We start from the raw sequence: 1,153,433 nt of genomic DNA on the forward strand, positions 1-1,153,433 counted from the left end.
ACATATTTTCAGTTGTTTCACACTTTTTTGTTAAGTATATTATTCCACATGTGTTAATTCATAGTTTTGATGCCTTCAGTGTGAATGTACAATTTCCATAGTCAAGAAAATACAGAAAAATCTTTAAATGAGAAGGTGTGTCCAAACTTTTGGTCTGTACTGTATATATTTTTTTTAACAGTCAGTGAAAAACAAACAGGACTAGAGATGAGCGGTGTTCGACTAGAACTGTTCGCCAATCTCAAATTCGAGCTGTTTTGGGCGGTGTTCGAGTTGTTCGACGAACCCGAACGATTTGCAAAAAATTCGGCTGTTCGAGGTTATGTTCGATAACTGTTCGTACACCAAAAGCTTGTCCTGCATGTCTGGTGCTATTTAGAGCACCAATCATGCAGGGATTGTCTGCCACTCACTGTAATGCCACAGCCATGGTGGTTGTGGCATTACAGTGATTGCCCAAATCGATGGGAACAGTGCCAACAGTGAAACATGAAAAGCCGGCAATTCAGCAGCGGCATACACCGGTACCTGACAATTTAGAACCGAAAGAATAGAGCTTCACACATAGATTAGATAGAAACATGTCAGTCACATATATATGAAGCACAGTGACAGTGTTGATTATTGTACTTGTCATTTAGTGTAAAGGATTTATCAAAAAAAATAGTAGTGTTTTCATGCACCGTCTCTTTAAAAAAGCCGGCCGGCAATTCAGCAGCGGTACCCGACAATTTGGAATAGAAAGAATAGAGAATCACACATAGATTAGATAGATAGAAACATGTCAGTCACATATATATGAAGTACAGTGACAGTGTTGCTTACTGTACTTGTCATTTAGTGTAAAGGATTTATTAAAAAAAATAATAGTGTTTTCATGCACTGTCTCTTTAAAAAAGCCGGCCGGCATTTCAGCATCTGTACCCGACAATTTAGAATAGAAGGAATAGAGCATCACACATAGATTAGATAGATAGAAACATGTCAGTCACATATATATGAAGTACAGTGACAGTGTTGATTACTGTACTTGTCATTTAGTGTTAAAATAAAGGATTTATTTAAAAAAAAATTGGCGTGGGGTTCCCTGTAATTTTAGGCTCTAGCGGAGGTTAAGCAGATGGCTGGGACAGATGTTTGAAGCCTGGGAAGGGGGTAATACCCACGGAGCTTCCCAAGCTACTAATATCAGCCCCCAGCTGAATACCTAGCCTTTACTAGCTATTAAAATGGGGGACCCCCCCAAAAAATGACGTGGGGTCCCCCCTATTTTAATAGCTAGCAAAGGCTAGGCAGACAGCTGGGGGCTGATATTAATAGCCCAGGAAGGGTGCCATGAATATTGGCCCCCTCCCAGGCTAGAAACACCAGCCGTCAGCCGCCCCAGAAATGGCGCATCCATAGGATGCGCCAATTCTGGCACTTAGCCTCGCTCTTCCCACTGCCCTGTAGCGGTGGCAGTGGGGTAATAGGGCTGCGGTTGATGTCAGCTTATAATGCCAGCTGACATCAAGCCCAGGTTAGTAATGGAGAGGCGTCTATAAGACACCCCCATTACTAACCCCATAGTCAAAGTTAAAAGAAAACACAAACACCCAGAATAAAGTCCTTTAATTGAAATAAAGACACAATCCTTTATTGTTCTAAATTAAACCATACTTACCATCACGCCCATTCCAGCTGAAGCCAACGATCTCCTGCAATAAAAGTAAAATAATAAAGCAACATCATCCTTACCTTTCCATGGTTCCCACGACAGCTTCAGCTCTGCTACATTGAGATGACAGGCTGGACCGCAGCAGAACGCATGTCCAATGAACTCAGCTCACCTCATGTACGTCACTGACAGCGTGGGAAAATTCTCACGCTGAAGCGCTGAGTGCAGGAGAATTTTCCCACGCTGTCAGTGACGTGCATGAGGTGAGCTCAGTTCATTGGACATGAACTCTTCTCATCTTTATGCCGTCACAGAGAGACACTGAGGAGCGCAAGCATGCCTGCGCTTCTCAGTGTCTGCGGGATGACAGGCTGGATGGCAGCGTTCTGCTGCGGTCCAGCCTGTCATCTCGATGTAGCAGAGCTGAAGCTGTCTGGGAACCATGGAAAGGTAAGGATGAGGTTGCTTTATTATTTTTCTTTTATTGCAGGAGATCATTGGCTTCAGCTGGAATGGGCGTGATGGGAAGTATGGTTTAATTTAGAACAATAAAGAATTGTGTCTTTATTTCAATTAAAGGACTTTATTCTGGGTGTTTGTGTTTTTTTTTTTAACTTTGACTATGGGGTTAGTAATGGGGGTGTCTTATAGACGCCTCTCCATTACTAACCTGGGCTTGATGTCAGCTGGCATTATAAGCTGACATCAACCCCAGCCCTATTACCCCACTGCCACCGCTACAGAGCAGTGGGAAGAGCGAGGCTAAGTGCCAGAATTGGCGCATCCTATGGATGCGCCATTTCTGGGGCGGCTGACGGCTGGTGTTTCTAGCCTGGGAGGGGGCCAATATTCATGGCACCCTTCCTGGGCTATTAATATCAGCCCCCAGCTGTCTGCCTAGCCTTTGCTAGCTATTAAAATAGGGGGGACCCCACGTCATTTTTTGGGGGGGGTCCCCCATTTTAATAGCTAGTAAAGGCTAGGTATTCAGCTGGGGGCTGATATTAGTAGCCTGGGAAGCTCCGTGGGTATTACCCCCTTCCCAGGCTTCAAACATCTGCCCCAGCCGTCTGCTTAACCTCCGCTAGAGCCTAAAATTACGGGGAACCCCACGCCAATTTTTTTTTAAATAAATCCTTTATTTTAACACTAAATGACAAGTACAGTAATCAACACTGTCACTGTACTTCATATATATGTGACTGACATGTTTCTATCTATCTAATCTATGTGTGATGCTCTATTCCTTCTATTCTAAATTGTCGGGTACAGATGCTGAAATGCCGGCCGGCTTTTTTAAAGAGACAGTGCATGAAAACACTAATATTTTTTTTAAGAAATCCTTTACACTAAATGACAAGTACAGTAAGCAACACTGTCACTGTACTTCATATATATGTGACTGACATGTTTCTATCTATCTAATCTATGTGTGATTCTCTATTCTTTCTATTCCAAATTGTCGGGTACCGCTGCTGAATTGCCGGCCGGCTTTTTTAAAGAGACGGTGCATGAAAATACTATTATTTTTTTTGATAAATCCTTTACACTAAATGACAAGTACAATAATCAACACTGTCACTGTGCTTCATATATATGTGACTGACATGTTTCTGCATAGGCAGAAAGCTGACAATCAGTGGTGGGGGCGGGGTTATACAGAACTCATAGATATAGAGGACTACCTGGCAGGAGGTTTACTAGTCCTGTAGTGATAACCTCCAACTGATAAAACAGTATTTTTATCAAAACTACAGCAAGCAGCCGAGCAAGTGACTGTCATGATTCCTCCTCTCAGTGTGGTGAGTGGCTGCTCAGCTGTCCAATCTGGGGCAGGGGTATGCTGAGCTGTCAGTATCGTGGTAGACAGCTCAGCCACCCAATCTGGGGCAGGGGCGTGCTGAGCTGTCAGTGTGGAGAGTGACAGTCCAGTCGCCCAATCAGGTCCGGAGCGTGCTGGGTTTCCTACTCCTGTTCAGAATGATTCCTAGGCTATTTAGCTGTCTGTCTGCCTCTGATCTCTGCCAGTTGTACCTCTGCTCAATTGGTCTGTGTTTACTCTGTGCTTTGAGCTCTAGTATTCTGATCTTTGTTGCCCAACCTTGGATTTGCCTTTGACCATCCTTTTGCCTAGCCCCTTTGTCTTATCCGTTACCTTCTTGGAATTCTGACTCCGGACTGTGGCCTGACTTTGCATCACCCCTCTGATTATGATGTACCCTTCAGGCTTTTGACCTCGAACTCCTTGACTTCCCCAACTCACAGCTAGCCCATGAGTAGTGACTAGTGTCACAGTGACACATCGCTGGAATCAGGGTCTGAGAGGATGATCTAGACTTAGTATTTTATGAGGAATGAAAATATTTACTAAAACTGCTGCTGGGACTTGTACTTTTACAAGAGCCACAGTTGGAGAACACCAATATAAGAGCGCAGTCAGACGGTCGTATAAATTGGACTGAGATCGGACCGTAGTGCTCAGACTGTCCTGAGGCTCTCCGGACCTGAGCGTGACAGCTGCATAGAAATATATGAAGCTGTCACGCTCCGATTGGGAGACCCGCTGGCCAGTCTGAGCATTCTGATCCAATCTTTGTACAATTTATACGGCCTCTGATTGCGCCCTAACCAATATCAATGTAGCACCTCAGCTTCATGTTCACAAGGCTCAGCTGCAGATGCAATCCATGAATGAGACTATCACTGTCTCTGGTAAAAAACCTTCAAAGGGATTATCATCTATTATATGCAAATGAGTCAACTCATTAAATGTCTTATACTTCCAAAGATGTCCTAATCCTGCATTTTACTTCTGGTCACATCCTGTGCTGTGACATTTCAATACAGAGCCGTGATTGAGGCAGCCTCCACTTCCGATTGTTGGTTCATCACCTATTACGTAGCTGCAAGGATTAGGAACCAAGTATGATTGGGAGCCCGGTCACTAGTGATGAGGCTCTGTCATGAATGGTTGGAGGGGTAAGTAGCTGGTAGTCGAACAGAGTAGTGTCAGCACATAGTGATCAAGTGTTGCAGTGTCGTATAGTTCTTCTCCGCCTTGTATAGCTGAACATTCCCAGCACCTCGCTGTCAGGTATTTCTGTCCCATTTGGTGGAAATGAGGAGAATGCTGTAATTTGTAGTCTTTCAAAGCAATTATAGTTGGGACTGTGCCCAATGATGTTTTTATGTATTTGTTATTTTTTCTTTTCCACTGCATTCAACCCCTTTAAATCACTTCCCCTAAATAGCGAAGATGTCTCAATTATTGGGTTGTCCTCTTCTGTAGACGTTGACTTATTGGAAATTTGCACATTATCATGATTTTGAGCGTTCATAACAACAATTGCTGCAAATGACCAAAAGGATCGTCAGTGACTGATAAATTGATTACAGCTGACATTGGCTTATCAAAGTTTGAAAGATCTCTGATGTCTGCCTGCTAATATCTCATTATGGATGTCTCCATGAACACTCTTTGTTACTGTGAACCTAATAATAATGGGACTTTAGTTATGTCTGTTTAAAACTAATATGGCTGTTGTTACTGTTCCTATTGCAGTAATCGCCACTCTGTTCCAGTCTTCTGTAAGGTAAATCTATATGGTTGTGCCATCACACCTCTGACCAGGCAGACCTTGCCATTTATGAATTCGTAAGGGCAGGTGACAAACTCTGCCCGAGTTATCATGGTGGACGTAATTCAGCTTATATAGAAATATATACTGAAAATTATTAAATGCAATATATTTTAAAATGCCAGACTGATTCTTTTGTGCATGGTGGTTCTGGTTTTGGATACTGGTATATCATCCCTTGTTGTAAAGTAATGCACAATGTACAGTATACTGCAAAAAAACTCGTCAACTGTAAACCATATGTATATTCTATAATGGATCCTTTGGAATTTATTTTTTCTTATTTGCCCATTGTCTTTACATGAATCCAAACTTCTACTGTGCAGACGTGTAGAAACCCTTTCCATGAATTTGGATACATTTGCCATTAACTTTTATTATTATTATTTATTTATATAGAACTAGGGGCATACATAGAAATCATGGGGCCCTATAGCAGAAGTTCTAATTGCCCCCCCCCCCAAATAAATAAAAATATTTGTCTGTGTCACAGAAGAGCAGATCTCACAACTTTCCATCCTTTACACAGTAGTTTTCCTCCTGCTGAAGTCCTAGATTCCTCTTTCATTGCCCCATAAAGTATGATGCCAATAAAAGTGCCCCCCAAACACAGTATGATACCCCCATGGTGCATTCCTTCACATTAGCCTCCACATGCACAGTATAATGACCCTACTGTGCGCTACTTCAATTCCCAAGGCAAAGTATGGTGAGCCTAACACAGTATGATCACCCAACTGTGACTCCCACAGAGCCCTCCATACACTATAATGTGCCTACATACAGTATAATGGCACGCACTAGCCCTCCATACAGTATAATGGCCCCACATAGCCCTCCAAACAATATGATGGACGCCACACAAACCTTCACACCATATAATTGCTTTCATACAGTATAATGGCCCCCCACATAGCCCTCAAAATATTATAATGGTTCCACATAGCCTTCCATATAGTATAATACGCCACCCATAATCCTCTATATAGTATAATGCGCCCCCCCAATCCTCCATATAGTATAATGCGCCCCCCATAATCCTCCATATAGTATAATGAACTTCCCATGGCCCTCCATAGAATATAATGCACTCCCCATAGTCATACAGTATTTTACAAACCCCATAGGGTAAAATGCAGCCCCCATATAGTATAATGTACCCCACTGTCCTGCAGTATTATGGGCATCACATACTCACTGATTTTAAATTACCGTATATTTTAAATAAGCCGACCTGAGTATAAGCCGAGGCCCCTAATTTTACCACAAAAAACTGGGAAAACTTATTGACTCGAGTATAAGCCTAGGGTGGGAAATGCAGCAGCTACTGGTAAATTTCCCCATCCTGGTATGTATGGCACCCCTCATCCCCCAATCCTGGTATGCGTGGCCCCCTCATCCCCCAATTCTGGTATGCGTGGCCTACTCAATCCCCCAATCCTGGTATGCGTGGCCTCCTCAATCCCTCAATCCTGGTATGTGTGGCCTCCTCAATCCCCCAATCCTGGTATGTGTGGCCTCCTCAATCCCCCAATCCTGGTATGTGTGGCCTCCTCAATCCCCCAATCCTGGTATGTGTTGCCTCCTCAATCCCCGAATCCTGGTATGTGTGGCCTCCTCATCTCTCAATCCTAGTATGTGTGGCCCCAATCACTGCACACATAAAATAATAAGCACTTATACTCACCTTCCTGCCTCACCTCTGCTCCAGCGCAGCTGCGTCCTGTCTGCTGCAGCTCATGTCGGCATCTGAGACGCTGAGGTGAGCAGCTGCTGCTGCCGGCACATTCACTCTTCTCCACGAGGGGACTATGGGCGTGGAGAAGCGTGAATATGCATTCTCTTTAGTAGTGGGCACTGACAGCAGGTGCCGTGACTCAGTGCTCATCCATGCCCGCTACTTAAGAGAATGAATATTCCCTCTTCTTCACGCCCATGGGAGTAGAGAAGAGGGAATATTCATGTCCCTTTAGCAGTGGGCACACGCGGTAGCTGCAGCAGCGGCTACTGTGTGTGCCCGCTCCTCCACCGCTGCAACCTCCCTCCCCCCAATACTCATCCTATCCTCCTGGTTCCCCCGCTGCTTGGGGCCCTCCCGACTCATGGACCTCCCCCTCCGGTCACGGGCCCCATAGCAGTGGCGTGGCCTGCCGCTTTTGGCGGTACGCCACTGCATAGAACCATTGATTCTATGGTGCTGTACATGAGAAGGGGTTACATACAAAATACAGATATTACTTACAGTAAATGAACTAACAATGATAGATTGGTACAGAGAGAAGAGGACCCTGTCCTTGCGGGCTTACATTCTACAGGATGAGGGGGGTTGCACCAGTTCCGGTATTGGTGAGGCTGCAGCTCCGGTGGTGGTGAGGAGGCAGCGGAGTCATTGCAGGCTGTAAGCTTTCTTGAAGTGATGGGTTATGGCAAAAAGTATTCAAATTCTGCATTTATATTCTGATATGACATAGAGCGGGTGAAATAAGTATTGAAAACGTCACCAATTTTCTAAGTAAATATATTTATAAAAGATGCTAGTGACATGAAATTCTTAGCAGATGTCGGTAACAACCCATCCAATTCACACAGGCAAAGACATCAAACCGTAGATGTCCATAAATTAAATTATGTGTAATAATGAGAAATGAAACAGGCAAAAAGTATTGAACACGCTTGCTGAAATTTATTTAATGCTTTGTACAAAAGCCTTTGTTGGTGATGACAGCTTCAAGATGCCTCCTGTATGGAGAAACTAGTCGCATGCATTGCTCAGGTGCGATTTTGGACAATTTTTCCACACAAACACTCTTCACATCCTGAAGCTGCCGTCGGTTCCTTCTATGAACTTTAGTTCCTTCTACAACTTTTATATTGGATTTAGGTCAGGTGATTGGCTGGGTCATTCTAGCAGCTTTATTTTCTTTCTCTGAAACCAATTGAGAGTTTCTTTGGTTGTGTGTTTGGGATCATTGACTTGCTGAAATGTCCACCCTCGTTTCATCTTCATCATCCTGGTAGATGGCAGCAGATTTTTTATCAAGAATGTCTCTTTACATTGGTCCATTCCTCCTTCCTTCAATTACATGAAGCTTGCCAGTGCTGTATGCTGACAAATAGCCCCACACCATGCTGTCCCACCTCCAAACTTCACTGTTGGTATGGTGTTTTGGGGTGATATGCAATGGTTTTTGATCTCCAAACATGTTGTATATTATGGAATCCAAAGAGTTCAATTTTGATCTCATGATGTTCTTTCCACTTCCGGATTACACCCCCAACAGTGCTCACTGGAACCTTAAATAGTTTAGAAATTCTTCTAGAACCAATGTCATCAGTATGTTTTGCAACAATAAGGTTGTGACGGTCTTGAGACAGCTGCCATGCAAGGTGAGGGAAGGAAAAAGTGTACAACGACGGGAAGATGGGGAAGGGAGCCCAACAACTAGGGAAAGGGGGAGTGGAGACCACTAGGCAGATCTAATATCACCCTGCCTACCCTATCGTCCCTATATAGGTTGTGCACCTATTGCCGAGCAGAAACCTAAACCCTGAATGTCCCTAGAGCTAGGCCCTAGATAGGGAGGGGACGGTGTGAGCACTAGTCAGTCCCCACTACAAACCAAAGACAACAAGGTAAACAAACAAAGGGGATACACTTAGCTTGAACAGACACCAGAAAGATAACACCAACTGTCCTCCAAGGGCACCAGGGAAGAAACTAGCTGACTGCTAGTGCTCCAAGCCTACACAGAGGTACATAGAATTATCACTGGCGACTCTCTGGAGAAACTGAGAGTTTTTAACTACCAAGCAAGGGTGTGTCAATCAGCAGCAGAAGGTGGAGGTCACTGCTGGGTCCTAAAGGGAGAAGGATATAACTATACTACAGAGATGAGAGGATCAAGAAGACGTCTGCAATGCCAAGCGCAGTGACCTTCTACAGCCGGATCCAGAGTGACTGTCTGTCACACCTGACACACCCATGACAACAGCTCACTAGTTTTACCCATCATGAGATGTTTCTTGTGTGGCACCTTGGTAATGAGACACCTTTTTATAGGCCATCAATTGAACCAGCTGATATTATTTTTCGCTAAGTGGCAGGATTGCTTTATTACTGATAGATTTCAGCTTGTATCAGGACTCTCGGGGGCTTTTTGCAACTTTCTTTCTTCATGTCTTCAATACAATTTTCCCTGTGTAATTTCTCATTATTATATATCGATTTCCATAAATTAAGTTATGATTTGATTTCATTGCCTGTGCAGATTGGTTGTTATTGACATTTGATAAGAATTTCATGTCAATAGCACCTTTAGAAATATATTTACTTAGAAAATTGGTGTCATGTTCAATACTTATTTCAACTGCTGTAGATGTCACGCAGGCACTGTACATTGGCACTTGGCAGCTCCAAAATGCCTACCACGAAAAGGCTTGGTGCAAGCTACTCCGTTTCCCAGAACCCAGGGGTTTCCCTGGCCTTCACCCTTTAACCCCTGTACAGGGATGTGGACTTAAACAGGGGTCCTTGGGTTAGGGCCACAGAGTCACCTGCTGTTTTAGGGAAAGTCAAGTAGCCGGGTCAGATCAGGAGGTACAAAATCATCAAGCAGGAGAAACGTCAATAAACTTTCTGAGGTCAGGGAAACGAATAAATCAAGATGAACCACCCGATGCACAGAACAAAAAACACAGGTAAAGCCAGGTAGTACAAACATTGACTGGAAACTGGTTCTCAGGGGTTTATATAGTGAACAGCCCCAGCCAGTGCTGACTACAAGAAGAAACCCAAAAAGGATTAACCCCACAGCTTCATGAATGGCAGAGCGACAAGTCTCTGAAATAAAACAGGATCTATGCTGTCAAACATCACCCGCAACAAAGACGCGTTGGCGCATAGTGGCCGAAGCAGAAACTGACACAGATGTTACAATAGATGGCTTTAATTACGAAAATGCTTCATTAATATTATTGTCAATTTTGAAATTTCAAGTGAGAAAGATCGAATAATAGAGAAGAACGGGATCAAGAAAAACAGATGCTGTTGTAGCATTCACCGAGTGGTGGCTGTCATAAGACTATGATAGGAAAGTCTATTGTTTTTGACAGAAAGGATGCAGCTATTTTCCCATCACCTGTACCAAATAGAAAATGAGTGAAGAGTGAATAAATCTACATAATATTCTGATCAAAACTGATTTATACAAAACTCAATCAAGTCCGGCATGCAGCAGCCGGAAAAAAAACAAAGCAGGTCGGGCTGCAAGAATCATTAATTCATAGCAATGTGTGCAAGTTAAGGACTTAGGCCACGGCCCCACTATCAGTATTTGGTCAGTATTTTTTCTCCGGAGTATTTCCTCCCGAGAAGAGAGCTCAAGACATACTGTAGGTCTTATTCATGCATCCATCAGACTGCCGACACTAGTGTTATGTCTTCTATTGCCACATTGTGTTATACACTCATCCTACAACAACAGAGAGCAGGGACCCAAATCCCATTATTGACGCTCTGTGGGATATGGTTATCGCAGAAGAACTGTACTCACAAGGTAAAAAACGTATAAACACTTATAGCGAAGGCATCTGCTACTCCGAGTTTCACCTTGTGGCTTCATCTTCCAAAGCAAAACTCAGATTTACTTTATTCTTACCCAAGTACAATTATGGTGATTCCAATTTTTTTAATTTTATTTTTGTTTTCCTACATTTGTGCAATAAAAAAAACATTTTTTCTTTGTTTTAAATCACTTGCCATATTATGAGAGTTAAAATAAATTTTTCTGTCAATGGAACTGCATGAGGTTTGTTTATGCAGGACGAATTTACATTTTCATTGGAGTTTTTCATTGTTTTTCCATTTTTTGGTAGACAGCTGAATAAAAAACAGTAATTCTGACTTTTTTTTTACATGACATTCACGATATAAGGTTGAACTTAAAGGTGTTATTCAGTACAAATCAATAAGTCTGCAGTCACGCTGTGTGGTTGCAGACTTATGAATCCCCCCTGTGCACGCATTGTGCGCTGCAGGAATTCACCGGTATGAGACCCTTGTATGCATTATACATACTCCCGGCCAGGGCCCATCTAGTGGGCTTGGCCTCTCTCAATACACTTGTATGGAAGCGACGCCGTGCCCACTGGCCATGAGTATGTATAACTCATACATTACCTGCGGTCCAGGGTCAGAAACCGGCGAAGCCCTGCAGCACACAGTGTTTGCACTCAGGGGATTAATAAGTTTGCAGTCACACAAAGTGACTGCAGACATCGATTTGGACCGGACAACCCCTTTAAATGAGCTTAATTGCTCATGTAATACTAGCTACTGAACCCGTTCTATGCCCGGGTGGTGAGCATTTTTATTGGTATATGGTCTCCCATGCTGCCCCCCTCCTGGTATTTGTGCTGCCCCCATCCTGTCCCCACCATCCTATCCTGGTATGCATGGCACCCCTCATCCCCATCCTGGTATGCATGGCACCCCTCACCCCCAATCCTGGTATGCATGGTACCCCTCACCCCCAATCCTGGTATGCATGGCACCCCTCAACCCCAATCCTGGTATGCATGGCACCCCTCACCCCCAATCCTGGAAGGCATGGCACCCATCATCCCCACTCTTGGTATGCGTAGCACCCCTCAACCCCAATCCTGGTATATGTGGTACTCCTCATCCCTATCCTGGTATGCTTGGTACCCCATCCCTCATCCCTATCCTGGTATGTATGGTATCCCTCATCCTGGTATGCATGGGCCCCTCACCCACATCCTGGTATGCATGGCACCCCTCACCCCCATCCTGGTATGCATGGCACTCCTCATCCCCAATCCCGGTATGCATGGCACCCCTCTTCCCCAATCCTGGTATGCATGGCACCCCTCAGCCCCCATCCTGGTATGCATGGTCCCCTCATCCCCCAATCCTGGTATGCATGGTCCCCTCACCCCCCAATCCTGGTATGCATGGGCCCCTCACCCACCAATAATGGTATGTGTGGTACCCCTCATCCTGGTATGCACGGTCCCCTCAACCCCCAATCCTGGTATGTGTGATACTCTCACCCACCAATCCTGGTATGCATGATCCCCTCACCACACAATCCTGGTATGCATGGTCCCCTCACCCCCCAATCCTGGTAAGCATGGTACCCCTCATCCTGGTATGCATGGTCCCCTCACCCCACAATCCTGGTATGCATGGTCCCCTCACCCCGCAATCCTGATATTCATGGTCCCCTCACCCCCCAATCCTGGTATGCATGGTCCCCTCACCCCCCAATCCTGGTATGTGTGGTACCCCTCATCCTGGTATGCATGATCCCCTCACCCCACAATCCTGGTATGCATGGTCCCCTCACCCCCCAATCCTGGTATACATGGTCCCCTCACCCCACAATCCTGGTATGTGTGGTATCCCTCATCTCCCAATCCTGGTATGTGTGGCACCCCTCATCCCCAATCCTGGTATGCATGGCCCCTCATCCGAATCCTGGTATGCATAGCACCCTTCATCCCCAATCCCGGTATGCATGGCACCCCTCATCCCCAATCCTGGTATGCATGGCACCCCTCATCCCCAATCCTGGTATGCATGGCACCCCTCATCCCCAATCCTGGTATGCATGGCACCCCTCATCCTCAATCCTGGTATGCATGGCTCCATCATCCCCAATCCTGGTATGCATGGCTCCCTCAACCCCCATCCTGGTATGCATTGTCCCCTCACCCCCCAATCCTGGTATGCATGGTCCCCTCACCCACCAATAATGGTATGTGTGGTACCCCTCATCCTGGTATGCACGGTCCCCTCACCCCGCAATCCTGGTATATGTGGTACCCTCACCCACCAATCCTGGTATGCATGATCCCCTCACCCCGCAATCCTGGTATGCATGGTCCCCTCACCCCCCAATCCTGGTATGCATGGTACCCCTCATCCTGGAATGCATGGTCCCCTCACCCCACAATCCTGGTATGTGTGGTACCCCTCATCCCCCCAATCCTGGTATGCATGGCCCCTCATCCGAATCCCGGTATGCATGGCACCCTTCATCCCCAATCTCGGTATGCATGGCACCCCTCATCCCCAATCCTGGTATGCATGGCACCCCTCATCCCAAATCCTGGTATGCATGGCTCCCTCATCTCCAATCCTGGTATGCATGGCACCTCTCATCCCCAATCCTGGTATGCATTGCTCCCTCACCCCCCAATCCTGGTATGCATGGTTCCCTCATCCCCCAATAATGGTATGTGTGGTAACCCTCATCCTTATATGCATGGTCCCCTCACCCCCAATCCTGGTATGTGTGGTATCCCTCACCCCCCAATCCTAGTGTGCATGGTCCTGTCACCCCACAATCCTGGTATGCATGGTCCCCTCACCCCCCAATCCTGGTATGTGTGGTACCCCTCATCCTGGTAAGCATGATCCCCCTCACCCCACAATCCTGGTATGCATTGTCCCCTCACCCCCCAATCCTGGTATGCATTGTCCCCTCACCCCACAATCCTGGTATGTGTGGTACCCCTCATCCCCCCAATCCTGGTATGTGTGGCCTCCTCACCCCCCAATCCTGGTAGGTGTGGCCCCCTCACCCCCCAATCCTGGTAGGTGTGGCCCCCTCAACCCCCAATCCTGGTATGTGTGGCCCCCTCACCCCCCAATCCTGGTATGTGTGGCCCCTTCATCCCTTTCACGCTGTACACACATACAAAAAAATAAACTTACACTCACCTTTCTTCCCCGTGCTCCAGCGCTGCTGTGTCCCGTTCTGCCGGAGGCTGGGGGAGGAGTGCAGCGCATGAGTACGCGCGTGCCCATACCGCGCAGTCCGGTGCCATTTTAATGAAGACACACTGCAAATGTGTCTTCAGTAAAACGGCGTCAGATAGCGCTATGCGCATGCGCTGATCCTACGCCTCACTCCTGCCCTGGTCTCCAGCAAAGAGAGGCGCCACGCTCCTCCCGGTCAGGTAAGTATGTAAGTATAGCGCTGGAGATCGCGGTATGCGTTCAGTGTCTATGCATACCATGATCTCCGGCGCCATACACTCCTCTTACCTGTAACGGCTGGATGCCTGCTTCTGTTTGGAGCCAGACTGCGCGTCACGCATGCGCAGTCTATAAAGGCTTCAGACAGAGACACGCATCTCCCGTTATATTATAGATACCGGAATACATCTGTATTGCAGTGTGTTATGTCTGTCAGCTCCCCAATTGCCATGACACTGCATCAGCACCCCTTTCATTTGGGTCATGGGTGGCCCATAAGCTACTAGAGGGAGCCAACTCCATCTGTCCAACCACTTGAATGCCCCTGTTACTATTGCCATTTCACTTATGCGCCTACAGCTGATCACACAGGTTCCCAGGCCATACCCCATATCTGCAAGGAGTTTGTATGTTCTCCTCATGTTTGCGTGGGTTTCTTCCGCTTTCTCCAGTTTCTTCCCATACTCCAAAGACATACTGATAGGGAATGTAGATTGTGAGACCCAATGGGGACAGTGATGATGATGTCTGTAAAGCGCTATGAAATTAATGGCACTATATAAGGGAGAAAAATAAATACATTTCTAATATAAACATTTTGTCCCATAAACAACATATATCACATATGCACAGTGAGAAATATATGATCATTAGTGGTCTGTATTTTGGAACCCCTGTTGATCATAAGAATGGGGGTCCAATGGTCCCATTCATTCATTCATGAGCACATACTCACCACTGCTGTATTCACAAAGGAAACTTTGGAACCCCCCACTCTGACGATCAGTGGGGGTCTCAGCAGGCGAACTTCCATTAATCCTACATTTGTCATCTGTCCCATGTATTAGTAGTAGTGGATTTTGCAATCCACAGTACCCCTGACGTGTGAGCCTAATATGTATAAAGTCACATTTTTAAGATTCCCATCCGTATGTGTAGCATCCATGCACCAGGTATGTGAAATAACTAAAGACAAGACATAATCAACAAAAATAATTTATTCAATGGCGAACCATCACAAATTCCATTTATACAAGAGGGTTTGTCTTGTTTCTGTAGAATTACATCTTGCATTACTGGGGAAACATGAATTGCCCTTTTTGTGTGTGCTTCTCTCAGTGTATAATCGTTTCTTGGAAGCAATCCAGTGGTTAAATGAGCGATCCGATGGAGTCTGCGATGCGTATCCCAGTGTTTGTGTAACTTCTGATCATTTTCTTTAATTGCAATTACCTCTCTTGGAAGCTCAGCCATGATGAGGGCGACACCTCGTCTGCACCCACGGGGTATTAGCTGAATGGGATGGGAGAGGTAATGGAACTCCGGCTGTCAGTCATCTAGGAGGCAGTTATGTCTTATCTCCTCGCTGCTATAATAATATACATATAGGACACACTTACTACAGGGATAAATCAGCCCATAAATATGGCAGGACAAACACTATCTGTGTAAATGTAACCCACACTCCTATATACAAAGCCTAAAACACCAAGATTATATACAACAGATTTATACATGTAGTAAGATTGTCTTCACTAGCCCGCTTCCCTATTGGTTACATACATCATTGCTTGCCCTGTGGCTACCATACTAAGGAAATTATCAATTGTTTTTTTTTCCTATTGTGAAAATGAAGCATGTATGAGCAGTACTGGTGAGTATTCTTATAAGAAGTATTAGGCAGCTATGGGTTACCATACTATATTCAGGTGAGGCTACTTCCATATACCCATAGTGTACACATGATGCAAAATGAGGCAAATGTGGAATTTCCATTGCAGAATTGTCACAATCAAATCTGCAACAGATTTGTTGAGGATTTTATGCTCTGTGTCGCAAAGGGTTAAATTGACAGTAAAAGTTTTCTGCTATTGTAATAAAACTTTTTTGCCCGCCAAAATCTGCAGTGTATCTGGCACTTGTAATCATGGGGCTTCTGCAGACGACCGTATTTTTAGTCAGAAAAAACATCGGATCGCACATGGTCCAATGTTAGTCTTTCAGGCCGTGCACATGTCCGATTTTTTTTTTCCCAGTCAGAGGGAAAAAAATCGCAGCATGCACGATTTCAATCTGATATTTGGACGCACTCGGCCATGCAAGTCAATGAATCTGTGGAAATTATAGGACTGCACTCGGATGATATCTGAGTGCAGTACGATTTTCACAGACTGACAAAATGGAGAACTTTATTGATACAGTCGTGATTGGATGACATGCATTATTTTTTTCACCTGCAGATTTTCTGCATCTCATGCAGCACTATGGGGAAAATCTGCACATAAAACTCAGCGTACTCGCAACAGATTTCCTTAGGGCTGATTCAGACATCAGTGATTTTTTTTCAAATGCAAAAGCAGGTCTGAGTTTCATCAGTATTACTTATCAGAGTTTGATCAGAGTTTCATCAGTTTTTCTAAGATGAAGAAAAAAAAAACTGATGGAAGTTTGTTCAGCAGAGAATCTGAACGCTGTCCGTTTCTTTTTTTCATGAACCCATAGACTTACATTGGTGAGTTTTATCCAAGACTCTGATCAAAATTGGACAAGTCTCTGTGGTTTTGTGCGAACCACTTGGTCTGCATAAATACATGGACAAGTGAACAACACCCTGGATTACAAGGCTACATCCCCACGATGCGCGTTTGATGTTGCAGATTTTCTGTATCTATTATTTAAATTAGGTCACTTGCGTTTTTTTATTGCGTTGTTTTTTTTAGCATGCGTTTTTATAGCGTTTCTGACTCTGCGTTTTCCGTCTCTTTTTGCTATCTCATGCTTTAAATAAAGCTGCTTTGTTTTCGATACGTCCTGGTATTTAACTTTGACAAAACACTTAGGTGCAGATTACATGGGTTTTTGATGGAAATGCACTTAAAACACATGTGCATTTTTTACCTGCGGAATTTCCAAGAAATTGACATGTTGTGGATTTGAAAAACGCACCGCAGGTCAGTTTATGCGGAGTAAGATAAAAGCACAGAGGGCAGGAGATTTCTATCAATCTCATCTACTTTTCTGGAACTGTAAGGCAAAGTCATCAATCTAAAAGTAGTGGACAACCTCTTTAAGGAGAGGAGATCCAATTCTGATTGCTTTTCATCTGATACGCTACCAGGTGGTGAGATTATATGTGGGGCTCCTCCTTTAAAGAGGAACAGTATTGTTAGCAAACAATATGGTTGGAAATTGATTTTAGGCCACGGCCCCACTATCAGTATTCGGTCAGTATTTTTTCTTAGGAGTGGGAGCCAAAACCAGGAGTGGGTGATAAATGCAGAATTGGTGACTTGATTCTATTATACCTTTTCTCTGATTGTTCCTCATCTGGTTTTGGCTCCTAATCCTAAAAAAAAATACTGACTGAATACTGACCAAATACTGATAGTGGGGCCGTGGCCTTAAAGACAAGCTTTTTCCATGTAGAAGCATTTATGTAGGTGCTAAGTTACACCTAAACTATCACTGCAGTAAATTGTTATATTGTTGCAATTGTAGAAAGATTGATATATTTGTTATGTAAAGATAATGTGTAGCGGTGAGCCTCTAATAAAGTTGTAAAGACAGTGTGTAATATTGGTTATTCTACAAGCTGCAAAGAAAAAATATAAAAAAAATATTGAGGGAAATTATTGCTTATATGACTGTGTTGCCATTATTTATGCCAAATTTATCAGAGTGTGAGACGATGGTTGATACATTTGACACATCTTAAGTTTTAGAAATGTTACTCCGCTTTTTACAGTGAAGTGAGTGGCATGACATGAATAAATGTTGGGGACCTGCCTCTTTTGAAGAGCTCTAAATAAAAATGACGGAGACGGACTTGGCACGAAATGGTTCAAAATGGTGCATAAGAAAGTTAAAATGACACAAAATATAAAAAAAAAAAAAATGGTACAAAACAAATTATCAATTCCACCCATTGTGTTGAGTTGAAGGCTCCCTTTATTACTGGACTAAAAAGTTTCAAGTAATTATTACAGTGAGTTCACACGGGATTGAATAAACTGGAGATTTTACCGGATTTGCGCAGGTAAGATCTGCAGTGGATTACAGAACAGGGCAAGTGGATGAGATTTTACAACAATCTATGCCAAATTTGACCTGCAGTCTGAATTTAAAGTTTGCGACTTGTCAATTCTCTTGCAGATTGTTTACAGATTTTCTTTAGTAACTTTCCATGAGATCAGAAACATCTGCAATCAGGTTAAAAAAGACTCTAATATTGTGGATTTTGCTGCGTATTTGAGGCAGACCAGCAGCAAATTCTACAGGAATTGACTTTACAACCAATTACTTTTTTTTTTCACTTCTTTTTCATCTCCTGCTGGAATTTCTGCACCAAATACATTCCAAAATTTGCATTTTTCTGTGCAGAATTGTCTTGAGGATTTTCTGCAAAACCAAAAGAAAATCTGAAGCTTGTAGACTTCCCATAAGCCTATACCATCTATATTGGAATCGTAAGTATATTTTTTGTACGAATAACTATTTTCTCTATGTAACATGCTGATACCCTGCTGCAATACAGAAGAACAGACTTCTGGATAATGATGTTAGTTTTGCAGATTCAGCTTAATAAGTGAAGGAATTAATATTCAGGTTTGCATTAAAGGATGTGGTTAAGGCAATCTACACACTAAATTATTTTTTTATCCTATGTACCTGTTTCATCCTTATCCTGTGATGAGCTTGATCCTTTAGGTTTAACAGTCACATTACATTCATTTTTACAGGACAAAAATTGAAGTCAGAACATATTTATTTTCATGAATCGTAAAACAAAAGAGAATCTCTGATTTGTATTAAGGGGGCACTAACCATAGAAATACACTTTGTTCCTATGCTATCCTATAAATAAAAAAATCTTATATTTTCTCAGTAGGAAGGTAAAGAAGTCCGATAGTAGTCAACATTTTGGAAATAGTACTTCCTTTAATTACTTACTGGGCGCTTTATTCTATATTTTCGATTCTGCATCCATAGTCATACTATGTGACCCCATCTGTGACTACCTGAAGCACACAGAGTCTTCTGATGCCAATCACTCTATAGATTCATATGAGAGATTGGATGTGAGTCTTGGAGCATGTACACATGGAAAATGATGGCGGTGTTTTTCTTGAATCGTCTTCTTTGTCATCTTTTTTGTCTTTCCTGCTTTTTCCATGGCTTCTTTTTTTTTTAATTTAAACATTTTATATATAAAATAGTGGCTGTCTGAAGAATGGCCAGGTCACTTATTTTAGTCGCTTCGCCACTTTCAAAGCCTGAAGGGGTTAAAAGAAGTTAATAAAAGACAAAACATATGTACAGTAAGTCTGCTTGACATTTCCAGTGCATATGTTCATTATTTCTACTATTTATTGAGCTCTTTTTCAGGCAGTTTCCAGGCAGAAATCACCTGAAAAAGACAACTGCACATCCCCTTAAATGGAATCTGTCAGCAGGTTTTTGCTACTTCATCTGAGAGCAGCATGATGTAGGCAAAGAGAAGCTGAATCCAACGATGTATCACTTAGATTGCTGGGTGCATCCTTTCTGACACAATCAGATCTTTTAGATTTAGCATGAAGCAGAGCTGAGGAAGCTAACCCCGCCCCCACCAGGCTCTCCTTGTACAAAGTTCATAGACAGTGAGGCGCTTAGTTGTCGGACTAGTCCGGCAATGTTAATCTCTTAGGGATAAATCCTTCATAGTTAGCACATAACAGCACGCACTTTGACAAGTGACACATCTGTTAGGTGATTTGGGTATTCAGTCTACAAGTCATATGTTATGGCTAAGGACTGGAACAGAGGCTCAGAAATTAGGAATAGAGCATCCAGAAAAAAAATAAAGGCACTACTATTTATTGGATATTAATTATTATTGGACTTGAATGTGAAAACATTCCCAGAATTGTTTCTTTACCACTTATATTCTCTACAAAAATTCTAGAAGGCCACTTCAGGGGCATCTAGAAAATGTTACAGATGGGTAAACGCTGGATGTCCTCTTAAATGGAATCTGCTACTAAGTTTTAGCCACCTAATCTGAAAGCAGCATATTGTAGGGGCAGAGACACTGATTCTAGTGATGTGTCACTTACTGAGCTACTTGCTGTACTTTTGATAGTTTTATCAGCAGGAGCTTACCACTAGAGGACTAGTAAACTTGCTGCCAAGTAGTCCTCCATATTCATGAGTTCTGTATAACCCCCTTCCCCACCACTGATTGGCAGCTTTCTGTGTACACTGTGTATTGACAGAAAGCTGCCAATCAGTGGTGTGGGCGGGGTTATACAGAGCTCAGCATTCAGAGAACTGCTAAATCTGCAGAGAGAAAAAGAGATTTTATAAAAAAAAAATACAACAAGCAGCCCAGTAAGTGATACATCGCTGGAATCAGGGTCTCTGCCCCTATATCCATGCTGCTCTCAGATGGAGTAGCAAAAACCTGTTGACAGATTGACAATATTGGAAACTGTTGTAGTGTGTGGTTCATATAAACGCCTGCTCCTCGGGTAAAACAATTAAAATAAAAAAGAATCACGAGAATTATTTGGTTACATAAAGTTTTTTTTGTTCTTTTTGATTTGCTATAGCCTGCAGTCAGTTCAGGCTTACCTGCCTGTTCTCACAAGGATTCCTATCTCTGTCCACTGGGAGACCACAAGCGAAGCACTACTGTATCATGATCTTTAGTGCAGAAAGTCAGAGGGGCACCAATAGCTTCACTGTACAAAAGCAGAAAACCTCGTCTCTGCTCTGACGATCACACCATCTGTATGATCAATGGAAGATTTAATGAGGTCACTGAGACTTGGTGACAATGAGTTATTTTTCTATGAAATCCCCCTCTGAACCTTGTATAAAGAAATATATAAATTCCTATTTACATATGTAACTAAACTTACTGTCCTGGGCCAGGGACTGAACTAGGTGACTTCCTAAACTTTCTACAATAATTGCTGGGAATTTTCTTCTACTGTATAGACAATCGCACAGTCTATTGGTAAAGTCCCCATTACCTCTTCTATCTGCCTAAATCTATATCTGTATGTTCCTGCCCTGTTATATGTGTTTGATTGCTCTGTGTATGACTAGTGTTCATGCAATTATATCTACGTAATCAATTTGCGTCTTCTCTACCATCACATATTCGGCGGTACCCTTTAATTTTTAGAACTGCAGTTAGGAGGATCACCAGATCACTGCACCCAGATAAATCTTCTCTTGACCTATGGAGGAAGGATCCAGGTGTGGATCTGATAGAGGATCATATAGGCAAGGGCAATAAGACAGAAGGACAGGATTTGGGAATGTCTCGTAAGTTGTGGCTTGCTGTGGAGGCTGATGTCGAACCATCCGGGTAAATTGCTCCCATTTTGGCGTAAAATACTCAGTCCTTTCACTGAAGAAGCAAAAAAGTCAGGAACGTTTTCAGATTTGACAGTGACAAGATGCTATTTTCTTCCAGGACTGATGTTTCTTGCATGTCTATATGGATACTTCGTATTCTCTTGTGTCCTGCAATGTGGATATTAATGAACTGTCACCATCATTGTAATGTAAAGAAAATACAATTAATTCAAACATACCAGCAAGTTAGCAAATGTCTCCTCGATCAGAGTAGTCTGCGAGACGCCTGCCTGTCTGCAGATATCTTGAGTTACTTCTTTTACGTCTACGCATCACCATTACCAGGCATGGGTGTCATAATGGGTCATGAAACCTACCATGTGTAGGCAGATGTTGGGCTGAATTTGTGAACTAGATATACATATAAGACTAAGTTCACATGAGTGTAAAATATAGTCAGAATATTATCCCCAAAAAAACCTATTATTTTTCATCCATATAGCCATCGTTTTTATACAACAGAAGGAATAAAATTTACAAGACCAAATACAGTTTCCTATGGTAATAATGGCAATGTATCCGTAAAAATGCGATGCTATATGGTTGGTCCGTATGGGATCTGATTTTTATTTTGCGCATCTATTCACTTGAACAAGAGAGTGTAGTGCAAAAAATGGAAGAAAATAGCGCATGTTGAGATTTTTTTCATAGGGACATTCGATTATCTGACCAACCTAATTGAATAAAATTGGTCCATGTGAGGTCAGCACTTGGACTGAAAATACAGTCTTGTGAACATATCCTAAGGTCGGACTTAAAGTGAACCTGACAGCTGACACAGACTTAGACTGTGGCTACAGTGGATTCCAGCCATATATGTGTAACTCTGAAATGCTTTGATGTTTTAGAGAACAACCTCGTTTAATAGCCGCTGGGGACTGAGCCGCTCTAGATTAGTCGGACTGGCGACCTTTCCCCACCTGCTACCCTGAAGTTGCATGTATCAGCTGTCAGATTCACTTTGAAGGGGTTGTCCACTACTAGGACAACCCCTTCTTGAACTAAAGGTTTGGCCCCGATAAAATAAACAACCCTATACTCATCTCCTGTGCTGACGCTGTTCCAGCGGTGTCGGCACTTCGCGGTCCTGGGGCTGTGATGTGGTGGAATGATACGTGGTGCCCGGCACCCAATCAGTGCTGGTGTCACTGTCTCCACCTTCATACTTTTTGAACATGAAGATGAAGTCCGGGCTGCAGCTGATCTCTGACTTTCTCTTCATGTTCAATTTCATATGAAGGTTGAGACAGAGAAGCCAGCGCTGATTGGGCGCCGGCACCACGTGCCATAACAACCGCACGAGAGCCCTGGGACCGCGAGTGCCGACACCGCTGGAACAGCGTCAGCACAGGAGATGAGTATAGGTTTTTTTATTTTATTGGGCAAAAATTTAGTTCAAGAATGGGTTGTCCTAGTAGTGGATAACCCCTTTAAGCTTTGGTTAAACAAAATTCTACAAAGAATCAAATATGATATATTTATGCCACATTAGTTATGTCTCATATAAGGGATGATTCATTTTTATAAGGCTGCATTCACACTGTGGGAAACATCCAAGTGCTATCCAATTTTTTTTTGGACAGCACTTGGATCCCAAGAGCAGAATGGATGTATTCACACATCATCAGGTAAATTCACGAATCCGAGAGTGAGACCCATGAGACTTAGAGCAGGTCCTATACTGATGGATTTTTTGGATCAGACGCAGCCAATAAAGTCTAAGGGGGTCCGTGAGACATGGGTAAAAATTGTAAGCCTTCCGACTAATTTTCCGTTTTGCTTCCATGCCTCGCGGATCTGATGCTTAGTGATAAATATGAATAAAATCATCTGACCCTGCAAGGTTTTTATGATTGGATTGTAAGCAAGCTCATCTTGAAACTGGAAGATCAGAATACGGAAGCAACGAAGATGACATTTGAGAAAATTTTTGTCTGTTTCTCTGAGATGGTAACAGAGTGAATGCAGCCTTGAAGTATAATGTACCTTGGTATAACTTTCCCAGCAATTAGACACGGAAGCAATTTAAAATGTAAGGAGAGCTGGAACACATTTGTGGCTATTATTAGACTAGGGATTTAGGATAACAGCTGATAGAGCAGACTATTTGCGCACTCTATTTTTGTCATATCACATAGCCATACTCGATGTTAAAGGATAGGGACACCTTCATGGACTTTTTTTTCTACCTCAAGTGCATGCATTTTGGCCTAAAAATACCTTTTGCAATTGTGTTTTATTAAAAATTTTGCAACGTTTGGCTTTTACAGGTTCTCTGTATCCCAGCACGTTGCTGGATGCAGAATGAATCTGTCAGTGAGCTGGTTCTAAAGTGAAACTTTGTAACGGTTTTACCTGCCTTTCTCTGAACTCCTTTTTTCTGATTTATAACCATATCAAAGTTTAGCTAAACTAGTTCAAGTTCAAAAGGCAGATAAAATCGTTATAAACTCCCATTTCAGAACCAGATCACTGATGGATTCGAAAGCCATCAATGTGCTGGAAAATCCCAGAAAGGGCAAAGGTGTAAATGATGAAAACACAGGTTAGGGCTCTTTCACATGTCCGTGTTTGCAGTACGTGTGGTGACAGTTTCCACATGTACCGGAGAAACTTACACATGTACACATTCAAATGAATGTCTCTGGGCACATGTCAGTGTGTTTCCACGGACGGTGTGTCCGTGGGCAAAACAAGCTGACATGTCCATTTTTTATCAGCAGCACGGACCGCAAAATGTCCAACACACGTGCACACTGATGACAAATGGATAACATCAGTGTGTCATGAGTGTGACATGTGCCAGCACCTGGGAATCAGCGGTACAGTTCGCGCTGTTCCCAGTCGCCGGATGCAGGAGGCATCTGTCATCATTGTCCCCTGCCAGTGCTGAGAACAGCACCAGCAGGGGACAATGATGAGTGATTCCTTCAGCACCCGGTGCTTTTGAACAGCGTTAACTGTACCGCTGATTCCCAGGCACCAGTACATGTGATACTGATGCGGCACACGGTTGCCACACGTATGCCACACATGGACACACGGACACGGATATCTCCGGCACTGGTGGTGCCTGCAGATTGGATGCTACCATTTCATGGTGACAGGTTTCCTTTAATCCCGTGGGTCTATGGGAGTGGTAATGTACGCAGTGATTGCACATTCACATTACTGCAATATTCACATAAGGAGCTTGTGAGCGCTGTTTTCATGACCAGTAGGGTCCTAGTGGTTGGATCTTCACTTATTATACCGTATATTTATCACCTACTCTGCAAACAACATATCTATATATAAATTATATAATTTTGAATTGCTTGCCTACAAATAATTTTTGCTTTTTGTCTTGAAATAATATTCCCAGTAGTACTTGTAGTGCTTTTCCCACATTTGCTGCTATCTGAATGTGCACCCTTGTCACCCTCCTTCTCTAGTGCACCCCTGGTCAATACAGACAAATGGGCTGATTCATCAGGACGGGTATTTCTTACACCAGTCTTATTAAAAAATCCGCTGATGTGAGCTACACCAAAGAGGTACATGCCTTTTAATGAGTTTACCACTTCTTTTCAGCTGCTTGTATGCCAGAATCCAAAATTTATTCCAGCTCATATCCTGTGTAGATTTCTGCTACAGTTTAGTTTTCACTATTTTCTGATGTTAATTATATAGTGAATGAATTGCTTAAGGGGCCTTTACACATTAGATGAAATTAATCTGAACCCCATAATTTCAGGGGAAAGGAAGTTTAAAGGGGTTATCCAGGGCTATTTCATTTTTTTTTGCTACGGGCCTAAGAACTGACAGGCAGGTAGATGCTAGCTACCTGCCTGTTGTGCCCGACGCTGATCTCTGCTGGCGCAGAAAGATCACAGACTGCTGGCGATTCAGCGGCTTCCGCTAACAGCACATCAACAGAGCAGCGGCTTCTCTTCTGCTCTGCTCTGTTAACGGGGCGTGACTGCCGAAGTCAGGATGATTGACAGCTGGCTATCTGCGAGGAGCTAGCTGTCAATCAGGGTGATGTCGGCAGTCACGCCCAGTCAACAGAGCAGCCCAAAAGAAGAAGAGCTGCTCTGCTGACGTGGAGCAGCTGAATCGTGGTTGGTAACCGCTCTGAGTCGGTGTTGGGTAGAACAGTCAGGAAGGTACCTCTGTTAGCAAGTACCTGTCTGTTAGTTTATAGGCCCATAGTAAAAAAAAATAAAATTGTTCCGGATAACTCATTTTAGGATGATATTCTATTTCACAAAAGATTGTTTCAATGTGCTTTAAGGAAAATATATTAAACTTACTAACAAACTTGAGCTTCCACAATGTTGAGATTTCAGCACTGGTCATAGAGTCCAGGAAGCTCCACTTCCACATTTGTTTTGAAACCCTAAGAATATAGAACAGGGGGTTTGTTTCTCTAATAAACAAAGCAAATCAGCCAGCCCCCTTTGAACATGTGATGGACACACTAAAAGGTAGATGAAACTTTCCTGTGTTAAAACCTATATGGAAGTGGAGCTGACAAGACCCATGATTGGCTCTTGAAATCTTTGCATGGGGGTATCTTTCTTCATTTTACAATAATAGTTTATTTATTCTATTAATATTTTCACTTGAAAAACTTTAAAACAACTTTTTATCTAGCTGGACAATTCTTTTAATGCTTATATAGCTCTCCTGACTCTCCCCTAATGGCCAATGTAACGGTAAAGAATGATTGAGCATGATTGACTTCAACATAGGTGGAGGTCTTATTTCCCTCTGCCTTTTTAGGAAACCTTTTTGCTTGCCAAGATGAAGTTGGGTCAACAGTTATAAGCTAAATTATTTTTTGCTTAACCCCTTCAGAACCGGCCAATTTTCCTTTTTTATTTTCATTTTTGTTTTCTCCTCCCCCTTTTCCAAGAACTATAACTTTTTTATTTTTTTCCGTGCACATAACCATAATAGGGCTTTTTTTTTTTTTTGCGGGACAAGTTGTACTTTTGAATGACACCATTCATTTTATCATGTGATGCACTAGAAAGTGGGAAAAATGATCAGCTCCAGCGAGCGAGCCCCTGCACTGTGCTGAGCTCAGGAGCAGTATCCTGTCACTCAGTGAGCTCTGCGCAGCTCCGGGGCCCGCTCGCTCGAGTGGCTCCTTCTCCCCGGCTCCTTGACGTCAGCGGTCAGAGAATTACAGCGGGGGACATCTCTGGACAGGTGAATATAAGGGTTTTATTATTTTATTCTTATTGTTACACATGGACACTGCGGGAGCAGACTACTACTCTCAACATTGTCACTTGCTTGTGCTGATCACAGCTCGAGCAAAGGACAATGATGACGGCAGCGTTCAGCACCCGGCGCTTGGGAACAGCACTAACTGTACACTGATTCCCAGGCGACGGTACGTGTCACACTGATGACACATGGATGTCATCTGTGTGTGTTCAGCGTGAGACATTTTGCGGACCGCGCAGTGTGTAACAAAAACGGACACACAGTCCGTGGAAACACACTGACATGTGCGCAGACCCATAGATTTGAATTGGTCTGTGTGTGTCAGGGTCTCCGGTACGTGTAGAAACTGTCACCACACGTACCGAAGACACTGAAGTGTGAAAGAGCCCTAACAGCCGCGGTCTCTCCACCTGTGGCTGTTAAAGGCGCATGATGGTTGATTAAATCAGCCATCATCTGCCGGGAAAGATGCGGGCTCAGCCCATATCAAAGGCAGGGACACGACCTTTGATGTACATCAAAGGTCATGAAGGGGATAAAAGCCATGTAAAATGTGTGTTCAGCATAAAGAAGACCTTTCACTGGCCACATGCTGGAAAAAGTGGCAGCAGAGCTGAGTAAAACGTAGTTTTTATTCTGTAATTTCTCCTCTCTGTTGTGGAGATATTAGCATGTAAAGTTTATGTTTTAATTTATGCTAAAGGGAACCTGTCATTAGGATATTAGAACCTTAACTAAAGTATAAGTGTAAATGCTCTTTATTGATGATTACTTACATTCCTTGCTTGTATTATTTTTTTCTGAAATAGTAGAGAAATCTGGCCTTTAAGTTTTAATCACAAGTGCGGGGGACGGACACTACACTTCCAGCATTCCTACTCTCTCCCTATTTCCCTGTCCGTTGCCTGCCTTTGGTCTATACAGTGACATTTAAATAGTTAAACAGCAGTGATTGGAGCCAGCTCTGGTTGCTGCATTTACTGAAAGTTACCTCCTTCTGTATCATAGCTTGTATCTATCTGGTATGATGAGCTGGGACCAGAAGTGTGACGTACTATTATGTCACACACCGGGAAGGGGTTAAAACATTCTTACTAAGCCATTTATATTAATATAATTTCTGATTGTATCCATATTACATTTCAATGCAGCCAGAGCTGCTAGAAAATAAAATTTTAATTACTGATTTATCCATACTGTCAGGACAAAATGACTGTTCAAACTAAGCACATGTGTACAGTGCACCCCTTGTTTTTTATCTATTTCTGCCTTCTTTTTGGTGCCTGTAAAATCAGAGCTGTCAACCATGTAAATTGAGGGCTGATATAGATGGAAAACAAGTAGGTGGGAAGGTGCAGGCCAAACCAAAGGAGCACAGACGCCTGTGATAGGTTTGAACAGTCATTTTCTGCTGAGAGACTCCTTTTAGGAGAAGGTTAATCATTCACTTCTCAGGTGCTGAATGTGAGCCATCTACTCACTGTTGTCTCAAATGTAGGATTGTCAAAAGCAGACTCCACGGTGACTTGATCATATGGAGGCGATGCAGAAAGCGGCAGGCGCAGAAGAGCTTTTCCTTGTAGCCTGTACACAGGGAATAGAAAGCAGAGGGTCTTAAGTAAATGTAACTTTCTTCTTGTTGCCCTGGAGAAGAGCCCTGTTTGTATTCTCTTACTTGGAGAAATATAAGTAGATGGCAGCGATGACAAGTGCCACCATGATTACAGGAACAAAGACAGCCAGCAGGATGTGCGTGCCTTCTACGGGGATGCCTGACGCTGCAGCCTTCTCCACGGCTGGATGGAAAAGAATAAAAACATTAGTTCACATAACCTGTATTTACCAGGTGCAGTCATTTCCCGTGAAAGATCTTAATAAATATCCCATATAATAAAACTCCACAAGCTGCAGAGCTCTGCTCTATGTCCTTCAGCTTCCTGTCTTCGTACTCAAATCATAGTCATCAGGGCTCTTTCTTTACGCATTTTTGATGTGTTATTTTTTTTCTTTCCATTTTTTGGCCCGAAAAAAAGCAGAGAATTACATTAGTAGCAAAAAGGATAAAGGATCTAAAATCTCATCCACATGGTGCATTTATTTCCTTGTACGCAGCATGCCGATTCTTTCTGTGTTTTTACTGTAGTGTTTCCCCATTTAGATCAAAGAGGCTAAGACTACGTTCCCCCTGAACGTATTCACTGCGGACCTCCGGAAGTGAAGGTCTCATAGCGATACCTACAACAGATATGATTGCGAAGAAATTGCAGGGGAGCCGCAGATTTCACCTCTTGTAGATCAATGGCTGAAACTCACGCATACATCCACTGCATAATATCGCAGACTCGCGACGCCTGTCGTTTTTACGCTTTGGATATATTTAGCAACATGGGCATGAGATTTCTTAAAATGCTGAAACAGCGGAAAATTTGCTTTATTTTCTTAGTGTGGAAACTTAGCTTTTGGCCTCATTGAAATGTGTTTCCAGCACATATTGTATCCGTTTTTTCCATAGATACAACATACAACCATTATAATCTATGTTGCTGCTCACAAGTCCGTGTTTTTACATAGACTGTGTGACCGTGCAAAACACACGGAGACATGAACCGTTTTTTTTCTGGCGGCGCGGATGACAAGGGCCAATACAAGTCAGTGAAAAATACATACAGCTCAGAATGGCGTCAGTATGCCATTCGTGTGTTGCACATGTTTAACACTGAAAAGTATAGGAGAAGCTTTGTAATTTAATTCTTTCTTTATCCATACCGGAAAAACACTGATAATGCACTGATGGTAAAAACGAACATGTGGATGGCACACTCATGGCAAAAATGGAAACGCGGATGACACACTGATGGAAAACACTGATGACACCAGTACCGTTTTTTCACGTACGTGGTATTCGTGTGCCATCCGTGTGCTGTCCATGCTTAAAGGAAACCTGTCAGCAGGAATATCGTGTTAAACTAAAGGTATGGGCAGTATGGCATGGCATACGGATTTAATACATACCTTAAGGCCACGGTCCCACTATCAGTATTTGGTCAGTATTCGGTCAGTATTTTTTCTCAGGAGTGGGAGCCAAAACCAGGAGTGGGTGATAAATGCAGAATTGGTGACTTGTTTCTATTATACATTTTCTCTGATTATTCCTCATCTGGTTTTGGCTCCCACTCTTGAGAAACATACTGACCAAATACTGATAGTGGGGCCGTGGCCTTAGTGTAAAAATCTGCAGCCTGGTTTTCGTTCAATCATAATAACAAATTTCGGTTTCTTCAGTGCTTTGTGCTTTGGGGAGGGACTTGTTGGTGGGACTGTGTGTAGGGTCTTCAGCTCAGAGGGCTCGGCCCCTCCGCTGCCTCTGTTGCGTTCATTTAAATTTTGGGTTGGCCCTGTCTTAGCTGTGGGCGGTGCTCTCACTGGTGGTGGCCTTCATGAAAATGGCACCGGCGCATTCGCAAATCGACCTCCAGCGGTCTTCAGTAAAATGGCATCAAAGATGGCGCATGTGCAGAATTCAATCTCGCTTCAATGACGAGCCGAGATCTCATTCTGCGCATGTGCCGCCTCTGGCGTCATTTTCCTGAAGACCTGCTAATGTGTTCCTGAAGACCTGCGAATGTGCTGTCGCCATTTTCATGAAGACCGCACAAGCAACAGTGCCACCCACAGCTAAGACGGCGCCAACCCAAAATTTAAATGAATGCAACAAAGGCAGCAGAGGGGCCGTGGCTGACAGGTTTCCTTTAACACTGCAAAGTATCCGTCTGTGAAATACTCTGATAACACCGATGGTAAAAACGGACACACGGATACACAACACTGATGATACCGGTAACATTTATTCATGGACGTAAGAATGCACCAAAAATGCATTGAAAGATCTTTTCCTGGCCGAAGTGTGCATTTTTTATGCAGAAGAAAACGAACCAAAAACGGTACGTGTGAACATATTATCACATATATCATGGTGAAGGACATTTAATAAATATACATAAACATTATAGAAACATTGCACTGGCTACCCCTACACCCAGTTAACGTTGCCACTTTTTCCACCTAAAAATGTCAGATTTAGGTTGGGGTCACATCATGTTTTTGCCACACGACAGTGGGTCCATTATGGCTTCAGAGTTTAGACCTGAAAATCAGGATTCATTTGGATCGGCCGACGGGGCCGTTGAATTTAATGACACCAACAGTCACTTTGTACGGTGTCTGACTTAATTTTCGGCAGTATGGTATCTACCTTTTCTAGGCTGTGTAAGGTAGCGCTATTCATCATGTTGAGGGGCACTCACTTCACCGGGTCAACTAAAGCACACATGCAACGTTTTCCGGTAATATGAAGTCCAGCAGTTTATTACACATCATAAACTGCTTATAACATAGTCCATCTCAGTGGCTCGCAGGAATGTTACACATGTAATATCCTAGAGCCTTTTCAGTGGCAGCTATGCCCACTTGGCTTCAGATACAGACTTCAGCAAGGTAACAACATCAATGTCCATATAACGCACCGCTTTTACCTTTGCCGGGTCTTAGCTGCTTCTATCAGCTCTGTTCTGCCAAAGCTGTGGTTTAAGGCTCACCAGACGTGGTCTCCAGGCCACGTGCCTTCCAGGCTAATGGTGTCCCAAACACAGGGATCAGGCCTCTTGCCCTCCCAGGGATAATAGTGTCCCAGACACAGGGATCAGGCCTCTTGCCCTCCCAGGGCTAATAGTGTCCCAGACACAGGGATCAGGCCTCTTGACCTCCCAGGGCTAATAGTGTCCCAGAGACAGGGATCAGGCATCTTGCCCTCCCAGGGCTAATAGTGTCCCAGACACAGGGATCAGGCCTCTTGCCTCCCCTGTTTCAAAACCACCAGGATTTATATGTGATCAGTCACCTGAAGGGGAGGTACGTGGTCAGCCAGAACACACGCCCTGGACATTTTAGTAATGCAGCAAGCCGCTGCATTACAGCTGGCACAAAATCACGTTTGACTGCATTTTTACGCTTGCCTGAAAAAGGCAAATACTGACGAAAATGAGGTCAGACAGCTGAAGATGGCTTCATTAAAGTCAATGGCCCTGTTGGCGGATATGCCTGAAACCCATTATTCTGGACTAAAGACTGTCCTAGTTTTCTGGATGATATTCTGAATGATTTTTTTATACCCTTGTGTGAACCTACCCTAACAGCGATGTGGATGACATTTCTCAAATCTCATTCACATGCTGTATAGAAAATCTGCAGCATAAAACTGTCTGGTACTGTGGATTAAATCAGCATTTTCCTTCCTTTTGGGAAATATACATTTATTTTATATCGTGAGGGGGTAAAAATGTGTCTTGGGGCTCATTCCATACCCTTGATTTACAACCCCTGGCAAAAATTATGGAATCACCGGGCTCAGAGGATGTTCATTCAGTTGGTTAATGTTGTTGAAAAAAAGCAGATCACAGACATGGCACAAAACTAAAGTCATTTCAAATGGCAACTTTAGGCTTTAAGAAACACTAAAAGAAATCAAGATAAAAAATGTGGTACTCAGTAAGGGTATTTTTTTCAGACTAAGCAGAGGGAAAAAATTATGGAATCACTCAATTCTGAGGAAAAAATAAAGGAATCACCCTGTAAATTTTCATTTCCAAAACTAACACGTGCATCAAATTAGATCTGCTCGTTAGTCTGCATCTAAAAAGGAATGATCACACCTTGGAGAGCTGTTGCACCAAGTGGACTGACATCAATCATGGCTCCAACATGAGAGATGTCAATTGAAACAAAGGAGAAGATTATCAAACTCTTAAAAGAAGGTAAATCATCACGCAATATTGCAAAAGATGTTGGTTGTTCACAGCCAGCTGTGTCTAAAATCTGGACCAAATACAAACAACATGGGAAGGTTGTCAAAGGCAAACATACTGGTAGACCAAGGAAGACATCAAAGCATCAAGACCGTAAACTTAAAGCAATATGTCTCCAAAACAGGAAATGCACAACAAAACAAATGAACTGTAAGAACCCGCCTAAAGGAAATGGGATTTACGTACAGAAAAGCTAAACAAAAGCCATCATTAACACCTAAACAGAAAAAAACAAGGTTACAATGGGCTAAGGAAAAGCAATCGTGGACTGTGCATGACTGGATGAAAGTCATATTTAGTGATGAATCGCAAATCTGCATTGGGCAAGGTGATGATGCTGCAACTTTTGTTTGGTGCCGTTCCAATGAGATTTATAAGATGACTGCATGAAGAGAATATGCAAATTTCCACAGTCATTGATGATATGGGGCTGCATGTAAGGTAAAGGCACTAGGGAGATGGCTGTCATTACATCTTCAATAAATGCCCAAGTTTACATTGATATTTGGACAGTTTCCTTATCCCATCAATTGAGAGTCTGTTTGGGGATGATGACATCATTTTTCAATATGATAATGCATCCTGCCATAGAGCAAAAACTGTGAAAACATTCCTTGAAAGAAGACACATAAGGTCAATGTTATGGTCTGCAAATAGTCCGGATCTCAATCCAATTGAAAATCTTAGGTGGAAGTTGAAGAAAATGGTCCATGACAAGGCCTCATCCTGCAAAGCTGATCTGGCAACAGCAATCAGAGAAAGTTGGAGCCAGATTGATGAAGAGTACTGTTTGTCACTCATTAAGTCCATGCCTCAGAGACTGCAAGCTGTTATTAAAGCCAGAGGTGGTGCAACAAAATACTAGTGATGTATTAGAGTGCTCTTTTGTGTGTTTGTTTTTCATGATTCCATAATTTTTTCCTCAGAATTGAGTGATTCCATAATTTTTTCCCTCTGCTTGGTCTGAAAAAAATTACCCTTACTGAGTACCACATTTTTAATCTTGATTTCTTCTTTTGAAATGACTTTAGTTTTGTGCCAAGTCCGTGATCTGCTTTTTTTCAACAACATTAAACAACTGAATGAACATCCTCCGAGCCCGGTGATTCCATAATTTTTGCCAGGGGCTGTATAATAGTAAGGTTATAAATATAACTTTCATTATCATAAAAATCTTCAGTTTTGATCAAATAGTTGTAAAAATGAGTACACCCCACATGAAAAACTACTATATCCAGTATTTTGTATGACCGCCATGATTTTTATGGACAGCACCAAGTCTTCTATGCATGGAATAAACAAGTTGGAGATATATTGCAAAATCTATCTAAGAACGATATCTTTTACAACCTGGATGATGGATGGAGAGTGATGCTCAACTTGACTCTTTAGAATTCCCCATAGGTGTTCGATTGGGTGCAGATCAGGAGACACTTGACCACTGATTGACTTTCACCCTCTTCGTTTTCAGAAATGCAATAGTGGCCTTAAATGTGTGTTTTGGATCATTGTCGTGTTGGAAGAGTGCACGTCTACTAGCACTCAATACTAGTGATGTATTAGAGTGCTCTTTTGTGTGTTTGTTTTTCATGATTCCATAATTTTTTCCTCAGAATTGAGTGATTCCATAATTTTTTCCCTCTGCTTGGTCTGAAAAAAATTACTCTTACTGAGCACCACAATTTTTATCTTGATTTCTTTTAGTGTTTCTTAAAGCCATAAAGTTGCCATTTGAAATGACTTTAGTTTTGTGCCATGTCTGTGATCTGCTTTTTTTCAACAACATTAAACAACTGAATGAACATCCTCCAAGCCCAGTGATTCCATAATTCCAGAGAAATCGGAAATCCCCTTTTAAGTCTTTCTGTGATTAGCAGTCAACATAGAGAAGGGAAAGCATTTATTGTTCCCTGCATGCTACCCAGCCTTTCTATAGAGAGCAATGATCAGTTTTTCTGCATCTTGTTCTCATTTATTTTTCTCTTATAATAAATCTCAATATTCCAATAGCTTTATCCAGCAGTTTTTGTCCTTGTCTGTGTATCTAGATAGCTCTTTAAGGGATTCTGTCAGCAGGATTTCACCCCCAAACTATTTATATGCACATACAGCTCTTTCAAAGACAAGTCCAGCGATACCTTTACATGGCCAGTCTGTTCCTCCGTTACTGAGAAATCAGCGTTTCAATTGATATGCAAACTAGGCTGAAGAGCTATGGTAGATCTGAAGCCTCTGTCACTCCAGCTCTATTCCCCATTCAGTTAAGCCTCCTCCTCGTTGACTGATGGCTCCTTTGACTGAAGTAACACAGCATAGAGGCTGTCAGTCAAGCAGGAGGAGGCGGCGCTGGGGGGGGAAAGAACCGGAGTGACGGAGGCTTCAGACCTACCATAGCTCTTCAGCCTAGTTTGCATATCAATAGAAAACTCAGTGATGGAAGAACGGACTGGCCATGTAAGGTATTTCTTGACTTGTCTTTGAAAAAGCTACATATACTGTATATAGTTTGGGGGGTGAAAGTCTGCTGACAGATTATCTTTAAGCTTTAAACTGTCATTTTAAGGTATAAAGCTCAAAGCCTATACATCAAATTTAGATTGCACTCACCTTCTACTCCTTGGTTACTGTAAAATTCTTTATATGAAGCTGTGGAAGAACATAGAGAATTAGTTCACTTACAATAAGAGTAGTAAACGGAATCTTAGAGGAGAACTTTGGTGACAACCTGAGATTACTATAATAATATATAGAGATTAACATTTCACTGAATCACCGAACAGTTCACAAATTGCTGAGTGCAGAATGTAGCAAGAGAAATGGTTACAAAAGTGTCAAAATTTAATATAAAACCTGGAAAATTGTTTCACCTCAAGAGTCTTAATGGCTAGTGTATTGTGAACCATTTGGCAAACTGACACCTGTATTTTTATTAGCTAATAATAGACTCCTCAGCATTGAAATTGCAACATCAAAAAGGAAAAGTCATGGAATTATGGAAATCCTAGGATGGGTAGACCTGTTAGTGATATAGAAATGATGAAAAAAATGGAAACAACATTTTCAAAACATCTCAATTTTTTCAATATCGAGCATGAGCGCCACGTACAGAAATCCCCCCCACTTACAGCCTTGGCTGCTATCCATGAGGTTATTAATGGTTGTCTGAGGAATGTTCTGCCACGCTTAATGCACCTGGGCACATAACTCATCAAGATCTGCTGCTGGCAGCTCCCTTTGCAATAGGTGATCAATGACATACCAGATGTGCTCGATGGGAGACAAGTCCGGAGATGCTGCCGCCCATGGGTGCACATTTAGACCAGGCAGCCTACTCACAGTAGCACAAGCAAGATGCAAGCTGACATTCTCTTGTTAAAAAACAGCTCCTGAGCCACTTTGGAAAAATGGCCATAGCACTGGTTCCACAACCAAATCAATGTAACATTGAACTGTTAGTGTACCTGGAATAAAGCCTAGAAGGGTCCGGCTACCATAAATTATGCCACCCCAGATCATAATCCCTGGAATAGCATATGTGTGACATTCCCTTTTGAAGACCTACAGTATTTATGACATTTTGAACGTGGTCTCCAGACCAATCTCTGGCTTTCATTGCATCAAGGCAAAAGTGGAACTCAGTGCTGAAGAGGACAGACCTCCATTCCAGCCTCCATTGCCTGTCTTGATCTGCTCCATGATAGACTTTGAGACCGGTGTGTGAGGTCAGTGGAACACCTGTAGCTGGACATCTGGATCGTAGCCCAATGTCAAGCAGATGCCTTGTGATGGTTTGTGTAGACACTTAAACTTTATGCTTTGTATGTGATGTCTAATTTTACTTCTAGTACAGAATAGATGAATTGTGCAACCAGTGCTATGGCCATTTCTCCAAAGTGTCATTAGAGCCGTTTTGTAACATGAAAATGCTAGCCAACATGTTGCTTGTGCCACTATGAGCAGCCTTTGTGGCCTAAATGTGCTATCATGGCCTTCAGCCAGTAGCGTAGCTACCGGGCGGGCAGAGGGGGTGGTGGCCCCGGGTCCCGCACTCTGAGGGGCCCACCTGGAGCTATGCAAGTGCAACTGTATGGGAGTGCACAGCAGTTACACTCTAGGGAAGAGCAGGGAGACTCGATGTCCCTGCACTGCCAAGCGGCCTCTATGGGGCCCTAGAGCAGGAGAGTGGGGCCCCCGGGTGCCAGCATCAGGCCTCCTGCCTGTCACACAAGTTCATTGCTTGACGCCCCCTCTCCCATCCCTCAGCGTCTGACATCACTGATGCACAGATACTTACAGCAAGCGCGATTATGCCATCACTTGGCGCCCGATGTCCTGAGATGAAGGGGCGCACAGAGCAGCAGGGGAGCGAGGAGTAGAGTTGAGTATTGAACTTATTTTTTATGGGGTACATTATACTATTTAGAGTCTGCCTATGGAGGTACATTATACTATAGAGGCCTATGGGGGTACATTATACTATAGAGGCCTATAGGGTACATTATGCTATAGTCTGCCTATGGGGGTACATTATACTATAGAGGCCTATCGGGGTGCATTATAGTATAGAGGCCTAGGGGGGTACATTATACTATAGAGGCCTATGGGGGTGCGTTATACTATAGAGGCCTATGGGGATGCGTCATACTATAGAGGCCTATGGGGGTACATTATACTATAGAGGCCTATGAGGGTGCATTATACTATAGAGGCCTATGGGGTACATTATACTATAGAGGCCTATGGGGGTACATTTTACTATAGAGGCCTAAGGGGGTACATTATACTATAGAGGCCTATGGGGGTGCATTATACTATAGAGGCCTATGGGGTACATTATACTATAGAGACCTATGGGGGTACATTATACTATAGAGGCCTATGGGGGTGCATTATACTATAGATTCCTATGGGAGTGCATTATACTATAGAGGCCTCTTGAAAAAGCTAAGGGTAATCACCAGCGAAACGCGCATCTAGGCTTTCCTGTGCCATTGTCTTGTCCCTGTGCAGTTCCTCTCAGTCTTGGGCTCTCCTATACCGGGTGAGTGAGATACAATATTGAGTTTATGTCAGAGTGGGCTCCATTACTTAGCACTAGTGATTCTAGGCTATCTGATTATATGTCCATTTTTCTGTCTCTGTATGAGCACTCCCTATGACGTCTGGGACTAGCCCTCTGTAGAGGTCTGCAAACAACAAGAAAACAAGGGACTATCTGTCCGCATGTCCTAGTCTGTATTAAGATTTCATACTGTTGATGTGATGCACAAATTTTTAAATGAATTATTTATATAATAAAGTTTCTTATGCCATTATACTCAATTGTCCTCCTATTTATATATCTGATTTTGAGTAGGCACTTTTCTGTGGTGATGGGGGCTTAATTTCCCCTTTAGACCCCTTACCCACATGATTTATTATGCGGGCCGAAGTTTGTTTATTATACTATAGAGGCCTATGGGGGTGCATTATACTATAGAGGCCTATGGGGATGCATTACACTATAGAGGCCTATGGGGGTGCATTATACTATAGAGGCCTATGGAGGTGCATTATACTATATAGAAACTGCCAATGGGGGTGCATTATACTATAGAGGCCTACGGGGTGCATTATACTATATAGAGTCTGCCTATGGGGGTGCATTATGCTATATAGAGTCTGCATATGGGGATGCATTATACTATAGAGGCCTATGGGGTGCATTATACTATTTACAGTCCACCTATGAGGTTGCATTATACTATAGAGGCCTATGGAGGTTCATTATACTATATACAGTATGCCTATGGGGAATGCATTATATTGTATGGGGGCCTATGGGGAGTGCATTATACTATATAGAGTCTGCCAATGGGGAGTGCATGATATTGTATGGAGGCCTATAGGGGTACATTATACTATAGAGGCCTATGAGGAATGTATTATACTATAGAGGCCTTTGGGGTGCATTATACTATAGAGGCATATGGGAGTGCATTATACTATAAAGGCTTATGGGGGTACATTATACTATAGAGGCCTATAGGGGTGCATTATACTATAGAATCCTGTGGGGCTGCATTATACTATAGAGGCCTATGCGGTGCATTATACTATAGAGGCCTATGGGGGTGTATTATACTATAGAGGCCTATGGAGGTGCATTATACTATAGAGGCCTATGGGGGTGAATTATACTATATAGAATCTGCCAATGGGGGTGCATTATACTATAGAGGCCTAGGGGGTGCATTATACTATATAGAGTCTGCCTATGGGGGTGCATTATGTTATATAGAGTCTGCCTATGGGGATGCATTATACTATAGAGGCCTATGGGGGTGCATTATACTATTTACAGTCCGCCTATGAGGTTGCATTATACTATAGAGGCCTATGGGGGTGCATTATACTATACAGAATAAGCCTATGGGGAATGCATTATATTGTATGGGGGCCTATGGGGAGTGCATTATACTATATAGAGTCTTCCAATGGGGAGTGCATTATATTGTATGGAGGCTTAAGGTACCGTCTCACATAACGACGCACCAGCGATCCCGACAACGATGTGACCTGGCCGGTATCGCTGGTGCGTCGCTAAGTGATCGCTGGTGAGCTGTCAAACAGGCAGGCTCACCAGCGATCAGGGGAGCAGTGACATCGTGGAAAGAATCTTTCCACGATGTCCTGCTCCTGGTTACCAGCCTGCTGCTGAAGCAGGAGCAGGCTGGCAGGCTGGTAACCATGATAAACAGTGGGTTACTAGGGGCACACGCGCACTTAGTAACCCGCTGTTTATCATGGTTACCACTCTGCTACGGTGAGCGGGAGGTTACCGCTCACCGTAGCAGAGTGGTAACCATGATAAACAGTGGGTTACTAAGTGCGCGTGTTCCCCTAATAACCCGCTGTTTATCATGGTTACCAGCCTGATCGCTGGTCCCGCTGGTCACACACAGCGATGTGTGCTGACCAGCGGGAGGGCAAGGACCAAAAAATGGTCCAGGACACTTTGCAGCAATCAGCGACCTCACAGCAGGGGCCTGATCGCTGCAAAGTGTCACACATAACGACATCGCTGGTGAGGTCGCTGTTGCGTCACCAAAACCGTGACTCAGCCGCGATCTCGCTAGCGATCTCGCTATGTGAGACGGGGGCTTTATAGGGGTGCATTATACTATAGAGGCCTATGAGAACTGTATTATACTATATAGAGTCTGCCTATGGGCAGTGCATTATACTATATGGAGGACTATGAGGAGTGCGTTATACTGTATGGTGGACTATAAGAAGTGCATTATATTATATTGAGGACTATGTGGAGCATTATACTATATGGAGGCTATTTAGGGGGCCATCATACAGTGTGGGGATTAAGGTGAGCTGTACATGGGGGAAGACTCAGGACATTATTAAATGTTAAGTGGGCACTTATTGTTATAGGGGAACTCAGGTTATTGTGATTGTCAAAGGGGCACACAGAGGGCATTATTACTTTCTAGGGGGCAAAATGTGGGCACTGTTTTCTAGGGCACTTGCACACTGCATTACTATATTCTGGAGGTTTGTTTTACCATCTAGAGGGCACACAGTAGGTGCAGGTATCAGCAGGATGAGGCGCTTGTGCAGGTTGGGAATAGATGGGGACGGTGCCTGAAATGTAAGGAGTCAAATGTGTTTTCTTTGTAATCTCTGCAGACGAGTCCTGGATGGACAAGTTGTCGTGTCGGTCTGGGCCAGATGGAAAAGACTGGAAAGGTGAGCGATTCCATCAGAAAGAACGTCAGCTGTAAGTTACTATATATATCTGTACTATAATCTCATATGTTCTGTAGGACTGATGTCACCATATGGCGGTAATATCAGTGTTTGTATAGAGATTATTTCAATAACAAGTGCGGTCATATGCTGTGGTTCTCCTACATCCACTATTGGGGTGCGCCACCATAGTTGTAATCAGGGTTAACTGGTTAGGTGCCTACTCAGAAGTTTCGCCCCCCTGAACCAAAACCCTAGCTACGCCTCTGGCTTCAGCATCTGCGGACATGTCTCTCATCAAGCACATCTGAGACATCATTGGTTGGCAATTGTAAAGGGAGCTGCCAACAGCGGATCTTGATGACTTGCGAGTCCAAGTATGTTCAGCGTGGCAGAACATTCTTCACACAACCATTAATAACTTCGTTGATAGAAGCCAAGTTGTAGAAGTGTTGGGATTTCTGCGCATTATGCTCATTCTTCATACTGAATAAATCGAGATGTATTGAACATTATGTTTCTAATTTTCCATCATTTGCATATCATTAACATGTCTATCTGTCCTATTATTTCCATAATTCCATGACTTTTCCTTCTTGCTGTTGCATATTCAGTGTTGAGGAGTATATTAGACCCTATGATAACTAAGATGAAGGATCTATTTTTGCAACTACAGTACAGACCAAAAGTTTGGACACACCTTCTCATTTAAACATTTTTCTGTATTTTCATGACTATGAAAATTGTACATTCACACTGAAGGCATCAAAACTATGAATTAACACATGTGGAATTATATACTTAACAAAAAGTGTGAAACAACTGAAAATATGTCTTATATTCTAGGTTCTTCAAAGTAGCCACCTTTTGCTTTGATGACTGCTTTGCACACTCTTGGTATTCTCTTGATGAGCTTCAAGAGGTAGTAACCGGAAATGGTTTTCACTTCACATGTGTGCCCTGTCAGGTTTAACAAGTGGGATTTCTTGCCTTATAAATGGGGTTGGGACCATCAGTTGTGTTGTGCAGAAGTCAGGTGGATACACAGCTGATAGTCCTATTGAATAGACTGTTAGAATTTGTATTATGGCAAGAAAAAAGCAGCTAAGTAAAGAAAAACGAGTGGCCATCATTACTTTAAGAAATGAAGGTCAGTCAGTCCAAAAAATTGGGCAAACTTTGAAAGTATCCCCAAGTGCAGTAGCAAAAACCATCAAGCATTGCAAAGAAACTGGCTCACATGAGGACCGCCCCAGGTAAGGAAGACCAAGAGTCACCTCTGCTTCTGAGGATAAGTTTATCCGAGTCACCAGCCTCAGAAATCGCAGGTTAACAGCAGCTCAGATTAGAGACCAGGTCAATGCCACACAGAGTTCTAGCAGCAGACACATCTCTACAACAACTGTTAAGAGGAGACTTTGTGCAGCAGGCCTTCATGGTAAAATAGCTGCTAGGAAACCACTGCTAAGGACAGGCAACAAGCAGAAGAGACAAGTTTGGGCTAAAAAACACAAGGAATGGACAGCAGACCAGTGGAAATCTGTGATTTGGTCTTGGTTCCAACCACCATGTCTTTGTGCGACGCAGAAAAGGTGAACGGATGGACTCTACATGCCTGGTTCCCACCGTGAAGCATGGAGGATGAGGTGTGATGGTGTGGGGGTGCTTTGATGGTGACACTGTTGGGGATTTTTTCAAAATTGAAGTCATACTGAACCAGCATGGCTACCACAGTATCTTGCAGCGGCATGCTATTCCATTCGGTTTGCGTTTAGTTGGACCATCATTTATTTTTCAACAGGACAATGACCCCAAACACACCTCCAGGCTGTGTAAGGGCTATTTGACCAAGAGGGAGAGTGATGGGGTGCTACGCCAGATGACCTGGCCTCCACAGTCACCAGACCTGAACCCAATCGAGGTGGTTTGGGGTGAGCTGGACCGCAGAGTGCAGGCAAAAGGGCCAACAAGTGCTCAGCATCTCTGGGAACTCCTTCAAGATTGTTGGAAGACCATTTCCGGTGACTACCTCTTGAAGCTCATCCAGAGAATGCCAAGAGTGTGCAAAGCAGTCATCAAAGCAAAAGGTGGCTACTTTGAAGAACCTAGAATATAAGACATATTTTCAGTTGTTTCACACCTTTTTGTTAAGTATATAATTCCACATGTGTTAATTCATAGTTTTGATGCCTTCAGTGTGAATGTACAATTTTCATAGTCATGAAAATACAGAAAAATCTTTAAATGAGAAGGTGTGTCCAAACTTTTGGTCTGTACTGTATGTTCAGGTTGTTTATAGCAATGCAAGCCATGGTCATGCTGTTTAATAGCCTGTGAACACAGGCAGACAACTCTTCAGATGTGTATTGAAGGATCTTGCTCAGTGCACATAGGTGGCCATTGTTCTCAGCAGCGTGACTCCTGTTTACAGAGGATGATGTGCTGTCGAAAACCAAAAGATCATTTCACCCGGCAAACAAGTGTTTTGCTAATTTGCCGGATGTTTGACAGCCTGTGTGGATGGCACAATTATCATGAAACGCACTTTTGTAGGAAACCCCTATTTCATGATAATTACACATTTTAAACATTCAGCTGTTTGTAGAGTAAAATTATCTTTTGTGCTGCACAAGAGATCATTGTACTCGGCAGCACATCATCCTGTGTAAACAGAACCTATACTGCTGAGAACAATGGCAGCCTATGAGCACTGACCTGTTACAGATAGTTTAGTGTACATCTGAAGTGGGGTGGACCTCTGTAAACAGACTAACAGACGACTGCCGACTGAAAAAAATATTGGCAGTCGTGCTGCGTATTGTACGGTATAAATGGACCTTACAACAGGTGGATCTCCACAGTCTGTTGGATAAGTGGACGTGCCATGCATAACCAATTAAGAAAAACATAGCTGCCACTCTCCAATGAAAAAGCTTTAATATCCTAAATATTTTTTCATGCACTTCTTTATCCAACTATTGACATATGCAACCAAAAAACACAGCAGTGTCTGTGTTACTAAAATCATCAGAAAATAGTAAGATGTTATAAATAGACATCTATTCAGAAATATGATGATTCTCCGGGTACTTTCTCAAGTGTTGAGGGGGATTCCAATACAATTGTGAAATGGTCACTTTAAGAGGACTTTTAACCAGGCTGATTAACTGATTAAATCATGCAATAGTGGCTGCACAGCTGAATAAAACAGAGTTTTTATTGCTTTGTTTTCTGCTCTCCATTGTAGAGATATTATCTTGTACATTTTTATTATAATTTATAACTTATGCCTGTAATCACACACAGCTCAGCAGTGAGATCAGTGAGAGCAGACTGTCTGTCAATACATGCCTCACACCGGAGTAGCCTGTTCTAAGCTATGATGGGTGCGTGTTCTTTTTTCCCTTGTGTGTTGCTGCTTGATTATGATTGGTCAGCATCACACAGGGGAAGAAGTACACGCCCCTAGTGACAAATCTCTGGTTACACGTTACTTGGTTACCTTATATGTTGCATTTACCTTCATTATTACCTTTGCAGATTGGTGGAGAATTGCTCCATTGTGATGGGTGTCCAGGAATGCATTTTATACTGTGTTCTCCCATCAACATGTGTCCAGAATTACAGGAAAATCTCAAGGCATCACCTGGTTGGTACGCCCTTCTCTCAGGTTCCTGGTGACCATGTTCTGGTTTTCCTGGGTTTACACATGGCTCATATTTTTCAGCTAAAGATAAAAATAATAAAAATAATCAGCTCATCAAGTGTAAAAACCTGTTATATGTCAGAAAGATGTTATTTAAAAATTTATGTTTTTATCCATTTATCAAATAAATCTAACAATATTTTATATATTTTATTGCAGAGGCGTGACATAAAGTTCATGGACCCCAAGGCAAAATGTGTAACGGGCTAAAGGCCCTCATAACATCAATTGAAAGTTATCTGAAATAGCAAATTTTGGACATAATGATAGCAATCATCGGCAGCCTTGGAGCCATCGACTGATGGACGACTGACGACTTTCAGACAATCATAAGCATTAACTGTATCATCAGCCAGAAAAATCCAACTCAGTCGATGCAGTCTGCGATGGTATTTTCTCGCCAACGAACAACGGATCGTCGGCCCATATATGTCTCAAGTGCATGAAGATCTTGACCCCGTTTACCATTTTGTTGTCATGTTCTGTGGCTTAAGAGGCTTTTGGTCTTCCTCTTGCTCGGGGTCATGAGTGCAATTGTTAACCCTATGCCGCTTGGCATATAAGATAAAAGAATTCATGGTATGCTCCAAAACACGTAGCTTAGTGTTCTGAAACAATACTAAAATATCTATAAAGGGAACGTGTCACTAGATTTGGGACCACAGAACCACCAGCATATCATCATATAATTGGGGCTCAGTGCTTTTACATATAATCATGTCAACACATGCTGTTTCATTATTAGGTAGAAAAAGGACTTCTCCATTAACCAGGTGATAAATCCTTTGACAGCATGAGCATGCGCATTGTTCAGAAGAAACCAAGGATTATGCACCTCGTTTCACTGTGCACGTCAATACCGGCCATTTCAGCATTAGGTAGTCAAAGTATTTATACATAATGGTTTATACATTACTGAGACAAGTTTAAGAAATGTGTCCGAGCTCATGTGCATTACGCAGACAAAGTCCAGGAAAGTATACCTAGCTTTACTGTGCATGTGCAATGAACTGAAGTGTGAGGTCCTTGGCTTTTAGTGCGCAGAGCACATCACAGGCTCCCACTGCCAATGGACTAATCTTGGTAATGTATAAATCTTTTTTGCTATCTAATTTAGAAATGGTTGTTTTTGAGAAAGGCATGTTTGAAATGCCGAGTCCCAGATACAGTTGTGCTCAAAAGTTTACATACCCCGGCAGAATTTTTCCTTTCTTGGCCTTGTTTCAGAGAATATGAATGATAACCAAAAAACTTTTCTCCACTAATGGTTATTAGTTGAGTGAAGCCATTTATTGTCAAACTACTGTATTTTCTCTTTTTAAATCTTAATGACAACCAAAAACATCCAAATGACCCTGATCAAAAGTTCACATACCCCAGTTCTTAATACCGTGTATTGCCACATAGAATCATAGAATCATAGAATCATAGAATGGTTGAGTTGGAAGGGACCTCCTGGGTCATCTGGTCCAACCCCCTGCTCAAAGCAGGATTCACTAGATCATCTCAGACAGATGTCTGTCCAGCCTCTGTTTGAAGACGTCCATTGAAGGTGAACTCACCACCTCTCGTGGCAGCCTGTTCCACTCATTAATCACCCTAACTGTCAAAAAGTTTTTTCTAATATCTAATCTGTGTCTCCTCCCATTTAGTTTCATCCCATTGCTTCTAGTCTTTCCTTGTGCAAATGAGAATAAAGATGATCCTTCTACAATGTGACAGCCCTTGACATATTTGTAGACAGCTATTAAGTCTCCTCTCAGTCTTCTTTTTTGCAAGCTAAACATTCCCAAATCCTGCAACCGTTCCTCATAGGACATGGTTTGCAGACCAGTCACCATTCTGGTCGCTCTTCTCTGAACTTGCTCCAGTTTGTCTATGTCTTTTTTAAAATGTGGTGCCCAAAACATCTTGAAGTCTTTTGTGGTAGTTGTGGATGAGGTTCTTTATTTTCTCAGATGGTAAAGCTGCCCATTCTTCTTGGCAAAAAGCCTCCAGTTCCTGTAAATTCCTGGGCTGTCAAGCATTAACTGCGCACTTGAGATCTCCCCAGAGTGGCTCAATGATATTCAGGTCAGGAGACTGAGATGGCCACTCCAGAACCTTCACTTTGTTCTGCTGTAGCCAATGACAGGTCGACTTGGCCTTGTGTATTAGATTGTTGTCATGTTGGAACGTCCAAGTACGTCCCATGCGCAGCAAATTTGCCGCCAGTATTTGCTGATAACGTGCTGCATTCATCTTTCCTTCAACTTTTACCAAGTTTCATGTGCCTTTGTAGCTCACACATCCCCAAAACATCAGCGATCCACCTCCGTGCTTTAGTGTAGGAATGGTGTTTCTTTCATCATAGGCCTTGTTGACCTCTCTCCAAATTTAACATTTATGGTTGTGGCCAAAAAGTTCAATTTTGGTCTCATCTCTCCAAATTACCTTGTTCCAGAAGTTATGAGGCTTTTCTCTGTGCTGTTTGTCATATTGTAGGTTACAGCAAGGGCATTAACTATATAAAATATAACTTTTAATAGATAAATTGAAAATATTTTTTATAAGACAATTATAGTGGAGATAATGTGCAAGTACTCCCAAGTCGGAGTAACAACTAAGTAGGAAAGTAGAACACGTCACCCGGATGGCGTACCAAACCCTGTTCATAGAGGATCATTCAGATTTACCTAGATGAAACGGTCTCTGTGCAACGTCCAAAAATTAAGTGAACAAAGTTAGACGTTTCTCAAATATTCAGTGTCAGAGTGAAAATCCTACTCATAACATCAACAAAAAAATGTCTTTAAATCTATAAATGATTGGAAAAACGTTTCTCATATGCGTTCAAGAATAGATAAGGTAGAAATATGACAATAACATCATTAATGGAAAACGTTTATCGACCATGTAGAAAAACATTTAGAAAATTGAATAAAAGTAATGGAACGTCCTCACCCAATATGTGGAGTAGTACACGTCACAGTCAGGAAATAAGGACGAAGTATTTCCTGAGGGGGAAACCGGTGGGTAGGCAATAGTCCAGGGGAGGCGTATTTTTCTGCCCCTATTATTTCCCTACAAGGACTGCACTATTCCTGTGCCCCTTTACTCCTGCCCTAACAAGGACAGTCCACATCTAGACTGCTCTAGTAGCCCTGTGCTTGCCCTGTAGTCCCGACACGTTTCTTCCTTTTGGAGTCATCAGGGGACCCTATTGTGTAGCACCATAGAGGCTAAGCTGTCTCAACATGATAAAGCATAACTGTCTTCACTGATCTCAGGTGAAGCAGTGCTATAGCACAGAGGAGGAGTTTATAAATGAAGCTAATATTCAAATGATCAGGTGGATATGAGTCCACTTCTAATTGCCAATAGTGTCAAACCCATCAGTTTACAGTATAGGTGTAGATAACACTCCGGACAGTGGCATGCGGTAGTGTGTGAAACGCACGCTCACCTAGTGGAACGCAGACCACTTCCGGTGATGTCATATCCGGTGGAGTGAGCACAACAGCGCGTGAGACGCAAGCTGAGGCTATAGAACGCAACGGACGTCACTTCCGGTGACGATATTTACGGGGGCGTTCCCCTGAGCGGCCTCATCGCCGGTCAAGCAATCATACCAGTTACAACCGTAACGTGACGTGTTCTACTTTCCTACTTAGTTGTTACTCCGACTTGGGGAGTACTTGCACATTGTCTCCACTATAATTGTCTTACAAAAATTATTTTAAATTTATCTATTAAAAGTTATATTTTATATAGTTAATGCCCTTGCTGTAACCTCTTGATGACTGGGTATGAGATATATATTTGAAAACAAACCTAAATATTGCTATTTACACTTGGCATATTGTAGGCAAGATACTTTGTGGCTTTTGCGCAGTAATGGCTTTCTTCTGGCGACTCGACCATACAGCCCATTTTTCTTTAAGTGTCTCCTTATTGTGCATCTTGAAACATCCACACCGCTAGTTTTCAGCTGATGTTATTTGTGGGTTTTTCTTTGCATCCTGAACAATTTTCCTGTCAGTTGTGGCTGAAATTTTTGTTTGTCTACCTGACCGTGGTTTGGTTTTTGAGAGCCCCTGATTTTCCATTTGTTAATCACAGTTTGAACGCTACTGACTGGCATTATCAATTCCTTGGATATCTTTTTGTATCATTTATACAGTTCAACTACCTATTCTTTGGCTTTCCCCATGCCTCACAATCCAGAAACGTCAGTGGCTGGATGAAAGATGCAAGAGTCTGTCTGGATCCCAGAAACTCACTCAGCTTTTATGCACACACACTGATTACAAGCAAACAGGTCACAGGTGAGGATGTTACCTTTAGTAGCCATACAAACCCATTTGTGTCAAATTCTGTGTATGTTATTATCAGGCCAAAATCACCAGGGTATGTGAACTTTTGATCAGGGTCATTTGGATGTTTTTGGTTGTCATTAAGATTTAAAAAGAGAAAACACAGTAGTTTGACAATAAATGGCTTCACACAACCAATAACCATGAGTGGTGAAAAAGTTTTTTGTTATCGTTCATATTCTCTGAAACAAGGCCAAGAAAGGAAAAATTCTGCCGGGGCATGTAAACATTTGAGCACAACTGTACATAACAACATGCTGGTGGTTTAGTGGATGCAAACCTAAGTTAGCCTTAAAGGGAATCTGTCACCCCCTGGCACTTATCTGACCTCTAATATGGGCATACAGGTGATAGAAATGTAAATCTATTCCTACCTGTATGCCTCATATTAGAGGTTTGAATAAAAAGACATTTCACAGCAACCAAACCTCTAATATGAGGCATACAGGTAGGAATAGATTTACATTTCTATCACCTGTATGCCCATATTAGAGGTCAGATAAATGTCAGGGGGTGACAGACTCCCTTTAAACTAGGATAGGTAATAACTGTGTAACCATTACTAGAGCGGGGTTCATGCTTGACCATCTCTCTAGTCAAACTTCTCCTTGTCATGATTGTGCATTGAGGAGGATCAAGGCACTCAGGACCTTCATTCTAGTGACTGATTGAGGTCCCAGCAGTGGAGCAACCAGGGATTATACATTTATCCCTTATCCTCAAGATAGGTGATAAATGTCATTTGTGGAAATTCCACTTTAAAGGGAACCTCTCAGCATGAAAATACCATAAAATCTGCTGCCACCGTGTTATAGAGCAGGAAGAGCTGAGCAGATTGATATTTGATTGTGAGAAAAGATTCAGTATAACCTATGTTTTAATAATATAAACATCTGGTCTTCTGGGCTTCCCTTTAAACAATCAGCTAGCATTTAGCTATGAAATCAGATCATTTAAGCAAATATTAGTGATCTGTTAGGAGGGTAAAGTTCTGTGACTTACGGACACATTTTGGCGCGCGGTCACTCCATTTGGGTATTCCGGCTTGGCGGTTGTAGCAGGTTACAGTAGTACTTCCGGTGAGAACGTAGCCTTTGTCACACACATACCGCACTGTGCTGCCCACAGGAAACTTGGCGTTTGAAAGAATCCTACGACTGTGAGTTACATCTCCCGGGTCTGAACATGAAGTCACTAGAGAGAATACAGACATGTAGAAATACTGTGAATTCAAAATCTCAATACTCCATGAATGGAAAATAAAAGCTTTAAAGCCTAGGGACGCCTTTGACATTAACAAAATGATTTTTACACGTTAGTGGTTAATTTTAGATAAAAATGCAGTAAGCTTCATGTTACTATCTTCATTCATTTTCAGACCCACTGATATAAAGTTTGGAGCTTGGTCCAAGGTTCAGACTTTACTCTTGTGAGAGTGACTCCCCCAGCAATGAAGGCTGGATTTGAGGTATCCAAGGTGCTGCTTTCTTCATTGGCTCATAAATCAGCACACCTTCTATCCTGCACTTATTTCCCCTTCATGTACTTTTCTTCTTTTCAACTGCCTGCATTGTTTGTCCTCCATGGGGCTGTGGACAATGTACTCTTACTTGACTCTTTTCTGTTTCTACTGATATGTCTAACACTAAAAAAATGAGGGGGAGAGCAGTGAGCTTTGATGCAATTTTTTTTTACATTATTGAAAATGTACTCCGCTAGTCAAAGAACTTACAGGCACAGCAGCAGTTAAATGGTAGAAATGATTTAATGAAGACTATTGAGAAAGTTGCTGAACTTTGCATTTAGGAAGTAGGTGAATGATAGAAGTTATTTTTCTATGTGAAGGTGTACATAGCCTTTAAAGAATATTTCGACATTGTGTAGAAAAGTTAACAGTAGAAAAAACAGCTAGAAAAGTTGCCATATAATCAACATAGTTTAGCTTCATGCATATGTAGAACCAAATGCTCAGAGCCTGCATTGTGGAGCTGCAGCTCCCCTTATACCATATTGCTGCCATATTGTGCTATATGTTCTTTTAGACTGCAACAATATGCCATGAAATGGGACCTGTCACTATTTTTATTCTCAGATTCCATTTGAACACGTGAGACAAAAAAAAATCCCTCCATATTTCTCTCCATGACATTGGAAATGTTAATTGGTTTCATTTTAGGCTGGGGCTAGATGGCAACTTTTACCGCAACCCAGTTGTGAAGCCACATATCACTTTGTGCCGTTGCTACATTGCAGCATGATGAAGGTGAATGGTGTCGCATTTTGACCCCTAGGGGTAATGCAAGTTACAAAAAGTCTGGATTCGTTGGATTTTTTTGACTCGGTCATGGTACCTTGCAGGTCGCAATGCAACACAATTCACCTGAATTATGCTGCGATGTAGCAGCGGCACCTAGAGATATTTGGCCATGTGACCTATGATGTGGCCAAAAGTCACCATCTAGTCCCAGCCTTAAAGATTCACACAACATGGGTCTTCTAAAGATCAGTAATTAGATCCCTTATATCCTGCTATTGCCCATACTATATCTCATACTATTGCCTATACTATATCTCATACTATTGCCCTTACTATATCTCACTAAGGCCACTGTATACATTTTGCAGTACCGTATATTCCGGCGTATAAGACGACTTTTGAAGACTGAAAAATCTTCTGTCTAGTCTGGGGTCGTCTTATACGCCGGTAATGCTTTTGAACTTTCAGAAATTGACATGCGGGGATACTCTGGGGGTGTTAATAAGCTGCCGTGGCCGTATCCCTGCCATGTCGGAGTTAATATAAGGTGGAGGGAGTTAAAATACGGCGGCGGTAGGTCCAGACAGTCAGCGCTTCTGTGCTGAAACTGACACATCGCTGCGTATTCCCAGCTCCGGACACAGCGCAGGGCTTCTGTGCCGACAGCTTTCACTTGTCACAGAAGCGCTGCGCTGTGTCCGGAGAAGGGAAGTTCGCATCGCTTCTGTGACAATATATGAAAAGCCGGCAATTCAGCAGCGGCATAAGCCGGCACCCGACAATTTAGAATAGAAAGAATAGAGCTTCACACATAGATTAGATAGATAGAAACATGTCAGCCACATATATACGAAGTACAGTGACAGTGTTGCTTACTGTACTTGTCATTTAGTGTAAAGGATTTATTAAAACAAATAATAGTGTTTTCATGCACCGTCTCTTTAAAAAAGCCGGCCGGCAATTCAGCAGCGGTACCCGACAATTTATAACAGACAGAATAGAGCTTCACACATAGATTAGATAGATAGAAACATGTCAGTCACATATATATGAAGTACAGTGATAGTGTTGGTTACTGTACTTGTCATTTAGCGTTAAAATAAAGGATTTATTTAAAAAAAAATTGGCGTGGGGTTCCCCTTAATTTTAGGCTCTAGCGGAGGTTAAGCAGACAGCTGGGGCAGATGTTTGAAGCCTGGGAAGGGGGTAATACCCACGGAGCTTCCCAGGCTACTAATATCAGCCCCCAGCTGAATACCTAGCCTTTACTAGCTATTAAAATGGGGGACCCCCCCAAAAAAATGACGTGGGGTCCCCCCTAATTTAATAGCTAGCAAAGGCTAGGCAGACAGCTGGGGGCTGATATTAATAGCCCAGGAAGGGAGCCATGAATATTGCCCCCCCCCCAGGCTAGAAACACCAGCCGTCAGCCGCCCCAGAAATGGCGCATTCATAGGATGCGCCAATTCTGGCACTTAGCCTCGCTCTTCCACGCTGCCCTGGTGCGGTGGCAGGGGGTAATAGGGTTGGGGTTGATGTCAGCTTATAATGCCAGCTGACATCAAGCCCAGGTTAGTAATGGAGAGGCGTCTATAAGACACCCCCATTACTAACCCCATAGTCAAAGTTAAAAAAAACACAAACACCCAGAATAAAGTCCTTTAATTGAAATAAAGACACAATCCTTTATTGTTCTAAATTAAACCATACTTACCATCACGCCCATTCCAGCTGAAGCCAACGATCTCCTGCAATAAAAGAAAAATAATAAACCAACCTCATCCTTACCTTTCCATGGCTCCCACAACAGCTTCAGCTCTGCTACATCGAGATGACAGGCTGGACCGCAGCAGAACGCTGCCATCCAGCCTGTCATCCCGCAGACACTGAGAAGAGCAGGCATGCTTGCGCTCCTCAGTGTCTCGCTGTGACGGCATCCAGATGAGCCGACAATGAACTCAGCTCACCTCCTGGACGTCCGTCACTGACAGCGTGGGAAACTTCTACTGCGCATGCGGGGAGCAGGAGAATTTTCCCACGCTGTCAGTGACGTGCATGAGGTGAGCCGAGTTCATTGGACATGATCTCGGCTCATCTGGATGCCGTCACAGTCAGACACTGAGGAGCACAAGCATGCCTGCGCTTCTCAGTGTCTGCCGCATGGCAAGCTGAACGGCAGCGTTCTGCTGCGGTGCAGCCTGTCATGTGAATGTAGCAGAGCTGGACCGGTCCTGGGAACCATGGAGAGGTAAGGATGAGGTTGCTTTATTATTTTACTTTTATTGCAGGAGATCGTTGGCTTCAGCTGGAATGGGCGTGATGGTAAGTATGGTTTAATTTAGAACATTAAAAAATTGTGTCTTTATTTCAATTAAAGGACTTTATTCTGGGTGTTGTGTTTTTTTTAATTACTTTACTAGAAATTCATGGCGGTCATGTCTAATATTGGCGTGACCCCATGAATTTCGGGCTTAGGGCCAGCTGATAATGCCAAGCTGGCCCTAACCCCTTTATTACCCAGTGAGCCACCGCACCAGGGCCCTGGATGAGTTGGGTACAGCGCCAGAAGATGGCGCTTCTATGAACGCGCCATTTTCCGGGGTGGCTGCGGACTGCAATTTGCAGCGGGGGGGGGGGGCCCAGAAAGCTTGGGTCTCCCTGCGCTGCAGATTCCAGCCCCCAGCTGCCTAGTTGTACCTGGCTGGACACAAAAATAGGGCGAAGCCCCACGTCTTTTTTTTTTAATTATTTCATGAAATAATTAAAAAAAAAAGGGCTTCCCTATATTGTTGTGTCCGGCCAGGTACAAATAGGCAGCTGGTGGTTGGGGGCAGCCCGTTCCTGCCTGCTGTACCTGGCTGGACACAAAAATATGGCGAAGCCCACGTCAACATTTTTGGGAAAAATTAATTAAAAAATTAATAATAATTTAGGGACTGCATCTTTATTAACCCCTCAATTGTCATTTAGTGTTAAAATAAAGGATTTTTTAAAAAGAAAATTGGCGTGGGATCCACCATCATTATAGTCTCTAGCGGAGGTTAAGCAGACGGCTGGGGCAGATGTTTGAAGTCTGGGAAGGGGGTAATACCCACGGAGCTTCCCAGGCTACTAATATCAGCCCCCAGCTGAATACCTAGCCTTTACTAGCTATTAGAATGGGGGACCCCCCCAAAAAATGACGTGGGGTCCCCCCTATTTTAATATGTTTATGAGTGACAGTTTTCCTGCTATATACCTGCATGTCATAAGAATTTAAATTAAAAAAGGACCATGTTAAATTCAAATCTGTTTTTTTTTAATTTTTACCGGTGTTTGGTATGCGTTGGAAAAGGGGTAGTCTTATACGGTGAATATATCCTAAACTCTATATTTTAACAGGAAAGTAGGGGGGTCGTCTTATACACCAGGTCGTCTTATACGCCGGAATATACGGTAATTTATATGAAATCCCTCATAAAGGGCTTGCTCACTAATTGGTCCTCCTGTTCTGCATAAAGTGGTTGTCCAGGACTTTACTTTAAAATTGATGGTCTATCCTTAGGATAGGTCATCAATGTCTGATTGGCAGGGGTGCGACATCCGGCACCCCCGCCGATTAGCTGTTCCCGGTGTCGGCAGTGGCTGAAACTGCTCAGTTACAGAGCTGCTCAGCACAGCTCCATCGTCGGAATAGTGGCTGCGGCCAAGTATTGCACATCTGCCCCTTTTAGATTTAAATAGGGGCCGGATGTGCAGTACCTGGCAGTGGCCACTATTCCATCGACGGAGCTGTGCTGAGCAGCTCGATAATTGAGCAGTTCCTGCCGCTGCCGACACCGGCAACAGATGATCGGTGGAGGGTGAGGGGGTCGCACCACCACCGATCAGACATTGATGACCAATCCTAAGGATAGACCATCAATGTTAATGTCCTGGAAAAGCCATAATTCCAAAAATGTTCTAGCTGGCGCTCCATCTGGACTTGTGGTCTGTGTTTTGCTAGAAGTATTGCAAAAGTTACAAAAGTTTTTTTAAACACTATAATTTTTTTAAATATTTTTTTTTAGAGAAAACAATGTGAAAAATCAATATGGAAAAATACATTCCAACATAAATAATCTCCACTATGAAAGTCTCTGTAAAATACTTATATAAAGCAGATCTGGTAGAGGCCTAAGCATATTATTAATACATCAACTGACTTGTAGAATATAAAAAACAATAACTATGGAATTGCCTGAGTCCATAGAGGCAGAACTCAATACCAGTATAGGGAGTGTTGTCCCTTGTCTGGAGCTATTCACAAAGTCTAATGTTAAAAAGAGAGAACGGCACTCAAAATCCTTATAAAAACAATATGATTTATTTTATGAATTAAAGATAAGAAAACACATGTAGACACAAATGTCCGGACATCTGACGCGTTTCGGAAATTGCATCTCCTGATTCATAGCTCTCTGGGAAACAAGTGCTGCTCCACTATTAAACCACATCTAACTTCCTAACCTGACATCACAGACAATTATTCAGTCGGTAGGTGAGTTATCACTAAAAATTGCATTCCCTCCTGGCATTGAGCCCCGGAGGATAACATTTTGTGGGTGCAGTGAGCTGTAACCGATTTTTTCACGTTATTAAAAAAAGTCTGATGTATGATGGAATAATGACTATTAGTTTGATTATTTTTCTTTTAAGTTATAACAGGTCTATTAATAAAACATGAAAGAGAAGAACGACACTCCTTTAAATATGTAGGTGCACGGATAGTGTCCCAACCCTTAAGGTACAAATAAAGTTGAATTCTGGCACTCTTTTGGTTGAAGTTTATTATCGTGTGTAGGAAATTTTTAACGTTTGGTTAACTGGCCTTCATCAGATATACACTAGATGAATATAATTAATACAAATTCATGAATCATTAGAATCCGGCTCTTTACATTTCATATAAAAACCATCTGCATGTGGAAATATGGGTCTGGTGTTTGGATTGAAGCAAATGGTATTGCAACGTCCATTGCTAAATTGACCAAAACAATTAAAATGTCCTATACACTAGTGTTAGAAGCCAATAAACTTCAACCAAAAGAGTGCCGGATTCAACTATTAATGCAACAATTATATACTGTATATATATATTTTTCTTTAACGGCCTTCAGCTCAATCTCGAGCCATGGTGACTTGATGAATGAACGCTCTCTAGGAAGATCGATCTTGTGCAACTCTATATAGGTCCACCAGGGTCTTCTCCGCCATTATGTTGATCGTATCAAGCCATTGGGTTTCTGATTCTCCTCTTCGCCTTGTTCCTTCAGTTCTTCCAATTATGATGTCCTTCTCCAGTGACTGCTCTTTGTATAATGTGTCCATAGTAGGCAAGTTGTAGCTTGGTGATCCTTGGTTCGAGTGACATGTCTGGCTTGATTGATTCCAAAATGGATTTGTTTGTTCTTCTTGCTGTCCATGATATTGATAACCACGACATTTTGGTTGATACTTCTTTTGTCTTATTTCTTTATCGTTCAGGTTATAATATACAGGTTTTATAGAAGCTTAGTTTATAATTTTGCTGTGTTTAAGTATTATTATATGATTAATATGATCATTTACTAACAGTTACCGTTAATAAAAACAATGTTTTAAGGAATTTTTTAGCTCGATGAAGTTGAGTAGCTTCTTCTGGACCCTGGAGATATCGTGCTTAACAAGTTTATAAAATTTAGATTAATTTTTAAATAATAATTTATTGATTGATCTATTGTTAAAATTGTTAATCTTTTGTTTGCCTGCAAGTTAAATGAGACACCAGTAGGGGGAGCTGTGGTCACAAGATGGAATAAGACAAATCCTTAAGTTTCACAATAAGAGGCCACCTTTTGATCGGGTTATTTTAAAGAGTATTTTAATATATCATTTTGTTCTACGTTTTCATCTAATTATTAATATGGGAATTAGAATGAAGCCATTACTTTTTTCTCTATCATGTTAAGAATACTGGCGTTCCCATTTTTAGAACTTTTATATGTTTTGATTTTAAAGCAGAAATGTATTTACCTGCATGATAATCGCTGTCTGAGCCATGATGGATCTCGGAACAACTGCCAGATGGTAATAGAGATATGAAATGTTCCCATGGTGCTCAAATGACAGGTAAGTCCAGAAATAAAAGATCTAGACGTCTGATCTATAATAAACATTTGTCTTCTTGTCTTAATATGGGGGGAAAAAATAGATCTCTCTTGATGATGTTTTCTTCATTCAGGTCAATAGGAACTGATATAACAGTATAGTAAAAAGTTGATTGAAACTGATCCCATGTTATACACGAAAAAGAAAATCCAATCTTTTAATCTTTTATTTAATTGAAAAGAAAATGTATCATGACGGATCTGGATTTCTGCAGGACTCAGACAGAACTGATATAGACTGATGCCTGCCAGCGATGTGTAAGCCAAGGAACGGAAAGGAATTGGGTGATTGATTTGTCATTTAATAAAATAAATATTGCATAAATGCAAGTCAAAAAAGCTCATCTTATCTTGGTTTACCAGATCCTGGACACAACTACTAATATTAACCATTTCATTAACCACTTGCGTTATTCCAGAACTTCCTACGTGACCTGCCTATGTCTTATAGTGCATTTAGATGGGCTGATTTCTGCCGGTTGTTGAGCGCCAGTGGGCTTTTTATAAAGCCTCCTATACACACTAGGGCTCATGCAGATGTCCAAGCACGGACATGGACGGACTGGCTGCGGGTCTCCTGACCTGAGTGTGACAGCCTCATTGAAATATATGAAATTATCACGCTCAGATCGGGAGAGTCGCGGCCAGTCCGTGTATTGTAGTCCGAGATCGGACCGAAATCCACGGAAGTCTGTATGAGTCCTTTGACAAATGTTGACCAAATCTGATAATGATGGGTTCAGATGACAATCTAATGTGTATGGAAGTCACAGACAGATGAATGTCAGGGGAGTTAAGGATCTAGCAGGTCTGATTTTGTGACTGCCTATCCTTTTGTTTTAACTGACGTAAGCAGATCTCTCATGGAGAACACGGGAGCACTCGGCCAAGAGAGTACCTCTGTGTATGAGAGAGCCGGGGGGGGGGGGGATAGCTGCCGGCCAAAAGATCAGCTGAACCATAGTTCAGCCGACAGCCATCGGGGTTTTAGTCTCTTGGCTTCTGATGGGGACAGATTGAACGATGGTTCTGGTCCCAAACAGTATTATGTTACCATCAGCACATGTTGGCGATAACAATTATTTTTTTTCCAATCATACACGATCTTGTCCCATAATAATTGAGCATTTTGCTTGTTTGTCAGATGATTGTCAGCATAGTTACAGGGGCTGATAAGATTCTGTTCTTGTCTGAATGTACCCTTAATCTTTATTAAACTAATCTGGATGTTCTTCACTCATTCACACTCTGCTCATACAGACACAAGGGTATTTAAAGAAAAATAGCACCATATCCCTTCTTATGTCCCATTATGTAGGCACTCTCTGCCTGTAGTATGGTTCAGTAGCGCGCCTCTGTACACAATAGTGCCTACAGATCCTGCCATACAGACCAGCATTGTGCAGGTCCTATGAAATGACCCTCAGGGTATGTTCACACTACAGGTTTTTCAAACGTAAATTGCTTCAGGAAACTCTCCTTTTTGAGGAGGTTTTGAAGGCGTTTTTCTTCCATTTTCTGAAGTTTTTCATCAACTGGTTTTGAAGAGTTTTCTTTTCAGCCTTTTGATTGGACACTGCTTAATTTGGAGCAGATTCTATCATTTCTTCAAAGAAGTGACATGCACTTTTATTTTCACCATCGGGTGTTTTTTCAAAAACTCTTCAAGAAAAAATAAAACAAACACTCCAAGAAACTCCTCACATGAACATCAAAGTGGATTCCCTGTAGAAATGAATAGAAATAGGTTTCCAAACATTTTTTAACCAGTTTTAAGAAGGTTTTTAGAATAAAACTGCTAAAACAAATGTATTTATTTATTTTTATTTCCTCACTTATATGGCACCATTAATTCCACAGCACTTTACAGACATTATGGGCACTGTCCCCATCGGGGCTCACAATCTACATTTCCTATCAGTATGTCTTTGGAGTGTGGGAGGAAACCGGAGAAAGCAGAGGAAACCCACGCAAACACGGGGAGAAGATACAAACTCCTTGCAGATGTTGTCCTAGGTGGCATTTGAAGCCAGCTCTGCAAAGGAACAGTGCTAACCACTGAGCCACCGTGCCGCCCGGTATTAAAATATCCATGGAGAAGTAGCCTACGTGTATGGGGAACCTTAAGATCGCTACTCTGTGCCTCTGGGCAGATCCCAACATTGGCATAATTATTTTCTTACAACTCTTAAAATATCTCTTTCAGCAAAAATAACTGGTCAAACCAAGCAAAGGCACTCAGTGCACCCTTGGCTTGACCAAGTAGTGCAGTGCACATTCCCACCTGCTTGTTTTCCATTATTCTCTGCCTTTCTTCGGTTCCTCTAAAGCTGGAGCTGTTAATCAAGGAAGAGAAGGTGGAGATAGATAGATAGAAAGCAAGTAGGTAGGAAGATTGCACTCAACTGTTTGGCCATGCCAAGAGTACACTGAGCGCCTGTGCTTGGTTTGAACAGTCATTCTGTTCCCTTTAAATGTGCTGTTACTCTGTTAATACCCCTATGAATGTCTAAAAAGGCCCTGTTGTCAGTCTGACCTGGTCCACCTATTGACTGCAATGGAACCAACACTTCCTTGACAAAGCAATGGTGACATTAAGTTATTTTATTAATACATTTCCAGGAAGAATAACAAAGGGACAGCACCTACAGTCATGGCCAAAAGTTTTGAGAATGACACCAAAATTATATTTTCACATGATCTGCTGGCCTCTGGTTTTTATTAGTGTTTGTCTGATGTTTATATCACATACAGAAATATAATTGCAATCATATTATGAGTACCAATAGGTTATATTGACAGTTAGAATGAGTTAATGCAGCAAGTCAATATTTGCAGTGTTGCCCCTTCTTCTTCAAGACCTCTGTAATTCTCCCTGGCATGCTCTCAATCAACTTTTGGACCAAATCCTGACTGATAGCAGTCCATTCTTGCATAATCAATGCTTGCATTTTGCCAGAATTTGTTGTTTTTTGTTTGTCCACCCGTCTCTTGATGATTGACCACAAGTTCTCAATGGGATTAAGATCTGGGGAGTTTCCAGACCATGGACCCAAAATCTCTATGTTTTGTTCCATGAGCCATTTAGTTATCACCTTTGCTTTATGGCAAGGTGCTCCATCATGCTGGAAAAGGCATTGTTGGGTGCCAAACTGCTCTTGGACGGTTGGGAGAAGTTGCTCTTGGAGGACATTCTGGTACCATTCTTTATTCATGGCTGTGTTTTTAGGCAACACTGTGAGTGAGCCGATTCCCTTGGTTGAGAAGCAACCCCACACATGAATGGTTTCAGGATGCTTTACAGTTGGCATGAGACAAGACTGGTGGTAGCGCTCACCTCTTCTTCTCCGAATAAGCTGTTTTCCAGATGTCCCAAACAATCGAAAAGGGGATTCATCAGAGAAAATGACTTTGCCCCAGTCCTCAGCAGTCCACTCCCTGTACCTTTTGCAGAATATCAGTCGGTCCCTGATGTTTTTTCTGTAGAGAAGTGGCTTCTTTGCTGTCCTCCTTGAAACCAGCACTTGCTCAAAGAGTCTCCACCTCACAGTGCGTGCAGAAGCACTCACACCAGCCTGCTGCCATTCCTGAGCAAGCTCGGCACTGCTGGTAGTCCGATCCCGCAGCTGAACCAGTTTTAAGATACAGTCCTGGCGCTTGCTGGTCTTTCTTGGGCACCCTGCAGCCTTTTTGACAACAATGGAAGCTCTCTCCTTGAAGTTCTTGATGATGCGATAGATTGTTGACTGAGGTGCAATCTTTGTAGCTGTGATACTCTTCCCTGTTAGGCCATTTTTGTGCAGTGCAATGATGGCTGCACGTGTTTCTTTAGAGATAACCATGGTTAACTGAAGAGAAACAATGATACCAAGAACCAGCCTCCTTTTAAAGTGTCCAGAGATGTCATTCTTACTTAATCATGACTGTTTGATCGCCAGCCCTGTCCTCATCAACACCCACACCTGTGTTAATGGATCAATCACCAAAACGATGTTAGCTGCTCCTTTTAAGGCAGGACTGCAATGATGTTGAAATGTGTTTTGGGGGTTAAAGTTCATTTTCTGGGCAAATATTGACTTTGCAAGTACAGTAATTGCTGTTAAGCTGATCACTCTGACATTCAGGAGTATATGCAAATTGCCATTACAAAAAATGAAGCAGTAAACTTTGGAAAAATTACTATTTGTCTCATTCTCAATACTTTTGGCCATGACTGTAGTGCTAAGAAAAGATGTTCCTGAATTACTGTTTCATGGAGAATCCAGTTATTAATGGACATAGACATGTCAGAAAAGCTAAGGTGACAATGGTTCTGGTGGAAAGGTAGAGGACTCAAGCAGATCTTGCATTGGGGCCAAAATGAACTACATTTATACATTTACATTGTGATACGCATTTAACCATAATTTAGCTCTTTTTTGCTTTTTACAATTTAAATGTTTTTAGGTACAAATAGCTAGAAATGTAAAATAGAAATAGCACAGAAATGGTCAAACCAATAAAATCACACGCGTAAAAATGACCGGAATAAACGTAGACGGTAACAATGAGAGCGAAATATGAAGCGATTCAGTACGAAGTATCACACTGTGTCTTCTCCACTGACTGCTTAAGAAGAAGCTTAAAAGATTGATACATCCAGGCTACGGGATCAATAATATTTTACTGTAATTGTCTCCCGTGTGCTCTGAACTCTGTTGTTTTATAAGGTTGAAAATTAGGTTTTATTTGGCACTGAGTCATCTCGCTGCAGAGGTGCAGGTGGCGAGGCGCTAAAGTATACAGATTTATCTTCCTCCATTGTGTGGCTGCAGACCGCTGGTAATCCTTGTTTAAAGGGCAGAATCTCTGTATGGCATGCATCATTCATGGTGGTCGGGTGAGTGGGGGGTGGAAGGAGAGGTCACTCGAAATAACTTTTACACTTTACCATGGCTGGAGATAACATGTAAGTGTGGGCTGGTAATATTAGGTTGTGATACAGAGCAGGGGAAGCTGCGGATGTAGGCGTTGTATCTAATTGTGTTTTGGAAAGAAGATAATTAAAATATTTTGTGCTAATGAATTTTAGAACAACACTCAGCTGATTGGCATGTTATGTTTAACACTATGTAAGGACTGGTATCTGATTTTTTTTATCATTGTTACATTCCAAATTTTAATTGGCGATTTCCTGCCAAAAAAAGAGTTTCTCCCATAAATAGAAATTTATAATTTTCTTTTATCAAATTGTGAAGTTGTTGTTATTTTTTTGTAGTTTTATAGTTATATCTAGGGCATCTGCTTACAAGACAAATAGGTGATAGCCAATGTGGCCTCCGTAACACCTCCCGTAACTAAACGAATTAAGCGTGCTATTTAAGAATCTGTAGATGACAACCACTGAGGGAACTGAAATAGAGGTGGTATTGAAATTGTGAAAATGCTGAAAATAACCTTAACCATGACATTTTTTTTTACATTTTATGATACTTAAAGGGGTTTTCCCACAAACTAGGTTCATTTTAATCAATAGATCTTGGAATAAAAAAGTAGATTTCACAATTTGATTTTTTTTTTAAATGTCCATGTGCTGAGATAATCTTATAAATGTGCCCCTGCTGTGTATTGTGTAATGGTCTGATCATACCACATCTCCTGGGCAGGGAAAGAAGCAAAAGAGTATACAGGCATTACAGCAGGGGATCACAGCTGATTGTTTCTGTGACATAGAACATTTTCCTGCCTGTTTAAAAAACTGTTTTATCTCATAAAAACAAAATTCTTACATCACAAAAAGAATCAGCTGCGATTTCATGCTGTTCTGTCTGTATACTCTTTTCCTTTCTCCCCTGCCCAGGAGATGTGGTATGATCAGACCATGTTCCTGCATGATCAGACACAGCCATTACACAGTACACAGCAGGGGCACATTTATAAGATTATCTCAGCACAGGAACATTTTTTAAACAGATTTAATTGTGGGACATATTTTTATTTCAAGATCTATTAATTAAAATGTATTTTGACAACCCATTTAAAGACTATGTACACCATTGCATGGATTTCCTAAATGCAAAGTTAAGTTAAGAAACTTTCAAAATAGTCTTCATTAAATTTTTTTTTACCGTTTTGTTGCTGCAGAGTGTCTGTAAGTCCTCTCTCTAGTTAAATGCTCTGCAAAGTTTTACAAATCTGTCACAGTTCCTGCTCTTGCTTTTGATGGCTATCTCTTCTATTCTCTCCCCTCCTTTATCTTAGTGTTAGAGATAGCAGTAGGAAAGGGGAGGGAATTGTAAATAGATCTCAAGTGTGCAAAGTAAAGTATGTACAGTTTCATGGACAGCAGTGAAAGTAGGCTGTAGATAAGAAGGAAAACACATATCCAGGAAATATGTGCAGAATAGAAGCTGTGCTGGTAGATGAGCTAATGAAGACAGCAAAACCCTGTATGCACACAAAGAGCACAATCCAGTCTATTACTGGGGGAGGGGTGGGGGGAAGCACTTCAACAAGAGAAAAATCTGAAATTTGGATTAGGGAAGGGATGACGATAGCAGACTGCAAGATTGCAATTTTATTAACTTAAAGGGGTTTTCCCATCTCCAAGATCCCATCCCAATACAGTATGTAGTTGTTATAATAATATTAGCAAATACCTTCAATTAGAAATGTAGTATAGTTCTTCTGATTCGCTATGTCGCTTACACCATGTGCAAGGTATTGCAGTAGCTTAGGTATCCATGGTTACGACCACTAACAACTAACTGTTACTATATGAGTGGTTATAACCGTGGATACCTAAGCTACTTCAATTGCCTGCACATGGGGTAAGTGACATAGCGAATCAGAAGAACTATACTACATTTCTAATTGGAGGTTTTGCTAATATTATTAAACCTACTAGATATTGGGATAGGATCTTGGAGATGGGATTATCCCTTTAAGGTAACAACTAATATATGTAAAAATCACTTTTTTTTCTATATCAAGTGTGTCCACAGTCTTTAAGGTTATATTGTCAATAACTCTTAAATTGAGAGCCAAATCTACAAGACAGGCTTTGAAGAAAAGGTGCATCTTCTGGATTGCCCATTCGCCAAGACTTGGAGTAAATTTTTGCTATACTTTACTACAATATTAATTTACACCAATAATATTCTAGCTAAAATTATAGTATTCTTATCAGGCTGTGGTCACCACACCTCTTCCACTAAACCCTGTCCACTTTTAAAATGGTACTGTATTATTATTATTACTTTATACAGCAGTCACATCAACATAAAGACAGTCAGGAACTATCCCATGTCATCCATTTATGGTACATCTAGTCTGACAGGCGCAAGTCTAGTTGTCTGAACCCATATTAATTTCGAGAATGGGGCCCTATCACTTAGTACCTGGAATAGACAAAATTTTCACCAGTTATCAAAACTCCCATACAAGAGAATAAAAGAGACGTGCATGTGCCTGAAGATTTATCAGGGGATTAATATGTCTTTCAATATTTTAGGCAATTTAACCCCTTTAGCTAAATTTTTATATGCTTGAATGATTTATACAATGTGTTTTGCTGCCTTTTTCCTCGCTATTAATATTAGATTTTTTTTTTAAGTTTAAAAATGCTACTGCCAAGGTTACATTAAAGTAAAATACAAAAAACCCACACTATACCGCATTGCAAATTGTTATGCAAATTGGATTTAAGTGTCATAAATATGTTTTTTTTTTTTCAAATAATCTAATGGATTATGGTATTGTATCTCAGGACTCTTTGGATCACCGAAATCAACCTCAAACAGTTGTGATAATTAGTTTACCAGGTGAACCCAGGAAAATTACTTAAGAAGAATGTTCTACATTATTAAGCCGGCCACAGGTTCCAAGCAATAGGGGAAAGAAAAAGGATCTCTCTGCTGACGAAAAGCATCAAATAGTGCTGACAAGGTATGAAAACATTAGATATTTGACAAAAACTTAAGTGTGAGCATCATACTGTGAAGAGATTTGTGGTTGTGCAGATAAAGGCATAATGAGGAAGGTTTCTGCCCAAAATGTTCAACAGATTATGACAGCAACTTCTAAAATAGCATTACAAAGCAGAAAACAGGTATTGGAAGCTGCTGTTGCCTCTGGAGTCCCGCAAACCTGAAGATGTAGGATCCTCCAGAAGCTTGTAGTTGTGCATCAAGCTACTATTCAGCCACTAAACAGTGCTCACAAGCAGAAATGGTTGCAGTGGGCCCAGACATACATGAAGACTAATTTTGCAACAGTCTTGTTTACGGATGGTGCCGTGCAACCCTGTATGGTCCGGATGGATGAAGAAGTGGGTGGTTGGTGGATGACTTATATAGCGCCATTAATTCCACAGTGCTTTACTTACATTATCATCGCTGTACCCATTGGGCTCACAATCTAGATTCCTCCATTATTATGTCTTTGGAGTGTGGGAGGAAACCAGAGAACCCGAAGGAAACACATGCAAAACATGGAGAGAAAATACAAACTCCTTGCAGATGTTGTCCTTGGTGGGATTTGAACCCAGGACTCCAGTACTGCAAGGCTGCAGTGCTAACCACTGAGCCACCATGCTGCTGACCATGACTTCCTAATGCCACAAATTCAACAAATGACCATTTTCAGTTCTTTAAAACATGCAAAATGTTTGGAAACTCTGTTGTAACTAATAATATGGAACAGTGCATCTTGAGTTATTTTAGTTTTGAAAAAAATACAGTTAAAATTGGAAGGTTTGTCCAATAAATAATCATTTGCATCGACCATTTAGGAAAATCAGAGAAAAATAGCATTTGCATTATGGCATTTTTGTAGTGGTTTTGGGATCAGTAGCTTATTTTTTATTTTTTTTCAAAATGTTGCATGCTCCGGTTACAATGTTATTTTCTGGCATATTTCCATACGGCTTTTCTAGTCTAAGGCTGTGTTCACACGATGCGTATTTCATGCGTTTCCGCGGCGTTTTTGCAGTTGCGTAAACGCCGCGGAAACGCATGAAAAACGCATGGTAGAAGGGCAGCAATGTTCCCCAATGGAAATCCGCATGTGCTGTGCCCATGATGCGGATTTTTCCGCAGCGTTAACGCTGCGGTCAAAAATCCGCAGCATGTCAATTAATTTTGCGGAAACGCGGCGATTTCGCCGCCATTGACTTGCATTAGAACGCGCCAATTCCGCAAGACAGCATCTGTACTTGCGTAATTGGTGCGTTCTAATGTGCGGATGGTACCCGGGTGTGGAGGAGAGGAGAGTCTCATCCACACCCAGGTACCATTAAAAAAGCTGTAAAAAGAAGAATAAAATAAAAAATAATGTATTCTTACCTTCTGTCGGCCCGCGCAGCGCTCCCGCTTGGTTCCCGGCACTTGCAGTGAGTTGTAGGACCTGCGGTGACGTCAGAGTCATGTGACGGGTCACGTGACGCTGACGTCGGCAGGTCTTTCAATTCAAAGTTGCCGGCAGCCGGGAGAACGGAGTGAGCAGGACAGCGCGGGCCATCGGAGGTAAGTATATACACTCTCTCGGTTCACACTGTATAAATCCATGCTGTTTGCATGGATTTATATAGTGTGACCTAGTTATCAAGCACTTTCCAGGTGATGCTAACATCGCCTGGAAAGCGCTTGTCAATCTGCATGCGGAAACGCATGTGAATCTGCATGTGGATCCGCATGTATTCTGCAGGAAAAACGCATGCACAATCTGCATGCGTTTTTTCTGCCAGGGAGATGCAGAAATGATGCAGAAATTTTCTGCTTCATTTCTGCATCGTGTGCACATACCCTAAAGAATTTTAAAAATAAATAAACAAAAGCATGCAAAAATTGTTAGAATATAAAAAACACCGGCTAAAAAGCTTGCAAAAATGTTATGAAATTCATAAATCTTTTGATCAAAAGCACAATGAATGATCTGGATAATATGTGAATTAACCCTTTATGTGGTGTTGGGTGTGTTAAAGCTTTATTTGGCATTTTTTGTAGTTTTTATTTATTCTTCCTGATTCTTTTTTTATTTGATGTTACTATTGTTTTTTTTAAGTGGTATGAAAATCAAGGTAAATGATGGGGAGTACGGGGGAGCCCTACTTTGCTCCTGAGCCTCTTTGATTCTAACCCTGGCCCTCCTCCGATCCTTTCTTATCTTCCTCTCAGGCTTATTTCTTTGCAGGGTATCTCATATAAAGAACATATTTAGACAAGACACCTACTGATTCCCAATTAGAGGGAACACATCCTGAAGGGACAGGGAGAGGGTCTGATATCACACAGACACTGCAGCGAGATGAAAGCAACACATGGAAGAAGTGATGAAAAGGTACAAGCAGGTGAAGAGAAAGGATGCGAGTCTACATTGAAGATAATTAAGCTCTCATTTAACATCAGCAGATAGCACTGATTTGGATCAATCAACGTCTCTAGATTTCTAAAAATAAGCCTGAGCAGGGGTGCGAGTCTCAGCATGCGCGGGAGCGGTTACACAATATGGTGCTGATTTCACCTCAACATAATGAGAAGGTGATAGTAACTAGAAGCTCTTACTGCTGAAGTGCTGCCTACAAAATGCTTAATTAGACTAAATGCAACACACAAAACTGGGAGCACATAGACAATACCGTCATATAGGGAGCCGTCGGTGGCCAGTAGTGTTGAGCGAGTATGTTCTGTTAACCCTTTCGCCGAGTATGCTCAGGCCGTGCTCCGAGTAGTTACAGCTGCTCGGTGATATGTTTGAATCACTCCCGTGTGCATGATTTGCGACTGTTTGACAGCTTTAATACATGTGAGGAATGTGTAAGAAATAGACATTCCTCACATGTATTAAAGCTGTCAAACAGTCGCAAATCATGCACACGGGAGCGATTCAAACATAACACCGAGCAGCTGTAAATACTCGGAGCTCAACCCGAGCATACTGGGCGAAAGGGTTAACAGAACATACTCGCTCAACACTAGTGGCCAGGTGTGACCTCCGCATGTGCATGAACCCCACAATTTTTCTTTCTTCAACAAGATATAATTTTAAAATGATACCTCTGACGACTAAGCGTCCTCATCACACCCATACATGGTGCCCCCTCTTTGGGGCAGGCTGGAGTATTGACTGAATATGGGCAGCACTTAACATATACAGTAAGATTTAATTCTTGTGAGACCACATAGGGTGAAAAAAATCTTGTGGCCATCGGCCGCCTCAGACGAGCATCATTTTATCTATATTCACCAAGATACCCTGATTGGTCCCACCCATATGCCTAATGAACCTGGTAAAGTTGTAGATGTGTGCCAACAATTGGTGCCACTGGATGGCGCAGTGTTCTCACATAGAAGGAATGTTTATAGGAGGAATATCTCAGTAATATGCCGGCTTTTCTGCCTATATTTATGTGCCAGATATGTCATTTATGCATGGTAGGTGTTTAACCCCTCCTCTAAGACCCTCATCTATCTGGACTGGGGAGGGGGGTCTAGTGAGCCCGTTCACCAATTACCAGCCTATAGCAATCACTATAAATCTGAATATAGAGTTGGCTATTGAAACTACATACAAATTTGGCTGAGCATCCATGTGTATCTTTAGGTAAGGGGAGACAGTTGACAAAAGATCTATTATCCGGCAGTCATCTTAGGTGTATGGAACCTTAGCTTCCATAGTCTCCACTAGAGGAGGGCTGTACCTCCCGCTCCATTTGGAGGACTTTGGCCACCTCTTCTTTAAAGGGCATGGAGGGTGCAGCACCTGGGAATTGAGTAGATGCCATAAATGCCCTTATAAATAGAAATACCCTTATAGGCTAAACATGTTGGGCAATATTTTGACTCATTACAAAGCAATATATGCTTGCAATTAATTATATAATTAATCCCTTTTTTTCTCCTTTGTAGTTGATTTACTTCTGTGGCTGCATTGTTTCCAGTGTTATCACATAGAGGCTTCTTGCAGATCTATCAGTCAATCTAGCTCTAACGTAGTGATAAGATTTCATTATACATTCATTTATTCATTGTTCACTCAGAAAAGCCAGGTCACATGGGGACTGGTAAATGTTAAAGAGAGCATGTCAGGTGGGATCACGCTATTAACCTGCCGTTATAAGGTAATCTGCAGGTAACTAGTGTTAGGAAGGTGCTGGGCCGCCTTACTGAAAGTGCAGCTATTGGGAGAAAATGATCTTTATTCCTCTTGGGAGCCGTCGGCTTTCAGTCATACAGGAGTGCCAGTGCAGCTAAAGTCACCAGTCACAGTACTGCCAGCAGCGTCATCTAAGCATGCCCTGGCACTTTGACTGCTGTTCTGCAAAACTGGCTGTCAGTCAAAGTGCCGGGGCGTGTGATTGTAGCTGCACCAGCAACCCGACTGAAAGCCGGCAGCTCTCTGGAAGAATAAAGTTAATTTTCTCCCAGGTGCCAAACTTTCAGTACAGCGGTCGGGCACCTTCCTAACGCTATTAACCTGCAGACAAACCCCATATCTGGAAGTAAATATCACCACCACAGAATTAACCCCTTAACACCCAATGACGGGGATAACCCGTCACGGTTGGATGCTCGTTCGCACACCATAACGAGTTATCCCCGTCATGCATTTAAACTGTCACTGTGTGTAAACTCGCAATGACAGTTTCGTGCCGACAGCTGTCACATACAGCTGAGTGGCAGAGGTGCAGGGACCCATGCCGGTGTTCCCCGCACCCAGATTGCTGTGATCAGTCAGTCAATCTGTCTGACAGATCACAGCATGATCGCGGAGGAGAAACTGAAATATCATCGTCTCCTGCACGAACAGTGTCGGAGGTCAGCGCCAGTGGCGTACCGCCAATGGCAGCAGAACACGTGACTGCTATGGGGCCCGTGACGCAAGGGGGCCCCATAGCAGTCCAGGGGAGGACATACCGCCGCCGGTGCAGCTTCTCCCTGCACGCGGCGGGCATGGAGCGATCCCTGCAGCTCTGCTGCTGACAGGAAGAAAATGGCAGCGGAGCTGGAGGGATCCATTTTCTGCTTCCTCCTTGACACAGACGCGTGCAACTTGATGACATCATCATGCAGAGCTCGCCTGGGTCAGGAAGAAAGTTGCCAGCAACTAGGAGGATGCTGCAGGAAAGCGTGTTGAGAGTTAAGTTTTTTTTTTACTTAAAACGCTGGGGAGAGTAACAGGAGAATGAGGGGAGGTGGGAAAGAGCAATGGTGGGGCTGGGGAGAGCAATGAGGGGGATGGGGAGAGAAATGATGGGGATGATGGGGCTGGGGAGAGCAATGATGGGGATGTGAGGCTGGGGAGAGCAATGTTGGGGCTGATGGAGCTGGGGAGAGCAATGATGGGGATGGTGGGGCTGGGGAGAGCAATGATGGGGATGGTGGCAATGGGGAGAGCAATGATGGGGATGGTGGGTCTGGGGAGAGCAATGATGGGGCTGATGGAGCTGGTGAGAGCAATGATGGGGATGGTGGTGCTGGGGAGAGCAATGATGGGGCTGATGGGGCTGGGGAGAGCAATGATGGGGCTAATGGAGCTGTGGAGAGCAATGATGGGGATGGTGGGACTGCGGAGAGCAATGATGGGGATGGTGGCGATGGGGAGAGCAATGATGGGGCTGAGGAGATCAATGATGTGGATGGTGTGGCTGGGGAGAGCAATGATGGGGCTGATGGGGTTGGGGAGAGCAATTATGTGGATGGTGGGGCTGGGGAGAGCAATGATGGGGATGGTGGGGCTGGGGAGTGCAATGATGGGACTGATGGAGCTGGTGAGAGCAATGATGGGGATGGTGGGGCTGGAGAGAGCAATGATGGGGATGGTGGGGCTGGGGAGAGCAATGATGGGGCTGATGGGGCTGGGGAAAGCAATGATGAGGATGGTGGGACTGGGGAGAGCAATGATGGGATGGTGGCAATGGGGAGAGCAATTGTGGGGATGGTGAGGCTGGGGAGAGCAATGATGGGGCTGATGGAGCTGGGGAGAGCAATGATGTGGATGATGGGGCTGGGGAAAGCAATGATGGGGCTGATGGGGCTGGGGAGAGCAATGATGGGGATGGTGGGGCTGGGGAGAGCAATGATGGGGCTGATGGGGCTGGGGAGAGCAATGATGGGGATTGTGGGACTGGGGAGAGCAATGATGGGGATGGTGGCAATGGGGAGAGCAATGATGGGGCTGAAGAGAGAAATGATGGGGGTGCTAGGAGAGAGCAATGATGGGGGTTTCACTTTGCTTGTACTGTAAAGCCTTGTATATTTTCCGTGTGCACATAGCCTTACAGTTAATTGGGGAGAGTCACAGAGACTGAATAATTTATATTATTGGGCGGCAGAGATTATAGTTAATGGGGGGCACAGTGCTGCTGATCACTTTGTATTTTGATTACTAAGTGGCTAATAGTATATTAATGGTGGGTTACATATCTGTATTCAGGGGCGCAGTGTGGGGGAGACACAAGTATATATACAATATATGTGACCTTATTATTTTTAGGGCTGTACTGATCATCATGACAAGATGAGTGGTGGCTGGGAGATGTCGACATGAAGGTCTGACCAGATGGAGAAGAAGCAGCAGAAACTGACTCTGATCAGATGAGACGTTAGCGGTAAGTTCCTGGATGTAAATATTATTCTGTATCTGCACTGTGTGACTTGGAGTGATAATGCTATCTGTAAAATCCCTTAGGCTGCATTCTCACATTTGTGTGAAATGTCCGTGTGCTGCCAGAATTTTTTATCGCATGGTCCAAGGACTCGTAGAGTTTTATAGATACATAACACATACATGAAAATCACGGATCTGAGAATGAGATCTGTGAGAGTCAGAGACTGTCCTGTTCTGATCCTATTTTGAGGATCAGAATAAGACATGCTCAATGCGTCTGTAAAAGTGGGCAGCACACCGACACTGCACACAGATGCAGGAATGTAGCCGTATTATATATAGCATACTCAGTATATAGTGTACTCAATTATTATGTATAGCGCCGTCCTTAGTTATATAGTTTCACCTTTTTTTATGTATAACACCCTCCCTTATTACGTATCATCCTCTCTAGCTCTAAGGGGTCACAGTTGGGGGATCATACTGTGTTGGGGTCACCATACTTTGCCCTGGGAGTTGAGGTGGGGTACAGTAGGGATATTATACTGCGCATGTGGAGGAATTCACCATGGGGGTATCATACTGTGTTTGGGGGACACTTTTGTTGGCATGACACTTTATGGGGCAATGAAAGAGGGATCTAGGACTACAGCAGGGGGAAAATTACTATGTAACGGATGGAAAGTTGTGAGATCTGCTCTTGTGTGACCATGACAATTATTTACATTTTTTTTGTGGGGGGGGGGTCCAATTACTGCTATGGGGCCCCATGATTCCTATGTACGCCCCTGGTCAGCGCTGCCAGTGGCTGAGCTCCGGCACTAAACAGCCAGGAGCGGTGTCAGCGCCGCCCCTGGCTGTGAACCCCCTGAATGCTGCGATCGAGCGCGTTAGCAGCGTTCAGGTGGCAGGCAGAGGGACGGGAGCTCTTTCTGCCTTCAGATCGGCGCCCCCATGATGTTATCGCGGGTGCCCGACCATTGCCATGACGACCTCCATTTCACCAAGCTACGGAAAGCTTCTGAGACCATGCTCACAGAATGGTCTCAGGAGCTTTCACTATAGGTATAATGTACTGCTATGCTAGTGCTTTGAAATACATAATACCTGTGGAAAGAGGGAAAAAAGTGAAAGTCCCATAGAGGGACTAAGTAAAAAAGTTTAAAAAAAGTAAAAAAAAAAATTGTAAAAATAAAAATAAAAAAGTTAAAAAATAATAAAATATATTACACTAATAAATACACATTTTTATGTAAAAAAATAAAAATAAACAAAATAAGTAAACATATTTAGTATCACTGCGTCCGGAACGACCCGATCTATAAATGTGTCACTATACTTAACCCCTTCAGTGAAAAGCATAAAAAAAACCAAAAACAAATAAACATGGGAAACTATGCTTTTTCATCCTACCACTAGAAAAAAGTGGAATAAAACGCGATCAAAAAGACGAATGTAAATTAAAATGGTACCCCTGAAAACGTCATCTTGTCCAGCAAAAACAAGCCACCATTCAGCTCAGTCAGTGGAAAAATAAAAAAGTTATAGCTCTCAGAATAAAGCGATGTAAAGATAATTATTTTCTCTATAAAAGTTTTTATGTAAAAGCGCAAAAACATTAAAAAAATTACATAAATGAGGCATTGTTATAATCGTACTGACCTGAAGAATAAAGCTGCTTTATCAATTTTACCACACACAGAACAGCATAAAAAAAAATCCTGAATTGTTGGTTTTTGTGTAATCTGCCTCCCAAAGATTGGATTATAAAGCGATCAAAAAGTGTCCAAAAACGGTACCAATAAAAACGTTAACTTGTCCTGCAAAAATCAAGCCCTTACATGACTCTGTCGGCTGAAATATGGAAAAATTATAGCTCTCAAAATATGGTGATGCAAAACTAGTTTTTGCAAAAAAAAAAGTTTTTTTAGTGTGTGACAGCTGTCAATCATAAAAACCCGCTATAAATCTGGCATCGCTGTAATCGTACCAACCTGAAGAATAAAGTCGCCTAATCACTTATACTGCACGAGGAACGACGTAAAAGATAAATAAAAGCAATTCTTCACCAGCTGTTTATTTGTTCATTCTGCCTCCCTAAGATCGCAGTAAGGCTCTGCTCACATTTACCTTGCACTCTGAGCTGAGCGCTTACATCGGGGTTTCCATGTAAATTTCTGAAATAAGTGATTCAGATGGAACCCCCGGCTGAAGATTCCCTATTGATGATTTAATGGAGTCACTGTGGAAGCCATCTGACCTATGATCCAGCAGTGTCCGTCTTGTTAGGCGTAGATAAAAGCGTGGTCAGCCACAGTTTTGTGAACCTCTGAAAAGCACATTGCTGAACAGAGGCCAGACGGAGTCCAGAGTAACTCTGCTGCCTCATCTTAGTATAGTGAATGGATCCCTTGGGAGTTTCACCTGAATCACGTTATTCAGAGATTTAGATGGAAACCCCAAAGTAAGTGCTCAGCGTAGAGTGCAGGATAAATATGATCCTAAATGTTATGTAAAATGTTCCCAATAAAAGCTTCACATAAAAAGCCCCCACTCAGGTCAGTCATGTATTAATGGAAATATAAGGGGCTTCCACGTTACTGGTAGTAAAAAGGCTCTGGAAAAGCTAAATTGCTCCTCGCCCCCCCAAAAGAAATTCAGCAAATTCTGCGCTCCCAAATTCAAACCCCCCCCCCTCTGAGCCCCACAGTGTGTATAAACCACATTTAGTGTCCACATGTTTGGCAGGGGTCTGATTCCCAAAATGGGGTCACTTGAGGGGGGAAGTTCTGCTCTTCTAGCACTTAGAGGCTCTGTATATGGAGACCGCAAACTATTCTAGGAAAATCTGCGCTCCAGCAGGCAAATAGAGCTCCGTCCCTCCTGAGTCTCACTGTGTGGCTAAGCAGTACTGTACAACCACATGTGAGGTATTGCCATGTTCAGCAGAAACTGTGTGACACATTTTGACCCATGTGAAAATGTAAAATCTGGGGCTAAAACAAAATATTTGTGGTAAAAATGTAATTATTTTTTCTTCACTGCCCAATGGTATAAATTTCTGTGACACGTCTGTGGTGTCAATATTATCACTGCACCCTTAGATGAATTCATTGAGAGGTGTAGCTTGTAAAATGGGGTCACTTATGGGGGATTCTGCTGTTTTGGCACCTCAGGGGCTCTGCCAATGTGACATGGCATACTCAAACCATTCCAGCTAAATTTGAACTCCAATATGGCGCTTCTTCCCTTCTGAGCTTTGCACTGTGCGTCAAAAGTAGTTTTCGACCACACATTCTGTATTGCACAACCATTTTCTCCTGTTACCCTTGTGCAAATAAAAAAATTGGGACTAAAAGATCATTTTTGTGGAAAATAAATGATTTTTTATTTTCACAGCTCTACGCTATAAACTTCTGTGAAGCACCTGTGGGTTCAAGGTGTTCACCACACATCTAAATATGTTCCTTGAGGGGTCTAGTTTCCAAAATGGGGCCACTTGTGGCATGTTTCCACTGTTTAGGCACATCAGGGGCACTACAAACGCAACATGGCGTCCGTTCTCGATTCCAACCAATTTTGCTTTCAAGAAGTCAAACAGTGCTCCTTCGCTTCCGAGCCCTGCCATGCGCCCAAACAATGGTATTCCTCCACATATGGACTATCGGCGTACTCAGGAGAAATTGCACAACAAATTTGTTGGTCCATTTTCTCCTGATACCCAAGTGAAAATAAAAAAAAATGGGTCTAAAGTAAAAGTTGTGTAAACAAGTTAAATGTTCATTTTTTTCTTCCACATTGCTTCAGTTCCTGTGAAGCACCTAGAGGATTAATAAACTTCTTGCATGTGGTTTTGAGCACCTTGAGGGGTGCAGTTTTTAGAATGGTGTCACTTTTTGGTATTTTCTGTCATATAGACCCCTCAAAGTCACTTCAAATGTGATGTAATCTCTAAAAAAATGGTTTTGAAAATTTTGTTGGACAAATGAGAAATTGCTGGGCAACTTTTAACCCTTTTAACTTCCTAACAAAAAAAGATATGTTTCAAAAATTGTTCTTATTTAAAGTAGACATGTGGGAAATGTTATTTATTAACTATTTTGTGTGACATAACTCTGGTTTAAGGGCATAAAAATTCAAATTTTGAAAATTTCCAATTTCTTTACAAATAAATAGTCTTATCGAAGAACTTTTACCACTATCATGAAGTACAATATGTAATGAAAAAACAATCAATCTCAGAATCAGTGGAATCCGTTGAAGCGTTCCAGAGTAATTACCTCTTAAATTTACAGTGGTCAAATTTAAAAAAATGAGGCCTGGTCATTAACCTACAATGTGGCTCGGTCATTAAGGGGTTAAAATTGATTTTTGGCATAAGCAGAAATTAATAAGGTAGTTAAAAGGGCTAAGTTAATGAGGGTATAAAGGTAGCAATAAACACATGGTGGCTGTTTGGGGGCCCGGGAGAAGCTGTTGTTATGATCTGCTACAAGAACTAAGGAAAGAAAGGAAAACTGTCCCTACAATAGGACTAAGCTGATTCCCTACGATGCAGCGGGCAACCTCTTCCTTGTGAACAGACCCTCCTTCGTCCTCAGCTAGTCTGAACGCAGACCTATAGATATAAGGAAGGGGTCCCTAAAGGTACTAAGGACTGGGACAAAATTGGACACCTTCTAGCAGAAGTAGTAGCGGAGCAAAAAGACAAACAGACAAAAAGTACTTAGAGGTCCAAGGATCAAGCAAACTAAAGAGATAGGTACAAAGCACCTGGCTAGATTAAGAGTCAAAGTAACACTGAAGTCCAGCAAAGCCAGGAGGGCAGAGCTGGAATAAATAGGCAGCAGGTCACGTGACCACAAAATAGAAAAAAACTAACAGGAGAGTTCTAACAGTACCCCCTCTTCTATGAGGATCCACCGGATCCTCCAGGCCCAGGCCTATCAGGAAACCTCCTGTGAAACGCTCTGATAAGTCTAGGAGCAGAGACATCGTCTGCCCTTACCCAGGAGTTATCCTCAGGACCGAAACCTTTCCAAGCGACGAGATACTGCAATCTCCCTCTATGCCTTCTGGAATTCAGGATACGAGAAATTTCATATTCACCGTCTTCCACCACTGGAGGAACTGAGACAGTGGCATCCCTATCCGATACATCAGCTCTTTTCAACAAGGAAACATGAAACACCGGATTAATCTTTCAGGAGGTGGGAACCTCCAACCTAACAGCAGACTGGTTCACCACCTGAAGCACCCTAAATGGTCCCACAAACTTCGGACCCAATTTCTTAGAAGGAATCCTCAACCACAGATTCTTTGAGGACAACCAAACCATGTCACCAACCGTAAACAAAACCTCTTGACGTTTCCTGTTAAAATACTTCTTGGTCTTTTTGTTAGCCTCTTGAAGGTTACAACGTACATCAGTCCAAACTCTCTCCAAATCACCGGAAAAATTCTCCTCCTCCGCCACAACCGACATCAATTTGGAGAACGAACCAAACGACGGATGTCTCCCAGTACAACAAAAAAAACGGAGAACACCCAGCAGAAGAGGATGTATGGTTGTTAAGAGCAAATTCAGCAAGTGGCAGAAACTCAGACCACCCCTCTTGATTGTCTGCCACAAAACAACGCAAAAACTGTTCAACATACTGGTTCTTTCTCTCTGTCTGTCCATTAGACTCAGGATGATACCCAGATGAAAATGACAAATGGACTCCCAACCTGTCACAAAAGGCACGCTAAAAACGAGCCACAAACTGGGGTCCCCTATCAGAAACAATGTCGGTGGGAACGCCATGGAGCCTGACAATTTCCTTAACAAAAGCCTTAGCGAGTGTCTTCGCGCAGGGTAGTTTAATGAAAGGAACCAAGTGGCACATCTTGCTAAAATGGTCCACGACCACCCAGATGACAGTGAAGCCCTCGGACACAGGAAGGTCAGTAATGAAATCCATTGCAAGATGCGTCCAAGGAGCACTAGGAACCTCCAGAGGGCAAAGCAACCCCGCAGCAGGAGCATGTGAAGCCTTTGATCTAGCACACACAGTACATTGACGCACCCACTTAATAACTTCCTTCTGCCACCCAGGCCACCAAAAACTGCGACCTACAAGTCTCTTAGTCTCAGAAATTCCTGGATGACCTGCCAACCGAGACTCATGATACTCAACAAACAAATCTCTCCTAAAGGTTCTAGGCACAAACAACCTCCCATGGGGAGTGTTAGATGGGGCATCCTCCTGGGCTTTCAGAATCCCATCTTCCAAAACGGAGTCCAATTCAGCTATCACAACTCCTTCCTGTAAAATGCTCTCCTCCTCCTCGGTACCAACTATGGGAGAAAAGCTGCGAGATAAAGCATCGGCTTTAACATTTTTAGTACCCGGGATGTAAGTAACAGAAAAATTAAACCGTGAAAAGAAAAGTGCCCACCTAGCCTGACGGGCATTCAAGCGCTTGGCAGCATCTAGATAGATCAGATTCTTATGATCAGTGAAAACCTGAATGGGAAATTTAGCACCTTCCAAGAAATGACGCCAATGTTCAAATGCGAGTTTTATAGCCAGCAATTCCCGATTGCCAACATCGCAATTAAAAGTTCGGTTTCAGAAAATGTTTTTGAAAAAAAGGCACAGGGATGAACTCCATCCTTGCTCTCCTGAGACAAAACCGCACCGACCCCCACCGAAGAAGCATCAACCTCGACCAAAAAAGGCTTGGTCTCATCAGGCTGCATAAGGATGGGGGCAGAACTGAACCTCTCCTTGAGATACACAAAAGCTTCAATGGCCTCAGTAGTCCACTGGACCGTATTCGCACCTTTCCTGGTGAGATCGGTCAGTGGCTTAACAATTATAGAAAAATTCTTAATGAATTTTCTGTAATAATTGGCGAAACCCAAAAATCTCTGTATCGATTTCAAACCAAGAGGCCTAGGCCATTCCTGCACAGCCTGAACCTTCACCAGGTCCACCTCAAAGCCCTCGCTGGAGATAATGTAGCCCAAAAAACTAATCCTCTGCACAGCGAACTCGCATTTCTCCAGCTTAGCAAAAAGTGAATTGTCACTTAATAACAACAATACCTCATGTACGCTCTGCCAATGAAACTCCAGATCTGGCGAATAAATCAAAATGTCATCCAAATACACAACCACATTCTTACCAATCAAAGGTCCCAGGATGTCATAAGGTTCTGAAAAAACGCTGGTGCATTGGTAAGACCAAAAGGCATAACCAGATTCTCAAAATGACCCACCGGAGCGTTAAAAGCAGTTTTCCATTCATCACCCTCCTTCATTCGCAACAAATTGTATGCCCCCCGGAGATCAATTTTAGAGAACCACTTGGCCCCCACTAACTGGTTAAACAAGTCAGGAATTAACGGCAGTGGGTAGGAATTGTGTACGGTAATTTTATTAATTTTGCGAAAGTCCAGACATGGACGTAAACCGCCGTCCATTTTTTTATAAAAAAAAAATCCAACAGCCACAGGTGACTTAGAAGGTCTAATGTGACCAGCAGCCAAGCTCGCCTGTATGTATTCCTCCAAGGCCTTTCTTTCAGGGATAGTCAGATTAAATAAACGACTCTTGGGAAGAGTAGCTCCCGGAATAAACTCAATGGTGCAATCATAATCCCTATGAGGAGGTAAAATTTGCGACTCCTCCTCTGAAAAAAACTTCCAAAAATCCTGAATGGGTACAGGCGATTCCCCTTTTTCCACAGCAGCAATGCGACCATTACAACATTTATCATAACACTTAGGACTCCAAGACTTAATCTCATTAGTAGACCAGTCTAGTAAAGGATTGTGCAGTTTTAACCAAGGCAAACCTAAAACTACTGGAGAAGGTAAATTATCCAATACCACCAAATCCAAATTCTCTTGGTGTATACCATTAATAGTGAAGGGAAATTCAGCAACCTTGTGAGTAATACATTTCAAAGGAGTGTTAGTAACAGCAACCACAGAAATAGGAGATGACAAAGGTTTGGATTCTAATTTAAGTTTTTCCAAAAATCCCTTATCAATCACATTCAGTGTTGAACCACAATCCACAAATACCTGAAATTCAATCAACTCCTCCTGCACTGAGGTACTCCCTGAAAGAAATACTCCCTTAGAGTTTAAACAAGCAATACGGGCGTAACTGACCTTTTTTTTTTCTTTGTTTAACCGAAGCTCACAGTTCTTAATAAAATGGTCAGATTTACCACAATAAAAACACAATCCTTTGGAAAACCTGCGGTCTTTCTCCTGAGAGCGGAGTGACATCGCCCCCATCTCCATCGGTTCTCCGTCGTCCGAGCAGACCCTCAGATGACTAGGAGCTGCTATAGCAGGAGTTTTCTCCTCATTAACCCTGGCACGCAGTCTCCTGTCCACACATATAGCTAATTGCATGGCTTCTTGCAAGGTTCCAGGTGCAGGGAAAGCAATCAGCAGATCCTTAACCCTTTCACTTAGACCAGCAAGAAACGAACATTTTAACGCCGAATCATTCCATTCCACTTCAGAAGACCACCTTCTGAAGTGTGTACAATAATTTTCAACGTCACCTGACCCCTGCTTCAAATGTCTCAGTTCTGTCTCAGCAGATGAGACTCGATCAGGATCGTCATACAACAACCCCATAGCAGAAAAAAAATCCTCCACTGATCTAAAACATGGATCATTAGGTTGGAGAGAAAAGGCCCATCCCTGTGGCTCCTTGCGCAAAAGTGACATGATAAACCCAATGCGCTGTGATTCATTCCCAGAGGACCTGGGTCTCAAACAAAAATATAATAAACAAGCATTTTTAAATGAAAAAAAATCTTGTTGTTTACCATAAAAAAAGTCAGGCAGTCCTACCTTCAGTTCCACACATGTTGCTGGAGATCGGCCACCTCAAGAGACAATCCCTGCAGGCGTTGAGCCAATTTCTGAACAGACACCATGCTGATCTCAGGATATCTTTCCTAAGAGTTTCTTTTGATTTGGGCTGGACTTACTGTTATGATCTGCTACAAGAACTAAGGAAAGAAAGGAAAACTGTCCCTACAATAGGACTAAGCTGATTCCCTACGATGCAGCGGGCAACCTGTTCCTTGTGAACAGACCCGCCTTCGTCCTCAGCTAGTCTGAACGCAGACCTATAGATATAAGGAAGGGGTCCCTAAAGGTACTAAGGACTGGGACAAAATTGGACACCTCCTAGCAGAAGTAGTAGCAGAGCAAAAAAGACAAACAGACAAAAAGTACTTAGAGGTCCAAGGACCAAGCAAACTAAAGAGATAGGTACAAAGCACCTGGCTAGATAGAGAGTCAAAGTAACACTGAAGTCCAGCAAAGCCAGGAGGGTGGAGCTGGAATAAATAGGCAGCAGGTCACGTGATCACAAAATAGAAAAAAACTAACAGGAGAATTCTAACAGCTGTCAGGTTCCCATTAAGTATTTGAGCTCACAATTCAAGACTCTGCACATAATCTATCTAATGCTTTTTTTCTCCAATGGAGGCACTGCATGGAAATCAAGTAGATCTCCACTTGGATTTTAACTAGTCCTTTGGATTTTCTGATCCTAGCCTATCTTCAGAGTAAACTGTTAACTGACAAAGGATTGGCGAAAAGGGAAAGACCCCTTTAATAAGGTACAAAAAGGAAATGATTAAGACCTATTGAGTCGAAACGCATCAATCTGACTGATAATACCCATTTTCTGGGATTATTAACTGGTGGTTGTACTCATTCATTTTGGAACATATTTTTGTACCTGTATTTAATAAAGGAAGACCCAAGGTTTTAATTCATCCTTCGCTGGAGATATTTCCTTTTTGTGCTTCTATTGAATCGACCCGAACCAAGGCGGCTCGTTGCGAGGATTTTCCCGGGAAGAAAGATTGATTCTACTACTGGTGAGCTGAGTCTCCCTTTCCACTTTCCCTCTTTGTACCTTTAATAAGGTGGTATAACATTCTCAGAAGTGGGTTAAAAAGATTAAAGGAGTGGCAAGACTCCCATTCTGGTCTGGTCTCCCTTTATATCTCCACCCTTCTCTACTTACTTTTGCAGCAGTGATTGGCTACATCGGTGAAACTTGAATAAAGGGAGATAACGGAGGTGAGTTTGGCTATCTTTACTTATTTTAACCCATTCTGAACATTTTGTAAAACATTGTAATCAGACGGCCTATTTAATATTTCCTTGCTTGGTTTTTATTATTATTATTATTATTATTATTATTATTAATAATAATAATTCAATAGTAAGGTCAGTGAAAATATAATACTAGAATTTTACAGAAAAAATACAGGCTTTCCCATTAGTGAGAAGGCCACCAATGCGAGAATGCCTCTAGCTCCTCCCCTCTCCATAGAAATTTAAAAGCACCAACTGCCATCTCCTATCTCAGTAATGAGAAAATCTGTCTTCACGGAATACAGATTTTTCCCATAAATTGAGAGTGAAAGGTCAATCCAGGAGGAGAGAGAAGCAGATTTCTCTGATAAGATGTATTACACAGTTGTTTATTTTCATGTGTATTATTCATTTATTAAATAAAAAGTAAAACGACGCTTATGCTTTAACTCTTTTACCAGCGTGTTTAGGTACTTGACATCTACTAGATGTTACACCAAGGACACCCCCAACTCGTTGCTATAGTTTCCAAATGCTTTGAAAGGTTGTCAGTGATGTCATTTCTGTGCAGGCACTAATTATCAATCTCTTTTCCTATCTTCTCTCCTTTGTTCTCTTTACAAACTAATTACGATGTTGTCATTAGTCAAAGAGTTGGAACTGACAATAATTATCTAATAAGATAATGATTTTCACAAAGTGCTGTTAAAAAGGAATGGGAATGTAACGTTTTTCTTTTTGGTTAATTATTTTTTGCCCACAGGCAGATGCAGAATATGTTATGATAAAATGCAGATTTTTTTTTTTAGATGATTGTTGTGTTCTGCATGCATTCTTACGTCGCTTTCAATAAATATTATCTGGATAGAACTTTTTGGGTTTTGGAACTATAATAATAATGATAATAATTATCGGATTCACAGCTCTTGCTCCTTTAATTGTAATTTGCATGTTTATTTCTAATAAGACATAATTTTTAGTATAAATTCTGGTTCTACCCCAACTGTGTGCCTAATTAAGCAGCTGATTTTTCCAGGTATTTAAATTGTAGCAGCTGCCGGAGAAGAAATAGTATTCAGGTCCCCATGCACATTCGACTAATGTCAGCCGATCCCGCCTATATCGACGGGTTTGGTTGACGGTCTAATGTGTATTGGAGTACTGGCTGACTGATGGTTGGGAGAGATGTCTATCGCGCATGTCCAATTTCAGGCTGCCAATCATATTGTTCTCCCTGAGATAAGCTGTCGGCCAATTTGTCAGCCGGTGACTTTCTCATAGAGAACATAAGCGCATTTGGATGAATGAGAGCAAGCATCTATCGGCCGACGGCCATCCAATATTTATGGCCACACTTTACATGGTGTCTATTCAGCTGAACAGATGTGTCCAAATTTTTGACTGATACTGTCATTCAAAAAATGTTTGCATTCTGGTTATATTAAAACTCTATTATCAGTGCTTTCTGCATGAGTTCACTGTCTCCCAGGTCACTGCTGTTCATTTGTGACTGCGGTGCGAGAAACAATGGCTACCCCACTTATGATTTGCACAAAAGAAGAGCAGCATGCAGTGATTAGTTTTTGAGGTATAAAGGTGTCTTGTGCCAATATTTATCAAAGACTTTGTACACAGTATAGAAAAATTGTCTCAAAGAAGGACGCATGGATGGATAGAGAAGTCCAAGGAAGGTCACTTGTGTCAGCCATCAAGAAGAAGCTGGACGCCCTTCCATGACTGATGACAACATTGAGCGTGCATGTAAACTGATTCTGTTGGATAAATGAATAACAGTAGATTGGGTCTTCTGAAAGAAGCTCTACAAAGGCAAAGATTCACATCTGATTAAGAAGTGAAGACAGTAGTGCATTCGTGAATTGCATCTCAGCCTAAAACATTTTTTTTCCTTATGGGACTGCATGAGCGCTCTTGGTGTCGGGGAGCTAAATTTCACTGATGGTATCATGAATTTACAGATGTACTGCTTTATATTGATAGAGAAGATGCTACATCACTCTGTGCCCTTGGTAGACGTGCACTCTTCCAACACGACAATGATCCAAAATACACATTTAAGGCCACTATTGCATTTCTGAAAACGAAGAGGGTGAAAATCAATCAGTGGTCAAGTGTCTCCTGATCTGCACCCAACCGAACACCTATGGGGAATTCTAAAGAGTCAAGTTGAGCATCACTCTCCATCCATCATCCAGGCGGTAAAAGATATCGCTCTTAGATAGATTTCGCAATATATCTCCAACTTGTTTATTCCATGCATAGAAGACTTGGTGCTGTCCATAAAAATCATGGTGGTCATACAAAATACTGGATGTAGTAGTTTTTCATGTGGGGTGTACTCATTTTGATCAAAACTGAAGATTTTTAAGATAATGAAAATTATATTTATAACCTTACTATTATACAACCCCTGGCAAAAATTAGGGATTCACCGGGCTCGGAGGATATTCATTCAGTTGGTTAATGTTGTTGAAAAAAAGCAGATCACAGACATGGCACAAAACTAAAGTCATTTCAAATGGCAACTTTAGGGCTTTAAGAAACACTAAAAGAAATCAAGATTAAAAATGTGGTACTCAGTAAGGGTAATTTTTTTCAGACCAAGCAGAGGGAAAAAATTATGGAATCACTCAATTCTGAGGAAAAAATTATGGAATCACCCTGTAAATTTTCATTTCCAAAACTAGCACCTGCATCAAATTAGATCTGCTCGTTAGTCTGCATCTAAAAAGGAGTGATCACACCTTGGAGAGCTGTTGCACCAAGTGGACTGACATGAATCATGGCTCCAACACGAGAGATGTCAATTGAAACAAAGGAGAGGATTATCAAACTCTTAAAAGAAGGTAAATCATCACGCTATGTTGCAAAAGATGTTGGTTGTTCACAGTCAGCTGTGTCTAAAATCTGGACCAAATACAAACAACATGGGAAGGTTGTTAAAGGCAAACATACTAGTAGACCAAGGAAGACATCAGAAAAGTCAAGACCGGAAACTTAAAGCAATATGTCTCCAAAACAGGAAATGCACAACAAAACAAATGAGGAACGAATGGGAGGAAACTGGAGTCAATGTTTGTGACCTAACTGTAAGAAACCACCTAAAGGAAATGGGATTTACATACAGAAAAGCTAAACATAAGCCATCATTAACACCTAAACACAAAAAAACAAGGTTACAATGGGCTAAGGAAAAGCAATCGTGGACTGTGGATGACTGAATGAAAGTCATATTCAGTGATGAATCGCAAATCTGCATTGGGCAAGGTGATGATGCTGGAACTTTTGTTTGGTGCCGTTCCAATGAGATTTATAAAGATGACTGCATGAAGAGAACATGCAAATTTCCACAGTCATTGATGATATGGGGCTGCATGTCAGGTAAAGGCACTAGGGAGATGGCTGTCATTACATCTTCAATAAATGCCCAAGTTTACATTAATATTTTGGACAGTTTTCTTATCTCATCAATTGAAAGGATGTTTGGGGATGATGACATCATTTTTCAAGATGATAATGCATCCTGCCATAGAGCAAAAACTGTGAAAACATTCCTTGAAAGAAGACACATAAGGTCAATGTCATAGCCTGCAAATAGTCCGGATCTCAATCCAATTGAAAATCTTTGGTGGAAGTTGAAGAAAATGGTCCATGACAAGGCTCCAACCTGCAAAGCTGATCTGGCAACAGCAATCAGAGAAAGTTGGAACCAGATTGATGAAGAGTACAGTTTGTCACTCATTAAGTTCATGCCCCAGAGACTGCAAGCTGTTATTAAAGTCAGAGGTTGTGCAACAAAATACTAGTGATGTATTTGTCACACTGTCACAGAATACTGGAGGTAGGGGGCCTAAGCTGACCCTAAGCTGGGGCCCTGACTAATCCCTCATCCTGGAGGTACTGTTAAAGGTACAGAGGTCCAGGCCGCCAGCGTAACCCCTACCTTCTGAGGATCCCTGCACCTAAGTAATCTAGTCCTGAGAAGGACCCCGATCACAACAATAGGGAACCAGAAATAATATGCCCACACACAGTATTTAGACGAACGAGACAGTACAAGGGAAAAACCAAAACCACCTTGCATACAACTTCTAAACAACTACAACAGAGGGAACACCAACGGGAAAGGAGATAAATGATAAAGCGAGGAAAGGGAAAACACACTTCCAAATACACTTATCTCAGCAACTCCAGACACCACGATCCGCTCTGTCAGTCTGAATGAAAAGCTTTCACCGACACCTCCCAAACAGACCTGCAGGAATATAAAGGAGTCTCACTAAAGAAGCATTGATTGCAGCTGGGCGAGGCTGGACCTCAGCTAGCCCAGAGAGAGAGAGAATTAACTCCTACACTGCCGAGAAAACACAAAGCACCAACAAGTCAGCTGCGAGAAGTCAGGCTGTGTACTCGTGACGATCTTCGTGGCAACACACCCGTGACAGTACCCCCCCTTCTACGAGGGGCCTCTGGACCCTCAGGGCCAGGTTTATCCGGGTGAGTCGTGTGGAAGGCCCGAACTAATCGGTCTGCGTTAATATCCGACGCAGGAACCCACATCCTCTCCTCAGGACCATACCCCTTCCAATGAACCAAGTACTGAAGGAACCGGCGATTAAAGCGTGAATCAATGACCCTCGATACCTGGAACTCCAAGTTACCATTGACAACCACAGGAGGGGGAGGTAAAGGTGACGGTACCACCGGCGCCACATACCTCTTAAGCAATGATCTGTGAAACACGTTGTGAATTTTAAACGTAGGGGGGAGGTCAAGACGGAATGCCACCGGATTAATAACAGAACTGATTCTGTACGGCCCGATGAACCTGGGACCCAGTTTCCAGGAGGGAACCTTAAGTTTAATATTCCTGGTAGACAACCATACCTGATCGTTCACACTTAGGTCCGGACCAGACACTCTCCTCCTATCAGCCATACGTTTGTATCGGTTCCCCATAGTATTCAGATTCTTCAGCACCCCTCTCCATACTGAAGCGAGAGATGAGGAAAATCGTTCCTCCTCCGGAACCCCCGAAGAGCCCCCCCTACTGAAAGTACAAAACTGGGGGTGAAAACCATATGCCCCAAAAAACGGGGACTTACCAGTGGACTCGCTCCGCCTATTATTGAGAGCAAACTCTGCCAGAGGTAGGAAAGAAGCCCAGTCCTCCTGGTTCTCTGACACAAAACACCGAAGATATGTCTCCAAGCTCTGGTTCATACGTTCCGTCTGACCATTGGTCTGAGGATGAAAAGCCGACGAGAATGACAAATGCATCCCCCGCCGTGCACAAAACGCCTTCCAGAACTTGGACACAAACTGAGACCCCCGATCAGACACCACCTCGGAGGGTACCCCGTGAAGCCTCACAATCTCCCCAATGAACACCTGCGCAAGAGTTTTAGCATTAGGGAGAGCCGGAAGAGCGATAAAATGTGCCATCTTGCTGAACCTGTCCACTACAACGAGTATGACCGTTTTACCCGAAGACGGAGGGAGGTCAGTAATAAAGTCCATAGACAGATGAGTCCAAGGACGCTCCGGGATCTTCAAAGGTAAGAGGGCCCCAGACGGACGGGTATGTGAGGTCTTAGAGCGCGCACAAACCCCACAGGACGCGACAAAAGTTACCACCTCTTTATGTAAGTTAGGCCACCAAAACCGACGCGAGAGGAGATCCACAGTTGCTTTACTCCCCGGGTGTCCTGCAAAAACTGAGTTATGGTGTGCCTCGATCACCTTTTGTCGCAACTGATCTGGAACGAACAGTCTCCCCGGAGGTCCAACAGGGGCGTCTCCCTGAGCCTCCAATATCTCCTCCTCCAGCTCAGAGCATACTGCCGAAACCACCACCCCCTCCTGAAGAATAGGAATCGGGTCGTCCGTATTCCCGGCCCCAGGGAAACTACGAGATAAGGCATCCGCCTTTACATTTTTAGACCCAGGACGATATGTAACGACGAAATTAAACCTGGTAAAAAACAATGACCACCTAGCTTGTCTGGGATTCAGACGTTTAGCGGACTCCAGATATAGCAGGTTCTTGTGATCGGTGATGACGGTGACCGGATGAACTGCCCCCTCCAAAAAATGGCGCCACTCCTCAAAAGCTAACTTAATGGCCAAGAGTTCCCTATTGCCGACATCGTAATTCCTCTCAGCGGACGACAATTTTTTAGAGAAAAAGGCGCACGGATGCCACTTACCAGGGGACGAACCCTGTGACAATACTGCTCCCACCCCTACCTCGGAAGCGTCTACCTCTACAAAGAATGGCTGAGACGCATCAGGTTGAATGAGTATGGGTGCCGAGGCAAAACATTTTTTCAAGGAGGAGAATGCTTGACAAGCCTTGTCAGACCACCTAGAAAAATCCGTCCCCTTTTTAGTCATGTCTGTGAGAGGCTTAACCATGGACGAGAAATTACGAATGAACTTCCGGTAATAGTTAGCAAACCCCAGGAAACGTTGTAGTGCCTTAAGATTCTCCGGCCGATCCCACTCAAGAACTGCCCGCACTTTCCCAGGGTCCATACGAAAACCGGACGCTGAAACCAGGAAGCCTAAAAACTGGAGTTCCTGTACGGCGAACACACACTTTTCCCACTTGGCATACAGTTTATTATCCCGCAAGATCTGTAACACCTGTCTAACGTGCTCCTGATGAGACACCAGATCCGGCGAGTAAATTAAGATATCATCCAGATATATGACAACAAACTGTCCCACCAGGTGGCGAAAAATATCATTAACAAAGTGTTGAAACACCGCCGGGGCATTAGTCAGACCGAATGGCATGACAAGGTTCTCATAATGCCCCTCCGGAGTGTTAAAAGCCGTCTTCCACTCATCCCCCTCCTTCATCCTAATCAGATTGTACGCCCCCCTGAGATCCAACTTAGAGAACCATTTGGCGCCCACGATCTGATTAAAGAGATCGGGAATAAGTGGGAGCGGATACGGATCTCGGACCGTAATCCGATTAAGTTCACGGAAATCCAGGCAAGGGCGTAGGCCTCCATCTTTCTTCTTAACAAAGAAGAACCCCGCGGCCACCGGAGAAGATGAAGGTCTAATATGCCCCTTAGCCAGACTTTCAGAAATATAATCCTTCATGGCCTGCCTCTCAGGACCAGAAAGGTTATACAACCTAGCTTTAGGTAACTTGGCCTCAGGGAGCAGTTTTACAGAACAGTCATACACACGATGAGGAGGTAGTTCCTGACACCCATTCTCCGAGAATACATCCTCAAAGTCCGCCAGAAATGGAGGTAAGACCCAAGGAGTAACCGCACCGATGACCGTGTTCATGCAGTTTTTATTACAGAATTTACTCCATTGGCTTATCTCTCTGGTTTGCCAATTAATAACCGGGTTATGCTTAGCTAACCAAGGAAGGCCCAACACTATAGGAGTGGGAAGACCCTCCAACACGTAACAAGACAACAGTTCTTTATGTATTGCCCCCACTTGAAGTTTTACGCCATGCACAGCTTGCAAAAAACTTCCCTGACCGAGAGGTCTGGCATCGATCGAGAATATGGGGATGGGTTTAGCCAACTCACTCAATCGCATACCTTGAACCCGGGCAAACCGAGCATCAACCAGATTAGCCCCGGCCCCACTATCCAGAAGAACAGATATCCTCTCAGTTCTCGTACCCACCACCACCTCCGCCGGTACGAGAAACTGAGACGAACCTAGGGACGAAATACCTACTCCCAGATTGCCGTCCACCACACAACCTGGGATCAACAGTTTTTTCGACGACTCTTTACTCTGCAAGGGACGGGATGGACACCCCCCAATAAAATGTCCCTTTTTCCCGCAGAGAAAACACCTTCCTGTCTTATGGCGCACCACCGGTCCCCTTCCCCGAAATGATGTCCCTCCTAATTGCATAGGCTCCTCCGGACTGACCAGGGGAACCACCATATGAGGGGACCTTGTAGGAGGTGGAGACATTACAGGGGGTAGAGTTATCCCGCACCTCTCCCGAAGCCGTCTGTCAACGCGAATAGCAAGGGCCATAGCGGCTTCCAGTGACGCGGGAGAGTCATACTGTGCCAACACATCCTGTAATTTGTCGGATAAACCATGACAAAACTGGCTCCTAAGAGCCGGGTCATTCCACTGGGTGTCCGTGGCCCACCTACGGAACTCCGAACAGAATTCCTCCGCCAGACGATCTCCCTGCTGAATCCTACGTAACTTAGACTCAGCAAGGGAGATCCGATCTGGGTCATCATATACGAGTCCCAGAGCAGCGAAAAACCTATCCACAGACTGGAGAACCGGGGAGCTTGGGGGAAGAGAGAACGCCCAAGATTGTGGGTCCCCTTGTAGGAGCGAGATGACAATTCCCACCCTTTGTTCTTCACTGCCCGATGACCGAGGCCGCAGCCGAAAGTACAATTTGCATGCCTCCCGGAAAACAAAAAACTTGTCCCGCCCCCCAGTGAACCTGTCAGGGAGAGCTACTTTAGGTTCTGGTCCGGCTTGCTCCAGAGGATGCAAAACCTTGGACCTAACGTCCGCCAGCCCCATGGACAAACTCTGCAACTGCCGAGCTAGACCGGCTACTGGATCCATGGTAGCTGGAGAAAAACTAAGATGGTCGGTGAAAATGTCACACTGTCACAGAATACTGGAGGTAGGGGGCCTAAGCTGACCCTAAGCTGGGGCCCTGACTAATCCCTCATCCTGGAGGTACTGTTAAAGGTACAGAGGTCCAGGCCGCCAGCGTAACCCCTACCTTCTGAGGATCCCTGCACCTAAGTAATCTAGTCCTGAGAAGGACCCCGATCACAACAATAGGGAACCAGAAATAATATGCCCACACACAGTATTTAGACGAACGAGACAGTACAAGGGAAAAACCAAAACCACCTTGCATACAACTTCTAAACAACTACAACAGAGGGAACACCAACGGGAAAGGAGATAAATGATAAAGCGAGGAAAGGGAAAACACACTTCCAAATACACTTATCTCAGCAACTCCAGACACCACGATCCGCTCTGTCAGTCTGAATGAAAAGCTTTCACCGACACCTCCCAAACAGACCTGCAGGAATATAAAGGAGTCTCACTAAAGAAGCATTGATTGCAGCTGGGCGAGGCTGGACCTCAGCTAGCCCAGAGAGAGAGAGAATTAACTCCTACACTGCCGAGAAAACACAAAGCACCAACAAGTCAGCTGCGAGAAGTCAGGCTGTGTACTCGTGACGATCTTCGTGGCAACACACCCGTGACAGTATTGGAGTGTTCTTTTGTGTGTTTGTTTTTCATGATTTCATAATTTTTTCCTCAGAATTGAGTGATTCCATAATTTTTTCCCTCTGCTTGTTATGAAAAAAATTACACATACTGAGTACCACATTTTTAATCTTGATTTCTTGTAGTGTTTCTTAAAGCCATAAAGTTGCCATTTGAAATGACTTTAGTTTTGTGCCATGTCTGTGATCTGCTTTTTTTCAACAACATTAAACAACTGAATGAACATCCTCCGAGCCCCGTGATTCCATAATTTTTGCCAGGGGTTGTATTATGGGTTATGGCTTAAAAAATGTTCCATGAAACTCAGTATTGTAAAAATTTTGGATATTGTTCTTGTCTTCAGTGCAGTAGTGATTAAAATCAAAATTTTTAAAGGGGGTGTACTAATTTTTGCTGAGCACTGTATATATATGTATATATCTATGTACATATATATACACAATGAGTATAATTTGATGTGCAAAACTTGTGCCACCGATGTTAATCTAAACCTCTTAAGTGCCTTTGAAATGAGAAACTCAGAGTAATTGTGGCTTCACTAGACCAGGGCAGCGCGGCTTTGATGCAATTTTCTGCTACAGGAAAGCAGAGTACTTTTAGCAGGGAGGAGTAGCAGGGATGTAGCCGTGGGTTAGGTGGGTGGAAAGCATATTTTCAGTTAGATGAGACCAATTAAAGCTCTCAGGCAGCCTAATTAGCCGGTAGATTTCTCTTTCATCCCAACTTCATTCAGGTCTTCTTTTTTTAATTCGCAGATGTGTTCATTTAAGATGATTTTAACTCTTTTCCTTCCCCTTTTCTTCAGATAAACTAGTAGTTTCTTTTCTATCAGAGTGTTACATAGTATTTTCTACTATTGTGCCGTGTGCCTGACACGGGTCATTGTGTTCATTCTCTGGGCGGATTCTTCTTAGTAATCATTTTAAACTGGATTTAAATCGAAATATGTTTTCAATCAGTATCAATTCATAGCTGTATAATTGCCTGTGTCAGGTGCTGTGACAGGAGGAAATGAATCATACTGGCTGAGATATCAATCCATCACTCCTTCTAATACATACATAGCATGCATAAACAGATCCGTGTAAAACTCAGAATAACAGATGGGACATGCATTAAAAATGAAAAGAAGGTACAGTTAAAGCCAACCAATTTCAATAGTTTCGTTTACTATTTGGCCTACAGCTAATCCTAACAATCTACTCATACGCATGAATGATGAGTTCAGCTACATATGCATGTGTCAGAATGGTGAGAATGAAGTAAGCCACTGCCAGACACCTGTGGGGGTGTCTTATCTCTCCTGAGAAAAAAAGGGTTGGCCATGTTGAAATGCAATAGGCCTAATCTATTTTATTCTCCTGACATAGGATGAGTGAACCTCAGCCAAAAATGTCAAATACATTAGATGATTGGTCCATCATGATGAAGTCAATTGTATATGGTTACCATTTTTTTAAATGGTTTTCTTTAAAAGCCACCTGATGCCTAGTCCTTCTCGTTTCTGGTTATAAAAACCTTGTCTTTGTGACGAGCCTAAGGGATCCCCAGGCAATGCCTTCTATCTGGGTCTTACCATACGCTAATTGTTACTTTTCTCTAAACGATTCCTGGCCTTCTCTGTGGTCTCCGAATAACCCCTCTCGAACAATGCCCTCTTGAAGAGCCAATAAATTCTACCATTTCCTGATCTCTTTCCCTCTTCATTCTACATTTACCAGTTTCCAGATATCACTAGAGGTATTTTGCATCAACAAAGGCCCCATGAGACTCTGTCCCAAGTGTAAGCTACTTTAGTGTCTCCTCCACGTTCTGCCATGTTAATGTTCCCAGCCCCCGGTCCGGAATTGAGTGCAAGGTGGAGCAAAATCTCCTCACCAACTTTGGAATAAGAACCCAGGAAGGGTTTAAATGTTGAATATTGTCGTTGTGCATCTGTGCTTCAATTGATCTCTGTTTGCACCTATCCATTGTGTTCAATACAGAACCATCTTCACATTGCAGTGTCAGAGGGTACAGTGAACTCTCTTTATTGAACTTGCACAGGGACACACTTTTCACCAGCATCTCCATCCTACGTTAATTACAGCTTATGTGCCCTCCTGTCCTACTCTCCTGTGGCAGTTCAGGCAGTCCTATAAACATTCCTATAAACATTCAATATGGCCGAGATTAAGTATGCACACCTCTACTCCACTCAGAGTAGAACATCCAGAGCTCTGTTCTTGATATCACTGGGGGTCCAAGTGGTTCGATCCCCAGTGATCCGTATATGATCCCTTATCCTAACTTTAAGTAAGCAGGCTACAAAATATTTTTTAGACCGTCTTGGGATCCTATCAAATTATTCACCGTGATGCCACCTAGGCCTCCACAGTGCTGATGCTTCCAAAACACTAATGACATCTTTTTTTACATATTATGGAAACGTCCTCAGTACAACATTTCTTAAGAGGAATCTGGAAGTTTACATCCACCTTCATAGTCTTCTTCATCCCATTTTGCCCAGATTTCACAGCAACATTTCTATACAGTCATAACGGAAGAGACATCTTTAATGCCGCTCAAGCATATATACGTAATCTTTGGAGATGACCTGAACCTTCTTCACATAAATTGTAGTTGTGCAAGGTAGAAAACATACAGTACAGACCAAAAGTTTGGACACACCTTCTCATTTAAAGATTTTTCTGTATTTTCATGACTATGAAAATTGTACATTCACACTGAAGGTATTAAAACTATGAATTAACACATGTGGAATTATATACTTAACAAAAAAGTGTGAAACAACTGAAAATATGTCTTATATTCTAGGTTCTTCAAAGTAGCCACCTTTTGCTTTGATGATTTCTTTGCACACACTTGGCATTCTCTTGATGAGCTTCAAGAGGTAGTCACCAGAAATGGTCTTCCAACAATCTTGAAGGAGTTCCCAGAGATGCTTAGCACTTGTTGGCCCTTTTGCCTTCACTCTGCGGTCCAGCTCACCCCAAACCATCTCGATTGGGTTCAGGTCTGGTGACTGTGGAGGCAGGTCATCTGGCGTAGCACCCCATCACTCTCCTTCTTCGTCAAATAGTCCTTACACAGCCTGGAGGTGTGTTTGAGGTCATTGTCCTGCTGAAAAATAAATGATGGTCCAACTAAATGCAAACCGGATGGAATAGCATGCCGCTGCAAGATGCTGTGGTAGCCATGCTGGTTCAGTATGCCTTCAATTTTGAATAAATCCCCAACAGTGTCACCAGCAAAGCACCCCAACACCATCAAACCTCCTCCTCCATGCTTCACGGTGGGAACCAGGCATGTAGAGTCCATCCGTTCACCTTTTCTGCGTCGAACAAAGACACGGTGGTTGGAACCAAAGATCTCAAATTTGGACTCATCAGACCAAAGCACAGATTTCCACTGGTCTAATGTCCATTCCTTGTGTTCTTTAGCCCAAACAAGTCTCTTCTGCTTGTTGCCTGTCCTTAGCAGTGGTTTCCTAGCAGCTATTTTACCATGAAGGCCTGCTGCACAAAGTCTCCTCTTAACAGTTGTTGCAGAGATGTGTCTGCTGCTAGAACTCTGTGTGGCATCGACCTGGTCTCTAATCTTAGCTGCTGTTAACCTGCGATTTCTGAGGCTGGTGACTCGGATAAAGTTATCCTCAGAAGCAGAGGTGACTCTTGGTCTTCCTTTCCTGGGGCGGTCCTCATGTGAGCCAGTTTATTTGTAGCGCTTGATGGTTTTTGCAACTGCACTTGGGGACACTTTCAAAGTTTTCCCAATTTTTCGCACTGACTGACCTTTATTTCTTAAAGTAATGATGGCCACTTGTTTTTCTTTACTTAGCTGCTTTTTTCTTGCCATAATACAAATTCTAACAGTCTATTCAGTAGGACTATCAGCTGTGTATCCACCAGACTTCTGCACAACACAACTGATGGTCCCAACCCCATTTATAAGGCAAGCAATCCCACTTATTAAACCTGACAGGGCACACCTGTGAAGTGAAAACCATTTCTGGTGACTACCTCTTGAAGCTCATCAAGAGAATGCCAAGAGTGTGCAAAGCAGTCATCAAAGCAAAATGTGGCTACTTTGAAGAACCTAGAATATAAGACATATTCTCAGCTGTTTCACACTTTTTTGTTAAGTATATAATTCCACATTTGTTAATTCATAGTTTTGATGCCTTCAGTTTGAATGTACAATTTTCATAGTCATGAAAATACAGAAAAATCTTTAAATGAGAAGGTGTGTCCAAACTTTTGGTCTGTACTGTACCTGGCATGGAAGATTTCACTTCTCAAATTAAGTGACTTCTCCACGACACAACATGTTAATCTTAACAGTCTGAGGGCAGTGTAAGGAAATACTGTAAAAAACCTATTCTCATCTGCCAGACTAGGCCCGCTGCTCCGCACTCCATACTATATGCTTCTCCTGACTCTGTACTGAGTCCCCTGACGGTCTCCTGCAATCAGTATTCGGTGTACTGGAATCTACATCCAACAACCGATCGGTGGCCGCTGATTGTCTGCAGTGGTCATATGATGTCCCCCACTGAATGTTGATACCAGGATATGCGGCACAGGACACAGTATGGAGTGTGGAGTAGAAGCTCCAGTTTTGGAGGTCGGTATAGGGTTTTTTCCCCACCATCCTGGGCCCGTTAAGATTAACTTATTTAGTAGAGGAGATCTTAACAGCAAGGAGATCTTTTTATGCTTTCTCAATAATACCCCCCTTGTCTATGCTTTTTCTTCAGGTTGGTATGTGGTGTGTTAGTTACCATTCCCCTTTTCATTTTCTCCTCTCCTTTCCATTTCTCCTATTTCTCTAACCTCCCAAATCCCCCTCTAGTTCCTATTTTTTCACTCAAGCTTGTTTGCTTACTTTTACTTCATTGTTCACTGTTGTTTTTCACCCTTGATGTTCCCATGTTTATTCACGATGATCGCTTCCCCTTCCTTTAAAATTAATTAAAAATAGAGATTTTTTTTTAAAAAAAAAAGGAAAAAAATTCTCAAGGGACTCATTCTGGGAAACATGAAACATTTATTTTATTTTGCTTTTGCCATTTTAATATTGAACAGTACTGTATTAAAGCAAACTGTATTTGAAGGATTTATTTTCAGCATTTTATTTCAGATTTATTTTCTGGGCGTATGCTTTTAAGAGCCATTGTATATTTTATTTGGGTGTTTGTAGTAGCTTAATTGGCTTTCTATGAAATTGGTTCTATCAAGAATGCATTTGTACTTGACTAGTGGTACAAAGTTCAATACAAAGTAACAATTTCTCCACTAAAAAATAGCCATAGAGATAAATAACCAAGGATATGTAGCTAATATCGAAAAAAAAAAGAATTGGCGCTTAAGCTTTGCACTACATGAATTGTAACCAGGAATTTATGAATTTCCAGTTTTAAATGTGTCTGTTTTTCTCAGTTGAGATTACATTATTTTTCAAGGAAAAATGTGTGTTACATTCATGTTTGAACATGCTTCTACAACCCCTGTCTCTGTCGCACTTAGGCCATGGCCCCACTATCTGTATTTGGTCAGTATTCGGTCAGTATTTTTTCTCAGGAGTGGGAGCCAAAACCAGGTGAGGAACAATCAGAGAAAAGGTATAATAGAAACAAGTCACCAATTCTGCATTTATCACCCACTCCTGGTTTTGTCTCCCACTCCTGAGAAAAAATACTGACCGAATACTGACCAAATACTGATAGTGGGGCCGTCTCCTTACACTGCATATGGCACTTGGTGATACAGACGTGATCCAGCCAAGTGTATTGATGTGGCTGAGACTTGTGAGGCTGCTCAGCCAGGGAGTCTGTGTGCTTTTGCAGATCAGCTATTCAGCAGATGTATTTTGCTCTCTGTGAGATTTGGACAGGACCACACCCTATTTAAACTCTGATCAGTTTGCTGGGAATTGCCAGTTTTAAATATATGCTAACCCTGGTCTACTTCTCTCTCATAGCCTGTTACCTAACCTAGCTTATTTGATACCAGTTGATGACCCCTGACCATTTTAACCCTTCGATTGCCTTACGATTCTCTCTTAGACAGCTTTCACATGGGCTATCTCCTGGTTTTGTTCTTGACTTCTTACTTTGTCCTTTATCTGCCGTCTCTGGTTTTGACCCAGCTTGTTAACTCTACTTTGCCAACTTGCTTCACCGGCCAGCTGGCCACTACGTGGATGTAACCCAGAAGATCCTGTTATAAGTACATTTCCCTGTAAAGGGGTTAAAGAGTGAAGGCCAGGGTGTCCCTAGGACCTGCTAAATGGATTGGCTTAAGGAAAATCAGTGGAAGCCCTATTAAGAGCTGCTTGGCTTTCACAAACAGTTCTTCCTTACAATATATTATTAATGACATGGTACAGGATTGGTTATCTCAAGAACAGTTAAATATGCAATGTAAGCACATTGTCAGTCACAGTGCAATATATTAGTGTTACCTCTTACCCCTTTCACATGATGGAAGGTCTCCACTCCATGTAAGGTCCCACTGACACATGAGAAGCTCAGCTCCTGCAATCTCATATCCTGGATAACACTGGTAGGTTACGACGGTGCCATGGACAAGCTCAGACTGAGAAGTAGTCTTCCAGCCATTGGGAATTTCGGGCAATTCCGGACATGTATCATTTCTTTGTACCTCTACAAATACAGCAAGATCATAAAACTGAACAGATCTAACTTTTTTTTATATATATTCTTTGTTGGCAATTAAATTTAGTTTTGTAACATAAGTGCTTCATGTTCTCAGTAGTGATATTGGATAGCGCAAAGCACACAACACATGATTTCTTATAAGTTGTCTTTGACCAACAACTTACCAAAAAAATTAATGATGAAACCTTGCTGATAGCCAAACACATTACTGCCGGGATCTGTCTGGAACTGGATGATGACATCTGCCATTGATGTATAGATTTTGAAGCGATTGTGTGTTCCTGTGTATCGACCTAGAACACGAGCTGTCAAGTCATCACCATCATAAAAAGTGAGGATGTCACTCTGGCCAACATTCAGCCTATGGGGGGGGGGAAGAAAGTCTAGACAATCAATAATTAATACACAAGAACAACATTTAATTAATATATCACTGCAAAATGGGAATTTTATTATTAACGTTACTGGGTAGAGTAAGTATTCGCCAATTGAAAGGCTTTCTCTACTACCATAAAGTTACTACTAGTGGCATTTTAAAGGGCCAAATAATTGTTATAAGCCATAAATTGTTATATACCATAAATGTTTTTGTTTTGTTTCAGGAAACCCATGTCCCCAAGTGCAGTTTTTAAAAAAAAAAACTAATTGTCCATTAACCACCCTCCCCAAGTCCAGTGCTGAGTCTCCACCTTCATTCTCAGTGTCTTTTATTGTCTGGGGCGCTAACGACACATTGACAACATTGCGGTCAATAAGTGAGTTCAGCAGTAACCGAGCTGACGGCCTGACTGCTGAGCTCAGTTACTGGCTGAAGTGCTGTGGATGTGACATCAGCATTGCACACAATAACAGACACCAGGAGCAATGGTGGAGACTCAGTGCGGGACCTGGTGAGGGTGAGTAAAGCAACATATATATATTTTTTTAAACAAACTACACCGGAAACCCTCTGAAGTTATACAGTCTGATTAGCCGAGTTAAACAAGTGTTCAAACCTAAACAAGCTATCACTTATCCAGTACAGGGAAAATATATATTTTTGTACTGTGTTAGCCAGTAGATAGAAAAATATTTAGATTTGAGAGTCCTCAGTGTTTGATCCCGTTTAATGGCTAACTGAAAAGATTGTAACAAGTTGCAAGCTTTCGAGACTACTCAGGTCTCTTCATCAGGCATGGTATAACACAAAATCTGAAGAGTCACATATTATACACAACAGGACACAGAAATAATACAATAGATGAGACAGGTGACGTAAAGCAGAGCTATTACTACTACTTATCCAGTAGATTTTAATCTGCTGGATAATAATAGTGATCTAGACCAGATATTTTTGCAACATGCTTTTAACCCTGTTTTAAGCTATGCAAACTCATCATCTTGTAGGGCAACTCTTTCAAAAGACAGTTTCTTCTACAATTGATAATGACCACCTCAAAGAAGTTTTAGAGTTTGGTATAAAGGTACATCTCTATCGGTTCTCTAGAACAGCTGTCTACAGAGCTGGTCGTCAGGGCAGAAAAGGAACAAATCCAAAAACAGTGAATAGGTAACTGGGTATATTTGTATAAAAGGCAATTAAAAAATATTCCTAAAAGTCAAAATTAATTGATAAAGTCTGCAAACTTTTTCACCAGGGCTTCCTTCATAGCAGTCTCATAGATTAGGTCACATTAGGACAAACAAATGAAAAGCATGTTAACAGTGATAAGGACTGGGTGCGTAAGTGAAATCAATCTAGGCTTATCTAAACTGTATACCAATTTGGTATATTTAGTGTTGGTGAAAAAAAAACAATTTAATCATTAAATTGAAAACTTTGTAAGTTCTCTACACGCAGTCAGGAATTCATGAATATGTCAAAGTCATCTGTACAGACTCCATGCTTAGGCCCCTATAGTTTCTTATTACAGAGTCATTAGCATTCAGAATGACACCATATGGTGTCTCCATGATGTACTTTATCCTCCTCTAGCGAAGAATATTTCCGTAATACAGCAAACGCTAGAATAAGACACATTTTTTCTCAATTTGTGAGAAAAATCTCTGTGTTCCTTGAGTAAGATTGGGGAGTAACAATATGAGCCCATTACAGGTTTGGGGTGCTGTTTTAAGTATCCATAATACTAGGGCCAATTCTAACTTTCCTGCTGCGTGAGGGAAAAATATAAATCGTGCCGCTTTCAGCAGCGCAATGAGTGAAAAAGTGAGTGAAAAAACGCAATTCCGGCATTGTTTTTTTGAGGTTTTCTGCTACTGTATTCATTGTCTGGTAAAGATAAAATGTAAACATAATTCTTCAGGTCAGTGTGATTAGAGTAATATAAAACTTTCATAGATTTGTTTTTGTAGAAAAAAAATATTGGGGCTTTAGTTGTTATTTTTTGAGAGCCATAACACTTTTATTTTTTAGTCCATAGAGGTGCGTAAGAGCTTGCATTTTGCATGTTGAGCTGACGTTTTTTATTGATACCAAATTGGGATGCATAAAATGTTTTGATCACTTTTTTCCATCGCACTTTTTTAGGGAAGAGAGACAGCACCAGAATCATCATCAGTACATGAATACAGTGAATACAGCACTAGAAATATCAGCAGTATATGAATAAAGCATCAGAACAGCAGGGGTGGATTAAGAGTAGCAAGGGCCATGGGCAGTTTAAAAAGCGTTGCCCCCCCCCTTCCACACCTGATGTACTACGTGACATGTCACATGATCCCCTGTGATAGATCATGTGATAGTTCACGTGAAATTAATTTGGCACAATATTAATATATTAATTATAATAATTTTTTTTACATTAATTGCATGACTTAATATTGAGCACAATTAAGAATGCTGACATCTCCTATATACAGTATGAGACCCTCCATAAAATATGAGCTGCCACAATCCTCCTATACACAGCAGGCCGCTGCACGTAGCCATCTATACACAGCGGGAGGCCGCACAGTGCCATCTATACACAGTGGGAGGCCGCACGTAGCCATCTATACACAGCCGGAGGCTGCACAAAGCCATCTATACACAGCAGGAGGCCGCATGTAGCCATCTATACACAGCGGGAGGCCGCACAGTGCCATCTATACACATTCGGAGGAAGCACGTAGCCATCTATACACAGCAGGAGACCGCACGTAGCCATCTATACACAGCAGGAGGCCGCACAGAGCCATCTATACACAGCGGAAGGCCGCACGGTGCCATCTATACACAGCGGGAGGCTGCATGTAGCATCTATACACAGCAGGAGGTCGCACATAGCCATCTATACACAGCAGGGGGCCGCACGTACCCATCTATACACAGCAGGAGGAGGCCGCACGGTGCCATCTATACACAGCAGGAGGCCGCACGTAGCCATCTATACACAGTAGGAGGCCGCACGGAGCCATCTATACACAGCAGGAGGCCGCACGGCCCCATCTATGCACAGCGGGAGGCTGCTCAGTGTCATCTATACACAGCAGGAGGCCGCACGTAGCCATCTATACACAGCGGGGGGGCGCTCGTAGCCATCTATACACAGCAGGAGGCCGCACGTAGCTATCTATACACAGCGGGAGGCCACACGGCACCATCTATACACAGCGGGGGGGCGCTCGTAGCCATCTATACACAGCAGGAGGCCGCACGTAGCCATCTATACACAGCGGGGGGGCGCTCGTAGCCATCTATACACAGCAGGAGGCCGCACGTAGCTATCTATACACAGCGGGAGGCCGCACGGTGCAATCTATATACAGCGGGAGGCCGCACGGCACCATCTATACACAGAAGGAGGCCGCATGTAGCCATCTATACACAGCGGGAGGCCGCATTTAGCCATCTATACACAGCAGGAGGCCGCACAGTGGCATCTATACACAGCAGGAGGCCGCACGCAGCCATCTATACACAGCGGGAAGCCGCATGGTGCAATCTATACACAGGGGGAGGCCGCACGGTGCCATCTATATACAGCGGGAGGCCGCACGTAGCCATCTATACACAGCAGGAGGCCGCACAGTGCCATCTATATACAGCAGGAGGCCACGCGTAGCCATCTATACACAGCAGGAGGCCGCACAGTGCCATCTATAAACAGCAGGAGGCCACGCGTAGCCATCTATACACAGCAGGAGGCCGCACAGTGCCATCTATACACAGAAGGAGGCCGCATGTAGCCACATGTATACACAGCGGGAGGCCGCATTTTGCCATCTATATACAGTGGAAGGCTGCACGTAGCCATCTATACACAGCGGGAGGCCGCACGTAGCCATCTATACACAGCATGAGGCCACACGTAGCCATCTATACACAGCGGGAGGCCGCATGGTGCCATCTATACACAGCGGGAGGCCACACGGTGCCATCTATGTACAGCGGGAGGCCGCACGGCACCATCTATACACAGAAGGAGGCTGCATGTAGCCATCTATGTACAGCGGGAGGCCGCATTTAGCCATCTATACACAGCGGGAGGCCGCACAGTGGCATCTATACACAGCAGGAGGCCGCACGTAGCCATCTATACACAGCAGGAGGCCGCATGGTGACATCTATACACAGCGGGAGGCCGCACGGTGCCATCTATATACAGCTGGAGGCCGCACGGCACCATCTATACACAGCTGGAGGCCGCACGTAGCCATCTATACACAGCAGGAGGCCGCATGTAGCCATCTATACACAGCAAGGGGCCGCACATAGCCATCTATACACAGCAGGAGGCCGCACGTAGCCATCTATACACAGCAGGAGGCCGCACGGCACCGTCTATACACAGCGGGAGACAGCACGTTGCATCTATACACAGAAGGAGGCCGCATGTAGCCACATCTATACACAGCGGGAGGCCGCATTTAGCCATCTATATACAGCGGGAGGCTGCACGTAGCCATCTATACACAGCGGAAGGCCACACGTAGCCATCTATACACAGCATGAGGCCGCACGTAGCCATCTATACACAGCGGGAGGCCGCATGGTGCCATCTATACACAGCGGGAGGCCGCACGGTGCCATCTATATACAGCGGGAGGCCGCACGGCACCATCTATACACAGAAGGAGGCTGCATGTAGCCATCTATACACAGCAGGGGCCGCACATAGCCATTGTTAGAACCTTGCTCTTAGGTTTTTTTTTCCTTTGCTGGTCACATGACCTTGTTGGCCTATTTAAGCCTGCTCCGCCCTTCTGGCTTTGCTGGACTTCATTGTATTACTACTTTCTAGCTAGCCTTTGCTCTGTATCTTACTCTGTTAGTTTGCTTGGTCTACGGACCTCTATGTTCTATATATTTTGTTTGTTCGTCTGTCTGCTACTATTTCTGTTAGGAGGTGTCCCATATTCCTCCCAGTCCTTAGTACTTGTAGGGATTCCTTCCCCACATCTATAGGTCTCCGTACAGACTAGCTTAGGACTTTAGCAGGTCTGATCGCAGGATCAGGTTCCCTGTTACATCGTAGGGATTCAGCTGAGTTCTATCGTAGGGACAGATCTCCTCTCTTTCCTTAGCTCTGGTAGCAGAACATAACAGTAAGTCCAGCCTGCAAATTCTCTATGGAAAGATTTTTCTGTTCCATCATGGTGTCGGTTCAGGATTTGGCTCATCGCCTGCAGGGACTCTCTCTGGAGGTGGCCGAGCTCCGTCAGCACGTGAGTAACTGTCCTGGAGCACATTTCTTGGAGCTTAAGGTATGTTTGCCGGATTTATTTTTTGGTGAACATCGAGAATTTTTTCATTTAAAAATGCTTGCTTATTGTATTTTCGTTTGAGACCCAAGTCCTCTGGGGATGAATCCCAGCGCATAGGGTTCATAATGTCACTTTTGCGCAAAGAGCCTCAGGAGTGGGCCTTTTCTTTGCAACCTAGTGATACATGCTTCAGATCAGTGGATAGTTTTTTTTCTGCTTTGGGACTATTATATGATGATCCTGACCGTGTTGCATCAGCTGAGACTGAGTTGAGACGTTTGAAACAGGGATCAGGTAATGTGGAAAAATATTGTACTCATTTCCGTCGTTGGTCTACTCAAATAGGGTGGAACGATTCTGCTCTGAAAAGTCTATTTCTTGCTGGGCTCAGTGAAAGGGTTAAAGACCTGCTAATTGCTTATCCTACACCTGAAGATTTGCAACAGGCTATGCAATTAGCTATACGGGTGGATAGGAGACTGCGTGCTAGGGTTAATGAGAGCAAATCCTCTGCTATGTCAGTTTCTGGTTATGAGAATGTGTGTACTAACAGTGGTGAACCGATGGAGATTGGATCGGTGGCACCTCGCTCTCAAGAAAAAGACCGTCGATTTTCTGAAGGCTTGTGTTTCTATTGCGGAAAATCTGGTCATTTGATTAAAGGCTGTGAGCTTCGTATGAAGAAAGAAAAAAAAAAGGTCAGTCATGCCCGTATTGCCTGTTTAAATTCCAAGGGTGTATTTTTAGCTGCTTCCACGATTGCTCAGGAAAAATTAATGGAATTTCGGGTGTTTGTCGATTGTGGGTCTACTCTGAATGTAATTGATGGGGGATTCTTGGAAAGACTCAATTTAAAACCCGAACCTTTATCATCCCCCATTGCTGTGGTTTCTGTGGATGGTTCCCCTTTGAAGAATATTACTCTCAAGGTCTGTGAATTTCCTCTCACTATTAATGGTGTTCACCATGAGAAATTGGATTTGGTAGTTTTGAATAACTTGCCTTCTCCAGTAATATTGGGATTGCCCTGGTTAAAATTTCACAATCCTGTACTGGATTGGTCTACCAATGAAATTAAATCCTGGAGCCATAAATGTTATGACAAGTGTTGTAACGGGCGTATTGCAGCTTTGGATAGGGGAGAATTGCCTGTTCCTATTCAGGATTTTTGGAGAGTTTTTTCTGAGAAGGAATCGCAGGTTTTGCCTCCCCATAGAGACTATGATTGTTCTATTGAATTTGTCCCTGGAGCGACTCTTCCTAAAAGTTTATTTAACCTTACTATTCCTGAGAGAAAGGCTTTGGAGGAATACATACAGACAAGTTTGGCCGCCGGTCACATTAGGCCCTCTAAGTCTCCTGTGGCGGTTGGATTTTTTTTTGTAAAAAAAAAGGACGGCGGTTTACGTCCTTGTCTGGATTTTCGTGAGATTAACAAAATTACTGTACGCAATCCTTACCCACTGCCATTGATTCCTGATCTGTTTAACCAGTTAATGGGGGCCAAGTGGTTCTCTAAAATTGACCTTAAGGGGGCATACAATCTGTTGCGCATGAAGGAGGGTGATGAATGGAAGACTGCTTTTAACACTCCTGTGGGTCATTTTGAGAATCTGGTTATGCCTTTTGGTCTTACTAATGCTCCTGCATTTTTTCAGAATCTTATTAATGACATCCTGAGACCTTTGATCGGCAAAAATGTGGTTGTGTATTTGGATGACATTTTGATTTATTCGCCGGATCTGGAGTCTCATTGGCGGAGCATACGTGAGGTATTACAGTTGTTAATGGACAATTCTATTTTTGCTAAGCTGGAGAAATGTGAGTTCGCTGTACAGAGAATTAGTTTTTTGGGTTACATTATCTCCAGCGAAGGTTTTGAGATGGACCCGGTTAAAGTTCAAGCTGTACAGGAATGGCCTAGGCCTATTGGTTTGAAATCGATACAGAGGTTTTTAGGTTTCGCCAATTATTACAGAAAATTCATAAAATTTTTTTCTAGTATTGTCAAACCTCTGACCGATCTCACCAGGAAAGGTGCTGATGCGGTTCAGTGGTCTTCTGAGGCCATTGAAGCTTTTGTGTATCTCAAGGAGAGGTTCACCTCTGCTCCCATCCTTATGCAGCCTGATGTGACTAAGCCGTTTTTGGTTGAGGTTGATGCTTCCTCTGTGGGGGTTGGCGCAGTATTGTCTCAGGATAACGGGGATGGATTACATCCCTGTGCCTTTTTTTCCAAAAAATTTTCGGAGACTGAACTGAATTACGATATTGGTAATCGGGAATTATTGGCTATTAAACTCGCATTTGAACACTGGCGTCACTTCTTGGAAGGTGCAGAATTTCCCGTTCAGGTTCTTACGGATCATAAAAATCTGATATATCTTGATGCTGCCAAGCGCCTGAATGCCCGTCAGGCTAGGTGGGCACTGTTTTTCTCGCGGTTTAATTTCTCCGTTACTTACATCCCTGGTACTAAGAATGTTAAGGCGGATGCCTTGTCTCGCAGTTTTTCTCCCATAGTCGGTGCTGAGAAAGAGGAGAACATTTTACAAGAAGGTGTTGTGATAGCTGCTTTGGACTCCGTTTTGGAAGATGAGATTCTTAAAGCACAGGAGAATGCCCCATCTAACACTCCCCATGGGAGGTTGTTTGTGCCTGGGACCTTTAGGAGAGATTTATTTGTTGAGTGTCATGAATCTCGGTTGGCAGGTCATCCCGGAATCTCTGAGACCAAGAGACTGGTGGGTCGCAGTTTTTGGTGGCCTGGATGGCAGAAGGAAGTCATTAAGTGGGTGCGTCAATGTACTATATGTGCTAGATCGAAGTCCTCTCATACTCCTGCTGCGGGGTTGCTTTGTCCTTTGGAGGTTCCCAGTGCTCCTTGGACACATTTGGCTGTGGACTTTATAACTGACCTTCCCCCCTCTGAGGGTTTTACTGTCATCTGGGTGGTCGTGGACCGTTTTAGCAAGATGTGTCACTTGGTTCCCTTTGTCAAACTGCCCTGCGCTAAAACTCTCGCTAAGGCCTTTGTCAAGGAAATTGTCAGACTTCATGGCGTTCCTACTGACATTGTTTCTGATAGGGGTCCTCAGTTCGTGGCTCGTTTTTGGCGTGCCTTTTGTGACAGGTTGGGAGTTCATTTATCGTTCTCGTCCGGATATCATCCTGAATCTAATGGCCAGACAGAAAGGAAAAACCAGGATGTTGAGCAGTTCTTGCGTTGTTTTGTGGCGGACAATCAAGAGGGGTGGTCTGAGTTTCTGCCACTTGCTGAATTTGCTCTGAACAATCATACATCATACAGAAGGAGGCCGCATGTAGCCACATCTATACACAGCGGAAGGCCGCATTTAGCCATCTATATACAGCGGGAGGCTGCACGTAGCCATCTATACACAGCGGAAGGCCACACGTAGCCATCTATACACAGCATGAGGCTGCACGTAGCCATCTATACACAGCGGGAGGCCGCATGGTGCCATCTATACACAGCGGGAGGCCGCACGGTGCCATCTATATACAGCGGGAGGCCGCACGGCACCATCTATACACAGAAGGAGGCTGCATGTAGCGATCTATGCACAGCGGGATGCCGCATTTAGCCATCTATACACAGCGGGAGGCCGCATAGTGGCATCTATACACAGCAGGAGGCCGCACGTAGCCATCTATACACAGCAGGAGGCCGCACATAGCCATCTATATACAGCTGGAGGCCGCACGGCACCATCTATACACAGCTGGAGGCCGCACGTAGCCATCTATACACAGCAGGAGGCCGCATGTAGCCATCTATACACAGCAGGGGGCCGCACATAGCCAACTATACACAGCAGGAGGCCGCACGTAGCCATCTATACACAGCAGGAGGCCGCACGTAGCCATCTATACACAGCAGGAGGCCGCACGGCACCGTCTATACACAGCGGGAGACAGCACGTTGCATCTATACACAGCAGGAGGCGGCACGCAGCCATCTATAAACAGCAGGGGGCCGCATGCACCCATCTATACACAGCGGGAGGCCGCACGGTGCCATCTATACACAGCGGGAGGCCGCACGTTGCCATCTATACACAGCAGGAGGCCACACGTAGCCATCTATACACAGCAGAGGGCCGCATGTAGCCATCTATACACAGCGGGAGGCCGCACGTAGCCATCTATACACAGCGGGAGGCCGCACGTAGCCATCTATACACAGCGGGAGGCAGCACGTAGGCATCTATACACAGCAAGGGGCCACACGTAGCCATCTATACACAGCAGGAGTAGGCCGCACATAGCAATCTATACACAGTGGGAGGCCGCACATAGCCATCTATACACAGCGGGAGGCCGCACATAGCCATCTATACACAGCGGGAGGCTGCTCAGTGTCATCTATACACAGCAGGAGGCCGCACATAGCTATCTATACACAGCGGGAGGCTGCAGGTAGGCATCTATACACAGCGGGGGGGCGTACGTAGGCATCTATACACAGCGGGAGGCCGCACGTAGCCATCTATACATAGCAGGAGGCCGCACGTAGCCATCTATACACAGCGGGAGGCCGCACGGCGCCATCTATACACAGCGGGAGGCCGCACGTAGCCATCAATACACAGCGGGATGCCGCACGTAGCCATCTATACACAGAGGGAGGCCGCACGTAGCCATCTATACACAGCGGGAAGCCACACGTAGCCATCTATACACAGTGGGAGGCTGCACGTAGCCATCTATACACAGCGGGAGGCCGCACAGCGCCATCTATACACAGCGGGAGGCCGCACGGCGCCATCTATACACAGCGGTAGGCCGCATGGCGCAATCTATACATAGCGGGAGGCCGCACAGCGCCATCTATACACAGCGGGAGGCCGCACAGCGCCATCTATATACAGCGGGAGGCTGCACGTACCCATCTATACACAGCAGGCCGCATGTAGCCATCTATACACAGCGGGAGGCCGCACATAGCCATCTATACACAGCAGGAGGCCGCCGTAGCCATGTTGCACAGCGGGAGGCCGCACGGCGCCATCTATACACAGCAGGAGGCCGCACGTAGCCCTCTATACACAGCTGGAGGCTGTACGGTGCCATCTATACACAGCGGGAGGCCGCATGGCACCCCCCCAGAGACAGCGGGAAGCCGCACGCAGTCACGCTCACACACAAACATATACAGACATATGCATACGCGCATAAACACATTTGAAACACAAAAGTACATATAAACAGACATCACACAATAATATCTGCCTGCACACACACACACACACTCACACACACACTCACACACACACACACTCACCATCCCCCAGCTTGGCTCCAGTCGTCCAGCTCCTCTCCGGTGGTAAGCAGCAGTGCAGGGCGCACACTGGGTGACGTCATGCTAGCAGACACGGCCGCGCACAGGGCCGTGTCTCCTAGCTGTGATGTGGCCGGGCCAGCACACAGGGAATTTAACAGGTGCAGTGCTGGCTCGGCCGAAGAAGAAGCAGCGGCCCCGCGCAGCTACTGGGGGAGCAGTCCGGGGGGCCCCCCGCCTCTGCCTGCCGGTATGTGCCGAATTGGCGCCGGCGCCACACATATTATAATGAGGGCAATCTGGCCATGGGCCCCCTGGAGCCCCGGGCGGTAGCCCAGATTGCCCTCATTATAATCCGCCTGTGGCTATCAGTACATAAATACATCATCAGAACCACCATAATTCCATGAATACAGCACTAGAAGCACCATCAGTAAATAAATATAACATCTAAACCATTATCAGTACTTGAATACATCACCATACCCATTATCAGTACATAAATGCATCATCAGAACCACTATCAGTACATGAAAACAGCACTAGAACCACCATCGGTACAAATACAGCCTCACCACTATCAATATATGAAGCAGAAAAGTACAATTAGTACATGAATACATAATCAGAACCACCATCAGTTAATGAAAACAGCACCAAAACTATTATTAGTACATGAATGCAGCACCAGAACCACTGTCAATACAATAATAGAACACCAGAGCCACCATTTGTGTATGAAAACAGCAGTAGAACCACCATCAGTACATGAATACAGCCACTGAACCACCATCAGTGAATGAATCACCAGTACCTCCATCAGTAAATGATTACAGCAACAAAACCATAATCAGAACATGAGTACAGCAACAGAACCATCATTAGTATGGGAATACAGCACCAAGCCATATAAATTTGAACCTATAACTCCCAGTATGTCCTTAACAATGGTAAGGAGATGCTGGGAGTGGTTATTACCAACAATCCTCAGACAGTGGACTATACAGGAAACACAGTACTGATTAGACACAGTAGGTATCACAAATAAACATTTACACCCAGGTACCCCGCAGGGGACGTCTACTCTGACTGGAGTCATTTTTAGCACTTTCATCTCATTTCATCTCGTCCAGAAGCCAAGATGACTTTTCACACCCACAGCTTGTCTGTGCAAACTTTTCTCTTCTTTGGTCTTCTTCAGCACATCTCAACATGCTGCCCTTAAACATATCAGTAGCATTATCATGCCCCCTGTACAAAAATATATGCCCATACTGTGCCCCTGAATAAATAGTTTCCATTCGCTGTGCTCACTGCATAAAATATGTCTCTCACACTTATCGTACATTTCCCTCCGCTATGTAATGTAGTACTGCTTACGCACTGTCCTCTCCCATATTCCTTCAACAATTTCCACCTTTATGAACTAAAAACATGCCGTCATGCCTTATGAATACAACTGCCACGCCGTCCTCCCTTATGAACTATAACCGCCATACAATTCGCCTTTATAAACCATGGACACCACTGTCTCCACTTCATGCTGTCTCCTCTCCACAGTTTTCTCCCATGCTGTTCTCATCTCTAAAATGCTGCCTCTTCTTCTCACTGTGCCCTCACATTTTATTCCTAGCACTGCCCCTCTCTAGACTATCTCCTTACACTGTACACCCCCCATGTTGCCCTCTCTCCATACTGTGCCCCTTTTCACACTGTCCCTTACGCTGTTCCCCCTCATGCTGTCGCTATCGCAACACTATCCCTCCATGCTGTTCCTCTCCATACTGTGTCCCTCTCATACTGTTTCCCCAGGTACTGTACTTTAGGTGTGCTGTCCAAATGTCGACGTGCCTTTAAAATTGAATGCAGTGCTAAATGCAGAAAACTGCATTTACCAGACTTCTACACAGCAAAAATATTATAATAATTTAACAATAACACAATTATTTCATTCTCTTTGCTTTATGATTTTTACAAGTCAAGGGAAGCGTAGAAAAAAAAGCTACATTACACCAGAATTACTATATAGAAAATAGGATGAAATGTAATTAAACCTATTTTGCCGTAACCTTCCTAGTTCTTACATTCTTGTATGATGTAAAAGCCGCTATCTAGTGAGTGAGAATTGGCACGCCACATCAAGCACGTCACAAGCTGGGATCTGAGCTTTCTGTAAAAGCTGCGATATGGTAGAGGGTACATTGGTTTCTGAGTGTGGAGCAGGAGATTAATTTTGCTGACAGCTACTGGTGGAAAAACAGAGCGGGATCGTTTATTACGATCATATGTTTAGAAATGACAACTCCAGGCAAGACAGAGAAAAAGAGAGATATGCAAATGAGAGAATATTAATTAACCAACTGAGCAAGAAAGTATATTAATAATCTCACAGAAACCATTTTCTTCCTCAACATCCATTCTCTAGAAGAAAATAGGCATAAAGGGCCAAGGAATATGGGCAAAGAACATTCAGATTAATCACCAGACAGTACTCATAAAATACCATCCTCTATGGTCACAAACTTATGTATTCCAGCAGTGATGATTAATTTCCCTGACTGAACATACTGAGCTACTGGCATTTAGCAATATGGCCACTTGTGTTTGAGCTCACCCTGAAATCCATAAAGTACTCCACTTATGCCCTACAGTTGTGGCCAAAAGTTTTGAGACTGATTTGGGTTTTCACAAAGTTTGATGCATTTCATAAGTTTTTAAACTTTTATTATAAAGACATGAAGTTCATGTAAAAACAATATTTACAATGTTGAACCTTATTTTAAAAGACTTTGCAATTCTCCCTGGCAGATGGATATCAGCTTCTGGGCCAAATCTTGACTGATGACAGCTGATTCTTGTCTAATCAGTGCTCGGAGTTTCTAACAATTTCTGTGTTTTTGTTTGTCCCCCCACTTTTTGAGGATTGACCACAGGTTCTAAATAGGAATGAAATCTCTGGAGTTTCCTAACCATAGACCCAAAATTTCAATATTTTGTTTACTGAGCCATTTAGTTATCACTTTTTCCTTGTGACACAGAGCTCAATCATGCTGCAAAAAGTACTGTTCATTATAGAATTGCTCCTATATCATTGGGAGAAGTTGATCTTTGAAGCCGTTAAGATACCGTTCTATAATCATGCCAGTGATCTTAGGAAAAATTGTGATTGAGACCAGTTTCTTGGATGAAAAGCGACCCCACACATGAATGATCTCAGGAAGTTTTACTGTTGGCATGACACATGACTCATAGTAGCGTTCACCTTTTCTGCTCTGGACAATCATTCTGCCACATATCACAAACAGTCTTAAGGGAACATCATCATAGAAAATAACTTTGCAAGAAGTTCAGGAATTGGACTGCAGAGGACTGAGGATAAGTTATTTTCTCTAATAGAGCCCCCTCCAGACTGTTAGGGCATCTGGAAGAATGATTGTTCGCAGAAGAAAAGGTGAGCACTACTGTGATATTCCAGTAGCCGGTCTACTGCTGCTGAGTGAAACAGTTGTCGTGGGGCAGTAGAATTGTACCAGTGTGCCAGAACTATTTTGGGCACTGTGAGTTAGGAGATATAAAATACTCCATGTGCATACACTGAGAATTCATAAATGTGCATTGTACTTTGCTTCCATCCACTGGTCAATATACGCCTACGAAAATTAGGTGATTAATTTCCTCACAACAAGCTACCATAGGAATGGCTGGAAGGAGCCTCCCAGTTCAGTTCTAACACACTTCCTGTGAGCTGTGTGGTAAAGCGACTTGTTTGGCTCTCAGAGGCAGACACAGGAAACACATCTTGGGTTAACTTCCTGCTGATTTATTATACGGCATGAACTCCAGCAGGGTTCCACAAAAATAAACAAGTCCCCTCCGGAATAACTAGAAACAAAAAGATAAAGTATAGCACAGTTCATAGGTGAGCGGGTTTCACTCGCTCTCGGCAACACAAACTGTTCAGCAAAGTCCTTCTGTGGAGCTCTCTGGCTTCCAATCACACTCTAGAGACTTCCTTCTCCAGAGCAGACCCGAGAAAAAAAACAGTGACTGAGTATTTAACTTCTCCCATTCACAACCTGTGAAACATATCTCCCCTCACATACTTCACCAGTGACTATGTCTCAGCTGGTACAAATCAGTTCAATCCAGTCAAGGAATAGCAATGAAGCTCCACTGCTCCCTGAATCCATCCCAGTCCACGCTGAGGGAGCATCATTCTCCACATAGTCACCTCCACAAAGAAGTGAAGCCTCAAACAGTCAGGAGAGGTAAGGCTGGACAAGTGCTCTCCTGCATACTGGTTTACCTATGCTCTTCCAGCTGGAACCAGTTCCACGTGTCTTCCATGTCACGAACTTTGTCCGACTTACCCCCTGCAATAGGAAACGGTATGGCCAAAACCGTGAGTTCTTCCACACTACTAGTGTGTCTCCAAGAAGAGCCAACCCGTGAAGGTCCCTCCATCAGTGCATCTGGACTGTGCATAATATTTCCTCCAATATCAAGTAAAAAGAATTGTGCTCCAGCCGCCTTGAGAGGCCCTAAACTTGCTTGTTTCATAAGGAGACAACACCTTCTTTCATACGCACAATAAGCAGTGTAACCTATACTGTGAACTACCACCACTTTACCTTTAAGAGAGAGACTGTACCCTGTTTTCTCCTTCAGTAAAGTGTTACATTTGCAAGTTCACCCGTATGTTTGGCAGCTTGAAAATGAACAAATATCACGGGCGCTCCAACATCTGCACTCAAACACCACCTCTGCAGGAGTGCCCCCAAGGGGTCCTATACCATCTCCGTAAGTGCCACCTCTTGGAATTGTTGTAGACATGAGGGAAATGTTTTGGGTCTAGAGACCCACTTCAGCTATTGTAACATGAAAATCCGCTGCCTCTGCAATATCTGGTGCCTCCCTTGAGGTTCACCGCATTGACTGTGTCATGCTAACAGTAAAGCATCCTAAGACCATTCATGTGTTATTTTGCTTTTCATCCATGGAGGGGCTCACTGACATTTTTGCCTAAGAACACTGCCAAGAATAAAGAATGGGATCTAATCATCCCCCAAGATTAATTTCTACTGATAATCCATGAGCAATTTGGTGATGAACAATGCTTTTTTTCCATCATGATGGAGACCGTGTCACAAGGCAAAAGTGATAGCTAAGTGTCTCGATGAACAAAACATTGAAATGTTGGGTTCATGGCCAAGAAACTCCGCAGATCTACATCCCATTTAGAACTTATGGTCAATTCTCAAAAAACGGGTGGACAAACAAATACACAGACATTGTGATAAACTCCAAGCATTTATTAGACAAAATGGACTCTATTATTAGCCTTTCTTTACAACAGTACATACTGGTGCATCTCATTAAATTAGAATATCATCAAAAAGTTAATTTATTTCAGTTCTTCAATACAAAAAGTGAAACTCATATATTATATAGAGTCATTACAAACAGAGTGATCTATTTCAAGTGTTTATTTCTGTTAATGTTGATGATTATGGCTTACAGCCAATGAATTTAGTGAGATGCACCTGTATGTTATCAAGAACTAGCTGTGTGCTTCGTTTTTCATTTTAGATAAATTAAAGTAATAAAGCCAAAAATTATTCTGGGTGTCCGCATTTTCCTAAAAGATCCATATAAATATAGTAGAACAATTCTGTTAGACTAAGTCTACCACGGGAAACAAAAGAAAGTCTTATTTGAAGGAGGCCACAACACAAAAGTAAAACTGTAAAGAAAAGTAATTTTGTCTTAGTTAGGAGAAAGAACATAGGACATAAATACGTACACTTGAATGTCCAACAGGATTCTCTTCTCTTCCTCGACGTGGATACCCCAGATACAATCCTGCCCTTTGCCATAAGCTTCCGGCCAGTTGGGTGACAAAACCACTCCAGCTGAGTCTGTGATCTCCCCACTGCAGACAGCTGATAAAACAAATTAAAGAATCAGATATCTACCTCCGTCCTCTGATATGATGGTCAGTACCCAATGTGGTGAGATACTATATACCGTTGATGACTGCAGTGTATTATTCTTTTTGTATGTCTTAAGACAACTAAAAACTATAACATTCAACCATGATTGATTCAAATAATTTTTACATTTAAGTGAAAGTATCATCTATATCTTAATGTAGTTGTCACCTCTGCAAGCTGGTTCTGTCTCATTCCACTGAGGATCTCCAGAATCTTGGCACTCAATTATAGTAGATCCTTGCTCCAGCGTATATCCAGGATCACAGGTGAACTCCACGACAGTTCCAACAGCAAAAGTAGGATCACTACTTGTGAAGTTCCCATATTTTACAAAAGGTTCATAACAGTGCCCTTGCTCGTAGGCTGCAGAGGTGATAAAGAAATTAATTTCAATGTTTTCTCTTTATATATTTCTATATGGAACAATTACAGTGTTTAAAATATACCTAAGTACATCAGGATACAACTCCAAGAACACTTTTTTTTTACAATGGGATTACAAGTTACTCCTAAACTTTCATTTAATATAACATCATCTTTATTTTGGGAGTTTTGTTAAAGGACCCAAGGCACAGTTGTAACTTGGTTTTCCTTCACCCTGTGCAAATACTTAGTTTGCTACCATAATACTATATCTGGCCAAGGCAGTGTGGCTTCTTAGAACCACCTACTACCCGGCATTTGTAACATAGTAACATAGTCTTCCTTCAACCTTAAAAACTAAGTCCATCTAGTTCAACCCATAGCCTAACATGTTGATCCAGAGGAAGGCAAAAAAAAACATGTGGCAAACACTAAGCTCCACATTGGGGAAAAAAATTCCTTCCTGACTCCATATGGCAATCAGACTAGTTCCCTGGATCAACGCCCTATCAAGGAATCTAGTATATATAACCTGTAATATTATACTTTTCAAGAAAGGCATCCAGGCCCTTCTTAAATTGTAGCAGTGAATCACTCATTACAACATCGTGCGGCAGAGAGTTCCATAGTCTCACTGCTCTTACAGTAAAGAATCCCCGTCTGTGATTATGATTAAACCTTCTTTCCTCCAGACGTAGAAGATGCCCCCTTGTCCCCGTCTCAGGCCTCAGAGTAAAAAGATCAGTAGAAAGGTCTTTGTACTGTCCCCTCATATATTTGTACATAGTAATAAGATCACCCCTAAGCCTTCTTTTTTCCACAGTAAATAACCCCAAGTGTAATAACATGTCTTGGTATTGCAGACCCCCCAGTCCTCTAATAACCTTGGTCGCTCTTCTCTGCACCCGACCAAGGGGAGGACGCACATTCAATTAAAATGTATTCCGGCACAGAGTCCAGCTCTCTATACCAAAATGCCAATACCAGCCACTGGCCAATCAGAGGCCAGCAGCTGATGTCAGCATCATGGCGCAACCGCACATGACATCATTGCTCTGTGCCCCGGCTGTGGAGGAGGAACAGGACACTTTTTGCAGAGGGAGCAAGGTCAAGTGAGAAGAATTTTTTTTATGTGTGTGCAAAGAGCGACAGAATGTGGGACACTGTTACAAGAAGGGGGACAAGGAAGGGAACATCTCTATAGGATGGGACCAAGATGGGAAGATTACTATACGACTGGACCAGGATGGGAGGATTACTATAAGATGGAATAAGAACGGGTACATTACTATAAGATGGGACGAGGACGGGGATATTACTATAAGATGGGACCATGACATGGACATTACTATAAGATGAGACCAGGATGGGGACATTACTATAAGATGGGACCAGGACACGGACATTATTATAAGATGGGACCAGGACGGGGATATTACTATAAGATGGGACCATGACATGGACATTGCTATAAGATGAGACCAGGATGGGGACATTACTATGAGAAGAGACCAGGATGGGGACATTATTACAGAACAGGGGACATTATTACAGGACAGGGGATATTATTACAAGTTTGCGGATATTACTACAGTACAGAGGACACTATTACAGGGCCATGGACATTATTACAGGAAGGGGTGCCAGAATTACTACAGTACAGACCAAAAGTTTGGACACACCTTCTCATTTAAAGATTTTTCTATATTTTCATGACTATGAAAATTGTACATTCACACTGAAGGCATCAAATCTATGAATTGACACATGTGGAATTATATACTTAACAAAAAAGTGTGAAACAACTGAAAATATGTCTTATATTCTAGGTTCTTCAAAGTAGCCACCTTTTGCTTTGATGACTGCTTTGCACACTCTTGGCATTCTCTTGATGAGCTTCAGGAGGTAGTCACCGGAAATGGTCTTCCAACAATCTTGAAGGAGTTTCCAGAGATGCTTTGCACTTGTTGGCCCTTTTGTCTTCACTCTGCGGTCCAGCTCACTCCAAACCATCTCGATTGGGTTCAGGTCTGGTGACTGTGGAGTTCAGGTCATCTGGCGTAGCACCCCATCACTCTACCTCTTGGTCAAATAGCCCTTACACAGCCTGGAGGTGTGTTTGGGCTCATTGTCCTGTTGAAAAATAAATGATGGTCCAACTAAACGCAAACCGGATGGAATAGCATGCCGCTGCAAGATGCTGTGGTAGCCATGCTGGTTCAGTATGCCTTCAATTTTGAAAAAATCCCCAACAGTGTCACCAGCAAAGCACCCCCACACCATCACACCTCCTCCTCCATGCTTCACGGTGGGAACCAGGCATGTAGAGTCCATCCGTTCACCTTTTCTGCGTCGCACAAAGACACGGTGGTTGGAGCCAAAGATCTCAAATTTGAACTCATCAGACCAAAGCACAGATTTCCACTGGTCTAATGTCCATTCCTTGTGTTCTTTAGCCCAAACAAGTCTCTTCTGCTTGTTGCCTGTCCTTAGCAGTGGTTTCCTAGCAGCTATTTTACCATGAAGGCCTGCTGCACAAAGTCTCCTCTTAACAGTTGTTGTAGAGATGTGTCTGCTGCTAGTACTCTGTGTGGCATTAACCTGGTCTCTAATCTGAGCTGCTGTTAACCTGCGATTTCTGAGGCTGGTGACTCGGATAAACTTATCCTCAGAAGCAGAGGTGACTCTTGGTCTTCCTTTCCTGGGGCGGTCCTCATGTGAGCCAGTTTCTTTGTAGCGCTTGATGGTTTTTGCAACTGCACTTGGGGACACATTCAAAGTTTGCCCAATTTTTCGGACTGACTAACCTTCATTTCTTAAAGTAATGATGGACACTCATTTTTCTTTACTTAGCTGCTTTTTTCTTGCCATAATACAAATTCTAACAGTCTATTCAGTAGTACTATCAGCTGTGTATCCACCTGACTTCTGCACAACATAACTGATGATCCCAACCCCATTTATAAGGCAAGAAATCCCACTTATTAAACCTGACAGGGCACACCTGTGAAGTGAAAACCATTTCCGGTGACTACCTCTTGAAGCTCATCAAGAGAATGCCAAGAGTGTGCAAAGCAGTCATCAAAGCAAAAGGTGGCTACTTTGAAGAACCTAGAATATAAGACATACAGTTATATGAAAACGTTTGGGCACCCCTATTAATCTTAAGCTTAATGTTTTATAAAAATTGGTGTTTTTGCAACAGCTATTTTAGTTTGATATATGTAATAACTGTTGGACACAGTAATGTTTCTGCCTTGAAATGAGGTTTATTGTACTAACAGAAAATGTGCAATCTGCATTCAAACAAAATTTGACAGGTGCATAAGTATGGGCACACTTATCATTTTCTTGTTTTAAATACTCCTACCTACTTTTTACTGACTTACTAAAGCACTTTTTTTTTGTTTTGTAACCTCATTGAGCTTTGAACTTCATAGCCATGTGTATGCAATCATGAGAAAAGCTACTTAAAGTGGCCACTTGCAAGTTGTTCTCCTGTTTGAATCTCCTCTGAAGAGTGGCATCATGGGCTCCTCAAAACAACTGTCAAATGATCTGAAAACAAAGATTTTTCAACATAGTTGTTCAGGGGAAGGATACAAAAAGCTGTCTCAGAGATTTAACCTGTCACTTTCCACTGTGAGGAACATAGTAAGGAAATGGAAGAACACAGGGACAGTTCTTGTTAAGGCCAGAAGTGGCAGGCCAAGAAAAACATAAGAAAGGCAGAGAAGAAGAATGGTGAGATCAGTCAAGGACAATCCTAAGACCACCTCCAGAGAGCTGCAGCTTCAACTTGCTGCAGATGGTGTCACTGTGCATCGGTCAACTATACAACGCACTTTGCACAAGGAGAAGCTGTATGGGAGAGTGGTGCGAAAGAAGCCGTTTCTGCAAGCACGCCACAAACAGAGTCGGCTGAGATATGCAAAAGCACATTTGGAGAAGCCAATTTCATTTTGGAAGAAGGTCCTGTGGACTGATGAAACCAAGGTTGAGTTGTTTGGTCATACAAAAAGGCGTTATGCATGGCGGCAAAAAAACACAGCATTCCAAGAAAAACACTTGCTACCCACAGTAAAATTTGGTGGAGGTTCCATCATGCTTTGGGGCTGTGTGGCCAATGCCGGCACCGGGAATCTTGTTAAAATTGAGGGACGCATGGATTCCACTCAGTATCAGCAGATTCTTGACAATAATGTTCAAGAATCAGTGACAAAGTTGAAGTTACACAGGGGATGGATCTTTCAGCAAGACAATGATCCAGAACACCGCTCCAAATCTACTCAGGCATTCATGCAGAGGAACAATTACAATGTTCTGGAATGGCCATCCCAGTCCCCAGACCTGAATATCATTGAACATCTGTGGGATCATTTGAAGAGGCTGTCCATGCTCGGCGACCATCAAACTTAACTGAACTGGAATTGTTTTGTAAAGAGGAATGGTAAAAAATACCTTCATCCAGGATCCAGGAAATCATTAAAAGCTACAGGAAGCGACTAGAGGCTGTTATTTTTGCAAAAGGAGGATCTACTAAATATTAATGTCACTTTTCTGGTGAGGTGCCCATACTTATGCACCTGTCAAATTTTGTTTGAATGCAGATTGCACATTTTCTGTTAGTACAATAAACCTCATTTCAAGGCAGAAACATTACTGTGTCCAACATTTATTACATATATCAAACTGAAATAGCTGTTGCAAAAACACCAATTTTTATAAAACATTAAGCTTAAGATTAATAGGGGTGCCCAAACTTTTTCATATAACTGTATTTTCAGTTGTTTCACACTTTTTTGTTAAGTATATAATTCCACATGTGTTAATTCATAGTTTTGATGCCTTCAGTGTGAATGTACAAATTTTCAAAGACATGAAAATACAGAAAAATCTTTAAATGAGAAGGTGTGTCCAAACTTTTGGTCTGTACTGTATATCGGGCTAATTGTAAAACTATATTACTCTGCTGGCCCGATTGTGAGTATTAAAAATAGCAAACATTTAAAAAAAAATCTATAATAAAGAATGAAAAAATAATGGAATAATATTTGGCCACTAAAAATGCTGTTTTATGTAAAAATTTAAGTAATAGAGAAGACCTGCAAAAAAAAATGATCAAAAAGTCATATAGAAAAATAATGGTATCACTGAAAATGTAATCTTCTCCTGGCCCTTCATATTCAAATTTTTTTATGTGCGGCCCATTTACCCGGCTGAGATTGAGACCCCTGGCTTAGAACTATTTAGCTAGTCTGTTTTTAGTCATGTGATGTCATAGACCTAATGGAAAAGAGAATAATTAACTGGGTAGGAGGGCAAAATGAGAAATTGTAAGTACACAGTGCCATAGGATGCATGGATAGAAATTTCTTTCAGTAAAAAGAAGGTGTCCATATCCTTTGATACTAATTATGTATATCCCTATCTGCAGATAGCTTTTGATGAGCTGTCTGGATCACATGTGAGTTTGTCACAGAAATAAAGTATTTGTTCAATATGCATAACACATTATCCGCTATGTTTAACTTCATTCTCTGGAAACTGAAATTACAAGTAGAACCAAAGTCTGAGGGAAGAAGTCTCAGGACACCAATAGTAAGTAGCATTACCTTGATAGCGAAGTGCCACACCAGTGGAGCTGCCACTGCTATCCGTTGTTAGCTCTATAAAAAAGTGCTGCGCTGTACTGAGCAAACCTTCAATTGGAAGATATTCCACCTCATAGGAGTCATACACAGGAGGGGAGTCAATGGTATTTCCATCGCGGATGATGAGCCTGCAGAGAAAACAAAAAGTATTGTCAGACTATCATTATGTATTGTCAAGTCAAACATGAGGAAACAACAAAGCACACTATACAAGAATGAAGCAAAGAATAAATATAATTTTAATTCTAACTTTTTGCCTATTAGAACATTATTTCATGTAGGATTACTGTGTTTAAACTATTGATCCAGCCTTCTTGTGGGCAGCAGTCTGGATTTCCTGAGATGTATGTTCAGACTACTGTGTTTTAAAAATATTGATTTTGAGCTCTGTCTCGTTTTCTTGAAATGTAATCTGAATTCGATCTTCTGTTGGGTACTGAGGTACAGACAAGAACTTACACAATGGGTATGTATTTCTTTACAATGAAAGAAATTGCATCCGATGAGCCTGTGTGTCATAGTTGCCACCAACTTTCCCATACAATTTTCAAATAGAAGTTCCTGACGATTTCCTGCTAATACTTCTAAGCTAAGATTGCAAGTAGTATATTCAGCAGGATCTTTACTCAATAATAGTTAATAATATGTTTGTGATGTTTTCAGAATTAAATTAGAACTATTTGTTTTCCCCAAAAGTAATATCTAGGAATTGTGGATGGATAAAAAAAAAATTGTTGGCAACTATAGGTTTACCTGTCATCATCCTCCGCTAGGGAGACTTTCTCGAAGTGCAGGTGAAGGCGTTGTGCTGAAGGAGCCTCTAGGACCCAATGGCATGTCAGGTTATTGCTGTAGTTTCCTGGGAAATTGGGTGACACCAGACGTCCAGTTGTGATATTTCTTATGAGACCTCCACAGGCAGCTAGACAGAAGATTTAAAGGATGAGAAATATAAAATGTACATGGTAGAGCCTTTATTATTCATGAAAATCAATTCACTTGTGTTCAGGGGTGGGATTCAAATTTTTAACAGGTTTGTGTGTAAGAAAACCACAGCCATTTTTTAAAGCCACACCCATTTACACACACCTCAAACATATACAAGTAGGGGCGCAGTCAAACAGTAAGCCGAGGTACCTAATTTTACCACAAAAAACTGGGAAAACGTATTGACTCGAGCATAAGCCTAGGGTGGGAAATGCAGCAGCTACTGGTAAATTTCCCCATCCTGGTATGTATGGCACCCCTCATCCCCCAATCCTGGTACGTATGGCACCCCTCATCCCCCAATCTTGGTACGTGTGGCACCCCTCATCCCCCAATACTGATATGTATGGCCTCCTCATCCCCCAATCCTGGTATGTATGGCCTCCTCATCCGCCAATCCTGGTACGTATGGCACCCCTCATCCCTTAATCCTGGTACGCATGGCACCCCTCATCCCCCAATCCTGGTCTGCATGGCCTTCTCATCCCCCAATCCTGGTAAGTATGGCACCCCTCATCCCCCAGTCCTGGTATGCATGGCCTCCTCATCCCCCAATCCTGGTATGTATGGCCTCCTCATCCCCTAATCCTGGTATGTATGGCCTCCTCATCCCCCAATCCTGGTGTGCATGGCACCCCTCATCCCCCAATCCTGGTGTGCATGGCCTCCTCATGCCCCAATCCTGGTATGTATGGCCTCCTCATCCCCCAATCCTGGTATGTGTGGCCTCCTCATCCCCCAATCCTGGTATGCATGGCCCCCTTCATCCCCCAATCCTGGTATGCGTGGCCCCCCTCATCCCCCAATCCTGGCATGCGTGGCCCCCTCATCCCCCAATCCTGGTATGGGTGGCCCCCCTCATCCCCCAATCCTGGTATGCATGGCCTCCCTCATCCCCCAATCCTGGTATGCGTGGTCCCCCTCATCCCCCAATCCTGGTATGCGTGGCCCTCCTCATCCCCAAATCCTGGTATGCATGGCCCCCCTCATCCCCCAATCCTGATATGGGTGGCCCTCCCCATCCCCCAATCTTGGTATGGATGGCCCCCCCTCATCCACCAATCCTGGTATGTGTGGTCCAATCACTTTACACATAAAACAAATAAACACTTATACTCACTTTCCTTCCTCATCTCTGCTCCAGCGCTGCTGTGTCCTGTCTGCCAGCAGCTCATGTCGGCATCTTAGCAGCGTGCGCTCTCAGATGCCGAGGTGAGCTGCTGCTGCTGCCAGCATATTCACATCTGTCCACGCCGGGACTATGGGCATGGAGAAGAATGAATACACTTTTTCTTTAGTAGCGGGCACTGACAGCAGGAGCCGTGGCTCAGCGCTCCTCCGTGCCTGCTACTAAAGAGAATGAATATTCCCTCTTCTCCTCGCCCATGGGAGTGGAGAAGAGGGAATATTCATGTTCCTTTAGCAGCGGACACACATGGTAACTGCAGCAGCGGCTACTGTGTGTGCACCGCTCCTCCGCTGCCGCAACCCCCCCCCCCCATCAATACTTACCTATCCTCCTCGTTCTCCCGCTGCCGTGGGGCCTGAACCGGATCGCGGCACTGGATCTCCCAAGTTCGGGGAACCAGCTGCTCTTCTAACAAGCGGTTCAATCGAATCGGGGAGAATCGGCCGAGTCACACCTCTGCTTGTGTTTACTTAGTTGCCACCATGTTATCATACATGGACGTAGCTAGAGTGGCTCTTGTCAAGAGTGGGAAATTTCAGTCAACAAACAGAGCTCCGACCACTAAGACATAACACATGGCTGTATGACATTTGAAGGGGAATTCTTATTATAGAAATACATGGCATATTCACAGGCTAGCAGGATGTTTCCATTTATTAAAAGAGGCATGGACTCGCGGGGCATGGGTGTAATTCTACCACTGTACAAAGCGACGGTGTGCCTTCATCTGGAGTATGCAGTTTAGTTCTGGGCATCAGTTCATAGAACTACCCTGGAGCTAGAAAAGGGCAAGTAAGAGCCAAAAAGCTGATAAGGGGCATGGAGGATCTTAAGATATGAAGAGAGATTAAAAGAATTAGGGAACCTTTCAGACAATTCATTTTGGCCAAGCAATGGACAGCATAAATCATAGCCTGGCTGCATGACTTCAGCCAGGTATATTATTCTCTGAAACGTTCTAGTGTTTCAAATAAAATATACTTTGAAGATCTTATTGGCGACCATAGCCATAGACCAGATTAGTCTGGTGTTGCTCCCGGCTCTTCCCAGTACCACTACAGGTGATTAACAGGTTTCTCCCTTGTGTGTACATAGGGAGAGACCTTACAATCATGTGTAGCAGGGCTGGGAAGAGACAGCTGCGGACCACAGCCATAGACGAGACTAGTCCAGCTATGGTACCCAGCCGACACTTCCATGTATATTTTCTCTGAAACCGCAGAAAACCCCATTTCAGGAAACAATTTACTTGACTGGAATTCGGTCCGTGGTTTTGGCAGCATGAATTAAAATTTGTCTTGAGAAATAACATATAAAGGTTACAATATTAACTTAAAAGTATGCTCAAAAGCTGTTTTATGAAAAAAAAAACCTTAGAAAACAAGAGGGCACCTCCTCTTCCGTTTGGCAAAAAGAAGGTTCAATCTCCAGATTAAGCAAGGCTTCTTTACCATGAGAACTATGAATCTGTGGAATAGTCTACCCTAGGGGCTGGTCATGGCGGGAATTGTCGATGGCTTCAGGAATACTTACATTTTTTTTTTTAAATAAATAACGTAAATACTTATAGACATGTATAAAATTCATGTTCTAAATGTTGATCTAGTCGGTCGATACTCAGGGTCAGGTGGAAAAAAAATCAGTTCTTTTATGGCATATTGCTTCATCCAGTATGGCTGTAACTATACCCCTCCCTTTATCCTCCACCATCACTCAATTGAGCTGGACATACCATATCTCTTTTTTTCAACCATATTAACTATATAACTATATAGATTTGGTCCCACCGCACTTACCTTAATAAAAATGGATCGCTGAAACTTTACCACCTGTAACCTAGTAAAAGCTCTGTACCTCTTAAAAGCATCTAAAACAATTCTGGAATAATATCCTGCTCAGAACCTCGTATTAGACAAGAGGCAGAAATGTATGCTTTATTTTTTTTCCATTTCATTATGGTGTGTTGTAAACTACTAATTAGCAACTAAATGGATTATACCAGAGCTACATGAGAACAGCTGCCTGATGTGTTCAAGGTAGGAAGGTGAAGATTAGTTGCGGTAGTAAACAATAAATATAATGGCGTAGGTCAAGTTGATTGGGTTTAGCCACGTGTTTCTGATGGTAGAGACTAGTTGTAGAGTTCTAAATGCATATATTCTAAAAAATATATAATGGAATGGATTACCAATGTTATTACCAAGCTATTTAGCAAACATCCTTAAATGTATCATGTCATGATGGATAAGAAATGATTGTGCAAAGTTGTGTTTGATGCTGCTAGAATTAATCGATTTTTCCATATAGTGGTTGTCCCAAGAAGAGCATTATTCAAAACTCCATAAATCATGTTACAAAATACAACTTTTAATAATAGTGTGCGCTTTTGTATATATACAATATATTGTGTGACAGAGGCACTGGTATGATATATGAGGAGAGGTATGTGTCATACAGGTTGCTCTCCTGTGTGAACGGAGACCAATAAACTTTCTGCCACCATGTTATATGCTGGAGGTTAACTCTCTTAAAGGGTGTGGTTTTATGGGAATGGCAGGGGGTGGGAGGCCATTCCCCTACCTCCCCTCAGGATGTGGCTGAGCAAGGTTTAAATGTTCAGTCAGTTTTTTTTCTCTGTGTAGTGTGTGGTCTGGAGACGGAAGTCTCCAGGCTGCGTTTGGCTGAAGCCAGAGAGCAACACCGGAGGATGGGTGTTGCTGAAGACTTCGCGGTGCTACTTGGAGCAGGCCCAGCCTTGCTTGCTAATAGACTCTGTTGTACTTTCTCTTTTGTTTTCCCATTAACTCCCGAGAGGGCCTGTTTATTTTTATGGGACGCTGCTGGAGTTTACGCTGCACAATAAACCCACAGGAAGTTTTACCTGAACCGTGTGTCCTGTGTCTGCCTCCGGAGAGCCGAGCAAGTCGCTTTACCACAATTGCCACTACAAAATTGCAGGGCTAATTAAACCCAAGATGCTCAAGAGTATATTAAATCAAAGTAAATCTTTATTAAATATTGTATTAAATTAAAAACAATCACAAAAATAAATCAAAGTGCAACTAAACAATTGCAGGGATATACAGCATTTAATAAACAAAAATCCAAATGTATATGAATAGTACCAAAACATATAATTTAACTGCAATTTAGATATTCATATGTTAGCCAGCCTAATAACACCTGCTTTGGATCATTGATACTGTAAAACAGCCATGCAATACGCAGGGGGTGTCCAATATCAATTGGTACACAACATATCAAGTACAAATTATGCAGGAGACCAATTAGACTGATTAATTAGACTATGTAAAAAACACCTACCTAATCTGCTCAGTTTACAAAATGTTTTGCTACCATGCTGTATGCAGATAGTGTCTGGTAATGTATTATTAGATAGTGTTTTATCACTGTAGTATAAACATTATCAAGCAGTAAATGTTCAGAAAAGGAAATAGAAAGTTGAACTTATAGCAAATAGGTACTTACAAATGAATGTTGATAAAAGTGCCTTCCCTGCTGCCCCAACGCATGTTTTGCCCTTTCTTCTTCAGAAAATATAATGTATATATTAAAAGCCCTTGTAACCTATAATTCACTTGCCTTTGATCAAACAGGCAATATACATAATCTGAAAATCGGCAATTAAATGACTAATCACTGGGACTCTGAGGGTTGCCAATGGGCATCTATATATGATCCAACAGGGACATCATACACACATATAGATAAGCATCCATGTATTATATGGTAATGTTGGAGCTGTAGAACAAGTTTCATCGGTTGGACTAGACATTGGTACCTTGAAATCATGCAACATCTTAAATCTAAAGGACGCTGCACACATTAGACTAAAAGATTAACGGGATTGGCCTACAGATTAATATGTATTGGAACCAACCAATGCTCCCAGGACAGACCAGGACAGATGATGTAGCGGAATTTAAGGTTTCAGCACATCGGATTTCCTACGGCCGATTCTGTGATTCTCAGGGATATATCAGCCAGAGAAATCTGTCAGCGGCTCTGTCATAGAGAACACAGGGGTACCCGACCAAGCTGAGTATTCCTGTGTGTGAGGGACTCGAGAGAGATAGGCGTCAGCCGAATAATCGCATTTGGCCCATTTGGCCAACAGCTAGCTATTGTGTATGGGGACTTTAGACTTATGCAAGGACAATATCTTAGAGACGTTACATTACTATGCTGTACAGACATAACAGAAATCATCCTGTCCATACATCTATCATCTGTGCCAATTACGAAATGCCAAATGGCTGGCAATGAGACACTTGTTTTCTTGCTCTAATAGAAAAAAAGCTGAAACTGAATATGGTTAAGCTGTAATTTTGGAATCATTTAAAAAAAGACACAAATTAGTAGCACAAATGTACTGCAAAACCCTATAATAAATAGGGTGCAATGCTCATCAGCTATACTCCTGTTACTAAACAGTTATCATACGAATCAAAAAATTTACCACCAATCATGTCTCTTGTGTAATTCAGGAAAATGTTTTCCATTTTTCACGTTTGCTTCCTAACATGATGCGCTCTTAATGGAGTTGTTTATGTGCTCTTACCACTGATCAATAGAAACTCCTCCGTAATGTCAGACAACAAAAATCCAAACTAATTACAAATGACAGACAGTAATTGATCACATAACCATTGTCTCCTTAATCTTAGTACAGTGCAGAGGAACACTGAACCACAGAGGAGAACTGTGTGGCTTCCTAATGTCTTGTCTTTCGTCTTTGGAATCTTCACAATGGCTGCAAAGTTTAGACGTACACAAAGCAAACACGAGATTTTTCTTGCATCAAATAAAACAAGTCATTCAGTGAATTATACCACTCTGTATTATACCTGGTACTATTTACAACCCCTTTAATAGTGTTCCAATGCTGTCCAGTTGCCTATGGTCTCATTCAGACGTCCACGCAAATCGGTCCGATCTTGGACCGCAATGCCCAGGCTGGCCGTGGGTCTCCCGATCCAAGCGTCACATTTTTATATATTTCTATGAAGCTATCATACTTGGGTTGGGAGACCCACCGCAATTCTGTGCATTAGTGGTCCATGCTTGGATCACTTTGCATGGACATCTGCATGAGCCCTTACTAAAAGCGCTGCTATAGGGGGGGGAATTAATTTTATTTCCCCCAGGAGCCGCCGGCTTTCAGTCATTGAAGTGTGCACAGAGCGACTTCAGTCACCGCTTACAGCATGGTGAGTGGTGGCGGTAAGCACTCCCACACTTTAATTGACAGCTCGCTCCGCACAGATGCACTGCAGAGGGAGCTGTCAATCAAAGTGTTGGGGCGTGCTTACAGCTGACACTCACTGTATACGGAGCAGTGACTGTAGCCGCTTTGGCACGCTTCTACGACTGAAAGCTCCCGGGAGGAACATCATTTTCTTTGGGTAGCTGTACTTTCAGTAAGACGGTCGGACATCTTTGGTACGCTATTAGCCTGCAGATTAATCCTATATCTGCAGATTAGTAACGTTTGGGGACTTGACAGACTCCCTTTAGACTATTTGATGAAGAAATATTGCGGTGAAAAGTTTTCCTCAGCTCGGTATTTCTTGATACAGAATTACCATGGTCGGTAATTGAGTCAATATTTTGTCTTGGAGTGGTGCAATGTACAGGTCTATAAAGAGTAGGTTTCAGCACATTGAAGTTTCTATCACTGTAGCAAAAGAAGAGTACGCCCAGAAATGGCAGAGCTTTAAGTCAACCAAGCAGATATGATAGCAGAGATCAATCCTAAAAAGTAACACACATTAGTGTCATATGTGTGAAGCGTTCCTAAAAGAAAGCAAAGCCCTTTGGGTAATTTGTACTCTTGAATTCAGACTTTTTGTGTTTTAATTCATCCTTCACAACATATTAAAAGAAATCCACATACTAACAGAAACTAACCAAAACATTAAACATCTCTCAGCAAATACATATTAGGTGTAATCTCTCTGTAAATAGGAATCCAATTTCAACAACTACTTTCTATAGGCCATATAATACTACATTTCCCCTGCAGTGGCTGCAGCAGATTCTTTAAAAAGGTGTTCTCAGGTGTATTAAAAATACACTAAAATGTGAATACTCACTAGATGATGCCATAAGAGCTCTGAAATTATTACACATTTTCAAAAGTTCAATGAAAACTGTCAATTGGCTCTTGTTTCTATAATATCGAAAAAATATCTTTTTTACTATTACATAAATTGTGTAGATAATGTATAGAATTTGAATCATTATTTCTGCAAACATAAAGATTCACATAGAGAAAACTTAATTAACTGTATGTAATTAAATATACTATAGTATATCTAAACACTATTGAAAATTATAATTGGAATACACCATGCAGAAATAGCAATTGCCAGTAGGATCAGTTGGCGCTCTCCAGACCGTTGAGACTGCAAAAGGTATAGATTGTCTGTTTCTCATTCAACCATTGCTTAAGGTGTGATGCACATGTGTGGGGCCCAACTCTTGTCACCCATAATTCTGCAGCCAAAATACAGGTTCTAGGTTTTCCTATTCATGGGAGTCAAGCTTCTCTTTTGTGATGCAAAAGTCAGTTTGCCACATATGTAGCAGAAATTATCTGCTTTTTAATGCAAGTCCAAGGCAGGCCTTTCTGTGGATGGGGTTACCATATAACGCATTAAAGTTCCCATAATTCCCCTTCCCTCTATATTGCCTCTACTTACAGTTGCCTGCATTCCCCCTAATATGGCAAAGTAGGGCTGTAATTACGCCATGTCTACTCTACTATTATATTGCACGCTAAAGCTGCAGTATCTCCTACCCAGTATGAGAAACACAATCCCTCCACAGACAGAAAGTAAGGGTAGAACCAGGGAGCAGTGAAGTGAATATAAAAGTCATATGATCTGTGACCTTGAGTACTACTGATGGGTGGATGGATGATAACCACATCACAAGCAAGAAATAAACACAAGGGGCATCATCATATGTGTAACATACTTGGCGGCGTCTTTGCATAGTGGTCCATCTCCCACTGTGCAAGAGCGCGCACTTGATCTCCAATCCAGAATGTCTCTCTAGCTTCCCTCCATGCTGTCTGTTTGATTCTGTTTCTTCTGCTTAAGGGCGGCGCCCGATCACTTCCTGCTTTTTGTACCTGCTGCAGGCACACCCCTTGTGCATCTTCAGCCTATTGCTGTCTGTCACCTGGTATTTAAACCAGCTGCTCCAATTAACCCATGCCTAAGCATTGTGTTTCATTCAGTGTGCTCTTTCACTCTGAATGTGCCAGGTCCCTTTCTGTGTTTGCTTGCCTGCCTTTCCTGGAGGCTGTATTTCCAGGCCTGTCTGAACACGCTCCTTGGCTGTTCGTTCCGCCTTCTAGGGGCCGCATACCTAGACCCGCTCCTGTATCTTGTCTGTCCTGTCTGAACACGCTCCTAGCCTGTTCCTCCCGCCTTCTAGGGGCTGCATACCTAGACCCGCACCTGTATTTTGCTACTGTGTCTGTTCTTGTCTGTATACTCTTCTAGCCTGTTTCCTGTGTTTCTCTATGTCCGTACCTTTCCTTTTTCTGCAGAGTCTGAACTCGTACCTAAATCCTGCTCGTTGTCACTGTACTTCCGTTTGTGAGTTTGTGGTCCACTCGCTACTTCACTGCAAGTACCCTGTGGGTATCTGGTTCTGCCTTTCCCTTCCTGCCTGTTCCATGTGTACAGAGCCCTGTCCCCCCTGCTCTGCCTTGTTCACCGCTCCGGCAGTTCTAGCCTGCTCTGCCTTGCTCACCGCTCCGGTGGTTCTAGCCTGCTCTGCCTTGCTCACCGCTCCGGCGGTTCTAGCCTGCTCTGCCTTGCTCACTGCTCCGACAGTCTTGCTCCGCTCTGACCCTTTGCTCACTGCTCCGGCAGTCTTGCTCCGCTCTGACCCTTTGCCCACTGCTCCGGCAGTCTCGCTCCGCTCTGACCCTTTGCCCACTGCTCCGGCAGTCTCGCTCCACTCTGACCCTTTGCCCACTGCTCCGGCAGTCTCGCTCCGCTCTGACCCTTTGCCCACTGCTCCGGCAGTCTCGCTCCGCTCTGACCCTTTGCTCACTGCTCCGGCAGTCTCGCTCCGCTCTGACCCTTTGCTCACTGCTCCGGCAGTCTCGCTCCGCTCTGACCCTTTGCTCACTGCTCCGGCAGTCTCGCTCCGCTCTGACCCTTTGCTCACTGCTCCGGCAGTCTCGCTCCGCTCTGACCCTTTGCTCACTGCTCCGGCAGTCTCGCTCCGCTCTGACTCCTTTGCTCACTGCCCCGGCAGTCTCGCTCTGCTCTGACTCCTTGCTCACTGCTCCGGCAGTCTCGCTCAGCTCTGACCCTTTGCTCACCGCTCCAGGCGGCCTTGTCCTGCTCTACTCTTGCTCACCGCTCCAGGCGGCCTTGTCCTGCTCTACTCTTGCTCACCGCTCCAGGCGGCCTTGTCCTGCTCTACTCTTGCTCACCGCTCCAGGCGGTCTTGTCCTGCTCTACTCTTGCTCACCGCTCCAGGCGGTCTTGTCCTGCTCTACTCTTGCTCACCGCTCCAGGCGGCCTTGTCCTGTTCTACTCTTGCTCACCGCTCCAGGCGGCCTTGTCCTGCTCTATTCTTGCTCACCGCTCCAGGCGGCCTCGTCCTGCTCTACTCTTGCTCACCGCTCCAGGCGGCCTCGTCCTGCTCTACTCTTGCTCACCGCTCCAGGCGGCCTCGTCCTGCTCTACTCTTGCTCACCGCTCCAGGCGGCCTCGTCCTGCTCTACTCTTGCTCACCGCTCCAGGCGGCCTCGTCCTGCTCTACTCTTGCTCACCGCTCCAGGCGGCCTCGTCCTGCTCTACTCTTGCTCACCGCTCCAGGCGGCCTCGTCCTGCTCTACTCTCTCTCACCGCTCTAGGCGGTCTCGTTTTGCTCGGCTCTCGCTCACCTCTCTGGGCGGCCTCACTCTGCTGTGTTTGTCCGCCACATCTGTGGTTCTGTTCCTGAGTCCCAGTGTGTACTGGGTCCTATCCCGCCTGTGTTCCAACCTGCTAGTGCCTCCCTGTCTGCACTCTAGCCGTGCTTGCCTGTACCCCCCTGCGTGCATACCTGCCTGCCTGCATACCCGCCTGCCTGCATACCAGTTGTGCCTGCCTATACCCACCAGTCTGTGTGCCAGCCTAACCTGTCTGTTCCTGTATTCCCCTGTGTGGGTCAACAGCCGTGTCCGGGGTCTGTCCTGGAGTAGCACCTGGTCCCTCTGCTCGGTTCCTCCTTGGTGCTCTGGCGTCGTATGCCGTCGTGCGACCCTGGTCGGATCGGGTGAATACCTAGTTACGCCCCTCCAGGCATTCACTCTCCGGCACGGTTCAGTGGAATCACACGCACACGCCGCTCAGCCCGGGCGTGTGCATTACAATATGAATCCTTGTGTGACTAACCACAGACCATACATTATTTTTAAGGCCTCTTTAATCTTTAATGTCACCCATGATCTGTACAAATCCATTGAGAAACAAACTGAAATCATTTTGAGGGGGGAAATAAAAATTAACAACTATAATAAGAACCCTCGTATAATTGGTTGTGTTTAGAATTAGTCAATCCTATTTAAACTCATGTTATATAGTAGTCAGTACACAGCTGCCACCATACAGTGATTCTAATTAACCCCATATAAAGTTTAGCTATTCTTGTAGGATTTTCCTGACATTTTCTTTGTTTCATTTTAACAGCAAAAAGGCATGGGTCGTAAACAGCTTACAACACAGCAAAGGGATCTCATGGTTGAAAGCCACCAGGAAAAGAATCCAAAAAGTTTTTCAAGGTATTATATATATCATGGAACACTGTGAAAACTGTTATGAAAAAGTGGCTTAACCCCTTTACAGCCCATGACGTATTAATACGCGTTAGTGCCCTGGGCTTTAAGAGCCTGACCCGTATTAGTACGTCATCGCGATCGCGCGCGCACACAGGCTGTGCGGGCGCGATCGCCGCCGGGTGTCAGCTGATTGTCACAGCTGACACCCGGCACTATGTGCAGGGAGCGGTCCCGCACCGCTCCCAGCACATTAACCCCCGCAATGCTGCGATCGAAGTCGATCGCAGCATTGCGGTGGCAAGGGGAGGTGATCGGTATACTCACCTCCTCTTCCGGCCTCCAGCGCTGTCCCGGGTGTTGCCATGACAACCCGATGTCGTCATGACAGCATCCGGGTCACCAGACAGCAGTAAGATTGTTTGGACATGCGCAGTGCATCTCCAAACTATCTTCTCCCTGTCCAGCGCTGACTGCCTGCATGGCACAGGGATGGTGCTGCATTCCTGTGCCATGAAGGCGATCAGAATAAAAAAAGTGAAGGTCCCATAGTGGGACAAAGTAAAAAAGTAAAAAAACTCCCAGAAAGTGAAAAAAAAAAAAATTGTAAAAATATTTTAAAAAAAAATCCACTAAAAATAAAAATATAATGTACCCATCAATAAATATTATTAAGAAAAAAAACCAAACAAACAATAAAAGTACACATATTTGGTATTGCCGCGTCCGTAATGACCTGGCCTATAAAACTGTTCCACTAGTTAACCCCTTCAGTGAACACGGTAAAAAACTAAAATAAAAAACAAAGCAAAAAACAATGCTTTATCATCATACCACCAAACAAAAATGGAATAACACGCGATCAAAAAGACGAATATAAATAAAAATGGTATTGCTGAAAACGTCATCTCGTCCCGCAAAAAACAAGCCACCATACAGCTCCATCATCCGAAAAATCAAAAAGTTACAGCTCTCAGAATAAAGCGATGCAAAAAAATATTTTTTTCTATAAAATAGCTTTTATTGTGTAAAAGCGCCAAAACATAAAAAACGATATAAATGTGGTACCGCTGTAAACGTACTGACCCGAAGAATAAAGCTACCTTATCAATTTTACCACACCCGGAGCAGAATAAAAATTTTTTAAAAAACACAATTCCTGAATTGTTGGTTTTTGTTTATTCTGCCTCCCAAAAGCTGGAATAGAAAGCGATCAAAAAATGTCACATGCCTGAAAATGGCACCAACAAAAACGTCAACTCATCCCGCAAAAAACAAGCCGTCAATGACTGTCGGCCAAAATATGGCGATGCAAAAACTAGATTTTACAAAATATGTGTCTTTTAGTGTGTGACAGCTGTCAGTCATAAAAACCCGATATGATTCTGGTATCGCTGTAATCGCACCGACCCGAAGAATAAAGTAATCTCATCACTTATACCGCACGAGGAACGGCGTAAAAAATAAACGCTAGGGCTGGGGTTGGGGTTGTGCTAATTTTAGGGTTGGGGTTGTTTTTTTTTTCAAAAGTAAAAAAAAAAAAAAAAAAAAAAAAGATGATGATATGGCAACTAGTGTTGAACGCAAGTGCTCGCTACTTGAGTTTGCATCGGGTGCTCGGGTATGCACTGAGTATCGCGGGTGCTCGAGTCTCCGTCCCATATGCTTCGCGGCCAAAAAAACCTTGCGGGGATTGCCTGCCATGCACGAGCGATCCCCGCATGTTTTTTTTGGGGTGTCTAATAACCATGAAACATGCGGGCGGGAACTCGAGCATTTCACTTGAGCACCCGTGATACATGGTGCATACCTGAGTACCCGATGCAAACTCAAGTAGCGAGCACTTGCGCTCAAGAGTAATGACAACTTATTCAATATGATGACCTAATGTTATCAAATTCTGTGTCGTACCTCTGGGTTCAAAATGTTCACTATACCCCTTATTAAAATCCTTGAGGGGTATAGTTTCCAAAATGGGGTTACTTGTGGGGGAGCTCCACTGTTTAGGCACATCAGGGGCTCTCCAAACGCGACATGGTGTCCGCTAACAAATTGAATGGAAAATCGGCTCAAATTGTTAGCGGACACCATGTTGCGTTTGGAGAGCCCCTGTGTGCCTAAACATTGGAGCTCCCCCACAAGTGACCCCATTTTGGAAACTAGACCACCCAAGGCACCTATCTAGATGCATAGTGAGCACTTGGAACCCCCAGGTGCTTCACAAATTGATTCGTAAAAATGAAAAAGTGGTTTTTTTTCCACTTTTTAATTTTTACGAATCAATTTGTGAAGCACCTGGGGGTTCCAAGTGCTCACTATGCATCTAGATAGGTGCCTTGGGGGGTCTAGTTTCCAAAATGGGGTCACTTGTGGGGGGTTTCCACTGTTTAGGCACATCAGGGGCTCTCCAAACGCAACATGGCGCCCGCTAATTATTCAAGCAAATTTTACAATCAAAAAGTAAAATGGCGCTCCTTCCCTTCCGAGCCCTGCCCTTGCGCCCAAACAGTAGTTTTTCCCCACATATTGGGTATCTGCGTGCCCAGGGGAAATTGCACAACAAATTTTGGGGTCCATTTTTATTGTTACCCCTGCGAAAATAAAAAAAAATTGGGTCTAAAGTAACATTTTTGCGAAAAAAGTTAAATGTTAATTTTTTTCTTCCACATTCCAAAAATTCCTGTGAAGCACCTGAAGGGTTAATAAAGTTCTTGAATGTGGTTTTGAGCACCTTGAGGGGTGCAGTTTTTAGAATGGTGTCACTTTGGGGTATTTTCTGTCATAAAGACCTCTCAAAGTGACTTCAAATGTGATGTGGTCCCTAAAAAAATGGTTTTGTAAATTTTGTTGGAAAAATGAGAAATCGCTGGTCAACTTTTAACCCTTATAGCTCCCTAACAAAAAAAATTTTGGTTCCAAAATTGTGGTGATGTAAAGTAGACATGTGGGAAATGTTATTTATTAACTCATTTGTGTGACATATCTCTCTGATTTAAAATTCAAATTTTGAAAATTGCTAAATTTTCAAAATTTTCGCCAAATTTCCGTTTTTTTCACAAATAAACGCAAGTGATATTGAAGAAATTTTACCACAATCATGAAGTACAATATGTCACGAAAAAACACTCTCAGAGTCAGGGGGATCCGTTGAAGCGTTTCAGAGTAATTACCTCATAAAGTGACAGTGGTCAGAATTGTAAAAATTGGCCTGGTCATTAACGTGCAAACCACCCTCGGGGGTAAAGGGGTTAAATTTGGCCCAACAGTAAACATTTCCTATTATGTTTACAACAGTGATATTACCTAGAACTGAACGTCCCTCAAAAATTGATGAAAAGACAAGAAAATTGGTCCGAGAAGCTTACAAAAGACCTATAGCAACCTTAAAGGAGCTGCAGGAATTCTGCCATGTACTGGTTGTGTACTGCATATGACAACAATCTCCCATATTCTTCATATGTCTGATGTGTGGGGTAGAGTGGAAAGACAGAAGTCTTTTTGTACAAAGAAAAAAGTCTACGCCTGGCTTTAGCAAAACCTACATCTAGTCTGCCAAAAGCATGTGGGAAAATGTGTTATGGTCTGATGTGACCAAAGATGAACTTTTTGATGATAATTCCAAAAAATATGTTTAGCGCAAATCCAACACTGTATATCATCAAAAGCCACAGAGAAGCATGGTGGAGGCAGTATTATGCTTTTTTAGCTGTTTTTCAGCAGATGAAACTGGGTCTTAGTATAGGTGGAGGCACTTATGAACAGTTCCAAATATCAGTCAATTTTGCATTAAAGCCTTCAGCCTTCGCTAAAAAGCTGATGGTTAAGAGACATTTCACCTTTCAGCCTGACAACAACCCTAAGCACACCTACGAATTAAAAAAAGAATGGCTTCGCCAGAAGACAAAGTTTTGAAATGACCCGGCCAGAGCCCAGACCTGAATCCAATTAAAAATCCGTGGGTGACCTGAAGAGGGCGCTGTACACAGGAGATGCCCTCACAATCTGACAGATTTAGAGCACTACTGCAAGAATGAATGGCCAAAGATTGCCAATTCTAGATGTGCCATGCTGATAGACTTCTAAGGCCACGTTCACACATTATGTATTTGGTCAGTATTTTACATCAGTATTTGTAATCCAAAACCAGGAGTGGAATAATCAGAGGAAAAGTATAATAGAAACACGTCACCACTTCTGTATTTATCACCCACTCCTGGTTTTGGCTTACAAATACTGATGTAAAAAACTGACCAAATACTGAATGTGTGAACGTGGCCTAACCCAAAAAAAACTGAATGCTCTCACAAATTCAAAAGGCACTTCCACAAAGCATTTAAGGATGTGCACATCTATGCAACCACATTATTTTTGTCCTTTATTTTAAGCTTTCCATCTGAAAAGATTTCAGTTTGTTTTTCAATTGAATTGTTCATAATATGTGTGACATTAAAGGTGGAAAAGGTTCTTTTGAAATTATTCTTCTTGGTATGATTTTTATCGACATGACAAAAACCATTATATCCGCTGTAATTATATGATAAATAACTAGGGGTACATGCTTTTTAGCACTACATACACTTTATCATTAACATTTCTTACCTATACATTGAGGAGCACGACTACTCCAGAATGGCCGTGTTGCATTAAGACAGGTTAAGACATGTGGACCATGTAATTGGTAGCCTGTGTTACAATAGAAATATGCTTCTCCTCCTGGGTGCAAACTGGTGACAGATATATCGCCATAGGCAGGTCTTCGAGGGAATCCACAGCTCAGGACATAGGCTGCAAAGAGACAGGCATAACTCAGTTAGAAGAGCCTCGAAAAGTGTAAGGGAATATTCACTGTTTGGAAATCAAAAGTTACAGGTGCTTCTCACAAAATTAGAATTTCATCAAAAAGCTAATTTATTTCAGTTCTTCAATACAAAAAGTGAAAATCATATTATATAGAGTCATTACAAACAGAGTGATCTATTTCAAGTGTTTTTAATTCTGTTAATGTTGATGATTATGGCTTACAGCCAATGAAAACACAAAAGTCATAATCTCAGTAAATTAACAAAAAACACCTGCAAAGGCTTCCAAAGCATTTGAAATGGTCCCTTAGTCTGTTTCACTAGGCTCCACAATCATGGGGAAGACTGCTGACTTGACAGATGTCCAGAAGGCAGTCATTGATACACTCCACAAGGAGGGTAAGCCACAAAAGGTCATTGCTAAAGAAGCTGGCTGTTCACAGAGTGCTGTATCCAAGCATATTAATGGAAAGTTGAGTGGAAGGAAAAAGTGTGGTAGAAAAAGGTGCACAAGCAACCGGGATAACCGCAGCCTTGAAAGGATTGTTAAAAAAAGGCCATTCAAACATTTGGGGAAAATTCACAAGGAGTGGACTGCTGCTGGAGTCATTGCTTCAAGGGCCACCACACACAGACGTATCCAGGACATGGGCTACAAGTGTCACATTCCTTGTGTCAAGCCACTCATAACCAATAGACAATGCCAGGAGCATCTTACCTGGGCCAAGGAGAAAAAGACCTGGACTGTTGCTCAGTGGTCCAAGGTGTTGTTTTCAGATGAAAGTAAATGTTGCATTTCATTTGGAAATCCAGGTCCCAGAGTCTGGAGGAAGAGTGGAGAGGCCACAATCTAAGCTGCTTGAGGTCTAGTGTGAAGTTTCCACAATCAGTGATGGTTTGGGGAGCCATGTCATCTGCTGGTGTAGGTCCACTGTGTTTTATCAACACCAAAGTCAGCGCAGCCGTCTACCAGGAAATTTTAGAGCGCTTCATGCTTCCCTCTGCCAACAAGCTTTTTGGAGATGGAAATGTCATTCTCCAGCAGGACTTGGCACCTGTCCACACTGCCAAAAGTACCAATACCTGGTTTACAAACAACAGTATCACTGTGCTTGATTGGCCAGCAAACTCGCCTGACCTGAACGCCATAGAGAATCTATGGGGTATTGTCAAGAGCAAGATGAGAGACACCAGACCCAACAATGCAGACGAGCTGAAGGCTGCTATCAAAGCCACCTGGGCTTCCATAACACCTCAGCAGTGCCACAGGCTGATCGCCTCCATGCCACGCCGCATTGATGCAGTAATTGATGCAAAGGAGCCGCGACCAAGTACTGAGTGCATTTACTGAACATACATTTCAGTAGGCCAACATTTCGGATCTTAAAAACATTTTTCAAGCTGTTATAAAGTATTCTAATTTACTGAGATAATTTTTTTTGTGTTTTCATTGGCTGTAAGCCGTAATCATCAACATTAACAGAAATAAACACTTGAAATAGATCACTCTGTTTGTAATGACTCTATATAATATATGAGTTTCACTTTTTGTATTGAAGAACTGAAATAAATTAACTTTTTGATGATATTCTAATTTTGTGAGAACCACCTGTATAACTGCCGCTGGATTACCCGTATTTCTCCTACTCAAACTTGTAAGGCTAAGTTCACATGAATACAGTGCTCTCCGCTGAGCAATACGTCAAGCATATACACAACCTGTATATGATGGCCCCTTTAAATTCTGAAATGACATCAAATTCTAGAATCTTAATACAAATAATCCAGAAGGAATATTAGCAGTAACATATAGCGCATCACATTACTCCTAACACAAAAGTTTCCGATTGTATTTCTTCATCAAAAATATCTCTACCTACAAAATGTTTGGTGATAAAAAATGTCAGAACGACTCCCTGCACTTTATTTGTCCATCTGGGATTATTTTGGACTAATCCATAGTCATCTATGTATCACAAACAGCGCTGAAGATTACAAGGATTGTGTAGCTCAAAGGTTCTCCTGCCCGAGTGATGTATTAGCTGAAATAAAGTTATAATGCCCCATCTCCATCTCACGATGGATTTCCTGGACTGGGTGCTTGGCACCACTCATTAACTCCCAGCTTGATAAATTAGCCGTGCTGCTTTCCTAATGGGACCCATAAAATATTTCCTCTGTGTCCGTGGCACTCCTGCACAAAGCACAACAGATACCAAGAGGGGAGAGATGTCACGCTGGGATTGGTGAGAGAAGCAGAGTAAATGTGGAGCGTTATTCACACACTAATTGCCTCCCAGTGATATATTTCTCTTTATTATATCTGCGGAGTATGCTAAACAAAGCAAGAATACAAATCTGAGACAACACATGTACCTATAATGAGAACGAGACTGATTAATTTTTTACTTACACTTCTAGAGAAAGAGGCAATAAATTTATTATATGAGGATATATCTCTGGGTCTTCCCTGCTCTTCAGAGGAAACTAAGTTACTAGGAATAGCTACTGCTAAGCTCATAAAAAGCCAAACACAGCAAGCATTCTGCCACATTATATTACTGCACTGCCATTGTATTCTTATCTATTTGTCATAACCCTCTAGGAAAAACTGATATACTGTGTTATATCCGGTGCTGGACCTGATGGGACAGTGCATGGCACAAGAGTTGGACCTGATGGTTCAGTGCATGACACAAGAGTTGGACCTGGTGGGACAGTGCATGGCACAAGAGTTGGACCTGATGACCTGATGAGACAGTGCACGACACAAGAGTTCAAGTACCCCCAAGACCTCCATCAATGGCCTTTTACCCATAAAGTCAGTACCTTACTCTCCATTGACAAGCGGTAAGAATCCCCAGCTTGGCTAAATATCTAAAGCCATGTGGCAAGGTTTGTTATCACCCCTGCCGAGATAGAATGTACTAGTGTGTCCTATGTCTGGTGCAAGTGTAATAGTGGGGAAGGATGTAGCATTCCCTTGGCACTGAGGTAGTTAAAAGAAGTGTTCCTGTAGTTAGACCTCTCTGAACTGTTGGTAAGCAAAGCTATGGTGTTAGCTTCAGTGGTCCAGTCAGTAGAGTAGAGGGGGAACTTAGTGCCCTGATCAAGCCTTGAGTGTTGTAGAGCTTGTTCCTGGCATAATTCCTTGTGGGCTGCAGTACCTGTAATCTGCCACAAGATGCCACTGTCCTGGGTGCAGATGTCAGGTTGAGTCTGCTAGCAGTGTTACAGACAGTGATGGGTTAATGCTGTGTGATGACAGCTCACAGAGGGTGGGCACATTAGGAAAATCTCTGCTTAGTTTTCCAGAAGCAGGAAGTGATGTCCATTTAGAGATAGGACAGTGAACCGTGCGGGCAGCCTGAATATATGGTGGCTGCTAGGGTAGACGGGAGCTCCATACCCTCAGACAGTGGGATCACTAGCGTGAAAGTCTCCCTACGCAAGAGCAAGAGTCCTGTTAGCCGGCCGGAGAAACTGAATAGAGGTGTTGAGGGCCCGGAGCACTTCTAGTCTGCAGGAAGCAGAGGAAGATAAATAGGACTCCAGGCTAAGACGTGGGGGAGATATCAGATCCGGAACACTGTTGATATTGCAGAAGAGTCTCTTGGGCTAGAGATTAGAGTCACAGAGATGTTTCATTTAAAGAGGGAACCAGGGCTGAAGATGGTGCCAGCACCTGTGAGAGAGATAATAACCTGTCGGGCCATATCCATTATATCTGCCTGTAAATACTGTACATATTCCTCTTCCCCAAGTAAAGTCCAAGTTATGGTTAAGAACCTCGTGTCCTCTGAATTTATTGCTGCCCTGGTCCCAGTAGAGAAATGCCTGGAGACAGCCGCGATCGGATGATTTGAAGTAAGTGGAGAGCCCCACATACACAGCCACACATCAGAGGGAGGACACAAATTGTCTTTAGGGTGCCAGAGCGAGAGGGGGCTACAGCTTTCCTACGACTACCTTGCTGGGGCACCTTGCACAAGCTCTGGACCTGAGCATGCTTCACACACAGCAGGTGCCGGCTGTGTTATATTGCCGGTATCGCTGTCTAACATTGGTGACCACTGCTAGCTCTGATCGCTGCTGATTGACAATTTAAATGCCACCATCAATTCTTTCCAGCGTTCAATGACAGTTCAAAAATAAAATAAAAATGAATTAAAAATGTTTTAAAAAATATGAAAAAAATATATGTTTAAATCACACCAACTTTTCCCAGTTCAAAAATAAAGAAATTTAAATAATAAAAAAAACTAAATCTAATTGGTATCCCTGCATCCCATTTTTGAAATATAAAATTAATCAACCTGTATGGTTAATAAATGTCCTTAAAGAAGAAAAAAGCACTAGAATTGACATTTTTCAATCTCAATTCTTCCTCCCCAAAAAATGCAATAAAAAGTGATTAAAACATCATAGTTACCCCAAAAAGGTATCAATAAAAGCATTAGCTCACCACACAAAGATTAAATTTCCATACAGGTCTATTGATGGAAAAGTAAAAAAGTTATGGAATTCTGACAATGGTGACACAAACCAAAATTTTTTTAACAAAGTTCAGAATTTTTTATAGTGATTAATATGTTAAAAACCCCTTGATATTGTTGTGATGGTACTAACCTGAAGAATCATACTGCTGTGTCATTTTTACATGGTGAAAAATATGAAGATTACTGGGACTCTATACTCTGTAGTGATGAGACCAAGATAAATGTTTTTGGAACTAATGGCTTCAAAACTGTATAGCATCGCAAAGGTGAGGAGTACAAAGGAAAATGCATGGTGCCTACAGTGAAACATGGTGGTGGCAGTGTCCTTACGTGGGGCTGCTTGTGTGGGGAGATACAGTTCATTGATGGCATCATGATTTCACAGATGTACTGCTCTATATTGACAGACAAGATGCTACCATCACTCTCTGTCCTTGGTAGACGTGCACTTTTCCAACATGACAATGATCCAAAACACACATCTGAGGCCACTGTTGCATTTCTGAAGAAGAACAGGGTGAAGGGGATTCTGTGGCCAAATGTCTCCTGATCTGAACCCAATCAAACACCTTTGGGGAATTCTTGAGGAAACAAGTTGAGCATCACTCTCCATCCTGCTTTCAGGCTCTAAAAGAGGTCGTTCTTGAAGAATTTAAAAAAGATAGATGTTGCAATATGTTTCTGTGGTTGATATCTTTTAATGGCTAACTGATAAGAAGGTAACAAATTGCAAGCTTTCGAAACTACTCAGGATTCTTCATCAGGCATAGTACCTATGCCTGATGAAGAGACCTCAGTAGTCTCGAAAGCTTGCTATTTCTTTCCATCTTTTCGGTTAGCCATTAAAAGGTATCAACCACTGAGGACTCTGAAATTTAAATATTTTTCTATCTAATGGCTAACACGGTACAAAGATATATATTTTTCCTGTAGCAGTATGTCTCCAACTTCTTCATTTAATGCCTAGCAGACTTGGTTCTATCCTTTAAAAACATGGAGGTCATAGAAAATACTTGACATAGTAGTTTTTGATGTGGGGTGTACTCATTTTTGCATCAACTAATTTGAGTAAAACTGAAGATTTTGTAATGAAAGTTATATTATTAACCTTACTTTCATGTTATGGGTTAAAAAAATGTTCTGTGGAACTCTTGTCAAAATTTTGGAAATTGTTCTGTGTTCAGATATTGAGATATTGGGTAAAACCGCACTTTCAAAGGAGGTGTACTCAGTTTAGCTGAGCACTATGTACGTATATAAATAAATATTTTGCTTGGATCAAACACAACGTGAATCTCATAGATTAAATATTGTTTCAGGCAATCACTGCACACAACCAGTAACTAGAAGTAATGCAATTTAGTTACCTAATTTTTTATGTAGATTATCTATAAATTATACATGTGCTCAATTGTGAACATCTGTTTCAATTATATACAAGGGGTGACCTGTGATCACATTTATGATCATTGCCAATAGCGTAATATGCGAAACTTGTGATTGCATGTAATTAAATTTTCTAGCAATCTCGAATTTGTGATTGCCTATGTAACATAGGTCACATAGGGGAGAATGGGGAGGATTGGCATAATAAATATTAATGATCATTACCATCTTTGAAGCATGGGTAAGAAAAAAAGTGATGCTTTTTAGGTAATATTGGGTAAAATTAGATTACTAAATATTATTTGGTGCACTACACTGCATTATCCTGGGATGTTAGAGCATTGTTGAAATTTGGTACCAGTCGAACCATATCATTAGCAGGTGACACTAAGGTAAAAAACATTAACAAAAACTTTTTTTTCCCTATTTTATAAAGTGTTGGCATTTTGCTAGGATCTCCCCTCTCCATGCCTCCTCATAATAATAATGTCCCCTCTGTGCCTCTATGTAATAAAAGTTCCCCCGCTATACCTCTACATAGTAGTAATATGCCACCTCTGTGCCTCCACATAGTAATAGTGCATCCTCTGTGTCTCCATACAGCAATAGTGCCCCCTCTATACTGCCATATAGTAATAGTGCCCCCTCTGTGCCTCCACATAGTAATAGTGCCCTCTCTTTTCCTCCACATAGTAATAGTGCTCCCTCTGTGTCTCCATATAGCAATAGTCTCCATATAGCAATAGTGCCACCATTTGGTAAAAGTACTGCTCTATACCTCCATATAATAATAGTGCCACTTTTGTGCCTCCATATAATAAGTCACCCCTCACTATGCCACCGTATAGTAATAGTGCCCTCCTCGGTGCCTCCATATAGTAACAGTGCCTCTTTCTGTGCCTTCATATAGTAACAGTGCCCCTTCTGTGCCTCCATATAGTATCAGTGCCCCCTTCTGTGCATCTATATAGTAATAATGCTCTGGCTATAAAAGTACAAATACACAGATACTCACCTCACCTTGCTCCCACAATGAGTAGCGGTATCATCTTCTTTGTCCTCTGCATTCTGCAGCCCAGCGTAGGTGGTGTGATGAAGTGATGTCATTTTGGCTCAGTGGTCAGCACTGCAGCCTTGCAGCGCTGGGGTCCTGGGTTCAAATCCCACCAAGGACAACATCTGCAAGGAGTTTGTATGTTCTCCCCGTGTTTGCGTGGGTTTCCCCCGGGTTCTCCGTTTTCCTCCCACACTCCAAAGACATACTGATAGGGGATGTAGATTGTGAGCCCCAATGGGGACAGTGCCGATAATGTCTGTAAATTGTCTGAATTGTAAAGCGCTGTGGAATATGTTGGCACTATATAAATAAAAAGATTATTATTATTATTGCACCTAATGACATTCCCTACTTGATCCCAACATCCTGCAAGCTTCAGACAGAAGCCTGTGACCTGCCAGAGTGAGTGGTGGTATCCTTGCTCTGAGGACACAGGTAAGGTGCACTCATGGAGCCCATTGTTGGACAGGCCCATCTGGAATTTGCCAAAATTGTCAGACAGGCAGTCCAGCCCTGCTCACAGATCCTGACAATGAAGATGACATAGTGCTAGTTTAGCTCTCGGCCTCCCCTCCATGGCTTTTCCCTTGCACAGCTGCTGCCTGACCACTTGCTGTGCGGGGAACTGCTGTGGAGCTTTATTAAACTGATCCAGACCGTTCTGCAGTTCCCTGCACATCTGTGTGGCCAAGGGAGTGTGCAGGGAAAAGAGGATTCAGAACCAAACACTTTATAATTGGGATCTTTACCAATCTTGAAAATAAAGTATTGGCTTATTCTACCAATATCCCATGACTTTATGAGACATTTTAATTGTCAATCCATTGATGTATCCTGAAATATTCTGCATTTTTGTTTTATATTCTATGGAATTTTTGATAATAAGTAGTAAATATTTAATAAATTATACTTCAGCATCTGTGATATTTGTATGTGACTCCCCATCCTAGAAAGATTGTGGAGTTCTTCCTTACATAACTGAAATTTAGTATTTATTAGGTACCTGTTGAACCTTATTTGGCCAATAGATGGCAGTAGAGGACAATGGTCCGCAGTTACTGTGCTTGTAGGAAGTTCTTGTGATCATTTGTCTTGCGGAACCACTTGACCTGAGGATCAGAATAACATTTCCTAGTCATAACTATTTAAATAATTTTTTTAATAAACTTATGTAATGCAAACAATAGTAACTGGAAGACCAGAGATCACGACATCTGTATTTTTGAGGAGTTAACCCACTGAGTCGCAGGGAATTGGTATATTAATTAGTCAGCAATGTACGTAATGTTTATGCAGTAAAGTCCTCACACCCATCGGAATAAGTTTAGTTTAATCACATTTTGATTTTCCAGGAATGCACAGAGTGGCATCACAGTTTCAAGTAAGGCCTTATTCATACGTCCATAATTTTTTGGGTGTTTTTCGCCTGTTTTCCTTTGTGCCTAACGCTTCTATTAATGTGCACCTTATTTAAAGTCTGTTTTATATGTGTTCACCTGTGGTTTTTTTCTGTTTGTCATTGTGGTCAGGATTTGGTGTTTCCAGATGTTTTTCGCCCGATTCATCATTTGTATCTTTTCAAAACATCACAAAACTTGTCAGAAATGTACACCAGTCCCCATTTTATATTTGCCAGTTATTTTGGCAAACTTTTTTTTTTCGTAATTTTGTGAAACCTGCAAGTTTTCAGGAAAGCTGACTGGTCCTTTTTAAGAATATGAAGAGGAAGGAGGGAGACACACAATCTATGGTAAATCTATGGTATGGTCTCATTGTAAACTAGTCCTCTTCCTTTCTTAAGAGACAATTTGCATATTTAATTTCCCAGGCGAGCATTGCACGGCCTATATGTCTCCTTACCCTAACATGTCAAGCATGTGACTGTCCACAAGGAGAAACATTACCCTTTAGATTTCCAGTCAGAAGCCTGTCATGCAGACAAATCAGATCGCTTGGTTTGCACTGAAGAGGGGCAACACCCTGAAACACGTGTCTGAAAATTAAGATTCCAGTTTGGTTTACAGTATATCCTAAGTCATGTGACAAGGCTCATTAAAGGGTCGATATTGACTTTTAGGATTACTAATACCAATAGGTGACACTAGAGTTCTAGTCCTCTTCCTCTCTCAAGAGATAATTTACATATTTAATTTCCCAGAGGAACATTGCATGGCCTATAAGTCTCTCTCCACGAGGAGAAACATTACCCCTTAGATCCCAGTCAGAGGCCTCTCATATAGCCAAATCAGATCTCTTGTTATGCACTGAGGAGGGGAAACACCCTGAAACATGTGTCTGTAAATTAAGATTCCAGTTTGGTTTATATCCTTAGTCACATGGTAAAGCTAGTTTAAGGGTCGATATTGACTTTTAGGATTGCTACTTCCAATAGAAGAGTTCAAGACTTCTTCCTCTCTGAAGAGACAATTTGCATACTAAACCTAGAAAAAAACTAAACCTAGAACAAAAAAGCTTCCTAGTATCCTGGTCCAGCTTCCATGTCTGTGGTCTGTAGCTGCAAAACCACTACAAACTTTCTACTACCTGCGACATTCCCAACACCTCTTCTCATTAGTAATAACTGTGACATGATTGCATTATGTTGCGACGTATGTGTGAAGTCACGGGGGCATATTAATTAGAAGGGGTGACGGGAAGCCAAAAGGTATAGTAGGGGGATTGCAATACTCTGGTCTGGCCACCCTTGGATCCTGCAAAAAAATTTGATCAACTCAATTGCTAGGCCATCTTCATTTTTCCAAAAACTGATCTATTTTGGGACTCAGCCCTCCCCTGTTCTGTTACCTGTGTAGGATTTAGCATTGTATGGTTCTGCTTCTCTGAGCAAGACAAAATCCCAATCTGTTTCCAGTCACAGTACAGTGTCAATTCTCCATGCTGCTGTGAATCTTCACACTGTGCCTAGAAGATTGTGTTACTAGTTTACTATGACAGCAAAGACATACCTGTAAGCCCCTGAACCCTAATGCAAAATATCTCCCTGGACCTTTAACTGTTATGTGCCATTTATAATACTGGGGTCTTATTATGTAGCAGAGAGAGGTCTTAGGCCTTTAGAACTCTTCAAACATCAAGGTCCAAGGTCCTGTATAAAGATTAAAAAATAATAAAACATATTGCATGCTTGCATAAATGATAGCGCCCACATGGATCTGATGCATCCTTGTGTGTGTAAGGGAGAGGCACAGATGTTTAGAATATGCAGACTTCTAAACTGCCCAATAAAGTGCTCTGTGGATTGGTGTCTTTAGGCAGTCCTTTTTTTGTAAAACATCTTTGTATTCTTCTCAGCCATTTCTAAATTCTCTCATTACCCCACATAAATGCTGGATTTCATACTATAACGATCACTCACCTTTCCACAGGACTAATGGTATATAAATCTGCATCATTATGCAGAAAACCAAGCAATGTGAACTGAGGTCTAAGATGGTAGACATGCAAGAAATAGGAGCATGTTCACACTAGCAAAAAGAAGCAAAACCTACAAAAGACAAAAATATATCTCATACCCTACCATCATTATATATAAATGTAAAGCAAAGTTGCATAATAAATATAGGGTACTTAGTGAACTATTTTTGATCAAAAAAAGTATACAAGCCGTCCCACCAGCGGCAAGGTGACCCTAAATTGGGACGGTACCTATACTGTCTATATTAAAAACCTTACTGTATATCAAAGTTGAAGTAATGCATATAAAAGGGTAGACAAATAGGACCAGGTCTCAACTCCAGACCACCTAGGCCCGTGGTAAGCTACATATATACTAATCAGCTCAACAAAGGGGTTGCCACACCCTTAAATTGCACAGAATGCAAAAACCGTCCCAATTTAGGGTCACCTTGCCACTGGTGGGACGGCTTGTATACTTTTTTTGATCAAAAATAGTTCACTAAGTACCCTATATTTATTATGCAACTTTGCTTTACATTTATATATAATGATGGTAGGGTATGAGATACATTTTTGTCTTTTGTAGGTTTTGCATCATTATGCAGAAAATTACAATCCTCTCCTGTCCTCCTATCCCTCTCTGGCACCGATCTGCCTCTGTAAATGGCTGTCTACATTGTAAACTAGGAAAATTGAGATGAACAGAATTAGTGGTCACATCCACCTAAGAGACTGACCAGGGATGGACATAGCAATGGGGCAATCTGTACAGCTGTCCAAGGGCCCAAGTGGTAAGGGGCACACATCTACATCAACGGCAGCAAACAGCTTCTGTCTCAGACACATAAAGGGGGTGGTATGCACTTCGCAGAGGGACCCAGCAAGACTGACACCAAACCAACAAAGACGCAGCCAAAGATGCACTTGGCACAAGCTGCCCAGCTAGGTGAGCCCTTGATGGCCGGAAATACTCTTCATCCAGCTCCCAGTAAATGGAAGGGGGACTTTGGCAGAGCCCTTCCCAGGTCCACTTTTGCCGGACAGCAGGCGTCTGGTGACGCGTCTGGTGCCAGTCAAGAAGCAGGTGAGTACCTCTGCAAAAACCCCAGGAAGTGTAACCAGAAGTGAAAAAGAGAAAACCCCTGAAAAGATAGCAACACTGATGTTAGCACCACTCACCACTAAGCACATAGGAACTGCTAGCTAACACAGCAGACTGGACAACATCTCACCACTGCCTAGTGTCAGACACAGCAGCATCCTGCGTTGCCTGGCAACCGGGGAAATCAGTGAGAAACACGGCGTCCCACGTCCTCACACATCATACAAACACCAGAACGCAATGCTCCATAAGGTTGGGACAGTTTCTCTGCACTCGTAGTAGCTCTGCCTCCAGGGTCAGGACAATGGTGGCACCTGTGACCGGAGTTGCGTAGCACCGGACCTGCTCCATTCCAAGGTGGGAGCACAGAACCACAATTCCAAACAGGGGGGCCTTATAATGAGCTATTGGACTACAATGGGCCCATATACTGTTCTTGCACGGGGGGCTCTGCTATCTTTGTCCGCCTCTGACACTGACGTAGTGATGCAATACAGCAAAGTGTAGAAAGTCAGATGAAATTATAATGAAAATAATTTAAATTGTAAAATTTAGATTTTTTATTGCTAAATATTTGACTGCAATCATTGGACGCTTTTCGAATGGACGATTAAATGGCATTATCCAATGCCTTTCACCTTTAGAGGTGAGAGGTGTTGCTGACATGGCATCCATTCTTAGGTCTCATGCACCTGGAAAGTATTTTTCACCTGTTCCATTAGTTAAAATCGGACCTGTGCATGACACCAGCCGTCGGTGCATAATACTTCGCAAGTGGCTGCCGTGTCACTTTAATAGCACGATTAAACTACCAAAGTAAGATGGCTGGATAGCCATTTATTACCTATTCGGTGCATGTAGTCTTTATTGCCACATATCACACTGTCAACATCAAAAGGGTTTGGCGGTGTGTTGTGTTCAACTCCTCATTATTTTCAAGATTTCTGTTTGCATTGTGTGAACTGGCACTTTGAAGTCTATAAAAAGCATTTAAAGGGAATCTTTCACCAGGTTTGTGCTCCCTCATTTGCGAACAGCATAGTGTAGGGGAAGAGACCCTGAATCCAGCAATGTATCACTTACTGGGCTGCTTGCTGTCAATTTGATAAAATCCCTGTTTTATCTGCTGCAGATCTTCCAGTAGTTCTCTGAATGCTGAGCTGTGTATTGCTCCACCAACACCACTGATTGGCAGCTTTATGCATACACTGTGCATAGGCAGAAAGCTGCCACTCAGTGGTGTGGACGGTGTTACACAGGGCTCATGAATATTGAGGACTACATGGCAGTAGGTTTATTAGTCATCCAGTGATAATCTACTGATGAGAAAACAGTGATTTTATAAAAACTACAGCAAGCAGCCTAGTAAGAGACACATCACTGGAATCAGGGTCTGTGTCACTACGCTATGCTGCTCTCAGATTAGGTGGCGAAAACCTAGTAACAGATTCCCTTTAAAATTGTATCCGTATGTGACCATATCTGTATGTTATCCGTATGTGATCCGTATGTGACCCTATATGATCCATATGTGATCTGTATGTGATCCGTATGTGATTTATGTAATCTGTATGTGATTTGTATATGATCTGTATGTGATCCATATGTGATCTGTATTGCATCAGTATGTCATTAAGATTCTATCCATAAGCCAGCAGTTAAATTTCTGCCTTGAAAATAGTATTGCTGATCATATGATGATATACTGTTACGATACTGACATAGCATTGCTGGAAACGAGTGGCCGAAGGAGCACAAGCATGAACAGCAAGCGGTAGTAGAAGTCCTTAGAATTAGCAAAGGAACTGTAAGAAACAATCTGTAGATAGGTGAGAACAGTCTGGGTAAGACAGTCCAGGAGCTGGAGACTGGAACTAGACTAAACAGCTAGACACAATACTCAAGCAATGAGTGAGAGATCCATGTGGCTTTAAGTAGGCCCACACAGTAAACAAGATGGATTCCACAGGTACAGAATTTGCCATCTTAGTAAAGGGCAATTGCAGAACACAACAGCAGCCTCCAGTGGTAAGGAGTTGGATTGCAACACAATTATTAAGGTCAACAATAGGATCCACTAGTGGTCAAACTGTAGAAGGACAACAGGAATCCTGACATACAGTACAGACCAAAAGTTTGGACACACCTTCTCATTTAAAGATGTTTCTGTATTTTCATGACTATGAAAATTGTACATTCACACTGAAGGCATCAAAACTATGAATTAACACACGTGGAATTATATACTTAACAAAACAGTGTGAAACAACTGAAAATATGTCTTATATTCTAGGTTCTTCAAAGTAGCCACCTTTTGCTTTCATGACTGCTTTGCACACTTTTGGCATTCTCTTGATGAGCTTCAAGAGGTAGTCACCGGAAATGGTTTTCACTTCACAGGTGTGCCCTGTCAGGTTTAATAAGTGGGATTTCTTGCCTTATAAATGGGGTTGGGACCATCAGTTGTGTTGTGCAGAAGTCTGGTGGATACACAGCTGATAGTCCTACTGAATAGACTGTTAGAATTTGTATTATGGCAAGAAAAAAGCAGCTAAGTAAAGAAAAATGAGTGGCCATCATTACTTTAAGAAATGAAGGTCAATCAGTGCGAAAAATTGGGAAAACTTTGAAAGTGTCCCCAAGTGAAGTTGGAAAAACCATCAAGCGCTACAAAGAAACTGGCTCACATGCGGACCGCCCCAGGAAAGGAAGACCAAGAGTCACCTCTGCTTCTGAGGATAAGTTTATCCGAGTCACCAGCCTCAGAAATTGCAGGTTAACAGCAGCTCAGATTAGAGACCAGGTCAATGACACACAGAGTTCTAGCAGCAGACACATCTCTACAACAACTGTTAAGAGGAGACTTTGTGCAGCAGACCTTCATGGTAAAATAGCTGCTAGGAAACCACTGCTAAGGACAGGCAACAAGCAGAAGAGACTTGTTTGGGCTAAAGAACACAAGGAATGGACATTAGACCAGTGGAAATCTGTGCTTTGGTCTGATGAGTCCAAATTTGAGATCTTTGGTTCCAACTAGTGTTGAGCCACCCCCGTAGTGTTCGAGTTCGGTTCGGTTCGTCGAACACCCGTGTGTTCGCCGAACTGTTCGTCGAACTGTTCGTCGAACACCTTCGAACACCGTTAAAAACAATGGCAGGCAAACAAAAACACATAGAAACACATAGAAAACACCTTCAAAGGTGTCCAAAAGCTGACAAACTGCTCAGAAGACATAACTAACACATGGAAAAGTGACAAGTACATATAGTCATGCGAAAATAAAAGAGGTGGAGGAGTAAAAGGAGGGGGAGAAACAGATATAGGCATGTCATGCCCTTCTAAAATCCAAAAAGTGAGAAGCCGACACGGCCAGTCCGCTCCTGCCCGTGCCACCTCCGTGTCGCCGGGTTTGTGCCAGAGCCGCGGTGAACCCTGACGGCCAGCCCCCCTCTCCCAATACTGGTGCCTGTCTGCTGGTGGGTCGAGCGAGCCCCCCTGTGGTGGAGGCAGCTCTAAGCTTTTTAATTTAAATTGTCTCTCTAATTTGAATGAATACACTTTAAATCCATTTACAAGGATCTATTGGAGGGCAAGTCTCATGCCAGCAGCCGCGGTAATTCCAGCTCCAGTAGCGTCCACTAAAGCTGCTGCAGTTAAAAAGCTTTTATAAGGATCGAGCTCGGCTGTCCACCGCAAGGCATCCTACTGCCAGTCCCAGCCCCTATGCCTTGGGGTGCCTCCTGATGCTCTTCACTAAGTATCCCATGGTCCCGAAGCATTTCCTTTGAAAAAATTAAGTGTCTAAACTACAGGTGGTGCAGCTTGCTTAACAGCCGGGATAATCCGCTGACTAGCAGACACTGCTACTAGGCACAAAGTATTTCCTGGGCTAGATGCAGTTAAAAATTTGTAATTAGATACTCTCGTTGGATGCTGAGAAAGCATTCCATAGAGTCTCCTGGCACGCCATATATGATTCTCTTAAAAAGCTTGGGGTAGGGGTCTAGGGGACCGTTTTATAGCCAAAATCACGGCCCTGTATCGCAATACGTCACCTAGGCTGAAGATAAATGGAACTGTAGCACCCTGAGGGCTCGGTTGCTACAGACGTATTGCACCTCACCCAGAGGTGTGATATCTCACTCTCAGGTAAGGATGGAGTGTGGATCAGGACCCGACACCTGCATGCATTACACCACATTGCCGTGGGGCAGGGCGACCAATATGCCCCTGAGATGGGCACGACAGTCCCTGTCCCTGGCTGGAGTGGGGGGAGGGAACACTGAGGAAGGGGAACCCTGTAGTGCAGGAGCAGGGAGGAAGCAGTTCCTGGGTGCATTGAGAAGGGAGTATAAAAGGTGGGCACCATCTTAGTTCAGTGCAGAGAAGTATGAGCAGATGTGGCAGGGAGCAGGGGCTCTGCATGAGCTCTGCTCCGGAGGCGGGCCTAGTAACAGAGGCCCAGGCCTGGAAGAGGGAGAAGGAAGGAAGAGGAGCGGAGAAGGCTCCAGGAACGAGGAATGAAGGGATCCCAGGGGTGCGGACTGGCGAGTCGCCACCGCACGCCCGAATCCACCTGCGTGGAGGGGTCAGGCCAAAGGGGGAGACTGGTCCCCGAACTAGTGGAGGCAGGAAACGACCCTCAGCTAGAAACCGGAGGCTCTGACATTTTATGTGGCGCAGCCCCTCGCTACACCCGCTAGGAAGGCACCACATAGGGTCAGGGAAACTGGCGCCAAGTTTACCAAGAGGAGGCCCGAGGCAGCCGGACAGAAGTGTTGGTAAGAAAGGCCAGACAAAGGACACACAAAGGGGGTCCTGTGAAGTGCTCCAAAGTTATCTGGGAGTTGTCTGAGCCCCTCACCTGGTGAGCACAGTACGACGTGGGCAGCCGTTACCTGCAGACGTGGTCTGGATAATAAGAACTGTGAGTAAAGGCCCTGGACTGCATCACTGACTCCGTGTCGTTACTGCTGCTGCCCTGCACCATCACCCCCATCCTCCGCATACACTGCCCTGAGGCTATACTCCTCCCGTGGGGAGTTATGCTACGCTCTGCTGCACCCACAACAACAGCCTCAGCGGTCTGCCCTGCAGCGGCGGTTCACTCTGACCGCAATCCACGGGTGGCGTAGTTGGACATTTAAACATCAAAACCACATAAATAGTTCCGCCACTGGTTTGACCTCCCTGAGCCACGGAACTGGGTCACCGCCACGAAGACTACAACCACCAGCATCCACCAAAAAGGGTCCGGCTCCGGGTGTCCCAAGGCTCAGGGGGTGCGTCAGAACATTTTCATCACCTTTCACAATCACCAATGGGACAAGGCAGGGATGTCCTCTGTCCCCTCTCTTATACATCCTAGTGACGGAGCACCTGCTCTCATCAATTCGCCATAACCCCAATATTAGGTGGATTGAGGTGGGAGGCACCGAGTACAAGTGCTCTCTATTTGCTGATGATGTCCTAGTATATATCACTCAATCACATATATCCATCCCTGCTGTTATGGCTGAAATAGATCACTTTGTTACATGGTAAAATTTTAAAATCAATGCAGCGAAGTCTGAGGCCCTCGATGTCTCCCTCCCCAAATCCATATAGGATTCCATCCAGTCCAACTTTCCCTTTGCCTGGCCCTCACAGGGTATCAAATACTTAGGAATTCCTATTCATAGAGACCTCTCCCATCTATGTTATCTTAATTTTGGGCCCTTTATTGAACAACTCCATACAGACCACGGTTGGCAAGTTAGAACTGTAAGATTCACTACGTGAACCGCTGGTGTTTTGTGGAAAAGCACATGTACACTGCGTTCCAAATTATTATGCAAAAAGTGTTTAGGAGTGATAAGGGAAGAATTTGTTTGTTTGTCAGTTAAACTCATTGATGGTGATGTGTGTCAGGGCTCTTTATATCATTGTAAGCAATTGCAGACACCTGTGCTAATTAGTTTGGCAGGTGTGTCCAATGAAAGGCAAGACTACTTAAGAAGGCTCTCTCACATTATTAAGCAGCCTACATTTTCTGCCAAAATGGGAAAGAAAAAGGATGTGTCGGCTGCTGAGAAGCAACAAATTGTGGAGTGTTTAGGTCAAGGCATGACTACAATCAACATTGTGCGATGATCAGGATGAAGTGTCTTGGCAATCAAGAAGTATGTAGCTGATTCACAGTACACACGTGTGCGTGCTGATAAGGGCAAATTGAGGACTCTTTCCTACAGGCAATTACGTCAGGTTGAAAGAGCAGCGGCCAAAAAGCCTTGTCATAGCAGCAGACAAGTTTTTGAAGCTGCTTGTGCCTCCAACGTCCCCCCAACAACAAGATGCAGGGTCCTTCAGAGGTTTGCAGCTGTGCATACGCCATCCTGTCGACCTCCTCTATCCACTTCACACAAGCAGAAACGGCTCCAGTGGGCCAAACATTACATGAAGACTGATTTCAAAACAGTTTTGTTCACGGATGAGTGCCGTGCAGCGCTCGATGGTCCAGATGGATGGAGTGGAGGATGGCTGGTTGATGGACACCCCACGCAAACACGGCTACAGCGCCAACAAGGAGGAGGTGGAGTAATGTTTTGGGCTGGAATCATGGGGAGAGAGATTGTCGGCCCCTTTAGGATCCCTGAAGGCGCTAAAGATGAACTCCATAATGTATGTGGATTTTCTCAAACAGCACTTCCTGCCATGGTTCAAGAAGAAGAACCGTGTATTTCACAGCAAGATCATTTTTCTGCATGATAATGCACCATCTCATGCTGCACATAAAACATCTGCATCTCTGGCTGATATGGGCATAAAAGGGGACAAACTTATGGTGTGACCCCCATGCTCCCCTGACCTCTACCCCATTCATAACCTTTGGAGCATCATTAAAAGGAGTGTCTATGATGGCGGGAGGCAGTTCACATCTAAGCAACAGCTCTGGGAGGGTATTCTGTCCTCATGCAAAACAATTGAAGCAGAAACCATCCAAAACCTGACAAATTCAATGGACGAGAGAGTTCAGAAGCTCCTTTCGAACAAGGGGTCCTATGTGAAAATGTAACATCACCTAGAATAAAGTTTTGAGTTGAAAACTGTTTGATTTCAGTTTCTAACAACCTGCTAATGCTTATAATTTCAAAAATGACCATTTTTTTGGTCTTTATTAAAATGAAAAGGTTGATCGAAAAGTTTGGGGGATCTAAGAGTGTGGCAACCCAGTAGTCATGATTACTTCGAATTCTGACAATATGAGGGTCATGCTGCAGGTAGTGCAGCAAGAAGGCACTTATGTGTCTTGCGCATCTCGGAGCCCCAAAATTATTTTCCGGGCTAGATGCAGCTAAAAATTATTTTTAATTTTAAATCTGGTGAAGCTTTAGTATAGATGGCCTAATAGGATCAGTGCTGCACACTGCTACAAAGCCCAAATTATTTTCCAGTCAAGATACAGATAAACATGATTAGTAATTTGAAAGCTTAAAACGGTTGGTTGGGTGATTTTAACCAATCATCAAGCTTTTACTCTCCCCAGGATGACACAGGGGTAGAAAAGTCGTTTCGGATCCATGATTTGTTCATCTTTATGAACGTGAGTCTGTCTACATTATCAGTGGAGAGCCGCGTGCGCTTATCTGTCAGCACACCACCAGCAGCGCTGAACACACGTTCAGACAGAACGCTGGCTGCGGGGCATGACAAGATCTCCAAGGCGTAAGTGGCTAGCTCCGGCCATTTATCCAGATTGGAAGCCCAAAAAGAGCAAGGGTCCAGTGACACAGTCGTGGCTTCAATGTTTACTTGGAGATACTCCTGTACCATCGTCTCTAGGCGTTGACTATGTGTCAGACTTCTTGTCTCCTGTGGCCTTGCAAAGGATGGGCTAAAAAAGTGGTGAAATGATTCCGCAAAATTGATGTTACCAGCAGATACTGTGGTTCTGTTACGGTTTGAGTGCTGAACACTTGACGGTCCCACGGTTGGCAAGTTGGAACTGTGAGATTCACTACGTGCACCACTGGTATTTTGTGAAAAAGCACATGTAAGATTCTGCAACAGTCTCTGCTGATACTCCTGCATGCGTGCATCCCTTTCTATGGCAGGAATAATTTCTGCAAATTTACTTTTGTACCGGGGATCTAACAGTGTGACAACCCAGTAGTCAGGATTATTTCTAATTCTCACAATTCGAGGGTCATGTTGCAGGTAGTGCAGCAAGAAGGCACTCATGTGTGTTGCGCATCCAGGAGCACCAAGTCCCTGTTGTGTTGGTGGCGAGGTAACAATCATGCTTCCTTCCTCTGTCCTCTCCCCCCAACCTCGCACAACAGAAATGTGATCAAGGTCTCCCTCATCTGATGAGTCTTCCATCAGTTCGTCCTCCACTTCTTCCTGGGCTCCTGCACCTTCCTCACTAGTTTGGCTGCTACCATGCGCCCTGGTAAAACCATCTCCCCCACCCTCACATGCCTGCCGCCTTGGTGCTGCCGACCGTCTGGACCTTGCAGATGTTAGCCCTTCCGCATACAACTCCTCCTCCTCTACTTCCTCCACCTCCTCTTGTGCCACCACCTGACTCCGAATTCTGTTTAACATGTGCTCCAGCATGTAAATCACCGGAATAGTCATGCTGATAATGGCATCGTCAGCACTAAACATCTTCGTCGCCATTTCAAAACTGTGCAGAAGGGTGCATAGGTCCCTGATCTGAGACCACTCCTCCAGCGTGATTTGCCCCACCTCTGAATCTCGTTGGCCCAGGCTATACGTCAGAACGTATTGCACCAGGGCTTGTCGGTGCTGCCACAGTCGCTGCAACATGTGCAGAGTTGAATTCCACCGGGTAGGCACATCGCATTTTAGCCGGTGAAGTGGCAGGCCCAACGACTTCTGTAGAGATGTAAGTCGCTGAGCTGCGGGATGCGAACGGCGGAAGTGAGCACACAGCGACCGTGCCCTCTGCAGAAGGCCATCTAGTCTGGGATAGTGGGCTAAAAATTGCTGGACAACCAGGTTCAACACGTGAGCCATACAAGGCACGTGTGTGACATTGCCCCGGCGAAGGGCCGCACCCAGGTTTGCAGCATTGTCGCGCACGGCCTTCCCTGGTTTCAGGTCCAGTGGAGACAACCATTCATGAAATTGGTTCTCCAGAGCTGACCACAACTCCTCAGCTGTGTGACTCACATTTCCCAGACATTTCAATGTAAAAACCGCCTGATGACGTTGAGCCCTACTGCCAGCATAGTAAGGAGGTGTGCAGGATCCCTTCTGCGCAGTTAGAAAGCTTGTGGCATGACCAGACAGGCTTTGGGTGCAGGTGGAAGACCGAGAGGAGGTTGAGGAGGCAGAAGCAGTGGAGGAACTTTGACATAAAGAGGATTGACGCACAACTCGTGGGGACGACAAGACTTGGACAGCAGCCCCTTGTCCTGCTGTCACCATAGTTACCCAGTGCCCAGTCAGCGACATGTAACGCCCCTGTCCATGCCTACTCGTCCAAGTGTCTGTGGTGAAATGCACCCTGTCACACACAGAGTTTCTCAAAGAAGCGGTGATGTTGTGTGCGACATGCTGGTGGAGCGCAGGCACACCTTTCTTTGAGAAGTAGTGCCGACTGGGCATCTGGTACTGGGGCACTGCGACGGACATAAGGTCTCGAAAATCCTCTGTGTCCACCAGGCGGAAAGGCAGCATTTCTGTAGCCAAGAGCTTGCAGATGGTGAAATTCAACCTCTTAGCTTTCTCATGGCTAGGAGGAAATGGTCTTTTACTTGTCCACATCTGAGGGACCGAGGGCTGGCTATTGTGCTTAGACGGGGTTGATAAGGGTGTCCCCGGCAAACTGCCGGTCTGTGAGGAAGATGCAGGCGGACATGTTAGGTTGCCTTGATCCAAAGGTGGTGCTATCGATGTCGGACAGCGCTCAACACCAGCTGGTGTTACCACCTCCAAAGAAAATGATGACCTGCCAATCACGCTGGCTGTTGCGGGTAAAGAGGTGGCAGGTCTGCACCCCAAAACAGGTGTGACTGCTGTCCCCCCAGTCACAGAGGATGAAGAGGCCGCGGATGCACAAGATATGGCAGACGGTGGTTGGCCCGGCCGGCTAGGCCGCATTGTAGCACACTGAGCTTCCCACTGCAACTTATGCTTCATGTCCATGTGCCGGTTCATGCATGAAGTACTCAAACTCTGTATTTTTTGGCCTCTACTTAGCTTTTGCTGACAAATGTTACAGATAACACGAGTTGGGTCATCTTTATCGATCTGAAAAAATGCCCAGGCTATGCAAGGCTTAGCACCCATGCGACCTGAAGAGCCACCACGACTTGTGGTGAGAGGCAGAGTTGTGTTTGAGGATGCAGTTGTTGACGTGCTTCCAGTACTACGTCTCTGTCCAGGAAGGCGCAACCTGACCTCGTCGTCACTAGCATCTTCCTCCACCTCCTCTGCTGACCTCATCTCTTGGCTGACTGTGGGTTGACAGTAAGTGGGATCTCCAACCTCATCATCATCACCCTGTGTGTTATCACACCCGTCGTCCTCAGAGCCAACCTGTTCCTGCCCTGACAAAAAACTAAAGTTGTCGCTCCAATCAGGTATTTGAGTCTTATCATCGTCTTCCTCATTGTCTCCACCAACAGGTGTTACAGTTTGGGAATGAGGGTCTACATTATGGTCAGAACCTTCTGCGTCTGGTCCTGGATCCGACTCATAAAGATTCTGGGCATCAGTGCAGATCATTTCCTCGTCTGGATTCACAGAAGCGCTGGAGTCGACCTCTGATTCCCAGGCTATAGTATGAGTAAACAGCTCTGCAGACTCAACCATCTGTTCTACCTCATACTCAGACGGGCAGCTGGAGATTTGGGAGCTGTGAGGAAGCAAGTGCGATTTGGGTGACACCTTTGAGGACTGGAGTATTTGTGATGTTGAAGTTGATGTGGAGGAGAGCACACTTAAAGGAGCACTTGATATCCGTTGAAGCACCTGCTGTTTTTGTGCCTCATCTGGAATTTGTAGCGATTGGCGTGGCCGTAAGAAAGGGATCTTATCACATTGTCCGCTAAAAGAAGTAGACATTTTAGTTTGGCTGGAAGATGGTCTTTCTTCTGCAGATGTTACTGTTGCTTTAACACCTACCCCACGGACACAACCTTTTTTCCCCTTCCCAACACGCCTATTCCCCTTTCCACCAGCAGCAGGCCTTTTTCCACTCATTTTGGTGGTTAACTAATTCACAACTCTGGAGTTGTTTGCACAAAAAAACAATGGATGGTAACCGAGCAGAGCTGAGTGGCCAAACTGTGGTATTAGGCCAAAACTATTGGCTGGGTTAGATGCAGAAAAAAATTATATTCAATTTGCAACCTGATGGAGGTCAGTATAGATGGATTAATAGAACAAGACCCACACACAGCTAGAAGCCCAATATTTTTTCAGAGCTAGATGCAGAAAAAAATTAGATTCAGTTTGCAACCTGATGGAGGTCAGTATAGATGGACTAATACAACAAGTCCCACACACAGCTAGAAGCCCAATATTTTTTCAGAGGTAGATGCAGAAAAAAATATATTCAGTTTGCAACCTGATGGAGGTCAGTATAGGTGGACTAATAGAACAAGTCCCACACACTGCTAGAAGGCCCAATATTTTTTCAGAGCTAGATGCAGAAAAAAATTAGATTCAGTTTGCAACCTGATGGAGGTCAGTATAGATGGACTAATACAACAAGTCCCACACACAGCTAGAAGCCCAATATTTTTTCAGAGCTAGATGCAGAAAAAAATTAGATTCAGTTTGCAACCTGATGGAGGTCAGTATAGATGGATTAATAGAACAAGACCCACACACAGCTAGAAGCCCAATATTTTTTCAGAGCTAGATGCAGAAAAAAATTATATTCAGTTTGCAACCTGATGGAGGTCAGTATAGATGGATTAATAGAACAAGACCCACACACAGCTAGAAGCCCAATATTTTTTCAGAGCTAGATGCAGAAAAAAATTAGATTCAGTTTGCAACCTGATGGAGGTCAGTATAGATGGACTAATACAACAAGTCCCACACACAGCTAGAAGCCCAATATTTTTTCAGAGGTAGATGCAGAAAAAAATATATTCAGTTTGCAACCTGATGGAGGTCAGTATAGGTGGACTAATAGAACAAGTCCACACACTGCTAGAAGGCCCAATATTTTTTCAGAGCTAGATGCAGAAAAAAATTATATTCAGTTTGCAACCTGATGGAGGTCAGTATAGATGGATTAATAGAACAAGACCCACACACAGCTAGAAGCCCAATATTTTTTCAGAGCTAGATGCAGAAAAAAATTATATTCAGTTTGCAACCTGATGGAGGTCAGTATAGATGGATTAATAGAACAAGACCCACACACAGCTAGAAGCCCAATATTTTTTCAGAGCTAGATGCAGAAAACAATTAGATTCAGTTTGCAACCTGATGGAGGTCAGTATAGATGGATTAATAGAACAAGACCCACACACAGCTAGAAGCCCAATATTTTTTCAGAGGTAGATGCAGAAAAAAATATATTCAGTTTGCAACCTGATGGAGGTCAGTATAGGTGGACTAATAGAACAAGTCCCACACACTGCTAGAAGGCCCAATATTTTTTCAGAGCTAGATGCAGAAAAAAATTATATTCAGTTTGCAACCTGATGGAGGTCAGTATAGATGGATTAATAGAACAAGACCCACACACAGCTAGAAGCCCAATATTTTTTCAGAGCTAGATGCAGAAAAAAATTAGATTCAGTTTGCAACCTGATGGAGGTCAGTATAGATGGATTAATAGAACAAGACCCACACACAGCTAGAAGCCCAATATTTTTTCAGAGCTAGATGCAGAAAAAAATTAGATTCAGTTTGCAACCTGATGGAGGTCAGTATAGATGGACTAATACAACAAGTCCCACACACTGCTAGAAGCCCAATATTTTTTCAGAGGTAGATGCAGAAAAAAATATATTCAGTTTGCAACCTGATGGAGGTCAGTATAGGTGGACTAATAGAACAAGTCCCACACACTGCTAGAAGGCCCAATATTTTTTCAGAGCTAGATGCAGAAAAAAATTATATTCAGTTTGCAACCTGATGGAGGTCAGTATAGATGGATTAATAGAACAAGACCCACACACAGCTAGAAGCCCAATATTTTTTCAGAGCTAGATGCAGAAAAAAATTATATTCAGTTTGCAACCTGATGGAGGTCAGTATAGATGGATTAATAGAACAAGACCCACACACAGCTAGAAGCCCAATATTTTTTCAGAGCTAGATGCAGAAAAAAATTAGATTCAGTTTGCAACCTGATGGAGGTCAGTATAGATGGACTAATAGAATGATGCTATGCCCAAAAGATTTTACTTCACTAGGTGCAGTAAAAAAATTGGTATTCTATACACAGGTGGTATATCTTGCAACACAGATAATTTACTCCACTGACTAACACACTCTGCAATAGGCCAAAAAGGATTAGCTTTGCTAGATTCAGCCAAATGCTGTGAAAAAAACTTGCACAGCACTGGCACAGACCTGCCTGGCAAAAACTGATAGGAACTGATGTAACCTAGTCCTGAAAAGGACTCCAATTACAATTAGTCTTTACTCCCACAACCTATCTATTTAAGAGCACAGACCTGCCTGATAAAAGTCGTAGGAAATGCTGTAACCTAGTCCTTAAAAGGACTGCAATCACAACTATTCCCTACTCCCAAGCTATCTGTATATTTGTGCAAAAATTGGCTTGAAATTAACAAGGTATAGCGCACACAGCAACAGCGGTGCCGTCTAACACGCAGCTGCAGCAGTGAGAAAATGGTGGCGACGGGGAAAATGGCTTGGTCTTATAGGGCAAGGACATGTGACATACACTGCCAATGACACATGCCCTTGCTTGTGTGAAAAAAAGCACTTCGCTCCGTGTGTGCGCTGCTGATAGGCTGACAGATTGCACCTCCCCACTGTAAATGCGGGAAAGAGAAAAAAAAATGGAGATCTTCATTGTTCCTGCAGAGATCCATCCCCTGCCCCTCCCCCCACCCCGCTGTACACTCAAACTGCGTATTAACATTAATTTTCATCATTACTGAGAAAAAATCCAGTTATGATTTTGGTGCACGAACAGTTATCGAACATAACCTCGAACTGCCGAATTTTTCTCAAATTGTTCGTGTTCGCCGAACGGCTCGAACACCGCCCAAAACAGCTCGAATTTGAGATTGGCGAACAGTTCGAGTAGAACAACGCTCATCTCTAGTTCCAACCACAATTTTTTTGTGCGACGCAGAAAAGGTGAACGGATGGACTCTACATGCCTGGTTCCCACCGTGAAGCATGGAGGAGGAGGTGTGATGGTGTGGGGGTGCTTTGCTGGTGACACTGTTGGGGATTTATTCAAAATTGAAGGCATACTGAACCAGAAAGGCTACCATAGCATCTTGCAGCGGCATGCTATTCCATCCGGTTTGCGTTTAGTTGGACCATCATTTATTTTTCAACAGGACAATGACCCCAAACACACCTCCAGGCTGTGTAAGGGCTATTTGACCAAGAGGGAGAGTGATGGGGTGCTACGCCAGATGACCTGGCCTCCACAGTCACCAGACCAGAACCCAATCGAGATGGTTTGGGGTGAGCTGGACCGCAGAGTGAAGGCAAAAGGGCTAACAAGTGCTAAGTATCTCTGGGAACTCCATCAAGATGGCTGGAAGACCATTTCCGGTGATTACCTCTTGAAGCTCATCAAGAGAATGCCAAGAGTGTGCAAAGCAATCATCAAAGCAAAAGGTGGCTACTTTGAAGAACCTAGAATATAAGACATATTTTCAGTTGTTTCACACTTTTTTGTTAAGTATATAATTCCACATGTGTTAACTCATAGTTTTGATGCCTTCAGTGTGAATGTACAATTTTCAAAGTCATGAAAATGCAGAAAAATCTTTAAATGAGAAGGTGTGTCCAAACTTTTGGTCTGTACTGTATACTAGTGACAAATGGAGACAATATTATATTAATTATGTCAGTATTGCAAATCCATATTATGGACTTTTACTAATACGCTCATGTGAAAAGGACCTTCGACCAGATATAGTTGTGACAACCTGTCCACTGAGAAGTGTCCTTTATCTTAAAGGATTTCATTCACTGATGACAAGCAGTGATCTTCACATGAGGTTAAATTAAAATGCACAGTAAAAAATTGTGGAATTGTTTTTATGCCATTCATAGTTATATAGTTGGATGGAAAAAAACATTACATCCATTAAAGTTCAACCAAAGCAAGGCAGAATTTACATAAATCTTTACCCAGAATATATAGATGTATTGGTAATCCACTAGTCGCTGAATATTGTTTTTACAAAAATATAAGACAGCACAATGTGAATTAATGTAAATGTCTGTGTGGATAAGGGCTTTTAGTAACCCATTCTCCTCCGCACACATTACAGGGACAACCCTGCCATGACGATGTGCAGCAGTCGACACGCGCTGTCTCCTCTCATAATACTGAAACGCTCATTATGTCACATTTTCTCACCAAGATGTTTCTCGGAGGATCCCCAGCGATTGAAACTGTCTGTTAATTTGTCCCTGCTTGAACCATGATCTTTTCTATTGTGCATCCTAATCTAGAGTCAGGGACGGGATAACTTTTATTTGCCATAAGAATTCCTCAGCCTGGTATGCAGTCATTTTTTTTAACCTTCGGCACACCAGGTCACACCATGCAGAGGCTAAAGCTCTCATACACAATAGATATCGGCTAAACAATAGTTTGACTGATGCTCAGACAAGTGTTCCTGTGTTCTCTATGAGAGAGCCGCTGTCAGAAATCTCTGCTGATGGCTTTGCTGCCAAAAAGATTGGCAGTCAAAAATTGCACATGACAGGTCCTTAACTTCCCCAACAATCATCTGTCCGGGTCCTCCACATATATTAGACTGTTGTCCACACCTGTTGATATTGGTGGGTTCGGCTGATGTTAGTCTACTAAAATGGAATTCGTCAACAGGTTTTTGCTACCTCATCTGAGAACAGCAAAATGTAGGCAAAGAGACACTGAATCCAATGATGTATCACTTAGTTTCCTGGGTGGAGCCGTTCTAACACAATCAGAGTTTTTAGATCTAGCAATGCATAAGAGCTGAGAAAGCTGCCCCCGCCCACACCAGGCTCTGTATTTACAATGTCTATTGACAGTGAGCTGCTTATCACAGGATGGGGTGGAGCCTGATGAGTGCCCATGCACCAACTAGTCACAGCAATGATAATGTCCTGGCGATAAAAACTACAGTCTAAGTAAACAACAGCACATAGCCTTTCATGTGACACATCGTTGAATTCTGTGTTTTAACCCCTTCCTCATGCTGTCCTCAGATTACATAGCAAAATCTTGCTGACAGATTCTCTTTAAGTAGTATCTTAAGCTGTGGTGCCACTGTATTATGTATGCCAATACTAAGGACACTGATAGCAGTAGTTATAGCTATTACTATTATATTTTACAACAGATTGATCATAAAAAATTAAAAAGTGTTCATATGTGTCTAAGATAATAAAGGTAAGGCATGTTCAAATTTAATATGCCCAACCTTTCTTTGGCCCACATCTGTGGCTGGGGGAGAGTCATGATGCTTCCATATATTAGATGCTTGGATGATCCTGGTGAAATTGGCAAGTTTGGTTGACATTCATCTAATTAATATAGTGAACTCAGTGATGTTATAGATATGAGACCCATCACTATCAGGTTTAGAAGATGATAAGGCTTTAGCATTTCAGGCTTGACACTGGGCATCTAGAATTTCCGTGTAATTTCTAAATCACTGAAAAACATAATATTGAATATTATTATTAAAAGTTTTAACTATATTGCTTCTATAACAGGGAGATATCTCCTACTGACCAGCCATTATACCCAGGCAAGTACCAATTAAACTGATCAGTGCATCTCTTCCACCTTATTTATAGGAAGACATAAGCTAAGAGGCCGGATATCGTCCGCTGTCATTGTGATATATTGATATTTATCCAGCCAGGTTAAACACTCAATTGGTAGCAGCCAGAAGCTCAATAAATTCCATTAGGAAAAGTAACCACAGGAATTTAGTCGATCCCTGGAGGGAAAATACAGGGACAGGATGCATATGGCAGGACTTCAGGTACAGTGAGCATTGAGTGACAGCAGAATCCAGAGAATAACCTATGAAATCTATGTACATCTGTCCATAAGTTCTTAGAGATTCTGGAGGATCATTCACTTCTCGCCTTTTTTTATCTCAGCGGAGACACGAGCAGTGACAATTATTACAACAAATGCTTTCCTTGCAGTGAATGAATTTTCACTGACTACTGAAATGTTTAATTATAGTCATCTTGGGATTTTATTTCATTTTATTAACAAAAACTTTAATGGCACCAAAGCTGCTGAACCCTGTGCTCCATATATTCCCTATCCTTTACAAACAGCCTTAGGAGAATTTTTTCATATCTTTCAACAAATGGAGATTCCTACATTTTCATAATATCTGTCAACAAATGAGAACATATGAAGTTAAAAAAAAAACAGATAAAGGGCGCTCCCAGTGTGATGGAAAGAAGAAAATCAATCAAATGCGTGAGGATAAAACAAAAGTTATATAAAAATGAAAAACTTTTTATTTAAAAAACACTACGTGTTTCAGCTGCGTCCAACCTTCCTCTGGTGTACAGGAAATGATCACATAGTAAGCCCTTATATAGCCCTCATATAGAATAGGCGGAGTTATAAATAGTTATAATGGGCAGAGTATAAAGAAGGGGTAATATACAGAGGGAGACAGACTGGGGGGCAGTGTGGAGAGGAAACACCATAAAGTGTAGTAATTATAGTTCATAAGGGAAGGGGGGGACGACAAAATGGAGGTTATAGGTCCCAAGGAGTAATGGTATGTTATCATAGTTCATGAGGGTGGATAGTGTCAAGGTTACAGTACATAAAAGAGGATGGTGTGGAGGCAATATTTTTATAGCAGAGGTCAGTGTGGAGGCTATGAACCATAACAGGGATACTGTGGGAGTCATAATTTATGGAGGAAGCACAGTGAGGGGTAATAATTTATTCAGAGGTACAGTGTAGGGCAGATATTTTTATTCAGGAGCATTATAATTATTATTAAAGGCATCATATTGGGATGTGCTGCAGAAGACCCGAGAAAAGAGAAGTCTGCAGAAGGAAGCTGTGGATGTGAAAAGTCATCATTGTGTCTGGACCAGATGAAGACAAATTGTATGAGGACTCCAATCAGAGAAGATGTAACCTATAAGGTACCTGGGTATAAATTATAAATAAATTATTATTTGTGATACTGACTGCATATAATTGGTAATGTGGTTTCTATATGGTCTGCAGTCAGATGAGGACTGGTAACAACAACCTTCTAAGCCCAAGGGAAGGGCAGTCCTTCAGCCATGGTTCCCTAGAGGTTTCCTCCACAGGGGTTTTTCCTCTCCTGAGTGCTGTAGGATGACTCATTGTGAGTCGGAGATTTGCCAAGTTTGCCCTTTGCAGGGGCATCTACTTGGTAAGTTTACCAAAGTGATTTATAAAATAAAAATAAAAAGACTTAAAGTGTTATATTTGGCTTGGAATTTATAACCCATCACAGCTTTGCAGTTTAGGGGTCAGGTGGAAGTTGCAGACAAGTTAAGGTGGACTCATTTTAACTAATAGAGGATGTAAAACCTCATGGTGGTGAAGAGGCTCGGCTTTGGTGGCCAGCCTCCAGGATATTGTAAATGTAACGTCAATCAGGGGTGGGCACGGTGGTTAAGCACAGGAGTGAGGACAATAGGGTCATTGGTGCCCTGGAAGTTTACGGCTCTGCTTGAATGGCAAGCCAGTGCGCGCTGACCCTTTATGGCTGTCTGTCCAGGTACTGTATGTCAGATAGCTGGGGATATCACAGTACTGGTGAATCCCAATGTACTAGCACTTCACCTGACTCCTAATGTGATCATTTTAATCCTGTGATTTAAATAAAAGCTGTGGCCATTTTGACAACCAACATAACGGGTTTTGTGTATTTATTCCAATGTCGAGGTTTACTGTAGTTATAGCTGTTTTAAGATGGAGTGGGGGTCCATCCCATATCCAAAAGTCAAGAATAGATGTCTGAATGAGGCACGTAAATCAAATGTAATCGAAACAGAAGTTGTGGAACTTTTTATGCATCAAATGTACATGTTTTATTTATTCTTTTTAACAAACTGCTGTTGCAAGTTACAAATAATAATTTCTGTGGGTGAGCCTAAAATATATTGCTCAGATATGAAAGGAATTCAAATGGTTAAGATTTTAAGTAATTATGACTCCTCTGCACAGATAAATTAGTAAGTGCAGCAATAAGGCATGTCGAAGGATAGCACGGCTGCGTTGGTCCATGTACTGCAGTAATCTGGGGTTTTGTGGCTGGAGTCCTATAGAATACAATATATACATTATCTATTTATACATCATGTGCTTTATATGGCCTTTCCCACCAAGACTGTGGAGAGCTCTCAGATCTAGGCCATGTTCACACAAGATTATTTTGTGGCACTTTTTCTCACATTTAAGCTTTGAGCAGCATATGGGAAATATTTTTCAACCATACTTTTAGAGTATTATTTGTCTTTTTCTTTATATATGTTAACTAGACATGAAGTTTTTTTGTCACTGAACCCCAAATATCATATAATAGAGATTAGTGGTAAAGATACATTGTTTTGTTTTTTACATGACATTTATGATTCCACCCTAAAAGCCTCGCACTATATAAGTATTTTTTAAATTTACATTTACATTTGTAAAATTTTACACCATAGAGGAAGGAACATTTTTTACACAAAAATGGTGGATTTAGAAAAAAAGAGTTTAAGAGAAAATCTGGGACAAGACGCCTTAGTGGCTGCCTGAGCACACGGCTGCTTTTTTAAGTAAGCAAAGCAATGTAAAATAATGTCCAATAATAAGCGGATATGGTTAAATTCTGCCGGGTATGACGATATGTCAGCTTGTCATCCTATTTGTGATGTGCGTCTACTTGTGGAACTCATACGTGTTTTACCTTGAAGGCCTGGTGTATAAGCAGCCCTCAGTGTGACAGCGCACACCTCCTACCTGCTGCTGACACTTTCCACGTTAGCACCTTCTTAAAGCCATAATAACACATCATTTTAATGGCACGTCATAGAAATGCTTCTTGTTGAGAATGTGTTACCTCTAACTCATTAACTAAACTCTTACAAATATTGCACAGCATAAGATAATAAATGTAAGATAGATACTTTACTATAATAAAAAATATAAAAACATACATAAAAAAAGGATAATTCAGAGGGTACACCCGCATAGAAACATGAGCTGCAAACTACATGGATAAGTAGAAATATACACAAAATAAATGGTCAAGCTACAGTGATACATGTATAGAAGGATATCCATAATTTAATTTGGTACATTGTAGTGAAAAAGCCACCCAAACCAAACGAAGGTCCCAAATATAGGGAAGGTGGTTGTTTATGCCACTCCATAGGATAAACAGTATATAAATGCAGAAACGAAAGAAACAGGAGTTTTGCGGCAGAAAAATTAACAAGACACTTTATTACACACATAGGACAATTGCATGATAAAAAAGGATGATCAGACAACCAATCTGGGCAGCAATGTTGTGGAGCGGTGGTTACTGCAGGTTGTAGGCTTGTCGGAAGAGGTGGGTCTTCAGGCTCCTTTTGAAGGTTTCCATGGTAGGCGAGAGTCTGATGTGTTGGGGTAGAGAGCTCCAGAGTAGGGGGGATGCACGGGAGAAATCTTGTATGCGATTGTGGGAGGAGGAGATAAGAGGGGAGTAGAGAAGGAGATCTTGCGAGGATTGGAGGTTGCGTGCAGGTATGTATCGGGAGACTAGATCACAGATGTATGGAGGAGACAGGTTGTGGATGGCTTTGTATGCCATGGGTAGGGTTTTGAACTGGAGTCTCTGGGCAATGGGGAGCCAGTGAAGGGATTGACAGAGAGGAGAGGCCGGTGAATAGTGGAGGTACAGGTGGATTAGTCGGGCAACAAAGTTTAGGATAGATTGGAGGGGGCAAGAGTGTTAGAAGGGAGGCCACAGAGCAGGAGGTTGCAGTAGTTGAGGCAGGAGATGATGAGGGCATGCACTAGTGTTTTTGCAGAGTCTATGCTGAGGAATGCGGGAATGCGGGAAATGTTTTTGAGTTGGAGTCGACAGGAATTGGAAAGGGCTTGGATATGTGGTTTGAAGGAGAGGTCAGAGTCCAGGGTTCCCCCGAGGCGGCGAGCTTGCAGAACTGGTGAGAGTGGGCAACCATTGACATTGATGGATAGGTCAGATGGGGGGGATGAATGAGGAGGTGGAAAGATGATGAATTCTGTTTTACCTTTGATTATTGTGGCCAAAGAGTTCTATTTTAACCTCAACGGTCCATAGGACTTGTTTCCAAAATGTATCAGGTTTGTTTAGATGTTCTTTTGCATACTTCTGACGCTGGATTTTATGGTGAGTATGAGGGAGAGGTTTTCTTCTGAAGACTTTTCCATGAAGGCCATATTTGTGCAGGTGTCTCTGAACAGTAGAACAATATACCACAACTCCAGAGTCTGCTAAATCTTTCTGAAGGTCTTTTGCAGTCAAGTGAGGGTTCTGATTTGCCTCTCTAGAAATCCTGTGACCAGTTCCCACTGAAATTTTGCTTGGTTTTCCATACCTTATCTTGACCTCCACTGTTCCTGTTAACTGACATTTCTTGATTACATTTCGAACTGAGGAAAGGGCAACTTGAAAACACTTTGCTATATTCTTATAGCCTATACCTACTTTGTGGGCCTCCACCATTTTCATTTGCAGATGTCTAGGCAGCTGCTTAGAAGATCCCATGGCTGCTGTTTTTTGGCACAAGGTTAGAGGAGGCTGGGTTTTTGTAAAGCCAGGAAATTTACATCACTTGACCTTTCCTAATGATGATAGTGAACAAGCCATAACCCTAACAGGCTAATTAAAATCTGAAACCTTTTTCAAAGTTTGTCAAAGTTTCCTGAGCACACAAATCTCCAGGGGTGCCCAAACATTTGCATCGGACAATTTTCCTTTTTTGTAATTTTTAAAATGTAAAAGATGACAATATAATATATATACATATATATATATATATATTTTTTATAAAATACAAAGGTAATGTGTCATCTTTAACTTTATGGATTTTAGAGATTATTTCATCTTCAACTTGCTTAACTGTTCATACAACAGTAATTTTGACCAGGGGTGCCCGAACTTTTAAATGCCACTGTATATACTGTATACATGCAGTATATACTATATATACGGAAACACACAATTCTGATGAAGCAGAAAAAAAGATTTTCTTTAGAAAGAAATCCATATGGTATTGCTCCTTTGTTCTGTACAATTTGCACCACAAGCAGCATCTTCACTACCGTGCTCATCCCCCTGAGTCCCAGTCCTAGAGATTAAAAACGTACAACTTCTACAGCAGCCATTTTGGTTGCCCATTAGGGTTGTCACTCTTCTTCACTTTGACAGGAGCAAATGTGGAAATGAAGCTCCGAGACAAGACTATGAAATATCATTTTTTTATCATTTCTCATGTTGTGTTGGTACATGAATTGTGGTATGTAGAAACGCTATGTATAATCTCTTGCTAGGAGCAAATTTATTGTGTCAAAATGAGATATAATGAATTCCTGACAGAATATACATATCATGCTTCTATCACATACCTCTGCTGTACTCCTGCTATGCACGCAATGTTTTTGAGTAACAGGTTACAAATATTCTGGAGTGCAATAGTTTATTGGGTGTACACATTACTTAGGGCAACATTAAGATTACAATGGTGGGCATCAGTGTATATGAGGGATCTGTGAGCATTTGATTCTTGCACTGGACTGATCATTCATTCTCAAAATTCTAATTTCACTGGAAAAATCTGTCTTCAATTCTTTATTACTGGGATTAGACATGACAGACTGTGTTCATAAAGTTCTATTTAGAACTAAAACTAATTTCAGGAGAACTTCAAGCAGAATGATTGAGCGGTGTGCACCTCTGTGTGTGCCTCACCACAAATCATACTCCATTGCCATGTAAAGTGACTTCATGTGGTAGCCATGACCGAGCTGCTGCTCCATAACGCCCTGGCACTTTACAGGAAAATTGTGTCTCAGTCCCAATGTGCTATCTTGTGTGGGGTGGATCTCACTCACTTGTAGGTCACAGGCCTTCACCATCTCCAGGCCTCCATTTTCAGGAGGCGCCGCACATAGCTCAAAGGAAACCCGGTTCATTTCAACACGTACAAGTTTACTGGAAAGTTCAAGTTCATCAGATTGAAACATCTACTATTGGGCACCACACTTCCCACTCCTTGTTTCTTTAATACAGCACTCCCTCAGCATTGCTATCTGTTCCTCCTGCACTATCCCCACAATCACTGGCTCTCTCAGCCCTTGGGATTTCCCATCCAATTCCGCAGTGCACCTGGGATCCGCTACCTTCCCTTTTCGCGGCTCCACGTCCATCGTCCCCTGTACGCCAGAGGATAAAGAACTCTCCATTGTACCTGTACTGAGCCTTGAGCTCCGGATGTTTCAGGAATGTCCACAAGGGATTCTAGTAACGCTTCCCACTGCCATGAACGATAGATACTTGCTGGCACTAGCAGACCACTGCTCTTGAAATTGACCTTTTTACTGTACTTCCCTATCTGACTAACTATCAGGAAGTAGTCTGCTTTTCACTAGCACTATACTCCGCCCACTGTGGGCTAGTCCCAAATATTAACTGTCTCTTATCCTATACCTTCAGCTATCTACAGTTACTATCCTATAACAGTATGTACTAAGCCTATTGTCCTTATCTTATGACCTAGATCCTAATCTATTTCTTACCCAATGCTGTTCACTACCATATCACAGTCTATTTACAATATACACTAAAATTGCAGTACCTAGTTCACATTTCACATAAGACATTATATATAGGACGTGATTGGTGGCTTCAGGGGTAGGGATGTGACAGTACAGTCTTACACCTGTCCCACCCCAGTACCACCCATCGTGACCAAGCTAGGAGAAATTGGTGTGAGAACTCCAAAATCTTAAAATTTTGGCGCAACTAGGAGTTGCGCCTAAATTTTGTGACTTTTCAAAGCTTTTACTCTAGAGTTCTGCCTTGAAAATGTTAATGCACAGAGCCCTATGACTCTGTCTCCAGTTTCGCGTTTTGCATTTATTGCTGATAGGTGTATGGGGTATCGGCGCTGGTCCTGGTACGATTAAGGTACTGGTAAAAGGACTATAAGAGGGTAAGGTTTAAAATTAAGAATTTTATTCAATGATTAAAAGGCTCAATTAATAGTTAGTCTAAAAACATTAAGAACACATAATAAATATATTCCTGAGTCGGTCAGGTTGGAGGGACTGGTGGATATGAAACTTGATGTTGGGTGGAGGTCACCAGGATACTGCCCAGTAGATAGATGGGAAATCAATCAAGTAGCAGGGTCACAGGAGAAAGGGACATCAGTGGATGGCGCTATATGAGGAAAAGCACAACCGTGCTGTGGGAATACGCATTCTTAATTTTAAACCTTACCCTCTTATAGTCCTTTTACCAGTACCTTAATCGTACCAGGACCAGCGCAGATACCCCATACACCTACTATTTAAACCCTGCAGTCTTTTTTGGTTTTCTGCCTGTATCCGCAGCAGGTCATGGTCAAAAGTCAATCAGCGCCCCCTTCATAATTTGTTTTTATTGCTGATAGGTGTTCCTCTTGTTCGGACATATGGCTTTGTCTGATTACTCTCCCAACACCACTGTTCTGTGCAGCTGCAATCTGGTAACTACTCTGAGGATGTCAGGATGGAGATCAGAATAATAAAATCCCCATTTCTTTACAGGGACCCCTGGTAATAAAAACTGGAGGAACTCTTAGACTCCACGCCTCAATTTTGGCCATGCAAGTGACGCGCCCCTGGGCCTGAGTCACGCAGCGTTGCGCACGCGGGAGCCTACCCGGAGCCGGATCAGATAGGGGTAGTAGTCTCGTGGCGATGACCCGGTCCGTGCCCAGGGAGTCAGACTAAGTGGCGGTATATTAGCAGTAGATGTAGGACGACTACGCCACCCGTTGAATGCAGCTATGGAGCTGCCGCTGCAGGGCAGACCGCTGAGGCCGGTGGAAGGATGGTGCAGCGTGGATGGTATAACCCCCAACGGGAGGGGTATGGCCTCAGGGCAGCCGACGTGGATGATGGGGGTAGTAGGAACCACTCAGAGACGATGCGGTGTAGTTCAGGGTCTTTACTGGTGACAAAGATAGACCCTCCCGGAGTACTGGCTAGCGGTCGGGGCCTGGTCAGTCCTTGAGCAGATGGGATCCCCCTTGGCCAGGCGGAGTTGTAGGCCTCCCCAACTAATTGTACTCTTCTGGCTTCCTTGCTAGAGGCGGGTAAAGGTAGCCCACGTCCCTGAGTGTACCGTGTGGTGCTCACCCGTATGGCCGGTGACTCGGGGCCTTCTAGTGGCTTCCGCTCCACGACGGCGGTGCTGGTCCCACGCGTGTGACCGTGCCTTCGGGTTTCTTGGCCAGAGGACCTGAAATCCCCTGCCGGGCGGTTTCTGCTGCTGGGTCTGGGTTAATCCCCACAGCCTCGGACTCCGGGTCCGGTGGTAACTCTTCAATCAGGGCGAACTCTTTAGCTGCCAGCCCCTGATTCCTTTTTGCACTGCTCCCACTGAGCTCCTGATCTTTCTTTCCTAAGCTGCTCCTCTTCTTCTCTCTACTCTACTCACTAACCCTGCCTCAGCCCCAGCTTTATATAGGGGAAGTTCTTCCCCTCCCAGGACTGGGCAGGAGGTGTGGCATGCATAGGATTCCTGACCAAGAGACCTCCCACCTGCTCTCAGACATAACATTGCTATTACTGTGGAGACCAGACCCCTGGGGTGCCACACAAGTCTGCATGCCACCCAAGATTACAGTTTTAAGGTGCTCCTGAGTAACGAGTATAGGTGATGCGTAACGTTCACCTCTCTCCTCCTCTACACCATGATCTGACATTAAGTTTTATCTCTATGTGTCAGCTTGAAAGCAAATTATTGATCTACTGTTTATAGTTCTGATCAGCAGCACAGTTAAGATGGTTGACCTCAAAATTGAAAAAGAAAAAAGAAAATCTACTATCAGAAGATAGAATCAAATAAGGAAAAAATATACATATTTTAGGATATATTTTAATTACTAAAATTAAGCTGATACATTGCCTTTCATAAAAGCTAATCAGACTGTATAAAATAAAGAGAAACAAAGTCTGAAAGTCTCTGGTATCATCTCCCAGGGGAATGAAAATTGGTTTTCTTCTATAATGGTTGTAAAAATCCCCCACCATAATCGCAGCATGGCAATAGCTACAGAACTGATGTAAATCACTATAGATTATCACTTTTACATGCTTGGATGGAGGTTCCTTAAATTGTACCTGTCACAGATAGACACATTCAGTTTACTTATCCTGTTTGTCAAGTTTTATATGCCTTATGAGCACTAGTTTTCTTTAACCCTGCTCATGCTATACAGACAGCATCTGGAATTCTTCTCTCCAAACACAATTTACTCTTTCCATCTTGATATAATCTGCAATGAATAAAAGAGTTCAGCAGAGTTGAGCAAAAAAATTTGCAAGACCCTGGTCCAGCGGCCACAAACTACTGATGAACTTTCTCCTACGTTCCACCATGCTTTTTGTTCAGCAATGGAGTCTTGCATGGTGAGCGTGCATACAGGCCATGGAGGTTGAGTCCATTACTTATTGTTTTCTTTGAAATAATTGTACCTGCTGATTCCAGGTCATTCTGTAGCTCTCCACAGGTGTACCTTGGCTCTTAGCCAACTCTTCTGATAATTCTTTTCACTCCTCTGTCTGAAATCTTGTGGGGAGCACCTGGTCAAGGCTTGTTTATGTAGAAATGATGTTTTTTCCATTTACGGATTATGGCCCCAATAGTGCTCACTGGAACCTTCAGTAGTTTAGAAATTCTTCTGTAACCAATGCCATTAGTGTGTTTTGCAACAATAAGGTTGCAAAGGTCTCAAGACAGCTCACTGGTTTTACCCATCATGAGAGGTTTCTTGTGTGGCATCTTCGGAATGAGACACCTTTTTATAGGCCATCGGTTGAACAAGCTGATATTATTTTTCAATCAGTGGCAGGTTTGCTTTATTACTGATAGATTTCAGCTGATGTCATGGCTTTCCATGACGTTTTGCATCCCTCTTTCTTCTTGTGTTCAATACTTTTTCCTTGTGTCATTTCTCATTATTACACATAACATAATATATCGACATTCATGGTTTAATTACCTTGCCTGTGTGGACTGGATTGGTTGTTACCGACATCTGGTGAGAATTTCATGTTAAAAGCACATTTAGAAATGTATTTACTTAGAAAGCTGGTGATGTGTTCAATACTTATTTCACGTGCCGTGTGTATGTCTTGTGGTAGATTGGCTCACTTAGCTGCTCCAAGAGGTATTCACAGGAACACATTTCATTTAAGTTTTCAACTGGTTTATTAAAAACTGCTGCATAAACCAGTGCAAAGTTAAGTAAATAAACACGGCCCTTCTGGCATATCGGGAAAAACAAAATAACATGCAGTACAGTCTGTGTGGCTGTGGGGATCCACCCGCCCAGGGAAAAAACACATGGTTCAGTTCTCTTTACACAGCTCTGGAGATCTCATATGAATGAGTCCAGAGGTTCCACATTTAGACTCTGGACCACACCCTGGGGTGGAGATATGGGGAACAACCTCCCACTCAATTCTTCACTGTCCACAAAAATTCAGCCCTTAATATGGTCGATTGACCCCTCTCAGCGCTTAGTATGCTGGAGCATTTTTCCAGGTTTATATCACTGAGGCTAACATCCTGAGTGACTTCTACCCTCCGGTATTTTACCAGTGACCTTCTCACAGTATATTATATATATATATATATATATAAAAATAAATATAAATAAATTCTATTTGCATTTGGTTTTAATAAAAAAAAATGTTGCATCCTCTGCAGCTTGCATGCGCTTACATGCACTGCAAGCTGCTTTAGTCTGTACTGTGTTTAAGCTATTGGACAGCAGTTGAAATCCCCAAAACTGGCCTAAGATCATTAAAAATCAGCAGGTACAATGAATGTATTAATTATAATGCAACTGTTATGATTTTTCAATGCTACATAACAGTTATATTATATTCTTTTTCTTCTTAATTGTGAACTACAGATTTGTTTCTCTCTTGAGATTTCCTTGACCGTTGGCCCTTGAGGTTTCTATATAATAAATAAGCATATTTTTTTTATCAGATTCTGCACCTGCATTCTTTCTTTAGAAGAGTCACCTGTGTAAAGGGCACATCTTGATTCCTTCTCTATTCTCTTTCCTTACCAAGCATGTTTCATTACAGCTGCTATGTATTTCTCTTCCAATAAATCTTTAAGAAGCCAGTATGTAGTTAATGTCAGTGCAGGGGAGGGGAAGGAGAAAAGAAGATGTCAATTACCCCGGTTGGAGATCTTGCCTTAGGCAAAGTGTGCTGTTTAGCAACCTCTCACTATTATTGGGCATGCTGGATCTGAACTTTATCACTCTACTTTAAGCAAGTATTTTATTTTCTTTGTTGCTGACATACCAGGTATGTATTTTAACCTTAACAGATACCAATGTACAGACAGAAATCTCAGCACTCGTCTTAGCACTACTCCTATGATAAAAAAAGATAAAATTAACCTAGAGATCGCTGCCACGTTCAGAAACCATTGCTGTCGCGTATCAAACTATTCTTTAATATTGGCATTCATTACGCCAGTCTTACAGACAAGTTAGCTGGAGTAAGATTCACAAAATTAATTTAAAGGTGCACGACTTTTAACAAATTTGACATGTCATTGGGCTGACCATGCACCAAGAGACTAAATCTGTGACTTGAAATAGATTTCTGCTATAATTTACACCAATTTGTGGTTGGACGTAAAATAAATCTAGTTGTAGTTGCTAAGCCCCATCTATTTTTTTTAAATGGTAGGGCTAGCGTAAAAATAAAAAGAAGTCACAAAATGTCTAAAAATAGGGGCGCTGGTAAGTGAGCTCAGTGGATCTGCTGCAAATGGTATGTGTCACCATAAACCACTATGGGGGTAAAACAGAATTTTTAAAAAACTATTGCGCTGAAACACTGAGGAGGATAAGTGAGGATTAATAGAAGGATAAAAATGAGTAAAATTTAGAATTTTTCAATTCATTTTATTTTTATTCTTTTACATTCGCTAAAATACTGTTTGAGATTTCATAAATACATGAATGGTATACGACAAAGGAGTCGAGCTGTATAAAAAGGAGACCACTTGATTGGTCTTCCAGGGATCAGGAGCTAGTTGGGACCTGTAATAGAATATATAGAAGGACTATGATTACTAGCCTGTAGAATTTGAATATTTTAAGGTATGACTGCTGTGCATGTGTTTTACCTTTATAAATGAGAGAGTCTCTCTAAATGATGGAGAGGAAGAGGAAGAGGATAGTCCTCTTGCCGGGTAGGATTTCAGAATAAATACTGCAATGAGATATCTAATTAAGGAAGGCAAGTATTGTACCGTTTTGGTTAATTAATTGTTAGAGGACTTACATGAGCAGTATTAGTCTTGATGATGGTTAATATACTGAGGTGTCCCCCAGGTGGAGGGGTATATAATCCTGTGGGGCTTTAAGAAGTGGGTGTCGATTGATATAGCTGGTTGAACCTGTAGCATAAACTGAAATTTTACACTTAAATTGTGTTTAAAGCTTAATTTATCTGATTGACTGAAAGGTTTACCTGTTTAGTTTAAGGTATTACTATGGGTGATACTTAGTTACTCTGTTGGTTTTTTCTTATATGCTGATATAGCATGAATCCGAATAACAGCTAAAATGAAATGATACCCCAGGATTAGTGTAGATAGTGAAGATGTGTAAAATGATTAGTGTGAAATGAGGCTCACCTTTAAAGTAGACTTTAGTGCTTATGAGATGGGTGTCTGTGCTGGCAGAAGGCAGTCTTCATAGGGAAGGAAGTAGCAGCTGGTTAGGTTATCAGCAGGTGGTTAGTGCAAATAAAATGGTGGAACACATTTAAATGAATACTGATACTGCATTAGTCATAAGTAATGACTGAATTAAATTTCTCTATATGAAGAACATATGTGGCCAGTATACGTACCAGAAGTACCAGTGCACTAATCGTTGGTGATACAGCAGTGTACCTGTATATGGGACCAAGACGTTTTAGTTGCAGCCCCGTGGTTTCAAGGAGCTGTTTGTTGTCCGCAGATAATGTTTTCCTGGTTCATACCGCAGACGTTCAATCGCTGGTATGTTTGTAGAGGTGCAGGCAGGAGTAGGTGTCAGAGTCCCGGCCGGAGGCTCTGACACCGTGATGCAGCGTGCGGCGTGTGCCGGGCGCTTTCCGGAAAAGTTGCTGGTAGATTACAAGGACCTGCGTATAGGACCTTGCGTGATGTCAGAGGTTGTGGTCACGTGATACCGGCAGCAGAGAGGACCAAAAAAGCTTGTTCCTACGCATTTCGGATACACGGTATCCTTCATCAGAGATAGCTTTTGGTCTCAGGATGTTCTTTAAATACCCTCTCAGTCAGTGAATAATCATTAAGAGGTGTGGTCAATTAAAAGCAAATAGTTCTATACCGCAATTCAGGCCTCTTGGTTTTAAAGAGTCCATTTCAAAAATCCATTTTGCTTCATTTCTTGACATTTGATTAATGAAGTTCCCTTCTCTCCAGTCTTTCTGTATAATTTGTATGTCGACCACTTCACTCCCATGAATTGAGCCACCGTGTTTGTCTTTAAAATGTTTTGAGAAAGAGTGGCCTTCAAATTTATTTTTGATGTTTCTTAAATGTTCACTCAGTCTTTTTTTAAGAGGGCGGAAGGTACGTCCAATATAGAGTTTTCTGCAGGGGCATTTGAGCCCATAGATGACTCCCTTGCTTGTACAGGTTATGTGGTCTTTTATTGGGTGTTGAATCGTTCCATGAGAGATAGTATTTTGTTGTTTTGTATGTAGAATTTTGCAAACTGAGCATTTTTTGCATGGGAAGAAACCGGGAGGCTTATGGGAGAGGGGAATTGGTGGATGAGTAGTTGTGGGAGCTACCTTATTTCCTATATTTCTAGCCTTCCTAAAAATAAATTTGGGATATGGGGATATTTTTTCCCCTAATACTTGGTCATCTTTCAGTATCCTCCAATGTTTTTTTATAATGTTATTAAGGATATACACATTGGAGTTATATGTGGTTATAATGGGGGGAATATCCCTTGTGGGTCCGGTCAAATCCTGTTTTTTATCTTGGTTTTTATCCATAAGTATAGTGGAACGGGGTATTTTGCTTTCTTCTTCTTTAGTTTTATTGAGGAATTCTTCACTGTATCCTGTGTTCAAAATTTTTTTTGTTAATATGTCTGCTTCGATTGTAAAATCCTGGCTTTGAGAGCAGTTTCTTTGAAGTCTCAAATATTGACTTCGGGGTACATTCAACAGCCATCTGGGTAGATGGCAGCTATCCATATGGATGTAGCTGTTGGTGTCTGTAGGCTTAAAATGTGTTCGAGTGCATAACTGTCCTTCACTGATAAAAATATTAAGATCCAAAAAACTTATTTCATTCTGACTAATAGAAGAGGTAAAATTTAAATAAAAATAATTTTTATTAATATCACTTAAAAAGGTGTCCAGAGTGGGGCGGTCTCCTGACCAAATGAATAGAATATCATCAATAAAACGACGCCAGAGGACCAGGTTCGCACGCAAGCTACCATTGGGGTATATGTTTGTGTGTTCCCACATTCCTACTTATAAATTTGCATAACTTGGTGCGAACCTGGTCCCCATAGCGGTGCCCCATCTCTGATTGTAAAAATTGTTATCATATTTAAAACAATTATGATTTTAAATAAAAAGCATGCATTCATTAAATTCATTGAAATCAATTTGAGCATTTGGCATCTCGCTAAGCTCTCTCAGAAAAAAAACATGTTGATTGGCACCCTTTTTGGTGTTGCATTACCGTATACAAAGAGGTAATATCTAATGTTCCTAGGATATAATGATCCTGTCATTGGATTTGGCTGAGTAGTTGTAGAGTGTGTTTGGTGTCCTTTAGATGAGCCGGTAATGGGGGTATTAGTTGCTGACTATGGTAGTCTACATATCTGGATAGATTTGAAGTCAGGCTTTGGATTCCAGAAATGATTGGCCTACCTGGTGGGTTTTCTAAGGTTTTATGAATCTTTGGTAGATGATAAAAAATGGCAGTTCTGGGGAATGGAGTATTTATATAATCATACTCTTGTTTGTTCAAAAAGCCCATGTTTAGGCCCTTATTGATCAAGGTTTTCATGTCATTAAGGTAGTGTTTTTTGGGGTCATTTTTCAATAGCTCATACGTATGTGTATCGTTTAATAGTCTAATGGATTCTGCGTGGTATTGTAGATATGTAGATTGCCATATTCAGCAACTAATACCCCCATTACCGGCTGATCTAAAGGACACCAAACACACTCTACAACTACTCAGCCAAATCCAATGACAGGATCATTATATCCTAGGAACATTAGATATTACCTCTTTGTATAGGGTAATACAACACCAAAAAGGGTGCCAATCAACATGTTTTTTTCTGAGAGAGCTTAGCGAGATGCCAAATGATCAAATTGATTTCATTAATGAATGCATGCTTTTTATTTTAAATCATAACTGTTTTAAATATGATAACAATTTTTACAATCAGAGATGGGGCACAGCTATGGGGATCAGGTTCGCACCAAGTTATGCAAATTTATACGTAGGAATGTGGGAACACACAAACATATACCCCAATGGTAGGTTGCGTGCGAACCTGGTCCTCTGGCGTCGTTTTATTGCTGATATTCTATTCATTTGGTCAGGAGACCGCCCCACTCTGGACAACTTTTTAAGTGATATTAATAAAAATGATTTTTATTTAAATTTTACCTCTTCTATTAGTCAGAATGAAATAAGTTTTTGGATCTTAATATTTTTATCAGTGAAGGACAGTTATGCACTCGAACACATTTTAAGCCTACAGACACCAACAGCTACATCCATATGGATAGCTGCCATCTACCCAGATGGCTGTTGAATGTACCCAGAAGTCAATATTTGAGACTTCAAAGAAACTGCTCTCAAAGCCAGGATTTTACAATCGAAGCAGACATATTAACAAAAAATTTTTTAAACAAAGGATACAGTGAAGAATTCCTTAATAAAACTAAAGAAGAAGAAAGCAAAATACCCCGTTCCACTATACTTATGGATAAAAACCAAGATAAAAAACAGGATTTCACCGGACCCACAATGGATATTCCCCCCATTATAACCACATATAACTCCAATGTGTATATCCTTAAAAACATTATAAAAAAACATTGGAGGATACTGAAAGATGACCAAGTATTAGGGGAAAAAATACCCCCATATCCCATATTTATTTTAGGAAGGCTAAAAATATAGGAAATAAGGTAGCTCCCACAACTACTCATCCACCAATTCCCCTCTCCCATAGGCCTCCCGGTTTCTTCCCATGCCAAAAATGCTCAGTTTGCAAAATCCTACATACAAAAAAACAAAATACTATCTCTCATGGAAAGATTGAACACCCAAAAAAAGACCACATAACCTGTACAAGCAAGGGAGTGATCTATGGGCTCAAATGCCCCTGCAGAAAACTCTATATTGGATGTACCTTCTGCCCTCTTAAAAAAAGACTGAGTGAACATTTAAGAAACATCAAAAATAAATTTGAGGGCCACCCTTTATCAAAACATTTTAAAGACAAACACGGTGGCTCAATTCATGGGAGCGAAGTGGTCGACATACAAATTATACAGAAAGACTGGAGAGAAGGGAACTTCATTAACCAAATGTCAAGAAATGAAACAAAATGGATTTTTGAAATGGACTCTTTAAAACCAAGAGGCCTGAATTGCGGTATAGAACTATTTGCTTTTAATTGACCACACCTCTTAATGATTATTCACTGACTGAGAGGGTATTTAAAGAACATCCTGAGACCAAAAGCTATCCCTGATGAAGGATACCGTGTATCCGAAATGCGTAGGAACAAGCTTTTTTGGTCCTCTCTGCTGCCGGTATCACGTGACCGCAACATCTGATGTCACGCAAGGTCCTACACGCAGGTCCTTGCAATCTACCAGCAATTTTTCCGGAAAGCGCCCGGCACACGCCGCACGCTGCATCACGGTGTCGGAGCCTCCGGCTGGGACTCTGACACCTACTCCTGCCTGCACCTCTACAAACATACCAGCGATTGAACGTCTGCGGTATGAACCAGGAAAACATTATCTGCGGACCGCAAACAGCTCCTTGAAACCACGGGGCTGCAACTAAAACGTCTTGGTCCCATATACAGGTACACTGCTGTATCACCAACGATTAGTGCACTGGTACTTCTGCTACGTTTACAGGCCACATATGGTCTTCATATAGAGAAATTTAATTCAGTCATTACTTATGACTAATGCAGTATCGGTATTCATTTAAATGTGTTCCACCATTTTATTTGCACTAACCACCTGCTGATAACCTAACCAGCTGCTACTTCCTTCCCTATGAAGACTGCCTTCTGCCAGCACAGACACCCATCTCATAAGCACTAAAGTCTACTTTAAAGGTGAGCCTCATTTCACACTAATCATTTTACACATCTTCACTATCTACCCTAATCCTGGGGTATCATTTCATTTTAGCTGTTATTCGGATTCATGCTATATCAGCATATAAGAAAAAACCAACAGAGTAACTAAGTATCACCCATAGTAACACCTTAAACTAAACAGGTAAACCTTTCAGTCAATCAGATAAATTAAGCTTTAAACACAATTTAAGTGTAAAATTTCGGTTTATGCTACAGGTTCAACCAGCTATATCAATCGACACTCACTTCTTAAACACCCACAGGATTATATACCCCTCCACCTGGGGGACACCTCAGTATATTAACCATCATCAAGACTAATACTGCTCATGTAAGTCCTCTAACAATTAATTAACCAAAACGGTACAATACTTGCCTTCCTTAATTAGATATCTCATTACAGTATTTATTCTGAAATTCTACCCGGCAAGAGGACTATCCTCCTCCTCTTCCTCTCCATCATTTAGAGAGACTCTCTCATTTATAAAGGTAAAACACATGCACAGCAGTCATACCTTAAAATATTCAAATTCTACAGGCTAGTAATCATAGTCCTTCTATATATTCTATTACAGGTCCCAACTAGCTCCTGATCCCTGGAAGACCAATCAAGTGGTCTCCTTTTTATACAGCTCGACTCCTTTGTCCTATACCATTCATGTATTTATGAAATCTCAAACAGTATTTTAGCGAATGTAAAAGAATAAAAATAAAATGAATTGAAAAATTCTAAATTTTACTCATTTTTATCCTTGTATTAATCCTCACTTATCCTCCTCAGTGTTTCAGCGCAATGTTTTTTTAAAAATTCTAAGTCACAAAATGTGTTTGAAACTACAAGTTGCACAAAAAATGCGTAACTTTTATATGCCAGAAAAGAGCACATGCTAAAGTTTCACTGTCTTTTCCCTTGTTTTGTGACTGCCATTTTTTTAGTGTTTACAGAAATGTAGTCATATTGCCTATCATCATCTCTAATTTAGGTTTTATAAAACTAATGCTGATCTTCATTAAATAGCAATGGTGACAACCGATTTTACCACTGAATAGATAATATACTAATTCCATTACTGTCTTCTCAGTCTGTGAAGAATATATTGAAATGGCAGTGAACCAGTGTTCCTCAACTCCAGTCCTCAAGGCCCACCAACAAATCATCTTTTCAGAATCACCTTAGTATTGCATAGTTCATAATTTTATCACCTCTGCAAAACTAATGAAATCCTGAAACTATGATCTGTTGGTGGACCTTGAGGACTGGAGTTGAGGGACACTGCAGTAAACCATTGATCATCCTCGGGTTCATTGTAATGATTAGATTTATATACGTTGAACACTTTGAAAAATGTTCCACTTTTACCTTTTTCCTCTGCAGCCAATTTTTATTTAAACACTGTAATTTTTTCTTTATTTTATTCTCTTTATAATGTTTACTAAATGAGTTAGTTCATTTTCCATTTTGATAGATCGGACTTATACGGACCTGACGCTAACAAATGTATTTGCCTTTAAATTTTTTTTATTTTTAAAAGTGGCAAAAAAAGGTGATCCATACTTTTCTATACATATATGTTATATATTTTTAAAAGCATTTTATTTTCTACTTTAATTGTAGTCCCCTTTGGGGACTTGAATCTGCAACCTTTTCATTGCTAATTCTGTATATGGCTATACTACAGTATTGCAATATATAGAAAAAATAGAGTTGTCCCACTGCATGGTTTCATAGAAGGACTAAAATGGCAGTGACTGGAGCCTTCATCAAGCTAGGAGAATCATACTGAATTGCATTGAAATAGATTTCTGGGGGAAGTGAAGGTGATGAAAGCCAGTACATGTGCACTCCATCAATCAGTCCATATAAATGCCACTGTTTGAGATTGACAGGGGCTTTAATATGGTTAAACAGCAGCAATCAGAACTGTTGTGACAGACAGATGATGACCGTGTAACACAGCCTGCATCTGCTGGGTATGGTGCAGGCTCAGTTCCTGAGCCTATTTCATATATGCAAACATATTACTACATCCTACGTGGTGATTGGGGTTACAAATAAGTATTTGTCTTCATTCTTATCATGTTTGTTTTATTACATTTTCATATTGCTCATGAAATAACAATTCTGGAGCATTTTATCTTAAATTCTCTATTGCGCTGTGTCTCAGTTATCCATCCTGGAAATATATTAAAGGGGTTGTCAGGTAATCGATAAGTCTGCAGTCTGCAGTTTCAGACCCGGGAATGGAGGGTGTGTTTGAGTTATACATATTCCGGGCCAGTGGGCTTGGCCTCGGTCCATACACTTGCATTGAGACGAGGCCACTCCCCGTTTTGTGATGCAGCCATCTAGTGAGCGTGGCCGACTAGAGGGCGCAGTCTCGCTTCATATAAGTGTATGAAGTGCGAGGCCGTGCCCACTGGCCAGGCGTATGTATAACTCATACATATCCTCCGATCCCAGGTCTGAAACCGGTGAATCCCCGCAGCGTACAAGTCTGCAGAGATATGAGTGACTGTGAACTTATTGGTTTGGAACCCTTTAATAAATTGACAACACTATGTTAGTTAGAAGGGACATTTACTCACAGAGTCTGACATTGTTCTATCAGTGCTGACAGTGTGACATTGTTTAAGGACGTACTGTATTGACAAGGGGAATGGTAATGCCATGTTAGAAATTTAGTATGACACTTCCAGGTTGAGTAATAGAGAAATGTCTTAATGCAGAGTTCTAGGAAAAAGATATTTCATGGGGAATCCAAGTATATTGAAACACTTATGTCAAGAGAGCAGACTTTTTCACTTACGAATATCTTAAAAAGTTTGAGGCACCCCAATAATGAGCATCAGAAAACTCGGTAACAATGTGCTTAGCTCTGCTACAAATAAATGAACTACTGGATGATTTCATCTCCACTGGCTCAATCTAGGTAAGACCTGAGGTTGAACTGCTTGCAATGCATAGTCTTGACTAGACATCTCTGCCTCATCACCGCCATCATGCAGACAGTGCGGACACTGACGTTACGAGGCAGCTGATTCAGCTCTCTCCTTATCAGCCAGATGGATGGCTGTGATGGGTTTGACTTGGCAGTATCACAAGATCCTGAGAGCTGCGGCAGCCAGCGCAATGACAGGAGAATGCAATCTGCAAAAGGAAATGACACAAGGACAAAGATCTATAGACTCCTAACACCTATGCAGTCAAAAAGATGCCAGCTATAAAAGACAAATACATGGCTACGGGCCAAATCCACATCCTGTATTAATATAGAGCATCGATCGCAAGGTAGAATAAAAAATATTGTTATATTTATGTTAAAATTGAAATTCCGTTCTCCTTTATTTTATCTCTTGGCTTGTTAAAAGTACTTTAAAAGTACAATTATACTTTTATGTTAAATAAAAGAAACTTTTTTGGAGACGCTGAGATTTGTAGACATGATTTGAATACACTCAGTGTGGAGACGAAAAACATTTACCTGTTATGTCTCCTTATTGGAAGTAGAATTATTGACACCAATAGAAGTATTTTCATGACTATTGTACCACTCTCCTCCATAACCGTAAGGACACAGCTAGTTTGAGCTGTGAGCCAAAAATGATTTTTCTGTTATTTTATCAATTTTAATCACTTTATTTTTTTTTTACATTTTCTGGCCTTTGATTAGAGATGACAAGCTATCAACATGACTGTGATCATTTGCCTTAATCATCATGAGATCTCCGTAACTACTGATTGTCAGTGGTAGTTTTGGGACCAAATGGCATGGAGGAGAACCGGTCGGTTTGAAGGGTGAGTTGTACTTTCTTTCACTATTTTATAACAGTGGCTTTTATTATTCAACAAGTGAACAGTCCCTTTTATTTTTTTCCCATAATACAGTACCGTATGTTTCGGATTATAAGACGCACCTTTTTCCCCCAAATTTGGGGGGAAAATGGTGGTGCATCTTATAATCCAAATTGTAGCTGCAGTGGAGCTTACTGGTTGCGGTGGAGTGGGGTCCAAGGGTCACTCCAAGAAAATGGCCGCTAGAGGCGGCGCATGTGCACATTGAGATCTCGTCACCGAGATCACGGCTACCGAGATCTCAATTGTGCAGGCACCCCCTTTGGCGGCCAAGTGGCATGCGCCACTTCTGGAGGCCATCGCATTGAAGAGTATGGAAGGTGCGGGGCTTATGGCTTTCACAAAAAGTCAACAGAGCCCTCGTACCACCAAACACCCATCCTACCAGCCTGAAGCCCGCAGCATCACCCCACTCCTGCCGCCACCGAACATCCCGTCCTACCAGCCTAGGGTCCACAGCATCTTCTGCCTCCATCACCTGGGACCTCGCTCCACCAACGCCACCCACCAGGTAAGCTACCATAAAAGCAGATTACAACACGCACCACCATTTTATTACATTTTTTTTCCTTTTTTCCTCCCCCAAATTTGGGGTGCGTCTTATAATCTGTAAAATATTTTTTTTTATGTTACTGAACATTGAATTTAGCTTTTTAATTTATATATTTTTAGTCCCATTTGAGGACCAGATAATACAAAAATCTGATATGGCATTTGTATGCTGTATATGAGCACATTGCTTATATCTTGTATAATATATTAAGCTTGTCAGTGTAAAACTATTTTAAACCTTGATTTTAGACCCTTGGCTTTCATGCAGTCGCATCTCACTCCGTCTAACGTCTTAGTTGTCACAGTCGCTAATAACCGCTGTATCTGAAAGGTGAAACTTTTCAGCTCTGTGTTCTTCAATACTAGCCATTGTAGCAGAGTTTCAGCTGTTATATGAAGCTGACACTGTGAATGATTTAGACCAGTTTCCCCGAACTCCAGCCCTCACAGCCCCCAACACATCATGTTTTCAGGATTTCATTAGTATTGCACAGGTGAAAAAACTAGTCATTTTCGGTGGCAATACTAAGGAAATTCTGAAAACTTGATGTGTTGGTGGCCGTGAGGGCTGGAGTTTGGGGGAAACTGGTTTAGACACACTTTCTAAATAGTCTTCTTGATAAATGTTATACCATTTTGCTGCTGTAGAGTGCCTGTAAGTCAATTATCTAGGTGCTTTTGCAAAAATGTAACATATCCATCAGACCTCCTGCTTCTGACAGCTCTCTGCTTCCTTTCTCCCAGTTTTAGGCTTCATTCAGATGCCCGTTTTTCTCACATACGAGAAAAACGGACCGATTATTTTGATGAGAGCTTGATCAGAGTGTGGTTCAAATGTCATCTGTTTTTCTCGTACGTGAAAAAATATATAAAAAAAAGTTTCTACAACTTTTCCTTTCCAACAGTCCATGAAAATCGGACTGCACTTGGATGACGTCCAATTTTTTTCATGGACCAATTGGCTTGCACTGCCGATTTTGATCTGATCCTGGGATCAAAATAAGACATGTCTCCGCGAATTTCTATGGACAGCGCCCACCACAAACTTTGTTTTCTTATTTTTTTGCCTCGCAATTGTTTTAATGAGCCGTTCTGTTGGCTTCAATGGGTGGAGCGGCATTCTATACAAGGAATACCACTTCACTACTACTCTCATCAGAGTTGTGCCCGACCTGCAGAATTCTACAAGGTGAGCAAATTCCATCTACTCTTCCCTGTTTCTTATCACCAGGACTTCACCATGGAGCATTCCTAATTTGTTTTCTAGTTACTGAAAATCTTAGCACTTTGGATACTTGCAGAGGTCACATCCAGCCCATGTTATACTTCCATAAAAAAAACCTGTAAAATGGTTCAGGTGGCAAAATGCAAATTAGGATGTCTGAAAATGAATGAAGGAATGAAGATTGCAGACTGAGTGCCATTTTATTTACTAAGGGTAACCATTAATTAAATAAAGATCCTTTTTCTTTGGTGTCAAAGATGTCCATGACAAAGCTTTAAAGCCCTTGCCGCTAACTACATAGCACCAGAACATATACAGAGGACGGCGCTAAGGAATAAAAAGTATGTCCATTACACTAACACCCCTCTTCATTTACAGTAATCTCTGGAGGCAGATTCTCAGGGAGATCATGGATGGGGTCATGTATCACGAGATTTTGGCCAACAACCTCCTTCCCTCAGTAAAAGCATGGAAGATGGGTCATGGCTGGGTCTTCCAGCATGACAATGACCCAAAACACACAGCCTGGGCAACTAAGGAGTGGCTCCGTAAGAAGCATTTCAAGGTCCTGGCGTGGCCTAGCCAGTCTCCAGACCTGAACCCAATAGAAAATCTTTGGAGGAATGATGCCCAGTGACAGCCCCGAAACCTGAAAGATCAGGAGAAGATCTGTATGGAGGAGTGGGCCAAAATCCCTGCTGCAGTGTGTGCAAACTTAGTCAACTACAGGAAATGTCTGACCGCTGTAATTGCAAAAATTACAGAGCTCTCCATTCTTTGTAGGTGGGAAAACTTGCAAAATTGGCAGTGTATCAAATACTTATTTTCCCCACTGTACATGTCCATATAGATAGCTTAGGAGGGCTGATCCTACTGACAGATTCCCACCAATATGCTTACATGTAAAGCTCCACCTAATCATGAAATTTTCATCTGATCTGAAGATTGACCCACTATCGTCTACGGAAATGCAATTTCATCACATTAGTTTACGGCGATCACGTGTTAGAATTTTGTGTTGTATTAGGAATCCTTCACTGATATTAATAGTGGTAAATTTCCTTCGTTCTTAATTACTTGTTAAACGGGATTTTGGGTCTCTTGGGCATCCGTGTACGCTGGCGCCAGGCTGTTGTTAGCTCTGTCTGTCCCTCTGTACTATAACTGCTGGTTATTGGTAAAGTGCTCAGCGTGATGCGACTGCACACTGATTCAGAAATGACACTGCTAGCCTGAGGAGGGAGACAGACGACTCCGCGCCGGCTACGTGTTCGCGCACTCAATTCGGATGTTATATAGAAATCATTCTCAGCATATTTTGATGTCAATTTTGTTTATCTTTTTTTAAAATTTGACAGCAAAATTGACAATCTTTAATTCTTTTTATGCAGCGGATGCTGAACGCACACATGTGGTAAAATATTCTAGAAATTTCTTTCTTCGGGAAAATATTACATCTGATTTATTTCTACAATCTTTTCTTTACTGCTATTTCTTCTGTAAATATTTAATTTATTGCCACGGGTGATTCATTAATAAATTAAATGTTTTTCTTAAACAGATTTTGTTACCAGTAAGATGTTTAACTATTTGTGCTCTTCCTTAGAAATGTTCTTGTGCTCTTACAGCTTTGTAAAAGAGTAGCTCATGAAATGATGTATCTTTTTGTGCATATAATGGGGTATATGTAACCTATTGGCACAACGCAATGCATCTGACTTTCCACCAGGAATGGTTGTCATACTGCCTTACTGTCGTACCCAATGACGCTGGTCCCTAGCCCATCAGCTGTCTCCTCCTCCCACTTTCCTCTTGCTCTGGCCACGTACCCACCAACATCCTCTGGCTGAGACCTCTGGTGCCATCTCCTGGTCTTTGTAAAGGTCAGGTAGCACCTTAATTTTATTTCCTCAATCATCTCTGAATGGACTTTGGCTCCTTTTCTGAGAAATATGGATCTTTTGTTCCTGACTGTGCAAAGGTGTTCTTTAGTGTTGTCTTCCGGTGTCCAATCTGACCTTGATTCCTGTCTGCTGCCAGCCCTGACCTCCTGCCAGGCTCCTGTACCCACGCCTTACAGGTCTCATCTTGGCCTTAGTTCTCAGATTCCACTGGTTGTTGATGTGGCTAATGGGGACCACCCTGTATTTGTAAAGCACAAGGATATAAAACACTCTGTACTGTAAGGTTCTCAGATAAGATACCACTCCATTCACAATGTAAAAGACAGCAGCCGGCACTCATATGATGCAAAAAAACACAGTTTATTTTACGAATCGTAATCCAATACAGTAACGTTTCGGTCTGTAATCCAGACCTTCATCAGATAGATTGGCAATCCGTTTGATGAAGGTCTGGGTTACCGACTGACACATTACTATATCGGATTGCGATTCCTAAATAAACGATGTGTTCTCCTTGCATAATTTGAGTGCCGGATCCTGTCTTTTACCCTGTATTTGTGTCTTAAGAAACTCTATGGTGAAGTCCCAATACCTTCACAGTGGTTAACGGTTGTATACTAGGGGTTTTAAGGCCTTACTTCACAATTTAGTTCCAGGAAATTCAGATGCATCGTAAGAGGTCAACTAATTTCAGATGGACCTTGTGTCAGTGGTCAGATTTTATTGGCCAGTTGAGTTGAAAATGTTAGAATACTGGTAGGCCAAACGTGTAAAGTGTTAAAGGGGCTTTCCAGTTTTATGCAAATAAAGCTCATCAGCTAATCACTGCAGATCTGTCTATTCTGTCTCCTTGTGATTGCTGCCCTTACTTTGAGAAGATCTTAGTGGCTATAACAGTGGTTTAAGAATGTTACCACCTCCCTCAATCTATGATGTGTAGCACAAGCAAAGGAGTCATCATTTATTTAATGTTTCCTTTACATATGCGCCCAACAATCATTATTATTTTATTTGAGGAACACCAATTGGTAACCCCCTCAAAATTAATCAAATGCTTTTTTAAGGTAGCCACCTACTCTACCTATCATTTCTACCCCTTGTTAGCAACTGCAGAGGATATGTAGTTTATAATGGCATCCAATGATTTGGTAACCATATTGTACATTGTTGTGTTGAGCAAATCACCTCTGCTTCCTACAGGAACTCTCCACCCCAGCTCATAGATAGCTCTTAGAGAACATCCCAACACAAATACCCTAGCATAGCTTAGAGAAAGAAAAACTCAGAATAACCCCTTAAATTATTGTATAATAAAAAGTAAACGACTTTGTGTTACACTTTGTAGTCAATTCATCACCATTTTCAGGAGCTATAGACTGAAGAATCCAAGCCTTTGAAATGTGTTGCTGGAGAAGGATGTTATCAATACCATGGATGGCAAGAAGAACAGACAAACCAATTCAAGCCAGACATGTTACTCAAAGCAAGGATCACCAAGCTACGACTTGCCTACTTTGGACACATCATATGAAGAGAGCAATCAATGGAGAAGGACATCATGGTCAGAAGAATAGAAGGAACAAGGTGAAGAGGAAGACCAGCAACCCATTGGCTTAATACAATCAAAGTAATGGTGGAGAAGAACCTGGAAGACCTGTCTAGACTTGCACAAGATCGATCTTCTTACAGATCATTTATCCATGAAGTCGACAAGGCTGGGGACCGAGCTGAAGGCCATTGAAAAAAAATGATTGGTGTTAGGAAATAAAACCATTTTTGTTTGCATCAAAAGGTTATAAACTTGACCTAGTTGTGCATACACATCTCCAGAACTCAACACGACGATCCCCTGAGCTGTTTTAGCTAGTTATGCCTTTGGAGGCAGGGTTAATTGACAGACTGATGAGTAGCACTTTAATCCCTGGTAGCTAGTGGTATATTTCTATGTTATTCATAGACGATCAGTAAGGGGCAAGGACTTTTTTGATCACTGTGATAGACAGCAGTCATGACTGATGTCATTAAATCATTGTCCCTATGGTTATTTATGAATCCATTAATTTTAATGTATTTCTGTAGCCCAATTATAATCATATTTTTATTTAGTTTTCTTGGGAAAAATTTATGATAATCCAATCAGAAAAAAGAATAAATCCCTTATGGTTTCTCTGCCAGCTGTTTTATGGACAGTCTGTACTCTGTACTTGTCGTTGATAAAAACTCTGGAGAATTGAATATTCTCCCGTTTGCCGTTTTATATATATTTTTTGTTACAATCTATTAGCTAATTACTGTTTATGCGATTGCCTAATATTATATGCAAACTACCTCTAAATCAGAGGGGCACTTACCTGACACATGAACTGATTCCAAATGAAAGCAGTAAAATATTTTGCGTGCCAGCAGGCTGCTATACGTGTCAGCACCTTACAGTTTGCAACAGAAATAAACTTGTTGGCACTCAGAAGAAAGCATTGCAGTTGATGTAGTTTCCATCCATTAAACTCAGTGTTCTGGACAAGTAACAGATGTGAATGGACTATTTTAGGGCAGAGGCCGGCAAGTAACTCAAAGATATATTGCCAACATGACAGATGCACAAAAAACGCTTTCTTCCCCTCTTACTATCCGCACATAGAATGTGCCTTGGTGCTAGGCTTCAATGAAGAAGTTCTCAACTTTGTAGGCAATTATGGTAAATTATCACCTAATTGCTCACACCAATTATATTTCCATTAGTGTCTGCGTGCAGCGGGTGCGCATTTAACCTGAGACGCCAGATATTAACGTTAGCAGGATTACATTGCTTTAAATTATTTAATTGCCCCTTAATCTTTGCAGGTTTGCAGCCTGAAATTGCAGCTGGGAGAAAGGATTTCTGACGTCCCCTGAGAAATGCAGATGTAGGCTACTGTTTACACCTGGCTGTGGGACGCCGTAATTGTCTCTGCACTGAAGGGGTTAAATCGCCAGGGTTTTGTATATTGTACTGAATTTCTCCAAGTGATTTCCCTCAGCACATCTTACATTTAAACGCCAGGTGAATGCTTGAAAGTGAATACAGATGGTTCAGATCAGACTAAATGGACACCCTGCTGGTATCTCCTTGTTCCAGGGTAAAACAAATTGGAATAAGGACTTAAAATCTGTTTAGCACTTACATCATAAGGTTCTGCCTGGGAGTAAGACTGCCTGGGAGTAAGATACTGGTGACTTATACGGGGTCCGACATTCAGCAACCCCAATGTTAATTTGATGCTGAGTGACGATCCTTGGAAGTTCACAGTGTATGGAACTGGACCACCACAGCTCCGTACACTATATTTTAGAGGTCAATATCTGGAAATTTATGCAGAAACGTGTCAACATGATAAAAGCGTTCAAGTATTTAAAGTCAAGCTCATTTTTTGGTTTTGCTGTTATCTCTTGTACTTTGTGCAAATAGGGTGTGGCTTCCACGGATGGGTGTCTCAGTCTGGCCCTGTGCAGCTCTGACCTTATTCACATTAAAGTACTTTGACACAAGGTAAGGTTTTAATACTAGAGACAGGTTAGGACCGTCCTGATGGGCACCTTGTCGTGGTGGGATGGAATTCATTTGTTTTTATCAAAATAACATTAAAGGGGTTGTGCCACCATAAAAAATACTTTTAACCAAGCAGAAAAAGTGGAAATAAATGGTTTTGGAATTTATATTTATTAACAATTATTCTTTACTCAATAAATACCAAGCTTTTATCTTCTGAAGTATGCTCCCTTGTGCCCCCTGGCAACATTCCATTTCGTCCTCGTAGTGGGCGAGCAGCTGGTCGAGTTTGCGCAGTTCCTGTCATCATAACAGGTCCAACTCCCCCCAACTCCCTACCTCCAGTGTGCACAACATATTCTTCCTCATACAAGTCTGACAGCGCAGCGAGCAGATTGCTATGGAAGAGTGTCAGTGAGTCTTCCCAACCCCCCTCTGGGTGAGATCATCTGCTCCACAGACCTGTGAGTGCATTAGCAGAGAGACTCTTCCCAGGCTTACAGCTCTGTGAAGCAGAACAAACCCACCCAGAGGGGGGTTGGGAGACTCACTGACACACGTCTGTGCTTTCAGGAAACTGCTCCCTGCGCTATCAGATGTGTGAGGAGAATACTTGTGCACACTGGGGGTGGGGAGCTGGGGGGGCCTCTTAAGATGACAAGAACTGCGCAAGCTCAACCTGCTGATTTCCCACTACGAGGATGGAATGGAATAACGCCAGGGGGCGCTATGGAGCATACTTCAGAAGATAAAAGCTTGGTATTTATTGAATGGAGGATAATTTTTAATAAATGTAAATTACAAAATTATTTATTTCCACCTTTTCTGCGTAGTTAAAAGGATTAGTTATGGTGGCACAACCCATTTAAATAAGTACCCTATGTTATTTACATGTACTATTACTATTTACTTGCTGTAGGGTATATACTCATTTTGGGTTTTTTTTTTTTTGCTTTTTTCTTGGGTTTTGTCTGTGAAATGGCCACAGAGTGAACATGCTCTTACACTTTTCACATATACCAGCTTATAGTCCAGTTCATTTCTTTGGTTTTGCTGACATCTTACATTTAAAGGCCAGGTGAATGCTTGTAAGTGAATACAGATGGTTCAGATCAGACTAAATGGACACCCTGCTGGTATCTCCTTGTTCCAGGGTAAAACTAGTTGGAGTAAGGACTTAAAATCTGTTTAGCACTTACATCATAAGATTCTGCCTGGGAGTAAGATTCTAATAACCTATCCCTAGGTCATCAATTTAAAATAGGGGTGGGTACGACATTTGGCAACCCCAACGTTAAGTTGATACTGAGCCACGATCGTTGGAAGTTCACAGTGGATGGAACTTGATCATCACAGCTCTGTACACTATATTTTAGAGGTCAATATCTGGAAATTTAAGCAGAATCTTGTCTAAATCATAAAAGCGTTCAGAAAATAACAGATTTGTGCAAGATAAGTAAAATCAACATTATAATAGAATAGACGGAAATGGATACAAAATATGTCTGGTATTATGTCACTAAATCTGAAACAGAGAAGGACCAGCACTGCAAAGATAATCGAGAGAGGTGGGCTCTTGTGCCATAAACCAAGAGTAATCCGCTAAGAGCAAAGAAGATTTATATCTAGCACCAATAAGCCCACAATAATAATATAAAGGCGTTTGTAGGAAGCAAATGGAATGTACAAAAAATTTCTTTATTATTTATAAAGTGCATAAGAAGTATTTAAAACATTTAAAAAGGCAGAAAAACGGGGGGGGGGGGGAGGAGGTTTATTTTTCTGTGGGGAGTCCATATAACAATAAACAATGGACACAGAAGCAATCTCCCAGACAGTCCAATAATATGGATCAAGTGCAAGGCAATATAATTTATAAATGAGATACTATAGAAATAGCAAACAAGTTATATAAATATATATAGATCTTTGCTGGAAATAGCAAAGTGTATGGTAGTACACTAGGTGACAAGGACCTGTCCTAAGAAATGAAACAAATCCAATGAGAAATAGAAAAATACATAAAATACAGATCACATCAAGGAACTCACATAGACATATTTCACCAGCGATATAAAAGAGTGAATGGGGAAGGTAGTACACCCCACGCGTTACGCCTGATGAAGCCATCACGTGTAACGTACAAGAAGAATGATATATTTCCAGGAGGAAGAAAAGAGGAGAAACACAAAGGAGTTTCCTAAGAAAAGTTGCCCTAGAACTGTTACCTCATAAGGAATACAGGTATATATGACAAGTAAACTGAGAGGCTTGGGCAACAAGGCGGTATTGGATGCGAGATGTTGTGTGGCCAAAGTTCTCTGTATGCCACCGCTACATCGCAGTATTGTGGAAGTGAATGGGATCACATTGCAACCTGCAAGGTCTCGCGACAATCCATTTGCAAAAATTATACAACTTGTTTGTTGTTGTCACGGTACCTGGAGATACTTACTTTATGCTGCGGCATACACCAGTCTTTGGCCGCACGACTTGTGTCAGGACTAAAGTCGACATATAATCCGAACCTTAAATCTTATGGGATTTTGTTGTATTGTTTAAGATTTAAGGTTGCCCGGACCAGTAGCCGTAGTGTGCCACGCGTCTATGGACTGTGTGGAAACACCAAACGCGGTTTTGCTGTCAGTCATCACTATTTTGCAATGCAGCTTTGGCCATGGCTTGTGCAGTCACAAATCATGGCGACCAAAAAACTACATTGCAAAAACATATCAGTTTGTGGTAACCCCATGCGCCATATTCCTGCTATGTGTATACAGGCAGCCTCAGGCCCATGAGAGCAATTACGCAAATTAAAAACCTCGCTTGCTCTGTACTCTATATCAGTGAACGGTCTGTCCAGATTCACTTAATGTGTCCTGGATGAGTGATATATAAGTCGTCGTCTGAGAAGGATACTAAATGGCTGGACATCATACGAGGGTTGTAATCTGCTGAACACTGAAGAAGTTGATTACACTACAGAACAATTAGTAACTGTCAATGGAGGTTACGTAATAGTGATTCCGAGTGATTGAATATTGCTTATGTAGTTTAGCCTATGGCCCTCGAGAGTCCATCACACAACAAAGGAGAATGAGAAGGAATGAAGCCATCCGTCAGAGATTTACAATGCAACTGTGTGCTGGAAATGACTGTAATAAACTGTCAGCTAATAGGTGGGCTGGGGAAAATAATAATTTACCTGGTAGCACACAGCACACATTGCTGGAGGATTGTACTGGAGCATCTTGTAGGTAAAACCTGAACATTTCTGTTATTAAATCAAGGTGAATTCACAATATCTCAGGCTATAAAGCGGGGTAGTTATAACAAAACAAACCGAGCGTTAGTCGCCCTCCCCAGGTCCACCGCTGCCACTATCTCTGTTGTCTGCAATGCTGTCAGTGCTGCAGAAAATGGGGCAGAAGGGGGGAGATGACATTGCTCCGGGAAGGGTATGTAATACTCAGTTGGTTTCCGTGTAACCACCGCAGCTAATAGGTCAAAGTTTTCTGCAAGGGGACAGCCCCTTTAAAGGGTAATGTTCACCTTAGTAAGATATCCATGTATTAAACCTTTAGGCTAAGTGCCCACGTTGCGGAACTGAAGCATATTTTTTACGCTTCTCCCTGGCGGGAAAATCGCATGCGGATTTTACATGCGGTTTTCCCGCAAGGTAGAAGCGTTTGTGAGGCGTCTTTGCAGCGTCTTTGCATTCATTTCCGCATGCGGGTTATCAAGCACTTCTCCAAGTGATTTAAGCATCACTTGGAAAAGTGCTTGACAACTTGTTCACACTATATAAATCCATGCAACCGACATGGATTTATACAGTGTGACCAAGTAATAGTTAAAAAAAAAGAATCAGAATGGTAAAAAATAAAGTTTATACTCACTTTCCAATGCATTCTCTGCCCCGTCCGGTGTCTTGAGCGGCTCACGCTGTTGTGTGCAGGACCTGCGGTGAAGTCATTGAGTCATGTGATGGGTCACATGACTCAATGACGTGGCAGGTCCTTCAGACAACAGCGCGATGAGGGGAAAACATCAGAAGATAAGTATAAACTTTATTTTTTCTTTTTTTTACAGGTTCTTTGGTACCCAGGTCTGGAGGAGAGTCTCCTCTCCTCCAGACTTGGGTACCATGCGCACATTGATTCCGCATGAGGAAACGCAAAATTAATGAACATGCTGTGGATTTTTGACCGCAGCATATACGCTGCGGAAAAGTCCGCAGCGTGGGCATTGACATTGCGGAATGCCATTGGGGACCATGGGGTGCAGATATACATGCGTTTTACAAGAGTTTACGCTGCAGAAATTCCGCAGCATATACGCTTGTAATATGCAACGTGGGCACGCAGCCTTAATCTTTTTAAAAGGTTTTAATAAAACCTCCTTCATTTACTAGAGCAGATGTTTTTATTGATACCATTTTGAGGTACATACAGTTTTTTGTTAACTAGCTGTTTAGGAGGCAGGAACTGCAATTTTGGCACTACATATATATATATATACTCATATATAGTAACAACACTACTCACTTGGGAGCGATCTGAGGTATCACAGGAACCATTTCTATTTAAAGTCCGGCTGGTTTATTTCAGTCCTCATAAACCACATCACAGCAAAACTTAAATACAGCCTTTTTCGGGTGGCACAAAGTGAAACATAAAGTAACAAGTCCATACAATAGCACTTGTTAGCCCAACTGGCTTAGGGTCCAGTTTCTTAGTCCTTTAGCAACGACATTCAATCCAGGAGATCTGCACACCTTCATACACACAGACATGTGTGAGACAAACAGGTCTCATTTTACAAAGTGAACCACACCCAGGGGTGGAGATATGGTGAGCATCTGTCTCTCCCAACTCTTCAGCTGCTTACAATCAACCTGTCATGGCCGATTAACCCCTTCTAGTCCTATATGTAATAAAGAATTACTCTGGGTTTATCTCTCATCCACTAGGTGTCGTACAGCCTCCTTCCAATATATATATATATATATATATATATATATATATATATATATATATATATATATATACATATATATATATATATATATATATATACATACACACAGTACAGACCAAAAGTGGACACACCTTCTCATTTAAAGATTTTTCTGTATTTTCATGACTATGAAAATTGTACATTCACACTGAATGCATCAAAACTATGAATTAACACATGTGGAATTATATACTTAACAAAAAAGTGTGAAACAACTGAAAATATGTCTTATATTCTAGGTTCTTCAAAGTAGCCACCTTTTGCTTTGATGACTGCTTTGCACACTCTTGGCATTCTCTTGATGAGCTTCAAGAGGTAGTCACCAGAAATGGTTTTCACTTCACAGGTGTGCCCTGTCAGGTTTAAAAAGTGGGATTTCTTGCCTTATAAATGGGGTTAGGACCATCAGTTGTGTTGTGCAGAAGTCTGGTGGATACACATCTGATAGTCCTACTGAATAGACTGTTAGAATTTGTATTATGGCAAGAAAAAAGCAGCTAAGTAAAGAAAAACAAGTGGCCATCATTACTTTAAGAAATGAAGGTCAGTCAGTGCGAAAAATTGGGAAAACATTGAAAGTGTCCCCAAGTGCAGCTGCAAAAACCATCAAGCGCTACAAAGAAACTGGCTCACATGAGGACCGCCCCAGGAAAGGAAGACCAAGAGTCACCTCTGCTTCTGAGGATAAGTTTATCCGAGTCACCAGCCTCAGAAATCGCAGGTTAACAGCAGCTCAGATTAGAGACCAGGTCAATGCCACACAGAGTTCTAGCAGCAGACACATCTCTACAACAACTGTTAAGAGGAGACTTTGTGCAGCAGGCCTTCATGATAAAATAGCTGCTAGGAAACCACTGCTAAGGACAGGCAACAAGCGGAAGAGACTTGTTTGGGCTAAAGAACACAAGGAATGGACATTAGACCACTGGAAATCTGTGCTTTGGTCTGATGAGTCCAAATTTGAGATCTTTGGTTCCAACCACCGTGTCTTTGTGCGACACAGAAAAGGTGAACGGATGGACTCTACATGCCTGGTTCCCACCGTGAAGCATGGAGGAGGAGGTGTGATGGTGTGGGGGTGCTTTGCTGGTGACACTGTTGGGGATTTATTCAAAATTGAAGGCATACTGAACCAGCATGGCTACCACAGCATCTTGCAGCGGCATGCTATTCCATCCAGTTTGCTTTTAGTTGGACCATCATTTATTTTTCAACAGGACAATGACCCCAAACACACCTCCAGGCTGTGTAAGGGCTATTTGACCAATAAGGAGAGGGATGGGGTGATACGCCAGATGACCTGGGCTCCACAGTCACCAGACCTGAACCCAATCGAGATGGATTGGGGTGAGCTGGACCGCAGAGTGAAGGCAAAAGGGCCAACAAGTGCTAAGCATCTCTGGGAACTCCTTCAAGATTGTTGGAAGACCATTTCCGGTGACTACCTCTTGAAGCTCATCAAGAGAAAGCCAAGAGTGTGCAAAGCAGTCATCAAAGCAAAAGGTGGCTACTTTCAAGAACCTAGAATGTAAGACATATTTTCAGTTGTTTCACACTTTTTTGTTAAGTATATAACTCCACATGAAAAATCTTTAAATGAGAAGGTGTGTCCAAACTTTTGGTCTGTACTGATATATATATACATATACACACACACACACACATATACAATTTTATATTCTGGTTTGCTACTGTTGTGGTGATACCAATTATATGTTTTTTTCTGTATTTGTTTTACATAATAAAGTATTTTTATTTGGAAAAAAAGTTGTTTTTTTGTTTATATATGTATATTTATACAATTCACTGCAAATAGGTGTACAAAGATGCCAGACTTAGGGACCTTTCTCATGTTCTAGACTGAGATGAGAACATCAGCATGCAATGATCCCTTAACAAAATGCATATCCAAATGTGGTTGCTATGACCTTCTACAATATACAGCTGATGCCTCCTGTGGATCAGTTCCTGAGCCACTCTATCATATTGAACAAGGAAAGGGCTGGAAATGCCTGTCAATCTAACCACTGGCCACAGCAGTGACCCAGCTCACCCAGTAATTGACCAAGTGGACATTTCTGGTCATTTCTGGCATTGAGGACTGGACCTGGAAACGCAGACCAGCAACAACCAATATAGTGATGGAATGGGAGCTGTAGAGGATCAATGAGGGTATCTCTTGTTTTATTTTTAAGCAGTATGAAGCATTAAGGAAATAATTTATATTCCCTGGAAAACCCTATTTAAATAGTTTTTTACATTGTATTATGTGATCGGCCGTTCATTGGACAGTACTACAGTAAGTCCTCTGACAAAATCAACTGTTTGCTTAGGGTCTTGGGAGATTGAGCTGCCAAAAAACAGCACCTTTAATATGTGTAAATGTCCGTACATATATAATTTAATATTTTCCCTCAAATAATTTCCAATAATATATATATAATTTGCAATATATTAATGGGTTATCACAACCTATTATATTATGTCTCCTATGTACCTTAGCACATTCAATGTCCCAAAGTAATTTAATGATATGAGAGAAAATGTAAACTCCCGCACAACGAGACATAAAAAGCTCATCAAATTCATTAGCCTTCCCAGTAACATACATAATGTGAGGGCACCATAGCAAAAATCAAGATGGGTCCTCTCTATGGTGCCAGGTTTTGCCACCAAGAACAGAAGAGCCAGGAGTCTCTTTCTCGCAACCACAAGAAAGCGAATTGTGCCAAACATGGCTGGTCTTCCTGCTACAACCATTCTGTGTACCCATAACCTGTCTTTTTTTAATTAAAACTACGTCATTACCTTGGTAGCTCAAAGTTAGAACATTCCACTTCCATTTTTCCATCAAACATGATGAACTCTCCTTTTTAAAAAAAATATGTAAAAATTATAAATTTCATTTGCAGAGCTCTGCAACTTTTCTTCATATGTTTTTGGAGAAGAATCCAAAATTCCTTGTGACAGGAAGATTGACAAGACACTTAGGACATAGGCAAGTGACAACTTTGTGTTGTGTCAGACAAGATGACTCATGACTTCGTTTAGAACAGTTAAGCACCATTTGTCCTGGCACTCGAGAACATTGCTAGAGGCGACCCATGAGATTCTGCAAGGAACATGGCTTAAGCTATGAAGCATCTTTATGTGGGTCCATTAAAAACTATTACCATCAGCAACAAATCTCTAGACACCAACTACTATAATTGAAGTGACTTAAGCTTTGAAGGTCTGGAAGTCTCCATTAAATATAGTATAGTAATAATTATTACTATGTAGGATCCGTAATGAACCAGACATCATTTTTAATGCTACGATGAAAGATTACACTTTGAAAAATGCAGCTATTTATGTTATTTGATATAAAATAATTATTGTGCTGATACTAGACTTATTTTGCAAATGTAAAAAGAATGAAAGTTTTCACTGCCATCAAAGCAGTCGCAAAAGATTGACAACTTGTGATTTCTGCTCTTGCCTGCTTTGCTGTGTAGACTGAGACAGAGTAAGCAGAGGCTGGGTAATAATTACAGATCTTTTGTACTGCTCAAGACAGGTTGAACCGCATGACTTCCAATGTTAAAGGGAACCTGTCAGTCGATTCATGCTGCTGAAATCATGGGCAGCATGAATCACAGCCTGGCTGCATGGTTGCAGGCAGGTATGTCTTACTCTGAAATCCTCTGGTGTTTCCGAGAAAACTAAAGCCCCGATGGGGCGTGCTGGAGTCAGATACTCGTTATTCATGAACAGCTGCACGCCTCTTCATGAATCTAAAACATCTGACCAGTGGCGTGTTCCTCCATGGGCTACGCAAGAAATATTACTCCAGTCAGGGACTGGAGCAGGGTCGCCACTCGTCCAGAAATTCATGGTCAGTCCATAAAATAGAACACTTTTTACTCTGTTCATAAATTTTTTTTTATGTGTCCATTAATTTTTTTTTTCAAGCTGGAGAAACTTGTACAGAATATTATGACTGTAATTATCATCTTTTTACAATTCACAGTGAATACTGATGTGTTCATATCAGGATTAAGGGCTGTACACATATATAACTTAAAATTATAATGATTTATTATTGTGTTCATAAAAAATGTTGGATGTCTAAGATTTGTGGATAAGTTGTCCAGAAAAAATAAAAAATTAAGTTGGCAACCTTGGACAGGAGTGAGAATTCTGCCATACTGAACACCACAGCTCATCATGAATTGTCCACTACATCTCGTCATGCCCCCACCACGCCTTATCCCAGCTTTGCTCATTTTGGCGTTGGTAAAAACTGGCATGAAAACGCAAAAAGCCGCAAAATTTGAGCGCAACTCCTAGTTGTGTCAAAATTTTGTGACTTTTCAAAGATTGTACACCTTTTTTTGGTGTAATAACGTTGATAAATTGGGGCCATAGTTTGAAGATCCAGCTGGAGACTACAGGGAGGGATGTGACTAGTCTGTCATGACCCCTGTTAGGCTTTTTCTTCCCACTCTGCTGCAGGTGATTGACAGGTCTCTCCCATGTGTGTACGTCAGGAGAGACCAATTAGAACCATCCAGAAAGAAATCGGCTGAAAAGAAGCCGCCCAGAAACGGCACCGGACTAATCACGTCCTTACCTAAAGTCCCCAGCTGCCTCTTCGTACTATGATTTCTCTGAAACGCTGGCGCATTTCAGAGTAAAACATGCCAGTCTGCAATTGTGCAGCAGGCTCTGATACATGCAGCTCATGTTTTGGGTATCATGAATCAACTGATAAATTCTCTATAAAGCTTCTTATCAGTGTTGAGAATATTTAAATTGAACTCTATTCTGAAAAGAAGACTTTTTATTAATATTATAATAATTATCAGAATTATTCCCTATATGACAATGAATTCTCCTAACAGAACAGAATAGTGGTTCAAAGTCCAAGAAGTCCAGAGGCTTTTCTAAAATCTGCTATTTGATATAAATTTTATTCCACTGTTGGATTTGCAGGTTAGCGATGGGAAGCCATCCTGCTCTGTTTTAGGATCACTCCATCTCTTAAAAGTAAGAGGGAACTCTGCAAGTGAAGGTCCTTCATATCAAAGAGTCAGGTTCATGTAATGGGTCTATGAGTTCGTATCCATAGACAGATAGCTACTGTAGATAATCTAAGGTATCCTAAATCTACGACTTGCCTACTTTGGACGCATCAAACGAAGAGAGCAATCACTGGAGAAGGACATCATAGTCAGAAGAATATAAGGAACCAGGCGAAGAGGAAGACCAGCAACCCGATGGCTTGATACTATAAAGATAACAGTGGAGAAGACCCTGGTGGACCTATCTAGACTTGCACAAGATGGATTTTCCTACAGATCGTTCATCCATCAATACAAACTAGCGAAGGCCAAAAACTTGTTATGAAAATCTCAAGTTGATGTAGCAAACAAGTACATATAAAATATAACTTTCATTAATTAAATATTTAAAAACATGTGTTGCTGCTAGATGCCCATATGGTGTATAAACACACCGTGAATAAAAAGGTGCTACAACCAAAAACCTGAAAAAATGTCAGATAATAAATATCTATAATGAACAGGGCTAGACAAAATGTCAAGCCCTATCAGGTCAAGCATAGGTAAGGATCAAAAAGGTACTAAATTGTGAAGTCCAAAAAGAACCTTACATAGAAGCAATATTGAACTAAAGTACACATCACCAATAAAACATATAGCAATAAATTCGGTGATCGTACCTATATACACATATACCCATAAACATGACAAGCCATTATCAAATGGTAGGTATGTGTATATAAACAAATCTATGAGGAGCCTTCTATTACCATCCAGGCATTATATCCTCATAAAAAATGGAAACATCTCACCCGGGGTCTTTTCATGTATGTCCCCCCTATATTACAGGTGATTAGTTAATCCACGGAACATCCCGACGCGTTTCAATCCTTCTTCAGGGGTATATAGTTCCTATTCCGCATTAGTTCCTCAGTTCCATCCTAATGCCACGGACAGGTATATATGCTGCTGTGCTTTATATATGTGCATCAAACCGCGCTCATTCATAATCGCCGCGCTTGCCGTGACGTACTTCCGGTCCCAGAATGCCCGGCTCCCGGAAGCCAACGTCACGCGTTCCTATGGGTACCGAACACGTGACACAGCATCACGCCATGCTGGAGCGCATAAACTCCTCCCTTAGGCGGTCCAGCAGCCATAATGAATGGGGTAGGAGGTATTCAATAGAGGGGGGAGCTCCTGGGCTGGTGGGAAGAAACCATGGTCGTCAATGAGTGTGATTCAGCCAATGGGGTTGTCATGTGGCTGCGATTTATCGACGATATTTTTGTGATTTGGAACGGGACACCGGAGAGTTTCCATGAATTCGTCGCGGGATTCAATGACAATCCCATTGGTCTGTTTTTTACGTCTGAAGTTAATAGAACTGAATTGGCTTTTCTGGACGCATTTATTCGCAGAGAAGCTAATGGAGAACTGAAGACTGAAACCTATAGAAAACCAACAGCAACCAATTCCCTTTTAAGGTGGGAAAGTAATCACCCAGTCCCACTCAAGAGACCCCAAAGGGTCAATTCTTAAGGCTCAGGAGAAATTGTTCAGATGTCAATGACTATAGAAGGCAAGCTTGGGATTTGAGAAATAGATTCCTTGTTAGAGGATACCCTAAAAAGGTTCTGAATCACGCCTACAGAGAATCTTTGGCGAGAGAGAGATGTGACCTGTTGGTTCCAAAATCTAAACATAAAGAAGAATCCTCAATTAGGTTCATAACACGATTTTGTAATAGATCTCAACAGGTCAAACAGATTTTCCAGAAACACTGGGGCATCCTTCGTATGGATGAGGACGTTGGAGATAAATTGGCCCCACAACCACAAATTACTTATCGCAAAGGTAGGTCCCTTAGGGACCGTCTTGTCCATAGTCATTTTCTATCTGAGCGGGCTCCCACATGGTTGCATCGAGGGGTATCTGGCTGTTATCGTTGTAACAACTGTAAGGCATGCTCTGCCATTACCCAAGGGAACACATTTAGAAGTTTTGTTAAGGGGAGGGATTTTAACATCAGGCAACTCATCAACTGTCGGTCGAAGGGAGAGATATACAAGGCCACATTTATATGCAAACTCGAATATGTTGGGAAGACACAAAGGGAGTTAAAGAAGAGGATATTAGAACACTTGCGTGATATTAAAAACAAGAAAGATACCCCAATAGCCAATCATGTAAATACTATGCACCTAGGTGATGCCAATGTTATTAAATTTATGGGCATAGAGAAGGTGGCACCACCAATAAGAGGAGGCAATTGGGATTTACGCATATTACAAAAAGAAACTCGATGGATCTTTACCCTGGGCACCACTACCCTACTTGGTATGAATGAGATTCTATCCTTTGCCCCATTCCTTCCAGAATAGGGACAGAATAGGGAGATTTAGACAGGGATAGCCACCTTAGAGTGGGGGCGCCATTTGCGCAGGATTTATAGGGTGCCAACCCCCACGTAGGTAGGGTCAGCAGATGAGTTGCTATCTAGTTATTTTACTAGGGCCCCACCCCCTTTTTCTTATTCTGTTTGGGAGGTCCGCTGTGGTTAGGCAATTGAACAGTACAATATTTCTTGGCCAATTATTCCTGTTCTGGTAACCCCCGTTCAATATACCAAAGCATTGCACTTTTTATAAGGGTCCTTACTATCTTGATGAGAACCCTCCTAAATCCTTGATCTAGTTTTTGAACATATATGTGGAGAGGACTGTATATGTCTGTTTAGGCAATTAGGCATTTTGGTTATTACCGAATATAGCCTTTATATATTATTAATACGGGGCATTCTCTATATTGAGCTTTTGTTTGTAGTAATGGAGGTGTGGCAAACTCCTAGTTCCTCCCCCCTCTATTGAATACCTCCTACCCCGTTCATTATGGCTGCTGGACCGCCTAAGGGAGGAGTTTATGCGCTCCAGCATGGCGTGATGCTGTATCACGTGTTCGGGAAGTGACGCGTGCTTCTCAGCATCACGCTTGCGTTCCGTGCCCATAGGAACGCGTGACGTTGGCTTCCGGGAGCCGGGCATTCTGGGACCGGAAGTACGTCACAGCAAGCGCGGCGATTATGAATGAGCGCGGTTTGATGCACATATATAAAGCACAGCAGCATATATACCTGTCCGTGGCATTAGGATGGAACTGAGGAACTAATGCGGAATAGGAACTATATACCCCTGAAGAAGGATTGAAACGCGTCGGGATGTTCCGTGGATTAACTAATCACCTGTAATATAGGGGGGACATACATGAAAAGACCCCGGGTGAGATGTTTCCATTTTTTATGAGGATATAATGCCTGGATTGTAATAGAAGGCTCCTCATAGATTTGTTTATATACACATACCTACCATTTGATAATGGCTTGTCATGTTTATGGGTATATGTATATATAGGTACGATCACCGAATTTATTGCTATATGTTTTATTGGTGATGTGTACTTTAGTTCAATATTGCTTCTATGTAAGGTTCCCATTTGGACTTCACAATTTAGTACCTTCTTGATCCTTACCTATGCTTGACCTGATAGGGCTTGACATTTTGTCTAGCCCTGTTCATTATAGATATTTATTATCTGACATTTTTTCAGGTTTTTGGTTGTAGCACCTTTTTATTCACGGTGTGTTTATACACCATATGGGCATCTAGCAGCAACACATGTTTTTAAATATTTAATTAATAAAAGTTATATTTTATATGTACTTGTTTGCTACATCAACGTTCATCCATCAAGTCGCCATGGCTTGAGATCAAGCTGAAGGCCGTTAAAATAAAAAAGAAATCCTAAATCTCCCCATAGACATTAGATAATAGTTCATAAACCCTGAAAATTTTAATATGTTCTCTCTATATATATAAAACGATTAGTTATGCCAGACCCCACCTGACAACTGATCTTGCAAAAATTATGGATTTAACAAATTGAGCTTTTTTTCTGTCCAAATATATTGCTTTTTTCTGAGATGTATTTGGAAGTCCTATACCTCATACAGGGGTCCATTGACTCACCATGCATTTATTTATTTTTGAGACCATACTCCAGTTTCATTGTCAGCTGTATAATTTTTGTGCAACAATTAACTGTGAAGGGATTCTCCATTTTATAACATTTTTTTTTAAGAATTAAAGTCTTGATAAACTTTTCTGAGATTCCCCTCCATACCCAAATGATAGTTGGCCATTTTCATCGTATTCAGTGGTTTTGGCCAACTTTGCCCTAAAGTGTACTGTTGCCGTTAGTTTTAAGGTACCGTCACACTAAGCAAAGCTACAGCGATCCCGATAATGATACGACCTGGCAGGGATCGTTTCTGCGTCGCTATGTGGTCGCTGGTGAGATGTCAAACAGTCAGATCTTCCCAATGACGCAGCAATGATACGGCGACCCGTAGCGACCTGTATAACGATGCAACGGAAAAAGCACGCCAATGTGTGGCGCCCCTGAGGGTTCAGTCGCCACAGAGGTACTGCACCTCAACCAGAGGTGTGGTGTCTCCTTTTCTCAGGTAAGAAGGGAGTGCTGCTCGGAACCCCAAACACCTGCATCCAACACTACACTGCTCCAGGCCGGCTGGAAGGGCAAGACGCAATGTATGTTTCCTGCTGAGCCCTGACCCTGGCTGGAGTGGGGGGAACCCAAAGGTAGGGGGAACCAGTAGTGGGTGTGGGTGGAGGAAGTAGTTAGGGGGAGCACTTTGGTAGGGATATATATATAGGGAAGCCTTCTTAGGGTGGCAGGTCGATAGAGGAGAGCAGTTCAGAAGAACAGCTCAGGGCAGTTCATAAGAACAGTCCGGGAGCAGAATCTCGCTAGGAGCTCTGCCCCACAACCAGGGGCCTAGTGACAGAGGCCCAGGAGGGGAGCAGGGAGTAGGCTCCATTCTAAGAAGGGATCCTAGGGGGTACACCGAGGTCTGTGAACTCCGACATACAGGAGGGACTTCAGAGCACCCGAGCAGGATTGAGAGTGGGCAGCGCAGGGCAGGAGGGAGAAAGACCCAGTGTGGAGACAGTCTGGCTAGGAACACGGAAAAGTGGGGTTCTGTCAGATACTCCTAATCTGCCTGAAGAAGAGCTGAACCCCTGCCTGGTGAACGCAGCACGACGCGGGAGGCTGTAAGCTGACAGTGCACCCTGAGGAACTAAAGAACTGTGAGTAAAGACTCGGATGACTGCACCGCACCGCCTCTGTCCATTATTTCGTCTGCGCCACCTTTCCCTCACTTCACTACAACGCCCAGCGCAAATACCATTTCCCTACACTGCCCTGGAGCTTGCTCTACCTGTGGAGAGCCACACCATCCCTGCTGCCGTAACACCAGCTCCAGAGGACTGCTCCGCAGCGGCGGCACCCCCTTTGCCGCATCCCACAGGTGGCGTCACGAACTTTCCAAATCCACTATATATAATTCCCCTTTTGTTGACCGCCCTGGGCCACGGACCGGGCCAGCCACCGTGATTCCCCCCCCACCGGCGTCCAGAGGCCTGGCTGATGAGTACCCCACGGCCCTGGGGGTGCGTCATATGTGTCTCAGTTCTGAGTCGCCAACGAGGTCGTTGGTAAGGTGTCAAACACACCGATGCATGCTACCCAGCGGGACCTCAACGATCAAAAAATGGTCCAGGCCATTTCGACACGACCAGCGATCTCACAGCAGGGACCTGGTCGCTGCTAAGTGTAAAAACGTAGCGAGATCACTGCTGAGGTCGCTGTTGCGTCACAAAACTTGTGACTCAGCAGCGATCTCGCTTAGTGTAACGGGGGCTTTAAGTACTAAATGGAGATGAGTACTGCTCATTATTTACCAAACATCAATATTCTGTTTAGCTATAAAGACTTTTTTAACCACTATGTGTCCTAAATTCAACAGAAATTTCAAGTTGACAAATAACAAGAGATTTTTCTTTACAAGATATTTCGGATGCAAAAAAATAAAATCTAACCCTTTCTGAATGTTGGCTTTCTTAAGGCTCAATGGGACTAATCTACCAAGGCTGAAGATATTTCTGTCACTTGTCCTGAATTTTAAAAGATTAAATCCTACAATAGTAGAATGTTTGTGATGTGCCGCCTGACACATAATTATACACAAAAACACAAATATACTTTCTTTATCATCTTTCCAAGCAGATGGCTTCAAGAAAAACTATGTTTATCTTTGTTTGCAAATATTTTCCCTGGGTGTTAATTTTTTGTCATGTTTCTCAGGTCCACATGTTCTGTATACTTGTGAAAAGGACTGAAATTTACACCAGACGGGCTCACAGTCTTGCCTCCCTCAGAAATTCACATACACACAGACACCAATGGAAACAAACAGTTGGTCAGCATTCTACGCAAGACAATCAACAACAAAAGTGCAATATTGCGAGCTAAGAAAACAAATGGAAGTTATGCCACTGAATCCCTGTGATATCCTTATCCTGTAATTGTAATGGTCTATAAGGCAATTGCGATGTATTTTTGCCTCGATTTTATGAAAAATGATAAAAAATAAAATTTTACTTCATTTTTAGAAAGTTGTGGCAAAAAAATGCATCGGGAATGCACAACCTAAAATCTGGATAGGTTGAGGACTATGCGCAGGTGAATCTATACTAGTTGATCATCATCAGATATTCAAATGTATCCGTAACATTCTACTCATTAACATATTTTTGTCTTGGATGGAGATACTAATTCAATGAAGGAGGAAAAGACTGCGCAACACATCCGATGCTGCTTACATGTAAGTAAAAAATAAAATAATTGTCAGAAAATTCAACATGGTTCAAACCTTTCCCCCAATTGGGATCTTACAGGTCCGCAAAAACAAGTAAGGTTCTGTTCAGCTCTCACATGTTTTTGCACAGTTGGCATATGTGCCATCATGCACCTAGTGTATGCCAAAGGAGTGTCCTTTTGGCAAATACTGGGCCTGTATAAGTCAGCCAGGGTTGTAGCTAAGCTTTCCTTCAAAATTTTCATGTTATTGCCCTAGAAGTGACTCTAAATAGCCTTGCCAGGCAAAGCAGTTTCTTGGCATCCCCAGGCAGCACAGTAAAAAAATAAAAATAAAATTAAATACTTTTTATTTTATTTATTTTTTTTAAATATGAGCCTGTTGGGCAACATTTGCCACTATATTTTCATTTAAAATGATCTCTGGAGGTGAATTCTCAGTGAGATCTATGTCCGACCCATAGATCTTAACAGCTCATTTACATATAAGAAAAACATGCATTTCCCTGAAATAAGACATCGGATCACAAATATCAAGGTATCATTTTATTCAACTTTTTATGACCTATATGTCTAAGACAGGTTAGGAGGATTGAGCCTACTGACAGATTCCCCTTTAAAATCTCACCAAAGGCAACATCTGCAAGGAGTTTGTATGTTCCCCCTGTGTTTGCATGGGTTTCCTCCCACACCAAAGGCATACTGATTAGGAATTTACATTGTGAGTCCCAATGGGGACAGTGATGATGATGTATATAAAGGGCTATGAAAATGATTGACACTACACAAGCAAGTAATATAAATCAATTCCTATGATTTAATATACAATGCTCAAAAAAATAAAGGGAACACTCAAATAACACATCCTAGATCTGAATGAATGAAATATTCTCATTGAATACTTTGTTCTGTACAAAGTTGAATGTGCTGACAACAAAATCACACAAAAATCATCAATGGAAATCAAATTTATTAACCAATGGAGGCCTGGATTTGGAGTCACCCCCAAAATTAAAGTGGAAAAACACACTACAGGCTGATCCAACTTTGATGTAATGTCCTTAAAACAAGTCAAAATGGGGATCAGTATTGTGTGTGGCCTCCACGTTCCTGTATGACCTCCCTACAACGCCTGGGCATGCTCCTCATGAGGTTGCGGATGGTCTCCAGTGGGATCGCCTCTCAGACCTGGACTAAAGCATCCGCCAACTCCTGGACAGTCTGTGGTGCAAAGTGACGTTGGTGGATGGAACGAGACATGATGTCCCAGATGTGCTCAATCGTGTTCAGGTCTGGGGAACAGGTGGGCCAGTCCATAGATTCAATGCCTTCATCTTGCAGGAACTGCTGACACACTCCAGCCACATGAGGTCTGGCATTGTCCTGCATTAGGAGGAACCCAGGGCCAACCGCACCAGCATATGGTCTCACAAGGGGTCTGAGGATCTCATCTCAGTACCTAATGGCAGTCAGGCTACCTCTGGCGAGCACATGGAGGGCTGTGCGACCCTCCAAAGAAATGCCACCCCACACCATTACTGACCCACTGCCAAACCGGTCATGCTGAAGGATGTTCAGGCAGCAGATCGCTCTCCACGGCATCTCCAGACTCTGTCACATCTGTCACATGTGCTCAGTGTGAACCTGCTTTCATTTGTGAAGAGCACAGGGCACCAGTGGCGACTTTTCCAATCCTGGTGTTCTGTGGCAATTGTCAAGCATCCTGCACGGTGTTGGGCTGTGAGCACAACCCCCATCTGTGGACGTCGGGCCCTCATACCACCCTCATGGAGTCGGTTTCTAACTGTTTGTGCAGACACATGCACATTTGTGGCCTGCTGGAGGTCATTTTGCAGGGCTCTGGCAGTGCTCCTCCTGTTCCTCCTTGCACAAAGGAGGAGGTAACGGTCCTGCTGCTGGGTTGTTGCCCTCCTACGGCTCCCTCCACATCTCCTGGTTTCTGCTCCAGCCTCTGGACACTACGCTGACAGACACAGCTACCCTTCTTGCCACAGCTCGCATTGATGTGCCATCCTGGATGAACTGCACTACCTGAGCAACTTCTGTGGGTTGTACTGTAGACACCGCCTCATGCTACTGTACCTCTGGGGGTAAGAGCAATGGCAAAATGAAAAAGTGACCAAAACAACAGCCAAAATGGATGAGAACAGAGAAATGGTCTGTGGTCACCACCTGCAGAACCACTCCTTCATAGGGGGTATCTTGCTAATTGCCTATCATTACTACCAGTTGTCTGTTCCATTTGCACAACAGCAGGAGAAATTCATTCACAATCAGTGTTGCTTCATAACAGGACAGGTAGATTTCACAGAAGTGTTATTGACTTGGAGTTACATTGTGTTGTTTAAGTGTTCCCTTTATTTTTTTGAGCAGTGTATATGGGGCTTTCATTTAATTTATTTTCATTTAAGTTAAATATGTGGGAAAGCTCCTGATACAAAAAATGAATGCTGAGACGAAAACAGAGCTTTACATTGTCAGCAGACCAATTGCATATATACAGGGGAGCCCTATGTAGGAGATGAAACTAAGTTTCCATGATGGTACTCAGATTTGCCAACAGACTGAAGCTTGGCTGTTTCTCATTATAGTGGGCTAACAGGCAGCTGGCGTGGTGGTCTCTATAGTATGTATGACCTTGCAGCAGATATTGTTAAAGGAAGACTGTCAGCACAGAATGACTGTTAAAACCAAGCAAAGACAATCACTGCACCCTTGGTGTGGCCAAACATTTAAGTGCACCTCCCACTTGCTTGTTTTCCATCCATCTCCAGTCCTGCCTCTTCTTTGATTGACAGCTCTGGCTTCATAGAGCCACTCACTCGGCCTTCCCGGCGCCTGCGCACAAGTTTCCTGCTCCACAAGGCTACACAGATGGCAGGGATTACTGCTCCCTCCGTAGAAGGTAAATTGCCCAGGCGCAGGATCCGGCCGGGAACTGCATGTGACAGGGCACTGTGACGTGCAGGGGAGGAGTGGGGGAAAAAGGAAATTAAGTTAATAGGTGGAGATTTCTTTGCGTCCCCCGGACGGGAATCTTGTCAAAACTAATTTAATAAAAAGTTATTTCAAAGCAAGAAATCATCTAATATGGACCATACAGGTATGTATAGATTCACATTTCTATCACCTGTATGCCCATATTACAGGTCTGATATCTCCCAGGGGGTAACAGATTCCCTTTAAATGTTTTGCTACACCAAGGGTGCACTAACTGCCTGTACTTGATTTGGACAGTCATTATATGCCAACAGAGTCCCTTTAAATGTTTTGCTACACCAAGTGTGCACTGAGCGCCGGTATTTGGCTTGAACAGTCATTCTGTGTGGACACAGTACATTTAATAATTTAAAGATCCATAAATATCGATATAGTGTCTATAGGTGATTTAAACTAACTGGATTGGTCCAATAAAATTGTTCTTCACAGTTGCTGATAAATCATTTTTTGGCTTGATGAGATGCTACAGTATTATAAAAGTGATTAGCAACAACGGTAGCCGCCGGTGAATTCTGCACAATTTTGGGAAAATTTAAAGTTGTCACTTTTTCTTTTTTTTATTGAAACAGCAGCCAATGTACTTTGCTAAGAGCCAGAAAAGGAGCAAGATGGCCACTGAACTTTAGCCCTGGAGCAGGTATATCTAGTTATTAATTATTTTGAGGAATGTGTGGCACAACTATTCGTTATAGACACTGTTCACAGACAAGTTATTATTAGCCATAATACACAACAGCAAATACCATACCTTGATAATAGAAGCGGAAGGTACCCAAGCTTGATGGCTGTAAACTTTGAAAATGCACCATGACTTGGTTGGTTGGACTTCGGATCACTTGACCCCTCATTAGAAAAGATTCATTGGCCAGGATGACCGGCTCCACACCTTCTAAGCTCTCCACTGTTACCGACTCACCTTCCAGCAGACTGATGTTTTGCACCTGGAAGAATAATTCACATTATAATCATTTGTGTATTAAAAACTGTTTTCAGGTGTCATGTACAGAAATGGCCTTTTGATACAAAAAAAAATCCCAATGGAATAAATATCATCGCACCATTCTCAAGGTAAGAAAGAGCAACGAAAATATCATTGACATTGGATGAAAAACATCAATCCATTCTCTTTGGGTAGAGAAGTGTATCACATCTGGCACAATGTGCTGTACAATAAGACTTAAGACGGCTGGTAAATGGATTCAGTCTCCAACTTGTCCTTGAGCGTATACTAAAAGAAATGTATTACTAAGCGCACTATGCTTGTTGAGAAGAACATAGTTTAGGATTATCACTCCAGAATATTTCCTATTAAATTACTCCACTCTATAAAAATAAATAAAAAACAAAAGTAAATATTAGCCATTTTTTCATATGGGATGCTCTAGGTTGTTATCTGTATTAGGCTGGCCCGGCACCGGACCAAAGTTTCTGCAAAAGACACATTTAATGGGAACTTTTCATGTAAAATAGCGCTATTAACCTGCAGATATGGGGTTAATCTACAGGTTAATAGCGTTCTGACAATGTGCGGTGCCTGCACTGAGAGCCCCGCGGCCGGGAGGAAATTAACTCTGCGTTCGGCTTCCTGTCATAGGGGTGGTGCCGGCACAGATTCAGTCACCGCTCAGGGCCGGCTGTCAGTCAGTGCCGTGGGTGCGGTTACAGTCGCTCTCTATACTCGGAGCGGTGACTGAACCCGTGCCGGCACCACCCTTATGACTGGAACCTGAACGCTGCCGGGAGGAATAAAGTGAATTTCCTCCTGGCAGTGGGGCTCTCAGTGCCAGCACCGCACGGTGTCAGAACACTATTAACCTGCAAAATAACCCCATATCTGCAGGTTAATAACGTTATTTTACATGACAGGTTCGCTTTAAAGATAAACCAGTGTTGAAAATCCATCTGCAAACACTTTGATTTAAGGCAAAATGCACTAAGACAGAGATATTTTTATGGGAATATATTCAATAAAACTAGTAGTTTATTAATTAAAATTTTTGCTTATTGTTAGCTTGGGAGTCCAGTAGGTGGTCCTACCCTGTGATTAGTAAGGCCGTCAATCAGTGAGCATGACCACCCATTTGTATATCATACTCATTATCTTCACTTACGCTTTGACCTACTGTTCGCAAATCGGGCTACATTTGTAATGTGACACTGAGGTTGAAGTCATCTACTTGCCACAAGAGTCTATTTCTTAGGGCTTAATTCAGAAATAACCCAATAATCCATTAGTTGTTAATAAGTCCAGTGTGTAAAATAACAGTTTTACAGTAACATTAAGTATGTTAATGCTCAGTATAGATGGGGATTGACACTCGCAACTATTTCTTCTAGCGGGCTTAAAGGGAATCGGTCACCAGGTTTTTGCTACCCCATCTGAGAGCAGCATAATGTAGGAGCAGAGACTCTGATTCCATTGATGTGTAATTTACTGAGCTGCTTGCTGTAGTTTAGATAAAATAATTATTGTTTTATCAGCAGATTATCACTAGAGGACTAGTAAACTTGCTGCCATGTAATTCTCCATATTCATGAGTTCTGTATAACCGCGCCTCCACCACTGATTGTCAGCTTTCTGCCTATGCAGTATGTACACAGAAATCAGCCAATCAGTGGTGTGGGCGGGGTATACAGAGCTCAGCATTCAGAGAACTGGTAGATGTAGATTTGCAGCAACACTGCAGCAAGTAGCCCAGTAAGTGATACATCACTGGAATCGGGGTCTCTGCCCCTACATCATAATGATCTCAACTAAGGTAGAAAGAACCTAGTGACAGATCCCCTTTAAGATAGCCCAGCCTGGCACTGGTTGCCAAATAGAACCATAGTTGCCTTATTAGGCTGTAAGAATGAATTTATGGGCTGTACTGTATGACCTCATGGATGTTATCGAGGATTTCATCAGAGTGCTGTCCGATGTGTCCCGTGGACTCATTGACTTGCATGGCCGAACGCGATCCGAATATTGAACAAACTGGGGCATGCTGTGATTTTTTTCTCGGACCGACTCAGTCTGAGAAAAAAATCTGGCGTGTGCACGACCCCATAGAATAACATTGGTCCGATTTGAGATTTTGTCAGATCGCACTTGGATCGACCATAAGGCCATATGCACGAGCCCTATAACAGGAGTAAATGGATTTATTATTACAGGTATTTTTTTAACAAAGAAATAAGTTTACACTTGCAGTGAATATAAACCGTTATCCTGCTCCAAATTCCTGCTCAGCGGATACCGATATTATGTGGGCTGATCCAACACTCATAAGAATGCAGAACACAATTTCCTCGCAATTAGGGACAATAACGGTGCGCCAAGCATGAGACTCTGATATCATCAAACTGCAGCTCTGTAATATTAATTGTATCCCTAACCCATAACATAAATCAAATGTAATAATCGTCTGCTTATATTTGTAGAAGCAGAAGAAATTTAATCACCGCACTCGCTAGCGTTCTTAATTTTCAGATCAGGATTTTGCAGTTACAGGTACGATTACGAAGCTACTAAATTTCCAGAATGCCAAATGGAAATATGTTTTGGCTGAAGATAAATCTTCTGATTTTTTTTTTTGGCTTGAAACATTATGTGCAATTGTTAGAATTTAGGATGAGCTAAACCACCGGGAATTGATTCTGTAAGAAAATGAAGTGAACTGGTAACCTTAGTGAGCTGTGCAAACTGCTGCCGTTCATGCTGAATATTCAGGCTGTTGCTGTGATTTAATCCTCTAATTCATCATATCTTGATCCGTGCTAGAAACATGGATACAACATTCAAGTGGATTCAGTCAACAAAAATCACAATAGGGGAGATTTACTAAGCAAACATCTTTAAAAATTCTGGTGCAAATTTCTCCAAAAAAAAGGTGACGCACATGTCTTGCCCTAAATGTGCAAATTGACTCTTCAGAGAGGAAGAGGACTAGAACTCTAGCGCCACCTACTGAAAGTAGCAATACTAAAAGTCAATATCGACCCTTTAACAAGCCTTGCCACATGACTTAGGATAAAAGCCAAACCAGGATTCTCAATCTGCAGACACTGTGTTTCGGACCGCTGCCCCTCATCAGTGCAAAGTGTGAGATCTGGTTCGGCTGGGTGAGAGGCGTCTGACTGGGATCGAAGGGGTAACAGTTCACCTTGTGGAGAGAGACATGTCAAGCCTGACATGCCGAGGTGAGGAGACTTTTAAGCGTTGCAATGCTCCTCTGTAAAATTAAATATGCAAAAGCCAAACCAGCATTCTCAATTTGTTTTGCAGAGGAGCATTGCGGCTTAAATGTCGTCCTCACCTTGACAGGCTTGACATGTCATGTTACCCTTTGGATCCTAGTCAGATGCCTCTCATCCAGTCAAACCAGATCTCACACTTTGCACTGACAAAGGGCAGTACCACAGAAACACAGTGTCTGCAAATTGAGAATCCTGGTTTGGCTTTTATGCTAAGACATATGACAAGTCTTGTTAAAAGGTTGATATTGACTTATAGGATTGCTACTTCCTATAGGTGGCGCTAGAGTTCTAGTCCTCTTCCTCTCTGAAGAGACAATTTGCATATTTAGTTTCCCAGAGGAGCATTGCAGCTTAAAAGTCTCCTCACCTTGGAATGTCAGGCTTGACATGTCACTCTCCGCAAGGAGAAACGTTACCCCTTGCACTAAATGTATTATATGTTTTTATTACTTTTTACACCCTCTTATGGTATTATGGAAGAAAGTACTAACTAAAGTGGCAAAATGTGCTTAATGTAGTGCACTACTTTTTTGCATAAAGTATCAGTGTTAATTAATTATCCAAGTCCAAAATGTCGGATGAGGAAAAGAAAGGTGTATTAAATTCCAAATGAGCTGCACCAAATACATCCTGCTGTGTTCGTCAATGTGATAAATTTGCTTCAGTTTCTTCCTTCTTTCTTGTTTTATTCTGTTTAACTTTAAAACACTTTTAATAAATCTGCCCCACTATTTTCAGGGAAACATTTTCCATTTTCCTTCATAATTTTAATCAAACATTATAATGACATATAATAATTATTATGATGACTTCAGGGAAATATTTTCCTTTGTTTTCCCATCATTTTAAACAAACATTATAATGACTTAAAAATTTATGTTTTTACTGGATTGGGTTTGTGGTTCTGTTTAAGGGCTTATTCACATTTCACATAACCATTGCGAGAATTGGACCACTGACATTCGGAGGAAGTGGTTATGATAATGGCTGTAGTTTGTGTGGCGTTCCGCTCATGTTTTCTGTGTCATTTGGGACAATTCAATCCATCCAACTTTCGTCTGTGTGATGGAGTGTGATGGTGCATGTTGCTATTTTTCCTGCATGCAGTGTCACGCACAGTGTGGGAAAGACTAAGTGCAACATGAAGGGATGAGGGGAGGGTAGCCCAAATGCTAGGGAAAGGGGGAGCGGAGACCCCTAGGCAGATCTAATATCGTCCTACCTCTCTTACCATCCCTATATATGTTCCGCACCTATCGTGGAAAAGGAAACCTAATCCCTGTATATCCCTAGAGCTAGGCCCTAGATAGGGGGGGTGAGCACTGGTCAGTCCCCACTATAAATTAAAGACAACAAGGGAGACAAACAACGGGGGGAAAACTTAGCTTGAGCAGGCACCAGAGAGATAACACCAAACGTCCTCCAAGGGCACCAGATAGGAAGCTAGCCGACTGCTATTGCTCCAAGCCTTCACAAGGGAAAATGAGAATATCATCGGCGACTCCCTGAAGCAGACTGAGAGTTTATAAACACCCAGACCAGCGTGTGTCAATCAGAGCAGGAGGGAGGTTCCCGCTGGGTCCAAAAGTCAGAAGGATTAAGGAGGCGCCTGCAATGGCAAACACAGTGACCTTCTACAGCCAGATCTAGAGCGACTGTCTGTTACATCTGACACACCCGTGACATGCAATCCGTGTGTAAAATCACTGGTGTGGAGTGTGGTATTGATTGTTTTAGGATCCATTTGCTATCAGTGAGCAGTCCTTGTGCAAATAAATAGCTCACAGAATGTAAATGAGCCCCATGCATAGCACTGTGAGCTAAACACAGCCTGCCAACACACAATCCTGTCTGACTACACCTAGTCTCACCTACACTAGTAAGCCATAAACCCAGGAGCTGAGCACGTAGGAAATGATCAGGCGAAGGTTTGCATTCCCAGAATACATGCCTTTGTTTATTGACAGCAAACAGAAATATTGAAAAGAGTAATGAACTTTAAGCAAAGTTATATACGAAAATTGCATTCCCTGGTGACAAAAGCTGGTTAAGGTAGGAAGAGGGGGGGTGGTGGTCAAAGAAGCCAGTATATGGGCTCGTGCACATGACCATAATTTCGGTCTGAGTGTTACCCGAGAAAACATTGGATCTTGCTAGGACCAATGTTACGCTATGGGGTCATGCAAATGTCCAATTTTTTTTTCAGACCGAGCCAGTCCGAGGAAAGAAGCTGCTGCATGCCTGAGTTTGATCTTATATTTGGATCGCACTCGGCCAAGTTAATGAGTACGTGGAATACATCAGGCTGCACTCGGATGACATCTGAGTGCAGTCCGATTTTCATGGATTGACACAATGGAGAAGATGGAGAATTTTTTTTTCTCCATCTCCTCCTCATCCGAGAGAATCAGATCACATTGATGAAAGTTTTATCAGAGTGTGATTAGCATAATTAGCCCGATTCTCTTGGATGAGATAATATACGGTCGGTGACCCTAGCCTATCAGTGATCAATTGTATTTAGCCAGTTGTGCCAACTTCTCATTATATAAGAGTACCATAAACCCTTTCCTAAACTATAAAAAATACTGATGTGACAACCGCTAACAATATGGTTGTCACACTATGACACTTTTTGCTGTTAGTGTGGCTTCTCTCATACATTAGTAATGTGCAGCACGCTCCACAAAAAACAGGCGCACTATATTATCACTATGGTGCGCTGGAACTGCCAAGTGGGCGGCTTCTACATCCGTGCAAGTATGTGGGTCACAATATTATCGTATTATATGGAAAGAAGGCATTATAACCTATATGTGATCATTACAACCAGGAAATGTGTAAATTGAGGCAGATGTGAATATAAAAGTTGTAATTGGAGATCAATACTATAGTATAATGCCCTCATAAAAGAAAAGATAACATGAATGAAAGTTCTTTAAGGTATCTTGCAAAACACCAATATAATTGACCAGCATCACACTGTGATCAATGGGCAGGAATTGTATAAACCACATACTTTTCGGCCCAGGACACTGTCGATTTGCCAGAGCTGTTTCCAAAAAATTGAGATAGTCTCAGTGCCCCTTTAAATTCGGGACTGTTGACATGTATGTTTATATTGGCCTACTTTTCTAAAGGGTTTCTCCCACCACTAGGACCCAGAACTATAAGCCCCCTATTTCTCCTCATTGCATGACGACAGTAAGGAATACTTCAAGTGGAACGGCAGTCAAGCACGCTCGGGGGCCTCCATACAAAGTCAACGGGATTGACGGAGACAGTCATGTACATTGCTTGGCTATTCCGTAGCCCCATTGGCTGTAATTGGAGTGGCGCTGCACATGCTTGATCTACGATTTATTTAAGTTCCTCGACAAAGTAAGAGGGAAATTGGGGTGCAGTCAGAGGGAATGGGGGTGCAGCAATGAAGGGAGCTTAGGACCCCCATTGTTGTAATAAGTAGGGTTACACAGTTAGGCCCCTAGAGATCAGACATGTAGAATCACTCCTGAGAATAAGTGATAAATGTCTTTTTTGAGAAAAACCTTCACCCTTCTCCCATACAAGCTCTCCAATGATATGATCTGACCATCAATAGATGTAAATATATTCATGTAGTGCCTTGCAAGAAATCCCGAAGCCCCTATATCACCGCGAAAAGACATCTCTGAGAATTCTTATTGACAGGACTACAGCCAGTTATTTTAAGTAATTACTTAATAGAAATGGCTCCCAGAGGACTGAGAATGCCAGTTAATGTGAGATTAATATGCTGAAGGCGCCCTTTGTAGCCATAACGTCTTGGTGGTCTTGCATGCATAATTACTCATGTCATAAACCTTACACTGATATGATGCATTGCAGCTTCTCTTCTCACTTGCTTTTCTCAATGTAGATCACCCAAATTCGGCAAAAAATGTACAATGCACAAGGAGGAGGTATCTGAAAGCAAAGTCGGCCCCACGGCTAGATCTCCACCAACCTTCCTACTTAAGAATGATAGCAATGACTTTTTATGCTTTGACAGTTGTATGTTGTACAGTCTGTCTGATGAATGCTTGGCTGACTGCAATCAATAAGGGCCTCCAGCTTTCTAGACCCTTCTGGTGGATCAATAGCGCACAACCTTTAAAGGGCACATTCCCACCTGGGTTCTGTAAAACATCCCGTGTCTCCTGCAGACCTCCAACAAGCCAAAGCTGAAGCATCTCCTGAGCGGTGGGGAGAAATAAAGGTTGCCAGCTGTATTTCCCTGGAAAGGATAATCTACATTCAATAATGACAGACTGAAGGGATAGAAGGAAACGGAGAACGCACAGATAAACAGATTCTTTGTTTTAGAACATTTTGACTTAGTTTCAGTAAAAAGTCACTTCTGGTCAGTTACTTAAAGTGACATTATACTCTTCTTATAGGCATTAAGCGTTGATATATGACTTATGGCCAATGTCATTTGTAATGTCATGGGCAGATTACATCATAGGAAGAAAATTAAAGCAAGTAGCACCAGTAATGAGCAGAACTTTACATCCGCAATGCTTACATTTTTATTTCATAAACCAATAGTACGCATGAAAATAAGAAACTTTGTAATATATCTTATCAGAAAAATCTGCTTCTTTCTCTACCAGGACTGATCACTCTCAAAATTCCCAATTCACAGGTAAAATCTGAATTTAGTGAATGTAGACTTTCCCATTACTGAGATAGGAGATGTCAGTTGGTGCTCATAAAGTTCCATGGAAAGCTGTTATTTCAGGAGAACTTGCAGCGGAATGTCTGGTTCTGCTTCTAGCTCCTCCCTCCATAGAATTTTAAAAGCACCAACTGTCATCTCCTATCTCAGTAATAGAAAAATCTGTATTCACTGAAGACACATTTTACAGATTTTATCCATAAATTGAAAGTGAAAGATCAGTCCAGGAGGAGAGAGAAGCAGATTTCTCTGATGAAATTTATTACAAAGTTTCTAATTTTCAGATGTGCTGTTGATTTATGAAATAAAGAGCAACCGCAGTTTTACTTTTTAACTACCTTGCTGCTATACCCAGTACTGGCCGTAGGAGTGTGTCAGCCCAGTAGTTACATAGGGAACATCACCTGTCACTACTGGCAGGATTGAAAGGGGTTGGTTCATCAGATATTATGTAGGGGTTCAGTGCCTACACAAGAGGAGATACAGGATGGTATGGCCTCCTAACTATAATAGAATGTAGTAGCCCACTTGGGAGTGGCGGAGGATTGCACTTGGTGTGACAATTAGCTGACACTTGCAACTTCTGACACTTTCCTTAAAAGCACCACTGGCATTCTGCAACATTCTTTGTGTCATTTTCTCAACAGTGCCGCACACATGTTGTCTGTGGTGGTCTCAACGAGTGGAATAAAATGGAAGGGGCCACAGAGAAGGTTGTTCTGGGTGCAAAATTTTCAGGGGTACAAAAATGTTGCCACTCCATTCTGTCAAATGATCCAGTGAACCCCAGTTTATACATGACTCCCATACGGTTAGGTCGCTCTGCCCTATCACACTCTGTCTTGTAGGTTGTTATAAGTCGTCAGTGTCCCGTCGCAGGTGATGCAGTAACTAGAGATGAGCGGTGTTCGACTAGAACTGTTCGCCAATCTCAAATTCGAGCTGTTTTGGGCGGTGTTCGAGTTGTTCGACGAACCCGAACGATTTGCAAAAAATTCGGCTGTTCGAGGTTATGTTCGATAACTGTTCGTGCACCAAAAGCGTGTCCTGCATGTCTGGCGCTATTTAGAGCACCAATCATGCAGGGATTGTCTGCCACTCACTGTAATGCCACAGCCATGGTGGTTGTGGCATTAGAGTGATTGCCCAAATCTATGGGAACTGTGATCACAGTGAAACATGAAAAGCCGGCAATTCATCAGCGCATACACCGGTACCCGACAATTTAGAACCGAAAGAATAGAGCTTCACACATAGATTAGATAGATAGAAACATGTCAGTCACATATATATGAAGTACAGTGACAGTGTTGCTTACTGTACTTGTCATTTAGTGTAAAGGATTTATTTAAAAAAATAATAGTGTTTTCATGCACTGTCTCTTTAAAAAAGCCGGCCGGCAATTCAGCAGCGGTACCCGACAATTTAGAATGGAAGGAATAGAGCATCACACATAGATTAGATAGATAGAAACATGTCAGTCACATATATAATAAGTACAGTGATAGTGTTGATTACTGTACTTGTCATTTAGTGTTAAAATAAAGGATTTATTTAAAAAAAAATTGGCGTGGGGTTCCCCTTAATTTTAGGCTCTAGCGGAGGTTAAGCAGACGGCTGGGGCAGATGTTTGAAGCCTGGGAAGGGGGTAATACCCACGGAGCTTCCCAGGCTACTAATATCAGCCCCCAGCTGAATACCTAGCCTTTACTAGCTATTAAAATGGGGGACCCCCCAAAAAAATGACGTGGGGTCCCCCCTATTTTATTAGCTAGCAAAGGCTAGGCAGACAGCTGGGGGCTGATATTAATAGCCCAGGAAGGGTGCCATGAATATTGGCCCCCTCCCAGGCTAGAAACACCAGCCGTCAGCCGCCCCAGAAATGGCGCATCCATAGGATGCGCCAATTCTGGCACTTAGCCTCGCTCTTCCCACTGCCCTGTAGCGGTGACAGTGGGGTAATAGGGCTGGGGTTGATGTCAGCTTATAATGCCAGCTGACATCAAGCCCAGGTTAGTAATGGAGAGGCGTCTATAAGACACCCCCATTACTAACCCCGTAGTCAAAGTTAAAAAAAACACAAACACCCAGAATAAAGTCCTTTAATTGAAATAAAGACACAATTCTTTATTGTTCTAAATTAAACCATACTTACAATCACGCCCATTCCAGCTGAAGCCAACGATCCCCTGCAATAAAAGAAAAATAATAAAGCAACATAATCCTTACCTTTCCATGGTTCATGTCCAATGATCTCAGCTCACCTCATGCACGTCACTTACAGCGTGGGAGAATTCTCACGCTGAAGCGCTGAGTGCAGGAGAATTTTCCCACGCTGTCAGTGATGTGCATGAGGTGAGCTGAGTTCATTGGACATGAGCTCACCTCATGCACGTCACTGACAGCGTGGGAGAATTCTCCTGCACTCAGCGCTTCAGCGTGAGAATTTTCCCACGCTGTCAGTGACGTGCATGAGGTGAGCCGAGTTCATTGGACATGACCTCGGCTCATCTGGATGCCGTCACAGCGAGACACTGAGGAGCGAAGCAAGCCTGCTCTTCTCAGTGTCTGCGGGTTGACAGGCTGGATGGCAGCGTTCTGCTGCGGTCCAGCCTGTCATCTCGATGTAGCAGAGCTGGAGCTGTCCTGGGAACCATCGAAAGGTAAGGATGAGGTTGCTTTATTATTTTTCTTTTATTGCAGGAGATCGTTGGCTTCAGCTGGAATGGGCGTGATGGTAAGTATGGTTTAATTTAGAACAATAAAGAATTGTGTGTTTATTTCAATTAAAGGACTTTATTCTGGGTGTTGTGTTTTCTTTTAACTTTCACTATGGGGTTAGTAATGGGGGTGTCTTATAGACGCCTCTCCATTACTAACCTGGGCTTGATGTCAGCTGGCATTATAAGCTGACATCAACCCCAACCCTATTACCCCACTGCCACCGCTACAGGGCAGTGGGAAGAGCGAGGCTAAGTGCCAGAATTGGCGCATCCTATGGATGCGCCATTTCTGGGGCGGCTGACGGCTGGTGTTTCTAGCCTGGGAGGGGGCCAATATTCATGGCACCCTTCCTGGGCTATTAATATCAGCCCCCAGCTGTCTGCCTAGCCTTTGCTAGCTATTAAATTAGGGGGGACCCCACGTCATTTTTTTGGGGGGTCCCCCATTTTAATAGCTAGTAAAGGCTAGGTATTCAGCTGGGGGCTGATATTAGTAGCCTGGGAAGCTCCGTGGGTATTACCCCCTTCCCAGGCTTCAAACATCTGCCCCAGCCGTCTGCTTAACCTCCGCTAGAGACTAAAATTACGGGGAACCCCACGCCAATTTTTTTTTTAATAAATCCTTTATTTTAACACTAAATGACAAGTACAGTAACCAACACTATCACTGTACTTATTATATATCTGACTGACATGTTTCTATCTATCTAATCTATGTGTGAAGCTCTATTCTTTCTGTTCTAAATTGTCGGGTACCGCTGCTGAATTGCCGGCCGGCTTTTTTAAAAAGACGGTGCATGAAAACACTAATATTTTTTTTAATAAATCCTTTACACTAAATGACAAGTGCAGTAACCAACACTGTCACTGTGCTTCTTATATGTGTGACTGACATGTTTCTATCTAACTAATCTATGTGTGATGCTCTATTCCTTCTTGTCTAAATTGTCGGGTACCGGTGTATGCCGCTGCTGAATTGCCGGCCGGCTTTTTTAAAGAGAGTGTCTTCTGAGCAGTTTGTCAGCTTTTGGACACCTTTGAAGGTGTTTTCTATGTGTTTTTGTTTACCTGCCATTGGTTTTAACGGTGTTCGACGGTGTTCTAAGGTGTTCGACGAACAGTTCGACGAACAGTTCCTCGAACATCCCGGTGTTCGACGAACCGAACCGAACCCGAACACTATGGGGGTGGCTCAACACTAGCAGTAACGTCACTGCCATCATGCACCGCACAAAAGGTAGCTGCAGTCATCGGGGAGTTAGATTAGACAAGCATAAGCTTTCTTTTTTGTGGTGGGGTGCGGCACCAAGGTGGCATTATTATATTTTAGGGGGAACTTATTTGAAGGGGACTCTGAGTGGACATCATTAATTAATCAGAGAAAAGGTATAATAGAAACAAATGCACCAATTCTGCATTTATCACCCACTCTTGGTTTTTGGCTCCCACTCCTGAGAAAAAATACTGACCGAATACTGACCAAATATTGATAGTGGGACTGTGGCCTAAGGATGATCCCTCTACACTGCGACAGCCCTTCAGATATTTGTAGACAGCTATTAAGTCTCCTCTCAGTCTTCTTTTTTGCAAGCTAAACATTCCCAGACCCTTTAACTGTTCCTCATAGGACATACTTTGGATCTGCTACTGTAAAATGTCCTAGCCCCTTTTTATATAGAAACCAATTTTCAATATTTTATATCAAATAATGTCAATTTGAAAATCCCAAGATCGCCACTCAACAAGAAACTATGCCAAAGCAATCTGGTTGTTATCATATACATTTGAGAGAATTCCTTGTGCTAATAGTGAAGATAACAGTGTGCATCACAGAACATGCAACCATAACGGATCCCGTTAGATGTAATGCTTAATCTGCAGCTGACATGTGAGATTGAAGAGATACTGGACTCATTTTAAGCCTATTTGAAGATGTCACTTGTAATAATGGGCGCCTGTAAGACATCACATCGATGGTTTTCTCCAGATGGGTTTTCAAACATATCACACATCCTTTAGACTTCAAGGCACATTAAAGTAAGTGTTATTAATGAAGACAAGCAGAAAACCAATTAAAGAAGACAAATCAGAGATATCATAAATCATTTCTGAAAGGTTTGTACACAAATGCTATTTACTGCCTTCACTAGTTCTAATGGCAGTAATTACAGAGTTATCATAAATGCACCATACCAGCTTCTTCTAACTAAGGTTATTGAGATACACAGAGGAGAAGCTCAAATTATTATCTCTTTCGTATTACACTGTGGCTCCCCGAATCCACGATTCTTAGCGCCACCCTCCATCTATATAGAACATTTGCTCTCCACTTTTATTTCTACAATTTTTTTGTCAATTTTTTGGTTTTATTTAACTCACTTATATGGTACCATTAATTCCACAGCACTTTATAGACATTATCGGCACTGTCCCCATTGGGGCTCATAATCTACATTCCCTATCAGTATGTCTTTGGAGTGTGAGAGGAAACCAGAGAACCCGGGGGAAACCCACGCAAACATGGGGAGAAGATACAGACTCCTTACAGATGTTCTCCTTGGTGGGATTTGAACCCAGGACCCGGGAGCCACCATGTTGCCAGTTTGTTGCTATCGTTATACAAGAACATTGAATTAAAAAGGTCTAATGTGATTTTTTGAGCATCAACTTAGAAATACAAGCTAGTGGCAAGTGATTGTCTCCAAAGTCAGGAGCTCAGCCCACACAATACACAACGGATGCAGAATGCAACAGGTGCTGTTAATCTATGATGGTGGCATTTAAGTGGTGTAATTCTGTTGGAGTGTCAGTTCAAGTGTCCATTATTCTGTCTCGGGTGTGTGAGGGTTGACAGATAGTCATACGGTGTCTGGCTGTAGAAGGTCGCTGCGTTTGGCCTTACAAACATCTCCCTGATCCTTTTATGATTTCTCTCCCTTTAGGACCCAACAGTGATCCTCACCTTGCTTGGGGATTATACCTTTCCATTTAGGACCCTGAGGTTGTTATGTTCTGCTACCAGAGCTAAGGAAAGAGAGGAGATCTGTCCCTACGATAGAACTCAGCTTAATCCCTACGATGTAACAGGGGACCTGATCCTGCGATCAGACCTGCTAAAGTCCTAAGCTAGTCTGTACGGAGACCTATAGATGTGGGGAAGGAATCCCTACAAGTACTAAGGACTGGGAAGAAAATGGGACACCTCCTAACAGAAATAGTAGCAGACAGACGAACAAACAAAATATATAGAACATAGAGGTCCGTAGACCAAGCAAACTAACAGAGTTAGATACAGGGCACAGGCTAGCTAGAAAGTAGTTAAACAATGAAGTCCAGCAAAGCCAGAAGGGCGGAGCAGGATTAAATAGGCCAACAAGGTCATGTGACCAGCAAAGGAAAAAAACTAAGAACAAGGTTCTAACAGTACCCCCCCTTCTAAGAGGATCCTCCGGATCCCCTAGGACCAGGCTTATCAGGAAATCTCCTGTGAAATGCTCTGATAAGTCTGGACGCGGAAACATCATCCGACCTCACCCAAGAGTTATCCTCGGGTCCGAAACCTTTCCAGGCCACAAGATACTGCAAACTACCTCTATACCGTCTAGAGTTAAGGATGCGAGAAATTTCATATTCCCCGTCCTCCACCACCGGAGGAACAGAGGCAGAGGCGTCACAATCCGATACAACAGCTTTTTTCAACAGAGAGACATGAAATACCGGATTAATTCTCCAGGAGGTCAGATTGGTTGACAACCTGAAGCACCTTAAAGGGCCCTACAAACTTGGGACCCAATTTCTTAGAAGGAATCCTCAACCGCAGATTCCTAGAGGACAACCAAACCATGTCACCAACAGCGAACAAAACCTCCTGTCGTTTCCTATCAAAGTAGTCTTTAGATTTTCTGTTGGCCTCCTGAAGATTACCACGCACATCCGTCCAAACTCTCTCCAAATCACCGGAAAAATTCTCCTCCTCAGGCACGGCAGATCTCAACTTGGAGAACGACCCAAACGACGGATGTCTCCCAGAACAACAAAAAAAAGGCGAACAACCAGCAGAAGAAGATGTATGATTGTTCAGAGCAAATTCAGCAAGTGGCAGAAACTCAGACCACCCCTCTTGATTGTCTGCCACAAAACAACGCAAGAACTGCTCAACATCCTGGTTTTTCCTTTCTGTCTGGCCATTAGATTCAGGATGATATCCGGACGAGAACGACAAATGAACTCCCAACCTGTTACAAAAGGCACGCCAAAAACGAGCCACGAACTGAGGACCTCTATCAGAAACAATGTCAGTAGGAACGCCATGAAGTCTGACAATTTCCTTGACAAAGGCCTTAGCGAGAGTTTTAGCGCAGGGCAGTTTGACGAAGGGAACCAAGTGACACATCTTGCTAAAACGGTCCACGACCACCCAGATGACAGTAAAACCCTCAGAGGGGGGAAGGTCAGTTATAAAGTCCATAGCCAAATGTGTCCAAGGAGCACTGGGAACCTCCAAAGGACAAAGCAACCCCGCAGCAGGAGTATGTGAGGACTTAGATCTAGCACATATAGTACATTGACGCACCCACTTAATGACTTCCTTCTGCCATCCAGGCCACCAAAAACTGCGACCCACCAGTCTCTTGGTCTCAGAGATTCCGGGATGACCTGCCAACCGAGACTCATGACACTCGACAAACAAATCTCTCCTAAAGGTCCCAGGCACAAACAACCTCCCATGAGGAGTGTTAGATGGGGCATTCTCCTGTGCTTTAAGAATCTCATCTTCCAAAACGGAGTCCAAAGCAGCTATCACAACACCTTCTTGTAAAATGTTCTCCTCTTTCTCAGCACCGACTATGGGAGAAAAACTGCGAGACAAGGCATCCGCCTTAACATTCTTAGTACCAGGGATGTAAGTAACGGAGAAATTAAACCGCGAGAAAAACAGTGCCCACCTAGCCTGACGGGCATTCAGGCGCTTGGCAGCATCAAGATATATCAGATTTTTATGATCCGTAAGAACCTGAACGGGAAATTCCGCACCTTCCAAGAAGTGGCGCCAGTGTTCAAATGCGAGTTTAATAGCCAATAATTCCCGATTACCAATATCGTAATTCAGTTCAGTCTCCGAAAATTTTTTTGAAAAAAAGGCACAGGGATGTAATCCATCCCCGTTATCCTGAGACAATACTGCGCCAACCCCTACAGAGGAAGCATCAACCTCAACCAAAAACGGCTTAGTCACATCAGGCTGCATAAGGATGGGAGCAGAGGTGAACCTCTCCTTGAGATACACAAAAGCTTCAATGGCCTCAGAAGACCACTGAACCGCATCAGCACCTTTCCTGGTGAGATCGGTCAGAGGTTTGACAATACTAGAAAATTTTTTTATGAATTTTCTGTAATAATTGGCGAAACCCAAAAACCTCTGTATCGATTTCAAACCAATAGGCCTAGGCCATTACTGTACAGCTTGAACTTTAACCGGGTCCATCTCAAAACCTTCGCTGGAGATAATGTAGCCCAAAAAACGAATTCTCTGTACAGCGAACTCACATTTCTCCAGCTTAGCAAAAAGCGAATTGTCCATTAACAACTGTAATACCTCACGTACGCTCCGCCAATGAGACTCCAGATCCGGCGAATAAATCAAAATGTCATCCAAATACACAACCACATTTTTGCCGATCAAAGGTCTAAGGATGTCATTAATAAGATTCTGAAAAAATGCAGGAGCATTAGTAAGACCAAAAGGCATAAGCAGATTCTCAAAATGACCCACAGGAGTGTTAAAAGCAGTCTTCCATTCGTCACCCTCCTTCATGCGCAACAGATTGTATGCCCCCTTAAGGTCAATTTTAGAGAACCACTTGGCCCCCATTAACTGGTTAAACAGATCAGGAATCAATGGCAGTGGGTAAGGATTGCGTACAGTAATTTTGTTAATCTCACGAAAATCCAGACAAGGACGTAAACCGCCGTCCTTTTTTTTTTACAAAAAAAAATCCAACCGCCACAGGAGACTTAGAGGGCCTAATGTGACCGGCGGCCAAACTTGTCTGTATGTATTCCTCCAAAGCCTTTCTCTCAGGAATAGTAAGGTTAAATAAACGACTTTTAGGAAGAGTCGCTCCAGGGACAAATTCAATAGAACAATCATAGTCTCTATGGGGAGGCAAAACCTGCGATTCCTTCTCAGAAAAAACTCTCCAAAAATCCTGAATAGGAACAGGCAATTCTCCCCTATCCAAAGCTGCAATACGCCCGTTACAACACTTGTCATAACATTTATGGCTCCAGGATTTAATTTCACTGGTAGACCAATCCAGTACAGGATTGTGAAATTTTAACCAGGGCAATCCCAATATTACTGGAGAAGGCAAGTTATTCAACACTACCAAATCCAATTTCTCATGGTGAACACCATTAATAGTGAGAGGAAATTCACAGACCTTGAGAGTAATATTCTTCAAAGGGGAACCATCCACAGAGACCACAGCAATGGGGGATGATAAAGGTTCGGGTTTTAAATTGAGTCTTTCCAAGAATCCCCCATCAATTACATTCAGAGTAGACCCACAATCAACAAACACCCGAAATTCCATTAATTTTTCCTGAGCAATCGTGGAAGCAGCTAAAAATACACCCTTGGAATTTAAACAGGCAATACGGGCATGACTGACCATTTTTTTTTCTTTCTTGATACGAAGCTCACAGTCTTTAATCAAATGACCAGATTTTCCGCAATAGAAACACAAGCCTTCAGAAAATCTGCGATCTTTTTCTTGAGAGCGAGGTGCCATCGCTCCAATCTCTATCGATTCACCACTGTTAGTACACACATTCTCATAACCAGAAACTGACATAGCAGAGGATTTGCTCTCATTAACCCTTGCACGCAGTCTCCTATCCACCCGTATAGCTAATTGCATAGCCTGTTGCAAATCTTCAGGTGTAGGATAAGCAATTAGCAGGCATTTAAACCTTTCACTGAGCCCAGCAAGAAATAGACTTTTCAGAGCAGAATCGTTCCACCCTGTTTGAGTAGACCATCGACGGAAATGAGTACAATATTTTTCCACATTACCTGATCCCTGTCTCAAACGTCTTAACTCAGTCTCAGCTGATGCGACACGGTCAGGATCATCATTTAATAGTCCCAAAGCAGAAAAAAAACTATCCACTGATCTGAAGCATGTATCACTAGGTTGCAAAGAAAAGGCCCACTCCTGAGGCTCTTTGCGCAAAAGTGACATTATAAACCCTATGCGCTGGGAATCATCCCCAGAGGACTTGGGTCTCAAACGAAAATACAATAAGCAAGCATTTTTAAATGAAAAAAATTCTCGGTGTTCACCAAAAAATAAATCCGGCAAACGTACCTTAGGCTCCAAGAAATGTGCTCCAGGACAGTTACTCACGTGCTGACGGAGCTCAGTCACCTCCAAAGAGAGTCCCTGCAGGTGTTTAGCCAAATCCAGAACTGACACCATGATGGAACAGAAAAAAAAATCTTTCCTTAGAGCATTTGCTGGGCTGGACTTACTGTTATGTTCTGCTACCAGAGCTAAGGAAAGAGAGGAGATCTGTCCCTACGATAGAACTCAGCTTAATCCCTACGATGTAACAGGGGACCTGATCCTGTGATCAGACCTGCTAAAGTCCTAAGCTAGTCTGTACGGAGACCTATAGATGTGGGGAAGGAATCCCTACAAGTACTAAGGACTGGGAGGAAAATGGGACACCTCCTAACAGAAATAGTAGCAGACAGACGAACAAACAAAATATATAGAACATAGAGGTCCGTAGACCAAGCAAACTAACAGAGTTAGATACAGGGCACAGGCTAGCTAGAAAGTAGTTATACAATGAAGTCCAGCAAAGCCAGAAGGGCGGATCAGGATTAAATAGGCCAACAAGGTCATGTGACCAGCAAAGGAAAAAAACTAAGAACAAGGTTCTAACAGAGGTATCCTCACTTTTCTGTTGTTAATCAGCACTCCCTTGCTGTGTCCTTAAATATCCTCAGATCCTCAGAGAGTTGCTGGTGATAACGTGTTATACCTATTCAGGCCTGGGATTCTAGTAGTCTACTAGAATTACCTTGGAGTTCCTTCGTGGATTATTGCCATGCTTTCTCCCTTCGTGGATTGTTGCCGTGCTTTCTCCGGTGTCATCTTGGAGCTAAGTGTATTCCCCTGTTTGTTTCTCCTGTGTGTACTTTAGTTTGTAGTGGGGCTGCCTTAGTGCTTACCCCTCCTGCTCCCTACCTAGGGCCTAGCCTTAGGGTCAGCTAGGGCCAGGTTTCCTGCTCGACGATAGGTGCAGAACCTATTTAGGGTCTATAGGGGAGTCAGGGTTTGTTGTTAGCTCAGTTTAGGGGTCTCCCTTTCCCTAGTTGTAGGGCTCCCTCCCCTTTCTCCCGTCACTATTCGCTGGGTTCTCCCCATACCTAGCGTGACATATTCCCCCCCGTGTCGCAATCGTGGAGTGGCTATGGGTTGTCATTGTAGTCAAAAGGCCTACTGAAGGCCTTTGTCGCTACCATCTCTACACTCCTATAAAGCCCAACCTGTGGCTTTAAAAGTTATTACAGTATAAAGTACAAGTGATGAAACGATCACAGTTTCAAGTCCCCTGTGGAGGCAGGGCTAAAAAGTAAAAATATATTTGATATATTTACGTCCGAAAAAAATCTTATCTATCAAAATATAAAATCATTTCACCCATAGATTCAATGGCAAAAAATAAATATCGAAAGATGAGAATTGCTGTTTTTCAGTTGCCAGCAACTCTGCCCAAATAATGCAATAAAATGTGATCAAACATTGTATGTACCCAAAAATGGTATCCCTTGCCCCCTTATATGGTAGAATGAATTGTGTCATTCAAACTACAGCTTGTCTCTGAAAAAACAAGCACTCACTGGCTATGTCAACAGAAAAATAAAAAAGTTTTGACTCTTGGAAGAAGTAGTGGAAAAGCGAAAGGTCAAAAATGAAAATTGGCGGCGGCGTAACCTGTTAACCCCTTCCCGACATGGCCAATTTCATTTTTAGTTTTTACATTATCGTTTTTTACTACCCTTCTACGAGGAGGAGCCATATTTTTTTTACTTTATTGTCTACATAGATGTATGAGTGTTTGTTTTTTGCGAGACGAGACGAGTTGTACTTTTTAATAATGCCATTCATTTCACCACAGTGCAATGTGTGGTAAAACCATCATTGTTCAAGTCAGTACGATTTTTTAAAAATTATTTTAGTGGTGAAAAAAGAACCGGAAATTTGTAAAAAAATAAATACATTTTTTATTGTGTTGCCATTTTCCAAGACCTATAAAGTTTTTATTTTTCTGTCAATGGAGCTACTTGATGGCTTATATTTTGTGTGGCGTGACAGCATTTTTATTGATAACATTTTGGAATAAATATGACATTTTGATTGCTTCTTACTGCATTTTTTTTCAGCATTGTAGCGAACACCCACCCCCCCTAAAAAAAAATTCAATTTTGTCGATTCTAATTTTTTTCTGTTTAGATTGTTTACAAAATGGATTAATTCATTTTACATTTTCATTTTATATTTTCATATATGGACATTTATGGATGTGGCCATATCAAATATGTTAATTTTTATGATTAAAATTTTTATGATTGAATTATTTTTTTATATTTTTAAAACATTTTTTTTTTACATTTTGTTGTATTAGTTAGTCAACTCAGGGGGGCTTAAACCTGTGATTGGCTAATCGCTTGTACTGCACACAGCACTACTTTAGTGGGGTTTCAGCGGAGCACCGTGATAGCAGGCATGAAGGTCTTCAACAGACCCCCGAATGTCATATCAACCTATCTGACCCATGCGATCATGCAGCGAGGTGGCTGATGGGCACATAGAATGATACACCCCCATGCCGGTACGCTGGTAATGCCGCTATTACATATTGACAGCGGCATTTAACTGGTTAACATTCGCTGGCGAAGCTCCTGGCTGTGACACGCATCCATTATGTGCGGGGTATGGGCCGGGATCAACCTGTGAGCCCACTCCATACACTTGCTCCAGCTTGTACTGTACATGTATGACGGATGTTGAGAAGGGTGACAAGAAAACTTTTATGCTGCATACTATTTTTTTTACTGGATTCTCTTGTATAAAATCGTGCAACAGACTATACTGTTTCATTCAGCTGAAAAAAAGATGTATAGACTTATACCAACACTGTTCTGATCTTCTTTGGGTGATTAGAAAATATTGGATACATTTAAAGGGAATCTGTCACCAGATTTTTGCTATATAAGCTGAGAGCAGCATGATATAGGGGCAGAGATCCTGATTCCAGAGATGTGTCACTTACTGGTCTGCATGCTGACATTTTGATAAGATTGCTGTTTTCTCTGCTGTTTTCTAGCAGTGCTCAGAATGTTGAGCCCTTTATAACCCTGCCCACACACCAATTGTGTTCACTTAGCAGTTGAGTAGGAGGCATGAGACACCGAGTCCTGTAGTGATAATCTCCTGCTGATAAAACATTTATTTTATTGAAACAACAACCGCAGCCTAGTAAGTGGCATATCACTGGAATCAATGTCTCAGCCCCTTCAATATGCTCAGATTACATAGCAAAAACCTGCTGACAGATTCACTTTAACAAATATGCTGGGAGTTTTTACCAGAAGAAGGACAACATTTGTCCATCTGAATGTACCCCTCCGCCCCTGGACCCAATAGCCGCTTGTGTAGCTGTACCCATGCTTGGCTGCACATGGATCTGGACTGAGAATTTAAATCATGTATTGGCATCAGAATGGAAATGTGACCATACACATTTGAAGAAAGTATTTAAAGCCAAAAGAAACAAATGTAATGCTCTTTATATTCATTACATCAAAGACTTCCTTTTCACCAGAGGTATAACTAAGCTCAATGTTCTCCTGCTTGATAATAGCGCACACAGCAATATACCATCCCTATTGTTTGCATAAGATAAGAGAACTTTTGCTTTATACTCATTGTTCATCATGGAGGATTGATATTCTGAATTCTGTACATTACCACAGCTCTTGGCTTCTATTTTAACCAAATACAAAAACGTTCATTACAAAGAAACCCCTGCATGCTGTTCTTTCATTCCATTTTTCCTGTTACATCAAAGAAACTTCAATTATTTTCATTATTTATTGCACTATTGAATTATAACCTTTCGTCTTGATATAAGATGCACTGGTAAAAAATAATGTCATTTTATCATTTTGTATCTGTCATCGCATCTTACCTGTAAGTTTTCCTTTCAAGTAACAAAAACACAGCTTTGTGAGTCTGTAGCTTGCAAATCACATTCTTAGTGCTGTTTATCAGAATCCTGTATATCACTGAAGGTAAAAGGGTGATACCTATCAAACCAATCCTACAAATCGTCTAGGGACCCCAACCTATCCCAGGAACAGGGGACCCAAAGGCCTGTGTGTAAATGGAGTGGTAAAAAGCATGCTTGACCCCTGGTATATTTACTTCTATGGGAGTGGCAGAGATACTGCTTCAATCACACACAGGACTTCAGGAGCCCCATTCTTGGGATCACAGCTGATTGCAGTCAGTCGAGTGGCATAGGGAGGGTTGGCGCAGGGGCAGTTGACCAGAGTTCAAAAGTTTATGGGCGGTGCAAAGTTTCACCCATCCCTCCTCTCCATTTCAAATAAGCAGCGACAGCAAGCCCCCCTACTTCTTTGAGTGAGTGCCCACTCGGCACTGCTTATGCACAGTGCAGCAGTTGTGATGAGGTTGTGCTGTGATTTGCATTTGATATGACAAAGTATAATGAAGCTTTGTTATCTTGGAGTGCAGGTCATAGAAACAACTCATCTCGACTGCTGCATGTGTAAGAGGAGGCGATGGTAACCCTGAAGAGCCCCTGCATGACGTTGCATTAGTGAGGAAAGACTGCCTTCTGGTGGCTGGACGAAACCATGCAGAACCAACCGGCACCAGAAGAGTTGCAACGGGAGCGGATTCATGTGCGGGACCCGGTCAGGTGCCAAGGATTTGGCGCCAAGGAGAGGAGTGGTGCGGACGTGGGCCAGAGATTACGCTGAAACAAGTGCGACAGGCCTTAGAGGAAATCGTGCCCCAGCAGGGTGCTGGTCGTCGTTAGAAAGGGCCCAGAAAACATTCAGTGAAATCCAAAGACTCGACCACGTCGATCAAGACCTGAAGACCTGACCTGCGCCGGTCAAGACCCAGAGCCCAGACTGCACCGGTCAAGATCCAAACTTTCGCTGTGCGCCGGTCAAGATCCAGAGCCCAGACGATGCCTGTCGAGAGCCGGGACCCAGCCCTCTCTTCCTCAGGCCTAGGAGACACCCGCCATTGGTCAAGTACTGAAGATCCATGAGGAGACATTGACCAGAGAAGGACGTCTGCGGTTACAAAAGGACGACAAGAGTGAGCTGGTCCGTCACTTCCAACAATAACGTACCGTACAGGGGTCGGCCTAGGTTAGGATAACAGGTGGAGGCCGGTTGGTACACAGGAAGCTCAACGTTCCTTGATAGACTTTATTAGAAGGACTTGTGGTCTAGCAGGAAAACCCTGTAATCCCCGCTAGGGCCATTGTTGCAGGAAGAGCTAATGTAGCTCCCCAGGAATGGGTGTACCACCCTTGTAGGAAGGACACAAGTCCTGAGAGACTTTCCGTTATTCAAATTATATTCTAAAATCCATTGTATATTTGCCATTGTATGGTTTACTGCTGTTAATGTGGCGCCCCTGAGGGTTCGGTCGCCACAGGGGTACTGCCTCTCTTTAATGAGGTGTGGTATCTCTCCTTCGAGGTAAAGATGGTGCAACTGTCAGGACCTCACCTCTGCATCCAACACCACACCTCTCCCACCTGAGGGGGGCTTATATGCACCAGGGGGCTGCCCCAGCCGGGATAAGTGGAGATGGGGGAACCAAAAGATAGGGGGAACCTAGTAGTGGGTGAGGGTGGAGGACACACTTAGAGGTTGCACAACAAAATTCATATTTAATAAACAGCCATCTTGGGCTGATGGTCTTTGTGATCTTCATCACTGAACGTGGCTTTCTGTGTGAACCTGCAGTTGATGGGGACACGGTCCTCGTGCTCTGGCCTTGAGGCGAGGAGTGGGCAAGAGTTAATGGCTGTCTTTACCCGGTCAAAGTCCCTACCCAAGAAGGCCTGGAGGGGAGCTTAGGAGTAAAGGTCCGCATGCAAAAGGATCCCAGGGGGATGCAGACGGAGCGGTATACGCAACCTGTCCTCATTATTCTGGCCTAGTCAGAGGGATTCCTACTGCAAAAGGGGTACCGGCCCCTGATATCTGACTTTGTTACTCTATGTCTCAGTCGGAGAAGCCCGGAGGCTCAGTGGATCCCATCGGGTAACGGACGGAGCGGAGTTGCCACCCGTACCCTTGTTCTGTGCATAGTCCAGAGGGAGAGCCGGCCTTAGTACACGTACCACATACGGACAGGAGAGGACCTAGTGGGAAAGTCTAGGAACACTCTGATGCGGGGCCCTGATCAAAGCATCTGAACTACCCGGAGGTTGTCGGAACCCGATCCTGGTGGCCGCAGCGCACGGTGAGGAACAGGGAGAAGCCTTGCAGCTGTGCATTCTACCCTGAGTAAAGCTTGGAAGACTACCCCTATGGCCTCCGGTTTCTTATTGCCACGCGGCACCGCACGACACCGCACCACATCTCCCACTACGACCCCCATCCTCCTGTTCCCTCTGCCCTGAGGCCCTGCTCCGTCTGTGGGCAGTAGTATCATCTCCGGCTGCCACTACATCCTGCCTCAGAGGACTGAACGCAGCGCTGGTGGGGAATCACCAGACACCACAGGTGGCGTAGTCAATACAACCACTCGATTAACACCAACTCTGAAAGCCCATTACACCCTTTTAAATGTGACGGCCCTGGACACGGAACGGGTCCAGGCCACGGCTACAACCCACCAAACATCTGACCCGGCTCCGAGTACCCCAATCTCTCAGGGCAGGGCTGCAAGAGTCACATTAGCACTGTTGCATATCATTAACTGTTCCCTAACCACTGCAAATTCCCGCTATATCGGAAGGAAATAAATTGTTCATTGACTGTTCCCGCCTCGTGCCTTCTGCGCGTTGCATTCGGTCTCCTGCTTACACATGTGCAGACACTGCGCAACAAATGAATGAATCTAGCAATAGTGAATAGTGAATCTAGCAACATGCACGTTTTATTACCCTCTTCATTCATTGCTAAGAGCTACTTTTACATTTTTACACTTTTTCTAACCATAATTAGGCTTAGTACTAGGCTTAGGCTTAGAGCTACAGTTGGGGCTTGTTCACATGACCGTATTTTTGGTCTTGAGTGCCGTTCGTGAAGAACACTCAGACCAATGTTATTCAGTGGGCAGTGCAGATGAGCGATTTTGTTCACTGACCGAATCTGCGTGTGAAACAAATCCAGTTTCTTCCGTAAATCGAATGAGACTCATTCATTCAAGTCTATGGGTGCGCAAAAAAAACAAATGTCAAATGGAGGCACAGTATAGCATCTGATTTTTATGGATACATTGCAATTCTGTAAAATAGGAAACTGTACATGGTCTGTAAATCATTAATAGCTGCTGGAAAAAAAACGGATTATACACGCACAGCATCCCATTTTTCTCGATGAAACTATTTTTTTTATACGCTTGTGTGAAGCTACTCCTAAAGACAGTGGTAGGGCCGGAGCTAGGACTAGGGATATAGAGTTAGGAATAGGATTATTGCTAGGGATAGGCTAGAATAATATATTAGTTACATAAAAAACAGTAATAAAAAGTAAAAAAAAAAATTATAACTTTTTATTTTTAAAATTTCTTTATGTTTTCAGCAAAAGCAAAAAAATAAAAAATAAAATAGAAGGCCAAAGTGGGAACTAGAATTACATCGGCATTTTGTTTTTGTGTAACAAGGGATTCAATATTGGACTTGTGGATGGGAGCTAACAGTTCACGGGCACAAAATGTACCGGTAACCCACTTGTCCCAGTGCTCAGAACCCAACTGATCATACATTTATCACATGTGGAGAGGTGATGATAACTGTATTTACTGGGAAAGAGGGGAATTTCCTTCAGCTAAGAAGTGATTATAAAATATGTGATTTTCACTCTCTGCAGTTTTTAACTACCACATAATCCACATTTTATGAATAACTAAAAGGTGCTACTACTTTGGCAGTGTGAATAGGTCCCTGTATCTAAGTAATGAATTACTTTACTCTTTAACAATTTCATAAGTCAGAATTTAAATTCATTTACAGGGTCTATATGAAACCAGGAAAGTTATTTTAATAGATCGCATCATAGAGGTGGGATATGGATATCCATTCACTTTTCTCCTATTCCTTTTTTATCCACTCTCTGGCTAGTGAACACAGTGTCTGTCCACACTGAATAACCATTCCAGTTTTATGGCGTTGGACATTTGTCCACTTTTACAAATGATACAAGGATTCCAATCTGCAGTGTAACCAGGAGAGGAATACAGATGGTCTGATTTTTGTATTGCGCCATCAGCCGGCACCTATTCCGTTCCCCAGTGTATAAAGCATTGTGTTTGGAAGAGCTTGTTCTCATCTCCAAGGATCCAGCGACACTGACACATCCACTGCCCTTGGGACACATCTGTGTTTTATGATTTCACCGGTCCTCTTAAGGCGAATTATTACTATGTGAACCACAGCTGCTGCTACCATAATTTATCTGATATTTCTACCTCTGCGGCCCTCAATGTCAGGAGGTGAAATGCTCATGATCGATCCTCGTAGCCTTCCATAAAACATACCGAGACGATGCCGGGGCGGCCCTGTAGATTCATCAGCTGATGGACATACAATGTCTGCACCATGCTATGCGCTACACATATTTTTATCCAAGGCAGAAACAGATCAGCCCGGAAGCTGCTTAAGTAAAACTCACATTGTGAAGTCGGAGTTAGTTGCTTGGAGTAAATGGCGCTGCGTTCTTTTTTGTTAAACTGACAGCTGGGTATACATCAAGGGATTGAAGTTATTTATTTGACTTGCTGAACAAACCAGAACATACTTCTATACTGTATACCTTGTGGGGAAATGGAAAAGAACTTTGATAAAATTCTAGCAGTGAAGAAGTGATTGACAGTGGTAAAATAAATGACCTTGTAAAGGGTTTTCCTATGAACAAAGTACATTTTAATTAATAGATCTTTGAATAAAAATACATTTTACAATTGGATGTGTTAAAAAAATGTTTGTGTGCTGAGATAATCTTATAAATGTGCCCCTGCTGTGTACTGTGTAATGGCTGTGTCTGACCGTACAGGAACATGGTCTGATCATACCACATCTCCTGGGGAGGGGAGGAAGCAAAAGAGTATACAGACATTACAGCGGGGGATCACAGCTGATTCTGTCTGTGAGGTAAAACAATTTACTGCTTTATCTCACAGAAATAATCATCTGTGATCTCCTGCTGTAATGTCTGTATACTCTTTTGCTCTATCCCCCGCCCAGGAGATGTGGTATGATCAGACCGTGTCCCTGTACGGTCAGACACAGCCATTACACAGTACACAGCAGGGGCACATTTATAAGATTATTTGGGTCAGGAACATTTTTTTTTAACACATCCAATTGTGGAAGTTATTATTATAAGATCTATTAATTAAAATGTACTTTGTTTGTGGGATAACCCCTTTAAGTTAATATCATGGCTGCAGTTTATTTTAAGCAACAAACCACAATGTACTGAACTTCCCCAGGTCTAAGGGTGCAGTCAGACGGCCGTATAACATGGACGAGGATTGCATAACAATGCTCAGGGTTAATCGGCCATTTTAAGGGCTGGGTTTTTGGGAACAACCATAGAGTAGGTGGGAGGTTGTTCACCATATCTCCACCCCAGGGAGTGGCCTGGGACATAAATAGCCAGGCTTTTGAATTATTGGGTGTTCAGTGTGTCTGGAGAGGCTAACTCCAGAGAGGCGCCCATGTGTTTGCTAACCCTGAGCAGGTGGATTCCCACAGAGTGGACGGACCGTGCTATATATTTTCTTTTGTTTTCCCATTATACCAGAAGGGCTGTTTTTTTGTTTTGATGGACTTTACATTGGTTTATGTTGTGCTTGAATAAACCACTGAATGATTGAAAGAGACAGCGTTCCTGTGTCTACCTCCGTGTGCAGCTGAGTGAGCCGACCTACCACAATATAAATAATACAGCAGAGAAGGCTGTCAATCAAAGAGCCCCTGGAGTGATTTCTGCTGCGCTCATTGAGAGTTAACCTGATGGTACAAAAAAACAATACCATCATCCAATGCACTGCATACACAAAATTGTCTGTTAATTTCATAGCTGATAGCGGAAAGCTTATTTTAGGAATTTAGTAGATCAGCACTTTAATTACTTCTTTTATAAACAACTGGCAGACGAAGAATTTGGACCAAGTTTTTACCTATATGTTTTATCTAGAGACGTAAAATATCCAGATAGAAGCAAATTACATTGTTTCAAAAGTACAATCTAAAAATTATTATACCCATTTGCTGCAAAACAAAGCTATATTAGAAATCACCTATATTGAGCTAGCCAGCGGTATTGCTCTCATGTGGTCACAGAAATAGATTCTGATTTAGTACAGTAGGGGGTAAATGATTCCCATTATTTTAGTACATACTGGTATTTTTCCATCTCCGCTTCAGAATTCATTATAAAAACATATTTGCATTATATGAAGTAATATACAGACAAATGTACATTATACAGAAATTAAAATCACTGGGTTGCAAATTCTAATTATATCTGAACATTGTGCTTTAATATAAAAATAGCTTTGATTCCATTTTGAAGGAAATAAGAGAAATATCAATCTGCTATTTACATGCGGCAATGAAATTAAAAACCATTAATAATAAACTACAGTCATGCTACATTCAATCATAAATCAAAATCTTTGTTCTGCCAGTACCCATTCAGCACAAAGAAAATAGATTCTGCATAGAAAATGTTTGCTCGGTCCATGACAATCATTCATTCCGACAAATGTAGTGTAACAAACATAGCAATCCTGCTAATTGTGAGCAATCAGGTGCTGGGTTGTAGGAAAATAAACCTAGAAAATAAAGAGGATTTCAATCTCAAATCTATCTACTTGTTATCTGCAAGGAAGCTCCCGTAATATACAGTATGTTCGATTTGCTATACAGTTTACTGACTCTCCATGCTGCACAGTTTTGCATTCAGATGAAAAAAGAAAAAAACAAACAATTGGCTTTAGAATGACAAAAAATGAAAAAAATGAAAGACTTGCTAAACAGCAGAGATATAGGGCAATAAACATAGATTGGTTTTAAGTTAAGGGTCTTCAGTAAGCCCCCCAACCCATGAGAAAACTATTCTTAAGGCTGTGTGACCACGATGAGTTTTTGGTGCTGTGTCAAAAACTCAGCGTTTTACAGTTCCAGCAAAGTGGATGGGATTTATAGAAATCTCATGCCCACTGTGTTTTTTTTTTTTTTTTTTTTTTTTTTTTTACACAGCGTAAACTGACCTGCGGTGCGTGTTTCAAATCCGCAACATGTCAATTTCTCTTGCAGGTACGCTGAGTTTTATGTGCAGATTTTTCCCATAGATTTGCATTAGATGCAGAAAATCTGCAGATAAAAAATGCACATTTGTTTTTAGGCTATGTGCCCACGTTGCATTTATGCAGCAGAAAATTTCTGCTGCATAAATGCAAGTCCTCTCCCGGAAAAACGCATGCGGAATTCCGCACACGTTTATCGCGCATTTTTCGCGCGTTTATCACGCGTTTTCCACATGCGGAATTGCCTTGTGTTTTTTATGCATTGGACAAAGGCAATTCCGCTTGCGGAAACGCAAAATTAAATGACATGCTGCGGATTTTTGAACGCAGCATAAACGCTGCGGAAAAATCCGCAGCATGTGCATAGAAGTTGCGGAAACCCATTGGGGATCATGGGGTGCGGGTTACCAAGCGTTTTACAAGCGTTTCCGCTGCGGAAATTCCGCATCAAAAACGCTTGTAAAGCGCTACGTGGGCACACAGCCTTAGAGCATTTTTGCATCAATCCACACATGACTGTATCAATCAAGTCTTGACAAAGCCGAATACCGGGAAGTTTCAAAAACAAAGCAGCCGTATTTAAAGAATGACACACCAAAAAGAGACAAAAAATGTAGTCAAAAACGCGATAAAAACGCATGTAAAAAAAAATGTCACAAATGCAATGAAAAAACTCAAGTAACCTAATTTACTTAAGGCTATGTGCTCACGGTGAGTTGTTGGTGAGGTTTTTATGCTGTGTATTTTCAAAAAAAAAAATGCAATTAACCTATTTTACTTAATGTAGAAATGGTGCAGAAAATATGTAACATCAGAAACTCACCAAAAGCTCATCTTGGGAACGTAGACTAAATGATAAACAGTATATAAGTTATGCTGGGCAGGTTGCCTAATTTAAAAGGAAGCTATCCTGAGAAAATTACCTATTGTTTAAATCAGGCTTTTGTGTTAAATGTATTTTTTAAAATATTTTTTGGATTTTTTTTTCCATTAAACAATCTATATTAAAAATAAAAATAAGAGATTTGAATAGGAGGTGGATGTGCAGTACCCTGACACGGCCACTATCAGAAGACGGAGCAGCTCCACAATTGAGCAGTTCCCGGCCGGTGGCCTCTGCCACTGGCACCTAGAACAGCTGATTGGTGGGGTGCTGGGTGTCGGACCCTGACCGATGAGACATTGATGACCAATCCTAAGGATAGGTCATCAATGATGAAGTAGTGGACAACCTCTTTAAGTATAGGTCTATAAAAGCCCCAGTGGTCAGTGTGGAAATTGCAAGGTTACTTAATAAATTTGATTACGGTAATTTAATTACTTTATTAATTTAATAAAGATCTTGAAAGAAAAAAAAAACATTGAGAACCATTTTTTTTACAAAAATACATGTGACCCACAAACCTGATTTAAAAATAGCTCATATTCTTCTGATATCTTCCCTTTACAGGATAACTCTCACCATGAAACCTGCTGTGAATGTGTAGATGAATGGACACACGTCCATTCACAAATATGTCATTCTGATCTCTGTACAAACTTTCACCCCTCTGCAATAATCCTACAAATGGCCCATTCTCTGTATGACAATGAAGCATCTAGGGTTTGCTTTACTATTTTTTCGATCTTAGGAGGTGTCCCCATTTTAATGTTATCTTTGGACGGTTCTTGCCTTTATATACCCCTGGCACCTCTCTCTTATAACAGTACGGCTTGTCTGTATTCTGCTCACAGCTGTTATTATAACCTGCCCTTGCACCTGTCAGTATGGCCTCTATCTATAGAGATATGGAATATACAGCGTATACAGAATATGAATATCATTTTATAATGATACATTATGAAGCAGGAGATAATCTATTAAATTCATATCACAGTGAATGAGATAGGCCATAATCAACCAATTACTTTGTATCTTTAATGTATATATATATATATATATATATCTATTAATCATCAAGGACAAAGGTGTGAAATGTCAAACAAGTTTAAAACCAAAGTCGTAGCGAGCGGGCAGAGCAGTAAGGGTCGCAATATAAAGTATGTAGCATTATTCTATCTTCTGCAGTCAAGGCAATTTACCCTATTAGATGGGAACATATCTGCTAATGAACACAAGAAACTATTGATATCACCGCCGCCAGGCGGTTAACAAAAACTGGAGGCAGTGGTGAAGAGTTGGCGGTAGAGCAGGGGAGGGTAAGTAAAGCTCCATTTATTATTTTCACCCAGTGGTAACCTCTGAATTAAAAAAATAAATAATTTGTGGAAAACCCATTTAAAAGCAGAAGCGATGGAAGCAATCAAAATCTCTGTTAAAGGGGAAGTTCGGGACTTTAACATTGATGGCGTATCCTTAGGATAGGTCATTAATGTCTGATTGGTGGGGGTGCGATACCCAACACCCCTGCCGATCAGCTGTTCCCGGTGTTGGCGGCAGTCGGAACTGCTCCATTGCGGAGCTGCACTGCTCCACCGACTATATAGTGGCCACATCTGGGTACTGCACATCCGCCACCTATTCAAATCAATATGGGGTGGATGTGCAGTACCACTATTCCATTGACAGAGCTCTGCTGTGCAGCTCTGTACCTAAGCAGTTCTTGCCGACGCCAACAGCTGATCACCGGGGGTGCAGGATGGTGCACCACCACCGACCAGACATTAATGACCTATCCTAAGGATAAGCCATCAATGTCAAAGTACTGGACAACCCTTCAAGAACTAGTATTCACACAATGTAGTTTTTCTGCAGTTTGCAGAAAATTGGTAAACTTATGATAACGCTGTGATAAGTAGATTCAGCCTGAGTGCTTGCTGTATATGATCTGGATTGGAGACATGTACCCCTTAGGTCACTAGAGGTCATCAACCACCACTGCTCTAAAGCACTGAAAGAGAAGAAAGTGGGGAGAACTGGTTTATTAAACGAAACATGCCAGGAGATTCTGGCTGCCAAAAACTGCGAGGAGCATAAAGCACAGCCTGGCTGAAAGATTGGACCAGGTATATTTTTTTCTGAAATGTTATGGCATTTCATAGAAAATTTACTTTTAAGATCCGGCGGGGTACCATGGCCGGAGACAACACTGGTCCAAGTTCTGCACCAGGCTGGCTCTTCCCAGCACTGCTACAGGCGATTGACAAGTCTCTCCCTAAGCATATGTGAGGGAGAGACCTATCAATCATTGGCAGGGGTGCTGGGAAGAGTCGGTTAAGGGTGGAGCTGGACTAGTGTAGTCTCTGGCCTCTGGCTATGGTCCTTGCCGGTTCTTTAAAGTGTATTTTCTCTGAAACACCGGAGAATAATATCTATAGCTGCATATGTGCAACCGGGCTGCGATTCATGCCACCTGTAGTTTGGGCAGCATAAATCGTTCTCTTTAAAGAGTAACCGTTTTTTTAATTTTATTGCATAAATGAATAGTACACAGGAAAATAAGCTACTTTGTAATTTATCTTATCAGAGAAATCGTCTTTGTCTGCCAAAATTAATCAGTCATTATAAAAAATTCTCAATTGTGAGGTAAAATCTGTATCAGTAGCAGCTGCCATCTCCTATCTCAGTAATGGGAAAGTCTGTCTTCACCGAATACAGATTTTACCTTAGAATTGAGAATTTTGATAATAACTGAAATTCTGGCAGAGAAAGAAGAAGACTTCTCTGATAAGATATATTACAAAGTTGCTTATTTTCATGCATACTATTGATTTATGAAATAAAAATTATTTTTTTAACCTTAACATATTGTCTATAACCCTTATACAAACAATTGCGCATCATACCAGGCAGTCGTCACTTTTCTTCTCACATTTTTTAAAGTCAATCCTTTCTGGTATAGTCAAATATTTATCTAAGCGCTGCGCTCTTATTTTTCTGATCACACAGCGATCCCCCCGGGGTTACGGAGTTGTATTTATATTAAACTTAGCACTTACACTACATGCATTTGAAGTTTGTTCATTTTTCTAGAAATAAGAAAATGAAGAAGATTTCCTTGTCAATAGGGATTTGGCCTTTTTCGTTGCTGTCAGTTTTTTTTGCTAAACACAATCATTTTTTTCAGCAATGCTCTCTGTCACTCCAACCTACCATATTTTTTTTCACCATAGGAACAAACGCTTTATTTCTGGAAATCCATAGAATAAAATTAGAAAATGAGAACAACAATATGCGATCCAATTACAGTAAACGAGTCTGTATATGCAGGGCCGGCCTTAGGGTATATGGCGCCCTGTGCGAAATCCCTCTTGGCGCCCCCCCCCAAAGAAAAAAAATTAAACTCATGTAGGTGAAAACAACAAGTGCATTTTTTATTAATCAAATGATCAAGTAATAACAAGCAACAAAAGTTGAAAAGTTTTAAAGCCGCCACCACGATAAGGTAGACTCTTCTGGCAGGGCCCTACTCTAACCTATTAAAATTTTCTTAAAATATCCAATACTCTTTTTAGATATATTTTTATTTAGTTTTCTTTAAGGGAATGTGTCATATACATTTTTTTTTAAAAATGACCAATAATACCACATACAGGGAATACTGCCACACCATGACCAGACCACATATTACCACAACATAGTGACCGAATAATACCACACAGAAGGGGGAAAAACTGCCACACCATGACCAGACCACATATTACCACCACATTACTAATATTACCACCACATTACTAATATTACCATAAGTGTCATTATGCACGGGAGCTCTATACATGGTATGTATAATGTAAGTGTCCAGGTAATCTAGTGATCACCAGTGACATTATACACAGGAGCTCTGTATATAGTGTCAGTGTACAGGTAATACAGTGATCATCAGTGACATTATACACAGGAGCTCTGTATATAGTGTCAGTGTACAGGTAATACAGTGATCACCAGTGACATTATACACAGGAGCCCGGTACATAGTATATAGTGTAAGTGTACATGTAATACACTGACTCACTGGTGACGTCTCTAGGTGAAGTCCTTCAGCTACGCTTTTCTCCTTCATCCAGCACAGACCGCCATTACGTCTTCCAGCCAGGACTCGTCTCTGCATAAAATAACACAGTTATCTAGAGCACATTCCCCAACTTCTACATTACGCAGCTGAATACAGACGTGTATCCACCATCAATATATGGTTAGTTATTATACAACCTACCATTCCAAATATAAATTGTAATCCACCACGGTGCCCCCATTAACTGTAAATAGGCACTTAATATATAATTTAATTAGAACCTCTACTCTTTCCGCCAATTTGTTACCAGTTACACTCCTGCATCCGCAACGCCCCCTACTCTATACTTCCTGCTCCCCGCATTCATTATTTACATGCACCCCCTGCCCCAATTCATTATATCATGTCCTGCTCTCCCCACCCCATCATCATTTACTGTCCCCCACCCCACATTCATTATGTGCAGCTCATTATCCCCCTACTCCCAATTCCCCCATGTGCAGCTCATTTTCTCCCAATTCCCCCATGTGCAGCTCTCACCCCCCCATGTGCACATCTCTCATCCCCCTCCCCCACATGTGCCCCTCTCTCATCCCCCTCCCCCACATGTGCACCTCTCTCATCCCACTCCCCCACATGTGCACCTCTCTCATCCCCCTCCCCCACATGTGCACCTCTCTCATCCCCCTCCCCCACATGTGCACCTCTCTCATCCCCCCCATGTGCACATCTCTCATCCCCCTCCCCCACATGTGCACCTCTCTCATCCCCCTCCCCCACATGTGCACCTCTCTCATCCCCCTCCCCCACATGTGCACACCTCTCATCCCCCTCCCCCACATGTGCACCTCTCTCATCCCCCTCCCCCACATGTGCACCTCTCTCATTCCCCTCCCCCACATGTGCACCTCCCATTCCCCCCACTCCTAGTAAATTGTATTTAAAAAAAAAAAAAAACTTGTTATACTTACCCCCATGCGATCCCTGCAGAATCCTCGTCCAAATCGATGACACCAGGTTCTCCTGACTTCCGGTCATGTGACGGTGCCGTCACATGACCGGAAGTCAGAGAAATCATGACAGAGATGTTCCGGCCCCGGCGCTTAGCATGGGGCCGGGGGCCCCATGAGGAGAGAGACACACAAGAGGGGGGCCCCCAAGGGGGCCCCTACCGGCCGGGCCCCATACTGGAGTCAGGGCAGTCATGCCCTGATGGCGGCCCTGCTGGAGGCTGAAGGGGCCCCCTCTCCCTCGGGGCCCCCGTTCAATGAACCGGCTGCACGGGCGGTAGTTCCGCCCCTGTGTGTGAGGAGGAGAGAGTGCAGCGCGCCCGGGTCCCGGCCGGACATTTCAGAGCAGAGAGGGGGCGCCGGCGCCTGAGCACAGAAGAAACGCTGGGCGCTCCCTCTCTGCTCTTCCATAAGAAAAATACCGACGGGGAGGGAGCCAGCGCAGCGCCCCCCTTCACTCTCAAGTTTGAGGCGCCCTGTGCAGTTGCACAGCTGGCACGCCCCAAAGGCCGGCCCTGTGTATATGTCAGTGCTGCAACACAAAATGTCACCAGTAACAATTTGTGATACCCTCTAAGAAACCATGTAAAAAGTCTGGTCAGAAGTATTGGTTTATCATTGAGGTGTTGGTTTTGCCAGAGGCATACTCACCTACTGGCAACCCCCTGGATCCAGAGTAGCCCACTCCGGTGGTCTGCGCCCAAAGAGTAGCCTGCTCTGTTACAAATCCCAGGGCTGCCCAATCCTGTGATTGGCTGCAGCAGTCAGGTGACTAGAAGAGCGCGTCATTTGATTTTTCGTTGATGAGGCCCTCTTCAAGTCACCTGTTTGCTGCTGCCAATCACAGGTCTAAGCAATAAAGTAGACGTAATTTTTAGAGCCGATTCAGGCCTCAGGAATGACTTGCGCTGGATCCATGGGGCTGGTGGTAGGTGAGTATGCCTCAGTTTCGAGCCACCATTTTAAGAGCATTTATGCCTTAAAGGGGTTGTCCAGTCTTAAGCTACAAGTCTGCAGTCACTCTTTGTGCGCTATGAGGATTCTCCGGTGCCAGTGCCAGGAGCGGCGGGCGTGTGACCACAAGTATGTGATTTGGATATATTCGGTCTCATGCTGACTAGATGCAAGTGTTTTGAGCAAGGCTGGATACAGTCTAGTTGGAATTGGCCGGAAGTATGCATATCACATACAGTACTTGTGGTCACATGCCCGCCTCCCTGTGGCACCAGCGAATCCTCACAGCACGCAGTGTGCTCGATGTGAGGATTCACAAGTCTGAATCACATAGAGTGACTGCAGACTTGTTGCTTAAAGGTAATCTGTCAGCAGGTTTTTGGTATGTAATCTAAGGATAGCATGGGGTAGGGGTTAAAACACAGATTTCAATGATTTGTTGCATATCAGGCTGTGTGCTATTGTTTACTTACAATGAAGGTTTTATTACCTGGTGATTATCATTGCCTGGCCTAATGCAGCTACAGAAGAGTGAGCCCTGGTCCGACTCCGCCTCTTCCTTTGATAAGCAGCTTACTGTCAATAGACAATGTACATAGAGAGCCTGGTGGGGGTGGGGCAGCTTTTTGAGCTCTGCTACATTCTGCATCTAAGAACTGTGATTGTGTCACAACAACTGCTGCATCCAGTAACTTAAGTGACACATCGCTGGAATTGGGGTCTCTTTGCCTACATTATGCTGTTCTTAGATGAGGTAGCAAAAACCTGGTGACAGATTCCCTTTAAAACCATGCAACCCTTTTAATTTTCTTTTTCTTTATCAAACAACCTCTTTAACTGATTATTAATATGTCTCGGAAGTTTCACTAATATAAAATTTCAAAATAGGATAAAATATCTACCGTACATTCAGATTCCAAATATACAATGTTTTAAGGGAAATGTATCTAGTCTGGTGATTCTGAAATTGAACTGGCAACACAGATTGATATCCATGAAGCTGGAAGACAACCAGTAGATGCAGGAAGCAGGAGGTCCTCGCTAAAGGGACATCTGGCTGTACGATCATAGCTACAGAAAAGACAAAGCCAAGGTTTCCTGACCGCATGAGACAACCTTTATAAGCCAGATAAGCAGTCGTGCAAGCAGTCAATCAGACTTGATTCTTTTTTGTAGAGCCAGATTTTACAAAATAACACTTTATGTTTCTTTAAGGAACACTTATAATAGAGTTCTGGGATGCAGCACTGATGTACATACCAGATCTCAGATGTGGCCCCATAGATCAGCAGTGACTTCAATTGCAAAAAATATTACAACGTTAAAGTAAGACTGCCTATTCAGTCATACATGAGCTCTGATGATATTTATTTTTTATACATAATAATGCATATATTGTTTCACCTAATGAGTTTAAAATCGCTAATCTAAATCTAAAATAAGTAGGCCATCGTCTACTATTAGGATTTATAAATAGATATATGTTCTTAATTGCTATGCGCACTTTTGAAACAAAAGGCTACAATACATCTAGAATAAAAATAGCAACTTTGTAAATAATCTTGAGATTGTGTCTGCAGCCCTAATGCAGAATTATGGATCAGCTTGGCTATAGACATCAAATAGATACCGATGGCGGTCTGATCCTGCAGTCATCTGTTACATTCTTCCATCTGTCCTCTCCTATACCGTCTGCAGGAGGGAAGGAGAGGAGATGCACATTGCTGTACGACCAGAATTATTAGTAATATGTAACTATAGAGTTACATATTACTCCACCTATTTCCAGATAATGACGGTCATCAATGAACTAAAATGATTGTTACATTTCACCCAATGCACATTCATTATGGCTGACACCGTCCATTGTCATCTTTAGTGTAATGTGTATGGGTATCTTAAAGCAGATCTGTCACTAGATTTCACAATACACACTGCATACATTACTACATAGATATTAGACCTCATATTGATGCTGAATTGACTTTTATCATCCATGTCAGAAGGCTGTATAAAACTTTATGAAAATGTAACCTCAGTCTCCGCCCACCTAGCATGATTGACAGTTCTCCCTATTGCTGCTGAGATCTCACACTGCTCAATATAAGCTGCAGCTGTCAGTAAGACTAGGAGGGCAGAGACTGAATACACTTGGAGCTATTTCATGCCATAACTGGACTAAAAAAATGCTTATCTTAATATAAGGATTATACAACCATTCTGAATTGGATTTTAATATAATTATATCAGCTTCATCAGTAGAGCTGAGCGGATCACTTGAGACGCTGGAAGGTAAAAGATTTGCAGGCCTCCCCGTCTAGCCGCCAGGTGCCTCTGACCTGGATACTGGAAGGGAAACCAACTAATCGATTCTGCTCATCTCTACTCATCAGGTCTTTGAGATCTCTTACTGTATGCAGTTTGTATTGTGAAATCAAATCCATTTTAAGATTTTTTATATGGAAAGTTACTTTTTTTAATGATAGTTACATAGTGTTACACTCACGCCCGGACTGACTGGCGTGAGTGTGATTAGTGATCCCACTGTGCCATGAACTGAGGAGTGCCTGGAGGGGCATAACTAAGTATCTACCCGATCCGACCAAGGTCACACGGCGGCTAACGACTCCGTGAACAAGGAGGAACCGAGCAGAGGGACCAGGTGCCATTCCAGGTCAGACCCCGGTCACAGCTGTTGACCCACACCGGGGAATGCAGGAACAGGCAGGTTAGACTGGCATACAGACAGGTGGGTATTGGCAGGCACGGCTGGTATGCAAACAGGTGGGTACTGATAAGCACGGCTGTTATGCAGACAGGTGGGTACTGGCGAGCACAGCTGGAGTGCAGACAGGTGGGTACTGGCAAACATGGCTGGAGTGCAGACAGGGAGATACTAGCAGGTTGGAGCGCAGGCTGGATAGGGTCCAGTACAGACTAGGAGACAGGAACAGAGCTGCAGATGCGGTAGACAAGCAGAGTAAAGTAAAACCGCCAGAGCAGTGAACAAGGCAGAGCAGAGCGAAACCGCCGGAGCGGTGGACAAGGCAGAGCAGAGCAAGACCGCCAGATGCGGTAGACAAGCAGAGCAGAGCAAAACCCGCAGATGTGGTAGACAAGCTTGAGCAGAGCAAAACCCGCAGATGCGGTAGACAAGCTGAGCAGAGCAAAACCTGCAGATGCAGTAGACAAGCTGAGCAGAGCAAAACCCGCAGATGCAGTAGACAAGCTGAGCAGAGCAAAATCCGCAGATGCGGTAGACAAGCTGAGCAGAGCAAAACCCGCAGACGCGGTAGACAAGCAGAGCCAAGCAAAACCGCAGGTGCGGAGAACAAGCAGAGCGGAGCAGAACCGCAAGCGCGGTGAACAAGCAGAGCAAAGCAAAACCGCTGGTGCGGAGAACAAGCAGAGCGGAGCAGAACCGCAATCACGGTGAACAAGCAGAGCGGAGCAAAACCACAGGTGTGGAGAACAAGCAGAGCGGAGCAAAACCACAAGCGCGGTGAACAAGCAGAGCGGAGCAAAACCGCAAGCGCAGTGAACAAGCAGAGCGGAGCAAAACCGCAAGCGCAGTGAACAGACAGAGCGGAACAGAACCGCAGGCGCGGTGGACAAGATAGAGCAGAACAGGGCTGAAAGTGAAAGCAGAAAGGACAGGGCTCTGTTCACATGGAACAGATAGGAAAATACAGAAAAATGGCTAGAACACAGAAGGTAGATACGGAGGAAGGGAAAAGAGACAAGCAGAACCAGATACACACAAGGTACTTACAATGAAGTAGCGAGTGGACACAAAACTCACAAACAGAAGTACAGAGACAACGAGTTGGAGCTAGGTGCAGGTTCAGACAATGCTGGAAAAGGGAGGGTACGGACATAGAGACAAAACAGGTAACAGGCTAAGGTATAGTTCAGACAGGAACTGCTACTGCAATGAGATACAAGAACGAGCCTGGGTATACAGCCCCCAGAATGGCGGACAGACTAGAAGTCAGAGATAACAGGCCTGGGTATACAGCCCCCTGAGATGGCGGAAAGACAGAAGCAGAACTAGACCTGGCAACTTCAGAGTCAAGGAGCACACTGAATGTTAGTGTTGCTCAGGCACCTCCTACTGGGTGGAGGGGGTTTAAATATCCAGTGACTACCAGCAATAGGCAGGAGACGCATTAGGGGTGCGTCCACAGCAGCTATAAGAATCAGGAAGTAACCGGGCCACCGCCCTAAACAGTCAGTCAAGAGACATGCACACAGCATGAACTGGAGCACGGTTTACAGGCTGGACTGACAGGTAAAATTGCCGTCTTGCATAGTGGGAGGTGGTGCACTATGCAATCACGCCGCCAGGGATGTTACACATAGAAGCAAAGACAGAAGTTAGCAAAAAGTGCACATAACTTTTACAGTTGTAAAATATTTTTTTTTATAAAATTCTGTTTTGCATTAGAGATCCCACGCAAACAAGCTGGTTGATTCAGTGGGTAAGAGGATGATGTCACCTTGCAATCTCAAAATAGCAGCTGTTTTTGGATGAAAAATTGCAAGCTAATAATGGGATGTCCCAGGAGGAAACACTATTAAACAAAATATCCTTATTTCTATTGTAAGGCTCTCCTTCAAAGGATAATTCCAAAATATTTCTGTTGCTTGTTGGTCCGCGATCTAGAAATAAACTCATTGATACCAATAACGTTCTTAGTTTTCAGTATATCTAGCTATATAGTATATCGAGCTATATAGGGTCTTGTTTTTTGTTGGATAAATTGAAGGTTGTACTGGTAGCATTTTTGGGTACATACAACTTTCTGATATTTTTTTAGTAGTAGGCATGAACACAACAATAAGCCTAGAATATTTTTTACATTTTATTTTTTACAGCTTTCACATTGCGGTATAATTGACAAGTTAACTTTATTCTGTTGGTTGATAAGATTACGGCGATACCCAATTCATACTTTTTTCATTATGTTTTATTACTTTTTCACAAGAAAATGACTAATTTAAAAATAAAAATATCACTTTTTTTAGGTCTCTATTCTACATGCTCTCACTTTTTCATTATTTAGTTTCTAGAACTATATGAGGGCAATTTTTTTTGCGTAACGAGCTGTAGTCTTTACTGGAACCATATAGGGGATGCATAGTGATGCCAAATATATGTCGTTTTTGCAGGGGATTTTTTCTTCACAAATAGAGCAGTTTTTATTATTAAAACTGTGATTTTTTTTTTCATTTTTCCATCTTTTCTTAACTTAACATTTTTTTTCATTCAATGCTTACTAGTCCCACAAGGGGACTTGAGCCTGCGATCCTTTGATCATATTGATAATACACTCTACTACTTATGTACTACAGTGAAAAACCAAAGACAAGCAAAATACCCAAATAACTGGAAGTAAATGGATAAATCGCACAGTGCAAAAATAATGATAAATAATAAAGGGTATTTAGTTAACATCAATTTATGTTTCAGTTCAGACTCCCAGGTTTTTTCTTTGTAGTTTAGTGTGCTTCAGTGCATATGAGGGTGTGGCCGCCCTTTGTCTGAGCTGAAAGGTTCATTCTGCTTCTCAGGTCTATGCTTCTACTAGGGGTTCAGTCTCTCTGCCCTTATCCATATGTATGTCACTTGACAAGTGGTAAGGTTTTAATATTAGGACTGTCCCATAAGGGTTGCCGTGTCGTGGCGGGATGGCTTTTACATTATTTTGATCAAAATTATGTTAATTAAATACCCTTTATTATTTATCATTATTTTTGCACTGTGCGATTTATCCATTTACTTCCAGTTATTTGGGTATTTTGCTTGTCTTTGGTTTTTCTCTGTCTAGTGGCCTTATGTGAACATGCATTTACATTTTGCATGCACATCAATTTATGTTTCAGTTCAGACTCCCAGGTTTTTTCTTTGTAGTTTAGTGTGCTTCAGTGCATATAAGGGTGTGGCCGCCCTTTATCTGAGCTGAAAGGTTCATTCTGCCTCTCTGGTCTATGCTTCTACTAGGGGTTCAGTCTCTCTGCCCTTATCCATATGTATGTCACTTGACAAATGATAAGGTTTTAATATTAGAGTTAGGACTGTCCCATAAGGGTTGCCGTGACGTTGCGGGGTGGCTTTTACATTATTTTGATCAAAATTATGTTAACTAAATACCCTTTATTATTTAACATTATTTTTGCACTGTGCGATTTATCCATTTACTTCCAGTTATTTGGGTATTTTGCTTGTCTTTGGTTTTTCTCTGTCTAGTGGCCTTATGTGAACATGCATTTACATTTTGCATGCACATCAATTTATGTTTCAGTTCAGACTCCCAGGTTTTTTCTTATGTACTGCAGTGCATTACCTAATCTGTCAACATTTTACAGACCGTTAGATTATCAGGTTTTGCGTATTATGCTATTCATGGACTTTTTATTGTCATGTTCAGTGGGAGCTCATAGGCTAAGGGATATGGCTAGTGAGGAGGCCATTGTTAGGCCTCCGGACCCTGTCATTTTGCTATGTGGGTGCCGAAGGGCTCACAAAGAGAGCAATCTCCCTCTGTCAAACGTCTCACATACTGCTGTCACTATTGACAGCGCCATCTAAGGTGTTAAATTGCTGGGATCGGGGATACGTCTAGTCTCAGTATACGGGAGAAGGAAGTCTGTATATAACAGCTGCCATCCCAGCTCCACAAATTGTGTGCCTGTGCCATCCCTGAGAAGTATCTCTTCGCCGATTGCGAGAAATCCCTTGCAATCTGGACATACATCTACACCCATTTGAAGGAAGGGGTTAATATTGACTATTTTTTCAGTATTCATCCAACGCCAAAGTTTTTTTTTTTCATATGATTTCATACAGTGCATTTTATTCTGAAGATATTACTGATTTGGGACTGACATAAGTTATTTTATTACATATAATGAAGTGGATAAGAATTGCATCCACTTTCTGGTACATTTCTGTGGAATATGTTGATGGGAGATGTAGAAAGCGCACTCTTTAGTACCTCGGGTGGAATTGTACACATAATTGCCTATTATACACAATGACGATGAAGAGGTTCACCTCTGATCTTACATAATAAATGTGAATATGTAGCTGGGGCTTTATCTGTAGATATGATCTTGTTTCTCACTATTTATATCTGGAAAAAAAAAAATTAGTGGTGAAACTCACCCGTTTCTTAAATGTCAGGAAATCGATATAAACAAAGCAATTAACCAAAGAAAATAAACATGAAGTCCCCAGAATTCTTTTGACAGGCTTTCCCTTCTTTTCATTTTTTCCCCTATCCTTTGGTAGGTTCTGAGTACATTTAAATGGCCCATATTAAAGATGACTTGTTCAACACATTGTCACTTTGCTTTCAGCAATTCCTGACAGCTCATGCAGTAAGTAACATAGCTAAAACAATGCTTTCAATGCACTGTTGTCATGACAACAATTGGAATCTGAATGTGGCCTAATTTGCTAAATTATCACACTTTTTGCCTTTAGAAATTGGCAATGAATGGAAGAACAAAGTGCTTTCAGGAGGTGAACCTATAACTGAGTCCGAGGACATTCAGGAAAACCGATGGAGAATTAGAATAACTAGTCAGATGTTTGCAATTTATTTGCTAATGGCTTTATCAAAGGCTCCATTTTGTTAGGGACTTCAGCCTGGCTTTGAATAGCCAGAGGAGAGCCTTGAATAACCTCAGTTCCAGCGATTCCTCCCAGTCACCTATAACTTTACTTGCCACTTTGGTTAAAGGCGTGGTCAAAAGGTTAAGTAATTTTCATCCTAAATCCCTATCTATTTAATACCATAATCTAAACTATTTTTTAATATACTTGCATTCAAAATTCCCTATCCTTCCCTCACTACACTATCTAACTGCTTTTCCTTTTTTGCCCTACTTCCTGTGTGATGACCCTTCGTTTGAGCATCCCAGTGCATGCTGGGATACTCAAACGAAGCGTCATCACTGCCACAGCCCCTGTTCCCGCTCTGAAATTAAGCGTCAGTCACACTTGTTTCAGGGGCTGGGCTAGTCCCTTTATGCTGTGCATTGTGTGATGTGCACAATGACAGCGCGCTCTGTTTTCGGCTCAGATCAGCAGTAGTGAGCCGGCAATACCTGGTGTCACAATACCCAGAGTGCAGAGACCAACGCCACCCCCACAAGTGACGTCACTGGTCTCTGCACACTGGGTATTGTAAAACTCCTATGTTGCCGAATCATTACTGCTGATCTGAGCTGACAACAGAGCACGCTGTCATTGTGCACATCGCACAGGGACTAGTAAAAGCCCCTGAAACGAGCATCACTGATGACATTTCATTTCAGGAAGGAGGCAGGGGCTATGGCAGTGAATCAATATGAAGTCACACACAGAGTCAGACTGGGGCTGCCAAGGGGCTAACCAGTAACATGAACTCTGAAGACCCACTGTCCAGGTACATGCAAGTATCACATTACCCTCAGTCACAAATTTATATAATAATAAACTGAATAGTTTGTTAAATGATGAGATGCTGCACGCATATAGTGAATCAAGTGTGTTGGGCTAAGTTCTTCTCCTATAGGAGGGTAGAGGGCCCGCTCATGCACAGAGGCCTAGTGGGGGATTCACGTGTTCCCCTGTAGGCCAGTCTGAGCCTGGTCATACATGGAAACACATGAAAGATGATATTTTTGGTGTCATAAGACACAGTAGAGTATGAGGGCTGGTAGTTGTCAACAACAGTATTGTTCTTGGTATGACGAATTGTCCTAAAACCATATGTAGATAAATCTTCCTATTTCTATACCAGCATACTATACTATAAGGTTTAGGATATGGGCACACGTTGAGCATTCTCAGCTGATTTTTTTTCCCTACAAGTGTTAGCAGTAAAAATATAGAATAAAATAAGTACGATTTTGATGCATTTTTTATGTGTTTTTGCATGCAGTTTTGGTGTGCTTTTTCCATTCATTTGAAGGAAATAACTGACATGTTGCAGATTTCAAAATCGCAAGGAAAAATATGCAGTGTGCATTACTTTGCTGGTACTGTAAAACACAGGGTTTTTCCTTACAAAAAACCCCCCACAAGGAATAAGCTCTGCAAAAACACCATATGTGAATATGTCCTAAGAGACTTTTCACACTAACTCTTTTATATACATTTACTGTATGTGCCAAAAAAAACTCCTGGTACATACAGAAAATAAAAATATAAAATGAAGTGTGATAAAAATCCTTAGGGCTCGCTCTCACTTGCGATTAAATCGGATGAATGCAATCCGATAAAAAATCGGATTGCATTCGTACCAATTTAATCCTATGATGGTATGCTCAGTGACTCTTTTTTTCCAGCTCCGATCGGATCGCGATCTAGTTTTTTATTGTATCCCATTTTGCATGAGGAAAACCTGCCAGTCATCAGAAAGCAAGGAGGACGCTGTCAACTGACATCCAGTGCTACTATACACGGACCTCCCAGATGTAACCAGCATTGAGGACCTGGACGACAAGGGAATGATGACCTTTACCCGCATGCCCTGACCAACCTCACGTCTGAAGATCAGAGCTTTATGATTATATCAACGGACAAGTGGGGATGGACATGCCGCGACAGCCTCAATTGGCACTAATTGGGTGAAGACCAATGTCCCTCAGGCTCAAAACATGACCCTGGGAAAGCACCTCTATTGTTGATAATAACATAATTTTTAGGGGGGAATTGTTAAGGACATATTGATATTCATGCTATAGCAACTCCATTTTGTCTGCATGTTTCAAAATCATGTTATTATCACTCCTTGCATAACATACATTCTTTTCTTCTTTTCTCATGCAACTTTCTCACACTAACCTTTTCTCATAAGAACATTTTGTCAGACACCCTGCTCCTGTTATCTAACTAGCCTAGGCCAGGATTGACCTTGTAAATTTCCATCGTGCTTCGAACTAACGATGATAATATGACCATATATGTGTTTCCGTAATAACTGCAATAACATTGGCTCAAGCCTGTAGTACTGTAGTATGGCTGTAGGTGATTGACTATTGATATACTCGAAACAATATAAAATGCTAAGCAAAATAAACGGGATCAGAGAGTCTCCGTCCGGTTCCCTGTTGGATTGCGCAATCAACATAATAATTTGACACTCACTTGGTCAACCGTGAAGGGCCATTGCCCTCCCTCAACAATAAGCCTATGGGTGCATGTGAAACATTGCACTGCATTCGGATATCACCTGAGTTCAGTGTGATTCCTGCTGATGCCAGAAACAGAGGAGCTGTGCTGCGATCCTCTCTGTGCGAGAGAATAGGAGCACGGAGCACTGATACTCGACTCCCGCTCGCAGCAGAGCAGGAGCCGAATGTAATTGGCATATTGCATCGGCTGCCATATGCTAGTGGAAACCCGGCCTTAATGTTGATTCATCAGCGAAAATGGATCTTTGACTGATTGCTCTCTTTGCATTGCGTTGTACTGGGCAGTCAAGATGAACTCTGTAGTTCCGTGCAACCAGTGCTGAGCAATTGTGGGATCCGGGAAGGCAGGAGGAATTTTACACTCCAGTATTGTTCTCTCTATGTGGATTACAGCATAATATTGTAAATTTCTACAAAAAGGAATATTCACTTTAAAGAGATTGTCCACTACTTTTACATTGATAGCCTATCCTTAGGATAGGTCATCAATGTCTGATCGTCCGGGGTCTGAAACCCGGCACCCCCGCCGATCAGCTACTATCGGTGTCGGTGGCCGGAAATACTCACTTGCCGAGCTGCTCCGTCTACTTGTAGTGGCTGCCACAGGGTACTGCACATACTCCTCCTATTGATTTGAATAGGATGTGTAGTACTCTGCGACAGCCACTACAAGCAGACGGTCAGTACTTCCGACTGCCGACACTGATAACAGCTGATCAGCGGGGGTGCCGGGTGTCAGACCCCGGCCGATTAGACATTGATGACCTACCCTAGGGAAAGGCCATCAATGTAAAAGTAGTGGACAACCTTTTTAAGAATTCACTGCATTCTTTGATCACTACTTTCCTTCTTCCTCCATCACCAAAGATGTCATACTAAACCCCAAACACCTCTTGACAACCAGTGCAGGTACTGTATATGTAGATATACAATATTTTCCTGGAGTCACAAAAATTCATCACAACAGATATTAGAACAATCTAAGAGGATAGATCAGATTTATTACTGACAATACGTGAGAAGGATTAAGCTGCTCAGATAAAAGACACGGGTACAGAAAAATGTAATGGTTTATGTTATTGACCTTATAAAGGGGAAGGTTAGGGGTTAATTGATCCATCCCTTTCTTTTCGACACAGGTTGGCAGCCTCTGAGTTTTGTCCCATAAAATAAAAAGAGAATAAATCATACATAGCGAGTCCCTGTTCCCTCATCTGTCTTCATCTATGAGCTTCTGTCACAGTGTTTTAGGTCTGCAGTTTTATCTTTGTACATTAGCCACTTTTATATTTTATCTGTGCTTCGATCTGCCTGTCAGTCCACATAGTACGGGTTGTTCATCCCCTAATGCCGGATCTGTCACAAGGTTTTCTCAATCTCATTTTCTTTCGCCTATGTCTGTATCATTCTCAATCTCTATCTTTGTAACATTCTTCTTGTTTTTTTTTGTTTTTTTTTCAGAAATAAATGAACTGGATACCAAATATAGTATAAGGATCTATTTTTATGTATGAGAAAAATCCTGACCTTCATTCCGCTAGCGTAACAAATGTAACCCGATTGTACTTATCCACTCAGATCTATAATGCGATGATAGGGTTCTGGAGGAGGAAATTAGGAAGTGGGGTGGGATGGTGACCGATGAAATCATATAAAGAGTGACAGGCAAACATAATTTTCAAAATACTCATGTAAAGGTGGGTTTACATGGGCAGATTTCTTATTATCATGACTACTAATTAATAATATATGAAATAGACTCTTGCACATGTACACAAGCCAATGCAAACTGTATGGGGATTGGATGACCATGACACGACCCTTTGTCGGCAGCTAGAATTGGAGTAATTCAATATGCAAGACCCAGTCCATTGGCTACATCATGATCTGGATGGGAGCCACCTTATAACTGACGGCACCCATGTGTCATGCAAGGTGTGGGAAAGACTTAGTGCAACACAGAGGGAAGAGGGAAAGGGAGCCCAGACACTAGGGAAAGGGGGGAGTGGAAACCTCCTAGTCTGGTCTAGTGTCACCCTGTCTCAACTACCGTCCCAATATTGGCTCTTCACCAATCGCCGCACGCGTGCCTCGCCCTGACTTTCCCTGGCGTATGCCTAAGGCTAGGGAAGGAAGGAGGTGAGCACTAGTCGATCTCCACTAAACTCTATAGACAACAAGGGTAGACAAACAGGGGGGAATTGCTTAGCTTTAGACGACTCCAAACAAATGCGCACATGGCCTCAAGCTCCAGAGAGGACAAAGTACCGCTCTTGCTAAAGCCTCACAAGTAGTAATGAATATCACCAGCACCTCCCTTTCAGACACACCAGGTATTTATACACCCAGGCCAGGAAGCTAATTAGCCAGAGGAAGGTAGCCGCTGGCTCCTAGAGACAGCCAGCCTCTAAAAAGATGTCTGTAATGCCAAACGTAGAGATCTTCTGCAACCAACTGCAGGGCGACTGTCTGTCACCTCTGACACACCCGTGACACCATGGCTCTACCTTTGATTATCCAGCCTGGTGCAACGTCATCCTTGCACCCCATGTGTCATCATCCCAGGCCAACAAATGAAAAGAAGAGATGCAGCTACCGGTATGTAGGAAGCAGTTTTTAGGGCTCTCATCCAACAAACACAGATTACTGACATGTCCAATGGACCAGTCCTGTGAAACAATTTGCACCAACTCTATCGGCAGCACATCTCCCGTCTACATGGGGAGATGTGCCGCCAACAGTGATATTTAGACCACAAAAAAGATCTAACGAGTGGGACAAAACCATAGACAAGTAGGAGCCACTAACAGGTCATCAATGCAGTACAGGATTGAAAAATAGACTAAGGCAGTGTAGCAAAACACAAATGATCCACACTAATGCAAAGGCAGTGCTAGAGGACGGGGCAGGAGGATGGTGAGGAACAATCTGAGTTCAAAGTTACAAATCAAAAGGTCATGACTCAAACAACAAGGATTCCTGGAGACTGGAATTACGCACATTGCCTTGCACCAGACAGAATCCAAACATGTTTACCGTACATTGGCATTACATAGGATATGAGACTTACTTCCAAACCATATTACAGGTACTTTTCAACTTAAATTCATTACATAGAACATTGGCAATTTTTGTTACTGTTTTATGACAACTGTTTAGTGCATAAAACTAAGAACAATTAGATAAAATGACCTGTTTCAGCTGAGTCCCCATTTCCCTTTCTGCTGTCTCTCTATAAAAGTATAGAAAGCTTCTTAATAACTTTTCTTTAAAAAAATCTTCTATGAATCACATTGTAATGAAGATGAGGCGGTATAGCTGCAGTACCGCTCCTTCAGTGTGCATAAGAGCAGAGGAGGAGAGACGAGGAGGTACATGTCCGATTGCCTTTGGTCACACTCAGTGTAAATGTAGTTTCAGGTGACTTTTCAAAATAAGCTAATATGTTGGCACATTAGTAATAACATTATTTTTGCCCATTATATGACTCGTATTTTGCATATTTCACTAGTTCTCCCCTTCATGCTCTATCTGTAATTTTTAGTTGTTTCTCAAATAGTGGGATAAAACTAGAAACTGCGATGTCTTGTATACACACACCACCCAGTGACTTGAAGATTTCTTGCTCTCCTTTCTCTATGTAGCACAAATTCAAAAGCAGGAGCAGCATGGAGGACAATATGCAGCAGTACTGAGCAGTGTAGCAGTGAATCCAGCACTGGATGAGATGAAAGACTTACTAGAAACCAGCAGCAGCCACACTGTCTGTGTCTCTCAGCTTCTCTCTGTCACTCTGCTCCCCTTTCCTCCCTCTCCCCCTGTATTCTCCATAGGCTTCAGTAGTGATGCGTACACTGATCTCTTAGTAAGCTGCCAGTCTATTTTGCTTAGCAAGACAGATTTTAGCAGTACATCAGAGTGAATGACGAGATCAGGAAATATAAGCAAATATAAGAATGTGCTTCTTTCTCCACTTATAAGCCATATCTTCTACTTGCCCTGCTGCCTCCTCCATACACACACATAAACATGTAAAGCAAAAACCCTGAACTACGCCGTTTACACTCATTTATGGCTGCATTAAACCTAATGCACATCTACAGCTGCACTATATCCAATATACATCTACGGTTTTGTTTTATAAGGTTTTTTACTCTGTAAACAGAAGGATTATATTTTGTTTCAAACACAGTGTCCCTTCCTGTGCATATACACCGTTCAATTATCAGTAACGAGCATTCTTCAATCCTAAGAAGGTTCATTTACAGGTAATCATGCAAGGTGAACAGGCCGATCATCCAATAAACAAGCAGGATATATGCTGCCGAGAGCAATAACTGTCTATGTGCACTGAACGATCTATGACTGATGTTTCTGTGCTCATTCTAAGCATGAATAACCTGTCTAAACAGGCTATTAAATGACTGCTGATTGGCTTCTATGTAGCCAATCACTGCTCATTTAATCCAGCAGATCATCTGATGTAAAAGAAAAGTCCTAAGTCTTGATCATGCTCCAAAAAGAGGATATATTGTTAACAGGAACAATAAGACTATCTTTTATCACCTAAATTGGCAAGTCAATTTGTCTTAAATCATGATCTACATTGGAACAATATGTATCTCTGTCATACTAAACATCTCAAATGTCTGTTGCCTTTGATCATTAATTACATTGTTATTCTAAAGCAGCAAACACTTGTGGTATTTAAATTCTTTGTTCAACTCTGCAACATCTTTTGCTCCAGTGCATCTGATATCTAAATCTCCTTTGTCTACATTTAAAATCACCTTTGTCTACAGCACCTCAACAAACCATAAGAGTCACAAGAGCCATAAACTACAAACATGTAGGTTCCCTTAATTGTGTTGGACACATAAGGTTTTACCATTAGGATGCTTGTACAGATCCAGGACCATTCCCATTGCAAGGTGTTAGACCTTGTTCAGAGAAGCATATTTTACGATCAATTTGCTTTCTGTATGCAAAAAGGATAGCATAGGGACAGCACATGGACCAGTGCAAGTCAATGGTTTAGTTCACATGAGCATTTTTACCAATGGACCAATGGTTTACGTGTAAATAGATTGCACCGTGCACTACTACCCCATTTTTCATATCAGACTTGCCCATCAAGAGGCATGTCACTCTTGTAGCCAATACACCGACAGTGGAGCAGCGGCAAAGCACTGGTGCTGAAATCTGGGAGGGTAAGTACAGGAGCATCTCACTAAATTAGAATATCATCAAAAAGTTAATTTATTTCAGCTCTTCAATACAAAAAGTGAAAATGATATATTATACAGAGTCATTACAAACAGAGTGGTCTATTTCAAGTGTTTTTTTCTGTTAATGTTGATGATTATGGCTTACAGCCAATGAAAACACAAAAGTCATTATCTCAGTAAATTAGAATAATTAACAAAAAACACCTGCAAACGCTTCCTACGCATTTAAAAAGGTCAGTTAGTCTGTTTCAGTAGGCTCTACAATTATGGGGAAGACTGCTGACTTGACAGATGTCCAGAAGGCAGTCATTGACACAATCCACAAGGTCCCAGAGTCTGGAGGAAGCGTGGAGAGGCCACAATCCAAGCTGCTTGAGGTCTAGTGTGAAGTTTCCACAATCAGTGATGGTTTGGGGAGCCATGTCATCTGCTGGTATAGGTCCACTGTGTTTTATCAAGACCAAAGTCAGCGCAGCCATCTACCAGGAATTTTTAGAGCACTTCATGCTTCCCTCTGCCGACAAGCTTTTTGGAGATGGAAATTTCATTCTCCAGCAGGACTTGGCCCCTGTCCACACTGCCAAAAGTACCAATACCTGGTTTACAAACAACAGTATCACTGTGCTTGATTGGCCAGCAAACTCGCCTGACCTTTTGTCAAGAGGAAGATGAGAGACACCAGACCCAACAATGCAGACGAGCTGAAGTCTGCTATGAAAGCAACCTGGGCTTCCATAACACCTCAGCAGTGCCACAGGCTGATCGCCTCCATGCCACGCCGCATTGATGCAGTAATTGATGCAAAAGGAGCGCCGACCAAGTATTGAGTGCATTTACTGAACATACATTTCAGTAGGCCAACATTTCGGATTTTAAAAACGTTTTTCAAGCTGTTATAAAGTATTCTAATTTACTGAGATAATGACTTTTGTGTTTTCATTGGCTGTAAGCCATAATCATCAACATTAACAGAAATAAAACACTTGAAATAGATCACTCTGTTTGTAATGACTCTATATAATATATGAGTTTCACTTTTTGAATTGAAGAACTGAAATAAATTAACTTTTTGATGATATTCTAATTTAGTGAGATGCACCGGTACCTGCTCTGTTTGATATGTTATGTTTAAGTGTTTTAGTTCCACTTTTCGTAAAGTGTAAAACCCCTTATAACATGGAAAACTGTATTTAGACTTATTTTTTGCTTTAATTGTTGATGAATAAAACAAATATAAAAATCATACATAGTTTGGTCTTTTCTGTGGTAACATACGGATGCGAAACCTGGACAATAAAGAAACAAAACAAAAGAAGAGTCGATGGCTTCGAAATGTGGTGCTGGAGACGGATGTTATCAATACCATGGATGGCAAGAAGAACAAATAAATTATTTTGGAACTAATCAGGCCAGACATGTTAGTTGAAGCAAGTATCCCCAAGCTATGACTTGCCTACTTTGAGCACATCATACGAAGAGCAATCACTGGAGAAGGACATCATGGTCGGAAGAATAGAAGGAACAAGATGAAGAGGAAGACCAGCAACCGATGGCTGGATACTATCAAGATAATGGTGGAAAAGACCCTGGTGACCTATCTAGGCTTACACAAGATTGATCTTCCTAAAGATTGTTCATCCATCAAGTCACCATGGCTCAAGATCGAATCAAAGGCCGCTAAAAACTCCAAAAACAAAACAAAAACTGATACCACATTTATATCAGAAAGATGTAAAAATGAACATATGGATGATATACAGTTGGCATGTGGATGAAAAGAATGATTTTACAGATGTTCGTCTGAACCCAGCCTAAGGCTAGGAAATCCTGATTTGAAAAGGCTGGTCCTCTGTTTGCTTTCTGTAACCACACAGACACAGCTTTGAATAAAAGGTGTAGACAATAAATGGTTGGAGATTTTAGATTATTGCAGGAATAATAGGAAAAAATTGGTTGCAGGGTTATACAAACATCTAGGAAATATAACAAGAAAAAAGATCTGCAGCTACTGTTGCTTTTCCTTTTTTATAGGTGACCTGATTGCAGATAAATAATCATATTTTCTTTTAAGTTCACTGAAAGTGAAGATCAGAAGTAAAACAGAACCCAAAACAAAATAAAACTATTTGGGCGGCACTGTGGCTCAGTGGTTAGCACTGTAGCTTTGCAGCATTGGGGTCCTCGGTTCAAATCCCACCAAGGACAACATCTGCAAGGAGTTTGTATGTTCTCCCCGTGTTTGTGTGGGTTTCCTCAGGGTTCTCCGGTTTTCTACCACACTCCAAAGACATACTGATAGGGAATCTAGATTGTGAGCCCCAATGGGGACAGCGACGATGATGTATGTAAACCGCTGCGGAATATGTTAGCGCTATATAAAAATAAAGATGATTATTATTATATATTAAAGTTGTGTCCTTTAAATGTCACATTCTTACATAGCATTAACAGATGAATAATTACTGCCCACTATTTTGACAATTACCACCGTTCTTTGAAGCAGCGGGTCTGAATTTCTTGCGACTACTAATGATAAACATTGTCCAAAAGGATGCTCTGAATTTGCTATTACATCAAAAGCTTCTCTTGAAAAAGATTTGGTTTTCCAATATATATTTGTAAAAAAAAAAAAAACATAATAACTGCATTTCTCAGTATGTCAGCTTGTTACCACTACTTCAAAGCCCGAACCTTTGCAAATGTCTCCATTACCTACAACTGCCTGGCGTGAAATAGCAGTTGATATTTATGGCTCGCTAGCCAATGGCCAATATATCCTTGTCATCATAGATAGGTACTCAAGATATCCTGATATTGCACTTATTCTATCCACTTCTCCTGCCAGGAATATACTAGCTTTGGAAAACATATTTTTTCAGCTTATGGCATTCCTCGGATATTGAAGTCAGATAAAGGTCTTCCTTTTAATGGGTATACATTTCTTCAATTTGCTTTTCACAGCAGCTTCATTCCCCCCAGGAGATAACCCCAGGTTGAGCATTAGCAGATATAGCTGAGAAGAAATTCTCCCATGCAGTACTTGGAAGAGTTAAATGACTCTGAATGTGTCAGCTTATACAGAAAGTGTGGATCTTACATTTTGCACATAGTCTGCTATGTGTTTTAACTAAAATGCGGCATTGACGTTAATGTGTATTCCTTATACAAAAAAATAAGGCTTAAAGGTGGTGTCCCATAAACAGCATTTGTATTTCACTTATCCACAGGATAGGTGATAAATTCATGACCATTGGAGGTGTGAATGTTGTGATCCTTGACCAAAAAACAGGGATTCCAGAGTCGCCTGTGAAAAGTGAGCGGAAGTGAGCATGGGTGATCTCTGCTCCGTTCATTGTCTAGAGGTGTGGTGGTCACCCATGCTCACTACTTCTCTATTTTCACCGGGGACCTTGGGATTCTCATTCACCATCGCAGTAGGAGTCTCATCAGTTGGACCACTAGCAATCATAAATTTATCGCCTATCCAGTGGATATTTGCAAAATATCACGGTTTCACAAGTCTGACCGTCACAAACCGTGATGTCTGAATAGGCTGCAAGGCTCCTAACCTGAACTCCACAGCCTCATGTGCCTATGAAGCTGTTGAGTTTGGGACAGGAGACTGATGAAGAGTCCGTATATAGCGGTCCATATTCATTTTAAGATCATTCCAAAGTGTTAAATATTTGCATATTTACATGTCAGTTGTAAACATTTCTATTATGGATTTTCTCTCAGTTCCAGGCAGTTGATTTATGTGAATAATGAGGGGTCCAAGTCCTAACCCCCCCACTATACATTGTGCCATTGAGCACTGTGCCCATTAGCTTTCCATGACACTTGTGTGCACACAAAAAGCAGAAAGCACTGGTATGCTGTCTATAGTTTATTAGCACCTGGAGAATACCAAATTACAATAATTATTTATTTTACTCCCCTATATAGCACCATTAATTCCCACAAATATCATCTTCACAGTCCCCATCGGGACTCACAAGTAGCATAGCTACTAGGGTCTCAGAGGATATAGTCGCCCCAGACCCCGCACTTAGACCCTTAATTATGTCATCGTACGTAGCATGCCGATACAGTTGAACTGTTCAGTAGAGCATGGAGACATGGTCTCCCTGGACTGCCGCTCCTCGTTCTGTGTTCTGTAGACCGCAGGTCGCTTTAAGCCTGCGGCCTACAGAAATGAAGAAGGATGTAGTATCAGAAAGAAGCACCGGTGCACAGCACGTCAGCGTCCCGGCGCGGTGACATCATCGCACCGCTTCGAGACTCTGATGTCTAGTGTGTGTGCCGTCACTTTGCAGGAGGGCTCGTCAGGATCCTGGATTAGGTGAGCATATGATGTTTTTTTATTTTAATTAAAATGTGTGCTATGACTCTGGGGGATTCATAAAGAATGGGGGCCCCTCATACATTGTAAGGGCTCATGTGGGGGGCCCTCATGCAGTATCGGGACTACTGTGGGGGGACTCTCAAAGTGTGGGGGACATTATACAGTGTGTGGGCCATTATGCATGTTGGTGCAAATGTGGGGGCTATTATAAAGTGTAGGTGCATATGTGGGGGTCATTATACAGCAAGTGGGTCATTATACAGGGTCATTCATGAAAGAATAAAGTTACGTTAAAACCAAGCACACCATTGTTTTTCTTATGAAATTCTCAATAAGTTTGATGTGTCACATGACCCTCTTCCCATTGAAAAAAATAAAGTTGGATCCAAAATGGCTGACTTCAAAATGGCCGCCATGGTCACCACCCATCTGGAAAAGTTTTCCTCCTCCCATATACTAATGTGCCACAAACAGGAAGTGATATCACCAACCATTCCCGTTTAATTTAGGTGTATCCATATAAATGGCCCACCCTGTACAGTGTGGATGCAAATGTGGAGGCCATTATACAGCGTGGGTGCAAATGTGGGGGCCATTATACAGTGTGGGGGTCATTATACAACATAGATGCAAATGTGGGGCCACTATACAACATGGATGCAAATGTGGGGGCCATTATACAGTGTGGGTCCAAATGTGGGGGCCATCATACAGCTGGGGGGCCATTATCAAGTGTGGGAGCAGTTGTAATCAAGGTTACCTGGTTAGGGGCCCACTTAGGTGTTTCACCCCCCCTGAGCTGAATGCCCAGTTACTCTTCTGGGGCTCACAATCTAAATTCCCCACCAGTATGTCTTTGGAGTGTGGGAGGAAACCAACTCAAACACTGGGAGAACATACAAACTCTTTGCAGATTTTGTCCCTTTTGGGATTTGAACCCAGGACTCCAGCTCTGCAAAGCCACCCTGTTACCCATATGCATTGTTATTATGTACCATCTTGACCTGACAAAATCAGTGATTGGCAGCAGTGCTCACATGTTGTCAACACAGGATGGTATCGCTGAAGACAAGCAGTCTGGCAAAGAACAAAACCTCTGGAGTTACAGGGGTTAAACACATTAAGTAGTACTTCTTTTCTTTTATTGCATCTGTCATTGGCCCAATTTTTTAAGGTACATTTACACATCAGCATTATCGTAAATTAGCGTTTCTTTCAGTGTTAACAGGCTGGCAAGCACCTAATGAATGAATAAAATGCTTGTTTGTCGGGTGAAATGATCTTTTGTGCTGCACACAAGATTATAGTTCTCGGCAGCACATTATCCTGTGTGTGGCTATTATGGCTCCACACCAGGATTTTTTAAGCCTGACCTGCGGTGATCAGTTAATCACTAGACTTCATAAGACAATTGGTCTCATTTATAAAACTTACTAGATGGTGGCCCGATTCTAACGCATCGGGTATTCTAGAATATGTATGCGGCCGACCGGGCGCGACTAATCAGCGAAGCAGTGTTTAAATGGGTTGTGCACTACTTTAAATTAACCCCCCAATGTATCCCCCCGGGGCCCCTAATGAATTTTGTAATTAGTCATGTTGTCAATACTGCTTCTGACAACATCGCTGACCACGCACAGCCAGCACGTAATTCCCCCGGCTGCAGCCGGCTCTTGCTTCCGCTTACATCACCACTATTTGCGGCTGCAGCCAGGGGTCTCCTGTTCCGCGTACCATAGTGAATGACGGGCAGTGGGCGGGGTTATCCCCCATCGTGTCACACCCAGCATCCACCGCGCGCTTTGTCTCTGCCGCGACCAATCAGCGAAGCGTGTTTCAAATCCGGCGCCAATTCGTGGCCGGACTGCGCTCGTTGCTGATTGGTGGCGGCCGCCGGCCGCGACTAATCAGGACAGCGGTGTTTTAAATTTCGCGCCAATCAGTGTACCGTGTTAGTGAGGACCGGGGAGCGGCGCTGCCTGTGCGAGTACTTCCGCTGCGAGCAGCTGGGAGATGACCGGTTAGCGCCGGTCATCTCCCGGCTGCATCGCCGCTGACCTCCATGCGGTTACCGTCGGGAGATCAGCGGCTAGGGCCGCTGATCTCCCGACGGCAAGTGTGAAGGGAGGACCGGGGAGCGGTGCTGCCTAGGCTGCCGGTCGGGGTACTTCTGCTGCGAGCAGCCGGGAGATAACTGGCTGATCTCCGTGCGGCAGATGAGCCGCTAACGGCCGCCATCTTGTTCTGAAATCCCGCGTCGCTGATTGGCCGCGGCCGGACCAATCAGTGATGCGGAATTTCCTGGACGGACAGACAGACGGGATAAGCCGATTATATAGTAGATTAGTAGCCTGTCTTTGTTACTCATAGCAACCAATCAGAGCTAAGCTTTCATTTCTTACACTGCCCATGAAAAATGAAACATGAGCTCTGATTGGATATTATTATGAGCAATGAGATATTATGAGTTCTACTGTTAGATAGTTTAACATTAATGGCTAAAAAAGTAGCAAAGGCTACGTTACACATTACACATTAGGAACAAGCATGATAAAATCTGCACTAGAAATAACTGTGACCGGTGCTACATACAGTATATAAATGTGTGCATGATATATCCAGAATGTTTGCTGTCATTTCCTTGAAATATCATTGCTGTAATAGCTATAATTGCATGTAATTTACAAGCACTAGCGGTAAAATTCTACTTTTCCCAGTAAAAGGAATCAGCACATGTAATTATATCTGCAGAAGGTTATTACAGAAGGAAAGAATGGAAAGAGATGAGAGAACAAGATATTGTCCTGTATTTAACATGTCGTTAAGATGTCTTCTCTTAACACAAGAAGATTTAATTTCAGAGATTCAACATCTCTCTATCCCAATAAAACAGTTCAGTGCTCACGACACGCGACCGAAAAAGGAACATTTCATAGAGGAGCTGGACGTGTTGTGTGAGCTACCAAAGCAATCGATTCGGACAGGTTTGTAAAAACTGACTAAGGCTATGTTCACACGTTGAGTTTTTGCTGTGTTTTTAATGCAACTTTATGCAAATTCAAATCTACATTTTGCAGTACCAACAAAAGCTATGAGATTTCAGAAATCTCATGCACACACATTATTTTTTTTCCTGACTGAATTGGAAAACTGAAGCATGTCACTTCTTTCAGTGGTTTTTCAGCATTTTTGCAGTGTTTTTTCACCCATAGAAAGCAATGAATAAGGGCAAAAATGCAGCAAAAATGCAGCAAAAAGCGCATGTATCAGGTTTTGCTGTGTTTCTAGTGAAAAAAAGCAGGTACAGCTGTATGTGAAACCCATTTCTTTTGTGATTTTCTCAAGTTTAAATCATAAAGTCTCAGTGTTCTCAACCTAAGAATGGCAGTTAGGATTAGTACAATTTAATTAAATCAGTGATGCATGATGCAGTAAAGTAAACATTGGCTGACCATGGTGTGAAATTGAACAGTACCTGGTCAACTCAAGGGCTGACCAAAGTGTGAAAGTAAACAGTGTCCTACAAACTCAATGCTCTGCCAATGTCTTAGGTTACCTAACCAATTCACCTCCCCATGCTGTAACATTTGTAATTCTGTAATTTCTCATGAACTCATGAACTTTTCATGAGTTCAGAATAGTCAGTATTTTTTCAGACATAAAAATCTTTTTCCACTGAATAATTTAATCAAATAGCCATTTTTCCAAAAATGGTTCTATGGTTTATGTCTTGCATTGGTGACCTGTGTTCATGCTTCTGTCGTGGAAGCAAAGCTGAACTTTGGGGTCCTGGAAACGCAGCAAAAAACGCAGCAAAACCTTCTTTTTGTAAGCAGCTTCTTTACTGCCAAGAAAGCAGGTTTTGCCTGTAGAAAAAAACACATCAAAAACGCAACGTGTGAACATAGCCTAAAAGCAAAACTAACTTTATTGGAAGAAACCAATCACATCTCAGCTTTCATTTTAGCAGAGCAGTTTAAAAAATGAAAGCTAATTGTTTGCTATGGTCAACAATTACACTTATTTTAGCCAATTTTGCTAAATGATGACCATTTTATTCAGATCGGGTATTATAGCATACATCAGTCTTTGAATAAATTAGAATTATAGTTGTGATACTCATAAAACAATATAAATGATAAAAAGTAGGGACAATCATACATTATTAACAGATCTAAAGGTCACCATAAACATTAGATGGATATTAAAAGAACAATGGCTTGGCTTATCGTTTAGCCAGCACCCCTCTCAGCCGGCTTTCCCATACAAAGGAGCGCTTATTCAATCAATATGATAGGCAGTCCAAAATCGGAAATTACGGATCCTTAACATGCCCGACAATAAATTCCTGGGCTTCAATACACATTAGATTGCTGACTGAACCTATTGATGTCAGAGGGTTTGGTCGACATAATTCTAATGTGTATGGGGAGCTTAAGAGTTTCCACTGCTTATTAGTGTTGAGTGAGTGTGCTTGGTTAACCCTTTCACCGAGCATGCTCGGGTGCTGCCCGAGTATTTTCGGTGTGCTCAACAGCCATGTTCGAGCCACCACGGCTGCATGTGTCACGGCTGTTAGACAGCTGCAACACATGCAGGGATTGCCTAACAAACAGGCAATTCCTGCATATGGAATGCGCCAATTCTGGCACTTAGCCTCGCTCTTCCCACTGCCCTGTAGCGGTGGCAGTGGGATAATAGGGTTGGGGTTGATGTCAGCTAATTCTCCCATGCTGGGACAGCATTGAGATGGCAGGCTGGATGGTAGCAGACCGCTGCCATCCAACTTGTCATCCTTCAGAGACACTGCAGAGTGCAAGCATGCCTGCGCTCCGCAGTGTCTCTGAAGGATGGCATGCTGGATGGCAGCGTTCTGCTACCATCCAGCCTGCCATCTCAATGCTGTCCCAGCGTGAGAGCATTCTCCTGCTCAAGCGGTGACGTCATTTGCCGGCACCGCATGCGCAGGAGAATTCTCCCACACTGTCAGTGACGTGCATGAGGTGAGCTGAGTTCATTGGACATGAACTCGGCTCATCTGGATTCCGTCACAGCCAGACACTGAGGAGCTTCACTGAGGAGCTTCTCAGTGTCTGCGGCATGGCAAGCTGGATGGCAGCGTTCTGCTGCGATCCAGCCTGTCATGTCAATGTAGCAGAGCTGAAGCTGTCCTGGGAACCATGGAAAGGTAAGGATGAGGTTGGTTTATCATTTTACTTTTATTGCAGGAGATTGTTGGCTTCAGCTGGAATGGGCGTGACGGTAAGTAGAGTTTAATTTAGAACATTAAAGAATTGTGTCTTTATTTCAATTAAAGGACTTTATTCTGGGTGTTTGTGTTTTTTTTTTAACTTTCACTATGGGGTTAGTAATGGGGGTGTCTTATAGACGCCTCTCCATTACTAACCTGGGCTTGATGTCAGCTGGCATTATAAGCTGACATCAACCCCAGCCCTATTACCCCACTTACCACCGCTACAGGGCAGTGGGAAGAGCAAGGCTAAGTGCCAGAATTGGCACATCCTATGGATGCACCATTTCTGGGGCGGCTGATGGCTGGTGTTTCTAGCCTGGGAGGGGGCCAATATTCATGGCACACTTCCTGGGCTATTAATGTCAGCCCCCAGCTGTCTGCCTAGCCTTTTCTAGCTATTAAAATAGGGGGGACCCCACATCATTTTTTTTGGGTCCCCCATTTTAATAGCTACTAAAGGCTAGGTAGTCAGCTGGGGGCTGATATTAGTAGCCAGGGAAGCTCCGTGGGTATTACCCCCTTCCCAGGCTTCAAACATCTGCCTCAGCAGTCTGCTTAACCTCTGCTAGAGACTAAAATTACAGGGAACCCCACGCCAATTCTTTTTTTCATAAATCCTTTATTTCAACACTAAATGACAAGTACAGTAACCAACACTGTCACTGTACTTATTATATATGTGACTGACATGTTTCTATCTATCTAATCTATGTGTGATGCTCTATTCTTTCTGTTTTAAATTGTCGGGTACCGATGTATGCCACTGATGAATTGCCGGCTGTCTTTTTTAAAGAGACGGGTGCATGAAAATCAGAGGGCACTAGTGTGTTCCAAGTGCCCTGCTATGTTTTTCATGCACCCTCCTATATACCCTGCCTGCCTGTCTGCCTATATATTCTGCCTGCCTGATGTTTAATTGAGCACTGTTCCCATCGATTTGGGCAATTTTTGACCTTCTGCAGACCGCCGGGGGGGGGGGACGACCACCAGAAAAATGCTCGAGTTTCCCATAGACTTACATTGGGCTCATTGCTTGGGTCGAGCACCCGAGTATTCCAATGTGCTCGACCCGAGCTTCGAGCACCCGAGCATTTTAGTGCTCGCTCATCACTAATAGGGACGCCTCTATTATAAATATGATTATGTCCAGAGATTTCATCAAAACTAAACTAAGCAGCCTAGTAAGTGACACATCGCTGGAATCAGGGTCTCGGTCTCTACATTATGCTGCTCTCTAGTGATGAGCGAGTGTGTTCGGTTAACACTTTTGGCGAGCATGCTCGGGTGCTCGCCGAATATTTATGGCATGCTCGAGTGTTATGTCTTAGTCACTGCTATCCATGATTTGCGACTGTTTGACAGCTTTAATACATGTGAGGAATGCCTGTTTGTCAGGCATTCCTCACATGTATTAAAGCTGTCAAACAGTCTCAAATCATGGACAAAGCACCCGAGCATGCTCGTCGAAAGGGTTAACAGAACACGCTCGCTCATCACTACTGCTCTCAGATTAAGTAGCAAAAACATGCTGACACATTCCCTTTAAAAGGATTTTCTGTGAACAAAAAAAAAAAAAAAAAAAAAAAAAAAAAATCGCTAAAATAAATGTCTTTACAAATTCCTCAATACTTTTAATTAGCAATTCACAATCCTTTTGCATATGGAGGCAATCACTATAGAATTAAAATGGCTGCCACCTTGATGCATTAACAAAAACCTGTCCTAGAATGTTAACATGACACGTGAACATGGGCAGTAGGAACATACACTGCATGGAGAAACCTATACCATGTATGGTCGTTCAGAAAGACAGCAATGTGAACAGCCTCTTCTTACCTCAGCACCCCTGGTTTCTCCTGTACTAGATCAGTTAGACAGGGTGGAAAGCAGTGTGAGCAGCCTCTTCTTACCTGAGTACACCTGGTATTTCCAGTACTAAATCAGATAGACATGGTGGACAGCTGTGTGAACAGCCTCTTCTTACCTTAGTATTCCTGGTATCTTCAGTATTACATCAGAAACACAGGGTGGACAGCAGTGTGAATGTCCTCTTCTTACCTCAGCACCCCTGGTTTCTCCAGTACTAGATCGGTTAGACAGGGTGGAAAGCAGAGTGAGCAGCCTCTTCTTACCTCAGTACACCTGGTATTTCCAGTACTAAATCAGACAGACATGGTGGACAGCTGTGTGAACAGCCTCTTCTTACCTTAGTATTCCTGGTATCTTCAGTATTACATCAGATACACAGGGTGGTCAGTAGTGTGAATGTCCTCTTCTTACCTGAGCACCCTGGTATCTCCTTTATTAGAGCAGTGTGAACAGCCTCTTCTTACCACAGCACCCCTGGTATATTCAGTATTAGATCAGCAAGATAGGATGGGTAGTAGTGTGAGCGGCCTTTTCTTACCTCAGTACCCCTGGAATATCCCATATTAGATCAGAAAGACATGGTGGACACTGGACAGCAGTGTAAGCAGTCTCTTTGTACCTCAGAGCTCCTGGTATGTCCAGTATTTGATCATAAAGACAAGGTGTAGAACAATGTGAAGAGTCTCTTTTTACCTCAGAACACTGGTATATCCAGTATTAGATCAGACACACAGGGTGGACAATAGTGTGAGCAGCCTCTTACCCCCACACCCATAGTATATCTAGTATTAGATTAGATAGACATGGCGGATAGAAGTATTAGCAGCCTCTTCTTACCACTGCACTCCTTGTATGTCCAGTATTAGATCAGAAAGATATGGTGGAAATCAGTGTGAGGAGTCTCTCCTTACCACAGCACTCCTGGTATCTCCAGTATTAGATCAGAAAGACATGACTGACAGCAGTGTGAACAGCCTTTTAGTTCAGGACCCCTGATATTTCCAGCATTAGATCAGAAAGACAAGCTGGAAAGCAGTGTGAGGAGCCTCCTCTGACAGCAGCACTTTGTTATCTCCAGTATTAGATCAGAAAGACAGCAGTGAGAGCAGCATCTTCTTACCGCAGCACTGATGGTATCCCCAGTATTAGATCAGACAGACAGGGTGAACAGCAGTTTGTGCAGCCTCCTCTTACCTCAGCACCACTGGTATTTCCAGCATTAGATCAGAAAGACAGGGTGGACAGCAGTGTGAGCAGCCTCTTCTTATCTCACCCTGATATTTACAGCATTTTATCAGATAGACAGGGTGGACAGCAGTGTGAGCAGCCTCTTCTTATTTCACCCCTGGTATTTACAGCATTTTATCAGATGGACAGCAGTGTGAGCAGCCTCTTCTTATCTTACCCCTGGTATTTACAGCATTTGATCAGATAGACAGGGTGGACAGCAGTGCGAGCAGCCTCTTCTTATCTTACCCCTTATTTACAGCATTTTATCAGATGGACAGGGTGGACAGCAGTGCGAGCAGCCTCTTCTTATCTTACCCCTTATTTACAGCATTTTATCAGATGGACAGGATGGACAGCAGTGCGAGCAGCCTCTTCTTATCTTACCCCTGGTATTTACAGCATTTTATCAGATGGACAGGATGGACAGCAGCGTGAGCAGCCTCTTCTTATCTCATCCCTGGTATCTGCAGCATTAGATCAAATACCCCTTTAATTTTTTTGTTGGGCAAATATTCTAGTTATAGTCTAGGTTATATTTTCTTGTGCTTTCTGCAAGCCACCTTTGGTTTAGCAGTGAAAATTATCTACATGCAAACAGCAACAATCTCTTGGTTTAGAAACTTATTTAATCTAAAAAAAACAGTTTTATATGCAGTGGAGCGGAGCATTTTATGACAATTTCTTAATTAGAAACAGAAAATAAGTCAGTATAAATTAGCCAAACTATAAATCTGTCAAATAAATTGATAAAAACATATTAAATAAATTAATAGAACAAATAATGATAATATGTTGTCATATGAAAGAATAACGTTTGTTTGCAAAATAAATCATGATAATATACAGCTACACTATCTCCCAATGTGAGGGGAGCAGGATATACATTTCATTTAAAATTCATATTCATTATAAATTGACATTTCAATTCTGAAGTGCCATTGCAGTATAACAAAGTTAAAATCCTCTTTGCAGAACTATAACATTTACTGTACTATATAACTTATAGGCTGTATATGATACTTATTATTTTACCTACTACAGTATACTTTACTATTTTCCATGTAATATACTTACTATGATTACTACTTCACTTACTACAGTACTTTACTATATGCCATATACTATTCTTAACTTACTACAATGCTTTACTATATACCTTATATGACTTATACTATACTTATACTATACTTGCCACTTTACTTACAACAGTACTTTACTTACAACAGTGTATTTTACTATATGCCATATACTACACTTACTACTTTACATACTACAGTATGGTTTACTATATGCTATAAACTATACCTATACTTACTACTTCACTTACTACAGTACTTTACTATATGTCATATATGCCATATACTATGCATACTACATTACTTACTGCCGTACTTTACTATATGTGATATACAGTTGAAACCAGAAGTTTACAAACACTATATAAAAAGACACATATGCATGTTTTTCTCAATTTCTGACATGAAATCAGAATAAACCTTTCCCGTTTTAGGTCAATTAGGATTACCAGAATTTTGAATATTTGCTAAATGCTACAATAATAAGAGAGAGCATGTTGTAAGGTATTTTATTACTTACTGCAAAGTCAAAAGTTTACATACATTTCATGAGTATTTGGTACTATTGCCCTTAAACTGAATGACTTGGGTCAAACGTTTGGAATATCCTTCCACAAGCTTCTCACAATAGTTGGTCGGAATTTGGACCAATTCCTCCTGACAAAACTGGTGTAACTGATCCAGGTGTGTAGGTCGCCTTGCTCACACTTTCCTTTTCAGCTTTGCCCATACATTTTCAATAGGATTGAGATCAGGGCTTTGTGATGGCCACTCCAAAACATTGACTTTGCTATCCTTAAGCCCATTTGCTACCATTATGGCAGTATGCTTCTGTTCATTGTCCATTTGGAAGACCAATTTCCGCCCAAGCTTTAACTTCCTGGCTGATGTCTTGAGATGTTGCTCCAGTATTGCCACATAATCTTCTTTTCTCATGATGCCATCTATATTGTGAAGTGCACCAGTCCCTCCTGCAGCAAAACAACCCTACAACATGATGCTGCCACCCCCTTGTTTCACAGTTGGGATGGTGTTCTTAAGCTTCCAAGCTTCTCCCTTTTTACTCCAAAAAGTTCAATTTTAGTTTAATAAGACCACAGGACATGTCTCCAAAAATTAAGATGTTTGTTCCTGTGTGCATTTGCAAACATTAATCTGGCTTTTTTTATGTTTCTTTAGGAGCAATGGCTTCTTCTTTGCAGGTTGCCCTTTCCGTCCATGTTGATACAGTACTCGTTTCACTGTGGTTATTGACACAATCTTACCAGCTTCCACCATCATCTTCACAAGGTCTTTTGCTTTTGTCCTTGGGTTGATATGCACATGTCAGACCAAAGCATATTCATCTCTAGGACACAGAACCTGTCTCCTTCCTGAGCGGTATGATGGCTGGACATTCTCATCTTGTTTGTACTTGCTTATAATTGTTTGTACAGATGAAAGAGGCACCTTCAGGTATCTTGAACTTGGAACCAATTGTGCAAGTCCACAATTCTCTTCTTGATATCTTGGCTGATTTCTTTAGACTTTCCCATGATGCTACACAAAGAAGCTGTGTGTTTCAGGTGTGCATTAAAATACATCCACAGGTGTGTCTATAATTAACTCAGATGTTGCCAAAATCAGAAGCTTCCAAACACATGACCTCATCATATGGGCAGTCCAGAATTGTTTAAAGGCATAGTAATCTTAGTGTATGTAAACCTTTGACGTTGCAATAAGTAATAAAAATGCCTTAAAACATTCTCTCTCTCTCATTATTCTGGCATTTGGCAAATATTTAAATTCTGGTAATCCTAATTGATCTAAAACTGGAAAGGTTTATTCTGATTTTATGTCAAATATTGAAAAAAAAACGTGCATGTGTAAACTTCTGGTTTCAACTGTAGTATACTTATTACTTTACTTCCTGAAGTTCTTCACTATAGGCTATATACTACAATTAATACTTTACTTACTGCAGAACCTCACTACATACTGTATACTTGCTACTTTACTTACTGCATTAGTTTAATTTTTACCATATTCTATAATTAATATTTTACCTACTGCAGCACTTTACAGTATACCATATTCTACACTTACTATATGTACTACTTTATATACTGTAATACTTTACTATTTGCCATATATTAGTTACTATACTTACTACGTTATGTACTTTAATTCTTTACTTTATACCATATATGATATACTGTATATTATAGTTACTGTGCTGAGTACTTTACTTACTACAGTATTTTATGATATCTTTTACACTATACCTACCGCTTAGTCCAATACTTTAAAATATGCCATATATGCTGTATACTTTACTATACTTACAGCAATACTTTACAATATGCCACATATGTTATATACTATACTTACTATACTTGCTGCTTTACTTACTCCCATACTTTAGTATAAAGTATATACAGTATGTCATATAGTAAAATACTGGCATAAGTGAAGTAGTAAGTATAGTATTTAATATATTCAGTGGGTACGGAAAGTATTCAGACCCCTTTACATTTTTCACTCTTTGTTTCATTGAAGCCATTTGGTAAATTCTAAAAAGTTCATGTTTTTTTCTCATTAATGTACACTCTGCACCCCATCTTGACTGAAAAAAAACAGAAATGTAGACATTTTTGCAAATTTATTAAAAAAGAAAAACTGAAATATCACATGGTCATAAGTATTCAGACCCTTTGCTCAGACACTCATATTTAAGTCACATGCTATCCATTTCCTTGTGATCCTCCTTGAGATGGTTCTACTCCTTCATTGGAGTCCAGCTGTGTTTAATTAAACTGATAGGACTTGATTTGGAAAGGCACACACCTGTCTATATAAGACCTCACAGCTCACAGTGCATGTCAGACCAAATGAGAATCATGATCTCAAAAGGAACTGCCCAAGGAGCTCAGAGACAGAATTGTGGCAAGGCACAGATCTGGCCAAGGTTACAAAAGAATTTCTGCAGTACTCAAGGTTCCTAAGAGCACAGTGGCCTCCATAATCCTTAAATGGAAGAAGTTTGGGACCACCAGAAGTCTTCCTAGACCTGTCCGTCCAGCCAAACTGAGCAATCGTGGGAGAAGAGCCTTGGTGAGAGAGGTAAAGAAGAACCCCAAGATCACTGTGGCTGAGCTCCAGAGATGCAGTAGGGAGATGGGAGAAAGTTCCACAAAGTCAACTATCACTGCAGCCCTCCACCAGTCAGGCCTTTATAGCAGAGTGGCCCGACGGAAGCCTCTCCTCAGTGCAAGACATATGAAAGCCGGCATAGAGTTTGCTCAAAAACACATGAAGGACTCCCAGATTATAAGAAATAAGATTCTCTGGTCTGATGAGACAAAGATAGAGTTTTTTGGTGATAATTCTAAGTGGTATGTGTGGAGAAAATGAGGCACTGCTCATCACCTGCCCAATACAATCCCAACAGTGAAACATGGTGGTGGCAGCATCATGCTATGGGGGTGTTTTTCAGCAGCAGGGACAGGGCGACTGGTTGCAATTGAAGAAAACATGAATGCGACCAAGTACAGAGATATCCTGGATGAAAACCTCTTCTTGAGTGCTCTGGACCTCAGACTTGGCCGAAGGTTCACTTTCCAACAATACAATGACCCTAAGCACACAGCTAAAATAACAAAGGAGTGGCTTCAGAACAACTCTCTGACCATTCTTGACTGGCCCAGCCAGAGCCCTGACCTATACCCAATTGAGCATCTCTGGTGAGACCTGAAAATGGCTGTCCACCAACGTTCACCATCCAACCTGACGGAACTGGAGAGGATCTGCAAGCAAGAATGGCAGAGGATCCCTAAATCCAGGTTTGAAAAACTTGTTGCATCATTCCCAAGAAGATTCATGCCTGTACTAGCTCAAAAGGGTGCTTCTACTCAATACTGAGCAAAGGGTCTGAATGCTTATGACCATGTGATATTTCAGTTTTTCAGTCAAGATGGGGTGCAGAGTGTACATTAATGAGAAAAAAAATTAACTTTTTAAAATTCACCAAATGGCTGCAATGAAACAAAGATTGAAAAATTTAAAGGGGTCGGAATACTTTCCGTACCTACTGTTTGGCATGCAGTAAAGTACAATAGTAAAGTACATATAGTGCAGTACTGCAGTAACGTACTGTTCTGTCCCAGGATAGCTTTCTGCATCGTGATATCTTTTTAATTTTAAGAGTGGCTAAATCTAAAGTACTGTAAGTAAAGGAGTAAGTATAGTATTTAGCATTTTATAAAGTACTTCAGTAAGTAAAGTAATAAGTATAATAAGTATAATATACAGTCTATAGTAAACTACTGCCGTAAGTAAAGTTGTAAGTATTTATATAATTTACTATACTTACAACTTTACTTACTGCAGTAGTTTACTATATACTGTATATTATACTTACTACTTTACTTACTGAAGTATTATTATTATTATTGCGCCATTTATTCCATGGCGCTTTACATGTGAAAGGGGTATACATAGCAAAAACAATTACAATAATCTTGAACAAAACGTGACGACGACTGGTACAGGAGGAGCAAGGACCCTGTCCGCGAGAGCTCACAATCTACAATGGGTTGGATGAGGATACAGTAGGTGAGGGTAGAGCTGGTCATGGAGCGGTATGGTGGAGCGATGGTTAATGCAGGTTGTAAGCTTGTCGGAAGAGGTGGGTCTTCAGGTTCCTGTTGAAGGTTTCCACGGTAGGAGAGAGTCTGATATGTTGGAGTAGAGAGTTACAGAGTAGGGGGGATGCATGGGAGAAATCTTGTATGCGATTGTGGGAGGGGGAGATAAGAGGGGAGTAGAGAAGGAGATCTTGTGAGGATGGGAGGTTGCGTGCGGGTTTGTACCGGGAGACTAGGTCAGAGATATATTATAGAGACAGGTTGTGAATGGCTTTGTATGCCATGGTTAGGGTTTTGAACTGGAGTCTCTGAGCAATGGGGAGCCAGTGAAGAGATTGACAGAGAGGAGAGGCCGGGGAATAGCAGGGTTACAGGTGGATTAGTCGGGCTGCAGAGTTTAGGATAGATTGGAGGGGTGCGAGAGCGTTGGAAGGGAGGCCACAGAGCAGGAGGTTGCAGTAGTCGAGGCGGGAGATGATGAGGGCGTGCACTAGTGTTTTTGCAGATTCATGGTTGAGGAATGTGCGGATTAGGGAGATACTTTTAAGCTGGAGTCGGCAGAAAGTGGAAAGGGCTTGGATATGTAGTTTGAAGGAGAGTTCAGAGTCCAGGGTTACCCCAAGGTCGCAAGCTTGAGGGACTGGGGAGAGCGGACAGCCATTGACGTTGATAGATAGGTTAGTTGGGGAGGTTGACTGAGATGGCGGAAAGATGATGAATTCTGTTTTGTCCATGTTAAGTTTTAGAAATCTAGCAGAGAAGAAGGATGAAATCGCGGACAGACATAGTGGGATTTTGGTTAGTAGGGAGGAGATATCAGGTCCAGAGAGGTAGATCTGTGTGTCATCGGCATAAAGGTGATAATGAAAGCCATGAGACTCTATGAGCTGTCCCAGGACTAAGGTGTAGATGGAGAAGAGTAGGGGTGCTAGAACTGAACCTTGGGGGACACCGACAGATAGGGGGTGAGATGAGGAGGTAGCGTGTGAGTGGGCGACATTGAATGTCCGGTCTGTTAGGTATGAGGAGATCCAGGATAGGGCCAAGTCTGATGCCGAGAGATGAAAGAGTCTGGAGTAAGAGGGAATGGTCCACTGTGTTGAAGGCAGATGACAGGTCCAGGATGAGGAGGACAGAGTAGTGTCGCTTGGATTTGGCGGTTAGTAGGTCATTGGTGACTTTAGCCAGTGCAGTTTCAGCAAAATGGTGCGATCGGAAACGATATTGTAGGTGGTCGAAGAGGGAGCAGGAGGAGAGGTGGGAGGACAGTTCAGAATGGACGTGTTGTTCCAGTAGTTTTGAGGCATAGGGGAGAAGTGATATGGGGCGATAGCTAGTCAGAGAGGATGGGTCAAGGGAGGTATTTTTGAGGATGGGTGTGATCGAGACATGTTTGAAGCATGAGGGGAAGATGCCAGTTGTTAGTGACAGGTTGAAAAGGTGCGCTAGGGTGGGGATGAAGATATTGGTAATCTGGGATGAGGTGGGACGGAATTGGGTCAAGTTCACAGGTGGTGAGGTGTGATTTGGAGAGTAAAGAGGAAAGTTGATCTTCCGTAATGGCGGAGAAGGTGGTTATAGGAGGAGGATTGAGTAGGTGTGAGGAGGAACTGTGGGGATTTTAGGCAAAAGCTTTGTCTGATGGTGTCAATCTTCTGCTTGAAGAATGAGACAAAGTCTTCGGCTGAAATAAGAGGAGAGGGAGCAGGCACTGGGGGTCGGAGGAGAGAAATGAAGGTGTTGAATAGTTGTTTGGGGTTGTGAGACAGGGAGGATATGAGAGATGAGAAGTATGTGTGTTTTGCTGCAGTTAATGTGGACTTGAATGTGATGAAGTGCTCATTGGAGTGGGACCTTTTCCATCTATGCTCAGCAACCCTGGAGGCCCCTCGCAGTTCTTTAGCTAGGATGGTGTGCCAGGGTTGTCTGTTGATTGTGCGAGCTTTGGTATGTGTGAGGGGGGTGACTGAATTGAGAGCTGCAGCTGTTGTGGTGTTGTATAAAGTGGCATCATGTAAGGGCCTAATGTCTGTAAGAGGAAGAAGGGATTCAGAGAGTGAGTGTAGGTCAAGGTGTTTAAGATTTCTGCGGGGGTGTGCACGTTTATGGAGTGGGAATTGTTGCCCTGGAGAGGAGAGGGTAGAGAATGTAAGTAGGTTGTGGTCAGAAATAGGGAGAGGTGAGTTAGAGAGGTTAGATAGGGAACAGAGGTGAAGATGAGGTCCAATGTGTGGCCGTCTTTGTGGGTGGCTGCGGAAGACCACTGAGTAAGGCCGAAGGAGGAGGTGAGGGATAGAAGCTTAGAGACAGCTGAGAGGGAAGTGTCAATGGGGATGTTGAAGTCACCCATGAGGATAGTGGGGATGTCAATGGAGAGGACATGAAGTAGCCAGGTGGTGAAGTGGTCAAAGAAGGTGGTGGTTGATCCTGGGGGGAGGTAAATGACAGCCAGTTGGAGGCTGGAGGGGGAGTAGATGCGCACACAGCGCACCTCAAAAGAGGCAAGAGTAATGGAGGGCAGCAGTGGGATTTGGGTGAAGGAGTAGTTATCTCATAGGAGGAAACCTATTCATCCACCATGCTTGCCGGTGGGTCGGGGTGTGTGGGAAAGGTGGAATCCACCGTACGAAAGTGCAACAGGAGAGGCCGTGTCGGAGGGGGTGAGCCAGGTTTCAGTGATGCTGAGGAAGGAAAGCTTGTTAGTAATGAAGAGATTGTGAATGTAGGAAAATTTGTTGCAGATGGAGCGAGCGTTCCTTAAAGCTCCTGTTAGAGGGACTGGGAAGCGGAGGCTGGGCGGATGGGTATAAGGTTAGATGGGTTATGAAAGTTTGGGATAGATCGTGGGTAGGAGGTGGAAGTGATTGTGCGGATGTGGTGAAGAGGGCCAGGATTTGAAGAGATGTTGCCGGCAGTGAGGAGGAGCAGAGAAATTGTTAGTGGGTGGGAGCAGGAGAGGGCATGAGGCTGCTGTCTGTGTTTGGAGACACAGGAGTGAATATTGAGAAATAGTTCTGAGGAGGAGGTGAGGTGAATGGGGAGGATGGAGGGAGAGATGAATAGTTCATTACTAGGTGTAGGGATTAGGGGTGGTTGGAAAAAGTGAAGGATTAAGAGGGTGAGAGTTAAAACAAAGACAAACATTGTTTACTGTGACTTAGTATCCAGTTACCTTCAGTTCCCTTCAGGTTCAATTCAGGAATAATTCATATTTCTCACACTTAAGCAATGGACACACTTAAGGTGATGGACACAGACGAACATCTAACAGACTCCTAGCCCACAATATATTTGTAACAGAATGCATTCAGCTGTGAACCAGAGGGGAGTGGTCTGTGCTCATCTTGATCAGCTGATTAAGGCTGAAACAGATGCTGGATAGTCAAAGGCTAAGTAAACAAGGTCATAAATGAAAGTGGGGGTAGCTTGTGTTACTTGAAAAACATACCATTAGTATATAGGAGCAGAGAGGTAGAGAGAAATCTGCATGGAAATCAGGATGGGAAAGCTGAGTCATGTACCATTAGTATATAGGAGCATAGAAGTACATAGAAGTACTTTATAATATGCTAAATACTATACTTACTAGTTTACTTACAGTACTCTAGATTTAGCCACGCTTAAAATTACAAAGATAACATGATGCAGAAAGCTATCCTGGAACAGAAGAGTATGTTACTATATGCCATATATGCTATATACTATTCTTATTACTTTACTTATACAGTACTTTGCCATATAGACTCCATGCCACTATAAAATTAAAGCACCACTCCAGCATTTTTTTTACTGCACCGCTGGAGTGGTGCTTAAAATGTAAGTCCTCTGCCCCCTGTCTGATACTCACCTTTTGGTGTTTTCATCCGTTTTTGTTGCTGCTTTGGACGGTCTCCAGCGAAAATTTACCTGCCCGCAGCTCCAGTGTTTCATAGAGCTGCGCAGAGGTCACTTTACACTGCAAGTCTATGAGAGGTCTTGTTCTGGCTCTCATAGACTTGCATTGCTCTCTTGTGTCAAAGCTTCTGACTTCCGGCCAGTCAGAAGCAGCTGCACTCACAAGATGGTACAGGAAGACTGGAGCAGCACCGAAAAAACTGTGGAGGCGCCGGAGGGTGAGTATATGACCAGGGGCAGGGGACTTACATTCAAAGAACCACTCCAGAGCTGAGAAAAAACAAAACGCTGGAGTGGTGCTTTAATGGTATTATTTGGCTGCATGACAAAATAGTTTCCATTGAGTAAGATAGTGAATCAGGTGTATCTGGAAGCTCCGAGTCTCCTAGGCAAAACCTTGACAATTCATGTGTCTATTCTTGTGTCTACTATTGCAACAGAAAACCCTGATGAGACTGATCAATTTCCTTGAATTGAACTGTGCACTATAGCTACCTATCCATATTAGCCAGGTATGAAAGTAGTCCAGAAATCCATGGGTGACCAAGAACTATGCTGCCACATGGTATGATAAACCAACTATATACTTCTCTTTATATGGCAGACAAGTGCATTGCACAGAACACCTTATGTGCAGAGGAAAAAACACGCCATAGTTCATGCCAAGTACTAATAAATTGCTGTATAACCTGAGCTTAACTTCAGTGATTCTGACAAAAACTTACAAATTAAATTTATCTCTTTCCCATTTACCTTTTGCTCTAGTACACGGAGCCAAAATCCTGTATCTGTCTATGAGGCAAGACATAAACAGCGATCTGTAATTAAATGGGTCACTGACTTAAAAGGAGTGTACAGGGAATGGTGTTTGACTGGGAGATGGAGTTTTGACTGCTAATTAAAGGGTGTAATTAAGTTGGAACAAAATAAATTATGTAGCACTGGTAACATCTGTTCATACAAAGGGTGTCCGGAGACAGGAGAGAGGAGGTACAGCAATTCTGCAAGAAGACAGAATGAATTAAGTAGAGATTTAAGAGACAGGGTGGGTAGCACATGGAGTAAAGACTATTTAATAGCTATATAATTCATGTTATAATTGCTAAAACTCCTAGCAATCTGCGTTAGTGTGAAAAACAATGTTCAGGTCAGTACGAACTTAAAGAAAACGTGGCTTGTTTTTTTTTAGTTTTTTTTTATAACACTGGTGGAGTGGTTTTTCTATAACGACATTGCATTTCTCTTCTGTTATTCCTTCTAGAAATTAATTCATAAATTGACAACTGGGTGTTACCAATCGGAAATGCGGCCCTACATAGTCTGACATTGTCCAGTTAGTGCTGACAGTATCACACTGTTTGACAAGGGGAATAATAGCACCCAGTTGTCAATTTATTCCTAAATATTCAGGAGGAATCACAGAGGAATAGCATAAACACAGCTGCAGAATACACTTACTAAACTACTAAACTTACTAAAATAGAAATGTCAGAGGAGCTGACAGGTCCTGTCCTTTTTGGAGATGACAGATAAAGGGAACCTATCATATCCAGAAATGCTATTTACCTGCAGATATAATTTTAATTTACTAGTAAATAGCGTTCAAATTCTTCCTGCCTTAATGGAAGAAGAAAATTAACTTATGTCCTCCCTGTTGGCACTCTCTTCCAGTCATTGGGGCGGTCACTGATCACTATACAGTGAGTGTGATGTAATTACACCCCAGCACTTTGATTGACGCATGCCCTGCAGCAGGTGTGTGCAGTGTGCGCGTGCAGTGTGTGCGTGCAGTGTATGCCTGAAGAACAGGCTGTCAATCAAAGGTCTGGGAAGTGATTACACAGACCTCACTATATAGTGATCAGTGATTGTAACCACATCCTGGACTGCTCCAATGAATGGAAGTAAGTGGCTACATGGAGGATATACATTCATTTTCTCCCTGTAGCTGTGCTTCCATTAAAGCAGGCATGAATGATTTTACCATTTTATAATTAACCCCATATCTGCGTGTAAATAGTGTTTCTGTACACGACAGGTTCCCTTTAACTCTTAGAGCTCAAGGCCACTTGCACACGTTGAGTATTTGGTGTTTTTTTACCTCAGTATTTGTAAGCCAAAACCAGGAGTGGAAGAATCAGAGGAAAAGTATAATAGAAACACGTCACCCCTTCTGCACGTTTTACCCACTCCTGGTAACAATACTCCTGAAAAATTCCAGCGCTGTATATCGTTGCTGCAATATGGCTGCCATCTACCACCGTTTGGACGGCACCATGTGGAACTAATCGGAAGAGGAAGAGTTGTAGGGAGAATGAGTTCGGATGTAACATCTAGTCAGGTGCCATTGATGACGGAGGTCCTCAGTATAAAAGGTCTGCGCACCAAACCAGAGCGGGTTTTGGCGCCAAAGGAAAGAGTGGTCCAGACTGGCCTCAGCATCTCCACCTGAGCACGAGTGACAGGCCTGATTGAGAAATGTGTGCCAGTGGGCTGCTGTCTCAGCAGTACCAAGTGAGACCCAGAGTCTAGACTGGGCTGGTCAACACTCGGGGATCCAATCTGCCCCAGTCAAGGCCCAGAGTCCCGACTACGCCACTCAAGACCTGAATCCCAGACCTGCGCCAGTCAAGACCCAGAGACCAGATGCTGCTGGTCAAAAGCCGGAGTCAGTCCTCTTTCCCTCAGACCTGGGAGACACCTGAAGATCTGTGAGGAGTCTGGAAGAGGACTCTTGCGGTGGTGAACGTGAGAAACAAGTGAGACAGGTCATCGCTTCAAGTACCAGCGTACAGGACGGTTGGCCTCGGCTGGAGCAGCGGAGGGGGGGTCAACTGAAGCGAAGGAGGCCCAAGGTGCTTTGGTAGACTTTGTCAGGAGGACTTGCGGCCTTTCAGAAAGAATAGGAGGCCCCCTCTAGGGCCATTGTTACAGGAGTAGTCCGCACAGTAGCTCCCACAGGAATGGGTATTTTATCCCTGTTAGAGGTACATAAGCATAATCCTCAAGAAGCTTCCCTAATGTTTAAAGTGAACTTTAAGACTCATTATATGCTTTGTATTGTATGATTTACCTGTGATATCCCTGTTGCATCTTGTTAACTGTTGTTATAACTATTGCAATTTCCCCCATATCTGATTAAATAAATAGCTCATTGATTGTTGCCACCTTGCTTTCCTCTGCGTGTTGCGTCCCACAACCTGCATTACACATGCATGCTTGGTGGAGTGTGTATGTGTTTTTAATGTGAGATGGAGCAAGTAGCTGCTCGATGCTTTTGGTAGCAGTTTATCTCTCAGCAGAACAAAAACTCTGAGCGCTGTAATGACTGCCATTAGTGCTTGTCACTTTTGGAATTCCAAAATAAATGGGTGGGTAGAATGATTTATTTGGGGGATATGGTTTTTAAGAATTTCCTGCCTTCAGTAGTTTTCTTTTTTTAGGTATCTCTTCGAAATATCTGATGTATGGAAAGGTCCCATCAGAAAGTATATAGAAGTACATACTGAGTTTGTGCTGAGCTTTTCTTCCAAATTCAACCAGATTTTATAGAAAGAATAGTGCTGCACGCATCTCCAAATATATGAACAGCATGACAGAACCATGATAGACCTCATTATCAATAAATAGGTTTCATCTGGTGCCTTTGATATCCATTAAGGTGTGTTCACACTGAGTTTTTTTGCTGAGTTTTCAGAGATACTGTATGTGCATACAGCGCCTTTAAAACCCCAGCAAACATGCCAAGGTTTTCATAGGCAAAGCCACCTCAGGAAAAAGCCATCAGTCCTTCCAGAACCAGCTTTGATCCGGCAATTTTGTTGCTGTATTGGTGGAGACTTCGCTGCTGGTAACTTTTTTCTGTAATATAAACTATAACTAGTGAGCGGCATCCTAGCAGAAGCCGCACAAGTAGTGAATATGCTACTTCTTTTAACTGCTTTCAGGTTTCCGAACCCTGAAGAGGTTAAAAGAAGTAACACAAGGCTGAACATGAACATAACAATGTTGTCTTTACATTGCTGTGCAGTATGTTCATTTTTTGTGGTGATATTGGGGCACTTTTTTTCAGGAGGAATCCAGTTGGAATTGTAAGGTGTCATTTGGCCAAGTGTAATTTGGAAACCATGACACCAGTGAAACACGTGATACAGTGACAATGTCTTCCCTCACACTAACGGTACTACTCCCTTGGGGTCGGTGACAACAGTCTGTGATGTAGTGTAGTGGAGGGGACGAACAAGGAAGCAGGAGAGGCCATTATAGTTCACAACAAAATGTCTTTTACTGAGGTAGATGAGCTTGAAAGAAAAGAACAAATAACTGACATCCGATTGAATGGTATTCACACTTGGATTTGACAGAATTTTCCCATAGATGGTTATACATGGCAGCATTTTCCATTTTTTTCTTCAAGAATATCTCACAGTCATTGGAATCCATTTTAGCAAAATCCATCTTTACTACTTTCTTCACAACTACTTTTCTAGATGCTCTCAGGAGGCAAGAAATAGAATTCCTTCTCTAAATTTTACACACTAGGTTGGCACTTGAAGTCCACCACTGTATGTATACAGATGACCTTGTCTATCCCAGTGTTCCCCAACTCCAGTCCTCAAGGTTCACCAACAGGTCATGTTTTCAGGATTTCCTTACTATTACACAGGTGATGGAATTATTGCTTGTGCAGGTGATGGAATTATCACCTGTATAATACTAAGGAAATCCTGAAAACATGACCTGTTGATGGGTCTTGAGGACTGGAGTTGGGGAACCCAGGTCTAACCCACAGCAGTCTTAGGACTACTAATAGCTCTGCATCACCATGGTTCCCAACTATGGTCCCTTTTTGACCTCTCCCAGTTTCCCCACTAAGCTGTGCTCACTTTTAAACTAGGGCCCCACCATCAGTATTTGGTCAGTATTCGGTCAGTATTTTTCTTCAGTATTTGTAAGCCAAAACCAGGAGTAGGTGATAAATGCAGAATTCGTGACTTGTTTCTATTATACTTTTTCTCTGATTGTTCCTCACCTGTTTTGGCTTACAAATACTAAGGAAAAATACTGACCAAATACTGATAGTGGGGCCGTAGTCTTAAAATAATGCTTGTGCTTGTTTGGTAGAACTTGCTTTCTGTCTGTCTGATGTTCACTTGTGTTGTAACTACAGGCACTCTGATGAACTAGACCTCAACATCCCCTTGTATAGTGCCTCACTGACCACCCCAATGCTTGCTAATCCTTTGCTTACCAAAATTCCTGCAGCTAGCAATAGTTTACACAATACACTTATTAAATCAATGCAACAGTTGAGTAATGCATCACATAGTACAAGTTAATTACTCTCTTACAGAGTCAGCCTGAAAAAGAAGTAATGTGCATATACCCCACTCTCCTTTGTGTTGTTGAACTCCTTGTGGAGCAAAAAACTCCTTACACATCTAACAGTACATTGTGACTTTGAATATAAATGGAAGCCCCAATGCAGATTTGAACAGAGGCTTGTAAGAACTAATTATGAAATGCGATTATACCCAAAATTTCATGTTGCTCTATTAAGTAGAGTTCAATATCGATTGACTGATGCCATCAGGAAGGCCATAGTTTCCTGCGCTGTCCTACTCATCACCCCTGCGTCCCACAGTCATTACAGATTTGCCATTGAGACACTAGTTTTGGGATTAACAAACTGAGGTGCCAGGTGACAATTTCACTCTAATAGGATTATAGCGGCTTCTGCTGCCCTGTCAGTTATTTTTGTCTTCCTTTCATCTGTGTAGGAAAAGTTGAGCCAAGATGAGACGACAAGAACAGCTCAGCAAAGAAGAGAAGACATTAGATCAAAAGTTTTCACAGTTTTGTACATGACACAATCACAATAAGAGATGATGTACAGCTTTGATGCTTGTGGAGTGGTGATCTGTAGAGCAGGACTTCCAACAAGGAATCACAAAGAAAACACAGGGCTAGGAAATAATTAAAGTCCAAAGCACAGAATACATGGCAATTAATCACTCTGTTAATGAGATCAAAGTCTCATTAACGGAACAATCGCCCTACTGTCAAGACTTTGATCTAACTATTTATCCATAAAGGACATCATTGTAATGAATAATAGGGACACAACGAGTCATTTAGTCAAAGATCAGTCCCAGCATAAGATTTAATCATGTCTGTAAAATATGTATTCAGTTCAGCCCTAACTAGTAGAACAGTTTAGAGCAAGGTTTAAGTTAACAGCAGCGACTTGTGAAATAAGAGCTCCAACATATAAACAAGTATTCTATGTATTCATAATATATTAAAGGGGTTCTCGGCTTCGGACACGTCCTCCTTGTTAGAAGGGTTCCTTGACAACAAACTGATCACAAAATGTCTACCTGCTGGGACATTTGGCATACAACTGTAATCTGTTTGGAAACCTAGCAATATCCATGCAAACTAATCATTACACAGTGCCCATTTAAGTACATACAGTAGGCTGTTTGTGTAATGTAGGACGTCCTCCAGACCTAAACTCTCGTAGTTATTCTTCACCTAGGCTAAGAGATGAGGATCCTGAGCAGAACATTCTTCAATAGGAGTTTTTCCAATCACTTTAAGTCAGTCATAAACGTGAAGATGCCTTGTAAGCAATGAAGAATGTTGGGCTAACTTCTTGTCTTTCGTCTTCTAAAGCTGACCATACACATTAGACATAAGGAGCAGTGCCGCATGACGTTGGTGTCCTTAGCGAGAGATGAGACAGAGACAGAGGATAGCAAGATCCTAGCGGACAGCAAGAGTGATAAGTGACCAAAAGAACAAAGTGATCGATTGGAAACGGGTCCTGGGTCAGGATGCCTAGCAGTACAGCCCAGAGTTTATTACCCAAAGAGGTAACCGGCCTAGACGGGACAATGTACATAAGATGAAGAAAATGCCCCTGGTCGGAGTTCCAGAGCGTCAGGGACAGAGAAGATTAGTACCAGCCATACTGGCAATATAGTTCCATAGAGGGGAAAGAAGACGCAGAATCGCAGGTTGAATAAAGGACTCTTGTTAGCTGGACTGTAGTACTGAGCTGGGCTGTGGAGAAGTAGAAAGGAACATTGAAGATCGAGGATAAGAGTAGAGAGGAAGGACTTGAAACTGTGTGTGGAAAAATGCTCTACTCTAAAGGAAACGTTCATCAAGTTGTGTGCCCGCTATCTACTGTACATAATTTCCCCCAAGTTATGGTTGAGTAAAAAGTTTAGTTTTTACTGGTGGTCTCCCTCATTGAACTGTCAAACATCTGGTCCTGACCAACCAACATCATTAGTTACATGCGGCCTGCAAGGGCATCACGTCCCCAACAGCACAAGTCCACACACCCAGCCAGGACCCCCACCTTCATATAACGTGCCAGGGCTTAAGAGATGGGTACTTCGCTCATGGTTACCACCCCGTGCCACGTTATATAGTAACAGAAAAACTGTTCCAAAAGCTCCCCAAAAAGAAGCGTTTCCTGAAGTGGTTTCTACTTGATAACAATGTTGTCTCTGAATGCCTCAAAAAACTTCCTCTACAACATAGCCTAAAAGTATAAGATAGAATTGTCAATCTTCAAAATCTCTTTGTTTTGGTTGCTAAGGGATATTACTAATTTTGGACAATTATAGAAAGGCAATACAGGTAACTTTGACAAGGTAACCATGTTATCTATAAAATTCCAAAATCGTTTATGGAAAGGAACAGTAAATTCCTCCGTCATAATCCAGTTTGTACATAGGATATCCAGACTCTCATTAACACTTATGAATATTTATACCTGCTGCGAATACGGCTCTTATGACTGAGATTAATGAAGGCACACAACAGCTGATATAGGGGAAGCTTTACAGCTCAGCAAGCTCTAAATGAAAGCTGTGTTTGTTTGCAGGTTTCTTATGATAATGCATGCTTAACGTGTGGATGACAGGTCCACTTTATTACCAAGTTATAATTCCTTTCCGTCAATTATTTTTTTTTCTTCGCAAACATAATGGAAGTTTCCAGCTGATGCTGAATATCATTTTTTGCGGCAGTGTAAGGTGTCATTCAGATGAGTGTATTAAATGTCCATGTGCTATCCGTATGCAAAACAGGTAGAATATGAACAGCACACTTACAAATGCAAATCAATGTGGTAGGTCCCATGCACCACTTTGATCCGTATTTCAGATCAGACTCCCCCATTATAAGTCAATGGGTGCGCAATAAAAACAAGTCACATACAGGTTACCATCCACATGTCATGCATTTTTCACGGATCCATTACAATTATTAACATAGCAAACTGTATTTATTCTTTTACAGTTGCCATGGATATAAACAACGGACATGCAGATTTAATATGGATCATCTATTTTTTTTTCTGGATGAAAAAAGGATGATTTTGCATAGACTCATCTGAATCTGGCTTTACAACAATAAAATAAGTCATATTAACAAGATTATTTTTTTTATATAAAATGTGTTATGCTGGTTGTACACATAGGACTCAATCCATCAAGCAGTTTTGGCCATTTTTTTTTATGTAAAACTGCTTGAAATGTGGCTTTTAACATTTTTACATCAGTGTCTCAACCAGGTCCGCTAACTTTTTGAAAAGTGGGCAAAGCTTAGCTGAGAAAGGTCACAAACCGAGCGCAGTCAACAAAATCATCATTATGCCAAAAAAGTGTCATAAATTACAACAGAAATGTATTCCAGAAATGTACGTTATCTTTATGAATTAGGATTTTCTGTAGCAATTGAACAAGTTCTAAGGGATACTATTTCTTCTTATAGAGACTGCCAAGCTGGCATAGGGAAATTTAAAGGTCAGGTGATGCTTTCTCGGTAAAGGCACAAAAATTAGCCTTAAAGGGGTTTTTTCCATGAACAAAAGTTCATTTTAATCAATAGATCTTAGAATAATAATAATTTCCACTGTTGGATGTGTTTACATAAAATGTTCCTGTGTTGAGATAATCTTATAAATGTGCCCCTGCTGTGTACTGTGTAATGGCTGTGTCTGACCGTACAGGAACATGGTCTGATCATACCACAGCTCCTGGGAAGGGGGAGGAGGCAAAAGAGTATACAGACATTACAGCAGGGGATCACAGATGATTATTTTTGTGAGGTAAAAAATTTCCCTGCTTGTTTTTAAACAATGTTTAACCTCACAGAAAGAATCACTTGTGATCCCATGCTGTAATGTCTGTATACTTTTTTGCGTCCTCCCCTGCCCAGGAGCTGTGGTATGATCAGACTATGTTCCGTACACAGTCAGACACAGTCATTACACAGTACACAGCAGGGGCACATTTATTATCTCAGCACAGGAACATTTTATTTAAATACATTCAATTGTGGAAATTATTATTACTCCAAGATCTATTGATTAAAATGAACTTTTGTTCATGGGAAAACTCCTTTAAGGAAGAGGAAGCTTACTCTTCAGTGCCACTTACTGGAGGCAATGTCTACGTATGACGCTTTACCACACGTTGCGACATGACTTAGGATATTTAGCTAAATTCATCTTCTCCAAAAGGAAAAGACATTATCTGCAGACAACTGTTTCAAAGATCTTGCCCCTGGTCAGGGAGCATTACTGCGCCTATAAGCCTCCCTACACCAGCTTAGTAAGGTGTGATTTTGGTGGCGCTCAGGAGGCACAGTAGAACATAGTGAATGGCAGGTTAGCTTCACTTTTGAGTTGGGAGATGGCACCAGGAGAGAACGCGCTCAGGCAATGATTGGGTTAACAATAGTTGTAGGAAACGGCAAGGTGGCGGTGCGCTGCCCAGTTAAAGTATAAGTTGCAATATTTAACGAATAATATTTCCTTTATTGAAGTCCACAAATTGACAGATCACAAACTGGTTTTCGGCTCCAGACAGGAGCCTTCATCAGGTTGTTTACAGAAAACCGGTTTGTGATCTGTCAATTTGTGGACTTCAATAAAGGAAATATTATTCGCTGAATATTGCACTTTATACTTTAACTGGGCAGCACACCGCCACCTTGCCGTACCTTACAACAGCTCCGCAGTCTCCACAAGGAGAAACAGTACTGCCTGTGCCTCTATCAAAGGCCTCTGACCTCACCAACCAGTATCCTATGCACTGAAGGGGGGTAACAACCCAGGAACAGTTGTCTTCAAATCTTTTCCTCTTAGTGAAATATCTTATTTGATAACTCCAGTTGGACAAGTTGCGCAAAAAGCACCACTCAATATATGGTTTTCACCTCATTTTTTTCAAGTTTTTTTATTTTAAATATTTGTTGTTGCTTCTTTTTCTTTATTAATTCGTGCATTATGCTCCTTCTCACAATGCCCTAGTTGACCACCTACTTTGCCTACCCCTTGTCTTGTCACTGTACATGTCATCCTCTCAGTTCATCTCTGTATGTGGTCAAGTCAAGCACTTTGCCACAAAGTTATGAACCAGAAACATCGACTATACAGTGCCATTGTCCTTGATCGATGGAGACTAGTGCTCATTGTAGACTGATATCAAAATGCCAGCTTGCTATGGCAAGTAGATAAACTACAGCATCGTCACTGGGTCCTATTCCTTTATTCATGCTCCTGTCTCTTTAAATCACCTCCCTTCACATATTATTGAGTCAGTTATTACTTCTGAATTCATTGCTGTCCTCTCTTGCTGCTTTATTCTACATTTTTATTTTAAACATACAACACATGTATAAGGCTGATGTATGAATTCTACAAAGTGAAGAAATGCTAATAGAAGAACCTGACGGTTTCTTGTATTTTTTTACAGAACATTTTTTTTTTAGCCCAAAAGGTTTTTCAAGATTTTAATATTGATGTCCTATACTTCCTGTAAAACAAGATAACATCAGATTGGTGGGGGTCTGATACAAGGTACCTTCGAGATAATCAGGGCGATTATGCTATGCACACTCTAATCAAATGCTGACCAGAGTATGATCACAGTCTGATCCAATTATCTCGAATGAGGAAAATATGGAAAAAAAGTCTCCATTTTCTCCATTCTGTCAATCCGTAAAAATCAGACCGCACTCAGATGTCATCTGAGTGCTGTCCGATTTTTTTTGACGGACCTATTGACTTGCATGGTCATGTGCGATCCGAATATTGGATGCAAATTGTGCATTCTGAGACTTTTTCCTTGGAGTGACGCTGTCCAAGGAAAAAAAAATCCGACAAAGGCACGACCCCATAGAATCACATTCGGACCAAAAATACGATTATCTGCACAAGTCCTTAGGCTGTTTGCCATACACAATACAACAGACACAAACAGCCCCATATGCAAAAATACAATGACATAATGGAGTTTTGGTATGCCAAAGAGCTACGCGGTGGAGCTGCACATGGCAAATCAGAGAAAAAGACTGAATGAAGCCAGAAGTTTTTTTTAAAGCATCAGTGATGAAGAATAAAATGACAGGATTGTTTGCGTAAATGGTAGTGCTGCGACAGAAGAAAGCGGCTGCTTAACCTTTAATCATAAGCCGTGGGAGAGCTCAGCTCTGACAAAAAAAAACAAAAGAACACATCAGCTTCAACACCTTTCTGTTATTCCTTTGAAAATTAATTTTACTTTCTGCCCCTGCAGCCTCGCAACAGATCTCCTTGTATACTTCATTCAGAAGCTACTAAACGAACAGATGAGCGAGGCGCGCTTCCATGGTGTGTCAGTGTAAACATAGTTGTGCATCAGGCTCTGATAGTGTAACACCGAATATGTCACTGATATGTAGGCGTCAGTGATACACCCCGCAGAGGTCTACATCATACAGTAAGTTATTCGTATTCAGCTGAACCTGCGATCACAAACAGAACGTTCCAACTAGTAAAGGAGCTCTCCGCAATGAGCAAACACAGGTTTTTTGTTGTTGTTTTTTAATTAAACGACGGGATATATAGACTTTTTAAAATATATTTTATCTTTTAATTTTCTGATCATATAGCCGCGACCACCAGCTCGAGCGCACCTCCATCACAGGAAAAACCTTCTCCGTGCCATCGTCTCCCCAGGTACCCCACCCTGAAGGGTCACAAAAACTCTGCCAGGCCATTACCAAATTCCAAACACAATTGGAGGGTGCCATCTACTTGATGCACAACCCCCCCACCACAATTTCCCACCAACTCCAAGAACCGCTTCACACAGCCAAGCTGAAATGACCCCATAATAATCCTACCTATGCCCCTTTAATGAAACAAAGCAAAAACCAAAGCAGATGGGTGTGACCTTTGCTGTGGTACCTCCGTACAGATTGAGTTCCCCTGAGCCCCTCCCTCCCTATATATACCTGCTCTTTGTAGCAATCACCCCATATTACTTCCCCCTTAACCGTTTGACCCCACTAACGCTCCCCAGCTATGTGAAGACTAATTAACCCCTTGTCGGCCCTACAATGTCGAGTCATGGGTTACTATGCCCATAGCTCTGCTGGGGCTCAGTTTTGTCTTATATAACTCACATAACTCAATGTCAATGCTAAGAGAGGTTATCTGACTTTTCCCAAATGCATGGAAAGTTACAAAATATTAAAAGAAGGTATACTTACCAGCTGCCACCACTGACTCCAGCGCAGGCTGCTCCAATGGTCTCTACAGCAAAACCAAAGAAATGAACCGGAACATAAGTTGGTATATGTGCAATGTGTAGGAGCATATTCACACTACGGCCATTTCACAGACCAAATCCAAGAAAAAAAACAAAACTTGTGTTCCAGCTCATTTATTTGGTTTTGCTGTAGTTTCTTGTACTTTGTACAAATAGTGGCGTGGCTCCCCTTTTTTGAGCTAGGTATTTCATCTATATAGCTTCCGATAGGCAGGTGTGTGAGCAGTCAGGCCTGGGTCCTGCTCTGCCTTTAACTATATAGAAGCAGGCTGACGCAAAGTAGGGTTTTAATACTAGAGATAGGACCATCCCGATTGGGTACACCTTGTCACGGTGGGATGGCTTTAATACTTTTTTGATCAAAATAGTGCCAACCAAGTACCCTATGTTATTTACATGAACCATTACTATTTACTTGTTTACTCACTGTAGTATATATGCTCATTTTGTTTTTTTCTTGGGTTTTCCTCCAATGGTCTCTGCTGGGAGAGGAAGTGATGATATCACCTGACCACTGAGGCCAATGACTGACTGCAGCGGTCATCATCAGATGCATATCTTATCTGCTGCCAATCACATGTCCCAGTGGTCAGATAACTGAAGAATGAGAAGTCATCACTTCCTGTCCCAGGGAAAACGAGCTGCACTTGAATCAAAAGGGTTAGAGCTAATGAAAGTAGTTTTTTTTGCTACTTTATAACATTCTCTGCCTATTCAATTTTTTTTTGTAAATCAGACTCTTTAACTAGGAAATAATAACTGTGAGCAAAATAGTAACTCAGATTCTCATACTGTGATCCAACCTAGGTTTTGACCTAGTGCTTCTGTCATCGGTTACTAAATTGCCTACTCCCTCTTTTCTGATTCTTCTACTATCTGGCATTTGTGTATCTCAAAGAATAGAAAAACGTTGGCAAATTAGATCTACTCCAGAAGGAGGAAAACTTAGTCACATTAGCCAAACCTGACACCCATCTATAGACAGCTGTTGTAGGGTTCCTGTCATATGACAGTACAGAGCAGGGTCCCTGCTAGGTCGTGCTGGTCTTCATTCACAGGCTGCTGGTCTTCTTCACTCCACAGTTCCTGTTGAATATTTGGCTCACTTTGTTTCAGTCCACTCTTTGCAATGTCATAACGTCATGGCCTTATGCATGTCAGGACATCGTGAGGGGCCTAGACTGATGCTGGGGATCTGTGGTGTGAAGAAGACCTGGCCTGTGACAGAAGACTAGAATGATTAAATAGGAGAATAGGTGGACAAAATGAGGGTCGAGAATTCATTTTTCATTTTTTTTCTAACCCCTTCCTTGCTATTTTGCTGGATTTACACAAATCCAAATAAAATATTTGGATTCTGGTGAATCTGAACTGTTTGTGAAACTCGTGGCGAATTCGATTCACCTCCAAGCGATTCACTCAACTCTACTGAGAGCTAGAATCCACTAAAAACTGGATAAGAAATACAAGAACAGGACAGCTGTCATTTGACAAGTAATATTTTTCCGATGGAACAACTGTCAAGGCAGAATCTGCTTTTCCTGACTATGCGTTCTCCCCTACCTACAGGATCTCTCAATTCTAAAACTAAAAACCACTTTCCTCTTATTTTTAATTCTATCACACCTTTCCCAGTATCTATTGCTTTTCCATTCTGTAAAGTATAAAAACATTTTTTTTAACATCTGGTGTGTTCTCTTTCTCTGTGATTTTCCATGGGACTGCAATAAACCTATAAAGTCAACATAATTCACAAAAATACTTAAATCGCAAAAAAAAATATCTGGAGTATATATTTTCATACTTGCACTAACGCTCTGTGTTGAAAATATGAGCAAGGATAATTTCCAAACATTCATGCGAATCCTCCATTTTTTTCTGGCAAAGGATTTCTTCGAGGATTGTTGACACATTGTCCCTTTGCTTTACATCACTTACATGGTAATAAGGTTCTCCTGAATCAACAGCCTGTGAATCCGATTTCAGAACATTGGAAATCATGTTATAGAAATACCAATTGTCATAATGTAAAGAGATTCTTTGTATCTTCCACTCACATAAAGTCATCATCGCTGAAAGGAATCATTGCATCTCCCTATGGAGCCAAATGGATGGTTGAAATTACGTGGGGGCAACTAGCTGCCTTGCTCACCCTCTTGAAATTTCTATTTCATAGCTGTAGATTGGAAAATCTTCTCCTGAAGTCCATAATGCTTTTTGAAGCCTTAAACGAAAGGGGCAGAGGCAGTGAACTCAGAGCTTTCACACCCATTTAGTTTATCCATAAATCTCCCAGGCTGCTTGAAGGAGATGCAGCTTTCTTCTCTTTATACACTTCAGCAGTTCTACTTTAAATCGTGCGGCCTTGACCAATGCTACGAATAGTGAGGAAAAGAAAGAAAGAAAAAAAGGGCCTGCAATAAATTATTTGCAAGGAGAGTGTTCCCTTAAGAACCACAGAAATAGCAAGCTCAGGCCTATAGTTCTCTAGTCTTATACCCAAGGTGCGCTGCTGGCAGAAGATATTTGTAAGGAATATTTATATATACTTATAATATATTTATATTCTGTTTATTTTTTCCCTTTTTTTCTTTTAAATATATACTGTATATATTTTTTATTTAAACAAATAACAAACATCTATCTATTTTTTGTTGTGGCAGTTTTGAAATATACATTGGGTGGGGGTGTCTTCATTAACCCCTAGTGTGCTGACACACTGTGTGTATATGTTCACAATGGATTGACACATCCTGTTTTGTGGAAATCATTTTTCAATATCTAATTATGATCCTAGGATTGCAGTGACCTGCACAGGTAATAGTAAGTATAAAGCTGGAGGCAGATAACAGAGGATTCACCATTTACAATAGGGGATAAACACGACTATGCTCCCCTCCCTGCGCAGTGACGTCTGCACATGACACAGAGCATGCCGACAGCACTCTCACATAGAGCTCAATAGGTCATTTTCTGATGGTTTTGATAGGTGCAGTAGTTCAGATAACAGCCCTAAAAAGATGTATACAGAATAAAAAATATACAATAAAAAAAAAGTGTTTTATTTTAAAACACAAGGTGATATATAATAATCTTTTTATTTATATATTGCCAACATATTCCACAGCGCTTTACAATTCAGACAATTTACAAACATCATCACTGTTGCCATTGGTGCTCACAATCTACATTCCCTATCACTATGTCTTTGGAGTGTGGGAGGAAACCAGAGAACCCGGAGGAAACCGACGCAAACATGGGGAGAACATACAAACTCCTGGCACATGTTGTCCTTGGTGGGATTTAAACCCAGGACCCCAATGCTGCAAAGCTACAATGCTAACCACTGAGCCACGGTGCTTCACACCACACACCTCACCTCTGCTCCAATTCATTTTAAAAGATGGCTAAAGCTAAATTATTATGATTTTATAAACGCATCTTATACAGAATTATATCACTCACACATAAATGTTTGTACATGTTTTTGGAAGGTATGTGAGATAAATTTGTTATCATGGAGGCCAAGATAAATTTAATTAATTATTGAGTATATAAAAAATTTTGTAAAAGTACTGCTATGATTATTGCTTCTAAATAATTATTGGGGGGTCCAGGTCATGAGACCTCCACCGATTGGTCAAAATACCACCCAGAACCTGGATCCCCACCTATTTCCTTGTAGATTGTCCCCCATTTCCTTGTATAATGTAAGCTTGCGAGCAGGGACCTCACTCCTAATGTAACTGTTTAAACTGTCTTACCTTGTATTGAATTTATTGTCTGTACATGTCCCCGCTTAATTGTAAAGTGCTGCGGAATATGTTGGCGCTATATAAATAAAAATTATTATTATTATTTATTATTGGCAGCACATAGCAGCCTCTAAAAAATAAAAAAAAATGTTGGTACCTTTGGATAAATACCATTTAGAGCAAAATAGAAGGTGATAATAAGACCCCGCAGGCAGAGCAGCTTCTCTGTCTTGATGTAGCTGTCTTTAATGTCACCGCAAAGTATGGTTCGATACAGAAGCGGACATGCCATTGGAGCAACCTGTGCATCCCCACAGGGGCCCAAGAGGTAAGGGGGCCCTCTGCCATCTTTAAAGCAGCTTTTATCACAGGCATAAAGGGGTGTATTGTAAGGTATTGGACTATAAAGAGCCCATTTACAGTTCTTGTAGAGGTGCCCTCTTCTGTCTCTGTCCACCCCTGGCCAGATATTTTAGACTTATGACACTCAGAATACATAATTTTAGAAAAATCTGATTATTAACACAAACTGAGATTAGGAATTGTGGGACTTGACTTTTGCCAAGCTGTTTTGCCCTTGGCTTGTATATACGTTTAGTGAAGCAAAGAGAGCATTGCTGGATTAGATGGTTGGATGATTGACAGCACAGTTGGCCAAAATGGTTACATTAGAGGAATTGTCTGATTTATCTCAATTACTATTGAAAGTCCTGCTCTGTTCAGAAGACATCATATACATTTGAGAATGTGACTTGTTTTAGTGGCTGTTGGATGACTTCTCCAATCGGCACATAGCTCTTTCCGTAATGATCAATGTGCTCATGAATTATTACTGCGACAGCCTAAAGAGCAATGACTGTACACTTCTGATACACAGGATTAGATGGGGCTTTGGAAATTGCTGTTTGTTGTGTAATCTTGCCAAGTCTTGCATATTTTCAATGAGTCATAACAACAAAGTCATTTGTCTTCCTTGCACAACTGCCACTTATTCTATAGAGATGACCATGAGATTCTCGTAAAAAATAATTATAAAAAATTAGAAATGGTAACAATTTTTGTTTAAATCCTGAGGTTTAAAATCTGTATAGACCTAAATCTGAGCATATATTTGCTAGAAGACCAGTGAATTTTCCTTTAATATCTTTAAAGTATTACCATAGGAAACATAGTTTCCCTTGTTTTACAGACAACACTCATCCGAATGAAGTTTAGTGGTTGGTAGTCCCTTACAGAAAACTGTTTAGCAGGTCCTAAAAAAGAGCAACTCTACCCCATAAACTGTCCTTGCAGGCTGTAATTCTGTGATGAGGAAGAAGCCATGTGTCTGGAGTCCCTCATGACTAGAGATGAGCGTTGTTCTACTCGAACTGTTCGCCAATCTCAAATTCGAGCTGTTTTGGGCGGTGTTCGAGCCGTTCGGCGAACACGAACAATTTGAGAAAAATTCGGCTGTTCGAGGTTATGTTCGATAACTGTTCGTGCACCAAAATCATAACTGGATTTTTTCTCAGTAATGATGAAAATTAATGTTAATACGCAGTTTGAGTGTACAGCGGGGTGGGGGGAGGGGCAGGGGATGGATCTCTGCAGGAATAATGAAGATCTCCATTTTTTTTTCTCTTTCCCGCATTTGCAGTGGGGAGGTGCAGTCTGTCAGCCTATCAGCAGCGCACACACGGAGCGAACTGCTGTTTTTCACACAAGCAAGGGCATGTGTCATTGACAGTGTATGTCACATGTTCTTGCCCTATAAAACCAAGCCATTTTCCCCGTCGCCACCATTTTCTCACTGCTGCAGCTGCGTGTTAGACGTCACCGCTGTTGCTGTGAGCGCTATACCTTGTTAATTTCAAGCCAATTTTCGCACAAATATACAGATAGCTTGGGAGTAGGGAATAGTTGTGATTGCAGTCCTTTTAAGGACTAGGTTACAGCATTTCCTACGACTTATCAGGCAGGTCTGTGCTCTTAAATAGATAGATTGTGGGAGTAAAGACTAATTGTAATTGCAGTCCTTTTCAGGACTAGGTTACATCAGTTCCTATCAGTTTTTGCCAGGCAGGTCTGTGCCAGTGCTGTGCAAGTTTTTTTCACAGCATTTGGCTGAATCTAGCAAAGCTAATCCTTTTTGGCCTATTGCAGAGTGTGTTAGTCAGTGGAGTAGCCTATCTGTGTTGCAAGATATACCACCTGTGTATAGAATACCAATTTTTTTACTGCACCTAGTGAAGTAAAATCTTTTGGGCATAGCATCATTCTATTAGTCCATCTATACTGACCTCCATCAGGTTGCAAATTGAATATAATATTTTTCTGCATCTAGCTCTGAAAAAATATTTGGGCTTCTAGCAGTGTGTGGGACTTGTTCTATTAGTCCATCTATACTGACCTCCATCAGGTTGCAAACTGAATATAATTTTTTTCTGCATCTAGCTCTGAAAAAATATTTGGCCTTCTAGCAGTGTGTGGGACTTTCTCTATTAGTCCATCTATACTGACCTCCATCAGGTTGCAAATTAAAAATAATTTTTATCTGCATCTACCTCTGAAAAAATATTTGGGCTTCTAGCTGTGTGTGGGACTTGTTCTATTAGTCCATCTATACTGACCTCCATCAGGTTGCAAACTGAATATAATTTTTTTCTGCATCTAGCTCTGAAAAAATATTTGGCCTTCTAGCAGTGTGTGGGACTTTCTCTATTAGTCCATCTATACTGACCTCCATCAGGTTGCAAACTGAACATATTTTTTTTCTGCATCTACCTCTGAAAAAATATTGGGCTTCTAGCTGTGTGTGGGACTTGTTCTATTAATCCATCTATACAGACCTCCATCAGGTTGCAAACTGAATATATTTTTTTTCTGCATCTACCTCTGAAAAAATATTGGGCTTCTAGCTGTGTGTGGGACTTGTTCTATTAATCCATCTATACAGACCTCCATCAGGTTGCAAACTGAATATAATTTTTTTCTGCATCTACCTCTGAAAAAATAGTTGGCCTTCTAGCAGTGTGTGGGACTTTCTCTATTAGTCCATCTATACTGACCTCCATCAGGTTGCAAATTAAAAATAATTTTTATCTGCATCTAGCTCTGAAAAAATATTTGGCCTTCTAGCAGTGTGTGGGACTTTCTCTATTAGTCCATCTATACTGACCTCCATCAGGTTGCAAATTAAAAATAATTTTTATCTGCATCTACCTCTGAAAAAATATTTGGGCTTCTAGCTGTGTGTGGGACTTGTTCTATTAGTCCATCTATACTGACCTCCATCAGGTTGCAAACTGAATATAATTTTTTTCTGCATCTAGCTCTGAAAAAATATTTGGCCTTCTAGTAGTGTGTGGGACTTTCTCTATTAGTCCATCTATACTGACCTCCATCAGGTTGCAAATTAAAAATAATTTTTATCTGCATCTAGATCTGAAAAAATATTTGGCCTTCTAGCAGTGTGTGGGACTTTCTCTATTAGTCCATCTATACTGACCTCCATCAGGTTGCAAATTAAAAATAATTTTTATCTGCATCTACGTCTGAAAAAATATTTGGGCTTCTAGCTGTGTGTGGGACTTGTTCTATTAGTCCATCTATACAGACCTCCATCAGGTTGCAAACTGAATATAATTTTTTTCTGCATCTACCTCTGAAAAAATATTTGGGCTTCTAGCTCTGTGTGGGACTTGTTCTATTAGTCCATCTATACTGACCTCCATCAGGTTGCAAACTGAATATAATTTTTTTCTGCATCTAGCTCTGAAAAAATATTTGGCCTTCTAGCAGTGTGTGGGACTTGTTCTATTAGTCCACCTATACTGACCTCCATCAGGTTGCAAATTCAAAATAATTTTTTGTCTGCATCTAGCTCTGAAAAAATATTTGGCCTTCTAGCAGTGTGTGGGACTTTCTCTATTAGTCCATCTATACTGACCTCCATCAGGTTGCAAACTGAATATATTTTTTTTCTGCATCTACCTCTGAAAAAATATTTGGGCTTCTAGCTGTGTGTGGGACTTTCTCTATTAGTCCATCTATACTGACCTCCATCAGGTTGCAAATCGAATATATTTTTTTTCTCCATCTAACCCAGCCAATAGTTTTGGCCTAATACCACAGTTTGGCCACTCAGCTCTGCTCGGTTCCCATCCATTGTTTTTTTGTGCAAACAACTCCAGAGTTGTGAATTAGTTAACCACCAAAATGAGTGGAAAAAGGCCTGCTGCTGGTGGAAAGGGGAATAGGCGTGTTGGGAAGGGGAAAAAAGGTTGTGTCCGTGGGGTAGGTGTTAAAGCAACAGTAACATCTGCAGAAGAAAGACCATCTTCCAGCCAAACTAAAATGTCTACTTCTTTTAGCGGACAATGTGATAAGATCCCTTTCTTACGGCCACGCCAATCGCTACAAATTCCAGATGAGGCACAAAAACAGCAGGTGCTTCAACGGATATCAAGTGCTCCTTTAAGTGGGCTCTCCTCCACATCAACTTCAACATCACAAATACTCCAGTCCTCAAAGGTGTCACCCCAATCGCACTTGCTTCCTCACAGCTCCCAAATCTCCAGCTGCCCGTCTGAGTATGAGGTAGAACAGATGGTTGAGTCTGCAGAGCTGTTTACTCATACTATAGCCTGGGAATCAGAGGTCGACTCCAGCGCTTCTGTGAATCCAGACGAGGAAATGATCTGCACTGATGCCCAGAATCTTTATGAGTCGGATCCAGGACCAGACGCAGAAGGTTCTGACCATAATGTAGACCCTCATTCCCAAACTGTAACTCCTGTTGGTGGAGACAATGAGGAAGACGATGATGAGACTCAAATACCTGATTGGAGCGACAACTTTAGTTTTTTGTCAGGGCAGGAACAGGTTGGCTCTGAGGACGACGGGTGTGATAACGCACAGGGTGATGATGATGAGGTTGGAGATCCCACTTACTGTCAACCCACAGTCAGCCAAGAGATGAGGTCAGCAGAGGAGGTGGAGGAAGATGCTAGTGACGACGAGGTCAGGTTGCGCCTTCCTGGACAGAGACGTAGTACTGGAAGCACGTCAACAACTGCATCGTCAAACACAACTCTGCCTCTCACCACAAGTCGTGGTGGCTCTTCAGGTCGCATGGGTGCTAAGCCTTGCATAGCCTGGGCATTTTTTCAGATCGATAAAGATGACCCAACTCGTGTTATCTGTAACATTTGTCAGCAAAAGCTAAGTAGAGGCCAAAAAATACATAGTTTGAGTACTTCATGCATAAACCGGCACATGGACATGAAGCATAAGTTGCAGTGGGAAGCTCAGTGTGCTACAATGCGGCCTAGCCGGCCGGGCCAACCACCGTCTGCCATATCTTGTGCATCCGCGGCCTCTTCATCCTCTGTGACTGGGGGGACAGCAGTCACACCTGTTTTGGGGCGCAGACCTGCCACCTCTTTACCCGCAACAGCCAGCGTGATTGGCAGGTCATCATTTTCTTTGGAGGTGGTAACACCAGCTGGTGTTGAGCGCTGTCCGACATCGATAGCACCACCTTTGGATCAAGGCAACCTAACATGTCCGCCTGCATCTTCCTCACAGACCGGCAGTTTGCCGGGGACACCCTTATCAACCCCGTCTAAGCACAATAGCCAGCCCTCGGTCCCTCAGATGTGGACAAGTAAAAGACCATTTCCTCCTAGCCATGAGAAAGCTAAGAGGTTGAATTTCACCATCTGCAAGCTCTTGGCTACAGAAATGCTGCCTTTCCGCCTGGTGGACACAGAGGATTTTCGAGACCTTATGTCCGTCGCAGTGCCCCAGTACCAGATGCCCAGTCGGCACTACTTCTCAAAGAAAGGTGTGCCTGCGCTCCACCAGCATGTCGCACACAACATCACCGCTTCTTTGAGAAACTCTGTGTGTGACAGGGTGCATTTCACCACAGACACTTTGACGAGTAGGCATGGACAGGGGCGTTACATGTCGCTGACTGGTCACTGGGTAACTATGGTGACAGCAGGACAAGGGGCTGCTGTCCAAGTCTTGCCGTCCCCACGAGTTGTGCGTCAAACCTCTTTATGTCAAAGTTCCTCCACTGCTTCTGCCTCCTCAACCTCCTCTCGGTCTTCCACCTGCACCCAAAGCCTGTCTGGTCATGCCACAAGCTTTCTAACTGCGCAGAAGGGATCCTGCACACCTCCTTACTAGTGTTGAGCCACCCCCGTAGTGTTCGAGTTCGGTTCGGTTCGTCGAACACCCGTGTGTTCGCCGAACTGTTCGTCGAACTGTTCGTCGAACACCTTCGAACACCGTTAAAACCAATGGCAGGCAAACAAAAACACATAGAAACACATAGAAAACACCTTCAAAGGTGTCCAAAAGCTGACAAACTGCTCAGAAGACACAACTAAGACATGGAAAAGTGACAAGTACATATAGTCATGCGAAAAGAAAAGAGGTGGAGGAGTAAAAGGAGGGGGAGACACAGATATAGGCATGTCATGCCCTTCTAAAATCCAAAAAGTGAGAAGCCGAGACGGCCAGTCCGCTCCTGCCCGTGCCACCTCCGTGTCGCCGGGTTTGTGCCAGAGCCGCGGTGAACCCTGACGGCCAGCCCCCCTCTCCCAATACTGGTGCCTGTCCGCTGGTGGGTCGAGAGAGCCCCCCTGTGGTGGAGGCAGCTCTAAGCTTTTTAATTTAAATTGTCCCTCTAATTTGAATGAATACACTTTAAATCCATTTACAAGGATCTATTGGAGGGCAAGTCTCATGCCAGCAGCCGCGTAATTCCAGCTCCAGTAGCGTCCACTAAAGCTGCTGCAGTTAAAAAGCTTTTATAAGGATCGAGCTCGGCTGTCCACCGCAAGGCATCCTAGTGCCAGTCCCAGCCCCTATGCCTTGGGGTGCCTCCTGATGCTCTTCACTAAGTATCCCGTGGTCCCGAAGCATTTCCTTTGAAAAAATTAAGTGTCCAAACTACAGGTGGTGTAGCTTGCTTAACAGCCGGGATAATCCGCTGACTAGCAGACACTGCTACTAGGCACAAAGTATTTCCTGGGCTAGATGCAGTTAAAAATTTGTAAGTAGATACTCTCGTTGGATGCTGAGAAAGCATTCCATAGAGTCTCCTGGCACGTCATATATGATTCTCTTAAAAAGCTTGGGGTAGGGGTCTAGGGGACCCTTTTATAGCCAAAATCACGGCCCTGTATCACAATACGTCACCTAGGCTGAAGATAAATGGAACTGTAGCACCGAGGGCTCGGTTGCTACAGACGTATTGCACCTCACCCAGAGGTGTGATATCTCACTCTCAGATAAGGATGGAGTGTGGATCAGGACCCGACACCTGCATGCATTACACCACATTGCCGTGGGGCAGGGCGACCAATATGCCCCTGAGATGGGCACGACAGTCCCTGTCCCTGGCTGGAGTGGGGGGAGGGAACACTGAGGAAGGGGAACCCTGCAGTGCAGGAGCAGGGAGGAAGCAGTTCCTGGGTGCATTGAGAAGGGAGTATAAAAGGTGGGCACCATCTTAGTTCAGTGCAGAGAAGTCTGAGCAGAAGTGGCAGGGAGCAGGGGCTCTGCATGAGCTCTGCTCCGGAGGCGGGCCTAGTAACAGAGGCCCAGGCCTGCAAGAGGGAGAAGGAAGGAAGAGGAGCGGAGAAGGCTCCAGGAACGAGGAATGAAGGGATCCCAGGGGTGCGGACGGGCGAGTCGCCACCGCACGCCCGAATCCACCTGCGTGGAGGGGTCAGGCCAAAGGGGGAGACCGGTCCCCGAACTAGTGGAGGCAGGAAACGACCCTCAGCTAGAAACCGGAGGCTCTGACATTTTATTTGGCGCAGCCCCTTGCTCCACCCGCTAGGAAGGCACCACATAGGGTCAGGGAAACTGGCGCCAAGTTTACCAAGAGGAGGCCCGAGGCAGCCGGACAGAAGTGTTGGTAAGAAAGGCCAGACAAAGGACACACAAAGGGGGTCCTGTGAAGCGCTCCAAAGTTATCTGGCAGTTGTCTGAGCCCCTCACCTGGTGAGCACAGTACGACGTGGGCAGCCGTTACCTGCAGACGTGGTCTGGATAATAAGAACTGTGAGTAAAGGCCCTGAACTGCATCACTGACTCCGTGTCGTTACTGCTGCTGCCCTGCACCATCACCCCCATCCTCCGCATACACTGCCCTGAGGCTATACTCCTCCGTGGGGAGTTATGCTACGCTCTGCTGCACCCACAACACCAGCCTTAGCGGTCTGCCCTGTAGCGGCGGTTCACTCTGACCGCAATCCACGGGTGGCGTAGTCGGACATTTAAACATCAAAACCACATAAATAGTTCCGCCACTGGTTTGACCGCCCTGAGCCACGGAACCGGATCGCCGCCACGAAGACTACAACCACCAGCATCCACCAAAAAGGGTCCGGCTCCGGGTGTCACAAGGCCCAGGGGGTGCGTCAGAACATTTTCATCACCTTTCACAATCACCAATGGGACAAGGCAGGGATGTCCTCTGTCCCCTCTCTTATACATCCTAGTGACGGAGCACCTGCTCTCATCAATTCGCCATAACCCCAATATTAGGTGGATTGAGGTGGGAGGCACCGAGTACAAGTGCTCTCTATTTGCTGATGATGTCCTAGTATATATCACTCAATCACATATATCCATCCCTGCTGTTATGGCTGAAATAGATCACTTTGTTACATGGTAAAATTTTAAAATCAATGCAGCGAAGTCTGAGGCCCTCGATGTCTCCCTCCCTAAATCCATATAGGATTCCATCCAGTCCAACTTTCCCTTTGCCTGGCCCTCACAGGGTATCAAATACTTAGGAATTCCTATTCATAGAGACCTCTCCCATCTATGTTATCTTAATTTTGGGCCCTTTATTGAACAATTCCATACAGACCACGGTTGGCAAGTTGGAACTGTGAGATTCACTACGTGCACCACTGGTATTTTGTGGAAAAGCACATGTAAGATTCTGCAACAGTCTCTGCTGATACTCCTGCATGCGTGCATCCCTTTCTATGGCAGGAATAATTTCTGCAAATTTACTTTTGTACCGGGGATCTAACAGTGTGGCAACCCAGTAGTCAGGATTATTTCTAATTCTCACAATTCGAGGGTCATGTTGCAGGTAGTGCAGCAAGAAGGCACTCATGTGTGTTGCGCATCCAGGAGCACCAAGTCCCTGTTGTGTTGGTGGCGAGGTAACAATCATGCTTCCTTCCTCTGTCCTCTCCCCCCAACCTCGCACAACAGAAATGTGATCAAGGTCTCCCTCATCTGATGAGTCTTCCATCAGTTCGTCCTCCACTTCTTCCTGGGCTCCTGCACCTTCCTCACTAGTTTGGCTGCTACCATGCGCCCTGGTAAAATCATCTCCCCCACCCTCACATGCCTGCCGCCCTGGTGCTGCCGACCGTCTGGACCTTGCAGATGTTAGCCCTTCCGCATACAACTCCTCCTCCTATACTTCCTCCACCTCCTTTTGTGCCACCACCTGACTCCGAATTCTGTTTAACATGTGCTCCAGCATGTAAATCACCGGAATAGTCATGCTGATAATGGCATCGTCAGCACTAAACATCTTCGTCGCCATTTCAAAACTGTGCAGAAGGGTGCATAGGTCCCTGATCTGAGACCACTCCTCCAGCGTGATTTGCCCCACCTCTGAATCTCGTTGGCCCAGGCTATACGTCAGAACGTATTGCACCAGGGCTTGTCGGTGCTGCCACAGTCACTGCAACATGTGCAGAGTTGAATTCCACCGGGTAGGCACATCGCATTTTAGCCGGTGAAGTGGCAGGCCCAACGACTTCTGTAGAGATGTAAGTCGCTGAGCTGCGGGATGCGAACGGCGGAAGTGAGCACACAGCGACTGTGCCCTCTGCAGAAGGCCATCTAGTCTGGGATAGTGGGCTAAAAATTGCTGGACAACCAGGTTCAACACGTGAGCCATACAAGGCACGTGTGTGACATCGCCCCGGCGAAGGGCCGCACCCAGGTTTGCAGCATTGTCGCACACGGCCTTCCCTGGTTTCAGGTCCAGTGGAGACAACCATTCAGGAAATTGGTTCTCCAGAGCTGACCACAACTCCTCAGCTGTGTGACTCACATTTCCCAGACATTTCAATGTAAAAACCGCCTGATGACGTTGAGCCCTACTGCCAGCATAGTAAGGAGGTGTGCAGGATCCCTTCTGCGCAGTTAGAAAGCTTGTGGCATGACCAGACAGGCTTTGGGTGCAGGTGGAAGACCGAGAGGAGGTTGAGGAGGCAGAAGCAGTGGAGGAAAAATGACATAAAGAGGATTGACGCACAACTCGTGGGGACGGCAAGACTTGGACAGCAGCCCCTTGTCCTGCTGTCACCATAGTTACCCAGTGCCCAGTCAGCGACATGTAACGCCCCTGTCCATGCCTACTCGTCCAAGTGTCTGTGGTGAAATGCACCCTGTCACACACAGAGTTTCTCAAAGAAGCGGTGATGTTGTGTGCGACATGCTGGTGGAGCGCAGGCACACCTTTCTTTGAGAAGTAGTGCCGACTGGGCATCTGGTACTGGGGCACTGCGACGGACATAAGGTCTCGAAAATCCTCTGTGTCCACCAGGCGGAAAGGCAGCATTTCTGTAGCCAAGAGCTTGCAGATGGTGAAATTCAACCTCTTAGCTTTCTCATGGCTAGGAGGAAATGGTCTTTTACTTGTCCACATCTGAGGGACCGAGGGCTGGCTATTGTGCTTAGACGGGGTTGATAAGGGTGTCCCCGGCAAACTGCCGGTCTGTGAGGAAGATGCAGGCGGACATGTTAGGTTGCCTTGATCCAAAGGTGGTGCTATCGATGTCGGACAGCGCTCAAGACCAGCTGGTGTTACCACCTCCAAAGAAAATGATGACCTGCCAATCACGCTGGCTGTTGCGGGTAAAGAGGTGGCAGGTCTGCGCCCCAAAACAGGTGTGACTGCTGTCCCCCCAGTCACAGAGGATGAAGAGGCCGCGGATGCACAAGATATGGCAGACGGTGGTTGGCCCGGCCGGCTAGACCGCATTGTAGCACACTGAGCTTCCCACTGCAACTTATGCTTCATGTCCATGTGCCGGTTCATGCATGAAGTACTCAAACTATGTATTTTTTGGCCTCTACTTAGCTTTTGCTGACAAATGTTACAGATAACACGAGTTGGGTCATCTTTATCGATCTGAAAAAATGCCCAGGCTATGCAAGGCTTAGCACCCATGCGACCTGAAGAGCCACCACGACTTGTGGTGAGAGGCAGAGTTGTGTTTGAGGATGCAGTTGTTGACGTGCTTCCAGTACTACGTCTCTGTCCAGGAAGGCGCAACCTGACCTCGTCGTCACTAGCATCTTCCTCCACCTCCTCTGCTGACCTCATCTCTTGGCTGACTGTGGGTTGACAGTAAGTGGGATCTCCGACCTCATCATCATCACCCTGTGCGTTATCACACCCGTCGTCCTCAGAGCCAACCTGTTCCTGCCCTGACAAAAAACTAAAGTTGTCGCTCCAATCAGGTATTTGAGTCTTATCATCGTCTTCCTCATTGTCTCCACCAACAGGAGTTACAGTTTGGGAATGAGGGTCTACATTATGGTCAGAACCTTCTGCGTCTGGTCCTGGATCCGACTCATAAAGATTCTGGGCATCAGTGCAGATCATTTCCTCGTCTGGATTCACAGAAGCGCTGGAGTCGACCTCTGATTCCCAGGCTATAGTATGAGTAAACAGCTCTGCAGACTCAACCATCTGTTCTACCTCATACTCAGACGGGCAGCTGGAGATTTGGGAGCTGTGAGGAAGCAAGTGCGATTTGGGTGACACCTTTGAGGACTGGAGTATTTGTGATGTTGAAGTTGATGTGGAGGAGAGCCCACTTAAAGGAGCACTTGATATCCGTTGAAGCACCTGCTGTTTTTGTGCCTCATCTGGAATTTGTAGCGATTGGCGTGGCCGTAAGAAAGGGATCTTATCACATTGTCCGCTAAAAGAAGTAGACATTTTAGTTTGGCTGGAAGATGGTCTTTCTTCTGCACCTACCCCACGGACACAACCTTTTTTCCCCTTCCCAACACGCCTATTCCCCTTTCCACCAGCAGCAGGCCTTTTTCCACTCATTTTGGTGGTTAACTAATTCACAACTCTGGAGTTGTTTGCACAAAAAAACAATGGATGGTAACCGAGCAGAGCTGAGTGGCCAAACTGTGGTATTAGGCCAAAACTATTGGCTGGGTTAGATGCAGAAAAAAATTATTTTTAATTTGCAACCTGATGGAGGTCAGTATAGATGGACTAATAGACCAAGTCCCACACACCGCTAGAAGCCCAAATATTTTTTCAGAGCTAGATGCAGAAAATTTTTTTATTCAATTTGCAACCTGATGGAGGTCAGTATAGATGGACTAATAGACCAAGTCCCACACACTGCTAGAAGCCCAAATATTTTTTCAGAGCTAGATGCAGAAAAAAAATATTTTTAATTTGCAACCTGATGGAGGTCAGTATAGATGGACTAATAGACCAAGTCCCACACACTGCTAGAAGCCCAAATATTTTTTCAGAGCTAGATGCAGAAAAAAATTATTTTTAATTTGCAACCTGATGGAGGTCAGTATAGATGGACTAATAGAACAAGTCCCACACGCTGCTAGAAGCCCAAATATTTGTTCAGAGATAAATGAAGAAAAAAATTATTTTTAATTTGCAACCTGATGGAGGTCAGTATAGATGGACTAATAGACCAAGTCCCACACACTGCTAGAAGCCCAAATATTTTTTCAGAGCTAGATGCAGAAAAAAATTATTTTTAATTTGCAACCTGATGGAGGTCAGTATAGATGGACTAATAGACCAAGTCCCACACACCGCTAGAAGCCCAAATATTTTTTCAGAGCTAGATGCAGAAAAAAATTAAATTCAATTTGCAACCTGCTGGAGGTCAGTATAGAAGGACTAATAGAACAAGTCCCACACACTGCTAGAAGCCCAAATATTTTTTCAGAGCTAAATGAAGAAAAAAAATATTTTTAATTTGCAACCTGATGGAGGTCAGTATAGATGGACTAATAGACCAAGTCCCACACACTGCTAGAAGCCCAAATATTTTTTCAGAGCTAGATGCAGAAAAAAATTATATTCAGTTTGCAACCTGATGGAGGTCAGTATAGATGGACTAATAGAATGATGCTATGCCCAAAAGATTTTACTTCACTAGGTGCAGTAAAAAAATTGGTATTCTATACACAGGTGGTATATCTTGCAACACAGATAGGCTACTCCACTGACTAACACACTCTGCAATAGGCCAAAAAGGATTAGCTTTGCTAGATTCAGCCAAATGCTGTGAAAAAAACTTGCACAGCACTGGCACAGACCTGCCTGGCAAAAACTGATAGGAACTGATGTAACCTAGTCCTGAAAAGGACTCCAATTACAATTAGTCTTTACTAGAGATGAGCGTTGTTCTACTCGAACTGTTCGCCAATCTCAAATTCGAGCTGTTTTGGGCGGTGTTCGAGCCGGTCGGCGAACACGAACAATTTGAGAAAAATTCGGCTGTTCGAGGTTATGTTCGATAACTGTTCGTGCACCAAAATCATAACTGGATTTTTTCTCAGTAATGATGAAAATTAATGTTAATACGCAGTTTGAGTGTACAGCGGGGCGGGGGGAGGGGCAGGGGATGGATCTCTGCAGGAACAATGAAGATCTCCATTTTTTTTTCTCTTTCCCGCATTTGCAGTGGGGAGGTGCAATCTGTCAGCCTATCAGCAGCGCACACACGGAGCGAAGTGCTTTTTTTCACACAAGCAAGGGCATGTGTGATTGGCAGTGTATGTCACATGTCCTTGCCCTATAAGACCAAGCCATTTTCCCCGTCGCCACCATTTTCTCACTGCTGCAGCTGCGTGTTAGACGGCACCGCTGTTGCTGTGTGCGCTATACCTTGTTAATTTCAAGCCAATTTTCGCACAAATATACAGATAGCTTGGGAGTAGGGAATAGTTGTGATTGCAGTCCTTTTAAGGACTAGGTTACAGCATTTCCTACGACTTTTATCAGGGAGGTCTGTGCTCTTAAATAGATAGGTTGTGGGAGTAAAGACTAATTGTAATTGGAGTCCTTTTCAGGACTAGGTTACATCAGTTCCTATCAGTTTTTGCCAGGCAGGTCTGTGCCAGTGCTGTGCAAGTTTTTTTCACAGCATTTGGCTGAATCTAGCAAAGCTAATCCTTTTTGGCCTATTGCAGAGTGTGTTAGTCAGTGGAGTAGCCTATCTGTGTTGCAAGATATACCACCTGTGTATAGAATACCAATTTTTTTACTGCACCTAGTGAAGTAAAATCTTTTGGGCATAGCATCATTCTATTAGTCCATCTATACTGACCTCCATCAGGTTGCAAACTGAATATAATTTTTTTCTGCATCTAGCTCTGAAAAAATATTTGGGCTTCTAGCAGTGTGTGGGACTTGGTCTATTAGTCCATCTATACTGACCTCCATCAGGTTGCAAATTAAAAATAATTTTTTTCTTCATTTAGCTCTGAAAAAATATTTGGGCTTCTAGCAGTGTGTGGGACTTGTTCTATTAGTCCTTCTATACTGACCTCCAGCAGGTTGCAAATTGAATATAATTTTTTTCTGCATCTAGCTCTGAAAAAATATTTGGGCTTCTAGCGGTGTGTGGGACTTGGTCTATTAGTCCATCTATACTGACCTCCATCAGGTTGCAAATTAAAAATAATTTTTTTCTGCATCTAGCTCTGAAAAAATATTTGGGCTTCTAGCAGTGTGTGGGACTTGGTCTATTAGTCCATCTATACTGACCTCCATCAGGTTGCAAATTAAAAATAATTTTTTTCTTCATTTATCTCTGAAAAAATATTTGGGCTTCTAGCAGCGTGTGGGACTTGTTCTATTAGTCCATCTATACTGACCTCCATCAGGTTGCAAATTAAAAATAATTTTTTTCTGCATCTAGCTCTGAAAAAATATTTGGGCTTCTAGCAGTGTGTGGGACTTGGTCTATTAGTCCATCTATACTGACCTCCATCAGGTTGCAAATTAAAAATAATTTTTTTCTGCATCTAGCTCTGAAAAAATATTTGGGCTTCTAGCAGTGTGTGGGACTTGGTCTATTAGTCCATCTATACTGACCTCCATCAGGTTGCAAATTGAATAAAAAAATTTTCTGCATCTAGCTCTGAAAAAATATTTGGGCTTCTAGCGGTGTGTGGGACTTGGTCTATTAGTCCATCTATACTGACCTCCATCAGGTTGCAAATTAAAAATAATTTTTTTCTGCATCTAGCTCTGAAAAAATATTTGGGCTTCTAGCAGTGTGTGGGACTTGGTCTATTAGTCCATCTATACTGACCTCCATCAGGTTGCAAATTGAATAAAAAAATTTTCTGCATCTAGCTCTGAAAAAATATTTGGGCTTCTAGCGGTGTGTGGGACTTGGTCTATTAGTCCATCTATACTGACCTCCATCGGGTTGCAAATTAAAAATAATTTTTTTCTGCATCTAACCCAGCCAATAGTTTTGGCCTAATACCACAGTTTGGCCACTCAGCTCTGCTCGGTTACCATCCATTGTTTTTTTGTGCAAACAACTCCAGAGTTGTGAATTAGTTAACCACCAAAATGAGTGGAAAAAGGCCTGCTGCTGGTGGAAAGGGGAATAGGCGTGTTGGGAAGGGGAAAAAAGGTTGTGTCCGTGGGGTAGGTGCAGAAGAAAGACCATCTTCCAGCCAAACTAAAATGTCTACTTCTTTTAGCGGACAATGTGATAAGATCCCTTTCTTACGGCCACGCCAATCGCTACAAATTCCAGATGAGGCACAAAAACAGCAGGTGCTTCAACGGATATCAAGTGCTCCTTTAAGTGGGCTCTCCTCCACATCAACTTCAACATCACAAATACTCCAGTCCTCAAAGGTGTCACCCAAATCGCACTTGCTTCCTCACAGCTCCCAAATCTCCAGCTGCCCGTCTGAGTATGAGGTAGAACAGATGGTTGAGTCTGCAGAGCTGTTTACTCATACTATAGCCTGGGAATCAGAGGTCGACTCCAGCGCTTCTGTGAATCCAGACGAGGAAATGATCTGCACTGATGCCCAGAATCTTTATGAGTCGGATCCAGGACCAGACGCAGAAGGTTCTGACCATAATGTAGACCCTCATTCCCAAACTGTAACTCCTGTTGGTGGAGACAATGAGGAAGACGATGATAAGACTCAAATACCTGATTGGAGCGACAACTTTAGTTTTTTGTCAGGGCAGGAACAGGTTGGCTCTGAGGACGACGGGTGTGATAACGCACAGGGTGATGATGATGAGGTCGGAGATCCCACTTACTGTCAACCCACAGTCAGCCAAGAGATGAGGTCAGCAGAGGAGGTGGAGGAAGATGCTAGTGACGACGAGGTCAGGTTGCGCCTTCCTGGACAGAGACGTAGTACTGGAAGCACGTCAACAACTGCATCCTCAAACACAACTCTGCCTCTCACCACAAGTCGTGGTGGCTCTTCAGGTCGCATGGGTGCTAAGCCTTGCATAGCCTGGGCATTTTTTCAGATCGATAAAGATGACCCAACTCGTGTTATCTGTAACATTTGTCAGCAAAAGCTAAGTAGAGGCCAAAAAATACATAGTTTGAGTACTTCATGCATGAACCGGCACATGGACATGAAGCATAAGTTGCAGTGGGAAGCTCAGTGTGCTACAATGCGGTCTAGCCGGCCGGGCCAACCACCGTCTGCCATATCTTGTGCATCCGCGGCCTCTTCATCCTCTGTGACTGGGGGGACAGCAGTCACACCTGTTTTGGGGCGCAGACCTGCCACCTCTTTACCCGCAACAGCCAGCGTGATTGGCAGGTCATCATTTTCTTTGGAGGTGGTAACACCAGCTGGTCTTGAGCGCTGTCCGACATCGATAGCACCACCTTTGGATCAAGGCAACCTAACATGTCCGCCTGCATCTTCCTCACAGACCGGCAGTTTGCCGGGGACACCCTTATCAACCCCGTCTAAGCACAATAGCCAGCCCTCGGTCCCTCAGATGTGGACAAGTAAAAGACCATTTCCTCCTAGCCATGAGAAAGCTAAGAGGTTGAATTTCACCATCTGCAAGCTCTTGGCTACAGAAATGCTGCCTTTCCACCTGGTGGACACAGAGGATTTTCGAGACCTTATGTCCGTCGCAGTGCCCCAGTACCAGATGCCCAGTCGGCACTACTTCTCAAAGAAAGGTGTGCCTGCGCTCCACCAGCATGTCGCACACAACATCACCGCTTCTTTGAGAAACTCTGTGTGTGACAGGGTGCATTTCACCACAGACACTTGGACGAGTAGGCATGGACAGGGGCGTTACATGTCGCTGACTGGGCACTGGGTAACTATGGTGACAGCAGGACAAGGGGCTGCTGTCCAAGTCTTGCCGTCCCCACGAGTTGTGCGTCAATCCTCTTTATGTCATTTTTCCTCCACTGCTTCTGCCTCCTCAACCTCCTCTCGGTCTTCCACCTGCACCCAAAGCCTGTCTGGTCATGCCACAAGCTTTCTAACTGCGCAGAAGGGATCCTGCACACCTCCTTACTATGCTGGCAGTAGGGCTCAACGTCATCAGGCGGTTTTTACATTGAAATGTCTGGGAAATGTGAGTCACACAGCTGAGGAGTTGTGGTCAGCTCTGGAGAACCAATTTCATGAATGGTTGTCTCCACTGGACCTGAAACCAGGGAAGGCCGTGTGCGACAATGCTGCAAACCTGGGTGCGGCCCTTCGCCGGGGCAATGTCACACACGTGCCTTGTATGGCTCACGTGTTGAACCTGGTTGTCCAGCAATTTTTAGCCCACTATCCCAGACTAGATGGCCTTCTGCAGAGGGCACGGTCGCTGTGTGCTCACTTCCGCCGTTCGCATCACGCAGCTCAGCGACTTACATCTCTACAGAAGTCGTTGGGCCTGCCACTTCACCGGCTAAAATGCGATGTGCCTACCCGGTGGAATTCAACTCTGCACATGTTGCAGTGACTGTGGCAGCACCGACAAGCCCTGGTGCAATACGTTCTGACGTATAGCCTGGGCCAACGAGATTCAGAGGTGGGGCAAATCACGCTGGAGGAGTGGTCTCAGATCAGGGACCTATGCACCCTTCTGCACAGTTTTGAAATGGCGACGAAGATGTTTAGTGCTGACGATGCCATTATCAGCATGACTATTCCGGTGATTTACATGCTGGAGCACATGTTAAACAGAATTCGGAGTCAGGTGGTGGCACAAAAGGAGGTGGAGGAAGTAGAGGAGGAGGAGTTGTATGCGGAAGGGCTAACATCTGCAAGGTCCAGACGGTCGGCAGCACCAGGGCGGCAGGCATGTGAGGGTGGGGGAGATGATTTTACCAGGGCGCATGGTAGCAGCCAAACTAGTGAGGAAGGTGCAGGAGCCCAGGAAGAAGTGGAGGACGAACTGATGGAAGACTCATCAGATGAGGGAGACCTTGATCACATTTCTGTTGTGCGAGGTTGGGGGGAGAGGACAGAGGAAGGAAGCATGATTGTTACCTCGCCACCAACACAACAGGGACTTGGTGCTCCTGGATGCGCAACACACATGAGTGCCTTCTTGCTGCACTACCTGCAACATGACCCTCGAATTGTGAGAATTAAAAATAATCCTGACTACTGGGTTGCCACACTGTTAGATCCCCGGTACAAAAGTAAATTTGCAGAAATTATTCCTGCCATAGAAAGGGATGCACGCATGCAGGAGTATCAGCAGAGACTGTTGCAGAATCTTACATGTGCTTTTCCACAAAATACCAGTGGTGCACGTAGTGAATCTCACAGTTCCAACTTGCCAACCGTGGTCTGTATGGAATTGTTCAATAAAGGGCCCAAAATTAAGATAACATAGATGGGAGAGGTCTCTATGAATAGGAATTCCTAAGTATTTGATACCCTGTGAGGGCCAGGCAAAGGGAAAGTTGGACTGGATGGAATCCTATATGGATTTAGGGAGGGAGACATCGAGGGCCTCAGACTTCGCTGCATTGATTTTAAAATTTTACCATGTAACAAAGTGATCTATTTCAGCCATAACAGCAGGGATGGATATATGTGATTGAGTGATATATACTAGGACATCATCAGCAAATAGAGAGCACTTGTACTCGGTGCCTCCCACCTCAATCCACCTAATATTGGGGTTATGGCGAATTGATGAGAGCAGGTGCTCCGTCACTAGGATGTATAAGAGAGGGGACAGAGGACATCCCTGCCTTGTCCCATTGGTGATTGTGAAAGGTGATGAAAATGTTCTGACGCACCCCCTGGGCCTTGGGACACCCGGAGCCGGACCCTTTTTGGTGGATGCTGGTGGTTGTAGTCTTCGTGGCGGCGATCCGGTTCCGTGGCTCAGGGCGGTCAAACCAGTGGCGGAACTATTTATGTGGTTTTGATGTTTAAATGTCCGACTACGCCACCCGTGGATTGCGGTCAGAGTGAACCGCCGCTACAGGGCAGACCGCTGAGGCTGGTGTTGTGGGTGCAGCAGAGCGTAGCATAACTCCCCACGGGAGGAGTATAGCCTCAGGGCAGTGTATGCGGAGGATGGGGGTGATGGTGCAGGGCAGCAGCAGTAACGACACGGAGTCAGTGATGCAGTTCAGGGCCTTTACTCACAGTTCTTATTATCCAGACCACGTCTGCAGGTAACGGCTGCCCACGTCGTACTGTGCTCACCAGGTGAGGGGCTCAGACAACTCCCAGATAACTTTGGAGCGCTTCACAGGACCCCCTTTGTGTGTCCTTTGTCTGGCCTTTCTTACCAACACTTCTGTCCGGCTGCCTCGGGCTTCCTCTTGGTAAACTTGGCGCCAGTTTCCCTGACCCTATGTGGTGCCTTCCTAGCGGGTGGAGCAAGGGGCTGCGCCACATAAAATGTCAGAGCCTCCGGTTTCTAGCTGAGGGTCGTTTCCTGCCTCCACTAGTTCGGGGACCGGTCTCCCCCTTTGGCCTGACCCCTCCACGCAGGTGGATTCGGGCGTGCGGTGGCGACTCGCCCGTCCGCACCCCTGGGATCCCTTCATTCCTCGTTCCTGGAGCCTTCTCCGCTCCTCTTCCTTCCTTCTCCCTCTTGCAGGCCTGGGCCTCTGTTACTAGGCCCGCCTCCGGAGCAGAGCTCATGCAGAGCCCCTGCTCCCTGCCACTTCTGCTCAGACTTCTCTGCACTGAACTAAGATGGTGCCCACCTTTTATACTCCCTTCTCAATGCACCCAGGAACTGCTTCCTCCCTGCTCCTGCACTGCAGGGTTCCCCTTCCTCAGTGTTCCCTCCCCCCACTCCAGCCAGGGACAGGGACTGTCGTGCCCATCTCAGGGGCATATTGGTCGCCCTGCCCCATGGCAATGTGGTGTAATGCATGCAGGTGTCGGGTCCTGATCCACACTCCATCCTTATCTGAGAGTGAGATATCACACCTCTGGGTGAGGTGCAATACGTCTGTAGCAACCGAGCCCTCGGTGCTACAGTTCCATTTATCTTCAGCCTAGGTGACGTATTGTGATACAGGGCCGTGATTTTGGCTATAAAAGGGTCCCCTAGACCCCTACCTCAAGCTTTTTAAGAGAATCATATATGGCGTGCCAGGAGACTCTATGGAATGCTTTCTCAGCATCCAACGAGAGTATCTACTTACAAATTTTTAACTGCATCTAGCCCAGGAAATACTTTGTGCCTAGTAGCAGTGTCTGCTAGTCAGCGGATTATCCCGGCTGTTAAGCAAGCTACACCACCTGTAGTTTGGACACTTAATTTTTTCAAAGGAAATGCTTCGGGACCACGGGATAGTCAGTGAAGAGCATCAGGAGGCACCCCAAGGCATAGGGGCTGGGACTGGCACTAGGATGCCTTGCGGTGGACAGCCGAGCTCGATCCTTATAAAAGCTTTTTAACTGCAGCAGCTTTAGTGGACGCTACTGGAGCTGGAATTACGCGGCTGCTGGCATGAGACTTGCCCTCCAATAGATCCTTGTAAATGGATTTCAAGTGTATTCATTCAAATTAGAGGGACAATTTAAATTAAAAAGCTTAGAGCTGCCTCCACCACAGGTGGGCTCTCTCGACCCACCAGCGGACAGGCACCAGTATTGGGAGAGGGGGGCTGGCCGTCAGGGTTCACCGCGGCTCTGGCACAAACCCGGCGACACGGAGATGGCACGGGCAGGAGCGGACTGGCCGTCTCGGCTTCTCACTTTTTGGATTTTAGAAGGGCATGACATGCCTATATCTGTGTCTCCCCCTCCTTTTACTCCTCCACCTCTTTTCTTTTCGCATGACTATATGTACTTGTCACTTTTCCATGTGTTAGTTGTGTCTTCTGAGCAGTTTGTCAGCTTTTGGACACCTTTGAAGGTGTTTTCTATGTGTTTCTATGTGTTTTTGTTTGCCTGCCATTGGTTTTAACGGTGTTCGAAGGTGTTCGACGAACAGTTCGACGAACAGTTCGGCGAACACACGGGTGTTCGACGAACCGAACCGAACTCGAACACTACGGGGGTGGCTCAACACTAGTCTTTACTCCCACAATCTATCTATTTAAGAGCACAGACCTGCCTGATAAAAGTCGTAGGAAATGCTGTAACCTAGTCCTTAAAAGGACTGCAATCACAACTATTCCCTAGTCCCAAGCTATCTGTATATTTGTGCGAAAATTGGCTTGAAATTAACAAGGTATAGCGCACACAGCAACAGCGGTGCCGTCTAACATGCAGCTGCAGCAGTGAGAAAATGGTGGCGACGGGGAAAATGGCTTGGTCTTATAGGGCAAGGACATGTGACATACACTGCCAATCACACATGCCCTTGCTTGTGTGAAAAAAAGCACTTCGCTCCGTGTGTGCGCTGCTGATAGGCTGACAGATTGCACCTCCCCACTGCAAATGCGGGAAAGAGAAAAAAAAATGGAGATCTTCATTGTTCCTGCAGAGATCCATCCCCTGCCCCTCCCCCCGCCCCGCTGTACACTCAAACTGCGTATTAACATTAATTTTCATCATTACTGAGAAAAAATCCAGTTATGATTTTGGTGCACGAACAGTTATCGAACATAACCTCGAACAGCCAAATTTTTCTCAAATTGTTCGTGTTCGCCGACCGGCTCGAACACCGCCCAAAACAGCTCGAATTTGAGATTGGCGAACAGTTCGAGTAGAACAACGCTCATCTCTACTCCTTACTATGCTGGCAGTAGGGCTCAACGTCATCAGGCGGTTTTTACTTTGAAATGTCTGGGAAATGTGAGTCACACAGCTGAGGAGTTGTGGTCAGCTCTGGAGAACCAATTTCATGAATGGTTGTCTCCACTGGACCTGAAACCAGGGAAGGCCGTGTGCGACAATGCTGCAACCCTGGGTGCGGCCCTTCGCCGGGGCAATGTCACACACGTGCCTTGTATGGCTCACGTGTTGAACCTGGTTGTCCAGCAATTTTTAGCCCACTATCCCAGACTAGATGGCCTTCTGCAGAGGGCACGGTCGCTGTGTGCTCACTTCCGCCGTTCGCATCCCGCAGCTCAGCGACTTACATCTCTACAGAAGTCGTTGGGCCTGCCACTTCACCGGCTAAAATGCGATGTGCCTACCCGGTGGAATTCAACTCTGCACATGTTGCAGCGACTGTGGCAGCACCGACAAGCCCTGGTGCAATACGTTCTGACGTATAGCCTGGGCCAACGGGATCCAGAGGTGGGGCAAATCACGCTGGAGGAGTGGTCTCAGATCAGGGACCTATGCACCCTTCTGCACAGTTTTGAAATGGCGACGAAGATGTTTAGTGCTGACGATGCCATTATCAGCATGACTATTCCAGTGATTTACATGCTGGAGCACATGTTAAACAGAATTCGGAGTCAGGTGGTGGCACAAGAGGAGGTGGAGGAAGTAGAGGAGGAGGAGTTGTATGCGGAAGGGCTAACATCTGCAAGGTCCAGACGGTCGGCAGCACCAAGGCGGCAGGCATGTGAGGGTGGGGGAGATGGTTTTACCAGGGCGCATGGTAGCAGCCAAACTAGTGAGGAAGGTGCAGGAGCCCAGGAAGAAGTGGAGGACGAACTGATGGAAGACTCATCAGATGAGGGAGACCTTGATCACATTTCTGTTGTGCGAGGTTGGGGGGAGAGGACAGAGGAAGGAAGCATGATTGTTACCTCGCCACCAACACAACAGGGACTTGGTGCTCCTGGATGCGCAACACACATGAGTGCCTTCTTGCTGCACTACCTGCAACATGACCCTCGAATTGTGAGAATTAGAAATAATCCTGACTACTGGGTTGCCACACTGTTAGATCCCCGGTACAAAAGTAAATTTGCAGAAATTATTCCTGCCATAGAAAGGGATGCACGCATGCAGGAGTATCAGCAGAGACTGTTGCAGAATCTTACATGTGCTTTTCCACAAAATACCAGTGGTGCACGTAGTGAATCTCACAGTTCCAACTTGCCAACCGTGGGACCGTCGAGTGTTCAGCACTCAAACCGTAACAGAAACACAGTATCTGCTGGTAACATCAATTTTGCGGAATCATTTCACCACTTTTTTAGCCCATCCTTTGCAAGGCCACAGGAGACAAGAAGTCTGACACATAGTCAACGCCTAGAGACGATGGTACAGGAGTATCTCCAAGTAAACATTGAAGCCATGACTGTGTCACTGGACCCTTGCTCTTTTTGGGCTTCCAATCTGGATAAATGGCCGGAGCTAGCCACTTACGCCTTGGAGATCTTGTCATGCCCCGCAGCCAGCGTTCTTTCTGAACGTGTGTTCAGCGCTGCTGGTGGTGTGCTGACAGATAAGCGCACGCGGCTCTCCACTGATAATGTAGACAGACTCACGTTCATAAAGATGAACAAATCATGGATCCGAAACGACTTTTCTACCCCTGTGTCATCCTGGGGAGAGTAAAAGCTTGATGATTGGTTAAAATCACCCTACCAACCGTTTTAAGCTTTCAAATTACTAATCATGTTTATCTGCATCTTGGCTGGAAAATAATTTGGGCTTTGTAGCAGTGTGCAGCACTGATTCTATTAGGCCATCTATAATAAGCTCCACCAGATTTAAAATGACTAATCATGTTTATCTGTATCTTGGCTGGAAAATAATTTGGGCTTTGTAGCAGTGTGCAGCACTGATCCTATTAGGCCATCTATACTAAGCTCCACCAGATTTAAAATTAATAATAATTTTTAGCTGCATCTAGCCCGGAAAATAATTTTGGGGCTCCGAGATGCGCAAGACACATAAGTGCCTTCTTGCTGCACTACCTGCAACATGACCCTCATATTGTCAGAATTCGAAGTAATCATGACTACTGGGTTGCCACACTCTTAGATCCCCCAAACTTTTCGATCAACTTTTCATTTTAATAAAGACCAAAAAAATGGTCATTTTTTAAATTATAAGCATTAGCAAGTTATTAGAAACTGAAATCAAACAGTTTTCAACTCAAAACTTTATTCTAGGTGATGTTACATCTTCACATAGGACCCCTTGTTCGAAAGGAGCTTCTGAACTCTCTCGTCCATTGAATTTGTCAGGTTTTGGATGGTTTCTGCTTCAATTGTTTTGCATGAGGACAGAATACCCTCCCAGAGGTGTTGCTTAGATGTGAACTGCCTCCCGCCATCATAGACACTCATTTTGATGATGCTCCAGAGGTTCTGAATGGGGTAGAGGTCAGGGGAGCATGGGGGTCACACCATAAGTTTGTCCCCTTTTATGCCCATATCAGCCAGAGATGCAGATGTTTTATGTGCAGCATGAGATGGTGCATTATCATGCAAAAAAATGATCTTGCTGTGAAATACACGGTTCTTCTTCTTGAACCATGGCAGGAAGTGCTGTTTGAGAAATCCACATACATTATGGAGTTCATCTTTAGCGCCTTCAGGGATCCTAAAGGGGCCGACAATCTCTCTCCCCATGATTCCAGCCCAAAACATTACTCCACCTCCTCCTTGTTGGCGCTGTAGCCGTGTTTGCGTGGGGTGTCCATCAATCAGCCATCCTCCACTCCATCCATCTGGACCACCGAGCGCTGCACGGCACTCATCCGTGAACAAAACAGTTTTGAAATCAGTCTTCATGTAATGTTTGGCCCACTGGAACCGTTTCTGCTTGTGTGAAGTGGATAGAGGAGGTCGACAGGATGGCGTATGCACAGCTGCAAACCTCTGAAGGACCCTGCATCTTGTTGTTCGGGGGACGTTGGAGGCACCAGCAGCTTCAAAAGCTTGTCTGCTGCTATGACAAGGCTTTTTTGCCGCTGCTCTTTTAACCTGACGTAATTGCCTGTAGGAAAGAGTCCTCAATTTGCCCTTATCAGCACGCACACGTGTGTACTGTGAATCAGCTACATACTTCTTGATTGCCAAGACACTTCATCCTGATCATCGCACAATGTTGATTGTAGTCATGCCTTGACCTAAACACTCCACAATTTGTTGCTTCTCAGCAGCCGACACATCCTTTTTCTTTCCCATTTTGGCAGAAAATGTAGGCTGCTTAATAATGTGAGACAGCCTTCTTAAGTAGTCTTGCCTTTCATTGGACACACCTGCCAAACTAATTAGCACAGGTGTCTGCAATTGCTTACAGTGATATAAAGAGCCCTGACACACATCACCATCAATGACTTTAACTGACAAACAAACAAATTCTTCCCTTATCACTCCTAAACACTTTTTGCATAATAATTTGGAACACAGTGTACATGTGCTTTTCCACAAAACACCAGTGGTTCACGTAGTGAATCTTACAGTTCTAACTTGCCAACCGTGGTCTGTATGGAGTTGTTCAATAAAGAGCCCAAAATTAAGATAACATAGATGGGAGAGGTCTCTATGAATAGGAATTCCTAAGTATTTGATACCCTGTGAGGGCCAGGCAAAGGGAAAGTTGGACTGGATGGAATCCTATATGGATTTGGGGAGGGAGACATCGAGGGCCTCAGACTTCGCTGCATTGATTTTAAAATTTGACCATGTAACAAAGTGATCTATTTCAGCCATAACAGCATGGATGGATATATGTGATTGAGTGATATATACTAGGACATCATCAGCAAATAGAGAGCACTTGTACTCGGTGCCTCCCACCTCAATCCACCTAATATTGGGGTTATGGCGAATTGATGAGAGCAGGTGCTCCATCACTAGGATGTATAAGAGAGGGGACAGAGGACATCCCTGCCTTGTCCCATTGGTGATTGTGAAAGGTGATGAAAATGTTCTGATGCACCCCCTGGGCCTTGGGACACCCGGAGCCGGACCCTTTTTGGTGGATGCTGGTGGTTGTAGTCTTCGTGGCGGCGACCCGGTTCCGTGGCTCAGGGTGGTCAAACCAGTGGCGGAACTATTTATGTGGTTTTGATGTTTAAATGTCCGACTACGCCACCCGTGGATTGCGGTCAGAGTGAACCGCCGCTGCAGGGCAGGCCGCTGAGGCTGGTGTTGTGGGTGCAGCAGAGCGTAGCATAACTGCCCACGGGAGGAGTATAGCCTCAGGGCAGTGTATGCGGAGGATGGGGGTGATGGTGCAGGGCAGCAGCAGTAGCGACACGGAGTCAGTGATGCAGTCCAGGGCCTTTACTCACAGTTCTTATTATCCAGACCACGTCTGCAGGTAACGGCTGCCCACGTCGTACTGTGCTCACCAGGTGAGGGGCTCAGACAACTCCCAGATAACTTTGGAGCGCTTCACAGGACCCCCTTTGTGTGTCCTTTGTCTGGCCTTTCTTACCAACCCTTCTGTCCGGCTGCCTCGGGCCTCCTCTTGGTAAACTTGGCGCCAGTTTCCCTGACCCTATGTGGTGCCTTCCTAGCGGGTGTAGCGAGGGGCTGCGCCACATAAAATGTCACAGCCTCCTGTTTCTAGCTGAGGGTCGTTTCCTGCCTCCACTAGTTTCGGGGACCGGTCTCCCCCTTTGGCCTGACCCCTCCACGCAGGTGGATTCGGGCGTGCGGTGGCGACTCGCCCGTCCGCACCCCTGGGATCCCTTCATTCCTCGTTCCTGGAGCCTTCGCCGCTCCTCTTCCTTCCTTCTCCCTCTTCCAGGCCTGGGCCTCTGTTACTAGGCCCGCCTCCGGAGCAGAGCTCATGCAGAGCCCCTGCTCCCTGCCACTTCTGCTCAGACTTCTCTGCACTGAACTAAGATGGTGCCCACCTTTTATACTCCCTTCTCAATGCACCCAGGAACTGCTTCCTCCCTGCTCCTGCACTACAGGGTTCCCCTTCCTCAGTGTTCCCTCCCCCCACTCCAGCCAGGGACAGGGACTGTTGTGCCCATCTCAGAGGCATATTGGTCGCCCTGCCCCACGGCAATGTGGTGTAATGCATGCAGGTGTCGGGTCCTGATCCACACTCCATCCTTACCTGAGAGTGAGATATCACACCTCTGGGTGAGGTGCAATACCTCTGTAGCAACCGAGCCCTCAGGGTGCTACAGTTCCATTTATCTTCAGCCTAGGTGACGTATTGTGATACAGGGCCGTGATTTTGGCTATAAAAAGGTCCCCTAGACCCCTACCCCAAGCTTTTTAAGAGAATCATATATGGCGTGCCAGGAGACTCTATGGAATGCTTTCTCAGCATCCAACGAGAGTATCTAATTACAAATTTTTAACTGCATCTAGCCCAGGAAATACTTTGTGCCTAGTAGCAGTGTCTGCTAGTCAGCGGATTATCCCGGCTGTTAAGCAAGCTACACCACCTGTAGTTTGGACACTTAATTTTTTCAAAGGAAATGCTTCGGGACCACGGGATACTCAGTGAAGAGCATCAGGAGGCACCCCAAGGCATAGGGGCTGGGACTGGCAGTAGGATGCCTTGCGGTGGACAGCCGAGCTCGATCCTTATAAAAGCTTTTTAACTGCAGCAGCTTTAGTGGACGCTACTGGAGCTGGAATTACGCGGCTGCTGGCATGAGACTTGCCCTCCAATAGATCCTTGTAAATGGATTTAAAGTGTATTCATTCAAATTAGAGAGACAATTTAAATTAAAAAGCTTAGAGCTGCCTCCACCACAGGGGGGCTCGCTCGACCCACCAGCGGACAGGCACCAGTATTGGGACAGGGGGGCTGGCCGTCAGGGTTCACCGCGGCTCTGGCACAAACCCGGCGACACGGAGGTGGCACGGGCAGGAGCGGACTGAACGTGTCGGCTTCTCACTTTTTGGATTTTAGAAGGGCATGACATGCCTATATTTGTGTCTCCCCCTCCTTTTACTCCTCCACCTCTTTTCTTTTCGCATGACTATATGTACTTGTCACTTTTCCATGTGTTAGTTGTGTCTTCTGAGCAGTTTGTCAGCTTTTGGACACCTTTGAAGGTGTTTTCTATGTGTTTCTATGTGTTTTTGTTTGCCTGCCATTGGTTTTAACGGTGTTCGACGAACAGTTCGACGAACAGTTCGGCGAACACACGGGTGTTCGACGAACCGAACTCGAACTCGAACACTACGGGGGTGGCTCAACACTACTCATGACTGTGCAATAATACATAATAAAGCATATAAACCTTTTATAAGGCCCACTGTCAAATCCCTTACATTATTGGTGAATGCTGGGTACCCCCTTGGGAACGCTTGTCCAACAGAGATTTGCTGAGAAGGATCAGGCACGTCTTACTACCCTTTTACAGCAATTCGGCTGCTTCAGTTTTCTTCCCGTTGCACAAAAATTGAACACCTGGTGATGGTTTCTCCACAGTATCCCACAGCATCTCAGCTTTATGGCAAATTGTGATCTGCTAGTTGTTGAAGAACCTATCTAAGGGCTTTCCCACATCAGTATTTTTAGTATTTGTGCTATCCATATATTTAAAAGGGTTGTCCAGGACTTTAACATTGATGTTCTATCCTTAAGATACCGTAGGTCATCAATGACTGATCGGTGGGGGTGTGACACCTGGCACCTTGTCGATCAGCTATTCCTGATGCCGGCGACGGGGCACCATCAACTGTATAGTGGTCGCGGCCAGGTATTGCACATCCACCTTCTATTGATTAAATGCAGTACCCCGCTGTGGCCACTATACAGTTGATGGAGCTGTGCTGTGCAGCTCCCCAACTGAACAATTCCGGACACCGATGGCACCATGAATGGCTGATCAGTGGGGATGCCGAGTGTTGCTCCTCCACCGATCAGAAATTGATGACCTATCCTAATGATAGAGAAAGAAAAAAATGGAAAAGCCTCACCGTGTGTAGAATAGCGTGGCAACTCCTTGTTTAGATTGCTTGGATCCTGGTCCATTGACCATCGGCAAATTCACAAAGAAAAATAAAAAAAATTATCCAAGCAGCGTGAATTCCTAAAAAATTCTGATCTTTATTCCATCTTGCTAAAAAAGTATAGGACATCCATACATTAAAAAAACATGTCCATTTTTCTGATGTGTTTCTTGCCGAAGCCCTTAGCCCTTCTATGACTAGGGGCTTCGGCCAGAAACGCGTCAGAAGAATAACCATGTTTTTTTAATGTATGGATGTCCTATACTTTTTTAACAAGATGGAACAAAGATCAGAAATTTTTAGGCATTCACGCTGCATGGATCCTTTTTTTTCCTATCCTAATGATAGGCTATCAATGGTAAAGTCCTGGACAAACCCTTTAACTTATATTTATCTCAGAGACCCATTACAATCAATGGGCCTTTTCACATTCCTCTTTTTCGAGGACCAATTGACTACAAAGGTGCCATCTCCTACTTTGATCATACAGACCAAAGTCACCCAATTTGAGTACATGGATCTGTGGCACCCTGCTGTTCACAGGTACCACAGGACCCAGGGTGCATGGATGGACTTCTCCACAAGAGGCCCTCATTACATACAAACACCTCCACCCTTCCACCTCATACCACCAGAGGGAGCCCGTTGGGGATATATATATGGAGGGTGGAGCCAGGCAGTTCAGTCAGTCAGAGTCAGAGAATCTGAGAGCGTGCTGACGCTGAGAGCAGCGAAGACGCAGCACGTCTGCTGCTGTGTTCTGAGGGCCCCGAGTGTGGCCGACGGCAAGGAGGAGAGATTAGTTGAGGGGGCAGAGGAGCATCATAGGCTCACCCCGAATATACAAACCGGATACCGGGTCCGCGCCTACAGGGTCCTTTATACCCAGTAGGGATCACCGGCATACCAGGAGGACTACAAGTCCCTGGCCAACCTGAAGCTTAACCCTTAACAGGATCAGGAGCCATGAAGGCCCCAGCCTTACCAGGGATAGTGGTTGCCAGCCGAAGGTCCTACTACCAAGCGACAGGTGAAGGAACGGCACGACACATAAGCTAGGCCCAGTTGCAGGCTGGCCAGGAGCATACAGAGAGGCAGACGCGGACCAGGAGGCCTTATACCCGCTCACTGGGGAGAAGTCCTGAAGTGCACCCATCCTACTGAGTACCCCGGACCGTACCTGACATCAGCACCAGTAAAGATATTGAAGCAAATCCCCTGTCTCTGTCAGTTACTCCTGCTGCGCCATTCCGCCTGCACTACAGGTCCCAGAATCACCTACCACCATCTACCCTACACTGCCCTGTGGCCTGCTCCACCTGTGGAGAGCCGTTTCATCCCAGCTGCCTTATCAACTGCCTCAGAGGTCTGCAGCAGCGCTGGTACAAATTACCAGAAACCACAGGTGGCGTCACAATCGAACTATAAACCATCTCCCCTTTTAGTTGACCGCCCTGGGCCACGGACCGGGCCAGCCACTGTGACATATCCCTTTCCCCCAGCATCTATCGGCCCGGACTCCGAGTACCCCATTGCCCTGGGGGCGCGACAGATCCATGAAAAAAACAGCACTCAGATGCCATCCATGTACTATCCATATGTTGTTTGTTTTTCGCAAACCTTTTTTTTTATCTTACATCAGATAAAAATGGATGCAACACTTATTCTAAAAACTTGCAGACCAAAAATGGATCCAGTACACTAGACAAAAAGGGTATGAGAAAAACAAGATGTGTGATACCGACCTAACAAAAACATTGTCCAAAATGGGCAACCTCCAACGAAAAGCGTAGAAAAGAAAGGTGGTTTCAAGCTTCTATTGCCTCCTTTACTGCATTTACTGGGAAAAACAAGAACTTAACATTTTCTGTCTGTAAATTTTCTTTGTTTTCGAATTAAATAAGTAAAAATAGTTTTACCATAGTTGAAGTTTTGCATCCAGAATCCTCATTGTTCCAATATCACTATGTTACTAATATACCATCTGTCCAAAATCACCCTGTTAAACTGAAAGATGAATGTTCGTCAAATGGTTCAATCTTTCTCCTATCTGAAGTCGCATTCAGGAATATTGCCGCGTGCACAGCTGACCTTTGCATGGATCACACAACCTCCCATGCTGTCAAGAAGATTTTTCATAAAGAGATGATTCATTTGGGAGATGTAAATGCAAATTGATAGACTGTTGTCATCTTCAGGTAAAATAACATTAATGAGACAATTTTATACATGTTGGCCGATCCTAAGAATAAATGCCCAGATTTGATAGAATCAAGGTCAGCGTCTTCAGCTTCTTAAACTAGGACTTATTTCATTTGTCTTCCATAACTTTGAAGAAACACTAGAGATACGAAATACACAAAAGATAAAAACAACCCCAGCGATTCCTTGCTTATACTCCATCTATCCTTTGATCCTATTCTATCGTCAATTGCTGTACAAACTGGAAAATATATTAAGAAAAAATGTCTCATCCTCCTTTTATCCTGTGTCTGTGTAATGTCCTCACGCTGCCATATTTCAGGGCTGTTTCTATTTGCCAGCTTCCGCAAAAGGGTTCTTGGCAGGACTTGTGGGGGCAGAACATGCACCCGGCTGACCAGGCAATCCGAGAGCTCAGCAGCTTGGTCAATCAAGGGACACTATAGTTTAGTCTGCGGGATGCTATTTCCAGCCCCAGTTACAGTATTAAGGAGGTGAACCTCGTTGCTATTTGCTGAAATCCCAATTACTCAGTCCAGGTTGGTCCTGATCATGTCTATTGGATTGCCCACCTGGCTCTGTACCCTCACTTAGTTTTTCATGTTTTGATGGTCTGATCACCCACCTAACTTCTGCTCTGATACCTGTAATTTTTGATCCCTTAGATCTCTTCTGATCTTGCATATATTCTTTTTTTGACCTCTTTTAAGCCCTTCCTGATGGAGCAATTTTACATTTTTGCACTTTTGTTTTTTCCTTCCCTTCTTCCAGAAGCCATAACTTTTTTATTTTTGCTTCAACATAGTTTTTTTTCGAGATGAGTTGTAGTGTTGTAGTTTTGAATGACACCATCCATTTTCCCATGCGATGTACTGGATAAGGGCTCGTGCACACAAATGATTTTCTTGTACGAATGCTATGCATGGTTTTCACGGATAGCACTTGTACCTATGATATTCTATAGGGTTGTGTATATTCCCGATTTTTTCCTTGGACCGAGTGCGAGATCCTAAGACATCTGAGTGCGGATCTAGAAAGGGCAAGGTGCAGAATTTTTTTTTCTTTCCATGTACCAGAAAAACTTTTGCCACTCTGGTCAAACTCTGATCAAAGTCTAATCAGAATAATTGGTCCCTTTTTCACGTATGTGGATAAATGGGTCATATGAACCTACCCTGAAGGGAAAAAAATTCCAGGTGCAATTAAATCGCAAAAATGAAACATATTTCTGCAAATGTGTATTGTTTTTTGTTTTTATAATATTCATTGTGTTGTAAAATTGACAGTATGATTATGGCATTACCAAACTTTTCTAAATATTTTTGTAAGCAATGAAAAAAAAGTTTTTCTTGATACCGTTTTGGGATAGATATGAGATTTTAATTGTTTCTTGTATTTGTTTGCATAGTTATGGTGATCAAAAACCCCAAATTATGGCATTTCATATATATTTTTCTCCTTATGTCAGTTACGAATTGGGTTAGTTAATTTCATATTTTGATAGTTCAATTACACATGGAGCGATACCACATATGTTTTTTTTTTCTTTTTCTTTTAATTTCTTTATTTTTATTGGGGGGAAAAGAGAGGTTATTTGAATATTTTTTGTTTATATTTTTTCTTTTTATACTTTTTAAAACTTCATTTTTATTTTTTAATTTGTATTTTAATTCCCCTAGGGGACTTCAGCTTGTGATCATCCGATTGCTTGTTATGTATACTTGCAAACAATTTTATTGTAGTATATAGACAAAATAATGTTCTCCTGTGAAGTCAACCCATAGGCAGGAGACACACTAGCGAATTTAAAATTGGTCCGATTTTGAGGCAGGAGAGTCGGATGAGTGTTCTGTGATTTTGTTTCCGATTCTTCTGCGATTGCAATGCGATTCTGCGTTTTTTTCCTACTCTCAGCGTATGTGATGCTATTTACATCCATTTTTCGTGGGATTGTGATGCAATTTCCTGGGACAGTGGAGAATGTTACTACAAAATCACATGGCATTCGGATTACTCGAGTGCTGTCCGATTTAAAATCGCATCCATTGATTTTTACTGCTGAATGCGATCCGATTTGAGATTACAATCGCAGCATGCGGCGATTTTTTTCCAGTCCGATTGTGATCCGATCTGAGCTGGATGAAAAATCACAGATGAACACAGAATCATAGAATAACATTGGTCCAAATGCAATCCAATTTTTTATCGGATTGCATTCGTCCAATTTCATCGCAAGTGCGAGCGAGCCCATAGGCTGTCCTTCACAGGGCGACAAGGATGGCAGCCATGGGAACCTTCAACAGCTCATCAGCGGCCATGTCAACCAATGGCATACAATGAGACCAATGGCAACCAATGGGACCCCATCAATTGCATCATGGGGGTCTAATGGGAGCCGTTAAATGGGTACATTGGCAATTATGTGAATCTAAATCCCACTGTCAGGCGTGATGCGGGCTCAGCTCCTGAGCCTGCTCCAAACATGGGACCACTACTAGTATATCATATGTTGATAAGGGGTTAATGACTTCAGCTCTGATCCTTACTATAACTGTCCACTATCAGTTACCAGCTCCTCTGGGAATTACATCCTGGAGATTCCCTCTTACAAAGACCAGATCCCTGTATAGGGGCCCTTATACTCTTCACCTATGTTAGCCAGCACTAAGCTGACTGATTTCTCATCAAACTGGTAAATATCAACAGTCTGCCTATAATACTATTCGGTGGCTTTCCCTCTGCCTTAAGTGTAGTAGGACACAAAGTTTTTTAGACCCTACCCTCTTGGCTAAGCCCCCACCATAAATTGTTAACCAGCAGTAAATGGAAGAGATCAATAGGAAATCAACCCCTATTTTCTATGCTGCATTTCTACATGGCTTGAGTAACTTTATTTATTGACTTTGAACACTAAATTCTAGGTTAACAGTTAACAGACCAGGTTTGCATAATATATATTTTACACCATTCCCTTACTGTCTGTTCATCAGTGTAATATTTGTCTTGTCATTTTGGGTTTTCTTTAGACATCTGTCTCATCTGCCAATCTAATATACTGATCATATTATCAACTTCATTCCTTACAGCACAATCTATTATGACTCACATAGAGCTGTGTTGCAGTTGCTTGAGTAGGAAAAGAAAGTTTCCCCAAGTCCTTGTTGACAAAATCAACCAGACCACCAACGGTTTCATTTTATGCCATATCCTAGCAATATACAGTACTGCGCAAACCTTTTAGGCAGGTATAGAAAAATATTGCAAAGTAAGAATACTTTAAAAAATAGTGCTAATAATTTATTTTCATCAATTAACAAAATGCAAAGTGAATGAACAAAAGAGAAATGTAAATCAATATTTGGTGTGATCGCTCTTTGGTTTCAAAACAGCATCAATTCTTCTATGTAGACTGCATGCAGATTTGAAGGAAGTTGGCAGTGTGTCACGTGTGTATCAGAGGTGACAGTCGCCCGGCAGTCGGTTGCAGGAGATCTCTACGTTTGGCATTACAGATATCTTCTTAGATGAGAAGCTGTCTCTAGGACCTCTGGTAATTAGCTCCCTGGCCTGGGTGTATATATACCTGGTGTGTCTGAGAAGAAGGTGCCAGCTATATTCTTTTCTACTTTGTGAAGGCTTAGCAAGAGCAGTTCTTCGTTCTCTCTGGAGCTTGAGGCCAAGTTCGCATTTGTCTGGAGTCGTCTAAAGCTAAGCATTCTCCCCCTGTTTGTCTACCTTTGTTGTCTATAGAGTTTAGTGGAGATCGACTGGTGCTCATCTCCTCCTCCCATCCCTAACCTTAGCCATACACCAGGGAAAGACAGGACGAGGCACGCGTGCGGCGATTGCTGAAGAAGCAATATAGGGATGGTAGTTGAGACAGGGTGACACTAGACCAGACTAGGAGGTCTCCACTCCCCCCTTTCCCTAGAGTCTGGGCTCCTTTTCCCTCTTCCCTCTGTGTTGCTCTAAGTCTTTCCCACACCTTGTGTGACACAGGGAGGTTGCTCCAATCATCTTGGAGAACTAACCACAGATCTTCTGTTGTTTTAGATTTGCAGAAATCTATCTATCTCTTCATGTAATCTCAGTTAGAATCAATGATGTTGATATCAGGGCTCTTTGGGGGCCATATCATCACTTCCAGGACTCCCTGTTCTTCTTTACATTGAAAATAGTTCTTTAAGATGCTGGCTGAATGTTTGGGGTCGTTGTTCTGCTGCAGAATAAATTTAGAGCCAATTAGATGCCTCTCTACTGGTATTACATGATGAACAAATGTTTGCCTGTATTTCTTAGCATTGAGGACATCATTAACCTTGATCAAATCCCCAACTCCATTTTCTGAAATTCAGCCCCAAACTTACAAGGAACCTCCACCATACTTCACTGCTGCTTGCAAAAACTCATTACTGTTCTGCTCCCCAGTTCTTCGCCAAACAAACTGCCTTCCGCTACAGCCAGATATATGACATTTTGACTCATTAATCCATAGCACCTGCTGACATTTTTCTGCACTCCAGTTCCTATGTTTTCATACATAGTTGAGTCACTCGGTCTTGTTTCCATGTGAATTTCTGGCCTCATTTCTTCCATGAACACTATTTCTGGCCACACTTCTCCAAACATTAGATGGGTTTCCCACTGGTGGCTGCTAGTTCTGAGCTGAGGGCACTGCTGTATATCTTCCGTGTTCAAAGGACAGTAAACATGATGTGTCTTTCATTTTCCTTGGCCAACCACTGTGTCTTCGGTGCTCATTGTGAATTCTTCAAAAAAGCCAGAACAGCACATCTTGAAATTCAAGTCTGCTTTGAAATCTTTGTCTGAAAGAGACCTGACCGATGCAGTATAACTACCGTATGTCTTATTGCTGTGCTTGGTCTTCCACAACCTCACCTCAAAGTTTGGCTGTTCCTTAAGCATTTTTAAACCTCCTACGTAGCTACAGTATTTTTGTTTCAGTTAATGACTGTATTTCAATCTACATATGAAAATGATGCTCATCATCACCTGTTTAGTAGTATTGGTTACTCATATACCTAGTGATAGTGCTACAAAATCCTCCCGGTATTTGTGGAAGGGTACCTAGAAGAATTAATGTTGTTTTGAAGACAAAGGGAGGAGCGTGGGGTCACACCAAATATTGATTTGATTTATATTTCTCTTTTGTTAATTCAATTTGCATTTTGCTATTTAATAAAAGAAAATAAACTAGCAACACTACTATTTTTTTGAAGCATTCTTACTTTGCAGCATTTTTTCGATACCGGCCTATAAGTTTTGCACACTATTGTACTCCACAGCATTATACCTTGGCAATACACCTACGTATGGTTACTCTTGCTGTTATTTCATGGTCCTGATGTGAATGAAATCCAAACAATGTGAAAGCACTGTTACTGCATTATGTGCCACACTTCTTATAGTACAATATTATTCCTTTTTTTTGCAGTCAGATAATTGAAATCAATCCCTAGTTTCACTGGACAATTGGGCCTATACCGCAGAGAAAAAGAGCAACTTGAGAGAAATGATTCAATTGGTGTTATTAAAACTAGCACTACATACCTTCGAGAACAATTAGACTAAGGAAGGAAATAAACCATTTTCTAGAACCATGCCGAGTCATAGACAAAGAATAAAATAACCAAGGTAACATACAATGTAACGGAGAACTAAAGCAGCGGATGAAGCACACATGAAAACCAACTGAATGAAGCATGTGGAGGCAACTGTGCAGTTAATTTTTTGGGGGTACTTTCAGGCCATGTGCACACGTTCAGTATTTGGTGAGTTTTTACCTCCAGTATTTGTAACCCAAAACCAGGAGTGGAACAATCAGAGGAAAAGTATAATAGAAACACGTCACCACTTCTGTACTTATCACCCACTCCTGGTTTTACAAACACTGATATAAAATACTGATCAAATACTAAATGTGTGAATGTGGCTTTACGGATGCAGTTTTGGTGCATTTTTTAAGGCGGGGGTCCCACTTTTCGGTCGACATGTGTCTTACAAACACTCATTTTATAAAAGTTGCAGTGGTTTTCTACTTTATCATTAAGAAAGTAATTATAATTAATTGTATCATTAGAAAGTAATTATAAATTGCTTGCTTATTGTATTGCAAAGATTAACAAAAAATCATTTCTAATGATGTGGCAGAAAACCACTGAGACTTATATGGAGCAACTGCTTGGTGTCTGCACCTTTGGGGACATAGCTGCGCATTGACTGATATCTGGGATTCCAGATCCAATTTATGCTGCTGTTTAGTTAATTAGCTCACAGAAGGACATTGATTCAAAAAAGACATCACAGAAAAAGAAACAGCCTTACCAACACCAGGTCAGATTACCAATGAACTAGCTGGATGCAGTAGACCACCATGATAAAGGCGGGGGCAGCACATGTGCAAAATACTGATGGAGCAACCACTCACACACCTACCAATTTATGCAGGGGGTGGCTGTGTAGTATTAAAAATGCACACAGATAAGGCTTGCATTGGGCACCAAAGCACATACTGTATCATGTCACACACACACTCCATGCTACACGCACACACTGTTTTACAAACATTTTACACACAACCCCACATTCCATGTTACACACACGCATCACAAGTTACACACACATTAACACTACATGCTACACACACTGCATATTAGACACTGACTGTTACACATAAACACTGAATGCTGCACATGACGCGCCCCCTGGGCCAGTGTTGTTTGGGGGATACCCGGAGCCGGATCAGATGGGGGTTGTAGTCTCCGAGTGGCGGTGACCCGGTCCGTGCCCAGGGTGTCAAGCTCAGTGTGTGGCAGTCCTACAGATGTTACTGGATGTTCTTTAGTGTCGACTACGCCACCCGTTGATTTGCGGTCACTACGGCCGCCGCTGCAGCAGGGTCCGCTGAGGCTGGTGGTGTGTGTGCAGCTCAGGTAGTATAACCCCCAACGGGAGGGGTATAGCCTCAGGGGGTCAGTTGCAGAGGATGGTGGTTGTGGAGGTGCAGTGAGGATGGTAATGAAACTCAGAGTCGGGCTGTGCAGTTCAGGGTTTTTACTTACTGCTTTTGTGTTGGTCACTCCGGCCTTGAGTGACCACCCGAGCCGTGCTGCGTCCACCAGGTCCTGGACTCGGCCAACCCCCAGGTGATTCTGGAGCGTGTTCCTGAGCTCCCTTTCTGACTTGTCCTTCTCTCTGGCCTTCCCCACCAGGGATCCACCTAAGTCCGGCTCCCTCGGGCCTCTTGTTGGTAAAACCCTTGTCTCTGGGTTCCCTGACCCTATTCTTGGTTTGCCTTCCGGGTAGATTTAGTGGGTGGTCGTGGCAGATCCTGCCCACGACCTCCGGTCTCTGGCTAAGGATTAGTGCCCTCCACCAGCTTGGGATCCGGTACCCTTGTGCCAACTCTTCACCCTCTGGTCTAATTTTGGGTTCTTGGAGTTCCCTCTTCTCCCCCTCTGGGTCCTTCTTTTCTCCTCTCTCTCACTCTCTTGGCCTTGGAGCTGGCTGAGCTGCTCTGCTTGTCGGACCAAACCTCTACAAAAGACCCTATTCTAAGATGGTTCCCACCTTATATACTCCCTCTATGTGTGAGCTCAGGTGACCAGCACCCAATGAGCTCCTAGCATTACCCAGACTGCTCCCCCTATCTGCCCCTACACTACTGGGATGTTCCACCCCCCTCCCACTCCAGCCAGGGACAGACGCTGTCGTACCTGCACATTTCTCTAGTGGGAGTACCATTGGTCTGTCCCCCGGAAATGGGATGTATGTAGTGCATGCAGCCTACTGAGCTCAGTTCCACACTCCATCCTTACCCGGGAGTGGAATACCACACCTCTGGCTTGAGGTGTAATACCCCTGTAGCAGCCGAATCCTCAGGGTGCTACACACACACACACTGCATGGTATACACACACTACATATTGAATATACTGCATGTTACACACAAACATGCACACACTGATTGAATGTTACACACGTACACACATGCACATACTGTAAAGTGCATGCTGGAAAATACCCTCCCTGCCAGACACAAACACTGTATAATACACACTTACACACACTCCAAGCTACAAGCGCACACACACACATACATGTGCACACAAGAAAGGAAAGTGTAGAGGACGCACCAGACTCTCTCCTCATCTTCAGGTCCTCCATACTTCTGTGGAGTGAAGAACCTTTTGTCACATGATCATGATGTCAGCAGAGGTCCTTCTACCCTTTTAGGCAGGGGTCACAGGAGCGTATGTTCTCTCATGAGAGAGAATCGGGGCTGATTATGCAAATAACACTCGGCTAAAATTCTGTCACTGTTCTCCGAATCTCTTGCATGAGAGAATGGCAGCACAGGTGTGGAGGAGACGCAGAAAGTAATTTCTCCATCTCCTCCATTCCCGGCATCTGCGGTAATCAGACTGCACTCAGATGACATCCGAGCACAGTCCAATGTTCCACACGCACCCATGGACTTGAATGGGTACTTGCGATCCGATTCTCGAATGCACTTGAAGCATGCTGAATCGGCATGAGAAAATAGTCGCAGATCTGAGCTGCCCTATAATATAATATTGGGCCAAGTACTATCTGATAAAACATTGCATAGCACTCAGCTGTGTTATATGCTTGTGTGAGTGAGCACTTAGGGCTAACACGGCCAAGTGCTATCTGATGTTTTATCAGATAGCACTTGGCCCAATGTTATACTATGGGGCAGTGCAGATCTGTGATTATTTTCTCATGCCGATTCAGCATGCTACAAGTGCATTCGAGAATTGGATAGCAATTACAGATTCAAGTCTATGGGGGCACGTGAAACATCTAACTGCACTCGGATGTCATCCAAGTACAACCCAATTACCGCGGACGCCGGCAATGGAGGAGATGGAGAAATTACTTTCTCCGTGTCTTCCGCACCTGTGATATAATTCTCTCATGTGAGAGAATCGGAGCACAGTGCCCTGACACTATTGTCATTTGTATAATCAGCCCAATTCGCTCGCATGAAAGAATTAATGGCCATGTGACCCCGGCCTTAATCTCGGAAACTGAACTAATAATGCAGAATTGGCACTATCGATGGAGTCTGTAGCTTGTAAAGGCAGGCAACCACAGGCAGGTGTACCCAGCAAACCTGCAGCTGGGTAGGGTCTCACTGAAGGCAATTTTGAGGATGCAGGCTCTAGGCAATTGCCCAATTTTCTTTCATGATGCCAGCCTGGTCTCCGTTTACTATACATTCCATGCTTTGTCTGAAAAGCCGCATAAAAAATTGCATGAAAACATAGAAGCTTTATGAAATAAATAAAAGGCTTTTACTTAAAAACAATCGGCATAATTAAAAAGTGCACAAGAATACCGTATTTCAAAATTAGTATGGGCATGCATTTTTAAATGCAGCAAAAACCGCATGTGTGAAATTGCCTTAATGGTATATTCACAAGGGATAGTCGAAACCACTGGTGGACACAGACAGAAAAGAGTCCCTGTGCAAGAACAATATATGGGCCCTTTGCAGCCCAAAAGCTACTAAAAATGCAAAATTGCACCAGCTTTGGAGGTAGAAATGGGCCTCCTTACCTCTTGGGCCCCTGTGCAGCTGCACAATGATATGTCTGCCCCTGGTCAAAACATAAGTTTTGTTTTATTTTGTAAATTCTTTAGATTTTTAAAAACAGTTTATACACTGCTCAAAAAAAATAAAGGGAACACTTAAACAACAGAATATAACTCCAAGTACATCAAACTTCTGTGAAATCAAACTGTTCACTTAGGAAGCAACACTGATTGACAATCAATGTCACATGCTGTTGTGCAAATGGAATAGACAATAGATGGAAATTATTGGCAATTATCAAGACACCCTCAATAAAGGAGTGGTTCTGCAGGTGGGGACCACAGATCACATCTCAGTACCAATGCTTTCTGGCTGATGTTTTGGTCACTTTTAAATGTTGGTTGTGCTTTCACACTCGTGGTAGCATGAGACGGACTCTACAACCCACAGAAGTTGCTCAGGTAGTGCAGCTCATCCAGGATGACACATCAATGCGAGCTGTGGCAAGAAGGTTTGCTGTGTCTGTCAGCGTAGTGTCCAGAGGCTGGAGGCGCTACCAGGAGACAGGCCAGTACACCAAGAGACGTGGCGGGGGCCATAAGAAGGCAACAACCCAGCAGCAGGACCACTACCTCCGCCTTTGTGCAAGGAGGAACAGGAGGAGCACTGCCAGAGCCCTGCAAAATGACCTCCAGCAGGCCACAAATGTGCATGTGTCTGCACAAATGGTTGGAAACCGACTCCATGAGGGTGGTATGACGGTCCGACGTCCACAGATGGGGGTTATGCTCACAGCCCAACACTATGCAGGATGCTTTGCATTTGCCACAGAACACCAGGATTGGCAAAGTCCCCACTGGCGCCCTGTGCTCTTCACAGATGAAAGCAGGTTCACACTGAGCACATGTGACAGACGTGACAGAGTCTGGAGACGCTGTGGAGAGCGATCTGCTGACTGCAACATCCTTCAGCATGACCGATTTGGCAGTGGGTCAGTAATGGTGTGGGGTGGCATTTCTTTGGAGGGCCGCACAGCCCTCCATGTGCTCGCCAGAGGTAGCCTGACTGCCATTAGGTACCGAGATGAGATCCTCAGACCCCTTGTGAGACCATATGCTGGTGCGGTTGGCCCTGGGTTCCTCCTAATAGAGGACAATGCAAGACCTCATGTGGCTGGAGTGTGTCAGCAGTTCCTGCAAGATGAAGGCATTAAAGCTATGGACTGGCCCGCCCGTTCCCCAGACCTGAATCCGATTGAGCACATCTGGGACATCATGTCTCGCTCCATCCACCAATATCACGTTGCACCACAGACTGTCCAGGAGTTGGCGGATGCTTTAGTTCAGGTCTGGGAGGAGATCCCACAGGAGACCATCCGCAACCTCATCAGGAGCATGCCCAGGCGTTGTAGGGAGGTCATACAGGCACATGGAGGCCACACACAATACTGAGCCTCATTTTGACTTGTTTTAAGGACATTACATCAAAGTTGGATCAGCCTTTAGTGTGTTTTTCCACTTTAATTTTGGGGGTGACTCCAAATCCAGGCCTCCATTGGTTAATAAATTTGATTTCCATTGATGATTTTTGTGTGATTTTGTTGTCAGCACATTCAACTTTGTACAGAACAAAGTATTCAATGAGAATATTTCATTCATTCAGATCTAGGATGTGTTATTTGAGTGTTCCCTTTATTTTTTTGAGCAGTGTATATAACAAAATAAAGAGTGAAAAATAAAAGGGAAAAAAGTAAGTTGTTATGTTCAAAATTAGAAAGCTGATGTTTTATAAAAATACATATACAGATGTATCTATAGGAGTAGAAACATCTCAGTCTACTTCACATCTTAAGTAATATTGAATTAAAAATGTATGTTATCTTTATGAATAATCTTGTCTGTTAATATTATCCAAAGCCTCTGAATGCAAAGGTTACATTTTACATTTTAATTTTAAAGCATTAACGTTTGTTAACGGATGTTTGAATTGTGTATACATCATTTTTAATTAGTTTGCAATTATATAATTTAGCACTTTTGAATTCTGGAGTTTTTACATTGCTTTTACAGTGACTCCACATTTTTGCATAGTGTTCTAATTTATTATTTTTTGTTCATCTTAGCTTGTATAAACTATCAGTCAAACATATATCGTTAAAACAATCTTTCATGGTAGGAATATAATTATGTATCCAATTTCTGGGGATCAGATTTACCTTCTTTTAATACACAGTGCTATGTAACGTTACGTCTATTGCAAATGGATGCAATGAGCTACAATACACCAGCCTAGGTAGTAACTGTTTCTGAAGAAAAAGCAAGACAACAGCTATCCGTCACTTTGGCATAAGTCCCAACTTTTGGCACAAATCCCAGTTTTCTGTCTTTAATTTAAAATAACTGGCATTTTTCAATGTTTAATCCTCCTTTCGGGCATTTAAACAAAGTTAGGTCTGTGTAGACGTAATAATCTTTAACTGATACAATCACAATATGATAAAAAACATTACTTACAGTAGCAGTACAATTAAAGAAAAGCATAAACTGCAAGAATTAGAGATAGCTAGTCTGAATTTTGGCCATCATAGAGTAATTGTTTTAGCATCACAACACGAATATGGTTGAATTATTTTAGAGCTTTTGCGCAATGCTATAGTTTTGCTTCATACAAGCTTTGAATTATACAAAGAACAGAACACGAGAGGTGTGCCTTAGAAGGGATGTCCAATGTTGTTTATTTATACATTTCCACAGTGGTGCTTCTTACCAACTCCTATTAAGCTTCTGAACCACAAAATTTGTAATAGGGTCACACTTGTATTATTTATATAATATTAATGTCAACTGCTACTTCCACCTCCTTGTAGTAACATCCTTAACCATTAGAAGTCTAAGGAGTCCTACTAATCTTCTGTATGCTTTCACATTCTTACAAAAGAAAATTGGTGTCACGGACCATGAGATGTTGGAAATTGAGATTTTAGCTCGGTAATCTGGTGCAGAAAAGAGACATAATAGAGTGATACTGTATATGAAGTTTCTGTTAATCCATATGCCTCAGTACAGGTTCAATGTATGCTGATTCCAAATGAGGAACTTTTGTTTAAAATCTATGACATAGGAGAGGCTGCTCACACTGCTATCCACCCTGTCTGTCTGATCCAATACTGTAGATACTAGGAGTGTTGAAGTAAGAAGAAGCTGCTCACACTGTTGTCTACCCTGTCTATCTTATCTAATACTAGAGCTACCAGGTGGGTTTAGGTAAGAATAGGCTGCTCACACTGCTGTGCATCCTTTCTATCTTATCTAATATTGGAGATACCAGGAGTGCTAAGGTAAGAAGAGGCTGCTCACACTGCTGTCCACCCTGTCTTTCTGATCTAATACTGAAGATACCAGCAGTGCTTAGGTAAGAAGTGGCTATTCATGCTACTGTCTACCTCATCCTTATTTTCTAATAATGGACATACCAGTGATGCTGAGGTAAGAAGAGACTGCTCACACTGCTGTCCACCCTGTTTATCTGATCTAATACTAGAGTTACTGGAGGTACTAATGATAACATGAGGCTGCTTGCACTACTGTTCACACTATCTTTCTGATCTAATGCTAGAGATACCATGGGTGCTGAAGTAAGAAGAGGCTGCCCACACTGCTGCCAACCCTGTCTTTTTAATCTTATAATAGATATACCATAAATGTTGAGATAAGCTGAGCCTGCTCACACTGCTGCCCACCTTGTCTTTCTGATCTAATACTGGATACAACAGGGGTGCTGAGACAAGAAAGGCTGCTCACACTACTGCCCACCCTATATTTCTAATTTAACACTATATAACCTGGGGAAGCAGAAATAAAGAGGCCAAAAACACTGCTGTCCACTATGTCTTTCTTATGTAATATTGAAGATACCAAGGAATGCAGAGGTAAGAGGATGCTGCTCACACTGTTGTTTACCCATTTTTATCTGGATGCTGAGTGGCTGCTGTAACCTGAATATAGCTTGACAGTGCATGGTTTTCTTCATGTCACACAGTGGAGCTTACTACTGCACATGCTCAAGGGCTCCTGTCCTATTAAAATTCTAGGACCGGTTTCTGCAAATGTAAGAAGACAATGTCCATTTTAATGTAAAATATTAATTACCTATCTAGACAAAATGAGTGTGTTTTGCTAGCTAAAAGCATTTAAGAATTTAGTTATAATGACATTTATTTTATTAATTGTCTATTCCCAGAGAAACATCCTTGCAAGCCTTACTTTTTACATGCAGTTTCCAATAGTGAGAGCCATGTGAACATAATCTTTAGCCAATAGCGGACAGCTCTTAATATATGCAGCACAGAAGAATCTGCAATCTTAAATATTAGATTACAGAAATGTGAACTTTGCAGCATATAAATCTGCTTGAATTATTTTATAACAGAAATTAGAAATTCATTCTGTATCTATACTCATCTGATTTCATTTCCGTGAATATTCACTTTTTCCAGGCCAAGACAGTAAAAACACATGGAACAATTTTCTTCCATCATTTCACGACTTTGATGTAATGACCTCAGTATTGTCTCCTTCTATCAATTCATTTTTAATATCATATGCTGGGCTTTCTGCTCACTGGCTGTTTTATGATTATCAATAGGTTTTTTATGTTCCAAATGTTGGTACTTTAAATAAATTGGAATGATGGTACACTTACATGTTGCACAAATGTCTTTTCAAAGCACGGAACATTGTAGATTACCAGAAAAGTAGCTTATACTGCCAGCTCAGCCTTAATTTCCCCTGAAACGAATGTAAATAATGACTTCTAGCATCTGAGCCTCTTCCGGCAAGCTGCTTCAAGAAATCTAAGTCCATTTGTTAATATATCATCATCAACAGAAAAGACGGAGTATTTCACAGAGTCACCAACAAATGATAAAAGGTTAATTTATATTGCATCTGTCGCCGTTGCACTGTTATGACAGCCTTTTATAAGCTCAACTTTTATTTAGCCAGTCCATAGGGAACGGGAAACATCAACAATAAGATATGTTGTATAGGGGGCACGTAAAGGTGTTGTCTGGTCTAAAATGATAAGTCTGCAGTCACTCTGTGTGTTATGAATCCTCCCAGTACACGCACTGTGTGCTGCGAGGATTCGTCAGTTTCAGAGCCGGAACGGCGGTGATGTATGCGATATGCATACTCCCGGGCAGAGCCTGTCTAGTGGATACGGCCTCGCTCCATACAAGTGTTTTGAGCGAGGCTGCGCCCACTAGACGGCCGCACCTTCACTCCATACACTTGTATTGAGCGAGGCTGAGCGAGCGAGGCTGCGCCCTCTGCACGGATGTGTCCACTAGATGCCCGCACCCACTCTCCATACACTTGTATTGAGCGAGGCTGAGCAAGCGAGGCTGCGCCCACTCGACGGACACGCCCACTAGATGGCCGCACCCACACTCCATACACTTGTATTGAGCAAGGCTGAGCGAGGCTGCGGCCACTGGACGGACGCGCCCACTAGACGTCCACACCCTCACTCCATACACTTGTATTGAGCAAGGCTGAGCGAGCAAGGCTGCGCCCTTTGGACGGACGCGCCCACTAGACGGTCGCACCCACACTTCATACACTTGTATTGAGCGAGGCCATGCCCATTAGATAGGCTCTGCCCAAGAGTATGCATATCGCATACATCACCGCCGTTTCGACTCAGAAACCAGCGAATCCTCACAGCACCCAGTGCGTGCATTGGGAGGATTCATAACACACAGAGTGACCGCAGACTTATTATTTTGGACAGGACAACCCCTTTAAGCCGCAATTAACAAAAAGACAATATGAATCATAGAAAGCAGATGTGGGCTTTAGTTTTTTGCTGGCCAGAAATATTAAGCAAAAATCCAAATGAAATCTGCTTTTCACAAATTATTTTTCATGACGAAACCTAAATCGCGGCTTAGATTAATTATAAGGGTCAAGTCGTATCAAGATTGCTTTTAGTGCACTAATTTTTTTTTATATTACAGGCTGAATACAACCAAACCATCTTCACCTAAGTAAGATTAAAAAAAGTTACGTTGTGAAGATTGAATATTTATGTGGCCATCTGGAAAGCAATTAATTCCTCTAAAAATGCACACTTGTCGTCCTCTCATCTCATTAGAATAATCTTACTCTTTATCTGCTGTATATTTATAACATTGTCTTTCAAGGAACCCTTTAAAGAAAAGTTGTTTTTTTCAGGAAAGCTCATTAGTGGTCTATTCTTAAGACTTCTTCAAGATTGATCCCGGCACCCAAGTCTATATACAGTATGTGCAGCTGTTCTTGGTATTGTAGCTAGCAAGGTTTCATTCACTTGTAAAGATGAAAAAAGGAGTAGTAGGACCACCCCAGCCACCCTCCCCACCTATCATATGTCATTTATAAAATGGCATTATGTTTTGTAGTAGAGGGAACAGGTTAGACTGCTACTTTAATGAGGTTGTCCACTACTTTTACATTGATGGCCTATCCTTGGGATATGGCATCAATGTCTGATCGACCGGGGTCTGACACCCGGCACCTCCGCCGATCAGCTGTTATCGGTGGTGGCAGCCGCCGGCTGGAAGTACTTTCTTGCAGAGCTAGCCGTCTACTTGTAGTGGCGGAGGCTTGGTACTGCACATCCGCTTCCAATTCAATTCAATAAAAGGCGGATGTGCAGTACCCCGCGGAGGCCACTACAAGTAGACAGCCAGCTCTGCAAGTAAGTGCTTCCAGCCGGCAGCCGCTGCCGCCGATAACAGCTGATCGGCGGAGGTGCCGGGTGTCGGACCCTGACCGATCAGACATTGATAACCTATCCAAAAGGTATCAATGTAAAAGTAATGGATAACCTCTTTAACTAGGGGCTAGGCTTCAGTACCAGGCATAGTCGCTTCCACTATTTGGAAGGCTACCTGAAGGGCCATTATACAGTTTGCAGGGCTTTTTGGGGGGCCATTATACAGTATGCAGAGCTATGTGAGGACAATTATACAGTTTGGAGGGCTGTGTGGGGGAGCAATTATACTATTTGGTGGGCTATGTAGGGGCCATTATAATATTTGGTTGGCTATGTGGGGCCATTATAATATTTGGAAGGCTATGTGAAGGTCATTATACTGGTTGGAGGGCTATGTGGGGGCCATTATACTGTTTGTAGGGCTATGTGGGGACCATTATATTGTTTGGAGGACTGGTGGGGTCCATTACACTGTGTGCAAGCTACTATACAATGTGGAGGGTTGCGTTAGGGCCATCATACTGTGCAAAGGGTTGTGTAGGGGCCATCATACTATGTGGAGGGGTGTAAGGGCCGTTATACTGTATGGAAGAGCCTTTATACTATATAGAGGGCTGTGTCGGGGTAGTCATACTTTTTTGGTGTCACTGTGGGGGTATTATACTTTGCGGAGTGATGGGTAATGTAGGGTCATTAAACTGTGCATGTGGAGGGTACTTTAAGGGGGTTGTGAAAGAGGTATCCTAATGAGTAGGAGCACTAAGGGGCTTCAATAGGGGTAAAATTATCTTGTAAGGGCTACACAGTTGTAAGATATGCTCTTCTTTTTTTGTGGGGGCGGGGTCAATTAGGATGTCTGCTTTGGGGCCCCATAGTATTTATGTATCCCCTGAATTTTCCTCTTATTAAACATCCTCTCCAACCTCAGGAATAAAGGGAATTTTAATTCTACAGTTTACTGCTAGTGGCCTAATTTACTGGCCACCTCTAGAGTCTATCAGATGTGGATTTCCCAGATGGTAGTGTGAACTAACATGCTCAATGCTTTAGAGCCTGCAAGCACTGCTCTGAAGCACTTCTCCGAAAAGCTGCCTCTGCTCGCAGCATGAGAGTTTGCACAGTTTGGACCAGTGGCTCAACCATGTTTCTGATCTGAACTGTGAATCTTCGGGAGCGCGCTGGCTTCTGGCCACCAAGAAGCTGGGAGGCTGGAGAGCTGTGTGCACCTGAAGATAGAAGATGAGACAATCCTTTTTCGTGTGAAATATATAATATTAATGATATATTCAGGATATTGTTGCGTTCTTCTAGGTTGCATGAATGGTGTATTTTTTCAGGTAGGTGTGGAGCACTCAAGCTAAATCGGGTGGGTCAGAACCACTGAATTCCTTACATTGGTCTTTTCTACTAGACACGAAGTGCAAGACTTTGTCTCACAATGAATTTTGTTGATCATAAACAGACCTAAATATAGTCAGCAATTCATGTACAGTACAGCTGGTCAGAGCTCACATCCTCGCAGAGAGGAGATAAATCCTTAACTCTAATCGGAACTGTGGCACCCCAGGGGTCTGGTTTCCACAGTAACAAGCAATGTTATGTCTGAGAGCAGGTGGGAGGTCTCTTGGTCAGGAATCCTATGCATGCCACACCTCCTGCCCAGTCCTGGGAGGGGAAGGACTTCCCCTATATAAACCTGGGGCTGAGGCAGGGTTAGAGAGTTCAGAGGGAGAGATCAGCCAGGAGGGCTGACAGGGAGCTGTGGCTCCGGCTGGGCCCAGCTCCTGGGCCATGCCAGAAGTAGAGACAGAGAAGAGAGGCAGCTATGGGAAGAACAACAGGAGCTCTGTGGGAGCAGTGTTACAAGGAGTCAGGGGCTGGCAGCTGCAGAGCTCGCCCTGACAGAGAAGATTTCTTACCGGACCCGGAGTCCGAGGCTGTGGGGACTAACTCCTACCCAGCAGCAGAATCCGTCAGGCAGGGGATTTCAGGTCCTCTGGCCAAGAAACCCGAAGGCACGGTCACACGCATGGGACCAGCACCGCCGTCGTGGAGCGGAAGCTACTAGAAAGCCCAGAGTCACCGGCCATATGGGTGAGCACCACACGGTACACTCAGGGACGTGGGCTACTTATACCCGCCTCTAGCAAGGTAGCCAGAAGAGTATCGTTAGTTTGGGAGGCCTACAAATCCGCCTGGCCAGGGGAGATCCCATCTGCTCAAGGACTGACCAGGCCCCAATCGCTAGCCAGTACTCCGGGAGGGTCTATCGTTGTCACCAGTAAAGACCCTGAACTACACCGTACCGTCTCTGAGTGATTCCTGCTACCCCCATCATCCACGTCGGCTGCCCTGAGGCCATACCCCTCCCGTTGGGGGTTATACCATCCACGCTGCATCATCCTTCCACCGGCCTCAGCGGTCTGCCCTGCAGCGGCAGCTCCATAGCTGCATTCAACGGGTGGCGTAGTCGTCCATCATCTACCGCTGATACAGCGCCACTTAGTCTGACTCCCTGGGCATGGACCGGATCACCGCCACGAGACTACAACCCTCAACAGATCCGGCTCCGGGTAAGCTCCCGCGTGCGCAACGCTGCGCGACACAGGCCCAGGGGCGCGTCAACTTTTGGCGTAGTCGGCAGGATCTCGTGCCCGCAACCACCGGGTACTGCATGCCTGAAAAAGACTGTTCAAACTTACCTGTGGTGAAGATTCCCGCCATCCGGCGCCATCTTCCGCTTCCTTCCCGCCATCGGTGGAGTTTTCCCGCCATCCGGCGCCATCTTCAGCCTTCTTCCCGCCACACGTGGAGTTTTCCCGCCATTGGACGCCATCTTGAGGACGCCGCGCGGGAAGAAGAGGGGCGTGGACTCCGAAAGCGCGCGAGAACTGAAGCCCCGCCTCACGTCCGGACGTTGCGTAAGGTCCTGGAAGGAGCCCAGCAGACGCCGACGTCACAGGAGCGCGACGGAAGGTCCTCAACCCTGACGATCCACTGCGGAGCCGCGGCCTACGGAAGAGGATCATCGCAAGGTAGGCCACGGTCCACTAGGGGGGAGGAAGATGTCGGATACGGAGGAGAGCTTCACTGCCTCAACCCCCGCCAGCGCTACCGCTGCTGCAGTTATGCCCTTCACCATGCCCTATATCCCGGGAGCAGCTTGGCTACCCCAGTACTCAGGGGAGTCACATACCCTGCATGACTTTAGAGAAAAGCTGGATAGCCTCTTCCAGGTGTACCCCCTCACAGAAGAGCAAAAAGTGAGCATCCTGGTGGCCCAACTAACCGGGGCAGCCAAAAGGGAAGTAAAATCCTGGCCACCTGGGAGGAGGACTGTCGCAGAGATACTAACCCAGCTAACCGAGGAGGAGCTGCAGTACTACCAATACGAGGAAAGCCAAGAGTGTTATGTTCTGCTACCAGAGCTAAGGAAAGAGAGGAGATCTGTCCCTACGATAGAACTCAGCTGAATCCCTACGATGTAACAGGGAACCTGATCCTGCGATCAGACCTGCTAAAGTCCTAAGCTAGTCTGTACGAAGACCTATAGATGTGGGGGAGGAATCCCTACAAGTACTAAGGACTGGGAGGAATATGGGACACCTCCTAACAGAAATAGTAGCAGACAGACGAACAAACAAAATATAAAGAACATAGAGGTCAGTAAACCAAGCAAACTAACAGAGCAAGACACAGAGCACAGGCTAGCTAGAAAGTAGATATACAATGAAGTCCAGCAAAGCCAGAAGGGCGGAGCAGGATTAAATAGGCCAACAAGGTCATGTGACCAGCAAAGGAAAAAAAACCTAACAGCAAGGTTCTAACAGTACCCCCCCTTCTAAGAGGATCCTCCGGATCCCCTAGGACCAGGCTTATCAGGAAATCTCCTGTGAAACGCTCTGATAAGTCTGGACGCGGAAACATCATCTGACCTCACCCAAGAGTTATCCTCGGGTCCGAAACCTTTCCAGGCCACAAGATACTGCAAACTACCTCTATACCGTCTAGAGTCAAGGATGCGAGAAATTTCATATTCCCCGTCCTCCACCACCGGAGGAACAGAGGCAGAGGCGTCACCATCCGACACAACAGCTTTTTTTAACAGAGAGACATGAAAGACCGGATTAATTCTCCAGGAGGTAGGAACCTCCAACCTAACAGCAGATTGGTTGACAACCTGAAGCACCTTAAAGGGCCCTACAAACTTGGGACCCAATTTCTTAGAAGGAATCCTCAACCGCAGATTCCTAGAGGACAACCAAACCATGTCACCAACAGCGAACAAAACCTCCTGTCGTTTCCTATCAAAGTAGTCTTTAGATTTTCTGTTGGCCTCCTGAAGATTACCACGCACATCCGTCCAAACTCTTTCCAAATCACCGGAAAAATTCTCCTCCTCAGGCACGGCAGATCCCAACTTGGAGAACGACCCAAACGACGGATGTCTCCCAGAACAACAAAAAAAAGGCGAACAACCAGCAGAAGAAGATGTATGATTGTTCAGAGCAAATTCGGCAAGTGGCAGAAACTCAGACCACCCCTCTTGATTGTCTGCCACAAAACAACGCAAGAACTGCTCAACATCCTGGTTTTTCCTTTCTGTCTGGCCATTAGATTCAGGATGATATCCGGACGAAAACGACAAATGAATTCCCAACCTGTCACAAAAGGCACGCCAAAAACGAGCCACGAACTGAGGACCCCTATCAGAAACAATGTCAGTAGGAACGCCATGAAGTCTGACAATTTCCTTGACAAAGGCCTTAGCGAGAGTTTTAGCGCAGGGCAGTTTGATGAAGGGAACCAAGTGACACATCTTACTAAAACGGTCCACGACCACCCAGATGACAGTAAAACCCTCAGAGGGGGGAAGGTCAGTTATAAAGTCCATAGCCAAATGTGTCCAAGGAGCACTGGGGACCTCCAAAGGACAAAGCAACCCCGCAGCAGGAGTATGTGAGGACTTAGATCTAGCACATACAGTACATTGGCGTACCCACTTAATGACTTCCTTCTGCCATCCAGGCCACCAAAAACTGCGACCCACCAGTCTCTTGGTCTCAGAGATTCCGGGATGACCTGCCAACCGAGATTCGTGACACTCAACAAACAAATCTCTCCTAAAGGTCCCAGGCACAAACAACCTCCCATGAGGAGTGTTAGATGGGGCATTCTCCTGAGCTTTAAGAATCTCATCTTCCAAAACGGAGTCTAAAGCAGCTATCACAACACCTTCTTGTAAAATGTTTTCCTCTTTCTCAGCACCGACTATGGGAGAAAAACTGCGAGACAAGGCATCCGCCTTAACATTCTTAGTACCAGGGATGTAAGTAACGGAGAAATTAAACCGCGAGAAAAACAGTGCCCACCTAGCCTGACGGGCATTCAGGCGCTTGGCAGCGTCAAGATATATCAGATTTTTATGATCCGTAAGAACCTGAACGGGAAATTCCGCACCTTCCAAGAAGTGGCGCCAGTGTTCAAATGCGAGTTTAATAGCCAATAATTCCCGATTATCAATATCGTAATTCAATTCAGTCCGAAAATTTTTTTGAAAAAAAGGCACAGGGATGTAATCCATCCCCGTTATCCTGAGACAATACTGCGCCAACCCCCACAGAGGAAGCATCAACCTCAACCAAAAACGGCCTAGTAACATCAGGCTGCATAAGGATGGGAGCAGAGGTGAACCTCTCCTTGAGATACACAAAAGCTTCAATGGCCTCAGAAGACCACTGAACCGCATCAGCACCTTTCCTGGTGAGATCAGTCAGAGGTTTGACAATACTAGAAAATTTTTTTATGAATTTTCTATAGTAATTGGCGAAACCCAAAAACCTCTGTATCGATTTCAAACCAATAGGCCTAGGCCATTCCTGCACAGCCTGAACCTTAACCGGATCCATCTCAAAACCTTTGCTGGAGATAATGTAGCCCAAAAAACTAATTCTCTGTACAGCGAACTCACATTTCTCCAGCTTAGCAAAAAGCGAATTGTCCATTAATAACTGTAATACCTCACGCACGCTCCGCCAATGAGACTCCAGATCTGGCGAATAAATCAAAATGTCATCCAAATACACAACCACATTTTTACCGATCAAAGGTCTAAGGATGTCATTAATCAGATTCTGAAAAAATGCAGGAGCATTAGTAAGACCAAAAGGCATAACCAGATTCTCAAAATGACCCACAGGAGTGTTAAAAGCAGTCTTCCATTCATCACCCTCCTTCATGCGCAACAGATTGTATGCCCCCTTAAGGTCAATTTTAGAGAACCACTTGGCCCCCAATAACTGGTTAAACAGATCAGGAATCAATGGCAGTGGGTAAGGATTGCGTACCGTAATTTTGTTAATCTCACGAAAATCCAGACAAGGACGTAAACCGCCGTCCTTTTTTTTTACAAAAAAAAATCCAACCGCCACAGGAGACTTAGAGGGCCTAATGTGACCGGCGGCCAAACTTGTCTGTATGTATTCCTCCAAAGCCTTCCTCTCAGGAATAGTAAGGTTAAATAAACGACTTTTAGGAAGAGTCGCTCCAGGGACAAATTCAATAGAACAATCATAGTCTCTATGGGGAGGCAAAACCTGCGATTCTTTCTCAGAAAAAACTCTCCAAAAATCCTGAATAGGAACAGGCAATTCTCCCCTATCCAAAGCTGCAATACGCCCGTTACAACACTTGTCATAACATTTATGGCTCCAGGATTTAATTTCACTGGTAGACCAATCCAGTACAGGATTGTGACATTTTAACCAGGGCAAACCCAATATTACTGGAGAAGGCAAGTTATTCAACACTACCAAATCCAATTTCTCATGGTGAACACCATTAATAGTGAGAGGAAATTCACTGACCTTGAGAGTAATATTCTTCAAAGGGGAGCCATCCACAGAAACCACAGCAATGGGGAATGATAAAGGTTCAGGTTTTAAATTGAGTTTTTCCACGAATCCCCCATCAATTACATTCAGTGTAGACCCGCAATCAACAAACACCCGAAATTCCATTAATTTTTCCTGAGCAATCGTGGAAGCAGCTAAAAATACACCCTTGGAATTTAAACAGGCAATACGGGCATGACTGACCATTTTTTTTTTCTTTCTTCATACGAAGCTCACAGCCTTTAATCAAATGACCAGATTTTCCGCAATAGAAACACAAGCCTTTCGAAAAACGACGGTCTTTTTCTTGAGAGCGAGGTGCCACCGATCCAATCTCCATCGGTTCACCACTGTTAGTACACACATTATCATAACCAGAAACTGACATAGCAGAGGATTTGCTCTCATTAACCCTAGCACGCAGTCTTCTATCCACCCGTATAGCTAATTGGATAGCCTGTTGCAAATCCTCAGGTGTAGGATAAGCAATTAGCAGGTCTTTAACCCTTTCACTGAGCCCAGCAAGAAATAGACTTTTCAGAGCAGAGTCGTTCCACCCTGTTTGAGTGGACCAACGACGAAAATGTGTACAATATTTTTCGACATTACCTGATCCTTGTTTTAAACGTCTCAACTCAGTCTCAGCTGATGCGACACGGTCAGGATCATCATATAATAGTCCTAAAGCAGAAAAAAAACTATCCACTGATCTGAAGCATGTATCACTAGGTTGCAAAGAAAAGGCCCACTCCTGAGGCTCTTTGCGCAAAAGTGACATTATGAACCCTACGCGCTGGGATTCATCCCCAGAGGACTTGGGTCTCAAACGAAAATACAATAAGCAAGCATTTTTAAATGAAAAAAATTCTCGATGTTCACCAAAAAATAAATCCGGCAAACATACCTTAGGCTCCAAGAAATGTGCTCCAGAACAGTTACTCACGTGCTGACGGAGCTCGGCCACTTCCAGAGAGAGTCCCTGCAGGCGATGAGCCAAATCCTGAACCGACACCATGATGGAACAGAAAAATCTTTCCTTAGAGAATTTGCTGGCTGGACTTACTGTTATGTTCTGCTACCAGAGCTAAGGAAAGAGAGGAGATCTGTCCCTACGATAGAACTCAGCTGAATCCCTACGATGTAACAGGGAACCTGATCCTGCGATCAGACCTGCTAAAGTCCTAAGCTAGTCTGTACGAAGACCTATAGATGTGGGGGAGGAATCCCTACAAGTACTAAGGACTGGGAGGAATATGGGACACCTCCTAACAGAAATAGTAGCAGACAGACGAACAAACAAAATATAAAGAACATAGAGGTCAGTAAACCAAGCAAACTAACAGAGCAAGACACAGAGCACAGGCTAGCTAGAAAGTAGATATACAATGAAGTCCAGCAAAGCCAGAAGGGCGGAGCAGGATTAAATAGGCCAACAAGGTCATGTGACCAGCAAAGGAAAAAAAACCTAACAGCAAGGTTCTAACAAAGAGGACCCGGACGGGTCTGAGGACTACCCTCAGGAGGGAGCACAAAGAGGACATAGCTACTGAAGGGAAGTAGCGTGAATAAAGAGCTGTAAATAGTTACCCGTAAGGGTACAAGGACTGCTGCTAATTAAAATATGGTCCCCGTTGGGATTAGTGAATTGTTCCCCGTGTGTCCCTATCCATTACCAGGCTGAGGACTGTGAGCAGCCATCCCCTATCCCTTACCAGGCTGAGGACTGTGAGCAGCCAATCCTTATCCCCACTGGCCGAGGACTGAGAGCGGCCATATCCTGTAAATAATTATGTGTTTCTAGTAATTTATAGGAGTCCTTGGTGGATTTACCGGGAATCCTTTGTACAGTTAGTGGAGCGTAACCCAGGATGGACTAAAAGACTGTTAAGGACTCGGGGAGGACAGACCCCTACCTGGTTACGTCTCCCTGTTTTGGTGAAATGGACACCTTGCTTTTCTTCAAAGACTGCACCCGGTTGCGGACACGCCGTAACCATCTTTATGTGTTTTTCTTATTGTATTATTATTGTTTATACCTTGTTATGTTTTTCTAAAAATATGTTTAGTCCCGGAGTACTAAATTTCACTAGGGGGGAATGTGGCACCCCAGGGGTCTGGTTTCCACAGTAACAAGCAATGTTATGTCTGAGAGCAGGTGGGAGGTCTCTTGGTCAGGAATCCTATGCATGCCACACCTCCTGCCCAGTCCTGGGAGGGGAAGGACTTCCCCTATATAAACCTGGGGCTGAGGCAGGGTTAGAGAGTTCAGAGGGAGAGATCAGCCAGGAGGGCTGACAGGGAGCTGTGGCTCCGGCTGGGCCCAGCTCCTGGGCCATGCCAGAAGTAGAGACAGAGAAGAGAGGCAGCTATGGGAAGAACAACAGGAGCTCTGTGGGAGCAGTGTTACAAGGAGTCAGGGGCTGGCAGCTGCAGAGCTCGCCCTGACAGAGAAGATTTCTTACCGGACCCGGAGTCCGAGGCTGTGGGGACTAACTCCTACCCAGCAGCAGAATCCGTCAGGCAGGGGATTTCAGGTCCTCTGGCCAAGAAACCCGAAGGCACGGTCACACGCATGGGACCAGCACCGCCGTCGTGGAGCGGAAGCTACTAGAAGGCCCCGAGTCACTGGCCATACGGGTGAGCACCACACGGTACACTCAGGGACGAGGGCTACTTATACCCGCCTCTAGCAAGGTAGCCAGAAGAGTATCGTTAGTTTGGGAGGCCTACAACTCCGCCTGGCCAGGGGAGATCCCATCTGCTCAAGGACTGACCAGGCCCCAATCGCTAGCCAGTACTCCGGGAGGGTCTATCGTTGTCACCAGTAAAGACCCTGAACTACACCGTACCGTCTCTGAGTGATTCCTGCTACCCCCATCATCCACGTCGGCTGCCCTGAGGCCATACCCCTCCCGTTGGGGGTTATACCATCCACGCTGCACCATCCTTCCACCGGCCTCAGCGGTCTGCCCTGCAGCGGCAGCTCCATAGCTGCATTCAACGGGTGGCGTAGTCATCCATCATCTACCGCTGATACAGCGCCACTTAGTCTGACTCCCTGGGCACGGACCGGATCACCGCCACGAGACTACAACCCTCAACAGATCCGGCTCCGGGTAAGCTCCCGCGTGCGCAACGCTGCGCGACACAGGCCCAGGGGCGCGTCAGAACAGTTTTCAAAAGGTCAGGGCACAAGACAGAATGAAAGACGAGAGAGAATGCAGAGGGAAAGGAGCCGCTAAAGGGATGAAAGGAGAAAGCAGCCATTTACTTTCATTATACACATTGTCCATCCTCTTACACATTAGTCTAGCATGCAAATTAGAAGGTAGTATGGGACGGCCAATTAGGAATATTTTTAGTTCCATCAAGAATTTCATATTTCAAGCCAGTGTTGTAATTGTAGAGATTGCGGCAGGAGAAATCACACTCTAGCCCTTATTCCTAAGGGGGTCCTACCGGCCTCGAGAAGGTGTACAGATAAATTATATTGAGTAATAAAATGTTGACGGACAGATCTTCATATAAAGTATATTAAATTGAATGATTGTGACAGCATTGGTGCTTTAGTGAGTTTTTTTCTTTTATCTATTGTGCATAGTAATCCAGGGGTTTAAGGTTCCATCCCCTATTATTCCCAATTTCTCAAACTGTTCTTTAAAAAAATATTATATTTGACAAAGGCAACCTGAGGAAAATTAACTAGCTAAATATTTTAACCATTATTGCATTTATTTAAGCGTCCACCCAACAACATTCAATTCTCATTATCCATAAAAGTGGATCAATATTTTTTTAATGAGACCAATGTCTCAGTCTGAATACCCATCACTTGCTTCATCACTCACCCAAGTTGTTAAAGGGAACCAATCAGGTGAAAAAGCACTATTAACCTGTACATGTGGGGTTAATCGGCAGGTTAATAGTGTTCTGAACCTGCCCAGAGCTGGCACTGAGAGCCCCGCTGCCGGGAGTTAATTAACTTTATTCCTCAACGCAGCATCCGGGTTTCAGTCACAGGAGTGGTGCCGGCGTGGGTTCAGTCACCGCTCTGTGTATAGAGAGTGGCGGCTGTAATCGCACCCTCACACAGACTGACAGCTCGCTCAGCTTTTAGTAGGCACAATACTTGAAGCCCTGGCTGGAAAACTTCATTTGTGCAAATCGCTTAGCCGTCACAAACGGTTGGTAACAGAACTGGAACAGTAAGGTTTCCGAGGGCTTTCGACATTGACTACATATTTTATTATGAATATTCATTATTTAAAGACAATTCTGATTACTTTCAGTAACATTAATTTGAAGAAGCAGACAAACATATTATTATAAAATTGTGTCCAGTGCATTTTCTTAAAGAGGGTCTAATAGGTATGGAGGGAGCTTAAAAGGCAATAGTCGAAATCCTAAAGTGAAGTCAATATAAATATGTCACTACAACCATACATATGAACTATACTACTATCATAATATATTATATAGACACCCAGATAAAATACATAGGAAATAAAATTATAGTTCACTATCGGTAATGACGTATCAGAGTTTTTCTGAATTTTTTATGTTGCCATTTTCTTTATTTTAATTGAGAAAAAAAATACACAAAAATTGCCACAATAAACATTAGGATATGTTCACACTACATAGTGCTTTACATATCAGTAAGGAATACAGAGCCTTTTTCTTGATAGAAACCTTTAAAAAAATGCAAAATGCACATCTTTTTATGAAGTGAAGAGTTTAGTTAAAGGTATAGCAATGTTTTCTTGACCCAGGTGATGTGCCGAAAACTTTTAACCACTTCGCACCAGAGCCTGTTTTTGCCTTCGTGACCGGGCCAATTTTTTCAATTCTGATCACTGTCACTTTATGAGGTAATTACTCTGGAACGCTTCAACGGATTCCCCTGATTCTGAGAATGTTTTTTCGTGACATATTGTACTTCATGCTAGTGGTAAAATTTCTTCAATATCACTTGCGTTTATTTATGAAAAAATCAGAAATTTTGCGAAAATTTTGAAAATTTTGCAATTTTCAAACTTTGAATTTTCATGCCCTTAAATCAGAGAGATATGTCACACAAAATAGTTAATAAATAACATTTCCCACATGTCTACTTCACATCAGCACAATTTTGGAACCAAAATTTTTTTTTGTTACGAAGCTATAAGAGTTAAAAGTTGACCAGCGATTTCTCATTTTTACAACAAAATTTACAAAAACATTTTTTTAGGGATCACATCTTATTTGAAGTGACTTTGAGGGGCCTTTATGACAGAAAATACCCAAAAATGATACCATTCTAAAAACTGCACCCCTCAAGGTGCTCAAAACCACATTCAAGAAGTTTATTAACCCTTCAGGTGCTTCACGGGAATTTTTGGAATGTGGAAGAAAGCAATGAACATTTAACTTTTTTTCACAAAACTGCTACTTTAAACTTAAATTTTTAATTTTCACAAGGGCAGCCAGAAAAAATGGACCCCAAAATGTGTTGTGCAATTTCTCCTAAGCACGCTGATACCCCATATGTGGTGCAAAACCACTGTTTGGGCGCACGGCATGGCTCGAAAGGTAAGGAGCGCCATTTGACTTTTGGAATGGAAATTTGGCTGGAATCGATAGCGGACGCCATGTTGCATTTGGAGAGCCCCTGAGGTGCCTAAACAGAGGAAACCCCCAACAAGTGACCCCATTTTGGAAACTAGACCCCTCAAGGAACTTATCTAGATGTGTGGTGAGCACCTTGAACCCCCAGGGACTTCACAGAATTTTATAATGTTGAAGTGTGAAAATAAAAAAACACATTTTTAACACAAAACTGCTACTTTAGCCTCAAATTTTTAATTTTCACAAGGGCAGCCAGAAAAAATGGACCCCAAAATGTGTTGTGCAATTTCTCCTGAGCATGCTTATACCCCATATGTGGTGCAAAACCACTGTTTGGGCGCACGGCATGGCTCGGAAGGTAAGGAGCGCCATTTGACTTTTGGAATGGAAATTTGGCTGGAATCGATAGCGGACGCCATGTTGCATTTGGAGAGCCCCTGAGGTGCCTAAACAGAGGAAACTCCCAACAAGTGACCCCATTTTGGAAACTAGACCCCTCAAGCAACTTATCTAGATGTGTGGTGAGCACCTTGAACCCCCAGGGGCTTCACAGAATTTTATAATGTTGAAGTGTGAAAATAAAAAAACACATTTTTAACACAAAACTGCTACTTTAGCCTCAAATTTTTAATTTTCACAAGGGCAGCCAGAAAAAATGGACCCCAAAATGTGTTGTGCAATTTCTCCTGAGCACGCTGATACCCCATATGTGGTGCAAAATCACTGTTTGGGCGCACAGCATGGCTCGGAAGGTAAGGAGCGCCATTTGACTTTTGGAATGGAAATTTGGCTGGAATCGATAGCGTACGCCATGTTGCATTTGGAGAGCCCCTGAGGTGCCTAAACAGAGGAAGCCCCCAATAAGTGACCGAATTTTACAATCTACTCCTCTGTATAAATTAATCTAGTGGTGGGAAAATAAGTAGATAGGTGAATGGTCACTAAACCCATAGATGAATTCCCAGAGAGGTGTCATTTCCAAAATGGGGTCACTTCAGGGGGGATTCTGCTGTTCTGGCACTTTTCTGAGGCGCTAAGTACCAGAACTAAAGAATCCCCCCTGAAGTGACCCCATTTTGGAAATGACACCCCTCTGGGAATTCATCTATGGGTTCAGTGACCATTTTAACTCAATGGATGATTTCCAGAAACAAGCACGCAATGGAAGGTTTAGATTCTGGAGAACCCCCCCTGGAAATTAAGTGAGCTCTACTCGAATGTGTCATTCACTAAATGAACCAAATGTTTGAATGACAAATTGGGATACATTTTTACAGTTTAAAAACGTGGTTCTGTGTGGAAGATTTTAAAGCAGTCAGTGACGCATAAGGCTGGCAATGATGGGCATTGTGGGCAATAGTAGCGGGTATCACGCCTCATTCCTCTCTTAGTACATATGTGGCACCCCAGGGGTCTGGTTTCCACAGTAACGGCAATGTTATGTCTGAGAGCAGGTGGGAGGTCTCTTGGTCAGGGATCCTGTGCATGCCACACCTCCTGCCCAGTCCTGGGAGGGGAAGAACTTCCCCTATATAAACCTAGGGCTGAGGCAGGGTTAGTGAGTAGAGAAGAAGTAGAGACAGAGAAGAGAAGCAGATATAGGAAAGAACATCAGGAGCTCTGTGGGAGCAGTGCTACAAGGAGTCAGGGGCTGGCAGCTGCAGAGCTCGCCCTGACTGAGAAGTTATCACCGGACCCGGAGTCCGAGGCTGTGGGGACTAACTCCTATCCAGCAGCAGAAACCGACCGGCAGGGGATTGCAGGTCCTCTGGCCCAGAAACCCGAAGGCACGGTCACACGCGTGGGACCAGCACCGCCGTCGTGGAGCGGAAGCTACTAGAAGGCCCCGAGTCACCGGCCATACGGGTGAGCACCACACGGTACACTCAGGGACGTGGGCTACTTATACCCGCTTCTAGCAAGGTAGCCAGAAGAGTATCGTTAGTTTGGGAGGCCTACAACTCCGCCTGGCCAGGGGAGATCCCATCTGCTCAAGGACTGACCAGGCCCCAATCGCTAGCCAGTACTCCGGGAGGGTCTATCGTTGTCACCAGTAAAGACTCTGAACTACACCGTACCGTCTCTGAGTGGTTCCTGCTACCCCCATCATCCACGTCGGCTGCCCTGAGGCCATACCCCTCCCGTTGGGGGTTATACTATCACACTGCACAATCCTACCACCGGCCTCAGCGGTCTGCCCTGCAGCAGCAGCTCCTTAGCTGTACTCAACGGGTGGCGTAGTCATCCAACATCTACCGCTAATACAGCGCCACTTAGTCTGACTCCCTGGGCACGGACCGGATCACCGCCACGAGACTACAACCCTCAAGAGATCCGGCTCCGGGTAAGCTCCCGCATGCGCAACGCAGCGCGACACAGGCCCAGGGGCGCGTCAACTTTTGGCGTAGTCGGCAGGATTTCGTGCCCGCAACCACCGGGTACTGCGTGCCTGAAAAAGACTGTTCAAACTTACCTGTGGTGAAGATTCCCGCCATCCGGCGCCATCTTCCGCTTCCTTCCCGCCATCGGTGGAGTTTTCCCGCCATCCGGCGCCATCTTCGGCCTTCTTCCCGCCATACGTGGAGTTTTCCCGTCATTGGACGCCATCTTGAGGACGCCGCGCGGGAAGAAGAGGGGCGTGGACTCCGAAAGCGCGCGAGAACTGAAGCCCCGCCTCACGTCCGGACGTTGCGTAAGGTCCTGGAAGGAGCCCAGCAGACGCCGACGTCACAGGAGCGCGACGGAAGGTCCTCAACCCTGACGATCCACTGCGGAGCCGCGGCCTACGGAAGAGGATCATCGCAAGGTAGGCCACGGTCCACTAGGGGGGAGAAGGATGTCGGATACGGAGGAGAGCTTCACCGCTTCAACCCCCGCCAGCGCCACCGCTGTTGCGGTCATGCCTTTCACCATGCCCTATATCCCGGGGGCAGCCTGGCTACCTCAGTACTCAGGGGAGTCACATACCCTGCATGACTTTAGAGAAAAGCTGGATAGCCTCTTCCAGGTGTACCCCCTCACAGAGGAGCAAAAAGTGAGCATCCTGGTGGCCCAATTAACCGGAGCAGCCCAAAGGGAGGTAAAGTCCTGGCCACCTGGGGGGAGGACTGTCGCAGGGATACTAACCCGGCTGAGGGACACCTTTGATACCCGCACCTCAGCCGAGATCAAGCTTAGATTCTACGGGTGCAAACAGCGGGCACATGAGAGTATAAGGGACTATGCCCTGAACCTACAAGAGGCCCTGAGAGCCATTAAGCAGACCGACCCTGACGGCGTGGGAGACGAGGACAGGCTGTTGACTGAACAATTTATAGAGGGTTTATATTGCAATGCCCACCGAACCCAGTTGCGGGCAATGGCCTTTCAGGACCCTCATCTGGGATTTGCACAGTTCAAGGACAGAGCCATCCGGGTGCTTCGAGAACCGGCACCAGGTGGCGTTGTGACCCCCAGACGCCCCACTACCACTTACCACCAGGAGGCGGCGCCCTTGTCGGCAGGGCCTGTGGGAGCTGATGCGCAGGCTTTGAACAATGACCCGGCTCCAGACCTGCACCATCAGGTCCAAGAGCTAGCTAAAAGCGTTGCTGCGCTAACCCGAACTGTGCAGTCTTTACAGGTTTCCACTCCAGGGAAGATCCAGCTGGCATCCGGACCGGAGGACATCCCGTGGCGTCGACCAAGGAGGACCCCACCGGCCAGAGGAAGACCCAGCGACCGACACAACGAGGACGGACGACCCATCTGCCGCCGCTGCAATCAACCCGGACATATGGCAAGGTACTGTCCTTTAAACTGGCACAACCTGGGGTAGAGGGCCAACCCCCAGGAAAAAGATCACCAGGCCCATCGAACTGGCGCGACAAATATGTGGGAGGACGTCCAGTCTTACCCGTGGTACTGGATGGCATTCCTATGAGTGCCCTACTGGACACCGGGTCACAGGTCACCACCATCCCGTACGTGCTCTTCAAGCAGTACTGGAATGACTCGGATATCACCCGCTACCCTGACGACGACTTGAGTATCATCGCCAGCAATGGTCAGCCCGTGCCACAGATTGGATTTAAAGAGGTGACCATTAAAATCGGTAGAGTCGAACTGGCAGCACAGGGACTGATCATTGCAGACATTGACAAACACGAGAGTCACCCAAAGATAACTCTAGGAACTAATGTAATTGAAAATTGTCTTGCAGAGGTGATTTTCCTTTTACAGCAGGTTGCCAAGAACGCCAGCTCCGGCCAGCAGCGAGTGCTCCAGAAAGAGATCCGGGCACTGATGCGACGGCAACAGCTAGAACTCTCCGGTGGTGAGATTGGTAGCGTGCGAATGTGTGACCCTTTCCCTATTGCCATGCCCCCGAAAAGTGAAATGATGATTTGGTGCCGGGCAGCTATTGGTCTGAGAGGTAGAGATTACCAGGCAATGGTAGAACCAGTTTACTCAGACAGTAGGCCCACCATTTTGTCAGCACGGGGGGTGGTCAATGTACGCCATGGGAGGGTGCCCGTTCGCATAATAAATATCGGGAAGAGGGAAGTGTACCTGCCCCGGTATGCCACGCTAGCCAAATTGTATACCATCAATCAAGATTCCATACAGTCCGTAGAACCCTTGCCTCCATCTTCCCCGGAGGAAGGTAACGGCTCTCAGAAAACAATGGAGGACTGGTGTCAGCAACTACATTTGGGTACTGACTACACTCCCTCACACCAGAAACAGGGAGTCTATCGGGTGGTGCAAGAGTACGAGAGAGTGTTTAGTAAACACCCGTTAGACTTCGGGCGAGTCAAGGGGGTAGAACACCACATCCCCACGGGAGACCATCCTCCCATAAAAGAGAGGTATCGACCCGTACCCCCTGCACACTACCAACACGCCAAGGGGATGCTTAGAGACATGAAGGAGGCTGGGGTGATCAGGGATAGCTGTAGCCCCTGGGCAGCTCCACTAGTCTTAGTCAAAAAGAAAGACAACACCATGAGGATGTGTGTAGATTACCGGAAAATCAACCGTATCACACACAAGGATGCGTACCCCTTACCAAGGATAGAGGAGTCTTTGGCTGCTTTAAGATCTGCTAACTTCTTCTCTACCTTGGATCTCACTAGTGGGTACTGGCAGGTTCCTGTAGCAGAGGCGGACCGGGAGAAGACCGCATTCACCACCCCGATGGGACTTAGCGAGTTTACCTGCATGCCGTTCGGACTCTGCAATGCACCAGGAACCTTCCAACGATTAATGGAGTGTTGTCTGGGCCACAGAAACTTTGAGACGGTCCTGTTGTACCTGGACGATGTCATCGTATATTCCAAGACGTATGAGGACCACCTGAAACACCTGGCGGAAGTGTTCGAAGCTCTGGCAAGCTACGGCCTAAAGGTGAAACCCTCCAAGTGTCACCTCCTGAAACCAAAGGTGCAGTACCTGGGACACGTGGTGAGCGCTGATGGAGTGGCTCCCGACCCTGATAAGATCACCGCAATTAAGGAATGGCCAAGTCCCTCCAGTGTAAAGGAAGTGCGGCAGTTCCTCGGGTTGGTAGGCTATTACCGCAGATTCATCCCCGGTTTCACCAAAAAGGCAGCTCCTATGCAGGACCTCCTGATAGGCCAGTCCCGGAAGGCCAAGAACCAGAAGCCACCCTTCAGATGGGAGAAGTTAGAAGAAGAGTCCTTCCGCCAGCTGAAGATGGCCCTCACGGGGGATGAAATCCTGGCGTACCCTGATTACAGCCAGCCCTTTATCCTCTACACCGACGCAAGTAACATCGGGCTAGGAGCCGTGCTGTCCCAGATCCAGCAGGGGAAAGAACGAGTAATCGCTTACGCCAGCCGAAAACTGCGACCCACCGAAAGAAACCCTGAGAATTATAGCTCATTTAAGCTAGAGTTCCTGGCAGTGGTGTGGGCAGTCACCGAACGCTTTAAGCACTACCTCGCTTCTTCCCGGTTCACCGTGTACACGGATAACAACCCGTTGACACACCTGGACACTGCAAGACTCGGTGCCCTAGAGCAGAGATGGATGGCCCGTCTGTCCAACTACGAGTTCACAATCAAATACCGGGCAGGACGCTCCAATACCAACGCGGACGCCCTGTCCAGGATGCCAAACCTACCGGACGTAGGAGAAGATCCAGAGGGACTGGAAGAAGTCGAACTCCCCGCGTTCCACCGTCATGGGACTATCCAGTATTCCCATCGGGTAAGGAGTAAGCAAGCCGCTACGTTTAACCCCTTGCCTCACTACAACTGGGAGGAAACACAAGACAGTGACCCTGCCGTCCGGCTGGTGAAGGAGATGCTGACTCGGCCAGAGGCTCGCCTTGACCCAGACGCTCCGGAGGAAGCCAAGCAACTGTGGGCTGAGAAGAGTCGACTGTTCCTTTACAAGGGGAAGTTGTGCCGCAGAATGGTTAACTCCCGGACGCATGAACTAATCTGGCAAGTAGTGGTGCCACGGAGAGACGCAGCCATGGTGATGGAAGCATACCACGACGGGGCTGGACACTTCGGATGGAAGAAGCTGGAGTTCCTGCTGCGTGGGCGGTTCCACTGGGTAGGCATGAGGGGAACCATCGAGAGGTGGTGCAGAGACTGTGGCCCGTGCAACCTAAGAAGGAAGGACCATGCCAGCCAGAAGACTCCCCTGCAGTCCATCGTCACCCGGCAGCCGTTGGAACTGGTAGCCTTGGATCATGTAAAACTGACCCCAAGCAGAAGTGGCTACGTCTACGCGTTAACCATTGTGGATCATTACTCCCGGTTCTTGGTTGTCGTCCCCGTTAAGGACTTAACGGCTCAAACAGCAGCTAGAGCCTTCCAGCAGCACTTCTGCCGTCCACACGGGTACCCGGACCAAGTGCTGACGGACCAGGGACCTGCCTTTGAAGCGGAGGTCTTCCGGGAATTCTGCAATCTGTATGGCTGCCGGAAGATAAGGACGACACCCTATCATCCGCAAACTAATGGACTTTGTGAGAAAATGAACCAGGTGGTAATGGATCTCCTGAAAATGTTGCCCCTGGAAGAACGCAGTCTGTGGCCTGAGAAGCTGCCCGATCTAGTGGACCTATACAACCACATCCCGGTAGGTTCCACCAACTGTACCCCGGCTTACCTAATGAGGGCGAGACCTGGTAAGTTACCTGTTGACCTGGAAATGGGAGTCCTGACACCCGAGGACACTTCACCAGAAGCAGACTGGGACACAGAGAGGCAGCAGCAGTACCGGAAAGTACAGGAGAGCGTGGAGCGAAGTCTCTGTCAGGCTAGGGAAAGACAAGAGAAAACTTACAACCAGTATGCTCCCGCTGTTCCCCTGGTACCCGGAGAGCAGGTCTTGAAGAGGAAAAGACGGCTCCACAAGTTGGACGACCAGTGGGAGAAGGACCCGTACACCGTACTGCCCTCAAGCCACGAGAACCCGAAGGTCTGTACCATCAGTAAAGACGGAGGGGAGACCATAGCCATTGTATCCCGGGATCACCTGAAGAAGTGTCCTGAACAGCTACGGAACCCTGAAGAGGAACAAGAAGACCATCGACCCGTAGAGGAAAGGGAAGATATGGTTAGTACTGTGCTCGGAGACTTCCCTCGGTCCTGGACTCAAGTCAATGGTGCAGTTGTGGTACCCGTCCTCACGTTCCTCCAACCAGCATCCCAAGTGCCTACGGAGCAACAGGAAGAGCTGGAAGAGCAGCCGGTCCAGGAGGCAGAAGACTCCACACAAGCAGAACAGGAGGATCAACCCTCTGCTTATAGTGAGCCTGCCGTACCCCTAGTGAGTCAAAGAGCCGGTAGACAGCTGCCCAGTTTACCCTTGACAGCTCCTACACCCTGTAGTTCAGGGCTAGACAGTCAGCTCCGTAGGTCCACTAGGGCCACTAGAGGCCAGTTACCCGCACGTTGGAGGATTTGAAGTGTATAAATTGTTTTATTTGTGGTTACCTGTTTTTCTTGTTGCTTGTGTATAATTATGTGTTTCTAGTTATTTATAGGAGTCCTTGGTGGATTTACCGGGAATCCTTTGTGTATAGTTGGAGCGTAACCCAGGACGGACTAAAGACTGTTAAGGACTCGGGGCAGGACAGACCCCTACCTGGTTACGTCTCCCTGTTTTGGTGAAATGGACACCTTGCTTTTCTTCAAAGACTGCACCCGATTGCGGACACGCCGTAACCATCTTTATGTGTTTTTCTTATTGTATTATTATTGTTTATACCTTGTTATGTTTTTCTAAAAATATGTTTAGTCCCGGAGTACTAAATTTCACTAGGGGGGAATGTGGCACCCCAGGGGTCTGGTTTCCACAGTAACGGCAATGTTATGTCTGAGAGCAGGTGGGAGGTCTCTTGGTCAGGGATCCTGTGCATGCCACACCTCCTGCCCAGTCCTGGGAGGGGAAGAACTTCCCCTATATAAACCTAGGGCTGAGGCAGGGTTAGTGAGTAGAGAAGAAGTAGAGACAGAGAAGAGAAGCAGATATAGGAAAGAACATCAGGAGCTCTGTGGGAGCAGTGCTACAAGGAGTCAGGGGCTGGCAGCTGCAGAGCTCGCCCTGACTGAGAAGTTATCACCGGACCCGGAGTCCGAGGCTGTGGGGACTAACTCCTATCCAGCAGCAGAAACCGACCGGCAGGGGATTGCAGGTCCTCTGGCCCAGAAACCCGAAGGCACGGTCACACGCGTGGGACCAGCACCGCCGTCGTGGAGCGGAAGCTACTAGAAGGCCCCGAGTCACCGGCCATACGGGTGAGCACCACACGGTACACTCAGGGACGTGGGCTACTTATACCCGCTTCTAGCAAGGTAGCCAGAAGAGTATCGTTAGTTTGGGAGGCCTACAACACCGCCTGGCCAGGGGAGATCCCATCTGCTCAAGGACTGACCAGGCCCCAATCGCTAGCCAGTACTCCGGGAGGGTCTATCGTTGTCACCAGTAAAGACCCTGAACTACACCGTACCGTCTCTGAGTGGTTCCTGCTACCCCCATCATCCACGTCGGCTGCCCTGAGGCCATACCCCTCCCGTTGGGGGTTATACTATCACGCTGCACAATCCTACCACCGGCCTCAGTGGTCTGCCCTGCAGCAGCAGCTCCTTAGCTGTACTCAACGGGTGGCGTAGTCGTCCAACATCTACCGCTAATACAGCGCCACTTAGTCTGACTCCCTGGGCACGGACCGGATCACCGCCACGAGACTACAACCCTCAAGAGATCCGGCTCCGGGTAAGCTCCCGCATGCGCAACGCAGCGCGACACAGGCCCAGGGGCGCGTCACATACACGACATCTTTTCTGGGGGTTCCTTCTTGTTTCCGTTTCTGGAATAAGTGCAATAAAATGTCGCTCAGTGAGTCTTTTCACATCCTCAGATTCTAATGGATGAGCGGGGCTAACACTTTGAAAAACAAGATTTTCAATTACCTTTTCTTGATAATCAAGAAAAGGATATGAATTTCCTGCTTTTTTGTACAACACAAAAGAATTGTATGTGGCCACCTGAAACAAATAAATAACCAACTTTTTATACCAGGTATAGGACTTTCTTGATACCTGGTATGGCTGTAGAACCTGGTCTGCAAGGTCCACACCCCCCATGTGTTTGTTGTAGTCAATGACTGACACAGGTTTTTGCTTCGGAGTGGTGGATCCTAGTTCTACAGTGGCCCTTGTGGCATCTGTGTGGATCGAGCTGAGGACAAAAATATCCCTCTTATCCCTATACTTCAGGGCAAGCAGCTCTCCGTTGCGTAACGCCCCTGACTGCCCCTTTTGAATCTTTTGGTTGACCAATGGTTGTGGAAACCCCTGACGGTTTTTACGAATGGTCCCACAAGCTCTGATGTTGTGTTCAACCAGAATTTTAAATAGGGGTATGCTGGTGTAATAATTGTCCACATATAGATTGTAGCCTTTTTTGAAAAAATGGACTTATCAGCTCCCAGACAATTTTTCCAGATGTCCCCAGATAAGTAGGGCATCCTGGTGGGTTTAGTTGGCTCTCTTTCCCCTCATATATGCGGAAAGCGGATGTGTATCCGGTTGAACTTTCGCACATTTTATAGATCTTTATTCCAAACCTTGCCCTTTTAGATGGGATAAATTGCTTGAGGTGCAGTCTTCCTTTGAATTTTACAAGGGACTCATCTATAGAAATATTTTGTGTTGGGGTGTAGAGCCTTAAGAATTTTTCTGACAAATTTTCAATGATGGGTCTAATTTTATATAACCTGAAATGTTCTGGGGCATTTCTGGGCAGGCATTGACTATTAACGTTAAAATGCCAAAACCGCATGAGCATTTCATAACGGGTCCTAGTAAGAACGACTGAAAACATAGCGGTGGCTTGAACAGGGTGGTTGGACCAGTAGGATCGAATGCTCGGTTTTTTAAGAAGCCCCATGGCAAATATAAGTCCTAAAAAATTTTTTATTTCCGGGACATTAGTTGGTGTCCATAAATTTGCCCTATCATAGTATCATCGGGGATTCTGGCTTATGAATTGGGATGCATATAAATTTGTTTGCACGACAATATGCTCTAGCAAGCTGTCTGTAGAAAACAAATTAAAAAAATGAATTGGTCCAAAATCTTCCACCTCCACATTTATACCAGGAATGGCGTTGAAATCAGGGCTGAATGGAGCAGCCGAATCCGAAGCCTCCCATCTGGGAAATGCTAGATCATGTGGCAAAGCCCCTTGTACACTGGCGTGCGCCAATTCACTAGTAGCAGGGACAGCGCTTGTACTGGGCAGTGTTCCCTGATTTGGAGACGTTTCTCCAGTAGCGCTATTTGCCCCTATTGCTGTACTGGTCCTTGGGCTTGAGGATGGACCAGAATCACTGCTCATTTCTGAGCTCTCAGTGTCGCCGCTACTAAAGCCCTCAAAATCCACATCTCCATCTGAGATTGCACTGTCATCACTATCAGAACATAGCAGGGCATACACCTCCTCTGCGGTATAAGTCTGACGGGCCATTTTATTTTCATATTTTTTGACTGGACTGAACGGACCGGACTGAACGGACGGGACTGGACTGGACTGACCGGACTGGACTGATCTGACAGGACTGACTGACTGACTGACTGACAGGACTGACAGGACTGACTGACAGGACTGACTGACTGGACTGACTGATCTGACAGGACTGACTAACTGACAGGACTGACTGATCTGACAGGACTGACTAATCTGACAGGACTGACTGACAGGACTGACTGATCTGACAGGACTGACTGACAGGACTGACTGATCTGACAGGACTGACTGACTGACAGGACTGACTGATCTGACAGGACTGACTGATCTGACAGGACTGACTAACCCTAACTTAACTCTTACTTTCTTTTTTGATTTTTTTTTTCACTTTTACAGTGGCAAGGCTGACAGCTCTTGTCACACTGTTTCTCCTCTGCACTCTCACTGAGATCCGAGGAGAAACAGTGTATTTATCAGGCAGATCACCCGGGAAAGTTTGTTGCTAAAACAAACTTCCCTAGTGATCTCTCTGATTGGCTGGTGTGACGCTGACATCATCGAGACCTGAGCCAATCATGTCTCGATGATGTCAGAGGTCACAGCACCGGGATCCCCTCGCTATTAAGGTATGTGGGGGTCCCGATCGCCGACCACCAGCTGTCACTATCTTTTAAATGCCGCGATCGCTATGGATCGCGGCATCTAGAAGATAGGAACAGGTTAACATCATGGGGACCTGATCCAATCAGGTCCCCATGATGCCACATGTCAGAGCTATCGCTCTGAACTGGTACCGCAGCACTTGCAGGACCCTGGGGGTCCTGAGCGCTGCGGGACCACCCACCGTTTTTAAACATCGGCGCTGCACAGAGCCAAGGCAGCGCCGACGTTTATGTACAGTGGGCGGTCGGGAACTGGTTAAAAATCAAGCAAATAACTATTTTTCAATTGAATATCTTTCACCACGTACTTCATGCAGAAAATTCTTCAAAGAGATAGACTTGTAAAGAATGCTGACTGTTACAGATGCAATAGGGGAACTCAGATTTGCTACATGTGCCAACGCCACACTCTGTTGTCCACCGATATTCCGCTATTGAGCAAATATTATATAATCACTAGGGACAATTTACAAAATATTTATTATTTTAGGCTCTGGATTTGGTTTAAAAGAATATCCTCCAGATCAAATTGATAGAACTAAAGTTTTTTTTTGCCTAGAAAACTGATTGTTTGAAACTGGAAAACCACAACTGCTCCCTTGAGTTAAGCCTGGGTACAATTTATAAATATTCTCAAATTTCTCAAAGAAACTGTCGTAAAAAGAAAATTACAACAAATGATGGTATTCGATCATTTAATGGGACCGGGCAGAGGGTTGCGAGATAGAGGGTACCCTCATATATTATAGTCGTGGTCCCAACATCCCAGTCTACAACTGTGTGTCCTCATGATGCTAAAAAAGCAATTGCCACTTTTGCAGTTATCGCAATATGTCGCACATTTTGACTTCTAGAAATGCTTGATGTGCAAAAAGGCATTATTTATATTGAAGATAGTTTCTCACAAGGTGTGCCCCTCACTAGAGGAGCCATAGATACTGTAAATTTTAGAAGGCCAGTTATAGAGAATATACAGAGGATTTATATCTATGTTTTAGGTCAGTAAGTCAGTCAAGTGTTAAAGTTTAGATTGCAGACTTGTGAATCCTCACATTGCGCACACTGTGGACTGTGAGGATTCTTCATTGCCGGGAGCAGCCGCTGCGTGACCACAAGTATGTGATTGGCATATATGTGGTCACATGTCGACTAGACGTGAGCTTGTTAGCTCAATGCAATTGTATTGAGTGAAGATGAACAAGTCTAGTCGGAATGTGGCCAGAAGTACGGTATGTAAATCTCATACTTGCGGTCACATTACTGCCCACTCCAGATGCCGGCGAATGCTCACTGCATGCAGTGCGTGTGTTGTGAGGACTTAAAGTCCACAGTGACATAGACTGATTGCTTACTTATAGCCTAAGGCCCGACAACCCCTTTATCAATTTTGGTATTAATACAACCCCTGGCAAAAATTATGGAATCACCGGGCTCGGAGGATGTTCATTCAGTTGTTTAATGTTGTTGAAAAAAAGCAGATCACAGACATGGCACAAAACTAAAGTCATTTCAAATGGCAACTTAAGGGCTTTAAGAAACACTAAAAGAAATCAAGATTAAAAATGTGGTACTCAGTAAGGGTAATTTTTTTTCAGACCAATCAGAGGGAAAAAATTATGGAATCACTCAATTCTGAGGAAAAAATTATGGAATCTCCCTGTAAATTATCATTTCCAAAACTAACACCTGCATCAAATTAGATCTGCTCGTTAGTCTGCATCTAAAAAGGAGTGATCACACCTTGGAGAGCTGTTGCACCAAGTGGACTGACATGAATCATGGCTCCAACACCAGAGATGTCAATTGAAACAAAGGAGAGGATTATCAAACTCTTAAAAGAAGGTAAATCATCACGCAATGTTGCAAAAGATGTTGGTTGTTCACAGTCAACTGTGTCTAAAATCTGGACCAAATACAAACAACATGGGAAGGTTGTTAAAGGCAAACATACTGGTAGACCAAGGAAGACATCAAAGCGTCAAGACCGGAAACTTAAAGCAATATGGAAAACAGGAAATGCACAACAAAACAAATGAGGAACGAATGGGAGGAAACTGGAGTCAATGTGTTATGATCTGCAACAAGAACTAAGGAAAGATAGGGGAAAGCTGTCCCTACAGTAAGACTAAGCTGAATCTCTACGATGTAGCGGGCTGCCTGTTCCTAGTGAACAGACCCGCCTTCGTCCTCGGCTAGTCTGAACGAAGACCTATAGAGTTAAGGGATGGGCCCCTAAAAGAACTAAGGACTGGAACAAAAATGGGACACCTCCTAAACAGAAGTTGTTGGAGAACACAAAAGACAAACTGACAAAAAGTACTAGAAGTCCCAGAGCAAAAGCGAACTGACAGAGATAGGCACCGAAGCACCAGGCTAGCAAGACAGTCAAACAACACTGAAGTCCAGCAAAGCCAGAAGGGCGGAGCTGGAATATATAGGCAGATGGTCACGTGACCGCAAAACACAAGATAGAAAAAACTAACAGGAGGGTTCTAACACAATGTCTGTGACCGAACTGTAAGAACCCGCCTAAAGGAAATGGGATTTACATACAGAAAAGTTAAACATAAGCCATCATTAACACCTAAACAGAAAAAAACAAGGTTACAATGGGCTAAGGAAAAGCAATGGTGGACTGTGGATGACTGGATGAAAGTCATATTCAGAATCGCGAATCTGCATTGGGCAAGGTGATGATGCTGGAACTTTTGTTTGGTGCCATTCCAATTAGATTTATAAAGATGACTGCATGAAGAGAACATGCAAATTTCCACAGTCATTGATGATATGGGGCTGCATGTCAGGTAAAGACACTGGGGAGATGGCTGTCATTACATCTTCAATAAATGCCTAAGTTTACATTGAGATTTTGGACAGTTTTCTTATTCCATCAAAAGGATGTTTGAGGATGATGACATCATTTTTCAAGATGATAATGCATCCTGCCATAGAGCAAAAACTGTGAAAACATTCCTTGAAAGAAAACATATAAGGTCAATGTCATGGCCTGCAAATAGTCCGGATCTCAATCCAATTGAAAATCTTTGGTGGAAGTTGAAGAAAATGGTCCATGGCAATGCTCCAACCTGCAAAGCTGATCTGGCAACAGCAATCAGAGATGGTTGGAGCCAGATTGATGAAGAGTACTGTTTGTCACTCATTAAGTCCATGCCTCAGAGACTACAAGCTGTTATTAAAGCCAGAGGTGGTGCAACAAAATACTAGTGATGTATTGGAGTGTTCTTTTGTGTGTTTGTTTTTCATGATTCCATCATTTTTTCCTCAGAATTGAGTGATTCCATCATTTTTTCCCTCTGCTTGGTCTGAAAAAAATTACCATTACTGGGTACCACATTTTTAATCTTGATTTCTTATATTTCCTTTACTAATTATGAGAAACTACTGTAAAAATGCTGAACTATTTTTTTTTAATAGTTGAAGAAGAAGAGTAAGCTATGGGTTATAATTACGGGTGATTGTCTTTTATTCAAGCTGAAAATAGTCTTTAATAACAGAGGAGGAAAGTGATGAAGAATAATTACATGAATGTGGATAAGTTCTTTTATCAGAAGTATGAAGATTAACAGCATTCCAATATTTTAATATATTGTACTTTTACGTAATCTTTGATATGTAATTCTTCATCTTTTGTAATATTCCTCTTCAATAATGAAGAGATCAAGCTGCAAGAGCTATTGATATCACTGCTTATTTTTTTTTTCTCCAAATTTAGCCAAAATTTTGAACAGGAAGTTGAAAAAAAAGTAAAAAAAAAAATACAACATAAGCTTCACTGTTCATCGGATGCACTCAGCATGTGATTGACCCTTGACTTAAAATATTCCCCATCATGCATAGTCTTGTATCGTCCCCATATAAGTCGCAGAGTTACAGAATATCATCAGGTGCCCTGCACCATCTTTACCATTTCAAATATGTTTCACTTGCTCAAGTTTTCTGCTCCTGGCTGTCGCTTAGTAATGCTGAGTATTATAATCCATTTCTCCACACTCAGACAAAGCTGACCCAGCACTAATAGTTGCTGACAAGGAGAGAAAGCAGGGTTAAACACCAATACTGCACACTGCGTTCTGCTGCGTAAAGCAGCCAAAAAAAGGATACACATATAAAGCTTCAAGACTAATTCTGCCCTTACTAACGCACTGGGGCCAAATGACGGTGATATATATATAGGGCTATAATAATTAAACATAAATAATATAACACTGAGTAAGCAGTTTAACAATTTTGAATCCATTTCTCGATGAGACTGTGCCAAATACTACAAATTGACCAACCATTAAAAGGAGGTATATATCTTGTGTAGTTAACAATTTAAAAACTTGTAGCATATGTTTCTATCTGTAAACAGGGAATGGACTGACAGGTCTCTGGGCCGCTTTACAAGAATCAGTGATGTCAACGTTTGGGCAATGGAAAATTACTTATATTGGACACTGATCTCCTTCATTGTCTCGGAGATAAATTTCTGGCATCTGCGTGCGGCATTTGAGGGCCTAAAGTATTACTTGACGGCCCTTGATCATGGCCTATTTGCAAAAACTCTACTTAAGTTTTCAGTAAAAAAGTACAGATGTAAAGACATAATAAAATCCATCATTTTCTAGTATTATGAAAGTGGGCACAATTACATGGGTGTAGTCTTAATATACATTTCCTTTTTTTTAACTATCTTGGTCAATAGTCTACAACTGTCCTACAAAAACATTTAGGATTTTTGCAGTTAATAGATTGTCTCTTGACCTTTCAGTCTGCAAAAACTTGTGCAAAACATCAAAATATCTCAAAACTGTAAAACTGAGTCTTTACACTTTTAAAGGGAATTTTTCTGCAGTTTTTTGCTATGTAATCTGAGAGCAATATAATGTAGGGACAGAAACCCCGGCTCCAGCAATCAGTGTTTTATCAGCAGGAGATTATCACTAAATGACTAGTTGTCTTATGCCATGTAGTCCTCCTGCTCGGTGTAACCCCACCCCACCAGTGATTAACAGTTTCTGCCAATCTGCAGTGTAGACAGAAGGCTGTCAATCAGTGATGTGAGCCGGGTTATACAGAGCTCAGCATTCAGAGAAATGCTAGATCTGCAGCAGATAAAGCAGTGATTTTATTAAAACTACAGCATGTAGCCTAGTAAGTGACACAAACTAAAGTTCCCCACCAAATATATCTAATTTAACACAAGAAGAAGAAAGGTTTCATCTGAGCAAATTAAATATTAACAAATCTTCCATCCTGCATTGAGCAGGGGTTGGACACGATGACCCTGGAGGTCCCTTCCAACTCTAACATTCTATGTTTCCAGTTCAGAGGTATTCATCCACGGATATTGTGAGAGTTGAGCTCAGTAATAGACAGACCACTGTATCTCATCTTCTCAGACTCTCTTGTAACAGGGTTTAGCTGGTAGCTGATGTGGTACCGATATTTAAGAAAAGTAAGAAGGTGGATTCTGGCACTTACCGTCCGGTAAGTCTGACATCAGTTGTGTGCAAAGTTTTTGAGGGCATCATAAGAGATGACCTGCAAGAACAATGTAACAACTGACAACCAGCATCGATTCATGAAAGATAAGTCATGTCTGACCAACATGTTGGGTTTCTATGAAGAGATAAGTACAAATCTGGATGTTGGTAATGCGGCTGATGTGATTTATCTGGACTTTGCAAAGGCATTTGAAACTGTACCACATAACAAACAGCCTTATACTGAACTCCAGAAGCAAGGACTACGGGAAACTATATGCAGATGGGTAAAAAACTGGTTAAAGGACATGAAACAAAGAGTCGTAAATCGTACATTGTCTAAATGGGATATAGTCAGGAGTGGGGACCACAAGGATCTGTACAGGGAACAGTGGGGAGCACAAATATCTGTGCTAAGACCGATTTTTTTAACCTATTTATGAATGACCTTGTGGATGAGATTGAGAGTAAAGTGTCAGTATTTGCTAACGACACCAAACTATGCATAATAATTAAAACTGAGCATGACAGTATAATATTACAAAGCGATCTTAATAAGCTGTCTAAATGGGCAAATGTGGCGCCCCTATGGGTTCAGCCGCCACAGAGGTACTGCATCTCACCCAGAGGTGTTGTACCCCACTCTCAGGTAAGGAGGTACCCTGGACCCAAACATCTACATTCAACACTACACCATTCCAGACCAGCAGGATGGGCAAGATGCACTGATCCACTGCTGAGCCCTGTCCCTGGTTGGAAGGGGGGGAACCAAGAGAGGGGGAACAATGTAGTGGGTGTGGGTGGAGGAAGTAGATCAGGGGAGCACAGACAGGAGGAGTATAAAAAGGAATGGAACCATCTAGAAAGAGTTCAGTCAGGGCCAGTCCTGCTCAGTAGAGCAGTGTAGGAGGGTCCAGGCTCCTGGCTCCAGTGCTTGGAGCAGGAGTTGAGTGGAGAGTGAGGAGTCGGGCCTAGTCTGAGAGGCCCAGGAGAGAGAGTGAGAGAGGACGGGAGCAGAGGGAAGGCTCCAGAGACAGACAAGACGGTGAGTGCAGGAAGCCACCCGTGCACCCGAATTCACATGGACGTGGAGGGATCAGGCCGCAGAGAGGGGACCGGCCCCTAAATTAGTGGAGAACAAACAGGCTCAGCTAGATAACCGGAGGCTGCTGCATTTTCAAGGTGCTGCAACCAACAGCCACAATTACATCGCCGAAAAGGTGGCCACATAGGGTCCAGGGAACTGCACGTTGCCCGACAAGACCCGAGGCTACTGGCTTGGGACACCGATTGTGAGTCGCAGGGCTGGAGGGTGAGAGCCAGCGCAGTGAGACAACCGAGAAAGGCACATAGAACTGGGTCCCGTGCAAGTGCTCCTGAAATACCTGAGAGTTTGCTGGATCACTACCCCGGAGGACACAGGACGACGTGGGTGGTTATAATCCGGAAAGTGTAACCTGAGGAACTTAACAACTGTGAGTAAAATCTGAAGACTGCACCCCACTTTGCCCTTGAATAATTGCTGCGCCATCACTTGCCCTGCACTACACAGCACCAGCAACATCTACCTCATAGCATCACTATATCCTGCCCTGGAGCTTAGCTCAGCCTGTGGAGAGCTGAACCAACTCTGCTGCATCACCATCAGCTCCAGAGGATCTGCACCGCAGCGGCGGTCCCATATAGCCGCATACCACAGGTGGCGTCACAAACATTATCTCTATAAAAACTTTATTCCCCTTTTTCTTTTCCCCCTTTAATTGACCGCCCTGGGTCACGGACTGTGTCACTGCAACCGTGACATCCCCCAGCAGCGACCGGCCCAGCTACCGAGTACCCCACGGCCCAGGGGGCGCATCACAAATACTTGGCAGATGAGGTTTAATGTAGATAAATATAGAGAAATGCACCTAGGACGGATTAATCCTATTGCTGCATATACATTAAATGGGAGTATACGCGGGACTACAGACCAGAAGGACTTTGGTATTCTGGCTACAAGTAAGCTGAGCAGCAGTACTCAATGTCAAGCAGCAGCCGCAAAAGCAAACAAAATTTTAGAGTGTATAAAAAGAGAGATAAAATCCCGCGATCCCAACGTATTGTTACTAGTGTTGAGCGAGTATGTTCTATTAACCCTTTCGCCGAGTATGCTCGGTCCGAGCTCCGAGTATTTACAGCTGCTCGGTGATATGGCTGAATCGCTCCCGTGTGCATGATTTGCGACTGTTTGACAGTTTTATTACGTGTGAGGAATGTCTATTTCTTACACATTTCTCACATGTAATAAAGCTGTCAAACAGTTGCAAATCATGCACACGGGAGCGATTCAACCATATCACCGAGCTGCTGTAAATACTCGGAGCTCGGCCCGAGCATACTCGGACAGAACATACTCGCTCAACCCTAATTGTTACCCCTCTATAAATCACTAGTGAGGCTACATCTAGAATATGGGATCCAGTTTTGGGCCCCACATTTTAAAAAAGGATGTTTGAAAGTTAAAGTCAGTTCAAAGCCGGCAACTAGATTATTACATCGGATGGAAGGCCTCTCCCATAATGAGAGGTTGGAAAAGTTGGGCTTGTTTAGCTTAGAAAAAAGATGTCTTAGAGGAGATATTATTTATATTGTGTAGTCAATACAATGGACTGGCATATGACTTTTTCCTTCCAAATACTTTTCAAAAGATCAGGAGGTATTCTTTACTGGTGAAGGAAAGGCAATTTCGAGAGTTAAATGGGAAAGGGTTCTTTACAGTTAGAGCAGTCAGACTATGGTATGCCCGACTGCAAGAGGTAGTAATGGCAGATACTATAACAACTTTTATAAAAAGGGCTGGATGCTTTTCTTACAACAAATGGCATTGTGGGCTATGAATAATCTAGCAATAGACAATGCATAACTGGTGGAGAAAAGTTGAACTCGATGAACCCAAGTCATTTTTTTTCAACCTGTATAACTATGTAACCTATTAATTAACGCCTCTGCATAAAGATTTAGAAATCTATAATATACTTACCTTGTAATGTCTTCACATCCTGTTCCATCCAGATGTGTCTAGATCCCAGAATTCCAAGCAGCGGAAGTTTGTCCACCGCCATATTGGGACACCCAAGTGATGGGTGTCTCAATATGGAAACCGCTGGTGCTACCAACCTCTTGCGCGGTACCACCAGCGGAACACCGTTGCGAAAACGCCGCACACGCCGGGATCAGCCGAATGATTCACTGACCGCCGCTATCTTGGTACAGGAGGAGCGCATGCGCAGTTTTAATGCAACCGCCGCTATCTGCCTGCACAAAGATGGTGGCGGTCTGATTTACTGCGCGGGGAGACAGCTCAAACAAGAGAACCCATGAGGGAAGAAGACAGCACAGGGGTGGAGAGAGAGAGAGCAGACAAGGGGGAGAGCACATGGAGTAGACAGGTCAAAGAAGAGATCACATGAGAGGAGAAGACAGCAGCTGGGGGAGAGAGAAAGCACACAGGGGGAGACAGCTCAAACGGGACAGCACAAGAGGGGAGAACAGCACAGGAAGGAGAGAGACAGCAGACAAGGGGGATAACATATGGGGTAGACAGTTCAAAGAAGAGAGCACAGACGGGAGAGGTCAGCACGTGGGGGAAAGTGGATAGGTGGGTGAGCACATGGGGGGGAAGAGATTCTCAACGCTGCAAAGCCTGCCCCCATCGTGACATTACCGCCCTCCCGATGCGATAGCATCGGGCCTCCATCTAGTTATGTGAATAAGGCCTGAGTGACAAATTCAGAAGCATGGGAAGAAATATGTAATTAAGATGTCATCTAGTAGGAGAACACAGTGACTTTATGGAGGATAAAACCACAATGTGTATAGAAACAACAAATATAAGAAATGCTATTTTACTGGGGGTATTTCATTATAAATGGATTTTCTTTAATATGTGGGTTCTCTATTCTTTTGTTTTTGTTATTTTTAGTCATGATTTTTTTTTAAAGAAGCAGATTTGTTTTATACATCATTTACAATAATGTTTAGAACCCATGAGAGCTGCTTTGCCACTGAAATGATGGGATAGAGCCAAGACACAAGAGTTACAACATAGACCGCAAGTGGGGTAATAGGTTAATAGGTTCACATTCTTCAAGATGGAGTAAATTCCCAATTCTTACCCTGGCTCTCTGAAAGCGAGATTGCATTAACCTTTGATATCCAACATACACACCTGAAATGGTTTCTGCTGGAAAATGTAGTACTGTGGTCACACAGTATTTTCAGAGAATTAACACAATTTTCCAGCTAATTTTTACCTTTTTTTGTAAAATGTTCTTGGTTTGGCTTTTTTGTAATTTCTTCTCTTGGGGACTTAAAAAATGGTTCAAAACACATATGTTTAACATAGAATGAATAGAAGAAACATCACTAACACCTGCAAAAGCACAATGACATATATAACAATATGTGTACTTGTTGACCTCGCTGTAGCTGTGAGATGTCACTACAGCTTTTAACCGCTGCAGCCGATCAGTGTCTTGGCATCAAAGCTGAATAACTGAATACAGCTCAAGCAATAATACAGTGACTGTAGAAGACCTATTTACCACATGTGTTTATATTTCTTAAAATTAGATTGAAACTTTTCAATGAAGCAAAGAAGCTACAGCTAGAGGTGTGATGTTGCCTCTATTAGGAGAATATTAAAATTAATTCATTTTTTATTAAGTTAAAGGGAATCTGTAACCAGATTTTTGCTACCTCATCTGAGAGCAGCATGATGTAGTAAAAGAGACCCTGAATGCAGTGATGTATCACTTAATTTATTGGGTGCAGCATTTGTGATACAAACAGAGTTTTTAGATGTAGCATATAGCAGAGCTCAGAAAGCTGCACACCAGGCTCTGTATGTACTTAGGATATTAACAGTGAGCTGCTTATAATAGGAGAGGGTGTGGTAGGACTGCTTGGCACAAGGCTGCTAGTCACAGCAATGATAATGTCCTAGTGAGAAAACCTTCACTGTAAGTAAACAACAGTACACAGCCTGATAAGTGACACATCGCTGAAATCTGTGTTTTAACCCCTACCTCATGCTGTCCTCAGATTGCATAGCAAAAACCTGCAGACAGATTACCTTTAACAGGAATCTGTCAGTAGAATCAACCCTCCTAAGCTGTCTATATGGGCATGCAGGTCAAAGAAGATTGATTAAAATAATACCTTGATATCTGCGATCTGACGTCTTATTCCAGATAAATCTACATTTTTCCTATATGTAAATGAGCTGTTAAGATAATCAGCCTCCAGAAATTATTTTAAATGAAAGTTACCAGTGTGAGACATGTAGATCAAGAGAACAGTTTGTCAGTAATTACATGTCTCACACTGGTAACTCCACTTCTCATTCAAAATAAGCTCTGGGGGCAGATTCTCAGTGAGATCTATGTCCGGCCCGTAGATCTTAACAGCTCCATTACATAAGGAAAACGTGGATTTCTCTGGAATAAGATATCGGATAACAGATATCAAGATATCATTTTATTGAACTTTCTATAACCTGCATGCTCATGTAGATGGCGTTGGAGGGTTGATCCTACTGACAGATTCCCTTAAAGCATTTTATGGACCTTCATAGCAGCTGCTGTGATGGTGGCTTGAGGTCAGCATGACCTATTTTATTTCTCTGAACCCATTTCAATCCTATGTAATCCCGCCATCAGGATACCGCTCCTGTTTCTTAGCTCCGTAGTGCTGTCCTGTGAATGGTTTCCTATTATTGTATTATGTCCTAGTGCTACATCCTCACACAAGAGGACACTAACACACCACATCTCTGATAAGGAAGGAATCCAAAAGGAAGGTGTTAGACGTGGTTCTCCGGCACGTTGTAAAGAGATTAACACAATGTGAAGCCAGCTATGTACAAAGCTCGTGTAAAACAAAGCACAGTGATGACAGAACGATTCACACACCACTTTAATTAAAGGTAGTTTCATCGACAAGCTTTCAGCTATCGAGTGATAAAAACTGCCGGCAGCTTCTCAGAATGAAAACTCTTTTTAAGAAGCATTTTTTACATTTGTGGTTTTCCAGACCAGGAATATGATTACTGTGGCAGTAAGGGAGGCATGCTTTCTGCCGTTCCTCTCTGCCCGTCCCATCTTTGCCCAGGTTTTGCGGCAGCACTGCCTTGTTGTTTAACAACAATTGTAATTTATGTAATTGTGCCTCAAATGGTTTTATTTAGTTTTTTTTGGTATTCTTGAAAGGAATAGAAATAAGATTTAAATTGTACCACAAATGTAGAAATAAAAGTTAGGGGATTGCTAGTGAAGAAATTAAAAATCTAAACACATTTTGGTTGACCTAAAACTGAGTTCTTCTAGTCTCCAATGCAAGTTCTAGAATTATATCACAATTAACCATTTGGCCACCTCTGAGTTAAGGTACGTTTACATGGACTAACTGACGACAGGATGACCGGCGGCATCGTTTACAGAGCAGACTAGAGGAAACGATGCACACTGAACGATCTATATGAGATTGCCGCGCAGTGCACGTAGGCTGCCATAGTTCTTGTCACGGGTGTATCAAGGGTGACAGACAGTTGTTCTGGATCCGGCTGTAGAAGGTCACTGCGTTTGGCATTGCAGACGCCTTCTTGATCCTCTCATCTCTGTAGTGTAGTGATATCCTTCTTTCTTTAGGAACCAGCAGCGACCTCAACCTTCTGCAGCTAATTGACACACCCTTGCTTGGTAGTTAAAAACTCTCAGTGTCTCCAGAGAGTCGCCGGTGATACTTCTATGTTCCTCTGTCCATTCCAGGAGTACTAGTAGTTGGCTAGATTCTTCTTGAACTTTCCTTGGAGGACACTTGGCGTTATCTCTCTGGTGTCTTCTCAAGCTAAGTATGTCCCCAAGGTTTGTTCACCTTGTTGTCTTTAGTTACAGTGGGGCCTAACTAGTGTTCACCCCGTCCCCTCCCTACCTAGGGCCAAGCTCTAGGGACATTGAGGGATTAGGTTTCCTGCCCAGCGATAGGTGTGGAACCTAGATAGGGACGACAGGGTAGTCAGGGTGATATTAGATCTGCCTAGGGGTCTCCACTCCCCCTTTCCCTAGTTATTCCCCCTCTTACCATCGTTGTACACTTGTTCCTTCCATCACCTTGCAGGACAGCTCTTGACAGTGCGAGACCTGTCTACAATGTTCGATTAGATTTTGTGCTGAACAGTTTGGTTTACATGGAAAGATTATAATGAAACAATTGCTTTTAAAAACGCACGTTCACGATTATCTCGCAGTGTAAATGCTCCTTTAAAGTCAACTTTTTGCAATGATAAACAGTAAACAAATATAGTGCTGTGGCAGATTTGCAAAGGCAAATCAAATTTCCTGTCTGAATGAGCACAAATAGATAATTTAATGTCAGTCGAAGCTCCTTTAACCACTTCCCAACATACTGTATGACATACTTGCTTTATAGTGAATCTGTCACCCCCCTGGGAGATATCAGACCTCTACTATGGGCATACAGGGTATAGAAAAGTAAATCTATACTTACCTGTATGGCCCATAGTAGAGGTCTGATTGCAGAGAAAAGTAGTTTTACCCTTTTGGTTTTCTACAGGCTTGGCGTCCGGGGGATTATTATTCCCTTAAATCGCTGTCTATCAGCTTAGTTACCATTTTCCCTCCCCCGCACATCACAGGGCGCTGTGACGTGCGCTTTACTTCCTCACCTCCTGGCGCATGCGCAAAGCGCGGCACTTATAGACCATGCTTTGTTTCCTCCCGTCCGGGTTTATATGAGCACAGTGCCGCAGTGCTCTATTGTGCAGGCGCCGGGGAGTCACTGTGACTTCCGCTCCAGTGACTCCCGGAGCATAATAAGAAGGTTTTCTGCGGCACTGTGCTCATACAAACCCGGCCGGGAAGAAATAAAGTGCGGTCTATAAGAGCCGCGCTTTGCGCATGCGCCGGGAGGTGAGGAAGGAAAGCGCACGTCACAGCGCCCTATGACGTGCGGGGGAGGGAAAATGGTAACTAGGCTGATAGGTGGCGATTTAGGGGAATAATAATCAGATAGGCAGGCATTACTTGGCGTCCCCCGGATGCCAAGTCAGTAGAAGACCAAATAGATAAAACTACTTTTCTCTGCAATAAGACCTCTACAATGGGCCAAACAGTTAAGTATAGATTTACTTTTCTATAACCTGTATGCCCATATTAGTGGTCTCATATCTCCCAGGGGGTTATAGATTTCCTTTAATGGGGGCTTGCAAGCCGATCCCACATCTATCCCAGCAGATGATGGCTGAAATATTCAGCCATCATCTGCCTCTAACAGCGGCATTTAACATGCACCTTCCTGGTGGAGTGTCATTCCACATACCCAGTGGCGCACAATGGCGTGCTTTCAGGGCGCTGATGAGTTGCTATGACAGCCGGGGGTCTGCTGAAGACTACCGTACCTATCAATATGATACTTCTGTGAAAGCCAGTGTTTAGTTGGCATTCAGGCTATGTACCCATGATGCAGAAATGCTCAGGATTTTTTCCTAAGCGTTTCTGCATCTCCTTGGCAGAAAAAAACACATGCGGATTGTACATGCGTTTTCCTGCCAGGGACACGCGGATGTGAAGCGTTCTTCACATGCATTTCCGCATGCGGGTTGACAAGCGCTTTCCAAGCAATTTTAGCATCACTTGGAAAGTGCTTGTCAACTTGGTCACACTATATAAATCCATGCAAACAGCATGGATTTATATAGTGTGACCCCAAAGAATGGTTAAAAATAAAAAAATAAATGTATACTTACCCTCCGATGGCCCCCGGTGTCCTGCTTCACTCCGTTCTCCCTTGCAGGCAGCGGTGGATTGAAGGACCTGCCGACGTCAGCGTCGCGTGACCCGTCACATGACTATGACGTCAGCGCAGGTCCTTCATTCCATCACGAAGTGCCGGGAAGCAAGGAGGAGCGCAGCGCGGGCCGCAGGAAGGTAAATATATATTTATTTTTTATTTTATTCTTTTTTTACAGATTTTTTAATGGTACCTGGGTGTGGATGAGACTCTCCTCTCCTCTACACTCGGGTACCATCCGCACATTAGAAGGCGCCAATTACGCAAGTACAGATGCAGTCTTGCGGAATTGGCGCGTTCTAATGCAAGTCAATGGCGGCGGAAACGCAGCACTTCTGCAAAATAATTGGTAGTGCTGCGTTTTTTTTCCGCAATGATAATCCGCAGGGGAAATTTCCGCAGCATATGCACAGCACATGTGGATTATCATTGGGGGACATGGCAGACCTTCTACCAAGCGTTTTTTAAGCGTTTCTGCAGCGTTTTTGCCGTTGCGGAAACGCTTAAAAAATGCATTGTGGGCACACAGCCTCATAGAACATCATTATTTTCACTCTACATAGCAGTGCTGATGCACCGCTGTGTATAGTACAAGCGATCAGATGATCTTGGCTTCAAGTCCACTAAGAGCACTATTAAATACAGTAAAAATTAAAAAAATAAAGATTTTAAAAATCTGAAAAAATAAAAAACACAAAAGTTCATATCACTTTCATTTTGTCCCATTAAAAATAAAACAATGAAAAAACATTAATACACATTTGATATTCCTGCGTAAAAGTCAGATCTATCGAAGTATAAATTAAATTAATCTGATAGGTAAACGGTAGTGATGAGCGAGCACTAAAATGCTCGAGTGCTCGACCCGAGCAACAAGCCCAATGTAAGTCTATGGGAAACTCGAGCATTTTTCAGGCGGCTCCCCCCGGCAGTCTGCAGAGGGCCTAAAAATTGCCCAAATCGATGCGAACAGTGCTCAAATGGCATGGGAACAGCATGGGGAAGACCCCTGGAAGCATTTCTGACTCCCAGGTCACTTCTGTCAACAACGTTGTCAGAGGTATTACGCCACTTTTACGGACTCACAATAAAACATACAAAAACGAAACCAAAATGGATTTTCCTGGGAAATATGTTAAGGAACATCCTTTCCAGGGTAATGAATTGTATATAAAGCAAAATAAATAACCAAAACCAAAAATGCTCCTCCACACCTTGGGCTATGTTCACACGTAGCGTTTTTGATTCATTTTTTCACTTTTGCATTGCTTTCAACCGTGACAAATGCATTCACCAGGAAATGTCATTTTAACATTTTACAACCTTATCTGGTCATGTGGTGTGTGAGATATCATCAGACAAATCGTGTTTCATTTATGAAGGAGGGACTCTGAGAGTCGCAAAGCCTATTTCTATAGGGCCATCAGGCGGCCTTTACTATTCTTAAACGGCCAGCAGTCGGCCCTCACTATTCGTAGAGCGCTATCAGCCGGCTATGTTTTATTGTTCCCATTACTAAAGAGTGGGTCTCCTATACTGTTATTGCATATGCAGTGAGTGACAGGGCTGCCAAAAATTTTGAAGCACTCCAATGTCCCTTGGAAGAGACATAGAGGGCCTCATAAAAATATATTCCCATTATTAGGAAGTGGGTCTCCCATAGTGTTGGCCTATGCAGTGAATGCAAGGGCTTCCAAAAATTTGGAGGCACTCCAATGCCCCTTGGAATAGACGTGGAGGAGGGCCTCATTAAAAAAATGTTCCCATTAGAAAGGAGCGGGCCTCCTATACTTGTAATGCCCATGCACTAAGTGTATGGGCTGACAAACATTTACTCCTGGGGGGTATATATGAACATACTGTATAATTTTTTTTTTTACGGGCATCATAAACAACACCCTTTAAAAATATTATGTGGGTGTTGCATCACGGACCATGGTCACCCTGGTGATATGGTGGTGGAGGATGAGGAGAAGGAGGAGGACAAGAGCAAATAGCCAAAATCAGGAAGCGTATACCCATGTGTGGGTGTGAAAAGGTGCCTGGGAGTACACTTCCCAAGAAAAGACACTGGATTTGAGTGTATGTTACGCTGCTATCATTCGGTGGTGTTGAGAAGTCTGGCCCAATCCAGCACTTGTTCATTTTTATAAGAGTCAGCCTGTCAGCATTTTCAGTTGACAGGCGGATGCGCTTATTAGTTATAATTCCACCAGTGGCACTAAAAACCCGCTCTGATAAAACGCTGGCGGCAGGGCAGGCCAGGACCTCCAAGGCATAGAGAGCCAGTTCATTCCACGGATCCAGCTTGGATACCCAATAATTATAAGGCACAGAGGAATCACGGAGGATGTTGGTACGGTCGGCAAGGTACTCCCTCAGCATCTTTCCAAACGTTGCACTCCTTGTTATAGTACTCCGCGCCTCAGGGCCTGTGCGATGGGAGGGTCTGAGAAAACTCTCCCAGAACTTTGACAGTGTTCCCCTGCCTCTGCTGGATTGGAGTTGTGTCTCTCTCACCTGTACTCCTTGGTTTTCCAACGAAGTGTGCCCTCTGCCGCCAGGGTTTTCACATGGGAATTTTTTTAATAGTTCCGCAACAAGGGCCTTCTGGTACTGCCCCATTTTTGTAGACCTGTCCGCCTCAGGAATAAGAGATATAAAGTTCTCTTTGTAGCGTGGGTCTAGAAGTGTCACCAACCAGTAATGACTGTCACTCAAAATTTTGAGAACGCGAGGGTCATGGGAAAAGCAGTGTAACATAAACTCAGCCATGCGTCCCAGACTACTAACAGGCAAGACTTCCATGTCCTCACCAAGAGGATGACTTACCATGCTCTCCTCCTCTCTGTCCTCTGGTCATCCACGCTGAACAGACGGTATGACAGCTATGCAGGTAGTACCGTCTATAGCGCATGAAACTAGCTCCTGTCCTTCCTCCTCCTCCTCCTCTTCCTCATTGTCACCCAATCCACATTGGGATGAGATGAGGCTGGGCTGTGTGTAATCACCCTGTATGGTTCCTTGCTCCATCTCATCGTGCTCCGCCTGCAATGCATCCTCTTTGATTGTGAGCAGAGAGCGTTTTAGAAGACAGAGAAGTGGGATGGTGACACTAATTATGGCGTCATCGCCGCTCACCATCTTGGTGGAGTTCTCAAAGTTTTGGAGGATGGTACATATGTCTGACATCCATGTCCACTCCTGAGGTCTTATGTGTGGAGTCTAAACTGAATACTGACAGCCTTGTTGATGCTGGTACTCAACAACTGCCCTCTTCTGCTCACAAATCCTTCCCAACATCTGCAGTGTAGAGTTCCAATGCGTGGGGACATCACACACCAGTCTGTGAGCCGGAATCTGCAAACGCTGCTGAAACACTGCAAGGGTGGCGGAAGCTGTAGGTGACTTTCTAAAATGGGCACACAGGCGGCGTATTTTAAAAGCAGATCCGGCAGCTCCGAGTAGGATTTGAGAAACCGCTGAACCACGAGGTTAAGCACATGGGTCAGGCATGGTAAGTGTGTGAGCTCGCCTCGCCTCAGAGCCGCCACCAGGTTATGGCCATTGTCACACACGACCATGCCTGGCTGTAGGTTCAGCGGTGTGAGCCACAGATCTGCCTTCTCTTTCAGAGCTGTCCACAACTCTTCAGCATTGTGCGGTTTGTCTACAATTTTTTCCCAAGTGTCCTTAGACAGCACTTTGGTCTTGGCCATGGTGGAGAGGTTGTAGAGTGATTGATTAAGTGTATTTTACTGGTAACGAGTTCAAACACAGATAAGACAGTGTTGTCTTTTTTGTTTTCGTCATTCAGTAATATGCAATGAAATGTCCTGTAACAGCTGTGTAGAAAATATTTTTGTTTTACTCATAGTCTGTTGTATAGTTGTCACTTACAGAAGAGCGCACTTGTCCACAGTCTGCTGATATCACAACACCATTTATCTTGTTTCGGTTTTTAATTGCCTCCGTGATCATCCCACCCGGGAAAAGTTTCTTCTACATGAACAACTCTATTCTAGCTCTTGGCCCTTCTTAAATTTGTGTAATAGTCAAACAACTGTCTTTCCACTATGGAATTCAGTGCTGAAATGACAGTGCCATATTATAGCTCCATACAGCATGTGCAGAATCAGCGAGTCGTCTCAGGATGCAATTAAATAGATCAGAGTGAATCAAGAAACATCACTCATGTCATCTGTAACTAGCTGCAGCTCCATTCCTGCACATCAGAAGGCGCACTCAGGAACCAGACAACCAGAAAAGACGAGTAAATAATCGGCTAACATCTTGACTTTTTGCATATTTTAAGGCTGCTCAGCAGGTGCTCGGTATCAAAAGAATGGGATAGTGTCAAGCAGACTTCTGGATGAGTACGGGGTCTGTGGGCCTTAGAGCCGGAGATAATGTATCTGTTCATATTTGTACATATTGACAGTATAAATGCTCACGAAATATTGAGTCCTGCGAGGGTTTGAGTCTTTCTTTTTGGAGAAATTTCCAAAGAAAATAACAGTTTAATGAGATGATTTGTTACACAATTTCGATCTCTTTTGTCTGTAGCCTCCACGTTTTTCATTCTTCTCCATTTGCTTTGTCTGCTCGCCTGTCTACTCCTTCTTGCTGAATATCCCATTCTTCATTATGCTCCTCACACCCACTCAGTTTTCTTTGTCTGTATTTTCTTATTTTCTTTTGCTCTCTATCTTTTCTTTGCTCTCTGCGCTCTCCCTTTAATTTGTACCTCTCTTCCTCACGCATTCTCCGTCCTCCCTTCTATCCTCCCACCCTGCAGATGTCTCAGACTGTCAGGATGTGTTCTGTGCATCCTCATATTCAGAGATGTTCCTTCTCACCTCATTCGGTGCCATGAATACCGAATGAGGCCTCCTCGTTTCTCTCGCTGCTTGCCCCGAGGGAAAATGCTGCCTGTCTCTCTCTCCTTCATTCAATTCAAGTTTCCATTATGTTCTACATGGAACTGGTGGAGGCTGAAACCTTTTTTTATCTTCTTAAGATGTTGAATTCTTAAAGCTTCATGCAAAGGAACATCTTTGACTGTTGCTATTGGAGGAGCTATCATGAGTCGCGGAACAGTGACGTGTGACAGAACAGATTATATCACAAAAAAGCCATTTACTACAAACATCTATAGGGGTCTATGAGCTGAAATTGTAAAGCTGTAATAACAGATTAGAGTAGGTTATCCTTATTGCTTTTTATAATATATTGCTATTCACAGTATCATTATCTATATCAGCAGGTATTTGTCTAATGCTGCAGGGAAGCCAGGGCAATACAAATTCTCAATGGCTTTCTAGGCAATTCAGCAGCAGACTACAAACTGTTTTATGCCAGCCTGCCGTCTGCGGACTGATGTTGGAGAAACAGAACTTTAAGGTTATTAAATTGCTTTCTCAAGCTGTTCATAAATTGGGTCCACCTAAAAACCCTTAGGATCTCAGTGTTTAAATGTAATTTTTTAATCTAAAGTTCTAAAAGTAAGCTTCTTAAGATGTTAGTCGTATCTTCATTCACTTGTAGGCTGCATGCTCCATTTATTTCTTTTTATTTATTTTACTCACTTATATAGCGACATTAATTCCACAGCGCTTTACAGATATCATCATAACTGTCCCCATCGGGGCTCACAATCTACATTCCTTATCAGTAGGTCTTTGAAGTGTTGGAGGAAACCGGAGGACCTGGAGGAAACCCACGCAAACATGTGGAGAACATACAAACTCCTTGCAGATGTTGTCCTTGGTGAGATTAGAACCCCTGACTTCATTTGTTTTATTTTGAGGAACATTGGAACAACGTCAGCCATGCTAACAGAGAAAAAAAGAATACAAATATAGATACATTCATCAACATTGATATTACAACAGCAAGAAGGAAAAGTCATGGAATTATGGAAATCACAGGATACACCGGCGAACACAGATGGAAAAGGGCCCTTGGGTAAGAACAATATATGGGCCCTTTGCAGTCTATTAACTCATCATAATGTACAATTCCACATGTTTTGTTGGTGGAAACGATCCCGCCTGTGCAGCTGCCCAGTTGCGCCAACAAAATGTTCGCCCCTGACAGGATGGACAGGCATGTTAAGGATATGCATTTTTTTTAAAACATCTCGATTTATTCAGCATCGATTATGAGTAGGGATGAGCGGACTCGTGGAAATTCGGGTTCTGGTACCCATTCCAAACTTTATTCCAAAGTTCGGCTTGGGTACCAGAACTGTACCCGAACTTGAAACAGACTTCCTAGAGAAGTCCGTGTTCAGCATTTAGCACCGGACACTAACTGTCAGGTACGAACCCTAAACTTTTAAGCTCGGTTCGCTCTACTTATGAGCTCCATGAGCTGAAAAAAATTAACTTAAACAACTTAGAATGCTGTGAATAAGGTTATTAATGGTTGTATTATGAATGTTCTGCTAAATCAACAAGATCACTTTGCAATTGCCAAACAATGAAACCCCAGATATGCACGATGCATATGCAACATGCAGCCTTACATTGTTTTGTTAAGAAAACGATATGTGACCTGGCATTTTTGAGTTGAAAAACGGCTCTTGGGGCACTTTGGAGAAGTGTCCGTACTACTCGTTCCACAACAAAATCAATGTAACACCGAGTTGTTAATGTGCATGGAATGAAGAATAGAGGGTTTAGATACCATACATTATGCTACCCCACACCAAAATCCCAGGAGTGTGATCATCCCTCATGAAGGTCTCTTCATGGCATTGCCCACGTGGTCTCCAGAAGGTGAACGAGCGTTGAATGAGCCAAGGAGGCTGGAATAGAGGTCTATCCTTTTCTGCAATGAGTCCTGCTTTTCTATCAAAGAAAATGATAGTCAAAGAATGGTCTGCAGACCACAAGGGTAACACCATGAAGAGGTCTTCACGAGAAAACACCACATTGGACCTGCTTTTCAGATAATGGTGTGGCGTGGCATAATGTACGGTAGCTGGAACCCTCTAGTCTTCCTTCCAGGTACACTAACAGCTCAATGTTATAATGATTTGGTAGGGGAACCAGTAGTATGGCCATTTCCAAAGTGTCTAGGAGTCATTTTTGAACACAACGCCAGGCCTCTTGTTGCTCGTGCCACTATGAGCAGCTTGTGTAGCCTAAACATGCTATCTTGACCTGCAGCATCTCCAGACTTGTCTCCCATCTAGCACATTTCCATTTTTTCATAATTTACATATTATTATCATGTCTTTTCCTTCTTGGTACTGCAATTTCAGTGTTGATCACAACTAGGAAGTAAAAACGGAGAGCTTGTGGAAGAGTTGACAAGGAATTAAGGCAGCCAAGAAAAATGCAAAAGGGGGGGGGGGGGAAGTAAAGTGGGAAGAACCTATGTAAAATAGAAAATAAATAAATAATTGAACTGAGAAGAGGGGAATAAGAGCAGGCGTGAGATTGGGGACGCAGGAATTAGTGTGTGAAGCCATAGAGAGATAGAAAATGAGATGTAAGTTAATGCAAGAAAAGGGGTAAAGAAAGCCATAAAAAAGTGATATTTGACGATTTTTATCATCAGAGGGATTCAAAGGTAAGGATCAGTGAGAACCAAGAGTGACAACGTGTAAGTTAAAGTGATATTTAGCTCTAAATCGCCTTTCCAACAGCGACTTTCTTCTACAAAACAATGAAATTTGGATATACTGCAATGACAGCTAAAAACAAGTAAGGATTATTATTTTCTTTTTATTCTCTACAAGAATGATCCAAATCCTGTTTTTCAGCTGAGTGATAGATTACTTGGTCAACCGGTGTGTTTATTCAGTTTAGTAAAATATACAGCTCTGTCGAAAGTGTTTCTGTAACAGAGACAATCTCTTTATTCTCTCAAATCGCAACATAAATCAACACAAACATATTTACCAGAAATCATTCAGTCTGGTGCAACAGCTGGTGAGACAGGCAAAAGTTTTAATGAAAAAGGAAGTGGCATAAATGCTGACTGGGGCGACTGAGACAGCTCAGGTATATCAGGTAAGGTGAATTCTATTGTAGCCTGTGCCCATTACTGCATGTTATAGATTATAGATTACACTATAGAATCTATCCAGAAATATGAGCCTGGCTGTGATAGGACCCCGAAAAAATGAGCAAGAGAATAGAGTGAAACATCATTTTCATATGCTATTAGTATAGGAAAATGGAAAAAAAATTGTACTATATTTTTATACTAAATTTTACTTTGTATAATATTGTATTTATAAACACTATGCATTTATGTATAAAAATGACAAATACAGTAACCGTCACAAATAGCTATGGAGTGTGATAAATGTAAGTACTCAGTACTATCATCTTATATTTTACCTTCTTTAAAGTTACCCTCCTTAATTTTTCACGCATTTATCATTCTTTTAATCAACCTCATGAGTTGTTTTTCTAAATCTATTTTAATTAGAGAAATAAACACAAAGAAAATGATGACATTTTATTTACAATTCTGCAGATATGAATGAGAGAGGGAACACATATCATGCAGACTGAACAATCATTAAAAAGTAACAACTATCATTTTAAGATTTTTCATGAATCAGTAGTATATATGAAAATAAGAAACGTTGTAATATATATTATTAGTGAAATCCACTTCTTTCTCAGGACTGATCATTCTTTTCCAAAATTCTCAATTCAATGGTAAAAATCCGTCTTCAGTGAATAAAGATTTCCCCATTACTGAGATAGGAGATGACAGTTGGTGCTCATAAAGTTCTATGGAGATCTGTAACTGTCATTTCAGGAGAACTTTCAGCAGAATGTCTGTGCCATTTTCTAACTCTTGCCTCCTGCTGTCCCCTTCTCCCTTCTACCTAGGGATTTTAATGGAGCTAACTGTTATTTCGTATCTCAATAATGTGAAAATCATGCACCTCTTAATAAATTTGGCACACTTTATTTCAACAGGATTATAGCTCAAGGTTGGCATGTGAAACAGCATATATTATAGGTGCATCTCACTAAATTAGAATATCATCAAAAAGTTAATTTATTTCAGTTCTTCAATACAAAAAGTGAAACTCATGTATTATATAGAGTCATTACAGAGTGATCTATTTCAAGTGTTTATTTCTGTTAATGTTGATGATTATGGCTTACAGCCAATGAAAACACAAAAGTCATTATCTCAGTAAATTAGAATAATTATAAAAAAACACCTGCAAAGGCTTCCTAAGCATTGAAAAAGGTCTCTTAGTCTGTTTCAGTAGGCTCCACGATCATGGGGAAAACTGCTGACTTGACAGATATCCAGAAGGCAGTCATTGACACACTCCACAAGGTCCCAGAGTTCCAATTTTCATTTGGAAATCAAGGTCCCAGAGTCTGGAGTAAGAGTGGAGAGGCCACAATCCAAGCTGCTTGAGGTCTAGTGTGAAGTTTCCACAATCAGTGATGGTTTGGGGAGCCATGTCATCTGCTGGTGTAGGTCCACTGTGCTTTACCAAGACCAAAGTCAGCGCAGCCGTCTACCAGGATATTTTAGAGCACTTCATGCTTCCCTCTGCCGACAAGCTTTTTGGAGATGGAAATGTCATTCTCCAGCAGGACTTGGCCCCTGTCCACACTGCCAAAAGTACCAATACCTGGTTTACAAACAACAGTATCACTGTGCTTGATTGGCCAGCAAACATGCCTGACCTTAACCAATCACTCATGCTGAAGGGTTTATTATAATTAAAATCACTTTATCAGGTTCTCCTTTATAAAATGCCAAATTTATAGGCCCCAAATCAAAAACAAATTTTCATGGATCATTTGGACCCTAGAGGGATTTTGCGACTTAGCAGAAGGCTTAATAGTTAGTGGTGACTTCGACTTTAGTCCAGCATATCACACTCACGTCTCAAAAGAATCACATCTTATATGATACAATAACATGTATTTGACTTATGGCCCCTTCATCACCAATGAGCGATTATTCATTCTATTCTCAAGTGCATAACTCTTATCATAGAATAGATTGCCTAGGTATAGTGAGTTCCTCTTATATAAATGTGCTAACAATCTCTGATCAAGTTTTGTCAATGTCTCTTTACCTATCTTTGCCCCAGATCATGGACATGGTCTCCAAATTAAATCTTACCCGATGATCCTGTCAGATTGAGAGGGTGAATTGATAACTTTACACCCTAGGTGCAAAAAAAAGAGAGAGTCTCTTGAGTTAGGTCTTGAAGAAGTTCAAACTATCTCAGTTAGGTTTAGGTTAAATTACTAAATGCCAAATCTTAAAATGCAGTGATCCATTGCACTTTTTCTTTGTAGTTCTGAAGGCCCCTATATACATTAGACTAATTTCAACCAAACCCGTTGATATCGACAGGTTTGGATGACACTCTAATGTATGTGAATGGGGGTGTCAGCCAACTGATCGTTGGGGGAAACGTCAATCTAACTTGTTCAAATTTGGACTGCTGATCGATTTGTTTTTCCGGAAATAAGCCACCGGCAGAGATGTCTGTTGGTGTCTTTCTCATAAAGAACACAGGAGCACTCAGCTGAACAGGAGATGGGAGAGATGACTGTTGGCAAAACAATTGGCCACACCATCATTCGTCTGACAGGCATCTAATATGAATGGCCGGCTTAAGGCTTTACACAATCTCATGTAATTGTCTATTGTGTGTACATTGGTATTAGAATTGAACAAAAATGATCCTAGTCCCTGCCAGCACCTCTTCTGAATTGTCAGCCCAGTGCGACACCATCGCTGTGGCTTCAGGTGCATATGGCGTCACGCTGGGCTGACTAATCAGAAGAGGTGCCAGTGATGCCGACAGGTAGATGGAGGTTTCCAGGGCTCTGATCCAAACACAACAGGTGTGGCTGCTGGACAACGATCTTGCAGATCTTTTTTGCTCAGCTCTAATTGGTATGAATTGTTTGGCAGAGGAGATTTCGGATGGTATTGTCATTCTTTCCCTTATAAACGTTGGATTATTAAGTTGAAAGAGCTGTAACAGTTCTACATCATTACTCATGTTGGAATGAAAGAATTTCCTAATTTCACCCTTAGTGCAGATTCTCCTATTCCATGATTTATTCCACGCCCATCACAAAATAGCCAGAAATAAAGTGGTTTTATTTTTTATTATTATTTCTTTTTCTATGTTTGGCGTGTTAACGAATTGCAGTACCTATCTCCAAGCCTAACTCAATTGTTCTGCTTTCCACAAAGATACACTGTCAAGAATGATCCGGGAAAACGAGCGTAGAGAGAGGTGCTTTGTTGATTAGAACAACACATGACAGCTCACCCACATCCAGCCTCATGCCTGACTGTCTCTCATTATACATCAAACAATTTCTTGGGCTGCCAACTGTAGCCCCAGATACAAAGCACTCGTGTCTATCAAGACAATATTGTCACCAATCATTAGCACCTTGTAAGATCATATAAGGCCGCAAACATTGGATTCTTCTTTCTACGAGAAGCTGCAAGTTAATAGGCAAGGTTTGCATTGGATTCTTGTACACAGGATGAAACGACATCACCCCGGCCTCGTACGTAGACGACTCAGATGCTATTTCTGTGGAGGTCAAATATTCCTTTACTGATTGCTTGGCATAAAATAGCTGAGGGCCAAGTCACTTATTCTTACTGAGTCTACTGGGATTTGGTTGTACGTGGAAACATCTGGTATATATCATCTCTTTCGATCTCGCCTTTACATATAAAACATCTTAAGTAGAAATACAGTTGACCTATTGCAGTAGGTTGCAATAACAATAGTGTTTTATGGTAATGTGTTCGGAGCCTGGAGGGCAGAGCTCCAGATGGACATAATAGAGAATAAATGTTATGTGTACACTGTAGCCATCGACCAGAATCTTAAATGACAAGATTAGAGGGATAGAGTTTATAGAAGCTAAAACATTTACTATGACTTGATAAATGATTCACACAGTTAAGAAATTCAGCAGCGGCCAGGCCATGTTGTCCTCTTCTACTGGCTTCTCTAGCCTGCTCTTCACTGTGTAGGTGCCACCATCTAGCCACATACAAAATCTAAAATATCTGGGGTCTAATCCAAAAATTCCTGCACCTTGAAGAGATGAATCAGGTCAAGTAAATGTAAGTCTCATTTATGAGCAGTGAGACTATGTAACTCTCTGCAACATGATGTTGTAATGGTTGATTCACTACTAAAATTCAAGAAGGGCTTGGATGACTTTCTTGATAAATATAAAACCACAGGTTATGGACACTAGATTCTCCGATGGGACGTTGATCCAGGTAACTAGTTTTATTGCTGTATGTGAAGTCGGGAAGGAATTTTTCCCCTAATATGGAGTTATTAGTGTCTGCCCCGTGGGGTTTTTGCCTTCCTCTAGATCAAGGGATGTCAAAATGAAAGACACAGAGGGCCAAAATTAAAAACTTGGACAAAGTCACGTGCCAATCAGTATACAGTATAATGGGGCACACATAGTTCTCCATACAGAATAATGGGCCCCACATAGTCCTCCATACAGAATAATGGCCCACATAGTCCTCCATACAGTATAATGGGCCCCACATAGTCCTCCATACAGTATAATGGCCCCATATAGCCCTCCATATAGAATAATGAGCACCACATAGCCCTCCATACAGAATAATGGCCCTACATAGTCCTCCATACAGAATAAAGGGCCCCACATAGTCCTTCATACAGTATAATGGGCCCCACATAGTTTTACATACAGAATAATAGACTACACATAGTCCTCCATACAGAATAATTGACCCCAAATAGTCCTTCATACAGTATAATGGGCCCCACATAGTTCTACATACAGAATAATAGACCCCACATAGTCCTCCATACAGATTAATGGGCCCCACATAATCCTCCATACAGAATAATGGGCCCACATAGTCCTCCATACAGAATAATGGGCCCCAGATAGTCCTCCATACAGAATAATAGTCCCCACATAGTCCTCCATACAGTATAATGGGCCCCACATAGTCCTCCATACAGTATAATGGGCCCCACATAGTCCTCCATACAGTATAATGGGCCCCACATAGTCCTCCATACAGTATACTGGGCCCCACATAGTCCTCCATACAGTATAATGGGCCCCACATAGTTCTCCATACAGTATAATGGGCCCCACATAGTCCTCCATACAGTATAATGAGCCCCACATAGTCCTCCATACAGTATAATGGGCCCCACATAGTCCTCCATACAGTATAATGGGCCCCACATAGTCCTCCATACAGTATAATGGGCCCCACACAGTCTTCCATACAGAATAATGGGCCCCACATAGTCCTCCATACAGTATAAAGGGCCCCACATAGGGATGGCAGTTCTGGTGTTACGGGCAAAATATATAAACTCTGCAGGCCAGATTTGGTCCACGGGCTGGAGTTTGACATGTATGCTCTAGATTAACATGTTAGGCTGTAGGTTGAACATGATGGACTTAAATCTACTTTCAACCTTATAACTTTGAAACTATGAATTATGTATATGGGGATTCAGCCGACAGCTATTGGAGGTGTATGGGAACCTTAGGGCGCAGTCAGACGGCTGTATAAATCAGACCAAGATCACACCGCAATGCTCAGACTGGCAGGCGGCTCTCCTGACCCGAGTGTGACAGCCTCATATATTTCTATACAGCTGTAACGCTTAGGTCGAAAGATTCACTGGTCAGTCCATGCATTGTGGTCCGATCTCGGTCCTATTTATACAGCCATCTGACTGCGCCCTTAAAGAATAAACTTCATTTATTTTTATGAATCAATAGTAGACATGACAATAAGCAACATTGTAATACAAAAGAATTCTGCTTTTTTCTCCTCCTAGATTGATTTTTCATTCTCAAAATTCTCAATTCACGAGGAAAAAATCAATCTTCAGTGAAAACAGATTTCCTATTAATGAGATAAAGAATGACAGTTGGTGCTCATAAAGTTCTATGGAGAACTGTAACTGTCGTTTCAGGAGAACTTGCAGCAGAATGTCTATGACTGCCTCTAGCTCCTCCTCCCTCCTCCATAGAATTTTAAAAGAACCCCCTGTCATTCCCTATCTTAGAAATAGGAAAGTTTGTCTTCACTGAATATAGATTTTTATGAATTGAGAATGAATGATAAGTCCAAGGGGAGAAAAAAGCATATTTATCTGATAAGATATATTATAAAAGTTGCTTATTTTCATGTGTAGTATTCATTTATGAAATAAAAATGAAAACAACGGTTACTTTTTAAGTTCTCAACTGCATTTCTTATTCTCAAATAGATGTTTTACTAAGTGTGTTTGTATTATCTTATCATTTTTCTAGGCATTCTGGCATAAGAAGCTTTGGAAAAGTCATAATTTGGCGAAACTCGAGGCAGCACTAAAATTCTGCAACTTTTAACACTCACAGACTACATTGAAACAAACATTATAGTACAAAGATTGTGCATTTAAGGGGGGATGTCAAAATTGGACAAGCTTTGACCATATGTCCTATTAAGTAATATGAATATCATTAAATGACCGGTTCTCTATTGTTAAGAGTTGAAAGTCATTATTAAATCAATTCTCTCTTGCAAATTCGGCCATTGCAAAGTTGTCACGCACAGTGTAGGTAAGACAAAGTGCAACACAAAGGGATGAGGGGAAGAGAGCCCAGACACTAGGGAAAGGGGACGTGGAGACCCCTAGGCTAATCTAATATCACCCTGTCTTCCCTACCATCCCTATATTGGTTCCTCACCAATTGCCAAACAGGAAACCTAAGCCCTGTATATCCTTGGAGCTAGGCCCTGGATAGGGAAGGGGGGAATCTAAGCACTGGTCAGTCCCCACTATAAACTAAAGACATGAAGGGAGACAAACACAGGGTGGAGAAACTTAGCTTGAGCAGACTTCAGAGAAATTACACCAAACGTCCTCCAAAGCACCAGAGAGGGAGCTAGTTGACTGCAATAGCTCCAAGTTTTCACAAGGGAACATGTGAATATCACTGGCACCTCGCCGCAGAAAACTGAAAGTATTTAAACACCCAGGCCAGGGTGTCAATCAGAGCAGGAGGGAGGTAGCCGCTGGGTCCTAAAGTAAGACAGATTTAAGAAGACATCTGTAATGTCAAACATAGAGACCTTCTGCAACCAGCTGCAGAACGACTGTCTGTTAAATCTGACACACCCATGACAGCAATAGATACATGACCTCCCGCAGCTTCTCTTAGAGAAGCATACCTATCAATTTTTTATCGTCTTAATATTGTAATGCAGCGGCTTGCTGCATTGCTAAAATGTCCAGGGGGTGTTGTCTGGCTGACCATTTACCTCCCCCTCAGGTGACTGATCACATGACTGTGACATCATCACAGGTCCTGTGTGCACAGAAGGATATATAAATCCTGGTGGTTCTGAAACAGGGTCAGAGAGAGAGGCCTGTTGAGGCCTGGTGAAGCCTTGGAAGGCAGGAGGCCTGGTCCCTGTGTGGGACTCCACTAGCCGGGAAGGCAGACGTTGGATCCCTGTGTTTGAGATACCAGTAGCCTTGGAAGGAACGTGGCTTGGAGACTACATTTGGGAAGCCTTAAAGCCACAGCTGTGGCAGAACCGAGCTGACAGAAGCAGCTGAGACCCGGCAAAGGTAAATCGGCGCTATATGTGAATATTGTTGCTGTACCTTGCGGAAGTCTGTATTTGAAGCCAAGTGGGCATAGCTGCCACTGAAAAGGCTCTAGGATACATGCGTAACATTCCTGCGAGCCACTGAGATGGACTATGTTATGTGCAGTTTATGATGTGTAATAAACTGCTCGACTACATATTACCAGAAAACGTTGCATGTGTGCTTTAATTGACCCGCTGAAGTGAGTACCCCAGCGTGATGAATAGCGCTACCTTACATGGTTGCTAGGGGTAACGGCACAGGTCAACGATTGTGGATGCAAGCATCTTGCTGTGGCTCGGCGGGGTCACGAAGATTAAAGCATCTTGCTGTAACTCGGCAGGGTTACGAAAATTGTCATCGCACTCAAACCTGGTATGCTGTGGCTTGGTGGGACCACGAAAATTTTCCGGGGAGAGCGGTGTGATGTGTCTTGTGTGAACAGTGTACCGCGATGGCAATGAATGGAGCAGTATCCCCAGACGGAATGGAGAAGTGGTTAGATGACTGGCTGCAAACACTTTTCAGCAAAATAGAGTTTTCTGAAGAAATGCAGGAGCAGATAAAGATGGCTGTGAAGGGAGCAGCAGATGAGACTGAAGCTGCTGAGTGGTTAAGGTACCTGTTAAAATTACAGCAACAGGACATGGTGCAGGAGCGGCAGGAGCTGTTGGCACCGTATAGAATGGCGGCAGCGGACCATTCTGTGAGTTCTCCTGGGGCGCCGGTATTGTCCCAGAGTGCCCGGGGAGGTGGTAAGAGATGTTGTGAACTGGGTCCTAAGACTATCGCGTGTTTTTTTAAAAAAAATCCCCCTACAGGTGTGGGTGTCCAAAAGGGGGCCGAGTCTCAAAAGGGGGCAGAGTCTCAAAAGAGCATGGAGTATAGAAAACCAAAATTGGTTACTGGTTGTGGGTTGGTACCGCCTAAAAATGACAATTGGACCGTTGATAACGGGGTAGCTCCAGTAGAAGGGGTTGAACGTCAAAGTGGAAAGTGACTTGTTGGTCCACAACACCATGGGGAGTGACACAGACCCCATAGCTGATGGTGACACTACGACAGTAGAAAGAGAGTTCAGTCAGGAGGAGCTAGATGAGGAGAGAAAGTCCCCCTCTCGTCGTCGACGGCGCAAGGGCCACAAAAAAATAGCTCCTGTAGCCTTTGCTGAAAGGGCAAATAAAGAGAATGCAATGTTGTGTGCCTTTATTCCGAGTGTGGATCCTCCTTTAGAAGATAAGGAGGAAGAGTTGGATGCAGTTCCGCAGATTAGTTACAAGCAGGATGATCTACTGAGACAGAAGGATCAGGAACCGGCCGCCCTGAAGGAGGAGGTGGCCAATCCTGACCAAGAGCTGGAGCCTGTCAGGCAGCAGTATCAGAGTGACGTGCAGCAACTAAGGAAAAACCTGGAGAACGTGTACTCAGACCAGCTGAGCCTGGAGTCTGAACGGCAGAAAATAAACCAGGTTGTGAGGAACTTACAGCGAGAACTGGAGGAAAGCAGCAAGGAAGTCAACAATTGGAAGAAAAAGTTCCAGAAAAATAAAGATGAGGTTTTTCAGTTGGAGCTTGACAAAGCAGAGTTTGAAGATGAGCTGTGCGAGTTGAAAGATCCGTTCTCCCTGGTACACTTAGAGCTGATGCTGGTGAAGCAAAAGCTGGATGAGGGACTACACCAGAGGGATAGGGAGCTGTCTGCCTTAAAAGAGGCGCTGCAGGATGAAGTTTCTGGACGTGACCAAAACCTAGAACGACTGCGCGAACAGTTCAACCGGGAGCTGTGTGACTCCAAGAAGGAGTATGGTGAACTCATGAGGGAGCTGCAGCAATTCCAGGACCAAGTAAAGCCTCTAATGCAGGAGAAGGAGCGGCTGGTGGACTCTCTATACCAGCGAGACCGGGAGCTATCCGCCCTGAAAGAGGCAGAAAAGAGGCATGAAAAGTACAATAGGGAAGTGCAACAAATCAAGAGAGACTATGAAGATCTCCTCAAGGTTAAGGAAAAACTAGAGGATGATAAAACTGATGCAGAGCACATGCGCCAAGTGATTGAGACTACTGTACAGGACACCCGTAATGAGAATGATGATCTCCGCAGAAAGATCCCAGGACTGGAAGCTCAGGTGAAGGAGCTGCAGACGTTCTGTGGTGATCTCCAGAGGGCAGAGACGTGCCTTAAGGATAGAATCTGCAGGATGGAGGAGTCTATTGGAGAAGGGAGGTATGAAGCAAATGCCTCCATGAATAATGCGAGCTTGGATGATTCGGTGAATGTAAGAGCTGAGATCAAGGAGCATTACAAGCGCATTTGAACCAAGAGAAGCTTGAGAGACTGGCTGTCGAGAGCCGAGTGGGCGCATTGGAGACAGAGAGGTCTGAGAAAATTCTGCTGATAAAGGAGCAGTTGAAGCCAGAAGAGCTTCAGAGATGGGTTGCAGAGAGGCGAGTAGCTGAGCTAAAGTAAGAAGTTTTCGAGCTCAAAGGTCGCCTGGCAAAGTACCAATCAGTGAACGAGAATCCTTGGAGAATGAAAAGGGCAAACAAGTTGCGCTTAATCCTTTATACCATGAGAAGGTGGACCTGAGGAGAGCTGAGAGAGTGTTAAAAGAAGATAAGTATGAAATGGAAGTGGTCAAGACGAGAATTCTTGAGTTCATAGCGGTGAGTCAGCTCAGGGGAAGCATACAGGGTGAAGAAGCTGCAAGTCAGTTGTCCCTGAAGCCTGAGCCAGATGATCATTTGGAGACCACTGGTGAGATGGAAACGTCTTGGTACAAGTGCCTCATAGATGTACCCGGAGATTTGAGAGAAGAATGCACCAGAGAGTCAGTGCATGAAGAGTTTAAGAAGGCCGTGGGAGCCTGTAAGGTGTACACGACCTCAGAAGCTAAACAGCTGGTGGTCCTGTCGACAACCGAAGTCACAGTGAAGAGGGTGGCTATCCTAAGTGACATGCACTGGCGATGTATTCGCACGAAGCGGTTTGTCCGGTTGAAGACGGAACAAGCCATTAGACAACTGGAGCTTATGAGAAAAGCTCAGTCTGCGGAAAGAAGTCATCCGGGTGCCTCATGCCCTGGTAAGAAAGTTCATTGGGAGAAATGGCCAAGCCATGCAAATGATGGTAAAGAAGTCTGGTGTGATGAAAGTAAGCAGTCCACGTGATCGTCAGGACTGGATACCAGGTGAAGACGGCATGGTGTCATTCTCCGCTGTAGGAACGGAAGAAAGTCTTACATATATACGCATGCTGATGGAGTACCGAGTGACCTACCTGCGAGAGGTAGAACAGTTGAATCTCTCCAGACTGCGAAAAGAAAGACAGCGTTGCCTGAGCAGCAGAAGGTGGCAGCCGTCTATAAATTGTGAGACCAGACAGAGAAAGGGCCCTCCAAATAATAGAATGGTTACAGTAGAAGTTAGAGACCTTTCAGGATGTCCTGAGGATAGTGGGCGTGGGTTTAGAGGTAGTGAGAACTCCAGTAACTCAGGTCTGAGAGGCCTATACAAACGACCCAATAGAGTACGGGACAGCACGAAGTCAGCCTTGACCTTAGATACAAGGGCAAGTGAGTCACACTGCTGTATGGACCGCTGGGATTGGGGGAGGTCTGACAAGGTTACGACTGACAGCTGGAAGTGGGGGAGGTCTGACAAGGTTATGACTCGGAAATGTGACTTGACGAAGTTTCTGACAATGACTGATGGTAGTCCCTAAGGAATGGGCTAATGTTGTTGACTAATGTTCCAGGGGCTGAGCAGCGCAAATGTCAAGTACATGGTCTCTGTGTGAACTGTGGGTTATAATGATTGTGTATATTATGAGCTCAACCCCACAAGTTTGAACAGAGGGGGGGGGTATGTAATGCAGCGGCTTGCTGCATTGCTAAAATGTCCAGGGGGTGTGTTCTGGCTGACCATTTACCTCCTCCTCAGGTGACTGATCACATGACTGTGACATCATCACAGGTCCTGTGTGCACAGAAGGATATATAAATCCTGGTGGTTCTGAAACAGGGTCAGAGAGAGGCCTGGTGAAACCTTGGAAGGCAGGAGGCCTGGTCCCTGTGTGGGACTCCACTAGCCGGGAAGGCAGACGTTGGATCCCTGTGTTTGAGATACCAGTAGCCTTGGAAGGAACGTGGCTTGGAGACTTCATTTGGGAAGCCTTAAAGCCACAGCTGTGGCAGAACCGAGCTGACAGAAGCAGCTGAGACCCGGCAAAGGTAAATCGGCGCTATAAGTGAATATTGTTGCTGTACCTTGCGGAAGTCTGTATTTGAAGCCAAGCGGTCATAACTGCCACTGAAAAGGCTTTAGGATACATGTGTAACATTCCTGCGAGCCACTGAGATGGACTATGTTATGTACGGTTTATGATGTGTAATAAACTGCTGGACTACATATTACCGGAAAACGCTGCATGTGTGCTTTAATTGACCCGGTGAAGCGAGTACCCCAGCGTGATGAATAGCGCTACCTTACAATATATTGCAGTCATCATATTACACAGCACTGTGTACTCACAATTGCTCATTTTGCCTTTCTACCCATTTAATTCTTCTATTTTCTCTGCTCCATGTAGAATCAGGAAGTTTCTTGTCCCTGCATGAGTCATCTCCCTTCAACTCCTGACCCAGCTGCTCCCTCCTCCCCCTGCCAGGGACTTTTGCAGTGATGACTTTTGCAGGGATTTTGCATTGATACAGGGAGAATTGACCTCGTTTTTTACATAGAGCTTAGAACAGGGGTCTCAAACTCGGCTGGGTATATGGGCCGCACATGGAAAAAATTTGAATTTGGGGGGCCGCATTCTTTGTTCAATGTGACATTTTTAGTGATACCATTTTTTTTTGTATACACCTTTTGAACATTTTTTCCGTGTTTATTTTTTTATAGCTTGGGTCGTTATGGATGTGGCGATAATAAACGTGCACTTTTTTGTGTTTACTTTAGTTTACATATAAAACAGCATTTTTAGTGCCCAATATTTTTTCAGGCTTTATTTTTATTTTTTTGATTTTTACAATTTTGTTTCCCCCAATTGGCCACATACAGTAATATTGTCTTACAATTAGCATCATATAGTAATAATGGCAAACATCTTGTAGTAATGTTCCCCATCCAAGTCCCCATCTTGTACTAATGTGCCCCATCCAGGTCCCCATCCTGTGGCTATGTGCCTCATCCAGGTCCCCATCTTGTGGCTATGTGCCCCATCCAGGTCCCCATCTTGTGGCTATGTGCCCCATCCAGGTCCCCATCTTGTGGCTATGTGCCCCATCCAGGTCCCCATCCTGTGGCTATGTGCCCCATCCAGGTCCCCATCCTGTGGCTATGTGCCCCATCCAGGTCCCCATCCTGTGGCTATGTGCCCCATCCAGGTCCCCATCCTGTGGCTATGTGCCCCATCCAGGTCCCCATCTTGTGGCTATGTGCCCCATCCAGGTCCCCATCTTGTGGCTATGTGCCCCATCCAGGTCCCCATCTTGTGGCTATGTGCCCCATCCAGGTCCCCATCTTGTGGCTATGTGCCCCATCCAGGTCCCCTCTTGATGCTATGTGCCCCATCCAGGTCCCCATGTTGTGGCTATGTGCCCCATCCAGGTCCCCTCTTGTGGCTATGTGCCCCATCCAGGTCCCCATGTTGTGGCTATGTGCCCCATCCAGGTCCCCTCTTGTGGCTATGTGCCCCCTGTGCTGTTCTTCACACACATAAAAAAAAAAAAAAAAAAAGATGATTCTCACCTGTCCTCCGTTCCCTCGGCGGCCTTCCTGCAGATGTGGCCCGCAGGCACCACAGAGTCCAACCCCTTGACGATCCCGACCTGGTCCAGGAGGAGCCGCCGACAGCAGCGCTGCATTGCCGCACAGAGACTGTCTCCCAGCACAGCATTTTCAATGTCAGCCGCCGGCCAATCAGAGGCCAGCAGCTGACATCTGCATATGGCAATGACGTCATACTCGCTGCGCCGACACGCAGATATCAGCTGCTGGCCTCTGATTGGCCGGCGGCTGGCATTGGAAATGCAGTGCTGGGAAACAGTCTCTGTGCGGCAATGCAGCGCTGCTGTCGGCGGCTCCTCATGGACCAGGTCGGGATCGTCAAGGGGTCTGTGCCTGCGGGCCGCATAAAGCAGCCTCAGGGGCCGCATGCGGCCCGCGGGCCGCGTGTTTGAGACCCCTGGCTTAGAAGGATTCAGCTAGTCAATTTTTAAACTTGTGATGTCATAGACCTAATGGAAAAGAAAAGAATTAGTTGGGTAGAAAGGTAAAATGAGCGATTGTAAGTACACAGTGCTGTATAATATGATGACTGCAATATATTAAGGGGATAAAAAATTGATGGGAGGAGCAGGAGTGCTTCTTTAAGAATATCAATTGCTCGTCTTCGAGTGAAGGAGCCCACTTAGGAAAGTCCTTTCAAATAAGCATTATTTGCTCCAGAAAACCACCGTACTAGCGGAAGAAGCTTTTATCTATCTATATAATATATTTTAAGAATTACGTATTCACCTTATATGCCTTCTACCCAGGAGACTTGCAGTATAAGCAGAACCCTGCCATGGGGACTCTTTCTCCAGCCTGTATTTCCTATTCCATTACTTCAGTCTACCGTATCTAACAGCCATACAGAATATTACTGCTCTTGTTTTAATATAATCACTTAAGTGCAATGGGAATACTCTGTTTAAAATTGACGCAGAGTGAAACCACTCCAAACAAACAATTTCAGTTTTGCATTGTGTAATTTTGAAAATCAATGATCTGCTATGTAAATCTAGTCATTGGAAGAAGAGAGGAGATTTCTTTGGGGGCATTGCTGTATTCCACGATGTGTACAGACGATGCACAATCGATAATGATGAAGTGCAATAATGTAGTAGAACACAGGTGTAGAATTACAAACTGCTGCCATAATGTAACAAGCAGCTTTCACACAAAAACCTTAAGTACAGATACAAATGACCAAATAACAGTTTATAGGATGTAGTAAGCTACTTACAGATAATCCCATATGGAAATATGCTCATTAATTGCAACCATAGGAGCGATGTAGGATTTATCCTGGTATGCTTATTTTCATTATTAAATCAATCAGCTTTTTTAATATCATTTTCTATGATACATATACGTGAAGCATAAAATTGTAACATTAGTACTAACATCCAGATCAGTCCACAATTTAGAACATTGGTTATTAGCACCGAAATTATGTGACTCTAACCCTACTTTCTTACAGATGGGGGATTTTTTAAAAATTTTTGATTTCCACAATTATTATTAAGGAGTCTTATTACATACAGTACAGACCAAAAGTTTAGACACACCTCATTTAAAGATTTTTCTGTATTTTCATGACTATGAAAACTGTACATTCACACTGAAGGCATCAAAACTATGAATTAACGGATGGACTCTACATGCCTGGTTTCCACCGTGAAGCATGGAGGAGGAGGTGTGATGGTGTGGGGGTGCTTTGCTGGTGACACTGTTGGGGATTTATTCAAAATTGAAGGCATACTGAACCAGCATGGCTACCACAGCATCTTGCAGCGGCATGCTATTCCATCCGGTTTGCGTTTAGTTGGACCATCATTTATTTTTCAACAGGACAATGACCCCAAACACACCTCCAGGCTGTGTAAGGGCTATTTGACCAAGAGGGAGAGTGATGGGGTGCTACTCCAGATGACCTGGCCTCCACAGTCACCAGACCTGAACCCAATCGAGATGGTTTGGGGTGAGCTGGACCGCAGAGTGAAGGCAAAAGGGCCAACAAGTGCTAAGCATCTCTGGGAACTCCTTCAAGATTGTTGGAAGACCATTTCCAGTGACTACCTCTTGAAGCTCATCAAGAGAATGCCAAGAGTGTGCAAAGCAGTCATCAAAGCAAAAGGTGGCTACTTTGAAGAACCTAGAATATAAGACATATTTTCAGTTGTTTCACACTTTTTTGTTAAGTATATAATTCCACATGTGTTAATTCATAGTTTTGATGCCTTCAGTGTGAATGTACAATTTTCAAAGTCATGTAAATACAGAAAAATCTTTAAATGAGAAGGTATGTCCAAACTTTTGGTCTGTACTGTACATATAATACAACAAAATACTGAAAGGGAACCTGTTTTTTGCTATATAATCCAACAGCAGCATGATAGGGGCTGAGAGCCTGATTCCAGCTATGTGTCACTTATTGGGCTGTGTGTCATAGTTTCAATAAAATCATCATTTAATCAGCAGGAGATTATCACTAGAGGACTAGGTGTCTTGTGCCATGTAGTCATCTTGCTCTGTGTAGCCCCACTCACACTACTGATTAGCAGCTTTCTGCCTGTGCACAGTGTACACAGAATGCTGCCAATCAGTGGTGTGGGCCGGGTTATATGGGACTCAGCATTCAGAGAACTGGTAGATCTGCAGCAGATAAAACGGATTTTATGAAAATGACAGCATGCAGATTCATAAGTGTTATACAGCTGGAATCAGGATCTCTTTCCCTACTTCATGCTGCTATCATTGGAAAATCCTGGTGACAGCTTCCTTCGCAATACAGCTTTATCCTCTCAAATGAAATATGAGTTAAAATATGGCTCCAGACCTGTAAACATGACTGTTAGTGAAACTTAGGCCCCATTCACATCTGTTTCTTTTTTATCTAGATTTAGCATATACATTAATAAAAAGCTTTGCCATATACTATAAACCTGGTTTGTCACAGATTTCCAAATGTTGCATCTGAAAACCAATAGACTATAATGGCATCTGTTTAATGGATACAATATGGCCTGTTTATGAGCTGCTTTTCATGATACAATGGTAATAGCCTATGGGTGATGGATGCCACTTCGTAGCAGTCCTCATAGACATACATCACACATTGGCTATTATGGCATCTGCTTAATGGATACATCATGGAAAGCTCATGAAAAGCTCATGATGAATGCATTTTCTGGATGCCTGTGACTGATGCTATACAATGGCATCTATCACCCCTACCTTATTAAAAAAAAAAAAAGAGAAAAACATTTTTACTGGACCCCAGTGGTATAGAATAATAAAGTCTATACTTATTTTTGCTGTATGCTGACATATTCCACCAAGACAGAGGCCAAAAAAACATTTCTGGTATGATAACAGCTTATCACCGGAGGTTTCTGGTCTTGGACCTATGGCAATTAGCTGATTGTCGGTCCATCTACAATCTGAAAAGGTTTCATGAAACAACCTCTTAAAAAGAAACTTGTCATTTTGAAAATTGCTTTTGATTTGCATGTTTTGGAGCAGCTCCCTGACGAAGGCAGGATCGAAACGCGCGTTGGGGTGGACGCGCTGACAGTGGAGCTCCCAGTGTTCTCTTTCCCCCTTGTTCACCAGGTTTCAAAAATTCTTTTGGATAATCAGTATATTTGTCTCATTAGTCAAATGACCTTACCTGTGTGGGTTGCTTACTCAGACTTATAATTATGTCGTACAAATTTGTAATATTTATATGACTGATTTGTCTTTGTGAATATATAATTGAATGTCTGATAGGGGTAAATATATATAATATACATATGTACAGCTATTGATCTATGATATAGGAGAAATGCAGATATACTATATACCATGTTATCCTATTGTAATGTACTATAGCTCCACTGTTGTGCGTCCCATGCGCATACAGCTACCTGCACGTTTGCCCTTTCCCCCCATTGTTTCCTGTTAATTAGTGTTAATAAAGATTTTTCTATGACTTGTACAATCCTGTGGCCCTTTGATCATCTTTTCGTTTTGCTGTGGTTTCCTTCATGTCTATGACGATTGTTATGTAGAGTCCAATAATGGGTGGCTAATACATTTCCTAATATATTTAGTTCATATCTATATAGACGTACTATATTGCTATCGTTCCTATGAATTACTTTTACGATGTTTTGGAGCAGGAGGTGTTGATCAAAGTTATGTGGTGGGAAAGATAAAATCTAACTTTGATTTTGTTTTATATAAATCCCTGGTACTTGTACTCATGAGTCCAGTGGGTGGTGCTACTCAATGATTGACAGCCTTCTCTATAGGACTGTGCATGTAAAGACAGCTGTCAATCACTAAGTAGGACCGGCCATTGGACACATGAAGACACCAGGGATTTCAATGAAAAAATTACAATTCATACTGAATCTTTTCCAACAAACCTATACATCACTTTTCTCAGCTTCTCCTTCTCTTTACCGTGCTGTCCAAATGGAAGAACAGTTACAGAGATCCTCTCACTGTTTTAGTCCCATCCTGACCTCCATTACACAGACTATCTGGATGGGTACTGTGTGTTGCTATATTTCACCTATGGTGCGCGGCTGAGAAATTAAACACTTACTGACGAGTTTCTCCAGCAAAGTGACACTTTGTGATCAGCTTACTGTAAAGACAGCAAAACATAATGGCGATCATTCTCTGCTCATTCTTCTTGACCTCTCTGCAGCCTTCGACACCGTTGACCACCACCTCCTACTCTCTATGCTCCACTCAATCGGCATAAAGGACACTGCTCCCTCCTGGTTCTCCTCCTACCTATCTGACCGCTCTTTCAGTGTATCATTCGCTGGCTCCACTTCTTCCCCTCTTCCTCTCACTATTGGGGTTCCTCAGGGTTCAGTCCTTGGCCCTCTTCTCTTCTCTCTCTACACAGCCCCAATTGGACAGACCATCAGCAAATTTGGCTTTCAGTACCATCTTTATGCTGATGAGACTCAACTATACACCTCATCCCCTGACCTTACCCCCGCTGTACTACAGAACACCAGTGACTGTGTAACATACCTGGCGGTGTCCTTGCATGGTGGTCCATCTCCCACTGTGCAAGAGAGCGCACTTGATCTCCTGTCCAGAGTGTCTCTCTGGCTTCCCTCCATGCTGTCTGTTTGTGTCTGTCTCTGCTGCTTAAGGGCGGCGCCCGATCACTTCCTGCTTTTTGTACCTGCTGTGGGTCACACCCCTTGTGCGTCCTCAGCCTATTGCTGTCTGACACTTGGTATATAGCTCAGCAGCTCCCTTCTATCCCTGCCTGAGCATAGTGTTTTCCTTCAGTGTGTGCTTGCACTCTGAAGGTGCCAGGTCCCGTCTTTGTTTCCTTGTCTGCCTTTCCTGGAGGCTGTATTTCCAGGCCTGTCTGAACTTAGTCCTGTATGTCTCCTGCTTTGCGGTATTAGTTCCCGTGTCTGAACTAAGTCCTGTATGTCTCCTGCTTTTCGGTATTAGTTCCCGTGTCTGAACTGAGTCCTGTATGTCTCCTGCTTTTTGTATCAGTTCCCGTGTCTGAACGGAGTCCTGTATGTCTCCTGCTTTGCGGTATTAGTTCCCGTGTCTGGACTGAGTCCTTTCTGTGTTCTCTTGTCTGTCCTGTCTGAACACGCTCCTAGCCTGTTCCTCCCGCCTTCTAGGGGCCGATTACCTAGACCTGTTCCTGTATCTTGTCTGTCCTGTCTGAACACGCTCCTAGCCTGTTCCTCCCGCCTTCTAGGGGCCGATTACCTAGACCCACTCCTGTATCTTGTCTGTCCTGTCTGAACACGCTCCTTGCCTGTTCGTCCCGCCTCTCTGGGGGCAGTATTCCCAGACCTGCTCCTGTATCCCGCTGCAGTGTCGGTCTCCTCCGTACACTCAGTTCCAGTCTGAACTCTCTCCTATCCTTTACCTGTTTTGCCTCTATGTCCGTTCCCTTCCTTTTTCTGCAGAGTCTGAACTCGTACCTAACTCCTGCCTGTTGTCTCTGTACTCCCGTTTGTGAGTTTGTGGTCCACTCGCTACTTCACTGCAAGTACCCTGTGGGTGTCTGGCTCTGTCTTTCCCTTCCTGTCTGTTCTGTGTGAACAGAGTCCTGTCCTGCCCTGCTTCTGCCCGCTGCTCCGGCAGTCCTGTCCTGCCCTGCTTCTGCCCGCTGCTCCGGCAGTCCTGTCCTGCCCTGCTCAGCCTTGTCTGCACTCTAGCTGTGCTTGCCTGTAACCCTCTGCCTGTATTGTTCCTGAGTCCCGGTGTGTACTGGGTCCTATCCCGCCTGTGTTCCTACCTGCTAGTGCCTCCCTGTCTGCACTCTAGCTGTGCTTGCCTTTACCCCCCTGCCTGCATACCCGCCTGCCTGCATACCAGTCGTGCCTGCCTATACCCACCAGTCTGTGTGCCAGCCTACCAGCCTGTTCCTGTATTCCCCTGTGTGGGTCAACAGCCGTGTCCGGGGTCTGTCCTGGAGTAGCACCTGGTCCCTCTGCTCGGTTCCTCCTTGGTGCACTGGCGTCGTATGCCGTCGTGCGACCCTGGTCGGATCGGGTGAATACTTAGTCACGCCCCTCCAGGCATTCACTCTCCGGCGCGGTCCAGTGGAATCACTATCAATCACCCGCACACGCCGCTTAGCCCGGGCGTGTGCACAACAGCATGCTCAGGCCATGGTTCCCGTTGAGCCCCACGGCCTTCGCTCTCTGAGAAGTTTTCCAGCGAATACATGCATTAAAATAAATAAATAATTTTTTTTCTCCTTTAGCTGAGTTCCAGGCGAATTACGCACCCGTCCAGATGGATCTATCAGCTCTCGTTCCTGCGGATCCGCCACGTTACTATGGGGATCCAAGACAGTGTCGTGCTTTTGTGGAGCAATGCATGCTACACTTTAAGGCCTACCCTCTCTATTTTCCTTCCGATTGGGCTAAAGTGGCCTTTATGATTGACTACCTAGCGGGTGATGCCTTGAAATGGGTCACCCCCCTATGGGAAGCATGGGATCCTGTCATCCTTGACCTGCAGGCCTTCCTGGTGGCCTTTCGTATGGTCTTCGAGGACCCTAACTCTGAAGTCCCTGCTGAAGCTTCACTTCCCAATATCCCGGAGCAGCCCCGACAGGTAATGTGTGTGGGTAGCGCAATAGTCCTCCAGCCCAATGAGACTACTGCCCACCCAGAATCCTCACAGGGTGACTACGCTTTCCGGAATACTTCTCTCAACCTCAAGAGGCAGTCCAGACGTGCTAGACTTAGAGGCAAGCCGTCACGCCAGGGCCTGTCCTCCCTGAGACCTCCTGACCCCAACCTTGAAGTCCCTACTGAAGCTTCATCTCCCTGTATCCCGGAGAAACCCCAATGGGTAGTGTGCGTGGGTAGTGCACCAGTTCTCCTGCCCGAAGAGACTTCTGCCCATCCAGACTCCACACAGGAGAACTTCCTGCACCCGGCATCAGATGCTTCTCTCTCTTTAACCGGTGTGCATGTCCAAGGATGCTCCAAAGCTGTGGTTACCTCTGAGTCTGTGCACCTCTACTACCTGGCGGAGGATCCCCTGTTGCCTCCTGAATCCTCCGGGATACCACTCTATGACAAATGGAGAGAGACTTCTCTACACCCGGTACTCAATACTTTGTCCGCTTCGTCCTGTGAGCCTGACAATGGGTACCCCAAAGTGGTAGTTACCTCCGAGTCTCTACACCCCTCCGACCAGGCGGAGGATCTCCAGTTGTCTCCTGAACCCTTCGGGGTGCTACCTGGTAGCGAAAGGACAGAGACTCTCCTATACTCTGTACCTGATACCTCGCTCGCTTCGTCCAGTGAGTCCAACCTAGTGTACTCCGAAGCAGAGGTTACTCCTGAGTCTCTACACCCCTCCGACCAGGCGGAGGACCTCCAGTTGTGTTCAGAATCCTTCGGGGTGCCACCTGGTGGTGAATGGACAGAGACTTTCCTATATCCTGTACCTGATACCTCGCTCGCTTCGTCCAGTGAGTCCAACCTAGTGTACTCCGAAGCAGAGGTTACTCCCGAGTCTCTACACCCCTCCGACCAGGCGGAGGACCTCCAGTTGTGTTCAGAACCCTTCGGGGTGCCACCTGGTGGTGAATGGACAGAGACTTTCCTATACTCGGTACCCGATACCTCGCCTGCTTCCTCCAGTGAGTCCGACCTAGTGTACTCTGAAGCAGTTGTTTTCTCTGAGCCTCTGCACTCTTCTGACCCGGCGGAGGACCTCCAGTTGTTTCCTGAATCCTCCGGGGTACCACCAGATAACAAAGAGACAGTGACTTTTCCTCATTATGTACCTGATAACCCGTCTATTTTTTCCTGTGAGCTTGACAAGATGTACCTCGAAGCAGAGATTACCCTCAAGTCTCTGTCCCCCTCCAACCCAGTGAATGACTGGTCCTCGAATTCCCTGCGGAAGATTCTGGCAGGCCTGAAGAAGAGGGGGCGTAAGGGGGGAGGTACTGTAACATACCTGGCGGTGTCCTTGCATGGTGGTCCATCTCCCACTGTGCAAGAGAGCGCACTTGATCTCCTGTCCAGAGTGTCTCTCTGGCTTCCCTCCATGCTGTCTGTTTGTGTCTGTCTCTGCTGCTTAAGGGCGGCGCCCGATCACTTCCTGCTTTTTGTACCTGCTGTGGGTCACACCCCTTGTGCGTCCTCAGCCTATTGCTGTCTGACACTTGGTATATAGCTCAGCAGCTCCCTTCTATCCCTGCCTGAGCATAGTGTTTTCCTTCAGTGTGTGCTTGCACTCTGAAGGTGCCAGGTCCCGTCTTTGTTTCCTTGTCTGCCTTTCCTGGAGGCTGTATTTCCAGGCCTGTCTGAACTTAGTCCTGTATGTCTCCTGCTTTGCGGTATTAGTTCCCGTGTCTGAACTAAGTCCTGTATGTCTCCTGCTTTTCGGTATTAGTTCCCGTGTCTGAACTGAGTCCTGTATGTCTCCTGCTTTTTGTATCAGTTCCCGTGTCTGAACGGAGTCCTGTATGTCTCCTGCTTTGCGGTATTAGTTCCCGTGTCTGGACTGAGTCCTTTCTGTGTTCTCTTGTCTGTCCTGTCTGAACACGCTCCTAGCCTGTTCCTCCCGCCTTCTAGGGGCCGATTACCTAGACCTGTTCCTGTATCTTGTCTGTCCTGTCTGAACACGCTCCTAGCCTGTTCCTCCCGCCTTCTAGGGGCCGATTACCTAGACCCACTCCTGTATCTTGTCTGTCCTGTCTGAACACGCTCCTTGCCTGTTCGTCCCGCCTCTCTGGGGGCAGTATTCCCAGACCTGCTCCTGTATCCCGCTGCAGTGTCGGTCTCCTCCGTACACTCAGTTCCAGTCTGAACTCTCTCCTATCCTTTACCTGTTTTGCCTCTATGTCCGTTCCCTTCCTTTTTCTGCAGAGTCTGAACTCGTACCTAACTCCTGCCTGTTGTCTCTGTACTCCCGTTTGTGAGTTTGTGGTCCACTCGCTACTTCACTGCAAGTACCCTGTGGGTGTCTGGCTCTGTCTTTCCCTTCCTGTCTGTTCTGTGTGAACAGAGTCCTGTCCTGCCCTGCTTCTGCCCGCTGCTCCGGCAGTCCTGTCCTGCCCTGCTTCTGCCCGCTGCTCCGGCAGTCCTGTCCTGCCCTGCTCAGCCTTGTCTGCACTCTAGCTGTGCTTGCCTGTAACCCTCTGCCTGTATTGTTCCTGAGTCCCGGTGTGTACTGGGTCCTATCCCGCCTGTGTTCCTACCTGCTAGTGCCTCCCTGTCTGCACTCTAGCTGTGCTTGCCTTTACCCCCCTGCCTGCATACCCGCCTGCCTGCATACCAGTCGTGCCTGCCTATACCCACCAGTCTGTGTGCCAGCCTACCAGCCTGTTCCTGTATTCCCCTGTGTGGGTCAACAGCCGTGTCCGGGGTCTGTCCTGGAGTAGCACCTGGTCCCTCTGCTCGGTTCCTCCTTGGTGCACTGGCGTCGTATGCCGTCGTGCGACCCTGGTCGGATCGGGTGAATACTTAGTCACGCCCCTCCAGGCATTCACTCTCCGGCGCGGTCCAGTGGAATCACTACCAATCCCACGCACACGCCGCTTAGCCCGGGCGTGTGCATAACAGACTGTCTGGCCGCAGTTTCTAACATCATGTCTGCTCTCTACCTGAAACTCAACCTTTCCAAAACTGAACTTCTTCTACTCCCGCCGTCTCCTCACCTCTCTAAATCTGACATCTCTCTCTCCGTGTGTGGCACCACAATAATGCCGACCCAGCAGGCGCATTGTCTGGGCGTTGTGTTTGACACCAATCTCTCCTTCACCTTCCACATACAATCTCTTGCCCGCTCTTGTCGCTTGCACCTGAAGAACATCTCTAGAATCCGCCCCTTTCTCACCTTGGAAACAACAAAAACCCTCACTGTTGCCCTGATCCACTCCCGCCTTGACTACTGTAACTCTCTATTAATTGGCCTCCCCCTCACTCGACTTTCCCCCCTCCAGTCCATCCTTAATGCTGCAGCCAGGGTCATCTATTTGACTAACCGTTACTCAGACTCCACCGCTCTGTGCCAGTCATTGCACTGGCTGCCCATGAATTATAGCATCCAATTTAAATTGCTTGTTCTCACCCACAAAGTCCTCCACAATGTGGCACCCCCCTACATCTCTTTCCTCATTTCTGTTTATCGGCCTACCCGTTCTCTACGCTCCGCAAGCGACTTTCGACTAACAGACGCACTAATCCGTACCTCCCACTCTCGGCTTCAAGACGTCTCCCGAGCTGCACCTATTCTTTGGAATGCTCTACCCCAAGAAATTAGGATGAACCACAATTTACACAGTTTTAGGCGCTCCCTAAAAACACACCTGTTTAAAGCAGCCTATCACCTTCCCTAATCGAAGTCCTTTTATATTCTTATAGCCCATCCCTTATTTCTCCAAACATAAGTCTCCACCGAACCCAAACGCACTACAGATATTGGCTGGTGATGAGCTCATGCAGCCTTTATCTACCCCTCATCCCCTCAAGATGGCTGGACCATCCTTGTAAATAAGCCATTGTACTTTGTGTCACCCCCACCTCATTGTAGATTGTAAGCTCTTACGAGCAGGGTCGCCATTATTTTTTCTGTAATTATTGTATTATCTTTAGCTATGTTACTTATGACTGTTGTATATGAACCTGTGAATTGTAAAGCGCTGCGGAATATGTTGGCGCTATATAAATAAAGACTATTATTATTATTATTATTATTATTAAACAGATCCGTCTAAGGGTATGTGAGCATGACGTCTATTCTAACCATAAGATTGTTGCAAAAAATGAACATAATGCACAGCAATGTAAAAACGACATTGTTGTGCGCATCTCCAGTCTTTTGTTACTTCTTTTAACTGCTTCAGGGTTTGGAAACTGTGCCCGCTCTCTACAATTGAAAGTTTAGGGAAAAGACATTGGAGATGGAGTCACGGCAAAATCATTTCAGGAAAAAGACCGCAAAATCATTTCAGGAAAATGACTGCAAAATCTTGGTGACATTGACAAGATTGGACCAACTCTTTTATAAAAACTCCAGGATATGGAAAAACAATACTATTCTTTTTAGAATCCATACAAAAATGTGTTAATAAAACATAATTGTAATTCCAGTTGATGTGATACTAGAAAATCAATTCTGACTCTGCTTTTGCTAGTGTTAGACTTTTAGAAAACCTGGCAACGGTTAAGGATTATTCAGAATTATTCTACAAAATCAGCAAATGCTAAAGTAAAATCTGTTGCTAAAGCTGACCAAGCAATTGCTCAGAGAATGTTTTAAGGATTGTAAATCCTTAAAAATTGTGCACCTGTACACTGTGAGCAGTATGAAAAAACAGAGTACAGGCAGAACAGAGAAAGCCTTCACTAAACAACTGCAATTACAATTCTGCAAAGTGCTCATGTTGATGCAACCTAATTGCTATAATATTTGAGAGTTTCTGCAGTTTTTTGAGACAGCACTGGTTGAAAAACTAAAAATAATACATAAATATTGTAGTTTTACAGAACTTGGAATATGCTCAAAAATTACTTCAAAGGCTATGTACACATTTACAGTTTCTTAAATTATTTTAATGTCTCTAGTTTGAAAAATGAAAACTTTGTAAATTCTATTTCTTAAAAATATGTCTTAACATTTTGTTCTTGCAGCTCCTATGCAGACTTATATGTCTTCATGGCTACAGACAAAGAGACCCTTTGTAGACTGATTCTGTAGTCATACTGCCTTCCGTCTATCCTCTACATCTTCCTAACATTTGATATTAGCTAGAAATAAGAGACCGATGAAAGAGAAAATAGCTGCGGGATCAGACTACAGAGGTGTAGTCTGTTACCATGGAGATGAACACACAGTAAATACAGTATATATACATATATATAGTGGGGAAAATAAATATTTGATACACTGCTGAGTTTGCAAGTTTTCACACCTACAATGAGTGAAGAGGTCTGTAATTTTTATCGTAGGTACACTTCAACTGTGAGAGACAGAATCTAAAAATGAAAAACAGAATATCACATTGTATAATTTTTAAATAATTAAATTGCATTTTATTGCATGAAATAAGTATTTGATCATCTACCAATCAGCAAGATTGTTGTCTCTCACAGACCTGTTAGTTTTTCTTTAAGAAGCCCTCTCACTCTGCACTCATTACCTGTATTAATTGCATCTGTTTGAACTCGTTACCTGTATATAAGACATCTGTTCACACACTCAATCAATCACACTCCAACTTCTCCACCATGACCAAAACCAAAGAGCTGTCTAAGGACACCAGGGACAAAATTCTAGACCTGCACAAGGCTGGGATGGGCTACAGGACATTAGGCAAGCAGCTTGGTGAGAAGGCAACAACTGTTGGCACAATTATTAGAAAATGAAAGAAACCCAAGATGACTGTCAATCTTCCTCCATGCAAGATCTTGCGTCGTGGAGTTAGGATGATTCTGAGAAAGGTCAGGAATCAGCCTAGAACTACATGGGAGGATCTGGTCAATGACTTGAAGAGAGCTGGGGCCACAGTCTCAAACATTACTGTTAGTAACACACTACGCCATCATCGATTAAAATCCTGCAGGGCACGCAAGGTCCCCCTGCTCATGCCAACACATGTCCAGGCCAGTTTAAAATTCGCCAGTGACCATCTGGATGATCCAGAGAAGCATCGGAGAAGGTCTCGTGGTCAGATGCGACCAAAATAGAACTTTTTGGTATCAACTACACTCCCTGTATTTGGAGGAAGAAGAATGATGAGTATAACCCCAAGGACACTGTCCCAACCGTGAAGCATGGTGGGGGAAACATCATTCTTTGGGGGTGCTTTTCTGCAAAGGGTATACAGACAACTGCACTGTATTAAAGGGAGGATGGATAGGGTCATGTACGGCAAGATTTTGGCTAATAACCTCCTTCCCTCAGTAAGAGCATTGAAGATGGGCTGGGTCTTCCAGCATGACAATGAACCGAAACACACAGCCAGTGCAACTAAGGAGCAGCTCCATAAGTAGCATTTCAAGGTCCTGGAGTGGCCTAGCCAGTCTCCAGACATGAATCCAATGGAAAATCTTTGGAGAGAGCTGAAAATCAATGCTGCCCAGAGTCAGCCCCGAAACCTGAAAGATCCCTGCTGCAGTGTGTGCAAACTTGGTCAAGAACTACAGGAAATGTCTGACCTCTATAATTGCAAACACAGGTTTCTGTACCAAATATTAAGTTCTGATTTTCTATTGTATGAAATACTTATTTCATGTATTAAAATGCTAATTAATTATGGAAAAATCATGCAATGTGATTTTCTGTCTCTCACAGTTGAAGTGTACCTACGATAAAAATTACAGAGCTCTCCATACTTTGTAGGTAAGAAAACTTGCAAAATTGTCAGTGTATCAAATACTTATTTTCCCCACTGTATATGTATATACATATATATACACATGTATATAACTCTTTTTATAGTACAAGCATTTGTACAATAAAAAAGTTAATCTCCCATTCACTTGAACTGCAGCAGATAACAGCGGATCAGTGGGGCTTCCAGGTGCCAGACCCCCACTGATCTCACATTGATGACCTATTCTCTATCAACCCAATTAATGACTTTTTCTAAAAATTCAACAATTTCCGTTAATTCATATAACTGTTTTTGTCACGTCTAATGCACAAGGAGACAATTGCTGTCTACATGGTTAGACATAGGGGAGGGGGCAGTAATTGGTTCTCCTTTGAAGGGAGAAATTGAGTCAAAGCAACTTAATAAAAGTTAATGTGCTGTGTTACTAACCTGAGAACATTATAAATGAGTTAATTGAATGTTCCCAATGTTGCCATCCTCCCTTCCCCATTAAAGCTGTTTTTCTAATATGTTTCATACAACCATGGGTCATGTACCTTGCTTTGTCCGATTGTGATGACATCTACTGTACCTTGGACCGAGTGCCTTGTCAATGTGAGCTCTGGCAGACATCTTTTAAATCATCAGAACTGTATAATGATATTGATCAAACAGCTTAATTATGAAGTTCAATAATACGTAACAGTAAAATATATAGTAAATTGTACTACTGTAGCCTTGCAGCGCTAAGGTCATGTATTCAAATCCCACCAAGGACAACATCTGCAAGGAGTTTGTATGTTCTCCCCGTTTTTGTGTGGGTTTCCTCTGGGTTCTCCGGTTTCCTCCCACATTCCAAAGACATAGTGATAGGGAATCTAGATTGTGAGCCCCAATGGGGACAGTGATGATAATGTCTGTAAAGTGCTGTGGAATTAATGGCGCTATATAAGTGAGTAAAATAAATAAATAAATACCAATTACTCTTATATTACATTGTTCATGTTGTTAAGAAATAGGTTCAGTTCAGTCCGACACTCATCCCAAAACAGTATTGTTTTTTCCATCTTATTAGCATTCAACAATACAAAAAAGAAACTTTGGAGACTGCGATGCATTTTGAATCCTTGCTCCTCGGTTCTAAGTCATAATTTACATTGTCCAAATAATGTAGTGAAATTTGATTTGTACTGCATTCTATTAAGCTTTCACTAATTAAAGAGTTACTCCACACCTTTTTATATTGATGACCCATCATGAGGATTGGTCATTGATTACAGATCGGTGGGGGGCTAACACCCAGCACCTACACTGACCAACTGTTCCCTGTGACGACTGTTGGCAGTTGCAAAGCAGAACAACACAGCTCTATCAATTGTGTAGTTGCAGCAGCTGGGTGCTGCAGATTCACTTCTATTCATTTGAATAGGGTGGATGTGTCACCGCCACTACACAATGGATGGAGGTCTACTGTTCAGCTTCGCAACTGGTAACATCCGGCTGCCGCTGGCACAGAGTACAGCTGTCTGGTAGGGGTGTCGAGTGTTGGACCCACACTGATCTGGTATTGATGACCTATTCTTAGAAATCACTCTTAAAAAAACTGTTTATTTACTTTAAAAAGCATTGTGGGAGGAAATTCTTCTAGCTTAAAGAGATATTCTCAAGTTATTAAATTGCTGTAATTAGTTAAACAGCATGACAATAAGCAACTTTGCAGTTGACTTGCTCTTTTTATCTGCTGTCATTCTCCTGCAATGAGAGCTTTTGTCTTTCATAGTATACAGCTGGTTTAAACACAAACAGCAAAGTCACACTAAGAAGAATTAAAATTCCCCCCAAAATTCAAGAAAAAAACACAGCAAAAAAGGGCAGCAGTGTTTACCTGCCCAGATCTTCAAAACTCAATGCACTACCAGGATGCAGCAAACCCACATAAAGATGGCGGCTACACAGGTGCAAAATACTGATGAGACAACCACTCACAACCTACCAAGTAAGGAAACTGCAGGGCTATGAGTTGCTCAAGAGACAACTTGAAAATACCCCATTAAGACGCACCAAAAGTTTGAATCAACTTTGACCATGGTTAAGAAGGTATATTACATAAATACTTTACATTACATTATGATAAAAAGTGAATTTAAAAAATTACTCTTGAACAAGCTAGAATTTAAGAAACTAAGCATTCTCTATTTTGTTTAATTTAGTCATGATTAAATTACCCCAAGACCCCATTTCTGCTGGTTCTTTGTATTGTCAGTTTGATCAAACCCATTCATTTTATGTAATACAAATTCACACTTACCTCCTGAATTATTTGTCAAATCCCTGACATTTGCACATGTTTCACTTCAAGCTAGTCTGGATGGCTTTACATGTCTGCAGATGTATAAATGAGGACTGTTGCTACGTCTTAGAGCTCACTGACCCATAGGAAGCTAATTTTTATATACAATAGATTTGACATTTCTTTGTCAGCCTCAAGTTTTAAAATATCCTTGTAATTCAGAATTCTTCAAATATGTTGGAGACCCTGTATTACGTGGATGTCAATGGTAGGCAGTGGCGGACACAATTAGTCAGGAGTCATGTTTGGCAAGGTCGGGTCAGTCAGGGTAAATTATTCTCCGACCATCCTATGAATAATAGTGTATTTCTAGCAATTTAATGAACAGTCAGTAGATCTAAATTCTTCTGGCTCAAAGTTCAGCAGTGGCAGCAAAAAAATAGCGAGAAGTATTATGTAAATGTATGTTTATTTTTGCAAATCATTGGTATAATTTCGATTTCAATGGACAGAGATGCAGAAATTCAAAATGGATTTTTTTTTATTCTATTGTGCACAACAGTTCAGTGTGATAAAGTAACATTTACTCAGAAAGTACATTTTGCCCACTGCCATACTCTGTAATAGGACAATACAAAAGAACACTGCATGCTTCTCAATAACCTCCTCACGTCTCTACCAATTTCTATCCTTTCTGCTAAAAGGGATGAGTGGTCTCCATAGCAGCATTTTAAATACAGCAATATGCAGAAAGAGCAGTGAAGGTGTACTTCTAAATATCATCATTTCCTATATATGTGAGCCAGACAGACTGAGTGGCAGTCTATAATATACCAGGTTGCTTTTTTTTTTAATAAAAAATCTAGAAAAATATTAACATGTGCTGTGATTAGCTACAAGCTCAGTGATACAAACATGTGACAAATAAATGTTGTAATAAAGCAAACAAATCAATGTACCGCTAATTTAAAGAGAACCTGTCACATGAAAAAATACTATTAACCTGCAGATATGAGCTTAATCTGCAGGTTAATAGTGTTCTGAACCTGCCCAGTACCGGCACTTAGAGCCCCGCTGCCGGGAGGGAATGAACGTTATTCCTTCTGGCAGCGTTCGGGTCCCAGTCATAGGGGTGGTGCCTGCGCGGTTTCAGTTGCTGCTGTGTATATAGAGAGCAGCGGCTGTAATCGTGCCCCCCACACTGAGTGACAGCTTGCTCATCATTAGGGCCGGCTTTCAGTCAGTGCTGGGGGCGCAGTCACAACCGTCACTCTCTATACACAGAGCAGTGACTGAAACCGCACCGGCGCCGGCCCTATGACTGAAAGCTGACTGCTGCCGTGGGGAATAAAGTTTACTTCCTCCCAACAATGGGGCTCTAATTACAGGTGCTGGGCAAGTTCAGAACGTTATTAACCTGCAGATTAACCCCATATCCCCCATGTTAATAGGGTTTTTTCACGTGACAGGTTGCCTTTAAAACTTAAAGGGAACCTGTCGGTTGGATAACTGATGCTCTGCAGAGTCGGCTGTCAGTCAGTGCCGAAGCATGCTTACAGCCGCCGCCCTTAGTGCTTTGAGTGGTGACTGTAGCTGCACCACCACGCCTGCATGACTGAAAGCTGGTGGCTCCCGGGAGAAATAAAGTCCATTGCTACACTTTCAGTACAGTGGCTGTGCACGTTCCTAATGCTTTTAACTGGCAGATTAACCCTATATCTGGAGGTTAATAGCGGACCTGACAGGATCCCTTTAAAAGAAGTTGTATAGGTGCAATCAGCAGATAGAGACATGTGACACACTTAAAGAGGACTTGTCAGCTCTCCTTACTTGTCCATTCTAATAAAACCTTATATTTCCATAATATTACCAATGCTGGTGCATCTTTTTATAGAACATTAAATTGTCGTGTTCCTCTTATATTCCTTCTAGAAATTTATGAATAAATTGATGAATGATTGTTACCAGTTGGGGGGGTGTCCCTGCACAGTCTGACATTGTCCAATCAGTTTTGTCCGTGTTAGACAGTGTATTGATGGTTGGGTCTGTTCACATTCCCCTGTATATGTGGCCATATTGGGATTAGAAAGTCACACAATCATTGAGAAAGATTGCACTAAACAAAGGGAAGGCATTATACAAGTCAAGTCATTGGTACAGAACTTCTAATATAAGTGGTAAGTTTATTTAATGTTTCCACCACTTTTTGCCAAATTAAAGATAAAGCAGCCAACCCCTTTAGGAGATGTCTACTGTAGTAGGTATTTTGTGGAGTATAGTTAAAATATATATTGTCAGATATTACAATGAATATCATTTAATTAGATATTTTTTTAAAGTGAACCTGTCATGTTAAACATTGTGTCTGATTTGCCTGCAGCAATTTATAGAGTTAAGCAAATGAATACAGTGCCTACAAGTAGTATTCAACCCCCTGCAGATTTAGCTGGTTTGATAAGATGCAAATAAGTTAGAGCCTTCAAACTGCAAACGAGAGTAGGTTTTATGAACAGAAGCATAAATCTTACAAACCAAAAAGTTATGTTGCTCAGTTGAATTTTATTACATTTTAAACATAAAAGTGTGGGTCAATTATTATTCAACCCCTATGTTTAATATTTTGTGGAATAACCCTTGTTTGCAATTACAGCTAATAATCGTCTTTTATAAGACCTGATCAGGCCGGCACAGGTCAGTGGAGTTATCTTGGCCCACTCCTCCATGCAGATCTTCTCCAAGTTATCTAGGTTCTTTGGGTGTCTCATGTGGACTTTATTCTTGAGCTCCTTCCACAAGTTTTCAATTGGGTTAAGGTCAGGAGACTGACTAGGCCACTCCAACACCTTGACTTTTTCCCTATTGAACCAGGCCTTGGTTTTCTTGGCTGTGTGCTTTGGGTCGTTGTCTTGTTGGAAGATGAAATTACGACCCATCTTAAGATCCTTGATGGAGGAGCGGAGGTTCTTGGCCAAAATCTCCAGGTAGGCTGTGCTATCCATCTTCCCATGGATGCGGACCAGATGGCCAGGCCCCTTGGCAGAGAAACAGCCCCACAGCATGATGCTGCCACCACCATGCTTGACTGTAGGGATGGTATTCTTGGGGTCGTATGCAGTGCCATCCAGTCTCCAAACGTCACGTGTGTGGTTGGCACCAAAGATCTCGATCTTGGTCTCATCAGACCATAGAACCTTGAACCAGTCTGTCTCAGAGTCCTCCAAGTGATCATGAGCAAACTGTAGACGAGCCTTGACATGACGCTTTGAAAGTAAAGGTACCTTACGGGCTCGTCTGGAACGGAGACCATTGCGGTGGAGTACGTAACTTATGGTATTGACTGAAACCAATGTCCCCACTGCCATGAGATCTTCCCGGAGCTCCTTCCTTGTTGTCCTTGGGTTAGCCTTGACTCTTCGGACAAGCCTGGCCTCGGCACGGGAGGACACTTTCAAAGGCTGTCCTGGCCGTGGAAGGCTAACAGTAGTTCCATAAGCCTTCCACTTATGGATGATGCTCCCAACAGTGGAGACAGGTAGGCCCAACTCCTTGTAAAGGGTTTTGTACCCCTTGCCAGCCTTGTGACCCTCCACGATCTTGTCTCTGATGGCCTTGGAATGCTCCTTTGTCTTTCCCATGTTGACCATGTCTGAGTGCTGTTCACAAGTTTGGGGAGGGTCTTAAATAGTCAGAAAAGGCTGGGAAAAGAGATCTTTAATCCACACATGTGAAGCTCATTATTCTTGGTGCCTGAACTACTTCTTAATACTTTAGGGGGACCAAACAGAATTCTTGTGGTTTGAGGGGTTGAATAATAAATGACACTCTGAATTAACTTTTAACGTTTAAAAAAAAAAAAAAAAAGTAAAAACAAAAACAAAATTTGCTGCAGTGCATTTCCCACTTCCAGGCTGATCTACAGTACAAATGTCACAATGCCAAGTTAATTCCGCATGTGTCAACCAGCTAAATCTGCAGGGGGTTGAATACTACTTGTAGGCACTGTATATAGTCTTTGAAGAAATGGTTCAGAGTAACTTATATTTTATTCAACTGAATATCTGCTCTTTCATACTTAAGAGTCCAGTGGGCGGTCTTAGTGATTGACAGCTGTCTCTATATACACGCTAATGTGCAAAAGCTGTTAATCACTGAGTAGGACCACCCACTGGACTCCTAAGCATAGAATTAGCAGGGATAAAAAAGTTATATTGATTGTCCTTAATAAATCTATGTATCAGTTTATTCAGCTGCTCCTACTTTATAATATTTTCAAGTATACTGAACAACATTTTCAAGATTCCAGGTTGCCTTCAACCGTTCCTTTAAAGGGATTGTCCATTCTTAAGCTGCAAGTCTGCAGTCATTCTATGTGTCATTGCATGCTGTGAGGATTCTCTGGTATCGGCGCCGGGAGCGGGGGGCCATTTGACTGCAAGTAGGCGATTTGCATACTCCTGGTCACAATCCGACTAGACTGTATCTGGCCGCACTCATTACACTAGTATTGAGCGAGGCCAGATACAGTCTAGTTGGCATGTGACCACATGTATGCAAATCACATACTTGCAATCACACTTCCGCCAATTTTCGGCGCCAGAGAATCCTCACAGTGCTCATTGCGCGCAATGTGAGGAATCACAAGTCTGCAGTCACATTGTGTCATTGCAGACTTGTATCTTGAGACCAGACTCAAAGGCATTGTAACTATCTATTTGATGGTTTTCACAGAATTTTTTTTGTCTTGTACTACGTAACCAATAAGTCCTCACTATATAAATCTTTAGTATTTTCATAATGCAGAACATTTCATTTACCACTTTGAGACCACAAAGGGAACATATAATTTTATGTTTTATCATCATCTCACAGTAGATGTAGAAGTAGCTGTTCATTATTTACTAGTAATGAATATAGAGAACCTAACAATGGTATATGGTTATTGGTGCTTTCATATTATTACATAATGTATACAATATTATTTTTTTTACACTGTAAATACATCCATAGCTTTCCATATGTTAACGGAAAAAGATTGAATTGACTGTAATAGCAGGTAGGGTAATTTTGACCTTGAGGTAACAAGCCTCTAATTGCTATAATACAATGTGTTCCAATCTGTTTGCAAAATGCCTAGCTGTCTGTTTTGCTAATGCCAAGCTCTAATTAATCGGCAGGCTACGAACACCAGTTGTATGGAGGTGGGATGGCGTGTTAGAATGCTTGCCGAATTCTTTCACATGGTGATCCAGCGCGCTTTTTTATTATTGAACTGACAGAATGTCGACATGTGAACATAAGCCGTTAATTATAGACTTCCCATTGAAAATAGTCCCAATCCCTTTCAGTAATATGTGAAATCATTAATTAATGATAACCTTTTAAGTACATACATTTGAAAATACAGTTCAGTGGCTTGGTATAGAAGCCGCATACGTTACATGGAAATAAGAAATTTATAGCGGAACCCAATTGCCCCCACAATAAAGACTTGTACACTGTCCATTAAAAAAAAGCGGGTCTAACTCAGACCAATGGTATTCAACAGGGCAGTGCAGACGAAAGATTTTTTTTATGCGTCGGCATAAGTTGCACATATCATATGTTCACCTCTAAATCAGGATATAGGGTTAACGAGAACTAGAAAATATTACAATAGACCATAGTAACCACAGTATCATTCCATAGATTGTATCAGATCAAAGTTGGCCGAGGTTTGCCGAAAAGGTACGTTATTGCTTTGACTTGACGCTTTGTTGAATGATTTCCTGAAAATCACAGATTTTTTGCATTGAAAACTGTTATATGACTTATAAAGATATATTTTTAACTATGGGAAAATGGCCTTAAAGGGGGTATCCAGTAAAAAATATATACAGTATATATACTTACATATATAAGTGAATAATAAGTTATTATTAGATGACAAATTCTAAAAAATTGCCTGAAAATTTTAGTATCTGCTCTGGTCCAGGATCAATCCCAGCTTGTACTCAACATTTCCTGAATGTATTGGCATGTCATTAGTGTTTTGTGTGAAAGGACTGGCTGTCTGGCTCATTAAATTGCTAAGCCAGCCCCCTTCTCTGTAACAGCTGATGCAAAGATAGAAATGGCTGGATTACTTCTTAAAATAAGCCAGACAACCAGTCCACTTCAGACGCAGCACCAATGATGTGCCGACCCAGGAAACCTTGTCCCGTGTCAAGCACAAACTGAAAGTGACCCAGCCCCAGGACCTGCATAGGTATCTGCATACAATTAAATGATTTTTTTTCAAGTCCTTGAGAAAGCAACTTTATAACTTTCTCTGTATTAAAAATCTTTTCTGTTTTCAAGAACGGAAGGATTCCTAATTTCATAGTTTACAGCTTGTTGCCTACTGTAGCTTAATGGCCAACCAGCAGTCCCAACATGACTGGTTACTTAGACAAGGAGTGTGCCACACAAGCAGGCTCTATGGTTTACCACCTGCTCTAAGATTGACTAGATCACTGAATACGGCCAGATGTAGTCTAGAAAACTAGAAAGCAATACTAAAGGGAATCTGTCACCAGGTTTTTGCTACCTCCTCTGAGAGCAGCATAATGTAGGAAAAGAGACCCTAATTCCTAATTCTAACACAATCAGAGAATTTAGATGTAGTAGAGCTGAGAAAGCTGCCCCCGCCCACACCACAGCTTTCTGTGTACATTGCCTATTGACAGTGAGCTGCTTATCAGAAGAGGGGGGGTGTGGTCGGACCAGGGCACTGTGGTCCAGGCAGTGAAAATATCCTGGTGATAAAACCTTCATTGAATGGAAATAACAGAACACAGCCTAATAAATGACACATTGCTGAAATCTGTATCTCAGCCCCAACCTCATGCTGTCCTCAGATTACATAGCAAAAACCTGCTGATAGATTCCCTTTAAGACAATAGGCCATTGTGTACCTCAGCAGCCATAAAGGCATTAAGGTAATTTTTGGGTTAATATGGAATCTGACACAAAAATGTAACAAGAAACGTGTTGTCCCATAAAAGCATCGCCTCTAGAAAAAAATACCTCCATAATGCACAAAGACATCATACGATTATGTGTGTAGTGCCAAAGGTAGCCTTCTTTTCTGTTGCATATATCTTAATCATGAACTACAACATCATTCACCTCTCCAACTCTATATGGATTTAACTGGTTTGTCAAGTTTCACTAAATTGTGGGCTAAGTAATTAGGCTGCATTCACACATTGCGGTCGTATTGCTATTTTTGCTACGGTAGAAATGCAACTTTACATTTTCAACATCACATCTATTTTTTAATCACTTTCGTAGCAAAATGCTAAAAACAAAATTACAATAAAGCAACTTTTCCAATTAGTTTTTACCAAAAATATCAAATTGTTTTTTGTAAACAGCTCGTGTGCTGACAAATGTATCTGTATGGTTGCAGAATGTAAAAAAAAACAACCTGCAGAATTTAAATTTATTTCACTCCTATCTGTCCCTTACTTCCTACAAACTATTGAATATTCATTAGCAACAAGTAAAGGACAGATGAAAGGATGTATAATCCGAGAGTATAAGTTGTATAGTGTGTGACCATGATGTCACATAGAAATTTTACATCAAAGCCGCTAATTTGTTATTTCAGATGCAGAGGGGCAATACATTAAAATTCTTTGAAAAGGTGGACATTTACGATAGACGGTTACTTGGAGGTAAGCCGGGAGCATCAGATTACAAATCTACAGTCTTTATCAAGTTATAACAGCTGGTGATTCCGTTTTTGTTAAGTGCGCCCACTCATACAGCTTTGTGTATGGTGTATAAACTTTTTTTCCATTCCTTAAAAAGGTCAGCTCGGAACAGCCGGAATTGCAGCAATTTGGTCACTTTCATCTTTACAAATGTTATCATTTATGTGAAAGTTTAATACACATGTATTTTATTACGACTGAGGCAGAGAAATTTCCATATAATGTACAACAGTTATACAGTGTTCGTAAGTTATTTCATTTACTTGTCAGATTTTTCGCTCCCTGTCATTATCTTACATAGTACTTACCTTAATTTCAACTCCATAACCGGAATACACATAGATTGTATAACTGCAGTCAAGGCCGGTGTTATATGGAGCACTTCTATAAACCGGAGATAGGAGAATGCCCTCAGGAGACGTAAAATTTTTACTGCAGGGTTCTGTAAGGAAAAAGAAAGTAGCATACAGTCTCGTGTCTCATCTTTTGCGATATCTTTTTTATGGTAGTTAGATATAGTCTCATATATAATTAGCAGCATAGAATATGTAATTTGTCATAACTCACCTGTGGTTTTCCTTTGACTACTTTAAACCGACAGAATAGTCTTAAACTATTAAAAGTAAAACATTTCTATTGAAGACCAGGTAATACAATGGCAAAAAAAAAGCGCATCTGTGATCATGTCATGTAACCACAAAACAACGTCCTGGAAGGATTAGTGCTAATTAATCAGTTCCAGACCTAATGGTTTTCCTTAGACTACTGTAAAACCAACAGAATAGTCTTAAACTATTAAAAATAAAACATTTCTATTGAAGACCAGATAGTACAATGGCAAAAAAAAGCGCATCTGTGATCATGTCATATAACCACAAAACAAAGTGCCGGAAGGATTAGTGCTAATTAATCAGTTCCAAACCTAACCATTTTACTCCATTCATGAGCAGGCACATTTTGTATTTTTTTACATTTTTTTTACACATGAAGCTTTAAGTGCTCTAAAAGTTATTATAGCTCTAATAATATTTTTTTTGTCTCTTTTTCTCTATATATTTAGGGCCTAATTTTTATATCATTTTTATTTTATTCTTTTGTTAATATTTTCGAAAATGTAAAAAAAAACATTTTTTCTTTCTTTTTATGACCACAGAGGACCATTAAAATACATTTTATATTGTGTTTCCCTTTCCATAGTAATTATTTCTATGTATGGGACACGTGTTTTTTTTTCTTAGATGGGGCAGACTTTTAATTTAGTTTAATTTTTTTTCATCTATTTCACAAAAGAACTTTGAAGGTGGTTGAGCATGTTGACATTTAAATGTGTTATATAATAATAATAATAATTTTTATTTCTATAGCGCCAACATATTCAGCAGCACTTTACCTTTTTAGAGGGGACTTGTACAGACAATAAGACATTACAGAATAACAATAATCACATAAATCAACAGATACCAAGGGTAGAGAGGGCCCTGCTCGCAAGCTTACAATCTATGAAGAAATAGGGGAGACACAAAAGATGGATGGTAACAATTGCATGTATTGTACGGTCAACCATCAATGTAATAAATAGAGTAATAACATAATGCTAAATGAACCAGTCACCAACCAGTAGTGAACAAGAACAGACACAGAAGTCTATTAAGTACATGGGGTGTGTGAACAAATAGTATGAGGGACATGGTTTGTAAGGAAATTTTGTATGGGGAAAAAAAAAGGGATAGTTACATAAGGGAGGTGGGGCAATAGGAAGTCTGAAGAAATGCATTTGAGGGCACGCTTAAAACTGTGGGTATTGGGGTTAAGCAAAGAGTCCTGGGTAGTGCATTCCAAAGAATTGGCGCAGCACGTGAGAAGTTTTGGAGACGGGAGTAGGAGGTTCGGATTATTGAGTATGTTAATCTTAGGTCATTAGCAGAACGGAGGGCACGGGTAGAGTGGTAGACTGAGACAAGAGAGGAGATGTAGGGTGGTGCTGAAGCGCTTTGTAGGTGAGGGTGATGAGTTCATATTGAACTCTGTAGCGGATGGGTAACCAGTGCAACGACTGGCACAGGGTGGAGGCATCAGTGTAGCCATTGGCATAATGTTGGCATATGATCCTGGCTGCTGCATTAAGGACGGATTGGAGAGGGGAAAATTTAGTAAGAGGGAGACCGATTAATAGAGAGTTGCAGTAGTCCAGACGAGAATGAATCAGAGCGACAGGAAGAGTTTTTGCAGGGTCAAAGGTAAGAAAAGGTCGAATTCTAGAAATGTTTTTGAGGTGTAGATGACATGAGCGGGTGAGAGATTGGATCTGGGGAGAGAAGGAAAGATCTGAATCAAGTATAACCCCAAGACAGTGGGCTTGTTGCTGGGGCGTAATGATGGAGCCACACACGGAGATGGCAATGTTGGGCATAGATAGATTAGTGGAGGGAGGAAACACAAGAAGTTCAGTTTTTGACGGATTCAGTTTCAGATAGAGGAAGGACATAATGTTAGAGATGGCGGAAAGACAATCACTGGTGTTTTGTAATAATTCAGGGGTGAGGTCCGGAGACAATGTGTATAATTGGGTGTCATTAGCATAAAGATGGTAATGAAAATCAAATCTACTGATTATTTGTTAAATAGGGGTGGTGTACAAGGAGAACAGGAGGGGGCCTAGGACCGATCCTAGAGGAACCCCGACAGTAAGGGGAAAAGGGGAGGAAGAGGAGCCAGCAAAAGATGCAGTGAAGGAGCAGTCAGATAGATAGGAGAACAAGGATAGAACAGTGTCCTTGAGGCCAATAGAGAGGAGCATAGTGAGCAGGAGCTGGTGATCCAGTGTCAAATACTGCAAAGAGATCCAGGAGAATCAGCAGGGAGTAGTGACCATTAAATTTTGCTGTTTGTAGATCAGTAGAGACATTAGTGAGGGCAGCTTCAGTGGAGTGTAAAGAGAGGAAGCTGGATTGTAGAGGGTCAAGAAGAGAGTTATCTGAGAGATAGCGGATGAGATGGGAGTAGACCAAGCGTTCCAGGAGTTTAGAAAGAGAGTTATCTGAGAGATAGCAGATGAGATGGGAGTAGACCAAGCGTTCCAGGAGTTTAGAGATGACGGGAAGATTAGATACAGGTCTGTAGTTAGCAACGCAGTTTTGGTTGAGGGATTTTTTTTAAGTAATGGATGTATGCTGGAGTGTTTAAATGAGGAGGGAAAGATACCGGATGAGAGAGAGAGATTAAATATCTTAGTTAGGTGAGTGGTGACAGCCATGGAATGGGACTGAAGGAGATGTGACAGAATAGGGTCACTGGTGCAGGTAGTAGGGCAAGAAGATGCAAGGAGCCTGATCACTTCTTCTTCCGTGACTCGTTCAAAGACAGAGAGTGAGCTAGATGCAGTGGGAGAGTTAGGACCGTGCATGGTATTAGGGGATTGAGAGAAAATTTCCTGTCTGATATGGTCAATTTTTTCATTGAAATAATTAGCCAGATTGTCAGCGCTGAGGTCGGTATTCGGGGCTTTTTCTCTTGGATGGAGGAGGGAATGAAAAGTGTCAAAGAGATGTTTAGGATTTCTAGAAAGTGAGGTGATGAGGGTATTGAAATATATTTTTTATTGCTGTTTTTCCCTGTAACTGGGGCTGGTATATTAGCCCAAGTTACACGGTAAATTCCGCCTCCTGAGTCCACTGCAGAGCTGATCTAGGTCTGCTAAGATACAGTTGCGCCTGTTCCTTTCTGGCACCTGGAAATCACATGACTTCTGGAATAGGACGAGGAAGTAATGATAGTACTTCTTCTACGGTATACACAGTGCTGTGTATCATGAAGCAAAGATAATTGTAAATGTCTCTATGGGAAGTACATTCATCTCTGACAGCCAGTGCCCACTTCTGCAGGTGCACGATCTCTATGCAGTTTTGACTCTCCAATGATCAGTGGCTTACCGCCAATGGCAGCAGGCCACGCGACTGTTATGGGGCCCGTAAGCCGGTGGGTCCATAGGAGTTCAGGGGCTGTCATACCGCCGCCGAAGCAGCTGCACCGGGGTGCCCGCCGGTGCAGCTTCTCCCTGCTTGCGGCGGGCAGGGAGTGATCCCTGCAGCTCCGCTGCAGACAGGAGAGAATGGCAGCAGAGCTGCAGAGATGCGTCCTCTGCTCCCTGCCCGCCGCTTCCTTTCTCACACAGGCACGCGTTGCTTGATGTGAGGGAGGAAGTTGCAGACAACAAGGATTCTGCGGCCTGCGGGGGAACAGGCAGAGAGTTAAGTGTTGGTTTTTTTTGTTAATGAAACGCTGGACAGGGGAGGTGGGGGAGAGCAATGATGGGGATGGTGGGGCTGTGGAGAGCAATGATGGGGATGGTGGGGAAGTGGAGAGCAATAATGGGGCTGGGGAGAGCAATAATGGGGCTGATGGAGCTGGGGAGAGCAATGGTGGGGCTGATGGGGCTGGGGAGAGCAATGATGGGGCTGGGGAGAGCAATAATGGGGCTGAAGAGAGCAATGATGGGACTGGGGAGAGCAATGGTGGGGCTGGGGAGAGCAATAATGGGGCTGGGGAGAGCAATAATGGGGCTGGGGAGAGCAATGATGGGACTTGGGAGAGCAATGATGGGGCTGGGGAGAGCAATAATGGGGCTGATGGGGCTGGGGAGAGCAATGATGGGTCTGGGGAGAGCAATGGTGGGGCTAGGGAGAGCAATATTGGGGCTGATGGGGCTGGGGACAGCAATGATGGGTCTGGGGAGAGCAATAATGGGGCTGATGGGGCTGGGGAGAGCAATGATGGGCTGGGAAGAGTAATGATGAGGATGGTGGGGCTGGGGAGAGCAATGATGGGGATGGTGGGGCTGGGTTAGAGCAATGATAGGTTGCAATAATGAGATGAGCAATAATGGGGCTGGGGAGAGCAATGATGGGGCTGGAGAGAGCAATGGTGGGGCTGGGGAGAGCAATAATGGGGCTGATGTGGCTGGGGAGAGCAATGAGGGGGCTGATGGGGCTGGGGAGAGCACTGATGAGATGGGAAGAGCAATGATGAGGATGGTGGGGCTGGGGAGAGCAATGATGGGGATGGTGGGAATGGGATGAGCAATGACGGGTTGCTGGGAGAGAGAAATGATGGAGGTGCGCGGAGAGAGCAATGACAGGGGTACAGGGAGAGAGTAATGATGGGGGTGCCTGGAGAGAGCAATGACGGGGGTGCTGGGAGAGCAATGATAGGGGTGCAGGGAGAAAACAATGATGGAGGTGCTGGGACAAAGCAATGATGGAGGTGCTGGGACAGAGCAATGATGGGGTGCTGGGAGAGCAATGATAGGGGTGCTGGGAGAGAGCAATGATGCAGGTGCTGGGGCAGAGCAACGATGGGGGTGCTGGGACAGGGCAATGATGGGGGTGCTGGGAGAGAGCAATGATGGGGGTGCTGGGACAGAGCAATGATGGGGGTGCTGGGAGAGAGCAATGATGGGGGTGTTGGGAGAGAGCAATGATGGGGGTGCTGGGGAGAGCAATGATGGGGGTGCTGGGAGAGAGCAATGATGGAGGTGCTGGGAGAGAGCATTGATGAGGTGCTGGGACAGAGCAATGATGGGGTGCTGGGACAGAGCAATGATGGGGTGCTGGGCGAGAGCAATAATGGGGGTGCTGGGAGAGAGTAATGATAAAGGTGCTGGGAGAGAGCAATCATGGGGTGCAGGGAGAGAGCAATGATGGAGGTGCTGGGACAGAGAAATGATGGGGGTGTTGGGACAGAGGAATGATAGGGGTGCTGGGAGAGAGCAATGATGGGGGTGCTTGTATATTTTCCAAGTGCACATAGCCTTACAGTTAATTGGGGAGAGTCACAGAGACTGAATAATTTCTAGTGGAGATTATAGTTAATGGGGGGCACAGTGCTGCTTATCACTTTATATTTTGATTACTAAGTGGCTAATAGTTAGAGATGAGCGGTGGTCGACTAGAACTGTTCGCCAATCTCAAATTCGAGCTGTTTTGGGCGGTGTTCGAGTCGTTCGACGAACGCGAACGATTTGCAAAAAATTTGGCTGTTAGAGGTTATGTTCGATAACTGTTCGTGCACCAAAAGCGTGTCCTGCATATCTGGCGCCATTTAGAGCACCAATTATGCAGGGATTATCTGCCACTCACTGTAATGCCACAGCCATGGTGGTTGTGGCATTACAGTGGTTGCCCAAATCGATGGGAACAGTGCTCACAGTGAAACATGAAAAGCCGGCAATTCAGCAGCGGCATACACCGGTACCAACAATTTAGAACAGAAAGAATAGAGCATCACACATAGATTAGATAGATAGAAACATGTCAGTCACATATATAATAAGTACAGTGACAGTGTTGATTACTGTACTTGTCATTTAGTGTTAAAATAAAGGATTTATTAAAAAAAAAAATTGGTGTGGGGTTCCCCGTAATTTTAGTCTCTAGCGGAGGTTAAGCAGACGGCTGGGGCAGGTGTTTGAAGCCTGGGAAGGGGGCAATACCCACGGAGCTTCCCAGGCTACTAATATCAGCCCCCAGCTGAATACCTAGCCTTTACTAGCTATTAAAATGGGGGACCACCCAAAAAAATGACGTGGGGTTCCCCCTATTTTAATAGCTAGCAAAGGCTAGGCAGACAGCTGGGGGCTGATATTAATAGCCCAGGAAGGGTGCCATGAATATTGGCCCCCTCCCAGGCTAGAAACACCAGCCGCCAGCCGCCCCAGAAATGACGCATGTCTATGTATCTAATCTATGTGTGATGCTCTATTCTTTCTATTCTAAATTGTCGGGTACCGATGATGAATTGCCGGCCGGCTTTTTTAAAGAGACGGTGCATGAAAACACTATTATTTTTTTAAATAAATCCTTTAACAATAAATGACAAGTACAGTAAGCAACACTATCACTGTATTTATTATATATGTGACTGACATGTTTCTATCTATCTAATCTATGTGTGATGCTCTATTCTTTCTGTTGTCAAAATACAGCAGCGGGGATTTTAGAAATAACTACACGAAAATAAATGTAAATGCAAGCAGGTGTAGTGTTGTAGAAACTTAAAACTTAACATTTATTACCATAAGATAAAATATGTGCAAAAATACAAGGACATAAAAACACACAGATGAACTGTCTGTGATATACAATAGCCAAAGAACTTCCATATATTGTTGCTTCCAAAGATAAAGATATATGTCATATAAGCATATTATATCTCTGACACAACCAAGGGAAAAATGGCAGTAAGAGAAAATGGAGCCTACGGTACACTATACCAACTGGTTATGCCTCAGAAGTGTGAGAACATGGAAACGCGTTTCTTAGCCTTAGCTCGTCATCAGGGGAAAAGGAGAGAAGACATGCGGTATGCACGCTGCCCAAAATCGCGCAGCTCATTCATCAGACAGCGCTGTCTGATGAATGAGCTGCGCGATTTTGGGCAGGCTAAGAAACGCGTCGGGAGCGGTATTTTGTGATGGGCTGGTGACCTTATGAGTTTTGGTCTGCCCCCATCATATGGAGCTACTCTGAAGTCTGAGAGTGTGAACGGATATCAAAACTGGTGAGGATGTTCCATTTCTATATATAATAAGGTTAAATGGTCACCATTGATAGGGCTAATGTTTCCATGTTCTCACACTTCTGAGGCATAACCAGTTGGTATAGTGTACCGTAGGCTCCATTTTCTCTTACTGCCATTTTTCCCTTGGTTGTGTCAGAGATATAATATGCTTATATGACATATATCTTTATCTTTGGAAGCAACAATATATGGAAGTTCTTTGGCTATTGTATATCACAGACAGTTCATCTGTGTGTTTTTATGTCCTTGTATTTTTGCACATATTTTATCTTATGGTAATAAATGTTAAGTTTTAAGTTTCTACAACACTACACCTGCTTGCATTTTTCTATTCTTTCTGTTCTAAATAGTCGGGTACCGATGTATGCCGCTGCTGAATTGCCGGCCGGCTTTTTTAAAGAGAGTGTCTTCTGAGCAGTTTGTAAGCTTTTGGACACCTTTGAAGGTGTTTTCTATGTGTTTTCTATGTGTTTGTATGTGTTTTGTTTGCCTGCCATTGGTTTTAACGGTGTTCGACGGTGTTCGACGGTGTTCTAAGGTGTTCGACGAACCGAACCGAACCCGAACACTACGGGGGTGGCTCAACACTACTACTAGTATATTAATGGTGGGGTATATATCTGTAGTCAGGAGCGCAGTGTGGGGGAGACACATGTATATATACAATATATGTGACCTTGTTATTTTTAGGGCTGGATCGATCATCGTGACAAGATGAGTCGTGGCTGGGAGATGTCGACATGAAGGTCTGACCAGATGGAGAAGAAACAGCAGAAACCGACTTTGATCAGATGAGACGTCAGCGGTAAGTGCCTGGATGTAAATATTATTCTGTATCTGCACTGTGTGACTTGGAGTGATAATGTTATCTGTAAAATCCCTTAAGGCCCCGTCACACATAACGAGATCGCTAGCGAGATCGTTGATACGTCACGGTTTTTGTGACGCAATAGCGATCTTGCTAGCGATCTTGTTATGTCTGACAGGTAACAACGATCAGGCCCCTGATGTGAGATTGCTGATCGTTATAAAGCTTCCTGGACCATTCCTGGGTCGTTGCGCTCCCGCTGGGCAGTGTGCATTGCTGTATTTGACACCTTATCAACGACCTCGTTAGCGATTCAGAACTGAGACACATAGGCGTGCATAAATTGGACTTTTCCGCGCCCCTCGTTCCCAATTGGTGGTCGCTACAGCGTTCTCATTTTCCGCCGTGCATAAAGAAGGCAACAGAATAGCGATTCCATCCTTTGTTTCTGACCTCGTGCTGGATTGCAGATGCTAGCAGAATTCTCCGGGCTGTTGATATCCGTTCATTCAACTGAGTCCTGATTTTGCGTAATTTTATGCACGCCTTTGTGACACAGTACAGTCCCTATCAAGGTGTGGATCGTTGAAATAGCTGCTGTGTGAAAGCGTCCCAACGACCGCCGAGATCGTTAGTTAGATCGCTGGGGCGGCCAAAATCGTTGGGAAGTTCTGCATGTTTGACAGCTCCCCAGCCATCACGAAACGACTCTCCAGCGATCCCAAAACTGTGACATAATAACGATCTCGCTAGCGATCTCGTTATGTGTGATGGGACCTTTAGGCTGCATTCCCACATTTGTGTGAAATGTCTGTGTTCTGACAGATTTTTTTATATCATGGTCCACAGACTCGTAGAGTTTTATAGATCCATTCACATATCCATGAAAATCACTGATCTGAGAATGAGATATGTGAGGGTCAGAGAATGTCCTGTTCTGATCTGATTTTGAGGATTAGAATAGGACATGCTCAATGAGTCGGTAAAACAGGGCAGCACACCGACACTGCACACAGATACAGGAATGTAGCCGTATTATGTATAGCACCGTCCCTTAATATATAGTGTACTCACTTATTATGTATAGTGTCGTCCTTAGTTATATAGTTTCATCTTTTATTATGTATAACAGCCTCCCTTATTATGTACCATCCCCTCTCGCTCTAGGGGGTCACAGTTGGGGGATCATACTGTATTGGAGTCAGCATACTTTGCCCTGGGAGTTGAGGTGGGGTACATACTGTGCATGCGGAGGCTAATGAGGAGGAATTCACCATGGGGGTATCATACTGTGTTTGGGGAACACTTTTGTTGCCATCATACTTTATAGGGGCAATGAAAGAGGGATCTAGGACTTCAGCAAGAGAAAAAATTGCTATGTAAAGCCTGGAAAGTTGTGAGATCTGCTCTTCTGTGACCCCGACAATTATTTACATTTTTTTTTTGTGGGGGGTAATTAAAACTTCTGCAATGGGGCCCCATGATTCCTATGTACGCCCCTGCCAATGATATTATAAAATGTCATTCAAGATTAATATGTGGAGCAGCCCAACATTTTTGACCTACTGACAAAACCGCAGACAGGGGTGAAACGCGTCACGGTGAACGGTAACCCTGAACTCTCTCCCTGGACTATGGCTTCAGGTAATGCCACAGCACTTTATACACACTTATTGTAGCACATTATTATGTTCTCTATGATTATATCAGTATAATTAGTGCTGGCTTGTGCTCTGCTGTGGTGAGAGATGTATGTGTATGTACTCTGTAGGTGGTTGATTCGTAACATCAGTCACAAGTACAATTAATTTGACATTATGCTATTTGAGCACATCATGCACTTTATGTATACCTATGACCATACATATTTTGTAGTGGTCTCTCTTATTTGCATGTTATGACTGTTATCATAATATTGAATTTATAGTATGCTTTTCAGCTTGATATGATATTTTTGTATTGATATACAGGGCTACTTTCTGTGTTTCTTGTATCTTGTCTGGATATGTTTTTTCTATGTATTGATTTTCTCAAAATTTGTATAATCTTGAATAAAATAGATTTTTATTGAATAGCTTGGATCAGTTGTTCCTTCATAATACTTTGTAGGTTTAAAGCCCAACATTTTATGTCTGCAAGCAGTTAAGACATGTTGTTGCAAATTATTATTATTATTTATTATTATAGCGCCATTAGTTCTATGGCACTTTACATGTGAAAAAGGGGTATACATAGCAAACAACAAGTACAATAGTTTGAACAAAAACAAGTCACTGACTGGTACAGGAGGAGAGAGGACCCTGCCCGCGAGGGGGGTGAGGATACAGTTGGTGAGGGCACAATGACAAATGTTTAACTTACAAGGTCATCTAAAAATTTCTGCGTGGAAAATCGTAACAATTGTTTTTGCTTTTTTTATTTTATTTAAGCCTTTGCAGCCTATGTCGTATAGGTATGTCATAGGTCGCCTCCCCCTCTTTTATGTGGGCTTTCTTAAACCCTTGGATTACCATCAGAACTGGGGTGAGTATATTGGTTAATTTAAATGATTAAAGAATGTGTCTGTTGTATTTCAAATAAAGTGTTTGCTCTGTGTCTGTGTGTTTATTTAACTCTTTACTTTACTTTAATAAGTTTGGTCATGAAAAGGTCTGATTGACACCTTGTCATCACCAAACAAAAGAGCTAGGTGTCAGCTAATCCCATTCGCCCAATCTTCATTAGTATTTCTATTCATGTACTTTATGCGGCAGCTGTGAGCTGCTATTTTTAGCCGGGGAAGGTGTCATTTGCAAACATGGTCCCTGGCTATAATTAACAGCTCACAGTTGCTTTGTTAGCTGCTACGTCACCAGGAACAGCAAGAAGCAGCGCTTTGGACGCAGCGTATTTTTGTTGTGTCCAAAACATGGTGTTCTAATGCCGCACTTTTGTTGTCGGTACATGTGAATCCACTGCACATAATGACACTTCAATCGAAATTGACATGCTGCGGGTGAGTTCGGGTAGGTGGCCACGATCAGGAGCCGATGCAGGTTTGATGCTACGTGCTTATGCAGCGTCAAACCCGCAGTGTCCAGATGTTACAGCATAGTGGATGGGATCTCTAGAAATCCCATGTCCACTATGCGTGCATTAGAGGTTGTGAATCTCCCGAGGACACTGACATACGGCGTGTCTTTCAGGACCGCAGCATGTCAAATTGTCTTGCGGAGTCGCTAGTCTCCGCAACAGAAATTTGACCACTAGAAAGTATTGAATGTGGTAAATAGGCATGGTTCAGTGAACACATGCGGATTTCCCTGCGTTCAATAGAATGCAACGTTTTGGACGCAGCAAAAAATATGCATCCAAAGCGCTGCTACTTCCGGATCGTGGGCACAGAGCCTAAATTTGAAAAAAAGATGTGGGCTCCCGTGTCATTTTTATAACCAGCAGACGGCAAGCCGACCACTGGGGGCTGATATTAGTAGCCGGGGAAGGGGCCATTAGTCAAAAATGTTGCCTGGCTATTAAGATCAGCCCACAGCTGTTTGTTTAGCCTTTACTAGCTAGAATACAGGGGGACTCCAGAGAAAATTTGACGTGGGGTTCCCCTATAAAATCTAACCAGAAAAGGCTAAACAGATAGCTGCGGGCTGATATTAATAGGCAGGGAAGGGGCCATGAATACTAGCCCCCTCTGAGGCTATTAATATCACCCCTCAGCAGTACCACAAATGGCGCATCCATAAGATGCTTCAAATCTGGCGCTTAGCCTCTGCTCTTCCCACTGCCCTGTAGCGGTGGCGAGTGGGTTAATGGGGTTGGGGTTCACGTCAGCCTTGTATTGGCTCCTGACGTGAAGCCCAGGTTAGTAATGGAGGGCGTCAATGAGCCCCCCCCCCCCATTACTAACCGCGTAGTAAAGTGATCGGCGCTTTTTCAATAAATACACGGCCAGAATAAAGTATTTTTTTAAAATAAAAAACACACGGTTCTACAATTTTTTTATTACCCTCTCAGTCCCTGAATCCCTCGATCTTCTGAAAAAAAATTAAAATAACAAACAACCATATCCCTCACCTGTCCGCCGTCAATGACACAGTCCACGTACCGCCAACGATTGTCCCACGGCAATCTGGGTCACTTCTACAGCAGTGACATCAGCAATCACTGATGTCACTGCTATAGAAGACAGCAGTGTATACTGACAGGAGTGTAAAATCACCCCTGTCAGTATACATGCTGCTGCAGGAGGTCACTGGGATTCATCAGCTGAAGATCAGCTGATCAGCCCCAGTGAACCTACCACCATCAGAACGTTCTTCAGACTGTTCCCATAATGAGGTCACGTGAGCGACGAGCTGATCGCTAACGTGACCGTAGGTCCTGGCAGCACAGTATACTGCTGGGAGCAAGCGCGCTCCCCACAGTGTACTGCCGGCCGCCGGGCTGAAGACATTGCCGGGGACCAGGAGGACACCAGGGGGCGCCGGACAGGTGAGTACAAAGTTGTTTTTTTTTACTCTTTTTTTCTTTTTTAAACTGCCGGTTGTTCCCGGCTCTGCTAAGGAGAACTACTTCTCACTCAGCCGCACCGCTCTCGCTGTTATTAGTGAACATAGTAAAAAAGAAAAACACAATTGTGGATTTGTTCTTTTTTTGCAATTTCACCGCACTTGTATTTTTTTCCATCTTCCAGTACACTATATGGCAAAATTAATGGTGTCATTCAAAAGTACAACTCGTTCAACTCATCCCGCAAAAAACAAGCCCCAACACGGCCATATTGACAGAAAAATAAAAAAGTTATGGCTCTGGGAAGAAGGGGAGCAAAACACTAAAACATAAAAATGGAAAATCCCAAGGTGGTGAAGGGGTTAATCAAAAGACACACAGATATAGATCTTGGCAGTTGTGCAGGTTAGATAGTATACAGTTAGGAAAAATTAAGGTCATTGAAGCCCACTCTCCAATAACAGGGTTGTTCACTTTGGACAATTACCCAAGTTACAAGGGTCTTTTGATAATATATTGATTGAACAGTACCCTACTGCTGGGAGCCCTAGTGATCAGCTGTAATATGTGAGAAAAGCTGATGCAAATCCAGCATTACGTAACAGATTAGGATCTGACCACTAGAGATGAGCAGATCTTTTACAATTTGAATTTACATAGTTACATAGTTACATAGTTTAAAAGGCCGAAAAAAGACAAGCGTCCATCCAGTTCAGCCTATTTCTTGTGCACTGCAGCTATTCCGCAGCGTTGATCCAGGGGAAGGCAACAAAAAACCATGCGGTATAGGCCAATTTACATCATTGAGGAAAAATTCACTTCCCGAACCAATCTGGCAGTCAGATTAAATCCCTGGATTAATTAACTAAGCATAAAATGTAATTTTATTGTTCTCAAGAAAGGCGTCCAGGCCTCTCTTGAACTCATTAAGTGAGTTGGACATCACCACTTCCTCTCCCAGAGAGTTCCAGAGTCTCACGGCTCTGACCGTAAAGAATCCCCTTCTATGCTGGTGCAGGAACCTCCTTTCCTCCAGACGCATAGTGTGCCCCCTCGTCTTTGTCACCATCCTTGGTATAAACAGGTCATGGGAGAGATCTCTGTACAGCCCCCTGATGTATTTATACATGTTTATGAGGTCTCCCCTAAGCCTTCTCTTTTCCAATGTAAATAGGCCTAATTTTGACAACCTCTCTGGGTATTCTAGTCCCTCCATTCCCTTTATTACCTTAGTCGCCCTCCTTTGTACCCTCTCTAGCTCCAATATGTCTTTCCTGAGCACCGGAGCCCAGAACTGTGCACAATATTCTAAGTGCGGCCTTACCAGCGCTTTATACAGAGGAAGAACAATGTTCTCATCATATGCCCCTATTCCTCTTCTGATGCATGCCATGACTCTATTTGCCTTCGCAGCTGCTGCCTGACACTGGGCACTCCAATTTAATTTGCTATTAACCAAGACGCCCAGGTCCTTCTCCATGTCAGATTTCCCCAACGGTTTCCCATTTAATATGTATGGGTGACTGCTGTTTTTCTTTCCCATGTGCATGACCTTACATTTATCGGCATTGAACCCCATTTGCCATTTTTTGGCCCAACTCCCCAATTTATCTAAATCCTCCTGTAGCTGTGCCCTATCCTCATCTGTGTTAACTACTTTACAAAGTTTAGTATCATCTGCAAATATTGCTATTTTACTATGCAACCCTTCCACTAGATCATTATTAAATATATTAAATAATATAGGGCCCAAGACAGACCCTTGAGGCACCCCGCTAGTAACCCTGACACACCCTGAGCTTACTCCATTGATAACCACCCTCTGCTTTCTATCACTCAGCCAGCTATTTACCCACTTACACACATTATCCCCCAGACCAAGCATTCTCATTTTATATACCAACCTTTTGTGTGGCACGGTATCAAACGCTTTGGAGAAGTCAAGGTATACAACATCCACTGACTCTCCCCGGTCCAGCTGTGAGCTCACCTCCTCGTAGAAGGCAATCAGGTTTGTTTGGCAGGAGCGATCCCTCATGAATCCATGTTGATATGGAGTTAGACAGTTATTATCATTAAGATATTCTACAATAGCATCTCTAAGAAATCCTTCAAACAATTTACCCACAACAGACGTTAAGCTGACTGGTCTATAGTTCCCAGGGTCACTTTTAGACCCCTTTTTGAATATTGGTACCACATTTGCTTGGCGCCAGTCTAGTGGGGCAGTCCCTGTCCATAAAGAGTGCTTGAATATAAGATACAGCGGTCTGTCTATCACATTACTTAATTCTTTTAGTACCCGGGGGTGTATGCCATCTGGGCCTGGTGACTTGTCTATTTTGATATTATTTAGGCGTTTCTGAACTTCCTCCTGGGTTAGGTGGGTGATATTTAGCGGAGGGTTTACTTTATTTTAATTTGCCGACTTCTACAATTTTTCCCCAAAAATTCAATCCGCGTTGAATAAATTTATAGGGATTTCAATATTGGAAAGCATGTAATCTCTTGTAAAATACACATTGGGGAGAGGAGAGAGAGACAACCTCGCTGGCCATAGAGCTTACAATTTACAGTTGAGAGAGGACCCGGCTGACCTTAAGAACTTACACTCTACAGGAAAGAAACGACCCCACTGACCGTAAGAGATCACACTCTACAGAAGAAAGAGACTTACCCTACCTAGTGTATCTGGAGATGGAAAACAACTCTGCTATAAAAACTGTGCTTTGCTGGAAACAGCTGATCTGTGATTGTCCAGATACTGACCACCATTTCTCGAATGAATCCCCTCATCTCTAATGATGATCTTAAACCGAAACTCACCCTAACTCAATAAACTAGGATGGTATTTGAAAATGTATTGTTCTAAACTGTACAACCTTTTTAAAACCACTTTCCACTCCATGACGTACTATTACGTCATGGAACAGGTGCGGTATAGAATGGACTTAGGAGATGAATCAGGTGCTGGCTGTGCTATAGCGTAACAGCACTGATCGAAGCTAGCTTCGACAGCTGCTGTTTAACCATTCTCTGACAAAAACAGACTGAGCTCCATACGAGAACCTGAACTATTGCAGCATATCATACACATTAAGCAATCGCAGGTTCAAGTGTGTATAGGGACTAAAAAAATCAGTGAACTCTAAAAGGAAAAAAAAGTTTTCAAAAATATTAAAAAAGTAAAAAAATCTAAAATTTGAATAACCCTTTTTCAACATTTAAAAATAAAGAAATAAAAATTATTTAGCACTGCCACATCTGTTAAAAAAGTAAGGATCATAGAAAATGTTGATACAAAAAAAAATTAAAGAAAGAAAATTGCTATAACGTCATTAAAATTCTAAAAGCAACAAAATTATATACAAGTTTATTTTCAATGCATATTGAAAGTCGTAAAAACAATATCCAAAAATGGTGGATTGGTGCATTTTTTTCCAATATTTTTTTTCTTTTATTTCCCCATTTTTATTGCATGGTAAAATGAATGGTGTCATGCAAAAGTAAAACTCATCATGCAAAAAAATAAATCCTCCTATAATTTAGGGCAACAAAACATTTGTAAAAGTTATGGCACTTGGAAAAAAATAGAGGAAAAAAGAAAATTGCGAAAATAAAAAATCGCTGCTTGCTTAAAAGAATAGAGGATGGGTAAAGGGCAATGAAGAAGTTTAGGGTCTAAGTTAAATAGCAAATATGTTGTCATGTAACAAAATTTTCACCGTCTGATGGAGACCCACCTATTTTCTATGTATATACATCTTATCATGTGCCAAACATTTTATAGACCGAGGAAAAGAATACAAAATTGTATTTACATTTCCATAATTACCTGGCACTGGCACAGTAACAGTCACAGTCGTGGTAATAATGGTGCTGGTGGTGGTCTCTTCTTCTTCTTCGTTCAGTCTAAATGAAGACGTGGATATGTTGGATATAATCTTTTTGGTATTCTTCCTCTCTTCTGTAATTCTGGTGTTGGTTCTTTCATGTGCCCTATATGTGCCAAAACTATCTTGTGTGGTATCAGGAATGGAAGAATGAGAAACTGATAAAGGTTTCGTGTGACTTAAGCCTTGCTGGGGTGCATGATAGACATTACTCTTCTCTGTTTGGACTGTGATATGAGAATCCAAAGTTGGCAGTGAATCCAGCACTGGGGCTGAAGATACAGTTTCCTGAATTTCTCTTCCATTTTCAGTGATAATCGAAGTGGTATCCATTATCATTGTAGATGGGTTAAGAGGAATCGTAGGTGTAGAAGAATCATCATGAGATGTTGGTAAATGGTCTGAATGAGCTAGATTAACTTTTGTTTTGAGCGCAGTCAATCTGTCTTTCATATCACTATCTTCCTGTTTGGTTCTTGAAAAGTAAGACGGTAGATGGCGAAAGTCTTTTTTCATGATACTCTCGTGAAGAATCCCCTCTAAAAATGGGTGGTGGTTCAACAATGTCATAGTAGGTGCTGTTGTGAAGAAAGGCACCTCTCCTTCTAGATCCTCTACCAGGGTGGTGGATGTTGCATCTTGCTTTGGGTCCCATCTCCCAGTTGGCTTATTGCTGATTTCATTTCTAGTTGCAGAAATCAAACCTATTTAAAAAAAGACAAGAGGAATTAGTCACAAAAGTATTTAAAAGAACTCATAATTGAAATGAAAAATTGGATCTGCTACAAATACTAAATAACAATATGAAGGTTTGGTTCATCCTCGATGGGTCAAGTTCAAAATGCATGTTAGAGCGGTTTCACACATCAGCTTTTTTTTCTACTGCGTGAAAAAAGGTCAGTGTGCTGTACCCATTATTGGTCTAAGTGTCATTTTTTATGATCCTTAACTCAAAATTTTTTCTCCTTTGAAAAAAAAAAGAAAAAAACAGTAATTCTTAGCTTTTCCTATCATTAAACAGTAAACAGAAGACATCCGTTTGCTATCCATTGTTTTCACTATATCATTGATTTGTTTGATCCACAATTGAGATTAAATTAGGCCTATCTCTAGAGGGTTTTTTTGTTTTTGGTGAACCAATCAAAAAAAAAAAAAAATACACATTCATTGTAAAGGATCTGTTGATATATAATCCAAAATAAAAGATAGCACATGTACCAAAATATGTGAAAGCGCTCCAACAGAGTTTGTGTATACCTTCCATGCACAATATCATGACGATTGAATTATGAAAAAAAAGAGAAAAAGAGAACCTTTACAGCAGCAACATTTCCGAGTTCAGGCTAAAGCTACTATACTTTTTTCTTTGACCTAAAATAAGCCGTAGTAATCAATGACCTTAGACACAAGATGGAATCCAACACCGAACAGAAAAACTATATTCAACTTGTTCCAGGGCTGATTTCTTAAAAATAAAATGACTATTCTTTTACTTTCGCCTGCTGCGCCTGAAGGATGAAAAGAAAGTTCATTTAGACTTGACCCCAATCAAGGCAAAAGAGAAAAATCTATTTCCAGTGGCTGCAACTTAGACAAAAACTGAAGGGATCAATGTAGCTGGTAGGTAAAATGTCAGTAGAAAATGGATCAGACTTCTCTCATCTCCCAGTCTATGGGTATATATGAGACCTCTCACGTAATATCCATCTGACATTGACATCTGATGTCATAGACATGTACAAAAGCAATGCTTGGCTTAGTGGCAAGACAGAACACAGTCATGATGAGACATCATGCACATTGTATTATTGTTGTTACCAATATGACATAATGTCTTAAGTTGAATATTCTGTGGATATGTTTTACATAATTTAGTAAAATTTTATCATTTTTTTAAAGAGAAGCTGTCATATTCAGAAATGCTATTTACATGCAGATATGTGGTTAATCTGCAGGTAATTAGGGTTAAAATCATGTTAGCCTGTCTTAATGGAGCCCTGAAGGAATATTGACGAGCTGCAGCCAAAGAGCGGCTGCTCGTGATGCAACAATTCACATTACTCTTTAGGAAACAGCGACACTGACATTGCTGGACTGACACCGCTGCAGGAGGTGAGTATACACTGCTTATATTTTAATTAGGGTCTTGATTTAATCCCTTTACGACCTTAGACGTATAGGTACATCATAGGTCACCTCCCCCTTTTGGTACGGGCTCCGGCGCTGAGCCCGCATCTTTCCCGGTACATGACAGCTGATCTGATCAGCTGTCATGTGCCTCTAACAGCTGCGAGTGGAATCGCGATCCACCCATGGTTGTTAACATGTTAAATGCCGCAGTCAAACTTCGACAGCAGCATTTAACATGGCCACGCCGGAAGCGCATGATAAGACCTGCCCATTGGCGTGCTAGTCACATGATCACAGGCCGCCGATGGGTTGGCATTATGACCCGGGGTCTGCAGAAGACCCCTGTGGTTGTCGTAGCCGATCTGCTATGAGCGCTGCCCAGCGGTCGGCCCTCGTAGCAGATGAACACTAAAGTCCTGCTATGGGCAACACAAGTGATCAGATGATTGCAGCTTCTAATCTCCCATGGAGACTATTGAAGCAAGTGAAAGTAAAAAAAAAATGTTTTTAAAAATATAAAAAAAATAAAAAAAATATAAAAGTTTAAATCACCCCCCTTTTGCCCCATTCGAAATAAGACAATTAGAAAAATACACATATTTTGTATCGCCGCGTTCAGAATCACCAGATCTATTAATATATAAAAATAATTAATCCGATTGGTAAACGGCGTAACGAGAAAAAAAATCTAAACACCAGAATTAAGTTTTTTTGGTCGCCGCAAACATTGCAATAAAACACAATAACGAGAGATCAAAACATCGTATCTACCCCAAAATGGTATGAATAAAAACATCAGCTTGGTGCACAAAAAATAAGCCTTCACCCAGCCTCAGTTCCCAAAAAATGGAGATGCTACGGGTCTCGGAAAATGGAATTTTTTTTATTTTACAAACTTTGGATTTTTTTTTCACCATTTAAATGAAAAAGAACCTAAACATGTTTGGTATCTACAAACTCGTAATGCTCTGGAGAATCATAATGGTAGGTCAGTTTTAGCATTTAGTGAATATGATAAAAAAAAAGAACAAAAGAAAACAATTGTGGAATTGCACTTTTTTTTGCAATTTCACCGCATTTGGATGTTTTGTTTTTCTTTTTCCAGTACTCGATATGATAAAACCAATGGTGTCATTCAAAACTACAACTCAGCCCGTAAAAAACAAGCCCTCACTTGGCCATATTGATGGAAAAATAAAAAAAGTTATGGCTCTGGGAAGAAAGAAGGGGAGCAAAAAACAAAAAGGCAAAAATGGAAAAACCCAAGGTGGTAAAGGGTTTAAGCTGGAGTTGTCCAGTAATGCCCCCCCCCCCCTTTTAAGCTGACAGTGCGAAATAGATGGTTTGGCCGAAATTTATAGACTTTTAGCTCGGGAAAGGGATGTTTAATAAATATTAGGCAAGGGTCCCATGAAAGAAAGGTACACATTGTCATGGCTGATGGTCTCTCATGAATTCACCAATTTATGTGCTAAGTACCTTCATTTTATGAAGTATATTCTGTATAGCAGTATTGCAGTCCAAATTTCATATATTAAATATTTGCATATGTCTTATTCTTTTATTTGGCTATTATGCAGTCATAACAGCTCGCACATGTTCACATTTGCTTTATTCGGTTCAGAGGTTTTATAGCTTGGCCTAAAGTTATCTCTCTGAGTCCCTAACCCCATACATTGGTACACTTGGCTTGGTTCCTATGCTCTCTATGAGAGAGCCACTGCCAGACTTCTCTCTCCAAATTGAAAAAAAAACATTGAAATTCAACATGCCAGATCCATCTCTCGCCCCGACATTATCTGTCAGGGAAGAGTTGGAGGCCCCCATAATACATTAGATGGTCAGAGGAACGTGCTGAAATTGGTGGATTCAGCCAACTTTTATCTAATGTGCATTTAGACTACTACTGCCTGGTCATAGAAAGAACTCAAATTATCACTTGTGCCAAGAAATACTATCTATTATCTATTATAGATGATGTACAGAACTTGCAGTACATAAGAAAATTGCTCTACAAGCATCGCCTTAATGAATGATTCACCTCTGCAAATTCAGAAACGCATTCTCCTGACGAACACCGTTCTCCTGTACTAGCACAGTAATTAATAAATGTATTCATCATCCGCTCTGACCTTTCTTCCAAATCCACTGAATCTTCCCTAATCATTTTCACTTGTTCGCCAGTGTTTATCAACATTTCATCCTATTTCTCCCTTATTATCTCTTCCCCCCACAAACCTGCTCATCTGCTTCACTACAAGGGAGTGTCGGATTAAAAAAGAGTGTCTTATTATTTTCTCTCATAATAAGTTCTTGCTAAATGAGCCGGAATGTGAAAGTGTTTCTAGCAGTAGACGAAAGCCTTCAAGGATAAGAAAAGCCAACCTGTGACTCTCTGCTGCTAAAGAACGACCACCATCATCTGAATTGCAATAGCAATGTAAAAAAAAAAAGATGAATCACATGTGGCTCCTCTATCACAATAACATTAATATTTAAAGTGCTATTTCATTTCCATCTCAGACATTTATGGCATATCCACCTCTGAGACATGCAGCCATCTCATGAATGGTGCCCTATCTCACACAGCTGTCAGTGTTGAGGTAGCCACACAAGAGTGACTCTCTCGAGTATCTTTTATGAGAGTTCTGAAAATATTTGAGTGGCCATGTTCAACTATTTTTGGGCTCCCATAGAAGTAAATGCAGAGATGCACAGGTGCTCGACCACCTCTCCATATCCAACTACGAGATTTCTGGAGATAGTTGGGAACAACCCTTAAGTCGAGTTACTCATTTTGTGACCACTGTATATTTAGCTATTTTAATCTACAAAACTCAAAAAGGTACAAACAATATGTCAAGATAAGACCATCACAAGAAAGCCCATCTGCATGGACAGTACACGGGAATTATGACCATCTCATATGGCAAAATTTCCTCCCTGCTCAAGGAAATCAGAAGAAATAGAGGTTCAAAAATACAGATTCAGTGGCACTTCACCATCTAAGAAACTATATGCACAACTTGGTTAAAAATGCATTGCTTGGGGGAATAATCCTGGCCCAATGGTGATGGTCATTTTGCGCTGTGTCTAGAGCATCAATGAGTCAACAAAGATTAGACCCGTTGAAGTGCTTGACAGCCTTGATCTTTGTCCCAGGCTTATCATCTCGAGCAATGCATTTGAGTCATAGTTACATGTGATGTAATAGACAGGATGGAGCCCTATTATTTTTTAAGTTAGTGTTGTGTCCATTTGCTTGCAGGGCCAATGTAGCGCTGCACAAATTTTTGATATGGTATTCCCCAGGAAAAAGGAAAAACAGGGGAGTCAGAATTTGACTGTCCCATGTGACACAACCAATTCGCTACATTTTCTTTGAGAAAAAGAAGCAAAACAACGAATATATAAAACTTAACTTTTACTCAAAAAGTGTTAAAATATGCAAATACCCTTATATTAAAATAAGTCACCTATATCAACACAAATGACACAACAGACACACACAAAAAAACAGATATAATCCTCCTCCCTGTGTGGGAATAAACTGAAGCAGAATGGCGCTGGACAACAGAGAGAGCAGCGGAAGGTGAGTATATTAATACACTCACACTACATTACATGCAAATATATGAAGCTCATCAAGAGAATGCCAAGAGTGTGCAAAGCAGTCATTAAAGCAAAAGGTGGCTACTTTGAAGAACCTAGAATATAAGACATATTTTCAGTTGTTTCACACTTTTTTGTTAAGTATATAATTCCACATGTGTTAATTCATAGTTTTGATGCCTTCAGTGTGAATGTACAATTTTCAAAGTCATGAAAATACAGAAAAATCTTTAAATGAGAAGGTGTGTCCAAACTTTTGGTCTGTACTGTACATGTGAATGCTTATTTAAGGCCAAAGAGGAGCATGTAAGAATGTCCATCCTGCACTGCAGTTGAAGTAGTCTACTCCAGAAGGAAGATGATAGCCCTCCCCTGGATGAGACTGCCACCATTACAGAAAGAAGACAAGGAACGCCACCATAAAGTCTTCTTTCTGTGAGTAAAATTATCCCCCAGCAAGATGAGGTTTAGTCACCATAAGATTAGATTCATCAGAGGGGAGCACAGAGGCTTATTCCTGATTGTGAGGATTGCCCATACAAAAAGCATTTGTGTCATGAGGCCTGGGTATGAAGAGAAATACCCCATCTAATACAGCCAGAGACAAGTGATATGTGAGGAACAAAGATGTGGTAACTAAGAGAGTAGGCTGCAAAAGTAATGCAAGATACTGCTTCCAAGAGAGGTGACCTTGATCAGCATTTTACATGTATGTTGCCCTCCATTCTAAAGGAGACAGAGAGATTGTGTCTTTGTAAAGGAAGTGCTGCTGAGGTGTTTGTCAGCAGAATGTCACAAGTGTGAGCAAAGTGTTGCCAGTATGTTAGCTCATTGCTCTATACCAACCATCTACCTTTGTTCAAGTCTGTTACCTTTAAAAAGACTAAAAAAAGATAATTAGCTCATATCACCTGATACAGGAATCCCAGGCTCACAGATTAGTATCCAGCATACACTTGCAAGGATATATAAAGAAGGTAAAATCCGGTGCCACATGTGATAAATCCTTTTATTCCAAAAATAAAAATCACAACATGTTCCTAGGAGGGGAACAACTGGACGCGTTTCGAGGACACAGCCCCTTATTAGTAAGTAACAGTACTGACGAATAAGGGGCTGTGTCCTCGAAATGCGTCCAGTTGTTCCCCTCCTAGGGACATGTTGTGATTTTTATTTTTGGAATAAAAGGATTTATCGCATGTGGCACCGGATTTTACCTTCTTTATATAACCTTTAAAAAGATCTTGTAACCATTAAGCTTGTTGCCTGCAGGGTGAGTAAACCCCATTTGAACTGTTATTAAAGTCCGTTTGCATTACATTTGCCATCTCTGAATGGCAAAAACTCCCTGTCCCATGAGGATCAGTGTATCCATAATATTTAATGTGGTACACCACATCACCTGGCAAATACGTTACTTCTTATTAAATGTTTCCAATTGCCTTGTCATTTGTATTAATATTGGCCCTGCCCTTACTTACATTGTGTGGGGAACAGGTGCATTTTAAACCCTTTGTCAGTCATTTATTATTGAGTGTTTTTTTTAACTCTGTGTTTGATATTTCCTTTTCCTTTCAAACTACCTATTTTTCACAGAATGAGAAATAAGGTAGAAAGATCTGTCCTGCACTTATCATTTCTCAGCTCAGAACCATATCAATAATAGAGGTTCTCTCAGAAAATTCAACACTCGCTGTCTAAACAATCACAGCCTCCTGTTAAGGAACTCTGTGAACAGACATTGGTTTCCTGTGTTATTGAATTATTTGCCAAATGTGTGGATGCTGACTTAAAAGCACAGCCATTTCTTAAGAGATGTACTTGATGGGGAAAGAGTCATGAAATGTGAGGCTTTCACATTGCACCTCTCTGCATTCAAGCCACAGTCTGGTGTATCTGACAGTAGCCGTGTCATGACAAGAACACTCTCCATATGCCTTATTCAGCCGTAGGGATGTCATAGAATAGGGATTACACGATGAGCCATTTATTTTAATGGCTGACATAAAATCTGGAGCCAAATGCAGTTTCCCTCAATAGTACCAGCTGATGGCCAAGGGTTAAGGAAGCCAGATGTGATCTGTAATTACTTCCACTCATTTGAAAACCATGCCAATTTGTGGTATAACTGTATGTCATGTTGGCTTTGGGTTGGTTTTGAGCCAAGTCATGGCTGGCTTTGGGATGGTTTTGAGCCAAGTCATGGCTGGCTTTGGGATGGTTTTGAGCCAAGTCATGGCTGGCTTTGGGTTGGTTTTGAGCCAAGTCATGGCTGGCTTTGGGTTGGTTTTGAGCCATGTCACGGCTGGCTTTGGGTTGGTTTTGAGCCATGTCATGGCTGGCTTTGGGTTGGTTTTGAGCCATGTCATGGCTGGCTTGCTGCCCCTGTATGGGTCAATAACCCAACAATTCAGGCTGACAATTGTTAGTTCTTTCTATGAACAGGTTGGTCCAAAACCAAGTGCTGTAAGACTAGACTAGCTCTTGAACATACCTCTAAAATTTTAGATTTTGTTGCACTAAATAAGAACTCAACATGGGTTATTTCATGCTTCTGCAAACTGTTTTACCTTCATGATGCGTCTTGTCTTTTCTACATGACCTAAATCTGTATTCCATTGTGGTCCTCATTGCAAAGCTTTTATTCACCTGAGCAAAGATTTAGATTTCTGCTCTCTCCCTGATTCCACATACCCTGGTCAAAACTTGTTGGTCCCTCCCCTGACTCCAAGTACCTCGGGGGACATGCAGTGCCTCCTCCTCCTGACTTCACCTCTCTACTTTATTTCACCACCAGTGCAATCTTTACATTTCTGTTAGGACATTAATAAGAGTCTCTCCCATAATACGTTCAGTATCGGCCATCATCCGGTGATGATATACATCTTGCAACATGAATTACAGATTTTTCACATCCCCCTTCTGGGTTTCTAGGATTACAATTGTGTTTGAGGTCCTAGCAATATAGTATATGCCATTTTACAGAACCATGCACACAAAACATTTCTCTAACTTATTCTTTTTTTTAATGGGAATGTGTAATCAGAAAATGGCCTATTGTTTAAATCAGGTTTATGTGTATTTTTGTATCTTTTTTTTAAATGTTGACAATGGATTTTTTTCATACCATGATCTTTTTAAAAAAATAAATGAATAATCTTGAACTTTTTACACTGGCCACTTGGGCTATATTAGACGTATACTTCTTGCCCTTTAAGGAAAAATTTTCAGCGGACTTCTTATTATCAGAGGCAGATTTACAATGACAGGTAATACCTCTATACACAGCTGATAACACAGGACCCACCAATCACAATAGGTGATGTCACAGCTCCCCCTGTGCCCCCTCCCTTCACATTGACCAGTTGCACAGGCTCATTAGACACTTCAATACAAAAGATGGGGGCCGGTCTCTTTATTGTTGCTAATGTCCATGTGGAATAGACTTTAAAAAAATCCCCATTGTGAAAATTAAAAAAAAACACTTTTTCATTTTTAATAAAGATTGTGATATGGTGGTTATGTGGTCTGATCATACCATAGCTTCTAGGCAGGGGAGGATGTAAAAGAGTATACAGACAGGACTGTACGGGATCGCAGCAGATTCTTTCTGTGAGGTAAAACATTTTTTAAAAACAGGCAGTGAAATGTTTTACCTCTCAGAAAGAATCAGCTGTGATTCCATACAGTCCTGTCTTTATACTCTTTTGCTCCCCCCCCCCCCTACCCAGTAGACGTGGTATATGCAGACCATGTTCCTGCACAGCCAGACACAGGTACAGTGCCTTGTGCAAGTATTTGGCCCCCTTGAACTTTTCTACCTTTTGCCACATTTCTGGCTTCAAACATAAAGATTTAAAATTGTAATTTATTGGAGAAGAATCAACAACAAGTGGGACACAATCGTGAAGTGGAACGAAATTTATTGGATATTTTAAACTTTTTAAAAAAATTAAAAGCTGAAAAGTGGGGCGTGCAATATTATTCGGCCTCCTTGAGTTAATACTTTGTAGCGCCACCTTTTGCTGCGATTACAGCTGCAAGTAGCTTGGGGTATGTCTCTATCAGTTTTTCACATCGAAAGGCTGAAATTCTTGCCCATTCTTCCTTGCAAAACAGCTTGAGCTCATTGAGGTTGGATGGAGGGCGTTTGTGAACAGCAGTTTTCAACTCTTTCCACAGATTTTCGATTGGATTCAGGTCTGGACTTTGACTTGGCCATTCTAACACCTGGATACGTTTATTTTTGAACCATTCCATTGTAGATTTTGCTTTATGTTTGGGATCATTGTCTTGTTGGAAGATAAGTCTCCGTCCCAGTCTCAGGTCTTTTGCAGACTCCAACAGGTTTTCTTCCAGAATGGTCCTGTATTTGGCTCCGTCCATCTTCCCATCAATTTTAACCATCTTCCCTGTCCCTGCTGAAGAAAAGCAGGCCCAAACCATGATGTGGCCACCACAATGTTTGACAGTGGGGATGGTGTTTTGAGGGTGATGAGCTGTGTTGCTTGTACGCCAAACATATTATTTTGCATTGTCGCCAAAAAGTTCGATTTTGGTTTCATCTGACCAGAGCTGGCTTGTGACAAACTTCAAAAGAGACTTTTTATGGCTATCTTTGAGAAATGGCTTTCTTCTTGCCACTCTTCCATAAAGGCCAGATTTGTGCAGTGTACGACTGATTGCTGTCCTATGGACAGACTCTCCCACCTCAGCTGTAGATCTCTGCAGTTCATCTAGAGTGATCATGGGCCTTTTGGCTGCATCTAATCAGTCTTCTCCTTGTTCGAGGTGAAAGTTTAGAGGGACGGCCGGGTCTTGGTAGATTTGCAGTGGTCTGATACTCCTTCCATTTCAATATGATCGCTTGCACAGTGCTCCTTGAAATGTTTAAAACTTGGGAAATCTTTTTGTATCCAAATCCGGCTTTAAACTTCGCCACAACAGTATCTCGGACCTGCCTGGTGTGTTCCTTGGTCTTCATGATGCTCTCTGCACTTGAAACAGAACCCTGAGACTATCACAGAGCAGGTGCATTTATACGGAGACTTGATTACACACAGGTGGATTCTATTTATCATTACCAGTCATTTAGGACAATATTGGATCATTCAGAGATCCTCACTGAACTTCTGGAGTGAGTTTGCTGCACTGACAATAAAGGGGCCGAATAATATTGCACGCCCCACTTTTCAGTTTTTAATTTTTTTAACGAAGTTTAAAATATCCAATAAATTTCGTTTTACTTCACGATTGTGTCCCACTTGTTGTTGATTCTTCCCCCAAAAAATAGAATTTTACATCTTTATGTTTGAAGCCAGAAATGAGGCAAAAGGTAGAAAAGTTCAAGGGGGCCAAATACTTTCACAAGGCACTGTATTACACAGTAGACAGCAAGGGCACATTTATAAGATTATCTCAGCACAGGAACATTTTATTTAAACACATCAGATTGTGGAACTTATTATTATTTCAAGATCTATTGATTAAAATGTACTTTGTTCATGGGAAAACCACTTCTTTAACCCCTTAATAACATCTGATGTACTAATACGCGTCTGTGCCCTGGGACTTAAGAGCTAGACCCGTATTAGTATGTCATGGCGATCGCGCGCGCACACAGGCTGTGCGGGCGCGATCGCCGCCGGGTGTCAGCTGATTGTCACAGCTGACACCCGGTACTATGTGCAGGGAGCGGTCCTGCACCGCTCCCAGCACATTAACCCCCGCGATGCTGCGATCGAAGTCGATCGAAGTCGATCGCGGCATTGCGGGGGCAAGGGGAGGTGATCGGCGATACTCACCTCCTCTTCCGGCTTCCAGCGCAGTCTGCAAAGGCTTCCCGGGTGTTGCCATGACGACCCGATGTCGTCATGACAACATCCGGCTCACCAGAGAGCAGGAAGATTGCTTGGGCATGCGCAGTGCATCTCCAAGCAATCTTCACACTGTGCACTTCTGACAGCCTTCATGGCATAGGGATGGTGCTTCATTCCTGTGCCATGCAGGTGATCAGAAAAAAAAAAGTGAATGTCCCAGAGTGGGACAAAGTAATAAAGTGTATAAACTGTGTGAAAGTGGAAAAAAAAAAAAATGTGCAAAAATATTATAAAAAAAAAAAAAAAAAATACACCAAAAATAAAAATATAATGTACCCATCAATAAATATTATTATAAAAAAAAAAAAAAAAAACAATAAAAGTACACATATTTGGTATCGCCGCGTCCGGAACAACCTGACCTATAAAACTGTCCCACTAGTTAACCCCTTCAGTGAACACGGTAAAAAAAAAAAAACGAAGCAAAAAACAATGCTTTATCACCATACTGCCAAACAAAAAGTGGAATAACACGCGATCAAAAAGACGCATATAAATAAAAATGATACTGCTGAAAACGTCATCTCGTCCCACAAAAAAAAAAGCCGCCATACAGCTCCATCAGCCGAAAAATAAAAAAGTTATAGCTCTCAGAATAAAGCGATGCTAAAAAATATTTTTTTATATAAAATAGCTTTTATTGTGTATAAGCGCCAAAACATAGAAAAATGATACAAATGTGGTACCGCTGTAAACGTACTGACCCGAAGAATAAAGCTACCTCATCAATTTTACCACACACGGAACAGAAAAAAAAAAAAAAAAAAACAATTCCTGAATTGTTGGTTTTTGTTTATTCTGCCTCCCAAAAATCGGAATAGAAAGCGATCAAAAAATGTCACGTGCCTGAAAATGGCACCAATAACAACGTCAAGTCATCCCGCAAAAAACAAGCCGTCACATCACTGTCTGCCAAAATCTGGAAAAATTATAGCTCTCAAAATATGGCGATGCAAAAACTAGATTTTACAAAAAATGCGTCTTTTAGTGTGTGACAGCTGTCAGTCATAAAAACCCCATATGATTCTGGCATTGCTGTAAGCACACCGACCCGAAGAATAAAGTCGTCTAATCACTTATACCGCACAAGGAACGGCGTCAAAAATAAACTCTTGGGTTAGGATTGGGCTAGGGTTAGGGCTGGGTTTGGGGCTAGGGTTGTGCTGGGGCTAGGGTTGTGCTGGGGCTAGGGTTGTGCTGGGGCTAGGGTTGTGCTAGGGCTAGGGTTGTGCTAGGGCTAGGGTTGTGCTAGGGCTAGGGTTGTGCTAGGGTTAGGGCTGGGGTTGGGATTTTTTTCAAAAGTAAGAAAAAAAGATGACGATATGGCGACTAGTGTTGAGAGCAAGTGCTCGCTACTTGAGTTTGCATCGGGTGCTCTGGTATGCATTGAGTATCGTGGGTATTTGAGTGACATGCTCGAGTCTCTGCCCCATATGCTTTGCGGCCAAAAAACTTTACGGGGATTGCCTGCCATGCAAGAGCGATCCCCGCATGTTTTTTTTTGGGTGTCTAATAACCATGAAACATGCGGAGCAGGGACTCGAGCATGTCACTCGAGCACACGCTGTACATGGTGCATACCTGAGTACCCGATGCAAACTCAAGTAGCGAGCACTTGCGCTCAAGAATAATGACAACTTATTCAATATGATGACCTAATGTAAACAAATTCTGTGCCGTACCTCTGGGTTCAAAATGTTCACTATACACCTTAATAAAATCCTTGAGGGGTATAGTTTCCAAAATGGGGACACTTGTGGGGGAGCTCCACTGTTTAGGCACATCACGGGCTCTCCAAACGCGACATGGTGTCCGCTAACAAATTGAATGGAAAATCGGCTCAAATTGTTAGCGGACGCCATGTTGCGTTTGGAGAGCCCCTGTGTGCCCAAACATTGGAGCTCCCCCACAAGTGACCCCATTTTGGAAACTAGACCCCCCAAGGCACCTATCTAGATGCATAGTGAGCACTTGGAACCCCCAGGTGCTTCACAAATTGATTCGTAAAAATGAAAAAGTGAAAAAAAACAACACTTTTTCATTTTTATGAATCAATTTGTGAAGCACCTGGGGTTCCAAGTGCTCACTATGAATCTAGATAGGTGCCTTGGGGGGTCTAGTTTCCAAAATGGGGTCACTTGTGGGGGAGCTCCAATGTTTGGGCACACAGGGACTCTCCAAATGCAACATGATATCCGCTAACAAATTGTCGGCTCAATTTGTTAGCGGATATCATGTTGCATTTGGAGAGTCCCTGTGTGCCCAAACATTGGAGCTCCCCCACAAGTGACCCCATTTTGGAAACTAGACCCCCCAAGGCACCTATCTAGATGCATAGTGAGCACTTGGAACCCCAGGTGTTTCACAAATTGATTCATAAAAATGAAAAAGTGTTTTTTTTTTCACTTTTTCATTTTTACGAATCAATTTGTGAAGCACCTGGGGGTTCCAAGTGCTCACTATGCATCTAGAAAGGTGCCTTGGGGGGTCTAGTTTCCAAAATGGGGTCACTTGTGGGGGAGCTCCAAAGTTTGGACACAGAGGGGCTCTCCAAACGCAATGTGGTGTCCGCTAACAATTTGAGCCGATTTTCCATTCAATTTGTTAGCGGATACTATGTTGCATTTAGAGAGTCCCTGTGTGCCCAAACATTGGAGCTCCCCCACAAGTGACCCCATTTTGGAAACTAGACCCCCCAAGGCACCTATCTAGATGCATAGTGAGCACTTGGAACCCCCAGGTGCTTCACAAATTGATTCGTAAAAATGAAAAAGTGAAAAAAAAAACACTTTTTCATTTTTATGAATCAATTTGTGAAGCACCTGGGGTTCCAAGTGCTCACTATGAATCTAGATAGGTGCCTTGGGGGGTCTAGTTTCCAAAATGGGGTCACTTGTGGGGGAGCTCCAATGTTTGGGCACACAGGGACTCTCCAAATGCAACATGATATCCGCTAACAAATTGTCGGCTCAATTTGTTAGCGGATATCATGTTGCATTTGGAGAGTCCCTGTGTGCCCAAACATTGGAGCTCCCCCACAAGTGACCCCATTTTGGAAACTAGACCCCCCAAGGCACCTATCTAGATGCATAGTGAGCACTTGGAACCCCAGGTGTTTCACAAATTGATTCATAAATATGAAAAAGTGTTTTTTTTTTCATTTTTTCATTTTTACGAATCAATTTGTGAAGCACCTGGGGGTTCCAAGTGCTCACTATGCATCTAGAAAGGTGCCTTGGGGGGTCTAGTTTCCAAAATGGGGTCACTTGTGGGGGAGCTCCAAAGTTTGGGCACAGAGGGGCTCTCCAAACGCAATGTGGTGTCCGCTAACAGTTTGAGCCGATTTTCCATTCAATTTGTTAGCGGATACCATGTTGCATTTAGAGAGTCCCTGTGTGCCCAAACATTGGAGCTCCCCCACAAGTGACCCCATTTTGGAAACTAGACCCCCCAAGGCACCTATCTAGATGCATAGTGAGCACTTGGAACCCCTAGGTGCTTCACAAATTGATTCGTAAAAATGACAAAGTGTTTTTTTTTTCACTTTTTCATTTTTACGAATCAATTTGTGAAGCACCTGGGGGTTCCAAGTGCTCACTATGCATCTAGAAAGGTGCCTTGGGGGGTCTAGTTTCCAAAATGGGGTCACTTGTGGGGGAGCTCCAAAGTTTGGGCGCAGAGGGGCTCTCCAAACGCAATGTGGTGTCCGCTAACAATTTGAGCCGATTTTCCATTCAATTTGTTAGCGGATACCATGTTGTATTTAGAGAGTCCCTGTGTGTCCAAACATTGGAGCTCCCCCATAAGTGACCCCATTTTGGAAACTAGACCCCCCAAGGCACCTATCTAGATGCATAGTGAGCACTTGGAACCCCTAGGTGCTTCACAAATTGATTCGTAAAAATGAAAAAGTGTTTTTTTTTTCACTTTTTCATTTTTACGAATCAATTTGTGAAGCACCTGGGGGTTCCAAGTGCTCACTATGCATCTATAAAGGTGCCTTGGGGGGTCTAGTTTCCAAAATGGTGTCACTTGTGGGGGAGCTCCAAAGTTTGGGCACACAGGGGCTCTCCAAACACAACATGGCGTCCGCTAATTATTCAAGCAAATTTTACAATCAAAAAGTCAAATGGCGCTCCTTCCCTTCCGAGCCCTGCCATGCGCCCAAACAGTGTTTTTTCCCCAAATATTGGGTATCTGCTTGCCCAGGGGAAATTGCACAACAAATTTTGGGGTCCATTTTTTCTTGTTACCCCTGTGAAAATAAAAAAAATTGGGTCAAAAGTAACATTTTTGTGAAAAAAGTTAAATGTTCATTTTTTTCTTCCACATTCAAAAAATTCCTGTGAAGCACCTGAAGGGTTAATAAAGTTCTTGAATGTGGTTTTGAGCACCTTGAGGGGTGCAGTTTTTAGAATGGTGTCACTTTTGGGCATTTTCTGTCAAAAAGACCTCTCCAAGTGACTTCAAATGTGATGTGGTCCCTAAAAAAATGGTTTTGTAAATTTTGTTGGAAAAATGAGAAATCGCTGGTGAACTTTTAACCCTTATAGCTCCCTAACAAAAAAAAATTTTGGTTCCAAAATTGTGCTGATGTAAAGTAGACATGTGGGAAATGTTATTTATTAACTCTTTTGTGTGACATATCGCTCTGATTTCAGGGCTTAAAAATTCAAATTTTGAAAATTGCAAAATTTTAAAAATTTTCACCAAATTTCCGTTTTTTTCACAAATAAACGCAAGTGATATCGAAGAAATTTTTCCACAATCATGAAGTACAATATGTCACGAAAAAACAATCTCAGAATCAGGGGGGTCCGTTGAAGCGTTCCAGAGTAATTACCTCATAAAGTGACAGTGGTCAGAATTGTAAAAATTGGCCCGGTCATTAACGTGCAAACCACCCGCGGGGCTTAAGGGGTTAACTGCAAATTATACCACATAAGGATAAGGGTTTATGTAAATGTTCTTTAGGAGGTAAGTTCTGAGGATGTTCCTGTATGTAATTAGACTTTCTCAACAGTTCTGCAGCCAATCAATGAGCTCATCGGTTCTGAGGGGGCGTTCCGTCTACATGGGCAGAGCAGCTAAGTTCAGTGATTGGCTGCTGCACTGTCAATGTGACGTCATCGCTGTAGACAAGAACTGACACTGGGAGCATCGGAAAAATATCGGCAGCGGACCTGGAAACGGGTCAACCTCTTTAAAGCTCATGGTCATGGTATTGCAGATCTATAAGTACTCTGCGTGGAAGTGCTTATAAATTGTATTCTGAGGGAGAATACATTTGTAATAACACATGCATTCCTTTTTTCTCCAATAACCCCCCACGACAGCATCAAAGGAGGATGTCACCCCACCCTATTAGGGACAGGAAACACAAAGAGGTCAAATAACCCCTCCCTCATCCTCCCTCTAGTGTTTTTCCTGTCCCTATTGGGATGAAGAGGTCATCCAGGGTGCTTTGCGCCAGCGGTAGAGACCCAGCATACCTTTTAAGCCGGGCAGCTGGGACCGAGCGGTGTTCTCCTCCTCCCCTTATGCTGCTCCCATCTCCTCTTGGACTCGGGAACCCCATCCCCACCGAGTCCGCGCCTGCGGGTAAGGTCCGGTGGGTGTCGGGCTGGAGGCCTCCTCGAGCTCTCCAGCCCAGCTCCTCCCCCCTCTCAAGCGGCCTCTGGTGTTCTCCATAGCGGGAGAGACACGAGCTGGATACCGGAAGTGACGCGGACCACTGGATAATGTCACTTCCGGTCTGCGACGCCGAAACAGGGTCCCTTAGGTTACTTCTGCTCCATTTAGGACAATGGGGGCCTCTGAAAGTGAAAATTGAAATAATAAAAAAAAAAAAAAAAAAAACCCCGCAGGTTATCACAGGTGTTCCTGCTTCACCAATTGGACCAAGGGGGAGCAGCCTTCCCATCCCCCTCCCCAGGGAATGAGGGAAAACTCTGTGTCCAGTTGCCTATATAAGAGCCCTGGACAGAAGACATCTAAGGTAGGACCTAATCCGTTTTGTATATTTATACACTGGATGGTCAGTAATCTATCTTCTCCATGTCTACGGAGCCCAGCGCGATTCCAGCCCCAGTAAGTCTGGCACTGGGGGTCCTTTCCTAGGTGCAGGTTAGAATTGATACATTAATTACCCTTCTCCCTCTTTTTTAGGGGGACAAGGATCTTGCACCAGGAAATAAGTCTAGCCGGAAGTGTGCTATATGCGCAAAAAAACTATCTTCTTCAAACAAAAAATATTTATGCCAGAAATGTACAGAGAAGATTATTAGGGAAGAGCAGCCATCCCTCATAGATGAAATCAAGGGGATAGTCAGTCAGGAAGTTCAATCTTCATTGGCCTCCTTTTCCCGATCCACTTCTGACTCGCATCCAAAGGCTAAGAAGAGGAAAATTTCCCTGGAAGAAAGAAGAGACTCGGACTCCCAGGACGAAATATCCCTTCCAGAAGACCTCATAGAGGAAGGTGAACTCAGCCCAGCAGAGGAAGGTCTGGAAAATAAGAAATATTATTTCTCAACGGAATTTATGGAAGACTTCCTCACAGCAGTAAGAAGAACGATAGAGGTGGAAGAAGAGAAGCCCACTAGATCAGTCCAGGAAGAGATGTTCGGTGGTCTCCATTCAAAGAAAAAGATCGTGCTCCCGATACATAAAAACATTCAGGACTTAGTCCTGGACTAATGGGAAAATCCTGAAAGACGACTGAATACACCAGCAGAATTGAAAGACAGGTTTCAGGTAGATGAAGAAACCTCAAAATGTTGGACCGAGATACCTAAGGTCGATATTCAAGTGGCAAGAGTCTCTGAAAAGACAATATTGCCATTGGAGGATTCGTCGCAACTGAAGGATACTCTGGACCTCAAGATGGACAGCCTTCTCAGGAAATCCTGGGAGACATCAGCAGCCCTTCTAAACACTAATGTAGTCTCCACGTGTGTTGCACGATCCATGTCGAGATGGCTCATCCAACTTGAAGAGCATCTGGCTATGGGTACATCCAGAGAAGAGATACAAGCTTCCCTACCCTTGCTGCAGAAGGCCACTGACTTTCTGGCAGATGCTTCAGTGGAATCTGTGAGAGTAACTGCCAGGGCAGCAGTACTATCGAACTCCACAAGGCGAGCACCATGGCTGAAATCGTGGAACGGTGATGTGTCCTCCAATATAAGAGATTTTTGAGATCCAAGATATTGAATCTGAAGATCCTGAACAGGGTGTCCCTAAGATTTGCCATGTCAGCCCTTGGCTCCATGACAGCCTGCATTCAATCCATAGCCTGGGCTCAGGCTCACACCAGGGTATTGCAAACCCATATTCTCACACAGTGGGATGGATCCCCAGACTCCCTAAACAGGAAGATCATGATCCCTCATTATGTGAAGACATCCCTGTCATGGTGGCTCAGCCCAAGAAACCTATGAACAGGGGTTCCAAGGTCTCAGTTCCCTCTGATAACAGTCACGGTAGACGCCAGCAAGACGGGATGGGGAGCCGTCGCTTCCAAGGGGTCTGGACAGAAGAGACCAGCAGGAGATCCTCCAACTTCCGCGAGTTAAAGGCAGTGGAGGAGGCACTCAAAATATCGGCTCCAATCATTACGGGCAAACACGTAAAAGTCTATTCAGACAACATGACTACCGTAGCTCACCTGTCCCATCAAGGGAGTTCAAGGTACAAGAATCTAAAAAGTATCTCAGCAAGAATATTCTTCTGGGCAGAAGGACATCTTTGTTCCTTATCAGGTCTGCACATAAAAGGCTCAGACAACATCCAGGCCGATTTTCTGAGCAGAAGGAATATCCATCCGGGGGAATGGGAGCTGGACTCAGACATTTTCCACATGTTGACCAGACAATGGGGTTGTCCGAAGGTGGACCTCTTTGCAAGACGCTAGAACACCAAGGCAGAAAAATACTTCTCCCTAGATCCAGACGATGTATGCCTGGGGATAGATGCATTCGCTCACCCGTGGCATTTCCATCTAGCTTACGCTTTTCCCCCAATTCCATTGCTACCCAAGACCTTACAGAAAGTAAGGACCGAGGAGGTCAAGATAATCTTGATAGCCCCACTTTGGCCCAAAAGGAGCTGGTTCTGTGCACTAAACAGACTAAGCATAGAAGGACCCCTCGTTCTGCCAGCAATCAAAAACCTTCTCCATCAGGGTCCAATACTCCATCCAGATCCAGAGAACCTCCATCTAGCGGCCTGGCTTCTGAGTTCACAATCCTGAAAGCCAAGAAAAACTGAAAGCACACTCTACTAGAGCTATGTCCGTCTCCTGGGCAGAAAAGGCTAGCGCTTCCCTCGAGCAGATATGTAGAGCAGCTACATGGTCCTCGGTCCATACCTTCACCAAGCATTACAAACTTAATTTAATGTCCATTAAAGACTTGGCCTTTGGGTGAAAAGTGCTTCAGGCCATTGTCCCTCCCTAAACATGAGTCTTTGGTACTCCTCCTTTGGTGCTGTCGTGGGTGGTTATTGGAGAAAATAGAATTAGACTTACCGGTAATTCGGTTTCTAATAACCCTCCACGACAGCACTGGTAATTCCCTCCCAGGCTTGGTTAGCCAAAAAATCATCTAATTTGAATAAGAATAAATATAATTTGAAGCATCCATAGTTGTGTGGTCCTTTATAAAACACTGGAGGGACGATGAGGGAGGGGCTATTTGACCTCTTTGTGTTTCCTGTCCCTATTAGGGTGGGGTGACATCCTCCTTTGGTGCTGTCGTGGAGGGTTATTAGAAACCGAATTACCGGTAAGTCTAATTCTATTTTTTTTCTCATGAATTTATACGGTGCTAATTGTGCATCCTAAAGAGTCAAAACTACACAAAGAGCAAGACTAGCCGGTAAAGCATCCAGCCAAATATAATTTTCTGCAAGATGGTCACAGTGGATGTCTATGAAATCATACACTTGCTAATGTCTAACGGTAATGGACTGCTTGATTCTGGAGAATAACAAAGCTCTTTCTGTGCCACCCAGATATTTCAGATATAGTAAAGCAGATATAATTGGATTGAATTTCCCTTTAACAATGTAGTATAAGCCTCAGGAGCATGAAACCAGACCAGTATGAAATTGGGGTGCGCCCAGCAGAGGAATCGATGTCTATGCCCTATTTATACAGAAAGGGTGTATATCCATCTTTAATTGCCTTCTACACATTGTGTATACACAGGTCATATAGAGTTGTACTCACCTTTACCTTTGCTGAAATTTGGTTAAGTACTGCAATTCACATCCCAACCACTGGGTGGCTACATATAGACACATAGCATATACATCTTGTGATAGAGTATCACAAAATCATGTTTTTTTTTTTCAGAACTGCTCACCTCGCATCACTTATCTTGTTGCGCAAAAATAAAGAAGGATACAACTGCAAATATAAAGTTTAATACCTTTGTCATTAAATCCATTAAAAATGTTCCATGGCATCAAGTGGGGTTCTCCAATACAGCTTCAAGCCTTATAATCTATTGCGTGACCTTTGGGGCATTGTTATTATAGGTGCTCATTATGGGGCCACAAGTTCAAATCTTGGTAATTTGCTTGACCAGTCCAACATGAATACAGTCTAATAGATTTATACAGTTGGGAGAGGAAAATGTATTATGCGCCTGTTATTATGACTTCTCACGTCTGCTATAAAATTCTTGATTAGCGTGAAATTTATATTGCCCGGCCGATCCTTCTTACATCCTTCTGCCTTCTTAAATCAAGCTCTTTTCCTCTGACACATTTACACATTCACTAAGCACATAGAAAGAAGGAGACTAATGCCTGGACACAGCGTAATAATCCTCAATAAGGTTTCATGGTCATGGCTGATTCCTCCCTGCCTGTAGCACGGCTCCCTGGCTTACATCCTGTTTGTTTTCTGTGCATTTTTACATTTGGCTTTTTCATGAGTGTTCTTCCTGGGCTATTAGCCTGATTATCAGTCCTTGAAGAAAAGTCTGATCGACTCCTTTTTGCAGGTTAATGCGCTTTGTCTGTATTTTTTTTCTCACCTTTCCCTCCCAAGAGGCTCCATCTGTTATAATGTCAGTCTCACTTTGCCTTGTGATATTTCTCATCCCAATCACAAGATGGGTCTCCCTTCTCTCTCGGCTAAGCTTTTCTAATACTTGATCTATAAGGCTTTCTTTAGTTGTGTTTTCTCAGCTCACAGCTTCTCTTATTTGCCCTCTATTCTCTCTATGGAAGGTAAAAACATGTCTTAAAGGGAATCTGTCAGCAGGTTTTTGCTATGTAATCTGAGGACAGCCTGAGGTAGGGGTAAAAAAAACACATATTTCAACAATGCGTCACTTATCAGGCTGTGTGCTGTTGTTTACTTACAATGAAGGTTTTATCACCAGGACATTATCATTGCTGTGACTATTTGCCACATGAGCCCTGGTCTGACTCTGCCCACTCCTGTGATAAGAAACTCACTGACAATAGAGAATGTACATACAGAGCCTGGTCTTGGAGGGATTAGCTGTGGTGGAGGAGGGGGCAGCTCTCTCAGCTCTGCTGCATTACTAAATCTAAGAACTCTGATTATGTTACAACTACTGCACCCAGTAAACTAAGTGATACATCGTTGGATTCAGGGTCTCTTTGCCTACATCATGCTGCTCTCAGATGAAGTAGCAAAAACCTGCTGACAGATTCCCTTTAAAAGAATTCTCCAATTTTATATTTTACTGACGCATGCTTTATCTAGATATACAGTACAGACCAAAAGTTTGGACACACCTTCTCATTTAAAGATTTTTCTGTATTTTCATCACTATGAAAATTGTATATTCACACTGAAAGCATCAAAACTATGAATTAACACATGTGGAATTATATACTTAACAAAAAAGTGTGAAACAACTGAAAATATGTCTTATATTCTAGATTCTTCAAAGTAGCCACCTTTTGCTTTGATGACTGCTTTGCACACTTTTGGCATTCTCTTGATGAGCTTCAAGAGGTAGTCACCGGAAATGGTTTTCACTTCACAGGTGTGCCCTGTCAGGTTTAACAAGTGGGATTTCTTGCCTTATAAATGGGGTTGGGACCATCAGTTGTGTTGTGCAGAAGTCAGGTGGATACACAGATGATAGTCCTACTGAATATACTGTTAGAATTTGTATTATGGCAAGAAAAAAGCAGTTAAGTAAAGAAAAACGAGTGGCCATCATTACTTTAAGAAATGAAGGTCAGTCAGTATGAAAAATTGGGAAAACTTTGAAAGTGTCCCCAAGTGCAGTTGCAAAAACCATCAAGCGCTACAAAGAAACTGGCTCACATTAGGACCGCCCCAGGAAAGGAAGACCAAGAGTCACCTCTGCTTCTGAGGATAAGTTTATCCGAGTCACTAGCCTAAGAAATCACAGGTTAACAGCAACTCAGATTAGAGACCAGGTCAATGCCACACAGAGTTCTAGCAGCAGACACATCTCTACAACAACTGTTAAGAGGAGACTTTGTGCAGCAGCCTTCATGGTAAACTAGCTGTTAGGAATCCACTGCTAAGGACAGGCAACAAGCAGAAGAGACTTGTTTGGGCTAAAGAACACAAGAAATGGACATTAGACCAGTGGAAATCTGTGCTTTGGTCTGATGAGTCCAAATTTGAGATCTTTGGTTCCAACCACCGTGTCTTTGTGCGACACAGAAAAGGTGAACGGATGGACTCTACAAGCCTGGTTCCCACCGTGAAGCATGGAGGAGGAGATGTGATGGTGTGGGGGTGCTTTGCTGGTGACACTGTTGGGGATTTATTCAAAATTGAATCATACTAAACCAGCATGGCTACCACAGCATCTTGCAGCGGCATGCTATTCCATCCGGTTTGCGTTTAGTTGGATCATCATTTATTTTTCAACAGGACCATGACCCCAAACACACCTCCAGGCTGTGTAAGGGCTATTTGACCAAGAAGAAGAGTGATGGGGTGCTACGCCAGATGACCTGGCCTCCACAGTCACCAGACCTGAACCCAATCGAGATGGTTTGGGGTGAGCTGGACCGCAGAGTGAAGGCAAAAGGGCCAACAAGTGCTAAGCATCTCTGGGAACTCCTTCAAGATTGTTGGAAGACCATTTCCGGTGACTACCTCTTGAAGCTCATCAAGACAATGCCAAGAGTGTGCAAAGCAGTCATCAAAGCAAAAGGTGGCTGCTTTGAAGAATCTAGAATATAAGACATATTTTCAGTTGTTTCACACTTTTTTGTTAAGTATATAATTCCACATGTGTTAATTCATAGTTTTGATGCCTTCAGTGTGAATGTACAATTTTCATAGTCATGAAAATACAGAAAAATCTTTAAATGAGAAGGTGTGTCCAAACTTTTGGTCTGTACTGTATGTTAGAAACAAAATAGAGAGTATCTTTGAAATGGGATTGAAATGAGGTGCTTAGATACTTTTGGCTTGCATGAACTCAATAGTTTAGCTGTACATGATCTCGAAAAATTAAAAAAGTATATAGGGAATGTATGAAAACCTTTTTTTCTAATACAGTGCCTCCCTTGTTTTTTGGTTGAATTTGGCATTGCAGCATAACCCAATTCAAATGATTACGGGGGCAGTTCCATACCAAACATAACTTGTAGACAAGAGACAAGAGTGGCGCCATTCGAGAAAAAAAAAACAACCCTTTGTAAATTTCACAGTAGGCATGGCATTTATTTATCACATTCATTATATATATCAGTAATGCTTAGTGATTCCTATAACTTTGCTTCTATGTGTAAAGTCAAAGCTACTTCATACTCCAAATATATATAGCACAAACCACTCCCCACTGGCATTGCTCCATAGGATATTTTAATAGAATCCGGAGCAGCACATATTCCAATGTTGGAATCCACAATGACATTTATTGTATATGTAGCACCCCGAGGGCTCGGCTGCTACAGGGGTATTGCACCTCAAACCAGAGGTGTGATATTCCACTCCCGGGTAAGGATGGAGTGTGGACCAGGACTCGTTTAGCTGCATGCACCACACACACCCCATTTCCGAGGGACAGGTCAACGGTGCTCCCACTAGACAGAAGTGCAGGCTGGAGTGCAGCCTGTTCCTGGCTGGAGTGGGGCGGGGGGTGGAATACCCAGTGGTGTAGGAGCAGATAGGGGTGGGTTTCTGGGCATAGGTAGGAGCCCATTGGTTGCTAGTCACCTGGGCTCGGGTGTTAGAAGGAGGTATATAAGGTGGGCACCATCTTAGGACAGTCAGTGAGTTGAGCCAGTTCAGAGAGGAGTTCAGCCAGAGAGGGCTGACAGGGAGCTGTAGCTCAGTCTGGGCCCAGCTCCCCGAGGCAGGCCTGGAGTGGAGGCCAGAAACAGCAGAAAGACAGAGGAGAAGGAACGGAAAGGAAAGTAAGAAAGGAACTGGAACAGAGGAGAAAGGAAGCAAGGAACACAGAGAAAGGCCCAGAGACACGAGTAAAGAAGGAACCCCATATGACCAGGAGATACAGGGTGAAGGGTTGGCAGAACAGGGTACCGGAACCCAAATTGGTGGAGGCAACAAATTCCTCAGCCAAAGACCGGAGGTTGTTACCACATCTTGGTGCGACCCCTCACTACATCCACCAGGAAAGCATACCACATAGGGTCAGGGAAACCGGAGATAGGTTTCGCCAAGAGAAGGCCCGTGGAAGCTGGACAAAGGTGGGTCACTGGTGGGGACGGCCAGAGAAAGGAAAGGAAGGGAGCCCTGTGCCACGCTCTGGAATTGCCTGGGAGTTGGTCGAGTCCCTTGCCTGGTGAACGCAGCACGGCTCAGGCGGTCCCTCATGTGCACAAGTGACCAGAATAACAACTGTGAGTAAAGCATTGGAAACTGCAATTACAAGTCTCTGTGTTTCATCACCGCACCAGCACCATTAGGACTGAGACGCTCACACCATCACTCCCAGCATCCACATTAGCTGCCCTGAGGCAATACTTCTCCCGTGGGGAGTTATCCCATACTTGGCTGCGCATACAACACCAGCCTCAGCGGTCTGCAGCGCAGCGGCGGTCCCCACTGACCGCAATCCACGTGTGGCGTAGTCGGACATTTGCTATTACATTAAGACTGCCACTGAATTGACCACCCTGGGCACAGACCGGGTCAGCGCCACTGAGACTACAACCCCCAGCGATCCGGCTCCGGGTATCTCCTGCACAACACAGGCCCAGGGGGCGCGTCAACTTTTGGCGTAGTCGGCAGGATCTTTACCAACCCGCCACAAGCGGGTGTTGCGTGCCTGAAGAAGATTGTGCATGTACCTTGAAAAGAAGTCTCCCGCCATTTCCAGAAGTTTCCCGCCATCCGGAGCTGATTCCCGCCATTGGACGCCATCTTGGACCGTTTCCCGCCATCTTCATCCGTTTTTCCCGCCCTGGCAGAGCGGACGCCATTATGTGCGCACCAAAAGACAGCAGGAAGCCGCCTCCCATCGTGGGCCAGGTCCCAGAGTGGCACCAAAGGAGGGGCCCGCCCCCAGCAACAATGAGTGCAGCAATGGAGATGTCCATCAACGTAGGGGGGCTGCCCCTAAAGGTGATTGTCAGCAGATGCCCCCAAGACCAACCCCCATGGGGGCGGATAGGAAAGAAAACTGTGGGGCCGGGCGCGGCCTGGATCAGTCTGGACCTGCTGCATCCGGAGAAGGAGGGAGCAGAGAACTCCACTAGCACCCTGGCCCGCAGCCTGCTGCAAGCTGAGCCACCCTGCAGCTTGACAGAGTTGCTAGCCCAGCTGCCCAGGGACCCGGACAGTGCCCGCACAGCGCTGGAAGACCTGAACAGGAGGATGGTCCGGGCGCAGCGGGATGTGTTTGCAGGGTGGAGAGAGGAGATGGCCCGGCAGCACGAAGGCAGCCAACAGAGGACTCCGCCGGGACCGGGCAGCGCGCTTACCGCTGGGCGCGGAGAAGAGGGACCGGCAGCTGCAGACGACGCCGCGGAGGAGGCCACGGAGACCGAGGCAGGTAATGGGGACGCCACCACCCCAAGCCCTGGGAACACCTGCCTGCCCTCACCCTCCACTGCGGGACCCGAAGCCCCAGGGACCGTACCTGACATCATGCCTCCACCGCCGCCAGCTGGGCCTCAGGCTGCGAACGTCACCGTCACGCCCCGCCCCGCGCTGTGCCCTCTGAACCCGGGCGCCGTAAAGCGGGAGACGTCACAGGCCGGGACGCAAGGCCCAGCGAACCCGGGCGCCGCTGCCTCACTAGCGCCCCATACCTTGCCGGTGCGACCCCCGGGCGCGACCAACAAGCGACCACCGGCCTGGTCGCAAGGCCGAGTGCCCCTGGGCGCTGCCACCCGTCCGAAGCCTGCGGTGCCACCCATGGGTGTGGACCTGTACGCCCAATATATCAGCCCGGACGAGCTGCCCTTTGAGTGGCCACCGGAGTTTGCCAACCCCCGTCTCCGGAGAGAACAACCCCTGAGCGAGCCTCTGATCCCGGCCCCGGAGCCTGCCAACATCGCTCCACCCCCGCCGGAGGATGCCCAGTTTGCATGGGACCCCACCGGCGAGAATCTCATGGGGTTCACCCAGGAGACCCGGACGGAAGCAGCCCAGTGCCTGGATTGCTGCCGTCAGCAGCTGGCCCCCTATGAAAGGGAGTGGCGGCAGAGGCGCATCAGGGAGGAGCGACTCCAAGCCAGGAGCGCGGAACAGATGAGGAGGGCCCGACAAGACGCCCACGCCATCCGCGGTCCCAGAGCCACTGGGACTGTAGTAAAGTTCCAGCTAGAGCATGGCTGGGGCTTCATCAGAGACCCGGAGGCTGACACCGACGTCTTCGTCACTAGAAGGGAAGTCGAAAGCCACTTGCCAGAGGGACAACACAGCCGTGACCTGTACCCCGGCGACGTGGTCATCTACACCCGGCACAAGGGCGCAAAGGGACTGTACGCCCTCCATGTCCACCGTCTAACGGAGGAGGAACTGCGGTACCGCCCAGACATGGACTACCCTGAGGGTCCAGACGGAACTGAAGACTACCCGGAAGAGCGAGGAGGACACCGTTACCAGTAAACGGTAAAATGGAACTGTTCCCGTTTGTGAAAGTGTGGTCCCCGTTGGGACAAATAGTGAACTGTTGACTGTTTAAAAATTGCCCCTAATCCCTAACCAGGCTGAGGACTGTGAGCAGCCATTCTCCTATCCCTACTGGCCGAGGACTGAGAGCGGCCAACTCCTTGTAAATAGTTGCGCTTCTTAAAGTGCCCGTTTCTGGTTTTATACAAAAATCGCAATGCCTACCTCAAGGCGGATTAAATGGACTGTTGCACCTTTTCCTAGTCGCAAGTTGCACAGCGGCCAGAGTTCAAGAATCTGTTTGAAAATGTTTTACTTGAAAATGTCTTAAATGGAAAAGTTTAATATGCTGCTAAAATAATAATGCCAAAGTTTTATATAGTATTTTATAAAAGAGTTCCGGTGGCATTAGTAAAATGTTTTATACCAGTAACGTTGGAAAGAAAAGCCCGAGGACGTTCTGTGATTTACCAGGGGGGAATGTAGCACCCCGAGGGCTCGGCTGCTACAGGGGTATTGCACCTCAAACCAGAGGTGTGATATTCCACTCCCGGGTAAGGATGGAGTGTGGACCAGGACTCGTTTAGCTGCATGCACCACACACACCCCATTTCCGAGGGACAGGTCAACGGTGCTCCCACTAGACAGAAGTGCAGGCACGACAGCATCTGTCCCTGGCTGGAGTGGGGCGGGGGGTGGAATACCCAGTGGTGTAGGAGCAGATAGGGATGGGTTTCTGGGCATAGGTAGGAGCCCATTGGTTGCTAGTCACCTGGGCTCGGGTGTTAGAAGGAGGTATATAAGGTGGGCACCATCTTAGGACAGTCAGTGAGTTGAGCCAGTTCAGAGAGGAGTTCAGCCAGAGAGGGCTGACAGGGAGCTGTGGCTCAGTCTGGGCCCAGCTCCAGAGGCAGGCCTGGAGTGGAGGCCAGAAACAGCAGAAAGAGAGAGGAGAAGGAACGGAAAGGAAAGTAAGAAAGGAACTGGAACAGAGGAGAAAGGAAGCAAGGAACACAGAGAAAGGCCCAGAGACACGAGTAAAGAAGGAACCCCATATGCCCAGGAGATACAGGGTGAAGGGTTGGCAGAACAGGGTACCGGAACCCAAATTGGTGGAGGCAACAAATTCCTCAGCCAAAGACCGGAGGTTGTTACCACATCTTGGTGCGACCCCTCACTACATCCACCAGGAAAGCATACCACATAGGGTCAGGGAAACCGGAGATAGGTTTCGCCAAGAGAAGGCCCGAGGAAGCTGGACAAAGGTGGGTCACTGGTGGGGACGGCCAGAGAAAGGAAAGGAAGGGAGCCCTGTGCCACGCTCTGGAATTGCCTGGGAGTTGGTCGAGTCCCTTGCCTGGTGAACGCAGCACGGCTCAGGCGGTCCCTCATGTGCACAAGTGACCAGAATAACAACTGTGAGTAAAGCATTGGAAACTGCAATTACAAGTCTCTGTGTTTCATCGCCGCACCAGCACCATTAGGACTGAGACGCTCACACCATCACTCCCAGCATCCACATTAGCTGCCCTGAGGCAATACTTCTCCCGTGGGGAGTTATCCCATACTTGGCTGCGCATACAACACCAGCCTCAGCGGTCTGCAGCGCAGCGGCGGTCCCCACTGACCGCAATCCACGGGTGGCGTAGTCGGACATTTGCTATTACATTAAGACTGCCACTGAAATGACCACCCTGGGCACAGACCGGGTCAGCGCCACTGAGACTACAACCCCCAGCGATCCGGCTCCGGGTATCCACTGCACAACACAGGCCCAGGGGGCGCGTCATATATACTGTATATATGTGATTATGGATTCCAAAATTGGAATATTTGTAGTTCCAGAATCTATCACTATAACCTATGGAGCGTCGCCTGTGCTATTATTTACATGAATAAACTAAAGACCCTATTGGACGTTTCCATCATTTGGTGGACAACAACGGCTTGAGACTCCAATATTCACGAGGATTACAATGAAATTGTAACAACTACATGCACAACTCTTCAAGGTGAGAGCTGCATCCAATTATTCACATCCATTATACATTTTCTACTATACTACACAAGGACACAACGATAATGCTTTTTTTTTTGCTTGACTTTAAGTGGAAGTTACAGTTTTTTTCCCCAAACACATAAAGATACTTATGGGTATATTATATTATATATATTTGTTATAAATTTAAATATCTCCATAATCATGTATAAAAAATTGAATTAAAAAAGTCTACATACAGTAGGAAAGCCAGGTAGGACTGAGTTAAATACTAGCACTGCAGGTCTTGATTAGATGCACCTGACTAAGAGCCAGGGCATGTGTTCACTAGGTGTGTCAGTCTGCTGGATGTTAAGCAGAGGTGAGTTTGCTGCTGGTGAGTGACCAGCCAAAATGTGAGCTGTAGTTGAGAGAGAGATGTGGCGGGGTTTCTTTCTGAATGGAGACTGCACAGGTCAGCTAGGAAAGTTGAGCAGTCTGTGCACCGGAGCTGCAGAGAACTGTGCGGAAGATGCAACCTGTTCAGTATCAACTGGGCCCAAAATTGATCACTTCTGTTTTGCGCTGGAAGGTGCTCGAGCTCTGGCTGAAGGGGATACCAAGACTGGTGAGCCCGCACTGACATACTGTATATGTACATGCTGAATTAACTATTTATTTCCTGCGGTACCTTTGTGCTGAGAAGAGGCTGTTTTTGGTTTTGAATCCCCTGGAGTTTTATCAAATCAATAAAACTGCACTTTTGGACCAAACCGCATTGCCTGTGTGAACACTACCTGCAGAGAACTGTGTGGAGGCTGCAGACTGTTTAGTACAAAAGTAAAATCAGGTAAATAAAAAATGGCCAATCTTGATGCAGAGTCCACTGGAGAAAGATGCAGCAAATTCCTTGAGAAGCACCAAATTCATCAAAGTCAGAAATGTAATATCTTGGACAGGAGTACACTTTGAATATAATTTATACCTTGTGGTGTAAATTATAATGAATTTGTCTGGTTGTAGTAAATTATGCCCCCTTCAACTTAGTTTCACTCACTTTTCAAAAAGTTGGTAAAGATTAGTGTTGAGCGAGCACTAAAATGCTCGGGTGCTCGAAGCTCGGGCCGAGCTCACTGTGATACTCGGGTGCTCGACCCGAGCAACGAGCCCAATGTTAGTCTATGGGAGACCCGAACATTTTTGCGGCGGCTCCACCGGCAGTCTGTAGAAAGCCTAAAAAGTGGCCAAAACGATAGTGACAGTGCTCAAATGACATGGGGACAGCATGGGGATCGCCCCTGGAAGCATTTCTGACCCCCAGGTCACTGCTGTCAACAACGTGGTCAGAGGTATTAAGCCACTTTTACAGGCTCACAATAAAACGTTCAAAAATGAAAGTGAAAGTGCTTTCCTGTGAAATATGTTAACCCCTTAACGACCATGGGTCTTTCTGTTTTTGTGTTTTCCTTTTTTGCTCCCCTTCCTCCCAGAGCCAGAACTTTTTTAATTTTCGTTCAATATGGCCATGTGAGGGCTTATTTTTTGCGGGACGAGTTGTACTTTTAAACACCATCACTGGTTTTACCATATCGTGTGCTGGAAAATGGGAAAAAAATTCCAAGTGCAGTGAAACTGCAAAAAAAATGCAATTCCAGAGTTGTTTTTTGGGTCCTTTTTTACCACGTTCACAGATTGCTAAAACTGACCTGCCATCATTATTTTCCAGGTCTTTACGAGTTCATAGACACCAAACATGTATAGGTTTTTTTTTATTTAAGTGGTGAAAAAAAAATCCAAAGCGTGCTAAAAAAACAAAAAAAAATGACACCATTTTCCAAGACCCTTAGCTTCTCCATTTTTCGGGATCTGGGGCCAGGTGAGGCTTATTTTTTGCGTGCCGGGCTGACGTTTTTATTGATACCATTTTGGGGTAGATCCGATGTTTTGATCGCCCGTTATTGCATTTTATTGCAAAGTTGTAGCGACCAAAAAGACTTAATTCTGGCGTTTAAAATTTTTTTCTCGTTACGCCGTTTACTGATTGTATTAATTCTTCTTTTATATTGATAGATTGGGCGATTCTGAACGCGGCGATACCAAATATGTGTATGTGTTTTTTTTTTTATATATATATATATATATTTTATTTTGAATGGGGCGAAAGGGGGGTGACTTAAACTTTTATATATTTATTATTTTTTTTATTTTTTTAAAAACTTTCTTTTTACACTTTCTGCTTGCTTCTATAGTCTCCAGAGGAGACTAGAAGCAGCAGTTGTCTGATTGCTTCTACTGCATACAAGCGATGAGCAAATCGCTTGTATGCAGGAGAAATGCTCACTTGCTATGAGCGCTGACCACTAGGTGGCGCTCATAGCAATTGAGACATGACAACCACAGGCGTCTGCTGCAAACGCTGAGCTGTCATGCCCACCCATTGGTGACCCGCGATCACAAGACGGGGTCACTGATGGGCGGGGCTTAGGACTCCCGGAAGCGCGAGTTAAATGCCACTGTCAGAGATTTAACATGTTAACAGCCGCGGGTGGATTGCGATTCCAATAATCAGCTGACATGTGCTCGCTTCAGTGCGGGCTCACCGCCGGAGCCCCCGCTGAACCGGCCTTCCCGACCTGGTGCGTACTATTACTGACCAGGTCGGAAAGGGGTTAAGGAACATCCTTTCCAGGGTAAAGACTTGTGTATAAGGTAAAATAAATAACCAAAAACAAAAATACTCCTCCACACCTTGGGCTATGTTCACAAGTAGCATTTTTTATGCGTTTTTGCACATTTGTATTGCTTTCAACCGTGACAAATGCATTCACCGGGAAATGTCATTTTAACATTTTACAACCTTATCTGGCCATGTGCTGTGTGACACATGCATACAGTGCTAAAAAGACATGGGATCAGCATGGGGAAGACCCCTGGAAGCATCTCTGACACCCAGGTCACTGCCTAAAAGTGTGCCCATCAGAAGTGATCCTTGCCGCATCAGAAGATGCAGACTTGCAACTATCCCCGTGCAAGTCCTTGTCCCAGGGCAGTGTTCAATTGTACCTCCCCCATAACTTGCAATACAAGCGCAAGTATGCAGCCTGCCACCCACCCACCCCCAGGCTGCAATACCATACTGCTAGCTTGCTTGCACTTGAAATTGGGCCTTTTAGGCATGTGGAGGTGGAATCTGGCCACCACGTCATGGCTGCATCGGTAGCCTGGTATTCATACTCAGTCCCCAGCCGCCCGGCAGCCGGGTGTCCACGCTTGGTCCCCTGCCGCCAGGGGGTGGCCGGGTGTCCATACTCAGTCCCCAGCCGCCCCGCGGCCGGGTGCCCACACACAGTCCCCAGCCACGTGGGGGTGGCCGGGTGTCCATAAACGGTCCCCAGCCGCCCCTATTTGTCCCGGTGCGCCTTATACACAAGCGCGCATAAAAAAGCATTACCTGTGCCCTCCCCAGTGCATTTAGTGGGAAGGACAGCCTAACCACAAACACGTGGACAAGTGAATGTGGCCAGGAATGGTCCATCTCACTGACGCCTTCACACTGGGTTAATATTGTGGAAGCCGGGACACAGTTGGACACTGGGATGCAACACGTCCTCCAGACATAGAGGATTGCGGGTCCTGGGTCAATCAGGCTTCAACACAAAGTTCAGAAGGTAGACAGCAGCAGTGGTCGGCCTCCTACACAACGAGTAAATTATTCATGATCATGAGGCCATCCACCTCCTTAGCTTTCTGTTCCTTGGAATGCAAGCGCATGTATGTAGTAGCAGCTAGGCCTGAGGTGGTCAGCGTTTTGGCGCATATTCTACCTCCTTCGAGGATTGCTGGATGTTTTCCTGCTACTATCCCAGTTCTATAACTCCCGTTAAAACAAAGCTTCAGGTGATGAATAATGGATGAGGTGGTGTCAAAGGAGAAAGAGCAGGAGGAACAGGGACCATTCACATCAATATCAGGCCAGCCAACCACACATGTCTTGTAGGATATGTTTCTGAACCAAAAGGAGCGGTTCAGCTACACAGTTATAAGGCATACAGTGAATGCAATGCCTACCAAAAATTTCGAGGCACTCCAATGCCCCTTGGAAGTGACATGGAGGTCAGAGGGCCTTAACTAAACCGTTTTTTCCATTTATAGCAACTGGGTCTCCTGTACACTGTTGGCCTAAGCAGGGAATGGAAGGCTTTCCAAAAATTATTAGGCACTGCAATGCCCCTTGAAACAGACGTAGATTACAGCGTATTAAAAACCTTCTACCCATTATTGGGGAGTGGGTCTCCCTTAGTGTTCGCCTATGCATTGAAAAGCAAAAGCTGACAAAAATTAGGAGGAAATGCAATGCCCGTTGCAAGAGTCGTGGAGGTTAGAGGTAATTAAAAACAACATGTCAATGCCCCTTGGAAGAGCTGTGGAGTTCAGAGTGGTTTAACAAGACGGTTTTAATGCCCCTTGGAAGAGACGTGGAGTTCAGGGTAGTTTAACAAGACAGTTTTAATGCCCCTTGGAAGAGATGTGGAGGTCACAGTAGCTTAACAAGATGGTTTTAATGCCCCTTGGAAGAGACGTGGAGTTCAGAGTGGTTTAGCAAGACAGTTTTAATGCCCCTTGGAAGAGTGGTGGAGGTTACAGTGGAATAAAAAGACAATATCAAAGCCCCGTGGAAGAGACGTGGAGGTCACAGTAGCTTAACAAGATGGTTTTAATGCCCCTTGGAAGAGACGTGGAGTTCAGAGTGGTTTAACAAGACAGTTTTAAGGCCCCTTGGAAGAGTGGTGGAGGTTACAGTGGAATAAAAAGACAATATCAATGCCCCGTGGAAGAGACGTGGAGGTCACAGTAGCTTAACAAGACGGTTTTAATGCCCCTTGGAAGAGTGGTGGAGGTCGCAGTGGAATAAAAAGACAATATCAATGCCCCTTGGAAGAGTGGTGGAGGTTACAGTGGAATAAAAAGACAATATCAACGCCCTGTGGAAGAGACGTGGAGGTCACAGTAGCTTAACAAGACGCTTTTAATGCCTCTTGGAAGAGTGGTGGAGGTCGCAGTGGAATAAAAAGACAATATTAACGACCCTTGGAAGAGACGTGGAGGTCACAGTAGCTTAACAAGACGATTTTAATGCCCCTTACAAGAGCCATGCAGTACAGCATATTAAAAACATTATTCCCATTATTGGGGAGTGGGTCTCCCATAGTCTTTGCCTATGCCTTCCAAGCAAAAGCTGCCAAAAATTAGGAAGGGGGAACTTGCAATGTCCCTTACAAGAGCCATGCAGTACAGCATATTAAAAACATTATTCCCATTATTGGGGAGTGGGTCTCCCATAGTCTTCGCCTATACCTTCCAAGCAAAAGCTGCCAAAAATTAGGACAGAGGAACTTGCAATGCTGGCAACATGGACCACGGTCACCCTGGTGGTATAGTGGTCGTGGAGGCTGAGGATAAGGAGAAGAGCAAAAAACAGCCGAAATGAGGAAGCGTATACCCATGTGTGGGTGAGAAGCAATGCATGGGAATACACCTCCCGAAATAACACAGTGGATTTGACTTTATGTTACTCTGCTGTCATTTGGTGGTGATGAGAAGTCTGGCCCAATCCAGCCCTTGTTCATTTTGATAAGGGTCAGCTTGTCAGCATTGTCAGTTGACAGGCGAGTGCGCTTATCAGTTATAATTCCCCCAGCGGCACTAAAAACACGCTCCGATAACACGCTAGCGGCAGGGCAGGCCAGGACCTCCAAGGCGTAGAGAGCGAGTTCATTCCAAGTGTCCAGCTTGGATACCCAATAATTAAAAGGCACAGAGGAATCACGGAGGACGCTGGTACGATCGGCAAGGTACTCCCTCACCATCTTTTGAAACTTTCCACTCCTTGTGAGAGTACCCCGCGCCTCAGGGCCTGTAAGCTGTCCTAGAACGTTGACAGTGTTCCCCTGCCTCTGCTGGATTGGAGTTGCATCTCTCTCGCCTGTATGCCTTGGTTGGGCAACGAACTGTGACCTCTGCCGCTAGCGTGTTCAGATGGGAATTTTTTTAAGAGTTCTGCAGCAAGGGCCTTCTGGTATTGCCCCATTTTCGTAGAACTCTCCACCTCAGGAATAAGAGAGTGAAAGTTCTCCTTGTAGGGGGGGTCTACAAGTGTCACCAACCAGTAATGACTGTCACCCAACATTTTGACAACGCAAGGGTCACGGTTAAGGCAGCATAACATAAAGTCAGCCATGCGTGCCAGACTGGTAACGGGCAAGATTTCCATGTCCTCACCAAGATGATGACTGACCATGCTCTCCTCCTCCTCTTCCTCCTCCCCCTGTCCTCAGGCCACCCACGCTGAACCAACGGTATGACACTTGTACAGGTACTACCGTCTACAACGCATGATAGCAGCTCCTGTTCTTCTTCCTCCTCCTCCTCCTCTCCCTCATTGTCCCCCAATGCACGTTGGGATGAGATGAGGCTGGGCTGTGTGTAATCGCCCGCTACGGCTTCTTGATCCATCTCATCATACTCTGGCTGCAATGCCTCCTCTTTAATTCTCTGCAGAGAGCGTTGCAAAAGACAGACAAGTGGGATGCTGACACTAATGATGGCGTCATTGCCACTCACCATCTTGGTGGCCTCCTCAAAGTTTGTCAGGATGGTACATATGTCAGACATCCAGGTCCACTCCTGAGGTCTTATGTGTGGAGTCTGACCTGAATATCGACGGCTTTGTTGCAGCTGGTACTCCACAACTGCTCTCTTCTGCTCACAAATCCTTTGCAACATGTGGAAGGTAGAGTTCCAACGTGTGGGGACATCACACACCAGTCGGTGTGCCGGAAGCTGCAAACGCTGCTGCAACACAGCAAGGGCGGCGGAAGCTGTAGCCGACTTGCGAAAATGAGCTGACAGGCGGCGTACTTTCACGAGCAGATCTGGAAACTCGGGGTACGATTTAAGAAACCGCTGAACCACGAGGTTAAGCACATGAGCCAGGCATGGTACGTGTGTGATCTCACCTCCCCTCACAGCCGCCACCAGGTTACGGCCATTGTCACACACGACCATGCCGGGATGTAGGTTCAGCGGTCTCAGCCACAGATCTGCCTGCTCTTTCACAGCTGTCCACAACTCACAAGCAGTGTTAGGTTTATCACCTAAGCTTATGAGTTTCAGCACAGCCTGTTGCCGCTTGGCGGAGGCAGTACTGCAATGCTTCCAGCTTGTAACTGATGTGGTGATATCTGAGATGGAGGCTGAACATGAGGAGGAGGAGGAGGAGGAGGATGCGCAGGAGCTGTACACTGTGGGGGCAACTCTGACTGACATAGGGCCCGCAATCCTCGGTGTGGGGAGGATGTGTTCCGTCCCAAGGTCCGACTGGGTCCCGGCTTCCACTATGTTTACCCAGTGTGCCATCAGAGAGATGTACCGTCCCTGGCCACAAGCACTTGTCCACGTGTCCATTGTCAGGTGGACTCTCCCAGTAACTGCGTTGTTGAGGGCACGGCAGATGCTTTGGGACACGTGCTTGTGTAGTGCGGGGATGGCACACCGGGCAAAATAGTGTCGGCTGGGGACCGAGTACCGAGGGACGACCACCGCCATAAGATTGCGGAAGGATTCCGTCTCCACCAGCCTAAAAGGCAGCATTTCCAATGCAAGCAGTCGTGAAATGTGCGAATTTAGGACTGTGGCCTGTGGGGCGTTAGCTGCGAATTTCCGCTTTCGTTCAAAGGTCTGGGATATGGACAATTGAACGCTGCGGTGGGACGTGGACGTGGACGTTGATGCTGTTTCTTGAGAAACTGCCATAACAAGTGAAGACTGAGAGGAGGGGGCATCTTTACATGCAGTATGGACAGGGGATTGCCTTGCACACACAACAGGGGGTTCTATTGCACGCACAGCAGTGGAAGAAGCAGTGGTGACACCCGCTGACACTGGTCGTGGACCCTGGGTTTCGCCCCACAAAGTCGGGTGCTTTGCTGCCATGTGCCTGATCATGCTGGTGGTGGTCAGGCTGGTAGTTTTGTCACCCCTGCTGATGCTGGCATGGCAGGTGGAACATATGGCCTTTTTGGGGTTATCAGCAGAGTCTTTAAAAAAATTCCAGACTCTGGAAGACCTACCGCTTGTACTGGCAACGTCCCTCGTGTTGGTGTTACGGGGAACGGTTGCCTGCCTTCTGTCTGCGGCCACCACACTGCTTCTTCCTGCCTGTTGGGGTACTCTGCCTCCCTCCCCCTGTGTGCTGCTGGCCTCACTCTGCATGTCCTCCTTCCATGTTGGGTCAGTTACTAGATCATCCACCACCTCCTCCTCTTCCACTTGCGCACCACGATCCTCCTCCTCACTTCCTGGCAATTGTGTCTCGTCATCGTCCACCTCTTGTGACAGATTGCCAACGTAGACTTCCTGTGGCCATGGCTGTTCAAATATTTGGGCATCGCAACATGGGATCTCCTCTTCCACCACTTCAAGCGTATCAGGCGAGGGGCCCAAATATGGAAATGGACCAGTGAACAGCTCTTCAGAGTGTCCAAGTGTGGGATCACTTGCTGTCTGACGACACTCGGCATGGTGGGAGGAAGGAGCATCAGGGTGAGGAGGAGTATGCGGTCGAGACTCACGGCTACTAAGAGTTGACCGTGTGGAAGACAGACCGGAGGTGGTGGTGCCCAGGTAACTGGAAGTATTGTCTGCTATCCAATTAATAACCTGTTCACACTGATCAATTCTCAATACTGGTGTTGTTCTGTGCTTCCCTAGTAATTTGATCAAGAAGTGGGAGCGAGAAGATGTGGCTGTTGGTTGTGGCACATTTTCACCTTGGCCACGGCCCCGTCCTCTGCACGAACCATCACCAGAACGTCCACTTCCACGTCCCTTGCCACGCGCCTTGCCCATTGTAAATGAAGTAAAATAGCTTACACTTGCACTATCAATGGAAAAAGGGTAATAAAGAGTAGATTAGAACCGTGGAAGAGGAAAACCACAGTTATTGTTTACTGGGGTATACCACACTTTTTTAAATAGAGATATTTGCGGCTGAACAGTGAGCGACACACTCAAACTGCTTTTTTTTTAGATACCAAAGGCCCAAAACTGGATAGTACAGCGATTTGACCTGTGGAACTGCGAAACCACACTGGGATGTCGGGCCTACACAAGACTATTTTCAACAGATATATTTTTGTGTCACAACAGTCAGCAGACACTACTGTTTTTCTTTACGGAAAAAACTACCAAAACCTGAATAATAGAGATTTTTTACCGTGGAACAGCAAAACCACAGTTATAATTTACTGGTGTATACCAGGCTTTTTAAAATATATATATATTTGCGGCTGAACAGTGAGCGACACACTCAAACTGTTTTTTTTAGATACAAATGGCCCAAAAGTGGATAATACAGAGGTTTGTACCATGTAACTGCAAAACCACACTTGCATTTCTCGGGCCTACACCAGACTATTTTCAACAGATATATTTGTGTCTGAAAAATCAGGGAGACACTATATTTTTTTTTTTTACAGCAAAAAATGCAAAAAGCAGGATAATAGAGATTTTTTACCGTGGAACAGCAAAAGCACACTTCTGTCTCTCTGGCCTACACCAGACTATTTTCAACAGATATATTTGTGTCTGAAAAATCAGGGAGACACTATTATTATTTTTATACAGCAAAAAATGCCAAAAACAGGATAATAGAGATGTTTTACTGTGGAACATCAAAACCACAGTAATAATTTACTGGTGTATACCAGGCTTTTTAAAATATATATATATTTGCGGCTGAACAGTGATCGACCCACTCAAACTGTTTTTTTTAGATACAAATGGCCCAAAAGTGGATAATACAGAGGTTTGTACCGTGGAACTGCAAAACCACACTTGTATTTCTCGGGCCTACAGCAGACTATTTTCAACAGATATATTTGTGTCTGAAAAATCAGGGAGACACTATTTTTTTTTTTTTTTACAGCAAAAAATGCAAAAAGCAGGATAATAGAGATTTTTTACCGTGGAACAGCAAAAGCACACTTCTGTCTCTCTGGCCTACTCCAGACTATTTTCAACAGATATATTTGTGTCTGAAAAATCAGGGAGACACTATATTTTTTTTTTTACAGCAAAAAATGCAAAAAGCAGGATAATAGAGATTTTTTACCGTGGAACAGCAAAAGCACACTTCTGTCTCTCTGGCCTACACCAGACTATTTTCAACAGATATATTTGTGTCTGAAAAATCAGGGAGACACTATTATTATTTTTATACAGCAAAAAATGCCAAAAACAGGATAATAGAGATGTTTTACTGTGGAACATCAAAACCACAGTAATAATTTACTGGTGTACACCAGGCTTTTTAAAATATATATATATTTGCAGCTGAACAGTGATCGACCCACTCAAACTGTTTTTTTTAGATACAAATGGCCCAAAAGTGGATAATACAGAGGTTTGTACCGTGGAACTGCAAAACCACACTTGTATTTCTCGGGCCTACACCAGACTATTTTCAACAGATATATTTGTGTCTGAAAAATCAGGGAGACACTATTTTTTTTTTTTTTTACAGCAAAAAATGCAAAAAGCAGGATAATAGAGATTTTTTACCGTGGAACAGCAAAAGCACACTTCTGTCTCTCTGGCCTACACCAGACTATTTTCAACAGATATATTTGTGTCTGAAAAATCAGGGAGACACTATTATTATTTTTATACAGCAAAAAATGGCAAAAACAGGATAATAGAGATGTTTTACCGTGGAACATCAAAACCACAGTAATAATTTACTGGTGTATACCAGGCTTTTTAAAATATATATATATTTGCGGCTGAACAGTGAGCGACACACTCAAACTGTTTTTTTTAGATACAAATGGCCCAAAAGTGGATAATACAGAGGTTTGTACCGTGGAACTGCAAAACCACACTTGTATTTCTCGGGCCTACACCAGACTATTTTCAACAGATATATTTGTGTCTGAAAAATCAGGGAGACACTATTTTTTTTTTACAGCAAAAAATGCAAAAAGCAGGATAATAGAGATTTTTTACCGTGGAACAGCAAAAGCACACTTTTGTCTCTCTGGCCTACACCAGACTATTTTCAACAGATATATTTGTGTCTGAAAAATCAGGGAGACACTTATTATTTTTATACAGCAAAAAATGCCAAAAACAGGATAGAGATGTTTTACCATGGAACATCAAAACCACAGTAATAATTTACTGGTGTATACCAGGCTTTTTAAAATATATATATATTTGCGGCTGAACAGTGAGCGACATACTCAAACTGTTTTTTTTAGATACAAATGGCCCATAGAACTGCAAAACCACACTTCTATTTCTCTGGCCTACACCAGACTATTTTCAACAGATATATTTGTGTCTGAAAAATCAGAGGCACACTTTTTTTGGGGGGGGGGGGCACCAAAAGGTTAATAAGATGGGTATTTGTACATTGTGAAGGAGGAAAAAAAAAAGAGGATTTAGATAAAAAAAAAAGGATTTTTCCTGGCCCCCGGGACCTGGAGCGAAGTCCAGCAATTTCAGCAACAGGAGCAGCACACAGGACTGTAATGCAGCGTTTGCTGGTATAACCACTGCGTCTCCTATACAGCCTGCCTGCCTGCCTGCCTGATATACCTGGGATGGATATTAGTCCTGAGAAGGACTGTTTGTTTGATCTGGCAGCCTTTACAGACCCTACACTAACTATTTTGCAGGATATATCTCTCCCTAAATCAGCAGCGCTGTCCCTACACTGTCTGATCCAGAGCGACTGTGTCCAAGATGGCGGCGCCCGGTTTTAAATACTCGAGGTGACGCTGTGCGGCCAGCCAATCACTGTAATGCCCACAAACAACATGGCTGCGGCATTACAGTGACTGGCTGGCATCCCTGCATGTTCATTGGCTCTGTAAAGAGTGCCAAACATGCAGGGCAGAGACCCGAGCTCCCGCCCGAGTAACCCGGAAATGCTCGGTGCTCGCCGAACATCCCGAGTAGCGTGATGCTCGGGCGAGTACCGAGCAGTGTCGAGCATGTTCTCTCAACACTAGTAAAGATGTCATAAAAATGCCATAAGTTGCTACATATTTACAAAATCACACAGTGCACAAAAATTTTGTAACACAAGTCCTCGTGTGAAATCGGGCCCTTAGTACTTAAATCTACTATAATAAAGTGTGAAATATAGTGGATAGACTGTTGTATAGCACGATGGGCATTAATTAGGTATTTTAAATTATTAATAAAGGTTATTTTTTATTGTTGGTCCGCTACAGTCAGTGATATTTTATTTGATTTTTGTTGGTGGATTCAGTATTGTGAGTTTTAGGTCCTTATACAGTGAATTGTTCCTTAGTACTTTAATGACCCACTCACTGTACATTTAATATGGACTAATAACGGCATTGATTATGAAAAAGGCTGGGTCTCTATTAATGAGGCTTTACACTATTGAAATATCTGCAACTATATTTGGAATCATTTCATTTCCCAGGCCGTACTCTCTCCCCAGTATTCTTGTATCACTCTTAACCTTTGTAATGGCTCTGTTCACACCAGCGTAGCAGAGTAAGGCTTAATTTTCAGCTTTTCCTTGTCGCGTTTGACAGCAACAAAAGTGATAGAAGCCCAATGTACTCCATCCTAAGTCATCGGTGTTCATTTAGTGTGGTTTTTCGATGTGACAGGCAGCTATGACTTCCATTATAATTATAAGCTTTAGCATAGATGTGAACAAAGTCTAATTTAGTCCACGATTTCCATTTTTCAAATAATCGAGTGCTTTTTCATAACAGTTGTTCCCATCATAGCGAAATACATTTAGACGAATTTGCAATAGAGAAGCTTTATTCTTCTAATAATGAAGTGCAGCAAGGGTTATCTTATCTGGTGCAATATTATTACGTGTAAAGCCGGTCTAGGGGTTTAAATATATGGACCGCAAGTTTGTGCTTCTAACTTTATGTGCGTAAAAAATAATGGCAAAGAAAATACGTAATTCTCCTTTAAAGCGTTTTATTACCCTGTTATTAGCAGGATGGAGTCATGCAGTAATAAAGTGTATAGCACACATTGATGCAGATGAGTCTGCCTACTGCTGTGCTTACAGCTCCGTATACGTCTTATTCTTTTTCCTTGTCTCTCTCTCCTTCTCCTATCTCTCTAGCAGGGTATCACTCATTGCAAGCTCCGTTTCTCTGCTTCTTGCCCCGAGGGTCAGAGATATGAGGTCCAGCAGTGAGGAAAGGATCAAGAAGTGAATTTCACGGCTGATGATGTAAAAGGCAAAACACCATCGTCTGCGCCGAGCTAACAAATGTACTCTCCTCGCTTAATAAGAAAGAATTATGTTAAGTAATACCAGCGAGACAGTTTCTGTAAAGCTAATAAATTAACCGCGTCAACGGGAACCAGAGGGAGGGGGAAAGAGGGGATGAAGAGAAAACGGAGAAAGGAAAGTCTCAGGCAGCAAATTGCATTTCTTCTGATTGTATTCTTTCCATAGTCGGAGTGCAATAACATACATAGGCTCCAAAATGAATCTTTGTTTTAAAGGAAATACATTTCGTCCTCATCCGGGTCCGATGCATTGGCAGAATATTCCATTAAAGTTTTTTTTTTTTTCTATTGCATCAATCTTTGTAATGTAAAGTCTTCTACCTATATCTCTAATTGAATGACCTATTCATAGTACTGCCATCATTTTCCTATGCTGTCTTGTAGTGAGGCTGTGGGTTATGCCTTTTACCTTTCCACTTGCCAAATTGGCCAAACCACTTCCCTCTAAAACGCTTACACACACTTTTCAGGCAACCCGATCATGCACAGGTACCAGTTCACCCCCTATTTATCTTCATCCATCAGTCTGTCCTATTTCAATGGAGAATTCAAACCTACTCTACTGGTAACCAGGTCCTAGACTATTATTTGGGCAGACCCACAGCACTTAGGTCTACCCCCTCATGCAAATTTTCCACACTCTCCACATTGGCACCAAACTTATTTATTTTACAGGTTCAACTCTCCTCCTCCCTGAAACTTGAATGCTGCAGAGCATCAACATCACCACAACCCATCCACAACAAGTGCCAGTTTATTCCTGGGTTTAGCAATTCCTCAAATCTGAAGAAGGATATCTCCATAGTCATGTACAGAAAGTTGAGCAAACAAGTCTACAGTACATACAGTGGGGAAAAAAGTATGTAGCCAGCCACCAATTGTGCAAGTTCTCCCACTTAAAAAGATGAGAGAGGCCTGTAATTAACATCATAGGTAGACCTCAACTATGACAGACAAAATGAGAAAACAAATACTGAAAACCATATTGTCTGATTTGGAAATAATTTTTTTTCAAATTTTGGTGGAAAATAAGTATTTGGTCACCTACAAACAAGCAAGATTTTTGGCTCTCACAGACCTGTAACTTCTTCTTTAAGATGCTCTTCTGTCCTCCACTCATTACCTGTAGTACTGGCACCTGTTTGAAGTTGTTATCAGTATAAAAGACACCTGTTCACAACCTTAAACATTCACACTCCAAACTCCACTATGGTTAAGACCAAAGAGTTGTCGAAGGACACCAGAAACAAAATTGTAATCCTGCATCAGGCTGGGAAGACTGAATCTGCAATAGGTAAGAGGCTTCGTGTGAAGAAATCAACTGTAGGAGCAAAAATTAGAAAATGGAAGACATACAAGACACACGGGGGGACCTAGTGAATGACCTGCAGAGAGCTGGGACCAACGTTACACAGGCTATCATCAGTAACACACTACGCCACCAGGAACTCAGGTCCTGCAGTGCCAGACGTGTCCCCCTGCTTAAGCGATTACATGTCCGGGCCCATCTGAAGTTTGCTAGAGAGCATTTGGATGATCCAGAAGAGTATTGGGTAAATGTCATATGGTCAGATGAAACCAAAGTAGAACTGTTTGGTAGAAACACAACGCGTCGTGCTTGGAGGAGAAAGAATGCTAAGTTGTATCCAAAGAACACCATACCTACTGTATAGCATGGGGGTGGCAACATCATGCTTTGAGGCTGTTTCTCTGCCAAGGGATGAGGACGACTGATCCGTGTACATGAAAGAATGAATGGGGCCATGTATCGTGAGATTTTGAGTGCAAACCTCCTTCCATCAGCAAGGGCATTGAAGATGAAATGTGGCTGGGTCTTTCAGCATGACAATGATCCCAAGCACACCACCAAGGCGACAAAGGAGTGGCTTCGTAAGAAGCATTTCAAGGTCCTGGGGTAGCCTAGCCAGTCTCCAGATCTAAACCCTATAGAAAACCTTTGGAGGGAGTTGAAAGTCCATGTTGCCCAGCAGCAGCCCCAAAACATCACTGCTTTAGAGGAGATCTGCATGGAGGAATGGGCCAACATACCAGCAACAGTGGGTGCCAACCTTGTGAAGAATTACAGAAAACGTTTGACCTCTGTCATTGCCAACAAAGGATATATAACAAAGTATTGAGATGAACTTTTGTAGGTGACCAAATACTTATTTTCCACCAAAATTTGAAAAAAAATTCTTTCCAAACCAGACAATGTGATTTTCAGGATTTGTTTTCTCATTTTGTCTCTCATAGTTGAGGTCTATCTATGATGTCAATTACAGGCCTCTCTCATCTTTTTAAGTGGGAGAACTTGCACAATTGGTAGCTGACTAAATACTTTTTTACCCCACTGTACTGTAGCAAAGGTAGGGGTGGGTTAAATCCTAGCACTACAGGTCTTGATCAGATGCACCTGATTAGCTTCAACTAAGAACCAGGGCATGTGTTCACTAGGTGTGTCAGTCTGCTGGATGTTGAGCAGAGTCAAGTGTGCAACTGGTGAGTGACCAGCCAAAATGTGAGCTGTAGCTGAGAGAGAGAGAGAGAGACATGCCGGTGTCTCTCTCTGAATGGAGACTGCACCGGTCAGCTAGAAAAACTGAGCAGTCTATGTATTAGAGCTGCAGAGAACCGTGTGGAAGTTGCAGCTTGTTCAGTGCGAACTGTGCCCGGAGTTGAATACTTTTGTTTTGCGCTGGAAGCTTGGGCTGAAGGGGATACCGCAATTGGTGGGATCATGCCTCTTCTGTGTAAGAAGTTTGCTCAGGGAGAAAGGACTGTAATCTGTTCGGGTAGGCCCACACTGACATATACAGTGGGTACGGAAAGTATTCAGACCCCTTTCAATTTTTCACTCTTTGTTTCATTGCAGCCATTTGGTAAATTCTAAAAAGTTAATTTTTTTTTTCGTTAATGTACACTCTGCACTAGTGTTGAGCGAGCACTAAAATGCTCGGGTGCTCGAAGCTCGGGCCGAGCACGCCGTGATACTCGGGTGCTCGACCCGAGCAACGAGCCCAATGTTAGTCTATGGGAGACTCGAGCATTTTTGCGGTGGCTCCCCCGGCAGTCTTTTAAAAGCCTAACAAGTGCCCAAAACGATAGTGACAGTGCTCAAATGACATGGGGACAGCATGGGGATCGCCCCAGGAAGCATTTCTGACCCCCAGGTCACTGCTGTCAACAACGTGGTCAGAGGTATTAAGCCACTTTTATGGGCTCAAAATAAAACGTTCAAAAACGAAAGTGAAATTGCTTTCCTGTGAAATATGTTAAGGATAGTGTTGAGCGATACCTTCCGATATCAGGAAATATCGTATCGGATTGGATCGGACCGATACCCAAAAAGTATCGGATATCGCCGATTTCGATACAGGAAACCAATGCAAGTCAATGGGACACAAATATCGTAATGAAAATAAACCCTTTCTTTCCTTGTAGGTTAATTCTACATGAAGTAAAACAACTAAGAATAATGTAGAATGTATTACGCGAAAAGCCGGCAATTCATCAGCGGCATACACCGGTACCCGACAATTTATAACAGACAGAATAGAGCTTCACACATAGATTAGATAGATAGAAACATGTCAGTCACATATATATGAAGTACAGTGACAGTGTTGCTTACTGTACTTGTCATTTAGTGTAAAGGATTTATTTAAAAATACAATAGTGTTTTCATGCACCGTCTCTTTAAAAAAGCCGGCCAGCAATTCAGCATCTGTACCCGACAATTTATAACAGACAGAATAGAGCATCACACATAGATTATATAGATAGAAACATGTCAGTCACATATATATGAAGTACAGTGAAAGTGTTGATTACTGTACTTGTCATTTAGTGTTAAAATAAAGGATTTATTTAAAAAAAAATTGGCGTGGGGTTCCCCTTAATTTTAGTCTCTAGCGGAGGTTAAGCAGACGGCTGGGGCAGATGTTTGAAGCCTGGGAAGGGGGTAATACCCACGGAGCTTCCCAGGCTACTAATATCAGCCCCCAGCTGAATACCTTGCCTTTACTAGCTATTAAAATGGGGGACCCCCTCAAAAAAATGACGTGGGGTCCCCCCTATTTTAATAGCTAGCAAAGGCTAGGCAGACAGCTGGGGGCTGATATTAATAGCCCAGGAAGGGTGCCATGAATATTGGCCCCCTCCCAGGCTAGAAACACCAGCCGTCAGCCGCCCCAGAAATAGCGCATCCATAGGATGCGCCAATTCTGGCACTTAGCCTCGCTCTTCCCACTGCCCTGTAGCGGTGGCAGTGGGGTAATAGGGTTGGGGTTGATGTCAGCTTATAATGCCAGCTGACATCAAGCCCAGGTTAGTAATGGAGAGGCATCTATAAGACACCCCCATTACTAACCCCATAGTCAAAGTTAAAAAAAAAAACACAAACACCCAGAATAAAGTCCTTTAATTGAAATAAACACACAATTTTTTATTGTTCTAAATTAAACTCTACTTACCATCACGCCCATTCCAGCTGAAGCCAACGATCTCCTGCAATAAAAGAAAAATAATAAAGCAACCTCATCCTTACCTTTCCATGGTTCCCAGGACAGCTCCAGCTCTGCTACATCGAGATGACAGGCTGGACCGCAGCAGAACGCTGCCATCCAGACTGTCATCTCGCAGACACTGAGAAGCGCAGGCATGCTTGTGCTCCTCAGTGTCTCTCTGTGACGGCATTCAGATGAGCCGAGTTCATGTCCAATGAACTCAGCTCACCTCATGCACGTCACTGACAGCGTGGGAAAATTCTCCTGCACTCAGCGCTTCAGCGTGAGAATTTTCCCACGCTGTCAGTGACGTGCATGAGGTGAGCTGAGTTCATTGGACATGACCTCACCTCATTCACGTCACTGACAGTGTGGGAAAATTCTCACGCTGAAGCGCTGAGTGCAGGAGAATTTTCCCACGCTGTCAGTGACGTGCATGAGGTGAGCCGAGTTCATTGGACATGACCTCGGCTCATCTTTATGCCGTCACAGAGAGACACTGAGGAGCGCAAGCAAGCCTGCGCTTCTCAGTGTCATCTCGATGTAGCCGAGCTGAAGCTGTCGTGGGAACCATGGAAAGGTAAGGATGAGGTTGCTTTATTATTTTTCTTTTATTGCAGGAGATCGTTGGCTTCAGCTGGAATGGGCGTGATGGTAAGTATAGTTTAATTTAGAACAATAAAGAATTGTGTGTTTATTTCAATTAAAGGACTTTTTTCTGGGTGTTGTGTTTTTTTCAAATACTTTACTAGAAATTCATGGTGGTCATGTCTAATATTGGCGTGACCCCATGAATTTCTTGCTTAGGGCCAGCTGATAATGTCAAGCTGGCCTTAACCCCTTTATTACCCAGTGAGCCACCGCACCAGGGCCCTGGATGAGTTGGGTACAGCGCCAGAAGATGGCGCTTCTATGAACGCGCCATTTTCCGGGGTGGCTGCGGACTGCAATTTGCAGCGGGTGGGGCCCAGAAAGCTTGGGCCTCCCTGCGCTGCGGATTCCAGCCCCCAGCTGCCTAGTTGTACCTGGCTGGACACAAAAATAGGGCGAAGCTCCACGTATTTTTTTTTTTTAATTATTTCATAAAATTCATGAAATAATTAAGAAAAAAAGGGCTTCCCTATATTGTTGTGTCCAACCAGGTACAAATAGGCAGCTGGTGGTTGGGGGCAGCCCGTTCCTGCCTGCTGTACCTGGCTGGACACAAATATAGGGCGAAGCCCCACATCAATTTTTTTTTAATTATTTCATGAATTTCCTGAAATAATTTAAAAAAAATTGACTTGGGGCTTCGCACTATATTTGTGTCCAGCCAGGTACAGCAGGCAGGAACGGGCTGCGCCCAACCACCAGCTGCCTATTTGTACCTGGCCGGACACAACAATATAGGGAAGCCCTTTTTTTCTTTATTATTTCATGAATTTCATGAAATAATTAAAAAAAAAAAAACGTGGGGCTTCTCCCTATTTGTGTGTCCAACCAGGTACAACTAGGCAGCTGGGGGATGGAATCTGCAGCGCAGGGAGGCCCAAGCTTTCTGCCCCCCCCCCGCTGAAAATTGCAGTCCGCAGCCACCCCGGAAAATGGCGCGTTCATAGAAGCTGGATGCTGTACCTAGCTGGCATACAAAAATATGGCAAAGCCCACGTCAAAATTTTTCGGAAAAATTAATTAAAAAATAAATAATAATTTAGGGACTGCATCTTTATTAACTCCTCAAATGTCATTTAGTGTTAAAATAAAGGATTTATTTAAAAAAAAAATTGGCGTGGGATCCCCCATAATTTTAGGCTCTAGCGGAGGTTAAGCAGACGGCTGGGGCAGATGTTTGAAGCCTGGGAAGTGGGTAATACCCACGGAGCTTCCCAGACTACTAATATCAGCCCCCAGCTGAATACCTAGCCTTTACTAGCTATTAAAATGGGCGACCCCCCCCCAAAAAAATTACGTGGGGTACCCCCTATTTAATAGCTAGCAAAGGCTAGGCAGACAGCTGGGGGCTGATATTAATAGCCCAGGAAGGGTGCCATGAATATTGGCCCCCTCCCAGGCTAGAAACACCAGCCGCCCCAGAAATGGCGCATCCATAGGATGCGCCAACTCTGGCACTTAGCCTCGCTCTTCCACGCTGCCCTGGTGCGGTGGCAGGGGGTAATAGGGTTGGGGTTCATGTCAGCGCCAGCTGCCATGAAGCCCAGGTTAGTAATGATGGGCGTCTATAAGACACCCCCATTACTAACCTACAAAGTGTTAAAAAGAAAAAACACACTACACCCAGAAAAAAATAATTTATTTGAAATAAAACACACAATTTTATTTAATTCTTAGTTTACTAAAAAAAAATAGTTACCTGTCCACGTTCCTGCGCTGATCTCCCATGCACAGCTGTCACATCTGGAGATGGTGACAGCTGTGCATGGCTGCTTTAAGCTCACGCTGCCGGGATCACGTCCGCTCCCGGCAGCGGGAGCCACTGACTGAGGTCACCGGAGTGCATTCAGTCAGCGCAGCTCCGGAGACCTCCTTTATGGCACTGCTGTACCGTGGGAATTTCTCACGATACAGCAGGGCCGTAAAGGAGCTAACCGGAGCAGCGCTGCCTGAACTCCGGCGAACCCGCTTATGCAATGACGGGGCTGCTTTACGGCCCCACCATTCTAGCGGCGGCAGCGGTTCAGAGCGGTCACATTCTATGTGGCTGCTCTAAACTGGAGATCATCGTGGGACACTCGTGGACTACTACGGAGGGGTAAGGATAAGGTTGTGGTTTATTATTTTATATTTTATTACAGGAGATCGATGGCTTCGGGGAATTAGGTGTCTAGGTGAGTATAGGTGTCGTTTTTTATTTTTTACTTTATTTTAGGTGGCGATCGGCGGGGACAGGTAATGTATGAACTAATTTATTGTAGGCAACTACTGGCCACCAATGACATGTATTTAAAATTTATTGGGGACACAGTAGGGCAATTTATATAGCAGGATCAGGCTGATGGGAACTACTGCTCCCATCGAGCTGATCCTGCTGGCACGAGTGGACCGAGGACAGACATAGGCCGATGGGAGTAGTATTGTCACATCGGCCTATGTCTGCCTGCACGCACACACCCGCACACATCCCGCACACATCGCACAGACACCGCACACACTCGCAGACATCGCACACACTCGCAGACATCGCACAGACACCGCACACACCCGCAGACATCGCACAGACACCGCACACACTCGCAGACATCGCACAGACACCGCAGACATCGCACAGACACCGCGCACACCCGCACACATCGCACAGACACCGCACACATTCGCAGACACACGCACAGACACCCACACACACCAATCATGACGGGCTGATCGTCTGGGAGGTGACGCTGTGCGGCCAGCCAATCACTGTAATGCCCACAAACAACATGGCTGCGGCATTACTGTGACTGGCTGGCAATCCCTGCATGTTCATTGGCTCTGTAAAGAGCACCAAACATGCAGGGCGGAGACCCGAGCTCCCGCCCGAGTAACCCGGAAATGCTCGGTGCTCGCCGAACATCCCGAGTAGCGTGATGCTCGGGCGAGTACCGAGCAGTGTCGAGCATGTTCGCTCAACACTACTCTGCACCCCATCTTGACTGAAAAAAAACAGAAATGTAGAAAGTTTTGAAAATTTATTAAAAAATAAAAACTGAAATATCACATGGTCATAAGTATTCAGACCATTTGCTCAGTATAGAGTTGAAGCACCCTTTTGAGCTAGTACAGCTGTGAGTCTTCTTGGGAATGATGCAACAAGTTTTTCACACCTGGATTTGGGGATCCTCTGCCATTCTTCCTTGCAGATCCTCTCCAGTTCCGTCAGGTTGGATGGTGAACGTTGGTAGACAGCCATTTTCAGGTCTCTCCAGAGATGCTCAATTGGGTTTAGGTCAGGGATCTGGCTGGGCCAGTCAAGAATGGTCACAGAGTTGTTCTGAAGCCACTCCTTTGTTATTTTAGCTGTGTGCTTAGGGTCATTGTCTTGTTGGAAGGTGAACCTTCTGCCAAGTCTGAGGTTTAGAGAACTCTGGAAGAGGTTTTAATCCAGGATATCTCCGTACTTGGCTGCATTCATGTTTTCTTCAATTGCAACCAGTCGTCCTGTCCCTGCAGCTGAAAAACACCCCCATAGCATGATGCTGCCACCACCATGTTTCACTGTTGGGATTGTATTGGGCAGGTGATGAGAAGTGCCTAGTTTTCTCCACACATACCGCTTAGAATTGTCACCAAAAAGTTCTATCTTCGTCTCATTAGATCAGAGAATCTTATTTCTCATATTCTGGGAGTCCTTCATGTGTTTTTGAGCAAACTCTATGCGGGCTTTCATATGTCTTGCACTGAGGAGAGGCTTCCGTCGGGCCACTCTGCCATAAAGGCCCAACTGGTGGAGGGCTGCAGTGATAGTTGACTTTGTGGAACTTTCTCCCATCTCCCTACTGCATCTCTGGAGCTCAGTCACAGTGATCTTAGGGTTCTTCTTTACCTCTCTCACCAAGGCTCTTCTCCCACAATTGCTCAATTTGGCTGGATGGCCAGGTCTAGGAAGACTTCTGGTTTTCACGAACTTCTTCCATTAAAGATTATGGAGGCCACTGTGCTCTTCGAAACCTTCAGTAATGCAGAAATTCTTTTGTAACCTTGGCCAGATCTGTGCCTTGCTGCAATTCTTTGAGCTCATGATTCTCATTTGGTCTGACATGCACTGTGAGCTGTGAGGTCTTATATAGACAGGTGTGTGCCTTTCCAAATCAAGACCTATCAGTTAAATTAAACACAGCTGGACTCCAATGAAGGAGTAGATCATCATCTCAAGGAGGATCACAAGGAAATGGACAGCATGTGACTTAAATATGAGTGTCTGAGCAAAGGGTCTGAATACTTACAACCATGTGATATTTCAGTTTTTCTTTTTTAATAAATTTGCAAAAATTTCTACATTTCTGTTTTTTTCAGTCAAGATGGGGTGCAGAGTGTTCTTTAATGAGAAAAAAAAATGAACTTTTTAGAATTTACCAAATGGCTGCAATGAAACAAAGAGTGAAAAATTTAAAGGGGTCTGAATACTTTCCGTACCCACTGTATGTGTCTACTGAATGAACTGTTTTTTTGCTGTGATATCTTTGTGCCCAGAAGATGCTGTTTTTGGTTTTGAATCCCCTGGAGTTTTATCAAAGCAATAAAGCTGCACATGTTTGGACCAAACCGCTTTGCTTGTGTGAACACTACCTAATGCCTAACTAAGTGTGAATCCCTACAATGCATAAAAATGAGAGCAGATTAGAAATAGTGGCAGACTGACCCTCAGAAAGGCAGAGGGGACCTCTGGGGAGTCCAGGTCAGGAGCAAATAACAGGGCACAACCCTAACATGACTTATTGTATAAGTCTCAACATTGACAACATAACTTACAGATTAAAACTCAATTATAGGCGCTGCTAGAATGTATCACTTATTGTGAAATAAATGTGCTACTAGCTCTTTTTCATGATATGACGTGCGAAGGCTGTGAATTTCCAATATATGTAATGTGCGCTCAATGTCGCCAACCTAACACTGCTATCAAAGTATGTCCACCTTCTGTCAACTGTTCATTACTGGAAGCAATCAGTGTACTTGTCATTATAGACATCAAAGATCACTTTCTAGTGTCTGCTGTAAAGATCATACTATTCATAAAACAAGTCCTCCCAGCAGGCTAGGTGCAGCTAATGGTTAATACTGAGACATTTTAACTCAGAGCTAGCAAACTTGTAACTTTAGATCTGATCTACAATACAGGCTGTAATTGAGGATCACTAACTCATCTGTTACAGTATCTGTATTCATTCTACAGTATGTGTAGACTTTTAAAAGGGGTATTCCCAACTCAATCAGTTTTGGCAATCCTTTGGGATAAGCAATTATATAGAGTTTCTGCTAGCCGCCAGAAAGAAATAGCTGCCATATTCATCAACTTGTTGCAACGGCCATTGGCCAGCTCACAAGCTAGCTTGTGGCTCAGGAGTTGTGAATAACTTTTGAAATGGATATACATTTGGAGTTCTTACACAGTTTGACAGCAGGATACACTGGAATTAAAGGGTTATTCCCAGATAAAAATATAAAAGTTATCACTTATCCAAATGATAGATCACTTGTAGATTGGTGGGGGGCTGACCCTGGGGAATAGGATCCTGAAAAGCCATTTGGAACTGAGTGGTGGCTACGCATGAGCTTTGTGCATGAGAACGCTTGAAAACAGACACGCTCTAAATCCAGCTTTTTCAGCAGTTAAACCCCTACAGATCCGTTGGATAGAAAATAACTTTAATAATGGGAATGCATATTTTAGACCCCAATGGATATTTTAGCCCCTTTTTTTATTTTTTTACAATCCATTCAGTTACTACCTACAAAATATGACCATCCTTTCCATTTCCATCTCTGACATTTATAGCATATCTTCAGGATAATGACATAAGTGTCTGATAGACATAGATCTCAACTCAGGAAGCAAACTTGTACATTTTCTGAACACTCATTTCGGTCGGCACAAGAAGAGGACCAATCGCAAGTTGGGGCCATTGAATATGACAAGTGTTGACGATGAGGATGCCCCTTTAACAGCGGCATATCTACAGTTCTATGGGCCTCAATGCAAAATTTAAACCTGAGCACCCACTAGTATGTTTTTCAGATGTACAGGCCCCTGTAATAATATCCTCTGTCCTGATACCTATCCTGTAATAATGTGCCAATTCCTGACTCGTTATTGTAACAATGTTCTCTATCCTGGGGCCCATCCTGTAATAATGTCCTCCAACGTGGGGCCTGTTTTATAATAATGTCCCATATCCAGTAATAATATGCCTTGTCCTGGCCTCCATCTTATAATAACATCCTCATCCTGTAATAATGTTCCTCATCCTTGCGTCCATCCTATAATAATGGTCTCATCGTTTGTTTATGTCCCCTATTTTTTAATAATGTTGTCATCCTGTAATAACGTTCCCATCCTGGAGTTATATCTGTCATCCTGCTCTCCAACACTTCTTCACACTCTATAGCAGGGGCATGTGAGGGCGGCACAAGGCACTGTCATCACGTACCGGCCATGACGTGCAGGCCGACGTCAGCTGCTAGCCTCTGATTCACCAGCGGCGTGTATAGTGATTGCAGAGGACCGGTTGTTCTCTTCCCTGCAATACATTTTAGCTAAATTAGGATACACATTCGGCTGAGAGTGGTGCTGGCGTTGGCGGACCTCCTGACGCCGCCCAGGCGCTTTCGCACCCTCTGCTACTCTAATCGTTACACCCCTGCCCTTAAATTTCTCAAATTTAAAGGTTAGACCTTTTTGTCGCTAATGTTACAGATCCGGGTGGTGGAACCTCTGTGCTGCGGTGCAAGGAGGGACCAGAGGGGCATAACTAGGTATCAACTCGGACTGACCAAGGTTGCACAGCGGCTCAATCGACTCCGTGAACCAGGGAAGGACCGAGCAGAGGGACCAGGTGCTACTCTGGGCCTGTCCTTGTATGAGAACAGGTGACTCCCACGGGTAACTGGCAGGAGCCTCCGGGTAGGCACGGCAGGTAACTGACAGGAGCCTCCAGGAAGGCTGACAGATAGGCACGGCAGGTAACTGGTAGGAGCCTCCAGGTAGGCTGACTGATAGGCATGGCAGGTAACTGGTACATTCTCCGGGTAGGCAGTCAAGCCAGGCCCATAGACAGACTGGCGGATTTGGATCGTAGGCAGACCGTCGGGCTGGAGAGTACAGGGAGTCAGGCTGGCAGACTGGTAGTCAGGCTGGCGGACAGGACTGGTAATCAGGCTGGTGGACTGGACTGGTAGTCAGGCTGGCGGACTGGACTGGTGGTCAGCTGGCGGACTGAACTGGTAGTCAGGCTGGCGGACTGGACTGGTAGTCAGGCTGGCGGACTGGACTGGTAGTCAAGCTGGTGGACTGGACTGGTAGTCAGGCTTGCAGCGGGACCTGAGGGCTGAAGCAGAGTTTAAGACACAAAGCTACAACCTTGCACGGGCACCTCCATTTTGGAGGAGGTTCCTTTTATATAGGAGGTCCTCCGGCCATTGGCCGGTGACTCCTTAGGACGGCGTGCGCGGCCCCTTTAAGAGGGAGGGAGCGTGTGCGCGCCCTAAGTACAGTGCCCGGGAAGCTGTGCGCGCCGGCAGCAGCAGCAGAAGAGCCGGAAGACGCCGGGCCGGGAGCGTGGCGGTAAGAGGGACGGCGTCTCTGCCTGTCAGGGGGCAGAGACGCCGATACTACAGTACCCCCCCCCCTTTGCACCCCCTCTTTTTTAGTCCTGAAAGAAATTTTTTAAGGAGGATCGGAGCGTGGATGTTCTCCCTGAGTTCCTAAGTTCTCTCCTCTGGGCCAAACCCCTTCCAATCCACCAGAAAAAAGGTTTTTCCTCTTACCCTCTTGGTGGCCAGAATGTTCTCTACCTCATAGACGTCCTCAGCGGAGACCGGAGCTGGGGAGGTACCTGGATTGTCGTAAAAAGAATTAAGCACAACTGGTTTGAGGAGAGATACGTGGAAGGAGTTGGGAAACCGTAAGGTGGCCGGAAGTTTTAACTTGTAGGCTACTGGGTTGATTTGCTTGAGGACTTCGAATGGACCGATGAACCGTGGACTCAACTTATAGGAGGGTATTTTGAGGCAAACATGTTTGGAGGAGAGCCAAACCTTGTCCCCCGGACGGAATTGAGGCGGATCCAGACGTCTCTTATCAGCATGTTTCTTCATCCGCTCGGAGGATTGAAGAAGTGCGAACTTAGTGTCTTCCCAAATGGTGGAAAATTCGCTGACCAGAGACTCCGTGGCAGGGTTGTCCACTGAAGCGGAGACGGGAAACGGGATCCGGGGATGTTGACCGTAGACCACAAAGAACGGGGACTTGGAAGAAGATTCGCTCTCATGGTTGTTAGAGGAGAACTGGGCCCATGGTAGGAGCTCCACCCAATCGGTATGGTGAGCGTTGACGAAGTGCCGGAGGAAGCTGGTAAGGATCTGTTGATACGTTCCACTTGGCCATTGGACTGCGGATGGGAATCAGAGGAGAAATCCAGGGTGACATCCAGCAGTTTACACGTAGCTCTTCAGAAACGCGAAGTGAACTGGCCCCGCGATCAGACACAATGTGAAGGGGTAGGCCGTGGAGACGAAAGATGTGATGGATAAAATCCTTAGCCAGCACAGATGCAGACGGGAGACCAGGTAGAGGGATGAAGTGGGCCATTTTAGAAAAGCGGTCAGAGACCACCCAAATGAACGTACAACCGGCAGAAACAGGGAGATCAGTAATAAAGTCCATAGCAATGTGTTGCCACAGGGCAGTAGGTACGGGAAGAGGCAGGAGGCGGCAGGCTGGAAGATGTCTGGGAACCTTGTTGAAGGCACAGGACGAACAGGCCGTGACGAAGTCTACCACATCCTTGCGCAGGGTAGGCCACTAGTAATGCTGGGTAATGAGCAGGAAGGTCTTCTTCTGGCCAGCATGGCCGGCTAGCTTAGATGAATGACCCCAGTGAAGAACCTTCTTACGATCCGAAGCCGCTACAAACGTCTTACCGGGTGGGAGACGAGACAGGTCCAAGGGGGTCACATTCATCACTTTGGAGGGATCGATGATATGCATAGGCTCCTCCTCTTGATCGGAAGACAGGAAGGACCAGGACAAGGCGTCGGGCGAAGAACAAAGACCACCGGGCCTGATGCGGATTGAGTCTTTGGGCATTCTGTAGATATGCCAGGTTTTTGTGGTCAGTATAGATGACCACCGGGTGCAGAACCCCTTCAAGCAGGTAACGCCACTCCTCCAGCGCCAATTTGATGGCTAGCAGTTCTCGGTCTCCTATGGAGTAGTTGCGCTGGGATGAGGAGAAGAGCTTGGAGAAGAAGCCGGAGGTTACCATTCTCCTGGACGGAGATTTCTGGGTGAGCACCGCTCCGGCTCCGGAACAGGAAGCATCAACCTCCAGAAAGAACTGTTTGTTGCTATCCGGACGGTGCAGCACTGGGGCAGAAAATAAGGCTTGCTTTAAGGAGAGGAAGGCCTCCTCCGCTTCAGACGGCCATTCCTTAGGATTTGCTCCCTTTCGGGTGAGCGCAGAGATGGGAGCAGTCCGGGAAGAGAAACGTGGGATGAAGAGACGGTAATAGTTGGCTAAGCCCAGGAATCGCTGAACTGCCTTCAACCCCTCCAGACGGAGCCACTTTAAGACGACAGAGACCTTCTCGGGGTCCATCCGTAGACAAGTCTTAGAGATAATATAGCCCAGGAACGGAAGAGAAGTCTGCTCGAAGAGGCATTTCTCAAATTTTGCATATAGGTGATTCTGCCTGAGCCTAAGCAGGACCTGACGAACATCCCTCCGGTGTGTGGGAAGATCCGGAGAGAAGACCAAGATGTCGTCCAGGTACACCACCATGCAAGAATATAAGAGGTCACGAAAGATGTCGTTAACTAATTCGGCTGGTGCATTACAGAGACCGAAGGACATCACACGATATTCATAGTGGCCGTCCCGGGTATTGAATGCCGGCTTCCACTCATCTCCTTGGCGTATCTTGACCAAGTTATACGCCCCACGAAGATCGAGCTTGGAGAAGATCTTCGCGCCTTTAAGGCTGTCGAACAGCTCAGAGATGAGCGGCTGGGGGTATTTGTTTTTGATAGTAATCTGGTTGAGTCCTCTATATTTGATACAGGGGCGTAGTGAACTGTCTTTCTTTTTTACGAAGAAGAATCCGGCTCCAGCCGGAAAGGTAGATTTCCAGATGAATCCCCTAGCCAGATTTTCTTCGATGTACTCCGACATGGTCCGGGTCTCGGCCAAAGACAACGGGTAAATACGCCCACGGGGTGGAGTGGCACTGGGTACCAGGTCGATAGGGCAATCATATGGCCTATGAGGTGGCAGTGTCTCTGCTTCCTTCTTGTCGAAGACATCTGCATAGGACCAGTAAGGTGCCGGTAGACCAGGTAAATTAGCCGGAGTAGACAGAGGTCGAACCGGGCGGACTGTGACCAGGCAGCTCTTGTGGCAATTCTGCCCTCAACGGAGCACCTCACCGGATCGCCAATTCAGAACGGGTTCATGCCTCTGTAGCCAGGGTAGACCTAGCAAAAGGGAGTGAGAGAGTCCAGAAAGCACATGGAAGGAGATCCTCTCTGAGTTCAGCATTCCCACCTGTAGGGTTACGGGCTCTGTGACGAGCAAGATGGTCACCGGAAGGAGTCTTCCATCCACGGAAGCGACTGCCAATGGTTCAGCCAGAGGTTTGGTAGGAATCTGATACTTCTCTACAAGGGACTGGGAAATGAGATTCCCAGCGGCTCTGGAATTCAGATGTGCGGTTTCAAAGAAGTGGTTCTCTCCATAGGAGATAAAGACGGATAAAGTCAAGAACGGAGAGGAATTACTCTTGCCTAGGACGACCTCTCCGAGCGGTCCTAGACACTGGAGTTTCCCGGCTTCACCGGGCAGGAATGGGTCAGGTGCTCCTTACTACCACAGTAGAAACAGCTCGCCTCGGCTCGGCGTGTTTCTTGGCGAGATTTGACCATCTTGGTCTGGTCGATCTGCATAGGTTCGGGCGAGCGTGCCCGGGGAGTTGCTAGTTGGGAAGCAGGTTTCTGGAAAACAGGAACAAGACGGGGAAATCTTCTCTCCCGCGTAGTCTCCTTAGCACGTTCTAAGAAACGGATGTCAATCCGGGTAGCTAGTGACACCAGGTCATCCAGGGTGGTAGGAATGTCCCGGCCAGCTAACTCATTCTTAATCCGACCGGAAAGACCCTCCCAGAAGGTGGACACCAGGGCCTCATTGTCCCAGGCAAGCTGGTACGTTCTCCGGGTAGGCAGGCAAGCCAGGCCCATAGACAGACTGGCGGATTTGGATCGTAGGCAAAAAGTCGAGCTGGAGAGTACATGGACGGACTGGTAGTCAGGCTAGCAGTGGTACCTGAGGGCAGAAGCAGAGTTTAGGACACAAAGCTACAACCTTGCACGGGCACCTTCATTTTGGAGGAGGTTCCTTTTATATAGGAGGTCCTCCGGCCATTGGCCGGTGACTCCTTAGGACGGCGTGCGCGGCCCCTTTAAGAGGGAGGGAGCGTGTGCGCGCCCTAAGTATAGTGCCCGGGAAGCTGTGCGCGCCGGCAGCAGCAGCAGAAGAGCCGGAAGACGCCGGGCCGGGAGCGCGGTGGTAAGAGGGACGGCGTCTCCGCCCCCTGATACTACAGCTAATATTAACAATTCTTGTGTTTGAACACTAGATTTTCGAACAGTAATAGAGAAGGCTTTGTGGCTGCATTTTATATTGTAGAAAACCAACAATTAACACGTGTGGCTTAGACAGGGTAGCAAAACAGGTAGATCTATTTTATAGGTTAGAATAGGGGTCCTCAACTTGTGGCTCGGGAGCCACATGTGGCTCGTGGGCCCGTGATGTGTACTAACACAAGGTGTAGCAATGAAGAGCAGGTCTCCAGATGGTGACTTTTATGAGTAGCCCAGCACAGAAGAGTAGATCTGGATGCATATATACCAGCGTTGGGGATTCAGAGATAATTTAAGTCTGGTAAGCTGTAGATAGGATGATACTACCTGTCAGGGGAAGTGCCTGAAGCTGGATGGGACAGTATGGAGGGAGTGCTTGTTGAAGTTGGGTAGGGTAGGAAGTTGAAACCCCTTGATTTTGGTACATTGCCTCATTGTGATTTCTGTGAAAAAGCTTTGGCTGTCACCAAAGTAATGGGAGCTCTGGGTGTCACCATTGTGAGGGGGCAGGAGCTGGATTTAGCTCACGGCCATCTTTCTGAGTTGAATGTGGCTCGCAAGGTCAGAAAGGTTGGAGACCACTAGGCTAGAGTATAAGGGTTGATACTATATATAAATTGGTGTCACTGATAAAACATTGGGTTGGAAACAATTTTCTTTCAGGAAAGACAGTTAAAATAAAGCGTAGAAGCTAAATCCTAGACCGTCTGTATTATACTGGCCTATGAGGGGTGCTTGTAATCCAGGAAAATCACTTATATCTAGCAAACTTGTGAGCTGGGACCTGTATTCCAGACTTGAATGATGAGAATACTTGAACAATTTTAAAATTTAATGTAAAGAAGAATTATACAGCTTCATTTTCAGTCCCTTGGGCTAAAAACACACAGTGTTCTGTGTTTATGTTTGAAGAGTCCATTTGAGATAGCTCTGCTGGACACATGGCCAGGTGTATGCCACAATATGTCTATACAGTGCTAACCGCCATTAAGAAACCTTCTCATATACATCCATACTGATACAGCTAGCACAGTGCTCTAAATGATCCCAGATCCAGTACTTAAAGCACCACTCCAGCATTTTTTTTTCAGCACTGGAGTGGTGCTTTAAAAGTAAGTCCCCTGCCCCTGGTCACATACTCATCTTCACCATTTTTCAGCACTGCTCCGGTCCCCCTCCGCCATCTTGTGAGCGCAGCTTCTGACTGGCCGGAAGTCAAAAACTACGTCACAAGAGCGCAGTGCACATCTATGAGAGCCAGAACGAGCCTCTCATAGACTTACATTGATACATTGATAGACTTACATACATACTGGAGCAGCAGACAGCTGACACACTTCAGGAGACGGACCGAAGCAGCGGTAGCCAATTCAAATGAAAACGCCAGAAGGTGAGTATCAGACAGGGGGCAGGGGACTTGGATTTTCAGCACCACTCCAGCCGTGAAATTAAAAAAAAACCGCTGGAGTGGTGCTTTTAGAATTTATCCTGCACTAGTGAAGATCTGCACAAGTGAGACCTTCTTATGTTGTAGTTAGACTAAGTTCACATGAGCGTATAAAAGACTGTCCGATTTTTACCCCGAAAAAACTGACAATTTTTCATCTCTTTTGTCATCCATATGGCCATCGTTATTAAACCTCGGCAGTTAATAAAATTCGCAAGACCAAATATAGATTACTATGTTAAAGAACTGCAATGTATCCATAAAAATTAGATGCTGTATGGATGATCCTTATGGCATATGATTATTTTGCTCATCCATAAACTGGAACAAGTGAGTCTCATCCAAAACATGGAGAAGTCTAGTGCATGCTGCAATTTTTTACATGCGGACATTGGGTGTATTAAAAAAAAGGTAATCTGAACAGCCCAACTGAATAACATTGGTCAGTTTTTTCATGGACCGCACTTGGACCAAAAATATATGTGAACGTAGCTTAAGTAAGAGGTTGTCTTATACATTGATTTGATATCCAAACTTGTATTTTATCCCGTGTTTATGTCTCTGTATTACTTCTTCTGTCTTTATTCATAAGCCGGTCTCTTACAGATATGCAGATGGATCTTTCATTCTGATCTGTGTAGGAGTTTTGTGCATACTGTGAAATTAAATGACTTCTTAATAGTATTTGTGTTTCTTCCATGGCCAATCAGATGCTCTTTCCCTGTTGTACCAGTTCCAAACCTCACCCATTAGACTAAGCTGTTTTATTCATTCTTATCAGTCCTATTGACACCTCTAAATTAATAAATGATTAAAGTAATTTCAACAAACTTTGTATAAATCACTAGTACATGACAATATTATTAACTTTATAATATATCTAATCAGAGAAATAGGTTTCTTTCTCCACTTATAAGCCACCTCACTGAACTCCTCATTCTTAGTGAAAAAACTCTAAAATCCATAATTCTTAAAAGGACTGCTAGCTCACTGACAGATCAGATTACAGCTACAGATTAAAAGGTATGGAGAGGGGAGGGAGATAGAGAGAGAAGGAATCCATCATATCTTTGTGTATAGAGTCATCATAGCAGCTAGTCTCTACCCACTAGCTCAGAGACAGCTAACAGATTAGAGATAGACCCTGCAGAGGGGAAAGCTGGTGACAAATGCAGGAAACATGTCATAGAATTACTCGAAATAGAATTAAAGGGATTGTCTGGCCTTAGGCTACAAGTCTGCAGTCACTCTACGTGACTGCAGATTTATGAATTCTCACAGCACAAGCACTGCACACTGTGAGGATTTTTCGGTGCTGGAACCGAGCAGTCATGTGACCGTAAGTATGTGATTTGCATACTTCCAGCCACATTCTGACTAGATGTGTCCAGAATCGTTCAATAAGCTTGCATTAAGCTAGGCCATGCACGTTTAGTTGGCATGTTACCACATGTATGCAAAACACATACTTATGGTCACGCGCCCACCTACTCCCATCACCAGAGAATCCTGATAGCGCAGTGCGTGCAATGTTAGGATTCACAAGTCTGCATGCACAGAAAGTGACTGCAGACTTCTACCCTAAGGCTGGACAACCTTTAACCTTGATGTGTTCACACATGACAGGTTATTATGAAAAGTCACATGAAGTGACAGACATACTTTTAAGTGTTTGAACCATAGTGCCGGCCACAGTAATACCTACATGATGCAAAATGCTAACCACAGTAGTGTCTGTATACTGTAGTAATACAAGGGTTGCCCCACAAGTTGACCTTTGGCAGGAGAACACCGCTCCCTAGCCCCTTGGCTTCCTGCTTGCTGGGGGGAGGTGCGCTCCTGCTTTACTTAGTTTGGATGAGCGGTATCATTATACTATTGGCCTGAACTGTGCACTCTCCAATATTGATATATGAGGCAGCTTTGCCTCTGCAGAATCGGAGTAAAGCCGCATCACTAAAGCTGGCCAAGATCAGGAGCTAACATCTCCTGGGTATAAGCGGCCACCACTGCTAGACTGCAGCAGTGGCCAGTAACCTAGACAATGAGTAGTAGTAAAAGACAAAGAAAAAATTGTTATTACCTAGAAAACTGTGCACACTATTAATAAAAGGAAAATTGGAAAATTCCTTGTTTTATAAGCACTTTTCAATTATCCCCATATCATTGCAATGTCCAGGGACAGTTAGTAGAGTCTTTGTACCGAATAAAACACATTTTATAAAGATTTAATTTGTTTGATTTTTTCAGCCACAAATACTTTGAAAATGAAATAGAATAATGATGTATGATTATGATGAGAGGCGTGGACCCTGCGGGGGTCTACTGTCCTGGAAGATCTACGTTATTTTTCTGCTTAGTAAACACTCGATGGTTCATTCTGATGTTACTATTTAAATGCATAGAAGAATCATGGGAATTTCTCATTTCCGAGGTACAGTTCATGGCTTGGGGATATACTGGAAGAAGTAATATCCAGATCCAGTTCACATAATGTATGATACAGTACATGGCACTACATTTTCTTTGCTAAAATGAAATCATTAGAAGCATTTCATGGTTCTGTGAGCCCAAAATGTTGCTCCCCCTCTCCTCCTGGGCACCATGCTGCTCTGCAGCCATCCATCAAACTCCCTGCTTCTTGCTACACACCCCGTGGACACACTGCTGTTACAGTCATTCCTCCCGAAATAGTACATATACACTCCTACTACAGTACTCTGCATTAATATACACATTGCATTCTGTATATTGCCAAAATAACAATATACCAATTATACATCATTGTATACAGCAGTAAGTAGCCTTTTAAGCTACACAAAACAGGAGTAAAAAGTCTTATATTTTTACTTTATTTCACTATTGGTGGAGATCAAACTTGAGATATTCTGGATTTAATTTAACATAGTATAATATTATATTATTACATATGTATCCATTATATATACACTGCTCAAAAAAATAAAGGGAACACTTAAACAACAGAATATAATTCCAAGTAAATCAAACTTCTGTGAAATCAAACTGTCCACTTAGGAAGCAACACTGATTGACAATCAATTTCACATGCTGTTGTGCAAATGGAATAGACAATAGATGGAAATTATTGGCAATTTTCAAGACACACTCAATAAAGGAGTGGTTCAGCAGGTGGGGACCACAGACTACATCTCAGTACCAATGCTTTCTGGCTGATATTTTGGTCACTTTTGAATGTTGGTTGTGCTTTCACACTCATGGTAGCATGAGACGGACTCTACAACCCACAGAAGTTGCTCAGGTAGTGCAGTTCATCCAGGATGGCACATCAATGTGAGCTGTGGCAAGAAGGTTTGCTGTGTCTGTCAGCGTAGTGTCCAGAGGCTGGAGGCGCTACCAGGAGACAGGCCAGTACACCAGGAGACGTGGAGGGGGCCATATGAAGGCAACAACTCAGCAGCAGGACCGCTACCTCCGCCTTTGTACAATGAGGAACAGGAGGAGCACTGCCAGAGCCCTGCAAAATGACCTCCAGCAGGTCACAAATGTGCATGTGTCTGCACAAACGGTTAGAAACCGACTCCATGAGGGTGGTATGAGTGCCCGATGTCCACAGATGGGGGTTGTGCTCACAGCCCAACATTGTGCAGGACGCTTGGCATTTGCCACAGAACACGAGGATTGGCAAAGTCGCCACTGGCGCTCTGTGCTCTTCACAGATGAAAGCAGGTTCACACTGAGCACATGTGACAGACGTGACAGAGTCTGGAGACGCCGTGGAGAGCGATCTGCTGCCTGCAACATCCTTCAGCATGACCGGTTTGGCAGTGGGTCAGTAATGGTGTGGGGTGGCATTTCTTTGGAGGGCCACACAGCCCTTCATGTGCTCGCCAGAGGTAGCCTGACTGCCATTAGGTACCGAGATGAGATCCTCAGACCCCTTGTGAAACCATATGCTGGTGCGGTTGGCCCTGGGTTCCTCCTAATGCAGGACAATGCCAGACCTCATGTGGCTGGAGTGTGTCAGCAGTTCCTGCAAGATGAAGGCATTGAAGCTATAGACTGGCCCGCCCGTTCCCCAGACCTGAATCTGATTGAGCACATCTGGGACATCATGTCTCGCTCCATCCACCAACGTCACGTTGCACCACAGACTGTCCAGGAGTTGGCGGATGCTTTAGTCCAGGTCTGGGAGGAGATCCTACAGGAGACCATCCGCAACCTCATCAGGAGCATGCCCAGGCGTTGTAGGGAGGTCATACAGGCACGTGGAGGCCACACACAACACTGAGCCTCATTTTGACTTGTTTTAAGGATATTACATCAAAGTTAGATCAGCCTGTAGTGTGCTTTTCCACTTTAATTTTGGGGGTGACTCCAAATCCAGGCCTCCATTGGTTGATAAATTTGATTTCCATTGATGATTTTTGGGTGATTTTGTTGTCAGCACATTCAACTTTGTACAGAACAAAGTATTCAATGAGAATATTTCATTCATTCAGATCTAGGACGTATTATTTGAGTGTTCCCTTTATTTTTTTGAGCAGTGTATATATATATATATATATATATATATATATATATATACAGTACAGACCAAAAGTTTGGACACACCTTCTCATTTAAAGATTTTTCTGTATTTTCATGACTTTGAAATTTGTACATTCACACTGAAGGCATCAAAACTATGAATTAACACATGTGGAATTATATACTTAACAAAAAAGTGTGAAACAACTGAAAATATGTCTTATATTCTAGGTTCTTCAAAGTAGCCACCTTTTGCTTTGATGACTGCTTTGCACACTCTTGGCATTCTCTTGATAAGCTTCAAGAGGTAGTCACCGGAAATGGTCTTCCAACAATCTTGAAGGAGTTCCCAGAGATGCTTAGCACTTGTTGGCCTTTTTGCCTTCACTCTGCGGTCCAGCTCACCCCAAACATCTCGATTGGGTTCAGGTCTGGTGATTGTGGAGGCGAGGTCATCTGGCGTAGCACCCCATCACTCTCCTCCTTGATCAAATAGCCCTTACACAGCCTGGAGGTGTGTTTGGGGTCATTGTCCTGTTCAAAAATAAATGATGGTCCAACTAAACACAAACCGGATGGAATAGCATGCCGCTGCAAGATGCTATGGTAGCCAAGCTGGTTCAGTATGCCTTCAATTTTGAATAAATCCTGAACAGTGTCACCAGCAAAGCACCCCCACACCATCACACCTCCTCCTCCATGCTTCACGGTGGGAACCAGGCATGTAAAGTACATCCGTTCACCTTTTCTGCGTCGCACAAAGACACGGTGGTTGGAACTAAAGATCTCAAATTTGGACTCATCAGACCAAAGCATAGATTTCCACTGGTCTAATGTCCATTCCTTGTGTTCTTTAGCCCAAACAAGTCTCTTCTGCTTGTTGCCTGTCCTTAGCAGTGGTTTCTTAGCAGCTATTTTACCATGAAGGCCTGCTGCACAAAGTCTCCTCCTAACAGTTGTTTAAGAGATGTGTCTGCTGCTAGAACTCTGTGTGGCATTGACCTGGTCTCTAATCTGAGCTGCTGTTAACCTGCGATTTCTGAGGCTGGTGACTCGGATAAACTTATCCTCAGAAGCTGAGGTGACTCTTGGTCTTCCTTTCCTGGGGAGTCCTCATGTGAGCCAGTTTCTTTGTCTCGCTTGATGGTTTTTGCAACTGCACTTGGGGACACTTTCAAAGTTTTCCCAATTTTTCGCACTGACTGAACTTCATTTCTTAAAGTAATGATGGCCACTCGTTTTTCTTTAGTTAGCTGCTTTTTTCTTGCCATAATACAAATTCTAACAGTCTATTCAGTAGGACTATCAGCTGTGTATCCACCAGACTTCTGCACAACACAACTGATGGTCCCAACCCCATTTATAAGGCAAGAAATCCCACATATTAAACCTGACAGGGCACACCTGTGAGCTGAAAACCATTTCCGGTGACTACCTCTTGAAGCTCATCAAGAGAATGCCAAGAGTGTGCAAAGCAGTCATCAAAGCAAACGGTGGCTACTTTGAAGAACCTAGAATATAAGACATATTTTCCGTTGTTTCACACTTTTTTGTTAACTATATAATTCCACATGTGTTAATTCATAGTTTTGATGCCTTCAGTGTGAATGTACAATTTTCATAGTCATGAAAATACAGAAAAATCTTTAAATGAGAAGGTGTGTCCAAACTTTTGGTCTGTACTGTATATATATACACACATATATATATATACCTATGCCTATATTGTATTCCTGATTGATAAATATAATACTGGATCTGTATTCTAGGACCATCCCGATTGGGTACACCTTGTCGCGATGAGATGGCTTTTATGCTCCTTTGATCAAAATAGGGTTAACTAAGTACCTTATGTACTATTACTGTTTACTTATTTACTTACCATAGGGTATTTGCTCATTTTGTTTTTTCTTGAGTTTTGTCTGTGAAATAGCCTGGCTTATTTCTTTGGTTTTGCTGTATTTTCTTGTACTTTGTACAAACAGGGACATGGCTCCCATTTCTGAGCTTAGGAATTTATCTATATAGCTTCTCATGGACAGGTGACTGAACAGTCGGACCCTTGTCCTAATCTGTCCTTATTCACATTGAGGTCAGCTGACACAAGTTAGGTAAGGTTTTAATATTAGAGACAGGCTAGGATCTTCCTGACTAGGTACACCTTGTCGCGGTGAGGCTCTTGTTCAAAATAGCGTTGACTAAGTACCCTATGTTTTTTATATGTACTATTACTATTTACTTATTATAGGGTATATGATTAATTTGTTTTTTTTTCTTGGGTATTGCCTACCACCAGTGATGTACCACTTATAGCAGCAAACCATGGGATCACTATGGGGCCCATAATTGGCATCGCCCCTTTCCCATCAAAATTGAAATGGTATCTACATTTTCTTGGAGAACAGGAGAAGTCCCAGAAGACTGGAGAAGAGCAAATGTTGTTCCTATCTTCAAAAAGGGGAAGAAGGTGGACCCAGGGAACTATAGGCTGGTGAGTCTGACTTCTATACCAGGAAAGATCTTTGAACAAATTATTAAACAACATGTATGTAAGTACATGAATAAGAATGAAGTGATTAACCAGAGTCAGCATGGGTTTGTAACTAACAAGTCATGTCAGACTAACTTAATTTCCTTCTATGACAGAATCACTGACTGGGTGGATCAGGGAAATGCTGTAGATATAGTATATCTTGACTTCAGCAAAGCATTTGACAAAGTATCTCACACCATCCTTATTGAAAAAATGACCAAGTATGCAATGGACCAGGCAACTGTTAGGTGGATTCATTACTGGCTTAGTGATCGGACTCAAAGGGTGGTTGTAAATGGCTTCACATCCAGCTGGATGAATGTCTCAAGTGGGGTACCACAGGGCTCCGTCCTGGGACCTGTATTGTTCAACATCTTTATCAATGATTTAGATGAAGGAATTGAGGGTAAACTGATTAAATTTGCTGATGACACAAAGCTAGGAGGGATAGCTAATACTAGAGAAGAGAGAGAGAGGATTCAAAAAGACCTAAATAAACTGGAGCAGTGGGCAGCAACCAACAGAATGGTTTTTAACAGGGAAAAATGCAAAGTACTACATCTGGGCAATAAAAATGAAAAAAGCATATACAGAATGGGAGGAATAGAGCTAAGCAACAGTACATGTGAAAAAGACTTAGGTATACTAATAGATCATAGACTGAACATGAGTCAACAGTGTGATGCAGCAGCAAAAAAGGCAAATACAATTCTGGGATGTATTAACAGAAGCATACAGTCTAGATCACGTGAAGTCATTATCGGTCTTTACTCCTCTTTGGTCAGACCTCATCTGGAATACTGTGTACAGTTTTGGGCACCACATTTTAAAAAAGACATAGACAAACTGGAGCAAGTTCAGAGAAGAGCGACCAGAATGGTGACTGGTCTGCAAACCATGTCCTATGAGGAACGGTTGCAGGATTTGGGAATGTTTAGCTTGCAAAAAAGAAGACTGAGAGGAGACTTGATAGCTGTCTACAAATATGTCAAGGGCTGTCACATTGTAGAAGGATCATCTTTATTCTCATTTGCACAAGGAAAGACTAGAAGCAATGGGATGAAACTAAATGGGAGGAGACACAGATTAGATATTAGAAAAAACTTTTTGACAGTTAGGGTGATTAATGAGTGGAACAGGCTGCCACGAGAGGTGGTGAGTTCCCCTTCAATGGACGTCTTCAAACAGAGGCTGGACAGACATCTGTCTGAGATGATCTAGTGAATCCTGCTTTGAGCAGGGGGTTGGACCAGATGACCCAGGAGGTCCCTTCCAACTCTACCATTCTATGATTCTATGATTCTATGAATGTAGTGGTGGAACAGGAAGCTGTAGGCTGTGGGGGAGTCATACTATGTGGAGGGCTGTTGGAGCTTTTTACTGTGAGAGGGTGTCATTATCAGATCATAATGCTGTGTGGGGGTATCATACTGTGTTGGGAGTCAATGTCGAGGAATCATAATGTGTGTGTGAGAATTGCGGGAACATCATACTGTGCGAGGGTACAGTAGGGGCATCAAACTGTGTTGGGGGAACTGTGAGGACATCATACTGTTTTGGAGCATTGTGGCAAGCATCATACGATATACAGGATGTGTTCAGTATGTAGTGTCATCATAATTTGTGTGTGGTGGAGACTAGTAGAGAGTTCACTGTGGGCAATCATAATGGTTATTGGGAGCATTTTTGGGGAGGCATCAAACTCTTTAGGGGTCATGAAAGGGGTATCGTAGTGGGTGAAAATATTATGGTGCTTCAAAAGGGGAAAATTACTGTATAGTTGCCTCTCCGTTTCTTTAAAAGGTGTGAGGTATGCTATTCTGTGATTGTGCCTAAGTGCCTTGTCCCCGCCTACCAAATAATTTGGGGGGCAATGAGTGGTGACCCAATTAGAACATTTGATATGGGGCCCCATGATTTTATGTACACCCCTGCCTACCACAAAACTATATTGTCTAACACTCTAAGGCCTTGTAATAGACTGAATCCCATGGATAGTAAGACTACTGTCTGAAATATAGTAGCACCCAATGATGCATTGCTGTAATTTCCTCCGTGTAGCATTGCAAAATTAAAGGAATGCTAGGCATAGTAAGGTGCAAAATAGTAAGAAACAATTTCAGCAGTTCCTCTATTTTCCTCTTCCCCTCTAATCCTAATTTGTCGGCTACTATAAAGAAATATTTTTTATGAGTCCTAGGAGATTAGCCCTGCCTTGTCACTGTGTGCTGTCCACAATGACAGTGCACTCTTGCGCCCTCTCAGATCAGTAGTAATGAGTCGACAACGGAGTGCACGGTCAGGGCGCGACGTAAGAATACCCAGCTTACAGAGACCAGTGCCACCCCCACAAGTTATGTCACTTGTGGGGGCGGTGCTGGTCTCTGCAAGCTGGGTATTCATCTTACAACATGCACTGACAGTGCACTCTGTAGCTGGTGAGAGCACTGTCATTGTGCACATTGTGCATTTACAGAGCAGGGACGATCCCAACCCATGAAATTAAGGTAACTGATGATGCTTCGTTTCAGGGATGGGGCAGAGGTTGGGGTAGTGATTACAGTCTCTGCCCCCCTATGACTCTTTGTGTGAGAATCCCAGCAGGCACTGGGATTCCCAAACAAAGCGTCATCAAAAACGAAGTTGCAAAAACAAAAAGAAAAGCAGTTAAACAGTGTAGATAGAGAATGATAGAGAATTTTAATAAAAGTTTATTAAAAAATAGATCGGACTATGGCAGTAAATAAATAGGCATTTAGGATGAAAATTTCAGACTACCTGTTTAATAATTTGATAATGGGCCACAATTGATAAATTCTCAAATTTGGCTACTTAAAAATAAGAGCATATTTGCCTATAAGAAAAATTGTATTATTATTTTGGTTGATGACATTGTACATATAGGAAGTATATATTTATGAAGCTGCAATAATATGCTAATATCAAAAAAGAAAAAGATGAAACTGTAGAAGACAGATGAAATGATCCAAGCCGCAGAAACAAGTAGACTTTAACCAACCAAACAATGCCTATCTTTCACCTACTTTTAATGGTCAAAATGGAATATTCTACGGGATTCCCATTATTACTCATTGAAAACTCTTAAGTGGCCTGACGGTTTAGGTCAATGATCCGCTCATGTATCAGGTAAATGCTGTGAGGTTATTTAGGGACAGACTTCTAAAACTGACTAGAATTACTTTGTATAAGAGAGAGGTCAATTTCCTCCAGTGCGGGTGATATAGGATATAGTGAATGAAGTACTGCTGATACATTTTAAAGAATAAATAGCGGTGCCTCTTCCCATTGCAATCCCATGAGATCCGGCAACCTCACTTTAAGACAAATTGGCGAGGATTTATGGAGCAGAGGGGAGATTTACAGATGCACTCACCTGCCACTAGCATAAGTATATGATACTGAGTGTTACTGTAAATCCTCCGCACCTTCGATAAATCTTGACCACTGACATACAATAACTTCAGCACTTTCTACCAAAGCGGAAACAGAATATTCTGGAATCAAAACACTGAGACTTTTATCATCACTTTAGCTGAAGCCGAAGTATCTTGTTACAGAAGTTCAGCCATTACTGTACAGTGATATTGAAATATTGTTCACTTTTATTCTCAATGTTTATGATGGATATGGCGGCTGTATAATCGGATCCATCTCATATTGTATCCTCCTCCAATTATATTTATATGAGCTACTGAGAGTTGTTACTCTTGGAAAATTGCTAAATTGACAAGTTGAAAAACTTCAGTCTGAATTAAGAGATCTTGAATTTTTATGAAGAGCGGTGTTGATATTTTTCTAAAATCAGTTTCTCATTAAGTGGAAATTATTCACGAGGTGGATTTTTGATATGTCAGCAGAACTGTAAGAGTAACGTGCCAGGGGTGCAGTGATATTCGCCTCAGTAGCGCATGATCAGTAAAGCAAATGGAGCGATGAACAGTTTGAATGTTTTTGCTATAGATATTTTTACTTTTAATCTCTCTATGTAATGTCTACATCACTTAAGCAGGCATATGTCTGAACACGAAAGCTTTTGAAGACTTAAAGAAGCACTCCTCCTATCAAAAACTTTATCCTCTTAATATATTGCAATCATCATATTATATAGCACTGTGGACTTACATTTGCTCATTTTGCCTTTTTACCCAGCTAATTCTTCTCTTTTCTCTGCGCTATTTAGAAACAGGAAGTCTATTTTCCCTGCATGAGTCATCACTGTAAAAGTCTCTGGCAAGGGTGAGGAGGGAGCAGCTGGGTCAGGAGTTGAAGAGAGGGATGACTCATGCAGAGAAAAGAGACTTCCTGTTTCTACATAGACCAGAGAAAAGAGAAGAATTAACTGGGTAGAAAGGAAAATGACCAATTGTAAGTATACAGTGCTGTATAATATGATGACTGCACTATATTAAGAGGAGAAAAGCTTTGTTCGGAGGAGGAGTGCATCTTTAAGATAAAAAAAATAAAGTATGATTTCAAACACAACAGCCATTTTTGTACTAAAGCAATGGGTGGATTAAAATAATGGGAACTATAATAACTTCTTGATACATAAACTTTGGCTCAAATACTACATGAATGTGGTAATGGCACTTAAAAAAAAACAGCAACACAACTATCTGCATATTTAAAGACCCAGAGGAGAATTGCAATGCCTATAGGCATTTACTTTGTCCTATCCACAAGGAGAAACTTTACCCCATATCTCCCGTCAGAGGCCCCTCACCCAGCCAAATCAGATCTCCTGTTTTGCACTGATGAGGTGCAAACATCCCAAACACACGTCTCCAGATGGAGTTTCTAATTTGGCTTCTTATCCTAGGTCATGTGGCAAGGCTCAATAAAGGGTCGATATAGACATTAAGTATTGCTAGTGCTACTGCCAATAGGTGACTCTAGAATTCAACTCCTCTTCCTTTCTGAAGAGGATATTTTATTAAAAAACGTGTGTGAAACCATCCTAGTACACTAACTCTCCACTGATTTCTAGCCTTCATAATGCAATATTCTGGCCATTGGCTGTATAAATGTTTGCAATGTGAAAAAAGAATTGGATATGTTGAATTTTCCAGGGATTTATCATGTGAGTGGAATGTACAGTATATGGGGTTGTTGCCGAATTCGTAACTACTTTTCACAAAATTTTTATTTTCTACAATTGGGAGAAAGTGAATCCTCTTAAAGGGTTATTTCAGTCCAAGCAAGTAATCACTGGATAGGTGATAACTATTGGGCTACAGTCACACTATCAGTATTTGGTCAGTATTTAACCTCACTATTTGTAAGCTAAAATCAGGAGAGGAAAAGTATAATAGAAACACGTCACCACTTCAGTATTTTTCACCCACTCCTGGATTTGGCTGAGAAATACTGATGTAAAATACTGACCAAACACTGATAGTGTGACTGTAGCCTTAGGCTGCAGCCAAATCTGATGCATTTTTGCAGCGTATTTTAGCTGAATTTTTTTGGTGCGGATTATGCATGATTTGTGAAAAGTACGTTTAATAAAAAAAATTATTCACCAAAAATGCAGCAAAATGCATTTTTTTGCAGTGTTTTTGCACTGTTTCATTGCTTTTTTTCATTATATTTACTTGCAGCATTTTTGCAGTGTTTTTTGCTACTTTTTTATGCAACTAAAAGCTGCTTTTTACAGCACCAGCAAAAGCTATGAGATTACAGAAATCTCATGCAAATGCTAATTTTTACTTGCTGACTGAATTTGAGAATTGCAGCGTTTTTGAAATCTGCAGCATGTCAATTCTCTCAGCGATTTTGCAGCGTTTTTTTCCACCCATATAAAGTAATGGGAGAGTGAAAAATGCTGCAAATGGCATTTTTTGAATTGTTTTTGCAGCATTTTTTAAGCATTTTTGGAGACTAAAATTAAATTTCTTAAACATACTATAAACAAAGTATACATGTAATCCACATTAAAAAATGCTGTAAAAAACACAACAAAAATGCAGTAAAAACAATGAAAAACTGGCAGTTTGTTTTTACTGCCAAGAGTAGATTTTGGCTGCGTGTGAACATAGCTTATGGTTGGAAAAAAAATGAAGCTTCGTATTTACATTAAATAGACTTAGATAGGTGTGAGTCCTACCACTGAGACCCTACTGATTGCATTGCTCAGCCACCCTTGTATTTCCGGTGCCATAAACTTTAAATAAAGTGGAAGTGTGCAATCTCCCACCCCATACAACACCTCCTGACTGGAGTATTAGGTATGCAGAGGACCAGAAGAGAACCCCAGGACACAAGTCCCCCATTCTGGTGATCAATAGGCGTTCCAGCAATCTTATACAGGATGGGCCATTTATATGGATACACCTAAATTAAATGGGAATGGTTGGTGATATTAACTTCCTGTTTGTGGCACATTAGTATATGGGAGGGGAATTTTTTTTCCAGATGGGTGGTGACCATGGTGGCCATTTTGAAGTCGGCCATTTTGGATCCAACTTTATTTTTTTCAATGAGAAGAGGGTCATGTGACACATCAAACTTATTGAGAATTTCATAAGAAAAACAATGGTGTGCTTGGTGTTAACGTAACTTTATTCATTCATGAGTTTTTTACAAGTTTATGACCACTTATAAAATGTGTTCAAAGTGCTGCCCATTGTGTTGGATTGTCAATGCAACCCTCTTCTCCCACTCTTGACACACTGATAGCAACACCGCAGAAGAAATGCTAGCACAGGCTTCTAGTATCCGTTATTTCAGATGCTGCACATCTCGTATCTTGATGGTATGGTGTGGTATATGGGGTACAAAAATATTGGGGCCATTCTTCATCAATGGAAACCTCAATGCCACTGGATATCTGAAATTGCTACATGATGATGTGTTGCCCTCTTTATGCACTGAAGATGGCACGTTCCCTGAGTTTTTCCAACAAGATGGTGCACCATCACATTATGGGTGTCAGGTCCGAGCATTCCTACATGAACAGTTTCCTGGAAAGTGGATTGGTCGTCGTGGGCCAATTGAATGGCCACCAAGGTCTCCCGATCTGACCCCCTTAGACTTTTATCTTTGGGGTCATCTGAAGGCAATTGTTTATGCTGTGAAGATACGAGATGTGCAGCATCTGAAACAACGGATACTGGAAGCCTGTGCTAGCATTTCTTCTGCGGTGTTGCTATCAGTGTGTCAAGAGTGGGAGAAGAGGGTTGCATTGACAATCCAACACAATGGGCAGCACTTTGAACACATTTTATAAGTGGTCATAAACTTGTAAAAAACTAATGAAAGAATAAAGTTACGTTAAAACCAAGCACACCATTGTTTTTCTTATGAAATTCTCAATAAGTTTGATTTGTCACATGACCCTCTTCCCATTGACAAAAATAAAGTTGGATCCAAAATGGCCGACTTCAAAATGGCCGCCATGGTCACCACCCATCTGGAAAAGTTTTCCCCCTCTCATATACTAATGTGCCACAAACAGAAAGTTGATATCACCATCCATTCCCATTTAATTTAGGTGTATCCATATAAATGGCCCACCTTGTAGTTGGGATATATCCAGTGGATAGGTGATGATAACTTGCTCTCACATTATATCCCTTTGATGGCCAATTCACTCTAGTACGCTCATGGGAAAATCATTCCTACAGCTTCAGCCTTATGCAACATCTAATATGTAGGTGTCATTACCCCAAAGTCTCAAAATATGATATAAGAAAATAATTTAAATTGAGAGTCCTTATTAGTTGATATCTTTTAATGGTTGACTGATAAGATGATAGACAGCAAGCTTTCCACACTACTCGGGTCTCTTCATCAGGAATTTAATGAAGAGACTTGAGTAGTCTTGATAGCTTGCTCTTTGTTATCCTTTCAGTTAGCCATTAAAAGGTATCGACAGATGAGGATTCATAATTTTTAGTATTTTTCAGTCTGTTGGCTAACATGGTACAAAGCAGGAGTGGACATGCCATTGGCAAAACCTGGGCATCTGCACAGGGACCCAACAGATAAGGGGGCCACTATCACCTCCGAAGCAGGTGTAATTGTGCATTATGGTGAGCAGTTGGACTGTAAAGGGATCATATACTATTCTTGTACAGGGGTCCTCTTCTGTTTGTGTCCCCTCCTGGTACAAAGATATATTTTTCTTGTCTCATATGATAAGCAGATTTTTTTCTTTAACCATTTAGCTCATTTGATTTTCCACTTGATAAAATTCAAGAAGGACCAGGATGCTTTTCTTGAAAAATATAATATTACAGGTTATGGGTACTTGATTCAGTGATGAGATGTTGATCCATGTAACTAATCTGATTGCCGTAAATGGGGACGTGAAGCAATTTCCCCCCTAATATGGAGCAATTAATGTGTGCACCATGGAGTTTTTGCCTTCTTCTGGATCAACATTTTAGGCCATAGGTTTAACTCAATGGACTTGCAGTGGGTAAGGAAAGTATTCAGACCCCTTTAAATTTTTCACTCTTTGTTTCATTGCAGCCATTTGATAAATTATAAAAAGTTCATGTTTTTTTCTCATTAAAGTACACTCTGCACCCCATCTGCAGAGTGAACTTTAATGCAGAGTGTACTTTAATGAGACATTTTTGCAAATTTATTAAAAAAGAAAAACTGAAATATCACATGGTCATAAGTATTCAGACCCTTTGCTCAGTATTGAGTAGAAGCACCCTTTTGAGCTAGTACAGGCATGAGTCTTATTGGGAATGATGCAATAAGTTTTTCACACCTGAATTTGGGGATCCTCTGCCATTCTTCCCTGCAGATCCTCTCCAGTTCCGTCAGGTTGGATGGTGAACGTTGGTGGACAGCCATTTTCAGGTGTCTCCAGAGATGCTCAATTGGGTTTAGGTCAGGGATCTGGCTGGGCCAGTCAAGAATGGTCACAGAGTTGTTATGAAGCCACTCCTTTGTTATTTTAGCTGTGTGCTTAGGGTCATTGTCTTGTTGGAAGGTGAACCTTTGGCCAAGTCTGAGGTCCAGAGCACTCTAGAAGAGATTTTCATCCAGGATATCTCTGTACGTGGCCGCATTCATGTTTCCTTCAATTGCAACCAGTCGTCCTGTCCCTGCAGCTGAAAAACACCCCCATAGTATGATGCTGCCACCACCATGTTTCACTGTTGGGATTGTATTGGGCAGGTGATGAGCAGTGCTTGTTTTTTTACACACATACCGCTTAGAATTATCACCAAAAAGTTCTATCTTCGTCTCATCAGACCAGAGAATCTTATTTCTCATAGTCTGGGAGTCCTTCATGTGTTTTTGAGCAAACTCTATGCGGGCTTTCATATGTCTTGCACTGAGGAGAGACTTCCATCGGGCCACTCTGCCATAAAGGCCCGACTGGTGGAGAGCTGCAGTGATAGTTGACTTTGTGGAACTTTCTCCCATCTCTCTACTGCATCTCTGGAGCTCAGCCACAGTGATCTTGGGGTTATTCTTTACCTCTATCACCGAGGCTCTTCTCCCACAATTGCTCAGTTTGGCTGGACGGCCGGGTCTAGGAAGACTTCTGGTGGTCCCAAACTTCTTCCATTTAAGGATTATGGAGGCCACTGTGCTCTTAGGAACCTTGAGTAATGCAGAAATTCTTTTGTAACCTTGGCCAGATCTGTGCCTTGCCACAATTCTGTCTCTGAGCTCCTTGGGCAGTTCCTTTGAGCTCATGATTCTCATTTGGTCTGACATGCACTGTGAGCTGTGAGGTTTTATATAGACAGGTGTGTGCCTTTTCAAATCAAGTCCTATCAGTTTAATTAAATACAGCTGGATTCCAATGAAGGAGTAGAACCATCTCAAGGAGGATCACAAGGAAATGGACAGTATGTGACTTAAATATGAGTGTCTGAGCAAAGGGTCTGAATACTTATGATCATGTGATATTTCAGTTTTTATTTTTTAATAAATTTGCAAAAATGTCTACATTTCTGTTTTTTTCAGTCAAGATGGGGTGCAGAGTGTACTTTAATGAGAAAAAAAATGAACTTTTTATAATTTACCAAATGGCTGCAATGAAACAAACAGTGAAAATTGTAAAGGGGTCTGAATACTTTTCGCACCCACTGTAAGTCTACCTTCAACTATGATTCTATGAAAATTTGTTTGCCATTTTGAAAAACTGGGAAAGTCCTTTACTTGTAGGGTCTGAAGTTTGAGCGATTCCACAATCACATTTTCTGATTCAAATCAAGTCGAAAAACAAATGTATCTTACAAAAAGGAAAATTTATAACAGCTGCGCTACATCAGTGTTATTATAGCTTCAGCACCATGGACAGCAAACCTGCGGGGTCACCAGACTTCGCTGACAGCCATGTGCTGGACACGTTCTCTTTGCTAATGAACTATGAACAGAGCAACCGAAGAATCACTTATAGACATGAAGTTTCTCCTTCTATTCATGTCAATGATTTGATAATGACTGAAATCTAATAAATAACTTACTTTGCAGCTTTCATTGTTTCCAAGGAGAGATAGGAACATTAGTTGCTATAGATACATTTTCAGGTGTCAGTCCTGGTACAAAATAGACGGAAAGACAAATTAACCGCCCAATGTTATTTTACACATCGGCTGACTGGTTACTGAAATAGGTACAAATTTATTCACTCAAAGCTAAAATGAAAAGATCATCCCTGGATTTAGATTTCCAGATGTCCTCTTGACCAAGTAAATTGTACATGGAGCTCCATCTTTGGTGATCTAATTTGTACAAAGTGATATACCGTATAGATACTGCTAATATCATAAAAGGGTTTGCATTTACTTTCTTATATGCAAAAAAATTAACAAACATAATATCAAAGGGACGTTCAGGTTAGTGTATACAAATAAATTGCTTTCAATGTGTTTTTCAATTTTGGAAATTCCCTGCCCCTTGGCTGAAGTTTTTTTTTAACAACCAAACTGTACCTTCCTCACCTTCCCCAGGTCCAGCACTGATTTTCCGTTGCTGACCCTGCAGTTTATTGTCTGCAGGGTTGATATCACATTGACAAGGCTACAGCCAAATACTGAGCTCAGTGGCTTAGTCCGAGTTACCAGAATGAGCCGCTCAGCTCACTGATTGGCTGCAGAGCTCTCAACGTGATGTCAACGCTGCAGACAATAACAGGGAGCAGGAGCCATGGCAGGAACTCAGAGCTGGACTCGGGAGGAGGGTGAAAAAAGTACAGTTTTTAAAAAAACAAAACAAATTGCAGCATTGGGGACAAGGTTTTTTCAGAAACCGGAAAACACCTTTAACTGGAAAAACAATGGAGGATGCAGGACCCCTTCATTCTATGAATCAGCAAGGTTTCCATGGTTGAAGCCCCCATCATTACACATTGATAATAACCCAAGGATTGACCATAAATAGAAAATTTAAGAAACCCACTTTAAATGGTCAATGCACTTTCAAACTACTTGTTCTGATGTGATTGATAATATGATACATAGATAATCTGTGAATCACTATATTTAAAAATTATGTAAATAATTTCATAGTGTTGGCAACTAAGCTTCTCTCTTTTGTGTAACTTGCTGTCCATTGTCTATTGTCAAATGTGAATGGTGTCCAGCAGTAGAGACACAGAAGCAGATTAGTGGAAGTGGTGAAGGGTCTTTGTTTCGCTGCTTCAGTTATATTGGGAGTTAAGGCCCCGTCACACTTAGCGACGCTGCAACGATCCCGACAACGATACAACCTGTCAGGGATCGTTGCTGCGTCGCTATGTGGTCGCTGGTGAGATGTCAAACAGGCAGGCTCACCAACGATCAGGGGAGCAGCGATATCGTGGAAAGAATCTTTCCACGACGTCCTGCTCCTGGTTACGAGCCTGCTGAAGCAGGAGCAGGCTGGTAACTATGGTAAACATCGGGTTACTAGGGGCACACGCGCTCCTAGTAACCCGTTGTTTATCATGGTTACCACTCTGCTACGGTGAGCGGGAGGTTACCGCTCACTTTAGCAGGCTCGTAACCATGATAAACAACGGGTTACTAGGTGCGCGTGTGCCCATAGTAACCCAATGTTTACCATAGTTACCAGCCTGATCGCTGCTCCCGCTGGTCACACACAGCGATGTGTGCTGACCAGCGGGAGGGCAACGACCAAAAAATGGTCCACGACACTTTGCAGCGATCAGCGACCTCACAGCAGGGGCCTGATCGTTGCAAAGTGTCACACATAGCGACATCGCTGGTGAGGTCGCTGTTGCGTCACCAAAACCGTGACACAGCAGCGATCTCGCTAGCGATCTCGCTATGTGAGACGGGGGCTTTAAACTGTATTGGGCCATAACAGAGAGGCAGGCTATCAGTTTAGTGCAGCCAAGCCATTGGACAATGCATGGTTGGAAGTGAGGAAAAGGAAGTTCCAGCTCCTATAGTGCTGGCAGAATGTGGATGAGGGGGAAACACTAATGAAAAAGATTGGATGGTAAGTTACAGAGTATGAAATTTAATGTGGATCCCAGCAATCGGGCCCCTAGCAATCAATAAGTTATTCCCTGTGCTATGGATCACAGTCGCCAATTTGACTTTTTTTATTTTTTCTGGACAGCATACCAAAAAATCACAGATAGACAATATTTTTTACGGACACATTGGAAAACAATAATAAATCATTATGATTATAAGTAGAGATGAGCGAACCTGAACTGTAAAGTTTGGGGTTCGTACCGGACACTGAGGGTGCTGAACTGTGAACACGGACTTCTCCCAGAAGTCCGTTTTCACATTCGGAGTTCCGGGAGAAGTAGACAGACGTTTTACAGCACCAAAGTTCAGGTCCCCATTGGCTTCTATGGGGTTCGGTTTCTGGTTAAACTTCATGTAGAGATCTGGTATCCGAACCGAACTTTGGACTAGAATCATAGAATCATAGAATCATAGAATGGTAGAGTTGGAAGGGACCTCCTGGGTCATCTGGTCCAACCCCCTGCTCAGAGCAGGATTCACTAGATCATCTCAGACAGATGTCTGTCCAGCCTCTGTTTGAAGACGTCCATTGAAGGGGAACTCACCACCTCTCGTGGCAGCCTGTTCCACTCATTAATCACCCTAACTGTCAAAAAGTTTTTTCTAATATCTAATCTGTGTCTCCTCCCATTTAGTTTCATCCCATTGCTTCTAGTCTTTCCTTGTGCAAATGAGAATAAAGATGATCCTTCTACAATGTGACAGCCCTTGACATATTTGTAGACAGCTATTAAGTCTCCTCTCAGTCTTCTTTTTTGCAAGCTAAACATTCCCAAATCCTGCAACCGTTCCTCATAGGACATGGTTTGCAGACCAGTCACCATTCTGGTCGCTCTTCTCTGAACTTGCTCCAGTTTGTCTATGTCTTTTTTAAACTAAAGTTCAGTTGAACTTGACGAACCTGAATTTCCATGGGTCCGCTCATCTCTAATTATAAGTGATAACGTCTACAGCCCATAATTCTGATATGAAGACATCAGCTGCATTCACTGTAAACTGTAAAATGATCACAATTACTGTCATAATAATCTGTATAAATTTCTTCATATTCAAAACAATCACAGACACCTTAAATTTTTTTATAGACAGGGCAAAAAAATGCCTTATTTTTATGAACTGTCCTGGAATTTCTGGACTGGCAGCCCTGCCATATACTTGCCACAAACCCTTTAAGTGCTGTGGCCAGTACAATGACTTTAGATAATATTACCTAGAACGCTCCCACCCCTGGTAATAACGTGATGGGTGATAAAAACAACTTTTAAATTCGAAAAAAGAAAAAAAAATATTAGAAATTAGAAAACAGAAGGAAACTCTGGAGAGAAAGTATTACTAAATCATAAGGCGTTTACTGCAATTTACAGTCCTCTACAATTAAAAACAAATTTCGAACAGGTTGCCTATTTTGCATTTATGCAAATGTAAGTATTGTCTCTAAAAAGAGGAGATTCTTACAGAGCGAGGTAACGATCATTGTCAGCGAGCTCACGGAAGAGAACAAATGCTGCGGCGCCGGTCACTTGTCGCAGGGTCGTCTTTCCTGCCCTCCTCTGGCCGCAGCTAAGTGCTGGAGGTTGCACGGCAGAATATTTCTCAAGTGACACCTGTCGTCTGCTGTACTTACTTGTCATACATTTTAATGAATAATTAAGAGGAGGAGAGGCGGAAATGATCTGAGGAATTAAGGAGCTGACAGGATCACTCTTAGCTGACCTAGCGGAGGCCTCGGCTGTTTACAGCTTCCAAGTCCTCCTTCCTTTTTTTGTAATTGCCTGCCAATTTAATATGTTTTAGGTGAGCAAAACATCTTAATCTTTAATGATGTAAAGATTCTCTCTGCCTGGAGCTGAGAGTGGCCTCCTGCCAAGTCTGACCATTTAATCATGTCACAAACAAATCACCAGGAATTAAAAGACCGTTTTAGATGAGAAATTGAAATTAAAGTATCATAATAAGCTCAATTTACCCACCAATGTGCGGCAGTTTCTAGGCGTAGAGACGTTCTCTGAGAGCATCAAAGTAAATGTGTTGATTTATATACAGTGCCCCTTGTCTGTAGATATAATTGTACAGAAAGTTAGCTTTAAGGCTATCGGCAGAAGAAAGTCCAGTCCCGGTAATGGAGGATGAGTGTGGTGATAAAGCTCAGTGCCGGTATGCTAGAAATGGAAGTATAAAGTATGGCAACAAGATACAGTTCATAAAATGTTTATTACAGCATGCACATAGCAGGAAAACTAAATCAAGCTTCAAAAAACAGCAAAAAACTAGTTTCTTTTTTGGCCATGTAAAAAGGTGGAACCATTTAGACTCAAGTGCAAGTGAGCCTTTGTCAAGCTTATTCTTGAGTCGAAATGTAGCCACCATCTATCTAAGAGAAAAGTTCACACCTCAAAACTGAAACGTTGCCACTATGGGCTTATAAACCACCTTTTTATGTCACATCTTTTTGGAGTGCTGCCTCCATTTGTTAGTTTTTATCTGGATGGTTTGGTTGTTGCCAGGGAGGCTTTGCACTCATATTGCTCTGGTGCTATTCCTCTCATGCGGTTGTTGTGACACATGAGCCAGGCACCCAATCAGCGCTGGCATCTCTTTCCTCGCCTTTGGACAAATCAAACATGAAGAGGAAGTCCGGGCTGTAGCTGATCTCTGACTTCCACTTCATGTTCAATTCGACAGAAGGGGGGGACAGTGACGCCAGCGGTGATTTGGCATCGGGGTCACGTGTCACCACAACATCACAGGAGCCCAGGGGAGAGCGAGTATCGGTATCGGCTCGGGAGGTGAATATAAGCTTCTTTATTTTATAGGGGCCAAAGTGCGGGGTATGAGAAGGAGTTGTCCAAGTAGTGGACAACTTCTTTAATGCCTCATATGCTGAGCCAACAGAAAAGGTATGAAGGACACATCTGTATATGCCTTATATCTGATATCAGTATATCTATATACTAAATACTCCTGACAGAATATCAAGTACAGTAAAACATTGCTTCAAGATTTAGGGTAGGTCCAAGAATGGTGCATTTTTCCACAGCAAACAAATTGCATACAGATTTTGCTTTTTGGTTGAGAGAGATATTTCACCGCGGCTTCCACCATTCTTCATTAAAAGTGGTAGAAAAAAAATGGACACGTCTCTTTCAAAATTTGTAAGATTTGTTCGCATTTTATTCACATTAAAGGTGATCCACTAATTTTGTTATATTGAAAACCATAGAATGTCCATGACCATAGCATAGAACCATAGAATGTTTAAGGGTAGACCAGCCCTTAAAGGGAATATATCACTTTTTTTTAGTAATTAAAAATATATATTGAAGAAAAAAAAGTTGTTTAACCTTCTTAGGCTGAGTTCACACGATGCGTATTTAATGCGTTTCCGCGGCGTTTTTGCAGTTGCGTAAACGCATTAAAAACGCATGGTAGAAGGGCAGCAATGTTCCCCAATTGAAATCCGCATGTGCTGTGCCCATGATGCAGATTTTTTCGCAGCGTAAACGCTGCGCTCAAAAATCCGCAGCATGTCAATTAATTTTGCGGAAACGCGGCGTTTTCGCCGCCATTGACTTGCATTAGAACGCGCCAATTCCGCAAGACTGCATCTGTACTTGCGTAATTGGCGCGTTCTAATGAGCGGATGGTACCCGGGTGTGGAGGAGAGGAGAGTCTCATCCACACCCAGGTACCATTAAAAAAGCTGTAAAAAAAGAATAAAATAAAAAATAAATGTATTCTTACCTTCTGTCGGCCCGCGCACCGCTCCTTCTTGGTTCCCGGCACTTGCAGTGAGTTGTAGGACCTGCGCTGATGTCTGAGTCATGTGACGGGTCACGTGACGCTGACGTCGGCAGGTCTTTCAATTCAAAGTTGCCGGCGAGAGAGAATAGATTGAGCAGGACAGCGCGGGCCATCGGAGGTAAGTATATACACTCTCTCGGGTCACACTATATAAATCCATGTTGGCTGCATGGATTTATATAGTGCGACCTAGTTGTCAATCACTTTCCAAGTGATGCTAAAATCGCCTGGAATGCGCTTGTCAATCCACATGCGGAAACGCATGTGGAAACACATGTGAATCCGCATGTATTCCGCAGGAAAAACGCATGCACAATCTGCATGCGTTTTTTCTGCCAGGGAGATGCAGAAATGATGCAGAAATTTTCTGCTTCATTTCTGCATCGTGTGCACATACCCTTATTCTATTTTCCGCTGTCATTTTAAGAGATGTCTGGAGGTAAAGAGAGCTCAGTCAGAAAACAACTGATTGATTTCTATGACAGAGTGTTGTGAGCATGCTCACTGAGGTCACTCTGTAGTGAGAAGGAGGAAGGGAGAGGAGCTGAGCTGTTCCTGCTGTCGCTGGTGCAGTTCTGTGTTGTTCACTTGCAGTTGTATAATAGATGATTTTTTTCCTAAGTAAAGATAGCCAAATCCCCCATTTTTTTCATTTAAGCTTAATATGAGTGCAGCACAGCCCCATCTCTGCAGTGCATCTATAGGGTAACGAAACAAAGGAGTCATGTGAGATAAGCTAATCTGGCAAAATTCTAATCTGCCATATAGCTTGGATTTTCTGGGGAAATTTGATTTTCTCCAAAGGTATTCACAGCGAATTGAATGTTCCTTATTATGATCTAGGGTTTCTCCAGAATCCAGAGCATAATAAATGTAATATGTTAAAAAAAATAAAAAAATTCTTAGACTTTTCCCACTACTCACCTCTCCGGCCCCTCTGCTCGTCACCATTCCATATCCGGTTCTCGACGCATTTCTTATCATCAGTGCTGAAATCCAAGGATTCTTCAGGCTTTACCAGGACTTCTGCTCTGATGAGGCCAGGGACGGTTCTGTTCATGCACATGGAAGGGGACAGTTTTCACTCTAACTTTTCTTTTGATGGCCTCTACCAAGGGAGCATTGCTCACAGTGTTCCCTGGGGGCATGTCTGTAGACTGCTTTGCATAATTAAACCCTTTGAAAGGGCTATAAAACTTTGCATATTGGGTGCCCAAAATAAAAAAGGCCATATCTGTGGAACTATATGATAGATTTAAAAAAGCTAAACAAACTAAAATAAAACTAAACGAAAAAAAAAAAAAAAAGAAACAGCAGAATACTGAGAGGAGCAGCAGGAATAAAATATAAGCATGAACTGGCCACTTTCGACCTGGTGACAAGTACAAATATGCAGCCACCAGTGAAGACTGCCGGGAGATCAATTTGCGCAAGCGCCGCCCGCAACAAAGACAGCGCCAGCGCGAACTTTTAGACGGTATGCAGGTCACTCACAAAGCAGTGACCTATCATACAGACCTCAGAGGCAGGTGAAGAGGCCGTGGCAGGAGCTGAAGACCCTGCCCACAGTCCCACCCTTGCGCATCTAAGCTTATTACACCAAAACTTCAAATCTGGATTAAAGAACAACCACCAGGCAGATTTCTTCACTAAAGGTAGCTATTTAATCTGTATAACAGCACCTTTATGGCCATGCCTTTACTTCAACATGCAAAATCATGCTGCCAGGTTCTCTTTAAGCAAGTGAAAAGAATTTCTACCAGGGCAATACGACCTATTTAATAGTATAAAACTTGGGCTACTAAATGACAGAAGCCCAATTTCTACATGACAGTAACACAATTTCCCAAGACATAATAACTGAAGTTTTATTTTTTTCCCTAATTCTTATGGCACTTTGGCACATTCCACAGTGCTGTACAGATATTGTCACTTTTCACATCAGTCACTGCCCAGAATGGGGGCCAAAATCTATTTTCCCTTTCTTTTCTAGACTCACACACTAGGGTCAATTTCATAGGAATCTAATAGACCTTATTAGTATATTTTTGAAGCATGGAACAGAGTACTGAGAAGAGGAGAACATACAAACTCCATGCAGACGTTACCCTTGGTGGCAGCAATGCTATCCACTGAGCCACCCTCTTGTCTTATTCTCTACCTTGTGATGTAATGATGCTGCCGGTATGCCTCCTCTATTTACTGCTCCTTTAACAATGAAAAGAGCTGATTCTGTGCATTTAATAGCCATCTGTATAGAATGATTCTCCTTCCACATCATATCACTAACTTGACCTTATGAGAATGTAATTATCATAATAACAGGCGTCTACCGTAGCGTATCACATAGCACTAAACTCAATGCCAGGATGTGTAAAGAATGAGTACGGTACCATTTTAGTTGCCGCCTCAGGCAAGACACCTCTTACAGACAATTTGTAAGAAAAAGGTTCATTAAAGGACTGCAGCTGTTCAGGAAATAAGTCTATGGGGTAAATAATACTGACAGCTTGCTCTGCATATATAAACATCTGTTTCGTTTTAACACTTCGGGAAATATGGAAATTTTCCTTTTTAAGAATTGAGAATTAAATATAAATAGATGCAAGATGATTCTTCTGAATTAACAATTGACTTTGTTGACATGAAGGGTTACATGAAGACCTGTCACTGCCAACTATACCAACTGTTTGGGTCTTCCCTTATTCGGCAACTATAGATAAAGAAGTATGGCTATTCTCCGTAATCTGGATGCTACTCCTTCTCCTCAGTTCACATTGTCTGGTTCCTTCTCCATTATGTCAATACAATGTTAGGAGCTATCTCCTTTAAAAACGAATGAATTCTTAAAGGGGTTTTCTCAAGTTGTCTTTTAAGCAGTACAGAGCTATGCAGTCTCCTTACTTCCAGTTTTCTGGCATGGAGGGCACTCCTCCTTGATTGACGGTTCTGATGAGCAGTGCTTTAGTATTAGTAGAACTATAAAACTCAGCACAAATTCTGCTGTAATACATTCTGCTATCAGTGGTTTATTCTGAGTCTACACTGTTATCCTTGTATTTACACACAGAGATGGCAGGGCTTTTGAACAAGCACACAGTTTGGATGGCTAAGTGAGAGCTAGGAGAGACAGTGAGAGCCGTGATGATGGATGCCAGGGATTGGGAACCTATAGGATTGATAAAGGCAAGATTTATAACAGCAGCTTGTCAGGAGCTGGGAAGAAAGGGGAGACTTGTGAGCAGCTAATTGCTGTATAGAAATCAATGTGTTGGAGAGAGCTGACTGTTAAGAGTTAACTTCTATCATGGAATGTAGCTACTGTGCTCTCTTAGTGATCTGGGCAATGCACCAGTGGTTGAGCTCCATGGAAACCAGCTATACACTATGAAAGATAAAAGTTCTAATTGCTGGGGCTTAAATACAGATAGAAAAAGCCAATTGCAAACTTGCTTATAATTTTGCCAAATAATTAATGAAATTTAATAACTTCAGAATGCCCCTTTAGTTTTAAACTGAAATGATAAATTAGGGGTTTGGCACACGTACAGCTATTTTTTTTTAACAATACCATAGAGATTCAAGCTATAGTATGTCTTAAGGCTAGAAACACTTGATATTGCCAACTTAAGAAAGCAAGAACACGACACACAATAGATGCAATAACTTAGACTCTGTTCACATTAGTGTAACAGTTTTCATGACTGCTATATCATGATCTATTTTTAAACAGATATTAACAGGTCCTGACAGACCCTATTCACTTGTAATGGGATCCGTCAGGTTTCTGGCACTTTCAATAGTTGTTGCAATATTTTTGATCACAAATTTATCTGGAAACCATACAGACTGCCAAAAATTCAGCGTGAACAGGATATAATACAGATTTAGATCTTTGTAAATGATCCTCTCAGAGAGTAAAAGATCCAAATACCTTGTTATTATCCAGTATATAAATGTCTAAGCCAATGATAGTGCTGATATATCGGGAAGTTTAACTTTACCTTTAGAACAAGACTAAAAGAAAGTCGACGCTTACTGCAGTTTTATTTCAATGTTTTCTTATGACTTATCTTCGTGCTCCCTTTTACTTGCAGGCGAGTTTGCTTTCATTTCTGCCAGATTTACTCTCTTTTATTTGACTGGGAGAGTAGTGAATGAGGGATGAATATTTAATAGCAAACACTTCTTATCCTCTGCAATCTTCAACATTTATTTCTCTTCCTTGGATGTATATATTTCAGCCAAAAACCTATTGTTATCTATATAAACTGAATGATGCTTAGCCCACAAGGACTTAGTGCCGGGTAATTACATTTCTCCTGTTATAAATTGTTTCTCTTTACTAGTCTTGAGGGCAATCAATCCATCCCCAGGAATTGCCTATTATCCAGACTTCAACCAATAAATGGACAGAAAACAAAATCTGCAAACCAGGACACAACATCAATACCATTGACATACAATTAATTTCCGATTGACTCATGTCTGCAGCCATTGGGCATGAGCAGAAAGGGAAATAAGGTGAACAATAACTATAAAAAATTAATGAATAGAATAAGTGCTCATATATGGTATTGACTATGAAAAAATGCAAAGCAAAAATCATTTAATGGCCAGGAACAGTAATGCTCCCTACTTTATGAATATACACTACCGTTCAAAAGTTTGGGGTCATTTAGAAATTTCATTATTTTTGAAAGAAAAGCACATTTTTGTTCAATGAAGTTAATATTAAATGAATCAGAAATACTCTATACATTGTTAATGTGGTAAATGACTATTCTAGCTGCAAACATCTTGTTTTTATTGCAATATCTACATAGGTGTATAAAGGCCCATTTGAAACAACCACCACTCCAGTGTTTTAATGGTACATTGTGTTTGCTAACTGTGTAAGAAGGCTAATGGATGTTTAGAAAACCCTAGAAAACCCTTGCACAAGTATGTTAGCCCAGCTGAAAACGGTTTGGCTGATTTGAGAAGCTATAAAATTGACCTTCCTTTGAGCTAGTTGAGAATCTGGAGCATTACATTTGTTTGTTCTATGAAACTCTCAAAATTGCCAGAAAAAGAGAACTTTCATGTGAAACGCGACAGCCTATACTTGTTCTTAGAAATGAAGGCTATTCCATGCGAGAGATTGCCAAGAAACCGAAGATTTCCTACAAGGGTGTCTACTACTCCCTTCGGAGGAGAGCACAAACAGGCTCTAACCAGAGTAGAAAGAGAAGTGGGAGGCCCCGCAGCACAACTGAGCAACAAGATAAGTACATTAGAGTCTCTAGTTTGAGAAATCGACGCCTTACAGCTCCTCAACTGGCAGCTTCATTAAATAGTACACGCAAAACGCCAGTGTCAACGTCTACAATGAAGAGGCGACTCCGGGATGCTGGCCTTCAGGGCAAAGTGGCAAGGAAAAAGCCATATCTGAGACTGGCTAATAAAAGGAAAAGATTACTATGGGCTAAAGAACACAGACATTGGACAGAGAAAGATTGGAAAAAAGTTTTATGGACAGACGAATCAAAGTTTGTGGTGTTTGGATCACACAGAAGAACATTTGGGAGATGCAGAACAACTGAAAAGATGCTGGAAGAGTGCCTGACGCCATCTGTCAAGCATGGTGGAGGTAATGTGATGGTCTGGGGTTGCTTTGGTGCTGGTAAAGTGGGAGATTTGTACAAGGTAAATGGGATTTTGAATAAGGAAGGCTATCACTCCATTTTGCAACGCCATGCCATCCCCTGCTTGATTGGTGCCAAATTCATCATACAACAGGACAATGACCCAAAGCACACCTCCAAATTATGCATAAACTATTAAGGGAAGAAGCAGGCAGCTGATATTCTATCTGTAATGGAGTGGCCAGTGCAGTCACCAGATCTCAACCTTATTGAGCTGTTGCGGGAGCAGCTTGACCGTATGGTTCGCAAAAAGTGCCCATCAAGCCAATCCAACTTGTGGGAGGGGCTTCAGGAAGCATGGGGTGAAATTTCTCAAGATTATCTCAGCAAATTAACAGCTAGAATGCCAAAGGTCTGCAATGCTGTAATTGCTGCAAAGGGAGCATTCTTTGACGAAAGCAAAGTTTGAAGGAGAAAATTATTCTTTCAAATAAAAATCATTATTTCTAACCTTGTCAATGTCTGGACTATATTTTCGATTCATTTTGCAAGTCATTTGATAAATAAAAGTATGAGTTTTCATGGAAAACACAAAATTGTCTGGGTGACCCCAAACTTTTGAACGGTAGTGTATGTATATACACACAAAACGTATTCTGAAAAACTTACGTAAATGAGAGGTATGCCTAAAATAGTAATCTCACAGACAAAGACTGGATTCAATTCTGAAATCCGAGTTTCATGGTACATATACGAACTACAATTTCCGAATCGATTGTGGTTCCCCTGTCATGAACTCAACAGCCACATAGGTATGAATGAGGCTGTGGAGTTGGGGCTCAGGATAACTGTGGACAGTCCAGAAATCAGGGTTTGTAAATGTAGCATGAAACTTGAGTGTTGGTGGCTGGTCTAAGGAAGCAGCTTCTTTAGAAAGTACACACATTTTTAAAGAGAATCTGTCAGTGGGATCAATACTCCTAAACTGCCTATAGGGACATGCAAGTCATAGGAAGCTGAATAAAATGATACCTTGATATCTGCTATCCGATGTCTTATTCCAGAGAAAGCTACATTTTTCTCAATATGTAAATGAGCTGTTAAGATCTATGGGCAGGACATAGATCTTCCTGAGAATCTGCCTCCAGAACATATTTTAAATGAGAGGGGGAGTTACCAGTGTGAGACATGTAGATCAGGAGAGGAGACTGTCAGTCATTACATGTCTCACACTGGTAATGACCCCTTTCATTTAAAACAAGCTCTGAAGGCAGTGTAAGGAGATGGACATGTTGCCTACATTCCCACTTAAAGAAACAAGTTGAATGTTATATGGTGTAATGTGATGTATAATGTGAATGGTAATGTGCATTAAAGTGTGTAGTTTGACAATAGGGATAGTGAAAGTTAATGTTTGGGAATAGCCCAGAGTGGGAGGGACTAAGTTGAAGGGAAAATGATGGTTTTCCTGTCAGCAAGGCAGAAAGGGCCTGAATGGCATAGAAAGAGGATCTAAGATCCACTGCGAGCAGTGCCACATTCATGGGGTGTCCCTGAGGTGAAAGGAGACCAAAAGGAGATCTGGAGCAGAAGTCACTGAGAGATAGAGCGATCTGCCGGAGATGGGTTCTGGGAGTACTAGAGCAGATAAGGACATGGTGGCCTCCAAGGAAACAGGAGTCTCACACAGGACAAAGGTATCCTTCAGCCTCTCTGAAAGCCCCTGACAAAATTGACTTTGGAGCGTGGGATCAGTCCACCTAGAATCTGTGGACCATCTACAGACCTTGGAGCAAAACTCTTCTGCTGGCTGGTCTCCCTGCTAAAGTTGACTTAATTTTGACATGGTTGGGATCAACATAAACGAGCCCCAGAGAACTAAAAAATTCCTCCACCATCTGTAGCGACTGGGAACCAAACGGAAGGGAAAATGCCCAGGCCTGGGGGTCCCCCTGGAGAAGGGAAATGACTATCCCCACCCCCTGCTTCTTGGTAAACGAGGAATGTGGACATAGCCTAAAGTATTGTTTGCAGGCCTCCCTAAATACCACAAACTTGTCCTGGCTCCCAGAGAACCTATCCGGCAAGGCTAATTTAGATTCCGACGGGAGTTGCCTGGGAGCAGCGGACCCTACACTTGGGGTCAATGGTGGGCACTGCAAGGCAAATGAACACAGATCTGCTAACTCCATAAATAGTTTTTTTGTAACTGCTCTGCCAGAACAGTCACAAGATCCATAGTTGATGCAAATAAGGTGGGGAAGTGATAAAGTCACACTTCTACCCAAAGCACGATAGTGTATTGCCAAACAGTAGGGAGAGGAAGCTCTACTACTAGGATAGGATTCAGGCGGGTACTCCTGATACTTGCTCTGCACAACCCCGAGCTCCCTAGTGTCCTAGATGAGTTCTTTCACCCCATGAGGTGATCATGTTCCTATAACTGTCTTACCCTAAGTACCACCCTGCTTAATGAGTAGGACAGTGGGAACGCTAGTCCTGCACTACTGTAAAGTCACAGAGCAGAAACAGACAGGGATGAAAGAAAACCACAATCATGCAAAAACACTCCCAAACATTCAAGTGGGAAATAGGGAAGGAAAGGGTGAGGCAAACCAAATGGGAATAGAGACTAGTAGACACACACACAACCCAACTACACGCAGATATCTCCTAAAATAACTCCAAACACCTGCTCCTTTCTCAGCTCACTCCTCCAGATCCAAACCAGGTAGTTGCAAGCTATCACTGGCAAATATTGAAGCTTAGAGGAGAGTATTTGAACCAGAGGGAAGTAACGAACTCAGAACAGCTGAGACAAGTCAGGACGGAGAGCTTCAGGAGGCAAATAGGACTGTTTAACACTTGCAAGAACAGAGCAAGGAAAACCTGATCTGCTAATAGGAAGGTGAAGCAATTCTAACCAGCGCAGATGTACGTGTAACCAGACGGCGCGATCTTCTGGCCCCACTCTGTCGCGGCATCCCTGTGACACATGGCACGATAAGCACTTTTTTTTTTAAGTTGGCATACCATACAAAAAATGAAGTAGCTTCATGCCCACACTGACCTTGGCATTACCTCTTGTTTTGCAGAGCTTCTAATGTTGGTTGAATAGTAAAGCACTCAGGATGGTTACTGTGGTTTTCAGATCATTACGAATAACAGGTTTTATATAAAGGATCCTATACCTGCGTATCTATTGGTTACATGGGGATTTCATGATTCAATGAGTGGGCTGATGGGACTGTAAATGCTGGGAATACGCTGTGAGATGCATTTTCTCCTCATTGTATATTCTGTGACCATTTCTGGCACCATTATTGATATTTTTACTATTTCCACATGTTATTTCTTGAATTGGAAAAACGGAGGGGAGCTATTGAGAAATGTTCTCATTTGGAAATCTGCTGCAAATGTAACAATGTGTCCAGGTACAGGCAGTGTTTGCTCCAAAAGATGATTTATCTGATGTGCTTATAAATATGGAACATAAACATGTCTCTAAGAATGAAGCCTTATAGGTAACGGGTGACATACACTCGCTGCATGTGAACTGCTTTGTGTTTTTGGCATTTTGATCTCCTTCTCTGTTCTCTGCCTGGAATTTTCTATGGTGATGAAAAATAGAAAAAAAATGTATACTGCGTTATCTTTCTTAGCGTAACGGCATCGTTTTATTTCCATACTTTCAAGGCTGGTAGCATGAGGATCAGGTGAGAAAATGTTCAAGATGGACGTGTAAGAAAGTGTTACACTGTGTACGAAATAAAACATCGCTCCATGTTCTGTAAAACGTAAATAGTCACCTTGCGCTCGTAGACGTGTTTATTCACAGGAATATTTGTAGATGAGAGCCAAGACACTTATATTGGGGATATTTGTATCCTCTACTGTTAGTTGTGCTTTTTTTTAATGTTTTAAACTTGTTTACCTGATTCTTGTGTATGCAGAAAAAAACTTTTCTACTCTCAGTTTGCTAGAATTAGTGGAGCAGTAGATCACACGTACAAATAATGGCAGGGATAGATTTGAAAATATTGTATAAGGTTAGAAATATGTACATGACTGTTCCACCCCCAAACATAGTGCCACTCTTTTGCATGGGTTGGGTAAGCAGCTTAGCTCCTTTCAAATGAATGGGACTGAGTTGTATTACCACAAAGCATGGGCAAGAATGGGACCTAAGAAGTAAGCCATGTTGTTCTAACACCACAGCATGCTTCAAAGTAGAGTGAGGCGTCAGACAAGGCTGCATCCTCTCAGCATTTCTCTTCAATTTATATGATGAATCTATTTTCAAGAAGCCTGGACTTGCCGAAAAAGAAGAAGGAATCAAAATTGCTGGACAAATCATCAACAATCTTAAAGACGATACAACATTGATAGCAACAAGCGTAGACGGAATGAAGGACTTATTATGGAGTTTCAAGATGGAAAGCTCAAACATGGGACTGCTACTTAATAAGAAGAATACAAAGATATTGACTACTGCCATTTACAGCTGGGACACATTTGAGATGGACGGAATTGTAGCACCCCGAGGGCTCGTCTGCTACAGGGGTATTGCACCTCAAACCAGAGGTGTGATATTCCACTCCCGGGTAAGGATGGAGTGTGGACCAGGACTCGTTTAGCTGCATGCACCACACACACCCCATTTCCGAGGGACAGCTCAACGGTGCTCCCACAGAAGTGCAGGCACGACAGCTTCTGTCCCTGGCTGGAGTGGGGAGGGGGAGGAAAACCCAGTGGTGTAGGAGCAGATAGGGGTGGGTCTCTGGGCATAGGTAGGAGCCCATTGGTTGCTAGTCACCTGGGCTCGGGTGTTAGAAGGAGGTATATAAGGTGGGCACCATCTTAGCGTAGTTAGTTCAGTCCAGTCAGGAGGAGAAGTGACAGGGAGCAGAGCTGCTGCATGGGCTCTGCTCCACGGGCAGGCCTTGTCAGGAGGCCGGGGCCAGAGAGAGGAGAAGGAACAGCAAAGGAAGAAAGAAAGGAAACAAAGAACAGGAACACAGAGAAAGGCCCAGAGACACGAGGGCAGAAGGAACCCCAAAGGCCCAGGAGATTGCGGGTGAAGGGTTGGCAGAGCAGGGTACCGGAACCCAAATTGGTGGAGGCAACAGATTCCTCAGCCAAAGACCGGGGGGTGTGACCACATCTTGGTGCGACCCCTCACTACATCCACCAGGAAAGCAAACCACATAGGGTCAGGGAAACCGGAGACAGGTTTCGCCAAGAGAAGGCCCGAGGGAGCTGGACAAAGGTGGGTCACTGGTGAGGACGGCCAGAGAAGGGAAGAGAAGGGAGCCCTGTGCCACGCTCCGGAATTGCCTGGGAGTTGGTCGAGCCCCTTGCCTGGTGGACGCAGCACGGCTTGGGCAGTCATTCCCTGCAGAAGTGACTCGGACCACAACTGTGAGTAAAGCATTGGAAACTGCAACCACACGTCTCTGTGTTTCATCGCCGCACCAGCACCATCAATACTGGGACGCTCACACCATCACTCTCATCATCCACACTAGCTGCCCTGAGGCAATACTTCTCCCGTGGGGAGTTATCCCATACTTGGCTGCGCATACAACATCAGCCTCAGCGGTCTGCAGCGCAGCGGCGGTCCCCACTGACCGCAATCCACGGGTGGCGTAGTCGGACATTTGTTATTACACTAAGACTGCCACTGGTTTGACCACCCTGAGCCACGGACCGGGTCGCCGCCACACTGAGACTACCACCCCCAGCATCCCACGAGAGGCCCGGTTCCGGGTTCCCCACGCGGCCCAGGGGGCGCGTCAGCATCAAACTGGAAATTGTAAACTACTTCAACCTACTCTGATCAGTGATCACTCAAGATGAAGCCTTGACACTGGAAGTCAATTGAATAGCCATAGGAAAATCAACAATGAAGTCACAGGACAAGGTCTTCAAATCAAGGAACATTTCACTGGTGATGTAGACACGGCTCATACATAGCTTGGTCTTTTCTGTGGTAACATACGGATGTAAAACCTGGACGATAAAGAAGCAAGACAGAAGAAGAATCAATGCCTTTGAAACGTGGTGCTGGAGAAGGATGGTTATCAATACCATGGACAGCAAGAAGAACAAACAAATCAATTTTGGAACAAATCAGGCCAGACATGTCACCGAAGCAAGGATCACCAAGCGACAACTTGCTTTCTTTGGACACATCATACGAAGAGAGCATTCGCTCATTGTGGTGTGCCAGGTAATGCCAGATGTGGGCTTTAAATATGCCTCCAAACTGCATAGATGCTAGTTCCTTAAGCCCATTTAATAAAATCCCTGAAGCCTGTGACTGCCGATCATGAGCCTGAAGTTATCTATCCATATATTAAGCCTCCTGATGAACCGAATGGATGGGGAAACACGTTGAGGCAGATAAACAACTAATGATAAGCCTTTTTGGTATCTGATTATCAGGGATACTATTCTGATTATATATAGAATAATATGAATATTGTAACCTAACCTCACATTGAGCTTGTTGTATTATCAGGGCACAATAGGGAGAGTTAAGGTCAGCCACCAACGAGCGGGGGCGAACATATTTTGCGAGAACACCGAAGAAACTCGGTTAGGACTCAAGCGTGCTCGGATAAAGCCTTATCCGAGCGCATTCACGCAACACTAGTGCCAACTTCTGCAGCTAGGCAGTACCAGCTCAAGCATTAAAATAAATGCAGAACCTTCTTGTTGTTGTCTGGTACATATATCTATACACACACATATATATATATATATATATATATATATATATATATACACTGCTCAAAAAAATAAAGGGAACACTCAAATAACACATCCTAGATCATCCTAGATCTGAATGAATGAAATATTCTCATTGAATACTTTGTTCTGTACAAAGTTGAATGTGCTGACAACAAAATCACACAAAAATCATCAATGGAAATCAAATTTATTAACCAATGGAGGCCTGGATTTGGAGTCACCCCCAAAATTAAAGTGGAAAAACACACTACAGGCCGATCCAACTTTGATGTAATGTCCTTAAAACAAGTCAAAATGAAGCTCAGTATTGTGTGTGGCCTCCACGTGCCTGTATGACCTCCCTACAATGCCTGGGCATGCTCCTGATGAGGTTGCGGATGGTCTCCTGTGGGATCTCCTCCTAGATCTGGACTAAAGCATCCGCTAACTCCTGGACACTCTGTGGTGCAACGTGACGTTGGTGGATGGAGCGAGACATGATGTCCCAGATGTGCTCAATCGGATTCAGGTCTGGGGAACGGGTGGGCCAGTCCATAGCTTCAATGCCTTCATCTTGCAGGAACTGCTGACACACTCCAGCCACATGAGGTCTGGCATTGTCCTGCATTAGGAGGAACCCAGGGCCAACCGCACCAGCATATGGTCTCACAAGGGGTCTGAGGATCTCATCTCGGTACCTAATGACAGTCAGGCTACCTCTGGTGAGCACATGGAGGGCTGTGCGGCCCTCCAAAGAAATGCCACCCCACACCATTACTGACCCACTGCCAAACCGGTCATGCTGAAGGATGTTGCAGGCAGCAGATCGCTCTCCATGGAGTCTCCAGACTCTGTCACGTCTGTCACATGTGCTCAGTGTGAACCTGCTTTCATCTGTGAAGAGCACAGGGCGCCAGTGGCGACTTTACCAATCTTGGTGTTCTGTGGCAAATGCCAAGCGCCCTACACGGTGTTGGGCTGTGAGCACAACCCCCATCTGTGGACTCGGGTCCTGATACCACCCTCATGAGGTCGGTTTCCAATTGTCTGTGCAGACACATGCACATTTGTGGCCTGCTGGAGGTCATTTTGTAGGGCTCTGGCAGTGCTCCTCCTGTTCCTCCTTGCACAAAGGCAGAGGTAGTGGTCCTGCTGCTGGGTTGTTGCCCTCCTACAGCCTCCTCCACGTCTCCTGGCCTGTCTCCTGGTAGTGCCTCCAGCCTCTGGACACTACGCTGACAGACACAGCAAACATTCTTGCCACAGCTCGCATTGATGTGCCATCCTGGATGAGCTGCACTACCTGAGCAACTTCTGTGGGTTGTAGAGTCCGCCTCATGCTACCACGAGTGTGAAAGCACAACCAACATTCAAAAGTGACCAAAACATCAGCCAGAAAGCATTGGTACTGAGATGTGGTCTGTCGTCCCCACCTGCAGAACCACTCCTTTATTGCGGGTGTCTTGATAATGCCAATAATTTCCATCTATTGTCTATTCCATTTGCACAACAGCATGTGAAATTGATTGTCAATCAGTGTTGCTTCCTAAGTGGACAGTTTGATTTCACAGAAGTTTGATTTACTTGGAGTTATATTCTGTTGCTTGTGTTCACTTTATTTTTTTGAGCAGTGTATATATATATATATATATATATATATATATACTGTATATATTAATGATTACATTAAGAAAGGACCTTTTTACATCATTGACTCATTATAGTGGAATGAATGTCCTTTTTTTCTGAATTTAATTGTATTTTTATGGACTATATTACACAGTGTATTGGGATTTTTAACTAAACAACTAAAAATTTATTTTAGAGGGATTATATGATCGCATCATATCTGTAGCTGGCATGGAAATCATGTTTTTGGAACAATTGTAAACCAGAGCTATGCTAAATAAAATAATTAGTTCAGTATCCTTTGCTGTAAGCTAGATTTGCCTCATTACATTCAATAACCATAGAACAACTGACAGCCAGATTTGTTCCGCTATCTTAATACTAGTTGTCTAATATTTTTCTGTGTTAAGTAATCTGAATTTTCACAGTTGCTCGCCGGCATTGATTTACTTTTCTGCTTTTAGGCTGAGAATTGTAGATGTTTTATTGTAAAGCAATGGAACAATTGTGCATAGATGTCCAATTGTGGTCATACTATTCATGCTCCAGTATACTAGGAAACAATTCTCAAAAAAACGCCAATGTCTACTCTATCCAATACATGAAGCATTGCATTGTACAATTTCTGAATTATACTTGTAAAGCCAAACAATCCAGGTGCCTAACAAGACAGAGACCATTCCAGGGACATAAGTAATGTACGCACAGTATGTTAATGTATACTTTTTTTTTTTAACATGGGTGCCTATGGATGATGCACGGATAACATATATCCCATTCGCTCGTCTATGATTTGGATGGGTTCATGGAGCTGCACATGTATGCAGTCACATTCGCAAATTGCAGACAAACCTTCCCATGAATCAAGATGACCTCTGAATGAAAGTTTCACAACTTCTCACTATACTTTTTGGTTCAATTCCTCACTATGCTGTCAGTGAATAAGATCACTGTTGTTTACTAGTGTTGAGCGAACATGCTCGACACTGCTCGGTACTCGCCCGAGCATCACGCTACTCGGGATGTTCGGCGAGCACCGAGCATTTCCGGGTTACTCGGGCGGGAGCTCGGGTCTCCGTCCTGCATGTTTGGCGCTCTTTACAGAGCCAATGAACATGCAGGGATTGCCAGCCAGTCACTGTAATGCCGCAGCCATGTTGTTTGTGGGCATTACAGTGATTGGCTGGCCGCACAGCGTCACCTCGAGTATTTAAAACCGGGCGCCGCCATCTTGGACACAGTCGCTCCGGATCAGACAGTGTAGGGACAGCGCTGCTGATTTAGGGAGAGATATATCCTGCAAAATAGTTAGTGTAGGGTCTGTAAAGGCTGCCAGATCAAACAAACAGTCCTTCTCAGGACTAATATCCATCCCAGATATCAGGCAGGCAGGCTGTATAGGAGACGCAGTGGTTATACCAGCAAACGCTGCATTACAGTCCTGTGTGCTGCTCCTGTTGCTGAAATTGCTGGACTTAGCTCCAGGTCCCGGGGGCCAGGAAAAATCCTTTTTTTTTATCTAAATCCTCTTTTTTTTTCCTCCTTCACAATGTACAAATACCCATCTTATTAACCTTTTGGTGCCCCCCCCCCCCAAAAAAAAAGTGTGCCTCTGATTTTTCAGACACAAATATATCTGTTGAAAATAGTCTGGTGTAGGCCAGAGAAATAGAAGTGTGGTTTTGCAGTTCTATGGGCCATTTGTATCTAAAAAAAACAGTTTGAGTGTGTCGCTCACTGTTCAGCGGCAAATATATATATATTTTAAAAAGCCTGGTATACACCAGTAAATTATTACTGTGGTTTTGATGTTCCACGGTAAAACATCTCTATTATCCTGTTTTTGGCATTTTTTGCTGTATAAAAATAATAAGTGTCTCCCTGATTTTTCAGACACAAATATATCTGTTGAAAATAGTCTGGTGTAGGCCAGAGAGACAGAAGCGTGCTTTTGCTGTTCCACGGTAAAAAATTTCTATTATCCTGCTTTTTGCATTTTTTTGCTGTAAAAAAAAAAAAATAGTGTCTCTCTGATTTTTCAGACACAAATATATCTGTTGAAAATAGTCTGGTGTAGGCCCGAGAAATACAAGTGTGGTTTTGCAGTTCCACTGTACAAACCTCTGTATTATCCACTTTTGGGCCATTTGTATCTAAAAAAACAGTTTGAGTGTGTCGCTCACTGTTCAGCCGCAAATATATATATATTTTAAAAAGCCTGGTATACACCAGTAAATTATTACTGTGGTTTTGATGTTCCACGGTAAAACATCTCTATTATCCTGTTTTTGGCATTTTTTGCTGTATAAAAATAATAAGTGTCTCCCTGATTTTTCAGACACAAATATATCTGTTGAAAATAGTCTGGTGTAGGTCAGAGAGACAGAAGTGTGCTTTTGCTGTTCCACGGTAAAAAATCTCTATTATCCTGCTTTTTGCATTTTTTGCTGTAAAAAAAAAAAATAGTGTCTCCCTGATTTTTCAGACACAAATATATCTGTTGAAAATAGTCTGGTGTAGGCCCGAGAAATACAAGTGTGGTTTTGCAGTTCCACGGTACAAACCTCTGTATTATCCACTTTTGGGCCATTTGTATCTAAAAAAAACAGTTTGAGTGTGTCGCTCACTGTTCAGCCGCAAATATATATATATTTTAAAAAGCCTGGTATACACCAGTAAATTATTACTGTGGTTTTGATGTTCCACGGTAAAACATCTATATTATCCTGTTTTTGGCATTTTTTGCTGTATAAAAATAATAATAGTGTCTCCCTGATTTTTCAGACACAAATATATCTGTTGAAAATAGTCTGGTGTAGGCCAGAGAGACAGAAGTGTACTTTTGCTGTTCCACGGTAAAAAATCTCTATTATCCTGCTTTTTGAATTTTTTCATGTAAAAAAAAAAAAAAATAGTGTCTCCCTGATTTTTCAGACACAAATATATCTGTTGAAAATAGTCTGGTGTAGGCCCGAGAAATACAAGTGTGCTTTTGCTGTTCCACGGTAAAAAATCTCTATTATCCTGCTTTTTGCATTTTTTGCTGTAAAAAAAAAAAAATAGTGTCTCCCTGATTTTTCAGACACAAATATATCTGTTGAAAATAGTCTGGTGTAGGCCCGAGAAATACAAGTGTGGTTTTGCAGTTCCACGGTACAAACCTCTGTATTATCCACTTTTGGGCCATTTGTATCTAAAAAAAACAGTTTGAGTGTGTCGCTCACTGTTCAGCCGCAAATATATATATATTTTAAAAAGCCTGGTATACACCAGTAAATTATAACTGTGGTTTTGCTGTTCCACGGTAAAAAATCTCTATTATTCAGGTTTTGGTAGTTTTTTCCGTAAAGAAAAACAGTAGTGTCTCCTGACTGTTGTGACACAAAAATATATCTGTTGAAAATAGTCTTGTGTAGGCCCGACATCCCAGTGTGGTTTCGCAGTTCCACGGGTCAAATCGTTGTACTATCCAGGTTTGGGCCTTTGGTATCTAAAAAAAAAGCAGTTTGAGTGTGTCGCTCACTGTTCAGCCGCAAATATCTCTATTTAAAAAAGTGTGGTATACCCCAGTAAACAATAACTGTGGTTTTCCTCTTCCACGGTTCTAATCTACTCTTTATTACCCTTTTTCCATTGATAGTGCAAGTGTAAGCTATTTTACTTCATTTACAATGGGCAAGGCGCGTGGCAAGGGACGTGGAAGTGGACGTTCTGGTGATGGTTCGTGCAGAGGACGGGGCCGTGGCCAAGGTGAAAATGTGCTACAACCAACAGCCACATCTTCTCGCTCCCACTTCTTGATCGAATTACTAGGGAAGCACAGAACAACACCAGTATTGAGAACTGATCAGTGTGAACAGGTTATTAATTGGATAGCAGACAATACTTCCAGTTACCTGGGCACCACCACCTCCGGTCTGTCTTCCACATGGTCAACTCTTAGTAGCCGTGAGTCTCGACCGCATACTCCTCCTCACCCTGATGCTCCTTCCTCCCACCATGCCGAGTGTCGTCAGACAGCAAGTGATCCCACACTTGGACACTCTGAAGAGCTGTTCACTGGTCCATTTCCATATTTGGGCCCCTCGCCTGATACGCTTGAAGTGGTGGAAGAGGAGATCCCATGTTGCGATGCCCAAATATTTGAACAGCCACGGCCACAGGAAGTCGACGTTGGCAATCTGTCACAAGAGGTGGACGATGACGAGACACAATTGCCAGGAAGTGAGGAGGAGGATCGTGGTGCGCAAGTGGAAGAGGAGGAGGTGGTGGATGATCTAGTAACTGACCCAACGTGGAAGGAGGACATGCAGAGTGAGGCAGCAGCACACAGGGGGAGGGAGGCAGAGTACCCCAACAGGCAGGAAGAAGCAGTGCGGTGGCCGCAGACAGAAGGCAGGCAACCGTTCCCCGTAACACCAACACGAGGGACGTTGCCAGTACAAGCGGTAGGTCTTCCAGAGTCTGGAATTTTTTTAAAGACTCTGCTGATAACCCCAAAAAGGCATATGTTCCACCTGCCATGCCAGCATCAGCAGGGGTGACAAAACTACCAGCCTGACCACCACCAGCATGATCAGGCACATGGCAGCAAAGCACCCGACTTTGTGGGGCGAAACCCAGGGTCCACGACCAGTGTCAGCGGGTGTCACCACTGCTTCTTCCGCTGTTGTGTGTGTAAGAGAACCCCCTGTTGTGCGTGCAAGGCAATCCCCTGTCCATACTGCATGCAAAGATGCCCCCTCCTCTCAGTCTTCACTTGTTATGGCAGTTTCTCAAGAAACAGCATCAACGTCCACGTCCACGTCCCACCACAGCATTCAATTGTCCATATCCCAGACCTTTGAACGAAAGCGGAAATTCGCAGCTAACGCCCCACAGGCCACAGTCCTAAATTTGCACATTTCACGACTGCTTGCATTGGAAATGCTGCCTTTTAGGCTGGTGGAGACGGAATCCTTCCGCAATCTTATGGCGGTGGCCGTCCCTCGGTACTCGGTCCCCAGCCGACACTATTTTGCCCGGTGTGCCATCCCCGCACTACACAAGCACGTGTCCCACAGCATCTGCCGTGCCCTCAACAACGCAGTTACTGGGAGAGTCCACCTGACAACGGACATGTGGACAAGTGCTTGTGGCCAGGGACGGTACATCTCTCTGACGGCACACTGGGTAAACATAGTGGAAGCCGGGACCCAGTCGGACCTTGGGATGGAACACATCCTCCCCACACCGAGGATTGCGGGCCCTATGTCAGTCAGAGTTGCCCCCACAGTGTACAGCTCCTGCGCATCCTCCTCCTCCTCCTCATGTTCAGCCTCCATCTCAGATATCACCACATCAGTTACAAGCTGGAAGCATTGCAGTACTGCCTCCGCCAAGTGGCAACAGGCTGTGCTGAAACTCATAAGCTTAGGTGATAAACCTCACACTGCTTGTGAGTTGTGGACAGCTGTGAAAGAGCAGGCAGATCTGTGGCTGAGACCGCTGAACCTACATCCTGGCATGGTCGTGTGTGACAATGGCCGTAACCTGGTGGCGGCTCTGAGGCGAGATGAGATCACACACGTACCATGCCTGGCTCATGTGCTTAACCTCGTGGTTCAGCGGTTTCTTAAATCGTACCCCGAGTTGCCAGATCTGCTCGTGAAAGTACGCCGCCTGTCAGCTCATTTTCGCAAGTCGGCTACAGCTTCCGCCGCCCTTGCTGTGTTGCAGCAGCGTTTGCAGCTTCCGGCACACCGACTGGTGTGTGATGTCCCCACACGTTGGAACTCTACCCTCCACATGTTGCAAAGGATTTGTGAGCAGAAGAGAGCAGTTGTAGAGTACCAGCTGCAACAAGGCCGTCGATATTCAGGTCAGACTCCACACATAAGACCTCAGGAGTGGACCTGGATGTCTGACATATGTACCATCCTGACAAACTTTGAGGAGGCCACCAAGATGGTGAGTGGCAATGACGCCATCATTAGTGTCAGCATCCCACTTGTCTGTCTTTTGCAATGCTCTCTGCAGAGAATTAAAGAGGAGGCATTGCAGCCAGAGTATGATGAGATGGATCAAGAAGCCGTAGCGGGCGATTACACACAGCCCAGCCTCATCTCATCCCAAAGTGCATTGGGGGACAATGAGGGAGAGGAGGAGGAGGAGGAGGAGGAAGAACAGGAGCTGCTATCATGCGTTGTAGACGGTAGTACCTGTACAAGTGTCATACCATCGGTTCAGCGTGGGTGGCCTGAGGACAGGGGGGAGGAGGAAGAGGAGGAAGAGGAGGAGGAGGAGGAGAGCATGGTCAGTTGTCATCTTGGTGAGGACATGGAAATATTGCCCGTTACCAGTCTGGGACGAATGGCTGACTTTATGTTACGCTGCCTTAACCGTGACCCTCGCGTTGTTAAAATGTTGGGTGACAGTCATTACTGGTTGGTGACACTTGTAGACCCCCGCTACAAGGAGAACTTTCACTCTCTTATTCCTGAGGTGGAGAGGTCTACAAAAATGGGGCAATACCAGAAGGCCCTTGCTGCAGAACTCTTAAAAAAATTCCCATCTGAACACGCTAGCGGCAGAGGTCACAGTTCGTTGCCCAACCAAGGCGTACAGGCGAGAGAGATGCAACTCCAATCCAGCAGAGGCAGGGGAACACTGTCAACGTTCTGGGACAGTTTTCTGACACCCGCCCAGCTTACAGGCCCTGAGGCGTGGGGTACTCTCACAAGGAGTGGAAAGTTTCAAAAGATGGTGAGGGAGTACCTTGCCGATCGTACCAGCATCCTCCGTGATTCCTCTGTGCCTTTTAATTATTGGATATCCAAGCTGGACACTTGGAATGAACTCGCTCTGTACGCCTTGGAGGTCCTGGCCTGCCCTGCCGCTAGCGTGTTATCGGAGCATGTTTTTAGTGCCGCTGGGGGAATTATAACTGATAAGCGCACTCGCCTGTCAACTGACAATGATGAAAAGCTGACCCTTATCAAAATGAACAAGGGCTGGATTGGGCCAGACTTCTCATCACCACCAAATGACAGCAGAGTAACATAAAGTCAAATCCACTTTGTTATTTCGGGAGGTGTATTCACATGCACCGCTTCACACCCACACATGGGTATACGCTTCCACGTTTCGGCTGTTTAATCTTCTTCTCCTTATCCTCAGCCTCCACCACCACTATACCACCAGGGTGCCAGCATTGCAAGTTCCTCCGTCCTAATTTTTGGCAGCTTTTGCTGGGAAAGCATAAGAAAATACCATGGGACACCCACTCCCCAATAATGGGACTTATGTTTGTAATATGCTGTACTGCATGGCTCTTGTAAGGGGCATTGCAAGTTGCGCCGTCCTAATTTTTGGCAGCTTTTGCTGGGAAAGCATAAGCAAATACTATGGGAGACCCACTCCCCAATAATGGGACTTATGTTTGTAATATGCTGTACTGCATGGCTCTTGTAAGGGGCATTGCAAGTTGCTCCGTCCTAATTTTTGGCAGTTTTTGCTGGGAAAGCATAATCAAATACCATGGGACACCCACTCCCCAATAATGGGACTTATGTTTGTAATATGCTGTACTGCATGGCTCTTGTAAGGGGCATTGCAAGTGGCTCCGTCCTAATTTTTGGCAGCTTTTGCTGGTAAAGCATAAGCAAATACCATGGGACACCCACTCCCCAATAATGGAACTTATGTTTGTAATATGCTGTACTACATGGCTCTTGTAAGGGGCATTGCAAGTTGCTCCGTCCTAATTTTTGGCAGCTTTTGCTGGGAAAGCATAAGCAAATACTATGGGAGACCCACTCCCCAATAATGGGACTTATGTTTGTAATATGCTGTACTGCATGGCTCTTGTAAGTGGCATTGCAAGTTGCTCCGTCCTAATTTTTGGCAGCTTTTGCTTGCAAGGCATAAGCAAATACTATGGGAGACCCACTCCCCAATAATGGGACTTATGTTTGTAATATGCTGTACTGCATGGCTCTTGTAAGGGGCATTGCAAGTTGCTCCGTCCTAATTTTTGGCAGCTTTTGCTTGCAAGGCATAAGCAAATACTATGGGACACCCACTCCCCAATAATGGGACTTATGTTTGTAATATGCTGTACTGCATGGCTCTTGTAAGGGGCATTGCAAGTTGCTCCATCCTAATTTTTGGCAGCTTTTGCTGGGAAAGCATAAGCAAATACTATGGGAGACCCACTCCCCAATAATGGGACTTTTGTTTGTAATATGCTGTACTGCATGGCTCTTGTAAGGGGCATTGCAAGTTGCTCCGTCCTAATTTTTGGCAGCTTTTGCTTGCAAGGCATAAGCAAATACTATGGGAGACCCACTCTCCAATAATGGGACTTATGTTTGTAATATGCTGTACTGCATGGCTCTTGTAAGGGGCATTGCAAGTTGCTCCGCTAATTTTTGGCAGCTTTTGCTTGCAAGGCATAAGCAAATACTATGGGACACCCACTCCCCAATAATGGGACTTATGTTTGTAATATGCTGTACTGCATGGTTCTTGTAAGGGGCATTGCAAGTTGCTCCGTCCTAATTTTTGGCAGCTTTTGCTTGCAAGGCATAAGCAAATACTATGGGACACCCACTCCCCAATAATGGGACTTATGTTTGTAATATGCTGTACTGCATGGCTCTTGTAAGGGGCATTGCAAGGTGCTCCGTCCTAATTTTTGGCAGCTTTTGCTGGGAAAGCATAAGCAAATACTATGGGAGACCCACTCCCCAATAATGGGACTTATGTTTGTAATATGCTGTACTGCATGGCTCTTGTAAGGGGCATTGCAAGTTGCTCCGTCCTAATTTTTGGCAGCTTTTGCTGGGCAAGCATAAGCAAATACTATGGGACACCCACTCCCCAATAATGGGACTTATGTTTGTAATATGCTGTACTGCATGTGACGCGCCCCCTGGGCCGTGTGTACACGTGTGTGGGATACCCGGTGCCGGGTCTCTGGGGTCTGTAGTCTCCGTGGCAGTGACCCGGTCCCGTGGCTCAGGCTGGTCAAACCAGTGGCAGTCTTTCTTAGGTTTTGAGGTTAATTGTCTGACTGCGCCACCCGTGGATTGCGGTCAGGGAGTACCACCGCTGCGAGGCAGACCGCTGAGGCTGGTGTTGTGTGCACAGCATAGAATGGGATAACTCCCCTCGGGAGGAGTATAGCCTCAGGGCAGTGAGTGTGGATGATGGGGGTGATGGTGCACGAGTGCAGCAGGAACGACTCAGAGTCTTTGCAGTGCAGTTCAGGGTCTTTACTGATGATTATAAGGTAGACCCTCCCGGGAGTACTGGCTAGCATAAGAGGCCTGGTCAGTCAGTTCCCCTGGCCAGGTGGAGTTGTAGGCCTCCCCGTCTGTCTGCACTCTTCCTGGCTACCTTGCTGTAAGCGGGTAGAAGTAGCCCACGTCCCTGAGTGTACCGTGTAGTGCTTACCCGTATGGCTGGTGACTTGGGGCCTTCTGTTAGCCTCCGCTCCACGACGGCGGTGCTGGTCCCTTACTTGTGACTGAGCCTCCGGGCTTCTATGGCCAGAGGACCTGAAATCCCCTGCCGGCTGGTTTCTGCTGCTGGATATATAAGTCCTCACAGCTTCGGACTCCTGTGTCCGGTTCCTATTGTCTTCTGCCAGGGCGAGCTCTGCTCAGCTTCCAGCCCCTGGTCTTTAGCTCCTAGCTCCTACAGAGCTCCTTGCTGTTACTTTCCCTTGCTCTCACTCTGACTCTGACTGTTCTCTGACTCACTCAACCCCGCCCGAGATCCAGTTTATAAGGGCAGAATTCTCCCCTCCCAGGACTGGGGCAGGAGGATGTTGCATGTTTAAGGGATCCTGACCAGGAAACCTCCCACTTGCTCTCCGACGTAATATCTCTATTACTGTGGTGACCAGACCCCTGGGGTGCCACACATGGCACTTGTAAGGGGCATTGCAGTTCCTCATAATTTTTGGAAAGCCTTCCATTCACTGCTTAGGCCAACAGTGCACGGGAGACCCAGTTGCTATAAATCGAAAAAAAGGTTTAGTTAACGCCCTCTGACCTCCATGTCATTTCCAAGGGGCATTGGAGTGGCTCGAAATTTTTGGTAGGCATTACACTCACTGTATGCCCTATAACTGTGTAGCCGAACCGCTCCTTTTGTTACAGAAACATATCCTACAAGACATATCTGGTTGACTGGCCTGATATTGATGTGAATGGTCCCTTATTCCTCCTGCTCTTTCTCCTTTGCCACCACCTCATCCATCATTTATCACCTGAAGCTTTGTTTTAACGGGAGTCATAGAACTGGGATAGTAGCAGGAAAACATCCAGCAATCCTCGGAGGAGGTTGGATATGCGCCAAAACGCGGACCACCTCAGGCCTAGCCGCTACTACATACATGCGCTTGCATTCCAAGAAAACAAAGCAGATGCTAACTTCTATCATCATCATCATGCTCCTCACCTAGGCACTCTCAACTCCCCTGATGGAGAAGCCAGGGCCCACCGGAGGAGTCTGGTTCTCTGGTGGGCTCGTCCAATGCTGCCCTAAAGCAGGCCAGGCTAAGAAAAGTGTGGGGGAAGGTGACAGGAGAAATCAGGGCGGCTGGGGACCGAGTATGGACACCTGGCCGCCACCTGGCGGCTGGGGACCGAGCGTGGACACCCTGCCGCCGGGCGGCTGGGGACAGAGTATGGATACCTCGCTGCCGAAGAGGCCATGAGGTAGTGGCCAGCTTCGGCCTCCTCCAAACTAAAAGGCCCCCTTTCAAGTGAAAGCTAGCAGTATGGTATTGCAGCCTGCGGGTGGGTGGGTGGTTGGCTGCATATTTTCGCTTGCATTGCAAGGAATGGGGGAGGTACAATAGAACACTGCCCTGGGACAAGGACTTGCACGGGGATAGTTGCAAGTCTGCATCTTCTGATGCGACAAGGATCACTTCTGATGGGCACACTTTTAGACAGTGACCTGGGGGTCAGAGATGCTTCCAGGGGTCTTCCCCATGCTGATCCCTTGTCTTTTCAGCACTGTATGCATGTGTCACACAGCACATGGCCAGATAAGGTTGTAAAATATTAAAATGACATTTCCCGGTGAACGCATTTGTCACGGTTGAAAGCAATACAAAAGTGCAAAAACGCATGAAAAATGCTACTTGTGAACATAGCCCAAGGTGTGGAGGAGTATTTTTGTTTTTGGTTATTTATTTTACCTTATACACAAGTTTTTACCCTGGAAAGGATATTCCTTAACATATTTCACAGGAAAACCGTTTCAGTTTCGTTTTTGAACGTTTTATTGTGAGCCCGCAAAAGTGGCTTAATACCTCTGACCACGTTGTTGACAGTAGTGACCTGGGGGTCAGAAATGCTTCCCCATGCTGCCCCCATGTCTTTTGAGCACTGTCACTATCGTTTTGGGCACATTTTAGGCTTTCTACAGACTGCCGGGGGTGCTGCCGCAAAAATGCTCGGGTCTCTCATAGGCTAACATTGGGCTCGTTGCTCGGGTCGAGCACTCGAGTATCACGGTAAGCTCGGCCCGAGTTTCGAGCAACTGAGCATTTTAGTGATCGCTCAACACTATCAGTCGTCATCTTGGTGAGGACACGGAAGTCTTGCCCGTTACCAGTCTGGCACCCATGGCTGACTTTATGTTACGCTGCCTTAACCGTAACCCTCGCATTGTCAAAATGTTGGGTGACAGTCATTACTGGTTGATGACACTTTTAGACCCCCTTTACAAGGAGAACTTTCACTCTCTTATTCCTGAGTTGGAGAGGTCTACAAAAATGGGGCAGTACCAGAAGACCCTTGCTGCAGAACTATTAAAAAAATTCCCATCTGAACACGGTAGCGGCAGAGGTCACAGTTCACTGCCCAACTAAGGCATACAGGCGAGAGAGACGCAACTCCAATCCAGCAGAGGCAGGGGAACACTGTCAATGTTCTAGGACAGTTTTCTGAGACCTGCCCAGCTTACAGGCCCTGAGGCGCAGGGTACTCTCACAAGGAGTGGAAAGTTTCAAAAGATGGTGAGGGAGTACCAGCGTCCTCCGTGATTCCTCTGTGCCTTTTAATTATTGGGTATCCAAGCTGGACACTTGGAATGAACTCACTCTGTATGCCTTGGAGGTCCTGGCCTGCCCTGCCGCTAGCGTGTTATCGGAGCGTGTTTTTAGTGACGTTGGGGGAATTATAACTGATAAGCGCACTCGCCTGTCAGCTGACAATGCTGACAAGCTGACCCTTATCAAAATGAACAAGGGCTGGATTGGGCCAGACTTCTCATCACCACCAAATGACAGCAGAGTAACATAAAGTCAAATCCACTGTGTTATTTCGGGAGGTGTATTCCCATGCATCGCTTCACACCCACACATGGGTATACGCTTCCTCATTTCGGCTGTTTTTTGCTCTTCTCCTTATCCTCAGCCTCCATGACCACTATACCACCAGGGTGACCGTGGTCCATGTTGCCAGCATTGCAAGTTCCTCTGTCCTAATTTTTAGCAGCTTTTGCTTGGAAGGCATAGGCAAAGACTATGGGAGACCCACTCCCCAATAATGGGGATAATGTTTTTAATATGCTGTAATGCATGGCTCTTGTAAGGGGCATTAAAATCGTCTTGTTAAGCTACTGTGACCTCCACGTCTCTTCCAAGGGTCGTTAATATTGTCTTTTTATTCCACTGCGACCTCCACCACTCTTCCAAGGGGCATTAAAAGCATCTTGTTAAGCTACTGTGACCTCCACGTCTCTTCCACAAGGCGTTGATATTGTCTTTTTATTCCACTGTAACCTCCACCACTCTTCCAAGGGGCATTGATATTGTCTTTTTATTCCACTGAGACCTCCACCACTCTTCCAAGGGGCATTAAAACCGTCTTGTTAAGCTACAGTGACCTCCACGTCTCTTCCACGGGACATTGATATTGTCTTTTTATTCCACTGTAACCTCCACCACTCTTCCAAGGGGCATTAAAACTGTCTTGTTAAACCACTCTGAACTCCACGTCTCTTCCAAGGGGCATTAAAACCATCTTGTTAAGCTACTGTGACCTCCACATCTCTTCCAAGGGGCATTAAAACTGTCTTGTTAAACCACTCTGCACTCCACGTCTCTTCTAAGGGGCATTAAAACCGTCTTGTTAAACCACTCTGAACTCCACAGCTCTTCCAAGGGGCATTGACATGTTGTTTTTAATTACCTCTAACCTCCACGACTCTTGCAACGGGCATTGCATTTCCTCCTAATTTTTGTCAGCTTTTGCTTTTCAATGCATAGGCGAACACTAAGGGAGACCCACTCCCCAATAATGGGTAGAAGGTTTTTAATACGCTGTAATCCACGTCTGTTTCAAGGGGCATTGCAGTGCCTAATAATTTTTGGAAAGCCTTCCATTCCCTGCTTAGGCCAACAGTGTACAGGAGACCCAGTTGCTATAAATGGAAAAAACGGTTTAGTTAAGGCCCTCTGACCTCCATGTCACTTCCAAGGGGCATTGGAGTGCCTCGAAATTTTTGGTAGGCATTGCATTCACTGTATGCCTTATAACTGTGTAGCTGAACCGCTCCTTTTGGTACAGAAACATATCCTACAAGACATGTGTGGTTGGCTGGCCTGATATTGATGTGAATGGTCCCTGTTCCTCCTGCTCTTTCTCCTTTGCCACCACCTCATCCATCATTCATCACCTGAAGCTTTGTTTTAACGGGAGTCATAGAACTGGGATAGTAGCAGGAAAACATCCAGCAATCCTCGAAGGAGGTAGAATATGCGCCAAAACGCTGACCACCTCAGGCCTAGCTGCTACTACATACATGCGCTTGCATTCCAAGGAACAGAAAGCTAAGGAGGTGGATGGCCTCATGATCATGAATAATTTACTCGTTGTGTAGGAGGCCGACCAATGCTGCTGTCTACCTTCTGAGCTTTGTGTTGAAGCCTGATTGACCCAGGACCCGCAATCCTCTATGTCTGGAGGACGTGTTGCATCCCAGTGTCCAACTGTGTCCCGGCTTCCACAATATTAACCCAGTGTGAAGGCGTCAGTGAGATGGACCATTCCTGGCCACATTCACTTGTCCACGTGTTTGTGGTTAGGCTGTCCTTCCCACTAAATGCACTGGGGAGGGCACAGGTAATGTTTTGGTATGCGCGCTTGTGTATAAGGCGCACCGGGACAAAAAGGGGCGGCTGGGGACCGTTTATGGACACCCGGCCACCCCCACGCGGCTGGGGACTGAGTATGGACACCCGGCCGCCCCCTGGTGGCTGGGGACCAAGCGTGGACACCCGGCCACCGGGCGGCTGGGGACTGAGTATGAATACCAGGCTACCGACGCAGCCATGACGTGGTGGCCAGATTCCACCTCCACATGCCTAAAAGGCCCAATTTCAAGTGCAAGCAAGCTAGCAGTATGGTATTGCAGCCTGGGGGTGGGTGGGTGGCAGGCTGCATACTTGCGCTTGTATTGCAAGTTATGGGGAGGTACAATTGAACACTGCCCTGGGACAAGGACTTGCACGGGGATAGTTGCAAGTCTGCATCTTCTGATGCGGCAAGGATCACTTCTGATGGGCACACTTTTAGGCAGTGACCTGGGTGTCAGAGATGCTTCCAGGGGTCTTCCCCATGCTGTTCCCATGTCTTTTTAGCACTGTATGCATGTGTCACACAGCACATGGCCAGATAAGGTTGTAAAATGTTAAAATGACATTTCCCGGTGAATGCATTTGTCACGGTTGAAAGCAATACAAACGTGCAAAAACGCATAAAAAATGCTACTTGTGAACATAGCCCAAGGTGTGGAGGAGTATTTTTGTTTTTGGTTATTTATTTTACCTTATACACAAGTCTTTACCCTGGAAAGGATGTTCCTTAACCCCTTTCCGACCTGGTCAGTAATAGTACGCACCAGGTCGGGAAGGCCGGTTCAGCGGGGGCTCCGGCGGTGAGCCCGCACTGAAGCGAGCACATGTCAGCTGATTATTGGAATCGCAATCCACCCGCGGCTGTTAACATGTTAAATCTCTGACAGTGGCATTTAACTCGCGCTTCCGGGAGTCCTAAGCCCCGCCCCTCAGTGACCCCGTCACGTGATCGCGGGTCACCAATGGGTGGGCATGACAACTCAGGGTCTGCAGCATGTCTGTCATGTCTCAATTGCTATGAGCGCCACCTAGTGGTCAGCGCTCATAGCAAGTGAGCATTTCTCCTGCATACAAGCGATCTGCTCATCGCTTGTATGCAGTAGAAGCAATCAGACAACTGCTGCTTCTAGTATCCTCTGGAGACTATAGAAGCAAGCAGAAAGTGTAAAAAAAGAAGTTTTTAAAAAAATAAAAAAAATAAAAAATATATAAAAGTTTAAGTCACCCCCCTTTCGCCTCATTCAAAATAAAATCTATATATATATAAAAAAAAACACATACACATATTTGGTAACGCCGCGTTCAGAATCGCCCGATCTATCAATATAAAAGAAGAATTAATACAATCAGTAAACGGCGTAGCGAGAAAAAATTTTTAAACGCCAGAATTAAGTTTTTTTGGTCGCTACAACTTTGCAATAAAATGCAATAACGGGCGATCAAAACATCGGATCTACCCCAAAATGGTATCAATAAAAACGTCGGCCCGGCATGCAAAAAATAAGCCCTCACCTGGCCCCAGATCCCGAAAAATGGAGAAGCTAAGGGTCTCGGAAAATGGCGTCATTTTTTGTTTTTTTTTTTAGCAAGCTTTGGATTTTTTTTTCACCACTTAAATAAAAAAGAACCTATACATGTTTGGTGTCTATGAACTCGTAACGACCTGGAAAATAATGATGGCAGGTCAGTTTTAGCAATCTGTGAACGTGGTAAAAAAAGGACCCAAAAACAACTGTGGAATTGCATTTTTTTTGCAGTTTCACTGCACTTGGAATTTTTTTCCCATTTTCCAGCACACGATATGGTAAAACCAGTGATGGTGTTTAAAAGTACAACTCATCCCGCAAAAAGTAATCCCTCACATGGCCATATTGAACGAAAATTAAAAAAGTTCTGGCTCTGGGAAGAAGGGAAGCAAAAAAGGAAAACACAAAAACAGAAAGACCCATGGTCGTTAAGGGGTTAACATATTTCACAGGAAAGCACTTTCACTTTCGTTTTTGAACGTTTTATTGTGAGCCTGTTAAAGTGGCTTAATACCTCTGACCACATTGTTGACAGCAGTGACCTGGGGGTCAGAAATGCTTCCAGGGGCGATCCCCATGCTGTCTCCATGTCATTTGAGCACTGTCACTATCGTTTTGGGCACTTTTTAGGCTTTCTACAGACTGCCGGGGGAGCCGCCGCAAAAATGCTCGGGTCTCCCATAGACTAACATTGGGCTCGTTGCTCGGGTCGAGCACCCGAGTATCAAGGCGAGCTCGGCCCGAGCTTCGAGCACCCGAGCATTTTAGTGCTCGCTCAACACTATTGTTTACATAAAAAGGATTCTACTAAAAGGACTTCACCCTTCCTCCCAAACTATTTATATGCTCATGTAGCTCTTGCAAAGCCAAGTCCAACCATACCTTTAGCTTGACAGTTCGTTGCACCGTTACCGAGAAATTTGCGCTTGAATCAATATACAAATGAGAATGAAGTGCTTTCTGCGCGGGGAAAATCTTCCCAATTCACTTTGCTCCTGAGCTGTAGTCCTTGCCTAGCGCCACTTTCTATTGTTTGACTGACAGCGCCTTTGCTGTGTGACTTCAAGCTAAGGAGCTGTCAGTCAAGCAGGTAAAGTGCCGCGCTGCGCAGGGAATAGAGTCGGAGTGACAAAGGCTTGGGAAGATTTTTCACGCACCATAAGCCCTTCAATTTCATGTACATATTGATTCAAAGACAGTTTTCTTGGTAGTGGAGGAATGGATTAACAAGGTAAAGGTATGGCTGGATTTGTTTTTGCAAGATCTACAAGTGAATATGTAGTAGTGGGGAAGGACGTAGCTTCCCTATAGCACTGAAAGAGTTAAAAAGAGAATGTTCCCGATTGTTAGACCACTGGGCTGCAGTTAGGTTCAGTTAAGGGGTAATCTGTGATAATCCAGCTCAGTAGAGTAAAGGAGAACCCAGTGCTTTGGCTAGGCATGAGATGTGAATAGATGCCTTGATGGTAATATGTTTCCTTGTGAGCTGTGGTATTGGTTACCAGCCACAAGATGCCACTGTCCCGGGTGCAGTTGATAGGTTAAGTCTGCCAGTAGGATTGCAGACATGTATGACAGTGAAGTGTTAATTGTGAGTGAGGACACCTGTGGTGAGTTTTCCAGAAGGATTTAGTTAGAGTTTGGACAGAGAACTGTATGGGCAGCCTGAGTATAGTGGCTGCTAGGGCAGATGGGAGCCCCATACCCCAGACAGTAGGATCACCAGAGTGAAGATTCCCTAAGTAAGAGTCTCCTTAGCCAGCCGGAGAAACTCAACAGAGCTATTGAGGATCCAGGGGCACATTCTGTTTGCAGGCTGCAGAAGAAGCTAAGACCCAAGGCTAGGACGTGGGGAGAAATAGGATCCGGATATACTGTCACTGGTGAGGAAGATTCTCTAGGACTAGAGAATAGAGCCACACAGATGCTTCACTTAAAGAGGGAACCAGGACAGAAGTTGATTCCAGTACCTGTGGGAAAGATAACAACCTGTTAGGCCTTATCTATTATATCTGCCTGTAAATATTGTACATATTCCTCTTCCCCAAGTAAAGTCCCAATTATGGTTAAGAACCTCGTGTCCTCTGAATTTATTGCTGTCCTGGTTCTAGAAGAGAAATGCCTGGAGACAGCCGCGACCGGATGGTCTGAAGTAAGTGGAGATCACCACATACACTGCAGCACATCAGAGGGAGGACACACTTTGTCTGTAGGGTGCCATGGCGAGCAGGGGCCACAGCTCGCCCACCACTACCTCGCTGGGGCACCTTACACATAAAAATAATTTGAGGGGTGAAATCCTGCTAATAGATTCTCTTTAGACTAAGGTGACTCGACCATAGTTTCTCTCATCCTAGAAATTCGGGCCAATTATGCTAATCACATGCTGATCAGAGTTTGATCAGAATATGATCATAGTGCGATCCGATTTTCTTGGATGAGGAGAAGATGAAAAAAAAAATTCTCCATCTTCTCCATTCTGTTAGTCAGTGAAAATTGGATCGCAATTGCGAGTGCAGTTCAATTTTTTTGATGGACCCATTAACTTTCATGGCTGAGTGGGTTCCGATGTATGCATACAAATCATGCATGCAGCAATTGTTTTCCTCGAACTAAAAAAATCAGACATGTGCACGGCCTCATAGAATAACATTGGTCAGAGTTCCATTCGAAGTTTTGTCAGATCGCACTTGGAGAGAATATATCGTTGTCTGAACAAGCCCTTAGGCTATGTGCACACATGTTGGGTTTTGCTGCGTATTTTGCAGCAGATTTTTATGCAAATTGTCAGCTGCGTCTGGCAGTACCAGCAAAGTCTATGAGAAACCAGAATTCTCTGTTCACACACGTTGCTTTTTGTTTGCTGCGTATTTTCTGCCTTGCTTGCGCATTTGGAAAATAGAGAATGTCACTTCAGCGTTTCTGCAGCAGAAAGACGCGTATTTGCTGCGTATTTTGCTGCATATTTTACTGCGTATTTGCTGCATTTTTTCACCCGTAGGAAGCAATGGGTGGTTTTCCTGCCATAGAAAAGTTAGCAGCAGATTTGAAGCAGAAAAAAAAACAGGAGGATGCAGTCCAGTACATATCAAGTCCTGCACTCAGCTAAGAAGTGGATACAATTGTGTCAGCTTAGGCAATGGTTTGTGAGCTAACAAGCCTGGACATTGTGGCAAAAAAGAAAAAAATAGTGAAGTTGCTGCTGGTGTATTTAGTTACAGAGCATTGCCTAGAATGAGAATAATTGCACTACTTCTCATCTTAGCACAGGTAAATATATTCTCATTCACACACAGCAAATTATGAAAATGGTGAAGAATTGTAACATAAAGTAGGTTAGAGCGACGCATCACTTTGTAGTTATAGAATCAATAATCTTCATTAACCAAAGCCAGAAAAGTTGTCAAAAATTAATACACAATGTAACAGATACAGTATGTAATATAATATATAAATATACTGCATGCACAAAGAAACTACAGAGTAATGCAGAAGTGTAAAATTGTAATGTTTTCTTCCTCATGCACATGACAATGCGATATATAGAAGGTCGAACACTGGCAAACTGAGTCTCCGCGGCCCCATCCAAAAGAGCTGCAGGAACCCCATGTACTGCTGTAAGGGGCTGTGTGTGGAGTGTCACAGTGTCACATTACAAAGCAAACTCGTTATTCACCCGCACTTTTTTCCATCTAGGTTGTTCCTCCTCACCAATTGAGAAAAAAAAAGTGGCAAGAAACTGAAAGAGGTTGTTCACTACTTTTACACTGATGTTCTATGCTTAAGATAGGTCATCAATGTCTGATCAGCTGGGGTCCGACACCTGGCACCTCCGCCGATCAGCTGTTAACGGTGGCGGCGGTCGCCGGCCGGAAGTACTCACTTGCCGAGCTGTACGTCTACTTGTAGTGGCTGCCACAGGGTACTACACATCTGCCTCCTATTGATTTGCAACCTGACTGTGGTCTCCAAGACTGCTCTAACCTGTCTGCAGTCTCCAGGACCTCGGCTACCTTTTCCCGGACTCCTGTCTGTCAGCGGTCCCCGTACCTTTGCTACCTGTTTTCCACATTTCTCATCTGCCTGCTGCACTGATCTGATGCCTGTGGCCCATGTGCCAACCTGCACTTTAGGCTTTGAGGATTGACCTCACATGGTGTGCCTAACAAGTGGATATAGTCTGCGGACAAATGTGGCCTTGTTCTGTAAGAAAGTAGACATGTTTTTCTAATTCTGGACGACTTCTTTAAGAACCGATGCTATATTCTAAGTAAAAAAGAACAAACAATTTTTTACCAATGTCCAGCCGGTCAGGACAATGACTCCAATTACATTGTAGGAGGAGACGGGGGGGAGAGTCAGGGAGCTTCACGCCGTATCCAGCACTGAGGGGTACATGCTTCAATGGAGGGTGCCGGTCCTGCTGATGAGCACAGCAAATAGCAAAAATTGGAAAGGAGGGATGGTCGGCTCTCTAATGGATAAAATCAAAAAGCTTTATTTATTTAAACTATTGATTTATTTTATAGTTTACTATGACTAAGGGTGCAGTACTAGCTCTAGAGATTGTTTTTTAAAACCTTTTAAGGTGATCCAATAAAGCTTTTTGATGTTATCCATTGGAGTGACGACTATCCCTCCTTTCCAATTTTTGCTCCAATCACACTGTTGTCTTGATACAGTATCTCCAAAGTAGCCATCAATGATTGTCACATATTGGAAAACAGCCCAACTGGAAACTGGTTACTTTTCCAATACATTAAAACATTATTATTTACAGTCGGCCATGAACGATTGTGTGAAACTTAGGTGAGGAAGTCATTCTAAAAATGTGAGTAATGTTCCTAGGACCTATAATAAATCTGGTTCCTGTAATATACAGGTCTGGTTCCAGCTCAGCATGTACAGTAACGTGAGAAGAAAAACCTTGTATCCGGTATGAAGCCGCGCTGCCACTAATAATTATTGTTCTGACTCATAACATGGCATATTGTTCACTGATCAAATGGCTCCTGCGAGAGGCCGATCTGCGCACATTCTGCATTCTTGGTCACTTTTGGATTAATCACCAAGCTCCTTTGACACATTTTTGTAAGTACACATCTTTTAATATCTGGTCTCTCTAAGACAACTGACTGTAGCAGTTATTAAATCTCTAAATCTATTATCTTTCCCCTCCAGGTGCGACCTTTGAGCTCTCAGCATTAATAATGGAGAATTTCTTTCCAGTTACATTTCACTGTCAGGATTCAGCCACTTTGAAATGAGATTAGAAGAGTGAAGAAGAAATGTTGAGTTTTTTTTTTTTCTTCACGTCCTTTCACCATGCAAATACTACTTCAATCTCTCATGTATTTACATTAATGGAAATCATGATCCTAGGAAGGATCCAGAGGTAAAAAGGCAAGAAGGGAAAAAGATGCTTTAATGTTACCTACTGGGGAGATTTAGAAGAATGACAATAGAGTTAAAAAAAAAAAACTTTACCTTTATCCTCAAAACTTTAAGGTCAGATTCAAGGAAGCAAGGCGAAAATTTGTCTGTCACATCATCCACAGAAAAATCTCAAAGAGCATCCCCGCGACCAGATGAAGAGCAGACTCCCAGAGACAGATAATAGAATCAAAAAGCACTGTCACTATCAAACATACAGTAATTTCATCAAGTGTTCTCTCTGAAAGCAAAGAACCCAACGCGATTCTAGCCATTGACCTGTCAGATGCAATCAGGCCCGTTCTTTATCCAACTTTATGGCGAATCTTCTTTCATGTACTGTGAGTTTTATTATTGTTTTTGTAAGTCTTATAAAATGATAAAAGACCACCAGATATAATGATCTTCCTGAATGGATATTTTAGGTATGTAACACTATGTAATAAAGGTATTAACTGAAAATATAAAACAACTGGAGAAACACATGTAAATTATATTATTAAAGTGCCCTATAATCTATGGCCAACTCTGTAATAACCTTTGCACTATAGCCAAGAATTAATGCCAAGCAAGAAACCCATCTACAGACAGCCTGTTTCAGGATGTTTGCCCCTCATCAGTTGGTAATTTCTTGACAAATACGAAGGATCTGGTCATTATCATTTTACTTAAGACCAATAACACCTTCCCCTTAAAATACCAAATACAACAAATAAGACACGTGACTGCTTGTAAAATGACCATAGAATCCTTTTATTTAAATATATACATAACCATAACCCGGGGTGCCGACAACAAATGGCGACCCCACAACATATAAATACAGTAAACATTTTAATTTCTACATACAGGCTAATAGGTCCAGGCCAGAGACAAACCCCACGTCCTATAAACTATAACCACACCAGCCCAGGGAGTAAGGGTATTATCACCACCCAGTCAATACCCTTGACTGTGCAGGACCTACACCCGCTATTTATATTGGGAAGCCATTACTATCCCCCAAAAGTGCCCTTTATGCAAAGGACATAACACTTAAAGAGCCTCTGACCCAGACTTATCCCCCGCTGTTTAGTCAGATAAAGTTACATCAAAAGACCCCTTAATTTGACTATTACCCATATATCCCCATACACACACTTAAATACAACTGAATATAAAATGTATTTTTTTTATTAATTTTTTTATATAATTCTAAACCATATTCACTTGCGTCTTCAAGCTGAAACCAAGAGGAGGTAAATTGCTCCACCACACCTTATATTGACCCCTACAACCCCGACCCCCTTTCCCCTCCCAATAACCAATCACATCCCTGGCACGTCCACCACTAAACAAAGTATACACTGATGTCCCTTTGTTGACCCCTTTTTAACCCTTTCACTCCCACCCTCCATCTTGTCATGGTGCCCCTCCTCCCTAGATTAGGGCTCCCTGGCTGTTCTTTCATTCTCTGAGAGAAATGATTTGTATACTTTTCTCCCATTGACCATTGTCTGTAAGACTCCATGCTCAGCTGGTCTATTTAAGGAGTTGCAGTACCTCCCCCACATTGAATCGAGGGTATCACAATCATCCAGTCAGCCAGACACTACACTGATGATGGGCAAACATCCTGAAACAAGTTTTCTGAAGTTAATTTTCTGGCTTTGTATTTGTCTCTGGCCATGTTGAAAGGCTGATTAAAGAGTTGGACATTGACATATAAGGGAGCTATCTTTCCTAGCTGGTACTTCCAAAACAGTTTATTTTATTCTGCATTGAATCTGTCTACAGTTTATGTATGTGGATACATAAACCTATATGAACCACTGAGTACAATAGTGCAGAAAATAGAAGCAAAAGAAAAAGAAAATTGAGGCAATTTGGACACTAATATGAAAAGAGATTTAATTTGTAGTGAGATAACTCACTGAATAAGATTCTTTGGTAGGTTAAAGGGCTATTCACAACTTTTGATGTCTCAAACAATGCCTTGTATGGTCTAAAAACGCAAAAAATGTATAATCACAAACCAATCATCCAATCCTCTTCTCGAGGTGATGCCCAGGTTCCCTGCCTGTTTTCAAGTTTTCTTTTCTATCAGGGTAATGGTATGTGACCTTAACAACATATTGGCCATAGTGCTGAACAAATATCACCTCTGTGGCCAATGATTGGCTGCAGCAGTCACGTGTCAGTACAAAACGAATAAGGTGTACTGAGCCAGTCTCTGTACTTCCTGTTATGACTGTATGGACAAGTGATGGTAAAGACAATAACTTGCCCCAGTTGTTATATGCACATCCATGCTGGAAGGGGAAGGAGTAACACATTTTGGAAAATGAGGAAAAGCAAGTTCCAGCTCCTATAATGCTGGAGGAATGGCAATGATGAGGAGCAGAGGAAACAGCACAGTTCCTGCACATTAGAGTAGAATGTGCAGCAAAAGCAAGTTTTAACTAACTGTATGGGATTAAAGCAGCGAGACTAAGCTTTTACTTGTCTTGAACGAAATGAGAGGGATTTACACTTTAAAACCTGATTTGACAAATGAACCTTTACTGAAATTTAAAGTAGTTGGCTGGCTTTAGGGTAGAAATATGACTTTAAAGGGGTTGTCCAGGCTCGCGGTACAATTTAGCACTCACTCTACGTGACTGCAGATTTGTGAATCCTCAATACTCACAGGACGCGCAATGTGCACTGTCAGGATTCTCTGAAGCTGGCAGTGGGATCGGGCAGTCAAATATGTGATTTGCATACTCCCGGTCACATTCCAAATAGAAGTATCCAGCCTCACTCAATACACTTGCATTGACAAAGTGACACACGTCTAGTTGGCATGTGACTGTATGTATGCAAATCACATACTTATGGTCACGCTCCTGCCGCTGGCACCAGAGAATCAGTATACGTGCTGTGATGATCCACAAGTCTGCACTCACATAGTGCAGACTTGAACCCAAAGCCTAGTTAACCCCTTTAAAGTCATATTTCTTTTTTTTTTTCGACGATAGTGACAGAATTTGGACATTTCTTACTTTAAGATTTAATAGTTACTATAAGGAATTGCAGCAAAGATGTATTCAAGTGCGACATCTATAAAGAATAAGAATCCAAATGCATCTAGTAAGAAAACCATATATATGGCCAGGTGCTGGGTAAACTTCTATTTCCCTGCAGAATTTACCAACAAGGCATATCTGCAAAAGTTTAGTAGCTCGTTCTCTCACCCGTTTTATCAATAATGGATTTCAGCACAGCAATTCCCAGTATAGACCAGAAGAGGGTTAATGTACTTAACATCTGCCTACAACCTAATGAGGTGGAATTCTAATGGAAAATGTTAATGCTTTTGCGTTGCTGCTTCTTTCTCCTCACCACAATTTGCAATCCTTCATTACTCAGACACTATTATCTCTTAAGCTATGCAAATAACCCAAGTTTGGAACCATTTAAAGTATTTAGACAAAATTAAAAAAGGCTTGGTGCTGTTCCCAATGAGCCGTGGTAACGTCTCCGCTGCGTGTCGTTCCGCACCTCTCATGTGACCTTCCCTCTCTCCTAGCCCCTCTTGTGCCTTTACTGTTTTCCATAGACCTAGCAGCACTAACATATTTGCAGTTGGAGAGCTCTCTCATTAGGTTTTCTCAGTGGGGGTGATGAAATACTAGAGAAATACACATAATATTGTTATTTGGGGAAATTATCATTTATATACAGAAAGGAATCAATTTGCCATTGACTAAGCAGAGCTAAGATTAGACGGAAACTGACCTCTGCTCCCATGGATTAATGTTCTCTGGATCATTATGTATGTACCGCATTGCCATAAACAGTACTGGTGTTGGCTGCTAACTTATATATATATATATATATATATATATATATATATATATATATATATACAGTTAGGGCCATATATATTTGGACAGACACAACATTTTTCTAATTTTGGTTCTAGACATTACCACAATGAATTTTAAACAAAGCAATTCAGATGCAGTTGAAGTTCAGACTTTCAGCTTTCATTTGAGGGTATCCACATTAAAATTGGATGAAGGGTTTAGGAGTTTCAGCTGCTTAACATGTGCCACCCTGTTTTTAAAGGGACCAAAAGTAATTGGACAATTGACTCCAAGGCTATTTCATGGACAGGTGTGGGCAATCCCTTCGTTATGTCATTCTCAATTAAGCGGATAAAAGGCCTGGAGTTGATTTGAGGTGTGGTGCTTGCATTTGGAAGGTTTTGCTGTGAAGTAAACATGCGGTCAAAGGAGCTCTCCATGCAGGTGAAACAAGCCATCCTTAAGCTGCAAAAACAGAAAAAACCCATCCGAGAAATTGCTACAATATTAGGAGTGGCAAAATCTACAGTTTGGTACATCCTGAGAAAGAAAGAAAGCACTGGTGAACTCATCAATGCAAAAAGACCTGGGTGCCCATGGAAGACAACAGTGATGGATGATCACAGAATAATCTCCATGGTGAAGAGAAACCCCTTCACAACAGCCAACCAAGTGAACAACACTCTCCAGGAGGTAGGCGTATCAATATCCAAATCTACCATAAAGAGAAGACTGCATGAAAGTAAATACAGAGGGTTCACTGCATGGTGCAAGCCACTCATAAGCATCAAGAATAAAAAGGCTAGAATGGACTTTGCTAAAAAACATCTAAAAAAGCCAGCACAGTTCTGGAAGAACATTCTTTGGACAGATGAAACCAAGATCAACCTCTACCAAAATGATGGAAAGAGAAAAGTATGGCGAAGGCGTGGTACAGCTCATGATCCAAAGCATACCACATCATCTGTAAAACACGGCGGAGGCAGTGTGATGGCTTGGGCATGCATGGCTGCCAGTGGCACTGGGTCACTAGTGTTTATTGATGATGTGACACAGGACAGAAGCAGCCGAATGAATTCTGATGTATTCAGAGCCATACTGTGTGCTCAGATCCAGCCAAATGCAGCCAAACTGATTGGTCGTCGTTTCATACTACAGATGGACAATGACCCAAAACATAAAGCCAAAGCAACCTAGGAGTTTATTAAAGCAAAGAAGTGGAATATTCTTGAATGGCCAAGTCAGTCACCTGATCTCAACCCAATTGAGCATGCATTTCACTTGTTAAAGACTAAACTTCAGACAGAAAGGCCCACAAACAAACAGCAACTGAAAACCACCGCAGTGAAGGCCTGGCAGAGCATCAAAAAGGAGGAAACGCAGCGTCTGGTGATGTCCATGAGTTCAAGACTTCAGGCAGTCATTGCCAACAAAGGGTTTTCAACCAAGTACTAGAAATGAACATTTTATTTACAATTATTTAATCTGTCCAATTACTTTTGGTCCCTTTAAAAACAGGGTGGCACATGTTAAGGAGCTAAAACTCCTAAACCCTTCATCCAATTTTATTGTGGATACCCTCAAATGAAAGCTGAAAGTCTGAACTTCAACTGTATCTGAATTGTTTTGTTTAAAATTCATTGTGGTAATGTCTAGAAGCAAAATTAGAAAAATGTTGTCTCTGTCCAAATATATATGGACCTAACTGTATATAAATATATATATATATATATATATATATATATATATATTTTTTTTTTTTATTCTTAACACATACATCCATTAATAAATTTAGCTTTTTATAGATCAATTACTATTTTAGCAATTACGGTATTCCTCTAGCGCATCTGTGTAGTAATATTCACATACAGTTGTGCATCTTATTCTCCAGTTCTCAGAGTTTAATTACATTTTGGCCAAGAAATACATGCAGTAGGTGCAATTATTGAAAATACTTATATGACCTGGCCACAGGTAGAGACGTTTTTTGTTGTTGCTAAGAAAGCTCCCTTTTTTGGACTCATTCAGGCATCAGTTTTTTGGATGTACGAGAAAAAAACAGGCTGAGTTTTACATCAGATTTTCATCAGTGGTTTTCGTCAGTGTCATCAGAGTTTGGTTCGAGTTTCATCAGTTTTTTTCACTGATGACAGAAAGTAGAAAGTTTCTCCACCTTCTGCTATCTATTAGTCAGTGGGGAAAAGACAGCACACGGATGGCATCTGAGTGCTGTACAATTTTTTCATGGAACCATAGACTTTCACTTGCTGAGTTTGATCCAACACTTAGATCTATATCGGATGGTTCTACTACATTGACATTGACCACTCATTCCACAAAAAATCACGGACGTGTGAAAAGCCCCATAGGTATGAGTGCTATCCATGAAAAAAACGGATAGCACTTGTATGTGAAAAACTGCATTGTGAATGAGCCCTTATTAGCAGGATTACCACTATCTTGCTGCTAGGACCCCAGAGATCAGCTATGATCTGTGGTGCTGGTAGTGGTGGTGGTAATGGGGGGGTCCTTTAAGCATAAATTCAGTTACCCTGTGGAACCACCACAGGTGAAATTCAAAATTACACAGTTGCATTAAAATCATTGGGTTGTCTAATGGGGTGTGGGTGTCCAAACTAAGGATGGATTGGTGAAGCAAGTAGGAAGTCCTCTCATGAAACCCATGAGACAGATGCCCTTGTGTGGATGCCAACCAACCCCGTGGAAGAGGTTATACCATTTACAAAAAGTGGAAATTGTTATAGAAGGGTTACGATTTTTCTAGTCTCATATTTAGTCTAATATTTTCTTATCTTACAGGCAATGTGTTCGGAACTAACCTCTGAGAGGAGGGGGTTGGGTGGGATTTCCCATGGGAGCCCGGCATGGATTGTTACTGTGTGTAAATGACAAAAGATGCCAGATTACTGTCTCAATGAACATAGCTACATTCGCCACCTATCTGTGGGCATCAGTGTCTCTCCAAGCTCTCATTAAACAAAGCCTACCTCCCTGAGTAAGCCTACTGGTGACGTAGTCTGATTCTAGGTCAGAACTGAAAGCAACAACAAACGCATGGATGTGATTGGGCTTCAGGAGTGAGAGATATTCTTTGTATCTGTGTTCTGCTCAATTGGGGGTCTTGATCGAAAAACCCATTTCAAAAATTTCCGATTAGAGTATTGGGACATGGACTTCCTGGCTTGAAGTCATCTCTACTGAATCAGACATCTTTAACATTAAAAAAAATTTCTAGCAAAAAAATATAAATTCTTTGGATGTGTGCAATATAGAAATATATACCCTTTAGTTTTATATTTTTGGGGTCCTGTTCTGCTCTGCCCTTATTAACATTGACGTTGTATGACACATGGTAAGGTATTAATACTACACAGGTTAGGACCATCCTGTTTGGGTACACCTTGTCGTGGTGGGATGGCTTTTATGCTTTTTTGATCAAAATAGTGTTAAATAAGTACCCTATGTTATTTACATGTACTATTACTATTTATCGAATTACTTGTAGGGTATATGCTCATTTTTTTTCTTGGGATTTTTCTGTGAAATGGCCACAGTGTGAATGTGCTCTTACACTTTGGACATCTACCAGGTTGTAGTCCGGCTCATTTATTTAGTTTTCCTGTAATCTTTTGTACAAACAGGGGCATGACCTCATTTCTGAGCTAAGTATTTAATCTGGAGGAGAAACGAGTGTATTGGCATAAAAAAGCTTTATTAGTAATTCATATAAAAATCCATTTATTAATGGCAAAATATGTAATGTAAAGTGCAGACATGCAGATCAAAAGACCCCACTTAATCTATAGCCCAAAAGAAGGGTAATATGGATATATTCAAAAAGTTACATAAATACCATGAAACATACAAATATTGCACACACATCCTCCTAAAAGGAGGAAATGTAAGAAATATAAAATAAAAATGTAAAAGCAGTAGGGGCAAAAAAGAGAAATAGACCGGGGCAAAAAGAGGTGGTGTACATGGACAATTCAATATACCACTAAGTATATGGGGATCACGTATACCATAGTCCTGTACCATTAGTCAGCTGCCATAGTATAAATCATATGCAGGACAATGGTGACTCACCCCAAATATTGTCACATGTAGAAAGGGGACCACATGAGGGCAGGTGTCTGTCGTGGAGGACAGCCTTGACGCGCGGTTCGCGGGTGCTTTTTCGAGAGGCGTAAGTCAGAGAAGCACAAGGACCTTTTTAAATACATATCTCCGCCCCCTCAGAAGCATCACATGAGTGGTCATGTGATGAATGAAGATGGCCGACAATGGGATGGTGTAAACGGCGCATGCGCCGGGATGATCACCGCCCCCCTCGGCCCCGCACCGCCCATCATGACGTGGGCGCAACCCGGAAGCGTCACTATGACAACATCCGGGAGGCCGCGCCGACGCCATAGAGACAGATGACGCGAGGACGAGGGGCGCGAGCCACCCAGCGCATGCATACAGCAACATCCCATAGCCCTTCCCCATATACAATGCAACGAGCCCCAGCTCCGTGCATCAACTACCATACAATAAATGACATAGGGAATAGCACCATACAATAGTCACTGTAGTGGATAAAAAACCACCATAGTTACTGAAAATATATGGTAAAAACTATAAAGAAGGAAGGGGGAAAAGGGGAAAAGAGGGGATATACATATACAGAATAATGCATATCAGTAAAGCAATATGGGGGCTAATTTGGTTTTCTGTCTTTTTAATCACTTTTTTATTGATTTTTAATTTATGCTTACTTCTTTGTTTGTGATTTTCTTTCAAGGACCTCACCTGATCTTTGTCTTGATGTCCAGACATCTGGGATATCGGAGTTCCCTTCACAGCAATTTTTTTGGATGAATGACCCACAATGATATAGTTGTCTGTTCATCAGTTTTCTGTTTTCTTTGAAAATTGCTTTACTGATATGTAAATCTGTCATCTGTCTCTATGGCGTCGGCGCGCCTCCCGGATGTTGTCCTAGTGACGCTTCCGGGTTGCGCCCACGTCATGATGGGCGGTGCGGGGCCGAGGGGGGCGGTGATCATCCCGGCGCATGCGCCGTTTACATCATCCCATTGTCGGCCATCTTCATTCATCACATGACCACTCATGTGATGCTTCTGAGGGGGCGGAGATATGTATTTAAAATGGTCCTTGTGCTTCTCTGACTTACGCCTCTCGAAAAAGCACCCGCGAACCGCGCGTCGAGGCTGTCCTCCACGACAGACACCTGCCCTCATGTGGTCCCCTTTCTACATGTGACAATATCTGGGGTGAGTCACCATTGTCCTGCATATGATTTATACTATGGCAGCTGACTAATGGTACAGGACTATGGTATACGTGATCCCCATATACTTAGTGGTATATTGAATTGTCCATGTACACCACCTCTTTTTGCCCCGGTCTATTTCTCTTTTTTGCCCCTACTGCTTTTTCATTTTTATTTTATATTTCTTACATTTCCTCCTTTTAGGAGGATGTGTGTGCAATATTTGTATGTTTCATGGTATTTATGTAACTTTTTGAATATATCCATATTACCCTTCTTTTGGGCTATAGATTAAGTGGGGTCTTTTGATCTGCATGTCTGCACTTTACATTACATATTTTGCCATTAATAAATGGATTTTTAGATGAATTACTAATAAAGCTTTTTTATGCCAATACACTCGTTTCTCCTCCTGTCTATATACATTTTGTTCGAGTTGGTGACACGGATATGGGGTGTGAGTGGTATTTCCTCCACACCGCCTTTGTGTGAATCTCAATATGTGGGCTAGTGTGTTTCTAAGTATTTAATCTGTATAGCTTCTCATGGATGGGTGTCTCAGTTGGGGCCCTGTCCCGGTCAGCCCTTATTCACATAGACATCGTATGACACATGGGAAAGTTTAATACTAGACAGGTTAGGACCATCCTGATGGGTACACCTTGTCGTGGTGTGATGGCTTTTATGCTTTTTTTTTTTCAAAATATCGTTAACTAAGTACTATTAATATTACTTATTTACTTGTTGTCGGGTATATGCTCATTTGTTTGTTTTTTTATATATTTTTATTGCCAAATCTCCACTGATGTCCTGCTGTTAGCGGTGATCCTAGCAGCTCTACTTCCACCTTGCAACGTTGTCTGCACGTGACTAGTGATGTGTGTGAAGGGGGCTGGCTGACCAGCTCATTTAAATAATTAAGACAGCTTCTAATTCTCTACATGGCTATGAGAAGGGGGCTGGCTTATTTTTTTTAAATAAGTAAGTCAGCCATCCCCCTTTACACACACAGCACTGACTAAGGGTATGTGCCCACGTAGCGTTTTACAAGCTTATATGCTGCGGAATTTCCGCAGTGTAAACGCTTGTGAAACGCTTGGTAATCCGTCCCCCATGGTCCCCAATGAGAATCCGCAATTTCAATGCCCATGCTGTGGATTTTTCCGCAGCGTTTTTGATGCGCTCAAAAATCTGCAGCATGTCCATTAATTTTGCGTTTATGCATGCGGAATTGCCTTGTCAATGCAATAAAAAACGCAAGGCAATTCCGCATGTCCCAAACGCTTCTAAAAGCGCGAAAAATGCTAGCCAAATTCCGCAAGCGTTTTTCCGGGAAAGGACATGCAGAAATGGAGCAGAAATTTTCTGCTTCATTTCTGCAACGTGGGCACATAGCCTTAATGTCAACATAGAAAGCTCTCTCCTGTGTCAAACCCAAATATAAAGAGATGTGGCAACCTGAGAACAGCACTGACACCATGAAATTGGTGGAGGTTTTTTAATGAAAATATGTCAATTGTATATTTTCTAAGTGGAGATCCCCTTTAATGCTTTATAAATGAAACCAGGTTACACAATGATATGACTACTCCATACTAAAGGGCACAGATAAAAAAAATTATCCCAAAAATTCACTGTTTGGGGACCAACTAAAGTGGCTATTCCTATGTATTTCCAAGAAAGGACCTGCAATGATAATAGGGGGCACCTCATAATAAACTGTTACTAACGGGAAAAGTTGACAATGAGCCATTCTTAGCACTTAGGAATATTTGCCGTTATATAATCCATCAAAATCAAAATCAAAGTGGCTCCACACTTAGGGTGATAGAAAGAAAATTCAAACATGAGACCCCCAGCACAAGTACGGCATTAGAAAAGGGTTGTCCTAACCCGAAGAAAATCTCTAAGGCTATGTGCCCACAATGTGGAAATGCTCCGTATTTTTTCCTGAACGTTTCTGCATCTCCCTGGCAGAAAAAACGCATGCGGATTGTACATGCGGATTGTACATGCGGATTGTACATGCGGATTGTACATGCGTTTTCCTGCCAGGGACAAGCGGATGTGAAGCGTTTTTCGCTTGCATTTCCTAATGCGGGTTGACAAGCGCTTTTCCAAGCGATTTTAGCATCACTTGGAAAGTGCTTGACAACTTGGTCACACTATATAAATCCATGCAAACAGCATGGATTTATATAGTGTGACCGAAAGAATGGTAAAAATAAACATTACACTTACCTTCTGATGGCCCCCGGTGTCCTTGTCTTGGCTTGCCGACAGCTCGCGGTAGACTAAAGGACCTGCCGACGTCAGCGGTCGCGTGACCCGTCACATGACTGAATGACGTCATGGTAGGTCCTTGAGTCCACCGCGATCTGCCGGCAAGCCAAGACAAAGACACCGCGGGCCATCAGAAGGTAAGTGTAATGTTTATTTTTTATTTTATTCTTTTTTTTACAGGTACTATGGTACCTGGGTCCGGAGAAGAGTCTCCTGTCCTCCAAACCCGGGTACCATCCGCACATTGAAACGCATGGAACGCACAGGTACAGATCCAGTGATGCGTAATCCATGCGTTCCAATGCAAGTCAATTGCGGCGAAAAAGCAGCGCTTCTGCAAAATAATTGGTAGTGCTGCGTATTTTTCCGCAATGATAATCCCCAGCGGAAATTTCCGCAGCATGTGCACAGCACATGCGGATTATCATTGGGGAACATGGCAGACCTTCTACCATGCGTTTTTTAAGCGTTTCTGCAGCGTTATTGCTGCTGCGGAAACGCTTAAAAAACGCATCGTGGGCACACAGCCTAATATTGTTCTTTGTATATTATATAGGATTGTCTGAAAACCCTTTATTTTACATATGGTTTTGCCTTGAAGCTGTGTGATATTGCCTGATGCCGTTCTTGCTCTCTTGGCATACTTAGGCTCTCCGATGCCTCCCTTCATCTCCTGTCAATCATTTTTATTCTGCAAGTACTTTGATGGAGGCTGATGGTAGAATTCAAGGAAAAAAAATTATAGAGAGCTGACAGAAGATACAGAGCAAAAAAAAATATACCGGCTGGGGAAAATGTGTAATTAAACTGTCTTTAAAGATGTGGTAGAGAAGAATAGAAATGAAGAAGGTGAAGGGAAAAAGAAACTTGTGAAATGAGATGTGGCAAAGGAAAGAGAAGTCAGTACAAAGACAACACAGTGAGAAAAAAGGTCATATGTAAAGGATGTAACCGTGAGATCAGGAGTTGTAGATTTTATACTATTTACCTATGATACAAAATGGATTATATGAATAAATAAAAATAATGGTACACTTGGGATTATTGCAGATGAGGCTGGGAATTCCTTTCGCATCCATCATGCTCATGTTATCCACTCATTTTGAGTGGGTGATTCCTTTTCTTTGGAATTATGCCAGCACTATAGGTGCAGGAACCTTCTTGTCCTCACATTCATTCTTCTGCTGTTGTACAATGATCTGCCTGCCCTGAACCTGTGGCTTGCCTTGATGATATGTCTATATGCAGTTTGACATATAAGAGAACAGGAACAGATAGACAAAAACCCTCCACTTCCTGTAATCATGTCATAGTGCCAGTCTAGTGGTTACATATTGCAGTAATATTTTGTGATTAGAATTACTTAAAGGGGTTGTCCACTACTAGAACAACCCCTTCTCAATCTGTATGTTTCCCCCTTTTAAAGTAACAATATTTATGCTCACCTCCCGTGCTGGCGCCATTCACTTTATTTAAAACTTAAAGGGAATCTGTCAGCAGGTTTTTGCTATGTAATATGAAGACAGCATGCTGTAGGGGTTAAAACTTAGATTTCAGCAATGCCTCCCTTATCAAGCTCAGAGGTTTTGTTTGCTTACAATGATTGTTTTAGCACCAGGAGCTTATCATTGCTGTGACTAGCTGCTCAGTGAGCCTTGGTCTCCTCCTGTGATAGGCAGCTCACTGTCTATGGACATTGTACATGGTAAGCCTGGTGTGGGCGGGGTTAGCTGTGGTGTGGGCGTGGTTAGCTTTCTCAACCCTGCTTCATTGCTTAATCTAAAAACTCTGATTGTGTGAGAACGGCTGCACCCTGTAATCTAAGTGATACATCATTGGATTCAGTTTCTTTGCCTACATCATGCTGGTCTCAGATGAGGTAGCAAAAACCTGCTGACAGATTCCCTTTAAAAGGGTTGTCCAATACTTGGACAACCCCTTCTCAATCCGTATGTTTCACCCTTTTAAAATAACAACATTTATGCTCACATCCGGTATCAGTGCCATTCCAGCGGTGTTGGCACTGTCTCTCCCATGATCACATAATAGTGTGATGTCACGCGAACCCTGCAGCCAATCAGCATCCGTTTCTCTCTTCTGCCTTCTGACGTATCACATACACCTCCAGAAGTAAGCGATTTGTCCGAAGGTGGGGAGAGGGAAGGCTGCACTGATTGGCTGCAGGATTTGCGTGACGTCACACTGTTACGTGATCGCGGAAGAGACACTACCAACACCGCTGGAATGGCACTGATACTGGAGGTGAGTATAAATGTTATTTTAGAAGGGGGAAACATATGGGTTGAGAAGGGGTTGTCCACTACTTTTTTTTAGTTTTAAATCAAGTGATTAACAGATTACCTATTGTCTCACTAGAATAGGACCCATGCACAAGATTTTTCCAGCATTGTACCATTGCCTGTTTCCTTACCTCTCTGGCTTCTCCATGTGTCTCTCTATGCCAAATCTCAAATTGGGCAGGAGAAATAAATCATGATGGAAGAAACTTGCAGAAAATAGCAGAAAACTGATGAATTGTCTCACCCATTTTATACAATAGACAAATTTTCAGATTCAGCTTAAGGGGCTTAAGTGGCAAAATAGGGCATATCCTTAACTACCGATATAAAGAAATAATGTTTTAGTATATTCTGTATATTTAATATATTTTTCACCAATGAACAGTTTTACATTGTTGCTAAAAGATATTAACAAGAATATTCATTACTAGTTATGCTGAATGAATTTAATCAGCGCCTCCCTTTATTTTCATGAACATTAAAAATAATGCAAAAAGTGAGTAATATACAAAGAAAAAGAACATTATGGATCAAAAGTTTATGGATGCACAGATTTTTCTTCTTCAGCTACTGGCCATCATGAGAGCAGCACGTGATCTACAACATCTGGAGTGCTGCGTATTACCCGTCCCTCCCCAATGTGTCGTGCCTTTATGGTGTCGAACACAATGAACGATTATGCATTGGGAAGCATCAGAACCACTTTACATGTTGTTGCTAAGCCATAATATATGTTATTGCCATGAAAATTGTTTTATAGAAGAGCACCACTTAGCGAAATATGTGCCACAATCTGTTATTTCACTGCTATAATACCATCTCCTACCAGATGCTGCAAATTATAATAAAAGCCGTGCATGGTATTTAATCCATCTGACCTAATTTTAACTACTGTACTGCACTGAACAGCCTCAATATATATACATGAGAAATCCACTAATAAAGTAATATACATCAGCATACAGAAAAGCTGGTATTTAGAATGAATAAAAAATAAAGGCAAAGAATTGCTGTTTACTGTATACTTCACGGTGAGATCAAATTCACCATGAGCTCGGAGAGAAATTAAGAGTGCTTGGAGATAAGTGAAATAAAAACGACTATAAATATTTTTATTATCCTGTTATGGTCCCACTTGGACATCACAGTTAGTTTATATGGCTATGCTCTTGTATTCCTGTATTTTAAAAATGGCCAGAGGGAAGGAAACCCCTCCAAACCCCTTTTGCTTCAGCGCAATTGCTCTGGTGGTCTCTTCTGAGTCCAAAAGTGTCAACATCTGACTGCTGAGACCAATAAATGGCTGCTGAGTCAGCTGACTGATTATTAAGATGTCATCACTTCCTATCCAAGCAGACATGACCGGGGCTGTGGTGCTGCAGTAGAAAGGTTTAGGAGTAGTACGTTTTTCTTTATTTTCCCACCATCCCTTCCCTCTAACTACTTTTAAAAAAGGGGTGGAAAACCCTTTTAAGTTTTGCAGTTTCTACTCTCACTCAATATGTTGCCAAACTCTACTAGAAATCTGAAGACTCTGCATTTAATCCCAACATGCTACTTATTGGTCTGCAGGCTGCTGATGTATGGTGAGAAGTGTTCACTATGGAAATGATAGAGTTAAAGAATACCAGACTCTGAGGAATATCTGTAATTGGGTTCATTAACCTCATTATTGGGCTGCTTTAACTCTTTCCTTTTCAGATTGCTCAGCTTAGAAGGAACAATGAATTGGTGAAATGTTCATTATGGTCCTTGAGATGGAAATCCTGCCATGTCTGTTTGTCTCTGCTGGGAAAAAAATCAATCTTTGATCTTAAAAGATTTGTCTTATATATATATTCCTCTCTTCTACATGCTCTAATAGTCAGTGTCTTCTACCCAAACCCTTATCTTTGAGGCTGACTTCAGACATCTGTCACAGTACAGACCATGACTTCTCAACAGATCATGGATCTTCTAAACTCAACAGTCTTATTGGCATATAGGAGGCTGTTGAGTTCAGGTTAGGAGACCTGCGGTCAGTCCTGAAGTTGAGGTCTGTAATCAGACCATGTTTCATTGATGTCTGAATTTGGCCTTAGCCAGGGAGTCACTAACAAAGAGCAGCTCCGGCTGCCCGACTCATCCATGGATTACTGGTGAACCATTAATTAGCAGCAGAAATATATGGCGAGCCGCAGCTTCCCAACTGAAGCGGAACCGCCACTGATCAGCAGGTCAACAAGCCACTTCAGTTTAAAGAGGTCTATAGAGATCCTTGGTCTTTTTTTTAGCTAAGAAAAAATTGACTCAAACTCCAAACAACCTCCTATATCTCAGTAACCAGGACCTGTGTATGGTATGAGGAAAATGAAATATCAAGGTCACATGGACATTTTTTTAAGTTATGATTAGACAAAAGATTTAATAAACCAAACTATAATCTATGAGGGGTGTTCAATAATTTTTCTATCTGAATATGGAAACATTTTCTGAGAAAATTGAATGTACTACATTTCAATGTAATTTCCCTTGACTTCAACACACTTATTTCACTTCGCTGCCAGTGATCGGTTGCCCTCAGAATAGAAGGAGACTTCTTGCTACTGCAAGAAGCCTGTTACTGTCTCTTTGACAACATCATCAAATTGGTGCACGTGCAGAAACTTCTTAAAGGTCCAAACTAGAAAGTAATTAATGGGAGCCAGAAGTGGTCTGTATTGTGCATGGTTAAGCTCGATAAAGTCACATTCCCCGATACCAGCTTGTGGTTTGCTCAGGTGTCAACATTCGTGGCACCCATCCGGAATTGACATTTGACATCATCAAAACATCATAAATGATACTGGAAACCGTGTCAACTGAAATGCCTAATTAATGAGTTATAACACTGACTTTGATCCAATGATCTTCCAAAATTATAGCCTCCACTTTACAGCACATTTCCTATGAAGATGCTTCAACAGGTCACCCCAAATGAAGGTCATCTTCAACTGATTCCCTACCCCATTTAAACTCCTTGGCCCAAAACTTTTCTTGGATATAGGAAGGTGCATCATCACCTTACACAGCAATCATCCTTTCACTGATTTATTTCTGGTTCTTTTCTTCCTTTGTAAGGAATTTAATCATGAAACAAAGCACTAAAGCCCTCACTTTCTTTGTAGATCCGCACTGTACTGCACTTGCCTTCCCATCACTTCCACTGCTTTCATCAGACTGAACTTCTATTGTGTTTTTTTTAATGTACAGACAAGTCTCAATATGCACTGAAAAGCTCAGCTCTCTACAGAACATGTAGGACTAGATAACTATTGAACTCTCATACAGTACATTACTAGGCCATTTTGTATATTTGTATAGTCTCTGGTTAGGAAAGATTTTCCAAGTTCCTTGTACAGAGTGATATTGCTATGAGATACAGTTGAGAAAATAATTGTAATTACCATACATTTCTTGAACTACAGATACAATGTCACCTATATTTGTTTTTAGCCATTGGATTGACAGACCCTACAACAAAACACCCACAGTGGGGGGTCTGAATAAAGCAAAATGTGTAATTATCACATGCTCTATGGAAATAAGTTTTCACATTTTTACTACAGTGGTTTTGGGTAAAATCACACTAAAATAAAATGAAATAGAATCTGCAGATATAGCAGGAATCCCTGATCCATTTTGTTAATATAAATGTATTTATAAGGTTTTTGTCTATAGGCACCATTTCCTCTTATAGAATCAGACTTGCTGGCAAAGGAAGACTTATAAGCCCATCAAGACTCCCTCAGGAAAAGATCTGCTAATCCAAGAGGAAAAATATACCTCTTCAGTACAACCTATAGCTACCCTATAAGTCAATGCCCAACTCTTAAAGGGGTCACCTGACTTTATTACTCCATGGGCTCAGATACCAAACTGAACATCAAAGGAGTTTTCCGGGACTCTAACATTGATGACCTGTTCTTGGGATAGGTCATCAATGTCTGATTGGTGGGTTTCGCACACCCACCGATCAGCTGTTCCCGGTGTCGGCAGTAGGAACTGCTCATTTGTGGAGCTGCACAGCATAGCTCCGTCAACTGTATAGTGGCCATGACAGGGTACTACACATCCACCTCCTATTGATTTGAATAGATAGTGGATGTGCAATATTTGCCTGCCGCCACTGTAAAGTCAATGAAGCTTTTCTGTGTAGTTCTTAACGCCGACACCGGGAACAGCTAATCGTCGGGGGTGCCATGTGTTGCGCTCCCACCAATCAGACATGTTAAAGACCCTTTAACTTACCCTCATTGGGTCCAGTAATGCGTCTCCGATGTCATGTCTACGGTTCTCGTACTTGCTGCAACCAAATCACTGACCTCAGCGGCTCTGCTGATATTGATAGCTAAAGCTGCTAAGCCCAGCGAATGGCTGCAGTGCTCTTGATGTGACCTCACTGCTGCAACTGATCTACAAAGACAAGCAGCAGTGAAGAAACATTGCTGAACCCAGGGAGGATAGGTAAAGAGTTATTTAATCGGTCTCTAAGCTTATGGAGCAAAAAAGTTAAAAGGACAGCCCCTTTAACCCCTTTACAACCTTGGACGTATGTGTATGTCCAAGGTGGCATCCCTGCACTCCATGCGGGCTCCGGCGCTGAGCCCACATGTTTTCGGGCAAATGACAGCTGATTTGGACAGCTGACGTGCCCCTAATAGCCACGGAAGCGAGTCATAAGGCCCGCCCACCAACACGTGACCGCGGGTCGCCGATGGATTGGCATGACAACCCGAGGATTCTAGGAAACCCCTGCGGTTGTCATTGCCGTGATGCCCAGCTGTCGGCGCTCATAGCAAGTGAGCATTTTTGCTAATGCCCTGCTGTGTGTAGCACAGGTGACCGGATGATCGCAGCTTCTAGTCTCCCATGGAGACTATTGAAGGCAGTGTAAAGTAAAAAAAAATGTTTTTAAAAATATTTAAAAAATTTAAAAAATATAAAAGTTCAAATAATCCCCTTTTGCCCCATTCAAAATATAACAATAAAAAAATTCAAATATACACATATTTGATATCGTCGCGTTCAGAATTGCCCGATCTATCAATATATAAAAATAATTAATCCAATTGGTAAATGGTGTAACGAGAAAAAATCAAAACAACAGAATTACAATTTTTTTGGTCGACGCAAAATTGCAATAAAATGCAATAACAGGCTATAAACAGATTGTACCTACCCCAAAATGGTATCAATAAAAACATCAGCTCGGTGCGCAAAATATGAGCTCTCACCCGGCCCGAATCCCGAAAAATGGAGATACTACAAGTCTCGGAAAATGGCGACTTTTTTTGCAAACTTTGGATTTTTTTTCCACCACTTTAATAAAAAATAAGCTATACATGTTTAATATCGACGAACTTGTAATGACCTGGAGAATCATAATGGCAGGTCAGTTTTACCATATAGTGAACATGGTAAAAAAACAAAACAAGAAACAATTGTGAAATGGCTCTTTATTTGCAATTTCAACACACTTGGAATTTTTTTTCCATTTTTCAGTACATGATATTGTAAAACCAATAGTGTTGTTCAAAAGTGCAACTCGTCCCGCAAAAAGTAAGTCCTCACACGGCCATATTTACGGAAAAATAAAAAAGTTATGGCTCTGGGAAGAAGGGGATCAAAAAACGAAAACGCAAAAATGGAAAAACCCAAGGTGGTAAAGGAATGAATATATTTATTATGTGTTGTATACATGTGACGCGCCCCCTGGGCCATATTCTTTAGGGGAATACCCGGAGCCGGATCAGATGGGAGTTGTAGTCTTCCGAGTGGCTGTGACCCGGTCCGTGCCCAGGGTGTCAAGCTCAGAGTATGTGGCAGTCCTACAGATGTTAATAAGTTCTTAATGTCGACTACGCCACCCGTTGTATTGCGGTCACTATGGCCGCCGCTGCAGCAGGGTCCGCTGAGGCTGATGGTGTTGGTGCAGCTTTTGGTAGTATAACCCCCAACGGGTGGGGTATAGCCTCAGGGGGTCAGGTGCAGAGGATGGGGGTTGTGGTGGTGCAGCATAGATGTTAAGTGAAGACAGAGTCGGGTTGTGCAGTTTAAGGTATTTACTCACTGCTGATGTTCCGGTCACTCCAGCTTCAAGTGACCACCCGAGCCGTGCTGCGTCCACCAGGTCCTGGATTCAGCAAACCCCCTAAACAAGTCCGGAGCGTGACCCTGAGCTCTCCTTCTGTCCTTTCCTCTGGCCGTCCCCACTAGTGATCCACCTAGGTCCAGCTCCCTCGGGCCTTCTGTTGGGAGACCCTTGGCCTTGGGTTCCCTGACCCTCCACGTGGTTTGCCTTCGGGGTGGATGTGGTGGGTGGCCGTGGCAGACGCTGCCCACGGCCTCCGGTCTCTGGCTAGGGTGTGCTTTTGCCCCCACCAGTTTGGGATCCGGTACCCTATTGCCGACTCTTCACCCGGGGATTGAATTTGGGTTCTCAGAGTCCTTTCTTTTTCCCTCTCTGGGTCTTTCCTTCTCTGCTCCACTCTCTCTCTGCAGGCTCATCTGGACCTCTGCTTCTTACTGACTCTGACAGACTGACTCCTCTGCAAAGACTGACCCTGATCTTAGATGGTGCCCACCTTAAATACTCCCTCTATGTGTGAGCTCAGGTGACCAGCACCCAATGAGCTCCTATCTTTACCCAGGCTGCTCCCCCTATCTGCCCCTACACTACTTGGGATGTACCACCCCCCTCCCACTCCAGCCAGGAACAGACTCGGTCGTACCTGCACATTTCTAAGTGGGAGTACCGTCGGCCTGCCCCTCGGAAATGGGATGTGTGTAGTGCATGCAGCCTACCGAGCTCAGGTCCACACTCCATCCTTACCCGGGAGTGGAATATCACACCTCTGGGTTGAGGTGCAATACCCCTGTAGCAGCCGAATCCTCAGGGTGCTACATTCCCCCTGGTAAATCACAGCACGTCCTCGGGCTGTAAGAACAAAACACCATAAAACATACAATTTTTTTTTCATATAACAACATAGTAAAAACATATAAAATATCATATATATATCAGAAAACTTTTCATATAAATAACATTCTCGTCGCCTCTGCTCCTCCTCCGGTCACTGTGCAACGTGTGACCGGGTAAAGTGCGACAGTCTTTTCTTGAAAAACTCGTGGCTTTCCTGTAAAACCAGTAGGGAGCGCTTTAGGACGCGCAACTATATACAGGGGATATGGCCGCTCTCAGTCCTCGGCCAGGTATTAGGGAGGAATGACCGCTCTCAGTCCTCGGTCAGTGGGATTTAAGGGATAAACGGGTAAACAGTTCACACATGCTGGTCCCAACGGGGACTATATTAGCAACAGTTCACTGTGCCCCGACGGGCAACTATATACAGCTTGTACTCTGCTGTACTTAACGACGGCGTCCTCCTGCTCTTTCTTTGTGGTTACCTTTAGCTTCAGACCCGTCCGGGTCCTCTTGTTCTTCCTCCTCACACCGCAGCTCTTCCTCCGTCAGGCGATACACATGGAGGGCGTAGGGTCCTTTGGCACACTTGTGCCGGGTAAAGGTGACCTCGTCCCCGATGTAAAGGTCACGTCCTCTGTGTCCCTCCGGTAGGTGGGACTCAACGTCTCTCCTGGTTACGAAGACGTCGCCTGGGGTGCGGTGGTCTCGGATGAAGCCCCACCCATGCTGCATGTTAAACTTGATCACAGTCCCGGTGGTGCGGGGACTATGCGCTGCACGGGGGTCTCTCCTGGCCCGGCTCTTCTGCTCCGCGCTCCTTATTTGAGCTTGCTGTTCCCGGACCCGCCTCTCTCTCCGCTCCCTCTCAAAGACCTCGAGCTGCTGGCGGGAGCACTCTGCACGCTCCGCTGCGGCCGCCCGAGTCTCTTGAGTGAACCCCATGAGGTCTTCTCCGGTGGGGTCCCACTCAAATTGGGCCTCTTCTAGCGGGGGCGAGATCCTCTTTACGGGCTTTGGAGCCGGGATCAGGGGTGCACACATGGCCCCAGCCTTCCTCTGCCGTTCCAGTTCATGATATTCCTGGGGCCAGATGAAAGGCTGCCCATCCGGGCACGTGTGTTGGGTAAACAGGTCCTCTCCCAGATGCGGCACTCTTGGTCTTATGGGCGCAGTGGTGTTAGCGCCCGGGTTGCCCGGGCCTTGCGGCCAGGTCTGGGGTATCTGGAAGGTGAAGGGCACCGTAAGGACGGCGGCACCCTGGGCTACTTGGCCCTGCGACCAGGCCGGGGGCTCCGCGGAGGTAGGGGGCGCTGTTGGTATTGCGGCGCCCGGGGGTACTAGGCCTTGCGACCAGGCTGGTGGTACTTCCTGCTTGGTCACGCTCGGGGTCGAGGCGTGTGACGTCACCGGGGTCGCGGCTCCCGTTTGAGGCCTAGTCTGCGGCGGTGACGTTGCAGCGACGGGCACGGCAGGGGATACTTCGGGCTCTGCGACGGGGAGCTGGGGCAGGTGCGCGGTTTCCCGGTTTGGGGTAGAGACGTCCCCTTTACCTGCCTCCTTTCGTTCGGCTCCCTTCTCGGCGCCGTCTCCGGCCTTCAGTCCTCCTGCGCCATCCTCAGAGGCGGTCTGTCTCCTCGTCTCGGGTGGCGTGCTCCGCTGACGGGTCTCGGTCTGCTGGGCCATCTCACGGCTCCACTCCGCCAACGCCTCTCGCTGCACCCGGGCCATCCTCCTTGCGAGGCCCTCCAGAGCGGTCTGCGCACACTCCCGGTCTCGGGGGAGCTGTGCTAGGACCTCCACTAGGCCTAGTGGGGTCGTTGCTTCCAGCAGGCTCCTGACCAACGGGTCGGTGCTGCTCTGCTCTCCTTCTGTTGTCTCCAGCAGGCTCCTGGCCAGCGGGCCGATGCTGCTCTGCTCTCCCTCCTCTGTTTCTAGCAGGCTCCTGGCCAACGGGCCGGTGCTGCTCTGCTTTCTCGCCATCTCCGGGTAAGCTCCTCCGATACTCTTCTCCAGGCTTCTTGCCTCCGGGTGCGCTCTCTCCAGACTGCTCCAAGCGACACCCATCTTTGCTCTCTTGTTCTGTCTCCGCCCACATTGAGGGTGGTCCCGGGGCAACTTAGTGATTGTCAGTTCCAGGGGCAGTTCTCTTACGCTGATGGACACTTCCAGCATCACAGTCTCTGTTGGTGGGCGCGGTTTCCGCTTTTGGCGCCATTCTTCGTCCTGGCCCACGATGGGAGGTGGCCTTTTACCACCCTCTGGCACGCCCATAATGGCGTCCGCTCTTCCAAGGCGGGAAATCTTTGGAAATGGCGGGAATCGTCTCCCAGTGGCGGGAAACTCTGCAGATGGCGGGAAAAAGCTGTTAATGGCGGACAACCGGCGGGAATCGATCTGTGATGGAGTCCGATGGCGGGGACCCTCCGGAACTGGCGGGAGACTTCTTTTTGAGGTAAACTTGTTCTTTTCTTCAGGCACGCAGTACCCGGTTGTTGCGGGCACGGTATCCTGCCGACTACGCCAAAGTTGACGCGCCCCCTGGGCCATATTCTTTAGGGGAATACCCGGAGCCGGATCAGATGGGAGTTGTAGTCTTCCGAGTGGCTGTGACCCGTTCCGTGCCCAGGGTGTCAAGCTCAGAGTATGTGGCAGTCCTACAGATGTTAATAAGTTCTTAATGTCGACTACGCCACCCGTTGTATTGCGGTCACTATGGCCGCCGCTGCAGCAGGGTCCGCTGAGGCTGATGGTGTTGGTGCAGCTTTTGGTAGTATAACCCCCAACGGGTGGGGTATAGCCTCAGGGGGTCAGGTGCAGAGGATGGGGGTTGTGGTGGTGCAGCATAGATGTTAAGTGAAGACAGAGTCGGGTTGTGCAGTTTAAGGTATTTACTCACTGCTGATGTTCCGGTCACTCCAGCTTCAAGTGACCACCCGAGCCGTGCTGCGTCCACCAGGTCCTGGATTCAGCAAACCCCCAAACAAGTCCGGAGCGTGACCCTGAGCTCTCCTTCTGTCCTTTCCTCTGGCCGTCCCCACTAGTGATCCACCTAGGTCCAGCTCCCTCGGGCCTTCTGTTGGGAGACCCTTGGCCTTGGGTTCCCTGACCCTCCACGTGGTTTGCCTTCGGGGTGGATGTGGTGGGTGGCCGTGGCAGACGCTGCCCACGGCCTCCGGTCTCTGGCTAGGGTGTGCTTTTGCCCCCACCAGTTTGGGATCCGGTACCCTATTGCCGACTCTTCACCCGGGGATTGAATTTGGGTTCTCAGAGTCCTTTCTTTTTCCCTCTCTGGGTCTTTCCTTCTCTGCTCCACTCTCTCTCTGCAGGCTCATCTGGACCTCTGCTTCTTACTGACTCTGACAGACTGACTCCTCTGCAAAGACTGACCCTGATCTTAGATGGTGCCCACCTTAAATACTCCCTCTATGTGTGAGCTCAGGTGACCAGCACCCAATGAGCTCCTATCTTTACCCAGGCTGCTCCCCCTATCTGCCCCTACACTACTTGGGATGTACCACCCCCCTCCCACTCCAGCCAGGAACAGACTCGGTCGTACCTGCACATTTCTAAGTGGGAGTACCGTCGGCCTGCCCCTCAGAAATGGGATGTGTGTAGTGCATGCAGCCTACCGAGCTCAGGTCCACACTCCATCCTTACCCGGGAGTGGAATACCACACCTCTGGGTTGAGGTGCAATACCCCTGTAGCAGCCGAATCCTCAGGGTGCTACACATGTATGCAGGCTTTCCTTTCAATAAAGCTCTATATGGATGTTATTTATATGTAGACTTATGTATATACATCTGCAAATGCCGAGGACAGTAATAATGTAGAAAGAGCCTCTTACAGATGTACATGTTAGTTTATTATTAGGCTTAGTTACAATGCCCATAATATAGATAATCATCGATTGTTGGCAAGAATAGCAGTTCTCTTGGTTAAAACTTTTAGACAAGTGTCCTGCTGTATAAAATATATATATTCAGTAATGCTCGTGATACAAACATCCCACGATGCAAATATGCAAATTAATCTAATGAGGACTAATGCAAAATGAATCCCATTTCCTTCTCATTACCACTTTAGCCCTCTATTCTGACACATCTGATGGATTTTGCAGGCCAGGCGGCTGAGGGTTCAGCGGATGTTTTATAAACCTTTAATTTATAGCATTGTTCTTTGCCAAGGAAAAATAAAAATCAACCTTCGGCTGAAAAAATATATATTTTTTTGTCCCGATGAATTGTATTCTCGGCTCCGGCTCGGCTGTGTACTGAATATTGAAATGTATTTCTGACAAGTGGTGTTTGTATTAACTCCACTTTAAGGTGGCAGAGACAGACGATCCATCATCTCGAGCAGTGCTCCGGATTCTTGTTGTACTTCATATGCTATTTAATGGATTAGGTTAATAACCGGCCCCATAAAGCTACTATGAAGAGTGGTGCAGTCATTTTTAATAGTAAAATGCCATAGAGTATGTAAACATTTGCCACAGCAAATTCTATCACCCTATCTGTACCTGCCTCTTTGCTGCCAGTGTTGGATGTCTAAATGGCTGCAAATGGAAAGTCTTTAAAATGCATGCAATAAAACAACAAAATATCCCATAAACAATGCCCTGTTAACGGTGTGAGCAGAAAAAGGCCCAAGAAGAAACAGAAATCCTATTCAATCTTCATGCCATGCTGCACGAACAGAATGGGAATAAAGCCTCTATTTACAGAAGAGCCCCCATTAAGGCGTTTAGGAAGCGACCATCTGCGGGCTAAAGTCACGAGAATGCAGCCAATGAATACAGGGTCTTGTAGGGGAATTCTACTTATAGCACCATTCTGAAAAGATTACAATTGTATAAATAGCAATTCCTTACTGCTGTTATAGCAATCATTCACCATAGGCCAAAATTACACGACTATATTTTTCGGTCCGAGTGCTGTCTATGAAAAAATGGACAACACACAGACCAATATTATTCAATGGGCCAGTGCAGATGAACGTTTTTTTTTTCCACGGACCAAATCTGCGTGTGAAAATAATCTTAGCATCCACTAGTTTCTTCCATATGTCAGATGAGACTTGCTCATTTAAGTCTATGGGTGCAAAAAGTATCTTACGTAGCTACAGTATAGCCTCCCATTTTTACAGACACATTGCAATTCCTTAACATAGGAAACTGTATTTAGTCTTGAGCAGAACACTCAGATATTTAAATGACTTACAATCTGTGACAGTAAAATAGTAGAACATTTTTAATGAAGACTAATTAGAGAGTTGCTTTTCTTTATATTTAGGTAGCAAATGTACAATAAAACAAATCTTTGTGCAAAGTTGGACATAGCCTTAAAGGGGTTGTCCGCTCTAAAATGAAAAGTCTGCAGCCACTCCGTGTAACTCTATGTGACTGCAGACTTTTGACTCCTCTGATCTCATGCACTGTACACTGTGAGGCTTCAACAATTTCTGAGCCAGGAACAGCGGTGATGTATGCGCTATGCTTACTCCTGCGCAGAACCCGTTCAGTGGGCTCAGCCACGCTCCATACACTTCTATGGAGCTAAGCCATGCCCACTAGACGGGTTGTGCTCGGGAGTGTGCATATCGCATACATCACCACCGTTCCTGGCTCAGAAATCGTTGAAGCCTCACAGTGTACAGTGCATGAGATCAGAGGAGTCAAAGGTCTGCAGTCACATAGAGTTACACAGAGTGACTGCAGACTTTTCATTTTAGACCAGACAACCCCTTTAAAGTATCCTGTAGACCAGTCAGCAGGTACAGGCTGTATGTATATATATATATATATATATATATATATATAAACAGTACAGACCAAAAGTTTGGACACACCTCATTTAAAGATTTTTCTGTATTTTCATGACTTTGAAAATTGTACATTCACACTGAAGGCATCAAAACTATGAATTAACACATATGGAATTATATACTTAACAAAAAAGTGTGAAACAACTGAAAGTATGTCTTATATTCTAGGTTCTTCAAAGTAGCCACCTTTTGCTTTGATGACTGCTTTGCACACACTTGGCATTCTCTTGATGAGCTTCAAGAGGTAGTCACCGGAAATGGTTTTGACTTCACAGGTGTGCCTTGTCAGGTTTAATAAGTGGGATTTCTTGCCTTATAAATGGGGTTGGGACCATCAGTTGTGTTGTGCAGAAGTCAGGTGGATACACAGCTGATAGTCCTACTGAATAGACTGTTAGAATTTGTATTATGGCAAGAAAAAAGCAGCTAAGTAAAGAAAAACGAGTGGCCATCATTACTTTAAGAAATGAAGGTCAGTCAGTCCGAAAAATTGAGCAAACTTTGAAAGTGTCCCCAAGTGCAGTTGCAAAAACCATCAAGCGCTACAAAGAAACTGGCGCACATGAGGACCGCCCCAGGAAAGGAAGACCAAGAGTCACCTCTGCTTCTGAGGATAAGTTTATCCGAGTCACCAGCCTCAGAAATCACAGGTTAACAGCAGCTCCGATTAGAGACCAGGTCAATGCCACACAGAGTTCTAGCAGCAGACACATCTCTACAACTGTTAAGAGGAGACTTTGTGCAGCAGGCCTTCATGGTAAAATTGCTGCTAGGAAACCACTGCTAAGGACAGGCAACAATCAGAAGAGACTTGTTTGGGCTAAAGAACACAAGGAATGGACATTAGACCAGTGGAAATCTGTGCTTTGGTCTGATGAGTCCAAATTTGAGATCTTTGGTTCCAACCACCGTGTCTTTGTGCGACGCAGAAAAGGTGAACGGGTGGACTCTACATGCCTCGTTCCCACCGTGAAGAATGGAGGAGGAGGTGTGATGGTGTGGGGGTGCTTTGCTGGTGACACTGTTGGGGATTTATTCAAAATTGAAGGCATACTGAACCAGCATGGCTACCACAGCATCTCGCAGTGGCATGCTATTCCATCCGGTTTGCGTTTAGTTGGACCATCATTTATTTTTCAACAGGACAATGACCCCAACACACCTCCAGGCTGTGTAAGGGCTATTTGACCAAGAAGGAGAGTGATGGGGTGCTACGCCAGATGACCTGGCCTCCACAGTCACCAGACCTGAACCCAATCGAGATGGTTTGGGGTGAGCTGGACCGCAGAGTTAAGGCAAAAGGGCCAACAAGTGCTAAGCATCTCTGGGAACTCCTTCAAGATTGTTGGAAGACCATTTCTGGTTACTACCTCTTGTAGCTCATCAAGAGAATGCCAAGAGTGTGCAAAGCAGTCATCAAAGCAAAAGGTGGCTTCTTTGAAGAACCTAGAATATAAGACATATTTTCAGTTGTTTTACACTTTTTTGTTAAGTATATAATTCCACATGTGTTAATTAGTGATGAGCGAGCATGCTCGCCACTGCTCGGTACTCGCCCGAGCATCTCAGTACTCGAGATGCTCGGAGCTCGCCGAGTACTTTCGAGATGATCGGGCGGGAGCTCGGGTCCCTGTCCTGCATGTCTGGCGGTATTTAGAGCACCAATCATGCAGGGATTGTCTGCCACTCACTGTAATGCCGCAGCCATGGTGGTTGTGGCATTACAGTGATTGCCCAAATCGATGGGAACAGTGCTCACAGTGAAACATGAAAAGCCGGCAATTCATCAGCGGCATACACCAGTACCCGACAATTTAGAACAGAAAGAATAGAGCATCACACATAGATTAGATAGATAGAAACATGTCAGTCACATATATAATAAGTACAGTGACAGTGTTGGTTACTGTACTTGTCATTTAGTGTTAAAATAAAGGATTTATTAAAAAAAAAATTGGCGTGGGGTTCCCCGTAATTTTAGTCTCTAGCGGTTAAGCAGGTTAAGCAGACTGCTGGGGCAGAAGTGTGAAGCCTGGGAAGGGGGTAATACCCACATAGCTTCCCAGGCTACTAATATCAGCCCCCAGCTGAATACCTAGCCTTTACTACCTATTAAAATGGGGGACCCAAAAAAAAATGACGTGGGGTCCCCCTTATTTTAATAGCTAGCAAAGGCTAGGCAGACAGCTGGGGGCTGACATTAATAACCCAGGAAGGGTACCATGAATATTGGCCCCCTCCCAGGCAAGAAACACCAGCCGTCAGCCGCCCCAGAAATGGCGCATCCATAGGATGTGGCAATTCTGGCACTTAGCCTCGCTCTTCCCACTGCCCTGTAGCGGTGGAAGTGGGGTAATAGGGTTGGGGTTGATGTCAGCTTATAATGCCAGCTGACATCAAGCCCAGGTTAGTAATGGAGAGGCATCTATGGAGAGGCAGTGTCTCTGAAGGATGACAAGCTGGATGGTAGCACTCTACTGCGATCCAGCGCTTCAGAGACACTGCAGGTAGCGCTTCAGAGACACTGCAGAGCCCAAGCATGCCTGCACTCTGCAGTGTCTCTGAAGGATGACAAGCTGTATGGCAGCGCTCTGCTGCGATCCAGCCTGTCATCTCAATGCCATCCCAGCGTGGGAGAATTCTCCTGCTCAAGCAGTGAGCGCAGGAGAATTCTCCCACGCTGTCAGTGACATGCATGAAGTGAGCTGAGTTCATTGGACATGAACTCGGCTCATCTGCATGTCGTCACAGCCAGACACTGAGGAGCGCAAGCATGCCTGCGCTTCTCAGTGTCTGCGGCATGGCAAGCTGGATGGCAGCGTTCTGCTTCGATCCAGCCTGTCATGTCAATGTAGCAGAGCTGAAGCTGTCCTGGGAACCATGGAAAGGTAAGGATGAGGTTAGTTTATTATTTTATTTTTATTGCAGGAGATCGTTGGCTTCAGCTGGAATGGGCAATACGGTAAGTAGGGTTTAATTTAGCACATTAAAGGAATGTGTCTTTATTTCAATTAAAGGACTTTATTCTGGGTGTTTGTGTTTTTTTTTAACTTTGATTATGGGGTTAGTAATGTGGGTGTCTTATAGACGCCTCTCCATTACTAACCTGGGCTTGATGTCAGCTGGCATTATAAGCTGACATCAACCCCAACTCTATTACCCCACTGCCACCGCTACAGGGCTGTGGGAAGAGCGAGGCTAAGTGCCAGAATTGGCACATCCTATGGATGCGCCATTTCTGGGGCGGCTGATGGCTGGTGTTTCTAGCCTGGGAGGGGGCCAATATTCATGGCACCCTTCCTGGGGTATTAATATCAGCCCCAAGCTGTCTGCCTAGCCTTTGCTAGCTATTAAAATAGGGGGGACCCCATATCGTTTTTTTTGGGTTCCCCATTTTAATAGCTAGTAAAGGCTAGGTATTCAGCTGGGGGCTGATATTAGTAGCCTGGGAAGCTCCGTGGGTATTACCCCCTTCCCAGGCTTCAAACATCTGCCCCAGCCGTCTGCTTAACCTCCGCTAGAGACTAAAATTACGGGGATCCCCACGTCAATTTTTTTTTTTAATAAATCCTTTATTTTAACACTAAATGACAAGTACAGTAACCAACACTGTCACTGTACTTATTATATATGTGACTGACATGTTTCTATCTATCTAATCTATGTGTGATGCTCTATTCTTTCTGTTCTAAATTGTCGGGTACCGATGTATGCCGCTGCTGAATTGCCGGCTTTTTTAAAGAGACGGGTGCATGAACATCGGAGGACACTATTGTGTTTCAAGTGCCCTGCTATGTTTTTCATGCACCCTCCTATATACCCTGCCTGCCTGTCTGCCTATATATTCTGCCTGCCTGACGTTTAATTGAGCACTGTTCCCATCGATTTGGGCAATTTTTGACCTTCTGCAGACCGCCAGGGGGAACCACCAGAAAAATGCTCGAGTTTCCCATAGACTTACATTGGGCTCGTTGCTCGGGTCGAGCGCCCGAGTATTCCAATGTGCTCGACCCGAGCTTCAAGCACCCGAGCATTTTAGTGCTCGCTCATCACTAGTGTTAATTCATAGTTTTGATGCCTTCAGTGTGAATGTACAATTTTCATAGACATGAAAATACAGAAAAATCTTTAAATGAGAAGGTGTGTCCAAACTTTTGGTCTGTACTGTATATATATATATATATATATATATATATATATATATATGTACATCTAGTATATTCCCCTGTGTTTGAAGTCCATAGGTGGAGTATAAGTGGTTATAACTAATTATCCATATTTGCATTGATGCCACTTACCGGTATAAAACATAGGTAGATTTTTTTCCATGGTTAAATGGGCATGTCCTTCTGCTTTTTGACATTAACAGCACCGATTGGACAGTGTGAGTGTGCATGGACATGTCCCCAAGTAGTAACAACTAAAAATCAATTTATTCATACATTTCCGGGAGGAATAACAGAGGAACTTCACAATACAGAGATCTAAGAAAAGAAACTGCCGAACGGATACGTTTATCTACAGTAACACGTGAGTTCTTTGCTCACGCTCTTTTCTCTCCTTCTCTTTCTCTTTCTATCTCTTCCTGATATTAATTGATTTCGAGAGGATTGAGCAGATGAGATGTTCTGCCATATGGTCATATTCTTCCAGCCAGGAAGCTTCAAGCAAATTCTATATATAGATTTAGAAAGGCATCAATCATGAATAGCACATATTGCTTTATAACGAATGTCTTTTTATATCCTAAAAGTGATGGACTGCCCTGAAAGAGAACAATCTGTGGAACTCATCTGCCATAGATCTGTAGAATCAGTGGGAGATCCAAGGGTGACAAGTATTGGGGCTTGCAGTCTTTCGCCCCTCGATGTGATTCATGTGTCATGTCAGTGTTTCATTTCAATATTCGCCTTGTATCTGATGTAAATACATAAGAGAATTGTTAAATGTCCTCCAGCGCAAAAATAATATCGCACAATCACCTGACCACTCACATACTGCGGAGCTGAGACTCATTTCCAATAATGACTATAGTTATCAAAATGAGTTGCCATAATGGCCAAGAATATTAATATTATTTCTGAGATTGTTATTGTTGCCTTTTACTGAAACAATTTTTGTAATGAAGCCCATTAAATGACGTTTAAACATCCCCTGCATTGTGAGCCCCTTCAGGTGAGGCAGTTGTAGGAGATATAGCACTCGCCTCTGGGCACTGCATAATGTACTAACAGCCCCAATTTTACTATGACAGCGCTACAAAGTGTTGTGACCCAAGGGCAAAGCTTGGAAAAATGATGTCCAAGATTGGTCATTTGGAAGCCGTTCACGGGTGTTTTGGGTTCCTTCCTGAGGGCAGGGCTTACATGTCCCAAATTTTGCTTTATAAACGTACTGTATGCCAAAATTTCTAACTCCTGAGCTACTTTTGGGAATCAAGTACAGATTGTAATTTACAATTATATAAACTCTACATGGACATTGGAAATAATCTGACACATACTTTAGCTTTTGAGTAATTTTGCGTGTTTTTATAGGGGTTTTGTCACCAGGTTTTAATCTGAGAAGACCATTATAAAGGGTCAGAGATCCTAATTCCAGTGATGTGTCACTTACTGGGCTGCTTACTTTAGTTTTGATAAAATAACACTTCTATCAGCAGGAGATTATCACTAAAGGACTTGTAAACCTGCTGCCATGTAGCTCTCCGTATTCATGAGCTCTGCATAAGCACGCCTCCCTCCACCACTGATTGGCAGCTTTCTGCCTATGCACAGTGTACACAGAAAGCTGCCAGTCAGTGATGTGGGTGGAGTTATAAAGAGCTCAGTATTCAGAGAACTGGTAGATCTGTTGCAGAGAAAACAGGGAAACTGCAGCAAGCAGCCCAGTAAATGACACATCTCTGGAATCAGGGTCTCAGCACTTATATCATGCTGCTCTTAGATGGGGTAGCAAAAACCTGCTGACACATTCCCTTTAAAGAATTACTAAAAAGAAATAAGGTGAAATTCTATAAAAGCAGTAATAATGAATTGAAGCTTAACATTTTCTGGCCTTGGATATGTTCCCTCTTCAGCCAAGCATTGCAATATACATTAATGCAAACTGGATATGATACATAAATCTATATATATGCAGAGGTAATTGACTAAGTTCCCTATCGTTTGTATTCTTGAGCTCTCCGTGAACACAGCATTGCTGTGATATATCATTCTATCGGTTTGCTGCAAGGCACAGACGAAGATGAAGATTTGGTAACCTAAGTAAGACGTTAGTCAGATCTTCCTGCTGCAGCCATTTGTAGCAATACTTGCCATGTTTCACGCAGCAAATTAGAATTTCAGTCAGCAATGCAACATCAAATCATCTAATCCATTTAAAGGAGTTTTTTCGTTTTCTGAACAGAAATCTGAATTTTAATGTAACAAAAAGTTACAAAACTTTCTTATGTAATTTGCACAATTCTTTTAATCAGTACTTTTTCCGCTTCTAGCTAGGAACACTGTAATCATGTTTCATCTATTGACAACAAACAGAGATTTATTAAAATTTTGAGCAAAAAGTTATATTAGATGTTGCAGGACTTTCAATAAATAAATAAATAAATAATCTTTATTTTTATATAGCGCTAACATATTCCACAGCACTTTACATACATTATCACCGCTGTCCCCATCGGGGCTCACAATCTAAATTCCCTATCAGTATTTCAATAATACAATGACTTGAATTATTGATATCAATCCATTAAAGGGCTATTCTCATCTTCTTAGATGGATAATATAGCAAAGTGATTGTAAAAAGAAGTCACTTTGTAATTTACCAGTTATTAAACTTTCTCCATTCTCAAGATAACAGTCATTTCAACCGACCACCCATGCAGTATAGCAGCAGTGGCCAAATATGAACAGTGTTTACAAGCTCTTTCTAATAGATGTTGAAAGCACTGCACTAAAGCTAGCTGGCATCACTGGAGTACAGTCTTAGGCTATATTCACATGTTGCGTTTTTGTTACTTTTTTTTTTCTGCAAGCAAGACCTGCTCTCTTGGCAGTAAAAAAGTAACCTCAAAAAAGCAGGTTTTGATGAGTTTTTGCTGAGTTTTTTTACTGCATATTTGTCGGTGTACATTTGTCTCTTGTGCATGCTGATGAAGTTTAGTGCAGAAAAAAATAACCTCCTAATTCAACTTCATCAGGTTTTGGCACCAAAAACGCAGCAAAGCCTGATACCTGTGTTTTTAAAGTGTTTTTGCACTGTGAAAAATGTTGCAAATACGCTGAAAGAAGTGACCTGCTGCATTTTGCAAAAACGCAGCTGTTTGAGAAAACAGTCAGGAAAAAAAACGTGTGTGCATGAGATTTCTGAAATCTCATAGACTTAGCTGGTACTGTAAAACTCAGCTGAAAATTTGCATAAAAAAGCTGCAAAAATTCAATGTGTGAACATAACCTAAGCGTTTGATCCTGGCTAACCTCCTGCAATGATGCACAGGCACAATTACCTCATACAACAGCAATATGAGCATACAAGTCGGGCCAGTGAAGTGACAATGTCACTGGTCGAAACTGTCAATTGGGCAGAAGTGCCCACCGATCCCCCCACCACAGTGAATTGAGCAAGGTTGCGCATGTCTAGTTGGAATGTGGCTGGGAGTAGGCATATTGCATGCATGTGTGGCGCCCCTGAGGGTTCAGTCGCCACACAGGTACTGCATCTCACCCAGAGGTGTGGTATCCCACTCTCGGGTAAGGATAGAGTGCTGCCCGGGACCCTAACACCTGCATCCAACACATCCACTTCTGTAGGGCAGGGCGAGATTGCTCCTAAGGAGAGCACAGTCCCTGGTCCCTGGCTGGAGTGGAGGGGAACCAAGTGAGGGGGAACTATGTAGTGGGTGTGGGTGGAGGAAGCAGGAAAGGAAGTGATATAAAAGAGGGAACCATCTTGTTAGTTCAGATCAGTCTGAGAGGAGGGTTGAAGGGAGCAGGAGCTCTGTAGGAGCTCTGCTCAGGAGGAGGGCCTAGCAGAGAGGCCCAAGACTGAAAAGGAGAGAGGAGCAGGAGAGAAGGCTCCAGGAGGAACGAGGGGATCCTAGGGGTACGGGCAGTGCTGGAGGTCACCCGTACACCCGAATCTACCTGGTGTGGAAGGATCAAGCCGCAGAGAGGGGACCGGCCCCTAAACTAGTGGAGAACTACAAGGCTCAGATAGAAACCGGAGGCTTCTGTACTTTTAGGGTGCAGTTGCCACAGCCACAATTACATCGCCGAAAAGGTGGCCACAGAGGGTCCAGGGGACTGCAGGTCGCCCGACAAGACCCGAGGCTGCCGGATTGGGACACTGATTGTGAGGCGCAGGGCAGGAGGGTGAGAGCCAGCGCAGGAAGATGACTGAGAAAGGCACATAGAAAGGGGTCCTGTCAGGCACTCTTGAATTACCTGAGGGATTGCTGAACCCCTGCCTGGTGAACGCTACGCAACGTGGGAGGCTGTAATCTGTACAGTGCAACCTGAGGAACTTAACAACTGTGAGTAAACTCTGAAGACTGCACCCCACTGTCTCTGTGAATTACTGCTGTGCCATCACCCCCTGCACTACACTGCACTACACTGCACTACAATGCCCAGCAACATCTACAACATCTACACTGCCCTGGAGCTAAGCTCTACCTATGGAGAGCTAAACCAACTCTGCTGCGTCAACAACAGCTCCAAAGGATCGGCACCGCAGCGGCGGCTCCACATAGCCGCATACCACAGGTGGCTTCACGAACTATATATATAAAAACTATAAATCCCCTGTAAATATATCCCCTTTTGATTGACCGCCCTGGGTCACGGACCGGGTCACCGCCACTGTGACATCTCCCCTAGCACGACCGGCCCGGCACCAAGTACCCCACGGCCCAGGGCGCGCGTCACATGCAGTCACATGACCACTCATATTCACCCCGGCACCTGAGAAACCTTATAGTACACGTTGCATGATGTGAGGATTTACAAGTCTGGAGTCACATAGAGTAAACTGCGGAACTTTGTGATAAACCTGGACAATCCCTTTAAGATCCGTTTACAGGGATCCACCGGTGGCATGTTACAAGCGCTTGTGAATGACTGTTTACACAGGCAGACCAAAGCAAATAATGTGCACTGAATGATCTATATGAGATCGCTCAGGGCGCATAGGCTGCCTTACCTCTCTGCACCGTGACTCCTGATTACACAGGACGATGCACTGCCGAGAACGATGAGCTTTTATGCTGCACAAAAGATCATTTCACCCAATGAATAAATATTTTACTTTACCTCATGTGATTGACAGCCTCTTTACACAGCAAAATAATTGTGATACGAGTGTGTTTAACGACACTTATTCACGATTATCTTGCAGTGTAAATGCTCCTGTCCAGACAAACGGAATATGCAATCCGCTGCATCAATTATGCAAACCAAAGCAAAGGAGCCCCATTAATAATTATGTGGTTCCTAAGGAGGTCATTTTTTAAAAAAAAAAAAAAAGAAGAAGAAAAAGTTCTGTACCCAGGTCTTTTTCTTCTTTTCTAGAGAATAGACATCAAATGGACCCCATGATAATCAATGCAGCGGCTCGGCTTCTGTTTGCATAGTTTACACTACAAATAGCTTAGTTTTTTTTGCCTGTTCCTAAAACAGAATACACAAAATGGATTGTTTGGGCATGAGAACAGAGCCTTAGAGATCAGGGTCTGAGTACAACAGCTACTTCTGCACCCACTATCACGTAGCTTCTACCCTTCAGGCCATCATTTATCTGGTGCAATTTTCATGCTTCTGGATTCGAACCCTTGGTTCTGTGTTCTGGGGTCAGCGTCTCTTTCCGCTGAGCCACAACAGATACACTTTTTTCTTTGGGTGGTTTAGTTCTGTTATCTTTGTTTCTGTCGGATTTGGGTAACAGGTGTTTTTCATTTACTCTGTTTGTCTGCCCTATCACCTTTTGGGTGCATCTTTAAATACCTTTCCCCTACTGGTGTTTTCTGCTGGTGATAAACTTTGGATTCATTCACTTTGTTGTAGTTTGTGTTGGTTGCAGTTGTTTTGTGTGTGATTCCTTTACTCCACCGGGAACTGCAACTCTAGCGATCCTAGGATCTGCTAAGGACATTCAGGTTAAGCCATTGTCAAGTGGGGGTGCCATTGCATTATCTTAGGGTACTAACCTCCGCTGTCAGGCAGGGTCAGAGAAGGACTTTTCCTAGTCTGAACAGGGACCTGTCAGATTCAGGTATTTGTCTCCCTGGTTTGTACATTACCCGTGTTAATGTGCTTTGGCAGTCATAACAGCAACTCAATGGTTGGGTTGAGAAAGGTGCATTTTAAAAATTGGTGAAATTGCACTTCAACTACAGGTTTGATATGTTAAAATGACCTTTCTTATATGTCTATAGTGATGATAATAGTATGATATGATGAAATGATTCCTTACGTGTCAATAGTGATGCCTAGTAGTCATCAATCAGATCAATATGGGACACTGTGTTTTTCAGTAGTCTGAATTTCGATCAGGTATTGAGTGCTCAGCATTTGACTCTGGTCACTAATTGCTTATTGCCTTACAAAAACAACCTATCCTAATATATATTTTGCCAAGAGCCATACTAACAGACCCGACTCACTGAACTGTTTGGAGAAAGATGCCATGTTGCGAAAGTTACGAAAGGTTAACTTGCACCCAGCAGGAGCAGAATTATTTTTTAATGTGATCAATTTATTATGCCATAAAAGTTAATGAGTTTATACTGAAAGATGCCAAACCTCCTTTTATGTTATAATAGGGGTTTAGTACTTGTGCAGGAGCTCCACAATGCCTCATTAACCTCCCCCTGTGTCACAAGTTGGAAGGAAGGGAGGGGACCCTGTCTGCAACCATAATGAAAGATGGATACACTTTCTCATCTTCCTACCCTAAAGCAATTTTGGATTTGCAGCCCAATAATCTTAAAATAAAATGAGTTGAAACACAAAAATCGCTTTAGATGCTCCAGAATACAAATGTATCTGCCATTTACATGTATAAATCAGGCTTACGAATGCAGCGAGCGTGAGTAAAGTGCAGCTGTCTGGCACGCTGCTGAAACCGAAAAAAATGGAAATCTGAACTAAGTACTGATGTGTCCATCCTCTAGGAATATGAGGAGAGAGATGATCAGCTTTGACATAACTTTATGATATTCTATTGGGAGATGTCTGTGCAATATGTGTCTGTCTATGTGTGGTGTCACCCATGACTGCAGTCTAAGTGTATTGTGAGAAGTAGGAGTTGTTAACCAAATTCAAGTAAGTGTAGGAATGGACACATCTCAAAGGTGCCGCACATACATGTAGGATAAGGGATCACCATAACTGTAGACTAGAGATGAGCGAACCCGAACTTAAAAGTTCAGGGTTCGTACCGGATAGTTAGTATCAGGTGCTAATCACTGAAAACGGTCTTCTCTCGGAAGTCCGTTGCAATGTATGGAGTTCCGAGGAAGTCCGAGAGGAGACAGAGAGATTTTTTCCAGACACTAAGTTTGGGTCTCCATTGTTTTCGATAGGGTTTGGGTTCTGGTTCATGTTCAGGTACAGTTCTGGTAAGTTTATGAGACTCAGAATGAGGCCATCATAAACTTTCATTAAAAGAGATATCCAGGAATATATTCTATTTTTTTACTATGAGACAAAAAACTAAGAGTCAGGTAGTTGCCAACTACCTGCCCGTTCTCTCCGATGCTGGCTCCTGCCGGTGATTCAGCTGCTCCACATCAACAGAGAAGCTCTTCTTCTTCCCGGCTGCTCTGTTGATGGGGCGTGACTGCTGGCATCACGCTGATTGTCAGCTGGCTTCCCACAGTTAGGCAGCGGGGAGCCAGCTGTTAATCATTATGACATCCTCAGTCACTCCCCCTCAACAGAGCAAAGCAGAAGAGAAGCCGCTGCTCTCTCGATGTGACGTCAGCGGAAGCCACAGAATCACCGGCAGGAGTGGTATGTGCTGCTTTTGTGGCACCCCAGGGTTCTGGTTACCACAGTAATAGCAATATTACGTCTGTGAGCAGGTGGGAGGTCTCCTGGTCAGGAATCCTAAGCATGCCACACCTCCTGCCCAGTCCTGGGAGGGGAAGAACTTCCCCTATATAAACTGGGGCTGAGGTGGGGTTAGAAGAGAACACAGACAGAGACAGAGACACAGTTTGGTCTGGTGTGGAGCAGTTGCAGGGAAAGTGACAACAGGAGCTCTGTAGGAGCAGGAGTGAGTGCCAGAGGCTGGAAGCTAGATAGCTCGCCTTGGCTGAAGAGATCTCACCGGACACGGAGTCCGAGGCTGTGGGGACTGTTCCATACCCAGCAGCAGAAACCGACCGGCAGGGGATTTCAGGTCCTCTGGCCAAGAAACCCGAAGGCACGGTCACACGCAAGGGACCAGCACCGCCGTCATGGAGCGGAGGCTACCAGAAGGCCCCGAGTCACCGGCCATACGGGTGAGCACCACACGGTACACTCAGGGACGTGGGCTACTTTTACCCGCTTCTAGCAAGGTAGCCAAGAAGAGTACAGTTAGTTGGGGAGGCCTACAACTCCGCCTGGCCAGGGGAGATCCTGTCTGCTCACGGACTGACCAGACCCCGACCGCTAGCCAGTACTCCCGGGAGGGTCTATCTTTGTCACCAGTAAAGACCCTGAACTACACCGCACCGTCTCTGAGTGGTTCCTGGTGCCTGCGTGCAATTCTACCATCCCCATCATCCACGTCCGCTGCCCTGAGGCCATACCCCTCCCGTTGGGGGTTATACTATCCACGCTGCACAACCGTACCACCGGCCTCAGCGGTCTGCCCTGCAGCGGCGGTTTCATAACCGCATTCAACGGGTGGCGTAGTCGAACAATATCACATCTGCCACTAAAAACATCGCCACTTAGTTTGACACCCTGGGCACGGACCGGGTCACCGCCACGAGGACTACCACCCCCAACGGATCCGACTCCGGGTATTCCCCAAACATGGCCCAGGGGGCGCGTCAACTTTTGGCGTAGTCGGCAGGATCTCGTGCCCGCAACCACCGGGTACTGCGTGCCTGAAAAAGACTGTTAAACTTACCTGTGGTGAAGATTCCCGCCATCCGACGCCATCTTTTGCCTTCTTCCCGCCATCCGTGGAGTTTTCCCGCCATCCGACGCCATCTTTTGCCTTCTTCCCGCCATCCGTGGAGTTTTCCCGCCATTGGACGCCATCTCGAGGACGCCGCGCGAGAAGAAGAGGGGCGTGGACTCCGAAAGCGCGCGAGAACTGAAGCCCCGCCTCACGTCCGGACGTTGCGTAAGGTCCTGGAAGGAGCCCAGCAGACGCCGACGTCACAGGAGCGCGACGGAAGGTCCTCAACCCTGACGATCCACTGTGGAGCTGCGGCCTACGGTAGAGGATCATCGCAAGGTAGGCCACGGTCCACTAGGGGGGAGGAGGATGTCGGATACGGAGGAGAGCTTCACTGCTACAGCCACCGCCAGCACCACCGCTGCTGCGGTCATGCCTTTCACCATGCCCTACATCCCGGGGGCAGCCTGGCTACCCCAGTACTCAGGGGAGTCCCATACCCTAAATGACTTCAGAGAAAGGCTGGATAGCCTCTTCCAGGTGTACCCCCTCACAGAAGAGCAAAAAGTGAGCATCCTGGTGGCTCAATTAACAGGGGCAGCCCAAAGGGAGGTAAAGTCCTGGCCACTTGGGAGGAGGAGGACTGTCGCAGAGATACTAGCCCGGCTGAAGGACACCTTTGATACCCGTACCTCAGCCGAGATCAAGATTAGATTCTACGGGTGCAAGCAGCGAGCACATGAGAATATAAGAGACTATGCTTTAAACCTACAAGAGGCCCTGAGAGCCATTAAGCAGGCAGACCCAGACAGCGTGGGAAATGAAGATAAGCTGTTGACTGAACAATTTATTGAGGGTCTACTGTGCAATGCCCACCGAACCCAGTTGCGGGCAATGGCCTTACAGGACCCTGACCTGGACTTTGCACAGTTCAAGGACAGAGCCATCCGGGTGCTCCGAGAACCGGCACCAGGTGGCGCTGTGACCCACAGGCGCCCTGCTATCACTTACCACCAGGAGACGGCGCCCTTGTCTGCAGGGCCTGTGGGAGCTGATGCGCAGGCTTTAAACAGTGACCCGGCTACAGACCTGCACCATCAGGTCCAAGAGCTGACTAAGAGCGTTGCTTCGCTAACCCGAACTGTGCAGTCTTTACAGGTTTCTACTCCAGAGAAGATCCAGCTGGCATCCGGACCGGAGGATATCCCGTGGCGCCGACCAAGGAGGACCCCACCGGCCAGAGGATGACCCAGCGACCGATACAACGAGGACGGACAACCCATCTGCCGCCGCTGCAATCAACCCGGACATATGGCAAGGTACTGTCCTTTAAAACTGGCACAACCTGGGGTAGAGGGCCAACCCCTAGGAATAAGATCACCAGGCCCATCGAACTGGCGTGACAAATACGTGGGAGGACGTCCAGTCTTGCCTGTAGTACTGGATGGCATTCCTATGAGTGCCCTACTTGACACAGGGTCACAGGTCACCACCATCCCGTACGCGCTCTTCAAGCAGTACTGGAATGACTCGGATATAACCCGCTACCCAGACGACGACTTGAGTATCATCGCCAGCAATGGTCAGCCCGTGCCACAGATCGGATTTAAAGAGATGACCATTAAAATCGGTAAAGTCGAACTGGCAGCACAGGGACTGATCATTGTAGACATTGACAAGCGCGAGAGTCACCCAAAGATAACTCTAGGAACTAATGTGATTGAAAATTGTCTTGCAGAGGTGATTCTTATTTTACAGCAGGTTGCCAAGAACGCCAGCTCCGGCCAGCAGCGAGTGCTCCAAAAAGAGATCCGGGCACTGATGCGACGGCAACAGGTGGAACTCTCCGGTGGTGAGATTGGTAGCGTGAGAATGTGTGACCCTTTCCCTATTGCTATGCCCCCGAAAAGTGAAATGATGATTTGGTGCCGGGCAGCTATTGGTCTGAGAGTTAGGGATTACCAGGCAATGGTAGAACCAGTCTACTCAGATAGTAGGCCCACCATTTTGACGGCACGGGGGGGTGGTTGATGTACGCCATGGGAGGGTGCCCGTTCGCATAATAAATATCGGGAAGAGGGAAGTGTACCTGCCCCGGTATGCTACGCTAGCCAAATTGTATACCATCAACCAAAATTCTGTACAGTCCGTGGAACCCTTGCCTCCATCTCATCCAGAGGAAGGTAACGGCTCTAAGCAACAAATGGAGGACTGGTGTCAGCAACTGCATTTGGGTACTGACTCCACACCTGCTCACCAAAAGCAGGGAGTCTACCGGGTGATCCAGGAATACGAGAGAGTGTTCAGTAAACACCCGCTGGACTTCGGGCGAGTAAAGGAAGTGGAACATCACATCCCCACGGGAGATCATCCTCCCATAAAGGAAAGGTATCGTCCCGTACCCCCTGCACATTACCAACACGCCAAGGGGATGCTTAGAGACATGAAGGAGGCTGGGGTAATCAGGGATAGCTGTAGCCCCTGGGCAGCTCCACTAGTCTTGGTTAAAAAGAAAGACAACGCCATGAGAATGTGTGTAAATTACCGGAAAATCAACCGTATCACACACAAAGATGCGTACCCCTTACCAAGGATAGAGGAGTCTTTGGCTGCTTTAAAATCTGCTAACTTCTTCTCCACTTTGGATCTCACTAGCGGGTACTGGCAGGTTCCTGTCGCAGAGGCGGACCGGGAGAAGACCGCATTCACTACCCCGATGGGACTTAGCGAGTTTACCTGCATGCCGTTCGGACTCTGCAACGCACCAGGAACCTTCCAACGATTGATGGAATGCTGTCTGGGACACCGGAACTTTGAGACGGTCCTGCTGTACCTGGACGATGTTATAGTTTATTCCAAAACCTACGAGGACCACCTGAAACACCTGGCGGAAGTGTTCGAAGCCCTGGCAAACTACGGTCTGAAGGTGAAACCGTCGAAGTGTCACCTGCTAAAACCAAAAGTGCAGTACCTGGGACACGTGGTGAGTGCTGACGGAGTGGCTCCCGACCCTGATAAGATCACCGCGATTAAGGAATGGCCAAGACCCTCCAGCGTAAAGGAAGTGCGGCAGTTCCTCGGGTTGGTAGGCTACTACCGAAGATTCATTCCCGGTTTCACCAAAAAGGCAGCTCCTATGCAGGACCTCCTGATAGGCCAGTCCAGGAAGGCCAAGAACCAGAAGCCGCCCTTCAGATGGGAGAAGCTGGAAGAAGAGTCCTTCCGCCAGCTGAAGATGGCCCTCACGGGGGATGAAATCCTGGCGTACCCTGATTACAGCCAGCCCTTTATCCTCTACACCGACGCAAGTAACATCGGGCTAGGAGCCGTACTGTCCCAGATCCAGCAGGGGAGAGAACGGGTAATTGCTTACGCCAGCCGAAAACTGCGACCCACCGAAAGAAACCCTGAGAATTACAGCTCATTCAAGCTAGAGTTCCTGGCAGTGGTGTGGGCAGTCACCGAACGCTTTAAGCACTACCTCGCCTCTTCCCGGTTCACCATGTACACGTATAACAACCCGTTGACACACCTGGACACTGCAAGACTCGGTGCCCTGGAGCAGAGATGGATGGCCCGCCTGTCCAACTATGAGTTCACGATCAAATACCGGGCAGGACGCTCCAATACCAACGCGGATGCCTTGTCCAGAATGCCAAACCTACCAGACGTAGGGGAAGATCCAGGGGAACTGGAAGAAGTTGAACTCCCCGCGTTTCACCGTCATGGGACTACCCAGTATTCCCACCGTGTAAGGGGTAAGCAATCCGCTACATTCAACCCCTTACCTCATTACAACTGGGCAGAAACGCAAGACAGTGACCCCGCTGTCCGACTGGTGAAGGAGATGCTGACTCAGCCAGATGCCCGCCTTGACCCAGACGCTCCGGAGGAGACCAAGCAACTGTGGGCTGAGAAGAGTCGACTGTTCCTTTACAAGGGGAAGTTGTGCCGCAGAATGGTTAACTCCCGGACGCATGAACTGGTCTGGCAAGTAGTGGTGCCAAGAAGAGACGCGGCAATGGTACTGGAGGCATACCACGACGGAGCTGGGCACTTCGGATGGAAGAAGCTGGAGTTCCTGCTGCGCGGGCGGTTCCACTGGGTAGGCATGAGAGGAACCATCGAGAGGTGGTGCAGAGACTGTGGCCCATGCAACCTAAGAAGGAAGGACCGTGCCAGCCAGAAGACTCCCCTGCAGTCCATCGTCACCAGGCAGCCGTTGGAACTGGTAGCCTTGGACCATGTAAAACTGACCCCCAGCAGAAGTGGCTACGTCTATGCGTTAACCATCGTGGATCACTACTCCCGGTTCTTGGTTGTAGTCCCCGTCAAGGACTTAACGGCTCAAACAGCAGCTAGAGCCTTCCAGCAGCACTTCTGCCGTCCACACGGATACCCAGAGCAGGCGCTGACGGACCAAGGACCTGCCTTTGAAGCAGAAGTCTTCCAGGAGTTCTGCACTCTGTATGGCTGCCGGAAGATAAGAACAACACCCTATCATCCGCAAACCAATGGACTCTGCGAGAAGATGAACCAGGTGGTGATAGACCTTCTGAAAACATTGCCCCTGGAAGAACGCAGTCTGTGGCCTGAGAAACTGCCTGATCTGGTGGACCTATACAACCACATCCCTGTAGGTTCTACCAACTGTACCCCGGCTTACCTAATGAGAGCAAGACCTGGTAAGCTGCCTGTTGATCTGGATATGGGAGTCCTGACACCTGAGGACACTTCACCAAAAGCAGACTGGGACACAGAGAGGCAGCAGCAGTACCGGAAAGTACAGGAGAGCGTTGAGCGAAGTCTCCGTCAAGCAAGAGAAAGACAGGAGAAGACTTACAACCAGTATGCTCCCGCTGTTCCCCTGGTACCTGGAGAGCAGGTCTTGAAGAGGAAAAGACGGCTCCACAAGTTGGACGACCAGTGGGAGAAGGACCCGTACACCGTACTGCCATCAAGCCATGAAAACCCGAAAGTCTGCACAATCAGTAAGGATGGAGGAGAAACCACAGCCATTGTCTCCCGAGATCACCTGAAGAAGTGTCCCGAGCAACTACGAAACCCTGAAGAAGATCAAGAAAACCCTCGACCCGCAGAGGAAAGGGAAGAGATGGTCAGTACTGTACTCGGAGACTTCCCTCGGTCTTGGACACAGGTAAATGGCGCTGTTGTGGTACCCGTCCTCACCTTCCTCCAGCCAGCATCCCAAGTGCCTACGGAAAAACAGGTAGAGCTGGAAGAGCAGCCGGTCCAGGAGGCAGAAGACCCCACACAAGCAGACCAGGAGAATCGACCCTCTGCTTATAGTGAGCCTGCCGTGCCCCTAGTGAGCCAAAGAGTCCGTAGACAGCTGCCCAGCTTACCTTTGACAGCTCCTACACCCTGTAGCTCAGGACCGGTCAGTAAGCTCCGTAGGTCTACTAGGGCCACTAGAGGCCAGTTGCCCGTACGTTGGAGGATCTAAAGTGTTCAGACTGTTTTATTGGTATTTACCTGTTTACTGTTGCTTGTAAATAATTATGTTTTTTCTAGTTATTTTATAGGTGTCTTTTGTGGATTAACCGGAACTCTGTTGTATATATGTTTGGAGCGTAACCCAGGAACGGACTAAAGACTGTTAAAGACTCGGGGCAGAACAGACCCCTACCTGGTTACGGCTCCCTGTTCTTTGGTGAAATGGACACCCTTTTTGCTTCAAAAATTGCACCCGGTTGCGGACACGCCGTGACCACCCTAATGTGTTTTTCCTTATTGTATTGTTCCTGTTTATACCCTGTTATGTTTTCAAAAATATGTTTAGTCCCGGAGTACTAAATTTTACTAGGGGGGAATGTGGCACCCCAGGGTTCTGGTTACCACAGTAATAGCAATATTACGTCTGTGAGCAGGTGGGAGGTCTCCTGGTCAGGAATCCTAAGCATGCCACACCTCCTGCCCAGTCCTGGGAGGGGAAGAACTTCCCCTATATAAACTGGGGCTGAGGTGGGGTTAGAAGAGAACACAGACAGAGACAGAGACACAGTCTGGTCTGGTGTGGAGCAGTTGCAGGGAAAGTGACAACAGGAGCTCTGTAGGAGCAGGAGTGAGTGCCAGAGGCTGGAAGCTAGATAGCTCGCCTTGGCTGAAGAGATCTCACCGGACACGGAGTCCGAGGCTGTGGGGACTGTTCCATACCCAGCAGCAGAAACCGACCGGCAGGGGATTTCAGGTCCTCTGGCCAAGAAACCCGAAGGCACGGTCACACGCAAGGGACCAGCACCGCCGTCGTGGAGCGGAGGCTACCAGAAGGCCCCGAGTCACCGGCCATACGGGTGAGCACCACACGGTACACTCAGGGACGTGGGCTACTTTTACCCACTTCTAGCAAGCTAGCCAAGAAGAGTACAGTTAGTTGGGGAGGCCTACAACTCCGCCTGGCCAGGGGAGATCCTGTCTGCTCACGGACTGACCAGACCCCGACCGCTAGCCAGTACTCCCGGGAGGGTCTATCTTTGTCACCAGTAAAGACCCTGAACTACACCGCACCGTCTCTGAGTGGTTCCTGGTGCCTGCGTGCAATTCTACCATCCCCATCATCCACGTCCGCTGCCCTGAGGCCATACCCCTCCCGTTGGGGGTTATACTATCCACGCTGCACAACCGTACCACCGGCCTCAGCGGTCTGCCCTGCAGTGGCGGTTTCATAACCGCATTCAACGGGTGGCATAGTCGAACAATATCACATCTGCCACTAAAAACATCGCCACTTAGTTTGACACCCTGGGCACGGACCGGGTCACCGCCACGAGGACTACCACCCCCAACGGATCCGGCTCCGGGTATTCCCCAAACATGGCCCAGGGGGCGCGTCACTTTATGCAGGCAGACATCTGCGTTGGGCAGAACAGGCGGGTAGTTAGCAACAACCTGCCTGTTAGTTATTAGGCCCGTAGGAAAAAAAATGTGTATAGTCCTGGATAACTCCTTTAAGAAAGTAACTGTCAGTGGAGTGAGCCGGCAAGAAAGAGCTGCAGTCACATCATGCAGGAGAGGGAACAGAGTAGCGCTTAAACGTTTGAAGATGGCGACTGGTGATTATTCTATTACACACACAAACATACATTATCATAATTATTGATATCTATCCCATGGTGAAATAATAAAACATTGGAATGGGACTTTGAACATTCAGCTCAATAATACCGTAGTATGCCGCCAGCTTCCACGCTCCTCAGAATACCAGAATGCTATATTTACATCTACACAGGAGACTTGACCATCGACTCTTTTGACTCTTTATAAAATATACATTCTAAAATTCATCAGGACAGAAACTTTGAACCTAAACATGACATGGTGACATGGTGACCGGTAGAGTATCTGTCACGCCGTAAATATATATTTTTTTCTACCTGATGTAAATGCCACTGTTCTCCTGAATCTAGCATAGTTTTTCTTTTGTTCCTGTGCCTCTTCCTTGTATATAAATCTAGTCAAGTGGAAACATTTTGGACGACACTCATAGCTTGGAGATAGTGGTGTTCAACAATAGTAGAAGAACCACGGCACTCATATGGATATGCAATCAAGTTTTGAGTTTGATTGATAAGTCAGCAAGATAAGGATGGCCGACCTTAATTTTTTGTTTGTTGACTTATCAATCACACATCCATGTGAGTGCTGTGGTTCTTCTACTATTTTCAGCCAAGTGGAAATTGTCCTCAACTCTTCTTCTTGGGTACTATATATACAGGGAAGCAGGGGGCATATCTCAGGAATGGAAAGGAACAGGAACAAAAGAAAAACTAGAAGAATGGCGACATTTACACCATGTAGAAAAGTTAGATGCTTATGACAAGTGATTGGTCCTCTTTAAGGTCCAGACTTCAATTTTGGCATAACTAATTAAATGACCATCACATCACAGTACATATAGCGTGCACATATTAATGTAATACCATAGTGCAAATATTCTATGACCTGTTCTGCCGCTGAAACCATGCAGATATTACATAATGTGATACCCGCTGCATTACACGTGCGTCCTTGTGCCAACCATAACGTGGTACCAGTCACAAGCCGTAAGGACCCCTCCCTGTTTCACTATGGATCACATGAAATATTCTAATGCAGGAACAGTTACAGAAAGTCATTGTCATTTTCTTCCCCGCGTAAATCAGTGTAGATGGCCTAATCAATCTCCAAACACCTGATTAGATCTGCTTGCAGCTTTATGGCATCCTTGAAAGGCAATCAAGTCGCATTATGAAGGCATCCAGACATTTTTGTCATTTTGTTAATTATATTATGAGCACAGTACAGGGGATGAAAGATGAGTCACGGAAATGCTCTGATCTCCTTACAGTTTACTGCTCCATTCAGGAAACATGGTGCTAATAAAATGGAAATGTTCATATGCAATAAAATCCCCTAGTGGATATGGATTAATAAAACCCATGGGTAAATCTGAGATAGTACGACTAAAGTTACAGAATCAGTCATTATGTTTATGTTATTGTACAAATGGAACGTCCACCATAGTGTTAAGCACTGGGGATGAGCGGACCCGTGAAAGTTCAGGTTCTGGTACAAGACCCGAACTTTATTCCAAACTTCGTCTCGGGAACTGGACCTGTACCCGAACTTGAACCAGAATCCAAACCCCATTGAAAACAATGGGGACCCGAACTATTGAGCTGGGAAAAAAAAATCTCTCTCTAAATTCCAACTTTTGTTGAGTGTTTATATACAGTGTGACCAATTGACACCGTCTAATCTAAAGTATCAGCTGTACACCTATAGTAGATACAGTTAAATATTTAACAGTTTATTGCCATAGACAGATATATAGGTGTATTGAAAAGTGCTGCTGAAAGGAGTCTGTCAGCGGAAAATAACTGTTCAAACTTAACACAGCTGTTTCCACCTACTTGCTTTTCATCTATCTCTGTTCCCCTCTTCTTTCATTGACAGCTTTGGCTTTAGATACACCAGAGGAGGGCGGAGATGGAAAATATGCAGGTGGGAAAGGTGGACGCCAAGTATATATTGAGCGCTTATGTTTTGTTTGAACAGTCATTTTTTTCTGATAGATTCACTTTAAAGGGAACCATTCACATTAAATAGGTAGACGTGTTTAGGCAACATGGTATAGAGCAGAGGGATTGTGGCAGATTAATATATAATTTTGTGGGTAAAAGATTCAGTATCCCTGTATTTAGTTAATTTATAGTCGCCCCTGTTCATTGTGAGCTATGAGTCCAGGGGGAGTTTTACTTTGTGATTGACAGCTATATCTGTTTGTACAGTCTTAGGCCAGGTCCCCACCAGCGTACAAATCGGACAAGTGCTATTGGATTATATGGGATAGCACTTGGTCCAATATTATTCAAAGGGCAGCGATGATGACCAGTTTTTTTCACTGACAGAATCTGGCTGTGAAAAAAATTGCAGCGTGCTGCGATTTCACTCTGAAATCAGATACCTCTCACCCATTCAAGTCTATGGTTGCGTGGAAAACATCGGACTGCACTCGGATGACATCTCAGTGCTGTCCGATTTCCGTGGACTCACACAATGGAGAAGATGGAAAAATGTTGTCCTCCATCTGCTTCTCACAGTGTGCTCTGATTCTCTTATCCGAGAGAATTGGATCACACTATGCCGACACTCCAATCAGGGTGTCATTAGCATAATCGGCCCGATTCTCTCGGATTAGAGAATATACGGTCGTGTGACCCCGGCCTTATGCTTTAGTCATACATCAGTATTTTTGATCGGTATTTTATCAGTGATTTTATGGCAAAACCTGGAATGTCTCCAAAACACAGGACAGGTGTCAAACTTTCAATTATAGTTTTTTTCTGTAAATTCCACTCCTGGTTTTGGCATACTGATGCAAAATACAGACCAAATACTGACAGGTGAATAAGCTCTTAGAGTAAATGCTTTCAATGACTGAATAGGACTAAAGAAGACAGCCCACTGGACTCCTAAGCCAAAATGATCATCGATTTAAATGAATAGAATGCAAGTTATACTGAATCTTTTACCACAAAAGTATACATCAATCTGCTCACATTCTCCTGCTCTATATCACGATATGATGCTGTTAGATCAGCCATTTTCAGTTTCTTTTAGTAGTACTATTTTTTAAATATGGGGCTGTGGTACCTAGACATTTCCCTGTGGGTATATGACAGGAAATGTGAATCAAACTTTAGCTAGTGTCCAATTAAATGTGAATAAGTGAGCTACCTAAGGTTTAACAATGAAAGAAGGGTAAATAGGATGCTTGTAGGTTCTTACTTAGTTGTTGTTACACACCTGTCCCGGGTATCCTAAGCTCTGCTTCCTTCACTTTGGTCTGCTGCCCTCTGTTGTGCTCCACGTTGTGTTTTGCAGGTTGCCCAGAGTGGTTCAGTGACGTCTTCTTCCTAATCCTACTTAAAGCCCATTAGGACACACACCTGTGTCTTAGAATTGTGACTCAAGACTTTCACGTGGTGTACTCCATATTCTATGCATACCATTCTTTAACTTCCTTCAATCCCTGCTGGGTTCCATTGCTCCCAAGACTCCAGAGTATGCCAATTCCTCGCTTCCATGTACCTTCCAGCTTGCCGCACCAACGCCTGGCTCCATGTGCCCATCCAGACCTGAGACTTAGAGTATCCACCTCACCAGGTGAGTACTAGCACCACAAGGCTTCGAGTAACTACCTCACCAGGTGAGTCTAAACACCACAAGGCTTCAATTTCCACCTCACCAGGTGAGTCCTAGCACCACAAGGCTTCGAGTATCCACCTCACCAGGTGAGTCCTAGCACCACAAGGCTTCGAGTATCCACCTCACCAGGTGAGTCCTAGCACCACAAGGCTTCGAGTATCCACCTCACCAGGTGAGTCCTAGCACCACAAGGCTTCGAGTATCCACCTCACCAGGTGAGTCCTAGCACGACAAGGCTTCGAGTATTCACCTCACCAGGTGAGTCCTAGCACGACAAGGCTTCGAGTATCCACCTCACCAGGTGAGTCCTAGCACCACAAGGCTTCGAGTATCAACCTCACCAGGTGAGTCCTAGCACCACAAGGCTTCGAGTATCCACCTCACCAGGTGAGTCCTAGCACGACAAGGCTTCGAGTATCCACCTCACCAGGTGAGTCCTAGCACCACAAGGCTTCGAGTATCCACCTCACCAGGTGAGTCCTAGCACCTCAAGGCTTCGAGTATCCACCTCACCAGGTGAGTCCTAGCACCTCAAGGCTTCGAGTATCCACCTCACCAGGTGAGCATAAACACTCACCAGTTGTGAGCACTGGGCATAGGAAGGCAGTCTGTCCTAATAAAGAATTATTTCCAATTTGTTGTTACCATCTACATTGCTCCCTGTATTGTTGCAGGAATTTCCAGACTGTCCATCATTACAGCAAAGGTCTCTCTGCCAGTTGTTTATAGCAATCTTCATTTTTGACTGTTTACTATAGACATGATACCAGGTCCGACTGATGGAGATCATGTGTGCGAATCGATTCACAAGACCAGTCAATCGGCCATGCCAGCCAGTAGTCTGTGGATGCTGTATAGGAGTCCTGAGAATGGCCTCCAATCTCTCAGCATCTGCGGCTCCTCTTCTTATTAGCTGGCCTGACACGACATCATCGTTGCGGCATTATGCACACTTGATGTCGCGCTAGGCTGGCTAATCATAAGAAGAACCGCAGATGCTGGCAGGTAGGAGGCCATTCTCAAAGCTCCCATATAGTGACCAGAGATGACTGATGTGGCCGATGGCTGGGTCCTGCGACTCCAACTCAATAAATAGGCCTGAAAAAGAAGCCAGTATTCAGAATCCTGCAGCACCACAGCCTCCTTGAAAGTAAAATACAAGTTCCTATATGTTTTATGCAATCATGAAGACACAATCATTATTAGTTGCTGAAAAAAGTTTTTTTTTTTGCAGCATCAGAAATGAGAAAATACAGTAATGTGGTTATAGCAGTCGTTTTAGAACACAAATAAAAACTATGAATCATAAAGAACAATACGTTTCCTTTGGTTATTTCACATAAAATCATTCATTGATTTTAGGGTTGAATTTCCTAAAAGCCCCATTTGAACAGAAGATTACTTTGAAGAAACGTGTAGATACATTATTCACTGTGAGATCATTAAATGCTCCATTAGTTCCTATTAACTTCTCTACTGAGTTTAAGCCATTCTCTTCCCTTCCCTTCCTTCATTAGAATATTAAGAGTTTTTCTTGTATTTTGTCTTTGACCTCTTAAGTAGAAACTCTAACTTGTAGCGACTTTAAAGACTATATTAAGTAAATACTTGATAAAAAATGATTTCTGAATGTGCACTGGGTTATACAGCTAGGTGATAGAATGTACATTCTGGACCGGTATAGGCAGCGTTCTGGTTTGACATGGAAATACTGTGGCAAGGCCTTAAATAAGCTGTTTATGCTCAGAAATCTATCACTGGATTGGAGTTAAAGAGCAGAGAGCTGAAATTCCTCAACAGTGATGAGAAACGTTGCTGCTATTAAAGGCCATTAAAGGGAATCTGACAGTAAGAGGAACCCTACCCTCTGAAATGTAATGGACAACCATTTTAAAGTGAATCTATCAGCAGGTGTTTGCTATTTAATCTGAGAGCAGCATAATGTAGGAGCCGAGAATCTGACTCCAGTGATGTGTCACTTATTAAGCTGTATGCTGTAGTTTTAATGCAATCAGTGTTTTATCAGCCGGAGATTATCACTGCAAAACTAGATGTCACATGTAAATCAGATCAGGTAATTTGTATAACCAGGCCCCCACCGCCACTGATTGGCCGCTTGCTGACAATGTACAGGTTACACATGAAGCTGCCAATCAGTGGTCTGGACGGGGTTATACACAGTTCTGATAGATCACATGTAAAGCGCTATGGAATAAATGGCGCTATAATAATAATAAATAATAATAATAATAGATCACTTGTAAAGCGCCATGGAATAAATGGAGCTATAATAATAAATAATAATAATAAATAATAATTTGCAGTAAAGAAAACAGGGATTCTATCAAAACTGCACCATAAGTGACATCACTGGAATCAGGGTCTCTCCCCCAACATCGTGCTGCTCTCAATTTACATAGCAAAAACCTACTGATAGATTTCCTTTAATGCAATTTAAATGTATTACCCAATTACGTATAGCAAAATATACAGTAACAACCAAAATACAGGGATGGGGTCTGTGATATGTTTGCATTCAAAACTGGTTTATTTAAAAAAAAAAATGTAAAAGTGTAATCAGAGTAATTGGAAATGATTTTAACTCTCCGCTAGGACATAAAAATAATTACAGACAAGAAGATGCATGATGGAAACTGTCTAGGAATTCTCAGTATACAGTCTGCTCGGCGGATAGAAGCCTGGGCTTGTATGTTGGCACATTGCCTATGGAATAAACAGAGGCAATCCTGTGCCTGCAGGAAGCATCTCGTCCTTCCTAACCAGTCATTGCTCTTGGTTCAGAAATATCACATAAAATCCTCTGCCTGATTGTTGGTCTCACTTGGGTGGTTTGCTTCCTCCTAGAATCCTTACACTCCGGCTGCAATGCTCCCCCTGCTGCTAACAGGATGGGCTCCTGTAACGAGATGGAGCTGCTGGATGGGTAGTTCCAGTCTGCGGCAGAATGTGTAAATAAATTGAAATGCTAATAATACAACAGCAGGATAAATTCGCTTCATGACCCGGGCGACCTCATCAGCATTAGCGCATCCCATTGTGTCCCGTCGAGGCTCAGGCGAATGGGGGGGAGGGGAAAGAGGTTACAGACATGCACCCAGCTGAGCGGTTTGTGTGCGCGGAAAGGGATGAGCTATACATAGGTGACCTCATATTAACCATTGCCCAGACAGAATCTTCGCCATCACTTCGCTATTAATAGCACAGACGTCTCCTACATTGGAGACTTACAAGAAGAAGAGGAATCATTGCCATGTGTGGTGTGCTGCATACAGCTCTCATACTTCATCAGAGGTAGCTTGAAGCTCCTTGGCCCAATACCTAAGATTCTTAGGGCCTCCCATCCATCACAAGCCTCAATAACACTACCGGCCTCTTATATGGTGTTCAGACCCCCTACAACTATTTTCTCCCAGTTCTTTTCTTACGGGAGAAATGGATAAACACTGTTAGGTTCAGAAGGGTTGACTATAACTATATAGTTTTTCTATCACCTCCAAGTGACTTTATTTGAGACTTGACACCCTAATCAGGTATATGACTCCTGTACTATGGGGGCAGACACTATGGGGACCATGGAAGAGGAAGCATCATGTTGGCCCCAACCTACCTTTAAACTTCCAAAGGTATAACTTGAAGATTGTGGGACCCAATACAATATCTCTAACAGGTACCCCAACTGTCGAAGGTCTTTCATATAAATGGACTTCTTATATGGGCCCGCCAAGTCTCTAGTGCCAAATGCAACGACTGCGAAGAATATAGAAACGCCCCAGTAAATTTTGTCCTAGTTTGTTTTCCTACTTTTGGTGACTGTAGATACATATTTTGGGTTACAGAATTTTTTCACATGTGCTTGCCATGAATTCCGATATGTTGTCTATGGGCAGACCTATATAAACCAACTTGCCGCTACTAAAAGGATTATCACTTCTGGCCCTGAACTTGACACCAAAAAGTTTCAAGAGGTGACATGTATCAGTTAATACCAAGAAATTAATCAAAAGCCCCATTACCATAGTAGGCAACTAAGAGTCTCACCCAGCACTAGCATCTATATAAAAAAAATATATATGGGATCCTATATAAACTCCAGTTACAGACAGATAGTAATAATGCAACAATAAACATCCAATGTATTTTATAACAAAATTATTTTTATTAATTACAAAAAACACAAATGACAAAAGTAAATTAAAATCATAAACCATTAAAAACTAGATGAACAGTGTGGACAATGATTTACAAAACACTGACACAATACAATCAGTATAACAATTCAATATTAGGTAATATGCTACATGGAACGTAACAAATAGGACAAGGAAACAAGATTAATTAATTCTGAACAAATAAATGTAATGATCCGCCTTTATAAATATATAAATTACATAATAAATCCAATTTCTTGAATGGATACAGGCCACTCTATAAACCTTGATGTTTCGCATGCTGCTTCATCAGGAGCCAAAGCTGCATGCCAAACACACATTGGGATACTGAACAGTGTGGTGATCGGCAGACATGGCTAATGGTTCATAGGGGTTTTGACTTTGGAAAGTCAAGTATTTTGGGCTGCTTCTGTCCATTCATTAAATTGGAATTAATTATGTATTTCTGCAAACCACTGTTTACACGGTCCATCTAGTTTTTAATGGTTTATGATTTTAATTTCCTTTTGGTATTTGTGTTTTTTTGTAATTAATAAAAAATAATTTTTGGATTAATAAAATACTTAGATGCTTATTTCTGGATTATTACTATCTGGCTGTATAGTTTATATAGGATCCGACTAGTGACATGTATCCAACCTGTGTATAGTGGGGGCCGGATGACTAGCTGATATCAATAGCTAAGTCAGCACAGTTTAAGACCATGAAGGGGGCTGACTTAGAAACGTCAAAACAGTACCAGAAGTGGAGTTGCCAAACCTGGGAGATAGCTAAATATCGGGGGATCTGTGATGATAAAAACATATTAGTAAATTTTACAGTTTATTATTTTAATTTATTATTATAAAGTAGGATTTTATAGAAAATAGATTTTGTACTTTGCATATGTATTCAGGGAATAATACACAGTATTTTGGATGTTTGCAGAAGTGGACTATACAACTCTTATAAAATCCGCTGTGTTGGGCACAACTGATATAAAGATAGTAAAATTAGAGTAAAGACTAAAGTGCTGTATACTAGCTGTACCGAAAACCCCACTAGTGTTAAGGATGAAACAGGCAGAAAATAGCTGAGATTTTTTTACAATTATCTAATAATAAGAACGTTAGACACGGTGTGATTAACTAACACTGAGAAGCTGAAAATCTTGAACGTTTTTATTCCCGAAATCACCCTAGATTAAAGGGGGTACTTGAGAAGAAGAAGTAAACGACAATGAATGAGAAAGTAATTAATAGGAGATGAGGGCACAATTAGTTATGGCTTTTCTTCAACAATTAATAGCGATTAAGTCAAAACTAATGCAAGCAAAAGCAAGGAAATTCATAAATAATCTAATTGTTTCTGGGACAAGGAATTTAATTACTATCAAGTCTCCAGTATAAAGGCTCCCATACATAATAGATGAAAGTCGGATGAACTCGCGGATTTTGATGGGACGGGCCGACCATCTGATGTGTATTTGTGCCTCCCAACTCTTGGAGTTTCAACATCCAATCCTTTTGTTTTAAGGGGAAATAAGGCTTCTTTCCTTGTGGAAAACACATGAATACCCTGCCAAGCCCAATGCTCAAGTATATGGGGAAGTTGGGGGGAGATAACTGTCTGCTAGCGAATGTGTATGGCTAGAATGCGTGTATGGCTGACCTAAGGCAACCAAAACCCTGGACATTTTTATGTCAGACTCCTTGATGTCTGATAATACTTTGCAAAAGCAAAGAAACAATAAACTAAAAAAAAATATATACATGGTTGTAGCCATAGTCCTAGCAGCTGCAATGAGAGGCGCACTCTTAGGGTTTATGCACAAGGCCGATTTGCATGATAGAGTGCTATCCGTGGTTTTCATGGAAAGCACTCGCACCTGTGATAGTCTGTGGGGCTGTGCACATGTCTGATTTTTCCTCGGAGTGGTCAATGGAAAAAATCGAATACATGTCTGATATTGATACGAGGGGTTGGATCAAAATCGGCAATGAAAGTCTATGGGTTCGTGAGAAAAAAACACAAAACCACAATTGGATGACATCTGAGTGAGGTCCAATTTTCACGGACTGACAGGACAAGGTGGAGAAACTTTTTTTTTCTCTCCACGTACGAGACAAACTGATGCCGCTCTGATCAAACTCTGATGAAAGTCCAATCAGAATAGCCAGTCCATTTTTCATGTAAGTGGTGAAATCAGTCGTATGAGCCTAACCTTAGGACATGAACTTAGGTAGAGGAACCACACTCTTTCTGCTATCCAATTTTACAATGTTACTTGTGCATTACAGTGTGTCATTACTGTCCATTTCTTGATTGCTGGTCATGTAAATGTAGTTATCTGCTGTTTTGGGGTTTTTTTCATGACTGCAGTTAAGGTTGAGGCTATGTTCAAGACTGAAAATTAAAATCAGGATTTGCAGAAAATTTCGCCCTATGCATTGCAAACAATAAAAGCCGCAGGAAGACTTGACATGCTTTGAATTTAAAAATCCCACCTCAAGTCAATTTCTGAAGAGATTTTTTTTTGCTAATGATTATAAATTCTACATTTTTTCCAGCTTTAAATCCAGATTGAACCAGACTGGCATGTGTCCACTATGTTCAAACATACCTGACTGTCAACATGTTGGTGGCGGCCCATCCATAAATTCACCAAGTGACACCTTCAATTTTTTTGCATGTCCTTACTGCTATGAGCTAATGCAGATGATTACCAGTGATTTACAAAGGAATTTGGCCATACAAATCTACTTGTTATTCCGACATTGATGCTCAAAAAATGCAACATCTACAGCTCAAGCAAAGTGAAATCTCATGCCAATTGTGCTTTTTTTACACTATGTAAACTGACTGGCAGTGCCTTTTGAAATCCACAACATAGTGTATCTGCAAGAAAAAATTGATGAGTTTTCTGTGATGATTCTTCCCATAAAATTGTATTAAATGCAGAAAATCAGCAGGTAAAAAAAGCCTATACATTTTTACCGGAAATGCACTAAAAACGCGTGTAATCCCCAGCTAACTATATTAATAAAGTTTTATCAAACCCAAATACCAGGAAGTATCAAACACAAAGTAGAATTCCCCATAGGACTCCAATTGGGTTCAAATCAGGAGACACTTTGGTCACTGAATCACTTTCACCCTGTTCTTCAGAAATACAACAGTGGCCTTAAATGTGTTTTTGATCATTGACGGGTTGTGAAGTGCACGTCTACCAAGGGCATGGAGTGATAGTAGCATCTTCTCTTTCAATATAGAGCAGTACATCTGTGAATTAATGATGCCATCAATTAAATGTTGTTCCCGACACCAGCAGCGTTCATGCAGCCCCACATAAGGACACTCCCTCCACCATGTCTCACTGTAGGCATCATGCATTTTTCTTTGTACTCTTCACCTTTGCGATGCCATACAGTTGTTCCATAACAGTAATCTTGGTCTCATCACTCCGGAGTATAGAGTCCCATTAGTCTTTATATTTTTCAGCTTGGTTCCTGGCAAATTGTAGACAGACTTTTTTGTGCATGGGCTTTTAGGAGAGGTTTCCTTTGTGGATGACACACATGCATGCCATTACTCTGCGGTGTGCACTATATTGTGTCACGGGAAACACTCACCCAGGTTTGGATTTCTATTTTTTAGCTAACTGCAGTGAACTTGCATGTTGATTTTCTTTAAGCCTTCTCATCATCAGAAGACACTACTGTTTATATGTTATCTTCTGTGGTCGGTCTGAATGTCTCTGTGAGATGGCTGCAGTTCCATCTTTGTTACATCTATAAAAATTAGTTAATTAATTTGCGCTAATATAGTGGAGAAAACTCAAACCAAATAGATTAAAAATGTTTAGTTTAATTCAATATTTCATTAAAAGATAATATTAAAAATTATATAAAATGACATAAAATGATCACTTATAACTGGCATGGGTAATAGGTGAACCAGTGAGCTCGGGGATAAAGAACCTGTAAGAGAATAGGAGGATCAATTTGTTAGACCCAGCTGGAAGGTGATGGTACTACAATAAATGATTATATATACATATACCTGGTTCAGTGGCAACTAGGATACCAGGTACGATGGACAAGGAGCCCCTAGATATTCTGAGCAGAGGTTGAGCTATATGTGGATGAAAATGCAAAATTTAAGATGCAAAATGAATCAATGTACTTGTTCCGGTACAGGAGCGGTTTTTAATACATAGAAAAATATATAGCTTGCACAAACTAATGGAACACACACTACCTGTGTATGGTGATCCTGCCTTAGGGTTCTTATGAGGTCCAAGATAAGGATAAGATAGTACTAAGGAATCCTTCTTACAGCTGGTGATTTAAGACTAACATGAACCTATAATTATTAGAGTATATTTCAGATAGTGCCCATAGGAAGTCCGAGGACCCTGTGCTTAGTTTAGCCAGGCAATCGGTTTGTGTTTGTACCTGGTGATAGGTTGATATTGCTAGGAAAGTCCAAGGAATGTTTCGTAGAGATTTCAAGTGTACTCACATATGCGGAGGAGATGAGTGTCTGGCCGCCGGAGCGAGAGCGGAGTCCCGGCCGGTGACTGCCGCTACTCGCTTGCTTCCGGATTAGTACGCGCGCTGCTCGACGAGAGCCTGCTAGGACCTGTGTGACGTGGCGGCACGTGACACACACATGATCCGGGCGATAAGTTGGGCTAAGTTTGGCTGGGTTTAGGACCGGTTCCAACGCATTTCGGAAGCTCCTGCTTCCTTCCTCAGGGATCCTCAGGAGCTTCCGAAATGCGTTGGAACCGCATTGAAATCTCTACCAAACATTCCTTGGACTTTCCTAGCAATATCAGCCTATCACCAGGTACAAACACAAACCGATTGCCTGGCTAAACTAAGCACAGGGTCCTCAGACTGCCTATGGGCACTATATGAAATATACTCTAATAATTATAGGTTCATGTTAGTCTTAAATCACCAGCTGTAAGAAGGATTCCTTAGTACTATCTTATCCTTATCTTGGACCTTATAAGAACCCTAAGGCGGGACCATCATACACAGGTAGTGTGTGTTCCATTAGTTTGTGCAAGCTATATATTTTTCTATGTATTAAAAACCGCTCCTGTACCGGAACAAGTACATTGATTAATTTAGCATTTTCATCCACATATACAGTACAGACCAAAAGTTTGGACACACCTTCTCATTTAAAGATTTTTCCGTATTTTCATGACTATGAAAATTGTACATTCACACTGAAGGCATCAAAACTATGAATTAACACATGTGGAATTATATACTTAACAAAAAAGTGTGAAACAACTGAAAATATGTCTTATATTCTAGGTTCTTAAAAGTAGCCACCTTTTGCTTTGATAACTGCTTTGCATACTCTTGGCATTCTCTTGATGAGCTTCAAGAGGTAGTCACCGGAAATGGTTTTCACTTCACAGGTGTGCCCTGTCAGGTTTAATAAGTGGGATTTCTTGCCTTATAAATGGGGTTGGGACCATCAGCTGTGTTGTGCAGAAGTCTGGTGGATACACAGCTGATAGTCCTACTGAATAGACTGTTAGAATTTGTCTTATTGCAAGAAAAAAGCAGCTAAGTAAAGAAAAACGAGTGGCCATCATTACTTTAAGAAATTAAGGTCTGTCAGTCCAAAAAATTGGGAAAACTTTGAAAGTGTCCCCAAGTGCAATTGCAAAAACCGTCAAGCGCTACAAAGAAACTGGCTCACATGAAGACCGCCCCAGGAAAGGAAGACCGAGAGTCACCTCTGCTTCTGAGGATAAGTTTATCCGAGTCACCAGCCTCAGAAATCGCAGGTTAACAGCAGCTCAGATTAGAGACCAGGTCAATGCCACACAGAGTTCTAGCAGCAGGCACATCTCTTCAACAACTGTTAAGAGGAGACTTTGTGCAGCAGGCCTTCATGGTAAAATAGCTGCTAGGAAACCACTGCTAAGGACAGGCAACAAGCAGAAGAGACTTGTTTGGGCTAAAGAACACAAGGAATGGACATTAGACCAGTGGAAATCTGTGCTTTGGTCTGATGAGTCCAAATTTGAGATCTTTGATTCCAACCACCGTGTCTTTGTGCGACGCAGAAAAGGTGAACGGATGGACTCTACATGCCTGGTTCCCACCGTGAAGCATGGAGGAGGAGGTGTGATGGTGTGATGGTGCTTTGCTGGTGACACTGTTGGGGATTTATTCAAAATTGAAGGCATACTGAACCAGCATGGCTACCACAGCATCTTGCAGCGGCATGCTATTCCATCCGGTTTGTGTTTAGTTGGACCATCATTTATTTTTGAACAAGACAATGACCCCAAACACACCTCCAGGCTGTGTAAGGGCTATTTGACCAAGAGGGAGAGTGATGGGGTGCTACGCCAGATGACCTGGCCTCCACAGTCACCAGACCTGAACGCAATCGAGATGGTTTGGGGTGAGCTGGACCGCAAAGTGAAGGCAAAAGGGCCAAAAAGTGCTAAGCATCTCTGGGAACTCCTTCAAGATTGTAGGAAGACCATTTCCGGTGACTACCTCTGGAAGCTCATCAAGAGAATGCCAAGAGTGTGCAAATCAGTCATCAAAGCAAAAGGTGGCTACGTTGAAGAGCCTAGAATATAAGACATATTTTCAGTTGTTTCACACTTTTTTGTTAAATATATAATTCCACATGTGTTAACTCATAGTTTTGATGCCTTCAGTGTGAATGTACAATTTTCAAAGTCATGAAAATACAGAAAAATCTTTAAATGAGAAGGTGTGTCCAAACTTTTGGTCTGTACTGTAGCTCAACCTCTGCTCAGAATATCTAGGGGCTCCTTGTCCATCGTACCTGGTATCCTAGTTGCCACTGAACCAGGTATATGTATATATAATCATTTATTGTAGTACCATCACCTTCCAGCTGGGCCTAACAAATTGATCCTCCTATTCTCTTACAGGTTTTTTTATCCCTGAGCTCACTGGTTCACCTATTACCCATGCCAGTTACAAGTGATCATTTTATGTCATTTTATATCATTTTTAATATCTTTTAATGAAATATTGAATTAAACTAAACATTTTTAATCTATTTGGTTTGAGTTTTCTCCACTATATTAGCGCAAATTAACTAATTATTATCCGCGATTTGTTCCTATTTTGACAACTAGTGGTAATTGTCTCTAATTCGCAGCAGTTATAGTGATTAGCCTACAGTGCCATTATTGCTATTTTATCTATATATAATTTTTTTTTTCTTTTTGTTCCATCTATGTATCACTTTTGATACAGTATACTGACTGATAAGTAAAGCTTTGCTGATCTTCTCGTAGACTTCACCTTTCTTGTTTGAAGAAATTATTTTCTTTTTCAGGTCTTGTGACATTTCTCTTCCATGTGGTGCCATTGCTGCCTGCATAAAATGCGAAGGGGTTTTCTTTGTTAAGTAAAGTCCTTTTATAGAAAACTTTCTGTTGGACCCCTGTTTAATGAATAATCAGACTTACCTGGCTGAATTCTTGTTAATTAGGAATTTGTAGTCTAAACTTCTAGGTTTTTATTGGGTTATGCTCCTTTTTTCAACATAGTATTGAATGAATTTGTTAGAAAAAATTACTTTTTTGGGTGTGCAAAATAAGAAATATTGCTTGCAATCAATGGCCCACATTTGTGGAAGTATTTTATAATATGGTATCCCATAGAAAATGTTCATTTTGAAAGTAAACTAAAGGTTTTCTGGCAAATCTGTTGGGGTGTACTCATTTATGCTGGCCACTGTACATGATATATTTCTAGAGCCAGATTGAGGAATGTGGATATTTTCATCCCCAGAGCTGACTGTATAGACGAGCAATTTATAAATGAAAAAAAAAAAAAGAACCTCTAAGATGAGATCTCAACGACCAAATTTCAGTACAAGGTATATTAGAAAGTATGACGATGGCAAGCACACATTACATGGGTTATATATATATAGTGTTTTCATTTTTCCAACATTTTTATTATTGTTGGAAGGGTTATCATTTTTTTATAAAATGAAAACCATTATATAAACTCAGCGCACTTTAGAACAGATTCTTACATCTTTCTTATACTTTTTTTGCCTATCTGTCCACTCCAGGGACTTCTTCATGTATTTTAAGCATCAGGTAGACAATAGCAGCTGTCTATTTTTCAATAAAGTGATACCTCCGGTGAGCAGAGAAAATGAAACAGAGCTTTCCAGCTTCAATTAACTTGTACTGGCCAGAAGGATTTTATGTTGCTAGGAAGTTTCCATTAATTAATTCATATATGATAGAGAGGATTTAAGAAAAAAAAAAGCAAACAAATTATCCCATAAGTACAAGCTTAGCTCTTGCGGCTATTAAAAGTGTAATTAACATAGTGAAATTACAATTATACCAAACTGTACATGTAAAATCACTGAAAAGAAAAGTAGTTATGGAATAGTGCAAGTCTGCCTACATCAATACATAGGCTCCTCATTGTGGGGTTTTTGTTTTTTTCATGTTAGGTTAAAAAATCTACATTCCCACACATATTCCTGGCATAGAAAAAAGTAGCAGAATTGTATCTTATTGTGAAATTTAAAGGGGATGTCCAAATTAATATTTTCTTTCCCTAAAATACAGAGAATGGTATAAAATGTTAGCATTTATTAACACTGACTCTAACCTCTGTAGTTCCAGCACAGTCCAGTCCAGTGGTCGCTGTGCAGACAGGAATCAATTACATCCTGATTTTAAGTGGCATGTAATTGGCTGTAGTAGTCAGGTGACTGAAACAGGATATTATCAAATTACTTTCCTTTCTAAACACCTGACCGCTGTATCCAATCATCAGTCAGGTGAGCAACGAACTGGATGTCATCACTCAATGCACTTGCAGAGTCCAACAGAGGGGTGCAGCCCTGGACGTTAAGGATGATGAGTATCCCTTTTTTTATTATTTTACAACGTTCCCTGACTTATAAAGAAAAATGTTGTTCGTCGGATGACCCCTTTAAACGCAGAAATTAGAGATGAGTGGATCTTTGGAAATAAAAATTTGCCAGCTTCACCAAATTTGCACAAATCTCAACACTGGAAAGGTTGTAATTACTCAGAAAATACATGTAGGGAGAGAAGAGAGAGAGAATCTCACTGACCATAAGAGCTGAGATGAGTGAGAAAGAGAGGAGTAAAGATGAACTCTTAAAAGTTCAGGGTTTGTACCGGAAGTTAGTGTCCGGTGCTAAACACCGAATACGGAGTTATCCGGAAGTCCGTTGCAATGTTTGGAGTTCCTGGGGAAGTCCATTGGGGAGAGAGAGAGAAAGATAGAGAGAATTTTCAAGCTCAAAAGTTCAGGTCCCCATTGTTTTTAATGGGGTTCAGGTCCGGTACCAGAATCCAAACTTCCAAGGGTCTGCTCATCCATAGAGAGGACTCCACAGACGATAAGAACTTACACTCTGTAGGAGAAAGAGAGGACCCTGCTGACCATAAGAGCTTACACTCTACAGGAGAGAGAGGACCCTGCTGACCATAAGAGCTTACACTCTACAGAAGAGAGCGAGGACCCCGCTGACAATAAGAGCTAACACTCTATAGAAGAGAAAGAGAGAGAGAGAACCCCCCTGACCATAAGAACTTACACTCTACAGGAGAGAGGACCCCACTGATCATAAAAGCTTATACTCTACATGAGAGAGAGAGAGGACTCCAATGACCATAAGAGCTAACACTCTACAGAAGAGAGTCAGGGCCACGCTGACCAGAAGAGGTGACTCTCTACAGGAGAGAGAGAAGACCCTGCTGACCATAAGAGCTTTCATTGTATAGGTGAGAAAGAGAGAGGACCCTGCTGACTATAAGAGATTACACTTTATAGGAGAGAGAGGGGACCGTGCTGACTATAAGAGCTTACACTCTACAGGAGAGAGAGAGGACCCCACTGATCAAAAGAGCTGACACACTTCAAGAGAGATATAGGATCCCGCTGACTATAAGAGCTTACACTGTATAGGACAGAGAAGACCCTGCTGACCATAAGAACATACACTCTATAGGACAGAGAGATTTAACCAGTGATTCTGGAGATGAAGAACGACTCTGCTGTACAAACTGCAGATCTGTGATGGCCAGGTACTGACAACCACTATACAAGGTATGATAAAATCTGCTAGATGTCACAGCTGCAGGGCATTATGGGAAAGCTCGTATGGCAACGCAAAAAGACATCAGCCCAATCTCTGATGCCTTAGCAGTGTGGCAAATGGTGGCAGCGAATCGAATCTCAAAGTGTTTGAATTTGCTTGAAACTGCGAATTTCAGAAACTTTGGCTCAAACTTGATACTCCGCGGATCAATCCGATCATCTCTAGCAGCAATGTATTATAAATTATGACAGATTTACTAAAGAATGCAAGTGCCAGGAAAAATCTGTTTCAACAAATGCCAATAAATTAGACCAGACGCTAGAAATTGGGCTTCAATCCTGTCTAAATGACTTGCCAATAGCAGCCAATAGAGATTACCTTCCACGTCTTAAACTGCTCCGGTGAACTGAAAACTGTGCTGTGATTGGTTATTATGGACAAAAAGACAGTTTTTATTTTAGACAGTTTTCATATATCTGCTCCTTTGGCTGAAATGACAACAGTTGATAAATGTGGGCCAAAGTGATTCAAACGTCTTAAAACTTTTTATCATACTGTAAATTGACCCATGTTCACATTGAATGTACTTGTGTCTCCTCCACAATAAAAAGTGTTGTACCTTTAAGTGTGTGTAGCTTTTTTAATTTATGCAAATTAAATATGTTAATACGATAATGGAAGGGTTACCGTGCATGTGGACATCATGCAGAAAGTATAATTAAGCACCATCCCTCATTAGCACAGTGACATGCTCCTGTATGATAAGAATCACTACTACCCATGCAAAGCCATTAAAACAAATGTTGAAAATGCAGACAACCTCCGCTCCACATTGTTCTGCAATAATCCACACCACAGCAGATCACTGAAGACTAACGTTTAGTGCCAGGTATTACAATGTAAGAATATGCATCTTTTTCCTGTATTCAAAAAGGCAAAATAATACTAATATCCAGAAACATAATAGAGTATATTTTTCTAACCGATACTGAGTCTCCAATACTGAGATCATGTTTCCATAAAATTAAAAGTATTTCTTTTACAGAAGTTTCTCGTGTAAGACAGACTCCTGATGGCAGAGGGAAACAAAGTTTTTTTTTATTTCAATGTAAATGCTGCCCAAAAATGATGGCAGTGGCTCATCTCCCTGCCTCCACTCTGCTGAGCATCCATAGTTATGTGGAGGTCAGGAAACATGGGAATCAGCAACAATTTTGTGTGTATGATCAGTCTAACCTACCATCAACTTCGCCTTCAACATTTAGTAATGTTTATCTGCCTGTGATGGAGGAATAGCCTGTAATTTCTTTACTTGGGAAGTCAATTTGGCACCAAGTTGACCTTTCTATCTTGTGCCCCTTAATGGAGTTGCCTCATCAAGAGCCTGCCATTATTTTGCAGGAATAATATATTATTACCCAGTGCACCTTGGAAATTGATGGGTGATACTGTACTTAATGTGTACCTGTTGTTTCATGTGACCTTTCAGAATGAGCTGGCATGTGTTTGCACAGGAGGAATAACACTATTTCTAGCCATTATATCTGCAGTCTCTAACTCTGAGGCCTCATTCACACATCTGTGTTTAAACACATACGTGAAAAATGGTACCGGTGTCATCAGTGTGTCATCGGTGTCTCCGTTTTTACCATCAGTGTGTCATCAGTGTTTTCCATCAGTGTGTCAACCGTGTGCCCATTTTTGCCATCAGTGTGTCATCAGTGTTTTCCATCAGTGTGTTATCCATGTCTCTGTTTTTACCATCAGTGTTTTCCATCAGTGTGTCATCCGAGTGTCGGTTTTTACCATCAGTGTGTCATCCGTGTTTTCCATCAGTGTGTTATCCGTGTCTCTGTTTTTACCATCAGTGTTTTCCATCAGTGTGTCATCCGTGTGCCCGTTTTTACCATCAGTGTGTCATCCGTGTTTTCCGTCAGTGTGTTATCCATGTCTCCGTTTTTACCATCAGTGTTTTCCATCAGTGTGTCATCCGAGTGTCGTTTTTTACCATCTGTGTGTCATCAGTGTTTTTCACAGATGGTTAAATAAATAAATTACAAAGCCTCTCCTATATTCTGCAGTGTTAATCACAAACAGCACATGGACTGTTACTGATTCTATCCGTGTGTTGAACGTGTTTTTCACAGAACCATAGACTTGTATTGGCCTTTTCATCCATTCTGCTGGAAAAAAAGAACATATGTCTCAGTGAAAAACACGGACAGGTGAATAGCAGCATAGATTATAATGGATACGTGTTGAATCTGCGAAAAAAAACAGATACAACATGTACGTGCAACACGGACGTGTGAGTATGGAATAATTTTCAGTTCACTCTGAGCTAGTGGGTAGAGACTAGCTGTCATGTTGTCTCCCATACACAGTACACACAGATATGTTCTGGTTTACATAGCACATGTTCAGAATTAATATTAGCATGGAACATGTGTACTTTGTCGGTGAGGAGTGGTAAAATCTTAAAGGGCCATAAAATTAACACTACATGTGTCTTTGAGTTCTCATAATCTGTTATGGCTGTATATTTCACTCTGCATCATTATTTACTTACATAATTGTAGCTCTTCTTTACACCATGAGTCTACCAACATTTCACCCTTGTGGACTTCTACGAAAGTGATATTTTGACTATTTGATTGGATAATGGTCCTTGATACTTCATTATTAATAGGTGCTTTATGCTTTACTGTTGCTTGACAAAATCATAGAGCTTTTACTTTAGTATATAGAATAATAATCATACGCCTTCAACTATCGAAGAGTTCAGGGTCCATAATGAAACACAAAATTTCAGGCTGAATGCTTTGTACTCATAATGGATCATCAAGGTTATTACTTTTAGCATTACTATTATAACTTAATTTACTATAAACGGAAGATAAAGTTATTTATTACCTCTATTCTTTGTGTACAATGTGTTATATGATTATTAGTAGTGAAATATGATTTTGTATTCTGTACTTACAGTTGTGGACATTATACAAATAGATCTGTGGCACCCCAGGGGTCTGGTTTCCCACAGTAATGTAATGTTATGTCTGAGAGCAGGTGGGAGGTCCTTTGGTCAGGGATCCTGTGCATGCCACACCTCCTGCCCAGTCTTGGGAGGGGAAGACCTTCCCCTATATAAACCCGGGGCTGAAGCAGGGTGAGTCAGTCAAGGAGAGTAGAGACAAGAAACAGCAGAAGCAATACTACTACGAGTCAGGGGCTGGCAGCTGCAGAGCTCGCCCTGACTGAGAAGCTTTCTTACCGGACCCGGCGTCCGAGGCTGTGGGGACTAACTCTTACCCAGCAGCAGAAGCCGACCGGCAGGGGATTTCAGGTCCTCAGGCCCAGAAACCCGAAGGCACGGTCACACGCGTGGGACCAGCACCGCCATCGTGGAGCGGAAGCCATTAGAAGGCCCCGAGTCACCGGCCATACGGGTGAGCACCACACGGTACACTCAGGGACATGGGCTACTTATATCCGCTTCTAGCAAGGTAGCCAGAAGAGTACAGTCAGTTTGGGAGGCCTACAACTCCGCCTGGCCAGGGGAGATCCCATCTGCTCAAGGACTGACCAGGCCCCGTTCACTAGCAAGTACTCCGGGAGGGTCTATCGTTGTTACCAGTAAAGACCCTGAATTACACCGCACCGTCTCTGAGTGGTTCCTGCTACCCCCATCATCCACATCTGCTGCCCTGAGGCCATACCCCTCCCGTTGGGGGTTATACCATCTACGCTGCACCATCCATCCACCGGCCTCAGCGGACTGTCCTGCAGCGGCAGCTCCATAGCTGCATTCAACGGGTGGCGTAGTCGTCCTACATCTACCGCTATTACATCGCCGCTCAGTTTGACTCCCTGGGCACGGACCGGGTCACCGCCACGAGACTACAACCCTCAAGAGATCCGGCTCCGGGTAAGCTCCCGCGTGCGAAACGCAGCGCGACACAGGCCCAGGGGCGCGTCAGATCCAAGTTTAGTTTGTTTTCTTCACATTTCGTAATATGAAGAAGAATCGAAGGCTTCATCATAGGACTGTAGGCACCGAGAGACTTGACTGTAGGCATGGTGATCTTGGAAAATTGTCAACTCAAGAAAAAGTTATATATAATATAGAAATTTTATTGAAGCAAATATTTTACAGCCAGACATGACTTTAGGTATGGTCTACCTACGTGAAGTTTAGGGTGAATAGCAATCGGCGCCTACAGGCTCCTGTAACATGACTATGGCACGGACATAAGGGGAATGAGATCAATTGTCTTGTTCTGCAGATTTGAGGATTTTATACTAAAATATCCAATCTGAATGTTACACCGAGTCACATACATAATAAAGTCTCCAAGGGAAAATACAAAATAGGAGTATCGCTGCAAAGGATAATATAATATTAATGTTTAGCAAGGTGGCTATATACAATGGATGAAATCATCTTTTATATGTCTTCAGTTTCTCAGGCTGCTAATTATTGCGCTATGAAGTGGTCTTCCCCATTTTGCAACATAGAAATCCTATTAAAATAAATGGCTCTTAAACAGTATTTTCCTCGATGGGAAGATTTATTGAACAGGGGCCCGAGTGATTATGATAATGATATATAACATTTCAGAATTGAGTAGACTGACAATTTAATAGCTGAAGATAAGTGTACTGGAAAATGTCTTCTGTTGTATTTTCACTTATTACTTATTGAATTTCTGGTTTTGTAGAAGAATGTCAGAGGAAAAAAGCTGATGCACACATTGCCAAATCTATGACAATAAAACAGTCAAATATGATATATATCAGTTCTACGACTTATGTCCGTGCCCTCGTGTATGCTTATGCAGTATCATATATTATAAGCAAATTAGATACCTCGGTATTCTCAGTTTTGGAAATCCTTAACCTCTGCCATATTTAAAGGGAATATTTCAGCAGATTTTGCTATGTAATCTGACAGTAGCATTATGTAGGGACAGAGACTCTGATTCCAGTGATTTATCACTTAGTTTACTGGGTGCAGCAGTTATGATAGAGTCACAGTTTTCTCTGCTGCAGATGTAGCAGAGCTCTGTTGTTGAGCTGTGTATAATCTGCCCACAACACTGATTTCTGTGCACATTGTATAGTGACAGAGAGCTGCTAATCTGTACTGGGTTAGACTAGGAGGTACGAGGTCAGTTGTCCTGTAGTGATAATCTCCTGCTGATAAAACACTTATTGTATTGGAACAACAAAACACAGTCCAGTAAGTGACACATCCCTGTAATCAGGCTCTCTTCCACTACAACATGGTGCTCTTAGATTATTTAGCAAAAAAACTGCTGACAGATTCCCTTTAAAGGGATGTCCTAAACATCTATTATAAAGCAGAATAATAAGAAAGTCTTAGATTTTTTACTCATCAATGTGGACGTACAGGGTTTTAAAAATTAATAGGGTATGGAATCCAAGCAGAACTTTTTAGAAGAAAATTAGTTCTATATACCAATTATGTCTGTTTGAATCCCTTTCTATTTTGATAGATGTTAGAAAAGTTGATCGCATGGTTACAAGCACTCCTAGCGATCAGACGAAACGGATTGCCTGTGAAAAGCCACATTCACACGTTCAGTATTTAGTCAGTATTTTACCTCAGTATTTGTAAACCAAAACCAGGAGTGGAACAATCAGGGGAAAAGTATAATAGAAACACGTCACCACTTCTGTATTTTTCACCCACTCCTGGTTTTGGCTTACAAATACTAAGGTAAAATACTGACCAAATACTGACCGTGTGAACGTGGCCTAATAGAGTGACACACAATGAAGAATATAGTCAGTGCCATGCTCTTTAAAAGGGTTGTAAAGAAATTAGGACTAGAAAAACAAGTCTGATTTCTTCCAGAAACATCGTCACACCTAGATGAAATGGTACAAGTGCTTCTCACTAAATTAGAATATTATCAAAAAGTTAATTTATTTCAGTTCTTCAATACAAAAAGTGAAACTCATATTATATAAAGTCATTACAAACAGAGTGATCTATTTCAAGTGTTTATTTCTGTTAATGTTGATGATTATGGCTTACAGCCAATGAAAATACAAAAGTCATTATCTCAGTAAATTAGACTAATTAACAAAAAACACCTGCAAAGGCTTCTAATGCGTTTAAAAAGGCCCCTTAGTCTGTTTCAGTAGGCTCCACAATCAAGGGGAAGACTGCTGACTTGACAGATGTCCAGAAGGCAGTCACTGACACATTCCACAAGGTCCCAGAGTTTCAATCTTCATTTGGAAATCAAGGTCCCAGAGTCTGGAGGAAGAGTGGAGAGGCCACAATCCAAGCTGCTTGAGGTCTAGTGTGAAGTTTCCACAATCAGTGATGGTTTGGGGAGCCATGTCATCTGCTGGTGTAGGTCCACTGTGTTTTATCAAGAACAAAGTCAGCGCAGCCATCTACCAGGAAATTTTAGAGCACTTCATGCTTCCCTCTGCCGACAAGCTTTTTGGAGATGGAAATGTCATTCTCCAGCAGGACTTGGCCCCTGTCCACACTGCCAAAAGTACCAATACCTGGTTTACAAACAACAGTATCACTGTGCTTGATTGGCCAGCAAACTCGCCTGACCTTAACCCCATAGAGAATCTATTATAGAGAATCTATAGGGTATTGTCAAGAGGAAGATGAGAGACACCAGACCCAACAATGCAGACGAGCTGAAGGCTGCTATCAAAGCAACCTGGGCTTCCATAACCCCTCAGCAGTGCCACAGGCTGATCGCCTCCATGCCACGTCGCATTGATGCCGCATTGATGCAGTAATTGATGCAAAAGGAGCCCGACCAAGTATTGAGTGCATTTACTGAACATACATTTCAGTAGGACAACATTTCGGATTTTAAAATCATTTTCCAAGCTGTTATAAAGTATTCTAATTTACTGAGATAATGACTTTTGTGTTTTCATTGGCTGTAAGCCATAATCATCAACATTAACAGAAATAAACACTTGAAATAGATCACTTTCTTTGTAATGACTCTATATAATATATGAGTTTCACTTTTTGTATTGAAGAACTGAAATAAATTAACTTTTTGATGATATTCTAATTTAGTGAGATGCACTTATATGTTGGTTTCTGAATTGCTGCACTGCTCCAGTAAAGTGAATAGGGCAAAACTACAAACCCACGTATAATCTATGTACTGGTGTGGTAGGCATAAAGTAATGGAACATTGCTAGGAAACACTGTCATTTTCTGATCAGTGGGAGACCGATTTAAAGATCTTCCACCATTTCTGAGAATGTAGATGCTGCAGCGCAGTCTAAACCCAGTGTTAACTTAACATTTTCTTCCACATCACTTGAATAAAGGTCTTTTGCAGCTGCCTGCAGAGTGGGTTGGACAGGAATAACACCCTGCAAGGGTCTGACACTAACCTGGTCAGACCCTCACCAATCAAGAAGTGATGGCATTTCCTCATGAGATTAGAGAACCGCTTTATTTGCAGTATTGCACAATGGGATGGGGGGAGGGTGGTGGACCCATTTATTGCTACAAGCTTTAACAGCAAAATTGTCTATTTTCCTGCTTACAAGAAAAACTACAGATGTAGCAGCTGAAAAATTGACAGCCATGAATCCCCAATAAACAGTGAAGCAGAACACCTACAATATTTTCTTAGCACATCCCTCATTTTTGTCATCTAATCTAGGGCTCATTCGTCCTGTGGCCACCATGGACAAGCTATGCACTGGACCGTAAAGTATGCACCCTAATTGTGAAATGTATGGACATTCTCTAATTGTTATAATAGGATTTCCTGTTCGGTGTCCATAATTTTACTCATAAGAATTGGATTTAATTTGCTTTTACCCTGATGTTATGAATTTCCTCCTGTACTTTTTTTCCTCCTTATTAGACCATTACTAGATGTACATACGTACTGTATATTCTTTTAAATATTTTTCTAATGAAATTCATATATTTTAACTTTCTGGGTGGTTTGTGGCTACTACAGTAGTAGTTTTCTTGGGTATATAATAGGAACCGCATAATGTAGAGAAAGAGACCCTGATTTCGGCAATGTGTCACTTACTGGGCTGTTTAGGATAGATTTTTATGAAATCACTGTTATATCAGCAGGAGATTATCACTAGAGGATTACTTGGTCTGCTGCCAGATAGCCCAACCAGGCCCCTCCACAGATTGCCAGCTTTCTGCCTATGCACGGTGTACACAGAAAGCTGCCAATCAGTGGTGTGGGCCGGGTTATACAGAGCTCAGCATTCAGAGATCTGCAGCAGATAAAACTGTGATGATATCAAAACTACAGCAAGCAGCCCAGTAAGTGACACATCGCTAGAGTCAGAGTCTCTGCCCCTACATCATGCGGCTCTCAGATGGAGTAGCAATAACACTTTAAAGCAAATGAAAATGGCTATGCTGTACAAATAACATAGGATGCCTCATTTAATGTAGCCTGTCAGCCGTCAAGTTGGCGGCTATCACATCGGTCATATGTATAGAACGTAACTTTATTCTTTGAGAGCTTATTGTATTCTGCATTTCAATTCCATATTTCAAAACTATTCTTGCAGTAACAATTTTCATTTGCAGCCAGCAGTAAAAGAATGAATTTTGCAGCCAGAATGAATTAATGAAATCTAACAGTGTTAAAGTTTCTGCTAATTCTTACAAAGCCGTATTACTCTAAATGATGAACTGAATACATTCTGACTTGGTGAATTACTTCTCTGAAGTATATGGAACAGCAACAACATGTGTGCGGGGAAGATATCATAGAATCAATTACTCGCTGTTCTAGCTGTTACATTGTTGCGGTACGTGGTGGTGAGATGTTTTCTATAGTAACTGTGGTGTTTTGGGAACATTGTATACTTCAATTCCCAGGGAAAGGGTGAAGAATGAAGGCTTTAACACTATTTCTTTCTTTGGAGCGAATATATATATATATATATATATATATATATATATATATATATATATATCTTTATATATACTGTATATACACATATATATATACACTGCTCAAAAAAATAAAGGGAACACTTAAACAACACAATGTAACTCCAAGTCAATAACACTTCTTTGAAATCTACCTGTCCAGTTATGAAGCAACACTGATTGTGAATGATTTCTCCTGCTGTTGTGCAAATGGAACAGACAACTGGTAGAAATGATCGACAATTAGAAAGATACCCCCTATAAAGGAGTGGTTCTGCAGGTGGTGACCACAGACCATTTCTCTGTTCTCATCCTTTTTGGCTGTTGTTTTGGTCACTTTTTCATTTTGCCATTGCTCTTACCCCCAGAGGTACAGTAGCATGAGGCGGTGTCTACAGTACAAACCAAGAAGTTGCTCAGGTAGTGCAGTTCATCCAGGATGGCACATCAGTGCGAGCTGTGGCAAGAAGGGTAGCTGTGTCTGTCAGCACAGTGTCCAGAGCATGGAGCAGATACCAGGAGATGTGGAGGGGGCCATAGGAGGGCAACAACCCAGCAGCAGGACCGCTACCTCCTCCTTTGAGCAAGGAGGAAAAGGAGGAGCACTGCCAGAGCCCTGCAAAATGAACTTCAGCAGGCCACAAATGTGCATGTGTCTCCACAAACGGTTAGAAACCGACTCAATGAGGGTGGTATGAGGGCCCGACGTCCACAGATGGGGGTTGTGCTCACAGCCCAACACCGTGCAGGACGCTTGGCATTTGCCACAGAACACCAGGATTGGCAAAGTCGCCACTGGCGCCCTGTGCTCTTCACAGATGAAAGCAGGTTCACACTGAGCACATGTGACAGACGTGACAGAGTCTGGAGACGCCGTGGAGAGGGATCTGCTGCCTGCAACATCCTTCAGCATGACCGGTTTGGCAGTGGGTCAGTAATGGTGTGGGGTGGCATTTCTTTGGAGAGCCGCACAGCCCTCCATGTCCTCGCCAGAGGTAGCCTGACTGCCATTAGGTACCGAGATGAGATCCTCAGACCCCTTGTGAGACCATATGCTGGTGCGGTTGGCCCTGGGTTCCTCCTAATGCAGGACAATGCCAGACCTCATGTGGCTGGAGTGTGTCAGCAGTTCCTGCAAGATGAAGGCATTGAAGCTATGGACTGGCCCACCCGTTCCCCAGACCTGAATCCGATTGTGCACATCTGGGACATCATATCTCGCTCCATCCACCAACGTCACATTGCACCACAGACTGTCCAGGAGTTGGCGGATGCTTTAGCCCAGGTATGGGAGGAGATCCCACAGGAGAACATCCGCATCCTCATCAGGAGCATGCCCAGGCATTGTAGGGAGGTCATACAGGCACGTGGAGGCCACACACAATACTCAGCCTCATCAGGAGCATGCCCAGGCATTGTAGGGAGGTCATACAGGCACGTGGAGGCCACACACAATACTGAGCCTCATTTTGACTTGTTTTAAGGACATTGCATCAAAGTTGAATCAGCCTGTAGTGTGTTTTTCCACTTTAATTTTGGGGGTGACTATAAATCCAGGCCTCCATTGGTTAATAAATGTGATTTCCATTGATGATTTTTGTGTGATTTTGTTGTCAGCACATTCAACTTTGTACAGAACAAAGTATTCAATGAGAATATTTCATTCATTCAGATCTAGGATGTGTTATTTGAGTGTTCCCTTTATTTTTTTGAGCAGTATATATACAGTATATATATATATATATATATATATATGTATATATATATATATATACATATATATATATATATTAGTGTGGTGTGTAAAGTAAAAAGTGTTTGCCACCTTCCTGATTTATTATTCTTTTGCATGTTTGTCACACTAAAATGTTTCAGATCACAAAACAAATTTAAATATTAGACAAAGATAACAAGTAAACACAAAGGTGATTGCCCCCCTTAAAACATAAATTAACTGTGGTTTATCACATCTTTGAGAAGCTGAGGTCAATTTCCCTAGCCACACACAGGCCTGATTACTGCCACACCTGTTGTCAATCAAGAAATCACTTAAATAGGACCTGCCTGACAAAGTGAAGTAGACCAAAAGATCCTCAAAAGCTAGACATCATGCTGCAACCCAAAGAAATTCAGGAACAAATGAGAAACAAAGTAATTGAAATCTATCCATCTGGAAAAGGTTATAAAGCCATTTCTAAAGCTTTGGGACTCCAGCGAACCACAGTGAGAGCCATTATCCACAAATGGTGAAAATATGGAACAGTTGTGAACCTTCCCCGGAGTGTCCGGCCGACCAAAATTACCCCAAGAGCACAGCGATGACTCATCCAAGAGGTCACAAAAGACCCCACAACAACATCAAAAGAACTGCAGGCCTCACTTGCCTCAGTTAAGGTCAGTGTTCATGACTCTACCATAAGAAAGAGACTGGGCAAAAATGGCATGCATGGCAGAGGTCCAAGATGAAAACCACCGCTGAGCAAAAAGAACATAAAGGCTCGTCTCAGCTTTGCCAGAAAACATCTTGATGATTACCAAAAGTTTTGTGGACTGACGAGACAAAAGTTGAACTTTTTGGAAGGTGTATGTCCAATTACATCTGGTGTAGAAGTAACACAGCATTTCAGAAATGGAACATCATACCAATAGTAAAATATGGTGGTGGTAGTGTGATGGTCTGGGGCTGTTTTGCTGCTTCAGGACCTGGAAGACTTGCTGTGGTAAATGGAATCATGAATTCTGCTGTCTACCTAAATATCCTGAAGGAGAATGTCTGGCCATCTGTTCGTGACCTCAAGCTGAAGCGCACTTAGGTTATGCAGCAGGACAATGATCCAAAACACACCAGCAAGTCCACCTCTGAATGGCTTAAGAAAAACAAAATTAAGACTTTCGAGTGACCTAGTCAAAGTCCTGACCTTAATCCGATTGAGATGCTGTGGCATGACCTTAAAAATGTGGTTCATGCTCAGAAACTCTCCAGTGTGGCTGAATTACAACAATTTTGCAAAGATGAGTGGGCCAAAATTCCTCCAGAGCGTTGTAAAAGATTCATTGCCAGTTATCGCAAATGCTTGATTGCAGTTGTTTCTGCTAAGGGCGGCCCAACCAGTTATTAGGTTTAGGGGGCAATCACTTTTTCACACAGGGCCCTGTAGGTTTGGATTTCTTTTTCCCTTAATAATAAAGACCTTCATTTAAAAACTGCATTTTGTGCTTACTTGTGTTATCTTTGTCTAATATTTAAATTTGTTTTGTGATCTGAAACACTTAAGTGTGACAAACATACAAAAGAATAAGAAATCAGGAAGGGGGCAAACACTTTCTCACACCACTGTATATATACTAGAAAATCCCACGTATTTATTCACATCTAGAACAAGCTGACAAATGCCGTCCAGCACGATAGAGCATAATTGTATTCATTTGACCATGCTATAGTGATAGGTGAACACATTGTGCCAGTAGGGTATCTATCTGTTTGCTTCATTTGACTCACCAGAATATGCAGCCCGTAGTTAGACCCAAAATATTGCAGTAAAGTGGGTGTAAACTATAATTTCTAGCATATCTTGGTAGTATGTTCCTGATGTGCCACAGGTTTGAGATACTTTAAGACATGCTTGGCTTATTTCAAATTTGATTGAAGATAGCTTGGTAACTTTTGAGAAATAAACCATTGCACGTGACGCGCCCCCTGGGCCGTGTGTGTGTGCGGATACCCGGAACCGGACCTTTTGTGGATGTTGGGGGTTGTAGTCTTTGCGTGGTGGGGACCCAGTCCCATGGCTCAGGGTGGTCAACCCAAATGGCGGACTATTTATAGGGTTTTGTGATTAAATGTCCGACTACGCCACCCGTGGATTGTGGTCAGAGTGAGCCGCCGCTGCAGGGCACACCGCTGATGCTGGTGTTGTAGGTGCAGCTGAGGGTAGTATAACTCCCCACGGGAGGAGTATAGCCTCAGGGCAGTAAATAGGGATGTTGGTGGTGATGGTGCGCGGGAGCAGCAGTAACCACACGGAGTCTGTCATGCAATTTGGGGTCTTTACTGTTGGTGGTATTAAGGGACCCGTCCGGAATGCAGGTTAACAATGGAGGCCTGGTCAGTCTGAGAGCAACTGGGAAATCACGCTGGTCAGGGGAAGTTTGTAGGCCTACCGTGCTGACTTCACTCTTTCTGGCTACCCTGCTGCAGTTGTGTAGGTAGCCCACGTCTCTGAGTGTACCGTGTTGTTCTCACCCGTATGACTGGCGACTCGGGCCTTCCGTACTTCTCACCCCTCCGGGGCAGTAGTGGTCCCTCTCGTGTGGCTGAGCCTCCGGGCTTCCTTGGGCCAGAAGACTTGAAGTCCCCTGCGTGGTGGTTTTCTGCTGCTGGGCTTATAACCCTCACAGCCTCGGACTCCAGTGTCCGGCTTTGTAAGTCTCTAGCCAGGAGGAGCTCTGATAGCTCCCCTCCTGGCCTCGTATTCCTCCTCTGCCTACAGGGACTCCTCAGCCTGCTGCTGACCTGTCCCTATCTGCAACTTCACTGGAACCTTGTCTGGAACGTGTCTCTCTAACCCCGCCCCAGATCCAGTTTATAAAGGGCAGGTTTCTCCCCTCCCTGGACTGAGGCAGGAGGTGCTGCATGCTAATTGTCCCCAACCAGGTAACCTCCCACCTGCTCTCAGACATGACATTGCTGCCACTGTGGCGACCAGACCTGGGGTGCCACACACATATAACTAGTTTAACCTTAAAGAGTAACTGTCATTTTATTTTTTCTCAATACTACAAATGAAAATAAAAAATGTGTTATATATCTTATTAGAAAAATCTGCTTCTTTCTCCTGCTGGAATGATCTTTTATTCTCAAAATTCTCATATCATGGGTAAAATCTTCAGTGAATACAGATTTTTCCATTATTGAGATAGAAGATGGCAGATGGCCCTCATAAAGTTCTATGGAACTTGCAGTGGAATGTCTGTCTGCCTCCTTCTCCCCTCTCTTCCTCCTTCTCCCCTCTCTTCCTCCTTCCTACCCATAGAATTTTAAAAGCTGTCTGATGTCTTATTCCAGAGAAATCCAGATTTTCTTAATATGTAAATAAGCTGTTAAGATCTATGGGCAGGACATAGATCTCCCTGAAAATCTGACTCCAGATTTTATTGTAGATGAAAAGAGATGTTACCCAGTTGGAGACATGTTATGACTGAAAATTTGCTCTCCTGATCTCACTGCAGATTTGTGTGTGATTATATATACTTCTTTAGCATTCGTTTCACACAGCTAGTGTGGGCTGCACAGCAGAGCTAACAGAGCTGCTAGAAGTGTTTGTAATGAAATAAAGGTCAGGCAGTAGAGAATACTGTCAGTCATAATGACGCACCCCTGGGCCTGTGCCGCGCAGCGTTGCGCACGCGGGAGCTTACCCGGAGCCGGATCTGTTGAGGGTTGTAGTCTCGTGGCGGTGACCCGGTCCGTGCCCAGGGAGTCAGACTAAGTGGCGCTGTATTAGCGGTAGATGTTGGACGACTACGCCACCCGTTGAATGCAGCGAAGGAGCTGCCGCTGCAGGGCAGACCGCTGAGGCCGGTGGTAGGATTGTGCAGCGTGATAGTATCACCCCCAACGGGAGGGGTATGGCCTCAGGGCAGCCGACGTGGATGATGGGGTAGCAGGAATCACTCAGAGACGATGCGGTGTAATTCAGGGTCTTTACTGGTGATAAAGATACACCCTCCCGGAGTACTGGCTAGCGATCGGGGCCTGGTCAGTCCTTGAGCAGATGGGATCTCCCCTGGCCAGGCGGAGTTGTAGGCCTCCCAAACTGACTGTACTCTTCTGGCTACCTTGCTAGAGGCGGGTATAAGTAGCGCACGTCCCTGAGTGTACCGTGTGGTGCTCACCCGTATGGCCGGTGACTCGGGGCCTTCTAGTGGCGTCCGCTTCACGATGGCGGTGCTGGTCCCACGCGTGTGACCGTGCCTTCGGGTTCCTTGGCCAGAGGACCTGAAATCCCCTGCCGGGCGGTTTCTGCTGCTGGGTAAAGATTAGTCCCCACAGCCTCGGACTCCGGGTCCGGTGATAGCTTCTCAGTCAGGGCGAGCTCTGCAGCTGCCAGCCCCTGACTCCTTATAGCACTGCTCCCACAGAGCTCCTGATGTTCTTTTCCTATATCTGCTTCTCTTCTCTGTCTCTACTTCTTCTCTACTCACTAACCCTGCCTCAGCCCTAGGTTTATATAGGGGAAGTCCTTCCCCTCCCAGGACTGGGCAGGAGGTGTAGCATGCATAGGATTCCTGACCAAGAGACCTCCCACCTGCTCTCAGACATAACATTGCTGTTACTGTGGAAACCAGACCCCTGGGGTGCCACATTCCCCCCTAGTGAAATTTAGTACTCCGGGACTAAACATATTTTTAAACATAACAAGGTATAAACAATAATAGTACAATAAGAAAAACATATAAAGATGGTCACGGCGTGTCCGCAACCGGGTGCAGTTTTTGAAGAAAAGCAAGGTGTCCATTTCACCAAAACAGGGAGACGTAACCAGGTAGGGGTCTGTCCTGCCCCGAGTCCTTAACAGTCTTTAGTCCATTCCTAGGTTACGCTCCAACCATGTACAAGGATTCCCGGTAAATCCACCAAGGACTCCTATAAATAACTAGAAACACATAATTATACACAAGCAACAAGAAAAACAGGTAACCACAAATAAAACAATTTATACACTTCAAATCCTCCAACGTGCGGGTAACTGGCCTCTAGTGGCCCTAGTGGACCTACGGAGCTGACTGTCTAGCCCTGAACTACAGGGTGTAGGAGCTGTCAAGGGTAAACTGGGCAGCTGTCTACCGGCTCTTTGGCTCACTAGGGGTACGGCAGGCTCACTATAAGCAGAGGGTTGATCCTCCTGTTCTGCTTGTGTGGAGTCTTCTGCCTCCTGGACCGGCTGCTCTTCCAGCTCTACCTGTTGCTCCGTAGGCACTTGGGATGCTGGTTGGAGGAACGTGAGGACGGGTACCACAACTGCACCATTGACTTGAGTCCAGGACCGAGGGAAGTCTCCGAGCACAGTACTAACCATATCTTCCCTTTCCTCTACGGGTCGATGGTCTTCTTGTTCCTCTTCAGGGTTCCGTAGCTGTTCAGGACACTTCTTCAGGTGATCCCGGGATACAATGGCTATGGTCTCCCCTCCGTCTTTACTGATGGTACAGACTTTCGGGTTCTCGTGGCTTGAGGGCAGTATGGTGTACGGGTCCTTCTCCCACTGGTCGTCCAACTTGTGGAGCCGTCTTTTCCTCTTCAAGACCTGCTCTCCGGGTACCAGGGGAACAGCGGGAGCATACTGGTTGTAAGTTTTCTCTTGTCTTTCCCTAGCCTGACAGAGACTTCGCTCCACGCTCTCCTGTACTTTCCGGTACTGCTGCTGCCTCTCTGTGTCCCAGTCTGCCTCTGGTGAAGTGTCCTCGGGTGTCAGGACTCCCATTTCCTGGTCAACAGGTAACTTACAAGGTCTCGCCCTCATTAGGTAAGCCGGGGTACAGTTGGTGGAACCTACCGGGATGTGGTTGTATAGGTCCACCAGATCGGGCAGCTTCTCAGGCCACAGACTGCATTCTTCCAGGGGCAACGTTTTCAGGAGATCCATTACCACCTGGTTCATTTTCTCACAAAGTCCATTAGTTTGCGGATGATAGGGTGTCGTCCTTATCTTCCGGCAGCCATACAGATTGCAGAATTCCTGGAAGACCTCCGCTTCAAAGGCAGGTCCCTGGTCCGTCAGCACTTGGTCCGGGTACCCGTGTGGGCGGCAGAAGTGCTGCTGGAAGGCTCTAGCTGCTGTTTGAGCCGTTAAGTCCTTAACGGGGACGACAACCAAGAACCGGGAGTAATGATCCACAATGGTTAACGCGTAGACGTAGCCACTTCTGCTTGGGGTCAGTTTTACATGATCCAAGGCTACCAGTTCCAACGGCTGCCGGGTGACGATGGACTGCAGGGGAGTCTTCTGGCTGGCACGGTCCTTCCTTCTTAGGTTGCACGGGCCACAGTCTCTGCACCACCTCTCGATGGTTCCCCTCATGCCTACCCAGTGGAACCGCCCACGCAGCAGGAACTCCCGCTTCTTCCATCCGAAGTGTCCAGCCCCGTCGTGGTATGCTTCCATCATCATGGCTGCGTCTCTCCGTGGCACCACTACTTGCCAGATTAGTTCATGCGTCCGGGAGTTAACCATTCTGCGGCACAACTTCCCCTTGTAAAGGAACAGTCGACTCTTCTCAGCCCACAGTTGCTTGGCTTCCTCCGGAGCGTCTGGGTCAAGGCGAGCCTCTGGCCGAGTCAGCATCTCCTTCACCAGCCGGACGGCAGGGTCACTGTCTTGCGTTTCCTCCCAGCTGTAGTGAGGCAAGGGGTTAAACGTAGCGGCTTGCTTACTCCTTACCCGATGGGAATACTGGATAGTCCCATGACGGTGGAACGCGGGGAGTTCGACTTCTTCCAGTCCCTCTGGATCTTCTCCTACGTCCGGTAGGTTTGGCATCCTGGACAGGGCGTCCGCGTTGGTATTGGAGCGTCCTGCCCGGTATTTGATTGTGAACTCGTAGTTGGACAGACGGGCCATCCATCTCTGCTCTAGGGCACCGAGTCTTGCCGTGTCCAGGTGTGTCAACGGGTTGTTATCCGTGTACATGGTGAACCGGGAAGAAGCGAGGTAGTGCTTAAAGCGTTCGGTGACTGCCCACACCACTGCCAGGAACTCTAGCTTAAATGAGCTGTAATTCTCAGGGTTTCTTTCGGTGGATCGCATTTTTCGGCTAGCGTAAGCGATTACTCGTTCTTTCCCCTGCTGGATCTGGGACAGTACGGCTCCTAGCCCGATGTTACTTGCGTCGGTGTAGAGGATAAAGGGCTGGCTGTAATCAGGGTACGCCAGGATTTCATCCCCCGTGAGGGCCATCTTCAGCTGGCGGAAGGACTCTTCTTCTAACTTCTCCCATTTGAAGGGCGGCTTCTGGTTCTTGGCCTTCCGGGACTGGCCTATCAGGAGGTCCTGCATAGGAGCTGCCTTTTTGGTGAAACCGGGGATGAATCTGCGGTAATAGCCTACCAACCCGAGGAACTGCCGCACTTCCTTTACACTGGAGGGACTTGGCCATTCCTTAATTGCGGTGATCTTATCAGGGTCGGGAGCCACTCCGTCAGCGCTCACCACGTGTCCCAGGTACTGCACCTTTGGTTTCAAGAGGTGACACTTGGAGGGTTTTACCTTTAAGTCGTAGCTTGCCAGAGCTTCGAACACTTCCGCCAGGTGTTTCAGGTGGTCCTCATAAGTCTTGGAATATACGATGACATCGTCCAGGTACAACAGGACCGTCTCGAAGTTTCTGTGGCCCAGACAGCACTCCATTAATCGTTGGAAGGTTCCCGGTGCGTTGCAGAGTCCGAATGGCATACAGGTAAACTCGCTAAGTCCCATCGGGGTGGTGAATGCGGTCTTCTCCCGGTCCGCCTCTGCTACAGGAACCTGCCAGTACCCGCTAGTGAGATCCAAGGTAGAGAAGAAGTTAGCAGATCTTAAAGCAGCCAAAGACTCCTCTATCCTTGGTAAGGGGTACGCATCCTTGTGTGTGATACGGTTAATTTTCCGGTAATCTACACACATCCTCATGGTGTTGTCTTTCTTTTTGACTAAGACTAGTGGAGCTGCCCAGGGGCTACAGCTATCCCTGATCACCCCAGCCTCCTTCATGTCCCTAAGCATCCCCTTGGCGTGTTGGTAGTGTGCAGGGGGTACGGGTCGATACCTCTCTTTTATAGGAAGATGGTCTCCCGTGGGGATGTGGTGTTCTACCCCCTTGACTCGCCCGAAGTCTAACGGGTGTTTACTAAACACTCTCTCGTACTCTTGAACCACCCGATAGACTCCCTGTTTCTGGTGTGAGGGAGTGGAGTCAGTACCAAAATGTAGTTGCTGACACCAGTCCTCCATTGTTTCCTTAGAGCCGTTACCTTCCTCCGGGGAAGATGGAGGCAAGGGTTCTACGGACTGTATGGAATTTTGATTGATGGTATACAATTTGGCTAGCGTGGCATACCGGGGCAGGTACACTTCCCTCTTCCCGATATTTATTATGCGAACGGGCACCCTCCCATGGCGTACATTGACCACCCCCCGTGCTGTCAAAATGGTGGGCCTACTGTCTGAGTAAACTGGTTCTACCATTGCCTGGTAATCTCTACCTCTCAGACCAATAGCTGCCCGGCACCAAATCATCATTTCACTTTTTGGGGGCATGGCAATAGGGAAAGGGTCACACATTCTTACGCTACCAATCTCACCACCGGAGAGTTCTATCTGTTGCCGTCGCATCAGTGCCCGGATCTCATTCTGGAGCACTTGCTGCTGGCCGGAGCTGGCGTTCTTGGCAACCTGTTGTAAAAGGAAAATCACCTCTGCAAGACAATTTTCAATTACATTAGTTCCTAGAGTTATCTTTGGGTGACTCTCGTGTTTGTCAATGTCTACAATGATCAGTCCCTGTGCTGCCAGTTCGACCCTACCGATTTTAATGGTCACCTCTTTAAATCCAATCTGTGGCATGGGCTGACCATTGCTGGCGATGATACTCAAGTCGTCGTCAGGGTAGCGGGTGATATCCGAGTCATTCCAGTACTGCTTGAAGAGCACGTACGGGATAGTGGTAACCTGTGACCCGGTGTCCAGTAGGGCACTCATGGGGATGCCATCCAGTACCACGGGCAAGACTGGACGTCCTCCCACATATTTGTCGCGCCAGTTCGATGGGCCTGATGATCTTTTTCCTGGGGTTTGGCCCTCTACCCCAGGTTGTGCCAGTTTAAAGGACAGTACCTTGCCATATGTCCGGGTTGATTGCAGCGGCGGCAGATGGGTTGTCCGTCCTCGTTGTATCGGTCGCTGGGTCTTCCTCTGGCCGGTGGGGTCCTCCTTGGTCGACGCCACGGGATGTCCTCCGGTCCGGATGCCAGCTGGATCTTCCCTGGAGTGGAAACCTGTAAAGACTGCACAGTTCGGGTTAGCGCGGCAACGCTTTTAGCTAGCTCTTGGACCTGATGGTGCAGGTCTGGAGCCGGGTCATTGTTCAAAGCCTGCGCATCAGCTCCCACAGGCCCTGCCGACAAGGGTGCCGCCTCCTGGTGGTAAGTGGTAGTGGGGCGTCTGTGGGTCACAACGCCACCTGGTGCCGGTTCTCGGAGCACCCGGATGGCTCTGTCCTTGAACTGTGCAAATCCCAGATGAGGGTCCTGTAAGGCCATTGCCCGCAACTGGGTTCGGTGGGCATTGCAATATAAACCCTCTATAAATTGTTCAGTCAACAGCCTGTCCTCGTCTCCCACGCCGTCAGGGTCGGTCTGCTTAATGGCTCTCAGGGCCTCTTGTAGGTTCAGGGCATAGTCCCTTATACTCTCATGTGCCCGCTGTTTGCACCCGTAGAATCTAAGCTTGATCTCGGCTGAGGTGCGGGTATCAAAGGTGTCCCTCAGCCGGGTTAGTATCTCTGCGACAGTCCTCCTCCCAGGTGGCCAGGACTTTACCTCCCTTTGGGCTGCCCCGGTTAATTGGGCCACCAGGATGCTCACTTTTTGCTCCTCTTTGAGGGGATACACCTGGAAGAGGCTATCCAGCTTTTCTCTAAAGTCATGCAGGGTATGTGACTCCCCTGAGTACTGGGGTAGCCAGGCTGCCCCCGGGATATAGGGCATGGTGAAAGGCATGACCGCAACAGCGGTGGCGCTGGCGGGGGTTGAAGCGGTGAAGCTCTCCTCCGTATCCGACATCCTTCTCCCCCCTAGTGGACCGTGGCCTACCTTGCGATGATCCTCTTCCGTAGGCCGCGGCTCCGCAGTGGATCGTCAGGGTTGAGGACCTTCCGTCGCGCTCCTGTGACGTCGGCGTCTGCTGGGCTCCTTCCAGGACCTTACGCAACGTCCGGACGTGAGGCGGGGCTTCAGTTCTCGCGCGCTTTCGGAGTCCACGCCCCTCTTCTTCCCGCGCGGCGTCTTCAAGATGGCGTCCAATGGCGGGAAAACTCCACGGATGGCGGGAAGAAGGCAGAAGATGGCGCCGGATGGCGGGAAAACTTCGCGGATGGCGGGAAGAAGACAGAAGATGGCGCCGGATGGCGGGAATCTTCACCACTGGTAAGTTTGAACAGTCTTTTTCAGGCACGCAGTACCCGGTGGTTGCGGGCACGAGATCCTGCCGACTACGCCAAAAGTTGACGCACCCCTGGGCCTGTGCCGCGCAGCGTTGCGCACGCGGGAGCTTACCCGGAGCCGGATCTGTTGAGGGTTGTAGTCTCGTGGCGGTGACCCGGTCCGTGCCCAGGGAGTCAGACTAAGTGGCGCTGTATTAGCGGTAGATGTTGGACGACTACGCCACCCGTTGAATGCAGCGAAGGAGCTGCCGCTGCAGGGCAGACCGCTGAGGCCGGTGGTAGGATTGTGCAGCGTGATAGTATCACCCCCAACGGGAGGGGTATGGCCTCAGGGCAGCCGACGTGGATGATGGGGTAGCAGGAATCACTCAGAGACGATGCGGTGTAATTCAGGGTCTTTACTGGTGATAAAGATAGACCCTCCCGGAGTACTGGCTAGCGATCGGGGCCTGGTCAGTCCTTGAGCAGATGGGATCTCCCCTGGCCAGGCGGAGTTGTAGGCCTCCCAAACTGACTGTACTCTTCTGGCTACCTTGCTAGAGGCGGGTATAAGTAGCCCACGTCCCTGAGTGTACCGTGTGGTGCTCACCCATATGGCCGGTGACTCGGGGCCTTCTAGTGGCGTCCGCTTCACGACGGCGGTGCTGGTCCCACGCGTGTGACCGTGCCTTCGGGTTCCTTGGCCAGAGGACCTGAAATCCCCTGCCGGGCGGTTTCTGCTGCTGGGTAAAGATTAGTCCCCACAGCTTCGGACTCCGGGTCCGGTGATAGCTTCTCAGTCAGGGCGAGCTCTGCAGCTGCCAGCCCCTGACTCCTTATAGCACTGCTCCCACAGAGCTCCTGATGTTCTTTTCCTATATCTGCTTCTCTTCTCTGTCTCTACTTCTTCTCTACTCACTAACCCTGCCTCAGCCCTAGGTTTATATAGGGGAAGTCCTTCCCCTCCCAGGACTGGGCAGGAGGTGTAGCATGCATAGGATTCCTGACCAAGAGACCTCCCACCTGCTCTCAGACATAACATTGCTGTTACTGTGGAAACCAGACCCCTGGGGTGCCACAATAACATAACTCACACATGATCTTGCAGTGGCTGATTACAACTAACACTTCTTCAGCTTCCATCTCACAGGCAGTCAGTGTGTGTGTTGGGGGGGAAGAAGCAGTACAGCATTGCTGACAGCATTTTGAGAGGAGAGCTACAACTGCAGATGTGTTTGTAATGAGACAAAGTTCTGCTGCACTGCTCCATCCCCCACACGGAGCCTGTGAGACAGGACCTGAAAAAATCTTAGTTATAGTCAGGCTCAACTCTGCAGCAGAGCATACAGCACTATGAGAGGACAACTGCACATGTGCTTGTAATGAGAAAAAGCTCAGCTCGTCTGTACTGTGTTAGTTATACTCACACTCAGCTCTACAGTGAGATCAGAAGAGCAGACTGTCAGTTATTACATGTCTCACACTGGTAACACCCTCTCAGGGACATCTGTGTCCAGCTCATTTACATATTAAGAAAATCGTGGATTTCTCTGTAATAAGACATTGGATTGCAGATATCACTATATTCAACTTCCTAAGAACAGCATGCCCATATAGATGACTTAGGAGGGTTCATCCTACTGATAGATTCCCTTTAACCTCTAATCATCTTTAAAAAGGAAGAATTTGTAGATCAATTCACGACATGTACTTCCTAAGGAAGTTAAGGTCTTTTAATGTGTGTGGCAAAATGCTTGAGGTGTTCTACCAATCCATTGTGGCTAGTGCCACCTTTGCGGCAATAATTTGCTGGGGTAACAGTGTGCGTGTTGCTGACGCCAACAAGCTCAACAAACTTATAAAGAAGGCTAGCGTGACGGTGGGTCTACAGCTTGGGACTTTTGAAGAGGTGGTAGAGGATAGGATTAAGAAGAAGTGCAGAGCTATAATGGGCAACAACACACACCCGCTTTATGAACTGTTTGCGAAACAGAAGAGCACATTCAGCAATCGCCTAATACAACTAAGGTGTAAAAAGGAAAAATACAGGAGATCGTTTGTTCCAACAGCTATGGGGGTGTTTAACAAATGTCTGAAAAGCAATGTCTAAAGCATTCCAAATGTTATGTTATCATATGTGTCATGTTCGAGATCTGTGTTCTGCTGCTGTGATACCGCAATTTCCTCCGGGATAAATAAAGTATATCTTATCTTATCTTATCTTATGTCGGGCATCCATCGATGCATTCTCTGAACATGCTGATCTTGCTATTTTGTTGATTTATGAACATATATTCTATAATATTATATCAAATATTATTATATATATTTTCTTTCTATGAATCAGAAAAGTTTTTGAAGTGCTGTGAAAACTAGGGCAGAATGTTCTATCTAGAATTGCCAGGATACAGAGGAGTTAATTTCAGGATCTCACTTTTGACATTGTGCCTTTGTAGCCTAAAGAAAGGAAAGGAAGGAAGGACAGCAAGCAGAAACAGGCACAGAGGCAAATTGGATAGAAGGAATTGCTTCTAACTGCAGTAACCTTGCTCAAATGTAGCAAGCAGCAGCAAGTTTGAGGGTTTATAATTGGATCTGTGACTACAAAGATGGCAGCAATGTAATAAGGGTTTAGGTGGCATTGTGGCTGTGCCAAATCACATGGAAATTGTTCTCATTTTGCACTGCCAATCGTGTTTCACTATATAGAAATATTTGTCACAACAAATGAGTAATTGAAAAACAAGAATTATCAAGTTCCTTGCATGTACAGATGGAAAATCTAATGAATACTGATGATCCTAGGATCTTTATTCACTAATACTCTGTTGTGACTTGCAAGCTATGGATCTGACTCTGACATCCATCAGAGACCTACGAGCCTGAACCAGAGCTGTAGGTCTCACAGCTAATATTCCCTTTAGTAGAAAGAAAGGTACCGATGTGTCCATACTCTAAGGGCTCGTTCACACCACTGTATTTTCTGTCCGAGTCCAATCCGACAAAACATCAAATCGTGCTTGGACCGATGTTATACTATGGGGTGGTGCACATGTCTGATTTTTTCCATGGACAAAGTCTGTCCAAGGAAGAAATCGCAGCATGCCCGCGTTTGATCCAATTATTAGATTGCACTAGGCCATGCAAGTCAATCAGTCCATGGAAAACATTGGACTTTCTTTACAAGTTAGTGCATAATTGCATTGAATCATTATCATGACAAATAATTACATAATAAGCATAATTTCAGAAGAGTTAACCGCTTCCCGACCGCCCACTGTAGATAAACGTCCGCGCTGCCTGGGCTCTGTGCAGCGCGGACGTTTAAAAATGGTGGGTGGTCCCGCAGCGCTCAGGACCCCCAGGGTCCTGCAAGTGCTGCAGGAGCGGTGCAGAGCGATAGGTCTGACAGGGAACATCATTAGGACCTGATTGGATCAGGTCCCAGTGATGTTAACCCTTTGCTGTCTTCTATATGCCGCGATCTATAGTGATCGCGGCATATAGAAGACAGCAGGAGGAGAGGGGGTCGTCCACTTACCTCTCTGACGACCCCTGATACCTTCCAGGACCTTGGATTGCTATGGCAGCTGGAGGTCACATGACCGCCTCCAGCTCTGCCATATATGGTGTCCTGCCTGGCTCAGCCTAGGTGGTCTGGAGTTGGGACCCGGTCCTATTTGTCTACCCTTTTATATGCATTACTTCAACTTTGATATACAGTAAGGTTTTTAATATAGGCAGTATAGGTACCGTCCCAATTTAGGGTCACCTTGCCGCTGGTGGGACGGCTTGTATACTTTTTTTGATCAAAAATAGTTCACTAAGTACCCTATATTTATTATGCAATTTTGCTTTACATTTATATATAATTATGGTAGGGTATGAGATATACTTTTGTCTTGCTTCTTTTTTGCTAGTGTGAACATGCCTCTGTTTCTTGTATGTCTGCCATCTTAGACCTCAGTTCACATTGTCTGTTTTTTTTACTTGTTTGCATTCTGTGCAATTTAAGGGTGTGGCATGCCCTTTGTTGAGCTGATTGGTATATATGTAGCTTACCACGGGCCTAGGTGGTCTGGAGTTGGGACCCGGTCCTATTTGTCTACCCTTTTATATGCATTACTTCAACTTTGATATACAGTAAGGTTTTTAATATAGGCAGTATAGGTACCGTCCCAATTTAGGGTCACCTTGCCGCTGGTGGGACGGCTTGTATACTTTTTTTGATCAAAAATAGTTCACTAAGTACCCTATATTTATTATGCAATTTTGCTTTACATTTATATATAATTATGGTAGGGTATGAGATATATTTTTGTCTTGCTTCTTTTTTGCTAGTGTGAACATGCCTCTGTTTCTTGTATGTCTGCCATCTTAGACCTCAGTTCACATTGTCTGTTTTTTTGACTTGTTTGCATTCTGTGCAATTTAAGGGTGTGGCATGCCCTTTGTTGAGCTGATTGGTATATATGTAGCTTACCACGGGCCTAGGTGGTCTGGAGTTGGGACCCGGTCCTATTTGTCTACCCTTTTATATGCATTACTTCAACTTTGATATACAGTAAGGTTTTTAATATAGGCAGTATAGGTACCGTCCCAATTTAGGGTCACCTTGCCGCTGGTGGGACGGCTTGTATACTTTTTTTGATCAAAAATAGTTCACTAAGTACCCTATATTTATTATGCAATTTTGCTTTACATTTATATATAATTATGGTAGGGTATGAGATATATTTTTGTCTTGCTTCTTTTTTGCTAGTGTGAACATGCCTCTGTTTCTTGTATGTCTGCCATCTTAGACCTCAGTTCACATTGTCTGTTTGTTTAGCTGAAGCCTGGCAGGAGACTCTGACTGTGAAAGTCAGTGAAGATCTCATGTAATGTAATATATGTCTATTACATTACATGAGATCAGGGATCAGAAAAATAAAAATTAATGTCCCATACAGGGACTAAGTAAAAATGTAAAAAAAAGTAAAAAAAATGTTTTGAAACTGTTAAAAAAAAATACAAAATAAATTAAAATAATAAACCGATAAATCCGTATATTTATGCAAAAATAAAAAAAGTACACATATTTGGTATTGCTGCGTCCGAAACAACCCGAGCTATAAAACTGTTACACTAATTAACTCCTTCTGTGCACACCGTAATAAAACTAAATAAAAAACGGAGCAAAAAACTATGCTTTTTCCTCATATCGCCAAACAAAAAGTGAAAAAAAATGCGATCAAAAAGCAAAATGGAAATAAAAATGGTACCGCTGAAAACGTTATCTTGTTCCGCAAAAAAAAGCCGCCATATAGCTCCATCAGCCGAAAAATAAAAAAGTTATAGCGCTCAGAATAAAGCAATGCAAAAAAAATATTTCTTCTATAAAATTGTTTTATTGTGTAAAAGCGCCAAAACATAAAAAAAATATACAGTAAGTGTAGTATCGCTATAAACATACTGACCCGAAGAATAACGCTGCCTGATCAATTTTACCATTGCCCTGTGTGAAAATGTAAAATCTGAGGGTAAAACATTTTTTTGTGGTAAAAATATAATTATGCTTTTTTCACTGCCCAATGGTATAAATGTAAAAATTAAAGAATACTCACTACTTCCCTAGATGAATTCCTTGAGAGGTGTATTTTACAAAATGGGGTCACTTGTGGGGGTTTCTGCTGTTTCGGCATGTCAGCGACTCTTCAAATGTGACATGGTGTCTGCTGCCTATCCCAGCCAACATAGCGCTCCTTTCTCTTCCGAACCCTGCCGTACACCAAAGCAGTGGTTTTCCCCCACATATGGGGTATCAGCGTACTCAGGAGAAATTTTACAACAAATTTCATGGTGCAATTTATCCTGTTACCCTTATGATAATGCAAAATTAGGGGCTCCCCAAATGCAGCATGGCGTCCGCTAATTATTCAAACAAATTTTACATTCAAAAAGTCAAATGGAGCTCCTTCCCTTTCAAACCCTGCCGTGCGCCCAAACAGTGGTTTGCCTCCACATATGGGGTATCGGCGTGTTCAGGAGAAATTTCACAACAAATTTCATGGTGCAATTTATCCTTTTACCCTTATGATAATGCAAAATTAAGGGATGAAAAACGTTTTTGTGGGAAAAATGTGAAAATTTTATTTTTACAGCTGATTATTATAAACTTCTGTGAAGCACCTTTGGGTTCAAGGTGCTCACCACACATCTAGATAAGTTCCCTAAGGGGTCTAGTTTCCAAAATGGTGTCACTTGTGGGGGTTTTCCACTGTTTAGGCACATCAGGAGCTCCCCAAATGCAACATGGCGTCCGCTAACTATTCAAACTAATTTTACATTCAAAAAGTCAAATGGCGCTCCTTCCCTTTCAAACCCTGCCGTGTGCCCAAAAAGTGGTTTGCCTCCACATATGGGGTATCGGCGTGTTCAGGAGAAACTGCACAACTAATTTCATGGTGCAATTTATCCTATTACCCTTATGATAATGCAAAATTAAGGGATGAAAAACGTTTTTGTGGGAAAAATGTGAAAATTTTATTTTTACAGCTCAATATTATAAACTTCTGTGAAGCACCTTGGGGTTCAAGGTGCTCACCACACATCTAGATATGTTCCCTAAGGGGTCTAGTTTCCAAAATGGTGTCACTTGTGGGGGGTTTCCACTGTTTAGGAACATCAGGGGCTCTCCAAACGCAACATGGCATCTGCTAATTATTCAGACAAATTTTTACATTCAAAAAGTCTAATGGCGCTCCTTCCCTTCCGAGCCCTGCTGTGCGCCCAAACAGTGGTTTTCTCTCACATATGGGGTATCAGCGCGCTCAAGAGAAATTGAACAAAAAATTTTGGGGTCCATTTTTTCCTGTTACGCCTGTGAAAATAAAAAAAATTGGGTCTAAAGTAACATTTTTGTGAAAAAAGTTAAATGTTCATTTTTTTCTTCCACATTCCAAAAATTCCTGTGAAGCACCTGAAGGGTTAATAAAGTTCTTGAATGTGGTTTTGAGCACCTTGAGGGGTGCAGTTTTTAGATTGGTGTCACTTTTGGGTATTTTCTGTCATAAAGACCCCTCAAAGTGACTTCAAATATGATATGTTCCCTAAAAAAATGTTTTTGTAAATTTTGTTGGAAAAATGAGAAATCGCTGGTCAACTTTTAACCCTTATAGCTCCCTAACAAAAAAAAATTTTGGTTCCAAAATTGTGCTGATGTAAAGTAGACATGTGGGAAATGCTATTTATTAACTATTTTGTGTGACATATCTCTCTGATTTAAGGGCATGAAAATTCAAAGTTTGAAAATTGCAAAATTTTCAACATTTTCTCGAAATTTCTGATTTTTTCACAAATAAACGCAAGTGATATCAAAGAAATTTTACCACTATCATGAAGTACAATATGTCACGAAAAAACAGTCTCAGAATCAGGGGAATCCATTGAAGCGTTCCAGAGTAATTACTTCATAAAGTGACAGTGGTCAGAATTGAAAAAATTGGCCCGGTCACGAAGGCAAAAACAGGCTCTGGTGCGAAGTGGTTAAAGGGGTTTTCTAGTGAAAACATGTTATCACCTAACCACAGGATCGGTGCTAACTTACTGATCAATGGGTGCCCCAGTGCTAGGCCCTGCACCAATCAGAGGAACAGAGAATTTTGTATCTCCAACAGGGCAATTTTATCGTGGTTACAAAATGGACTGGCTGGTCGGATGTCTGACCATCGCTCTATTCATTCTCTAGGGAGCTGCCAGAAAAAAAAGTCCCATATGAAATGAATGAAAGTCGAGCATGCACACTGCTGCTCCAATCTGACAGGGATAAAAGTGACTGATCTACCAATCAGTGCTGGCACCAGCAGCCGGACCCCCACCATATATATATGTATTAATATCTGTCTTTTTTTAATATGAGACTATGGGTTTGGACTGATTACTGATAGGAGGATGAAAGACATTCATCACAGCAATCAAGTAACACATATATACAGTACATTGGCCTAAATACTATAAATGTAAATTAAACTACCAGTATCCTAATGTTACTGATACAGACATCCCAGGATTTACATCACCGAGGCTAGCCACCTTGGTGACACATACACGCTGTCAACCACTTTTCCCGACATCCTCTTACAATATATAGATGTATAATTTAACATGGATGGCATCTATTAGAGGTGTCTGTCACAAGCAATCATGTGAAAAACACATGTTAACTTATACTTTTATTCAGAAATCGATAGGAGCCTATGGATGAAAAGTGTCTGATAGAGGCACCCATAAAGTCATCAAGGCATCTGTCAGAAGTTGTTTTACATTTTTTGTTTTAAGTATCTGACGCCATGCAGTAAATCTGTCAGTTCTAGAAAGAATTTAAGGAGGAACACATCTGAAGATATCTGGAAAAGCAGCATGGTTGTGTATGAAGCAGCAATGGTTGTGGAATACGTGCAATCTTGACTGTGTCAGATATCAGTATTATGGTGGTGCTAGGGCACCTCTAAAAGAGCATGATATTTTTTTTTACATCAGCATTGTCCATATTGTATGCCCCTGGTCTTCCATTAGATCACCTAACTTAAAATGCTGAAAAATAACGTTGCCCAACCATGACTTATCTGTTTGAGAACATTTACACAATGTATATGTAGCACCCTGAGGACTCGGCTGCTACAGGGGTATTACACCTCAAGCCAGAGGTGTGGTATTCCACTCCCGGGTAAGGATGGAGTGTGGAACTGAGCTCAGTAGGCTGCATGCACTACATACATCCCATTTCCGGGGGACAGAACTACGGTACTCCCACCAGTATATGTGCAGGTACGACAGCGTCTGTCCCTGGCTGGAGTGAGAGGGGGGTGGAACATCCCAGTAGTGTAGGGGCAGATAGGGGAAGTAGTCTGGGTAAAGCTAGGAGCTCATTGGGTGCTAGTCACCTGGGCTCACACATAGAGGGAGTATATATGGTGGGCACCATCTTAGGACAGGGTTTTTTTTAGCCTGAGGAGCAGAGCAGAGGAGCTCAGCCAGGAGGGCTGACAGGGAGCTGTGGCTCCGGCTGGGCCCAGCTCCAGAGCCCAGCCTGCAGAGGGAGAGAGGAGAAAAGAAGGACCCAGAGAGAAAGACAAGAAGGGAACCCCAAGATCCCAGAATAAAGACAAAAGGGTGAAGGGTTGGCGGACAAGGGTACCGGATCCCAAGCTGGCAGAGGCCAAAACAAACCTTAGCCAGGAACCGGAGGTCGTGGGCAGGATCTGCCACGACCCTCACCAAATCCACCAGAATGGCACACCGAGCATAGGGTCAGGGAAGCCAGGGAAGGTTCAACCAACAAGAGACCCGAGGGAGCCGGACACAGGTGGATCCCTGGTGGGAACGGCCAGAGAGAGAGAGAGAGAGAGTCAGAAGGGAGCTCAGGACCACGCTCCGGAATCGCCTGGGGGTTAGCCGAGTCCAGGACCTGGTGGACGCAGCACGGCTCGGGTGGTCACTCAAGGCCAGAGTGACCAAAAGAACATCAGTAAGTAAAAACCCTGAACTGCACCTCCCGTCTCAGAGTCTCCTTTCTACACCACAACAACCCCCATCATCCACACCTGCTGCCCTGAGGCCATACCCCTCCCGTTGGGGGTTATATCATCACTGCTGCACATACACCACCGGCCTCAGCGGACTGCTTTGCAGCGGCGGCTTCAAAGCCGCACTCAACGGGTGGCGTAGTCGACAATCAAAGTAACATCTACTGCCATAGACTGCCACTTAGTTTGACACCCTGGGCACGGACCGGGTCACCGCCACAAGGACTACTACCCCCATCGAGATCCGGCTCCGGGTATCCCCTACAGCACTGGCCCAGGGGGCGCGTCAACTTTTGGCGTAGTCGGCAGGATAACGTGCCCGCAACCACCGGGTACTGCGTGCCTGAAGAAAAGTTCATATTTACCGTAAAAAGAAGTCTCCCGCCAATTCCGGAGGGTCCCCGCAATCGGACGCCATCTTGGATCGTTTCCCGCCATTTGCCCGCCATCTGCAGTCTTTTCCCGCCATCCACAGAGTTTCCCGCCACTGGGAAGCGGTTCCCGCCATTTCAGAAGATTTCCCGCCCTTGCAGAGCGGACGCCATTATGGGCGTGCCAGAGGGTGGCAAGAGGCCACCTCCCATCGTGGGCCAGGACCAAGAATGGCGCCAAAAACGAAGACCGCCCCCACCAGCAGAGACTGCAATGATTGAGATGTCCATCAGCGTGGGGGGTCTGCCCCTGGAACTGACAATCACCAAGTTGCCCCAGGACCGCCCTCAATGTGGGCGGAGACAGAACAAAAGAGAGAAGATGGGAGCAGCTTGGAGAAGTCTGGAGGAGCCGTACCCGGAGATGGAGGGAGAGGCAGGCAGCACCGACCCTGTGGTCAGGAGCCTGATGCAAGCTACCACCCCACAAGACCTGGTGGAGATCCTGGCACAGCTCCCCCGAGACCGGGAGCGTGCACAGACCTCGCTGGAGGGCCTCGCACGGAGGATGGCCCAGGTGCAGCGAGAAACGCTGATGGAGTGGAGCAGGGAGATGGCCCAGCAGGCTGGAACCCGCCAGCAGAGCACACCACCCGCAACGAGGAGCACGCCTGCCCCTGAAGAGGATGCAGAAGGGACGGAGGCCGGAGACGACGCCGCAGAGGGAGCTGAAGAGACGGAGGCAAGTAAAGGGGACGTCACTACCCCAAGCCCAGCCGCCGTAAGCCTACCCCCGCTCCCCGTCACAGAGCCCGAGGTCCCACTGATCGTGCCCGTTGCCGCACCGCTACCGCTCCAGACTAGGCCCCAAGCAGGAGCCGCGACCACGCCCCCTGTGACGTCACGCGCCTCAACCCTGAGCGCGGCCAAGCAGGAGATGCCACCGGCCTGGTCGCAAGGCCGAGTGCCCCCGGGCGCCGCCGTCTTCACGGTGCCCTATACATTCAGGGTGCCCCAGGCCTGGTCGCAAGGCCTGGTGAACCCGGGTTCCGCCACAACAACAGCGCCCTCAACGTCCACAGCGCCACACCTGGGTGAAGACCTATTTGCCCAGCACACATGCCCGGATGGGCAGCCCTTTGTGTGGCCACCGGAGTTCCACTATCCCCGACTCCGGAAAGAAAGACCTCTGGATGAGCCCCTGATCCCGGCTCCGGCGCCCGCCAAGATCACCCCACTCTCGCTGGAGGAAGCATCAGGAGGACGCCGCTACTAAAGTACAGTAGGAGCACTGTAAATAGTTACCCGTGAAGGTACAATAACTGTTACCATTATAGTCCCCGTTGGGACCAGTGAACTGTTCCAGTGTGTCCCATCTCCCCACAGGCTGAGGACTGTGAGCAGCCATCCCTAATCCCACTGGCCGAGGACTGAGAGCGGCCACCTCCCCTTGTATATAGTTGCGCTTCCTAAGGCGCCCCCTACTGGTTTTAGAAGGAACTGTGTTTTTTCCAGAAGAGACTGTTGCACTTTACCCGGTCACAAGTTGCACCGTGGCCGGAGGAACAAGAATGTTTATAATGAAAAGTTTTATATGAAGAGTATTATGCTGCTGATATATATATAGTGTTTTATATGTTTATGATGTTTTGAAAAAAAATTGTATGTTTTTGGATATTTTGCTCTTTTACAGCCCGAGGACGTGCTGTGATTTACCAGGGGGGAATGTAGCACCCTGAGGACTCGGCTGCTACAGGGGTATTACACCTCAAGCCATAGGTGTGGTATTCCACTCCCGGGTAAGGATGGAGTGTGGAACTGAGCTCAGTAGGCTGCATGCACTACATACATCCCATTTCCGGGGGACAGAACTACGGTACTCCCACCAGTATATGTGCAGGTACGACAGCGTCTGTCCCTGGCTGGAGTGGGAGGGGGGTGGAACATCCCAGTAGTGTAGGGGCAGATAGGGGAAGTAGTCTGGGTAAAGCTAGGAGCTCATTGGGTGCTAGTCACCTGGGCTCACACATAGAGGGAGTATATATGGTGGGCACCATCTTAGGACAGGGTTTTTTTTTAGCTTGAGGAGCAGAGCAGAGGAGCTCAGCCAGGAGGGCTGACAGGGAGCTGTGGCTCCGGCTGGGCCCAGCTCCAGAGCCAAGCCTGCAGAGGGAGAGAGGAGAAAAGAAGGACCCAGAGAGAAAGACAAGAAGGGAACCCCAAGATCCCAGAATAAAGACAAAAGGGTGAAGGGTTGGCGGACAAGGGTACCGGATCCCAAGCTGGCAGAGGCCAAAACAAACCTTAGCCAGGAACCGGAGGTCGTGGGCAGGATCTGCCATGACCCTCACCAAATCCACCAGAATGGCACACCGAGCATAGGGTCAGGGAAGCCAGGGAAGGTTCAACCAACAAGAGACCCGAGGGAGCCGGACACAGGTGGATCCCTGGTGGGAACGGCCAGAGAGAGAGAGAGAGAGAGAGTCAGAAGGGAGCTCAGGACCACGCTCCGGAATCGCCTGGGGGTTAGCCGAGTCCAGGACCTGGTGGACGCAGCACGGCTCGGGTGGTCACTCAAGGCCAGAGTGACCAAAAGAACATCAGTAAGTAAAAACCCTGAACTGCACCTCCCGTCTCAGAGTCTCCTTTCTACACCACAACAACCCCCATCATCCACACCTGCTGCCCTGAGGCCATACCCCTCCCGTTGGGGGTTATATCATCACTGCTGCACATACACCACCGGCCTCAGCGGACTGCTTTGCAGCGGCGGCTTCAAAGCCGCACTCAACGGGTGGCGTAGTCGACAATCAAAGTAACATCTACTGCCATAGACTGCCACTTAGTTTGACACCCTGGGCACGGACCGGGTCACCGCCACAAGGACTACTACCCCCATCGAGATCCGGCTCCGGGTATCCCCTACAGCACTGGCCCAGGGGGCGCGTCATATACACACTGCACTAGACACAATGTTACGCACTGACATAAAATAGCAAAGACAAGATTAGGCAATTCATCTCTATCTCCTGAGGACAGGCTTTGTCTCCTATGAAATACATTAGTGGAAGGTGTAGAGTTCATGTCGTTTAATCATAATAAGGTGAAGTTGTTTGTGTTTGTGTAAGCGCTGATCAATACATGAAGTGCAGCATCACTGAACATAGTGTTATACTCACGATAAGTGCTTTCAGGAGCTGTCACAGCAATAAACAGCGAATGCTACTAACACAGCCATGCTACCATTGAGTAATAATTGGCCATGCGCCAAGTCCATATTTATCGAGTGTCAGAATCTTAACCATTTAATGATTGATAAAGGATTATAATATAAGCAGATTTTTCCCAGTTTTCATACACCCTTGCTAACAAATTTTTAATGCTGGAATCATTAAATAAAAAATAATGCAGCAATCCGAAAAGTGTCTTGAGTAAAAAAAAATCTACCACTGTTTAATGTCTACAGCTTCTATACAAACTTATATGTCTCCATAGTAACAGACAACAAACAAACCAATTGTAGTCTGATCCTTTACTTGCACTATTCATTATCTGACCCCTACTTTTTTTTCACATACAATATGTATGTATATCCGGATGTAGAGGACAGATAGGAAGCCGATGGCTGCTCGATCAGACTTCAACACATTTGTTCGTAGTCTGTTACCATGGAGAGCCATAATCCTGCATAGGAGAAGGTGTAGGATCTTTTTTTTCATCAAGAATATTTGTAAAGTTGCTTTATTATTCATTTTATTATGTATTGGAGCAAAATAGTGTGCGTATATATATATATATATATATATATATATATATATAATATATAAAGCTGAATCATAGAATCATAGAATGGTAGAGTTGGAAGGGACCTCCTGGGTCATCTGGTCCAACCCCCTGCTCAAAGCAGGATTCACTAAATCATCTCAGACAGATGTCTGTCCAGCCTCTGTTTGAAGACGTCCATTGAAGGGGAACTCACCACCTCTCGTGGCCGCCTGTTCCACTCATTAATCACCCTAACTGTCAAAAAGTTTTTTCTAATATCTAATCTGTGTCTCCTCCCATTTAGTTTCATCCCATTGCTTCTAGTCTTTCCTTGTGCAAATGAGAAAAAAGATGATCCTTCTACAATGTGACAGCCCTTGACATATTTGTAGACAGCTATTAAGTCTCCTCTCAGTCTTCTTTTTTGCAAGCTAAACATTCCCAAATCCTGCAACCGTTCCTCATAGGACATGGTTTGCAGACCAGTCACCATTCTGGTCGCTCTTCTCTGAACTTGCTCCAGTTTGTCTATGTCTTTTTTAAAATGTGGTGCCCAAAACTGTACACAGTATTCCAGATGAGGTCTGACCAAAGAGGAGTAAAGACCGATAATGACTTCACGTGATCTAGACTGTATGCTTCTGTTAATACATCCCAGAATTGTATTTGCCTTTTTTGCTGCTGCATCACACTGTTGACTCATGTTCAGTCTATGATCTATTAGTATACCTAAGTCTTTTTCACATGTACTGTTGCTTAGCTCTATTCCTCCCATTCTGTATATGCTTTTTTCATTTTTATTGCCCAGATGTAGTACTTTGCATTTTTCCCTGTTAAAAACCATTCTGTTGGTTGCTGCCCACTGCTCCAGTTTATTTAGGTCTTTTTGAATCCTCTCTCTCTCTTCTCTAGTATTAGCTATCCCTCCTAGCTTTGTGTCATCAGCAAATTTAATCAGTTTACCCTCAATTCCTTCATCTAAATCATTGATAAAGATGTTGAACAATACAGGTTCCAGGACGGAGCCCTGTGGTACCCCACTTGAGACATTCATCCAGCTGGATGTGAAGCCATTTACAACCACCCTTTGAGTCCGATCACTAAGCCAGTTATGAATCCACCTAACAGTTGCCTGGTCCATTGCATACTTGGTCATTTTTTCAATAAGGATGGTGTGAGATACTTTGTCAAATGCTTTGCTGAAGTCAAGATATATTACATCTACAGCATTTCCCTGATCCACCCAGTCAGTGATTCTGTCATAGAAGGAAATTAAGTTAGTCTGACATGACTTGTTAGTTACAAACCCATGCTGACTCTGGTTAATCACTTCATTCTTATCCATGTACTTACATACATGTTGTTTAATAATTTGTTCAAAGATCTTTCCTGGTATAGAAGTCAGACTCACCGGCCTATAGTTCCCTGGGTCCACCTTCTTCCCCTTTTTGAAGATAGGAACAACATTTGCTCTTCTCCAGTCTTCTGGGACTTCTCCTGTTCTCCAAAAATTTTCAAAGATTATGGAGAGTGGTTCTAAAATTTCTTCTGCGATCTCCTTCAGTACTCTGGGGTGTAATTCATCTGGACCTGGAGACTTGAACTCATTTATGTTAGCTAAATATTCCCTCACAATCTTTCTGTTTACAGATAACTTGGATTCCTCTGTTCCTTTAAAAGGACAGTGAAGATCAGTTGATGTTACATTTTCTTTCTGAGAGAAAACAGATGCAAAATAGGAATGTGTGTGTGTGTATGTATGTATGTATGTGTGTATGTCCGGGATTGGCATCTGCACCGTCGCAGCTACAGCCACAAAATTTTGCACAGTCACACGTCTGGACCCCGAAAGCGTCATAGGCTATGTTGTGATGCGAAATTTTAACCCCACGCGTTCCAATTCACCAAACAATTTTGCTTTGCTTCATCCCGGCCCCGTCTGCCTGTGCACTGCGCTGCAAGTTTCTATTGCGCAGGTGCCGGGGAGTCACTGTCACTTCCCGGCACCTGTACAATAGAACCCTGCAGCCCACTGCACAGGTAGACGGGGCCGGGATGAAGCAAAGCGCGCTCTATGTGAGCTCTATGTGAGCGGCGCTTTGCGCATGCCCGGAAGTCAGGGAGCACAGTGCACGTCACAGGGCCCTGTGACATGCAAGGCAGGGGGGATATGAAAATTAAGGTGGGGATTTGGGGGAATAATAAGCACATAGGCGGGGATTGCTTGGCGTCCCCCGGATGCCAAGCCTGTACAAAAAAGAATTGAATAAAGCGCTTTTCTCTGCAATCAGACCTCTACTATGGGCCATACAGGTATGTATACACTGTGTGCAGAATTATTAGGCAAATGAGTATTTTGATCACATGATACTTTTTATACATGTTGTCCTACTCCAAGCTGCATAGACTTGAGAGCCAACTACCAATTAAGTAAATCTGGTGATGTGCATGTCTGTAATGAGGAGGGGTGTTGACTAATGACATAAACACCCTATATAAGGTGTGTTTAATTATTAGGCAACTTCCCTTCCTTTGGCAAAATGGGTCAGAAGAGAGATTTGACGGGCTCTGAAAAGTCCAAAATTGTGAGATGTCTTGCAGAGGGATGCAGCAGTCTTGAAATTTCCAAACTTTTGAAGCGTGATCACCGAACAATCAAGCGTTTCATGGCAAATAGCCAACAGGGTCGAAAGAAGTGTGTTGGCCAAAAAAGGCGCAAAATAACTACCCATTAATTGAGGAAAATCAAGAGTGAAGCTGCCAAGATGCCATTCGCCACCAGTTTTGCCATATTTCAGAGCTGCAACGTTACTGGAGTATCAAAAAGCACAAGGTGTGCGATACTCAGGGACATGGCCAAGGTAAGGAAGGATGAAAAACGACCACCTTTGAACAAGAAACATAAGATAAAACGTCAAGAATGGGCCAAGAAATATCTTAAGACTGATTTTTCAAAGGTTTTATGGACTGATGAAATGAGAGTGACTCTTGATGGGCCAGATGGATAGGCCAGAGGCTGGATCAGTAAAGGACCGAGAGCTCCACTCCGACTCAGACGCCAACGAGGTGGAGGTGGGGTACTGGTATGGGCTGGTATCATCAAAGATGAACTTGTGGGACCTTTTCGGGTTGAGGATGGAGTGAAGCTCAACTCCCAGACCTACTGCCAGTTTCTGGAAGACAACTTCTTCAAGCAGTGGTATAGGAAGAAGTCTGTATCGTTTAAGAAAAACATGATTTTCATGCAGAACAATGCTTCATCACATGCATTCAACTACTCCACAGCGTGGCTGGCTAGTAAAAGTCTAAAAGAAGAAAACATAATGACATGGCCCCCTTGTTCACCTGATCTGAACCCCATAGAGAACCTGTGGTCCATCATAAAATGATCGAAAACAGATCAAGCAACTGACAGAATCTATGGATGGAAGGCTGTTGAGTATCATCATGAAGAAAGGTGGCTATACTGATCACTAATTTTTGGGGGTTTTGTTTTTGAATGTCAGAAATGTTTATTTCTAAATTTTGTGCACTGATATTGGTTTACCAGGTGAAAATAAACAAGTGAGATGGGATTATATTTGGTTTTTATTAAGTTGCCTAATAATTCGGCACAGTAATAGTTACCTGCACAAACAGATATCCTCCTAAGATAGCCAAATCTAAAAAAAACTCACTCCAACTTCCAAAAATATTAAGCTTGGATATTTATGAGTCTTTTGGGTTGATTGAGAACATAGTTGTTGATCAATAATAAAAATAATCCTCTAAAATACAACTTGCCTAATAATTCTGCACATAGTGTAGATTTACTTTTCTATACCATGTATGGCCATAGTAGCGGTCTGATATCTTCAAAGTGGTGACAGATTCCCTTTAACATGAACACCACAGCTCCAGAGCTTGTGCTTCCAGGCCTTCCCCACACCAAATGCTCTGTAAGGCTGTGGTTTTATCCTCTGAGTTCCTCCCTTTCTACAAGTGTTTAATCACCCTAGCACTAAGATGGCTGATTAACCCACTGTTACACGCACACCGCTAGGTTCAGATAGGGGCGAGACAGGTTACATGAATTCTTTGGAATCCTGGGTCAACCGTTACTCAGGGCGACCATAGACCATGTGCTGCAGCTTCTCTCAGGCACACAGGGGTATTGACCCTCAGGCCCAGACACGTAGGTTGTTTCACTTGCTGACCAGACACATAAATGGTAGAACAGTAGCAGTTAATAAGAAGCCGCACAGCCAGTGCAAGTTAAGTCTTATGAACAACAGGCTCCAGTGACAAACAGTACAGTTTCCTTAGCAGCACAGCAGTTCACAGTCTTCCCAGTAGTACAGGACAGCACAATTCTAATTCAATGGCATATTAATGAACACAGCATTCTTTACAGCACAGTGAGATGGAGGGGGGGGGGTTTGCTGAGAGAGATGATCCCTGTGACACCATTTCTTCCAGTCCTTAACTTTCAGCCTGACAACACTCTGCACTGCTAATTTATAACTCTACCTGACCTGCGCTTAGCTTCACTCCTGACTTGAATCCTTTTCACTTCCAGGGGCGCTTCTGTGAGATACAGAACACACAAACAACCTTTCTCTTCGGCTCCAGCCAGACAGTAAACAACTTCCCTACAATCCCCCTGGGGCCCTGCTAAAACACTCCCCTTCTCCTGTGACTGTGTTAACCCCTCTAGTTGCTGGATGCTTCTGGAGCACAACACTTCCTGTCTCATGTGCTTGTGTTACGTCTAATAGTTGCTGAATGCTTTTAAAGCAACAGCACTACCTCTGCTCGTTACACCACTCGTGTGCTGGAACCTTATTCCTATGTTTAATTACTGCAGCTATTAATCTCAGTGCTACATATCTCCCCTCCAGTACTTTGCCAGTGTCTTTGCCACAATATATATATATATATATGTATATATATATATATATATATATATATATATACACACACACACAATATATGGGTAGATATTATAGTTAATCTACCGTAATTTTAGATCTTTAAGCATTACATCATTCTGTACTTTCACACTTCCGACAGCCTCCATTACTGATTTCACGTGACAATTACTTCAATAAATTTCTGGGTGCCAGTTATCAGACTCCCCCTTTTCCAATGCTCTTTGCTGTTTGATCTGTGCTGCATTCTATAAATGTTGTTTTAAAAAAATAAAACAGATGCTAAAATTCCTTGTACTTTCACCAGCTGTTGAACATTCACCTGGGGCTTAAAATAGTCATCAAAATGTAAAATTTACCCTACTTCCCAGCATCAAAGCCCCCAGATTATTTGTTGTTCAGATACAGAACATTTGCTCTTCGTCTTACATCTGTCTGATCTAAAATGTGGATTCACAAAAATACATCCTACTTAACAAAGAACAAGTTATTTTTGTACAGAACCTATATTGTTGTAAAATACAAGAGGGAAGTACTGGCTGTGCGTCAGCAGGAGGCTCCACCAACACGTCTACTAGAAAGAAGTTGTACTGTGCATGATGGGCTTCATGGGGTCATAGAGAGCCAACATTGTCAACCTCTAGGTAAAGTCTTTGCTGGATCATGAAGATCCAGATTTGTCAGGCTTTAATTCAGTTGTTCAATAGATGCCGAAACTGTTCAAGTGCCCTAATTCTGTTACAACCCTTCACGGATGATTTGCCAAATCACTTTCTAATTGATACTTAGAACTGGAAAATTATTTCTCCATCTTCTCCATTCTTTCAGTCCGTTGAAATCAGACTGCACTCATATGTCATCCGAGTGCAGTTCAATGTTTCCCACACACTCATTGACTTGCATGGCCGAGTGCAATCCAAATATCAGATAAAACTCGGCCATGCTGCAATTTTATTGCCCAGACCGGCTCAATCCAAGGAAAATATCGGACATGTCCATGGCCCGATAAAGTAACATCAGTCCAAGTGCGATTCAATGTTTTGTCGGATCACACTAGGACCAATAATATAGTTGTCTGTGCGAGCCCTAATAATTATAGTTTTCAAAAAAAAGGTGCAATTTCAACTCTCTTGATAGACTTCTATACATATATCCGTTTTAAAACTAGATCCGTGAGACTCAGAGCAGGTCTTACTCTGATCAGTTTTGCAGATCAAACTCGACCACTAGACTATGTTCACACTTTGCGTTTTTGCAGTGCTTTTTTTCTGCAGGCAAAACCTCTCTTGGCAGTAAAAAAGCAACCTCAAAACAACAGGTTTTGATGAGTCTTTGCTGTGTTTTTGTCAGGGTACATATGTCTCCTGTGCATGGTGATAAAGTTTAGTGCATGAAAAAAAACCTGATTCAACTTCTTCAGGTTTTGGCACCAAAATCGCAGCAAAACCCGATAGCTTTTGCTGCATTTTTGCACTTACCCATTGCTTTCAATGGGTGAAAAACACTGAAAAAATACAGAAAAAACGCTGAAAGAAGTGACATGCTGCATTTTGCAAAAAATGCAGAACAGTCAGGAGAAAAAAACAATGTGTGTGCATGAGATTTCTGAAATCTCATAGACTTTGCTGATACTGTAAAACGCAGCTTAAAATTTGCATAAAAAAATGCAGCAAAAAAACGCTGCAAAAACGCAACGTGTGAACATAGCCTTAAGGTTTAAGGGGGAGCCGTTAAAAATTAAAATAAAATTTAAGAGATACCATTTACTTTAGTTTTCTTTGTGCATTTTATCCATTTTAACTGACCCATCGCTAAGAGTCAATGAATAAATATGCCGTAAATTCAGACAGTCTAAAAACGGATGAGAAAAAAATTGGTGCAACGCGAATGACACATGGAAGAAAAAAATGAAAGTTTTCACCAATATAAAATTGGTCAGCGTTGTGTGAATATAGCCTAGCTTAAAGGGTTATTTCATTTTTTTTTTTTTCAACAATTTATGTCAACCTGAAAAATTATATGGTTAAATAATAGAAAAATTATAAATGCATTTAGCACTAAAGCCGCATTTGGAGCTCATAGAGAGAGGCACAGGTTATAAAAGCTTAATCTAATTCAACTTCTTTAAAATACGTATGCACAGTAATATTCTTCTCAGCTCAAAGTATAACAGCTTTCCCAGCATCCAAACGACAGGGTCTTTGGGACTAATTAAGGGCAACATGGCACCTATAGACTGAAATGAGAGCAGGCTTTATTTCAACAATCTTGCTTCATAGCTTTCTTCCAACAAACAAAGCTACCAGCATAAGGTACTAATCCACTGCATAAACCCGCCTGATGGAGAGGACTTAAAATCTACAAAGTTAGAGGAGCTAGGAAATAATCCTCATCATACCGCTGTTTCCAATGAAGAAAGTGAAGGAAGGGGTGGGAGGGAGCAAGGAGGGGAGCCCATTCTCAGAAATCAATTTGGTCTCGTAGGAAGAGGGAAAAAAAAATTAGGAATAAGAAGAAGGAAAAAAAAAAACAAATCAACGTATAACTCCTAAATCAATACAGGGCTGTGTATAAAGGAATAACATGATGCACAATAAGCCCGGCAGACAGAGATGTAATGCTGACGTGCCCTGGAGGGGACGGGCTGACTCCTGATCAGTCACTGAATGAAGGGAACCCAAGCTCAGCCCAATCCTTGTCATCCTGGTCACACAGACACAATATTATCCAGGACGAGGTTGGTATAAGCAGGGATGACAACCGCGCTGGAAAAGGGCAGCAGGTGACCTGGTTAATATGTATTGAAGATTACCTGGGACAAAACAAACAAATCCTACTGATTTATAGACAGATGCATTGAGAATACATAGTAGACCCCAAGAAGCGAGCAGACGTCATATCAAGCACCTTTATGAAAAATGCTGCTATACGTCATATGATTTCTCTCTTTAGCACAATGGATATAAAACCAGGGTAGAATCCAATATCCCACAGATGTGATGCACACTGCCCCTAGTGGACAAAATATTAACTGCAATGGTAGCGCAATTAGCTATTTCATATTAATAAAGCATCTGCCATGAGTAGGGTCTACGGCATTAATGAATAAAAACATAATGCCGAGTGACGATGGAGTATATATGGCCACAGCAGCCTTTATTAATTACAAAATGTATATGAGCAAAAATAAAACACCATTCATTTCCTGAGGAGATGGTGGATGGACCACCAATACTGGACAGTACCAAACACAACAATCCCCCAACTTGGGGTTGACAAACTGTCATGGCACTGCCCATACAATAATTTCATGTTCCCAGGAATTGTCCCAGCGGTAACTAACCACACTAAGTATTGAAGGGTCACCATAACTCTGATGTGACCCAACCCCATTAACCAACGCCATCCCTGACCTCTTCACCTCTGACTGCGATGAGATAAATATAGCATGACACGAAAATCCTACCCGCACCCCTGAAGTCTGGTCGTTACCAACCAAACATAAAAGAAGGGGCAGGTGGGCAGGATGTTCACCGGTCCTGAACACTGAATGGAAGCGTACCCTGAGATACCCCACCCCGACATAACCAAATTAATCAATCCTGACCCAATCCCACTCCATGTGACCTATTCTCTCACTGCTCTTCTGTTGTACATGCAAAACTACAAGTTAACCCTTACTTAGCCTCCTACTTTCAAACCCCTGTCATGTTCAGCCCTACTCTAGCTGCGTCCACTCCGGCCCTATCTTTATAAAGATATACAATAAGAATTAGGGGTTAATAAAGAGTAAGCCAAGTGGATGCTGTATTGCCAGGAGAGGTTAAAGGAGTTGTCCAAGATTTTTTTTTAAAATGGGTGCAAAACAGGGAAGGTCTCTAAACTCAGTGGTTAACACTCTAGACCTGCAGCGCTGAGGTCAGGGGTTCAAATCCCACCAAGGACAACATCTGCAAGGAGTTTGTATGTTCTCCCTGTGTTTGCTCCAGTTTCCTCCCACACTCCAAAGACATACTGATAGGGAATGTAGATTTTGAGCCCCAATGGGGACAGTGATAATGATGTCTATAAAATGCAGTGGAAGTAATGGTGTTATATAACTAAGCATAATAATAAAATCAAACAAATATTACCTAGTGTGTGGAACGTATTTAACATTGCAAAGTATAGGATAAGCTTTAGGCTGTGTGCCCACGTAGCATTTTTCAAGCGTATATGCTGCGGAATTTCCGCAGTGTAAACGCTTGAAAAACGCATGGTAATCCGCACCCCATGGTCCCCAATGGCATTCCGCAATGTCAATGCCCATGCTGCGGATTTTTCCGCAGCGTATATGCTACGGTCAAAAATCCGCAGCATGTTCATTAATTTTGCGGAAGCGCAGCGGAATCAATGTGCGGATGGTACCCAAGTCTGGATGAGAGGAGACTCTCATCCAGACCTGGGTACCAAAGAACCTGTAAAAAAAAGAATAAAATAAAGTTTATACTTATCTTCTGATGTTTTCCCTCCGTCGCGCTGTTGTCTGAAGGACCTGCCACGTCATTGAGTCATGTGACCCACCACATGACTCAATGACGTCACCGCAGGTCCTGCACACAACAGCGTGAGCCGCTCAAGCCTCCGGACGGGGCAGAGAATGCATCAGAAGGTGAGTATAAAGTTTATTTTTTTATTTTTTACCATTCTGAACAAGTTGTCAAGCACTTTTCCAAGTGATGCTTGGAGAAGTGCTTGATAACCCGCATGCGGAAATGCATGCAAAGACGCCTCACAAACGCTTCTACCTGGCGGGAAAACCGCATGTAATATCCGCATGCGATTTTCCCGCCAGGGAGAAGCGTAAAAAATATGCTTCAGGTCCGCAACGTGGGCACATAGCCTTATAGCTTATTTATCCATCCGTGAAAAACACTGATGACACACTGAAGATAAGAACAGACATAAGGACCAAACACTGATGGTTAAAACAGACACACTGATCCAAAACACTGATGACACCAGTGCCATTTTTTTCACGTATGTGTTTAAACACTGATGAGGCCTTACTGTAAGTTTGATAGACTCTTTAATGCATTCTTTTATTTTAACGTGAGACCCAGAAAGGATTTGCTTTGTATTGTTTTGTGGATTGTAAAGTGACAATCAAAGTGAGATGGAAACTTTATCAAATAATCAGAACAGTTGTGCGTGTACCAGAAATGTCAGACTTTCTTTCAAAATTTTAAATGTCATGGCGTCTGAAAATGCGGCTATCGTCCTCGAAAATTATTGTGCCAATACAATGGAACAAGTCCAGTCAGACAGACTAGGGTAATAGAAGGTGCCCAACTCACAAGTTGCCATTTATAGAAATGTCATTACATACAGAAATAAATGTTATTAAGTAAAGGAACTAGAAAAAATGAAGCAGCGGAGAAGAAAAGATTTCATTAGAAAGAAACACAAATAATTATTATGAGAGGGAAATATATTAATATTGTAAATCCTGAATTACTCATTATTCAATATCAGTAAATGTATTATTATTGTATATCCTAAATTATATTCAATAAGTGTTCTGCATATGTTTATGGCTGATATATGTGAATTTTTTTGGAACATGGCATCATTCTTTTCTTAACCCCTTCACCCCCAAACCTGTTTTCACCTTCCTGACTAGGTCAGATTTTTCAATTCTAACCATTGTCACTTTATGTGGTAAAAACTCTGTAACGCTTCAACGGATCCCCCTGATTCTGAGATTGTTTTTTTCATGACACATTATACTTCATGATAGTGATAAAATTAGGCCGATATTTTTTGCGTTTATTTGTGATAATATCGGAATTTTTTTTCCAATTTTCAAACTTTTAATTTTTATGCTCTTCAAGCAAGAGAGTTATATATCACGCAAAATAGTTAATAAATAACATATAACACATGTCTACTTTGCATCAGCATTCGGCATCATTTTTAAAAAATATTTATTTGTTGTTAGAAAGTTAGAAGGGTTAAAAGTTGATCAGCTATTTCTCAATTTTCCAACAAAATTAACAAAACCAATTTTATTAGGGACCTCCTCACACTTGAAGTGACTTTGGGACGGAAAATATCAAAAAGTGACACAATTTTAAAAACTGCACCCCTCAAAGTGCTCAAAACCATATTCAAGAAGTTTATTAACCTGTCAGGTGCTTCACAGGAATTAAAAAAATGGGGAAAGGAAAAAGTTAAAATGTAACTTTTTCCCAGAAATATGTTACTTTCCACAAATTTTCAAAAGGCTAACACGAGAACTTGGACAATGTAATTTGTTGTGCAATTTCTCCTGAGTACACCGTTACCCCATATGTGGGGTCATGTCTCATGGATCACCTGAGACCGCTGAGGTAACGCCCAATCTCCAATCTCTGCCCAGAGAGCCAGAGGAAGGGTGAGGAGGACGGAGAGAAAGGAACCTGCCACCACATATCTGAACCAGGACACATAGCGTCCCATGTCTCCAGGCAACAGATGACGCTGGGGAACCTGGCGTCTCGGGACACCTGAATAACGTCAGAGCTGGGAGCAACATCGTCCCTCCTCCCAACCACACCATGCCCTGATGAAGGTCCTCTGGAATGGAGTACACGGGCAAGGTGGGGCTACACGCCAGCTTCACCCCCCAAATGAGACCTCCCCACCCCTCGCAACCAGAGAGCAGAAAGAGGCAACCTGCTGAGGTACACCCGGAAGCACAAGGGGTATGCTTGCGCGCACAATGCCTTCTGTCTGCCTTACACCTATTCTGGAAAGTTACTTGAAAGTATAGTTGCCCTTTAGGGAAGGTGCATACAAATGTATTTTTGATCCGAGTGCAAGCCGACAAAACATCGCATCACACTCAGACCAATGTTAGTCTATGGGGCCTTGCACATCTCCAATTTTATTCTTGGACAGACACTGTCCAAAGAAAAAAAGTTGCTGCATTCCGAGTTTGATATGAAACAAGTCTATGAGTGCATAGAAAACATTGGACTGCACTCGGATATCATCTGAGTGTAGTTCAATTTCCACGTACTATGAAGAAGATGGAGAATTTTTTTTCTCCATCTTCTCATGCTCCGAGAGAATCAGATCACACTATGATCACACTCATCAAACTCTGATCACAGTTTGATCAGAGTGTTATTTTCATAATCGACCCGATTATGATGAGAGAATCAATGGTTGTGTGCACCAATGATTGGCTGCAGCTGTCATGTGAATTTAAATGACATGCAGAAAAGACCTGAAGGCACCAGCGGGACTTTCAGAGCAACAGTCCTGGAGCAGCAGGGGAATGAACAGGTGGGTATTGAATTATTTTTGCTTGATCACATTGTTAGTAGTGTTGAGCCACCCCCGTAGTGTTCGGGTTCGGTTCGGTTCGTCGAACACCGGGATGTTCGAGGAACTGTTCGTCGAACACCTTAGAACACCGTCGAACACCGTTAAAACCAGTGGCAGGCAAACAAAAACACATAGAAACACATAGAAAACACCTTCAAAGGTGTCCAAAAGCTGACAAACTGATCAGAAGACGCTTTCTTTAAAAAAGACGGCCGGCAATTCAGCAGCGGCATACACCGGTACCCGACAATTTAGACAAGAAGGAATAGAGCCTCACACATAGATTAGATAGATAGAAACATGTCAGTCACATATATATGAAGTACAGTGACAGTGTTGCTTACTGTACTTGTCATTTAGTGTAAAGGATTTATTAAAAAATATAATAGTGTTTTCATGCACTGTCTCTTTAAAAAAGCCGGCCGGCAATTCAGCATCTGTACCCGACAATTTATAACAGACAGAATAGAGCTTCACACATAGATTAGATAGATAGAAACATGTCAGTCACATATATATGAAGTACAGTGACAATGTTGCTTACTGTACTTGTCATTTAGTGTAAAGGATTTATTAAAAAAAATAATAGTGTTTTCATGCACCGTCTCTTTAAAAAAGCCGGCCGGCAATTCAGCATCTTTACCCGACAATTTATAACAGACAGAATAGAGCTTCACACATAGATTAGATAGATAGAAACATGTCAGTCACATATATATGAAGTACAGTGATAGTGTTGGTTACTGTACTTGTCATTTAGTATTAAAATAAAGGATTTATTATTAAAAAAAATTGGCGTGGGGTTCCCCTTAATTTTAGTCTCTAGCGGAGGTTAAGCAGACAGCTGGGGCAGATGTTTGAAGCCTGGGAAGGGGGTAATACCCACGGAGCTTCCCAGGCTACTAATATGAGCCCCCAGCTGAATACATAGCCTTTACTAGCTATTAAAATGGGGGACCCCCCCAAAAAAAATGACGTGGGGTCCCCCCTAATTTAATAGCTAGCAAAGGCTAGGCAGACAGCTGGGGGCTGATATTAATAGCCCAGGAAGGGAGCCATGAATATTGGCCCCCTCCCAGGCTAGAAACACCAGCCGTCAGCCGCCCCAGAAATGGCGCATTCATAGGATGTGCTAATTCTGGCACTTAGCCTCGCTCTTCCACGCTGCCCTGTAGCGGTGGCAGGGGGTAATAGGGCTGGGGTTGATGTCAGCTTATAATGCCAGCTGACATCAAGCCCAGGTTAGTAATGGAGAGGCGTCTATAAGACCCCCCCCCATTACTAACCCCATAGTCAAAGTTAAAAGAAAACACAAACACCCAGAATAAAGTCCTTTAATTGAAATAAAGACACAATCATTTATTGTTCTAAATTAAACCATACTTACCATCACGCCCATTCCAGCTGAAGCCAACGATCTCCTGCAATAAAAGAAAACGTCCAATGAACTCAGCTCACCTCCTGCACGTCACTGACAGCGTGGGAAAATTCTCCTGCACTCAGCGCTTCAGCGTGAGAATTCTCCCACGCTGTAAGTGACGTGCATGAGGTGAGCCGAGTTCATTGGACATGACCTCGGCTCATCTTTATGCCGTCACAGAGAGACAATGTGGAGCGCAAGCAAGCCTGCTCTTCTCAGTGTCTGCGGGATGACAGGCTGGATGGCAGCGTTCTGCTGCGGTCCAGCCTGTCATCTCGATGTAGCAGAGCTGAAGCTGTCGTGGGAACCATGGAAAGGTAAGGATGAGGTTGCTTTATTATTTTATTTTTATTGCAGGAGATCGTTGGCTTCAGCTGGAATGGGCGTGGCGGTAAGTATGGTTTAATTTAGAACAATAAAGAATTGTGTGTTTATTTCAATTAAAGGACTTTATTCTGGGTGTTTGTGTTTTTTTTAACTTTGACTATGGGGTTAGTAATGGGGGTGTCTTATAGACGCCTCTCCATTACTAACCTGGGCTTGATGTCAGCTGGCATTATAAGCTGACATCAACCCCAGCCCTATTACCCCCTGCCACCGCACCAGGGCAGCGTGGAAGAGCGAGGCTAAGTGCCAGAATTGGCGCATCCTATGGATGTGCCATTTCTGGGGCGGCTGACGGCTGGTGTTTCTAGCCTGGGAGGGGGCCAATATTCATGGCTCCCTTCCTGGGCTATTAATATCAGCCCCCAGCTGTCTGCCTAGCCTTTGCTAGCTATTAAATTAGGGGGGACCCCACATCATTTTTTTGGGGGGGTCCCCCATTTTAATAGCTAGTAAAGGCTATGTATTCAGCTGGGGGCTGATATTAGTAGCCTGGGAAGCTCCGTGGGTATTACCCCCTTCCCAGGCTTCAAACATCTGCCCCAGCTGTCTGCTTAACCTCCGCTAGAGCCTAAAATTAAGGGGAACCCCACGCCAATTTTTTTAATAATAAATCCTTTATTTTAATACTAAATGACAAGTACAGTAACCAACACTATCACTGTACTTCATATATATGTGACTGACATGTTTCTATCTATCTAATCTATGTGTGAAGCTCTATTCTGTCTGTTATAAATTGTCGGGTACAGATGCTGAATTGCCGGCCGGCTTTCTTAAAGAGACGGTGCATGAAAACACTATTATTTTTTTTAATAAATCCTTTATTTTAACACTAAATGACAAGTACAGTAACCAACACTGTCACTGTACTTCATATATATGTGACTGACATGTTTCTATCTATCTAATCTATGTGTGATTCTCTATTCCTTCTATTCTAAATTGTTGGGTACCGCTGCTGAATTGCCGGCCGGCTTTTTTAAAGAGACGGTGCATGAAAACACTATTATTTTTTTTTATAAATCCTTTACGCTAAATGACAAGTACAGTAATCAACACTGTCACTGTACTTCATATATATGTGGCTGACATGTTTATATCTATCTAATCTATGTGTGATTCTCTATTCTTTCGGTTCTAAATTGTCGGGTACCGGTGTATGCCGCTGCTGAATTGCCGGCTTTTCATGTTTCACTGTTGGCACTGTTCCCATCGATTTGGGCAACCACTGTAATTCCACAACCACCATGGCTGTGGCATTACAGTGAGTGGCAGACAATCCCTGCATGATTGGTGCTCTAAATAGCGCCAGACATGCAGGACACGCTTTTGGTGCACGAACAGTTATCGAACATAACCTCGAACAGCCGAATTTTTTGCAAATCGTTCGGGTTCGTCGAACAACTCGAACACCGCCCAAAACAGCTCGAATTTGAGATTGGCGAACAGTTCTAGTCGAACACCGCTCATCTCTAATTGTTAGTCCAATTCTTTTAAAATCCAGGATAACCCCTCTAATTATGGAATTGATCCGTAATAAGTATGTGTAGAAACCAATTGGATCCATGAGTAGAAATTTACATCTAAGATTCAAAATGTATCTTGCTATGAAAATAAAAAAAATCACCTGTGGAATAGAAAACAATTAAAAGTCCTGTACAATAGACTCTGAAGTGTCCAGACATGACGATGTGGTAAAGTTAAGGTGATTTATAAAATACGCTGTTGGATGGACGGTGATGCACGTTTTCTATTTCATTTCTATTGGAGCATTTATTTCAATTTCAGGGTAATGCAGTGTATTGTGCACCCTACATCTCCCACGCTAGGCTGACCTATCACTTCCTCCCAGGTTTAGTCCTTAAAAGCAAATGATGCATAAATCTGCTTTTTCAGCTTTACTAGACTCCTCATTGTAAACAGTTTTCCAATAAAGTTTTTCATGTGAAGCCTCGTACATCATCAAGGGCGGGGAGGACCCACACAACTTCATTTTAATCTAAGAAAATGTAATCTGCTTTCCCCTTTCAGTTGGGACTTAGAAGTACGTTGGGTTTGCTCAGCTGAAACGCCTGAAACATCATCTTAATTACACATGTGCCCTTCCTATCAGTGGGGTTGGGGCACATCTCGAAACATCAAGACATCAGATTTTATTAAGAATGCTAATAGATAAGTTGGATGTAATTAATATGAGAGCGAGAGACGTTGCTCAAAAGAGAGTTCACAATCATGACCATATTCCCAAATGCATGTTTGTAGTCAAGTTGTGCAGCTCAGTAATTAAGTTGATTTGCATTTATTAATATCAGATTTTTTTTTTTACATTGCAATCTGCAGAGGGGAAATAAAAGTATCGTACTTTACTGACATGTTCTGTAAGTGTGTTCTGCACAGCAGAAATTAAGTTCTGTATTGTAAAATCACGTACAAGCCAAGAGCACACGACCTCCCCATTATATGCGCACAATCTGGAGTTCTCAATATTCCCTCTCTTGATTGACAGCTTCACCCTTATGCCCCAATGGTAGAAGGCCAGGGGGAGCCAGTCGCTCAGAAATACTAAGGCTCAGCTCTCGGCTCAAACTGAAACAAAAAAACAGTGCTTTTATAAAAATTACAGCATGGAGACAAGTAACAGCCCTGAAATTGTGATTTTTATCTCTACTTTATGCTGCCCGCGCATAGGGCACCATAAACCTCGTGACATATTCCATTTAAGGGGGTGTAGACATGAGGCAGCCAAGTGCACACTGGAAAATCTGGACCAAATTATTTTTTGATGATGATTTCATTGCGGGTCTGAAAAGCAGGTCAATTTACACATCATATTTTTTGTGTAGTGTGTGGATGAGATTTTATAAAAATTCATTCACAATGTTGTTAGTGTAATAACACAAAGCAATGCAGAAAAATCTGACATGAAAATCTGCTGCAAATTCCCTAAGGTTATGTGAACACATTGAATATTTGCAGATTTTTCAACACCAAAAATCAGAGTGTTTGCAGGAAAAATGCTGGGTAAGATAAATGTTTTTCTTTTTATTTGTGTTTTTTTTCCCATTTAATTAAATGGGCAAAAAATTGACACGCTACAGGTTTGAAAAACACTTTCATAGTTCAGATCCGCAACGAAAAAATAAATAGCATGTGTATGAGTTTTCAGAAATCTCACTTACTTTGCTGGTACTGTAAACTGCAGCATTTTTTACCATTTATCTAAGGCTATCTTCAAACTGTGTTTTTCTGAGGTGTTCAAAAATGACAAGTTTTTCAAGTGAAAGCTGCTTAAGGAAAAATTCCAATTTTGGGGGAGTATCTGGAGTAGTTTTTCTCCTCCTCAATTGTTTCCTGGAGCAATTTTAAAGCGTTTGAAGAGAATTTTCAAAAGTTTTTTTGCAGCTTTTCGATTGGACAATATTAGGATCAACCGATATTCCTATAACCAAAAAGTATTTGGCTGAACAAGAGAGATGCATCTAAGTAAATTGTATCTGCTTCAGTACATGTCTTTTTTTTAACAATGGGACTTTGCGAGGACGTCTTGGTAAGAGATTATCTTCACACAGGTGTCTTCTAACTGTCACAGTACTCACAGGTAACTTGAGACTGTCTTTGATCATCCTGGAGCTGATCATTGGTTGAGCCTTTGCCAATCTGGCTATTCTTCGATCCATTCGAATGGTAGTCTTCTGCCATTTTCTTCCACGTCTCTCTGGTTTTGCTTTCCATTTTAAAGCATTGGAGACCATTTTAGCTGAATGAATAGCCTATCATTGTCTGCACTTCTTTCTAAGTTTTACCCTCTCCAAACAACTTTTTAATCAAAGTACGCTGTTCTTCTGAACAATGTCTCGAACAACCCATATTTCTCAGGCTTTCAAGGAGAAATGCATGTACAACATGTGCTGGCTTCACCCTTAAATAAGGGCCACCTGATTCACACCTGTTTCTTCACAGAATGATTGACCTCACTAATTGAACTCCACACTGCTATTATTTTGAACACACCCCTTTCAATTAATTATTCCAATACACAGACTCAAAGACATGCAGATCATGAATGCTGAGTCTGGTGGTTTTCTAAGAATCTACTGCACCAACTGGTAAATTGTTTGACATGTGGTAATATAATTTATACCAAAAACAATGATTAATCTGGATAGTCATATTAGACTGCTATTATTTTGAACACTACTGTATATTAAATATAAAATATTACAGATTTTGTTAAAAAACAGAGTAGCTTAATGAAGGACTAACCACAAACCTCCCAAGACTATAGCAGAATATACTTATACATATCTATTGCTGTATATTCCCTAATGGTTAACATATACATCAGAAAGAAGAGTATAGGAGGCAAACTTACATAGTAATGATGTGGAGCCCGGCGCATTACACCAAGCTTTGTCAGGGGATGTGTCAAATTAGAGGGTGTACTGCAATAGATATGTGAGCCTATCCATTGAGATACTCTGTTTCTACCAATATTTGTTATATTTTATATTTAATAAAGTTGATACCGGTATATTTGTGAGATATTGTGTAGCACTTTTTTTCTTTTGATTTATATTTTGATTGCACAGTGCCTAGTTTGGAGCACATTCCATCACCAGACAAGCACTTTTTTTCCACCAGGCAATTTTTCAAAAACTCTTTCGTAAAAAAAAGTGCTAAAAAAACTCATGTGAAAACTAAGGTGGATTTCCCATTGAAATGAATAGGAAAAGTTTCTTAAGCATTCATGAAGCAGTCTTTGGGAAGTGGATCAAAATTCCTAAAAAATAAAAAAAACAATGTGAACAGAGCCTGACAGTTCTTTGATGCAGCTCTCCTACATCTGTATGCATAAAAAAGCATATATTCACAATACAGCATTCAGGAAATTTTTGACTTTGAGAATAATTCGGGCTGTAAACTGCATAGGGCTGAAATATTTGTCAGACCTAAGTGTAACACATTTTGTGAGACAGAGAAGATTAGTTGACTTATATTACAAAGTTTCTGTTTTTGAATCACATACTCGGCCATTCAAAGACACTTCTCATAGACGTCTCCCACCTACTCTGATTATCAGGCGGCCAACAGGCTGCTGACAGAGCAACAACGGGCACAAAATAAATGCATAATTCATTTTTTGGGTAATAGGAAAATGTAATTCTTTATATCAAATGTGCACAACAAAAGCATAAGAAATATATCGGGAGCTGTGCTCTCCATGATTCATCTCCTTCTATGATGTCCTCCTGCATCCTGTGGTAATCAAGAACAATTGACAAAAAAATAGAGCAGAAAGCCTTTGAATCCGCGCGGTCTGAATGTTAAAACAAATCGTGGCAGACGTAAAGACATGAAACGACACATTGTGCATTGTGTACTTCAGCAGAAGAAAAGGATGAAATGCCATTTCAGTCTATCAGAAGAAAATAGCAGTACAGAAAGGAAGGACGGAGGAAGTCTGCGGCGTTCAAAGTCACGGATCACCAAAGGGTCTGCATGGAATAAGGATTATCTGACGGTCAACGGGCTGCGACCACCGCAATCGCGTCTCATATGTGAAAAGCTTCAAAAAAAGTCTCAGGATGAAATCACTTGCAGATTCTGCCACCAAAGCCTCTCTCAGGGGTGAAAGTGTTAAGGCAATTTATATCTGCTGGTGTCCGGCTTCTCTCTGCGGATTGCGGCTGCTTATCTGCCTCATGCAGCCTCGTTGCAGGCCTGGCAGAGCCGTCTTTAGCTTTTCCTCCAAGGACCCTTTGACTCAAGTACCCAATGCCGCCTATCATGTGACCGCCTTCAAGGAGCTCGGGGATTTCACTACAAATAGAAGCAGTTACACACTTTGTCTACAGCTGTCTGCTGAAAAACACTACCCGACAAGACCTACCTAGTCATTTACTGAGCTTAGTGATTTCAATGCGATTGTTCTCAGCGCAGCGCAACTAAAAGCTTAAAGAGAACCGCCTGCCAAATAATCTTCTTGCTCAGTTCGGGAGAGATTAATAGATAATATGCATACACTGCTAGCAAATTCCTAAGACGGAAATCTTTTCCTGTGTCAGCACGATGAGCATTGCACTAATATTTTCTCTAAACAATTCAGTATAGATTCACCCGCCGAGTCACAGTCTGACATTTTCGTAAAAGACTCCTCTTGTAGACATCATATTTCTGGTGTTAAACACTGTAATAGACTGTTATAGTAAATAATATTTGGTAATAAAAACAAAAAACTTCCATCGAGGAAAAGCAGAAATGGAAATTCAATCCTATACTTCAAAGGGACTAAGCCAAGAATTGTTGCAGATTTCAGCTTTCAGCTGAATCATTCAGTAGTCAGACATTGAGGGAGAAATAACAGTTTTTCTTTGGACTTAGAGAAACCATTAAAGGGACCCTGTCATTTGGTTTTCCCCATGTAAAGTACGGGCAACACCTGTAAACCCTCATGGTCAGCATTCTAGTAAGCTGTATATATGTCCCCAATCCCCTAGGCACGTCACATAAAAAAGCTTTTATTATACTTGTAGATGATAACATAGTAACATAGTAACATAGTTTGTAAAGCCGAATAAAGACTTGCGTCCATCAAGTTCGACCTGTTAGTTCTGTAATTGCTAAAGTTGATCCAGAGGAGGGCAAAAACCCCAAATGATTAGGCCAATCTTCACCTGAGGAAAAATTCCCTCCCGACTCTGAAACCAGCAGTCAGAATAAATCCCTGTATCAACCTACTATTTTATTTTATTTTTAAGTATATGCTGAAATCTGCCTGGTATCTAGAAATGCATCCAGTCCCCGCTTGAACTGGTGTAGTGAATCCGACATTACCGTCTGCTCACTCAGTGAATTCCATATTCTCACTGCTCTTACTGTAAAGAACCCCTTCCTATGCTGGTGCTGAAACCTTTTCTCTTCCAGTCTTAGTGAATGCCCTCTTGTTACCGTAATATCCCTCCTTTTGAACAAATCCCGGGCAAGATCTCTATACTGTCCCCTAACATATTTGTACACATTTATTATGTCCCCCCTCAACCTTCTCTTTTCCAGGCTGAATAGTCCTAGTTTTGCCAACCTCTCTGGGTATTGCAGTCCCTCCATTCCCTTTATTAATTTTGTTGCCCTCCTTTGTACCTTTTCAAGCTCATTTATATCCTTTCTATATATTGGGGCCCATAACTGAGCACAGTATTCCAAGTGTGGTCTGACCAGTGCTTTGTACAGTGGAAGAACAATGTTCTCATCCTTTGCAGCTATACCTCTTCTGGTACATCCCATTACCCTGTTTGCCCTTACAGCAGCCGCCTGACTTTGGGCACTCCAATTTAGTTTGCTATCAATCAAGATGCCTAAGTCCTTCTCCATCTCTGAATTCCCCAATGATTTCCCATTCAGTGAGTACTGGTGACTTCCATTTTTCCTTCCCATATGTATGACCTTACATTTCTCCTCGCTAAACCACATTTGCCATTTAATGCTCCACCTACCCAGCTTATCCAAATCCCTCTGTAGGTCTGCACTGTCCTCTTTTGTATTAATTGTTTTACATAACTTTGTGTCATCTGCAAATATTGATATTTTACTATTTATCCCGTTGACTATGTCGTTAATAAAGATATTAAATAACATTGGGCCTAGTACAGACCCCTGTGGTACCCTACTAGTGACGCTTACCCAATCTGAGTATATTCCATTTATAACCACCCTCTGCCTTCTATCCTTTAGCCAGTTAGCTACCCACTTGCAGACATTTTCCCCCAGCCCCATCATTCTCATTTTGTATACCAACCTATTATGTGGCACGCTATCGAACGCTTTTGAGAAGTCGAGATACACGACATCCACTGGTTCCCCCTGATCTACTCGAGAGCTAACCTCCTCGTAGAAGTCAATCAGGTTTGTTTGGCAGGAGCGATTCCTCATGAATCCATGTTGGTTCGGGGTTAAAAGATTATTAGCATCAAGATGCTCCGTAATTGCCTCTTTAATGAAGCTTTCAAAAATTTTGCCCACAACGGACGTCAGACTCACCGGCCGATAGTTTCCGGCGTCACTTTTCGCTCCCTTTTTGAATATTGGCACTACATTCGCCTGTCGCCAATCAAGTGGTACAGACCCAGTCTCAACAGAGTCCTTAAATATAAGATATAACGGTCTGTCTATCACATTACTTAGTTCCCTTAGTACCCGTGGGTGTATGCCATCAGGTCCTGGTGATTTGTTTATTTTAATGTTACTGAGGCGTTTCTGTACCCCAGCTTGGGTTAGATTTGTCATACTTAGTGGAGGATTAAGTTTGTCACTTCTCATTTCTCCTGTTAGTTCGATTTCCTTTGTGAAAGTTGTCGAAAAAAAATTATTTAATAGATTAGCTTTATCCTCATCTTTCTCTATGATTTTGCCTTCCTCACTTTTTATCGGTCCAATATTATCCGATTTAATCCTTTTACTATTTATATATGTAAAGAACAGTTTGGGATTTGATCTACTTTCCCTAGCAATACGTCTCTCTGTTTCCTCCTTCGCTATTTTTATTTGTTTTTTACAGGTTCTCGTTTTTTCCTTGTAACACATTAGTGCCTCCTTACTGTTTTCCTGTTTTAATCTCTTGAATGCCTCTTTTTTGCTATTTAACGCCCCTTTTACGTTCTTGTTCAACCATATTGGTTTCCTCTTATTTCGGGCCCTTTTATTCCCATACGGTATATACCTCTCGCACTGAGTATTCAGAATTCTTTTGAAGGTTTCCCATTTACTATTCGTATTCCTTTGATTAAGAACTTTGTCCCAGTCAATAAGTTGAAGGCTTTCTTTCAGCTGATCAAACTTCGCCCACCTAAAGTTTAATGTTTTTGTTGTTCCCTTATTGATAACCCTACTGAAGGGCATTTTGAAGTCGATAATATTATGGTCGCTATTACCTAGGTGCCCCCCTATCTGTACCTCAGTTATTCTATCAGGCCTATTAGTCAATATTAAGTCCAACACGGCCTTCCCTCTCGTTGGTTCCTGCACTAGTTGGGAGAGATAATTATCCTTAATATTTGTCAAGAACCTTTTTCCTTTCTGAGATCTACAGGTTTCTGTTTCCCAGTCAATATCCGGGTAGTTGAAATCCCCCATTACAATCACTTCATTATGTTTTGCTACTTTGTCTATTTGTCCTAATAGCAGATTCTCATTCTCCTCTGTTATATTTGGTGGCTTATAGCAGACCCCCAGTAATATTTTATTATTATTTTTTGCCCCCTCTATCTCTACCCACATGGACTCGACCCCCTCTTCTCCTTCTCCTATATCTTCCCTTAGTCTGGGTTTTAGACATGACTTTACATATAAGCAGACTCCTCCGCCTTTCCCCTGTTTCCGGTCCCTTCTAAATAAACTATAATCTAATAAATTTACCGCCCAGTCGTAGCTATCGTCTAGCCAAGTCTCTGTTATACCTACGATGTCATTCCTCTCCTCCGATATAAGCGCCTGCAGCTCATCCGCCTTATTGGTCAGGCTTCTTTCGTTGGTCAGCATGCAAGATAAAACTTTGGGGTTATTTAGCATCCTATTCTTCTCTAACGATCTAACTGTACTATCCCCACCCCCCTCTCCACCCTCATTATATTCACTTCTCCCCTTCCCCCTTGCTTGCCTCACATCCCACCTATTTCCTTGGTTTCCCCCCCCATCTCTAGTTTAAAAACTCCTCCAACCTATTAGCCATCTTCTTCCCCAGCACCGCTGCACCCTCCCTATTGAGGTGCAGCCCGTCCCTACGGTAGAGCCTGTAGCCGACCGCGAAGTCGGCCCAGTTCTCCATGAACCCAAACCCTTCTGCCTTGCACCAACTCTTTAGCCACTTATTCACCTCCCTAACTTCCCGTTGGCGCTCCTGTGTGGCTCGCGGGATTGGTAGTATTTCTGAGAAAACTACCTTGGAGGTCCTTGCCCTAAGCTTCCTACCTAGGTCCCTGAAATCATTTTTAAGAACTCTCCATCTACCACTCACTTTGTCATTGGTGCCGATGTGGACCATGACCGCTGGGTCTTCGCCAGCCCCACCCAGTAACCTGTCAACCCGATCCGCGATGTGCCGGACTCGAGCGCCAGGGAGGCAGCACACCATTCGGCGATCCCGGTCTTTGTGACAGATTGCCCTGTCTGTCCCCCTAATAATAGAGTCACCCACTACCAGAACCTGTCTTGCCTGCCCTACACTTCCCCCCTCCCCCTCATTACTGGAGCATACACTCCCCCGGCGGTCAGAGGATCTGTCGTGCTCCAATAATGCCGGTTCTGAACCAGCCTTCCTATACTTCTTCCCTCTATCCCTCCTAACTGTTATCCAGCTCCCTGCCTGTTCAGCCTGCACTTCCCCTCTATGCTCCACCCCCAGTATTGACCCATTGAGTGTCTGCTCGGTGAGCAGCAAACTCCGCTCCATGTTGTCGATGCTCCTCAGTACCGCTATCTGAGCACTTAGATCCAGAATTTGGGCTTCCAAGTGCACGATATGCTCACATCTCTCGCAGCAGTATGGATCCTCGAGCGGTTGCTCACGGAATGCATACATTGCGCAAGATGTACACTGCACGGCTCCGGCCAAAATGGACGTCATTCTAAATATGGGGATACAGTCAGTATATATATACAAGTACAAAACACAATTATTTATATATAGGTGTATGGACGGGGATCAATTAGGGATGTGCAAGTGTATCAATTAGATATCGGAGGGGGATCAGTTAAGTATCAAGTATGGACGGGGGAATCAGTTAAGTAGGTCAGGTGGATTAATTAAGTAAAAATTAAAGTAAAGAAAGAATGAAATAAAGTCAGCAATTCAGTCCTAAGTCCTCCCTTCCAAACTCCCTGAATCCAAAGTCACTGAAAAACAAGTCACCTGATGATAAAACACTGATTGTATTATATCTACAGCGCACAGCCTAATAAGTGAAACATCCCTGGAATAAGGTCCTCAGCTCCTACATTATGCTATTCTCAGACGATACAGCAAAAAACTGCTGACAAATTCCCTTTGACAATTATCAGAGCATCATCTGCTGTCTGCTCATCACAGTCCCTCAAATAAGCCTACAAGTGTTATATACTCCAGCATGAATAACAACAGTGTCATCTGGTGTCATTCCAAATTGACCATCGACTGAAGGTCCATGTTCCCTGAGAATGGAGACTATGACAAGGGTCAGTCAGTGGTCACCTGCCAGTTCTAAAAATGGTTACCAATGACAGGCTTAGTGCAAGCCACTCCTTTTACCAAATCCCAAGGGTTTTCATGGCCCTCACCCTTTAACACCCGTACAGAGATCTGGACTTACTCAGGGGCCCTTGGGTTGGGTCCATGGACTTAGATACTTGCTGATGGTGCAGTCTGGCAGGAATACTAAGAACCATGAGGGTAGTCAAGGCACAAAATTAGAAAATGGAAGAGTATCGAGGGAATGCGCCTAGGTCTTTAATAGGAACAAGCACAAGAACAACAAGACCTGTTATCTGAGATGAAAACCAGGCAAGTGACACTATATTTGGCAGCTTCCAGCAGCAAGCTGGGAATATCAGTAGGGTGTGGTGCTGTCCTATTGGCCAAAGCTGGAAGATCATTACTCCAGCAAGCCCCCACCATGCTAGTCTCAGTAGCTGGAGGGAGCCTGTGCCAGCCAGAGCTTCTGGTCCTGAGGTCGCTCCATCACCAGCGATGCTATCAAAAAGAATATGGTGGCACCTGGTGACAGGAGCAGACATTGCAGTAGCATGTCTCGGAGGAGATGTAACAGAGGTATCTCACATACATGATCATTCACTTCTGTGCATCTATGGGAGTGGTAGTACTCATGTATGACTGCTTCTCAAGTTGCTATGGCCGCCATTTTTCTGAACCATAGAGAGCCAGGTAAATGGTTAAAAAAAAATAATAATTCCCACCTCACCACTCAACTGTCCAGCAACTGGACTGATGACACTGAGGAGAATGTACGGTATGTGATGGCCAAATGGGAAAATAAGAGGCTCAGAGGGCCTGACAGCGTTGAGCGGTAAGGTGAGTTTTATTTTTTTATTTTTTTTGCTATTTATTTCATTTTTTTTTACATCCTACATTTATTATACTATATGGTTGTCATTTGCATTAAATAACGTTTACAGACAACTTTCATTATGCGAATTGCTGAAAAGCTAATGACAACCAAATTGGCTCCAATCAATTGTAATAATGACCTTTGGGGTTTTTAGATCATTTGAATCATTAGTGAATGTATTGAACTTCTTTAATGTTGTATTGACTGGATTTACGAATTGTGTCATGTCTTTGGCAATCTGACAAGTGATGAAAGATAATTTACTAAGAGAAACATTGATCATGCTGTTTGTGGATATTCAGTAAATAATAGAATGTGACAAATCATTATAAGCTATTAACTTTTTTTTTTTTAAATAAAAACTCAGTTACTTGAAATGGATTGTGAGCTGGACATGAAATATTGGATCGTTATGTATATAGCCGACGTCACAAACACTGACACTGTCAATATGTCATTCTAACTACTCCTTACTTAATATTGACACATATAATAGGCATTCATTGAACTTACTTTTACAGCAATTGCGTAAGAGTTTATATACCTTGTACTATTCTGGAATATGTCATGTTCGTAGAAAAAAACCTCTCCTACTTTCATAACACTGTCAGCTTTGTTAGACTGACCCTACCCTCCATTGCCTGTCTAGAGGTGAGTGCTCAACTTGAAAGCTTAGGATGAACAATGCCATAGATGCCAACCAGAGCTGTATCCGAACTTGTGCCTGAACCCAAACACCGCTGAAATCAATAGGGGACCCGAATTTTGGAGCTGGAAAATGGTCGTAGAAAGGGCTAGGGCGCTTTTCTCTCTCTCTCTTGCCATCTTGCCACCCCATGTCCCACCCCCCCGGACTCTTGAACTGTAAAATGGACGTCCAGGAGAAGGGTTCGCTCATGTCTAGATATCAGTGCTCTATATCCAGCACTTTCTAATTGTGTAACGAGGAGATCAGCTCCTTGCATCTCACACACCGAGAAACTGAAGCTATGGTGGGGGCGTGTTCTCGGTATAGTAAGTTACTGCCTGATTATGATTGGGCAACTCATACAGGGGGAAGAAGTACACGCCCCCTGTGAAAACTAACTGATTACACCCACTTAAAAGTTAATTCACTATGTACCAATACTTTGATTGCTAATATTTATGCAAGAGAGAGGTGAAATAAAAAAAAAACAACACGTTTTATTCAGCTCTGCAACCATTGTTACATCGTGTGTCCAGTTCAATATGAAAAAATTGGCAAATGGCGCTCTTTAAACAATAGGTTATTTCCTGATGACACCATACCATTAAAAGGTGAGACATTGACACATACTGTAGCTACCTCCAATAAATGGCGGCAGAGACCCAGGCTAATTTGAATATTATAATTTTTTAAGGGACTATTGCGTAGTCTGTAAGTATTTCTACACTAGCTGAAGAGAAATCTAGATGTGGGGAACATAGCACACCATAGGGTGATATTCTAGGGAGGAAGAATGGGTAAGTACCTGGTGGAGTTGTGACAGGCACAACTACTACCTAGGCATGAAGATAAACATCTGCTGTCCCGTGTCTGGTGGATAAATCCTCCAGGAAGTAATGGAACCAGTTGGATAAACACGTTAGGTGGACTGCACTGCTTGAGTAAATCGATTCTTCAACAATGATGATAATAGGGTTTTTTTTATTCACAATGCATTTCAATACCGTACCGGTGTCTTTATCAAATGAGAAAAACAACAACTTCTATACTACTGCTGTAGATTGCAGCTTGGAAGACTTGGAAGGAAGGTAATTCTAAGCCGTCTAGCCTAAGGGTGCAGCAGTGCGCCAGAAATGCGTCAGGTTATGAGGTTTCCTTCTCTTTTAAATATGTTTTAACTATGTCTACAATAAAAGATTGGATTTTATTAGGACGGTTGTGCTGAGAATTACCTTAATAATAATTTTTATTTATATAGTGCCAACATATTCCGCAGCACTTTACAATTAAGCGGGGACATGTACAGACAATAAAAACAATACAAGGTAAGACAGTTTAAACAGTTACATTAGGAGTGAGGTCCCTGCTCGCAAGCTTACATTCTACAAGGAAATGGGGGGACACAATAGGTGAAAAGTGCTTGTTATTTCAGGTCTGGCAATTATAATAAATAGGGATTTTCATATAAAGCTGCACGATCCGGCCATCAGCGAGTATGTTTAAGTGCAATACTCAAGTACCGAGTGCAGTTATCTTGTGCATGCAGGGTAGGGAACAGATTCTGAATAATATTTAGAAGGCGGGAACAGGGGAAAGTTAATTTACTGAGTAGCTAAGGTGGTAGGTTTGTTTAAAGAGATGGGTTTTTAAAGCGCGCTTGAAGACATGGGGGCTAGGCATCAGTCGGATCGCCTAGGGTAGTGCATTCCAGAGAACTGGAGAGAAGTCTTGGAGACGGAGGTGCGAGGTTCGGATTATGGGGGATGTTAGTTTTAGGTCATTTGTAGAATGGAGGGCATGTGTAGGGCGATAGACAGAGATGAGAGAGGAGATATAAGACGGTGCAGAACTGTGGAGAGCTTTGTGGGTGAGAGCGATGAGTTTATATTGGACCCTGTAGCGGATGGGCAACCAGTGTAATGACTGGCACAAGATGGAGGCATCGGTGAAGCGGCTAGACAGAAATACGACCCTTGCTGCTGCATTCAGGATGGATTGGAGAGGAGAAAGTTTGGTAAGAGGGAGACCGATCAGAATAGAGTTGCAGTAGTCCAGACGAGAGTGAATAAGAGCGACAGTAAGAGTTTTAGCAGTTTCAAAGGTGAGAAAAGGTCGATTTCTGGACATGTTTTTAAGATGCAGGTGACAAAAGTGAGTGAGTGATCGGATATGGGGAGTAAAGAAAAGGTTAGTGTCGAATATGACCCCAAGGCAGCGGGCGTCCTGCTTGGGGGGTTATGGTTGAACACTCCAAGGTAATTTCGATGTTAGGTAGAGTTAGATTAGTAGAGGGGAGAAACACAAGCAGTTCAGTTTTAGAGAGATTCAGTTTAAGATAGAGGGAGGACATGATATTAGAGACAACGGACAGACAATCTTTAGTATATTGTATTAGGGTAGGGGTGATGTCAGGTGAAGAGGTGTATAGTTGGGTGTTGTCAGCATAGAGATGATACTGGAACCCAAATCTGCTGATTGTTTGTCCAATAGGGGCAGTGTATAGAGAGAAGAGGAGGGGACCTAGGACTGAGCCCTGCGGGACTCCAATAGTAAGGGGACGAGGAGAGGAAGAGGAGCCGGCAAAAGATACAGTGAAGGAGCGGTCAGAGAGGTAGGAGGAGAACCAGGAGAGAACGGTTTCCTTGAGGCCTATAGAGCGGAGCATAGTGAGGAGGAGCTGGTGATCCACAGTGTCAAATGCGGCAGAGAGATCCAGGAGAATCCGCAGGAGCAGTGACCTTTGGATTTAGCTGTTCGTAGATCATTAGAGACTTTAGTGAGGGGAGTTTCAGTGTAGTGTAAAGAGTGGAAAGCAGATTGTAGAGGGTCGAGGAGAGCGTTATCTGAGAGATAGTGGATTAGACGGGAGTGGACCAAGCGTTCCAGGAGTTTAGAGATGAAAGGAAGGTTAGAGACAGGTCTGTAGTTAGCAAGTGCAGTTCTGGTCCAGGGATGTTTTTTTCAGTAAAGGGGTTATGATGGCATGTTTAAATGAGGGAAAGATACCTGAAGAAAGAGAGAGGTTAAATATTTTAGTCAGGTGAGTGGTGACCACCGGTGAGAGGGACTGCAGGAGATGTGAAGGAATGGGGTCACTGTTGCAGGTTGTAGGCCGAGAAGAAATGAGGAGCTGGGTAACTTCTTCTTCTGTGACAGGCTCAAAGATGGCTAGTGAGCTTGAAGTGCGACAGGAAAGGGGATCCAGGCACTGAGGAGATTGGGCTGAGATGTCCTGATGGATGTGGTTGATTTTTTTCTAGGAAATGAGTGGCCAGATCCTCCCCGCTGAGGTTGGTGGTAGGGGCCTGTGCTTTAGGTTTCAGGAGGGAGTTTTAAGGTTTCAAAAAGTCGTTTTGGATTGTTGGACATTGAAGTGATGAGGGTGGTGAAGTAGGATTGTTTGGCCAGATGAAGGGCAGAGTTATAGGTTTTGAGCATGATTAAATAGTGGATGAAGTCCTCTGCTAAAAGATCCTTCCAAATATTCACCAACACCTTTATTGGTGGAATTTATGAAAAGAACAACAAAAAACATATAAACTTATGTAGGATTCATTCTGTGTATTTAGATTTTTTACGTGCATCCATTTAATGAGACCATTGATAATGTTTGTTTGCCTCTAGTGTGACCCTTTATCTATTTTTTTGGGGCCCATTTCCCAATACATTGCAGAGGAGAAGAAAAATGAATGTTCTCAATCCACTATGTGCAACCAGCCTGGGGCTCTTACAGGAAACCTGTCAACAGGTTTTTGCCACCCAATCTGAGAACAGCAGCATGTAGGCGGAGAGACCCTGATTCCAGTGATGTGTCACTTATTTGGCTGTTTAGTTTTTATAAAACCATTGTTTTATCAGCACAAGATTATCACTAGAGGACTAGTAAAACTGCTGCCAGGTAGTCCTCCTTATTCATGAGCTCTGTATGATTCCACTCCTACCACTGATTGGCAGCTTTCTGCCTATGAACAGTATACACAGAAAGTTGCCAATAAGTGGTGTGGTCTGGGTTATACAGAGCTCAGCATTCAGAGAACTGCTAGATATTCAGCAGATAAAACTGTGATTTTATCAAAACTGCAGCGAGCAGCCAAGAAAATTATACATCGCTGGAATCAGGGTCTCTGCCCCTATATCATGCTGCTTTCAGATGAGATAGCAAAAACCTGGGGACAGATTCCCTTTAACTCCATGGGTCCCAAAGAAACTGCATGAACTGCCTATATGATGTGCATGCCTTATTCTTGCATATTTTGCTACTAATATGACCAGAAGAGTTAGTTATTTGGCATAGTTTAGTCCTGTTTTATGCTAATTGCTGCCTTCTGTAAAATGAGCCTACAGGACTGATCAGTTATTTGTTAAGTTTTATTTGCTGTTACATTATTCATATATTTGCTTCTTGCAAGTTAATTTATTTGGTTAATTAGATATTATTTTAATTTTTCAGGTCTAGAAAAGGGCAAGGAAGACCCTTGTATGGGATGATGGTGCAGACATTTTACTGTACCAACACCCTCTTCTTTCACCTTCCAATCCTCTCTACCCTGAGCAGATGCTTTCCTGATTGCCTCATTTTCCGTGTGCCTCTAGTGTTAGCGCAGAGGTTAACGAGCGCTGATTGGCAGAAGCACTTGTCTGTTAGGCCCTGCCAAGGTCTTGGAGCCAATTAAGCAAGAAATTGTGCCTGAAAGGTTTAACCTCCTCATTGCCAAAATAAAGCCACCCGCCTGGATTTTTCCCAGCAGGAAATTCCCAAAGTCACAAAAAGATAAAACACATCGCATCCGACAAAGAGGAACCCGAGGAAGCAGTGCATGCTGGGAGAGGTCAGAGCCTCACGATGAAAATACCTGTACCCCGGACACACCTTTCTGAAATGCTATTGATGATGTATTTTTGACAATGGAAGCACCAGACTAGTTGGAAAGAATTCTTTAACTGGCCTCTCATAGTAATCGCAGTGCTGCCATGGAAACCAATTGTTACAACTTATAAGATGGCACTGCCATGGTAACCACTGTACTATTTATCTCGTGTATATTATATAGTAGCGTCTCATCGTGCCATGTCTGCAGTGCTGAAGTCACCGGACTCTGCAATTAGATAACTGTATGCCTCCCGATACAGAATAATTCTAGTCTAGGATGATACACGGTGCCTCGAATATTTTAAGCTTATCCATAAAACGTGCCAGAAAAAATACTGAACAGTTTAAAAGTAAAGAGGCTCTATGTACGTTATGAGATAGGAACAAGCGACAGACATTTATATATAGTATAGAAGGGTAGGAGTTAAAGGGAGTCTGTCACCCCCAAAGCGCTAGCTAAACCACATATACAAATATGCATAAAAACCATACCTCTAGCATAGCTTTTAGTGGTTCAGGTGCCATAAAAAACTATTTAGTTGGTTTTATGCAAATGAGGGTTCTTCCGTGCACCCTTGGTGTGACCAGTGCACCGATACACCCCCTCAATTTATATAGTGAGTATCACCCTATCTTGGACACTGCAGCTGTGCTCACCTTGTATTATTGCTGGCTGTCGTCGCTGGCTCCTGTCTGCAGTACAGTACTGAGCGGTGGCCACAGACAGGAGCCAGTGATTAGGGCCGGTAATGACACTATGTGAGGGCGGCTACAGGGTCCATGGGGAGGTGCTACAGGGTCCATGGGGAGGTGCTACAGGGTCCATGGAGAGGTGCTACAGGGTCCATGGGGAGGTGCTACAGGGTCCATGGAGAGGTGCTACAGGGCCCATGGAGAGGTGCTACAGGGTCCATGGGGAGGTGCTACAGGGTCCATGGGGAGGTGCTACAGGGTCCATGGCGAGGTGCTACAGGGTCCATGGAGAGGTGCTTCAGGGCCCATGGAGAGGTGCTACAGGGTCCATGGGGAGGTGCTACAGGGTCCATGGGGAGGTGCAGAGCTGTTGATTGTCTTATCTTGATTGACAGCCCTGAACACGATCAGTGTACCTCCGCACAGACATTGTTGCTGCATTCACATAGTGTAATTTCCAACTCTCACCTTAGGCTCCTGTCTGCAGCTCAGTACTGTCCTGCAGACAGGAGCCAGGGATGAGAGATGACAATAACACTATATGAGGGAGTCTGCAGGGTTCAAAATTTGACAGTGCTTATTATGCAAATTGAGGGGATTTAATGGTGGACTGAGCCCTTCGGCCATGCCAAGAGTGCTCTAAAGCACCCTCTTTTGCATAAAAAAATATATATACCTTATGAAGTTGACGCACCCCCTGGGCCATATTCTTTAGGGGAATACCCGGAGCCGGATCAGATGGGGGTTGTAGTCTCCGAGTGGCTGTGACCCGGTCCGTGCCCAGGGTGTCAAGCTCAGTGTGTGGCAGTCCTTACTGATGTTACTAAAGTTCTTTATGTCGACTACGCCACCCGTTGAATTGCGGTCACTACGGCCGCCGCTGCAGCAGGGTCCGCTGAGCCTGATGGTGTTTGTGCAGCTTTGGTAGTATAACCCCCAACGGGAGGGGTATAGCCTCAGGGGGTCAGGTGCAGAGGATGGTGGTTGTGGAAGTGCAGGGAAGATGGTAATGAGAGTCAGAGTCGGGTTGTGCAGTTCAGGGTTCTTTACTTACTGCTGTTCTTGTACCGGTCACTCCGGCCTTAAGTGACCACCCGAGCCGTGCTGCGTCCACCAGGTCCTGGACTCGGCCAACCCCCAAGTAGTTCTGGAGCGTGGTTCTGAGCTCCCTTTCTGTCCTGTCCTCGTCTCTGGCCTTCCCCACCAGGGATCCACCTATGTCCGGCTCCCTCGGGCCTCTTGTTGGCGAACCCTTGCCTCTGGGTTCCCTGACCCTATGCGTGGTCTGCCTTCCGGGTGGATATAGTGGGTGGCCGTGGCTGATGCTGGCCACGGCCTCCGGTCTCTGGCTGAGGTATGCTGTAGCCCCCACCAGCTTGGGATCCGGTACCCTGTTGCCAACTCTTCACCCTGTGATTGTATTTGGGCTCTCAGAGTTCCTTCTTTCTCCCCCTCTGGGTCTTTCGTTTTCTCCTCTCTCACTCTGGCTCTGGGGCTGCTCTGCTCCTCTGCTCTCTTCCACTGCTCTGCAAAGACTCACGTCTCACTGACTGTGGCTGACTGACTGACTTCTCACAGACTGACCCTGATCTTAGATGGTTCCCACTTTTTATACTCCCTCTATGTGTGAGCTCAGGTGACCAGCACCCAATGAGCTCCTATCTTTACCCAGACTGCTCCCCCTATCTGCCCCTACACTACTGGGATGGTCCACCCCCCTCCCACTCCAGCCAAGGACAGACTCGGTCGTACCTGCACATTTCTAAGTGGGAGTACCGTTGGTCTGCCCTCCGGAAATGGGATGTGTGTAGTGCATGCAGCCTTCTGAGCTCAGCTCCACACTCCATCCTTACCCGGGAGTGGAATACCACACCTCTGGGTTGAGGTGCAATACCCCTGTAGCAGCCGAATCCTCGGGGTGCTACATTTTCATGCCTACTAAACCACTAAAAACTATATTACAGGAATGATTTTTAAAAAGGCTAAGTCCACTATGTAATGATATAAGTGGTTTGGGAGTGACAGACTTCTCTTAAAGCACCACTCCAGCATTTTTTTTTTTTCAGGGAGGAATGGCGCTTCTAATGTAAGGTCACTGAACCTAGTCATATACATACCCGCCGTCATCTTAACCTATTTTTAGTGCCGCTCGGGTCCCACAGTGCTATCTTGTGACCACAGCTTCTGACTGACCGAAAGGTAACAGTCACAACATTCTCAGAGCAAGTCTATGAGCGCCAGAACAAGGCTTTCATAGACTTTCATTAAGAAGTGACCTCCAGTAACTATGAGACTGGAGGTGGGGACCTTACGTTAGATGCTCTACTCCAACATTGCAATAAAAAAAATGCTGGAGTGGTGCTTTAAGGCTCTGTGCCCACGACCCGGATGTAGCAGCGCTTTGGATGCAGCATATTTTTGCCGAGTCCAAAAAGCTGCGTTCTTTTGAACTCAGGTAAATCCACATGTGTTTACTGAACTATGCGGATTCACTGCATTCAATACATTCTAGTGGTCATATTTCTGTTGCGGAAACTAGCGACTCCGCAAGAGAAATTGTCAGCGTCCGCGGGTGATCCGCAGCCTCTGATGCACGCATAGTGGATGTGGGATTTCTAGAGATCCCATTCACTATGCTGTAACGCTGTGGCCGCTGCAGGTTTGACGCTGCATAAACACACATGTGACAAATGTGTCTCCAGCATAGTCAACTTCACTTTTTTTCACTAATATGCGTTAAATAGTTGGATACTCGGCACTCATAAATTAAAGGCTGCTCAAGTATGGCTCCACCCCATGATTCAATACAGGAAAAAGAACTTGGCACGCCAATGTAAACGCTGAATAATGTGTTTCAATCTTAAAGCGTAACCGTCATTTTAATTTTTATTTCAGAAATCGATAATACACATGAAAATAAGCAACTCTAGAATATATCTTATCAGAGAAATCTGCTTCTTTCTAGGACAGGACTGATCAGTCATTATCAAAATTCTCAATTCTGGGGTGAAATCTGTATTCAGTGAAGACAGACTTTCCCATTATTGAGATAGGAGATGGCAGCTGCTACTGATGAGATTCTATGTAGACGGAGGAGGGAGGAGCTCTGCCTTTAGCTCCATCCTCCTCCTCCTCCTGTCTAGAGAAAGAGAAAAAATGGCACCAAGTCTTGGTATGGAAGGCAATATGGAAAATTCATGCTAAAGGGAACCTGAGAGGTGATACATGTTGCCCAAATAGTTGCATTGGGTCCCTAGCGGCTTCTCCCCTCCCGCTGACAGTGAGTGACAAGCCTCCGCCTACACGCTCTTAAAAAGTTCTGATTTTTTTCACAAAATAATAAAAAGACTGGACAAGTTCATTATCACCGTAATTTCACCGATAAGAAGAATCATATTGTGAGGTCATTTCTACCACACAATGTACGTTGTAAAGACGATTCTGAAAACACAATGTCAGAACTGCATTTTGTTTCACAATTTCACTGGCACTTGGAATTTGTTTCCCGCTTTCCAGTACAAAAAAAAAATGAATGCTGCCATTCAAAAGTACAACTCGTCCCAAAAAATCAAGCACATGTACATCTGTGGACAGAAAATAAAAATGTTAAAGATTATGGAAGAAAGGGAGTAAAAAAGCAAAAATGAAAAAACGGAAATTGACTGCTTCGGGAAGCTGTTAAAGAATATTCATAATTTTATTTTTTTTCATAGCTTAATAGTATTAATAAAAATAAGAAACTTTGCAAAATATCAGTCAAATTTGCTTCTTGCTCCTCCCGGACTGATCTTTTATTCTGAATTCCTAGAAAAATTCGGTAAAATCTGTATTCAGTGAAGACAGACTTTCACGTTACTGAGATAGGAGGAAAGAAGTGCTAGAGGCAGACATAGACATTCTGCTGCAAGTTCTCCCGAAAGGACAGTTACTGTATACTTCAAGCAAAATACAAAGTTCACGGAGATGAATTCACCTTTTCTACAAATTCTACCACATTTTAAAAAAGAGATTGACAAACTGGAGCAAGTTCAGAGAAGAGCCACCAGAATGGTGACCGGTCTGCAAACCATGTCCTATGAGGAACGGTTACAGGATTTTGGAATGTTTAGCTTGCAAAAAAGAAGACTGAGAGGAGACTTAATAGCTGTCTACAAATATGTCAAGGGCTGTCACATTGTAGAAGGATCATCTTTATTCTCATTTGCACAAGGAAAGACTAGAAGCAATGGGATGAAACTGAATGGGAGGAGACACAGATTAGATATTAGAAAAAACGTTTTGACAGTTAGGCTATGTGCCCACGATGCAGAAATGAAGCAGAAAATTTCTGCAGCATTTCTGCATCTCCCTGGCAGAAAAAATGCATGCAGATTGTGCATGCGTTTTTCCTGCGGAATACATGCGGATTCACATGCGTTTCCGCATGCAGATTGACAAGCGCTTTCCAGGCGATTAGCATCACTTGGAAAGTGCTTGACAACTAGGTCACACTATATAAATCCATGGATTTATATAGTGTGACCGTAAAACAATGCTTAAAATAAAGCTATATACTCACCCCCGATACCCCGGCGTGTGCTGCAGCGCTCGTTCCTGTCTGGTTCCCGGCTGCCGGCATATCGCGAGACACAGCGGTGAAGGGCCTGTGGTCACATGACTGTGACGTCACCGAAGGTCCTTCAGCGCTGCCGGCATGCAGAGAGAAGCCGCCGGACAGGTGAATATAAACTTTATTTTTTATTTTATTCTTTTTTTAACAGGTACAATGGTACCCAGCTCTGGATGAGAGTCTTCTCTCCTCCAGACCTGGGTACCATCCGCACATAGAGACGCATAGAAGCCGCTTGTACAAATGTACAGACGCGCATTCTATGCGTCTCAATGCAAGTCAATGGCGGCGCTTCCGCTGCGCTTCCGCAAAATTAATGAACATGCTGCGGATTTATGAGCGCTGCAGAAACGCTGCGGAAAAATCCGCAGCATGTGCATTGACATTGCGGAATGCCATTGGGGACCATGGGGTGCGGATTACCATGCATTTTTGATGCGTTTCCGCTGCGAAAATTCCACAGCATAAAAGGGATGAAAAACGCATCGTGTGCACGCAGCCTTAGGGTGATCAATGAGTGGAACAGGCGGCCACGAGAGGTGTTGAGTTCTTCTTCAATGGACGTCTTCAAACAGAGGCTGGACAGACATCTGTCTGAGATGATTTAGTGAATCCTGCTTTGAGCAAGGGGTTGGACCAGATGACCCAGGCGGTCCCTTCCAACTCTACCATTCTATGATTCTATGATTCTACTACATGGGTTAGAATCAGGTCAAGGAACCATTAATAACTTGCACCCCATCATATTTCTGCTTCAGTGCAGAGAGCATGAGTCTATTGTCAAAACATGGAGCTTCAGTAACTGAGTCTCTCTCACTTAAAATGTACCATTGATAATACTGGTGTCTTTTTTTACATCTGCACCTACTGTAGTTATGCCCTTTAAAGGGAATCTGTCAAAAGGTTCTTGCAACCTCATCTGAGAGCAGCATAATGTAGGAAAAGAGACCCTGATTCCAGTGATATGTCACTTAGTTTACTGGATTCAGCCGTTTGGACAGAATCAGAGTTTTTAAATTTAGCAATGCAGCAGAGCTGAGAAAGCTGACCCCGCCCACACAACATCTAACCCTGCCTGCACCACAGCCAACTCCTCCCACACCACAGCTAACCCCCACTCACACCAGAGCTAACCCAGCCGACACTAGGCTCTGTATGTACATTGTGTATAGACAGTGAGCTGCTTATCACAGTACAGTACGTGGCGGAGTCGGACCAGGAGGCACATGCTTCTGTAGTCCAGACAAGGATAATAATAAGGTGATAAAACCTTCAGTCTAAGTAAACAACAGCACACAGCTGGACATGTGACACATCGTTGAATTCTGTGTTTTAATTCTTACCTCAGATTAAATAGCAAAACCCTGCTGACAGATGCCCTTTAAAAAGGCTTAATATGACGAAATAGGAAAGACAGGAATCTGTGTAGCTGCAATACCCTTTTCTATAATGTATTTAGAATGTATTCTCCTATAAAGGCAGAAGCTCATATTTTACAACAAGCGCACTTCTACATTCACAGAAAAACTGTTCTTAGATATAATGTGATGAAGTGTATAGGAGCCTTTGTTACACTATTATCGCCCTGGCTTCTAATATATATTACCTCTTTTAGCTGCTTACATTTGTTAGATTGTTTGAGAAATACAGAAATCAATCTGTCTTTAATTGGAAAACATAAGCAAGAACGCAAATGAGATACACATTAGAGTCAAAAATTCATCAACAGCAGCTTGCTGATGGTTTCTGTTTAGCAGGTGTTAATTAAAGGTAATGGGTTTCCATTGTTAAATCACAAAAAAAATTGCTAAAAAATGTAGTGCAACTGAAGGCTAACAATTAAGAAAGCATTTGTGCTAAGAAAAGATCGAGACAGAGGTAAGCGTTATATTTTGACATTATTAAAATCATTTTGGCAAAGTGCAAATTTGCATTTTGTTTTTTTGACTCCTCCAGGTTTGGATGTACCAAAATAATATAGCTAGCCGCGGTATATTGCCTCTGCTGTTCACAGATTATAATTCAGGACTGTTAATGCTCGTGGGTACGGCCTGATGAAAAGATAATAAATAGTCTCAGCTGAAAAGGGGCCGAGCTCCTCAGCACAAGTTCCCTAACCTCTATTATTATCGGAGCAGGCACACATAATAATTTTAACCCAAAGTTCCTTTTTTCACCTTTCTGCAAAAAACTAAGGTTTATTTATTTGAGAGGAAATTTGGATTTAGTTTTTGACTTAAAAGTGTCTATAGCGGTATTCATCATGTGGGTATTTATTGAAATAGTACAGGCTTCGAAGGTACAGTATGTGCCATGACTGCTGGTAATGACTGATTTACAGGTAATTACTATAGCGGCATCATAATATATTACAGTTCAGTCCAAATGTATGGGCAAATTAATCCAATGGCAATCACAGCAATATTCCTTGAGAATATACATAAAGTGACTGTGGCGCTAATAGAGCCCTCCTTTTAATTCACGACACAAAACTAGGCAAAGACCAAACATATTTGCACGCATTATTTCTCTTCTTTCTGACATATTTGAATCTGTGATTTTAGATAGCAACAGTTCCCATTCTCAGTGTGACAGTGGTGGGACTTTTTGCCACACCAATAACACTACGTGTGAATGTACCTAAACGTAGCATGTTATGTCCAGGTTATCCTACAACTTCTGGAGCTCCAGAAAAGAAAGCATTGAAAACCATTTCTATATTTTCAGACATTGTGGACTGATAGTGATAGATGAATTCAGCCATTGCTAACCATGGACCTTCCCAGCTTGATAATATCAGCTCACATCTGTCTGCTTTACCTTTGCTGGATTTTCATTTATTTATTAGGATAATAGAAAGTTGTACAATAAACTTCACATGCAACTAAAAGGGTGCAATTTTATAATGTGTCATGGGGTTGTGAAATTATATATCTACAGGATATCTATCTATCTATCTAGCTATCATCTTTGCACATCTTTAACACAAAAAAATCTGTAATTTCTTGAATGCATTTTATTCCTGTACGTGTCACATGGACGACACACGGATGGCCAACAGAAAACCACATGCATAGTAAAATCAGACTTTCTCATCGGTTTTTTAAGTGGACATGTTGAGGGGGCCTTACAGATGGGGTCTAAACGTTCAATAAAAAAAAATTTAAAAATAAAGCCTTATTTGTTGGAAAGTTACTCAATTCATTGTTGGTATTTGTAAACCATTGTTGGTATTTTTCAAGCATCACCCGATAAATTGATAAGCAAGTTGGTGATAAAGTACCTTAATGTCAGAAAGCATTGCAGTATCTTCTAGATCTGGTGAAGCGAGTGTGACAGCTGTCTGACACTTATCGCTGTGTTCCCAGTACAGTGGTTACCAATTTACTGCTGAGCTGCCAAGTTGCCATCCTAATGGATCTACACCGTTTCCATGTTCTGCACTTGCTGAGCGGCAATGCATCTCGAGACAGGAGGAAATTATGATTCTGGAAAGGAATACAATGCGATTTGTATATTGAAGCATGGTTTACAGATAATAACCATATGTTCTGATCTGCCGGGCATTATTTATAATCTTATAGAAATGTAGTAAGTGTAGTAGAGCTGGTCTACAAATCTATAGACCCCGGTAGCATGAATCAGAGCCTAGCTGCTCATTTGCAGCTTGGTATGTCTTTATCTAGTATATCGGCATTGACTGCTGGACAAGTCATTAATGTTTTTGGGCTGAAGTGGACAAAGCTGAAATTGTTCTCTTATTCTAAAACATGTACAAACTTTCAATTAGATGTGTTTCTAGCTGGCTAATCCAATTTGATTGCTTGTCAACTAGACCCTAGCCACTATTTTAGATAATTGATAAAGATCCAGTCATTATTATCTTTCTTTTTTTCATTTTATGGGCCTTCAGTTTGAATCTTGAGCCATGGTGACTTGATGGATGAATGATCTTGCGCAAGTCTAGATAGGTCCACCAGGGTCTTCTCCACCATTACTTTGATTGTATTAAGCCAACGAGTTGCTGGTCTTCCTCTTCATCTTGTTCCTTCTATTCTTTCAGCCATGATGTCCTTCTCCAGTGATTGCTCTCTTCGTATAATGTGTCCAAAGTAGGCAAGTCGTAGCTTGATGATCCTTTCTTCGAATGATATGTCTGGCTTGATTTGTTCCAAAATTGATTTGTTTGATCTTCTTGCCATCCATGGTATTGATAACATTCATCTCCAGCACTACATTTCGAAGGCGCTGATTTTTCTTTTGTATTGTTTCTTTATCGTCCAGGTCTTCAAAATATGGATCAATCAATCCACATCATCCCATCTTTCAGTTTGCAGCTCTCTCCATTCACTTCCATAGGAGTTGCGCAAGCAGCAGAGTAAGGTTGAACCTTATCTATGGGACATCAAGTGTATAGATCATTATGTCTAAGTTAGTAATACTCTGCACAATGTGCCCATACACCTTAGCTGTCTCTGCTAAATTTGTTTCCAATGTTTTTCATTGGGGAAAGAGATAAAAGCTGCTCCCAGACCCTTCTGTCTGTGGCTTATTCCCCAGGAGAACAAAAAGATTGGGCTTTTTAATTTAAATTGCCTGATTCTCCTTTCCTGAGATGTCAGGGGAGAGTCAGGAGGCAACCATATTGTCACGGGCAGTAGTCCCGGACTACCAGCCAGCAGGAAGGTAGGCAAAAGAAGGTCAGGAAGCCTCATCAAAAAACAGGAAATACAGAAATGTAGGCAGAATCTTCGGGCAAAAGGGTAGTCAGAGAACAAGGATATCCACTAATACAACAGAAGATACAACAGAACCAGAAGCAAGTCTATAACTGACAGCCGTGGACTAACTGCTGAGGGTTTAAATAGCAAGAAACCTTGATTTCTCAAACAGAGAACTAGTTGGAGTTCAACACTGAGGTGCAAGAACAAAACAAAACCTAGAAAGAACACAAATCTCAGCAAGCCTGGGCTTTAGCTGAGCAACGCTTGCGGCGCCCAGTGTCAACCACAGCTTTAATGTTGTGACACCTAGTAAACGTGGCCATTGAGGCAGGAGCGTGATCATACAAGGATTGGCCCATATTAAAATTTTCTTCAAATTCATGTTCATACCATCCATGCACTTAATAGCCTCTGTCTGGACTATACATATACTGGCTGGCGACCAGTTCATGTAGTGTTATGTACTTGACGCGCCCCTGGGCCTGTGTCGCGCTGCGTTGCGCACGCGGGAGCTTACCCGGAGCCGGATCTGTTTAGGGTTGTAGTCTCGTGGCGGTGACCCGGTCCGTGCCCAGGGAGTCAAACTGGACGGCAGTCTGTTAGCGGTAGAAAATGGTTGATGACTACGCCACCCGTTGAATGCAGCCAGGGGGCTGCTGCTGCAGGGCAGACCGCTGAGGCCGGTGGAAGGATGGTGCAGCGTGATAGTATAACCCCCAACGGGAGGGGTATGGCCTCAGGGCAGCCGACGTGGATGATGGGGGTAGCAGGAACCACTCAGAGACGGTATGGTAGCGTTCAGGGTCTTTACTGGTAACAACGATAGACCCTCCCGGAGTACTTGCTAGCGAACGGGGCCTGGTCAGTCCTTGAGCAGATGGGATCTCCCCTGGCCAGGCGTAGTTGTAGGCCTCCCAAGCTGACTGTACTCTTCTGGCTACCTTGCTAGAAGCTGATGTAAGTAGCCCACGTCCCTGAGTGTACCGTGTGGTGCTCACCCGTATGGCCGGTGACTCGGGGCCTTCTAATGGCTTCCGCTCCACGATGGCGGTGCTGGTCCCACGCGTGTGACCGGGCCTTCGGGCTTCTGGGCCAGGGGACCTGAAATCCCCTGCCTGACGGATTCTGCTGCTGGGTAGAAGTTAGTCCCCACAGCCTCGGACTCCGGGTCCGGTAAAGAATCTTCTTAGTCAGGGCGAGCTCTTTAGCTGCCAGCCCCTGACTCCTTGTGACTCTGCTGCTTCCTATGCTGCTCTTGTCTCTACTCTTCCTGGACTCACTAACCCTGCCTCAGCCCCGGGTTTATACAGGGGAAGTTCTTCCCCTCCCAAGGCTGGGCAGGAGGTGTGGCATGCACAGGATCCCTGACCAAAGGACCTCCCACCTGCTCTCAGACGTAATATCTCTATCACTGTGACAACCAGACCCCTGGGGTGTCACACTCCCCCCTAGTGAAATTTAGTACCCCGGGACTAAACACTTTTTAGAAAAATATAACAAGGTATATCAAAGAACAATAAAATACAATAAGGAAACACAATAAGATGGTCACGGATGTCCGCAACCGGGTGCAGTCTTTGAAGAAAAGCAAAGGTGTCCATTTCACCAACACAGGGAGACGTAACCAGGTAGGGGTCTGTCCTACCCCGAGTCCTTAACAGTCTCTAGTCCATCCTGGGTTACGCTCCAACTATATACAAAGGATTCCCGGTAAATCCACCGAAGACTCCTAAAAACAACTAGAAACACAAAATTACACACAAGCAACAATAAACAGGTAAACATTGTAAAACAACTTAAATATTTAGATCCTCCAACGTGCGGGTAACTGGCCTGTAGTGGCCCTAGTGGACCTACGGAGCTGACTGTCTGGCCCTGAACTACAGGGTGTAGGAGCTGTCAAGGGTAAACTGGGCAGCTGTCTACCGGCTCTTTGTCTCACTAGGGGTACGGCAGGCTCACTATAAGCAGAGGGTGGATTCTCCTGTTCCGCTTGGGTGGAGTCTTCTGCCTCCTGGACCGGCTGCTCTTCCAGCTCTACCCGTTGCTCCGTAGGTTCTTGGGATGATGGTTGGAGGAAGGTGAGTACGGGTACCACAACTGCACCATTGACTTGAGTCCAAGACCGAGGGAAGTCCCCGAGCACGGTACTAACCATATCTTCCCTTTCTTCCACGGGTCGATGGTCTTCCTGTTCCTCCTCAGGGTTCCTCAGTTGTTCGGGGCACTTCTTCAGGTGGTCCCGGGATACAATGGCTGTGGTTTCCCCTCCGTCTTTACTGATGGTACAGACCTTCGGGTTCTCGTGGCTTGAGGGCAGTACGGTGTACGGGTCCTTCTCCCACTGGTCGTCCAACTTGTGGAGCCGTCTCTTCCTCTTCAAGACCTGCTCTCCGGGTACCAGGGGAACAGCGGGAGCATACTGGTTGTAAGTCTTCTCTTGTCTTTCCCTAGCCTGACAGAGACTTCGCTCCACACTCTCCTGTACTTTCCGGTACTGCTGCTGCCTCTCTGTGTCCCAGTCTGTTTCTGGTGAAGTGTCCTCGGGCGTCAGGACTCCCATTTCCAGGTCAACAGGTAACTTACCAGGTCTTGCCCTCATTAGGTAAGCCGGGGTACAGTTGGTGGAACCTACCGGGATGTGGTTGTATAGGTCCACCAGATCGGGCAACTTCTCAGGCCACAGACTGCGTTCTTCCAGGGGCAACGTTTTTAGAAGATCCATTACCACCTGGTTCATTTTCTCACAAAGTCCATTAGTTTGCGGATGGTAGGGTGTCGTCCTTATCTTCCGGCAGCCATACAGATTGCAGAATTCCTGGAAGACCTCCGCTTCAAAGGCAGGTCCCTGGTCCGTCAGCACTTGGTCCGGGTACCCGTGTGGACGGCAAAAGTGCTGCTGGAAGGCTCTAGCTGCTGTTCGAGCCGTTAAGTCCTTGACGGGGACGACAACCAGAAACCGGGAGTAATGATCCACGATGGTTAACGCGTAGACGTAGCCACTACTGCTGGGGGTCAGTTTTACATGATCCAAGGCTACCAGTTCCAACGGTTGCCGGGTGACGATGGACTGCAGGGGAGTCTTCTGGCTGGCCCGGTCCTTCCTTCTCAGATTGCACGGGCCACAGTCTCTGCACCACTTCTCGATGGTTCCCCTCATGCCTACCCAGTGGAACCGCTCGCGCAGCAGGAACTCCAGCTTTTTCCACCCGAAGTGTCCAGCTCCGTCGTGGTATGCCTCCATCACCATGGCTGCGTCTCTTCGTGGCACCACTACTTGCCAGAGTAGTTCATGCGTCCTGGAGTTAACCATTCTGCGGCACAACTTCCCCTTGTAAAGGAACAATCGACTCTTCTCTGCCCATAGTTGTTTGGCTTCCTCTGGAGCGTCTGATTCCAGGCTAGCCTCCGGGCGAGTCAGCATCTCCTTCACCAGTCGGACGGCAGGGTCGCTGTCTTGCGTTTCCGCCCAGTTGTAGTGAGGTAAGGGGTTCAACGTAGCAGCCTGCTTACTCCTTACCCGGTGGGAATACTGGATAGTCCCATGACGGTGGAACGCAGGGAGTTCAACTTCTTCCAGTCCCTCCGGATCTTCTCCTCCGTCCGGCAGGTTGGGCATCCTGGACAGGGCGTCCGCGTTGGTATTGGAGCGCCCTGCCCGGTATTTAATTGTGAACTCGTAGTTGGACAGACGGGCCATCCACCTCTGCTCCAGGGCACCGAGTCTTGCCGTGTCCAGGTGTGTCAGCGGGTTGTTATCCGTGTATACGGTGAACCGGGAAGAAGCGAGGTAATGCTTAAAGCGCTCGGTGACTGCCCATACCACGGCCAGGAACTCTAGCTTAAATGAGCTATAATTCTCGGGATTCCTTTCGGTGGGTCGCAGTTTTCGGCTGGCATAGGCGATTACTCGCTCTTTCCCCTGCTGAATCTGGGACAGTACGGCTCCTAGCCCGACGTTACTGGCGTCGGTGTAGAGGATGAAGGGCTGGCTATAGTCCGGATACGCCAAGATTTCATCCCCCGTGAGGGCCATCTTCAGCTGGCGGAAGGACTCTTCCTCTAGCTCTTCCCATTTGAAGGGCGGCTTCTGGTTCTTGGCCTTCCGGGACTGGCCTATCAGGAGGTCCTGCATAGGCGCCGCCTTTTTGGTGAAACCGGGAATAAACCTTCGGTAGTAGCCTACCAACCCTAGGAACTGCCGCACTTCTTTTACGCTGGAAGGGCTTGGCCATCCTTTGATTGCGGTGATCTTATCGGGGTCGGGAGCCACTCCGTCAGCGCTCACCACGTGTCCCAGGTATTGCACCTTTGGTTTCAGGAGGTGACACTTGGAGGGTTTCACCTTTAGGCCGTAACTCGCCAGAGCTTCGAACACCTCCGCCAGGTGTTTCAGGTGGTCCTCATAAGTTTTTGAGTATACGATGACATCGTCCAGGTACAACAGGACCGTCTCGAAGTTTCTGTGGCCCAGACAGCACTCCATTAATCGTTGGAAGGTTCCTGGGGCGTTGCAGAGTCCGAACGGCATGCAGGTGAACTCGCTAAGTCCCATCGGGGTGGTGAATGCGGTCTTCTCCCGGTCCGCCTCTGCTACAGGAACCTGCCAGTACCCGCTAGTGAGATCCAAGGTAGAGAAGAAGTTAGCAGATCTTAAAGCAGCCAATGACTCCTCTATCCTTGGTAAGGGGTACGCATCCTTGTGTGTGATACGGTTGATTTTCCGGTAATCTACACACATCCTCATGGTGTTGTCTTTCTTTTTGACTAAAACTAGTGGGGCTGCCCAGGGGCTACAGCTATCCCGGATTACCCCAGCCTCCTTCATGTCTCTAAGCATCCCCTTGGCGTGTTGGTAATGTGCAGGGGGTACGGGTCGATACCTCTCTTTTATGGGAGGATGATCTCCCGTGGGGATGCGGTGTTCTACCCCCTTGACTCGCCCGAAGTCTAACGGGTGTTTACTAAACACTCTCTCATACTCTTGAACCACCCGATAGACTCCTTGTTTCTGGTGTGAGGGAGTGGAGTCAGTACCCAGATGTAGTTGCTGACACCAGTCCTCCATGTCTTTCTTAGAGCCGTTACCTTCCTCCGGGTGAGATGGAGGCAAGGGTTCCACAGATTGTATAGAATTTTGATTAGTGGTATATAATTTGGCTAGCGTGGCATACCGGGGCAGGTACACTTCCCTCTCCCCGATATTTATTATGCGAACGGGCACCCTCCCATGGCGTACATTGACCACCCCCCGTGCTGTCAAAATGGTGGGCCTACTGTCTGAGTAAACTGGTTCTACCATTGCCTGGTAATCTCTACCTCTCAGACCAATAGCTGCCCGGCACCAAATCATCATTTCACTTTTTGGGGGCATGGCAATAGGAAAAGGGTCACACATTCTTACGCTACCAATCTCACCGCCGGAGAGTTCCACTTGTTGCCGTTGCATCAGTGCCCGGATCTCTTTCTGGAGCACCCGCTGCTCGCCGGAGCTGGCATTCTTGGCAACCTGCTGTAAAAGGAAAATCACCTCTGCAAGACAATTTTCAATTACATTAGTTCCTAGAGTTATTTTTGGGTGACTCTCATGTTTGTCAATATCTACAATGATCAGTCCCTGTGCGGCCAGTTCGACTCTACCAATTTTGATGGTCACCTCTTTAAATCCGATCTGTGGCACGGGCTGACCATTGCTGGCGATGATACTCAAGTCGTCGTCAGGGTAGCGGGTAATATCCGAGTCATTCCAGTACTGCTTGAAGAGCACGTACGGGATGGTGGTGACCTGTGACCCGGTGTCCAGTAGGGCACTCATGGGAATGCCATCTAGTACCACAGGCAAGACTGGACGTCCTCCCACATATCTGTCGCGCCAGTTCGATGGGCCTGGTGATCTTTTTCCTGGGGGTTGGCCCTCTACCCCAGGTTGTGCCCGTTTAAAGAACAGTACCTTTCCATATGTCCGGGTTGATTGCAGCGGCGGCAGATGGGTCGTCCGTCCTCGCTGTATCGGTCACTGGGTCTTCCTCTGGCCGGTGGGGTCCTCCTTGGTCGACGCCACGGGATGTCCTCCGGTCCGGATGCCAGCTGGATCTTCCCTGGAGTGGAAACCTGTAAAGACTGCACAGTTCGGGTTAGCGCAGCAACGCTTTTAGCTAGCTCTTGGACCTGATGGTGTAGGTCTGGAGCCGGGTCATTGTCCAAAGCCTGCGCATCAGCTCCCACAGGCCCTGCTGACAAGGGCGCCGCCTCCTGGTAGTAAGTGGTAGTGGGGCGTCTGTGGGTCACAACGCCACCTGGTGCCGGTTCTCGGAGCACCCGGATGGCTCTGTCCTTGAACTGTGCAAATTCTAGATGAGGGTCCTGTAAGGCCATTGCCCGCAACTGGGTGCGGTGGGCATTGCAATATAAACCCTCTATAAATTGTTCGGTCAACAGCCTGTCCTCGTTTCCCACTCCATTAGGGTCGGTCTGCTTAATGGCCCTCAGGGCCTCTTGTAGGTTGAGTGCATAGTCCCTTATACTCTCATGCGCTCGCTGCTTGCACCCGTAGAATCTAAGTTTAATCTCGGCTGAGGTGCGGGTATCAAAGGTGTCCTTCAGCCGGGTTAGTATCCCTGCGACAGTCTTCCTCCCAGGTGGCCAGGATTTTACTTCCCTTTTGGCTGCCCCAGTTAGTTGGGCCACCAGGATGCTCACTTTTTGCTCTTCTGTGAGGGGGTACACCTGGAAGAGGCTATCCAGCTTTTCTCTAAAGTCATGCAGGGTATGTGACTCCCCTGAGTACTGGGGTAGCCAAGCTGCTCCCGGGATATAGGGCATGGTGAAGGGCATAACTGCAACAGCGGTAGCGCTGGCGGGGGTTGAGGCAGTGGAGCTCTCCTCCGTATCCGACATCTTCCTCCCCCCTAGTGGACCGTGGCCTACCTTGCGATGATCCTGTTCCGTAGGCCGCGGCTCCGCAGTGGATCGTCAGGGTTGAGGACCTTCCGTCGCGCTCCTGTGACGTCGGCGTCTGCTGGGCTCCTTCCAGGACCTTACGCAACGTCCGGACGTGAGGCGGGGCTTCAGTTCTCGCGCGCTTTCGGAGTCCACGCCCCTCTTCTTCCCGCGCGGCGTCCTCAAGATGGCGTCCAATGGCGGGAAAACTCCACGGATGGCGGGAAGAAGGCTGAAGATGGCGCCGGATGGCGGGAATCTTCACCGATGGCGGGAATCTTCACCACTGGTAAGTTTGAACAGTCTTTGCTTTTCAGGCACGCAGTACCCGGTGGTTGCGGGCACGTGATCCTGCCGACTACGCCAAAGTTGACGCGCCCCTGGGCCTGTGTCGCGCTGCGTTGCGCACGCGGGAGCTTACCCGGAGCCGGATCTGTTTAGGGTTGTAGTCTCGTGGCGGTGACCCGGTCCGTGCCCAGGGAGTCAAACTGGACGGCAGTCTGTTAGCGGTAGAAAATGGTTGATGACTACGCCACCCGTTGAATGCAGCCAGGGGGCTGCTGCTGCAGGGCAGACCGCTGAGGCCGGTGGAAGGATGGTGCAGCGTGATAGTATAACCCCCAACGGGAGGGGTATGGCCTCAGGGCAGCCGACGTGGATGATGGGGGTAGCAGGAACCACTCAGAGACGGTATGGTAGCGTTCAGGGTCTTTACTGGTAACAACGATAGACCCTCCCGGAGTACTTGCTAGCGAACGGGGCCTGGTCAGTCCTTGAGCAGATGGGATCTCCCCTGGCCAGGCGTAGTTGTAGGCCTCCCAAGCTGACTGTACTCTTCTGGCTACCTTGCTAGAAGCTGATGTAAGTAGCCCACGTCCCTGAGTGTACCGTGTGGTGCTCACCCGTATGGCCGGTGACTCGGGGCCTTCTAATGGCTTCCGCTCCACGATGGCGGTGCTGGTCCCACGCGTGTGACCGGGCCTTCGGGCTTCTGGGCCAGGGGACCTGAAATCCCCTGCCTGACGGATTCTGCTGCTGGGTAGAAGTTAGTCCCCACAGCCTCGGACTCCGGGTCCGGTAAAGAATCTTCTTAGTCAGGGCGAGCTCTTTAGCTGCCAGCCCCTGACTCCTTGTGACTCTGCTGCTTCCTATGCTGCTCTTGTCTCTACTCTTCCTGGACTCACTAACCCTGCCTCAGCCCCGGGTTTATACAGGGGAAGTTCTTCCCCTCCCAAGGCTGGGCAGGAGGTGTGGCATGCACAGGATCCCTGACCAAAGGACCTCCCACCTGCTCTCAGACGTAATATCTCTATCACTGTGACAACCAGACCCCTGGGGTGTCACATACTTACTCTATTTAGTATATTAAGACTGTATTATACAACATATGTACATGTTACTTTTTGTGTCCCCCCTATTTCCTTATAGATTGTAAGCTTGCGAGCAGGGCCCTCACTCCTTTTGATATGAGTTATGCTTATTCTATAACATCTGTTTTGTCGGTATAAGTCCCCCTTAAAATTGTAAAGTGCTGCGGAATATGTTGGCGCTATAAAAATAATTATTATTATAAGGATGTTACACATATGCTTAGATAGTTGGCTGGTCTCATTGAAATCTGTGGACTTGGACAATTTTAATCGGATGTCTATGAGGGGTTTTAGACAAGGTGTGGATACATTTTGCATTCCAGTACTGCAAATTTAAAGGGAATCTATCACCTTCTGGGATGTATATAGCCTATTAATATGGGCATACAGGTGATAGAAATGTAAAAATAGTCCTACCTGTATGCCTCATATTAATGGTTTTGATGTTATGAAATCTTATATTATATCTTTATGGTAATGATTCCTTCAGGTCCCGGGCCCATAAGGAATCCCCACCTCCTGCCTTCATTATAATAGTACTCCCCTCCCTTGCACGTCACAGGGGAGGGGAGTACTATCTGTGATCTTCTGCGCAGGGGCCGGTGAGTCATGGAGATTCTCTCCCATAGAAGGGAGGATCATGAAGGGAGATCAAAGCACAGGCGCGAGATTACAGTGCCGCAATTGCACGTCACAGGACACTGTAATGTGCAGGTGAGGGGGGTATTATTATAATGAAGAGAGGAGGTGGGGATTCCTTACAGGCCCGGGGCCTGGAAAGAATCATTACCATAAAGTTATAATATAAGATTTCACAACAGCAAGACCATTAATATGTATCACCTGTATGCCCATATTAATAGGCTATGTACGTCCCAGGGGGTGACAGATTCCCTTTAAAAATGTCAACCAGCAATGTAACCTGAACATCGTTACAGGCAAACCATAAAAGAAATAGGCAGAAATACATTTTTTAATAGACAAACTATTGTTATTTCTCCACTTTAGATACTGAAACTTTTTGATCTATAAACCAATGCAAATCCATCTGACTTACTTTCTATGTAATTTGATATTACATTTGTGCTCAGAGAAACTATTTTACTACCCTATGCTGCCCTGTGTTATAGCATGTAGATCCAGGCAGCTCTTCTAATAGTTTTATAAATTGCTGAAAGCATTTGAAAGCCACAAACAGTGAGCGCCTATGACTTTTAAAATGGTGTATGGCACATGGTGCTCCTGGCTATGCTTTATATTCTCCGATCTGCCGGACAGCATGTCTTGGCAGCATGCTCCCTTTAATCCCATTTTATGTTTTGTTTAAGTTCCACTGGTTATTTTGTGTTTTATGATTTTACTTAGCGATTTTATTGGACCTGTTGTATCCTAGTGTTACTCCCTTGTTCTGTGCTGTTTTATTGCCATTGTAAAGACCTCCAGGAGATGTAGAACACGGTTTATTGTTCTAGTGACTTGTAAAGAAAGAGCCGGCAAAATTGAGAAGCATTAGTTGTGCCACGTCAGGGCATTTTTGAGGGAATGTACATTATAAAGGGAGAACAGAACAGTTCAGCCAGAATGTGTTTAACAAAATGCAAAAAAAATAAAAATATTGCAGGTGAGCATTGTTCACATCCATTATACAACAGCTGCATACACAGCACTCTTTCCATTGCCTGGGTTTATGTATTACAATCTTTTATTGGTCATACTGTATGAGAGATTACTGTTTTAAAATTATTACAGCCGGTATATCAAAGATCCTGTGCTGTAATCCATGACCAGCTGAGCATTGACGGTGGTGCGGAAAAATATTACAAATTTTGCATAACACCATCTACTCTCTTGAAGTAGTAGAGAAAAATCTCATAAAAAGAGATTGAGTGCACAACAGAAGGATGCACTCATACGCAGGCTTTTCCTCACCTGGGAAATACTGAATGGTTTGTTAGTAACCACCTGCACCCACAGCATTTGCCCCAGGAGTGCTTCACTTCCATCTGCAACCTCCCTGGAGGGCCCAGAAGTACAAAGTGTGTAATGCTCAGAGACATGGCTGAGGTAAGGAGACTGAGACCCGACCAAGACTGAGCAAGACACAGAAGTGGAAATGTCAAGACTGCACCAAGAAATATTTGAAGACAGATTTTACAAAAGTTTTATAGACTGATTAGATGAGAGTGACTCTTGATGGACCAGATGGATGGGCCTGTGGTTGGATCAGTAACAGGCACAGACCTCAACTTCCTCTCAGACACCAGCAAGGTGGAGGTGGGCACTGCTATGGGCTGGGATTATTAAAGATGAGTTAGTTGGACCCTTTTTCGGGTTGAATGTGGACTCAAAATCAACTCCCAAACCTACTGCCAGTTTTCAGAATACACTTTCAAGAAAAAGTCTGCATCTTTCAACAAAACCATGATTTTAATGTAGGACAATGTTCCATCGCAGCATCAATGTCTTAATTGCTCGGCTGCCAGTAAAGGCTTTAAAGATGAAAGAATATTGACTTGGCCCCTTCCTCACTTAACCTAACCCTACTGAGAACTTGTGGGCCCTTCTTAAACAAGAAAGTTACAGTGAAGGAAAACAATCAGCTCTCTGAACAGTGTCTTGGAGGTCGTGGTTGATGCTGCCCAAAAATGTTGATCATCAACAGATTAAGAAACTGATAGACTCCATGGATGGAACTTGCTGCTGTTATTGAAAAGAACGGCGGCTAAATTGGTCACTGATATATATTTTTCTAAATGTCGAAAGGTATTTTTGTACATTTTGAGTTGTTTTGTTATTATTCTCACTTGTGAAAATTAACAATTGAGATGGGAACATTTACATTTTTCCTTTAGCTGCATAATAATTATGCACACTAATAGTTTCCCAATAATTCTGCACACATAGATATTCTCCTACAAAAGACAAAACCTCACTTTTACTTTCTTATATAATCAGCTTTCAGGATTATTTATCTTTTGGATTGACCAACACCTCTGTAGATGTTAATAAAATTAATTACCAAAAATACAAATTGCCTAATAACAGAACACATAATGTATTCTAAAGAGTTAAAAGTAAAAAGTGAGCCAGAGCTAGTCCTTCTGATCGCCTAATGACTCCTGTCTTCAAGCACTGTGAGTCTGCCTTGCCACAGACGCTACTTCCATCAAGATTGACACTTTCTGGATCTTACGACTCTGTGGAAATCCAGTGATGCCGCTCGCTACAGAGCAGCACCTCACCCCAGATTTCAGGCAACGTTTCAGTTTTGGTTATTAGGCAAATCTTTTCCTTTTCTAATTTGCAATTTCACTGGGATTGAAGGAATTGCAGAGATAGTATTTTATCTTTGCCGTATGGTTTCCAAAAGAGACACTTCAGGCAATACTAGTATGCAGCTTTGATTAGTTTAGAGCTTAAGGTGGTGTACACAACTTCTATTTTTGGTGCTCTATGGGTCTTTGGGTCATGCACCTTCCCTGTAGTCCCCGTACATGCTGCAGGCTTAACACAGTATCACTTTTAATTGGAGCATTCTTTTAAAATGGTTTTCTGGTTTGTGAATTAAAAAGAAAAAGTCAGAGCAAGTCATACGCAACTTATTAATCATCCATCGCTCCAGTTCTTTAGCTTTCCAGTCTCCTTTTAGTCTTCGTACTTTTTGTTCCAGTGATGGTGTCTTGACTTGGACATGTAACTGCTGGAGCCAATAACTGGTGGATGTGAGGAGCCAGGAGAAATGGGGGAATCATTGAGGTGACTATGGCTTTTATTTTTACTTTAAGCCTTTTGACCTTTAAAAGAATCACTGGCAGACATTCTATCCAAGCCATAGTTATAAACATGTCCATCAAGTAAAGGGGACATACTTTATTTCCAGCTTCTGAAAGCTACACACAGCTTTAGCTTAAGATGACTTAGGAAAAAAAAAATATTATTACGTGGCCGTCACTCAAATCTATGACTGCCAATTTAATTCAAGGACTGATTGGTATGGCCACAGTTGGGGGTGCTTTTAAGGTTTCCACAAAGCCTAATACAGCGTATAGAAAGCCGACAACCCATTTTCGAGAAATGTTTAAAATCCTTTTTGAAATTGTGAAGCAGGACATTACCCTCATAAATGAACTGATGGATGTGAGTCATAGACATGTTGTTAGATGACTGCCATTATGTTTATGGATGGCCCCTTTAATATCATTCCCAAAAGCGCCCAATTAATTAAAAGTATCTTTAAAAACAAATAGCAGATTTCGATTATTTTGCCAGTTAAATTCCTCATACAAAGTTTATTCACATCAATCTCTGCAGACTTTCATGATTCTATCTAAAAATATTACCCTGCGCTTTGTGGATTAACTTGAAGAGGTAGTGAAGCATTGAAGTATGTAGCATAAGCTAAAAATGAGTCAAGAAAGGAGCCCGGGATACCCAAAGGACAAAAGGCAAATAAATGAAAAGAATGAGCAGAACAGAAGGAGTCTCTTGAAGGCCTCGTGCTGCCATGGTGTGGAATTCACTGTTAAAATTCATGTAGGAGACGTAGCAAAGTGTTTGACCTTGTATGTCTTGTGATTGTCCTTCAGCAGAAAAGCCATTTAGTCACTGACACATGTCACACGTCATCTATATCAGTTCCCCAAAGCATCAGAGAAATGTATTGGTGACAAATGACAGCCTATACTTAAGACACTCTGTGAGAAGAAGAGTCAGATGGAGAAAAAGGTCATCGATAAAATAGTAATCAATATGTATTTATTGATGTTAAAGGACGAGCAATGTCATATGCGTACTAATTATGCATGGTTGCAATTAGACTATGCAAATGAGTACAGAAAAAAAGAAAAATTTGTGTTTTTCATTATTTCCAAATTTGGGACCAATCAGATCTTAGATTGTGGAGGATTTTAAAAGATTGCAATAGCAAATAAACCAGTCACCTTGTTCTTGCAGTCTGATCTGTGGACAGCACGGTATAGAGAAGGAGAAGCTGAGCAGAATAATATATGTGGGTTTGTTGGAAAAGATTTAGTCGAACTTGTATCTTATTCATTGAAATCTCTGGCATCTGTAGGTATAGGAGTCCAGTAGACAGTCCTACTCAGTACACAGTCATACAGGGAAGACTGCCAATCACTAGTAGGACCGCCCGCTAGACTCACATGCATACAGACGCCAGGGTATTCAATGAAGAAAATGCAAAGTTTACTGAAACATTGCCCCATTCATCAATCTGATCGGTTCCTCCTGCTGTGTAACATCCCGCCTGCAGATCAGATATTCTCTTCACCATGACAGGTTCCCTTTAAAATGGACTTTTCAGTTAGGACATTAGAGATACGCCCTTTCAAGTTTTTGAAATTAAAAATGTTTAGTTCAAAGTACTAAAAGAAGAAAGATGAAAAGAAAATGAAAAAAAGGTGAATAAAATGTCATTTAATAGAATTTTAATAGAATTTTAGAAAGTATGACAGATAGGCAAGCAGATAATTTCCTAAGAGTGCATAAACCACATTGCTTTTTATATATGTAACTTTATTCAGCAAATAAATTCTAGTTACACAATGTTTAAAGTCAATGAAAATCATTCCCTTCAAATTTCAAGATTTAGGGAAAAACTCTGTTCAGTAGCCATACATTGAATTTTAATGGTTTACTGAAGACCTTTTCTAAATGTGCAATCGCTATAAAAACTTTACATACAGACGTAGCAAAAGTTATCATAACTCACAATGTATCAATGTACCATATCATATCGCTAACTTGTCAGAGAAGGTTATCTCATTTTAGGGGACTAAAATAACTTAACGTTTCCCAAGCCATTGACCGAAGTCAAGTTGGTTATTGTATTACACTTTTTTGTGCTATGATATCCCAGTGCCATTTTATAACCTGTGTATTTTTACTAAGCATTATACCCAGTTTCCCAACAAGTATGGAAAGTTACGTACTTAGCTTCAAAGGGGTTTTCCCACGAGCAAAAGTTAATTTTAATCAATGGCTGTGTCTGACTGTGTATGGAACAGGTCTGATCATACCACATCTCCTGGGCAGGGGAGGAAGCAAAAGAGTCTACAGATATTACAGCACAGGATCACAGCTGATTCTTTCTCTGAGGTAAAACATTTCACTGCCTGTTTTTAAAATGAACTTTTTTTCGTAGGAAAGCCCCTTTAATACAGCTAATGCCTGCCCTAAATAAGGGTCAGCCTGAAAACTGTCTACACTGTTATAAAATTAATGTGAAGCTTTGGGCCCAAATGCAAAGTCTGTAATCGTGCCCATTAACTATTACACTTAAAGTGGACCTGTCAGTTGAAAATTTTTTGACATGTCATAAGATTTGATTGGTGGAGGTCTGGGTGCTGGTAGACCCACTGATTGCGGAATGAACGAGCAGAAGCACCCTGCTGAGTGCTCTATTTCTCTGTATGTATAGGGCTCAGCTCTCCTCGAACAGCAGAGTGAACAGAGTATGAGAGTTTAGAAAGTCTATGAGTCCATACACCCTCAGCATTCCTAGCCTTCTGCTCCTTTGTGTCTCATCAGCTCTTCTCAGCATTTTCTGACTCTCTGAGCGCTGTGCTCCTTTTTTCCTGCTCAGCTCTTTCTGTCTCTGTGAGCGTAGTTCCCCTTTATTCTGCTCAGCACTGCTTGACTTTTCCGTCTCTGTGAGCGTAGTGCCCCTTTATTCTGCTCAGCACTGCTTGACTTTTCCGTCTCTGTGAACATAGTGCCCCTTTATTCTGCTCAGCACTGCTTGACTTTTCCCTCTCTGTGAACATAGTGCCCCTTTATTCTGCTCAGCTCTTTCTGTCTCTCTGAGCCCTGTGCCCCTTTGTTTCTGATCAGCTCTGTTTGACTGTCTCTGGCTCTCTGAGTGCTGTGCCCCTTATTTGCTGCGCAGTTCTATCCGGCTTTAGGAGTTCAGTGCCTCTTTTCTCTGCTCAGCTCTTTCCTGTTCTACGAACACTGTGCCCCTTTTTTCTGCTCTGCTTTTTTTCATCTTTCTGAGTGCTGTGCCCCTTTGTGGTTGAGCAGATCAGAAACAAAGAGATACAAAACTCAGCTGAACACTTCCGATCCTTGTTGTTCGAAATTGGTTGGAGCTCTCAAAACCATGGCCCCACTGATCAAAACTTTTCACATGTCACTATGACATGTCAAAAGTTTTATGAAATGATAGGTACACTTTAAAAATTATTGTGCTATTTAGGTGAACCATATTTGGCTCCGTAGGGCATCAGGATTCTCAGCACCCCTATAATTATGTCCCTGATCCTACATCCAAGTAGATTTAATCTCTACCTGAATAAAGAGCCTAAAATCTATGGACTAGAATCACTGTCTACTGTTTCTTCCTTATGGACAAGAAAGGCTTTAACCGGTTCCCGACCGCCCACTGTACATAAACGTCGGCGCTGCCTGGGCTCTGTGCAGCACCGACGTTTAAAAACGGTGGGTGGTCCCGCAGCGCTCAGGACCCCCAGGGTCCTGCTAGCGCTGCGGTACCGGTTCAGAGCGATAGCTCTGACATGTGGCATCATGGGGACCTGATTGGATCAGGTCCCCATGATGTTAACCTGTTCCTATCTTCTAGATGCCGCGATCCATAGCGATCGCGGCATTTAAAAGATAGTGACAGCCGGTGGTCGGCGATCGGGACCCCCCACATACCTGCCAGCGGCGGGGATCCCGGTGCTGTGACCTCTGACATCATCGAGACCTGATTGGCTCAGGTCTCGATGATGTCAGCGTCACACCAGCCAATCAGAGAGATCACCAGGGAAGTTTGTTTTTGAGATCACCAGGGAAGTTTGTTTTAGCAACAAACTTTCCTGGGCGATCTGCCTGATAAATACATTGTTTCTCCTCCGATCTCAGTGAGAGAGCAGAGGAGAAACACTGTGACAAGAGCTGTCAGCCTTGCCACAGTAAAAGTGAAAAAAATAAAAAATAAAAAAGAAAGTAAGAGTTAGGGTCAGTCAGTCCTGCCAGATCAGTCAGTCAGTCAGTCCTGTCAGATCATTCAGTCCTGTCAGATCTGTCAGTCAGTCAGTCCTGTCAGATCAGTCAGTCAGTCAGTCCTGTCAGATCAGTCAGTCCTGTCAGATCTGTCAGTCAGTCAGTCCTGTCAGATCTGTCAGTCAGTCAGTCCTGTCAGATCAGTCAGTCCTGTCAGATCTGTCAGTCAGTCAGTCCTGTCAGATCAGTCAGTCAGTCAGTCCTGTCAGATTAGTCAGTCCTGTCAGTCAGTCAGTCCTGTCAGTCAGTCCTGTCAGATCAGTCAGTCCTGTCAGTCAGTCAGTCCTGTCAGATCAGTCTAGTCAGTCCTGTCAGATCAGTCAGTTAGTCCTGTCAGATCAGTTAGTCCTGTCAGATCAGTTAGTACTGTCAGGTCAGTCAGTCCTGTCAGATCAGTCCTGTCAGTCCAGTCCGGTCAGTCCAGTCCGGTCAGTCCAGTCCGGTCCCGTCCTTTCAGTCCGGTCCGTTTAGTCCGGTCCGTTCAGTCCAGTCAAAAAATATAAAAATAAAATGGCCCGTCAGACTTATACCGCAGAAGAGGTGTATGCCCTGCTATGTTCTGACACTGATGACAGTGCAATCTCAGATGGAGATAAGGATTTTGAGGGCTTTAGTAGCGGCGACACTGAGAGCTCAGAAATGAGCAGTGATTCTGTTCCATCCTCAAGCCCAAGTACCAGTACAGCAATAGGGGCAAATAGCGCTACTGGAGAAACGTCTCCAAATCAGGGAACACTGCCCAGTACAAGCGCTGTCCCTGCTACTAGTGAACTGGCGCACGCCAGTGTACAAGGGGCGTTGCCACATGATCTAGCATTTCCCAGATGGGAGGCTTCGGATTCGGCTGCTCCATTCAGCCCTGATTTCAACACCATTCCTGGTATAAATGTGGAGGTGGAAGATTTTGGACCAATTCATTTTTTTAATTTGTTTTTTACAGACAGCTTGGTAGAGCATATTGTCGTTCAAACAAATTTATATGCATCCCAATTCATAAGCCAGAATCCCCGATCTTACTATGCTAGGGCAAATTTATGAACACCAACTAATGTCCCGGAAATAAAAAAATTTTTAGGACTTACATTTATGTTTTCAGTCATTCTGCCTAGGACCCGTTATGAAATGCTCATGCGGTTTTGGCATTTTAACGACAATAGTCAATGCCTGCCCAGAAATGCCCCAGAACATGACAGGTTATATAAAATTAGACCCATCATTGAAAATTTGTCAGAAAAATTCTTAAGCCTCTACACCCCAACACAAAATATTTCTATAGATGAGTCCCTTGTAAAATTCAAAGGAAGACTGCACCTCAAGCAATTTATCCCATCTAAAAGGGCAAGGTTTGGAATAAAGCTCTATAAAATGTGCGAAAGTTCAACCGGATACACATCCGCTTTCCGCATATATGAGGGGAAAGATAGCCAACTAAACCCACCAGGATGCCCTACTTATCTGGGGACATCTGGAAAAATTGTCTGGGAGCTGATAAGTCCATTTTTTCAAAAAGGCTACAATCTATATGTGGACAATTATTACACCAGCATACCCCTATTTAAAAGTCTGGTTGAACACAACATCTGGGCTTGTGGGACCATCCGTAAAAACCGTCAGGGGTTTCCACAACCATTGGTCAACCAAAAGTTTCAAAAGGGGCAGTCAGGGGCTGTACGCAACGGAGAGCTGCTTGCCCTGAAATATAGGGATAAGAGGGATATTTTTGTCCTCAGCTCGATCCACACAGATGCCACAAGGGCCACTGTAGAACTAGGATCCACCACTCCGAAGCAAAAACCTGTGTCAGTCATTGACTACAACAAACACATGGGGGGTGTGGACCTTGCAGACCAGGTTCTACAGCCATACCAGGTATCAAGAAAGTCCTATACCTGGTATAAAAAGTTGGTTATTTATTTGTTTCAGGTGGCCACATACAATTCTTTTGTGTTGTACAAAAAAGCAGGAAATTCAGATCCTTTTCTTGATTATCAAGAAAAGGTAATTGAAAATCTTGTCTTTCAAAGTGTTAGCCCCGCTCATCCATTAGAATCTGAGGATGTGAAAAGACTCACTGAGCGACATTTTATTGCACTTATTCCAGCAACGGAAACAAGAAGGAACCCCCAGAAAAGATGTCGTGTATGTACTAAGAGAGGAATGAGGCGTGATACCCGCTACTATTGCCCACAATGCCCATCATTGCCAGCCTTATGCGTCACTGACTGCTTTAACCCCTTAAGCCCCGCGGGTGGTTTGCACGTTAATGACCGGGCCAATTTTTACAATTCTGACCACTGTCACTTTATGAGGTAATTACTCTGGAACGCTTCAACGGATCCCCCTGATTCTGAGATTGTTTTTTCGTGACATATTGTACTTCATGATTGTGGAAAAATTTCTTCGATATCACTTGCGTTTATTTGTGAAAAAAACGGAAATTTGGCAAAAATTTAGAAAATTTTGCAATTTTCAAAATTAGAATTTTTAAGCCCTGAAATCAGAGCGATATGTCACACAAAAGAGTTAATAAATAACATTTCCCACATGTCTACTTTACATCAGCACAATTTTGGAACCAAAATTTTTTTTTGTTAGGGAGCTATAAGGGTTAAAAGTTGACCAGCGATTTCTCATTTTTCCAACAAAATTTACAAAACCATTTTTTTAGGGACCACATCACATTTGAAGTCACTTTGAGAGGTCTTTATGACAGAAAATACCCAAAAGTGACACCATTCTAAAAACTGCACCCCTCAAAGTGCTCAAAACCACATTCAAGAACTTTATTAACCCTTCAGGTGCTTCATAGGAATTTTTTGAATGTGGAAGAAAAAAATGAACATTTAACTTTTTTCACAAAAATGTTACTTTAGACCCAATTTTTTTTATTTTCACAGGGGTAACAAGAAAAAATGGACCGCAAAATTTGTTGTGCAATTTCCCCTGGGCACGCAGATACCCAATATTTGGGAAAAAAACACTGTTTGGGCGCACTGTAGGGCTCGGAAGGGAAGGAGCGCCATTTGACTTTTTGATTGTAAAATTTGCTTGAATAATTAGCGGACACCATGTTGCGTTTAGAGAGCCCCTGTGTGCCCAAACATTGGAGCTCCCCCACAAGTGACCCCATTTTGGAAACTAGACCCCCCAAGGCACCTTTCTAGATGCATAGTGAGCAGTTGCAACCCCCAGGTGCTTCACAAATTGATTCGTAAAAATGAAAAAGTGAAAAAAAAAACACTTTTTCATTGTTACGAATCAATTTGTGAAGCACCTAGGGGTTCCAAGTGCTCACTATGAATCTAGATAGGTGCCTTGGGGGGTCTAGTTTCCAAAATGGGGTCACTTGTGGGGGAGCTCCAAAGTTTGGGCACAGAGGGGCTCTCCAAACGCAATGTGGTGTCCGCTAACAATTTGAGCCGATTTTCCATTCAATTTGTTAGCGGATACCATGTTGCATTTAGAGAGTCCCTGCGTGCCCAAACATTGGAGCTCCCCCACAAGTGACCCCATTTTGGAAACTAGACCCCCCAAGGCTCCTATCTAGATTCATAGTGAGCACTTGGAACCCCAGGTGCTTCACAAATTGATTCATAAAAATGAAAAAGTGTTTTTTTTTTCACTTTTTCATTTTTACGAATCAATTTGTGAAGCACCTGGGGATTCCAAGTGCTCACTATGCATCTAGATAGGTGCCTTGGGGGGTCTAGTTTCCAAAATGGGGTCACTTGTGGGGGAGCTCCAATGTTTGGGCACACAGGGGCTCTCCAAACGCAACATGGCGTCCGCTAACAATTTGAGCCGATTTTCCATTCAATTTGTTAGCGGACACCATGTCGCATTTGGAGAGCCCGTGATGTGCCTAAACAGTGGAGCTCCCCACAAGTGTCCAAACTATACCCCTCAAGGATTTTATTAAGGTGTATAGTGAACATTTTGAACCCAGAGGTACGGCACAGAATTTGTTTACATTAGGTCATCATATTGAATAAGTTGTCATTATTCTTGAGCGCAAGTGCTCGCTACTTGAGTTTGCATCGGGTACGCAGGTATGCACCATGTACAGCGTGTGCTCGAGTGACATGCTTGAGTCCCTGCTCCGCATGTTTCACGGTTATTAGACACCCAAAAAAAAACATGCGGGGATCGCTCGTGCATGGCAGGCAATCCCCGTAAAGTTTTTTGGCCGCGAAGCATATGGGGCAGAGACTCGAGCATGTCACTCAAATACCCACGATACTCAATGCATACCAGAGCACCCGATGCAAACTCAAGTAGCGAGCACTTGCTCTCAACACTAGTCGCCATATCGTCATCTTTTTTTCTTACTTTTGAAAAAAATCCCAACCCCAGCCCTAACCCTAGCACAACCCTAGCCCCAGCACAACCCTAGTCCCAGCACAACCCTAGCCCCAGCACAACCCTAGCCCCAGCACAACCCTAGCCCCAGCACAACCCTAGCCCCAAACCCAGCCCTAACCCTAGCCCAATCCTAACCCAAGAGTTTATTTTTGACGCCGTTCCTTGTGCGGTATAAGTGATTAGACGACTTTATTCTTCGGGTCGGTGTGATTACAGCAATACTAGAATCATATGGGGTTTTTATGACTGACAGCTGTCACACACTAAAAGATGCATTTTTTGTAAAATCTAGTTTTTGCATCGCCATATTTTGAGAGCTATAATTTTTCCAGATTTTGGCAGACAGTCATGTGACGGCTCGTTTTTTGCGGGATGACTTGACGTTGTTATTGGTGCCATTTTCAGGCACGTGACATTTTTTGATCGCTTTCTATTCCGATTTTTGGGAGGTAAAATAAACAAAAACCAACAATTCAGGAATTGTTTTTTTTTTTTTTTTTTTATTCTGTTCCGCGTGTGGTAAAATTGATGAGGTAGCTTTATTCTTCGGGTCAGTACGTTTACAGCGGTACCACATTTGTATCATTTTTCTATGTTTTGGCGCTTATACACAATAAAAGCTATTTTATAGAAAAAAATATTTTTTAGTATCGCTTTATTCTCAGAGCTATAACTTTTTTATTTTTCGGCTGATGGAGCTGTATGGCGGCTTGTTTTTTGCGGGACGAGATGATGTTTTCAGCGGTATCATTTTTATTTATATGCGTCTTTTTGATCGCGTGTTATTCCACTTTTTGTTTGGCGGTATGGTGATAAAGCATTGTTTTTTGCTTTGTTTTTTTTTTTTTTTTTTTTTACCGTGTTCACTGAAGGGGTTAACTAGTGGGACAGATTTATAGGTCAGGTTGTTCCGGATGTGGCGATACCAAATATGTGTACTTTTATTGTTTTTTTTTTATTTTTTTTATAATAATATTTATTGATGGGTACATTATATTTTTATTTTTGGTGTATTATTTTTTTTATTTTTTTATAATATTTTTGCACATTTTTTTTTTTTTCCACTTTCACACAGTTTATACACTTTATTACTTTGTCCCACTCTGGGACTTTCACTTTTTTTTTCTGATCGCCTGCATGGCACAGTAATGGAGCACCATCCCTATGCCATGAAGGCTGTCAGAAGTGCACAGTGTGAAGATTGCTTGGAGATGCACTGCGCATGTCCAAGCAATCTTCCTGCTCTCTGGTGACCCGGATGTTGTCATGACGACATCGGGTCGTCATGGCAACACCCGGGAAGCCTTTGCAGACTGCGCTGGAAGCCGGAAGAGGAGGTGAGTATCGCCGATCACCTCCCCTTGCCCCCGCAATGCCGCGATCGACTTCGATCACAGCATCGCGGGGGTTAATGTGCTGGGAGCAGTGCAGGACCGCTCCCTGCACATAGTACCGGGTGTCAGCTGTGACAATCAGCTGACACCCGGCGGCGATCGCGCCCGCACAGCCTGTGTGCGTGCGCGATCGCGATGACGTACTAATACGGGTCTGGCTCTTAAGTCCCAGGGCACAGACGCGTATTAGTACGTCAGATGTTATTAAGGGGTTAAAATCTTCCACACAGAACCACGTTTTTAAACTGTAAAAATGTATCCCAATTTGTTATTCAAACATTTGGTTCATTTAGCGAATGACACATTCGAGTAGAGCTCACTTAATTTCCAGGGGTAGGGGGGTTCTCCAGAATCTAAACCTTCCATTGCGTGCTTGTTTCTGGAAATCATCCATTGAGTTAAAATGGTCACTAAACCCATAGATGAATTCCCAGAGGGGTGTCAATTCCAAAATGGGGTCACTTCAGGGGGGATTCTTTAGCTCTGGTACTCTGAAAAGTGCCAGAACAGCATAATCCCCCCTGAAGTGACCCCATTATGGAAATGACACCTCTGTGAGAATTCATCTATGGGTTTAGTGACCATTTACCTATCTACTTATTTTCCCACCACTAGATTAATTTATACAGAGGAGTAGATTGTAAAATTCGGTCACTTGTTGTGGGTTTCCTCTGTTTAGGCACCTCAGGGGCTCTCCAAATGCAACATGGCGTCCGCTATCCATTGCAGTCAAATTTACATTCCAAAAGTCAAATGGCGCTCCTTACCTTCCTTGGCTTTGCACCACATATGGGGTATCAGCGTGCTCAGGAGAAATTGCACAACACATTTTGTGGTCCATTTTTTCTGGCTGCCCTTGTGAAAATTAAAAATTTGAGGCTAAAGTAGCAGTTTTGTGTTAAAAATGTGTTTTTTTATTTTCACACTTCAACATTATAAAATTCTGTGAAGCCCCTGGGGGTTCAAGGTGCTCACCACACATCTAGATAAGTTCCTTGAGGGGTCTAGTTTCCAAAATGGGGTCACTTGTTGGGGGTTTCCTCTGTTTAGGCACCTCAGGGGCTCTCCAAATGCAACATGGCGTCCGCTATCGATTCCAGTCAAATTTCCATTCCAAAAGTCAAATGGCGCTCCTTATCTTCCGAGCCATGCCGTGCACCCAAACATTGGTTTTGCACCACATATGGGGTATCAGCGTGCTCAGGATAAATTGCACAACACATTTTGGGGTCCATTTTTTCTGGCTGCCCTTGTGAAAATTAAAAATTTGAGGCTAAAGTAGCAGTTTTGTGTTAAAAATGTGTTTTTTTATTTTCACACTTCAACATTATAAAATTCTGTGAAGCCCCTGGGGGTTCAAGGTGCTCACCACACATCTAGATAAGTTCCTTAAGGGGTCTAGTTTCCAAAATGGGATCACTTGTTGGGGGTTTCCTCTGTTTAGTCACCTCAGGGGCTCTCCAAATTCAACATGGCATCCGCTATCGATTCCAGTCAAATTTCCATTCCAAAAGTCAAATGGTGCTCCTTACCTTCCAAGCCATGCCGTGCGCCCAAACAGTGGCTATGCACCACATAAAGGGTATCAGCGTGCTCAGGAGAAATTGCACAACACATTTTGGGGTCCATTTTTTCTGGCTGCCCTTGTGAAAATTAAAAATTTGAGGTTAAAGTAGCAGTTTTGTGAAAAAAAGTTAAATGTTCATTGTTTTCTTCCACATTCCAAAAATTCCTGTGAAGCATCTGAAGGGTTAATAAACTTCTTGAATGTGGTTTTGAGCATCTTGAGGGGTGCAGTTTTTAGAATGGTATCACTTTTGGGTATTTTCTGTCATAAAGGCGCCTCAAAGTCACTTCAAATAAGATGTGGTCCCTAAAAAAATGTTTTTGTAAATTTTGTTGTAAAAATGAGAAATCGCTGGTCAACTTTTAACCCTTATAGCTTCCTAACAAAAAAAAATTTTGGTTCCAAAATTGTGCTGATGTGAAGTAGACATGTGGGAAATGTTATTTATTAACTATTTTGTGTGACATATCTCTCTAAGGGCATGAAAATTCAAAGTTTGAAAATTGCAAAATTTTCAAAATTTTCACCAAATTTCCGATTTTTTCACAAATAAACGCAAGTGATATCGAAGAAATTTTACCACTATCATGAAGTACAATATGTCACGAAAAAACAATCTCAGAATCAGGGGGATCCGTTGAAGCGTTCCAGAGTAATTACCTCATAAAGTGACAGTGGTCAGAATTGAAAAAATTGGCCCGGTCACGAAGGCGCGAAGTGGTTAAAATTTACCGGATCAGTATGATACAGACCAAACTGTGCTAAGTTATAGTTATTATAATGAATATTTATACCAGCTTATGATCTTGATGTACATATTAATTGGGCATTTTATGTCTTGAGCAATCTAATAGGCATAGGCCACCCCGGCGCTTACCTTTGACAGCACAGCCTACATCATTATTAAGTACAATTTTGTCCATCTAACATATGTTACTATCCATCTGTGCTGCTACATTAAGTATGAAGAAGAGACTGGTGCTACCCTACTACTTCCAAATAGTTACTTCAAGAAGTCTCTTGTTGGCCTATTAAAATATATCACAATCTCAAACGAGTGCAGCATATGCCAAGAAAAGGAAGTATGTCAGCTGCCTTGCCAAAACCCCCCCCCGAATATCCAGAGTTTTATAATGAGAATATCACCCAAAGCACAGCACAACAGACACGGCCCTAACAAAAATAGATTTTTTTATTATCTTATAAATACAACAGGAATTAAAAAGCCAGATAATGTGTCAGAAAAGAGACATACGGCTCCACAGCTACATGATGTGTTTAGCAGCTATGCATGGATGCCCGGAAAATATTTAGGTTCCTTCCCTGCGTGTTAAGAGTTATTAGGAACATTACTAGCTGTGGTTTCCTTTATCTACTTTTTAATTATATTGTATTTATTTTATGTTCGGAGCATAAAATATTTAAAGGCAATAATTGAGAAATAGAAGAGAGAAACAAGTAATTGTGCTTCAAAAGTGACGTATAGTTTTGTTTACTCTATGGCATGAATACTTGTTAGCGGAGCGGATACTTTACCTCTTTGCAGCTCTTGCACTGATACTGGCAAGGTAATGACAATCCATTGGGGCGATAAAAGATAACCCCGTAGTTGTAGGGATGTATGAAAAATATTTGTTCCTGTTCAGATGTTCAAATGTGTGTTTCAAAAACTAAGCACTAGATTTTTTTGGAATTTAGATAAATTGTTCTGTAACTTTTGAAGATTTTTAGATCACTTTTGGGAAAGTACCCAAACTGGGAATCCAGATGTTTGGGCTAGTGATGTTGATTCTTGCTGAGTTGGTGAATAAACAGAAGAGGCAAAAAAAATATGGAGAATATGATGTGGTGGTGATGTTAAACCACTAAAGGGTTAAAAAAAGGATTTGAAAAGCTACTAGTACTATGAGAAAAATAGAGAAAAAATGACACATTCATCTTTCTTATTATGATGATGCTTCTTTATTAAATGGAATCTATCACCAGGTTTTTTGCTACCTCATAATGTAGGAAAAGACACCCCGAGTCAAACGATGTAACACTTTGATTGTGTCTCAACTGTTGCATTTAGTAATCTGAGTTTTTAGATTTAGCAGTGCAGCAGAGCTGAGAAAGCTAACTCCACCCACACCACTGCTCTCTGTGTACATAGTCAAATTACAGTGAGCCGCTTATCACCGGAGAGGGCGTGGTCGGACTAGTAGCCTCTTGAGCATTAGACCTGGCAATGATAATCTCCTGGTGATAAAACCTTCATAGTAAGTAAACAAGAGCACATAGCTTAATTAATGACACATCACAGAATTCAGTGTTAAAGCCGCTATCTCCTGCTGTCCTCAGATTACATAGCAAAAACCTGTTGACAGATTCCCTTTAAATATCCACTGTTCACATAATTAACTCACTAACGCTTTTCTGGGGTTATTGCACCGTTTTTCATCCGATTAAGGGTGCAGTAATGCCAGTAACACTATATTAAGTTCTTCATGTGCTGTATAAGTGCTATATACTTTATCATTAATATTTAATAAAGAATATGCATTTTAAGAAATATAGATGTGCCATTTGAAGATCCACTATGGGATCGGAACTTATTTTTGTTTCAGTGTTATTTTTCTGACAAGATTACAGATATAACACCGTTTATTTTTCCATATACTACACTACTACTACTAACAATGCCATACTTATTCACAGGTTGTGTTTAGTATTGCAGCTAAGGTCTATTGAAGTGAAGAAGTCTGAAACTAAAGGCCAAACACAACCTATGGACATTAATGATGAGCGCAAGTGCTCGTTACTGGAGTTTGCGTAGAATGCTCGGGTACTCACTGAGTATCATGTTCGCGTAACTGCGGCCGCATGTTTCATGGCTGTTAGACAGTCACAAAACATGCGAGGAATGCCTGACATACACAGGCAATCCCTGCATGTTTTGTGGCTGTCTAACAGCTGCGAAACATGCGGCCGCAGGGACTCAAACATGTCACTCGAGCACCCGCAATACTCGGTGTGTACCCGAGCATCGTAGGCAAACTCGAGTAACGAGCACTTGGCTCATCACCTCTTAAATCAGTCAAACTTCCCACTTCGCTTGTTCTTCTGGCTGGTTTCCCCAATGTTGGAGGAGTGGGGGAAATAGTACTTGATCAGAATCATAGCAACAGTAGGTCCCCGGCACATAACCAGCCATTGCGTTCCTTGAGCTATGAGTGTTTGAAAAACAATCTATTGTGATGATAAAAACAATAGGCTATGTTCACACGTTGCATTTTTGCAGTTTCATTTATGCATTTTTTCAAGCAAATTAAAAGCTGCTTTTTACAGTACCAGCAAAAACTGCAGCATGTCACTTCTTTCAGCGTTTATGCAGAATTTTTTCACTATAGAAAGCAATAAGAAATTGCAAAAATGCAGCAAAAGATGCAACCAATGCGTTTTTTGCTGCTTTTTTGGTGAATGAAACTAGCTTTATTAAAAATGTTCTGCAGACAAATGACACTGATAATCTACAGAGAAAAAGATGGAAAAAAAGCAGCAAAAATGCAGCATTTTGTAAGCAGCTTTTCTTTACTGCCAAGAGGACAGGTTTTAGCTGCAGCAAAAAAGCAATGTGTGAACATAACCTTTCTGTGCCATTTTATCTGGCTGCACCACTTTGGTTAGTATATGACTGCTGCCATCATGAATCTATCTGTATGAAAGAAAAGACCAATGGGAAGTTGTTCAGCATTGGCAGAGGAGAGGTGGGGGATTGGTAAGGATTTGGAAGTAAAGATTTACTGTATTTTATTGTTTGATTTATTTTAGAGCTTGCTGTGTTTTTTTTGCATTTGTAATCCACAAGTGGAACACCCCTTTAAGCCATCATTCTGAGCCTCCGAACCTAAGAAATAGCACTTACACAATTGTTAAAAGTTGCCCAACCATGTCACACTGTTAGAACGCCAAACACTAAAGGCAAAGTGGAGGTTCCAATAAGCCAAAAAAGTAGCTTAAACTGTTTTGTTCAAACCTTTTCTTATTTATAGTTTTCATCTCAAGGCCCAGCTTAAATAGAGGCTTCTAGACAAGTACAAAGTTTTTCATAAAGTTTTTGGACAAAATAGTGTCAAGAAGATTAAAATGTGTGCTAGAACTTAAAACGGCTGGACACTTACAATTACCCCAATGATTTTGCTCTAAAATCTCTGTCTCAATCTTCCTCTTATCGGTCCTTATTACTCTGTCACTTGAATATATAAAGTAATTTCTTGCACTTTCAGCTCTCTTTAAACTTTGGAAAGTGACAAATAACTCCCAAGATTATTCTTTGCCATCTCTCACCTCCGGATGTTCTACAGACAGCGCCGAAACCTCATAAATACATTTCTAATGATAAAATTTCCTGCAGCTCTTCTCACAGATAAGGAGCAGAGCTGTCTGTTACTTCTCTACTCTTGCTCATTGCTTGTCAGTGAGGGGAAAAAACGATATTTTCCCTGGATTATATAGGACTTAGCTTAAACCCTGTACTTCATAAGAGACATCATGTGAAGATGTGAATTGGTTCTTAATATAAGTGTACAATCTATGTCTGTGTATGGTTTTCTAGTCTGACACTTTGCTATACTATATGCCAATAGTCAGTCTACCCTTCTTCTGTGTATGGCCCCTACCAAAGTCACTTAAGATGGATATAGACACATCGCTGTGTCAACTCTTGTGTTTTGAAAGCTCAAAAGTTCAAGAAAAAGTTAATTTAACTTAGATTTGCCCCCAGGAGAAATACACATACTGGCTTTAGTAGAATGAGTTCCGTGCTGATTGGACTCTATAATTTCCATCAACAATATTAGGGCTCGTGCAGATGACCATAATTTCGGTCCGAGTGCGATCCGACAAAAGATAGGATCGCACTTGGACCAATGTTATTCTATGGTGTCCAGTTGGTCGAAGAGAAAAAAATCGCAGCATGCACAATTTGAAATTTGCATCAGATATTCAGATTGTACTCGGCCATGGAAGTCAATGAGTCAATTGAAAAAAATCACATGACATCCATGTGTGGTCCGATTTTCACAGACTGATAGAATGAAAAAAAATGGAAACATTTTTTTTTCCATCTTCTCATCATCCGAGAAAATCAGATCACACTTTGATCACACTCTGTGATCCGATTCTTTCAGATGATAAAAAATATGGTGGTGTGACTGTAGCCTTATACTGTGCCAAAGAATCAATTACAGGACCTTCATTGTCTTAAGCTGCTTTTAAACTGCAAGATAATCATGAAAGGAACGTTCGTAATCTTGCAGTGTAAACAGGCTGCCAATCATCCAATGAGGAAGCAAAACGCACGTTCTTTAGGTGAAACAATATTTTGTGCTGTGCAAAAGATCATCGTTCTCAGTAGAAACAGGTTTAATCCTACCAAGAACCATTGCAGTTTATGTGCACTGAGAGTTGAGCAAAAAGATCTGCAAAACCCTGATTCAGCAGCCGAGTCGGTAGTCGGTGAGCTCCAGACCAAAATACTCAGAACCTCCGACTACCTGTGGCATCCCTGGTACCACTTTCTATTAGCAAGTCCAGTGACATCATTATGTTGTGGTGCAATGTTCGTGTGATGTTATGGGGGCTTACTAATCAGTAGAGGTGCAATGAACTTAGAAAGTGGCCACTGGACCAGGGTCCTGCACATCTGTTTTGCTCAAATCTAATAATAATAATAATAATCTCAATAGCTGTTTTTTTTCTAAAGGGATTATCCGGGACTTTAACATTGATGACCAATCCTTAGGATAGGTCATCAATGCCTAATCGGTGGGGGTCCGGCATTTGGCACCCCGCCCGTCAGCTGCTCCCAGGGGTTAGTGGCCAGAACTGCTCAGTTATGGAGCTGCCCAGCACAGCTCCGTCGACAGATTAGTGGCCGCAGCCGAGTACTGCATATCCCCCCCCCTCTTGATATGAATAGGTGTAGATATGCAGTACCCGGCTGCGGCCACTATACAGTTGGCAGAGCTATGCAGCTCCGTAACCGGGCAGCTCCGGCCATCGCCGCTAATCACCAGGAGGGCCGTATGTCACACTGCCACCGATCAGACATTGATGACCTATCCTAAGGATAAACCATCAATGTTAAAGTCCTGGACAACCCCTTTAAATACACATGTGATGCACACACTATTTATAGAATATGTATATCTTCATATTTAAAATTTAAACTCAATATTCTGTTTTTACAAGTGTCAGCCTACCCAAATACAATGCTTATATATACGAGTATATATATATATATATATACACAGGGGTGGCCAAAAGTATTGGCACCCCTGCAATTCTGTCAGATAATACTCAGTTTCTTCCTGAAAATGATTGCAATCACAAATTCTTTGGTATTATTATCTTCATTTAATTTGCTTGCAAGGAAAAACACAAAAGAGAATGAAGCAAAAATCAAATCATTGATCATTTCACACAAAACCCCAAAAATGGGCCAGACAAAAGTATTGGCACCCTCAGCCTAATACTTGGTTGCACAACCTTTAGCCAAAATAACTGCGAACAACCGCTTCCGGTAACCATCAATGAGTTTCTTACAATGCTCTGCTGGAATTGTAGACCATTCTTCTTTGGCAAACTGCTCCAGGTCCCTGATATTTGAAGGGTGCCTTCTCCAAACTGCCATTTTGAGATCTCTCCACAGGTGTTCTATGGGATTCTGGTCTGGACTCATTGCTGGCCACCTTAGAAGTCTCCAGTGCTTTCTCTCAAACCATTTTATAGTGCTTTTGGAAGTGTGTTTTGGGTCATTGTCCTGCTGGAAGACCCATGACCTCTGAGGGAGACCCAGCTTTCTCACACTGGGCCCTACATTATGCTGCAAAATTTGTTGGTAGTCTTCAGACTTCATAATGCCATGCACACAGTCAAGCAGTCCAGTGCCAGAGGCAGCAAAGCAACCCCAAAACATCAGGGAACCTCCGCCATGTTTGACTGTAGGGACCGTGTTCTTTTCTTTGAATGCCTCTTTTTTTTCCTGTACACTCTATGTTGATGCTTTTTGCCAAAAAGTTCTACTTTTGTCTCATCTGACCAGAGAACATTCTTCCAAAGCGTTTTAGGCTTTCTCAGGTAAGTTTTGGCAAACTCCAGCCTGGCTTTTTTATGTCTCGGGGTAAGAAGTGGGGTCTTCCTGGGTATCCTACCATACAGTCCCTTTTCATTCAGACGCCGACGGATAGTACGGGTTGACACTGTTGTACCCTCGGACTGCAGGGCAGCTTGAACTAGTTTCGATGTTAGTTGAGGTTCTTTATCCACCATCCGCACAATCTTGCGTTGAAATCTCTCGTCAATTTTTCTTTTCCGTCCACATCTAGGGAGGTTAGCCACAGTGCCATGGGCTTTAAACTTCTTGATGACACTGCGCACGGAAGACACAGGAACATTCAGGTTTTTGAAGATGGACTTGTAGCCTTGAGATTGCTCATGCTTCCTCACAATTTGGTTTCTCAAGTCCTCAGACAGTTCTTTGGTCTTCTTTCTTTTCTCCATTCTCAATGTGGTACACACAAGGACACAGAACAGAGGTTGAGTCAACTTTAATCCATGTTAACTGGCTGCAAGTGTGATTTAGTTATTGCCAACACCTGTTAGGTGCCACAGGTAAGTTACAGGTGCTGTTAATTACACGAATTAGAGAAGCATCACATGATTTTTCAAACAGTGCCAATACTTTTGTCCACCCCTTTTTTCAGGTTTGGTGTGGAATTGTATCCAATTTGGCTTTAGGACAATTCTTTTTGTGTTTTTTCATTGAAGACAAATTAAATGAAGATAGTAATACCAAAGAATTTGCGATTTTGTTAAGTATATAATTCCACATGTGTTAAGTCATAGTTTTGATGCCTTCAGTGTGAATGTACAATTTTTATAGTTATGAAAATACAGAAAAATCTTTAAATGAGAAGGTGTGTCCAAACTTTTGGTCTGTACTGTACATATATATATATATATATATATATATATATATATATATATATATTTTTATAATGCTGAAATAATATGCCCAGTCCATAGCTAAAAACTACAAATATGCAGGAATATAGCATGTTTGGGACATTCTGCATTTCATAGTGTATTATTATGCTCTGAAATACCACAAATTAGCAATAGACCTGCCAAAAAAATATCCAGTGCAACCGCATATTTTAGTTCATAAATATAGGAGTACTGTACTAGTATATTTTATTTATGCTTTTCACGTAGTAAGAAATTCACAGAATTATATTTATATCTTGCCATAAAGGTAAATTATATGTAAATAACTACATGTATCTGTATATACATAATATATACAAGTTACAAAGTCACAAACGAATGTCAACCCCCGGGACTCCTCTATTTGAATTAAAGTGGGGAGATGCCAACAAAAAACAAATCCAGAACAAAAAAATATTAATAGTCAAGCCACAAATAAAGGCTAGAGGTGTGGATAGGAAGTCTTTTTTTCATAAGATGCTGTAGAGCAAGAAGATTCAGCCCCTGAGTTGGGGTGTTTGTCTCAGAATAACATAGAAATTAGTTATGCAAAGCAGAATACACAGAATCACCGAAATTTCGGTCTGTTACTATCCTTTTCTTTGTAATTACATTTCAATGAAGAATTATATGAATGCAGGACAAGACAAAGAGGCCAATCAAGCTTTCGGAGACCCTCCACCCAAGCACTCAGGCTTGGACTGGCCCACAGGAGAACAGCAGAATCCTCTGGTGGGCCCCATGCAGGAGTGGGCCACCACCCTCAATATCTATCTATCTAAACAAAAAATTATGTGAAATGCTTGAAAAAGGCTCTCTGGAGCCATAACAATGCCTGTCACACATATGACTTATTAAAAGTTCCACTGGACTTTTGATAGTTTTCCATTCTTTAAAGTCAATGACTTCATTGGCAGATACTCCTGAATCCCATTTTCCAGGGTTTCAGGTGAAAGCCCTGATGGAGCAATAGTCGTATGGCAAAAACGTAATGTGAACCTGGCTATGGGAGGAGTGCTCAGCCAAATATAGAGGCAATCACGCTCCTTCTTTTTGATATCTATCAACTATCTCAACATCCAGCACTACAAATGTTGATCTATCACTTGCTTGTGAGCTCCAGAAACAACCATAACTTTCATTTGACTTTGTTCTTCTCCGACTTCAGATCCCGTTTTCTTGCAGCAGAAGCAATTCAACTAAAAGGAATATATTAGGGAATTTCTGTTGAACTGAAGCTGTCTTCTAATAGATTATATAATTGTGTATCTTCAAAATAATGTTTTGCCACCAGGTCTTCCTTCTCTCTTAGAAAAAAAAAAGTCTAAATTAAATAACTAATCATTTTAATTAACAATCTACCATGAATAGGAAGCAGAAGAAGACGGCTATAGTCCTCATTTCCTGAAACTGGTACGAACCAATTTCTATGCTGAGAAAATTGTTCAGGACATGTGACCTATTAAAATTGCTATAAAGTATTCACTCATCTTGTACATGTGATTGACAAATTGCTCATTGCTGGGAAATCTGGATATCTGTTATGTTTGGCATTTAAAATCCGCAGAATGTGTGCTGTCGAATGGAATACAAATTTAAGATAAAGAAAAGTCTCCATACAATAGTTAAAATACATTGCTGGAAGCAACATAGGCCAACACATTCCCCTCCTGAATAATTTGGTCCCTACATCTAACTCAGATGCATGAGTTCTCGCTCAGATATTTCCAATGGAGATTGAAAACTAGAACAGGCTCCATAGATGTCTTTGATCTAGAGTCAGGGGTCACCTTGGGCCAAGTTATATTGCTGGATTTAATCACTCCTCTTTCTCCCTTTCATTTTCAGATACTCGATTGGAAATTCTCTGTAATTCCCCTGAGGGAAATGTCATTTTCACCTTTCAAAAGAATAAAAAAACACTCATAGGTCCCAAACTTTCTACATCAAAAGTCCAATCACTAGAGAGATGATGGGATAGTGAAGCTGTGTAGGCAGGAAGAGGGTTGAACGAGGGTGTGATACAAGTCGAAGGACAACACCAAAATAAAAGGACATTATAATGAATTCGAGTAGGTATAGAAGTGATAGAGAAAAAGAGAAACTAAAATATAACATAAATGAATAGAACATAGGTAAAAGCTGAGAGAAACCATAACTTCGGAGTTTAGAACAGTAGTTTCCATAATTTTAGGTGTATTATTTTTACTGTTAGGGTCTAACCATAGCTTGGATATAGTATGTAAGGTCTTATAAAAGTATTACAATTCCAAAATCAGCTTTGTGATAATCAAAAATTCAATTAATAAAAGTTGGTAACCAACCAAATACTGTCACGATGGCTCTTTGTGTGGTAGCCTGAAAGTTCTTGAAGGAGCTTCCACTGACATGCTAATGACTGGAAAAGCAAGATGGAAGGAAATGGTCAGGAAGCCACGTAATACCAGGAGGTCCAGAAGAAAAGCAGAAACGTCAGTTGAAATTATAGTTAGAATATGGATCGATGTCAATAACAGGAAAAGCACTGGAAAATTTATGATTCTATACATATTCTATGATTTAGTGAATCCTGCATTGAGCATTCTATGATTCTACGAAAAACAGGAGCTAATATCAAGTGTGTGAACCAGGATAAGCTGAGTATATAACTGGTAACTAGTGAAAGTCACGGGATTAAATAATGAGGGCCGTGTTTGGAGCTCACAGAATGGAGCCAAGTAGATAACAAATTAGGAGTTAAATCCCAATCTCCCTCCTTGGATGGCACCACTAGTCACAGAATAACAACCACAACCACTGCCCTGTTGACCAACATTATCTGAAAAGAAGGAAATGGGCAGCACGGTGGCTCAGTGGTTAGCACTGCAGCCTTGCAGCACTGGGGTCCTGGGTTCAAATCCCACCAAGGACAACATCTGCAAGGAGTTTGTATGTTCTCCCCGGGTTTGTGTGGGTTTCCTCCAGGTACTCCAGTTTCCTCCCACACTCCAAAGATATACTGATAGGGAATTTAGATTGTGAGCCCCAATGGGGACAGTGCCCATAATGTCTGTAAATTGTCTGAATTGTAAAGCACTGCAGAATATGTTGGTGCTATATAACTAAAAAGATTATTTTTATTATTATTAAAGTGTAGCAGACTGAACAAAGAAATGGATGCAAATAAATGCTTGAAACATTACTACATTACTAGAACCATGCATATTAACGCTAATCAGGATGCTATGGATCTTGTGAACAGTCCAAAGAATTAAAGTGTCACTGCCTTGATCAAAGACTTTGAACATGTGAAAGTAATACATGAAAAGATTTTCTTGGTGGGAGTTCAAATATTGACTCCCCATGATCAATGCAATGTAGGGACAAAAGCTGAGTGCCTTACCATTTTAACTTTTACTGAGTTTGACTGATCATGAAAGAGGTTGGGTCAGTGGTGTACAGGTCGTAGCTTATCTATGAGATCAAACAATGCTCAACTTAGCTCCCAGGATCAGCCAATAACGGTAAGCAGCACATCTCTCATCTGTCAGCTGTTTTCTCAGCAATCATTGGGGGATACAGAACAAATACCATAGTTTTTTTGTAACGAATGTGACACTTTAAAGGAGTATTACAGTTATAACAGGTTATTACCTATTCACAAAATAGGAAATAATAATTAGATCGATGGTGGTTCAACTGCTGAGAATCCCACCTATTGCCAGAATAGAGGACATGTGTCCCCATTTGAATAAAGCACCAGGCGCTGTACTCATAGCTAATGGGACTGTTGGAGATAGTCACATAAGGCGCTCAATTATCTCCTGCAATGTATGACGTGGCAATGCGTTTGCATGATTGATGTTTCATTCAAACAGTGGACAAACGGCAGTCGTTCTTGCGATCAGTGGAGGTTTAAGTAATCCGATCCCCATTGACATGGTAGCTATCACCTATTCTGTGCATAGGTGATAACTTGCTACAACTAAAATACCCCTTTAAATAAAGAATTCCTGAGTAGTGTTGAGCGATACCTTCCGATATCAGGAAATATCGTATCGGATTGGATCGGGCCGATACCCAAAAAGTATCGGATATCGCCGATTCCGATACCGGAAACCAATGCAAGTCAATGGGACACAAATATCGGAATGAAAATAAACCCTTTCTTTCCTTGTAGGTTAATTCTACATGAAGTAAAACAACTAAGAATAATGTAGAATGACATGAAAAGCCGGCAATTCATCAGCGGCATTCACCGGTACCCGACAATTTACAACAGAAAGAATAGAGCTTCACACATAGATTAGATAGATAGAAACATGTCAGTCACATATATATGAAGTACAGTGACAGTGTTGCTTACTGTACTTGTCATTTAGTGTAAAGGATTTATTAAAAAAAATATTAGTGTTTTCATGCACCGTCTCTTTAAAAAAGCCGGCCGGCAATTCAGCATCTGTACCCGACAATTTATAACAGACAGAATAGAGCTTCACACATAGATTAGATAGATAGAAACATGTCAGTCACATATATAAGAAGTACAGTGACAGTGTTGCTTACAGAACTTGTCATTTAGTGTAAAGGATTTATTTAAAAAAATAATAGTGTTTTCATGCACCGTCTCTTTAAGAAAGCCGGCCGGCAATTCAGCATCTGTACCCGACAATTTAGAATAGAAGGAATAGAGAATCACACATAGATTAGATAGATAGAAACATGTCAGTCACATATATATGAAGTACAGTGACAGTGTTGATTACTGTACTTGTCATTTAGTGTTAAAATAAAGGATTTATTTAAAAAAAAATTGGCGTGGGGTTCCCCTTAATTTTAGGCTCTAGCGGAGGTTAAGCAGACAGCTGGGGCAAATGTTTGAAGCCTGGGAAGGGGGTAATACCCACGGAGCTTCCCAGGCTACTAATATCAGCCCCCAGCTGAATACCTAGCCTTTACTAGCTATTAAAATGGGGGACCCCCCCAAAAAAATGACGTGGGGTCCCCCCTAATTTAATAGCTAGCACAGGCTAGGCAGACAGCTGGGGGCTGATATTAATAGCCCAGGAAGGGTGCCATGAATATTGGCCCCCTCCCAGGCTAGAAACACCAGCCGTCAGCCGCCCCAGAAATGGCGCATCCATAGGATGCGCCAATTCTGGCACTTAGCCTCGCTCTTCCACGCTGCCCTGGTGCGGTGGCAGGGGGTAATAGGGTTGGGGTTGATGTCAGCTTATAATGCCAGCTGACATCAAGCCCAGGTTAGTAATGGAGAGGCGTCTATAAGACACCCCCATTACTAACCCCATAGTCAAAGTTAAAAGAAAACACAAACACCCAGAGTAAAGTCCTTTAATTGAAATAAAGACACAATTCTTTATTGTTCTAAATTAAACCATACTTACCATCACGCCCATTCCAGCTGAAGCCAACGATCTCCTGCAATAAAAGTAAAATAATAAAGCAACCTCATCCTTACCTTTCGATGGTTCCCAGGACAGCTCCAGCTCTGCTACATCGAGATGACAGGCTGGACCGCAGCAGAACGCCGCCATCCAGCCTGTCATCCCGCAGACACTGAGAAGAGCAGGCATGCTTGCGCTCCTCAGTGTCTCTCTGTGACGTCATCCAGATGAGCCGAGTTCATGTCCAATGAACTCAGCTCACCTCATGCACGTCACTGACAGCGTGGGAAAATTCTCCTGCACTCAGCGCTTCAGCGTGAGAATTCTCCCACGCTGTCAGTGACATACATGAGGTGAGGTCATGTCCAATGAACTCAGCTCACCTCATGCACGTCACTGACAGCGTGGGAAAATTCTCACGCTGAAGTGCTGAGTGCAGGAGAATTTTCCCACGCTGTCAGTGACGTACATGAAGTGAGCGGAGTTCATTGGACATGACCTCGGCTCATCTGGATGCCGTCACAGCCAGACACTGAGGAGTGGAAGTATGCCTGCGCTTCTCAGTGTCTGCGGGATGACAGGATGGATGGCAGCGTTCTGCTGCGGTCCAGCCTGTCATCTCGATGTAGCAGAGCTGAAGCTGTCATGGGAACCATGGAAAGGTAAGGATGAGGTTGCTTTATTATTTTACTTTTATTGCAGGAGATCGTTGGCTTCAGCTGGAATGGGCGTGATGGTAAGTATGGTTTAATTTAGAACAATAAAGAATTGTGTGTTTATTTCAATTAAAGGACTTTTTTCTGGGTGTTGTGTTTTTTTAAATACTTTACTAGAAATTCATGGTGGTCATGTCTAATATTGGCGTGACCCCATGAATTTTGGGCTTAGGGCCAGCTGATAATGCCAAGCTGGCCTTAACCCCTTTATTACCCAGTGAGCCACCGCACCAGGGCCCTGGATGAGTTGGGTACAGCGCCAGAAGATGGCGCTTCTATGAACGCGCCATTTTCTGGGGCGGCTGCGGACTGCAATTTGCAGCGGGGGTGGCCCAGAAAGCTTGGGTCTCCCTGCGCTGCGGATTCCAGCCCCCAGCTGCCTAGTTGTATCTGGCTGGGCACAAAAATAGGGCGAAGCCCCACGCATTTTTTTTTTAAATTATTTCATGAAATTCATGGAATAATTAAGAAAAAAAGGGCTTCCCTATATTGTTGTGTCCGGCCAGGTACAAATAGGCAGCTGGTGGTTGGGGGCAGCCTGTTCCTGCCTGCTGTACCTGGCTGGACACAAATATAGGGCGAAGCCCCACGTCAATTTTTTTTAAAATAAGTCCTTTATTTTAACACTAAATGACATTTGAGGAGTTAATAAAGATGCAGTCCCTAAATTATTATTTATTTTTTAATTAATTTTTCCCAAAACTTTTGACGTGGGCTTCGCCATATTTTTGTATGCCAGCCAGGTACAGCATCCAGCTTCTATGAACGCGCCATTTTCCGGGGTGGCTGCGCACTGCAATTTTCAGCGGGGGGAGGGGGGGGGCAGAAAGCTTGGGCCTCCCTGCGCTGCAGATTCCATCCCCCAGCTGCCTAGTTGTACCTGGCTGGACACAAAAATAGGGAGAAGCTTCACGTATTTTTTTTTTTTAATTATTTCATGAAATTCATGAAATAATTAAGAAAAAAAGGGCTTCCCTATATTGTTGTGTCCAACCAGGTACAAATAGGCAGCTGGTGGTTGGGGGCAGCCCGTTCCTGCCTGCTGTACCTGGCTGGACACAAATATAGTGCGAAGCCCCACGTCAATTTTTTTTAAATCATTTCAGGAAATTCATGAAATAATTTAAAAAAATTGATGTGGGGCTTCGCCCTATATTTGTGTCCAGTCAGGTACAGCAGGCAGGAACGGGCTGCCCCCAACCACCAGCAGCCTATTTGTACCTAGCCGGACACAACAATATAGGGAAGCCCTTTTTTTCTGAATTATTCCATGAATTTCATGAATTTAAAAAAAAAAAAACGTGGAGCTTCGCCCTATTTTTGTGTCCAGCCAGGTACAACTAGGCAGCTGGGGGCTGGAATCTGCAGCGCAGGGAGGCCCAAGCTTTCTGGGCCCCACCCGCTGCAAATTGCAGTCCGCAGCCGCCCCGGAAAATGGCGCGTTCATAGAAGCGCCATCTTCTGGCGCTGTACCCAACTCATCCAGGGCCCTGATGCGGTGGCTCACTGGGTAATAAAGGGGTTAAGGCCAGCTTGGCATTATCAGCTGGCCCTAAGCCCGAAATTCATGGGGTCACGCCAATATTAGACATGACCACCATGAATTTCTAGTAAAGTATTTAAAAAAAACACAAACACCCAGAAAAAAGTCCTTTAATTGAAATAAACACACAATTCTTTATTGTTCTAAATTAAACCATACTTACCATCACGCCCATTCCAGCTGAAGCCAACGATCTCCTGCAATAAAAGAAAAATAATAAAGCAACCTCATCCTTACCTTTCCATGGCTCCCACGACGGCTCCAGCTCTGCTACATCGAGATGACAGGCTGGACCGCAGCAGAACGCTGCCATCCAGCCTGTCATCCCGCAGACACTGAGAAGCGCAGGCATACTTTCACTCCTCAGTGTCTGGCTGTGACGGCATCCAGATGAGCCGACAATGAACTCGGCTCACCTCATGTACGTCACTGACAGCGTGGGAGAATTCTCCTGCACTCAGCGCTTCAGCGTGAGAATTTTCCCACGCTGTCAGTGACGTGCATGAGGTGAGGTCATGTCCCATGAACTCGGCGCACCTCATGCACGTCACTGACAGCGTGGGAGAATTCTCACGCTGAAGCGCTGAGTGCAGGAGAATTTTCCCACGCTGTCAGTGACGTGCATGAGGTGAGCTGAGTTCATTGGACATGACCTCGGCTCATCTGGATGACGTCACAGAAAGACACTGAGGAGCGCAAGCATGCCTGCGCTTCTCAGTGTCCGCGGGATGACAGGCTGGATGGCAGCGTTCTGCTGCGGTCCAGCCTGTCATCTCGATGTAGCAGAGCTGAAGCTGTCCTGGGAACCATGGAAAGGTAAGGATGAGGTTGCTTTATTATTTTACTTTTATTGCAGGAGATCGTTGGCTTCAGCTGGAATGGGTGTGGCGGTAAGTATGGTTTAATTTAGAACAATAAAGAATTGTGTCTTTATTTCAATTAAAGGACTTTTTTCTGGGTGTTTGTGTTTTTTTTAAATACTTTACTAGAAATTCATGGCGGTCATGTCTAATATTGGCGTGACCCCATGAATTTCGGGCTTAGGGCCAGCTGATAATGCCAAGCTGGCCTTAACCCCTTTATTACCCAGTGAGCCACCGCACCAGGGCCCTGGATGAGTTGGGTACAGCGCCAGAAGATGGCGCTTCTATGAACGCGCCATTTTCCGGGGCGGCTGCGGACTGCAATTTGCAGCGGGTGGGACCCAGAAAGCTTGGGTCTCCCTGCGCTGCAGATTCCAGCCCCCAGCTGCCTAGTTGTACCTGGCTGGACACAAAAATAGGGCGAAGCGCCACACATTTTTTTTTTTAATTATTTCATGAAATTCATGGAATAATTAAGAAAAAAAGGGCTTCCCTATATTGTTGTGTCCGGCTAGGTACAAATAGGCAGCTGGTGGTTGGGGGCAGCCCGTTCCTGCCTGCTGTACCTGGCTGGACACAATTATAGGGCGAAGCCCCACATAATTTTTTTTTAATTATTTCATGAATTTCCTGAAATAATTTAAAAAAAATTGACGTGGGGCTTCACACTATATTTGTGTCCAGCCAGGTACAGCAGGCAGGAACGGGCTGCCCCCAACCACCAGCTGCCTATTTGTACCTAGCCGGACACAACAATATAGGGAAGCCCTTTTTTTCTTAATTATTCCATGAATTTCATGAAATAATTAAAAAAAAAAAAACGTGGAGCTTCTCCCTATTTTTGTGTCCAGCCAGGTACAACTAGGCAGCTGGGGGATGGAATCTGCAGCGCAGGGAGGCCCAAGCTTTTTGCCCTCCCCCCCCCCGCTGAAAATTGCAGTCCGCGGCCGCCCCGGAAAATGGCGCGTTCATAGAAGCTGGATGCTGTACCTGGCTGGCATACAAAAATATGGCGAAGCCCACGTCAAAAGTTTTGGGAAAAATTTATTAAAAAATAAATAATAATTTAGGGACTGCATCTTTATTAAGTCCTCAAATGTCATTTAGTGTTAAAATAAAGGATTTATTTAAAAAAAAAATGGCGTGGGATCCCCCATAATTTTAGTCTCTAGCGGAGGTTAAGCAGACGGCTGGGGCAGATGTTTGAAGCCTGGGAAGGGGGTAAAACCCACGGAGCTTCCCAGGCTACTAATATCAGCCCCCAGCTGAATACCTAGCCTTTACTAGCTATTAAAATGGGGGACCCCCCAAAAAAAAATGACGTGGGGTCCCCTCTATTTTAATAGCTAGCAAAGGCTAGGCAGACAGCTGGGGGCTGATATTAATAGCTCAGGAAGGGTGCCATGAATATTGGCCCCCTCCCAGGCTAGAAACACCAGCCGTCAGCCGCCCCAGAAATGGCGCATCCATAGGATGCGCCAATTCTGGCACTTAGCCTCGCTCTTCCACGCTGCCCTGGTGCGGTGGCAGGGGGTAATAGTGGTGGGGTTCATGTCAGCGCCAGCTGCCATGAAGCCCAGGTTAGTAATGATGGCCGTCTATATGACACCCCCATTACTAACCTACAAAGTGTTAAAAAGAAAAAACACACTACACCCAGAAAAAATAATTTATTTGAAATAAAACACCATTTTATTTAATTCTTAGTTTACTAAAAAAAAAATAGTTACCTGTCCACGTTCCTGCGCTGATCTCCCATGCACAGCTGTCACATCTGGAGATGGTGACAGCTGTGCATGGCTGCTGTAAGCTCAGGCTGCCGGGAACACGTCCGCTCCCGGCAGCGGGAGCCACTGACTGAGGTCACCGGAGTGCATTCAGGCAGCGCAGCTCCGGAGACCTCCTTTACGGCAGTGCTGTACCGTGGGAATTTCTCACGATACAGCAGTGCCGTAAAGGAGCTAACCGGAGCAGCGCTGCCTGAACTCCGGTGAACCCTTACGGCCCCGTCATTCTAGCGGCGGCAGCGGTTCAGAGCGGTCACATTCTATGTGGCTGCTCTGAACTGGAGATCTTCGTGGGACACTCGTGGACTACTACGGAGGGGTAAGGATAAGGTTGTGGTTTATTATTTTATATTTTATTACAGGAGATCGATGGCTTCGGGGAATTAGGTGTCTTGGTGAGTATAGGTGTAGTTTTTTATTTTTTACTTTATTTCAGGTGGCGATCGGCGGGGACAGGTAATGTATGAACTAATTTCTTTTAGGTAACCACTGGCCACCAATGACATGTTTTTAACATTTATTGGGGACACAGTAGGGCAATTTAAATAGCAGGATCAGGCTGATGGGAACTACTGCTCCCATCGAGCTGATCCTGCTGGCAGGAGTGGACGGGGGACAGACATAGGCCGATGGGAGTAGTAGTGTCACATCGGCCTATGTCTGCCCGCACACACACCCCGCACACACACACACCCCGCACACACACACACCCCGCACACACACACACCCCGCACACACACCCGCACACACACACCCCGCACACACACACACCCCGCACACACACACACCCCGCACACACACACACCCCGCGCACACACACACGCACACACACACACCCCGCACACACTAATCATGACGGGTCTGGGAGGTGAGGCTGACCTGTGCGGCCGTGGGAAAGTTCATGTGAGTTCATGCAGTCAAGCATGAACTCACATGAACCCTCTGAGGGCACCGCGGCTACTTCAAATGAACAGCTGATCGGCATCACCTGATACCTCAGCTGTTCATTTGAAATAACCGGCGGGAAAGCGCAGCACAGAACGGGAAAGCCGGCGGTGAAGTCTTTTCACTGCCGGCTTCCCCGCCCGGGTCCTTCGCTCCTTGGTGCTGCGCTCCCCGCCCGGTCCTAATTTACGATCGGGATGGGAGGTGGCGAGGGGAGCGGAGGATCGGGGTGGGAGGCTGCGGGGAAGCAGTATGGGGCTGCGTGATTGTTTAAAAGCCGGCGGCTTTTTACCGCGCGCCGGCTTTTAAACAATCAGGAGAATTCTCCCACGCTGGGATGGCATTCTGATGACAAGCTGGATCGCAGCTGAGCGCTGCCATCCAGCTTGTCATCCTTCACAGACACTGCAGAGCGCAGGCATTATGGGAACTTCCGATTCCGGTATTCGATATTATAAAAGTATCGGAATTAAGTATCGGAATTCCGATACAGTGAATATCGGCCGATACCCGATATTTCAGTATCGGAATGCTCAACACTATTCCTGAGTAGTCATCAGAACTGAGGATCATCGGAAATCACCAACAAAAATTAACCAAATTTGAAAATCTTCCCTTACATCTACCACGTTCTTCTCCTGATATCAGACCACAATAATTTTTGATGGCCAGGCTTTGTGACTACTGTTTATCATGACTGTAACATGTGGAAGAGGAACGTTTCATCCTAAGGACAGCGCTTGTCACATCCAAAGTGCGGCTGAAATTGGGCGGTATGAATTTTGTTACCTCGTGAACGAACACTTTAGTGGTTAGAACACGTTGATACCATGCTACCATTTTACAGATTACCATTTCATATAATGGCAAGAATTACCCACATAATTAACCTGAGCTGATAAAAGGAAAGAAAAAAGAGATTAATGCAAAAGTGACATTTTGAAAGCTATCAAATAGAAAAAATGAATGGTTTGCCCTTCAGACTGTTCTTTGTGCATGCTCTCCCTGCCTCCTTGTCTTGTACTCCGGCCTCTCACTTGCCAGAAGCCTCTTCCTGGAACCTTTCTTGTAAATCACAAATTGATAGAGTCCAGATCACAAAGTGCTTGCTTCTTACAGCTTCGTCAAGAGGAATTACTGCTGTCATCATTGACAAAGAGCGCCCGTAATTCTGCTCACGCAACACCTTCACTCCCTCTGTGTTGTCAAACCAGCTCCTTCTTACAATGATGAATTAAAAACTTGTGTACTTTTTAATCAGGATACGATGAAAGATACTAATATCTCTTCATTTTAACTTTGCTTTAAGGTACATCCACACATTTCCCCAGTGCCAAAATCTATATCTTATGGAAATATTGCAGATTTTACCATTTTACCCTGCATTGCAAAGGGTAAAATCCAATGTGAAAATATGCTGGATAAATTGCCAAACTACATATGTAGCATCTGCAGTGCTGCTCGATTGTGTGGACCTACCCATATAATTTAAAGGTAATTTGTCAGGAGGAATTTGCTATGTAATCTGAGAACAGCATATTGTAGGGGGAGAGAGCCTGATTGCAGGGATGTGTCACTTACTGGGCTGTTTGCTGTAGTTTCAATACAATCAGTGCTTTATGAGCAGGAAATTATCACTAAAGGACTAGGTCTCTCATGAAAGCCAGTCCATCTAACCTGTGAAACCCCACCCCCCACCACTGATTGGCAGGTTGCTGACAATACACAGTATGCACAGGAAGCAGCCAATCAGGGGTGTGTGCGGGGTTATATACAGCTCAGTATTCTGAGCACTGCTACATCTGTGACACCCCAGGGGTCTGGTTGCCACAGTAATAGAGATATTATGTCTGAGAGCAAATGGGAGGTCAGGAGCCCTAAGCATGCAACACTGCCCACCCAGACCTGGGAGGGGAGGAATCTGCCCTTATAAACTGGGTCTGGGGCGGGATTAAGAGAGACAGAGCCTGCAGAACAAGCAGAGCGGTCAGAGCCTGGAGAGGGAAAGTGAGAACAGGAGCTCTGTAGGAGCAGCAGCTGAAGGCCAGGGGCTGTGAGCAGATATATAGCTCGCCCTGGCTGAAGTTACTAAAACCGGACACAGGAGTCCGAGGCTGTGGGGACTGATATATACCCAGCAGCAGAAACCAGCCGGCAGGGGATTCCAGGTTCTCTGGCCATAGAAGCCCGGAGGCTCAGTCACAAAGAAGGGACCAGCGCCGCCATCCAGGAGCGGAGGCTAACAGAAGGCCCCAAGTCACCAGCCATACGGGTGAGCACCACACGGTATACTCAGGGACGTGGGCTACTTGTAACCGCTGACAGCAAGGTAGTCAGGAAGAGTGCAGATAAACGGGGAGGCCTACAACTCCACCTGGCCAGGGGAACTCCTGCTTGCTCGCAGACTGACCAGGCCCCTTATACTAGCCAGTACTCCCGGGAGGGTCTGCCTTGTACCATCAGTAAAGACCCTGAACTGCACCTCACGTCTCTGTGATTCCTTGCCGCACCAGCACCATTAGCACTGGGACCCTCACACCATCACTCCCATCATCTCTCACATTAGCTGTCCTGAGGCAATACTTCTCCCGTGGGGAGTTATCCCATACTCGGCTGCGCAGACAACATCAGCCTCAGCGGTCGGCAGCGCAGCGGCGGTCCCCACTGACCGCAATCCACGGGTGGCGTAGTCGGACATTTGCTATACATTAAGACTGCCACTGGTTTGACCACCCTGGGCACGGACCGGGTCACCGCCACACGGAGACTACAACCCCCAGCATTCTACAACAGGCCCGGTTCCAGGTTCGCCTGCACAACACAGGCCCAGGGGGTGCGTCAACTTTGGCGTAGTCGGCAGGATTTCGTGCCCGCAACCACCGGGTACTGCGTGCCTGAAAAAGAGACTTTTATACTTACCTGTGGTGAAGTTTCCCGCCATCCGGAGCCGATTCCCGCCATCAGACGCCATCTTGGACCGTTTCCCGCCGTCTTCTGCCTTCTTCCCGCCATCCGCAGCTGCTTCCCGCCTTCGGACGCCATCTTCGGGACGCCGCACGGGAAGAAGAGGGGCGTGGACGCCGAAAGCGCGCGAGATCCGAAGCTCCGCCCCACGCTCCGCCCCACGCTCTGACGCTGCGCAAGGTCCTGGAAGGGAGGAAGAGCGACGCTGACGTCATCGGAGCGCGACGCCAGGTCCTCAACCCCGACGATCGACTGCGGAGCCACGGCCTACGGAAGAAGAGCATCGCAAGGTAGGCCACGGTCCACTAGGGGGTAGGAGAATGCCGGATACCGAGGGGAGCTCCACTGCCACAGCCACCGCCAGCGCAACCGCTGCAGCAGTCATGCCATTCACCATGCCCTATATCCCGGGGGCAACCTGGCTGCCCCAGTACTCAGGGGAGTCACATACTCTAAATGACTTTAGAGAAAGACTGGATAGCCTCTTCCAGGTGTACCCCCTCACAGAAGAGCAAAAAGTGAGCATCCTGGTGGCCCAATTAATCGGGGCAGCCCAAAGGGAGGTAAAGTCCTGGCCACCTGGGAGGAAGAGGACTGTCAGAGAAATACTAGCCCGGCTGAAAGACACATTTGATACCCGCACCTCAGCCGAAATAAAGCTCAGATTTTACGGGTGTAAACAGCGGGCACATGAGAGTATAAGAGACTATGCTCTAAACCTACAAGAGGCCCTGAGAGCCATTAAGCAGGCAGACCCTGACAGCGTGGGAAATGAAGATAAGCTGTTGACTGAACAATTTATTGAGGGTCTACTGTGCAATGCCCACCGAACCCAGTTGCGGGCAATGGCCTTACAGGACCCTGACCTGGACTTTGCACAGTTCAAGGACAGAGCCATCCGGGTGCTCCGAGAACCGGCACCAGGTGGCGCTGTGACCCACAGGCGCCCTGCTATCACTTACCACCAGAAGACGGCGTCCTTGTCTGCAGGGCCTGTGGGAGCTGATGCACAGGCTTTAAACAGTGACCCGGCTACAGACCTGCACCATCAGGTCCAAGAGCTGACTAAGAGCGTTGCCGCGCTAACCAGAACTGTGCAGTCTTTACATGTCTCTTCTCCAGGAAAGATCCAGCTGGCATCCGGACCGGAGGACGTCCCGTGGCGCCGACTGAGGAGGACCCCACCGGCCAGAGGAAGACCCAGCGACAGATACAACGAGGACGGACGACCCATCTGCCGCCGCTGCAATCAACCCGGACATGTGGCAAGGTACTGTCATTTAAACGGGCACAACCTAGGGTAGAGGGCCAACCCCCAGGCATAAGACCATCAGGCCCATCAAACTGGCGTGATAAATACGTAGGGGGACGTCCAATCTTGCCTGTGGTACTGGATGGCATTCCTATGAGTGCCCTACTAGACACTGGGTCACAGGTGACCACCTTCCCGTACGTGCTCTTTAAACAGTACTGGAATGACTCGGACATAATCCGCTACCCAGATGATGACCTGAGTATCATCGCCAGCAATGGTCAGCCCGTGCCGCAGGTGGGATTCAAAGAGGTGACCATTAAGATCGGTAAAGTCGAACTGGCGGCACAAGGACTGATTATAGTGGACATAGACCGTCATGAGAGTCACCCTAGAATAACCTTGGGAACTCATGTGATTGAAAATTGTCTTGCAGAGTTGATTCTCATTTTACAGCAGGTTGCCAAGAACGCCAGTTCCGGCCAGCAGAGTGTGCTCCAAAAAGAGATCCGGGCACTGATGAAGCGGCAACAGGTGGAACTATCTGGTGGTGAGATAGGTAGCGTGAGAATGTGTGACCCGTTCCCTATTGCCATGCCCCCAAAAAGTGAGATGATGATTTGGTGCCGGGCAGCTATTGGTCTAAGAGGTAGAGACTACCAAGCAATGGTAGAACCCGTCTACTCAGACAGTAGGCCCACCATTTTGACGGCACGGGGGGTGGTCGATGTACGCCATGGGAGGGTGCCCGTTCGCATCATAAATATCGGGGAGAGAGAAGTACACCTGCCCCGGTATGCCACGCTAGCCAAATTGTTCACCATCAACCAGAACTCTGTACAGGCCGTGGAACCCTTGCCTCCATCTCAACCAGAGGAAGGTAACGGCTCTAAGAAACCAATGGAGGACTGGTGTCAGCAACTGCATTTGGGTACTGACTCCACTCCCTCACACCAGAAACAGGGAGTCTATCGGGTGGTTCGAGAGTACGAGAGAGTGTTTAGTAAACACCCGCTAGACTTCGGGCGAGTAAAGGGGGTAGAACACCACATCGCCATGGGAGACCATCCTCCCATAAAGGAGAGATACCGACCCGTACCCCCGGCACACTACCAACACGCCAAGGGGATGCTTAGAGACATGAAGGAGGCTGGGGTAATCAGGGTCAGCTGTAGCCCCTGGGCAGCTCCACTAGTCTTAGTGAAAAAGAAAGACAACACCATGAGAATGTGTGTAGACTACAGGAAGGTCAACCGTATCACACACAAGGATGCGTACCCGTTGCCAAGATAGAAGAGTCCTTAGCTGCATTAAAATCTGCTAACTTCTTCTCTACTTTGGATCTCACTAGCGGGTACTGGCAGGTTCCTGTAGCAGAGGCGGACTGGGAGAAGACCGCATTCACCACCCCGATGGGTCTCAGCGAATTTAACTGTATGCCGTTTGGGCTCTGCAATGCACCAGGAACCTTCCAACGGTTGATGGAATGCTGTCTGGGACACCGGAACTTCGAGACGGTCCTCTTATACCTGGACGATGTCATCGTCTATTCCAAGACCTACGAGGACCACCTGAAACACCTGGCAGAAGTGTTCGAAGCTCTGGCAAACTACGGCCTAAAGGTGAAACCCTCCAAGTGTCACCTCCTGAAACCAAAGGTGCAATACCTGGGACACGTGGTGAGTGCTGATGGAGTGGCTCCTGACCCTGATAAGATCACCGTGATTAAGGACTGGCCAAGACCCTCCAGCATAAAGGAAGTGCGGCAGTTCATCGGGTTGGTAGGCTACTACCGAAGATTCATTCCCAGTTTCACCAAAATGGCAGCCCCTATGCAGGACCTCCTGATAGGTCAATCTCGGAAAGCCAAAAACCAGAAGCCGCCCTTTAGGTGGGAAAAGCTGGAAGAGGAGTCCTTCTGCCAGCTGAAGATGGCCCTCACGGGGGATGAAATCCTGGCATATCCAGACTACAGCCAGCCCTTTATCCTCCACACGGACGCAAGAAACATCGGGCTAGGAGCCGTACTGTCCCAGATCCAGCAAGGGAAAGAGCGGGTAATCGCTTACGCCAGCCGAAGGCTACGGCCCACGGAGAGGAACCCTGAGAATTATAGCTCATTCAAGCTGGAGTTCCTGGCAGTAGTGTGGGCAGTGACCGAACGTTTCAAGCATTACCTTGCCTCCTCCAAATTCACCGTGTACACGGATAACAACCCGTTGACACACCTGGACACTGCAAGGCTCGGTGCCCTGGAACAGAGATGGATGGCCCGCCTGTCCAACTTTGAATTCACCATCAAATACCGGGCAGGACGCTCAAATGCCAACGCGGATGCCCTGTCTAGAATGCCGAACTTACCGGACGTAGGGGAAGATCCAGAAGATCTAGAAGAAGTTGAGCTCCCTGCGTTCCACCGTCATGGGATTACCCTGTATTCCCACTGTGTGAAGGACAGGCGCTCCGTGACGTTCAATCCCTTGCCCCACTACAACTGGGCGGAGACGCAAGACAGTGATCCCGCAGTCCATTTGGTGAAGGAAATGCTGACCCAGGCCGATGCCAGTCTTGACCCAGATGCTCCGGAGGAGACCAAGCAACTGTGGAAGGAGAAAAGTAAGCTGTTCCTCTACAGGGAGAAGCTGTGCCGGAGAATGGTTAACTCTCGAACACATGAGTTGACCTGGCAGGTAGTGGTCCCAAGACGAGACGCGGCTATGGTTCTGGAGGCATACCACAACGGAGCAGGGCATTTCGGATGGAAGAAGCTGGAGTTCTTGTTGCGTGAACGGTTCTACTGGGTAGGTATGAGAGGAGCCATCGAGAGGTGGTGCAGAGATTGTGGCCCGTGCCACCTGAGAAGAAAAGACCGAGCCAGCCAGAAGACTCCCCTGCAGCCCATCATCACCAGACAGCCACTGGAACTGGTAGCCCTGGACCATGTGAAACTGGCTCCAAGCAGATCTGGGTATGTCTACGCCCTCACAATCGTAGATCATTACTCCCGGTTCCTGGTGGTGGTCCCGATCAAGGACTTAACGGCTCAAACAGCAGCTAGAGCCTTCCAGCAGCACTTCTGCCGTCCACACGGGTACCCTGACCAAGTGTTGACAGACCAAGGACCAGCCTTCGAAGCGGAGGTCTTCCAGGAGTTCTGCAACCTGTATGGCTGCAAGAAGATAAGAACAACACCCTATCACCCTCAAACCAATGGACTCTGTGAGAAGATGAACCAGGTGGTGATAGATCTGCTAAAAACATTGCCCCTGGAAGAACGCAGTCTGTGGCCTGAGAAACTGCCCGATCTGGTGGACCTGTATAACCACATCCCTGTAGGTTCCACCAACTGTACCCCGGCTTACCTAATGAGAGCAAGACCTGGTAAGCTGCCTATTGACCTGGATATGGGAGTCCTGACGCCTGAGGACACCTCGCCAGAGGCAGACTGGGATACAGAACGGCAGCAGCAGTATCGGAAAGTACAGGAGAGCGTCGAGCGAAGTCTGTCTCAAGCTAGAGAAAGGCAAGAGAAGGCTTATAACCAGTATTCTCCTGCTGTTCCCCTAGTACCTGGATAGCAGGTCTTGAAGAGGAAGAGGCGGCTCCACAAGTTGGACGACCAGTGGGAGAAGGACCCGTACACCGTACTGCCATCAAGCCATGAGAACCCAAAAATCTGCGTAATCAGTAAGGATGGAGGAGAAACCACAGCCATTGTCTCCAGAGACCACCTGAAGAAGTGTCCCGAGCAGTTGCAAAGCCCTGAAGAAGATCAAGGAAACCCTCAACCCGCAGAGGAAAGGGAAGAAATGATCAGTACCGTACTCGGAGACTTCCCCCGGTCTTGAACACAAGTAAACGGCGCTGTCGTGGTACCCGTCCTCATCTTTCTCCAGCCAGCCCCGCAAGTGCCTACAGAGGAACCGGTAGAGCTGGAAGAGCAGCCGGCCCAAGAGGCAGAAGAGTCCACACCAGCAGTACAGGAGGATCAACCCTCTGCTAGTAGTGAGCCTGCCGTGCCCCTAGTGAGCCAAAGAGTGCGCAGACAGCTGCCCAGCTTACCCATAACACCTCCTACACCCTGTAGTGCAGAACCAGTTAGTGAGCTCCGTAGGTCCACTAGAGTCACTAGAGGTCAGATGCCCGCTCGCTGGAGAATCTAAACTAATACACTGTGAATTTATCTCTTAACTGTTTATGGTTTATGTTTGTTGCCTGTTATTAATTATGTTTCTCAGTTACCCTGCAGATTTTTATGGACTAACAGGTTATGGACACTGGATAACCGGAACAGTTTTGTAGATAGTTGCACCTTGGTGCCTCTTGCGAAGACGGCCGCGGAAGAGAAAACCTGTCTGGCGTGGCCTCCTTGCGGCCCAAAGTAGTTAGTCTACCCTTGCAGCCACGCCCAAGGCCAACGCAAGGGGTTTGCTTTGGACAGGTCCCCTACTTCGCTTAAAGCTTCACCTTGGGTGATATGGACACCCGGTTGCGGACACGCCGTGACCTTTAAAGAACTAAAGCTTCTTGTAAATATGTTATCGTATTATTGTTTATACCCTGTTATTATGTTTTAAAAATGTGTTTAGTCCCGGAGTACTAAAATTTACTAGGGGGGAATGTGACACCCCAGGGGTCTGGTTGCCACAGTTATAGAAATATTATGTCTGAGAGCAAGTGGGAGGTTTCTCTTGTCAGGAGCCCTAAGCATGCAACACGGCCCACCCAGACCTGGGAGGGGAGGAATCTGCCCTTATAAACTGGGTCTGGGGCGGGATTAAGAGAGACAGAGCCTGCAGAACAAGCAGAGCAGTCAGAGCCTGGAGAGGGAAAGTGAGAACAGGAGCTCTGTAGGAGCAGCAGCTGAAGGCCAGGGGCTGTGAGCAGAGATATAGCTCGCCCTGGCTGAAGTTACTAAAACCGGACACAGGAGTCCGAGGCTGTGGGGACTGATATATACCCAGCAGCAGAAACCAGCCGGCAGGGGATTCCAGGTTCTCTAGCCATAGAAGCCCAGAGGCTCAGTCACAAAGAAGGGACCAGCGCCGCCATCCAGGAGCGGAGGCTAACAGAAGGCCCCAAGTCACCAGCCATACGGGTGAGCACCACACGGTATACTCAGGGACGTGGGCTACTTGTAACCGCTGACAGCAAGGTAGCCAGGAAGAGTGCAGATAAACGGGGAGGCCTACAACTCCACCTGGCCAGGGGAACTCCTGCTTGCTCGCAGACTGACCAGGCCCCTTATACTAGCCAGTACTCCCGGGAGGGTCTGCCTTGTACCATCAGTAAAGACCCTGAACTGCACCTCACGTCTCTGTGATTCCTTGCCGCACCAGCACCATTAGCACTGGGACCCTCACACCATCACTCCCATCATCTCTCACATTAGCTGCCCTGAGGCAATACTTCTCCCGTGGGGAGTTATCCCATACTCGGCTGCGCAGACAACATCAGCCTCAGCGGTCGGCAGCGCAGCGGCGGTCCCCACTGACCGTAATCCACGGGTGGCGTAGTCGGACATTTGCTATACATTAAGACTGCCACTGGTTTGACCACCCTGGGCACGGACCGGGTCACCGCCACACGGAGACTACAACCCCCAGCATTCTACAACAGGCCCGGTTCCGGGTTCCCCTGCACAGCACAGGCCCAGGGGGTGCGTCACATCTATGGTAAAAAAAACAAGGATTGTATCAAAACTGCTCTAAACAGTTCAGTAAATGACACATCACTGGAATCAGTTTCTCAGCCCCCTACATCATGCTGTTCTCAGATTACATAATGAAAACCTGCTGACTGACTACCTTTAAGCTGAGAGTTTCATGATAAATTGTACGAAATTCATGGAGAAATTGTATCAAGGCATTTTTGTCCATTTTTTGTCTTCAATGAGTAGCAAAATTTGTCACTTGCTAGAGTTGTGTAAAGAAAAGAACATTTTGCTATTTCACAATGTAGACCGTGTACCGGGGTGGTCTCTCCCAGAATACAGTGGCCGAGGACAAAGAACACGACCAGACAATTTGTTAAGGAACTAGTTTTTACTAACAATGAAAACTGAGTTACCAGGAAAACGCAAAAAAGAAACACAGATAACTTTCACACACACCTAGCCAGGACAGCTAGGACCCCTGCGCTGCACAACCGATAGGCCCAGTATGCTCTATAGGATACACTATAATTTGCCTGACTTGTGGTTCCGCCTAATGCGGTAACCCAGTGTTACCCAGAGCAAGGAAGTAATCAGATGGTTGCAAGAGGCGGTCCCTGAAGTGGTGCAGCGCAGAGATTCACAAACTTAACAACTCTATAAAATTACAATTCTGTTATGCTATCTATACCCAAGCTCACCCACCGAGGGGAGTATCTAGCTAAGGTTCACACAGCCCTATTACCAAACAATGTCTCTAACTGAGAATCTATGTTTGGTGCCAAATTCTCTCTACACTGTGTGCAGAATTATTAGGCAAATGAGTATTTTGATCACATGATACTTTTTATACATGTTGTTCTACTCCAAGATGCATAGGCTTGAGAGCCAACTACCAATTAAGTAAATCTGGTGATGTGCATCTCTGTAATGAGGAGAGGTGTTGTCTAATGACATCAACACCCTATATAAGATGTGCTTAATTATTAGGCAATTTCCTTTCCTTTGGCAAAATGGGTCAGAAGACAGATTTGACGGGCTCTGAAAAGTCCAAAATTGTGAGTTGTCTTGCAGAGGGATGCAGCAGTCTTGAAATTTCAAAACTTTTGAAGCGTGATCACCGAACAATCAAGCGTTTCATGGCAAATAGCCAACAGGGTCTCAAGAAGAGTGTTGGCCAAAAAAGGCGCAAAATAACTGCCCATGAATTGAGGAAAATCAAGCGTGAAGCTGCCAAGATGCCATTTGCCACCAGTTTTACCATATTTCAGAGCTGCAACGTTACTGGAGTATCAAAAAGCTCAAAGTGTGTGATACTCAGGGACATGGCCAAGGTAAGGAAGGCTGAAAAACGACCACCTTTGAACAAGAAACATAAGATAAAACATCAAGAATGGGCCAAGAAATATCTTAAGACTGATTTTTCAAAGGTTTTATGGACTGATGAAATGAGAGTGACTCTTGATGGGCCAGATGGATAGGCCAGAGGCTGGATCAGTAAAGGGCAGAGAGCTCCACTCCGACTCAGACGCCAGCAAGGTGGAGGTAGGGTACTGGTATGGGCTGGTATCATCAAAGATGAACTTGTGCGACCTTTTCGGGTTGAGGATGGAGTGAAGCTCAGCTCCCAGACCTACTTCCAGTTTCTGGAAGACAACTTCTTCAAGCAGTGGTACAGGAAGAAGTCGGTATCGTTCAAGAAAAACATGATTTTCATGCAGGACAATGCTCCATCACATGCATCCAACTACTCCACAGCGTGGCTGGCCAGTAAAGGTCTAAAAGAAGAAAAAATAATGACATGGCCCCGTTGTTCACCTGATCTGAACCCCATAGAGAACCTGTGGTCCATCATAAAATGTGAGATCTACAGGGAGGGAAAACAGTACACCTCTCGGAACAGTGTCTGGGAGGCTGCGGTGGCTGCTGCACACAATGTTGATCGAAAACATATCAAGCAACTGACAGAATCTATGGATGGAAGGCTGTTGAGTGTCATCATAAAGAAAGGTGGCTATATTCATCATTAATTTTTTTGTTTTTTGTTTTTGCATGTCAGAAATGTTTATTTCTAAATTTTCTGCACTGATATTGGTTTACCTGGTGAAAATAAACAAGCAAGATGGGATTATATTTGGTTTTTATTAAGTTGCCTAATAATTCTGCACAGTAATAGTTTCCTGCACAAACAGATATCCTCCTAAGATAGCCAAATCTAAAAAAAACCCACTCCAACTTCCAAAAATATTAAGCTTGGATATTTATGAGTCTTTTAGGTTGATTGAGAACATAGTTGTTGCTCAATAATAAAAATAATCCTCTAAAATACAACTTGCCTAATAATTCTGCACACAGTGTATAGTCCGCGTGCACACTCCCACCGGGATCCCTGTGATGGGGCCTGAGCACAAGACTTACCGGCCGTAAACTGATCACTGAAAAGGCTGCCTGATCGTTCATTTAACTGGGGGACAGAGGAGCAAATCCTGGGCTTCTGACCTGGAGAGTAGTTTTAGCCTGACAGGCTAGAAGAAGGCCATTCACATCACAACAGATGCCTTGGAGGGGACTCCAACTCTGCATCCAACCGTAGTCCCCTCCCCAAAGTGATTCTTCCTTTCTGACGGGAGTCACAGAATTCTGACCAGCCCCTAGCACACTGCACACATTGAGCTTTCAGGACCTCACACTAATGTCCTGTTCAGTCAGCTTCCTGTTCCAACAGACTAAAACACCATCTTGTCAGCGATAGAGATCAGGTCTGCCATAGAGTCTCTTCCAGAGGCAACAGTGACCTCTTGTGGCCGGAGTCCAATACTGCAACAATTTCCAAACATTTCCATCTCACAACGACACTCTCGCCAATTTTTAAAAGTGGATGCAAAGTGATCCTGGTTAGTGATACAAGTAAGGTTCAAGCCAGATTTATGAATCGTGGCCTTTTTAAATTTAAATTACCATTCTCACTCCAGTAGAGCGGTATGGGTAAAAAGTGTAAGGACAACTGTAGACAGAAGTGTTATACTCATACCGTCCCAATTTTTTATACCTATAATGTAGCCAAAAGCTAAACTGACTTTAAAATTATAACTTTATCCCCACCCATTAAATTTTGCTTGCATTTTGCTTATATTTTGCTTTCCGTAGAGGGGGAACATTTAGGGTATATACCTATAGGACCTTTCTAGTACAGGTCTCCAGCAGCAAAAATCTCCAGTAAAATCCAATGGAGAAATTCAGCAGTATTTCTGCATGTTTCACCCTGCGATATCCACAGTATAATATGACATGCTGCGGATTTGAAAACTGTGCTGCGGATTAATTTACTGTGCAGATTTTCTCCGCAGCTTGAGGATAAGATTTCACAGTGGTGCTGCTGCAAAAGAGAGAAGATTTTATGCAAGCAAATCTGCAACAAAAAATCTTGACTTAAAGGGGCATTCCCATCTTCAAGATCCCAACCCAATATGTAGTAGGTGTAATAATAATAATATCAGCAAATATCTACAATTAGAAACGTAGTATAGTTTTTCTGATTATCTATGTCTCTTTCCTCATGTGTAGGCATTGCAGGACCTTAGGTATCCATGATTATGACCACCGATATAGTGACAGTTAGTGAGCCAGTTGCTAGTGGTCGTAACCTAAGGTCCTGCAATGCCTGGATTCTTCATTGCCCAAGGTTCATGATAAGAATGTGGAGATGGAAGTGACCACCAGGCGTTTTTGTCCTATAGCACCATACTGTAGCCACTGTCTTCTGCGCATGCCACTGAGCGTTTGCAAGAAAATGACGTTTAAATGGAGAAATATCACAAAATTTGCATAAAAATGCAGACACTTTCTGCTTTTCAAGAAAAAAAACAACATATTTCCAGAATATAATATTTTTATATATGCACAAATCATTTCAATAAATCAGCACTCACAATAAATTCTCTATTACATCCTAGACATAAAACCAATTATCTAAGCACAACATTTAGTAGTAATTTAGTTAGGAAATACAACAGAGCTTTTTATAACCCAGTGGGAAACACATCAAGATGTTTTTAGCGTATCCTCTGCTTTATTTCCATTTCCATTACCAGGTCTATGAAATAGATCGGGAGTATGGCATAGGTTTACTTACAGATGAAAGGTCATTTCAACATTGTCTTTGTGATTTTGAGTTTTTATTTAAAGCAGGCCTATCCTCATAGTTATTACTATAAAGTACATATATCAGCAATATTAATGGATTTGATGACAGGAAACATCAATGTATTAAAAAAAATAAAAAAGATGACATCCTGACTCCCTTGGCTGGCGATTGTACTTAGAACTGGGTTATCCTCCTAGAGAAAACTGGTAATCCTGAGGATTTATTTCTAACAAAACATTGCTTCAATAAATAAATGAATGTGTGGGTAGTTCGCTTGTTCATATATACCACACTCATAGAGGGTATTAAAGGGAATCTGTCAGTGGGATCAACACTCCTAAGCCGTCTATATGGGCATTCAAGTTATTTGAAGCTGAATAAAATGACACCTTGATATCTGTGATCTAATATCTTATTCCAGAGAAATCCACGTTTTTCTTAATATGTAAATGAGCTGTAAAGATCAATGGGCCGGACATAGATCTCCTGGAGAATCTGCCTGCAGATCATATTTTATATGAGAGGGGCGTTACCAGTGTGAGACATATAATAACTGACAGTCTGTTCTCTTGATGTACATGTCTCACACTGGTAACACTAACTTTCATTTAAAATAAGCCCTGGAGGCAGATTCTCAGGGAGATCTATCTCCGGTCCATAGATCTTAACAGCTCATTTACATATTAAGAAAAGCGTGGATTTCTCTGGAATAAGACATCAGATTGCAGATATCAAAGTATAATTTTATTCAACTTTCTATGTCCTGCATGTTAATATAGATGGCTTAAGAGGGTCGATCCTACTGACAAATTCCCTTTAACTTTCTTTCTATTACTTTAAGGGGATCTCCAATTTTTAGGATTAACGCATATAATTATAGTCTACAAATCTTGTGAAGTCTGATCTACCAGTTCCAACCAGTTGATTAAAAAGTATGGGTAGACCAGGCTATGAAGAATGTGTTACCAAGTAAACACATAGATCTGGAAAGAAGCTGTAAACACAATACACTAAAATATTTAGTTGATTAGCTCATTTTGGATGAATTGGATCAATGAAAAATTGTCATGGAAAATGAGCATAGCCTTTAAGTAATAAAGTTGATCCTACACAACCAAAATGCCTTTAGGGATCCAGTATTTTAAGATTTTGTGCTAAAAATAATCATAGTTGCTTACATATTGCTGACTTCTTGCTGAAAAAGCTCTGACTGCTCAGTACACATCACTATCTGTTTGCTCATATCACAGTTCTGCCTTTTGGTTTCTTCATGATAAATGGTATTATGTACCCAAATCATTGAAAAACGAGCGCTACAGTAAATCCCACACTGCAGTTCTCCAGGGTGCCATTAAAAGTCAAAGCTTTTTTCCCAACCTCGGTGTCACTCATACACTTATCTCCGGCACACAGAGGACAAAGCTGTCTCTAATTCCTCCTTCCAATTTGCACTGCTGGGATTGTTTCTAAAATGCTTACCACTGCTGGGATTAAACGGACAAAATGGTAAGAATTAGAGAGCGTTTTCCGTATTTAATAAAGACTATATTGAATTATATGTTTGTGCTGTTTGAAGCAGACGGTGCATCATGTATCTCCATCATACACTGAGCCATGAGAGCAGCCCCCCGAATCTGCCTCCCTAATACTGAAAACCAGCTTTTCTTGCTGTCTTCTATGAGACTTCCAGTCTTTCTGCGTTTGCAGTTCCACAGTGTTCACAGGTGCTGCTGATTAGCAGGTAGACAGATGACACCGATGAGATTTGTATATTTCCAATCATCGCCACTTATGTATAGTAAGTAACAAGCTTTTACTCTGCCATGTCCCTAAGAAGAGACCATTATGCTGATTGGACAGTACATGCCTAAACAAAATGCTTCATTACAATTCACAAGCCCATCCATGACTAATGTAAAGATATAGATACTAGCAGGGGCGTAATGATCGCGGTCGCAGAGGGTGCGGCCTGCACCGGCCCGTGCTGGAAGGGGGCCCACTGACAGCTATTTCAGCTGGATGTGCGGGGACCCCCCGGGTCCCTGCACTGTAATATTCGCTGCCGGCCAATCAGATGGTCTTTAGGGCTTGTTCCATTTTCTTAAAAATCATTATTTTTGTATTTCTTTTGATGATGACCGCACAGACCACCCTTTGTAGACTCTGCACCTCCTGCTATGCAGCAGGGCTTCTGCATTACATTGTATTCTCCTTTGGAAACCATCCTTTTAGAGGAGAACACCTCTGTAATATGGTGCACAAAGGACCCTGCTATAGGCCTCAGAATGAAAGATACAAAGGGAGTAACAACAAATGTGAAAACTGTTTTTAAATACATTACTATGCTGTGGTATGACGTAAAAGTGTAAATCAGTAGTACAAGTGAAGAAAGCAAATTTTTGCTCCTCTGTCCCGATGGCCATGTCCTCTCCTCTTCAGGTGTGGTCTGGTGCTAGACAGCTGCAGCCAATAACTGCAACTGCTGATTGGCTGCAGTGGTCACATGCCATCCACCCTGGAAGAGAAGCAGAGGTGAACAGTGGGGAATACCACCAGTTAAATTGAGGAGCGGTCAGGGACTGATAAGTGTGTGTATATGGTAATTATTATTTTTGTTGCCACATTGGGGCCAAATGTAAACCTAAAGAAGGGGGCAGAAAACCTCCATTAAGGGAACCTGACAGGTGATAAATGCTGCCTGATTCACGATCAGCATGTATCAGGCACTGGCTACATTATCTCAGCCACGTATGTTTGACTCTGAAACGCTGCAGCATTTCAGAGAAGGACATATTTTAAAAGACCGATCTGCATGGGAGATTCTTAGGACAAGTGGATCTTCTGCGGCTTCTCTCCGCATTCTCCTCTTGACTAATAGGTCTCTCCCTGCTTACCTGTTTAGGGAGAGACCTAACAATCCAGGGCAGGGGGCGGGGAGAAGCCGCTGGGAGCCCACTTATCCGACTAGTCTGTACAGTTCAGTCCCCAGCAGCTTTTAATGTATGTTTTTGTTTGAAACACTGCAGCGTTTCAGAGTCAATCATACCTGGCTGAGGTCATACAGCCAGTGTCGAATACATGCTGCCCGTGGATTGGGCAGCATGTATCAGCTGTTAGGTTCACGTTAATATTCTTTACTCATAGCTACCACAAGTAAATAAGTAACGGTCATAAAATTTTAAAATATGTCTGCCAGATTGAGCTTCCCTGGCACTTGAGGTTACACATGGACACTAGCGACATATTGCTACAGTATATAAGTTACAGTTATATGAAAAAGTTTGGGCACCCCTATTAATCTTAAGCTTAATGTTTTATAAAAATTGGTGTTTTTGCAACAGCTATTTCAGTTTGATATTTGTAATAACTGTTGGATACAGTAATGTTTCTTCCTTGAAATGAGGTTCATTGTACTAACAGAAAATGTGCAATCTGCATTCAAACAAAATTTGACAGGTGCATAAGTATGGGCACCTCACCAGAAAAGTGACATTAATATTTAGTAGATCCTCCTTTTGCAAAAATAACAGCCTCTAGTCGCTTCCTGTAGCTTTTAATGATTTCCTGGATCCTGGATGAAGGTATTTTTGACCATTCCTCTTTACAAAACAATTCCAGTTCAGTTAAGTTTGATGGTCGCCGAGCATGGACAGCCCTCTTCAAATGATCCCACCGATGTTCAATGATATTCAGGTCTGGGGACTGGGATGGCCATTCCAGAACATTGTAATTGTTCCTCTGCATGAATGCCTGAGTAGATTTGGAGCGGTGTTTTGGATCATTGTCTCGTAACTTCAACTTTGTCAGTGATTCTTGAACATTATTGTCAAGAATCTGCTGATACTGAGTGGAATCCATGAGTCCCTCAACTTTAACAAGATTCCCAGTCCCGGCATTGGCCACACAGCCCCAAAGCATGATGGAACCTTCACCAAATTTTACTGTGGGTAGCAAGTGTTTTTCTTGGAATGCTGTGTTTTTTTGCCGCCATGCATAACGCCTTTTTGTATGACCAAACAACTCAATCTTGGTTTCATCAGTCCACATGACCTTCTTCCAAAAAGAAATTGGCTTCTCCAAATGTGCTTTTGCATACCTCAGCCGACTCTGTTTGTGGCGTGCTTGCAGAAATGGCTTCTTTCGCATCACTCTCCCATACAGCTTCTCCTTGTGCAAAGTGCGTTGTATAGTTGACCGATGCACAGTGACACCATCTGCAGCAAGTTGATGCTGCAGCTCTCTGGAGGTGGTCTGAGGATTGTCCTTGACTGATCTCACCATTCTTCTTCTCTGCCTTTCTGATGTTTTTCTTGGCCTGACACTTCTGGCCTTAACAAGAACTGTCCCTGGGTTCTTCCATTTCCTTACTATGTTCCTCACAGTGGAAACTGACAGGTTAAATCTCTGAGACAGCTTTTTGTATCCTTCCCATGAACAACTATGTTGAATAATCTTTGTTTTCAGATCATTTGACAGTTGTTTTGAGGAGCCCATGATGCCACTCTTCAGAGGAGATTCAAACAGGAGAACAACTTGCAAGTGGCCACTTTAAGTAGCTTTTCTCATGATTGCATATACCTGGCTATGAAGTTCAAAGCTCAATGAGGTTACAAAACCAAAAAAAGTGCTTTAGTAAGTCATTAAAAAGTAGGTAGGAGTATTTAAAACAAGAAAATGATAAGGGTGCCCATACTTATGCACCTGTCAAATTTTGTTTGAATGCAGATTGCACATTTTCTGTTAGTACAATAAACCTCATTTCAAGGCAGCAACATTACTGTGTCCTACAGTTATTACATATATCAAACTGAAATAGCTGTGGCAAAACACCAATTTTTTATAAAACATTAAGCTAAAGATTAATAGGGGTGCCCAAACTTTTTCATATAACTGTATATGGGTTATAAACTTTGCAATACATCTTATCATAGAAAAATGCCTCTTTCATTACTTATCCGGCTCCTTTCAGTCTTTTAGACTGATCATTCACTCTGAGATTACTATCTCAGATTGGAGAGTCTCTTCAACATCACTGAGGTATCAGGTCACATGCGGCTCATAGAAGCTTATAAAGAGCAGATGGAGGGAGAAGAAGAGTAGCACTACAGTGTCTTCCAGACACATTAAAGAGCAGATCCTGTTCCTCTATCTCTCTGTAGCACACCCATAGAAGCAGCAGCAAGGAGGACATTATATAGCATTGATGAGTAGTGTATCTGTGAGTCCTGCTCTGTAGTGCCAGCATCACCACCTCTGTGTATTTCTCTCTGCTTCTCTCCCACTCTGCCTCTGCTTCCTTCTCCCAGTCCTCTCTCCATAGGCTTCTATGGGTAGCATGTCACTTGATCTCCTCTCTGGAGATGGCTCTAACCCAATGAACTGTAAGTGAATGAACAGCTTAGGAAGAAGGTGATGGACAGATGTAAAGCCTGATATGTGGAGAAAGTAGCATCATTCTGTAGTAAGATATATTACAAAGTTTCTTATCTTTGCTTGTACTATGGATTTATGTAAAGCTGTTTCTTAATCGGAGTACATTTAAAGCCTGAAGATGCAATCTAAAAAAAAAAAAGATTACCCCACATACATTCATGTTCCCCACATATGTATACAAAGCTGCCAGTAGTATTCAAGTTAGGTAAGAAGTAGAAATTCCCCGCAAGAAAACCACATAGCATAAAAGCAGTCATCATTTCACCGGGATCCAAATATATAATGGATTTCCTACACTTTCATGTTTCGAGTCTGCTGTTGGCCTTTTTATTACTGTGTTTGATGATTTGTATCCACATAAAGTCTCTATGACAATATCACTTGAACAAAATCAGAACACGATGTTTTTGCTATCAGAATATCTCAGCAGTGAAGGTTTAGGCTTTGGGCCTGTAACTTCAAGGAATCGTATCTCAGAAATAAAAAAATATATAAACTTTTAAAATGTGTTCTCATTTTTTTTATCAGCAGAATACGACTGTTCAAGCCAAGCATTCGATGCACCCCTGGTGTGGCCAAACAGTTCAGATGTCAGTTTTCTGTTGTCCTTCTGTGTATTGACCACTACTGGCTGCTATTGTTCACTTTGTTAAATTTTTCTGCTATTCCACTGCTTACCACTGGAGGCTGTTACGTTCTGCAATCGCCTTTTAGTAAGATTGCCGATGTTGAACCTGTGGAAGCCATCTTGCTTCCTGTTTGGGCATACTTAAAATAGATATTTGGGACTTTGTAAAAAACTTTGTAGTTGCTAACTACCTGCCTGTTGTACCTGACACCGTTCTTCGCTGGCACAGAGTAGTCTCTGACCTCTCCTTCTGGCAATTCAGCTGCCTCTGCTGATGGCATGTCGACAAAGCAGCGGCTTCTTTTCCACTCTGCTCTGTTAACAGGGCGAGACTGCCGATGTCATTCTCATTAACAACCAGATTCTTTTTTTTTACAAAGTCTCAGATATCTCCTTAAAAGCCACATGGGACATTCACTCATTGCTTGAGTATTGTGCCTAGCTTTCAGTCTATTTCCAGTCTCCAGCTCCTAGAACTGTCTTACCCAGACTGTTCCCACTCCTCTCCAGATTGTTCCTACTAACTCCATTGCTGAAACCAAGAACCCAACCTATCACTTGCTGTTCTTGCTCTTGTATCTCTGGCCATTGGATTCCAGCCATGCTCCAACAGTATCATAACATCAGTGCACCTTCCTACCTTGAAATTTCTGGCTTTGTAGGAACCAGAAGAAGTTGAAGATAGATGGAAAAAAAGTAGGGGAGAAGGTGCACTGAACTGTATGACCACGCCAAAGGTTCATTGAGCATCTTTGCTTGGTTTGAGCAATTATATTGTGCTGATAGACTGCCTTTGGTGATAATGAGAGATCAAATGAATATGTGCATGGGTCAAACTACATTTGTCAACCTTGTTAATTAAATGAATGGATAACCAAATATGAATAAATAGTGGGTAAATTAATTAATATTTTTTTTATAAGAATCTAGATGGCCTGTTATACAGTACAGACCAAAAGTTTGGACACACCTTCTCATTTAAAGATTTTTCTGTATTTTCATGACTTTGAAAATTGTACATTCACACTGAATGCATCAAAACTATGAATTAACACATGTGGAATTATATACTTAACAAAAAAGTGTGAAACAACTGAAAATATGTCTGATACTCTAGGTTCTTCAAAGTAGCCACCTTTTGCTTTGATGACTGCTTTGCACACTCTTGGCATTCTCTTGATGAGCTTCAAGAGGTAGTCACCGGAAATGGTCTTCACTTTACAGGTGTGCCCTGTCAGGTTTAATAAGTGGGATTTCTTGCCTTATAAATGGGGTTGGGACCATCAGTTGTGTTGTGTAGAAGTCTGATGGATGCACAGCTGATAGTCCTACTGAATAGACTGTTAGCTGCTTTTTTCTTGCCATAATACAAATTCTAAGTAAAGAAAAACGAGTGGCCATCATTACTTTAAGAAATGAAGGTCAGTCAGTCCGAAAAATTGGGAAAACTTTGAAAGTGTCCCCAAGTGCAGTTGTAAAAACCATCAAGTGCTACAAAGAAACTGGCTCACATGAGGACCGCCCCAGGAAAGGAAGACCAAGAGTCACCTCTGCTTCTGAGGATAAGTTTATCCGAGTCACCAGCCTCAGAAATCGCAGGTTAACAGCAGCTCAGATTAGAGACCAGGTCAATGCCACACAGAGTTCTAGCAGCAGACACATCTCTTCAACAACTGTTAAGAGGAGACTTTGTGCAGCAGGCCTTCATGGTAAAATAGCTGCTAGAAAACCACTGCTAAGGACAGGCAACAAGCAGAAGAGACTTGTTTGGGCTAAAGAACACAAGGAATGGACATTAGACCAGTGGAAATCTGTGCTTTGGTCTGATGAGTCCAAATTTGAGATCTTTGGTTCCAACCACCGTGTCTTTGTGCGACGCAGAAATGGTGAACGGATGACTCTACATGCCTGGTTCCCACCGTGAAGCATGGAGGAGGAGGTGTGATGGTGTGGGGGTGCTTTTCTGGTGATACTGTTGGGGATTTATTCAAAATTGAAGGCATACTGAACCAGCATGGCTACCACAGCATCTTGCAGCGGCATGCTATTCCATCAGGTTTGTGTTTAGTTGGACCATCATTTATTTTTCAACAGGACAATGACCCCAAACACACCTCCAGGCTGTGTAAGGGCTATTTGACCAAGAAGGAGAGTGATGGGGGGCTACGCCAGATGACCTGGCCTCCGCAGTCACAAGACCTGAACCCAATCGAGATGGTTTGGGGTGAGCTGGACCGCAGAGTGAAGACAAAAGGGCCAACAAGTGCTAAGCATCTCTGGGAACTCCTTCATGATTGTTGGAAGACCATTTCCGGTGACTACCTCTTGAAGCTCATCAAGAGAATGCCAAGAGTGTGCAAAGCAATCATCAAAGCAAAAGGTGGCTACTTTGAAGAACCTAGAATATAAGACATATTTTCAGTTGTTTCACACATTTTTGTTAAGTATATAATTCCACATGTGTTAATTCATAGTTTTGATGCCTTCAGTGTGAATGTACAATTTTCAAAGTCATGAAAATACAGAAAAATCTTTAAATGAGAAGGTGTGTCCAAACTTTTGGTCTGTACTGTATGTCCACCTTATATGAATGCATATATGTTAGGACAAGGATTTAGTGATCCCAGTATCACCCTTTACTTGGTTAAGTTGTCTAGAAAGAAGGAAAGTTGATGCAGGTTGGAGGCATGCAGTAAACATGAGATACAGGCGTCTTCAGCACTGATGACTGCTTTTTATTTTGATTTCCACCGTGGTCAGTCAGTTCTATATAGAACCAAAGCATTGACAGACATATCATCAGTCATGTACGCTATTTCTTTACTGATCTATAGTGGAAAATTATTGCAGAATTCACACTTGATGCCACATATAACATCTGAAACAACAAACTTTGTTAAATCCAAAATTTATTTCAGTTTCAAAACTTTTGGCCATGACTTATTTTAGATCAAATTTATGCAGAAATATGGAAAATTCTGAGATTCACAAACTTTCAAGCACCACTGTATCGGGTCTCCGCCTATATAATGTCCATATATCTTACTAGGGCATATAAAAATAGATGACCTTTATAAATCAACTTCTTTATAAAAAGTAATTTTATTTAGTAAATTTTTTTGGAATACGTTGTTACTAGAGATTCCACAATCTTTAGTAATAATGGCCATATTTGTTATGTCAACCGCTACACCTTTGTAAATCTCTGCATGTCATTAGCTAAAAATTAGGATGATCTCACGAAAATATGAGACTTGTTTTTTGCTATACTTTCTGTTATATGACACATAGACCTTATATACTAAAACCATGGAAATAGATTGTTGTATAAAGTTTAGTCTCAGTTTTCTTTCCTATATTCTTATTGAAACGAGTCAAGAATTATATATTATTATTTGTTAACCTGTAAGAAGTAATCATAGCTTATAAATATCATTTGTAATCTTTTCGCATAGGCTTTAGAATTTTTTGTATAAGTTTCCCGTGCTCATACTCAAGAATTCTCCTGATGTCAGAAAGATAATGTATTCCTGCAGCCATTTAAACCAAGCGCTCCAAGATAAATTACATGTCTATAGTTATTTCCCAGGTGATGGCTGAACAGAAGTGACAAGCGCAATCTCTTTCTCTCGTCTGCACTCTCTCACACACATGCATATTGGCCTGCAATGATTTGACACACACATAGGTGTAGCAGAGCTGTGTCAGCCATATTCCCCCAGGGTTATGTTGCATTTCCCTGTCCTCAGTTCACAGTCAGGAAGCCACCTGATCCTCATCTCCTCAGACATGTCAAGCCATTATATATTTACTATGCTCAACTCCATCTGTATTTGGAGAATTCTGAAAAGAATGTGTTTCGATTGCAAAAAAATTTCAAGAGTTAAGATATCGACTAAATATTTTCCGTCACAATTCACATCATGTAACGCCTTGCATCTCTTTATAATCGTCACTTATGAGTTTGTTTTTGAGAAGTGTCTTGGATTTCTGCTGATTGACCAAGTTGTAACCTCATGGATACGTAGGAGTGAGTAAGGGATGACATTTTACCCTACAATCAGTGGCTCTGATGGGGTTACGTCTGAACCCCTGCAAACCGGGATTCAGGTGTATGCGGCGACGGGTTCATCGACAGTAACGATGTAGACGGAGTCATCGTGTGCTCTGTTATACATGGTTTTCAGCCGTATGTTCCTAGTTGAGGCGAGCAGCAAGACGTAGTCTATTACGTCTTGGTGTCTGCCTCCAATAGGAGTATACGGCCGAAAATTATGTACGACAGAGCACAAGGTGACTCCATCTGCATCGATACTATCAATGAATCCGTCGGCACATACACCCGAATCCCGTTTTGCGGGATAAGCTCCGACGGAGCAACGGAAAATTGGGTAAAATGCTAGGTGAACATTTATTACACTTACTGCACTTGCCATGCTATAGACGCATGTCACGTCAACAGTTTTGATTAGTGAGGGTCTGGATGGTGAGACCCCCCACATATTGCTAAAATGCGGCTTTTGCTCCAGTTAACAAGCCGTTTACAGTTTCTGGCATAAAGCTCCTTGAATTTTCACACATTTTTGATACATTTGGTGTTTTTATGCTGTTTCTGGCAAGTTCAGAAAACTTTTTAAAAATGGCCAGAGCTTTGCCTGGAGGGTATGTGTCTGAGCATGGCTGACAAATTCATCATAATTTACACCACAAAAGTAGAATACACTTTACCAAATGTTTCTGACTGCAGGACATTTCTTGTGGTGCTGCACGCCTGTTGAAAGAAGCATCAAATTCATTAAAATGTGCACTCCTCTTAATCAATTTGACACATCTTTCCCAAGAAGTTCATCAAGAATGACGTAGAAAACACCGATTTTGATGAATCGGGGTTAAATTGTCTGTCTTCAATCTTGGAGGAGTGCAGCCCTTGGCTGAGTGTATCTTCCCCCTGTTTTAGTGATCTGTTGGGGTCCTAGCACTTTAACCGCCAGCAATCACTGATGTAAAACATTTTTCTGAAAGTGCAGTAACTTTGCAAGAAGTATATTTCTGCAAATATTTTTGTGGCAAAATGGAGAAAAAAATATCCAGAATTAAATTCATAGGATCATGGTGCCATCACCAGATATAGCAGCTGGAGCACGCAGAAAAACTGGAGTCTTAAATGACCACTGTCTGAAAAATATTTTTGTTAAGTACATCTGCCCTCTTAAGTATGAATATGTCAGTGTTTTCAATGATTTTAGAAATGTACAATAGGTCAGGTTTTCTAAACCCTTTTATTAATTCAAGCAGTGTCTTATAATGGTTGACCAGTCACATCTGTGCATTAAAGAGAACGTGTCATCAAGATTTTATGTCCCTAATGCCTAAGAAACAGGCATTCCTCACATGTATTAAAGCTGTCAAACAGTCGCAAATCAAGCACACAGCACGAATAAAACATTACACCTGAGCACATTGAAGATACTCGGGAAACACCCGAACATGCTCGTAAACCTCGAGTAACGAGCATGCTCGCTCATTACTAATCCCTAACTAATGCCATGTAAATTAAGGTGTTTTAATACTGACACATTTAATACATAGATATTTGCTGTGTTATTCCAGACTAGGCTTATGGTTTCTTTTTATTTTTAGTTTAACAATATATTCATTTTTTTATATTCTCTTCTAATGGGCTATGAGAGTCATTCACACTGGCAGAAAGATGTGAAAAACCGTTGGCACTGATACAAAAGGTTTCTATTGGGTGAGCGCGTTCATTCAATGGCATCTTCACTTGACTTTATGAGACTGGAGTGTAAACTCTATCAATTGTCAGGGATGTGGAAAGCACTGATGACCAAAAAAGCCATTGTGTTATTCATTTAGGAAATGCTGAGTCGGCAGCTGCTTAGACGGGCAATAGACCTTCCGGTATACTGCGGAAAGTGCGGAGAGGAGTAAAGTGCTTCATTGATAATCTGAATCCTTCACAACATAAAATGTAATAAATACGCTTTCATAAATTAATGATGGTGTTTATATCAATTATCACTGAAAGTGCACTTGTGAGCAATAACAGAGCAGTAATCATATAAAAGCCACAGCTATCTTTACATTTTATGCCTTCTACTAAGTGAGATAGTACACAGATACATTCACACAAAATAGATCTACAGTATGTGTGTGTTAGAATCCAGGTAAAAGTATATAATAATAATATATACAAGCAAAACCTTATATAAAAATAATCTTTATATGGAAATCACTTATATGCCGTTTGAATTGATTTAAAGAGCTTTGGCTCATGTATGGTACATGATGATATTGCGTGTAAGAACTCGCTACATTAGCAGAAAGAGTGTGCACTTGTCTATACTGCAGGCACTCCTCATGCTGCGTTATTGTAAATCCCTTCTCTACTCTTCTTTACGCTTTTATTTTCTAGAGACATACTTAGAAAGGACATTTTAGGTGCCCGGACCACCCCTTTAAGAACAAACTCTATATCTTTACACCCTAATTCTTTTTGTAATTAGCTTTATTTTAAAATGTCCTATGCTTCTCCCTCTCTAGCTAATCCCTAAATGTGTTTTTTTTTACTGCACTTCCCATGACATTTCGTTTGAGAGGAGTTTCAAATAGGATGTCAAAGGAGGCTGGGACTGCACTCACATTCAGTGGCGTACCGCCAATGGCGGCAGACCACGCGACTGCTATGGGGCCCGTGAGCCGTGGGGGCCCCATAGCAGTCCAGGGGTGGACATACCGCCGCCGGTGCAGCTGCGCCGGGTCCCCACCATGCAGCTGCACCAAGGGGCCCGCAAGGTGCAGCTGCTCCCTGCACGCGGCGGTCAGGGAGCGATCCCTGCAGCTCCGCTGTTGTCAGGAGGAGAACAGCAGCGGAGCTTGAGGGTTCGTCCTCTGCTTACTCCCTGACCCAGGCGCGCGCAGCTTGATGATGTCATCATGCAGCGCGCGCCTGGGTCAGGAAGAAAGCTGCCGGCAGCCAGGAGGATGCTGCTGCAGTTGAGCGAGCTGAGGTAAGTTGTTGTTTTTTTTTTTTGTTTTTTTTTACTGAAATGCTGGGGAGGGGAGGTGGGGGAGAGCAATGGTGGGATGGTGGGGCTGGGGAGAGGAATGATGGGGCTGGGAAGAGCAATAATGGGGCTGATGGGACTGGGGAGAACAATGATGGGGCTGGGGAGAGAAATATTGGGGCTGGAGAGAGGGCTGATGGGACTGGGGAGAGGAATAATGGGGTTGATGGGGCTGGGGAGAGCAATAATGGGGCTGATGGGGCTGGGGAGAGGAACAATGGGACTAATGGGGCTGGGAAGAGCAATAATGGGGCTGGGGAGAGGAATGATGGGACTGGGGAGAGGAATAATGGGGTTGATGGGGCTGGGGAGAGGAATAATGGGATGGTAGGGCTAGGGAGAGCAATGATGGGGCTGGGGAGAGCAATGATGGGGATGGTGGGGCTGGGGAGAGCAATGATGGGATGTTGGGGCTGGGGTGAGCAATAATGGGGCTGATGAGCCTAGGGAGAGGAATAATGGAGTTGATGGGGCTGGGGAGAGGAATGATGGGATGATGGGGCTGGGGAGAGCAATAATGGTGCTGATGGGGCTGGGGAGAGGAATGATGGGGCTGGGAAGAGCAATAATGGGGCTGATGGGGCTGGGAAGAGCAATAATGGGGCTGATGGGGCTGGAGAGAGGAATGATGGGGCTGGGAAGAGCAATAATGGGGCTGATAGGGCTGGGGAGAGCAATGATGGGGATGGTGGGGAAGGGGAGAGCAATGACGTGTTGCTGGGAGAGAGCAATGATGGGGGTGCTGGGACAGAGCAATGGTGGGGGGCTGGGAAAGAGCAATGATGTGGGGCTGGGAGAGAGCAATGATGGAGGTGCTGGGACAGAGTTATGATGGGGGTGCTGAGAGGAAGTGATGGGGGTGCTGGGAGAGCGCAATGATGGGAGTGCTGGGAGAAGCAATGATGGAGGTGCTGGGACAGAGCAATGACGGGGGGCTGGGAGAGAGCAATGATGGAGGTGCTGGGACAGAGCCACGATGGGGGTGCTGGGACAGAGCAATAATGGGGGCTGGGAGAGAGCAATGATGGGGGTGGTGGGACAGAGCAATGATGCGGGTGCTGAGAGAGAGCAATGATGCGGGTGCTGGGAGAGAGCAATGATGGGGGTGCTGGGAGAGAGCAACGATGAGGGTGCTGGGACAGAGCAATGACAGGGGTGCTGGGACAGAGCAATGACGGGGGTGCTGGGAGAAAGTAATGATGGGGGTGCTGGGAGAGAGTAATGATGGGGGTTTCACTTTGCTTGTACTGTGAAGCCTTGTATGTTTTCCGTGTGCACATAGCCTTACAGTTAATTGGGGAGAGTCACAGAGACTGAATAATTTATATTATTGGCCGGTGCAGATTATAGTTAATGGGGGGCACAGTGCTGCTTATCACTTCATATTTTGATTACTAAGTGGCTAATAGTATATTAATGGGGGGGGGTTACATATCTGCATTCGAAGACGCAGAGCGGGGGAGATACATGTATATATACAATATATGACCCTGTTATTTTCTAGGCTGGAGATCGTCGTGACAAAACGAATCGTGGCTGGGAGATGTCGACATGAAGGTCTGACCAGATGGAGAAGAAGCAGCAGAAACCGGCTCTGATCAGATGAGACGTCCGTGGTAAGTGCCTGGATGTAAATATTATTCTGTATCTGCTCTGTGTGACTTGGAGTGATAATGTTATCTGTAAAATCCCTTAGGCCACATTCTCACATTTGTGTGAAATGTCCGTGTGCTGCCAGATTTTTTTATCTCATGGTCCACAGACTCGTACAGTTTTATAGATCCATTCACACTTCCATGAAAATCACGGATCTAAGAATGAGATCTAAGAGGGTCAGAGAATGTCCTGTTCTGATCCGATTTTGAGGATTAGAATAGGACATTCTCAATGCGTCAGTAAAACAGGGCAGCACACCGACACTGCACACAGATGCAGGAATGTAGCCTTATTATGTATAGCACAGTCCCTTAGTATATAGTGTACTCACTTATTATGTATAGCGCCATCCTTAGTTATATAGTTTCCTCTTTTATTATGTATAACACCCTCCCTTATTATGTACCATCCTCTCTAGCGGCTCACAGTTGGGGGATCATACTGTGTTGGGGTCAGCATACTTTACTCTGGGAGTTGAGGTGGGGTACAGTAGGGTCATTATACTGTGCATGTGGAGGAATTCACCATGGGGGTATTATACTGTGTTTGGGGGGCCCTTTTATTGGCATCACACTTTATGTGGCAATGAAAGAGAGATCTAGGACGTCAGCAGGAGGAAAATTACTATGTAAAGGATGGAAAGTTGTGAGATCTGATCTTTGGTGACCCCGACAATTATTTAATTTTTTTTTTTTGGGGGCGGGAGGGCCCAATTAGAGCTTCTGCTATGGGGCCCCATGATTCCTATGTACGCCCCTGCTCACATCACTGTAAAACAAGACGTTGGCGTCACTCACTGCTTTTATTGCCCCCTAATGATGATTCATTTGAGGGCGGTGCTAGAAGCTGTGGGGTGGTGCTGGTGTCACTCACTGCTTTTATCTCTGATGACGTCTTCTTTCACAGTTAGAAGATATGACGGAGATAGAAGCAAAGAGCTTTTGCGGCGCTCACATCTCCCTTTAGCCTTTATGACCATGAATCCAGGACATCTTCAGAGAATGGCGATGCAAGAAACTGTAGTAAGTACCTTCAACGTTACCCCCTGATGGCGTCCTTTTCCAGGATGATAGACAATCCGGGGAAGTGAGTGCAGCACCAGCTTTCTGTGATGTCCTGTTTGAGACTCCTCTTAAACGAAACATCACAGAAAGTGGAGTAAAAAAAACATATTTTGAGATTAGCTAGATAGGGAGAAGTGTAGGGCATTTTATAATAAAGCTAAACACAAAAGTGGTTAAAGTGTAAAGATAGATATTTAGAAATGATATTTTAGGTGATGGACTAACCCTTTAATCATACGGTATATAAGTCATAAGGAACAAAAATCATTATTCTGTATTACAAATCACTTTCTGACCTGTAAATTGCTACTGAGCATGGGTCCAAAAACCTGCAAATAGAGTCACAAAAGATGGGGCTTCTTTTTTAAAATATCAACTTTATTTTTGTTGCTTATAATTATTTTTTGTTACTGGAAGTCACATTTTACGTTACATCCTCCCACCATTGGACGCCCATGTACATCCTGCGTTGAGTGAAGGCGTATGGAGGGGACTCCATATATTGTGGGAGCAGGCTGTGTTATACAGTTGGCACATAAATTTAACAATGGAGACTGGAGCTAGTTACAATTGTTGCCGTTTAACCCCTTAAATGTTGCTGCCATCCTCTGACAGGGACTTATAAATGGCTCCAATGTTTGTGTGCCAATGTTTTAGCTCCTCCACAGCAACACATTCTTATGGTGCCAATAACAATTACAGCTTTACAAAATCCAATTTTACTATTTTTCGGGTTTTGTTTTTTACAAAAGTCTGAGTTTTTCTTAAACCTTTAATATTTATACACACATACACTCCTCAACACTGAAATTGCAACACTAGGAAGGAAAAGCCTTGGAATTATGGAAATCTCAGGATGGATAGACATGTTAATAACATATAACGATTAAATATGGAAACAATATTTTCAAAACATCATGATTTATTAATTATTGAGTATGAGCATTACGTGCAGAAAACCCCACACTTACACACCTTGCCTGCCATCAATGAGGGTATTAATGGTTGTCTGAGGAATGTTTTGCCATGCTGCATGCACTTGGGCAAATTATCATCCGCTGCTGGTAGCTCCCTTTGCAATTGTCGACCAATGACATCAAAGATGTGCTCAATGGGAGACGCTGCAGGCCATGGTTGCCGTTTTAGGAGAGGTAGACTGCTCACAGCAGTACAAACAACATGCAACCTGGAATTATTGTGTTGAAAAATTGTTCCTTCGACATTTTGGAGTAATGGTCAAACCACTGGTTCCATAACCAATTCAATATGATGCCTAGCTGTAAGTGTACCTGAAATGCATCTACTCTACATAATCCCACCTCACATCATAATCCTGGAATTAGGACCGATGTGATGTTCCCTCATGAAGGCCTCTTCATTGGGTTTGCCCGTATGGTGCGTAGTGATCCATTCTGTGCTGCAAGTGAAATTAGGCATCCATACCAACCTTAAGACATCATTGTCTACACAAACCATCAGAAGGCATTTGCACAACATTACCAGACATCAGGCTTCACTGACCTTGCGTCACCACTCTCAAAGGCTATTATGGCACAGAGAAAGAGGGCAATGGAGGTCTATCCTATTCAACTATGAGTATTGCTTTTAGCTTGGATGCAAGGATACATTGGTCTGGAGACCACACGGCCTATACCATGAAGGGGCCTTCACAAGGAAAGGGGAAAGTGTCCCAGTAACTATTTTTCAACACAAAAACACCAGATCGCATATTGCTTCTGCTATTGTGAGTGGCCTGCATGACCTAAACGTGCTACCATGGCTGCAACGTCTCCGGAATTGTCTCCTGTTGGGGACATCTGGAACGTTATCGGTCAGCAATTACAAAGGAGCCTCCAGCAGCATCTACTCTATATGGACAAAAGATTGAGTCAACAAACACGTGAATATTTCTTAGAAAAAAAAACTTCAGAGATAAAATTGCACTTTAAACACGTGAAACAATAACAAACCCATTATACTGTAGCTGGGAAGGAAATATATTTATTTCTTAACTAACTGGAAACCAAGTACTGGATGGAAAAAGCTTTTTTTGCTGTTGAAACATAAGTCTATAGTAGAGAAGAATAGGAGGATTGTGCCTACATTTTGGTGACAGCACGCTGGCTCATCTTTCCTTGAAGAGCTTCACCAAATGAGATCAGTCAGGTCAGTGTGCCCCAGGAAATAGGGTCATTGAAAAGACAGTAGCAATCAGAGATATAGAATTATCTCAGTTAATACCCTGAGTGAATAGATTCTTTGGGATTGTGCTCAATATAAAGAGCGATGCACCTACAATAAGTGAGATACTGTACAGATCAATGAACTATAATGTTCTTGCATTAAAACCATTCTAACATCTTTATAGGCTTATACTTTAAAGTTACATAATGTTACTTTTAGTGAACACAGAAAGATGCAAAAGAGATATTTAGGTTATGTCACGTAAAATAGAAATTACAATGTTAGAAATAAAATAAGATTAAAGATTTTTTTTAGTGCTCTCATTAACTATGATTGATAATGTATACCTGTAGTAAATAGGTCAGTCAGACTATAGAACAAGACAGTCATGGGGAGGAACCAAAATGTTGCCACATGGGCTAGTAAAAAGTCTACCTTTTTGTACTGTGCCTCCTTTTTTCTTATAATATTGGGTTAAACAATTTGGGTTTATGTCCAAGAAGTTTTGCACTATTTAGTATTTTGGTGTTGTTCTATTGTTATTTTTTTATCTGTCTATCTTAAAATATTATAATATATATATATTATATAAAATACTTCTAAACTGAAAAAGAAGAAATAACTGTACATATTGTCTTAATTAAAATGTCTCACCATTTTGTGTCTACAGCATAGTGCCTTCTACTTGTCCACTAGTTCTTACTATGATACATTCATACATTTTATATAACATGTATAGATATAGTGCTCAGTATAAATGAGCGCACCACTTTTAAAAAATAAGATTTTAATCAATATCTCAAAGAAAACAAGAACAATTTCCAAAATTTTGACAAGACTGGGTTTCATAGAACATTTTTTAACCCAATAAATGAAATTAGGTTAATATAATTTTAATTACAAAATCTTCAGTTTTGTTTAAATTAGTTGATTAAAAAATGAGTACACCCCACAACAAAAACAATTACATCTAGTATTTTGTATGACCTCCAAGATTTTTAAAAACAGCATGAAGTCTAGGCATGTAATGAGCAAGATGGCGACATATTGGAACATCTATCTTTTTCCATTCTTCAAGAATGACATCTTTTAGAGCATGAAAGCTGGATGGACAGTGATACACAACTTGTCTCTTCAGAACTCCCCATAGGTGTTAGATTGGGTTCAGATAAGGAGACATATTTGGCCACAGAATCACTTTCACTCTGTTCTTCTTCAGGAATGCAACAATGTTTTGGATCACTGTACCAAGCCCAAAGAGTGATGGTTGTATCTTCTCTTTCAATATAAAGCAGTACATTGGAGAATTCATGATACCATCAATAAAATGTAGCTCTCCGACACCAGCAGCACTCATGCAGCCCCACATAAGGACACTGCCACCAGGTTTCACTGTAGGCACCATGCATTATTCTTTGTACTCATCATCTTTGCAATGCAATACAGTTTTGAAGCCATCAGTTCTAACAACATTCATACTGGTCTCATCACTTCAGAGTATAGTGTAAGTAATCTTTATATTTTGTAGCATCTGCCCTGGCAGATTGTTGTCAGGCTTTTTTTGTGTATGGGCTTTAGAAGAGGCTTCTTTCGTGGACTACACCCATACATGTCATTCCTCTGCAGTGTACACTATATGGTGTCACAGAAAACACTCACCCTGGTTTGGCTTTCTACTTCTTTAGCTAACTGCAGTGAACTTGCATGTTGATTTTCTTCAACCCTTCTTATCAGAAGATGCTCCTGTTTAGGTGTTGACTTCCGTGATCGACCTCGACATCTCTGTGAGATGGCTACAGTTCTATCTTTGTTACATCTTTGTATCACTTTACTACAGTATTCTGAATGATAAGAAAAGTTTTGCTAATATTCTTGTAGCCTTCACCTCTCTCGTGTAAAGAAATTATTTTCTTTCTCAGGTCTTGTGATATTTCTTTTCCATGTGGTGCCATTGCTGACAACATGAAATGGGAAAGGGTTTTCTTTCATTAACGCCCTTTTATAGTCATCTGCTGGACACCTGTTTAATTATACTTATCTGTGGTTGAATTCTTACTAGTTTTAATTTTGTAGTCTAAACGTTAGCATTTCTGTTAAGACTTTCATTGGGTTTACTCATTTTTGTAACATCGTCTTGAAAGAATTTGTTAGGAAAATTACTTTTTGGGTGTGCAAAATAACAAATTTTGTTTGCAATCAATGCCACACATTTGTGAGAGTATTTTGCATAATGGTATCTCATAGAAAATGTTGATTCTGAATGGAAACAAAAGTTTGTTTTGACAAATCTGTTGGGGTGTACTCATTTATACTGAGCAGTGTATATACATTCAATACAAAGAGATAACAAAAATAGCATTTAAAGAAATACAGTCATTTTGGTTCCAAAAATTGCAGACCAATGAACTACATTGAACATATATGTATAATTAGGATACTGGGGCAGATTTACTAATCCTGCATTATATTTAAACAATGTAAACATAGGCATTTTGAAAATGCAAAAAAAAAAAAGTTTTTGTGGTGCTATTGATTTTTCAAATAAAACTGAAACCATTTCTAACAATAATTTTTTAAATAAGAACAATGAATATTCAGGAGATATTTAAGTGGTAAAATACATTATAGAAGTTATTTAAAATCACCTAAGAGATTTTTAGCTTCATGAAGAGGATGAAGAATATCCCTTTGGTACAAAGGTGTGCATTTCTTGGGAGCCTCTATTAGTAGGCAATGACCCTAAAATGTATCCCTTATTTATATTCATAACTATCCTACAGTAAGTGGAATATCTTGACGGCTGTAACTGGGGCAATGAACAAGATACATAGTTAAGGGAATCCATGAGAGTCTGGAAATAGAAACCCCTAAGAAACTCAAGTCAAAATGAAAAAAGGAGTTTTTAATTGTAAGTGTGTAAAAATAATTTATGATATATTAAACATGCACAATTTAATGACCCTCACACCATCTCAATCCTCTTGTGTTTATGCAGAATGCATGCTAATAGGCACTCCCAACTGGAAAAATATATGACTGGAATATGATATAGGCACTTCTGTACTACTTGTAATAATCACAACAAGAACAGAAGATTGCAATAGAATAAATGTAATAAAAAGCCGCAAAAAATCCAGAAAGACATAATTAGCCATTATCGAATATACACTGTAACAAAGCAGGAAGTAAGGTCCTGGATGGCTGGTATGTGTCACCGAGGTGGCTGGCCTCGGTACTGTAAGTCCTGGGAGAGTTACTGAGATGATTTTATTTTGACTGGATTTTGGGTCCAGGATTTAGGAGAGACTAAAAGAACCTGGGTGGGAAAGGTCGCTCCCATACTCCAGTCTGGGTCTTACAGGCCAAATAAAAGGTAGCTGGACTAGCACAGGAGGGTGGAGTAGTTGTGCTGAGGCTGGAGAAAGGCATTACTGGTTTTATATTCTGAGAGGTTCCTGTGACACCAAGTTGGTGAGACCGTTTGAATTATTTTTGCCTAACCCAAAAGAAGGGACTGTTTTGTTATTCATTTGTCCTGAAGAAAGCAGTTTCCTTTATGGGCTGGAAAGTTTATGAAGGACAATAAACTTTATTTTGTGCTTGATATTAAAACCCTGTGTGTATCCAAGTGACCACGAGGGAGCTGAAATCCCCACAATATTTATTTTTCACTCAATATAAACATTAGATTTTTCCTTTGAACAGGTTGTCCACTCTTCTGACATCCCCTTCTCAACTGCTATATTTCCCCTGTATAAAATAAAAGCAGCTTATACTCATTTCTGTTGCCAGTTCCATTGCAGCAACATCTCTTCCAAAGCCTCCCGAGGCTTGATTGCCGTTATGTCACATGACTCCTGCTGCCAATTGGTGACCGCTAATGGGCCACTTCCCTCTCAGTTTTTCCAGCTGTCAATTTCGTCCGACATTATTGGAGGGCACCAGCACCGGAGGTGAATGCAGGCTGTTTTTATTTTACATTAGGGAAAATTGCATTTGTGAAGGTGTTGTCCGAGTAGTGGACAATGCATTTAATAATGAAGTTCAATGCACTCCATAAGAAAAGTATGGGAAGCTTGTAGTCTGGTGATAGACTAATGTATAGATGGGGTATGACTTCTGCAAGATTACTACTTCTTCCCTTTGGCTTGTAAAGACCTGAATTGCAATACTTTTAACTGCATCATAAACTTATTATCATTCTACCAACAAAATGTATCATCAATAATGTATCACAGTGAATAGACATTAGTGACAAATGATAGTCTCTGTTCTCCACTGCAACTGTACATATTGGTTCTATACGATCTCAGTTATGTCTTCTGTATGACTCCAATTTACATAATTAGTGTATGTTAAACAAACGTGCATTTAACACTAAGTTACAGCATCAAAACTATAAAATAACTTTAATTGGAACCAAATGTTATTCCTCTGTATAGGGAGAAACACCAAAAACTAAAGTGCTTTATGTGCATTATTAAGAAACTGTTCTTTTTCTCCCACCACTATTCATCTTCCGTCACTTTATACTTATCATTTCCGAGCTGCATGGAAGTAAATACGTTATACATAGTATAAATCCTGACTCTAAAGGAGACTGTAGAAATACTATACGTCCCTTCCTGACTGTCTTTCAAAAGGCTTATCTCCTGTTAACTGGGTAAAATTGGAAAGTTCAATTTACCTCCTATTAAAAATTCTTTTCATTCTCAAGAACAGGGTATTTTATTCTTTACTGATCATTGTGTAGGTTATCGCCCACTTCAGCAGTTTATTCGAAGTGGTCGATTTCCTAGGCAAGAAGCTCGCAAGCTCTATGCTGGAGCTGGCTGGGTCCGGCCACCTTCAATATTCCCATGCTCCACCAATGCTGATGAGACAAAGCTGCCTCTTATTGCAGAATGGGAGAGTGCATAGTTCAGACCAGTGGCTCCACCATGCTACTGGCCCTAACTGTCAATCTTCAGAAGCATATCACACCTCCCATGCGACTGAACATGAAGCGCTTTAAATTGTATGATTTTCCATATAAATTATATTTTTTGGGGAAGAGACCAACATTTTAAAGCTCCAAAATTATTTAGAAATCCTAAATAATTTCAAGCAGTTAAAGGCGGCGCATTGCCCATTTAAAGCTAGGAAAGTACAAACAGAATATCAATAAAATGTTGCAATTTTACTGAGAAAAACATTTTTAATTCATCTTTTGCTGCATTTTGAAAAGAGACTGAACTTTTTCCCTTCCTTGAAGACTCGCTGCAGTAACATTAAATGTACTCTTCCGGGCCACTTTTCTGACTATGAGGTTATGGCTACATAATATCAACATTTAAAAAGCTCAATGGTAGAATTTAGTTGAAGTTTTTAAAGATGGAAGACTCTATCCCAAGAGAAATCTCTCTTAGTTCACAATGTGAGCGTGAACCAACTATATGGATTTTCTAGCTTATAACATTACACATTGTTTTCACTTTCAAGTTAAGGATATATTTCCAACTGTGTGAATGCAATCCTCAGATCCTTGAGAATACGTTTATTATGTTTCTTATCTTGCTATTATACTGCAACGAAAGCTTCGTTACCAGCTGCATGCGGACCTGAAAAGAATTTTGCTTTTTAAACGGCTCCCGGTCACGCTGGTCAATATACCTTCTTATACCTGTGGTTTTAAAACCATTCCTTAAATCCTTTACTACTAAGAGCACCTACAGTATCTAAAGAATGAAACTGTTTATTAAAAGGCTGGAGAACTGAAATTCAGCTCTGCCGTGTAGGTTTTAATGGGTAACATCAAATTATAGTCTTGCTCAGAAACAGCGTCCCATTACCTCTTCACAACACTGAACTTTGTCTTTTTGGGCCCAACTTGTCAACTACAGCGAATGAAATAAGTATTGAACACGTCACTCATTTTCTAAGTAAATATATTTCTAAAGGTGCTATTGACATGAGATTTTCACCAGATGTCAGTAACAACCCATCCAATCCACACAAGCAAAGAGATCAAACCATAGATGTCCATAAATTAAGTTATATGTAGGGATGAGCGGACCCGCGGAATCCCTCTCTCTTCACCCCGAACTGTGTTCGGTGTTCAGCACCAGATGCAAGGTGTCCGGTACGAACCCCGAACTGTAAAGTTCATCTCTAGTTATGTGTAATAATGAGTAAGGACACAAACAAAAAGTGTTGATCACATGAAACGAAAGAGGTGCAAAAAGTCATGGAGAGTCATGACATCAGCTGAAATCTATCCATAAGCAATCCTGTAACTTAGTGAAAAATAATCAGCTGGTTCTGAAGAGCAACTGTAGTTTACCTGTTCCAGTAAGTGCACCCTGAGAAAAGGATGATCATTAATATATTTTTATATTGGTCCTTTGATACAAATTTACCCCTGAAAGCAGTGTCCCCCAACTCCAGAGCCACCAACAGATCAAACCAAGTAGAATCCCGACACTCACATATGAAATAATTTGCCGTTTATTGTTGTCTCAACATTCAAGTCATCAGACGTTTCATTCAGCCCCTCCTGGGCTTTTTTCAATAATCATGCTTTCAGGATTTCCTTAGTGTTGCTCAGATGATGATAATTCCATCACCTGAGCAATACTAAGGAAATCCTAAAAACATGATCTGCTGGTGGCTCTTGAAGACTGGGGTTGAGGAACATTGCCTTAAAAACTGTTTTTTTCCATCCTATGGCAATTTTGCAAGCATGGAGCTGCATAAAACAATCCTCCAGAGGACCTGCAAAACAATTGGAATCTCTACAGCTTAGACTGGACTAAGGAATTTTGTGATTTCTAGCTTTGAGTTGTTTCACAAAGTACCAAAAGTCAATATTTGCAGTTTAAAGAGAACCTGTAAGGTCTTTTTTTGCCATTCAAGCTATCATACCCCAATTTCTCCAAAAATGTCCTGGATAGTTCAATTTAATGATGAAATACATGAAATTGAATGCCCCTTTGCATCGTCTGCAGCTGTATCCAGGAGATGATGACATTGCTGATGAAGGTCAAGCTTCCTTATATATGTCATGATTGACATATTTTATAATAGTGAATGCCACCACACGGATAAGGCATAGACACCTTAACTTTACTCAGTAGTGTCTCCACCTTCTTGACTGTATAGACCCAATTAGCATATGATGCAAGAAGGAAATAAACTACATTTTCAGGAAAACTGCTACAAAGGAAACCTTTGAAGACTGCAGAAACAAAGCTGGCAGTTTCAGGGTCGAAAAAACCTACCTCTGTTTCACAATGGTGTTAAAAGCCATTCTGTGTTTTCTATGACATCTGCCTCTAGATGATATAATATGATCCATAAAATAATCATTTATTTAGGAAATAAAATAAAATCTTATTTAGTTAATAAAATAAAATCTAATTAGTGGTTGTTACATTGTTTACCCTAAGATAGGAGAAACCACTCTTTCATGACTTCAATGAAAGTTCCTATTCTTGACTTACTCCATTTGAATACTCTCATGACAATGAAGCTATAGGCCAAACAGAAGCTTGAACTTCTTGATAAAAAGTCACAATCTGCTGCTTCTGGGGACATGGTGATATTGTGCTGTTGGTTGACACTCAAAATAAGCTCTTCTGTGGGTCTCTAACACAGATGTATTCTTCACACATCAGTACATTGTAGAACTAGAATTTCAGCTGCTCACAGAAATGTCTTCCGCTTGCTAGTCCTTACAGAAGTTTGCATGTAAATATTTTTTTTCTATTAAATCCATTCCAATTTTGATTCACTCCCATTATTCAAACACATTGCTTGTAACACTGATTGCAAGCTTACATAATAAAACTGTCATATTTGTCAAGTCTCCTAATCAAGAAAACCCTTCATTTCATGGACAAAATGTTTTATTCTCTCTTTTCTGCTCTTACTGATCTTGAATTACAGTCTGTATCATAGCCTAGGACAGTATTCACAGTCCTACAGGCTTCAGAGCTGAAATGACCCAGAAACTCCTGCTAGCTACATTTTAAAATAGAAGTGTTATCTTTATACCAAGCAGTGTGCAGGTGTCTGATAAAGTGCAATATAATAGATCAGCTAAGTTGCTACAGATTAGAGATGAATGAATCGATTGAAGGCAAGCCAAATTCACAAAAAAAGATTGCACTCACCAGAACCTGATTCCTTTGCGATTCACTTTGCGTGAAGCAAACAAAATGGTGGTCTACTGGCCACCACTTAGTTTGATTCTTTTTAGAAGAGGTGTGATATGGGATTAAACCACCCCCAAAAAAACATTACAGTCATCTCGACTTTCACCTCTCCTAGCACTACGCTTTCCCACCTGGTCCTATTATGGCTCGCTTCCTCCTTCCAGCTCCAATCTTCTCTTCTGTCTTCATTCATAATGGACTCCGACACTGACATGACTTCAACTAACATCATGGCATCATTGGGTGAAGCCTAGAAAGCAGATGTGCCTAAGGCCATGTGCACACATTCAGTATTTGGTTAGTATTTTACATCAGTATTTATAAGTCAAAACCAGGAGAGGAACAATCAGAGGAAAAGTATAATAGAAACACGTCACCACTTCTGTATTTATCACCCCCTCCTGGTTTTGGCTTACAAATATGGAGGTAAAAAACTGACCGAATACTGACCAAATACTGAACGTGTGAACGTGGCCTTAGAGTGAAAAAGACTTTGAGATAGAAAAGAAGGCTGGAACCAGAGAGATGAAGCAAGCCAGAGGAGGACCAGGCGGTACCATGACAGATGAGGGCCAAGGGGAGTGTAATTATTTTTTATTTTCTAACTCTTCCTTTTATTATACGCTGGTGTCTTGAATTTCCTTTCAAAGTTCAGTGAATTTTGCAAATCAAATTTCGACAGATTTGCTCATCTCTAGCAGAGATGTTTTTGTCTCTAGACAAAAAGTTTTTTAGTGATTCTGATACAGAAATTAGAAGCTAACGAAGGATCAGGATTACTAATGTTTTGAAACTTGTTATGTAGACTATAGGTAAACCTCAAACCTGTATTTGATCAACAAAAATGAATAATTTGTTAGTCGGCACAATTTATTAATTTACCAATAAGCGGTGACATCACTGATGATGTCATGAAGCCCTGATTCTCAACCTGATTCTTGGAAAAAAGCGTAATGTACCAACTACAGAAACAGCATGAGCAGGTAGACTTTCCAGTTTCTCTCACCTTTGTTACACTTTAAAAGCTTTTTTTTATTTTACCCATCCTTATCCTTCACCTTCTCAGTGCTTTAATTATTGTGCGCTTTCCAGATGGATGATCCAAATCCTTGTGTATGTTGAAGCTACCCTTTAAACTTGAAGTCTCTTTTGTTTAGCTAACATTGTGGAGTGGAGTGCTCTGAGCAGTGTCTGTGGGCAACACAAAGAACTGTAATCAGAAGCTGCTCTCCTCATTTGCCAGCACTGGAGATACTGTACAGCTTCAGAATTCCAATATTGTTAGCTTAGCAAGTTTCTCAAGCCATTTTCCCTTTAGTTATGTCACATCCGTAGTTCTGCATTGTATGTATTGTATTTGCTGCTTTATTTGAACTCGAATTTTACACCAAAATCCACAAGAAAAACATTTTCAAAGCACCTGCCATAGTTTTAAATGGGAAATTCGCATGGCGGTGGATTTTTCCACAGTACAACTTAAACTAAATGGTTCATAAAAAAATTAGGTAATGCTTAAATTAGATTTTTAGGTTGATTGCATTAAATAAATGTAGAATTTTTTTTTGCAACTTTCCATATCACTATAGTAAAAGAAAAAACAAATCTAACAATTTTAACACTGGCTACTAAGCCTTATATTACACTCACACTTCCTATTCTTTAAAGAATAGTGCTAACCACTGAGCCACCGTGCTGCCCTATATGAACTGTATGACTGGTCCTCTGAAGGAACAGGTTTATGTATTCTTACACCCCCTTAGACACATCAGGCCTCCTTTATCAAAAGTGTCTAAAATAAAAACTTTTTTTTGCCCATAAGGCCCAATCAGAACTCAAAGCTTTGCATAGGTGCATTATATTAAGGCCTCATTCATACATATTAAAACAATCAGATGTGTATGCGTCCATAATAAAACTCTGCATTTTATGATTTCACGTGGAGTCACACAGTCTTAAATTTTTATATGTTATCTACGGCAGTTTTCACTCAATGGGTTTCTGCAGTGCGTCTGGGGGATTCCATCTGAATCCACCTAAAAATGACATTCCGAAGAACCACAAAATGGGGCTATAGAATACAATGAGTGATCAAATGAACTCCATTTGTGTTTTTTCTTCTGAACATGTCCATTTGTTCAGACGGGCGCAGAAAAATAACATACTACATTTTTGTGCCTGTCTGAACAAATGGATGAGTGCGGAGCCCAAGGCAATGTACAGTGGAAACCCCAGCTCAGAGTGAACAACACCAAAGAGGATGATGTGCGGTGGGGAACGCAGTAAGCAAAGGCCATATGGCATGGAAGATCGGATGGGATGGATGAACAGATGGTGGGCTTGTGAGAATTTTTTTTTTAGAAAATCAGCAAAATGGCGGCTAAATGTGAATTGCAAAAAATCATAGGCAAATTTAATTCACCTGGATCAAATTCGGGTATCTTAATTTTCATTGAATCGATTCACTAATTTTTATTATGGAGCCGCTATAGAGGCTCCAATCGCTGTCATCAGGCCTTAGGGTGCTTTCACATTATGTTCCGGCACCCGTTTAGTGGCTCTGTAGGGGCTTGTGTCTAAACCCCCTGCAAAACAGGATTTGCACGTATGCACCGAAGGGGACACAGACTATAATGATGCCCGGAGAGTGAACGTGCGCTCTGACGTGCATAATTTTTGGTCGTATACGACTACTGGCATCTGAGTGTTTGCCTCCAGTAGGCGGACATGCTCGAAAATGATGCACGGCAGAGTGTACTTTCACTCTGCCGGCACCATTATAGTCTATGACCCTGTTGGCACATACAGTAAGTCCGAATCTCGTTTTGAAGGGGGTCCGGACTGAAGCCCAACAGGGCCACTGAACAGGTCAAGCCTTCTCACACCACAAGAAGGCTTGGGAATCATGACTAAAGAACATCTTCAACCCTACTATTTTGATTTGCTGAGGTTTTCCCTATAAGCATTTATGTGATGTGAGGCATATTGATATCTGTAGCTTACCAGCTAAAGAGAAATATGAAAGGAAGCGGAAAATTCTACTTCATGACATATTTCATTTATTTTCTTTGGTCAAAAAGGTAATACCTATCATACCCTATTAATTCAACCTCTTTTTGTTTCGTTCCTGCACTTTTATATTCGGTGATAAATCCTAGTGCTCTGTAGTCTTTCTTTTACAAGTAACACATCTGAGGCATGTGATGAGGAGGCAGGGTATAGCGGTGTATAATGGCAGTGTCTAAACCCCGGTATTAAGAGCTGGTTGTGACTATTTTTTAAGATCAAAAGAAGCTCAATCCACATCCCATAAATAGACACGTTAATGGTTTCTTCTGGCATCATTTATTTAGATGTTGTCAGCTTATTAAGCAACGCTGCACAATGTGGGATAAAAGAGACAGTAATGTGTATAATTATGACTTTACGTGTGAGCATTATGTCAACCCAGGGTTATATTTCACAGCTGGTCTGGCCTCAAGTCTTACCAGTAAAATAGCTGTTTGTTGGAGGTATGACAATACAATATTGGCATGTGTTGCAGATTATTATTAGGAAGAGCGTGGAACAAGGTTTTCTGGTCCACATCGAAGTGTAGGGTGTAATGTCACCTTTACTGACCAGAAGTAGTAGTCCCTGATGAATACTAGCAGCTCATATGGACAAGGAACACTCTTATCAGCCAAAACTAAAGTCAAGCTGAGCAGGTTTAGGCTTATGTCTAATATCTGTGAATGCCCTTCTCACAATGCCTGGTCCAACTGCTGTGTCTTCTGACCTGAGCTCTCTGCCACATAGGCATATAAGAAGCAGATCGCCCAGGTCAAGATACCTGCAGACTAGTTGGATATTCGGATCCTAGCATTGTCTGGGAACACTGACTGTGCATTAGAAGTTATAGAGCCTAGAACACAACGAGTTACAGAGGTATTGCCATCGCCAATATCCTATCCCAATATGTAGTAGATGTAATAATAATAATAATACTAGCAAATACCTCCAATTAGAAATGTAGTATAGTTCTTCTGATTAGGTATGTCGCTTACCCCATGTGCAGGGCATTGCAGTAGCTTATACGTCCATGGTAATGGCCACTAACAAACTAATTGTCACTATATGAGTGGCCATAACCATGGATAATTTAACTACTGAAATGTCCTGCACATGGGGTAAGTGACATAGCTTATCAGGAGAACTATACATTTCTAATTGGAGGTATTTGCTAATATTTTTATTATTATACTTGCTACATATTGGGATAGGATCTTGGAGATGAGAATACCACTGTAACTTTATAGCTCTTGGGTCTGAATGCAAAATTCATAATGGGCTCCTCTCTACTATGGCAGAGGGGCATTTATAGTAGGTCCTCTCTGGCTCCATTAATTAGTATGCCAGGCACTGGATTGCGCTAGGTAATCTGATCACAGGTATCAATGCGGTTTAGAGAGAGAAACTTGGATTTCGGATCGCTAAGTTCACTTTGCCAATACTTTTAGACTTGCTGATGGTGATCAATCACAAAGGTGTAGCTAAGTTACTGCTGCGGGCGCATAATTAGAAATGTTAGAATAATTTACTACAAGCAAATTAGGTGACTACTTTCAAGTGATCTTAAAGGGAATCTATCAAGTAAAAATGCAGAATGCTGGGTCTGCTTTAAAAAACAGTCATCTATCTATAATTTTAGCAACTGCACATCCTTTCATTATTCATTTGTGACATTAAATGATCTTGTAGTCAACCAAATATATTCTGTATATGTTTGCATTTACAGAAAGTTTGTGGAAGTACAGGCCAGATTGTGATTATTTTTTGATTAATTAATTTCTATGTATATTTTCATCATTTTAGAAAGTTCCTTCATTCATAGTGAGGCGTCTTACCACAATATATATATGTAGACTGTGAGCCCTCGCGGGCAGGGTTCTCTCTCCTCCTGTACCAGTCACTGACTTGTATTGGTCATAATTATTGTACTTGTTTTTTATTATGTATACCCCTTTACAAGTGTAAAGCGCCATGGAATAAATAGCGCTATAATAATAAATAATAATATATATGTGTGAAAAAATAAATTAGGAAATTTGAAAGAAAAACATTTTTTGCTTTTGTCGCCATATTCCTAGACCCATAATGTTTTCACTTTTCGGGATATAGGGCTGTATGAGGGCTTATTTTTTGCTCCTGAGCTGAAGTTTTTACTGTTTCCATTTTCGTGTAGATAGGATGTTTTGATTGCCTCTTATTGCATTTTATAGCAATGTTGTGAATGCCCAAAAAATCCGAACTTCTTGCATTTTGATTTTTTTTCCTTATGTTGTTTGTGACATGCAGAAGTAGTGCTGTTGCTTTAAAAGCATCCAGCAACTATAAGAAGTAACACAAGCACAGGAGACAGGAAGTGTTGTGCTCCAGAAGCATCCAGCAACTAGAGGGGTTAACACAGTCACATTAGAAGGAGAGTGTTTTAGCAGAGCCCCAGGGGGATTGTGGGGACATTGTTTACTGTCTGGCAGGAACCGAAGAGAAAGGTGGTGTATGATCTGCATCTCACAGAAGACAAGGGAACAGAATTCAGGTCAGGAGGGAAGCTAAACAAAGGTCAGCTAGACTCCCTGAGCTAACAGTGCAGAGTATTATCGGACAGGAAGATAAGGACAGGAAGGAAGCCTGTCATAGAGATCATCTCCCTCATCACACCCTTCCCCCCTCCATCTCCATGCAGGATAAAGAATGCTGTGTACTATTGAGTCATTGTAAAGGAAAAGCCTGTGGTTGTGTATCTGACGCGCCCCCTGGGCCTGTGTTGTGAAGGGGAACCCAGAACCGGGCCTGTTGTAGAATGCTGGGGGTTGTAGTCTCCGTGTGGCGGTGACCCGGTCCGTGCCCAGGGTGGTCAAACCAGTGGCAGTCTTAATGTGTAGCAAATGTCCGACTACGCCACCCGTGGATTGCGGTCAGTGGGGACCGCCGCTGCGCTGCCGACCGCTGAGGCTGATGTTGTTTGCGCAGACGAGTATGGGATAACTCCCCACGGGAGAAGTATTGCCTCAGGGCAGCTAATGTGAGAGATGATGGGAGTGATGGTGTGAGGGTCCCAGTGCTAATGGTGCTGGTGCGGCAAGGAATCACAGAGACGTGAGGTGCAGTTCAGGGTCTTTACTGATGGTACAAGGCAGACCCTCCCGGGAGTACTGGCTAGTATAAGGGGCCTGGTCAGTCTGCGAGCAAGCAGGAGTTCCCCTGGCCAGGTGGAGTTGTAGGCCTTCCCGTTTATCTGCACTCTTCCTGGCTACCTTGCTGTCAGCGGTTACAAGTAGCCCACGTCCCTGAGTATACCGTGTGGTGCTCACCCGTATGGCTGGTGACTTGGGGCCTTCTGTTAGCCTCCGCTCCTGGATGGCGGCGCTGGTCCCTTCTTTGTGACTGAGCCTCCGGGCTTCTATGGCCAGAGGACCTGGAATCCCCTGCCGGCTGGTTTCTGCTGCTGGGTATATATCAGTCCCCACAGCCTCGGACTCCTGTGTCCGGTTTTAGTAACTTCTGCCAGGGCGAGCTATATATCTGCTCACAGCCCCTGGCCTTCTGCCTCTGCTCCTACAGAGCTCCTGATGTATCTTTTCCTGTGTCTGCAGCTTCACTCTAGGCTCTGACTGCTCAGCTTGTTCTGCAGGCTCTGTCTCTGTCTAACCTAATCCCGCCCCAGACCCAGTTTATAAGGGCAGATTCCTCCCCTCCCAGGTCTGGGTGGGCAGTGTTGCATGCTTAGGGCTTCCTGAACAGTGAAACCTCCCACTTGCTCTCAGACATAATATCTCTATTACTGTGGCAACCAGACCCCTGGGGTGTCACATTCCCCACTTGTAAATTTTATTACTCCGGGACTAAACACATTTTTAAAACATAATAACAGGGTATAAACAATAATACGATAACATATTTACAAGAAGCTTTAGTTCTTTAAAGGTCACGGCGTGTCCGCAACCAGGTGTCCATATCACCCAAGGTGAAACTTTAAGCGAAGTAGGGGACCTGTCCAAAGCAAACCCCTTGCGTTGGCCTTGGGCGTGGCTGCAAGGGTAGACTAACCACTTTGGGCCGCAAGGAGGCCACGCCAGACAGGTTTTCTCTTCCGCGGCCGTCTTCGCAAGAGGCACCAAGGTGCAACTATCTACAAAACTGTTCCGGTTATCCAGCGTCCATAACCTGTTAGTCCATAAAAATCTGCAGGGTAACTGAGAAACATAATTAATAACAGGCAACAAACATAAACCATAAACAGTTAACAGATAAATTCACAGTGCATTAGTTTAGATTCTCCAGCGAGCGGGCATCTGACCTCTAGTGACTCTAGTGGACCTATGGAGCTCACTAACTGGTTCTGCACTACAGGGTGTAGGAGGTGTTATGGGTAAGCTGGGCAGCTGTCTGCGCACTCTTTGGCTCACTAGGGGCACGGCAGGCTCACTACTAGCAGAGGGTTGATCCTCCTGTACTGCTGGTGTGGACTCTTCTGCCTCTTGGGCCGGCTGCTCTTCCAGCTCTACCGGTTCCTCTGTAGGCACTTGCGGGGCTGGCTGGAGAAAGGTGAGGACGGGTACCACAACAGCGCCGTTTACTTGTGTCCAAGACCGGGGGAAGTCTCTGAGTACGGTACTGATCATTTCTTCCCTTTCCTCTGCGGTTGAGGGTTTTCTTGATCTTCTTCAGGGCTTTGCAGCTGCTCGGGACACTTCTTCAGGTGGTCTCTGGAGACAATGGCTGTGGTTTCTCCTCCATCCTTACTGATTACGCAGATTTTTGGGTTCTCATGGCTTGATGGCAGTACGGTGTACGGGTCCTTCTCCCACTGGTCGTCCAACTTGTGGAGCCGCCTCTTCCTCTTCAAGACCTGCTCTCCAGGTACCAGGGGAACAGCGGGAGCATACTGGTTACAAGCCTTCTCTTGACTTTCTCTAGCTTGAGACAGACTTCGCTCGACGCTCTCCTGTACTTTCCGATACTGCTGCTGCCGTTCTGTATCCCAGTCTGCCTCTGGTGAGGTGTCCTCTGGCGTCAGGACTCCCATATCCAGGTCAATAGGCAGCTTACCAGGTCTTGCTCTCATTAGGTAAGCCGGGGTACAGTTGGTGGAACCTACAGGGATGTGGTTATACAGGTCCACCAGATCGGGCAGTTTCTCAGGCCACAGACTGCGTTCTTCCAGGGGCAATATTTTTAGCAGATCTATCACCACCTGGTTCATCTTCTCGCAGAGTCCATTGGTTTGAGGGTGATAGGGCGTTGTTCTTATCTTCTTGCAGCCATACAGGTTGCAGAACTCCTGGAAGACCTCCGCTTCGAAGGCTGGTCCTTGGTCTGTCAACACTTGGTCCGGGTACCCGTGTGGACGGCAGAAGTGCTGCTGGAAGGCTCTAGCTGCTGTTTGAGCCGTTAAGTCCTTGACCGGGACCACCACCAGGAACCGGGAGTAATGATCTACGATTGTGAGGGCGTAGACATACCCAGATCTGCTTGGAGCCAGTTTCACATGGCCCAGGGCTACCAGTTCCAGTGGCTGTCTGGTGATGATGGGCTGCAGGGGAGTCTTCTGGTTGGCTCGGTCTTTTCTTCTCAGGTGGCACGGGCCACAGTCTCTGCACCACCTCTCGATGGCTCCTCTCATGCCTACCCAGTAGAACCGTTCACACAACAAGAACTCCAGCTTCTTCCATCTGAAATGCCCTGCTCCGTTGTGGTATGCCTCCAGAACCATAGCCGCGTCTCGTCTTGGGACCACTACCTGCCAGGTCAACTCATGTGTTCGAGAGTTAACCATTCTCCGGCACAGCTTCTCCCTGTAGAGGAACAGCTTACTTTTCTCCTTCCACAGTTGCTTGGTCTCCTCCGGAGCATCTGGGTCAAGACGGGCATCGGCCTGGGTCAGCATTTCCTTCACCAAATGGACTGCGGGATCACTGTCTTGCGTCTCCGCCCAGTTGTAGTGGGGCAAGGGATTGAACGTCACGGAGCGCCTGTCCTTCACACGGTGGGAATACAGGGTAATCCCATGACGGTGGAACGCAGGGAGCTCAACTTCTTCCAGATCTTCTGGATCTTCCCCTACGTCCGGTAAGTTCGGAATTCTAGACAGGGCATCCGCGTTGGCATTTGAGCGTCCTGCCCGGTATTTGATGGTGAATTCAAAGTTGGACAGGCGGGCCATCCATCTCTGTTCCAGGGCACCGAGCCTTGCAGTGTCCAGGTGTGTCAACAGGTTGTTATCCGTGTACACGGTGAATTTGGAGGAGGCAAGGTAATGCTTGAAACGTTCGGTCACTGCCCACACTACTGCCAGGAACTCCAGCTTGAATGAGCTATAATGCTCAGGGTTCCTCTCCGTGGGCCGTAGCTTTCGGTTGGCGTAAGCGATTACCCGTTCTTTTCCTTGCTGGATCTGGGACAGTACGGCTCCTAGCCCGATGTTGCTTGCATCCGTGTGGAGGATAAAGGGCTGGCTGTAGTCTGGATATGCCAGGATTTCATCCCCTGTGAGGGCCATCTTCAGCTGGCAGAAGGACTCCTCTTCCAGCTTTTCCCACCTAAAGGGCGGCTTCTGGTTTTTGGCTTTCCGAGATTGACCTATCAGGAGGTCCTGCATAGGGGCTGCCATTTTGGTGAAACCGGGAATGAATCTTCGGTAGTAGCCTACCAACCTGAGGAACTGCCGCACTTCCTTTATGCTGGAGGGTCTTGGCCAGTCCTTAATCACGGTGATCTTATCAGGGTCGGGAGCCACTCCGTCAGCACTCACCACGTGTCCCAGGTACTGCACCTTTGGTTTCAGGAGGTGACACTTGGAGGGTTTCACCTTTAGGCCGTAGTTTGCCAGAGCTTCAAACACTTCTGCCAGGTGTTTCAGGTGGTCCTCGTAGGTCTTGGAATAGACAATGACATCGTCCAGGTATAACAGGACCGTCTCGAAGTTCCGGTGTCCCAGACAGCATTCCATCAACCGTTGGAAGGTTCCTGGTGCGTTGCAGAGCCCGAACGGCATACAGTTAAATTCACTGAGACCCATCGGGGTGGTGAATGCGGTCTTCTCACGGTCCGCCTCTGCTACAGGAACCTGCCAGTACCCGATAGTGAGATCCAAAGTAGAGAAGAAGTTAGCAGATTTTAATGCAGCTAAGGACTCTTCTATCCTTGGTAACGGGTACGCATCTTTGTGTGTGATACGGTTGACCTTCCTGTAGTCTACACACATTCTCATGGTGTTGTCTTTCTTTTTCACTAAGACTAGTGGAGCTGCCCAGGGGCTACAGCTGTCCCTGATTACCCCAGCCTCCTTCATGTCTCTAAGCATCCCCTTAGCGTGTTGGTAGTGTGCCGGGGGTACGGGTCGGTATCTCTCCTTTATGGGAGGATGGTCTCCCGTGGGGATGTGGTGTTCTACTCCCTTTACTCGCCCGAAGTCTAGCGGGTGTTTAATAAACACTCTCTCGTACTCTCGAACCACCCGATAGACTCCCTGTTTCTGGTGTGAGGGAGTGGAGTCAGTACCCAAATGCAGTTGCTGACACCAGTCCTCCATTGGTTTCTTAGAGCCGTTACCTTCCTCTGGTTGAGATGGAGGCAAGGGTTCCACGGCCTGTACCGAGTTCTGGTTGATGGTGAACAATTTGGCTAGCGTGGCATACCGGGGCAGGTATACTTCTCTCTCCCCGATATTGATGATGCGAACGGGCACCCTCCCATGGCGTACATCGACCACCCCCCGTGCTGTCAAAATGGTGGGCCTACTGTCTGAGTAGACGGGTTTTACCATTGCTTGGTAGTCTCTACCTCTTAGACCAATAGCTGCCCGACACCAAATCATCATCTCACTTTTTGGGGGCATGGCAATAGGGAACGGGTCACACATTCTCACGCTACCTATCTCACCACCAGATAGTTCCACCTGTTGCCGCTTCATCAGTGCCCGGATCTCTTTTTGGAGCACACGCTGCTGGCCGGAACTGGCGTTCTTGGCAACCTGCTGTAAAATGAGAATCACCTCTGCAAGACAATTTTCAATCACATTAGTTCCCAAGGTTATTCTAGGGTGACTCTCATGACGGTCTATGTCCACTATAATCAGTCCTTGTGCCGCCAGTTCGACTTTACCAATCTTAATGGTCACCTCTTTGAATCCCACCTGCGGCACAGGCTGACCATTGCTGGCGATGATACTCAGGTCGTCATCTGGGTAGCGGGTTATGTCCGAGTCATTCCAGTACTGTTTAAAGAGCACGTACGGGATGGTGGTCACCTGTGACCCAGTGTCTAGTAGGGCACTCATAGGAATGCCATCCAGTAACACAGGCAAGATTGGACGTCCCCCTACGTATTTATCACGCCAGTTTGATGGGCCTGATGGTCTTATGCCTGGGGGTTGGCCCTCTACCCCAAGTTGTGCCCGTTTAAATGACAGTACCTTGCCACATGTCCGGGTTGATTGCAGCGGCGGCAGATGGGTCGTCCGTCCTCGTTGTATCTGTCGCTGGGTCTTCCTCTGGCCGGTGGGGTCCTCCTCAGTCGGCGCCACGGGATGTCCTCCGGTCCGGATGCCAGCTGGATCTTTCCTGGAGAAGAGACCTGTAAAGACTGCACAGTTCTGGTTAGCGCGGCAACGCTCTTAGTCAGCTCTTGGACCTGATGGTGCAGGTCTGTAGCCGGGTCACTGTTTAAAGCCTGCGCATCAGCTCCCACAGGCCCTGCAGACAAGGGCGCCGTCTCCTGGTGGTAAGTGATAGCAGGGCGCCTGTGGGTCACAGCGCCACCTGGTGCCGGTTCTCGGAGCACCCGGATGGTTCTGTGCTTGAACTGTGCAAAGTCCAGGTCAGGGTCCTGTAAGGCCATTGCCTGCAACTGGGTTCGGTGGGCATTGCACAGTAGACCCTCAATAAATTGTTCAGTCAACAGCTTATCTTCATTTCCCACGCTGTCAGGGTCTGCCTGATTAATGGCTCTCAGGGCCTCTTGTAGGTTTAGAGCATAGTCTCTTATACTCTCATGTGCCCGCTGTTTACACCCGTAAAATCTGAGCTTTATTTCGGCTGAGGTGCGGGTATCAAATGTGTCTTTCAGCCGGGCTAGTATTTCTCTGACAGTCCTCTTCCTCCCAGGTGGCCAGGACTTTACCTCCCATTGGGCTGCCCCGATTAATTGGGCCACCAGGATGCTCACTTTTTGCTCTTCTGTGAGGGGGTACACCTGGAAGAGGCTATCCAGTCTTTCTCTAAAGTCAGTTAGAGTATGTGACTCCCCTGAGTACTGGGGTAGCCAGGTTGCCCCCGGGATATAGGGCATGGTGAATGGCATGACTGCTGCAGTGGTTGCGCTGGCTGTGGCAGTGGAACTCCCCTCGGTATACGGCATCCTCCTCCCCCTTAGTGGACCGTGGCCTACCTTGCGATGCTCTTCTTCCGTAGGCCGCGGCTCCGCAGTCGATCGTCGGGGTTGAGGACCTGGCGTCGCGCTCCGATGACGTCAGCGTCGCTCTTCCTCCCTTCCAGGACCTTGCGCAGCGTCAGAGCGTGGGGCGGAGCTTCGGATCTCGCGCGCTTTCGGCGTCCACGCCCCTCTTCTTCCCGTGCGGCGTCCCGAAGATGGCGTCCGAAGGCGGGAAGCAGCTGCGGATGGCGGGAAGAAGGCAGAAGATGGCGGGAAACGGTCCAAGATGGCGTCTGATGGCGGGAATCGGCTCCGGACGGCGGGAAACGTCACAACAGGTAAGTATAAAAGTCTCTTTTTCAGGCACGCAGTACCCGGTGGTTGCGGGCACGAAATCCTGCCGACTACGCCAAAGTTGACGCGCCCCCTGGGCCTGTGTTGTGAAGGGGAACCCGGAACCGGGCCTGTTGTAGAATGCTGGGGGTTGTAGTCTCCTTGTTTCGGTGACCCGGTCCGTGCCCAGGGTGGTCAAACCAGTGGCAGTCTTAATGTATAGCAAATGTCCGACTACGCCACCCGTGGATTGCGGTCAGTGGGGACCGCCGCTGCGCTGCCGACCGCTGAGGCTGATGTTGTTTGCGCAGCCGAGTATGGGATAACTCCCCACGGGAGAAGTATTGCCTCAGGGCAGCTAATGTGAGAGATGATGGGAGTGATGATGTGAGGGTCCCAGTGCTAATGGTGCTGGTGCGGCAAGGAATCACAGAGACGTGAGGTGCAGTTCAGGGTCTTTACTGATGGTACAAGGCAGACCCTCCCGGGAGTACTGGCTAGTATAAGGGGTCTGGTCAGTCTGCGAGCAAGCAGGAGTTCCCCTGGCCAGGTGGAGTTGTAGGCCTCCCCGTTTATCTGCACTCTTCCTGGCTACCTTGCTGTCAGCGGTTACAAGTAGCCCACGTCCCTGAGTATACCGTGTGGTGCTCACCCGTATGGCTGGTGACTTGGGGCCTTCTGTTAGCCTCCGCTCCTGGATGGCGGCGCTGGTCCCTTCTTTGTGACTGAGCCTCCGGGCTTCTATGGCCAGAGGACCTGGAATCCCCTGCCGGCTGGTTTCTGCTGCTGGGTATATATCAGTCCCCACAGCCTCGGACTCCTGTGTCCGGTTTTAGTAACTTCAGCCAGGGCGAGCTATATCTCTGCTCACAGTCCCTGGCCTTCAGCCTCTGCTCCTACAGAGCTCCTGATGTATCTTTTCCTGTGTCTGCAGCTTCACTCTAGGCTCTGACTGCTCTGCTTGTTCTGCAGGCTCTGTCTCTGTCTAACCTAATCCCGCCCCAGACCCAGTTTATAAGGGCAGATTCCTCCCCTCCCAGGTCTGGGTGGGCAGTGTTGCATGCTTAGGGCTTCCTGACCAGAGAAACCTCCCACTTGCTCTCAGACATAATATCTCTATTACTGTGGCAACCAGACCCCTGGGGTGTCACATATCCATTAAAACTGAGCTGTACTGTGCTACCGGATAATAGACTGTGTACTGCTGTGCTGCAAAGGAGACTGTACTGTTATTACTGGAGCCTGTTGCTCAAAGAGACATTTGCATTGCACTGGCCATGCCTCATTAAATGTTACTGTTCTACCATTTATGAAGACTCTTGTCAGATGTGTCTGGTCAGCAACTGAATCTATCGTGTGCATGAGAGAAGCTGCAGCCTATGGTCGCCCTGAGTAACGGTTCCCCCAGGATTCCAACGAATTCATGTAATTGGTCTTGCCCTCATCTGAACATAGGCGGCGTGCGTGTAATACAATACCAATCGGATTAATTTACTTTATATTTTGATAGACACAAACTTTACGTATGCAGTGATACCAAATAAGTATTTTTTTAATTGTTTTATTGTTAATGGGACAAAAGGGGGGTGATTTGAACTTTTTTTTTCCTATTTTAAAAACATTTTTTCACTTTTTACTGTATTTAATAGTATCCTTAGGGAACTTGAAGCTGCGGTCGTCTGATCGCTTGTGCTATACATAGCAGTACTTAGGTGCTGCTATGTATAGGTAAAATCACAATCTTCTATGAACACCAGCTACAGGCTGTCTTTCACAGGGGGGTCGTAATGACAGGCATGGAGGTCATCAACAGACCCCTGGCTCTCATGGCAACCCATTGGCGCCCTGCGATCACATCATGGGCTCGCCAGTGGGAGCGTGGAATGACGAGTCCCCCTTTCAGCGCGTGTTAAATACCGCAGTCAGAGATTAACAGCAGCATTTAACAGGTTAACAGCTGCAGGCGGAGCTCCTCTCTGCCCGTGGCTGTTAAAGGTACATAATGGCTGATTAAATTAGCCGCCATATTCGGGTTAAGCTGCAGGCTTAGCGTGCGAGCTCACATCAAAGTCAGGGACATGACTTGACATACATGTACAGTACAGACCAAAAGTTTGGACACACCTTCTCATTTAAAGATTTTTCTGTATTTTCATGACTATGAAAATTGTACATTCACACTGAAGGCATCAAAACTATGAATTAACACATGTGGAATTATATACTTAACAAAAAAGTGTGAAACAACTGAAAATATGTCTTATATTCTAGGTTCTTCAAAGTAGCCACCTTTAGCTTTGATGACTGCTTAGCACACTCTTGGCATTCTCTTGATGAGCTTCAAGCGGTAGTCACCGGAAATGGTCTTCCAACAATCTTGAAGGAGTTCCCACTCCCACTTGTTGGCCCTTTTGCCTTCACTCTGCGGTCCAGCTCACCCCAAACCATCTCGATTGGGTTCAGGTCTGGTGACTGTGGAGGCCAGGTCATCTGGCGTAGCACCCCATCACTCTCCTTCTTGGTCAAATAGCCCTTACACGGCCTGGAGGTGTATTTGGGGTCATTGTCCTGTTGAAAAATAAATGATGGTCCAACTAAACGCAAACCGGATGGAATAGCATGTCGCTGCAAGATGCTGTGGTAGCCATGCTGGTGCAGTATGCCTTCAATTTTGAATAAATCCCCAACAGTGTCACCAGCAAAGCACCCCCACACCATCTCCTCCATGCTTCATGGTGGGAACCAGGCATGTAGAGTCCATCCGTTCACCTTTTCTGCGTCGCACAAAGACACGGTGGTTGGAACCAAAGATCTCAAATTTGGACTCATCAGACCAAAGCACAGATTTACACTGGTCTAATGTCTATTCCTTGTGTTTTTTAGGCCAAACAAGTCTCTTCTGCTTGTTGCCTGTCCTTAGCAGTGGTTTCCTAGCAGCTATTTTACCATGAAGGCCTGCTGCACAAAGTCTCCTCTTAACTGTTGTTGTAGAGATGTGTCTGCTGCTAGAACTCTGTGTGGCATTGACCTGGTCTCTAATCTGAGCTGTTGTTAACCTGCGATTTCTGAGGCTGGTGACTCGGATAAACTTATCCTCAGAAGCAGAGGTGACTCTTGTTCTTCCTTTCCTGGGGCGGTCCTCATGTGAGCCAGTTTCCTTGTAGCGCTTGATGGTTTTTGCAATTGCACTTGGGGACACTTTCAAAGTTTTCCCAATTTTTCGGACTGACTGACCTTCATTTCTTAAAGTAATGATGGCCACTCGTTTTTCTTTACTTAGCTGCTTTTTTCTTGCCATAATACAAATTCTAACAGTCTATTCAGTAGGACTATCAGCTGTGTATCTACCTGACTTCTGCACAACACAACTGATGGTCCCAACCCCATTTATAAAGCAAGAAATCCCACTTATTAAACCTGACATGGCACACCTGTGAAGTGAAAACCATTTCCCGTGACTGCCTCTTGAAGCTCATCAAGAGAATGCCAAGAGTGTGCAAAGCAGTCATCAAAGCATAAGGTGGCTATTTTGAAGAACCTAGAATATAAGACATATTTTCAGTTGTTTCACACTTTTTTGTTAAGTATATAATTCCACATGTGTTAATTCATACTTTTGATGCCTTCAGTGTGAATGTACAATTTTCATAGTCATGAAAATACAGAAAAATCTTTAAATGAGAAGGTGTATCCAAACTTTTGGTCTGTACTGTATGTCAAAAGTCGTGAAGCGATTAAATGTCTGTCAATAGTACAATGATCTTTTCCCCTGCAGCCATCTTGACCAGCTCTACCATACATAGGAGCGCTTGCTCTGCGCTCTGTGTTCTCTATGAGAAAGTCACTGTCAGAAATATATGGCGGCGGCCTTTCTCTCGGAGAACAAAAGGCTCGGCAGTCTGAAATCAGACATACTGGATCCTTTACTCCCCTGACAATCATCAATTGTCTGGGGCTCTCATACACATTAGACTGTTGGCTGAGCCCATCAATATTGGCGTATTCATTCGGCCGATATTAGTCTAATGTGTATAGCTTTTTGCTGAGAGTGCTTGCATTTTAAAAGGGGTTGTCAATCCTTTTAATGATGACTGAGTACTGAGCCACTGGGCTACTCCAACTATTGGAACTTGAATGGACTTAAAGGGGTTGTCTGGTCCAAACAGATAATTCTGCAGTCACTCTATGTGACTGCAGAATTATAAATCCCCCCAGCGCAGAGTGCAGGATTCGCCGGTTTCAGACCCGGGAACGGAGCGTACGTATGTGTTATACACCCCCCGACCTCATTCTCCATACACTTGTATGGCTTTCCGGTACAGAGCCATGAAGACTCCATGTGTCTTCATACATGTCCAAAGCACGTGGTTCTGTTGTGTGCATGAGTACTAAAGATTTTCCTTACATTTTGAAAAATGTATGTACAAAACCAACATCCAATACAACGAACCTGCTCTACACAAATACCCTCAGATAGAGCTATGAAATCTCACAAGCAGCCCATGGGGGTCCAAAGATTATTGGTGATGATGATTTATCTTCCAATCTAAAGCAACCCATACTATGTACATACATATATATTTAATAAGACAGATTCACTGTAAGAATAAATAATTTAGCCAATTTAGTCACTGACGATTTTCAAAGAACTCAAAGACAGGTGAAGAAATATGGTTGGTAAATACATTTCTTCTATGCAATAGACCTGCAGTATGTGGTTTTCAAAAGAATCTTCTTTAATACCTTTAAAACAATTCAGTGTTCAAGATGATACAACCATGAATGTTTAAGAGACCTGAACAAAGAACTCAATGATTTATTGAAGAACTTAAAAAATATGGTACGTGTAAGGCACATACAATATTTTTTTGAATTGCCTTATAAGAAAAAAAATGAAAATTCTGATTTTTTTCTAATATTGTTTACCCTCTGCATGTTATAACTTATCTGGACCCCACTGATCCCATGGAGATCTTCGTGCATTTTGCTCTGGTGCATGATAATAAGTTCAGTGCAGCTGTCTGCCGAAGACAAGAAATGACTAGTAGTCTATAGAGAACTTCTTTATGCACAGGTTCCTGCAAAAAAATAGCAAGCACTGATGTACAACTATGCTAAATTGGGATCAGTAATGGATTAACGTATTGGATGACAAGACAAAAGATTTTCAATAAGTAGTTATGGTCAAAATATCTCTCAAGAATCTATTGAAGCATGACCGGTATTTTTATTTCTTCACAAATGTGAAAATTAGGATTTTCGGAAAACTCAAATCAGAGAAATAATTTCTTATTTGCCTATGCAGAGTTCCTGGTTACATTAAAAACCACATGTACTATGGATGAAAAAACATATTTCTTATTTATTAGTACCGACCATTCTTCAATAGATTCTTATGAGCTGTTAACTATAACTATTTATTGCAAATCCATTGTCTTGTCATCCAATACATTAGTACATGGAGGGCCCTTCCTAGAAATAAGATAATATTAAAGGGAATCAGTCAACAGGTTTTTGGTATGTAATCTGAGTGCAGCATAATTTAGGGAAAGATACACTGATTCCAGCAGTGTATCACTTACTGGGCTGCTTGCTGTAGCTTTTATCACTGTTTTATCAGCAGGAGATTATCACTAGAGGACTAGTAAACCTGAAGCCATTTAGTCCTTCAAGAACTATGTATAACTCCACCCTCACCACCACTGATGGGCAGATTTCTGCCTATGCACAGTGTACACAGAAAGCTGCCAATCACTGGTGCAAGTGGGGTTTTACAGTATTCCAAAAACTGGTAGATCTGCAGCAGATATAATAGTGATTTTATCAAAAGTACTTTAAGCAGCCCAGTAAGTGACACATCGCTGGAATCACGGTCTCTGCCCCTACATCATGCTGGGGTAGCGAAAACCTGGTGACAGATTCCCTTTAATGAGGAGTTTCATCCCCAAACCAGAGGCAAAATCTGTAACAGGGCTCCCCCATCTGTCTTGTGTCCTACATGATACTGGTTTGTTCCAATATGGGTTGAAGACCCTTGGCCCCCATCAGGCACCAAGGGCCAGGGTGCGTTTGCTACCTCCTCCATCCCTATAGCTACACCCCAGTGAGCAGACGATAGGAGGGTTTCTGAGCTAAGATGATAATGATCCAACAAGTACAAGAAGCTGAGCATCGTAGATCGTCTGTAATAGACTTTTCAGGCAAATCGCTTTTTCCATTTAATGTAATGGGACATTTATCTGCATATTGAACTGTTAAGTGAGAACAACATACATTCAAGATCAAAATGAATGGAAGGAAACGTTCCCTTCTGTTTTGTTCTTATTGAAAGAAACACATTTTTTATTTAAAGGGTTTGACAATACCTTCTGTTAGAAAAAAATCTGATGACATAGTGTCCTACTCCAAAGACCCTGAGCAATCAGGTATAATCGTTGCATAATCAGATCGTAACTGTGCAGTTAACATATAGCGCCGCTACAGGTAAAATTATGTATGATGGTTTGCCACTTCAAATCAATATATCTGTTAGAACTCTCCTGTTAGGTTTTTTTAAGTTTGCTGGTCACATGACCATTTTTGCCTATTTTATCCGGCTCCGCCCTCCTGGCCTTGCTGGACTTCATTGTATTTACTACTCTTGAGCTAGCTTGGTCCTCTGTTGCCGTTCTCTGTTAGTTTTGCTAGGTCTTCTGACCTCTATGCTTTTTGTTGTGTGTTTGTCTTTGACTGCTACTATTTCTGCTAGGAGGTGTCCAACTTATCCCAGTCCCTAGTTCTTGTAGGGATCCCTCCCTCACATCTATAGGTCTTCGTACAGACTAGCCGAGGACTTTAGCGGGTCTGATCGCAAGATCAGGTTCCCCGTTACATCGTAGGGATCTAGTTTAGTTCTATTGTAGGGACAGATATCCTGTCTTTCCTTAGTCCCTGTAGCAGATCATAACAATATCAGGTTCACGAGAGACCAAGAAAAAACAATGTCTGCCCTAATTGATGGAGATCTCAAATCGGGGACTTTTTTAAGGGGATGTCCTGAATTAAAATTAGAAAAATGTGATAAAATAATAAAATAACTGTTACTCGCTTGGTAAGTTCTTTACAGTTTTGGTGGTCTTTGCTAACTTGTCCTGCAGTGATGACATACAATACATCAGGAGCAGACATATCATTGGTGCAACCTGTGCAGCCACACAGGGACCCAAGAGGTAAGGGGGCTCATTTCCATCTTCAAAACCGGCGGAATTGTGCATTATGATGACTTATTGGACTACAAAGGGCCCAGATACTGTCCTTGCACAGGGGCCTCTTCTGTCTGTGTCCGCCAGTGCCATACATCCACATGTCAATCACTGGCCTCAACGAGCTACATATGTAGGCAACACCGCTGAGGGCACTGATTGACTGCAGGGGTCACTCACATGTGCATGTATGACATATCACGAGTGTTAAGAAAGAAAAAGAGGCGCTCCTGTGTGTGAATCAGGCCAGACTGGCTTACTCGAGCTCAGTACTGAAAAGGCTCATCTGGAATCGTTGTGTAATCTCAGGCACAACTCTGATGTTAGCTGGCTGCAGCCCTCATCATCAGCCCCCTGCTGAGGGTGAAGATACAGATCCAAAATAAAAAATATTAAAAAATGATGATCCAATGGCGCTGTCAATCCAATGTGTATTTATTAAAACAACGTGTTTCTAGAGCGAACTGCCCTCTTCATCAGGTCCAAATAAAAACATTCATTCAAATTAACTAACATTCTTATAAAATCCCTTAACCAGGTGTAGGCACTCAAATTCTTGAATCATTTAACCCCATCACCACTGCTCTATAGCCCCACAACAAACTTGTCCCATTGTCAATGTAATACATATTAGCGTATATACTGCCAGTGTGTATTAGCCTGTATGCTCTATGCCCCATTGTCAATGTAATTAATATTAGCCTATATACTGCCAGTGTGTATTAGCCTGTATGCTCTATACATTCATTTATTCCTTCCAGGGCTAATGTAGATCATTAAAAATAAAATAACTTTCTCTATTTATCGGCCTTTCATATCTATCCGTAAAACTGACCGATATTTGTTCTATTATGGTAAGCTCTAAGTTAGTGGGATTTTTTTCATGTACATGGAAAAAATGCCTCGACAGGCTACGATCCATAATCCGCAAGGACTAAATGAATGTATAGAGCATACAGGTTAATACAGACTGGCAGTATATAGGCTAATATGTATCACATTGACAATGGGGCACGTTTGTTGTGGGGCTATAGAGCAGTGGTGATGGGGTTAAATGATTCAAGAATTTGAGTACTCACACCTGGTTAAGGGATTTAAAAGAATGTTAGTTAATTTGAATGAATGTTTTTATTTGTACCTGATGAAGAGGGCAGTTCGCTCTAGAAACGTATCATTTTAATAAAAACAGTTTTTTAATAATTCATTCGAGTGACAGCTCCGTTGGATATCACAAGTGTTTTACAAGTCAATAAAGACCAGCGGGAGTGGCAGATGAGTATTTTTTATTTTATTACATTTTCTGTTTTGATGGAATTTTTTAAAGATAAGGGACAACCCCTTAACTAAGAAGTCCCTTCCTTATTTAAAACTGTGTTTTCTAAAGAAGACAACTGTTTAAAGGGAATCTGCCATTTAATCTGAGAGCAGCATAATATAGTGGCACAGACCCTAATTCCAGGCATGTGTTATTTATTATATTGTGTTCTGTTCTTTCAATACAATTTGTGTCTGCAGGACTACATCTCAAGTGCAGCCCAGTCCAGCTAATCTATATAACCCCACCTCCACCACTGATTGGCAGTTTTCTATGTAAACTGTGCATGTTGCCAGCTGCCAATCAGTGGTGAGTGGGCGGGGTTATACACAGATCAGTATTCTGTCCACTGCAACATCTACGGCAGAGAAAACAGGGATTGTATCAAAACTGCACCAAGCAGTCCAGCAAGTGACACATCGCTGGAATGAGGGTCTCTACCCCTATATCATGCTGCTCTAATATTACATAGCAAAAACCAGTTGAAAGATTCACCTTAAAAAAGACTAATTACCTTACTTAGTCAAAGAGCTTGCATGCTCTAAGTTTATTCTAATATATTCCTTTTCCTCCTTTTGTGTGTCGAGCTTAGCCACCAATAATGTAAGCTGCTTTTGAAACGTCGGTGCTTTATAGTCAAGCTTTGCTCCTTGCTATACCTCATTAGTTGTTACATATGTGACATGGGGCTTTGCAGATATGTAGAGCTGTCATGGAGTAGGATAAGAAAAATTGTCAAAGACAAGAAAATGGTATTTGGATATCATCCTGATTTTATAAAAAAATCATATCTACAACAAATGGCATGGTGGCTCTTCTATAGAAAAAGTGAACATGACCAGATGGGAAATATAAAGCTTAAGTGCAAATGACTTAGTGTTTGATGTAATATACAATTATATAAATAAGTTGCCTCTGTTTGTATCAATGGGGAACGACTAATATTTCGTAGACAGGAAAGAAATAGGAAGAGTTAGATGGTTCTTTCTGCAAAAGCATGTCAAGACGGGAATTGTTATTTTTATGAAAGGTGGATCATTTTAAATTAGCACAGGGACTAGTGTAACACAGAGCAAAGAGCCAAGCTGGGAAACAGCGGCATCCTAGGAGAGGTGCATCTGGGTTATGTTCTTCCCAGCTAAGTTTTTGGTTTAAGAATGTAACTATTCTCTGCTCTGCACTTTTCCTGCTAAACTCATAACTACATTACCAAGACAAGATATGCTGTATAGGAGATTTTATATGGAAAGAGAGCATTAGAGCCAATGATGACACTGTGTTTATACAATACCAGTCTCACCAGGAATGATAGAAAATCTTATTAAGAATCAGACAATGATGAGAAATTATTTCTATGAGTTTCAGGGCTAAAGAACCCCTGGGGCTCCTCTGACCTTCTTCTATGTTAAAACATAGTTGAAAACACACAGAACTTCATCATAATTAATTAAAGATACAATCATGAGGGGTTTCATTATACTCTTGCTGCTGCTAGTCCCAGCTAATTACCATTACATCTCACATCGTCTCAATCACATAATAAAACCCTGTTCTTCCATACATGATAATGTAACTGCAATAAAACATGTCTGTGGTGGCTAGAAATCTGTTCTTCGGTGATGCATTTAGTTAAATATGAACATTTTTATGGATTAACTAATTATAGATTATCTAAAAAGTTTTACCTGTTCAAAGATTTATATAATATGGTCTCTTATTAATTAAATTAGGAAAACTGCATTAGCTCCTAGATCCATAACGACTATTTCTGGTATTTAAATAATAATACTAATAATAATAATATTAACGAGAAGCCAAAGGAAGCCGAATAATTGCCGGCAAGAGTGCTCCATGATAGTTCTGAGCCAGAAGAGATTGTCACTGGGCAGAACAAGCAGGTAGTTAGCAACCACCTGCCAGTAAGTTCTTAACTCTTGTGGTAGATCGCTCACTCAGCTGCACATGGAGGTAGACACAGGTACACAGTCTCTTTAAATCTTTGGTTGGTTTATTGTCACAGCATAAACCAACCTTTAGGCTATGTGCCCATGATGCAGAAATGCTCAGGATTTTTTCCTGAGCGTTTCTGCATCTCCTTGGCAGAAAAAACGCATGCGGATTGTACATGCGTTTTCCTGGCAGGGACATGCGGAAATGGAGCGTTATTAACTGACATTTCTGCATGCGGATTGACAAGCGCTTTCTAAGCGATTAGCATCACTTGGAAAGTGCTTGTGACAACTAGGTCACACTATATAAATCCATGCAAGCGGCATGGATTTATATAGTGTGACCCGAGAGAGTGGTTAAAAATAAAAAAATAAACCCTCCGATGGCCCGCGCTGGCTTGCTTCACTCGGTGCCGGCAGCAGTGGATTGAAAGACCTGCTGACGTCAGCGTCGCGTGACCCGTTACATGACTCTGACGTCAGCGCAGGTCCTTCAATCCACTGCAAAGTGCCGGGAAGCAAGTAGGAGCGCACCGCGGGCCGCCAGAAGGTAAATATACATTTATTTTTTATAGATTTTTTAATGGTACCTGGGTGTGGATGAGAGTCTTCTCTTCTCCACACTCGGGTACCATCCGTACATTAGAACGCGTCAATTACGCAAGTACAGATGCACTCTTGCGGAATTGGCGCATTCTAATGCAAGTCAATGGCGGCAAAAACGCAGCATTTCCGCAAAATAATTGGTAGTGCTGCGTTTTTTTCCGCAATGATAGTCCGCAGCGGAAATTTCCGCAGCATGTGCACAGCACATGCCGATTATCATTGGGGAACATTGCTGCCCTTCTACCATGCGTTTTTAATGCGTTTCCGCAGCTGCAAAAACGCTGCAGAAACGCATTAAAAATGCATTGTGGGCACACAGCCATAGGCTGTGTGCCCACGATGTGTTTTTTAAGCATTTTCGCAGCGGCAATTCCGCCGCGGAAACGCTTAAAAAACACTTGGTAGAAGGTCTGCCATGTTCCCCAATGATAATCGGCATGTGCTGTGCACATGCTGCGGAAATTTCCGCTGCGGATTATCATTGCGGAAAAATCCGCAGCACTACCATTTATTTTGCGGAATCGCGTTTTAGCCGCCATTGACTTGCATTGGAACGCATAACATCTGCATGACTACACGTGCACATGGGAATATCATGCGGTTCAATGCGTGGATGGTACCCAGGTCTGGAGAAGAGGAGACTCCCCTCCAGACCCGGGTACCATAATACCTGTAGTTAAAAAAGAATTCAAATAAAAAAAACCCCTTATACTCACCTTTCTGGCGCCCCCTGGTCTCCTCTGAGTGGCGCTGCTGTCTCCTTGGCTTCCGGCGGTGGTCCGCAAGGACCTTCCGTGACGTCATTTAGTCATGTGACGGTCACGCGACCCCTGACGTCAGCGGCCAGGTGATGGTCGCGTGACCATCACATGACTAAATGACGTCATGGAAGGTCCTTTTTAGAGCATCGGGAGCCGCGGAAGATACCAGGCGCCTCGCTAAGGAGACTGGGGGGCCATCTGGTGGTGAGTATAATACTTTTTTTTATTTTTTTTACTATTGATGCTGCATTTGCAGCATCGTAACTTGGTCACACTATATAAATCCAAGCCAGTTGCATGGATTTATATAGTGTGACCAAGTTGTCAAGCACTTTCCAAGTGATGCTAAAATCGCTTGGAAAAGCGCTTGACAACCCGCATGCGAAATCACATGTTAAAAACGCTTCACTTACGCTTCTACCTGGTAGAAAAAACACATGTACAATTCGCATGCGTTTTTTCTGCCAGGGAGATGCAAAAATGCTCAGGAAAAATCCGGAGCATTTCTGCATCATGGGCACATAGCCTGAGTCTGTGAAAATAAGCACAGCCCTCGGGGCAAAACAGGAAAACAAAAGCAAAAATGGTAACACAAAGAATGCAGTCCTTGTAGTAGCAGTTCAGGAACAAAACTAGCTCCCTTCTGGAGCTTGCTTCTCCAGACATTGAATTCTGAATGCCTCAGCTGGCCGAGTATTTAAACTCCCCTAGACCACACCCTGAGGCAGGGAGATATGGTGAATGACCACCCACCCTTCACAATAGTCATTCACAAAAAACATTCCCTTTTTCTATAGCGTTAACCCCTCTCAACAAATAACATGCTGGAGGAAACTTAATGGTTTTAGTTCACTGACGCCAACAGCCTCAGGGAAACATATCTCCCCTCCAGCACTTTACCAGTGACTTTGTCACACTCCATAGGAATAAAACCCAAAGGTCCTAGATAACCCCTTTAATTAATGTAGACATAGTTAGTAGGAGATTGCCCACTTATCATGAGGGAACTTGAAGGATTATTTCAACTATATAAAAAATGACAATTATATTGCTACTCCTACAGCTACTACTACTAATTATTAGCTTTATTAAAAAGGACAATGATACTACTACTACTAATAATACATATAAATACTATTTATTAGTATTATTCTAATACAGATAATAATATATTATCAGTATCTGTATTAGTATAATATTAACAATTATTATTCATATGTATTAATATCATTTTCATTTTTAATAAAGCTAATAATAATTATTATTATTATAATTAGTAGTAGTAGTATAATTGTCATTTTTAATACAGCTGAAATAGTCCTTCAAGTTCCCCTTTGATGTGGGGTTATCCAGGACTTTTGGGTTTTTTATCTTATGGGGCTAAGAACTTACTGCCTGGCAGTTGCTTGCTTCCTACCTGTTTTGCACAGCAACAATCTCTTCTGGCTCAGACCGATCACAGACAACTCTTGCCGGTGACTCTCCTGATTCCTTTGACCTCCCGTCAACAGAGCAACTCCTTCTCTCCTGCTTTGCTTTGTCGATGGGGCGTCACTACGGAGGCCATGCTGCCTAATTAAGGGGAGCTGGCTGTCAATCAGCATGATGTCGGCAGTCACGCCCCAACAACAGAGCAGAGCAGGAGAAATGGAGCTGCTCTGTTGACGTGAGGTCAAAGAAAGAAGGAAAATCACTGCCTGAACCAACGGAGATCGTCACAAAGCAGTACCGGTAGGTAGCAACAAAGTCCTGGAAAATCCCTTTAAATAATGAAAGGATACCTGAAACTGTTTCATATTAAGCATTTATAATAATTTGTCCAACAAACAGCACACAGCGTATGCTAATTAAGGCATTCTCTGTGTTGGCTGAGAGGCATCAATTTGTCATTTCACTTGCAAGCCTCAAAGCCACTCAGGGTGGGAGAAGCTGTTAGATTTACCAGGTAACACTGACTTTTGACAGCAATAAAATCTTCTAAAACAAAATATTATGAGCATTTTAGAGAAACTAATGATGGATTACTGTACATGATTTGCATCTTCTTTCATGGTATATCTGCTAATACACTCAAGGGTAACGATTTATCATTTGGACTTTTTTTAAATGACTTTTTTATTTTTGTCTAATGGCATTTGCTGAGTTTTTTTTTTGCCAAATTCTTCAAAATGGCACATGCGGGTTGGTGAATTTGGTCACTATTGACTTTCAGGATTGCTACTTCCTGTAGGTGGCACCAGAGTTCTGGTCTTCTTCCTCTCTGATGAGACAATTTGCATCTTTAAAAGTCTCCTCACCGTGACATGCTCAACATGTCACTCTTCGCAAGCAGAAATGTTACCCCTTAGATACCGGCCTGACGCCTCTCACCCAGCCAAACCAGAACTCACACTTTGCACTGACGAGGGGCAGTACCCCGAAACACAGTGTCTGCAAATTGAGTTTCTGTTTGGCTTATATCCTAAGTCATATGATAAGGTTTGTTAAAGGGTGACTATTGACTTTTAGGATTGCTACTTCCTGTAGGTGTTACTAGAGTTCTGGTCCTCTTCCTCTCTGAAGAGACAATTTGCACAAAATGAACAATGCTTTTTTTTTGTCTTTTTTTACGCTTTTTAACATTAGTAATTCACAAGATTTACACAAAAATTTCTGATGAGCAAAAACATCACTCCGGTGGAGGAGGGATACTGGAGTACATTTGCGCAAAGTTTTGGTTTGTTTTAAAAAGTTGAATAAGGGAGGGGGGGGTGAGCTAATTTTTCCAAAATAAACTTCAAAATAGGTGTAATTTGACACAATAATACGTGCAAAGCAACCACCTAAAAAAAATAAAAAAGTAGACAAAAAAGAGGCGCAAATGCAATAATGAGTCAGGCACAAGGTTTTTAATGCTTGAGGCTTAGGTACATATTTCTTGAAGGTTGCAAATTATCAAAAAGGTTATGATTGGATTAGGACAGTTCTATTGATATATAAGATATATATGATATATAGGAGGCGTTTATATCTGATATATAAGCAATATATAGGATATTATTTCCTGATTTAAACGCAAAAAATGTTTTTGCAGCAATAAAGCTCATCCCTTAGGTAATATTATTCTGTGTAATACTATATTTACTAATGCTGGTAATATATAGGGAAATGTAGACCTGGTTTATCACGCTTTTTCCATAAACCGTATATGCTACCTGCAATGATTATCCAGTGGAACAGCCTAGTGGAGCATGTACAGGCTTACGAAAAGCCATATGTTTTCTAATGTGAGTGTGGATGTTTCAGCTTCGCACTGGATTGCAGTGAGCAGTGCAACATGTGTTTCATGCAAAGCTTGAGAAAATTACTCATTTTATAGGAAAGATAGATGTAAAACAACAAGAGAGTTAAAAATGAGAGGTTTTGAGGAGTATGTTTTTTATAACGGGTGAAGGGCTTTTATATTTTTCTTCAGCTTTAGAATCAACTGAATGGAAAAATTAATTAAAAAATAAAATCACTGTACACTAGTGATGAGCGATCATGCTCGTTTAACCCTTTCGCCGAGCACGCTCAGGTGCTTTCAGAGTATCTTCGGCGTGCTCGTATATTAAGTGCGAGTCCCTGTGTCTGCATCACTTATGGCTGATAGTCAGCCTCAACACATGTAAGGATTCCCTAACAAACAGGCAATCTCTGCATGTGTTGAGGCTGACTAACAGCCGTAAATCATGCAGATGCAGGGACTCGAACTTAATATACGAGCACGCCGAAGATGCTTGGAAAGCATCCAAAGCGTGCTCGGCGAGAGGGGTAAACGAGCACTCTCGCTCATCACTACTGTACACTCTATATTAATAACAATGTCTGTAAAATGCTGCGGAATATGATGGCGCTATATAAGCAGCGCATAATAAATAAATAAAAAATAATTGAATAACATTGTATTAAATGAGGAATTTGAACCAGGAATTGATCTTTTACCCTCGTCACTTTGCTAATGTGTATTGTCTGAGATTGGCTTGGGTTCCTTCTTGCTTTGGGCTGTACGGCCAGCTGTCCTCTTTTCCGGCGGCAATTGACTGGAACAGGTTTCTTAGCCCCTCTCCTTGTCATCAGTGCCCGGCTATCATAACAGTGACAGGAAAACACTGCAGGTTACAAGGGAAACCTACGGACATTGAGTTAATGACATGCGCCTACATCTGTTAAAGTGACGTGCTGTATCTTAAATACTTTTCCCTTTTAATCTGAATGGTACATTATATTAGTAACTTATGATGTTTAACTTGGATAAAATATTTATTAAATATATCCGACTGTTTTGCTTCTGATTTTAACTCTCTTTCTTTAACTCAACTTTTGAAATGTTCCTTTATAGTCACAGAATGACGACTTCCCAGGAAACAATAACAGATTGTTACAGACTGAAATGCATTATCTCCCATCCAATATAGCAGCGCTCATATCCAATCATCGTACCATGCGCAGATGATGCCAGCGTCACTGTATGGCACTGTGCTCTCCGAACCTTCACGTGTTTTATTTTTACGGCCGGCCAAAAGATGACCCGTACATATACTCGCATTATATACTTACACAAACATCACTGTGCGGAGCTGTGCCAGATACTCAGGCTGTCAGCAAGGATGTGTCTGCTTTCTAAAAATCGCCTAATACAGATAAACAGACTCCGCCTCCCCCATAACGTCCCCCCGTCCCCCCTGCCGTGCCTCTCTACCATACTGACATACCTAATAACTGTACCCCAGCTCTTCTGTCAGACTCAGTTCCCTCTGTATGTTTCTCTGCTCAGCCATATCATTTTCCCCTGCGGTCAAAATTTCGAGCAGTATGTGGTAAACAACTAGCATTATTTTGGAAATGACAAGAGAAGCAAGCTGAGAAAGAAAGAGGAGGGAGGAAGTCATTTCTTATACATTCCCCCTCTTCTTACCACCGCCATGTTACGCCCTTGCACATTTCCATTATACTTCACCCTGTGTAAATCACCAGTGTCAAGTTAGCATATAATAAAATAAGAATGAAAATTCCTTTCTGTTGTTTTTTTTTTTTTTTTAGTGCAAGAAACAAAGACCTACTGCCTCCCTGCATGGCTTCCCACACAATGTCATAGATGGTAATTGTTTAATAATAATAATTATTAATATAAATAACAATAATAATATCTAAGTTTGATGAAAGAATAAATATTTGGGTAAAATTGCCACATACGGTAACTACACAACATTTTGGCAGAGTGTAGCTAAAGTATTAGTTGGACTTGGCTCCAAATCTAAGGGAAGTTGATGAACAAAAATAGTCTTTAATATGATTGTCTGGTGTAGAAAATTCTATTAAAAAAATTCAATCTCACATACTTTTTTAGGAAATTCAGGGTTTGGAGCATTGTGATTAGAACATTATTATTATTATTATTATTATTATTATTATTATATATATTTGTATTTTTATTATTATTATTATTATTATTATTATTATTATTATCATTATTATTATAAAAATGTCTTTATCTAGATTATAAGCAGTGTCCCACTCATTACATATTAAACCCTTTTCTGTTTTTGCATTTTCGTTTTTTGCTCCTCTTCTTCTCCCAGAGCCATAACTTTTTTATTTTTCCATCAATATGGCTATATAGCCATGTGAGGCTTGTTTTTTGTGGTACTTTTTTGTTTTTTGTTGTACTTTTGAACGACACCATTGGTTTTACCATATCGTGTACTGGAAAACAGGAAAATAATTCCAAGTGCGGTGAAATTTAAAAGAAAAGTGCATTTCCACAATATATATATATTTTTTTTTACCATGTTCACTAAATGCTAAAACTGACATTATGATTCTCCAGGTCATTACAAGTTCGTGGATACCAAACATGTTTAGGTTCGTTTTTATTTAAGTGGTGAAAAAAAAAAAAATTTGTAAAAAAAAATGACGCCATTTTCCAAGACCCGTAGCATTTCCATTTTTCGGGATCTAGGGTTGAGTGAGGGTTTATTTTTTGTGTGCCAAGCTGATGTTTTTATTGATACCATTTTGGGGTCGATCTGATGTTATGATCGCCTGTTATTGCATTTTATTGCAATGTTGTGGCGACCAAAAAATTGTAATTCTGTCGTTTTGATTTTTTTTCATTACGCCGTTTACCGATCGGATTAATTATTTTTATATATTAATAGATCGGGCGATTTTGAATTCGGCGATACAAAATATGTTTATTTATTTATTTTTTTATTGTTTTATTTTGAATGGGGCGAAAGGGGGGTGATTTGAACTTATATTTTTTATTTTTTTAAGATTTTTAACTTTTTTTTCACTTTTCACTTGCTTCAATAGTCTCCATAGGAGACTTGAAGCTGCGATCATCTGATCGTCTGTGCAACACATAGCAGGGCTTCAGCCCTGCAGAAATGCTCAACTGCTATGAGCGCTGACCGCTGGGCGGCGCTCATAGCCGATCAGCTATGACAACCACAGGGGTCTATTGCAGACCCCGGGTTGTCATGCCAACCCAATGGCGCCCCTCGATCATGTGACGAGCGCACCGATGAGCAGGTCTTATGATGCGCTTCCATGTTAAATGCCGCTGTCAGAGATTGACAGCGGCATTTAACATGTTAACAGCCATGGGTGGATCGTGATTAGATCATCTGTCATGTGCCGGAAAAGATGCGGGCTCATCGCCGGTGCCCGCATCAAACAGGGGGATGTTACCTTGCACGTACCTATACGTCCAAGGTCATAAAGGGGTTAATGGTATAATAAAGTCATTCTGTAACGTCTGACATTTTTATTTATATGGCACCATCATATCGCACAGTTGAAAAGAAAGACTGTTCACTTCATTCCAGACTTATGTAGTGTGTATGGACTAACCCAAATGCAGATTAAATCTAGCAAGTGTTTTATCTCACCCAAAAGCACAATTCACAGCTACACTGCTCAGTACTGCTTTATAATGTCCCCAATGCTGCTGCTCTTGAAGATATCCTACAGCAGTGGTCCCCAAAGCCCCCATTATGGGTATAATGATAACCAATGCTTTTCCACAACAATCACCCCGAAGCAGTATACTGAGATCCAGGGGTTCCCACAATACCCCATTCAGTTTTCTCCCATCAAGCACTCCCAACACTGTCACATCCAGCTTCAAGCACCTCATCTGACAGGTAGTATCAGCCTGTCTCCAGCGTACAATACTTAAATTATCTCTAAACCCCCTAAGACCAGTATATGCGCATCCAGATATGCTCTTCTATGCAAGGTTACTCACAAAATTCACCATTTTGAGATGTGCTCTTCATACCTGTTTGAGAAACCTGGAGTTAATGCTCCAAGCTGACAGACAGCCGTGAAACACAATTCATGGGACCACGAGCCACATGTGGCTCCAGAGCTACCGGTTGGCAACCCCTGTACTATAGAGATACAGGATAGCTGGAATACCTCACGTCTCTTTGCTGTGTATGGAAGATATCTAAACAGCTAGTCTCCATCCACTAGCTCAGAGACAACTGAGAAATAATGATGAAGCCTACAGAGAGGAAAACTGGTAAAAAATGCAAGGTACAAGTCATATAATGTCCAAAAATGGTGTTATTCCTTATGAACACACAATGCATGCTCCCTTGAACCAACATGTACTCTTTAAGATCATAGGGGGGATTTACCTTGATACAACCCCTTATAAAATGCTATTTGTGATTGTCTAGCAAAACTGGACATATCTACAACCAATCCCTTTAACTCATCTCAGGGATCAGTTGCCCTGGTATATTATCGTTGCCACAAGCGTCTGGTGGACACTTTTTCTTGATCCATAATGTGTGCATATATAGAGGGAATCAGAGGCTATAGCCGCCAACTATCTCCTATATATCGACAGCCTTAATTTACCAGAAAGTCTCCCTATGTTAAGTATAGAGCTTGAAAGAGCGTATTTGATTAAAAACAGCTGGACAGTTTTCTTTTCCTTTCTGATGACAGGATTCCTAGCAATTATTTTTTACAAAAAGAGCACCAAGTAGAAAATAAAAAAATAAATCACATTTTACTCTTAGGGCCATTCTACCATAAGAATGTTTTATCTTTTACATCCCTATAAAGTTTACTCTGATGCAAGAAATGGTGTGATTCTGTAGGATATTTTGGGGTCAAGCAGCCAGAGATTTATTTAGGAATGAAAGTTACGAGGAAAGATAATTTTTATCATCTTGACATATACACTAGCCTTAGACTGGAGATATGTATTTGATATGATACATTTTGGTGTTACTGTTTCCTTTCATCATTTTAGACTTTTTTTTAAGTTTGCTTTGAGCCCAGGGCAGCACAATGGAAAAAAAGTCACGGAAACCGCTAAAAAACACAATGGCCACAATGAAGGCATAGTCTACAAATATACAATGAATAATTTTCAAGAGGTCTATAAAAAGAACATCTACAGTGTCTATGTGAAACAACGCAGATAATAAGATGTGTCCTTGGAATCCATGGAGAACCTTAGGTAAACACAGCTGATACAATTGTATCTATTCCAAGAAGAAATTTATTAAACCTCAGAAGACAAGCTAATGGCTCATGAAGACGAAATACAATACCTCCGAAGACGACAACATAATATAACTACTAGTAACTGCAATCAATTAAGTTCCACAACAAGTGTAAACATGTAATAAACCTCTAAATGGGTTGATCACAAAGAATGGTCAAGATACTGTGACCAATCTTTAGAAAAGTTAACATAATTGTGACCCAAACTGAGTAACCAGCTGCCGGATGTGACCACCAATCAGGAAACTTACTGATAAGTGGTCAGTTTACAACCTGATTACAAAGTCAGACCAAAGCGAATGATATGCACTAAGCGCATAGGCTGCCATAATACTCGACAGCACGAGTCTTGTTTATACAGGTCGATGCTCCGCCGAGAACGATAATCTTTTATGCTGCGCAAAAGATCATTTCACTCTATGAACAAGCATTTTGTTCACTCCTTGGGTGATCCGCAGCCTGTTCACATGGAAAGATAATTGTGAAAATAACTCTTTAACAACACTCGTTCACAATTATCTTGCAGTGTAAATGACTCTTAAGTCTTAGGCTCACACAAACTAAATTACCACTTGTTTACTGATAGGTGGTCTAATATTCTGTTTACATAGGCAGACCGGTCTATCAATGCACCCTGAATAGTCTTAATAAATTATTCAGTGTGTATAGTTTTTCATTGTTCTCGGCCGCACAAGTACTGGTTACACAAGACGATGTGCTGCCGAGAACAATGATCTTTGGTACAGCACAAAAGATCATTCTAGCTGATGAACAAGCATTTTGCTCATTCATCAGGTGATCAGCAGCCTGTTTACACTGCACGAATATTGAGAACCAAGCGTTCCTTAAAACGCTCGTTCACGATAATCTTGCAGTGTAATTGGAACTAAAATGGCTGAATGCAATACATGATCCTCTAAACTGACAATGAGGAATCTTCAATCCTACAAATCAATAGAAACTGTATTTTTTTGTCTCCACTCAACGGCTCAGAGAATGCAAAGTGGAGAAGCCAATAAGGAAAAAAAAATTGTAGCCTGTTGAATGCTAGGAGGAATGATAAAATGGTGTTAGTGCATACATCCCAAATAGTACAATGTTTTTAGACTATTTTACAGATGTAATAGCTATTAAGAGGCTTGTCCCAGTGTCCGTGGCATTGGCAAGGTGGTCCAGAAAGTGTTATATTGTTGTGCTTTGTTGTCATGTTGGGTAGTTACACTGTTTTGTGAGCCTTGTTATCAATAGTGCAACAAGACTTCATAGGGCTCCATAGGAAAGTGATACTGACCCCTCTACACATGGAAATCTGAAACAGTAAAATGAAGAGCAATAATTAAAGATATGAGTAATCGCACCATATATCAGAGAAGCCAAATACATTAAGTCCTCATTCACACATCCATGTTTAAACCCGTATGTGAAAAATTGGTACCGGTGTCAGTGTTTTGGATCATTGTCGTCAGTGTTTGGTCCGTGTGTCCATTTTTACCATCGGTGTTATCAGTGCTTTTTACGGATGGATAAATAAATGATAAAGCTTCTCATATACTCTGAAATGTTAAAGAATCACTCCTCCTCCTCCTCCCATCAAAATTTTTATCCTCTTAATATATTTCAGTCATCATATTACAGTATACAGCACTGTGTACTTACAATTGCTCATTTTGCCTTTCTACAAAGTTAATTCTTCTGTTTTCCATTAGGTCTATGACATCACGTGACTTAGAACAGACTAGCTGAATCCTTCTAAGCTCTGTGTAGAAACAGGAAGTCTCTTTTCCCGGCATGAGTAATCATTAGAACTGCAATCCTAAGTCACTCACAAAAAGAAACAAGGAACAGAGGTAAAAACAAGGGGGAAGGCAGGAGCAGTTGGGTCAATGGTTATAGATAAGGAGGAGCTGGGCTAACTAGGGACTTTTCATTGATGTGGGATTGTAGTTCTAATGATGAGTCATGCAGGGAAAAGAGACTTCCTGCTTCTACATAGAGCTTAGAAGGATTCAGCTAGTCTGTTTTTAATCATGTGATGTCATAGACCTAATGGAAAAGAGAATAATTAACTGGGTAGAAAGGCAAAATGAGCAATTGTAAGTACACAGTGCTGTATAATATGATGACTGCAATATGTTAAAGGGGTTGTCCAGTTCAAACAGATAAGTCTGCAGTCACTCTGTGTGCCTGCAGACTTATGAATCCCCCCAGCACATGCACTGTGTGCTGTGGGGATTTGCCGGTTTCAGACCCAGGATCGGAGGTTATGTATGGGTTATACATACTCCCGGCCAGTTGGCGTGGCCTTGCTCTCCAAACACTTGCATTGAGCGGTTCAATACAAGTGTATGGAGCAAGGCCACGCCCAATGGCCGGGGGTATGTATAACTCATACATAACCTCCGGTCCTGGGTCTGAAACCAGCAAATCCCTGCAGCGCACAGGGCATGCGCTGGGGGGATTCATACATCTGCAGGCACACAGAGTGAAAGCAGACTTATCGATTTGGACTGGACAACCCCTTTAAAACCCCTTTGCAACCTATGACGTCTTAGTACGTCATAGGCTACCTCCCCGGGTTCAGTGAGGGCTCCGGCGCTGAGCCCGCACTGAACCGAGCACATGTCAGCTGATTCTTACAGCTGACATGTGCCCGCAACAGTCGCAGGAGGAATCGCGATCCACCCGCGGCTGTTAACATGTTAAATGCCGCTGTCAATCTCCGACAGCGGCATTTAACGCGCGCTTCCGGGAAGCGCGTCCTAAGCCCCGCCCATCGGCGACCCCGTCACGTGATCGCGGGTCACCGATGGGTGGGCATGACAACCCAGGGTCTGCAGCAGACGCCTGTGGTTGTCATGATCTGGTCGCTATGAGCGCCACCTAGTGGTCGGCGCTCATAGCCCAGGACCAATTCTGCTATATGCAGGGGATCTGCTGATCCCCTGTATGTAGCAGAGGCGATCAGATAGTTGCTGCTTCTAGTCTCCTATGGAGACTATAGAAGCATGCAAAAAGTAAAAAAAAAACGTTTTTAAAAATATAAAAAAAATGAAAAAAATATAAAAGTTTAAATCACCCCCCTTTCGCCCCATTCAAAATAAAATATTTAAAAAAAAACCCTACATAGAAATATTTGGTATCGCCGCGTTCAGAATCGCCCGATCTATCAATATAAAAAAGAATTAATCCAAACGGTAAACGGCGTAACGAGAAAAAAATTCTAAACGCCAGAATTACGTTTTTTGGTCACCGCAAAATTGCAATAAAATGCAATAACGGGCTATCAAAACATCAGATCTACCCCAAAATGTTATAAATAAAAACGTCAGCCCGGCACGCAAAAAATAAGCCCTCACCCAGCCCCAAACCCCGAAAAATGGAGACGCTACAGGTCTTAGAAAATGGTGCTATTTTTTTTTTTACCAAATTTTGGAATTTTTTTCACCACTTAAATATAAAAGAACCTATACATGTTTGGTGTCTACGAACTCGTAATGTCCTGGAGAATAAGAATGGCAGGTCAGTTTTAGCATTCAGTGAACGTGGTAAAAAAAATAAATAAAAAACAACTGTGGTATTGCACTTTTTTTGCAATTTCACCGCACTTGTAATTTTTTTCCCATTTTCCCGTACACGATATGGTAAAACTAGTAATGGCGGTGAAAAGTACAACTTGTCTCGCAAAAAATAAGCCCTCACATGGCCATATTGGCCAAAAAATAAAAACGCTATGGCTCTGGGAACAAGGGGAGCAAACAACGAAAAAGCAAAAACGGAAAATACTCTGGTCCTTAAGGGGTTAAGATTATAAAAACTTTGATGAGAGTGCTTCTTTAAACACGGACAGCACACAGATGGCACATGCCATCCACATGTATTTTTTCACGGACCCATAGATTTGTATTGGCCCTTCGCATCAATGTTATTCCCTGCAAAAAAATGAGTACAATGTGTTGCATCTCCGGTAAACGAACCCTCTCAACCTCAGGGCCCTATAGCAGCTGTGATGGCATCTATGGTTACATTTACACCCAGAATTGTGATCTATATAATTAAACTAATTAATATAAGTACACATTACTGCACATTCAGTGACACTATCATAATACAAAAAGACTCAGCTATGGTTACACCCATGATTGTAATGTTATTTGAATCCATATAAATAAACTAATTAATACAAATTATTGCACTTTTGATGTCACTATTACAATATAAAAACATTCAAGTTCCATTTACATATTTCTCTTTCTTTCTTTTTTTGCTACTGTTCATACATTTTCATGAAGTTCAAGTCAAATGCTATTTTGGTGTATACAGGTGGGTAAAACGCTTCCATTTTCCCTATCACCAGCCAGAGACGTCAGCTCTTATTCATTTATCCTATTGACAATGTGAGCCGGGTCATTTCACATCTCTATCTCTAGCACTAAGAGTCTCCCGTAATGGAGAGACTGTGCCATGTGTCATTAAATCAATGCCTACAAATGCAACAATCATTTCCAGAGCTGACAGTCCCATAAGAAGAACAAAATAACAACCCTTTGCTAGAGATAGACACACATAATTGCTGCTACAGTACATACCAGTCTCTCTCAGTGCCTAAAGAGTTAAATAAGTATGTGAACCCTTTTTTTTTGTGACTAGGAGAGATCGTTGCTGGAAGCTGCTTGTGAGTTTGGTAGATGAATCTTTCCTATTAGTGACGCAGCTGTGCCATTCATCATGGCTCCTACAGAGACGACATATAATGAGCAAGGTCACCTTAAATGACTTCATTAGGGCGTAATTTCATACATGAACCATTTTCATTTAGGGTTTCAATTTGTGCTCTTATTGAGGAGCCTTCTGGTTATTTTTCCTCAAATATATGACCTTGATCATATTATGATGCAGATCATAGGATTCACCTTTGTAGAAAATATTCTCTTCCATACAAGTAATGTTCTACATGCAGAATAGCGCGTAGAGCTGTCCATGTCTTCTTCTCACAATGCCTTTCATAATGAAACAACAAGAGGTAGAGGAACATGTGGTGAGTGACAAGAGGTGATTACTGGATGTCTGCTATGATAAACTACCGAAGCTCAGACACATTCTGCCATCGCTTTACTGACCAACTTGATGTTCCGTCTCGGATGAGCTCCTACCAGAATCACTGCTGTACAGAAATAGGGGGCAGGACGCCTCTCGCTAGGAGAGATGGTTCATCTACAAGACTGCTGCCCTTTCATAAGCAAAATATGAAAGCGATGTTTAATGATATGCAAAGCTGTACTTCATTTTGAGATTAAAAAGGGAATACTAGTCAAGGCTCAAATAATTTTTAATTTAACTCCGCATATTTTAGTGTTTCATGTATGCGTACTAATAATGAGTATTTAAAGGGAATCTGTCAGCGGGTTTTTGCTATATAATATGAGGACAGCATGAGATAGGGGTTAAAACACAGAATTCAACAATGAGTCATATATCAGGCTGTGTGCTGTTGTTTACTTACGCTAAAGGTTTTATCACTAAGACATTATCATTGCTGTGACTAGCAGGGGCGCGCTTGCAAGACTGACTCCGCCCCCTACTGTGATAAGCAGCTCACTTTCAATAGACAATGCACAGAGCCTGTTGTGGATGGGGTGAGTGGTGTGGGCAGGGTTAGATGTGGGGTGGGCAGGGTTAGATGTGATGTGGGCGGGGTTAGCTTTCTCAGCTCTGCTGCATTGCTAAATCTAAAAACTCTGATTGTATCACAACTGCTGCATCCACTAAACTAAGTGATACATCATAGGTTTCAGGGTCTCTACAAAATGCTGCTCTCAGATGTGGCAGCAAAAACCTATTGACAAATTCCCTTTAAAGAGTTAGCCAGGCTTGATATACTGAGGACCTATCAACAAAATTGGTTATCAATATCAAATTTGTAGTGGTCTGACACCCGAAACTCCCACCAATCAGCTGTTTTCAATCCTATAGAACAGCACAGCTCTAATCACTGTGTAGGGTTGTTCTCAGGTGCTGATGGTAATCTCCTATTGAAGTGAATAGGAGCTGAACTGCAGTACTGAGAATGACCACTATTCTCTGTAGGTGAAAACAGTTGCAAAGTAGAAGTCCCAGCTGTCAGTCAGAGACCGATCAGTCCCTGATGTGATATTAAGGATACATCATTAATATCTTGAACCTGTAAAAAATTTGAACTACTGGTTTAATAAATATTTGCACCCCCCCCCCTCAAAAAAAAAAAAATCTATTCTTTAGTAATTTGTATTGTGATGCTCCTCTGCTACTCCTACTGGAAATAAATTTAAAACTAACAAAATAAGCATTACCATACTGCTGGTGAAAAAAAGGTGTATCCCATATACTGATACACTAAGCTCTGATTGGACAGTGCCAGACTCTAGTCACTCCACTTCGATAAGAAGAATTCCAGAAGATTTAACAGAAAAACTGAACAACAGCTTATTTTATGGTGAATGTTAAAGGGAACATGCCGCAGGTTTTTGCTCCCAGGATCCAGACTTTCTGTGCGGGCAATGGGCAGCTTCAGAGAGCTACAGTGGCATGTAAAAGTTTGGACATCTCTGGTCAAAATTACTGTTATTGTGAACGTTTAAGCAAGTTGAAGATGAAATGACCCGTCTTTAACTTTAGGCCTTTTAGAGATCATTTCATTTTTAATTTTGATCAGGACAGCCCAAACTTTTACATGCCACTGTATTAACCTGCAGATGAATCCCATATCTGCAGGTTAATAGTGTTTTGGGTTGTGGCAGGTTCCCTTTAGCTATCCAACAGGAAGTAACAATCAGAAAGCAGGACCTATCAAATAAGACCCAAATGAAAATATTAATTTATTTCCATGAACTCATTATTATTTAAATTGAAGCTATAATTACAACCTTTCGATTAACACCTACACTATAAAAGGTAGCATTAAAAGATTACTCTAGCTTCAAAGTTATCCGTTGTATTAAAAAGTTTTATGAGTTCTGTCTAGTAATGAGCCGAGCACTCATGTGCCCATCACGTAACTAGGGCACATTTTTTATTCTGTGGAAATAAATGATGAAAATTCCTATTGTGGGACTGCAAGCAAAGATCTTAAAATTTTAGATAAATTGATCAGTATTTATTTACATTAAGTTAGCAAGAGATTGAAACTAAAGGGAACCTGACATGAGATTCATGCTGCCTGATCAATTGATGTGTGTAGAAGAATAGACCTGTCAGTGTGGGGGAGCGGGATGGGAAGAAGCAACTGGGGAACAGCCCCTTGGACTAGTCTCCTGAGATGCTTAGTCACTAGTCGGCACTTAAAAGTATGTTTTCTCTGAAATGCCGCAGTGTTCCAGAGTTAGACACACATAGCCACAATAATGTTAGTGTCTGGTTCATGCTGTCTGTGGCAGCATTCTTTCATTAATTATAACAGGAGATTCACGGGTGTTTGGAACTTAGTCGGATTTTCTACATGTTCCTGAAAGAAGTTGTGTGAAAGTCCTACACAGAACAGAAGGATTAGTATACTTCTGATCACCTCCATTTTTGGGAAACAGCTGAGATATGAAGTTTGGAGAGAGACATAGTTTAGCACTCATTGCAGAAAAAGCAGCTGGGGAGAAATCCTGCTGCAACCATACAGTACATGGCCTTACAGATATAGGCTGGTCTGATCTGAGCTTTGTTAGCATGTTCACACCTTTTTCAGGGGTTTTTGGAGCAGAAACTCTCCAATCAAAACTTGTAGTTTTTGATCTCCATGTTTTTTGGAGAGTTGGAGAGTTTCTGCTTTAAAAACTCCTGAAACAAACCAAGTGTGGACACACCATTAGAAGGAAGGGGCAAGTGGCTAACACTTAACAAAAAATCCCACATAAAGGGAGACATTGTTAAGGAATTTTGTGTACATCTAGGTCCTGATTCATCAAAGCTTTTACAGAAAACTGACATAAAAAGTTTTGAAAAGTTGATAAATTTTGGAGCAATGCAAGATTACATTTTAATGACATTGTTGACAATGCTCCAATAGAGAAGGCACAACTGTGGTGGAACAGGGTTGTTACAGGACGTGGTGACTAGTGTTGAGCCACCCCCGTAGTGTTCGAGTTCGGTTCGGTTCGTCGAACACCCGTGTTTTCGCCGAACTGTTCGTCGAACTGTTCGTCGAACACCTTCGAACACCGTTAAAACCAATGGCAGGCAAACAAAAACACATAGAAACACATAGAAAACACCTTCAAAGGTGTCCAAAAGCTGACAAACTGCTCTGAAGACACAACTAACACATGGAAAAGTGACAAGTACATATAGTCATGCGAAAAGAAAAGAGGTGGAGGAGTAAAAGGAGGGGGAGACACAGATATAGGCATGTCATGCCCTTCTAAAATCCAAAAAGTGAGAAGCCGACACGTTCAGTCCGCTCCTGCCCGTGCCACCTCCGTGTCGCCGGGTTTGTGCCAGAGCCGCGGTGAACCCTGATGGCCAGCCCCCCTCTCCCAATACTGGTGCCTGTCCGCTGGTGGGTCAAGCGAGCCCCCCTGTGGTGGAGGCAGCTCTAAGCTTTTTAATTTAAATTGTCTCTCTAATTTGAATGAATACACTTTAAATCCATTTACAAGGATCTATTGGAGGGCAAGTCTCATGCCAGCAGCCGCGTAATTCCAGCTCCAGTAGCGTCCACTAAAGCTGCTGCAGTTAAAAAGCTTTTATAAGGATCGAGCTTGGCTATCCACCGCAAGGCATCCTACTGCCAGTCCCAGCCCCTATGCCTTGAGGTGCCTCCTGATGCTCTTCACTGAGTATCCCGTGGTCCCGAAGCATTTCCTTTGAAAAAATTAAGTGTCAAAACTACAGGTGGTGTAGCTTGCTTAACAGCCGGGATAATCCGCTGACTAGCAGACACTGCTACTAGGCACAAAGTATTTCCTGGGCTAGATGCAGTTAAAAATTTGTAATTAGATACTCTCGTTGGATGCTGAGAAAGCATTCCATAGAGTCTCCTGGCACGCCATATATGATTCTCTTAAAAAGCTTGGGGTAGGGGTCTAGGGGACCCTTTTATAGCCAAAATCACGGCCCTGTATCGCAATACGTCACCTAGGCTGAAGATAAATGGAACTGTATTACCCTGAGGGCTCGGTTGCTACAGAGGTATTGCACCTCACCCAGAGGTGTGATATCTCACTCTCAGGTAAGGATGGAGTGTGGATCAGGACCCGACACCTGCATGCATTACACCACATTGCCGTGGGGCAGGGCGACCAATATGCCCCTGAGATGGGCATGACAGTCCCTGTCCCTGGCTGGAGTGGGGGGAGGGAACACTGAGGAAGGGGAACCCTGTAGTGCTGGAGCAGGGAGGAAGCAGTTCCTGGGTGCATTGAGAAGGGAGTATAAAAGGTGGGCACCATCTTAGTTCAGTGCAGAGAAGTCTGAGCAGAAGTGGCAGGGAGCAGGGGCTCTGCATGAGCTCTGCTCCGGAGGCGGGCCTAGTAACAGAGGCCCAGGCCTGGAAGAGGGAGAAGGAAGGAAGAGGAGCGGAGAAGGCTCCAGGAACGAGGAATGAAGGGATCCCAGGGGTGCGGACGGGCGAGTCGCCACCGCACGCCCGAATCCACCTGCGTGGAGGGGTCAGGCCAAAGGGGGAGACCGGTCCCCGAAACTAGTGGAGGCAGGAAACGACCCTCAGCTAGAAACCGGATGCTGTGACATTTTATGTGGCGCAGCCCCTCGCTACACCCGCTAGGAAGGCACCACATAGGGTCAGGGAAACTGGCGCCAAGTTTACCAAGAGGAGGCCCGAGGCAGCCGGACAGAAGGGTTGGTAAGAAAGGCCAGACAAAGGACACACAAAGGGGGTCCTGTGAAGCGCTCCAAAGTTATCTGGGAGTTGTCTGAGCCCCTCACCTGGTGAGCACAGTACGACGTGGGCAGCCGTTACCTGCAGACGTGGTCTGGATAATAAGAACTGTGAGTAAAGGCCCTGGACTGCATCACTGACTCCGTGTCGTTACTGCTGCTGCCCTGCACCATCACCCCCATCCTCCGCATACACTGCCCTGAGGCTATACTCCTCCCATGGGGAGTTATGCTACGCTCTGCTGCACCCACAACACCAGCCTCAGCGGTCTGCCCTGGAGCGGCGGTTCACTCTGACCGCAATCCACGGGTGGCGTAGTCGGACATTTAAACATCAAAACCACATAAATAGTTCCGCCACTGGTTTGACCGCCCTGAGCCACGGAACCGGGTCGCCGCCACGGAGACTACAACCACCAGCATCCACCAAAAAGGGTCCGGCTCCGGGTGTCCCAAGGCCCAGGGGGCGCGTCATTACATTTTCATCACCTTTCACAATCACCAATGGGACAAGGCAGGGATGTTCTCTGTCCCCTCTCTTATACATCCTAGTGACGGAGCACCTGCTCTCATCAATTCGCCATAACCCCAATATTAGGTGGATTGAGGTGGGAGGCACCGAGTACAAGTGCTCTCTATTTGCTGATGATGTCCTAGTATATATCACTCAATCACATATATCCATCCATGCTGTTATGGCTGAAATAGATCACTTTGTTACATGGTCAAATTTTAAAATCAATGCAGCGAAGTCTGAGGCCCTCGATGTCTCCCTCCCCAAATCCATATAGGATTCCATCCAGTCCAACTTTCCCTTTGCCTGGCCCTCACAGGGTATCAAATACTTAGGAATTCCTATTCATAGAGACCTCTCCCATCTATGTTATCTTAATTTTGGGCCCTTTATTGAACAACTCCATACAGACCACGGTTGGCAAGTTAGAACTGTAAGATTCACTACGTGAACCACTGGTGTTTTGTGGAAAAGCACATGTACACTGCGTTCCAAATTATTATGCAAAAAGTGTTTAGGAGTGATAAGGGAAGAATTTGTTTGTTTGTCAGTTAAACTCATTGATGGTAATGTGTGTCAGGGCTCTTTATATCACTGTAAGCAATTGCAGACACCTGTGCTAATTAGTTTGGCAGGTGTGTCCAATGAAAGGCAAGACTACTTAAGAAGGCTGTCTCACATTATTAAGCAGCCTACATTTTCTGCCAAAATGGGAAAGAAAAAGGATGTGTCGGCTGCTGAGAAGCAACAAATTGTGGAGTGTTTAGGTCAAGGCATGTCTACAATCAACATTGTGCGATGATCAGGATGAAGTGTCTTGGCAATCAAGAAGTATGTAGCTGATTCACAGTACACACGTGTGCGTGCTGATAAGGGCAAATTGAGGACTCTTTCCTACAAGCAATTACGTCAGGTTAAAAGAGCAGCGGCAAAAAAGCCTTGTCATAGCAGCAGACAAGTTTTTGAAGCTGCTGGTGCCTCCAACGTCCCCCGAACAACAAGATGCAGGGTCCTTCAGAGGTTTGCAGCTGTGCATACGCCATCCTGTCGACCTCCTCTATCCACTTCACACAAGCAGAAACGGCTCCAGTGGGCCAAACATTACATGAAGACTGATTTCAAAACTGTTTTGTTCACGGATGAGTGCCGTGCAGCGCTCGATGGTCCAGATGGATGGAGTGGAGGATGGCTGGTTGATGGACACCCCACGCAAACACGGCTACAGCGCCAACAAGTAGGAGGTGGAGTAATGTTTTGGGCTGGAATCATGGGGAGAGAGATTGTCGGCCCCTTTAGGATCCCTGAAGGTGCTAAAGATGAACTCCATAATGTATGTGGATTTTCTCAAACAGCACTTCCTGCCATGGTTCAAGAAGAAGAACCGTGTATTTCACAGCAAGATCATTTTTTTGCATGATAATGCACCATCTCATGCTGCACATAAAACATCTGCATCTCTGGCTGATATGGGCATAAAAGGGGACAAACTTATGGTGTGACCCCCATGCTCCCCTGACCTCTACCCCATTCAGAACCTCTGGAGCATCATCAAAAGGAGTGTCTATGATGGCGGGAGGCAGTTCACATCTAAGCAACAGCTCTGGGAGGGTATTCTGTCCTCATGCAAAACAATTGAAGCAGAAACCATCCAAAACCTGACAAATTCAATGGACGAGAGAGTTCAGAAGCTCCTTTCGAACAAGGGGTCCTATGTGAAAATGTAACATCACCTAGAATAAAGTTTTGAGTTGAAAACTGTTTGATTTCAGTTTCTAATAACCTGCTAATGCTTATAATTTCAAAAATGACCATTTTTTTGGTCTTTATTAAAATGAAAAGGTTGATCGAAAAGTTTGGCGGATCTAAGAGTGTGGCAACCCAGTAGTCATGATTACTTCGAATTCTGACAATATGAGGGTCATGTTGCAGGTAGTGCAGCAAGAAGGCACTTATGTGTCTTGCGCATCTCGGAGCCCCAAAATTATTTTCCGGGCTAGATGTAGCTAAAAATTATTATTAATTTTAAATCTGGTGGAGCTTAGTATAGATGGCCTAATAGGATCAGTGCTGCACACTGCTACAAAGCCCAAATTATTTTCCAGCCAAGATACAGATAAACATGATTAGTAATTTTAAATCTGGTGGAGCTTATTATAGATGGCCTAATAGAATCAGTGCTGCACACTGCTACAAAGCCCAAATTATTTTCCAGCCAAGATACAGATAAACATGATTAGTAATTTGAAAGCTTAAAACGGTTGGTAGGGTGATTTTAACCAATCATCCATCTTTTACTCTCCCCAGGATGACACAGGGGTAGAAAAGTCGTTTCGGATCCATGATTTGTTCATCTTTATGAACGTGAGTCTGTCTACATTATCAGTGGAGAGCCGCGTGCGCTTATCTGTCAGCACACCACCAGCAGCGCTGAACACACGTTCAGACAGAACGCTGGCTGCGGGGCATGACAAGATCTCCAAGGCGTAAGTGGCTAGCTCCGGCCATTTATCCAGATTGGAAGCCCAAAAAGAGCAAGGGTCCAGTGACACAGTCATGGCTTCAATGTTTACTTGGAGATACTCCTGTACCATCGTCTCTAGGCGTTGACTATGTGTCAGACTTCTTGTCTCCTGTGGCCTTGCAAAGGATGGGCTAAAAAAGTGGTGAAATGATTGCGCAAAATTGATGTTACCAGCAGATACTGTGGTTCTGTTACGGTTTGAGTGCTGAACACTTGACGGTCCCACGGTTGGCAAGTTGGAACTGTGAGATTCACTACGTGCACCACTGGTGTTTTGTGGAAAAGCACATGTAAGATTCTGCAACAGTCTCTGCTGATACTCCTGCATGCGTGCATCCCTTTCTATGGCAGGAATAATTTACTTTTGTACCGGGGATCTAACAGTGTGGCAACCCAGTAGTCAGGATTATTTCTAATTCTCCCAATTCGAGGGTCATGTTGCAGGTAGTGCAGCAAGAAGGCACTCATGTGTGTTGCGCATCCAGGAGCACCAAGTCCCTGTTGTGTTGGTGGCGAGGTAACAATCATGCTTCCTTCCTCTGTCCTCTCCCCCAACCTCGCACAACAGAAATGTGATCAAGGTCTCCCTCATCTGATGAGTCTTCCATCAGTTCGTCCTCCACTTCTTCCTGGGCTCCTGCACCTTCCTCACTAGTTTGGCTGCTACCATGCGCCCTGGTAAAACCATCTCCCCCACCCTCACATGCCTGCCGCCTTGGTGCTGCCGACCGTCTGGACCTTGCAGATGTTAGCCCTTCCGCATACAACTCCTCCTCCTCTACTTCCTCCACCTCCTCTTGTGCCACCACCTGACTCCGAATTCTGTTTAACATGTGCTCCAGCATGTAAATCACCGGAATAGTCATGCTGATAGTTGCATCGTCAGCACTAAACATCTTCGTCGCCATTTCAAAACTGTGCAGAAGGGTGCATAGGTCCCTGATCTGAGACCACTCCTCCAGCGTGATTTGCCCCACCTCTGGATCTCGTTGGCCCAGGCTATGCGTCAGAACGTATTGCACCAGGGCTTGTCGGTGCTGCCACAGTCGCTGCAACATGTGCAGAGTTGAAATCCACCGGGTAGGCACATCGCATTTTAGCCGGTGAAGTGGCAGGCCCAACGACTTCTGTAGAGATGTAAGTCGCTGAGCTGCCGTGCCCTCTGCAGAAGGCCATCTAGTCTGGGATAGTGGGCTAAAAATTGCTGGACAACCAGGTTCAACATGTGAGCCATACAAGGCACGTGTGTGACATTGCCCCGGCGAAGGGCCGCACCCAGGTTTGCAGCATTGTCGCACACGGCCTTCCCTGGTTTCAGGTCCAGTGGAGACAACCATTCATGAAATTGGTTCTCCAGAGCTGACCACAACTCCTCAGCTGTGTGACTCACATTTCCCAGACATTTCAAAGTAAAAACCGCCTGATAACGTTGAGCCCTACTGCCAGCATAGTAAGGAGGTGTGCAGGATCCCTTCTGCGCAGTTAGAAAGCTTGTGGCATGACCAGACAGGCTTTGGGTGCAGGTGGAAGACCGAGAGGAGGTTGAGGAGGCAGAAGCAGTGGAGGAACTTTGACATAAAGAGGATTGACGCACAACTCGTGGGGACGGTAAGACTTGGACAGCAGCCCCTTGTCCTGCTGTCACCATAGTTACCCAGTGCCCAGTCAGCGACATGTAACGCCCCTGTCCATGCCTTCTCGTCCAAGTGTCTGTGGTGAAATGCACCCTGTCACACACAGAGTTTCTCAAAGAAGCGGTGATGTTGTGTGCGACATGCTGGTGGAGCGCAGGCACACCTTTCTTTGAGAAGTAGTGCCGACTGGGCATCTGGTACTGGGGCACTGCGACGGACTTAAGGTCTCGAAAATCCTCTGTGTCCACCAGGCGGAAAGGCAGCATTTCTGTAGCCAAGAGCTTGCAGATGGTGAAATTCAACCTCTTAGCTTTCTCATGGCTAGGAGGAAATGGTCTTTTACTTGTCCACATCTGAGGGACCGAGGGCTGGCTATTGTGCTTAGACGGGGTTGATAAGGGTGTCCCCGGCAAACTGCCGGTCTGTGAGGAAGATGCAGGCGGACATGTTAGGTTGCCTTGATCCAAAGGTGGTGCTATCGATGTCGGACAGCGCTCAACACCAGCTGGTGTTACCACCTCCAAAGAAAATGATGACCTGCCAATCACGCTGGCTGTTGCGGGTAAAGAGGTGGCAGGTCTGCGCCCCAAAACAGGTGTGACTGCTGTCCCCCCAGTCACAGAGGATGAAGAGGCCGCGGATGCACAAGATATGGCAGACGGTGGTTGGCCCGGCCGGCTAGGCCGCATTGTAGCACACTGAGCTTCCCACTGCAACTTATGCTTCATGTCCATGTGCCGGTTCATGCATGAAGTACTCAAACTATGTATTTTTTGGCCTCTACTTAGCTTTTGCTGACAAATGTTACAGATAACACGAGTTGGGTCATCTTTATCGATCTGAAAAAATGCCCAGGCTATGCAAGGCTTAGCACCCATGCGACCTGAAGAGCCACCACGACTTGTGGTGAGAGGCAGAGTTGTGTTTGAGGATGCAGTTGTTGACGTGCTTCCAGTACTACGTCTCTGTCCAGGAAGGCGCAACCTGACCTCGTCGTCACTAGCATCTTCCTCCACCTCCTCTGCTGACCTCATCTCTTGGCTGACTGTGGGTTGACAGTAAGTGGGATCTCCAACCTCATCATCATCACCCTGTGCGTTATCACACCCGTCGTCCTCAGAGCCAACCTGTTCCTGCCCTGACAAAAAACTAAAGTTGTCGCTCCAATCAGGTATTTGAGTCTCATCATCGTCTTCCTCATTGTCTCCACCAACAGGAGTTACAGTTTGGGAATGAGGGTCTACATTATGGTCAGAACCTTCTGCGTCTGGTCCTGGATCCGACTCATAAAGATTCTGGGCATCAGTGCAGATCATTTCCTCGTCTGGATTCACAGAAGCGCTGGAGTCGACCTCTGATTCCCAGGCTATAGTATGAGTAAACAGCTCTGCAGACTCAACCATCTGTTCTACCTCATACTCAGACGGGCAGCTGGAGATTTGGGAGCTGTGAGGAAGCAAGTGCGATTGGGGTGACACCTTTGAGGACTGGAGTATTTGTGATGTTGAAGTTGATGTGGAGGAGAGCCCACTTAAAGGAGCACTTGATATGCGTTGAAGCACCTGCAGTTTTTGTGCCTCATCTGGAATTTGTAGCTATTGGCGTGGCCGTAAGAAAGGGATCTTATCACATTGTCCGCTAAAAGAAGTAGACATTTTAGTTTGGCTGGAAGATGGTCTTTCTTCTGCAGATGTTACTGTTGCTTTAACACCTACCCCACGGACACGACCTTTTTTCCCCTTCCCAACACGCCTATTCCCCTTTCCACCAGCAGCAGGCCTTTTTCCACTCATTTTGGTGGTTAACTAATTCACAACTCTGGAGTTGTTTGCACAAAAAAACAATGGATGGGAACCGAGCAGAGCTGAGTGGCCAAACTGTGGTATTAGGCCAAAACTATTGGCTGGGTTAGATGCAGAAAAAAATTATATTCAATTTGCAACCTGATGGAGGTCAGTATAGATGGAGTAATAGAACAAGTCCCACACACAGCTAGAAGCCCAAATATTTTTTCAGAGGTAGATGCAGATAAAAATTATTTTTAATTTGCAACCTGATGGAGGTCAGTATAGATGGACTAATAGAGAAAGTCCCACACACTGCTAGAAGGCCAAATATTTTTTCAGAGCTAGATGCAGAAAAAAATTATATTCAGTTTGCAACCTGATGGAGGTCTGTATAGATGGATTAATAGAACAAGTCCCACACACAGCTAGAAGCCCAATATTTTTTCAGAGGTAGATGCAGAAAAAAATATATTCAGTTTGCAACCTGATGGAGGTCAGTATAGTTGGACTAATACAACAAGTCCCACACACAGCTAGAAGCCCAATATTTTTTCAGAGCTAGATGCAGAAAAAAATTATATTCAATTTGCAACCTGATGGAGGTCAGTATAGATGGAGTAATAGAACAAGTCCCACACACAGCTAGAAGCCCAAATATTTTTTCAGAGGTAGATGCAGATAAAAATTATTTTTAATTTGCAACCTTATGGAGGTCAGTATAGATGGACTAATAGAGAAAGTCCCACACACTGCTAGAAGGCCAAATATTTTTTCAGAGCTAGATGCAGAAAAAAATTATATTCAGTTTGCAACCTGATGGAGGTCTGTATAGATGGATTAATAGAACAAGTCCCACCCACAGCTAGAAGCCCAATATTTTTTCAGAGGTAGATGCAGAAAAAAATATATTCAGTTTGCAACCTGATGGAGGTCAGTATAGATGGACTAATACAACAAGTCCCACACACAGCTAGAAGCCCAATATTTTTTCAGAGCTAGATGCAGAAAAAATTATATTCAATTTGCAACCTGATGGAGGTCAGTATAGATGGAGTAATAGAACAAGTCCCACACACAGCTAGAAGCCCAAATATTTTTTCAGAGGTAGATGCAGATAAAAATTATTTTTAATTTGCAACCTGATGGAGGTCAGTATAGATGGACTAATAGAGAAAGTCCCACACACTGCTAGAAGGCCAAATATTTTTTCAGAGCTAGATGCAGAAAAAAATTATATTCAATTTGCAACCTGATGGAGGTCAGTATAGATGGAGTAATAGAACAAGTCCCACACACAGCTAGAAGCCCAAATATTTTTTCAGAGGTAGATGCAGAAAAAAATTATATTCAGTTTGCAACCTGATGGTGGTCTGTATAGATGGATTAATAGAACAAGTCCCACACACAGCTACAAGCCCAATATTTTTTCAGAGGTAGATGCAGAAAAAAATATATTCAGTTTGCAACCTGATGGAGGTCAGTATAGATGGACTAATAGAGAAAGTCCCACACACTGCTAGAAGGCCAAATATTTTTTCAGAGCTAGATGCAGAAAAAAATTATATTCAATTTGCAACCTGATGGAGGTCAGTATAGATGGACTAATAGAATGATGCTATGCCCAAAAGATTTTACTTCACTAGGTGCAGTAAAAAAATTGGTATTCTATACACAGGTGGTACATCTTGCAACACAGATAGGCTACTCCACTGACTAACACACTCTGCAATAGGCCAAAAAGGATTAGCTTAGCTAGATTCAGCCAAATGCTGTGAAAAAAACAGCACTGGCACAGACCTGCGTGGCAAAAACTGATAGGAACTGATGTAACCTAGTCCTGAAAAGGACTCCAATTACAATTAGTCTTTACTCCCACAACCTATCTATTTAAGAGCACAGACCTGCCTGATAAAAGTTGTAGGAAATGCTGTAACCTAGTCCTTAAAAGGACTGCAATCACAACTATTCCCTACTCCCAAGCTATCTGTAGATTTGTGCGAAAATTGGCTTGAAATTAACAAGGTATAGCGCACACAGCAACAGCGGTGCCGTCTAACACGCAGCTGCAGCAGTGAGAAAATGGTGGCGACGGGGAAAATGGCTTGGTCCTATAGGGCAAGGACATGTGACATACACTGCCAATGACACATGCCCTTGTGCGCTGCTGATAGGCTGACAGATTGCACCTCCCCACTGTAAATGCGGGAAAGAGAAAAAAAAATGGAGATCTTCATTATTCCTGCAGAGATCCATCCCCTGCCCCTCCCCCCACCCCGCTGTACACTCAAACTGCGTATTAACATTAATTTTCATCATTACTGAGAAAAAATCCAGTTATGATTTTGGTGCACGAACAGTTATCGAACATAACCTCGAACAGCCGAATTTTTCTCAAATCGTTCGTGTTCGCCGAACGGCTCGAACACCGCCCAAAACAGCTCGAATTTGAGATTGGCGAACAGTTCGAGTAGAACAACGCTCATCTCTAGTGGTGACCCCAACTCAAATTCATGGCAAGCACTGGCATACCTTATGTCACAAATCTTACTCTGGAGTAAAAATTGTGACGAGGCACAAACACAAGTGCATGCAACTTCGCGCCTTACCAGATTCATTAGGAGGGGTATGTCTCCTAATGAATCAGGCACCTCACATTGCACCCAGTCTTTTCATCAAGCCCGACATGAAAAATGCTGGTCTTGATGAATTTTATTGTTGCTTTAAGTCATGGTAATGCATTAAAGCACCACTCAGTTCCCTGCCCCTAGTCTTATACTCACCATTCATCTTCTTCTTCTATCGGCAGCTCTCCGATTGGTCTTATGCAGGTTGTGACCTGCCGGATGGCTCCAGTGTTTGCTGGGTGAGCTGGAAGTTACAACTCAATACAAGTCTCACCAGATGGTGGCGCAGAACCGGAGCGGCGCCAGGAACAGCTGAAGATGGTGGCTGGTGAGTATATTACTAGGGGCATGGGCCTTAGATTAGTACACCATTCCAGCACTGAAATAAAAAAAAAATGATGGAGTGCTGCATGAAGTTACTTTGAGGACTGCAGAATAATCTTTGCTCATGTTTTACTGACCATCTGAAGAAATTCAATTTAACTATGTTTGAGCCAGACCAAGCAGCACATTTTGATATAAAAATTAAAGCACTGTGACTCGCTCATCAGTCATCTCAGCGCTAATTAATAATGCACAGTTTTCTCCCAACTCGCTACATTCATCTAAAGCCAGTCTATTAAAACGAAGAAAATAATTAGTTGCCCCTCAGGATAAGCTATAAAAAACTGGCTCAAGGACAATGCAACTTGAGACAATTGCCTCAGGCTTCCTGATGTTAAAGGCCCCTATTGCAAAATATGAAGTAAATTAAATGACATGTTCTAGAAAAAAAATTCAAATTAATGTCTGCTTTGACAGATGACATTTTTTTTTATATGTTTCTGGAATAAAAATGTTTTACTTTAAAATGCCACAAGAAAAACGAACAGCTTTAGCTTTGGGTCCGTGATTTCATCTGATATTATATTCTGAATCTAATGACTTTATTAGTTAAAAGAAGTGAAGTGACCCACTCAGAAAACTGGCTTTAACTGTATCTCAGACTTCATTGCAATTTCTACAGGCTATAAAACCACAATTCCCGAAAGAAGGAAAAAATTACAACTGCCCTGTTCACACATTAAGGTATAGATGTGACTATTAACCGCTTCCCGACCGCCCACTGTACATAAACGTCCGCGCTGCCTGGGCTCTGTGCAGCGCGGACGTTTAAAAACGGTGGGTGGTCTCGCAGCGTTCAGGACCCCCAGGGTCCTGCAAGCGCTGCGAGAGCGGTGCAGAGCGATAGCTCTGACAGGGAACATCATCGGGACCTGATTGGATCAGGTCCCAGTGATGTTAACCCTTTGCTGTCTTCTATATGCCGCGATCTATAGTGATCGCGGCATATAGAAGACAGCAGGAGGAGAGGGGGTGGTATACTTACCTCTCCGAAGACCCCTGATACCTTCAAGGACCTTGGGTTGCTATGGCAGTTGGAGGTCACATGACCGCCTCCAGCTCTGCCATATATGGTGTCCTGCCAGCGTCAGCCTGCAGCTGAAGCCTGGCAGGACACACTGACTGTGTGAAGATCTCATGTAATGTAATATATGTCTATTACATTACATGAGATCAGCGATCAGAAAAATAAAAATTATTGTCCCATACAGGGACTAAGTAAAAATGTAAAAAAAAGTAAAAAAAAATGTTTTGAAACTGTTAAAAAAAAATACAAAATAAATTAAAATAAATAAAATATTAAACCGATAAATCCGTATATTTATGCAAAACTAAAAAAAGTACACATATTTGGTATTGCCGCGTCCGAAACAACCTGAGCTATAAAACTGTCACACTAATTAACTCCTTCTGTGCACACCGTAATAAAAATAAATAAAAAACGGAGCAAAAAACTATGCTTTTTCCTTATATCGCAAAACAAAAAGTGGAAAAAAATGCGATCAAAAAGCAAAATGGAAATAAAAATGGTACCGCTGAAAACGTCATCTTGTTCCGCAAAAAAAAAGCTGCCATACAGCTCCATCAGCCGAAAAATAAAAAAGTTATAGCGCTCAGAATAAAGCAATGCAAAAAAAATATTTTTTTCTATAAAATTGTTTTATTGTGTAAAAGCGCCAAAACATAAAAAAAATACAGTAAGTGTAGTATCGCTGTAAACGTACTGACCCGAAGAATAACGCTGCCTGATCACTTTTACCACACGCAGAACGGCATAAAAAAAAACCTCAAAAAACAATTCCTGAATTGCTTGTTTTTGTTAATTTTACCTCCCAAAAAACGGAATAGAAAGCGATCAAAAAATGTCACGTACCCACAAATGGTACCAATAAAAATGTCAACTCGTCCCGCAAAAAACAAGCCATCACATGACTCTGTCGGCCGAAATATGGAAAAATTATAGCTCTCAAAATATGGCGATGCAAAAACTAGATTTTGCAAAAAAAAAGCGTCTTTTAGTGTGTGACAGCTGTCAGTCATAAAAACCCGATATAAATCTGGTATCTCTGTAATCGCACCAACCCGAAGAATAAAGTAATCACATCACTTATACTGCACGAGGAACGGTGTGAAAAATAAATAAAACCAATTCTTCACCTGCTACTGATTTGTTTATTATGTCTCCCAAAGATCGCAGTAAGGCTCTGCTCACATTTATCCTGCGCTCTGCGCTGAGCACTTACCCCAGAGTTTCCGTGTAAATCTCTGAAATACTTGATTCAGCCGGAACCCATGACCAAGATTCCCTGTAATGAGGCAGATATAGGCACTGTGAATGCCGTCTGGCCTGTGATCCCACGGTGTCATTTGTTTTAGGCGTGCATAAAAGTGCGGTTGGCCACAGTTTTGTGCACTTCTGAAAAAAAGGACATAGCTAAACAGAGGCCAGACGGAGTCCAGAGTAACTCTGCTGCCTCATTACAGTGAATGGATCCCGCAGGGGTTTCATCTGAATTACATCACTTGGAAATTTAGATGGAAACCCCAATGTAAGTGCTCAGCCTAGAGCGCCGGATAAATGTTACGTAAAATGTTCCCAATAAAAGCTTCAACTCAGTCCTCAAAAAAAGCTAGTCCCCACTCAGGTCCGTCATCTGTTAAAAATATAAGGGACTTCCAAGTTACTGGTAGCAGAAAGGCTCTGGAAAAGCGAAATGGCCCTTGCCCCCCAAAAGAAATTCAGAAAATGTTGTGCTCCCAAATCCAAATGCCTATTCTACAATAATTTATTCTCCAATTGTCAAATAGCGCTCCCCCCCCCCCAGATCTCGCCATATGGCTAAGCGGTACGATACAGCCACATATGGGGTATTGCCACTTTTAGAAGAAATTGTGTGACACATTTCGGCACCATTTTTACCCATTGCCCTGTGTGAAAATGTAAAATCTGAGGGTAAAACATTTTTTTGTGGTAAAAGTATAATTATGCTTTTTTCACTGCCCAATGGTATAAATGTAAAAATTAAAAAATACTCACTACTTCCCTAGATGAATTCCTTGAGAGGTGTAGTTTACAAAATGGGGTCACTTGTGGGAGTTTCTGCTGTTTCGGCATGTCAGCGACTCTTCAAATGTGACATGGTGTCTGCCACCTATCCCAGCCAACATAGCGCTCCTTTCTCTTCCGAACCCTGCCGTACACCAAAGCAGTGGTTTTCCCCCACATATGGGGTATCAGCGTACTCAGGAGAAATTGCACAACAAATTTCATGGTGCAATTTATCCTGTTACCCTTATGATAATGCAAAATTAGGGAATGAAAAACATTTTTTGTGGGAAAAATGTGAAAATTTTATTTTTATGGCTCAATATTATAAACTTCTGTGAAGCACCTGGGGGTGCAAGGTGCTCACCACACATCTAGATAAGTTCCCTAAGGGGTCTAGTTTACAAAATGGTGTCACTTGTGGGGGGTTTCCACTGTTTAGGCACATTAGGGGCCCCCCAAATGCAACATGGCGTCCGCTAATTATTCAAACAAATTTTACATTCAAAAAGTCAAATGGCGCTCCTTCCCTTCCGAGCCCTGCCGTGCGCCCAAACAGTGGTTTTCCCTCACATATGGGGTATCAGCGCGCTCAAGAGAAATTGCACAAAAAATTTTGGGGTCCATTTTTTCCTGTTACCCCTGTGAAAAAAGTTAATTGTTAATTTTTTTATGCCACATTACAAAAATTCCTGTGAAGCACCTGAAGGGTTAATAAAGTTCTTGAATGTGGTTTTGAGCACCTTGAGGGGTGCAGTTTTTAGAATGTTGTCACTTTTGGGTATTTTCTGTCATAAAGACCTCTCAAAGTGACTTCAAATGTGATGTGGTCCCTAAAAAAATGGTTTTGTAAATTTTGTTGGAAAAATGAGAAATCGCTGGTCAACTTTTAACCCTTATAGCTCCCTAACAAAAAAAAATTTGGGTTCCAAAATTGTGCTGATGTAAAGTAGACATGTGGGAAATGTTATTTATTAACTATTTTGTGTGATATATCTCTCTGATTTAAGGGCATGAAAATTCAAAGTTTAAAAATTGCTAAATTTTCAAAATTTTCGCCAAATTTCCGATTTTTTCACAAATAAACGCAAGTGATATCGAAGAAATTTTACCACTATCCTGAAGTACAATATGTCACGAAAAAACAGTCTCAGAATCAGGGGGATCCGTTGAAGCGTTCCAGAGTAATTACTTCATAAAGTGACAGTGGTCAGAATTGAAAAAATTGGCCTGGTCACGAAGGCAAAAACAGGCTCTGGTGCGAAGTGGTTAACTTTCTCAATTTATTGTCACATTCTCCATGTAGATACACAGCAAAACCACAAAATTCCCTGAGCTCACTTAGTAGTTATATATAATGTATTTTATACAGTGTATTCTGGAACCACGGGCCATTATATAAGACAATTGCAATCCAAATTATTCAACCCTCATTGCAAATTAGGTTTCTTAGCAAAATTTTCAAACTTTCTGCTGGTTACAATAAAGCAATTAAAGAAGAACATTTTACATAGCTGAACGTAACTAATAAAACAACTGTTTTTTTTTTCCAAATACGACAAAAAATGTCACTATTAATGACTACTGCAGAATTATTCAACAGTTCAGTACTTTGTAGAGAAAGTCAAGACTGATATCAGGCCAACGTGATTCATTGACAAACACCAGCATCTGGCAGCGATCCTGAGGAGTCTCAGCCGATAGGCAATGGCCTCCAGTTCACTCTTATTTTTAGGTTTGCTTGTTTCAACTACTTATTAAACCAAGCCTTAGTGAACTTTGAGTTATGCTTGGGATCACTGTCCGGTTTGAAGGTCCAATGATGCCCAAGGTTCAACTTTGTCACAGAAGACATGGTGATTTCTCCTAAGATTTCCTGACTCCATCTTATCCTCCATTCGCTGCTTAAGGACTTCTTATGGAACCAAGTCTTGGTGAACTTTAAGGTATGGGATCACTGTCCGGTTGGAAGGTCCAATGATGCCCAAGGTTCAACTGTCTCACAGAAAACATGGTGGTTTCTCTTAGGATTTCCTGACTCCATCTTGCCCTTCATTCACTGCAGGCTTCCAATACTAGAGGAAGCAAGGAAGCCATAGATCATTACTGAGCCACCACCATGCTTCTCTGTAGGTTTGGTGTTTTTTTCCAGCGTATGCTTCTTTCTTCCTCCTCCAGACATACTGCTGTTCCAAAAAGTTCCAATTTTGTTTCAATGCTCCACAGAACAGTATCACAAAACTTCTATGGCTTTTTTATATGGTCTTGATCATATTGAAGCTGATTTTTTCTTGTGGTTTAGGGTCAGTAGAGGTGTAGGTGTTGGAGTTTGGACATGGCAACCTTCACTATTTAGGATGAAACCTTAGTGCCTAATGCTACCAAATCTACTATAGGTCTTTTGCCATCACTTGAGGGTTTTTGACCCCTTGTGTCTTCAGGTACCTGATGATATCTACCTCTTTCTGCTTTCTGTAGTGTAGCTAGAGTTCCTTTAAATTAGGACTTGGGATCTCTGCTTCCAGATGTATCTCTGGGAACATTCAATGCCCTTGCTATCTCATTGTAGCCTTTTTATACTTGTTCGTACAAGTCAAATTTCTTGTCTTAACGTTTTGGACCACTCTCTTGACAGCCCAAAAATATTAGTTGACTGAAAGCTGTTGCCAATAAGGTATGGGCTAAGATTCCTTAGGAACATTGCCAGAAGCTAGCGTCTCATTATGCATCTTATTTTCAGCAGGTCATAAAAGTCAAAGGGTGCTGCATTAAGTAATAAAGACACTTGAGAAGGGACTAAATAATTCTGAAACTGAAGTAGTTACAAAAAATAGTATTTTATGCTGAATTTGGGTAACGACTTGTTATATTAGTTGTATTGGGTCTTTTACACTGTTCTTGTTTGATTGTTTTATCACAAGCAGTAGAAAGTTTGTAAATTTTACTTATAAACCTAGTTTTCAATGGGGATTGAATACTTTTCATTGCAACTGTATAATGCACCTAGCAATTAACTGCCATGTATTAAGAAAACAGGTTGCAAATGATTCATTCCACCATGGAAAAAATGAAGGATTACATGGTTGAAATTAATAATCTGTCTGTGTAAGGCATAAACAGGCCAGGTGCCTGAGAGAGAAAGACTGATGCTGTTTGTTTGCTCTTTGTCCTACAACTAATTGATGGATATTTTTTTAAAACTCAGAAAACCCTAGTTTTTTTCATTCACTACTATTTTTAGAATTGTGTGTTACCTTGTTCTGGTGTGTGTCCCTAAGAAAGTATGTCGTTTAGCTCACAGAGGATTGTGTAAACTGGGTGTATCATAGAATTGTAGAATGTTAGAGTTGGAAGGGACCTCCAGGGTCATCAGGTCCAACCCCCTGTTCAATGCAGGAGTCACTAAACCATCTTAGACAGATGTCTGTCCAGCCTCTGAAGACTTACATTGAAGGAGAACTCACCACCTCTCGTGGCCGCCTGTTCCACTCATTGATCATCCTCACTGTCAAAAAGTTTTTTCTAATATCTAATCTGTATCTTCTCCCATTAAGTTTCATTCCATTGCTTCTCGTGTTTCCATGTGCAAATGAGAATAAGGATGATCCCTCTACACTGTGACATCCCTTCAGATATTTGTAGACAGTAGTGATGAGCGAGCATGCTCGTTACTCGAGTGGTGTTTTCTGAGTATCTTCAGCGAGCTCGGGTGTTATGTTTTAGTCACTCCGTGCTCATGATTTGCGACTGTTTGACAGCTTTAATACATTTGAGGAATGCCTATTTCTTAGGCATTCCTCACATGTATTAAAGTTGCCAAACAAGCGCAAATCATGAGTACGGAGTGACTAAAACATAACACCCGAGCACGCTGAAGATACTCGCCGAGCATGCTCGCCAAAAGGGTTAACAGAACATACTCGCTCATCACTAGTAGACAGCTATTAAGTCTCCTCTTAGCCTTCTTTTTTGCAATGTAAACATTCCCAGACCCTTTAACTGTTCTTCGTAGGACATAGTTTGCAGTCAGCTCATTATGCTGGTCTCTCTTCTCTAAACTTGCTCCAGTTTTTTAACGTCTTTTTTAAATACATACATTAATACACATATTCAGCCAGGAGATGTACAAGTATCAATGGGTTACCCACCATACATGTGATGATGACTCATATGCAACAAGTCGTTGGAGCATTTATTAAGAAGATAAATTGGTATATATAGAGCTCATACTATTTGTTGCTACATATTTGCGTTGCACGTGCATTTCACCTGTTCTGTTTTCATGGCCTTTTAATGAAGTTTCACAGATTCCCATGGGGTTCCTATATATCAATTACTGAATAACATTACGCACGTGCTGCCGATATTACCTCTTGTAACCGAATGTCTGATAAGCAGTAATACATGTCCTCTGGAGGGCAGATATTCGTTGTTACTGGAGAAAAAAAGCTTAAGTTGCTCAGTTTCAATATAATTTAATATAATCTAAGACCAAGAAGAATCATTTGCTATGAACGTGACATGGTGGCAAATTATATTATACTAGAGGTGCAATGTAATGTAAATTTTAAATACAGGTTAACAAATGCCAAACACAATCTTTTTCACAAAGAAATGGGTGACACACCAGTAGACCTTCATAGTGTGCATAATTCCATTTTAATGATCCCATGATTAAATGTAAACGGTCACTATATCTTCTGAGCACTTGATCTCATTTGATAATGTGATTTAAATCACTTTATTAAACATATATAAAAAAACACTTCAAAATTCTGTCCACCACACAGATATCCTTTTCGGTGTAACTTGCTATCCACTGTCTGTCATCAAGACACAGAGACAGATACAGAAAGTGGGGATAAATATTTGTTTCTTCTCTGCTTCTGCTCTTATGTCTGTCTGTATACAGGTGTAAATCTTTTAATTCAGGACAAGCAAGCCACGGGACAATAGCAGGAGCAACACATGTTGGGAGGAATGAACTCTCTAGCACCTATAGTGCTCAAAAGATGCTGATGAGGAGGAACTTGATATTTTAAAATAAAAAAGAGCAAGTTATAGAGGATAAGAATTGGACACTTTTGTGACATGTTAGATCGGTTTGTGCACCAAAATCAGTTTTCAACGTTTTCTGGGGGATGAGCACAGCAAAATCAGGCATTTTATTGGTTTTGTGTGTCAGGACAGGTTTAAGGCTGTCTTAATCCCATTTATATAAACTTCTTTTAGACATTGTGGGACCAGTCATGATACTATGCGGGAATTGTATGGTGATATTACGTAAGAACTGTAGAGTTCTGGTGTTATAGATCCATCATTTCTTTTATGTGATCACTGCTTTATAAGATATTACTACTTTACACTGCTGTAATTTTGGAAATAATTAAGAGTATGCTTAAAAAATTGTCCTGCCTTAAACAACAGATGTAAAATAGTGTGTCAATAAAAGTGATATTGTCACATAATTGCAAGAGACAATGTGCACCTACCCTGTTCTTTGAGCTAAGAGAACCCTAGGCTATCCCCTGTCCCCTGGGTTACCCCAGATGGTGTAGATGCCGGAGTCTTGTACCTTGCTATGCTCCTATATAAATTCTATTCTTTTCCCACCCAGGGAGGTATGGGACGGAAGTGTATAGGATAACACAAATCAGAGAGACCGGGGTAACAGACAGGGATAAAAGAAAACTACAATCATTCAAATACACTCATAAAACTACCGAGTGGAAATCAGGGCAGGAATAGGAGGGAGAAACCAAATGAGTAGAGGATAGGGAGATAAAGACACAAACCAACTCCACACAGAAATCTCCTGAAGAACCCTCCAACGCCTACTCCAAACACTGAACTTCTCCTTCAACTCCAAACTGTGCAGTGGTAAACCATCAATGGCAACTCCCAAGTGCCAGTAGTGAGCATATATAAAAGAGAGGAGTGTCCAACACAAAACAGCTGAGACAATTCAGGATGGAGGGCTCCAGGAGATAAACAGAACTGATTAACCCTTGCAATAACAAAGCAAGGAAGATCTGAACTGCTAAAAGGAAGGTGAAGTAGTTCTATAGTCAGTGCAGGAGTTTGTGTAACCAGACACCGTGATCTTCTGGCCCCTCTCTGTCATGGTATTCTTGTGACAGATATAAGTACTATTTGTGTGATTCACTTAGGCTGTATGCCCACGATGCGTTTTTTAAGCATTTCCGCAGTGGCAAAAACGCTGCAGAAATGCTTAAAGAACGCATGGTAGAAGGCCTGCCATGTTCCCCAATGATAATCCTCATGTGCTGTGCACATGCTCCGGAAATTTCCACTGCGGATTATCATTGCGGAAAAAAACGCAGCACTACCAATTATTTTGCAGAAGCGCTGCGTTTTCGCTGCCATTGACTTGCATTGAATCTCTTGGATTCCGCATCCAAGCGTTTCAATGTGCGGATGGTACCAGGGTCTGGAGGAAAGGAGACCCTCCTCCGGACCTGGGTACCATAGAAACTGTTAAAAAAAAAAGAATAAAATAAAAAATAAATATATACTTACCTTCTGGCGGCCCGTGGTGCGCGCCTCCTCTCATGCCGGCAGATCGCGATGGACTGAAGGACCTGCGCTGATGTCATAGTCATGTGACGGGTCACGCGACGCTGACGCTGGCAGGTCCTTCAGTGTACCACGATCTGCCGGCAGCCGGGACGGTGAAGCAAGACTCCGGGGGCCATCGGAAGGTAAGTATATATTTATTTTTTTATTTTTAACCATTCTTTGGGGTCACAGTATATAAATCCATGCCTTTTTTCATGGATTTATATAGTGTGACCAAGTTGACAAGCACTTTCCAAGTGATGCTAAAAGCTCTTGGAAAGCGCTTGATAACCCACATGCGGAAATTCATGTGAAGAACGCTTCACATCCGCATGTCCCTGGCAGGAAAAACGCATGTACAATTCGCATGTACAATCCGCATGTACAATCCGCATGTGTTTTTTCTCCCAGGGGAGATGCAGAAAAGCTCAGGAAAAATCCGGAGCATTTCTGCATCGTGGGCACATAGCCTAAGTCTCCAAATGAAAGAATTGAAAAAAAAAATTAAAGGGAGTCTGTCACCCCAAAATGCAAATTAACCTACCTAAACATTTATATAGTGGGCTTAGCCCTTATAAAAATCATGCCAGCTATATACATTTTAGTGTCAGAGAAATCACCTTGTATTTCATATGCATATGAAGGCACTACTGTTTCCCCTTGGCATTGTCATTGCTCTTACAATTTGCATATCAAGCACTTTTCTATGATCTTGATTGACAGCGCTCTGTTTCTCAATCCAAATTCTCCTTTTTTCCCACTGACATTGGAGGAGCCCACCGGCACGCGCACATTATGGGTACAGAGGCGCTTTGACCCTTGGCTCCTGTCTTCTGCCACTGATCAGTATACTGATAAACCTGGAAGACAGGAGCCAGGGATCAGATCACGCTCCTCCAATGTCAATGCGCATGCGAGGGTTGAGTTTTGGCAGCGCTCGCTCTTGGCGAACAAGAGCTGTCAATCAAAATCAAGAAAAAGTGTAAGACATGCAAATTGGAGGTTGCAACGGTGCACTGAACCCTTGGACACGACAAGGTTGCACCAAAGTGCCCTCATTTGCATGCAAAATAAAAGTAGAATTTTCTGACACTAAAACGCTAAAATGTATTCTGCTGGCATGATTTTTATAGGGGCTAAGTCTCATATATAAATGTTTAAGTAATTTCATCTGTATTTTGGAGATGACCGACTCTGCAGATTGCATCATATATCTCTGGTCAGGAAGCACAAGCTGATATTCTGCCTCTCTGATATATTCACTGCACTTTTCCATCAGATTGGTTTCAGATACACACCGCATATAAAATCCATAGGTCCCTCAGGAAAATCTCATTAAAATACTGCCATAGGGCAGTGAGGCTACCGGGCAGCTGTATTTCAGCAGAGCACAACCTGTCAGTGGGAAATCAGTTATAACATAGGAAGTCATTGAGCCATGTATTGCCACTGATAACAATGTGTCTGCCATATATCACTTATAAAATTTACTTAGATAATTAGCAAACTTCATAAGAAGTCACAGTATACAGATGAGGAATAGCCAGTCTTTAACGTTGCCAACCATACTAATCTTAAAGCCCCCCATTACAGGTGTCAGTGATTCATTATGCTGGCGTATGTATCTCATTTGCTTGCCAGACCACATCATGCTTATTTGAAGCCTATTGATCGCATTCATAATTGTGTTTTTATCCCTGCATTTAATTAACAGTACAACTGAGACCAGTGGGAATAGCATGTCATTGACATTTTTACATGATCCTCTCTAGTTTCTGACATATATCAGAATTTAAAGGTCATAGCTTCCTAAATTATTCATCTATTGTTTTCATTTTTAAGAATATGTGCAAATAGATGGCACCATTGGTAATATCAAGCTCCACAATGCCATGTGTTCTGCTGTGATAATGATTTTTATCAAAGTAGTGAACTTAAAGGGAGCGTATCATCAGCAAATGACCTATTCTTTAAATACGGATTTTCTTTTTAAATTATGGCAGCTTTTTTTCATATTGCAATCATTAGTTAAAAAAAATTAGCAAACTTTGCTATTTTATGCTCATGCTTCTTGTCCTTTCTGGAAGAGTTTACATTAGTTTCCTCATCATCAGAGACACAATTACATTCATAGGTAATATACACAACTGATAACACAGGATCCACCAACTACAAGAGGCACAGTCAAACCTGCTCCCATCACAATGACCTTTGCACATGCTCATTAGATGCCTCAATAACAAGATAGGGTTAGACACTGTTCATTGCTGTTAATGTATGTGTAACTTTCTCGGAACAACAGGAAATTAGTGTCTAAAAAAAGCTGAAGTGGCTAGTGTCAAAATTACAAGATTACAATAATTTTTATGTTAATAAAGATTGTGATATGAGAATTTTTTTTGCCAAAAATAATAATAATAATAATAATAATAATTATAAAAAATGAACACAAAAATCAGATGTAAACAAAAGGTAATTTTCGGATTACACATTCCCTTTAACTTCAATGTAATTTCAACTCCCAAATCCCTATGTCTCCCAACATCATCTGTTGAGAATCAAAAGCCCCCATAGACATCAGATGGTCATCCAGTTTGGCCACAATGTCCGGTTCAGTTGACTTTTGTCTCCACTATATTGGGGACTTTATACCCCTGATCTGGTCTCCTTTATTGCCAATTGATTGTTTTGACACTTGAAACTACATATCTGTAGTAACCAGTTACTATCTGAGAAAGTGGACACATCTATTACACCTTTTGCTGTGCTATTGAATAATAATATGCAAATTGGCTCATCAGAGAGGAAGAGGACTTGAACTCTAGTGAAACCTATTGGAAGTAGCAATCCTAAAAGTCAATATAAACTTTTTAACGAGCCTTGCCATATGGCTTTTATCCTAAGTCATATGGCAAGGCTCGATATTGTTCTAGTCCTCTTCCTCTCTGAAGAGGGAATTTGCATATTTAATTTCCCAGAGAAGCATGCATGGCGAATAAGTCTCCTCACTCTGACATGCCAGGCCTGGCTTGTCACTCTCCAGTCTCCATAAGGAGAAATGTTACCCCTTAGATTGAATAATAATACTCATTTTATTTCTATAGCAACAACATATTCCCTGCTTTCAAATTTACAATCTATAGGGAAATAGGGGGGGCACAATAACTAAAAAGTGTATGATCCAGCCATCACTATAATAAATAAAGCTGCATGATCCAGTCCTAAATCAATATTCGCCTAAGTACAGTTACCAAGTGCTATTGGGTCCAGTGAGGATGTGGAGACATTTGAATATTAGGGACCAGATTAGAAGGAAAATTTAGAAATAGGGAACAGGGAAGAGCTGGATTAGTGAAGTGAGGTGATAGGCCTGTCTAATGACATGTTTTTTAAATTATGCTTAAAAATGTGGGGGCTGGTTATTAATCAAATCGTCCGGGGGAGCGCATTCAAGAAACTGGTGCAGCACGAGAGAAGTCTTGGAGATTGAAGTGAGAATAAAGTGATCAAATAAGTAACAATGTAAGCACAGATTACAAGTTTGGGTAATGGAAATATTAGCATGCCATAGTGAAGATGCAGTGGTAACATGAACATTATTTCCAAGCAACATACAAAAATACTAACAATGTTTTCATTTTAGGTTGCTCTTAGCAAATACTGTTCATGTGAAATCTAACTATTCCTATGCTGTGCTGAATAAATCTACATATATATGACATGTTGAGCAGGAGCCATTATTTCTATGTCATCTCAATTTACACAGGACATATCAGCGTTTAGTGTACTAAGTAAATGGTGGATCAGGGAACTTGTCAGCCTGGAAGTTCTGTGCAATCTATGGGCAGCATGTTATAAAGGTGGAGGAGCTAAGAAGATTGATCTATAGGTTTGTGGAAAAAGATTCATTTTGACTTGTATTTTATTCTAAATTATTTATTTTAAAATCCCAGCTCATCCTATGCTGAGGAGTCAAGGGGCTGTTCCTACTTAATTTCCAGTATGTGTGCATGTGCACACAGAGGTAGCTGTCAATCAATTATTAGGACCTCCCCTTTGACTACTAGTCTTATAATGAGAGTCAGTGAATACAATAAATAAATAAAAAAGTTTTGCTGAGTCCTTCTTTTACAAATACATATATATATATATATATATATACATATATATATATATATATATATACAGTACAGACCAAAAGTTTGGACACACCTTCTCATTTTAGGATTTTTCTGTATTTTCATGACTATGAAAATTGTACATTCACACTGAAGGCATCAAAACTATGAATTAACACATGTGGAATTATATACTTAACAAAAAAGTGTGAAACAACTGAAAATATGTCTTATATTCTAGGTTCTTCAAAGTAGCCACCTTTTGCTTTGATGACTGATTTGCATACTCTTGGCATTCTCTTGATGAGCTTCAAGAGGTAGTCACCGGAAATGGTCTATCAACAATCTTGAAGGAGTTCCCAGAGATGCTTAGCACTTGTTGGCCCTTTTGCCTTCACTCTGCGGTCCAGCTCACCCCAAACCATTTCGATTGGGTTCAGGTCAGGTGACTGTGGAGGCCAGGTCATCTGGCGTAGCACCCCATCACTCTCCCTCTTGGTCAAATACCCCTTACAGCCTGGAGGTGTGTTTGGGGTCATTGTCCTGTTGAAAAATAAATGATGGTCCAATTAAACGCAAACCGGATGGAATAGCATGCCGCTGCAAGATGCTGTGGTAGCCATGCTGGTTCAGTATGCCTTCAATTTTGAATAAATCCCCAACAGTGTCACCAGCAAAGCACCCCCACACCATCACACCTCCTCCTCCATGCTTCACGGTGGGAACCAGGCATGTAGAGTCCATCCGTTCACCTTTTATGCGTCGCACAAAGACACGGTGGTTGGGACCAAAGATCTCAAATTTGGACTCATCAGACCAAAGCACAGATTTCCACTGGTCTAATGTCCATTCCTTGTGTTCTTTAGCCCAAACAAGTCTCTCCTGCTTGTTGTCTGTCCTTAGCAGTGGTTTCTTAGCAGTTATTTTACCATGAAGGCCTGCTGCACAAAGTCTCCTCTTAACAGTTGTTGTAGAGATGTGTCTGCTGCTAGAACTCTGTGTGGCATTGACCTGGTCTCTAATCTGAGCTGCTGTTAACCGGCGATTTCTGAGGCTGGTGACTCGGATAAACTTATCCTCAGAAGCAGAGGTGACTCTTGGTCTTCCTTTCCTGGTGCGGTCCTCATGTGAGCCAGTTTCTTTGTAGCGCTTGATGGTTTTTGCAACTGCACTTGGGGACACTTTCAAAGTTTTCCAAATTTTTCGCACTGATTGACCTTCATTTCTTAAAGTAATGATGGCCACTCGTTTTTCTTTACTTAGCTGCTTTTTTCTTGCCATAATACAAATTCTAACAGTCTATTCAGTAGGACTATCAGCTGTGTATTCATCTCACTTCTGCACAACACAACTGATGGTCCCAACCCCATTTATAAGGCAAGAAATCCCACTTATTAAACCTGACAGGGCACACCTGTGAAGTGAAAAACATTTCCGGTGACTACCTCTTGAAGCTCATCAAGAGAATGCCAAGAGTGTGCAAAGCAGTCATCAAAGCAAAAGGTGGCTACTGTGAAGAACCTAGAATATAAGAAATATTTTCAGTTGTTTCACATTTTTTTGTTAAGTATATAATTCCACATGTGTTAATTCATAGTTTTGATGCCTTCCGTGTGAATGTACAATTTTCATAGTCATGAAAATACAGAAAAATCTTTAAATGAGAAGGTGAGTCCAAACTTTTGGTCTGTACTTTATATATATACCATATTTTTCGGACCATAAGACGCACTTTTTTCCCCCCAAATTTAGGAGGAAAATTGGGGGTGCGTCTTATGGTCCGAACCTTACCAGATACTTGCGGTGGTGGTATATTGGGATCGCAGGGCTGATGCAGCAGAGCGGTGGTGGGTGCAGCGGCGAGGCAGAGCGGCTGTGCGGCGGCGAGGCAGAGTGAATGTGCAGCGCTGCGGCGGCGAGGCAGAGCGGCGGTGGGTGCACAGTGATCTACAGGAAAATGGCCGCCCGAGCCGGCGCATGCGCCGTCTGGGAGCTCAGGCGGCCATTTTTCTGTGGATCACAGCTTCATGAAGATGGCCGCGGCCACCAGAAAGCCACACCGTAGCACCCACCACCGCTCTGCCGCACCACGGCACAGCCGTGGCCACCGGACAGCAGTGCACTCCGCACACTGGCCCAGGACCCGGCCCAGCCACGCTCCAGCCAGACTCCAGCCCCACCACAGGCCCAATCCAGGCTCCACCCCCACCACAGGCCCCAGCCAGGGACCACCACAGGCCCCAGCACAGGCTCAGGACCCAGCACAGGCCCTAGGCCCCACCACAGGCCCAGGCCCCACCACTGGCCCCAGGCCCCACCACAAGCCCAGGCTCCACAACAGGCCCAGGCCCCAGGCCCCACCACGGGCCCTAGGTCCCACCACAGGCACCGACCCGCAGCATCTCACCTCTTCTGCTGCAGCCGCCAGGTTCCTGAGGGAGGGAACTGAGGGCCCTGCGATCCTGCTCCACCACCACCGCAACTCCCCGCTGCTGGAACACCGGCTTCTCGCATCCAGGGTCCACAGCATTCATCCACTTCCGCTGGCTTCCTGAAGGACCCTGTGACCCTCGCTCCAACGCCCCCCAGGTAAGATACCTATTCAGACTATAAGACAGACCCCCATCTTATAAAAAGTATTTTTTTTCCTATTTTCCACCCCAAAATTTGAGTGCGTCTTATGGTCCGGTGCGTCTTATAGTCCGAAAAATACGATATATATATATATATATATATATATATATATATATATATATATATGTCTGTTCATCTCCTTCTCTATAGCATGTTGCGGATCATACGCCAAGTTCAACATAAAGGACCCTATAAAGAATGCAGAGTGAACCAAATCTCATTTGTACAATACTAAATCCACAGCACCCCTGCCTACTTGATGGAAACTGCTATTGATATTAAACATAATATAGGGGAGATTTACTTTATCCTTATTTGCATTTAGCTTTCTCTAGTTATAATGTATAGAACGTATTTTTATAAAATCAGCTATTGGTAACTTTAAATACAATGCAAATGGTTATAAGAAAACCCATGTAGGAAACCTGCTGAGTCGATAAAACTGCTAAATTTTTTCCAGATGTTCAAGAGTTAATCCACCTTGCAAATTTAATCTATTTCTCAGTGTTTCATTCCCAACAGCAGCATATTCTGCCAAATCCAATCTAGATCTGCAATGTAAAACAGGTATTTCTGTAGATATCTACAAGTACAAATCATCCACTGGTAAATCAGTCAGGTAAAGTTTGGGATTTTCTGATTGACAAATAAGAGCATAAAAAACATTGCATTCTGTGTCACTGTTCACATACTGGCCGCCCCCGATGTCCAGTGTTGGCTTCCTCGCAGCTGCTTTGTTCCAGTATTGACCAGCCAGACGATGGGCAGCTAATGTGTGACCAAATTGTCCCTCACTCCAGCCAGTGCCCCACTATGCAACAGTTAGTAAAGGGAACCTGTGGGTCACTGAGGCCTCTGAAACCGCTCTATTGGCTCTGCAATAATGTCTCTGATACCTGACACAATAGCTGTTATGATTGGAAAAATAAACTTTTAAATTGAATATGTCAGCAGGTTTTTACTATGTAATCCGAGAGTATAATGATGTAGGGGCAGAGACCCTGATTCCAGTGAAGTATCACTTACTGGGCTGCTTGGTGCAGTTTTGATTGAATTATTTTTTATTTCTGTTGTAGATGTATGCTTGCTGAGAACTGTATAACCCCGCCTAAAACAGTATGTTTTAATTATATATATTGAGCGGATGCTGGAACACTCCTCTTCTTTCTCTGCCTTTTGCCCAGCTGCTGGTCTGGAGTCCGTGCACTGCATCTCTCCGATGGAAGTTCAATTTTGCTGCACCTGATGAGCTGAATATTTCCTCCAATTCTCTTCCCTATTTTTCTATCTACAACCCCGCCCACACAACTGATTGGCAGCTTACTGTATACACTGTGCATTGTCAGTCAGCTGCCAATCATTGGTGGGAGTGGGGTTACACAGAATAGCTAGACTGGTCTGAATGTGAAACCTAGTTCTCTAATCTCCTGCTACTAAAACACTGATTGTATTGAAACTACAGCACACAGCCTAATAAGTGACACATTCCTGGAATCAGGCTCTTGCCCTATATTATGCTGCTCTCAAATGAAATAGCAAAAGCCTGCTGACAGATTCCCTTTTATGCCACTCTCTACATATGCCAATAAAAAAAAACAAAAATATATAGAACTGAAAAAAGGCCAAATGTGATAAAATATAACAACTTTATTGGATCAAGTTAAAATATAAAAAGGGGGAGGGTGGGAACAAAACAACCAGGGAAAAGGCGCTGAGCAGCATGTGTTCCCCACATATAGAACAATCTATAAAGAACCAGGTATGTTAAGGTGCAAAAAGTACAAGTAGTGTGTGCAACATCAACTCATTGGGGTATAGGTAAAGTGCTGTTGTGCCTATGAACCGCAAGATGCAGAGAAAGTGCAATGATGGCGATAGCTCCAAATATATATGGTGTCACAGGATCATATACCAATAGGCAAGTAATGGAATGTTCGATATACCTGTATTTAAGTCTGAAGCCACGAGGACACACAATTCAGCGCCACCCCGACGCACGTTTCAGCGTCAGCCTGTTTCTTCACTGAGAGCAGTCTGTCTTTACGCCCTGTAATCATGCCCCCTTGGAGGCCTTAAAGATTGGCAAAAAAATTGTCTAAATCTGCCTTTTAAGCCATTCAAAATGTCTAGTGCAAAGTCAGATTTCTTTAGGCGAATGTTATTCCGGTTGTATCACATGTCAATCTAAATGTTAATCTTAAAGCACGACTCCAGCAATTTTTGGGTCCCTGCACCAGCTCTTATATTTACTGTCATAGAGAAAAAAATTAAATCCATACAGACATCTCTAGAGAACTGAAAAAGAGCTTGCAATCTAACAAGTTACCTTCACATTACCCCTTTTAGCAGTGTTAGGTTTGTTAACTGTGGAAGCCACAACCCTTTGCTCACCGCATGTTCTTCCATAAGGAAACGTGATGAAAAGGGAACTTAAAGCATGGTTTTGCGTTGCTGGACGATGGTCAGTGTGCCTCCAAATTGATATTGACCAGATACATGACAATATCTATCCCATGTCTCCTCTCTTTAAACAGATAAAATCATGGTAGGAAAGATGACTGGAATATCTCCTGCTAGGGACCTCCAGGGGTGAAGATATCGTAAAAGTTGGGAATCTCATAATTTTTTAAGACTAAGACACATCCTATAGTTCTCTGAAGTCCAGCCCTGTTATGAGTCACCAGAGGGGAGGTATGTGGGTGTACATTGTGCTAATAAAAAGCCAATGCCAATTATGATCCTTGTTCAGTGCCAGGAAGATACATCGCTGTGTAGGATTCATCTACATTTTCACCTGAATTCTTCCCTCCATAAATCTGAGCCATTTCTGTGACCAGGTTTAGTAACTTTCTTTCGATATTACTTTTAATTTTATGTAATTGTATATGCTATATTGTTTTGTCCCCTTTGTAACATCTTTTGTATATTTTTATAAACACTCCCTATCTTTCTGGATTAAATATGAAATTTAATAGTTCTGTTTCTCATGCTCTGTAAACTGCATCCCTGAAGCCATATGCTACATTTAACGGGTGCAGTGACTAATGAGGGGTATATACATACAGTACAGCTCTGGCAAAAATTAAGAGACCACTGAACAGTTTTCTATTGGAAAGCATGGGAAGACTGGTGGAAAGCATGCCAAGTCGCATGAAAGCTGTGATTAAAAACCATGGTTAGTCCACCAAATATTGATTTCTGAACTGTTCCTGAGTTAAAACATGAGTAATTTGAGGTCTGAAAGCACTGTTTCTTTTTTAGTATTTTGACGCTTTATCATTTGCTGCAAATTAATACAAAATTTTTAGCTTTGAATTTCGGAAACATATGGTCTGTAGTTTATAGACTAAAACAACAATGTACATTTTACTCAAAAATATGTCTATAAAGAGAAAAATCAGAGAAACTGAAAATTTTGCAGTGGTCTCTTAATTTTTGCAAGAGCTGTATATTCCATGTGTTGGAATAGAAGGTGTATATACCATACGCTCACTGTTAGATCCCCAATAACCAGCCTAGTAGTGGAAGCAGTCGTTGCTTCGTCCATCAATCGTTGGTCAATTGCGTATTGTTGTAACGACTGGAGGTAGCAGAGTTGCGTTTGTGGCGCCCCTGAGGGTTCGACCGCCACAGGGATGCTGCACTTCTCTAATGGAGTGTAGTGTTCCTCCTCTGAGGTAAGACCAATGTGATAGTCGTGACCCAACCTTTGCATCCAACACCACATTTCTCCACCAGAGGGGGCTAGTATGCACTAGGTGCTGCCCTCCTGGTTACAGGGAGACTAGGGAACCAAGAGTTAGGGGAACCAGTTAGTGGGTGTGGGTGGAGGACTTACAAGTTAGTTACACTTCAAATTTCATATTTAATAAAAAGCCATCTTTGGTCTTGGTCTTTTGCTGGTCCTTGATAGTCAAGGTCTTTCGGCTGTTCTCTGTGCTGTCATAGACTGTGTGTAACTGTGACCTCCCTCCCGGAGCGCAGACCCTGTGTGGGCCTGCATCGGCAAGGGACACAGCCCTCGTACCCCAGCCTTGGGACGAGGGGCAGGTTGCAGACCAGGAATGTCTCAACCCGGCCAATGACCAGGACCAAGAAGGCCCGGAGCTTAAGAGTGTGGCTCCACAGCAAATGGATCCCAGGCAGGATGCAGACGGAGCGGTGTACGCCACCTGCCTTCACCACCTGATATATTCAGAGGGAGTCCGGCTGCAAGAGGGGTACCGGCCCCCGACACCCGACCTTGCTACTCTATGTCCTGGTCGGGAAAGCCCGGTAAGCCCAGAGGATCCCACCGAGCATCGGACGGAGCGGAGCTGCCAGCCGTGCCCTTGTTCTGAGAGGAGCTCAGAGGGAGACCCGGCCTATTCGCACACACACGGACAGGAAAGGATTCGGTCTGTAGTTCAGGAACACTCTGCTGTAGGGTCCCGCCTGAATGCTGGACTTACTCGGAGGTGGTCGGACCCCCGTCTCTGGTGAGCGCAGGACTCCGTGGGGAGCAGGGAGTCACCTTCCTTTGCCAGCTATGTGAGTAAAGCCTTGGAAGTTCACCCCTATGGCCTCCGGACTATTATTTCTGCACCACACCGCGCGACGCGGCATCCGTACTCCTCTACTACTACCCCCTCCATCCTGTCCCTCTGCCCTGAGGCCTTGCTCCGCCTGTGGGGAGTAGTAATAGCTTTGACCGCCATAACATCATGCCTCAGCGGACTGTAGCGGCGCTGGTGTCCCCTCACCAGGCACCACAGGTGGCGTAGTCGTTAATTAGCCACTCAACCCGGACAAGCCCATACCATCTCCTTTTAACGTGACGGCCCTGAGCACGGGTCGGGTCCGGGCCACGGCTGCATCCCATCTCTCCATCACAGGACCCGACTCCGAGTCCCCCAACACCCAGGGTAAACTAAAAAGGGCTTCCACCGGAGAGGACGTCACACGTTCCCTTGACAAATGGTAATAGTGTGTGGGATTTGTGTGAACCCCCCCTGACTATGTATCTTTGACACTTACCGTTCGCTGTCTTCAACTCTGCCGGGCGCCACTCTGGTCCCGATCCTCCATCTTGTGACCACAACTTCTGACTCGCTGGAAGTCAGAGGTAACTGTCACAAACTCTCAATGTAAGTCTATGAGAGCCTTGTTCTGGCCTCATTCTCTCAGACTTACATTGAGAAATGACCTCTGGATCAATCAGCAAACACTGGAGCGATCAGACAGGTCACAAACTGCTGGAGACCACACGCCTATAAAGGATGAAGACTTCATCATGGTACGGATAATTCTAAGAGAAGGGAACTTAGATTAGCAGCACCACTTCAGTGATGCAATAAAAAACCTCTGGGAGTGGTGCTTTAAATATTGGAGAGTTGTCCAGAGGAATCAAAACTGATTTTTTGAGCAGATATTTCTATGAATAATGGGACACAATGTGAATAGAATATGACTTCTTCCAACACCCAAATTATAAGAAAAGAAAAAAAAGCTCAAATGTTTATGAGAGTAAATAATATTAGACAATTAGATTGTGAGCCTCATTGACCAAGCAGCAAAGTAAGTTAATAAGTTCTGTACACTGTCGGAATATGTAAGTGCGTTTTAAACATTGGGTGTTGAAATAGATAAAGACTCAAAATTTAAGACAACTACATTATGTTGGTAAAATATGTGTATGAATGTCTGTAAAGCGCTGTGGAATATAATAGCACTATATAAGTAAAATAAAAAAATCCCAACAATTAATATGTATCTTAAACATTTCTGCTGCAAAAAAATATTAGCTATAATTTCTAGAATTGAAAATGTTTGCTATCTAGCAATTCTATCCATTGTATAAACGAACAAACATATTCAGAGCTGTTTCTGCAAGTGCCTAGGACAGTGCCTATGTCCATTGTCAGACTGAAGAACATTAGGCCCACCAGAGGATTTGATTCTGAGGGCCCACCTTTCTCCCCCACTCAAGAGCCCCATAGCAGCTGCAATGTTTGCACTACGAACTCTCCTGAAGGAGAAGCCAGGGCCCACCAGAGGATTCTCCAGTTCTGTGATGGGCCAGTCCAACCCTGCCTATGTCTAATGCCCATGGTTTGATGCAGATGAAATACAATGCAGTTTTGTTCTTTCTTTGTCTTACCACACACTTCTATCTATCTTCAGGTTGATTGGTAAAAAAAAAACATGGGGATATTTAAGCTCCACTGACCTTCCATTGTAAAATACCCTCACATGCCTAATTTTTATGAAGAAGCCACTGTAATAAAGGGTCCTTTGTTTATCAACTATTTGATAGATAGCATGCTGAGCATATAGGGATCACAGAATTTATTAATACATTATTTTTTGTATGTTTGCTCATAAGGTTTACAGTCCTACATAGCTATCTACAGCAGGACTGGTTGATTGCATTTTATTATCAAATGTAATATTGTTGAGATGCTTCCTATGTCAAATAGATGTTACCCTTTAACTTATTACTTTGTTATGAGTTTAGCTGATCAAATGCATTTAAAAAATACAATTTAATTACCTGGATCAGTGGTTGCTTGGTATATATGTTACAATATATACAGTGCTTCATTATTTGAGACTAGTTTTATTAGAAGTCAAGAATCTAAAGTTCATAATTGTCTTATCATGACAAACCCTTCCCATGTGCCTTCCTGGAACATATGAATGTCAAAAAGGGATTTCTTTACTGGAGATCCTCTTCTAAGAAAACAGAGTGGAGAGTGAATAACCACTATAAAGCTGCATGCAATACTACATTTTCCCCTCTAGTGGCCACTAATGGGGAATATAACAGAACATTTTCTCTGAAGTGGCCACTACAGGGGTAATGGAGTATTGCATGCACCGTTTAAATTACAGGAAAGCTATCGTAAAAATATATCTTTGTACCGTGTAAGCCAGTAGATAGAAAAATTGTAAAATTTGAAAGTCCTCAGTGGTTGATACCTTTTAATGGCTAACTGAAAAGATGGCAAGAAATAGCAAGCTTTCGAGACTATTCAGGTCTCTTCTTCAGGCATAGAATAACAGAAAATCTGAACAGTCACATATTATACACAAAATATGTGACTCTTCAGTAGAGATGAGCGAACTGTAAAGTTCGGGTTTTGGACCAGACACCTCTGGTGCTGAAATCCGAACACGGATTTCTCCTGAAAGTTTTTTTTTACAGTTCGGGACTCCACGGAGGAGAGAGCGAGATAGAAAAAGACAGAAAGAGAGAGAGTTCCCATTGATTTCAATGTGGTTCAGTTTCAAGTTCATGTACAGTTCATCCGTACTCTTCAGATTTTGTGTTACACTATGCTTGATGAAGAGACCTGAGTAGTCTCGAAATCTTGTTATTTATTACCATCTTTCCAGTTAGCCATTAAAAGGCATCAACCACTGAGGAAAGCTATTGTTAGATAATTTCTGATTTAATTAGGTTTTTGAGTTGCATGTATTTTAAAAAACTGTTGCCAATGTATTCTTTTTATAACAAACAAAATTTTGCATTGGCCACTGTGGCTTTTTTAGACTCCTACTTCCTGTCTTTTCAGGCATAGTTTTCAGCAAGGATCCTTATCAGAAACAAGATTACAATGAATGGTAACACTTCTATATACCCCATACACCCATATGATAACACAGAATTCACCATTCACAGTAAGTAATGTCACAGCTGTTCCTGCTCTGTTCCTTCACAATGATCTTTGCATACGCTCAATAGATGCTTCAATACAAAACTTAGGGTTGAGATTTGACCATTGTGGCTATGTACATGTGTTGTTTCCTGAAATGGGAAGTTAGAGTCTAGAAAAGCCTTAGTGGCCAGTGAGAAAAAGTTTGCACGATTTTGTATTTTTAATTAGAATTATTGTATGGAAAAGAAACATTGAACAAAATTAAAAAGAAAAAAAAAAGAAGAGAAAAAATTATATATATGTTTGTATGCATAAATCTACTTAATTTTGTATGTACTGTATATATACTGAATATATCAGCCAATGTCTGACTTTCATTTGTTAATTTTCATAGATTTTTCATTTATTATTACTTTTGTCAGATTCAAGTTATTTATGTGACCATTGTTGGTTTTTCTTTCATTAAATGAGGGGTAGCAACAATTTTGATCACGTGTATATATATATATATATATATATAAAAGTATATCTATACATATATACACACACATACAGTATATACACAGACTCAGATAGAACAGTGAAACCTGATTTAAACAATAGGTTATTTATTTTCTGGTGACAGCTTTCCCTTAGATAAGATATATATGATGGGAACACTGTTAATAAATACAATTAAATGATACTGTATGTACAATATTATACAATAAATCAGCCTAGATTTAAAAGCTTAAAAATGAGAATATATGGCCTAAAATATTTAGCCATTTTTGCTTAAAAAGAAAATTTCTTCTGTTTTTTCTAATTTCTTCTTAGCCTGTGACGTGCGTTATCAGCAATGTAACTCAACACCTTTGTAATAGTCTTTGCCAATCCCTTTAGCATGTCTCTTCAAAAGACCCCCTGTGTGGCATTTAATTAACTTTATTGATATTTAGAAATTAGGAGGGTAGGGAGATGGAGAAATCATTAACTTACGCAGCAGGAGGGATAACAAACCATCCGTAAACACCCTTAACCCATATGCTGCGGTGCAGGAAAGAAAATGTCCCTTAGAGTAAAATGTAGAATTCAGAAATACTGGAAGGAGACCAGTTAACATTCTACTCAGCCCACAACTTAATAAGATGAGATACACGCATGCAGCTAAATTTGATAAACCCGGATGAGACATAGTTTCTGTCCTCACAACCAAGTATGAATTTGTTAATGCTACTGATTTACAGATAATATAGAATATTTTGGACGTCACCTTGACATATGACTATTTAAATAACCACTTGAGGTTTATCATGTACTACAAATCCCATGTCACTACACCTGCCACTGCTGGTCCAACAATATCTAGGTAGAAGTGATTGTACAATGTCAAGGACATATGCAAAAAAATTCCAATCTTTGGCCTTGACCTTCTATGTTTAGTAGAGGGCATGCAATAGTAGACTTTTTAATCCTTGCTAAACAACATTAGTAAGTAATTTGTTTCCTAGTCAAACAGTAGGCACCCTATGTCAAGCAAGGAGTGTGCCTACTGAATACAGATACTGAGCGGTCAGGGGGAAAGATTTAAAAAGGCAGAATTGAAAGAATCAGTTGAAAGTGAAAAAGTAGTTTCAAATTGGTGGGAAGAACTCCAAGATGGCTGATATAGAAGAATCATAGAATGTTAGAGTTGGAAGAGACCTCCGGGTCATCGTGTCCAACCACTGAAGAAGAACTCACCGCCTCTCGTGGCCGCCTGTTCCACTCATTGATCCCCCTCACTGTCAAAAAGTTTTTTCTAATATCTAATCGGTATCTTCTCCCATTCAGTTTCATTCCATTGCTTCTCATGTTTCCATGTGCAAATGAGAATAAGGATGATCCCTCTACACTGTGACAGCCCTTCAGATATTTGTAGACAGCTATTAAGTCTCTTCTTGGCCTTCTTTTGGGCAACCTAAACATTCCCAGACCCTTTAACTGTTCCTCATAGGACATAGTTTGCAGTCCGCTCACCATCCTGGTAGCTCCTCTCTGAACTTGCTCCAGTTTTTCAATGCATTTTCTAAAATGTGGTGTTTAGAACTGTACACGGTATTCCAGATGAGATCTGACCAAGGATGAGTAGAGGGGGATAATTAGTTCACATCATCCAGACTCTATGCTTCTCTTAATACATCCCAGAACTGTGTTTCCATTTTTTGCTGCGGCATCACACTGTTGACTGTCAATCCACAAGGGATGGCTCCACAACTGTGGTCAATCAAACATATGGGCAGCATGGTGACTCAGTGGTTAGCAGTGTTGCTTTGCAGCCCTGGGGTCATGGATTCAAATCCCACCAAGGACAACATCTGCAAGGAGTTTGTGTGTTCTCCCCGTGTTTGTGTGGGTTTCTTCCAAGTTCTCAAGTTTCCTCCCACATTCCAAAGACATACTGATAGGGAATGTAGATTGTGAGTCCCAATGGGGACAGCAATGATAATGTCTGTAAAGCGCTACAGAATATGATGGCGCTATACAGTGCATTGTGAAAGTATTTGGCCCCCTTGAACTTTTCCACCTTTTGCCACATTTCTGGCTTCAAACATAAAGATATAAAATTCTAATTTTAGTATAATATAATACTTTGTAGCACCACCTTTTGCTGCGATTACAGCTGCATGTCGCTTGGGGTATGTCTCTATCAGTTTTGCACATCGAGAGGCTGAAATTCTTGCCCATTCTTCCTTGCAAAACAGCTCGAGCTCATTGAGGTTGAATGGAAGGCATTTGTGAACAGCAGTTTTCAGCTCTTTCCACAGATTCTCGATTGGATTCAGAATGTCACGCCCACTCTTGGTGATCTAGATTATGATTTAATCGATTATAAGAATACACTAGATTACAAGGTTATACAATTAACTATACAACGGTATTTGGCCAGAATAAGAGATATAACAATTAGGATTACAAAACACAGGAATAACAACGATAAATCAGTTACCGTTCTTGTGGTGCAAGGGAGGATCTGCTATCCCACAGGTTCAAGCTTAGTTGCAGTCGCCCAGGCCTCAGTAGCACATGGCGAAGGTGCTCCTCCCGCTCAGAGACCTGGACCCGACGCTAGGAGTTGTTCACATCATCTTCTGGGTCAAAACTGAGGGGGTTTCTGACTGTCGGCTATACTAAAGTCCTGTCACGCCCACTCTTGGTGATGTCAGTTTACTAAGCCCCCCCCTACCAATGCCAGTTTTGGCTCCATTTGAGGAAAGTACCCATAACTTTCCCTGGGGTGATCTCATCGTATCACCAGAGGTCTCGTCATGATCCTACTCTTCTGGGGAAGCCATTGACTCTAAACATGCCTCCCCTGGGACCTTGTATATGGTTCTTCTAAATATCTAGCTTTCCAGGGCCCGCATGGATTTATAAGTCCCATGATTGTGTCCGCGGGCACCTTCCCCACATGATACATTTTATTTGGGTTCCCTAACTTGTATCGTGTGGTTATGAATTGATAGTATGTCTGTAGCTTTTGGCGGCCATTTTCCACAAAGAAAGCACATGGTTACTTGAGACAATGGAGAGGTTGGCAGGCTTGCACAAATTGTTTGCTTCTGGTTTCAAGTGACATCAAGGTGTTAATTACCCCCCTGGGGCCTAGCTGACTCTGTCCTGCTTGGACACAACAGAGCTGGCCCATCTATTTACCATATCAAAGAAGTTTCTTGAGACTGATCTCCAGAGGTGGGGGCGAATTGCTCTGTTTACCAGGGGCTGGAGAATTGTGACATGGTAGGAGCTGTGTGAGGGATTTTTAGAAATGGCAATAGGGAATATCTTCAGGTATGACGTATCATACCTAAGATGGCGGCTAACTTTCATGACAGTGCCATTTAACTGTGTGCCCATTAGAGATATTCAGAACTCAGTAGTCACAGAGAAAATACACCATGACCTAAGCAGGTCAAACAAAATCATAAGTTGACTTTCGTATACTGATATGGGACATAGAAAGTACTATACTCCCATCAAATTATCTGCTGGAGAGTGGAGGTTTCATACAATGTTTTTGTACTTTTTTCACTGTCTCTCTTCTCTAAATCTTATATTTATTCTATTTTCTTTTATCTTATTTCATAAAGATTCAAAACTGCAACTTTTCGGGTATGTAATGAATCGTGTAAAGTCTATGTGGAAGCCATTATCTCGAATGCAAAGTACTATAGTACATGTAACCACTAAGTATGGAGTAAAAAAAAGATATTCTGTATGTAAGAAAATAAAATTTACTTAGCTCTAATATAATTGATAGACTAGTGGTAACAGTATGGCAACAATGGTAACAGCTACGCCAAAAGAAGGAGACACTCAGAGGAAAATGAGGGATTATTGTAACTCTATGATGATGTGTAGGAGACACTAGTATCAAGAAAAGAAACAAAAAGCAACATATTTGACACGTCATCATTACCATTTACCAAGTATAGAAATATTTTTTTGATTTAGGAGAACCAACAACACACACAGATCACAATCTCACAATGACTAGCAGTGCCGCTGGTGAGCATTGACATGACACTAGGACTTCTCCAACATTCCCATCACTATCGGTCAGCACAGTAGGAATTTAAGTAATGTATCAAAAAGGACCTAAATGGACCTTGTCACTACATTCATCCCTTAAACTGCCACCGAAATATCATACTTAAGGGAACAGAATTATAAATATGTCTCTGAAGATTCTAATTACTGCCATATTAAAGGGAGGATCATGATAGACAGAACCCTCAACCACAACCCTTTGCTCCCCATATGTTCTTCCATGAAGGATAATGAACTGGTATTATCACATATTGATAGGACAGTATAAGGCTTTTGTTTAGGGACTGAAAATATTATAATTTGCCTAGTTGACTAAATAAAATGAGTGAGCACAGACCAACTTACAATGAAAAACTTAACAGGGTTTTGTAGCTTTCTTTAAAATAAAATGTATCATTATAATGATAATATATGTACATTTTTCATAAACCTAGGCTCCAGATTCATCAAAGTTTTTTCGCCAAAATTTCTACAGTAAAGAACTTTGTAAAGTCGCAAAACTTTTTTGACTTTTTCGCGTTTTTACGCTAGTCACAGCAAAATGTACTAAAATAGGAGGAGGATGGGTGGGATGGGGCATGGTAATAGGTCTCACGGAGGTGCACACCAGTTATGAAATGCACCTAATTCATTAAGTAGTGTGTGCCTCTTAATGAGGAGCATGTTACTGCAGCACACATCTTCATTAAGACTGACATGTATAAAGCCAGTCATAATGAGTCTGGCCCTTAGTGTTTCAATTTCTATTTTCAAGATACCCATTTGCTGCTAGTCAATTGGAAAATCTACGCATAGCTAGTATTAATAACCAAAACTGGATAACAAGGCCCATACTCAAGAAAGTGAGGGTGGGGCATCCATACGCATATATACTAAAGGATTTCAATAAGGGGACTAAAAACATGATTGTCAAAATGTAATTATAATGACAATCCCTCAATCCAGATGATTGTGCACAAAGTGAAGCAGTGCAAAAGAATCCATTTATATTAACATCATGATTACAAAAGGTAAGTACCATAATACATATTATAAAAACTCAATTCACAGAAAAAGCCCCCTGTCTGAAAGAATTCCTAATAAAGTGTAAAAAAACAAAGGCACCCATACTCATCACAAGCCATAATGAGTAGACAATAACAGACCTCACTTCAAAGTACCCCGACGCGCGTTTTGCATATAGCTTCATCAGGTGTACTGGGCTAATATCATTCGCAATGATATTTTGTTAATATTTATCCTCTTCAGACACTTTGTTGCAATAAATATTAATATAAGTTAAATACAGACTGTGGTGCAAGTTGTTCAGCTCACAGAGGATTGCCTGTCCATAATTATAGTAAACTATGTGAGTAGCACTGTATTGTAATACTTTACATAACAGAAGCCACAAAGCTGTGCCAAATATGCTGTATGAGAAATCTAATCTGATAGATTTTTTTGTTATAAACAGTGGTCAGCGTTCAGTCAAGGCTGCTCAATTCTTGCTGTAAAAGTGACCGAATTACCGAAGGAGACTCTGAACTGAGATACAATTGCAAGTCTGACTATAGCATTAGAAAGATGCAGAATAATTTATAATTATTACCTCTTATTTCCATAAAACCAGTAAACTGCTTTACACTTTAGGTTAATTCGGCCAAAATGTGATAACAAACAACATACTATTGTCAAATGTGTATAGAAATAAACAGTAGAAGATAAGGGGAGGCTTTTCCTGAGTACAGGGAATGAGTTTTGTCACTGTTTGCATAACATGCAGGGAACACTTGACAGAGACATAACTAGATAATGGAACAACAGATCAAAACAAACTTGTGTTTGCGTTCTCTTTACGTCGTTGTGTCTTTTCCGCTAACCTTGATTTGTGTTCATAACCATTTGGAAAGCACAATGGAAAACAAAATTCTTTAGTCATTACAGGTGAAAATCAAGAAAAGTGAATTTTAAGAAAGATAAAAGAAACAAATCAAATATCCTGTAATCCTTTTATACTGCTTTTTACATATGATTATAAAGCAGCGTTTTATTCTTGTTTCAGTTTTGCATAATCCTTGCTGAAAGTTTTAGTAAGTATTTGCGCTAGTTTGAAATATTGGTTTAAAATGAAATCAGAAATGATCTTACCTTAGCAAAGAATCAACATTTAATATGGATGGGTCTAGTTTTTATATAGAAAACTAACAGTATCTGTCATTTAAAAATAAAAAATAAATAAATAATCACATTCCCTCTGGCAAATGTAAATGTGCAATGAAGCATTTCTGACATTTAAGGTATCTTTTTAGAACTAAATGTAATGTGCGTGTACATGAGGAATAAATGTATTTCTTTATGACTTATATCCTGCATTTTTCACCAGTTTTTTCCTCTGATCTTCCTTCCTGAGTATTCAGTTCTTTCTGAACTAGTGGGTGAAGATTAGGTGATATATTGTCTCCCATACACAGTACACACAGACATGAGGAATTCCTGCTTTCCTGTTTCTATTTATTATCTGTTCAGAAGCAGAAGAATGAAGGATTAACACATTATACAGCAGTACTGAGCAATGTAGCTGTGAATCCAGCACTGCTGGGCTAAAAAACTTACTCGAAATCATCAGTGTGTGTGTTTGTGTGTGCATCTCTGTTTCTCTCTCACTCTTCTCCTCCATCCTCTCTTTGCAGAGCTAAATAGACAGCTGTAATCTGACCCCTCAGTGAGCTGGCTGTGTATTTTGAGCACTAGCTATTTTAACTTTATTTCTAGGCAAATGAAGAGTTCAAGAAGCATAGGGGAGGAGAATAAGAAAAAAAAAACATTCCTCTGATAAGATATAATGTATTTATCAGACCATAAGACGCACTCCCCCCCCCCCCACATTTGGGAGGAAAATGGGGGGTGCGTCTTATGGTCCGAATGTAGCTTACCTGATAGTTGCGGTGGTGGTGGAGTGGATCGCAGGGCTCTCCGTTTCCTCCCTCCTTCAGGAACCCGGCAGCGGCAGCAGCAGAAGAAGAGAGATGCTGGGGGCCGGTGTCACAACTCCCCGCTGGAGCACCGCCTTCTCGCATCCAGGGTCCGCAGCATTCCCCCACTTCCGCCGGGTTCCTGAAGGACCCAGCCTCCTGTGACACCCGCTCCACCGCCCCCCAGGTAAGATACCTATTCAGACTATAAGATGGACCCCTATCTTATAAAAAATATATTTTTCTTATTTTCCACCCAAAAATTTGGGGTGCGTCTTATGGTCCAGTGTGTCTTATAGCCCGAAAAATATGGTACTAGAAATATTCTTATATTTGCTTGACTTCAGCAAAGTTTGTTGTAATCATTATGCAAATCTGCCCAGATTTACATAGAAAATAATTAACTAAATTACTAATATGCTATTCTGCTTATTTTTACATTTATTAATTGAATAATAGAGATATCAAGGTTATTCCTAATGTGGCAGCAAAAAATAAAAAATAGTGACTAGTCACTTAAGTAGTATATGGGGATGAAGGTGGTCATACACATTAAATAACTAGCCTGCAGATTGTGGTGGGCTCAGCCAGCCATTTATTGTGTATAGTGGTGTCCTGAGTCTACCCGGATGGCTGATGTTGGAGAAAGAATAGTTTGGCATTTTCAAATTGATCCAAAATAAGTCACCGCCAGAAGAGTCTGGCAGAAACTTATTCCCATCTCCCCACTGTGAAAAAGTGCTCGAGGCCAGGCCGCACATGCCTGTGTGAGTGCCTGGGGGGAGCAGCTGCAGGATCTGCGAGCCTTTAGCACAGCCACTTACCCATCTTTACAAAAGATGCAAATATTTGGCATCGGCAATGAGTAGCACACAATGACAGAAAGGCACAAGATCCTGTTGGAACTCAAGAAATAAATAGTTAATACATTCGATAATACAAAACCATTTACTTTTCCAATGGACAAGAGTATTTATAGAAAATGATTGGGTCAGCAGACAATAAGGAGAAAGGTCAGTGATGTCACAAAATCTTAGCTAAAATGTGAATACATCTAGTCCAATGCAATATGGCTAAAATTAAATGCTCTGCTATAATAGCTGGTGAATTTATGACAGCCTCACTCTAAAATCAATTTTCGAAAATAGATGATTATTTAAAGCAAAGATACAGCAAATGGCAGCATTCAGAATGGGTCAGCGCACTGCTTTTCCATAATGCGTGCTACATGCCATCCCTCCCTCCTGCTGACACCACATGCTACAGCCTGGACTAATGCTAGAAAATTGGAGCAAATTACGCTAATGCATAGGTGTATATCAGAAATGTCTCAGCTTTTCCGTTAAATTACTTTGACACCTAGATCTCCAGATGCTAGATTTTTGTTTTTGCATATGTAAGAAAAAAATAAACGCAGAATATGCTGGAAGTTGTCCGGATTATCGTATTTTGGCAAACGACCAGTGATTCTTTGTGTGCTGAACATAACTCTGAGCTTCGCCTTTGTACAGATACAAAAAGCTTACACTCAAAAAACATCCAAAAAAATTTACTAAAATGCATTGAGTTTATAGATAGAGAGACAGATCAAAATGGCAATGATATACAGTGAAAGAAATAATTATTTGATCCTTTGCTTTTTTTTGTAAGTTTGCCCACTGACAAAGACATGAACAGTCTATAATTTTAAGGGTAAGTTAATTTTAACATTGAGAGAAAGAATATCCCAAAAAAATCAAGAAAATCATATTGTATAAATTAGATACATTTATTTGCATTTTGCAATAAGTATTTGATCCCCTACAAACCATTATGAGTTCTGGCTCCTACAGACCAGTTAGACGCTCCTAATCAACTCGTTACCTGCATTAAAGACAGCTGTCTTACATAGTCACCTGTATAAAGACTCCTGTCCACAGACTCAATTAATCAGTCAGACTCTAACCTCTACAACATGGGCAAGACCAAAGAGATTTCTAAGGATGTCAGGGAAAAGATCATAGACCTGCACAAAGCAGGAATGGGCTACAAAACTATAAGTAAGATGCTGGGTGAGAAGGAGACAACTGTTGGTGCAATAGTAAGAAAATGGAAGAAATACAAAATGACTGTCAATCGACATTGATCTGGGGCACCATGCAAATTCTCACCTCGTGGGGTATCTTTAATCATGAGGAAGGTGAGAGATCAGCCTAAAACTACACAGGGGGAACTTGATAATTTTCTCAAGGCAGCTGGGACCACAGTCACTAAGAAAACCATTGGTAACACATTACGCCTTAAAGGTTTAAAATCCTGCAGTGCCCGCAAGGTCTCCCTGCTCAAGAAGGCACATGTGCAGGCCTGTCTGAAGTTTGCCAATGAACACCTGGATGATTCTGTGAGTTATTGGAAGAAGGTGCGGTGGTCAGATGAGACAAAAATTGAGCTCTTTGGCATTAACTCAACTCGCTGTGTTTGGAGGAAGAGAAATGCTGCCTATGACCCAAAGAACAAGGTCCCCACTGTCAAGCATGGAGGTGGAAACATTATATTTTGGGGGTGTTTCTCTGCTAAGGGCACAGGACTACTTCACCGCATCAGTGGGAGAATGGATGGAGCCATGTACCGTAAAATCCTGAGTGATAACCTCCTTCCCTCCACCAGGGCATTAAAAATGGGTCGTGGCTGGGTCTTCCAGCAAGACAATGGCCCAAAACATACAGCCAAGGCAACAAAGGAGTGGCTCAAATAGAAGCACAGTTAGGTCATGGAGTGGCCTAGCCAGTCTCCAGACCTTAATCCCATAGAAAACTTATGGAAGGAGTTGAAGCTCCGAGTTGCCAAGCGACAGCCTCAAAATCTGAATGATTTAGAGATGATCTGCAAAGATGAATGGACCAAAATTCCTCCTGACATGTGCACATCCCTCATAATCAACTACAAAAAACATCTGACTGTTGTGCTTGCCAACAAGGGTTTTGCCACCAAGTATTAAGTGTTGTTTGCCAGAGGGATCAAATACTTATTTCTCACTGCAAAATGCGAAAAAAATGATCTAATTTAAACAATGTGATTTTCTTGTTTTTTTTTTGGATATTCTATCTCTCAATGTTAAAATTATAAACTGTTCATGTCTTTGTCAGTGGGCAAACTTACAAAAACAGCAAGGGATCAAATACTTATTTCCTTCTCTGTATGTGTAGATAGATACATAGATACATAGATATGGGATAGATAGACAAATAGATAGATAGATAGATAGATAGATAGATAGATAGATAGATAGATAGATAGATAGATAGATACAAATCTAAAAATGGGGCATGTGTTACAAACATGATATTCAGGCAATTAATAATAACATAACAAACAATAATATGAAATTATACAAATATATCTAGACCTACAGTACAGATCAAAAGTTTGGACACACCTTCTCATTTAAAGATTTTTCTGTATTTTCATGACTATGAAAAATGTACATTCACACTGAAGGCATCAAAACTATGAATTGACACATGTGGAATTATATACTTAACAAAAAAGTGTGAAACAACTGAAAATATGTCTTATATTCTAGGTTCTTCAAAGTAGCCATCTTTTGCTTTGATGACTGCTTTGCACACTGTTGGCATTCTCTTGATAAGCTTCAAGAGGTAGTCACCGGAAATGGTTTTCACTTCACAGGTGTGCCCTGTCAGGTTTAATAAGTGGGATTTCTTGCCTTATAAAGGGGGTTGGGACCATCAGTTGTCTTGTGCAGAAGTCTAGTGGATACACAGCTGATAGTCCTACTGAATAGACTGTTAGAATTTGTATTATGGCAAGAAAAAAGCAGCTAAGCAAAGAAAAAACGAGTGGCCATCATTACTTTAAGAAATTAAGGTCAGTCAGTCCGAAAAATTGGGAAAACTTTGAAAGTGTCACCAAGTGCAGTTGGAAAAACCATCAAGCGCTACAAAGAAACTGGCTCACATGAGGACCGCCCCAGAAAAGGAAGACCAAGAATCACCTCTGAGGATAACTTTATTCGAGTCACCAGCCTCAGAAATCGCAGGTTAACAGCAGCTCAGATTAGAGACCAGGTCAATGCCACACAGAGTACTAGCAGCAGACACATCTCTACAACAACTGTTAAGAGGAGACTTTGTGCAGCAGGCCTTCATGGTAAAATAGCTGCTAGGAAACCACTGCTAAGGACAGGCAACAAGCAGGAGAGACTTGTTTGGGCTAAAGAACACAAGGAATGGACATTAGACCAGTGGAAATCTGTGCTTTGGTCTCATGAGTCCAAATTTGAGATCTTTGGTCCCAATCACCGTGTCTTTGTGCGACGCAGAAAAGGTGAACGGATGGACTCTACATGCCTGGTTCCCACCGTGAAGCATGGAGGAGGAGGTGTGATGGTGTGGGGGTGCTTTGCTGGTGACACTGTTGGGGATTTATTCAAAATTGAAGGCATACTGAACCAGCATGGCTACCACAGCATCTTGCAGCGGCATGCTATTCCATCCGGTTTGCGTTTAGTTGGACCATCATTCATTTTTCAACAGGACAATGACCCCAAACACACCTCCAGGCTGTGTAAGGGCTATTTGACCCAGAAGGAGAGTGATGGGGTGCTACGCCAGATGACCTGGCCTCCACAGTCCCCAGACCTGAACCCAATCGAGATGGTTTGGGGTGAGCTGGACCGCAGAGTGAAGGCAAAAGGACCAACAAGTGCTAAGCATCTCTGGGAACTCCTTCAAGATTGTAGGAAGACCATTTCCAGTGACTACCTCTTGAAGCTCATCAAGAGAATGCCAAGAGTGTGCAAAGCAGTCATCAAAGCAAAAGGTGGCTACTTTGAAGAACCTAGAATATAAGACATATTTTCAGTTGTGTCACACTTTTTTGTTAAGTATATAATTCCACATGTGTTAATTCATAGTTTTGATGCCTTCAGTGTGAATGTACAATTTTCATAGTTATGAAAATACAGAAAAATATTTAAATGAGAAGGTGTGTCCGAACTTTTGGTCTGTACTGTATATAAACATTCAACTGAATGACACAGGTGTGTCACTATAAGAGGTAATTTCTGCATTCAGTAGTATCAGTTATGCCTCATTTATGCATTTGCACTTTATTCACTGTTTATACATATTAATGTAAATCAAGTCAAATATTCAATTAAATATCTTTGCACTATGTATATGTCTAGATATGTTTTGCACTTGTCTACTATTTTTAACTGAAAAGTAACCGCATGGACTAATCAAAATCTGCTTTTTATACTATCACTACTATTTTTCTACTATGAATTTTGATTGCTGGATTTTTGATTGTTGGATTTTTATGTATGCTGATGTTATTGGTGATAATAACCTTGGAGGCCTTGCGCCTACTTTTGCATAAAAAAATGTTTCATTTGTTACTATTTTTCTATCTTACATAGACAGACAGACAGGATAGACAGACAGGATAGGCAGACAGGATGGACAGACAGACAAACAGGATAGACAGATAGACAGACCGAGAGAGATAAAAACAGCACTTTTCCATCCAAAATCTATTGTATACAAAAACTATTTTAAACCATACAAAGGCCATGCGCACACTGCGTATTTTTGCTGAGTATTTGGATAAGAGTTAACTCGCTATCCAGTTTAAGAAAGTTGCATCTGTAAGTTATGGTATATATAGAGATTTTGAGTCAAATTGAAATAATTATCAGTTGTGGATATGACATTATATATGGTTGTCTATGGAGAGTGGATACTTTATTAATGATGGGGGAAACTCTTGTTTGCTTCTTGTATTTAAGAAATCCCTATACAGTTAAATTCCATATTTTCTCATTGCTCCAAGTTTAAGCTGAACACACAGAACACAGAAATGATTAATTAAAGGTATAATGGTACCATGTGAGGTACGTTTAATGTTCTGCGCTCGCATCCGCCGCCCCTCCTCGCTCCTGTGGGAGAGGCTCGAACACATATTTTTATTGTATTTTTATGAAGATAAATGAAAGTAGAGAGAATTTCTCTATCATTGTCAGGTTTCTGTATCTCACTTTTTTTTCTGTTCCAGGAAACCATAAGGCCTAATTAATCCTTAGTGATTTTATAGCACCAAAGTACCAAATGACTCAGGCCAATTACTGCAGATCTTAAACATAAATACCCCCTTTCAACTGTATCTAAATATACCGAAAGACAGATATATGTGCACACACAGGCAATTGTGGCTCTGACAGCTTTACAATGCTAAATAACAGCCACTGCAAGGAAGTTTTAATGCAAATCATCAGTACAATACCATCACGAATGGTTCCCATGCTTTGATTAAGAGAAGAACAAGTCAGTCATAAAAGCCTCCTATATATGTGTGTGATTTGCATACATATAATTCTGCTCCCGCACTCCCATATGCTTCTCTTTTGATACTTTTGGTGCATATTAATATGTATAACATCATAACTTAAATATATATTTTATCCTATACTAAGCCCTTCTGAGCAGAGCAACCTGGCATATTTTATATATGCAAATCTACCTGTTCTACAGAACAGCGGAGGTATAAAGAACTTTTTTTTTTTGCTTATTTTTTGTTTTAATCTTTTTGTCAATTTCCTTTTTCTCAAAGTCAAATTACAAAGCAAAATTACTTTGAGATATTAGAAAATTGCATGAAGAGCTATTCCACATTACTGTTACGCTACGTTCCCCACGATGAACTTTTGGTGAGTTTTTGACTTATTATTTCGGTTAGGCTACTTGTGTTTTTTTCATTGTGTTTTTTTATATGCATTTTTATCGCATTTTTGACGCTGCGTTTTTTTGTCTCTTGTTGGTGTGTCATGCTTTAAATAAAGGTGCTTTGTTTTCCTTCCTGGTATTTGGCTTTGACATACGTAGGCGCGAATTACATGCATTTTTCATGCGTTTCCACTGTGGATTTTCCACATCTACTGCAAGTTAATGGGGAAATTCCACACAAAAAACTCAGCATACTTGTAGGAGAAATTGACATGTTGTGAATTTGAAACCCGCACCGCAGGTCAATGTACGCTGAGTAAAAAAGAAGCACAATGGGCATGGGATTTTTATAAATCCCATCCACTTTGCTGGAACTGTAAGACACAGCATTTTTGACTCGGCAAAAATACACAGCATCAAAAATGCGCCAAAAGCTCATTGTAGGAACATAGCCTTAATATCGAATTTGTATGCAGATGTATAGGGTAAAAGGGAATCTTGTAACTTTCTTATAAAATCGTAGTAAGCAAAAGTGATACCACGTTCCATTGGACGTCATTTTGCAGAGGGATTCCCTACGCTTGGACAGGACCCTATCTCAGAAATACGACACAAAATGGCACAGTTTTTCGTTTCTCAAGTAGTATCACTGGCTCTGTCATAATATGTTATCCTAATTTTAGGCTATGGGCTATTCAGGAAATCCAAGTCTCAGATAACTTGTGTGATCCCATAAATATTGTGCAATTTGTCAACACAACCAAATTACAGAGAGGTCGCAAGCAAGTCACAGTCGCACATGACTCGTATTGTAAATGGTCTATAATGATGAGCTGTAAAGCGACCTAAGGTTAAGCTCATAGTGTGAACGTAGCATGAAAGAGCAATAAGTCACAACAGGATTTAAAGGTACTGTAGCTAGACAGGCCAGCATTAATCAGAGTCTAGTGCTTCCGTGTAAGTTTTACTCTAAAACGAAGTCACATTTTAGAGAAAACATTTTGAAAAGCCAACCAGAGACTATGCATCTCGGATGACTAGTCCAAGAGACAGGTACACAGTGGATTCTCCCAATCCCACTCCCCTAGAGCAATTAGATTCTCCCTCTGTGTATATAGGGAGAGATCTGCAAGTCTGGGGTTGTGGAGAAGCCACCGGGGACCTGCCTTGGACTAGTCATCCTAAATGCATGTGACGCGCCCCCTGGGCCTAGCGTAGACGTGTAGTGGGTTACCCGGAACCAGGTCTCTGGGGGGGGTTGTAGTCTCTTGGCGGCGACCCGGTCCCGTGGATCAGGGCGGTCAAACCAGTGGCAGTCTATTTGTATGGTAATAAGTGTCCGACTACGCCACCCGTGGATTGCGGTCAGTGGGGACCGCCGCTGCGCTGCAGACCGCTGAGGCTGATGTTGTTTGCGCAGCTGAGTATGGGATGACTCCCCACGGGAGAAGTATTGCCTCAGGGCAGCTAATGTGGATGATGGTGGTAGTGATGGTGTGAGGGTCCCAGTGCTAGTGGTGCTGGAGCGGCAAGGAATCACAGAGACGTGTGGTGCAGTTTCCAAAGCTTTACTCACAGTTGTTGCTCCGGTCACTTCGGCCAGCAGTGACCGCCCGAGCCGTGCTGCGTCCACCAGGTGAGGGACTCGGTCAACTCCCAAGCAATTCCAGAGTGTGGCTGAAAGCTCCCCTCTCTTCCTTTCTACTGGCCGTCCCCACCAGTGACCCACCTTTGTCCAGCTTCCTCGGGCCTTCTGTTGGTGAAACCTTTCTCCGGTCTCCCTGACCCTATGCGGTATGCCTTTCTGGTGGATGTAGTGAGGGGTCGCACCAAGATGTGGTCACGACCTCCGGTTTTGGCTGAGGATTAGTCGCCTCCACCAATTCGGGTTCCGGTACCCTGCTCTGCCAACCCTTCACCCAGTATCTCCTCTGGGAATATGGGGTTCCTTCTGCCTTCGTGTCTCTGGGCCTTTCTTTGTGTTCCTTGCCTCCTTTCTCCTCCGTTTCAGTTCCTTTCTCACTTTCCTTCCTGTTCCTTCTCCTTTCTCTTTCTGCTGTCTCAGGCCTCCACTCCAGGCTTGCCTCTGGAGCTGGGCCCAGACTGAGCCACAGCTCCCTGTCAGCCCTCTCTGGCTGAGCTCCTCTCTTCTTCTTCTCCTCTCTGAACTGAACCGGACTGAACCCTGTTCTATGATGGTGCCCACCTTATATACCTTCCTCTATGTGTGAGCCCAGGTGACTAGCAACCAATGGGCTCCTACCTATGCCCAGAAACCCACCCCTATCTGCTCCTACACCACTGGGTTTTCCTCCCCCTCCCCACTCCAGCCAGGAACAGAAGCTGTCGTGCCTGCACTCTGTCTAGTGGAAGCACCGTTGGTCTGTTCCTCGGAAATGGGGTGTGTGTGGTGCATGCAGCCTACTGAGCCCCGGTCCACACTCCATCCTTACCCGGGAGTGGAATATCACACCTCTGGTTCGAGGTGCAATACCCCTGTAGCAGCCGAGTCCTCGGGGTGCTACATTCCCCCCTGGTAAATCACAGCACGTCCTCGGGCTGGAAAAGAGCAAAGACAATTTAAAACATACAAATTTTTAAAGTGCACTCATATATAAGACATTAACTTTTCACTCATCCCTTTATGGGAGGTACTCTTTTCTTCTTAACGTTACTGGTATAAAACATTTTTATAAAACATTCTACTAATGCCACTGGAACTCTTTTTGCAAAACACCATATAAAACTTTTGGCATTACTATTTTAGCAGCATATTAAACTTTCCATTATAAGACATTTTCAAATAAACATTTTCAAAACATATTCTTGAGCTCTGGCTGCTGTGCAACCTGCGACCAGGTAAAAGTGCAACAGTCCATTTTAATCCACCTTGAGGTAGACGTTGCGGTTCTTGTATAAAACCAGTAGGGGGCGCTTTAAGAAGCGCAACTATGTACAAGGGATGGCCGCTCTCAGTCCTCGGCCAGTGGGAATAGGGGAATGGCTGCTCACAGTCCTCAGCCTGGTTAGGGATTAGGGGCACACAGGTAACAGTTCACACAATCAACAATTTCACAACAGTTCTTGTACCCCGACGGGTAACTATATACAGTTCCACTTTACCATTCTCTAATAATGGTGTCCTCCTTGTTCTTCCGGGTAGTCTTCAGGTCCGTCCGGACCCTCGGTGTACTCTGTTTCTGGGCGGTACTGTAGTTCCTCCTCCGTGAGCTTGTGAACGTGGAGGGCGTACGGTCCCTTGGCACCCTTGTGCCGGGTGAAGGTGACCACATCACCCGGGTAGAGATCACGTCCGCGGTGTCCCTCCGGCAGGTGGCTCTCGACATCCCTGCGGGTGACAAAGACGTCGCCGGGGGTTCGATGGTCTCGGATAAAGCCCCAGCCATGCTCCAGCTGGAACTTTATTACGGTCCCGTTGACTCAGGGACCGCGGGCGGCTCGGGGATCTTGTCGGGCCCTGCGCTTCTGCTCCGCGCTCCGGGCCTGCAGCTGTTCTTCTCGGATTCGCCTCTCCCGCCGTTCCCTTTCAAATACCTCCAGCTGTTGACGGCAGCACTCTTCACGCCGGGCTGCGTCCGCCCGGGTCTCCTGGGTGAACCCTATGAGATTCTCACCGGTGGGGTCCCATGCAAACTGGGCATGCTCCAGCGGAAGCGGAGCGATCTTGGCGGGCTCCGGAGCCGGGATCAGAGGCTCACACAGGGGCCGTTCCCTCCGGAAACGGGGGTTGACGTACTCCGGTGGCCACACGAAGGGCAGCCCGTCCGGGCTGGTATGTTGCGCATAGAGATCTGCGCCCAAGGGTGGCACCACGGGCCCTGATCGGGGAGCAGCGCCCCGGGTTACTTGGCCTTGCGACCAGGCCGGGGAACTTCCGGTTGGGTCTGGGGGTGGCACTGTTGAGGAAGAGGGCGCTGGAGGGGCAGCGGCGCCCGGGTTCACCAGGCCTTGCGACCAGGCCGGTGGTACTTCCTCTTTTGCCGTGCCCGGGGTCGAGGGGCGTGGCGCGGAACGGGGCGTGACCGCGGCTCCTGCCGCTTGAGGCCTAGTTGGTAGCAGTGGCGGCGCGGCAACGGGTGTGGTGAGTAGGGCTTCGGGCTCCGCGACGGGAGGCTGGGGCAGGCTTACGGCTGCTGGGCTCGGGGTGATGACGTCCCCATTACCTGCCTCAATCCTTGCAGCTCCCTCCGCGGCGTCGTCTCCGGCCTTCGTCCCTCCTGCACCATCCTCAGAGGCAGACGTGCTCCATGCTGCGGGTGGCGCCTCCTGCCGGCGGGTTTCAGCCTGCCGGGCCATCTCCCTTCTCCACTCGGCCAGCGCATCCTGCTGTGCCCGGGCCATCCTCCAGTCCAAGTCCTCCAGTGCAGCCTGTGCACGCTCCGGATCTCTGGGGAGCTGTGCCAGGATCTCCACTAGGCTGTCTGGCGGTGCGGCCTGCAGCAGGCTCCGGACCAAGGTGTTGGCACTGCTGGACGCTTCCTCCATTCCCGGGTGCGGTCTGTCCAGACTGATCCAGAGCGCGCCCTGCCCCACAGTTTTCTTCACTTCCCGCCCCCATTGGGGGTGGTCCTGGGGCAACTTGGTGACAGTCAGTTTCAAGGGCAGCCCTCCCACGCTGATGGACATCTCCACTGCTGCATTCATGGCTGGTGGGGGCGGGCTCCTTCTTTGGCGCCACTCTGGGACCTGGCCCACGATGGGAGGTGGCTTCCTGCTGTCCTTTGGTGCGCACATAATGGCGTCCGCTCTGCCAGGGCGGGAAAAACTGATGAAGATGGCGGGAAACGGTCCAAGATGGCGTCTGATGGCGGGAATCGGCTCCGGATGGCGGGAAACGACTGGAAATGGCGGGAGACTTCTTTTTAAGGTACATGTGCAGTTTTCTTCAGGCACACAATACCCGCTTGTGGCGGGTTGGTAATGATCCTGCCGACTACGCCAAAGTTGACGCGCCCCCTGGGCCTAGCGTAGACGTGTAGTGGGTTACCCGGAACCAGGTCTCTGGGGGGGGTTGTAGTCTCTTGGCGGCGACCCGGTCCCGTGGATCAGGGCGGTCAAACCAGTGGCAGTCTATTTGTATGGTAATAAGTGTCCGACTACGCCACCCGTGGATTGCGGTCAGTGGGGACTGCCGCTGCGCTGCAGACCGCTGAGGCTGATGTTGTTTGCGCAGCTGAGTATGGGATGACTCCCCACGGGAGAAGTATTGCCTCAGGGCAGCTAATGTGGATGATGGTGGTAGTGATGGTGTGAGGGTCCCAGTGCTAGTGGTGCTGGAGCGGCAAGGAATCACAGAGACGTGTGGTGCAGTTTCCAAAGCTTTACTCACAGTTGTTGCTCCGGTCACTTCGGCCAGCAGTGACCGCCCGAGCCGTGCTGCGTCCACCAGGTGAGGGACTCGGTCAACTCCCAAGCAATTCCAGAGTGTGGCTGAAAGCTCCCCTCTCTTCCTTTCTACTGGCCGTCCCCACCAGTGACCCACCTTTGTCCAGCTTCCTCGGGCCTTCTGTTGGTGAAACCTTTCTCCGGTCTCCCTGACCCTATGCGGTATGCCTTTCTGGTGGATGTAGTGAGGGGTCGCACCAAGATGTGGTCACGACCTCCGGTTTTGGCTGAGGATTAGTCGCCTCCACCAATTCGGGTTCCGGTACCCTGCTCTGCCAACCCTTCACCCAGTATCTCCTCTGGGAATATGGGGTTCCTTCTGCCTTCGTGTCTCTGGGCCTTTCTTTGTGTTCCTTGCCTCCTTTCTCCTCCGTTTCAGTTCCTTTCTCACTTTCCTTCCTGTTCCTTCTCCTTTCTCTTTCTGCTGTCTCAGGCCTCCACTCCAGGCTTGCCTCTGGAGCTGGGCCCAGACTGAGCCACAGCTCCCTGTCAGCCCTCTCTGGCTGAGCTCCTCTCTTCTTCTTCTCCTCTCTGAACTGAACCGGACTGAACCCTGTTCTATGATGGTGCCCACCTTATATACCTTCCTCTATGTGTGAGCCCAGGTGACTAGCAACCAATGGGCTCCTACCTATGCCCAGAAACCCACCCCTATCTGCTCCTACACCACTGGGTTTTCCTCCCCCTCCCCACTCCAGCCAGGAACAGAAGCTGTCGTGCCTGCACTCTGTCTAGTGGGAGCACCGTTGGTCTGTTCCTCGGAAATGGGGTGTGTGTGGTGCATGCAGCCTACTGAGCCCCGGTCCACACTCCATCCTTACCCAGGAGTGGAATATCACACCTCTGGTTCGAGGTGCAATACCCCTGTAGCAGCCGAGTCCTCGGGGTGCTACACATGGTCCTTGGTCGGCCTTTCAAAGTACATTTTCTCTGAAATACCAGTGTGTCTTCTCTTCATCTTCACATAAGACTTGGCAATAAAAAAAGAGAAAAAACATCTGCTCTTTACTGTAATTGCTTTTGATTGACATTGAGCAGGGCTTTTACTCTTCTGTACAGTAACTGTAGTTACATTTCCTAAGAATTGATTATTTTCTTCTCTGTGGATTTTAAACAGCTCACTGGATCCATAGATATATCATCCACTCATTTCTGCTTTGAGCATCGTCATATAGAAAGGGTGTCCAGTTATTTAAATATCACATTGGAGTAATTACAATGAAGTTAAATGAATGTTGAACAAAATATATAAGTATTTGATACACTGCCGATTTTGAAAGTTTTCCCACCTACAAAGAATGGAGAGGTCTGTAATTTTTATCGTAGGTACACTTCAACTCTGAGAGACAGAATCTAAAAAGAAAAAACAGAAAATCACATTGTATGATTTTTAAATAATTAAATTGCATTTTATTGCATGAAATCAAAATTGATCACCTACCAAAAAGCAAGAATTTTGGCTCTCACAGACCTGTTAGTTTTTCTTTAAGAAGCCCTCCTACTCCGCACTCATTACCTGTATTAATTGCACCTGTTTGAACTCATTACTTGTATAAAAGACATCTGTCCACACACTCAATCAATCACACTAAAACTCCTCTGCTATGGCCAAGACCAAAGAACTGTCTTGAACACCTGCACAAGGCTGGGATGGGCTACAGGACAATAGGAATGCAGCTTGGTGAGAAGGCAACAACTGTTAGCACAATTATTAGAAAGTGGAAGAAACACAAGATGACTGTCAATCTTCCCTGTTCTGGGGCTCCGTGCAAGATCTCGCCTCGTGGAGTTAGGATGATTCTGAGAAAGGTCAGGGGGTTGGACCAGATGACCCAGGAGGTCCCCTCCAACTCTACCATTCTATGATTCTATGAATCAGCCTAGAACTACACGTAAGGACCTGGTCAATGACCTGAAGACAGCTGGGACCACAGTCTCAAACATTACCGTTAGTAACACACTACGCCGTCATGGATTAAAATCCTGCAGGGGCAAACAAGGTCCCCCTGCTCACACCAACACATGTTCAAGCTCGTTTGAAGTTTGCCAATGACTATCTGGATGATTTAGAGGAGACATGGGAGAAGGTCATGTGGTCAGATGAGACCAAAATAGAACTTTTTGGTATCAACTCCACTAGTCGTGCTAGGAGGAAGAAGAGGGAGGAGTACAACCCCAAGAACTCCGTCCCAACTGTGAAGTATGATGGGGGAAACATCATACTTTGGGATAGCTTTTCTGCAAAGGGAACAAGGTGACTGCACCGTATTGAAGGGAGGATGGATGGGGTCATGTATCACAAGAATTTGGGTAACAACCTCCTTCCCTCAGTAAGAGCATTGAAGTTAGGTCATGGATGGGTCTTCCAGCATGACAATGACCCAAAACATACAGCCAGGGCAACTAAGGAGTGGCTCCATAAGAAGCATTTCAAGGTCCTGGTGTGGCCTAGCCAGTCTCCAGACCTGAATCCAATAGAAAATCTTTGGAGGGAGCTGAAACTCAATGTTGCCCAGTAACAGCCCCGAAACCTGAAAGATCTGAAGAAGATCTGTATTGAGGAGTGGGCCAAAATCCCTGCTGCAGTGTGAGCAAACCTGGTCAAGACCTACAGGAAACGTCTGACCGCTGTAATTGCAAACAATGGTTTCTGTACCAAATATTAAGTTCTGTTTTTCTATTGTATCAAATACTTATTTCATGCAATAAAATGCAAATTAATTATGGAAAAATCATGCAATGTGATTTTCTGCTTTTTTCTCTTTAGATTCTGTCTCTCACAGGTGAAGTGTACCTACAATAAAAATACAGACCTCACCATTCTTTGCAGGAGGAAAACTTGAAGACTCGGCACTGTATCAAATACTTATTTTCCCCAGTGTATATATGTGCAAGAAGATTCTGATCTTCGTTCCTTGCACTTGAGCAATACAAGTCAGGGTATAACTCATCCAAAGTGAGAAGATGGAAACCTGGCGCATGTGAAGGTGATGAGCTCAGGTTACAACTGTTAGTAAAAAACCTTCCTCTAAATTGTTTTTATAACATACTTCTATAGATTTCTGATAATCGTTCCTAGAAGTCCCGGCTACTGATTCATAATTGACATTTGTGCAGAAAATACCTGAGCATTTCATTCAGTCTATGATTGATTTTTTTTTTGTGCCGGTTAGTTTCTAAATCCAGCCATGATGGACTCCTTTTCAATTCTTTTGGGATTTTCTCATGATAGTAGACATAATGAAGGTTATGTTTAGAGCAGGACTTAAAAACCTTTTAACTCTAGTAATAGTTTGGCCACATGCTGTTTTCAGTACCACACGGTTTTAGGCTGTGTTCCCACAATCAGTTTTTTTATTAGTTTTTTATGCTGTTTATTTTCACTGCCCAAAAAACGCAGCATCTTACAGTTTCAGCAAAGTAGATGGGATTTAAAGAAATCTCATGCCCACCGTGCTTTTTTTTTTAATGCAGCGTAAACTGACCTATGGTTGGTGTTTGAAATCCAAAACATGTCAATTTCTCTTGCGAGTACGTTAAGTTTTTTGTGCAGATTTTCCCCATAGAATTACATTTGATGCAGGAAATTGGCAGGTAAAGAAAGCACATGCATTTTTAGTGCGTTTTTCGCTTCTGAAACGCAGCGTGTTAAAATTGGATGTAATCCGCACATAACTGTATCAAAGCCACATACCAGGAGGTAGAAAAAAATAGCTTTCTCTAAAACTTGAAACACCAACAAGAGGCAAAAACTGCAGCATAAAAAATGAGACAAAAATGCATGCAAAAAATGCATTCAAAAATGCAATGAAAAAGAGCAAGTAACCTCATTTGCTTAATAGGTGCAGAAATTGCGCAGAAAATCAGCAACATCAAAAACTTAGCCTTAAAGGTTATACCTCAGTGTACCTAAAGAATCATGTGGCCATTGGCTTCTGCAAGCAGGAAGTAGAATCAGTGGATTGGCATGTGGGTAAGAGCAACGGGGTCACAAGGGTAATTGATCTGGGTGCCAAAATCTATGGAGGCACTACATTTTACCAGTCCCCACGATTGGCATTTACAAGAGCCGCTTCTTCTTGCAGAACATTTTCTTGTTACAATATAAAAATACATACGATGTAAATGATCGCATATTACTTTATATGACTGCCCGCTATATTCTCCGGACCCTGTAAAAAAGCTGTATTCAATGCTGTGAATATCCCAGTATAATTTTTAGGATATACCTGATGAATATATACATAATAAAGAGGAATTAATAAATTTGCAGTATCCTGGTCCACCAGTCATATCAGTATTCGGTGGTCAGCAGACAGAAGCCCTGCGGACCATCTCCTACCTGTCGGCATCCCCGGCTCCTCTTTTGATTAGCTGGCCTGGTGCAATCTTATTGTCACGATTGCACAAACAGCGTTGCACCAGGTCGGCTAATCAAAAGAAGAGCCGGGGATGCCGACAGGTAGGAGATGGTCCGCAGCGCTCACTGGACCAGGGTCATGCAAATCGATTTGTTCGTCTCTAATATAAAACAAATAGATTAACAGGAATCCAATTGTGTTGAGATTCCCTCTACCTCTTATTTTATTAATAAGGCTAGTGTAGGGTCAGACTTGGGGCAATTTTCATCCATTGCAATCAATTGGAACATAAAGAAAGGTATTTCTACATCACTATCATACAAAAATCTATACTCGAATATAGACAATGTTACCCCAGAGGAGATAAGGTCTAGTGTGAGCTGAAAGTGCTTTCTCTTTGAACTGCAGGGTGAAAAATGTATCCCGAAGTTCTGCAGTTTCACAGCGGGATATGTATTCCCTAGGACTGAGTGAGTCCAGTCGCACTGGGGTGAGGTTCTGCTCATATCTGATCACCTATTTTACTTGAGTTTGCAACTTAGAAGCACATTGTAAAATAGAATAAAATCATAGCATAGGGTCTGTGCCTTGGGCGAAGGTGAAAATTATTTCCTAGAGAGTACTGGCGCAATCATATTCATACCAATACAATACGCCACTATGCGTTTTTTAATTGTGTCCTATCTACTATGTCCTGATGTCCTCTCCCGATGTGAATATCTTCATATATGAGTGATAGAGACTGGAGGGACAATTCAAGTGCAATAGGGTCGTATCTAGGAATGAGGGGACCCTTGAAATTTTGGATTCAGGTACCCGACTCGAACTTTATTCCAAAGAACTAGAACCTGAACCCCATTAAAAACAAAGCGGGCCTCAACTTTTGATCTGAAAAATATTCTCTCTCTGTTTTAAGTTTGGATTTGCTCATCTCTAGTCTTATCCAATAAACTAGTATATAATGAAAAAACAACACACAACACAAGTTTAAGCTTTGTAAAAGAGATGTTCCAGCTGCTGCACCACCCAACAGGTTGGAGGGTCCAACGTGATATTCAAATAATGGAGAAAAGTGGGTGATCTGCGATGCTGGTTTTGTATCCACAATAAAGATCAATATGAATGTCAGAATGTCTGCTTTTTTATTCACAACACATTTCAAAGTTGGCAAATTTCTTCAGAACCACAAGAGTGGGCCATCAGAATATTTTCATCAGGTCGCCCCAAGATACTTCAGGCCAACACTGGAAGTGGGCTTAAATAGAAATAAAACAATACAACCATGTGGTAAAGTGCTACTTGCTACAGTAGTTGAAGCAAAGTGAACCACATTTATTAAGAGGCAAGCATCTTACATTTAGCACTTTTTTGTCTGTCCATGCATCAAAAATTTAGATTCACACCTGTTATTAACAGGGTAGATTTGTACTGTAACATGTGGCAATTTCTAGTAATAGTTACTCTGTCAGATCAAAGGAGACCTTGCTCGCGCCTGGTTAACTCTGCCCACTTTTAAAAAGTGGCAAGAGAGAATAAAAAAGTGGCAATTATGCACATAAGACATATGACGCATAAATCTCCCTTGCTGTCTAGAAGGATTTAGGCTTTAAAGGGGATCTTCATCAGGTTTTTGCCACCTAATCGGAGAGCAGCTTAATCTAGACACAGAGACCCTGATTCCAGCAATGTGCCACTTACTGGGCTGCTTGCCGTACTTTTGATAAAAACATTCTTTTATCACCAGGAAATTATCACTAGAGGACTAGTAAACCTGATGCCATGTAGTCCTTCATATCTGTATAACTCCACCCCCATCACCGATTGGCAGCTGATAGCAGCTTTTTGTGTACATTATGCAAAAACCTGCCAATCAGTGGTGTGGACAGTTTTATAAAGTCCCACATCATAATGATCCCAGATGGTAACAGATTTCTTAGACGTGTGCTTGTGTATATATATGTATGTATGACTATACCCCCTGAGGAAGCGAGATCAAAAATGCAAAACGCGCGTTGTGGATTAAGTCTCTGTGCATTGTGTATGGGTAAGAGCATTTTTGCCGTATATTTATGTTTATATACAATGTAGACTTTGACCACTGTGTCTATTTCTTGGCATCTAATATATTTACATCTATTGCTCCTATATTATACTGGTACATGCACTGTTCGATTGCCAGTGTTCTGTTTTTTTCTTGTCTTTTATGTGTTTTCATTTCTTAAATGTTTTTTTACATATGTATATCTAATAAAAAATTTTTTTTAGTTAAAAACTCTTTTCTTTATAATTATAAAAAAATGTATCTGCATGTTTGCATGCATATATGTTGTCTGTCTATATGCATATATCTGATCTGCGTATGTTCATGTGTTTGTATATCTGTGATGTATGTGTGTGTGCCTCTATGTATGTATTTGTATATGTGGGTGCGTCAGTGCGTTGTACAGTATATAAGTTTGTACGTCTGTGCTCTGTGAGTATATCTGTGTGTGCACACATGTGTGTCTGTATATACTGTATATATATACAGTTGTGTACACTATATAATGTTTTGTAGCTAACATATTCCTTTGCTTTTGCTGCTGATAAAAATATGAATAAATATAGTTGTATACCACTTAAAAAGAATAAACATTTATTTTCTGTATCTTGAAGCAATAAGGATGGGTTTAATGTAACGTAAGAGGAAGAACATAATGTTGGAATCTTGAATACAAAGGAAAGCAAAGACGATTCAGAGGAAGTTGTGAATTATAGATTTCTTCTTCAATGATTATCTAAAAAATGAGTTTTCCTGCTCTCCGGGATATGAGCTCTGTCAGGCAAAGTCTGCGGAAGAGAGGATGGACTATGACAACCGAAATCTGAAATAAACCTTTGGAGCAAAAATAGGGCTCATGACATATGGTTGGCTTAAGGCTCTCTCCTCCTGTGCTGAGCTGTCCTGATTGCCATATGGTGTTTGAATAATGGCAGCACAGAACCCAAATAAACAGCAGAGGAAGATTCACTGTCTCCAGTCAACTACCTGCTGATAACAGAACTGACGGTCTGCCCCGGATCATACACATCTAATTCATGACAAATCTGGAACTTTTCAGAAAGCGTGCAGCGTGCGACCATTAACCGCTTGCAGCTCGTCAGATATTAGTAACAGTTTGCAGAATGGGTCCTACCTCTCCTGCAAGGGTTAAACAGATCAGGGCATAATATTTTTTATAAAAAGAATCGTAAAGTATTTGTTCTTGAAACTGGTAAAATGGGGTCAATCTTTTCATTAGATCTGAGCAGAAGGATTTGCAGGACCCTGGTCTTTCGGCCCTGCGGATCAGATCCCTGCGAACCTACTGTTACCTACTGACATCCTCTACTGATTAATAAGCCTGATGCAACGTCTTATGCAAATCTTTTTCTTCAATTCTACATTTTTACAATATGTATATACGTACTTATACAAATAATTTGCTTTCTGTAAGTTCCATTGCCCCTGAGCAACAGTCACACAATGATCGTCATCCATATCAGCATTCACAATTCCGCAGATTTCTGCCACCTAAACTCCAAGCAGTCTAAGAATGCGGAGTATGGTCACAGGAGATGTAAGCTGCTAGGGACAGTCTGTGGTCAAACTACTGGCAAATTTGCAAATCAAATGTCAGAGATACAAATACACGTTCTATAAGTAAAGATCACAATATAATAGGATAAGTAAAGTATCTACAAAGTTATACAACTTTTATGCTGGAGAAAGATAAGCAGACATCATTTCAACTCCCTGATATATACCCTCCAGTCACCAAGTACAACCACATGACAAACTATGTACAGTATTTTTCGGACTATAACACGCACCCAAAATTTAGAGGAGAAAAATAAAAAAAAATTTTAATGTGAAAATGGAGGTCCATCTTATAGTCTGAATTTAGCTTACCGGGAGGGGGGAACAGCAGCAGTGGTGGAGCGGGGTCACAGGAGGTGGAAGCAGGGTTGCCGCTGCAGGAAGTGGGAGGCAGCTGGAGTGGGACGATGCTGGACTGGGAAGATTGGGTGTCCTGGTGGTGCTAGGCAGGAGCCATTGATCTCCCAGCGATCGGCTTCAGAAAAATGACTGCTATGTGAGGCAGGAACAGAGTCCCCACTGTTCACATTGATCTCTCGGAGGTGGGCTTCAGGAAAATGGCGCCGGAGGTGGCGCATGCACAGATTGAGATCTTGGCTTGTCATTGAGCAGAGATCTCAATCTGCACATGCACTGCCTCAATCGGCATGCGCCAATAGCATGCATGTTTGCTTGGCCAAAACAACTGCCACGCCATACAGCTGGGGGTCTCTCTATCCTTTCCTTGCAGTAAGTACAGCTTACATTACTTGATTATAATCTCACTGTACATAGAATATGACTGCAATTATGTGCCCTTACCTTACACAATTACATATGCATAGTGAATACTAATATATTTGATTCTGTATTGGCATGCTATTTTGACCCCCCCACATTACTGCTATACATATATATTTTTAATCCTTGTGTGAGTGCCCCTGCTCTTTTGAATATCGTTTCGTTACCTCCTGATTGTTCCAATAAAGCATACATGTTGCATTACTAGTGTGTATCCTGATTTATGGGTCAGTCTTCTTTTCCTTCTCAATTATTAATTCATCGACTGTCTGGGATTTAAGCCATCACCATTCCACATAGACTATAGTATAGTATGACGTAACACCTTACTATTGGTTACACGTACCTGTGCATTGCTATAATTACGTATGGTGTCGTACCTCTATGTTATTTCCCTTGTATTTTTCTATTTCCAGCATAATAGTATGTGTCAAGTTAGACAATTCAACTTTTCTAGATAAGTAGATAGATAGATAGATATGGATAGGTAGGTAGATAGATAGATATGACTAGATAGATAAATGATAGATAGACTTAAAACGTGGAGTTACCAGTGAAAAACATAAATTGTTGTTATTCTCCATTTACTGCAGATAAATTCTAGGCAAGAAATATACTGCAAAAACCAGAGATATTTTATTAATATGTCTGTTCAAAACTTCCTGCCAATTAGAATGTCTGAAATTAGATTTTCATATAAAAGCATAAGTACTCGATAAAAATCAAACACAGAACACTACGAGACACCTGCGACAAGAATTGCAGATTCTGGGAGCTAGAAGAACGCACAATTATAAAATGGAATTTAAAGTACTAACAGTATATGAGCAAAGAGCAATTTTCGCCAATTAGTAATGTTCTTTGTGAATGTTACAATATATATTTTACCTGTAGAATCAACTAGAATTATATCTATGATTTTGGCTAATATCCCATAATGTTATTGAGGGCACACATTATCCATAGAGATGGAAGAAACCTATTAAGAAAAGGAAAACTGTTGTAATGTGCTAACTAGTGTTGAGCCACCCCCGTAGTGTTCGAGTTCGGTTCGGTTCGTCGAACACCCGTGTGTTCGCCGAACTGTTCGTCGAACTGTTCGTCGAACACCTTCGAACACCGTTAAAACCAATGGCAGGCAAACAAAAACATATAGAAACACATAGAAAACACCTTCAAAGGTGTCCAAAAGCTGACAAACTGCTCAGAAGACATAACTAACACATGGAAAAGTGACAAGTACATATAGTCATGCGAAAATAAAAGAGGTGGAGGAGTAAAAGGAGGGGGAGACACAGATATAGGCATGTCATGCCCTTCTAAAATCCAAAAAGTGAGAAGCCGACACGGCCAGTCTGCTCCTGCCCGTGCCACCTCCGTGTCGCCGGGTTTGTGCCAGAGCCGCGGTGAACCCTGATGGCCAGCCCCCCTCTCCCAATACTGGTGCCTCTCCGCTGGTGGGTCGAGCGAGCCCCCCTGTGGTGGAGGCAGCTCTAAGCTTTTTAATTTAAATTGTCTCTCTAATTTGAATGAATACACTTTAAATCCATTTACAAGGATCTATTGGAGGGCAAGTCTCATGCCAGCAGCCGCGTAATTCCAGCTCCAGTAGCGTCCACTAAAGCTGCTGCAGTTAAAAAGCTTTTATAAGGATCGAGCTCGGCTGTCCACCGCAAGGCATCCTACTGCCAGTCCCAGCCCCTATGCCTTGGGGTGCCTCCTGATGCTCTTCACTGAGTATCCCATGGTCCCGAAGCATTTCCTTTGAAAAAATTAAGTGTCTAAACTACAGGTGGTGTAGCTTGCTTAACAGCCGGGATAATCCGCTGACTAGCAGACACTGCTACTAGGCACAAAGTATTTCCTGGGCTAGATGCAGTTAAAAATTTGTAATTAGATACTCTCGTTGGATGCTGAGAAAGCATTCCATAGAGTCTCCTGGCACGCCATATATGATTCTCTTAAAATGCTTGGGGTAGGGGTCTAGGGGACCCTTTTATAGCCAAAATCACGGCCCTGTATCACAATACGTCACCTAGGCTGAAGTTAAATGGAACTGTAGCACCCTGAGGGCTCGGTTGCTACAGAGGTATTGCACCTCACCCAGAGGTGTGATATCTCACTCTCAGGTAAGGATGGAGTGTGGATCAGGACCCGACACCTGCATGCATTACACCACATTGCCGTGGGGCAGGGCGACCAATATGCCTCTGAGATGGGCACGACAGTCCCTGTCCCTGGCTGGAGTGGGGGGAGGGAACACTGAGGAAGGGGAACCCTGTAGTGCAGGAGCAGGGAGGAAGCAGTTCCTGGGTGCATTGAGAAGGGAGTATAAAAGGTGTGCACCATCTTAGTTCAGTGCAGAGAAGTCTGAGCAGAAGTGGCAGGGAGCAGGGGCTCTGCATGAGCTCTGCTCCGGAGGCGGGCCTAGTAACAGAGGCCCAGGCCTGGAAGAGGGAGAAGGAAGGAAGAGGAGCGGAGAAGGCTCCAGGAACGAGGAATGAAGGGATCCCAGGGGTGCGGACGGGCGAGTCGCCACCGCACGCCCGAATCCACCTGCGTGGAGGGGTCAGGCCAAAGGGGGAGACCGGTCCCCGAAACTAGTGGAGGCAGGAAACGACCCTCAGCTAGAAACCGGAGGCTGTGACATTTTATGTGGTGCAGACCCTCGCTACACCCGCTAGGAAGGCACCACATAGGGTCAGGGAAACTGGCGCCAAGTTTACCAAGAGGAGGCCCGAGGCAGCCGGACAGAAGGGTTGGTAAGAAAGGCCAGACAAAGGACACACAAAGGGGGTCCTGTGAAGCGCTCCAAAGTTATCTGGGAGTTGTCTGAGCCCCTCACCTGGTGAGCACAGTACGACGTGGGCAGCCGTTACCTGCAGACGTGGTCTGGATAATAAGAACTGTGAGTAAAGGCCCTGGACTGCATCACTGACTCCGTGTCGTTACTGCTGCTGCCCTGCACCATCACCCCCATCCTCCGCATACACTGCCCTGAGGCTATACTCCTCCCGTGGGGAGTTATGCTACGCTCTGCTGCACCCACAACACCAGCCTCAGCGGTCTGCCCTGCAGCGGCGGTTCACTCTGACCGCAATCCACGGGTGGCGTAGTCGGACATTTAAACATCAAAACCACATAAATAGTTCCGCCACTGGTTTGACCACCCTGAGCCACGGAACCGGGTCGCCGCCACGAAGACTACAACCACCAGCATCCACCAAAATGGGTCCGGCTCCGGGTGTCCCAAGGCCCAGGGGGTGCATCAGAACATTTTCATCACCTTTCATAATCACCAATGGGACAAGGCAGGGATGTCCTCTGTCCCCTCTCTTATACATCCTAGTGACGGAGCACCTTCTCTCATCAATTCGCCATAACCCCAATATTAGGTGGATTGAGGTGGGAGGCACCGAGTACAAGTGCTCTCTATTTGCTGATGATGTCCTAGTATATATCACTCAATCACATATATCCATCCATGCTGTTATGGCTGAAATAGATCACTTTGTTACATGGTCAAATTTTAAAATCAATGCAGCGAAGTCTGAGGCCCTCGATGTCTCCCTCCCCAAATCCATATAGGATTCCATCCAGTCCAACTTTCCCTTTGCCTGGCCCTCACAGGGTATCAAATACTTAGGAATTCCTATTCATAGAGACCTCTCCCATCTATGTTATCTTAACTTTGGGCCCTTTATTGAACAACTCCATACAGACCACGGTTGGCAAGTTAGAACTGTAAGATTCACTACGTGAACCACTGGTGTTTTGTGGAAAAGCACATGTACACTGCGTTCCAAATTATTATGCAAAAAGTGTTTAGGAGTGATAAGGGAAGAATTTGTTTGTTTGTCAGTTAAACTCATTGATGGTGATGTGTGTCAGGGCTCTTTATATCACTGTAAGCAATTGCAGACACCTGTGCTAATTAGTTTGGCAGGTGTGTCCAATGAAAGGCAAGACTACTTAAGAAGGCTGTCTCACATTATTAAGCAGCCTACATTTTCTGCCAAAATGGGAAAGAAAAAGGATGTGTCGGCTGCTGAGAAGCAACAAATTGTGGATTGTTTAGGTCAAGGCATGACTACAATCAACATTGTGCGATGATCAGGATGAAGTGTCTTGGCAATCAAGAAGTATGTAGCAGATTCACAGTACACACGTGTGCGTGCTGATAAGGGCAAATTGAGGACTCTTTCCTACAGGCAATTACGTCAGGTTGAAAGAGCAGCGGCAAAAAAGCCTTGTCATAGCAGCAGACAAGTTTTTGAAGCTGCTTGTGCCTCCAACGTCCCCCGAACAACAAGATGCAGGGTCCTTCAGAGGTTTGCAGCTGTGCATACGCCATCCTGTCGACCTCCTCTATCCACTTCACACAAGCAGAAACGGCTCCAGTGGGCCAAACATTACATGAAGACTGATTTCAAAACTGTTTTGTTCACGGATGAGTGCCGTGCAGCGCTCGATGGTCCAGATGGATGGAGTGGAGGATGGCTGGTTGATGGACACCCCACGCAAACACGGCTACAGCGCCAACAAGGAGGAGGTGGAGTAATGTTTTGGGCTGGAATCATGGGGAGAGAGATTGTCGGCCCCTTTAGGATCCCTGAAGGCGCTAAAGATGAACTCCATAATGTATGTGGATTTTCTCAAACAGCACTTCCTGCCATGGTTCAAGAACAAGAACCGTGTATTTCACAGAAAGATCATTTTTCTGCATGATAATGCACCATCTCATGCTGCACATAAAACATCTGCATCTCTGGCTGATATGGGCATAAAAGGGGACAAACTTATGGTGTGACCCCCATGCTCCCCTGACCTGTACCCCATTCAGAACCTTTGGAGCATCATTAAAAGGAGTGTCTATGATGGCGGGAGGCAGTTCACATCTAAGCAACAGCTCTGGGAGGGTATTCTGTCCTCATGCAAAACAATTGAAGCAGAAACCATCCAAAACCTGACAAATTCAATGGACGAGAGAGTTCAGAAGCTCCTTTCGAACAAGGGGTCCTATGTGAAAATGTAACATCACCTAGAATAAAGTTTTGAGTTGAAAACTGTTTGATTTTAGTTTCTAACAACCTGCTAATGCTTATAATTTCAAAAATGACCATTTTTTTGGTCTTTATTAAAATGAAAAGGTTGATCGAAAAGTTTGGGGGATCTAAGAGTGTGGCAACCCAATAGTCATGATTACTTCGAATTCTGACAATATGAGGGTCATGCTGCAGGTAGTGCAGCAAGAAGGCACTTATGTGTCTTGCGCATCTCGGAGCCCCAAAATTATTTTCCGGGCTAGATGCAGCTAAAAATTATTATTAATTTTAAATCTGGTGAAGCTTTAGTATAGATGGCCTAATAGGATCAGTGCTGCACACTGCTACAAAGCCCAAATTATTTTCCAGCCAAGATACAGATAAACATGATTAGTAATTTGAAAGCTTAAAACGGTTGGTAGGGTGATTTTAACCAATCATCAAGCTTTTACTCTCCCCAGGATGACACAGGGGTAGAAAAGTCGTTTCGGATCCATGATTTGTTCATCTTTGTGAACGTGAGTCTGTCTACATTATCAGTGGAGAGCCGCGTGCGCTTATCTGTCAGCACACCACCAGCAGCGCTGAACACACGTTCAGACAGAACGCTGGCTGCGGGGCATGACAAGATCTCCCAGGCGTAAGTGGCTAGCTCCGGCCATTTATCCAGATTGGATGCCCAAAAAGAGCAAGGGTCCAGTGACACAGTCGTGGCTTCAATGTTTACTTGGAGATACTCCTGTACCATCGTCTCTAGGCGTTGACTATGTGTCAGACTTCTTGTCTCCTGTGGCCTTGCAAAGGATGGGCTAAAAAAGTGGTGAAATGATTCCGCAAAATTGATGTTACCAGCAGATACTGTGGTTCTGTTACGGTTTGAGTGCTGAACACTTGACGGTCCCACGGTTGGCAAGTTGGAACTGTGAGATTCACTACGTGCACCACTGGTATTTTGTGGAAAAGCACATGTAAGATTCTGCAACAGTCTCTGCTGATACTCCTGCATGCGTGCATCCCTTTATATGGCAGGAATAATTTCTGCAAATTTACTTTTGTACCGGGGATCTAACAGTGTGGCAACCCAGTAGTCAGGATTATTTCTAATTCTCACAATTCGAGGGTCATGTTGCAGGTAGTGCAGCAAGAAGGCACTCATGTGTGTTGCGCATCCAGGAGCACCAAGTCCCTGTTGTGTTGGTGGCGAGGTAACAATCATGCTTCCTTCCTCTGTCCTCTCCCCCCAACCTCGCACAACAGAAATGTGATCAAGGTCTCCCTCATCTGATGAGTCTTCCATCAGTTCGTCCTCCACTTCTTCCTGGGCTCCTGCACCTTCCTCACTAGTTTGGCTGCTACCATGCGCCCTGGTAAAACCATCTCCCCCACCCTCACATGCCTGCCGCCTTGGTGCTGCCGACCGTCTGGACCTTGCAGATGTTAGCCCTTCCGCATACAACTCCTCCTCCTCTACTTCCTCCACCTCCTCTTGTGCCACCACCTGACTCCGAATTCTGTTTAACATGTGCTCCAGCATGTAAATCACCGGAATAGTCATGCTGATAATGGCATCGTCAGCACTAAACATCTTCGTCGCCATTTCAAAACTGTGCAGAAGGGTGCATAGGTCCCTGATCTGAGACCACTCCTCCAGCGTGATTTGCCCCACCTCTGAATCTCGTTGGCCCAGGCTATACGTCAGAACGTATTGCACCAGGGCTTGTCGGTGCTGCCACAGTCGCTGCAACATGTGCAGAGTTGAATTCCACCGGGTAGGCACATCGCATTTTAGCCGGTGAAGTGGCAGGCCCAACGACTTCTGTAGAGATGTAAGTCGCTGAGCTGCGGGATGCGAACGGCGGAAGTGAGCACACAGCGACCGTGCCCTCTGCAGAAGGCCATCTAGTCTGGGATAGTGGGCTAAAAATTGCTGGACAACCAGGTTCAACACGTGAGCCATACAAGGCACGTGTGTGACATTGCCCCGGCGAAGGGCCGCACCCAGGTTTCCAGCATTGTCGCACACGGCCTTCCCTGGTTTCAGGTCCAGTGGAGACAACCATTCATGAAATTGGTTCTCCAGAGCTGACCACAACTCCTCAGCTGTGTGACTCACATTTCCCAGACATTTCAATGTAAAAACCGCCTGATGACGTTGAGCCCTACTGCCAGCATAGTAAGGAGGTGTGCAGGATCCCTTCTGCGCAGTTAGAAAGCTTGTGGCATGACCAGACAGGCTTTGGGTGCAGGTGGAAGACCGAGAGGAGGTTGAGGAGGCAGAAGCAGTGGAGGAACTTTGACATAAAGAGGATTGACGCACAACTCGTGGGGACGGCAAGACTTGGACAGCAGCCCCTTGTCCTGCTGTCACCATAGTTACCCAGTGCCCAGTCAGCGACATGTAACGCCCCTGTCCATGCCTACTCGTCCAAGTGTCTGTGGTGAAATGCACCCTGTCACACACAGAGTTTCTCAAAGAAGCGGTGATGTTGTGTGCGACATGCTGGTGGAGCGCAGGCACACCTTTCTTTGAGAAGTAGTGCCGACTGGGCATCTGGTACTGGGGCACTGCGACGGACATAAGGTCTCGAAAATCCTCTGTGTCCACCAGGCGGAAAGGCAGCATTTCTGTAGCCAAGAGCTTGCAGATGGTGAAATTCAACCTCTTAGCTTTCTCATGGCTAGGAGGAAATGGTCTTTTACTTGTCCACATCTGAGGGACCGAGGGCTGGCTATTGTGCTTAGACGGGGTTGATAAGGGTGTCCCCGGCAAACTGCCGGTCTGTGAGGAAGATGCAGGCGGACATGTTAGGTTGCCTTGATCCAAAGGTGGTGCTATCGATGTCGGACAGCGCTCAACACCAGCTGGTGTTACCACCTCCAAAGAAAATGATGACCTGCCAATCACGCTGGCTGTTGCGGGTAAAGAGGTGGCAGGTCTGCGCCCCAAAACAGGTGTGACTGCTGTCCCCCCAGTCACAGAGGATGAAGAGGCCGCGGATGCACAAGATATGGTAGACGGTGGTTGGCCCAGCCGGCTAGGCTGCATTGTAGCACACTGAGCTTCCCACTGCAACTTATGCTTCATGTCCATGTGCCGGTTCATGCATGAAGTACTCAAACTATGTATTTTTTGGCCTCTACTTAGCTTTTGCTGACAAATGTTACAGATAACACGAGTTGGGTCATCTTTATCGATCTGAAAAAATGCCCAGGCTATGCAAGGCTTAGCACCCATGCGACCTGAAGAGCCACCACGACTTGTGGTGAGAGGCAGAGTTTTGTTTGAGGATGCAGTTGTTGACGTGCTTCCAGTACTACGTCTCTGTCCAGGAAGGCGCAACCTGACCTCGTCGTCACTAGCATCTTCCTCCACCTCCTCTGCTGACCTCATCTCTTGGCTGACTGTGGGTTGACAGTAAGTGGGATCTCCAACCTCATCATCATCACCCTGTGCGTTATCACACCCGTCGTCCTCAGAGCCAACCTGTTCCTGCCCTGACAAAAAACTAAAGTTGTCGCTCCAATCAGGTATTTGAGTCTGATCATCGTCTTCCTCATTGTCTCCACCAACAGGAGTTACAGTTTGGGAATGAGGGTCTACATTATGGTCAGAACCTTCTGCGTCTGGTCCTGGATCCGACTCATAAAGATTCTGGGCATCAGTGCAGATCATTTCCTCGTCTGGATTCACAGAAGCGCTGGAGTCGACCTCTGATTCCCAGGCTATAGTATGAGTAAACAGCTCTGCAAACTCAACCATCTGTTCTACCTCATACTCAGACGGGCAGCTGGAGATTTGGGAGCTGTGAGATAGCAAGTGTGATTGGGGTGACACCTTTGAGGACTGGAGTATTTGTGATGTTGAAGTTGATGTGGAGGAGAGCCCACTTAAAGGAGCACTTGATATCCGTTGAAGCACCTGCTGTTTTTGTGCCTCATCTGGAATTTGTAGCGATTGGCGTGGCCGTAAGAAAGGGATCTTTTCACATTGTCCGCTAAAAGAAGTAGACATTTTAGTTTGGCTGGAAGATGGTCTTTCTTCTGCAGATGTTACTGTTGCTTTAACACCTACCCCACGGACACAACCTTTTTTCCCCTTCCCAACACACCTATTCCCCTTTCCACCAGCAGCAGGCCTTTTTCCTCTCATTTTGGTGGTTAACTAATTCACAACTCTGGAGTTGTTTGCACAAAAAAACAATGGATGGGAACCGAGCAGAGCTGAGTGGCCAAACTGTGGTATTAGGCCAAAACTATTGGCTGGGTTAGATGCAGAAAAAAATTATATTCAATTTGCAACCTGATGGAGGTCTGTATAGATGGATTAATAGAACAAGTCCCACACACAGCTAGAAGCCCAATATTTTTTCAGAGGTAGATGCAGAAAAAAATATATTCAGTTTGCAACCTGATGGAGGTCAGTATAGATGGACTAATACAACAAGTCACACACACAACTAGAAGCCCAATATTTTTTCAGAGGCAGATGCAGAAAAAAATATATTCAGTTTGCAACCTGATGGAGGTCTGTATAGATGGATTAATAGAACAAGTCCCACACACAGCTAGAAGCCCAATATTTTTTCAGAGGTAGATGCAGAAAAAAATATATTCAGTTTGCAACCTGATGGAGGTCTGTATAGATGGATTAATAGAACAAGTCCCACACACAGCTAGAAGCCCAATATTTTTTCAGAGGTAGATGCAGAAAAAAATATATTCATTTTGCAACCTGATGGAGGTCTGTATAGATGGATTAATAGAACAAGTCCCACACACAGCTAGAAGCCCAATATTTTTTCAGAGGTAGATGCAGAAAAAAATATATTCAGTTTGCAACCTGATAGAGGTCTGTATAGATGGATTAATAGAACAAGTCCCACACACAGCTAGAAGCCCAATATTTTTTCAGAGGTAGATGCAGAAAAAAATATATTCAGTTTGCAACCTGATGGAGGTCTGTATAGATGGATTAATAGAACAAGTCCCACACACAGCTAGAAGCCCAATATTTTTTCAGAGCTAGATGCAGAAAAAAATATATTCAGTTTGCAACCTGATGGAGGTCTGTATAGATGGATTAATAGAACAAGTCCCACACACAGCTAGAAGCCCAATATTTTTTCAGAGGTAGATGCAGAAAAAAATATATTCAGTTTGCAACCTGATGGAGGTCAGTATAGATGGACTAATACAACAAGTCCCACACACAGCTAGAAGCCCAATATTTTTTCAGAGGTAGATGCAGAAAAAAATATATTCAGTTTGCAACCTGATGGAGGTCAGTATAGATGGACTAATACAACAAGTCCCACACTCAGCTAGAAGCCCAATATTTTTTCAGAGGTAGATGCAGAAAAAAATATATTCAGTTTGCAACCTGATGGAGGTCTGTATAGATGGATTAATAGAACAAGTCCCACACACAGCTAGAAGCCCAATATTTTTTCAGAGGTAGATGCAGAAAAAAATATATTCAGTTTGCAACCTGATGGAGGTCTGTATAGATGGATTAATAGAACAAGTCCCACACACAGCTAGAAGCCCAATATTTTTTCAGAGGTAGATGCAGAAAAGAATATATTCAGTTTGCAACCTGATGGAGGTCAGTATAGATGGACTAATACAACAAGTCCCACACACAGCTAGAAGCCCAATATTTTTTCAGAGGTAGATGCAGAAAAAAATATATTCAGTTTGCAACCTGATGGAGGTCTGTATAGATGGATTAATAGAACAAGTCCCACACACAGCTAGAAGCCCAATATTTTTTCAGAGGTAGATGCAGAAAAAAATATATTCAGTTTGCAACCTGATGGAGGTCAGTATAGATGGACTAATACAACAAGTCCCACACACAGCTAGAAGCCCAATATTTTTTCAGAGGTAGATGCAGAAAAAAATATATTCAGTTTGCAACCTGATGGAGGTCAGTATAGATGGACTAATACAACAAGTCCCACACACAGATAGAAGCCCAATATTTTTTCAGAGGTAGATGCAGAAAAAAATATATTCAGTTTGCAACCTGATGGAGGTCTGTATAGATGGATTAATAGAACAAGTCCCACACACAGCTAGAAGCCCAATATTTTTTCAGAGGTAGATGCAGAAAAAAATATATTCAGTTTGCAACCTGATGGAGGTCTGTATAGATGGATTAATAGAACAAGTCCCACACACAGCTAGAAGCCCAATATTTTTTCAGAGGTAGATGCAGAAAAAAATATATTCAGTTTGCAACCTGATGGAGGTCTGTATAGATGGATTAATAGAACAAGTCCCACACACAGCTAGAAGCCCAATATTTTTTCAGAGGTAGATGCAGAAAAAAATATATTCAGTTTGCAACCTGATGGAGGTCTGTATAGATGGATTAATAGAACAAGTCCCACACACAGCTAGAAGCCCAATATTTTTTCAGAGGTAGATGCAGAAAAAAATATATTTAGTTTGCAACCTGATGGAGGTCAGTATAGATGGACTAATACAACAAGTCCCACACACAGCTAGAAGCCCAATATTTTTTCAGAGGTAGATGCAGAAAAAAATATATTCAGTTTGCAACCTGATGGAGGTCAGTATAGATGGATTAATAGAACAAGTCCCACACACAGCTAGAAGCCCAATATTTTTTCAGAGGTAGATGCAGAAAAAAATATATTCAGTTTGCAACCTGATGGAGGTCTGTATAGATGGATTAATAGAACAAGTCCCACACACAGCTAGAAGCCCAATATTTTTTCAGAGGTAGATGCAGAAAAAAATATATTCAGTTTGCAACCTGATGGAGTTCTGTATAGATGGATTAATAGAACAAGTCCCACACACAGCTAGAAGCCCAATATTTTTTCAGAGCTAGATGCAGAAAAAAATTATATTCAATTTGCAACCTGATGGAGGTCAGTATAGATGGACTAATAGAATGATGCTATGCCCAAAAGATTTTACTTCACTAGGTGCAGTAAAAAAATTGGTATTCTATACACAGGTGGTATATCTTGCAACACAGATAGGCTACTCCACTGACTAACACACTCTGCAATAGGCCAAAAAGGATTAGCTTTGCTAGATTCAGCCAAATGCTGTGAAAAAAACTTGCACAGCACTGGCACAGACCTGCCTGGCAAAAACTGATAGGAACTGATGTAACCTAGTCCTGAAAAGGACTCCAATTACAATTAGTCTTTACTCCCACAATCTATCTATTTAAGAGCACAGACCTGCCTGATAAAAGTCGTAGGAAATGCTGTAACCTAGTCCTTAAAAGGACTGCAATCACAACTATTCCCTACTCCCAAGCTATCTGTAGATTTGTGCGAAAATTGGCTTGAAATTAACAAGGTATAACACACACAGCAACAGCGGTGCCATCTAACATGCAGCTGCAGCAGTGAGAAAATGGTGGCGACGGGGAAAATGGCTTGGTCTTATAGGGCAAGGACATGTGACATACACTGCCAATGACACATGCCCTTGCTTGTGTGAAAAAAAGCACTTCGCTCCGTGTGTGCGCTGCTGATAGGCTGACAGATTGCACCTCCCCACTGCAAATGCGGGAAAGAGAAAAAAAAATGGAGATCTTCATTGTTCCTGCAGAGATCCATCCCCTGCCCCTCCCCCCGCCCCGCTGTACACTCAAACTGCGTATTAACATTAATTTTCATCATTACTGAGAAAAAATCCAGTTATGATTTTGGTGCACGAACAGTTATCGAACATAACCTCGAACAGCCGAATTTTTCTCAAATTGTTCGTGTTCGCCGAACGGCTCTAACACCGCCCAAAACAGCTCGAATTTGAGATTGGCGAACAGTTCGAGTAGAACAATGCTCATCTCTAGTGCTAACTGCTTTTACCATAATTACATAACATTTTTATAGCTGTGCGGCCATTTAGCATATGGCTGTGAAGACAGCAGCAATGATTTTACATATAAGGACAATCCAGCTTTTTATTCTAGTATGCCATAATGAGTACCAGGTAGGAGGGCAAGCGAGCCCATATGAGCCTTGTATAGCAAGGGGAAAATGTTTTCTCAAAAAAAAGTGGAGCAACTTTTATTGGAAGCAATAAACTAACTTGAGATACATTTTTGCATCACTTTTGCTGCAGTATTCTGACTGATAAGTAAAGATTTGCTGATCTCCTCGTTGTCTTCTCCTTTTTTTTGTGCATGGAAATTATTTTCCTTCTCAGGTCTTGTGACATTTCTCTTCCATGTGGTGCCATTGCTAATAGCATGAAATGGGAAGGGGTTTTCTTTGTTAAGTCACGCACTTTTATAGTCAGTTGTCTGCTGGACACCTGTTTAATGAATAATTAGCCTTACCTATAGTTGAATTCTTGCTAATTAGAATTTTGTCTCTAAGGCCACGGCCCCACTATCAGTATTTGGTCAGTATTTTTTCTCAGGAGTGGGAGACAAAAGCAGGAGTGGGTGATAAATGCAGAATTGGTGACTTGCTTCTATTCTACCCTTTCTCTGATTGTTCCTCACCTGGTTTCGGCTCCCACTCCTGAGAAAAAATACTGACCGAATACTGACCAAATACTGATAGTGGGGCCGTGGCCTAAACTTCAGCTTGGCTCCTAAGACATTTATTGGGATGTCCTGATTTTTGCAACATGGTCTTGAATGAATTTGTTAGAATTACTTGTTTGTCTGAAATTAAAAAACAAAATCTTGCCTGCAATCAATGGCCCACATTTGTGGGAGTATTTTGTAATATGGTATTCCATAAAAAAAGTCCAATGCTTTGGTCTGTTATGTCTCAATGATGTCAGATGTCAACTGAACCATTGGATACCCCAACTTGGGGAATATGGAGAATGCACTTTAAATAATTCGGGTGGGCAGCACCTTGTATAGGTAGATGAAGGAGCAATACTGCACATTTTGTGAGCCTCGAGACACCACTTTCTAAATGAGGCAGCACAAGAGGAATCTAAATGCAGAGGTTACCCACAGCAGGAATGAAGGGCATATGTAGAAAAAGGGATGCTTCACAAGTCATTTTAATAGCTGTTCAGGTGAAGGCTTTATGGAAACAATATGGCACAATTCCTTTTTATTGCTAGATTTTATACGCGTTATCTTGTTATTCTGTCATAGGAATTATGGGCAGAAAAGTGTTTCAACATTCAGGACAAATTAACCTCTCTTTGGGTTGTCTCATCATACTTAACCGATGACCGCGAGGTCAGCCGACCGTCCTGAAACCTCTTCTTACCATACATTTAATGAACAATGCTGCAGTATAATAACCAATTATACAACAACCTTTAACTCATATGTCACATTCGTTAGGGCACCTGAAGATATACTAAGAACTTCAGCCATTTACCACTTGCAGTATCGTGGCTACTGGCTGAACACCGCAAAATAATTACATTTCACATTTTGACACACATACACACACACACAAGCCTTTTGTCCCATTTCTCATAGTCAACAGAAATGGATAATTATTAATTTCCTCAGATCTCAAAAGGCAGGGACGTTCTCTGCAAAGTTAAAAAATGATCCTGCTCCTTCCAGAATAATGTCTATTGATGAGGCACCATGAGCTTCTACCGGTAGCTGCAAAGTAATGACTTAAATAAGCGGGGAAATTAACTCCCATAAATTATGTTTAGAGTCTAGGTGGTGTTCTTTTGTTATGGGGGGGCGTCACCTAGTCTGCTAATTATTTACCCTGTATCTGACTTACAATTCTGTAAGAAATTAAATTGTGTTCCTCCTCTTTATCATTGCTTCTCCTTGGCAATGACTTCATGATAACTTGCTTTGCTCCTAATCAGCATATGGAAAGGTCTGCATTTACCATACAGAACATATCCATCTGATTCATAAGGCGTCTTTAACTTGTGTTTTATCATATCAGTAAGGAAAGTTTAGTAATTGCTTAAGGAAGCATCAAAATGACTTTAATGTACTTTTCTTTTTATTCTTGATCTTTCTTATGACCTAATTCTGATTTATCTTTTGAAATTAAAGGGGTTGTAAATCAAGACAATCCCATTTCCTACTAATGTTGCTCCTCCGATGAGCTGATCACTAGGGAATCCGGCTGCCAGAAGCGACACTACACAGCTGCTGTACTATGACGTGCCACCCATTAAAATCAATGAATGATGATGTAGCGTAAATATTGAAGCTTCCCAATAAGAGAGTTTTTTTCTATCTGCTCCCGACTATACCCCCTTTATGTTGTCTATATGCCTAAATGGCATTTACGAAGAAGTATGCATAGAATATTAAAGGTAGTTGCTATGATGGGACAAGTGGTAGAGTAGAGCTAGAAAATGTTAGATTTTTCTCCTAAAAGTAACGGAATTATAATCAACCAATAAATTAAAGAAAAACGTGAGCAACTCAATGGGGAAACTAACAAGATTTGCCAGAATTCTCGCTCAATATTTGGAAATTGGCTTAAATGATTTGTGCTACATTTGTTATGTGTTTTATAAATTATCTATACTTCAGATGACAAGCAGGTGTGGTTTAAAGGGAAAGTGGCTGTTTCTCATGGGGGAGGGGCTTGAGTTAAAGAGGACATCGGACATCTTGTCCAAAAAGAATTGTATCAAAATATTTGCACTAAATGTTGACTGGAAGTTAGCCAACTATTAAGTGGTATAAAGTTAGGCAAAAGCTTTTAACATGTCTAGCAAGATTCCCCAACATTTCCAGAAAGAAACATCCCCAGACTGCCAAGACTAAGTTTACGCTGTCTAAATATTAGATAGGATTAGCAAATAGGCCCCATTTTCTCCATCAAGTGACAGGCACTAAAAGTTTCAATTGACTGCAAAATTTCTTTAATCTGACATAACCACATCAACAATTGTTAGAATGGAAATGATTCACAATATCCCCAAAGTGGAGAAGTCACTTTAAACTTAATGGAAACCTGTCAACAGAAAAAACTATTTACCCTCAGATATGCAGTTAATTTGCAGGTTAATAGCATTATTAAACCTGCCCGATGCCTGCACATAGTCGAACGCTAAGAAAATTTACCCCGGCAGCGTTCTCGTTTAAGTCACGAGGCGGCGCCGGCGCTGGTTCAGTCACCGCTCTGTGTATAGAGAGCAGCGGCTGTAACCGCACCCCTGACCCTGACTGACACTGGCTCTGCACTCTATCAGTCAGTGCCACGGCACGTTTACAACCGCCGCTTTGTATACTCAGAATGGTGGCTGAACCCGCACGGGTGCCGCCCGCGTGACTGAAACTGGAATGCTGCCAGGGGGAATAAAGTTAATTTTCTCTCACAGTGTTCGGCTAAGTGTGGGCACCGGGCAGGTTAGTAACGCTATTAACCTGCAGATTAACCCCATATCTGCAGGTTAATAGCATTTTTTTCTGGTGACAGCTTCCCTTTAAGAAGGCATGAGGAGAGTAGATGTTCCTTCATGGCCTCATTGGGAGTTCAATGGGCCTCCAGTAAGTACAGAACTATCTTTACCATTAGCTTAGCACTATTAGGATGTTCTATATACAGTCATGCTCATCGTTATTGGTATCCATTTATATTTTTCATAGACTGCACAATATTTTCAGAAATAAATGGAAATGTACCAAAGTTATATCCTCAGGATTTTTAAATTAGTGGTCTAAAGTAATACAACAATAAAACATTGCTTTTCAACTTCCATGTTGCAATTTCAAAGAAAAAACAGAATAAACAACATGTGCAGCATGTGCGTGTACACCCTTTGGCATTGCAGACAGTCACCAAACATTTCTTGCAGCCATCTATAAGCTTCTTGCACTTCTCAGCTGGAGTTTTCTCCCACTCTTTCTTTGCAGTTTGTTCAAGCTCTGGAATCTTTGCAGGGCTCTTTTTCCCTATAGCAGATTTCAGCTCACCGCACAGATCTTCAATTGGATTGAGGTCAGGACTCATTGCTGGCCATTTTAAAACAGTTTATTTTTTTATTTTTCAACTATTCCTGTGTACTTTTGGATGTGTACTTTGGGTCATTGACTTGCTGGAGGACCCATGATCTTCGACTCAAACCACGTTTTCTTACACTGGGTAGGACATTTATCTCCAATATCTCTTGATAATTCTCTGATTTCATGATTCCTTTGATACGGTAAAGGCCTCCAGTACCAGACGCAGCAAAGCAACCCCACAGCATTATGGATCCTCTACTATGCTTAACTGTTGGTAAGGTGTTATTTTAATTATAAGCTTCATTGCACATTCTGTAAACAAACTGTTGCTTTGCATTGCCAAGAAGCTCTATTTTTGATTAATCTGTCCACAAAACATTTTCCCAGAAGGATTGTGGTTTGTCAAGGTACTCTTTGGCAAAGATCAATCGTTCCTTTTTATGTCTTTTCTTCAGACAAAGCTCTGCTTGGTTTAGTGTGCGGCATATGGTACTTGTTGAAACCATGACCCCAGACTGTTCCAGGTTAGCTTTCAAGTCTTTGGATGTTTGACGTGGTGTTTTTTCCACCATTCACAGTAACCTTCAAAGACATCTCTTGTCAATTTTCCTCTTTCCCCCACGTCCAGGGAGGTTGATGGATCCATGCTTTGCAAATTTCTTAATAACATTGTGCACTGTTGAAACTGGGATACCAAGGTCTTAGGAGATAGCCTTATACCCTTTAGAAGTCTTGTGTTTGCTAATAATAGCAATTCTGATGTTCTCTGACAGCTCCTTTTTCTTCACAATTGTGACAAAGGATCAGGGCCTACCATGTGGCTTTTTAAACAGTGAAGTCATCGTTCATTGGCTAATTCATGTCACATGGGCACCGACAGTTAATCACAGGAGAATCTCTTTTGTGATTTATCACAGGCGAGTCAAAATGTCTTTCCATACTAAATTAATTTAAAGGGTGCCAATACCAGTGACACAGCATGCTTTTGTTTTTTCTATTTTTCCGTCCCATTGTTTTTAGTTTTAAATTATTGTTTATCATTTGCTCTTTTGTATTTAACACGAGTGCTCTATACAAAAGAACTATTTCACTTGATTCATTTTTTTTCAAGAGATACTCCACATTATGTACTTAAACTTCATGGGTGCCAATAAGGATGAGCAGGACTGTAATTGATGCTATAATTTAAGGAAATCTGTCTTTAGGATAAATTCTCTTAAAATGTGACTAAAATGAGTGTCTAATTCAGCAGGCACATTGCTGCCTCTCCTCATTGTACAGCGATCCCAACGTCATATAAAACAACACATGATATTTAATATGTGAACAATTCTGCTAGAGCTTCTCAGGGGTATATCTGATATAATAAATCATTGATCTGTTTTTAAATTATTGAATCACAAATAATTGTGTCAAAACTCTGTTTAACTCTGTAGTTACAAACAGGATCTACATAGCGATATTATATATTTATATATATATATGTATATATATATATATATATATATACATATATATATATATATGTATATATATATATATATATATATATATATATATATTATACACACACAGTGTACGTGCATGTAAAAGCCAATGTTAACCTGTGGAGAGGTTATTACATGGTCCCATAACATGTGTGTGTATGTAGCATGTGCTTACTTTATCTAGCTTATAGTTATAGTCCATTAAATTCTATTGAGAGTGCTCAAAATACAGATACATCCATATGTCATCCATATTGTAGCAGTATGTCATCAGTGATATATCCATGTGTCTGTATTTCAAAGATGCTATCTGATGTGCGTCTGTTCCTCTCTAGAAGATGCCCCAACAGTATTACATATGTTACAGATAAAATACAGATGTAAAACGGATAATTTATAGATGCTATATGATCTGTAAAACAGCAGTATTTCAGAACCAGATTGTGGACACATTCAGCTATGTAAAATAGACGTAACCAAAAGTGATTTCACAGCTGGCATAAAATTATATATATATATATACAGTTATATGAAAAAGTTTGGGCACCCCTATTAATCTTAAGCTTATTGTTTTATAAAAATTGGTGTTTTTGCAACAGCTATTTCAGTTTGATATATGTAATAACTGTTGGACACAGTAATGTTTCTGCCTTGAAATGAGGTTTATTGTACTAACAGAAAATGTGCAATCTGCATTCAAACAAAATTTGACAGGTGCATAAGTATGGGCACCCTTATCATTTTCTTGTTTTAAATACTCCTACCTACTTTTTAATGACTTACTAAAGCACTTTTTTTGGTTTTGTAACCTCATTGAGCTGTGAACTTCATAGCCAGGTGTATGCAATCATGAGAAAAGCTACTTAAAGTGGCCACTTGCAAGTTGTTCTCCTGTTTGAATCTCCTCTGAAGAGTGGCATCATGGGCTCCTCAAAACAACTGTCAAATGATCTGAAAACAAAGATTATTCAACATAGTTGTTCAGGGGAAGGATACAAAAAGCTGTCTCAGAGATTTAACCTGTCAGTTTCCACTGTGAGGAACATAGTAAGGAAATGGAAGAACACAGGGACAGTTCTTGTTAAGGCCAGAAGTGGCAGGCAAAGAAAAACATCAGAAAGGCAGAGAAGAAGAATGGTGAGATCAGTCAAGGACAATCCTCAGACCACCTCCAGAGAGCTGCAGCATCAACTTGCTGCAGATGGTGTCACTGTGCATCGGTCAACTATACAACGCACTTTGCACAAGGAGAAGCTGTATGGGAGAGTGATGCGAAAGAAGCCGTTTCTGCAAGCACGCCACAAACAGAGTCGGCTGAAGTATGCAAAAGCACATTTGGAGAAGCCAATTTCCTTTTGGAAGAAGGTCCTGTGGCCGGATGAAACCAAGATTGAGTTGTTTGGTCATACAAAAAGGCGTTATGCATGGCGACAAAAAAACACAGCATTCCAAGAAAAACACTTGCTACCCACAGTAAAATTTGGTGGACGTTCCATCATGCTTTGGGGCTGTGTGGCCAATGCCGGCACCGGGAATCTTGTTAAAGTTGAGGGACGCATGGATTCCACTCAGTATCAGCAGATTCTTGACAATAATGTTCAAGAATCAGTGACAAAGTTGAAGTTACGCAGGGGATGGATCTTTCAGCAAGACAATGATCCAAAACACCGCTCCAAATCTACTCAGGCATTCATGCAGAGGAACAATTACAATGTTCTGGAATGGCCATCCCAGTCCCCAGACCTGAATATCATTGAACATCTGTGGGATCATTTGAAGAGGGCTGTCCATGCTCGGCGACCATCAAACTTAACTGAACTGGAATTGTTTTGTAAAGAGGAATGGTCAAAAATACCTTCATCCAGGATCCAGGAAATCATTAAAAGCTGCAGGAAGTGACTAGAGGCTGTTATTTTTGCAAAAGGAGGATCTACTAAATATTAATGTCACTTTTCTGGTGAGGTGCCCATACTTATGCACCTGTCAAATTTTGTTTGAATGCAGATTGCACATTTTCTGTTAGTACAATAAACCTCATTTCAAGGCAGAAACATTACTGTGTCCAACAGTTATTACATAGATCAAACTGAAATAGCTGTTGCAAAAACACCAATTTTTATAAAACAATAAGCTTAAGATTAATAGGGGTGCCCAAACTTTTTCATATAACTGTATATATATATATATATATATATATGAAGGAAATATATAATTGTAAGGGTAACTATAATACCAGTAAAATAACTAGTTAAGGCCGCATCCTATTGACTGTATAGAGAGGAGTGGAGTTGAGGGGGGTTCTCCTGGCAGAATACTGAGAGGTGTCAAACATGGCACCTCGGCTCCTGGACCCTTAGCTTTAAAGAGCTAGCAGATGGTTTGTAATTAGGCAGGATATTTCCTATTGACTGTATAGGGAGGAGTGGAGGAGATGGAGACAGGATATTTGAAATGTAAGGCCCTTAGCTCACTGTCCAGTCGCCAAACACCAATTTTTAAATAGTCCAATCAGGTGATCCTGTAAATATGAGTCTATGGTCAGGACTATAAAAGTTTGGTGGCACAAAAGAAGTTGTTCACATGTGAGGGCTGCGTGTGCTGATGTGATCCATAATTACTTTCTTCCTGCCTCAAGGAAACAGAAGATAATTGTAGACAAAAACGTTTAGGTATTTCTGTTATTTCTCTCTTTTAATTTTATAAGTTTTGCATATTTGTGGGTCGTTTTATTTTTACCTTTTTGTATCCTTTTTGTAAGCACTGTCTATTTTTATATTAAAGCTTAAAATATTTAATAAGTTTGATCCTTGTATGCTCTAAAGAATCCATAGCCTTTCAGAGAGTCTGTGACCTTTTGATTGTTTGACAGTAACATATTTTGGGGACTGATCCCCCATATTTTTGATGTGTGGTGGCAGAAATCGGGGTGTGCTGAATGTGTAGGGGTGTGATTTATGCTCACTTTATAGCCTAGAACAGAGGTTGAGAGCTAGATTGAGTGAGAGGAGATAAATTAATCATTGCAGGCGCACCCCATGTCACGTGCTGAAAAGTGTGTATGTGACAATATAAATTTTATATATATATATGTATATATTGCACATAATTTCTTTTTTTTTTTTGGCAAATACATTTCAGGAGGTTTGCTCATCTATAGCAGCCATCAGCTGGCCATATTTTTTTTTTTGCTATAAAAAGAGTTTGGCTTTTTGGCCGCTGGTCCTCTCCTCACTCCCTCTATTCTTCAGACCTTCAAGAGCCCCAGCAGGCATGATACGCATAAGTAACGCCAATGATGTTAGTTGCGCCCCCATCTGACACCGTGCAGCTTAATGAGCAATGGCATATTCGATGACTGATCTGAAGTGTGGAAGGAGGGAGCAGAGGACAAGGCGGGGAATTGTAGCAGCAAGCCAAGTAAGAGGTGGACCTAAGAATAGGTGAATATAATCTTTTATTTTTTAATATTTTTCCAGCAGTCAAAAGATATTGAGACCATTTTTTTGCTGGATTGATGCAAATCGAATCTGAATTTTGGGTGAAATTTGTAACAAATTCAGTCAGTTACTAATCAATCTGCTCGTCTCTATTGGCTCTTAGTAAATGTGAAAATATAAAATATACCTCAAAATTGCATTTTTTAAAATCCTTTTGTGTGTATTTTTGGGGGTCCCTTGTGTTTTTTGTTTAAATGAACCAAGCAGTAGCCCTTTTCATTTATTTTCCCACAAGCTTCTGTATAAGTAAAAAAAATGCATTAAAACGCATGTATGCATGAAAAAAAAAAGCCCCCAAAAATGTTTTTGCTAGGCATGAATAGCGTAAAAGTGAGTTGCTCATTTCACTTAGGCAAACTGCATGTAAAATGATAAAGATGCTGGAATAAAACATATTTATTATGCTCAGATGACAAAGATGGTGCATAAATAGTAGAAACATTAGAAGGTTTTCATTTTTTATTGCAAACACAAGTAAAAAAAATATCTTTAACCATCAGGTTTCTGCATTTTCCTTCAGATAAAGAATAAGCTTTCCTGTCTGAGCTGGTAGGAGATTAGAATTATGTCTACTAGGGGACTAATTAGCTAAATGAGAAGACCACAACCAAAAAGAGGTTAGTGTTACTCTATTAATATCACTTGGAGCATAATGTTATCTCTGGGATGATCCGCTCTAAACGTGGCCACTTTAACATGATCTTGTGCTTTCACAGAAACTACATAGACACATTTACCGGGAGTGAATAATCTCACTGCAGCTACTACCAGTCTCTAAACATTTTCATTTTAGTGCTGCAAACGCTGCAAAGCCAAATATTTCATTTAGACTGTATCACAGCACCGAGCCGGAGCCGTATATACAGGAGATCGAGTTCAGGGTTTGATTGGATCCCGTCTCTAGCACTAAATATATGGCTGAAATCACGATATGGCCACGAAAACCGATAATAGTATTCACACATCTGCTGACGTGTTTCTTACAAGTAACAGTTATATGGTGGGTTTGACCCAATTCTCGTCAAAAATGCCATTGCCGAGTTGAATTTTAATTTTGCCAATTTTTTTTGACCTTTTCCAAAGGGCAGGTGCAGACTAGCGTATTTTCAGTTTGAGTTTGATCTGACAAATCATCGGATCGCACATGAACCAATGTTAGTCTACAGAGTCTGTCCGAGGATGGCGGTGGGAATCGCAGGCATGCCCGAGTTTAGCACTCGGCCATAAGAGTCAATGAGTTCGTGGAGAACATTGAACCGAACTTGGATGACATCTGAGCGCAGTCTGATTTCCATGGACTGACGATGAAAATCTCTCCATCTTTTCCTCATTCGAGAAAATCGGATTCCACTCTGATCCCACTCTGATCAATCTATAATAACGGAATGTGGAATATTAGATAGGGGTCTGTATGAAGAAGTAAAGACTAAAAGCACATACCCACACTTATCCAAAAATAAAAGCCAATTCAATCATTGTTGTGATATATAATGGGGATTTGGCCGAGTTTTATGGTAATGAGCAGATCCTCATACATTACAGTCAATGTATAATAAAAAGAGAAACCAGACCTTATAGAATGGGATTTATGACATTATACCATATATGCAATAAATTATTAGGAACAGATGAAAGGAAATGTAGAAGCCATTTCTCATGTGCCTTGGAAGATATGCACTAATATTTTTCCTTTAAAGACATTATCCGATGTTCCAAAGCATGGATATGAGTGCAACGGACACAGTGTTAAGGCTAAATAGCTATACTCCACCCTAATACCATTTTATTAGGACTGTGATATTGATTTATGATTGTCACTGGTAGCAATATGAGGGAAGTGTTGTTTCAGACTGCTGATACCTAAGTGAGTGGAGTGGAGCAGGAGGACACTACTATGACGGAGGGCACTGCTATGCGGAGGGCACTGCTATGATGGAGGCCACTGCTATGATGGAGGGCACAGTTATGATGGAGGGCACAGTTATGATGGAGAGCACTGCTATGATGGAGGGCATAGTTATGATGGAGAGCACTGCTATGATGGAGGGCACTGCTATGATGGAGAGCACTGCTATGATGGAGGGCACTGCTATGATGGAGGGCACTGCTATGATGGAGAGCACTGCTATGACGGAGGGCACTGCTATGATGGAGGGCACAGTTATGATGGAGAGCACTGCTATGATGGAGAGCACTGCTATGATGGAGGGCACTGCTATGATGGAGGGCACTGCTATGATGGAGAGCACTGCTATGATGGAGTGCACTGCTATGATGGAGAGCACGGCTATGATGGAGGGCACTGCTATGATGGAGAGCACTGCTATGATTGAGAGCACTGCTATGATGGAGTGTACTGCTATGACTGAGAGCACGGCTATGATGGAGAGCACTGCTATGATGGAGAGCACTACTATGATGGAGGGCACAGTTATGATGGAGAGCACTGCTATGATGGAGGGCACTGCTATGATGGAGGGCACTGCTATGATGGAGAGCACTGCTATGACGGAGGGCACTGCTATGATGGAGGGCACAGTTATGATGGAGAGCACTGCTATGATGGAGAGCACTGCTATGATGGAGGGCACTGCTATGATGGAGGGCACTGCTATGATGGAGAGCACTGCTATGATGGAGTGCACTGCTATGATGGAGAGCACGGCTATGATGGAGGGCACTGCTATGATGGAGAGCACTGCTATGATTGAGAGCACTGCTATGATGGAGTGCACTGCTATGACTGAGAGCACGGCTATGATGGAGAGCACTGCTATGATGGAGAGCACTACTATGATGGAGGGCACAGTTATGATGGAGAGCACTGCTATGATGGAGGGCACTGCTATGATGGAGGGCACTGCTATGATGGAGAGCACTGCTATGATGGAGGGCACGGCTATGATGGAGGGCACAGTTATTATGGAGAGCACTGCTATGATGGAGGGCACTGCAATGATGGAGGGCACTGCTATGATGGAGAGCACTGCTATGATGGAGTGCACTGCTATGATGGAGAGCACTGCTATGATGGAGGGCACTGCTATGATTGAGAGCACTGCTATGATGGAGGGCACTGCTATGATGGAGTGCACTATGATGGAGAGCCATGCTATGATGGAGGGCACAACTATGATGGAGGGCACTGCTATGATGGCGAGCACTGCTATGATGGAGAGTACTGCTATGATGGAGGACACTGCTAAGAATGAGGGCACTGCTATGATGGAGAGCACTGCTATGATGGAGGGCACTTCTATGATTGAGAGCACTGCTATGATGGAGTGCACTGCTATGACTGAGAGCACGGCTATGACGGAGAGCACTGCTATGATGGAGGGCACTGCTATGATGGAGTGCACTGCTATGATGGAGAGCACTGCTATGATGGCGAGCACTGCTATGATGGAGGGCACTGCTATGATGGAGTGCACTATGATGGAGAGCAGTGCTATGATGGAGGCACAACTATGATGGAGGGCACTGCTATGATGGCGAGCACTGCTATGATGGAGAGCACTGCTATGATGGAGGACACTGCTATGAAGGAGGGCACTGCTATGATGGAGAGCACTGCTATGATGGAGTGCACTGCTATGATGGAGAGCACTGTTATGATGGAGGGCACTGCTATGATGGAGAGCACTGCTATGATGGAGGGCACTTCTATGATTGAGAGCACTGGTATGATGGAGTGCACTATGATGGAGAGCACTGCTATGATGGAGGGCACAATTATGATGGAGGGCACTGCTATGATGGCGAGCACTGCTATGATGGAGAGCACTGCTATGATGGAGTGCACTGCTATGATGGAGAGCACTGTTATGATGGAGGGCACTGCTATGATGGAGAGCACTGCTATGATGGAGGGCACTTCTATGATTGAGAGCACTGCTATGATGGAGTGCACTGCTATGACTGAGAGCACGGCTATGACGGAAAGCACTGCTATGATGGAGGGCACTGCTTTGATGGAGTGCACTGCTATGATGGAGAGCACTGCTATGATGGCGAGCACTGCTATGATGGAGAGCACTGCTATGATGGAGGACACTGCTATGAAGGAGGGCACTGCTATGATGGAGAGCACTGCTATGATGGAGTGCACTGCTATGATGGAGAGCACTGTTATGATGGAGGGCACTGCAATGATGGAGAGCACGGCTATGATGGAGAGCACTGCTATGATGGAGAGCACTGCTGTGATGGAGGGCACTTCTATGATTGAGAGCACTGCTATGATGGAGTGCACTGCTATGACTGAGAGCACGGCTATGATGGAGAGCACTGCTATGATGGAGGGCACTGCTATGATGGAGAGCACTGCTATGACGGAGGGCACTGCTATGACGGAGGGCACTGCTATGATGGAGGGCACTGCTATGATGGAGGCCACAGCTATGATGGAGGCCACTGCTGTGATGTCACGAATAAAAAAGCTAAGGTCAGTATTCTTTTTTGAATCCTCTCCACAAGAATGATTATATATACATGTTTCCTCTTTGATCAACCTATCCTTAGATAGACTGCCAACTTTAAGAACATGATTTTGCAATACTCTGTCACGAAATGGCTATGCTGCCTGTGTCTATTATGTGTTCCCTAATGGGTGTGAAGAGAATTACAACTTTTCAAAGATTTTACTTACTTTTTAACTTTTTTCAGAAGGAGTTCTTGACCAAATTTTTAAAAAAGTAAAGGGAAGAGATTTGTACTTTTAGGAGACTGAATAATTGTTTTATCAAATATCTATCTATCCTATTCGAGTGAAGCTTTACCAAAGAGGGTTGTCTTCTAATCTACACACCACACATGGGACGTACCTACATACAGTGGGTAGGAAATATCTTCCTGATCGCTGGGGAGCCAAGAACTGGGCCCTCCATCAATCCCAGGAAAGAGCCTCATCTGAATGGGGTGAAGGATGGATACAGGATAACTTCAGAATTTGGTAGAAACCTTTTAATGCTCCTCCAAAATGTTTTACAGCTATAATATAAAAATTTTAAATGATGTAAAATCTTGAGTTGGCAAAAATCCCCATTTTAGCTTCATTTATGGTTAAAACCAGTTACAACTTTTATTAAACACTAATTATTGATATCAAATACCGGAACATTTATTTCCAGAAAGGATTAACTTTAAATGTGATCTAATTCTGAACGTGAACATAAACAAAGATAAGTGTATACTGTAGATCACCAGCACCAAATATAATGGAGGTGAAGACCAAGTGCTGGATTTACATCTCATTTAAGCACAGATTATCCGATGTCCTTAACACTTTAAAAGAATATTACAAGTTTAACAAATAAGGTATATGCGACACCCCAGGGGTCTGGTTGCCGCAGTAATAGAGATATTATGTCTGAGAGCAAGTGGGAGGTTTCTCTGGTCAGGATCCCTAAACATGCAACACGGCCCACCCAGACCTGGGAGGGGAGGAATCTGCCCTTATAAACTGGGTCTGGGGCGGGATTAGTGAGTGAAGCTGCAGACAGAGACAGAGCCTGCAGAACAAGCAGAGCAGTCAGAGCCTGGAGTTCAGTTCCAGACACAGGGAAAGCAAGAACAAGAGCTATGTAGGAGCAGTAGCAGAAGTCCAGGGGCTGGAGCTGAGCAGAGTTCGCCCTGGACGAAGATACTAAAGCCGGACACAGGAGTCCGAGGCTGTGGGGACTGATATACACCCAGCAGCAGAAACCAGCCGGCAGGGGATTCCAGGTCCTCTGGCCATAGAAGCCCGGAGGCTCAGTCACAAAGAAGGGACCAGCGCCGCCATCCAGGAGCGGAGGCTAACAGAAGGCCCCAAGTCACCAGCCATACGGGTGAGCACCACACGGTATACTCAGGGACGTGGGCTACTTGTAACCGCTGACAGCAAGGTAGCCAGGAAGAGTGCAGATAAACGGGGAGGCCTACAACTCCACCTGGCCAGGGGAAATCCTGCTTGCTCGCAGACTGACCAGGCCCTTATACTAGCCAGTACTCCCGGGAGGGTCTGCCTTGTACCATCAGTAAAGACCCTGAACTGCACCTCACGTCTCTGTGATTCCTTGCCGCACCAGCACCATTAGCACTGGGACCCTCACACCATCACTCCCATCATCTCTCACATTAGCTGCCCTGAGGCAATACTTCTCCCGTGGGGAGTCATCCCATACTCGGCTGCGCAAACAACATCAGCCTCAGCGGTCTGCAGCGCAGCGGCGGTCCCCACTGACCGCAATCCACGGGTGGCGTAGTCGGACACTTATTACAATACAACATTTAGACTGCCACTGGTTTGACCACCCTGGGCACGGACCGGGTCACCGCCACGGAGAACTACAACCCCCAGCGATCCGGCTCCGGGTATCCCCCTGCACAGCACAGGCCCAGGGGGCGCGTCAACTTTGGCGTAGTCGGCAGGATTTCGTGCCCGCAACCACCGGGTACTGCGTGCCTGAAAAAGAGACTTTTATACTTACCTGTGGTGAAGTTTCCCGCCGTCCGGAGTCGTTTCCCGCCATCCGGAGCCGATTCCCGCCATCAGACGCCATCTTGGACCGTTTCCCGCCGTCTTCTGCCTTCTTCCCGCCATCCGCAGCTGCTTCCCGCCTTCGGACGCCATCTTCGGGACGCCGCACGGGAAGAAGAGGGGCGTGGACGCCGAAAGCGCGCGAGATCCGAAGCTCCGCCCCACGCTCCGCCCCACGCTTTGACGCTGCGCAAGGTCCTGGAAGGGAGGAAGAGCGACGCTGATGTCATCGGAGCTCGACGCCAGGTCCTCAACCCCGACGATCGACTGCGGAGCCGCGGCCTACGGAAGAAGAGCATCACAAGGTAGGCCACGGTCCACTAGGGGGGAGGAGGATGCCGGATACCGAGGGGAGCTCCACTGCCACAGCCACCGCCAGCGCAACCGCTGCAACAGTCATGCCATTCACCATGCCCTATATCCCGGGGGCAACCTGGCTACCCCAGTACTCAGGGGAGTCACATACCTTAAATGACTTTCGAGAAAGACTGGATAGCCTCTTCCAGGTGTACCCCCTCACAGAAGAGCAAAAAGTGAGCATCCTGGTGGCCCAATTAATCGGGGCAGCCCAAAGGGAGGTAAAGTCCAGGCCACCTGGGAGGAAGAGGACTGTCAGAGAGATACTAGCCCGGCTGAAAGACACGTTTGACACCCGCACCTCAGCCGAAATAAAACTAAGATTTTATGGGTGCAAACAACGGGCTCATGAAAGTATAAGAGACTATGCTTTAAACTTACAAGAGGCCCTGAGAGCCATTAAGCAGGCAGACCCTGACAGCGTGGGAAATGAAGATAAGCTGTTGACTGAACAATTTATTGAGGGTCTACTGTGCAATGCCCACCGGACCCAGTTGCGGGCAATGGCCTTACAGGACCCTGACCTGGACTTTGCACAGTTCAAGGACAGAGCCATCCGGGTGCTCCGAGAACCGGCACCAGGTGGCGCTGTGACCCACAGGCGCCCTGCTATCACTTACCACCAGGGGACGGCGCCCTTGTCTGCAGAGCCTGTGGGAGCTGATGCGCAGGCTTTAAACAGTGACCCGGCTACAGACCTGCACCATCAGGTCCAAGAGCTGACTAAGAGCGTTGCCGCGCTAACCAGAACTGTGCAGTCTTTACAGGTCTCTTCTCCAGGAAAGATCCAGCTGGCATCCGGACCGGAGGACGTCCCGTGGCGCCGACTGAGGAGTACCCCACCGGCCAGAGGAAGACCCAGCGACAGATACAACGAGGACGGACGACCCATCTGCCGCCGCTGCAATCAACCCGGACATGTGGCAAGGTACTGTCATTTAAACGGGCACAACCTGGGGTAGAGGGCCAACCCCCAGGCATAAGACCATCAGGCCCATCAAACTGGCGTGATAAATATGTAGGGGGACGTCCAATCTTGCCTGTGGTACTGGATGGCATTCCTATGAGTGCCCTACTAGACACAGGGTCACAGGTCACCACCATCCCGTACGTGCTCTTCAAACAGTACTGGAATGACTCGGACATAACCCGCTACCCAGATGACGACCTGAGTATCATCGCCAGCAATGGTCAGCCCGTGCCGCAGGTGGGATTCAAAGAGGTGACCATTAAGATAGGTAAAGTCGAACTGGCGGCACAAGGACTGATTATAGTGGACATAGACCGTCATGAGAGTCACCCTAGAATAACCTTGGGAACTAATGTGATTGAAAATTGTCTTGCAGAGGTGATTCTCATTTTACAGCAGGTTGCCAAGAACGCCAGTTCCGGCCAGCAGCGTGTGCTCCAAAAAGAGATCCGGGCACTGATGAAGCGGCAACAGGTGGAACTATCTGGTGGTGAGATAGGTAGCGTGAGAATGTGTGACCCGTTCCCTATTGCCATGCCCCCAAAAAGTGAGATGATGATTTGGTGTCGGGCAGCTATTGGTCTAAGAGGTAGAGACTACCAAGCAATGGTAGAACCCGTCTACTCAGACAGTAGGCCCACCATTTTGACAGCACGGGGGGTGGTCGATGTACGCCATGGGAGGGTGCCCGTTCGCATCATAAATATTGGGGAGAGAGAAGTACACCTGCCCCGGTATGCCACGCTAGCCAAATTGTTCACCATAAACCAGAATTCTGTACAGGCCGTGGAACCCTTGCCTCCATCTCAACCAGAGGAAGGTAACGGCTCTAAGAGACCAATGGAGGACTGGTGTCAGCAACTACATTTGGGTACTGACTCCACTCCCTCACACCAGAAACAGGGAGTCTATCGGGTGGTTCAAGAGTACAAGAGAGTGTTCAGCAAACACCCGTTAGACTTCGGGCGAGTAAAGGGGGTAGAACACCACATCCCCACGGGAGACCATCCTCCCATAAAGGAGAGATACCGACCCATACCCCCGGCACACTAACAACACGCCAAGGGGATGCTTAGAGACATGAAGGAGGCTGGGGTAATCAGGGACAGCTGTAGCCCCTGGGCAGCTCCACTAGTCTTAGTGAAAAAGAAAGACAACACTATGAGAATGTGTGTAGACTACAGGAAGGTCAACCGTATCACACACAAAGATGCGTACCCGTTACCAAGGATAGAAGAGTCCTTAGCTGCATTAAAATCTGCTAACTTCTTCTCTACTTTGGATCTCACTAGCGGGTACTGGCAGGTTCCTGTAGCAGAGGCGGACCGGGAGAAGACCGCATTCACCACCCCGATGGGTCTCAGCGAATTTAACTGTATGCCGTTCGGGCTCTGCAACGCACCAGGAACCTTCCAACGGTTGATGGAATGCTGTCTGGGACACCGGAACTTCGAGACGGTCCTGTTATACCTGGACGATGTCATCGTCTATTCCAAGACCTACGAGGACCACCTGAAACACCTGGCAGAAATGTTCGAAGCTCTGGCAAATTACGGCCTAAAGGTGAAACCCTCCAAGTGTCACCTCCTGAAACCAAAGGTGCAGTACCTGGGACACGTGGTGAGTGCTGACGGAGTGGCTCCCGACACTGATAAGATCACTGTGATTAAGGACTGGCCAAGACCCTCCAGCATAAAGGAAGTGCGGCAGTTCATCGGGTTGGTAGACTACTACCGAAGATTCATTCCCGGTTTCACCAAAATGGCAGCCCCTATGCAGGACCTCCTGATAGGTCAATCTCGGAAAGCCAAAAACCAGAAGCCGCCCTTCAGGTGGGAAAAGCTGGAAGAGGAGTCCTTCTGCCAGCTGAAGATGGCCCTCACGGGGGATGAAATCCTGGCATATCCAGACTACAGCCAGCCCTTTATCCTCCACACGGACGCAAGCAACATCGGGCTAGGAGCCGTACTGTCCCAGATCCAGCAAGGGAAAGAACGGGTAATTGCTTACGCCAGCCGAAAGCTACGGCCCACGGAGAGGAACCCTGAGAATTATAGCTCATTCAAGCTGGAGTTCCTGGCAGTAGTGTGGGCAGTGACCGAACGTTTTAAGCATTACCTTGCCTCCTCCAAATTTACCGTGTACACGGATAACAACCCGTTGACACACCTGGACACTGCAAGGCTCGGTGCCCTGGAACAGAGATGGATGGCCCGCCTGTCCAACTTTGAATTCACCATCAAATACCGGGCAGGACGCTCAAATGCCAACGCGGATGCCCTGTCTAGAATGCCGAACTTACCGGACGTAGGGGAAGATCCAGAAGATCTGGAAGAAGTTGAGCTCCCTGCGTTCCACCATCATGGGATTACCCTGTATTCCCACCGTGTGAAGGACAGGCGCTCCGTGACGTTCAATCCCTTGCCCCACTACAACTGGGCGGAGACGCAAGACAGTGATCCCGCAGTCCATTTGGTGAAGGAAATGCTGACCCAGGCCGATGCCCGTCTTGACCCAGATGCTCCGGAGGAGACCAAGCAATTGTGGAAGGAGAAAAGTAAGCTGTTCCTCTACAGGGAGAAGCTGTGCCGGAGAATGGTTAACTCTCGAACACATGAGTTGACCTGGCAGGTAGTGGTCCCAAGACGAGACGCGGCTATGGTTCTGGAGGCATACCACAACGGAGCAGGGCATTTCGGATGGAAGAAGCTGGAGTTCTTGTTGCGTGAACGGTTCTACTGGGTAGGCATGAGAGGAGCCATCGAGTGGTGGTGCAGAGACTGTGGCCCGTGCCACCTGAGAAGAAAAGACCGAGCCAGCCAGAAGACTCCCCTGCAGCCCATCATCACCAGACAGCCACTGGAACTGGTGGCCCTGGACCATGTGAAACTGGCTCCAAGCAGATCTGGGTATGTCTACGCCCTCACAATCGTGGATCATTACTCCCGGTTCCTGGTGGTGGTCCCGGTCAAGGACTTAACGGCTCAAACAGCGGCTAGAGCCTTCCAGCAGCACTTCTGCCGTCCACACGGGTACCCGGACCAAGTGCTGACAGACCAAGGACCAGCCTTCGAAGCGGAGGTCTTCCAGGAGTTCTGCAACCTGTATGGCTGCAAGAAGATAAGAACAACGCCCTATCACCCTCAAACCAATGGACTCTGCGAGAAGATGAACCAGGTGGTGATAGATCTGCTAAAAACGTTGCCCCTGGAAGAACGCAGTCTGTGGCCTGAGAAACTGCCCGATCTGGTGGACCTGTATAACCACATCCCTGTAGGTTCCACCAACTGTACCCCGGCTTACCTAATGAGAGCAAGACCTGGTAAGCTGCCTATTGACCTGGATATGGGAGTCCTGACGCCTGAGGACACCTCGCCAGAGGCAGACTGGGATACAGAACGGCAGCAGCAGTATCGGAAAGTACAGGAGAGCGTCGAGCGAAGTCTGTCTCAAGCTAGAGAAAGGCAAGAGAAGGCTTATAACCAGTATGCTCCCGCTGTTCCCCTGGTACCTGGAGAGCAGGTCTTGAAGAGGAAGAGGCGGCTCCACAAGTTGGACGACCAGTGGGAGAAGGACCCGTACACCGTACTACCATCAAGCCATGAGAACCCAAAAATCTGCGTAATCAGTAAGGATGGAGGAGAAACCACAGCCATTGTCTCCAGAGACCACCTGAAGAAGTGTCCCGAGCAGCTGCAAAGCCCTGAAGAAGATCAAGAAAACCCTCAACCCGCAGAGGAAAGGGAAGAAATGATCAGTACCGTACTCGGAGACTTCCCCCGGTCTTGGACACAAGTAAATGGCGCGGTCGTGGTACCCGTCCTCACCTTTCTCCAGCCAGCCCCGCAAGTGCCTACAGAGGAACCGGTAGAGCTGGAAGAGCAGCCGGCCCAAGAGGCAGAAGAGTCCACACCAGCAGTACAGGAGGATCAACCCTCTGCTAGTAGTGAGCCTGCCGTGCCCCTAGTGAGCCAAAGAGTGCGCAGAAAGCTGCCCAGCTTGCCCATAACACCTCCTACACCCTGTAGTGCAGAACCAGTTAGTGAGCTCCGTAGGTCCACTAGAGTCACTAGAGGTCAGATACCCACTCGCTGGAGAATCTAAACCAATGCACTGTAAAGTTGACTGTTTATTGAAAAATGTTTATGGTTTATGTTTGTTGCCTGTTACTAATTATGTTTCTCAGTTACCCTGCAGATTTTTATGGACTAACAGGTTATGGACGCTGGATAACCGGAACAGTATTGTAGATAGTTGCACCTTGGTGCCTCTTGCGAAGACGGCCGCGGAAGATAAAACCTGTCTGGCATGGCCTACTTGCGGCCCAAAGTAGCTAGCTCCAGCCTTGCAGCCACACGCCCAAGGACAACGCAAGGGGTTTGCTTTGGACAGGTCCCCTACTTCCCTTAAAACTTCACCTTGGGTGATATGGACACCCGGTCACGGAAACGCCGTGACCTCTACAGACTAAAGCTTCTTGTAAATATGTTGTCTTGTTATTGTTATACCTTGTATTTATGTTTCTTTAAAAATGTGTTTAGTCCCGGAGTACTAAAATTTACTAGGGGGGAATGCGACACCTCAGGGGTCTGGTTGCCGCAGTAATAGAGATATTATGTCTGAGAGCAAGTGGGAGGTTTCTCTGGTCAGGATCCCTAAACATGCAACACGGCCCACCCAGACCTGGGAGGGGAGGAATCTGCCCTTATAAACTGGGTCTGGGGCGGGATTAGTGAGTGAAGCTGCAGACAGAGACAGAGCCTGCAGAACAAGCAAAGCAGTCAGAGCCTGGAGTTCAGTTCCAGACACAGGGAAAGCAAGAACAAGAGCTCTGTAGGAGCAGTAGCAGAAGTCCAGGGGCTGGAGCTGAGCAGAGTTCGCCCTGGACGAAGATACTAAAGCCGGACACAGGAGTCCGAGGCTGTGGGGACTGATATACACCCAGCAGCAGAAACCAGCCGGCAGGGGATTCCAGGTCCTCTGGCCATAGAAGCCCGGAGGCTCAGTCACAAAGAAGGGACCAGCGCCGCCATCCAGGAGCGGAGGCTAACAGAAGGCCCCAAGTCACCAGCCATACGGGTGAGCACCACACGGTATACTCAGGGACGTGGGCTACTTGTAACCGCTGACAGCAAGGTAGCCAGGAAGAGTGCAGATAAACGGGGAGGCCTACAACTCCACCTGGCCAGGGGAAATCCTGCTTGCTCGCAGACTGACCAGGCCCTTATACTAGCCAGTACTCCCGGGAGGGTCTGCCTTGTACCATCAGTAAAGACCCTGAACTGCACCTCACGTCTCTGTGATTCCTTGCCGCACCAGCACCATTAGCACTGGGACCCTCACACCATCACTCCCATCATCTCTCACATTAGCTGCCCTGAGGCAATACTTCTCCCGTGGGGAGTCATCCCATACTCGGCTGCGCAAACAACATCAGCCTCAGCGGTCTGCAGCGCAGCGGCGGTCCCCACTGACCGCAATCCACGGGTGGCGTAGTCAGACACTTATTACAATACAACATTTAGACTGCCACTGGTTTGACCACCCTGGGCACGGACCGGGTCACCGCCACGGAGAACTACAACCCCCAGCGATCCGGCTCCGGGTATTCCCCCTGCACAGCAGCAGCAGCACAGGCCCAGGGGGCGCGTCATATATTTATTATGGTAAAAGTTAGATCATTTTGGATAGAATTTAATCCCCAGTATTTCACAGTTTTCAAAATCTCTGCAATCATGCACTGGAAAACTTCATTGGTTACCTCCATGTTATAACAATCTCTTCTGGTTACATAATGGCCACGCAGTTAGGGCTCATTCAAAGATTAGTTCTTCTTTATTTGTGCGCTGTTTATTTTGAAAACATGGACGCATAAGAATTTATTAGAACTATTCACATATCTGTTATTTTATGGATTCTTGTGTTTGTTCCATTTGACTCATTGTATCTCTTATTCTGATCTGTTTTTGTCAGTCTATGAAGATTTGTTAAAAACAGATTAAAAAAAGGATGATAAAAAACGGCTGAAAAACAGATACCCCATGGGGTATAAACAGACCCAGACAGTGCAGTTAGCAGAGCTGTGTGTTTTTCCCCGGACAGGATAGATTTTTATCCCACGGTTCATTGTGTTAAGTGTTATCAATTATTTTTCTATAATCATTAAAAACATTTTCTTCACTCTAAGGCCTCATTCAGATGTCAGATATTAATGTATATCTTCTGTCTGCGTTAATCACAAAAACAGTAGCAATTATAGTCTAGGTGGCTGTTCACATGAGTAGTTTTGATCGTAGTCACGGATCGAAATTCTCCAATGCAAATCTATGAGTCTGTGAAAAATCATTGCATTCCCTGTGCTCTCCGATTTTAACATTGCAAAAGAGGAAACTCTGGTCAATTTTCATCTGTAATTTTACAGTAAATATAATAAATAAATTGATGAAAATAGGATCATTTTTTGAGTAGCAGAAAAATCACAGATTTCTGTTTTTTTTCCTTAGTACATATACGCATGATGGTACATGGGGCTATTCCCATGCCTGTGATATTTTCTCTGACTCAGTTCCCCTCCCCCCCAAAAAAAAAGGATAAAAGCCCACTTCTGAGCCCGAGTCAAAGATCAAACTTACACGTTCTAAAATCAATGAAAAAAATCTCTTTGTCATCCAAATGCTTTATCGTCCGTTTTTCACTGTTAAATGGGTAGATGTAGCTTTGAATTTATTTTATTTACATATAAGAGAAACAGACGCGGAATTGACGCCTAAAATTGTACTCAGGCCGTACGCTAATAAAAGTTGGATCCACTGATGAATCCAAACACTGGTTTTGTCGTATGCAAAAAAATGGAAGTGATATTTACCAAGGTAATAAAAAAGTTACTCCTAGGACTGTAGGAAATCTTTGTCCTGGAACATGAAAAACAAAGATGTTCTTACAGAATTCCAAATGCCCAATCAACTAATTGAAGAATCATTGTGATCAGAGCCGTGTGCCAGGAGTCTCTATCAGAGTCCCCTGCAGTGTCACACTACAGAGCCGCAGGCACAATGTGTGCTACCATATGGTGCTCCAAAGAGCCATGGTATGGAGAACACTTCTGTCATTTGGCGACTAATGTCAGATTAATACTAAGAAACATGCTTCTATTTGAAATAAAAGGCACACAGAGGTAGAATAGGACCCTGGAATAAATACCTCACATGTGCACTACAGAACTAAAATACAACAATATGCATGAGGCCTTAAAGGGGGTTTCTACTTTTAGAAAGATGACCTCTAATATTGCCTGTAATGTAAAATAACAAATACATAGACTCATCCTTTACAGGTACAGCCCCCATTTACCATCGGTCTCTGGGTTTCCCGACGATCTCTGCTTTGGCTGCAGTGGTGTTGTCACATCGAAAGCTCATATCACCACTGCAGTCAATCACTGAGCTCAGAAGGCTTGTGCCATCTACAACAGCAGAGCCACTGAGCTCAGTGATAGGCTGCAGTGGTGATGTGAGCTGTACAACACCACTGCAGCCAAAACATATAGACAGGTCAAAACTTAAATATTCATCATATTATACAGCACTGTGCACTTACAATTCGTCATTTTGCCTTTCTACCCAGATAATTATTTGTTTCTCTGTTCTATGTAGAAACAAGAAGTCTCGTTTCCCTGTATAAATCATTCCCCTCTTCAACTCCTGACCCAGCTGCTTCGCTCCTCCTGCCCGGGACTCATGCAGGGAAAAGAGACTTCTTGTTTCTACATAGAGCTTAGAAGGATTCAGCTAGTCTGTTTTTAATCACGTGATGTCATAGACGTAATGAAAAGAGAAGAATTAGCTGGGTAGAAAGGTAAAATGAGCAATTGTAAGTACACAGTGCTGTATAATATGATGACTGCAATATATTAAGAGGATAAAAACTTTGATGGGAGTGCCGGCGCTGGACCCAGGAAGTGTGAGTACTGTCTGTCTTTGTTAATTCACATTACAGAAATCACTTGGTGTACACTTTTCTATAAGTGTAAAACCTCTTTAATTGTTTTTTTTTTGTATAGGATCCCATTTTACGTATATTAGGATTGCAATTTACAAAATAGTGTAATATTATTGCTGTATATTCATCCTAATACAGCACATTGATGGCAGGGACTCCAGTGGATATTAACAATATAGATTTATACAATTGAAGACATATGGGGCCAGCAAAATGCTCCGCCGTAATATATTTTTAGTATTTGAGAAATGCAGGTAAGAGATATTCAGCAGTGATACGGTCATTCTGTGTTTACAGCGATCCATAATTCCATTCACTCCATGTAAAGGCTTTGTACTCACGAGCCGTCAGTGTTTTTAGCCAAATGTATTTACTTTCCCATTCTACTTCCCTCTGGTGGCCGAGCGCGAGCGTTCACAGAGCCCCATCCCTTCCTGAGAGGTAATCTCATCAATAACCAAATTTTGCCAACTCTATTCTTCTCACTGTCAAGAAGTCACCGTGGCATAAAGCTTTAAAAGCAGCCGTCCTAAGTGAGTGATTAGGAGGTTTTGCTCATGGGAGCTGAACGGCTCTTGTAGTCAGCGCGGCACTAGATTCTTTCTTTTCTAAACCTATATAACGTGGCTGATCTTCTCTATCTGTATTAGTTCACACTGTCACCGTGCTCATTAGGAAGAATGGGTCTATCCATCAAGGTACGCTGCTATGGACAATATGTAAGGCAACAGACAGGGGAATTTAGGGAAATCAGGCTGATACCGGGAGAATTTCTTATTTCTCAAACCACAACATTATCACTTCTTCGATTCATCAACGCCTCAGTCACACTCTGACATGATGCGAGTGAACACCTCTGCACATGGGAATGTCAATAGGAAACGTCTTAAATACTTTTGTGATGAGTTGTCTCGTGATCAGTTTAATTTTATACATAAAGTAACCATCATTGTATTTTTTTTTCCATAAATCAATAGTAGTTGTGAAAAAAAGAAACTTTGTAATATATCTTATCAAAGAAATTTCCTTCTGAATTGATCTTTCACTCTCAGTTCACGGGTAAAATCTGTATTCAGTGAAGACAGATTTCCTCATTACTGATATAGAAGATGACATGCATACAGTTAAATTGGTTGAGAAAAAGATCAACCTCAAGTTCAACCTTTCTCCACCAATTGTACATTTTTGTCACTAAATTATCTATAACCCACAATGTTATATGTAGTGAGGAAATCATCCAGTCCCTTCTAAAAAGTTGTTATAGTGTCTGCCATTACTACCTCTTGTGGTCGGCATTCGACATTCTGACTGCTCTAACTGCAAAGAACCCTTTCCTATTTAGCTGCCAGAATCGCCTTTCTTCCACCTGTAATGAGCGCCCCCTGGTTCTTAGTGAAGTCTTTAATCTCCTATCTTAGTAGTAAGAAAGTCTGTTCATCGAATACAGATTTTACCCCTGAATTGAGAATTTTGAATATGAATGATTAATCCTGGCGGAGAAAGAAGCAGATTTGTCTGATAAGTCATTTTCAAAATTCTCAATTCATGGGGTAAAATTTGTATTCAGTGAAGTATTAGTAGGATAGGAGATGACAGCTGGTGCTCATAAACTTCTATGGATAACTGTAAACTTCAGTTCAGGAAAGTCAGCCTCCAGCTACTCCTCCCTCCATAGAATTTTAAAAGCACCAACTGCCATCTCCTCACTCAGTAATAGGAACATTAGTCTTCACGGCCTACAGATTTTAACTATGAATTGAGAATAAAAGATCAATTCAGAAGGAAATTTCTCTGATAAAAATAAAAATCTCTGTAATAAATCTTATGTGTCCTCTTGATTAATGAAATAAAAATTAAAAACGGTTACTCTTTAAACAAATTTTGACAATACACTGCACATTAAAAAGATAAATAACCATGTAGAGCAGTGTTTCCCAAACACCATCCTCACAACCCCCCACAGGTCATGTTTTCAGGATCTCCTTAGTATTGCACAGGTGAGAGAATTCCTGATGCCTTGATGATACTTCAATCACCTGTGTAATACTAAGGAGATCCTGAAAACATGACCTGTGGGGGGTCGTGAGGATGGGGTTTGGGAAACACTGATGTAGAGCATGGATGGGGTAATAAAGACGTTCCACATTAAAAAGAGTGAAACAATCAGTTACAGCACAATTAAAATAACTTTATAACAGTATGTCATGGTCGAAAGTGTTGGTGCTAGAGATAAGCAAATCTAAACTGTAAAGTTCGAGGTTCGTACCAGACACCCAATGTCCGGTGCTGAACTCTAAACTTCTCCTGGAAGTCTGTTCTATGAGAGTGAGACATGCAAGAGCGAGAGAGAGAGATTTTCCAACTTCAAAATTCAGGTCCCCATTGATTTCTGGCTCAGGTTCAAGTTCGGGTACAGTTCTGGTACCCGAACCGAACTTTGGACGAACCTGCCAACCCGAACTTCCATGGATCCCCTCATCCCTAGTTGGCCCCCTTGAAATTTTTCCAGAAAATGAAGTATTTCTCCCAGAAAATTATTGCAATTACACATGTTTTGTTATACACATGTTTATTTCCTTTGTGTGTATTGGACCAGCACCGGTGACAGCCAGGTCTAGGACAGGTGATGGTTGTTTTAAACCATCCTCTGATATGTTTGATTTGGACTGAATTAAACTTGACAGAATCAAATCTGCTGGACAATTTTAGCAAATCTACCCCTAAAAAAATTGTGAGATTTGTTCATAACTAAATAGGAGTTACTTTTTTAGATTCCTTTGTTGTGACATTCCTCTGTTATTCCTCCTAGAAATTCCTGATGGGTGTTACCATATGGATGTGTCTCCCTGTCATAATCTGACACTGTCCAATCAGTAATGATACTGTCAGATTGTGTAAAGACACACCTAAGGCGAGAATATAATTATACATTTCCAGGAAGAATTATAAAAGGAATGGTACAACGCAGAGTAATTAGAAAAGATCCTTTTAAATTATTATATTATGGGGAATACAAATATTTACTGAACTAGATTTGTCAGGAGAGCAGACAGGTCCTCTTTAACGATTAACATATAATAGTTAATGATGTGAATAATGATTGGTATTAAATGAGTTCTCCAGATGTACAAGGGAAATGTAACATGTTATTCTGTACTAGCCACCATTATACTGATAGATAACTGATTATATGTGAAAATATAGTGTAAAGGGTTAGTCCGAAACCCAAAAGTAAATTTCAATTAATAAATCTTTAAAAACTAATAACTTTTGTAATTCAAGTCATGGTAAAATTCCCCACCATTCAATCTGTACTGCAACTCCGGGTTCTGGTTTATATTACCACTTCCTATAACGATTGATTTTAGAATCCCAGTGCATGATGGGATACACAAACAAATAGTCATCTGCTGGGTGAAACTGCTGTCACTCCCCTTTCCGCCTTGAAACAAAGCGTCATCGGGAGGGGGGTGGGATGGGACATCTCAACACTCCCCTTGCTTCATTTACTGTCCTGAAACGAAGCGTCATCATAGATCAATAGTAATAAGCCAACAGTAGAGCGGCTTCACTATGCCCGACAGAGACCAGTGACGTCACCAGCGGGGGTAGCGCTAGTCCTCCTGCACACCGGGTATAGTGACACTGCTCTACTGCTGGCTTATTACTATTCATCTACACCGACAGCAGATCGGACAGGGCACAGGGGAAGACACTACACAAGGGTGACACCGCAGGAACAGAGCAGGGACCAGCCCCTGAAACAAGCATCACTGATGTTACTTAATTTCAGGGTGGCAAATGAAGCAAGGGGAGTGTCGGGATGTTCCCCCTCCCAATGACGTATTGTTACAAAAGTTATTCGTTTTTAAAGATTTATTAATTGAAATTAACCTTTGGGTTTTGGACTAACCCTTTAATGGAAGCTTGTCAGCACAAAATGACTGTTCAAACCAAGCACAGGAGCTTAATGCACTATTGTTTTGCATCTTTTTCCACGGTTCTATTTTTTATTTACAGTTCTGGCTTTACAGGAGGCATAGGAGGTTGAAGATGCATGCAAAAGAAGAGATGAGAGGATCAGACTTTTGAATATTAAAAAAAAAAAAAACGTGCCCAGCACCATTTCCCACACTGCTGAAATATCAAAAACTGGGCTAACGTCTTTTTGCGTGGCTGTACGGGCCTCCCCTGGAGCATAGTTTTTTCGTTAGCATAATATTTCATCACCAAAGTCACTGGGTAAGCCTTTCTCTGCTGCAGACTGCAAGCTCTTATGGTCAGTGGGGTTCTCTCTCTCTCTCTTTCTCTCCTGTAGAGTGTAAGCTCTTATGGTCAGCGGGGTTCTCTGTCTCGCTCTCTTTCTCTGCTGTAGAGTGCAAGCTCTTATGGTCAGCGGGGTTCTCTCTCCCTCTCTCTTTCACTCCCCCACATGTATTTCTGAGCAATTACAAGCTTTCCAGTATTAAGATTCACGCAAGCTTCCTCACCCCAAGTTGAATTTTTGGGGAATTCATATTACAAAAGATTCGCTCATCTCTTAAAAATAATTACTGTAGGTGGGAAGGTTCACTGAACTGCTTGGCCATGACGCTGGTGCACTGATAGTCTGTGTATGGCTTCAGCAGTCATTTTGTTATAACAGACTCCCTTCTAATAATCCACAGGTTCAATGGTGCAGTAGTCCTGTGTCCGAAGGTGAGATCATTGCATAAAAGCATTACCCTTGGGAAAATATGATTGCAACCAACAAGCACTTGAAGGGATGTCCAGGTTTGGCACGAAAGTGTGAATCCTTACATCTTGTACAGCAAACACTGTCAGGATTCTTTGGTGCCGGTAGCGAGACCTCAAGTATGTGATAAGCATACTTACAGCCACATTCTGACTAAACATGTGTGCCCTTGCTCAATTTACATGCATTAAGTGAAGCAGCACACGTCTAGTCGGAATGTGGCCGGGAGTATGCATATCGCATTCTTGCAGTCACATGATGATCCGCTCCTGGCACAATCGCTGGAGAAACCTGACAGCACGCTATGTGCGGTATGAGGATTCACAAGTCTACAGTCACATAGCGTGACTGCAGACTTGCATGCAAAACATGGACAACCCTTTAAACCAACACAGTTGTACAAGATATACGAGCAAAGCAATAACATATCTATCCTTTGTGTCCACAAATAAGCTGGATTTACCATAGATACTAAATCGTGACATGAATGTAGTATTTTTCAGCCTTAATTAGCCTCATATTTTATTATTGCAGCCCTCTTAAACTACACACGAGAACCTAAATATCCTCTTATGATATAAGACATCAGGGCCTTTTTTGGAATCAACTGTTCATGCATTTTTTACATAGCATTTGTGCACACTTGGCTGCTAGCCGCTTTATTAGGATTTTAGAAGATATAAATCTGTTAGATTATTTTTTACAATCTTTAATTATAGTATTACCCATGACTTTTGATTTTTTAACCCATTGTGATTTCTATTAGAACCAAGACCATTACATCTTGGAGAATTGATCTTTATGCTGTATGTATTTACTGTTACACTAATCTGTGTCAGAAATTTCAGTCATTTTAGATTTTTGTGCCTCGGGTTAAAATTCAGCACAGCTTCAGGGTTAGTACATGGTACAATAATGTAGACCTATTCAATATCATAAAACCGACCATAGGTTAAACCTAACATACCCACCTAGATACACCCTACTGTACACATTCAGATAGTGCTGCAGTTTGTACAACCACATCTCTTTCATGTGTTCTTGGAGCTTTCAGCCTCATTACATAATCTGGATTAGTGATTAAGTCACCCATCTGAGACATAAAATTAAAGATAAAAATGTGTAGTTGATTGATTCACAGTTACAACTTAATGTACTTTCAATGCTCTCGCATTAACCCATATCTGAAGCCAGAAATATGTATAATCCTTAAATTGATTCCTAAGGTTGCAGAAGGAAGTTTTGTAGAGGACCAGTCTCTGTTTGTTAATGTATATTGGGATTGTTGATATTTTTCAACAATTTTGGTTCTCAAGTCCTCAGACAGTTCTCTTATCCTCTTTCTGTTCTTCATTCTTAGTGTGGCACACACAGACACCCAACTCAAAGATTGAGTCAACTTCTCACCTTTTTATCTGGTTTCAGGTGTGATTTCTATATTGTCCACACCTGTTACTTGCCACAGGAAAGTTTGTAGGAGCATCACATGCTTGAAACAAAGTTGTTTGCTCACTATTTTGGAAAGGTGCCAACAATTTCGTCTGGACCATTTTTATGGTTTTGTGTGAAATTATGTCCAATTTGCATTTTTTTCTCTGTTTTTTTGTGTTGTTCCAATACACACAAAGGGAATAAACATGTGTACAACAAATCTTGTGTAATTGCAATAATTTTCTGGGAGAAATACTTCATTTTCTGTCAACTCTTTTGGTCATGACTGTACTTGCCTTTCAAATAAAATAACAATTTCTTCTTTAAAATAATTCTGCATTGTGCTAATACTCTGTTTTTCTTCCTGGAAATCTGTGAATAAACTAATGACTGAGTGTTACCATTACCTTTTACAAAAGGCTGTATCTCAGACTGTAGGCACTATCGCTCTGTATAGTGAGATTTCCTATTGACAAATGGGGTGGGAAAGCTGTCAATTAATTCACACATTTCCAAGCGGAATAACAGAGGGACTTAAATATCCAAAATTCTAAGGTTTATTATTCATTAAAGAGTTGGTCCATTTGGAAGAAGTTGTTACCTATCCACAGGATAACTTTTAGTGGTAGACCGAATGCTAAAACCTCCACCAATCACCAAAATTAAACACTTGACCCCCACTCCAATTATTCTCTATGGGGTGGGCAGAGAACGCTGGACACAGTGCTGGACACAGTGCTCCAGCAGCCCCATAGGGAATGTTGGAGCAGTGAGTGTGCACTTCAGCTCCTTTCTACATGAGCACCAGCACAGGGGTCCAAAAAGTAAGGGGGGTCCAAAAAGTAAGGGGGGCCCAAAGCAGGTGCAACTGTTCATTATAATAAACTATTGGACATAATGGGGATAAAAGTGACCCAGTAGTTTGACCCACACACTGATCTAAAAGAAAAGTGATAACTTGTTCCAACCGGGCAACTTCTTTCAGAATAGAAGCATTTACTAAAGCATAAATCTATGTCCTCTTTAATGTCAATCAGCTTGGATAACAACAAAAAGTTTTTCCTGATATCAAATTATATAATCTACTATTGTAATGTATCAGTTAAATACCACTAATATTTTACAGACATTAATGTCCCTAGTAATGTAATCCATGCTCCTAGTCTTAAACCTGCTTGGAGGAACATAAGTATAATTGATCACTGAAGGGTAAATGTTGCATTTATCAAATACAATTAGTGTAGCACTACAAGATAATCCACCAATCTCCCCACAAACCCAATCATACGTCAATCAAATTTGTCCTAGCTGAGATGCGTCTTTCCAGAAACATAATCAATTTTACCTTTCCCCATTTGCCTTCAGTAAATAACAATGAGACAAAGAAATGCTATTGTATCAGAATTGCCATAACTAAACTACAACACGTGCCCAAAGGGTGTGAGCGGTGCCAAGTTCTAGACTTTAAAAACAACGTCTACACTTGTTTCTTGGAATCCAGTTCAATCACAGTACATTCTTTTTTTTCTCTGCCAGGATATCGTAGCTCATGCGGGTTCATGTGTGGGCTTTGGGGAAAAAAATACATATCTAGTGTTTGAAAATGACTTGTATAGTAGAAAATACAAGATTTTAATAAACCTTATTCTTGTCACATTCAATTTCTTTAATGCTTCATATTTTATTTTAGACTTCTCTATAGATTTGGGCTGTAGAGTTTGTATACACAATATGTTGTGTTGGTAAATGATCTTATGCATACGATTACCATGACCATATAGAGACAATGTCTATCAGAATTGAAAAGGTGGCACTCACCATCCTTTAAAACAAAAACCTTTATTCACATTGCGTCTAAAGTGTGGATGCAGGAGGCTCTGGGCTTCGCTGTGGACGATGGCCGTTTCGCGTATAGCAACGCTTCAACGGGTCCTGACACGTCATTCCATATCAGGACCTGTTGAAGCATTGCTATATGACAAACGACCGTCGTCCTCAGCACTGCCCACAGCCTCCTGCATCCACGCTTTAAACACAATGTGAATAAAAGTTTTTTTGAAAGGGATGGTGAGTGCCACCTTTTCAATTCCCATAGACATTGTTTAACTTCACTCTTGGGTTGAGCACCACAATATCCCAATTGTCAGATGTTGCGTTCTCTCAGTATCCTCTAAAAAGGGTTTTTTGATGGTGCCGGATCACTCTTTCCACGCAAAGACCGTAGAGAAAGTTCTAATGGCTTGTATTATGCCAAAATGATGTCCTTTTGGTTTACATTTTGTATATGCATCAGTACACCAGTGTGAGACATGTAATGACTGACAGTCTGCTCTCTTGATCTACATGTCTTACACTGGTGAGGCCTCCTTTCATAAAAAAAATAATCTCTGAGAGAACTATGTCCGGTCCATAGATCTTAAAAGCTCATTTACATATTAAGGATAACATGGATTGCTCTGGAATAAAACATCAAATTGCAGATATCAAGGTATCATTTTATTCACCTTCCTATAACTTGCATGCCCATATAGACGGCTTAGGTGGGTGGATTCCACTGACACATTTCCTTGAAGGCCAAAGACTCAGCTCCATTCATTTTCTATGGGATTGCCGAAGGTGGTATGTACTTGGCTTTCTCCAACAGTCCTATACAGAATGAATGGAGTGAAGCTCCTTGACTTCCAAGCTCTTCAGAACTTTGTACTTGGGATCACTGTGGATATGCGCACTCAGACCATCAGGGATCAATAACTTATTTCTTATTATATAGCTTGAGGACAACTTAATAGCTTGGTAAAAACCCTTTAGCATGCACTACACGAATAGCGTGGCTAGACGAACATTAGCCATGTTACTGTAAGTTAGTAGAATAGCATGCTGGACTTTTGCTTGAAACTTCTATATAACATGCAGAATGTAGTTTTAGCAAGGCTACTATGAGAGCCGGCCAACTAGAGCAATAATGGATCACCCTGCGCAATCTACATGTTCCATTTCAATCAGTTTCTCGTTAGGCAAATAGTATAAGTGCCGTACACCATCAGCATAGTGTGTCATAGATGTCAAGGTAACAGCTGCTACATCGGTTTGCTTTCCATGGGAGTCAAAGAAAAACACACTGTATGCAATTATATAAGTTTACAGCTACTTATGTCTGGGGCACAATAGAGCAGGAAAGACTTGGTGTGAACAGAGCCTACCTATGGTATGGATAATATGGGTATACAACACCTTCTGTACATCAGGAAGAAAGACATGTTTATTATACTTCCCACTGTGCAGACAATTCTATAAGTCTTTCATATATGAAATATGAACATCTTAGTATTCTTCTTATTCTTATAAATGGACCAGAGATGAACTTTTATTGTTAAAGAACTTAATAATTCAGGCCATTCTTCAAACAAGACAAAACTATTAATATTTCTGTACAGATTTTCTATTCCATCTCCTCAAATAAGCCTTACTGTGCTGTTTTACATCTGAGCGTAAAACCATTTATAAGACGCTACCACCTCTTAAATATTTTAATGGGTGGAAATTTCATGTAATATGTAACTGTGGCTGAAAAAAAGCTAAGATATAGAGATTGTGATTAGTGTTGAGCCACCCCCGTAGTGTTCGAGTTCGGTTCGGTTCGTCGAACACCCGTGTGTTCGCCGAACTGTTCGTCGAACTGTTCGTCGAACACCTTCGAACACCGTTAAAACCAATGGCAGGCAAACAAAAACACATAGAAACACATAGAAAACACCTTCAAAGGTGTCCAAAAGCTGACAAACTGCTCAGAAGACACAACTAACACATGGAAAAGTGACAAGTACATATAGTCATGCGAAAAGAAAAGAGGTGGAGGAGTAAAAGGAGGGGGAGACACAGATATAGGCATGTCATGCCCTTCTAAAATCCAAAAAGTGAGAAGCCGAGACGGCCAGTCCGCTCCTGCCCGTGCCACCTCCGTGTCGCCGGGTTTGTGCCAGAGCCGCGGTGAACCCTGACGGCCAGCCCCCCTCTCCCAATACTGGTGCCTGTCCGCTGGTGGGTCGAGAGAGCCCCCCTGTGGTGGAGGCAGCTCTAAGCTTTTTAATTTAAATTGTCCCTCTAATTTGAATGAATACACTTTAAATCCATTTACAAGGATCTATTGGAGGGCAAGTCTCATGCCAGCAGCCGCGTAATTCCAGCTCCAGTAGCGTCCACTAAAGCTGCTGCAGTTAAAAAGCTTTTATAAGGATCGAGCTCGGCTGTCCACCGCAAGGCATCCTAGTGCCAGTCCCAGCCCCTATGCCTTGGGGTGCCTCCTGATGCTCTTCACTGACTATCCCGTGGTCCCGAAGCATTTCCTTTGAAAAAATTAAGTGTCCAAACTACAGGTGGTGTAGCTTGCTTAACAGCCGGGATAATCCGCTGACTAGCAGACACTGCTACTAGGCACAAAGTATTTCCTGGGCTAGATGCAGTTAAAAATTTGTAAGTAGATACTCTCGTTGGATGCTGAGAAAGCATTCCATAGAGTCTCCTGGCACGCCATATATGATTCTCTTAAAAAGCTTGGGGTAGGGGTCTAGGGGACCCTTTTATAGCCAAAATCACGGCCCTGTATCACAATACGTCACCTAGGCTGAAGATAAATGGAACTGTAGCACCGAGGGCTCGGTTGCTACAGACGTATTGCACCTCACCCAGAGGTGTGATATCTCACTCTCAGATAAGGATGGAGTGTGGATCAGGACCCGACACCTGCATGCATTACACCACATTGCCGTGGGGCAGGGCGACCAATATGCCCCTGAGATGGGCACGACAGTCCCTGTCCCTGGCTGGAGTGGGGGGAGGGAACACTGAGGAAGGGGAACCCTGCAGTGCAGGAGCAGGGAGGAAGCAGTTCCTGGGTGCATTGAGAAGGGAGTATAAAAGGTGGGCACCATCTTAGTTCAGTGCAGAGAAGTCTGAGCAGAAGTGGCAGGGAGCAGGGGCTCTGCATGAGCTCTGCTCCGGAGGCGGGCCTAGTAACAGAGGCCCAGGCCTGCAAGAGGGAGAAGGAAGGAAGAGGAGCGGAGAAGGCTCCAGGAACGAGGAATGAAGGGATCCCAGGGGTGCGGACGGGCGAGTCGCCACCGCACGCCCGAATCCACCTGCGTGGAGGGGTCAGGCCAAAGGGGGAGACCGGTCCCCGAACTAGTGGAGGCAGGAAACGACCCTCAGCTAGAAACCGGAGGCTCTGACATTTTATGTGGCGCAGCCCCTTGCTCCACCCGCGAGGAAGGCACCACATAGGGTCAGGGAAACTGGCGCCAAGTTTACCAAGAGGAGGCCCGAGGCAGCCGGACAGAAGTGTTGGTAAGAAAGGCCAGACAAAGGACACACAAAGGGGGTCCTGTGAAGCGCTCCAAAGTTATCTGGGAGTTGTCTGAGCCCCTCACCTGGTGAGCACAGTACGACGTGGGCAGCCGTTACCTGCAGACGTGGTCTGGATAATAAGAACTGTGAGTAAAGGCCCTGAACTGCATCACTGACTCCGTGTCATTACTGCTGCTGCCCTGCACCATCACCCCCATCCTCCGCATACACTGCCCTGAGGCTATACTCCTCCCGTGGGGAGTTATGCTACGCTCTGCTGCACCCACAACACCAGCCTTAGCGGTCTGCCCTGTAGCGGCGGTTCACTCTGACCGCAATCCACGGGTGGCGTAGTCGGACATTTAAACATCAAAACCACATAAATAGTTCCGCCACTGGTTTGACCGCCCTGAGCCACGGAACCGGATCGCCGCCACGAAGACTACAACCACCAGCATCCACCAAAAAGGGTCCGGCTCCGGGTGTCCCAAGGCCCAGGGGGTGCGTCAGAACATTTTCATCACCTTTCACAATCACCAATGGGACAAGGCAGGGATGTCCTCTGTCCCTTCTCTTATACATCCTAGTGACGGAGCACCTGCTCTCATCAATTCGCCATAACCCCAATATTAGGTGGATTAAGGTGGGAGGCACCGAGTACAAGTGCTCTCTATTTGCTGATGATGTCCTAGTATATATCACTCAATCACATATATCCATCCCTGCTGTTATGGCTGAAATAGATCACTTTGTTACATGGTAAAATTTTAAAATCAATGCAGCGAAGTCTGAGGCCCTCGATGTCTCCCTCCCTAAATCCATATAGGATTCCATCCAGTCCAACTTTCCCTTTGCCTGGCCCTCACAGGGTATCAAATACTTAGGAATTCCTATTCATAGAGACCTCTCCCATCTATGTTATCTTAATTTTGGGCCCTTTATTGAACAATTCCATACAGACCACGGTTGGCAAGTTAGAACTGTAAGATTCACTACGTGAACCACTGGTGTTTTGTAGAAAAGCACATGTACACCGCGTTCCAAATTATTATGCAAAAAGTGTTTAGGAGTGATAAGGGAAGAATTTGTTTGTTTGTCAGTTAAACTCATTGATGGTGATGTGTGTCAGGGCTCTTTATATCACTGTAAGCAATTGCAGACACCTGTGCTAATTAGTTTAGCAGGTGTGTCCAATGAAAGGCAAGACTACTTAAGAAGGCTGTCTCACATTATTAAGCAGCCTACATTTTCTGCCAAAATGGGAAAGAAAAAGGATGTGTCGGCTGCTGAGAAGCAACAAATTGTGGAGTGTTTAGGTCAAGGCATGACTACAATCAACATTGTGCGATGATCAGGATGAAGTGTCTTGGCAATCAAGAAGTATGTAGCTGATTCACAGTACACACGTGTGCGTGCTGATAAGGGCAAATTGAGGACTCTTTCCTACAGGCAATTACGTCAGGTTGAAAGAGCAGCGGCAAAAAAGCCTTGTCATAGCAGCAGACAAGTTTTTGAAGCTGCTTGTGCCTCCAACGTCCCCCGAACAACAAGATGCAGGGTCCTTCAGAGGTTTGCAGCTGTGCATACGCCATCCTGTCGATCTCCTCTATCAACTTCACACAAGCAGAAACGGCTCCAGTGGGCCAAACATTACATGAAGACTGATTTCAAAACTGTTTTGTTCACGGATGAGTGCCGTGCAGCGCTCGATGGTCCAGATGAATGGAGTGGAGGATGGCTGGTTGATGGACACCCCACGCAAACACGGCTACAGCGCCAACAAGGAGGAGGTGGAGTAATGTTTTGGGCTGGAATCATGGGGAGAGAGATTGTCGGCCCCTTTAGGATCCCTGAAGGCGCTAAAGATGAACTCCATAATGTATGTGGATTTTCTCAAACAGCACTTCCTGCCATGGTTCAAGAAGAAGAACCGTGTATTTCACAGCAAGATTATTTTTCTGCATGATAATGCACCATCTCATGCTGCACATAAAACATCTGCATCTCTGGCTGATATGGGCATAAAAGGGGACAAACTTATGGTGTGACCCCCATGCTCCCCTGACCTCTACCCCATTCAGAACCTTTGGAGCATCATTAAAAGGAGTGTCTATGATGGCGGGAGGCAGTTCACATCTAAGCAACAGCTCTGGGAGGGTATTCTGTCCTCATGCAAAACAATTGAAGCAGAAACCATCCAAAACCTGACAAATTCAATGGACGAGAGAGTTCAGAAGCTCCTTTCGAACAAGGGGTCCTATGTGAAAATGTAACATCACCTAGAATAAAGTTTTGAGTTGAAAACTGTTTGATTTCAGTTTCTAACAACCTGCTAATGCTTATAATTTCAAAAATGACCATTTTTTTGGTCTTTATTAAAATGAAAAGGTTGATCGAAAAGTTTGGAGGATCTAAGAGTGTGGCAACCCAGTAGTCATGATTACTTCGAATTCTGACAATATGAGGGTCATGCTGCAGGTAGTGCAGCAAGAAGGCACTTATGTGTCTTGCGCATCTCGGAGCCCCAAAATTATTTTCCGGGCTAGATGCAGCTAAAAATTATTTTTAATTTTAAATCTGGTGAAGCTTATTATAGATGGCCTAATAGGATCAGTGCTGCACACTGCTACAAAGCCCAAATTATTTTCCAGTCAAGATACAGATAAACATGATTAGTAATTTGAAAGCTTAAAACGGTTGGTAGGGTGATTTTAACCAATCATCAAGCTTTTACTCTCCCCAGGATGACACAGGGGTAGAAAAGTCGTTTCGGATCCATGATTTGTTCATCTTTATGAACGTGAGTCTGTCTACATTATCAGTGGAGAGCCGCGTGCGCTTATCTGTCAGCACACCACCAGCAGCGCTGAACACACGTTCAGACAGAACGCTGGCTGCGGGGCATGACAAGATCTCCAAGGCGTAAGTGGCTAGCTCCGGCCATTTATCCAGATTGGAAGCCCAAAAAGAGCAAGGGTCCAGTGACACAGTCGTGGCTTCAATGTTTACTTGGAGATACTCCTGTACCATCGTCTCTAGGCGTTGACTATGTGTCAGACTTCTTGTCTCCTGTGGCCTTGCAAAGGATGGGCTAAAAAAGTGGTGAAATGATTCCGCAAAATTGATGTTACCAGCAGATACTGTGGTTCTGTTACGGTTTGAGTGCTGAACACTTGACGGTCCCACGGTTGGCAAGTTGGAACTGTGAGATTCACTACGTGCACCACTGGTATTTTGTGGAAAAGCACATGTAAGATTCTGCAACAGTCTCTGCTGATACTCCTGCATGCGTGCATCCCTTTCTATGGCAGGAATAATTTTTGCAAATTTACTTTTGTACCGGGGATCTAACAGTGTGGCAACCCAGTAGTCAGGATTATTTCTAATTCTCACAATTCGAGGGTCATGTTGCAGGTAGTGCAGCAAGAAGGCACTCATGTGTGTTGCGCATCCAGGAGCACCAAGTCCCTGTTGTGTTGGTGGCGAGGTAACAATCATGCTTCCTTCCTCTGTCCTCTCCCCCCAACCTCGCACAACAGAAATGTGATCAAGGTCTCCCTCATCTGATGAGTCTTCCATCAGTTCATCCTCCACTTCTTCCTGGGCTCCTGCACCTTCCTCACTAGTTTGGCTGCTACCATGCGCCCTGGTAAAATCATCTCCCCCACCCTCACATGCCTGCCGCCTTGGTGCTGCCGACCGTCTGGACCTTGCAGATGTTAGCCCTTCCGCATACAACTCCTCCTCCTCTACTTCCTCCACCTCCTCTTGTGCCACCACCTGACTCCGAATTCTGTTTAACATGTGCTCCAGCATGTAAATCACCGGAATAGTCATGCTGATAATGGCATCGTCAGCACTAAACATCTTCGTCGCCATTTCAAAACTGTGCAGAAGGGTGCATAGGTCCCTGATCTGAGACCACTCCTCCAGCGTGATTTGCCCCACCTCTGAATCTCGTTGGCCCAGGCTATACGTCAGAACGTATTGCACCAGGGCTTGTCGGTGCTGCCACAGTCGCTGCAACATGTGCAGAGTTGAATTCCACCGGGTAGGCACATCGCATTTTAGCCGGTGAAGTGGCAGGCCCAACGACTTCTGTAGAGATGTAAGTCGCTGAGCTGCGGGATGCGAACGGCGGAAGTGAGCACACAGCGACCGTGCCCTCTGCAGAAGGCCATCTAGTCTGGGATAGTGGGCTAAAAATTGCTGGACAACCAGGTTCAACACGTGAGCCATACAAGGCACGTGTGTGACATTGCCCCGGCGAAGGGCCGCACCCAGGTTTGCAGCATTGTCGCACACGGCCTTCCCTGGTTTCAGGTCCAGTGGAGACAACCATTCATGAAATTGGTTCTCCAGAGCTGACCACAACTCCTCAGCTGTGTGACTCACATTTCCCAGACATTTCAATGTAAAAACCGCCTGATGACGTTGAGCCCTACTGCCAGCATAGTAAGGAGGTGTGCAGGATCCCTTCTGCGCAGTTAGAAAGCTTGTGGCATGACCAGACAGGCTTTGGGTGCAGGTGGAAGACCGAGAGGAGGTTGAGGAGGCAGAAGCAGTGGAGGAACTTTGACATAAAGAGGATTGACGCACAACTCGTGGGGACGGCAAGACTTGGACAGCAGCCCCTTGTCCTGCTGTCACCATAGTTACCCAGTGCCCAGTCAGCGACATGTAACGCCCCTGTCCATGCCTACTCGTCCAAGTGTCTGTGGTGAAATGCACCCTGTCACACACAGAGTTTCTCAAAGAAGCGGTGATGTTGTGTGCGACATGCTGGTGGAGCGCAGGCACACCTTTCTTTGAGAAGTAGTGCCGACTGGGCATCTGGTACTGGGGCACTGCGACGGACATAAGGTCTCGAAAATCCTCTGTGTCCACCAGGCGGAAAGGCAGCATTTCTGTAGCCAAGAGCTTGCAGATGGTGAAATTCAACCTCTTAGCTTTCTCATGGCTAGGAGGAAATGGTCTTTTACTTGTCCACATCTGAGGGACCGAGGGCTGGCTATTGTGCTTAGACAGGGTTGATAAGGGTGTCCCCGGCAAACTGCCGGTCTGTGAGGAAGATGCAGGCGGACATGTTAGGTTGCCTTGATCCAAAGGTGGTGCTATCGATGTCGGACAGCGCTCAAGACCAGCTGGTGTTACCACCTCCAAAGAAAATGATGACCTGCCAATCACGCTGGCTGTTGCGAGTAAAGAGGTGGCAGGTCTGCGCCCCAAAACAGGTGTGACTGCTGTCCCCCCAGTCACAGAGGATGAAGAGGCCGCGGATGCACAAGATATGGCAGACGGTGGTTGGCCCGGCCGGCTAGGCCGCATTGTAGCACACTGAGCTTCCCACTGCAACTTATGCTTCATGTCCATGTGCCGGTTCATGCATGAAGTACTCAAACTATGTATTTTTTGGCCTCTACTTAGCTTTTGCTGACAAATGTTACAGATAACACGAGTTGGGTCATCTTTATCGATCTGAAAAAATGCCCAGGCTATGCAAGGCTTAGCACCCATGCGACCTGAAGAGCCACCACGACTTGTGGTGAGAGGCAGAGTTGTGTTTGAGGATGCAGTTGTTGACGTGCTTCCAGTACTACGTCTCTGTCCAGGAAGGCGCAACCTGACCTCGTCGTCACTAGCATCTTCCTCCACCTCCTCTGCTGACCTCATCTCTTGGCTGACTGTGGGTTGACAGTAAGTGGGATCTCCGACCTCATCATCATCACCCTGTGCGTTATCACACCCGTCGTCCTCAGAGCCAACCTGTTCCTGCCCTGACAAAAAACTAAAGTTGTCGCTCCAATCAGGTATTTGAGTCTTATCATCGTCTTCCTCATTGTCTCCACCAACAGGAGTTACAGTTTGGGAATGAGGGTCTACATTATGGTCAGAACCTTCTGCGTCTGGTCCTGGATCCGACTCATAAAGATTCTGGGCATCAGTGCAGATCATTTCCTCGTCTGGATTCACAGAAGCGCTGGAGTCGACCTCTGATTCCCAGGCTATAGTATGAGTAAACAGCTCTGCAGACTCAACCATCTGTTCTACCTCATACTCAGACGGGCAGCTGGAGATTTGGGAGCTGTGAGGAAGCAAGTGCGATTTGGGTGACACCTTTGAGGACTGGAGTATTTGTGATGTTGAAGTTGATGTGGAGGAGAGCCCACTTAAAGGAGCACTTGATATCCGTTGAAGCACCTGCTGTTTTTGTGCCTCATCTGGAATTTGTAGCGATTGGCGTGGCCGTAAGAAAGGGATCTTATCACATTGTCCGCTAAAAGAAGTAGACATTTTAGTTTGGCTGGAAGATGGTCTTTCTTCTGCACCTACCCCACGGACACAACCTTTTTTCCCCTTCCCAACACGCCTATTCCCCTTTCCACCAGCAGCAGGCCTTTTTCCACTCATTTTGGTGGTTAACTAATTCACAACTCTGGAGTTGTTTGCACAAAAAAACAATGGATGGTAACCGAGCAGAGCTGAGTGGCCAAACTGTGGTATTAGGCCAAAACTATTGGCTGGGTTAGATGCAGAAAAAAATTATTTTTAATTTGCAACCTGATGGAGGTCAGTATAGATGGACTAATAGACCAAGTCCCACACACCGCTAGAAGCCCAAATATTTTTTCAGAGCTAGATGCAGAAAATTTTTTTATTCAATTTGCAACCTGATGGAGGTCAGTATAGATGGACTAATAGACCAAGTCCCACACACTGCTAGAAGCCCAAATATTTTTTCAGAGCTAGATGCAGAAAAAAATTATTTTTAATTTGCAACCTGATGGAGGTCAGTATAGATGGACTAATAGACCAAGTCCCACACACCGCTAGAAGCCCAAATATTTTTTCAGAGCTAGATGCAGAAAAAAATTATATTCAATTTGCAACCTGCTGGAGGTCAGTATAGAAGGACTATTAGAACAAGTCCCACACACTGCTAGAAGCCCAAATATTTTTTCAGAGCTAAATGAAGAAAAAAATTATTTTTAATTTGCAACCTGATGGAGGTCAGTATAGATGGACTAATAGACCAAGTCCCACACACTGCTAGAAGCCCAAATATTTTTTCAGAGCTAGATGCAGAAAAAAATTATTTTTAATTTGCAACCTGATGGAGGTCAGTATAGATGGACTAATAGAACAAGTCCCACACGCTGCTAGAAGCCCAAATATTTTTTCAGAGATAAATGAAGAAAAAAATTATTTTTAATTTGCAACCTGATGGAGGTCAGTATAGATGGACTAATAGACCAAGTCCCACACACTGCTAGAAGCCCAAATATTTTTTCAGAGCTAGATGCAGAAAAAAATTATTTTTAATTTGCAACCTGATGGAGGTCAGTATAGATGGACTAATAGAACAAGTCCCACACGCTGCTAGAAGCCCAAATATTTTTTCAGAGATAAATGAAGAAAAAAATTATTTTTAATTTGCAACCTGATGGAGGTCAGTATAGATGGACTAATAGACCAAGTCCCACACACTGCTAGAAGCCCAAATATTTTTTCAGAGCTAGATGCAGAAAAAAATTATTTTTAATTTGCAACCTGATGGAGGTCAGTATAGATGGACTAATAGAACAAGTCCCACACGCTGCTAGAAGCCCAAATATTTTTTCAGAGATAAATGAAGAAAAAAATTATTTTTAATTTGCAACCTGATGGAGGTCAGTATAGATGGACTAATAGACCAAGTCCCACACACTGCTAGAAGCCCAAATATTTTTTCAGAGCTAGATGCAGAAAAAAATTATTTTTAATTTGCAACCTGATGGAGGTCAGTATAGATGGACTAATAGACCAAGTCCCACACACCGCTAGAAGCCCAAATATTTTTTCAGAGCTAGATGCAGAAAAAAATTATATTCAATTTGCAACCTGCTGGAGGTCAGTATAGAAGGACTAATAGAACAAGTCCCACACACTGCTAGAAGCCCAAATATTTTTTCAGAGCTAAATGAAGAAAAAAATTATTTTTAATTTGCAACCTGATGGAGGTCAGTATAGATGGACTAATAGACCAAGTCCCACACACTGCTAGAAGCCCAAATATTTTTTCAGAGCTAGATGCAGAAAAAAATTATTTTTAATTTGCAACCTGATGGAGGTCAGTATAGATGGACTAATAGACCAAGTCCTACACACCGCTAGAAGCCCAAATATTTTTTCAGAGCTAGATGCAGAAATTTTTTTTATTCAATTTGCAACCTGATGGAGGTCAGTATAGATGGACTAATAGACCAAGTCCCACACACTGCTAGAAGCCCAAATATTTTTTCAGAGCTAGATGCAGAAAAAAATTATTTTTAATTTGCAACCTGATGGAGGTCAGTATAGATGGACTAATAGACCAAGTCCCACACACTGCTAGAAGCCCAAATATTTTTTCAGAGCTAGATGCAGAAAAAAATTATTTTTAATTTGCAACCTGATGGAGGTCAGTATAGATGGACTAATAGAACAAGTCCCACACGCTGCTAGAAGCCCAAATATTTTTTCAGAGATAAATGAAGAAAAAAATTATTTTTAATTTGCAACCTGATGGAGGTCAGTATAGATGGACTAATAGACCAAGTCCCACACACTGCTAGAAGCCCAAATATTTTTTCAGAGCTAGATGCAGAAAAAAATTATTTTTAATTTGCAACCTGATGGAGGTCAGTATAGATGGACTAATAGAATGATGCTATGCCCAAAAGATTTTACTTCACTAGGTGCAGTAAAAAAATTGGCATTCTATACACAGGTGGTATATCTTGCAACACAGATAGGCTACTCCACTGACTAACACACTCTGCAATAGGCCAAAAAGGATTAGCTTTGCTAGATTCAGCCAAATGCTGTGAAAAAAACTTGCACAGCACTGGCACAGACCTGCCTGGCAAAAACTGATAGGAACTGATGTAACCTAGTCCTGAAAAGGACTCCAATTACAATTAGTCTTTACTCCCACAATCTATCTATTTAAGAGCACAGACCTGCTTGATAAAAGTCGTAGGAAATGCTGTAACCTAGTCCTTAAAAGGACTGCAATCACAACTATTCCCTACTCCCAAGCTATCTGTATATTTGTGCGAAAATTGGCTTGAAATTAACAAGGTATAGCGCACACAGCAACAGCGGTGCCGTCTAACACGCAGCTGCAGCAGTGAGAAAATGGTGGCGACGGGGAAAATGGCTTGGTCTTATAGGGCAAGGACATGTGACATACACTGCCAATCACACATGCCCTTGCTTGTGTGAAAAAAAGCACTTCGCTCCGTGTGTGCGCTGCTGATAGGCTGACAGATTGCACCTCCCCACTGTAAATGCGGGAAAGAGAAAAAAAAATGGAGATCTTCATTGTTCCTGCAGAGATCCATCCCCTGCCCCTCCCCCCGCCCCGCTGTACACTCAAACTGCGTATTAACATTAATTTTCATCATTACTGAGAAAAAATCCAGTTATGATTTTGGTGCACGAACAGTTATCGAACATAACCTCGAACAGCCGAATTTTTCTCAAATTGTTCGTGTTCGCCGACCGGCTCGAACACCGCCCAAAACAGCTCGAATTTGAGATTGGCGAACAGTTCGAGTAGAACAACGCTCATCTCTAATTGTGATTCTATAGAAGAAAAAAGGGTTAGTATGAAAAGGGGAGCATGTGATAGAGACAAATGGCGTTAAAAAGCCACAAGGCAGTGGAAACGGGGCCACCTGAGATGTTGTGGAGGGTGAAGGATTAGTGTGTGAGATATAACCCAGGACCACATCATGAACTTAGAAATGGTAATAGTACAGTAACAGGTGCAAATTATTGAGTATATAGTGGCTTATGGGCAATCTACATAATCACTAACTTGCCAGTAAAAGTTGTCACAGATGTGTAAAGCATTGTAGGAAACCATTTGAATAGAATCTGTCAGCTTCACTCCCAAAATATTTATATACAGACATGTAGCTCTTTCAAAGACAAGTCCAGCAATACCTTTACATGGCCACTATGTTCCTCCATTACTGAGAAATCATCACTTGAATTGATATGCTAATGCCTATGGTAGATCTAAAGCCTCTGCCACTCCAGCTCAATTCCCCACCAGCGCCGCCTCCTCCTGCTTGACTGATGGCTCATATTACTGAAGTCACACAGCATACAGGAATATTTTCACAATGTGACTAGGTTTATGTAGTACAAATCTACTTCAAAAATATTCACTGAAAAATTATGTACTTGCCAGATAGTTTCAAATTATTTATTTTATTTTTACTCACTTATATAGCACCATTAATTCCACAGCACTTTACTGACATTATGGGCACTGTCTCCATTGGGGCTCACAATCTAAATTCCCTACCAGTATGTCTTTGGAATGTGGGAGGAAACCGGAGAACCCGGGGGAAACCCACAAAAACACGGGGAGCACATACAAACTCCTCACAGATGTTGTCCTTGGTGGGATTTGAACCCAGGACCCCAGCGCTGCCAGGCTGAAGTGCTAACCACTAATCCACTGTGCTGCTCCTGTATCTTTATTACTTATATTAAAAAATTAGGAAGACTAACAACATTACATCACATTGCTTTTAAGGGGGAACTATTGCCTTACCCTAACAATTGTTAAGGCACATCATCGAGGCCATCAGTCAAGCAGGAGGAGGCAGCTCTGGGCGAAAAATAGAGCTGGAGTGACAGAGGCTTCAGATCTACAAAATAGCTAACTTTTGTATTTACACAATTTTAGATTTAGGGATTTTTAATAAATTATTTTGCTGCAGTAGAAATTTTATTCCCAATTACACCATTTTAGAATACCTTCAGGAAATGGGTATAAGTGCCGCCTCAGTCAATTACCGGCAGATCACCACAGCATCCCGTGATTGAGCAGCCACTTTCGGTGTGTAGAGAATGAGGCCAGAGAGCCCAGAATGACTGCTAGCACTGTGGGATTCATTGTACATTAATTCTTAACTTTTCTAGGAAGTCTGGGCTATTACAACAAGAATTTATATACTCTTGACAACCCCTTTAAGCTCTGGGTATCAATTTCTAGTACTAGAGGGGTCACAAGTCATTAAGGAAGAAGCTGCATGATCATTCATGGAAGATTCACTGAACATATTTTTTTTTCCAAGCAAAGTTCCCAATTCAAGTTTGCAATGTTAAGCTCGGGAAATGCATGGCCTATTTAATAAGCATGAGTGCATTACGTCTATAAAGAGGCAAAACAATGTTAAGAAGTAATATTGGAAGTAAATAGCCATAGTAATGATCTGTTACCAAAGTACTGATGGTTTTAGAAACATTTGCATTAAATAAATCTACACAAGGAACAAGTGTCGGATCAATGTCCTGAGTATATACATTCACTGAACATTTTAATATACAATAAACAGGGCATCTATCACACAGACTTCTGCCAAGTGCATTGAGCAATAGGGCGAGGACTACAAACCCAATTTTCTATGTATTCCTTCCAAAGTGACTCTGAAATGTAATCATGTTTTGGGGAATTCTATTACACCAGCTTCCTGTTTATTGGTCTAACTAATATGCCCAGCATTCTTTCTGAAAATTGTTTTACTGTGTGTTCATAATCAGCTTTCCAAGCTGAGCTGGCAGAGAGACTAATAAATTACACACAACTGATACTCTGACTGACAACTGTTTTCTTGGGTTATTACATTTTTAGAAGGATACTAATTTCACATCTCCTTTGAAGGATGTATTTTAAATGCGTTCCAGTACATGAAAAAGCAAAAGCATTTAACTTTAAAGGAAAAAAAAAAGAAGAACACACTAGAATATTAACAGGAAGGATCAAATCCAAAATATATGTTTTCGAGACGTTTATTTTCAAAGCAAACTGTATTTCCAAGCCTGGCCTGGTACAGAAAGGTGCAGCAGAAATACATCCCATTACACAGTTTTCCCAGTCATAGGTAAAGTTGCTGGTCTCCTGTCAACTCTTATTTTTACAAGAGAGAAGAAACATCCATAGTAAAGTGAGACTAACCACACGGGACAGAATATACAAGCGGTCACAAATGATGATTTATAGTTTTCGGTTAGAAAAATAATATTATCACATTAAATGAAGATATGAAGGGGCTTCCGGCTTGTATGGACAATGAGAATGCTAAAAACTTCTTAAGAGGTTAAACCAACTTTGAAAGTGCAGAGGCTTTTTAATTTGCCATTCAAGACGGTGGGCTACTAAAATGACCCCAAATTATGCGACGCGATTTTAATATATAATAGCTTTGGTGTTCAACATCACGTAACTCTCAAAGAAATGCAACTTTGCAACAGCTGGAAAGGTCACGGGATTGAGACCAAGGTTTGTAACATGATTCATTAATAAAGTAACAAAAATAAGCAAATTAAAATAAATCAGAGCTTGAGGAGTAAAGAACGCTTAGATATACCACATCTTCCTAAGTACATTATGTATGAATTGGACCCATTTAGGTGCCACTAAGGTTCAGTTGAGTTCACCTGGTGTAAAATCCATCAGTAAGTTCAAGAAAATGCAAAAACGTATCACAAGAAGGGTGAGAGATAAAACTTTGTCAAGAAAGTATAAAAGAACCGAATACGCATAGCCTGAGAAACAGAAGGGAATGGGGTTAAGCATGAAACAACCCAATTTGTACACAAAGGAGAGTTGACATAATACAAAAGTTGCAGAGCAGTCATGTTACTAAGTGTCCTGAGAGAGTAGTGCATTCTTATCCAAGAGAGATATAGACTTATAAGAGGACAATAACAAAATGCCATAAGTCCAGGTTAAGTCAGCCAACAAATATTGGCCCCCTCCCATACACTTATGATATAAACACAAACTTAGTCTTATTCGAAACTCCTCGAAAACTTTGACATCCAGACTTCTACAAGATTCTTTAAATTGTTTCCATCCTAACTCATTTTCTCCAAGAACCATATGAACTCTTGGGAAATCCCATAAAAAACTAGAAAAAAAAAAACAGGATGTAATATTTCACAAATGAGGTAAATCATTTGCCAATAACTTAATTAATTGTGCACCAGAGTGGGAGCAGAGTTCATTGTTGAAACGAATTGCGGCATAAAAATTCTATTATTTCAAGGCAAATGATTAAATGGCATTTCATTTCCAACAAAATGAGATTATCGAAAAGAAGTAATTATGAGATACCCCAGGCACTTTACTTTTACAATAGACATATCTGTCAAGGACATAGGCATCCGCTGAAATCCAATTTTTCATTTTTAATCTAAAGGGTGAGCTACAGAAAGGCATTAGTCAAGCATGTTTAGAGAAGTATGGCAATAATTAAAGGCACTGGGAATAAACAAACTTCAGTTGACTTCCAACAAAACCTTAAGACAACTGGAAGACATTCGGTGACTTTCTAAAGCCTAAAAAAGGTCTACAAATCTGGGATGGACTGACCTCTACACCGGCATGGTCTTCAAACAATGACAAATTGAATGGCTACTTGACAGGCATAATTCAACAGCAGAAAATGAAATGACTGAGTTCTTCTTACCTTGAGATTGGATATGCACCATAGCTGCTAACATAAAGCACAAAGCATACATGGTCTTGGGGTTATCTCCTTATTACTCAGTCTCTTTAAACAGCCTCTTGTCTTCTACCTTCTGTGTGTGTGTGCGTGTGGTTTCCCTAATACTTTGGAAGCAGACACATATACTGTTCAAGCTGTGGAAACGAGCTGCATTGAAAGAAGAAGCACCCTGTGCTGGAAGTGCTGGCTGAAGAGGGGAGGGAAAAAAGCAATTACCCAAATAAAAGAGGACAGGAAGAAATAGCTTGTTGTGGCTCTGGTGGCAGAGGCTGGCAGTTGTTTGTTGGTGTAATTGCAATCAGCTGTAGTGAGGAGAAGCTTACATTTCACTGCTGGCTGGGAGACGATTGCTTGCCTGCCTCTAGATTTCTCAGCGCCTCCAGAAGCCTTCAGCACCACGGACAGCGCCTAGCGTCAGCACTAGGAATAGCTTTAACTAGCAAGCGCCTGGAATGGACAGCTCCTACATGAGCAGCAATGCCGGACTCCTGCTACCAATCACCGATCATTCCAAGAGAGCAGCACGCACACAGTTAATATCTGATCCGTTCATTAGAGCTCACTGATCCCTGCCTATTACATATGCATCATCATATACAGTGTCAACCCTTGTGAATCCTATTCATTGTGATTCCTATTAGTATTATCATTAGACCATCATCACTATTAGGCCATGGCCCCACTATCAGTATTCGGTCAGTATTTTTTCTCAGGAATGGGAGACAAAACCAGGAGTGGGTGATAAATGCAGAATTGGTGACTTGTTTCTATTATAGCTTTTCTCTGATTGTTCCTCACTGGGTTTTGGCTCCCACTCCTGAGAAAAAATACTGACCATATACTGATAGTGGGGCCGTGGCCTTAGGGCTAGGGTCACACGAGTGTATATTCTCTCATCTGAGAGAGTCGGGTAGATTATGCAAATCACACTCTGATCAAAGTGTGATCATAGTGTCTCGGATGAGAAGACAGAAAAAAAATTCTCATAGAGTGTTCGAGTTGGAAGGGACCTCCAGGGTCATCGTGTCCAACCCCCTGCTCAATGCAGGAGTCACTAAACAATCTCCATTCTATCAGTCTGTGGAAATCGGACTGAACTCAGATTTCCACGGACTCACTGACTTGCTTGACCCACTGCGATCCGAATATCGGATAAAGCTCAGGCATGCTGCAATTTTTCCCTCGGACAGACGCGGAAAAAAATCAGACATGTGCACGGCCCCATAGAATAACAATGGTGCAACTGTGATCCGATGTTTTGTCGGATCACACTCGGACCGAAAATACGGCCATATGCACGAGCTCTTAGGCTGCGTTCAAACAACTGTATTTTTCATCCTTTTAATACATCAGCAGCGAATAAAATTTGCAAGATCAAATACGGTTTGCAAAGTTTTAGAATGGCAATGTATCCGTAAAAATCAGCAGATCCAATACGGTTGACTTGTATGGGATCTGATTTTTTGTTTATGTGCCCCAATAAACTTGAATAGGTGAATCTCATCCAGAGCACGGAAGACGTGAGAACATGCTGCAATTTTTTTAATGGTTACATTCGATCCATGTCAACAAAAGGTTATCTGGACTCCCCTATTAAATAACATTGGTGCGGGTGCTCTGTAATATTTTTTTCATGCTAATCTACACTCCATTGTGAACATAGCTTTAAATGAGCATCATCACTGTCCATCTTGTCCGAGGCACAATAATATTCAATAGAATATTGATTTGTGTCAAAATATATATATTCACCAAATAAATAATGAGTAATATTTTGGATGCTTTATGCAATTAATATATTTAACTTACCATGATAAAAAAAAAATGTTAAACCTAAAGTTGACTTTTTATACATTTACAGTGCTGGTGAATTTATGGTAAGCTATTGCTCCCTGTCATCAGCCTGCTGGTAGACGCCGGCTGATGCTATTTAACAAGGTTGACTGATAAGTGCTTGAAAATGTCGGCAACCACAATGCCATATTTGCAAGTCTTATTTAAGGTCATAGGTCGAAAAGCCTTAAGTGCTATGTAGGCAATTATCTTTGTCTTTTTCTTACACTTAGAGAGTCGGTTCCATTTGACTTAATGCCTTCGTACATGTGTGACCTACAATGGCCACTTTGCAGTGTGACGTATTAATTAAGCGGAACAATTGTATAGAGAAGATGGTATTTTAGGGAAATATGGCACAATAGTTTGATAAATCTGCTGCTCGTCTCCGGTGTCATATTTTCTGACATATTCACGCCACTTTTTTGTCATAGGCACATGAGTCATATCCAGATAAAAGTCTGAGAAGCATGGCATGTATAAATCACAATGTGCACCTTCTTAGAATGCTAGTGGTCCTTGAAGTCTTAAGAGCGAGTATACAATGTGCCTTCCATTGTTATTATAATCCCGATAGAATGAGAACAATATAGAAATGTGGTTTATTACTAAAGTGTATAGCCAGTTATTTGGGGGAAACCAGGACGTTGGGTTCCCACTCTGAATGTCAGATCTAGTGTGTGTTTTTGCATATTTATATAGCACAGAGCCAAGTTAATTCCTCTCCATTGAAACACTCATCATACTTCTTACAAACCTTTTATGAGATTCAAGGTTTCCTGGTATGTGCTTCATCCCCTCTCCACCTCCTCTACTTAATGCTCAGGGGATTTTCGAAGGCTACTCAGTTTAATTAAAATAACTGCATCGTGTTAATTGATATGACAAGGAACATCAACAGGAATATCCAATAAAGACAGATAGAATTTTTGTACACCAGTTGTAAGTCAATGAAATGACAATGAGCAAATTAATATGAAAGCGACCTAGTCAATAGAATAGTAATAGGGTAGTAAGACTACTAGAGGGGAAAAATAGCTTTGTATGCCTATTTTCCTACCAGGCCCTGGGCGCTCTGACTTCCAAGGCTTTTGGAGTGTACAACAACTCAGTGGTTGATATATTTGTTCTGTATTTCAGATTCACTGGATAATGAAGATGGCTTTTGAGTGTACAAAAGGACAATAAATGACTACTTTGCACTCAATAAATGCCAAGGCTCCAGGCAGCTGCATCAGCACCAAACTGTGCTCAGAAAAAAAAGCTTAATTATCATTATATTATAGTTAAAAGCTGATGGTATTTAAATGAATAATCTCTCACTCATCAAGCCTCCGTGAATAAAATAGAAGCATGCTGCCTATGTGTTATTACCATGGCGGATATTTGTGAGGCGTAACATTTTTAGCTTTGCGTGATCTGATCATGTCAGTTCTTACAGGGAAGCAATAAATGTATCAGAAATGGCCATTTAATTAATTGAAATTGGTTATTTAGTTTTAAAAAAAGTGTAGACATTTCTATCAAAAGCAAAACTCTCTAGCTCCTGTTTATTCTATTTCTATTGTATATATTCCATTTCTTTTTATATATTTATTCTATTTATGAATATTTGCTTTTTGCATTGATATATTGTTTATTCTATTCCTTCTGTATATATTATGTTTAATCTATTATATATATATTATTCTTAACCTGGAAAAAAGAAGCCATATGTCATGTCATATTGAGATCTTAATTAAGATGATTAATGACTATTGCTGTGAAAAAAGTAAAAGCCCCAGAACTTGAAATGACAGATATAGAATTTAGGGTGTAAAATTCCTTTGAATTATTATTTTTATTTATAACCAACTCTATTAATAGAGCTATTAAAACAAGTACCAATTGTTGTGCCCAAGCACTTATACATGTAGCAGAGGTGAATTTGTCGTCTGGCTCAGCTCATCATTATATCATGATATATTATCTGTGGTTTTCCATATGACAGCATGTAAACCTGCTGTATTGCCTTTACTTGAGTTATTACTGTGCAGAAAGAGTTAAGTGACAAATTAATCAATGTCACATCTCTCTTTTAATCTTTCTCCATCCTCTCTTTTCATTTCCCCTCCCTCTTCATTCCCTTTATCTCTTTTTCTTCATCACTATCTCGGTTTCCCTTTATGTCTTCCCCCCTGCTTTAATCTTCCTATCAATCTTCCTTTCTTGTTCACTCTGCTTAGCCATACATACCTCTTATGAGAAATTAGGAGTTCTTAACCAAATTTTATGAAACAAAGTCAATTAAATATGGTGACATGCTAGCAAATCTCTTTACAGTCTGTAGTTCATATTACAGCCACTAGGGGGAGGCCATACATAGATATCGCATATACATCTCGTGGCACAGTATCAAAATCATGCTCTATTTTTAAAAGTTGCTAATCCTTTGCCACACATCTTACAACATGTTAAGAAAAAGGAAAAGATAAGAAAGGACTCACTTATACTGTATGTCTTTGTTAAAAAATATAAATGTACGTACATATTATCCAGCAACCTATAGTAATAATACCCAACCAAATAGTAAATAGAAAACACGTAAAACTGCAGTTCCTCTCTCAGTGTTTAGACATACTGTATGTATCTGTAAGGTGCCCCAGCGAGGTAGTCGTTGGCGAGCTGTAGCCCCCTCTCGCTCTGGCACCCTACAGACAATTCGTGTCCTCCCTCTGATGTGTGGCTGTGTATGTGGGGCTCTCCACTTACTTCAAATCATCCGATCGCGGCTGTCTCCAGGCATTTCTCTTCTGGGATCAGGGCAGCAATAAATTCAGAGGACACGAGGTTTTTAACCAGAACTTGAACTTTACTTGGGGAAGAGGAATATGTACAATATTTACAGGCAGATATAATGGATAAGGCCCGACAGGTTATCATTAGTGTTGAGCCACCCCTGTAGTGTTCGAGTTCGGTTCGGTTCGTCGAACACCCGTGTGTTCGCCGAACTGTTCGTCGAACTGTTCGTCGAACACCTTCAAACACCGTTAAAACCAATGGCAGGCAAACAAAAACACATAGAAACACATAGAAAACACCTTCAAAGGTGTCCAAAAGCTGACAAACTGCTCAGAAGACACAACTAACACATGGAAAAGTGACAAGTACATATAGTCATGAGAAAAGAAAAGAGGTGGAGGAGTAAAAGGAGGGGGAGACACAGATATAGGCATGTCATGCCCTTCTAAAATCCAAAAAGTGAGAAGCCGACCCATTCAGTCCGCTCCTGCCCGTGCCACCTCCGTGTCGCCGGGTTTGTGCCAGAGCCGCGGTGAACCCTGACGGCCAGCCCCCCTCTCCCAATACTGGTGCCTGTCCGCTGGTGGGTCGAGCGAGCCCCCCTGTGGTGGAGGCAGCTCTAAGCTTTTTAATTTAAATTGTCTCTCTAATTTGAATGAATACACTTTAAATCCATTTACAAGGATCTATTGGAGGGCAAGTCTCATGCCAGCAGCCGCGTAATTCCAGCTCCAGTAGCGTCCACTAAAGCTGCTGCAGTTAAAAAGCTTTTATAAGGATCGAGCTCGGCTGTCCACCGTAAGGCATCCTACTGCCAGTCCCAGCCCCTATGCCTTGGGGTGCCTCCTGATGCTCTTCACTGAGTATCCCGTGGTCCCGAAGCATTTCCTTTGAAAAAATTAAGTGTCCAAACTACAGGTGGTGTAGCTTGCTTAACAGCCGGGATAATCCGCTGACTAGCAGACACTGCTACTAGGCACAAAGTATTTCCTGGGCTAGATGCAGTTAAAAATTTGTAATTAGATACTCTCGTTGGATGCTGAGAAAGCATTCCATAGAGACTCCTGGCACGCCATATATGATTCTCTTAAAAAGCTTGGGGTAGGGGTCTAGGGGACACTTTTATAGCCAAAATCACGGCCCTGTATCGCAATACGTCACCTAGGCTGAAGATAAATGGAACTGTAGCACCCTGAGGGCTTGGTTGCTACAGAGGTATTGCACCTCACCCAGAGGTGTGATATCTCACTCTCAGGTAAGGATGGAGTGTGGATCAGGACCCGACACCTGCATGCATTACACCACATTGCCGTGGGGCAGGGCGAACAATATGCCCCTGAGATGGGCACGACAGTCCCTGTCCCTGGCTGGAGTGGGGGGAGGGAACACTGAGGAAGGGGAACCCTGTAGTGCAGGAGCAGGGAGGAAGCAGTTCCTGGGTGCATTGAGAAGGGAGTATAAAAGGTGGGCACCATCTTAGTTCAGTGCAGAGAAGTCTGAGCAGAAGTGGCAGGGAGCAGGGGCTCTGCATGAGCTCTGCTCCAGAGGCGGGCCTAGTAACAGAGGCCCAGGCCTGGAAGTGGGAGAAGGAAGGAAGAGGAGCGGAGAAGGCTCCAGGAACGAGGAACGAAGGGATCCCAGGGGTGCGGACGGGCGAGTCGCCACCGCACGCCCGAATCCACCTGCATGGAGGGGTCAGGCCAAAGGGGGAGACTGGTCCCCGAAACTAGTGGAGGCAGGAAACGATCCTCAGCTAGAAACCGGAGGCTGTGACATTTTATGTGGCGCAGCCCCTCGCTACACCCGCTAGGAGGGCAGCACATAGGGTCAGGGAAACTGGCGCCAAGTTTACCAAGAGGAGGCCCGAGGCAGCCGGACAGAAGGGTTGGTAAGAAAGGCCAGACAAAGGACACACAAAGGGGGTCCTGTGAAGCGCTCCAAAGTTATCTGGGAGTTGTCTGAGCCCCTCACCTGGTGAGCACAGTACGACGTGGGCAGCCGTTACCTGCAGACGTGGTCTGGATAATAAGAACTGTGAGTAAAGGCCCTGGACTGCATCACTGACTCCGTGTCGTTACTGCTGCTGCCCTGCACCATCACCCCCATCCTCCGCATACACTGCCCTGAGGCTATACTCCTCCCGTGGGGAGTTATGCTACGCTCTGCTGCACCCACAACACCAGCCTCAGCGGTCTGCCCTGCAGCGGCGGTTCACTCTGACCGCAATCCACGGGTGGCGTAGTCGGACATTTAAACATCAAAACCACATAAATAGTTCCGCCACTGGTTTGACCACCCTGAGCCACGGAACCGGGTCGCCGCCACGAAGACTACAACCACCAGCATCCACCAAAAAGGGTCCGGCTCCGGGTGTCCCAAGGCCCAGGGGGTGCATCAGAACATTTTCATCACCTTTCACAATCACCAATGGGACAAGGCAGGGATGTCCTCTGTCCCCTCTCTTATACATCCTAGTGACGGAGCACCTGCTCTCATCAATTCGCCATAACCCCAATATTAGGTGGATTGAGGTGGGAGGCACCGAGTACAAGTGCTCTCTATTTGCTGATGATGTACTAGTATATATCACTCAATCACATATATTCATCCATGCTGTTATGGCTGAAATAGATCACTTTGTTACATGGTCAAATTTTAAAATCAATGCAGCGAAATCTGAGGCCCTCGATGTCTCCCTCCCCAAATCCATATAGGATTCCATCCAGTCCAACTTTCCCTTTGCCTGGCCCTCACAGGGTATCAAATACTTAGGAATTCCTATTCATAGAGACCTCTCCCATCTATGTTATCTTAATTTTGGGCCCTTTATTTAACAACTCCATACAGACCACGGTTGGCAAGTTAGAACTGTAAGATTCACTACGTGAACCACTGGTGTTTTGTGGAAAAGCACATGTACACTGTGTTCCAAATTATTATGCAAAAAGTGTTTAGGAGTGATAAGGGAAGAATTTGTTTGTTTGTCAGTTAAACTCATTGATGGTGATGTGTGTCAGGGCTCTTTATATCACTGTAAGCAATTGCAGACACCTGTGCTAATTAGTTTGGCAGGTGTGTCCAATGAAAGGCAAGACTACTTAAGAAGGCTGTCTCACATTATTAAGCAGCCTACATTTTCTGCCAAAATGGGAAAGAAAAAGGATGTGTCGGCTGCTGAGAAGCAACAAATTGTGGAGTGTTTAGGTCAAGGCATGACTACAATCAACATTGTGCGATGATCAGGATGAAGTGTCTTGGCAATCAAGAAGTATGTAGCTGATTCACAGTACACACGTGTGTGTGCTGATAAGGGCAAATTGAGGACTCTTTCCTACAGGCAATTACGTCAGGTTAAAAGAGCAGCGGCAAAAAAGCCTTGTCATAGCAGCAGACAAGTTTTTGAAGCTGCTGGTGCCTCCAACGTCCCCCGAACAACAAGATGCAGGGTCCTTCAGAGGTTTGCAGCTGTGCATATGCCATCCTGTCGACCTCCTCTATCCACTTCACACAAGCAGAAACGGCTCCAGTGGGCCAAACATTACATGAAGACTGATTTCAAAACTGTTTTGTTCACGGATGAGTGCCGTGCAGCGCTCGATGGTCCAGATGGATGGAGTGGAGGATGGCTGGTTGATGGACACCCCACGCAAACACGGCTACAGCGCCTACAAGGAGGAGGTGGAGTAATGTTTTGGGCTGGAATCATGGGGAGAGAGATTGTCGGCCCCTTTAGGATCCCTGAAGGCGCTAAAGATGAACTCCATAATGTATGTGGATTTTCTCAAACAGCACTTCCTGCCATGGTTCAAGAAGAACCATGTATTGCACAGCAAGATCATTTTTTTGCATGATAATGCACCATCTCATGCTGCACATAAAACATCTGCATCTCTGGCTGATATGGGCATAAAAGGGGACAAACTTATGGTGTGACCCCCATGCTCCCCTGACCTCTACCCCATTCAGAACCTCTGGAGCATCATCAAAAGGAGTGTCTATGATGGCGGGAGGCAGTTCACATCTAAGCAACAGCTCTGGGAGGGTATTCTGTCCTCATGCAAAACAATTGAAGCAGAAACCATCCAAAACCTGACAAATTCAATGGACGAGAGAGTTCAGAAGCTCCTTTCGAACAAGGGGTCCTATGTGAAAATGTAACATCACCTAGAATAAAGTTTTGAGTTGAAAACTGTTTGATTTCAGTTTCTAATAACCTGCTAATGCTTATAATTTCAAAAATGACCAGTTTTTTGGTCTTTATTAAAATGAAAAGGTTGATCGAAAAGTTTGGGGGATCTAAGAGTGTGGCAACCCAGTAGTCATGATTACTTCGAATTCTGACAATATGAGGGTCATGTTGCAGGTAGTGCAGCAAGAAGGCACTTATGTGTCTTGCGCATCTCGGAGCCCCAAAATTATTTTCCGGGCTAGATGCAGCTAAAAATTATTATTAATTTTAAATCTGGTGGAGCTTAGTATAGATGGCCTAATAGGATCAGTGCTGCACACTGCTACAAAGCCCAAATTATTTTCCAGTCAAGATACAGATAAACATGATTAGTAGTTTTAAATCTGGTGGAGCTTATTATAGATGGCCTAATAGAATCAGTGCTGCACACTGCTACAAAGCCCAAATTATTTTCCAGCCAAGATACAGATAAACATGATTAGTAATTTGAAAGCTTAAAACGGTTTGTAGGGTGATTTTAACCAATCATCAAGCTTTTACTCTCCCCAGGATGACACAGGGGTAGAAAAGTCGTTTCGGATCCATGATTTGTTCATCTTTATGAACGTGAGTCTGTCTACATTATCAGTGGAGAGCCGCGTGCGCTTATCTGTCAGCACACCACCAGCAGCAATGAACACACGTTCAGACAGAACGCTGGCTGCGGGGCATGACAAGATCTCCAAGGCGTAAGTGGCTAGCTCCGGCCATTTATCCAGATTGGAAGCCCAAAAAGAGCAAGGTCCAGTGACACAGTCATGGCTTCAATGTTTACTTGGAGATACTCCTGTACCATCGTCTCTAGGCGTTGACTATGTGTCAGACTTCTTGTCTCCTGTGGCCTTGCAAAGGATGGGCTAAAAAAGTGGTGAAATGATTCCGCAAAATTGATGTTACCAGCAGATACTGTGGTTCTGTTACGGTTTGAGTGCTGAACACTTGACGGTCCCACGGTTGGCAAGTTGGAACTGTGAGATTCACTACGTCCACCACTGGTGTTTTGTGGAAAAGCACATGTAAGATTCTGCAACAGTCTCTGCGGATACTCCTGCATGCGTGCATCCCTTTCTATGGCAGGAATAATTTCTGCAAATTTACTTTTGTACCGGGGATCTAACAGTGTGGCAACCCAGTAGTCAGGATTATTTCTAATTCTCACAATTCGAGGGTCATGTTGCAGGTAGTGCAGCAAGAAGGCACTCATGTGTGTTGCGCATCCAGGATCACCAAGTCCCTGTTTTGTTGGTGGCGAGGTAACAATCATGCTTCCTTCCTCTGTCCTCTCCCCCCAACCTCGCACAACAGATATGTGATCAAGGTCTCCCTCATCTGATGAGTCTTCCATCAGTTCGTCCTCCACTTCTTCCTGGGCTCCTGCACCTTCCTCACTAGTTTGGCTGCTACCATGCGCCCTGGTAAAACCATCTCCCCCACCCTCACATGCCTGCTGCCTTGGTGCTGCCGACCGTCTGGACCTTGCAGATGTTAGCCCTTCCGCATACAACTCCTCCTCCTCTACTTCCTCCACCTCCTCTTGTGCCACCACCTGACTCCGAATTCTGTTTAACATGTGCTCCAGCATGTAAATCACTGGAATAGTCATGCTGATAATGGCATCGTCAGCACTAAACATCTTCGTCGCCATTTCAAAACTGTGCAGAAGGGTGCATAGGTCCCTGATCTGAGACCACTCCTCCAGCGTGATTTGCCCCACCTCCGGATCTCGTTGGCCCAGGCTATACGTCAGAACGTATTGCACCAGGGCTTGTTGGTGCTGCCACAGTCGCTGCAACATGTGCAGAGTTGAATTCCACCGGGTACGCACATCGCATTTTAGCCGGTGAAGTGGCAGGGCCAACGACTTCTGTAGAGATGTAAGTCGCTGAGCTGCGGGATGCGAACGGCGGAAGTGAGCACACAGCAACCGTGCCCTCTGCAGAAGGCCATCTAGTCTGGGATAGTGGGCTAAAAATTGCTGGACAACCAGGTTCAACACGTGAGCCATACAAGGCACGTGTGTGACATTGCCCCAGCAAAGGGCCGCACCCAGGTTTGCAGCATTGTCGCACACGGCCTTCCCTGGTTTCAGGTCCAGTGGAGACAACCATTCATCAAATTGGTTCTCCAGAGCTGACCACAACTCCTCAGCTGTGTGACTCACATTTCCCAGACATTTCAAAGTTAAAACCGCCTGATGACGTTGAACCCTACTGCCAGCATAGTAAGGAGGTGTGCAGGATCCCTTCTGCGCAGTTAGAAAGCTTGTGGCATGACCAGACAGGCTTTGGGTGCAGGTGGAAGACCGAGAGGAGGTTGAGGAGGCAGAAGCAGTGGAGGAACTTTGACATAAAGAGGATTGACGCACAACTCGTGGGGACGGCAAGACTTGGACAGCAGCCCCTTGTCCTGCTGTCACCATAGTTACCCAGTGCCCAGTCAGCGACATGTAACGCCCCTGTCCATGCCTACTCGTCCAAGTGTCTGTGGTGAAATGCACCCTGTCACACACAGAGTTTCTCAAAGAAGCGGCGATGTTGTGTGCGACATGCTGGTGGAGCGCAGGCACACCTTTCTTTGAGAAGTAGTGCCGAATGGGCATCTGGTACTGGGGCACTGCGACGGACATAAGGTCTCGAAAATCCTCTGTGTCCACCAAGCGGAATGGCAGCATTTCTGTAGCCAAGAGCTTGCAGATGGTGAAATTCAACCTCTTAGCTTTCTCATGGCTAGGAGGAAATGGTCTTTTACTTGTCCACATCTGAGGGACCGAGGGCTGGCTATTGTGCTTAGAGGGGGTTGATAAGGGTGTCCCCGGCAAACTGCCGGTCTGTGAGGAAGATGCAGGCGGACATGTTAGGTTGCCTTGATCCAAAGGTGGTGCTATCGATGTCGGACAGTGCTCAACACCAGCTGGTGTTACCACCTCCAAAGAAAATGATGACCTGCCAATCACGCTGGCTGTTGCGGGTAAAGAGGTGGCAGGTCTGCGCCCCAAAACAGGTGTGACTGCTGTCCCCCCAGTCACAGAGGATGAAGAGGCCGCGGATGCACAAGATATGGCAGACGGTGGTTGGCCCGGCCGGCTAGGCCGCATTGTAGCACACTGAGCTTCCCACTGCAACTTATGCTTCATGTCCATGTGCCGGTTCATGCATGAAGTACTCAAACTATGTATTTTTTGGCCTCTACTTAGCTCTTGCTGACAAATGTTACAGATAACACGAGTTGGGTCATCTTTATCGATCTGAAAAAATGCCCAGGCTATGCAAGGCTTAGCACCCATGCGACCTGAAGAGCCACTACGACTTGTGGTGAGAGGCAGAGTTGTGCTTGAGGATGCAGTTTTTGACGTGCTTCCAGTACTACGTCTCTGTCCAGGAAGGCGCAACCTGACCTCGTCGTCACTAGCATCTTCCTCCACCTCCTCTGCTGACCTCATCTCTTGGCTGACTGTGGGTTGACAGTAAGTGGGATCTCCAACCTCATCATCATCACCCTGTGCGTTATCACACCCGTCGTCCTCAGAGCCAACCTGTTCCTGCCCTGACAAAAAACTAAAGTTGTCGCTCCAATCAGGTATTTGAGTCTCATCATCGTCTTCCTCATTGTCTCCACCAACAGGAGTTACAGTTTGGGAATGAGGGTCTACATTATGGTCAGAACCTTCTGCGTCTGGTCCTGGATCTGATTCATAAAGATTCTGGGCATCAGTGCAGATCATTTCCTCGTCTGGATTCACAGAAGCGCTGGAGTCGACCTCTGATTCCCAGGCTATAGTATGAGTAAACAGCTCTGCAGACTCAACCATCTGTTCTACCTCATACTCAGACGGGCAGCTGGAGATTTGGGAGCTGTGAGGAAGCAAGTGCGATTGGGGTGACACCTTTGAGGACAGGAGTATTTGTGATGTTGAAGTTGATGTGGAGGAGAGCCCACTTAAAGGAGCACTTGATATCCGTTGAAGCACCTGCTGTTTTTGTGCCTCATCTGGAATTTGTAGCGATTGGCGTGGCCGTAAGAAAGGGATCTTATCACATTGTCCGCTAAAAGAAGTAGACATTTTAGTTTGGCTGGAAGATGGTCTTTCTTCTGCAGATGTTACTGTTGCTTTAACACCTACCCCACGGACACAACCTTTTTTCCCCTTCCCAACACGCCTATTCCCCTTTCCACCAGCAGCAGGCCTTTTTCCACTCATTTTGGTGGTTAACTAATTCACAACTCTGGAGTTGTTTGCACAAAAAAACAATGGATGGGAACCGAGCAGAGCTGAGTGGCCAAACTGTGGTATTAGGCCAAAACTATTGGCTGGGTTATATGCAGAAAAAAATTATATTCAATTTGCAACCTGATGGAGGTCAGTATAGATGGACTAATAGAGAAAGTCCCACACACAGCTAGAAGCCCAAATATTTTTTCAGAGGTAGATGCAGAAAAAAAATATATTCAGTTTGCAACCTGATGGAGGTCAGTATAGATGGACTAATAGAGAAAGTCCCACACACTGCTAGAAGCCCAAATATTTTTTCAGAGGTAGATGCAGAAAAAAAATATATTCAGTTTGCAACCTGATGGAGGTCAGTATAGATGGACTAATAGAGAAAGTCCCACACACTGCTAGAAGGCCAAATATTTTTTCAGAGCTAGATGCAGACAAAAAATTATTTTTAATTTGCAACCTGATGGAGGTCAGTATAGATGGACTAATAGAGAAAGTCCCACACACTGCTAGAAGGCCAAATATTTTTTCAGAGCTGGATTCAGATAAAAATTATTTTTAATTTGCAACCTGATGGAGGTCAGTATAGATGGACTAATAGAGAAAGTCCCACACACTGCTAGAAGGCCAAATATTTTTTCAGAGCTAGATGCAGAAAAAAATTATATTCAGTTTGCAACCTGATGGAGGTCTGTATAGATGGATTAATAGAACAAGTCCCACACACAGCTAGAAGCCCAATATTTTTTCAGAGGTAGATGCAGAAAAAAAATATATTCAGTTTGCAACCCGATGGAGGTCAGTATAGATGGACTAATAGAACAAGTCCCACACACTGCTAGAAGCCCAAATATTTTTTCAGAGGTAGATGCAGAAAAAAATTATATTCAGTTTGCAACCTGATGGAGGTCTGTATAGATGGATTAATAGAACAAGTCCCACACAAAGCTAGAAGCCCAATATTTTTTCAGAGGTAGATGCAGAAAAAAAATATATTCAGTTTGCAACCTGATGGAGGTCAGTATAGATGGACTAATAGAGAAAGTCCCACACACTGCTAGAAGGCCAAATATTTTTTCAGAGCTAGATGCAGAAAAAAATTATATTCAGTTTGCAACCTGATGGAGGTCAGTATAGATGGACTAATAGAACAAGTCCCACACACTGCTAGAAGCCCAAATATTTTTTCAGAGCTACATGCAGAAAAAAATTATATTCAATTTGCAACCTGATGGAGGTCAGTATAGATGGACTAATAGAATGATGCCATGCCCAAAAGATTTTACTTCACTAGGTGCAGTAAAAAAATTGGTATTCTATACACAGGTGGTATATCTTGCAACACAGATAGGCTACTCCACTGACTAACACACTCTGCAATAGGCCAAAAAGGATTAGCTTTGCTAGATTCAGCCAAATGCTGTGAAAAAAACTTGTACAGCACTGGCACAGACCTGCCTGGCAAAAACTGATAGGAACTGATGTAACCTAGTCCTGAAAAGGACTGCAATTACAATTAGTCTTTACTCCCACAATCTATCTATTTAAGAGCACAGACCTGCCTGATAAAAGTCGTAGGAAATGCTGTAACCTAGTCCTTAAAAGGACTGCAATCACAACTATTCCCTACTCCCAAGCTATCTGTAGATTTGTGCGAAAATTGGCTTGAAATTAACAAGGTATAGCGCACACAGCAACAGCGGTGCCGTCTAACACGCAGCTGCAGCAGTGAGAAAATGGTGGCGACGGGGAAAATGGCTTGGTCTTATAGGGCAAGGACATGTGACATACACTGCCAATGACACATGCCCTTGCTTGTGTGAAAAAAGCACTTCGCTCCGTGTATGCGCTGCTGATAGGCTGACAGATTGCACCTCCCCACTGTAAATGCGGGAAAGAGAAAAAAAAATGGAGATCTTCATTATTCCTGCAGAGATCCATCCCCTGCCTCTCCCCCCACCCCGCTGTACACTCAAACTGCGTATTAACATTAATTTTCATCATTACTGAGAAAAAATCCAGTTATGATTTTGGTGCTCGAACAGTTATCGAACATAACCTCGAACAGCCGAATTTTTCTCAAATCGTTCGTGTTCGCCGAACGGCTCGAACACCGCCCAAAACAGCTCGAATTTGAGATTGGCGAACAGTTCGAGTAGAACAAAGCTCATCTCTAGTTATCATCTCTATCACAGGCACTGGCAACTCCTTCAGCCCTGGTTAGTTCTTTAAGTGAAGCATCTCTGTGACTCTAATCTCTAGCCCAAGAGACTCTTCTGCAATACCAACAGTGATCTGGATCCGATATCTCTCCCCCACGTCTTAGCCTGGAGTCCTATTTATCTTCCTCTGCTTCTTGCAGACTAGAAGTGCCCCGGGTCCTCACTACCTTTGATGAGTTTCTCCGGCCGGCTAACAGGACTCTTGCTCTTGCGTAGGGAGACTTTCGCACTGGTGATCCCACTGTCTGAGGGTATGGAGCTCCCATCTACCCTAGCAGCCAATATATTCAGGCTGCCCGTATGATTCACTGTCCTATCTCTTACTGAAGAATCACTTCCTGATTCTGGAAACTAAACAGAGATTTTCCTAATGTGCCCACCCTCAGTGAGCTGTCATCACACAGCATTAACTCATCACCGTCTGTAACACTGCTAGCAGACTCAACCTGACATCTGCACCCAAGACAGTGGCATCTTGTGGCTGTTTACAGGTACCGCAGCCCACAAGGAATTATGCCAGGAACAAGCTCTATATCACTCAAGGCTTGATCAGGGCACTAAGTTCCCCCTCTACTCTACTGACTGGACCACTAAAGCTAACCCCTTAGCTTGGCCTACCAACAGTTCAGAGAGGTCTGACTTCAGGAACACTTCCTTTAACTATCTCAGTGCCAAGGGAAGGCTACGCCCTTCCCCACTATTACATATCCAGCATGACCACATGTTACTTTGTGTGCCATGACAACTACATTATTCACAAAAAAATAGGGATATTTGTCTTTCGGGTGAAATTTCAGGATGATACTCAAATGCGCTCTAACCTTTTCAGGTGAACTTAATGTGACCTTCTCTAAAAACTTTTAAATGTACATGTCCAAATGTTCAATGTTTCAGTACTTTTGGCAAAACTTGCTGTTCTCTAACAAGGAGATTAATGGCAAAATTCACAACAGGTGTTTGACCAATGAATCGCCCAATAAATTTCGGGGTTCAATTAGAATTTGTATTAAACAGTCCTCCACATCATTCTGTTCACATTTTGACATCATGAGACAAAGATGACACCTAATACCTGATCAACAGTATCGCGCCATTACGAGGCTTCAAGCAGGATGTTCTCACACAGACGCGGCCACTGAGCTTAGTGTCACAGAGTATCATCAGCAGGATGCAACAGAGATACAGAGAGACTGGAAGAGTCATAGAAAGACTCATAGAAAGAGAATTGGACATCCTTTGGCCACATCCCACACTGATGACCGCTTCATTGTGAACAATGCCCTTTGGAACCGGACGATGAATGTCACACAACTCCAGGCACATTTAATGGAGGTGAGAGGCCCCCAAGTGTCATGTCAGCCCATTCAAAACAGTTTACATCAGCGTGGTCTGCGTGCTAGACAACCTACAAGGGTACCTGACCATACCACAAGACATAGGCATCATTGCCTTGCATGGGCCAAGGAGCATCTACGCTGGACGAGGGACCAGTAGGCCTCAGTGCTGTTCACTGATGAAAGTCGGCTTACATTGAGCAGAAATGATGGCCGCCAATTATATTGGAGACATCAAGGAGAGAGCTAAGCATCAGCCACTGTTGTCACCAGATGAGCCTTTGGTGGTGGTGGTGTTATAGTGTGGGCAGGTGTGTCTAATCTGTACAGAATTGCCCTACACTTTTTAAATGGTACAGTGACAAGCCCCTACTACTTTAATAACACCATTAGTCCAGTCATTGTGCCTCTGCACAAATAACACAGGCCTAATTTCATCTTCATGGACGACAATGCTCCAGCTCATCAAGGTCACATCAATAGGGATCGGCTGCTGGAGACTGGGGTACCTCAAATGAAGTGAAATGCATCTTTCTCCAGACCTGAATCCCATAGAAAACCTATTTGATCAGCTGAATTGCTGTGTAGAGGCTCGTAACTCTGTACCCAGAACCCCAATGAACTGAGGGCTGCCCTTCAAGAAGAGTGGGATTCCATGCCTCAGCAGAGAACAACTCTACTTGTGAACAGCATGAGACATCGTTGTCAAACTGTAATTGAAGCTCAATGCCATATGACAAGTTATTGAGACACTGACATTTTTTTTTTTTTTTTGGGGGGGGGGGGGTATATCCACTACTGTTGTTGGCTTTTGTTTCAGTAAATTGTTTGAGATGAGGAAATCACCATAGCATGCTTCAACTTAAATGCCCTGCTTTCATGATAAAATATCACTGTAGCTTGAACTTTTATTTTTTTCGTAAATTTCACCTGAAAGCCAAATATCCTTAACTTTTCGTGAGTAATGTATGCACGTTACCCTGATCATACGATACAGCTTCTGTATAGAGATGAGCGAACATTTCAATGTTCAGTTCGGAAATGTTTTGCCGCATATTTAGACATTCGCCGATTATATTCGTCGAACATTCGACGCACATTTCCAAACACCATAGGATTCAATGAGGGGACACAAAAGCATATACAACACCTTCAAGTGGGCCCAAAAGTTGCCAAAACACATCAAATTAGGGGTAGACACCAGGAAAGTGCCATCAATTGACCCAGAGTACAAATACTATAATTATTATTTATTATTACTATTACAGCGACATTTATTCCGTGGCGCGTTACATGTGAAAAGGGGTCACCGACTGTTACAAGAGGAGAGAGGACCCTGGCTATGAGGGCGCACAAACAATCTACAAGGGATGGGTGAGGATACAGTAGGTCAGGGTACCGCTAGTCGTGCAGCGGTATGCTGAAGCGAGGGTTACTGCAGATTGTTCGCTTGTCACAAGAAGTGAATCTTCAGCTTCCTTTTCAAGGTTTCCATGGTAGGCGACAGACTGATGTTTTGGGGTACAGCGTTATCACAGTAGGGGAGATGCATGGGACAAATCTGCTGTGAGCCTAAATCAGAGTAAGCTTCCAGGAGCTCACAACTGAGCAGATTAACCCCTGCATCGATTAATACGAAGGCTTTTAATGATTGCAGGAGTGGGAGGAATCAGACGTTGCGGTCTTCTGGCTCCTCTCTGTCACGATAAACCCGTGACACCTTGCAAGCTTCAACACAATGTTCACAAGGTAGACAGCAGCGGTGGTTGGTCTCCTAGACAATGAGTTAACTCCTTTATGATGATAGAGGACAACATCTGCAAGTAGTTTGTATGTTCTCCCCGTGTTTGCAGGGGTTTCCCCCGAGTTCTCCGGTTACCTCCTCAGTAAAAAAGCAGGCATAAAGGAGTGTTCACAGTTCAAAAAAATTAGGGCCTGACACCACCATTTTCGTGGCCCACAAATTGGAGATGGTGGAGTTCCACCTCTTTGCTTTGTCATGTGTGGGAGGCAACAATCTTTTACGTGACCACAACTGTGGTACCGAGAGCTGGCTGTAGTGCTGAGAGAGGGCGGAGTACGGTGAAACGGAGAAACTGCTGGACCGTGAGTGAGGTGCAGATGTTACGGTGGATTAAGAAACATGTAGTGTGCTCGGTGAAACAAACACAGCAGGCATGTCTGCTTCTGTTACAGCTAGGCTCTCACTTAGCCTGACTGGTGGGAAGTTCTGCGGTGGGAGACCTGCGTGACAATACTTGGCACGGTAACAGAGGAGGAGGAAGAAGCAGCGGATGCAGTTGATGGGGCGGCTGATGGTTGTTGAGGTCCGCATTTTATCGCAGTGAGATTGCCAGAGTAACGCATGTTGATTGCGCATGTGAAGGTTCATGCATGTAGTAGTAAAATTATTGCACTTTTTCCCTCTACTGAGTTTTTTGTATCGCAAAGTTTGCAAATAACGTGAGCTGGCTTGTCCTTTGCTGTCTCAAAAAAGGTCCAGGCTAGGCAACCCTCGCTGCCCCTGCGAGCTGCAGACCCGCGACCGCTGCTGGTCATTGCCACAGTTGTCGCTAAGGATGCAGTTCTCCTCGTGCTGCATCACTCCGTATCTGCACCATAGGAAGCAATGTAACCTCCTCGTCTTCCTCCTCCTCCACCTTCTCAGATGAGCTACTCAGCTGCGTGCCTCTGGGTTCACACCAAGTTTGATGTACAACCTCATCATCATGCAATGTGTTATCCCATTCCTCATCCTCAGAGTCACCCTCCTCCTCTTCTTGCCCTGAGTGCACAGTACAGTCGAGGGTCAGGAAGCTGCTCGTACCCAACCTTGTATGGAGAACAAACAATTTTAAGCGGAGATGTAGCTTGCTTTATATACCAATTTTGAGTTAAATCAGTTCTGTGTACCCCTGTGTGGAGAAGAATATCTGCCCCAAACAATTTTAAGTGGAGATGTAGCCTGCTTTATATATCAATTTTGAGTTCATCAGGTCTGTGTAGCCCTATGTGGAGAAGAATATCTGACCCAAACAATTTTAAGCGGAGATGTAGCCTGTTTTATATACCACAGTAGAAAGAAAACCAATTTCTATTTTATCATGTGTTCTCCTGTGAGAATAATATCTGCACCAAACAATTAATTTAAATTGAGTATAAGTATTATAATGGGGGCCGACACCTCTTCCACTACAGCCAACCCAGCAGATGGAAACACAATCAGGAGTATTCACATTTAAAAATAATTAGGGCCTAACACCATCATTTCCATGGCCAACAGATTGGAGATGGTAGAGTTCAACCTCTTAGCTAGTGTTGAGCGATACCTTCCGATATCGGGAAATATCGGATCGGATTGGATCGGATCGATACCGAAAAAGTATGGATATTGACGATTTCGATACCGGAAACCAATGCAAGTCAATGGGACAGAAATATCGGAATGAAAATAAACCCTTTCTTTCCTTGTAGGTTAATTCTACATGAAGGAAAACAACTAAGAATAATGTAGAATGTATTGGGGGAGGTGGGGGAGACAATAAAGGCATAGAGGTTTAGCCCAATCAAATGGAATAGCAGGAATTAATATTTTTTTTAAGACGTTCTGAGTTACGGAAATATTGACTATGTTAAGTATTTTTATATTTTGTCAGATATTTATGTTTCACTACTTCCATGCTCTTCACCTTCTTTTTTACTTCTCCCACACTTTCTCCTTCATCATCCTCAGCATCTTTTTCATCCTCTTCTTCTTCACCTTCTTCATCTTCTTCACCTTCTTCGTATTATTCTTTTTTTTTACATTCTTCATATTCTACTTCTTCATCTTCTTCATATTCTTCTTCTTCATCATATTCTTATTTGTGACAGGCATTCCTGTAGTTGTTATCTATAAAAGGTTGGACATTACACCTTTCGTTCTGCCCGTCACAAAAGATTTACAACAGGATTTGTCCGCGTTCAGTTTGGCCTGCAGCAGCAGGTCTTTTCCAGGGGCACCACGAGGAGGAACGGACTCACCCCCATACACTGCTTAGTCATCTTCTGCTTATAATTTAGATATTATCTTTTGCTCTGATTTTTAGTCTTATGCTTAATGTTCTTCCGCTTTTTGTTCTGCAGCTTCTTGTATTTCTGCTTCTTGGTTTTCTGTCTCTTGTTCTTCTGTATCTTGGTGCTTGTCTTCTCTTCTTTGTCCTCTTGGTCAACTTCTTCAGGGTCATCTTCTTGGTCTTCTTCGGGGTGGTCTTCAGGGTCGTCGTCTTCGGGGGTCCTAGTCTTCGGGGTCCTCGTCTTCTTCGGGTTGGTCTTCTGGGTCCTCGTCTTTGGGGTCCTCGTCTTCTTCGGGGTGGTCTTCAGGGTCCTCGTCTTCTTCGGGGTGGTCTTCAGGGTCCTCGTCTTCTTCGGGGTGGTCTTCAGGGTCCTCGTCTTCAGGGTCGTTGTCTTCGGGGTCCTCGTCTTCTTAGGGTTGGTCTTCAGGGTCCTCGTCTTCAGGGTCCTCGTCAGGGAGATCCAGAGTGATTACCAAGAACCATTTCAAAAAGCTTGAACTTGGAAATGTAGCAGAAGGTACAAGAAAGCTGAGGAACTACCGAGAACCAGCTGACGGTACTGGAAACCGGATGAGTAGCAGAAGGTACCCATGTAAAAAAAAGTTCAAGGCCGCGAGCCGGCCACAGTTACCAAAACCCACAGTCCTACAGGGGGTGCTTGTCCTATAGGCACTATGGAACCAGCCTTCATTGCCAGATCCCGCAGCCCACATAGGAGTCACCTAAACTGCAGGCACCATAGAGTCGGCTAACCCGACCGCAACACGACAGGACAACGCATTGGAGGCAAAGTGACGTTAACACTACCCGGAAACAGCTGGCATGCTGGAACCAGGCTGGGCAGGAGGGAGTACCCGTGCCAAAGACACTGCCGAGAACCAGCTGACGGTACTGGAACCCGGATGGGTAGTAGAAGGTACAAGAGCCAATGGAACTGCCGAAGACCAGCTGACGGTACTGGAACTCGGTTACTAAGCAGGAGGTAACTGTGCCAGAAAGCACTACCAAGGACCAGCAGACGTTGGTGGAACTTGGATACCGAGAAGGAGGCACCTAATCCAAAGGCACTGCCGAGAACCAGCTGACGGTACTGGAACCCGGATGGGTAGCAGAAGGTACCCATGTAAAAAAAAGTTCAAGGCCGCGAGCCGGCCGCAGTTACCAAAACCCACAGTCCTACAGGGGGTGCTTGTCCTATTGGCACTATGGAACCAGCCTTCATTGCCTGATCCCGCAGCCCACATAGGAGTCACCTAAACTGCAGGCACCATAGAGTCGGCTAACCCGACCGCAACATGACAGGACAACGCATTGGAGGCAAAGTGACGTTGACACTACCTGGAAACAGCTGGCGTGCTGGAACCAGGCTGGGCAGGAGGGAGTACCCGTGCCAAAGTCACTGCCGAGAACCAGCTGACGGTACTGGAACCCGGATGGGTAGTAGAAGGTACAAGAGCAAATGGAACTACCGAGGACCAGCTGACGGTACTGGAACCCGGATGGGTAGCAGAAGGTACAAGAGCCAATGGAACTGCCGAAGACCAGCTGACGGTACTGGAACTCGGTTACTAAGCAGGAGGTACCTGTGCCAGAAAGCACTACCAAGGACCAGCAGACGTTGGTGGAACTTGGATACCGAGAAGGAGGCACCTAATCCAAAGGCACTGCCGAGAACCAGCTGACGGTACTGGAACCCGGATGGGTAGCAGAAGGTACCCATGTAAAAAAAAGTTCAAGGCCGCGAGCCGGCCGCAGTTACCAAAACCCACAGTCCTACAGGGGGTGCTTGTCCTATTGGCACTATGGAACCAGCCTTCATTGCCTGATCCCGCAGCCCACATAGGAGTCACCTAAACTGCAGGCACCATAGAGTCGGCTAACCCGACCGCAACACGACAGGACAACGCATTGGAGGCAAAGTGACGTTGACACTACCCGGAAACAGCTGGCGTGCTGGAACCAGGCTGGGCAGGAGGGAGTACCCGTGCCAAAGTCACTGCCGAGAACCAGCTGACGGTACTGGAACCCGGATGGGTAGTAGAAGGTACAAGAGCAAATGGAACTACCGAGGACCAGCTGACGGTACTGGAACCCGGATGGGTAGCCGAAGGTACAAGAGCCAATGGAACTGCCGAAGACCAGCTGACGGTACTGGAACTCGGTTACTAAGCAGGAGGTAACTGTGCCAGAAAGCACTACCAAGGACCAGCAGACGTTGGTGGAACTTGGATACCGAGAAGGAGGCACCTAATCCAAAGGCACTGCCGAGAACCAGCTGACGGTACTGGAACCCGGATGGGTAGCAGAAGGTACCCATGTAAAAAAAAGTTCAAGGCCGCGAGCCGGCCGCAGTTACCAAAACCCACAGTCCTACAGGGGGTGCTTGTCCTATAGGCACTATGGAACCAGCCTTCATTGCCAGATCCCGCAGCCCACATAGGAGTCACCTAAACTGCAGGCACCATAGAGTCGGCTAACCCGACCGCAACACGACAGGACAACGCATTGGAGGCAAAGTGACGTTGACACTACCCGGAAACTGCTGGCATGCTGGAACCAGGCTGGGCAGGAGGGAGTACCCGTACCAAAGACACTGCCGAGAACCAGCTGACGGTACTGGAACCCGGATGGGTAGTAGAAGGTACAAGAGCCAATGGAACTGCCGAAGACCAGCTGACGGTACTGAAACTCGGTTACTAAGCAGGAGGTACCTGTGCCAGAAAGCACTACCAAGGACCAGCAGACATTGGTGGAACTTGGATACCGAGAAGGAGGCACCTAATCCAAAGGCACTGCCGAGAACCAGCTGACGGTACTGGAACCCGGATGGGTAGCTGTAGCATACCTGGCGGCGTTCTTGCATGGTGTTCCATCTCTCATCATGCAAGATCGCAAACTTCATCTCCCGCCCAGCTTCCTGGTCTGGCTTCTTTCCTTGTGCTCTGCTCTGCTCCACTTTGGCTGCATAGGGCGACGCCCGCTGAACTTCCTGTTTCTTGTACCTGCTGCGGACACGCCCCTGTTGCACCTTCAGCCTATTGCTGTCCATCTTTTGGTATTTATACCACCTTCTTCCTCAAGATGGCGCCTGAGCATTGTTTCTTGTCAGTTGGCTTTTTGTCTCTGACATGCCAGGTCCTATCCTGTTTTCCTGCCTGTTTTCCAGTTCTGTGTCTGAACTGTGGTCTGTTCTTGAACACGCCTCTTGCCTGTTCTTTCGCCTTCTAGGGGCCGTATTCCTAGATCTGCCTGTCTGTGCCTTGCGGTATCTGTTCCCGTCTGAACAGAGTCCTGTTTGTGTCCCTGCCTTGCGGTATCTGTTCCCGTCTGAACAGAGTCCTGTTTGTGTTCCTGCCTTGCTGTCTCTGTTCCCGTTCCTCTGTTCCCTGTTGTCTGTGCCTCGTTTCTACTTTAACCTTGTCTCCCTTTTCCCTCTATGTCTGTTTTCTGCGTCTTTCTGCAGAGTCTGAACCCGCTCCTAAATTCCTTCTCGTCGTCTCTGTACCTCTGTTGTGAATTTAGTGTACGCTCGCTACTTCTATGTAAGTACTGTGCGTGCTTCTGGTTCTGCCTTTCCTTCTCCGTCTGTTCTTTGTGAACGGAGTCCTATCCCCTTGCCTTGTTTACCGCTCTGCGGTGTCCGCTCTGCTCCTGCTTAGCTTGCCGCTCTTGCGGTTTCTGCTCTGCTCCTGCCTTGTTTACCGCTCTGCAGTGTACGCTCTGCTCCTGCTTAGCTTGCCGCTCTTGCGGTTTCTGCTCTGCTCCTGCCTTGTTTACTGCTCTGCGGTGTCCGCTCTGCTCCTGCTTAGCTTGCCGCTCTTGCGGTTTCTACTCTGCTCCTGCCTTGTTTACCGCTCTGCGGTGTCCGCTCTGCTCCTGCTTAGCTTGCCGCTCTTGCGGTTTCTGCTCTGCTCCTGCCTTGTTTACCGCTCTGCGGTGTCCGCTCTGCTCCTGCTTAGCTTGCCGCTCTTGCGGTTTTCACTCTGCTCTTGCCTTGCTTGCCACTCCTGCGGTTTCTGCTCTGCTCTTATCTTGCTTACTGCTTCTGCGGTTTCCGCCCTGCCCTGCTTCTGCCCGCTGCTCCGGCAGTCCTGTCCTGCCCTGCTTGTGCTCGCTGCTCCTGCAGCCCCGTCCTGCTCTGTTCTTGCCCACCGCTTCGGGCGTTCCCTCTCTGCTGTGGTTGTCTACCGCATCTGCGGTTCTGTGACCCAGTCTGTACTGGGTCTTAACCTCTCTGTGCTCCAGCCCGTCCTTTCGGCCAGTACCTCCCTGCCTGCATACTCGCCTGTATCCACCCATCTGCATACCTGCCGTGTTTGCTTACATCCACCAGTCTGTGCCAGCCTAACCTGCCTGTTCCAGTAATCCTAGTGTGGGTCAACCCCCGTGTCCGGAGTTTGACCTGGAGTAGCACCTGGTCCCTCTGCCCGGTTTCTCCCTGGTGCACTGGCGTCGTATGCCGTCGTGCCACCTTGGTCGGATCGGCCAGATACTTAGTCACGCCCCTCCAGGCACTCTCCGGTCCATGGTCCAGTGGAACCACAACACCCGCACACGCCAGTCAGTCCGGGCGTGTGTATAACAGCATGCTCAGGCCATGGTTCCCGTTGAGCCCCACGGCCTTCGCTCTCTGAGACGTTTTCCAGCTAATACGTGCATTAAAAATAAATAAATATATATATTTTTTTCTCTAGCTGAGTTCCAGGCTAATTTCGCACCCGTCCAGATGGAGCTTTCTGCACCCGTTCCTGCGGATCCGCCCCAGTACTATGGGGATCCAAAACAAAGTCGTGCATTTGTGGAGCAATGCATGCTGCACTTCAAGTTCTACCCTCTTTCTTTTCCTTCTGATTGGTCTAAAGTGGCATTTATAATTGACTACCTAGCGGGGGATGCCTTGAAGTGGGTCACCCCCCTATGGGAAGCTTGGGATCCTATCGTCCTTGACCTGCAGGCCTTCCTGGTGGCCTTCCTAATGGTCTTCGATGACCCCAACCCTGGAGTCCCTGCTGAAGCTGCACCTGCTCCCGCGGATCCACCACGGTACTACGGGGATCCAAAACAATGCCGTGCGTTTGTGTGGCAATGCTTGCTGCAGTTCCGGTTCTATGCTAATGCCTATTCTTCTGATCGGGTTAAGGTGGGATTTATAATGTCCAACCTAGCGGGTGATGCCTTGGAATGGATCAACCCCCTATGGGAAGCACAGGATCCTATCGTTCTTGACCTACAGGCCTTCCTGGTGGCCTTCCTTTTGGCTTTCGATGATCCTAACCCTGAAGCCCCTGCTGAAGCTTCACTTCCCTGTATCCCGAAGCAGCCCCGACGGGTAATGTGCATAGGTAGCGCACAAGTTCTCCTGCCCGAAAAGACTGTTGCTTGCCCTGAATCCACTCAGGATGACTACACTCTCCGGAATACTGCTCCCAACCTCAAGAGGCAGTCCAGACATGCTAGACGCAGAGGCAAGCCGTCACGCCAGGGTCTGTCCTCCCTGAGACCTCCTGACCCCAACCTTGAAGTCCCTACTGAAGCTTCATCTTCCTGTATACCGGAGAAGCCCCAGCGGGTGATGTGCGTGGGTGGTGCACCAGTTCTCCAGCCAGAAGAGACTGCTACCCATCCAGAGTCCACAAAGGAGAGCTTCCTGCACCTGGCATCAGATTCTACACCCACTTTAACCAGTGTGCATGTCCAAGGATGCTCCGAAGCTGTGTTTACCTCCGAGTCTGTACACCTCTACTACCTGGCGGAGGACCCCTTGTTGCCTCCTGAATCCTCCGGGATACCACTCGATGACAATTGGAGAGAGACTTCCCTACACCCGGTACCGGATACTTCGTCCGCTCAGTCCTGTGGGCCTAACAATGGGTGCCTCAAAGTGGTAGTTACTCCCGAGTCTCTACACCCCTCTGACCAGGCAGAGGACCTCCAGTTGTCTCCAGAACCCTTCGGGGTGCTACCTGGTAGCGAAAGGACAGAGACTCTCCTATTCTCTGTACCTGATACCTCGCCCGCTTCTTCCAGTGAGTCCGACCTAGTGTACTCCGAAGCAGAGGTTACCCCCGAGTCTCTACACCCCTCCGACCAGGCGGAGGACCTCCAGTCGTCTCCTGAACCCTTCGGGGTGCTACCTGATAGCGAATGGACTGAGACTCTCCTTTACTCGGTACCTGATACCTCGCCCGCTTCTTCCAGTGAGTCCGACCTAGTGTACTCCGAAGCAGAGGTTACCCCCGAGTTTCTACACCCCTCCGACCAGGCGGAGGACCTCCAGTCGTCTCCTGAACCCTCCGGGATGCTACCTGATAGCGAATGGACAGAGACTCTCCTTTACTCGGTACCTGATACCTCGCCCGCTTCTTCCAGTGAGTCTGACCTTGTGTACTCCGAAGCAGAGGTTACCCTCGAGTCTCGGTATCCCTCCAACCTGGCGGAGGACCCCCAGTTGTTTCCTGAATCCTCCGGGGTACCACCACATAACAAAGAGGCAGTGTCTTCTCTACACCTTGTACCTGATACTTTGCCCATTTCATCCTGTGAGCTTGACAAGATGTACCCCGAAGCAGAGGCTACCCCCGAGTATCTGCACCCCTCCAACCCGGCAGAGGACCTCCAGTTGTCTCCTGAACTTTTTTTGGGTGCTGCCTAAAAATAAATGTAGAGAGACTTTTTTGTGTGCTGTTTCTGGTACTTCACCCGTTTCATCTGTTGCTGAAGATGGCTGGATGGGAAGTCGCATCCTAGCCATCCAGATTATAAGACCAGTTTTGTCTCCTCCTGTGGACAATAGAAGTATTCTCCTTGAAGAGAGGGATTGGCCCCCAAATTCCCTGCGGAAGATCCTTGCAGGCCTGAAGAAGAGGGGGCGTAAGGGGGGGGGGTACTGTAGCATACCTGGCGGCGTTCTTGCATGGTGTTCCATCTCTCATCATGCAAGATCGCAAACTTCATCTCCCGCCCAGCTTCCTGGTCTGGCTTCTTTCCTTGTGCTCTGCTCTGCTCCACTTTTTGCTGCATAGGGCGACGCCCGCTGAACTTCCTGTTTCTTGTACCTGCTGCGGACATGCCCCTGTTGCACCTTCAGCCTATTGCTGTCCATCTTTTGGTATTTATACCACCTTCTTCCTCAAGATGGTGCCTGAGCATTGTTTCTTGTCAGTTGGCTTTTTGTCTCTGACATGCCAGGTCCTATCCTGTTTTCCTGCCTGTTTTCCAGTTCTGTGTCTGAACTGTGGTCTGTTCTTGAACACGCCTCTTGCCTGTTCTTTCGCCTTCTAGGGGCCGTATTCCTAGATCTGCCTGTCTGTGCCTTGCGGTATCTGTTCCCGTCTGAACAGAGTCCTGTTTGTGTCCCTGCCTTGCGGTATCTGTTCCCGTCTGAACAGAGTCCTGTTTGTGTTCCTGCCTTGCGGTATCTGTTCCCGTCTGAACAGAGTCCTGTTTGTGTTCCTGCCTTGCTGTCTCTGTTCCCGTTCCTCTGTTCCCTGTTGTCTGTGCCTCGTTTCTACTTTAACTTTGTCTCCCTTTTCCCTCTATGTCTGTTTTCTGCGTGTTTCTGCAGAGTCTGAACCCGCTCCTAAATTCCTTCTCGTCGTCTCTGTACCTCTGTTGTGAATTTAGTGTACGCTCGCTACTTCTATGTAAGTACTGTGCGTGCTTCTGGTTCTGCCTTTCCTTCTCCGTCTGTTCTTTGTGAACAGAGTCCTATCCCCTTGCCTTGTTTACCGCTCTGCGGTGTCCGCTCTGCTCCTGCTTAGCTTGCCGCTCTTGCGGTTTCTGCTCTGCTCCTGCCTTGTTTACCGCTCTGCAGTGTTCGCTCTGCTCCTGCTTAGCTTGCCGCTCTTGCGGTTTCTGCTCTGCTCCTGCCTTGTTTACCGCTCTGCGGTGTCCGCTCTGCTCCTGCTTAGCTTGCCGCTCTTGCGGTTTCTACTCTGCTCCTGCCTTGTTTACCGCTCTGCGGTGTCCGCTCTGCTCCTGCTTAGCTTGCCGCTCTTGCGGTTTCTGCTCTGCTCCTGCCTTGTTTACCGCTCTGCGGTGTCCGCTCTGCTCCTGCTTAGCTTGCCGCTCTTGCGGTTTTCACTCTGCTCTTGCCTTGCTTGCCGCTCCTGCGGTTTCTGCTCTGCTCTTATCTTGCTTACTGCTTCTGCGGTTTCCGCCCTGCCCTGCTTCTGCCCGCTGCTCCGGCAGTCCTGTCCTGCCCTGCTTGTGCTCGCTGCTCCTGCAGCCCCGTCCTGCTCTGTTCTTGCCCACCGCTTCGGGCGTTCCCTCTCTGCTGTGGTTGTCTACCGCATTTGCGGTTCTGTGACCCAGTCTGTACTGGGTCTTAACCTCTCTGTGCTCCAGCCCGTCCTTTCGGCCAGTACCTCCCTGCCTGCATACTCGCCTGTATCCACCCATCTGCATACCTGCCGTGTTTGCTTACATCCACCAGTCTGTGCCAGCCTAACATGCCTGTTCCAGTAATCCTAGTGTGGGTCAACCCCCGTGTCCGGAGTTTGACCTGGAGTAGCACCTGGTCCCTCTGCCCGGTTTCTCCCTGGTGCACTGGCGTCGTATGCCGTCGTGCCACCTTGGTCGGATCGGCCAGATACTTAGTCACGCCCCTCCAGGCACTCTCCGGTCCATGGTCCAGTGGAACCACAACACCCGCACATGCCAGTCAGTCCGGGCGTGTGTATAACAGTAGCAGAAGGTACCCATGTAAAAAAAGTTCAAGGCCGCGAGCCGGCCGCAGTTACCAAAACCAACAGTCCTACAGGGGGTGCTTGTCCTATTGGCACTATGGAACCAGCCTTCATTGCCAGATCCCGCAGCCCACATAGGAGTCACCTAAACTGCAGGCACCATAGAGTCGGCTAACCCGACCGCAACACGACAGGACAACGCATTGGAGGCAAAGTGACGTTGACACTACCTGGAAACAGCTGGCGTGCTGGAACCAGGCTGGGCAGGAGGGAGTACCCGTGCCAAAGTCACTGGCGAGAACCAGCTGACGGTACTGGAACCCGGATGGGTAGTAGAAGGTACAAGAGCAAATTGAACTACCGAGGACCAGCTGACGGTACTGGAACCCGGATGGGTAGCAGAAGGTACAAGAGCCAATGGAACTGCCGAAGACCAGCTGACGGTACTGGAACTCGGTTACTAAGCAGGAGGTACCTGTGCCAGAAAGCACTACCAAGAACCAGCAGACGTTGGTGGAACTTGGATACCGAGAAGGAGGCACCTAATCCAAAGGCACTGCCGAGAACCAGCTGACGGTACTGGAACCCGGATGGGTAGTAGAAGGTACAAGAGCAAATGGAACTACCGAGAACCAGCTGGCGGTGCTGGAACCCAGGGTAAATACTAAAAACAGAGTGGAGCCAGAGGTGTAATTGGAGCAAGTTTTAAATCAGTAGTACAGTGGATGTGGACAAAGCTGGAGAATTTGCCGGACACAGCAGGGGAACAGCTGACGTTACTGAACCCCAATAACACTGGAGCATGCGTTGACTGTGCAGACGGCACTTCTGAGCAGCAACTAGCGGTATTGGAGCCCAGGGTAAATACTAAAAACAGAGGAGCCAGAGGTGTATTTGGAGGAGGTTTTAAATCAGTAGTACAGTGGATGTGGACAAAGCAGGAGAAATTGCCGTCCGCACAGCAGGGGAACAGCTGACGTTACCGAACCCCAATAACACGGCAGCAAGTGTTGACTGTGCAGACGGCACTTCCGAGCGCCAACTGGCGGTGTTGGAGCTCAGGGATAATACTGAAAACAGAGGAGCCAGAGGTGTATTTGGAGGAGGTTTTATATCAGTAGTACAGTGGATGTGGACAGAGCAGGAGAAATTGCCGTCCGCACAGCAGGGGAACAGCTGACGTTACTGAACCCCAATAACACGGCAGCAAGTGTTGAATGTGCAGACGGCACTTCCGAGCGCCAACTGGCGGTGTTGGAGCTCAGGGATAATACTGAAAACAGAGGAGCCAGAGGTGTAATTGGAGCAACCTTAAAATCTGTAGTAGTGAGAATGTGGACAGAGCAGAAGAAATTGCCGTCCGCACAGCAGGGGAACAGCTGACGTTACTGAACCCCAATGACACGGCAGCAAGTGTTGACTGTGCAGACGGCACTTCCGAGCGCCAACTGGCGGTGTTGGAGCTCAGGGATAATACTGAAAACAGAGGAGCCAGAGGTGTAATTGGAGCAACTTTAAAATCTGTAGTAGTGAGAATGTGGACAGAGCAGGAGAAATTGCCATCCGCACAGCAGGGGAACAGCTGACGTTACTGAACCCCAATGACAGGGCAGCAAGTGTTGACTGTGCAGACGGCACTTCCGAGCGCCAACTGGCGGTGTTGGAGCTCAGGGATAATACTGAAAACAGAGGAGCCAGAGGTGTAATTGGAGCAACTTTAAAATCTGTAGTAGTGAGAATGTGGACAGAGCAGGAGAAATTGCCGTCCGCACAGCAGGGGAACAGCTGATGTTACTGAACCCCAATGACACGGCAGCAAGTGTTGACTGTGCAGACGGCACTTCCGAGCGCCAACTGGCGGTGTTGGAGCTCAGGGATAATACTGAAAACAGAGGAGCCAGAGGTGTAATTGGAGCAACTTTAAAATCTGTAGTAGTGAGAATGTGGACAGAGCAGGAGAAATTGCCGTCCGCACAGCCGGGGAACAGCTGACGTTACTGAACCCCAATGACACGGCAGCAAGTGTTGACTGTGCAGACGGCACTTCCGAGCGCCAACTGGCGGTGTTGGAGCTCAGGGATTACAGTTCAGGTGGTAGAAACATGAACAGAACAGGAGACCTGGATACTTTTGCCAACAATTATTTATTCTGGAAGAGGACTGGCAAATTCATGAGAGATCCAGGCCTTGTTCATTTTGAGAAAAGTAAGCCGGTCAACGTTATCGGAGGATAGTCGCATGCGACGGTCTGTTAGTACACCACCTGCGGCACTAAAGACGCGTTCCGATAATACACTAGCAGCAGGGCAAGCTAGCACCTCCAATGCATACTGACTTAGCTCTGGCCATGTATCTAGCTAACAGACCCAAAACTTGAAGGGAGAAGAGCCGTCTGGGAGTACACTAAGAGGGCAAGACATGTAGTCTGTCACCATCTGACGGAAACGTTGCCTCCTGCTGACTGGAGCCGTCTGTGATGGTGTAGACATTTGTGGCAGCGGGGACACAAAACTTTGCCACATTTCGGCCATACTGGTCTTGCCTTGTGCTGAGGCGCTGCTTCTGCTCCCTCTTTGTGCAGAGCTTCCTCCACTGCCTCGACGCACTGAGCTGCTTTGTAAAGCACTAGCAGCACTGCTCTCGGGTTGGAATGGAGAACATGATGGAATGCACCAGTGCGTCTTGGTACTCCCGCATTTTACGCTCCCGGTTCAACGGTGTTATGAGGCTTTGTAAGTTGTCCCGGTAGCGAGGATCTAGGAGGGTGGACACCCAATAATCAGCCGTGTTGAGAATGTGGGCGATGCGGCGGTCGTTTCTCAGGCACTGCAGCATGAAATCAACCATGTGCTGCAGACTGCCAACTGGCCAAGAAACGCTGTCCCCTGCTTGAGGCGTGATCTCTGCCTGCTCTGCATCACCCCACCCTCGCTCTAGATACTGACTACTAGAGCATTGTGTACCTCCCTCCTCTGGACAGATGTCTTCCTCATCCATTGACTCCTCCTCATCCTCCTCACAAAGTGTCCCCTGCCTAGGCCTTTGTGAGGAACCACGTTGCGCAGACTGTAGAGAAGCAGATGGCATTTGTGACTCCTCATCCTCCACCTCTTCCAAAACCTCGTCCCTTAGTGCTTGCAGTGTTTTTTCAAGCAGGCAGATAAGGGGGATAGTCATGCTGACTAGTGCATCATCTGCACTCGCCATCCGCGTGGAATAATCGAAGGCACGCAAAACGTGGCAAATGTCCTTCATAGAGGCCCACTCAGTGGTGGTGAAGTGTGAACGGCATGCACTGCGACTTCTTTGCGCCTGCTGCAGCTGGTACTCCATTACTGCTGCCTGCTGCTCACACAACCTCTCCAACATATGTAACGTTGAATTCCACCTGGTGGGTAGGTCACATATGATGCGATGTTCCGGAAGACGTAATCGGCGCTGCAGAGCTGCAATGCGTGATCTTGCATTGCTGGAACGCCGCAAGTGAGCGCACTCTATGCGGACCTTGTGAAGCAGTGCATCAAGATCCGGATAGTCCCTCAAAAAACTCTGCACGACCAAGTTGAGCACATGTGCCAGACATGGGATGTGAGTGAGGTTGCCTAGGCCCAGAGCTGCCACCAGATTTCGGCCATTGTCACACACTACCATGCCTGGCTGGAGATTCGCTGGCACAAACCACACGTCGCTCTGCTGCTTGATGGCATTGCAGAGCTCCTGCGCTGTGTGGCTTCGATTCCCCAAAGAAATTAATTTTAATATGGCCTGTTGACGTTTGGCCACGGCTGTGCTCATATTGGTCACCATAACAGGTAACCGTTCACGGGTCGATGTGGAGGTAGACCGTGACGGCTCCTGCAGCGCTGATTCAGAGGAACTGGAGTATGAGGAGGAGTCAATGTGTACAGACTGGATTCCTGCAATCCTTGGAGTTGGCAGAACACGTACAGCGCCACTCTCAAGATCTGTACCCGGCTCCACAACATTTACCCAATGGGCAGTGAGGGAAAGGTATCGTCCCTGTCCATGCTTACTGGTCCACACATCGGTGGTCAGGTGGACCTTGCTACTGACGGCGTTTTGTAGCGCATGTTTAATTTTTCCCTCCACATGATGTTGCAGGGCAGGGACGGCTTGCCTGCTGAAATAAAATCGGCTGGGCACGTTGTATTGTGGGACTGCCAATGCCATAAAGTTACGGAATGTGTCAGTCTCCACCAGCCTGAATGATAGCATTTCAAGGGCCAGTAGTTTAGCAATGCCAGCATTCAGAGCCTGTGCTCGGGGGTGGTTTGCCGAGTATGGGCGCCTTTTCTCCCATGCCTGTGCTAACGATGGCTGTAGACTGGCCTGGGAGTGTGAGGATGACTGGGAAAGTGGTGCTGTGGGTGGAATTACACTGTGTCTCTGTACAACAGTGCCAGAGATTCTTCCATGGCGATCCTGTGAAGAAGCCGAACCAGCTGTGTGTGAGCTGGAGGAAGAGGCTACAACACGAGCTGAAGAGGTGGTAGGTGGCGCTGTCGGTTGGCCTAGGTCTTCAGTGTGTTTTTGTAACTCCACCACGTGCTTGGTCCGCACATGTTTCCACATATTTGTGGTATTGAGGTTGCTGACACTTTTCCCTCTTTTCACCTTCTGATTACACAACTTGCATTTGACAAAGCAAATGTCATCTGCAACTGTGTCTAAAAAGGACCAGGCACTGCAAGTCTTGGGAGCGCCCGCTTTGGATTTTGGAAGAGCCATGCTCCTAATGGGTGCCGAAGTGGAGGCTACAGGCAACCAAGTCTGCCCCCTCCCTCTCCCTCCTTTTTGGGCTGTTCGGGGAATCTCTTCCTCAGAGCTGCTCCCACCACCTTCCTGTCCCTCACGCCATGATGGGTCAAGGACCTCATCATCTACACCACCCTCTTCAAACAACTGCTTCTCCTGGGTAGTCTCGACAGCACAGTACGCACCAGAAAGTGGCACCTGAGTCTTATCATCAGATGCGTACTGAGGTGTGCTGCTGACCATAGGCACTGGCCCACCCGCCTCTTCAGATTCAGAGAGACAAAACGGTTGCGCATCACTGCATACTACCTCTTCTTCAAATTCTCGAATTCTGCTTGGCTGGCCCCTTCTTTCCAAGCCAAGAGATTCAGAGAACAGAAGTAGAGATGGCTCCTGTCCAGGGCTCTCTGACTGCCTGGGCAATTTGGCAGGTGGTGAAGAGACAGATGGGTGCTCTTCAGTGCTCAGGACCTGAGAGGATCTGGAACTAATTGAAGTCGATGCGTTAGCTGCCATCCATCCGACAACGGCTTCAATTTGGTCCTCCCGCAGCAGTGGGGTACGGCTAGCTCCTACAAAGCTGCGCATAAAGGACTGTTCCCTGGTAAAACTGGGGGATGCTGAGTCACTGGTGCCCGCAGCAGGCACAGAATCCCCACGTCCTCTCCCTGCAGGCACAGAATCCTCACGTCCTCTCCCTGCAGAAACTCCACGCCCACGCCCATGCCCACGACCACATGCCTTACTCCCTGCCTTCTTCATCTTGATAGACTGATAAAGATAGGCAGAAAAGTACTAAGGGCTTAGTGTGCTTATTCCTGAACAGCTGCTAACAGGTATAAGAAACACTAATTTTATAAAGTGTGGACTAGACTTTAATATGAGCTAATGTGGCCTACACAACTGTAAAGTGTAGTGTTTGGTGAACTTTATTTAGGTTTTTTTTGTCACAAAAAGACACTGGATGTGCCTAAAGATGTAATAACGATAGTGACTCGCCCCCTGGGCCGTGGGGCACGCGGATCCGGGCGATAGGGGAACGATGGGGATAGTAGTGGCGGCCCGGTCCCGCGGCTCAGGGTGGTCAGACCAATGGTAGTCTGCTACGTACTTGAGATAATGTCCGACTACGCCACCCGTGGATTGCGGTTATTAGGAACCGCCACTGCATGCAGACCGCTGGGGCTGATGAAGTGTGCAGCTAGGGTAGTGTGACTCCCCACGGGAAGAGTGCGGCCCCAGGGCAGTGTAGTGGATGGTGGGAGTGATGGTAGTGCGAGTCCCTGTACCGGTAGTGCCGGAGGAGCGAAGGAGCACACGGACAACAAGTTACAGTCCAGGGTCTTTACTCACAGTTCGTTTGTACCGGGTCACTTCCGTCGGCAGTGACCGCCCGAGCTGTGCTGCGTTCACCAGGCGAGGGGCTCGGTCAACTCCCAGGCAGTTCAGGAGCATGGCACAGGACCCCCTTTAATCCTTTCTCTGGCCTGCCTCACCAGTGACCCACTTTTGTCCGGCTGCCGCGGACTTGTGCGGTTAAACGTGGGCCCCGTCCTCCGCTGCCCTATATGGTGCCTTCCTAGCAGGTTTGATGAGGTGTCGCACCAATAGATGATCACGACGACCGGTCTTTGGCCGAGGGTAGTTTCTCCTCCACCAACTTGGGATCCGGTACCCTTAATCTGCCTGACCCTGCACCCTGGATTCTCGTGGGTTCTTAGGGTCCCTTCCACCTTCTTGTTCCTGAGCCCTTCTGTTTCTCTGTCTCTTCTTCTCTTTCTTTCCTGTTCTGTTCCTTTCTGTTCCTTTCTCTTGGAGCTGAGATGAGCTAGAATCTCAGCTCCCCTTCACCTCCTCCTCGGCCTCTCACTAGGCCCTTCTGGAGTAGAGCTCCTACAGAGCCTCTACTCCCTGTCTTCTCTTCTGGCTGAACGAACCTCGATCTAAGATGGTGCCCACCTTTTATACCTCCCTCTGACCATGAGCCCAGGTGACCAGCAACCAATGGGCTCCTACCTACGCTCAGGAACCGCCCCCTATCTGCCCCTACAGCACTGGGTGTTCCACCCCTCCCTCCCCACTCCAGCAGGGACATGGTCGGTCGTGCCTGCACTTATGTCTAGTGGGAGCACCGTTGAGCTGTCCCTCAGAAATGGGGTGTGTGTGCTGTATGCAGCTAACTGAGCCCTGGTCCATACTCCATCCTTACCCGGGAGTGGAATATCACACCTCTGGAATGAGGTGCAATACCCCTGTAGCGGCCGAACCCTCGGGGCGCTACAATAGTATCACAAACTTTTTGTAGCTATTACAATGTAGGAAGGTAACCTACAATGCAATAGATGAGGCTGCAAAAAATAGGCTAATACTAATCTGGCTGGGGCTGCAGGGCCCAATGCTGCAGAACGGCTCCTCTAACTACTCCTATATAGTGTGTTTGGAACCAATTTAGCTGAATACGGATGGAACCACCACACTAATAGGAGAAATCAGGAAAAATTATGAATTGGCAAAAAAGGACAATGTATGAGGCAGTGACACACACTGAGTGCACTACAACCAGACGTGGTTGAAGCACACACTACAGGGTGAGCTGCACTCACACACCAGACCTTGCAGACAGCGGTGAACAGTACAGATGCAGAGCACTGTGCACTAGCGCTGCAAGACCAAAAAAATTTCTCTATCTACTCCTATATAGTGTGTTTGGAACCAATTTAGTTGAATACGGATGGAACCACCACACTAATAGGAGATATCAGGAAAAATTATGAATTGGCAAAAAAGGACAATGTATGAGGCAGTGACACACACTGAGTGCACTACAACCAGACGTGGTTGAAGCACACACTACAGGGTGAGCGGCACTCACACACCAGACCTTGCAGACAGCGGTGAACAGTACAGATGCAGAGCACTGTGCACTAGCGCTGCAAGACCAAAAAAATTTCTCTATCTACTCCTATATAGTGTGTTTGGAACAAATTTAGCTGAATACGGATGGAACCACCACACTAATAGGAGATATCAGGAAAAATTATGAATTGGCAAAAAAGGACAATGTATGAGGCAGTGACACACACTGAGTGCACTATAACCAGACGTGGCTGAAGCACACACTACAGGGTGAGCTGCACTCACACACAGAGACCTTGCAGAAAGCGGTGAACAGCACAGAGAACTGTGCACTAGCACTGCAAGGCACAGCGATTTATAAAGTAGCTTGGGTAAAGCAGAATAGACCAAATAGGTAGCTAAAACTGTCCCTCAGAACAACAGCATCCTATCCCTAACTGAATTCACAGCAGAGTGAGCTCAAAATGGCGGCGGCGGCTTTTATAGTGCATCATGACATCATTTCAGCAGCCAATCACAGCCATGCCATTAGTTAAGATACCTACATGCCTAACAGGATGTGCCCACACTTCTTAGGATCCTCATTGGCTGAATAAAATGAAAATGGCTCATTGCATTATGGGAACTTCCGATTCCGGTATACGATATTGCAAAAGTATCGGAATTAAGTATCGGAATTCCGATACCGCGAATATCGTCCGATACCTGATATTTCAGTATCGGAATGCTCAACACTACTCTTAGCTTTGTCATGTATAGGAAGAAACAATCTTTTACATGACCAAAAATGCGGGACCGAGGGCTGGCTGCAGTGCTGAGAGAGGGTGGAGTATGGTGAACCGGACAAAGTGGAGTATAGTGAACCGGACAAACTGCTGGACCGTGAGTGAGGTACAGGGGGAGAGGTTACGGTGGATTGAAAAAGATTTGGTGTGGTTGATGCAACAAGCACAGCAGGCATGTCCGCTTCCGTTACAGCTGACGGGCTCTCACTCAGCCTGACTGGAGGAGGAAACAGCGGATGCAATTGAAGGGGCAGCTGATGGTTGTTGAGGTCCGCTGGTCCACATTTTAGTGCGGTAAGATTCCCAGCGTACCGCATGTTGTGTGTGCATGTGAAGGTTCATGCATGTAGTAGTCAAATTATTGCACTTTTTCCTTCTACTGAGATTTTTATCGCAAAGTGTGCAGATAAAGGCTATGCAACCCTTGCCGCCCTTGTAAGCTGCAGACCTGCGATCGCTGCTGGCCACAGGCACAATTGTGGCTAAGGATGCAGTGCTCCTCGTGCTTGCATCACTCCGTGTCTGCGCCGTAGGGTGAAAGGTAAACTCCTCATCCTCCTCCACCTCCTCAGATGAGCTACTTGGCTGCGTGACTCTGGGTTCACACCAAGTAGAATCTTCAACTTCGTCATCATCCAATGTGTTATCCCATTCCTCGCCCTCAGAGTGACCCTTCTCCTCTTGTTGCCCAGACAGCACAGTACAGTCTGCATGAGCCTCAGGTATCTGAGTCTCATCAGGATCACCTCCCTCCTCAGTGGTTAACGTCTGGTGACAACAAGGGTCAGGAACCTGCTCAGACCCTACTCTGTCCTGCCCCGAATCCAACCTAAAAAAAATTTGGCCATCGGTGCAGTTGCTTTCCTCCTCTTTTTGACTATGTGGATATTTGGAGTACACTTCTGATGCCCATGGTATAGAATGGGTGAACAGTTCTACAGACTCACCCATCTGTGGTTCATTACAGTCAGTTGGGCACTTGGACAGTTGTGACGCGGGGGGAAGCAAGGGTAATTGGGGTGCCACCTCTGTGGACTGTACTGTGTGTGATGTTGAGGTGGAGGAAGAGGAGGAGAGGCCACTTGAAGCAGAGCTTGCCATCCACTGGAGCACCTGCTCTTTCTGACCCTGATCAACAAGGCGTATTGCTGTGCAGCTGCCAAAGAAAGAGAGTGGAGTAGCCAGTCCACTAACAGAAGTTGTCAGTTGTTCTTGGATAGGACATGATCGTGTTGGTTCACTAGTGCTTTCACAAACATTACCACCTACCCCACGTATACCTTGAACACCAAGCCTATTCCCCCTTTCACCACGACCTCTCTTTTTCCCACTCATGTTGCTCAGATACTGTAGTAGGAGCATGCTATTAGCAAAACATAATTAGATTTTTTGTGGACTCTGTCAAGCAAGACAAAAAATCTATTTTTTAACTCTGAAAACAGCTGAAGTTCACCACCACTAAAATACTAGATGGCTTTTAGCAGAGTGTATCACGTTTGTGACACAAAAAAATCTTTTGTGGAGTTTGCCTGGCAAGAGAAAAAATCTATTTTTTAATTCTGAAAATAGAAAAACTTCAACGCTACTAATGTTGTAGGTGGCTTTTAGCAGAGTGTATCACGTTTGCGACACCAAATTTTTTTTGTGGACTCTGCCTAGCAAGAGAAAAAAAAATTTTTTTTACTCTGAAAACAGGTGAGATAGCTTTTAGCAGAGTGTATCACGTTTGTGACACAAAAAAATCTTTTGTGGACTCTGCCTAGCAAGAGAAAAAAATCATTTTTTTTACTCTGAAAACAGCTGAGGTTCACCGCCACTAAGATAGTAGGTGGCTTTTTGCAGAGTGTATCACATTAGCAACACAAAAAAAACTTTTGTGGACTCTGCCTGCCAACAGAAAAAATATATTTGCTTTACTGTGCATACAGCTGAAGTTCACCTACCCAAAAAATGACAAACTGGGCTAACACAGCTTGCACTATAACATTAGCAAATGAAAAAAAAGGTTTTGTGCTCTGCACTAGTGTTGAGCCACCCCCGTAGTGTTCGAGTTCGGTTCGGTTCGTCGAACACCCATATGTTCGCCGAACTGTTCGCCGAACTGTTCGTCAAACACCTTCGAACACCGTTAAAACCAATGGCAGGCAAACAAAAACACATAGAAACACATAGAAAACACCTTCAAAGGTGTCCAAAAGCTGACAAACTGCTCAGAAGACACAACTAACACATGGAAAAGTGACAAGTACATATAGTCATGCAAAAAGAAAAGAGGTGGAGGAGTAAAAGGAGGGGGAGACACAGATATAGGCATGTCATGCCCTTCTAAAACCAAAAAAGTGCAAAGCTGACACGGCCAGTCCGTTCCTGCCCGTGCCACCTCCATATCGCCGGGTTTGTGCCAGAGCCGCGGTGGACCCTGACGGCCAGCCCCCATCTCCCAATACTGGTGCCTGTCCGCTGGTGGGTCGAGCCCCCCCGCGGTGGGGGGGGGGGGGTAACATCTGCAGAAGAAAGACCATCTTCCAGCCAAACTAAGATGTCTACTTCTTTTCGTGGACAATGTGATACGATCCCTTTCTTACGGACACGCCCATCGCTACAAATTCCAGATGAGGCACAAAAACAGCAGGTGCTTCAACGGATATCAAGTGCTCCTTCAAGTGGGCTCTCCTCCACCTCAACTTCAACATCACAAATACTCCAGTCCTCAGAGGTGTCACCCCAATCGCACTTGCTTCCTCACAGCTCCCAAGTCTCCAGCTGCCCGTCTGAGTATGGGGTAACACAGATGGTTGAGTCTGCACAGCTGTTTACTCATACTATAGCCTGGGAAACGGAGGTCTGCTCCAGAGCTTCTGTTAATCCAGACGAGGAAATGATCTGCACTGATGCCCAGAATCTTTATAAGTCGGATCCAGGACCAGATGAAGAAGGTTCTGAGCATAATGTAGACCCTCGTTCCCAAACTGTAACTCCTGTTGGTGGAGACAATGATGAAGACGATGATGAGACTCAAATACCTGATTGGAGCGACAGCTTGACTTTTCGGTCAGGGCAGGAAGAGGTAGGCTCTGAGGATGACGGGTGTGAGAACACACAAAGTGATGATGACGAGGTTGGAGATCCCACTTACTGTCAACCCACAGTCAGCCAGTCGATGAGGTCAGCAGAGGAGGTGGAGGAGGATGTGACTAGCCCAGGGGATGGGGATGACTCGGTACCCGGGCCTTTGCCTGGCCTTGGGGATGTCGCGGTGGTCGGCTCCCGGGCCCATACCCTGGGGTCACTCTTTAAAAGGGTGGATAATTGTTAATTTTATAAGAGTTCGTGACGCCACCTGTGGTATCTGGTGAGAAGCACCAGCGCTGCAGCAGTCCACTGAGGCCGGTGATAAGGCAGCTCGATGGTATAGCTCCCCACAGCTGGAGCTAGGCCTCAGAAAAGCGTATGCAGGGGGAATGCAGGACAGGAGAGACCCAGCTGGGTCAGAGCAAGAACGGGAACGGACACGGTAGTCACTTCAGTACCTTTTACTGGTGGAAATTCAGGCACATCCCAGAGCACTGTAGGGTGAAGGGTGCATATCAGGATCCTCCCCAATGAGCGGGTGTAGGGCCTCCTGTTTCTTGCCTCTGCGTAGTTTAGTTTCTGACCTGCCTGGAGCTAGGCCTAACTTTGTCTCTGTTCTGCGCTGGCTGACCTTATGGTAGGGCCTTGTCTTGGAGTTCACGCTCCCAGTATGCGGGGCCTAAGCGTCTCCTAGCTCTGTTACGTATCAGCACCTTAGCGATCCTGGGACTTGTAGTTCTCCAGGGATTCTGGTTACGCCTTACTGGGTCATAGAGATCCCGGTAAGCTCGGATCCGGTGTCCGGTAAATGCTTCGGGGTGAGCTGGTTAAGCTCCTCTGCCCCTTATGTACTAACTCGCCACTCGCCTTCGGCCTACTCGGGCCCTCACTAGGCTATACACGCTAACGGCAGCTTGCCGCGCTTCACCGATCTTATGGCGCCGCCACACCATAAGCTCTAACTGGGCTCCCTGAATCTAGCTAGCAGGAGCCTCGTGCTCCACTTCTGAACTATTAACTGAGTTCTCTAGACTAGACTGAGCTCCACTGCAGACTGACCTCTCTTAGGCTTCTCTACTGCAGGAACTCTTCAGAGGTTGTGCGAGGTTGGGGGGAGAGGGCAGAGGAAGGAAGCATGATTCTTACCTCGCTACCAACACAACAAGGGCTTGGTCCTCCTGGATGCGCAAGACACATGAGTGCTTTCTTGCTGCACTACCTGCAACATGACCCTCGGATTGTCAGAATTCGAAGTAATCCCGACTACTGGATTGCCACACTCTTAGATCCCCGGTACAAAAGTAAATTTGCCGAAATAATTCCTGCCATAGAAAGGCATTCACGCATGCAGGAGTATCTGCAGACGCTGTTGCAGAATCTTACATGTGCTTTTCCTCAAAACACCAGGGGTGCACGTAGTGAATCTCACAGTTCTAACTTGCCAACCGTGGGACTGTCGAGTCTTCATCACTCAAACCGTAACAGTAACACAGTATCTGCTGGTAACAGCAATTTTGTGGAATCGTTTCACCACTTTTTTAGACCATCCTTTGCAAGGCCACAGGAGACAAGAAGTCTGACACATAGTCAACGCCTAGAGAGGATGGTACAGGAGTATCTCCAAGTGAACATCGAAGCCATGACTGTGTCACTGGACCCTTGCTCATTTTGGGATTCCAATCTGGAAAAATGGCCGGAGCTCGCCACTCACGCCTTGGAGATCTTGTCATGCCCTGCAGCCAGGGTTCTCTCTGAACGTGTGTTCAGCGCTGCTGGTGGTGTGCTGACAGATAAGCGCAAGCGGCTGTCCACTGAGAATATAGACAGACTCACATTCATAAAGATGAACAAATCATGGATTCGCAAGGACTTTTCTACCCCTTTGTCATCCTGGGGAGACTAAAAGCTTGAGGATTTGGTAAAATCACCTCACCAACCGTTTTAAGCAACTGTGGGGCAATTGATGCCACTTAACCCTAGAACGCATGACCATAAAAATCTACACTTTCACATACCTGGGGCCTTTTAGGCCCGTGTGCAAATAACATGGAATAACTCAAACTCAAATGAATACCTAGAGTTTCAAAATTCTAACTAAAGTAATCTTGCAGAAAATAGAAAACAATTAACAGGGCGGGCCTGCGAGGCCCCAGGTATGCGTTCTAGGGTTAAGTGGTGTCTGTGCCACAATTTTGGGAAAAAATGGAGACTCTTTTTGGAGTCCCCTTGCTGTGTCTTTCGTGACGTTGGCATCGTCAATTTCAGGTGGGTTGGGTCGCTCCCCCCCCCTTTTAACTGTAAGAAACTACATACACTATGGCTTGGGGTAACACAGATGGTTGAGTCTGAAGAGCTGTTTACTCAGAGGTCTGCTCCAAAGCTTCAGTGTCTGCTAGTCAGCGTAGAATTTTTAACTGCATCTAGCCTAGGCAATACTTTGGGCGTAGTAGCCCAGCTGCGAAGCAAGCTGCACCGCCTGTGTATCTAATAAGAATTTTTAAATGCATCTAGCCTAGGCAGACTGTGGGGACCCCCAACCAAACCCAGACGCTCAGCCCCCCTACCACCCCCCTTTCCTTGACAATACAATAATGTAACTCTTACAACTGGATAGGTAAGGATCAGTCACAGCTTTATTAACTCTTTATACTCATTCCATTAGAAAGACATTTTATTTCTAAAATAATTCAGCTTGTTGCAGCATGCCCTGGGTCTCCACTCTGGCAAGTTGGCCAACAAGTGTAACTCTCCAACATGTCCTTTCTATTTCCAGGCCACGGAGGATCCTGCGTGCTCGTATGCAGGACTCTGACCCCCACCTATCACTCTTAACGCTTGTTCCACTCCGTCCTGGAGTCCTGACAGGAATATGTCCAGTCCAATATCCATTAAGTGAACACCGTCGGGCCGTATGAGGCCTGCTTTATCTCCTTCCAGTTGTCGGTGTCATATCACTACACCGCCTCTGTCTCTTCTAAATTTTGCCATCCGAATATTTATTACCCGCCTTGTCCGTTCGATGGCCGTGATGTCTCGCGCACCTTGCCCTACCGCTATCGGCACAATCTCTGACCATACTATAGTTAGTTTTGTGAAAAATTCTCTGAAGCGCTCAGTGTCTAGTTTCATTATTGCCATTAGTTATGCGCTCTTGTGATGACCTAGGTTGTCTCCCCCGGCCTGTATAACTAAGATGACCAGACCTCTTGCCTCTCTCCCTACCTTGATTACCTCCATTAGTACCTGTGGCCATAGCAGGCCTCTAATACCTCTCCAGTTGAAATATGTGTTATGAAACTCTAATTTCCTCCTGCCTGGGTGGACTTTCGCCCTTTTTTCTGCCCAATATATATACGAGTGGCCTATCACCCACACTGTTGGCTTAGCGTCACCTGTAAAAGAAACAAACCACGTTAGGATAACAAGTCCGGTCTTATGTATCTCGCCAAACACGTGGATCGCCATCTCCCTATCCTCTGAACTTCCGTTTCTGACAGTCCTGCTCTTGCTGCTTCCGTGGCCGCGCCTATGCGGAATGAGTGTGTCCCGTAATCTTTGGGGTGGTTCCCTGCCGATGTTATGCATTTATTAAATATAGCTTGGAACTGGTATCTTGATAATGGCGTTCCATCAATGTGTGATAGGAAGAAATTACTTTGTGATCTGATGGTTATATATGATTTTACTATTGTTACCCGACTCAGTGTACCGTTTGTGGGTTTTAGAAGTACCCAAGTGCCCCTGCCCTCTGGAACCGTTTTCGATTGGCATATGCGTAGACGTATTGCATTATTGGCTATGACTACGTCCTGGTGTAATAAGCCGCCACTGGTGGTAATTTTGGATTGAGGGACTAATTCGCTTATGCATAGCGCCCCGAAGAAGGCGATCGCAAATGCAGTAGACAGTAGTGTTGCTTCAAATTGTGAGTGTCATGTTAATGGTGTTAGGGATATGATGTGAGAAATCAGTTTTAGTGACACGGGACGGGACGTCTACACTCCTGACTTGGCTGACCCCTTTTCCACCCTTTTATGGATTGTCTGATGATGAATCTTTGTCACATCTCCCCAATTCAGTAGTTGAAAGTAAAATGCTACTCCGGTCAGACACCGCTGCGCTGACGCCCCTGATATGCCCCTCATCATTAGCTGGTGGAGAAATTCTATGGTGACTTGTGATCTGGCTTGTTCACTTTGGTCTACCCGTCTGACTGCTACTAGTAGTGTCCACTCTTCCCATGCCTTACCGTATGCTTGCCACGTCGACGGGGCAACTGACGCTCTGATTAATGGCATCAACTATTCGCCACTAGATCCCATAGGGAGGGTGGGCAACTGTTGCCCAATGGGTGGGCGTTGGGGAAGAGCTCTGTGAAAATCTGCCAATTGAATTGTGATAAAGCGTTAGCAGCAGCTATAGACCCCTCAGCATCGTGGCTAGCGCGGACCCATACATTGTGTTTTAAGCACAGGAATGCTAGCCGGCTTAGTAGGCCTAGCACTGAGAGAGACGATGATGCCATCTTATTAATGCAGTGCGCTAGGCTGGTGTTTTTTGTTATGAAGCGTATATTTTTGTTAGCCAGGCGCGCGCCCCATATTTCTATTGCTACCACTATTGGGAAGAAAAATTATTTTCAGGGCTGGATGCAGCTAAAAATTATTATTAATTTCAAAGCTGGTGGAGCTTGGTATAGATGGCCTAATACAATGAGTACCACACACTGCTACAAGCCCAAATATTTTTTCAGAGCTAGATGCAGATAAAAATGATAATGAATTTGCAACCTGGTAGAAGTTAGAATAGATGGACTAATAGAACAAGTCTCACACACTGCTACAAGCCTAAATATTTTTTCAGAGCTAGATGCAGAAAAAAATTATATTGAATTTGCAACCTGGTGGAGGTTAGTATAGATGGACTAATAGAACAAGTCTCACACACTGCTACAAGCAGAAATATTTTTTCAGAGCTAGATGCAGAAAAAAATTATATTGAATTTGCAACCTGGTGGAGGTTAGTATAGATGGACTAATAGAACAAGTCTCACACACTGATACAAGCCGAAATATTTTTTCAGAGCTAGATGAAGAAAAAAATGATATTGAATTTGCAACCTGGTGGAGGTTAGTATAGATGGACTAATAGAACAAGTCCCACACACTGATACAAGCTGAAATATTATTTCAGAGCTAGATGCAGAAAAAAATTATATTGAATTTGCAACCTGGTGGAGGTTAGTATAGAGGGACTAATAGAACAAGTCCCACATACTGCTACAAGCCGAAGCCCAAATATTTTTTCAGAGTTAGATGCAGGTAAAAATTATATTGAATTTGCAACCTGGTGGAGGTTAGTATAGATGGACTAATAGAACAAGTCTCACACACTGCTACAAGCAGAAATATTTTTTCAGAGCTAGATGCAGAAAAAAATTATATTGAATTTGCAACCTGGTGGAGGTTAGTATAGATGGACTAATAGAACAAGTCCCACACACTGCTACAAGCCGTAGCCCAAATATTTTTTCAGAGCTAGATGCAGATAAAAATTATATTGAATTTGCAACCTGGTGGAGGTTAGTATAGATGGACTAATAGAACAAGTCTCACACACTGATACAAGCCGAAATATTTTTTCAGAGCTGGATGCAGAAAAAAATTATATTGAATTTGCAACCTGGTGGAAGTTAATATAGATGGACTAATAGAACAAGTCCCACACACTGCTACAAGCCGAAGCCCAAATATTTTTTCAGAGCTAGATGCAGATAAAAATTATATTGAATTTGCAACCTGGTGGAGGTTAGTATAGATGGACTAATGGAACAAGTCTCACACACTGCAACAAGCCGAAATATTTTTTCAGAGCTAGATGCAGAAAAAAATTATATTGAATTTGCAACCTGGTGGAGGTTAGTATAGATGGACTAATAGAACAAGTCCCACACACTGCTACAAGCCGTAGCCCAAATATTTTTTCAGAGCTAGATGCAGATAAAAATTATATTGAATTTGCAACCTGGTGGAGGTTAGTATAGATGGACTAATAGAACAAGTCTCACACACTGATACAAGCCGAAATATTTTTTCAGAGCTAGATGCAGAAAAAAATTATATTGAATTTGCAACCTGGTGGAAGTTAGTATAGATGGACTAATAGAACAAGTCCCACACACTGCTACAAGCCGAAGCCCAAATATTTTTTCAGAGCTAGATGCAGATAAAAATTATATTGAATTTGCAACCTGGTGGAGGTTAGTATAGATGGACTAATGGAACAAGTCTCACACACTGCAACAAGCCGAAATATTTTTTCAGAGCTAGATGCAGAAAAAAATTATATTGAATTTGCAACCTGGTGGAGGTTAGTATAGATGGACTAATAGAACAAGTCCCACACACTGCTACAAGCCGAAGCCCAAATATTTTTTCATAGCTAGATGCAGATAAAAATTATATTGAATTTGCAACCTGGTGGAGGTTAGTATAGATGGACTAATAGAACAAGGCTCACACACTGCTACAAGCCGAAATATTTTTTCAGAGCTAGATGCAGATAAAAATTATTTTGAATTTGCAACCTGGTGGAGGTTAGTATAGATGGACTAATAGAACAAGTCTCACACACTGCTACAAGCCGAAATATTTTTTCAGAGCTAGATGCAGAAAAAATTATATTGAATTTGCAACCTGGTGGAGGTTAGTATAGATGGACTAATAGAACAAGTCCCACACACTGCTACAAGCCGAAGCCCAAATATTTTTTCAGAGCTAGATGTAGATAAAAATTATATTGAATTTGCAACCTGGTAGAGGTTAGTATAGATGGACTAATAGAACAAGTCTCACACACTGATACAAGCCGAAATATTTTTTCAGAGCTAGATGCAGAAAAAAATTATATTGAGTTTGCAACCTGGTGGACGTTAGTATAGAGGGACTAATAGAACTAGTCCCACATACTGCTACAAGGCGAAGCCCAAATATTTTTTCAGAGCTAGATGCAGATAAAAATTATATTGAATTTGCAACCTGGTGGAGGTTAGTATAGATGGACTAATAGAACAAGTCTCACACACTGCTACAAGCCAAAATATTTTGTCAGTGCTTGATGCAGATAAAAATTATATTGAATTTGCAACCTGGTGGAGGTTAGTATAGATGGACTAATAGAACAAGTCTCACACACTGCTACAAGCCGAAGCCCAAATATTTTTTCAGAGCTAGATGCAGAAAAAAATTATATTGAATTTGCAACCTGGTGGAGGTTAGTATAGATGGACTAATAGAACAAGTCCCACACACTGCTACAAGCCGAAGCCCAAATATTTTTTCACAGCTAGATGCAGATAAAAATTATATTGAATTTGCAACCTGGTGGAGGTTAGTATAGATGGTCTAATAGAACAAGTCTCACACACTGCTACAAGCCAAAATATTTTTTCAGAGCTAGATGCAGAAAAAAATTATATTGAATATGCAACCCGGTGGAAGTTAGTATAGATGGACTAATAGAACAAGTCCCACACACTGCTACAAGCCGAAGCCCAAATATTTTTTCAGAGTTAGATGCAGATAAAAATTATATTGAATTTGCAACCTGGTGGAGGTTAGTATAGATGGACTAATAGAACAAGTCTCACACACTGCTACAAGCCGAAATATTTTTTCAGAGCTAGATGCAGATAAAAATTATATTGAATTTGCAACCTGGTGGAGGTTAGTATAGATGGACTAATAGAACAAGTCCCACACACTGCTACAAGCCGAAGACCAAATATTTTTTCAGAGCTAGATGCAGATAAAAATTATATTGAATTTGCAACCTGGTGGAGGTTAGTATAGATGGACTAATAGAACAAATCTCACACACTGATACAAGCCAAAATATTTTTTCAGAGCTAGATGCAGATAAAAATTATATTGAATTTGCAACCTGGTGGAGGTTAGTATAGATGGACTAATAGAACAAGTCTCACACACTGCTACAAGCCGAAATATTTTTTCAGAGCTAGATGCAGAAAAAAATTATATTGAATTTGCAACCTGGTGGAGGTTAGTATAGATGGACTAATAGAACAAGTCCCACACACTGCTACAAGCCGAAGCCCAAATATTTTTTCAGAGCTAGATGCAGATAAAAATTATATTGAATTTGCAACCTGGTGGAGGCTAGTATAGATGGACTAATAGAACAAGTCTCACACACTGCTACAAGCCGAAATATTTTTTCAGAGCTAGATGCAGATAAAAATTATATTGAATTTGCAACCTGGTGGAGGTTAGTATAGATGGACTAATAGAACAAGTCTCACACACTGTTACAAGCCGAAATATTTTTTCAGAGCTAGATGCAGAAAAAAATTATATTGAATTTGCAACCTGGTGGAGGTTAGTATAGATGGACTAATAGAACAAGTCCCACACACTGCTACAAGCCAAAGCCCAAATATTTTAACAGAGCTAGATGCATATAGAAATTATATTGAATTTGCAACCTGGTGGAGGTAAGCATACATGGACTAATAGAACAAGTCTCACACACTGCTACAAGTCGAAATATATTTTCAGAGCTAGATGCAGAAAAAAATTATATTGAATTTGCAACCTGGTGGAGGTTAGTATAGATGGACTAATAGAACAAGTCCCACACACTGCTACAAGCTGAAGCCGAAATATTTTTTCAGAGCTAGATGTAGATAAAAATTATATTGAATTTGCAACCTGGTGGAGGTTAGTATAGATGGACTAATAGAACAAGTCCCACACACTGCTACAAGCCGAAATATTTTTTCAGAGCAAGATGCAGATAAAAATTATATTGAATTTGCAACCTGGTGGAGGTTAGTATAGATGGACTAATAGAACAAGTCCCACACACTGCTACAAGCCGAAATATTTTTTCAGAGCTAGATGCAGATAAAAATTATATTGAATTTGCAACCTGGTGGAGGTTAGTATAGATGGACTAATAGAACAAGTCTCACACACTGCTACAAGCCGAAATATTTTTTCAGAGCTAGATGCAGATAAAAATTATATTGAATTTGCAACCTGGTGGAGGTTAGTATAGATGGACTAATAGAACAAGTCCCACACACTGCTATAAGCCGAAGACCAAATATTTTTTCAGAGCTAGATGCAGATAAAAATTATATTGAATTTGCAACCTGGTGGAGGTTAGTATAGATGGACTAATAGAACAAGTCTCACACACTGCTACAAGCCAAAATATTTTTTCAGAGCTAGATGCAGATAAAAATTATATTGAATTTGCAACCTGGTGGAGGTTAGTATAGATGGACTAATAGAACAAGTCTCACACACTGCTACAAGCCGAAATATTTTTTCAGAGCTAGATGCAGATAAAAATTATATTGAATTTGCAACCTGGTGGAGGTTAGTATAGATGGACTAATAGAACAAGTCCCACACACTGCTACAAGCCGAAGCCCAAATATTTTTTCAGAGTTAGATGCAGATAAAAATTATATTGAATTTGCAACCTGGTGGAGGTTAGTATAGATGGACTAATAGAACAAGTCTCACACACTGCTACAAGCAGAAATATTTTTTCAGAGCTAGATGCAGAAAAAAATTATATTGAATTTGCAACCTGGTGGAGGTTAGTATAGATGGACTAATAGAACAAGTCCCACACACTGCTACAAGCCAAAGCCCAAATATTTTTTCAGAGCTAGATGCAGATAAAAATTATATTGAATTTGCAACCTTGTGGAGGTTAGTATAGATGGACTAATAGAACAAGTCTCACACACTGCTACAAGCCGAAATATTTTTTCAGAGCTAGATGCAGAAAAAAATTATATTGAATTTGCAACCTGGTGGAGGTTAGTATAGATGGACTAATAGAACAAGTCTCACACACTGTTACAAGCCAAAATATTTTTTCAGAGCTAGATGCAGAAAAAAATTATATTGAATTTGCAACCTGGTGGAGGTTAGTATAGATGGACTAATAGAACAAGTCCCACACACTGCTACAAGCCGAAGCCCAAATATTTTAACAGAGCTAGATGCATATAGAAATTATATTGAATTTGCAACCTGGTGGAGGTAAGCATAGATGGACTAATAGAACAAGTCTCACACACTGCTACAAGTCGAAATATTTTTTCAGAGCTAGATGCAGAAAAAAATTATATTGAATTTGCAACCTGGTGGAGGTTAGTATAGATGGACTAATAGAACAAGTCCCACACACTGCTACAAGCCGAAGCCGAAATATTTTTTCAGAGCTAGATGTAGATAAAAATTATATTAAATTTGCAACCTGGTGGAGGTTAGTATAGATGGACTAATAGAACAAGTCCCACACACTGCTACAAGCCGAAATATTTTTTCAGAGCTAGATGCAGATAAAAATTATATTGAATTTGCAACCTGGTGGAGGTTAGTATAGATGGACTAATAGAACAAGTCCCATACACTGCTACAAGCCGAAGCCCAAATATTTTTTCAGAGCTAGATGCAGATAAAAATTATATTGAATTTGCAACCTGGTGGAGGTTAGCATAGATGGACTAATAGAACAAGTCTCACACACTGATACAAGCCGAAATATTTTTTCAGAGCTAGATGCAGAAAAAAATTATATTGAATTTGCAACCTGGTGGAGGTTAGTATATATGGACTAATAGAACAAGTCTCACACATTGCTACAAGCCGAAATATTTTTTCAGAGCTAGATGCAGAAAAAAATTATATTGAATTTGCAACCTGGTGGAGGTTAGTATAGATGGACTAATAGAACAAGTCCCACACACTGCTACAAGCCGAAGCCCAAATATTTTTTCAGAGCTAGATGCAGATAAAAATTATATTGAATTTGCAACCTGGTGGAGGTTAGTATAGATGGACTAATAGAACAAGTCCCACACACTGCTACAAGCCTAAATATTTTTTCAGAGCTAGATGCAGATAAAAATTATATTGAATTTGCAACCTGGTGGAGGTTAGCATAGATGGACTAATAGAACAAGTCTCACACACTGATACAAGCCGAAATATTTTTTCAGAGCTAGATGCAGATAAAAATTATATTGAATTTGCAACCTGGTGGAGGTTAGTATAGATGGACTAATAGAACAAGTCTCACACATTGCTACAAGCCGGAATATTTTTTCAGAGCTAGATGCAGAAAAAAATTATATTGAATTTGCAACCTGGTGGAGGTTAGTATAGATGGACTAATAGAACAAGTCCCACACACTGCTACAAGCCGAAGCCCAAATATTTTTTCAGAGCTAGATGCAGATAAAAATTATATTGAATTTGCAACCTGGTGGAGGTTAGTATAGATGGACTAATAGAACAAGTCTCACACATTGCTACAAGCCGGAATATTTTTTCAGAGCTAGATGCAGAAAAAAATTATATTGAATTTGCAACCTGGTGGAGGTTAGTATAGATGGACTAATAGAACAAGTCCCACACACTGCTACAAGCCGAAGCCCAAATATTTTTTCAGAGCTAGATGCAGATAAAAATTATATTGAATTTGCAACCTGGTGGAGGTTAGTATAGATGGACTAATAGAACAAGTCTCACACACTGCTACAAGCCGAAATATTTTTTCAGAGCTAGATGCAGATAAAAATTATATTGAATTTGCAACCTGGTGGAGGTTAGTATAGATGGACTAATAGAACAAGTCTCACACACTGCTACAAGCCGAAATATTTTTTCAGAGCTAGATGCAGAAAAAAATTATATTGAATTTGCAACCTGGTGGAGGTTAGTATAGATGGACTAATAGAACAAGTCCCACACACTGCTACAAGCCGAAGCCCAAATATTTTTCTAGAGCTAGATGCAGATAAAAATTATATTGAATTTGCAACCTGGGGGAGGTAAGTATAGATGGACTAATAGAACAAGTCTCACACACTGATACAAGCCGAAATATTTTTTCAGAGCTAGATGCAGAAAAAAATTATATTGAATTTGCAACCTGGTGGAGGTTAGTATAGATGGACTAATAGAACAAGTCCCACACACTGCTACAAGCCGAAGCCCAAATATTTTTTCAGAGCTAGATGCAGATAAAAATTATATTGAATTTGCAACCTGGTGGAGGTTAGTATAGATGGACTAATAGAACAAGTCTCACACACTGCTCCAAGCCGAAATATGTTTTCAGAGCTAGATGCAGAAAAAAATTATATTGAATTTGCAACCTGGTGGAGGTTAGTATAGATGGACTAATATAACAAGTCCCACACACTGCTACAAGCCGAAGCCCAAATATTTTTTCAGAGCTAGATGCAGATAAAAAATATATTGAATTTGCAACCTGGTGGAGGTAAGTATAGATGGACTAATAGAACAAGTCTCACACACTGCTACAAGTCAAAATATTTTTTCAGAGCTAGATGCAGATAAAAATTATATTGAATTTGCAACCTGGTGGAGGTTAGTATAGATGGACTAATAGAACAAGTCCCACACACTGCTACAAACCGAAATATTTTTTCAGAGCTAGATGCAGAAAAAAATGATATTGAATTTGCAACCTGGTGGAGGTTAGTATAGATGGACTAATAGAATGATGCTATGCCCAAAAGGTTTTACTTCAATAGGTGCAGTAAAAAAAATTGTATTCTATACTCAGGTGGTGTAGCTTGCAACACAGATAGGCTTCTCCACTGACTAACACACACTGCAAGAGGACAAAAAGGATTTGCTTTGCTAGATTTAGCCAAATGCTGTGAAAAAACTTGCACAGCACTGGCACAGACCTGCCTGGCAAAAGTGATAGGAACTGATGTAACCTAGCCCTCAAATGGACTGCAATTAAAATTATTCTTTACTCCCAGCCTGTCTATTTAAGAGCAGAGGCCTGCCTGATAAAAGTGATAGGAACTGATGTAACCTAGCCCTGAAAAGGACTGTAATTACAATTAGTCTTTACTCCCAACCTATCTATTTAAGAGCACAGACCTGCCTGATAAAAGTTGTAGGAAATTATGTAACCTAGCCCTTAAAAGGACTGCAATCATAACTATTCCCTACTCCCAAGCTATCTGTAGATTTGTGCGAAAATTGGCTTGAAATTAACAAAGTATAGCGCACACAGCAACAGCGGTGCCGTCTAACACGCAGCTGCAGCAGTGAGAAAATGATGGCGACAGGGAAAATGGCTGGGTCTTATAGGGCAAGGACATGTGACATACACTGCCAATGACACATGCCCTTGCTTGTGTGAAAAAAAGCAGTTCGCTCCGTGTGTGCGCTGCTGATAGGCTGACAGATTGCACCTCCCCACTGTAAATGTGGGAAAGAGAAAAAAAAATGGAGATCTTCATTATTTCTGCAGAGATCCATCCCCTGCCCTGCTGTACACTCAAACTGCGTATTAACATTAATTTTCAGCATTACTGAGAAAAAATCCTGTTATGATTTTGGTGCACGAACAGTTATCGAACATAACCTCGAACAGCCGAATTTTTTTCAAATTGTTCGTGTTCGCTGAACGGCTCGAACACCGCCCAAAACAGCTCGAATTTGAGATAGGTAAACAGTTCGAGTCGAACACCGCTCATCTCTACTCTGCACTCGGAAGCTCTGCACTGACAAGCTCTGCAGATAGCTGAATTTTAACCCCACAAAATCAAAAAGTGGCCTACAAGAGCTTGCTTGCTTTATCACATTAGCAAGTGCAAAAATAGATTGAAGGTATACTCCTGCATGGAGCATAATACAACCGATGCACAACACTTTTCTATGGCATGGGCCCTGCTCTTTCTGTCAGAATCTTAGTAATTGCACAAGAAAAAAAAATGTGCTGCAATGTCGTTTGAACAGGTACAAAGCACAGGACTTATCTACACTATCTGACTTCCACACAAGCTCATCTGTCTAGCTAATATCTCTCAGTACACAGGCGCACATTCAGCAGTGTCTGTCTTCAGAAGTAACATGCATAAAATGGCGCTGAGGGAACATGGCCGCTTTTTATATAGAGAGGACATGTGATTTCAGCAGCCAATTGCAGAAGCCCTTGTGTCTTGACAGTGTGGATGCTCCCTGCGCTCAGATTGGCTAGCTGCAGTATCCTGACTTTAAGTTACCGCCTACAGGAAGAAAAAAAATTATAAGCGCGCCACTGATTTGACCTGTTCTGAGCTATCACCAGCCCCCCCACTCGTCTGCCACACCCCCCTCGCTCATCATACACAAACTCTATGCTAGCAAAACTGTTAAAAATGCTGTAGTTGCCCCGCAATCACGTTGCCAAATTTATTCGCCGAACGTTGCTGATTTTTCCTGAATTTAAGAAATTTTGCTCGCATTTCCGATCATGAATCCGAATGTGCCATATTCATGTCGAATTTAAGTTTTAAGTTTGGATTTCGAACAAATTCACTCATCACTACTTCTGTAACTGTGCAATAACCTGAAGGAGCCTGGCTGATATACACACCCGGGCTCCTGCTGTAACTGCAAAGACCAGTGTTCTTTCCGATCCCAACAGTTGAACCCCTCATATGCTTGTCAAGAGGAGTTTGACAGAGGTAAAGCAATCCCTGTCAGCCCACTGACACCCCCACCATGTAATTGCGTGTGTCTATGGATTGCTATTGCAACTTGAGGCCTGGCAAAGGCCTCTGGTTCTGCCTTGCACTGTAGGGGCAAGAAATGATTTTAATGGTCCTAGCCCTTCTGCAAGTGATTTTGGGATGGCAGGGTACATTATACAGATTTTTGTAGACAAAAGTGATTTTCATGTGGAAAAGTAGTTAAATGTAAAAAAAATGAAAAAGTTGGATATCAATGTAATCAAGGTGACTAATACTATAAAACTTTATTATTTATCCTGTTTAGTGCATGTCTTCATAAAAATATAATAAAAACAATACCTGGATTTTGCTCACCCAGCCTCACAAAACATGGAATAAAAAGTGATAAAAAAAAGTTGTATGTATCCAAAAATGGTATCAGTGGAAGCTACAGCTAGCCCTGCAAATAATAATCCCCCACACAAACTGTCTATAGAAAAATATATGGGTTTTAGTACATGGTGAACCCCCCCCCCCCCACAAAAAAAAATTAAACTATTTATTTATTTACCTGTGTGATTATAATGCAGCATTTTGGACGCAGCGAGAATGCGCTGCGTCCAATGCGCTGCTGTTCCTGATCGTGGTAATGTAGCCTAAAAGTATTAAAAATGATAAAAAATTTTCTCTGGTGTCAATTCAGGTCTTGAACTCACAAACTTCATACTACAGATTAATGAGAGCTTTAGTGTGCTGAGCCACAAGCTCTAATGGGGTAATCATCAGAATTCCATGTACTTGATCTATACTGCAGAGTATGACTAGGCTGATAGGAATACACAGCAGTGTACAATATTTGTATTTTTATTCTACATGGAGAATGTGCCACGATGTGTACTATCCTGTGGCCGCGATGCTGCGGAATAGCCGCTGGCGGCTTCAGCTCAATATTCAAATGAGTGGCACCATTTTTACTTTAATTTTTCACCTGCGGACTTTCCTCATAGAGGTTAGATCTATGGAGAAAGCCTGCATGCGGACTCGCAAGACAAAATTGACATGCTGCGGTCTGGAAAGTCGCGCCATATGTCAGTTTCCGCGGGTGATCCGCAGGTGCACGAAGATGCATAGTGGACATGGGATTTCTAGAAATCCCATCCACTATGCTGTAATGCTGTAACATCTGGATGCTGTGGGTTTGACGCTGCATAACACGCAGCAGCTGCGGATTATGTGCACATAACCTAAGAGATTTTTTCATCTTATAAAATTACTAAAAAAATAGTAATGAAAAACACTTGATAATGAAAAAGATGTTATTTTAATGCGTTTAATTTTAAATAATGAACATCACAAATCAGCAAATAACACGGACATATTTAGTGTTCCTGTAATCGTAACGATCCGCACAACACAGTGATCAGATTATTTACGGGGATCGGTTAAAGACATAAAAAAAATGGCGTAATTTATATTTTTCTACATTAAATCCATACAAATGTAATACAACGGTAATGCTGCTGTTCACATGTAGCGTAAATGCTGCAATCTTTCTACTGCTTTTTTTCTGCAGGTGTCCGCACCAGACGACACAGTAACAATTTTCTCTGATTTTTGGTGTTTGCTGCATTTCTTTTATGCGTTTTCCCGCTTATTTTATGCGATTTTGGGGAAGATATAAAGCAGAGTTTTTAACGCTTTTTAACAGTACAGAAAAGCTTTAATTCTTATTGTGGAGTTTGGTGAGGACATCTGCAGAAAACAAAAAACACAGTATTTCTGCAACGTGTGAACATAGCCTTACAGACACAAAAAAGCCGGATGTCATATAAAACATAAGGATGAGAAAGTTCTGGCGGCTCCGACTGTGAATGAGGGAACAAAAAATAATCCATAACTAGAGATGAGCAGGACACACAGATGACGTTGCGCTGCCCTGGGTGATCAAAGGCCGTCGGGGACACCGGAAGGTAAGAGATTCACCTCCTGTCCAGCCGCTTGGTACCACTGACCTGAACACTGGACCAGAGACCCGGGAATCCATCTGCTCATCTCTAGTCCCAACTGTCTCCGGTAACAGCGGACAGTACCGGATTTGGGTCTACGCCCTGCAGTCTTGGGCGTCTGCTGAATGTCCCTCATTACCAGCGCCCCTCTGACAACTCCTCCTGCCAGGGGAGAACAAAATGGTAAATGGGTGTGGATTGAGGTGTGGCCAGGGGCGTGCTGTATCCCACTGTGTCCCTCTTTCTGTTCTTCAAAAGTTGGGAGGTATGGTCACACTGCTGAAAAGTTACAGACTGTGCTAATAAAGTGAGGTGTGTATTAAAAAAATTATCCTTTTTTTTTGTTCATTCTTTTGTTGTAGTAGTCCAGTATTGGACCCATACCTGCTACTCAAATACAGCTGCATGATGCAGATGGTTGGATTTGAGATGTAAAAATAACAAGCTTTTCTTGCCCAGGTTCTTTTTTTGTAAGGAAACATGGGTGCAATTTTTTTTAAAAAAAATTATGTAACGGACACAATTGATTTTTTTGAATACCTGTTTTTGCAAATTATCAACTGTACACCCCATGACCATACTGCATGCTGTTGCCATATTTTAGTTATCAGGCATGAATGTACGCGCACTTACTTTGCATTTTGTTGTATTTTGCATTTTTGTTCAAGTGGGAGATAAGAAATGGTGCAGTGAAGGTGGCCAGAGAGGTGAGCGGTGAGTAGTGATGAGCGAACATGCTCGTCACTGCTCGGTACTCGCCCGAGCATCTCACTGCTCGAGATGCTCGGCGCTCGCCTAGTATTTCCGGGGTTGCTCGGCGGGAGCTCGGGTCCCCTCCCTGAATGTTTGGCGCTCTTTAGAGAGCCAATGAACATGGAGGGATTGTCTGCCACACCCTGTAATACCACAGCCATGTTAGTTATGGCATTACAGTGACTGGCTGGCCGCACAGCATCATCAGGTCTATATCAGACCTGGCGCCGCCATGCTTGTCACAGTCACTCCGGAATCAGGCAGTGTAGGGAGAGGTGCTGCTGAGCTAGGGAGAGATTTGCTTGTTTCTTAGTTAGTATAGGTATACCACAACATATTCTACATATATCAATCTCTACTAACAGTTCTTCTGAAGACTAATCCAGCTGCATAGATATCAGTGCTAGGAAGGCAGGCAGTGTATGTGGCAGACTGCAGTGCATATAGAAAGAGGGTCCATTCCAGTTCTGTCTGCTGGTGCTTTTACAGATATTTCTAGACAAAGGCCCAGGTCTCAGGGGCCAGAAATATTTTTTTTTTGGATCTTAATCCTGATTATTTGCTTAAAAAGCAATCCAGAGAACACAGTTTTTCTGCTCCATTTGCTTGTTGGCACTGCAGAATACAGCCAGATCCTTTCCATATTTCAGCGCTAAAAATCCATCTATTTAAAACTGTAGTTTGTCCGTCACACGGATCAGATATAATTGCGCTGAAAATTCTGCCATTTCTGGCCTCCATTGAAATTGTGTTGCAGTGTGTCAGAGAAGTTATTGACACAAGGTCCCTGTTAAAAATAGTTACCTACAGGCCAGCTATTTAAAACTGTGGTTTGTCCGTCACACGGATCACATATAATTGTGCTGAAAATTCTGCCATTTCTGGCCTCCATTGAAATTTTTTTGCAGTGTTTTAGCAAAGTTATTGTCACGAGGTCGCTGTTAAAAATAGTTACATACAGGCCAGCTCTTTAAAACTGTGGTTTGTCCGCCACACGGATCACATATAATTGCGCTGAAAATTCTGCCATTTCTGGCCTCCATTGAAATTTTGTTGCAGTGTGTCAGAGAAGTTATTGACACCAGTTCGCTGTTAAAAATAGTACCTAGGGGCCAGCTATTTAAAACTGTGGTTTGTCCGTCACACGGATCATATATAATTGCGCTGAAAATTCTGCCATTTCTGGCCTCCATTGAAATTTTGTTGCAGTGTGTCAGCGAAGGTATTGACAAGAGGTCGCTGTTAAAAAAAGTTACATACAGGCCAGTTATTTAAAACTGTGGTTTTCCGTCACACGTATCACATATCACTGCGGTTCAAATCCAGCCATGTGTACTGAACGTGGAAAATATTGTACTGCATTTAAAATGGGCAAGGCGTGTGGCAAGGGACGGGGAAATGGATGTGATGGTGATGATGGTGCATGCAGAGGACGAAGCCGTGGGCTAGTTGAAATTGTGCCACAACAAACACCCACATCTTCTTGCTCGACCTTCCTGTCCCAATTAGTAGGGGACTGCAGAACACCACTATTGAACACAGAGCAGTGTGAAAAGGTTATTGGTTGGATAGCAGATAATGCTTTCAGTCACTTAGCCACCACCCTGTCTTCCACACGGTCAAGTCTCAATAGCCATGAAGATGCCCAAATATTTGAGCAGCCACGGTCATACGAAGGCGACAGTGGGAAACTGTCACAAGAGGTGGACGATGATGAGACACAATTGTCAGAAAGTCAAGAGGAGGACCAGGGTGCGGAAGTGGAAGACGAGGTGGTGGATGATATAGTAACTGACCCAACCTGGCAGGGGGACATACAGAGCGAGGACAGCAGCACACAGGGGGAGGGAGGCGTAGCACCACAACAGGCAGGAAGAAGCAGTGTGGCGGCAGCAGACAGAAGGCGGGCAACCGTTCTCCGTAACATCAACACGACGAAAGTTGCCAGTACAACTATTAGGTCTTCCCGAGTCTGGTTGTTTTTTAAAGACTCCACCGATAACCCCAAAAAGGCCATTTGCACCACCTGCCAGGCCAGCATCAGCAGGAGTAGCAAAACTACCAGTTTGACCACCACCAGCATGATCAGGCACATGGCAGCAAAGGACCCGACTAAGTGGGCCGAACCCCAGGGTCCAGGAACAGTGTCTGCGGGTGGTACCACTGCTTCTTCTGCTGTTGTGCGTGCAAGCCAATCCTCTGTCCATGGCGCACATCCACGTCCTTGTCCCAAAGCAGCGCTCAGTTGTCCCTACCCCAGTCCTTGTAATGCAAGAGCAAATACGCAGCCCACGGCCCACAGGCCTCACTACTAAATTCACACATTTCGCGACTGCTTGCGCTCGAAATGTTGCCTTTTAGGCTTGTGGAGACGGAAGCTTTCTGCAACCTGATGGCAGCAGTCATCCCTCGGTACTCAGTCCCCAGCCGCCACTATTCCTCCCTGTGTGCTGTCCCCGCATTACACGAGCACGTGTCCCACAATATTAGCCGTGCCCTCAACAACGCAGTTACTGGGAAAGTCCACCTAATCACGGACACGTGGCCAAGTGCTTGTGGGCAGGGAAGGTACATCTCGCTGACGGGACACTGGGTTAACATAGTGGAAGCCGGGACCCAGTCAGACCTTGGGACAGAACACATCCTACTGACGCCGAGGATTGCAGGCCTTAGGTCAATCAGGGTTGCTCCCACATTCTACAGCTCCTGAACCTCCTCCTCCTCTTCAGCATCAATCTCCGAAATGACCACATCAGACACAAGCTGGAAGCACTGCAGCACTGCCTCGGCCAAGCGGCAACAGGCTGTGCTGGAGCTAATATGCTTAGGTGACAAACCGCACAATGCTGAAGAGTTGTGGACAGCTCTGAAAGAGCAGACAGATCTGTGGCTGACAACACTGAACCTACAGCCAGGCATTGTCATGTGTGACAATGGCCGGAACCTGGTGGCGGCTCTGGGGCGAGGTGAGCTCACACACGTACCATGCCTGACCCATGTGCTTAACCTCGTGGTTCAGAGGTTTCTCAAAACCTACCAGGAGCTGTCGGAGTTGCTTATCAAAGTACGCCGTCTGTGTCCCCATTTTAGAAAGTCACCTACAGCTTCCGCCGCCCTTGCCGTGTTTCAGCAGCATTTGCAGAGTCCGGCTTACTGACTGGTGTGTGATGTCCCCACGCATTGGAACTCTACATTGCAGATGTTGGGAAGGATTTGTAAGCAGAAGAGGGTAGTTGTTGACTACCAGCATCAACAAGGCCATCGGTATTTAGTTCAGACTCCACACATAAGACCTCAGGAGTGGACATGGATATCCGACATATATACCATCCTCCAAAACTTTAAGGATTCCACCAAGATGGTGAGCGGCGATGACGCCATAATTAGCGACACCATTCCGCTTCTCTGTCTTCTGAAATGCTCTCTGCTCACAATCAAAGAGGATGCATTGCAGGCGGAGCACGATGAGATGGAACAAGGAACCATACAGGGTGATTACACACAGCCAACGTGGATTGGGTGGTAATGAGGAAGAGGAGGAGGAGCCAGTTTCATGCACTATAGACAGTACTACCTGCACAACTGTCAAACAGTCTGTTCAGCGTGGATGGCCTGAGGACAGGGAGGAGGAGGAGAGCATGGTCAGTTGTCCTCTTGGTGAGGACACGGGAGTCTTGCCTGTTAGCAATCTGGCACACATGGCTGAGTTTATGTTACGCTGCCTTTCCTGTGACCCTCACATTCTCCAAATTTTCGGTGACATTCATTACTGGTTGGTGACACTTCTAGACCCACGCTACAAGGAGAACTTTCTCTTATTCCCGAGGCAGAAAGGTCTACTAAGATGGGGCAGTACCAGAAGGCCCTTGTTGCGGAATTATTCAAAAAATTCCCATCTGAAAATGCTGGCGGCAGAGGACACAGTTCGTTGGACAACCAAGGAGTACAGGCGAGAGAGACACAACTCCAATCCAACAGAGGCAGGGGAACACTATCAAAGTTCTGGGACAGTTTTCTCAGACCGTCCCATCTTACAGACCCTGAGGCGCGGGGTACTCTCACAAGGAGTGCAAAGTTTGGGAAGATGGTGAGGGAGTACCTTGCCGACCGTACCAACATCCTCCGTGATTCCTTTGTGCCTTATAATTACTGGGCATCCAAGCTGGACACGTGGAATGAACTGGCTCTCTACGCCTTGGAGGTCGTGGCCTGCCCTGCTGCTAGCGTTTTATCAGAGCAAGTTTTTAGTGCCGCCGTTGGAATTATAACTGATAAGCGCATCCACCTGTCAACTGAAAATGCTGATAGGCTGACTCTTATAAAAATGAACAAGGGCTGGATTGGGTCAGACTTCTCAACACCGAATGATAGCAGTGTAACATAAACTCAAATCCAGTGTCTTTTTTAGGGACGTCTATTCCCATGCGACTCTTCACACCTACACATGGATATACGCTTCCTGATTTTGTCTATTTGCTCTTGTCCTCCTCCTTCTCCTCATCCTCCATCACCATATCATTCACCACCATATCTACCATATCACCTCCTCTACGTGTCTTGCAAGGGGCATTGGAGTTCCTCCAAATTTTTGGCAGCTTTTGCATTCACTGCATAGGCAAACACTATGGGAGATCCACTTCCTAATAATGGGAACATTGTCTTTAGGAGGCTCTCTGACCTCTACGTCTCTTTCAAGGGGCATTGGAATGCCTCCAAATTTTTGGCAGCCCTTGCAGTCACTGCATACGCAATAACACTATAAGAGACCCACTCATTAATAATGGGAATTAAGAACAGTAAGGGCCGCCTGATGGCCCTATAAAAATAGGTTTTGTGACATTCAGAGTCCCTCCATCATAAATGAAACAGGATGTGTCGGATGATGTGTCACACACCACATGTAAAATGTTAAAATGACATTTCCCAGTGAATGCATTTGTCTTGGTTGAAAGCAATGCAAAAGTGCAAAAACGCATCAAAAACGCTACTTGTGAACATAGCCCAAGGTGTGGAGGAGCATTTTTGTTTTTGGTTATTTATTTTGCCTTATATACAAGTCAGTGACACCATCAGCTTGTTTCGGTGTTCAGTATGCCTAAATCCTCTAATGCCATAATACATGTTGTACAGAGTGGAATTTCCATGCTGTTACTGACACCTCTTTCTCTTCTGCCTCAAAGTTCCCTAACTCACAGCACCCCTGGGGTAAAGAACATACTACACCAGAAAACTTCTTCCAGTTCATTTATTGGAAGAGACGAACATTCATCCTTTGTACTTAGATGCCATGTGCCAGGAGGAGATGGAGGGCACAATTCTAACGCCAAGTTGTGTTCATGTGGCTATGGCAGTAGCACTCTGAGCCAGGTCAAATCTCAACCAGGGGGATAATGAGAACCCCCGAATCAGGGATGATTGATCATGATTCTGTGGCGTATAATACCTGGGAACCAGAAAGGGGTGAGGAACTGATCTAAACAGAGGAGGAGAATTTTGACCTCAGCTGATACACAGCGCCGGCGATAGGGGACTAAAAGATCCAAATCAGCTTGTTTTGAGGTAATTTCTGGAGCAGTTTATGCTACAAGTACAGTTTTTAGATGAGGCTTAACAGTGCCAGAAAGCTGTGGTGGTGGTGATTCCTTTGTGTGGGCATCTTGTGTGTGGGAATTCTTTTCCACGTTGCGGAAGGACTAATTTATTGCAGAGTGTAGACTGTGATGTTGGAAAATAGGACGTGTACATCCTGGCATAGGAAATGTCAGTCTGTCAGCACATGAACTGGCATCACCTGCTCTTGTGGGGTAAGCACACTGATTAGCAAGATGAGGAAGGCTCAAGCTCTCCATTTTCTCTTCACGATTGTGTGGGGCCCCTGCAGGTTCAGTCGCCACAGAGGTACTGCATCTCACCCAGAGGTGTGGTATCTCACTCTCAGATAAGGATAGAGTGCTGCCCTGGACCCAAACACCTGCATCCAACACTACACTACTCCAGACCAGCAGGAGGGGAAAGATGTGTCGCTTCCCTGCTGAGCCCTGTTCCTGGCTGGAGTGGGGGGAACTAACGTAGGGGGAACCATGTAGTGGGTGTGGGTGGAGGAAATAAATCAGGGGAGCTCAGTAAGAAGTGATATAAAAAGAGGGTGGAACAATCTAGAAGGGTTCTTCAGTCAGAGGAAGAGTTGGGAGCATGAGCTCTGCAGGAGCTCTGCTCAGGCAAAGCGCAGGCCTGAGTGAGAAAGAGAGGAGGAAGGAACGGGAGCAGAGAGAAGGCTCCAGGAGTGAAGAAAGGATCCCAGGGGTACGGGCAGTGCTGGAGGCCACCCGTACGCCTGAATCTACCAGGAGGTGGAGGGATCGGGTCGCAGAGGGGACCAGCCCCTAACTAGTGAGAATTGCAATATTCAACTAGGTAACCGGAGGGTGCAGCATTTCAGGTGCTGAAGCAACAAGCCACATCTATCTCACCGAGACGGTGGCCATAGAGGACCCAGGGGACAGAGAAGACGTCGCCCAACAAAGTCCGCGGTCACTGGATTGGGACACTGGGTGTGAGGTGCATGGAGATGGCCAGAAGGAACACACAGAAGGGGGTCCCGTTATGTACTCCGGAGGTACCTGAGGTTTGGCTAAACCCCTCCCTGAGTAAGCACAGGATGACGTGGGAAGTTATGATCTGCAGTTGTATCCAGGAGCAAAGTGAGAACTGTGAGTAAATCCGGAAGACTGCATCCCACTGTCTCTGTGAATTATTACTACTGCGCCATCATCCCCTGCACTACACTGCACAGCAACCTCCATAACATCACCATTTACTGCCCTGGAGCTAAGCTCTAGCTGTGGAGAGCTAAACCAACTCTGCTGCATTAACAACAGCTCCAGAGGATCTGCTCCGCAGCGGTGGCTCCCTTTAGCCGCATACCACAGGTGGCATCACGAACTGTATATAAGAACTATAAATCCCCTGTAAATAACCCCTTTTGTTGACCGCCCTGGGTCACGGACCGGGTCACCACCACTGTGACATCTCCCCTAGCAACGACCAGCTCGGCACCGAGTACCCCACGGCCCGGGGGTGTGTCATATTTGGCATCACGAACAGGATATGAACCCACCCGTTATCGCCGGGTATTGTGCGCCTAGAGACTGTGTTGTATACTGAATGTGGTGCCTCCCCAGAAGAATGGGCGCCATTTTGTGCGAGATCAAAGACAACAAGAAACCACCTCCCATCGTGGGTCGGGTTCCAGAATGGCGCTATAAGAGGGGCCCGTCCCGAGCAGCAGTGGCCATGTATGTAGATGTGTCCATCAAGGTGGGGGGGGCCGCCCCTAGGTGTGGCCGAAAGCAAGCTGCCATGGAACCGCCCCCAAAAGGGGAGAGGAGAAGAGAAACAGTGGAGACAGGGTGTGGTCTCCAGCAGACCAGACAGACCGCTCCCGGCAGGTAGCATGGACGGAATTCAGGACCGAGCTCCCGCCCGTAGCCTGCAGCAGCCAGAGACACCCCTCACCTTGGAGGAGGTGGTCTCCAAGTTATCCCTGGAGGATGCAGAGTTCCTCCACGCCGAGATGCAAGAACTGGGTCGGCGGATGGTGAAGGCCCAGCAGGCCGCCATCGCCAGCTGGAAGGAGGAGATGCTGGGGAAGATGGTGACCAGGCAGCAGCCAGTGCTGCGTGCTGCCGGCAGCGCCCCAGCCCCGGAGGAGCCTGATCAGAACCAGGAGGCAGCGTGCAGCACAGGAGCGGCCGCGGGAGCAGGTAAGAGGAGTCTCCCTGTCCCGGGCGCTTAAAGCGCTGACCTGCTTCTGGGCCCCCTGGCGGAACCCCCAGTCCCGGGCGCTGAAATCGCTGGCCTGCTCCTGGGCCCCCTTCCGGAACCTCCGTCCCCGGAGCCATTGACCCCGGGCATTGCTGATGCAGACCTGCTCCTGGGTCTGGTCCGCGGAGGTGGAATACCAGAGCCTCCCACTGCTACCCACTCCTAAGCCCTCAGCTCTCTACGGGAGTGAAGAGGACCAGTTCCTGTGGGATAACCCGGGGGAGGACCTCATGGGTTTTCCCCGGGAGATCCGAAGGGAAGCTGCCCGACGGGAGGAGCACTGTCAGAGGGAGCTCCGGCAGCTGGAAAAAGAGCGGTGCATCCGGCGGGTGCGCTGGGAGAAGATGGAGGCGAAAAATATGGAGGAGAAGGCCCAGGCCCTCAAGGCAAAGCCAACCACGCCTAAGCCACGTGCAGAGGGGACCGTGGTAAAGTTTGATTTAGAGGCCGGGTGGGGATTTATAAGAGAGCCCCACATGGCGCGGGACTTCTTTGTCAATCGGCGGGACGTGGAGTTCCATCTCCAACAGGGACACCCCGACCAAAATTTGTACCCAGGTAACTGAGTCACTTACACCCGGCACAAAGGGGAACGGGGTTGGTACGCTCTCCGTGTACACAGGGTAGTGGAGGAGGAGGAGAGTGTACCCTCGCCGTCTAAGGCTGATGACCCGGTTAGGTCAGCCTGCTGGAACTAGGTGTTCCCCAGGAGGGGGCACCACTGTTGAACTGTTTGTTTGAAAGGACTGTAAATAGTTACCCGGAAGGATATAGCAGGAATGCTACAAGTTTGAAAAATATAAAGTGTGTGTTTTGAAAAGTGTGTTTATTTAGAGTACCCGATAAAGGTACAAAGACATTTAGCTTGTGGACGGTGAGCAGCTAAAATCTTTTAACCGTAAATAGTTGCACTTCTAAAGTGCCCCTTATTGGTTTTATATAAATAGACCACAGAACAAAAACCCGTTTGGCGTGGCCGAAGACGTGGTCCAGCGACTGGATCATCTATGCCCTGCAGCCACGCCCAGGGCCTACGTTGAGGGTTTTTGGACGGGTCCCTCATGTTCATCAGAATTGCACCTTGTTTAGTGGAATGGACACCCGGTTACAGATCGCGCTGTAGCCTACTAAAAATGTTTGATATGAGAAATGTTTTATATGTGTGAAGAAAGATGTTCTTTAAAAAAAGGGGTTTTATATAGTAACTTGTAACGTTTAAGAAATGTGCCTCCCATAAAGGGAAGAAAAAGTTTGTTTATTATCTTCTATGCGAATGCATTCTAAAAATTGTATGTCTAAAACCGTGTTTTACTCTGTTCCAACCCGCGGACGTGCTGTGTTTTACCAAGGGGGTATGTGGCGCCCTTACGGGTTCAGTCACCACAGAGGAACTGCATCTCACCCAGAGGTGTGGTATCTCACTCTCAGGTAAGGATAGAGTGCTGCCCGGGATGCTAACACCTGCATCAAACACTACACTACTCCAGACCAGCAGGAGGGGCAAGATGCGTTGCTTCCCTGCTGAGCCCTGTCCCTGGCTGGAGTGGGGGGAACCAAAGTAGGGGGAACCATGTAGTGGGTGTGGGTGGAGGAAGTAAATCAGGGGAGCTCAGTAAGAAGTGATATAAAAAGAGGGTGGAAAAATCTAGAAGGGTTCTTCAGTCAGAGGAAGAGTTGGGAGCAGGAGCTCTGCAGGAGCTCTACTCAGGCAAAGCGCGGGCCTGAGTGAGAAAGAGAGGAGGAAGGAACGGGAGCAGAGAGAAGGCTCCAGGAGTGAAGAAAGGATCCCAGAGGTACGGACAGTGCTGGAGGCCACCTGTATGCCCAAATCTACCAGGCGGTGGAGGGATCGGGTCGCAGAGGGGACCGGCCCCTAACTAGTGAGAATTGCAATATCCAACTAGGTAAGCGGAGGGTGCAGCATTTCAGGTGCTGCAGCCACAAGCCACATCTATCTCACCGAGAAGGTGGCCATAGAGGACCCAGGGGACAGAGAAGACGTCGCCCGACAAGGTCCGCGGTCACTGGATTGGGACACTGGGTGTGAGGTGCAGGGAGACGGCCAGAAGCAACACACAGAACGGGGTCCCGTTATGTACTTCGGAGGTACCTGAGGTTTGCTGAACCTCTCGCTGAGTAAGCACAGGACGACGTGGGAAGTTATGATCTGCAGTTGCAACCAAGAGCAAAGTGAGCACTGTGAGTAAATGCGGAAGACTGCATCCCACTGTCTCTGTGAATTATTACTACTGCGCCATCATGTACCCTATATTTATTATGCAACTTTGCTTTACATTTATATATAATAATGGTAGGGTATGAGATATATTTTTGTCTTTTGTAGGTTTTGCTTCTTTTTGCTAGTGTGAACATGCTCCTATTTCTTGCATGTCTACCATCTTAGACCTCAGTTCACATTGCTTGTTTTTTTGTCTTGTTTGCATTCTGTGCAATTTAAGGGTGTGGCATCCCCTTTGTTGAGCTGATTGGTATATATGTAGCTTACCACGGGCCTAGGTGGTCTGGAGTTGGGACCCGGTCCTATTTGTCTACCCTTTTATATGCATTACTTCAACTTTGATATACAGTAAGGTTTTTAATATAGGCAGTATAGGTACCGTCCCAATTTAGGGTCACCTTGCCGCTGGTGGGACGGCTTGTATACTTTTTTTGATCAAAAATAGTTCACTAAGTACCCTATATTTATTATGCAACTTTGCTTTACATTTATATATAATGATGGTAGGGTATGAGATATATTTTTGTCTTTTGTAGGTTTTGCTTCTTTTTGCTAGTGTGAACATGCTCCTATTTCTTGCATGTCTACCATCTTAGACCTCAGTTCACATTGCTTGGTTTTTTGGCTTGTTTGCATTCTGTGCAATTTAAGGGTGTGGCATCCCCTTTGTTGAGCTGATTGGTATATATGTAGCTTACCACGGGCCTAGGTGGTCTGGGGTTGGGACCCGGTCCTATTTGTCTACCCTTTTATATGCATTACTTCAACTTTGATATACAGTAAGGTTTTTAATATAGGCAGTATAGGTACCGTCCCAATTTAGGGTCACCTTGCCGCTGGTGGGACGGCTTGTATACTTTTTTTGATCAAAAATAGTTCACTAAGTACCCTATATTTATTATGCAACTTTGCTTTACATTTATATATAATGATGGTAGGGTATGAGATATATTTTTGTCTTTTGTAGGTTTTGCTTCTTTTTGCTAGTGTGAACATGCTCCTATTTCTTGCATGTCTACCATCTTAGACCTCAGTTCACATTGCTTGGTTTTTTGTCTTGTTTGCATTCTGTGCAATTTAAGGGTGTGGCATCCCCTTTGTTGAGCTGATTGGTATATATGTAGCTTACCACGGGCCTAGGTGGTCTGGAGTTGGGACCCGGTCCTATTTGTCTACCCTTTTATATGCATTACTTCAACTTTGATATACAGTAAGGTTTTTAATATAGGCAGTATAGGTACCGTCCCAATTTAGGGTCACCTTGCCGCTGGTGGGACGGCTTGTATACTTTTTTTGATCAAAAATAGTTCACTAAGTACCCTATATTTATTATGCAACTTTGCTTTACATTTATATATAATGATGGTAGGGTATGAGATATATTTTTGTCTTTTGTAGGTTTTGCTTCTTTTTGCTAGTGTGAACATGCTCCTATTTCTTGCATGTCTACCATCTTAGACCTCAGTTCACATTGCTTGGTTTTTTGGCTTGTTTGCATTCTGTGCAATTTAAGGGTGTGGCATCCCCTTTGTTGAGCTGATTGGTATATATGTAGCTTACCACGGGCCTAGGTGGTCTGGAGTTGGGACCCGGTCCTATTTGTCTACCCTTTTATATGCATTACTTCAACTTTGATATACAGTAAGGTTTTTAATATAGGCAGTATAGGTACCGTCCCAATTTAGGGTCACCTTGCCGCTGGTGGGACGGCTTGTATACTTTTTTTGATCAAAAATAGTTCACTAAGTACCCTATATTTATTATGCAACTTTGCTTTACATTTATATATAATGATGGTAGGGTATGAGATATATTTTTGTCTTTTGTAGGTTTTGCTTCTTTTTGCTAGTGTGAACATGCTCCTATTTCTTGCATGTCTACCATCTTAGACCTCAGTTCACATTGCTTGGTTTTTTGTCTTGTTTGCATTCTGTGCAATTTAAGGGTGTGGCATCCCCTTTGTTGAGCTGATTGGTATATATGTAGCTTACCACGGGCCTAGGTGGTCTGGAGTTGGGACCCGGTCCTATTTGTCTACCCTTTTATATGCATTACTTCAACTTTGATATACAGTAAGGTTTTTAATATAGGCAGTATAGGTACCGTCCCAATTTAGGGTCACCTTGCCGCTGGTGGGACGGCTTGTATACTTTTTTTGATCAAAAATAGTTCACTAAGTACCCTATATTTATTATGCAACTTTGCTTTACATTTATATATAATGATGGTAGGGTATGAGATATATTTTTGTCTTTTGTAGGTTTTGATTCTTTTTGCTAGTGTGAACATGCTCCTATTTCTTGCATGTCTACCATCTTAGACCTCAGTTCACATTGCTTGGTTTTTTGGCTTGTTTGCATTCTGTGCAATTTAAGGGTGTGGCATCCCCTTTGTTGAGCTGATTGGTATATATGTAGCTTACCACGGGCCTAGGTGGTCTGGAGTTGGGACCCGGTCCTATTTGTCTACCCTTTTATATGCATTACTTCAACTTTGATATACAGTAAGGTTTTTAATATAGGCAGTATAGGTACCGTCCCAATTTAGGGTCACCTTGCCGCTGGTGGGACGGCTTGTATACTTTTTTTGATCAAAAATAGTTCACTAAGTACCCTATATTTATTATGCAACTTTGCTTTACATTTATATATAATGATGGTAGGGTATGAGATATATTTTTGTCTTTTGTAGGTTTTGCTTCTTTTTGCTAGTGTGAACATGCTCCTATTTCTTGCATGTCTACCATCTTAGACCTCAGTTCACATTGCTTGGTTTTTTGGCTTGTTTGCATTCTGTGCAATTTAAGGGTGTGGCATCCCCTTTGTTGAGCTGATTGGTATATATGTAGCTTACCACGGGCCTAGGTGGTCTGGAGTTGGGACCCGGTCCTATTTGTCTACCCTTTTATATGCATTACTTCAACTTTGATATACAGTAAGGTTTTTAATATAGGCAGTATAGGTACCGTCCCAATTTAGGGTCACCTTGCCGCTGGTGGGACGGCTTGTATACTTTTTTTGATCAAAAATAGTTCACTAAGTACCCTATATTTATTATGCAACTTTGCTTTACATTTATATATAATGATGGTAGGGTATGAGATATATTTTTGTCTTTTGTAGGTTTTGCTTCTTTTTGCTAGTGTGAACATGCTCCTATTTCTTGCATGTCTACCATCTTAGACCTCAGTTCACATTGCTTGGTTTTTTAAACTAAATTGGAGTGCCCAAAGTCAGGCCGCTGCTGTAAGGGCAAACAGGGTAATGGGATGTATCAGAAGAGGTATAGCTGCAAAGGATGAGAACATTGTTCTTCCACTGTACAAAGCACTGGTCAGACCACACTTGGAATGCTGTGCTCAGTTATGGGCCCCAATATATAGAAAGGATATAAACGAGCTTGAAAAGGTACAAAGGAGGGCTACAAAATTAATAAAGGGAATGGAGGGACTGCAATACCCAGAGAGGTTGGGAAAACTAGGACTATTCAGCCTGGAAAAGAGAAGGTTGAGGGGGGACATAATAAATGTGTACAAATATGTTAGGGGACAGTATAGAGATCTTGCCCAGGATTTGTTCAAAAGGAGGGATATTACGGTAACAAGAGGGCATTCACTAAGACTGGAAGAGAAAAGGTTTCAGCACCAGCATAGGAAGGGGTTCTTTACGGTAAGAGCAGTGAGAATATGGAATTCACTGAGTGAGGAGACGGTAATGTCAGATTCACTACACCAGTTCAAGCGGGGACTGGATGCATTTCTAGATACCAGGCAGATTTCAGCGTATACTTAAAAATAAAATAAAATAGTAGGTTGATACAGGGATTTATTCTGACTGCTGGTTTCAGAGTCAGGAGGGAATTTTTCCTCAGGTGAAGATTGGCTAAATCATTTGGCGTTTTTGCCCTCCTCTGGATCAACTTTATCAATTACAGAACTAACAGGTCGAACTTGATGGACGCAAGTCTTTATTCGGCTTTACAAACTATGTTACTATGTAACTTATCAAACCAGAATTCTTGAAATTCTAACAAGAGTCAAAATTCTGATATATTATCAAATCAAAAATTCCTCAAATTCTGTAATGCATTTTCTTTAACAAAATGTAAAATTTGTGTTGAAATAGCATACACACAGAACACCAACATACAGATGCATGTATACACAGAGCACATACATACAGGCATGTACATACAGATACTTGTATACAGAGCACCTACATACAGACGCATGTACATACAGATACTTTTATACAGAGCACCTACCATGCATTGGTTACCATCCTTTTTCATATGGCTAGATATATTGAGGACAGTTGGACATAAATAAGGCAATGTTTATATTAAAAAGTTCAAAAGGGGTTCAATACTATAATAATAGATACGCAGAATTAACACTTTTTTGTGCAGCACTTGCCGTTTTTCTTCTATTTTTTTCATAAAGAGTTAATAAAAATTACGGTAGGTAATAAGTTATATGTACTCTAAAATGATGCCACTGACAAATACAACTTGTCCTGATAAAAAACATGGCCTCATACAGCTATGGCGACAAAAAGAAATAAAAATAGTAAGACTCCTGGAATGTGACAATGAAAAAGCTAAATAAGGAAAAAACCTTTGTCCTGACGGCCCAAAATGGGCACATCCTAAATGGATGAAAATCCTTCCAAAAAGAAGTCCATATCTCATGCAGAGTCAAAATATGTTACCGAAATAAACATACTATATGCCTGCAATATTTTTACAATTATAGCTACTCATGCAATAAGACTGTGGACTACATTTAAGTATACATTTGTGATGCTCTTTAATATTACTATTGTTATGTGTAGTGTGCAAATTGTAGTCAAGCATATGCAATTTTATTGCAAAAAAGGGTTGGATGCTGATCTGCTGCTGGATTAATGGAAGTGGGTGTCACTTAATGTCCACCACAAGATTTCTGCCATTGATTCTCTTCTCTTTAGGACTGACAGATTTTTAATAATGTTTATAGCAAAATCCTCCATAGTGGAGAATGATGAAAAGAGTTGTTCAGATTTTACATCATATATATCATGCACACCAAGGCTGTAGCATCGAGCATCTGTAATAGTGTACTGAGTTTATTGGTTTCTAGCTACAAAAAGGGGGCAATAATTTTAATATTCTGATAATTGTTGTTACACTATAAATGTTACAAAGTACATTTCATTTCATGCCTATAATGATAATGTCTTTCTGATTGGGTACATTATAGAAGCCATTTGGGTATTCCTCTAGTTGTATTCTTTGTATTCTCAACAAAATGTTATGTATGTCTATATAATCACCTTCTTATCTGTGAATGTTAATAGGCAGATTTCGCTCTTAAATTATACAGTGAGCTTATATGCCCAGCACCTTCCCATAGGCAATTTTATTGAGATTTATGCTCTAGCTTTTTGTATCAATCATACAGAACTGATCCTTTGATATTAGAGCTCATCAGCTGGATTTACTCTTTATTTTCTCTCAAGTCTCCAATGTATAGTAGTGAGATTGTGTATATAGATTCCACGATGTTTATTTTCTGCTTTGGTTAAAAGGAATGTATCATTCTAAAATGACATTGTTTAAATCAAGTTTTTATGTTACATTACATGTCTTTTATTTTAGTTTTCACTAGATAATGATATAACAGAATATCCATGTTGTGTATATGCTCAAAACTGAATGCCAGTCTACCTAAAATGCCTAAATAATGTTAATTTGACAACCTTTAACGAAACCAAAATATGAAGTATAAATATATTTTCATGAAACAGGAGGGGATTATAGGGAGAGAAAATAGGAAGCTCAGGCTTTTAGGTGTAGAAGTTAGATTCCAAGGGTATATACTCAGTATAAATCCATTCACCTATTTGGTGTCTTGAGGTACTGCATGTAGATCCAATCAGTGGATCACTCCATTCCTCTTTCCATTCAGTTTGCTGCAGAAATCTGGGAGCTGATGAGAGCACTGGACAGTGCTTTCATGGGCGATACCACTTTGTAAATGCTTTTCCCAGCAATATACGCTCCTGAAGGATGATGATGGAACTCAACATACAACAGGTTTCGACTTCTTTGAGCCTTCCACAGGTATGATATTATACCTGAGGAAGGCTCAAAGAAGTCAAAACCGGTTGTATTTTAGTTTGAAATAAAAATTATCTTTGAATCCGAATATCGAGTTCCATCATCATCCTTCAGGAGCGCATATTGCTGGGAAAAACATTTACAAAGAAATATATTTTCATAGAAAACTAAACATGCACCCTCATAGGCTACATCCTTCCCGTGCTCTCCATTCTGCTAATGATCTAAGTCTAACATTCTCCATAATCAGACCCTCCCACTCCCATCTTTAAGACTTTTCTCGTGCTCTACCAGTTCTCTGGAATGCTCTACCCCAGACAATCCGGATAATTACCAGTATCCACATTTTTAAGTGTGCTTTAAAAACACACCTCTTTAGAGAGGCCTATCACATTGCCCCTGGATGAATCATTTATTTGCGAAACGTGCGTAGGTGCAGTGGGTTCCTGGTATCCTATCTTACATGTAATATTTTCCTGCTTGATATTTATTAATTATCCAACACTATTTGGTTATATTATTATATTTTAGCATTTGGTAGAGTTCTGAAACATTTTCATACTTTTGCAGCTAGTGGAGTATTTGGTCTGTGGATCCCCCACTGGATCTTTTCTTTGCCATACTTCTCATATTACTTACCCCTCATGCTTTATTACAATTTTTCTTTACTATCTACTGAGGTTTTACAAGCCATCCAATGTCCTCTTTAAGGAATACCTTTGGTACACTATGGTGGTAGACAACGTGCAGGATTTATCATGTAGACTGTTTCCATGTAGGATATTTACATTCTTAGCATACAGTACAGACCAAAAGTTTGGACACACCTTCTCATTTAAAGATTTTTCTGTATTTTCTTGACTATGGAAATTGTACATTCACATTGAAGGCATCAAAACTATGAATTAACACATGTGGAATTATATACTTAACAAAAAATTCCACAGGTGTTAATTCATAGTTTTGATGCCTTCAGTGTGAATGTACAATTTTCAAAGTCATGAAAATACAGAAAAATCTTTAAATGAGAAGGTGTGTCCAAACTTTTGGTCTGTACTGTATGTCCCCACTGTTAGCCTCACTTATGCTGTGTCTCATTATTAATATATATATATATGGCTTGCATTCTATTCTTTATTTTGGAGTTTCCCATAGCTATGCTTTATGGCCCTGTTACATGGATTGTGGCTTTAGGAGTCTATCACATCACCTGACAAATTGAACTGTTCTCTGTTTCCCCATCCTAAATTCTCCAAAGAATCTTGTACTTTCTACTGTCTGGTCAAACATCCTCCATGCGCTCAGTAGCACTTGGTATCTGGACATAAACAGATACTGACTTATGCATGGTTTATGCAGTTTTACTTGAATACTTCTGCTTATTATAATGATGGCCGGACCATAGACTACATGCACTTTACATTTTGTGTCTCCCCTGTTCCTTTATAGATTGCACGCTAGCGAACAGGGTGCTCACTCTTGTTTAATTGTTGAATTATACATTATTCTGTAATGTTCTGATATTGTTTGTACATGCATCCTTTGAATTTTAAAGTATTGTGGTATATATTAATGTAATAATAATAATAATAATAATTTTCAAAAAATAATGATTTTGTTGCAACATTAAGTGCATTTTTTAAACTATTTTTATCTGCAGGTTTTAGCCTGGGGGATAGCTATGTTTTAACTTAATTTAAGATGCTCTTTTTTCTTCTCCTTCACACCTTTGTTTTTAGCATGCACATGTTTTTTTAAACACACATTTATCTAGAAAGGATTTTATACACTCCATTACCTAATTTTTTTTCACATGCAATATCACACGTTGGTCATTTCGCACAAAGACTATACTTAACTACTTTGTAGTTCACAAGACCATCTAACACATTACAACCTTATTATTTATTACTTATCACATCATCACATTATTTATGGTACCTTCTCTTCTCCGCTTGCATTGTCACAATCAGTATTCTGTGTATTTGGTGTTTTTTTTTCTTCCCTTACTTTTTCTGACCATTGCTTTTTGGTCTTGAAGTTTGATGAAGAACGTGATTGGGTTAGTTGTTATTTTACATAAAAAACTAACCCAATCAGGATTAGTTATGTCATCTACGTATATAGCTTGCCATGGACAGGTGGCTGAACAGTCGGGCCTCTGTCCTTATACACATTGAGGTAGGTTGACACGAGGTAAGGTTTTAACAGTAGAGTCGTCATGGGATCATACCGACTGGGTACACCTTTTCGCAGTGGGATGGTCTTTACGCTTATTTAAACCAAAATAATGTTTACTAAGCATCTTATGTCATTTACATGTACTGTTTCTAATTACTTTCTATAGGGTATATGCTCATAGGGTATATTTTATGTAACATCCCAGGCGGCGTGCTGGCATGGCTTACCATCTCCCACCATGCAAGACCGCCAACTTAACTACCAGTCCAGGTTGTGCACTGTGCTTCTCTGCTTGCTGTGTGCATGTCTCTTGTCTGCTGGCTTAGGACGGCGGCACTGGCACTTCCTGATTCTTAAAGTTACAGTGGATATAGGTGGAGGAAGAAGACAGGGGAGCACTTCAGTAGAAGTACAAAAGGGAACCATCTTGGGAAGGAGACAGGACAGTCTGAGGAGAAGTAGTGGGAGCAGGAGCTCTTTAGGAGCTCTGCTCAGAGAAGAGGGCCCAGATTGAGAGGCCCAGGAGGACAGGCTGGAAGAGGACGGGAGCAGAGGGACGGCTCCAGAAGTGATGGGATCCCAGGGGCACGGCGAGTGCAGAAGCCACCTGTGCACCCGAATCTACAGGAACGTGGAGGGATCAGGCCGCAAAGGGGACCGGCCCCTAACTAGTGGAGAACTACAAGGCTCAGTTTGAAACCGAAGGCTTCTGTACTTTCAGGGTGCAGTTGCTCACAACCACAACTAAATCGCCGAAAAGATAGCCGCATAGGATTAGGGGACGGCAGGGTGCCTGCCAAGATCCGAGGTTACTGGCTTGGGACACTGGTTGTGAGAGCCAGATCAGGAAGATGACCAGGAGAGGCACACGGAAAGGGGTCTCGTTTAGTGCTCTTGAATTACCTGAGGGATTATGTGGCGCTCGAATCTACAGGAATGTGGAGGGATCAGGCCGCAAAGGGGACCGGCCCAAAATCTCCGAAAAGGGGACCGGCCCAAAATCGGCGAAAAAGTAGCTGCATAGGATTAGGGGACTGCAGGTTGCCTGCCAAGATCCGAGGCTACTGGCTTGGGACACTGGTTGCGAGAGCCAGCACAGGAAGATGACCAGGTGTGGCACATGGAAAGGGGTCCAGTTTAGTGCTCTTGAACTACTTAAGGGATTATGTGGCGCCCGAATCTACAGGAACGTGGAGGGATCAGGCCACAAAGGGGACCGGCCGCTAACTAGTGGAGAACTACAAGGCTCAGCTAGAAACCGAAGGCTTCTGTACTTTCAGGGTGCAGTTGCTCACAACCGCAACTAAATCGCCGAAAAGGTAGCCGCATAGGATTAGGGGACTGCAGGTTGCCTGCCAAGATCCGAGGCTACTGGCTTGGGACACTGGTTGCGAGGCGCAGGGCAGGAGGGTAAGAGCCAGCGCAGGAAGACGACCGAGGAAGGCACACAGAATGGGGTCCCGTTATGTACTCCTGAAACACCTGGGAGTTTGCTGAACCCCTGCCTTGGTAAACACAGGACGGCGTGGGAGGTTACCCTGGCGTTGGGAACCTGGAGTCTGACAACTGTGAGTAAAACCTGAAGACTGCACGCCACTGTGTCCTAGAATTATTCTCTGCGCCATCCCCTGCACCACACCGCACAGCAACAGCTACCTCATTAAATCATCCTTGCATCACCCTGGAGCTAAGCTCTGCCTGTGGAGAGCTGAACCAACTCTGCTGCGTCACCATCAGCTCCAGAGGATCTGCACCGCAGCGGCGGCTCCATATAGCCACATACCACAGGTGGCGTCACGAACATTAAACTATAAAAACTATAATCCCCTTTTATTGACCGCCCTGGGTCACGGACCGGGTCACTGCCACTGTAAAATTCCCCAGCATCGACCAGCCCGGCTACCGAGTATCCCAGGTGGCGCGTCATTTTGGCGTCACGAACAGGATATGAGCCAACCCGTTATAACCGGGTATTGTACGCCTAGAGACTGTGTTCTATGCTGAATTCGGCGCCCACCCCAGAAGAACGGGTGCCATTATGTGCGTGGTAAAAGACAACAAGAACCTCCCATCGTGGGCCGGGTCCCAGAATGGCATCAAAAGCGCAGCCCGCCCCATGCGCCTGTGGCAATATATCTAGACCTGTCCATCAGTCTGGGGAAGCCGCCCCCAGGTGTGGCCAACAGCAAGCAGCCATGGGACCGCCCCAGAAAGGGGAGAGGAGAAGAGAAACCTTGGAGACAGGGCGGGGTCTCCAGCAGAGCAGCCAGACCGCACCCGGCAGGCACGATGGAGGGAGACCAGGCTCAAACTCCGGCCCGTGGCCTGCTGCCTGGAGCAGTATCCCTCAACCTGGAGGAAGTCGTGGCTAAACTGTCCCTGGAGGATACAGGATTTCTCCGTGATGAGATACAGGAGCCGGGCCGGCGAATGGAGGAGGCCCAGCAAACTGCCGTCGCCATATGGAGAAGAGAGTTGCTGGAGAAGTTGGTGACCCAGCAGCAGTCAGCAGAGTTCCATCAGCAGCGCCCCAGCCATGGCGGAGCCCCTCCTGGAACGGGAGGCGACAGGTAGTGCCGGAGCGACCGCGGAAGCAGGTAGGAGCGGCATCCATGTCCCGGGCACCGATGGCACTGATCTACTCCTGGTCCCCCTACAGGAGTCTCCTTATCCAGGCGCTTCTGACACCGACCTGCTCCTGGCCCCCCTGCAAGAACCACCTGCCCCCACACCCGAATGGGTGTACGGATGTACGGACTGGGATTGGTCCGCGAAGATTGAGGACCAGAGTCTCCCTTTGCTGCCCTCTCCCGCACCTCTGGTTGCCCATAGAGATGAAGGAGATCAGTATAGATGGGATAATCCAGCGGGTGACTTGATGGGATTCCCCAGGGAGACCCAAAAGGAGGCTGTGCACAGAGAGGGACACTGCAGGCGGGAACTCCTCCAGCTAGCGGCGGACCCGGCGGGTGCGCTGGGAGAGGATGGAGGCCCGCAATATGGAGAAAACCCAGGCCCGCAAAGCAAAGCTGGCCACACCCAACCCACGAGTAGAGGGAATCGTGGTCAAGTTCGACCTGGATGGAGGATGGGGCTTTATCCAGGAGCCCCAACTTGGTACAGACCTCTTTGTGAATCGGCGGGATGTGGAGTGCCAATTACAGCAGGGACATCCGGCGCGGGATCTATACCCTGGTGACAAGGTCACCTATACCAGGCACAGGAGAGCATGTTCACAGGGTGGTGGAGGAGGAGAGTGTACCCTTGCCATCTGAAGAAGATGACCCGGCTGGGCCATCTAGTGGTGGGACAATGTTCCCCCGGAGGGGGCACCACTACTGACTACTTCCATAGGAGGAGAAAGAGACTGTAAATAGTTACCCGGAAGGGTACATCATTGTTGGAGTGAACCGAAAAAGTTTTGAGTGTTTACCTAGTTACCCGGTAAGGGTATAAAAACTGTTAGGCTGAGGACTGTGAGCATCCAGAACTTTTATGTGTAAATAGTTTGCACTTCTTAAAGTGCTTCTTATTGGTTTTATACAGACCGCAGAACAAAAACCCGTTAGGCGTGGCCGAAGACGTGGTCCAACAGCTGGATCACCTATGCCATACAGCCACACCCGGGGCCTATGTTGAGGGTTTTCGGACGGGTCCCTCATGTTGCTCATGTTGCACCTTCTTCAGTGAGATGGACACCCGGTTATAGATCTCACTGTAGTTTACTGAAAAATGTTTGATATGGAAAAATGTTTTATTGATGTGAAGAAAATTTAATTGGAAAAAGTTTTATAATGTTTTGATAAAGAAAACAGTAACGTTAAAGAAAATGTGCCTCCCATAAAGGGAAGAAAAAGTTATGATGTTACTCTAAGTGAATGCAATGCATTCTAAAATTTTTGTATGTCTAAAATACCTTGTTTTTACTCTGTTCCAACCTGCGGACATGCTGTGTTTTACCAGGGGGGTATGTGGTGCCCCTGCTGGTTCAGTCGCCACAGAGGTACTGCATCTCAACCAGAGGTGTGGTACCCCACTCTCAGGTAAGGAGGGAGTACTGCCCGGGACCCACCCACCTGCATCCAACACTACACCCTTCCAGACCAGCAGGCGGGGCAAGATGCACTGGCTTATGCTGAGGCCTGTCCCTGGTTGGAAGTGGGGGGGGAACCGAGTGAGGGGGAACCAAGTAGTGGGTGTAGGTGGAGGAAGAAGACAGGGGAGCACTTCAGTAGGGGTTGATCTTGGGTTGCCTGCCAAGATCCGAGGCTACTGGCTTGGGACACTGGTTACGAGGCGCAGGGCAGGAGGGTGAGAGCCAGCGCAGGAAGACGACCGAGGAAGGCACATAGAATGTGGTCCCGTTATGTACTCCTGAAACACCTGGGAGTTTGCTGAACCCCTGCCTTGGTAAACACAGGACGGCGTGGGAGGTTACCCTGGCGCTGGGAACCTGGAGTCTGACATCTGTGAGTAAAACCTGAAGACTGCAACCCACTGTGTCCTAGAATTATTCTCTGCGCCATCCCCTGCACCACACCGCACAGCAACATCTACCTCATTAAATCATCCCTGCATCGCCCTGGAGCTAAGCTCTGTCTGTGGAGAGCTGACCAACTCTGCTGCTGACGCGCCCAGGGGATGGGGAAACGACTCGGCGCCCGGGCCTTGTTGTTGCCTGATCTTAGGGGATGTCACGGTGGTCGGCTCCCGGGCCCGTACCCTGGGGTCACTCTTAAAAGCAAGGAAGGGGGAAAGGGTGTATGGAAAAAGGGGAATGTTCGTGACTCCACCCATTGTGTCTGGTGAGGATCACCAGCGCTGCAACAGTCCTCTGAGGCCGGTGTTCAGGCAGCTTAGTTGGTGCGGCTACCCACAGGTGGAGCGGCGCCTCAGGGCAGCGTGGAGAGGGATGCAGAATAGAGCGCTGGCGGGTGCAGAGCCATGGAGGAAAGAACAGACAGAGTCAGTAGTTGAAGTCATCCAAGTCTTTACTCATGGTAGCGTTTTCTTAGCTCAGAGCTTCTCTCTGCTGTCACACGGCAAGCTGCGGCCGCCAGGGTGGGGTTCAGCGCACTCCAGGTAGTTCAGGAGCGCTTGACAGGACCCCCGCTCTAGTGTGTTCCTCTCTTGTTGAATTTTTCCCGCCTTGTGTCCCCCACTGAGTCCCGTACGGGTACTGCGATGTCCCTTGTGGGTAACGTGTAGTTCCCGGACCTACTGGGTGCCCTTTTTGGTGACTTGTGGTGAGAACGTGGCGTAAGGCTGGGTCCCTCTGGATAAACTCAGATTAGGGCATACAGATGGCAACTCTGCTCCGTCCGTATCCCCCTGGGATCCACATAAGCCTCCGGACTTTTCCGACAGTGACGTGAAGTGCAAAGTCAGATAATCGGGGACCGGTACCCCCTCTTGCGGCAGGGTCTCTCTGGCTGGGCCAGAATAAGGTATGCAGGTGGCGACTCCGCTCCGTCCGCACCCCCTGAGATCCTTTCGCCTTTGGAGCCTATCTCCTCTGCTCCCCTACTGGGCCTTCTTGGTTGAACTCTGACCGGGGACAGAGCCGGTTATAACTCTGCCCCAATCCCCCGTCTCGAGGCCTGAGACCGGGAACCGTGGACCCTGAGGTGGCTGCAGCCTTGTGCTGACCTGCCATCCCAAAGACCCACGACCAAAGACCCGGTTCTTAAAATGGCCTCCAGTTATATATGATTCTATTAAGTGCTAAAGTAAAGCGCTTCCTCCACCCTCACTCACTACATGGTTCCCCCTAACTTTGGTTCCCCCCAACTCCTCCATTCAGGCCCGGGGCAGCACTATGGTGCTTTAGGCACCCTTCAGAACTGGAGTGGTGTAGTGTTGAGTGTGTGGTTGGGGTCCTGTGAGGTACTTCATCCATACCTGGGAGTGGAGATACCACACCTCATTCTGAGGTGCAGTACCCCTGTGGCGACTGAACCCTCAGGGGCGCCACACTGCATCACCATCAGCTCCAGAGGACCTGCACCGCAGTGGCGGCTCCATATAGCCGCATACCACAGGTGGCGTCACGAACATTAAACTATAAAAACTATAATCCCCTTTTATTGACCGCCCTGGGTCACTGACCGGGTCACTGCCACTATGACATTTCCCAGCATCGACCAGCCCGGCTACCGAGTATCCCATGGCCCAGGGGGCGCATCACACTTGCGGCTCTGCTCAGCTCCGCTTGTCCTCCGCACCTGTGGCTCTGCTCTGCTCCGCTTGTCCTCCGCTCCTGCGGCTCTGCTCCACTTGTCCTCCGCTCCAGCGGCTCTGCTCTGCTCCGCTTGTCCTCCGCACCTGCGGCTCTGCTCCACCTGTCCTCCGCACCTGTGGCTCTGTTCCTATATCCCAGTCTGTACTGGTCCCTATCCAGGCTGTTTTCCTACCTGCCAGTACCGGCCTGTCTGTATACCAGTCGTGCCTGCCAGTACCCACCTGTCTGCATACCAGCTGTACCCGCCAGTCTGCATACCAGCCGTGCCTGCCAGTACCCGCCTGTCAGCATACCCGGAAAACCTGCCCATTCCTGCATTCCCCGGTGTGGGTCAACAGCTGTCACCGGGGTCTGACCTGGAGTAGCACCTGGGGCACCTCCCACGTCCCTACTTGGACCACGGAGTCGATTAAGAAGCCATGTGTTCGTGTTTGGATCAGGTGAGGCCCCTAGTCACGCCCCTCCAGGCACTCCTCGGTTCGTGGCCCAGTGGGACCACTAACCACGCTCACGCCAGTCTGTCCGGGCGTAAGCGTAACATTTTACATGTAAAGACCCAAAAGAGTTTAGAAATCTTATATCTCATACAACTTTTAATGAAATGCATAGCTTTGACTTAAAGTGGTTGTCTGGTCTAAAACTAGAAGTCTTCAGTCACTCTGCAACTGCAAACTTGTGAATCCTCATATCATGTGTATTATGTTATGATCTGCTACAGGGACTAAGGAAAGACAGGAGAACTGTCCCTACAATAGAACTAAACTAGATCCCTACGATGTAACGGGGAACCTGATCCTGCGATCAGACCCGCTAAAGTCCTCGGCTAGTCTGAACGAAGACCTATAGATGTGAGGGAGGGATCCCTACAAGAACTAGGGACTGGGATAAGTTGGACACCTCCTAGCAGAAATAGTAGCAGTCAAAGACAAACACACAACAAAAAGCATAGAGGTCAGAAGACCTAGCAAAACTAACAGAGAACGGCAACAGAGCACCAAGCTAGCTCAAGAGTAGTAAATACAATGAAGTCCAGCAAGACCAGGAGGGCGGAGCTGGATTAAATAGGCAAAAATGGTCATGTGACCAGCAAACTAAAAAAAACCTAACAGGAGAGTTCTAACAGTACCCCCTCTTCTAAGAGGATCCTTCGGATCCCCTAGGCCCAGGCTTACCAGGAAACCTCCTGTGAAACGCTCTGACAAGTCTGGAAGCAAAAACATCATCCGCCCTCACCCATGAGTTATCCTCAGGTCCGAAACCCTTACAAGCGACGAGATACTGCAAACTCCCTCTATACCGTCTACAATTTAGGATGCGGGAAATTTCATATTCCCCGTCCTCCACCACCGGAGGAACAGTGGCAGAGGCGTCACCATCAGACACATCAGCTTTTTTCAACAGAGAAACATGAAACACCGGGTTAATCTTCCAGGACGTAGGAACCTCCAACCTAACAGCAGATTGGTTAACTATCTGAAGCACCTTAAAGGGCCATACGAACTTGGGACCCAATTTTTTAGAAGGAATCCTCAATCGCAGATTCTTAGAGGACAACCAAACCATGTCACCAACAGCAAACAAAACCTCTTGCCGTTTCCTATCAAAGTACCTCTTAGATTTTTTGTTAGCCTCCTGAAGATTACCACGCACATCGGTCCAAACTCTCTCCAAATCACCGGAAAAACTCTCCTCCTCAGGCACAGCCGAAACCAATTTGGAGAATGACCCAAAAGACGGATGTCTCCCAGAACAACAAAAAAAAGGCGAACACCCAGCAGAAGAGGATGTATGGTTGTTAAGAGCAAATTCAGCAAGTGGCAGAAACTCAGACCACCCCTCTTGATTGTCTGCCACAAAACAACGCAAGAACTACTCAACATCCTGGTTCTTCCTTTCTGTCTGGCCATTAGACTCAGGATGATATCCAGATGAAAACGACAAATGAACTCCCAACCTGTCACAAAAGGCACGGCAAAAACGAGCCACGAACTGAGGTCCCCTATCAGAAACAATGTCAGTAGGAACACCATGTAGTCTGACAATTTCCTTGACAAAGGCCTTAGCGAGTGTCTTAGCGCAAGGCAGTTTGATGAAGGGAACCATGTGACACATCTTGCTAAAACGGTCCACGACCACCCAGATGACCGTGAAACCTTCAGAGGGGGGAAGGTCAGTAATAAAGTCCATAGCCAGATGTGTCCAAGGTGCACTAGGAACCTCCAGAGGGCAAAGCAACCCCGCAGCAGGAGCATGCGAAGACTTGGATCTAGCACACACAGTACATTGGCGCACCCACTTAATGACTTCCTTCTGCCATCCATGCCACCAAAAACTGCGACCCACAAGTCTCTTGGTCTCAGAAATTCCTGGATGACCTGCCAACCGAGACTCATGACACTCAACAAACAAATCTCTCCTAAAGGTCCTAGGCATAAACAACCTCCCATGGGGAGTGTTAGATGGGGCATTCTCCTGAGCTTTAAGAATCTCATCAACCAAAACGGAGTCCAAAGCAGCAATCACAACACCTTCTTGTAAAATGCTCTCCTCTTCCTCCTCAACACCGACCATGGGAGAAAAGCTGCGAGACAAAGCATCCGCTTTAACATTCTTGGTACCCGGGATGTAAGTAACGGAAAAATTAAACCGCGAGAAAAAAAGTGCCCACCTAGCCTGACGGGCATTCAAGCGCATGGCAGCATCAAGATAGATCAGATTTTTATGATCAGTGAAAACCTGAATGGGAAATTCAGCACCTTCCAAGAGGTGACGCCAGTGTTCAAATGCGAGTTTAATCGCCAGCAATTCCCGATTACCAATATCGTAATTAAGTTCAGTCTCAGAAAATTTTTTTGAAAAAAGGCACAGGGATGTACTCCATCCTTGTTTTCCTGAGACAACACCGCACCGACCCCCACCGAAGAAGCATCAACCTCAACCAAAAACGGCTTAGTCACATCAGGCTGCATAAGGATGGGAGCAGAGGTGAACCTCTCCTTTAGAAACACAAAAGCTTCAATGGCCTCAGAAGTCCACTGAACAGCATTAGCACCTTTCCTGGTGAGATCGGTCAGCGGTTTGACAATAATAGAAATTTTTTTTATGAATTTTCTGTAATAATTGGCGAAACCCAAAAACCTCTGTATCGATTTCAAACCAATAGGCCTAGGCCATTCCTGCACAGCTTGAACTTTAACCGGGTCCATCTCAAAACCTTCACTGGAGATAATGTAGCCCAAAAAACTAATTCTCTGTACAGCGAACTCACATTTCTCCAGCTTAGCAAAAAGCGAATTGTACATTAATAACTGTAATACCTCACGTACGCTCCGCCAATGAGACTCCAGATCAGGCGAATAAATCAGAATGTCATCCAGGCAGACGTACCTTTGGTTCCACAAAATGTGCTCCAGAACAGCTACTCACATGTTGTTGGAGCTTGGCCACCTCCAGAGAGAGTCCCTGCAAGCGTTGAGCCAAATCTTGAACCGAGACCATGATGGAAAACTGGAGGTCTTTCCTTAGAGAAATTTTTTTTTTTTTCTTTTAGGGCTGGACTTACTGTTATGTCAATAGCAAAAAGAACTTCGGCACTCCATACATGAAAATATAAGAAATATTGTATCTAGACTAATGTCACTTTGAAAAATGAAGGTTTTTTGCGCATAATTTGGCCAATTTATGTGTGCCCATCAACCACGACAAGGTCACCTTCGTATGATGGGAAACTACGCTATGCTACCACTGGATATGCCACTCTTGGGCTGTAAGCCTGTATGGACAATATGTCTCTGCTTGGGCTTTTAACCTACAATGTATGGGCTGGTAGAGCTAGTTAAAACCACCTGTGACTGAATGGGAGGGACACATGGTCAGAAAAAAGGCTGTCAAACTTCTAATAGTGTGAACACGTACCTGCTGCAATGCTCCAGGAGCGGAATCCCAAAAATGATTAATAGAAAAAAGAGAGGGGTCGCTCACTGGTCTATTCGGGTGCTCTGAAGAAAAGAGTAATCTCAATAGCAAAAAGAACTTCAGCACTCCATACATGAAAATATAAGAAATATTGTATCTAGACTAATGTCACTTTGAAAAATGAAGGTTTTTTGCGCATAATTTGGCCAATTTATGTGTGCCCATCAACCACGACAAGGTCACCTTCGTATGATGGGAAACTACGCTATGCTACCACTGGATATGCCACTCTTGGGCTGTAAGCCTGTATGGACAATATGTCTCTGCTTGGGTTTTTAACCTACAATGTATGATCTGCTACAGGGACTAAGGAAAGACAGGAGAACTGTCCCTACAATAGAACTAAACTAGATCCCTACGATGTAACGGGGAACCTGATCCTGCGATCAGACCCGCTAAAGTCCTCGGCTAGTCTGAACGAAGACCTATAGATGTGAGGGAGGGATCCCTACAAGAACTAGGGACTGGGATAAGTTGGACACCTCCTAGCAGAAATAGTAGCAGTCAAAGACAAACACACAACAAAAAGCATAGAGGTCAGAAGACCTAGCAAAACTAACAGAGAACGGCAACAGAGCACCAAGCTAGCTCAAGAGTAGTAAATACAATGAAGTCCAGCAAGACCAGGAGGGCGGAGCCGGATTAAATAGGCAAAAATGGTCATGTGACCAGCAAACTAAAAAAAACCTAACAGGAGAGTTCTGACATATTACACACTGTGAGGATTTTCCAGTGCCGGAAACAGCGGTCATGTGACCACAAGTACACGCTAGCATACTCCCGGCCACATTCCAACTAGATTGCTTCCGGCCTCGCACAATACAATTGCATCCATCTAGTTGGATTGTGGCCGGAAGTATGCATATCATATACATGAGGTCACATTACGGGCGCCGGAGGATCCTCAGTGCGTGCAGTGCATGCGATATGAGGTTTCACAAGTCTGCAGTCACAGAATACCTGCAGACTTGTAGTTTTTGACTGGACAACAACTTTAAAGACAAGGAATTTTAGATACATTATGTTATTGGTTACTTTTAAATTTAAAAATATATATACTGTATATATATTCAGGTTGACGTTTTCATTCTTTGATTAATTTTCAGACCTACTGATATGCAGTCTGCAGCCTGTTCCTAGTTTCAGACTTTTATGTGGGCATGTCCCTTCCTGCAGTACATGCCAGATGCGAGGGCTATGTGTCCAGGGTGATGCTTCCTTCACTAGTCCTCATTTATCAGCACAGGTTTATTTTTGAGCGATTTCCTTTTCTGCTCATGGAGCATCTTCCCTCACCTGTGCTGACTGGCATTAATGCCAAACAGTGTCTGATTTCTGACTCCATCTCTCTGCAGATTCTGCAGCCCATGATTTCCTTCTTCTCCGCTTCACACAATATGTATTATTGCAGGGGGAAAGGAATAATTTCTCCCCCTCCACCAGCAAAGTTCTTTGTGTATGCTTTCTTCTCTGCCCACAACCTGCATGATCTGTCTTTCCTAAAAACTGATTTTCTGTGTACAAACCACTCCCCTATACAGGCTGCACCTTTAACACAGAGAGAGGAGGAGAACAGAGAGAGCAGTCAGAGCTAATAGCAGCACCCTGGCAATTTTATTTTGTAGAACACATAGGTAGACAATGGACTTCAAAGGATTGTCCAGGTTTAACACAAAAGTCTGCAGTCACTCTATGTGACTGCAGACTTGGAAATCCTCACATCACGCACAATGTACGTGTAACGTGGTACGGTGCAGTAGCCATGGGAGATGGTACTCATCTCTTGCACCCCTGCATGTCACATGAAAGTGGGGGTCCTGGCTGGGTGTGTTGACTTGTGCTGTGAGGGCGCTATATCCGTGCAGGACACATGTAATCAATGTTGCTGGCTTGCAAGGACCAGGTATTGGACAGGTCAATGAGGGAGAGCACCATTTGAAAATAAACTTTTTACTGAACGAGAACTTGGTCGGGGATATATACAAGAGATAGCGGGTACAAAGTCTTATGAATGTTTCCTTCGCACCTCAAAACATTTTCTACAGTATCCTTCATTTTTCTCTATTATTCTCCTTTCCTTTCTCTACTTGTCCTCTGTCTCCACTATTTCCCACTACTTCATCACAACCCAGCTTGACTCTATAGTCCAGTTAATCAAGAGTTCTTTGCTTGACCCACGGTTGCATTTCTTCTTTCCCCTCATAGTGCCAGTATTGCCGGTACTTATCGTCTCTAATGCTGACACTCTAGAACTGCTGCCCGGTACAATCTATTGATCTCAGATACTCAGTCCTGTCTAGACCTTCTGGAGTCTTAAACTCTGGGCCTTACTGCTAAGATCCCCCTCCCAGGACCTGTCTCTGTTAGATCACTCTGTCTCTTAGTCACTTCGGCTCCAGATCTCACTATCTCTTTCCTTCAGTCTTTCACTTTAGGGACACCCCAGAATGCGGCACTGCTCACATTATACCTTAGGTCCTTTCTCTATGCACTCAAGGCTCTATCTGACTCACTACCAGGAGACTGTCTCTTGTTGCTTCAGCTTAGCTCCTCCCGCTCTGGGCTAGTCCCAACCATTAACTCTCACTGTTTGTCAACTACCTGTTGCTGGGAAGAATACAATACCAACACCATAAGACATTTCCCATCAACAATACATATTCTTCAAGGGGGACATGGGCAGCATTTCCATTACCTTACACATGCTGTCAGGGTTCTCTGATGCCGGTGGCAAGACTGAGAGGTCATGTGACTGCAAGTGTGCGATATGCAAAATTCCAGCCACAATCCGACTAGACGTGTGGCCTCGCTCAATTCACTAGTATTGAACCAGGCCACACACATCTAGTTGTAATGTGGCTGTGATTATGCACATCATATACTTGTAGTCACATGACCACCTGCTCACAGTGCCTGCACCAGAGAATCCTGACAGCATGCGATTTGAGGATTCAGCAGTCTGCAGTCACATAGAGTGACTGCAAACTTTTGTTTTAAACTTGGACAACCCATTTAAAGCTGATTTCACAATATAAACTGCATATATTGTTGAATAGATCTCTTAGATCTGATGAGGCTGAGGTACAGTCCTGCTCACCATTATTGGCAACCTGTCGTTTTTTTCATAGACTGTACAATATCTTCAGAAATAAATGGAAATGTACCAAAGTTATATCCTCAGGATTTTTTTAATTTGTGGTCCAAAGTAATAGAACAATAAAACATTGTTTTTCAACTTCCATGTTGCAATTTCAAAGAAATAAACAGAATGAACAGCATGTGCCGCAATAAAGGCACCCCTAATTAATACTTGGTTGCACCCCTTTTGCCATTGCTGACAGCCTCCAAACGTTTCTTGTAGTCACCTATAAACTTCTTGCACTTCTCAGCTGGACTTTTCTCCCACTCTTCAATTGCAGATTGTTCATGCTCTTGAATGTTTTCAGGGTTCTTTTTCCCAATGGCAGATTTCAGCTCACCCCAAAGATTTTCAATGGGATTGAGGTTAGGACTCATTGCTGGCCATTTTAAAACAGTCCATTTTTTTGTTTCTGAACCATTCCTGTGTACTTTTGGATGTGTGCTTTGGGTCATTGTCTTGCTGGAAGACCCATTATCTTCGACTAAAGCCAAGTTTTGGCTAGGTACAACATTTCACTCTAAAATCTCTTTATAATTCTCTGATTTCATGATTCCTGTGATACGATCAAGCCCTACAGTACCAGACGCAGCAAAGAAACCACACAGCATTATAGATCCTCCACCATGCTTAACTGTTGGTAAGGTGTTCTTTTTCTTATAAGCTTCATTGTGCCGTCTGTAAACAAACTGATGCACTACATTGCCAAAAAAGCTCTATTTTTTTTCATCTGTCCATAGAACATTTTCCCAGAAGAATTGTGGTTAGTCAAGGTACTCTTTGGCAAAGATCAGACATTCCTTTTCATGTCTTTTCTTAGCAATGGTTTCTTCCTTGGCCTTTGCCCATAAAGCTCTGCATGGTTTAGTGTGCGGCATATGGTACTTATTGAAACCATGATCCCAGACTGTTCCAGGTTAGCATTGAGGTCTTTGGATGTTTTTTCCACCATTCACACCAGCCTTCGAAGACATCTTTTGTCAATTTTCCTCTTTCTCCCACTCCCAGGGAGGTTCTTGACAGTTCCATGCTCGGCAAACTTCTTAATACATTGTGCACTGTTGAAACTGGGATACCAAGGTCTTAGGAGATAGCCTTATACCCTTTGGAAGTCTTGTGTTTGCTAATAATAGCAGTTCTGATGTTTTCAGACAGCTCCTTTGTCTTCACCATTGTGACAAAGGAACATAGTAACATAGCTTGTAAAGCCGAATAAAGACTTGCGTCCATCAAGTTCGACCTGTTAGTTCTGTAATTGCTAAAGTTGATCCAGAGGAGGGCAAAAACCCCAAATGATTTAGCCAATCTTCACCTGAGGAAAAATTCCCTCCCGACTCTGAAACCAGAAGTCAGAATAAATTCCTGTATCAACCTACTATTTTATTTTATTTTTAAGTATATGCTGAAATCTGCCTGGTATCTAGAAATGCATCCAGTCCCCGCTTGAACTGGTGTAGTGAATCCGACATTACCGTCTCCTCACTCAGTGAATTCCATATTCTCACTGCTCTTACCGTAAAGAACCCCTTCCTATGCTGGTGCTGAAACCTTTTCTCTTCCAGTCTTAGTGAATGCCCTCTTGTTACCGTAATATCCCTCCTTTCGAACAAATCCCCCCTCAACCTTCTCTTTTCCAGGCTGAATAGTCCTAGTTTTGCCAACCTCTCTGGGTATTGCAGTCCCTCCATTCCCTTTATTAATTTTGTTGCCCTCCTTTGTACCTTTTCAAGCTCATTTATATCCTTTCTATATATTGGGGCCCATAACTGAGCACAGTATTCCAAGTGTGGTCTGACCAGTGCTTTGTACAGAGGAAGAACAATGTTCTCATCCTTTGCAGCTATACCTCTTCTGATACATCCCATTACCCTGTTTGCCCTTACAGCAGCGGCCTGACTTTGGGCACTCCAATTTAGTTTGCTATCAATCAAGATGCCCAAGTCCTTCTCCATCTCTGAATTCCCCAATGATTTCCCATTCAGTGAGTACTGGTGACTTCCATTTTTCCTTCCCATATGTATGACCTTACATTTCTCCTCGTTAAACCTCATTTGCCATTTAATGCTCCACCTACCCAGCTTATCCAAATCCCTCTGTAGGTCTGCACTGTCCTCTTTTGTATTAATTGTTTTACATAACTTTGTGTCATCTGCAAATATTGATATTTTACTATTTATCCCATTGACTATATCGTTAATAAAGATATTAAATAACATTGGGCCTAGTACAGACCCCTGTGGTACCCCACTAGTGACGCTTACCCATTCTGAGTATATTCCATTTATAACTAGAGATGAGCGTTGTTCTACTCGAACTGTTCGCCAATCTCAAATTCGAGCTGTTTTGGGCGGTGTTCGAGCCGTTCGGCGAACACGAACAATTTGAGAAAAATTCGGCTGTTCGAGGTTATGTTCGATAACTGTTCGTGCACCAAAATCATAACTGGATTTTTTCTCAGTAATGATGAAAATTAATGTTAATACGCAGTTTGAGTGTACAGCGGGGTGGGAGGAGGGGCAGGGGATGGATCTCTGCAGGAACAATGAAGATCTCCATTTTTTTTTCTCTTTCCCGCATTTACAGTGGGGAGGTGCAATCTGTCAGCCTATCAGCAGCGCACACACGGAGCGAAGTGCTTTTTTTCACACAAGCAAGGGCATGTGTCATTGGCAGTGTATGTCACATGTCCTTGCCCTATAAGACCAAGCCATTTTCCCCGTCGCCACCATTTTCTCACTGCTGCAGCTGCGTGTTAGACGGCACCGCTGTTGCTGTGTGCGCTATACCTTGTTAATTTCAAGCCAATTTTCGCACAAATATACAGATAGCTTGGGAGTAGGGAATAGTTGTGATTGCAGTCCTTTTAAGGACTAGGTTACAGCATTTCCTACGACTTTTATCAGGGAGGTCTGTGCTCTTAAATAGATCGGTTGTGGGAGTAAAGACTAATTGTAATTGCAGTCCTTTTCAGGACTAGGTTACATGAGTTCCTATCAGTTTTTGCCAGGCAGGTCTGTGCCAGTGCTGTGCAAGTTTTTTTCACAGCATTTGGCTGAATCTAGCAAAGCTAATCCTTTTTGGCCTATTGCAGAGTGTGTTAGTCAGTGGAGTAGCCTATCTGTGTTGCAAGATATACCACCTGTGTATAGAATACCAATTTTTTTACTGCACCTAGTGAAGTAAAATCTTTTGGGCATAGCATCATTCTATTAGTCCATCTATACTGACCTCCATCAGGTTGCAAATTAAAACTAATTTTTATCTGCATCTACAGTACCTCTGAAAAAATATTTGGGCTTCTAGCAGTGTGTGGGACTTGTTCTATTAGTCCATCTATACTGACCTCCATCAGGTTGCAAACTGAATATATTTTTTTCTGCATCTACCTCTGAAAAAATATTGGGCTTCTAGCTGTGTGTGGGTCTTGTTCTATTAATCCATCTATACTGACCTCCATCAGGTTGCAAACTGAATATAATTTTTTTCTGCATCTAGCTCTGAAAAAATATTTGGCCTTCTAGTAGTGTGTCGGACTTTCTCTATTAGTCCATCTATACTGACCTCCATCAGGTTGCAAATTAAAACTAATTTTTATCTGCATCTACAGTACCTCTGAAAAAATATTTGGGCTTCTAGCAGTGTGTGGGACTTGTTCTATTAGTCCATCTATACTGACCTCCATCAGGTTGCAAACTGAATATATTTTTTTCTGCATCTACCTCTGAAAAAATATTGGGCTTCTAGCTGTGTGTGGGTGTTGTTCTATTAATCCATCTATACTGACCTCCATCAGGTTGCAAACTGAATATATTTTTTTCTGCATCTACCTCTGAAAAAATATTTGGCCTTCTAGTAGTGTGTCGGACTTTCTCTATTAGTCCATCTATACTGACCTCCATCAGGTTGCAAATTAAAACTAATTTTTATCTGCATCTACAGTACCTCTGAAAAAATATTTGGGCTTCTAGCAGTGTGTGGGACTTGTTCTATTAGTCCATCTATACTGACCTCCATCAGGTTGCAAACTGAATATATTTTTTTCTGCATCTACCTCTGAAAAAATATTGGGCTTCTAGCTGTGTGTGGGTCTTGTTCTATTAATCCATCTATACTGACCTCCATCAGGTTGCAAACTGAATATATTTTTTTCTGCATCTACCTCTGAAAAAATATTTGGCCTTCTAGTAGTGTGTCGGACTTTCTCTATTAGTCCATCTATACTGACCTCCATCAGGTTGCAAATTCAAAATAATTTTTTCTGCATCTAACCCAGCCAATAGTTTTGGCCTAATACCACAGTTTGGCCACTCAGCTCTGCTCGGTTACCATCCATTGTTTTTTTGTGCAAACAACTCCAGAGTTGTGAATTAGTTAACCACCAAAATGAGTGGAAAAAGGCCTGCTGCTGGTGGAAAGGGGAATAGGCGTGTTGGGAAGGGGAAAAAAGGTTGTGTCCGTGGGGTAGGTGTTAAAGCAACAGTAACATCTGCAGAAGAAAGACCATCTTCCAGCCAAACTAAAATGTCTACTTCTTTTAGCGGACAATGTGATAAGATCCCTTTCTTACGGCCACGCCAATCGCTACAAATTCCAGATGAGGCACAAAAACAGCAGGTGCTTCAACGGATATCAAGTGCTCCTTTAAGTGGGCTCTACTCCACATCAACTTCAACATCACAAATACGCCAGTCCTCAAAGGTGTCACCCAAATCGCACTTGCTTCCTCACAGCTCCCAAATCTCCAGCTGCCCGTCTGAGTATGAGGTAGAACAGATGGTTGAGTCTGCAGAGCTGTTTACTCATACTATAGCCTGGGAATCAGAGGTCGACTCCAGCGCTTCTGTGAATCCAGACGAGGAAATGATCTGCACTGATGCCCAGAATCTTTATGAGTCGGATCCAGGACCAGACGCAGAAGGTTCTGACCATAATGTAGACCCTCATTCCCAAACTGTAACTCCTGTTGGTGGAGACAATGAGGAAGACGATGATAAGACTCAAATACCTGATTGGAGCGACAACTTTAGTTTTTTGTCAGGGCAGGAACAGGTTGGCTCTGAGGACGACGGGTGTGATAACGCACAGGGTGATGATGATGAGGTCGGAGATCCCACTTACTGTCAACCCACAGTCAGCCAAGAGATGAGGTCAGCAGAGGAGGTGGAGGAAGATGCTAGTGACGACGAGGTCAGGTTGCGCCTTCCTGGACAGAGACGTAGTACTGGAAGCACGTCAACAACTGCATCCTCAAACACAACTCTGCCTCTCACCACAAGTCGTGGTGGCTCTTCAGGTCGCATGGGTGCTAAGCCTTGCATAGCCTGGGCATTTTTTCAGATCGATAAAGATGACCCAACTCGTGTTATCTGTAACATTTGTCAGCAAAAGCTAAGTAGAGGCCAAAAAATACATAGTTTGAGTACTTCATGCATGAACCGGCACATGGACATGAAGCATAAGTTGCAGTGGGAAGCTCAGTGTGCTACAATGCGGCCTAGCCGGCCGGGCCAACCACCGTCTGCCATATCTTGTGCATCCGCGGCCTCTTCATCCTCTGTGACTGGGGGGACAGCAGTCACACCTGTTTTGGGGCGCAGACCTGCCACCTCTTTACCCGCAACAGCCAGCGTGATTGGCAGGTCATCATTTTCCTTGGAGGTGGTAACACCAGCTGGTGTTGAGCGCTGTCCGACATCGATAGCACCACCTTTGGATGAAGGCAACCTAACATGTCCGCCTGCATCTTCCTCACAGACCGGCAGTTTGCCGGGGACACCCTTATCAACCCCGTCTAAGCACAATAGCCAGCCCTCGGTCCCTCAGATGTGGACAAGTAAAAGACCATTTCCTCTAAGCCATGAGAAAGCTAAGAGGTTGAATTTCACCATCTGCAAGCTCTTGGCTACAGAAATGCTGCCTTTCCGCCTGGTGGACACAGAGGATTTTCGAGACCTTATGTCCGTCGCAGTGCCCCAGTACCAGATGCCCAGTCGGCACTACTTCTCAAAGAAAGGTGTGCCTGCGCTCCACCAGCATGTCGCACACAACATCACCGCTTCTTTGAGAAACTCTGTGTGTGACAGGGTGCATTTCACCACAGACACTTGGACGAGTAGGCATGGACAGGGGCGTTACATGTCGCTGACTGGGCACTGGGTAACTATGGTGACAGCAGGACAAGGGGCTGCTGTCCAAGTCTTGCCGTCCCCACGAGTTGTGCGTCAATCCTCTTTATGTCAAAGTTCCTCCACTGCTTCTGCCTCCTCAACCTCCTCTCGGTCTTCCACCTGCACCCAAAGCCTGTCTGGTCATGCCACAAGCTTTCTAACTGCGCAGAAGGGATCCTGCACACCTCCTTACTATGCTGGCAGTAGGGCTCAACGTCATCAGGCGGTTTTTACATTGAAATGTCTGGGAAATGTGAGTCACACAGCTGAGGAGTTGTGGTCAGCTCTGGAGAACCAATTTCATGAATGGTTGTCTCCACTGGACCTGAAACCAGGGAAGGCCGTGTGCGACAATGCTGCAAACCTGGGTGCGGCCCTTCGCCGGGGCAATGTCACACACGTGCCTTGTATGGCTCACGTGTTGAACCTGGTTGTCCAGCAATTTTTAGCCCACTATCCCAGACTAGATGGCCTTCTGCAGAGGGCACGGTCGCTGTGTGCTCACTTCCGCCGTTCGCATCCTGCAGCTCAGCGACTTACATCTCTACAGAAGTCGTTGGGCCTGCCACTTCACCGGCTAAAATGCGATGTGCCTACCCGGTGGAATTCAACTCTGCACATGTTGCAGCGACTGTGGCAGCACCGACAAGCCCTGGTGCAATACGTTCTGACGTATAGCCTGGGCCAACGAGATTCAGAGGTGGGGCAAATCACGCTGGAGGAGTGGTCTCAGATCAGGGACCTATGCACCCTTCTGCACAGTTTTGAAATGGCGACGAAGATGTTTAGTGCTGACGATGCCATTATCAGCATGACTATTCCGGTGATTTACATGCTGGAGCACATGTTAAACAGAATTCGGAGTCAGGTGGTGGCACAAGAGGAGGTGTAGGAAGTAGAGGAGGAGGAGTTGTATGCGGAAGGGCTAACATCTGCAAGGTCCAGACGGTCGGCAGCACCAAGGCGGCAGGCATGTGAGGGTGGGGGAGATGGTTTTACCAGGGCGCATGGTAGCAGCCAAACTAGTGAGGAAGGTGCAGGAGCCCAGGAAGAAGTGGAGGACGAACTGATGGAAGACTCATCAGATGAGGGAGACCTTGATCACATTTCTGTTGTGCGAGGTTGGGGGGAGAGGACAGAGGAAGGAAGCATGATTGTTACCTCGCCACCAACACAACAGGGACTTGGTGCTCCTGGATGCGCAACACACATGAGTGCCTTCTTGCTGCACTACCTGCAACATGACCCTCGAATTGTGAGAATTAGAAATAATCCTAAATACTGGGTTGCCACGCTGTTAGATCCCCGGTACAAAAGTAAATTTGCAGAAATTATTCCTGCCATAGAAAGGGATGCACGCATGCAGAAGTATCAGCAGAGACTGTTGCAGAATCTTACATGTGCTTTTCCACAAAATACCAGTGGTGCACGTAGTGAATCTCACAGTTCCAACTTGCCAACCGTGGGACCGTCAAGTGTTCAGCACTCAAACCGTAACAGAACCACAGTATCTGCTGGTAACATCAATTTTGCGGAATCATTTCACCACTTTTTTAGCCCATCCTTTGCAAGGCCACAGGAGACAAGAAGTCTGACACATAGTCAACGCCTAGAGACGATGGTACAGGAGTATCTCCAAGTAAACATTGAAGCCACGACTGTGTCACTGGACCCTTGCTCTTTTTGGGCTTCCAATCTGGATAAATGGCCGGAGCTAGCCACTTACGCCTTGGAGATCTTGTCATGCCCCGCAGCCAGCGTTCTGTCTGAACGTGTGTTCAGCGCTGCTGGTGGTGTGCTGACAGATAAGCACACGCGGCTCTCCACTGATAATGTAGACAGACTCACGTTCATAAAGATGAACAAATCATGGATCCGAAACGACTTTTCTACCCCTGTGTCATCCTGGGGAGAGTAAAAGCTTGATGATTGGTTAAAATCACCCTACCAAACATTTTAAGCTTTCAAATTACTAATCATGTTTATCTGTATCTTGACTGGAAAATAATTTGGGCTTTGTAGCAGTGTGCAGCACTGATCCTATTAGGCCATCTATAATAAGCTCCACCAGATTTAAAATTAAAAATAATTTTTAGCTGCATCTAGCCCGGAAAATAATTTTGGGGCTCCGAGATGCGCAAGACACATAAGTGCCTTCTTGCTGCACTACCTGCAGCATGACCCTCATATTGTCAGAATTCGAAGTAATCATGACTACTGGGTTGCCACACTCTTAGATCCCCCAAACTTTTCGATCAACCTTTTCATTTTAATAAAGACCAAAAAAATGGTCATTTTTGAAATTATAAGCATTAGCAGGTTGTTAGAAACTGAAATCAAACAGTTTTCAACTCAAAACTTTATTCTAGGTGATGTTACATTTTCACATAGGACCCCTTGTTCGAAAGGAGCTTCTGAACTCTCTCGTCCATTGAATTTGTCAGGTTTTGGATGGTTTCTGCTTCAATTGTTTTGCATGAGGACAGAATACCCTCCCAGAGCTGTTGCTTAGATGTGAACTGCCTCCCGCCATCATAGACACTCCTTTTAATGATGCTCCAAAGGTTCTGAATGGGGTAGAGGTCAGGGGAGCATGGGGGTCACACCATAAGTTTGTCCCCTTTTATGCCCATATCAGCCAGAGATGCAGATATTTTATGTGCAGCATGAGATGGTGCATTATCATGCAGAAAAATGATCTTGCTGTGAAATACACGGTTCTTCTTCTTGAACCATGGCAGGAAGTGCTGTTTGAGAAAATCCACATACATTATGGAGTTCATCTTTAGCGCCTTCAGGGATCCTAAAGGGGCCGACAATCTCTCTCCCCATGATTCCAGCCCAAAACATTACTCCACCTCCTCCTTGTTGGCGCTGTAGCCGTGTTTGCGTGGGGTGTCCATCAACCAGCCATCCTCCACTCCATCCATCTGGACCATCGAGCGCTGCACGGCACTCATCCGTGAACAAAACAGTTTTGAAATCAGTCTTCATGTAATGATTGGCCCACTGGAGCCGTTTCTGCTTGTGTGAAGTGGATAGAGGAGGTCGACAGGATGGCGTATGCACAGCTGCAAACCTCTGAAGGACCCTGCATCTTGTTGTTCGGGGGACGTTGGAGGCACAAGCAGCTTCAAAAACTTGTCTGCTGCTATGACAAGGCTTTTTTGCCGCTGCTCTTTCAACCTGACATAATTGCCTGTAGGAAAGAGTCCTCAATTTGCCCTTATCAGCACGCACACGTGGGTACTGTGAATCAGCTACATACTTCTTGATTGCCAAGACACTTCATCCTGATCATCGCACAATGTTGATTGTAGTCATGCCTTGACCTAAACACTCCACAATTTGTTGCTTCTCAGCAGCCGACACATCCTTTTTCTTTCCCATTTTGGCAGAAAATGTAGGCTGCTTAATAATGTGAGAGAGCCTTTTTAAGTAGTCTTGCCTTTCATTGGACACACCTGCCAAACTAATTAGCACAGGTGTCTGCAATTGCTTACAGTGATATAAAGAGCCCTGACACACATCACCATCAATGAGTTTAACTGACAAACAAACAAATTCTTCCCTTATCACTCCTAAACACTTTTTGCATAATAATTTGGAACACAGTGTACATGTGCTTTTCCACAAAACACCAGCGGTTCACGTAGTGAATCTTACAGCTCTAACTTGCCAACCGTGGTCTGTATGGAATTGTTCAATAAAGGGCCCAAAATTAAGATAACATAGATGGGAGAGGTCTCTATGAATAGGAATTCCTAAGTATTTGATACCCTGTGAGGGCCAGGCAAAGGGAAAGTTGGACTGGATGGAATCCTATATGGATTTGGGGAGGGAGACATCGAGGGCCTCAGACTTCGCTGCATTGATTTTAAAATTTTACCATGTAACAAAGTGATCTATTTCAGCCATAACAGCATGGATGGATATATGTGATTGAGTGATATATACTAGGACATCATCAGCAAATAGAGAGCACTTGTACTCGGTGCCTCCCACCTCAATCCACCTAATATTGGGGTTATGGCGAATTGATGAGAGCAGGTGCTCCGTCACTAGGATGTATAAGAGAGGGGACAGAGGACATCCCTGCCTTGTCCCATTGGTGATTGTGAAAGGTGATGAAAATGTTCTGACGCACCCCCTGGGCCTTGGGACACCCGGAGCCGGACCCTTTTTGGTGGATGCTGGTGGTTGTAGTTTTCGTGGCGGCGACCCGGTTCCGTGGCTCAGGGCGGTCAAACCAGTGGCGGAACTATTTATGTGGTTTTGATGTTTAAATGTCCGACTACGCCACCCGTGGATTGCGGTCAGAGTGAACCGCCGCTACAGGGCAGACCGCTGAGGCTGGTGTTGTGGGTGCAGCAGAGCGTAGCATAACTCCCCACGGGAGGAGTATAGCCTCAGGGCAGTGTATGCGGAGGATGGGGGTGATGGTGCAGGGCAGCAGCAGTAATGACACGGAGTCAGTGATGCAGTCCAGGGCCTTTACTCACAGTTCTTATTATCCAGACCACGTCTGCAGGTAACGGCTGCCCACGTCGTACTGTGCTCACCAGGTGAGGGGCTCAGACAACTCCCAGATAACTTTGGAGCACTTCACAGGACCCCCTTTGTGTGTCCTTTGTCTGGCCTTTCTTACCAACACTTCTGTCCGGCTGCCTCGGGCCTCCTCTTGGTAAACTTGGCGCCAGTTTCCCTGACCCTATGTGGTGCCTTCCTAGCGGGTGTAGCGAGGGGCTGCGCCACATAAAATGTCAGAGCCTCCGGTTTCTAGCTGAGGGTCGTTTCCTGCCTCCACTAGTTCGGGGACCGGTCTCCCCCTTTGGCCTGACCCCTCCACGCAGGTGGATTCGGGCGTGCGGTGGCGACTCGCCCGTCCGCACCCCTGGGATCCCTTCATTCCTCGTTCCTGGAGCCTTCTCCGCTCCTCTTCCTTCCTTCTCCCTCTTCCAGGCCTGGGCCTCTGTTACTAGGCCCGCCTCCGGAGCAGAGCTCATGCAGAGCCCCTGCTCCCTGCCACTTCTGCTCAGACTTCTCTGCACTGAACTAAGATGGTGCCCACCTTTTATACTCCCTTCTCAATGCACCCAGGAACTGCTTCCTCCCTGCTCCTGCACTACAGGGTTCCCCTTCCTCAGTGTTCCCTCCCCCCACTCCAGCCAGGGACAGGGACTGTCGTGCCCATCTCAGGGGCATATTGGTCGCCCTGCCCCACGGCAATGTGGTGTAATGCATGCAGGTGTCGGGTCCTGATCCACACTCCATCCTTACCTGAGAGTGAGATATCACACCTCTGGGTGAGGTGCAATAAGTCTGTAGCAACCGAGCCCTCAGGGTGCTACAGTTCCATTTATCTTCAGCCTAGGTGACGTATTGCGATACAGGGCCGTGATTTTGGCTATAAAAGGGTCCCCTAGACCCCTACCCCAAGCTTTTTAAGAGAATCATATATGGCGTGCCAGGAGACTCTATGGAATGCTTTCTCAGCATCCAACGAGAGTATCTAATTACAAATTTTTAACTGCATCTAGCCCAGGAAATACTTTGTGCCTAGTAGCAGTGTCTGCTAGTCAGCGGATTATCCCAGCTGTTAAGCAAGCTACACCACCTGTAGTTTAGACACTTAATTTTTTCAAAGGAAATGCTTCGGGACCATGGGATACTCAGTGAAGAGCATCAGGAGGCACCCCAAGGCATAGGGGCTGGGACTGGCAGTAGGATGCCTTGCGGTGGACAGCCGAGCTCGATCCTTATAAAAGCTTTTTAACTGCAGCAGCTTTAGTGGACGCTACTGGAGCTGGAATTACGCGGCTGCTGGCATGAGACTTGCCCTCCAATAGATCCTTGTAAATGGATTTAAAGTGTATTCATTCAAATTAGAGAGACAATTTAAATTAAAAAGCTTAGAGCTGCCTCCACCACAGGGGGGCTCGCTCGACCCACCAGCGGACAGGCACCAGTATTGGGAGAGGGGGGCTGGCCATCAGGGTTCACCGCGGCTCTGGCACAAACCCGGCGACACGGAGGTGGCACGGGCAGGAGCGGACTGGCCGTGTCGGCTTCTCACTTTTTGGATTTTAGAAGGGCATGACATGCCTATATCTGTGTCTCCCCCTCCTTTTACTCCTCCACCTCTTTTATTTTCGCATGACTATATGTACTTGTCACTTTTCCATGTGTTAGTTGTGTCTTCTGAGCAGTTTGTCAGCTTTTGGACACCTTTGAAGGTGTTTTCTATGTGTTTCTATGTGTTTTTGTTTGCCTGCCATTGGTTTTAACGGTGTTCGAAGGTGTTCGACGAACAGTTCGACGAACAGTTCGGCGAACACACGGGTGTTCGACGAACCGAACCGAACTCGAACACTACGGGGGTGGCTCAACACTATTTATAACCACCTTCTGTCTTCTATCCCTTAGCCAGTTTGCTACCCACTTGCAAACATTTTCCCCCAGCCCCATCATTCTCATTTTGTATACCAACCTATTATGTGGCACGCTATCGAACGCTTTTGAGAAGTCGAGATACACGACATCCACTGGTTCCCCCTGATCTAATCGAGAGCTAACTTCCTCGTAGAAGTCAATCAGGTTTGTTTGGCAGGAGCGATTCCTCATGAATCCATGTTGGTTCAGGATTAAAAGATTATTAGCATCAAGATGCTCCGTGATCGCCTCTTTAATGAAGCTTTCAAAAATTTTGCCCACAACGGACGTCAGACTCACCGGCCGATAGTTTCCGGCATCACTTTTCGTTCCCTTTTTGAATATTGGCACTACATTCGCCTGTCGCCAATCAAGTGGTACAGACCCAGTCTCAACAGAGTCCTTAAATATAAGATATAACGGTCTGTCTATCACATTACTTAGTTCCCTTAGTACCCGTGGGTGTATGCTATCAGGTCCTGGTGATTTGTTTATTTTAATGTTCCTGAGGCGTTTCTGTACCTCAACTTGGGTGAGATTAGTCATACTTAGTGGAGGATTAAGCTTGTCACTTCTCATTTATCCTGTTAGTTCTATTTCCTTTGTGAAAGTTGTCGAAAAAAAATTATTTAATAGATTAGCTTTATCCTCATCATTCTCTATGATTTTGTCTTCCTCACTTTTTATCGGTCCAATATTATCCGGTTTAATCCTTTTACTATTTATATACGTAAAGAACAGTTTGGGATTTGATCTACTTTCCCTAGCAATACGTTTCTCTGTTTCCTCCTTCGCTATTTTTATTTGTTTTTTGCAGGTTCTCGTTTTTTCCTTGTAACACATTAGTGCCTCCTTACTGTTTTCCTGTTTTAATCTCTTGAATGCCTCTTTTTTGCTATTTAAGGCCGCTTTTATGTTCTTGTTCAACCATATTGGTTTCCTCTTATTTCTGGCCCTTTTATTCCCATACGGTATATACCTCTCACACTGAGTATTCAGAATTCTTTTGAAGGTTTCCCATTTACTATTCGTATTCCTTTGATTAAGTACTTTGCCCCAGTCAATAAGTTGAAGGTTTTCTATCAGCTGATCAAACTTCGCCCTCCTAAAGTTTAATGTTTTTGTTGTTCCCTTATTGATAACCCTACTGAAGGGCATTTTGAAGTTGATAATATTATGGTCGCTATTACCTAGGTGCCCCCCTATCTGTACCTCAGTTATTCTATCAGGCCTATTAGTCAATATTAAGTCCAACACGGCCGTCCCTCTCGTTGGTTCCTGCACTAGTTGGGAGAGATAATTATCCTTAATATTTGTCAAGAACCTTTTTCCTTTCTGAGATCTACAGGTTTCTGTTTCCCAGTCAATATCCGGGTAGTTGAAATCCCCCATTACAATCACTTCATTATGTTTTGCTACTTTGTCTATTTGTCCTAATAGCAGATTCTCATTCTCCTCTGTTATATTTGGTGGCTTATAGCAGAACCCCAGTAATATTTTATTATTATTTTTTGCCCCCTCTATCTCTACCCACATGGACTCGACCCCCTCTTCTCCCTCTCCTATATCTTCCCTTAGTCTGGGTTTTAGACATGACTTTACATATAAGCAGACTCCTCCACCTTTCCCCTGTTTCCGGTCCCTTCTAAATAAACTATAATCTAATAAATTTACCGCCCAGTCGTAGCCAAGTCTCTGTTATACCTACGATGTCATACCTCTCCTCCGATATAAGCGCCCGCAGCTCCTCCGCCTTATTGGTCAGGCTTCTTGCGTTGGTCAGCATGCAAGATAAAACTTTGGGGTTATTTAGCATCCTATTCTTCTCTAACGATCTAACTGTACTATCCCCACCCCCCTCTCCACCCTCATTATATTCACTTCTCCCCTTCCCCCTTGCTTGTCTCACATCCCACCTATTTCCTTGGTTCCCCCCCGTCTCTAGTTTAAAAACTCCTCCAACCTATTAGCCATCTTCTTCCCCAGCACCGCTGCACCATCCCCATTGAGGTGCAGCCCGTCCCTACGGTAGAGCCTGTAGCCGACCGCGAAGTCGGCCCAGTTCTCCATGAACCCAAACCCTTCTGCCTTGCACCAACTCTTTAGCCACTTATTCACCTCCCTAACTTCCCGTTGGCGCTCCTGTGTGGCTCGCGGGATTGGTAGTATTTCTGAGAAAACTACCTTGGAGGTCCTTGCCCTAAGCTTCCTACCTAGGTCCCTGAAATCATTTTTAAGGACCCTCCATCTACCACTCACTTTGTCATTGGTGCCGATGTGGACCATGACCGCTGGGTCTTCGCCAGCCCCACCCAGTAACCTGTCAACCCGATTCGCGATGTGCCGGACTCGAGCGCCAGGGAGGTAGCACACCGTTCGGCGATCCCGGTCTTTGTGACAGATTGCCCTGTCTGTCCCCCTAATAATAGAGTCACCCACTACCAGAACCTGTCTTGCCTGCCCTACACTTCCCCCCTCCCCCTCATTACTGGAGCATACACTCCCCCGGCGGTCAGAGGATCTGTCGTGCTCCAATAATGCCGATTCTGAACCAGCCTTCCTATACTTCTTCCCTCTATCCCTCCTAACTGTTATCCAGCTCCCTGCCTGATCAGCCTGCACTTCCCCTCTATGCTCCACCCCCAATATTGACCCATTGAGTGTCTGCTCGGTGAGCAGCAAACTCCATTCCATGTTGTCGATGCTCCTCAGTACCGCTATCTGAGCACTTAGATCCAGAATTTGGGCTTCCAAGTGCACGATATGCTCTCATCTCTCGCAGCAGTATGGATCCTCGAGCGGTTGCTCACGGAATGCATACATTGCGCAAGATGTACACTGCACGGCTCTGGCCAACATGGACGTCATTCAAATATGGGGATACAGTCAGTATATATATACAAGTACAAAACACAATTATTTATATATAGGTGTATGGACGGGGGATCAATTAAGTATCAAGTATGGACAGGGGAATCAGATAAGTAGGTCAGGTGGATTAATTAAGTAAAAAGTAAAGTAAAGAAAGAATGAAATACAGTCAGCAATTCAGTCCTAAGTCCTCCCTTCCAAACTCCCTGAATACAAAGTCACTGAAAAACAAGTCACGCACTTACTTTCGTTCGCACTTACGCTCCGGACACACACAGCTCGTTCACACTCGCAAACTAAGAGATTTAAAGAGTTTTTTTTTTTTTTCCCTTTTCCAGCAATGTACCCTTCACCGCAATGCACTTCCAAAGGACTTGATGCCCAACCAGCTGCCCCTTATAAACCCTTAATTATGACCCCTTCCCCTTAATTAACCCCTTGTGAGTAAATCTACACCTCAGGATTTTAGTGCAATGTAGCTAACCCTTAAATACACAGGTAGTAAACTAAGAAACTAAAACTGTAGTGAGAAAATAGGTTTTAAAAAGCCCAATAAATCTAAACAGGTAGAAAAGCACTCAGCAGGTCACAATGCAGCACTCACCGCAATTCACACAGGTATTTTCTGCAGGATTCCCAAATACCTCTTCACTGAAAAACAAGTCACACACTTACTTTCGTTCGCACTTACGCTCCGGACACACGCAGCTCGTTCACACTCGCAAACTAAGAGATTTAAAGAGTTGTTTTTTTTTTTCCTTTTCCAGCAATGTACCCTTCACCTCAATGCACTTCCAAAGGGCCTACCATGTGGCTTTTTATAACACTGAAGTCATCATTCATTGGCTAATTCATATCACATGGGCACCGACAATTAATCACAGGTGAATCTCTTTTGTAATTGACCACAGGCAAGTCAAAATGTGTTTCCATACTAAATTAATATAAAGGGTGCCAATACCAGTGACACTGCAAGCTTTAGGCTTTTCTATTTTTCCTTCCATTGTTTTTTTGTTTTAAATTATTGTTTATCATTTGTATTTAACACGAGTGCTCTATGCAAAAAAACTTTCACTTGATTCATTTTATTTCAGGAGATATTCCACATTATGTACTTACACATCAAGGGTGCCAATAATGATGAGCAGGACTATGCTGGCATTGAAAATCCATCAGTATGAGTGCATGATCCTTTTTTTTTTTAAGTTTTCTCCTTTTGCTAATAACATATGCATTTTATGAGTTTCTTGGAATAACATCATAGAGAAGAGGTGATGGAGAAAACTCAAATCCTACCTCCCCTAGACTCTCGTCAGGTCACAGAGCATGCTCCCAACGCTTTCACATCAAAGTCAGCAAGTCATTTTCTAATATTTGTCTGCTGTAAAGCAACTCTCTTGAAATGCAGCCTTTATCTCAGTCCTCTAAAATTAGGTCCTGCAATCAGTATATATTGGACACTATGATAAAAAGAAATCCTGTTACAGTTAAATATTTAAAAAATCCGCTTCAAAGAAAAATATTGCATGAAAGGGTTTTTTTTTTTTTTTTTTAAAACAAAAGATGTACAGTAGAGTTTGTATTTTTTTTTAAATCTCAATCAGGATGATCTATTTTTACATAATTTGTAATCTCCATGGTTACAGAAATATCTTACTGTATTTAATACCCTTCTGACACTGTCAGCGGCTTTACATGCATGTCGTTATGTATTCTCCCATGACAGAAAGAAATCTAGTTAAAACATTGAAACTAAACCCGAGACTTTTAGTTGTCTTTGTAGACATTTATGCTTTTCTGTTTAGACCATTTTATGCCAGTTTCAGACTTTTACTGCTTTCATCTTTATATTAATTTCATGGAAGAAATTATTGTTTTTTTTTTCCTTTTTACTATCCTTTTATCTTATATCTTATACTTTAGATAAGGATGCATCTTTTATATGGGGTATAAATAGAATATATTTATTTTTCAGGATTTTAAGTAAAAAATACCTTATGTTCATTATTATTGAAAATGATTAACTAAGCAAAAATAATATTTTTTATCAATGATACAAATGTACAGTAGATCGTGTTTTACTGTACTCTCATTCATACAGAAAATCCCAGCTATAATCATTAGAGCTCAAGTTCATTAAAGGGATTGTCCACATTTAAGAAATCTTCATAGCAGTTTCGTATTAAAGAAAAAAAAACACACAACAAACTATGCTATACTCGTCCCCCAGCGCACAGATGAGTCCCGATGTCGCGGCGCTGATGTCACGTCGACCTATCACTGAGCTCAGCGGCACTGAGCAGGGCATGACAGGATTTGTTTTTATATTCCAAACTTTGCAGGAGGGCAAAGATTTCTTACAGACAACCCCAGTGTTTTAGTGCCAATCAAAATAAGAACCATGTTAAAAAATAGACTTTTTGGTTACCCTTTCATGACTTGGAAATTTTCCAATTCCTCCTCTTCTTCCAAGAGCCAGACCTTTTTTATTTTTCTCTCAACATAGCCGCATGAGGACTTATTTGTGGGACAAATTGTAGTTTTAAATTACTCCATTCACTTTACAATAAATTATACTGAAAAATGGGAAAAAATTCCGGATGGAGTGAAATGTGGAAGAAAAAAAAATGAAATTCCATCATTGCCTTTTAGGCTTTGTTTTTGCGGCATTATTCATTGTGCAGAAAAAAAAATCACCTGGCAATACTCTTCAGGTTAGTTGAACTACAGCAATACCAAACTTGTGTTGTTTATTTATACATATAAGGGATCCACACTCTCAGTTAGGCATTAGGTAAATTAGGTAGCGTTCACACAAGCAGTGCGGTTTGGTCCAAACAGGTGCAGTTTTCTTGTTTTCATAGAACTCCAAGGAATTCAAAATCAAAAACCGCTTCTTCTGGGCACAAAGGTATCATAGCAACTAAACAATTAATTTACCAGGTCACATATATGTCAGTGCTGGCACAATCCCACTAGTCATGGTACTGTCTTCAATGCAAGGTCAGACGGCCGTATTACTTGCACGAGGAGCGCATTGCAATCCTCGGACTGGCCAGCGGCTCTTCTGACCTGAGCATGACAACATGTATTTCTTTGCAGCTGTCACGTTCAAGTCAGGAGAGCCAGAGGCCAGTCCAAGGGATTGGATGCAATGCAATCCTCACGCAAGTAATACGGCCGTCTAACTGCACCCTCAGTCCGAGCTTCCGCAGCTTCCAGTGCCAAACATAAGTGTTCAACTCTAGGCACGGTTCACACTGAACAGGCTGCAGCTTCCACGCAGTTTTCTGCAGCTTCCACACAGTTTTCTGCAGCTCCCACAGACAGACTGCTCAGCTTTCCTAGCTGACCCATGCCGTCTCCAATCAGAGAGAGACACGGGCATGGCTTTCTCCCAGCTACTGCTCACATTTTTGCTGGTCATTAAAAACTAAATGACCCACACAGAGATGAGCTTACAGGAGCAGGGCAGGTAATAGGAGTAATTTAGAAAATTGATTGTTAGAAGGATTTAGAGCACATGAAAGCTGGTAAAATTAGTAGGGGAAAAACTCTTTAAGGGTGTGCATATTTATGCAATCACATTATTTTAGTTCTTGCTTCCTTTTTTCACCCACAAATATTTCAGTTTGTTTTCCAATTAAATTGTGCACATGTACTGAATGAATCTTCTAGGTATGTTTTTTTTTTTTACATAACCAAAAATTCCAATTTTAACACTGCATATACTGCCATACTTCAGTGGTGCAATCTATAGTTAAATTGAGGTTCTCCAAGGATGTTCAGCACCAGAGGGGGCTTCATAGGAAGTTCAAAATGGCAGCATACTGGCCTTCAGCAGAACTCCGGTTGCCTTTGTAACCCATCCGTGCAATGGTCGTTGGCGAGCATGTCATTTGAATGCTACTGTCAATGTTTGACAGCAGCATTTAAATGGTTAAAAAGCAGCAGTGGCATTCAGGTTGGAATCTGCTGAAACACAGCCACTATGTGCCAGAAATGGTGTAGGCTCAGTTCCTGAGCCAGCTGCATACCAACTCTGTGCTTAAGTGATGACAATTTTTACTACATTACATTGTCACGATGGAGTTAAGTATTTACTAAAATAATATACAATGTTAATCACTAATTGTTAGAATTTTGTGAATAATTTATAGGGGTTTTGTAGAACTATGAGGAGTAGCTGAGGAGAGAGGGATTAGGCGTGTTCAATTTTAATATACATGATCCTATGCTCTTGAGCCCATTCCCTTCTCCTCATTGAAATAATTATACTCACTTGGCTACATTTAGTATCCATATTCATGGTGGATTTGGTAGAAATAATTGTTCTACAGCTTTTTCGCGTGCATGTCTACAGGAATAATAATGATAATAAGGTCCGATGAGGCCATGTTAAATGATAGAATGAAACTTTTAATTAGTTTTTAAATGCCCTGCTAAAGTTAGAAATGTATTTCGCGCCCATCGTGTTCATATTGTGTCTTTACTCGGCTACAACTGGTTGTGCTATGTACAGTTAGCCTTGTAAGAATTGCAAACTTCAAACACTATGTGAGTATAAAGTAATGAATAGGTAAATATCAGGAAAGCACAGGAAAGTGTGGCGTCTTATTTATCCCAATATGAAAGAAGATGCTGTCACCTCTTTTCTAGGAAATGAAAAGAAAGCAAGGGCATCCAATAAATTGTTATTTTATTAAGCCTACATGTTTACATTTCAAGCAAAATTTCGGCTTCTAGCATGGAGCATACAAGAAGCTCGGTACTTGCGGCAGTAATAGTACCCGATATGCAAGATATTGGAGGAATAAAAGAAGAATTTATCTAATATCGTTGGCTCCTTTATAATTCTAAGACTCGTCATCACTTAGATTTTTCATCAGTGAAGTTTCTACTCTTTGGCATGGTGCTGACACACATTTCAATGCAGAAGGCTAAGCTGCCAACATTGCTGCTCGTATATAGACATAGTGGCATATCCTGGTGATTAAATGCACTTTATAAGCAGAAACTGGATTCATTTAGCTGAACTGATGTAGAAATAATAAGGGTGTACTTCATTTTTCTTTTCTCGCATCTTCTTGTTGCTTTATCTATCATGTAACACAACATTTTATACAATAGGCCAAGACTTCCTTCAATTTAAAACCCAGATCATTCTTATCAGTGGTAAAACAATGACCACGAAATCTGGAGAGAATTAGTGATAGAATTAGCGGATCATGTCAGTTAAGTTTGGCATGTCGCCCTTCTGTAGGGGCATATGATTTGAGACTTTACACAGATCCTTAAAGGGAATCTGTCGCTAGGTTTTTCCCACCTAATTTAAGAGCAGCATAATGTTGTGACAAAGACTCTTATTCAAGTGATGTCAATTACTGGATTACTTGCTGTAGTTTTGAAAAAAAAAAAAATCACTGTTTTATCAGCAAAAAAATATCACTAAAGGACTAATAAATCTGTTACCACGAGCTCTGAATAATCCCACCCACACCACTGATTGGCAACTTTCTGCCTATGCCCAGTGTACACAGAAAGCTACCAATCAGTGGTGTTGGCGGAGTTATACAGAGCTAAGCATTTAGAGAACTGGTAGATCTGCAGCAGATAAAACAGGGATTTTATGAAAACTGCAGTAAGCAACCGAATAAGTTGCAAATCACTGGAATCAGAGTCTCTGCCCCTACATTATGCTGTTCTCAGATGGGGTAGAAAAAAAACTGGTGATAGATTCCCTTTAGCAGTAATAACTCTTCCATAATTGTGACTGTATGATAGTAGCATGTTATTCTTTGAATCACATATTGTAGCGCCGGCGTCTCTGCCTCCTGTCGGGCAAAGACGCCGTTCCCCTCACCGCCGCGGTCCTAGTCCGGCGTCCTCCAGCTCCCCAGATGCTGTTGCGCGCAGCGCGGGCAGCTTCACGGGTGCTGGGCTTAGGGCGCGCGCTCCCTCCCTCTTAAAGGGGCCGCGCGCGCCGTCCTAAAGAGGCCCCGGCCAATGGCCGGAGGACCACTCCTATTTAAAGCACCTCCTCCAAAATGGAGGTGCCTGTGCAAGGTCGTTGTTTGTGTGCTAACACTCTCCTCAGCCCTCAGGTTCCAATGCTCGCCAGTCTGTCTATCAGCCGTGCTCGCCTGCCTATCAGCCGTGCCCGCCAGCCTATCTATCAGCTGTGCCTGCCTGCCTATCTATCAGCCGTGCCAGCCAGCCTGTCTACCTGCTGTGCCTGCTGGCCAGCCTACCCGGATCACCTGTCTGGCTACCTGCTGTGCCCGCCTGCTTGCCTACCCGGATCATGTGTCTGGCTATCTGCCGTGCTCATCCACTGTACCTGTCAGCTTCTGTCATCTGACCCATGGGAGTCATCTGCTCTCACACAAGGTCAGTCCCAGAGTGGCACCTGGTCCACCTGCCTGGTCCCTCCCTGGTTCAAGGAGTCAACTAAGCCGCCGTGTGGCCAGGGTCGATCCGAGTTGGCACTTAGTTACGCCCCTCTGGTCCCTCCTTTTTATCTCAGCACAGAGGTTCCACCACCTGGATCTTTAACAGTTTGCACAAGCCATGGAACCCGGTGGCTCCCAGGCTCCTTCGCTCTCCGACCTGTACCAAGAGGTCTCTCGCCAGAGATCCCAACAGGATACCATCCTGTCCTATCTGCGGACAGTCAACTCCCGCTTGGGCGTGCTGTGCACCACGACTGTGTCCGTCTCTGACCGAGCGGCACCTCAACCCAGTGGCGCTGTGGCAACCGGCTTCGGATCCCAGCTTTCTGCGCCTCCACGTTTTGGTGGTGACCCTGTCATATGTCTGGGCTTCATAAATCAGTGCACGCTGCACTTTGAGCTCCTAGCACACCAGTTCACCTCCGACTGGGCCAAAGTGGCATTCATCATGTCTCACCTCACCGGAGAGGCGTTGGTGTGGCTTAACCCTCTGTGGGAGAGAGGGGATCCTCTGGTGTTCGAACTCCAGGCTTTACTCGCAGCTTTCCGGAAGGTGTTCGATGAGCCCGGACGAAAATCTTCTACTGCCTCCTCACTTCTTTGACTCCGCCAAGGGAGTCTCTCTGTGGGCCAGTATGCCATGCATTTCCGAACCCTCGCATCTGAACTTGCCTGGAACAATCAGGCCCTGGTGTCCACCTTTTGGGAGGGCTTTTCCGGACGGAACAAGGATGAGCTTTCCGGTCGTGACATACCTTCCTCCCTGGATGACTTGGTGTCATTAGCTACACGGATTGACATCCGTTTTCTGGAACGCACTAAGGAGATGACATGTGAGAGGAAACCTCTGCGCCTCGCTCCCGTCTTCCAAAGTCCAGTCTTGCAACCTGCACTCCCCTGGGTGTCTTCTCCAGAGCCTATGCAAATTGACCAGGTAAAGATGGTCAAGTCTAGCCAGGAGACCCATCGTGCCGAGGGGAGTTGCTTCTATTGTGGCAATATAGAGCATCAGATCCACTCTTGCCCGGTGAGACCGGGAAACTCCAGTGTCTAGGACCGCTCGGAGAGGTCTTCCTAGGCAAGAGTTCTTCCTCTCCGCCCTTGACTCTGTCCGTTTCCGTTACCATTGGTGAGACCCACTTCTTCGAGACTGCCCATCTGGATTCCGGAGCCGCTGGGAATCTCATCCAACAGGCCGCTGTGGAGCATTTTCAGATTCCTACCATACGCCTGGCGGATCTGTGTCACCCTGGCCTGGATGCCACAAGTGTAATTAAAGCTGTGTCTGAGAGCAAGGGGGAGGTTCTCTAGTCAGGGGAACATTAGCATGCAGTACCTCCTGTCTCAGGCCAGTAGGGGGAGCAGGCTGCCCCTATAAAAGCTGGTACTGGGGGCAGGGTTAGGGAGAACTGGATGGCCTGTCTCAGCACTGAGACGTGTCCCAGAGTGGAGCAGGGACAGACAGTTGATTGCACCTAAGAGGAAGTGAGGCAGTAGGAGAGCCACCAGCCAGAGACGAGAGGCGAAGAGAGCCTGTCTTGGCAAATCAGAGACTGACCTTACCAGACTTTGGTGTCTGAGGCTGGAAGGATTCCACATCCCCCAGCAGAGAACCAGTCCGCAAGGGACTGTATATTCCTTGGCCTAAGAAGCCTGGAGGCCCTGCCACAACCGAAGGGACCAGTAAAGCCGTACAAGGCTGGGAGCAGAAAGGAACCCACGTCGCAGGCCATACAGGCGAGAATACATGGAAAGCTCGGAAACGTGGGCTGTTACCCTATCAGGAGGAGATAGCCAGAAAGAGCGCAGAAAGCACGGTAGGCCTACACCCTCACCCTGACCAGGGCCAATTTCCCCGTTGCTCTCAGACATCCAGGTCCCCCTCCTAGCCGGGACTGTTTATGGGTCAATTTACCTGTTCTAGTAAAGACCCTGGACTGCAACCTGTTGTCTGTGTGCTCCTTGCTTCTCCAGCACTATTCGCACTGGGACCCTCACTACCATCACTCCCACCATCCACTATACTGCCCTGGGGCCGCACTCTTCCCGTGGGGAGTCACACCATCCCAGCTGCACACCTCATCAGCCCCAGCAGTCTGCCTTGCAGCGGCGGTACCTAATGACCGCAAATCCACGGGTGGCGTAGTCGGACATAATCAATAGCACATAACGGACTACCACTGGCCTGACCACCCTGAGCCACGGAACCGGGTTGCCACTACTACTCCCACCGTTTCCCTAATTGCCCGGATCCGAGTGCCCCACGGCCCAGGGGGCGAGTCAGATCCTTTAGCGGTTTCCTCTGTGGATGGAAAGCTTCTCCCAGAAACCATCTTGTTGGTCACTGAGCCAGTAACTCTTCAGGTGGGAATGCTGCACTTGGAGAAGATCTCCTTTTACATACTGTCTGGTCTCTCTCATCCCATCTTGCTTGGCCTGCCTTGGTTACAGAGACATGAGCCCGTCCTGAATTGGAGCTCGGGTGGGGTGCTCCTTTGGGGTCAGGAATGCCATAAGACCTGTCTGGTTCCGGTTCATCCGGCTCGACCCCCGTCTACTCTGGCTAACCTACCTGGACTGCCAGCACCCTACTGGTCCTATGCGGACGTATTCGATAAAAGGGAGGCAGAGACACTACCACCTCATAGGCCGTATGATTGCCCCATCGACCTAATACCTGGTGTTTCACCTCCTCGCGGGCAAATCTACCCCTTGTTGCTGGCCGAGACCCATGCCATGTCTGAATACATTGAAGAAAATCTTGCTAGGGGATTTATCCAGAAATCCACCTCTCCGGCTTGAGCAGGACTCTTCTTGTCAAAAAGAAAGACGGCTCTCTTCGTCCTTGTATCGACTATAGGGGCCTAAACCAGATTACCATCAAGAATAAGTACCCCCTGCCTCTCATCTTGGAGCTGTTTGATCGCCTAAAAGGCGCAAAGATCTTCACTAAGCTCGACCTGCGTGGGGCGTACAATCTGGTCCGGATTCGCCAAGGAGACAAGTGGAAGATGGCATTTAACACTTGGGATGGTCACTACAAGTACAGCGTGATGCTCTTCGGTCTCTGTAATGCTCCAGCCGTCTTCCAGGAATTAGTAAACAATATCTTTCGAGATCTCCTGTATTCCTGCATAGTGGTGTACCTGGACGATATCTTGGTGTTCTCCCCTGATCTGCCCTCCCACCGGAAGGATCTTCGTCAGGTCCTGCTGAGGCTCCGGAAGAATCGCCTGTATGCTAAATTTGAGAAATGCCTCTTTGAGCAGACCTCCCTGCCGTTTCCGGGGTATATCATCTCTGAGACCGGACTGCGGATGGATCCTGAGAAGGTGTCTGCCGTCTTAAAGTGGCCCCGACCGGAGGGATTGAAGGCTATTCAGCGGTTTCTGGCATTCGCTAACTATTACCGCCTCTTCATTCCTCATTTCTCCTCCCGGACAGCTCCCAACTCTGCTCTTACCCGTAACGGAGCAAATTCCATGGAGTGGTCTTCCGAGGCAGAGAATGCCTTTATCTCTCTTAAACAAGCCTTCTCCTTCGTTCCTGTACTACACCGTCCAGATTGCAATAAACAGTTTTTCCTGGAGGTTAATGCCTCTTCCTCCGGAGCCGGAGCAGTGCTTACCCAGAAATCCTCGTCCGGACAAATGGTAACCTGCGGCTTCTTTTCCAGACTCTTCTCTCCGTCCCAGCGCAATTTCTCCATAGGAGATCGAGAACTGCTGGCCATCAAATTAGCGCTGGAGGAGTGTCGCTACTTGCTTGAGGGGGCGCTGCACCCAGTGGTCATCTATACTGACCATAAAAACCTCGCTTACTTGCAGGTTTAGTCTTTGGGCGGTCTGCGTCAGGCCAGATGGTCTTTGTTCTTTGCTCGTTTCAGTTTCACTCTCCAATACCGCTTGGCAGACAAGAACATTAAAGCCTACGCTCTACCCCGCTCCTTTCTGTCTTTCGACCTGGAGGAAGAGCCTTTACACATCATTGATCCCTCCAGAATTATGACTGTTGCTCCATTTGACCTGTTTCATCTACCTCCTGGTAAGACCTTTGTAGCGGCTCAGGATCGGAAGAGGGTCTTACTCTGGGGCCATTCATCCAAACTGGCTGGCCATGCCGGGCAGAGGAAGACACTTCTGCTCATTGCCCGGCACTATTGGTGGCCCACCCTGCGCAAGGATGTTGCGGATTTTGTCGCGGCTTGTTCCTCTTGTGCCCGTAACAAGATACCTAGGCACATTTCAGCCGGTCGCCTCCTTCCTCTTCTCGTGCCTTCCGCTCAGTGGCAACATATTGCAATGGATTTCATCACGGATCTTCCTGTATCGGCCGGTTGTACTGTCATTTGGGAGGTCGCCGACCGCTTCTCCAAGATGGCTCACTTCATCCCTCTGCCTGGTCTTCCATCGGCACCTGTGCTGGCTAAGGACTTCATCCATCACATCTTCCGTCTCCACGGCTTACCCCTTCATATTGTCTCGGACCAAGGAGTTCAGTTCACTTCTCGCTTTTGGAGAGCCACGTGCAAGCTGCTGGATGTCTCTTTGGAATTTTCTTCGGCCTATCATCCTCAGTCCAATGGTCAAGTGGAACGTATCAATCAGATCCCTACCAGTTTTCTTCGGCACTTTGTCAACGTTCACCATGCGATTGGGTTGAGCTCCTGCCCTGGGCCGAGTTTTCCTGAAACAACCATGTGAGTAAGTCTTCTGCTAAGTCTCCGTTTTTTGTGGTCTATGGTCAACACCCCCGAATTCCGTTTCCCGTCTCCTCTTCAGTGGACAATCCTGCAGCGGAGTCTCTCATCAGTGAATTTTCTGCGATTTTGGAAGACACCAGATCTGCTCTCCTTCCGTCCTCCGAGGGGATGAAGAAGCATGCTGATAAGAGACGTTTGGATCCGCCTCAATTCCGTCCGGGAGACAAGGTCTGGCTTTCCTCCAAGTATGTCCGCCTCAAGATACCATCTTACAAGTTGGGACAGCGGTTCATCGGTCCGTTCGAGATTCTGAGCCAAATAAATCCAGTGACTTACAAGCTGAAACTCCCGGCCTCCTTACGGATCCAACTCCTTTCACATGTCTCTCCTCAAACCGGTTGTCCTTAATTCTTTCTCTGACGATCCAGGTACCACTCCAGCTCCAGTCTCCGCTAAGGACGTCTTTGAGGTAGAAAACATTTTGGCCGTCAAGAGGGTAAGAGGAAAGAATTTCTTTCTTGTGGATTGGAAGGGGTTTGGTCCTGAGGAGAGATCTTGGGAGCCCAGGGAGAACATTCATGCCCCTCGTCTTCTAGAAAAATTTCTTACGGGCCTAAAGAAGAGGGGGTGTAAAGGAGGGGTACGGTAGCGCCAGCGTCTCTGCCTCCTGCTGGGCAGAGACGCCGTTCCCCTCACCGCCGCGGTCCTGGTCCGCGTCCTCCAGCTCCCCTGCTGCTGTTGCGCGCACCGCGGGCAGCTTCCCGAGCACTGTGCTTAGGGCGCGCGCTCCCTCCCTCTTAAAGGGGCCACGCACGCCGTCCTGAAGAGTCCCCGGCCAATGGCCGGAGGACCATTCCTAATTAAAGCACCCCCTCCAAAATGGAGGTGCCTGTGCAAGGTTGTTGTTTGTGTGCTAACACTCTCCTCAGCCCTCAGGTTCCAGTGTCCGCCAGTCTGTCTATCAGCCGTGCCCACCTGCCTGTCTATCAGTCGTGCCCGCCTGCCTATCTATCAGGCGTGCCCGCCAGCCTGTCTATCAGCCGTGCCAGCCAGCCTGTCTACCTGTCGTGACCGCCAGCCTGCCTACTCGGATCACCTGTCAGGTTGCCCCCTGTGCCCGCCTGCTTGCCTACCCGGATCACCTGTCTGGCTACCTGCTGTGCCCGCCTGCTTGCCTACCCGGATCACCTGTCTGGCCATCTGCCGTGCTCATCCCCTGTACCTGTCAGCTTCTGCCATCTCACCAATGGGAGTCGCCAGCTCTCACACAAGGTCGGTCCCAGAGTGGCACCTCGTCCACCTGCCCGGTCCCTCCCTGGTTCACGAAGTCGACTAAACCGCCGTGTGGCCAGGGTCGGTCCGAGTTGGCACTTAGTTACGCCCCTCTGGTCCCTCCTTGCATCTCAATGCAGAGGTTCCACCACCCGGATCCGTAACACATATCCTATCAATGATACATTATTTGTATATTCCACAGATGATAGCAAGCACCAAGTCACACCTCCAAATACTTTTGGTCATCATAGTTGGGTTTTTCAGCATATAACAATGATGGTCTCTCCTAATGGCCCATGATGACCCACAACAGTCAGCAGAACCCCATTGTGAATATGAACAGGGCTAAGGCTGAGTTAACAGCAGCTCTAAAGTAGCTATTGTAGAACCTTTTCCATTTTATACATTTTTGCTATTGTAGCAAAGTACAAATTGAATACATGGACATGTATGGAAAAGTGTTGTTTTTTTTGTGCGGAGGCACAGAGTCAAAAGATTAATGCAATCAAGCACTCGCACTAGATCTGTATGAAACAATTATTCTACAGGTTCTGAATAAGGTCTCTTATGCCCATCATAAAAAAACATGCATTGGCAATTGTTAAAGATTTAAAAGGTATTGCCCATTTTATTTTTATTTTAAAAAATGTTTTGGGGACAGGTTTTTGTGGCATTTCTAATATATAGGAATTACAGGTTTACTCTTTTGTGAAGTGCCACTCGCTTAGAGACGGGTCTTCTTGACAGATTGCACAGTGCTCAAAAAGTCGGATGATGCAGAAGCATGTGATCAGACCTGTCCATCTGCTTTGGAGGAGGCTGATGGACAGGTCTGGTAACATAGTTCTCCATCAGCAGTTAGTTTGTGGACAGGAAAGTTGTGCAGTCTGTGAGGAAGGCAGCACTAACAAGAGCAGGAAGAGAATCTGTAATACTTACAGTATACAAGAGTAAATGCCAGAAAATCATGTCCCCGACACATTTATTAAAATAAAAGTAAAATGGTCAACTCCTTTAAGGTAATTTATAGTGATGATCGAGCATGCTCGCTACTATTCGGTACACGCCCAAGCATCTCAGTACTCGAGACGCTTGGTGCTCGGCAAGTATATTTTTAATGCTCGGGAGGGAGCTCGAGTCCCCGCCCCGCATGTTTGGCGCTGTTTAAACAGCCAATTAAAATGCAGGGATTGCCTGTCAGTCACTGTAATGCCACAGCCATGTTGGTTGTGGCATTACAGTGATTGGTTGGCCGCATAGCGTCATCGGGTCTATATAAGACCCGGGACCCTATGCTCGTCACAGTCTACCCATCACATAGGCAGAGTAGGGAGAGCTGCTGAGTGAGGGAGAGAATTGGTGGCTGTTTTAGTGAGATATTCCACAGCATTAGAAATCTACACTAACAGTCCTTCTAAGGACTAATTCTAATGAATATTAATCCTGGTGATAGCAGGAGTTGGGCAGGCAGAGTTTGTGGAGAGCGTATACAACAGAATAGGGTCCATTGCACGTTCTTTCTGCTGCTGTTATTCATATCCATAGCCCTAGATATCAGGACTAATAATCTTTTTTGCTCTTAATCCTGATAATTTTGGTGAAAAGCAATATAATACACCATTTTAACTGCTCCATTTGCTTGTTAGCAGCATACAGCCAACCGTGGTCATAAAGACATGATCCTATATTACTGCGGTAATAAAAAAGACATTTTTTGGAACGTGACAAATATTATACTCCATTTAAAATGGGCAAGGCTGCCAGTTATGTGTTCAAACCTATTGACATTTGGTCGCTGACCAATAGCATATCTATTACACCACTGCCTAAAACCGTGGTCATCAGACATGATCCTATATTACCAGGGGCTGACCTACCGCCCGTGCAGCCAGTTCATTGAACGGGGGCCCCCGAGGGAGAGGGGGCCCCTCCAGCCTCCAGCAGGGCCGCCATCAGGGCATGACTGCCCTGACTCCAGCATGGGGCCCGGCCGGACGGGGCCCCCTCGGAGCCCCGTTGGGGCCCCCCTCTTGTGCGTCTCCTCATGGGGCCTCCCCGCAGGACCCCCCACCGTCACATGACCGGAGATGTCCCTGCGCTCAGCATGGGCCCCCGGCCCCATGCTGAGCGCAGGGACATCTCCGGTCATGTGACGGTGCCGGCACAATACTTACCCCTCCCCGTGCCTCCGCAGCGTCTTCCGCGTCCTCTGACTGTGACGTCTCAGGTCAGAGGGCGCGGTGATATGTTTACACCGCGTGCGATCTCTCCTGAGCTGTCACAGCGCAGAGCGGGAAGACGCGGGCGATGCTGGAGTCCGGATCAGCATCAGGTGAGAAGTGAGGTGAGTATTTGATTTTTTTTTTTTTATGTATGGGGGCATGGGGCATTATATGGTGGGGGGAGAGTGGGTGTGACATCCTGCATGGGGCATTATAAGGGAGGGGGGGTGACATCCTGCATGGGGCATTATATGGGGGGGTGACATACTGCATGGGGCATTATATGGGGGGGGTGACATACTGCATGGGGCATTATAAGAGGGGAAGGGGGAAGTGACATCCTGCATGGGGCATTATAAGGGAGGGGGTGTGACATCCTGCATGGGGCATTATAAGAGGGGGAGGGGGGAATTGACATCCTGCATGGGGCATTATATGGAGGAGGGGGAGGGGGGAATTGACATCCTGCATGGGGGCATTATATGGGGGGGTGACATCCTGCATGGGGCATTATAAGAGGGGAAGGGGGGAAGTGACATCCTGCATGGGGCATTATAAGAGGGGAAGGGGGGAAGTGACATCCTGCATGGGGCATTATAAGGGAGGGGGTGTGTGACATCCTGCATGGGGCATTATAAGAGGGGGAGGGGGGAATTGACATCCTGCATGGGGCATTATATGGGGGTTGGGGGGAGTGTGACATCCTGCATGGGGCATTATAAGAGGGGAAGTGACATCCTGCATGGGGCATTATAAGAGGGGAAGAGGAGAAGTGACATCCTGCATGGGGCATTATGTAGCGCCGGCGTCCCTGCCCTCTGCTAGGCAGGGACGCTGTTCCCCTCACCCCTCTGCTCCGAGCCCAGCGTCCTCCTCCCGCTCTGCTGGCAGCGCGCGCTCCTTCCCGGCCACTGTGCTTAGGGCGCGCGCGCGCGCGCTCCCTCCCTCTTAAAGGGGCCGCGCGCGCCGTCCTAAGGAGTCCCCGGCCAATGGCCGGAGGACTTCACCATATATAAGGCACCTCCTCCAAAATGGAGGTGCCCGAGCAATGTTGTTGCACTGTTCACTACTCTGCTTCAGCCCTCAGGTCACGTTGCCAGTTACCTGCCAGATTCCTGCCAGTTTGCTGTCTGATTCCTGCCTGATATTCCGCTTACCTGCCTGCTAGCCTGAGGTCCGACGGTCTGCCTACCGACTCCTGTCAGTCTGTCTAAGGACCAGCTTGCCCGCTCACCTGGGAGCGCACTTCTGCTACCTGCCTGCTAGCCTGAGGTCCGACGGTCTGCCCTCCAACTCCTGTCAGTCTGTCTATGGACCAGCTTGCCCGCTCACCTGGGAGCGCACATCTGCTACCTGCCTGCTAGCCTACCTGGAGGCTCCGCTGTCACGTGCTGTGACCACCCGCCTGTCCAGAGACTCCTGCCCGCACACCTGGGAGCGCTCATCTGCTGCCTGTCTGCTAGTCTACCTGGAGGCTCCGCCGTCACGTGCTGTGACCACCCGCCTGTCCAGAGACTCCTGCCCGCTCACCTGGGAGCGCTCATCTGCTGCCTGTCTGTTGGTCCACCTGGAGGCTCCGCCGTCACATGCTGTGACCACCCGCTTATCCAGTGACTCTCGCCTGCTCACCTGGGAGCTCACGTCTACCATCTGCCTGCTAGCCTACCTGGAGGCTCAGCCGTCACAGGTCGTACCAACCCTTTACCCAGAGACTGCCCCGGTCACTTGCCGTGACCTCCTGCCCGTTCATCCAGAGACTGCCCCGGTCACTTGCCGTGACCTCCTGCCCGTTCATCCAGAGACTGCCCCGGTCACTTGCCGTGACTTCCTGCCCGTTCATCCAGAGACTGCCCCGGTCACTTGACGTGACCTCCTGCCCGTTCATCCAGAGACTGCCCCGGTCACTTGCCGTGACCTCCTGCCCGTTCATCCAGAGACTGCCCCGGTCACTTGCCGTGACCTTCTGTCCGTTCACCCAGAGACTGTCCCGGTCACCTGCTGTGACTGCCTGCCCGTCTTCCCTGGTCGCCACCCGCTCCCTTACAAGGACCGCCCCCTTGTATAGTAGCTCAGAGGTTCCGCCTCCCTGACCCGTTACACATTATAAGGGAGGGGAGTGTGACATCGTGCATGGGGCATTATAAGGGAGGGGGTGTGACATCCTGCATGGGGCATTATAAGAGGGGGAGGGGGGAATTGACATCCTGCATGGGGCATTATAAGGAGGGTGGGTGTGTGACATACTGCATGGGGCATTATAAGGAGGGGGGGTGTGTGACCTGCATGGGGCATTATAAGGGAGGGGGTGGTCTGACATACTGCAAGGGGCATTATATGGGGGGGAGAGGTGACATCCTGCATGGGGCATTTTATGGGGGGTAGAGGTGACATCCTGCATAGGGCATTAAAAGGGGGGTGTCATTCTGCATGGGGCATTATAAGGGGGGGGAACAGCCTGCATGGAGCGTTACATGAGGGCCAATATTCTGTATGGAGCGTTATATGGGGGTCAGTATTCTGTATGGAGCGTCATATGGGGGACAGGATTCTGTATGGAGCGTTATATGGGGGTCAGTATTCTGTATGGAGCGTTATATGGGGGCCAGTATTCTGTATGGAGCGTTATATGGGGGCCAGTATTCTGTATGGAGCGTTATATGGGGGCCAGTATTCTGTATGGAGAGTTATATGGGGGCCAGTAGTCTGTATGAAGCGTTATATGGGGGCCAGTATTCTGTATGGAGCGTTATATGGGGGCCAGTATTCTGTATGGAGCGTTATATGGGGGTCAGTATTCTGTATGGAGCGTTATATGGGGGTCAGTATTCTGTATGGAGCATTTTATGGGGGCCAGTATTCTGTATGCAGTGTTATATGGGGACCAGTATCCTGTATGGAGCGTTATATGGGGACCAGTATCCTGTATGGAGCATTATAAGGGGGTCACTATTCTGTATGGAGCATTATATGGTGCCCATAATACTGTATGGAGGACTATACTGTCCGGTCTTCACTGTGCGCTGTGAGGATTCGCAGGTTTCTGAGCTATTGTAGAATTTACAATAGATATCGCTCGTGTAATGGGGCATTATAAGGGGGGAACAGCCTGCATGGAGCGTTATATGGGGGCCAATATTCTGTATGGAGCGTTATATGGAGGTCAGTATTCTGTATGGAGCGTTATATGGGGGACAGTATCCTGTATGGAGCGTTATATGGGGGCCAGTATTTTGTATGCAGTGTTATATGGGGACCAGTATCCTGTATGGAGCGTTATATGGGGACCAGTATCCTGTATGGAGCATTATATGGGGACCAGTATCCTGTATGGATCATTATAAGGGGGTCAGTATCCTGTATGGAGCATTATATGATGTCCATAATACTGTATGGAGGACTATACTGTCCGGTCTGCACTGTGCGCTGTGAGGATTCGCCGGTTTCTTAGCTATTGTAGAATTTACAATAGATATCGCTCATGTAATGTAGTAAGTGAAATCCTTGGCCTTGTACTATATATATATATTTCTCTGCGGTATCTGTGCATCATGAATCATGGTATGTGTTAAAGGAGCCCACTGAAACTCTGTTGCCCAGGGCCCACAAAAACCTGGAGCCGGCCCTGGGGTGAAGTATAACAAGTTTTATTTTTTTTAAATACAATTAATTAACTAGGAGTGGGGGGAATCAGAGATGCACGGGGGGATGAGAGATGCACGGGGGGGGGGGGCCCTTCTTGCCCCCTATGAAGGGAAGGGGGGGGGGGCCCAAAAAATTCTTGCACAGCGGCCCACTACAGTCTGTGTCCGCCCCTGTATATTACTACGGTAATAATACATATATTTTTTGCAATGTGAAAAATATTAAGCTCCATTTAAAATGGGTAAGGCTCATGGCAAGGGACAGGGAAATGGGCGTGATGGTGCACACAGAGGCCGAGGCCATGGGCAAGCTGAAATTGTGCCTGCTGATGGAGCAAAACAAGCACCCACATGTCAACCTACTTTCCAGTCCCACTTTCTAGAGGGCCACATAACACCAATCTTGAAGCCAGACCAGTGTGAAAAGGTGGTTGGTTGGATAGCAGATAATGCTTCCAGTCAGTTTGACACCACCACCCTGTCTTCCACATGGTCCAGTCTCAGTAGCTGTGAGTCTGGACTACATATTCCTCACCCTGATCCTCCTTCCTCACACCATGCCGAGTGCCCGGACACAAGTGATCCCACACTTGGACTCTCCGAAGAGCTGTTCACATTTCCATCCATAGATTCAGGCCTCTCGCCCAGCCTGCTTGAAGCTGGGAATGAGGAGATCTCATGTAGTGATGGCCAAATATTTGAGCAGCCATGGTCTAACGAAGGCAACGGTGGGAAAGTGCAATTGCTGTCACAAGAGGTGGATGATGAGACACAACTGCCGGAAAGTCCTGAGGAGAACAGGGTGCGTATGTGGAAGATGAGGTGGTGGACGATGAAATCACTGACCCAACCTGGGAAGGTGACATGCATAGCCAGGACAGCAGTGCAGAGGGGAAGGAAGCCGTAATACAACAGGCAGGAACAAGTGGGGTGGCCACAGACATAAGGCGGGCAACAGTTCCCCTGAACACCAACACGAGGGAAGTTGCCAGTCCAACTGTTAGGTCTTCCCGAGTCTGGCTCTTTTTTAAAGACTGTCTAGTTAACTCAAAAATAGCCATTTAAAACATCTGCCATGCCAGCATCAGCAGGGGAAGCAAAGCTAGAAGCCTGACCGCCACCACCATGCTGAGGCACATGACAGCAAAGCACCCAAATATTTGGCCCGAACGCCAGGGTCCAGAAACAATGTTTGCAGGTGACACCACTGCCTGTTCCTCTGTTGTGCATACACGACAATGCCCTGTCTGTGGCGCAGGTGAAGATGCCTCCCGCCCTGCACCTGTCGTTGCACACTTGCAACCACCACCATCAGCGTCCTGGGAACGCAAGTGCAAATATGCAGCCAACCACCCACAAGTCACAATACTAAACTGCCAGATTTCTCGACTGCTTGCACTGGAAATGTTGCCTTTTAGGCTTGTGGAGACGGAAGCTTTCTGCAACCTCCTGGTGGCGGCCGTCCCTTGGTACTCAGTCCCCAACTGCCACTATTTCTCCCGGTGTGCCGTACCCGCCTTAAACGAGCACGTGTCCCAGAATATTACCCGTGCCCTCATCAACGCAGTTACTGGGAAGGGCCACCTAACCATGGACACGTGGACAAATGCTTGTGGCCAGGGACGGTACATCTCACTGACCACATCAGTCGCAAGCTGGAAGCATTGCAGCACTGCCTCGGCCAAGCGGCAACAGGCTCTGCTGAAGCTAATCTGCTTTGGTGCCAAACTGCACATTGCTGCAGAGTTGTTGAAAGCTGTAAAAGAGCAGGCACATTAGTCTCTCACCGCTGAACCTACAGCCAGGCATGGTTGTGTGTGACAATGGCCGGAACCTGGTGGCAGCTCTGAGGCTTGGCAACCTCGCACACATACCAGGCAGTAGTTGAGTACCAGCTTCAACACGCCCATCGGTATTCAGGTCAGCCTCTGCACATATGAGCTGATGAGTGGGCATGGATGTCTGATATCTGTGCCATCCTCCATAACTTTGACGACTCCACCAAGATGGTGAGAGGCGATGACGCCATAATTAGCGTGACTATCCCGCTTCTCTGTCTACTGAAATGCTTGCTGCTCACAAAGAGGAGGCTTTGCAGACGGAGCATGATGAGATGGAGCAAGGAACTATATAGGGTAATGCTACACAGCCCAGACTCATCTCATCTCAACATGGATTGGGTGATAATAAGAAGGAGGAGGAGGAACAGTAGACAGCTAACTTCCTGCACTACAGACACTACTACCCACACCACATTTATACCGTCTATTTAGCTCAGATGGAGAGGAAGAACGAGGAGGGGGAGGATGAGGAGGAGAACATGGACAGTCGTCCTCTTGGTGAGGACAGGAAAGTCTTGATTGTTGGCAGTCTGGCACACATGGCTGACTTTATGTTCTGCTGCCTTTCCCATGACCCTTGAGTTGTACACATTTTGGGCGACAGTAATTACTGGTTGGTCACACTTCTAGACCCAGGCAACAAGGAGGACTTTCTATCTCTCCTTCTCATGGCAGAGAGGTCTAATAAAATTTTGCAGTACAAGAAAGCCCTTGTTGAAGAATTATTAAAAAAAATTCCTATCTGACACGCTGGCAGCAGAAGTCACAGTTTATTGGACAACCAAGGAGTACAGGCGAGGGAGACACAAACCAGATGCAGCAGAGGCAGGGGAACACTGTCAAAGGTCTGGAACAGTTTTCTCAGACCCTCCCAGCCAGGGTCAGACTGGAGTGCCTAGGGCCCACAGAGGGTATTGATTCCAGAGGGTCCACCCTACTGCTAATCTACGTAGACATTTTACCGGTTCATACTCTAGCCTCATGCACATGTACAACATACAATACAGCGTGTAAAACAGCGTGCGCCTCCTAATGAATTTGCCACATTTTTCAGCTCCATGCGCCACCACAAGAAATTCCCTACAGCCAGGGACCGGCTGACATTTCTATTGTATTTTCACCACTTTTGTGGAATAAATAATGTTAAAAATGCTTTTTTCAAGGGACAAGCCAGATCCTTTTATTTGGTTTCATGCTACCTGTATAGTGACGGCAGTCCCGGTAATGAGTAATGAGTTCCCCTTTACCACAACACACATTTTTATTATGCATCACATTGACATTATTGACAGTTGCAACACATGACATATCAGATCTGGGAGGGTTGTCAGGAATGTATCGGGCAACCAACCGTCCCAGATCAGTCCCCAATAGCACATTTGTGGGGATATTCTCTGACATTCCCACTTCCCTTAACCCCCTCCCCACAACCCAGTCCAGGAAAACTCAGGCCTTCGGTATGGGACGGCGAACACCCCCAAACCTGGTGACAGTTAGGGTCTTCCCAGGAATGAGTTCTTCCAGTAACACAAACTCAGGGCGGATGAGGGTCCGTTCTGCTCCAGTGTCCTTAAGCCCAACAGTAATGGTGTTGCCCACAGTAACCGGTTGTAAGTTCTCACGAGCCCTGCCAACCGCCCCACTCACAAAATGCATGGCTGCACTAGGCCCTGGGGCCTCAGGTGTGGGGTTCATCTTCGGCCTCTCCGGGCAGATAAGGCTGATGTGACCCGTTTGGTCACAAATATAACACCTACAGGAATCAAATGCAGGCCGGGTGCTGGAAGATGGGGCAGGACCCCTTGAGGGCTGGCTGGCTGGAACACTGGGGGTAGGTGTCAGCTTACCCCCTTTCCAGCTTGCGACGGCTGACTTCCGCACCTCCAGTGTGTGGTTGGCCTCATACGCATCTGCGATCTGGGCTGCTTTGGTGGCTTTTTTGGCTCCCGATCCAGCACAAACTGTCGCACTTCCACAGGGTAAAGATGAAGAAACTGGTTCTTCACCATCAGATCCTTCAGGTCCTCGAAGTTGGTGACAGACAGTCCTTGGATCCACTGTTGGTCCTGAGCCCATCCACCGTAGCTGTCATGTGGTCCACGCTGGAGGGCTCTGAACTTTTTCCGGTAAATCTCCGGAGTCAGCTGGTACTTTTTTTTATCAGGGCCTGCTTGATGGCCTCATAGCCTCCAGCTTGGGCTCAACAGAGAGAAGCAAACACTTCCAGAGCTTTTCCTCTGAGCCCTGGAATTAAATATCTGGCCCACTAGTTCTCAGGCAGCTGGTACTGTCTGCAGGCTTTTTCAAATGTCCGCAGAAATATGTCCAAGTCCCCATCCTTTTTCGTTACAGGAAAATGCTCAGGACTGGGTTTAAAGCTATTGGCACTGTTGGACTCATGGGTCTTTGTGGGTGATGGCTCCTTCTGAAACCGGGCTAGCTCCAGCTGGTACAGATACTCATCTTGGGCCTGTCGCTCAGCAACCTCTTGGTCAGCTTGGGCCTGTCGCTTGGTTCTCTCAGCCTGGACCTGTCGCTCAGCAGCCTCTGGGTCAGCTTGGGCCTGTCACTCGGCTCTCTCTTACCTGGCCTGTCGCTCCTCTTGGTCAGCTTGGGCCCGTTGCTCCGCTCACTCCTGGCATTTCAGTATCAACTGCAGTCATCCGTCATGATCGTCTGAGGAGAGCTGCTCCAAGGTCATCTGCAGGTGGGGGTCCACACTATCCTGGCTGGGTGTATGGCTGGCAATCACAGAAGTGACCCCTGCAGCAGTGCCATCCGGGCCTTGGCTGGCTGCCTCATCATCAGGGCTCTTCCGTCGGACTGGCTCTGCGGCACCTTGCAACAGTTCAGCAATCATTTGGTGCCTGGTTTTGCCCGTGGGGTCAATCTGTCTCAGCTCACAGAGGGCAGTAAGAGCGTCCTTGGACTGCTGGTTATACTTGGACTCTCCACGTGTAGCTATCAGAGCCAAACAAAAGATAGGACAGAAAAACAAAAGGAGGGATGCAACTGCTACATGTACAGCAATGTCCCAGATAAAAAATATTAAAACACTGAGTCAGATTCCTTAAAACTTTGCACATAGTTCTCGCAAGAACTGTGCAAGTTTTCAGTGACAGGAATGATTGCTCAATCCAGTCACTGATGTTCTGTAATATCCCACCACTGACACCAATTTGTCAGGGATTCGGCACACGCACGATCCCGATTACTCACTACGTAGTTATCGGCAAGCGAGCAGTGAGCATACGGCGTACACCCCCCCGAATTCCAACGCATGGAATATGTGTATATGCCCCGTACGATCACGGCCAGCTTCACGATAAACCAATTAAGATTATTCGCTGCCACCACCAATCAGTTTTAAATATTCAATACAGGCCTGATTGGATGCCTGCTTTCTGGTAGCGTATATGGCTTCGGGGGAGGAACGATTACAGAGCAAAAGAAAAAGGACTATTAAATTTTATATTTAATCCAAAAGGGCGGAAGTGTTTATGAAAAAATATACAAAAGATTTTACAAAGGGGAACAAGACAATACATCATATACAGTTACACAAAATAAAATGGATTAACAGAAGAAACTTACTAGACCGATAGCAGAGACGATTCAGTTTAGCTGGAGTGAAACACTCCAATTCTGGCCGTTATGTAACGGGACCCCTGCTTACACAAATATGTATCTCCCAGCATGAGTCTAGATCAATATGCAGCTTGATCTTTTATGCTAAAGGGGGACCTGCCCACACACTCCCCTGTGATGACCTCACGTGGGCTGGTCTCCGCCCTTCATGGTTTTTATTAAATCTCTAATAACTCCTCGCTGGTTGATCGCAGAAGTTAGCAAGTGATGCCATATTTTTTATTGTGATTTTACCGTTCTTTAGAGACCACACATGACATAACTGCTGTTGGTTATGTTTGCCCTTTTGCGTTTCAGCTCACCGGCAGCGTGTACAGATACGGAAAAAAATGCATATTGTTCCTTAGCTAACCTCGCCTCCATCATCATTTCCATATCTCCCCCCACCTCCTAGATCATTATTGCCATATTCCCCCCCACCTCCTCCATCATCATTGCCATATCTCCCCCACCTCCTCCATCATTATTGCCATATCTCCCTCCACCTCCTCCATCATCATTGCCATATCTCCCCCCACCTCCTCCATCATTATTGCCATATCTTCCCCCACCTCCTCCATCATCATTGCCATATCTCTCCTCATCTCCTCCATCATCATTGCCATATCTCCCCCCACCTCCTCCATCATTATTGCCATATCTCCCCCCACCTCCTCCATCATTATTGCCATATCTCCCCCCACCTCCTCCATCATTATTGCCATATCTCCCCCCAGATCCTCCATCATTATTGCCATATCTCCCACCCCCTCCTCTATCCATCATCATTGCCATGCCATATCTCCCCCTACCTTCTCCATCATCATTGCCTTATCTCTCCCCACCTCCTCCATCATTACTGCCATATCTCCCCCCACCATCATCATTGCTCTCCCTCATCCCCAGTGTATTAGTTAAAAAAAAAAACACTTACCTCTCAGCATTCTCGTTGCCGGCAACTTTCTCCCTGACACAGGCGTGCGCTGCATGATGACATCATCAAGCCGCTCAAGCCTGTGTCAGGGAGAAAGTCCCAGGCAGGAAGCAGAGGACGGATCCCTCAGCTCCGCTGCCATTTTCCTCCCGTCAGCAGCGGAGCTGGAGGGATCGCTCCCTGCCCGCCACACACGATGAGGGCAATGTGGTCATGGGCCCCCCCGGTGCCTGGGGGTCCGAGAAGCAGGCCAGATTGCCCTCATTATCAGCCGCACTGCAATGGTCCCCCTGCACCTCCGGGGCCCAGGTGCACCGGCGGCCATGTTAACCAGCGGGCCCCTGTGTGTTCTGCTCGGGGGCCCGCCGAGTACCCGAGCCCACGGGAGAATTCTCCGGTGTCCTGGTGCCCCAGTCCGACCCTGTCTGCAGTATGCGGTGAGAGACTACAAATCCCAGTAAGTGACAGTGCAGGAACAGGTTGTGTACCTAAACCATCACTGCGTTATAATATCACTGCAGTATGCGGTGAGAGACTACAACTCCCAGCAAGTGACAGCACAGGCATCGGTCGTGTAACTAAATCATCACTGCACCATAATAGCTCTGCAGTATGCGGTGAGACTACAACTCCCAGCAACTTTATTTCTTTTTATTTTACACGCTGCTGTTTTTCACAGTGATTTACTAGAAAGATCTGCACCAAAATCACACAATGCAAATTTGCTGTTGTGGATCTTATTTTGGATTCTTGCTAATTTGCTCAGATTTTTTATGGAAATTCTCCACAAAAAATCTGCTACATTTGAACAGACCCTCAGGCCTCATTCAGACATCTGTATTTTTCTGGTACATTGAAGAAAAAAGCGAACTGATTTTCATCAAAGGGATGAATCTGAATTTTATCAATGTTTGTTACTATATGCAAAAAAGTACACAGATATATGGACTGCCTCATAGACGATAAAAGGTAGAAAATCTATCTGTCAAAAACATGGATGTAACATGCATGTAAAAAAACAATGTCTGAATGAGACCTTTATTTCACAAAATCATCTACCAATAGTGCAGCTCTCACGCCATACACAGCATTCACATCGCCATCCTCATCAACACATGATGTCTCTATGATCTATAAAGTATCTTCCTCCCACACACTGCATACACTACATATACATTCACAATAAAGCTGCTCCCATAAAATTCATTTATAGAGGATACAACTGCCCCATATTTACCACATATAGCCAAGTCACCATCACCCATAGTGAATACAGCCAAGTTCCCCTCCTCCACGTATAGCATACAGTATATTGCCAAGTCCCCCTGCCACACCTATAGCACTCAATATATAGCCAAGTCCCCCTCCCCTACATATCTCACACAGTACATAACCAAGTCCCCCTCCCCCACATATAGCACACAGTATGTAACCAAGACCCCTTCCCCACATATAGCACACAGTGTATAGCCAAGTCCCCCTCCCCCCACATATAGCATACAGTATATAGCCAAGTCCCCATCCCCCATGTATATCATACAGCATATAACCAAGTCCCCCTCCCCACATATAGCATACAGCATATAGCCAAGTCCCCCTCCCCCACATATAGCATACAGTATATAGCTAAGTCCCCCCCCACATATAGCATACAATATATAGCCAACTCCCCCTCCCCCATATATAGGATACAGTATATAGCCAAGTTCCCCTACCCCAAATATAGCATACAGTAAATAGCCAAGTCCCCCTCCCCCACATATATAATACAGCATATAGCCAAGTCCCCCTCCCCCACATATAGCATGCAGTGTATAGCCAAGCCCCCCTCCCCCAGATATAGCAAACAGCATATCGCCAAGTCCCCCTCCCCCGACATATGGCATACAGTATATAGCCAAGTCCCCCTCCCCCACGTATAGCATACAGTATATAGCCAAGTCCCCCTCCCCCACATATAGCATACAGTATAAAGACAAGTCCCTTCCTCCACAAATAGTATAAATCATATAGACAAGTCCCTTCCCCCACATATAGCATATACTATATACACAAGTCACCCTCACCCACATATAGCATACAGTATAAAGACAAGTCCCCTCCTCCACAAATAGTATACGGTGTATAGACAAGTTGCCCTCCACCAAAATTGATACATTTAGACCTATTATTCTATTACACATCTCAATTGCACATAAAATAATATTTAATAATGTAAGCTAAAAAGCTTCCACTCACAGTCTTCTGCGCTCACAGGAGTCACTGTCTTCTTGGCAGCTGCTGCACTGGTAATGACTCCCCACTAGTGTTGAGTGAGCACTAAAATGCTCGGGTGCTCGAAGCTCGGGCCGAGCTCACCGTGATACTCGGGTCCCTTTAAAAACAGGGTGGCACATGTTAAGGAGCTGAAACTCCTAAACTCTTCATCCAATTTTAATGTGGATACCCTCAAATGAAAGCTGAAAGTCTGAACTTCAACTGCATCTGAATTGTTTTGTTTAAAATTCATTGTGGTAATGTCTAGAACCAAAATTAGAAAAAAGTTGTCTCTGTCCAAATATATATGGACCTAACTGTAGTAGCGGCTAGGCCTGAGGTGGTCAGCGTTTTGGCGCATATCCTACCTCCCAGGGCCGGCTCCAGGTTTTTCTGGGCCCCGGGCGAAATAGTCTCAGTGGGCCCTTTTAACACATACACGATTCATGATGCAGAGATACGGCGGAGAAATATATATATATATAGTACACAGGGCCCAGCCTGCCACCTCATCCTTCACATATGCAGACATGCGCACGCACACACGGTACGCAGACACACGGTACGCAGACACACGGTACGCGCACACACGGTACGCAGACACGCGCGCACACACGGTACGCAGACACACGCGCACACACGGTACGCAGACATGCACACACGGTACGCAGACATGCACACACGGTACGCAGACATGCACACACGCACACACGGTACGCAGACATGCACACATACAGACAAACATATTTTTACACAAATTCTTAAAAGACATATATAAAACAGACAAATATATATACACAGTCATACACACTGACATTCACATACATGCACTCACACAGACCCATTACAAGTATTTTTAATATGGGGATTGGGGAAGCCTCACTCACCTGTCCCCGGTCCAGTGTCCTGTCCAGCAGCTCCTCAGGTATGGGGCAGTGCAGGGCCCCCGGCGTGTCACAGACTTCATGGCCCTGGACCATCAGAGGGGCCCACTTGCGGTCGTGTCCGGGCCGCTCCCCCCCCCATCTGTGCAGGACCTCCGCTCCGACGGTGTTTGATGGCACTCCCCCAGACATGGCTGCGCGCTGTGCGACTGTGTCTGCTAGTAATGACGCGGCAGGGGCGACACACAAGCAAAATTAAAGGTGCAGTGCCGTCGACCCTGCCGTGTCATTACTAGCAGACACAGCCTGACAGCGCGCGGCCATTTCTGGGACTGGGGGAGTGCCGGCAATCAAGCAGCGCCTGCGTCACTGAACAGGTGCCGAAGATGCGGCCATGGCCCCGACAGTGAGTGGGCGGGTGGGTGTGTGGGCCCGGCCCCGACAGTGAGTGTGCGGGCGGGTGTGTGGGCCCAGCCCCGACAGTGAGTGGGCGGGCGGGTGGGTGTGTGAGCCCGGCCCCGACAGTGAGTGGGCGGGCGGGTGTGTGAGCCCGGCCCCGACAGTGAGTGGGCGGGCGGGTGTGTGAGCCCGGCCCCGACAGTGAGTGGGCGGGCGGGCGGGTGTGTGAGCCCGGCCCCGACAGTGAGTGGGCGGGTGGGCGGGTGTGTGAGCCCAGCCCCGATAGTGAGTGGGCGGGCGGGTGTGTGAGCCCGGCCCCGACAGTGAGTGAGTTGGCGGGCGGGTGCTGAGGCACTTGCCCGGGTACGCCGGGTGCTGAGGCCGGCCCTGCTACCTCCTCCGAGGATTGCTGGATGTTTTCCTGCTATTATCCCAGTTCTATGACTCCCGTTAAAACAAAGCTTCAGGTGATGAATGATGGATGAGGTGATGGCAAAGGAGAAAGAGCAGGAGGAACAGGGACCATTCACATCAATATCAGGCCAGTCAACCACACATGTCTTGTAGGATATGTTTCTGTACCAAAAGGAGCGGTTCGGCTACACAGTTATAGGGCATACAGTGAGTGCAATGCCTACCAAAAATTTCAAAGCACTCCAATGCCCCTTGGAAGTGACATGGAGGTCAGAGGGCCTTAACTAAACCGTTTTTTCCATTTATAGTAAGTGGGTCTCCTGTACCCTGTTGGCCTAAGCAGTGAATGGAAGGATTTCTAAAAATTATGAGGAACTGCAATGCCCCTTGAAACAGATGTGGATTACAGCATACTAAAAACCTTCTACCCATTATTGGGGAGTGGGTCTCCCTTAGTGTTCGCCTATGCATTGAAAAGAAAAAGCTGACTAAAATTAAGAGGAAATGCAATGCCCGTTGGCAGAGTCATGGAGGTTAGAGGTAATTAAAAACAACATTTCAATGCCCCTTGGAAGAGCTGTGGAGTTCAGAGTGGTTTAACAAGACGGTTTTAATGCCCCTTGGAAGAGTGGTGGAGGTCGCAGTGGAATAAAAAGACAATATCAATGCCCCGAGGAAGAGACGTGGAGGTCACAGTAGCTTAACAAGATGGATTTAATGCCCCTTGGAAGAGACGTGGAGGTTGCAGTAGCTTAACAAGACGGTTTTAATGCCCCTTGGAAAAGTGGTGGAGGTCTGAGTGGTTTAACAAGATGGTTTTAATGCCCCTTGGAAGAGACATGGAGGTCACAGTAGCTTAAGAAGATGGTTTTAATGCCCCTTTTGAAGAGTGGGGGAGGTCAGAGTGGTTTAACAAGATGGTTTTAATGCCCCTTGGAAGAGTGGTGGAGGTCGCAGTGGAATAGAAAGACAATATCAATGCCCCTTGGAAGAGTGGTGGAGGTCGCAGTGGAATAAAAAGACAATATCAATGCCCCGTGGAAGAGACGTGGAGGTCACAGTAGCTTAACAAGACGGTTTTAATGCTTCTTGGAAGAGACGTGGAGGTCAGAGTGGTTTAACAAGATGGTTTTAATGCCCCTTGGAAGAGACTTGGAGGTCAGAGTGGTTTAACAAGATGGTTTTAATGCCCCTTGGAAGAGACGTGGAGGTCACAGTAGCTTAACAAGACGGTTTTAATGCCCCTTGGAAGAGACGTGGAGGTCAAAGTGGTTGAACAAGATGGTTTTAATGACCCTTGCAAGAGAGGTGGAGGTCACAGTAGCTTAACAAGACAGTTTTAATGCCCCTTGGAAGAGTGGTGGAGGTCAGAGTGGTTTAACAAGATGGTTTTAATGCCCCTTGGAAGAGTGGTGGAGGTCGCAGTGGAATGGAAAGACAATATCAATGCCCCTTGGAAGAGTGGTGGAGGTCGCAGTGGAATAAAAAGAAAATATCAATGCCCGGTGGAAGAGACGTGGAGGTCACAGTAGCTTAACAAGACAGTTTTAATGCGCCTTGGAAGAGACGTGGAGGTCAGAGTGGTTTAACAAGACGGTTTTAATGCCCCTTGGAAGAGACGTGGAGGTCAGAGTGGTTTAAAATGACGGTTTTAATGCCCCTTGGAAGAGACGTGGAGGTCAGAGTGGTTTAGCAAGATGGTTTTAATGCCTTTTGGAAGAGACGTGGAGGTCACAGTAGCTTAACAAGACGGTTTTAATGCCCCTTGGAAGAGACGTGGAGGTCAGAGTGGTTTAACAAGATGGTTTTAATGCCCCTTGGAAGAGAGGGGGAGGTCAGAGTGGTTTAACAAGATGGTTTTAATGCCCCTTGGAAGAGACGTGGAGTTCAGAGTGGTTTAACAAGATGGTTTTAATGCCCCGTGGAAGAGACGTGGAGGTCACAGTAGCTTAACAAGACGGTTTTAATGCCCTTTGGAAGAGTGGTGGAGGTCGCAGTGGAATAGAAAGACAATAGCAATGCCCCTTGGAAGAGTGGTAGAGGTCGCAGTGGAATAAAAAGACAATATCAATGCCCCTTGGAAGAGTGGTGGAGGTCGCAGTGGAATAAAAAGACAATATCAATGTCCCTTAGAAGAGTGGTGGATGTCGCAGTGGAATAAAAAGACAATATCAATGCCCCGTGGAAGAGACGTGGAGGTCACAGTAGCTTAAAAAGATGGTTTTAATGCCCCTTGGAAGAGTGGTGGAGGTCAGAGTGGTTTAACAGGATGGTTTTAATGCCCCTTGGAAGAGACGTGGAGGTCAGAGTGGTTTAACAAGATGGTTTTAATGTCCCTTGGAAGAGACGTGGAGGTCACAGTAGCTTAACAAGATGGTTTTAATGCCCCCTGGAAGAGTGGTGGAGGTCAGAGTGTTTTATCAATACGGTTTTAATGCCCCTTGGAAGAGTGGTAGAGGTCGCAGTGAAATAGAAAGACAATATCAATGCCCCTTGGAAGAGAGGTGGAGGTCGCAGTGGAATAAAAAGACAATATCAATGCCCCTTGGAAGAGTGGTGGATGTCGCAGTGGAATAAAAGGACAATATCAATGCCCCGTGGAAGAGACGTGGAGGTCAGAGTGGTTTAACAAGATGGTTTTAATGCCCCTTGGAAGAGACGTGGAGGTAACAGTAGCTTAACAAGACGGTTTTAATGCCCCTTACAAGAGCCATGCAGTACAGCATATTAAAATTATTATTTTCATTATTGGGGAGTGGGTCTCCCATAGTCTTTGCCTATGCCTTCCAAGCAAAAGCTGCCAAAAATTAGGACGGAGGAACTTGCAATGCTGGCAACACGGACCACGGTTACCCTGGTGGTATAGTGGTGGTGGAGGCTGAGGATAAGGAGAAGAACAAAAAACAGTCAAAATGAGGAAGCATATACCCATGTGTGGGGTGTGAAGCGGTGCATGGGAATATACCTCCCGAAAAAACAAAACAGATTTGACTTTATGTTACTCTGCTGTCATTTGGTGGTGATGAGAAGTCTTGCCCAATCCAGCCCTTGTTCATTTTGATAAGGGTCAGCTTGTCAGCATTGTCAGTTGACAGGCGAGTGCGCTTATCAGTTATAATTCCCCCAGTGGCACTAAAAACACGCTCCGATAACACGCTAGCGGCAGGGCAGGCCAGGACCTCCAAGGCGTACAGAGCGAGTTCATTCCAAGCGTCCAGCTTGGATACCCAATAATTAAAAGGCACAGAGGAATCACGGAGGATGCTGGTACGGTCGGCAAGGTACTCCCTCACCATCTTTTGAAACTTTCCACTCATTGTGAGAGTACCCCACGACTCAGGGCCTGTAAGCTGGGCGGGTCTCAGAAAACTGTCCCAGAATGTTGACAGTGTTCCCCTGCCTCTGCTGGATTGGAGTTGCGTCTCTCTCGCCTGTACACCTTGGTTGGTCAATGAACTGTGACCTCTGCCGCTAGCATGTTCAGATGGGAATTTTTTTAACAGTTCTGAAGCAAGGGCCTTCTGGTACTGCCCCATTTTTGTAGACCTCTCCACCTCAGGAATAAGAGAGTGAAAGTCCTCCTTGTAGCGGGGGTCTAAAAGTGTCACCAACCAGTAATGACTGTCACCCAACATTTTGACAATGCGAGGGTCACGGTTAAGGCAGCGTAACATAAAGTCAGCCATGCGTGCCAGACTTGTAACGGGCAAGACTTCCGTGTCCTCACCAAGATGATGACTGACCATGCTCTCCTCCTCCTCCTACTCCCCCCTGTCCTCAGGCCACCCACGCTGAACCGACAGTATGACAGTTGTACAGGGCCTACCGTCTACAGCGTATGATACCAACTCCTTTTCTTCCTCCTCCTCCTCCTCTCCCTCATTGCCCCCCAATGCATGTTGGGATGAGATGAGGCTGGGCTGTGTGTAATCGACTGCTACGGCTTCTTGATCCATCTCATCATACTCTGGCTGCAATGCCTCCTCTTTAATTCTCTGCAGAGAACGTTGCAAAAGACAGACAAGTGGGATGCTGACGCTAATGATGGCGTCATCGCCACTCACCATCTTGGTGGACTCCTCAAAGTTTGTCAGGATGGTACATATGTCAGACATTCAGGTCCACTCCTGAGGTCTTATGTGTGGAGTCTGACCTGAATATCGACGGCCTTGTTGCAGCTGGTACTCCACAACTGCTCTCTTCTGCTCACAAATCCTTTGCAACATGTGGAGGCTAGAGTTCCAACGTGTGGGGACATCACACACCAGTCGGTCTGCCGGAAGCTGCAAACGCTGCTGCAACACAGCAAGGGCGGCGGAAGCTGTAGCCGACTTCCGAAAATGAGCTGACAGGCGGCGTACTTTGACGAGAAGATCTGGCAACTCGGGGTATGATTTAAGAAACCGCTGAACCACGAGGTTAAGCACATGAGCCAGGCATGGTACGTGTGTGATCTCGCCTCGCCTCAGAGCCGCCACCAGGTTACGGCCATTGTCACACATGACCATGCCTGGATGTAGGTTCAGCGGTCTCAGCCACAGATCTGCCTGCTCTTTCATAGCTGTCCACAACTCATAAGCAGTGTGAGGTTTATCACCAAAGCTTATCAGTTTCAGCACAGCCTGTTGCCGCTTGGCTGAGACAGTATTGCAGTGCTTCCAGCTTGTAACTGATGTGGTGATATCTGAGATGGAGGCTGAACATGAGGAGGAGGAGGATAATGCGCAGGAGCTGTACACTGTGGGGGCAACTCTGACTGACATAGGGCCTGCAATCCTCGGTGTGGGGAGGATGTGTTTCGTCCCAAGGTCCGATTGGGTCCCGGCTTCCACTATGTTTACCCAGTGTGCTGTCAGGGAGATGTACCGTCCCTGGCCACAAGCACTTGTCCACGTGTCTGTTGTCAGGTGGACTCTCCCAGCAACTGTGTTGTTGAGGGCACGGCAGATGTTTTGGAACACGTGCTTGTGTAGTGCGGGGATGGCACACCGGGCAAAATATTGTCGGCAGAGGACCGAGTACCGAGGGACGGCCACCGCCATAAGGTGGCGGAAGGATTCCGTCTCCACCAGCCTAAAAGGCAGCATTTCCAACGCAAGCAGTCGTGAAATGTGCGAATTTAGGACTGTGGCCTGTGGGACATTGGCTGCAAATTTGCGCTTTCGTTCAAAGCTCTGGGATATGGACAATTGAACGCTGCGGTTGGACGTGGACGTTGATGCTGTTTCTTGAGAAACTGCCATAACAAGTGAAGACTGAGAGGAGGGGGCATCTTTGCATGCAGTATGGACAGGGGATTGCCTTGCACGCACAACAGGGGGTTCTCTTACACACACAACAGCGGAAGAAGCAGTGGTGACACCCGCTGACACTGGTCGTGGACCCTGGGGTTTGCACCACAAAGTCGGGTGCTTTGCTGCCATGTGCCTGATCATGCTGGTGGTGGTCAGGCTGGTAGTTTTGTCACCCCTGCTGATGCTGGCCTGGCAGGTGGTACAAATGGCCTTTTTGGGGTTATCAGCAGAGTCTTTAAAAAAATTCCAGACTCTGGAAGACCTACCGGTTGTACTGGCAACGTCCCTTGTGTTTGGTGTTACGAGGAACGGTTGTCCGCCTTCTGTGTGCGGCCACCACACTGCTTCTTCCTGCCTGTTGGGGTACTCTGCCTCCCTCCCCCTGTGTGCTGCTGGCCTCGCTCTGCGTGTCCTCCTGCCACGTTGGGTCAGTTACTAAATCATCCACCACCTCCTCCTCTTCCACTTCTGCACCACGGTCCTCCTCCTCACTTCGTGGCAATTGTGTCTCGTCATCGTCCACCTCTTGTGACAAATTGCCAGCGTCGCCTTCCTGTGGCCGTGGCTGTTCAAATATTTGGCCATCGCTACATGGGATCTCCTCTTCCACCACTTCAAGTGGAGCAGGCGAGGGGCACAAATATGGAAATGGACAAGTGAACAGCTCTTCAGAGTGTCCAACTGTGGGATCAGTTGCTGTCTGACTTCACTTGGCATGGTGGGAGGAAGGAGCATCAGGGTGAGGAGGAGTCTGCAGTCGAGACTCACGGCTACTAACACTTGACCGTGTGCAAGACAGACTGGAGGTGGTGGTGCCCTGGTGACTGGAAGTATTATCTGCTATCCAATTAATAACCTGTTCACACTGAAGAAGTGGGAGCGAGAAGATGTGGGTGTTGCTTGTGGCACATTTTCACCTTGGCCACGGCCCCGTCCTCTGCACGCACCATCACCAGAACGTCCAGTTCCACGTCCCTTGCCATACACCTTGCCTATTGTAAATGAAGTAAAATAGCTTAGACCCGCACTATCAATGGCAAAAGGGTAATAAAAAGGAGATTTGAACCGTGGAAGAGGAAAAACACAGTTCTAGTTCTCTGGCCTACACCAGACTCTTTTAAACGGATATATTGGTGTCCGAACAGTCAGCGAGACACTGAAAATGTCTTTTTTAATGGAAAAAAGACCAAAAAGTGGATAATACAGAGATTTGAACCGTGGAACTGCAAAACCACAGTTATAATTTCCTGGTGTATACCAGACTTGTTAAAATAGATATATTTGTGTCTGAACAGTCAGCGACACACTCAAACTGTTTTTTTTATGGAAAAAAGGCAAGCAGGTTGATAACACCCAGATTTGAACCGTGGAAGAGGAAAAACACAGTTCTAGTTCTCTGGCCTACACCAAACTCTTTTAAACAGAAATATTGGTGTCGGAACAGTCAGCGAGACACTGCAAATGTTTTTTTTTATGGAAAAAAGATGAAAAAGTGGATAATACAGAGATTTGAACCGTGGAACTGCAAAACCACAGTTATAATTTCCTGGTGTATACCAGACTTGTTAAAATAGATATATTTGTGTTTGAACAGTCAGAGACACACTCAAACTGTTTTTTTTATGGAAAAAAGGCAAGCAGGTTGATAACACCCAGATTTGAACCGTGGAAGAGGAAAAACACAGTTCTAGTTCTCTGGCCTACACCAAACTCTTTTAAACAGAAATATTGGTGTCGGAACAGTCAGCGAGACACTGCAAATGTTTTTTTTTATGGAAAAAAGATGAAAAAGTGGATAATACAGAGATTTGAACCGTGGAACTGCAAAACCACAGTTATAATTTCCTGGTGTATACCAGACTTGTTAAAATAGATATATTTGTGTTTGAACAGTCAGAGACACACTCAAACTGTTTTTTTTATGGAAAAAAGGCAAGCAGGTTGATAACACCCAGATTTGAACCGTGGAAGAGGAAAAACACAGTTCTAGTTCTCTGGCCTACACCAAACTCTTTTAAACAGAAATATTGGTGTCGGAACAGTCAGCGAGACACTGCAAATGTTTTTTTTTATGGAAAAAAGATGAAAAAGTGGATAATACAGAGATTTGAACCGTGGAACTGCAAAACCACAGTTATAATTTCCTGGTGTATACCAGACTTGTTAAAATAGATATATTTGTGTTTGAACAGTCAGAGACACACTCAAACTGTTTTTTCTTATGGAAAAAAGGCAAGCAGGTTGATAACACCCAGATTTGAACCGTGGAAGAGGAAAAACACAGTTCTAGTTTTCTGGCCTACACCAGACTCTTTTAAACAGATATATTTGTGTCTGAACACTCACAGACACACCAAAAGGTTAATAAGACGGGTATTTGTACAGTCTGACTGAGGAAAAAAAAACAAAACAGGATTTAGATGAAAAAAAAAAAGGATTTTTCCTAGTCCCTGAGACCGGGGGATAAGTCTAGCAATTTGACTAGCAGGAGCACACAGGACTGTAATGCAGTGTTTGTTGGTATAACCACTGCGTCTCCTATACAGTTTGCCTGCCTGCCTGCCTGATATCTGGGATGGATATTAGTCCTGAGAAGGACTGTTTGTTTGATTTGGCAGGCTTTACAGACCCTACACTAACTATTTTGCAGGATATATCTCTCCCTAGCTCAGCAGCACTGACCCTACACTGTCTGATCCGGAGCGACTTTGTCCAAGATGGCGGCGCCCGGTTTTAAATACTCGAGGTGACGCTGTGCGGCCAGCCAATCACTGTAATGCCCACAAACAACATGGCTGTGGCATTACAGTGACTGGCTGGCAATCCCTGCATGTTCATTGGCTCTGTAAAGAGCACCAAACGGGCAGGGCGGAGACCCGAGCTCCCACCTGAGTAAGCCGGAAATGCTCAGTGCTCACTGAACATCCCGAGTAGTGAGATGCTCGGGTGAGTACCGAGCAGTGTTGAGCATGCACTCAGCACCAATCGCAGTACAGCCTCATCCAGCTCCTACTCTCAGGTGCCAGAGAGGAGTGAGGGGCCTGCTGCTGTGGTGACCTCCCTCTGCCCCACAGGATCTCATTGTGCTGGGTGGGGGAGGGGCCCTTAAAGCTGGTCAGATTGACACCTCTGCAGGAGAGATATCACTTGCCACACTAATTAGCTATGCACTGTCTGCTGGGCTAATCCACATCCATAGGGGCACACTCCCTCCTTCCCCTGCTGTGCTTGTCCTTGTTGTTGGAGTCAGGCTGACAACTGTGTAGGAGAGGTGTCACTGTCAGTGGCATTGGCACCTCTCCTATACTGATGTCAGCCAGACTCTGACACCTAGTGAGCACAGCAGGGGAACAAGGGAATGTGCTGATATGCATGGGGATTAGCCCAGCAGAGCATAGCTGAGCTAGGGTTGGAGGGGGAGGAGCCTTCCTTCTCTTGCAGTGCGGGGCCCACTGTGGGATCCCCCAATTCCCCGGCAGGCCAGTCCTTTCCTGCTCCCAGCGCCCAGGCCCTCATGCGCGGGGTACTCTGACAAGGAGGGAAACGTTTTGGAAGATGCTGAAGGAGTACCTTGTCGACCGTACCAGCATCCTTCGTAATTCCTCTGTGCCTCACAACTATTGGGTATCCAAGCTGGACACATGGCATGAATTGTCTCTCTACGCCTATGCCTCTAGAGCAGGTTGTTCGTGCCACTGGGGGTATTATAACTGATTGGCGCATCCGCCTGTTAACTGAAAATGCTGACAGGCTGACTCTTATCAAAATGAACAAGGGCTGGATTAGGCCAGACTTCTCAACATCACCGGATGATAGCAGCGGAGCATAAGGTCAAATCCAGTGTTTGTTTTTTGTGGGGGGGGGTCTATTCATATGCACCCCTTTACACCCAGACATTTCATCTATTTTATGTCGTCCTCCTCCTTCTCCTCCTTCTTATCCTCCACCACCATATCAACAGAGTGACCATCATGCAACACCCACATTCTTTTTTAAGGGTGTTTATGATGACCGTAGGAACTATTTATAGAGGCCTACCTCTAACATTCTGTATGTTATACAGTATGTCCATGTATACAGTATATTCATGTATACCCCCCAGGGGTATATTTTTTTTTTTCAGCCCATGCACTTAGTGCATGGGCATTACCAGTCTGGGAGTTCCACTCCTTAATAATGGAAAAAATGTTTTACTGAGGCCGTCCTCTACGTCTCTTCAATGGGGTATTGGAATGCATCATAATTTTTGGCAGCCCTTGCAGTCACTGCATACTCAATAGTAGTATAAGAGACCCACTCCTTAATAATGGAATTTTTTTTTTACTGAGGCCCTCCTCTACATCTCTTCAAAGGGGTATTAGAGTGCTTGATAATTTTTGGCAGCCCTTGTAATCACTGCATATGCATTAGCAGTATAGAGACCCACTCAATAATGGGAAGGCCAATTCAAATTGAATCTATATTCTACAAAATTACCTCTCTGATCTGCAATTCGTGTACGGCTGAGCTATCGCACTATGGATAGCGTATTATACGCATCCAGACAGGGATTATTGCCTTCTACACCGTGCTGCTGCAACCAAACCCCCAAAATTTTTTATTCCCTATTGATACCGATGTTAGCTGCATTTAGAATAGGGACAGGTGATAGGTATCATCAGCTGGAAATGAGTGTTCATTCTGGTCACATACATATCTTCCATAGTTCATAACTTGATAGATTTTCTCCATGCACTCATTGACCGATTCATAATTTTTACGGTGATTTGTACCCAGAAATTAATCAAGGTTGGCAGAAATTTATCATAGAAAACAGAAAATCATCGAAGTTGGCAGAAATATTTCAAACTTGACAGAAATTAATCAAAAAATCCTGATTTAATGTGTCCATTCGCAGATTCTCTGTAGCTTCTGAATGTAAGATTTAGTGGTAGGAGACTTGACGCTAATGGAGCTGGAATTATCATTTCAAACTCTCCAGTGCTTTGTTTCCATCCATTTTCTGGGTGCCTATTGAAGTATGTTTGGGGTCATTGTCCAGCTGGAAAACCCATGACCTAGGATGCAAACTCAGCTTTATAACACTGGGCACTACATTGCAACCCAAAATACTTTGGGAATCTTCACATTTTATGATGCCTTGCACACAGGCACTTCTGTCTCCAGCTCCTGAACATTCTTACCCAGTCTGTTCTAATTTATCTACAGATTCTTACAACTCCTTGCTATCTCCAAGAACTTCTACTACCGCTTGCTGTTTCTGCTTGTGCTCCTTCGGCCACTGGTTTCAAGCAGTACTATGCCAGTATCATAACAAACAGACTTAGTCACTCCTAAGCGTGCCAATATCTCAGTCTTGGCATACTCCTGTGCATACTGTAGGGCCAGGTCTTTTGGGGTTCACCCATTAAATAGGGGATCAGTACCTGCACCCACTGCTCCGGTGGCAGCTTCTCCCACTCTGCTACCCTTTCGAGCACAATCAAAAATGCCTCAACATCATCACCTGGGGTTATCTTTTGCATAGCTCGCCTTACCGCCTTCCGGACACGTGAGACATCACCTGGAGTTGAGGGAGGGGTGATTTCTCTGCAGAGGACCTCCCCTGCTAGGAGTTCCATCTGCCGTTGCTGCTGTTGGATTTGCTGCATCAGGAGTTTATTTGTCTCCTGCTGTACCTGCTGCTGCTCTCGGTGCTGCTGGTTTTGCTGCTGCTGCTCTCAGAGTGGCTGCTGTTTTCGGTGCTGCTGCAGCTGCTCTCGATGCTGCTGTAGCTGCTGCAGGTGCTCTGTTGGTGCTGTTGCTGTTGGCTTTGGACCAGATGCTTAATTCATGCTGCCGGACATCTCTCGCTGGCTGACGGTCTTTACTCAGGACATCTACCATTGTGGTAGATTGATTCACTCAACTGCTTCCAGAAGTAGACATAGGAATGTTTTCATCTGCAGGTTTATTTAAAATGGCATAAAGCACTGCAGGTTCAACAAAATAAATACTGCCTTGCTGGCATAACGGCAAAACAAAAGATAAACGATAGCACAGTCCTTTGCACGCAGGATTTCTCCGCTTAGGTTACAGCACACTTCAGCTCCTCGTGAGCTGAAGTTCCTCAAAGTCTGGAGACTTCCTTCTACAAACACAGAACAGAAAAAAATTCTCAATGCTGGAGATTTAACCTCTCCAGCCACACCCTTGAGGTGGAGATATGGTGAGCAGGTTTCCCACCCATCTCACACCTGCTTCCAAAAAACCCAACCCAAGATGGTTGATTAACCTCTTCAGCACCTATCATGCTGAAGACAAGCTTCTGGGTTTCACATTACGGAAAACACATCCTTGACACATATCTCCCCTCACATATATAGCCTATATCGTCAGTGACCCTGTCACACCTCCTAAAATATAATTTTCCTGTTGAGTGGCAAAGACCTTTAAATGAATTGGTGTGAAAGGGATCGAAGACTGAAATTAATATTTTAAGATTCCTACTAAATTACAATAACTAAAAAGAATCACGAAATAAAAAGAATAAAAAGCCTATGCTTCCTCTCCCCTTCTCCAGATTGGGGTCTTTATTACTAAAATTACTCTGCCTCGAGGAAATCAAGATTTACTAGAAGACGGATATTTCCAATAATACTGCTATATAAAAATTAATAACCTTTTATTGTTATATTATTGTAGAAGAACCCCTTCATGAGTCACGACATTCGCCATACATGTGTAAAGTCAGAAACGGGTATATGGAGCAGGCTCATATTCAGCAGGTGATGGTTGTATGTTACAGCCAGTACCTGTGTCTAACAGTCACGTGCAGAGCAGAGCTGATGTCAAACTCAGACAGTGGCATCTAACACACGCCGGCATGGGGACCCGTCATTTTATGAACCCATCAGCATGCCTGTGACGCGATCGCGGGCCACTGATAGATTGGTTTGACAGTTGGGGGTCTGCTGAAGATCCCCTTGCTTGTCATTATGGGTTTCCTTCGAAACCATGCCCGTGGCCAAGCTTAAAAGGAGACCGTGATGTTTGCCATATGCAGCGATTCTGTGACATATCTAGAGTATCCCAAAATGGTATCAATAAAAATGTCATCTTGCACCACAAAAAATAAGCTGTCACAGCTTACACCGTAAAAACAAGTCCCGAAAAACTCAGAATTGTGTTTTGTTTTTTTCCACAATTTTGCCCCACTTGGAATTTTTTTTCCAGTTTTCAATACACTATGTGGCTTAATGAATGGCGACATTCAAAAGTACAACTCGTCCCACTAAAAACAAGCCCTCATATGTCTATGTGGACAAAAAAATAAAAGAGGAATAACTAAAACTCAAAAATGGAAATTGGCCACGTCGTGAAGAGATTAAAGGGGTTGACTGGCCTTTGACTACAGATATGTAGCCTCTCTATATGACTGTAGACTCGTTAATCGTCACATTAAGCGCAATGCACGCTGTGGTGCGGCACCGGAAGGCCCGTGACTGCAAGTATGCTACTTGCATACCAGCAGTCTTGTGCCAACTAGATTGACGCACCCTTGCTCTATGCTATTTCATTGAGTGAGGCCGAAAATAGTAAATCACATACTTGTGGTCACATACAGTGGGGAAAAAAAGTATTTAGTCAGCCACCAATTGTGCAACTTCTCCTACTTAAAAAGATGAGAGAGATCTGTAATTGACATCATAGGTAGACCTCAAGTATGAGAGACAAAATGAGAAAACAAAGCCTGAAAATCACATTGTCTAATTTGGAAGGAAACTTTTTTCAAATTTTGGTGGATTACAAAATTTGGTCGATTACAAAACTTCATCTCAATACTTTGTTATATTTCCTTTGTTGGCAATGACAGAGGTCAAACATTTTCTGTAAGTCTTCACAAGTTTGGCACACACTGTTGCTGGTATGTTGGCCCATTCCTCCATGTAGATCTCCTCTAGAGCAGTGATGTTTTGGAGCTGTCGCTGGGCAACACGGACTTTCAACTCCCTCCAAAGGTTTTCTATAGGGTTTAGATCTGGAGACTGGCTAGGCCCCTCCAGGACCTTGAAATTCTTCTTACGAAGCCACTTCTTCGTTGCCCTGGCAGTGTGCTTGGGATCATTGTCATGCTGAAAGACCCAGCCACGTTTCATCTTCAATGCCCTTGCTGATGGAAGGAGGTTTGCACTCACAATCTCACGATACATGGCACCATACATTCTTTCATGTACACGGATCAGTCGTCCTGGTCCCTTGGCAGAGAAGCAGCCCCAAAGCATGATGTTGCCACCCCATGCTTCACAGTAGGTATGGTGTTCTTTGGATGCAACTCAGCATTCTTTCTCCTCCAAACATGACAAGTTGTGTTTCTACCAAACAGTTCTACTTTGGTTTCATCTGACCATATGATATTCTCCCAATACTCTTCTGGATCATCCAAATGCTCTCTAGCAAACTTCAGACGGGCCCGGACATGTAATGGCTTAAGCAGGCGGACACACCTGGCACTGCAGGATCTGAGTTCCTGGCGGCGTAGTGTGTTACTGATGGTAGCCTGTGTAACGTTGGTCCCAGTTCACTGCAGGTCATTCACTAGGTCCCCCCATGTGGTTCTGGGATTTTTGCTCCCCGTTCTTGAGATCGGGGTGAGATCTTGTGTGGAGCCCCAGATCAAGGGAGATTATCAGTGGTCTTGTATGTCTTCCATTTTCTAATTATTGCTCCCACAGTTGATTTCTTCACACCAATCTCCTTGCCTATTGCAGATTCAGTCTTCCCAGCCTGGTGCAGGGCTACAATTTTGTTTCTGGTCTCCTTCGACAGCTCTATGGTCTTCACCATAGTGGAGTTTGGAGTGTGAGTGTTTGAAGTTGCGGACAGGTGTCTTTTATACTGATAACAAGTTCAAACAGGTGCCAGCACTACAGGTAATGAGTAGAGGACAGAGGAGCCTCTTAAAGAAGAAGTTACAGGTCTGTGAGAGCCAGAAATCTTCTTTCACCAAAATTTGAAAAACATTTCTTTCAAAATCAAACAATGTGATTTTCAGGATTTGTTTTCTCGTTTTGTCTCTCATAGTTGAGGTCTACCTATAATGTCAATTACAGGTCTCTCTCATCTTTTTAAGTGGGAAAACTTGCACAATTGGTGGCTGACTAAATGCTTTTTTTCCCCACTGTAGCCGCACTCTCCCAGCACCGGCACCTGAGAATCCTCAAAGCGCAGTGCATGCAATGTGAGGATTCACAAATCTATGTGGGGGCTGTAATATGGCTGCCAGACAAGTCATTGAAGGGAGATATGTATCACTGAGGAATGCTCCAGTACACATAATGCTGAGAGGGTTAATAGGGCGTATCAGGGCCGGTTTTTACGAGTAGTCGTAAGAGACACGGATGCGATTGGCTGCTCACATATGCCCACCCCAGGGTGTGTGTATAAAATGTAGACCGAGTGTCTCATTCAGTGTCTGTGGCTGAAGGTGTGGAGACCTTCAGCGTGTCTGTGCTACAGGATACTGACCGTGAGCGGGCGAACCCACCATATGATATGGACTGTTTATTTTCGGTTTTGTTAATTTGTGCCGGACAAGGATGTCTTTTGTTTACCTTGGAAGTGCGGTTTATGAGGCCTGAATAAACCTGCCTTGGAAATTTTTAAGAAAATGACTCCTGTGCCTACCTCAAAAGCAGCCGAGTGAGTACCAAACCCTACAGGGCTCATACTTTATCTAGGGGCTATGAGGGGACTAATACTGTATATGGGGGGTATATAGAGAGTATATAGAGAGACTTTGAGGGTAGGGATGAGCAAACCCATGGATATTAGGGTTCGACCAAACTGCAGTCCAAAGTTCGGTTCGAGTAGAACTCTACCCGAACCCCATAGAAGACCATGGGGACCCGAACTTTGGTGCTGGAAAATGGTCATAGTAAGGGTTATTGGGCTGCAAAAAGAAGCAAAATGTGGGTAAAAACAGGACAATTGCACTGCAAACAAATGTGAATAGGAAAATTACTTAAAATAACATAGAATAAAAAAATAAAAGATAACAATCTTGAACCAGGAGGCGGTTGAGGAGGAGGTGGACGTGGCAGTGTAGGTGGAAGAGACAGAGGAGGTACCCAACACTGATTTTGTTTTTTTATTGTTTTTTTTTAATTTGGGGAGGCCCCAAAACATTGGGAAATGCAAATAGAACAAACAAACTGCGGTGAAGTAAAACAATGGCTGGATGTGCCTGGTATAGTTGTCTAGTCAGCCAAAAGGTGTGGACAAGTCCTGTGGGTTCTATGCCTGGTTCACTTTAATGAATGTGAGCTTGCCCACATGGGCTGTAGACAAGCAGATGTGCCTGTCTGATCACACCCCTGCCGTGCTAAACACACGTTCCGACAGTACACGTGTCAAAGGGCAGGCCAGCACCTCCAAGGCGTAATGGGTAAGCTCAAGCCATGTATCCATTTTACAGACCCACAAGTGAAATGGGGCAGACCCATCTTCCACCATGTTGTTGAAACGCTACCTCCTGCTAATACGGATTGTATCAGATGGTGTTGTCAGATGTTGTGGCGTGCGAAGGAAGGTTTTCCATATTTCAGCCAGGTTAACCCTTCCTTCCTCTGCCTAGTTCTTCCACTGAGTCTCCACTGACAGGTGGGAAGGCCATCAGTAGTGCATCTACCAGCGTGTGCTTGTATTCCCTCATTTTACAATCCCGCTCCAGTGACAAAAGTAAGGATGGTCCTTGTAGCGACGATCCAGAAGGGTGTCCACCCAGTAATCAGCACTGGTAACATTCCCGGCAACTCAGCGGTCATTGTGCAGGCACAGTAGCATGTATTGCCTCATGCGTGCCAGACAGCCCAGAGGAAATGACAAGCTGTCTTTGGTGGGAGGTGTATTGTCTGAGTCCTCTGTAGCCCCCCTGCCACGCTCCAGTGATGCCCATGTGCAGCTTTGAGTGCCACCCTGCTGTGAAAGCGGTTCCTCCTCCTCCTTATCCTCCCAATCTGTCACTTTGCTGGACAATTGTGTACCTGGCTGCTGTTGGTACAGGAACTCACCCTCCGAGCCACATGGGATGACTGGCCTGATAATGGTGTGAATGATCCTCATTCCTCTTCCTCTTTCTTCTGTGCCACCACCTCATCCACCATCGCCTGAAGCGTGCTTTCAAGCAGGCATAGAAGTGGGATAGTAACGCTGATGAAGTCGTCATCTCATCAGCGCTGGCCATGTTGGTAGAGTACTTGAAACAGCGGAACACGGCACACACATCCCGCTTGGAGGCCCACTCACTGGTGGTGAAGTGGTGTTGTTCCACAGAGCGACTCACCAGTGCATGATGCAGCTGAACTCTACTATTGCTGCTTGCACAGTTGTAAGGGCTTGGAAGGGTAGAAGAAGACATTGCGGCAACAGGGGAGTTACTTGATAATGTTTGCTGGTTATGTGATAAGTTTTGCTGTGTATTTATGTGTGATAAAGAATGTTATATTTCATCCCTATGGCCGGGTTTTGTGTCTCAGTTCTCTAGGCTCAAGGCAGTCCCTGGGAATGCAGGAGGTCTGTCCACTAGGGGAACCATACAGAGCATAGATAACCCACAAGTTGGGAGGGGTGGAGCAGTTATTAGGAAAGGTATTTCCTATTTTTAATTAGCACTACCAGGATATACAGATCCATTAGTAATATAAGGGGAGTAACCCAAATCTAATCAGAATTCTCAATAAGCTCCCATTTAAATTATCAAATAGAGTCATAACATGACATTAGTCATATGGTCATCACAATATACAGTGGGTACGGAAAGTATTCAGACCCCTTTAAATTTTTCACTCTTTGTTTCATTGCAACCATTTGGTAAATTCTTAAAAGTTCTTTTTTTTCTCATTAAAGTACACTCTGCACCCCATGTTGACCGAAAAAAAGCAGAAATGCAGAATTTCTTGCAAATTTATTAAAAAGGAAAAACTGAAATATCACATGGTCATAAGTATTCAGACCCTTTGCTCAGACACTTATATTTAAGTCACATGCTGTCAATTTCCTTGTGATCCTCCTTGGGATGGTTCTACTCCTTCTTTGGAGTCCAGCTGTGTTTAATTAAACTGATAGGACTTGATTTGGAAAGGCACACACCTGTCTATATAAGACCTCACAGCTCACAGTGCATATCAGACCAAATGAGAATCATGAGTAGTGTTGAGCCACCCCCGTAGTGTTCGAGTTCGGTTCGGTTCGTCGAACACCCGTGTGTTCGCCGAACTGTTCGTCGAACACCTTCGAACACCGTTAAAACCAATGGCAGGCAAACAAAAACACATAGAAACACATAGAAAACACATTCAAAGGTGTCCAAAAGCTGACAAACTGCTCAGAAGACACAACTAACACATGGAAAAGTGACAAGTACATATAGTCATGCGAAAAGAAAAGAGGTGGAGGAGTAAAAGGAGGGGGAGACACAGATATAGGCATGTCATGCCCTTCTAAAATCCAAAAAGTGAGAAGCCGACACGATCAGTCCGCTCCTGCCCGTGCCACCTCCGTGTCGCCGGGTTTGTGCCAGAGCCGCGGTGAACCCTGACGGCCAGCCCCCCTCTCCCAATACTGGTGCCTGTCCGCTGGTGGGTCGAGCGAGCCCCCCTGTGGTGGAGGCAGCTCTAAGCTTTTTAATTTAAATTGTCTCTCTAATTTGAATGAATACACTTTAAATCCATTTACAAGGATCTATTGGAGGGCAAGTCTCATGCCAGCAGCCGCGTAATTCCAGCTCCAGTAGCGTCCAATAAAGCTGCTGCAGTTAAAAAGCTTTTATAAGGATCGAGCTCGGCTGTCCACCGCAAGGCATCCTACTGCCAGTCCCAGCCCCTATGCCTTGGGGTGCCTCCTGATGCTCTTCACTGAGTATCCCGTGGTCCCGAAGCATTTCCTTTGAAAAAATTAAGTGTCCAAACTACAGGTGGTGTAGCTTGCTTAACAGCCGGGATAATCCGCTGACTAGCAGACACTGCTACTAGGCACAAAGTATTTCCTGGGCTAGATGCAGTTAAAAATTTGTAATTAGATACTCTCCTTGGATGCTGAGAAAGCATTCCATAGAGTCTCCTGGCACGCCATATATGATTCTCTTAAAAAGCTTGGGGTAGGGGTCTAGGGGACCCTTTTATAGCCAAAATCACGGCCCTGTATCACAATACGTCACCTAGGCTGAAGATAAATGGAACTGTAGCACCCTGAGGGCTCGGTTGCTACAGAGGTATTGCACCTCACCCAGAGGTGTGATATCTCACTCTCAGGTAAGGATGGAGTGTGGATCAGGACCCGACACCTGCATGCATTACACCACATTGCCGTGGGGCAGGGCGACCAATATGCCTCTGAGATGGGCACGACAGTCCCTGTCCCTGGCTGGAGTGGGGGGAGGGAACACTGAGGAAGGGGAACCCTGTAGTGCAGGAGCAGGGAGGAAGCAGTTCCTGGGTGCATTGAGAAGGGAGTATAAAAGGTGGGCACCATCTTAGTTCAGTGCAGAGAAGTCTGAGCAGAAGTGGCAGGGAGCAGGGGCTCTGCATGAGCTCTGCTCCGGAGGCGGGCCTAGTAACAGAGGCCCAGGCCTGGAAGAGGGAGAAGGAAGGAAGAGGAGCGGAGAAGGCTCCAGGAATGAGGAATGAAGGGATCCCAGGGGTGCGGACGGGTGAGTCGCCACCGCACGCCCGAATCCACCTGCGTGGAGGGTTCAGGCCAAAGGGGGAGACCGGTCCCCGAAACTAGTGGAGGCAGGAAACGACCCTCAGCTAGAAACCGGAGGCTGTGACATTTTATGTGGCGCAGCCCCTCGCTACACCCGCTAGGAAGGCACCACATAGGGTCAGGGAAACTGGCGCCAAGTTTACCAAGAGGAGGCCCGAGGCAGCCGGACAGAAGGGTTGGTAAGAAAGGCCAGACAAAGGACACACAAAGGGGGTCCTGTGAAGCGCTCCAAAGTTATCTGGGAGTTGTCTGAGCCCCTCACCTGGTGAGCACAGTACGACGTGGGCAGCCGTTACCTGCAGACGTGGTCTGGATAATAAGAACTGTGAGTAAAGGCCCTGGACTGCATCACTGACTCCGTGTCGTTACTGCTGCTGCCCTGCACCATCACCCCCATCCTCCGCATACACTGCCCTGAGGCTATACTCCTCCCGTGGGGAGTTATGCTACGCTCTGCTGCACCCACAACACCAGCCTCAGCGGTCTGCCCTGCAGCGGCGGTTCACTCTGACCGCAATCCACGGGTGGCGTAGTCGGACATTTAAACATCAAAACCACATAAATAGTTCCGCCACTGATTTGACCACCCTGAGCCACGGAACCGGGTCGCCGCCACGAAGACTACAACCACCAGCATCCACCAAAATGGGTCCGGCTCCGGGTGTCCCAAGGCCCAGGGGGTGCATCAGAACATTTTCATCACCTTTCACAATCACCAATGGGACAAGGCAGGGATGTCCTCTGTCCCCTCTCTTATACATCCTAGTGACGGAGCACCTGCTCTCATCAATTCGCCATAACCCCAATATTAGGTGGATTGAGGTGGGAGGCACCGAGTACAAGTGCTCTCTATTTGCTGATGATGTCCTAGTATATATCACTCAATCACATATATCCATTCATGCTGTTATGGCTGAAATAGATCACTTTGTTACATGGTCAAATTTTAAAATCAATGCAGCGAAGTCTGAGGCCCTCGATGTCTCCCTCCCCAAATCCATATAGGATTCCATCCAGTCCAACTTTCCCTTTGCCTGGCCCTCACAGGGTATCAAATACTTAGGAATTCCTATTCATAGAGACCTCTCCCATCTATGTTATCTTAATTTTGGGCCCTTTATTGAACAACTCCATACAGACCACGGTTGGCAAGTTAGAACTGTAAGATTCACTACGTGAACCACTGGTGTTTTGTGGAAAAGCACATGTACACTGTGTTCCAAATTATTATGCAAAAAGTGTTTAGGGAAGGGAAGAATAAGGGAAGAATTTGTTTGTTTGTCAGTTAAACTCATTGATGGTGATGTGTGTCAGGGCTCTTTATATCACTGTAAGCAATTGCAGACACCTGTGCTAATTAGTTTGGCAGGTGTGTCCAATGAAAGGCAAGACTACTTAAGAAGGCTGTTTCACATTATTAAGCAGCCTACATTTTCTGCCAAAATGGGAAAGAAAAAGGATGTGTCGGCTGCTGAGAAGCAACAAATTGTGGAGTGTTTAGGTCAAGGCATGACTACAATCAACATTGTGCGATGATCAGGATGAAGTGTCTTGGCAATCAAGAAGTATGTAGCTGATTCACAGTACACACGTGTGCGTGCTGATAAGGGCAAATTGAGGACTCTTTCCTACAGGCAATTACGTCAGGTTAAAAGGGCAGTGGCAAAAAAGCCTTGTCATAGCAGCAGACAAGTTTTTGAAGCTGCTGGTGCCTCCAACGTCCCCCGAACAACAAGATGCAGGGTCCTTCAGAGGTTTGCAGCTGTGCATACGCCATCCTGTCGACCTCCTCTATCCACTTCACACAAGCAGAAACGGCTCCAGAGGGCCAAACATTAAATGAAGACTGATTTCAAAACTGTTTTGTTCACGGATGAGTGCCGTGCAGCGCTCGATGGTCCAGATGGATGGAGTGGAGGATGGCTGGTTGATGGACACCCCACGCAAACACGGCTACAGCGCCAACAAGGAGGAGGTGGAGTAATGTTTTGGGCTGGAATCATGGGGAGAGAGATTGTCGGCCCCTTTAGGATCCCTGAAGGCGCTAAAGATGAACTCCATAATGTATGTGGATTTTCTCAAACAGCACTTCCTGCCATGGTTCAAGAAGAAGAACCGTGTATTTCACAGCAAGATCATTTTTTGCATGATAATGCACCATCTCATGCTGGACATAAAACATCTGCATCTCTGGCTGATATGGGCATAAAAGGGGACAAACTTATGGTGTGACCCCCATGCTCCCCTGGCCTCTACCCCATTCAGAACCTCTGGAGCATCATCAAAAGGAGTGTCTATGATGGCGGGAGGCAGTTCACATCTAAGCAACAGCTCTGGGAGGGTATTCTGTCCTCATGCAAAACAATTGAAGCAGAAACCATCCAAAACCTGACAAATTCAATGGACGAGAGAGTTCAGAAGCTCCTTTCGAACAAGGGGTCCTATGTGAAAATGTAACATCACCTAGAATAAAGTTTTGAGTTGAAAACTGTTTGATTTCAGTTTCTAATAACCTGCTAATGCTTATAATTTCAAAAATGAACATTTTTTTGGTCTTTATTAAAATGAAAAGGTTGATCGAAAAGTTTGGGGGATCTAAGAGTGTGGCAACCCAGTAGTCATGATTACTTCGAATTCTGACAATGTGAGGGTCATGTTGCAGGTAGTGCAGCAAGAAGGCACTTATGTGTCTTGCGCATCTCGGAGCCCCAAAATTATTTTCCGGGCTAGATGCAGCTAAAAATTATTATTAATTTTAAATCTGGTGGAGCTTAGTATAGATGGCCTAATAGGATCAGTGCTGCACACTGCTACAAAGCCCAAATTATTTTCCAGTCAAGATACAGATAAACATGATTAGTAATTTTAAATCTGGTGGAGCTTATTATAGATGGCCTATTAAAATCAGTGCTGCACACTGCTACAAAGCCCAAATTATTTTCCAGCCAAGATACAGATAAACATGATTAGTAATTTGAAAGCTTAAAATGGTTGGTAGGGTGATTTTAACCAATCATCAAGCTTTTACTCTCCCCAGGATGACACAGGGGTAGAAAAGTCGTTTCGGATCCATGATTTGTTCATCTTTATGAACGTGAGTTTGTCTACATTATCAGTGGAGAGCCGCGTGCGCTTATCTGTCAGCACACCACCAGCAGCGCTGAACACACGTTCAGACAGAACGCTGGCTGCGGGGCATGACAAGATCTCCAAGGCGTAAGTGGCTAGCTCCGGCCATTTATCCAGATTGGAAGCCCAAAAAGAGCAAGGGTCCAGTGACACAGCTATGGCTTCAATGTTTACTTGGAGATACTCCTGTACCATCGTCTCTAGGCGTTGACTATGTGTCAGACTTCTTGTCTCCTGTGGCCTTGCAAAGGATGGGCTAAAAAAGTGGTGAAATGATTCCGCAAATTTGATGTTACCAGCAGATACTGTGGTTCTGTTACAGTTTCAGTGCTGAACACTTGACGGTCCCACGGTTGGCAAGTTGGAACTGTGAGATTCACTACGTGCACCACTGGTGTTTTGTGGAAAAGCACATGTAAGATTCTGCAACAGTCTCTGCTGATACTCCTGCATGCGTGCATCCCTTTCTATGGCAGGAATAATTTCTGCAAATTTACTTTTGTACCGGGGATCTAACAGTGTGGCAACCCAGTAGTCAGGATTATTTCTAATTCTCACAATTCGAGGGTCATGTTGCAGGTAGTGCAGCAAGAAGGCACTCTTGTGTGTTGCGCATCCAGGAGCACCAAGTCCCTGTTGTGTTGGTGGCGAGGTAACAATCATGCTTCCTTCCTCTGTCCTCTCCCCCCAACCTCGCACAACAGAAATGTGATCAAGGTCTCCCTCATCTGATGAGTCTTCCATCAGTTCGTCCTCCACTTCTTCCTGGGCTCCTGCACCTTCCTCACTAGTTTGGCTGCTACCATGCACCCTGGTAAAACCATCTCCCCCACCCTCACATGCCTGCCGCCTTGGTGCTGCCGACCGTCTGGACCTTGCAGATGTTAGCCCTTTCGCATACAACTCTTCCTCCTCTACTTCCTCCACCTCCTCTTGTGCCACCACCTGACTCCGAATTCTGTTTAACATGTGCTCCAGCATGTAAATCACCGGAATAGTCATGCTGATAATGGCATCGTCAGCACTAAACATCTTCGTCGCCATTTCAAAACTGTGCAGAAGGGTGCATAGGTCCCTGATCTGAGACCACTCCTCCAGCACCAGGGCTTTTCGGTGCTGCCACAGTCGCTGCAACATGTGCAGAGTTGAATTCCACCGGGTAGGCACATCGCATTTTAGCCGGTGAAGTGGCAGGACCAACGACTTCTGTAGAGATGTAAGTCGCTGAGCTGCGGGATGCGAACGGCGGAAGTGAGCACACAGCGACCGTGCCCTCTGCAGAAGGCCATCTAGTCTGGGATAGTGGGCTAAAAATTGCTGGACAACCAGGTTCAACACGTGAGCCATACAAGGCACGTGTGTGACATTGCCCCGGCGAAGGGCCGCACCCAGGTTTGCAGCATTGTCGCACACGGCCTTCCCTGGTTTCAGGTCCAGTGGAGACAACCATTCATGAAATTGGTTCTCCAGAGCTGACCACAACTCCTCAGCTGTGTGACTCACATTTCTCAGACATTTCAAAGTAAAAACCGCCTGATGAAGTTGAGCCCTACTGCCAGCATAGTAAGGAGGTGTGCAGGATCCCTTCTGCTCAGTTAGAAAGCTTGTGGCATGACCAGACAGGCTTTGGGTGCAGGTGGAAGACCGAGAGGAGGTTGAGGAGGCAGAAGCAGTGGAGGAACTTTGACATAAAGAGGATTGACGCACAACTCGTGGGGACGGCAAGACTTGGACAGCAGCCCCTTGTCCTGCTGTCACCATAGTTACCCAGTGCCCAGTCAGCGACATGTAACGCCCCTGTCCATGCCTACTCGTCCAAGTGTCTGTGGTGAAATGCACCCTGTCACACACAGAGTTTCTCAAAGAAGCGGTGATGTTGTGGGCGACATGCTGGTGGAGCGCAGGCACACCTTTCTTTGAGAAGTAGTGCCGACTGGGCATCTGGTACTGGGGCACTGCGACGGACATAAGGTCTCGAAAATCCTCTGTGTCCACCAGGCATAAAGGCAGCATTTCTGTAGCCAAGAGCTTGCAGATGGTGAAATTCAACCTCTTAGCTTTCTCATGGCTAGGAGGAAATGGTCTTTTACTTGTCCACATCTGAGGGACCGAGGGCTGGCTATTATGCTTAGACGGGGTTGATAAGGGTGTCCCCGGCAAACTGCCGGTCTGTGAGGAAGATGCAGGCGGACATGTTAGGTTGCCTTGATCCAAAGGTGGTGCTATCGATGTCGGACAGCGCTCAACACCAGCTGGTGTTACCACATCCAAAGAAAATGATGACCTGCCAATCACGCTGGCTGTTGCGGGTAAAGAGGTGGCAGGTCTGCGCCCCAAAACAGGTGTGACTGCTGTCCCCCCAGTCACAGAGGATGAAGAGGCCGCGGATGCACAAGATATGGCAGACGGTGGTTGGCCCGGCCGGCTAGGCCGCATTGTAGCACACTGAGCTTCCCACTGCAACTTATGCTTCATGTCCATGTGCCGGTTCATGCATGAAGTACTCAAACTATGTATTTTTTGGCCTCTACTTAGCTTTTGCTGACAAATGTTACAGATAACACGAGTTGGGTCATCTTTATCGATTTGAAAAAATGCCCAGGCTATGCAAGGCTTAGCACCCATGCGACCTGAAGAGCCACCACGACTTGTGGTGAGAGGCAGAGTTGTGTTTGAGGATGCAGTTGTTGACGTGCTTCCAGTACTACGTCTCTGTCCAGGAAGGCGCAACCTGACCTCGTCGTCACTAGCATCTTCCTCCACCTCCTCTGCTGACCTCATCTCTTGGATGACTGTGGGTTGACAGTAAGTGGGATCTCCAACCTCATCATCATCACCCTGTGCGTTATCACACCCGTCGTCCTCAGAGCCAACCTGTTCCTGCCCTGACAAAAAACTAAAGTTGTCGCTCCAATCAGGTATTTGAGTCTCATCATCGTCTTCCTCATTGTCTCCACCAAAAGGAGTTACAGTTTGGGAACGAGGGTCTACATTATGGTCAGAACCTTCTGCGTCTGGTCCTGGATCCGACTCATAAAGATTCTGGGCATCAGTGCAGATCATTTCCTCGTCTGGATTCACAGAAGCGCTGGAGTCGACCTCTGATTCCCAGGCTATAGTATGAGTAAACAGCTCTGCAGACTCAACCATCTGTTCTACCTCATACTCAGACGGGCAGCTGGAGATTTGGGAGCTGTGAGGAAGCAAGTGCGATTGGGGTGACACCTTTGAAGACTGGAGTATTTGTGATGTTGAAGTTGATGTGGAGGAGAGCCCACTTAAAGGAGCACTTGATATCCGTTGAAGCACCTGCTGTTTTTGTGCCTCATCTGGAATTTGTAGCGATTGGCGTGGCCGTAAGAAAGGGATCTTATCACATTGTCCGCTAAAAGAAGTAGACATTTTAGTTTGGCTGGAAGATGGTCTTTCTTCTGCAGATGTTACTGTTGCTTTAACACCTACCCCACGGACACAACCTTTTTTCCCCTTCCCAACACGCCTATTCCCCTTTCCACCAGCAGCAGGCCTTTTTCCACTCATTTTGGTGGTTAACTAATTCACAACTCTGGAGTTGTTTGCAGAAAAAAACAATGGATGGGAACTGAGCAGAGCTGAGTGGCCAAACTGTGGTATTAGGCCAAAACTATTGGCTGGGTTAGATGCAGAAAAAATTTATATTCAATTTGCAACCTGATGGAGGACAGTATAGATGGAATAAGAGAACAAGTCCCACACACAGCTAGAAGCCCAAATATTTTTTCAGAGGTAGATGCAGAAAAAAATTGTATTCAGTTTGCAACCTGATGGAGGTCAGTATAGATGGACTAATAGAACAAGTCCTACACACAGCTAGAAGCCCAAATATTTTTTCAGAGGTAGATGCAGAAAAAATATATATTCAGTTTGCAACCTGATGGAGGTCAGTATAGATGGACTAATAGAGAAAGTCCCACACACTGCTAGAAGGCCAAATATTTTTTCAGAGCTAGATGCAGACAAAAAATTATTTTTAATTTGCAACCTGATGGAGGTCAGTATAGATGGACTAATAGAGAAAGTCCCACACACTGCTAGAAGGCCAAATATTTTTTCAGAGCTAGATGCAGATATAAATTATTTTTAATTTGCAACCTGATGGAGGTCAGTATAGATGGACTAATAGAGAAAGTCCCACACACGGCTAGAAGGCCAAATATTTTTTCAGAGCTAGATGCAGAAAAAAATTATATTCAGTTTGCAACCTGATGGAGGTCAGTATAGATGGACTAATAGAACAAGTCCCACACACAGCTAGAAGGCCAAATATTTTTTCAGAGGTAGATGCAGATAAAAATTATTTTTAATTTGCAGCCTGATGGAGGTCAGTATAGATGGACTAATAGAGAAAGTCCCACACACTGCTAGAAGGCCAAATATTTTTTCAGAGCTAGATGCAGACAAAAAATTATTTTGAGTTTGCAACCTGATAGAGGTCAGTATAGATGGACTAATAGAGAAAGTCCCACACACTGCTAGAAGGCCAAATATTTTTTCAGAGCTAGATGCAGACAAAAAATTATTTTTAATTTGCAACCTGATGGAGGTCAGTATAGATGGACTAATAGAGAAAGTCCCACACACTGCTAGAAGGCCAAATATTTTTTCAGAGCTAGATGCAGATATAAATTATTTTTAATTTGCAGCCTGATGGAGGTCAGTATAGATGGACTAATAGAGAATGTCCCACACACTGCTAGAAGGCCAAATATTTTTTCAGAGCTAGATGCAGACAAAAAATTATTTTGAATTTGCAACCTGATGGAGGTCAGTATAGATGGACTAATAGAGAAAGTCCCACACACTGCTAGAAGGCCAAATATTTTTTCAGAGGTAGATGCAGAAAAAAATTATTTTTAATTTGCAACCTGATGGAGGTCAGTATAGATGGACTAATAGAGAAAGTCCCACACACTGCTAGAAGGCCAAATATTTTTCAGAGCTAGATGCAGATTTAAATTTTTTTTATTTTGCAACCTGATGGAGGTCAGTATTGATGGACTAATAGAGAAAGTCCCACACACTGCTAGAAGGCCAAATATTTTTTCAGAGCTAGATGCAGACAAAAAATTATTTTGAATTTGCAGCGTGATGGAGGTCATTATAGATGGACTAATAGAATGATGATATGCCCAAAAGATTTTACTTCACTAGGTGCAGTAAAAAAATTGGTATTCTATACACAGGTGGTATATCTTGCAACACAGATAGGCTACTCCACTGACTAACACACTCTGCAATAGGCCAAAAAGGATTAGCTTTGCTAGATTCAGCCAAATGCTGTGAAAAAAACTTGCACAGCACTGGCACAGACCTGCCTGGCAAAAACTGATAGGAACTGATGTAACCTAGTCCTGAAAAGGACTGCAATTACAATTAGTCTTTACTCCCACAATCTATCTATTTAAGAGCACAGACCTGCCTGATAAAAGTCGTAGGAAATGCTGTAACCTAGTCCTTAAAAGGACTGCAATCACAACTATTCCCTACTCCCAAGCTATCTGTAGATTTGTGTGAAAATTGGCTTGAAATTAACAAGGTATAGCGCACACAGCAACAGCGGTGCCGTCTAACACGCAGCTGCAGCAGTGAGAAAATGGTGGCGACGGGGAAAATGGCTTGGTCTTATAGGGCAAGGACATGTGACATACACTGCCAATGACACATGCCCTTGCTTGTGTGAAAAAAAGCACTTCGCTCCGTGTGTGCGCTGCTGATAGGCTGACAGATTGCACCTCCCCACTGTAAATGCGGGAAAGAGAAAAAAAAAATGGAGATCTTCATTATTCCTGCAGAGATCCATCCCCTGCCCCTCCCCCCACCCCGCTGTACACTCAAACTGCGTATTAACATTAATTTTCATCATTACTGAGAAAAAATCCAGTTATGATTTTGGTGCACGAACAGTTATCGAACATAACCTCGAACAGCCGAATTTTTCTCAAATCGTTCGTGTTCGCCGAACGGCTCGAACACCGCCCAAAACAGCTCGAATTTGAGATTGGCGAACAGTTCGAGTCGAACAACGCTCATCTCTAATCATGAGCTCAAAGGAACTGCCCAAGGAGCTCAGACAGAATTGTGGCACGGCACAGATCTGGCCAAGGTTACAAAAGAATTTCTGCATTACTCAAGGTTCCTAAAAGCACAGTGGCCTCCATAATCCTTAAATGGAAGAAGTTTGAGACCAATGTGACGCCCAGCTGCGCTTGGAATCACAGATCCCAGAAGAGTGCATTGATAGATTCCTCCACAAGATGCCCCCATAAACATTCACACATCTCCACCTTCCACCTCAGACCAGCAGAGGGAGCCCGTTAGGGATATAAATAGGGAAGGTCGAGCCAGGCAGTTGAGTTCCTCTGGAGAGTTCAGCAAGTATAGGTTTGAATGCAGAGTTGAGCTCAGTTGAGTTGTAGCTCAGAATAGTGAGCTTTAGGTGTGCCAGCGCCATAAAATCGGTGAAGCGCGGCAAGCTGCCGTTAGTGTGTATAGCCTAGTGACGGCCCGAGTAGGCCGAAGGCGAGTGGAGAGTTAGTATATAGGGGGCAGAGGAACTTAACCAGCTCACCCCGAATAATTTACCGGACACCGGGTCCGAAGCTTACCTGGATCTCTATGACCCAGTAAGGCATAACCGGAATCCCTGGAGAACTACAAGTCCCAGGATCGCTAAAGTGCTGATACGTAACAGAGCCGGGAGACACGTAGGCCCCGCAAGCTGAGGAGCGTGTATTCCAAGAGAAGGCCCTACCACAAAGTCAGCCAGCGCAGGACAGAGACAAAGTTAGGCCTAGCTCCAGGCAGGTCAGAAACTTACTACACAGAGGCAAGAAACAGGAGACCCTACACCCGCTCATTGGGGAGGATCCTGATATGCACCCTTCACCCTACAGTGCTCCGGGATGTGCCTGAATTTCCACCAGTAAAGGTACGGAAGTGACTACCGTGTCCGTCCCTGTTCTTGCCCTGACCCGGCTGGGTCTTGCCTGTCCTGCACCTCCTTTTCCTGTACGCTGCCCTGAGGCCTAGCTCCACCTGCGGGGAGCTATACCATTGAGCTGCCTTACCATTGGCCTCAGTGGAGTGCGCAGCGCTGGCGATTCTCACCAGAAGCCACAGGTGGTGTCACGAACTTGTATAAAACTAAGAAACCTATTATCCCCTTTTTAAAGAGTGACCCCAGGGTAAGGGCCCGGGAGCCGACCACCGCGACATCCCCAAAGGCCAGGCAAAGGCCCGGGTACCGAGTAATCCCCATCCCCCTGGGCTAGTCACAACCAGAAGTCTTCCTAGACCTGGCCATCCAGCCAAACTGAGCAATCATGGGAGAAGAGCCTTGGTGAGAGAGGTAAAGAAGAACCCCAAGATCACTGTGGCTGAGCTTCAGAGATGCAGTAGGGAGATGGGAGAAAGTTCCACAAAGTCAACTATCACTGCAGTCCTCCACCAGTAGGGCCTTTATGGCAGAGTGGCCCGACGGAAGCCTCTCCTCAGTGCAAGACATATGAAAGCCCGCATAGAGTTTGCTCAAAAACACATGAAGGACTCCCAGACTATGAGAAATAAGACTCTCTGGTCAGAGGAGATGAAGATAGAACTTTTTGGTGATAATTCTAAGCAGTATGTGTGGGGAAAACCAGGCACTGCTCATCACCTGCCCAATACAATCCCAACAATGAAACATGGCTGTGGGAGCATCATGCTATGGGCGTATTTTTCAGCTGCAGGGACAGGACGACTGATTGCAATTGAAGGAAACATGAATGCGGCCAAGTACAGATAGATCCTCGATGAAAACCTCTTCCAGAGTGCTCTGGACTAGTGTTGAGCCACCCCCGTAGTGTTCGGGTTCGGTTCGGTTCGTCGAACACCGGGATGTTCGAGGAACTGTTCGTCGAACTGTTCGTTGAACACCTTAGAACACCGTCGAACACCGTTAAAACCAATGGCAGGCAAACAAAAACACATAGAAACACATAGAAAACACCTGCAAAGGTGTCCAAAAGCTGACAAACTGCTCAGAAGACACTCTCTTTAAAAAGGCCGGCCGGCAAATTCAGCAGCGGCATACACCGGTACCCGACAATTTAGACAAGAAGGAATAGAGCATCACACATAGATTAGATAGATAGAAACATGTCAGTCACACATATAAGAAGCACAGTGACAGTGTTGGTTACTGCACTTGTCATTTAGTGTAAAGGATTTATTAAAAAAAATATTAGTGTTTTCATGCACAGTCTCTTTAAAAAAGCCGGCCGGCAATTCAGCATCTGTACCCGACAATTTAGAACAGAAAGAATAGAGCTTCACACATAGATTAGATAGATAGAAACATGTCAGTCACATATATAATAAGTACAGTGATAGTGTTGCTTACTGTACTTGTCATTTAGTGTAAAGGATTTATTTAAAAAAATAATAGTGTTTTCATGCACTGTCTCTTTAAAAAAGCCGGCCGGCAATTCAGCAGCGGTACCCGACAATTTAGAACAGAAAGATAGAGCATCACACATAGATTAGATAGATAGAAACATGTCAGTCACATATATATGAAGTACAGTGATAGTGTTGGTTACTGTACTTGTCATTTAGTATTAAAATAAAGGATTTATTATTAAAAAAATTGGCGTGGGGTTCCCCTTAATTTTAGGCTCTAGCGGAGGTTAAGCAGACGGCTGGGGCAGATGTTTGAAGCCTGGGAAGGGGGTAATACCCACGGAGCTTCCCAGGCTACTAATATCAGCCCCCAGCTGAATACATAGCCTTTACTAGCTATTAAAATGGGGGACCCCCCAAAAAAAATGACGTGGGGTCCCCCCTAATTTAATAGCTAGCAAAGGCTAGGCAGACAGCTGGGGGCTGATATTAATAGCCCAGGAAGGGAGCCATGAATATTGGCCCCCTCCCAGGCTAGAAACACCAGCCGTCAGCCGCCCCAGAAATGGCGCATTCATAGGATGCGCCAATTCTGGCACTTAGCCTCGCTCTTCCACGCTGCCCTGGTGCGGTGGCAGGGGGTAATAGGGTTGGGGTTGATGTCAGCTTATAATGCCAGCTGACATCAAGCCCAGGTTAGTAATGGAGAGGCGTCTATAAGACACCCCCATTACTAACCCCATAGTCAAAGTTAAAAAAAACACAAACACCCAGAATAAAGTCCTTTAATTGAAATAAAGACACAATCCTTTATTGTTCTAAATTAAACCATACTTACCATCACGCCCATTCCAGCTGAAGCCAACGATCTCCTGCAATAAAAGAAAAATAATAAAGCAACCTCATCCTTACCTTTCCATGGTTCCCACGACAGCTTCAGCTCTGCTACATCGAGATGACAGGCTGGACCGCAGCAGAACGCTGCCATCCAGCCTGTCATCCCGCAGACACTGAGAAGCGCAGGCTTGCTTGCGCTGCTCAGCGTCTCTCTGTGACGACATCCAGATGAGCCGAGTTCATGTCCAATGAACTCGGCTCACCTCATGCACGTCACTGACAGCGTGGGAAAATTCTCACGCTGAAGCGCTGATTGCAGGAGAATTTTCCCACGCTGTCAGTGACGTGCATGAGGTGAGCCGAGTTCATTGGACATTGTGTTGCACTAAGTGTTTCCCACACCTTGTGTGACAGCTCCACAGTAGCTATAATTATGACGCGCCCCCTGGGACATATTCCTTTTTGAGGGGAATACCCGGCACCGGATCAGATGGGGGGTTGTAGTCTCCGAGCGGCTGTGACCCGGTCCCGTGCCCAGGGCGTCAAGCTCAGTGTTATGTGGCAGTCTTTACTGATGTTATTAAAGTTCGTTGTGTCGACTACGCCACCCGTTGTGATGCGGTCACTGTGGCCGCCGCTGCAGCAGGGTCCGCTGAGGCTGATGGTGGATGCGCAGCTTGGTGGGATAACCCCCAACGGGAGGGGTATAGCCTCAGAGGGGACAGGCGCAGAGGATGGGGGTTGTGGTGGTGCGGTGCAGCCGGTAATGATGACAGACTCGGGTTGTGCAGTTAAGGGTCTTTACTTACTGCAGATGTTCCTGGTCACTCTAGCTCCAAGTGACCTCCCGAGCCGTGCTGCGTCCACCAGGTCCTGGATCCGGCCAACCCCCAAACAAGTCCGGAGCGTGGCCCTGAGCTCTCCCTCTGTCCTTACTTCAGCCGTCCCCACCAGTGATTCACCTAAGTCCAGCTCCCTCGGGCCTTCTGTTGGGCAACCTTTGGCCTTAGGTTCCCTGACCCTTCCTGTGGTGTGCCTTCAGGGTGAATGTAGTGGGTGACCGTGACAGACACTGCCCACGGTCTCCGGTCTCTGGCTGGGGAATGTCTTTGCCCCCACCAGCTTGGGTTCCGGTACCCTTCTGCTGACTCCTCACCCGGTGTTCTTATTTGGGTTCTTGGGTCCCTTCTTTGTCCCCCTCTGGGTCTTTCTTCACTCCACTCTCTCTCTTCAGGGCCTCTCTTTCTTTCAGCTGCTCCTCTGCCAGCTTCCGCTCCTCCTCTCCTGCTGACTTGTCCTCTGCACTGACTGACTGACCGCGTCTGACAGGCTCCTCTACATCTGACCTGTTCTCTGCATCTGACCCTGATTCTAGTTGGTGCCCTCCTTATATATCCCTCTATGTGTGAGCTCAGGTGACCAGCACCCAATGAGCTCCTATCACTACCCAGACTGCTCCCCCTATCTGCCCCTACACTACATGGGATGTACCACCCCCCTCCCACTCCAGCCAGGAACAGGCTCGGTCGCACCTGCACATTTCTAAGTGGGAGTGCCGTCGGCCTGCTCCTCTGGAATGGGATGTATGTAGTGCATGCAGTCTATCTGAGCCCAGTTCCACACTCCATCCTTACCCGGGAGTGGAATATCACACCTCTGGGTTGAGGTGCAATACTCCTGTAGCAGCCGAATCCTCAGGGTGCTACATTCCCCCCTGGTAAATCACAGCACGTCCTCGGGCTGCAAAGACAAAAACACCAAAACATACAAATTTTTATAAACATATAAAACATATAAAATATTATATATATAAACTTTTTCATATAAACATCATTATAACATCCTCGTCGTCTCTTTCTTTCTTCCTCCTCTGGTCACCGTGCAACTCGTGACCAGGTAAAGTGCGACAGTCTTTTGATAAGCAGTTTCTCATAAAACCAGTAGGGGGTGCCTTAGGAAGCGCAACTATGTACAGGGAAGTTTTGGCCGTTCTCAGTCCCCGGCCAAGTAAAGGGAAAGGGATGGCTGCTCACAGTCCTCAGCCTGGTTTGGGTAGGGGACACACGGGTTAAACTGTTCACTGGTCCCAACGGGGACTAAACTTTAAAGCAGCCACGGTTACTTGGGTACCCCGACAGGTAACTATATACAGTCCTTTGTACTATCTCAGTCATAGTACCTTCTAGCCTTGAACCCGTCCGGGTCTTCTGGCTCCTCCTCCCTACACCGCAACTCCTCCTCTGTCAGGCGATGCACGTGGAGGGCGTAAGGTCCCTTGGCACACTTGTGCCGGGTGAACGTTACCTCGTCACCGACGTAGAGGTCACGGCCTTTGTGACCCTCTGGCAGGTGGGACTCGACATCCCGTCGGGTAACGAAGACGTCACCCATGGTGTTCCGGTCCTTTATGAAGCCCCACCCATGCTGCGCATTAAACTTTATTACCGTCCCGATGGTACGGGGACGATCTGCTGCATAGGGGTCCCTTCTGGTCCGACTCTTTTGCTCCGCGCTGCGGGTCCGGGCCCATTGCTCTCTGACCCGCCTCTCCTCCCGTTCTCTCTTGAACTCTGCCAGCTGTTGACGGCAACACTCGGTACGCTCTGCTGCAGCTGCCCGAGTCTCTCCGGTGAACCCCATCAAATCTTCTCCCGTGGGGTCCCACACGAATTGGGCTTCTTCTAGTGGAGGCGAGACCCGAGTCACGGGCTTTGGAGCCGGGATCAGGGGCTCACACAGGGGACCTAACTTCTTTTGTCGCTCCAGTTCCAAGAATTCTTTGGGCCAGATGAACGGCCGCCCGTCCGGCCACGTTAGCTGGCTGAAGGGGTCCTCTCCCAGATATGGCACCCTTGGTGTTGCGGGTGCGATGGTGGGGGCGCCCAGGTTACCCAGGCCTTGCGGCCAGGCCGGGGGCATCTGGAAGGTAAATGGAACTGTTAACACGGCGGCGCCCTGGGCTACCTGGCCTTGCGACCAGGCCGGAGGCTCCGCGGAGGTAGATGGCTCTGCTGGGGATGCGGCGCCCGGAAACGCTAGGCCCTGCGACCAGGCCGGAGGCTCCTCCTCCTTCGCCACGCTCCGGGTCACGACGCGTGACGTCACCGGGGTCGCGACGGCGGCTTCCGGTCGGGGCCTAGTCGGTGGCGGTGTCATGGCGGTCTCGGGTACGGCCGGGGGACCTTCGGGCTCTGCGACGGGGAGCTGGGGCAGGTAAGCGGTCTTCCGGTATGGGGTATAGGCGTCCCCCTTACCTGCTGCCATGCGTCTCGCTCCCTCTTCTGCGCCGTCTCCGGCCTTGGGTCCTCCCGCGTCATCCGCAGAGGCAGTCGATGTCTTCTTCCAAGGGAGCGGGTTCCGTGGACGGGTTCCAGCTTGCTGGGCCATCTCCCGGCCCCACTCCACCAGGATCTCCCTCTGCACTCGGGCCATCCTTCCCGCGAGGCCCTCCAGGGCACTCCGCGCGCACTCCCGATCTCGGGGAAGCTGCGCCAGGATCTCCGCTAAGCCTAGCGGGGTTGTTGACTCCAGCAGGCTCCTGACCATCGGGTCGGTGCTGCTCTGCTCTGCTTCCGGCAGGCTCCTGGCCAGCGGGCCGGTGCTGCTCTGCTCTCCTCCTTCTTCCTTCTGCAGGCTCCTGGCCAGCGGGCCGGTGCTGCTCTGCTGCCGCTCCATTCCCGGGTCTACTCTTTCTCTTCTCGACTCCGGGTGCTCTTGCTCTGGACACCTCGCCTCCGGGTGCGCTCGTTCTAGACTGCTCCAAGCGACACCCATCTTTTCTCTTCTCTTTCGTCTCCTCCCACTTCGAGGGCGGTCCCGGGGCAACTCGGTGACTGTCAGCTCCAGGGGTAGTTCTTTCACGCTGACAGACACCTCCAGCATCACAGTCTCTGTTGGTGGGGGCGGTTTCCACTTTTGGCGCCATTTTCTGTCCCGGCCCACGATGGGAGGTGGCCTCTTGCCCTCCTTTGGCACGCCCATAATGGCGTCCGCTGCTCTTCCAAGGCGGGAAATCTGCGGTTTTGGCGGGAAGCGTCGCCCAGTGGCGGGAAACTCGGCAGATGGCGGGAACAAGCTGGAAATGGCGGACAATCGGCGGGAAACGACTGGTGATGGAGTCCGATGGCGTGGACCCTCCGGAACCGGCGGGAGACTTCTTTCTGAGGTAAACTTGCACTTTTCTTCAGGCACGCAGTACCCGGGTGTTGCGGGCACGTAATCCTGCCGACTACGCCAAAGTTGACGCGCCCCCTGGGACATATTCCTTTTTGAGGGGAATACCCGGCACCGGATCAGATGGGGGGTTGTAGTCTCCGAGCGGCTGTGACCCGGTCCCGTGCCCAGGGCGTCAAGCTCAGTGTTATGTGGCAGTCTTTACTGATGTTATTAAAGTTCGTTGTGTCGACTACGCCACCCGTTGTGATGCGGTCACTGTGGCCGCCGCTGCAGCAGGGTCCGCTGAGGCTGATGGTGGATGCGCAGCTTGGTGGGATAACCCCCAACGGGAGGGGTATAGCCTCAGAGGGGACAGGCGCAGAGGATGGGGGTTGTGGTGGTGCGGTGCAGCCGGTAATGATGACAGACTCGGGTTGTGCAGTTAAGGGTCTTTACTTACTGCAGATGTTCCTGGTCACTCTAGCTCCAAGTGACCTCCCGAGCCGTCCTGCGTCCACCAGGTCCTGGATCCGGCCAACCCCCAAACAAGTCCGGAGCGTGGCCCTGAGCTCTCCCTCTGTCCTTACTTCAGCCGTCCCCACCAGTGATTCACCTAAGTCCAGCTCCCTTGGGCCTTCTGTTGGGCAACCTTTGGCCTTAGGTTCCCTGACCCTTCCTGTGGTGTGCCTTCAGGGTGAATGTAGTGGGTGACCGTGACAGACACTGCCCACGGTCTCCGGTCTCTGGCTGGGGAATGTCTTTGCCCCCACCAGCTTGGGTTCCGGTACCCTTCTGCTGACTCCTCACCCGGTGTTCTTATTTGGGTTCTTGGGTCCCTTCTTTGTCCCCCTCTGGGTCTTTCTTCACTCCACTCTCTCTCTTCAGGGCCTCTCTTTCTTTCAGCTGCTCCTCTGCCAGCTTCCGCTCCTCCTCTCCTGCTGACTTGTCCTCTGCACTGACTGACTGACCGCGTCTGACAGGCTCCTCTACATCTGACCTGTTCTCTGCATCTGACCCTGATTCTAGTTGGTGCCCTCCTTATATATCCCTCTATGTGTGAGCTCAGGTGACCAGCACCCAATGAGCTCCTATCACTACCCAGACTGATCCCCCTATCTGCCCCTACACTACATGGGATGTACCACCCCCCTCCCACTCCAGCCAGGAACAGGCTCGGTCGCACCTGCACATTTCTAAGTGGGAGTGCCGTCGGCCTGCTCCTCTGGAATGGGATGTATGTAGTGCATGCAGTCTATCTGAGCCCAGTTCCACACTCCATCCTTACCCGGGAGTGGAATATCACACCTCTGGGTTGAGGTGCAATACTCCTGTAGCAGCCGAATCCTCAGGGTGCTACAATTATATTACATATCACAAAACATTATCACTAATATATTCAAATTTATAACAATTCATCATAGCTTAATATTATAGTAACCAGGGCATAAATAACCATTGTAATAATTTAATTAATAGCCAGCCTTTTGTTAGAATAATATAGTCTGTGTGCCATATTGGCAATACCACACTGCACAGTACCCCTACTCGTGTTTCGCGTCCTGCTTCATCGTGGGGTGCTGAGGCAGTGTACTATCCTGACATATATAGCAAGGGAAAGGGGGAGGAGATAAGGCAACCCCCTATCGTGCCTTAGCGGTAATCAAATATGCAAATTTATATCATTAATCATTCATTAATTGTTCTGGATCACAGTTTTGCTGCCCATTGTGCATACATACAGAGTGGGGGGAATGTATGGTTATTATTACCATGCGTTGTCTGTGTCTATGGGCGCACCCATGCTGCCCAGCCGCACATCGATGTGCTCAGTTCGATTGCACAGTGGGTAGTAGCAGCCAACCTTCTTTCTAGGGACTAGCCGCTGTGTTCTTGCACCCTGCTCCCTCTTTTTCTGTGCAGTTGGGTCAGCATGACCACCTTCTCTTCCTCTTCGCATGAATGGCCTTCACTCAATGTGAGGTCTAGGACCTCATCATCCCCCACATCATCTTCCACCCACTCCTCATCCCTGTCGTTCTTGCCAGTGATATTTATCCATTTAAGCCTATGTAACTGGGCGGTAGGCTGAATTTGAGTATATACAATGTATGTGTCTTGGAGGTTTCTGACTCTACACTGCAGAAAGAATCAGTAGGCACCTGTTTTTCGTCATCAGCATCAGAAATGTGCTGCAGTGCTCTGATGATAGTGTGCACAAACCCTCCCACAAACGTATCCTCCAACTGAACAAGTGGTTGGGCATCAGTTCGCTCAATCTCTTCCACTTGTGGGCCAGAGCCAGGTGGATGGCCCACGGAACCACAACCAGTAGAGTCATTAAAAAGCAGAAGAGTCATTAAAAAACAGAAGTGACTGCCGAATGATTTGGGGATCAGACTGCTTGGCTGATTTGCAAGAGAGTGAGATGGAAGTCAGATGATCATGGTCCGCAGTTGCCAACTCCGCATTTTCAACAGTGTACCGGGTTGAAGACAATGCAAAGGAACTGGAGGCACTTTCAACCATCCAATCTAAAACCACCTCAACATGTTCTGGCCTCGCCACTTCATCATTCGTCCTGTGATACTGGGGCCTACAAAATTACGCAGAATGTCCTGTCACCGGCTTGCACCAAAGGAAGGCGTTTCATTTGGGCATGTAGCACATAACGACCACTTCCTCTCCCTGCAGCAGCTGCACCACCACCAGCAGCAACATGGCCATGTCCCCTATTTGATGCTCTCCTCATTTTTTGCACGCTAAAAAAGTGCACAGTAGAAAAGAGAAAGTGTCCAGCAGATTACTATACTCTTAGGGTAATCTGCACCAGACTGTGTTAGGTCACTGTGCACCAGGCTGTATTACGGTCACTGTGCACCAAGCTGTATTGGCGTAAGCTGCACCAGGCTCTGTTACAGCACTCTGCACTAGGCTCTGTTAGGGTGCCAGGCTCAGAATAGAAAGGCGGCGACACCTGTGATCCGACATTTATACAGGCCGGGTCACATAGTACGCCGGCTAATCACACCCATGCCAATACTAGTAGCCTCCCCGGGCAAACATTTTATTATTTATTGATTAGTTTTTAATTCGAAGAAGGAGACTTTGCCCGGGGAGGAAAGAGACTTTGCCCGGGGAGGAAAGAGACTTTGCCCGGGGAGGAAAGAGACTTTGCCCGGGGAGGAAAGAGACTTTGCCCGGGGAGGAAAGAGACTTTGCCCGGGGAGGAAAGAGACTTTGCCCGGGGAGGAAAGAGACTTTGCCCGGGGAGGAAAGAGACTTTGCCCGGGGAGGAAAGAGACTTTGCCCGGGGAGGTAAGAGACTTTGTCCGGGGAGGAAAGAGATTTTGTCCGGGGAGGAAAGAGACTTTGTCCGGGGAGGAAAGAGACTTTGTCCGGGGAGGAAAGAGACTTTGCCCTGGGATGCTCCCAAAAATTGCCCTCATCCACACACAGTAGGGTTTCCCCACATGTATAGTATGATGTCCCCAACACAGTATAATACTCCCTAAGCATGAAGCATCTACAGTGTGATGAACCTTACAAACACTATTTACTTACCCTCGTTACCCCAGCCTGCTGCAGGTGCAACGTAGTAATATAATGTCACCTGCAGTGTGCTGAGTCTCAGACACACAGGGACAGGCTAAATGATAAGAGACTTTGACTTCCTGATTCACCATTCTATTCAACTGTATATGCTGCTCAAATTATGACAACAGGGAAGGGGAGAGACCAGTGTTGTGCCTGATCTGCCACTATGAATGGTACATACCTGTTGATGGGGGTGCGACCTCTGGGGCCCACACGATCAATAGAACAGGCCCATTTTATTCACATGAGGCTACTACGTTCTCCCGATGAGCTTTTGATGTTCCAGATTTTCTGCACCTTCTCTACACCCATTAAGTAAAATAGGTTACTTGCATTTTTTTTAAATACACAGTATAAAAGCTCACCAAAAACTCATTTTGGGAACATAGCCTTAGAATGTAGTAAGTTATGACCCATCCTATGAATAGGTGATAATTTGTTTGAACTGGATAGCACTTAAAATTTACTGGTCTATAATTATCTGGGAAAGACTAAGAGCCCTTTATGAAAACAGATTTCTTCAGCAAGAAGCAAACAATACAAGATCTTTTCCTAGAAATAGGCCAGTGTTCACACTCAGGCTGGATATGATGGAGGAACTCACCCTTGTAGTGGTCCCAATAAACACATCACTGTTTAGCAGAGGTTTGTTCTTTCCAGTAGAGCTCTCCTTCTCATCTTAGTCCACGGCCCAACTATCAGTATTCGGTAAGTATTTTTTCTCAGGAGTGGGAGCCAAAACCAGATGAGGAACAATCAGAGAAAAGGTATAATAGAAACAAGTCACCAATTCTGCATTTATCACCAACTCCTGGTTTTGGCTCCCACTCCTGAGAAAAAATACTGACTGAATACTGACCAAACACTGATAGTGGGGCCGTGGCCTTATACAGGCACGTCCACCTTTTAATCACCTCTAGAGCCACACCTGAAGCCTTAGCTCAGCAGGTCTGAAGCTGCAAGTGCACTATGGCAGTGACCATCCCACCCAGGCTCTCCTAAATCCCGGGCCCTAAATCCACACTCACTCCTAAATCCTGGGCCCTAAAAGCCTCCTAAATAAGAGGTAGTGATGGGCATTCCTGCTCTTTTTGGCGATCCAGCTCACTCGGCTCCACTCACCAAAAAGAGACAGCTCTTTTGGATCACCAAACGGATCTCTATTATGTGTTCACCCGCAGTCTGATAATGTCAAAACTCTGCCCCCCTACAGCCAGCCAGTCACAGACCATTTCCAGGGACGGGTGGAGGGGCTTTAATTTTCCTCAGCATCCGAACATGTTGATTTAACCTCCAGTGAGAGCCATTTAGAGACTACAAGCAGCTCTCACTGTGGTGCCGACTCCCGTCGTTCCCAGCAAGGAGTCTCGGTTCATTCGCAAATGACCCATCACTAGTGTGAGGACTTGATTTTTACAGGACAAATTGTACTTTTGAATAACACCATCCATTTTATCATGTGATGTAGTGGAAAGCTGGAAAAAAATTCCAAGTGTGGCAAAATAGCAAAAAAAAAAGCGCAATTCCACAATGCTTTTTGGGCTTTTAATTTACAGCGTTCATTTTATAGTAAGAATTACCTGACAATATGATTCTGTATGTCAGTATAATTATGCAGATACCAAAAATTTAGAGTTTGTTTGATTTAAGTAGTAAAACAGTTTTCAAAAATTTGTAAAATAATTTTTTTCTTGCTTGAGTTGCTCTAAGTTAACGTTTTAAATTTTTGGGACAAGGGTCGTGTGAGGGCTTATTTTTTGTGTCCTAAGCCAATGTTTTTATTGATATCATTTTGGGGTAGATATGATATTTTGATCGCCTCTTATCTCTTGTGCTATGTGTTGTTGCGGCAACCGTAAAAACACAAGTTTGGCGATTTTTTTTTCTCATTTCACCATTTCTGATCAAATTAGTTTATTTTATATTTTGATAGATTGGGCTTTTACGAACGCAGCGATACCAAATATGTGTATTATTTTTTATTATTTCTTATTTTTTAATGGGGTAAAAGGGGGTGATTTGAACATTTATATTTTGAATTTTTTTTAAATGTATTGTTGTATATACTGTAGCAAAAATCACAACTTCCTATGAATGCCAGCAACGGGCCGGCTTTCACAGGAGTATGGTCATGATAGGCACAGGTGTCTTTAGCAGTCCCCTGGCCATCATAGCAACACATTGCCACCTTGTGATCACATCACAGGCGCGGCAATGAGCGAATAGAATGATACGCCCCCCTTCAGTTTACTGAAAATTCCACTGTCACAGATTGACAGCGGCACATAACAGGTTAACAGTGCTACATGCACGGCTGTAAGAGGCAGATGATGGCTGAATATCACAGTGACAGATGACAGTTGGTGCTCATAATGTTCTATGAAGAGAGTAGCTAGAGACAGACAAACATTCTGCTGAAAGTTATCTTAAAACAACAGTTACAGTTTTCCATAGAACTTTATGAGCACCAACTGTCATCTCCTAATTCAGCAATGGGAAAGTCTGTATTCACTGAAGACAAATTTTTTTCTATAAATTGAGAATTTTCAGAATGAATGTTTAGTCCTGTAGGAGTAAGAAGCAGATTTCTCTGCTAAGATATATTACAAAGTTTCTTATTTTTACATGTACTATTAATTTGTAGGGAAAAAAAAACATTAAATCCATGTTTTTTCTTTAAGAATCCTTGGATGCAGTTCATCTGTCCCACGGCCTTGTTCCCATTGATTTTACATAACTTCGCTAGTACCAAATCTACATTTAGATATCTGAGTATGTTAGATGATGTATTAAGAGCGCTGGGATCGACTACATCCGTTGTGTTCTCTTCTTTGTTATATTCAGAGCTGAAGAACCTATTCAGCAATTTTGCATTCTCTTCATCCTCACTGATCAACTCCACATTACCAATAATGTCTTATACTCCAGTCACATCCAGAGCTGCAGTCACTATTCTGCATTACATCATGTCTTATACTCCAGTCAATCCAGATCTGCACTCAATTTTCTGCTGTTACATCATGTCTTATATTCCAGTCAGCCCAGAGCTGCACTCACTATCCTGCTGTTATATCTTATCTTATATTCCATTCACCTCCAGAGCCGCATCTGCTATTCTGCTGTTACATCAAAACTGGTACTCCAGAGATACACCTCCAGTAGTCTGCATCTTGCTGGAATAAGAGACGTTGATACTGTTAACAGTGTCGCAATTAATGTGGCCCCTTGGCTGTAACAGCCCACCTGCCATTTCCAGATTTGCAAAATGGCCAGTCCAGTCCTGGTTGTATCACGCAAGGTGTGAGAAAGACTAAGTGCAACACGAAGGGAAGAGGGGAAGGGAGCCTAGACACTAGGGAAAGGGGGAGTGGAGACCTCCTAGGTTGATGTGATATCACCTTGTCTCCCCTATTGTCCCTATATTGGTTCCCCACCAATCGCTACACAGGAACCTAAACCCTGTATTTCCCTAGAGCTTGGCCCTGGATCGGGAAGGGGGGGGGGGTGAGCATTAGTCAGTCCCCACTAACGACTAAAGACAACAAGGGAGACAAACACCGGGGGAAAGTAACTTAGCTTGAGCTGACTTCAGAGAGATTACACCACACGTCCTCATATCACCTGAGAGTAAGTAAGCAGACTGCAATAGCGCCAAGCCTTCACAAGGGAACAGAACATGTTAATATCACCGGCACCTCCTCCTGTAGCAAACAGAAAGTATTTAAACACCCAGGCCTGGATGTTGATTAGTAGGAGGGAGGTAACCGCTGGGTCCTAGAGAGAGACAGATCTAAGAAGGTGTCTGTAATGCCAAACGAAGAGATCTTCTGCAACCAACTGCAGGACGACTGACTGTTACATCTGGCACACCCTTGACAGGTTGACACCTACTGTATACGCTGCTCAGGTTTCAAAATTACGCAAACTCTTTTAAATAGTAGAGGAGAATTATATCACGTTGAACAGGCTGTGCTGTGGTAAATGAGAAGCCTTTTGTTCTCAAAATGGTTCTTTTATTGTCCCAACGCATTTCGGCACTGGCCAAGCGCCTTTTTTCAAGGTAAAAAAAAAAGAGACTGCTTAAACTAGTCCATTATTTTATCAGGTTTTGACTCTCTCTGTGCACTTTCTCCTGCGTGTTGCTGGATTATCTGATGTAGCTTCTATTTTGTTTCCCTGCTCCATTTTCTTTTCGGAATTGGCTTCAATTCCATGTGGAATATTGATGTGTGTATGAACAGAATGATGCATCTATATATTTGTACAATATGTTTTGGTAGCAAATGTGTTGTAAAAAAATTTGTGTTTAAGTTTTCTAAAGACAGGAGTGAATTAAGTGTAACATTAGCAAAAATGTTTGTTTTAATCAGATTACATGGATTATACATTTGTGTTACTGTTTAATAGATAAAGTCACTGAACAGGAACTTGCAGATGAGAAAGCATTAGTACGCTCCTGGCTCATCTCTCAATCGAACTGTAAGTAATGCTTAAAAATTTGTAAGATTGTTATTTCATGGAAGCAAAATTAAGTTTTGTAAGACTTACATCGAATCATCAACCAGTTGTAGCATTCATTCCTAAGGTTGCATCTACATCATAGATGCTGTTAATGGATTACCTTACCTCCTCATTAGTAACCCATGGTCATGTGTGAAAAAACCCATAAGAGATTTCCAAATACCTGGCTCTAACCTAACCCAACTATACAGCTCAAAAAAGAAAAAAAATGTCTTCACTGTATATTGATTTCTTATTGAGCTCAGCGAATAAATGTATAAATCTCTATGTTGTGAGCTCCCTCTAGTGACAATTGCAGGCAGATTGAAATTTAATCAGTAATTGGAAGCAAGATTATTTAGATGGAAAACAGTAGTTTTTATACCAATATGTTTTTTTTAATGTAACACATAATGTATTAAAGGAAACTGTCAGCTGATTAATTATGCCTGAATAGCAGGCAGCATGAAACAGTGGATGTGTGGATACATCCATGTATGTTTTACTGGGAATCTATGTGGCATTTCAAAGAAAACAAACTTTGAAAAGCCGTCTGGAGACCATTGGCTGAGTAGTCCAAGACTGGTCCCTAGCGGCTTCTCCTCACCCAGCTCACCTAGACTGGCAGATCTTTCCCTATGCACACACATAGGGAGAGATGTGTTTGGGACAAGCGGGCAAAGCAGAATGCTGAGAACAGATACCCCAACTCTTTAAACAAAAACGTTCTCCTTCCATCATAGGCTGTTATAAACTTCTTAAATTGATTACACTGAAACATATTAACTTTAATGGCGGGAGTCAGCCACAACTTTATTTATTATCAACTGTTAACCCATTTGTTGATCAACAAGGTAGGATTCCCACATCCAGGATAGGAGACATGGAACACCTGATTTAGCAAACTACGCATAGTCCTGTACTGCACTCCGACCCCACCTTACAAAAATAATGTAAGGAAGGAGAAACAGGAGCAAAATGGTAGAAGACATTAGAAATTTTAATAAATATATTCAGAAAATACATATCACATCATAAATACTATAGTCAAAGCATAGAAAAATAGGAGGTGCATACGATATTAAAAACCCAGCGCTCATTGGCACATAAATCCCTGACCGTTGCATAGGGTAGGAGCAAAGGAAAAGGGGAAAAAAATGTCTTCTACCATTTTGCTCCTGTTTCTCCTTCCTTACATTATGCTTTTGGAGTAGGTATGATCAGGCTGATTCTGGCATTGTCCAGATTTATCAGCCATTTTCCCTTTGGGTTTTTTCCTTATAAGGCCGTTCTGTGTACACTTATAAAAATAATGTCTGCTCGAGGCCGTCCTGTAGGCCCAAAAGATTGCGCTCTGTAGGCCCAAAAGGAAAACCTCTCATAGTCCCTGCCACATTCATATATAACACAGTAGGAATTCTTTCCACATGAAAAGATCTTCCTTGAATGCCTTAGTCAAATGGATTCTGCAGTTTGGGGCATTCAAGCCCCAAGTAGCTAAAGACAAGCATTGGGAGAAAACTCGATCAATAGGCATCACCCGGTATGTGAAAACCAACAGGCTATGGAGTGACGGCATCTGCCATTAGGTTCCTTTTTTGGTGGAACAAAAACTTTCCACCAAGACAACGCACCGGTTAACTTATCGCGTGGAAACCTAAAATCTATTTTGACTGTGACAACCTCAATGCCCAAAAAGGACAAAGAAGTGTAGGGGCTTTCCATCTTCTCCCCAAAAAGAAATACACCAAAACAACCCATCATGTAAGGGAATCTGTCTAACATGAATCGACGTTGTCCTCCAATTTTGGAACCCATGAAAAATAAACCATTTAAATAAGAAAGTGTTACTGACTGTCATGTCTCTTAATGTACAAAGCACTACAGTAAGGAACTAAACATCTCCAAGAAATGGCATGATATAAAGAAATTGATAGGTAAGCACATGTCATAATAAAAGTGATTATTCACCATGCATCCCAATAAGTGGAGACAATCTGGTGTAGTGCGGCGGTGTTCACTTAAACGTCTTAATTTTTTCAAAACTCACAAATTAAAGGTAAACGGTATGCTCTGGTTCACAGCCGGGTCATCAAAGAACAGTCCGTTTCCAAACCCGTCGCCGTATCACACTGAGGTGCATCAGAAGCTTTGCCTTCTTGGCTCTGTGTTCAGGTCACACAGTCTGATAGTGCAGAGCCTCCTGCTCTGCAGTTTGCAAACACAAAACTGACACATCCATACCTTTGCTGCAGGTTTTTAAATGAAATCTGAGGCCATGAGCCACTTGTAAGACCCCGGCTGGAGGGAGTGAACTGCCCCTCTGCCACCTGTAGTTCACTCCAAAAATAAAAGCCCATGCTGGGATTTCTTAAATCCGACTTGGTCAAATAGCTTGACCAAGTCCAAACTTACTTTTATTTTGCACTGCAACCACAGCTGTGTCTGTGATTGCAATGCAGTCCAGCTGGTTCAATATGCTTCTATGCGCATACAAGGGGATACATACCGACCCTCGCATATAATTCCCCTCACTGCCTCACACTGGGTATACTGGTAATAATCTGAATGCCGATTCAATGTCAGATTTTGCTATCAGGGATCCAGGGCTTAATGAACAGACTAAATCATTGCCCTCTCAAAACAAATGTACAAAACTGACGCCTCATCTCTTATTGTCATTCACTGACAGCTCTATTGGTTGGACCAAGTGATGAATGAACCGGTATCTACCAGTACAACACTAACTTGTAGATTGAAAAGAAGGGGGAGGATTTCCATCTTGCCCAATTTCAATGACTTAAATATTTTATTCAGCAATACTGAAAGGAGCTCTTTGGCCGGTCTAAGGTTGCAAGAAGAACTATGGGACCAATTTAAATGGAAAGATACAAAGAAAGCATTCATGAATCCTAATCTCAGTATCACGACGTCTTCCTTGTTAGAATAAATTGCAAGCCAGAACTCCATTGTGTGTATGCTCATAGGAGTCCTTCGCATCAGGTGAGGTTTGTTAAATGGTTTTTGAGGGTGGGCACATTTTAAGGCATAATGGTTCCCTCCACATGTTGAACATTCATGCTTGAATTGACATAGCCTGTAGAACCTGCAGTACCCATCATTGAAGAACCATCAAGTGCCTGGCCACTTAACTGCCAATGGACCCCCTGAAGCCAAAACCGGTACAGTGGCACCCATTGAAAAGAGGGTGGATCCTTGGATCCATCATAAGCCTTAGCCAACCACTTTCCAACCAATTGTGGTCTGCAATGCCAGGTGATCACGGAACGCTTCATCGTACCTCCAGTACACCGAGCTTCAGTATTTTTTATATGCATTATAAAACACATCTACACTGTGTTCATAAATATAAGGCAATTTGTATTTTAGATGATTAATTTTATTATTGAGCAACTACAGAGCTGTCAGTCAATCAAAAGGTTAATAAACCTGAAATCTGAACATTTAAGAAAGTAAAAGTGAGATTTTGTCATTCTTAGGAGAATATCCATGAGTGCAGAATTATTGGGCAACACATACACATCATATGATTTGCTTCATCTAATAAGCATTCAAGTTTATACAGCTTGGAGTAGGAAAATATGCATTAAAAAAAGAACACAAAGACCTGGGGCAAATTGCCGCAGGTTTTAGCCACTTTTGGGCTCCTATCTAATAATCTATTACCTTTCCTTTCCTTAAATACAGAAGACTGATCTATTGACACCAAGAACCAAATGTCCACATAGATAATCACTCATTCCGATAGGACTGCTAGAGCATGATGAGCTGGATGAATACGAGTCCTCTGAAAAATACGATGAACTCAACATTGAGAATCGGGACCTGCGTGATCTCGGTGAGCTCCCTGAATGGTGACAGGACTGGCAATGACTTCTCCTGGAGTATCCTTGATGCCTATAGCTTTTGGAACTACGAGTTCTGGAACCTGATGATCTCCTCTGTTCCACCCACAGGGATCATGGCATGTATTGCTGAGCATTGGCTTGTGCTCAGCGGCAGGAGGCGGCATAACTGGTTGAGAGTGGGAAGGCACATGGGTGACCATTGCTGGGGGGTGGTCTAAGGAGCATCATGAAAAATTTGCCCCGTGTCATCTAAATCAACATTATCAGGGTGCTATGTAAGGCTACATTAATACTAAAAATAATTGTGAACAAGTGTTCTTAAAAATACTCATTTCACAATTATCTTGCAGTGTAAACAGGCGGACTCTCATCCGATGAACTAGCAAAATGCTTATTCATTGGGTAAAATGATCTTTTGCGCAGCTCATTCTCAGTGCTGCATCATCCTGTGTAAAAATGACTTGTACTGTTGAGAACCATGGTAGCCTTTGAGCACTGAGCAATCTGTTTTCAGAGAAAAACATACCTGGCTTCATTTGTGCAGCCAGGTTCTGATTCATGCTGCTCATGGCTTGGGTAGCATGAATAAAGTGGCAAGTTCTCTATAACTGTTTATAGTAAAAATGTTCCCTAGTGGTGATTTGTGCTGATGGATATGAATACATACATACATACCCTGTTCTATTGCCATAACTTGAACATTGTAGGATCATAACTATAATGCCTTTCATAGTATTGATCTTCTGATATGAGCCAAAGGGACCTTTTGGTTTCCCTAGGCTGAGGCTCCAGGGCCCGAGTGCAATTGCATCCCCTGCAACAACTATAGTTACACCCCTCCATATCATCCTAGGGCCAAAAAGGAGTTTTTAGATCTCCTGATGAATTACATCTTCAAGTATAGTCTCACGGGTGTGTCAGATGTAGCAGACAGTCGTTCTGCAGCTGGTTGCAGAAGGTCACTTTGTTTGGCATTACAGACACCTTTTTAAATCTGTCTTACTCTAGGACCCAATGGCTACCTCCCTCCTGCTCTGATTGACACCCTGGCCTGGGTGTTTAAATACTTTCAGCTTGCTACAGGGTGGTGCCAGTGATATTCACATGTTTCCTTGTGAGGGCTTGTTCTCCTTGGAGGACATTTGGTGTTATCTCTCTGAAGTCAGCTCAAGCTGAGTTGCTTCCCCCTGTGTTTGTCTCCCTTGCTGTCTTTAGTTGTTAATGGAGACTGACCAGTGCTCATCCCCCCCTTTCCTATCCAGGGCCAAGCTCTAGGTATATACAGGGTTTAGGTTTCCTGTTTGCCGATTGGTGAGGAACCAATATAGGGACGGTAGGGGAGACAGCAAGATATCCGATGAGCTTAGGATGTCTCCACTCCCCCTTTCCCTAGTGTCTGGACTCCCTTCCCCTCTTCACTTCATGTTGCACTTTGTCTTTCCTACACTATGCGTGACACTATCACTGGCCGTGCATATTTAGAAAAAAAAAACTGACACGTGGTTTTATTTGTGTTTTTTTTTTTTTCGGGCTTGTTCTTTTTTCCTTTGTATGGTTTTGGTCGCAGAGCTCGCAGAGCAGCTGTGCTGTCTGTCTCTGGAGGTGACTGGCCTCCACGGTGAGGTTGAGCAACAACATTAGCGGCTACAGGTTGCTAATGTGGGGGTCTCTGCAGGTAGGCCTGTCCAGCTTGAACCCAAGGTTGCCCTCCCGGACAGGTTTTCAGGAGGTAGGGACACGTTTTTTGTGTTCAAGGAGGCCTGAAAACTGTACTTTAAACTTCATCCTTACTCCTCCGGAAGTGAGGAGCAACGAGTGGGAATTGTGATCTCACTGCTGCAGCTAGATCCTCAATCCTGGGCTTTTTCTTTGCCGCGGGATTCGGTTTGTCTCCAGTCTGTGGAGAGTTTTTTTTGGGCCCTGGACTCATCTATGATGACCCTGACTGAGTCGCCTTGGCTGAGTCTAGGCTGAGTCACCTCTTGCAGGGGAATTGGTCAGTGGAGACATACAGCTCTGAATTCCGTAGATGGGCAGCTGATACAATATGGAATGACTCATGCAGAACTAAACCACTACCCACCAAAAGATGGAGAACTAAACTACTAGACAACAGGGGTTGGAGAACTAAACTAATAAACACCTAGGGTTGGAAAACAAAACCAATACACACAGGGAATGGAGAACTAAACCATTAGACACCAAGGTGTCACTAGACGCCAAGTCTTAGAATCCCCAAGGCTTGTGGGGCGAGATGTGTCTGAGGGATGTGACACGGATCTCTGTATAAGCAATGGCATATAGCGTCAACTCACTGACCTGCGCTTCTGTTCCTCATGAACTGCACGTGGTAATCCAGAATGATGATGCAGTGATGAATTCAACAGATTTATTTACAGTTCTTGATGAGGTGAGATGAGGGAAAGTGAAGGATGAGGAAAGGGTAGGAATTGTAGGTATTAAAAGCGCCAGGTAAAGTGGTAACAAGAGAATCCTTTCTCCAGTCCTGCAGCATGTGTAGTCAAGATGGATGGGATGAAGAAGAAGGAAGTGAGGAGCAGGAGATAGGAGGAGCTACAGACCGAAAGGTGTTGTGGGTAAAGCACAGGAATAATACATGTTATAACAATGGCCAGTAGATGGCAGCAAAGCACAACAATACAATAATCATGTAACATTAGGTAATGCCCAAAATGGCTGAAAGTCTTTTCAAGCAAAGAGCTGGACAGCACACTCCCCGTCTGAAATCCCTGAATTTCACTATATTAACAGTCTTTGAGGTGGAGGTGTTTTCCTGAAGTACTGAGGGATACCTCAACCTGAAAGACAATGCAACAATAACAAACGAGGTAGACGAATGTCTATAACAGTTCCTGAAGCAATCCAAAGGATGCCCATCTTTGGATTGGAGAAGCCACACTAGGCTAAACTGTCTCCAACCCAATTGTAATTGTAGCATCGGCGTCTCTGCCCCCTGCCAGGCAGAGACACCGTCCCTCTCAACGCCGCGCTCCCCGCCCGGCGTCCTCCAGTGCTCCCCGCCCGGCGTCCTCCAGCGCTCCTCTTCCTGCTTCTGCCGGCGCGCGCAGCTTCCCGGGCACTGTGCTTATGGCGCGTGCGCTCCCTCACCCTTAAAGGGGCCGCGCGCGCCGCCCTAAGGAGTCCCCGGCCAATTGCCGGAGGTCCACCCATATATAAAGCACCTCCAATATGGAAGTGCCCAAGCAATAGTTGATGCACAGTGTACTTACCTCTGCTTGAGCCCTCAGGTCCCGCTGACTATCAGTCCAGTCTGCCAGCCTGACTACTCTCCAACCCGACAGTCTGTCTTCCGTTCAGTCCACCAGTCTGTCTATGGGCTTTGCCCACCTGCTTACCTGGAAGCACCTGCCTGTTACCTGTCTGCCTACCTGGAGGCTCTTGCCCGTCACTTGCCGTGACCACCTGACAGCCTACCTAGAGGCTCCCGCTTGTCACTTGCTGTGACCACCTGTCTGCCTACCTGGAGGCTCCTGCCCGTCACTTGCCGTGACCACCTGACAGCCTACCTAGAGGCTCCCGCCTGTCACTTGCCGTGACCACCTGACAGCCTACCTAGAGGCTCCTGCCTGTCACTTGCCGTGACCACCTGTCAGCCTACCTGGAGGCTCCTTCCCGTCACTTGCTATGACCACCTGACAGCCTACCTATAGGCTCCCGCCTGTCGCCTGCTGTCTCTGCCAGTTCATCTACCCGGATCTCTCGTCAGCCTGCCTGCTGTGCCCATCTGCAGTATTGGTCAGTCCCAGCCATCTGACTCGTGGGAGTCACCTGCTCTCTTACAAGGTCGTCCCCAGAGTAGTACCTGGTCCCTCTGCTCGGTCCCTCCCTGGTCACGGAGTCGATAGCCGCCGTACGACCTAGGTCGGTCCGAGTTGATACTTAGTTACGCCCCTCTGGGTCCCTCCTTGCACCGCAGCACAGAGGTTCCACCACCTGGATCCGTAACAGTAATCCAGTGGTTACAGTTCCTGGTTGCAATCAGATGAGTGTCTTTAGTAGTCCAAAAGTTTTTTGAAAGTTCCAAGTTCAAGTTCAAGTTCCAGATGTGTTGGCGCAAACAAACCTTGTCCATCTGGAGAAGCGTTCAAATTGCTGTCAGCCCAAGCCAACCTTCTCTTTGGCAATGGGGGTGCTGACATCAGGACGGATCTCTGGGTCAACGTCTGGATCCTGAAGACTGAAGCTGTCTTCAACGGCAGTCTCTTCACACTGGCCGCAAAGATACCCCGGTCCTGTTAACCAAGAAGAGTTTGCGAAGGCACCAACAGACACTGGCCTAGTAGCAAGGTCAGCAGGGTTAAGATGGGATGGAACATACTCCCATTGCTCAGGCTTAGAGGATTTCCTGATCCTTTCAACGCGGTTACTGACATAGACATAGAAGCGTTTTGTCTGGTTGTATATGTAGCCCAGAACAACCTTGCTATCTGTGTAGAATCTTGTGTCATCCACATGAATAGCTAGTTCACTCTGTATGAAGCCTGCAATCTCGATGGCTAGTACAGCCCCACAGAGCTCAAGTCTGGGTATGGTGTGCTCGGGTTTAGGAGCCAATTTAGCCTTTCCAAATAGAAATCCTACAAGGGCTTCATTGTTAGAGTCTATAACCTTCAAATAGGCAACAGCTGCAATGGCTTCAGTAGAGGCGTCGGAGAATATATGGATCTCTTTCCTTTGACTCGTAGCAAGAGATGCTGGAGAGTAACAACGTGGTATGTGGATTTTATCTAAGGCACAAAGAGATTCCCTCCATGACTTCTACTTTAGTTGTTTGTCAGCAGGGAGTGGTATGTCCCAGTCCTTAATAGACTCTGAGAGTTGCCTTAACAGAAGCTTGCCTTGTATAGTCAGGGGTGCAACAAACCCGAGTGGATCGTATAAACTGTTCACCACTGACAGAACCCCATGCTTAGTAAACGGTTTTTCTGTACCACTAACCTGAAAACTGAAGGAGTCCTTTAGCAAGTTCCATCTCAAGCCCAGACTTCTCTGTACTGGTGGGTTGTCTGAACCTAGATTCAAGTCTCTGAATTCTGAAGCATGATCATTAGAGTGAAAAGCCTTCATGACAACAGCACTGTTGGAGGCAATTTTATGCAATCTTAAATGAGCTTTAGAAAGCATATCTTGTGTCCGTTTGAGCAGATCTATGGCTTCTTCTGCTGTGGGCAGGGATTTGAGACCGTCGTCCACGTAGAAGTCCTTTTCAACGAACTGTTGGGCGTCCTTCCTGAATTCTGCTTCACCATCAGAGGCGGTCCTACGTAGGCCGTATGTAGCAACCGCAGGAGAAGGACTGTTTTCAAACACGTGCACCTTCATGCGGTATTCAACCATTTCCTTGCTGGTGTCATTGTCTCGGTGCCATAGAAAACGGAGATAGTTTCTGTGATCTTGACGCACGATGAAACAATGGAACATTTGTTCAATGTCAGCAGTAATGGCGACTGTCTCTTTTCTGAATCTCATGAGCACTCCCACCAGGTTATTAGTCAGTTTGGGACCAGTGAGGAGAACATCGTTCAGAGATACACCATCATGTTTGGCGCTTGAATCGAACACCACTCTAATTTGTTTAGGCTTTCTTGGATGGTATACTCCAAAGGAAGGTAGATACCAGCATTCTTCATTGGCTTGCAAGGGTGAAGCTGGCTCTGCGTGGTCATTGCGAAATATC

General features: G+C 44.0%; 1 protein-coding gene across 4 annotated transcripts; it reads right to left on the reverse strand.

The window, feature by feature from the left end:
- Positions 1–15,279: 15,279 nt before the first annotated feature.
- On the reverse strand, positions 15,280–966,644 carry SEZ6 (seizure related 6 homolog). 4 transcript variants are annotated; one of them, XM_073667912.1, is made up of 18 exons: positions 966,188–966,644; positions 454,325–455,086; positions 437,915–438,048; positions 215,465–215,657; positions 137,301–137,486; positions 121,468–121,636; positions 120,676–120,842; positions 114,866–115,060; positions 114,508–114,646; positions 97,879–98,075; positions 97,505–97,699; positions 49,594–49,785; positions 44,063–44,257; positions 35,395–35,433; positions 28,602–28,722; positions 28,408–28,510; positions 26,002–26,087; positions 15,280–21,814 (listed from the first exon to the last, which is right to left on the reverse strand). In XM_073667912.1, the coding sequence occupies exons 1-17, from the start codon at positions 966,237–966,239 to the stop codon at positions 26,034–26,036; spliced, it is 3,093 nt and encodes a 1,030-aa protein (XP_073524013.1). In that variant the 5' UTR covers positions 966,240–966,644; the 3' UTR covers positions 15,280–21,814; positions 26,002–26,033. The 4 variants fall into 4 exon arrangements, with proteins under 4 accessions (XP_073524013.1, XP_073524012.1, XP_073524016.1 ...); XM_073667911.1 differs by having other exon boundaries at positions 44,051–44,257; XM_073667915.1 differs by lacking the exon at positions 26,002–26,087 and having other exon boundaries at positions 966,188–966,643.
- Positions 966,645–1,153,433: the final 186,789 nt, after the last annotated feature.

Source organism: Phyllobates terribilis, unplaced genomic scaffold (assembly GCF_046119375.1).
Source record: "Phyllobates terribilis strain yellow unplaced genomic scaffold, ASM4611937v1 Scaffold_2__4_contigs__length_985480577, whole genome shotgun sequence".
NCBI classification, from domain to species: Eukaryota; Metazoa; Chordata; class Amphibia; order Anura; family Dendrobatidae; genus Phyllobates; species Phyllobates terribilis.

Coding starts and splice junctions, on each gene's coding strand:
- SEZ6 (XM_073667911.1), bottom strand. CDS start 966,239: ATGTATGCTTTGTGCTTTATGTTAGCAGCTATGGTGCATATCCAATCT. Junction 215,658..437,914: donor GTTATGGAGTTGAAATTAAG/GTAAGTACTATG, acceptor TTATTCTTCCAG/GTGCAAAACATCAGTCTGCT. Junction 98,076..114,507: donor ATCCTGTTGGACATTCAAGT/GTACGTATTTAT, acceptor CCCCCCCCATAG/GCTGAATGTTGGCCAGAGTG.